The sequence below is a fragment of the Schistocerca americana genome, chromosome 1 (genome assembly GCF_021461395.2).
Source record: "Schistocerca americana isolate TAMUIC-IGC-003095 chromosome 1, iqSchAmer2.1, whole genome shotgun sequence".
Classification (NCBI taxonomy): Eukaryota; Metazoa; Arthropoda; class Insecta; order Orthoptera; family Acrididae; genus Schistocerca; species Schistocerca americana.
In genome coordinates, this window is record NC_060119.1 from 767,868,980 (window position 1) to 769,022,412 (window position 1,153,433).

Consider the following 1,153,433-nt stretch of genomic DNA (forward strand, 5'->3'; position numbering starts at 1 on the left):
CTATCCCTATCAGTAGTTAGTGCCTTCAGTAGTTTGAATCTTTTATTTAGCTGGCAGTAGTGGCGCTCGCTGTATTGCAGTAGCTTGAGCAGCGAAGATTTTTGTGAGGTAAGTGATTTGTGAAAGGTATAGTTTAATGTTAGTCAGGGCCATTCTTTTGTAGAGATTTTTGAAAGTCAGATTGCGTTGCGCTAACAAAATATTGTGTGTCAGGTTAAGGACAGTCGTGTATAATTGTTCAAAGGGGACGTTTCAAAGGTAGGGGTCAGGAAGCAGGAAGGCAAACAGTAGAGACTCTCGCTATGTACGGGCGAGAATTATCTAGCTGAAATGTACTTGGATGGCTTGTCATGAAGGGCAACAAAACGGGGCATAGAATATCGTCGACGTATCGCTCTGCTGTTAGTGTGCCGCGGGTGACAGCCAAAGGATTCCTGCTGTGAAAATATGTCTTTGAACATAAGCTGATTTTTTTATTTGGGTTAAAAAATTAAAAAGTAGCTGATGGTCAAACATGCATTTTATACATTACTTGATGGCTGTTAATACCCAACTTCCAAAAATACTATGAAAATAAATGGCACCCAGGACCATGCCCGGTTGTCGGGCCGTATGGCGGGAAACAGCTGTCGTTTCTCCATACACGTCTTCGGCCTAGACTCTTATTGACTGAAGTAGAATTCCAGAATGAGATTTTCACTCTGCAGGGGAGTGTGCGCTGATATGAAACTTCCTGGCAGATTAAAACCGTGTGCCGCACCGAGACTCGAACTCGGGACCTTTGTCTTTCGTGGGCAGAACTAAACATGTGAGGACGGGTCCTGAGTCATGCTTGGGTAGCTCAGATGGTATAGAATTGCCGCGAAAGGCGAAAGTCTCGAGTTGGAGACTCGGTCCGGCACACGGTTTTAATCTGCCATGAAGTTTCATATCAGCTCACACTCCGCTGCAGAGTGAATATCTCATTCTGGAAACAACGCCCACGCTGTGGTCAAGTCATGTCCCCGCAATATCCTTTTTTCCAGGAGTGCTAGCTCTGTAAGGTTTGCAGAAGAGTGAGTGAGTGACTCTGAGCACTATGGGACTCAACTTCTGAGGTCATTAGTCCCCTAGAACTTAGAACTAGTTAAACCTAACTAACCTAAGGACATCACAAACATCCATGCCCGAGGCAGGATTCGAACCTGCGACCGTAGCGGTCTTGCGGTTCCAGACTGCAGCGCCTTTAACCGCACGGCCACTTCGGCCGGCTGCAGAAGAGCTTCTGTGAAGATTGGAAGGTAGGAGGCGAGGTACTGACGGAATTGAAGCAGTGAGGACGGATCGTGAGTCGTGCTTGGGTAGCTCATATGGTAGAGCACTTGCCCGCGAAAGGCAAAGGTCCCGATTTTGAGTCCCGGACCGGCACACAGTTTTAATCTGCCAGAAAGTTTGAAGTAGAATTGTTTACGACGACGACGTTTCTGGAGATGTACCGGACAGCGATGGGATGCCAAACTGTCACCCGCCTTACAGCCCGATAACCTGGAGTAATGGTGTGGGGTGCTATTTCTCCCGTCCCATTAGGACAATTCCTCCGAGGTGCGTAATATTTTTTGATTTTAGTTTGTAAATACCAGAACTACCACGCAGTCACCATAATAGCGCTTGCGTCGAAGTTCCTAACAAGAATAATTTGCAGAGCGGAAAAGGAAACTGAAGATCTGTTAGATGACGATCAATCTGGCTTTAGGAAACGCAAGGGTGAATGGTGCGGTAGTCCGTGTTTGAACGGCGTGGCGTCCAAGTAGACTACACCTGTGTGCAGCGGAGCGCTTGTTTATTGCTGGGTGTAGTCTGTGCTGCAGGGAAGTATCAACTGAACTGTAACCTGTCTTCACATTAACAGTCCCGGGGGACTGGGTGTTTGTGTTGTCCTCATCATTTCATCACCATCATCATCATTCGTGACAGTGGCTCGATTGGACTGTGTAAAAAAAAATGGACTGTGTAAAAATTGGTACTTTGTTCGGACGCTGATGATCTCGCAGTTGAGCGACTCACAAACCAAACACCATCATCAACATTAACAATGCCGTCAATAGTGTGTATGTAAAATGTATTTTTGAGTGAATAGTCAGGAACATCAATGGCAGCGTAAAATTTAAACATAATAGTGGTTCTGTCAGCACAGTATCAGCAACATTCGCAGGTATTGGCTGCGATCTGAGAATGTCATTCACCATTCGAACTGCCGCTTGAAAAGATCAGAAGGAAGGAAGGTTAGAGCTTAACGTCCCGTCAGCAACGAAGTTATGAAATACGGAGCAAAGACTCGGATTAGGGATGGACGGGGAAGGAAATCGGCGGTGCCGTTTCACAGGAACGATAACGGCATTCTTCTGGGAGAGATTTTAGTGAAGTCACAGAAAACCTAAATCTGGATGGCCGGACGTTCTCCCGAACCTTACTCGGTGGAAAAGATCATAGAAGTGGTTGGTTTATACGGGAAGAAGTAGTGTGGTCGGAAAAATTTTCGCATTATATTTTCAATGGCAATCGAGTAGTTAAAGTAGAATTAAAAAAGCATATATCCTCTTCCGTGACTGTATGCGGTCGAAGGTCGTATGTTGTGTAAAAAGGCCAATCCTGAAATGCTCCATACATAACTGAACACTTGACTGAAAATTGTGGCCGTGCAACTCTCTATTGGAAAAAAAGAAATCGGGCAGGATCGATAACACATGCAAATGTTCTGTCAAGGAACACATGGATACATCAGAGCCTAGAAGTGGGAGGAAGTGAATGAAGAAGTCACAGAATCTGCCTCCGAGCAAAAAGAGATCCGAATGGTGAGTAACTAAACTGAAATAATAAAATTAAATCAACCGACACGGAAGCTATCAGCGTCACTGCTGTCGCACGTGATGAGGAATACTAGAATGCGCGTGTGGAGACTGCGGAGATGGCAGCAAGTGTGAGTGAAACTATCGCCACAGAGCAATGGAGAGCAATGGAAAGCGACACAGCAAACGATCAAAATAGCCCAATCGGAGCAGCTGCTATCATAGCTACTGCCAACGTACGGAGTGAGGAACATTAGTATGCGCCTGCAGAAGTGGACGAGAATGTGCAGATTGCAGCAAGTGCTAATGAAAGCAAACAAAACAAGCGTTAGTGAAAGCAAACAACAACTCAAAAACTGTGAAAACAGCTGTTTTGCAAACGCAGAAAACAAATGCGACGACGAATCTATAGCCGATAAAAGCACACTACTGGAAATAGCGGCGGAAAATTGGCGCGATGAAAAAACCTATTCTGCGTTACACGACATTATTCAAAATCTTCACTGCCAAATAGGAACCAACAACAGTGTCTTCCTCAAAATAAATGCGGAAAACAGCGAAGGAGCTGAAAAGAGAAATCCATACTTCAGTTTCAAATAGCAAAAAACAGGAAAGAGAAAAGAAGGACAATGAAACTGCGCCATTGTCTGTGTTGCACGTCAAAGAATTTCACGAGCTGCAGGGAAACGCTGGTAAACAGATCACTGTATCGTAGGCAGATGAATCACCGAAGCCACTGAATGAGGCCTAGCTTAGACTACGCAATAGGAAATGATGCTGATCTGGCGCAAATTGATATAATAGATGTAGAGACCCGTGTAGCAGAATGAAGCGCTAAACATAACGAAACAACAAGCCAAAATTTCCTCTATCAGGTGAGAAAAGAAAGATGAAACATACTGAAAAATCCGAATAAGAAACATACCGTACATATACGGAATCATACAGAATCAAGAATAAGAGCAATATCAATGGTAGATTTCCGTTGATCTCTAAAAAGTGACATTTTCACTTTTAAACACATTCATAAAGCTCACTTCAACGCAAAAGCCAGTTTAGATCAAGAACCAAAAGTTACAAAAAGTGCTAACTGCGGTTATCTTGTGCTAGAAGGCTCAGTTTTCATTTACAGTTTCCAATTTTCAAATGTTTTAATCAATTTCTAAAAGAAAGTTGAGATATAAAACTCAGTTCGAACAGAGGATGTTAATTTTACATTTTCTTTCATTTCTCGTTTTTCCACTTTAGAAGGCGTTATTTGGCTTAACTGGAGAGAAAAACGTTTCAATTTATTCTATGTGAACGACGAAGTTGTAAGAGTTACAAGAAAGAGGATTATAATTTTATCAGGATATGTTACTTTTAATTTACTTCATGAAGAAAAACAGAAAATATGCCTCAAACAAAGACAATAATTCTTAAAAACATGCCATAGCATATAATAAATAAGGTAATATGAAAGTATCCATAGAAAACTATATTTCAAAAAACTAACAGTGAAAATGTAGTAATGTGTTACTGTGTTTGTATAACTATGCTATTTTCTGCATGTTTTAGATTAAAAAACACTCATGATGGTGATATTTGCCGCCTAAACTAGGTTGGGACATAAATAAGTAAATAAATAACAAGCTGGTTTGCATCGAGGCGCACTCAATTCCGATGTTTTTGTTTTTCTATGCACACACGGACCTAGTGGAAGAGTTCCAAGGTAAAGTAGTTGTTTCAACAACGGCATGTGGGTGTTAAGTGCGTGTATGATTAACTTATCCTTTGAATATTCCCGTCCAATAAGCCACAAACTTAGTAGCGAATTCAGAAGCAAGGTTTAAGATTTATCAAGTATGGAATGTCAAATATAGCAGGCACCAGCCACCGTCAGATTTTGTTATACTGAGAAATATTTTAATTAATCTATCGACGTCAATAAATATTAATTTTCACCGTAATTGTAGATAGGTTTTCAGTTACTCGAATTCACCCTATGCTCCATCGACCTCTGATCCAGGGTGCATCCTATAGCATTTCCATGCGCCATAATTGGATATAGGCCATTGTTTTTCATGGAAGATGAATAAACCTATGTACCTTCCCAAGGTACACAGGTTGGATTCGACGTTCTTAAATGCACGGCCTTCAACTACTAAACCAGAGCCAAAACAATTCAGGCTGCAGCCGCAATCTTTAAGCAAGCTAATTCTCACGAAATATGCGAACTGGCGGTAACAGCAGCGATCACCCTGTTTCTCTATTTAATATTGCAACCTTTTGCTTACAACATAGCAACCTTTTATCAATACATCTTCAACGAACAGGTGGAGTTAGCTAACAAACAGTTCTGCAAATTTTCCTTGATGTGTTTACACAACAGTAACACACGCCAGGCTACGAACAAGATTCTCCATACTTTTCTAGTATAATTGCTTCCCTATAGCTCCTGCACTAGGTATATTATTAAGATGCAACAAAGCTGAATGTGCACAGTGAACAAAACCAACACTCTTCGAATAGCCTAATAACATATCATTTTCACTTTCAAGTGACCTATGATGAGTTATAATTATAAGCTCATAAATTTATACAGAAAGTAACCTATTTATGACGTCAGTCTTCAAGTTAATTAATTCCTAACTCTCAAATGTCTCTCTCCCCTATCTGGTGGTGTAATGTCTTGAACAACTTGCTCATCTGTAGAGATGATCCATTTATCTGTACCATATTAATGTGTCTAATTTATAGTATGCACTCTGGTGATCCTATCATCTTCTTGTCAAAATTCCACTGTCAGTTTCTCTACGAAAAAAGACGTTTCTTGTAGTCCCTCAATAATATGTGCAACCTTATAGGTAAAGTATGTCCTCTACTATTAGCTAGCCGCAACTTCTACGCATACTCTTTGCTTACATCAGGTAGTTGAGATCGTTACTTGTTAGAAAATGAATGATATTTTTGCTTAGTCAATATCCTTAGCATTACAAACAAAACATTTCCATTTAAAGTACTTGCTTAAAACAATTAACATGGAGAATTTTTTGAACTACTTATGCCCCACAGTTTTGTGTGTGTGTGTGTGTGTGTGTGTGTGTGTGTGTGTGTGTGTGTGTGTGTGTGTGTGTGTGTAGGGGTAAGCTATAGGGAGAGATGGGTCATACACATTATGTACAAAAGCCAAGAGGGAATAATAAGAGTGGACAACTAAGAACGCATTGCTCGTATTAAAAAGGGTGTAAGACAAGGATGTAGCCCTTCACCCCTACTGTTCAATCTGTACATCGAGGAAGTAATTATGGAAATAAACGAAAAGTTCAGGAGTGGAATTAAAACTCAAGGTGAAAGGTATCAATGATACTATTCGCTGATGACATTGGTATCTCGAGTGAGAGTGAAGAAGAATTACATGATCTGGTGAACGGAATGAACAATCTACTGAGTACAGAGTATGGACTGAGAGTAAATCGAAGAAAGACGAAGGTAATGAGAAACAGGAGAAATGAGAACCGCGAGAAACTTAAGATCAGGATGGATGGTCACGAATTAGATGAAGTTAAGTAATTCTGCTATCTAGGCAGTAAATGACGGACGGAGCAAAGTGGACATCAAAAGCAGACTAGCACTGGCAAAAAGGGCTTTCCTGGCCAAGAGAATTTTACTAATATCAAATATCGGCATTAATTTAAGGATGAACTTTCTGAGAATGTACGTATGGCAGTGAAACATGGACTATGGGAGAACCGGAAGAGAAGAGAATCGAAGCATTTGAGATGTGGTGCTACAGACGAATGCTGAAAATTAGGTGGACTGATAAGGTAAGGAATGAGGAGGTTCTGCGCAGAATCGGAGAGGAATGGAGTATGTGGAAAACACTGATAAGGAGAAGGGACAGGTTGATAGGACATCTGCTAAGACATGAGGGAATGACTTCCATGGTACTAGAGGGAGCTGTAGAGGGCAAAAACTGTAGAGGAAGATAAAGATTGGAATACGTCAAGCAGATAATTGAGGACGTAGGTTGCAAGTGCTACTTACTATGAGATGAAGAGGTTAGCACATTAGAGGAATTCGTGGCGGGCCTCATCAAACCAGTCAGAAGACTGATGCCAAAAAAAAGAAAAATACTGAAGGCAAGAGTAGTAAAAGTGTTACCAATAGCACACATTAGCAGATTTTATGCGTCAATAAAATCATCCTCATAGCGCATTAAGCGGAGCTAGTTACTCAGATATTCTTATGGAGTGCAGGAGCTAACGATGTGATGCTGAAGAATATAATACTGTTGTGAAACCAGTGCAGCCATCTCAAGATGGGTGTGATAGCCTGGAACCGGTAATGGCAATAGAATAAAGCTTTCTTAAAAGTGTTCGTGGCTGGCTGCATTGCTGGTTGCGTTCTCCATCAACAGTCATTGAAGAGAAATTTCTTAATATCGAATATAATTTCATTTGTTAAGATGCCTTTTCTGAAAAGATTTGTCTGAAGTGCAGCCTTTTAAGTTACACATTGGCAACAAGCAGGTCAGATACAAAGAGAATACATGCTTTAGTGATGTGCTAATGTAGAAGAATGATGAAGACTAGACGGATAGATCGGATAACAGAAACGTATGGAGGGGAAAAAAATTAAGGCAGGACTAAAAGAAGGGATTGGTTTTTAGGACATATCATAAGGCCTCGAGGGTATTGTAAGGAAGTGTATTTATTGTTCGAGTGTGACGGATCCGTACCAAATAATACTAACGGGGGATATTCAAAGCAAACAGAAAAGGAGAGCATGAATGGTCACAGGTTTATGTGGCCCGTGGGAGAGTATCACAGAGATGCTGAAAGAACTGATTAGGTAGACACTTGAAGATAGACGCAAATTATGCCTAGAAAACCTACTTGCAAACTTTTAAATGATGACTCTGTGAATGACTTTAAATGGCGAGTCTGGGAATACGCTACAACTCCCTACGTTTCGCTCCCGTAGAGATCGTCAGTACAATTTAATTACAGCGCACACAGAGAAATTTAAAAAGTCATTCGTCTCGCGCTTCATAAGTGAACGGAACGGGAAGAAATCCTAATAACTGATACAGTGGGAACTGCCCTCTGCCATGCGCTCCACGGTTGTTTTCAGAGTATGGATGTAGATGCAGATGTACTGTCGCGTGTACAATGCGTACAGGGAGACCAAAGCTTCACTACAGCAGCACTCATTCTCAAATAGATGTAGGTTGCAGTAATTAGCAGAGATGATGACGCCTTGCAGCGGAAAGTAGCATCACACCAGTTTTAGGACAGAAGACCACAACAACAACGTCTTTCATATCTACGATGCCACATAGCACATTCCAGCAGAATAACGCAGTGCCTACACTGCAGTTCATACCACAAACGCTTTGAGTAATACACGGATCGTTGACTAGTCTGTTCGATCCGCTGATTTGTCACCCATAGATCATGTTTGAGATGTGGTGTGAAGACGTACAGTTTAATACCAGTTTCCACTCAGCATTCTTCGTGAAGTGACATGACATGTGTTTCCAGCATAGCAAGGAATTCTTCCAAATGATATATATAGGCTGTTTGCTTCCATGCGACAACAAATTGTACAATGTATATGTGCCTGAGGGTTCACACCTCATACTGATGATGACGAAAAGGAATAAACGTGTAATAATTTAATACCCATTGTGTAATAACATGTACACGAAATCTGATAAATTCAGGGTCTTAGCGGTACAGGTATAGATACTGTGATCATTAGCATCTTAATATGTGCCTGTTCTTTATGTTCGTTACTTTCCCATTGCATTTGACAGTTTTCAGGAGAATACTTTAAATAATTTACTACCTGATGTGTCTTGCACGGCCGTAACTGCTCTGTTGACTATGTCTGTCAGTATAGACTGACTGTTTTCCGTCCTCGTGTCCACACTTAAATAGCTGAACTGTTCCTCAGGGGAAAACAAACTTTAATGACCTGCATGTGCCGTGCTTACTTGGAGGTACAAAGCAACCTGAAAACGTACTACTTGCGTTAGGTATAACTATTAATCTGCAAATGAAGTAAATACTGATGTAAAGTTGTTCAGTATACTAGTCTCAGTCATCATAGAAATAATTGCACTTAAGCACTAACACCCTGTATATGCCTAATGCTTGACAGTGTAAAACTTTCCATAATTCCGTCAGTGCATATTTCAATATGTATATAGGCAAATAGCCTTGACAAAACTTATGAAGATGAAAGTGGCATGCAGGTTAACACAGAATAGCTACAGTCCAAAAGTGAGTTGCTGTAAAGTAAAGATAATGCGCTACATCGCAGGAGTTCAGATGACCTTATATTCAACACAAAACGGGAGATGAAGATACTGTAGAAGAAAGAAAGAAAAGTCTTAATGCGCAGTAATGTGGACATGAGATTTCAATAGGCTGGCTCTGTGTAGACAGATGAAAAAGACTGTAGACGCGAGATGGAAGACGATACTAAAATTCTGTGGGTATGTAACAAGAATGAGGAAAGAACAGATAACGAAGACTAGTTTCATTCACACCGCCAATTTAAAACTAATCACAAAATGGGTGGGTGAAGCAAGATCTGTACTTAATTTAGGCATTCTACTGGCTCGTCCTCAGGTGGCGAAGCACTCTCCTGAAACAAAAACACATAGAAAAACAGAAAATTAGTCAAGTAATATGAGATGCGTGAGGGGGAAACCTAAGAGGCTATGTTACCAATACAGCCGTCGTATTTGAAGCCGTCATCTTAGTTACAACTCGTAATTTTCAAGGGGAAGTGGGTGGGTTCAAATGGCTCTGGCCACTATGGGACTTAACATCTGAGGTTATCAGAACTACTTAAACCTAACTAACCTAAGGACATCACACACATCCATGCCCGAGGCAGGATTCGAACCTGCGACCGTAGCAGTCGCGCGGTTCCGAACTGAAGCCCCTAGAACTGCTCGCCCACAACGGCCGACTGGAAGTGGGTGGGGAAGGAGTCATGTGACATATCAAACATAGAAGAACAAAGGTGTCTTTCTTTATCGTTTCTCGAGATATGACTGATGTGTCTCCGTTGCAAGTGACGTGAAGGCTGATGCGTGAACACACGTCGAACGTATTGAGATCGTCTTGATACCGTGAGAGAAGAACACCAGCGTCATCGCAGAGAATTGCAACAATGCCGCCCCAACAGACCGCCCATTGCTCACAGCGCTGTGGTGAAACTTGTCGTGTAATTCCGTGAAACTGGTTCTGTCGCAAGCAAACCTAAAGCTAGACAATCGAAAACTGCCGTGGATGAAGCAACATCAGCTGCAATTTTGGAATCGTTCAGTAACAGCCCAGAACTAAATACTCATCATTTTCGCGGGAAATTAGGTTTAACCGTAGATCAATAATGAGAACTTATGCTACACATAAATGCTGCCCCTACGAAATGCAAATGTTACAATTTGTCTTTGAGATTGATCCAGCTCATCGGATTCAGTTTGGAGAATAGCTGTACAAAAAAGGAGAGGGAGAGGAAGAGGAATGTGAAAGAAATACAAGTGAGGAAGAGAGGGAAAGGAAAGTGACGTGACATTGATGAACGAAAATATTAGGTTGGTGCATAAGTTCTTAGAGCTCTTCCGCAAGTTTAATAAACACAACAGATTTATATGACGCTGGGGCAAGTTTTAGATTCCGCGACTGTAGAAATCACCTGGTCTTGAGGCGGAGAATACGTCGAGCAGGTTTTCATCCGGAAAGGAAGTTCCTTGAAGGCTGTTCTGTAAAGAGCGGAGAGGGCGAAAATCTGAGAGCGTAAGATCACGTGAATAATGTGCGTGCGGAGTGACTTTCCAATCCAACTCCTGTATACTGTTTTTTGTCAGTCTAACAAAATGAGGGCGACCGTCATCGTAGAGTAGCATCACTTCGCGTAGTCTTCCTGGTTCTTGTTTTACACTGCGTCTGCAAGAGGTCTCATTTGCTGACGACAAATATCAGAAGTAATGGTTGCATCTCGGGAAATCAATTCATAGTACACCAAACCGTCGCTGTTTCACCAGAAGCATAAATTATATTTTGTGTATGAGCGTGGGTCTCTGTACGGGAAGTTGCTACTTTGTTTGGGCTCAACCATTCCTTTCTTCTCCTTATGTTAGCACAAAGACACCAATCCTCGACACCAGTAACGATACAAGATAGGAATGGTCGGTGTTGTTCACAAGCCAACTGATGAAGAGCAAGCAAAGATGCACATTTCGCCACCCGCCGATTCTTGTGATTTTGGCTTAGAGCTTGCAGTACCCCTACACCGTATGCTATACTTACACACATAAATTAACACACAGACTTGCAAACATCCTAAAAAGACAGGGCTTCCAAATAGCATATTAGACTGGGTAAACCCTCCAAGCCGGCCGAAGTGGCCGTGCGGTTAAAGGAGCTGCAGTCTGGAACCGCAAGACCGCTACGGTCGCAGGTTCGAATCCTGCCTCGGGCATGGATGTTTGTGATGTCCTTAGGTTAGTTAGGTTTAACTAGTTCTAAGTTCTAGGGGACTAATGACCTCAGCAGTTGAGTCCCATAGTGCTCAGAGCCATTTGAACCATTTGAAACCCTCCAATCACACCTAAGCCTACCAGCTACCAAGAGGGATAAATACCAGCAAGCAGGAATATATAAACTAGAATTTCAAAGTTGTGATGCAGTATACATAGGCATGGGATGCAGGAATTTTGAAACACGGTACAAAAATACATATCAGACGTTGGAAGAACGAAACAAATCATTCCACATTTGCAGAACATTTGAAACACCATAACCACCATCCTACAAACATGGAACAAGAAATGAAAATAATGAGAATAAGCAACCACGACAAACATCGTGTAGGCTACAAATGCAAGAAAACTTTCACATTCAGAAAGCAATCGCTGAAAACAAACATGTGATAAATGAACACACACACATCAGTGTAGGATCCCTTCTACACTTAATAAAACAAATGATAAGATAAAAAGCAGAAAAAATATACATCTCGCCCCCCTTCGCCTTCAGGACACACACACACACACACACACACACACACACACACACACACACACACACACACACACACTTCATTTGCCAGTTCTTGAGTAGACTGACGTGGATAAGTGTGGATTAATGTGTTTAAACGATATTCATGAAACCGCGAAGGTCTCCTGAACGTGGAGACTCACGAATGTCAAAACAATCCTCCTTAAAACGACAAAACCATTTTATCGCCGTGTTCCGTCCAGTGGCATTATCCCCACGTTCGGCGCAGATGTTCCTGGCTGCCTCTGCTGCTACACCTCTCTACTGAACTCAAACAGAAGAGTATGTCTGAAACGTTCCGATTTCTCCACTTGGCACTTCATTTTCTAGCGTCCGCAGCTGCACTGTCTCCAAATGACAATGACAACATGCAAAGTGAATGAGCGACAGTCAACTACAAATACAAAATGATAGTAGATAAATAAACACATAGCAACCGGAATACCAACGAGCAAAACAAAAACGCTACGAACCCTTATGCACCAACCTAATAGAAAGAAACAAAACTGGGAGAAGATAGCATGTCCTTTACTGTTTGACAGAAGGAAACTGGCCATTAATTACGTTCTCTTTTTTTTTTTTTAGAAAAGTTGTGCTGCAGTCTTTTGTTAAATACAGTAAGGTATTGAACCGTGCATGGAGTGCAGCGTGCCTTATTCCACAGCCAGATGACAATAGACAAGCAGATGAATGACAGATAGCTGATTGATACTGCTGCTACGTACTGGGGTGCATGCAGACTCAGAAACCTATGAAATACACATACCGCGTTGTAGTTACGTGGCATGTCTGACATTAAGCATCCCAACTGGATGTAAGAGGCATTGACATGGTCAACTAAACGGATGTTGCAAATGAAACTAACTGTCTAGAGTTTTCATTATTTGTGCCGTGTTGGGTTACATCGCAAAAGTAGAGGTTCGGCACAATTACTAATTGCACAAGTGCACATTTCACATTCTGAGAAAGTATGGTACGAAACATTTGGAGGACACAGTACAGTCGACCCAGATGAAGTCCTCACTGGAAGCTACAGCCGCGATCTTTACCTTTACTGATACCGTATTTGAACATCGTTGACAAGAATAGGGAACATTTTTCCTGAAAATGGGAACTAATTAATTTTTGACTTGATACTAAAATTACATGCAACTACTTAGAACCTAGTTTAAGTCGTAGCTTTTGAGCCCAACAGACCACTGAAGAGACGTCCTAATTTATCTGGTCGATACCGGTAGTGGTATCTTCAAGAAAGCGATAACTTAAGTAAAGTTGGATATTGTCAATATAAAGATAAGGTGTCCAAGACTGAGTCATGTGGAGCTGTTGAAAGAACTTGCTTCCAGAACGAATTACCATTCCTACAGACAACGCGCTGTTGTCTGTTTTTCTAGTAGCTTTCAAACCACTGTAGTGCACTATCAGAAAATTTCAGCTCTTAGATTTTTCTGAGCAGTATGTCGAAGTTGACTGCTTCAGAGGCTTTATACAACTGTAATGGTGGAAATATTGTGGCCTCGCGGTTGTTTACGGTATATTTCAGGTCATCAGTTAACGTAAGTAGAGTAGTCTTTGTGGTACATTGATTATGAAACCAGAACCGATATTTATCATTTAAGTTGAATTCACGTAAGTATTCAATAATTTGGTCGTGAATAATACAGTTTCCCCAGGGCAAATGGACAATATTCAGGGATATGGCAGGAACGATCATCCGAAGCAAAAAAATCTGGTAAACATTGGCTCTCGAATGCATACCTTAAGAGCTATCAGCACTTGTCCAGTAGAAGAGACATGTTCCATATTAGCGAAGATCAACACGTGCTCATATCTCTTAAGGCACTCACCTTAGAGCCCATGTTTACTGGACTTTTTTTCCTTGTTTTGGTACATATTACCACCTCTCCGAATATGGAACGCAAAGGGCCTGTAGTATAAGGGATCTGTTTCACAGTATCGAAGATGAGAGAGGTGCCCATAGCTCTTAAGGTAGCATTTTAGAGCTCACATTTATTAGACATTTTGCTTCGAATTGTCATTCCTATTGTATCCCTGAATATTGACTATTCCTCAGGGCACATCCTCTGTATTCCGGTCCGCATCTCGTGGCCCAGTGGCTGGTACTAAGCTATTCGCAACATTCTTCAGCACTCTAATGCAGATACTATCGTTCCATCGTTGCTTATCGCATCATAAGAGATTCTCATGGTTGCTTTCCTCTTTGTGTTTATTATACAGAGAGCGTCAGGGTTAGATACGGACCCTGGGCGTTCTCGCAAGCCATAGTTCTGTGCAGTATGTGGCAAGGGAACCAATACTGTAGTTTGTAATTGGGGCCTTGACCTGGAGGTGTAGAGTATTTTTAATATTTTCGAAGATGAATGGCGACTTTCAAGTAGCCATAAGTATGTTCCAGCTATGATCCCGCGAAAAACCCAAGTAATACCTACTTTTACACCATTTTCTTGAAAGAAAAACACCTGACTAATCTATATTTTTCCTTTGCCTCAGTGAAAGGGTGGAAAGGGGAGGGGAAGGGTTAAGGCTGCGGTTACCCGTAGCTCCCGGTCATGGGCGCCATTGGTATGTGGTGCTCGGTGAAAACAATTAATTCAGTTCGTCAGCGGAGACTTTAAAATCTCAGTCAGATTTTGTCTTTCTACATACAGACCACGGAGATTCTTCCGTACAATCTCATGGCTCGCATCACTGTACGCAACGTAACGGGCTGGTCTGGCGATTTGCTACTAGAGTAAATTTGATCCAAATGAAATTTCAAATTAAAAAATTAATGTCTTTCGGTAACATCAAACGATTCTACAGAATAAAGTGCAGAGGCCCAGAACATGGGACAAGAAGAAAGGAGGAAGAAAAGAATCAAGAAACTTGGTTAAAGAGAAGAAGAAAGAAACCAGCAAGCGGTTTCACAGCCCACATAGCATAAAAAGAAGAAAAAATATGACGGATGGAGAAAAGTAGGTGGCTCTGAGCACTATGGGACTTAACATCTGAGGTCATCAGTCCCCTAGAACTTAGAACTACTTAAACCTAACCAACCTAAGGACATCACACACATCCATGCCCGAGGCAGGATTCGAACCTGCGGCCGTTGCGGTCACCCGGTTCCAGACTGAAGCACCTAGAACCGCTCGGCCACACCGGCCGGCAGAAAAGTAGGTGAAATTTTCTCACACATCCAAAAGTTTCTTATGTATCATCATATATTGAGAAAAGTTACACACCTTACATAAAGAATATGTCCTGAGCTGCAAGTCAAAAGGACTTCTCAACCGTTAAAGGAACGGCGTAACTATAACGTTAGCTTAACATGTTACATGTGCTGTCTACGAATTTACTTCTGAAGTACATTGGTAGCTTGTAGAAAAGTACTTCTAGGCGCGATAAAGTTAGAGAAGAGCAGCGCTTTGCACCATCTGGCAGTGAATGTCCGATCATGACAAGGCAGTACGTATCTGCTAGGAATATATATCCCTCTCGCCGGCGCCCGCGAGCTCCGTATAAACGAGAGGAGGAGATACACCGCGCCGCAGGCGCTCGGCAGTGAGTGGGGGCACAGTGGAGGAGGAGGGGAGGGAGAAACAGAGAGAGACAGAGCGGGCGGGGAGGGGGGAGGGGTGAGCGGCGCCGGCGGCGGAAAGGGACGGAGATAGCGGCAAACCAACCCCGCGCCGCGCCGCGCCCGAGGCTGGAAAATAGGTCCCCGAAGAGCGGCGGGCGGGTCCGAAGCGGGTGGGCCCCGGGCGCCGCCGGCGTCACCGCCCCCTCCCCCTTCCGCCGCCCCTCCCCCGCGGCGCGGCCTCCCCAGGCCAGGCGGGCGCGACGCAACACGACGCTTCAGTACCGGCCCAGCCGCAGAGCCGCTCGCAACCGGTAGCGCGTGTACCGTGCCCGCCGTCCACAACTGCCCGGCGTTCCTCGCTGTGTCCAGACGCCACCCGCGAGGTAGCTAGCACCAGCCACTCCGTTGCCATAGAGACGCAGACGCCGGCCGTCGGCGCGCTACGACGCCTGTTGTTCGGAGCTACGACGACGCCGAGACGACGGAGATACTCTCGCGCAGCGCTGACCCGTGAAAAACCGCCAAAATTTTTCCCCACGATCTGATACGCATCCCTTCCGTCGCCGTGGAGAACAGAGGATCCGTCACCCTGGAGTCCACGTGCCCCAAAAGGTAAGTTCTCCGGTCTCCTGTGCTTCACGAAATACGGTGGTGCTCGGCTTTTGCACGGATGTGAATGCTGATTGGTGTTATTCACGTATTCATTTCCTAAGCAACACACAGTAAATCACAGTTCCCTACTAGTTGTCTCATTACAAAAAATGTAATCACGCTTTTCTATTTTATTTGGAGTGTTATAGAAGTCATTTAACGCGCTCGAGCTGTAGCAAAATGATATGTTACTCGTATCAATGAGCACGTTATTATTGAAAGATGTGCAGAAAACGGTTCCATTTATCGAGTTGCTTCCAGTAACGTATTTGTGTACGTCACTGTTGCTTCATATGCCGCAAAGAAGCAATACCGCAATCTGACATTATGTGTTGTTCGTTGGAAACGTATAAAAGTCGTACTATATTTTTATTTTTACAATCCTTCGTACTGCAGTGTTACAACCCTGCTTCTTGTGACGACACCCAGTGATTATCATAAGCGCTTATGTAAAGAGTGAGATCCATTAACTTTTTCCCCAAAGTTGTTCGAGGTATCCGATGTTATGAGCTTTTCCTACTTCCAGTGTCTGTATTAAGTAAAGCTACTGAGGCCAAGTGACGACCACGGGTAATCTGGGAGGGAAAAAAAGGCGAAAAAGGAATTGTCTGATTGACTAGTACTAGTCAGTCCAAAAAGGATGATATACAGGTATGCCATTACGAAGATCTGTAGTCGGCAGTGCCCGCCTCTTCTGGGCAGTTGCATCAACATTAGTGTGAAGAGAGATGAGTGTTCGTGACGTTGGGAGGAGCCTAGCCGGCTATTGTAGTGCTGTGCTCATGTTGTTCCGAGGGGAGGGACGAACGCTGAGCGGTAGGTTGGCCCGCGACACACGTGGCTGGCGCAGCGTAACCCGGTTGGTGGCGCCCGCACGTGGTGCCTGTCAGCTGACCTCACCCCACGAGACTGGCTGGTCCGTGCGTGCCTGCTGCGCCCACAACATCTCAGCACGCTTCTAGAACCCGCCACCGCTACAAGCATCCGGCACATCCAAGTGCATTACATTAATACGTCTTTATCCTCTACCGTAGCCAAGAACAAGCGACATGGTGTCTGACTCATGTTTCTTTTCAAGTTACCGTTTGATTTTACGTGCTAGTTGGAGCTCTAAGGCCGCATACATTTCCAAATGGTACTCCTATGCAGTAAATATCTGCATACTACGTAGTGCTGATCTGACAGCGTTTCGAATTCGAATCGATCTAGAGAATCGTCCTTTTCTGTCCTGCATAAAAAACTTGTTATTCAAATTTCTGTGTTTCCCACTCGCGTAATAGAGTATAACGTGCTTGAATTTCACAGTAAATATTTCATAACGAACGAAGCATAGAGAAGGACTCACTCGACCAAAAATTTAGTGAAAGAATACGTCAAAATAACCCAGGTGTCTGACCTCCAAGATTGCCGTAGTCGTAAGCTTCTTTCACACCTGACAACGTGTAACTGATACACTAGATAGTTTTGGCTCTTAAATAGAGGCCTCTAACGCTTAGAGAAATATTCCAAGCAGCGATCTTCGGAGAGGCTTACGAATGTTGTACATATCGCCTCCACGAAAAATATAAATTCAAAATTAAAATAATGAAACATTTGCGTACCCGAATGTACCCATTTTTCCACGGCAAAGGGCAAGAAAAATTTCACTAGGTAACACAATAAAAAGTGTCCTAAGCAACGTACTTTTCAGTGGTTTGCGAGAAATACCCGCAGCTGTGAAACTCTGACAGCCCTGACAGACATTTCACACAACGAGATCACGGTTCACACGCACAGTAGCCTCATTCGCTTGGAGTTGGATTTAGAAGTCGACCAGGAATCACAGCATTAAGTACAGACACGGAACTGCGTAATGGACTATCAATAGTATGGCATTATTTTAGTAACATTATGTAAGAACAATATTTTCCCGCACAGAAGATGTACGAAAATGTTTTTTAGCTGCAAGTTTACTACTCCTTAGCGTTGTTCTTCAATCTACAGAAACCTAGAATTGAGAGGTTGCATTTGATTTTTTTTATATGTTCGGATTCGATTAAGATGCATGCAGCACCAAGTCTAAAATGCGTTAAATCGTGTGGCATTATTGGCCCGGACATCGCAAGCGGTACTTTCAAACGCCTCTACCGAAACGTTTTCTTTCTTCTTTCGCGTTGGCGTCTACTCTGTGCGGTTTGTACTGCGTGTGTATAAATAAAAGTTTTTAGTGCGTGTGTGGTGTTGCGTTTCAATGATTGATGAAGACAAGTGGCAATACGGGAGAGCTTTACCTGCTTCCCTTCCATATAATTCTGGTATTTGTCACATCGCTCAAGAGACCACTGACTTGCCGAAGATATCACTATTAACAGCATTCAATGTTCTCATTCCTTGGCACAGCAGCATCAAGAATTTAACACCACAATATCACCTCATCCTTTCGGCAGCAAATATTGGTGACGAGTATTTCTGTCTCGAGCAGGAGAATTAACATACCATAGGGCGAGAATGACTTACAGGACTCTCATGAGAAATGGTTCAAGCAAGTTAGTGACACACACACACAAAAAAAAAGAAAAAACCTTAGACAGTTTCGGACCGAGAAAATATCACGAGAACTTTCCGCCCACGCAATGACTTGTCGAGTAAACTTACCCTGTAAACCTGAAATGCAGCAGAAAAGTTTTGGGGGGTTTGTCTGAGGTATTCTCTGTTCATTTTTCTACAAGAGGTCTGTGGTCTTCAGTGGTTCACTGCAGACAAGTAATATTATTACGATGTATTCGATTTGTTGCACCGATTATCTTTCTTTCTGTGAAGCCTGTAGTGTGCAGTCATCATAAGAAGGAAGAATTTTGCCTAAGTACATATGAAAAATTAATGCTATGTGGTTGCTGTCGGTGCAGAACTAATACAGTATAGCGTCATGTAGGGACGGGAAAAACGGGCTGATTAAAACCGATATCGGTATTTTAGTTCTGAGTAGCCGTTATTTTTCGATACTTGTTTGGTCTCGGTTTTAAAAGGTTTTTTCATTCCTTTCCAACAACCGGTATAAAATAAAATGACATATCAAGTAGCCAGAGAAGCAGTGTTAATTTTTTTGGTTTTTATATGAAACTTTTCTAGGAACGAGTGACATTTATTCGCAAAATTTCCATTGCTTTGAAATATTGGTCTATTGTAGAGAAAGGAAAATCGATCAGAGCTATTTTAATAACAGTGATGGCAGTTGTAACTAGAAACAAACACATGGCATAAGAATCTATACAGCTTTGGTGAGACAATGTACCTGTTTCCCGTGGCGTTCCTATCAAACGGGACGCGTGTACGTACAGTGCGGAAGAGTTGCCTCAACCTCGTTTGTATCTAAGTTTCTCGCTGTCGTCCTCGGCCGTGAGCTGCTGTACTGCAGGGTGGCACCATCCTTAGGTTGGAAGGATTTTACGAAGTGTAGTAGTAACGAAGAACACTGCTCCATTTGCTTTACCAAAAAACGGAAGGTGGCACAACAAACTTGCGACGTCACATAAGGAGAAATCATCCACAGTACCCCATGGACGAGAAGGAAAATTTGTAAATTTGTGGTAAGGTCTTATGGGACCAAACTACTGAGCTCATTGGTCCCTAAGCTAACCCACTATTTAATCTAACTTAAAGTGACTTACGCTAAGGACAATGCATACACCCATGCCCGAGGGAGGACTCGAACTTCCGATGGGGGCAGCTGGGACGAGAAGGCAAATTTTGACGTACCTACAATTTTATTGGTGTGCTGTAAATATGGCATAAAAATTGGACCCTAAATTTCGAGGATGCTCCAGGGTGAAAAATATAAACCACAGAAATGTGACGATGCAGGAAAAACAACAACTTGTGACTTTTCGCTCTGGTCATCGCCGCACTCTTCTTTAGTAGACCCACAGAGACCGATTTCTGCCACATCGTCAACCTTATGTAGATCGAGATCTCCAACTCCTTCACCTTCATTACAATTTTTATATGTTTTTGTCCTAACTTTATCGATAGAAACAATACCAACAAAAAAATCTAAATTCGTTTATTACAGAAACCGGTTGATTTGAACGACTTTAAAGTTAAACTGGAGACTAAAAGCGGAAACCGATTGTTTCGGCTATAACCACCGTCTCTAGTGTCATTGTGCAGCTGTTGCATTGCAATTAGTGAACCCTTACACCAGGTGCCTATCGGCTCACTCTTCATGAGCACACCTATCCATACTGATGTGCATAATTGTGAAAGTAGAAATAACACTGCCGAAAAACCAACCCCGAGACACAATCAAGAAGTAGGCCTTAAGGAATGATAGCCTGAGGAGGGAAACACTGTAGTTAACAGCAAGAGCCATGGCCGACTGGAACAAGTTCGTTTAGAAACAGGACACACAACACGTACCATGGTTATTTGCACTGTTAAGCCCATTTTATACGAGCGACTTTCTGGTCGAAATCGACCGCTCAAAATGACTACAACTTTTCTGCCTGAGTGTAAATCAGCAGCCAACCACGACGCGAGTGTGTCTATGACATCAATGATCTATAGATTGTGCCGAATATGGAGTTCTGAATTTCCGAGTATGTTGCACACTGCACATGCCCAGAAACAAGTGATTTGGGGGCGTCTGATAAAATCTAAAATGGAATCTATTCTGGCCGAGCTCCCTGCTGTTGTAGAAATGGATTTTGTGTTTTCATGTCTCCTTAATTTTTATTGCGTGTTTGATTTGTTTTCGTGACACACCGACAAGTTAGGCAAGGTCCTGCTATTTTTCCTACTAGTGTCCTCTTACAAGACAGAAGAAATATCTGAAACCTGTTAGGCATTGACGCATAACAGAGAAAAAGCAGAAATAAGAACGCAAATAGGTGAAGTGTCTTAATGAAAATTACTTCAATCGTGAAACAGTCAGTTATTTGACGAGAAAAATAATTTACGATAGTTTTTGGCACTTGGCAACAATATACGATACGAAGAGTCAAGAACAAACGCTATTTACTGCGCTATGGATATTATTAGATGTTTTTGCAATTCGCAAGTACATATTTTCTCGAGAAAATGAATGTGTACTGGAATGTTCCGAAATTTTTGGATGAGTTTTCCTATTATTTAAATTCTGAGGAGAGTACCAGAATTAACCACACGACCTTTGACAAGAATTTCCAATATGAATTCTGATGTGGATATTGATAAATTCTGTTATCATTGCTTGTTCTAATATGTTGCTACTGTATTTTTATTTTTTCGTAAAAAAGACTATTACCTCATAACCTCATTTTCACTGTTAAGATGCCAAAATGATAGCAGACAGCTCGAACGACACACACAGTTTTCGTGTTGCTGTGTTAACGAAAATTAACACTCGAAACAGACGAGGCTCAGTACAGGAACCGAACGCCGGGGGCACTGCCGTACACCCACTTGTCTCTGAAGTCAATTGAGACAGGAAAGTGTATCCTGTAAAAGGGACTTTGTGGAGATGCACTGAAGCGCCAAAGAAACTGGTATATGCATGCGCATTGAAATACACAGATGTGTAAATAGGCAGAATACGCCACTACGATCAGCAACGTCTGTATAAGACAACAAGTGTCTGGTGCAGTTGTTAGATCGGTTACTGCTGCTACAATAGCAAATTTTCAAGATTTAAATGAGTTTAAACGTTGTGTTATAGACGGCGCACGAGCGATGGGACACAGTATCTCTGAGGTAGCGATGAAGTGAGGATTTTCCCGTACGACCATTTCACGAGTGTGCCGTGAATATCAGGAATCCGGTAAAAAATCAAATCTCCGACATTAAAGTGAGCGGAAAAAGATCCTACAAGAACGGAACCAACGACGACTGGAGAGAATCATTCAACGCGACGGAAATGCAACCCTTCCGCAAATTACTGCAGATGTCAATGCTGAGGCATCAAAAAGCGTCAGCGTCCGAACCATTTAACAAAACGTCCCACTCGTGTACCCTTGATGACTGCACGACACGAAGATTTACGCCTCGCCTGGGCCCGTTAACACCGATATTGGACTGTTGATGACTGGAAACATGTTGCCTGGGTGGACGTTTCAAATTGTATCGAGCGGATGGGCGTGTACGGGTATGGAGACAAACTCATCAATCGATGGACACTGCATGTCAGCGGGGGACTGTTCAAGGTGGTGGAGGCTCTGTAATGACGTGGGGAGTGTGCAGTTGGACTTATATGGGACCCCTGATACGTCTAGATAAGACTCTGACAGGTGACACGTACGTGAGCATCCTATCTGATCACGTGCATCCATTCATGTCCATTGTACATTCCGACAAACTTGAGCAATTCCAGCAGGACAACGCGACAACCCACACGTCTAGAACTGCTACAGAGTGGCTTCAGGAACTCACTTCTGAGTTTAAACACTTCCGCTGACCACCAAACTCCCCAGACATGAACATTACTGAGCATATCTACATCTACATCCATACTCCGCAAGCCACCTGACGGTGTGTGGCGGAGGGTACCTTGAGTACCTCTATCGGTTCTCCCTCCTATTCCAGTCTCGTATTATTCGTGGAAAGAAACTGTCGGTATGCCTCTGTGTGGGCTCTAATCCCTCTGATCTTATCCTCATGGAATAGCAACGGTCCTGCGACACTCCCCTGCGGTACACTTGAAATCACTTACTTCAGAAGACTTCTCTCCATTGAGAATGACATGGTGCGTTCTGTTATCTAGGGACTCTTCAATTACACAGTTGGTCTGATAGTCCATATGCTCTTTCTTTGTTCATTGAAAGACTGTGGGGAACTGTATAACACGCCTTTCAGAAGTCAAGAAACACGGCATCTATCTGGGAACCCGTGTCTATGATCCTCTGAGTCTCGTAGACGAATATCACAAGCTGAGTTTCACACGATCGTCTTTTTCGAAACCCATGCTGATTCCTACAGAGTAGATTTCTAGTCTCCAGAAAAGTCATTATACTTGAACATAAATTCTACAACTGATCGACGTTAGAGATATAGGTCTATAGTTCTGGACAACTGTTCGACGTCCCTTCTTGAAAACGGGTATGACCTGTGCCCTTTTCCAATCTTTTGGAACGCTACGCTCTTCTAGAGACCTACGGTACACCGCTGCAAGAAGAGGGGCAAGTTCCTTCGCTTACTCTGTGTAAAATCGAACTGCTATCGCATCAGGTCCAGCGGCCTTTCCTCTTTTGAGTGATTGTAATTGTTTTTCTATTCCTGTCATCTATTTCCATGTCTACCATTTTGTCATCTGTGCGCCAATGTATAGAAGGAAATACAGTGCAGTCTTCCTCTATGAAACAGCTTTGGAAAAAGACATTTAGTATTTCGGCCTTTAGTCTGTCATCCTCTGTTTCAGTACCATTTTGGTCACAGAGTCTCTTGACATTTTGCTTTTATCCACCTACCGCTTTGACATAGGACCAAAATTTCTTAGGATTTTCTGCCAAGTCAGTACATAGAACTTTATTTTCGAATTCGTTGAACGCCTCTGGCATTACCCTCCTCACACTACATTTCACTTCGTGTAATTTTTGTTTGTCTGCAAGGCTTTGGCTATGTTTATGTTTGCTATGAAGTTCCCTTTGCTTCCGTACCAGTTTTATAATTCGGTTGTTGTACCACGGCGGCTCTTTTCCATCTCTTACGACCTTGCTTGCCACATACTCATCTAATGCATATTGTACCATGGTTTTGAACTTTGTCCACTGGTCCTCAACACTATCTGTACTTGAGATAAAAATTTTGTGTTCAGGCGTCAAGTACTCTGAAATTTGCTAACCAGGAAAATCTTCCTACCTTTTTTTAATATTTCTATTTACGGCTGAAACCACCGATGCTGTAACTGCTTTATGATCGCTGATTTCCTGTTCTGCCTCGCAACGTGCTGTTCAGAAGAGGTCTCCAACCCCTCGTACCCTTACAGATTTATGGACAGTACTGTCCGCCCCCGGTAGCTGACCGCGGCCGCATCTTCAAAGTCAAGTACCAAACGTTGACTCTACCGACTGATAACGGAAGACTGAATCTCACAGACATGTACAATAAAGCACAAGCACTGTACGTCTGTAAAACACATAAACTGTGGAAGCGGTCAGTCGGCAGTATTGCCGCATTCTTGTTAAATGAAATAGCGGCGGCCAGCCAGGACGCTCCAATAGACGTTCACCACATCCCAAATGAACTTTACCACCTAAAACATTTCTTCGTAGAATATAGCTACATTAGACTGGGAACACCGGAGAAAAATGTCATCAAAGTCAAGAAAATATACCAAAACTTAATGAACGTTTAGACCAACAACATCATAGAACAAAAAGACGTCGGTCACTCTTGGCATGATATCTGGAAGAATATACACCACCCGCATTTACCAACAAAAGTTCGGTCATTGTGGTACTATTCTGTGAATAGAAAATTTCGAACGAACTCCAGACTACATTCCATTCATCTGGCTGATTACCCTTTGTGTACCACTTGCAACCTGATTGACACAGATGAACATCAATTTGTCTGTGGAAATGCAAATAATATATGGTTGTCAATTAGAAAAAAAATTAGCAACCATGCAGAGAAAAGCGCCGTATTTGATATCGCCATCGTGCCTTTTATACCCGGAAGAAGAACTATACCCCTTCTGGAAGAAAAATGGCGTCAACTGGTTGAAGGGACACGCGGTATTTTACCTGCTGTCCAGTAAAGAAAGGAGCGAAGGAGATTTTTGGACGTACATCTCCGACCAGCATCACAAGCTACTACGCATGAATAATTATTATAATACATACGCCAACTTCCTCAGAAGAACAGTCATGTGAACTCCATTTTCGAGGATGCGATTCAAAACATGAAGAAACGAGAGACAATTTGATTTGTGAAAAACAAATACGATCAAGTGACGAACATCAGTATCTGGTGTAGACTTCGATTTTTTTCTAAAATGTCAAGGACCCTGTAATTGGTTCAAATGGCTCTGAGCACTATGGGACTTAACAGCTGTGGTCATCAGTCCCCTAGAACTTAGAACTACTTAAACCTAACTAACCTAAGGACATCACACACATCCATGCCCGAGGCAGGATTCGAACCTGCGACCGTAGCAGTCGCACGGTTACGGACTGCGCGCCTAGAACCGCGAGACCAACGCGGCCGGCCCCTGTAATTAATTTTGGTTTGTTTTATTACTTTTAAATGTCAGTTGGAAATTATGTACTACTGTAGAATGTTATGATCAATAAATTGGAGAAAAAAAAGGTGGTCAGCGCGACAGACTGTCAATCCAAAGGGCCCGGGTTCGATTCCCGGTTGGGTCGGAGATTTTTCTCCGCTCAGGGACTGGGTGTTGTGTTGTCCTAATCATCATCATCATTTCATCCCCATCGACGCGCAAGTCACCGAAGAGGCGTCAAATCTAAAGACTTGCACCAGGCGAACGGTCTACCCGACGGGAGGCCCTCGTCACACGACATTATTATTATTAACATTAGGCAGGTGTGGCAGTTTCTTTGGTTTTTCACTGTATTTACAGTGTAATACAGATGCAAAGACAAACGCACTTGCTACAGAGCTACCTCAGTCTCTTATACGAAAATCTTCAGAAGACACATCCGAACAATATACGAAATTTGGTCGATGGTGTTCGGGTTCGGCTGTAGACATGTAAGGGCTGTCATTTTTGCGGATCGGGAAGACAAAAAGGTAATAGCGTATACGCATGAGGGCCCATTCTGCAGGTGCAGTATTTGGTAACAATAGTAGGCGCGCAGGCACGGGTAGGTGCGGGTACAGGTAGGAGCGAGTGGCAGCGCGGCAAATGAAGCGGCGAGAGGCGGCGGGGGCCCGCTGGCGCTGGCGGGCAGCCCGCGGCCAGGCGGCGGGCAGGCGGGCAGGCGGGCTCCGCTAATTACGACCGCTGCGCCCGCGGCGCGGGCTGCCGGCTCGGGGCGGCCTCGCCGCGGCTTCGTGGAAAACATTTACCCGCCGCACGCGCTGACAAGCCGCGCCGCCGGAATACCCGCAATTAAAAGTGTGCTCACTCGCCGGTCTCCGCGACAGCGCCGCCGTTTCTTTGACGAACTATAGCCGGCCAGTATTAGATTTGTTTGGCAGGGTTGTGCGAAAGTATACTGCCATCTGCACAGGACGTCGCATACGAGCCTTCAGTGCGAGCAGTTTTACAGTATTGTGTTCCAGCGTTTGAAGTCCTTATCACGTAGGCATGACTGCACACAACGAATCAATCCGGAGAGGCTTCAGCTAGAGTCGTAACAGGTCGGTATACCTCAAACGAAAGAAATACAGCGTGGCGCAGATAAAAGACGCCCGTGGAAGTATACAGGAAATGCTGTGAAATTACAGAAAGTAAGAACTGAAATCGACTTTGGTCCAAGCACGGGGCTCACCACCCGAACCACACGCGACTGTTAAGCACTAATGAAGGACTGGGTACCTTACTTCGATTGCACATAATTCATTAAGGTCAATCCAACACATTTATTCCAAATAACATAAATGAAGTTACATTTGAATCCGTCTGACATTAAACCTGAATAAAAAAAAAAAAAACAATTTCAATATCAGCTGATTTAGTGTGTGAAGCGCGAGTTAAGCCAATAACCAGATAAACTAAACAATTCTCCATAAATAAAAAAAAGAGAAAAACAAAATTGAATCAATACACCCCACTGACATATCCAAAAAACCTTACAATACTATTCAAAAGAATACACTGAACTGGGGAGCAGTCATTCACCCGACAGAACACTTCAAAATGAGTTCTATAACACAGCTGCGTGCCCCAGAAAAATGCAAGACATTAAATACACTTCATTTAACGAATAACAAATACTCATTAACACTACCCCACTCCTGTTTTAACTGCAGTGTCCCAAGGAAACAGGCGCTTATTCTGAAAGAACTATTTTTTTATATGTTTAAATTACAGCATTAAGGAATTCCAAAAGATGTCCGATCGACCCCCCATCCTCCCATTCAGGTGAGGCACAAATCTTTCCCCTTTCTAGGCGGAGGCTGAGCCAGAAACACAGAATGCCACAAAAACACAGTTTTGCTATGAAATCTTACACGACACACGTAAGCAGTAACAAACAAGGGGTCGGCACCCACAAATAACACAGGCTGAGTCAGGCTGGGAGCACATCCTACGAAAACTTGTTCACACTATGCTCACCACAAACTGTAGACATTCCGATCGAACATCCGCTTGCGGTGGCTGCCAGAAGGACGAAGCAACCAACAGGCCCACGCCGTGCTTCTCACACAGGCACCTCAATCTGTACAAACATCTAGGCCAACACCAACTCCGGACTCCCCTCTCACTGCGAGGCTTGGCACAGTTTATATGAAATGCCTTCCAGGCAACCAGTAACCGCCGCAGGAGTTTCACGACTAGCAAATAGCCCCAGCGTTCAGACATCACACATGTGCTTACGCCCGAGCCACAACTCCTCCAGTCTCACCGGCCGCCCCAAACCGACTGCCGACTGCCTCTCGCCGTCCCGCGCGCCCCAGCCGAAAAGGCAAAGATGCTCATGCCCGGGGACGCGCCAAAGATAACAAGCCGATCGCTGATGATTGACCAGCGATCTGGCTCAGACTTACCATTTATTTACAATGAGAAATACATTTCTTGAGGGTATTTTTGTTCTGTCGTTGCAACTACAAAAATGCGTGATTTTTGTTCACCAGACGCGTTTCGCTTTATTGAGGTTAAGCATCATCAGAGGTGTTGAGTTACGCTCGATTTCTCGCTTGCATCGGGAAATACCGTCTGCTAGCACATCGTTGTTTTTCTGTATTAAACACTGATAATTTTGGTTTAATTTTTACTTGTTCTGCAGTACTATGCATTCCTCATGGCCGGCCCGTGTGCCCGTGCGGTTAAAGGCGCTTCAGTCTGGAACCGCGTGACCGCTACGGTCGCAGGTTCGAATCCTGCCTCGGGCATGGATGTGTGTGATGTCCTTAGGTTAGTTAGGAATAAGTAGTTCTAAGTTTTAGGGGACTGATGACCACAGATGTTAAGTCCCATGGTGCTCAGAGCCATTTGAACCATTCCTTATGTTTTTCACAGCACACTTTTACGCACACTAAATGTGCTGTGAAAAACTGTCCATTTTTGTAGTTGTTTGTTTCAGAAGTCGAAATATTGAATCCGCATTCAAGGGGGAGACGGCCTACTTTTAACTGCCCCACCCAATACAAGTGGAACTAAAACGGGAATCCTTAGAAGAATGCAGCATAGTTTGGATTTGGGGTGGTCATCATTAAAGCAAAGGCGTTTTCCGTTACGGCAGAATGTTCTCACGAAATTTCAGTCACCAATTTTCTCCTCCGAATGCGAAAATGTCTTATTGACAGCGACATACATAGGAAGAAACGATCATCAGAATAAACTAAGGGAAATCAGAGCTCGCACGGAAAGATACAGACATTCGTTTTTTTCTGTGCGCTGTACGGGATTGGAATAGAAGAGAATTATTCTGAAAGTGGTTCGACGAACCCTCTACCAGGCACTTAAATGAGATTTGCAGAATATCCAGGCAGATGTTGACGCAGTTATAGCGAAATGTCGTTGGGTAAATTTAGAGCACCTGCACTCTCCATCTACGTACATTCTCTGCCAATCATTGTGATGTGGACGGCACAAGATGTCATAGAATCGCTTGTTAGGGTTTCTTCCCGTTCCAGTCGCGAGATGAAAGACTGCTGAAATGCCTCTACGTGTGCCCTAATTACTCTGTGCCCTAATTACTCTAATCTCGTCTCCGCGTCGCTACGCGAGCGATACGTTGAGGGGTGATGAACATCTCTAGATTGTTCACTTAAGGGACTCCAGACAGGTTGAACACATGAAGTCTTCAATTTTTTTTTTCGTTGATTTTAATCTATGAAATTTCCTCTTTGCAAGGACATATATATGTATATTATTGTCTTATTTCTAGTTTGTTCATGCACTTAAAGCACTGGGCGGAAATCACCATGTACATTTGTCATTTCTCAGAGCGAGATACGAGTTTTGGAATCCGGGAGCAGTTCTTTAGGAGATGGGGATTCATAATCTTTTAAAACATTTGTGCAAGAAAAGTCGTATGGAGAAAACGTAACTACCACTAGACTGAAGTGCACAGTTCACGTACGATAACGAACTGGCACGTGGACGCGACGACTGAAAACTGCACACAAGAGCAAGAATTTGCAAGATGGCAGAGAATTAGATGGTAAGAACAGACTCAAAGAAACTGTCATAGATAAAATTCAAAATAATGATGGCATGAGCATCAGGCAAAATGTTAGTGCACAAGATACGAGGAAAACTGTATGGTTTCACCTCTCCTCACAGACGATTAACCTTCCCATGGTCTATGCCCTCTGGGGAGTGATTGATGGTGCAAATACAGCAGAGCACAGAAAAATGGTGAGAAATTTACTCAAAAACCACATATATCTTTTGCCATTCAAAGATATGTCAGATGTAAGATTATTGAAGAACTGTCGTGATGGCTACACTCAGAATTCCAGCAAGTCCGTCAACAAGATAATCTGGGACAGAATTCCCAAGACAGTCTTTATCTCAATTAGTACACTGCATTTTAGTGCGTTTGCTGCAATGGCAACTTTCAGGGAAGGAAATCTTGCAAGCTCTGAAGTTCTGAAAAGACTGTTACAAACTCTTGGTTCTTTATCAGCGAAACGAATGTTAAATTTAGGTAAAGAAAGGCTTAGGCCGCAATAGAGAATTGTTAGAGACATTGAAACAAAGACAAGACAGCGCAGATGAGCGATAAAAAGGAATTTGCAAGATGAGGTGGAATCGGCAGCAGACAACCCACCACATGGTGCAGGAACGAATTGACAACTTTAAAGGTTGTTACCCGTAAGTTATATTTCTTAAGAATAAAGTGTATTTTTTCTCAGCTCCTACCATCTAGAATTTGTTTAAAATTGCAGGGTATACTCATCGGAGTATTGCGCATATTTGAACACCGAGGTATTCTTATTTTATAAATCTCAAAGAAGTTGGTTCCTTACACACATAGAAAAGTGTTGACAGTACTTTTTATTTTTATTCCACTTTATACAAAAATAATTACTATCGTTAAACTAATCAATGCTTTCAGAAATCCTTCTGTTAAAGTATTTATTAATGTGTAACCTACATTCTTTTTTTTTTTCAAATTTCTACTCCCTACAATTTGTGACAAAAGGTACCTTTTGTGTGAATAAATATAACATTGTTTGAGACAGGGATTTTTCAACCTGTTCGGAGCCCCTTAAAGCAGGTTCTAGAAACTTTGTAAATAGGCTTTCGCGAGGTAGTTTCTGTCTTCTAGCGCCTGCCATTTCAGCTTTTTAATCATTCCCATAAAATGGTCCCATAGATGAAATAAGCCAGTGACCATTCATTCTGCCCTTCTTTCTATGCCTTCAGTATCCGCAGTCCTGTGTGGAATGGGACCCACACACTTGAGCAATATTTAAGATGGGACCCGCATGTAATCTGCAAGCAGTCCTCTTTGTAACCCGACTGTATTTTCGCGTACCTCAGGAAGGTATCGAAATCTTCCCCTGCTTTACCTACTTTTATAAACGACATATTGATGCGCAACGTGAGCTGCACTTGTAAGGTATCTGACAGACCGCTACTCGGGTATACAGCCCATCATCAGTGTGCAAGCCTGCAGCAATCGACGTGTCTGTGTAGTATAAAAACGTAAATACAACATGAAACTCAACCATGTTCCATGTTTTCTTACCGTGACAGTAGTGTCCGATACGACCAGGGGCCATTGCCGTTCAGTGTTTTTCAGTAACAACATGCATACACGAAGATCTGTCTAACGCAGAGATTCACATAATTCTTAACCAGTATAAATTATTTTATACTTCACAGAGACGTCAGTTGTCGTAGACGTGCACATAACACGCCACTGTTGGTGGGACGTATGCAGATACTTTTGAAGTTGATTTCATGGTGTATATCAACATATTCTTTATCAAATACGTACAAGCACAAGTCGAGGAGCACTCAATATACAAGACTTACTTCACCTACGATTGAGTATATGTCATTGTTCCACTAATATCCTTGTAGCAATAGAATATTACCTTGTTTCGTTTTCAGAGGCGCACAATGTTTCTTTCGTGGAACATTTAAATTACGTTGCCAATTTTTGAACCACTCTGGAATATTATCAAGATCCGAATGTAAATTTGTGCAGGTTACTAGGATAGTGCTTCACCACCGAGAATTGCATTATCTGCAAATAGACAGTGCTTATTATTAACAGCGCACCCCCTGTGATTTATACAGAACACGAACAAGGCTGCCAGTACACTTCCCTGGGGTATGCTTTGAAATTGTATCTACGTCTGTCGTTGACTCTCCATCCAAGATAACATGCAGTGGCCTCCCTACCAAAAAATCCTCAATCCAGTCACGTATTATGTCTGATACCCAACATGACCCTGCCTTTGTTAGCAAATGCTGGTGTGGTACTTAGTCAAATGTTTCTTCAGAAGTCAAGAAGTATTGCATCCATCTGACAGGGGAACACTATGTGAACTCTGAGCTGCCACCGTCGAATAGATGTAGTCAGAATAAAATCAGAGAGATTACAATGCATATACATATGCAGATAGACAATTTCACTAAGCGAGTAAGATAAGACAGAAAATAGCTGCTAATAGGGTCAAGTACTGTATGGTGACTTACGAAGCTTGTTTGTAGATGTACTGTAGACTGCCCTCTCTTTCTTATCGTTCTTCTGGTTTTTGTGGCTTCAGTATAACTGAAAAGTGTCCATTCAGCTTTTTTGTGGCCGACACTGGATACCAGTTTTCATTTGCGCTGCAGAATGTGGGAGACCCAAAACCTACTGTCACGGCGGGCGGTTAATCAAACCGTTTAATGGTTCAAACAGCGTACACACTATCCTCGTACGCGTCAATCAGTACGAGCTAGTGAGAAACACATTTCATTGTATCAAATACCGCCGGAAGCCTAAAATCACAACCAAACTGGGCAATGGTTTCGTGCTGACTCACTGTGATCATGTAGGTATTTAAAAGAATGCAGCTCGGCGTGGCGTTACACAGACAGACTCCAGTTAAAGACAATCGTTTCCAAGACGGCTTAGGCGCACTCTAACAAAATTCACGAGAATGACACCAGTTGCGATCGCCTGAACAGCACTTGCACAAAGTAGAAATCGGTTTTCAGTCAGTGCATTGCAGTCTTAAAAACCGCTAATGTGAAAGGGAAATACCTTATTTTGGCAAAGAAATTTTTATAAACGAACGTGAGGAAGCCAACGACGGAGGAAAGCAAATCATGGACTACAGAAAAATCGTAAAATAAAAGAATCGAAGCGTTTGAGATCTGACGTTACGCGGTTCTGGAAATTACGTGAATCCGTAAGAAGTCAGGAGTTCTCAACAGACTCGGTGAAAGATGGCATATGTGGAAATCGCCAGAAAATAGGTCAGAATATTAAAATAGGTGTTAAGACACCGGGGACTTATTTCCATAGTAATGATGGGAAATGTATAGGACAAAAAAATGTAGGGACGTATACGACAATCAATTGAGGGCTCTGATACGAAGAGACTGAAGAGTGGCTCAGAAAAGGGAATCGTGGCGGTCCGCATCAAAGCAGACAGAAGACTTACACGAAGAAAGAAAAGTAGACTAGTGGCGTTAGGGACGGAGCAGAAACTCGGATTGAGTAACAAAACCTGCATTATCCTTTTCAAAGAATCCTAGGCTTAGGTAATTCGTGGAAATCATGGGTAACCTAAATGTTGATGATTGGACTGCAATTTTAACCGCTCCCTACCCGAGTGCGAGTCACTGTAGAATACCATCACACAGTGAAAAGTTGAGCGATTTAAATTTTCTCAGTGAATACTTAATTTCTGATAATTTCCAAACATATTACACCCCTACGAAGCTACTTTCAGAGCGCATGCGTTAACAGCACACGTAACTGGCAAAGGTCCGATTTAAAAGCCTCATACTACTCTGACGTTATTTTTGTGACGATGTTTGTTGTTATCAACAACCACTAAATTGAGTCAGTTGAAACACCGAATTTCGATAGAGCTTCCATTTTCCTCTAAATAAGTTGCCTGTGCAAGTGAAAGTGTTTCTTTTAGCGTTAGTCTAGCACTAAGCAATTGCTTTTATCACGAGATCATCTCAACCAACAATCCCCTGAATTATCTATAGACCACCGCACTGGTCATGTTTATTGGACACGAAGGTCAGCAGAAGTAATCCCCTTACACAGATGAGTGGGCACTAAACTGAGAGCAGGATTTAGCCTCTCTTGCTATGAATAGTAATATTTCCATAAAGCTATCTGCACACTTACTGTCGCGAAGGGCATGTAAGCGTAGAGTTTGCGGCAAGAATCAAGCCTTTCTTAGATCATTCCTCTCTTCGCCTTAATGAACTAGCATAGTAACTTCCTTTTACCTTTCACATTCAAATAACTGTACTTCTATATCATTGACAATGGACACATATTTTTACGAATCTTTGTATTCAAAATGGCTCACGCTTCTAAAATATTTATCTTATACTGTGTAGATATGAAAACTAATTACATGCATGTCGTGGATGTCTCTTAAGGGAGCTGGAATAAAGTCCCCATGATCTTCTTTACAAAGTAATTTGCTGTTAATGTGTAAAGATTTGAACTTCTCTGAGTCGGTGCCATGCTTTCTAGTATTACGAACTATATCTACAGAAAGGGCCAATCAAATCAAATTACACAGTAATGCAGTAACCCTCATCAAAACGAGTACGCTGTTTTTAGAATACTGTTAAATATCTGTTCTGTTACTATAAAAGAAACGTTCAGAACAGACACTGAATAGGAATATAAGACTATAGTGCTGTATAGAACTATTTCCTTACAATTTCTATTCTAGATTTCGAGCGACACGATTACTATAAACTGCACAAGAACCCGTCACTATCGTAGGCGCCCTGACGTGCCGAGAGAATGGTGTACAGCTTCACGGACCAAGCAAATATCGCAAATTTCGCTGGCCGCACTACCCACCACGAAGAAACCCATCGATGTCACACTTGGTTACGAAGATGGACACCAAACAGTAACGCAATGGCCAGTATATCGTGGCCCAGGGCGCACAGCGAAATCGTCTTGAATGTCGCAGGCGCAAACCGTGTCACGTTGAAATCACAAAAGCCCAGTGGCATCCTCTGCATGAAGGTTATGAGGAAAGTTAAAAAAAAGTTTTATGTACGTCTCCATTCATTAGTTTTCCGTGATTCGGCGGTTTACTAAATATCACGACTATTCCCGACTTGTCGTTTATACAGGGTGTAAAAGATAATTGCTTATAGCTTACCACAGTGGTAAGAACAAATTATACAGGACACTGGTGGTTTATCAAGTAGGGAAATTGGCCTATATTGTGCAAATGGCTCTGAGCACTATGGGACTCAACTGCTGAGGTCATCAGTCCCCTAGAACTTAAAACTACTTAAACCTAACTAACCTAAGGACATCACACACATCCATGCACGAGGCAGGATTCGAACCTGCGACCGTAGCGGTCTCGCTATTCCAGACTGTAGCGCCTAGAACCGCACGGCCACTCCGGCCGGCAATTGGCCTATAAAAACCACCTAAGCAGAAGTGCATGTGCATCGCACAATATTTTCATTCACTCACACTCTCTACGTGAATACTATTAGTCCTAGAGAAAAATGAACATGACCTTTTTTTGTAGGAAATTTAAAGAAGTTTTAATTTGCACTGGACTGTTTTCGCCGGAAACAACAGTTTTTGCAATATTAAAAAAAGTACAAAAGTAACCTTCAAACACACCCTCTCACTCACCCCCCCCCCTCCCCACTCAATCGGTAAGGATGTTTTGTGTGTCAGAAAAATGACGAAAGGAAGAAGGGAAGAAAGAAAGGAGTTTTTGTACGTTGTTCACGGCACTCTCTCCTACCACTGTACAAAAATTTGCGAGTACACGAATTATTTCCCATATTCTGCTTCCTTTGGTCTTCATTGAGTGGACTATGACGCCGGCGGTTTAGACAGCTATTTCGTTAACATTATTAATTTAAACGTGCCCATGAAGATAATGAAAGAAACATTACTTTTGTAAACGCTGTACTAAAACTAATTACGTTGACAATTCGAACCAAACTAAACCCTTACAAGCACAATGGTTTCGTAGTCAGAAGGCCTGACGAATACAACTATGTAATTGTCTATTTTATGCTGTTAGAATCCACAAAATTGTTAGATAAAATTTCCATCAACGTCAGTTTAAGTATTCGTAAGTGCACGATTAAGCTGGTGCCCCCTGTCAATGAAGGATGTAAAAGATCGAATTTAGGAAATAATTCATCTAGGCACAAATTTTTGTACAGTGGTATGAGACAGTGCCATGAACAGCAAACTAAAAGTACTGACACGTGACGGATGGGCTTGAGTATAACGGTCACTTTTCTAAGTTTTTCTTGCATAAATTCGAAAACCCGATCTCTAACGGAAACGTGTCCCAGTACGAAATTGAACTGCGTTAAATTTCCTACAAAGGAGGCGCAGTGCATTTTTGTCTAGGTCTAATAGTTTGCGCGTACAAGGCGAGAGATTGAGAGTCCCTAGCGCGACGTGCATGTACTGTAGCTTAATTCTCAACGTGATAGACCACAAGTTCCAGATATGAAGCTGATGGTCTCGACTTCCTCTACACCACTGTGTTACGTTCTGAACAATTATCGTCTACTTCGTGTATAATTCATATGTTAATGGGTTCATAACGCATAAGGTTGGCAAAATTTCAGACATTATCCTTTTGAGCATCAAGCTCATTAACATGTTAACATATCCTTTGGTGCCTACTTATGCCAAATTGAAAAAGCGGTCATTCCATAAATATTATTGGCGTACATGAGTGTGCAACTATCAACTATGGTTCAAATGGCTCTGAGCACTATGGGACTCAACTGCTGTGGTCATTAGTCCCCTAGAACTTAGAACTACTTAAACCTAACTAACCTAAGGACATCACACACATCCATGCCCGAGGCAGGATTCGAACCTGCGACCGTAGCAGTCGCACGGTTCCGGACTGCGCGCCTAGAACCGCGAGACCACCGCGGCCGGCAACTATCAACTGATAATACATTAAAACCGAAACATTTCGGCAGTGAGTGTCACACTTTTTTGTTAATTTTGGCAAAAGCCTTACAAATTATCTTTATCCATTACGGATACTTTAGAACCGTGACTGTATATTGAATGTAAATAATTTATACAAAATTGAAACCAGTCACTTTTTTGAATAATTATGTTTTATTCCATGAACCGGTTTTCGAACCTTTTCAGGTTCATCTTCCTGAAACCATCTGAAGATGAACCTGAAAAGGTTCGAAAACCGGTTCATGGAATAAAACAATTATTCAAAAAAGTGGCTGGTTGCAGTTTTGTATAACTTATTGACATTTACAAAAACCTTACAGCGTCAGTGGAATCATCGTTTCAAACGTTCAGAATTCTCATTCAGTATCAAGGAAAACTAAGTATTCGGTAAACAGCAACTGAAGACCGTGAATTCCTCAAATGTAAACGCTCCTAATACGCTTGCCTGTAAAGTTAATATTCGGCTCGTATGCCAGTCTAGTCCTCTACGACTAGTTAGATACGAAAAGCACCTCGTGGAAATCCGAATGATGTTTCTGTCTAGGAGAATGAAGAAGATGCGTGTTTGATTAATTATTGGGAACATTTAATTTTTATTTTACTGGCTATAGCGAGGACGGAGCGTTCTATTTAGTTTCACTAATGACACATCTACCCACAAAGAAGATTTTCCCTTGTAATTCTGACAAGTGCTGACGGTATGATTGGTTGTAACTGTTACTACCTGCTGAGGCACCGGCGAGTCCGGGCTAACATTTCAGTTGTAAATGCTTCCAGGCATTACTGGCTGTGTCACAGGAAAGATTAATAAATTGCGGGGGAAGATGGATCAAGGAGAACGATATGCTTCACGGACGCCCTTACTCAAAAAATATCGAGAGCCTACATTCCTGAATAAATAGAAAAACATACCGCTTCATACATCTCAAGTAATGACCTCTACAGAGAATCTTACTCCCCGCGTGCTATCCTCGAATGAAACACGGAGGGAGTAAATAGTACTAAGCACCCTCCTCCCCACACCATACACTGGCTTGCCAAGTACAGGTGCAGATGTTGAGCCTGGCAGCGAAAGGAACTAGTAATAATATGGAGACCCTGTCCGGTGAAACAGCCGCCTCACCAAGTTTCCTGAAGAAGGAATTTTTCATCTTCTCGCCGCTCAAGCAAAGTGCAGAGTACTGTGGAATGGCATCAGTTCTCTCCGCGAAAGCTTCCGATACAAAGTCAAGGGACATCCTCAGCAGGTTCGTCGAGAGAACTTGGCAAAAGACTGAGTAATCTTCATGTTTTTTTGTCCGATTGGGCGATTACGAAAAAGATGTTTATGAACGTCGTATGGGTCTAGATATACAAATAACTTCTGCTGCGAAGAGTGACATAATGTGATGATGTTTAGTTCTTAAACTTGAGAGAATTCGTAGTTGTATCTTGAAGAATGGAACTAGGGAAGTAGATATTACGAAGCATGTGTTGTGACCATGAGTCCGAAGACTGGTTTGATATAGCTCTCTGCATGTCTGCCGTAAAAAAAGACTGCAGGTACAAAGGATACTCATATCGTAGTAAAATGAAATCGAACGCTTAGCTTTTTAACAATTCAAGTCCAGTGTCCTACTATTTTTTATAACCAGTTTCGTATTAAACTACAAATACGGGACGAAAAAGCTCGTGAGTATTGTTTTCCTCTGGTACAGAGAAACTGATTTAAATTGATCAAAAAACCTCTTTTGAAGAATTGAGTGAATGTGCAGAAAATCATTACACGGCAATATATGCGTGGTATCCGAGACGATTTTATACTTTACTTAGATTTGCTGTGTATCAGTTGAGATTTATTACCCTCACACAGTGTATATTATAAACTTTGTAATGTTAAAGTGTAAGAAATGTAGAGTGAACCCAAACTCCACCACAAAACGTTGCAGGTTATTCTGAAATATTTTTTGAGTATTTTGTTATTAGCGACTCGTAGTCTTCGGTGGACAGCTACAGAGTAATCGCCTCTCGCTTGACTTCTTACCTCCAGTTTGTTGTTGTGTATGTATTGCACTAAAACTATATGCATAATAGTGCCAATGTCAGTGCTCTGTGTCTTGTTTGGAAGCAAACCAGTTTCAGTCACTCTTGGTACTTGCTCTTGATAACAGTAATGCCAACTTTACCCTTCGCTCTCGATCTTGCAGTTAGTACTCCTTGCTTCTAACTCAGGATTGTTTTCTCAGCAGTGTTGTACGTTAACGATGATGCACGACTGTACGGACAAGCTTAATGATGAAGGGTAGACTGACTGCACCTCGTGTCTGGGGTCGCTGAGTAAAATATAACAGCGATGCAACGGCAATGGTCTGAGATGTTCCTCCAGCAATGGCAACCACATCACAGTACTTCTGCATCTTTCTGTGGGTTGTTTCATTACATTGAGATTTCTGTTGAACGTTTTGGTGATTGCCTAGTACAGGCTTCTTCACTGTTGCGAAATTATTTTCACAGTAACAAAGATAACTGGAGTAACAACCCCAAAAAATAATAATTACACAGTTATTCAGCAACGCAGGCATCGGGGCCCTTGTACCAAAACTACTATAAACATATCCCTGAACAGTCTCTGAAATTTTGTTGTTGGAGTTCCGGTTCATCATGTATAAATTTTAGCTCGTCTCTAAAAATTCGTTACAAACCAGCTGAAGTAAGTCAATAAGTTCTAAAACAGCACAGAAGCGAAACATAACTGACTTTCTTTCCTTACAATAAGTCCTACCACTTGGCAGTTTTCAAAACGCAGCACTTGAAATGAAAACAGTGTTTTAGCTTTCGATATGTTTGCTATGAATACCAAACAAAACTTATTTTCTTTGGCTACTTTTGAGAGTTATATTTTCTCAATAACGTAGATGATGTACATCAAATAAAGTACCTCAATACCTTTGAGGAATCTTAGTAGGTCCTTGCAGCATGTAGCGAGAGAAGATAAACTCAGTTTATCAGTTTATCTGCGGAGCTAGGCAGCATTATTAATACAAGGAGCCGTAGGTAGAATGTACTTCATTATGCAATCAGGAATGTGCGCTAGTCTGACTACATGGCTTGGAACTCTTAACTAGTGTGTAGATGGTGCTCTGTGTATCAAATCGCATTGCAATAGTAAGTAGCATGTGGTACCAAGCAAAGAGCTGAGAAGACCATTTATATGGCTACGGTTTCTAATCACAATCTCAAAGGTGTTACTTTGAGAAATGATCCAGACGTGAGAATTGATATCAATGATCTACTCAGCCCATGGCTACACGTATGCCTGCTTGTGCGCGCTGCCGCTATCTGGAACAGAAGATGATAAGCAAATAATCGTTCTAACTCGGGCACGGTTATGTTTCCTTATATAGGTTCAATACAATGTACGTCGGAGGATAACATGTATCATTACTTACCTTCTCCCGTTCCGTTTACGAATTATGCAGGTGGAAAACTACTGTACACCTCGGTATGCACCTTAACTTCCGGTACATTACTAATGTCACCCTTACGAAGATTATACAAAGTACATAATAGAATCGTACAACAGGCTTCTAGAGTATTGGTGCTACGAATATAAGCTGGCAACATTATTTCACCGATTTCCAGGTGATTTTCCGAAGCATCTTCGTGACATTCCGTTACAGTCATTCCGGAGTACTTTCATGCCACTGATTACGATCTGGCAGTTGTCTCAGACCCATGAAAAGTGTCTACAAATAGGTCGTATCAGGGTCCCACACACGGTGTTTAGTGTGGATGCATGTTCTTTTTCCTAAATTTCCTCGATAACTCAGCAATTTTTTCTTCCGTTCCATATATGTCGGTCGCTCTTCACATTGCCTTGTGACTTTACTTTTAGTTATTCATTCGTTTTTATTAAACAATAGTTCATTTCCTCTTCATAATCATGATAAAAGCAACCTTGAGTGAATCCACCCTAAACTAAATAAATGACAGCAGCTCGTAGAACACACACTATATCAAACACTCTGCAGTACTTAACACCGAGTACTTCTTATGCGTCTTGTTCGTGATAGGGAACGCAAGTGTCATAGAAAATTACGATCTCTTAAACTTGAAATGAAGATAAGTTGCATTCACTGGACAGAAACTGTTTCACACTCTCCTTTTCCCGTTGAGGCAATCACTTCACTTAAAACACTCAGCATTATCTTTATGCGCACTCTCGTGCTGTTGCGAGATTTTAGAGATCTCTCTTCAGGTAAACGACAATGTTGTGGCAATTGAGCAGCGTCTTACCTGTTCTACTACAAGGCTGTGTTTGATTCTGCCTGTTCGTGAAAGTGATTCGGAATGTTGTACAGAGCTCTATTCGTTGTCTCCGTCTTAACTTTGACTCAGTTGTCGTCGGGACTGAGACCAAACAGTCTGCCTTCACCTAAGCTGTGATTTCCATATAGATAAAGTAAAAGCTGAACATAAAAATCGATTTCAGTTATTTTTAGTTTGCACCCTATTTCCCACTCGTGGGAGTGCTAAGGATGTCTAAAGCCCGCAGTAAGTTTTTCGCACGTTGAAATTCTAATTTTTGAGTGAAAATGGCTCAGACGGTTTCGAGTTCCCAACACTATTTATCTGCTTCCCAGTTTATGTGGAGCATAAGCATCACCAGCGCAGCGCCACCACCTAATATAAACAGTATCTTTAATGCGAAATTTATACAGAGAATTTTGTCTACATCAGACGGGTCACTGAATGAGCGTATGGATGGCTACTAGCCGCCGACCGACGTGTTCTGACCTGGCGGTGTTTCGGCAGCATTGAAGCAAACCTCAAAATTCACACGTATAGAACAATATTAGGAGTGGTTCTAGAAATAACTATTACGATTTATGCAATATTTTCACATCAATATCTTCTATATTCAGAAACAATTATCCAGAGTTCCTTCCTGAATACCACTTAAACAGTTCCAAAATGCAGTCATAACTCCAACTAATTTGGCGCGTCTACGCAAGGAAAAAATTGCTTACAGAGTAAGCAATAACAGTAATTCCTCTTAGATCGAAACATAAACTTGAATTTCTTTATAAAGTGAACGCGAATTATCCGATAACACCCCCAAAGAGAAAAAGGTTGTAGTTGCCCAAGTTTGAGGAAAGTATTTGTGTCGCGACCTGTCGTCCAAAGCACCATTAGTTCATATCGCTTTACGGTTTTGAGTCATTTTTTTTGTTCTTCGTGATTTTGCCTGGCAGTCTTCAGAGTCAGAGGAACCACTCGGCACAGATGCTGGCTAACACGACAGTTTCATTGAAAAGATGGCGAAAGATATTACATCCACGAACACTGCCAAATAAAGATTAAATTATTGCAACCGTGCGTGTTACTGTTAACCTAGATTAATAAACACTTGTAAAATTTACGACTGCGGTAGGTCATAAAAAAGATATTTTGTACTTGATTTGGTATGTCACATACCATTGGAGATCTAATAATGCAAATTAATTAATGCGTAACATGTAAATTAAGCTTCCTTTGAATAGAATATGGAGCACTAAACTTAAAGATGGTTTAGTAGCGATGTGACATTTTCCCCACTTTAGTTTTCTAGTGTTAAATTTGTCTCCAGCCATCGAGATTTAGGTTTTCTGTGATTTTGCTAAATCGTTCCAGGCAAATGCCGCTATGGTTCCTCTGAAAGATCACTGCCAATTTCCTTCTCCATCCTTAATAAAACTTCCGAGCATGTGTCCCATCTCTGAGATTACTGTTGACGGGGCGCTAAACACTAATTTTCTTTCCTTCCTCCCTGGCACTGTTTGGCTGTAGATATTTTTAAGCTTTATATTAAACTGTTCCCGTTACCTGACAATTAGAAGACGTTGCAAGTCCCCTTAAGTCCTCTAAATAATTTAAATTAATCATAGACGTCGTATGATGTGCACTGCCCAACTATGAAATACGTATCGCATCGGAATGTCAGAATGGATGTGACAAACACGTCAGCAAACCGGCATTTCTATAAATGGTATAACGAGAAACATAGCTGCAGTTCCTTATCGGCTATAGTGCGATCCGCTGTTGACAACGAGTGCGTTCAAGACATTTACTTTTATTGACTTAGTAAAACTGGCTCAATGTTTTGTTTATGATGAACTTATCGGAATGTGAGCCGTGCCGCTTTTGAACACATCTCGGTGTCTTCAAAGTCAGGGCTGCCCAAGGCGAGGTTCTAGTAAAGATGGTCTGCTATTTCAGGTGTGGTGTCACCGCCAGACACCACACTTGCTAGGTGGTAGCCTTTAAATCGGCCGCGGTCCGTTAGTATACGTCGGACCCGCGTGTCGCCACTGTCAGTGATTGCAGACCGAGCGCCACCACACGGCAGGTCTAGAGAGACGTCCTAGCACTCACTACAGTTGTACAGCCGACTTTGCTAGCGAAGCTACACTGACAAATACGCTCTCATTTGCCGAGACGAAAGTTAGCATAGCCTTCAGCTACGTCATTTGCTACGACCTAGCAAGGCGCCATAGCATTTGATATTTAGCCTGTGCAGCATGTATAGTCAAGAGAGATGTGCACCAATTATGGATTAAAGTTAAGTATTATAGCAACTGCGTCCGTTTTTCTAAGTTCTCATTTCCTTGTAATGTTCCAGACCTCACGCCAATCTGCGTGAGCTTAAAAGCGTGCAATTCGGCCTCCTCTAGCAACACGGTGTTGGCTCTTCTGCCAACACTTCATCAGGTCTTACAGCACGTTATGAAATGGCAAGTGTATCTGAACTTCGTCGAATACTGTGATGGATGATAGTGCAGCGTAACGCTGTGTTTGTGTTGTTAAGTATGAAGGGAAAAGAAAGACTGCTCTTTTCGGACAGTAACTTAAATGCCACTATATATAACGTTCCTACCGCTAGGACTGATCACCATCACCAGTGTCGAGTGCCCTCGTTCCACTAGAGACGGGCGAGTTCGTAATTGAATCGAAGACATTGGCGTAAAGTCCGATTATCGGTAACTTAGTATCGCCACTTCCCTTTCACTTTCTGACCAGATAACGGCCATGAACAGCTTTAAACCTACACTTACTTCTGAGCCAACTACAGCAAATGCCTAGCTTCCCCCATTACAATACTCTTTGAACTGTAGCCCGGTGATTCGCACAAGCACTTTTCGTTTCATATGGAGATGCATATACACTATAATCTGGAAGTGCGGAGATAGGTTGTTTTGCATTACCTTTTGTGTGTCTCATTCCTAACACTGACCAAACATTTTCGTGGAAAAGAAAAACCGCCTCCAGTCACAAATCGTGATTTTTTATTTCAATAACCGTTGCATTTCGAGCCTTGGGGCATTACCTTCAGATACATGATCAACCTACAACATTTTGTTCGTAATTTAGGTTGCTCCTGATCTGTTTCCAATCGTAACCAGTTGCAGCCTAAAACAAAAACAAAAGGTATTGAACAAGCACCTCAAAATTATCCCACAATGTGAAACGTCCCCTTTGAAAATTAAGAATGACTGTGCTGGTAAACTTCTACGTTATTTGATTTTCAAACAGCCGAGCAAAACTCAACGTACTCAGATAGTTTTCTCTTTACTTATTCTGATCGTCACTAAACTGACACACAATATTTTGGCGCCACGCAATCTGACTTTCAATAATCCCTACAAAAGTTTAACCTATACATTTCATGAATCACTTACCTCACAAAAATCTTCGTCACTCGAACTACTGAAATACAGCGAGCGCCAATACTGCCTACTAAATAAAAGATTCTAACTACTGAAGTCACTAACTACTGTTAGGCATAGTTAGCAAATGAAAGATTTTGATAGAGGTCAAACAATGTATTTACCTCAATAGTGTTCAAAAGTCATCACACACACACATTTATATATCAGTTATTGACATCCATCTTTACAAATTTCCCTTTTCTGGCGGACCCATGTCCAGGTCGTCCGCTTATAGTAACTTCTCAAAGCTCTGGCATCCCTCTCTTCACATCCACCACTGCTGGCGGCTCATCTCCAACCGCACAATGCTACGCGCTGTTCACATCCAGCTGCCCAACACTACTCAAGCGAATATTCCAACAATGAGTCCAACCAGCCACGGACTGCACACAGGGCAGTCAGCGATTTTCATACACAGCACTACATGGCATTACCGACATAAAAACCTAAACAGCCTACTTACAAGTGCTCTAAATGCATCGTGTATTGAAACAAAAATAACAATTTGTGACTGAAGGCGGTTTGTTTCCTTTTACACGAAAGTAATCAGTCACGGAAGCAATGCTGACAGCTATGGACAAAATTAAGACCAAATATTTATCGAATACCACCACCTTAATATCAAAGAGTAATATCATTTTAAACAGTTCAAAATGGTTCACATGGCTCTGAGCACTATGGGACTTAACTGCTGAGGTCATCAGTCCCCTAAAACTTAAAACTACTTAAGCCTAAGTAACCTAAGGACACCACACACATCCATGCCCGAGGCAGGATTCGAACCTGCGACTGTAGCAGTCGCGCGGTTCTAGACTGTAGCGCCTAGAACCGCTCGGCCACTCAGTCTCGATTATAGATATAAAAAAGGAAAATCACACTACATTAATTACATTGGTGTGCCAATTTAGGTGTCAAGTAGTAAATTTCACGGTTTTGCTTCTAGTACCCGAGACAGTTGCAAATGAACCCAAAGGCTGAAAAGAAAAGTAAAATAAATATGTAGCAACAGAGATGAAAGGATGGTGTTAATAGTGTGTTCGCTTGTGAAAACTTTCTCTACGATGTAGTCCTGTTGAGGATAAGCCTGCAGTGCCGCCTGCTCGTGAGTGAGAGAATGCACGCGGCAGAATGCCGTGGTCGGGAGTCGAGCACGCACCGCCGACCTACGAGACGAGCGGACGGCGACTGCGGGTAACGGTGGCAGCCGCGAACACAAAGACGTCTTAATGTCCTCGCGCCACTTGGACGTTGTTTCCAGAGAATGCGCCGTTAACTGCAGTCGGCAGAACGCGCATTCCAGCCGTGCAGACAGATTGCACACTAGCCGAGGTGAAAACGACCTACAGGCAAATACCACTTTTCCTTTCTTCTGACGTGAAGACTTACCGAAATTTATCTTAGTAAAAGTGCTGAAGAAGCTCCAAAAATACCAACATTATGTCGCCATGTCTTCTTAAGTAACGTACTGCTTGCCGCCATACTTCGTTCATAAATGACCACAGTTCGCTTCTCTGTGCGCTGGTCCTGCGTTTTTGCATGCTTACATCAGAGAACTAGGATGGATGTATTAGCGTCTCGATTCACACTTTGATTGGACAATGAATTAGCAGAACATCCTACAAGTTAGGAAAGACGTGTGATTATTATATGCGTTTGTGGAGAGTGCTTTGCGTAGTTCAGTGGTTCGGAGTTTAAATAAAAATACTAAGAAATTGAAAATTAACTATCAGTAAATAGTAAAAAATAACAAAAGTCTAAACAGAATCAACCGATGAACACCAAACACAAGGGCAAGTTGCGCTAGAACAACAGGAAAGAGGTTCACGAAATAGAGAAAAGAATCGAATAAGTGGAACGGATGAGAAACATATGGGAGCATTGTAAAGCTTTATCTACAGCTACATGCATAAAGTGTGTGGTGGAGGCTATATCGTGCCAATTTAGAAATTTTCTATCCTACCCCATTCGTGTAATAAGCGAGAGAAAAAACTGAAAAAGAAGAACAGTCACATATTTTGTGAAATGATTTGTCTAAAAATAAGAAGTAAAATAGATTAGGTAAACATTTAACGTGTCTTTGAGCGTTGTTCGAAATCGTGAACAGCAAATGAGAAACGTCAAATGTTTCTCTAATCCATTTTATATCTTACTTTTAGGCAAGTCACTCCATAAAATATTTGACAGTTTTTCTTTTCAGAAGGACGAAATATATATTTAAATATCGATTGATATTCTGTTATTACTAAGAGTGTATAGATCAAGTGGAAGAAGAGTTTCACTTTAGTAGATTCAGTTTACTCTCTGATTTGATATTTATTTTATTTTTTGAACAAGAAGAAAACAAATACATAATTTCTATAGCATTGTAACATTTCATGCGAAAAGTAGCTACTTTTCGAAGAGAGAAACATTTTGAATCTTCGCTTCACTTGCAGCAGCTTTTCCTTCAATATTCCAATTTTCCCTCAAATCATTAATTTAATTTTTAACAATTACTATGATTGCTTTAAAGTAATTTCTTCTGGAAAACTAGACCTCACGCTGGACAATTATATACCCTATTTGCCCATTTCCCAACATTATTTTGGCTAAGAAAAGTAGGACAAAAATTTCCTTCAAATCACTACGTTTTCCTTAATTATGCTGAATTTTTTTCAAGAAATTAACTCTTTCTTTCCAAAAGTAGACCTCACGTTGCTCGATTTGATACCTCATTTGTCCTATTCCCACTCTGCGGCCGGCCGAAGTGGCCGAGCGGTTCTAGTCGCTACAGTCTGGAACCGCGCGACCGCTACGGTCGCAGGTTCGAATCCTACCTCGGGCATGGATGTGTGTGATGTCCTTAGGTTAGTTAGGTTTAAGTAGTTCTAAGTTCCAGGGGACTGATGACCTCAGCTGTTTAGTCCCATAGTGCTCAGAGCCAGCCCACTCATCGTTTGGCTACGGAAGTTCGGACAAAGATTCACTGTCTAATTTTTACGGAGCTTAGCCCATATGCATTTTTCCGTGCCCTAAGCTCTTCTTCTTTCCAAGGATTCCTGTTTATATTCCCTGAGGATCTCCGTTACACTTCCGCACGGGTTATACCGACCCGCTATCACCAAAGCAGTACTTCTCTCAAATCGAAGGTTTCCAAATCTAGTGGCAATATTCTAGCATTGGCCCTTAAACATCAAACGTCGCAAGCGATTCGACAGAATTGTCTACTAGGGAAACGGTGCGAGCGGTGGCTTCACACACGAACGCAGAGCAGTCCACCGAGGCACTGATAACAGAGACGGAGCCTGATAAGAGTCGGTGTGGCAGTTTGAACTCCCATCAAAGCAGTCAGCTGTGACGGGCGCTGAATATGTCTGATGTGCCCAGACGACTTTCGTGTGTATAAGACGGAGTCAAATGAAAACCAGACAGAAGGAAAACAGTCAGTAAACCGTTTCTTATTTGAAACGTATGCACCAAAACTGTAATACGTTTATCCAACTGTGAGACAAGTTGGTCAGTGCTTTCATGAAAAAATATTTGTGGTCGCTTTCGGAACCGAGGTTGTACCCAACACACTTCTTCGTCCGAAGAAAATAGACGAACACGAATGTCTTTTTTCAGGGCTCCAAAAGTACGGGAATAGCATGTGGAGAGATCTGGCTGTATGGGTAAAGTGTAAGGACTTCCCAGCGAAACTTGGCACCATGTGGGCCCACCCACAGTCCCGATCTCCCCCCATGCGATTTCCATACTTTTGGAGCCCGTCGATTTGCTTCGGACGAAGAGGTGCACACCTGGGTACAATATGGTTCCCTAGGCAACCGCAAATATTTTTCCACGAAGTCACTGACCGTCTTGTCTCACAGTGCGATAAATATATTAATAGCTGTGGCGATTACGTGTGAAATAATGAACAGTTTACTTGTTTTTTTTCATCTCTCTCGTTTTTGCTCCTTATACTTTGGTAGCATGGCACAGACCGCTTAAGGTCCACAGAGGAAGTTTATTAGCGTAATACTTATCTATGTTTGTGACAGCATCGATTTAACATTCCCTAAATGCATTCATCTTATTTTTAGTCGCTACAATGAGTGTAAGTATTCGGAGACTGATACCGAGTGAGACAGAACTCCACAGACAAAATTTTGGAAGTTGTTCTGGAATATTTTCAGAGTTGTCTGCAACAAGGAACCCAGTTCTTCTGGATCGCTGCGCAGGAGCCGTAGTTTACATTGAGGCGTATCCTGTTAGAAGATATAATCCTTTACCAAAATTAGTTTTCATATTTATATGATTTCAGCAAGCCAATATATCTAAGTTCGTCCAAAATTTCTTCAATTAAATCATACTTCTCAGTTCTAAATGAATTTATGCATTTTTTCGCTAGTAATAACTCATCTCCTTGCTTTACTATTGGAATCAAATGTTTGCGCTAAAGCTCTGTGCTTCTTGCGACTGGCTGTGCGCCTCAACAGAATCAAAAAAAGCTAAAATTTCGAACCCTTTCAGAACGATTTCTGCACTTAGCGACAATGAGGACTTTCCTTCCTATTTAGTTCCCTAATCCTTGATTTCTTCCTTGCTAACCGCTCTTGACCGTCTTCTTAAATAACTCACTCCTATTGATAACTTTATCCCTTTAAGTAGCTCTACGGATGCTTTTGCTAAAAAGCTTTTGGAACGTTTTCTGATGAGTTACACAATAACCTATATTTCCTGTGAGGCCTCCGGCAACATGGGTGTGATTCTAATCCATCTGTATTCATCCTGAGTTCCAGCCACTATTTACTTTCAGCCCACTTCAGTTGCCGTCAAATTTCATAAGCACTCATTTTTCAGATGAGTGAATGATCTGTTCCGTAGACAAAGCTCTCGTTTCCCTGTGTATCCATTTATTCGTTTTCTTCCGGATATTACTGCGCAACTGATAGACAGTTACATGCGATCGCAATTTGAGGCGGTGTATAGTGGTTCGAATACCTTCTGTGCTCACTGCTTGTGTCATTCGTCTCATATTATTAACAAATACTCAACACTGTAACTTTGCTAGTCACATAATCGAAATGTTTTGGTTAAGGTTGTCTGTTAATTTAGTAATAAATGCATTTTACTACACAGAACTTTCATTTCTTTTCACATATCTCCATAAATCTTTTCGCTCAAAAATATTCATTAGTATCTTAATACATTCACCTTATTTATTTATTTTTCATTATTTATTCTTTTTCTCTTTGATGTTAAACTTTAGTCGACTAATTTGACGTTATTCTTCATTTCAAATGTTCGTTGTTGGCAAAATAGGCGAAAAGCTCTCAGCGAGATCTGTGCTCCATTTTTCTAACCGTCGCTTCTATTTCTGTCACCTGCTCCTCGCTTCATTGTTAAATTAACAATTACCGCATGCTACAATGTCTCTTATCAAAATGTACCTATTTCTGCAAAGTGGCTAGCACAAACAACAGTCCTTATTTATCCCGTCCAGCATCTCTTTGCTTCACAGTCTACGCGTCTAGCTTCTGTGACGTCATATTCGTAGTTCACCATCTTCTTGTGTGTTTTCTACAGACACGTTTCACTGTGATGGAGCATTGTCTCCCAGATGCACCATTTCGGGAAGTTAACACTGCAATAGTATTTGAGCCTAAAATACGTCTCTAAATGTCTACTACACACTCTGAGGGCTTCTTGTAGACAGGTATTAGTCTGAATCAAAACTTACGTTCAGAAATCTACAGCAGAGCTGATGTAAAGGTCTCATCATGGATGGGATTCCATGTGTTTTTTCCATAGGTGCCTCAACTCGTCGACTGAGGTATTTATCAGGGAAGAGATACACAAGGACTTACTAGATGATACCTAGCGGAACATAGTGGTGTTTAAAGCAGATCTCAAGTACGTTACTTTTACGTGATCAAAACGTAGACCGAGTTACAGAAATTATTAGGTATAGTTATGAGTCTGGAATTACGAGCGCTTAGAAAATCTTTCACTATATAACGTAGGACCAAACCCTCAATATAGCGAACCAAGATGTTTAATAATCGCAGCTGTGGAAGCTTTACTTATTGTATAAGAGTGACTACCAGAACATTCAAAAGTTTTTCATGGAGCAGGCAGCTTTCTGCGTGGGTATCCGCACCTGCAGCGCAGTGCTTTATTGAGATAAATTCCAGAGTGTGCCAACAGCTGCGATACCGAAAACACATGGAGTCTGAGAGCAAATGCTCAGGGGGAGAACTCTGGGGAACTAAGTTGTGCATTTATGAACGAATATCAGGGGACCCTTTTCTACATTATTTGATGCAGTAATGGTATCTGTGCACAGCGCTTAGCGCACCAAAATTTCTTTGTTCGGGAACAGAATTGTATTCACTCCAAACACAATTAAGCTCCTAAGCCGGATTCCCGTAACAGCATTCCTGTTTTCACGAGTCTGTTTCAAGGTTTAGGTTGCTTGACTGGTCATCAGATACGATTAGTTTGGTGTCTACAGTACACTGATTATCTCATACTCATTTTTCGTTATGGTTATATAGTCTTTGACAATGAAACCTCAAGCACTAAATGAGGTATTGTAGTGAACATGTTTCGACAACCTTTTATTATTTCTGATGTTATAAGACATTTACTTTGTAATGATTACGATGACAAATCTAACATTGTTCAGGTTTGTTTAGGAGTTGATGGATTAGCTTTCATTTATAATTTTAAATTTAAAGAAAACATCACAAAAAGGAGATATTCATAACATATTGAAAACATTACATTACTGTAATCTATAGCTATTCGTAACAGTAGTGCCGGTTGGTATGTAGTATGTATCTTCCTAAAATCTGAGGATCCTCTTGTATTGCCCGCAGCTCGTGGTCGTGCGGTAGCGTTCTCGCTTCCCGCGCCCGGGTCCCCGGGTTCGATTCCCGGCGGGGTCAGGGATTTTCTCTGCCTCGTGATGGCTGGGTGTTGTGTGATGTCCTTAGGTTAGTTAGGTTTAGATAGTTCTAAGTTCTAGGGGACTGATGACCATTGATGTTAAGTCCCATAGTGCTCAGAGCCATTTGATCCTCTTGTATTACTTTTTCAGCTCATATGTGGCCCCAAGAGTAGACAACATTCCATTAGAACTACTGATAGCCTTGGGGGAGCCAACCATGACAAAACTCTACCTTCTGGTTAGCAAGATGTATGAGAGAGGCGAAATACCCTCAGACTTCAAGGAGAATATAATAATTCCAATCCAAAAGAAAGCAGGTGTTGACAGGTGCTAAAATTACCGAACTACCTGTTTAATAAGTCACGACCGCAAAATACCGACATGAATTCTTTACAGAAGGGTGGAAAAACGGGTAGAAGCCGACCTCGGGGAATATCAGATTGGATTCCGTTGAGAAGTTGGGACACGCGATGCAATACTGACCCTACCACTTATCTCAGAAAATAGATAAAGGAAAGGCAAACCCACATTTCTAGCAACTGTAGACTTAGAAAAAGCTTTTGATAATATTGACTGGAATATTCTCTTCCAAATTCTGAAAGTGACAGGGGTAAAAATACAGGGAGCAGAACTCTATTTACAATTTGTTCAGAAACCAGATGGCAGATACAAGAATCGAGGGGTACAAAAGGGAATCAGTGGTTGAGAAGGGAGTGAGATAGGACTTCAGCCTATCCCCGATGTTATTCAGTCTGTATATTGAGCAAGCAGTAAAGGAAACAAAAGAAAAATTTGGAGGGGGGATTAAAACCCAACGAGAAGAAATAAAAACTTTGAGGTTTGCCAACGACATTGTGATTCTGTCAGAGACAGCAAAGGATCTGGAAGAGCAGTTGAACGGAATGGACAGTGTCTTGAAAGGAGGATGTAAGATGAACATCAACAAAAGTAAAACGAGATAATCGAATGTAGTCAATTAAATCATGTGATGCTGAAGGGATTAGATTGAGAAATGAGAAACTTAAAGTATTCGATGAGTTTTGCTATTTGGGGAGAAAAATAACTGAGGATGGTCGAGGTAGTGAGGATATAAAACGTAGACTGGCCATGGCAAAGAATGTGTTTCTGAAGAAGGGAAAATTGTTAACATCAAGTATAGATTCAAGTGCCCTCAAGTCTTTTCTGAAAGTACTTGTATTGAGTGTAGTCGTGAATGGAAGTGAAACATGGACGATAAATACTTCAGACAAGAAGCGACTAGAAGATTTCCGTGCCACAGAAGAATGCTGAAAGTTAGATGGGTAGACCACGTAACTAATGAGGATGTAGAATAGAAATGGGGAAAAGAGGAATTTGTGGCACAAGTTGACTAGATGAAGGGATTGGTTGGCAGGATACGTTCTGAGCTTACCGATGTAATTATGTACTTCCCCAGTAACGGAAACCGCTAGCTTTTTACATCGGTTGTCTGAAATGTATTTTAGTGGAGCTATGTTTCCAGGGCAAAGACACCCTCGCAAGTATGTACGACATACTTCACTAAGTTGCGTGTTTGCTGTGGCAATTTCTACTGCAGGAATTAAGAAGACGCAGTAATTTTAGCACAAGATGTATCGCCCTGGTCACGTTACTCGCCACTGCAGCGTAGTCGTAACATGCCCGGGAAAGTGCCGTCACGTCACGCGCGACGCCAGATCCTGTCGTTATTCACAGCGGCAACCACTTGAGTGGCGTTTAAGCGCGACGCCGTGGAGGTCTGCGGATAATGCCGACAGGGTCGTAAATGAGCGAGTCTGTAACACTATACGACTCAAAACTGTATTAACGTTGGTGGTGTCAAGATGTTTTATAGCATGTTGTAATATCTTTCCTTGAAAGCGCCACTTTTTGAATATTTGCACAAATGTAACATAGTAACAACGTAGTTCCTCTTAAGAAAGTACTTGCACTGCATGCCTTAATTCTTAACCTAATTTATTTATATTGTTACCTTTGTTCTCTTTAAAAACTTATCATGGTTGCTTTGTGTACCTTACTCGGTAAAATATTCGTATTACTTAGTTCTTAACGGTAAATATGTCTTAGTATCTTCACATTTTTTAAATTAACTAGTTGCAAACCTGGCATCTTCATTTTGACAATTTTTTATTAGAGACGTACAGTTTCTGTAGGCAGAGCGCAACTGCTTCGCATATCTACAACGCGATGTCGTAAACGTGTCTATGACGACGCCTAGAGCTGTTTGCGCTTCGCAGCTGAAGCTGACAAAAGCACTGCTGAGTCTCAGGGACTTCCTTAAGCTGACTCGACTGTAAGAGTGCCACAGTAGTAAAGAGTAAATGTATTAAAACTTAACGCAAGATGTGTTTTTTTTCTCTCGTCTCAGTGTTTATAACGTCATATCTACTGAACTATATGTCGTATAATGACATGTTTATGAAGGCACATTCAGTGACACATTTGGATACGGTCTGCGAAATATGTTGCGAATAAAAAGTGAACCAGTACTCCACTAACATAATTTTGGAGGCTGTTGAGGAATATTTTGGTGTAAGGGACCCGTTGTCTCCGATGGCTAGTTACAAAGTAATAATACACGAGGGTGATCCCAAAAGTAAGGTCTCCTATTGTTTTATAAGTACAGAACTCTGTGTGGCAGTTGATCACTCTATTATGAAGAGTGATACACGCGCTGTGTGTAAACATGCTCACGCCGCGATGAGGCGCTCAATCTTGGCTTGGCAACCGTTGAGAATGGAGCTCCCGTTGGATGTTACCGCCAAGTGCGAATTGCGCGCAGTTATTCGGTTTCTGAACGCGCCGATTGAAATCAATCGCCAATTGACGGAAGTCTATGGTGAGTCGTTCATGGATGACAAAAACGTTCGTAAGTGGTGTAGAGAGTTTGCGGCTTGTCGGACCGAAATTCACGGCGAACAAAGGAGCGGGAGACCGTCAATTTCTGAGGAGACAGTGTTGAAGGTTGAGCAAAGCATGCGTGAAGATCGGCGGATCACCCTGGACGATCTCTGCACGTTGGTTCCTGAGGTTTCCCGTAGCACTGCTCACAGGATTTTAACGGAAACGTTGAACTACCGGAAGGTGTGCGAAAGATGGCTGCCACGCATGCTGACTGAGGACCGCATGCGGCAAAGAGTTGATGCTTCCCGCACATTTCTTCACCGCCTTGCACCCGAACAGAAAAACTTTCTGGACGCAATTGTCACGGGTGACGAAAACTGGGCATACCACTTTACACCTGAGACCATGCAACAATCACGCCAGTGGCGGCATCCTTCTTCGCCAAAGCCGAGGAAATTCAAATAAACACAGTCTACCGGTAAAGTCACGACAACCGTTTTTTGGGATCGGGAAGGGGTCGAATTTATGCCCATTGGGACCACAATTAACGCTCACAGGTACTGTGAGGCTGTGAGGAAACTCAAACGGGGAATTCAGAACCGTAGAAGAGGAATGTTGTGCAAGCGCGTACACATTCTCCTTGACAACGCTCGCCCACACATCACTTGGCAAACCGTTGCTCTCCTGCAACAGTTTCAGTGGAACATAATCACCCACCCACCCACCCTAGTCCTGACTCGGCGCCCAGTGACTATCACCTGTTCCCTAGCTTAAAAGAACATTTGGCCGGAAAGCGATTCAGCTCGGACGACGAGGTGAAAGAAGAGGTTCATAACTTTCTGAACAGCATGACGGCGAGCTAGTATCACATGGGCATACAAAAACTGCCACAGCGTCTACAAAAATGCATCGACAGAAATGGTGATTCTGTCGGAAAATAGCTAAATATTCAAGCTGTAAACTGATGTAAACCATTGTAGAAATAAACAGGTCTATGTACTTATAAAAATATAGGAGGCCTTACTTTTGGGATTACCCTCGTAATTCTTATTTGACTTTCTTGCCAGAATGGCAAGCAAAGCGTTTCTGAAGAAGAGAAATTTGTTAACATCGAGTATAGATTTAAGAGTCAGGAAGTCGTTTCTGAAAGTATTTGTATGGAGGGTAGCCATGTATGGAAGTGAAACATGGACGATAAATAGTTTGGACAAGAAGAGAATATAAGCTTTCGAAATGTGGTGCTACAGAACAATGCTGAAGATTAGATGGGTAGATCACATAACTAATGAGGAGGTATTGAATGGAATTGTGGAGAAGAGGAGTTTGTGGCACAACTTGACAAGAAGAAGGGACCGGTTGGTACGACATGTTCTGAGGCATCAAGGGATCACAAATTTAGCATTGGAGGCCAGCGTGGAGGGTAAAAATCGTAGAGGGAGACCAAGAGATGAATACACTAAGCAGATTCAGAAGGATGGAGGTTGCAGTAAGTACTGGGAGATGAAGAAGCTTGCACAGGATAGAGTAGCATGGAGAGCTGCATCAAACCAGTCTCAGGACTGAAGACAACAACAACACCAGAATTATCTTTGTTTCTGTGAAAATACTTTCACAACAGTTAAAAGGCCTGTAATTTCGAATCAACAAAACGTAATAACACAAAAGGATCCGGTTATTCGTGGGTGCCTGTGTACAGATAGAAAGCAACTGTTTCTTCTTGCCGTCGCTGCGGAAACAATTGAGCATATCGTCGTAGTGCCGTTTTTCCACTGCATTGAGTGAACCGTTAGAAGAGAGAGATATTGGCCGGTTCTTCATCATTAAATCAATCCATACTGTTGTGTATTACTGTTAACGTACAACTGACGCCGCCGAGAGAACCAAGCCGATATAGGTCCGAGTAGTACTGAACGCAAGCTTGAGGACCAAGACCAGTTCCGATACAAGCGATGAGAGATCAAACGAAATGCAATTACTCCGCTACGAGCCACCATGGAGCACAAGTCCATCGCACCAAAAAATGTTTTTTTGAGTCATTAATCTTCTGACTGGTTTAATGCGGCCCGTCACAAAGTCCTCTCTTGTGTCAACCTCTCAAAATACTCGGGAAATCTCCAAAATTATGTCGATGAAGTTCTGGTTCATCCCGCAGAGTTCGTACCTAATAAGTAAGAAATTTGAACATTGTACCGTTCTATGAGTCATACAGTGATTTAGGTACTTTTAGCAGCTTATGTGGATACTGTCTACAAAATATGTTGTCAATAGAGTTAGGGGCATAGAAGTAATAAGTTTCAATGTCAAACATAATACGGCAGTTTTTCACACATATCAGAGTTTATAATGTCATATCTCCAAAAACTGTGTGTCTTACGATGTAATAATTTTGTCAATGCATTTAGTGGCATATGTGGATACTATCTGCGAAATTTATTGTGAGTAGAGTTAGTAGCATAGAAGTAATGAACTTAAACGTCATGTATAATGCGGCAGTTTTTTTACGCCGATCGTCATTGTTTACGAAGTCACATCTTCAGAACTATGACAGGTAGCTGGTTTTTACCCCCACAGCGATCGTTGCCTCAGATTAAGGGACATATGTAACAAGTTTTGATATATGCGTCCTTCTTTACGATATGTCTCAGTCGTGTTTTCTGTATGTATGTGGAGGATAGCCTCATGACCTACTGAAGGGATTGTGATACGGTTTTCACTGAAAGACTGACTGATTCACGGGGAAGGTTCAGGTATATAATTTACCACCGGTACGCCTCCATCCGTAATACTTAGCACTACCCACGCTAACCCGGGGTAGGTCCCAGTTTTACATATTAATGTAACAAGAGCCTTGGCAGTAGAAGAGGAATGTGGTCTGCCTAAAGTGCATATCGCTTCCATGCATGTCTAAAAATACGATCCACGGCTGTAGGAAACATTTCGAAAGTAATTCCGTGAGTTGCGAATTACTTGACATCAGTTGCATTAAGTATAGATCTACTAATCAGTAGTGACACGTGAAAATTTGTGCCGAACCGGGACCTGAACCCGGGTTTCCCACTTATCGCGAGTGGTCGCCTTAACCATTTCGGGCATCTGTGCACTCTCCCCAGACTGACCGAAACTTTCATATGTCACACTGTTTACATCATTACGTCGTAGTCCAATAACTTCATCTATATTTAATACATGTTATGTCAAGAAATATCATTGACGTTTTCAAATATGCTACTTCATATTATTTATTAGTAGACTAATACTATGCACCGTTTAGAATTTTATAACTTGAACCTTAGTATCAGGAATTCATCTGAGAATCTCAAAGATTCTTTCAGCGGCTACGAATATTACGGCCACTTGCTTGCAGTGACATAAAAAGACAGATTTAAAGTTAACCTCATTTCAAGAGTAATTCTTTTTTTGCGTTTTTCACGAACAACAATTTAGTTAGCATAAATTGTAATTCTATTCCACTAGAAGCAACTATAACTGTATACATCTTTTTCTCATCTGCTGTGTTTTCGTCTGGACAACCACACGCTTAATAAACCAGAATTAGTTAGTTATATCTACTACTGTTAGTAATATGACAAACTGAGCGTTTCCTTTTTTGCATTATCCGTTTCCTTTCCATTGAGATTTAACTCCTTCTTCATTCTGATGCAACAAAATTAGGTAACGCAAATGATTAGCTTTGTAAGAGAAGCGAAGCAATGGAGTCTACTTCGTTTTAACGTTATTGTTTGATATGGGATATACCCCAGAACATGTAACATGTGTAACTGTTTTTTTTCTCATTTTTTTCTTTTCTCGTTTATGTTTTTCGATAAACAAACCGTCGACAGCTGTAATAAATCACTCAATCTCGTGCAAGATCTCTCTTAACCTAGTGAATGTAAATCAGAACGCATTGAAGAGAGAGCTCCACAGAGAAACGCGCGTAGTGCGTGGAAGTAAGTTTATCTAACAGTGATATATAACTTACAGATCCAGACTTCCGTACTTCCACATGACGTAAATAATACGCCGCCTGTGATATGAGTCTCTCTGAAGCTCCACACTTTTACCTAGTGTTATCTTCGACTTCATATGATCGTAAACGATTATATCAAAACTGGACTGCCTTGGCATGGAAACGCGGGGAGTGGTGTTTTAATAACACGCAGTAATTACACTGACGTGAACGTAAATCTCGCGGTTATTGTCGTTGCGACTAAGGGTTTTACTGCCTGTGGTGACGGAAAGGGAAAGCTTATTAAGGACTTCATTGTGATTTAATAACGCTAATAACGCAATTATTACTGACTTGTTATGTAATGGCTCAGCTGTAAAATAAATTAATCTTTTGAATTGATTTTTTGTTTTTACATTTTTTTATTAAGATACTCCTAAAACTTTGAAATGTGCTTAATGATATTTTCAAATTTTGAGCGAAGTAGTCCATTCGTGACGATATGCTCGCCCTATTTGTAGGTCAGTGATTTTCACACTGTGAGGTAAGCTACGTGACAAAATATTCCGAAAAAAATTAAATCTGAAGTTCAACAAGGGCTTGCTTTCGAACTGAACACCATTCCACAGCACTAAAAAATGTCTGTTTTCATTTACTAATGATATGGAAGTAGTTGCGATTTTGCGAAAGACATGACTCACGAGATTCAGGACGCTTTGGATAGCGTCGATCACCAGATGCCATGTTTCTTGATCCTTTTAAAGCTTTCGACAGAGCTGAATGTTGTTACATAGTAAATTAGCTGACGAATCCTGCATTTGGTTGTTTGAGGTTAAAGGGACCAAACAGCAAGGTCATCAGTCCCTTGTTTCAAATAGACTCCATTCTGCTAACGGGACATCTCAGTATAGTCAGAAAAATAAAACGGATAAAGGGGAAACGTAAAAGGGCAGTCACGTTGTCATTAGTAAAAACAAATGAGGGAAGTTGGCAAGAGAACGAACCCAACACTATGCTGAAACAGCATAGGCAAGACCACCTGTGACTTAAAAGGTACAACTGCTATAATGCAGAAAGTACGTATGGGAATAGAAAAACTAACCAAGCCTTAAAAAGAAGGGGTAAAAACAGAGTAAAAGGGAAAGAGAAGAGGATTCCGGTCAGGGAGGTGAATCGGGAATCTCTGAACACTGCCTACAGTGGGAGACACCCAAACACTCACCGCCCTGCCCCAACACCAGAGGGAGATTAAAAACTTTAAAACTGAGAATAAAAACCACTCTCCCGGAGGAAACCTAGAACCAGAGAGACCATCCGGGAATCGTCAGCCAACATCAAAGGTAAAGTGTGGGGGAGTCTGTACTTAGCACGCAGAGCCAAAAGAAGGGGGCATTCAACCAAAATGTGGGCCACTGACTGGAAGGCTCCACAACCACATAGCGGGGGTGGCTCATCACGCAAAAGGAAACCATGGGTCAGCCTGGTATGGCCAATGCGGAGACGACACAGTGTGGTCGAGTCCTTGCGGGAGAGGCTAAAGGAAGAACGCCATGGGCCTGTATTCACCTTAATGGCACGAAGTTTATTAGACAGTGGAGTAGCCTCCCAAGAATTGGCCCATGACTGTGCAAAGTGGGATTTGATGTGAAGCCGTAAATCCGCTGCAGGAGGGGTTACAGAAAACGGGGGGTAAGTAACTGCTCCCCCAGCCAAACGATCAGCGAGCTCATTACCCGGGATACCCACATGGCCCGGGACCCATAGGAAGTCAATGGAACAAGCAGCACGGTGAAGATCAGCGAGATGGTCATGGATGGCAGAGACCAAGGGATGGCGCGAAAAACACCGGTCAATAGCAAGAAGGCCACTCATCGAGTCCGTACATAACAAAACGCGGTTGTGTTGGGATTGTTTAATAAAGGTAAGGGCCCGGGAAATTGCCATCAATTCCGCAGTAAACACCCCACATGAGGGTGGCAGTAGATGATTTTCCGTTCCAACAAAGGACGTGAAGGCATACCCAACATGATCAGCAGATTTAGAGCCATCAGTGTAAAAAACAACAGCATCCCGAAACTCCCATAAAATTTGGCGGAAAAAGGAACGGAACACCACCGGGGGGATGGAATCTTTCGGACCGCGGCGGAGATCCATCCGAATTCGAGGCCGAGGAACTAACCAAGGAGGGGTGGAGGGGAGGGAGCGAGGAAGACAGGACAAAGAAGGAAGCCGAAAATCACGGGTAAGAGACGCAAGGCGCAGCCCAACCGGTAAACCCGCCCGAGGGCGGGAGTCAGGCGGGCGACGTCCATGGTCTGGGAATAGGATAGAATAGGAAGGATGAGCGGGAGAAGAACGGATAGTAAGGGCATAAGACACCAGAAGCTGGGACCGCCGAACAGAAAGGGGGGGGATCCCAGCTTCAACCAGGAGACTATCAACAGGGCTAGTAGGGAAGGCACCGGTGGCCAAACGGATACCACGATGGTGGACTGGATCCAGCACGTGCAGCGTGGAAGGAGCAGCTGAACCATAAACTTGACAACCATAGTCCAAACGTGACAGAACTAGAGCACGATAAAGACGGAGGAGGAGGGAACGGTCCACACCCCAGGAGGAGTGGGCAAGGAAGCGAAGGACATTGAGTTTACGGAAACATCCTACCTTCAGGAGTCTGATATGGGGCAGCCAAGTGAGCTTGTTGTCGAAAAGAAGACCTAGGAAACGAAACTGTGGAACCACAGGCAATCTTTGTGCAGCGAGATAGAGCTCTGGATCAGGGTGGACCGTAGTACGGCGACAGAAGTGGACCACCCGCGATTTTAAAGGAGAGAATTGAAACCCGTGGGAGAGGGTCCATGCAGAGGCACGCCGTATAGCCACCTGGAGCTGCCGTTCTGCAGATGGCATCGAGGAGGAACTAACCCAAATGCAGAAATCATCCACATACAGGGCAGGGGCGACCAAGGGACCGACAGAGGCCACAAGTCCATCGATAGCAATGAGGAAAAGAAGGACACTCAAGACAGAACCCTGTGGGATGCCCGTCTCCTGGGTCCGTGGAGAACTAAAAGCAGTACCAACTCGAACTCTGAATGACCGATGGATCAGGAACTGGCGGATAAAAATCGGGAGTGGGCCCCGAAGACCCCACTGATGAAGGGTTAGTAAGATGTGATGGCGCCAGGCCGTGTCATAGGCCTTGCGAAGGTCAAAAAACACTGCAACCAAATGGCGGCGCTGGGAAAAAGCCTGCCGAACTGCGGATTCCAAGTGAAGCAAATGATCGATTGGAGATCGTCCCTCTCGAAAGCCACACTGGTAAGGGGACAATAGATCCCGAGATTCGAGGACCCAAGTGAGCCGACGGGCTACCAGCCGTTCAAGTAACTTACAACCAACATTGGTCAAACTAATTGGCCGATAGCTGTCAACAGATAGGGGGTTCTGACCAGGCTTAAGGACAGGAACCACAATGCTATCCCTCCACTGAGAAGGGAAGTCACCCTGGAGCCAGATACGGTTAAACACCCGAAGAAGATGGTGCCGTTGTGGAGCACTGAGATGTTGAAGCAGCTGGTTATGAATGGAATCTGGGCCAGGAGCTGTATCATGAGAAGCAGATAGAGCAGAAAGAAATTCCCATTCAGTGAAAGGTTCGTTGTAAGATTCTGACTCACAAGTGGTGAAACATAAGGTGACAGCTTCAGCCTGCTGTTTTTGATGAAGGAAAGCAGCTGGATAGGAGGCCGACGCTGATGCCACTGCAAAATGGGTTGCAAGATGTTCTGCGAGAACTAATGGGTCCGTACAAATGCCATCTGGGAGGTGAAGGCCTGAGAGGGTGGACTGCCGATGGCAACCTTGGAGAGAGCGAAGTGTAGCCCATACCCGTGACAGAGGGACAGTGGAACCAAGGGAAGAAACGAATCGTTCCCAACATATCCGCTTGCTCTGTTTGATTAAATAACGGGCTTTAGCGCGAAGGCGCTTAAAGGTAGAAAGGCTGGCTACAGATGGGTGCCTCTTAAACTGTTGCAAAGCTCGACGGCGATCACGGATGGCAATGGCAATGGCCGTACTCCACCACGGGACTTGCCGACGACGAAATTGTCCAGATGAGCGCGGGACAGCAAGGTTAGCAGCGCGAACAATCGCGTCAGACACGTCACGTAGGACGTCATCAATACAACCCGACAAAGAGGGAGAAAACTCGACCTGTGCAGTATATAGAGGCCAATCGGCGCGGTGGAAAGACCAACGAGGTAACCTCTCCATCGGGGAGCGGGAAGGGAGCGTGATAATCAACGGGAAATGGTCACTATCACAAAGGTCGTCGTGTGGCGACCAGTGTAATGAAGGGAGGAGAGAGGGAGAAGAAAGAGAAAGATCAATGGCAGAAAAAGTACCATGACCAGCACTGAAATGAGTAGGGGAGCCATCATTAAGAAGGCACAGGTCGTGGTCTGCAATAAATTGGTCGATAAGAAGACCTCGTCTAGATGGAAAGGCACTGCCCCACAAAGGATGATGAGCATTAAAATCCCCAAGGAGGAGGAAGGGAGGAGGAAGTTGCTGAAGAAGGGTGGTTAAGGCAGCAGGTGTAAGAGTCCTGTCAGGAGGGAGATAAAGATTGCATACTGTGACTGCAGAGTCTAAGTGGACCCTAACAGCAACTGCTTCCAATGTAGTTTGGAGAGGAATCCACGTGCTAGCAATGTCTGTACGGACCAACGTACAAACGCCACCAGAAGCCCGCAAGGGTCCGACCCGATTTCGACAGAAAACACGGAACCCACGGAGGGTCGGTGAGTGAGCATCAGTAAAATGAGATTCCTGGAGAACCACACAAGCTGCAGAGTAGGACGAAAGAAGGGATTTCAATTCCGGAAGGTGACGATAGTAGCCATTACAATTCCATTGGAGAACCACAGAACGATGGTTTAAATGAGGGCTGAACACGCTAAATCCAGTCATACCGCCGGGTCCTCACCCGTCACCGACAAGGAGGGGGCGACATCCATAAACGACAGGTCAGAATCCGGTTGTGAAGCCGGAGAAGGGACCTCCGGTGACACCAGAGGCTCTTTGTCCCGGGACTTATGTTTCTTCTTCTTTTCAGGCTGAGATCGAGGAGGGCTGTGTGGCATAATGGAGCCAGCTGCAGCAAGATCAGGAACAGAAAGAGACCGGGCGACCTGCGGGCCGATAGACCGCGGCTCTCGCGGTCGCCGCGCTGCAGCAGACCTTTGACCTGGAAGGTGCCGGGAAGGGGCATCCCGGGAGAGGCGCCCTTGACCGGCAGACGCCGAAGGAGTGGGACACTTCTCCGGCTGGGGAGGGGGAGCGGCGCCCAGAGGAGAAGGTGTGGGAGCCGCAGGGGAGGGGGGAAGGAGAGGGGTCCGGGACGGGGGTAAGGAAGGGGGAGGAAGGGATGAAGATGTAACCAAGGCGTAACTAGATGTCATGGACACAGGGTGCAATCGTGCATATTTCTTACGGGCCTCTGTGTAGCTTAAACGATCAAGAGACTTATACTCCTGTATCTTTTTTTTCTTTCTTATAGACTGGGCAATCTGCTGAACGTGGAGAATGACTACCATGACAATTTACACATACAGGAGGGGGAACACAGGGACTCCCCTCATGGAGTGGACGTCCACAGTCACCACAGAGAGGGTCCTGGGTACAGCGAGAAGACATGTGGCCAAAACGCAAGCACTTAAAACACCGCATAGGAGGTGGGATGTACGGCTTCACATCACAGCGATAGACCATAATCTTAACTTTCTCAGGAAGGGTATCCCCTTCAAAGGCCAGGATAAAGGCACCAGTATCAATACGATTATCTTTAGGACCCTTCTGAACACGCCGAACAAAGTGAACACCCCGCCGTCCGAGATTGTCCCGAAGTTCCTCATCAGTTTGAAGGATGAGGTCTCTGTGAAAAATCACACCTTGTACCATATTTAGAGACTGGTGAGGGGTAATGGACACGGGAATTGTGCCAAGATGGGTACAGGCACGAAGGGCCGCAGATTGGGCAGCCGAAGCAGTTTTTATCAGTAATGAACCCGACCGCATCTTGCTCAGGGAGTCCACTTCGCCGAACTTGTCTTCAATGTGTTCCACAAAGAATAAAGGTTTGACACTGGTGAAAGTATCTCCATCAGTCCTGGTGCAAACTAGATAACGGGGGAAAGGTTTTGCCCCTAGACGACGGGCCTGACCCTCCTCCCAGGGGGTAGCCACGGAAGGGAAGGCCGAAGGGGCAAGAGAAGCAGCACTTGAGGAATCAGTACCACGCAGAGAGACGGCCGCAGAAGAGCGGCCAGAGGTTTGGACCCTTATGCGTTTCATCTGCATAGCGTCCGCCCTGATACCACCCACTCCGATCAGGGGCTCTCCTCACGGGCGCCACCTAGCCACAGCAAGGGCCGTCTGGCACGGCGGCCATTGCCGGGAGTTCCGATGCTCCAGGATGACGAGCAACCACTCCAAGGCATGCATGAGGAGGTCACAGCTCAGGTATCAGAAGTGTGATCCCTGTGTGTTCAGGGGGCTCAACCAAAAGGGTACATAGCGACCCCACCACACGGGCTGGCTACCGTGCTGGCTATGCACCCTAGCATCAGACAACGACGTAGAAGAAAAGGTGGAATATACTAGGAGGGCACACGTCGGAGACACTAGGTAAGGTGCTCTTCCCCAAATGGCTCACACTACGGAAGAGAAATTTTGGAATGGAGGTCAAACCCCAGAGGGGGACCAAGGAATGCCAAAAGGAGGAGATGATTACGCAACAAAGCCAGAGTGTAAAACCAACAGAACCAGGAGGATAGCGGGGGCCAACATAAGCAAGGACACCAATAGAGGGAGAGGAGAGGGCGAGGGGAAAGGGGTATGGAGGGGAAAGGAGGGGAAGGGAAAGGAAATGCAGCCCGGGAGAGAAAGAAGGCTGCAATGGCTCGGGGCCCCGTGCTCGCCACGCACGTATCCACGAAAGAGTTGTGGACCCCCTGGGGGGAATCCTGCATTTCCCAGGTATTCAATCTGCCCCTTTTCTATTACATAAACGTACAATTTCTGTACGCTGAGCGCTGCTGTTTCGGGTGTTTACAACGGGATTTTGTGAACATCCATATTGCAGCGTCTCTACGTTCTAATACCGCTATTCCTTTTTCCTCGAAACCCGGTTGCGCATCCCAATTGAAAGCTCTCGAAAGCGCTGTCTAGTGTCAGAGGTTTCCTGAGGTTGACTCAGCTGGGGGGGACTGTCTTGGTAGTAAAGCATAAATGTACTAAAACTTCATGCATGATGCGGCATTTTTTCATGCATCTCAGCGTTTATGACGACGTATCTCTTGAACTGAATATATTTGAGTAGATACATTCAGCTGCATATATGGATACTGTTTGCGAAATATGTTGCGAATAGCGTTACTAGCAAAGAAGTCACAGATTTAAAGGTTATGCATGATGCGAGAGTTTTTCACGCACCTCGGTATTTATGACGTCACACTTCCTGATCTGTGTGTCATACAGTGATATAATTTTATAAGTTCTTTCAGCGGCGTACGTGAATACTATCTGCAAAATGTGTTGCGAGCAGAGATATTACAAAAGAAATAAATTTACACGTTATGCACTCTGCGGCAGTTTTTCACGCACCTCAGTATTAATGACGTCAGATCCCACGAACTATGATAGGAAGGTGGTTCCTACCCCAACAGCGATTGTTATCTGATAGTAATGAATATATGTACCAAGTTTGGTTGATATTGGGCCAGTCGTTTAGGAGGAGATCTCTCTCTCTCTCTCTCTCTCTCTCTCTCTCTCTCTCTCACTCACTCACTCACACACTCACTCACACCTTCCGCCAATGTACCGCTCCAATGTACCGCAGGCAGGTGTGACAGGAGCGTAAACATATTTACATATTTGTGGTACACTTCTTTGGTGCGCCTCTGCGCTTATTCTTAACAGACATTTGAAGAAATGGCAAAAGGGAAAAAGAATTGTAAAAAGTCAAATGTCTTGTGAAAAGATTTTTCCAGAGGTAATAAATAAAATACATTAGAAAAACATACAGCGCACTTCATTTGCCGTATGTTATGTCGAGCACCATTTAAAGGCGCTTCAAATATTCTCTAATCTGCTTTATTTCTTACTTTTAGACAAGTAATTTCACAAAACATTGGAAACATTTGACCAGAAAGCATGAAATATAATATTTTTAAATATCGATCAGTATTCTATTATTATCTAGAGTATATAAATGAAGTAGAAAGCAAAGAAAATTCAATTTATGCCGTGATTTGATATTTTTTTGCATTTAGTTTACAGAGCCACCAGCAACTATTCCTGAAATATTTCAATTTTCTTTCAAATTATAATTAAGATTTTAGTCATTGTCTTGATTACTTTCGAGAAATTTTGTCTTTTCAGTAACATTAGACCTCACGCTGGTCGGTTTTCCCATTTTTCACTCCTCCTTTGGCTATGAAAATTTAGGCAAAAATTTTCCGTTAAGTCACAAACTAAGTTTTCTTAATCTCACGATTATTTTAAAGCAATTATTTTGTTCTCCGAAATTTCACTTCATGCTGGGCAGTTTTCCACTGTTCGTTTGGCTATAGAAATTCGGACAAAAAACCATAGTACAATTTCAAGGCAGTCTTCGCACCACTCAAATATCTGACCAAAAATTAATACACTGAAGAGCCAAAGAAACTGGTACATCTGCCTAATGTCGTGTAGGGCCCCCGCGAGCACGCAGAAGTACCGCAACACGACGTGGCTTGGGCTCGACTAATGTCTGAAGTAGTGCTGAAGGGAACTAACACCATGAATCCTGCAGGGCTTTCTATAAATCCGTAAGAATACGAGGGGCTGGAGACCTCTTCTGAACAGCGCGTTGCAAGGCATCCCAGACATGCTTAAGAATGTTTATGTCTGGGGAGTTTGGTAGCCAGTGGAAGAGTTTAAACTCAGAAGTGCGTTCCTGGGGCCACTCCGTAGCAATTCTGGATGTGTGAGGTGTCACAATGTCCTGCTGGAATTGCCCAAATCCGTCGGAATGTACAATGGACATGAACGGATGCAGGTGATCAGACAGGATGCTTACGTGTCACCTGTCTGAGTCGTATCTAGAAGTATCAGGGGTCCCGTAACACACCAACTGTACGCGCTCCACACCATTACAGAGCCTCCACCAGCTTGAACAGTCCCCTGCTGACATTCAGGGTCCATAGATTCATCAGGTTGTGTTCTCTCCATACCTGTACACGTCCATCCGCTCGATAAGTTTTGAAACGAGACTCGTCCGACTAGGCAACATTTTCCAGTCATCAACAGTCCAATGTCGATGTTGACGGGTCCTGGCGAGGCGTAAGGTTCAAATGGTTCAAATGGCTCTGAGCACTATGGGACTCATCTGAGGTCATCAGTCCCCTAGAACTTAGAACTACTTAAACCTAACTAACCTAAGGACATCACACACATCCATGCCCGAGGCAGGATTCGAACCTGCGACTGTAGCGGTCGCGCGGTTCCAGACTGTAGCGCCTAGAACCGCTCGGCCACCCCGGCCGGCGAGATGTAAGGCTTTGTGTCGTGCAGTCATCAAGGATACACGAGTGGGCCTTCGGTTCCGAAAGCCCATATAGATGATGTTTCGTTGAATGGTTCGCACGCTGGCACTTGTTGATGGCCCGGCATTGAAATCTGCAGCAGTTTGCTGAAGGGCTGCACTTCTGTCACGCTGAACGATTCTCTTCAGTCGTCGTTGGTCCCGTACTTGCAGGATCTTTTTCCGGCCACAGCGATGTCGGAAATTTGATGTTTCACCGGATTCCTAATATTCACGGTGCGCTTTTTTGCTGCCTCTGAGGTGCTACATGCCATTGCTCGCGCGCCGACTATAACACCAAGTTCAAACTCACTGAAATCGTGATAGCCTGCCATTGTAGCTGCAGTAACCGATCTAACAATTGCGCCAGATACTTATTGTCTTATATAGGCGTCGCCGACCGTAGCGCCGTATTGTGCCAGCTTACATATCTCTATATTTGAATACGCTTGCCTGAAGCAGTTTCTTTGGCGCTTCAGTCTATAATAAAATGTAGATGAATAGATGAAACGTTTCCATACTGTTTATTATACGTCTGTGGGAAAATTGCAGCCCATTCTTATTCAACAACTGAAACTAGAGAAGCTATTGGTTGTGGACGCGTCTAAGCCGACGTTCTAATGTATCCCGGAGGTGTTCCATTTGATTCAGGCTGGGACTCCGGGCAGGCCAGGCCACTTCAGTAGTGTTAATGTCCACAAAGCACTGCTTCGCAGATGCGCTTTACGACAGCGTGGAATGACGTGCCGATACGAGTAATCATCGTCTCTGAACTGTTCCTCTACTGAACGCAGCGGACAATGCTCTAAGTAGTTTTCCTATCTAACCACATTGAGCGCTTTCAGGGTGTAGCGCGATTCACCACTCCTACTCACTCGTTTCCAGTCATCCACTGCCCAGTGGCATCGCACTTCACACGATCTCAAGGGTCGAGGGTCGCTTAGCAGTGGTTACAGAAGTCTGTGTCTTATGGGGACCTGCTCGAGCATTGTTTCCCAAAATCCATGCCAACAGTTATTGTGCTAGTTGGAGTGCTGGCAGCACTTCGAAACTCAAGTATTCGCGTATTTCAAAGATCCTTCAGCTGATTTGATCCGATATTTTACAGCCACCTTCTGCAATTTTTAACAGTCCTTACCTTGTCCTTGTCTAGTCAGTACATGAGGTCTGCGTAGTCTTGGTTTAGCTGTGATTCTTCCTTCGCGTTTCCACTACGCAATCACATCACCGACAGTCGACTTACGTTCCTGTAGAAGGACTGAAATGACCCTGATGGATTTGTTACTCGGGAGATATCCAACGACTAGTTCACGTCCCATGTCACTTCGCTTTCCCGACAGGCCAATTCCGTGTCTTGACAACACAATACTGCCTGCGTACTTTTACACTGACGAGTCTGCCTCTCGTGACATCCAGTGGTCAATTCCTCATTACGTAGGAGTCCCCCGGACGTATCTGATCAGATAGTGTACAGTTTTTACTCTAGTCAGAATCTACCAGTTACAATAAGTTATTCTTGTCGGACGCCAATTGGCCGTCGCCGTTTTCTGTGTCGTAGCCGTCTGAACTGCTGCCGGTGTGTGTCTCATTACTGTCATCTGTGGAGTCCGTCATCCTCTGAAAAAATTCTGTTCTTTATACTTATCTTTTTCGATATCCTCCATGTAGTGCTTTAGATATTTTGTCTACAACTTAAAGAGCCGCATCATGGATCCGTCTAAAGTTGCTACATAGTATATTTATTGAGAGACGAATTATGGTCAAGCGATCATCCTCAAGTCGCTAATTAACACTACATAATGTTAAAGAAAGGTTACTTGGCGTCAAGTACGTAATTGGTTTTAAATGCAACGTGTTGAAAACCGTAAATTAGAAAACGTCCTTCAAACCATTTGTCTTTAATCGAGGTGTTAGTCACTGGCGGAATGCAGAGACAAGCAATGCACGATTTTCGTCTATTACCAGTGCGACACTTTTCGGCTTCCCAACGAAGGTACATCCACACGCTATTTTTTGGAGGGTTAGCTGTCTGATCAATCCGATTTCAGCGCGCAGTAGAGTTTGAGCAGCGTGCCGAAGTAAACGGCCAGAGAAAGTGCAATTGATTTTTCATGAACGTTAAGGTCACTAGATGCATTTTGAGGCTGCTGCCGGATTATTTTGATCATTCTGATGTTTCATTTCAATCAACATTTTGTAAGCTGCAACATAAGCGAGTTTGTGGTGCGATCGTGGTTTAAATGCGCGCATTGGCATAATATATCACTCGCAGTGTTTTGAGATTTATATACGTTTTGCTGTCTTTGTGACCGATGTTAGATCCGCTTTGACGCGGCGCGAGGTTTGTTGCACGTTCAGTATCGATATATCATTTATTTAACCGTGAATGTCACACATAGGACATGCTGCTATGCCACTTATTCATTATTGCTATGAGAATTTAAAATTATGTGGGGTTACTATTCGTGTACTACTTCAAATGCTTAATGGAGCTGTCCTCTTTGTGCCTTGCTAGGGCACTTTCTCACTTGTTTATTGAATAATAATAATAATGAGACCTTATTCTAAATTTCTCTTCTACTATTTTGATTCTACAGTCATTTCTGAAATTAACACGTTTTCTTGGGATATTCCCATGCGCTTAGGTATTCTTACTTAAATCGGTAAGTTCCGCTAGCACAATTCACTAGACAGTATCTGCGTTTGGCAGAGCTGTTTTTCAGGTAGACTGACAGCAGTAGAATTACTTTCAAATTCGTTACATGCATTTTACAGCAAGCACAAGGTTATGTTGAGAACTTCGAGAATTCCTGATGATCCTAAATATTCAGAGTGATGATTGTATTTCATGTTCGTCGTGATATATGTTAGACCATACACAATGAGGTTTTTACATACTCTCTGCTCGTACCCTCCCAATTGGAAAGCGTACAAATCGTGCAGATCGTATCAGGAGATTAGAGCGTATTGACTGTAATGTTTCTTTCACGTGAATACATGCTCAAGGTCTCCTTAAATTACTCAATGCGCTATGAAGGCCTTTTATTTCTAAACACATCAGTCAAGTAGCAGTCAGGTCTCGGTACTTTTATTTTATGGGTCAAAAGTTTGTGTAAAATTGGCGAATGTTTTTAGGTCATTTTCACGGAAGCCGTACCAGTTACGCGCTCAACTTGGCTCCAAAAAGAAGTAGGAAACTTTCAATCTGTCACATACACATTAACTTGATGTGGCATTAATCAGTAGGCTGAAGGTGCTCGTTTGACCCAAACTAATTTTCTGTAAATAAATATGCATTCTAACAGCTTTTGGTGTATTCCCTGATGGTGTTCTTTAAACATATTGAAGCTGTACCGCACTGTTTACAGAAAAACTTGGAGTTCTCGTTCAGGATAGCCAATCTATTTTGGTCTCTGCCTCTGTTATCTATGTGTGTGTGTGTGTGTGTGTGTGTGTGTGTGTGTGTGTGTGTGAGAGAGAGAGAGAGAGAGAGAGAGAGAGAGAGAGAGAGAGAGAGAGAGAGAGAGAGAGAGATCAGGAGCGTGTGCCCTGGAGTTCCTCTGTCGTTACATGCACAACGAGTATCCTGATCGACACAGCGCGCTGTAAATGCGTGGAGGATGGCCCGATAACGACCAGAAAATGAACCCTGTCTCGTCTGGGGTTAAAGAGGGGATGGGAAAAACCGACCGGTAAAACAGATACCGGTTCTAAATAATCGGTATTTTTCGGTATTTGTTTGGTCCCGGTTATAACAGTTTTTTTGTTAATAACCGAGTAAAAAACCGAAATATCAAATAGCCATAGCAATAGTGCTACAATATTCCGTTTTTAAATAAACCCTTTTAAAAATGAGTAAGTTTATTCGTAAAATTTGTGTTAGTTTAAAATATTGCATTATTATAGAAAACTGGAGGAATGATCAATGTGATTTTAACAAGAATGTCCGACATGCCCAACAGAACAGACAGCACTTAGTTGCATTAATATAATCGAGCGCGACGGCTCTGTGACGTATGTTTCGGTGGATATGCACAAATATCGTTCGAACATCTACGGTAATCAAGAATTTGCAGCTAGGAGGCGTAATGGATGAGTACCGCTGCAATGCAACGTGCGATAAGTTGAGAATTTGGGACGGACGGCAGACGTGTCCGGATGGCGGGGACGGCTACGGCAGCCATTCTGCGTGAGCGGAGCATCCACCATTGGAGTTCTGGTCCGCTACAGATAGTCAGCTTTAGCCACTGCAATACCGCAGTGCCCTGTGGGCTGGGAGTGGTGATTTCTCAGTTATTCCTTTAGATCTCTTCCCCCTTCCTCCATTTTAGAGAACGATAAACAGAGTTCTTCAGCGTCAGTTTTCACCCTGTAGCACTACCTATTCGGAATGCCCAAATAGTGGTATGATCCTCGATTACATGATTTTTGAGTAGGATTTAAAAATATTAGAATCAATATGGAAGAATACTGGTAATTTTTCGTACCATTTAACCACTTAACGCTTTCCGAGAAAAGTAGGCAACGGTGGATGGATTAAGTTTTCCTTTATTAGCCTATTTAACTAATACTTCGATTCTATGTACCTTGTAACTGAGAGAATCAAAATTTTCTAATCTTTGTTCGATTTCAACGTTTATTGCACGAAAGAATAGGAATAAAAAAACCTAAAATCACTTATTTCACAAACCGGTTATATGGAACGGTTTTAAAAGATGGTGAAACTGGCATAGGAAAAAACGATATAACCGAAAACCGATTGTTTCAGTGGTAACCTAGGTTAAAGGGGTTCATTCGCAGCCGCTCTCCTATGTCGAGAAAGAATGCATAAAGACGATGGCTCTTTGCGCAGGCGAAGGCAATTTTTTCGCGTGCTCGGTTACTAATCAGCTACGTTTCCCACTGTCTTGTAGTAAAGTGACGTACGAGGGTTGCTCAGAAATTAATGCGCCGCATTTTTTTCCTTCGACAATTCTTTATTGAACAATGAGAATTACACACACGAAAGAACGGCGTTTTATCTTCACATCATATCTTTCCACGTAATCTCCGTCCCTTCCTCCATCGCGAAACAAGGGCGTGTATGCCCTGTCGGTACCAATCCTTACGCTGGTGGCGGAACCAGTGCTTCACTGTGTGAATCACCTCCTCACCGTCCACAAAATGTCTTCCACGAATGGCGTCCTTTAATGGCCCAAAGAAGTGAAAGTCCGAGGGCGCTAGGTCTGGTGTGACAGCGGTGGATGGTCTCCCCGACCGCTGCAAATCGTGATGCTCCGCAGAACCGCCTTCTCATGACCACATCCTCCGTGCCCAGCAGCTAATTGTACTTCTGTCGACAGCAGATGCTCCACAGACTTAGTGAATATTTCCTGTAGTTTCTTTCTCTGCAGTTAGAAATTGCTTGTAACGTACATCACCTATAGACGCCATTTTGAAACTGTCCTGCAGCTACGCTATCTGTCGGAAGTGACGGAAACTTGGCGCGCTCACTCAAGAGACTTCAAAGAATAGATACGTAACATTTCGCATTCGTAGCACTGTTTTCGTCTGAGAAAAGAAAATGCGGTGCATTTCTTTCTGGGCAGCCCTCGTATTTCGCAGAATGTTTACCTTAGACAGCGCCCCCTATAGGCACATTGTGGGAGCCCAGGGACAAGGGGCCCGCCATTGCGAGCGCTTCGCCGTCAGCTGGCGGTCCCGGGCGCGCCGCTCTGGTTGACACATAACTAATGACGGGCAGGGCAGGCCGCACACCGGCACCGGCGCGTCCTCAAACAAGAGACAGCGGCGCACTCCCGTGCCGCCCACCGCCGCCCACTGCGCGATCAATCGCGGGCCTCTGTCAACCGCCGGCCGGGCTGTCTCTCCCGCACTCGGGAACGCCGAGCTCTGCCCCCGCTGCGCTTTCGTACTACCGAGATTTGCACAAGTCGCTCCCACATGCGCGTGCCTGACATTCAGTCACCGTTATCTGCTAAGTTATCCGTCGTAATTGTAAAATGTAAAGTTTCACTGTAGAAATTGCCCGAGTTAATAAAATATTCCGGGCTATTATGCCGTGGTCGAAGGGATTTCACTTTCAAACTCGACGTTTCGTCCCCGTATGCGGACGACAGTTTCAAACGGGATCGTATCTTTGCTGAATGTCCGATTCACAACCTGGCTCGCTACTGACTGAAGCAAAATTCCTCTTCTGCGAGCTCCCGTGCAGTGGCGTGACGTCACATGTTTTGAATACGCGAGCGCAACCGGCCGTTGATATCATCCCAAGGCGGAAGACTGGTACACATCTTCCTCAGCACCGGAATCCAAATTTCATTCAATTTCACACCCTTTTCCCCACTAGTAAAATTCCTGGGGTGTCTCACAATCTCTTTGGCCTCTCTCTATAGCCTTTCGTGGTATCCGCTGGTGGTTGCCAGTACTTGAGTCCTGTCAGAATGAATGTTGTGGTCTCCTGGCTGTAAAACAGCTGATCTATAAATCTCCCCTCTTCTGCAATTCCATTCGTCTGTAAGGAATTCGCGTTAGTATTTTGCAGCTGTGACTTATTAAACTGATAGTTCGGTAATTTTCACGTCTGTCAACACCTGCTTTCTTTAGGTCCTCCTCCTTGGTAAACTGAATCTTCGTATTGATCCCGTTCAGATGTTTGTGAAAATGATCCAGTTCCTCCGTGCCATGCCGCCACAAAACAAACATATCATCCACGTGACGGAATTGTAAGTTATTCGTAGCCAGAACTTAGAACTATTTGTTGAGAATGGTGTGTGAGTGTCGTGTGTGTATGATGGTGTGGCACGTAAGTTTCCAACTAGCCTACAGCGTTCCATATCACCATTTTCCGGCAGGAATTTCACAGCATGGGCCAAATTACCCATCTTCCCGTGTACAGTAGATTTTTAACTTTTCCCTTGCATCATTCGCGAAAGTAATAGTTCCCATAAATAAAAAAAATTATTTGACAATAAAGTTGAGCGCGTGATATACTCTAACATAAAAAAGGCGCGCAACGAAGCAAGTATGCAAATTGGTCACAAATTTATATTCATACAGGTATCGACGAAAAATGCGAGTTGTAAACTTGTGCGGTCAATGAATGAATGAATGTGTGACGCTGTAGCACAATTTCACCGCTCAGGTGGCAAGAATAGTAAACATGTTGATACCAGGGCATAGGTAAAATCCTCGCGAATTTGACACCTTGTACTCAGTTTGACAGTAACTATACCTCGCAGACAGGCGCCAGAAAAATATACGCCGATGCTGGCATTTGAGTGAGGACGTGTAGCAGGGCTGAGAGACCCCGCTTGGATTAATTGGCGAATGACTAGACATCTGCAGAGGAGCGATGCCACTATTGGACGATGTTAGCAGGAATGGGTGAACCATGACCGAACGCAGCTAGTCAAGAAGAAAGCTGTCGAGCTATAGTGGCGACAGAACGTGAGGACTGAGCTGTCGTCACAGCAGCACACAGAGCCCTGGATTCACAGTTATCATAGATCCGACGTGCAGTGAACACAAGGACCATTAATAGGCGGCTCACAGAAAGGGGGCTGAGCTCACTGCGCCTCATGCGCCGACTACTACTGACCTCCGTACACCAACAAGGCCGTCTGCAGTAGTGACAGGCATATTCGGCCTGTAATCTGACTGACTGGGGTAGAATTGTCTCCAGTGATGAGTCCTGCTTCGGACTGAGACACGATGACCAGCGACGACGTGTCTGGAGACGCCCCGGACAGCGGTAGGATACCAGCATGACCGTCCTCCGCCATACGGCCCAGGAGTAATGATCTGAGGTTCCATTTATTTCATAGGAGGACATCTTCACGGTGCCCTTACAGCACGGCGGTACGTCGACGATATTGTTCGCCCCGTCTTGTTGCCTTTATTGACAAACCATCCTGGGCTTATCGTTCAGCAAAATAATACCCGAGTGCACATGGAGAGAGTTCTACTGTTTGTCTTCATGCTTGCCAGACCCTACCTTGGCCAGCAAGGTCGCCGGATTTCTCAACAATTGAGATCGTTTGGAGCATTGTGGACAGGGCCCTCCAATCAAGTCATGATTTTGACGATCTAACGCACCAGTTGGACAGAATTTGGCACGATATCCCTCAGGAGGACACCCAACAACTCTGTCAATCAATGTCAAGCCGAATATCTGGTTGCTAAGGGCCATAGGTGGACCAACACGTTATTGAGATACCCTGCTTTACCTGCAGGACGGAATAGATAGATTAATTTGTGGAAAGGGGGCAAAATGAGTTGGCTGTCAATTGCGCTTCAACATACTACTTTATTCATTTGACAATCATAACATGAATAAAGAAAATATTAGAAACAGAGCAAGCCAAACATTAATTTTAGAACTTAATTCCCGGCTAAATGTGCCATTCAATCTCACGCCTCAAGGGCAAAACTAATTTAAAACCGGCTGAAGGCTAATCACTTAAGACTCAAGAACAGGAATTGGAATCTTACAACATTTCTCTAAATTAGGCTGAAGGCCCAAACAACCTCACGCCTTAAGGGCAAAACAACTTTAATTTGAAATCAGCTAGAAGCCATACATAAACAACGAGAACCAATAAGAAAAGGCAGCACATCAAACGGCGCTCAGAAGTTTCCAAGAGTCGGCCTGGAATTGAAACACTAACGCTTGCTTAGGTGAGACAGGCAGTCGGTCCAACAATTCTCAATCCGACGGCAACCCAACTGACAGACAGTAAACGGACCAAGCGACAGGCTAACTTCCGCTCCACCCAACCAGCACACAACAGACAGTGCAATGGAACAACGAGCAAGATATCGGCGCCCACGACGAATTACACATTCGACTGTCAAACTACACGCCATGCTGGACAGCCACAACACAACAAGGAAAATACGCTGCCTGAGTTTACGTCAACGGCCAGGGCAGGTAACCGGAATGTTAACGGCTACAAGGCAGAAAATTCCGCTAGTGCACTTCAATTCAAAAATAATCAAGTCAACTTAAACTCCACAGGAGGGCGGCTAGAATTTCGGCAGAGTGAAAACACACGTTGTTGCTCGCAGGAATGTCCCAACAGCCCACAACGAAATTCAAACGACACAATGTGAACAGTTGGGGCTGGCTGATAGATTAAGCAAAGACTCAACTTTCGCGTCCGGGATCGGTGAGCCACGGACCTCGTAGCAATGGGAACAGCCCCACACAGACTGCGCGTGGACGCCGCCAGCGGGTCCGGCCAGGCACGCCCCCGGAGACTTCCTCGCTGCTTCACGCCAACCGACCAACTGCCCACGCCCGGAAACGGTGAAAGGACCTAATATACGTCGGCCGATGAGACGACCAACCGAACGACCAACCCACGATCGTCCCGCTCCAACCTCCTTCCGTCGGACAATTCATGTGTGTTGCCAGTGGTCGGCGCGCCTCACCGGCGCTCCGTCCCCGACTTCACTGCTGCTGCGTGCCGACTGCACCGCTGATCCGTCTCCAACTGACTGGCAGACACCCGATGCCCCGAAAATAGTATCAGTCGCTCCAGAGATGGTACGACAGTGCACTTATCGATACGCGCTGCTGCTGCCGCTCACGGGAAAGTAAGGCAGGAAGTTAGTGACGCCAGTAAATGAAATAAGAAAACGTGGTGGCAGTACTGTAATTAAAAATAACAAACAAGAAACGGCCTGAACACGATCCGTGCATGGCTCAGTTATTGACTCGCTTATTTGCCAAGCTCTTTATCTTGAATAAATCATCCAATTTTTATGAAATTGTATTCATTTGTTTGTCTTTACATGTACGTCGTATCTACCGATTTCTGTCCCACTCGCAAATTTGAGATGTGTCACTTTTTTTGTCTTAGGCGCCTTGTTACCGTCCGTGCAGCTGCGACCGTCGGAGATACGAGTCCTCTCTCGGGCATGGGTGTGTGTGTGTTGTCCATCGCGTAAGTTAGTTTAAGTTAGATTAAGTAGTGTGTAGGCTTAGGCACCGATGACCTCAGCAGTTTGGTGCCATAAGACCTTACCACAAATTTCCAAAATTTCATGTGGTTGAATGTGTTGAATCACCTCAACCCACTTCCATTTCGTTTATTTTCTATAGGGTATTATTTTTGAGGGATAAATTTTCAGGCGAAGTCAGTAATACGTAATTCATATACGAACTAACGAGCCCTCACCTGATTACGTAATGTGTAACCAGAAGCACAACTTGTCTTGCAGTATCAATGCCAGTTGCGAATATTTTTCCCGATATCACTTCACAATACGGGCCTGCTTATATAGCTTAACGCGGAGAGCTCGAGCTTGTGAGAGTGGGCGGTGATCCACACAGGGATCGAATCCGTATGCTGGATTGACAGCCGTTGTTCTGTTACACTATTCAGCCAAAGTTTGGTTTTTATAAGGTCTTCCACGCTCGTTTAGGAAAATGATGTTCTGATCCCCAATCTCCGCCACAGAAAATGTGATATACAAAACGTTAAATTATTATAAGACAGCCGGCCGGAGTGGCCGAGCGGTTCTAGGCACTACAGTCTGGAACCGCGCGACCGCTACGGTCGTAGGTTCGAATCCTGCCTCGGGCATGGATGTGTGTGATGTCCTAAGGTTAGTTAGGTTTAAGTAGTTGTAAGTGAAACGTCCTCTTAGAAAAATTAATGAATGACTGTGCTGATAAACCTCTTACATTATTTGATTTTTAAACAGCTACTTTCTAAGTTCTAGGGGACTGAAGACCTCAGAAGCTAAGTCCTAGAGTGCTCAGAGTCATTTGAACCATATTATAAGACACAGAACAAAGTTCTAACTATTAATAGACAGATGGAGCACACGATTTCCCTCCCATAGGTAAACTGACGACTATTACGACTGGAATGGCATAAGACCACAAAGTTGATAAACGCTAGTACAAAGGAAGAGAGTTACTATTTGTACAGATAGCAGCTATTCTACGCAACGAGTTCAAGTTAACTGGAATTTTTTCATAGTTCGTCGTCAGTGGCTGCGTCTTCGGTAATAGTTTATAAGATTAATTCACATCACAAACAAAATAATCATAGAAGTGTACGAATAATATTTTCTAGATACAAAACTGAGTTCAGAAGTGTGTTTCGTCTCAACTTCCATCACGTGAATTCATGCTACATGAAACAGCTACGAGAACGTTTCCTAACAAAGCACAATTTCGCTTTCGTCGTTATTCGTAATATCTACCACACAGAGATTTAGCCATAACTGAACATTGTAAAGCTGTTAGTGCAGGAATACACTAGCAACTGGTCTGATAACCATGTTTGGCTTCGAGGAGTAACGAGAAGTATCTGTTTTCGCGCAGCTGCAACATGTTGCACAGTACTCTGCAACGCCTTATCTTTTCGTTTCCATTACTCCAGTGCTTACGTTCACCACATCGTGCGGTACTACTTATTCGGGATTAATGATCCTTCTCTGGGAACACTCTGTCACGCATTTATACTGCAGCGAGAAACTGAGCTGCTATGATTGCGAAAAGTCTGGTTTTCCGTGTCAGACGTTGGCTTGCGTTCGTACGGCGTGCCAACTGACCTACCAGGGCAACAACTCGTGACCGGTTTTCTGTTTATAAAAACCTTGTCACTTTCACACCTCGGTTCAATACACTCTGCATGAAAATAACTCGGATTTGTATGTTATTTATTGGCTGTAGGGGCTGAAAATATCACCCATACTGAGAAGACTTAACTCGTGTATTGCAAAACAGTACTTTGTTAGGAGCCACGAAACTGCTCTATCATGTAACACAGCAGTCGTTGCTAACTTTTCTGAATAGGTGAATGCAGCTTCAATCACTGCGCAGCTGCTCTTGTATTCAACTGAAACAATTAAAAAAGTTGAGGTAGAAAATGAGAAATAGAGCTATTCCAGCACAGTTAAGTTTGTCCGTAGCATTGTACAAATTCTTCAACACTTCGAAGCAGATTATCAACAAGGATATGAAATTTATTTTATTCGTATATCTGTGTGTGGGATGAGGGTTCTGGTAGTTTCTGTGATCTTCTCTATCCATGCCGAACAAGTACGCATTAACAAAAGGTACTCGTCCTCATAGTGAATCATAGGAATCATAGATATACTATACTGTAAATTATTTACGCAAGTAATAAGAGTCCTTAACTGTTGAAAACGCTGCTTGGCCACCATCTGACCGGGTTTCCTAGATTAAAGTGTTCGCCACTGCGTACAAGAGAATTTCGACAGACAACAGCAATTATACAAATATGAATCAGTAAACCATCACGTCTCCAGTAATGTAATGACGCTGCATAATTGTTAGGTTTAGTGCAAACATGTATTTAAGACCCTATAAGGTACAACAAATGATACACAGGCGTACCACAGAATGTACGAATCTACACCTGGTAGATTAAAACGGTTGCATGCCGATTCTTCTAAGCTTTCACTGAGCGATGTAGTTGGGAGGACATCTGTTCAAATCCTAGTCCGGCAATCCACACTTAGGTTTACCGTTATTGCCTGAATCTCTTAAGGCAAATGGCGAAATGGTTACTTTGACAAAGACGTTGCAGTTTTCCTTCCCTATCCTTGTTCTCCGTCTTTAATGACGACGTCTTCTAGTAGACACATACATTTTTCCTTAGAGAAGCGCAATCACTTTCACTGTCAAATATTTTGCTAATTAACTTTACTAGATCATGTTTCTCAGTAAACACTCTGCACCTACATTTTACGGTGATTAGCAAGAGACGACGTCGGAAAAAATGAAAAAATGACGTCAGATAAGAGCTGACTGAATGTTTCTTCGCTCAGAGAACTGCTTTTGTAACGGTTTCAACTCCGAGATAAAAACGTGCTAGCGCTACCCAGTTGTCACCAAAATAAACAACTTTGCGTGTTCTGCTATATTCCATTAATAATTTGGCTACTGTGCACAACTGAAACATTACCACACTGAAACAACTGCTTAGTGTATTTATAATTATATTTATTAAATAATCAAAAATGGTTCAAATAGCTCTGAGCACTATGCGAATTAACTTCTGAGGTCATCAGTCGCCTAGAACTTAGAACTAATTAAACCTAACCAACCTAAGGACATCACACACATCCATGCCCGAGGCAGGATTCGAACCTGCGACCGTAGCGGTCACGCGGCTCCAGACTGAAGAGCCTAGAACCGCACGGCCACACCGGCCGACTTAAATAATCATGGGAAACGTCGATTTCACAATTACTAATTTTAGTCAAATTGAAAACCAGCACGGAATTTTATTGCAAGACAAAAACACAGGGAACAAACACATAGTGTGGGCCTTTGAGTGCCCTCGTTAGGACGACTGAAGGAAGAACAAATTCAGAGTTCCTCACTTACGCAGAACACATTTTTAAATAAACAAGATGAATAACCCAAATAATTCCGCGTTCAAGATGCACAACCAACTAGATAATTGCGACCTGCTCGGAGTACGGACTATGAAATGTGAAAGTATTTGCTATTAGCAAAAGGGGCACATCACCTTCAAACTGCACAGAAAGCACGACCACGAAGCGAATCATCAGAATGCCAGGAAGCGTATGCAGCAATAAAAAAGTCTCTGTTGTCGAACCGAGCTCCCTTTGGATGAGCGGCATCATGCTTGTAGCCAACGTTACGAACGTAGATGTGCCTCGAAGCATGGAAATAGAAGGAACTGCAAAAGTTTCCTTGATATTGCTTAGAATATTATTTACTGGGTTGATACCGATGTCCGCAGCTCGTGGTCATGCGGTAGCGTTTTCGCTTCCCACGCCCGGGTTCCCGGGTTCGATTCCCGGCGGGGTCAGGGATTTTCTCTGCCTCGTGATGACTGGGTGTTGTGTGATGTCCTTAGGTTAGTTAGGTTTAAGTAATTCTAAGTTCTAGGGGACTGATGACCATAGCTGTTAAGTCCCATAGTGCTCAGAGCCATTTGAACCATTTGATACCGAGTTTAAAAGGCCTTCCACCTCTGAAGGACTTAGTGCACACAGTGTCTAGAAGCGTAGGTAACGCGTATGGTTGGCAGAGCACAAATACTGTTGAGATAAATCTAAATTTCTCACGCACATTTTGTAAGAACTGAAGGACAGGATTCTTCTTGTTATCCATGCAGAATAGACACTTGCTACATCTCAGGTGGGCACTGGGGTGAGGTGATGCTAAGGCACAGTTGCAGCCACGCATCAGTGATCAACTTTAGAATACGCCTAGTAGGCCCGGGGTTCCACCATGGGTGCCAACCAGCTTTTCTTTTGCATACGAGATTGGCCATGGATAGTCTCGGAATCTGATTACTTGCGCGAGAGCCTTTCAGGCACCACACAGCATTTATACTGCCGGCTAAATATATAAAAGATCTGTCATTTTACACTCTACATAGCTTATATCGAAACGCAAGGAATGTACTTAAGCACAAGAAAACCAGTCAATGTTGCAGCTGTTCGATGCTTTCTCATGGAATACGGAAAGCAGTTTTTGTCTTGGGAGAATGTGGCAGCCACAGATAGTATCCATACATGATGACCCCACATTCAGCAAGATATCCGGCGCTTAAAACTCACATCACAAGGTTGTCAAGATTCAACTGAGTTTGAACGTGGTCTTATTCTCGGCGCAAGAGCGCTGGGATACAGCATCTCCGAGGTAACGATGAAGAGGGGATTTTCCCGTACGACCACTTCACGAGTGCACCGTGAATATCAGTAATCCGGTAAAACATCGAATCTCCGACATCGCTGCGGCCGGAAAAAGATCCTGCAAGAACGAGACCAACGACGACTGAAGAGAACCGTTCAACGTGACAGGAGTGCAACCCTTGCGCAAATTGCTGCAGATTTCAATGTTGGGGCATCAACAACTGGCAGCGTGCGAATCGTTCAACGAAACATCATCGATGCGGGCTTTCAGAGCCGGAGGCCCAGTTGTGTGCTCTTGATGACTGCACAACACAAAGCTTTACGCCTCGCCTGGGCCCGTCAACATCGACATTGGAATGTTGATGTCTGGAAACATGTTGCCTGGACGGACGAGTGTCGTTTCAAATTGTATCAAGCGGGTGGACGTGTACGGGTATGGAGACAACCTTATGAATCCGTGGACCCTGCATACCAGCAGGGGACTGTTCAAGCTGGTGAAGGCTCTGCAATGGTGTGGGGCGTGTCCAGTTGGAGTGATATGGGCCCCGTGATACGTCTAGAGACGACTCTGGTAGGTGAGACGTACGTAAGCATCCTGTCTGATCACCTGCTTCCATTTGTGTCAATTGTGCATTCCGGTGGAGCTTGGCAGTTTCAGAAGGACGCTGTAACACCCCACACGTCCAGAATTGCTACAGACTGGCTCCAGGAACACTCTTCTGAGTTTAAACACTTCCGCTGGCCACCAAACTCCACAGACGTGAACATTATTGATTATATCTGGGGTGCTTTGGAACGTGCTGTTCAGAAGAGATCTCCACTCCCTCCAGCACGACTTCAGACATTAGTCGAGTCCATGTCACGTCGTGTTGCGTCACTTCCGTGTGATCGCGGGGGCCCTACACGATATTACGCAGGTGTACCAGTATCTTTGGCTCTTCAGTGTATTTACACCACTGCGCCATCTCTCTCGCCTCTGCTACGTACAAGGAAATAAAAAAAGTATTGCTGCAGAGGTCGGATAATGCCCTGGCTGGGGACTGCCACTGTCTGATGTCACTTACGTCGCCGGTACCTTACTGCCCAGGTCCCCTTTGTGGGACAGTGCCATAAAACACGGCGGTATTACTTGGCGCTGCTGTCCGCGGGACAAAGAGGGGCGACGGCTCTAACTCACGCAGCGTAGGAAAAAAGGAAAGTACCAAATTATAAGTAACGACCGGCGTACCGAGTCTCCCAGAGCAACAACAAAAGAAATGGGTGCAGCCGGGCCCATTCTTAGGGCCGCTTGACCCGTCGACCTCGACAAACGAAACGCCACCTACGCGACCGGACCGGACGTGCCCACGCAACGGGCTCGCGCGGATTATTTAATAGCGTAACGCGGCGCGGGCACACGCCGCGCTTGCCTCAGTGGAGGGTTGCGTCAGCGCGGCGGGCCGGGGGCAGCTCCTGGTGGCGCCACTTGAGTCCGCATCGCTGCAGAGCGGCGCGGCTCGTGGGCGGTCGCGGCCGCGTTTGCCGCGTGACGAAGTGGCCGCCGCTCCGGAGGGGGCGCCGCCGACACTCGTTAGCGGCCAGGGACCGAAACACTTACTCAGAATTTGCATCATCTGATAAACGTCGCGACCGAAACGGCGACTTCACCGCGCACTTAACGTAGCAGCTTCTTTTGGGCGATTGCTATTCGTGTGTCAAACTTCTCTAATAATTGAATAACAGGTTTCTCAATAAAGAGCAGCCAGGAGCTTTGTGGAGTCTGCGGTGTAGGAATGCTGTTCGGAATCGCACACGAAGTTTTGCTTTGTTTTCTTGAGGACCGTTCCCGTCCTGGACGAAAAGGGGTTGGCAGAATTTGAGTACGAGCTCGTTCCCGAAAAGAAGTTATTGCATTGCTTTGGTACACTTACAAACGTCATCACAGAACTCATGAAAGAACCACAGATCGATTGAACTTTCCCAACCAGCAAATTTAAGATTTCCATTCACTTCTTCTTCTTCTTCTTCTTCTTCTCAGCGGGTCCTATAGCTGTTGGCACTCGCACCTCTGCTGCCAGACGCCTCCACTCGCCATTCTTCCTCATCCTCCTCTACTGGTCTTCTCTCCGTCACTTCTTCGATACCCCTTAGCCAGACTTTTCTTCCTAAACGCCGGCCGACGTGGACGTGCGGCTCTAGGCGCTACAGTCTGGAGCCAAGCGACCGCTATGGTCGCAGGTTCGAATCCTACCTCGGGCATGGATGTGTGTGATGTCCTTAGGTCAGTTAGGTTTAATTAGTTCTAAGTGCCAGGCGACTGATGACCTCAGAAGTTAAGTCGGATAGTGCTCAGAGCCATTTTAACCAATCTTCCTAAACTTCTCCTTCCTGAAGGCTTGCTGAAAGTGCTCTCTTTGACTAAATGTCTTCCTCCATTTTATTGACGTGGCCTAGCAGCCTGGCGAACTTTCTTCCACTCTACCCGTAATGCTGTAGTGGGTCTGCGTTCTCTCTCTTATTTCCTCATAACATACGCGGTCAAGTCGGGTAATTCTACATGCTCTTCGTAAGTGATGTATTTTTAAATCTTTTAGTCTCTTTTTTTATGTGAGTCCCCAACTCCCACTCCCATAAGTTGTTATTGGCTCCACAATGGATTTGTATAATCGCAGTTTAACCTTTGAACTCTTTTGCGAGGATCGAAGTACTTAATTTAAGTTTTGGGTAGCTGCCCTGCGCTGATCCATTGTTGGATGTCTATCACATCTTCCGTCGCGTGACAGGATACTACCAAGGTACTCTTTACACACTTTAATTTGATGTCTGGTAACGTTCAAGTTAATTCCCTCCCTCTTCCAACAACACCCTAACCACTCACACCACGAAGAGTGTGGAAGCCAAGTAGCATCCTTAGTTCTACATATACATAGATACTCCGCAAGCAACCATACGGTGTGGCTGACTGTACCCTGTACCACTACTAGTCATTTCCTTTCCTGTTCCGCTCGCAAACAGAACGAGGGAAAACAGACTGTCTATGTGCCTCCGTATGAGTCCTAATTTCTCGTATCTTATCTTCGTGGCCCTACGCGCAGTGTATGTTGACGGCAGTATAATCGTTCGGAAGTCAGCTTCAATTGCCCTTTCTCTAAATTTCCTCAATAGTGCTTCTCGAAGAAAACGTCGCGTTCCCTCCAGGGATTCCCATCTCTGTAACATTAACGAGTTGTTCGAATCTACCGATGACAAATCTAGCAGCCCGCCTTCGAATTGCTTCGATGTCCTCTTACAATCCGACCTGGTACGGATCCCAAACATTCGAGCAGTAGTCAAGAATAGGTCTTACCAGCGTCCTATATGCCGTCTCCCCTTTACAGGTGAACCATTATTTCCTAAAATTCTCCCAGTAAACCGAAGCTGGCCATTCACCTTAACCCCCCCCCCCCCCCCCCCCAGTACTCGTGTGTTCGTCCTATTTCATATCTCTTTGCAACGTTACGCCCAGATATTTAAACTTGACTGTGCCAAACAGGACACTAGTAATACACTATTAATACTGTACCCGAACATTACAGGTTTGTTCTTCCTACTATTCCTCATTAACTTTCATTTTTCCACATTTAGAGGTAGCTGCTATTCATCAGACCAACTAGAAATTTTGTCTAAATCGTGCTGTATCTTCCTGCAGTCACTCAACCTCGACACCTTACCGTTATTCTGAACGCTTCTGTAGAAATTTCTTTCCCCACTTTGATGACACATTACGGACACTAGTGGACGATTGTAATAGTTCTCTCACAAATTTTTGGCAGTTCCCTTGATCACAGCACGTCGAACAATATCTTTAATTGCACTGTCTCATATACTTCCTTCCTCAGTATCTATGAAGATCAAATGGCTGCTTCAATTCCTTTCCAATCACATGGCCATGATTTATCTTAACGTAAATTTCTTACTAAACATTACATGCCTCTTTGAAAGCCAATGTGTTCTCCGACTTGTTCTAATCTCCTCTAGTCTTGATTTTAAAATGCTTCGGTACAACTTGCTATCAGAAATTAAGCCACAATAATTAATGCTGTGTGTAAAAGAAAACACAATGAAACACACAGCAGCAACAATAATATAAAAGTATAGAATAAAAGATACTGCTACAGCTACGTATTCCATTATGCATTTTTTAATCTTCGTTTTAGCTGTACAACACCTACACAAATTATCAATTTTTCCCTTTTTATGTATGGGGTCTTAGATGACCGAATTTCGAATCTGTTGGACTTTTCTCCCCATACCACATACATTTATTAAATAACTTGCTTTGATATTCAGTCTTTCAAATGTGCGTGAATTCCTAAAGGACCACACTGCTAAGGTCATCGGTCCCTAGACTTACGCACTACTTACTCGGTCACTCCGCGCGGCGCTTTGATACTCAAACGAAATGCTTGGGCCTTACCTCAGTAAAATCTCAGAATCACTCAAAAGCTTCAGTCGCTTGCTGATTTTTCAACAATTTTCTGGCCGGTTTTGTGTACCATCTCTTATTAATTATTTGGTATACATCCCCAATGCCATCGTGCAGTTTCTTTGAATTTAAGCCACACTGCTCTACGTTTACATAGTCAAATTGGAAGGCGTGGGGACTGTCTCTTAGGAAGGCCTCAAGCGAATTTTTATCTGCTTTTACTAAATAGACCAAGTCAGTTTACTTTCGTTGGCATTGCAATCAGGGCTGGTTCGAGAATATTTTTTCATGCAAGCGACTTATCATTAGCCCCAACCCCCTCCGTCACCCCTTTTAGTACACGTTCACCTGTATCAGTTTTCACTATTAGCTGTGACTCTTCCTGTACGGAAATTTTTCGGTTATGTCGCCTCTGGCGCTCCTCTCAGCTTAGCGCCCCAATCAGCGGCTTGCCTCGTTTTGGCCTTAAACACTTCCTGGTTGCAATTCTGATGGCTATCGGTGTATTGTTAGTGCCTTCGGCCGACAGATTTTCTCATTGTAGTTGTTTATATCTTGAGACGAAATTTTTCTGTTATATTTACTTATCTCTCTCTTTTCAAGTCAGGAGTGACTGGCCCATTTTAAAGCCTACCCATTTCAAATTTGCTCCGATTGATTAACGATGTAGTTTATTCACTGATAGAGAGTTATTCTTCTTTTCCTTTCTGCCTTTTCCTATTGTTTATGGGAGCATTGTTACATCTCGATTTTGGCAATGTTAGTGACACATTTGATGGCCAAATGCCGCCCCCCCCCCCCCCGCGCTTTGTCCCACGCATTGTATAACGTAGGTATCACCATCGACAACGTTTCGTAAAGGTTTGCATAGCGTGTATCTAAGGCGGGACGTGGCCAACAGCCTGGTATTTACCTTGTTGAGTGTGGGAAACGGCTTAAAGACCAAATCTAGCTTCGCATGCGCAACAACCGTCCCCGTTAATCCACAAGTCACATTCAGTCGTGCCCAGAAAGCAAGCACGTTAGCACTCTTCGATATCCTGCCGGTTAATTTCGAACTTATAGTCCCAAATATTTGAACGATATAACGTAGTCCATACATTCACCGCTAACCATTTAATCGGATATCATCGGCGTCTTTCTTTTTGTCGAGGGTCTTACCTTGCACTTATGAACATTTATAGAGCGCTGCTATTCGGTCTACCAAATGAAGAGCGACATCGTCGGACGATGGGACACTAAACTTTAATCACCCTTTCTTCATAGCAGTCAAGTTTTACAGTGACAGTTGTTGCTCCGAAGGACTAAATAAAAGTGCCAAAGAAAAGATCTTACGTTTGGGTGTTAAGATTATGACTGCTACCAGACAGTCGAACACTTGGTAACTGGAAAGAATAGCTTAATAGTCAATTCAAGCGATGCAAGGTGAAGTAAGGCGGCTTTGATATTCTGAACGTCTTATAAAAGGCAGGCCTGTGTAGTAAGAGCAACTGGAAGGTGAGCTGCCGCGCTGGGCCACTCCGGAAGCTGGCGTCAGCGCGGCCAGCCGGCTGCGATGGCAGAGCAGCGGGCGGGCCGCCTCCTCCAGGGCGCAAGTGACGTGTGATGCGCGGCCCGAGCAACAAGTAGCAGCCCGCCCGGATCTCGGGTCTCGTATCTCGCCAGGCAACGGCGGAGAGCGCCTCACTTCTGCACAAGGTGGCGGAATGGACACTGGTCATCGTTAAAATAACGACGCTGTGGAGGTAGCATAGAACACACACACACACACACACACACACACACACACACACACACACCAAGTGTACTATATCCTTGATCGCGCAGATAATTAGTATTGCAGCAGAGCCGAACAATGAAGGTAGGAGTGACGCAAGCTGTGTGGCCATTAAAACTGCTACACCACAAAGATGACGTGCTAAAGGCGCGAAATTTAACCGACAGGAAGACGATGCTATGATATGCAAATGATTAGCTTTTCAGAGCATTCACATTAGGTTGGCGCCGGTAACGACACCTACGACTTTGATAAAGGTCGGATTGTAGCCTGTCGCGATTGTGGTTTATCGTATCGCGACATTGCTGCTCGCGTTGGTCGAGATCCAATGACTGTTAGCAGAATATGGAATCGGTGGGTTCAGGAGACTAATACGGAACGCCGTGCTGGATCCCAACGGCCTCGTATCACTAGCAGTCGAGATGACAAGCATCTGACTGCAACGGATCATGCAGCCACGTCTCGATCCCTGAGTCAACAGATGGGGACGTTTGCAAGACAACAACCATCTGCACGAACAGTTGGCCCGTTTGCAGCAGCATGGACTATCAGCTCGGAGACCATGGCTGCGGTTACACTTCACTCTGCATCACAGATAGGAGAGCCTGCGATGGTGTACTCGACGACGAACCTGAGTGCACGAATGGCAAAACGTCATTTTTTCGGATGAATCCAGATTCTGTTTACAGCATCACGATGGTCGCATCCGTGTTTGGCGACATCGCGGTGAACGCACATTGGAAGCGTGTATTCGTCGTCGCCATACTGGTGTATCACCCGGCGTGATGGTATGGGCTGCTATTGTTTACACGTCTGTCACCTCTTGTTCGTATTGACGGCACTTTGAACAGTGGACGTTACATTTCAGATGTGTTACGACCCGTGGCTCTACTCTTCATTCTATCCCTGCGAAAACCCTACATTTCAGCAGGATAATGCACGACCGAATGTTGCAGGTCCTGTTGTCGGCCTTTCTGGATACAGAAAATGTTCGACAGATCTTTCACCAATTGAAAACGTCTGGTCGATGGTGACCGAGCAACTGGCTCGTCACAATACGCCAGTCACTACTCTTGATGAACTGTGGTATCGTGTTGAAGCTGCATGGGCAGCTGTACCTGTACACGCCATCCAAGCTCTGTTTGACTCAATGCCCAGGCCTATCAAGGGCGTTATTACGGCCAGAGGTGGTTGTTCTGGGTACTGATTTCTCAGGATCTATGCACCGAAATTGCGTGAAAATGTAATCACATGTCAGTTCTAGTGTAATATATTTGTGCAATGAATACCCGTTTATCTGCATTTCTTCTTGGTGTAGCGATTTTAATGACCGGTAGTGTAAATAAAGATGCTGGTTGTTTGAGAGAAGATGGTGTTATTCCTCGCGTAAGCAGGAGAAACGACTACCTGCGCGTGTTACAAATCGACAGTGGCAGGACTGTCGCCTTTCGAGACTGCTTTTTGTCGCCCAGCGCCATTGCTGTTCGCACTGGTGAGCATCCCACGATTGTCAAGCGAATCCGACGTCCGGAGACCACTGACTGGCAGTGCGGCCTCCATTGCTGCAGATTTCGTTGCTGCGACAGCAGGCATTGTTACGTCCAGGACATCCGAGGGCCATAAAATCGTCTTCAGACGAGTTCCGCTTCTGCTTACAGCATCACTATGGACTTATCTTAGTGTGGAGATCTCGAGGAGAACAAACGTCGCCATAGTGCTTTCTTCACTGCCATATGCGTTCAGCTTAATAGTATGGGCTGCCTTAAGGTAGATACCACCATCTGCTCCCGTTCGTATAGCCTTTTACTCGTACATTATGTTTCTGGCATTAATGGCGATGGCTGGCTTATCTTCTAAGTCTTCGTGACGTTACTTTTTAACAAGATAACGCAAGACTGCATGTTGCCCAGGCTGCCCTGACTTACCTCGATACAGAGGATGATTGATTGATTGATTGTTGCCCTCAGTTCTCCAGTTGAAGCTACGGTCGCAGGTTCAAATCCTGCCTTGGGCATAGATGTGTGTGATGTCATTAGGTTAGTTACGTTTAAGTAGTTCTAAGTTCTAGGGGACTGATGACCACAGATGTTAAGTTCTATAGTGCTCAGAGACATTTGAACCATTTTCTCCAGTTGATCGTGGGTAGCCCTTAGTCACTCGGACACTCGCCAGGCCCTACGATTGATGATCTCCGGCTTAGATTTGAAGCAGCACGGTATGACGAAGGCCTACCCGCATCTCTGTCAACCAAGCTCAGTTCGACTCCATGCTCAGTTTGTTCACAGCCATTTTTGCTGCCAAAAGCGGCAGCTCTGTGCACTGAATTTCGCTCTTCGTATATACCCAGGTCACCACAAAATGTAATGATTTGGCCTTACCATACTGAATCCACATCTAAATCTACATGATTACTCTGAAATTCACATTTAAGTATCTGACAGAGGGTTCATCGAAGCACGTTCAAGCTATTTCTCTACAGTTCCACTCTCTAACAGTACACTTCAAAACGTGCACTTAAATCTTTCCGTGCGAGCTCTGATTTCTCTTATCTTATTAACATAATCACTAGGTGGGCGCCAACGAAATATTTTCACACTGAGGAGAAAGATGGTGATTAAAATTTCCTGTCGCGACGAGAAATGCTTTTGTTTTTGTGATTGCCAATCCAATTCGCGTATAATATCCGTTGCATTCTCTTTCCTAGTTCGCGCCAATACAAAACGAGCTGCCCTCCTTCGAACTTTTCGATATCCTCCGTCAATCCTATCTGATGCGAATCCCACACCGCACAGCCATAATGCAGAAGAGGGCGGACAAGCGTAGTGTAAGCAATTTGTTTAGTAGACATGCTGCATTTTCTAAGAGTTCTCCCAACAAACGGCAGTCTTTGGTTTGTTTTCCTCACAACATTATCTAAGTGATCGTTCCAATTTAAGCTATTCGCAATTGTAATCCCTAAGTATTTTGCTGAGTGTACAGCCTTTAGATTTGCGTGATTTCTCGCATAACTGAAATTTAACGGATTCCTTTTAGTACTCATGTGTATGGCGTCACATTTTTCAAAACTTAGATTCAAGTGCCGCTTTTGGTACCATACAGATACCCCATCTAAATCATTTTGTAATTGCTTTAGATCGTCTGATGACTTTACTAGACGGTAAATGACAGCGTAATCTGCAAACTATGTAATGTGGGTGCTCAAATTCTCTCCTAAATCATTTACATACATTACAAACAGCAATGGACCTATAGTACTTCCTTGGAGAACGCCAGATGTTGGGTTGGGTTGTTTGGGGGAGGAGACCAAACAGCGAAGTCACCGGTCTCATCTGTGTAGGGAAGGATGGGAAAGGAAGTCGGCAGTGCCCTTTCAAAGGAAACATCCCGGCATTTGCCTGGAAGGGTTTAGGAAAATCACGGAAAACCTAAATCAGGATGGCTGGACGCCGGATTGAACCGTCGTCATCCCAAATGCGAGTCCAGTGTGCTAACCACTGAACGCCAGATGTTACTTTTGTTTTACTCATGACATTCCGTCAGTGACCACCAACTGTGACCTTTCTAACAGGAAACTACGAATCCAGTCGCTCAGTTCCGGCGATACTCCTTAAGCACGCATGTTACTTGTAAGGAACGGAGTCAAAAGCCTTCTGAAAATCTAAAAATATGGGATCAATTTGAGATCCCTTGACGATAGCAGTATTTACTTCTTGACAAAAAGAGCTAGTTATGTTTCACAAGAACGATATTTTCTGAATGCGCCCTGGCTGGGCGTCAATAGACAGTTACCTTCGAGGTAATTCATAATGTTCTGATACGGTATATGTTCCAAAATCTTACTGCAAATCGATGTTAACGATACCGGCCTGTTGTTCAGTGTATTACTCATATTTTCTTTATTGCGTATCGGTGTGAGTTGTTTAACTTTCAGTCTTTAGGTGTGGATCTCCCGATGAGGGAAACCTTGTCTGTTATTGCTAAGTATTGTGCTGATGTCTCAGCATATTCTGAAAGAAAACAGATTGGTATCCAATGTGGACCGGACGTACTGACTTTATTAAGTGATTTTAGGTACTTCACTACAAAGAGGATCTAAGTTACTGGTGTTGGCAGCAGTTCTTTATTCGACTTCTGGAATATTCACCTTGTCTCCTTTGGTGAAGGAATTTTAGAAAACTGTCTTTAGTATTTCTGCTTTAGTGGTACTGTCATCGGTAATATCGCCACTGTTATCGCGCAGAGAGGGTTACTGATTGCGTCTTACCACTGGTGTGCTTTACATACAAGAATCTCTCTGGGTTTTCTTCTAGATTTCGAAACAGTATCGTTGTTGAAACTATTAAAGCACCTCGCATGGAAGTTCGTTCTAAATTTCGAGCTTCCCTAAAACTCTGCCTATTTTGAGAGCTTTGCATTGTTTTAAATTTGTCTTGCTTTTTTGTTGCTTCTGCAACAATGTTCTAGCCGGTTTTGTGAACCATCTCTTATTAATTTATTTGGTATATATCCCCAATTACTATCGTACAATTTCTTTGAATTTAAACCACACTGCTCTACGTTTGCATAGTCAAATTGGAAGGCGTGGAGACTGTCTCTTAGGTAGGCATCAAGCGAATTTTTATCTGCTTTTACTAAACAGACCAAGTTAGTAAACTTTCCTTGGTATTGCAACCAGGGCTGGTTCGAGAACATTTTTTTCCATGCAAGCGTCTTATCATTAGCCCCATCTCCCGCCCCCTCTGCCTCGCCTTTAGTACACTTTCACCTATATCAGTTTTCACTATTAACTGAGACTGTTCCTGTACAGAAACCCCTCGGTTATGTCGCCTCTGGCGCTCCTCTCAGTTTAGCGCCCCAATATGCGGCTTGTGTCGTTTGGGCCTTAAACAGGTCCTGGTTGCAATTCTGATGGCTAGCGGTGTATTTTTAGTGCCTTCTGCCGACAGATTTTCTGATTGTAGTTGTTCATATCTTGAGACGAAATTTTTCTGTTACATTTACTTGTCTCTCCCTTTCAAGTCAGGATTGACTGGCCCATTTTGAAGCCTACACACTTTTTTTGCTCACTGATAGAGTGTTATTCTTCCGTCGTACAGCACCGTAATAGAAATAGCTGCTTTCAAAGGAAATCATTCCATGCCATGACCGTTGTATTGCGCCCGTCCATTGGTTCCAGCCAGGATTTTGTGGCACATTCTCATGACTTTTACTGCGGGAGGGTGGGGGACTGCAATAATAAGTAACCGCTTATCTGTATAGAGTGCCAGATACGTACCTTTGTCATGTGGACAGCACTACTCGGCGCTTGTACAGCATAGGTTGCGTTTATGTTAATTGGATGATAATAGAAATGACAGGAAGGGAGCGAAGAAACCCGCACGGCTGTTACCTTGCACCACCTGCGTAGCGTGTAGGGGCGTTCCAGGCTCAGGGCCCTATTAAGATTGTAATTTTCCCACAGCCTGAGACACCTCGGAGAGTTCGGTACTTAACTCAGGTTATCTACACACGGTCTTATCACATCTCCCTGCTGTCCGAATACTGACGACGGAAATTTCATCCACCGTCAAAATTCGAATCGGTTACATTTGGAACGAGTACAGGTAACTTATGCTGTAGGATACCTTGTGCATTCCGTACAGAGCTGCAACCTGTTACTTGCATTCAGTCTTAACAAGAGCAGCGGCGCGTTCCTTCACTTGCACTGCAAACCCAGAACCTTGGCTTTTGCGGGTATTGTTCTTACCAAGCGAACTGTCGAGGAACAACTAATGGCCTGCCTTCATAGCATTGCTTATACCTGTACATCTCTCCTCTTTCCAAACTTAACCGAAGTTCTCCTGCGTACTTTATGGGGCTAGCACTCTTGAAAAGTAGCATATTGTGGAGAAGTGGCTAAGTCAAAACCTAGGGAATTAGTTCTGGAATCAATCTTCCACTGTACTCTGTTATGAAACTGCAAGATAGATTAAAACTTTGCGCCAAACTAGAATTCGAATCTGATACCGGAACGATTTGCTGGTCCAGCATACAGCTTTAATATGGGAAGCAATTTCATGACGACGTTCGCTCCGTTGCAGAGTGAAGGATTCATTGTGGAAGGAATGTCACCTTCAACGTCACGTTGACGGCAAGGCAAGCACAAACGGAGCACTAACTCAGTTGGGCAAGGATGAAGGGAAAAAATCGACTATTTCTGAAACTCGTCCTAAGAGGTTCACAGAAACCACGGAAGCATAGTTGGGATAACGAGTCCAGCATCTACAACTCTGTACCACCTACCTCGGTAGACAGAAGGCAAGTGCAGGCCTACCAGAAATATAATTGTTGAGGATATAAGTGCCTATTTTATAGTCAACGAGCTGCTTCAGTGAGTTACATGTCATGTATTAATATTTTTGCGGTGTTTTCTGTATTGGGTAGAAAACCCGCTACCCTCTTCAGTCGTGTCTGACAACTATCTCAACTGCTGTCTTCACTTTTACCTTCATGATTCCGGCGAAGGTCCGTTTAGTACCGAATGAAATCAATAAATTCAGTGTGCCACTGTATTATTCTTTTTCTGAGATTATATCTATTGTTATCCTTTTCATCTTTGTATCCCATTGATGCACAGCGTTTGTCAAAAATAAATCTGCCCCTCTTCAGTAAACTTATTTCGGATAATTCGCTAAGTCCTTAGCCGTGCGGAGTGGCCGCGTGGTTTGAGGCGCCATCTCATGGACTGCGCGGCCCCTCCCGTCAGAGGTTCGAGACCTGTGTGTGTGTGTGTGTGTGTGTGTGTGTGTGTGTGTGTGTGTGTGTGTTAGTACAAGTTAGTTTAAGTAGTGTGTAAGTCTAGGGACCGATGACCTCAGCAGTTTGGTCCCTCAGGAATTCACACACATTTGAACATTTGATCTTGCTAAGTCCTTTGTTCTGCGACGATACTGTTCAGAACTTGACAGCAGCCGTACCTTGAATAGCTTCTCCTCTGAGTGAACTGCTCTTTCTCAGTATCTGTCATTTTCACCATTTGCATGTAAACTTGGTTATTAAGAGAAGTGCACATCGATTCGTGGTTTCAACATACAACTTACGCAATCTATATGAGTCGCTTTGCGATAGTAACAACGATGCCATAATTAAATCACACCGTGATGTACATCATCATACACATAATTGACTTTTGCATAATTGTTTGTATAGGTGAATACAAATCGGAACGCAACACCGTTTCCCTTACAATCGCAAGGTCATCGGCCTTACGGAGAGACTCTTAAGCAACAATTTGCTATCACTCCATTATCTCTTGGGCTTTTCCTACTCAGGAGAACATTCATCATTCCGGATGCCAACTACGACTTCCTGCGATTTTCAGTGTCATTAACAGAAAATATGGTGACAAGGCATTCCACTGTAATTTGAAAGACGCAGTGTTCCTATTACGGTTGTATTTCTTTATTAAGTGCTGTTAAAATGTCAAAAATCGTGTTATATCAGTTTTTAAGGAAATATAGCCTTCAGTGAATACTGCGTCCTCCGAACAATACGCACAGTCTGTGGAGCCTTCTTCAGAAAGTTAATTCCTCCGTAAGTCAGCAAAATTATTGTATATGTTGAAATTTGTCGTAGTTACCTGAAGAGGTATCCTGAAGCCGTTTAACTGGATCGGTTTCCAATTCCATATCATTACGATAACGGTGTTTTATCCTATCTTCCTGCCATCCGCTACGAAATTCTTAGATCCCCTCACACGCACACGACAGTCAGGTCATATAACAAAGTCTTCCAATGTTGGTGCTTGCCACATCTTAAACGAGCCTGGTCTCACGCAACGGGCACTACGTTGCTGCAGCACGAGAGGTTAGTACCCCTCTTCTCGTTTCCCCGCACTTTACGATCGGCTCTTCTGCGCCGTTAAAACGCCATCGCACCTCAACTGCCTACGGGGAAATCTCTGCCACATTCCATGGGTCCACGGTCAGCGTGAGAGATTTCTCCACTGAGAACCAGTATTCCATTACCGGTACCACCAATGCTTTTAGGAAGATCGGAAATATTCACTACTCTTCGTGAGAATGTGTCGTCTACATAAATAAAACGTTGTGGCTGCCATTTCAATAGCTGCCGTTAACGGCTGGGGGAGAGATGCGCTAGTACACTTCCCTCGATGCTGCCGTCCAAAGACGATCTACGCATAAACTGAAATAGTAGTTAGTCATCAGACCACTGGACTGCAGAATAAAAGCTACTCTCGTCTGTGCTATTCCGACCACGAAGAACCTCAGAAGTATGTTACACTGTACAGTCTTAGTTATGGAAGAAGAAGCTACGAGAATACCTCGCAGTTGCTTCATAGGTGGTTTTTTGTATTACTCTGAAAACAGTTACTAAATAAAATTATACAATATTACCTTCTATAAAAACTGCGGTCTGTTTTAGTTTGTGAATATCAGGTCTGCATGCATGGTGTACGCCTTTGCACACAATGGTAAGTAGGGGTGTGGTACAGAGTGGAGCGCCAACTGTCGTTGTAGGAAAGCTGAAGAGAAGTAGAAACGATTAGCAGACAAGTTAACACCGCAAACCGAAGATTTACTTAACTTTTATTTCTTGAAGCATACGAAGACTCGTAACAAGTAGTCTATTAAGGAATAGTGTCCAGGTAATTAATAGCAACGAGGATGAGATCCTCTGAACTAAAGCACAAACGATGGCGTCGGAGCTGTGACTTAGCGGCGTCTGAGTAGTGCCACCAAGCGAAGTGGCTCCAAGTGCGAGTGGGCTGCATGGCTGCCGACAGCACTTCTACACTACGTGATCAAAAGTATCCGGACACCTGGCTGAAAATGACTTACAAGTTCGTGGTGCCCTCCATCGGTAATGTTGGAATTCAACATGGTGTTGGCCCGCCTTTACCTCTGACGACAGCTTCCACTCTCGCAGGCACACCTTCAATCAGGTGCTGGAAGGTTTCCAAGGGAATGGCACCCCATTCTTCACGGAGTGCTGTACAGAGAAGTATAGATGTGAGTCGGTGAGGCTTGGCACGAATTCTGCGTTTCAAAACATTCCAAAGGTGTTCTATAGGATTCAGGTCTGGACTCTGTGCAAGCCAGTCCATTACAGGGATGTTACTGTCGTGTAACAACTCCGCCACAGGCCGTGCATTATGAACAGGTGCTCGATCATATTGAAAGATGCAATGGCCCTCCTCGAATTGCTCTTCAACAGTGGGAAGCAAGAAGGTGCTTAAAACATCAGTGAAGGCCTTTCCTGTGACAGTGCCATGCAAAACAACAAGGGGTGCAAGCCCCCTCCATCAAGAACACGACCACTCCACCGCCTCCGAATTTCACTGTTGGCACTACACAAGCTAGCAGATAAAGTTCACCAGGCATCGCCACACCCACGCCCTGCCATCGAATCGCCACATTGTGTACCGTGCGTGATTCGTCACTCCACACAACGTGCTCCCACTGTTCAATGGTCCAATGTTTGCGCCCATTACACCAAGCGAGGCGTCGTTTAGCATTTACTGGGGGTGATGTGCGGCTTATGAGCAGCCGCTCGACCATGAAATCCAAGTATTCTCACCTCCCCCCAAACTGTCATAGTACTTGCAGTCAATCCTGATGCAGTTTGGAATTCCTGTTTGATGGTATGGATACATGTCTGCCTATTACATATTACGGCCCTCTTCAACTGTCGGCGGTCTCTGTCAGTCAAGAGACGAGGTCGGCCTGTACACTTTTGTCCTGTACTTGTCTCTTCCCGTTTCCACTATCACATCGGAAACAGTGGACCTCGGAATGTTTAGGAGTGTGGAAATGTCGCGTACAGACGTGTGACGCAAGTAACACCCAATCACATGGCCACGTTCGAAGTCCGTGAGTTCCGCGGAGCGCCCCATTCTGCTCTCTCATGATGTCTAATAACTACTGAAGTCGCTGATATGGAGTACCTGGCAGTAAGTGGGTGGCAGCACAATGTACCTAATATGAAAAACGTATGTTTTGGGGGATGTCTGGATACTTTTCATCACACGGTGTATATCGGGGCGGCAGAGGACGCTCATGGTACGGAGCCGCTGGAGGCGTGCCTCAGTGGGCGCACACCAATAGGTCCACTCGGCATCTGTCGGAAATTCACGTTGCCATTACCAAGTTTATGACGCCCGTGGTGTGGTATCAACACATGACACCGCAACTAATATACCACGTAAAAATACTTTTGTAATTTTCCAACTGGAATTGGATTGTATGAATTGTGTACTCATGAAGTTTCTGTACCTTTCCCTAAACGATTGGTGTGTTATAAAGTTCATAAGTAACTAACTTCGTGCAGTGCATCACAGCCGAAACGGAAAGCTACCGACGAACTCACAATAAAATCAAGCAACAATCAAAGACACTCATATTTTAAAAGATTCAATAAATGTATCAACTAATTTGTTCACTCTGCTACAGAGGGTGCGCAATAATGACAGTTCCTGACAGATTAAAAAGGCTTTGCACAAGGACCCAAGCAGTTCACGGGTAATCTTATCAATCGCCCCAACTACGAACAGTCTGATTCAGTTCCTCAGTACCTCACTATCTCTTTCACACATCTGTAGAGGCCACATAACGTGCTCTGTATTTCTTGCAAGACTAGCAATCGTGAATGGAGGGCTGTAGCGGCGTAGGGGTAGTTCTCCCACACGAAACTTAAATACTAAGTAGTAGGCTGAAATCAGACCCAGTTTAAGTCTGGCAGTAAGTTTCAAACAGGAGTTATTTTCTACCATTGATATTTTTAAACAGGCAATAATATGATAACAGAGTGGGATGGCTTCATCTATACCACCAAATCTTTAGATTTTGCTTATTGTTGTTTGCTGAATGGTTTAATACGAGGAACCTTGGTCGCAGCGGCAGGTAGCAAAATAATGCATCCGACTTGCTAAGAAAATTATCTTTATGCGGCCTGCACTCTGTGAAGCTCCTCGTTAAGTATGGAAGTAAGTTTGTTGCTTTGTTCTTTGGTTTGTAAGTTTTCCTCTTCCCATTTGTGTGCAGTGTGCTACTGTTGTCTGTCAGAGTGCAGACGTGGCGGCCAAGAAGCAGAAGAGCATTTAACTGTCTTGTCAACAGCGTGTGGCGTGAGACAATGAGAACGTTTCCATTACAAACATGACACACATTCAGCAGGAATTTGCACAGAAGATGAGGTAATCTCAGCGCTGTACAATCAGAAAAGCAACGGGGATAAACAACCGAATAAAGTACTCTGTAATGTTCTAATGGTGGCCAAAGGCTACTTAAATGACTCGCCAGCGAATTATTCACAAACTGTGTTTGTCGACAGAGCAAAATGGTACAATGTATGTGGCAAAGGACGGGAGACTGCTAGAAGGCAACGCCTGTGTAGAACAAAAATGCTAATATACACGTATAAAATGGAATATACTGATGCTAATGTGCTAGACATTCATTTTAACGAGAATCCCGTAGCAAACCTCCTAACACCATCTGTGCGCAGTGGAGCACTCTGTAATGCCACACGGCGTGTAAGGCATGCACCAAACATCTGTGTGCTCTATATCTTTTTTCTGGAGTGGAGATATTCAACTCTATCGTCTGCAGATCTGAGGCTAAAAGTACAGCGTTCTACGCTGCACACCTAAATCTCTCTAAACAAGCGATGCGGCAACTGTAGGAACCTGAAACAGGCATACAGAGATCTTGTAGTATCGGCAGGCTTCAGTGCAGACGTGATTGCGCTACTACTGTCAACTGTTTTCGTTTTCTGCTTACCTTCATAACGATTTGAGGCGATGAAAAGATGGCACGCAACATGATGCCCTCTTGCCAGAATTTTCACCATCTCTGAGACTGAGATCGACCACACTGACCAATAGGCAAAATATTTTGTAATTTTGAATCGAAGTTACAACACCAGTACCGATATTACTTACCTCATACAACTATGTCTGCTTATGTTAAATGAGCCTTCTGTATCAACATGACATTTGATGTAACATCTACGTAAATATTTTATTCATTATTTGTTCCATTGTAATTATAGATAGACGTAAAATTAAGAGTAATGTTATGTAAAAGAAGGTAAATGCTGAAACTTTACTTGTAATACGGGTCATGTATAGGAACCTTAGGACTGTAATAATGTAAAACTTAGAAGCTTCTCCGCTACGAAACCCGCGGCCGGCCGGTGTGGCCGAGCGGTTCTAGGCGCTTCAGTCTGTGACCGCGCTACCGCTGCGGTCGCAGGTTTGAATCCTGCCTCGGGCATGGATGTGTGTGACGTCCTTAGGTATAAGTAGTTCAAAGTTCTAGGGGACTTATGACCTCAGATGTTATGTCCCATAGTGATCAGAGCCATTTGAACCAATTATGAAACCCGGCGCTACCAATTTTATAACATTTGCGAACTATAATAAGTCACTGGTTACCACTATTCAAACTACTACAGATTTAAAACCGTACGTCTTATGTGTGCTCTATTTAGTATACAGAAGTAAATGCCCCGTGATGAAACAAATAGTAAGCTGAACAAATAAAGATTTTAATACCATTTCAATGAGTGTTTCCCAATAATTAAAGTGATAGAAGATCATGTCCAAGTTAATAGTGCTCCACCATTAATAATCACTTACCTGTAATGACCATTAGCCTTTTGCTCTAATAGACTAAGCGTTACTGAGAACCAGTTGTTGCCCAAACGTTGTAATACTCCTGTGTTACTCATGAGAGACCACCAGTATATTGCTTACTAAGTGTAATACCGTCTCGTGTTCTCTACGCAAAAATAGCATTTCAGTATCGAGTAAAATAAATACCGGTAGTTAACTTTCTTTACGAACAATGTCAGTATTTCGTAAAACTTTGTCTAATTTGGCTGGCGACCGTTTCCTTTTGCATAATTGCAGTTTGCTTATTACTATTAGACTCTTAGTTGTTCTTCCGTTTGTTGTGCCGTTACTTCTTTTAACAGATGTCATTATAAAAACGGAAGAAGTCCGATACTTTAACGATTAGCACACAGTCACGGTCAAATCTAATTCCTTTCACAGAAGTAACACTATCGGTGTATTGCTAGTTCAGTAATAACCGACAGTGTTATACTTGGCTTTCCCGTGACAGGATTGATATTTCTGTTAAGGGAAAGTGTTATAAAGGGAATTTTCTGTCCAATAGCGAAAACTCTAAAGCTATCATTTCTAAAACATCATAGCAATCAAACAATCATTATCTAAACTTTTAAAAGCTCTCGCTGTTAAATTAAAAAGGTGAAATTTCTCACAAAAAAAAAAAAGAATTCAGTAGGAATTATGAAAAATTTGGCGCTTTGGAAAACGAAATATTAGGCCGGAGATTCGATAATTTACTGCATTATTGTTATGTCAGCGTAGTTGGAGCGCGGCGCCGCAATGAGGTGTCCGTACATCCTACAACCCTAGTGCTATGTTTGATTACCACTGGCCTAGATTCGTGCACGTCTCCCTCCTTAATCTCAATTCCCATTCATGCCTCACTCGGCTTGATGTTCACCCTAAACTTGGACAGCATTGCAAAGCGTTTAAACTGTATTGGAATAGCTGTTCGACTTTGGGGGGAACACCAAGTGCGCGGAGGCGTGAATCGGATTTGGAATGAGAGAGGCATGCTAGGGTAGTCTGTGTAGTTTGCAAACCCACTGTGTCAGGGTGGCGTAGTGGTTAGCGCATCTGTCAAGCAACCTGGAGATTCAGGATCGAATCCTGGCCTTAGTACAAATTTTCATTCGTCACTTGATTCTGTATATATACTTAATAGGAGTTCACATTCATCGTATACTTGGTCAACCTCCGGTTTGAAGATACTATCTTCTCACAATGGTAACAAATATGGGAATATTATTTAATGCTTAGGATGCAGCAGGCTTTCAGACAGAGTTTAGCACAAAACTGCAAGAAGAGAAGAATCCTAACAATTTAGTCAAAATGAAACCAACAAAAAATTTTAAGTATTGTATTGTTTTTGTAAAAGAATAAACAGAGCTCCCGCTATGTATGTAACGCTGTAACAAAAAAGAAGACTGTTGTTCGCCAGACTGCATTCCGTATCCAGTAAGATTACCAGAGGAGATAGGGAAGATGTTAGAATTTGCAGAGGGTACATTCTAAGACAAGTCAGGCAACAGATAACCGTACGCCACACACACTTCCCGAAGTAAGAAGAGAAACTCAAGCTCGCGAGGAGGCTTACCGGGATCGTCCTTTCCGCGTACTATTTGTGTGCAGAACAAGGAAGGACAGAAATGTTAGTGATACACAAAACGACAAAACTTCTGCTGTAGTCCAAATTCAGTTTTTTGTTTTCTCGGGAAAATTCTCTCCTTTAACATAAAGTTAGCAAATTGAAGCTTGTTTTGTTTATCTGTCTAGTTTTATTTGGCGACGTGACGGAGCAAACGCTCGTCGGGATGAAGGATTAGGATAGAAATCGGCCATGCCTTTTAAAGGAAGTATCTAGGCCGTCACCTTCAGTAATTATAGGAAACCACAGAAAAATTTGATCTGTATGTGCAAACAGGGATTAGAGCCCCATTAATCCCAGGTACGATTATTTGAAGAAGCTATGTAGTGATCAATTCAAAATTTCGTCATAAGGTTTACTTCTCTGTAGAAGACTCTAGCAACCTCGATTTAATTTTAACGTGAAGGAGGCTATTGCCGTAGCCAGAGCCCCTGAGCGACTCCACTCGCTTGCTTACCAGCTGAACAGCTGCTTCTGTTTATAATGAATCCAACTTCGATCCCCAGTTGTTCCCCAACCGTAATGGGTGAAATTGATATTCTATGTTGAAAAATATGTTCGCCTATCAAATGTTTTGTATTGGACATGAAGCAGTTAAGCTTTAGCAGCTATGAAACGGGTAATAATATTTCAGCAGCACATCCAAAAAATATTATTATTATTATTATTATTTTTCTTCAAATTGTTCCTCGCTTCTCCTTGACGCCATTCGGTGCAGCCAATCTAATAAACTTTGAAGCTGTGTGGCTGGTCCCGGCGGAGGATGAAGTCCTCCGTCGAGCATGGGTGTGTGTGTGTGTTTGTCCTTAGGATAATTTAGGTTAAGTAGTGTGTAAGCTTAGGAAGTGATGACCTTAGCAGTTAACTCCCATACGATTTCACACACACACACACACACACACACACACACACACACACACACACACACGTTGAAGGTTCTGGCAATTTAGCCTACTTCAGCAAGAATGTCTGGAAAGCTACCCTAAAACTCCAGAGAAATGTTGACCAAGACTCCGTCTGATTAACTGCTTTCTCGAAACAGGTTAGAGCACCATTTACATTGTGAAATCCTCCGGTCTCATTATCCTGCTTGCGAACAGGGTGCAAAAGGTCAGCAGGCGAGTAGCAGCAGCCGTTTCTGTGTGAAAAGCTGCAGGGCGAGGCAGTATCGTAGTTAACCCTGGTGAGGAGTGCGTGTTTCACAACGTCTGTAATTTTAAATCGGGATTAGCATTGCGAATAGGTGAGCCAATTACAGACGTTAGTGAGCAAATCCCCCCCGCCCCTCCACCCACCACCACTTTACAGCCAAAGCCAGAATGTACGGAGATGATAGTGCTCGCTCTCGAATTGTCCTTCGATAGCAGGGAACACAAGAAAGCGGTCTGAATGTCCATGCAATGTTCTGCGCAAAGCTACTGAAATTCAAAACGTTCGGACCCCCTAACTGGACCACAGTCCAACATCCCCGCTTCCAAATATCATTTTAAGCAGGGCATTGCCCAGCAGTGACTGGTTATATGACATTCAGAAGATGCACCTCATGCGTTGTAAGAGGCTCTCAGTCTGCAGTTCAGTGACGTTCTACTGAGGCTGTAATACTCCGTCCTGCAACTGTCGATGTACAAGATGTTTCAAATTCATGTTACACTCTTCTAGAAGTTGTAGAGGGGACTTATTAGATGAAGTTTTACGTAGGAACCCATGTCCGGAAACGTCATCCAACGACACTGAAGAGCGTCAAAGTTATAGGCGCCGGCGCTTGTAAATATACTTACATACAGAGTAATTCCGTGACGATGTTACAAACTTGTAAAGATGATGGCGAACGATAATTGCATCAGTTTTAGGGAAGGGTACCTGTATCGGAAACGAACGAATCGAAAGTAATAGACGAAAAACGGTTTTATACCTCAGAGTGGAATATAGGTACTGGTACTGTTGTTGCTAGGGATTTAGGGTATGTAACGAACAGAGATGGTAGTACGGACCAAGACAAGAAGAAATTTGTAGTCATGGGCTCTAAAATGCATACATGAGGAACTTTGAGCACTTGTTCATCTTCGCTAGTGTGAAACATATCTCTTCTATTGAACAAGTTCTCATAGCTCTTAAGGATGCACTTCGGACTCCAGATTTATAATTTTTCATTGTTTTGTTGCGTAGTACCTCCTCCCTAAATGAAATGCAAAGAGCTTGTAGTAAAAGAGATTTGTTTCACAGTGTCGAAGATGAAGTTCTCATAGCTTTTTAGCTATGCATATTTAAGTCCATGATTACTGGACATTTTTCCTTGTTGCGATCTATTCTACCACCTTTGAAAGTTTCCCACGATTCAGTCTTATCAATAACAGTACAGGTAAATGTATTCCACTGCCGGAGGTATCAGAATGGTTTTCGCTTGTAACTTTCGACTCGTTCGTTTCCGGTGCAGGGACCCTTACCTCCGATCGATAGTTACCCTTCTCCGCCTTCATCGAATGTTTGTGACATCACGGAATCACCCGGTACAAACAGACATTTACACTTGCCGGCGCCTGTAACTTTGACGCTTGTAGCCTCGTTGGATTACGTTATCAGACATGGGTTCCATGTAAAACTTGTTCCACTAAAGGCCCCTCTACACTCTCTAAAAGCATGTAACATGAGTTGTTAGACCCCCTGTATACTCCAACGACAGGCACTTCCCTGTCATAAAAATCAAAAACTCAACAAAGGAAATTGCTTACAATACGTTAGTTCGTCCAGTCTTAGAGTACTTTCGCCTGTATGGGACCCTTACCAGTTGGGTCTGATTCATGAGATTGAGAAGGTCCAAAGAAGAGCGAGAAGATTCGTAACTGGTACATTTAGCCATCGCGAGAGCGTTACAAATCTCATAGAAAGTTTGAAGTGGGACACACTTGCAGATAGACGGCGCGTTAAACGGAAGGGGCTGCTCACTAAATTCCGAAATCCGATCTTCACCGAGGATGTAGAGCATATATCATATATTATTACCACCAACTTTCAAATCGTGCAATCACCACCATTCAAAAATAAGGGAAATTAGAGCTCGTACTGAGGCATTCAGATGGTCGTTTTTCCCCTCGCGCGATCCACGAGTGGAACAGAAAGGGCGGGGGGAGGGGGGAGGGGGGGAGGTATGACTGACGCGAATTGTGCCCTCCTCCACATACTGCTTGGTTGCTAGCGGAGTGTAGATGTAGATATCTCACAGCACAGTCAATGTGCTCAAAGAAGAAACTACTTGGTACTGGTGGGGTAGAACAGCTGTTAGTTGAAACGTCCATCTCACAAACGGCGCCGTCCGTGGAGGTTGAGGTACCGGTATTACATCAGTCCGGTCATGTGCCAGATAAGACAGTGCTATCCATTCCACGAAGACGCCGGTGACAGCCGATTAGTGTGTCCTTGGGAGGACGGCAGCTATTTGACTACGTGGACGTCCGTGGAATCTGCGGGAACGTACGTTCGCCGCTGTCGAGCGTTTATTTTGCGGCCGATTGCGGTATTCGTGGTATACATATGGCAGGTGGCGCCACTTTATGAGGCTTTTCTCCACTCGCATCCTGACTCGTTTGTTGCTATAGTATAACGAACAGTCCTAACAACGGTGTGGCTGTGCAGTCGTTACAGAAACGCTACATGGTAACTGTACATTGCGATACCCACTGAACCTTTGCTATCCATCGTGCCTTGCAAACGTGCTGAGTTAATGGCCAAAATTATCTTCACTTTCAGGACGGCATTCCTTTAGGATTCAAACGCAGAAGCTGTTATGTAATCAAACACAAGTTACACACACGTAACTGAAAATGTGAAATTTAGAGTGTATACACGGATCTAGTCTCTGGATGGTGATGGAGAATGCAGGTGCCAGCAATTTTATTATGTAGCACTCACACTAACATAATTGGATGGATGAATGAACTCTGTGTTAACATCGTGTGCAGTGCCTTAACATCCTTTCAATGCGAGGAAATAAAACGTGGAAGATTAGGGTCAGAGACGAAATACAAGCTGATTGCACAAGTGCATGAGGAAATCGGCCCTGACCTTTTCTAAGGAATTCGGGTTTGTCTTAACTGAGCAAGGTATACCACGAGTCCATGAGTGCCATTTCCAGGATTTGAAAGTAAAGTCTCCCATCTCCCAAGAGAGACTTCAAAGTGTTAGTGACTCACCACCACGTCCGGTTTTAATCATTCAAATGCAAGTAACCAAACGTCGTCCATCTCTTCTCTCTTTTGCTGCCTCATTCTTGCTATAAAAATAAGCAGATCGAAATATAGATTCAGAATTATTAGTGCCAGTCACCGCAGCCTCATTTTTATACAGTGTGTAATGGGTATGAGTGCAGATGTTTATGTGTAGTGCCTTCATATGTTCACACATCATTGTTTTGCTTTTTTTCTCTTATATGGAACAGTCTTTCCACAAAAGTCACATATTTTACTGCCTTATGTTTTCTAAATGATCTTAACACGACCAATAGCTGGACCAAGCATGTCAGTATAGATTAAATGTTTTGGGCCCATGTGTCCTTACTTCAGCACCTGATGTGCTACCCATTGGCAAATCACCAATACTGAATCTCTCTCTTATCGCATATACTTGGAGGTACTACCAAACCTAGAAACATCCGATTTGTAATAGCTATTAGTTTGCGAATGACGTAAACAGTGACGTAATGTTGCTCAGCACACCATCCATAGCCACCAATAAAAATATATGCAGTTACACCTTGTACACACTACTGCTGTAAAGCTGTTTATCTGCAACTACAGTGACTAAAATGGACAGCTACACCACGAAAGCGTTGACCGAATGTTAGCAAACTGATACCCCAGTATCTTTATGCGAATGGGATACAATCATTAAAATTTCATCCTTACGCGAGCTTATTTTCGGCACAGAAAATTGCTGTCTCTACACATGAAGAATGGTGTGAGTACATGTTGGCTATTAGGTGCGTCTGACAAGACTGGAATATCTCAGGTGGAGACGACAACGCAAAATGCTCAGAGGACGTACACTTGCACCTCAGCTCCATTTGCCGGCCGGGGTGGCCGAGGGGTTCTAGGAGCTACAGTCTGGAACTGCGCGACCGCTACGGTCGCAGGTCGAATGTGTGTGAAGTCCTTAGGTTAGTTAGGTTTAAGTAGTTCTGAGTTCTAGGGTACTGATGACCTCAGAAGTTAAGTCCCATAGTGCTCAGAGCCATTTGAACCATTTTTTTCATCTCCATTTCTCGGTCTTCGAGAAATGTAGAAACACTGAGGGACACGTGGGCATCATATAGGAAGTTGTCTGCAGTGGAATGACTGCAGAACGAGTGTTGACTAGAGGTCTGCGGACAACAAAGTGGCAAGAAGAGTAGGGATAGGTCCTTTCAGAAAGACGATAACATAGGAAGACCGTAGGATTGTTCGACTCTGTTGAAAAGGCGGCTGAAGACAGCTGGAGTAAGTGCGGAGGGTGCAGACAAACTCTCGATCACGAACCGCCAGGAGCAGATTACTGGAAGCTGGATTGAGATTTCGAATTACCGTGCGACTATTATCGATGACACCATACCACAGACAACAGAGTCTTGCATGCTGTAGAACCAGAGCCAGCTAGAAGACACACTGGCGGTCTACGTTGTTTAGCAAACAGCCTCTGGTTTGGTGATGCCCAGATCGACGCCAGTGTGTCCATAGACAAATTGGTGAAAGTTCACAGGAACCTGCAGTCTTCGAGACCTACATAACTGTTGGACGTATAGTGTGGGGAACTACTTGACGTGAAAACAGCACTGATTTCGTTAGTGTTGAAGGAACGCTGGATGCTCGCCAGTGCATGATAAGAAAAGTAAGCCCTGTTGTCGTAACCTTCACGCCAAGGCACTTGACATATTCCAGTAGGATTATGTAGGACCACTCCCTGCATTTCACACAAAAACTCTGGGATATTATTGACTCTTGTCTCGGGTGCCCAACCCTAATTTGTCACCCATACACCAAGTCTGTGATGCTATGGGAAGACGTATGCCGTCATACTACCCTTCGGCCAACAATCTTCATTAACTTACACTTCACATGTTTCTGTTATGGTAAGAAATTACTCACGAGAATGTTCAGAGGCTGTCTGCTTCCGTTCACAACGAATAGCCCGTATGATAGTGTAACAGAAATGCCTGTAGAAGTTAAATTGGAATCCTTTAAAGAAATACAGCAAAGGTCTCGTGAAACCAAGTAGGTTAAACTAAGAGAATCCTACTAGAAGAAGAGTGTGCCATAATTACCATAGTTCTCAGCGAAACCGGTTGGGTAAATTAACAGAATCCTTATTAAAAGAAGACTGTGCGACCATTACGCAGCGCAGTTCACGCGAAACCTGCTTCATACTGGAAGAAGATTGTGCGACCATTGTGCACCAAAGTTCTCGCGAAACCCATGTGGATAAATTAATGGACCAACAACCCCAAATGAGGACATTTCACACCACCCTGTGCCTTTAGATGACCGCAGACGCCTTTGATGCTTTTCTCAGGGATTTCTGTCGACCCAGTTATGCAGGTTCTGTTTGTTGACGAGTCCAGTCAAGTGAACATGGGAGTAACCAAGTGCGTCCTCAGGAATGTATTCGAGATGTGCCTCACATGCGCTTCTCCGAGAGCTGAAGTTGCTTTCGGAGAGTTCCTGCACAATCGCTAGCTTGTAAGGATGGTTGTAAGTAGGCTGTTTAGGTTTTCTTGTTGGTAACGTCATGTAGCGTTCTAAATGAAAATCACTGACTGTGCTGTGTGCAGTCTGTGGCTGGTTTGCATTGTTGGAATATTTGCTATTTTAGTGTTGGGCAGTTGGCTGTTAACAGCGCGTAGCGTTGCGCAGTTGGAGGTGAGCCGCCGGCAGTGGTGGATGTGGGCAGACAGATGAGTTTTGAGAGCGGATTATCTGGACGTGTTTCCATCAGTAAATTTGTAAGACTGGATGTCATGAACTGATATATAATGACTTTTGAACACTATTAAGGTAAATACATTGTTCTCTATCAAAATGTTTCATTTGCTAAGTATACCTATCAGTAGTTAGTGACTTCAGTAGTTAGAATCTTTTATTTAGCTGGCAGTAGTGGCGCTCGCTGTATTGCAGTAGTTCGAGTAACGAAGATTTCTGTGAGGTAAGTGATTCATGAAAGTTATAGGTTATTGTTAGTCAGGGCCATTCTTTTGTAGGGATTTTTCAAAGTCAGATTGCGTTGCGCTAAAAATATTGTGTGTCAGTTTAAGCACAGTCGTATATAATTTTTCTAAGGGGACGTTACAAGGTAATGAAGCTCATAGTGAAGAATTCGCCTCACTGAAGGATCGGTAAGTCCTAAGGCAAACGCACGTCTGCGTGCAGAACGCCGTTGGGATTGCAGGACTGAAGCTCTCACTGCCTCCGTGATCTGATGCGCCGAGGAACTCCAGTTCTTCGTCTTGTCGTACTCGCGGTTTGTCTGAACGTAATTACCCACATAGCAATTGAATTCTGGAGCAGGACACGGCCCAACGGGGCTACATTGGCAATTTCGGAATGCCCACTGGGCTGCGATCACAGAGCACCCGTTCAAAATGTAGGCCTCGACGGCAAACGCACGCTCCCCAGTGTTCGAACACAAAATGTTGACTGGCCTGCTAAAGAACACCTTACAACTACAACGAGACCAGTCCCGCACCGCCGGCCAGTGTGGCCGAGCGGTTCTAGGCACTTCAGTCTGGAGCCGCGCGACCGCTACGGTGGCAGGTTCGAATCCTGCCTCGGGTATCGATGTGTGTGATGTCCTTAGATTAGTTACGTGTAAGTAGCTCTAAGTTCTAGGGGACTGATGACCTGAGATGTGAAGTCCCATAGTGCTCAGAGCCATTTGAACCATTTTGAACTCCCGCACCGCTACGATCGCAATGGCGCGCATGTCAAACAAGTTTGGTTGGTTGCTTGCTTGCTTGGAGCGAGGGAGACCAAACAGGGAAGTCATCGGTCCCATCGGATTAGGGTAGGATGAGGAAGGAAGGCGGCCGTGCCCTTTCAGAGGAACCATCCCAACATTTGCCTGAAGCGATTTAGCGAAATCTCGAAAAACCTAAATCAGGATCGCCAAACGCGGCTTTGAACAGTCGTCAAGCAAGGAAGTTATGTTGCCGCACCCGGTATTTTACCAGTCTCTAATGAACCGTCATCGGCGAAAAGTAAAGACCAAATATTTTTCTTCGTTCCTCTCTCATCAGTTATCCTCACGAGGATGAGTTCATACTGCCCCAACCGTCTCATGCAGATAAAATTTTCATAGCTCCTCTGGTAGTCACGGACGGTGAACATTCAGCTGCGCCGAGAGACACGTAACAATGGCAGAAATCGCGAAACGAGAGCGAGAGACAGATCGCAATGAAGATTCCACGACCGCCGCCGCACATCAAAGCGCGGTTCGCCAGAAACACTCCGCCCCGGGGCATTCTCCGCGTCCGCCCGTGCTCGCCGGCCACACGCGGCCACGTACATTGCCGGCGCGCACGTCGCCGCCGCGCAGTTCCATCGCCCGAGCCCCCCTCCCGCCACCACCGCCACGTAGCGCCCGGAGCTCTAAATTTCCTAAATTGCGAACGTGTCCCGCGGGCGTAGTAATTATAAGAGCGGGCGTGGTCGGTATATAGCCCGGGGCTGGCTCGCCGGGCGGCGCGCTGCGGCAGATTCTATTACGGCGCCGCTGCGCTCGAGGCCGCCGCCGCCGCCGCCGCCGCCGCAGCCGCTGCGTTGCCGTCTTTGTGGCGGTGGCTGCCGCTGCCGGTATAACGCATTGTCCCCGCGGAACAATGCGAGGAGCGCCGCGGCGCCCGCCAGGTGGACCAGCGGTCGGCTCCCGCGGCTGCGCCGCATCGCACCACACCGCCCAGCACAGCGTCACACAAAGCGGCCGGCACTGTGCGTGCGGTACCGTCTCCCGCTATTCTACACTGGCACAAACCATCCCCGTGTGAGCTACGTGCGCACCTGAAGTCAACAATGTGAAACCAAATAGAGTGTGCGTGACCGACTCCGGCCCACACCAGTAGGTCACCCTAGTCCGCTGCTGCAATACACTGAGGAGACAAAAAGCCATGGGATAGCGATATACACGTCTATAGATGGCAGTAGTGTCGCGTACACAAGGTATGAAACGACAGTGCATTGCCGGAGCTGTCATTTGTACTCATGTGATTCATGTAAAAATGTTGCCGACGTGATTAATGCCGCACAAAGAAAATTAAAAGATTTTGATAATTAAAAAACAGTGTTGATGGCAAATTTCTTTTAATCTGAGTGACCGGTTTCAATCCTTAAGGATCGTCTTCAAACTCTCAGACTCCAGAACGGCAGGTGAACTTCAATGGAGCAGACTGCGACGATCCACGAGGCTGAACTGACTGCTGAGTATAAACCGGTGACTTCGATTAAAAGAAATTTGCGATCAAGATTGTTTTTTAATTATATTAATATAAGATCGCTGCTAATGTTTTCAAAAAACTTATTAACAGATTTTGAACGTGGAATCTTCGTTGGAGCTAGACGTATGGGTTTAAATGGCTCTGAGCAATATGGGACTTAGTCATCAGTCCCCTAGAACTTAAAACTACTTAAACCTGACTAAACTAAGGACATCACACACATCCATGCCCGATGCAGGATTCGAACCTGCGACCATAGTGGTCGTGCGGTTCCAGGCTGAAGTGCCTAGAACCGCTCGGCCACACTGGCCGGCCATGTTTCCAAAAACTATGGGGCTGTAATTGATGAAAATGCGCTTTCAACGGCCGCGTTTGGTTTGAAGAACATTCAGGACTACTCGACCGAATCATATGGCCACACATCGATCATTTATGGGACGTAATCGAGAGGCCACATCGTCGACAAAATCCTACACCGGCAACACTTTTGAAACTATGGACGGCTACAGAGGCAGAAATTATAGACCGCTATAAAGGCAGAAATTATGGACGGCTCTAGAGGCAGCATGGCTTAATATTTCAGCAGATTTTCCAGCGACTTACTGATCCCATGCCACGTCCAGTTGCTGCACTATGCCGGGCAAAAAAAGGTCCAACACGCTATCCCATACTTTGGTCACCTCAGCATTACACATTCCAAGGAATTGTGAAACGGCACACACTGTTACTGTTTTCAATACTAGCTGTAAGACAGATGCGCATAACTACACTTACCTGCGTCGCTGATGGCTATCTTGTGCAAATTAACAGAAAACTTTACTAGCGCTCATATTATTACTTTTATGAAGACCACAAACAATCTATGTAGGGACCTATTCTTGAGTACTGCTCGAGTTTTTGGGATCCCAACCAGGTCGGATGTAAGAAAGACGTACAAGGAATTCACAGGCGGGCTGGTATATCTTTTAGCGGCACGTTTAATCAAAACGCGAGGTTTTGAAATGAATTAAAAATAGTCTTAACTGTAATAAAATATTTATTTGTAATGGTAACCAGCCGGCGGGTGTGGCCGAGCGGTTCTAGGCGCTTCAGTCCGGAACCGCGCTGCTCCTACGGTCGCAGGTCGAATCCTGCCTCGGGCATGGATGTGTGTGATGTCCTTAGGTTAGTTAGGTTTAAGTAGTTCTAAGTCTAGAGGACTGACGACCTCAGATGTCAAGTCCCTTAGTGCTTAGAGCCATTTGAACCATTTTTTTTGTAATGGTAACCAGGTCAGGTTAGAATGTGAGCATCTTCACGTGATTTATACCATGACGGTAGGCGATGGAGCAATTGATGTTTATGGAGCCACAACATCTGCTCCATCCACCGCTACCATAGTGGCATAAATGCTCTGAAGATGGTCACATTCTAACCGAAAGTTCTTACCGATAAAAATGAATATTTTGTTACAGACAAGACTGTTTTCAATCAATTTTGAAGTATTTTAGCTAGATCACTGATTGTCTCCAAGAGAAATGTTCCCATGAATTACTCGCGATACTCTGTTGAGAAAATTTAAAGAACCGGTATTTGAAGTTAACTGCGGAAGGATTCTAACGTCGCCAAAGCACAATTCGCGCGAGGACTACGAGAGGTAAGAGAAATTAGCGCTCATACTGAGGCATATAGATAACCGTTTTTCCCTCTATTTGCGAGCGGAACATGAAAGGCAGTGAGTAGTAATGGTAAAAGGCGTTCTCCAGCAAGTACCATACGGTGCTTTGCGGAGTATGCAGACGTAGATTCTGCAAGTAGTGATCATCTGAATCACAGCTAGCTTTGTTCATTCATGAGATTCAGAAGCAATAAATGAGAAATAGGATTACGCCATGTTTTTTTGAGTTCCGAAAGGCGTTTGCAAAATACGAGCCTACGGAAAACATAATAGAAGTCAGTACGTCGTCATCAGAGATAAACTGTCCAATGTATTTGTAGTTCAATGTATACTGTAACAGGTTTTCATTTTCTTATTTGATCGTTACTTTTGTCGATAAATAACCGGCTGACTTACAAATAACCATGCTGACTTATCAATCGCTGAGCGGGAAAAATCAGATGACGTATACAGTTACGGACATAACAGTTTCTTGGATATGATGACACGAAAAACAGCAGTTTTCACGAAATGTCGCTAAGTTTTCCTCGTTTCCTTGTAAAAATTCCGTATATATGAGGACAGCAGCATACTAACTGATAGTTCTTTAACATTAAAACTTAGCGCCCGAAAACCTCAAACCACACACACACACACACACACACACACACACACACACAACATTAAAACTGACTCTCAAGTCTGTGATTCGCGTATAACCTTGAAAAGACCTTTTACTTATTGCGTAAGGAATTGAAACCTTAGATTTGACGCTAGACGAAAATAGCCTATTATTCGCGCACTTCTTGAACACATTCAGCGCCGTGGCTGTATCGATACAGATCTAATGTAATCAACTGGCGCTCCGAGCCTTCCCTCGCTGTCGACCTAGCCAGACTTCGTTAGCAGACAGCACTGAGTTTACGACGTCACTTCCTTTTGTACAGGAAACAAGACGTGACAGAGTTAACAAATGAAACTAAATTCAGTAGAGCGAGACAACGCAAAATAGCTATAAAAATAGCGTATACTGCACTATATGCTAGGCTAAGGCTGACAGCGACCCGAAACAAATATCGGTCCAAAGTCGGACGCGGTCTTGCGACTTCTGTCGGTTCTGCGACTCTGCTCAGCCACCGCACAGTCCGTCCTACTACAGTCCACAATTAGTACTTCCAACGATCTAGGCTTGGTTCAAATGACTCTGAGCACTATGGGACTTAACATCTGTGGTCATCAGTCCCCGAGATCTTAGAACTGCTTCAACCTAACTAACCTAAGGACATCACACAACACCCAGTCATCACGAGGCAGAGAAAATCCGTAACCCCGTCGGGAATCAAACCCGGGAACCCGGGCGCGGGAAGCGAGAATGTTACCACACGACCACGAGCGGCGGACACCAACGATCTCCATTCCGGTATTTGTTTCGTTCACTGATGTCATATTTCCCGACACAGTCGCGCAACTAATCGTAGAAAAAGTGACGCATTTGCTGCTATTAAGAATAATGATGTGCCTGTCAAAAATCAAATTTTATTTACCGTACTTACGATGTACAGTGCAGGATAGTATCTTCCCAGTTATCACAAATGCTTCTCGGTACGCAACTCGCGATATGCAATGACGATGTGCAAACACAGCCATGAAACTAAAAATGAAAATGGGGAATTAATCTTCACGATTGATAAATGAAAACATTGACTTAAAGTTTAACTATGCTTCGCTAAGCCATGACAACTACACTTTTTTAATAAAAATCTCACAGCTAGACAGCCAAATATTTCTTAATAACCCGCCTGCGTACAACTGACTCCCTTGACACTTGTTTCAACTATAAGACAAGACCGCATGCTTCATTAGAAAATTTCTGTAGCAAACTTCAATCATGCAAAATGTTCTGACAATAAGAAGCTACGCAGTTACAAATATAAAAAACTGGATTACCTTCAAAGATGGCTTTTATCATTCTTAAATCCTTTTTAAATAATTCTACCTCCACTACACAGCTGGCCAGTTTCCATCCTTTCTAAACTAAGTACATTGCTAGAAGGTTCAACACACTGCTACTTCTACTCTGACTTACTCTGACAAAGCAAAGCTAACCTCTTTGGTCCCAAAGACTACAAAGAATATGATTATATCGATTTTGCAGAGGTTGAGTACATTTATCAAATCCGCAACTTAATTCACATTTGTGGCCAGAATATGGATTGAGAGTAAATCGAAGAAAGACGAAAGTAATGAGAAGTAGGAGAAATGAGAACAGCGAGAAACTTAACATTAGGATTCATGGTCACGAAGTAAATGAATTTAAGGAATTTATCTACCTATCAAGTAAAATAACCAATGACGGACAGAGCAAGGAGGACCTCAAAAGCAGACTAGCACTGGCAAAAAGGGCATTCCTGTCCAAGAGGAGTCTACTTATATCAAACACAGGCCTTAATTTGAGGAAGAAATTTCTGCGAATACACGTCTCGAGTACAGCATTCTGTGATAGTGAAACATGGGCTCTGGGAAAACCGGAACAGGTGAGAATCGAAGCACTTGAGATGTGGTGCTACAGACCAATGTTGAAAATTAGGTGGTCTGGTAACGTAAAGAATGAGCATGTTCTGCGCAGGATCGGAGCGGAAAGGAATATGTGGAAAACACTGATAAGGAGAAAGGAGAGGATGATAGGACATCTGTTAAGACATGAGGGAGTGACTTCTATGACACTAAAGAGAGCTGTAGAGGGCAAAAACTGTAGAGGAAGACAGAGACGAATACTTTCCAGCAAATAATCGAGGACGTAGGTTGCAAGTGCTACTCTAAATGGTTCAAATGGCTCTGAGCACTATGGGATTAACATCTGAGGTCATCAGTCCCCTAGATCTTAGAACTGCTTCAACCTAACTAACCTAAGGTCATCACACACATCCATGCCCGAGGCAGGATTCGAACCTGCGACCGGAGCAGTCGCGCGGTTCCAGACGGAAGTGCCTAGAACCGCTCGGTCTCACAGCCGGCGCAAGTGCTACTCTGAGATGAAGAGGTCGGCACAGGAGAGAAATTCGTGGCGGGCCCCATGAATCCATTCAGGAGACTAATGACTCCTTCCCCCCCCCCCCCCCGCCACCCCCCTCGAATAACCAACGCCCCCTCGCCCCCGCCCCCCCCCCAAAAGTTCAAATGGTTCAAATGGCTCTGAGCGCTATAGTACGTAACATCTGAGGTTATCAGAACTACTTAAACCTAACTAACCTAAGGACATTACAAACATCCATGCCCGAGGAGGATTCGAACCTGCGACAGTAGCAGTCGCGCGGTTCCGGACTGTAGCGCCTAGAACTGCTCGGCCACCGCGGCCGGTTCAAAAATGTAAAAATGGCCAAAATCTCCTGAAAATCGCCAAGGTACATAGAACAGGCCCCTTTCAAGCGTCCTAGATGACAGGTCTAGTGTCATCATTCGACAAGAGAGGTTTTGTGTGGCCAGAGAAAGAGGTGTGGGAACGTTCCTTGGAGAAACGGGAAGTGAGAAAGGTATCGGTCTGTGGACTGTAGCGGCGACCGCGGTAGGCCACGGGGCGGCCTGCCTGCCGTGTAATGACGGCGGCGCCGCGGTTGCGGGACCCGGGGGTCGCGGCTTCGAGCTCCTCCGCGGCAGCAGGCCTTAATTAAGCGCGCCCATTGTTTGGCCAGCGCAGGCGGCTGCCCGCTTATTATTCGGCGGCCGCTGCCGTGATTGCGCCGCGCCGTGCTGTGCCGTGCAGTACCGTAGGCCGCGGTAATTGCTTCGTGAGGCCTGTCAGAAAATTGCCTTCGTGAGCGGAGCGGCTGTGGCGGCGAACAACGCGCCGGTCGCCCGATTTTTCCGCTTCTGCCGCGCCGAGCCGCGCCGCCTTCTCGACGGCGACCGCAATTAAGACGAGACCATCTGCGAAGCGCGCAAGCATCTCCAGCTTATTGGCGGGTTGTAAGAAACGGCGTTCCTAAACATTACGACGCAGACCCCAATTAAAGACCTCCAGGTATGTCCGTTCCTCGGGGAAGTTAAAAGGAAGGTTCTTCGAGGACGCTAGCGAGCCTGTCAGAACGCTGCACGCCGTGCATCCGCTAGCTGTTTGTGGCTTCTCGATATAAAAATAGTAAGGTGCAGCAGAATGCTCCCATGAAAGTATTCAACGTAAGTGACCATTTCTGATACCCAATTTCAGTGACTTCGTAGATGGGTGTGTCTCATAGAACAAGTGCATGGTCTACTGCTAGGAATTTTTCGTCAACTTGTCTCTACACAGGGTGATTCCGTGAAGATATTACAAATTGTTAGGGAGGGTGGAGAATGGTAAGAGTATCAGCTGGAGCTAAGGGACCGTGCCCCGTGAACGACCGAGTCGCAAGTTACAGGCGAAAATCCTTCTAATCTCTTTAACACTGGAATACGTGCACCGGTACTGTCGTTGCTAAGATTGTAGTGTAGGGATTCCAGTCAGCACTTCGATGTAGCATACTACTCAACTAATCCACTGCAGATGACGTATCGTGTACTAAAATGAACAATGCTATCATTCCCTGCAAAGTGAACAGTCAGACGAGGTCCTGTTTCACGGCAGGACGTTCACCTGATATCACCGCACTTTATTTCTTCTTGTGCATCCATATGGAAAGCCTTGTGTACGAAAAAGCTGTCGGGACTGAGGAGGATATCGTGGCGAGAATTCCCGCTGCCTGCGATACTGTTCAAACGACATCGGGGATATTAGAACGGGGACTACAGAACTTTCTGCGGCGATGCCACGCCCACATTGACGCTGGAGGACGCCATTTTGAACAACTGTCGTAAATGTAGCAGCTTCGGAAACATGTGCAAGTAATTGGAATTCATTATTACTGTACCGTAAACTTAGGATTTTTTGGTCGGTCGGAGTGGCCGTGCGGTTTAGACGCTACAGTCTGGAGCCGCGTGACCGCTACGGTCGCAGGTTCGAATCCCGCCTCGGGCATGGATGTGTGTGATGTCCTTAGGTTAGTTAGGTTTAAGTAGTTTTAAGTTCTAAGGGACTGATGACCACAGCAGTTAAGTCCCATAGTGCTCAGAGCCATTTGAACAATTTTTAGGATTTTTGGTCTCTCTGACATCAAGTTACGTGCGCCGTTACCAGTCCAACAAAGGACATTATCTGACGGTATTGGGCAGTATTCAGTGGGAATTGTGTATTTCATTATCACTTTGTACGCTGCCCGGAGCTTAGGCGAAACTTGAGTGAATATTCGCTGATACCTTTCGATTCGGCCGTTTGCGGACTAGGGTCTCTTACCTCAAATTGATATATGTACCCTCCCTGAAAGTTTGTAACATCATGGAATCATCCTGTAGTTTGCAATGACACCGTGCAAGGTATACACCTGGCAGACAGTAAACATCACGCCAACTTTGTTTAAAATGATAGGTATTCAAGTGTTCCTTGATATTTACGTGAAAACAGTATAAGATGATGTTGAAAATTGATCTGTGAAATGAGAGACAATTAGACACCTATCATTGGAGGATACATCTAAGTAATAGTAAAAGTTCTTACAACTATTAATCATACAATACAGGCCTTTACGGCTGGTATTTACTTTAGTTAAACCTTCCGAGATGACAGGCCGTAGTCGATGTACAAAACTGTTCCCTGACGCTTCATCTCCGACTCCGGGAGACATCGTCTGAGGTAATGTTTTATCCATCGCATTTTATTAAACATTTCACTAGGCGGCGTTGTTCAATAATTGTAAGGGTTATTCGTCGAGCACAATTTTCGCTTTCTTCGCCTTTAACGAACAGTAAGAAATTCCTTTCTCAATCTTTCACACACCCGTTTCATCTGGTTTTCCAAACGGAGTTTCTTTATCTCTTTCTTTTGCACGCATAACACGTCTCGTATTAAAGGGCAGTACAGACAGAGCAATGGAAACACTGACGTGTTCGGAGGAACATCTTTCCTTTCGTTTGGTAAGTATTAAGCGTGCTACTCTCTTAATGAAGATATACTGGAGAATATGTTAATAATTATTTTACGACTTATGTTTTTTAAATCACTCGCCTTCATAGCTGAGATCACTAATAAGCCTAAACATGCTTATTAACGATCCTGAGGTATTAGTTCGAATCCCGTTGGTTGAAGAAATTTTCGTCACAAGTATCTGACCTGCAAGAGCTGACATAAATAACAAGTGACTAGGATTTTCACGTTGCCCACTAGTGGAGTGGCAGCATGTCACACCATTGATATTGTTTGTTAACTAAGGTCTTTTAGCTGGGTACGGATCACAACGCTGGGTCTCTAGGTGGAAAATGACAAAATTTATATTCGTATGAAGCATGACTGTACACATTGAATTTTACTCAGGGTCTACGTCACAGTATCCGGTAAAGACTGAGGAACAAGTGGAATATACCAGTGTTCAGAACATGCAACAATTAACCCTGCTGAAACATACTACACATTTTACAATGCATTTCCATTTACAGCACCACAAATCATAAATGTTTCCGTCCGCACATTCAAATTTGTCGAAGACTCTTTAGCATTCCTCTTTCGAGCACATACTACACATACATATAAATGGTTCCTAGGTTTATAGTGCATCTGAACATGTCAAACTATTCGCACTGAATGGTTTCTCATTAGTCTGAACAGTTAGGGTCTCAGGAAAACTTATCATTGAGGTCAAACCTCTTAGTATTTTGGCTCCTGTGTATCGACAAAATGATGTAAATTTCAGCATGTACAAATTCAGAGTTAGTGTAAAATTGTGTTTGATTCGACAGAATACCTAAACATATTATGTAATATATTTTTGCTGACCAAGGATACATCTCTCCCCTGCTCGCAGAGTACTTCGGATTTCAGAAAATGAGGGAAAGAGGATCAAGACAGAATGACGGGCACAGTGAAGCGAAGAGCAGATATAGCTGGACTTGTGGAGCGCTCGCGCCGTGACTCATTAGTGGCAGCACGAGAGCTTCAGCTCCCCCTTCCCCCCCCCCCCCCCCCCCCCCCTTTCCACTGACCTGACTTGTGTACCGCCTCGGTAGCCTGCAATCACTATTCATAAGCGCCCGTGCTCACGCCACGCGTGTAATTGGATTCCTGGGCGTAGCGGCTCGAATTTGTCCATTAAAATAATTGAGTATTATTTCTTGCCAGCTACTTAAGGGTGTAATTTCGTGCGGATGTTATACATCTGAAGCGACCGCTGCTACCGGCGGAGGCAGAGCGCTGCGTTGCCTGGGACGGTAGCCGCCGTCGGCTGTTCTCCGGTAAGCAGCAACATTCACCAGGGCTCCAGCTGCCCTTGTGCGTATCTCCTCACCAGCCACCACTTATAAAACTTCCATCTGCTGTATGTGGAAAATGTCTGTCATGTGGAACATTTCAACGTATAAACTGTATTCCAACGTTATTCTTTTCTTTTTATGAGGAGGTGTCAATGCAAACCGTCTGTACGAATTCATTAATACTCGCTGTTGTCCCTGCCGACTGTAGTTAGGCTTCTGATTACATTTGTTCTGCACGACAAATAAAAGATATACGGCGTGTCTCAAACATTTTGCATCAAACTGAAATAGGTTATATGGGGTCCACAGCGGATCATATGTGGGTTAGGGAGAAATGATTGAAAAAGCATATTTGATGTGGTACGGACACACACAGCGTGCAATGCATAACAGCAACGTAGCTCATAGTAACTGTTCAAAGTGACGACCGCCACTCTGAGTGAGTTCATGGCAAAGGCACATGAGGTTATGCCGCATTCTCTCAAAGATCCCTACTGTCTATTGTACCAGGAGGCAAGCAGTTTGGACTCTAGCAAGCAGATCGACTGTTTCTACGGGGGTTTTATACACCAACGTCTTGACGCAATCCCAGAGGAAAAATTCCAGAGGCGAGAGTTCCGGCGATCGCGCTGGCCGTTGGACATGAACATCTAAGTGGGCTGGTGCACTGTCGTGTTGAAACCACATCCTTTAGTGGATAACAAGGTTACGGTCTCCAAGGGCTGTGGCAGCACATCTCGCAGGAATATCACACACACCAGTCAAACGTTGTTGATATGCGTTGTACGTTGTGTCTGCCCATAACACAAATATGCATTTCCGATCATTTGTTCCCTATCTCAATACAAACGTTGCCTACTACCTGTCATCTGTTTCAGTACGGCCCAAAAGGTTTCAGACACATTGCTTTTAGTCCTAAGTAAGAAAGAACATGACAATTCTGTAGGAAATTTAACTACTATAAATTTTGTACTGGGACGCGTTTTCGCTAGAGGCAATAGTTTTCGAATTATTCAAGAAAGACGTACTAAAGAGACCTTCAAATTCGTTTTTCTTGAATAACTCGAAAAATGTAGACACCAGCGAAAACGTAACCCAGTTCAAAATTTAACTGCATTAAATTTCCACAAAAAGTCCTTTTCATTTTTTCTGTTTCCACATAGTGAGGGAGAGAATACGAAAATCTCGCACATGCTATTTGAAGACGTAGCAGGCTGCATAAAACCTGGTGGTAGGGACAGCTGAGTCACCCTGTATATTCTGCGACTTTTGTTCTACTAAATTTCAAATATTTACGAATCTTTTGTTATTTATTGTTTCACAAAGTCAGTGGTTTGACATCATGAACATTGCACAGTATTATTAAAATTTATGGGCTGAGATGCTGTGGTCGATCAGCAAAACTACTTCCTCCTGACGTTTCGTTGCCAACTGCGGGCAGCATCTTCCGAGGTGAGTCAACGACTGGCTGCCAGGCCGTAGAGGTCCCGTTTATATAGAGGGCATAGAAGGCACCACCATACGTCACGTGGGGCCGACTAAGTCAGTCTCTGACTAACATCATTATTCTCGATTGATGGTAATCGATTGTCACATCGTTGGTGCAAAGTCGACCATATCTTGTCTAACTTTAATCCTCCTTTTCTATTAAATTATTGTGGTGTTTCTCAATCTCTATAGCTTTCGTATACAAGCAAACATAATAATGCGATGTCCTGGCCAGCAAGCTCGTCTCGCTAAATGTTTATTTCATGATCACCGTCTTTAAAAACATTCTGCTTCAGCTGATTTATCGGTGTGTCCTAGTCGACAGTTCCTTTTCTGTTCGGTTAAGCGGGTATTGACACTTTTCGTTGTTCCAATATAAACCTTCCCACAGCTAAACGGAATTTTATACACCCCAAGAGTTGCTAAGGGGTGTCGTGCCTCTTTCGCCGCTCTTAAACAATCACCAACCTTCTTTGTGGGTCTAAAGATTGTTTCAACTGGAAACTTGGCCAGAACTTTCGCAATATGGTCCATAATATTGCGAAAAAATGGAATAAAACGTTTTGCAGCCAACAGTTGTTATTGCTGAATGTTGTCAGACACTTTCTTCTGGGATGAAATGCTCGACCTATCTCGTTGTCAGCGTATCCACTTTTAATAAAAGCCGTTCGCAAATGATTCAGTTCGTCTTGCAAATAAACTGGCTTACAGATCTTATTAGCTTTGTCCACCAATGTTTTAATGACACCCCTCTTCTGCCTGGGATGATGGTTCCAATCCTTATGGAGGTAACGGTCGGTGCGTGTATCTTTTCTACACACTTTATGCCCTAAACTCACGTCTGCGTATTTAATTACTTATACATTCAAAAAATTTAGTTGTCCATTGCTCTCTTTCTCCATAGTAAATTGTATCTTTGGATTAATACTATTTAGGTGCACCAAGAAACCGTACAGTTCCTCTTCACCATGATTCCATACCATAAAAGTGTCATCCACTTACCGATACCATTTGAAATGGCTTTTACTGGGACACTGCAGCTCCTCCTGTTCAATAAATTCCATGAATAAATTAGCAACAGCTGGACTCAGAGGGCTGCCCACGGCCACTCCTTCGGTTTGTCCTGAATACTCATACTGGAAACAAGTCGTGGACCAACAATGTCGAAACAGAGCAACTATATCAACGAGACACATCAGCTATGTATGAAAGAGCTTCGTCAACAGGAACCATGGTAAACAGAGATACCACATCAAAACTAACAAGTATATCACCTGGGCTGACTAATCTCGTTCAGTTTTCCAATAAAGTGCATAGAATTTTTAATGTGATAATCAGTTTTACCAATATACGGCTATAGAAAGGAGGATTGATGTCTAGCCAACTCTTGAATAAGTGATCCAATAGCACTCACTTTCGGTCTCAATGGGACATTAGGCTTATGTATCTTCGGCAACCCATATAATCTAGGAGGGTAAGCTTCCGTTTTACATAGATATTTTTTATCCTCTGTAGGAATGGAAGACTTTATTAGTCGATTGGTAGCTCCTAACACTTTCGTTGTAGGATCCTTTTGAAGCTTTTTATGAGTGTTAGAATCCAAAAGGTGGTAGTCCTCACTCTTCACCGTTGTGATGCAGAGTGAGGACTAACATAGGAAGACGTTAGTCAGAGACAGAGTCGGCCCCACGTGACGTATGGTGGTGCCCTCTATGCGCACTATAAACGGGACCTCCACGGGCTGGCAGCCAGTCGTTGACTCACCTCGGAAGATGCTGCCTGCAGTTGGAACGAAACATCAAGAAAAAGAAGTTTTACTTAATCGACCCACGGCCTCTCAGCCCGGAAGTTTTAACTAATGAAGACAGAGGCTGCGAAAGCCTCCACGTTATGACAGAACAGTATGTTGATACCTTGAGACCACTCCCCAAGTCACACACACAAAAAAAAACACACAAAAACACACAAAAACACACAAAAACACACAAAAACACACAAAAACACACAAAAACACACAAAAACACACAAAAACACACAAAAACACACAAAAACACACAAAAACACACACACACACACAAAAAACACACACACACACACAAAAAACACACACACACACACAAAAAACACACACACACACACACAAAAAACACACACACAAAAAACACACACACAAAAAACACACACACACACACACACAAAAAACACACACACACACACACAAAAAACACACACACACACACACACAAAAAACACACACACACACAAAAAACACACACACACACACACAAAAAACACACACACACACACACACACAAAAACACACACACACACACACACACAAAAACACACACACACACACACACACAAAAACACACACACACACACACACAAAAACACACACACACACACACACACACACAAAAACACACACACCTCCGTTGAGAAGACAGGAAACAGAAATAAGGACAGACAAACAATTTGAGATCTGCTCTTTACCAGTAAAGGTGGGATGCTGCCTAAGTTGGTCAAAATAGTGTAAGTACTTGACTTGTCGAACATATATATTATCACTGTGTAACACAATGCGTTCCCAATGTGGCGGAGCAGACCTCAGAACTAGATCTGTGTGAAGAGCGGGCAGTGCTCCTGCAGGTTGGCCGTCAGCCTTACCTCTCTCCTTCAGCCCCGAATTCGTCATCGACTCTGCTCGCTGTCTAGCCTCTGAGAGAAAGGAGAGCAGCTCGCTGTCAGGGGGCTGCCAAGCCCTTCTCCGCCCCGTCCTTTCCCTCCGAGGTGCTTGCACCGCAGGTGGCGCATGAGAACGTCTGGGAACGAAAGAGGGATTGGCCTGATTGTAGAGTTACATGTGTTTTCTGAATACTGAGATAGTAGAGTAGGAGCTACTGATTTGGTCCGAGCACAGGGCTCACAACCCGGGCAACACGCCACTGTTAAGCACTAATGAAGGACTGGGTCCCTTACTTCGATTGCACATAATTCATTAAGGTCAACCCAACACATTTATTTCAAATAACATAAATGAAGTTACAATTGAATCTGTCTGACATTAAACAGGAATAAAAAATATTTCAATATCAGCTGATTTAGTGTGTGAAGCGCGAGTTAAGCCAATAACCAGATAAACTAAACAATTCTCCGTAATTCAAAAAAAGAGAAAAACAAAATTGAATCAATACACCCCACTGACATATCCAAAAAAACCTTACAATACTACTCAAAAGAATACACTGAAGTGGGGAGCAGTCATTCACCCGACAGAACACTTCAAAATGAGTTCAATAACACAGCTGCGTGCCCCAGAAAACTACAAGACAAATATACTTCATTTGACGAATAACAAATACTCATTAACATTACGCCACTCCTCTTTGAACTGCAGTGTCCCAAAGAAACAGGCGCTTATTCTGAAAGAACAATTTTTTATATGTTTAAATTACAGCATTAAGGAATTCCAAAAGATGTCCAATCGAACCCCCCCCCCCCCCCCCCTCTTTCAGTTAAGGCACAAATGTTTCCCCCTACCTTTCTAGGCGGAGGCTGAGCCAGACACACAGATTGCCACAAAACACAGTTTTGCTGTGAAATCTTACACGACACCCGGAAGCAGTAACAGACAAGGGGTAGGCACCCACAAATAACACAGGCTAAGAGGCAGGCTGGGAGCACATCCTACGAGAACTTGTTCACACTATGCTCACCACAAACTGTAGACATTCCCGCCGAACATCCGCTTGCGGTGGCTGCCAGAAGGACGAAGCAACCAACAGGCCCACGCCGTGCTTCTCACACAGGCACCTCAATTTGTACAAACATGTAGGCCAGCACCAACTCCGGACTCCCCTCTCACTGCAAGGCTTGGCGCAGTTTATATGAAATGCCTTCCAGGCAACCAGTAACCGCCGCAGGAGTTTCACGATTAGCAAACAGCCCCAGCGTAACAGACATCACACATGTGCTTACGCCCGAGCCACAACTCCTCCAGTCTCACCGGCCGCCCCAAACCGTCTGCCTCTCGCCGTCCCGCACGCCCCAGCCGAAAACGCAAAGATGCTCATGCCCGGAGTCGCGCCAAAGATAACAAGCCGATCGCTGATGATCGACCAGCGATCTGGCTCACGTCTAAAAACTTAGAGAATTGAATCCACGCCTTTGTTATCACTCTCGATTTAGCAGAAGTTTGCAAGGGTGACTGGAAAATTCACATCAGTAGACTGCATCTTCGATAGGCTAGAAGCCACATTTCAGGTCATTTTCTTGCTTTGGTTATCAAAATTGTTGCATCCCAGATCATCGACGATCTGTTTTAGAAACTAATTTTTAGACCTGCTCCTGGGATTTTTTCGTCCCACCTTCCCTTGGACTACATTTTCAGAAACTACTCACGTCGTATATGTGTCCAAACCATCTGTCTCTTCGTTTCGTTCTGTTGTTTTATTATTGTCGATGATTCATTGTAGGGTGTCTTCACTCTTTGCACGGTCAGTTCATTTGATCTTTCTCCTGTAACATCACATTTCAAAAAGACTTTTGAGTTGCAAAAATCACTGTGTGGACGATGTGGCCTATTCTACACCTTATTTTAGATCTTTGTGACGATGCTGTGCTGACTATATTTATATGTTTTGACGATGCCATTACGGCCTTACCACTTTAGGACATGGTGTAGAAAAGATCTGAGGATGGTCATTACTGACTGAAACCGGTCATCATCAAAAGAATTGGTATCGTGATCGAAGACTGGAATAAAAAACATTTGACAGTATTGAATCACTGTTCATACACGCGAATATGCCGCAGCTGGTGAAACGGCTCCTTTGTCCCCTTACAGGCACACTTGACTAACGTCTATTGACCGTGTCCAGTTTCAAAGGTAACAAATGCTTCCGACGTTACTGCGTGTATTTAAAGCTAACCTGATTTGAATCCTCATAATGGCGCTACTAGCGCGACTCTTATGCGATTGGAGCAAAATTTGAACAGACATCTTTTAGATGTAGAAACACGCCTGCCAACTTTCGTTTATGTCGCACAACTCCTTCGGTTGCGGGATTTTTTCCGTCAATGCACATAAACAGGTGCAAAATTTTTAAACTCGGTTTTCTCGAAAAAGGTTGAGAGTTGCGTGTACTTGTTTGCAGTGAGATTGGTTAGGGGAAGTTCGTACGGTCCCACTGTTAGTAAAGGTATAATGTCCCCTTAGAAAAATTATGAATGACTGTGCTGATAAGCTACGCTTGTCGTCACTATCATTTCTCAATTTACTTTGGAGCCTAGTGTTACGTTTTTCACACGCCATAATTATCACGTATTTCATACGATAACACAGAAAAGCAGAATTTGATGAGCAAAGTAAGAAAACACATTAACATAACACTGAAAATAATATCTAATTAATTGTAAGCACAGCTGCGAAATATTTGGTGCAAATCTACATGCATGTCAACTGTTTTACAGTACAACATAGAAAAAGTACAACTACAAAGGAGATTCTCTCTACAATTACGCGTTAGCAATAAAGAATAGTTACACTAATTACACAAACTACAAGAAAACATCAGAAAATTACAGTGAGGTATCCTCGGCTAAGGGTCGACATATGAAACATCCCCTTAGAAAAATTTATAAATGACTGTGCTGGTGAACCTCTTACGTTATTTGATTTTCAAACAGCTGAGCAAAACTGAACGTACTCAGACATTTCTGTCTTATTCTGATCATCGCTAAACTGACAATATTTTTCGCAATCTGACTTTCAATAATACCTACAAAAGAATGGCCCTGACTACCATTAACCTATACCTTTCACAAATCACTTACCTCACAAAAATCTTCGTTACTCGAACTACTGCAATACAGCGAGTGCCAATACTGCCAGCTAAATAAAAGATTCTAACTAGGTTAGCAAATGAAAGATTTTGATAGAACAAACAACGTATTTACCTTAATAGTGTACAACAGTCATATACATATATATATATATATATATATATATATATATATATATATATATCCCTCTTTATAAGTATGGAGGTGTGATTACACATGTCAATCACATCGCGATTACGGGTAGCATGGGGTTCACGCCTGAGCCTCAGGATGTGCGCTAGCAGCGCATGTCGGGTGTTTCAAGCGTCAACTTCGCGTCTCAATATCTCGGGATGTAATGGGAATATTGCGATGCAATCAACGCCATTGTGTATGTGCTTTGTCATGCTATGGATTGCCGAAGAAAAAATATAGGAGGTCCATTTAAAAAAAAAACAAGTTTGTATTAAAAAACACATATGCTTTCGTTTTAGAATGTTTCCAAATGTGTACATTCATGGTCCTCAGCCCTACATTGATACCGGTGAAAATCGTTTTCCAATAGCTGTTATTGTTCCAGAGATATTTTGGGTGGACAAGATAGCTGGGACACCATATATATATATATATATATATATATATATATATATATATATATATATATATGACTGTTGTACACTATTAAGGTAAATACGTTGTTTGTTCTATCAAAATCTTTCATTTGCTAACCTAGTTAGAATCTTTTATTTAGCTGGCAGTATTGGCACTCGCTGTATTGCAGTAGTTCGAGTAACGAAGATTTTTGTGAGGTAAGTGATTTGTGAAAGGTATAGGTTAATGGTAGTCAGGGCCATTCTTTTGTAGGTGTTATTGAAAGTCAGATTGCGAAAAATATTGTCAGTTTAGCGATGATCAGAATAAGACAGAAATGTCTCAGTACGTTCAGTTTTGCTCAGCTGTTTGAAAATCAAATAACGTAAGAGGTTCACCAGCACAGTCATTTATAAATTTTTCTAAGGGGATGTTTCATATGTCGACCCTTAGCCGAGGATACCTCACTGTAATTTTCTGATTTTTTTTTTTTTTTTGGTAGGGTTTAAGGGCGCTCAACTGCTGAGGTCATTAGCGCCCAGTCACTGGTGTTAGAGCACAAGGAACCTGCTAAAACTCAAGGGGATGGGGGGACATCAAAAGGACCTGACAAAGATGCAGATGAAATAAGTAAAAAGGTTAGATGTCTTTGGTCAAGCCAGTTAAAGTTATAAAACGCAGAAGACGAGCAGCTGCTCGAGCGTCATCAGCTAAAACATCCGGTAAGGTAGATGGCAGGGACAGGACAACACGAAATTGACTAAAACGGGGACACGACAATAAAACATGGCGCACCGTTAATGCCTGACCACAAGGGCACTGCGGGGCTGGGTCACCAGAGAGCAGGTAGCGGTGGCTAAACCGGCAATGCCCAATCCGCAACCTGGTCAGAAGGACCTCCTCGCGCCGAGATGGTCGGGAGGAAGTTGACCAAGCAGTTGGGAGCGGTTTGACTGCCTGGAGCTTGTTTCCTTGGAGTGATGACCAAGCATCCCACCACAAGGACACAAGCCTCTTACATACAGCCCCACAAACGTCAGATGACGGGACACAATGGGAGGCTGGCCGAGGCTGGAGGACTGCAGCCTTGGCTGCAGCATCCGCAGCCTCATTCCCAGGCACTCCCACATGTCCAGGGACCCACAGAAAGCTGACAGAACCGCCATTATCGGCGAAACAATGGAGGGACTGCTGTATTCGTTGAATCAAGGGATGGACCGGATAGGGAGCCCCAAGGCTCTGAAGAGCACTGAGTGAGTCAGTGCAGAGGACATACGATGAATGGCGGTGGCGGCGGGCATACTGAATGGCCTGATGGAGAGCAAAAAGCTCGGCCGTAAAGCTGGAACATTGGTCAAGGAGCCGGTATTTAAAGGTGGCGGTCCCGACGACAAAGGCACAGCCGACACCATCGTCAGTTTTGGAGCCATCGGTGTAAATAAAGGTGTGACCAGCAAGTCGAGCACGAAGTTCGACAAACCGTGAGCAATACACTGCAGCCGGAGTACCCTCCTTCGGGAGTGAGCTGAGGTCGAGATAAATACGAACCGGAGCCTGGAGCCAAGGTGGTGTCGGGCTCTCACCCTCTCTGAAGGTGGTAGGGAGGGCAAAATCCAATTGTCGAAGCAGGCGACGGAAGCGGACTCCGGGGGGCAGCAGGGCAGACACATATAACCCGTACTGACGGTCGAGAGAATCAGCGAAGAAGGACTTGTAAGAGGGGTGGTCGGGCATAGACAACAGCCGGCAGGCATACCGACACAGCAGTATGTCGCGCCGGTAGGTCAACGGTAACTCGGCAGCTTCAGCGTAAAGACTCTCGACAGGACTAGTGTAGAAGGCTCCGGTCGCAAGACGTATCCCCCGATGGTGGATGGAGTTGAGCCGGCGTAAGAGGGATGGCCGAGTGGACGAGTAGACGAAGCTCCCATAATCCAGCTTCGATCGGACTATGGACCGATACAAGCGAAGCAGGACAGTGCGATCCGCTCCCCAAGATGAACCGCTAAGAACTCTGAGGACATTAAGGGAACGTGTACAACGGGCCGCCAAATAAGAGACATGTGGAGACCAACACAGTTTCCGGTCCAACGTGAGCCCTAGAAACTTAGTTGTGTCCACGAATGGGAGAACAACGGGACCGAGATGTAAGGATGGCGGAAGGAACGCTTTATATCGCCAAAAGTTGATACAAACCGTCTTCTCTTCAGAGAACCGGAAGCCATTTGCCACGCTCCATGAGTAGAGGCTGTCTAGACAACGCTGGAGGCAGCGCTCCAGGAGGCATGTTCTCTGGGCACTGCAGTAGATCGCGAAGTCATCGACAAAGAGAGAGCCTGAGACATTAGGTGGAATGCAATCCATAATTGGATTGATCGCGATGGCAAAAAGGGCTACGCTCAAGACGGAGCCCTGAGGCACTCCGTTCTCCTGGAGGAAGACGTCGGACAATACTGAACCCACACGTACCCTAAACTTTCGATCCGTTAAAAAGGAATCAATAAAAAGGGGCAGACGACCACGTAGGCCCCACTTGTGCATAGTGCGGAGGATACCTCCTCTCCAACAGGTATCATAAGCCTTCTCCAAGTCGAAGAACACGGCTACCGTTTGGCGCCTTCGCAAAAAGTTGTTCATGATGAATGTCGACAAGGTCACAAGGTGGTCAACAGCGGAGCGGCGGCGACGAAAGCCGCATTGGACATTAGTAAGTAGTCGTCGAGATTCAAGAATCCAAACTAACCGAGCATTAACCATGCGCTCCATCACCTTACAGACACAGCTTGTAAGAGAAATGGGGCGGTAACTAGAAGGAAGGTGTCTATCCTTCCCGGGTTTGGGTATAGGAACAACAACGGCGTCACGCCAACGCATGGGGACCTGACCTTCGGTCCAGACGCGATTGTAGGTACGAAGAAGGAAGCTTTTGCCCGCCGGAGAAAGGTGTGCCAGCATCTGAACGTGAAGGGCATCTGGCCCCGGAGCAGAGGACCGGGACAGTGCAAGCGCACGTTCGAGTTCCCGCATAGTAAAGGGGGCATTGTAAGTCTCCAGATTCAGCGAGTGGAAGGAAGGTCGCCGAGCCTCGTCTGCCTCTTTCCTGGGAAGGAAGGCAGGATGGTAATGGGCGGAGCTTGAAACCTCCGCGAAAAAGCGGCCAAAGGCGTTGGAGACAGCCACAGGATCAACAAGGACCTCATTACCTGAGGTCAGGCCAGGTACTGAGGAGTGGGCCTTAATGCCCGACAGCCGGCGCAGGCTACCCCAAACAACGGAAGAGGGAGTAAAACTGTTAAAGGAGCTGGTGAAAGAGGCCCAGCAAGCTTTTTTGCTGTCTTTGATGACTCTACGGCATTGCGCTCGGAGTCGTTTGTATTCAATACAATTCGCCAACGTAGGATGGCGGCGAAAGGTGCGTAAAGCACGTCGTCGAGCACGGATAGCGTCCCTACAAGCCTCGTTCCACCAGGGGACGGAAACGCGACGTGAAGAAGAAGTAGTACGAGGTATGGAACGTTCGGCAGCATTGATAATAACAGCCGTGAGGTATTCGACCTGACTGTCACAACTGGAAAAATCTCGGTCCGGAAAGGTCGCCAGGGAGGAGTAAAGTCCCCAGTCAGCTTTCAGTATGTTCCAGCGCGAAGGACGTGGGGATGGGGTGTGGTGCAGGAGACGAACGACACAGGGGAAGTGGTCGCTCGAATAGGTGTCAGAAAGGACATACCACTCGAACCGACGGGCAAGAGTGGTAGAACAGATCGAGAGGTCCAAGTGGGAGTAGGTATGAGTAGAGTCCGAGAGGAAAGTCGGGGCGCCGGTATTGAGGCAGACAAGATTGAGATGGTTGAAGACATCCGCCAAGAGTGAGCCTCTTTGACAGGATGCAGGAGAGCCCCAAAGGGGATGATGGGCATTGAAGTCGCCAAACAATAAGAACGGCGGGGGAAGCTGATCGATCAGGTGCATCATGTCTGCCCGGCTAACAGCAGATGACAGTGGAGTGTAGACGGTACAAACTGAAAAAGTAAAAGCAGAAAGAGTAATGCGGATAGCTATTGCTTGGAGTGGGGTGGTCAATGGGATGGGATGGTAATAGACATCGTCCCGAACGAGCAACATGACCCCACCATGAGCTGGGATACCGTCCACAGGGGCGAGGTCATACCGCTCCGAGGTATAGTGGGAAAAGGCAATACGGTCAGTCGGGCGCAACTTGGTTTCCTGGAGACCAAGGACGAGCGGACATTGCAGGCGGAGGAGCAGTTGTAATTCCTCCCGATTAGATCGAATACCTCTTATGTTCCAATGAAACAACGCCATCGCTAGTCAAAAAGTTGGGGGAACGAGACGGGGAAGAGCTGGTCACCTCGATGGCCGCGGAGGGCCAGGTTGCGAGGCAACAACGCTACAACTGACGGCAGGCGGATCCGGTTCCATCGACTCGTCGCCAGCTGCGGCCGCTGTCCCTGATTGTGTAGGAGGGGCCGCATCATTTGCCGACAAAAGGCCGGCGGAACGCCTGGCAGCAGAGCGTCCTGGCGAAACTGAGGACGGCCGGGAGCAGCGACTCACGGATGAAGCGTCAGATGAAACGCGCCGGGGTGGAGAGGGGGAGAGAGATTTCTTCTTGGAGGCCTTCTTGGAAGGCCGAGGAGGCACAGGGATGTTGGGCTGGACCCGAAGAAGGTCCTCACGCGCGGGGTCCGTTTTGGAACGCCGGACCTCGGAAGCTGGGGTCCGGAACGTTTCCCCGATGGACGCCTGAGAAGAGGATCGCTTCTCAGGTGGCGTGGGGGGAGGAGGAGGAGGAAGGGTGGCCCCTGGGGCAGGGGGGGTGGGGGCCGCGGGGGAGGAGGAGTTGGAAGGGAGGGATTTGGGAGGCGGAGGCAGAGCCCCCTGACGGGCAGAGGAGGCGGAGGGGGGACAGGATAAAGGTGAGGATACAGCGGAAGGAGTGGACACAACTGAGGCAAACGAAGTGGCCAGTGACACGGGATAAAGGCGGTCATACTTCTTCCTGGCCTCAGAATAAGAGAGCCGATCCAAAGTTTTGATTTCTTGTAACTTTTTCTCCTTCTGATAGGCGGGGCAGTCTGGGGACCTAGGCGAGTGGACGCCAGGACAATTAGGGCACCGAGGTGGTGGGGTGCAAGTATGTTCCTCACGAAGAGGACGTCCACAGTCGCCGCAAAGGGGCTCAGCCTCACACCGGGACGACATGTGCCCAAAACGCAAACATCTAAAACAGCGCATAGGAGGCGGGACGTAAGGTCGCACGTCGCACCGGTAGCACATCACCTTTACCTTCTCCGGGAGAACGTCCCCCTCGAAGGCGAGGATAAAGGCCCCGGTGTCGATGCGACGGTCTTTGGGGCCGCGCTGGACTCGCCGGACGAAATGCACGCCGCGGCGCTCCAGGTTGGCCCTGAGCTCCTCATCAGATTGTAGCAGGAGGTCACGATGAAAAATGACCCCCTGCGTCCTATTGAGTGCCAGATGTGGGACAATGGAGACCGGGATGTCCCCTAGGCGGTCGCACGCCTCGAGTGCCGCCGATTGTGTGGCAGAGGTGGTCTTGATAAGAACGGACCCAGATCGCATCTTGCTGAGAGCCTCGATTTCCCCGAAGACGTCCTCAATGTGTTGAACAAAGAACATGGGCTTGGAGGTGGCGAACGTCCCCCCATCTGTTCGAGAACAGACCAAATAGCGGGGGAAGTACTTCGCCCCAAGCCGGCGGGCCTGTCCCTCCTCCCATGGAGTGGCCAAGGGGGAAAGGGCAGGAGAACCAGAACTAGAAACGGTACCTTTTCTTTTGGAAGACTCGGCCGCAGAGCGACCTGATACGTGCTGACGTTTCATGTGCGAAACATCCGCCCCGATACCACCCACTCCGACCAGGGGCTCTCCCCACGGGCGCCACCCAGCCGCAGCAAGGGCCACCTGGCAGGATGACCATTGCCGGGAGTCCTGATGCCCCAAGGAGACGGGCATCTACTCCTTGGCCAACGTGGGGAGGGTGCAGCTCAGGTATCGGCAGTACGATCCCTGTGTTGTCAGGGGGCTACAACCTAGAGGGTACATGACGACCCCACCACAACGGGCTGGCTACCGTGCTGGATTTCTGGTGCCATGGAAAGTCCATCATGATCGCTGGTGCAGATGGAGAGGCACTATGGGCGTAACGTGGACAACCCATCAGGCGTTTAGGCCCAATTTGAGGAATAATGGGTATGGTGACAACGCCGGTGCAATGCTGAGTGCCAAGGTCTTAGTGCACTTAGGACCAGTGGTACACCATGTAAGGTGTCCTTCCCCAAAAGGCTCGTACTTCTGTAGAATTTTGAAAAATGGAGGTCAAACCCCAAGGGGGACCATCACATTAAGGCCAAAACATTTGAGACTCCTTTTAGTCGCCTCTTACGACAGGCAGGAATACCGCGGGCCTATTCTAAGCCCCGAACCCGCAGGGGGGTAATTTTCTGATGTTTTCTTGTAGTTTGTGTAATTAGTGTAACTATTCTTTATTGCTAACGCGTAATTGTAGAGAGAATCTCCTTTGTAGTTGTACTTTTTCTATGTTGTAGTGTAAAACAGTTGACATGCATGTAGATTTGCACCAAATATTTCGCAGCTGTGCTTACAATTAGATATTATTTTCAGTGTTATGTTAATGTGTTCTCTTACTTTGCTCATCAAATTCTGCTTTTCTGTGTTATCGTATGAAATACGTGATAATTATGGCGTGTGAAAAACGTAACACTAGGCTCCAAAGTAAATTGAGAAATGATAGTGACGACAAGCGTAGCTTATCAGCACAGTCATTCATAATTTTTCTAAGGGGACATTATACCTTTACTAACAGTGGGACCGTACGAACTTCCCCTAACCAATCTCACTGCAAACAAGTACACGCAACTCTCAACCTTTTTCGAGAAAACCGAGTTTAAAAATTTTGCACCTGTTTATGTGCATTGACGGAAAAAATCCCGCAACCGAAGGAGTTGTGCGACATAAACGAAAGTTGGCAGGCGTGTTTCTACATCTAAAAGATGTCTGTTCAAATTTTGCTCCAATCGCATAAGAGTCGCGCTAGTAGCGCCATTATGAGGATTCAAATCAGGTTAGCTTTAAATACACGCAGTAACGTCGGAAGCATTTGTTACCTTTGAAACTGGACACGGTCAATAGACGTTAGTCAAGTGTGCCTGTAAGGGGACAAAGGAGCCGTTTCACCAGCTGCGGCATATTCGCGTGTATGAACAGTGATCCAATACTGTCAAATGTTTTTTATTCCAGTCTTCGCACGATACCAATTCTTTTGACGATGAGCGGTTTTTTGTCACTAATGACCATCCTCAGATCTTTTCTACACCATGTCCTAAAGTGATAAGGCCGTAATGGCATCGTCAAAACATATAAATATAGTCAGCACAGCATCGTCACAAAGATCTAAAATAAGGTGTAGAATAGGCCACATCGTCCACACAGTGATTTTTGCAACTCAAAAGTCTTTTTGAAATGTGATGTTACAGGAGAAAGATCAAATGAACTGACCGGGCAAAGAGTGAAGACACCCTACAATGAATCATCGACAATAATAAAACAACAGAACGAAACGAAGAGACAGATGGTTTGGACACATATACGACGTGAGTAGTTTCTGAAAATGTAGTCCAAGGGAAGGTGGGACGAAAAAATCCCAGGAGCAGGTCTAAAAATTAGTTTCTAAAACAGATCGTCGATGATCTGGGATGCAACAATTTTGATAACCAAAGCAAGAAAATGACCTGAAATGTGGCTTCTAGCCTATCGAAGATGCAGTCTACTGATGTGAATTTTCCAGTCACCCTTGCAAACTTCTGCTAAATCGAGAGTGATAACAAAGGCGTGGATTCAATTCTCTAAGTTTTTAGACGTGAGCCAGATCGCTGGTCGATCATCAGCGATCGGCTTGTTATCTTTGGCGCGTCCCCGGGCATGAGCATCTATGCGTTTTCGGCTGGGGCGCGCGGGACGGCGAGAGGCAGTCGGTTTGGGGCGGCCGGTGAGACTGGCGGAGTTGTGGCTCGGGAGTAAGCACAAGTGTGATGTCTGTTACGCTGGGGCTGTTTGCTAATCGTGAAACTCCTATAGCGGTTATTGGTTGCCTGGAAGGCATTTCATATAAACTATGCCAAGCCTCGCAGTGAGAGGGGAGTCCGGAGCTGGTGTTGGCCTACATGTTTGTACAGATTGAGGTGCCTGTGTGAGAAGCACGGCGTGGGCCTGTTGGTTGCTTCGTCCTTCTGGCAGCCACTTGACATTTACTTGTCAATCACATCGCGATGACGGGCAGCATGGGGTTCACGCCTGAGCCTCAGGATGTGCCCTAGCAGTGCATGTCGAGTGTTTCAAGCGTCAACTTCGCGTCTAAATATCTCGGGATGTAATGGGAATATTGCGATACAATCAACGCCATTGTGTATGTGCTTTGTCATGCTATGGACTGCTGGAGAAAAAATATAGGAGGTCCATTTAAAAAAACATAAGTGTGTTAAAAACACATATGCTTTCGTTTTAGAATGTTTCCAAATATGTACATTCATGGGCCCTAGCTCTACATTGATACCGGTGAAAGTCGTTTTCCAATAGCTGTTATTGTTCCAGAGATATTTTGGGTGGACAAGATAGCTGGGACACCCTGTATATAGGGTGTTACAAAAAGGTACGGCCAAAGTTCCAGGAAACATTTCTCACACACAAATAGAGAAAAAATGTTATGTGGACATGTGTCCGGAAACGCTTAATTTACATGTTAGAGCTTATTTTAGTTTCTTCCATCTACGCTCAATGGAGGACGTTATGATATCATACGGGATATTCTACCTGTGCTGCTAGAACATGTGCCTTTACAAGTACGACAACATGTGGTTCATGCACGATGGAGCTCCTGCAAATTTCAGTCTAAGTGTTCGTACGCTTCTCAACAACAGATTCGGTGACCGATGGATTGGTAGAGGCGGACCAATTCCATGGCCTCCACGCTCTCCTGCCCTCAACCCTCTTGACTCATTTATGGGGGAATTTGAAAGCTCTTGTCTACGCAACCCCAGTACCAAATGTAGAGACTCTTCGTGCTCGTATTGTGGACGGCTGTGATACAACACGCCATTCTCCAGGGGTGCATCAGCGCATCAGGGATTCCATGCGACGGAGGGTGGATGCATGTATCCTCGCTAACGGAGGACATTTTGAACATTTCCTGTAACAAAGTGTTTGAAGTCACGCTGGTACGTTCTGTTGCTGTGTGTCCATTCCATGATTAATGTGATTTGAAGAGGAGTAATAAAATGAGCTCTAACATGGAAAGTAAGCGTTTCCGGACACATGTCCACATAACATATTTTCTTTCTTTTTGTGTGAGGAATGTTTCCTGAAAGTTTGGCCGTACCTTTTTGTAACACCATATATATATATATATATATATATATATATATATATATATATATAAAAATCAGTTCATGACATCTAGTGTTACAAATTACCTTTTTCTGACGGACACACGTCCAGATCGTCCGCTCTCAAAACTCTGCCATCTCTCTCCCCTCATCCACCACTGCTGGCGGCTCACCAACTGCGCAACGCTACGTGCTGTTCACATCCAACTGCCCAACACTACAATAGCGAATATTCCAACAATGCAAACCAGCCACAGACTGCACACAGTACAGTCAGTGATTTTCATACATAGCGCTACGTGGCGTTACCCACATAAAAACCTTAACAACCTACTTACAAAGGTATGTGGTTGTGGAAACGAACTATAGGTTCAAGAAAGTTTTACATTGACGTTAAAGATACGCTGCAGAATCATTTAACTGTCCCGTGTCTCGCCGCAGATAAAGGCTTGAAGTCGAATGGAAAGTATATTTGTGGGAGGCGACACTCCCACGTTTGTTAGGTGGGAGCTGCTGGAGCGGCGCCTGCGCGGCAGACGCACACGCAACCGGAGCCCCCGGAGTGAGGCCCGGGGCCGGTCCGCTCGCCGGTAACGCCGGCCTAACGGTTCACTGGGTCGGCAACATCCGACGGCGGCGGCCCGGCGGCCCGGCCCAGTCTCCAAAGGGCCGGCTAATTACTGCCCGCTGGCCGGGGTCACCGCCCGATGCCGCCCCGCGGCCCGCATTACTCTGATCTGCGCTCGCGGCCGCCGGGCCGGACCTATAGCCGTCCACCCATAGCCACAGCCGCAGCAAGCCCGCGGCCGCTGCCAGATGCAGCGGTGGCGAGCTGCTACCTGCAGGCCCCGACTGACCCAGCACTGCCGTAGTCGGAGCCCTCTGACACGCATGTACTTCTACGTGGGGCGTTCAATTACTATTCCAATACATTTTTTTTCTCATTTGCATGAAGTTTCGATAAGCGTCGGCATACAAGAGGTGTGTTTCAAGCAGTTTCTTTTGGCGGAAAACCAGATTATCGCAGGTATTGATAGTCTAGGGAGACCTGGCAGTGAACAAAAGCACGGTGAGCCGTGGGGCGAGGTGTCTGTCTTCGTCGAAACAACGTTGCGCAAACGTGTTCGATCTCCCGCCACGGCTGGCCGTAAGCAGGTGTGACTCCTGCAATGTTGGAACGTGCGGACACACTCATTCGGAGCGGTTCTAGGCGCTTCAGTCTGGAACCGCGCGACCCCTACGGTCACAGGTTCGAATCCTGCCTCGGGCATGGATGTGTGCGATGTCCTTAGCTTAGTTAGGTCTAGGGGACTGATGACCTCAGCAGTTAAGTCCCATAGTGCTCAGAGCCTTTTGAACCATTTTTGAACTCTCATTCGAGGTGATAGACGTATCACAGACAAACACGTCGCTGGTCAATTGGACGTCTCTGTTCGCAGTACTCAAAAATGCGTTTCCGGATCTCGCGCCTTCCGACTTCCGTGCGTTAGCTTCAATGAAGGTTGCAGTCTGCGGGAAGCAGTAAGTCGATGATGAGGAGATAGATTATTGATGCAGCAAGAAGTAGTTGGCTTTGACGTCGACCAGTAGACTGGTACCATGCGGGCATAAAGGTCCTCCAGTAAGGCGGAAAAATACCTTCAAATCTGCCGCGCGGGATTAGCAGAGCGGTCTAAGGCGCTGCAGTCATGGACTGTGCGGCTTTTCCCGGCGGAGGTTCGAGTCCTCCCTCGGGCATGGGTGTGTGTGTGTGTGTGTGTTTGTCCTTAGTGTGTAAGCTTAGGGACTGATGACTTTAGCAGTTAAGTCCCATACGATTTCAAACATTTGAACCTTCAAATCAAACGAAGATCATGTTCAAAAATAGGGTTTTGGAGCCAGAAGATTACGGAGTAATGTGGTGTATTGGAATCCTAATAAAACCAACGTCCTTTCAGAAAAAAATGTGTTGCATTACTTGTTATTGGAAGAGCAGTTGAACGAAATGGACAGTGTCTTGAAAGGAGGATATAAGATGAACATCAACAAAAAGCAAAAAGAGGATAATGGAATGTAGTCGAATTAAGTCGGGTGATGCTGAGGGAACTAGATTAGGAAATGAGACACTTGTAGTAAAGGAGTTTTGCTATTTGGGGAGCAAAATGACTGATGATGGTCGAAGTAGAGAGCATATAAAATGTAGACTGGAAATGGCAAGGAAAGCGTTTCTGAAAAAGAGAAATTTCTTAACATCGAGTATAGATTTAAATACCAGGAAGTAGTTTCTGAAAGTATTTGTATGGAATGTAGCCATGTATGGAAGTGAAACATGGACAATAAATAGTTTGGACAAGAAGAGAATAGAAGCTTTTGAAATGTGGTGCTACAGAAGAATGTTGAAGATTAGATGGGTAGATCACGTAACTAATGAGGAGGTATTTAATAGAATTGGGGAGAAGAGGAGTTTGTGGCACAACTTGACTAGAAGAAGGGATCGGTTGGAAGGACATGTTTTGAGGCATCAAGGGATCACAAATTTAGCATTGGAGGGCAGCGTGGAGGGTAAAAATCGTAGAGGGAGACCAAGAGATGAATACACTAAGCAGATTCAGAAGGATGTAAGTTGCAGTAGGTACTGTGAGACGCAGAATCTTGCACAGGATAGAATAGCATGGACAGCTGCATCAAACCAGTCTCTGGACTGAAGACCACAAAAACAACAACTTATTGAACACCCCTCTTATATCTGTACTAAGCAAGCCGCAATATGGCGTCTGGCGGATGCTGCATAGTCTACCCAAATCGTTTTCCAATTCCGAGTGTACTTCGAAGGGAAGATTATGGGTATCTCAGTGCATAAGCCCGAAATTGTTTTGTATTTTTCTCTTGTGGTCGTATGAGAAATGTACCTGGGAAGAAGTGCAACCTGTCTTCTTCCTCTGTCTCAATGAAAATCACATTACAACTGCGAGTTATGGTTTATTCCTTTCAGTTTGCATGAATGAACTTGGAGCTCTATAACTGAATTCGATGTTGGGTAGTCATGCAAGCTGCCATATATCAAAGGCTTACAGTTCTTGTGCTGACTCGACAACCGTAGAGAGCAAGCAGCATAAGTAATTAAATCTTGCCCACAATCGTGTGTGCGATGCCTGCGGATCATAAGTATTCATGAGAAATTAGCTCTGACATTAAACAACGCAACGGAACGCTTTCAGTGACTCGGTCCGACTTCACGCAGACGTGGCATGCCTCACGCAGAGAAAAAAAATTGTGATTCTGCAGCAGGGAGTGCGGGCAGATTTATTACAGGAACTGGTGGAAACATGAGATGGCGAGCAATATTGTAAAACAGTTCTTGCTTTTACACGGATTTTTTTATGGTGGTCAATTCACCTTTTCTGCCACCAACAAAGCTACAAGGGTGAGCTAGACAGTAAGAGCCCTTTCACTACAAATGATAAATTCCATAATTTTTATACCAGTCAAGGTATGTTGTCGGCAAGTAATCTTGTGTTCTATACGACGGTATAGATTGCACTCGCAACTTCTTAACTTTGTCCACATGTGGTTCGCCACTCGATAAACCTCAGTCAGGATAAACGAGAAGAAATGACGTAAAACAGATCTTAATTGTCGTGAATTTAGTGGACACAATATTCTTAAGCAAAACACAGTAAGTAATCAATCAAAAAGAACCCATCGCTGATGTCATGTGACTGCTTTCGGCATCAACAATGTCAGAGTACCAGTTTTCAACATAACTTATCAAAATAAATTTAAAAAGTGAACGAATAAACACAAAAAGTTCTCCAGATTATTCCCTGAAGTAAATGAAATGATCCTTTCATAACTGACAAAGAACAATCCTCACTAACGCGAATAAAATTGTGCCAAGATGTGTTCAGAGGAACATTGTATCTTACCAGGACGGCGGCAGCCCATCCAGAGTCAGCGGAGGCAGCCCGTGTTTCTTAAAGTGGAGGGATATGAACATCACCTAGCGCCAGGTGTACAAAACGGGGAGGCTCACTGATTCGCCAAGAGTCAAACTCGTCAACCGCTCAAAAAGAAACAGCCAACGGCAGACTGCGACTACCAGTCTCTTTAGTAAGGAAGTGGGGTTGACTCTCATTGCCAGTGTTGCGAAGAAAAAACCAGCGTAATGCTCCTTTTCCAGACCTCTTTGGGTAAAGCCATCGATACTGGTGCTACACAGCCCAGAGTACACAAGAACGTATCTGCTCACCCAACTGCCACATTTATCACACATAGTCAAAACTCACGGAGATACTCGAGGATGTGGTGAGGTTTCTGACTGACATACAAAATAATTATGTACATATCCTGCATATTTTCTTGGCAGGTGAACAGATTCTGAAAAGCCCTCTGTGCACCTTATATGCTATAATTAACCAGTATCATAAGGCCAGAAATGAAATTTGGCTTGTACAGCCACTTTTCAGAAACAACAAACTTCTGAGCAATATCTTCTTATCACCCTCACAACTAGTACATTTGTATTTTTTGTGACCGGAAACCTGTTTCTCAACATTCTTTCTTTCAGAGGAAATCGCTACGTACTCCCACCAGTGTAATGAAGGTACAAGAAAACCTGAATTCTCGGTGCAGTTCAGTAGAGCAGTCTGTGTCCCGATTGTGACCGGAGGAATACGTCTTGAGCGGACTGTTCAACCTGTCCAAAACCTTCGAAGAGTCATTTCGGGCATAGATAGTACACAGGATAACAAATTCTGCGGCAAGACCGGTTGTCAGCTCATTCAGCTACTATCGCCAGACGTGAGATACTGAAGATCTGTATCGCAGCCGTCGCACGTGGCCAACAACGCCAGCTGATAACCGCTACCTATAAATTACGATTCGTTGTTACATCGATAAGAACCAAACAGAAATGTGCGCTACCTTTTGAGAGCTGAGGAGGAAGGCTGTGTCGATGTAGTAGACAACCGTCCCAACATGATCAACATGACCAGTTTGACATATGATAATCAGTTAGGAACTGATCGGGTTATTTAACTCTAATTTGTAATATGGAGCTGAAAATGAAGACACCACAGGACTGACTGCCTGAGTTCTAAGCCCATCGTCTTAGACTTCGCCCGTTCATAGTAGAACGGACTTTCATAAAACAGAAGTGGTAACAATTCGGCGACAAGTTGGGGCATGTAACCATTCCATGTTGTTTTCCTTTTGTTGTGCCTTTGTCCCTCATTGGCGCAATTTCGGGACGGTTATTTACGGGTTTGGGGCATGGTTAGTTTAGGAGGTGGCCGGATGCCCTTCCTGTTGCAACACCGTTAACCCTCGGGGTGGAATATGTGTCTACATATAGTGTTACACATGTGAAAGTGAGCGAAAGTTTTATAGATGCTTGTAAATCGTGCAACTGAGGCGGGATTTGGGTTTCAGACCAGTATGCACCTCGTGGTATGTGGGAAACAGCCTAAAATCTCATCCACTCTGGTCAGCACACCACCCTTTTCGTTAATCCTCCGGACGGATCCGACTCAGGGCTGTGCACCTCCCCATCCCGGAAGCGGCGCTTTAACACTCACAGCTATCCGGGCAAGTGGAGTAAAGTATCCATTGCAATCAAATGGTTCAAATGGCTGTGAGCACTATGCGACTAAACTTCGGAGGTCATCAGTCGCCTAGAACGTAGAACCAATTAAACCTAACTAACCTCGGCCATCACACACATCCATGCCCGAGGCAGGATTCGAACCTGCGACCGTAGCGATCGCTCTGTTCCAGACTGTAGCGCCTAGAGCCGCATGGCCACTCCGGCCGGCCCATTGTTATCAGAAAAAGCTTTGTTAATACGCATTGCATTCCCAGGGATCGATGAACCGAATGAACATGGAGTATCACTTACGATGAGCATTGTCCGACAGTAAATTAAATTTAAAAAAGATCGAAATGAGCAGTACGAACCGTTTAATTAGTTGAGTATTTCTTGGATTAATAAAAATTTGCAAAATGACGTGAGTTATTTGTCTGAGGAATATGGTTCTTCAGTTTAAAAATAGCTCCTAAATTAGAAGAGTCGAAATCTGCATTATATTTAGCTAGAGATTTTGCCCTAAAAGTCGGACTACCTATTTTAAATAGAAATTGAGTCATTTAGGTATTTACAGAGGTTTATTAATAACCAATTTTGCGAGATCTACCGTGAACGTGCTTGAAGCAAAAATTATCATCAAACAGGCTTCTAATTTGGCAGTAAGTGCTCAGTGTTGTCAATTTTGTTAGGCTCGTTCGGGTTACGGAAACAATCATAGGACACAGACATAAAAATAGCATTATTTGGTATATCTTATGGTATGTCTCCTTATTCCTGCTAATACCTATTCGTCACACTTGCGTCCTTAGCTTGGAATAAGCCGTAGTAGTGCGCTTTCTACTTGATCGCTAAAAATCCTAACAAAAACCGGATAGGCCGGAAAAGGACAGTAAAACGTCGAACACCTGGCACCCCTAACTTCGTTGCTGACATCGGCGGATATCTGTTCTTGTTCTGGAATAATGATGTCAGAAAGGTAGAGAACCAGTGTGACATGACAACCGTAGCGGTCGATGTTTTACTGGGACGCTGCCGAGTAAACAGACGTGCAGCACTGTATTTGGCTTGATCCCCTGACCGCCGCACTTCCGTTCCGCGCAGGCCGTGGACACCTCCGGTGCTACTGTGGCCGCGACTCGCCACGTGCCCCTGTAACTCTGCAGCCCGCGTGGCAGTGACGTCACGCAGGCAGAGCACGTGCAGCCAACCAGCGCGGGCCCGGCGCGGGCCGCAGCTGGCGCTCCACGCGCCGCGCCACTCCTGCCTGTTCGTGGCTGCTGCTCGCAGCTCCTGTCACGCAGGCGAGCTCACCAGGGTAGCGGCAGTGCGCAAGTGATTCTGTGTTGTAGCCACAATACGAGTAGACTTGTCAACAAGAGCTGCTAAAAGTCGTATGGATTCCTCATCGAAAAATGATGATTTTACGTGTGTTCAATAATGCAACACTTTTTTCTCGGCCAATTTGTGTTGAAAAAATGCGGAATTTGTGGGATATTCCCGATTCAGCCCCTACAGTTTCATGAAGTTGCTACAGGCCACGGCGCTCTACGTAGTCTTCAAAATAGCTTCTGCAGGAGGAGGTACGTTTCAACAAGACAGTTGTCATTGGATTTCTTTTGGTGGAAAAGCAGAGCGTTGCAGATATTTGTAAGCGCCTGAATAATGTCTGCAGAGGTCCGGCAGTGAACAAAAGCACGGTGAGTCATTGGGCGAGGCGTCTGTCAACATCGCAACATTGTCGCGCAAAGCTGTCCAATCTCCTGCCTGCCGGTCGGCTGCGCACAGCTATGACTCCTGCAATGTTGGAACATGCGGACATGCGGACACTCTCATTGGAGATGATCGACTGATCATATTCAAGTGCCTCAGCAAACACCTGGACGTCTCTGTTGGTAGTGCTGACACACCTGTTCATCAGTTGTGGATTCAATGGTGTGTCCCCGCTGTGTTCCTCGCCACCTAACAGAAAACCATAAAGAGCAATGAAAGATCATCTGTGCGGAATTGCTTGAGTGTTACGACGCTGATTGCGAGAATTTTACGCCGACTAGTTAAGTGGTGCCTCGAGGGCATGCAGGCTCTACCCGTAAGTTGGATTAAGCCCGTCACATTGAACGGAGATTATGCTGAAAAATAGGGTTCTTTAACCAAAGAATGGGTAATAACATTGTGTATTGTAATCCTGAACAAAGCCAACTTACTTTCAGAAAAAAAATGTGTTGCATTACTTACTGAACACCCCTCATAATACTCCACGGGGCTCGAAGTAATAGTTCGGCGCTCACTACAACGTGTTAATCGCATGGTTTTTGTTCCAGCACGCAATTCTACCTTCACAAAAAAAGGCAAGATATAAAAAGCTGGAGAACTGCCAACACCTCTAAAACCTCTGCCAGTCGTATTTTTATTAAGTAAAGGAGCAAGCTGCCCTTAAAGGTGTATTCAGTGTACAGTACAAAAGACCGTTTTCAAGTCAGGAATGAAATCGTAGAACGGAACAATAAGTATGCATAATCGTTTTATTTTGGATTCACAAATTTTGAAGAAGCTTTTGACTCAGCGTCAATAAAATCTCTACGAAGTGCACTTTCGAACTAGTCGTTAATTCGTCTTACGATGCTGATGAGTATGTGCGTGAGTGCTGCAGCTGTCATTACATTTCATCAGGATTATGAGAACGTCAGTATTCAAAGGGAAGCCAGGCAAGGATATTCTGTTTCACCGAAACAATTTTCCCTACTTGGATGGGTATCCGCCTGGGTACACCACGCGCTCTTGGCTGCTTTCCATTTGTCTTTCTTGCACAAGAGGGAGGAGCAATGCTGTACGCTACACACACACACACACACACACACACACACACACACACACACACACAGTACAGTCATCTACACTTACCAGATATACTTAGCCACTAAGGTCACACATCGCGAAGGAAAATTGCCATTATGCGTGAAGGACAGGAAAGCCTGTCCAAATAGGCGGTTGGACCTCCTCTTCGGGGTCTTACAAGCAACAATACCGTTCGACTTTATTTTTACCCCTTCTAGAGGAACCCTTTGGTCCTTAAACTGGGAAAACAAAGAAAGAATACAATACATTTACATGGACCATCTAAGTTGTACTATTCGACGCTAGTGAAGCTAAGCTTCAACAACGTACAGAAGAAATTAATAGAGTAAAATTGAAAGTAGGGCTAAAAGTAATTTCAACTAGACTAGAATGATGTTCAGTCAACACAGTAATATGAAAACTGTTGAAATAGCCAACGAAGTCATGGAGTCAGTTCATAATTTTTTGAAGATATTGACTCTTTCGACTCGGAAAGAAAAAACTGCAAGAGAAAAAATGGCTTAAACAGACTTTTCAAAATTAATATTCAATGTGTCTAAAACATAACGTTTATAATCAATGTTTATTGCAAGTTTTGACTTACTACAGCGAAACATGGACTCTCACCGAGAAAATCATCCAAAAACTGAGGCTTGCTCAGTGAGTGATAAAGAGAAGCACCCCAATAATCACTGGAAGGTCAGGATACAGAATGCAGCGGAAGTCGCAGTTACGACTGTCACGACAATGAAATTGGTGTGGGCGGGACATGTAGACAGGCGAATCGATTATCAACCGATCAGGGAAGTACTTTGCTGGATTTTAGAGACCGAGACGATGGCCTAATCGAAGGTGCATAGAATATATGCAGGAACTACCGTGGATGCATTGCATTCAGAAGTCTAGAGGAGATTTATGTTCCGTTGCAGACGCGAAAGTGCAGATCAGTATGATGATGATGATAATTATGCTATCAGACAGTATACTGCAAGCCAAGAGGTCGCTCCGACAATTGGATTTGCGTGCGTTAACAGCAACAAAACGCCGATGATGGTCACATGTACGTGTGAAAAACAACGCTCTCAGTAATTTACATTGCGCAACACAATTAAGGGATCTGTTTTTCGAAAGACCCTATTTGTCTCCCATTGCGACGCAGAAGTCTGAAATTTAGCTCAAAGGTGCCTACAACCTCCTTCTGTAATCATGGGAAAGCATAGCGCCCTGCGACGTCACCTTCTGGCTCGGCCGCACTGCAAACAGCAGCGCGTCGACACATGCGAAAAAGGGCCAGTGCTCAGAAGTTAATCTGAGGTGCAAAGTGGTTTTAGTATGTCATATTGGTACCAAATTTCACCTGTGCTGTGCCCAATACCACCGTGTGCGTGTCGCACGATGGGAAGACAACTGCATCCCTCTTATACACATTCCACACATGCTTTTGTCTCCTCTGAAATGGAGGTCATAACTAGCAGCGTTGAAATCATGCGATTTTATTATGGGTGGCTAAGGAAAACATTGCAGACACACCGCCTCTCGGAATCGATACGAGAAGGCTTCAGGAGGTGGAATAAAGGGCTTCAATGAGACCATACCTCTCCTTAGGGCGTTTATTCCCACACATTTCGTGCTCGAAAACGATTGGTTGCCATGCGATGAGCATCAGAAAGACGTTCTTTACAACCTTTGCCACTTCGGACCCCCCGCCCCCCCACACTTTCAACCCTTCTCTAGGGACATTGTGGGACCCGTTTCCCACTGAACGTGATTGCGTTCTTTTGGAGTGCAGCAGGGCCTCAGTTTTTGATCGGGTGTACGAATTGGAATCAGTAGCGACCGTTCAAAACCATTCGACGAAATTTGAACGTGATCTGTAGCAGCAAAGGATGCTTATGCATATACAGTCTTCCTGTTTCACACCGTGTGTGGCGTGATCATGGGGAGGAGACAGAGGGTGCGACATTAACACACGTGAGAATATGACGGCAAGACGTTCCTCTGAGGTCCCAGAGTTCGGCAACAGCGTTGGTGGACCTGCCCACCTTTGTTGATATTTTTAAAAATTCACCTGCACTCTGAGACAGCCTCTGAAGTAGTCCCAGGCGCCTGCTAGCATACATCTGGGATTGGAGACGTGTCATGGAGTTGCCTGCTTGCAGGAGTCATTAAGTTCAGAGCTGTGGCCTTTTCTCCGCACGTGTTGGCACATTGTTCGACGCGTTGTCGAGCTCGAAGGTCCCATTGCAGGGCGCTACACTTTTGCACCATTACAGAAAAAGGTTGAACGGACGTTGAGCCATATTTCAAACTACTGCATGAAATGGAAGACATTTACCACTCTTCCTTTAATCCTTTAATTGTTTTGTGCTGTGTACATTGCACTCACCAATTAGTGCCCATCATCCCTCAAACCATATGGGGCAAAAGGCAACACTAGATCCCTGCTCCTTCCACCACAGGAAACTTGCCAAATTAAGTTTTCCACTCTTTCCCCACAGGTCAACAATCAAAACAGTAGTTTTTTAAAGTAAGTGGCAGGAGTCTTGCTGCCATACTATAAAAATAATGAAAATTTCAGTTTTAGCACCTCATTATTTGAAAGTTAACAGCAAGTGTCGAGACTGAGACATTGCTTACACTGGCAACCCTCTTTTACCGTATGTACTGTATAGCTGAAAAAAGGGAACTAATCGACTGAAATCTTATAGTAAGCAGACGTGCTTTTTTCCGAAGTACCTGATTGTACATGTAATAGTGTCATATCTTCAAAGCAGACTGTTTCCAAACAATGAGTAGTGAGTTTTAATTTTACACGTAGAGTACATTCATTATTTTGATTCTAAGTCCGATCCTTGTTCTAGATGAGTGGTAGGTATCCTAGTCCCTACCGCCGACGAGTGAGCGTTCCTGCTTTCGTGTTGGGCGGTATGTGGTAGGAGTTTTTAAAAAAAATTGTTACTTTTTATAAAGTTTTGACATGAAGTATTGGTTAAGTAGTTATTATATGCTTTAACTTTCTATAACCTTTCCCTACTTTATAAATCACCATTATTGTGGAACAAGTTTTACTACAAACAAAGATAAAAACGTGGGCGGCATGTACAAAATAGTTCGACTTCCCCTGTCTAGATCCAAACAAACTGTGTCGGATACAAAAAGACGACATGGCGCGGTATAAGTAGACTCAGTTCTTTCTTTTAGTAGACCTAGATATACACTATAACAAATATGGCCGAACAATTCGGTGACAGTTACCTTACAACACGACGCTGCTCTCCATCCATCCTTGCTAACTGACGGTGTACAAGGAAGCCTACGACTGTGGAAGATCTGACTTGCGTATCATCTTGACTATAAACTTCTATTTACAAAATTCTCACACTTTTCCTCAATTGCTGCTATTTCCTTGGAATCTTCGAAAACTCGCACATCATCTCACATTTAGTACTTCCTTTTGTCACCATAACAGTTTCTCTCTCAAAAATTAACAAAGTGGCCACTTGTTTCGTGCAACACGGAGACGAATGCTCCTTTATGTTTCCAGTGCACTTTTGTTCCTTTGAATCACTCGACTATATCACTTTTTCACTTCGATATATTACTTGTATTTACATTTTCCAGACGTCTCTCTATCCTTGCAGCTATAGCCTAATGAGTAAATTCGTCTATTTGTAGCTAATAATGCTATTATTCTTTTTAAATTCCACCCTTTTCTAGATTCCATCCTCAATAAAGCATTTGTTTCAACATTCGGGTAATAATGAACAGAGTGGTAAATTATAAGGCCTGCCTGATCGTGCCACAGAAATAAATGATTGTTTAGCGGAACTAACTAGCCTTGAAAATGCAGGTTACAAGATTTTGACGTTATACCACGAACAGTAAGGTGGTCATGACGGAACATAAGTGGATTCTTGCCAACACAGTTAATCCGTTTTTTAAACACGACACACCAAGATGTTAGCAACTCACACCGTGACCGAATAGTCGGTTTTTTCATTTATTTTACAACATGATGCGGCTCCACATACAGAAAACTATTACTGTCATTACTCTCCCTACATTCTACTGTTTTCTAGATTTATTATAGCATTTGTGTCATAATGAACGTAGTAGTAAATCATCAGGACTATTTTGTGGGTGTAACAGGAATCCTTAGGTCTCATCTTCCCTGTGTTAGTAAATACATGATGATTCGTGGAACTAACAGGCTTTTAAGATCGAAAATGACATCAAGGGCACGAAGTGGAAAAAATGTAGTATATCGTCTGTTGATTTCCTAACCTTCGGCCAGAAACGATAGACGGAGCCCTCTGCGGAAGTTCGTATTTAGATACGCCTTAAAAACAGCTACCAACGACTAACTTGCTGGCATTTTTCTCTAACACATTTTTTATTGCCATTATAGGTTTCGAACGTTTTTTCACTGTCAGATGGGTGCTTTGTATTTACAGGACGAACTGTCAGTCAGCTGTCGCACGCTTTGAATGCCAACGGCTGATCAACAATTCGTCCTGTAAATACAACGTAACCATCTGATAACGAACGAAACGTTCGAAACCGATATTGGCAGGAAACAGTAAAATTTGTTAAAGAAAAATGTCATCAACTTAGTGGTTGGTAGATGCTTTTATAAGATATTTCCTAATACAACCACGGAACCCTCATATTGCCATAGCGTGGTAGAGTCTTTCACTGCTGGTTCTACGCCATTTTGCCCTCGCTCGGCAGTGCACGTCTGGTGGAGTTAGCCGCAGCCGCGCTGATCCGTTTTCCTTGACACGTCCGTGGAAACACAAAGCCACACCCTCGGTAAGCTACATTCCACGCCGATCTGCCGATATGCGGAACCGTCGTATTTCTAAGCGCGGGCTCGACTTATCGCGCAATCATTTTGTGGAGATTTACATTCCCTCAGGATGGCTGACACTCTGGCCTTTGACGCACATAGGAAACCGCAATCCAACGAAGAATTCCATCCGCATTTCTCTCTCTCTCTCTCTCTCTCTCTCTCTCTCTCTCTCTCTCTCTCTCTCTCTCTCTGCATGTGAGTGTGTGTTAAAGCAACTCGTAAAGAGGTGTAGTCTCTAATGACTTGTTGCCTCCTAAAATCCCCCGCTTTCCACGACGCTAAAGGTTAAGGAGCGGCGAGAGGGCTGGACCACTTCGAGGCGGCGGCATCGTGCGCATCACTCAAACGTAATGAGCGCAGGGGGCGGTCTCAGCCCGCATCATGAACGACGCTCACAGGCCTCTGCGCGCTCCTCTCAGAATTTTCTCCGTTCGCCACGATACGTGATTGTTACTGCCTCTCGATTTACACCGCACGACACCTATTGTACTTCCCCACGCTTTGCCTCGCTACTACTAATAACAGCCAGCAAATTTTCTTCGGGGGAAACATGAGGAAGCATCAAGTGGGTATGTTCACCCTGTCGGCTGGACCGGCATTCGAATATATCTGTTTTACACGGGCAGTACGCCACCAGCTGTGACATGTCTTGTCATACGAGGTATGTGAGAAAAGAAATGAGACTGGCAACACTGCGGGTAATACGGCAACGCTGTGTTGTTCTGCTTTTATAGACAGGTGTGCTCACTCCTTCCAGAAGGCAATCAGAATGATGGGTGACCTGTTAAACAGTTTCAACTTAAGTCAAATTATTACCGACGATTTGCACATGTGAAAGGTTTGTGCCAAAATGGTGCTGAAACAACTCACCACTGAGCCGAAGGATAATCGAAGAAACGTGTGCGTTGATCTCGCCAACGTGCGGTTCTAGGCGCTACAGTCTGGAGCCGAACGACCGCTCCGGTCGCAGGTTCGAATCCTGCCTCGGGCATGGATGCGTGTGATGTCCTTAGGTTAGTTAGTTTAATTAGTTCTAAGTTCTAGGCGACTGATGACCTCAGAAGTTAAGTCGCATAGTGCTCAGAGCCCCATTTGATCTTGCCAAGGTCCACGAACTGTTGAATCGTGTGATCACAGGTGCTCAATCCTGAATTTTTGACTACGGTCCTGCAAAGTGGAGAGTGGCACAGTGAGTCATCTCCACGACCGAAAGAAGCTTGAACGAGCAAATCAAAGATCAAACCAATGGTGATTTGCATTTTTGACATTAGGGATACCGTGCATGAAGACTTTGCTCCTCCAGGACAAGCTGTCAACCAATAGTTTTACAAAGATGTTCTTGAAATGCTCAGGAAAATGGTGAATCGGGTGAGACCAGACATTGTAGAGAAGTCGATGCTGGATCGTGACAACGCCCCATGTCACACGGACAATTACATCACGGAATTTCTTACCTGAAAAGGCATTCCTGGTTTTTGCATAGCCGCCCCCCCCCCCCACTCCGCCCTTCCCCTATTCACCTGATCTGCGTCCTTGTGAATTTTTCTTTTCCCGAAATTCGGTAACAGGTCTCAGAAGCTTACTGAATAGGATATTTGGATAAAGAACCGAAAATGACGTCACTACCGAGACTAACCTACTACACCGATTGGTATAAACGATACAGAACAGGGCCCCCAGCAGAGAAGATGGTGTAAGCTGCTGCGTAGAAAGGCCTTGTCTCCTACGAACTCAATGCTCCGTTGCCTCGGTGGATGATTGTTTCGGATAGAGGTTTCCATGCGCAGTCTATTTCTCTCCCGGAACCCTCTAAAACCTCCAAAGTTTTTTCGGTATACGAAATCACGTTTGCTGGCCAAGGAGTGGCCTAGCGGCAGTCGCTAGCGCCTATAACATAGACGCTCTCTATCTTCGTTGGATGACGTTTTCGGTCACGGTCCCTATCCTTCATTTGTTCCTTAAGAGACCCTCTGCCACCTCTCTAAGTTTGTCGCAACGTTTCTGGTTCAAAAAATGGCTCTGAGCACTATGGGACTTAACATCTGAGGACATCAGTCCCCCAGAACTTAGAACTACTTAAACCTAACTAACCTAAGGACATCACACATATCCATATCATAGGCAGGATTCGAACCTGTGACCGAACGTTTCTGTGAAACCCTGTATAGTTGAATAAGCTGTGCATAACGCTAAATGCACTTCCGCTCCATAGTGTGATTTCAAACCATCAAAACAGTTTTCTTTGTAAATATAATTATTCATATCATTGTCACTGGTGGCAAGTGGAAGATATATGAGAAGTAGAATTGCATAGTTAGTACATACTTTAACAGGACGGAGAATGCATCATGAAATAACTTACGCAATAACAAAAAAGGTTTTTTCATAACGATTTTTAGTATTAGGACAGAGTGTCTCATAAAAGAAGGAGAGCAATGTTTAAACGTTATGATAACTAGAACCAGTGCAGTACATGCATGTAGGAGGGAACGCCGTAGAACGTTATACTGACCATTGGCGCTCTCCCTGCGGCAGCAGGATGTACACGATGCCGGTCATTTGCGTGGCGGCATCGACGCAGCTCTGACAGGGGCAGTACAGCGCATCACTGCTTGCACCAGTCAATTCCAACGGAGCTTTTCGAGTAGACTATCATTCTCGGGGTGCACGTTAACCTTGACTTAGGGAGAAGGTACTTTACAGAAACTTTGGGCGCATATTTTCAAATATTCGAGAATAATACCGCCAACGGGGAAGTACTGTGACGTGATATCATAATGCATTGCTTTCTCTTACTAATAAAGCGTTGCTCATTGTGAACTTAGTTGCAGTACATGGCCCTCCAGGAGACCACCAATATACAATTAACTGAACACACCCTTAGCACTACTTCAGACCGTTAAATAAGATTTATCCATTTGTATAAATATTTTATCGACGCTTTTTAGCTCAGCCCATCATCAGAATATCTGATACAAACATGGTACAAGGTGTCCTGTTAAATGATAAGTATACTAACATCGGTGCTTACTTAAGTGAACCTACCAATGGACACACTGTCCATAAAATGAGATTCGATCGTATCACCTAACACACGGACACTGCAACAAGATGAACCCAAGTCTCAAGGTATTGGCGGAGTGAACAACACCGTTCTTAGCTGAGCACTGATACTAGTAACCACCCGGCGTTTGTTTTTGATATTCTGATGATAGGCCACGCCCGAAGCGCGTGAATAAAGTACTTGCGGCAATTCGATTGTGCTTACTTAGCCACCTGAAGCAGGGTTATGGGTGTGACCAGTTAACCTTGTGGAACTGAGTTTCATATCAACCACGCAGAGAACCTCAGTAACCAGATAGCTTGCCAAAAAGAAAGTGAAGAATTAGACGAAAGAGTTTAAAAGTGAAAACGCCAGACGACCCGAGCTAACTATGAAAAACCTGTGTGGTCCGAGCACGGGGCTCACAACCCGAACCACACGCCACTGTTAAGCACTAATGAAGGACTGGGTCCCTTACTTCGATTGCACATAATTAATTAAGGTCAATCCCACACATTGATTTCAAACAACATTAATGAATAACATAAATGAAGTTACATTTGAATGTCTGACATTAAACAGGAATAAAACAATTTCAATATCAGCTGATTTAGTGCGTGAAGCGCGAGTTAAACCAATAACCAGATAAACTAAACAATTCTCCGTAATTCATAAGAAAGAGAAAACAAAATTGAATCAATACACCCCACTGACAAATATCCAAAAAACCTTACAATACTACTCAAAAGAATACACTGAAGTGGGGAGCAGTCATTCACCCGACAGAACACTTCAAAATGAGTTCAATAACACAGCTGCGTGCCCCAGAAAACTGCAAGACATTAAATACACTTCATTTGACGAATAACAAATACTCATTAACATTACGCCACTTCTCTGAACTGCAGTGTCCCAAAGAAACAGGCACATATTTTGAAAGAACAATTTTTTATATGTTTAAATTACAGCATTAATGAATTACAAAAGATGTCCAATCGAACCCCCCCCCCGCCCCTTTGAGTTGAGGCACAAATGTTTCCCCCTACCTTTCTAGGCGGAGGGTGAGCCAGACACACAGAATGTCACAAAAACACAGCTTTGCTGTGAAATCTTACACGACACCCGGAAGCAGTAACAGACAAGGGGTCGGCACCCACAAATAACACAGGCTAAGAGTCAGGCTGGGAGCACATCCTACGAGAACTTGTTCACACTATGCTCACCAAAAACTGTAGACATTCCGGTCGAAATCCGCTTGCGGTGGCTGCCAGAAGGACGAAGCAACCAACAGGCCCACGCCGTGCTTCTCACACAGGCACCTCAATTTGTACAAACATCTAGGCCAGCACCAACTCCGGACTCCCCTCTCACTGCCTTCCAGGCAACCAGTAACCGCCGCAGGAGTTTCACGATTAGCAAACAGCCCCAGCGTAACAGACATCACACTTGTGCTTACGCCCGAGCCACAACTCCTCCAGTCTCACCGGCCGCCCCAAACCGCCTGCCTCTCGCCGTCCCGCACGCCCCAGCCGAAAACGCAAAGATGCTCACGCCCGGGGACGCGCCAAAGATAACAAGCTGATCGCTGATGATTGACCAGCGATCTGGCTCACTGTGTAAGACAGACGTGCAACATTCGGTTGTCTGAGCACATGCGTTCTTCCTATACTCATTCAGGTTGGATGCAACTGGGGTAGGTAATGTGATTTCCGTACACTATGTTTACTTCGTCGGTTTCTTAGTTACTGCTATCCTCAGTACTTCTCCCCACACACCAAATATCTATCACTGCTCGTAACTGTAGGACCAGACATGATAAATCCAGTACATTGGCGGTACTTTCACGTAACACTAAAGCTTTCTCTATCTCGTACACTATTTCAGCCATAACACTGTGGAAGAAATTATCCTGAAGCTTGCGTCTTATCCAATACTATTCTGCTTTCATGAAGAAATTGCAGTAGGTGTGCCACATCGTCTATCTATCTTTCCTCAAACCTCCCTATTTCTGTTATGTTCTTTCCATCAGAACTTCTGACTTTTCCCTTTATTTGACGCCCATCCTCTGACCATCAACTTCTACGCCACATTGATTCCATTTGTACTGTGGTCACATATTTATTTTAGATGTCATTCCTCATATTCGAAAAAACTTAATGAAACTGCTTAATAGAATATTAATACGAATGACGTTTCTTAGATTCGATAGAACAATTACTATACATTTTATTATTATTATTATTATTATTATTGGGCTCTTCTTTTTCTTCCTTGCCTTTCACCATTTCTCTACGGGTCAGCACTGTTATAAGGGTTTTGGTAATGTCAGTGACAGTTGGTCGTCGGATGACAATTCTGATGCCACCAATCCCCTCAGAATGGAATCTGTGTACACCACCTGTTTGCGACTAGAGTAAACCTCATGTATTTTCCTTTAAGAGTGAGAATGTTGCTAAATATTTGCGTATCATGTATGTGAGGTGGGATGTAAGCACCAGTCTGGTATTCACTTAGTCGGGTGTGGGAAACCGCTTAAAAACCACATCTAGACTCGCCAGCTCAGCATCCCTTGTCGTTAATCCGCGAAGTGGATTCGATTCGCGCTAGGGTCGCCTCCCAGAATCCCGGAAGCGACGCGTTAAAGCGTTCCGCTACTCGGGAGGGTTACTATTATTATTATTATTATTATTATTATTATTATTATTACTATTCAAAGTCGAGAGCTCTATCTTCTTATCTCGTGTTTTCTACTGAAAATTTCGTGCTTGTACTCTTGTTAACTTTACTATTACAGAGATCGCCTAAACGTTATCTTTTTTAATTGGTCCTGTGCGCAACAAATAACTTACTTGGTCTTTCTGCTGCCACTGCTTGATCTGCTGCATTCAATTATTTAACAAAAACATAAAAAAACCTGTTATTCATGCTGAGTGCAATGCATGTTCTGTATGGCGGCTCCTGCTGTTGCTGCGGCTGCTGCTGCTTACTACAACTACATATAATTCAAGATAAAAGGTTTGGTCAAATCTAAACTCGATAAATGATAACCCAAACAAGTAATTCCTTTTATTCAAAAACTATATTCTGAAAGCGATTCTTTCTCATTCAATCAACAAAACGCTAGAAGCCTTTTGAACAATCGCTTCGTATGTAATTCTGCCTCCAGTGGCATTAAAGCAATATTACAAATTAATCAAACTCTTGAGACAGACTGAAATACTTCTCAATTAAATGCATAGTGAAACAATTCCCTGAAAATTACGAAAGAAATCAATGACAAAAATCAATACTTAATCTATTCGCCTAACAATGGTGTCCCTTAAGAATTCAACTCCCATCATTATCAGAATTACCGTCTGCTGCTACGCACATACACAAACCCTTTTCTTTAAATTAATAAGCGCGCTGCAAATTATAAAAAAAATATCAACTAAATACCAAATCCTGTGTCGCTGCTGGCGGACACAGCAGTACGGCAGCTCGGCGACGACCCCTCGCCCAACACACGTGCGCACCACAGCAGGCGGGCTCCTACACTGGCTTCCAAACTGCCATTAATTAATCCGTGCACTGCGAAGCGCGACAACAATATCTTAGATTCCAGAGCTTGTGTATGCGCGCTGTAGCGAACCTTTACATCCTAAGAGAGTATTTCCAACTCTCACTATTATTATTGTGATTATTATTATTATTATTACATATTGCTGATGTACTGAAAAATTGTTTACTGACTCAGTAATGATAAGTGATTAGAAAGGGTTTGGAGGCGCTTATCTTGCCGGATGGAATTCGAGTACGTCTATAAATAAATAGAAGTATTAGCGTCTTGCACCAAGATGGTCCGCTGAAATTGACTAAAACAAGTGTTCGTGTGTGCTTTGTGTGTGTGTGTGTGTGTGTGTGTGTGTGTGTGTGTGTGTGTGAATAGAGTTGTGCAATGATAAGCATTAAAGAAAACTGCTGTTGACAGGTGTTTTCAGAAAACACATCAGTCCGCTGCATCGACAGAGGGTGTGAGCCGGAACAACCGAGCGACAGCCGAAAGGAACTCGCCTCGGGCGGAGCAGAATTTCTATGGAAAACATGAACAATGCAGTCCATTAATCAGGACTTGCACATCGGTGTATTCATTATGGGCTTACGCCAGTGGCTAGAGACAGAGGGTGAGTCGGGGGGGGGGGGGGGGGGAGACAGGGAGAGGGAGATAACTGTTTGTAAAACTTTAAGACATCGAGGGGCGGCAGAAAAAAACTATAATAAAACGAAAGCAAATAGCGGTGGATTTATAGCGGTTGATAATCTCTGTTTAAGACGCGTAATTTAACGTGTGGCCGGCAGCGCGGCGCGGCGTGCCCGGACGATATCCATCACGGTCGGCTGTGCGGCTGTGAACACAATGCGCCGGCGCGGCCCACCTAGGCCCGCTCGCGCAGTTTCTCCCCGCCATTCACGTGGCCCACCTGCCGTTTATTAGAGCCGTAATGACCGTCTTTCAGCCCGCATGTTACTCTGTATTAAATTAATTACCCGCCGCCGCCACAGTGGCTGCCAGGACGCTCTCTTCCGTAGCTGCTGTAAATGTAAGCGTCCATTAAAGTTTTTAATCTAGCGTCTTTTACTATACAGAAAGAATACTGACGCTTTACATTTGTTAATGAACAAAGGAACGAGTTAGCGGAGGTAATGCAGTTTCCGGGCGTCCTTTCGAGTGCCGGCTACGCCTCCAATTTCTTGACTTGCCAGTGTAATGCTGTAGAGAGAGTGGGGACTTACTCACTCATCGTTTTGCAGACACATAAATGAGGGCAGTAAGTGACCTCATTCTGGCAACCTGCCTACCCTCACTCTTCTACGTTCCACCCCCGTTCTCTCCCACCGCCACTACTCACATTCCTAGAACACAATTTATCCCTCAGCACGGATCTACTGTACTTAGATTTGGAACAGTCGTTTAATATTTGGTTTCGCCCCCTTCATTTAACAACAAACATTAATTTTATATCGTCAAAACATTTATGATTTTCCCATCCCATGCAATGCTGAAGCCATTAGTTCTAGAGAAAAAAAATGAATAGGATCTTTTTCTTAGAAAATTTTAATACAGTTCAATTTTGTATTGACAAAAACCTTCGCACCACGCCCCGGCTTTTGAGTTATTGACGAAAAACGTAAAATTATTACCCTCAGAAGCGCGCATCCCCTACAAGCCAACTCTAGTATTTCATGACATTCTCACCTACCACTGTACAAAAATTTAAGACGGCAAAATTTTTTCTCTTATTCGATCTTTTTTCGTCATCGTTGACTGGCCTGCAGTTGTGGTTCTCATTGAGGGAACGGACCATAGCCAGCTCGTCAGATGATTTCCCAGTACCTTATGGTCTGTGATCGTGAGGCCATCGTCGCTTCATCATTTTGCAAGTGCTTTAGTTTAAAAAGGCAGAATTGGCGAAAATACACGAACTAATACGAGGGCGATGGAGAGGAGCGTGAGCTAGCATAAACGGAGTGGGAGTTGAACGGGTCACGTTTGTTTCACGGTGAATGACAAAATGGTTTTGACATTTCGTGACCGATGGCACCTAGTGCACTATCCAATATTCATCTGCATCTACATCTACGTGATTACTCTGCTATTCACAATAAAGTGCTTGGCAGAGATTTCAATGAACCACCTTCAAACTGTCTCTCTACCTTTCCACTCTCGAACGGAGCGAGGTAAAAACGTGCAACAAATTTTTCTGTGCGAGCCCTGATTTCTCTTATTTTATTGGGATGATCATTTCTCCCTATGTAGGTAGGTGCCAACAGAAAGTTTTCGCAATCGGAGGAGAAAACTGGTGATTTAAATTTCATGAGAAGATCCCGTCGCTTCCGTTTTAATGATTGCCACTCCAATTCACGTATCATATGTGGCACTGTCTCCCCTATTTCGCGATAGTACAATACATGCCGCCCTCCTTTGAACTTTCTTAAGACATTCGTCAGTCCCACCTGATGCGGATCCCACACCGCACAACAATACTCCAGAATAGGCATAATAGGGAGGACAAGCGTGGTGTATGCAGTCTCTCTTGCACCTTCTAAATGTTCTGCCAATGAATCTCAGTCTTTGGTTTGCTCTACCCACAACATTTTCTATGCAATCGTCCCAATTTAGGTTATTTGTAATTGTAATTCCTAAGTATTTAGTTGAATTTACAGCCCTCAGGTTTGTCTGACTCATAGCGTAATCGAAATTTAGCGGATTTCTTTTAGTGCTCATGTGAATAACTTCACACTTTTTTTATTCAGGGTCAATTGCCAGTTTTCACACCATACAGATATCTTATCTAAATCATTTTACAATTCCTTTTGGTCATCTTATGACTTTACAAGATGGTAAATGACAGCATAATCTGCAAACAATCTAAGAGGGTTACTCAGATTGTCTCCTATGTCGTAAATGTGGATCAGGAACAATAAAGGGCGTATAACACTTCCTTGGGGGAACGCCGGATATTATTTCTCTCTCCAATACCGCCCACAATGGTTCGATAATGTTCAAGTCCAGGGACTGTGCTGGCCAGGGAATACGCTGCAGTTCAGTTGTGTGCTCCTCATACCGCGATTGTACTGTCCTGGCTTGTGAATGAGTACAACATCGTCGTCCTGAAATACGGCATCACTGTTGGGGAACAACATTTGAATCATGGGGCGCACCTGACCACCTAAAATGTTCACATAATCGTTGGCTGTAACAAGGCCTTTCAGAGTAATGATTGCACCAGCAGAATACCATAATATGGCCGGCCACACCATCACATTTCCACCTTCGTGCTTAACCGTTGGAATCAAGCAATCAGGATTGTAGGCTTGTTTTGGCGTTCTCCAGACGTAAACCCGGCCCGATGCTGAAAATAACTAAAATGTTAACTCGTACGACCATATGACATGCTTCCACCGATCAGCCGTCCAGGATTTATGTTCCTGACACCATGTTTTACGCTTCTTTGCGTTGGTTCTCGTCACTAATGGTTTCGGTGTAGCAGCTCGTCCATGAATATTCGTTTTGTGGAGTCTGCCGGCAGTGTCGGTAGGTACGGGGTCTCAAAGATGGCTTTAAGCTTTGCAGTCAATTTAGCCGCCGTAGTTTTGCGTTGTTTTGACACAATTACTGTTAGCGAACGACGACCTCTGTCATTTAGTTTGTGCCCACTATTACGTTTCCACGATGATGTCTTTCCATGTTTTGTGTAGGCTGTCATGACTATTGAAACATTCAATAAGTTGGTTTTCTTGGTTACTGATGCTCCAGTTAATCGGGCCACCACAATCTGCCCTCTTTGGAGCTCTGTTAGGTCTTTCATTGCACGTCGACATCGGCCTCTGAATGCTAATACGAAGTGTGCACTACTCTTAAACATCCTACACTGATGACTAGTGAGACGTGCCTTACCTGCTTTGATGACCGTCAAACACAGCCATCCAATTACTACCACTGTTCACAATATTTTGCCTGTTCACAAGTTTAAAGATCAACGCTGGAGCTATGCAATCCTGCACCTGCATCACGTAATGGATGGTTGTCCTGCGGGAGAACATCCTACAAGTTACCTTCACTATCTTGTTTTTACACTCCTGGAAAAGGAAAAAAGAACACATTGACACCGGTGTGTCAGACCCACCATACTTGCTCCGGACACTGCAAGAGGGCTGTACAAGCAATGATCACACGCACGGCACAGCGGACACACCAGGAACCGCGGTGTTGGCCATCGAATGGCGCTAGCTGCGCAGCATTTGTGCACCGCCGCCGTCAGTGTCAGCCAGTTTGCCGTGGCATACGGAGCTCCATCGCAGTCTTTAACACTGGTAGCATGCCGCGACAGCGTGGACGTGAACCGTATGTGCAGTTGACGGACTTTGAGCGAGGGCGTATAGTGGGCATGCGGGAGGCCGGGTGGACGTACCGCCGAATTGCTCAACACGTGGGGCGTGAGGTCTCCACAGTACATCGATGTTGTCGCCAGTGGTCGGCGGAAGGTGCACGTGCCCGTCGACCTGGGACCGGACCGCAGCGGCGCACGGATGCACGCCAAGACCGTAGGATCCTACGCAGTGCCGTAGGGGACCACACCGCTACTTCCAGCAAATTAGGGACACTGATGCTCCTGGGGTATCGGCGAGGACCATTCGCAACCGTCTCCATGAAGCTGGGCTACGGTCCCGCACACCGTTAGGCCGTCTTCCGCTCACGCCCCAACATCGTGCAGCCCGCCTCCAGTGGTGTCGCGACAGGCGTGAATGGAGGGACGAATGGAGACGTGTCGTCTTCAGCGATGAGAGTCGCTTCTGCCTTGGTGCCAATGATGGTCGTATGCGTGTTTGGCGCCGTGCAGGTGAGCGCCACAATCAGGACTGCATACGACCGAGGCACACAGGGCCAACACCCGGCATCATGGTGTGGGGAGCGATCTCCTACACTGGCCGTACACCACTGGTGATCGTCGAGGGGACACTGAATAGTGCACGGTACATCCAAACCGTCATCGAACCCATCGTTCTACCATTCCTAGACCGGCAAGGGAACTTGCTTTTCCAACAGGACAATGCACGTCCGCATGCATCCCGTGCCACCCAACGTGCTCTAGAAGGTGTAAGTCAACTACCCTGGCCAGCAAGATCTCCGGATCTGTCCCCCATTGAGCATGTTTGGGACTGGATGAAGCGTCGTCTCACGCTGTCTGCACGTCCAGCACGAACGCTGGTCTAACTGAGGCGCCAGGTGGAAATAGCATGGCAAGCCGTTCCACAGGACTACATCCAGCATCTCTACGATCGTCTCCATGGGAGAATAGCAGCCTGCATTGCTGCGAAAGGTGGATATACACTGTACTAGTGCCGACATTGTGCATGCTCTGTTGCCTGTCTCTATGTGCCTGTGGTTCTGTCAGTGTGATCATGTGATGTATCTGACCCCAGGAATGTGTCAATAAAGTTTCCCCTTCCTGGGACAATGAATTCACGGTGTTCTTATTTCAATTTCCAGGAGTGTATATGTTACCTACATCAATGTTTAGATCGTTTACAGCTTCTTCCCTAATACCGTGTGCTATATTCTACATCTACATCTACATACATACTCCGCAATCCGCCATACGGTGTGTGGCGGAGGGTACCTCGTACCACAACTAGCATCTTCTCTCCCTGTTCCACTCCCAAACAGAAAAAGGGAAAAAAGACTGCCTATATGCCTCGGTACAAGCCCTAATCTCTCTTATCTTTGTGGTCTTTCCGCGAAATATAAGTTGGCGGCAGTAAAATTGTACTGTAGTCAGCCTCAAATGCTGGTTCTCTAAATTTCCTCAGTAGCGACTCACGAAAAGAACGCACTCCTTTCCTCCAGAGACTCCCACCCGAGTTCCTGAAGCATTTCCGTAACACTCGCGTGATGATCAAACCTACCAGTAACAAATCTAGCAGCCCACCTCTGAATTGCTTCTATGTCCTCCCTCAATCCGACCTGATAGGGATCCCAAACGCTCGAGCAGTACTCAAGAATAGGTCGCATTAGTGTTTTATAAGCGGTCTCCTTTACAGATGAACCACATATTCCCAAAATTCTAACAATGAACCGAAGACGACTATCCGTCTTCCCCACAACTGCCATTACATGCTTGTCCCACTTCATATCGCCCTGCAATGTTACGCCCAAATATTTAATCGACGTGACTGTGTGAAGCGCTACACTAGTAATGGAGTATTCAAACATTGCGGGATTCTTTTTCCTATTCATCTGCATTAATTTACATTTATCTGTATTTAGAGTTAGCTGCCATTTTTTACACCAATCACAAATCCTGTCCAAGTCATCTTGTATCCTTCTACAGTCACTCAACGACGACACCTTACAGTACACAACAGCATCATCAGCAAACAGCCGCACATTGCTATCCACCCTATCCGAAAGATCATTTATGTAGATAGAAAACAACAGGGGAACTACCACACTTCCCTGGGGCACTCCAGATGATACCCTCACCTCAGATGAACACTCACCATCGAGGACAACGTACTGGGTTCTATTACTTAAGACGTCTTCGAGCCACTCTCATATTTGGGAGTCAATCCCATATGCTCGTACCTTAGTTAGGAGTCTGCAGTGGGGTACCGAGTCAAACGCTTTCCGGAAGTCAAGGAATATGGCATCCGTCTGATACTCTTCATCCATGGTTCGCAAGATATCATGTGAAAAAAGGGCGAGTTGCGTTTCGCAGGAGCGATGCTTTCTAAAGCCGTGCTGATGCATGGACAGCAACTTCTCTGTCTCAAGGAAATTCATTATATTCGAACTGACAATATGTTCGAGTATCCTGGAACAAACCGATGTTAAGGATATTGGTCTGAAATTTTGAGGATCCGTCCTTCTACCCTTCTTATATACAGGCGTCAAGTGCGCTTTTTTCCAGTCGCTCGGGACGTTACGTTGGGCAAGAGATTCGCGATAAATGCAAGCTAAGTAAGGAGCCAATGTAGTAGAGTACTCTCTGTAAAACCGAATTGGAATCGTCCGTGTTGGGGCTGGCGTCAACTTAAGTTGCAGTGTCCTGAAGAAGAAAGTAGGTCGAAACGCCGACTCTTATTCTGCTGTTTTTTATTGTTTTTTTCGTTCATCATACGCAACAGTATTTGAGGCCATAGGAGAAGCAACCTCCTTCTCTACACGATCTACATGCAATGAACGAATTGTGGAGACCGCAGTATGCTCGACCTCTGCCACGAGAAGCTCCACCCCTTTCGTAAGCGGCGGCGTCGTGTCCCAGTATGCAATGCGGCAGGCACAGACCTCTCACGTCCCGTATCTTCTGTGCCGACATAGCGACTCGCTCAATTACAGAACCGCTTTGCGCGCGGTCGTCCTGACGTCTTTGAGGCTGCGCAGTTGGCCGTATCATGCGCGTAATCCGTGCGCCGTGTGCAGTCGTCCGCAACAGACCGTTCCCGTCCACGTGCGCAAAGCAGCCTGCTGCGGCCAAACGACACGCCGAGCGCCGCGTCATTCCGTGCCGCTCTCACTCACACGACAGCCCGACATGGAGTGACAGAGACAGCGCTCACCACTCGTGCATCTACCTGCGTCTCTGTGACTCTGTACTGACACACCGCAAGTCGAGAACAGTAGCACTGCACCTGTCACTAGGAGTATTGGCGACCGCTTTTTACCACTCTCTGTTTCACACACAAACTCCAGGTATTCTTGCTAGGATCTTATTTTGCGCCATTGGTCATCTACGATCAACTTTTCTTCTTCCTTTAGGAATACCCCATAGAGCCATCCGCGTAAATAAAACGTACATGTAACTGACATATACAAGCTGACCCGGACTCCAGTGACAAAATTTCTGAAGTAGTTCAGGTATATTTCCTGAGTATTTTGATATAAACGACCCGCCATCTTCAGTGGCTCGTTAAAAAGTAATTGCATTTCGTTTGATTCTTTTCAGTTTGGTTGCGTCAGTGGTTCTACAATATTTTAGACGCAGGGTGTTCCACAGTCTTTCCGAAAAATGTCTAGAGATGATGGAGAACAACTTTTGATAGGGACCAAATGTTCGCTGATGAATCCCAGCGACGCCTGGCCTTCTTTAGCATTTGCTGTCTCTGGGACGACGAGATTTCACCGAACTGGCAGGGTCTACAGACCAGGTATCCAGCACACTAGATGCTATAAATAAATAAAATTTTTCTTACCCCAGTAATCGAGTGTTTCTCAACAAGAGAACCATCAGAATGAGTGTCACTGAACGGAAGAAGATATTTTAGAAGCGAATCAGGAAGTTTAACTTCGAAGAGCCTAGTGCCTTTCACGCAGATCAGATGACAGGATGATAACCAACACACACTGCGTGCGAACGCCGGAGAGTGTGTAAGTCCTGCCGCCACTCAGGAGCAAAAATTCAAGTGGTTCAAATGGCTCTGAGCACTATGGGACTTAACTTCTAAGGTCATCAGTCCCCTAGAACTTAGAACTACTTAAACCTAACTAACCTAAGGACATCACACACATCCATGCCCGAGGCAGGATTCGAACCTGCGACCGTAGCAGTCGCGCCGTTCCAGACTGTAGCACCTAGAACCGCTCGGCCAACCAGGCCGGCCTCTCAGGAGCATAACCAATAAGACGCCTAGCATCGCCAGGAAGCGTCTGCGAACACTTTGTCCGTAACAGAAGTTGTTCCGAATGACGTGTTATGTAACCTCTAGATAATTGTCGCAAAGACTTTGAAACATCCTATAAATCTATTCACAACTACGATTGCGGGCTATGATGCTATTCTCGGAAGATAACGATTTCTACCTCTCTTAAATGCGACAGTGCGTAAACGTTCCTTTTAAGAGTACGCTGTATTCCTGTCAACAATATTTGTGTTTCGTGTGCTTAATAAAACATAAATCTTCCTTATCTGTATAAAAGGATGTAGCACCTCATAAATGAGTTTTGCTCTTTTGGTGCAATATCTCCACCCTTAATGTGCTGTGGGTGGATACTGAAGTGTAGTACGGCGTAAATACAAAAAATGAAATTCAAAATTTAAATATGAAGCTGCCATTTTGCAGTACAGCTACGAAGACGATTTGAAATATTAGCCAATTGGTCGATTAGGATATAATAAAACGAATGTAACGTCATACACTAAAAGACAAAATGAAACGCAAAACTAAGTAAAATATTTACAGACCGAGCTACACCTGGTTAAGCATTTGGTTAACATTTTAGACTGTTTTGATAATCAAATACTGAACTATAAAACAGCAGTATCAATTTTCAACGGCTGTTTTAATACATCTATTTTGCATTTTGGGTTCTGTAATCGGTGTGCCATGAAAATAACTAAACATTCCGGTAAGTGCATGATTTGGTGCGCCCATTCCATTGTAATAGTAACATCCGGTGAATGACAGACTGCAAACCCCGTAGTTGGTTGTTGCGGGGCAGTAAAGCATGTGGCTTTACAAATATGGTCCCCTATTAGCTGATGTTCATTCTCGATTCTTACTACTTCTTGGTAAGTGTCTTAAATGAAGCTCGTTACCTTACAAGATTTTAAATACGTTTATTCCTTCGTCTGTATTCAGTTTGCACATGGATGTACATGTAGAACTGACAGTTCAATCAGATTTTTAATTTTGACCTTCTGGACTTTTTTTATTTTTATCTTTGTAGTAACTGGGCTGGTTAGTGGGTTACGTTTCTCAGTCAGACACTGATGGTATCTTATTTTATAGTTCTTGTACAACATTTTAAGCGTATTTATTACATTGCCTACTGTTGTTTTTGCTTAGTGCCACATCCCCCGCACTATTCACCCCAATGCTTTGCCGGTTACTGTTTGTTGACTTTCTCTCTTCATGGAATTGAATTCAGTGAGCAAGAACGTTGGGGGCGTGTCTGTGTGCTAATCTATGTGACACTGCTCTACGTAGTTTTATTTAGGTTTAATTTTATAGGTTGTTCTTAATTAACTTCTTAAATATATAGATTACAAGAATTCTTTGCTTTCTATGCAGAAGCACCTGAAGATGCTCCTTTAACGTAACGAAACCAATGTTTAATAAATCATCATTTAACAGCTCTTTGCGGTTTCATTTAGGTTCAGTTTACCAAAGCCCACATAATAATGTCAACTCCAAAGATAAAAGGGAAATGGCAAGCAAGAAGATGAAGATGTCGTCAGAAGGAGAAAGTAGTTCGATGTGTCGTTTATTCTCGCGTTGGCAGTTACAGGGGGACAGTTATTGAACTATATGAAAATAAATGTAAATTAGCTACACATTACAGCGTGCACTTTTTCAAAATGTGAGCGTCACTACACATATATGGATTTACGTTATGCCATGTTCAATATGCCTGCCATCATTGGTGATGATGTGGCGCAGACGAATAGCGAAATTCTGCATGACCCGCTGAAGTGTCGGAACATCGAAGCTGTCGATGACCTCCTAAAAGGCAATGGAGTTGAGATTATTGCTGTACACATTGTCTTTAATATAGCCCCACGAAAAGGAGTCGCACGTGATCAGATCCGGAGAATATGGGGGGCATTTGCGGCCCATGCCAGTGGCCTCTGGGTACCTCAGAGCCAGAATGCGGTACTGAAAGTGTTCCTCCAGGACATCAGACACTCTCCTGCTTCGATGGGGGCTAAGCTCCGCCTTGCATGAACCAAACGTTGTCGAAATCAAGGTCACTTTGGATAATGCAGTTGAAATCATCTTGCAAGAGCTTCACGTACCGTTCGGTAGTCATCGTGCCATCAAGTGCTCGTAATATCGCACCGATTATTCCGTGACTGGACGTTGCACACCAAACAGTCACACGTTGAGGGTGAAGAGACTTCTCGATCCCGAAATGCGGATTCTCAGTCCTTCAAATGCGCCAATTTTGTTTAATGACGAACCTATTCACATGAAAGTGGGCGTCGTCGGTAAACAAAACCATCTATGCGCGTACTAATTATCGTCACGCTCCGCGGCCAACCGTGTAGTTTGAACGTTCTAACGCAAACCGTTCAAAAGTTATGACGATTTTATTTCATATAGTTCAATAACTGTCACCATGTAGCAGGGTAGGCAACGACTGAGCGTGGCTCAAAAAATGGTTCAAATGGCTCTGAGCACTATGGCACTTAATTTCTGAGGTCATCAGTCCCCTAGAACTTAGAACTACTTAAACCTAACTAACCTAAGGACTTCACACACATCCATGCCCGAGGCAGGATTCGAACCTGCGACCGTAGCGGTCGCGCGGTTCCAGACTGAAGCGCCTAGAACCGCTCGGTCACTCAGGCCGGCACTGGAGCGTGGCGTGTGGGATCGAGACGTGGAGCACACTGGCAACAACTCGTTAGATGGTACGTGACTTTTAGCGCAGAACGCTTCATGCACCAGCCTTCTTATTTGCACAGCAGTACATCTACATCTACATTTATACTCCACAAGCCACCCAACGGTGTGTGGCGGAGGGCACTTTACTTGCCAGTGTCATTACCTCCCTTTCCTGTTCCAGTCGCGTATGGTTCGCGGGAAGAACGACTGCCGGACACCCTCCGTGCGCGCTCGAATCTCTCTAATTTTACATTCGTGATCTCCTCGGGAGGTATAAGTAGGGGGAAGCAATATATTCGATACCTCATCCAGAAACGCACCCTCTCGAACCCTGGACAGCAAGCTACGCCGCGATGCAGAGCGCCTCTCTTGCAGAGTCTGCCACTTGCGTTTGCTAAACATCTCCGTAACGCTATCACGCTTACCAAATAACCCTGTGACGAAACGCGCCGCTCTTCTTTGGATCTTCTCTATCTCCTCTGTCAACCCGACCTGGTACGGATCCCACACTGATGAGCAATACTCAAGTATAGGCCGAACGAGTGTTTTGTAAGCCACCTCCTTTGTTGATGGACTACATTTTCTAAGGACTGTCCCAATGAATATCAACCTGGGACCGGCCTTACCAACAATTAATTTTATATGATCATTCCACTTCAAATCGTTCCGTACGCATACTACACGATATTTTACAAAAGTAACTGCTACCAGTGATTGTTCCGCTATCATATAATCATACAGTAAAGGATCTTTCTTTCTATGTATTCGCAATACGTAACATTTGTCTATATTAAAGGTCAGTTGCCACTTCCTGCACCAAGTGCCTATCCGCTGCAGATCTTCCTGCATTTCGCTGCAATTTTCTAATGCTGCAACTTCTCTGTATACTACAGCATCATCCGCGAAAAGCTGCATGGATAGCTCAACAAACTCAAGGAACATAGGGATCCTCTGCTGGCAGAGTTTAACCAATACGCGCAGCAGCACGGTTACATATCACTCCAGTAGGCAAACTCTGCTATCGTTGTCGACGGCCACAAGCAGTGGAGGCCGGGAACTAGTGGCCCGCGCTAGCCAGGCTGTCGCAGGCTCCCCTCTTCCGCCGCTCCTCGCTTTCGACGGCCATGCTGAACGCAGCCTCGTTCCCGTGAGATATGGCCGGCCCTTCTCTTCAGCCTCGTCGAGCCAGCGCCGCGGGCGCACCTCGCTGCCCGAGCCTATAAAGCCTACAATTTTACGTTTGATGCGAACGGAGAGAAAGTACGTAATCTGAATACGCGGCGGAGATGGCGAGGTGCGCCCCGCGGCGGGTCCTAACACTTCGATTCGATTACCGGCAGTCACTTTCTAGCGGCCCGGGCCAGACCCACTTAACGGCAGACGATGCGACGGCGACGGCGGAAACCTGCCGGCTGACACCTGTACTCGGGAATGTTTCTCATGCCGTCTGCCTTCCGAAATCTGGCCGTCCTGCAGAACCGGTACAACTAACCGTGTGCCGAATACGCTGTGTCGAGGAGAGCGGAACAACCCCAAGGTTGAAGGCTACGGGCACGTCCACGAAAGCGTCCACGTACTGGTGAGAACTAACTTATTTTCGAAAAATAATCTTCACTCAGGTTGGCGGCAATTGGACAAGTGAAAGGGGTTCGTTACGTCAGATTCACAGGTGGCCTTTCAATTTCACCGTGCGCCTAAACCAACCTGTACGCTGCATTCTATACGCGTAGCCAACCCAAGATACTAAAACAGCGTCCGATGTTCTCTGGCAATGCATTACTAACGAACATTCAAATTCTTTTAGCGACAGATAATATAAAAGACCATAAACTTCTATACGTTTTTATAGCAAAAAGACAAATAAAAATACAGGCAAAGCATTTTTTTTAGTACTTAAATTATTTTTTACGATGTGATACACTGAACTGTCAAAGAAGCTGGTACACCTGCCTAATATCGTATAGGGCCCCCTCGAGCACGCAGAAGTGCCGCAAAACGACGTGGCATGGATTCGACCTATGTCTGAAGTAGTGCTGGAGGGAACTGACACCATGAATCCTGCAGAGCTGTCCATAAATCCATAAGAGTACGAGGGGAGGGACATCTCTTCTGAACAGCACGTTGCAAGGCGTCCCGGATATGCTCAATAATGTTCACGTCTGGGGAATTTAGTGGCCAGCGGAAGTCTTCCAGGAGTCACTCTGTAGCAATTCCGGACGTGTGGGGTGTCGCATTGTCCTGCTGGAAGTCCGTCGGCATGTACAATGGACACAAATGGATGCAGGTGATCAGACAGGATGCTTACGTACGTGTCACCTGTCAGAGTCGTATCTAGACGTATCCAACTGCACATGCCCCATACCATTAGAGAACCTCCACCAGCTTAAATAGTCCCCTGCTGATATGCAGGGTCCATGGATTCATGAGGCCGTATCCATACCCGTACACATTTATTCATTCGATCAATTTGAAACGAGACTCTTCCAGCCAGGCAACATGTTTCCAGTCATCAACAATCCAAATTCGGTTTTGAGGGGTCCAGGCGAGCCGTAAAGCTTTGTGTTGTGCAGTCATCACGGGTACACGAGTGGTCCTTCGGCTCTGAAAGCCCATATCGATGATGTTTTTTTGAATGGTTCGCACGTTGACTTTTGTTGATGGCCCAGCACCGAAATCTGCAGCAGTTTGAGGAAGGATTTCACTTCTGTCTCATTGAACGATTCTCTTCAGCCGTGGTTCGTCCCGTTCTTGCAGGATCTTTTTCCGGCCGCAGTGATGTCGGAGATTTGATGTTTTACCAAACTGCTGATATTCACGGTACACTCCCGAAATGGTCGTACGGGAAAATCTGCATTTCATCGCTATCTCGGAGAGGCTGCGTCCCATCGCTCGTGCGCCGATTGTAACATCACATTCAAACGCACATAAATCCTGATAACCTGTCATTGTAGCGGTCTAACAACTGCACCAGACACTTGTCTTATATAGGCGTTGCTGGCCGCAGCACCGTACCCTGGCTGTTTGCATTTCTCTGTATTTGAATACACATGCCTATAGAGTTTCTTTGGTGCTTCAGTATATAAAATATGCAATAATAAGTATGATTTGTTCTTCAACCCTCCTTTTATATTAATCAACGTACGAGAGGGCTTCAAAAAGCAAGTTACACATTACTATCGCTGACCGAGTAACTTCTACTGACTGCTCCACACACTTCAAAGTCACACAGATGCATGACCCTAGTTTTCAACTTAGTCACCAATTTTCAGTAAAACAATGTTTCGAACGGTCTACAAATCGTTGTTTCTTAACGATAAAAATCCACTCCTTGGTCACGTACCAATTCGAGAACCGATGTGCGAACTTTCTTATCGATGGAAAATTTCTTTCACTCAGCTGTCCTTTCGGTTTGCTGAAAAGATTGCGTAGTCATTGTCGTCTCTGGCCAATGTCCATGCCGATCGGCATCACTCAGGTCTGTACGATTTTGGTCAAATTGTTGACACTATTTCACTGTGTCTGGACGTGACACTGCATTTTGTCCATTCATTGTTAGGATTTCACGTTGAATCTGGCTGCAATATGGACGTTTTGCCTACAAGAATACTACTGTACTGTATACTTCAGCTCTGGTGTACGTTCCCAGTTGCCGCGCCATTTCACTCCAATCCTGTGATACACCTGTTATATTTCCTGCGCATTTCAGTTTTCTTAGAATGGCCACTTACTTTCAGGTTAAAAAAAATAGAATTGTTGATTGTTGTTTTTTAACGATTTCAGGCTGCTGCAGATTTAAATGTTAAAAATCACTCTGAGGATGGCTGTATGAGTGATGCCCAAAAGCCATCATTGAATTAAAAAACTACATTCAACAGTTTTTCTGAAATTATAAATGTCAGTCCCTTAAAACACAATTTTTATTTCACACAGAGAAAGTTTACAGGACCTTCAGTCTCTCAGACCAATACCACTCATATTGCTTGTACACGCAAGCCAGTTTCCTTCTCTGGTTGGCGTAGAGTATACTTCAGTCTTTTAGTTGCTTCATCTGAAATTACTTAGGACCTCTTCAGATATCCGACTCTTACACACCGTAGCCTATAAAGAAATTAGTTTGCGATGTGCTACTAATGGTTGATACACACATATCACTCTGCCGTCTTGTTCAGAAGCCAATCCTTGTAAGTCGTAATTCTTCACAAGAAGCTGCTCAGAATCATACCGCTGAATACGTACTCAGTTACTATGGCAGATAAAGTATTTCTTCTTAACCGAATGTAGTCGACGAAAATCAGGCGATGCTGAGAGAATTAGGAAATGAGACACTAAGAGTATTAGATGATTGTTGCTGTGTGGGCAGACAAATAACTGATGATGGCCGAAGTAGAGAGCATGTGAAACGCAGACCGGCTGTAACAAGAAAACAATTTCTGAAAAAGAGAAATTTATTAATATCTATTGTAAATTTAAATGTCAGGAGGTCCGTAATGAAGGTATTTAGACTGTAGCCTCGTCTAGAGGGAAAACGCGGACGGTAAGCAACTCAGACAAGAAGGGAATGTAAGCTTTAGAAATGTGGTGCTATGGGAGTATACTCAAGATCAAACGGGTTGCTCGAATAAGTGCGAGTATTGGGAACATGCTGAATCGATCTGGGGGATAAAGAAACTTATGACTAAACGAAGGGATCAGTTTAGAAACGACGTCCTCAACGTCGAAGTGATCGTAGTTGGGCAACTGAGGTGTGAGGATTAAAAACTGTAGAGACAGACCAAGAGATGAATATAGTAAGCAGGTTCAAAAGAACTTCTGGACCTCACGTTTGGGATGCAGCCTCACCGCCCCCCCAGGACCACTGTCCACCAACTTACTAACTCCAACTTCTCAAAAGCGCGCGCATTTTACTTCGGCCTCGGCCGTTGGCCCAAAACTGTAACGTCCAGAAACATCTAAAACACCAGCTATATTGGAACCCGCGAAAATGAGTTGCTAATATCAATTTTTAGTAGGGTATCTGTTGTAATGAGATGAAACTACAATCATCTGGCCACGACTGTGGGTTCTTTGAGTGATCTGGGAGGCGGTTCATTTTTAACTAAAACGGATGAAATATAAATTCACTTTATTTCATGAATGAAATAAAAGATTAACTTGAGTCAATTCTTTGCCACAGCAAAGTGCAGAATATTTACACTTTTCGTTGACTACGAAAGCATCACTTGATGCATACACTCACAAACTTTTCTCATGAAGTAAGATGTGTTCATTAGTTCGCATGCTCCAGTTGGCCGATTTTCAGCGTTCTTTCACCCACATTTGAATCAATACATCGCATATATCGCTTGCACTTTACATTTTGTGTACACACTGAAAACACACACATGTTGACCATAAAATGCAAAGTGCAAGTACCGTATGCAATGTGTTTAATCAAATGTAGGTGAAAGAACGCCGCATATCGGCTAACTGGAGCGTGGAGACTAATGAACACATCTCCAGGACCACACATATGGGCTAACGCCGAACGATAATTTCACATCACGAAATTTGTGCTACAGAAGTTTATTCTAACCGAAACAAAAAAAGGGGGAAAACATGACAAAATGTAACATAGTAACATATTGTAGCTGCCACATAATACATTTATTATTATGCGTATAAGAAGAAACATGTATTACAGACCGCTGAAGATGCTTCACAAATAAAAGAAGCGAAACACGTACGGCAATAAACAAACTGCCTTCTATTAGTTACACAGACGGAACATACCTCCACGAATGTTCTAAAATTTTTGTGAATCACACCAGTTTTCTTTAAATTTAGTGTTTGATTCTCGTTTTGTCCAAGAACAATGTCCTGACAATGAATATAATGTTTCACTCATACAATCTAAGCTCAGGACTGACGAGGATGATGGAGCCGCTGCCAGCTTGTCTCTATCCCGCAGTGCTGGGGTCAAGGAGCTGTTCCCGTGGAAGACGAAGATTCGGCCCTCCAATCGGTATGAAGAAGAAGTGAGCTTGATTCATCAGACCATGCGACGCTCTGGCACTGAACGTCCAGTGCCGATGGTCACGTGCCCATTTCAGTCGTAGTTGCCGATGTCGTGGCGTAACATTGGCACATGCGTGGGTAGCCAGCTGTGGAGGCTCATCGTTAGGAGTGTTCGGTGCACTGTGTGTTGAGACACACTTTTACTCTGCCCAGCATTTAACTCTGATGCCAGTCGGCCACAGTTCGCCATCTATCCTGTTTTACCAGTCGGTCCAGGCTACGTCGTCCAATATCTGTAATGAGGGGTGGCCACCCAACCACGCGTCTGGACATGGTTTCGCCACGTGCTGAAGACACCACAGCACTCCTCGAACACTGGACAGGTCGCGCAGTTTCCGAAATGGTCGTGTAGAGCCTCCGGGTCATCACAACTGCCCTCGGTCAAACTCAGATTGTGCCCCTTCCCCATTCTACACAGGTACAGCACGCTCACTGATACATGCACCGTGCATGTGGCTGATTGACAGTGATTCAAATGGTTCAAATGGCTCTGAGCACTATGGGACTTAACATCTGTGGTCATCAGTCCCCTAGAACTTAGAACTACTTAAACCTAACTAACCTAAAGACATCACACACATCCATGCTCGAGGCAGGATTCGAACCTGCGACCGTAGCAGTCGCGCGGTTCCGGACTGAGCGCCTGAACCGCTAGACCACCGCGGCCGGCGACAGTGATTCCTCACCAGGTTACGTTGTTACGGTCTGAACGAGTTTATGTCGATTGTAGATCGGCACTCGTAATGTTCTGGCTGATCATTGTAACAACCGGATGTTGACTGACTTCGCCTTTGACGAAGATGCCTGCCAACAGATCAACTTTTCGGATTGTTTTATGGCTCTGCGGTTATCGAGACAGGCATTAACGCGAGATAAAAAGACGGAGTTGCTGTATGTTTTCTGGCACAGTGCCACAATACCACTGACGCTTACCACCCCGTGTAGAGTGAGCGGACCAGACGACCGATCTTCCAGGTCGTTAAGTCTGCGCGCTCTCCCGCCGTCACGGCCCGCTAATAGCTGCTCGAGTTATCGCGGCTCGCTGCGCTTTCAGCCCCTACCATCGCCCCCCCCCCCCCCCCCCCCCCGTCGTACTCACGACACGCGGCAGCATCTCGCCTCAGACGCGATCTGCAATCCCCACGCTCCCGCGCGAAAATTATTTTTCAGCACGAGCGCCTCGCAAACGAGATGAGGAGCGTCGCTCAAAAGGAAGGTACGGGAGGGGGTGGAGGTGGGGGCGGGGGCAGGTGGCGCCGCTATCTGGAGCGCCACCCCCGTTAAAACGCAATTAGCGCCGCTAATGACTGCCGCCGCCAAGGACGCCCGATTGCGCGAGAGTCACTTCTCTCCCGCCGCCAGGAGCGCTAGTGTCGCGGCACGCGGAAACGCCTCGCCTGCGACGCAGCGGGAAACGTCGGCTGACAGCTGAAGCCGGCACTGGCAAGCGCAATCCGTAGGTAAGAAACGGACAGCCACGACCTTCGGGCGCAGTATTTGTGGCGTTTTTGAACGTTTGTGCAGTGGTGAAGTTCCTCTGCAAGAATTCTCTGGCGAGCGTCACGTAATGTGAACTATTCTTTTGACTATTACCTGTTAGCCTCGTAAGTCATTCTTTCTTAAAGAACTATATCCAACAGCAGTGTCGTTAGCAGTTCTTGATATGTCTGTGTACATTTATCATACACCTTAATGAATATCTCAATACTGGTACAGTGCACTTGTCGAGCAGGTCATGAACTTTGTACACACAAAAACAAACACTCTTTCACGTAAAATATGCTCTAAAAACCTTGTCTTTAAATGTTTTGCTAGAAATAAATTAAAATTAGTTCCAAGTCCCGGCGAGGCCAAGGTTTTCTCCGAGGTTTCCATTGATTTTACGGCAAATGCCGAAACTGGAAATCCCCTCACAGATATTCCCAACTGGGAATTCTACCACCAGCTCATCTGGAATTTGACTGGAAGTCACCGATCCTATGATGAATCAATACCCTGTACCTAGAGAACGCAAGGTATGAAAAAAATTCCACACTCGTTAGTCGACAGCTGTGTCGAGACCTTTGCCTGCGATCGATAGTTCAAATGGTTCAAATGGCTCTGAGCACTATGGGACTTAACATCTGTGGTCATCAGTCCCCTAGAACTTAGAACTACTTAAACCTAACTAACCTAAGGACATCACACACATCCATGCCCGAGGCAGGATTCGAACCTGCGACCGTAGCAGTCGCGCGATTTCGGACTGAGCGCCTAGAACCGCTAGACCACCGCGGCCGGCGCGATCGATAGTGACACAGATCCGCTGCACTTGTCGTGTAAGTCATAGACTTTGTTCTTACACATATAAGCAAATACGCGTCCACAAACACTAGAATTTCATATTTGTGTCCGGGAAATATCGCTCCAGAATTAAACTGAAAATTTTCCCATCCTCCTAGTTCTGAACAAGGACTTCAGGGACTTTCCCTTGGTTGCAAGGCGAACGCCGGAACTCTAGATCCCCATACTCATATTCCCAATCGTAAGTCCCTCCGCCCCACTACCATCTCCCCTGCTACTGAACTGAAATGTACCTGATCCCATCACTGATCATTGTCTGAACAGCCCGCCTTATCTAGAGAATGAAAAATAAGACAACTAATCGATTGCCTCTAACCATACTCAAGTAACCACACTATGTTTCCCCTTTATTTTATTTTACTTTTTTACTTCGAATAACCGGTTCCGAAAAAGCATCTCGGCAGATTTTCCTTGGCTGTAAGGCAAATGCCAGAAACCGTTACTCTCATCCCACTGGGACTCCTGTACCCCACGAGCAGCTCTCTAGGTAATCTGCTGAAGAGAACCGCTTCTCTGTAATGCGTCGGGTGTCAAACAACAAAATCACGACCTCTTCAGCGTAATATAAATTTGCCCAAAGATTAGTTATTTTGTCTTCTCCTAACGAAGTAAAAAGCGTGCACGTTTTAAGTGCTGATAATATTCTCTCTGGGTTCCAGCCGCAAACTCGGTCTAAAACTCATCGGTTTTCACTTACTTGACGGGGCTGGACGCTAGAGAAAATTTTATCAGTGCATTCTCTTGCCGAGAAACTACTGTATGTATTCATCCGTTAACTGTTTCGTATTATAAACAGTAACTACTCTGTAGCACTCGCTTGGGGTACTCCCGAAATTACGTTTGTCTATTTTGTCCCGGTAAAAGCGATGGATTGAGTTCTATCTGCTGGGAAGCACTGAATCCAGTCACAAATCTAGTCCGATATTTTGTAGGCTCGAGTTTCCCCATATTCTTCAGCGCCGATCCAAGCCTCAGATGAGTTATCGATATTATTCCTGTCTGTGAGGTGTCTGCACACACATTCTTCTTCAGTCACTGTAGTAAGTGGCTGCGGAGTCAGTGCTTTCCTTAGTTGTTGGCGTGAATTTTTCATCGTCGTGTTTCCGCGACTATGCAGTATTGCGTTGGATGAGCTGAAACGTCAGCGTGCCTATATAAAGACTTGTTTTAAACTTAAAGAATACCTCTCCAGGAACGCTCCAAATGTTAAAACAAGCTTTGAGAGACAACGGTTTAGGCTAAACCCAGATTTACGAATTGTGTAAGCGTTTCAAAACGGGCGAACATTTACTATTGATGACGACCCCGCTGGCCGTCTGTCAACTGGTGTCATACCATAAAGTATTCAAAAAGAGAAGGATGTGATACTGCAAGGTCGTAGACAAACCAGCGAAGACCTGTAGAACACGTTAGGAATGAGCTGTGCTGGGTGTGAGCATGTTCTCTCAGAAGAACTGGTCAGGAGGAGGACTGGAAGGACTGCAGTGTAGTTTGCGCCACAGCTGCAGGACGAGCAGAAGCAACATTGCGTGGAAATCCGCAGAGAATGTAAACGATTCGCGTCGATCCAAACAGTCTTTCAAAGTTTCTGAATGCTGAAGAAAGTTAGATTTATGGGTGTGACACTGAGGCTATAGATCAGTCGACGCAATGGCGGGGATCTTCTCCACTTGCTCCGAAAGAAATCGACAAGTCAAGACTAACATGAAATCATCGTATTGCTTACTGTAAGTACCTCACTCCTGGACAGATGATAAACGAAAAGATCTATCGTACTTTCTAAGACGTCTCCTTTAGGAGGGCATGAGGAAAAATGTCCACAGAAGTGACGTGCGAACGACTCGATACTGCACCGTGACACTACCCGACCACGGCCAAAATTATTCAGGAATTTTTGTCTAAAAACAAGATGAGAGCTGTTCCTTACCCACCGTACACACCACACGCAGCTCCGTTTGATTTCTTCCTCTTCTACAAGATGAAGATCAATTTCCGTGGGTGAAGATTTGATAGAGTGGAACTGACAAGTGGGATCGCAGAGGGTACTGAACAGCCCAACAAAGAAAAACCTCCAGGAAGCATTTCAAAATTAGCACAAACAGTGAGGTTCGTGTATTCTGTCCGAAGAGGACTTCTTTGAAGATGATGGTTGTAACATGTCCTCTTTCAACAAACGTTGCAACCGTCATTGACAAATCTAACTACCGATCTGTGTCACTTTTAGGAAATTTTTAAAAGTGAATGTTTCCGTTTAGTTGGTTTTGTATGTTGCTTTTGCTGTCTTCGCAGATGACTGTTGCCTCCGTATTTACTTGTGCGAGGAAGTCTGAAATTTTTCAGGTTTGTAAAAGTTCGGTGAAACACTACAACTACGAAATAATAATTGTTCGCACTTTAAACATCTGTATTTTTAAACACTTCAGACGATTGGTTGACAAGATAATTTCTATTCTATGAGCTACAAACTCCAACTAAATACAAGACATTTCTACGCTTTACAAGTGACTCCACATAACTTCCCCTTACACTTACTCTTCCCGCCAAGCGAGAAAGAACGACGACGGAATTTGTAGGTAAAGAATATAATTATTTCCATCACTGGCAAAGGCAGTACTTAAATTCACTTACAAAAATATTCTTTAAGTAAATATCAATAAAAATATATTGGAAATATTACAAAGAAAGGTTATACGGTTATGCTTGAGAATTTAATGCACAAAGTATGACGTCCACGTACAAATAAACTGCACAACGGAAGTAAAGGATCAGTTTTCCGAAACCTCGTAGTCTCCCACTGTGATGCGTCAGTCTATAATTTGGGCCAGAGGTGTCTGCAATCTCCCTCCGTAATGGCGGAAAAGCGTGGCGTCCTGCGACGTAACCCCCTGGCAGGACAGCGCTTCAAACAGCGAGGTGTCGACACGTGCGACGAAAATGCCACAGCTCAGAAGTTCATGAGACGTTTAAGGTGGGTTAATGATGTCTCATTGGCACCAATCCTCACAACAGTTTGGCCCAATGTCCCGTGGACGTGGCGCACTATGGGAAGATCGTCGCAGCTCTATTTACCCGCATTTAACCCCTTCATTTGGCGCCTCTCCGATGGAGGTCAGAACCGAGCCGCCCGTTCGTTGAAATAGCGCGATGTGGTCGAGGATGTGGTCGAAGAAAGCATTCCAGACATACCGCCGCTCAGAATCGGCCACAGGGAGTGCCATAAAGGGCGTCAATGAAACCAGCCTTTTCCCTGGGGCGTTGATTCACATACATTTTACCATACATTTCGTAGTCGAAAACGACAGTTCGCACTGAGGTGAGCAACAAGAAGATTTTCTTGGGAAGCTTTGATACTGCTGACACAATGTCCTTCTCTAAGGATAGTGTGGGGTGCATCCGCATTCAACGTTATCTGACCCCTTTAGAAAGCAGCGTGACCGCAATTTTTGGTCTTGAGTATGTGCTGAAGCCAATAAGGGCCGTTCAAAGCCATTCGACGAAATCTGAATGTGATCCGTGGATAATTTTCATACACCCGTTTTCGTCCCCCCCCCCCCCCCCCCTTATGGCGTAATCACAGGAAGGGGCGAGAGGGGTGCAACATTAAGGTGTGCGTGAATAAAACGACAAAGGGTCGCTCTAATACCTCCAGTTCGGCAACACCCCGTGTACCACCCACACACTGGGAAATATTGTACGATTGAAGGTCGAGGCGGTCGGAAGCGGCTGCAGACTGTAAACACGCCTCGCGCGACCCGCGGGCCGAGTTGACGTGCTCTGTGCAGCATGCACGGCCTACGCTACGTAGGTAAATCCTCATCCGCTCTCTTTTAAGCAAAGTTTGAATCACAATAGCAACATGCGTTACGTCACTATACGCGTCTTTTCCAGAACGTTAGACTGATGGTAAAAAAAGTATAGCGTCCCATTTCAAAAACAGGTACTTGCCTCATTATCTCGGTCAATATAAGCGTTGTGATTATTCTGCATGTACCAACGTATGTGCCCCGTAGTCCACTATGATTCGCCGAAAACGCATGCCGTTACGTGCAATCGCCCACGGAATAAAGGGGGCGTTACGTCTTACGCGACTCATCCTGTATATAATCAGAGGATTTTGTATGTAAATGTGTTACTTTCATGTAAAGCCCGGTACAAAATTTCATTGCCATATCTCCAAACCTGTCAATTTGGTGCATTTTTGAAATGGTGTGTGATTTTCATCAACGTCCCCCTTTAAGCTTGATACCATCACATAGTTCAGAATGAGATCAGGTAATACATAATAACTTTAATTGGGATATGTATGGAGCTTTCGGATACCACCGGTTCACATGTTCCTTATTTTCGAATTTTTGTGCCCGCACGCGCCGAATGACATTGATTTGTAGTGCGGCACCTTCCGCGTTTGTGCTTGCACAGCGGGTGCGGCTCGGAGCAGCGCCGCCGCCCTCGGCAGTCAGACGCGCCACAGACTCGACCGCAATTAAATTTATGCGTCCGCCCCGGCGCGGCTTCGCCGCTGCCCTATTTGCCGCCGTCGCGGCCGCGGCCGCAGCCGCCGCCGACACCTGCCCGCAGACGCCACAGAGGCGGGTCCTCCCTTCATTACGGCGAGTTCGGAGGACGCTCGCCGCGTTAAAACGCCGTGAAACGTAATTACGGAGGCGGCGTGAACGCGTTCCGACCCGCCGCCGCTGATGGCAGCCGTTTTATGGGTCGCCTGTAAAACGCCGGGTCGCGCCACGCGGGGGTGGAGGGTCGGGCGTGGGCGGCGACGTGGCGCGAGAGCGCGCTCCGGAGCTGCCGGCCCCCTAATTAAGAATTAATTACACGGCAACAACGATTAACAACGTAGCGCGTTCTTGCGGTTAAGCGCGCAAAAACGGCGGCGCCGCAGCTGCGAGCTCGTTTGTCGCGGTTGCTGCGAGGAACTTCAATAGGAGAACGCAGCGCCCCGTCGCTCACAATTTACGCACGCGTGGCCGCTACGTCTGACCGAGACTTGGGTTCAACCTGTAGCGGGAGGGGTGGGGGGTGGGGGGGGGGGTGGGGGGGGGGGAGAGTGCAGGGTGAAGCTTCATGAAAAACCCAACACCCCAAAACATTTCAGTAAATATTCTATCTTCTCAGTTGAGTTTCGGAGAATACAGTAAAATAGCAATTAAGAATCCCATAAATGTCAAGAAATTCTATAAAAATACAAACAATATTCAACGCCGTTGCTAGATCAGGTGGATGGGATTCCGGCATGGTCGCCTGCAGAGCCAGTAGCAGGCGCACATTCAGGAGTTGAGCCGGCCGGAGTGGCCGTGCGGTTCTAGGCGCTACAGTCTGAAACCGCGAGGCCGCTGCGGTCGCAGGTTCGAATCCTGCCTCTGGCATGGATGTGTGTGGTGTCCTTAGGTTAGTTAGGTTTAAGTAGTTCTAAGTTCTAGGGGACTGATGACCTCAGATATTAAGTCACATAGTGCTCAGAGCCATTTGAGCCATCACGAGTTGACTCTACCTACTGTCAACAACAAATCCGACACGGTTCACGAGCTCACGGTGTGACCTGACAACGGGAGGCCACGACGTTCGGATCACAGATTTACTTCACACTTCGTACACTTTTAATTGTCCCTTGCGACAAAACAACGTGCAAGTAGTAAGACGTACTGCTTAGGCGATTTCGAGAAAGCTGCAAGAAAGTTGTACGCGCTGATGATGTAGCGGTGTGTTGATGTCCCCAGAGCGAGATGGCGGCGGCCGTATAGTTAGGCGCTCAAGTTCCGTAATCGGTGTATCGGGCCCCACATTGTTTTTGTTTTATTTATACTTTTTTCAATATCATATCGTACATTCTACATTTCAAAATATTCAAATGGCTCTGAGCACTATGGGACTTAACATCTGTGGTCATCAGTCCCCTAGAACTTAAAACTACTTAAACCTAACTAATCTAAGGACATCACACACATCCATGCCCGAGGCAGGATTCGAACCTGCGACCGTAGAGGTCGCGCGGTTACAGACTGTAGCGCCTAGAACCGCTCGGCCACATCGGCCGGCTACATTTCAAAAGTAGTATAACGAAAAGATACGTGTATTTGCACGAACATTTAATGATTTTCTTATGTTCTTTGGCTATTCTCTAACTTGTATTATCGCAGCAAATATTATGCGACTTTATTTCTATAGGCAACTTAAAAACTTCGTCAAGCGCCTTCAAACTTGTTCGTACTCGGTTGACAACGAACGAGAGACTGCTTCTCACGAAAGTGCTATTGAAATCCTTCCCATCGCATATCGCGAGGTTTGAGCACCGATACTCACGAAAATGTTACGTTTCGCGTGGTTTGCTTCCAAATTGTGTCAAGAAAGAGAATTTTTCAAAATGTCAAAGAGCTTTGTTTTTCCTTAAGAACTTTGAAGATTCCTTGTTCATGCAAGCAAACTCCGTTCATTCGAGGAAGTAGATGCCGTTGTAATTTAGGTTTTCCGTGTCTGCGGGAAAAATACCATCCTGCAATTTTTACTGTCGAAAGCACATCCGACGATTAGTCGTACATTACCCTCATATTCTGCCACACTGTAACTAACTATATTATGGAATATAGTAATTTACAACTTTATTTACCGATGCTTGACTTGAACTTTCCAAGGCTGTTCTTCGTCCTCGAAGCCTCTGTCTGCAGATCGAAGAGGCCAGGTGCAAAGCAGTTCTCGGTATCTCACCCGACCGCAGATGTAAGGGATATCGGGAACGACAACAAACATATATTGTTTGTACGCCAGTTCTGACGCACGTGCTCCCTAGTGGTGCTTCTGCAATTACGTCACAGCGTGTATAACTAGTCGAAATGTGGGCGAAACAATCGTAGCGAAGACGTGATACAGTGTTGACCGTATAAGAGCCTCGTCCGTAGTATCCTACATTCCTCTTACACCTGTACCAACGTAACTGAAACCTCCATGAAAAACTAATCAAATAAGTGTCCGATATCATTTGATTTGAGTCTCACCAGCAACCTTTTTATTTGACTAATTCCTCTTGAAAATTTCTCTTCCGTTCAGTTTACATGTATTTCATCTGACGTTTTATATTTCGTTAACACCGATCTCCTGGGATAGATACAAAGCCAAAAACTAATACACTCAATACATGGATATCTTACAATACTCTCTACCAAAGTGTAATCAGTGCACAGTGTGCATATTACATTTATGATAAACACTGAAGAGCCAAAGAAACTGGAAAACCTGCCTGATAACGAGTAAGGCCCCCAAAAGCACGCAGAAGCGCCGCAGCACGACGTGGCGTGGGCTCGACTAATGTCTGAAGTAGTGCTGGAGGGAACTGACACCATGAATCCTGCAGGGCTGTCCATAAATCCGTAAGAGTACGAGGGGTTGGAGATCTCTTCTGAACAACACGTTGAAAGGCATCCCGGATATAATCAATAATGTTCATGTCTGGGGAATTTCGTGGTCAGCGGAATGGGTCCCATATCAACCAACTGCACACGCCCTACACCATAACAGAGCCCCCACCAGCTTGAACAGTCCCCTACTGAAACGCATGGTCCATGGATTCATGAGGTTGTCTCATACACGTACACGTCCATCTTCTCAATACAATTTGAAACGAGACTCACTCGTCTGACCAGGCGACATGTTTCCAATCATCAACAGTCCAAAGCCGGTGCTGACGAATCCAGGTGAAGCGTAAAGCTTTGCGTCGTGCAGTCATCAATAGTACACGAGCAGGCCTTCGGCTCCTAAAGCCCATATCGATGATGTTTCGTAGAATGATACCGCTTGTTGATGGCCCAGCATTGAAATCTGCAGGAATGTGTGGAATGATCAAGTCACGTTGAACGATTTTCAGTCGTCGTTGGTCACCTTCTTGCAGGATCTGTTTCCTGCAACAGCGGTGTCGGAGATATGATTTTTTGCCGGATTCCAGATATTCACGGAACTCTCGTGAAATGGTCGTACGCGAAAATCCGCACTTCATCGCTACCTCGGAGATGCTGTGTCCCATCGCTCGTCCAAACTCACTTAAATCTTGATAACCTGCCATTGTAGCAGCAGTAACCGATCTAACAACTGCGCCAGACACTTGTTGTGTTATATAGACGTTGCCGCCTGTTTACATATCTCTGTATTTGAATATTCATGCCTATACCAGTTTGTTTGCCACTTCACTGTAACACATGTAATCGCTGGTCAGCCAGTTGCGCTGCCAGTGCACATAACTATTACTATTAACAGTTTGACGGAGACACAGCGAACTGTCAGATTACACAAGAGATGATTATCCTGTTATCTGACTAGTTGAACTTTAAAACAACAATAAACCTATACCCTGCGTTTCTTTTCTCCTCGCTCCCCCCCCCCCCCCCCCCAACACACACACACACACACACACACTCACGTGGCAGGCTGAACAAAGGCAAAAGTAAACACCTCCTATAACACCTAGAATTACTGGGCGAAAATATGAGATTCTCGCTATATTCTTGTTGCTGAGTGACTGAGCACTATCGCACTTTGAATTCGAATTCCACATACGAGCATAAATTCACAAACGGGTCCACGAAAATGTGTTCCGCACCTTTGATGTCAACGTTACTGCATCTAGACCGATACGAGGACAACCGCTTCTCTGTGCTAAACAATAAGTTTTACGGTTACTTGTTTACGAACACTCGCCAGCACTGCAGTTGTTAGTGTGGGATCTTCAGATGTGGCCGGTCGCGAACTCCCGTTCGTAGAAAGTCAACTGGTGTACCGAATTTGATGGTTGCATGTCGGAGGAATACCGAACTGTAATTCGCACGTAAGGAATGTTGTCCAAGATTGAGGCACACTTGTAAGCTGAAGTTTTGTTCGGATCTCGAGGCATGACTTTGATTCAGTAATACATCTTGGCAAAGATGCTCGATGAACTTCACGCCGTCCATCGTTACTTAACAACAGTGATGAAAGAATCCATCAGATTCATGGAAATGGGTAATTATCAACGAAACGAGGAAATCTACATCTACATCTACATCTACATCTACATTGATACTCCGCAAGCCACCCAACGGTGTGTGGCGGAGGGCACTTTACGTGCCACTGTCATTACCTCCCTTTCCTGTTCCAGTCGCGTATGGTTCGCGGGAAGAACGACTGTCTGAAAGCCTCCGTGCGCGCTCTAATCTCTCTAATTTTACATTCGTGATCTCCTCGGGAGGTATAAGTAGGGGGAAGCAATATATTCGATACCTCATCCAGAAACGCACCCTCTCGAAACCTGGCGAGCAAGCTACACCGCGATGCAGAGCGCCTCTCTTGCAGAGTCTGCCACTTGAGTTTATTACACATCTCCGTAACGCTATCACGGTTACCAAATAACCCTGTGACGAAACGCGCCGCTCTTCTTTGGATCTTCTCTATCTCCTCCGTCAGACCGATCTGGTACGGATCCCACACTGATGAGCAATACTCAAGTATAGGTCGAACGAGTGTTTTGTAAGCCACCTCCTTTGTTGATGGACTACATTTTCTAAGCACTCTCCCAATGAATCTCAACCTGGTACCCGCCTTACCAACAATTAATTTTATATGATCATTCCACTTCAAATCGTTCCGCACGCATACTCCCAGATATTTTACAGAAGTAACTGGTACCAGTGTTTGTTCCGCTATCATATAATAATACAGTAAAGGATCCTTCTTTCTATGTATTCGCAATACATTCCATTTGTCTATGTTAAGGGTCAGTTGCCACTCCCTGCACCAAGTACCTATCCGCTGCAGATCTTCCTGCATTTCGCTACTATTTTTTAATGCTGCAACTTCCCTGTATGCTACAGCATCATCCGCGAAAAGCCGCATGGAACTTCCGACACTATCTACTAAGTCATTTATATATATTGTGAAAAGCAATGGTCCCATAACACTCCCCTGTGGCACGCCTGAGGTTACTTTAACGTCTGTAGACGTCTCTCCATTGATAACAACATGCTGTGTTCTGTTTGCTAAAAACTATTCAATCCAGCCACACAGCTGGTCTGATATTCCGTAGGCTCTTACTTTGTTTATCAGGCGACAGTGCGGAACTGTATCGAACGCCTTCCGGAAGTCAAGAAAAATAGCATCTACCTGGGAGCCTGTATCTAATATTTTGTGGGTCTCATGAACATAGTAGATTCTGGGTTTCCAGAAATGACATGATACGCGAGCAAAAAACATGTTCTAAAATTCTACAAGAGATCGACGTAAGAGATATAGGTCTATAGTTTTGCGCATCTGCTCGACGACCCTTCTTGAAGACTGGGACTATCTGTGCTCTTTTCCAATCATTTGGAACCCTCCGTTCCTCTAGAGACTTGCGGTACACGGCTGTTAGAAGGGGGGCAGAAGCCTTAGAATTGGCTATTCTGACAGGACACGAAACTGCAATGAAGTATGAAGGGAAACGGGAGTTGCGACTCCTCCATTTCGACGGAAAGAAAATGACTTGAAAACGCAAGTTGACATGATTGACGTCGAGTGCCGAAAATTATAGGAAAATATGTCATTCTTGAATTCGTATTATCCATTTAGCTGATCTCTGTAACGTGTCTTGAATACTGATGTGATTCAATAAATGTGACTCACTGGTTATACCAGAGATAGCAAACTTTAATAACAGGCCTACATAGTTCGTACTGAGCCAGTAGTGCGATGTTTAAGACAACGGCCTCACATTCGGGACTGGTGTCGCATTCAAAGGAGCTGGATTTAAGTCGCCGTCCGCCCTCCGAAATTACCACAATTCCCCTGAATTACGTCAAGTGAATGAAGAGCCAACGGCCAATATCGTGCTTCACATTTGTGCAGATGCTCGACACGTACAGAGAACCGATACCATTGCCGTTCTACGCAGTGGTACGTACCCTCCAGACAGCCGACCGCTGCCCTTCTTTGCGAGCGGCAACGCGTACGTGTCGGTCGCTGGGAGAGCCGCCGTTATTGCGTATTTTACGGTCCCGTTTCAGAAATTAGTTAATTGCTTTTCTTCGCGTTGTGGAGCTGGCGGTATCGGATTAGCCGCGTCCCTGCCGCGGTCGTATTTCAGACTTCTCGGGTCGGCTGCCCTAGAGGCAGTAAACGAACCGACTGGATGTCCCTGCAGATGAGCGAGAATTGTGGTTAGCGAAATATGCGGGCCGTTAATAGCCACGCGGTCTGTTGGCATAAAACAAAGGATACGTTACTTGTTTTTTATTTTCCTTTTTGGGTCCCACCTATATTCCTCACCGATATGAGAGCTCTGGCATCTGTGGCTTGTGTCGTTACCAATCCTTTTTGGTATTATGCCACGTCATTCTGTAAAACCCGAAGCTTACGAGAAAGATAGGCCGCGGTGCGTACGTCACGAAGGTAGGCCTGAGCTCATTAGCTCGCTTAACTCACCAGATGTACGACATTGCTACACCTGTTAACTCGTAACTAGGTGTGTATGTACAAACGAGAATGACTTGTTCCACCGAAATCCGCTATTATGGAGTCCTACAGTTATAAATCCTACAATGATCGGAAGTCCGTAGGCCCACTAATAATTTCTTACGGCTGTACTGGGGTACAATAAAATTAAAAACATTCCACAATGGTTATCAGTTGCATAAGGTACCATTTCTTGCATGAAATGAGGACCTGTTAAGAAGAGACTAAACGCTATAAACAAGCAGTTATACCATTCATATCGAGTATTGATCTTAAATTTTGGTGTAGTACTGTTAATCAGTAAGATTTCATAGTAGCACATTCCAGTACAAGACGTAATGCTCGTTAGTACGTAAACGCCCAGCTGCGAGTTACTAGGTTTAGAAACGCATTTTGCCTGCTGAACTGGTCGAGAGAGCAAGCTCAGGCCTACCTTCGTGACGCACGCACCGCGGCCTTTCTTTCTCGTAGGCCTCGGTAAAACCATACGGGAATTATAAAACAGAATTGCGTAGACGTCGCCCCGAAGAGCACCACTGCAATGGATCTTATTTGGTTTTACAAAACTACGCAACCTAATGCTCTAAAGGCGTTTCTTGAAATACACACTACTTCATCAAAAGTATTCGAACGCTTATTCGTAGTTGACGTTAATAAGGAGTGCGTCCACTCTTCACCTTTATGATGGCTTGAACTCCGCAGAGACATTTTCAGTGGAGGACTGGCAGCCCATTCTTGCTCAAGAGTCGAAATCAGAGAAGATATGAATGTTGAACACAGTGGTTCAGGTTGGGATTCTGAGGACGGCAGTCCATTTCAGGAACATTATTTTCCACAAACCATTGCCTTACAGATGCTGCTTTATGAGTGGATGCATACTCACGCTGATACAAACAATCGTCTTCGAACTGTTGGTCTACTGTACGCACTAGAAAATGGTGTAAAATGTGATCGTGTTCTTAGGCATTTAGCGTTTTCTCGGCAGATTAACGTGACCACACAGTAACCACGAGAGATACTCCAATACATTCACACGACCTACTCCATACTTATACACTGCAGCGGCAAAGAAACTGGTATCGGCATGCGTATTCATATACAGAGATATGTAAACAGGCGCAACACGGCGCTGCGGTCGGCGACGCCTATGTAAGACAACAAGTGTCTGGCGCAGTTGTTAGATCGGTTACTGCTGCTACATCAAGATTCACGTTGGTTTGAACGTGGTGTTACAGTCGTCGCACGAGCGATGTGACAGAGCGAGATAGCGATTTTGCCGTATGACCATGTCACAAGTGTACCGTGATTATCAGGAATCCGGTAAAATATCAAATATCTGACATCTCTGCGACCGGAAGAAGATCCTGCAAGAACGGGACCGATGTCAACAGAAGAGTCCGCAGCTCGTTGTCGTGCGGTAGCGTTCTCGCTTCCCGCGCCCGGGTTCCCGGGTTCGATTCCCGGCGGGGTCAGGGATTTTCTCTGCCTCGTGATGACTGGGTGTTGTGTGATGTCCTTAGGTTAGTTAGGTTTAAGTAGTTCTAAGTTCTAGGGGACTGATGACCATAGCTGTTAAGTCCCATAGTGCTCAGAGCCATTTGAACCATTTTGACAACTGAAGAGAATCGTTCAACGCGACAGAAGTACAACCCTTCCGCAGATTGCTGCAGATTTCAGTGCTGGGACATCAACAAGTGTCAGCGTGCGAACCATTCAACGAAACATCATCGATATGGGCTTTCGGAACCTTGATGATTACGCCTCGCCTGGGCCCATCATCACCGACACTGGATTGTTGATGGTTGTAGACATGTTGTCGGGTCGGACGAATCTCGTTTCATATTGTATCGAGCGGATGGACGTGTACGGGTTTATAGACAACCTCATGAATCTATGGATCCTGCTTGTCAGCAGAGGACTGTTCAGGCTGGTGGAGGCTCTGTAATGGTGTGGGGCGTGTGCGGTTGACGTGATATGGGACCCAGATTCGTCTAGATACGATTCTGACAGGTGACACGTACGTAAGCATCCTGTATGAGTACCTGCAACCATTCTTGTCCATCGTGCATTCGAAAAGGAAGTCCGGCAGGACAATGCGAGACCCTGAACGTCCATAATTGTTACAGAGTGACTCGAGGAACAATCTTCTGAGTTCAAAGAGTTCCGCTGGCCACCAAGCTCCCAAGACATAAACGTTATTGAACGTATCTGGGATTCCTTGCAACGTACTGTTGAGATCTCCACCCCCTCGTAGTCTTACGGATTTATTGACAGCTCTGTAGGATTCATGCAGCACTACTTCAGACATTAGTGGTGGTGGTGGTTAGTGTTTAACGTCCCGTCGACAACGAGGTCATTAGAGACGGAGCGCAAGCTCGGGTTAGGGAAGGATTGGGAAGGATATCGGCCGTGCCCTTTCAAAGGAACCATCCCGACATTTGCCTGAAACGATTTAGGGAAATCACGGAAAACCTAAATCAGGATGGCCGGAGACGGGATTGAACCGTCGTCCTCCCGAATGCGAGTCCAGTGTGCTAACCACTGCGCCACCTCGCTCGGTCAGACATTAGTCGAGTCCATTCCACGTTGTGTTTCGGCACTGCTGCGCGCTCGCGGGGCCCCCTACATTATATTAGGCAGGTGTACCAGTTTCTTGTCCTCTTCAGTGTGTCACGGCAGACAACGTTCTCTGCCGGCCAGATTGGCCGAGCGGTTCTAGGCGCTACAGTCTGGAACCGCGCGACCGCTACGGTCGCAGGTTCGAATCCTGCTTCGGGCATGGATGTGTGTGGTGTCCTTAGGTTAGTTAGGTTTAAGTAGTTCTAAGTTCTAGGGGACTGATGACCACAGCAGTTAAGTCCCATAGTGCTCAGAGCCATTTGAACAACGTTCTCTAGGCTCGTCTAATCAAAGTTTTTGCATCAGACTGCTACAGGATATAGCACATCGTAGCTCACGAATGATTCCTTCCGCATATTTCATGTGATTGTTTACAACTACCCCCCGCAGTGTTCGTCAGTGCCTGTCCGGCAATACACCAGGTCTGCCAGTTCCTTCTTCAGCTATGGTTGCTACTTGGCGTTTCCACTTCACAACCACATCACTAACAGTCGTGCTCGGTGGCTTTAGAAAGTTTTAGTAGTCCCTGATGTATTTGTTGCTCACAGGACACGGAATGACTAATCACGTTCGACGTCACTTAGCTCTCCTGACCGACCCATTCTGATTTCAATACTTCTCTACTGACAACACAATACTCCCCGCCTCCTATTAAACTGACGAGTCCGCCCCTAGTGACATCTAGTGATTAGTTGCCCTTTATGCAGGCGTGTCCAGATACTCTCGATCAGATGGTTTATTTCTCACTGCCTTGTTATTAGTGTCAATTGATGGAAGCAGGTTATGAACTTTAGAGTCGTATACTACAAAGAAAAGTCGCACCGAAAAAGACTTTTGATAGTACAACTGATGGCCCCATTTTATGAAAGTTTTCATGTATTAATATTTTTATTTTAGCTTTTCGATGAAGCCTTAGTAAGGCCGGCCGAGGTGGCCGAGCGGTTCTAGGCGCTACAGTCTGGAACTGCGTGGCCGCTACGGTCGCATGTTCGAATCCTGCCTCGGGCATGGATGTGTGTGATGTCCTTTGGTTAGTTAGGTTTAAGTAGTTCTAAGTTCTAGGGGACTGATGACCACAGCAGTTAAGTCCCATAGTGCTCAGAGCCAAGCCTTCGTGGATGTCGCATTTCCTATGGATCGTTGTGTTATCCTCTATTCATAGGCGTCATAGGGCGTCTGTATGGAGGAGCATGTGCTAATCACACTGCTCTCCCAGTCGTTGATGTTAGCTTTTCTTCAATTTTTCCCTACCATAATTCCTTCTGAACTAGCGGCCCTGCACACTCTTCCCGCTTTTACGGCAGCGACAAGTACAACTCAAAATTTCTTAAAGAAGTGTGATGTTGCTCTCTCAGACTGGATGGTGTTGGGCATAGTAGCCTTACAGGCTATGAGGAGGGGAAGACTCTACTTCTTACTTCCAGTTAGTTACTTTGCAAGGGCATTCTATAATTCGGAGTTTACCATAAAATGGTAACTGCTGCTGCACGCTAGGTGATCGACTAGCCCTATAAACACGGTTGCGGTACGGCGGCGATGCGGGGCCCAGTGGATGGGCGACGCCGGTGTAGCTGTGGTGGTGTGGCTGCGGCACCATAGTGGTCGGCAGGTAACAGCATATCGTCTAGTATACTGCCACAAGATGGGTTTTAGTACAGGCCCTGGAAAAGTGCTTACAAAACAACAAGGGTACACGTAGAAAAAGTACACAACATTTGGGTAACAAAATGTACAAAATTTTCTAGAGTAGGTAGCGTTTCATTTAAATAGGTAAAATATGTGCTACGTCTTTCTCTAGGATGGTACAATGTACAGTACTGGCCATTAAAATTGCTACACCGAGAAGAAATGCAGATGATAAATTGGTATTCATTGGATCTCTCTCTTTTGTACTCTTTGGGGTTGGGTTGTTTGGGGAAGGAGACCAGACAGCGAGGTCATCGGTCTCATCGGATTAGGGAAGGATGGGGAAGGAAGTCGGCCGCGCCCTTTCAAAGGAACCATCCCGGCATTTGACTGGAGCGATTCAGGGAAATCACGGAAAACCTAAATTAGGATGGCCGGATGCGGGATTGAACCGTCGTCCTCCCGAATGCGAGTATTCATTGGACAAATATATATACTATAACTGACATGTGATTACATTTTCACGCAATTTGGGTGCATAGATCCTGAGAAATCAGTACCCAGAACAACCACATCTGGCCGTAATAACGGCCTTGATACGCCTGGGCATTGAGTCAAACAGAGCTTGGATGGCGTGTACGGGTACAGCTGCCCATGCAGCTTCAACACGATACCACAGTTCATCAAGAGTAGTGACTCGCGTATTGTGACAAGCCAGTTGCTCGGCCACCATTGACGAGACGTTTTCAATTGGTGAGAGATCTGGAGAATGTGCTGGCCAGGACAGCAGTCGAACATTTTCTGTATCCAGAAAGGCCCGTACAGGGCCTACAACATGAGGTCGTGCATTATTCTGCTGAAATGTAGGGTTTCGCAGGGATCGAATGAAGGGTAGAGCCACAAGTCGTAACACATCTGAAATGTAATGTCCACTGTTCAAAGTGTCGTCAATGAGAACAAGAGGTGACCGAGACGTGTAACCAATGGCACCCCATACCATCACGCCGGGTGATACGCCAGTATGCTGATGATGCGTTCACATCGATGTCACCAAACACGGATGCGACCATCATGATGCTGTAAACAGAACCTGGATTCATCCGAAAAAATGTTTCGCCATTCGTGCACCCAGGCTCGTCATTGAGTACACCATCGCAGGCGCTCCTGTCTGTGATGCAGCGTCAAGGGAAACCGCAGTCATGGTCTCCGAGCTGATAGTCCATGCGGCTGCAAACGTCGTCGAACTGTTTTTGCAGATGGTTGATGTCTTGCAAACGTCCCCATCTGTTGACTTAGGGATCGAGACGTGGCTGCGCGATCCGATACAGCCCTGCGGATAAGATCCCTGTCATCTCGACTGCTAGTGATACGAGGCCGTTGAGATGCAGCACGGCGTTCCGTATTACCCTCCTGAATCCACCGATTCCATATTCTTCTAACAGTCATTGGATGTCGACCAACACGAGCAGCAATGTCGCGATACGATAAAACGCAATCGCGATAGGCTACAATCCGACCGTTATCAAAGTAGGAAACGTGATGGTACGCATTTCTCCTCCTTACACGAGGCGTCACAACAACGTTTCACGAGGCAACGCAGGTCAACTGCTGTTTGTGTATGAGAAATCGGTTGGAAACTTTCCTCATGTCAGCACTTTGTAGTTGTCGCCACCGGCGCCAACCTTGTGCGAATGCTCTGAAAAGCTAAACATTTGCATATCACAGCATCTTCTTCCTATCGGTTAAATTTCGCGTCTGTAGCACATCTTCGTGGTGTAGCAATTTTAATGGCCAGTAGTGTATTAGGTGTATGCATTTCCCATCTTAAGCTATTAGATGTATAAATCTATCCCCAACTACAGTTCTTGCTTAACTCTACTGATATTCCTATTGCTCAAAGGCCGTAGGAATGATAGAAAGCATTTAGCATGACATCTGATATCTTCTTCTTACAAATTAAGTTCTATGCTATGTGGAGGTGTCCAAGCCTCGGGAATAATTATTCCAAGTGTTGCAATTCAAAACAGGGAGGTGAAATAGAAATAAGCAGAATGACAGTCATCATAGAGTTACGACGCGAAGTACAACTGGCTGCTACCTACGAGGATACGAAGACGCAAGAGTGCAGACATTTATTAAAGCAGCTAGCACATTTGCACGGTCGCTACTGTTTCCGGGAGACATGATTAGCCAGCGTAGCTTCCGACATTCGTCGACACTGCTGGCTGTGTCAGAGAGATACCCCGCAGGAAGCACCACGGCTCCTGGTCCACCTAGCGGCCGCTACACACAGCTGCTCCAGCCGAACTGCGGTTCCGCTGTCTGTGGATATTAACAAAGTCAATTCATTAGAGTGCGCTGCGCCAGTTACGCGCAGTTGGCTAAACATCCCGTGCCAGATACAGGAAGTGGGTAGTCCCAGCGTCGTTACGAGAACCTGCATTAATCCTCACATCCCACATCAGAGTCTAAACAGCGTTTCGTGGTTCCGCTCTTGTGATTCTGTTTCGTGCACTGCACCAACGTTTGTATTATGTGTGTACCATTACTAGTAGCGCAAGCTTGACCGATTTCACCTCGAAGTGTATGATAATAACAATAATAAACCCAATCAATATTTCCTTCTGTGATATTATCATGTTCAGTTAATACATTCGGCGATATTTGTTCCATCCGTCCGCTGTTTTTCACTTTCAGTCAGCCATAGCATTGCCTTCATTCAGTGGTAGCATTACAACAGGCAGATCGTTGCAACAAAACCTTTTAGTTAATTTTAAATTTCAATTTTATGAAGTTCTCAAAGTGTTTTGAGAACGAAAACATCGTCCCAGTAGGCTGTATATTATCGGAGCAATAGGCAAACTTCAAGCGTAGGTCATTTTCAAGCACATTTATTAAGTTTCCAGATTTTTTTTTTTTGATTTTTTTTTTTTTTTTTTTTTTTTTTGCTTCGCTGTTGAAACCAGGTAACCTACACTGTCAGGGCTCTTAAACACGAACTGCTTTCCAGGCTCACACATTATCAAAAACTCTGACGAGAAATATGAAGACAATTTCTTTGCACGGTTTCTCATCTGACATCATTCCCTGCCAGGTTGAGTATTTTCTCTGCCCGGGGACTGGGTGTTTGTATTTTCTCTGCCCGGGGACTGGGTGTTTGCGTCGTCCTCATCAGTTCATCATCATCATCATCATCATCATCATCATGATCACCATCATCATCCGTGACAGTGTCTAGATTGGATTGTGTAAAAATTGGGACTTTGTACGGGCGTTGATGAACGTGCAGTTGAGCGCCCCATAAACCAAACATCATCATCTGACATCACATTTCATCTACATCTACGTACATACTCCGCAATCCACCATACGGTGCGTGGCGGAGGGTACCTCGTACCACAACTAGCATCTTCTCTCCTTGTTCCACTCCCAAACAGAACGAGGGAAAAATGACTGACTATATGCCTCTGTACGAGCCCTAATCTCTCTTATCTTATCTTTGTGGTCTTTCCGCGAAATGTAAGTTGGCGGCAGTAAAATTGTACTGCAGTCAGCCTCAAATGCTGGTTCTCTAAATTTCCTCAGAGACTCCCACTCGAGCTCCTGAAGCATTTCCCTAACACTCGCGTGATGATCAAACCTACCAGTAACAAATCTAGCAGCCCGACTCTGAATTGCTTCTATGTCCTCCCTCAATCCGACCTGATAGGGATCCCAAACGCTCGAGCAGTACTCAACAATAGGTCATATTAGTGTTTTATAAGCGGTTTCCTTTACAGATGAACATCATCTTCCCAAAATTCTAGCAATGAACCGAAGACGACTATCCGCCTTCCCCACAACTGCCATTACATGCTTGTCCCACTTCATATCGCCCTGCAATGTTACGCCCAAATATTTAATCGACGTGACTGTGTGAAGCGCTACACTACTAATGGATTATTCAAACATTACAGGATTCTTTTTCTTATTCATCTGCATTAATTTACATTTATCTGTATTTAGAGTTAGCTGCCATTTTTTACACCAATCACAAATCCTGTCCAAGTCATCTTGTATCCTTCTACAGTCACTCAACGACGACACCTTACAGTACACAACAGCATCATCAGCAAACAGCCGCACATTGCTATCCACCCTATCCGAAAGATCATTTATGTAGATAGAAAACAACAGGGGAACTACCACACTTCCCTGGGGCACTCCAGATGATACCCTCACCTCAGATGAACACTCACCATCGAGGACAACGTACTGGGTTCTATTACTTAAGACGTCTTCGAGCCACTCTCATATTTGGGAGTCAATCCCATATGCTCGTACCTTAGTTAGGAGTCTGCAGTGGGGCACCGAGTCAAACGCTTTCCGGAAGTCAAGGAATATGGCATCCGTCTGATACCCTTCATCCATGGTTCGCAAGATATCATGTGAAAAAAGGGCGAGTTGCGTTTCGCAGGAGCGATGCTTTCTAAAGCCGTGCTGTTGCATGGACAGCAACTCTGTCTCAAGGAAATTCATTATATTCGAACTGAGAATATGTTCGAGAATCCTGCAACAAACCGATGTTAAGGATATTGGTCTGTAATTCTGAGGATCCGTCCTTCTACCCTTCTTATATGCTGGTGTCACTGCGCTTTTCTCCAGTCTCTCGGGACTTTACGTTGGGCAAGAGATGAGCTGCCCCCGAGGATTCTATGTTTCGCAGAAGTTCGATAGTATGACCACAAAAATAACGCAAAACAGCGCAACGATACGATGTTTTTCCTACGAGTAGCTTTGATATTGCTAAGTAGGCTTTACTGTAAGTGCATCTATGACGAGTACTTCATAGTAAGAATGATTCCTGTCTTGTCCTAGGTGAGGAAAAGTTTGTCACGCCACACGATATGATTTCACAATAAACATGCAGTCGTATCACAAGTGTATCCACAACGAGAGAGAATGACACGGCCTAAGAAAAAATGGGCATTTGGGGAAACGAGCCGTAGAGGGAAATGGAAATATGAAATGTGCTTGTTACAAATTCAGCCACCTTGCATATCAAGCGATCTTTCATTAAGCAGACATATTTATCACGTGCATCATCGCACAGTAATACAAAACTTTGTTTACGATTTAGTATTCGATAAAAACACATTTCAGGGTAAAAAGAGAATAACAAGGTTGAAACTGTTAATTGAAATCACGTTTCCCCGAGTTTCCGCCTCGTTGCCCCTTGTCATAAAATATGTAATCAGTTATTTTTGCCGCTCGGCTAAAGCCTACGCGGAACCGGTCGGGTCATTCCAGAGTCACGAAGCGAGCAGCCCGGGAGCGTGTACAAAAAGGCGCACGCGCGCCAGCGCAGCTAACTCCATTCGCTTTTCGATTCCGCGGTCTCCACGCGTCAAATGCCGGTCTGCATGCATGCTATTCCATTTCTAGCTTAATTTCCATGGAATAAATGATTTTACAACAATTTTCACTCAAACTCATACGGAAAGAATATAATGAACAGTCAGAGCGTTACTAAAATATTTACTGAGCTGTAAATGAAACCGAAATGAAGCGATCTGTGCGCCCCACCCTTACAGGAATAATTGAATACAGTCTCTCATTACATGCATCTATCAGTACGGTAGCTTTTTTACTCTAAAATGACAACTGCGCTCTTTATCAATTTAGATAGCTTCGAACGACTTTGGAGAAATGTATTTTTTGTTCTTCTTCTTAACAATAAAATAATTTTCTGGATTCTGAACGAACAGACAATATTACTTCAGCTTCTGAAAATTAATTTAGTTAAAAACCAACCGTAAAATAATTCAGACTTTCATACTTTTAAAGCTGCTACCAGTGAATTTCGGAGAACACATAATAACAAATTAAAATTGCTTACTTTATGAACGAATCGTTAATTATTCTGACAATGTCACAGATGTTTCAACGAAAAATCTATTCTTCTATCTTTTTTTAATAAAAATTAATCCCTGTCTCGAGCGGCTGGTTCTTTATTAATAATAGTAAAAATGATTCTTCATCTCCCGAAAAGCAAAGTCTTCATTAAAGATCTGCAACAAAGGATAAGAAATACGTAGCGTTGTTTAAAGAATTGCATAACAAGCGCAGTATGTGATGGCAGTGAAGAGCTTCCCTTGTCTTGGAGTTTTCTAAAACAGTAAGTAACAACAGAGACAGAGGTAAGGAGCACTGTTGAAAGGAATGGACAGCGTACTTATCACAGGACATGGCTTAAGGATAGAAAAAATGAAGACAAAGAAGAATGGTAGAAACGAGATGAACAACTTGCTCAACAGCGAAATTGGGAACGAGACGGTGGTGGAAGAAATGAGAGAATGCTCTTATCTAGGGAGCAAGATTACGAGGCTGGCCGAAGCAAGGAAGATGTTAAAAGTAGATTGGCACGTGTTACGGAAGCTTTCTTCGGTAAAAAGGCTCTGCTAGTATCAGCCACTGATGTGGAACTGATGAAGTTTCTGCAGCACAGCATAGTACAGAATTGTTACTACCAAAGAATGTTAAAAATTTAGTCAACATAGTACGGTACGAAATGAGAAACTACTACCAAATAATAGGCGATGAGGGCAGATTGTGGAGGACCCTCGCCAGAAGAAGGGACATGGTAATGAGGCACCTGCTACGACGTCCAGGTGTAATTAATTTGCCGCTGGAAGGAACAGTAAAGGGGCAAACTAGTTGGAACATACAAAGATTAAACTATTAAAAGAGAGATTACGGAAGTTATTGAATCTAGCAGGTGCGAAGAGATGGGAAAAGATTGGCAGTAGATATAAGAGAATGGAGGGCAGCGACTTGCAAGAGAAAAAACTAATACTAACGGTTAAGGCGGCTAATAGAACAAGGTACGTACTGATTAGTTCACTGATTTCCTAAATAATCTTGGTGTCCTGCTGTTGCATTGTTGAAGACCACTGAAGTACGCGTGAATAACTACTTCCTGCCACGTCGATAAAAAAACACATGGAACGCTACCAACAAATCTGCTATTGTTTCACCAAAATAATTCAGTGATAAACAATTGCTTTCGCCACACCTATACATAGATGGTCTCATGTTCGCTCTTGCCTTAGAAAGATGACTTAGTTGCACACACACACACACACACACACACACACACACACACACACACACATTCACATACGCATAAAACAGGGATAATATTTATACAACTATTTAGATCCATAAGTTATTCCTTGGTTTTAACTGAAAGGTTCTGAGTCACAGAAAGTAGAATGGATTAAAATGGGGTAACATTACAGATGCATATACTATCACGAATTGTTGAGTACACTGACGAATCTGTATGTAAAATGGAAAATCGGATGACGTGCTGCCGTAAGATTGTTGTTATGATGGATGTCACGTTCAGTGTCGCTCATATACACATGTGGTAAAAAGTATCCGGACACCTCCCCAAATCAAACGTTTTTCATATTAGGCGCATTGTGCTGCCACCTACTGCCAGTTACTCCAAATCGGCGACCTCAGTAGTCACTAGACATCGTGAGAGAGCAGAAAGGGGTTCTCCGTGGAACTCACGGACTTCGAACGTGGTCAGGTGATTGGGTGTCACTTGTGTCATACGTCTCTACGCGAGATTTCCACACTCCTAAACATCCCTAGGTCCACTGTTTCCGATGTGATAGTGAAGTGGAAACGGAAGGGACACGTACAGCACAAAAGCATACAGGCCTACCTCGTCTGTTGACTGACAGAGACCGCCGACAGTTGAAGAGGATCGTAATGTGTAATAGGCAGACGTCTACCCACCCCATCACTAGGAATTCCAGACTGCATTAGGATCCACTGCAAGTACTATGACAGTTAGGCGGGAGGTGAGAAAACTTGGATTTCATGGTCGAGCAACTGCTCATAAGCCACACATCACGCCGGTAAATGCCAAACGACGCCTCGCTTGGTGTAATGAGCGTAAACGTCGGACGATTGAACAGTGGAAAAACGTTGTGTGGAAGGACGAATCACGGTACACAATATGGCGACCCGATGGCAGGGTGGGGGTATGGCGAAGGCCCGGTGAACGTCATCTGCCACCGTGTTTAGTGCCAAGAATAAAATTCGGAGGCGGCGGTGTTATGGTGTGATCGTGTTTTTCATGCAGGGGGCTTGCACCACTTGTTGTTTTGCGTGGATCTATCACAGCAAAGGTCTACATTGATGTTTTAAGCGCCATCTTTCTTCCCACTGTTGAAGAGCAATTCGGGGACGGCGATTGCAACTTTTAACACGATCGAACACCTGTTCATAATGCACGGCCTGAGCGGAGTGGTTACACGACACTAACATCCCTGTAATAGACAGGTCTGTGCAGAGTCCTGACCTGAATCCTATAGAACACCTTTGAGATGTTTTGGAACGCCGACTTCGTGCCAGGCCTCACGACCGACATCGATACCTTTCATCAGTGCAGTACTAGGTGAAGAATGGGCTGCCATTCCCCAAGAAACCTTCCAGCACCTGATTGAACGTATGCCTGCGAGAGTGGGAGCTGTCATTAAGGCTAAGTATGGGCCAACACCATATTGATTTCCGGCATTACCGATGGAGGGCGCCACGAACTTGTAACTCGCAGCGCTTTCAAATACCACACAAGACTCTCATAACTCCCGTATTCTCTTGTTTGCTATGTGCAAAATATTTGTCCTACAGAAAAAATGAACAGGATCTTTTTGCAGGAAGTTTAATCTAATTACATTTTGCAGTGGGATACATCTGACCTTCAAACGCAGTTTTCTTGTATAAATAAAAAACTGTGGCCTCCAGTGACAACGTATCTCATTATCCTACAAATAGGCCCTGCTAATTTTCTCTGTAAGACTAATAGCCGGCGAGTAGCAAGCCAGAGAATATGAACATCGCGTGCACGGTTTTTGAAGGCGTTACGGGTTGCATAAAACCTTTTGGTTGGAGCCGCTGGATCACCCTATATCAGGGTAACTAATAGTTCCTCCGGTGAGCTTGTAACAGACTTGTCGCGCTCTGTCTCCATTTGGCACTGTGGAATCCCTAGAGACTTACGTTACAACTTGTAGTACTACCTCCACACTCGCGTACGATCCGCATTTGATTGGCCCGAGCGCGAGAGGAGTACGGTTACCGGCAATAAATCTCACAGATCGCTGCACGATCGACAGGCAGGTCTAGATCGGCTCGAGCGAGGGCTTCAACTGCCGCTGGCGTCGGGGCCCGAGCGGCGGCCACCGCGGCGCAAACACTCTGCGCAAATCTCGTCTCTGCTGCCGCCCCCGCCACGCCGAAGAAGTGGAGCAAGACGAGCGCTGGCGCGTGAAGGCGGGCCGCCGCGCCATGCATATGCGAGCCGGCCGGCCACCTGGCCGCCGGAATGAGTTCTGTGTTATTCTCGCCGCCTGAATATTCATGCGCGCGCTCTCCGTTGCTGTTTCGGCGACACTGGGGCTCATCCCCGGGGGCGGCAGAGGCGGAGGCGGCGGCAGTGGCGACGTCTATCGCGCGTCGCCCCACTGCCCGCTGCACCGCCGCCGCCCGCTCGCGACGCGGAGTCGGTGCTTTTTTCTTTTAGCCGTAGGTCGTCGGCGTGAAGCGGGGCGGAAGGAAGTGGTCCGCCGACGCGACGCCACAAAACGACGCAGTCAGCTTCTCGTTACGCTTGCAGTCGCAGCCCCTACTCTTCCCGCTGCCCCTCCGTCGTGTATGCAACGGGAGACGGGAGACCGACGTGTCGTTCGCCGCAGGGCGCTGAGGACACAGGGCGAAGGGTGCAAGGGTCCCTTTCCGCAGATTGCGCAGCCGCCTCGTTGAAGTTCATTCGGGTGTGCATCAAGTATGACTCGACATCGCGAGTAATGCCGCCGTTGAACTGGTAGTCACATGCTTTGGTTTTACTCGTATATTTACTGACATTATAGAAGAAACTTGTTCTGTGTTCACTGGTTCAGAAAAAAAAATTAAGTGCAGAATTTTTTTTTTTTTTTTTTTTTTTTTTTGCGTTGTTCCTCTAACACTTATAGTCAGCTCCTCAAAAACATTTATTCGTATGTTAATTATTTTGGCCGGCCGGGGTGGCCGAGCGGTTCTAGGCGCTTCAGTCTGGTACCGCGCGACCGCTACGGTCGCAGGTTCGAATCCTGCCTCGGGCATGGATGTGTGTGATGTACCAGTTGTTAATTATTTGCTTTCGGCACGATGTAAAAAATATTTATTACTACATAAACTGGCTTTAAACAACTACGAGAGCACGCTGAAAAGTAACGCCCGAGATTTTTTATGTAAAATCTCTTAAAGCTGTGTAAGTAAAACGAAAGTTACTACAGTTCTACGTTTTTATTCTTTACGTCTGCATATACAGGGTGGTCGGAAATTCCCGTTACAAACGTCTAGGACATGTAGAGGATTGTGAGTACACAATATTTTGAATAGGAACCCAAGTCCGGAATCGTATCGTTTCCGTTCTACGACAGTTTCAATTCAGATGTGTACCTCGTCAACGTCTGCTTAGGGCAAGACAAACGTCTCACAAGGGAACCTCCCCATCGCACCCCCTCACATTTAGTTATAAGTTGGCACAGTGGATAGGCCTTGAAAAACTGAACACAGATCAATCGAGAAAACAGGAAGAAGTTGTGTGGAGCTATGAAAAAAAGAAGCAAAATATACAAACTGAGTAGTCCATGCGCAAGATAGGCGACATCAATGAGAGTCTGAGCTCAGGAGCGCCGTGGTCCAGTGGTTAGCGTGAGCAGCTGCGGAACGAGAGGTCCTTGGTTCACGTCTTCCTGTAAATGAAACGTTTATTTTTTTTCCAGACAATTATTATCTGTCCGTCCGTCCGTCCTATGCGAGGTAACTGCGCCGTAGTATGGGGACGCTACACCTAAACAAATATCGAAAGAAAACATATGTTTTGACAGAGCACAGGGAAAACTGTGCGACTGTGGAACTGTTGCATTCATTTGTTGTAGTTTATGTGACAAACTCTTATGTTTTCATCACTTTTTTGGGAGTGATTATCACATCCACAAGAAAACCTAAATCGGGAAAGGTAGGAGAATCTTTTTACGCATTCGCCAAGTGTACAAGTTAGGTGCGTCGACAACATATTCCTGACATGTGACGCACATGCCGTCACCAGTGTCGTATAGAATATATCAGACGTGTTTTCCTGTGGAGGAATCGGTTGACCTATGACCTTGCGATCAAATGTTTTCGGTTCCCATTCGAGAGGCACGTCCTTTCGCCTACTAATCGCACAGTTTTGCGGTGCGGTCGCAAAACATAGACACTAAACTTATTACAGTGAACAGAGACGTCAATGAACGTACGGACAGATCCCAACTTTGCAGAAATAAAGAAAGTAAACTTTTCACTCGAGGAAAGACTTGAACCAAGGACCTCTCGCTCTGCAACTGCTCACGCTAACCACGGGACCACGGCGCTTCTGAGCTCACATTACCCTTTATGTTGCCTATCTTGTGCATGGACTACACAGTTTGTATCTTTTGCTTATTTTTTTCATAGTTCCACACAGCTTTCTCCTGTTTTCTCAATTGATCTGTGTTCAGTTTTTCAAGGCCTGTCCACTGTGCCAACTTATAACTAAATCTGAGGGGGGTGCGATGTGAAGGTTCCCTTGTCAGAGTTCCCTGTCCTGGTATGCAACAGGGTAGACACGATGACGTGTACTACGTCAAACGATCCCCAGATGTCACTTATTGTCGGCTTTGCTGTGAGACCGAGTCAATACCTGTGCATCACCGATAGAGGAAACATGGTACAATACACGTTTGCGGAATACACAGACATGCTCCTTGTGTATGGCGAAGCTGGAGGTAACGGTAGAGCTGCTGGTCGGCTGTATCACGATCTTTTTCCACATCGTCACACTCCATCGCATAAACTGTCTACTGAAGTTACACAACGGCTACGAGAAACGGGTACCTTCACCGTGTGGAGGCAGGACTGTAGTGCTCCACGGCGACGCCGCACTCCCGAATTTGAAGAAGGTGTACTGCGTCGCATTGAAGATAACCCGTCTACGAGTTCGTGAACAATTGCACGTGCAATGGCTGTTGTTCACAGTACCATCTTAGACGTCCTGCATCAGCAACACTTACATCTATACCACTTACAAAGGGTACGCGCTATGGGTCCAGCAGACTTTCCTCAACCCGTCGCCTTCTGCACATGGTTCCTGCACCGTTGCATCGACGCGCCCCTGTTTCCAGGTCGAGTTCTCTTCACAGATGAATGTAGGTACACAAGGGATTGTGTTCTGAATGCTCGAAACAGCCATGTCTGGGCGGACGAAAGCCCTCATGACACGCATGTTCAGGGATTTCAAGACTGGTTTGGAATTAACGTGTGGATAGGTATTCTGGACGGTCAGGTGCTTGGACCATACCTCCGTCCATCCAAGCTCACGGGTCCCGCAAACTTAGTCTTCCTACGACACGTAATGGACCCGTTCTTGGAAGCTGTTTCATTGAATGTCCGTCAGGAAATGTGGTTTCAGCATGATGGAGCACCACCTCACTTTTCACTGGCTGGCCGGACGGTATGGTGAAAGATGGATAGGCCGTGGTGGTCCAATCGTGCGGCCGCCACGATCGCCGGATTTAACCCCTATGAACTACTTCTTGTGGGGTCGTATGAAGAGCCTAATTTATGAGACATCTGTAGAGACAGAGGAAGATCTGCTGGCACGAGTTCTGGCCGCTGCACAAGATACTGAAGAGACACCAGGTGGGATGGAGAGAGTGTACCAGAGCATGCTTCGGAGGTACAAAGTGTGTAACAAGGTTGGTGCTCGCCACATCGAGCCGCTGTCGTAATGCATAGGTACGCTGCGGCTGGTGCCGTAGATGCTGGGTTCTTGTTGTTGTCGACTAATGTAAACCATAAGGCGTAAGTTGTAATGCAAATGCGTAAGTAAAATAACTGCACGATTCAGTATTCTTCTCAAATGGATTGCAGTAATTGTACTGGGTCAGGCCTAATTACGTTCCTCACGTGGGTGTGGATGAGATACTCATATGCATTGAAAGTGTTTTGTCAGCCGCTGTGGCCGAGCGGTTCTAGGCGCTTCAGTCTGGAACCGCGCGACCACTACGGTCACAGGTTCGAATCCTGCCTCGGGCATGGATGTGTGTGTTGTACTTAAGTTAGGTTTAAGTAGTTCTAAGTTCTAGGGGACTGATGACCTCGTATGCTAAGTCCCATAGTGCTCAGAGCCATTTGAACCATTTGAAACTGTCGTAGAACGGAAACTACACGTTCCCGACAAGGGTCCTTATTCATAATGTTATGTACTCACTACCTTCTAATGTCCTAGAAGTTTGTAACGGGAATTTCCGACCACCCCGTATATTGCTCAACATGGTTACTCTGGAGACGAACACAGTTCTCCCAACGAGAAACCAGTTTACTGATACCGTCATTGTAGAATGTTTGTTGATGGAGCCACAACATCACCTCTGCTTGCACCGCTTCGTCACTATCAAGGTGAAGTCCTCGAAGGTATTCTTTAGGTTTTGGAAGCAGCTGAAAATGGGATATGGCCAAGTCGGGACTGCCAGTGAACCCAAGGAGTCGGATTGTCGCAGATGTCGCAGCGATCCTGTGAGGTCTGGCACTGTCATACTGCATGAAAGGGTTCTCCACGTGTGAAACAACTCTTCTGCTACTAGATCCTGGACTACAGCACGCTTATTCTCACGCACGACACGGTTACGTTACACACTGCCACCTTACATGCTAAAATACTGAGCCCTCTAGCAGCAGAGGGCTCTAAATATGTAGGCATGAAGAATAAAGAGGTAGAATGTTAATGAAGTTTGTTTTATTTAAAAAGTCTTAAGAATTACAAAAAATTCGGGAATATTACTTTTCAGGAAGTTCTGCAGTTTCTGAAATTTATCTGTCTCTCTCAGTGGAATGCGTGCGTTGTTGAAACTTCTCTACAGTGAGTTGTGACTTTCACGAGGTCTCTAACTTTGCCTTGTGCCTTTGGAAGACTTGTACAAAGTTTCCTATTGGTGCAGTGGATGCCAACTCTTTTCAAATGTGGATAAATGTCAGGAATGCCTATAACAAACAGAAATAAGCGAACGGTATCTGATTACAGTATTAATGGTGAACATCTTGAGGATGGTGCAGGTTATAATATTGGGGGGGGGTATGAAATGGGCCAAAAAGTAGCGAGTAGCGAGTAGAAATACTGTTGTCAGTCGACTCAATATTCTCGTTGCGCTAAGCTTCGTACGCGTAACGCAGCAAGTTCTGCTCTGAAAGAGGATGGCTAGTAAGTGTGGCATGCCCAAACACGCACGGACCGGTGGTACAAATGTGAGCAGCTGGCGCCTATCACTGCCCTGATCTGTGATTAAACAGGTTGTAAAGATGTCCGCGTGTTCCCCAGTATCAGCAATCTCTGCACGCACTGCCGGCAGCCGACGCATCCAGAACACGCAGTCACATCATGCACTAGCCACTGATAGGTAGTCTGGTGCGCGTAGGTGCCGATTTGTAGCGGCGGGTGCGTGTGCAGAAAGTCCAAGTAGCCGCAGAGCGAAACAGTGCACCTGTAATTACGTGATTTTATCGAAATACCTCGTGTGAGGAATTCGAGGACCCAGCTGAGGTAGCTACGACGCTGCGTCGCTGCAAGTGCGTAATCCATCACTTCATGACGGGGCTTTTCGATCGTCCAAATCGTCTCCTCTGGTGTACGAAATAAGGGGACAGAGTGTTAAGAATACAAATGTGAAGCAATTTATCTTAAAAAGTGAGCAGGATGTGCGATCTCAATCGAAATGCTTAACTGGAGGATCGATCTTTAAAGTCTACAGCAATACCTCACGTACAAGGCAAGTGAGGAAGGCTGCTGTCAGCGAGTTGAAATACGTACACACCTTGCGGCGGCGCGGTTCCTTTCGTCCTTTTTGGCAGCATCTACCTGTGAACTCGTCGCAGCAGATAGCCGGTAGGAAAGCCCAGCAGAAACCTACCGTACTGCGAACCGCACCAGGCTGCATACAACGTAACTGTTCTAAGAATCGGGAAAAGTTCTTAATTTTGAATGAAAGTTGGAAAAACTGCCAAAGCTTCGGTATATTCGGAAGTGAAGAATTACACGTTCAATGCCAAGCCTGTGCCAATCCTAACACAGTCATGCACAAACCCTTTCATTCACGTTAGCAGGTTTACGGTAACGTTTTTCCCGACATCTGAACAGCTACTAAGCACGCATTGTTCTTAAATGAAAATGTTCGCCATACTGTTACGTTTATCTGTTTTTAGTCACCAATCTGCTCAATAAGCACGCGGGGTTACTGTCTTTTCTAATACACAAATTTACTTAAAAAATCCGTACTTTCTAAAAAAAACACACACAGGAATAAATATGCCTTCACTTTAAAGCACTTTTGAGGCATGTAGCACAACTAAAACCGGCAATATGTAGAGGTTTTAAACTACCGCTACCAGTTACAAAATTTGTTAACTAATGTATTATTTATTTATTGTGCGACATATTTCGAGGGTATACCTTATCATCAGGCTACACGGCATGACAAAAACAATTTCACACTAGGTCAAGCAGATGTTAAAAAGTCTTTTCATAAATTCTGTGGTTATCCTATGGAAGAAGAGAGAACCTAGTCAGAGGCGATGTCACTTTGTAAGTTGGACTGATGTTCGCATGAAAATGTTTTGTATCAGTCACTCACTTTCTTCTTATGGCGTGACAGTCTCGATGTGATGAGCTGAGGTGTTTCCATTTCTGTGGCTCTCTTGGATTTCTTGATCACTTTACATTCACAATCACGAAAAATAGTCAAGATGGCTTCAAATTATTTTAAAACCGGCAAACTATAACTCCCTTCGGAGCTCATACTACACACGACAATACCATTGAAAGGCCGAGCTCCCACTGCCTTCACTACTGTAAGTATTCTCTATCTCCAAGAGAAACGACGCGCGAAGAAGACTGCGTTCTGATTGGTCAGTTTTCTTTAAGGCCAATAGAAATGAAATGAAATGGCGTGTGACGAGGGCCTCCCGTCGGATAGACCGCTCGCCTGGTGCAAGTCTTTCGATTTGACACCACTTCGGCGACTTGCGCGTCGATGGGGATGAAATGATAATGATTACGACAACACAACACCCAGTCCCTGAGCGGAGAACCCGACCCAGCCGGGAATCGAACCCGGGCCCTCAGGATTGACAGTCTGTCGCGCTAACCACTCAGCTACCGGGGACGGACAAGGCCAATAGAAAAACCCGTGGTCTAGGGTTAACGTTTTTGATTCGTAATTAAAGCGTCTTCGGTCCCGGGTTCGATCCCCGCCACTGCCTAAATTTTGATAAATAATCAGCATTGGCGGCCGAAGACTTCCGGCATAAGAAGTCAGCCTCATTCTGCCAACGGCCTTGTCAAAGAGGGCGGAGGAGCGGATAGAGGTTCAGGGCACTCTCTTGTCCTAGGGGTGGGAAATTGCCCCTAAAGGCGGAAGAATCAGCAATGATCAACGACATGAGGATGCAGAAGGCAATGGAAACCACTGCATTAAAGACACGTAACGTGTATCCACAGGACATGTGGCCTGTAATTGAAGAAGTGTCATGATGATCTCTCCATTGGCAAAAGATTCCGGAATAGTCCCCCATTCGGATCTCCGGGAGGGGACGGGCAAGGGGGAGGTTACCATGAGAAAAAGATTGAATAATCAACGAAAGGATAACGTTCTACGAGTCGGGGCGTGGAATGTCAGAAGCTTGAACGTGGTAGGGAAACTAGAAAATCTGAAAAGGGAAATGCAAAGGCTCTATCTAGATATAGTAGGGGTCAGTGAAGTGAAGTGGAAGGAAGACAAGGATGTCTGGTCAGATGAGTATCGGGTAATATCAACAGCAGCAGAAAATGGTATAACAGGTGTAGGATTCGTTATGAATAGGAAGGTAGGGCAGAGGGTCTGTTACTGTGAACAGTTCAGTGACCGGGTTGTTCTAATCAGAATCGACAGCAGACCAACACCGACAACCATAGTTCAGGTATACATACCGACGTCGCAAGCTGAAGATGAACAGACAGAGAAAGTGTATGAGGATATTGAAAGGGTAATGCAGTACGTAAACGGGGACGAAAATCTAATAGTCATGGGCGACTGGAATGCAGTTGTAGGGGAAGGAGTAGAAGAAATGGTTACAGGAGAATATGGGCTTGGGATAAGGAATGAAAGAGGAGAAAGACTAATTGAGTTCTGTAACAAGTTTCAGCTAGTAATAGCGAATACCCTGTTCAAGAATCACAAGAGGAGGAGGTATACTTGGAAAAGGCCGGGAGATACGGGAAGATTTCAAATAGATTACATCATGGTCAGACAGAGATTCCGAAATCATATACTGGATGGTAAGGCGTACCCAGGAGCAGATATAAACTCAGTTCACAATATAGTAGTGATGAAGAGTAGACTGAAGTTAAAGACAATAGTCAGGAAGAATCAATAAGCAAAGAAGTGGGGTACGGAAGTACTAAGGAATGACGAGATACGTTTGAAGTTCTCTATCGCTATAGATACAGCAATAAGGAATAGCGCAGTAGGCAGTACAGTTGAAGAGGAATGGACATCTCTAAAAGGGGCCATCACAGAAGTTGGGAAGGAGAAGGTAGCTGCGAAGAAACCATGGGTAACAGAAGAAATGCTTCAGTTGCTTGATGAAAGGAGGAAGTACAAACAAGTTCCGGGAAAATTAGGAATACAGAAATACAAGTCGCTGAGGAATGAAATAAATAGGAAGTGCAGGGAAGCTAAGATGAAATGGCTGCAGGAAAAGTGTGAAGACATTGAAAAAGATACGATTGTCGGAAGGACAGACTCAGCATACAGGAAAGTCAAAACAACCTTTGGTGACATTAAAAGCAACGGTGGTAACATTAAGAGTGCAACGGGAATTCCACTGTTAAATGCAGAGGAGAGAGCAAATAGGTGGAGAGAATACATTGAAAGCCTCTGTGAGGGTGAAGATTTCTCTGATGTGATAGAAGAAGAAACAGGAGTCGATTTAGAAGAGATAGGGGATCCAGTATTAGAATCGGAATTTAAAAGAGCTTTGGAGGACTTAGGGTCAAATAAGGCAGAAGGGATAGATAACATTCCATCAGAGTTTCTAAAATCATTGGGGGAAGTGGCAACAAAACGACTATTCACGTTGGTGTGTAGAATATATGAGTCTGGCGATATACCATCTGACTTTCGGAAAAGCATCATCCACACAATTCCGAAGACGGCAAGAGCTGACAAGTGCGAGAATTATCGCACAATCAGCTTAACAGCTCATGCATCGAAGCTGCTTACAAGAATAATATACAGAAGAATGAAAAGAAAATTGAGAATGCGCTAGGTGACGATCAGTTTGGCTTTAGGAAAAGTAAAGGGACGAGAGAGGCAATTCTGACATTACGGCTAATAATGGAAGCAAGGCTAAAGAAAAATCAAGACACTTTCATAGGATTTGTAGACCTGGAAAAAGCGTTCGACAATATAAAATGGTGCAAGCTGTTCGAGATTCTGAAAAAAGTAGGGGTAAGCTATAGGGAGAGACGGGTCATATACCACAATGTACAAGAACCAAGAGGGAATAATAAGAGTGGACGATCAAGAACGAAGTGCTCGTATTAAGAAGGATGTAAGACAAGGCTGTAGCCTTTCGCCCCTACTCTTCAATCTGTACATCGAGGAAGCAATGATGGAAATAAAAGAAAGGTTCAGGAGTGGAATTAAAATACAAGGTGAAAGAATGTCAATGATACGATTCGCTGATGACATTGCTATCCTGAGTGAAAGTGAAGAAGAATTAAATGATCTGCTGAACGGAATGAACAGTCTAATGAGTACACAGTATGGTTTGAGAGTAAATCGGAGAAAGACGAAGGTAATGAGAAGTAGTAGAAATGAGAACAGCGAGAAACTTAACATGAGGATTGATGGTCACGAAGTCAACGAAGTTAAGGAATTCTGCTACCTAGGCAGTAAAATAACCAATGACGGATGGAGCAAGGAGGACATCAAAAGCAGACTCGCTATGGCAAAAAAGGCATTTCTGGCCAAGAGAAGTCTACTAATATCAAATACCGGCCTTAATTTGAGGAAGAAATTTCTGAGGATGTACGTCTGGAGTACAGCATTGTATGGTAGTGAAACATGGACTGTGGGAAAACCGGAACAGAAGAGAATCGAAGCATTTGAGATGTGGTACTATAGACGAATGTTGAAAATTAGGTGGACTGATAAGGTAAGGAATGAGGAGGTTCTACGCAGAATCAGAGAGGAAAGGAATATGTGGAAAACACTGATAAGGAGAAGGGACAGGATGATAGGACATCTGCTAAGACATGAGGGAATGACTTCCATGGCACTAGAGGGAGCTGTAGAGGGCAAAAACTGTAGAGAAAGACAGAGATTGGAATACGTCAAGCAAATAATTGAGGACGTAGGTTGCAAGTGCTACTCTGAGATGAAGAGTTTAGCACAGGAAAGGAATTCGTGGCGGGCCGCATCAAACCAGTCAGTAGACTGATGACAAAAAAAAAATAATTTGTTTATACTTTGCGTTATTAACTATTTTCATTTGCACTTGAGTTAGGTTTCCTTTTACCATAAACTTACTTAACATATTATGTTACAAAATTCCCCGCCGTCTGCATTTATACTGTCTTAAAACTTTCTCACACTACAGTGTTCATTCGTCGAACAGTGATCTACATATTTACTTTAGACCACATTCACGCATCACTCACACTGCTAAAGGCATATACAAACCTGTATAAACATAAATAAACAAAGAAGCCTTCAAGGAATAAACAAAACAATTCACAAAAACATTCTCTTCACCCGTTTCCTGAATGTCTCTCTCCGCTACTGTATTCTGGTGGATGAAAATTAGAACTACGTACTCTGAACCCGCTTCAGACCATCTGTCACTGTGCACGCATGAGTCATTTTCCTCATACACAGGCTCTAGACAGGAGCGATAAAAGGCACCACGCCTCAACCTGAGTGTAGTGAAGAGCTAGAATTGATTAGCACTCATTTGCTCTGTAGCTCTAAATTATCCTGGTTTGCGAGTAGCGTCCAGCATTCAGATACTAGAGCTGTTGATTATTTTCCAGGATCCTGCTGATTTTCATACACATGAGTAACTACACAGCGAAGTTTTATATGAAAAGAACAGAAGATTAAAGTTCTGCACCTACATAGTTTTGTGATCCAAAAGCCACTGTTCAGTGCAAAATGGTTCAAATGGCTCTGAGCACTACGGGACTTAACATCTGTGGTCATCAGTCCCCTACAACGCCACACCGGGCGGCTGTTCAGTGCAGGCGGAGGGTAATTGGTACCAATATTAGGAACTTTCTAACCTATTCCAACCGCATTTTCACAGAGGGGAAGTAAGTGTCTGCTTACGTCTGTACGCAACCTACTCTCTCTCATCTGAGTTTCTTGATTTCTACTCGAGATATGTGATATTAACATCAGAATTATAGCAGTCTTCTCCGGATACGGTTGTGTCACTTATCCATAGGGTTTCGCTAATACAATGTCGCCTTTCTTCCAAAGTCTTCCACGTGTTCTCAATTACAATTTGGCATGAGTCTAAGGACCTATTTAATAACTTGTGGCCTTGAAAATCTTAGCAAACTAAATACTTGCTTAGTTTGAGAGCGATGGGGAAGAATGCATCTCTGTTTTTTTTTTATGACTTTTCTCAACTTGCGGTTGCAGTGCGTTCAGGAAGACGAAATAATCTACGACAGAATGACCGAACGGAGATTTCAGACACAAAATTCCCATAAGTAGGTTCAGTTTCTGAAACATTGCATCATCTCGTTCGACGGAATTCGTATAGAGAGCCGAACTAATAAACATGTTGTATAATGGGTTCCCATAAATCTTTGTATCAGATATGTAGGAGTGATACTCCAGATTTCCCAGTTTTTCTCCCGTCTCCCGATGATTCCATTATTTCTCCAGATTTTTAGATAATTATCGTCAAACCTAATACATTTGTATTGAAAAACCGACCATTTCAGCTGTTTTGGGCAATGGTCAGAAGTCCTTTGCTCATTAGTCGACTTTAATCGATATATGTATCGAAGATGGCAGAAACAGTAGATCTTCGCCACCTGTATATCGATTGTTATTTTTACTAATTCCCGCACATTCTGTGCAACGTATAATGATGCTTATTATTCAACGTTTTTGTAATCGTTATACATCTTTACAGTGGATGATTAAGAGTGTTATTTATTTCCTGAAAAGCTGAAGTTATGTGTAAGCGGTTGTTTCATGTGTATTTTATTCGTCACATGCATAGTATTGAAGCTGAAAATAAGAAGATTAACCCTTATAGTTGAAGTGTTATAACATAAGTAAGTGGAAGTTTAGCGATTTTCAGTTACGTGTTTCTGTGCACAACGCAACAGTCCACATTTCCATTTCCCATATTTTACGAATCAACGTTATGGGTACTGTAGTGTTACATTTTCGTTTTTGTAACCGTTGAACGGCTTTGTGACGTCATAGGGAAAGACTCACATCAGTTTTCTCGAGATTATATTGAAAATGAGCTATGGTTTTTTGTCATTCATAACTCTCGATTTTTAAAACTGAATCTCCCGATTTTTGGTATTTGAAAATTGGAACGTATATCAGAGGCTGATAATGAGCGTTTGTAGAACAAAAATCAGTTTCAGTAGCCACTTCCGTGAAGTGCCCTCCAGCGAACACTGTGGTTGCAGGTCCTACGCTCCCACGCGCTTGTTTAACGTGAGTGTGACCCCCATGACTGAATGGTCCGACCTCCACGTTTATGTACGGTGATAGTATTATGAGTGAAAGCAAAGTGTGCAGGTGTGGGTACGAGAAGTCAAAGATGGCCGTGACAACGTCCATGATGAGGACCGATCTGGTCGCCCTTCTTTGGTTACAGACGATATGGTGGCTTCAGTTGAAGCGAGGATTCGTGAGAACAGGCGCTTCACAATAACAGGCCTCTCAAACGAATTTCCTGACGTGTCGAGGTCAGTGCTTCACAACATTGTTTCTGAACACCTAAAGTTTAGGAAACTATGCTCCCGTTACTTCCCGAAACTCCAGAGGACCACAAAAACCAAAGATTTGAGTGTGCGATTTTCGCATATCACGCCCGAATCGAAGCAACAGAGCATGGAATGGAGACACACACACACTCGCCTGTAAATGTGAACGCCAAACAGACTCTGTCCCACCGCAAAATCATGGCGTCGGTGTTTCGGGATAGGCATGTTGTTTTGTTCGTCGACTTCATTCAATGAGGAACCACTATCGATGCAAAAGCATACTGCCAAACCCTGATAAATCTATGCAGAACGATTCAAAACAAAGTCCTCACACTGCATGTCGGACCCGCGATTTATTGAACAGCTTTGGACGAGAAGTTTTAGACCACCCACCTGTTCTTGCGCCGAACGATTACCATCTGTTCCTCCACCTCAAACAACACCTCAGTGGCAACCGTTACAACGATCACGACGATGTGAAAACGGCAGTGAACTCTTGGTTATCGGAGCAGGCGGCAACTTTTTATGAAGAGGGTATTTTAAAATTAGTTGAGAGGTATGATACGTCTTTGAAGAAACTTGGCAACTATATCGAAAAATAGAGTGAAGTGTGTACTTTCTGAAAATAAATTTACTTTATTGGAAATAACCTTTCATTGTGTACTTATGTTCAAACGGAGGTGAGAGTATCATCTGGAGTGCCCCAGGGAAGTGTGGTAGGTCCGCTGCTGTTTTCTATCTACATAAATGATCTTTTCGATAGGGTGGTTAGCAATGTACGGCTGTTTGCTGATGATGCTGTGGTGTACGGGAAGGTATCGTCGTTGAGTGACTGTAGGAGGATACAAGATGACTTTGACAGGATTTGTGATTGGTGTAAAGAATGGCAGCTAACTCTAAATATAGATAAATCTAAATTAATGCAGATGAATAGGAAAAAGAATCCCGTAATATATGCATACTCCATTAGTAGTGTAGCGCTTTACACAGTCACGTCGATTAAATATTTGGTCGTAACAAAAATGGCTGAAATGGCTCTGAGCACTATGCGACTTAACTTCTGAGGTCATCAGTCGTCTAGAACTTAGAACTACTTAAACATAACTAACCTAAGGACATCACACACATCCATGCGTGAGGCAGGATTCTAACCTGAGACCGTAGCGGTCGCTCGGTTCCAGATTGTAGCGCCTAGAACCGCACGGCCACTCCGGCCGGCTTGAGCGTAACATTGCAGAGGGATATGGAGTGGGACAAGCATGTAATGGCAGTTGTGGGGAAGGCGGATAGTCGTCTTCGGTTCATTGGTAACATTTTGGGAAGATGTGGTTCGTCTGTAAAGGAGACCGCTTATAAAATACTAATATGACCTATTCTTGAGTACTGCTCGAGCGTTTGGGATCCCTATCAGGTCGGATTGAAAGAGGACATAGAAGCAATTCAGAGGCGGGCTGCTAGATCGTCACGCGAGTGATACGAAAATGCTTCAGTAACTCGGGTGGGAGTCTCTGGAGGAAAGGAGGCGTTCTTTTCGGGAACCGATACTGAGGAAAATCAGAGAACCAGCATTTGAGGCTGACTGCAGTACAGATTTACTGCCGCCAACTTACATTTCGCGGAAAGACGACCAAGACTAGGCCGGCCGGGTGGCCGAGCGGTTCTAGGCGCTACAGTCTGGAACCCCGCGACTGCTACGGTTGCAGGTTCGAATCCTGCCTCGGGCATGGATGTGTGTGAAGTCCTTAGGTTAGTTAGGTTTAAGTAGTTCTAAGCTCTAGGGGACTGATGACCTCAGAAGTTAAGTCCCATAGTGCTCAGAGCCATTTGAACCACAAAGATAAGATAAGAGAAATTAGGGCTCGTACAGAGGCATATAGGCAGTCATTTTTCCCTCGTTCTGTTTGGGAGTGGAACAGGGAGAGAAGATGCTAGTTGTGATACGAGGTACCCTCCGCCTCGCACGGTATGGTGGATTGCGGAGTATGTATGTAGATGTAGATGTAGACCTTACTTAGAAAACACGCCTCGTAATTTAGAAATTACTGACAACTGAAGCGGTGTTTTTATTCTGTAAACATATTCATCAGTTGCGGATGTTCACATGATCAAATATTCTGTGATATTGAAAGACTAGTCGCGCCAAGAACGCTGGATTTTAGAAAAAAAAAACTAATGAGTTTGTTGGGAGCAGTAAACGAAGCGAGACGTCCACAGGCGCGCGCTCCAGTCCTCCAGTTGAGTGGAGGCCTCGGCGGCGGTGCGGCGTGGGCGTCGCGCCCGCCGGCTTGCGTGGGCGGCTGGCGCCAGGGCGTCCCGGCGGGCGCGCCCGCGGTGCCGCCACGCACAGTGCAGGCCGCCCGCCCGACCGCTGTACCTGACACGCGGCGCGCGGGACCAGTTGTGGGGCGGGAGGCGGCTGCGCGGCCGCCCTCACTTAGGGCAGCCGCCGCATTCTCTTCCAGGGTGCGGCTGGCACCGGTACGGCGCACCGGCAACGCCTCTGGGACCTTCTCGTGGCTTTCGATAAGGTCCCGTCCACTGACGAAAACATTTTCTGCCTCCGGATGTGCGCAACAAATACGCTGCTGGCCATTATATTTGCATCACCAGGAAGACGGCACGTAACAAATGGCATACTGGTATGCCAGAAATTGCATCTCTAGGAAAACTGTATGCAACAAACGACAGACCGGTACGAAATGAAGTAAAAGACCTTGGAATAACCTTGGATGAACACCTAAACTGGGAAGAACAGTCACAGCTTGCCGGAAATCGCTCTCCTCCCTACATGCAATTCAAAAATTTAGAAAAATATTTCCAACCCATGTTAAACAAAAATTAGTCCAAACACTAGTCAACTGATCAGTTGACTGCGTAACAGCGAGGAGAGCTCCGGCTACCATCCTAAGGGAGCCATGGGTCTGATGATGGTTTTGTAGAAAGAACCGAAACCGGTTACCTATATCATTAAAACATACATGATGTGATCAGCTCTGTAATTTAACGAATTACTCCTATTTCCATTCTTGGGTATTGGTGTCACTTGTACAACTATGCAGTCTTTTGACCAGCGAGCGATTCTATATGACTGCTAAGTATGAAGCTATAAGAAGTTAGCTGTTGCCAGTATTATTCTAGATGCATCTACACGCTTATAGTGTATTTTGCTACACTTTACATGCACTGCCTTATAATTTAACTTATTTATAGGTTTAGAGTGCAGTATTGCGGCAATTTTTCTGCACTAACTTAGGCTATGGTATGGTTATGTCAACCGTCGAAAGTTATTTTGTTGTAGGTCAGTCGTCACCTTCTTCTTCTTCTTCTTCTTCTTCTTCTTCTTCTGCTGCATCTTTCGCATGGAATATATAATGAGGTCTCTTATGCGCTTGTCGTTTGTGGGTTCGTGTTCGTAGGTCGTTTCCATATATAACTTTAAAAATGTTGTCTGTTAGTATGTTGATTCCACTGGTCTTCGTTCCTAATCATTGGTTATATATGTGCTTATTTTTTTACTATAGAAAAAAAGACTGTGTTTTCTATAGATCCTTCTTTCCCATCGGTGTCTGTTTCAGACGCACGTGTTTAAAGTGCAAGATCCGTGTCCAGTTAAGAAATGCACTATATCTTGGCTGGGACCGATATGCTAATTCCTAGACTGTCATTTATCGATGAGCTCTGGAGGGCTGTATCCAATGCTATGGAGGATTTCAATGGGCCTATACGACTAGCGCCTGAGAGGTCAGCCAAATTTTAGCTCGGGCATGCAGGTTCGTACAGCCACGTCAACCGTGGAAAGTCAGGAAATGGCGTTGTTTGAAGCCAGACTAATATCCCACTCGGGCAGAGCAACGTCGTCCGGAGCACAACGACTGTGAGCACATCTGCCACTACTGCAGCTTGCCTTGCGCGGTGGCGGAGAGAGGTGCAATGACAGCGGTGCTCTCCAAGAAAACGCTGAACACCGGAGTGGCACTACGTCGTCTTTTCAGATGAGTCTATGCTCTGTGTACATGATGGACGCATGTGTGTGTGGAGACTAGAAGGAACACGTAAGTTGCCGTGTAGTTGTGATAGGGCCCCAGGACAAGTCACGAATGCACAAAAAAATGGTTCACATGGCTCTAAGCACAATGGAACTTAACAACTGAGGTCATCATTCCCCTAAACTTAGAACTACTTACACCTAACTAACCTAAGGATATCACACACATCCATGCGCGAGGCAGGATTCGAACCTGCGACCGTAGCAGCTGCGTGGTTCCGGACTGAAGTGCCTAGAACTGCTCGGCCACCGCGGCCGGTCACGAATGCACAGAGTATCGTTGGTTTCACAACACGATCAGCTGATAACTTCATAGTCGATAAATACACAGCCGGCCGGAGTTAAATGGTTCAAATGGTTCTGAGCACTATGGGACTTAACTTCTGTGGTCATCAGTCCCCTAGAACTTAGAACTACTTAAACCTAAGGACATCACACACATCCATGCCCAAGGCAGGATTCGAACCTGCGACCGTAGCAGTCGCGCGGTTCCGGACTGAGCGCCTTAACCGCGAGACCACCGTGGCCGACCGGCCGGAGTCGCGGAGCGGTTCTAGGCGCTACAATCTGGAACCGCGCGACTGCTACGGTCGTAGGTTCGAATCCTTCCTCGGGCATAGATGTGTGTCATGTCCTTAGGTTATTTAGGTTTAAGTAGTTCTAAGCTCTAGGGGACTGATGACCTCAGACGTTAAGTCCGCCGGCCGGAGTGGCCGTGCTGTTCTAGGCGCTACAGTCTGGAACCGCGAGACCGCTACGGTCACAGGTTCGAATCCTGCCTCGGGCATCGGTGTGTGTGATGTCCTTAGGTTAGTTATGTTTAAGTAGTTCTAAGTTCTAGGGGACTGATGACCTCAGCAGTTGAGTCCCGTAGTGCTCAGAGCCATTTGAACCATTTGATAAATACACTCTAACACAAAAAACGACGGACTAATAAGGAACAATCCGAAAGGGATGGAAGTCGTTAGATGTGATGCGCGTGTAAACAAATGAACAAATGATTACAATTTCAGAAAAATCGAAAGATTTACTCAGGAGGAACTTCACGTCTTTGCTCGTCATCGGGTCTCAGCTGGAAGTGGGACTCATAATTGAAGACAATTCTACTCCAGTCAAAGAGTTTGCAGGTCGACGATGTGTCTGGAGACGCTCCAGATAGCAGTGGGATACCAACTATCTCCCGCTATACGACCTGGACAGGAGTGATGGTCTGGGGTGCCATTTGTTTTCATAACAGGACCCCTTGGTTGTCATCCGCGGCACCTTTACATCAGAGCGGAACGTCGGCGGTATCCTACACCTCGTTTTGTTGCCCTTCATGGCTAGACATCTTTGACTTACATTTCAGCAACATACCACCCGCTCGTCCACAGCGAGAGCTTCTACTGCTTGCCTTCATGCTTGCCATATCCTACCTCGGCCAGCAAGGTTGCCGGATCTCTCCTCAGCTGAGAGCGTTTGGAGCACTGTGGTCATGGCCCTGCACCAATTCGGGATTTCGGCGATCTAACGCTCCTATTGGACGGGGCATGCCAAGCCGAATAACTGCTTGCATAAGGGCCCGAGATGGGCCAACGCTTTATTGACTTGCTCAATCTGTAAAGCTCTTTCTTTTGAATAAATCACCCAACTTTTCTGAAATTTTAATCATTTGTTTGTCTGTACGTGTACATCACACCTACCGATTTTCGTCCCATTCGGATAATTCCTTCACGCTACGTCGTTTTTTTGTGTTAGATTGTGCATTTATGGCGAACTAAAGCAGGTGCCTGTGTCCTGTCTTCGAAGTCTCGGTGACGCTGTCTTTCTACTTCAGTACAGAGGGTGGCTGTTCGACTGCTGTGCTGACCAGCAAGGTTTCCTAATCCCCCATCCATTGGACGTACCCAGTCATGGGTTGGCGAGAGACTGTCACGCCACCGCTTGTCACCCAGTACGATTGATGATCTGTGTCACAGAGCTGAAGCAGCATGAAATTACGTACCCGTTATCTGTCCTCCCAGCTCAGTTCGACTCGATGCGAGGCCTGGTAGCAGCCGTTGCCTGTTATCCTTCTTGCTGTAGCAGTTGTAATAATTTTACTGCTGAAATTCTTCCAGTTCCCGAAATATAACGACGCTCGAAGATCTTGTAAACATTACTACGCCAATAAGTTTTGCATACACAGAAAATCGCTTCGTTGACGACGCACTAGTTTCTAAGTGCCTTTAACGTATCTAATGCATCTCAATACACCTTCTCGACGTTTATTGCTCAGTTATTTCGATAACGATGTTATATCCCAGAACACGAAAACACCAGTATACAAGTACCCTTTACTGGCAGTTCAGTGGACAATAAAAATGCCGAATGGGCCATCATCCAGTTTCAATAGGAATTACGCTTCACCCCGCTACGGAATTACAAGCTGTACCTCCACGTGATCTGCCCTAATAGATTTTCACAATTGCGTCAGTACGTTTCAAGCAGTGTTCCTTCTTTCATTTCTTATGGATTTTTGATAATAATGTAATAATTAATCTCACATTGCTTGAGATTTAGTTCTTTCTTAATATCATTTCTTACGACATGACCTATAGTACAGTATTATTTTGATGTTTGCTAGAAATATGCTTTTCACTGCGTGAGACTATATTTAACACCTTCGCGAATAATGAATGCTACAGAATCATAACTAGTGTTATTCCAGCCATAGCTTTACAAAATTTGAGTTTCTTCCGATGTTTCGTTTTTTAATATTTCCAACACTGCGTTGACGACCGTTCACAATCAACTTACTTCTTTGTTGATGTCTCTGTCGCTTTCGTGGCTTATATCACATTCCTAATATCGACATGAGGCACTTGTTCAAGGTGTCTCGGATGAATCGACTCAAACTGGATTTATGAAATAATTAATTAAAACTTCGTAGTAAAAGAATACAAGATCTGTTGAGCTCTACGGCTGATTTACAGTAATGCTAATGATTAATGAAAACCACCACAGCTATATTAACACCTATTTATTGTGTCACAACCGGTTACGTTCTTTTAGATCATTAAGTTACTTCCAGTTAAACAAAATTCTACATTCACATACAATCTCTTCAAGCCAACGTATGGCACATTGCGCATCGTATTTTTTACCACTACTAGTCATTTCCCTCCCTATTCCACTCGTAACTGGAGTGAGAGAAAAGTAACTTTCTGTATGCCTCCATGTGAGCCGTAATTTCTCTTTTCTTGTCTTCGCGGTGCTTACGCGAAATGCACGTTGCCCGCAGTAGAATAGTTCTGCAGTCAGCTGCAAATACCGGTTCTCTAAAATTTTCTCAGTAGTATTTCGCGATAAGAAGCCGTTAATGTTTATTTTCCTCTGGGGAGTAGGTCAGGTTTTCAAATGTGGACTGTTGAAGGCAAAACGTTAGGTTATGCTGACAGGCGTAGTCCAGTTAATGGTGCAGTACGACCGCGCAGAGAACACCAGATCGTACAGTCTGTGACCAGTTTGTGGGTAGACTATTCGACGCATAGAAAAAGCAACCAACACGCTGATGTGCGTACATATTAAGGTACCACATATAAACTATCTGCACATATACCCGTTACGTCCTGTATATCATTGAATTGCACTGTAATGCAGCATTGCCATGTTAAATAAAAATGAGTTACCAAATCTCTAATTGCACTTGCAGCAGCAAGGAGTATAGGGATTAGTAATAAATATTTATTTTAAATAACAAAATGTCTTTGGGCCATGGTTATTCAAATACAGTTTACGAGCTACGTTCACACAGGAAGAAGGAAATGATATACCATGTATAGAAAAGAATCATCCGATTTTTAAAAATCATAACGATTATGTTGTTTGAGATATGTGCGTGAACAACGCACTGTTGAAAAGAGTACCCTCTCGATTTCACATGGTTCCCACTAGGCAGCAGCAGTGTGCGCCCACTTCAGTTCTATTAAAAATGGTGTCAGGACAACAGAAAGCGTTTTGTGTTCTACGTTTTGCGCAGTGCGGGTCAGTAATAACTGTTCAGTGAGACTTTCGTACTAGGTATGATGTGGATCCTCCTACAGCACAGAGCACCAGACGATGGCATGAACAATTCCGAGAAACAGGTTGTTTGTGTAAAGGTAAATTGCCGGGCCGTCCCCGAGTGTCTGACACAGACGTCGAACGCATCTGCCATAGTTTCACGAGTAATCCGCAGAAATCCGTTCGCCGTGCAGCTCGACAGCTCAACATGCCCCCAATGTATGTCTGGAGTGAGTCGTGTCGACGTTTATACCTGAAACCATACAAAATTCAGATACTGCAAGTTTGTCGCGAAGGTGAAAAACAACAACGTGTGGTGTTCTGTAGTTTCGTTCTTGGCAAGATGGGAAAAAAAATGCGTGTGAAATCTTATTGGACTTAACTGCTAAGGTCATCAGTCCCTAAGCTTACACATTACTTAACCTAAAGTATCCTAAGGACAAACATACACACCCATGCCCGAGGGAGGACTCTAACCTCCGCCGGGATCAGCCGCACAGTCCATGACTCCTGCGCCTTAGACCGCTCGGCTAATCCCGCGCGGCAGCAAGGTGAAGGATGACGGTTTTCTTCCATGCTTTGTGTTTAGTGACGAGGCAACATTCCATGTAAATGGAAAGGTGAACTGTCATAATGTGAGAATATGGGGTACGCAGCAACCACATGAAGTTGCACAACATGACAGGGACGGGTTCAAATGGCTCTGAGCACTATGGGACTTAACATCTGAGGTCATCAGTCCCCTAGAACTTAGAACTACTTAAACCTAACCTAACCTAAGGACATCACACACATCCATGCCCGAGGCAGGACTGAACCTGCGACCGTAGCGGTCTCGCGGTTCCAGACTGAAGCGCCTGGAACCGCTCGGCCACGACGGCCGGCACATGAGAGGGACTCTCCAAAATTTAATTTGTATTCTGCAGTTTCACTAGAAATGCTGTATGATCCAGTTTTCTTTGCCGAAAACACTGTTACAAGATGCTCCTATCTCGATATGCTTGAGAACTTTCTTTTCCCGTTCTTGGAGACTGATTCGAACGACTCCATTCGCCAACAGGGTGGGGCACCGCCACACTGACATCTGGAAGTGCGGGAATTTTTAAACCAAAGCGGTACGAAAGATGGATCGGACGCAATGAACCAAATGATTCAGATTTACATTACTGGCCTCCAAGGACACCGGACATGACAGTATGTGATTATTTCTTGTGGGGCTTTATAAAAGACTCTATGTTTCTCCGTTACCAACAACAATGAATGAACTGAGACATCGCATAATAGCAATTGTGGAAGCTGTAACTCAGGGCAGTGATTAGGTTGCTGGTGTCGCGGCGGAAGACTCTTTGCATGTCGGCCGGCAGCGTGAGTGCGACAGGCTGAACATACCTCCCTGAAACGCGGCGCGTGTGGTGCGAACAGTGCCGTCTCTATCACAATTTTCCTCTTTCCCGTCTACCTAACAAGTGTCTTCTTCTCCGGCTAGATCAGAAGAGTCCACAAGGACTATATTTTCACGTTTTCCAGAGCTCTTTCCGTGAGCGTGCCATACACGCGATTGGTTAGCTTATATTCTTCTCCAGGCTTGTCAAAATTATAGTTCATGATACGTGTTAAATACTTTGTACCGCCTACAATTCCCACTGTTGGACGACCACACGAACACATTTATACCATACTGTGGATGGAATTCATTCACTGGTCCGCATCTCGTGGTCGTGCGGTAGCGTTCTCGCTTCCCACGCCCGGGTTCCCGGGTTCGATTCCCGGCGGGGTCAGGGATTTTCTCTGCCTCGTGATGCCTGGGTGTTGTGTGCTGTCCTTAGGTTAGTTAGGTTTAAGTAGTTCTAAGTTCTAGGGGACTTATGACCACAGCAGTTGAGTCCCATAGTGCTCAGAGCCATTTGAACCAAGCCTTCCCGCGCCCGGGTTCCCGGGTTCGATTCCCGGCGGGATCTGGGATTTTCTCTGCCTCGTGATGACTGGGTGTTGTGTGATGTCCTTAGGTTAGTTAGGTTTAAGTAGTTCTAAGTTCTAGGGGACTGATGACCACAGATGTTAAGTCCCATAGTGCACAGAGCCAATTCATTCACTGGTCAAGATCCATGTCTTGAAAGTCTCCTCGGGTTTACTGCCTGGTCCTAAAATCAACTTGATTCAATGTTTCGGCAATCCAGCTATCCGCCATCTTCAGGACAACGCTGCTGCTTCTGAGTCCCACTGAAAATTGGTGCCAAGTCTGCAAATCATAGTCCTTTGTAGGATGGCACCGTGTACGGTACGGAGACTTATATAGAACGATGATTTGCATCCTTGACACCAGTTTTCAGCGGTAGTCAGAAGCAACGTTTTCTTGAAGATTGCGGGCTGTTGGATGGCCGAAATATTGAATCATGTTGATTTTAGAATCAGGCAGTAAATCCGAGGAGACTTTCCAGACTTCTTAAGCCGAGAAAGCCAAGCTCATGTCGCCAGTTAAAACAGATACCCTGTATTCTGCCCAATTGTCACGTCCTCGTCCGCTGCTATGATCTCCTTTCACTTCACTGTGATCTTTCCCACATATCTCGCGGCAGGAGAACAGACGTAGACGCTAAAAGTCACGCACATCAAGCTTTCATTCCCTTAGAAAACTTCATATCATCCATTTCACATCGGCATCTCAAAATGGTTCAAATGGCTCTAAGCACTATGGGACTTAACATCTAAGGTCAGCAGTCCCCTAGACTTATAACTATTTAAACCTAACAAACCTAAGGACATCGCAGACATCCATGCCCGAGGCAGGGTTCGAACCTGTGACCGTAGCAGCAGCGTGGTTCCGGATTAAAGCGCCTAGAACCGCTTGGCCACAGCGGCCGGCTTCAGCATCTCACGTCCCGTAGAGGCGTTCAGTGTTGTCCTCTGCACATTCATCTGGTAACGGATCCCTTCCGATCTTCTCAACAGGACAGAAAAACATTCTGGTGTACGATGGTGATCCACAGGAGAGTTAAGTGACTTGGGAGGAGGGATAGGGGGGGGGGGGGGGAGGGCAGGAGTGGTCACACGGACTGCCCTCAGATACGTTACAACAGCAATTTTAGTTTCATAAGACCCCTGCTTGCTGAAATCCATGTTTAAATAGCTGTCGCTCTGTAGTACCAACGAATCGTTTCCGATTGAAAGCTGTTATGACGTATTTGAAATGTATTTTAAACGTAGTTGTTGATATTGTTAATATGAAACTGGTGGAATGACACTCCCGTGTTCCTAATCGACTCTGCAGAGCGTCAACAGAACAAACGACGCAGAACCCAAATAAAAAGCTGCACGTCCGTCGATACGGTGCCGCGACGCCAGATAAAAGAGAGTTCACAGACGTGGAGAATTGCCGTATAAATTCTCCGACCGGAGAATTCCAGCGAAATCGATAGAAGCCGTAAATCGTTTTATTAGTCGCACAGTAATTTATTTACAGATTTATGCCGCAACAGAGAGGCGGCAGCAGCGGGGTACTATGCAAATGGCGGGCGCGCGCCCGTGCGCTGCGCAATACATTAGCTTTATGTGAATTGGCCCTTCATAAAAACGTCAGTGCCTCAGTAACAGCGCGCCGCACTGAAGCTCCATCTCGCCTGGCTCTCCCCCCCCCCCCCCCCCCCCCCCCCCCCCCCCCCGCCCACCGAAGTCTGAAGTCTTCGCTGTCCACCTCTCCTGACAGCGGGATGCATCGTGGCGTTGCTCCAGATGGGACGGACGCGCGCTTTACAACCGGCCGTGTCTCCCCCGCCGTCCAGCACAGCACGCGCGCGACCCCCAGCGCCCGTGTGTTACCTCCCGTGCTGTCGGCTAATTCTCGAGGAATTTACGGCTATTGCTGTGCAGGACGTGTTCCTGCAGTTGGAGCAATAAATCCGGAAGCGCTACTATCTCCACGTCCTTTCGGCGCTGCGTTGCTTTGTGGTAGGGCATGTGTCCAAGGCTAGCAGTACGGCGGAGTAGTTAAGATCATGTTGTCGTATATGAAGGACCAGGTTTGAAATCCCCGTTTCACCGACAAGATTTAGGTTTCCTTGATGCCCCCTAAATCACGTGCAGCGAATGGCATGATTGTCACTTAAAGAGGCCACGGCCAGTTTCCTTCCTCATACTTATCCAGCCTGAGCTTGTGTTTTGTCTCTAATCGCCAGACAACGTGTTGTTAAAACCTTAAATGTTAACTCATGTCATATTTCTACATAGTTCAGACGTTTATTCTCCCAACGAAACTCGTTTATAAATCAGCGAGTTAAGTCGAAACCGTTATTCGGCTGTACAATATCACACAATCCGCACGAGACAGAATATCGTTATGTGCATATTGTATGACACGAAGATTGGTCGCTGCTCTTCGAAGCTCCTTCGCTAACGAGTGCTATTTACAAACACATAATGGAAGGCAGTTTGTATGCTGCAAGTCCCACAGACACTGGAGTTGGTGTCCCAGCAGGAATATATATCACATTTATCACAGAGCCGTGATTAAATATGTTTAAGGCATTCCACTATGAGAATGTAATTTTCTGCAGCTCCCAGCTTTATAGGGCTCCTTAGTACGTTCATACATCTCTGGCCTTCTCTTTCATTTTTTCAAAACCTTGACTATAAAACTGAAGTTGTTACAAAATGTAGATTCAGTTTACAAACCACAAACACTTACAGGTATAGAAATTGAAGAAATTAGTTGATGCTAAAGAAGCAGGACCAGTTTACTTACCACTTTTGAATAGAACATAATAGTGCTAAGCAATCAATTTCATTCGAGATTTACTGCTTTTTAATACTTTTATAGCTTATTTCAAAACACAGTCACGAACGCATTTAAGTTGTGTATTTTTATTTCTAGATGATCGGTTTTTATGTTTTGCAGACATGGATCTGCTCCGCGCCAACAGCTCCTACGGTCATCATAAAATGAACGAGCCCGCATCTCGTGGTCGTGCGGTAGCGTTCTCGCTTCCCACGCCCGGGTTCCCGGGTTCGATTCCCGGCGGGGTCAGGGATTTTCTCTGCCTCGTGATGGCTGGGTGTTGTGTGATGTCCTTAGGTTAGTTAGGTTTAAGTAGTTCTAAGTTCTAGGGGACTGATGACCATAGGTGTTAAGTCCCATAGTGCTCAGAGCCATTTGAACCATTTTTTAGAATGAAAGATCTTACGATAATCTCTTGGAAGAACGAAACCTATCATCTAAAAATAAAAATAAAAAACTTAAATGCGATCACGACTGTGTGTGTTGAAACAAGCTATTATATTATAGAAATCGCTATTTTTCCTGAAACAATGTTCCAAAAATAATTTACAGGCTTCGCATTTCTCACGTAGTGGCGATATCAGTTTAATATAGATACTAGCTATTTGGTTGTACGCTCTGCACTGTGATGCATACCAGGGTACTGAAATGCCGGCCGAGGTGGTCTAGTGGTTCTGGCGCTACAGTCCGGAACCGCGGGACTGCTACGGTCGCAGGTTCGAATCCTGCCTCGGGCATGGGTGTGTGTGATGTCCTTAGGTTAGTTACGTTTAAGTAGTTCTAAGTTCTAGGGGACTTATGACCTAAGATGTTGAGTCCCATAGTGCTCAGAGCCATTTGAACCATTTTGATACTGAAATAACGTATTTATTTGTCACGTTGTGACGCTGGAAAACTGAAGTACGTGTATTAATCCCGAAATTTAGGACTTAAACAAACATTTTCTGGAACGTAAACTAAAGAGCAGGTATAACAGAAATAATAGATAATCTTTCTAGCCATTCACAGATAAGTCATCAATTACGTGATTTTGTTGACTCACAAAGCCGTTTTATCCACGAATGCGGTTGTGATGCAACTGATGAAGTATAATTGTTTAATGCGAATATAGTTCGTTTTTCATTTAGACGAAATACACGATGGAAGCTTGAGACAGCTGGGCCTCTCCCTTGATTTTGCGGATTAACTGGGGGTGGAGTAATGTACAAGTAATCTTTGACCAATTTATTGTGAGAAACGCATACGAAATATGTTAGCTTTTAAAACTCAATACTAAAAGAAAAAATTTCTTTTAATTTTAAGAAACAGGTTTGTTAGCCAATACCTTTCACCTGCTGGCTCCCCTAATAGCCATCCATAAAACCATTTACAATTAAAACAATTCCTTATTAACAGGCGCAACAACACATACAATAAGGCAACCTTTACACTTCTTAAAACCGAATACGAAAATGAATATATTATTCTTGTTTTAAGAGACGGCAATAGTAAAGTTGTCAGCAAGTAGTTCTAAGTTCTAGGGGACTGATGACCATAGATGTTAAGTCCCATAGTGCTCAGATCCATATGAACCAATCCTTAACAATCGAAACAACAAGAAGTTTAACCAGTTAGTATTCGCGTCAGTTAACGGGCAGCACTCCCTCGATCAGATAATATAGGACACAACACAACCATACTTTCAAAAACTGACCAATTCATTAACACGTTAGAGACAAGACAAACTTAGAACAATTGCTAAACGAAGCAATTTAACAATCTCAGTGCAACTTCCCATTTCTGTTTGCTAAGTCTAGTAGCCGGGCCGCCTTCTCACACTTGCTGACTATATTTCAATTCGGCAGTCCACCTTCCTTACCCACACACTCAGAAAGGACCATGGACTGGTCAGAGGATTCTTGGAAGGTAGTTGTCTCTATGACCGCCCTGCATTCCACACGGAGCGGTACGCACGTTAATTCGACAACCTTCACAAGCGTAAACAGGCACTGCACGGGGCGGTCGTTCAGATCTAGATACAACTTCTAGTCCCAAAATCACCGCAAGACGGAGTCTGCCTGGCTGCCAGTCAAGCAGCAACGGCTAGTGCCTTTCCCACTGACTGTGCACTTCGTGGACCGGCAGGGACAACACTCTTTCCACTCTAGGCAAAAACCTTCCGAAAGAAATCATACTGCCAAATTTGATACAGTGGGAAGTCACGCCTCCTTATCCTACTCTATCTATAGACGAGCCGTTTCTTTTAATTTGTTTCTTCGACGTTGAACTATGTGGAAAATAACACACTGAGTACCTCAATTTCTGAATATTATTTTCGTTTAGAAGACGATCACCCTGTTGTCAGTAATAGCTGCTAAACAGTAAGCGAATCGCCCTGTTGAACTAAAAATGCACTCAGAGACAATGTCATTTTATGGCATGCCACATCTCTAGTGCAGAATACGACAGTAGCTAGACTACACACTGATCTTCGTCCAAACAAATTGCAAATATGATTTTCGAGCTATAATCATCTTTGAAATTTCTGCCGGAAGTAACTGACCAGACAGTGTGGCAACAGAGTCGCCGCCATTGAAATTTCTCCTGGTTATGTCACGGAAAGTGGTCACTGAGAAGCGTAGTAGCGCTGAAGCACTGTTTGAGAGTAATGCGTACGTACTGACACGAGACTCGTCTTTCGCAAACACTGACAGCACGTAAACAATATGTCACAATACACTGACTCCGCACAATCATCTGCATGCAACAGACGGCCGCGGTGGCTGAGCGGTTCTAGGCGCTTCAGTCTGGAACCGCGCGACCGCTATGGTCGCAGGCTCGAATCCTGCCTCGGTCATGGATGTGTGTGATGTCCTTATGTTAGCTAGGTTTAAGTAGTTCTGAGTTCTGGGGGACTGGTGACCTCAGATGTTAAGTCCCATAGTGCACAGAGTCATTTGAAGCACGCAACAGTCACATTTCACATCCCATACTGATAGCCACAATTTAAGAAAACATTCCCAATTAATGCAGCTTAAGTACTTAGCCGTGTGTCGCAGCAACCAATTTCAAACGATACTATTTTTCCCCTAGCTCCATATGTAAATCTCTTATTCGTATCTGAATTATCACACACAACAATAGGAAACGGTATTCTAGCTGAACATTGTATATCCTTACGTTGAATTTTTAGTGGAATGTGGTCTACAATAAATTAAGTTAAATGGGGAGGACCATTCAAAAACCTTCCTTGCAACGTAGAATCAAAACTGTTGCACTATGCAAAGAAATGATTGAAGTTGCATATATTACGCCTTACTGAGTCATATCACTTATTGTGAGTACGCTGTATCGTTTTGTGTCATTTAGACATATAGCAGCGAGTTCTAGCTAGAAAGCACAGGTCGAAGCAAGGTAATTTGTTCCGCCTGAGCTACAGCGTCTTTTGTGCGTGTGGGTAGCAACCAAATGGTTCAAATGGCTCTGAGCACTATGGGACTTAACAGCTATGGTCATCAGTCCCCTAGAACTTAGAACTGCTTAAACCTAACTAACCTAAGGACATCACACAACACCCAGCCATCACGAGGCAGAGAAAATCCCTGACCCCGCCGGGAATCGAACCCGGGAACCCGGGCGTGGGAAGCGAGAACGCTACCGCACGACCACGAGATGCGGGCGGTAGCAACCAAATGTAGCCCAGTGATGGACTGCGCATTTCGACAAGCTGGAGTCAGAACAATAACCGAAAAGGCCATAGTGATCTGTCATTTTTGCGAGTTCAGATCGCTCATTGCTTACAGTTAGATCTTAGTCATGTGACAGACATTCACTTAGTAATGAGATAACGACGCATATGCAATTTCGTCTAGATAAGAGTAATTTCTTTTGCTAGTTTCTCTTCTCCCATAAGAATATTTTCTATTTAAACGAAACATTTTTGTTACATTTTTACGAGTTATTATTCCAGGTGTTTCCTGTGATCGGTCATACGAAGGTCATATGAATTGAATTATTCTCCAGAACGTTTCGAAACTGTGCATAACACGAGATACCGCAAATTAGGTTCAAATGGCTCAAATGGCTCTGAGAACTATACGACTTAACTTTTGAGGTCATCAGTCGCCTAGAACTTAGAACTAGTTAAACCTAACTAACCTAAGGACATCACACACATCCATGCCTGAGGCAGGATTCGAACCTGCGACCGGAGCGGTCGCTCGGCTCCAGACTGTAGCGCCTAGAACCGCACGGCCACTCCGGCCGGCTCGCAAATTAGGTGCCTGCATTTGAAGCAAGTGATAGTTAAATGCTGGCCCCGGTGGCCGAGCGGTTCTACGCGCTTCAGTCCGGAACCGCGCGACTGCTACGGTCTTAGGTTCGAATCCTGCCTCGGGCATGGATGTATGTGATAGGTTAGTTAGGTTTAAGTAGCTCTAAGTTCTAGGGGACTGGTGACCCCAGATGTTAAGTCCCATAGTGCTCAGAGCCAAGCCAATAGTTAAATATTTGTAGTAGCCATGCAGTGAACAGTATGGTCCACTTGTTCCCGAATTGTTTGTATGTATCAGTTTCTCGGATACCTGAAGATAAGGAAGAGGGCTGTTATTCTTTAAGCAAAGCAACTATTTCTTAAGTGCCAAATCGTGCAAACAGAAAACGTGACAGAATATAAAAGCCAGTTTTTGTATTGTAAATGAGAGCACCGCTTTTAGTGAGAGACGTGTAGGCGTGTGCGTGTCTGTGCATGAGCGCATGCACAAATGCATAGTAGCGCGTATATCTCTGTTGAAGTAAGATATATGAACTGTTATTTAAATTGCATTTAACACGAACGATTTATTGGGTAAGGCATTACGCGCGTGCTCATGTTGACCCAGTTATTACAGTCGCGACTATATTTCTAGAGACGTATGCGCCAGCAGTGCGCTGTTAAGTAATTGTAATAGCGAGCGACTGCAAGCGCAAAGATGAGAAGCCCATGATTTAACCAAGTGACGGACTGAGTCGACAAAATCGCGGTGCTGGATAACGCTCTGAAGTCCGAGCAGCGCCTCTGCACTCACAGATACAGCTAACAAGAGGCAGTTAATATAAGTGCGCATTCTACAACGCGGCTCTGTAAACCTGTGTTTGTGGCCTAAATCACACTCGCGCCGCTATTAAGATTTCCGTTGGCCACGGCGAGCCGTCGCCAGAAGTCAGAAGCGGGTAGCGCCGCGCTTTCCTGGAGGCGTGTCCCATTAGTCTTCTTTTTAGCGGCCGCCGCTTTATTACACGCTCCACGGACTCCGTTATAGCCGTTCGAGCCGACACTTTCACGCTGCTCGCGCTTCTATTACTCCACTTAAACGCCGCTTCCCCGTAAACCGCGGATATTGCATGTTAATTATGGAATTTAAAATACTTGCTCTGCAGGACGTGTGTCCAAAGGAACGCAAACCTCTTAAAGCTTCTTTCATGAAAATGATTATTTTTAAAGTCGCATAACATCCACTTTGCATTACTTTAATGCTACACTGCGAGAATATTGGTTACGCTTCAATGACAGTGGCACCGACATTATTCACCTGAACTCAGTTTCATATGTCGGCCGAGGAGTTAGGCAAGACTGTTTGTTGTGAACTTGACCTCCGTCACCTGTGGATGGGAGAAGGACTAAACCCTTACAAATTGCGAGTGATGTTAACATTTGCGTGACTTCCCCATTTCTACAGAAACATTGACAGGAAACACTGGATGCAAACACAGATAGAAAATACAGACGGGAAATGTTGACCGGTACCACAGATTGGAAACACATTTACATATGAAACCTAACTATCCAAGGATGGATACAAGTATGCATCTACTATAATTATAAACAATATTTTTCCCTTCTTTTTAAAACATCTCAGACATTAGATACATATTTATAACGGTGGATATTGGAGCATATGCAAGACGGAGACATAGCGTTCAGTTCTTATAGAGACTGCTGTGTATTATTCTTTGGGAAATGGTTCGTCCAATGTTCCACACACAAAACAACTGGCAGGAACAGATGTCACATATTACTGAGTGATCAGTCCTCTCCTTCTTCTTCTTTTTCATTTTATACTTGTCACTCCAGAGTTACGCGTAAGACCCGTTCCAGTCTCTCCCTCACTTCTTCAATCATGCCACAATTCTCTTGCCCCATCATTTATAATCCGCTACTAGTATCGTAAGTCTTTGTGGTGGCATACGAGGTACACCATATGAAATAAATTACTTAGTGAGAACCTGTCCTTCAGGATACGCAGTTGATCAGCAAATTACTGCCTTATTAGAGCTAGACGAGCAATAGACTTGCTTTCTAGACCTTAATAAGTAAACACTGGCGCAACTGTAATTATGATAAGCGTGTGAAGTATAACATATTTCTTTTTTCATTTCTGAACTTAATACTTCGAATATGAAGTTTCTATTTTACGGGGCAGTTACTTGTGACTCACGCAACAAAGTGCTGCTAGCGTTGTCACATACTTACCTTTGACGAGATCTGTCAGGCAACCGCTCTAGTTAATAACAAAATATTTCGATTCAACGCAATTTTTTTCCTCCTTTCCTTCTCTAGGTAGGTATAAATTGTCTTATTTCAATTTCCACAAGTTAATTAAGTCTGTATGTAAAGTTGCGCCCGATTTCTCTGCACTGTCTTCCAGTGAGAGATGTAGATTCTTTTACTAGCATCTCCCAAATATTTTTGTACCTCATTTGGTTCCTACCTAATATAACTTACTTCTGTAATAGCAATATATTCACAAAATCCGCATATGACGGTGGATTTTGTTTTGGCACATGAGTGTCGACGCTAGGTCATCCATCGCGTGATACAAAATTGCTAGACTTATTACCATAATTCGGTGATTTAAAAATTCATTGCTACCATCGAGCTGATATCTAATGTGTTTTGATGAACACAACTTGGTGGTACTATTTTGAACATGCTTTTCTTCTGAGCAGCAAAATCGTATTCGGGCACGGCGTAGTTTAAACTCGCCATAAGCTTATCACAGATTCCCAGCATTCCTCTATTGATGCCTGGGCAGTTCTCTCAGCGAGACTGAGTGAGCCGTTCTCCTTGCTCCGCCTGCATACCTCTGCTAACCCTGGTGTCTATTAAAAGCGAAAGAAAACCAAACTCATCGTTTTACTCGTGTCGAACACGGCTAGAGCTGACGAAGGGAGTGGCCAGAGCCGTACTGCCCAGGAGGCTGTACTCCGCGACCCCCAGCTACAACGTGTGGCTAAGGCGAGGCAGCTGACGGCCAAGATGCGCCGCGCGTGTCTCATGAGCAGAGTCTTTAAGTATTAATACCTCGTAATAAACAGTCTGTACTCAGTTTCAATGACATATACTTCTAAGCTGCTTCGTATCTCTTTCTAGATTATAGGTGATATAAATATTTCTATGCCAGTAAGACACCAAGGATGCATTTCAACTCACTGAGATTAAAACACATTTGTAGCTTAAGTTACGTTGAACCTTTTTTTGGACTTCCCGTATACGGTTAGTTCTTAGAAGCACAAGTATTTTCGTGAGAAATGTTTTTAAGAGCGGCAAGGCAGAGCTGCAGCTCACGGCGGTAGTGTGTTCTCACAGCCACTCTTCGTCTGGTTCCCCATGTCAATACTGAATTCTATGGGGTGTTCGGGCTAGAGACATACAAAAATATTTGTTTATATCTCGGTATTTATTAAGGTTTACAACTTTATTTGTCCAAAATTTTACGCAGATGATCAGACATTTTATCCATGTTGGTACAGTTCAATGTGGACACCGTTTGCAGCTCGACAGATATCGAAACGGTACTCCACTTCTCGCCACATGATCGTAAGTATGTGACCTCTACTGCGGAGTAGATCCGTTGTCCCACGTCTACCAGATTTCGAACCTTTATTCTGCAAACGAAACCTTTATTCTGCAAACGATGTACCTGATAAAACCCCACGCACTGAAATACAGTGGAGTCAGAACGGCAGACCGAGGGTACCGGGCAATGGGACCCCATTTCCGATCCAATTCTCAGAAAATGTCTCGTGGAGATATGTGGTAACATCCCCATGACAGTGGGGGGGGGGGGGGGGGGGAGGCATCATCCTGCCGGAAGATGATGTCGGGAGGCATCTATGCAACTGCATAGTTCAACAGGTCGAGATAGGTGTGCCCTGCCACTGACGCGCATGCGCCATGCAGTTCAGTGCTGTTCATGAAATAGTGATTATCACATCTAGGAGAATGTCTCTATCGGTTATGTATTTACGCAACAACAAAAAATGTCGAGTTCTTTCGTTACAGGGATTTGTCTGTGTATATCCTGGACACCTTCTATACGCATATCGCAAACGAAATGATTTTCCCTAAAATTAAAATAAAAAGAGTTAAAATAAATTGTGATGGGGAATAAGTGGTTCAGAATTGTTCTGAGCTCGTGAAGCGAACAGAGAAATTCGTTACAGACCGCTCTTGCAATATGCAAAGCTTTAGCTTCTTGACTACAGCGTTACGAAATATATGCGCCGTTGTCTGGAGACTGTGCGGTGGAAACGTTGCCCGCACGTTGTGTATCGTCCGTCGGTGCCGCGCCGAGAGCCTGGGCGCTGCGGAGAGTGTCGGCTACGGACTTGGCGTGCGCCTCGGTCATAATAAGCCACTTCCTGGTTGCAAGGAGCCGGAGCGGCCAGGAGGTGCAACAGGTTGGAGCGCCGAAGGGAGCCCCGCGTCGCGACGCGCCGCCACTCAGTCAACTCAAACAGGTGAGCGTCGGGGCGGCACCGGCACACAGCAGGCGCCACCCTGCCCGCGACAGTAAACACTCACGTCGTCAGGTGACTTCGCCGAGCCCAGCCACACAGACGTACTGAAGGTGAATGGTGATTAATTTTTTCCACTGTAGGCGATACGTTTGTACATCACGGAGTACCTTACCACTTTTATTTCGACTGTGGTCAATACTCATCTGCACTACCCCTTGTAAAATAAATGCCACATTTATAAAAAATTCAGTGACGCCATTGACATCTTGTAACTGTTGACACGAATAGTTATTGCAAACTAATATACGTATTCTATACAAGTAGACAGGGTGTCTCCCCTAAGAGGCGTCAGACACAGTTTCTCTGGTGTTTCTGGAGAAATCTCCAATTGCGTTCTTGCGTTGTGTAGCCGGAGTCAGTCCAAACAGTTGGTGCTAATCAGGTTTATCAGGCGACGCCCATTGTCGACGGAAAGCGTCAGTTTGTTTCCAGTTCAATAAAAAATAATTTTTAAAGCGGAAGTTTATGTGCCCAGTCGATAGAGGTGCCCCAACTTAGTCTGGACCGATATTCATCTTTTCGATATCTACGAGCAGGAAGAGGAAAATACGAAGAACCAGTACTCCAACTCCGACAGCACTGCGCTGACACGCGCTGAATACTACCGCCAAGTATGCACCGCTACTGCTAGCTGCTGAACTTACTTGTTCTTCATGTTTTACTGTCCCTATTAATACATAACGATGATCCCTTGGTGTCTCAGAATGTGTCCTATCAACCGATTCCTTCTTTTGGTCAAGTTGTGCAATAAATTAATTGTCTCTTCCCAATTATATTCAGTACATCCTCATTGGTTACGTAACTACCCGCCTAATCTTCAACATTCTTCTGTAACACCACATTTCGAAAGTTTCTATTCTCTTTTTGCCCAAACTATTTACTGTCCATGCTTCACTTCCATACATGGCTATACTCCATACAAAAACTTTCAAAACAGGTAACACTTAAATCTGTATTCGGTGATAACAAATTTCTCCTCTTCAGCAGTGCTTTCCTTGCAATTGCCAGTCTACATTTTATATTCTCCCTACTTGGGCCATCGTCAGTTATTTTGCTCCCCAAATAGCAGAACTCATCTACTACTTTAAGTGTCCCAGTTACTAACATAATTCCCTTAGCATCACCTGATTTTATTCGATTACATTTCGTTATCCTAGTTTTGGTTTTGTTGATGTTCATCTTATATCCTCCTTTCAAGACACTGTCCATTCCGTACAACTGCTCTTCCAAGTCCTTTGCTGTCTGTGATAAAACTCCAGTGTCATCGACGAACTGCAATGTTTTTCTTTTCCTTGAACTTTAATACCTACTCCAAATTTTTCTTTGGTTTCCTTTACTGCTTTTTCAATGTACAGATTGAATAACGTCAGGGATAGGCTACAAACCTTTCTCACTACCTTCTCAACCATTGTTTCCCTTCCATGCCCCTAGACTCATAACTGCTGTCTGAGTTCTGTACACCCGTGAAGATTCGAGTCCTCCCTCGGGCATGGGTGTGTGTTTGTCCTTAGGATAATTTAGGTTAAGTAGTGTGTAAGCTTAGGGACTGATGACCGTAGCAGTTAAGTCCCATAAGATTTCACACACATTTGAACATTTTTTTGAGTTCTGTACAAATTGTATATTGCCTTTCGCTCCCTGAATTTTACCCCTGCCACCTTCAGAATTTCGAAGAGAGTATTCCAGTCAGTATTGTCAAAAGCTTTCTCTTGTCTACAAACGCTATAAATGCAGGTTTGCCTTTACTTAACCTATCTCCTAAAATGGGTCATAGAGGCAGTATTGATTAGCGTGTTTCTACATTTCTACGAAATCCAAACTGATCTTCCCCGAGGTCGGCTGCTACCAACTTTCCGTTCTTCTGTAAAGAACTCGTGTTAGCATTTTGCAACCCTGACTTATTAAACAGTTCGGTAATTTTCACACCTGTCAAAAACTGCTTGCTTTGGAATTGGGATTATTATATTATTATTAAAGTTCGAGGGTATTTCGCTTGTCTCACACATCTTGCACACAAGATAGAAAAATTTTGTCATTTCTGGCTCTCCCAAGATCTTCAATAGTTCTGACGGAATATCGTCTACGCACCTGGTCTTGTTTCGACTTAGGTCTCTCAGTGCTCCGTCAAATTCTCCTCGCAGTATCATATCTCCCACATCATCAACATCTACGTCCACCTTCCTTTCTATAATTTTGCCTTATAATTTATCTTCCTTGTATAGACCCGTTATATACTCCTTCCGCCTTTCAGCTTTCCCTTCTTTTGTTAGTACTGGAATACTGGTTTCCCGCCTGAGCTCTTGATGTTCATACAGCACTTCTCTTTCTCCCTAAGGTCTCTTTAATTTTCCTGTAGGTGCTACCTACCTTTGCCCTACTGAAATATGCTTACAAATCCTTATATTTGTCCTCTAGCCATTCCTGCTTAGCCATTTTGCACTTCCTGTCAATCTCATTTTTTAAACATTTTATTCCCTTTCGCCTGCTTCATTTGCCACATTTTTATATTTTCCCCTTTCGTCAATTAAATTCAATATCTTTTGTGTTAGCCAAGGATTTCTGCTAGTCTCGTGTTGTTACCTATTTGATCCTTCTCAGCCTTCACTATCTCCTACAGCTACCCATTCGTTTCCTACTGTATTCCTTTCCCCTGTTATAGCCAACCGTTGTCTAACGCACTACCTGGAACCCTCAAAAGCCTTTGGCTCTTTCAATTTACCCAGCTCCCATCTCCTTAATTTCCTACATTCTTCCAAGTTCTTAAGCTTTAATCTACAGCTCATAACCAACAAATTGGTTCATAACCAACAAATTGTGGTCAGAGTCCCCTTGGAAATGTTTTAAATTTAGAATCTCGTTCCTAAATCTCTGTCTTATCATTATATAATCAATCTGAAACCTTCCGGTGTCTCCAAGCCTCTCTCACGTATACAGTCTTCTTTTGTGACTCTTAAACCAAGATTAAATTATGTTCTGTGCAAAATTCTACCAGGTGGCCCCGAGTCCGTATTCACCTACTATTTTTCCTCTCTTTCTTTTGCTTCTATCGTGTTCTGATCCCCATCACAATTAAATTTTCGTCTCCCTTAACTATCTGAAGAATTTCTTTTATCTCATCATACATTTCTTCAATCTCTTAATCTGCGGAGCTAGTTGGCATGTAAACTTAAACTACTGTGGTGGACGTGGCTTTTTTGTCTATTCTGGATACGATAAGGCGTTCACTATGCTGTTCATAGTAGCTTTCTCGCATTCCTATTTTCTTACTCCCGCCACCGAACTTCAATAATTTCCACTATATCGAACTTTAATCTACCCATTTCCCTTTTTAAATTTTCTAACGTACCTGCCCGATTAAGGGATCTAATATTCCACGCTCCGATCCCCCAGAAGTCCAGAAGCACACACGTTTTAAGGGCGTGCTGAAAAGTAATGCTCCTGAATTTAAGCTTTTCAAGTAAAAGAAACATTTTAAAAATTCACATCTTTATTCTTCATTTGTACATATTTATTTCTCATCATAGTAACTCTGGAAACGAACACATTTCTCCCATCTAGAGACCAGTATGTTGAGATCGTCACTATAGAAGTTTTCACTTTCTTGACGGAGCTACACATCACCATATTACGCACTACACAGGCAGAGGGCTGCAAATATGTATGCATGAAAAATAAGGTCATAGAAGGTTAATACCGTTGGTTTTATTTAAAAAGCTTTAAGAGCTTCCACACAAAATTTCGGAGGCGTTTCTTTTCAGCACATCCTCGTAATTAAACAATGCCATATAATTATAGTTGTAGTGTGTTCACCTTTGAAGTATAACACCATCTATTTAGCAACCGCAGGCATAGCAGAAGACACGTATTGTTGGGATATTAATGTACATAAAACCGTCAAATGTCGTATATTATTTGTTTTAATACTACTTTTACTTTACAAACCACATCACTGTGTGTTTGACGTTGGTGTTGAGGCTATGAATATATGAAGCTGCTCACCTTACACAGTGAATCTAATAGAAAACAACTACTGTGTGACCTGTAGCAGTTTTTCTGTTGACTATTTTGTTTGGCGAGTACGCAAATCATGCGTAGATCAATGGTACATTTGGAGCTCAAGACCGATGTACAAAATTAGTACTTTCACCCTTTGTATGAAAGAAGGAGCTTACAGTATTTGAAACCAAAGGAAACAGTAAATATCGCCGAGAAAGAGGATAATATAATGAAGCGAACGATTAATAGTACGACGTTTATACAAACATGACGTATTTGTTGTTTGGCTCGTATTTGTTGTTTGGCATACATCTTCCACTTCTGTCTTTCACATTTCTTTCCTTATGCTGGATTACATATGATTACTGTCCAAATTGCAAAGACCTTAGCTTTTACTTTTTTGGCACAGGAAGAAAGCAAACAGATATTGGTTCCTTTCAGTGTGATCATCAACCAGATTGCCCGCATCTCGTGGTCGTGCGGTAGCGTTCTCGCTTCCCACGCCCGGGTTCCCGGGTTCGATTCCCGGCGGGGTCAGGGATTTTCTCTACCTCGTGATGGCTGGGTGTTGTGTGCTGTCCTTAGGTTAGTTAGGTTTAAGTAGTTCTAAGTTCTAGGGGACTTATGACCACAGCAGTTGAGTCCCATAGTGCTCAGAGCCATTTGAACCATCAACCAGATTATTTCGAGGAAATTATTTCTCTCCATAGACATTCAAGATTTGAGTTCACCATCTTAAAAACAGGACTTCAGACTAATCATTACATGTGCCAAAAGTCAAATACATGTTGTTCTGTAATCTATTCGAAAAAAACAAGTTTAATTGATTATCCTAAGCTTTAAAAATAGCTTATGATGCAGTATTAGGGGCGTGTAAAAGCTTAAATTGTTCCATGGTGTAGTTTTTTTGGGTCGTTTCTTACTGACTTTTTATTGCTGCTTACCCAACACTCTCAGTCCAAATTTTACGATCTGAAGTATCCACCCACCCCTACATAACGCAGAAATGACCCACAGACGTCACGAGAGACGGCCCTGTCTGTACAAAAGGAGGCGTGATGTATTGTGTTATCAGTAGAGCAGCAGTGACAGCAGAATGGGTCGGTCAGGGGAGTTCAGAGACTCCGGTCGTCCCCTAGACATTGGATGTCCCCTGAGAAACAAAGCCATAAGAGACATTTCAGTCCTCCTAAGGCTGCCCAAGTAGACTGTTGGTGATGTGATTGTGAAGTGGAAACGCAAAGCAATAACGATAGCTAAACATAAATCAGGCATACGTCATGAACTAACCAACAGGGACAGTTCAAAAATGCGCAACGTGGTTGCCGAAACTCACATGATATCAGCTGAAGGAATCACTCGTGAGCTTCAAAGCGCTACGAGCAGTCCAGCTCGTGACTGAGTGTAGCGAGTTAAAAAGAACGAGGCACAATGATCGAATAGTTAAACACTTCTGTACAGCGTAATCGACGCTTGGTATGGTGCAAAGAGCGACACCACTAGACAGTGGATGGCAGGAAACAAGTGATTCGTACTGACGAGTTGCGCTGTATCTTGTGGCAATCCGATGGAAGGCTTTTCCTCTGGAGAATGCCTGGAGAACATTACCTAACGTCTTTTGTAGAGCCAGTACTGAAATACGGATGGAATGGTGTTACCAAATGGTGGGTTTATCGTGGCCAGGATGTGGACCCCTTAATGCGCTTAAGAAAACACTAAATACAGAAGGATGTGTACCTACGTTACGGTGTTGTGTACTCTGTACAGCTTAGGGACAGTTCGCAGATGGTGAGTGTTCGTATCAGCATGACAATGCACTAAGTCATAAACCAGCATCTTTGAGGCAATGTGCCGGCCGCTGTGACCGAGTGGTTCTAGGTGCTTCAGTCTGGAACCGTGCGACCGCTACCGTCACAGGTTCGAATCCTGCCTCTGGCATGGATGTGTTTGATGTCCTTACGTTAGTTAGGTTTAAGTAGTTCTAAGTTCAAGGGGACTGATGACCTCACATGTTAAGTCCCATTTGAACAATTTGAGGCAATATTTTGTGGACAATAACATTCCTGAAATGGATTGACCTGCGCAGAGTCCCGAAATCCCCGGATTCTCCTGAACCCAATTAAACACCTCTCGGATGAGGCAGAACGCAGACATCGCTTAGAACTCCAGCGTTCAAGAACACTACATTCACTGGCGTCGATTCTTCAGCAAAAATGGGCTGCTATTCTTACACAGACATTCAGACAGCTCATTGAATGTGTCCCCAACAGAGTTCAAACCGTTACAAAGGTGAATCGTGGACACATCCCATATTAAAGTCGGCTAATAGTTATTTGGATACTTCTGATCAGATAATGTATAACATAAAACGATAAAGATATTTAAAGGATACTTTCCAGAAACAAGTTGTTTCGTTAAAACAGATAGTACATTGAAGAGCCAAAGAAACTGCTACACCTGCCTAATATCGTGTACGGTCCACGCCAGCACGTAAAAGTGGTGCAACGTTATGTGGCATGCACTCGACTCATGTCTGATGTGGTGGAAGGAACTGACACCATGAATCCTGAAGGCTGTCCATAAATCCGTAAGAGAACGAGGAGATCTCTTCTGAGCAGCACGGTGAAAGGCATCCCTGATGTGCTCAACAATGTTCGTGTCTGGGGAGTTTGGTAACCAGCGGAAGTGTTTAAACTCAGAAGGGTGTTCCTGGAGCCACTCTACAGCAATTCTGGACGTATGGGGTCACGCAACTGCTCACGCTCCACAGAGCCTGCACCAGCCTGAAAAGTCCTCCGCTCATCGTCCTGCTGGAATTGCCCACGTCCGTCCGAATGCACAATGGACATGAATGGATGCAGGTGATCAGACAGGATGATTATGTACGTGACACCTTTCCTCAGCACCATTATAGGGCCTCCGCCAGCTTGAATAATACGTCGCTGACATGCAGGGTTCATGGATTCATGAGGTTGTGTCCATACCCGTACACGTCCCTCCGTGCGATACAATTTTCAACGAGGCTCGTCCCACCAGGCAACATGTTTCCAGTCATCGACGGTCCAATGTCGGTGTTGACGGGCCCAGGCGAAGCGTAAAGCTTTGTGTCGTGCAATCATCAAGGGTACACGAGTGGGCTTTTGGCTCCGAAAGTCCACATCGATCATGTTTCGTTGAATGCTTCGCACGCAGGCACTTGTTGAAGGCCCAGCATTAAAACCAGCAGCAATTTGCGGAAGCTTTGCATTTCAGTCACGTTGGACGATTCTCTTCAGTCGTCGTCGGTCCGGTTCTTGCAGGATCTTTTTCCGGCCGCAGCGATGTCGGAGATTTGATGTTTTACCGGATTCCTAATATTCACGGTACGCTCGTGAAATGGCCGTACGGGAAAATTCTCACTTCATCGCTACCTCGGAGATACTGTGTCCCATCGCTCGTGCGCCGACTGTAACACAACGTTCAAACTCACTTAAATCTTGATAGCCTTCCACTGTAGCAGCAGTAAGCGATATTACAATTGGGCCAGACACTTGTCTTATAAAGGCGTTATGGACCGCAGCGCTTTATTCAGCCTCTTTACATATCTCTGCGTTTGTATAGTATGCCTATACCAGTTTCTTTGGCGCTTCAATGTCTATGGGCTAGATTTTTGAGTGTCTGAATTACACGTTATGTCATGTTTACAAAAGTGGCTTATTTTAAGAAGTTCCTATTTAAATTTAATAATATGATGTATTTGCCTAGGCATCTGCTACTGTGCGAAATAACAAAAATATAATACAATGATTATCCGCCACAATGTTTCACATCGCTGACGTAAGCTACTTACGTGGCGCTTAACATGGAAATAGCTGGCTTATGTCTCAGTGGTGAAAGAAAATGTCATCACCAGTATGTTGGTGCTTAGGAGGGTAGGAGTGGTGTTCAATTCTTGAACAGCATATTGTGCACAGTGGCTAGGATAGTGCGTATGTAGAATGTCCTCGGTTCAATTCAACAGCCGCCGTTCGCGTCTTATGGAGTGACGATATGCTACACCGTCGAAGGGCAGTCTGTACGCAGAACAGTAAGTAGATTGCGAGAAGGAAACATGACGCAATGCTAAGAATGCGTGAGGGTCTGGGTTCGAATCACCTCCGATGATTTAGGCAGTAATTTATCGATCGTTGTTGACGATGGCGTCTCGGAAGTAAAGTGGTCAAGTGGTGTGACAGGCTAGCGGTGGCCTCAACAGTCCATGCATGGACGTATTTCTCTGAATCGATACAGATGTGATTGGTTTCCCAAATGTCTGATGGTGTGATGCGTATTCCGAAATCAGCCATGTCTGTTGCACGAACAATGGGCATCAATAGAATGCAACCTGAGGAAGTCTTAAATCTTTCACATAACAAGAAGTTATTATGTTTTCCGTTATTTCCCAAAATCGCTTCAAGTGAGTTATTGATCTGACGTAACTACATTTTCCTGGAGACATACTGAATGTGAACTTTACCTTCGATAAGGATAGAAACAGAAGTAACGAATTAAAATTTGTGTCAAGGTCAGAACCTAAACCCAGGTCGCCTGTTTTCTAGGCAGATGCGCTTAACCATCCTGGCATTGTGGTTTACCCAGCTGCACAGAACACGCTCTTCCGTTGTCCTTCCGACAGCAAACTCCGATTCACAACAATGTCCATATTGATTTCTCCTTCTTAAATCGCCAGTATTGCCGAGGTTCTCCGATACTGACACAGAACCCCACCTTCGATCGCAATGGGGAAATCCTGCCAGTACCTCAGGCGTAGGTGCTGTATTAAAATGGTTCAAATGACTGAGCACTATGGGACTTAACATCTGAGGTCATCAGTCTCCTAGACTTAGAACTATTTAAACCTAACTAACCAAGGTACTTTACACGCATCCATGCCCGAGGCAGGATTCGAACCTGCGACCGTAGAAGCAGCGCTGTTCCGGACTGAAGCGCCCAGAAACGCTCTACATCGGCCGGCAGGTGATGTATTCATCTGACGTAATTACATTTTGCGAAAACAGACATAATTTCTGATGGGATACAGCAATCAGTGATAGTATAATGTTACTTATAATCCGTTTTGATTGTAAGTTTTTTTATTCATATGACCGGTGTCGGTTCATTCAGAACCATCTTCAGACCTGATATTTCAGTTACAGGAGTAACCCGTCCAAATCCAGCAACCTTCACATGCTGCGTCACATCACATGTGACGCAGCATGTGGAAGTTGCTGGATTTGGACGGGTTACTCCTGTAATTGAAATATCAGATCTGAAGATGGTGCTGAATAAACCTACACCGGTCATATGAATAAAAAATTTTGCAATCAAGACGGATTATAAGTAACAGTAATTACATTTTACTGCAGATATATTGAGACTCAACTTTGTCTTCGATAAGGATAGAAGCTGAAATACTGAACTAAAATTCCTGGGGTGGTATGCCAATATTGGAGAGCCTTTGCCGTACTGACGATTTAAGCATGGGGAAATCATGATGGGCTGAGGTATGAACTGAAGTTTGTGTTGGGAACGCCATTAGATTATGCTATTCCCTGCATTTGTGTAAGCCACAATGCCTGCGTGGTGTAGTGGGTAGCCCATCAGCCTATTAAGTAGGAGACCCGGGTTCTACTCGAAGCTTTATGACAGATTTCAATTTATTATTTCAGCTTCTGTCTTTATTGAAGATCAGGTGAATCAGGTAGCGAACGCCAAATTGCCTCATCCTCGTCCATTCTGAATGCCCCCGGGTGTAGATGGGGAGTTGAGGTGTAACGTTCTTTTTCACAGGTTCTCTTACGGATAAATGCTTTGGTTCAAATGGCTCTGAGCACTATGGGACTTAACATCTGAGGTCATCAGTCCCCTAGAACTGAGAACTACTTAAACCTAACTAACCTAAGAACAGCACACACATCCATGCCCGAGGCAGGATTCGAACTTGCGACCATAGCAGTCGCGCGGTTCCGGACTGAAGCGCCTAGAACCGCTCGGCCACACCGGCCGGCGATAAATCCTTTGCACGGTCCTTTGGAGACCCTCATTCAAAAATGCCATTCACCATCCTGTCTTTTTCTCCCTCCCTCCCTCCCCCCCCCCTCTCTCTCTCTCTCTCTCTCTCTCTCTCTCTCTCTCTCTCTCTCTCTCTTTTCTCCCCCTGTCCCTCTCCCTCTCTTCCGCTGTCTCTCTCTCTCTCTCACTCTCTCTCTCACTCTCTCTCGTGTCCTGTTTTCCGTGCTTTCCTGTAGGCTGTTTTTTGAAATGTCTACAAAGTCAGACGTGCTTCACAATTACTGCAAAAGTATTCCGCAGTGTTCGAATATGGGCTGAGTCCATTGAGTCCCTGTTTAACAGTTTCTAACATTGTGGCACAAAAACGGAGTAATTTTCTTCATTTTTACACCGAGCGGACACTCGGGGCAGGAATGGAGCACAGCTGTTGCCAGGTAGCGGGTAGCGGTGCGCGCCGGACAAGTTTTTAAAGGCTGGCGGGCGGGCGAGCGGCCACTCGTGTTTGGCGGTGCTTTCTGGTCCGGAGGTCCGAATTAATTCTCCCCTTTGAATATCGGCGGCAGCGCGAGGGCAATAACAAAAGTCCGCGGCCGCCGCCCCAGCAGGCTCCCGAGCTGGCAGCTTTTTGCGGAAATAAAAACCCTTCGCAGCGCCGGCGGTGGGCCCCGGAGGCCGGAGTTTTTAATAAATCAGCGGCGCTGGCGGCCGCGCTAGCCGCGGGTCAGCGCGGTCTTGGGGGAGAAGGCCGCGCCCGGAATGAATTCCGCCAGCAGACTTCGTAATTAACTGGCCCCGCCGTAATTCTGTTTGATTTACAGAACATAGAAATTAATAACCGGGGTTTGTTGCGCGAGCGGCCGCCGCTGCCGCGGCGAATTTAATACGAAACTCCTTATTTGACTTTGGCTCTTGCTTCCTGCGCCGCACCTTCGGCTGCCAGTCGTGGGCGTCGTCACCCCCCACCCCATACACCCCGATCCCTTCCCTCTTTTTTTTTTCATTATTGTTTCACCACCCCGTTCGCTGAGAGTGGCGCCCACTTCACGAATAAATACAAAACGAGGGGCAGAAAGTCAAATGCCACTTGTAACAATAGCCGTTTTCCACTTAACAGCCACAGTTTCTTCTCTCTGCCCAACTGAATAGGAACGAGGCCGTGACAAACGAAACGAATTGCTTGGTAAAAGTTTTTCTTACCAACAACTATTGACGAACTTGACATGATTGTCTTAATGGGATTTCCGCGATCGTTCATTAAATAAAAATATGGCATTTCAGTCTTTTGATCGCTATTTTTTTTTATTTTCAATGACCGGTTACTGTGCGAGAGAAAGGTATTTTTGACTTATTTTCTGAAGACTTCATCATAAGATCTGAAGATGGGCAGGTAACTATTGATGAAGCAATAGAGGAACGTGGTGGGATGTTAGCTTCTGTTAATGCAGAATGAATTTCTCTTATTTCCGCCAATGATCACAAAACTTTTGGTCCTTAGACTACCGGTATCGGTAAGCAATGACCATCTTCAGATCTGCAGCAAGACGTGGGAAATGAAACACAACTAGTGAACAGATTACGTCTTAGAACAATAAAATATGCCACAGCGAAAAATTATTACTTTCATGGATGTGAAAACATATGCTTAAAACAAGACGAGGCATACCTGTTTTATAACATGTCCTACTATAATAAAGCCGTAGTGACATCGCCACAAAGTCAGCTTAGCATCGTCGCACATATTTAAAATATGTTGTAAACTAGGCCACATTTCTGGCGAAGTCATACTGTCTCTATCGCTAAAGTTCATAACAAGCTGCAGAACAGTAGCCACGACATATGTCTGTGCCATTGCCTCGTTAGATGTCGTCACTGTAAATCCACGCATATTCGTCAATTATAAAATTGTGCAGTATGCAATAAGTGAAGAGTACAATAGGTAAAGTACGTAGTACCCTTGCCAAATGTATAAGTTATTACTGTGATAAAGTGTAATAATTAAAAACTTTTTAATGTTTTGGTACAACATATGTTCACATGTGGCCACACGTTTATTTAAGTTGATGCACGTAAGGAATTGCTTTTAAGACTTTCACGGCCAATATTTTCACGCAATTCCTTTCCAGATATTGCACATACTGCTTAGAGGGATATTGTGATGCTGTCAGAGGCAGTATAGGACTTGTAACTGCAGTAGACAGTGTCTTAAAAGGAGGATATAAGATTAACGTTAACAAAAGCAAGACATGGGTAATAGATTAGATTGGGAAAAGAGACACTGAAAGTAGTAGATGAGTCTTTCTATTGGGCTGTAAAATAACTATGGAGTCCAAAGCAGAGGACATATAAAATGTACACTGGCAACGGCAAGAAAAGCGTTTATGAAGAAGAGAAAATTGCTAACATCGAATATAAATTTATTATTTATTGATTTCTTTATTGCTTAATAACTCCTACCGGATTAGGGCATCAAGGCCCACTTTTATACCAGACCAGAAATAACACATACAAAAAAAATTAAGTAACAAGCACAAAAATACTAATTTTCGTTATTAATAAAAATTATAATTGGCAGTAATAATAATAGCAAGGCTAAAATGATGGTTAAATAGTGGAGGAATTAAGTGTTAGGAAGTCTTTTCTGAAGGCGTTTTCCCGGAGCCTAGCCTTGTACTGAACGGAAACGTAGGTGATAAACAATTCAGAGAAGAAGAAACAGAACCTTTTGACATGTGGTGCTAAAGAACAATGCTGAATATTAAATGAGTAGATAGCGTAACTAATCAGAAGGTACGCGATATAACTGCAGAAAAAAGAAATTTTGTGGCATAAGTTGACTAAAAGAAGAGATGAGGCCATCAAGGAATCTTCAGTTTAGTACTGGAACAATTGTGTGTGTGTGTGTGTGTGTGTGTGTGTGTGTGTGTGTGGGTGTGGGTGTGGGTGGGTGTGTGTGTATGAGAGAGAGAGAGAGAGAGAGAGAGAGAGAGAGAGAGAGAGAGAGAGAGAAAGGGGGGGGGGAGTAGGAACTGAGGGAGACTAACAGACGAGTACCGTAAGCAAATTCAAATGAATGTAGGTTGTAGGAGTTATTCGGAGATGTGCGGGATACAGTAGCGTGGAGAGCTGCATCAAGCCAGTCTTCGCACTGAAGACCAGTAGAGAGAGACAATTAAAAGTAAAACTTATTGCACCGGGAAACGATTTATTTTAAAATACTCATCCTTTCTCCCGTTATAGCTTACATTTTCTCACTTGATAGCCACTGAAATAGAAGTATACTTGGGTTAACGGTCATGGGGGCTATCTCAGTCGTTCTTCTTATAAAAGGCTGGCGAGAAAGTGTGCTCAGGTCGCGCCGCTGGAGAGCAGTGAATGTCAGTCTCCGAGGCAGCTGCGTCTCCACGATATTCAATGAGTTCCCGGCCAGTTTTATGACTTTACAACAGGCTTTTAACATCAAACATTTACAGGGTGGGCACTTAAACCATGAAATGTATTGGTAATTAAGTAATAAGATGGAACAGCATGCATTTTTATATGGTCTGCTATCCCGAAAAACCCTCGTTCATCTTCCTTGTTAACAAGACAAGTTTACACGTTCTCTCCGCTTTTCAAGCAGAAAACTTTTCTGTCGAGAATGCCGACGCTTCTTTAGGAGAAGTCCTTTATTTGAAATGAGAACATCGCTTCCTTTTCAGTAAGGTCGTGACCGGAGTATTTCACAAACACACACACACACACACACACACACACACACACACACACACACACGTGTGTATGTACGTACCAACATATATCATAGCTACATAACAGTTTGCAAGTGACGTGATCTCAGACGTCCGAGAGAACTACTACGGGGAAGCTGTGTACTGATCTCACGCATTTCCATACAGCATCCAAATGACAGCACTGGCTGAGGGTGTCACAGACATCGGAGGGTACCGATTGGCGCGTCTCAACCAGATCAGCGTAGTGTTAGGATTACCTAAGTTGTAGTTTTTATTTATTGATTCTATGGCTCACATGCAGTTTAAAATTACAGGTACATAACATTAGTGATACTATATACCAGGTGTACCGGTTTGAAATGAGCGTTTTTTGTGAAAATGAAACACTAATTTTGAATTGAAAAGTAAAAACATTTTATTCAAAGTACTGACAATTGCTTTCTATACATTTTTACCACCTTTCTGGCAATTTGTGGACACCACGCCAATAGAAATGTTCGTCTTTTGAAGCAAAACCAATCAGATACCCAATTTTCGACTTCTTCGTAGGAATCGAAGTGTTCCTCAGCCAATACGTGCCCCATTGATGAAAACAAATGGTATTCGGAAGGAGCCAAGTCTGGTGAATACGGCGGGTGGGGTAGCAGCTCCCAGCCAAGTGTTTTGATTGTATCCTGAACCAGTTTTGCTTTGTAGGCAGTGCATTCTCGTGTAAAAAATTACTTTGCCATGTCTTCTGGCCCATTCTGGTCTATTTTGATCAATGCACAGTTCAAATTGGTCATTTGTTGTCTGTAGCGATTAGTACACCACAGCTTTCTGATCCCACCAAACAGAGCATTGTCTTCTTGCCGAATCGATCTGGTTTTGCAGTCGATGTTGATGGTTGTCCCGGATTAACCCATGATTTTTCCCGTTTAGGATTCTTAAAATAAATCCATTTTTCATCACCAGTAACAATTCGAGGCAAAATTGATTTTCTTTCATGTCTTTGAAGCAAAACTTTACAAATGGGTTTTCGATTTTCCATCTGTCTTTCATTCAATTCATGTGGCACCCATTTTCCACACTTCTGGATCTTTCCCATAGCTTTCAAACGGTCAGAAATTGTTTGTTGTGCAACATTTAGCATTGCTGCCATTTGCTTCTGACTCAAAGAATTATCTTCATCCAATATTGCTTGCAATTCGGCGTCTTCGAACTTTTTTGGTGATCTTTCACGTTTTTCATTTCTTACATCAAAATCACTATTTCTGAACCGTTGAAACAATCTTTTCCATGTTGCTTCTGATAGAGCATGATCACCATATGCCTCGACAAGCATTCGATGCGAATCTGCAGCACTTTTTTTCAAGAGAAAACAAAAAATTAACGCTTTCCGCAAATCATCACTTTCTGGTACAAAATTCGACATTGTTAACACGATAAAAACATATGAAGTTGTTTGTTCCATGGCTTGATGTATACTAAATATCTTTGACAGGTGTCATACCAACCAAACAAAAAAAATTAAGACTCGTTCACAACAAATGTTCCCTATCGGCACATTTGTATCTTAATGCTCATTTCATACCGGTACACCTGGTATAACAGGAATATGAAATGACGAAACTACATATAAAGGCAATTAAATGTCAATATTTGGGTTCCTAATCCGTATAAGAGCCGATCATCAGCTTTCATGAGGTCGCTCCAGTTCCCCTGCTAGGAACGGAAGGGGCATTCATCTTTAATGTGCTTGATTGTCTGGTTCGGAGACTCGCAGTACCCCATTTGTAAAGAGAGTCTGCTCATCGTCCATACTCCGTGCGAGCTTTGTTCAATTTGACCCACAGTTTCCTGTCGAGTTCTGGTGCCAGCAGTATCACAGTTATACTTTCGGAACCACTCACGCTCTTCAGGATTTTCAACAAGTTGACAGCTCTGGTCCCACAATCTCTCACCCCGGTATTACTGCCATCTAGCTGTTCAGCTTGTACTGATGGGTTTCTTGGACGAAGTCTATTTCGTCGTAAATTTGGTATGTCTTCCTGTATGGGTATTTCCAACTTCTCTTGTAGCTAGCGGTTCGCCCTAAGCAAGGGCTCACTTCTGCGGATTGCGGGTGGATAGATGTTACTCAGCAGATGAAGCCAATAAATCGGTGTCGGTCGGACTGCCCCAGTTATAAACCGCATAGTGTGGTTGAAATGGACGTCGACCAAGTTGGTGTGGAAGCTGTTTAGCCACACAGGGGCACAATACTCGGCTGCTGAAAAGAAAATTGGAAATTTGTGGTAAGGATTGTGGGACCAAATTTCTGAGGTCATAGGTCCCTAGGCTTACGCACTACTTAATCTGACTTAAACTAACTTACGCTGAGGACAACACACACCCATGTCCGAGGGAGGACTCGAACTTCCGACGGGGGGAGCCGCGCGAACCGTGACAAGACGCCCTGAGACCGTACGGATACCCCGCGCGGCTTGCTGAGAAGATGATGATGTGCGCAAAATATCTGCTGAAGCTCCCCATGTCATTCCACACAATTTTTGAAGAATATTGTTACGAGCTTTTATCTTGGCGATAGTATTTTAAAGATTTTTCTGTATGAAAGGGTGCGGTCAAGGATGACACCAAGATACTTAGGGTACCTTTTATGGCAAAGAGTGTTTCTGTTAAGTTTTAATCTAAGCTCCTCGTTATCTCGTTTGGTTGACAGATGTAATGTACATATTTGAGTTTTACTCGTACTGAGTTTAAATCGCAACTTTCTAAAATAGGTGCTCATAACGGCTAGATCTTCTGGGAGAATTGTCTCTGCCCGTCCAAGAGCGTAGATTCTACAAGCAAGAGTGATATCGCCTGCGAAGCAGAATTTTGTTGACCTGTTATTGGGGAGGTTGGAGACAAATAGGTTGAATAATAGGTTGAATAATAGGTGGACTAAGACAGAGCCCTGTGGTAGACCATTACTTAATTTCCTCTCTTAAGTTGCGGCTTTAAGGCATTACTGATCCTGCTCTACAGTACTTCTAATTTCTATTTCTGGCACCTTTCTCACTTTATAAACCCTCCATGAACAGTTCCGTTACGCCAGTGAACGCGACTATCTTTGTGATGCTTTAGCCGCGCAGTCTAGGGCGCCTTGTCACGGTCCGTGAAGCTCCCACCGCCGGAGGTTCGAGTCCTCCCTCGTACATGGGTGTGTGTGTTGTCCATAGCGTAAGTTAGATTTGGTAGTGTGTAGGCTTAGGGACCCTTGACCTCAGCAGTTTCGTCCCATTAGATCTTCCCACAAATTTCCAAATTTGATATCGTTTCTACCAGGGTTTAGCTGTGATGTTTGAAAAAGAAAGTTTATAACTCTCATGTGTAATCCTCAATAAAAATAGATTCATTTAGAACCGTACATTTCATAATACAAATAATCGGAGCTATCTACCGAGCGAGGTGGCACAGTGGTTAGCACACTGGACTCGCATTCTGGAGGACGGCGGTTGAATCCCGCGTCTGGTCAGTCTGACTTAGGTTTTCCGTGATTTTCCTAAATCGGTTCAGACAAATGCCGGGATGGTTCCTGTGAAAGGGCACTTCCGACTTCCTTCCTCATCCTTCCCTAATCCGATGAGACCGATTACCTTGCTGTTTGGTCTCCTCCACCAAAGCAACCTAACTCAACTCGGAGCTATGTGTGAATATTCACAACAGAATTCCAAGTGGGTTTAATTGTGAATCTCTTTACACGGTTTGTTCGGAGAAGTTTGGCGTTATGCATATACACGAGATGATCGCGTCGTAATAATCACTTTCTTCATCAACACCAAGTAACGGTGCGATGCAGTTACGTATTGTGCCACAAGTATGTTCATCACCAAGTTCATAGAGCAAACAGAGTGTTAAGAAGCTCCTCCTCACTTTCTTCGTCTACATTTGCAGCCATTCTCTGCAACCCAATGTGAATTGCATGGCAGAGAGTGCTTCCCATTGCGGGGTCAGGGATTTTCTCTGCCTCGTGATGGCTGGGTGTTGTGTGATGTCCTTAGGTTAGTTAGGTTTAAGTAGTTCTAAGTTCTAGGGGACTGATGACCATAGATGTTAAGCCCCATAGTGCTCAGAGCCATTTAAACCATTTTTTGCTTCCCATTCTACCATATTTCAGGGTTTATTTCCACTTCATTGGCGTGTAGAGCGCGGGAAGAATAACATATTAAACGCCTTTGTGCGAGCCGTAAGTACTCTTATCTTGTCTTCACGGTCCCTGCAGGAACGGTACGTAGGGTATTGTACTGTATCTATTAGTTAACGTCTTCACGTTTTTCGGTATTCTGGTGATTCCCTACCGTGAGTCAAACAAACCTACAACCATTCGTGCTGCTCTTCTTTTTTAAACGTTCAGTATCTCCTCTTGGTCCTATTTGGTATGTCCGCCACACTCTTCATCAGTATTCTCGGATTAGTCGCACGACTGTTTTGTAAGCAATCTCCTTTGTCGACTGACTACATTTTCCCAGCATCCAACCAGTATATCGAAGTTGCCACCTCCTCTAACAGTTATTGCGCCTATTGAAACGTCCCCTTTGAACAATTATACACGACTGTCCTTAACCTGACACACAATATTTTGTTAGCGCAACGCAATCTGACTTTCAAAAATCTCTACAAAAGAATGGCCCTGACTAACATTAAACTATACCTTTCACAAATCACTTACCTCACAAAAATCTTCGCTGCTCAAGCTACTGCAATACAGCGAGCGCCACTACTGCCAGCTAAATAAAAGATTCAAACTACTGAAGGCACTAACTACTGATAGGGATAGTTAGCAAATGAAAGATATTAATAGAGAACAAACAATGTATTTACCTTAATATCATCACAAGTCATAATATATATATATCAGTTCATGACAAATTGCAAACCTCCGCCATCTCTCTCCCCACATCCACCACTGCTGGCGGCTCACCTCCAACTGCGCAACGCTACGCGCTGTTCACAGCCAGCTGCCGCTGCCCAACACTACAATGGCGAGTATTACAACAATGCAAAGCAGACACAGACTGCCCACAGCACAGCCAGTGATTTTCATACAGTGGTGGCGGTACCAATGAAAAAACCTAAACAGCATACTTACATAGAGAAAACATAAACAGCCTACTTACACTATGTGAGGATTCTATTTCATAACCTATAAATTATTACATCCAGTATAACAACGATATATTGTCTAACCCACTTTCTGTGTTGATATCTCAGTTTTCTTACTCTGTCACTGTTTAGTTAAGCAATATTGTCGGACAGGAATGTTTTTACAACTGATTTTACAACACTTTCTGTAAACATGTATCTGATATCACCACCGATCAAGAAGGCGGCCAAGTGTGGATAGTGGTTGACTACGTATTGCAGGAAAAGGAACACAACAGGAGGAATATAATAGGGGCCTACCATGTTCCTACTTCTGCGATGTGCGACATTATCACTTTTCGATTTTGACAATGAGGAGTTAGATCGCTGAGCAGATAGCTATATGATCGTACCAGAAGCTGCTCCTGTAGATAAGCAACGACACTTTCAGAACCAGAGCTAGCGATGAAAGTGATGAAACTGATCACATTTGACTGGGTGTTTGCTCACGTTTTCGCTCACAAATATTGCAGTTTTACGTGTGTCTTTGCCTGTGCTATTAGAGAAACAGTGAGAATAAAAAATAATAAAATGAACCACTGTCGGGAGGCAACAGTATAAAACTATAGCTGCTACCGAATCTAAGGACCGGAATGTCGACGTTCAAACGATTGTATTGAATAAAAAATGTACATAAGCATGCAGAGAAACGTTTAAGAACACGGAAAGGAATTACGTAAATACTGATATTTGAATAAATGTTGCTACGAGGTGCAAGGAAACTGTTTACCGTAACGTAAGCCAGCGTGGCTCAGGGAAGCAGCTGGTCGTTCAGCAGCTACGTGGAGTTGTGCGGAACACACCCTCAAAGGCCCACTAATCATCAAAGAGACCCACTGGTCTGTCTTCCTGGTAGCCCGCACTCGCAAAGCCCAAGTTAGGCCCGAGCTGTTAGTCTGAGCTTACCCGCTCTGTGGCAGTTACGTAACATTGAACGGTTTCCCTTCAGAACTGCCCCTTCCGGGCCCGTTCGTCTCCCCAACCAAGTTTGAACTGTAGGTGACCAGCAACTGCGGAAAATGTGAATCGCATGAACTACAGATGATAATGATTCTCCGTTAGAGCAAAGTTCTCTCTTCAGTGATGACGCAATGAATATTTCTTAATTTCCCGTATGTATTGCTGGCTATGAACAAAAGGCATGTGTATTATGATCAATGTTACAGTAGAAACTGATAAAAAAAGGCACACTGTCAGGAAATGTAAAGCACACAGTTGACACTTGTACTTTTTCGTGCGCTTAGGACAACCTTTTAAAATACACTACTGGACATTAAAATTGCTACACCAAGAAGAAATGCAGATGATAAACGCGTATTCATTGGACAAATACATTATACTAGAACTGACATGTGATTACATTTTCACGCAATTTGGATGCAAAGATCCTGAGGAATCAGTACCCAGAACAACCACCTCTGGCCGTAATAACGGCCTTGATACGCCTGGGCATTGAGGCAAACAGAGCTTGGATGGCGTGTACAGGTACAGCTGCCCGTGCAGCTTCAACACGATACCACAGGTCATCAACAGTAGTGACTGGCGTATTGTGACGAGCCAGTTGCTCGGCCACCATTGACCACATGATTTAAATTGGTCAGAGATCTGGAGAATCTGCTGGCCATGGCAGCAGTCGAACATTTTCTGTATCCAGAAAGGCCCGTTCAGGACCGGCAACATGCGGTCGTGTATTATCCTGCTGAAATGTAGGGTTTCGCAGGGATCGAATGAAGGGTAGCGCCACGAGTCGTACCACATCTGAAATGTAACGTCCACTGTTCAAAGTGCCGTTAATGCGAACAAGAGGTGACCGAGACGTGTAACCAATGGCACCCCATACCATCACGCCGGGTGATATGCCAGTATGGCGATGACGAATACGCGCTTCCAATGTGCGTTCACCGCGATGCCGCCAAACACGGATGCAACCATCATGATGCTGTAAATAAAACCTGGATTCATCCGACAAAATGACGTTTTGCCATTCGTGCACCTAGGTTCGTAGTTGAGTACACCATCGCAGGCGCTCCTGTCTGTGATACAGCGTCAAGGGTAACCGCAGCCATGGTCTCCGAGTTGATAGTCCATGCTGATGCAAACGTCGTCGAACTGTTGTTGTCTTGCAAACGTCCCCATCTGTTGACTCAGGAATTGAGACGTGGCTGCACGATCCGTTACAGCCATGTGGATAAGATGCCTGTTATCTCGACTGCTAGTGATATGAGACCGTTGGGATGCAGCACGGCGTTCCGTATTACACACCTGAACCCACCGATTCCATATTCTGCTAACAGTCAATGGATCTCGACCAACGCGAGGAATAATGTTGCGATACGATAAACCGCAATCGCGATAGGCTACAATCCGACCTTTATCAAAGTCGGAAACATGATGGTACGCCTTTCTCCTCCTTACACGAGGCATCACAACAACGTTTCACCAGGCAACGCCGGTCAACTGCTGTTTGTGTATGAGAAATCGGTTGGAAACTTTCCTCATGTCAGCACGTTGTAGGTGTCACCACCGGCGCCAACCTTGTGTGAATGCTCTGAAAAGCTAATCATTTCCATATCACAGCATCTTCTTCCTGTCGGTTAAATTTCGCGTCTGTAGCGCGTCATCATCGTGGTGTAGCAGTTTTAATGGCCAGTAGTGTATATCTCGCACAGCAAGATAAGATAATTAATTTCATGAAGGTTGCTTCCTGAGACGTTAAACGGTTTAGTACGCCGGCGATGCTGATCCAATATCGTCACTTATTCTCTGTGAATGAAATATGAAACCAAATAACATGCTTCTATAGACTTCAATAGCATCGATGTCTGCCGGGGCTGTCACCAACTGTATCGCTACGTTCATTGCGTTAGCAGATCAGAAGATCCTCGTCTTCTTATTTCTTCACTACATTTGTCCCAGTTATCAACTCGATTTTTCTAACTACATCGTTGTATCATAAGCTGCTCCTGTCGATAAGCAACGACACTTTCAGAAGCAGTGGTAGTGACGAAAGTGATAGAGCTTGGCACTTTACCATCTTGCTCCTACATCTGTACACTTCGCTTCTCAGTCAGTGTTAAGATGTTTATGTACTAGATGGCCATTTTTGACTGCAACAGTTTCTTGTTGTGCTGATGATACTCTCCATGGCGTGAGTCGTAGTTTTCCAAGTTTGGTCAGGAACGATTTAGTTCTTTGTACTACTGTGAGGATTAAGATCATGCGAGGACGTGGACTGCAATCTGTCCGGCGTTTGCTTGTTCCTCTCATTCTCTAGCGCCTAATATTGTGTTATGTTGGCGAAAACTTGTGTACTTCGATTCGTCTCAGATACCGCGGGATAAGACTAACTGATCCATCAACAGGAACACCCACGTGCCTTGTGTGAGTAGACCATCGGAAACAATACGATAAACACTGTGACGCGAATAAACGGCATTTTTGTATACCCTTGTGTATGAAGACTTGGGTCAAAATTGAAGATCTTTGTTCACACTTTAGTCGCTGGTAAAATTGTGACTGGCACCATGGTAACTTTGTAAATCACCCAAAACATTACACTTCGGGTTTCCTGCATTTATGTCGTGTCCAATTTCTCCTGCTACTAGCGCAATACGCAGCATGTCTGCACTAACAACGTCTATGTTGGCCTTCTTCTTATCTCACGTCTTCTGATTTTGCTTAGAGAACAATTACAACTATGGGACTAGTAATCAAACTCATGGGCCTAGACTCCTGTCCTGACATTTAATGAGACGTTACCATATGAATTTTTTTGTGTTTGTGCAAAATATAAATGGACTCGGATGACACGCGCTGTTATCAGATAGGAGGTAGTTTGTAGCACATCAACTCCAACAGACCAATGTGTACTGAAACACTACGTTTAGAATCAACATTCGGAGTGATAACAGTTTTAGTTTTTTATTATTTTCGTCATGGCAGCGACAACAGCAACAGTTACAAATTATCTAGAATGAAAAACAGCTCACAGATGCACTAAATTGTGTTTATTTTATACCTTGACCATGGTTTCTACTGTAATAATATAGCCTTCTTCAGAAGTCCTAAAAAATTATCAAAATAACATCTAGACCAGTGACACAATCTACACATAAACTTCAAAATTACGTAAGTGGTAAAATATTACTTACATACACACTAATAAATTACAAATTTCTTAGCCTAGCGGCTGCGTCAAGATCAATAAAATAACTTCAATAGAAATAAGCCTGTTTCGAACATAAGTAAAATTAAATATGGCACCGTGTGTCCTCCGCCACTACCTCTGTTATACTGGGCTCAAGGTCGTCAAATGTGCTGCACCCCGTGCACCATAGTTGGCGCTCACCACTGAACGCAACATCGCATGGATTATCAGGCAACTAGTCAATATGTAAGACAATAAATTAATAACAAGCCTACATGTGCAAATGAAGGACCATATACTTATTAATAAGAATGTCCAACAGATGAAATACTGTTGCATACCATCATTAGAGTGGTAGAACATTAACAATATCATTTAACAAAGTTTGTCGTATCACAACTTGATGTATGATTCAAAAACGAGACTATCATATGCAACTATAACCTCAGCTTGCATTATACGCTCTAATAGCTTATAGGGCTGATTCTGCCAGCCGGCCGTAGTCGTTGTACAGTTCTACGACTAGCACCCTTGTGCATGAGTGTGGTAACATGGTACAAGATGACAAACGGCACATTAACACATCTGTCTCAACACAAACCACTTTTAACATCAAGGCAGCTCATGACTCTTTATGACAAATTCTTACTGGAGCGTTGTCCTAAAATATTAGTTTATCTCAAAAGATAATCATAGAATCATATGGCAAAATCGAATAACTACTAGTGCCTATCTGCTACGCCCAATATGGGCTGAAAACATTCAAGGAAGCTGGAACTTTTCGGGTAACACTGATCATTCAGTAAATGACTATTTTCAAACTTTTTGTACTTGTATATCTGCACCTCCTCCAATAATTCTGATTTCATACCCTTTGCTTCTTTACGCAATAGTTCGGTGTCGTTAACAAGTTGGGGCGTGTGTTCTTCTTCGATGATGTGTTCAGCAAACGTTGGCCCATTCTTATTCATACCCATCCTCGACGGCATATGTTCTTTATACCTTCTGGCTATAGACTTGCCCTATGTAATGCGCAGGACAATCATTACATTTCGCCGGCCGGTGTGGCCGTGCGGTTCTAGGTGCTTGTCTTGAATCGCGTGACCGCTACGGTCGCAGGTTCGAATCCTGCCTCGGGCATGGATGTTTCAAAATGTCCTTAGGTTAGCTAGGTTTAAGTAGTTCTAAGTCTAGGGGACTGATGACCTCAGATGTTAAGTCCCATAGTGCTTAGAGCCATTTGAACCATTTGAATTATTACATTTCAATTTATAAACTCACTGGTCTAGACGTTATTTTGATCATTTTTAGGACTTCTGAAGAAGGCTATATTATTATACCAGAAACCATGGTCAAGGTTTAAAATAAACATAATTTAGTGCAGTAGTGGGCTGTTTTTTATTTGAGACAGTTTTAGTTTTAACCTTAACATTATTGTGGGTTCTCAGTAGTGTTAGGTTGCAGCTGTCCCAGCTCGGGAACGAAAACATAATGAACGTAGGTAAACGACGAAATTATAATATTTGACATGTGGTGCCATTAGCTAAACCTCTCAGGTTTAACAATTATGCGTGAATACAAGACAGTGACCATGTGTTATCGAGCCGGAGTATTTATTCTGCCTTGTAATGCTTCATCTGATAAACATGAAGTCGTGTCCATAGAACACGGTGTTCTTTGCATCGCTCACTGAACACGGCAGCCTGTGATGTATGATGTACAATCCCAGCGACTGCACTGTTCTGAGAACAGGCAGCAGCCTTGAGGCTTTGGATCGTGTTAACGTCGCCGTAAGCCGGCACGACGGTTTCCTTCTAAACGCCGCACTGCTCCTTCTCCGAAGTATACATTCAGAGAAACAGTTTCAGCGGTCAAGTTGCAAAAGCGATATTGATACGTTACGAACACGGCACAAGCACCCTGTTACCTTCACATTTTTAATTGTTTATTGAAACCGTTATTTCCTTCCTCTCCGTTTATAGCCCAGAACTAGTTATCGAAGAATAAATTCCCGTTATTCAGTCTCATCTGTTACAGGAAGTTAAATTACGGATACTTTCCAATGAATGAATATTTCCTCAGTTATATTTCAAATATGATCAAGATTGTGCTTCTTCAGTTCTCTCGGCGAGCTTCATGGAGAAATAGGTCACAGGTAAACTATTTCTACGCTGATGAAATATTGTGCCCGTTGGACACTGACAACCGGCGTTCATCCGTGAACTATTTTGCCATGATCAAGGTTTTAGATTTTAAGTCTGAATGATGATGTCTCGTCGTTAACTCTATTATAATGCCAGAGAAAACTCTGAAGTTGATAGGAAAAGATATATATGAAGTTTAAGAACATGCAATAGGGAAAAGTGGTTTGGCAGAGGACAGCTAGAATGGCTGAGTGGAAATAATGTGCGACGGATTATGCCACGTCTTGAGGGCTGAAATGTAAGTTAATGGTTTTTGAGAAGAATTGTTAGGTAAAAATTATGAGAGCTGATGTGGTAAGTCGATCCCTGGTGAGTTTTGTGGATGGAAATAATACGAGGTAAGGGAGAGAATCAGGTAGAGTGGTGACGTAAAAAGACAGGAAAACGGGCTTTATCAGGAACAAAAAGTGACATATTCCATGATATTGTAGCGTGAAATGAGTAAAAACATAATAATTCGTAAAGGGTTTATGTAAACCACTTGTATTCCGTATCTGTGACACAGATGAATTGGGAAGTGATTCATACAACAATTGAACTGAAACACCTCGGCATTGTTATTCACTTGGGCCATGGACCTGGGGCACATACTTTTTCTTCCGATATTTCGCTTCTTAACTGTACAACCATCTTCAAGATAAGTCGCTGACAGACTCGACATAATACTGTGGAATGATAACGCGTGCTTCAGAAATAAGAATGATAACGTTGAATGTGGGATTATACCGCGTCAAGAAGGTCATGCTCTGATGTAGAGGCATAGAAGGGCGAGCTTCACCACGTGCATTTACTCAAAAGCGTTGCGTAAAGAGGTTTTAATTCTGTCATTGACTCACCTAGAAGGTGGTTGTACGCTTATCAGCCAAAATATCAAGAGAAGAAACAATACTGTCCCTCAAGCACGCTCTAAAGATGACGCAATATTTTGTCTACCGGGAACAACTCAGGAAATACAATGAAGGGCAAACCATCAGCTGCTGTATATACATTATTGCAAACTGCTGCTAGTTCCAGTCTTCACGAGCCATCTTCTGACACTGAACAAAATGTCAGTTTATCATCTTACTTTGTGATATAGTAAACGCAGTTGCCTTAAGACTGATTTAAATAGACAAACACCAGTATTTACATTGTACTTACAAACCAGGCAATGCTACGCAATTACTTAATACGTATGGGAACTGGATCTACGCCCTAAGCTCCATTTCCCACCACTCCCTGTCCATCTTCTCCTCCTCCCCCTCTCTCTACCCCCTCCCTTCTCCCCCTCCCTCCCCATCTCCTCCCGCCCGCTCTCTCTATCTGTCTCCTCCTTGGCCCTGTCTTGTCCATCTGCTCCCATCCTTCGCTGTCCATCTTCTCCTCCTCCCATTTTATTGCAAACAAATGCTTGATATGGAACTGAAGTTGCTCATAATTAATGGACAAATCGGTTGGGAACATTAGTACATCAGGTTTGCCAGAGATATCTTCACCTGATCGATATGTGACGATAGTAGATTCAGTGACAATATTTTGCATAGTTTTAATCTGTGAACTCGTAGGATTTCAAAGTTTCGGACGATTAAGATTCTGTAATAATATTCTGATCATAAGCTGTTAACGCCTAAATACAGCTTTCCTGTTTTCTGTTAAAAGCGACTGCAAGGAAGAAAACATTTGTTAATTTATCTTGTAAGATTCTGAAATAAATCGGTTAAGATCTTTTAGAGATTTCTGTTAACAACGTTTCTACAACGTAGCGGGTGTCATGGGTGTAAGTGCAGCTATTTTTATTGGTGCCTGAGGGCAGTGTATTGGACAACATTACATAACTATTTACGTAATTTGCAGACTAATTGTTATAGCTATTAAAAGTAGTATGGTTTTAGGTTGGTTAGTATTTCCAAGTACACGTGGCGAGAGCAAGCCATTAATGCCCTGGACAGCAGGTCAGATGTTGATGTGTGGACACGTGGATACAAAACGGTTAGTCTATACTGACAGGCGTAGTCCATTACTGGTGCAGCTATGACCAGGCAGAAAATATCAGGTAGTAAATTATGGTAAGTATTTGCGGAAAAACTGTTAGATGAAGAGAGAAAAGCAACTAAGACACTGAAGTGGATACATATTAAGATAACAATGATCCCAATATCTCCACTTATACCCCTCACACCCTGTATGTTATACATTTATTTATATGTTATGTGTATAAATAATACATATTATATGTCCATCTGAAAGTTTATTAGTGTGTCGTGCAAAAGGCAAAGTAAAACGGTCAAGACCTTTTCGAGGTTTTTAGCAACAACGTTAAACAACGTCTTTATATAGTAGCTCAGATGCCACTGACTGACTTTTGATAATTGAATACTGACTTGTATATTGGCCCAGATTTCGATCTGTGCCCCCAAATGCTAAAAGATCATATACAAGGGGATGATTTTCAAAGCCACAACTCAAATTATCCTTTAGGACGTAACAAGGCTGAGATATAATCCTTCCAATTGCTATCTGAAATCGCTTGCTCAAATTGATTACGTTAGGCAACTCCCATTCATAAGAACCAGTTAATTCGCTGCGGCAAAATAAAATGAGAGAATTCAGTTTAGATTAAATACATAGCTTCTAAGTGGTGTGTGGTGGTTTTATCTTCCATTGTCTTTTTGTTTCAGGTGAGTCGACGACGGAAAATTCGCCATCGCAGAAACAGGGCTGCGAGGTCTGCCAGTATCCAGAATGACGACGCAACGGTAACGTGCAAGTTTCTGCCAATAGAAATCTAATTTGTCGCTTTGCTCCGGATTATATTCATGAGCCTAAATCAACCTGCCTTTCTGTTCAGAGATTTGGTTGTACAGGGCTATTCAAAAAGATGGAACAGATTTCAAACATTTATTACTTCCAAACTACAAAAGATAGAAACACTATTCCAACGTTCCTGGAAAGAGAAAAGTTCAAATTTTTATGCATTCAATGTGAGCACTATATGTTGCACTGCAAATATTAAACGGTGACTCATTTTCTCCCACACACGAAGCAGGTGGTCTCTCCATATCGAATTTACAGCTTCAACAATGCAATGTCGAGCATAGGGGGGATAAAAACGCGATCTTTTACGTAACCCCAGTGATAAAAGTCACAAGATATGAAATTTGGAGACCTGGGAGGCCACCGGAAATGTTCATCTTCTGCTGTTCCTATTCCGATACAATGTCCTGGAATGGTGTCATTCGGGTAACATCGAACGTGTTTAGAAAAATGAGGCAGGGGACCATCTTGCATGACAAAGAAGCCATCTGAATCATCTTCAAGTTGAGGAAATACACGGTTCTGAAGTACCCTTAGGTAGTTTACTCCTTTCACAGTTTTCACCATGAAGAAGAAAGAAACAGCGCCAATGCGACCGTGATTGGAACGTCTACCTGGACTGTTCAAATTATAAACCGTTTTCTGTCTAGGAACGTTGGAGCTATGGTGCTACCTTTTGTAATGTACAAGATATAAATGTTTGAAATCTGTTCCTTGTTTTTGAATAGCTCTGTTTACCACTGTAATCTAGTCGCTACATTAAACAAAGAATATGATTTTCTTGCCAAGGTACGAGGGCAGTTCAATAAGTAATGCAACACATTCTTTTTCTCGGCCAATTTTGGTTGAAAAAACCGGAAATTTCTTGTGGAATATTTTCAAACATTCCCGCTTCGTCTCGTATAGTTTCATTGACTTCCGACAGGTGGCAGCGCTGTACGGAGCTGTTAAAATGGCGTCTGTAACGGATGTGCGTTGCAAACAACGGGCAGTGATCGAGTTTCTTTTGGCGGAAAACCAGGGCATCTCAGATATTCATAGGCGCTTGCAGAATATCTACGGTGATCTGGCAGTGGACAAAAGCACGGTGAGTCGTTGGGCAAAGCGTGTGTCATCATCGCCGCAAGGTCAAGCAAGACTGTCTGATCTCCCGCGTGCGGGCCGGCCGTGCACAGTTGTGACTCCTGCAATGGCGGAGCATGCGAACACACTCGTTCGAGATGATCGACGGATCACCATCAAACAACTCAGTGCTCAACTTGACATCTCTGTTGGTAGTGCTGTCACAATTGTTCACCAGTTGGGATATTCAAAGGTTTGTTCCCGCTGGGTCCCTCGTTGTCTAACCGAACACCATAAAGAGCAAAGGAGAACCATCTGTGCGGAATTGCTTGCTCGTCATGTGGCTGAGGGTGACAATTTCTTGTCAAAGATTGTTACAGGCGATGAAACATGGGTTCATCACTTCGAACCTGAAACAAAACGGCAATCAATGGAGTGGCGCCACACCCACTCCCCTACCAAGAAAAAGTTTAAAGCCATACCCTCAGCCGGTAAAGTCATGGTTACAGTCTTCTGGGACGCTGAAGGGGTTGTTCTGTTCGATGTCCTTCCCCATGGTCAAACGATCAACTCTGAAGTGTATTGTGTTACTCTTCAGAAATTGAAGAAACGACTTCAGCGTGTTCGTAGGCACAAAAATCTGAACGAACGTCTCCTTCTTCATGACAATGCAAGACCTCACACAAGTCTTCGCACCCAAGAGGAGCTCACAAAACTTCAGTGGACTGTTCTTCCTCATGCACCCTACAGCCCCGATCTCGCACCGTCGGATTTCCGTATGTTTGGCCCAATGAAGGACGCAATCCGTGGGAGGCACTACGCGGATGATGATGAAGTTATTGATGCAGTACGACGTTGGCTCCGACATCGACCAGTGGAATGGTACCGTGCAGGCACACAGGCCCTCATTTCAAGGTGGCGTAAGGCCGTAGCATTGAATGGAGATTACGTTGAAAAATAGTGTTGTGTAGCTAAAAGATTGGGGAATAACCTGGTGTATTTCAATGCTGAATAAAACAACCCCTGTTTCAGAAAAAAATGAGTTGCATTACTTATTGAACTGCCCTCGTTAAAAGCAAAGTTCCTTCTTTCATACGAGGAATCTCTTTATTAAAATTTATACAAGTGCTTCAAGATCAGTGTAAATGCCAATATGGTTATCGTTACTTCTGAACAATGATAATGACACAAACGGCTGGCCCGAAGCAGTTTTGCAGTCTACAATGAAAGACAGATTTCTAAACGAAGATAATCCAGAAGAAATTGCATTCATCGCATCTGTTTCAAACCCTTAAAGGCCTACCATCTCCTTTTCGCACGATCCTCACTGCTAATGCACCTGTCTGCCTCGTACAATACGTTACTAAGGACGGCGTCAGCTACGTTACCTTACGAAAAAGAAATGGCTCAAGTGGTTTAAGGGTATTGTTTTACACTGAGAAGTAGCCTAAGCGGTCGCAGATACTAGATCCACCTATAACTCGATAAGAATAGCTCTAATTGTAAAGCCAATACAATATCGAATGCGGGAGATAATATAAGGGACAGTCAAACGGACACGTGACAGATGGAATATAGTACGTAAACTGTTTATTATTTCGAAAGTAATCATCGAAAGTAACCCCACAGTGAGACAAAGCAGTCAATGCCTTCAAGGAAAAACATTTACGGTTGCCTGCGGAAAGATGATTGTATGCTGGCGCGCACCTCTTCGTGCGAATTATATCGACGGTTAAGAACGTCTTCCTCCAGGGCTCCAGGAATTATCGAAATCGTATGAGGAGGTATCTGAAGTGTATGGCAGGTGTGTCAGGGGTTCTCAACGAAACTTATGTAGCGTTCTCGAAACGACCTTAGGAGCATGTGGGGCAGCCCATGTGGAGTTGGAGTACGCTGCAGAAGTTTCGTTGGGAAGCACTTGCACATCCTTCATACACTCCCGAACCTTCCCATGCAGTTTCCATATTTTTATTAACACCTATAGCGATTACTTTTGAAATAATAAACAGTTTACGTACTTTTTTTCTTAAACTGCCTCATCACTTACGTCTGCCACCAATCACGAATGCATCACAGCCGTTGGTGAGATTTTAACTAACATTTAACAGTCATAATCTCGAAATAATTTGGTTACTGATACGGCCTGCCAGAAGTGAAAGTTGCTTCCGGGTTTCTGAAGTGTTTTCGATGGTACCAGTAGTTATGAGTGCACTCGGCGACTTGTCAGCGTCCTTATTGAAACATTCTAAGATAAACATACACTTTTTTTATTGAGACCGCAGTTACTTTGTCTCTGTTTCACTCACATTCATCATTATACGCACGCTTCAGCAACGAAATCTTGATTTTTATTTTTTATAGTTCATAGCAGCTGTATAATTTCGCCTTTACAGTTTTTAATGTGATTACTGGATTGCGAAATAAAGAATTAAACTGTTAATATAGCCTCCAGGTAGGAAGATTATATTAAAATAGAAGCGTAGTGAGGGAACAAAGGATAAATTAGTTATTTAGGTTAATAATTACCATGAAGTTTGTCACGAACGTTAAAATTCTTTTTTTTTCATTGTTTAAGAAGTAAATTGACCGAAAACGACGACGGCAACTACAACGTCAGCAAAACCGCATTCCGTAAAAGCAAAAAAAAATATTTTTCTTTTCTGTCATAGTGCAAGCATATTTTGACTCCAATGTTCCCACATATATTGTGTTTCACAACATATACTTGTTTACTGATAAAAATATAATCTAGTTCAGAAAAATCTGTCCGGACGCCCGGAAACAAAGTAAGTCGATGGGTCAACCGCACTTGGAATCAGTAAAAATATGTTGCCTAACAAACTAGCTGGAAGGTGAGATATATAAAAAAATATACAACTACTTCTTTAGCGCCAAAACTAAAGAGCAGCTCAGCCGGTTTATCTCATTGTTGTTCCCTTGTCATGACGTCAAACACAATCAGTTCAAATATTTTTTTTTAATCTTTATTTGCAGAAAAGCTTATTAATTATACAATCCAGCCCACTGCCTTATATGATTAGTGGGCCGAAAATAATGATACAGTGATATAAGTTGCAGCTATTCTAAGTTATATTTTAGTAACTAGTTAGTAGGTAAGCTTAAGGAAAATGCAATTGGGCAAATTAGTGTGTTAATTAACTACTAAGTAGGTAACCTAACTATAGACTAGTCACTAAAGCCTGGAGCGTTACAAATGTGTCAGTTGAAAAGTATAAACCTACTGTAGAGCTTTGCTCATTGAGCTAACCCCAATGAGCGTGCCCCTGACACTGGGCAGGCCAAGATGTTGATCGCTGCAGGTTCCTAAGTGTAGTGTCTAAAAACTAAGTCCTACAGCTAAACTTATCCTAAGGTCAAATCAGGTGCGTTGTCCAGATCGGTAAGATCGCACCCCACTCCCCCTAAATCCCGAGGCGCGGCGGATTCAAGACTGAGGAAGTCGACCTTTCCGCACCCAGGCGGTTTGGGAATAGGGTACCAGACTCTATAGGTGCGTAGGTAGGTCTCTTATAGGTGCTAATTTAATTCTCTCAGAGAGTCCTTTAAGAATTTCTGTGATACCGCGTTAGCCAGTTTATTAATAGTCTGAAAGGTGTCGTGTTGTCTGAATAGTCTTTATGTGTCATTGTGCGGTAGTTGGTCATGTAACACTGAGGCCACATCATTGAAAAGGGGGCACTCGTAGACTACATGGTCAGGAGTACCCTCCGGAACACCACAGTCACACGCGGGTGTCGCTTTTTTCCAGAATCGACATAAGTATGTCGAATAGGGTCCATGTCCAGTGAGAAAGTGAATCCTGCTTCCTAGAATTTCCTCTGTTTTCTCCAAATTCCCCTTCTTTGCCCAGTACCAAGCGGCCTGCTCCCGAATTTTGATATCTAAGGGGCAGAGTCCCATTATGACTAACAGGGCTCCTTTCGGTGTAGTCCTGTATGCCCCCACTGATCTCATAATCATGTTTCTCTGCACTCTTCTCACTGTCATGGCGGGCACCACCCTCATGAGCCTGTGGGCCCAGATACCCGAGCCGTAACCCACTATAGAGGTGAGTATGCTATTGTGATAAAGTTTGATGAGATGTGGTGGGAGATGAAAGCGTTTGTGTCCAATGGAGATGAGGTTGTTAAGTACTTGTAGGGCTCTTTGAGTTACGGTTTCGATGTGCCTGCCGAATGACCACCTTTCATCAATGATGATGCCGAGATAGCGAGTCTCACGTCGCCTGAGAACTGGTGAGCCCTCTGTCCTGACAGTTGGATTGCGAACTAGTTGTCCGTTTAGAAGAAGGTATGTGGACTTAGCTGGTGAAATCTTCATCTTTGTGTTTCGGCACCAAAGTTGTAGTATTTCTATTGCTCTTTCTATCTTGGGCTCTACGTCTTCTCGGCTACGGCCGCCAACCAGTAGGAGGAGGTCATCTGCGTGGGCTATCACCTCTAGCACTTCGTCACTTTGCTGTAGTTTGTCTAGTAAGGGTTCCATGTGGATGTCCCAAAACAGGGGAGATAGTACGGAGCCCTGGGGACATCCCTTTGTGATTGTTTTTCTTACTCTTGTGCCAGGGGATGATAGCCAGACCTCCCGATCCTCGCAATAGCTCCTCAGACACCCATATAGCGGCCCTGGACACTCCTTCTCCCCTAAACAGGAGAAGAGCAAGGCCACCACAGGTTGTCGAAGGCGCCACTTATGTCCACCATGTTGCCGACAACGTACTTGTACGGAATAGAGCCGCAGACCTCGGCCGCCAGGGCGATTGCATCAGATGCCGATCGCCCAGGCCTGAAGCCATACAGCCTGCTGCACATCCCGCACAGCACTCGGTGCGCAGCCAGTCTGTCAGCCAGTAGTCTCTCCAGAACCTTCCCTAGCAGATCAAGCAGGCAGATTGGTCGGTAAGATTTTGTTTCTGCTGGGTCTTTGTCAGCTCCTTTCTTTATGGTTACGACATTTTCCCTCTTCCAAATTCGAGGGAACTTTTTCAGCCTGAGACATTCATTGTACAGGTGAGTTAGAGGGGCGACTATCTGGGGGGCCAGGAATTGAACCACCTCCGCCACAGTGCCGTCTGGCCCTGGAGCTTTCCCTCTCTTCAGGGATTTTATATGGGCAGCTACCTCCTCTTCAGAAAATGGGTAGACGGCCGTATCATTTCCAGATACATTGTTGTTGTTCTCACGCAGCTGCCGTTGTTCGTCTGTCTCTCCATCTGCAGTGTCGTCAGGCAGCAGGGACTGGAGAAGGACCTCAGCGGTTTCCTGCCAAGACTCCGTCATCCCGTCCCCACGCCTGACGGTTGAGAGCTCCATCGGAGAGCGGATTTTCTCTCAGACAAGCTTATAGGGGACTCCCCATGGGTCTAAAGCTAGTTGGTTCAGAACAAAGTGTTCCCAGCTTTTTGATCTTACTTCGCGTAATTGTTTTTGGAAATTGTCTTTAGCTTCCCGGTATAGCTGCAACCATCTTTGTCTTTCTAGCCAGACGACACTGCGCTGGTAGTGCCTCCTGAGCCTTCTAACAGACCGGTGCATCTCCTCTAGTTCAGCTGACCATGGTGACGGAGGGACCGCCATGGCCTTCCTCCTAGTAGGTACAGCGGCTTTCACCGCTCGAGTTATTACTGGCACCAGTTCCTCGGCTCTGTTGTCTACGTCAATGTCCAGGTGTCCGTCACCTTCTGGTAGTACAGGAATGTCGCACTCCCTAGCAAGTCTCTCCCAATCGGCTCTTTTGTAATTGTATTGTACCTCCCACCCCATGGCCCAGCGGCTCTCCTTGTCTCCCATACTGAAGGTGATGAGATTGTGATCGCTAGTGGTGGCGTTCTCTACTACTTTCCACTGCTGGATTAGATGCGCAGCATTAGGCGTAGCCGTCACATCAATGTTTGTGCCTTGGCCACCTCCCACCACGTAGGTCGGAGGGTTGCCTGGCTTGTTTGCCACCACCAGCTGCAAGGCCATGATGGCCTCTTCTGCCTTCTCTCCATTAGGGTCCCTGGTGCCGCTGTACCATAGGGGGGATTTAGCGTTTATATTCGCAGTTATAATTGCTTTCCGCCCCCGCAACGCCGTGATGACTATGGTAAGGTGTGCCAAGTGTCTCTCAATGTCATTACCATACTGGAAATACATGTTGATAAAGATAGTTGTTCCTGATGGAGACTGCGGCTCCACGACGTTGCAGTGGCTGGTTGTGAACTGTGTTAGAACTGTGGCTCTTAGAAGTTTGTTGGTTATTATTATTGGCGATCTTGGGTCTTCCCCTCTGCTTACAACTTGCCAGGTCGCAGTTGTGAAAGCTAATTTCCCATTTAGGGAGTACGGCTCTTGCAGACAGACCACATCTAGTCTCCTCTCCTCCACTTCCTTGCGTAGCTCCTGCATCACTAGTCTGCTGTTATGAGCGTTAAGTTGGCCAATGGTGATTTTCGTCATGTAGTTTTTTATGGTAAGTATGTGTGGATTCTGTCGTTGGGCCAAGTCTTGTTCCAGTCAAATGTAATGCGTCCATTTGCCAAAACTGCTTATTGGTAGATTTCGTCCAGGTCGAATTTTTCGCCACGTCTTTCGAAGGCTTTCTTTAGTAGGTCCCGCAGGGATCCGGAGTCGGTGGGGAGATTCACTGACTTGAGTTGAATTCTGTCTACAGCCTCCATTACCGTGAAGGTGACTCTCCTGCCATATCATGTGCCACCCGGACCACGTGTCTTAAGTCAGTGCTCAGGGTAGTCGGCTGCTCTAGTCTTGCCAGTTGCATTGTGAACTCGAGATTAGGATAGACTCTGACTGGGTCGACAGGTGGCAATCTCACGACAGGATCTATTGTGGTAGCCGATTCATTTGAGCTAGTCATTTTGTTTTCCTGAACTGGTTTCTTTGTAGTTCTATTCTCCTCCGTTGAGACTGCCACAGTCTCTGTTACAGGATGCCATTGCCGTTGATCTTTAGTCGGCCTTGTCTCCTGGCTTTGGGAGGAGGGGGACTTGACTGTAAGAGGCTCAGTTTGAGTCCCTCTGTCCGTTGTGGTAGAGTCCGATTGAGTACTTATATCATTGGTTTTAATTGTGGCGTCAGTGAGCGACCTCAAGAATAACTTGAAGGCACTTGCCCTCATGGCAGCCCTCCTCCTTTTGCTCGGGGATTTTCTTTTGGGCATCCTGTTTGCTTTAGCTTGTTCAGCCATAGTCTATCCCTGAAATTAATCTCTGTTCCAGGAGTCTGTAGGTGTGGCAGTTACGTCCAGTGGTGCCACAAGGTTTTCTGCCCCGTCTCTTACAAGGGATGCAGACTTCTGCAGCCCTACAGTCTTTTCTCACATGACCATCCTCGCCACATTTTGAGCAGGCCGACCCCCTGGTACAGTGCCTCAGAACGTGGTCGAGATCTCCACAGTTGTGGCAACGCGGTACCACAAGATAGTCACGTGTATTTATGGCATGAAAGCCGATGTACAGTTTGCCCATTGCAGTTATTTTTCTCCACATTTGAGCGGAGACCTCGGCGACGTGATGAACCACATCACGGTCCTGAGGCCCCGTTTTGAATCTCAGTTTGAAATTTTCTTTAAATTCCTCCTCTGACATCTCCTCAAAGTTATGTGCCTTTATAGTGTTTTGTATTTCCTCATTTGTCATGATCGTTGGTACATCATATAAGATGACCAGCGGCTTTCTTTTCCTCGGTGGCTCGCATTTGACCACCGAGTTTAACTTGGCATTGTTTAATAGTTTTACTTTGTCCTCTTCCGAGGCAATTTCTACGATTACCGAATTCTTACTTGGTTTTACTTTGTTGATTCTGATCTTGTCTTTTACAGGGTCTATGGTAGTAGTGAGCAGCTCCTGTATTTTTCTCACGCTAGTATCCTGACCAGGCAGGGTCCTTAGAAAGACCGTTGTGTCTGATCGTTTGGTGACTTTTGCAATGGTGTCCTTGGTTGTTTGCGGTTTTGGTGGCGCTTGTGCGATCACTCCCGCCCAGGTCTCAACAGGTTGCTTCTTCAATCTTTCATTTTCTTTTTCCAATTCTTCTACGCGGCCCTCGAGCTTGGCGTTAGCGATGGCCCACGCCGCCAGCTCGTTTTTAATTATTGTCAATGCCGCCTGACTGATCTTACCGTCTTTGATGTTTTGCTCAAGGAGCAAAGTGATCCTTGAGTGTCTTTGTAGAAGTTTTCTTCATTTGCCTGTCCTAACTCGTCCTGAGGAGCAGGTTCAGGCATCAAAGAAGCTCGCGATGGCGCTCTCGAATCACTCGTCTCTGGTGTCGCCATATTGTACGAGTGATAAAAAACAGGGGTGGGAGCCCGTCTCTTGCCCCGGACAGGCTCCTCTGGCATGGGGGGGGGGGGGGGGGGACTTCTGCAGCTCGCCCACCGACCTCGCCCCTAGGTCAAGGGCACTCCAGAGGTGCTGGGTTCAGCGCACCGTTTCCAGCGCACTGGTCCCCCTCGGTGACTCCGTCATCGGCGATTTCACGCGACGCACCCCGGCAACTGCACCCCGCACTCTGGAGAGGCGGATGCACCTCTCGCCCTTCGCCGCCTACTTGCCCGAGTTTCCACCTCTCGGCCAGGGACCCACTCCTACTCAGGTGGCGGGCCGGTCCCCCAGACGTTCGGCGGTCTGGACCCATCTAACCTGGCCCAGGCGATGTTACCACCACCTGGGTTTGGCAGAACACGCCCCGGTTACCAAGGGGCGCGGCGAAGCACCCTTGCCGACTCGCGCCGCGATCCCACGCCGACAAACGAAGTCGCCGGCATGCAGAGCACCTGCTGGTCTGTGCCCTGCGAACAGAAAGGGACTGGTGTTCGGTCCCTCGACACATCTCCCCCTGTGCCACGCACCCTTCGCTTTCGCATCGGATTGGGTCGCAGCTCTCCCTTTTGTCGCAAGGCAGAATGCCAAGCTTAACATCTGACACCACGGGAAGGCGGAAAGAGCCACTTGGGAAGGAGAGGCTATGAGAGACGCATCACTTCCCCTGTGAGGACTGCTGCGGCACGCCCGACTGGAAGCAATACGCTCCAGTGCGAGCCTCCGTGCCTTATGGCGCGCCGGCAACGGGCGGGCCCGCGCCGAACGCGCCGTCAAGCGACCGACCTCTTATGTATTTTATATATTTAGTGCATATTTTATGCAATAACCTGCACACCACAAGGGTCACTCAAAAGTCTGTTCTTTATCAGGAGACTCAGAAAGAAATGTAGTATTCAGAGACTGCGAGAACAACAGTCCCAGCTTAGCGGCCGAACGTAGGAATTAATCGGTCAGCTCGTGAGCATCATCATCAAGGGCATTGTGGTGTGCCAACCACTATTCGTTCTTCTCTGACACCAACGCTATATCTTGTGTCCCAGCGCCGAGGTGACAGTATGCGTACTATGCTAAAAACTGTCAGGTGCAGGTCAGCTGAGTGCCTTATCTACTGATTTGTTTGGTCACAGCGGAGGTTCGGGTCCTCCCTCGGGCATGGGTGTGTGTGTTTGTCCTTAGAATAGTTTAGGTTAAGTAGTGTGTAAGCTTATAGAATGATGTCCTTAGCAGTTAAGTCCCATAAGATTTCACACACATTTGAACATTTTGAACTGATTTGTTTCCTTGAATTTCAGCTTACCCTGGTTACAGACAGAACGGCACTTCCTTCGCCTGGCTTTCCAGTCAGTCCTAAACCATTTGGGTTATTTTACTTCCGGATATAACTTCTTGATGCTTTCGAAGGCAGTGACGGAGTCTGAGTAGACGAAGAAGTTGCTGACGGCATTACATAATACCTGGCACTAGTTTCCTCAATATCATGGCTAAATCTGCATCAAAAGTGACTAATATACACTCCTGGAAATTGAAATAAGAACACCGTGAATTCATTGTCCCAGGAAGGGGAAACTTTATTGACACATTCCTGGGGTCAGATACATCACATGATCACACTACAGAACCACAGGCACATAGACACAGGCAACAGAGCATGCACAATGTCGCCACTAGTACAGTGTATATCCACCTTTCGCAGCAATGCAGGCTGCTATTCTCCCATGGAGACGATCGTAGAGATGCTGGATGTAGTCCTGTGGAACGGCTTGCCATGCCATTTCCACCTGGCGCCTCAGTTGGACCAGCGTTCGTGCTGGACGTGCAGACCGCGTGAGACGACGCTTCATCCAGTCCCAAACATGCTCAATGGGGGACAGATCCGGAGATCTTGCTGGCCAGGGTAGTTGACTTACACCTTCTAGAGCACGTTGGGTGGCACGGGATACATGCGGACGTGCATTGTCCTGTTGGAACAGCAAGTTCCCTTGCCGGTCTAGGAATGGTAGAACGATGGGTTCAATGACGGTTTGGATGTACCGTGCACTATTCAGTGTCCCCTCGACGATCACCAGTGGTGTACGGCCAGTGTAGGAGATCGCTCCCCACGCCATGATGCCGGGTGTTGGCCATGTGTGCCTCGGTCGTATGCAGTCCTGATTGTGGCGCTCACCTGCACGGCGCCAAACACGCATACGACCATCATTGGCACCAAGGCAGAAGCGACTCTCATCGCTGAAGACGACACGTCTCCATTCGTCCCTCCATTCACGCCTGTCGCGACACCACTGGAGGCGGGCTGCACGATGTTGGGGCGTGAGCGGAAGACGGCCTAACGGTATGCGGGACCGTAGCCCAGCTTCATGGAGACGGTTGCGAATGGTCCTCGCCGATACCCCAGGAGCAACAGTGTTCCTAATTTGCTGGGAAGTGGCGGTGCGGTCCCCTACGGCACTGCGTAGGATCCTACGGTCTTGGCGTGCATCCGTGCGTCGCTGCGGTCCGGTCCCAGGTCGACGGGCACGTGCACCTTCCGCCGACCACTGGCGACAACATCGATGTACTGTGGAGACCTCACGCCCCACGTGTTGAGCAATTCGGCGGTACGTCCACCCGGCCTCCCGCATGCCCACTATACGCCCTCGCTCAAAGTCCGTCAACTGCACATACGGTTCACGTCCACGCTGTCGCGGCATGCTACCAGTGTTAAAGACTGCGATGGAGCTCCGTATGCCACGGCAAACTGGCTGACACTGACGGCGGCGGTGCACAAATGCTGCGCAGCTAGCGCCATTCGACGGCCAACACCGCGGTTCCTGGTGTGTCCGCTGTGCCGTGCGTGTGATCATTGCTTGTACAGCCCTCTCGCAGTGTCCGGAGCAAGTATGGTGGGTCTGACACACCGGTGTCAATGTGTTCTTTTTTCCATTTCCAGGAGTGTATTTCATAAGATATGCTCGCGACTCGTTCAGACGTTGCTACATATCAGTCGAAAAATCCTTTTTCGGTTCTAGGCGCGCAGTCCGGAACCGCGCGACTGCTACGGTCGCAGGTTCGAATCCTGCCTCGGGCATGGATGTGTGTGAAGTCATTAGGTTAGTTAGGTTTAAGTAGTTCTAAGTTCTAGGGGACTGATGACCACAGATGTTAAGTCCCGTAGTGCTCAGAGCCATTTGAACCAAATCCTTTTTAGATTAATTAGCAAAGAGAATGTTCTAAATTCGGATTACACATTACGAGGAATATTAGTGAGGACTAAGATGGTTTCATTTTCAAAACGAATTAATCTTCCATTTTCACCGTTTCCACGTAACAAAAGGAGAGTGAGAGGTAATAGTAATTTACTGTTACTGTGGTAATTATTACATTTACAACTAGCTGCTGATGCGGTAACACTTTAGAGTCCTAAGGCACAAATAAAACTTACATCATACATCCTGGGTTCGATTCCCGGCGGGGTCAGGGATTTTCTCTGCCTCGTGATGCCTGGGTGTCGTGTGATGTCCTTAGGTTAGTTAGGTTTAAGTAGTTCTAAGTTCTAGGGGACTGATGACCATAGATGTTAAGTCCCATAGTGCTCAGAGCCATTTTTTACATCATACACGTATCGCACCGTAAACAGTTTATGTGTCTTCTTACTCTGATCAACAATGTTGTGTTAGGCTACATCAGCAGTAGCATCGGTCTCATATGCCATCTTAGTCACTTGGTTAAAAATGTAATAATTATTAGTAACTATGTAGTACTGTCGCTTTTTCTTCCAATAGGTGTAGAACTGTTGTAAGGCTTCAGGTTCATTTTTGTTATTCAAGGAACTGATGTGACTTTCATAGTTTCATTTCATGTGCCACAATTCATATATGAACGCTAAAAATTTTTCACACAGTTGTTTTCGATTGCCGATATGTTACGCTACAGAGGTTCTTAGTAGAAGCAATGTCATCTTTGGTTGCTAGTAGTATTATCGTTGCGATAGCATTCAAAGAGAAGCTACTGAGTAAGTAGGATGTTGGCTATGCGGTATGAAATACACTGAAGAGCCAAAGAAACTGGTACAGCTGCCTTACATCGTGTAAGGCCCCAGATAGCAAGCAGAAGCGCCGCAACAAGACGTGACAAGGACTTTCGACTAATGTCTAAGCTCTAAGTTGTACTGCAGGGAACTGACGCCATGAATCTTGCAGGGCTGTCCATAAATCCGTAAGAGTAAGAGCGGGGTGGAGATCTCTTTTGAACGGCACGTTGCAAGACATTCCAGATATCCACAATAATGCTTATGTCTGGTGAGAGTGGTGGCCAGCGGAAGTGTTTAAACTCAGGAGAGTGTTCCCGGAGCCACACTGTAGCAATTCGGAACGTGTGGGGTGTTGCATTGTCCTGCTGGAATTGTCCAAGTCCGCCGGAATGCACAATGGACATGAACGAATGCATGCCAGCAGACAGAATGCTAACGTACGTGTCACCAGTCAGAGTCGTATCTAGACGTATGAGGGGTCCCATATCGCTCCAACGTTACACGCCTCACACCATTACAGAGCCTCCGCCAGCTTGAACATTCCCCAGCTCACATGCAGGGTCCATGGATTCATGAGGTTGACTGCGTAATCGTACACGTCCATCCGCTTGTCACAATTTGAAATGAGACTCATCCGACCAGGCAACATGTTTCCAGTCAACAGTCCAATGTTGGCTGAGTGCCAGGCGAAGCGTAAGGCTTTAGTCGCTCAGTCATGACGTGTACACGGGCGGGCTTTCGGCTCTGAAAGCCCATAGACCCTATATGTATGATGTTTCGTTGAATTGGTCGCACGCTGGCCCTTGCTGATTGCCCAGCATTGAAATCTGCAGTAATTCGCGGAAGGGTCGTCGTTGGTCCCGTTCTTGAAGGATCTTTTTCCGGCCGCTGTGATGTCGGAGATTTGATGTTTTACCGGCTTCCTGATGTTCGCGGAAATGGTCGTATGGGAAAATCCCCACTTCATCGTTACCTCGGAGATGCTGTGTCCCATCGCTCGTGCGCCGACTCAAACTCACTTAAATCTTGGAACCTGCCATTGTAGCAGCAGCAACGATGTAATAACTGCGCCACACACTTGCTGTCGTGCATAGGTGTTGCCGACCGCAGCGCCGTGTTCTGCCTGTTTACATATACCTGTATTTGAATACGTATGCCTATACCAGTCTCATTGGCGCTTCAGTGAAGCTCGCAGAGAACATAGATAAATATGTAGAGAATGATGAATTTTGGTTTATTTGGTAAAGATGATTGATAAGTGGGGATACGAGGTAATGTTGTCGCTGCACTGCTTGCTTGCGTGTAGTTATGATATGTTTGAAGAACGGAAGGTTTTAATGGAATATTTCTTTATTGGTTTGGGCTAGTTAATTTCATTGTTCAGACATGATGAAGTTATCTGTTCAGATGCCTTGCGCTTAGAGGTTTCAGATTTAGCACTGCTCTGCAAATTCAATAGTTAATTTCATGGCAGAGTAATTTTTACGAGAAAAAGTGATTTTTGTGAAGAGCATTGTAACTGTCAAAAGATCAGATCATGCCCTGCTTACTAATAAGTTGTCCCACTACTCGTATAGAATGCTGAAATTCGTAGATTTAACTCTTTGACTATCATTGGGATGTATGTTTACCGAGACACGGTATCAGAGGTCAAGTGGAAATTTTCTGCTTGTTATTGATAGGTGTCAGTGCCCCAATGGTAAAGGGAAGCCTGCTAATGGTTTACAGAATTCTTAGAATTTCAGATTGTTCCTATAGGTCGTTAAGTTTCGTTGTTGACGCTCTGCTCTGTGTTGTTGAATCAAATTATTTCGTGGATATAGATATGCAACCTGATGAACAAAATTGCAAATGGGCCTGTTGTTGCCCATTCCGAGCACCTTTAATATGAAATACAAACTTGAAGAAATGCTCTGTCCACTGATGTGTGTGTGATTCTTTGTATGCCTTGTACTATTTGCACAGTCCTCTTCTCCAATCCGGGGGGTGCTTAAGAATAATCCTGTGTGTACCAAACACTCCCCATATTGAAAAACGAAACTATGGGAAATAGTTTTTCTATGTTGTTATTTCTGACTCCAGCAGCAATCAAAATGACCATACATTACTACCTTTCACTCTGACAAAAAATTTGGTGTCAAAGAGTTAAAAACGTAGCCCGGAGTAGAGTTCTTACTAAATTTCATTTCGAAACCGCGCGTCTAGGGCCCAATATACTGATAGTTAAGGATCTTCACACACTTTCACAGTTTACATCCATGGTGGCATTGGTTTTCTGTTAGTTAATCTGGGGTGTAAGGCCTGTTTTTCTGCTCGATGTTTTTTCTCCTACTACAGAAGAAATAGACAGAGTTTGCCTAAACAACCAAACTTTTTATTCCTAACTTCGCAACGGTCGAGTAGTGACGCCATCCTAACACTCCTAAAGATCGCGAAGTCGTGGTGATTTAAGAAGCTTGTGGTGCAGAAGTGTTAACGCTGTTTGCTTTACTTAGTATTAAGGGCCACAATTTGTCCAGTTTAAGCCCTTCTTCTTTACTGGTAAAGACGTTTCTGCGTTTCTAAATTTCTATAGTCTTTCAATAAAGGGTGTAACAAAACGATAATGACAAACTTCCAGAAGATAATGACTAGTCATTGAGACTAGCAGCTCGAAACCGGTATAGCTATGAATCTGTTAATTTGAGCGTTGATTGATCTAAACTTCATAGTTAAAACTAAGGTGCTCTCTGATTCCACCACTCTAAATGGAAAATGTGAACAGTCGTCATCGAAAGGAGGTAGAGGGGGCTTGAGGAACAGATTGAGAATGGGAACCCATGCCCAGGAGCGTCAGTCGACACCGTTACAAAGAGTCGCACATATGGACGCCAACGCCTCTCGCTAGGCAGACAACGTGATGAAGTAAGCTGCAGAAACAGCATACAGGACTTCACGCTGTGGGTCTGACAGCACTCAGATCGACACATGACGTCGAACGTGCCTGCGACTATCACAACCCTTCCTGCGATCCGTCTCATTGACAACCCGTGTTTCCTGCCGAAGAGGTGGCCTGTCTGTGTAGCTTCATTGGATGACGTTAGCGGGATTGAGTTGCTACTCAAGACATCATCTACAGTTCCTCGGAAAGTAAGTTACGTACTTTTATGGCAGTCCAAATAATTTTTATAAATGACATACAAGAAACTATTTCTCAACACAGTTACCAAGTCTCTGTAAACAGTATTCTACCATTCTTTCAGTACCTAAACGATAAAAATCCACTTTTTGGCCACGGAGTCGAGAACCGCTGTGTGAACGACATCATCGTTCGAAAAATCTGCGACTGGTGCGAATCAGTACCTCGATCGCCAGCACATTGTCGTCTGTGGTCGGTGTCGGCAGCCTTACCTCTAGATGAGCATCACCCACGTGCGTACGATCTTTTTCAAATTGTTGGCATCATGTCACTACAGGTGACGCGACATTGCATTATCTCCATACACCACCAGAATTTCACAGTGAATCGGCCCCAATTTAGAAGTTTTGCCCAAAAGAATCGTACTAGCAAGTTTACTTCAACTTTTGGAGCATGTTTCCAATTTCCAAGCTATTTGGGGCGCCGACTGCGATGATTATCCGTACTGCAGTAGAACTGTGTCTGCAGAACATCCGGAAAATGAACTCTCTTCTGATTATCTGTAACTCGTCTTATGCAATGGTCCTAGCGTGGAATGATATGTGTAGCTTACTCTGGGAAGTCCACTCGTATGTCAGTGAAGTTACATTGTTTGTATCCTAACATATTAATTGTTTATCCTTAACAAAATTGTGATGTAGGAGAATCGAATTTCGTAGTTTCCTGGTCCCAGTACACCGCCTGCCACTGCCGCTTTATCCACGTCAAATGACAATTGCACTTTTGTTCTTTACGCCTAGTGTTCATGTTTTAGTACACCATGTGCAGCTGGTGACCATGGCAGCCGGCCGGTGTGGCCGAGCGGTTCTAGGCACTTCAGTCCGGAACCGCGCCACCGCTACGGTAGCAGGTTCGAATCCTGCCTCGGGCGTGGATGTATGTGATGTCCTTAGGTTAGTTAGGTTTAAGTAGTTCTAAGTTCTAGGGGACTGATGACCTCAGATGTTAAGTCCCATAGTGCCCAGAGCCATTTGAACCATTTTGGTATCAAACATTGTCCTTAACTTGAAGAAGAAATTTCTGAAAATGTTCGTTTAGAGCACGGCTTCTACGGGAGTCAACCATGCACTGGTGGAAAGTCGGAGACGAAGAGAACCAAATATCTTGCGATGAGGCGTTATACATTGAAGCGCCGAACAAACTTGTATAGGGATATTGGCTCTGAGCACTATGGGACTCAACATCTGTGGACATCAGTCCCCTAGAACTTAGAACTACTTAAACCTAACTAACCTAAGGACATCACACACTTCCATGCCCGAGGCAGTATTCGAACCTGCGACCGTAGCGGTCACGCGGTTCCAGACTGAAGCGCCTTTAACCGCACGGCCACACCGGCCGGCTGTATAGGGATATTCAAATAGAGAGATATGTAAACAGGCAGAATACGGCGCTGCGGTCGGCAACGCCTATACAAGACAAGTGTCTGGAGAAGTTGTTAGCTCGGTTACTGCTGCTACAATGACAGGTTATCAAGATTTGAGTCTGAGCGTGATGATAGAGGCGGCACACGAGCTATGGGATACAGCATCTCCGAGGTAGCGATGAAGCGGGAATTTGCCCATACGACCATTTCACGAGTGTACCGTGAATATCAGGAAACCGGTGAAACATCAAATCTCCGACATCGCTGTGGCCGCAAAAAGATCCTGCAAGAAGGGACCAATGACGACTGAAGAGAATCGTTCAACGAGACAGAAGTGCAGCTCTTCCGCAAACTGCTGAGGATTTCAATTCTGGGCCATCACCATGGGTCAGCGTGCGAATCATTCAACAAAACATCGATATGGGTTTTCGGAGCCGAAGACCCACTGGTGTCCCTTGATGACTGCACGACACTAAGCTTTACGGCTCGCCCGGGCCTGTCAACACCGACACTGGACTGTTGATGACTGGAAACATGATGGCTGGTTGGACGAGTCACGTTTCAAATTGTGTCGAGCGGATGGACGTGTACTGGTACTGAGACAACTCATGAATCCATGGACCCTGCACGCCAGCAGGGTAATTCAAGCTGCTGGACGTTCTGTAATGGTGTGAGGCCTGTGCAGTTGTAGTGATAGGTCTAGATACTACTCTGACAGGTGACACGTACGTAAGCATCCTGTCTGATCTCCTTGCATCCATTCATGTCAATTGTGCATTCCGACGGACTTTGGCAATTCCAGCAGGACAATGCGACACTCCACACGTTCAGTGGCTCCAGGTACACTCTTCTGACTTTAAACACTTCCGCTGGCCGCCAAACTCCACAAACATGAACGTTATTGAGCATATCTGGGATCCCTTGCAACGTGCTGTTCAGAAGAGATTTCCACCCCCTCGTACTCTCACAGATTTATGGATAGACCTGCAGGTTTCATGGTGTTAATTGCCTCCAGCACTACTTCAAACATTAGTCGAATCTAATACGCCACGTCGTGTTGCGGCGCTTCTGGGTGCTTGCAGGGGCCCTAAACGATATTAGGCAGATGTGCATTTCTTTGGCTCTTCAGTGTAGAAGGCTGTTCAATGGTGCGTCGTCGGAAAGATGAAGTATGAGAAGGTTCTAGGCAGAATCAGCGAAGAATGGAATGTATGGAAAATACTGACAAGCAGAAGGGACCAGATGTTGGTACATTAGTTAAGATGTCGGAAATAACCTCCATGATCCTAGACGGAGTTATGGAGGGCAAAAACTGTAGGGGCGGACGGAAAAGGAATACTTCCACCAAATAACTGAGAACGTTGGATGCAAGTGGTACCCTGAGATTAAGAGCTCTGTACAGGAGGGGATTTTGCGGCTGGCCGCATCAAACCAGTTAAGACTTACGGCTCAGAAAAAAAAAAAATACGGTTGACTTTACGTTCAAGGGATATTATGCACTCCTGTCGTGGTAAATTGAGAACGCGTCCTCTTTGCTCCGTAAGAATCTCACCATCGAGTCAGTTACCAAGCGCTGAAGCTGCGGACTCTGACGACACAAATCTTTCCCGTCTTGACTGTGACACTAATTGATGAGCGTAGTACGATGTGAGCAGCGAGTGGAAGATGCGGGCGGCGGTGGGCGCAGGCTGCGGAACGGCGCTTTATCTGGGGAGATGGAGAGATGCGGCGCTGTGGCGCGTTATGGGCGGGGGGCGGGGGAGATCGGGACAGCGCACCTGGGGCCGGCGCTGCCTCTCCTCCGCTGTGCCCCTGCCTAGCAACGTAATGGCCAGCCGCCTCGCCGCGGGCCACGCCGCGACTAAATTGGGCCGGCCCGGCCGCAGCGGGCAGGGCGCCGCGCCGCCATATTTTAAATCATCGAAAAGGCAAAAAGAGGAGAGCGGAGGAGAGGTGCGCCGCGGGCCACCACCCACCAGGCCGGGCCGGTGCCAGCCGCGGCCGCGGCCGCGGCTGTGGCTGTGTGCTCGTTTTGTTGCGGCTCGCAGCCTGCGCCTTGCCGCTCCCCTCGCCCGCGGCCGCGCTCGTTTCTCGCGGTGACACCGCGCCTGGCCTTGTCGCTGATTGGCCGCCGCGGGCTGTCCGCGCTCCGGGCTCGAACCCGGCACTCCGCCCGGCGATAAGCGCCCGTCGTGTCTTCACGTCCCATCGACAGCCGTCGCTCAGGGGCCCTTCTCGGAACGCTGCTACGTCGGCCTCGCAGACGGCTGCGCCGCGAGTATTTCAGCTAGTCCCGGTATTCCAGCTCACATCTATACACTCCTTACCATAAACATCAACAAAAATTTTGCATCATGCTTCTACTTCGAAGTTCATGATAGAGAAAACAAAAATTGGCTCCGAGGCATGCGTACACAGGGTGGTCAATTGATAGTGACCGGGCCAGATATCTCACGAAATAAGCATCAAACGAAAAAACTACAAAGAATGAAATTCGTCTAGCTTGAAGGGGGAAACCAGATGGCGCTATGGTTGGCCCGCTAGGTGCCGCTGCCATAGGTCAAACTGATATCAACTGCGTTTTTTAAAATAGGAACCCCCATTTTTATTACAATTTCGTGTAGTACGTAAAGAAATATGAATGTTTCAGTTGGACCACTTTTTTTCGCTTTGTGATAGATGCCGCTGTAATACTCACAAACATATGGCTCACAATTTTAAACGAACAGTTGGTGACAGGTAGCTTTTTAAATTAAAATACAGAACGTAGGTACGTTTCAACATTTTATTCTGGTTGTTCCAATCTGATACATGTACCTTTGTGAACTTATCATTTCTGAGAACGCATGCTCTTACAGCGTGATTACCTGTAGATACCACATTAATGCAATAAATGCTCAAAATGATGTCCGTCAACGTCAATGCATTTCGCAATACGTGTAACTACATTCCTCTCAACAGCGAGTAGTTCGCCTTCCGTAATGTTCGCGCATGCATTGACAAGGCGCTGATCCATGTTGTCAGGCGTTGTCGGTGGATCACGATAGCAAATATCCTTCAACTTTCCCCACAGAAAGAGATCCGGGTACGTCAGAAACGGTGAACGTGCTTCGACGACCAATCCGTCTGTCATGAAATATGCTATTCAATAGCGCTTCAATCGCACGCGATCTATTTGGCGGACATCCATCATGTTGGAAGTACATCGCAATTCTGTCATGCAGTGAAACATCTTGTAATAACATCGGGAGAACATTACGTAGGAAATCAGCATACATTGCACCATTTAGATTGCCATCGATAAAATGGGAGCCAATTATCGTTCCTCCCATAATGCCGCCGCACCATACATTAACCCGCCAAGGTCGCTGATGTTCCACTTGTCGCAGCCATCGTGGAATTTCCGTTGCCCAATAGTGTATATTATGCCGGTTTACGTTACCGCTGTTGGTGACTGACGCTTCCTCGCTAAATAGAACGCGTGAGAAAGAATCTGTCATCGTCCCGTAATTTCTCTTGTGCCCAGTGGCACACGAAATTCAAAGTCGTCACCATACAATTCTTGGTGGATAGAAATATGGTACGGGTGCAATCGATGTTGATGTACCATTCTCAACACCGACGTTTCTGAGATTCCCGATTTTCGCGCAATTTGTCTGCTACTGATGTGCGGATTAGCCGCGACGGCAGCTAAAACACCTACTTGGGCTTCATCATTTGTTGCAGGTGACGTCGTGGTTGTCGTTTCACATGTGCCTGAACACTTCCTGTTTCCTTAAATAACGTGAACGGCGAACGGTCTGGACACTTGGATGGTGTCGTCCAGGATACCGAGCAGCATACATAGCACACGGCCGTTGGGCATTTTGATTACAATAGCCATACATCGACACGATATCGACCTTTTCCGCAACTGGTAAACGGTCCTTTTTAACACGGGTAATGTATCACGAAGCAAATACCGTCCGCACTCGCGGAATGTTACGTGATACCACGTACTTATACGTACTACACGAATATGTAATAAAAAATGAGGGTTCCTATTTAAAAAACACTGTTGATATCCGTTTGACCTATAGCAGCGCCATCTAGCGGGCCAACCATAGCGCTGTTTGGTTTCCCCCTGCAAGCTAGACAAGTTTCGTTCTTTGTAGTTTTTTCGTTTGACGCTTATTTCGTGACTGTGTGTATGTTTACAAAGACGCCATTGGTGACCTTCCAATCCATACAGGAGCATTCACAATAACAACACACCTGCACAGCATAGACGGCCGCTGTGGCCGAGCGGTTCTAGGCACATCAGTCTGGAACCGCGCCGCTGCTACCTCGGGCATGGATGTGTGTGATGTCCTTAGCTTAGTTGGGTTTAAGTAGTTCTAAGTGTAGGGGACTGATGACCTCAGATATTAAGTCCCATAGTGCTTAGATCCATTTTTTTGCACGACATATCGGGATGACGCAATACTTTTTTTGATGTGCGTGTATTTGTTGCAACACCAGAAGGGATATCACATAACGAAGACTAGTTATAGTAAGAAGAATATACGATTACATTTGAAGGTGCTTTGCCGGAATGCAGTGTGCGAAATTAAGTTTGCAGAGCTCCCACATCTGACAGCAACAACGTCTCTGACGCAGCTGGACGTCGAGTCGAACTGAGCTTGCATGACAGATGCGGGTACGTCATTCCATGCCGCTTCAACTCCACAGTCCATCAGTCTCAGTGCTGGAAAGTGGTGGATGTATCCTGTCAGCAACCCGTGACCAGAGGGTTTCAACAGGCGAAAGCTTTGGAGAACGTACAGACCAAAGCGGCAGTCGAGTACCTTCTATCACAGCCATCGGCTTTCGTCAAAAATGTAGAGACTGCTCTCCAGATTACTGGCTATGCGAACGAGGGATGATCGTGTTGCGAGCCCAGTGGCACCACAGACCAGCACTTGAGGCGCACGGTCCATACGACGACGACAAATGCAGTTTGGAAACATTCAAACTCCTCGGAGTCTCGTAATGTTTCCAGAACCAGGACTCGTGTGACTGTATTCATATCGTTGTTGTTGTTGTTGTTGTTGTTGTTATTATTATTGTGGTGGTGGTCTTCAGTCCGAAGACTGGTGTAATACAGCCCCCCCCCTTTCCACCCATTCCCCTGTTAGTCTATCATGTATAAGTCTGTTCATTTTTGCTTAACTACTGCAATCTACATCCATTTACTTCCGCCCACAATTTTTAGTCCTCAAGCTTCCTTGATCCCTCAGGTAGCGTCCTATCAGACAATAGTAAGTTTCACCTTAAACTTCCTTTTTTTTTCAATTCGATTCAGTACCGCCTGTTATCCGATTTACCCTTTTAATTCTCCTATAACACCACATTTAAGAAACGTCTATCGTCTTCCTGCCTGAATCGTTTATCGTCCTGGTTTCACTTCTTTCTTGATTATTTGTTACATGTAATCCGATTTCTGTTTTGCGCTGCACTTTCTACCTTCTACGGGCCTCTCAAATATGTTGCAAATGATTTCCTGGTTCAGCGTTCTCTTGAAACACCATATCTCAAAACGCTTTGCCTGTCTTCCTTTCCAATTCTCACACAGTTTGTTATTCACTTCAGCACGATGATGTGCTTCGGATGCACATTCACCAATATATGTTTCTGATGACTAACACTAGCAAAACCTCTTCCGGTGAGGAATGCTTTGTTTTCTGCGCTACTTTGCTTCTTGTATCCTCCTCGCTTCGCCCATCAATGTTATTTTCACCTCGTCTACTACGTGCTTCCTTACTTTGATATTAAGTTTACAGCTCATCCCATTTCTGCTGCTCTTCTGTTTTCGCACCTTTCTTTGTTTTATTTACAAGTTAATAACCATAAAACAATGAAATGACCAAACATTATTGCCTTAAACGACAATATTTCTTTTTGTACGAGGACTATTGTTTTAAGGCCCGGTAGGTCGCGAACTACAAACACAGTGAAAGTCGGATAAAGCTTTACGCACATGTGTTGTGCAGTGTCTCTACTATGCCCCTCGATCACATAACGTCGCATTTTTCAGTTCTGAGTGTACAATGAGCACAGAAAGATGCCTAGAACAGTACAGTATTCATCCAAGTGTGAAAAGCGTGCTGCCATTCGAATTCTTCATACTGAGTAGTTCCGCGTGATTTCATGCAGCTCTCATAAAATAACTGTCATGCGTGATAACAGAGTGCGGAAATGGTGCAGGAACTTTGAAGCAGGACGTACAGATGTTAATGATGCAGGAGTCAGGAAGGAAGCGAATATCGACGGATGATCTTGTTCAGCAAGTAGATTCGGCGAGTCGAGAAAATCGTCTACGGAGAGCAGTTCAGAACCAGCGTAGAGGATTGCTGTCATCAGGCATTGTCGTTCTCCGTGACAATGCCCGGCCCCACACAGCAGCTGCAACAAAGACGATCCTGCAGTGTTTTCGATGGGAAGTGTTTGATCACCCACCATACATCCCGGACGTGGGCTTCCAGCTCTTTGCTCACATGCCTCACTGGCTATGAGGTCAGCATTTTAGCAGAGACAACGAGCTGCCGAACAGCGTGGGCTGGCGGAAAGCACAGGCGACTGCCTGTAGAGAAGTAACTGGAAGGTGGAGCTAAATGTTTCAAATGAAACATTCTGCATTTTCTCCGTGTTTCCATTTAGTGACTGTGTTTCCATTTAGCGACCTATCGAACCTTGAAAAGAAAAAAAGCTATCGATCTGATATCTTCTGCCATTTCCTTGGTTGCTCCACACTTATATCTTCTGCCATTCCCTTTGTTCTCAACTGACTATTATTTTCTTCGTTTATAAGGCCCGTCTCTAAGAGGCGCTTTTTATTGACATACATGTTTCAGTTCTTTATTTTGAAAGCATCCTCAATGGCCTATAATGCGTATTTTCCTTCTAACTGTACCTGTATAATAAGTACGCTCTCTCTCTCTCTCTCTCTCTCTATATATATATATATATATATATATATATATATATATATATATATATATATATATATACAGAGAGAGAGAGAGAGAGAGAGAGAGAGAGAGAGAGAGAGAGAGAGAGAATGCTTTCAGGATAAAGAACTGTATATATACCACGAAGAAATTATCGAAATGTGACGGAAATCGGTAGATATAATATACATGCACAAACAAACAAACAGTTACAATTTCAGAGCAACTGAATGATTTATTCGAGAGAAATGGCTTTACAAATAGAACAAGTCAACGACGTGCTGGTCCAGCTCTGGCCTTTCGGCAAACAGTCACTCGGCTTAGCATTGATTGTTAGAGTTGTGTGATGTCCTCCTGAGGGATATCGTAAGACATTCTGTCCAATTGGCAATGGTTGAAGAGTGTTGCCCATAATGCTCCAGACGTTCTCAACTGAGGAGAGATTCAACGACTTTGTTGGCCAAAGTAGGATTTTGCTAACACGAAGACAAGAGGCCGGCCGGGGTGGTCGAGCGGATCTAGGCGCATCAGTCTGGAAACGTGCGAATCCTGCCTCGGGCATAGATGTGAGTGATGTCCTTAGGTTAGTTAGGTTTAAGTAGGGGACTGATGGCCTCAGATATTAAGTCCCATAATGCTCAGAGCCATTTGAACCATTTGAAGACAAGAGGTGGATTTGTCTTCAGTGATAAGTCCTGCTTCGAACTGAGCTCGATTACCAGCGAAGACGTGTTTCCAGACGCCTCGGACAGCAGCGGGACACCAAACTGAATGTCTGCTGCCATACGGCCAACAACCAGGTTTTCACACCAAGACCGCTTTGAATGTCATATACGCCAACCTTACACAACGGCGGTGCGTCGACGATATTCTACGCCCCGTGTTGTTGCCCTCCATAGCAAGCTATCCAGGGCTTACATTTCAGCATGATAATCCCCCCCCCCCCCCCCCCCCCCCCCCGTACGGCGAGAGTTTCTAGAGCTTGTCTTCGTGCTTGCAAGGTCGCTGGATCTCTCTCAAATTGAGATTTGGAGCATTCTGGGCAAAGCCCTCCAACCATCTAGGGATTTTAATGTCCTAGCGCACCAATTGGACAGAAGTTCGCACGGTATCCCTCAGGAGGACATCCGACAGCTCTGTAAATCAGTGACAAGCCGAATAACTGGTTACATAAGGGCCAAAGGTGGAGCAAAGCGTCATGGATTTGGCCAGTTAGTGAAGCTCTTTCTCTTGAATAAATCATCCACTTTTTCTGAAATTGTAATATACCGATTTCCGTCCCATTCGGCGTGGTGCATCTATTTCTTTTTCTTTTCTTATTGTATATTGTATATCGGAACATTTTTCTGCGTTACAGTTTTCCTGCGTTAGTGTTTTAGTATAAAAACACCTGATTGGTACACAGGTTACTCCAGGTTTTAACACGTTTTCGTTTACTTAGGATTCTAGTTTTCTCTCAGATGCGCTGTAATGTATTTTTGTACCCTGTAGTCCAGTGTGCCCTATCTCGTGTTATTCCAAGTTTTATGGTGAAAACTGAGATAACTTAAACAAATTTTACCATTCTGCTAATATTTATTTTCTTCAATTTGCATGTAATAAATATGGCCATATCTCACAAAATAAGGAGGCATGCCATTCGATCCAACTTCGGGTTTTTTTTTCCGTCTCCATACACAGTTCATAACGTATTCCTCACGAAAATCGAAAGTGTAGTACTAGTACCGTTATCACGCTTGTTCCTAAAATAGAGGTAATAATAGTATTTTCAGCCATGGTCAGCCCTATTTTAAATGCAAATAGGATCTGAACGGGACCGCACATTTCTGCTGGTTTGAAGGCAATACCAAGACCTGGTCAGTGAGTTGGTGAAGATGGTGCATTCATAAATGGACCTGCGTTTCATTTTGCGTGGACGAATGTCAGTGTAATTGAACTGTATCTTGGTATCTTTCAACACGAAGTTACATCAAACTGCTGCCAAAATAAGATATACTACTTTTAGCCCCGATATGTGTCATTGTTTGTTAAGCTGCTTCTCGCCCAACGACAACGTGACTTATAGAAAGTTAATTAAAACCCGGTTATATACTGTCGAACAACTGAAACAGAAGCAAATGCTGAGTTCCGCTATTAAATCGTTACGGCTGCCTTGTCGCAGTGTGTCTAGCTCCGACTGCCAGTGTGTTTACTGTTCGCTCTCGGCTAATTATACCGTGCACTAACTGAAAACTGCAGTCGGCACCGGTATTAGTGCCGCAGCGTCCGCCGTACTCAGTTATTTCCCAGGATTTACGACATCCATTTGTCGGCGTAGGTAGCGGGGTGCGAGAGGCGACCGCAGTAACTTATTAATTACTGTCGCGTCGCGTGTTCCCCGCCAAGGCGCATTTGCGAGGCTCCGTGCGCGCAGCGAACAGTATTAATGCCTCCATTGTGTGCGGCACCGGTAAGAACGCTGCAGGTATTTAATATGGCGGCGACGACAGAGACAGATTACGGGCGAGCCGTCACCTCGCGGCCTGCTGCCAATGACTGACTCTCGGATCCAGTTCTGCCTCTCACTTCATTTGCATCGAGAGCGTATTGCAGAACGGTTATCTGGGCGTCTACTGTTGACTATGGGAACAGTATAAGGCTGTTTGGAAAGCTTAGTATACTCTTAATGGTTCAAATGGCTCTGAGCACTATGGGACTTAACTTCTGAAGTCATCAGTCCCCTAGAACTTAGAACTACTTAAACCTAAGTAACCTAAGGACACCATACACATCCATGCCCGAGGCAGGATTCGAACCTGCGACCGTAGCGGTCACGCGGTTCCTGACTGTAGCGCCTAGAACAGCTCGGCCACCCCAGCCGGCAGGCTGGAGTATAGTGTACATTTACTTATATATATATATATATATATATATATATATATATATATATAAAATATCTTGGATTAATTGATGATGAGATAATAAATGATGAAAGAAAGCTAACTTGTTCATGATAAACCCTGTTATCAAAGATACTACTCGTCGAAGAACCAAATAACATTTTTTAACTGTGTAAAAACATCGGAACTTCCAGAATCTATAAGTTTTGAATGTAACGTCGCTAAAATAAAAGACAGACGCCTATTCATTCGTCATCTTCCTACCACGTTCACCTTTCCTTATTGGGAGCTAGTGCTGACCAGATGTAAGTCACTCGGAGGTGACTTTGCAACATTTCTAGCTAAATGATTATCTACTTTTGTGCACTTTGTCGATTTCATTGTCTACTGAGAACAACCATCCCGTCTCCTTATTGCGTAAATAATCTTAATTGTATTTTAGGGCCGGCCGGAGTGACTGTGCGGTTCTGGGCGCTGCAGTCTGGAGCCGAGCGACCACTACGGTCGCAGGTTCGAATCCTGTCTCGGGCATGGATGTGTGTGTTGTCCTTAGGTTAGTTAGGTTTAATTAGTTCTAAGTTCTAGGCGACTGATGACCTCAGAAGTTAAGTCGCATAGTGCTCAGAGCCATTTGAACCATTTGTATTTTAGGTTATTTAAAGCTGTCAGGTAGGTGTGTTGGTGGTAGATTTTCGGAGGCCAACGACCAAGCACACCCGTGTTCAGTCGTTAACTTTTTCACATTCCAAAGTGATAACCTCTGTGAGATATTTTATCTAATAGTTTTCCTTTATACGTAACGTCTTATTGTGAGAATCAGATTGGTCTCCACTTCTGAAGAATGACGTCTGACAGCCTACTCAGAGGCCTGTTACATCTCCTATTGTGAAACAAAGTGGTGGGCTCCTACAGGTAATATGTATATCATTGCAGCTTAAATTTAGTAGATTGCGCCGTACAGCACCTTCACAAAGCTAAACGACCATCATCAATGTGAGCTGCTTCCATGTCTTGGAAATTAAATTATGTGAAGATAGCTTAATTGTTATTTATTTAACTATGCCACCCTTGAGATAAATTTAGTTGAGCCATCTCACTGATAGACCGGGAGGAAAAGGCATAATACCCTTGTGCAAGAGTGAAATGTGAACGATAAGCGCTTCAGACAAGAATAAAACAGAAGATTTTGAAATGTGGTGCTACGGAAGAATTCTGAAGTTTAGATGCATAGAGCGAGTAACTAATGAGGAGATACTGAATCCAATCGAAGCAAAAGGAAGTTTATGGTACAACTGAAAGAAGAAATCAGTCGATAGGACACTTCCTGAGACATCAAGAATCATCATTCGGTAATAGAGGGAAGAGTGTATGTGTGCGGTGAGAAGGGTGGAGGAGGGTGTGAGAGGGTGAGAGAAAATTGTAGGGGGAGTAGAGATACCAAGGGATAAATACGATAAGCAGGCTCAGATAAATATGTAGGTTGCAATAGTTATTCGCAGATGAAGAGTCTCGCACTGGATAAAATAGCGTGGAGATCTGCATCAAATTAGTCTTCGTACTGAAGACCACAACAAGAAGTAAATTAATAGTTTGTGCACAAAATAAGAATATCAATCAGGAAACTCTTCCCGTGTTCACACCAGTGAGCTGTGTGACAGTAGGTATGGAAACATTAATATCTACGTTAATCAGTGCTATAGCCAGTATTGCAGTGATAGGCATACTTCTGTAAACTCATATCCTGAATGGTAGGTGAAGAACGGATCACAAGCAACTAGTCTGTGTAATGAAAGGCTAGTACAAATTAATTAATGGAATGGAGGAGAGAGAGAAGAAGTTGAGGTCATTAGATATGCTGGACAAGCTCGGATATGGAAAGGATGCTGAAGGAAATCGACATTAAGCAATTTTGGGAAACCACTGGAAACCTAAATCTGGAGGATCTGAACTACCGTCCTCCAGAATAATAGTCCCATTTCTTAGCAGTGCACTACCTCGGTTGGTTACAATTTACTAACAGTTGCTTTTTGCTGATCTATTTGCATTCTTCTTCCTGTACCGTCCAACGCCTTAGAATAAATAGTCCACGAGTAGCTAACAAACTGTCTAACTGCAAGCAAAGTACTATACGAATACCAGTCATGTTTCCGTAAGTATCACAGCACAACATCTGCATAAGTGAAGGTAACAGGCGTCTTAAAGCATGCCATTGATGCACAATAAACGATTATCATGTAGTTCTCAGACTTCAGCAAAGCCTTTGACACTGTCGACTTCGACATTTCACTTGCCATACTTAACAGCCTAGATTTCTCACGAAGTGTACTGCAATGGTTTCGCTCATATATGACGTCACGCCAGCATTTTGTCATGTCCTGCACCATAAAGCAACAGTGGAAGCAGTTAGTACCACTCGTCCCCCAGGATTCGGTATTAGGTCGTGCACTCTCTTCATTGTATGTCAATGATGTGTCATCAGTTTCGTCCTACTACAAGTACTACAGGTACCCTGATGACTTCCAGTTGCCAACTTGAACAAACACTTTTACTTCCAGTTATTGCCTACAATGATGTTATCGTACAAGGTATTTCTCAGAGCAGCTCACGGGGAATGAAATTAATTATGAATGCCTGTGTTCGTTATATCTGTGATTCTCGACTCTTTAATCTCATTTCACCCTCATATTTACAGCTATCCTGATCCAAATGGCTCTGAGCACTGTGGGACTTAACATCTGAGGTCATCAGTCCAGTGTAAACAACGAAATAGTCTGAACATGTTTCAAATATCTGCGAGTCGTGTAACAGAGGCGGGATGTGGGGACCAGCCTTGTATCCACATAGGAGGATGTGGAAAACCGTCTAAAAACCACATCCAGGCTGGCCAATACACCGGCCCACGCCGTTAATCCGCCGGGCGGATTCGATCCGGGCTCGGCGCGCCTACCTGGGTCCAGGAAGCAGCGCATTAGCGCTCTCGGCTAGTCTGGCCGGTCACACACACACAAATATATAGTTTAAAAAGACAGGACAGGTACAATGTTGCGTCAAGCAATTCATTTTGGCCACGCCAGTGCTGTTGATCAAGAGGCAATACAGCCCGCGACCTCAGAATGCAACCGGCTGCACCCATGTAGATATGGACACCTCCCGGACAATCGGGATAGTCCTATGCATGGCGCTAGTAGCTCCTGGTATTACCTGTCAACAAAAATAATCTTTAAGTTCAACAAATAATTAAATCAAAACTGATCTTTAACTACTCAATCATGGAACTGTAAACAATACGACTATAAGCGTAATTACACATCCACATATCAATTAAGGGACATAAATGAAGCCCTCCAGTATTAATAGTATAAGGGGGTTGTTTGTGTTGTTACCTCGGATGATGATTAGACGAATATTATGTCAGGATTTGTAAGCGGTTGGTCCTTGAGGTACGGTAATACGCGAACACGAGAAGTAAGTTTAAACAGTTTTATTAACAAAGGCGGATTATAAAAAACGCACGCAACGTACACCCATCATCATTGTGTGTGACATCCTAATTATGATAGTATCGAAAGGCTCCATGGTGAGCGAAGAAAAGAGACATATTCGCGACCGAGGCCGCGCTAGTTAATACGGCGCGCTGCGGACGGTGGCCATTCGCGTACTCCCTGCGTCGCACTCCGGCCGGACACACGTGTGCTGACCAAGCAAATTGTCAGCATTCCAGATAGGCCGGCTGGCGACCACGTGTTACGTACTGTACGACTGCGTGCAACCCGTAGACCCTTACAATAGCAAAAAGCCAATTGTGGCCTTACTGCTGAGCACACACCAAAATCTTAACAAGGATTCAATTTCAGTTTCAAAACAAGGACCAATGGCGTAAGGCTAGCAAGGATCCGCCACGCAGGACGGAAAAATCAACAAGATTTGAATGGATACACACGGTTGGCAAACGACCTTCAATTACATTAGCAGGCAGTACCTCAAATACCAAGAAATTGACCTGAATTCCTTTCTCGCAGAATTAACAAGTTAATTAGCTAGCATCAAAGCCACTCACAACAATAAATGAGGTAACTTAAACCAAAGTTCGCAAAGCTGTCATATACAAGAAGGTAAAAACACAGTATGTCCTAATTACAGAATATCACTAAGATGCGGTGGTATAATAAGCAGTTGGTACAAACACGTCCAGTGCTCTTGAACCCGCGTTCATTGTATCCTGTGTTGGGGCTTAAGGAAGTAGAAGGATTGAGCCTGTATTTTTCGAATTCAAATAGCCCTGAAAACAAGTAAGGCACATAAGCCGACAGCTAAGGTCAGGAAAATACAATAGAAAGGCACATTTTTCGAACCACACACTGTCCCCAGCTTCGCTTACCGGAAGTAAGGTACCTCACCGAAGTTCCAAGACGGCACGCTCCTCTCTTAAAGCTTCCGCAGTAGGAACAGCTTCGGCCGCTTTGTGGTCTCCGGAGCCGCCTGGACGAAAACTTATTCTCAGACACACGACCGCAATTGGAATACCGAAGTCCAGTCGTCCGACAGAGAAATTGCACGCCTGAAGAGTCCTTCCTGCTCCTCCGCCTTGTCGCCGTTCGATTCACTCCCCACAATGCCACTTGTTTACGTCAAAACGGCACACCCTTCGCTAGAAGCAAAGCCAGCACGCGGAAGACGTACCGCCACCTATTGACACGGAACTGCTCACTCTTGTTATCGTTATTAATATTAACATTATGATTATTAGTGGAAACAGCTGCAGTAGTAGACGTACTGTCAGTTTTAACTTCATTAATTAGTCAGTATTATTTAGTCGTACTGTCAGTTTTAACTTCATTAATTAGTCAGTATTATTTAGTCGCATCGCAACAGTACACACTCATATTATTTTAATATTATTTGTCACATTAAAACAGTTATTTCTTAGATAACTATGATGTAAAAAATGTGTTGTATGTGTGTATTCTTGTCACATGTACGAGAGAGCCTGATGGTCCTAGTCAGATAAGGTTAAATAAATAAATAAATGTTTGAGTGGAACGAAAAGGAGACTTCCTACAAATAGTACCATGGATTTTGTCGGATTTTTCATGCCAAACGAAGAGTAGAAAAATGGGCAAAAGGAGTATCATATTTGTTAGTATGGTATCTAGCATTAAAAAAAAGAAATCTTGGAAGTAGTCAGAGTGATTAATAACAAAACTTGAAATTGAACAAAAATTTGAAAAAATGCCACATATTACATATTATGTGAAATTATTTATCTAAAAGTAAGAAATAAAATAGAGAAGAGAAGCAACTGACGCACCTTTGAATTATACTCGAAATCATATGTAGCAACACTATCTCAGCAGCAAATGTCCTCTAGTACTCTTTAAGATTCGGAGTTAAACTTACACTGATAAGCCAAAACCTTATGACCACCGCCCACCGCTACGTCGGATGCCGTCTGGTGTCGTTGCGGGCACGTGACGCTGTAACAAAAGTACGTAAGCGGAGCGGCGGGAGACGACCCTAGTGAAGATATGGGCTGACTGAGATAAGCAACTTCGACAAAGGGCAGATAATTATTATTCAGAGCCTGTAAACGAATATCTCGGAAACGGCGAAGATGGTCGAATGTTCACCTGCTACTGTCATGAGTATCTGCGGAAATAGGTAGAAGTACAGTGAAACTACACTAGGCGCTAAACAGAACGTGGGGCTCTGAGGCTTGTCTGTTCTGTAAAGCAGGATAGATGGTGATCCGTGGTATCTTTACCGAAAAAGCACAACTTCGGTGCACACACAACACACAAGTATTTCGGAGCACACCGTACATCGTACACTGTTGAACATGGAGCTCCGTTGCAGACCACCCCAACGTGTTCACATGTTGACCGAATGACGTCGTCAATTACGGTTGCAGTGAGAACGGGATCAATGGAATTCAACCATCGATCAATCTAAACGTGTCGGCTCTTCGTGAGAATCACATTTTCGCTACACAATGTCCATGGTTGACTCTACAACCGCCGCCCTCGAGGTGAACGGCGGCTCGAAACGTGCAGCGCTCCACGGACGCAGGCTGGTGGGAGCAGCATTACGCTGTGGGGGACATTCTCCTACGCTATCATGGGACTTGTGGTAGTAATCGAAGACACGTTGACAGCTACGAGCCACCTGTATCCCTTCAAGCTTGATGTCTTCCCCGATGGCGTCATCTTTCAGCAGGATAATAGTTCATGTCTCGGAGCCGGAACCGTGCGACACTGGTTTGAGGAGCATTATGGTGAACTCACGTTGATGTCTAGGTGACCAAATTTGCCTGGTAAATCCTATGAAACCCATCTGGGTCGCTATCGAGCGCCATCATCGCGTACGCAAATCAGCAGTTTACCATTTACGCGAATTACATGACCTGTGCGTAGATACATAACACCGCATACCTCCACAAACCTACAACAAACTGTCGAATCTCTGATACGCAGAATCAGTGATGTATTTCGTTCCAAAGACGGACAAACAAGCTATTACGCAGATGGTCATAACGTTCCGGCTCGTCAGTGTAGTCTTCTGTATACATGGGTCCACAGCCGCTTTCTTCCAGGAAGTCATTGTACTGGTTAAGCTGTTTTTTTCTTTGAAATGAACATTTTATTGCGTGCTTTTTTTCTGTTGACTAATGTCGCCCCCTTGGACATTTTCAAGCAAAGTTAAACCCGGAACTTGAAATTATCATCGTTCAAAAGCACATGAAATGTTTTTCTAATCTATTTTTGTTGCATTCACAAAAATATTTTCGCAAAATATGTAACCAGAGTTTTTTCAGCATTTTCTTTTATGCCCAAGAATAATACGGTACTGTTAGTAGAAGAAAGGTGGTTATTGAATAATGTTAAGAAGAAATATCGCAGTTTCCGGTTCTACACGCCCTCTTGACACGGAAAATGCATACTGCTCTACCGTGCGAGGTGGCGCAGTGGTTAGCACATCGGACTCGCATTCGGGAGGACGACTGTTCAATCCCGCGTCCGGCCATACTGATTTAGGTTTTCCGTGATTTCCCTAAATCGCTCCAGGAAAATGCCCGGATGGTTCCTTTGAAAGGGTAAGGCCGACTTCCTTCCCCGTCCTTCCCTAATCCGATGAGACCGATGGGGTGGATGTGAAATCTTATGGGACTTAACTGCTAAGGTCATCAGTCCCTAAGCTTACACACTACTTAACCTAAATTATCCTGGGGACAAACACACATACCCATGCCCGAGGGAGGACTCGAACCTCTGCCGGGACTAGCCGCACAGTCTAGGACTGCAGCGCCTTAGACCGCTCGGATGAGACCGATGACCTCGCTGTCTGGTCTCCTCCCCCACAACCACCCAACCCAACACACACTGCTCTTCGTTTCAAGTTCTAGGCGCGCCTGAGTATTCCACACTCATGAATCCGTCGAAAGCCTACCTGTAAACGTTTCCGACGTGTATAAATTTCGACGGTTATCGCGGATCGGGCGTTCGACGCAGCGCCGCGAGCGGTCAGGCGTAATACGGACGCATTCGTTGCGAAAGCAATCACGCCCGTGACAGCAGAAACGGCGCGGCAGTGACAAACGCAGAGCGCGAGCTTCAATTAAAAGAGTCGCCTTTCACGGAGTAGAAAGTGTGCTGCTAGCTGCGCACTGGAAGAAATTAATTAGCGGCTCGCCGCGCCGCGCCGGGAGTTTAACACGGAAAGAAAGTTCACACCTGCGGTCATTAATAAGAGCCGGCCGTTTAGGTAATTGACGTTTATGACCCGCGGCTAGGAATGCCAGGCCGCCAGCAGGGTCCGCGGCTCGCTGCAAGGCCACCGTGGCCGGTGGCTGCGGCTTCGGCCGGCCCACGCGCTGCCTCTGCGCTCCGGCTGTGTACGCCTGGGGCGGCGTCGAGGTCGGGCCCGCACGACACGGCGCTACACAGCGCGCCCCCAGGCGCCGAAATATGGAATCGAAAATTACGGGCCGCTCGCCGCGCACACACGACCGGTACGTCGGCAGGAGACGCAGGGGTCACGCAGGCGCTGCCCAGCGCACTGAAGTTCCTGCAACTGAGCCGTGCTCCGAGGTGGGGGAAGGAGCGGAACACTTCGGCTTAATAAGGTTGGACCTTGAGGGGAAGGTGGAAATGAATTAATTGGCCAGAAAAGGTATGGAGATGTACACTGTAGCGACAAAAGTCATGGGATAAATCCTAATATCGTGTCGGACCTCCTTTTTTTGCGCCGTAGTGTAGCAAGTGGACGTGGCGTGGACTCAAGTCGTTGGAAGATCCCTGCAGAAATACTGAGCAGTGCTGCCTTTATAGCCGTCCATAATTGCGGAAGTGTTGCCGGTAAAGGATTTTGTGCACGAACTCACCTCTCGACTATGTCCCGTAAATGTCCGATGGGATTGGTTCAAGTGGCTCTGAGCACTACGGGACTTAACATCTGAGGTCAGCAGTCCCAGCCGGCCGCTAGCCGAGCGGTTCTAGGCGCTTCAGTCTGGAACCGCGCGACCGCTACGGTCGCAGTTTCGAATCCTGCCTCGGGTATGGATGTGTGTGATGTCTTGAGGTTAGTTAGGTTTAAGTAGTTCTAAGCTCTAGGGGACTGATGACCTTAGAAGTTAAGCCCCATAGTGCTCAGAGCCACTTGAACCATTTTCATCAGTCCTCTAGAACTGAGAACTACTTAAACCTAACTAACCTAAGGACGTCACACACATCCATGCCCGAGGCAGGATTCGAAACTGCGACCGTAGCGGTCGCGCGGTTCCGGACTGAAGCGCCTAGAACCGCACGGCCACCGCGGCCGGCGTCCGACGCGATTCATGACGGACGATCTGGGTAGCCACATCACTCGCTCCAGATGTCCAGAGCGTTCTTCAAACCAATCGCGAACAACTGTGACCCAGTGACATGGCGCATTGTTATCCATAAAAATTTCATCGTTGTTCGGGAACACGAAGTCTATGAATTGCTGCAAATGTTAGCCAAATATTCCATTTTCAGTCGGTGATAGGTTTAGTTGGACGAGGGGACCCAGTCCGTTACATTTAAGCACAGCCGACACCATTATGGAGCCACCTCCAGCTTGCACAGTGCGTTGTTGACAACTTGGGTCCATGGCTTCATGAGGTCTGTGCCACACTCGAAACCTACTGCCAACTTTCAAATCAGGACTCATCTGACCAGACTGCTTTTTTCCAGTCATCTGTGGTCAAAGTGATATTGCCACGAGTCCAGGAGGGGCGCTACAGGTGATATGCTGTTAGGAAAGGCTCTCGGTTCGGTCGTCTGCTGCCGTAGCCCAGTGTTGCTCGTCTGTTGGCAGTTATCACTCTGCGCAAACGCCCGTGTTCTCGGTCGTTAAGTGAAGGTTCGGTCGTTATATGCAGGCCTCGGCCAATGCGTTGTCAATGGTGAGAGGTAATGCCTGAAATTTGGTATTCTTGGCACACTCTTGGCACTATGGATCTCGGAATACTGAATTCCCTAACGATTTCCGAAATGGCATACCCCATGCATCCAGCTCCAACTATCATTCCTTGTTGAAAATATGTTAATTCCCATCTTGTAGCCATAACCACATCTGAAGCAGTTTTACGTGAATCACATGGTAAGTAGGCTGTTTATGTTTCCTTACTAGCAACGTTACGTAGCGCTCTGTACGAAAATCACTGGCTGTGCTGTGTGCAGTCTGTGGCTAGTTTGCATTGTTGTCCGCCATTCTAGTGTTGGGCAGCTGGATGCGAACAGCGCGTAGCGTTGCGCAGTTGGAGGTGAGCCGCCAGCAGTGGTGGATGTGGGGAGAGAAATGGCGGAGTTTTGAAATTTGTAAGACTGGATGTCATGAACTGCTATATATATTATGACTTTTGATGACTATTAAGGTAAATACAATGTTTGTTCTCTATTAAAATCTTTCATTTGCTAACTATGCCTATCAGTAGTTTGAATCTTTTATTTAGCTGGTAGTAGTGGCGCTCGCTGTATTGCAGTAATTCTAGTAACGAAGATTTTTGTAAGGTAAGTGATTTTTGAAATGTATAGGTTAATGCTAGTCAGGGCCATTCTTTTGTAGGGATTTTTTAAAGTCAGATTGCGTTGCGCTAAAAATATTGTGTGTCAGGATAAGCACAGTCTTGTATAATTTTTCTAAGGGGACGTTTCAACCTGAGTACAAGAAAGAGCTTCGCCAATACACTACCTTTTTGTACCTTGTGTACATGATACTACCGTCACCTGTAAATATGCATATCGCTAACCGACGACAATGAAAGGCATTCACGTATACTTATGATGTGGGCGCTAATGACCTCAGCAGTTGAGCGCCCTTAAACCCTACCAAAAAAAAAAAAAAAAAAAAAAAAAAACGTATACTGAACCTGCAACGTAATGAACATGTCGTAACTTGAGGAGCGTGCGGATGAGTGCATCGGCGAATATCGGAGTAATAATGACTTCGTAGATAACAGCCGCGCCGATGCGGATATCCGCGTCTGTATCTATGGTTATTCACAATAATAATTACGACGTGGCTCTAAGCTTTAACAGTGTCATTGTTACGACTTGCGTCTAGTTTTTTATTACAAGCGATCGATGGTCTTCTCTTTTTCCTGGCCTTATCCCGTGTATCACGGAGTCGACACCTTAATTTTTGGAATCTGTCATTCTTAGAGGTAGGTGGTGCCTGCATGCTCTTTTTACCAACAGCCCTCCCTCCTGCGACGGAAAGCGTGTACCCCATCTCTCTGTGTCTAATTTATCCCACGTGAAAGTGCGAGAACGTTTCGGAAATTCTTTGGAAATCCTGTAAATAAGGCGTAATGTTATTCATCTAGTCTGACTTGGAAAACCGCCTGGAACGAACATCCAGGCTGACCGGCAAACTGGCTCTCATTTTTCATCCGCCGGCCAGACTCGACTTGGGGTCGGCGCGCCTCCCCGAATCCCGGACGCTGTATGCTAACGCTCGCAGCTATCCGGGTGGATCAACAAGCGGTCTACAATAGTGACTATTATTGTGTAAGTGATTATTATTACCCATTCAGGACGGAATGCCGCTATATTGGCTTGAATACCCAGTATCTTGGAGGTGCCAAATGCTTTGTTAAAGGTGTCGAAATGGTGATCTTTCTGGTTTACTCCACAATGGAGCATCTGCGTTTGCCATGCGAGAATCTGCCTTACGTCATGATCGTTTGAGTTAACAAAGATCACATATGTAATTACCGAAAGCTGCCTCAAAGTGAGACGAAATTTGTTCTAGGACACTCCATCCTTTAGAATCGCCGTTTCATGGGCTAACTCCTATTTGTGCGTCACATATGACGTAAATAATACTCGGTATAAAATTAAACTATCAGGTCCTTCTTAAGTATTTTCACAAGTACACAACTCAACGTTGCACTTTTACATGAGTTAACACTGCGACCAATCAATGCACATTTGAAACACGAACCACACAACTAACATTTGTCAAAAAAGTAAAATGCAACAATAACTTGCAACATGACTTCATTTACTTCCTAATGTCGAGCAAAAATATTCTACAGAAGAATCACTTCTCTGTTAAGTAATTACGACAGAAAGTTGTAACGTAAGGTACGAATCAAGAATATAGCAACGTTGTATTAAAATCTGGTCAAGATTGCCAACTAAATTTGTACTCTTTTGAATAAAGATTACGAGGTGCGACGTCAGCAGAACTTCAGCAGACGAAAATTGAGTCAAAGTCTAAGCCTGCTGTCAGACTGCAGCGTACCGAATGTATCAATACGAGCTGCAGGGCCTGTGTTGTTAACAAGAGCGATGCAACATGTACGTATTGCGACGACTACAGCCGTTATGAAATGTATTCTCAGTTGCGAATACAGACAGCCGTCAGTTGCATAAGGGAATGACGACCGGTACTCGCACTCGGATATTTCGGCTTACGCTAGCGGTTGCCTTAACCAATTTGGCTATCCGTGTACGACTCACAGCCAGATCCAATCTTCTATATGTCGTCTTTCCAGCAAGGTTAAGGTGACCGCTCACGTCAAGCGGGAGATTCAGGTTCGAGCCTCAATCAGGCCAAATTTTTCGTCGTCATTTTCTTATACAGCTGACGGTTGCACGTTTTCGCAACTGCGAATATATTTCATGTGTACGAAGGCATTAAAGTGTTTTACAGTGTTTTTATATCTGTGGTGGACGCAGATGCAGATAAAAGACGACATAAAGAACTCAATAAGGAAGTTGTAGATGTGGTGCAAATGCAGACAGACCTCTAGTCGCACATGATGACAATTTGTGCATGACCGAGGCTGGACTTTTCTGATTTTCTGACGCAGTGTCCTTAACTGTCAGGCTACCTGAGCACTTCTCAGGGCCGGACTCACACTACCACTGCTACTAATGCTTCAGCCTATGATTTTACAACACCACTGCCAGAAATCCATCCGTGAGGTACTTGAAAATTTCATTTCAGCGCATTTAGTTCATTTCATATACAGCATATTCCAAGCGGCAAGGTAAGTCACTGGTTCTCCAATTCAGTTACCCCAACGCTACAACTCTCACGTCACTCACGAGAGAACCTTTGATAGGAATGTATGAACTAAAATTTTGCCGGCTTTGATGCTCTATACTATCTGATCAAAAGTATCCGTACCATTATTAGTGGACATTAATGGTTCAAATTGCTCTGAGCACTATGGGACTCAACTTTTGAGGTCATCAGTCCCCTAGAACTTAGAACTACTTAAACGTAACTAACCTAAGGACATCACACACATCCATGCCCGAGGCAGGATTCGAACCTGTGACCGTAGCGGTCGCGGGGTTCCAGACTGTAGCGCCTAGAACCGCTCGGCCACCCCGGCCGGCAGTGGACATTAATACCGGTCGCTTCTACCCTTCGACTTTATGACTGCTTGAGCTGTGCTGGGGATACTTTCAATGAGTTGTCTGATTGTCTGTGGAGGAATGGCATCTCATTGTTTATCAAGCGCCGAAACCAGAGAACGTGATGCAGGACTGAGGCCTGGAGAGGCTGCTTTATGACAATGTGCACTCTCATGCTCATACAAACAACCATCGTCTACAGCCTGCTCCTCTACCGTAAGCAGTGCACAATGCTGCAAAATGTGTTCACATCCTTCTGTATTCTTATGCGCAATAAGTGGACTACATGCTAACCACGACAAACACCCCAATACCGTGACAGTACATCCCAGTATTTCACTTTGAACTACACATTATGATACGTAAAGTTTTCCAGGGACATGCCAAATTCAAACTTCTCCATCACATTACCACATGCTACTGTGTGGTTCACCACCCCAGATCACTGGTTTTCAGGGATCCACCGTCAAGTGGTGTAGTTTTTTACCCTACCTCAAGCCAGCGTTAGCATTGACTGCAGAAATTCGTATTTTATGAAGAGGTGCTCGATGATTGTACCTCATTGGTTTAACTCTCTGTGCTCAATCACTGTTCTAGCTGGGCGGCTGGAAGGTCTTCTGAATTTACGAGTGATTCCTTCCGCTGATTTCACGCGATTTTTACTACCACTCTCCGCAATGCCCGACGGTCTCCGTCAGTATATGAGATCTGTCTGGTCTTTGTTTAGCTGTGGTTGTTCCTTCGCGTTTCCACTTCTGAGTCGCATCACCAATAGTCGACTTGGGCAGCTTCAGACATGCTGAAATGTCTCCGATGGATTAATTATTCAAGTGACGTATAATGAGTAGACAACATTCGAAGTCAATAATCTCTCCTAACCTACCCATTCTGCTGTTACTGTCTCTCTACTGACAACTCCCCGCCTTATTTTGTACTGGCGTATTCGCCACCCGTGACATCTAACGGTCAATTCCGCGTTACATGCCAGTGTTCAGTTACTTTTCATTAGATAGTGTATAATGTTCTCGACGGTACGTTATCGGATTGCTATGTCCTGTGGACTCAATATTTCGGCAGCGCAGCTCGTTACATTCATCAGGTGCTCGTTGACGTACAAAGCATAATATAAAGAGCTACGTTGTCGAAATTTTGTGCTAAGAAGAAGCAACAGACGGTCAGTACACCTTCGAGAACATTATAGTCATCAACGCCGACAGCACATAAGACCTTGCTTGTACATGACGGAAATCTACGGCGAGGATGTGCAGGAACACCAAGAACCTGGACTCCTGCAGTACTTTTTGGAAAGCTACATCTACATCTACATACATACTTCGCAATCCGCCATACGGTGCGTGGCGGAGGGTACCTCGTACCACAACTAGCATCTTCTCTCCCTGTTCCACTCCCACACAGAACGAGGGAAAAATGACTGCCTATACGCCTCTGTACGAGCCCTGATCACTCTTATCTTATCTTTGTGGTCTTTCCGCGAAATACAGGGTGATTCAAAAAGAATACCACAACTTTAGGAATTTAAAACTCTGCAACGACAAAAAGCAGAGCTAAGCACTATCTGTCGGCGAATTAAGGGAGCTATAAAGTTTCATTTAGTTGTACATTTGTTCGCTTGAGGCGCTGTTGACTAGGCGTCAGCGTCAGTTGATGCTAAGATGGCGACCGCTCAACAGAAAGCTTTTTGTGTTATTGAGTACGGCAGAAGTGAATCGACGACAGTTGTTCAGCGTGCATTTCGAACGAAGTATGGTGTTAAACCTCCTGATAGGTGGTGTATTAAACGTTGGTATAAACAGTTTACAGAGAATGGGTGTTTGCGCAAAGGGAAAAGTTCTGGACGGCCGAGAACGAGTGATGAAAATGTAGCACGCATCTAGCAAGCATTTGTTCGCAGCCCAGGAAAATCGACTCGCAGAGCTAGCAGAGAGCTGCAAAGTCCACAATCAACTGTATGGAGAGTCCTACGAAAAAGGTTAGTTATGAAACCTTATCGTCTGGAATTGGTTCAAGCACTGTCTGCAGCTGACAAGATTAAAAGAATCGATTTCTGTGATTTTATCCTTGCTCAAATGGAAACAGATGAATCTTTCGTTTAAAAGATTGTGTTTAGTGATGAAGCAACTTTCCACACTAACGGGAAAGTCAACCGTCACAATGTCTGTATATGGGGCACTGAGAATCCGCGGGAAACAACTCAGTATGAACGTGACTCGCCGAAGGTGAACGTTTTCTGTGTCATTTCAGCCAATAAAGTTTTTGGTCCCTTTTTCTTCGAAGGTGCTACTGTAACTGGACTACAGTATCTGGAGATGTTAGAGAATTGGCTGTTCCCTCAGCTCGAACAAGAAGCACAACAATTCATATTTCAGCAGGATGGAGCGCCACCACATTGGCACTTATCTGTCCGTAACTACCTGAACGTCAACTACCCAAGGCGATGGATCGGCCGCCAGGCAGCCCGTGACAGAGCACTTGATCACTGGCCTCCAAGAAGCCCTGATCTTACCCTCTGCGATTTTTCTTATGGGGGTATGTTAAGGACATGGTGTTTCGGCCACCTCTCCCAGCCACCATTGATGATTTGAAACGAGAAATAACAGCAGCTATCCAAACTGTTACGCCTGATATGCTACAGAGAGTGTGGAACGAGTTGGAGTATCGGGTTGATATTGCTCGAGTGTCTGGAGGGGGCCATATTGAACATCTCTGAACTTGTTTTTGAGTGAAAAAAAACCTTTTTAAATACTCTTTGTAATGATGTATAACAGAAGGTTATATTATGTTTCTTTCATTAAATACACATTTTTAAAGTTGTGGTATTCTTTTTGAATCACCCTGTATAAGTTGGCGGCAGTAAAACTGTACTGCAGTCAGCCTCAAATGTTGGTACTCTAAATTTCTTCAGTAGCGATTCACGAAAAGAACGCCTCCTTTCCTCCAGAGACTCCCACCTGAGTTCCTGAAGCATTTCCGTAACACTCGCGTGATGATCAAACCTACCAGTAACAAACCTAGCAGCCCGCCTCTGAATTGCTTCTATGTCCTCCCTCAATCCGACCCGATAGGGATCCCAAACGCTCGAGCAGTACTTAAGAATAGGTCTTATTAGTGTTTTATAAGCGGTCTCCTTTACAGATGAACCACATCTTCTCAAAATTCTACCAATGAACCGAAGACGACTATCCGCCTTCCCCACAACTGCCATTACATGCTTGTCCCACTTCATACTGCTCTGCAATGTTACGCCCAAATATGTAATCGACGTGTCTGTGTCAAACGCTACACTACTAATGGAGTATTCAAACATTACGGGATTCTTTTTCCTATTCATCTGCATTAATTTACATTTATCTATATTTAGAGTTAGCTGCCACTCTTTACACCAATCACAAATCCTGTCAAAGTCATCTTGTATCCTCCTACAGTCATTCAACGACGACACGTTCCCGTACACCACAGCATCATCAGCAAACAGCCGCACATTGCTATCCATCCTCTCCAAAAGATCATTTATGTAGATAGAAAACAACAGCGGACCTACCACACTTCCCCGGGCCACTCCAGATGATACCGTCACCTGCGATGAACACATCCCATCGAGAACAAATCGTAGATGGGAACATCAGTGACAGTGAAAGTTTAAGTGAGATGTGGAGGCGTGCACAGATAGCAAATGGTTGTGACGACTGCTGGCGAAATGCAAGAAATCTTAATCCTGGTGTGTCACAAATTTTCACTGATCATGAAAAATTCATTGAAAGGTTGGAGACTATCTGCCACAGAGATATCGTTGATATCAAATAAATTTTGGATTTATTGTGTTAGTACGATTCGTGCAATGCAATAACGTTAGTCAAGTGCAAGTTTGACCTCCCGACCAATTTAATTTGCAAGGCGTTTCAGTGTGATCTTATTGTGTGTACGTCGTGTACATGGATTAACAGGAATAGGACGTCGTAGTGAAATCCGTTGTATGGCACAGTTTAGTATCAACAGACATTCGTCTGTTTTTACTTAAAGTTGGAGGAGAAATGTCGTTCATTTTAAGAAGTGGTCAACTGAATTCATCCTATCTCGAAGTTGATGCTTGTCGCAGATGTTCTGATACTACAGTCTCTTGCAAAAATATCGAAAAATGAAATCAAACAACGGCGAGTAAAAGTGTGAATATCAGCTGATGTCCTTGTGCCTGTTTACACGTTCGACAGAGTGAAAAGGAGGCAGCGCAGTTGCGCACGCTACCTAAGGCGGAACGTCCACCCATCGCTCTATGTTGCACGAATGCTCCCGATAGAAGCCGAAACGTTTGGTCACACGTGTGCCTTCAAGCGCTGAAGACGTCAGCCGTTGTTCACTTAACAGCTTGCGTGGTGTGTGGACAAAGTGGCTTTGAGAACACAGAAGGTAGAAACGGCAACTTGGTGAAAAGAACACGGGAGTTTTTCAGCTGACAATATGAAATGAAGCCTTATCTTTTTGACATCAGAAGTAAAGGTTATCATAACAGGAAGAAACGTGACGTAGCTTGAAACGAAATATGCTGTATGTGGAAAGAGTGTAGGCCACACATGACAGTGGAGAGAATTAAAAAGAAAATAAAAGCTCTGCACTCACAGCACTTCCGAGAAAGACGAGTAATTGAGACCTCGAAAACAAGTGGTGCTGGCAGTGAGGATGTTTACGTACCAAAAGTGTAGTATTTTGACTTCGATTCACTAGTGGCACGGAATCTTAGAGTTGACCGATAGCTTATCAGAAAAGAAAACTGATCTTATTATCACAGTGATTCGGCTTCGTTAGTTTCTGTTGCACAAGGTCAATTACGAATCGATGATTATACTCGCTCGTACTCTATTCCGAAATGAGTATCCGTCCTCCAAAATGAGTAATTTTCAAACAAATATCGAGATTCCCTCTCCTCCTTTCAGTACAGAATATCGAAAAAATACATCTTAGCTTCAAAAAGGTGTATTCCAACATGGTAATTGTTCGATTCTGCCTGTGATGTGAAACGGACCTGCGATGCGTTTGTTCACTTCTCGTAACGTGTTGCAAAGAACATTATGAGATACATAGAGTTGACTTTACCCAGAAATATGCAGCAACGTGAAATTCCACATTATGACTAGAAAATCTTTAACGCTGTCCCTGCCCACATTCCCGTTCGTGGCCGTCTGAGAATGACTTAACAGTCAACAAACTGCTGTCACAATGGAAAGCCTTACTCACAAAAATGTAATAGCTCGCTTTCCTAAGCGTTCCAGGAAACTACTTCCGCCGAAAATATATCTCGCGTAATGATAAATTCGTGCAAATACATAGAGGAATCCAGTCTTTCTTACTGCGTGAGATCAGCTAATGGAATCGGAAACTGAGATAATGACTCTGGTGTACAGACGCAGATGTTTCCACAGACCAAACGGACTACGATAGCTATAATTGCTAGTGTGTTACTGTAAATGAGCAGGAAGTTACTTCAGTTCTAAACAGTTTCTGTTCTTCAATTTGCTGGTGGCTATGGAATATCTACGAATGTAAGTCTTAAACCTGCATCAAATTCGATGTCTTGTTTTGTCAATCGCCCAATAATACTGAATCATCGGTAAGCTTTGTTGCTTGCAAAGACTCTCACAGACATCGTTATGGGAACCGCTATATTACCACCAACAGGCTAGTTTTATTTTTGAGACATCTGGCACTGGACATACATAATAATAATAATAATAATAATAATAATAATAAACAAGTGATTCAAAACTAGAAACGTCATAATATCCACTCCCCTGGTATTTCACTGACTGGAAATATTTTCATAGAACACATTTTTCCCGCACACAAGTCGTACGTCTTCTGCAAAGATAGAGAACAGAAGGAACAAGGTAAATACCATGAAGGTGACAAATAGTACCGAATGACAGATATAAGACTGATAAACTTTAATATTAGTCAAGAGGGAAAGAACGTTGGCATGGATAAACATGGGCTGTGGCAGCGCCTCTTCAGCACGATCTACGAACTAATTTCAAATAGTCACTGATGTATGGCATCTGTTGGATAGTACAGCGCTACTATTAATAAGTAATTCATTTTAAAAGTTCTATATTATCCAAAGTATTACACGCACAAATACGATTCATGCATGTCTAGAACGGTAAACACACCGAGTTTCAGTCGCGTCCACCAGTTGGCGTTAACGAATGCAGTGCTTTAATAAAATGGCGACAAAACAAGAAAAGAGTGTGTGTTAGATGATCAGCCCCATAGTGCACGACCAGACACAAGTGCTAGTGCTTTTCGGACGGTTCAGGAAGAAATGGAGACTTAAGCGGATTTATATCCGCAAGGTGAAGTCAGCGCCCGGGAAGTTACACGTCGTACCGGCGTTCCACGCACTGCTATTTGGAAAGCACGAGGCGTACGCTCCAGTTCTATCCGTACAAAATCCAACGTCAATTATTTGCTTGACGTATTCCAATCTCTGTCTTTCTCTACAGTTTTTGCCCTCTACAGCTCCCTCTAGTACCATGGAAGTAATTCCCTCATGTCTTTGCAGATGTCCTATCATCCTGTCCCTTCTCCTTATCAGTGTTTTCCACATATTCCTTTTCTCTCCGATTCTGCGTAGAACCTCCTCATTCCTTACCTTATCAGTCCACCTAATTTTCAACATTCGTCTATAGCACCACATCTCAAATGCTTCGATTCTCTTCTGTTCCGGTTTTCCCACAGTCCATGTTTCACTACCATATAATGCTGCAGTCCAGACGTATGTCCTCAGAAATTTCTTCCTCAAATTAAGGCCGGTATTTGATATTAGTAGACTTCTCTTGGCCAGAAATGCCTTTTTTGCCATAGCGAGTCTGCTTTTGATGTCCTCCTTGCTCCGTCTGTCATTGATTATTTTACTGCCTAGGTAGCAGAATTCCTTAACTTCATTGACTTCGTGACCATCAATCCTGATGTTAAGTTTCTCGCTGTTCTCATTTCTACTACTTCTCATTACCTTCGTCTTTCTCCGATTTACTCTCAAACCATACTGTGTACTCATTAGACTGTTCATTCCGTTCAGCAGATCATTTAATTCTTCTTCACTTTCATTCAGGAAAGCAATGTCATCAGCGAATCGTATCATTGATATCGTTTCACCTTGTATTTTAATTCCACTCCCGAACCTTTCTTTTATTTCCATCATTGCATCCTCGATGTACAGATTGAAGAGTAGGGGCGAAAGGCTACAGCCTTGTCTTACACCCTTCTTAATACGAGCAATTCGTTCTTGATCGTCCACTCTTATTATTCCCTCTTGGTTCTTGTACATATTGTATATGACCCGTCTCTCCCTATATCTTACCCCTACTTTTTTCAGAATCTCGAACAGCTTGCACCATTTTATATTGTCGAACGCTTTTTCCAGGTCTACAAATCCTATAAAAGTGTCTTGATTTTTCTTTAGCCTTGCTTCCATTATTAGCCGTAACGTCAGAATTGCCTCTCTCGTCCCTTTACTTTTCCTAAAGCCAAACTAATCGTCACCTAGCGCATTCTCAATTTTCTTTTCCATTCTTCTGTATATTATTCTTGTAAGCAGCTTCGATGCATGAGCTGTTAAGCTGATTGTGCGATACTTCTCGCACTTGTCAGCTCTTGCCATCTTCGGAATTGTGTGGATGATGCTTTTCCGAAAGTCAGATGGTATATCGCCAGACTCATATATTCTACACACCAACGTGAATAGTCGGTTTGTTGCCACTTCCCCCAATGATTTTAGAAATTCTGATGCAATGTTATCTAAGTCCTCCAAAGCTCTTTTAAATTCCGATTCTAATACTGGATTCCCTATCTCTTCTAAAACGACTCCTGTTTCTTCTTCTACCACATCAGACAAATCTTCACCCTCATAGAGGCTTTCAATGTATTCTTTCCACCTATCTGCTCTCTCCTCTGCTTTTAACAGTGGAATTCCCGTTGCACTCTTAATGTTACCACCGTTGCTTTTAATGTCACCAAAGGTTGTTTTGACTTTCCTGTATGCTGAATCTGTCCTTCCGACAATCATATCTTTTTCGATGTCTTCACATTTTTCCTGTAGCCATTTCGTCTTAGGTTCCCTGCACTTCCTATTTATTTAATTCCTCAGCGACTTGTATTTCTGTATTCCTGATTTTCCCGGAACATGTCTGTACTTCCTCCTTTCATCAATCAACTGAAGTATTTCTTATGTTACCCATGGTTTCTTCGCAGCTACCTTCTTTGTACCTATGTTTTACTTCCCAATTTCTGTGTTGTCCCTTTTTAGAGATGTCCATTCCTCTTCAACTGTACTGCCTACTGCGCTATTCCTTATTGCTGTATCTATAGCGTTAGAGAACTTCAAACGTGTCTCGTCATTCCTCAGTACTTCCGTATGTTACAGAATCGCTTCATACTTAGCCTGGCTGATAAACACTTGCGGGAAGATACGACTTTTATGCATGATGGTACTCCACTCCGTATTGCTAAACTTAGCTTTTGTGGTGGAGGAGATATATATATGTTTGAAATGCTCGCTATCACATTGTGGTCGTCACCAGAACATTTTCCGTCTCTTTCGCTTCGATGTGTACTCCAGGGGAAAAAATTCGAGATTTATCTATAATTTTCTCTTGTTTTACGATCATTCATGATTGTTAACGATTATTTTTGAACGTTCTTAAATATTGTAGAATAATCTAGAATGCTCCGGATTATTCCGGAATGTTCTTTAACATCTTCGAATGCTGTTGAATGTTTCAAAATGTTCTAGAAGGTTCCAGAATTTTCTTTAATGTCCTCGAATATTTTTGAAAGCTTTGAAATGATCTCGAATGTTTCGGATAGTTCTGTAAAGAAATGAATATATCAGTGGTAGAGTACTTTATTTCATATTGACTGTGATTGAATACTTGTGTGCATTTAAGAGAGCTTTAAGAGAATTTATTACCATTCGGGAGTATTTTTAAGCATGAAATACTAACATTTTTACGTTTTTTTGAACGTAGACCTTTCCGATGTTCTCAAATATTCTCAGGTGACCTGGAATTTTCTCATAAAGGAAATTAGAATAAAGAGCAAACTAAACTGGTCTTTTTAACTTGTTTAAAATAATGACTGGAGTGAGTATTGCTGGATTGTCATTTGCTACAAACTGGTTGAGCCAGAGACACTATAAACATGCGAAAATCTCCTCCATTTTAAAACGCTTGTCATATGTTCATCTCGTCATAGCTAGAACTAGACTATGTCCTCGGGAATTCTACGAATACTTTCTTGATGAAATATAAAATATGTTCACTTTAAATATGACGTACCTAAACCCTTCTAATTCGAATAGAAGTGTTTGTAGTTGTTGGGTTCTCCGACCAGACGAGACAGCCATGTGTCATCCGACAATACTCCATTCCCAGACTGGTCGGGAACAATTCTTTTCGATCGAAATAAACAGAATCAGCTGGTAGGCCTGACAAATGTTGACTTTTTATTCACCAAGTCACTCATTCTCTCCCCTTCTCATGTCTTTGCTCACCAGCTGTGCGGTAATCCAACAGGCTCTCCATTCTGCCATGATTTGTCCAACTTTGGCTGCTATGTACGGTTTGTGGGATACTAGTATGTGGTATAACAACCTGGCTGCAGTAGGCAAGAAACCTACGTACGTAGCAGACCGGTTCGGGGCAGGTTATTCGTACTTAGCAGGAAATTCACTTAGCCTACAACTTACGACAGATTGTCACGTAATTTAGATCACAGAAATTGCATCGATATTCATGTAAACTGGAAACAAAGTTGCACGTTAGAAAAGTTTCCAAGAGAAGTTTGTCTTAAGTCTACACTGATGCAAGGATAATTAGTGTAATATGTTTCTCCTCCGTACATGGAAGAATACTTACCCAGGTCTTCAAATACGCAGCAAATTCGTCACAAATGCTGTCCATAGTACACGTTTTTAGCTGCCCGTGCGTTCAGTATAACACACCTGTGTTGGTGCTAACATGGACACCAGCGTACTTTTAAAACATCATTAATATTATCACAATTTTGCAAGACTTTAATACTGATTACATGCGTTATCAATAATTACTTTTTCCTCAGTTACTAGCATTAACGTATGAGGTCACAGGTACCTCACACAGACCACCGATTACATACATACTTTGTACTTTGAAGTGTACATCTACAAAAGTAAAAATAAGACGTACGTAACAAACGCTAAATATCTATGAAAATGTCTTCTGCAAGTTGTAGATAGTTTCAGCAACAGACCAGAATTGCTTCATTACTTACTTTGAAATAAACATATGAACCAATTGACAATACAACACTATAGTGCCGTACACAGAATTATTATGATTATTGTTGTAACTCTTCAGACTTTCCCGGCGATCTAATGACATCTTGGGTTGTCGGATGTTCTGCCGGATATCAGCGTCGTACTTGTACGATATTTCGGTCACGTAGCTCGTAACCTTCATCAGGTGCGATTATTGTTGTTATTAGAGTGGTCGGACACAAAGCGTTAACAGCCTGAAGTCTTGCAATGTATGCCACTTCAGAATTAGTGTGTTCAGCACTCAAGTGATTAACAAACAGTATCTATAGTGAACACGTCTTACCTCGGTGGGTCTTAAATGGGGATGCAAGGCATGGGTGAAGGAAATGCGGTTAGGGGGAGGCATAGTGCAGGGAAAGTACGTTCTGTAACAAGTGTCTGTCCTCACTGTGAATAGTTAGCTTCCGTGACTAAGTTGCAGGCAGCACTCGCTATTCACTAGCAATTGCTTCATCATTCATTGTAGCGCCCACACACACACACACACACGCACACACACACACACACACACACACACACACACATATATATATATATATATATATATATATATATATATATATATATATATCTTTCATCATTTTAAAAACAAAGGTATAGGAGGGTAGGAGGGGGGGTATCTGATTGCATTCAGGCGTAGTGGTCTAAGAAAGGTTGGGAACCACTGATTAGATGAAGCTATTAATTTGGTGACATTTTTCTGTGCTTTTAAAAGTTTGAGAAACTTATAGTTAATCACTAATTGCCGTTTACTTCTAATTTGCCAACTAACCAGCTAAGACGTACCGAATACTCTGAAAGAAGATTTCCCCCTTATGTGGCAAGAACATTCGCTCCTCATGCTCACAAGGCCGAGCCAGGTAGCTCAGTGGTTAAGATAAGGAACTCGCACTCGTTGGCGATGGGTTCAAATTCTCATCTGGCCAGCAGATGTGTTTTCCGTGGTTTCCGGAACCGATCACGTTGAATGCCGAGATGTTTCCTTTGAGATTACCGCCAGTTACCTTCCCCATTTTAATCGGTTCCGAGCTTTTGTTAGACCCCTGTTTTCCTTTTCCTAAATGTGAGAAAAATTTTGAGATTAGACAAGAATTTAGAGGTGATCCAGTTGCTGTTATTATAAACAAATATGTAACTGGAGACATCATATCCAACGAGTGATACTAAAACGATCCAGCAGTGCGATCCGAGAAGGAAATGGGGATACACGGCGTAATTATAAGTTTGCGTGAGCAATTTTGACGTGGAACGCGCCAAATAACTGGTGATAAAGACACAGCTGAAGCGTAACAAATAGCCGGCTTATGTCATGGCTAAATTTATGTGGCCACTTACGATTGTGTCCGGCCAACCTGATCGTTTAAGGCGGATGTCGGGATGGTTCCTTCGAAAGGGCACAGCAGCTTTCCTTCTCCTTCTTTTCCTAATCCGAGCTTGCGCTCCGTCTCTAATGACCTTGTTGTCGACGGGACGTTAAATACTATCTCCTCCTCCTCCTTGTCCTCTCCCACTCATAACCATTTTCTGAATTAAGCTACGTTATCTCTCAGTCGATGATACACATTTAAGAAATCATGAAGTCTAATTTACTGCTCTCGTTGAGATGGAAACTTGTTCCATGAGAGTTCCCTTTCATATAAAAGTTTTCATTTAATTTGTTAGATTAATTCCTCATAAGCGTCTTCTAACCAAACTGCGTATCACCTCAGTTGTGCGAATGGATTCGTGTCTTCCTGTCAGAAAGGTCACACTTCGTAGTAATAGACGGAAAGTCATCGACTAACACAGAAGTAATATCCGGCGCTCCACAAGGAAGTGTTATAGGCCTTCTATTGTCCCTGATCTATTTTAACAACATAGGAGACAATCTGAGTAGCCGTCTTCGATTGTTTGCAGATGATGCTGTCATTTACTGTCTTGTAAAGTCATCAGATGATCAAAACGACTTGCAAAATGATTTAGGTGGTGCGAAAAGTGGCAATTGACCCTGAATAAAGAAAAGTGTGAAGTTATTCACATGAGTACTAAAAGAAATCAGCTAAAGTTCGATTACGCGATAAGTCACAGAAATCTGAGGGCTGTAAATTCAACTAAATACTTAGGAATTACCATTAAAAATAACCTAAACTGGAACGATCACATAGATAATATAGTGGGTAGAGCAAACCAAAGAGTGCGATTCATTGGCAGAACACTTAGAAGGTGCAACAGGTCTACCAAAGAGACTGCTTACAATACTCTTGTCCGCCCAGTTCTGGAGTATTGCTGTGCGGTCTGGGATCCGCATCAGGTGGGACTGACGGATGACATCGAAAAAGTACAAAGAAGGGCAGCTCGTTTCGTATTATCGCGAAATAGGGGAGATAGTGTCACAGACGTTATACGTGAATTGGAGTGGCAATCATTAAAACAAAGGCGTTTTTCGTTGCGACGGGATCTTCTCATGAAATTTCAACCACCAGTTTTCTCCGGCGATTGCAAAAACATTCTGTTGGCACCCACCTACATAGGGAGAAATGGTCATCACGATAAAATAAGAGAAATCAGGGCTCACACAGAAAAATTTAAGTGCACGTTTTTCCCGCGTGCCGTTCGAGAGTGGAACGGTAGAGAGACAGCATGAAGGTGGTTCATTGAACCCTCTGCCAGGCACTTTATTGTGAATAGCAGAGTAGTCACGTAGATGTAAATGTAGAATTCAGTTTCGTAAGAATGTCAATTTCGAGCCGTACTAGTAAGCAGCTGTCGTTTCGCGTTTACTCGGTTTCAGTATTGCGTCGAGAACAACGCTTGACTTTATACAAATCAAAGGAGCCCCCCCTCTACATTCCTTTCTTTATACCCTCTATTCTGCAATCTTGTTACGGCTAAACGTAGTATTCAGCGTATTATACCTTCCTCGAGGTAGCTCATGTTTTTTTCGCCTCCCAATCGACTTCTGAGGAATCTCGTGTGCTGCAGTGTGTCTAAGAATGATTAACGCTTGAGTTCTGCGAGTTGCTTTGCTCTCTGCCTCACTAACAGTTCTCCGGAGTTTCTCCAGTGAGGCGGATTCTGTGCCGAATCAAGAGCGTCAGCCATATAACGGCTCAGTGGTGCAGCAGCTTACATACACTTACGCAGAGGTGTGCTGTTTCTATAAACCACTTCAATGCTTGAGGTAGCCTGTAGCTACGTGCCAGTGAGCTCCGAACGATGTGGAACCGTTGTCCCACGTACTGTAGGAAAGGCGGGGTGTGTTCAAGCGTTTTAACGGCTGTGAGCCCTCTTTCATTTACATGGGAAGTGTTTTAGAGGAGAAGCGGTGTCCGGGCCACGGTATCAGTCAGCCGCGGGCGTCCAGATTACAGGCCGCCGGCGCTGAGTTTACGGCGCCCATTTGCGCTGAAAGGTGGAGGGCGGACCCTGAAATATCAGCGCGTCCCGACAATTAAGTGGGTCGGCGTGGTACTGACTTAGCGCCGCGCGGGACCGTCCATTAGTCGCGGCTGCTCGCCGGGAACCACACACATCGTTTCGCACCGACAGCCGTTATTCACCATCGGAGAATGGCTTCCGTGTCCCACCCACTGCGCCCGCGGCTCAACGTATTTCTCTCGTGCCACGTAGCTGGTAGTCCCGCCCAGCGGGGACTCTGGAATTTCTGGGGGATAATTGTATCGGGCGCATCAATCTGAAATTCGAAACCGCCCATCACATACGTAATCCTACGAGACTTGTAATACAACGATAGTTAAGTGGACACTGTATGTGAAATGCTTTGAAATTTGACATGAGATCGACAGGAAGTGCAAAATGGCTAAGCAGGGATGGCTAGAGGACAAATGTAAGGATGTAGAGGATTATCTCACTAGGGGTAAGATAGATACCGCCTACAGGAAAATTAAAGAGACCTTTGGAGAAGAGAACCACTTGAATGAATATCAAGAGCTCAGATGGAAAACCAGTGCTAAGAAAAGAAGGGAAAGCAGAAAGGTGGAAGGAGTATATGGTGGGCCTATACAAGGGCGATGTACTTGAGGACAATGTTATGGAAATGGAAGACGATGTAGATCAAGATGAAATGGGAGATACGATACTGCGTGAAGAGTTTGACAGAGAACTGAAAGACCTGAGTCGAAACAAGGCACCAGGAGTAGACAAAATTCCATTAGAACTACTGATGGCCTTGGGAGAGCCAGTCCTGACAAAACTCTACCATCTGGTGAGCAAGATGTATGAGACAGGCGAAATACCCTCAGACTTCAAGAAGAATATAATAATTCCAATCCCAAAGAAAGCAGATGTTGACAGATGTGAAAATTACCGAACTATCAGTTTAATAAGTCACAGTTGCAGAATACTAACGCGAATTCTTTAAAGACGAATGGAAAAACTGGTAGAAGTTGACCTCGGGGAAGATCAGTTTGGATTCCGTAGGAATGTCGGAACACGTGAGGCAATACTGTCCCTACAACTCATTTTAGAAGAAAGATTAAGGAAAGGCAAATCTACGTTTCTAGCATTTGTAGACTTAGAGAAAGCTTTTTACAATGTAGACTGGAATACTCTCTTTCAAATTCTAAAGGTGGCAGGGGTAAAACACATGGAGCGAAAGGCATTTACAATTTGTACAGAAACCAGATGGCAGTTATAAAAGTCGAGGGACATGAAAGAGAAGCAGTTGTTGGGAAAGGAGTGAGACAGGGTTGTAGCCTCTCCCCGATGTTATTCAATCTGTATATTGAGCAAGCAGTAAAGGAAACAAAATAAAAATTCGGAGTAGGTATTAAAATCCATGGAGAAGAAAGAAAAACTTTGAGGTTCACCGATGACATTGTAATTCTGTCAGAGACAGCAAAGAACTTGGAAGAGCAGTTGAACGGAATGGACAGTGTCTTGAATGGAGGATATAAGATGAACATCAACAAAAGCAAAACGAGGATAATGGAATGTAGTCGAATTAAGTAGGGTGATGCTGAGGGAATTAGGTTAGGAAATGAGACACTTAAAGTAGTAAAAGGAGTTTTGATATTTGGGAAGCAAAATAACTGATGATGGTCGAAGTACAGAGGATATAAAATGTAGACTGGCAATGGCAAGGAAAGCGTTTTTGAAGAAGAGAAATTTGTTAACATCGAGTATAGATTTAAGTGTCAAAGCCGTTTCTGAAAATATTTGTATGGAGTGTAGCCATGTATGGAAGTGAAACGTGGACGATAAATAGCTTAGAGAAGAAGAGAATAGAAGCTTTCGAAATGTGGTGCTACAGAAGAATGCTGAAGATTAGATGGGTAGATGACATAACTAATGAGGAGGTATTGAATAGAATTGGGGAGAAGAGGAGTTTGTGGCACAACTTAACAAGAAGAAGGGACCGGTTGGTAGGACATATTCTGAGGCATCAAGGGATCACAAATTTAGCATTGGAGGGCAGCGTTGAGGGTAAATATCGTAGAGGGAGACCAAGAGATGAATACACTAAGCAGATTCAGAAGGATGTAGGTTGCAGTAAGTACTGGGAGATGAAGAAGGTTGCACAGGATAGAGTAGCATGGAGAGCTGCATCAAACCAGTCTCAGGACTGAAGACCACAACACTACTCCATAATGTACTTTGGACTTCCCTGAACATTTTGGTATATAATACATTAAAATCAGACAATTGTGAAACCTTCAAATAATATTTCGAATGTTGATGCGTGACTGTCAAATTTCGCGGCTACGCGTATACTGCCACAGTTTAGCAGTCATATCTTGGGAACTACACAGTCTAGAAGTCTGTGAATTGCTTTGTTTCGTGCCTACTGGTACGTCTCAGAAGTTGGCATTACCAATAAACAAATCAGTCCTTTGTTTCTGATATTAGTTTTCGTTGAAAGTCGTGTGATTATCGGTTATTTTTGTAGTAAGCTAACTTCTATTGCTTTTTATACGTAAATAAAATGACTAAGCGTAAAAGTAACTTCAATAAACGCAAAATTTGCGGGTAACACATATGTGAGACCTGTATTTTCTTCTAAAGTACTTGAAAACACCGATGAAAAGCTATGTGATGCTTTGTGTCCACCTCCACGAAACACTTGGTGTAAATATAGGCAAGCTGAATTTTTTGGCACCCTACATGAATTTGCACATGAACATTCTCTTCCTTTGGCAGTAACGGATGCAATCCAACATATTTACAGAGATTTGTCAGATCCTGAGCTACTAAAGAAGAATTTATTTAGGAAGGCCCAGAATGTGAATGAGTCCTTCAATAATGTTGTGTGGTGCCGTGTGCTTAAAATTATATTTGTTGGTCTTATGACCCTAAAAGTTAGCAGTGTCTGATGCTGTAATTACTTTTGATATTGGGAACTATGAAAGATTTAAGGTTCTGTAGAAGTTTGGGATAAGATTTGGACACAACACAATTAAAGGACTGCGGGAATTGGATGAGCTTCGTGTACGTGAAGTAGAGTTAGCTGCACATCAAATGAAAAAAGAAGCAAGAAATAAAAGGAGGAGGCAAGCACTGGGCTGTTGTAACACTAAATAAGACACAGATTATGGGCCAGGACAATTCTAGTGCATAAAAGATGAAGAAATTTAAGTCTGTATAAGAATTTGTAATACAAATGTTTTAAACCTCAATATCTCTGAACTACATTTTTTGCAATAAATGACCCATTTTCTAAAAAAAGTACTGATGATAGAGACATGAAATTTTCACAGCATATCAAGTGTGAGATTCAATATAAGTGGAAGTAGACTAATTACAATATCCTCAGTTGTTTTGTTCATTTATTTACAAAATTTCGTCAAAAATTGACTGTTGGAAAAAAGAAAAAGATAACATGCCCCACAATACAATTTTAGTTATAATTCTAGGTCACTGTATCTAGAAAAGTACATTCAATAATTATGAAAAATTGTAAGTTGGTGTCTTAAAAAGTTTCTAAGATAATGGGTCACAAAATTCCATAATTTAACATTGGCGGCATAGGGCATACAATGTCCCCTTAAATGATTTATGGTAGTAAAATACATGTCACAGTTTCGTGTTCCACGATGAACTGTCAACGTGGAATTTAAATTGTCTATCAGTCATCGAGATTTCATTCTGCTTTGTTCAACAGCTGGAGCTGTCCCTAACGACTTTGACATCGACAAGATACAAATCATAATCTTCCTACGCTTCGAAATTTTTTGCTGTGGCATCCATGTGTTAAATGTTCTCAGTGCCAAGTAGCAACATGTCTGAGTTCAAACTCGCTGGTATAGAAGTTGGTGAGTGGTGAATGTCTTCGAAAGCTCCTCGGGCACATGCGAACTGAAAACCGAAGGGGTTTACGGCATAATCGTTCTAGTCAATTTTGCTCATTTTGAGAAATTGAACTTTTGTGAAACATTGTACAGAAAAGTCAGGGAAACCTAAAGGAAGTACGTATAGAGATACCGAGTCTAATAAGGGATAGTATTAATACCGGAGCATAAATTACGCGTAGTAACATTAATATTACCACTGTAGTTGTTATGAACAATATGAAAAAATCTTTCAAATGGCTCTGAGCACTATGGGACTTAACTTCTGAGGTCATCAGTACCCTAGAACTTAGAACTACTTAAACCTAACTAACCTAAGGACATCACCCATCTATGCCTGAGGCAGGATTCGAACCTGTGACCGTAGCGGTCGCGCGGTTCCAGACTGTAGCGCCTAGAACCGCTCGGCCACTCCGGCCGCCAAACAACATGACAATTAAGTGTAGTAATATTAATATTTTCATCGTAAATGTGTATAAATTGCGTGACTTTCAGTGCTGATTAACACAAAAATACATCTCAGTCATCTTTGTCCTCAAAAGTTTTTTTCAGAGAATGAAGAAACACTTGCTGAACAGAAGGGATACATGGTAACAAATATAACATGTTCGTTTTCTTCAAATTACTGACTGATGATATTTCGCCGTATAGTAGTTCTTGATTTATACTGTTGAGCTGTACTTGATATCCCTTGTTTCCTTTTTGAATGTCCAAGGTAAAATCTTCATATCAGCATTCAAAGTTGTCTTCTAATGTATTCGTACGTTCAAATCTTGTAAACCGCAACCAATGAATTTCTAGCCAAGATACTGGATTCTTTAAGTCATTAGTTTTGCGGTTAAGTACTGCCTTTTCCAAAGCTACCGTTGATACAAAGTCATGTTCCCTTATCTGTACTACTGTGAATGGTTTCTTTCTTCGTGACTGAGCAATTATTTTATACGAATCTGATGGCGCGTAGGTAGTTTTCCCTTTTGCTTGTAGATCCACAGAGCCAAAAGCAGCATTTTTTGACTGACAAATTTCAGACAGAAAAACGCTATTTTAAAATTTATATTTTGTGCAGTAAAGGCATAACTGTATATTATTGCCGTCTTTCTTGTACGCTTACTAGCCACTTCTTTTATGTGTTTCACTGCGATCCTCTCGAAAATATAGTTTTGTGACATACGTACATGAAAGCAGAGTCAGTTCTGAGGAACCACGATTATAACAGTGTAAATTGCATTCATAATATACCAATAAAAATGTTGACTTTGAAAATGCCAGGGGTTTTTACGAATCAAATGTATATGTGTAAACATCTTCGGAGTTATATTTTGATAATTCCTTGTGCACTTTCATCGGATTTGTGCAAATTCGGCGCTCCTTAAATGTAATTCATGTGGCACTCCTAACTGACTTTCGTTTTCAGCTTCAGCAACTGAAATCTGGCATCTGGTATTTATCCCATGTTGGGCATGCTCATCTTCTTGGCAGATGAAGAGTTATATTGAAACTACGATTCAAAATCTTTGTATACAAAGTCTCTAACCCTGGTTTTATGTTATCTTCAACATATTTTTCTTTATGTGTATTGCACATAACTCTGATGTTCAATTCATGACTCGAGTAATGTGTATGATGGTTTTATGAACGAGAATAATGTGGCTGACGACACGGAAAACTTTTAATGTGAGAATTAAAGATTTATTGAAAGATTTATGATAATCTTTTAAATCACTGTCAGGCTTCTCTCCTTTCTTTATCTTTTGCGTATATCGAGTCATCTTGTCATCGGAAATGTTAATACGTTCTTAGAAAATACTTTTTACAGACTTTAACTGAACAGATCTGAACATGTACATAGTATTTGTTAATACAAGCCTTTGGAGGTCGAGGTCCCGCTCATGGTCTTCTTGTCGCAGGAGATTCTGATTTGATTAGTCCAACTAGTATGGCATTTAGACAGTTAAAAGATCACCTTTTCCAAAAACTATCAAACATCTCTTTCCTCCCTTTTTAGATTTTTTTTTTTGAAACACATTGTAGCCTACGATGGGAATCATAATTACAAATTATTTTAGCAGGAACTGTTTTACCTTTTCAGATAATGTAATCTTCACCTCTATTCCTTTTCTGTTCCATCTTCAGTTTTCTATCTTGTCTCTGTCTCTTCCTTCCGCGTGATTGCTCTTGCTCATCTTCCTCATTAGACTCACTTTCGGGTGAATGATATTTTGAAGCAGAATCTGAAACCTCTCCCTCTTCGTTCATGATTTCTGGAGTAATTATATTACCTTAAACATAAGTTATATATATATTGCATGAACGTATGCTTAAGGTAATGTGCGTGTGTGTGTGTGTGTGTGTGTGTGTGTGTGTGTGTGTGTGTGTGTGTCGTGCGACATAAACGAAAGTTGGTAGGCGTGTTTCTACATCTGAAATATGATGATTACTCACATTTCATACCAGTGGTATAAGACAGAGAATTAGGTTCCAAATCAGGTTTGTTTAAATACACGCTGTAGTGCTAGTGAGCGTTAATTACCTTTAAAATTAGACGTGGTCAGTTGACGTTGGTCAAGAACGCCTTTAAGGCGACAAAGGCGACATTATCAGCATCTCACTGACTTTGAATGATGTCCTGTAATAGAGCTACAAGAAGTTGAGTGTTTCTTCTATGATATTGCAGGAAGACTTAGAAGGAATGTAGCCACTGTACATGATTCCTGGCAGCGGTGGTCACGAGAATGTACGGTCGCAAGAAGGCCGGATTCCGGACGGCCACGTCGCACTACCGAGGGGAAGACTATCGCGTTAGGCGTACGACTCCACCACATCGTACTGCATCTGCAGCAGCAGTTTGAGCAGCTGTTGGCACCACAGGTACACAACGAACTGTTACAAATTGGTGATTTCAAGGACAGCTCCAAGCCAGGCGTACCGAAGCGTGCATTACACTGACTCCAAACCACCGCCATTTGTGAATTTCGCGGTGCCAAGCGAGAGCTTACTGGAAGACAGGGTGGATGTCTCTTGTGTTTTCTGAGAAATCTGGTTCTGCCTCGGTGCCAGGAATGGCGGTGTATTGATTAGGAGGAGGCCAGTTAAGGGCCTGCAATCAACCTGCCTACGTGCTAGAAACAGTGGACCTACACCTGGAATTACGGCCTGGAATGCGATTTCGTGTGACTGCAGGAGCAGTCTGGTAGTTATCCCACGCACCCTGACTGCAAATTTTTACGTCAGTCTGGTGATTCGACCTGTTGTGCTGCTATTCGTGAACAGCATTCCAGAGGGTGCTTTCTGCCACATAACGCTGTTGTTACCCAACGTGCTCTGTAGAATGCCAACATGTTGCCTTTGCCTGCTCGATGACCAGAACTGTCTCCAATCGAGCACATATGGGACATCATTGGACGATAGCTCCAGCGACATCCACAAACAGCATTAATCGTCGCTGTACTGAACAAGCAAGTGCAAGAGGTGTGAAACTCCATCCTACAGACCAACATTCGGCACCTGTACAACACAATGCAAGCGCGTTTGCATGCTTGCATTCAACATGGTGGCGGCTACAACGATTATTTCACAATTTCAGTAGTTTATCTCACGCTTACTCAACCTGTAATCTTGTAATATTAACCACTCAAGTATGTTACCTAGGCAAATCTATTCCCAAAATTTCACCACTCTGCAGTAATTATTTTTTGGTGTTGCGTTTTTTCCATAGCTTTACATATGCTCCCTTCCTTTTGAAATTTAAATTTGCAGATGTGTGTGTGGAAATTTGGTTTTGTTGCACACTAAGCCAAGAACACACTGTCTCTGGATCTACGACGTCTATCATGCATTGCGTCATCTGAGTGCTTCTTTCTTTAGTTATTCCATTTTCAGATAAACTGTGGGCCATTTGGCAGTAAGTGTTCAAAAAAATAAATAAATGGTTCAAATGGCTCTGAGCACTATGGGACTTAACTTCTGAGGTCATCAGTCCCCTAGAACTTAGGACTACTTAAACCTAACTAATCTAAGGACATCACACACATCCATACCCGAGGCAGGATTCGAACCTGCGATCGTAGTGGTCATGCGGTTCCAGACTGTAGCGCCTAGAACCACTCGGCCACTCCGGCCGGCTGCCAGTAACAGTTACTATAGATGATGTCTCCTCTTTTTCCAACGTATTTTCATTTTTGTATCACACTCATTTTATTTCTTCTCACATGATTCTATCGATTCTTTTACCTCTCTTGCCTTAGAAAGCTAGTTTTTACTACACGTTCTTTCCAGAAACACCTGTTTCAATACATTTACACAATTCTGTTCACTAAAGACGATCCTTATGTTGTGAATAAATCACCGTTTAACTCGATAAAAGTAGTGTTTATGCAGCGAAAAATTTTCAACACAGTTTCGCCATAAATCTGCCTACCATTTAACTTGCGTGGTATTTCGTCTGCTAGAAACTCACTCCTGACACTCCAGGTATTCTTAACAGGTTAGAAGCTATCTGGGAAAACAATGTCAGATAATAATGTTGATTTCTTTGTGTTTAATGCATACCTTAGTTAGTTCATCTTCTTCACGTGCCGAACTCGATGACCCGATTGTACGTTATCTCTGTGGCACAAGGTCACTCCTCTGTGACAGATCAAACAAGCATTGAGTTCTTAGAATGCCCGTTAGTTGTTTTATGCGGTGCGAACATGCCCTGTTTCTCTCAGTTTTAAATTAGAGAATTCATATTCCTCGATTCTCTAAGTGATGCAGGATGTACACAACAAAACAGATGTTAACACACAAGTGAAAGTAGCCTACATTTTGTCAGAACGTGCGGCCATGAATATTCCTCACAGGCTAAGGCTGTGAATCGGAATGAGCTACGAAAACAGTTTCGGACCTTTGACGGATAATGCCCTTACCGACTGAGTTATATAGTTTCTGCCGCTATCGCTCACTTTACAAATTTTTCAGATGTTCATTGGAACTTTTCAGCTTGAGATGGCAACATAGAATGGCCAGCAGGAATGCTGGTCTATCATTCCTGGAAGAGGGAATGTGAAAGAGAAATGGTTTGGCCACAACCATTCTGGAAACATTTAATTTTTTCTTCTTTTTGTTTCTCTTTATTTCAGTTACAACTGAACTGACATTATACATCGTTAAAGAACTGTAGGGAAAGAAACGACGGTATACAGGACTATGGCGTTTCAGATGTGTCGTAAATAGCCAGTGTATATAAGCAAGGCTTTTTAGTAGCTGCGCTGCCGGCTCTTTGGCCATACGGAGCCACACCGCGCCGCCTGCTCCGTCGGGACAGCGCAGTGGCCCGCTGGCGTTCGCCGGCCTGCCTGTAAGAGAACCGGAGCACCCAAGCGGCCACTTCATTACAGCAGTCCTTTACTTCCAGAATGAGATTTTCACTCTGCAGCGGAGTGTGCGCTGATATGAATCTTCCTGGCAGATTAAAACTGTATGCCCGACCGAGACTCGAACTCGGGACCTTTGCCTTTCGCGGGCAAGTGCTCTACCAACTGAGCTACCGAAGCACGACTCACGCCCGGTACTCACAGCTTTACTTCTGCCAGTACCTCGTCTCCTACCTTCCAAACTTTACAGAAGCTCTCCTGCGAAACTTGCAGAACTAGCACTCCTGAAAGAAAGGATAATGCGGAGACATGGCTTAGCCACAGCCTGGGGGATGTTTCCAGAATGAGATTTTCACTCTGCAGCGGAGTGCTAGTTCTGCAAGTTTCGCAGGAGAGCTTCTGTAAAGTTTGGAAGGTAGGAGACGAGGTACTGGCAGAAGTAAAGCTGTGAGTACCGGGCGTGAGTCGTGCTTCGGTAGCTCAGTTGGTGGAGCTCTTGCCCGCGAAAGGCAAAGGTCCCGAGTTCGAGTCTCGGTCGGGCACACAGTTTTAATCTGCCAGGAAGTTTGAGTCCTTTGCTTCTTTAGAGAGCTTTCCGTTCACGACCTACAGATAAACCCTGTTTGAAATTATCCGACATTTCTTGCACGCGTCGCTTCGGGGACACTCCTTACAGCTGACCATCGCAGCCGGCCGGTTGGCCGAGCGGTTCTAGGTGCTACGGTCTGGAACCGCGTGACCGCTACGGTCGCAGGTTCGAATCCTGCCTCGGGCATGGATGTGTGTGATGTCCTTAGGTTAGTTAGGTTTAAGTAGTTCTAAGTTCTAGGGGACTGATGACCTCAGAAGTGAAGTCCCATAGTTCTCAGAACCATTTGAATTCGGTGACATAGAGGTCCAAATAAATGTGTTTTCTTACAGAATAAAAATTTCCTTTGCATCATTTCCGTGCAGCTCTTTCAAGTATTGAAGACTATTATCCAAGAATGAATCTTTGCTCCGTAAACACTCCTTTCGTTCAAAACATTGTCAGTAACAGCAAGGGCATCTCATTCAAATTGGTCGGCTCAAATACTTGCGAACCATTGTAAGTACTGAAACAAATTTTTCAAGAGATCTCAAGGGAAAGAGAACCAGCGCTTGAATTTTTGTTACCTAGCAGTTTGTTTCTCCTGTAAAGGACATCTTCAGAAGAAAACTATTGTGAGATACAATCTACCACCAAATGCTTCCAAGGAAAAACTGTGGCTAGGTGGATAAATGTTGACGTCCAAAACGTCCTGGATTCGATCCTTCGTCGGTCCAAGAATGTTTCCAGACGATTGGAAATAACTATGCTGAATTGCACATCGTATTCTACATCAAAAAGCAAGTCAACTGATACATCGTTTGGTTAGACGGTTCTCAAGTCGATGAGAGGCAAGGTCACCTCCGACAGCCCTGTGCCCAAGAAGATGCCGTGTTACGGCCATTTTGCGCTGACAATGATTTATCGTGTGAGATAAAGAGAATACTGTCATTGATCACCAAGTCCATAACTCGACAGGCAACATTAAAGATGTTATTCTTGTCCATTGCTTATTCTACAATTCTCTCTCTCTCTCTCTCTCTCTCTCTCTCTCTCTCTCTCTCTCTCTGTGTGTGTGTGTGTGTGTGTGTGTGTGTGTGCGTGTGTTTGGCGTCACGCTCGTTTAATGGAAAGCGTAATGTGGATGACTGACGTTCTTCGAAATATACCATATACTCTGACGTAAAATTATCAAAGTACTTAACTTCCATTTGGAACTGATTTCCATCATCACCATCAGTATAAGGAGAGACCCGAACAGGTAAGAATACAGCCATGTATTCGTTGTGGCATGAAATAGACAGCTTGCACATATCTTGAGCAAATTTTTCTTAATGCCTGAAACACTTGCTGCTTCAGTGCATGAAGGTTTTGGCTGCAGACTGATATGAAGGTAAACGTGCTTCTATTTCATCCCTGACATGATCTATGGGTAACAGGTAACAGTACAGGTGACCGGGCAGATGTGTAAAGGCTCAGTACATTCCTCCAGGTGCTTGTCGTGTGAACTGCAATATGGGGTCTTGTATCATCCATGCGCCATTAGGTACTTTGGTTATGAAGGGTATGACAACAGGGTTTACCGTTCTTTCCACATACTGTCAAACATGCAGCTTCACTTTAACAACTGCCGTATCAGTTCTATTGTTGCAGAAATATCGATCATGGTTTTAGCATTTGGAGCATTACGACGCTCGAGAACCGTTGCTTTCTGCGATCTTACACCAGGATTTATCAAGTTTGATTCCATGGGGAAGCAGTTGTGCCCAGCGATTGTGTTTGCTTCAGGCAGTAAAGGTTACAGCAATTAGTTGCACATAATATCGATTACAGATCCAGATTACGGTAACTGTGTGGCCATCTTGAGTGCTAAGATACATACAAAGAACCAGCAATAAGGTAATACGCATACCTTATTAAATGTACAGTAGTATAAGCTTTAAACATGGGTCAGTCATAAAATACACAACAGTAAGTGTAAGCTATACCATTAAAACCACTTTATAGTAATAAAGGATACAGCAATCAGTCGAAGATATTATTTATTGCATATCCAGATTTTAGGCACCGTATGGCCATCCTCGGTGTTAAGACTTAAGACGGACCCGTCACAACAAGATAAAACACATGCCTCATTGAGTATACAGTTACATAATCTTTAAATGTAAGTCTGTCACAAAATACATACCAGTAAACGTTAGTTAAAACAATAAACTACTTAGTATTGGATGGCCTCACTTTAAAAAAAAACAGAAAGCAAATGTGGCATTTTCTGCCACGGGAAACAGAATACAACGTCCGAACTCCGATACTTACTATGTGGAACAGACGGGCAGGAGGCTGGAAGCCAACTTTAGTTAATATATAGAAATAGATCGTAAAAATGCAACAGAAAGATCTAACTTCGCTGCCCACCTTCTTGAATGTGGGCATAGCGGACCATTTTTGTCCTCACACATGAGGAAGGTCCATCTATACGAAAAGGGAAGACACATGAATCTGTTGGAGGACCCTGGAATCGTTTGCCATCATCCCAGTTTTGGGAGCTGTTTAAAAATTGGGACTATAGGCCGATCCCAACAAACACACTAATCTAAAATAGCGACCTAGTTATGATTACACTCTTTCTAGATCGTACAGGGGTACAAAGTTTCTGGAGACAAATGCAGTGTATTTCCCACCTTACTGCTTCATGTTGTTGGAAGCGTTTTAGTTCTAACACACAAATGTGTGAATTATAATCAGTTTTTATGTGAAATGTATGAGAGGTCATTTTAAAGCACACTGATATCTGGTCCTTTTGAGATACTGCTGCAGGTGTGATATTTATGACACGAATCCTGTCTGTTCCCATTCCTTCAGCTGTGCTTAGTATGTATCGCAACTTCAATAAAGAAAATTATTGATTCAGATATCTTGAAGAAGATGTGTTCCATTTTTTAAACTCTTCTTTAGCAAAGTGTACAGGAATAGCTGATGCCACTGTTTAGTTCAGACAGTTACCACCATGTATAACTGTAAAATATTAGTCACTGTTTTTGGTTGCAGCCACCTTATTTGTTTTATGCAGATAAATTTTTAAACAGTAGAAAATTGTAAATAAAATGCCAAAACATACGAACTGTTAAATAAGGTTAATACATGTTATCAGCGCATCACACATGTAAAGAGGGCGCTGTATGTTGGTATGACTATGACACTCACAGAAGCCAGCTGTGTTATAACTCAACCTTTAACATGAATAGTCCAGTTGGGACTATGTGCTTATATAAGTGGTTTTAATGTTTTGACTTACATTTACTGGTATATATTTTGTGACTGACTCATATTTAAAACTTATTATACAACTATACAATTAGTAAGCTATGAAGGTTACCTTATTGTAAATGGGTCTGTATCTTTTAGCACTGAGAGTGCCCGATACAGTGACTGATATCTGAATATGTAATGAAAATTACTTGCGACTATTAGTGGTACCCTTTACTTCTTCCACCAGGTTGCCTGCGGACAAGTTGACATCGATCAGACCAACAAACGAGACATAGTTGAACACCACAGTACGACATTCAGTGACCCAGCTGACTCTGGCTACACACCAAGAACCCTGTGTTGTTTGTGGTATGGTGGCAGGTCGGCATCTCAACCCACCCACGCAGTAATCTGTTCCAGACAGTTCATGATGACAGTCTTTCTGTAACATCCACCCGGATTTCAGATGTTGTCAGACTCCTTTTCATCAGAGCCAGACAAAGAAGTCTACCATTTTGTCGTGGTGTAGCCGTTCTGGAAGGGCGCATCCCTACTCTTCTTACCCCACTTTTATCGTAAGTCCATCACGCCAAAGATGAGTTGCAAGAGCACCTCCTCTGAACATGCTATGTTGCCATCTCCACCAGAGAATTTTCAGCAACGTTAGACACACCCAAGAGACATCATGTACTCAATCCTAGAGTTCGTACTCTACCATAACTACGATTCAGTAGTTTTGATACACTATCTAAAGGACGTAATAAATGGTAGCATCACCGGTAGTATTGGCACAGTAGCATTGGTGGGGAAAGAAACATAAATGAATGTGTGTAAGAGCCACTGGGAGTCGAAGAATTCTCTTTGTTTTTCGTTTCTTTCTTTGTTTTGCACATAATTAGAGTGAGTATTTTATATCCTTACAAAATATATATTGCATTTTATAATGAAAATTAGATGATAGCGTTACTTCTGTGCTTTTATGTAACCAAAACAATTAGTTCTGATGCAAGTACAATCCACATGCACAAACGCAAAATAATCTATATAATTATTGTTGTTATTTTGTTCTCAATATAGCATTTTTCATTATCATCAAAGGTGAAAGTGTTCAGAAATATCAGAAACATGTTTTATATAAGTTCGACGAAGTAATAAAGTGATGTTTGATATATTTTCCTTTTGCGGTTTTTTTATTTTATCTTTTATTGAGGAAATTTGGGTTTCTAGCGCTATATGATAAATCCGTATTTTTTTAAAAAAATTGTACTACAACATCCCTCTGTTTCACGTTACAGGCCAGTAATTTTCGAATAAAACCAGAGTTAAACACTGACAATTTCTATTTTGCTATAAATAGTGTTAGTTTTAAGTAACAGACAGGAGGACAACTATGTTGAACAGAAATGTTAAGTATGTTACAGAGACTTTTATATATCTTCATTCAGTTTCTAAATGGTTCACCGCTGCAAGTTTTGGGGAAGCTAGTAAGAAACTAATCACATATAAATGGAAATGTCGTGTGGCTAGGGCCTCCCGTCGGGTAGACCGTTCGCCTGTTGCAGGTCTTTCGATTTGACGCCACTTCGGCGACCTGCGCGTCGATGGGGATGAAATGATGATGATTAGGACAACACAACACCCAGTCCCTGAGCGGAGAAAATCTCCGACCCAGCCGAGAATCGAACCCGGGCCCTCAGGATTGACAGTCTGTCACGCTGACCACTCAGCTACCGGGGTGGACTTAAACACATATGAAAACAAGGCGATCGAAATGAGGTAACTCCTGATTGGTATGCAAACCACCTAACATGCAGGTATGCAGGTAACACTGTTACGATCTTAACTTACCGAAGCTACTAGGAAAACTGCCGTAGTCTGCACTTACTTATGATAGTGTACGGTAGCCTACGGTAGTCTTACATCTCTGCTCTGACTACTTCTCATCCGCGTCCGTAGGAATGGCTTTTTTCTATACTGAAAATCAGCAAAGCCTTGTAGTACTGGAGTATGAGTTTGGTAGCGTTCAGCAAGACGATACAACATTTTCCATTTTCAGCAGCGTCTCTGTTCTCAACATAGTCGAGGTTATATAACTTTATATTTGAATTTTCTGGATACTTTTCTCGAGATTGGAACTGAACAAAACGTGAGTGACGTGTAAGCCGAGAGCAAAAGACAGTCAGTACCTATTGGAAGTGAGCTGGACGACACGAAGCGATTACAAGACGAATCTTTGCCATTGACAGATCTGTGCTTCAGGCAAGAACAACGTGATGAAGACGCTTGGCAGTTACAGCTCTTCCTGTATTGCAGCTACTGCAGCTCTGATAGATGGGCGTCGTACACAGAGCTCGTCGGGCTGTGGTGATGCTGAAGCATAGAAGTTTCTGTGGCGGAACGGATCCTAAAAGCTTTAGAAAAAGCAATAGCTGGGTGTGCACGCGATCCTGAAATTTGAGGCCGCTCTGTTTGATTATAGCGTGCAGCTGCACTGAGGCGTAATGACACGTGTGTGTCGGCGCCCGTTGCAGGACAAGCCAACAGCAGCGCCCATGTCGGCGATTAACTCAATTAATAGTTGCAGCTTCCGAGCTCCGACCGCTGCAGCTCCGCCTCGTATTTTGGGTGTGCTCGTAACGTAGCGGCATGGGAGTACATGTCGGTGAAGTAATAGCTGCGGTTGAGTCGTTGCGGTGAAGAGTAAGTAGAAACTGCTCTATACGCACGGGAAATAATGGCTCCGTAGTCCGCTGCGGCGATATAAAGACAACGTCTACAACCTGTGTTGTACGCAGGGCAAGTGACACGCAGTGCTAGCGACTCACTAGTGGTGTAAATGACAACACTGTCAAATATTTTCATGTTTCATAAATGCAAAACAGATTCAGTCACTGGTGTATTGGAGGCACTTTGGTCTCTTTTAGTGATAACAGCATTTTCTGCAGTAAACATTATGAACCTTTTTGTTCACACACTTATGTTTCCTTTTGTCGTAGAACCTAGGCTTAGGTTATCAGTCTTTTGTGCGCCTTTCCTCGAGTTGTTCTTGGTAAAATCACTCAGTTGACCTGAATATTACAATCAGTAATGTCAGTACTCATTGTTCTTGCATATACCCGTACAGCCACATATCCGCTCGAATAAATTAAAAATTGTTACTGTATAGGAAGAACGAACAATGGACTGCAACTATAGCTCGTCAGCTTCCCGATTCACCGTTACCGTTGATCTTATTTTTAAAAAGCGGGAAGTAAGTCACGATAAATGGTTGTGAAAAGTTCCTTTCTGAGCCCTTTTCGGTTCGCGGACGATGTGTAGTTAACAATGTTTCGCAAGGCTACCGCTTTCGTCAACATCCTATACCTCAATCATAGTTATTACGGTTAGTACATTTCTTTCTTAACTATTTCCTGTATTAGCCATTTACTATCAATCTTTCTTAGGGACCAAGTTCCAGATCAGCACAGTGATACACTTCTTATTTAATATTTCACCATTTTTGTTTTGTTTCTTCTATCCAATATCAATCTTGCTTGGCAGCAAATATTTTCTTTTTGTGACTGCTTCCTTGGCCAGGAAAATTCCACATCGAACTTCATTAGTGGAACAAACATAAGTACTAATGAGACTTCCGAGGTATACGAACTGTTTATCTTCCAGATTATTTGATACCATTCTTACATTTAAAAGCATACAATAATCAGATATTCTCGTTGCCTTTGTTTTTTCTATAGTAATTATCACCGAAAATTTTTTCCAGTGTTTTTTCCCAGTGCCAATTGCTTCCTATATCATATTCTATAAGGTTTTCCTTTTTGGTTGTAATCACAGTGTCCTCTTCATACCAGATTTCTCCTTATAATCTGCTGTCTCCCTGTCAGATCAACCATATTTTGTTTTGTCTTTTTAACAAGTTCTTGCCAGATTTATTGAGTAATTTAAGAGATATGCAACAACCTTCTCACACTCCTGTCTCAGCTTTAGCACTATTGGTATCACTAATTTTCTATCTTAAATTTAGGGAATCATATCTCTATGTAGATCTACATGGATAATCTGCAAATCACAAGTAAGTGGCTGCAAAGGGCTTTTCGAACCACCTCTACTATAGGTCTGTATTACTGCAATCTCGAACAGCGCGCGGAAAAAAAACGAACACCTATATCTTTCCGTGCGAGTCCTGATTTCCCTTACTTTATTACGATTATCGTGTCTCCCTACGTAGGTCGGTATCACACACCGAAGGAGAAAGTTGGTGATTGAAATTTCGCGAGAATGTCCTGCCGCAACGAAAAACGCCTTTGTTTTACTGATGTCCACCGCGAAGAGGAGCGCGCTTCGTTACAGGATCATTTAGTAATCGCGAAAGCGTTACGGAGATGATAGATAAACTCCAGTGGAAGACTCTGCAGGAGAGACGCTCAGTAACTCGGTACGGGCTTTTGTTGAAGTTTCGAGAACATACCTTCACCGAGGAGACAATCAGTATATTGCTCTCTCCGACGCATATCTCGCGAAGAGACCTTGAGGATAAAATTAGAGAGATTAGAGCCCACACAGAGCCATACCGACAATCTTTCTTTCCACGAACGATACGAGACTGGAATAGAAGGGAGAACCGATAGAGGTACTCAAAGTACCCTCCGCCACACACCGTCAGGTGGCTTGCGGAGTATGGATGTAGATGTAGATGTAGAATCCAGTATCATGTCAGTGACACTCTCTCCCCTATTTCTTTTAACTTTGTCGATTTAGTCCGCTAATACCATCTGATAAGGATCCCACACAGCGCAGCTGTACTCAAAAAGAGATGCCAGTCAACATGTTTATTTATTTATTTTTTTAAAGTTTCTTTTACGACCAAGACCACATCCCTCATAAGCGCTTTGGACGCTACATCACAGTTCGTTTTAAAAGACTGGACTGGCGCGGTTAGACAGGCGAGTCTCATGCCTGTGGCGACGAAGGAACGCATACATAGAGAAACCTGGTTCCCTGGTCAGAGTAATGAAGTTTGTTTTAGGGGTCTCCCTCCCCCAGGGACTGCCTCCTAGGTATTGGAAAGTCTCGGCGTTTTAAAATTTTCATTTCCTCGCGCTCCTGAAGACGAGTGCCGGATATTAATTTTTTCGCTGGCGGTGGCGGAGGCGCGTCCTTTGCTCGCACCTGCACGGCAGCCGGCAGCCGGCAGTGGGGATTAATTCCCGTGGATCAGCGCCAGCAGCCGCACCGCCGCCGCCGCCGGCCGTTCTCCCCCAGCTCCCTGCTGCTTGCCTGCTGCCTCATCCTCGCCGGCCGCTCTCTCGGCCGTCCCACGATTTGTCTCCCTCTTCAATTTACAGCCGACTCGTGGAATCGACGCCGCGTCGCGTCGCGTCAGCTGATTTACGCATCGGACAGCAATAGAGTGGCCGTTTGGCAGCCCCGCACTGCGTAACAAGTCCTACTTGAGCCTCGCCGCCCTTCTACTCTTATTTGCCGCCGCTGGTAAATGAGACTAGTCCCGTACGATGGCGGAATGCTCGAGTGCAGCCAGCCACCAGCAGCACCTAGAGTTGTAAAACTACCGACGACTACCGTAGCTAAACCTAACTACTGTAGAATGAGATTTTCACTCTGCAGCGGAGTGTGCGCTGATATGAAACTTCGTGGCAGATTAAAACTGTCTGCCGGCCCGAGACTCGAACTCGGGACCTTTGCCTTTCGCGGGCAAGTGCTCTACCAACTGAGCTATCCAAGCATGACTCACGCCCCCTCCTCACAGCTTTACATCTGCCAGTACCTCGTCTACTACCTTCCAAACTTTACAGAAGTTCTCCTGGTTCGCAGGAGCTGTGAGGACGTGCTTGGGTAGCTCAGTTGGTAGAGCACTTGCCCGCCAAAGGCAATGGTCCCGAGTTCGATTTTCGGTCCGGCACACAGTTTTAATCTGCCAGGAAGTTTCCTAATTACTGTAGTTTTCCAAGTAGCTTTGGTCAGTTAATTTCATAGTAAGTTACCTGTACGTTGGGTATGTGTCTTACAACACTGAAGCGCCAAAGAAACTGGTGTACGCAATCATGTTCAAATACAGGAATATGTAAACAGGAAGACTATGGCGCCAACAAGTGTCTGGCGCAGCTGTCAGATCGGTTGCTGCTGCTACAATGGCAGGTTATCAACATTTAAGTGAGTTTCAACGTGGTGTTACATTCGGTGCACGAGCGATGGGACACAGCATCTCCGAGGTAGCGAAGAAGTGGAGATTTTCCAGTACGAACATTCCATGAGTGTACCCTGAATATCAGGAATCCAGTAAAACATCAAGTCTCCGACATCCAGGAAATGATCCTGCAGGAACGGGACCAATGACGACTGAAGAGAATCGTTCAACGTGACAGAAGCGCACCCTTCCTCAAATTGCAGCAGATTTCAATTCTGGGCTATCAGCAAGTGTCAGCGTGCGAGCCATTCAACGGAATCTCATAGGAATGAGCTTTCGGAGCTCAAGGCCCACTCGTGTACCCTTGATGACTGCAAGACACAAAACTTTACGCCTCGCCTGGGCCTGTTAACACCGACGTTGGGCTGTTGATTACTGAAAACATGTTGTCGGGTCGGATGAGTCTCGTTTCAAATTGCATCGAGCGGATGGACTTGTACGGGTATGGAGACAACCTCATGATTCCATGGACCCTACATATCAGCAGCGGACTGTTAAAGCTGGTGGAGGCGTATGCAGTTGGAATGATATGAAGCCCCTGATACGTCTGGATCCGACTCTGACCGGTGACACCTACGTAAGCACCCTGTCTGATCATCTACATCCATTCATGTCCACTGTGCATTCAGAAGCACTTGAGTAATTCCAGCAGGACAATGCGACGGTGCTACACGTGCAGAATTGCTACACAGTGGCTCCAGGAACGTTCTTCTGAGTTTAAACACTTCCGCTGGCCACCAAACTCCCCAGACTTGAACATTATTAAGCATATCTGGAATACTTTGCAACGAGCTTTTCAAAACCAATCTCGATCCCCTCTTACGGATATATGGACAGCCTTACAGGATTCAAGGTGTGAGTTCCCTCCAGCACTACTTCAGACATTAGTCGAGCCCATGTCACATCGTGTTGTGGCAATTCTGCGTGGTCGTGGTGGTCCTACACGATAGTAGGCATTTATCAGTTTTTTTGGCTCTTCGCTGTAGATTCCCCTAAAATCTGGAAGCGGTGAACCGTCTAGAAACTCAGTGACAATATATGCAGGGCGTGGTAACCTATGGAACATTTCTGTTCTACATAGCTATCCTCCTGTCTGTTTCTGAAGAACATACAGTATTCATAGCAAAACCAAAATGTCAATGTTTAAGCCAGGATTTGTTGCGTGAAACAGAGGGATGTTGTACTAAAGTAAAGAAAACAGTAGAGATTTATCACACAGCGCTAGAAAACTCAGTTTCCTCAACAAAAGGACAAAATAAGAAGTTTAGGAACAAAAATATATTGAACATCGCTGTAGTACTTTGTCAAACTTATAGAAAACATGTTTCTGTTATTCATAAACAACTTTCGCATTCTGGGGGATGTTTCGATATCAATAACAGGATCCTCTAGCCTTCGATCATGATGAAGAAGATTCTATTGAGTATAAAATAACATCAATAATTACATATGTTTTTCTGTTTGTGCATGTAAACTTTACTCGCATCAAAACCAATTGCTTTGGTTGCATAAAAGCACCGAAGTTACGCGATCACTTATAAAATTCAGTTTATGTTCCGTAAGGATATAATATACACACTAGACTAACACTGAATGATGTGTGGTTCTACTTATGTGCAAAACAACCAAGTAAACATACAAAAAAGGAAAACAAGGAGAAGCCGTCGGCTCCATTTTTCTGCCTCACACCTTTATTTATGTTTCTCTACTTACCAACTGTACCAATACTACCGGTAATTCTACTGTTTTCTGCGTCAGTTATGTAGTGTACCGTAATTACCAAACAGCACGTTCATCCGAGCGTATATTTTTTCGTTTTTTCAGATTCGATAGTTCAACAACTCTGAGGTCAACGCGGAGCTGATTCACGGGTCAAGATCGAATGCTACGAGATCTTAATATGTGTGAAGTTATGCTGTTAATATTTTCAGCCATTCATCCTCAATTGCTGATTCGATATTGTTCATCAAACAGTATTAATCTACCAGTAGAGGAAGAATAGTCCCAAAAATTAATAATATAATTACTGTCTGTCTTCGTCGCATTCGTCAACATATACTGGGAGACGTTCATCCAACTCCCCATAATAATAAATAATTTGCACCAAATTATACCATAAATTGTAGAGAAGCATCGAAGTTGCAATATTATTTTTTGTGTTACTTGATGACTAATTTCGAGTGTAAGCTCGTTATTAAATCATTCATTAAGCTTCGCAGTAACATCCACGACAGCCACATAACTGTTCATTCTACTTAAAAAACATCTGGTAAAGAAGTGTAGAGATGGATTTAGATGATTGAAGTTGATCTCTTCACTGCTTTACAAGATGTGTTTAACTAGAATCAACACTCATGTGTCTGCGTAATGGATGTTATTGGATAATTTGATAATGAGATTAGGCTTGAAATTAGTCATCAAGTAACAAAAAAACGAATACTGCAGATTTGACGGTCCTCTGCAATTTCTTGCATAATTTGGTAAACCACACAGTTGATGACGTCATGCCTTCCAGAATGCTGGAAATTAATAAATAATATGAAGTTCAAAAAAAATGGTTCAAATGGCTCTGAGCACTATGGGACTTAACTTCTATGGTCATCAGTCCCCTAGAACTTAGAACTACTTAAACCTAACTAACCTAAGGACATCACACAACACCCAGCCATCACGAGGCAGAGAAAATCCCTGACCCCGCCGGGAATCGAACCCGGGAACCCGGGCGTGGGAAGCGAGAACGCTACCGCACGACCACGAGATGCGTGCTATGAAGTTCAACAAATAGCGCAAGCAGTATCAAAAATAATTCCGAATTATATTTGTTTAAAGATAATAGATTAAACTAGTACAAAGTAAGATTAACAGCACAGAAATCCTGGCTAAATAATGAGATTAGGCAACAGTATATAAATAATTTAGAACGGAGTAGAAAACTGTAGAAAATGCACGTTCAGCTATTAATATACCTGAACATGTCGGCAGTTGACAGACGAAGCAAAGGAAATACCAAAGAACGTATTAACAGAAAGACGGAAAACACAAATAAACGTTATTAACAGAACAATGGAAAAAACAATTAAATGTCCTCATATACTGAGAAGCAAACACACACATAGACAGACGCGCGAGCCGAGTCTAGGCAACGTTATGGATACGTTTACCCATAACAATGAATCTTACTGACATAAAGCCGAGTCAACCAGAAACAACACTGCCACAAAGAAAGACTTCAGTACAACGCTCATAAGAACAAACTAACAGATGAAGCATTAGGAAAGTAATAAAAGCAGAACACAGTGTATTGCAAGAAATAAGGAAACCAAAACAAATTAAAAGCCGATTAAGGGATTGCTAGAGGAACAAGCTATTAACTAAAAAAGCTCTTAGAAGCAAAAAAAATATAGTAAAGAGGCACTAATAATTAAACAATTAAATCCATAGTTTATAGACAAAAGCAGACAAAATGTAGTTCTCGTGGGCTAACAGCAATACATGACTGAAAAAAAGCCTATTGCAAAAACTATTGTTGAAGTACAAGGCAAATACTGGAACGTATAATACCTTGTTACATTGAAACTAAACAAAGATAAGCATAATGTGGAAGCATAGTCCTCTCTTATCTATCTTAGTCTGTGCGTTTCGAAATACGTTTTCCTTGGTTCTAGCAGCGCGGAACAGGATAAGTTGTTACGTTAATTACCCCAGTTACCTTTGTGATTGGCACAGAGTTAATGCCTGTACGGCAGTATACACTCCTGGAAATTGAAATAAGAACACCGTGAATTCATTGTCCCAGGAAGGGGAAACTTTATTGACACATTCCTGGGGTCAGATACATCACATGATCACACTGACAGAACCACAGGCACATAGACACAGGCAACAGAGCATGCACAATGTCGGCACTAGTACAGTGTATATCCACCTTTCGAAGCAATGCAGGCTGCTATTCTCCCATGGAGACGATCGTAGAGATGCTGGATGTAGTCCTGTGGAACGGCTTGCCATGCCATTTCCACCTGGCGCCTCAGTTGGACCAGCATTCGTGCTGGACGTGCAGACCGCGTGAGACGACGCTTCATCCAGTCCCAAACATGCTCAATGGGGGACAGATCCGGAGATCTTGCTGGCCAGGGTAGTTGACTTACACCTTCTAGAGCACGTTGGGTGGCACGGGATACATGCGGACGTGCATTGTCCTGTTGGAACAGCAAGTTCCATTGCCGGTCTAGGAATGGAATGGTAGAACGATGGGTTCGATTACGGTTTGGATGTACCGTGCACTATTCAGTGTCCCCTCGACGATCACCTGTGGTGTACGGCCAGTGTAGGAGATCGCTCCCCACACCATGATGCCGGGTGTTGGCCCTGTGTGCCTCGGTCGTATGCAGTCCTGATTGTGGCGCTCACCTGCACGGCGCCAAACACGCATACGACCATCATTGGCACCAAGGCAGAAGCGACTCTCATCGCTGAAGACGACGCGTCTCCATTCGTCCCTCCATTCACGCCTGTCGCGACACCACTGGAGGCGGGCTGCACGATGTTGGGGCGTGAGCGGAAGACGGCCTAACGGTGTGCGGGACCGTAGCCCAGCTTCATGGAGACGGTTGCGAATGGTCCTCGCCAATACCCCAGGAGCAACAGTGTCCCTAATTTGCTGGGAAGTGGCAGTGCGGTCCCCTACGGCACTGCGTAGGATCCTACGGTCTTGGCGTGCATCCCTGCGTCGCTGCGGTCCGGTCCCAGGTCGACGGGCACGTGCACCTTCCGCCGACCACTGGCGACAACATCGATGTACTGTGGAGACCTCACGCCGCACGTGTTGAGCAATTCGGCGGTACGTCCACCCGGCCTCCCGCATGCCCACTATACGCCCTCGCTCAAAGTCCGTCAACTGCACATACGGTTCACGTCCACTCTGTCGCGGCATGCTACCAGTGTTAAAGACTGCGATGGAGCTCCGTATGCCACGGCAAACTGGCTGACACTGACGGCGGCGGTGCACAAATGCTGCGCAGCTAGCGCCATTCGACGGCCAACACCGCGGTTCCTGGTGTGTCCGCTGTGCCGTGCGTGTGATCATTGCTTGTACAGCCCTCTCGCAGTGTCCGGAGCAAGTATGGTGGGTCTGACACACCGGTGTCAATGTGTTCTTTTTTCCATTTCCAGGAGTGTAAATACTTGTAACGCAGAATTTGGATAAATAAAAGATACAGTGTCTCATGGTACTCCGTGTTGGCTACACGTTTAAATGCACTCAGAGTTTGATTGAGACCTATTCAGTCGTATGATTGCGTGTTTTTGTATTCCGGTGTCGGTTGTAAGTAGAGAAGTTCTCCTGAGGTTTTTGTGCGTGCAAGGCAGTAACGCTAAATTTAAGGAAACCAAAAATTTTGGTAACAGGAATGAAGAATAACATGATGATGGAGGGGGAAGTAATTGAGAAAACCGATAAATATATATTTTTCGGGTCTACAATAACATAAAGCAGCTCTTCCACTGAGAATATAAGGATGGTGAAACTTCGGTAAGCTGCTACAGTTAAATGCAGCAAGTTACTAAAGGAAAGAAAACTGTCATTACTAACCGAAGTAAAATGATACGTTTGCGCCAATGAAAAAAGTGGAACTTAGTAAAATCTTTTATTTTGGAATGTGTGTTACAAGAAGGAACCTAAGGATTTCACAGACTACATAAACAAAAAATAAAACGCTCCTGGGCAAAATAGAATCAAAATTATCCTTAGACCCAAAATACGGCAAACGAAATTAAGGTACTTTGGGCATTCCATGAGAGCAGAAGAAACAAGAAAAAGCTGTAATGTTCGGAAGAACAGAAAGTCAAGGATGTAGTGGGAAAACCAAGGAGAAGGTGGACAGAGGACATCAAAAAAGCACCGGAATGACCACGGAAGAACTGAGGACCGAAACAACGTCCAGGAGTGTACGGAGGGATATCACCCCTCATTTATAAGGATAGCATGCGCCAAATTTTTTGGTGCACAGATTAACAAAAACTTGAACTGAAAGAATACATACATTTGCTGTAGGAATTCTTCATAAATAATCTATCACAATTTTAGATCACAACAGCAACAACAAGACAGTGTGTTAATACATAAAGTGTCGTTATCATGGCGGTCGACATTTTCAACAGCTTCAATAAAGAAACAGTTCTGCAGCATGCTGCCATTAAATGGGTTTTTGTATTCGATTTTGTTTCGGAAACGTTGGTTATCTTCTTGTGTTTCATAGTGTCCTGCCCATTGTTACAGCTGGCGTGCTGTGCAGTGATAGTTCATTTGATAAGATGTTGCGTTCTCCCTGACTTATGCCGATCCTATGGTAATGCGGTCGTAAGAAGGGGATGGTGGGAAGATGCACAGTGACCACGTAGCCAACAATATCATTCTGTCACGTCTGCCTGTGATGTATGCTTTGGTATGTGTATAGAGCATTTAGCGTTGACTTTAATGTTCGTTTAGGTACGGTTAAGGTATGTAGCACTGACGTTTTCGTTGTGGTAGGAATAAAACAAACTTGTCACATGTTACATTAACTAGCGACAACGACAGTTTTCCGAGTACATAATTTTTTCTTGATGGAGTCAATAGCAGAAAAAGAGGCCTAATATAGTGCTTACCCCAGCGTTGCCAGTTAGCAGGGTAGATAATGGCTGAAACATGTGGCATGGAATAGAGGCAGAGTGCACCCTTGTGACATCAGAAAGTATTCTCAGCCTCTCTGCAGAGAACACATCCTGCACCTGATTGCTGTGACACCCAGTCAACCTGATCAGTGCCATCTACTCCCTGTAGCGGAACCTTATAACTGCGTTTGTGTGCTCCTAACTCGAGCAGTTTTGTCATTCCTTCAAGGCAGGTAGATAATTTGGAGACACAGTGTCTCCAAACTGATCACTTTGGAGTCCTGTAATGATCAGAAACATTTTTTAGCTATGCTGTAACAGCTGTAGTTCAACAAATTTAATCTGTATTCTGTTTCTATCCTTATGGGTGGGTGTCTGGCATCTCCTCCTAAACCAGCAGTTCTATTTCAGTCCAATTTGTTACACATATTGCTGGACATTTGTCAGTCAGCTCTATGGGGGTCAGAACTCCTACAGGAGCAGAGATAAGAGTGAAAACGGTTTTTCAGCCCCTGACGTCTTGGCTGCCTACTTTGCAGGGGCTACATCTGCAGACAGGCACAGCAGAGTGGAGAGAGGGGGAGGAGGATATGGATAGTGAGAGGGAGGAAGATGAGATGGACAGAGAAAGGGGAGAGGAGGGGAGAGGAGATGGACAGACAGACAGGTGGTAGCAGAAGATGGCCATAGTGAGAAGGGGAGGAGAAGATGAACAGATAAAAGTGGGAGGATGAGGTGGACAGATAAACAGGGCAGAGGAGAAGACTAACAGACAGGGCTCAGAAGGAGACAGTCAAAGAGGGGGGGGAATATGAGATGGACAGAGATTGGGGAGATGGATGCAGAGAGATAGGGAGAGGAACATGCACAGAGAAACAGAGGGGAGGGGTTGGACAGAGATAGGGACAAGGGGAAAAACATGGACAGTCACGTGACACTTGTAGTAAATGGATGATGTACACGCATTCCGCATTGAGAAGACACCTCACAGAGAGATGGTGGGGGGGGGGGGGCGGGCGGAAGATGTTGAAGGAGTAAGGAGGGGGAGGGGAGGAGAGGAGATGTGTGCAGTTTATATGTCGAACGTGTACGCTGGCGAAGCTGTGGGAAAAAGCCTAGATAAAAATACGTGGTTCTGTATTATCACTGGGGTGGAAAGAAGAGGAGGGCAGAGTCCTCTCGCACTGTATTTCAGAAACTAAACTTTGAACACAGAGGGCTGCCGTTGAACGCTTGCGTACATTTCTTGGTCCTCCAGGTTGGGTTGTAGTAACATATGGAATAGTTGGATACAAAAGCACATGACCTGTTTCCTTCCCCACACTTATTGGAACTTGTGATGTGTCTCTCATAACCTCGTCGCCGATGAAATGTTATGCCACGGTGATCCTTCCATCCGCTCTCAGAGGTTAACCAACTGTTCTGGTGAGCAGTACAATACAGTCGCAATGCTAATAGGGAATTACTCTGTTGGTTGGTTGGTTGGTTTGGGGGAAGAGACCAAACAGCTAGGTCATCAGTCTCATCGGAGTAGGGAAGGACGGGGAAGGAAGTCGGCCGTGCCCTTTCAGAGGAACCATCCCGGCATTTGCCTGGAGCGATTTAGGAAATTCACGGAAAACCTAAATCAGGATGGCCGGACGCGGGATTGAACCGTCGTCCTCCCGAATGCGAGTCCAGTGTGCTAATCACTGCGCCACCTCACTCGGTAAATTACTCTGTAACGAGGCATAAGAGGACAAGTTTCCTATATCAGAACATCGAGCGGACAACGCTAACCAACCTCTAAATTCCAAATTCACGGTTTTGTGCCTCCCTTTTCAGTTGGAAATAATCTGGCGTGCAAGGTTACTGAAACTGACTCTCCACCGTCGTAAACAGCGACGAATTGGACTTCGTTGCTTCACCAGCCACACCATTACCGCAGGCAACGAACACTCCCGTGCTAGAAAGAGTGCCTCTCGAAGCAGCAAGAAAAACTGTGTCGCCGCAGTACGAATTAATCCATTCTTCTTGGTTTCCAAGAAGTGAGAGGGATATCCCCGCGTGGAGACAGTCGTATTGAGTAGCACCTGGATTCCCTTTTTTCCGCTTTAAGTGACTGCGTCTCTCGCTGGTGTGTCCTCGTCTTTTCGGCGCCGGCGTCACGCATACACCGGTCGTTCCGGGAAGATGTGTCCGCCGCCGGCGCGGCTAATAGGAAACGTGAGGGCAGGCAGGCCGCACCGCCTCGCTTCTTTGTGAGTCCGCTAGCGGGCTGCGAGCTGTTTTGACAGCAGTGATCGAGTGGCGCGGGGCGTCCGGCCAGCAATCGGCATCCATTACGCGCCTGGGCTCCCGTTTCGTTACCGGTGTTTAATATTCCAACGGCCCTATTTTATACCTCTACGGGTTTTCACTAACACGTTCGCTCTAGTGTTCTCCCAGCAGAAGAAACAGTCTCCCTACATTTTTAATTATAGGCCCTGGATGGTCTACTGTTCCGTACATAAAACTGGCAGATCCGGTTTACGATCCCCCGGGCCCTTAGCACTGACGAACTGCCGGATCTCTATTCAGTAATATAAATCCGTATGTTTTTAAATTATTATTTTGCTTCCATATAACTGGTAAAGGGAACGTATAATAACATTTTATTGCACTAATTTGAGTGCTAACAGAAGCTATTCTACATTAGAGAAGATAAATTTCTTTTCCAAGATCGCTAATAATAATCTTTATTATCGATAACTGGTTTCGGTAATCATTGCTACCGTCTTCAGATCTCGAAATATGTAATAACCTGTCTGTCGAATCTGAAGATGGTAACACTGATTACCGAAACCGGTTATCTATAATAAAGATTACTATTAGCGATCTTGGCAAATAAGTTTATCTTCTCTAATGTCACATTTCGTCCCTTGCGAGTAAACCAAAAGATGCTGTTCTTCTCGTTTTTTAACCATTTTCTGAGAAACGCTAGCAATATTCCTCAAGACACTGAAACCACCCGTCACGAGTTGACTCTTATTAAATCCATTCGCATATCACAGAAAAATCACCGTTTACGAATAGTAAGTCTCTCCATCTTAAAAATGAAATTTAATTATTGGACCACTACGTCTTTGGACTGTGTATATACTGAAACCGACTAGGTGACCAGAGTGCTCTTGTTCTTGCTTTCGCCAAGTGGGAAGAACTTTTTTTTGCCATCGTTAGAGCTGCCTGCAAGCAGAACTGACAGTAGCTTCCAGTTGAGGCGGCGTTGACTTGCGGGCTTTATAATCGATTACAAACTATCACAACTCTAGTTACAAAGTAAAGTTTACATCGCTGAATAGCACAAAATTGTGAAACACGTTCCACAGTTTTGTGCCACATAGTAAATTGTCGCTACACAAAGGTTGGGAAAATTTACTCTACGCAGCGTTTTGTGGTGGAAGCTGGGGATCTGTAACATTCCGAAAGATAATGATAACTCTGGCGTGCCTGATTGGATTAAACATCATAATTGCCACGTATACAAACTGAAAACAATTGAGGTGAAACGTAGTAAACAAACATTCTGTAAAGATAGGGTTACTACCACCGGCGGAAGGAGGATACTAATACAAGAAAATGAAACGCCTACAACCGTCCTTAAGATCTTATTTATTGTGTAGCTGTCAGTTTCAGGGCTTCATTGCGCCGCCATTAGGCCTTAGTTGATACTGAACGGATTATCACTGGTTTATCTGTAACTGTGAGAGACGACATCACCGTTACAGATAGTCCGCATAAACCAGTTATGTCGCCACTGATGCATCGTTTATATGGATCGTAATTACCCCTTCAGCATAAACTAAGGCCAGAAAACCACGCGACCGTTACGGTCGCAGGTTCGAATCCTGCCTCGGACATGGATGTGTGTGATGTCCTTAAGTTAGTTAGGTTTAAGTAGTTCTAAGTTCTAGGGGACTGATGACCTCCGATGTTAAGTCCCATAGTGCTCAGAGCCATTTGAACCAGGCCAGAAGACAGCGCAATGAAGCCCCGAAACTGGTAGCTACATGATACATAAGTTCATAAGGCCGGCTGTAGGAGTTTTCTTACACTAGTGGTCGGCCGTGGTCCTCCATACCTCCAGTCAAAAGGATAGACATACAAAAACTTGAGGTCACTAATATGTTTTCCATATTTCGATTGTGTCCGGCATTTCGTAAAGTTTAATGTTTAAAATATCAGACAGATTCTTGTAGGCTATTTAATTTTTATCCTGTTGGAACATACGATTGTGATTATTTTAACAATGTCAAATAATTTCAGTTTCGAGCGCCTGTGGCATTATAACCAGAACATACCTAAACGTGAGAGAAACATTTTCAAGCGGTATGTTGTTGACATCAAAAGCCTGGTTCATCGTTGGAAAGCTGGAGTCAGACTGTGGTGTGAACAGAAAGAAAAAAATATTATTATTCTCTTTTAACATAGATTTATTGTGCAAAACTGCAACAACTGACATAATTGTGAAATACACTTTAAGAGGCATGTCCTGTGAACAAGTTTACAACTACATCCTGCTAGAAACAAACTCATGACTTCTAACAAAAGTGGTGGTCAGTGACAAATATAAAAATAAGATCGCTTTAGCTATGACGGAAATTCTCGATTAAAATCAGGTATGCTCTTTTTTTCTTTTAAGCCGATATGCTAACAAATATTTTGTGAGTTGCATATATATTTGATAGATCTTCCTTCTCATTAATGAATGTTCTACTTTGAAACTTTTCCAGCTGGTAACTCTATATAAAGACACTAAGTGCCAGCACTCAAAATTAAAGACAAAAACGTAAAAGAGAAAGGCAAAATCAGTACGAAGTGACTTAGATTATCACTAACTTGAGTTCAGGCGAATAAATGCCAGACTTTGGGAATACTCCGGTTGTCCGACTGTTTTGCTGTGCGGTCTGCGCCGTTAGGTATGGGGTTGTGTCAACAAATCATTGTTAGACGTGCTTTTGCTACCAATGTAAAGCAAGTAATGTCTGTCGCTATATTGTGACGCAAGTGCGAAATAATTGATTTCGGTCTATAGTGGCATAGAATATGTAATTAAGACCATGTGCGATTTTGTAATACATTAAATGTTGTTTAATAAAACAGAATTACATCATTTTACGTCCGAAAATACGTACAAATACGTGTCAATTATATCCAGTGCTTTAAAATAATGCATAGTACTGAGTGCATAGTCCGAAATTGTGCCGGCCGGAGTGGCCGAGCGGTTAAAGGCGCTACAGTCTGGAACCGCACAACCGCTACGGTCGCAGGTTCGCATCCTGCCTCGGGCATGGATGTGAGTGATGTCCTTAGGTTAGTTAGGTTTAAGTAGTTCTAAGTTCTAGGGGACTTATGACCACAGCAGTTGAGTCCCATAGTGCTCAGAGCCATTTGAACCATTTTTGAACCGAAATTGTGATACTACTTTCTATTCGAAACTGCTAACGATTAATTGAAGGACATGACATGCATTTGCAGTTCCGAATATGGGCAACCATCACTTGTATAGCTGAATGACGCAATGAAAACTTGTGACAGACTTGAACGCGGATTTCCCGCCTATCGCGAGCGTGAAATGCGGGCTTGAGTCTCGGTCCGACACAGGTTTTGATTTTCGTCCTTGCGTTACACAACTGATCGTTGTCCATATCCGGAACTGCGAATACATTTCATGTATTTCACAACGGCTGAAATCGCCGCCATGCATGTTCCTTCGGACGTGAATGCATGTTTTAAGGAACATTACATCGTACTTCTATACAACACAGGCATCGCAATAACGTATCGTATCGCATCGTAGGTAATTGAAGGGGTCGGACGAAGAAAATGTTTACGCTATGTGGCAAGGATTATTTTGCTCACCGTATCTGTTTTGCTTTCCAATGCACAACATACTGGTAACAAGTAAATCCATTTGTGCGCCCAGAAAGAGCTGTCTACCATACAAATTGTGTTCTGCTAATAGTCTTGTCTTTGAGTTTAATCAATACATTAGATGCAAAAACTCAAAACTACTGTCTCGTGGCCGGCCGCGGTGGTCTAGCGGTTCAGGCGCTCAGTCCGGAACCGCGGGACTGCTACGGTCGCAGGTTCGAATCCTGCCTCGGGCATGGATGTGTGTGATGTTCTTAGGTTAGTTAGGTTTAAGTAGTTCTAAGTTCTCGGGGACTGATGACCACAGATGTTAAGTCCCATAGTGCTCAGAGCCATTTTTTTTACTGTCTCGTGGGTAGGCAGTTACTTCCGCCGACGCCTTCAATTTTCCGCCTATAAAACTGGCCGATACGTCTGTGGAGCTCCCAAACCCGTAGCTTGTGTTCTGTGGGCAAGTAACCTCCGTAAAATAATCATGCGAACGAACACCGCCTCTTTGCGCTGTAATAGCATTGTGTTGTGTTGTTGTTGTTGTTGTGGTCTTCAGTCCTGAGACTGGTTTGATGCAGCTCTCCATGCTACTCTATCCTGTGCAAGCTTCTTCATCTCCCAGTACCTACTGCAGCCTACATCCTTCTGAATCTGCTTAGTGTATTCATCTCTTGGTCTCCCGCTACGATTTTTACCCTCCACGCTGCCCTCCAATACTAAATTGGTGATCCCTCGATGTCTCAGAACATGTCCTACCAACCGATCCCTTCTTCTAGTCAAGTTGTGCCACAAGCTCCTCTTCTCCCCAATTCTATTCAATACCTCCTCAGTAGTTATGTGATCTACCCATCTAATCTTCAGCATTCTTCTGTAGCACCACATTTCGAAAGCTTCTATTCTCTTCTTGTCTAAACTATTTATCGTCCACGTTTCACTTCCATACATGGCTACACACCATACAAATACTTTAAGAAACGACTTCCTAACATTTAAATCTATACTCGATGTTAACAAATTTTTCTTCTTCAGAAACACTTTCCTTGCCGTTGCCAGTCTACATTTTATATCCTCTCTACTTCGAGGATAATAGCATTAGAATAAACAATAGCGATCATTTCACGAACACCAGTGGCGTCCAAGACATATGATTGTCTGCAGCACCTATCTCGTCTGCTGAAAACCCGTTTTTTCATCTCACTCTCGTTTCGGCACTTTGTCTTATCTGCATACTTATAAAAACTACATTTGGACCAAATTAAGCGTTTTAATGGTCCCTCCCTCCCCCCCCCCCCTCCCAAAAGTTGTTCTTCGTCCCAGACGTTTTCTCTCCGCCAATCCCGTGCCTAACCATCTCGCGGTCTTAAATTTCTCTTTCCGTTCCGAACCTGTTTTGTGTTCCAAGGCTTTTCGCTAAACAAGCATCATATTTTACATCATACGTGATGATGCTGCCACTGCAGAGACAACGTGATTAAAAAGCATTTGTCAGCAGTAGAGGCGGGCTCTTCTGTTCTCATTCTCGCCGACGTCCGGACATGATTCGTTTAATTACCACCTCAATTTCCGTCCAGTTTATGGACCTGAGTAGGTCTGTAATTCAGTGACGGACAACCGCAACCGTTTCTGACGCACTTTATGCCGCACATTAAGATGTTACAATTCGGGTAGGCACTCTTATGAATACAACATCATAATTCTGAAGTGTTGCTACGATTGCTACTACGTTAAAGCTCTCCTCGTCTCGGGTATACAGCACCTACGATTTATGGTACTTCTCAGGGCTTAATACAGTTCATAAATTCTAGGCACATCAGATATTTCTTTCTGCTGAACTGTAATTTCGTGTTTTAACTACCACTTAACAGCCAGAACATTAGTTCCGAAAGTACACTTTACTTTTTTGAAGCCCCGATCCACATGGACGTCGTTCTCTCAAAACTCCAGAAGCTATGTTGCTGTCCCATTTCTTAAAGATATGATATTCAGTTTATAATAATCTCCACTTCATGGAGGTGGCGTGTTCGATTCTTATCACTGTCCCACGAAGTTTCACTGGCTATCCACAAGGATGCGCTCCTGCTCCGACTGCACGTCGCAGACGTTATTTTATCGCAGTTGTTTAGTAACATCGTGTTTTTGCCATACCCTTACCAAGTACTCACGGCAAAATAATTGTCAATCACTTTTCTTTTGTGGCAGAAGGCGTTTGCATACAGCTGAAAAATGAAAATAATTTTACAGCTTCCTTGCTTACGTTCATCAATTGCACGCTCGGTACCTTTTTGGTGAATGTGGAATTAAGAGGGGAGAAAATGGAGGGGTGGGGGATATCGTAGATGGAAACTTTCTCGGATGCAGTGAGTTAGGAATCAGACGAAATACAGAGTGCTCACACAATATATTCCAATCAATGTGAATTGTAAGACAAACCTCTGTCTTATTTTTTTAAATAATCAGTAACTCTGAGCATGAGGATAGCAACAAAAAATCGGAAATTAAAGTAGACCAAGTTTCATAAACCGGTAAGTGTACAGAATTTTCTGTACGTAATTCAGGATGAACTGGAAACAGCCCTCAGCAGAATTTATTTGGGTGTCATACGCTAGGATCTGCGGAAACGTACAATAGAGGTCTCGGAAAGTAACTTTTGTGAATAGTTTGATCGGAAATACGGCAATAAAATCGGTGATACAACTATTACACCTTATTTGAATATCATATTAATGATTTCAGTTCTCAGCTTTCTTGCTATGCGTTATCTGTGGATAGAAATCTATGTCACCCTGCAGCGTTCGTGATTATTTATGAATTCCTCTACGGAAACATGCACACCTAGTACTTTAAGAGACAGACTGGTGACAACAGATTCAGCAATTTGCACATTTTTATAAAATAACATGCAGGATGTATTTATTAGGAAAACAGTAACAGAGCTTGAACCTCAAATAATGTTTTAATATATCACTGAAGAATTACTGTTTCTGAGAACAAAAGTGTACAGATAGCTTGCTGCAGAAAGCAAATTTACATAAAACTCGTACCATCCAATATGCGTCTTCAAGAACTGTATAAAAAAAGAAAAAAAACTAGAGTTTATATTTTTGGAATCGTTACCAGAAAAGATTCAGACTGTTGTTCTTTCTGTAGTTGGTGTTTTAGGCAAGGAAAATTGACAGAACAGATCACTGGTTATTTACGCGTAGGGGAAAGGTGAAAGTCTAGTATTTCTCTGTTTATTGATTTTGGTTATCTATTTATTCATCTATCCTGACAAGTTTAGGGCCATCGTGCATCCACGCATTCTACATATTTAACATTACATTCATTGTGAGAGGTCTTAGAGCTGCGTGGAAACCAGCACTTAGAAATTACTGTGACATAAATAGAGGAATCAGTAGTAGATATAGCAGACAAAAAAGAGACGGTTTGCATTCATTCATGAAAAGTAAACAAAAAATACAAATTACAGGCAGGTAGATTTAAACTATGAGCTCTGGGGGTCATTACTTCAATGTCTGACAGAGAGGTAACATTGGATACATACTGCACTTGGAGTATCCTCTTTACATTTGAAATAGCAAAGAATATTCTGCACTTACATTATACTATCTGTGAACCTTTGTGGTTTTGTAATGTCTATTACCTCTTATTTTCTTTCAGTTTTCCCATCTTGTTTACGTATGTGTGTACTGAAGCCGGGGACCTAGAAACGACGGAGATGGTTCCTCCCGCCGTAGCCCTCTGTGGTTCAAAACTCCACACAACAGGCCACAGCACTCCACTCACCGCTGCCCAACACCGAACGCAGGGTTATTGTGCGGTTCGGCCCCAGTGAACACCCCCCACTTATCCCCCCCCCCTGCCCCCGGAACGTAACGTCACAACGTGTCATACCAGACGAGTGTAACCCCAAATGTTTGCTTGGTAGAGTAATTACGGTGCACGCTTACGTGGAGACAGTGTTTGCGCAGCAGTCGCCGACATAGTGTAACGAAGACGGAATAAGGGGAAACCAGCCCGCATTCGCCGAGGTAGGTGGAAAACCGCTATAAAAACCATCCACAGACTGGCCAGCACACCGCACCTCGAGATTAATCCGCCGGGCTTATTCGTGCCGGGAACCTGCTCGGGAAGTAGCGCGTTAGAGTGCGCGGCTAGCCGGGCGGGATTTCCCATCTTAGTTTGTGCATAACATTAAAACATATCGCCGCTATATCGCGTACAACTACATTGCTGGGTACAAAACACCACAGACATTGCATTCTGTCCACACGCAAACGTGAGAAGATAAATGACCAATAACCGTGTTTGGAGATTTTTAATCACTAATGGATTTGTGGACTAGTATAAAGTACTTCCTGAGAAACAAAAATTGGTAATTAGCATGACAGACACGATGCGAAACACGAGTCATTATCTTGCAGTCCTGCTCTAGATAATTGAGTTGCAGCTCGTCTATCACTTGGCAATTTACGCCAATGACAACGTACGTTTCAATAATGCAAATAACAGCAGTGATTTTCTTGTAATGGTATACACGGCATTTATGATTTCTGAAACGCATTTCATAGGGCTCCAAGAGCACGCAAAAGTGCCGCAACACGATGTGGCATGGACTCGACTAACGTCGGAAGTAGTGTTGGAGGAAATTGACACCATGAATCCTGCAGGGCTGTCCTTAAATCCGTAAGAGTACGAGAGGGTGAAGATTTCTTCTGAACAACACGTTGCAAGGCATCCCAGATATGCTGAATAACATTCATGTCTGGGGAGTTTGGTGGCCGGCGGAAGTGTTTAAACCCAGAATTTTCCTACAACCACTCTTTAGTAATTCTGAACGTGTGGGGTGTCGGATTGTCCCGCTGGAATTGCCCAAGTCCGTCGGAATGCGCAGTGGACGTGAATGGATGCATGTGATCAGACAGGATGCTTACGTACGTCAGAGTCGTAACTAGACGTATGAAGGATCCTACATCACTGCAATTGCACACGCCTCACACCATTATAGAGCCTCCACCAGCTTGAACAGTGCCCTGCTGACATGCGGGGTCCATGGATTCATGAAGTTGTCTCCATACCCGTACACGTCCATCCGCTAGACACAATTAGAAACGAGACTCTTCCGACCAGGCAATACGTTTCCAGACATCAACAGCCCAGTGTGTAGGTGTTAACGGGGCCAGGCGAGGCGTGGGCTTTGTGTCTTGCAAAAAAAAAAAAAAAAAAAAAAAAAGAGAGAAGTGTGTGGTGTGTGGGATCTTATGGGACTTAACTGCTAAGGTCATCAGTCCCTAAGCTTACACACTACTTAACCTAAATTACAAATTACCCTAAGGACAAACACACACACCCATGCCCGAGGAAGGACTCGAACCTCCGCCGGGACCAGCCGCACAGTCTTTGTGTCTTGCAGTCATCAAGGTTACACGAGTGGGCCTCCGGTTCAAAAATCGCTCTGAGCACTATGGGATTTAACATATGAGGTTATCAGTCCCCTAGAACTTAGAACTACTTAAACCTAACTAGCCTAAGGACATCACACACATCCATGCCCAAGGCAGGATTCGAACATGTGACCGTAGTGGTCGCGCGATTCCACACTGAAGCGCCTAGAACCGCTCGGCCACACCGGCCGGCTGGGTCTCCGGCTTCGAAAGCTCGTATCGATGATGATTCGTTGAATAGTTCACACGCTGACACTGCTAGTGAGTAGGAGACCTGGGTTCGAATCCTAGCACTGGTACAAATTTTCATGGGTCACTTCAATCTGCACTTATATCTCGCAAATGCCCTATTATGTTTTGATGTGTCATTAATTAACGTTTAATATTGTTATGGTAATGTTGAAGATAACGTTTCCTTTTTTTCAGTTCTATCCATTGCAGTAAAAGCAAGCTAAGTTTGTACAGAATGCTCTAGAATGCGGTAACGTAACGAGAATTTTACGAATCATTACATGAAATAACGGCGTGAAACGTATGTCGCTACTTTCAGTTACTAACGTGTTCACTGCTTTCCAAGATGAGAGGCGTCCGACATATTTCGGACAGTTGTTACTGGCACTACTTGATTTTGGCGGTTTTCGCAACATTAGAACTGCCGCAAACACGAATTTTGAGACATAACTGGAAGGGACAAAAAATCGGTAGGGCACTCCGGTAGTCGTTAACTCGGTCACACTGGCGTAAGACTGGCAGCCTTGCCCATTATGCCTGGAATGGTCCCCGGGGCAGGCCTTCTTGCCCACCGCTTCGGTACCTGGACCCGGCAGTGGGTGAGGGGCGCACCCCGCCTCAGACCGACTGAAATCGTGTGGCGTGCTGGCCGGCTAGGGCGGTGAAAGGTGAGCTGTGAGCTGCAGCCTCTTCCTCCGAAAGGCGGCTGCGATATTTTACGCGCATGCGCGCACCACAGCTGCCGTCCGCGCCTCGCTTTCCCCGCTGATTACCTTTCGGCCGTTCCTGAAATGCGAGCGAAAAGTCACTGGGTTAATGCGCAGCGTATATTTCTGTCCGCCACGTCTGTAATCTTCTCCCATATCCTGTATAATAAGACAGCACTCCGAGAGCAACGACGTCCAGAGCAGAACTCACTGTTGCCTATCAAACAGCTAAAAGCATTGCACCGCCGTTCACATTCGTTGGGCTTCACGCAAACTGGTTGGGCTAGCCCCGGGTTCTCCACTGGCAAAACGAGAAAGAACTATATGTCCACAGTATATCCTTTTGCAACGACTAGTGAAGCTTGCCAGCCGGTTATGATTCTATGGCGTTTATGTTTTTACACATATCAGTTCCGAAATTTTGCTGGTGACTCTCGGGGAATAAAGTGGCATTAATACTAAGGGGCTGGAAAATGGCAAGGGCCTCTAGAAAATTACAAACTGTGTTTAAAACAGGGTATTTTCTAGTTGCTTGCCTGTGTGCTTGCCCGCTTGGGTTGGCTTATGCCCTTGACAGAGGTCAAGAAATCTTCCAGCCAGGCGAAGGCAAATATTCAAAGGCTGGCGATGACTGTTGAACGTTAACTCCGTCCAGAGACCCAGGGGGCCCATTACTACCAACCGAGCGCCTTGTCATCCTACGCGAATGGCGTCGTTGGATTCTGCATCTACATCTACATCCATACTCCGCAAGCCACCTGACGGTGTGTGGCGGAGGGTACCTTGAGTACCTCTATCGGTTCTCCTTTCTATTCCAGTCTCGCATTGTTCGTGGAAAGAAGAATTGTCGGTATGCCTCTGTGTGGGAGAGGCATGGGGTCAGCACACCGCTCTTCCAGCCGTTCTAAGTTTTCGTGGGCTGCAGCCGCCACTGCACGACCTTACGAGGCTGAGTGAACTCCATTCCTGCCGAGGTAAAATCTCTGGCGGTACAGGGTATCAAACCCCGATCCTCCACATGGCTACCAGCAGCACTGACCCGTCAGCTACGGACGCTGATGATCAAAGCTTTTGCATACAACAAATTCGACGCGAGGTGTGAGTCCACTAGTAGTCCAAGGAGACCAACGAAAGCTGAGCAAGGCAAGACAGAAAGGGAAAGACTCTCCAATAAGAAAAAATAATTACCAAGAATGCATATCCTGTAGGTAGGCGGAAACGAGTGAAAGAATTTTCCACCCTGATTTAACGCTCTCATAACTGTACTGTGATGCCTTATGTTCTCAGTCTTATTGCTTAGTGAAATAATGGCGAGTCCACACGAGGATTTTATATCGTGTAAATTATAACGCTGTGACAGTTGCGAGGATTTATTCACATTATTACTCTTAAATCAATAACATGACACATCTACGTCTCAAGTTTTCCAAGGAATGCTTTTGAAAGGTGTTTCTCCAAACACCGATTTCGCCGAAGTTACGTCAAATCAATTAACTAATTGCTGATGTAAACAAATTATCATCACTCCTCCTGCAATGTCAAAACATTTTATTATTTTTACAATTAAAATCCTAATCATCTACATCTACATCTACATTTATACTCCGCAAGCCACCCAACGGTGTGTGGCGGAGGGCACTTTACGTGCCACTGTCATTACCTCCCTTTCCTGTTCCAGTCGCGTATGGTTCGCGGGAAGAACGACTGTCTGAAAGCCTCCGTGCGCGCTCTAATCTCTCTAATTTTACATTCGTGATCTCCTCGGGAGGTATAAGTAGGGGGAAGCAATATATTCGATACCTCATCCAGAAAAGCACCCTCTCGAAACCTGGCGAGCAATCTACACCGCGATGCAGAGCGCCTCTCTTGCAGAGTCTGCCACTTGAGTTTATTAAACATCTCCGTAACGCTATCACGGTTACCAAATAACCCTGAGACGAAACGCGCCGCTCTTCTTTGGATCTTCTCTATCTCCTCCGTCAAACCGATCTGGTACGGATCCCACACTGATGAGCAATACTCAAGTATAGGTCGAACGAGTGTTTTGTAAGCCACCTCCTTTGTTGATGGACTACATTTTCTAAGCACTCTCCCAATGAATCTCAACCTGGTACCCGCCTTACCAACAATTAATCTTATATGATCATTCCACTTCAAATCGTTCCGCACGCATACTCCCAGATATTTTACAGAAGTAACTGCTACCACTGTTTGTTCCGCTATCATATAATCATACAATAAAGGATCCTTCTTTCTATGTATTCGCAATACATTACATTTGTCTCTGTTAAGGGACAGTTGCCACTCCCTGCACCAAGTGCCTATCCGCTGCAGATCTTCCTGCATTTCGCTACAATTTTCTAATGCTGCAACTTCTCTGTATACTACAGCATCATCCGCGAAAAGCCACATGGAACTTCCGACACTGTAGAGCATAAAATGTGGGGATGACAGAAAGTTCCTTTTGGGGGACTGGCAAGAGACGATAACAAACTGTGACACCCCCGCCCCCTCCTTCCCTTCCGAATGGTATTCTCGATCTGAGCCTGCCATTTCACCCATTTTCCTCCGTGTTGCAGTCACTTCCCAGGAGTAAAAGTCACTGAATCCTAAATACTTTCAGCTTGAACACTCGTGAACGAGGGAGAATATTACAGGCAAAATGGAATGACCACGTATCATTGCATGAGGCAGGCAGCTTGGACCCTAACAAACAGGTCTTCATCCACTTCTACATGGGTTTCACGCACTAACGACATAACACTAGAGGAGAGGGTCCAGAGATCTAAGATCAGGCTATCACGCCGGCTGACCATGGAACAGGAAGTCGCCTTCCAAACCGACGATGAGAGTACTTGCCGTTCATGTGCTTGCGGAAATTAACATCGAAGCGGGCTGGTGAACTGTCGTGGCCGGCCGGGGTGGCCGTGCGGTTCTAGGCGCTTCAGTCCGGAACCGCGCGACTGCTACGGTCATAGGTTCGAATGCTGCCTTGGGCATGGATGTGTGTGATGTCCTTAGTTTAGTTAGGTTTAAGTAGTTCTAAGTTCAAGGAAACTGATGACGTCAGAAGTTAAGTCCCATAGTGCTCAGAGCCATTTGAACCATTTGAATTGTCGTGTTGATATCACATCCTTCGCAGTCCAAGAATTGTAACAGCACATCCTGCAGGAAGACCAGGTAACGTGGACCAGTCAAGCGGGAAGGCAGCAAATGAGGTCCTTTTAGATGATTTTGGATAATACTCGCCCATAAGTAGAGAATCGTTGCTGGTGGTCACCGATGTAGGTGGTGTGGATATTATCCTCACTCCAGATAGGGCTGTTGCGACTGTTGAAAACACCATCACGATAGAATAAAGCCTCATCCGTGAAAAATTCAAACCGTTCGAGGTTCTGCACTACAGCATGACAGTGATAATCCATTGCTGCAAGCGGAAGCGGGGCTCAAAATCCGTTGGTTCCAGTGCTTGCACACGTTCCTTATTGTGGGGTGTAACACCTGTTCCACCAGTACTCCTAGCCTTATGAGTGTGCATTTCACGAGCAAGTTGACGGGTACGGGCACCATCTGCTCGGTCTGGTGTTCGGTCACGTCTTTGGCGGGAATATGGCCGGCTCTTTGTGGTGTGAACGACCCCATCTTTCGTAAGTTGGTATCCACGGAGGTAAACTTCTTCCAATTAGGATGACGCCTTTACACCTGCACATTCGTGCAGCATTACGGATACAGTATCCTGCAGCACTGTGCAATAAATGCGTGTGGCAATCTCGAGTAGCGATCCATCTTTGACGACGCGTCAAAGGCGTCCAACCCATAGTGTATGAAGTACTACAGCATGTCCTCGCATTCGGGAGGACGGCGGTTCAATCCCGTCTCCAGCCATCCTGATTTAGGTTTTCCGTGATTTCCCTAAATCGTTTCAGGCAAATGCCGGGATGGTTCCTTTGAAAGGGCACGGCCGATTTCCTTCCCCATCCTTCCCTAACCCGAGCTTGCGCTCCGTCTCTAATGACCTCGTTGTCGACGGGACGTTAAAACAACACTAACCTAACCTACAGCATGTCTTCACGAATTGTTTCCAAATCATTGGATTAGACGCAGAGGACCTGTACCTCCGCCGCCCGTTGCCCTGATTTGACGCCTGTAACTTTTTCTGCAGGGAAAGCTGAAAGGAGCTGTCTACAGGGACATAACAACGACACCCGATCCATGTGCAGCGACGTATCACTGCAACCTGCTCGAACATCTCCACTGAAACACTAGCGTGCGCGAAGTAGTCGTTCCCTGTCAAACTGGAGGCCTGTATTGCCATTGCCGGTGGTAATTTTGAACATAACCTGTGACGGTCAATTGTCCCGTTACTGCTCAGAATCCACATAAGAAGTGTATGCACTTGTTTTGTCCTTTAGTGTATGCTACCACAGGTACTGCACTTGTGTAGATGTGGGAACTATTCAGAATATGATACCTTGTGAACGATTCGCGTTAGAATCCTGCAACAAACACCACTGAAATTGTAATTTACCCTCCTTTTGGTTTTTTAATGTCAATAGGCATTGTTCCATTTAAAAAGTGCAGGTTTGCAGAAAAAAAATACACTTTTGAGTATTATTACAATCTTTTGATTGGCTGACAACACGATACCCTGACTACCAATCTATTCTGTGGAAACCGCACCTCAGTAGCACTTTCCATTTCCAAAACATGTAAGTGAAAATTTTAGGTGATTCGCCCTGTATGCAACGAGACTGGCGGGCGGCTCTTTGAACAATTGCTCTGAGCTACGTTGTTTTTATGTGGTGTACTCTTTGTAAGTTCATAACATACAATAATAAATATGCGTTTCCGACCATTGGTTCCCTGTCTCAATATAATGGGTTGGGGACCCATTACCAGCTCTTTCAGTCTGATCCAAAAGGTTTGAGACACCCTGTATAAGCGACAGATCGGTATTTTACTTATTTTTCGCAAGTAGTCACCAGTGGCATGTCAGTGGAGAACTTGGTGCGGTCACATGTTCTCTCCCAGTAGATAATTCTCCGTCTTATGAGGCAGGACAGTGCCAACTGTACTCATCCCGGACACAGGATGAGGCCAGTGACAGGAACGGAGTCCCACAGCGTGAGGAGCCATTGGCGCATCCCACTGGAATTAGACGTCAAAGATACGTCAGCAGACGGGGACGTTTAAGTCGTTACGCGGGACGACCGCCTGTCGGAAGGTATGATCCCGGCGCTGCCTACCACCGCCGCTGTCGCAGCCCTTGTTTATGCCGTGTAATCGCGCACCCGTCACCGCCCCTAATCGACGGACGGGCTGCCCCTCTCAACCCCTCCCTCCCCCCCTTCCACCTCCATCAGTGGCCGGCAATTTTCGTGAGCGCGGCCGGCGGTAGCTGCCCCGTCGCCGCCAATTACTAGCTAGCCGCTTCTCTCTCTCTCTCTCTCTCTCTCTCATCCTCTCCGGCTAGGATTTATGCCGGCGACTCGTAATGACGCGTTAATAAATGAATCGGACCGCCGGCGCGGCGCGGCAGACTCGCTCGCCGCTGCCGTTTAATTGTGATTGCCGGAGAGCGGAGAGTGGAGAGCGGCCGCCTTAACCACAGGCGTTGCGAAGCGGCGGACAAACACGCTGATTAGAGGAGCGGCCGACACTCGCTCCGCCTCCGCCCGGCTGGTCGGCTTCCGCTCCGGCTCTTTTCTGTGACAGCTGCCTCGCGCTTCGCGGCCGCGCGCTCACATTCGGTTTGCGCGTGAGACTGCATGAAGGCCGCCACAGTATCGATGACGTTGACAGCTCTTGATCTGTGCGCCCATGAAATCGCTTTCACGCACATACAATATCTGTGGACGAAATGGTCTTTGGTTTCTGCATCGGACACTCGCGAACCAACGATAACAAACCTTCTTCTCCTTCTTTCGTTGCAGGTCAGTTGTTTTATTTGAAATATCATTTTATTTCTTTAGTTAATTACTATTTCAGTACCTGGCGTTGCCCGGATATGTATTCCAATCTTCTATTAGTCCATTTCCTCCTTCTGCTCTCTCTGTCCCTCTTATGCTGCCCCTTTCTCTGTCCACCTCCTACTACCCCTCCCTCTCTCAGTCCGCCCCCGCCACCCACCATCGTCTGCCCATCTCCTTCAGCCTCTCTCACTGCCCGTCTGCTCCTCCCCATCTCTCATTCCTTCTGCTCATATCCCATCTGTCCATTTCCGCCTCACCCTCTACATCTCCTCCTCCCCGTCCCCCTACCCATCTGCACCTTCCCCTCTCTCTTCCGATCTGTTCCTTCCCCCTTCTCTCAATCCATCTCGTCCTCCCCTTTTCTAATGTAACTTTGAAGCCGTCTTGATTGCAAAATGTTTATTCATATGACCGGTTTCGGTTCCTTTAGAACCATCTTCAGATCTGATATTTCGGTTACAGGAGTAACCCGTCCAAATACAGCAACTACCACATGCTGTGTTACATGTGAACATTGTAGTACATTGTAAAATTTGTTACATTGTAAAATCATTACATTGTAAAATTACATTGTAAAATCACTGATTGCGGCTATCCTATCAGACATTATGTCTGTTTTTCCAAAGCTCTCCTTTTCTAAATTCATTTCCTCTTCACCCTCTGTTCATATCCTCCTCCCCATCTGGGATCACCTCCTCCTTGCCCTCATATCCTCGTAACCCCTTTGTCCATCTCTGTCTCCCTGTCTCTCTGTCCATCTCCTCCTCCCCACCTCTCCGGCCGGCCGCTGTGGCCGATAAGTTCTAGGCGCTTCAGTCTGGCACCGCGCGACCGCTACAGTTGCAGGTTCGAATCCTGCCTCGAGCATGCATGTGTGTGATGTCCTTAGGTTAGTTCGGTTTAAGTAGTTCTAAGTTCTAGGGGACTGATGACCTCAGATGTTAAGTCCCATAGTGCTTAGATCCATTTGAACCATTTGAACACTGTTGGTCCGGATTGTCCCACTCCTCAACGGCGTAGATCCTTCAGACTGGTTGGTGGGTCACGTCGTCCATAAACAGCCCTTTTCAATATATTCCATGCACGTTTGACAGGTTTCATATCTGGAGAACATGCTGGAAACTCTATTCGAGCAATGTGTTTTTCTGAAGTAAGTCATTCAGAAGATGTGCACGATGGTGTCACGAATTGTCGTCCATGAAGACGATTGCCTCGCCAATATGCTGCCCATATGGTTGCACTATCGGTCGGAGGATGGCATTCACGTATCGCACAACAGTTACGGCGCATACCATGACCATCAGCGGCGTACGCCAGCCCCACATAATGCCACCCCAAAACAGCAGGGAACCTCCACTTCGCTGGACAGTGTGTCTAAGGCGTTCAGCCTAACCGGGTTGCGTCCAATCATTTCTCCAACGATTGTCTGGTTGAAGGCATATGTGACACTCATCGGTGAGGAGAACGTGATGCCAATCCTGAGCGGTCCATTCGACATTTTGTTGGGCCCATCTGTACCGCGCTGCATGGTGTCGTGGTTGTTAAGATTGGCCTCGCCATGGACGTCGGGAGTGAAGTTGAGCAACATGCAGCCTATTGCGCACAGTTTGAGTTGTAACATGACGTCCTGTGGCTACACCAAAAGCATTATTCATCATGGTGGCGTTGCTGTCAGGGTTCCTCCGAGACATAATCCGTAGGTAGAGGCTATCCACTGCGGAAGTAGCTCTTGGGCGGCCTGAGCTAGGCATGTCATCGACAGTTCGTGTCTCTCTGTATCTCCTCCACGTCCGAACAACATCGCTTTGGTTCTGTCCGAGACGCCTAGACAATTTCCTCGTTGAGAGCCCTTCCTGGCACAAAGTAACAATGCGGACGCTATCGAACCGCGGTATTGACCGTGTAGACATGGTTGAACTACAGACAACACGAGCCGTGTACCTCCTTCCTGGTGGAATGACTGGAACTGATCGGCTGTCGAACCCCTCGTCTGATAGGCGCTGCTCATGCATGGTTGTCTATATCTTTGGGCGGGTTTAGTGACATCTCTGAACAGTCAAAGGAACTGTATCTGTGATACAATTTCCATAGTCAACGTCTATCAGGAGTTCTGGGAACAGGGGTGATGCAAAACATTTTTAATGTGTGCCACGAACTGACGGCAAGAGGGCGACTCTTAGTAGTTTTGTAATCTCGAGTCCTCGCACACTGTACACCTCCTCCGACAGCAAAATGTCTCTGCCGTTAACATAGGAGTGGGCTTGAGTGCCAACGATCACTTAGATTTCCAGCCGAGGCTCTGTTCGGCCCGCCCACGCACAGGCCTGCTTTACTGGGGTGGCGCCAGGCGTCCAGCCGTCGGAGAGGCCGGTGTCCCTTCACGCAACTGTCGTCCTTGCGAGGATTTTTTAAACCAATTGCCACTGCATCTTCGGCAGTTTACGCTATTTTGAAGAATTTACGAATTAAATGATCGGCGAACCCTGAAATTATATAAATTACATAAAGTACCACCACAGCTGCATCTTGAGAATTTCTTTATTCTATTATACGACTAGTATCGGCGGCACATTACCACTATCCTAAGACCCCACCACGGCCAAAAGAGTATTCAATTTCCTTGGAGCATTTACTGTGGGATCCTTGTTACTAGCATACGTGGGCTAGCTTTGAGCAGGAGTTTATACTCGGCACCAACGCACTGCATACAACACAGTGTAGAGTGTAGACTCCTGGTGAAAGCTAGCCTACGTTTGCCAGTAATAAGGATTCCACAGTAAATACGTCAGGGAAATTAAATACTGTTTTGGCAGTGGTAGGGCCTGAGGGTGGTGGTAATGTGTCGCCGAAACTGGTCGTGCCATAGAATAAAAACATTGTCAAGATGCAACTCGTGGCACTTTTTCTTCTGAAGTCCCTCGTTCATGCAATAAGATGGACATCCATAAACTGAACTCTGAAATTTCTCCGTCTCCACCATTTGAGAAAATTATTTTTAATGCATAATTAAGCTAATTAAAACCAGCGTCTTTTAATAAATGTGTGTGCAGCTCCACGCTTACTATCATTAAACTCGTGACTGTATAAGTAACCCGAATCTATGATTGGAAGAGCAGTTTTATTTTACTCTCTATCTTTGTACAGGATGTGATCTGGGCCGCTACACAACTTCGACAAGTGCCTTAAACGTATCTGGATGGTCTCCGAGTTACACTACTTATCTTGTACTTTGGTTTTTATTGAAACTTCTGCTGCTTTCTGATTCGATCACTTGTTTATCTCTGGTTATGCTTTCAGATGCTTTATAATGATCATTAGTCTAAATTATAATTGCAATTAGGGAAGTTAGCTACCAATAATTAGGCGAAACGATGACCTTAAAAAATTCTCTAAACATTTTATTTGTAACTACAGGATGACAACTCCTGAGCTGTATGAAAAAAACTTAAAGTAATTACGAACTACGGCGTGCACACACTTTCTTCAAAATGTACCCGTCACTACAGATATTCGGATTCAGTTGATGATTACATGTTTAATATGCCTGCCCTCATTGGCGATCATGTGGCGCAGACGAATAGCGAAATTCTGCATGACCCGCTGGGTTCGGAACATCGATCTTGCCGATGACCTCCTGAATGGCTGTTTTCAGCTCGGAAATGGTTTGGGGGTTATTGCTGTACACTTTGCCTTTAATATAGCCCCACAAAGAGGTGTCGCATGTGTTCAGATCCGGAGAATGTGGCGGCCAATCGAGGCCTATGCCAGTGGCCTCTGGGTTCCCCAGGACCAGAATGCAGTCCCGAAAGTGCTCCTCCGGGACATCAAACAGTCTCCTACTTCGATGGTGTCGAGCTCCGTCTTGCATGAACCACATCTTGTCGAAATCACGTTACTTTGGATAATGGTGATGAAATCATCCAAAACCATCACGTGCACCGATTATTCCGTGACTGGACACTGCACACCACACATTCGCCCATTGGGGGTGGAAAGACTTATCGATCGGGAAATGCGGATTCTCAGTCCCCAAATGCGCCAATTCTGCTTAGTGACCAACCCATCCAAATGAAAGTGGGCTTCGTCGCTAAACCAAGCATACTAATTCCCATCATGCTCCCCGGCCAATTGTGCAATTTGAACGTCCTAACAAAAACAAAAAAAACGTTCAAAAGTTACGACGATTTTATTTCATCATCATTAGCCAATTCAATCATTAAATGATGTGACCTCTTCGAGTTGTGGATTCAGGTAGGCTTTCAGCAGTCTTCTCCAAGTGGGACGGTCTTGGGTAGTTCTCTGCCAGGTGTTACCAGCGATCTTCTTGATGTCTTTGTCCCATCTGTCTGGTGGTCTTCCTCTAGGCCTCCGGTGCTCTCTCGGACTCCACTCCAGTACTAAAGTGCGCGTCATTTATGTTGGCGGCCGAGTTTAGGTTCGTTCTGCGCATCTGACGTCAAAAAATACAGTCAGCCAATGAACAGAGAACGACGTTGCCAGATCTCGACTGCAGAGCAGAGCACGGACGAGTGTCTTCAGTTTTAGAAACGTTCAGTCATAAATAAAGTAATAGAACAAAAGCAATATCTTGATAGCAGACTTTGTTTTTTGAAAGTTTGGAAAAACCATTATTTATACCAATTGCTTCATTTTCTATTAATTAATTAAACCAAACAAGCAATAAGACTCTTAATTCAGGCGATAGCAAGGAAAGGTGTTTGTATCAATTTCACGAACCGCTTTTTCGCAATAAAGAACAGAGGTAATTTTTTATTTCCTATTGTACTTCGACGAAGTGCGAGTAATTCATAGGCATACCAACAGTGTTTGTCAGAATTTTGCGTTATAGTTCTTATGGAGAGACATAGTGGTACGAGGTGCGCTAGTGTAATGGTTAAGGCGTTGGGTTAATAAGCGAAAGGTAATGAGTTCGAATCTTGTGCAATGCTAAATATTTTCTTTATTTAAAAACAATATCGAAGTGTCTTACCTCACGAATTTTATTCGTTTGAATGCAATTTTTTGAAATTTCTAGTGCTTTGTCTCTTCATTAACCCTTTCGCTGCTGCAGTCACGTGCTCCCCGCATTCCGCGCTGTGCGCGATTTTGTCATCACTGCACTGCTCGCCTGTGCAGACACATGGTGTTCCCACTGCTTTGACACACTTATCATTCGATTTCACAAAAACTATTTGGCCCGAAAATTAGATTTTTACACATCTTCTTGACTGATTGATAGCTTCCCCCATAAATGACTTAATTTTGTTTCGATGTTCAACCCAGTTATTGTGCAGCATTAAATGTAGTAAACCATTGCACGAAATTTTGAAGAGTTTGCAGAGGTAAAAGTCCATAGCGTATACTTTCCGTATGGTCGATTTTAGTTGCCACAATGTTGAGAATGAAATGTGGACAAGGTACCTAAATTTCATATAAAATTTACTGTATAACAATATCTCATTTAATTTAAGTACCACATAGGTGTCGTATGTAATATTGAGAAATATTCCGTCTTTCGCGACTGTAATAAAAGTTTTATTTACACCGGGCGCGTTTGGCTTTATTTTAAAGCACTTCAATCAGTCAAAGGAAGTGGGGGGAAGGTATCAGTCAAGAAGATGTGAAAAAATCTAATTTTTTGGGCAAATAGTTTTTGTGGAATCGAATGATAAGTGTGTCAAAGCAGTCGGAAACACCATGTGTCAGCACAGGCGAGCAGTGCAGTGACAAAATCGCGCACAGCGCGGAATGCGGGGAGCACGTATCTGTAGCAGCGAAAGGGTTAATGCGGCCGTGGTGGCTTTACTTCATAAACTGCGCGCTCCCCCCTAAACGTAAGCTTGCGAACGATACTATACTATGGCGCTGCTTCTCTTGGCGCGTGCGTCGTGTGTAACTGGCAATGCAGCAATCTCCCGCGTCTGGGCGGGCATGCGCGAGCCGCCAAGATAAAAGAATTCAACTATAACTTCATCCATCTGTTGTCTTTTCTTCTTGCGACGTGGCCAGCCCACTGCCATTTCAAGGAACCTACTGTCTCTACGATGTCATTAACCTTCGTCACAGACCGAATGTTATCTGCCCTTTTCCTATCCTTTCTTGTATAGCCCAGCATTGGTCTCTCCATGGCTCTCTGTGCTGTCCTAAGTTTCCCTTTTGTAAATGAGTTCAGTGTCCATGTCTCGCAGCCATTCGTCATCACAAGAAGAATGCATTGATCAAATACTGTTTTCTTCAGATTTACTGGCATTTTTGATCTGAATACTGTTGAATTCTCCCCAAATGCTTTATTTCATTTCATATAATTCAATAATTGTCGCCCTGTAAATAGTTTAACTAAAACTTCAGTATCTCGTCCGGAAGTGTTATTAATGTAATGAGAGTCTTACCTCTGCTCTTTTTTCGTGGTAGTTCATAAAGCTCCACGACAGTATCCTTACAGATTTCCGTGAATCATCTCTGAAGTGTGATTTGCGAAACAATTTCAAGATGCTCTGAGCGGAGCCAGTCGGAGTAAAAGGCGAAACGTGGCTCCCGCAGCTGTAGGCAGTGACACAGAATTTACAGCCGCACATCCAGCGGCCGGTAATGGCTGCTTGTCGGCAGCGATTTGGCGCGCCGGCTAAACGCCAGCGATCGCACTTCCCGGCACCATCCATAAATACACGTCCTGCGTCCGGACCGCCCAGCGTACTGCGTGCTACTCGTTTATCATCCCTCACGTGGCAAATTCCATTGGTTCGGCAACTTCAGCTCACGGCGCTTTCTAACTGCCAGGCAGTAGCCTGGTAATAAATAATCAACCGACACAAGTGCCCTGAAATCAAGTGGGGAGGGGCGAATGAATTGAAAGGCTTAGCACTAAGGAAAGGTCCATTTTCCTAACTTGTTTGTAGCTTCGAAACGGTCCGGGCGCGATAGAAAATCGCTTGGCAACGATGTTAATGCCAGAATGGCTGAAGAGCTAATAGCAGAAACCACAAAAGAGAAATTCGTTAGTTTTTTTTTCTACTAAACTATAAGTACTAGGGTGAGTCAAATGAAAAACCGTAAATTTGTAATAAGAAATCGAAATTTCGAGCCGTTATCCTGTAAGTTGGTAAGCGTGCTACAAACAGCGTGCAGAATGGCCTGTAGGTGGCAGCATAATGCAGATGCACACATACCGTCGCAGTATCAGTACAAAGATGGCCGCCCCACTTGCGACTTGCACCAGCGAAGAACAGCGTTCTGTTATTCGGTTTTTGCGTAGTGAAGGTGTGAAACCTATTGAAATTCACCGACGAATGAAGGTTCAGTATGGTGATGCATTTTGTCACAGCAGCAAGTCTACGAGTGGAGTAGGAAGTTCGCAAATGGTGTGCCTACAGTGGAAGATGCTCCTCGTCCAGGTCAGGCACAACGAGTTGTGACTCCACAGAACATTGCAGCAGTTGAAGCAATAGTGAAGGAAAACTGCCGAGTGAAACTGAATGACATTGCAGCATGTTTACAGATTAGTCATGGCTCAACACACCACATTGCGCATGATGTGTTCCAGTTTCACAAAGCGTCTACAAGATGGGTGCCACGGCAGCTGACTCCTGAAATGAGAGAACGACGTGTTGATGCTTGTGAAGAACTTCTTCGGAGCTTTGAACGAGGTGATGGCTTCCTTGCAAGAATCGTTACTGGGGACGAAACCTGGGTTCACTTCCACCAACCGGAAACGAAGAGAGCGAGCAAGGAATGGCGCCATTCCTCATCACCAAAACCAAAGAAGCTTCGAACAGAACCATCAGCAGGGAAGGTTATGCTGACTCTCTTTTTGGACTAAAAAGGCGTCATTTTGGAGCATTACGTGCCTAGAGGGACCAATGTCACCAGTGTATCATACACAGATCTCCTAAAAATCATCTGTCGCCTGCAATCAAATCAAAGCGACGTGGATTGCTGTCAGCAGGTGTTCTTTTGAAACATGACAATACAAGGCCCCACCCTGCCCGTTCAACAGTTGCAACCATCACAGACCCGCATTTTGAGTGTCTTCCTCATCCACCATACTCACCAGGCTTTGCCCCAAGTGATTTCCATATGTTTGGACCACTCAAAGACACAATGGGAGGAAAGAAGTTCCGTTCTGATGAAGAGGTACGCCACGCGGTGCGTGAGTGGTTGCGTGGACTACCTAAAGAATTTTTTTCTAAAGGAATTTATGCACTTAGTCAGTGCCGGAGGACTTGCATTGAGCGTGGGGGAGATAATGTTGAAATGTGATACAGCTTTGTACTACTTCTGCACAATAAATAATATTTTAAAAAATATTTAAGGTTTTCATTTGACTCACCCTCATACTATACAGCGTAACAGTGTAGCTTGTATTATCCGAGAAGTACTGCAACGTCGCATAGTTAACAGAGCAATTACCCGAGAAGAGCTGCAACATTGCATACTTAACAGAGTAATTACCCGAGAAGAACTGCAACGTCAAATACTTAACAAATTACCCAAGAAGAGCTGCAACGTTGCATACTTAACAGAGTAATTACCTGAGAAGAACTGCAACGTTGAATACTTAACAAATTACTCGAGAAGAGCTGCAACGTTGCATACTTAACAGAGTAATTACCCGAGAAAAACTGCAACGTCGAATACTTAACAAATTACCCGAGAAGAGCTGCAACGTTGCATACTTAACAGAGTAATTACCCGAGAAGAACTGCAACGTCAAATACTTAACAAATTACCCGAGAAGAGCTGCAACGTTGCATACTTAACAGAGTAATTACCCGAGAAGAACTGCATTGTCGAATACTTAACAAATTACCCGAGAAGAGCTGCAACGTTGCATACTTAACAGATTAATTACTGGAGAAGAACTGCAACGTCGAATACTTAACAAATTACCCAAGAAGAGCTGCAACGTTGCATACTTAACAGAGTAATTACCCGAGTAAAACTGCAACGTCGAATACTTAACAAATTACCTGAGAAGAGCTGCAACGTTGCATACTTAACAAATTACCCGAGAAGAGCTGCAACGTTGCATACTTAACAGATCAATTACCCGAGAAGAACTGCAACGTCGAATACTTAACAAATTACCCGAGAAGAGCTGCAACGTTGCATACTTAACAGAGTAATTACCCGAGAAAAACTGCAACGTCGAATACTTAACAAATTATCCGAGAAGAGCTGCAACGTTGCATACTTAACAGAGTAATTACCCGAGAAGAACTGCAACGTCGAACTCTTAACAGAGTAATTACCCGAGAAGGGCTGCAATGTCGCATACCTAACAGAGTAACGTCTGCATGAAGAATTTGCTGCAGCGTCTAACCGCCTATATAATCTTGCGCTACCGCCATTACTGTCTGCAGCTGAGATCCAGATTTGCTTCAATACTAGAGCACTTACGTGATCTAGCGGTTACCGCCATTATCTTCTGCGGTTGAGATCCTAGGTTCATTAATTCATTCATTTAGCTACCTTGTTCCGGAAGAGAACGAAGGAGGATGTACAGTAAGAGAACTGACAGACTCCATTTACCGACTACACGTTGATCACTCCTTAACGCAACCGCCTGGCGGGAATTTTTTTGCCGCGCCGTCAGCCAGCCTGCGGCGGTGCTGGCGGGGAGTAACTTCCCCCTACTCTGCCAGGCCTTTCTTTGTGTAGAATTGTTGCGCAGGTAGCACGTGTTTGTTAGGCGACGCAGTACAGTGCACTGAGTTGAAGTGTCTCAAGGGAAATGACGAAATATAAGTATTCTATTCACCAAAGCATATTCATATATGATTCATACGTGCGTGCAGAATCAGTGCGTGCTGTAACGAGATTATTTTACGAGGAGTTTCTTGACATTCAAGTTCCTAATCGGAGTACGATTCATCGACTGATAAATACATTTCGTGTAACGGGAAGTGTTCTTGACAGGCAACAGACTACAGTACGCACAGAAGAAACTCTCGATAACATTGGGTATGCTCTGGAAAGGTCTTCTAGAAAATCGGTGCGACGTCTTTCTCGGCAACTGGGAGTTTCCTATGGTTCTGTTCAAACGCCAAAAAGTTATGAAGTTACAGTCCTATAAAATAAGTGCAGTGCAAGAGCTTAAACCGAACGACCCTGCAGAAGGGCTGTCGTTTTGTGAAAGGATGCATGATGGAGAAATTGACCCTCACCTAACTCTCTTTTCGGATGAATCGTGGTTCCACCTAAGATGATACGTTAATTCACAAAATAACCGTTACTAGAGTTCTGAAAAGCTTAACGTAATACACGAGGCACTCCCGCATGATCAAAAAATAGGAATGTGGTGCGCTGTTAGCGGAGAGAGAATAATAGACCCTATTTCCGTCCAGGAAACAATTAACAGCGAGAGATTTATGGAGAACATTTTGCGGTCCTTCCTTGGCCAGTTAGCTGAGAGAGAACGTATTTTCGTGACCATTCAGCAGAAGATGGCAACGGCACATGCAATCAATTCAAGACGTGCAATTTTGTCAAATAAAGACCTGGTTGGAGACTGTGACTGTTATGTGAAATAAATTTTTGATGATTTACAGCAACCAGCCACAAATTGGTTTTAGGTTACTTTATTCAAAAAGTACCGTTACCGGTTTCGAATATTTCACAATGCATCGTCAGCCGGTTATTTCATGCTTTCATCAAAATAAATTACACATTGGTTTCCAGTGATTTGCTCTAGGATAAAAAAGTCCACAATTACAAACTCGTAACCAAAATAGTTGCGCTACGTAGTTGTGTTAGAATGCAACTTACGTGTAGTGTCCATCTGGTGCATTTGTTTTTGCAGTTTACAAATTAAATGAGTGCCAAAGATTATGCAATTCAGTGATATAGAGATATGACATTTTTTGGCGACGGAAACGTAAATTACCGTTATGGTAGACTGAAAAAGTGTTTTATATTAAATCTAGGGCATTAAGTGAAGACAGAAATGACAAATACTTGAGATTTTGTGCATTATGGCACTACTAACATATCTTATATAACGATAGGGATAAAAAAGTGCTATTTGAATACATTAAAATTTCTTAATATTAAGTGCCATAAATGATACTGAATGTTGTAGCTACATACAATTTGTAAAATTAGTTACTTGACTTGCAGATAGATGTTCTGATAATACAATCCTGCTATTGATGGTACACACAGTTGGACCAATGTATTGCCAATATATCTCAGCAAAATGTATAAAAATATTAAATTCGCAGTTGAGCACGAAATTAATAAGAGCATAAATTTTCTTGATCTTAAGATCTGTAACATTAATCATGAACATCAGTTGTGCGTCTACAAGAAATCCACCAGCACAGGTGTCAGCACTTACAACTCCTCATATCATCCCAGCCAACACAAAATGTCATATTTCAGGGCCATGCTGTACCGATTTCTAAGAGTACCTATCTCTCGCACAGATCAACACAATTGAAATCAATTTAATTAAAACAGTTGCTCATAATAATGGTTATGATCTTACAATAAAAACAAAACAAACAAAGCAAAACAATAACAAAGCACACTGCTCCACGGAACAGCAGTTCACATAGAATTCAATCCAAAACAAATCAGCCTCCTGCAGGAGCCAAAACTAAATCTACCATTGTCCCATTCGTACGCCCAATATCATACCACATTGCAAACTTATTTAAATGGTTCAAATAGCTCTGAGCACTATGGGACTTAACATCTCAGGTCATCAGTCCCCCAGAACGTAGAACTACTTAAACCTAACTAACCTAAGGACATCACACACATCCATGCCCGAGGTAGGATTCGAACCTGAGACCGTAGCAGCAGCGCAGTTCCGGACTTACGCGCCTAGAACCGCACGGCCCCAGCGGCTGGCACTTATTTAAAAAGAATATTAATATCACCTTCTGTACTAACAGTAAATTACAAGAAAAAGTGATCCACGATGTAAATCTTTCCAAGGCCCCTTACATTAAATCAGGAATGTACAGGCTCCAATGTGATTCATGCCCGAAATTCTACATTGGTCAGGCAGGCAGAAGTTTTGAGATACTCTACGAAGCACACCTTGATGCCTTAAGGAAGGGGCGGGCAAACGTTGCACGCGGCTCATGAGCGCACAGCGCTGCACGTGTGCTGCTCGCGTGCAGGCGTCGACCGGGGCTGTGGAGACAGCCGGCAGGTTGCGGCAGTGTGGTGCCAGGCTAAGCTGCGGACGTTGATGCGAAACGAGCACTATATAGTGAACGTTGTATTCCAAGAAACGGAGAAGTGGAGATTTGCTATCTTTTAAAAAGTAATAGGAGAATCATTTTTTCTTTGTGCACAAACGTTAAAATTCGAAATGTTTAATATGTGGCAGTATCCTCGCTGGCCAACGGAAGTTTAGTATTGAAGGCCATTATAATAATTTTCACAAGGACGAGCATAATTTATTGTCGGATTCTGAGCGGATGGGGAATTCACTGAGATTAAGAAGAGCGATCTGACGATACCAGATGAATCTGTCGTAGTTGGCCGGCCAGAGTGGCCGAGTGGTTCTAGGCACTACAGTCTGGAACGGTGCGACCGCTATGGTCGCAGGTTCGAATCCTGCCTCGGTCATGGATGTGTGTGATGCCCTTAGGTTAGTTAGGTTTAAGTAGTTCTAAGTTCTAAGGGACTGATGACCACAGCAGTTAAGTCCCATAGTGCTCAGAGCCATTTGAATTTGTCGTAGTTGCTGTTGTCACGAGAGATCTGCGACTTTCTCTCGTCATGTCTCTCATCTAACTGATTTAACATTTTATGGAGCACTGTTTTCAAGTTTTCAGGATGACAACAATAATAGCACAGCGGTATGTGCAAGTTATAAGACTGCGCTTAATATAGCGAGAGCTGGAAAACCGTTTGCTGAATTAATAAGTCTCTGTTAAGAGCAAACATCAGTGATGAAAATTTACGTAACTGTTGGTGTTTGTCTGTATGTAGAAATTTTGTTCCAGATACTAAACGTATTGTAAACTCCACCTGTGATAATTAAATAAAACGTATCGTAGGTAATAGGTATTCTTTCAAACCATGATTTCTTTCAAGCACTCCTACTAACCTTATTGATTCACTCAATAAAGCAAGCTAGGAAACAAAACGCATTACAGAGGAAGGAGCGGACAGAAGGTATGGTGGGGATGGGAGATAAGCGGGTGGCCAGCTTGCACCTGTGTGCACGCGGAACACCTGTTAATTGCACGCGTGCAAGTGCACCGCACATGTGCAGGATTACTGCCCGCCCCTGCCTTAAGGCTTGGAAACTTGAACAAATGTACATTTGCAGGCAACACTGCGGAAGGAAACCATTTAGAGACGAACACTGAAAGCAACATGAAAATATTACATTTATCAGAAAACAGATCCACTATGAATATGTTAAAGGAAATTGAAATACATACACGCAAAAACTCTTCTCCAGATAATATCCTTAACGAGCTGACTGATTCGTCTAACACTCCTTCCCTGAAAAACTTCCAGAAAGTACTTTCTATACTCTAACACAAATAATATTTGAACATCTTGAGAGGCACCCACATGCCTTGCTCATACTGTGGCATCAAGCAGTCAGGCCTGCAAGATGAGTGGTCTGCCAAGCGAGTGGATTCATTCTTAGTTTATCGAGTAACATGAACTCTCGTACTCACAATTTAAGTTACAAGTTATCCTCCTACATGATTAATACGCAACGGAAACACGCATCTGACTATCAATAATTTACAGAACTCTGACTGTACACTACGCACTGGCAATACCACATTTTCTTTTTTGTCTTTTATTTAACGGCTTTTGTCAACACGTGGCCACCGCACACAGTATAAATTCGGGACATTATGACAACATACAATTCGAAGTAAAAGTCCACCAATCTTTTTCTTTTCACTATCTTATTTATTCCGATAAATTCTCTAACCTAAACACACGAATTCTATAACCTACAACAATAACACATGAGAAATTCCGCCCAGTGGGCATGGATTTACATTAGTGAATCTCTATATTATGGCCTCGTAATTATTTAACTCTACAGTGCACTTTCTGGATAGGGTGGTGGATCTTTTATTATTTCTCACACTTCGACTCTCACAATCATCATTCGCGAAACTATCCTCCAGACCGAGCGGTACAGAAGGAACAAGCATAACCCACTAATCTTTTGAAACTACCTTGCTACTCTCCCATGCAAACCACACATACCCAAATTACATGACATACACCACACTACAATACGAATACAAAACACAAAATAGTCACAACATTATCACTTTCAGCTTTCCCACTTAACCTGTCTCTAATTTATCCCAGTTTCACACGACACTGCTCCACTTTGTAATTCTACTTTCCTACTATGAACTCTGGAGATATTTGCACGTCTTCCTGTGCAATGCAAGCCAAATGGCGTTGCTGGATAGACGGCCGACTCACCTTGCTTCTCTCTCAGAGTTTGAATCAAGCGTCACACGGAATCATATCACGCAAAGTAATATTAAGAACATCACACACGCGAGTCCTCAACTGATACCATGGACGAGTACTTCTCTTTATCCTTTGTCTCATACACAGATTGAGACTCACACAGTACTCACCACGTGGAAGTACTCGTCTCTAATTTCAAGTCCTGCACACGCTATTTCTTAAATATTTCAACTTATTGTACACACGCTAGTAATTCAGCTTAACTTAAGCACACGGAAGTATTTCAACTTATTGCTACACGTGGTTTCATTGTGACCGTTGGTCACTTCCGAAGATTCCTACAATCCCATTAATATTGCCTGCCTGACATTTAATTCTCCCCACAAAAGTTCCTGAAATAGAGAAATTAATATTTCAAACTACTCTTAAATATTCCACATGCATACCATGTCTCCACTCTTTCGTCATTACGGAGCACAACTAAAACAGGTCTTAACAGCACAAGATCCAGCGGCAGAGTGCTGAAACATGGCCGTTCCTGAGGTTCTCTCCCATCTCTGTCGAGGTGGGGGAAGCACCTTGCTATCGTATTGGTCAGCCACATTTCAGGCGCTCAAAGCTCTGGTAAATTTCATCTCTTTGGTCCCACCAAAGGTGGCCAAAGGATCGACTCAAAGATGATCATATATTCACATTCACTATCTGCGGTTAGCAGACGACCATACATTCATTCATTTCACAGATCTCACCAAACTGGATGTAGGGATTTATTTTGTGGGAGTGCACATGTGATCAATTAAATAAATAAATTGTCATTCTTTCCCACACTGGTATCCGGCTTCGCTGTATTAATTGAAATTGAGTTATTTTACAAAAAAGTGTTGTTCTGACAAAAATAATGAAGTATTTCGTACCTATTTTCAATGTCGGGCGGTACTGTACCCTTTCAATTTATCTGCACATTATGTTACTACTTTTACAATATTGTATGTATCCACAATAGTCAATAATATTTCTGGCATTAAATATTAACAGATGCTAATGTATTATCATCGTCGATGTTCAAATAGCAAATAAGGATTTCACACATTCCTTGCCCCCATTTGTATCCCTATCGTTAGATAAAATAAATAATAAAAAAATGAACCATGGACTTTGCCGCGGGTGGGGAGGCTTGCGTGCCTGAGCGATACAGATAGCCGTACCGTAGGTGCAACCACAACGGAGGGGTATCTGTTGAGAGGCCAGAAAACGCGTGGTTCCTGAAGAGGGACAGCAGCCTTTTCAATAGTTGCAGTTGCAACAGTCTGGATGATTGACTGATCTGGCCTTGTAACACTAACTAAAACGGCCTTGCTGTGCTGGTACTGCGAACGGCTGAAAGCAAGGGGAAACTACAGCCGTAATTTTTCCCGAGGGCATGAGCTTTACTGTATGGTTAAATGATGATGTTATCCTCTTGAGTAAAGTAGTCCGGAGGTAAAATAGTCCCACATTCTGATATCCGGGTGGGGACTACTCACAAGGGAACCTCCCCATCGCACCCCCCTCAGATTTAGTTATAAGTTGGCACAGTGGATAGGCTTTCAAAAACTGAACACAGATCAATCGAGAAAACAGGAAGAAGTTGTGTGGGCTTTGAAAAAAATAAACAAAATATACAAACTGAGTAGTCCATGCGTAAGATAAGCAACATCAAGGCTAATGTAATCTCAGGAGCGCCGTGGTCCCGTGGTTAGCGTGAGCACCTGCGGAATGGGAGGTCCTTGGTTCAAGTCTTCCCTCGAGTGAAAAGTTTAAGTTTTTGTATTTGTAGACAATTATTATCTGTCCGTCCGTACGTCCGATGCGAGGTAACTGCGCCGTAGTATGGGGACGCTACACCTAAACAAACATCGCAACACACGTCGTCAGTCGACTACAGTGCACGGAAAAGAGAGTATTCCTGCTAACGAGGCTCCCTGGCTGGCAGTTGACTGTTCGCTACTTTGGACGAGAGTGCTTCAAATACGTGAGATGTATTCCGCGGGCAATATGAATCCAGCAAATATAGCTCGCGACTTCAATAACAATCACACGGTTTTGCGGTGCGGTCTCAAAAAACAGAGACACTATACTTATTACACTGAACAGAGACGCCAAAGATCATAACTTTGCGAAAATAAAGAAAGTAAACTTTTCACTCGAGGGAGGGCTTGAACCAAGGACCTCGCGTTCCGCAGCTGCTCACGCTATCCACGGGACCACGGCGCTCCTTAGCTCACATTATCCTTGATGTTGCCTATCTTGCCCATGGACTTCTCAGTTTGTACATTTTACATATTTTTTTCATAGTTCCACACAACTTCTTCCTGTTTTCTAGATTGATCTGTGTTCAGATTTTCAAGGCCTATCCACTGTGCCACCTTATAACTCATTCTGACGGGGGTGCGATGGGAAGGTTCCCTTGTCAGGAGGATGTTACTATCAGCAGAAAGAAAACTGGCGTTCTACGGGTCGGAGTGTGGAACGTCAGATCCCTTAATCGGGCAGGTACGTTAGAAAATTTAAAAAAGGAAATGGACAGGTTAAATATAGTGGGAATTAGTGAAGTTCAGAGGCAGGAGGAACAAGACTTCTGGTCAGGTGAATACATGGTTATAAATACAAAATCAAATAGGGGTAATGCAGGAGTAGGTTTAATAATGAATAAAAAAATAGGAATGCTGGTAAGCTACTACAAATAGCATAGTGAACGCATTATTGTGGCCAAGATAGAAACGAAGCCCACGCCTACCACAGTAGTACAAGTTTATATGCCAACTAGCTCCGCAGATGACGAAGAGATTGATGAAAAGTATGATGAGATAAAAGGATCACATAACTAATGAGGAGGTATTGAATGGAATTGGGGAGAAGAGAAATTTGTGGCACAACTTGACTAGAAGAAGGGATCGCTTGGTAGGACACATTCTGAGGCATCAAGGGATCACCAATTTAGTATTGGAGGACAGCGTGGAGGGTAAAAATCGTAGATTGAGACCAAGAGATGAATACACTAAACAGATTCTGAAGGATGTAGGTTGCAGTAGGTACTGGGAGATGAAGAAACTTGCACAGGATACAGTAGCATGGAGAGCTGCATCAAACTAGTCTCTGGACTGAAGACCGCAACAACAAGAGTGTTATAATTCACAAAATTCCATGTATTTATCGTTTCTGCCTGCATTTAATGCCCAAGGTTTAATTTAAAACATTTTTTTCAGTCTAACAAAAAACGTGCCATATATGTGGCATTTGTGACCTCAAATGGCATCAGCGGTTTCACGATACAGGCTAACCAACCGATATCGCAACAGCTCTCGTGGCAGGCGGCCGGCCGGCGAGGCCAGCTGCTGTGCCCGCAAGGTGCAACGAACGGCCTCAGGAAATAAAAGAAACAAGAATTAGAAACAAGATACCTTTACTGGCCTACAAAGTAATCACCATTAGCTGTAACACACTTCTGACATAGGTTGTAAGGCTTTCAGAAAATGTCAGCAAACGCTTTTTGTGGAATCGCTCGAAGCGTCGTGGTAACACGTTGTTGGATATCCACATCACTGACGGTAATGAAACCTGGTGCTGCCACTACGATCCGAAGACCAAACGACAGTCAATCGCATTGTGTTCATCCTCTTGCCTACCTCCCTCGTGTAGAAATTCATGATGCTTCGAGCTGTTGCTGTGGAAAAAGGTGATCAAAGTCATCTTAAATACCGATTTTGCCAGATAACTTTTTTTTTTTTTTTTTTTTTTTTTTTTTTTTTTTTTTTTTTTTTTTTTTTTTTAGTCTAGGAAGACGATGAGCACAATGCCATTGACTGTCGCTTTATCTCCGAGTCGTACTAGTAGCACCAGTCTCATTTTCTGTAATGAAGCGGATACCTAGCAACGTGTGACCGTGGTGCTTCGAGCGATTCTAGAAAACGCGTTTACTGACAGTTTATAATACCCGTACAACCGACGCCAGAAGTTTGTTGTAGCTGAAAATGATAACTCTGAAATCCGAAGTAGCGACTCTTGTTTCTTTTATTTTCTAAGACTATTCATCAAATTTTTCAGACTTACACTGTGTATTCGCAATTTCGAATATGGACTACTATCAGCTGTATAATGAGATGACAATGAACGGGACTCTAACCCGGATTTCCCGCTTATGGGAAGCGGTCGCCTTACACATTTTTTTGTCTACGCCACTTTTTCTGTACAATGGCGTAACAATAACAAACATAAAATGCTTCTAACAGTTTTTTATATAAGAGGATGACCTTTATAAAATAAAATATTTTGGGAAATGTAAATAAGTGGACTTTCTTTTACATAATGGTGAAAAAAATATCATGCTTCCGTCAGTACAAAACAATAACGGACCACGCTCCTCTTCTTGGGCGAGTACCTCGCTAACCCCGTTATCCCTCGCGTTGGTGTCGGGTACGTCTTCACGTGTGGTGGTGGGTCCTCTCCACTGTCCTGGTCCTTTCTGGTTCTGATAAAATGGTTCAAATGGCTCTGAGCACTATGGGACTTAACTACTGTTGTCATCAGTGCCCTAGAACTTAGAACTACTTAAACCGAACTAACCTAAGGACATGACACACATCCACGCCCGAGGCAGGATTCGAACCTGCGACCGTAGCGGTCACGCGGTTCCAGACCGTAGCCCCTGGAACCGCACGGCCTATCCGGCCGGCTCTTGTCTGATACTTATAGGCAATAATTACATTCTCCTACCCGGGACACCCCAACTGGGTGGGGGATCAAGCAAGGCACTCCCTAAAAAATTTGCGTAATATGGTCGATATCTCGGATGTCTCATAAGCTGTGAGTGATGTTCTTGTAGTAAGGCCCAAAAGTCGAGTACATTCATACTGCCGTCTCGGAAAAGATAAAGCACAGTCAAACCTCGACTCGAAGTCACTGCGTTTGTCTTTGTTCGTGGATAATATGTCATATCTGAGAGAAGTAGTGTGCGTGGTTCTATTGCTTGCGGCCCCACCCGAAGGAGGAAGGCGATAATTTTTTTGACCAAACACCATAGTCCGCCATTAGGCTATCTCAGAACGGCTCCCGGCCACACCCAAACTTCCATAGGTCGTCAACCATGCATCTGCTACCTGTACCCATGCATCAATTATGTAAATTCAGTACGTTTCCGTACAGGCGAGACATTTTACTTGAAAGTCGCTTGCCTGGTGTCGGCGGATAAGTACGATATTGCAGTGCCTGCCTGCACAGCATGTGTGTCCATCGTAACACTGTATCTTAATCCGGAACAATACAGGCACTGTAATATCGTATTTATCCGCCGACATCGGGCGGACGCCTTTCAAGTAAAATGTCTCCTCTGTACGAGAGTATACACAATGTGTGTACGAGAGAGGTTGTAGACACTTGGCTGACGACGTATGGAAGATTAGGTTTGGCCGTGTGTCGTGCTCGGATAGCCTCATGACATGGCGACTTCTCGCGATAAGCGGTAAATGCGAGTTCAAGCCCGTTTCCAGCACGAGTTTTCATTGTTTCATTCTGTTATACAGGTGATGGTTGTCCATACACGCAATTGCGAATACATTTCACGAATATCCTGTCACTCGCGCCGCGCCGCGAAAGTGGTTGCGATGACAATTGATCAGCCTGTACCTTTAGACCGCTGATGCCATTAGCGGTCACAAATGTCATAAATGAACGTATTAATATTAATGGAAAGCCGCTAAAAGCTGCCGATTCCTCAGTTCTACTTAATTGATTCTGCTGATCCAGTGTTCTTGCCTCAGACTTGAACGAATGAGCTGATAATTATCAAATATTAAACCTGTTTAAAGTGATACTGTTACTGACACATTCTTGACAAGTATGCCCCCACTTTAAAGAATAATTTACAGAAGCAGTTTCTCAGTGTACAGCTCAGGTTTTTCAAAGGTGTGAAGCTGTCACCAGATTAGCGAGGCCAAATTGGGCACTACTGCTGTAGCCGGCCGCGGTGGCCGTGCGGTTCTGGCGCTGCAGTCCGGAACCGCGGGACCGCTACGGTCGCAGCTTCGAATCCTGCCTCGGGCATGGGTGTGTATGATGTCCTTAGGTTAGTTAGGTTGAAGTAGTTCTAAGTTCTAGGGGACTTATGACCCAAGATGTTGAGTCCCATAGTGCTCAGAGCCATTTGAATTCATCACTACTGCTGTAACTAATCAACACGCAAGCAGTAGAAGCGCTGTCACATCGACATACTTGCGTCCGGCCAGGAGCCAAAGACCTTGAAGCTAGAACTGCGTCTAAATAACGAGAAACAAGAATTGCGCACAAGACATGGAGACAGTTAGGGTGAGGGCAATGGTAGAGCACTTGCCCGCGAAAGGCAAAGGTCCCGAGTTCGAGTCTCGGTCGGGCACACAGTTTTAATCTGCCAGGAAGTTTCATATCAGCGCACACTCCGCTGCAGAGTGAAAATCTCATTCTGGTATAGATTATTGTTAGTCAGGGCCAATCTTTTGTAGGTTTATTGAAAGTCAGATTGCGTTGCGCTAAAAATATTGTGTGTCAATTTAGTGATGGTCAGAATAAGTAAAGAGAAAACTGTCAGAGTACGTTGAGTTTTGCTCAGCTGTATGAAAATCAAATAACGTAGAGGTTTTCCAGCACTGTTATTTATAAAGTTTTTTCTAAGGGGACGTTACAAGTTCTTCATAAAACCAAGCGTCAACGAAGGAAAGATACATTATTTAAACACAACTTGATAATTCCTACCGAGATAGGAGATTCAGCGGTAGGGCACTCGATTCGTGATCGAAAACACTCCCGGCCAACTAGATTTTGGTCTTCCGCGATTTCTCTAAACCGCTCAAGGCAAATGTCGGCTCCTTTGAAAGGGCCCGGGCGAGGCCCTGCAGCAGTCAGAGCTTGTGTTCCGCCTGTAGAGACGTCATCGTCGATCGGAAGCTAAACCTTATCTTCTTTCCTTTCATAACGCCTTATGTTATTGTTTCTTCCATACTAAAGTGTGCTTTTAACTGAAAGCACCAGGCAACTCGAACAAAACCTTGTTTGACGTTCGTACACGATGTTCATAGCTTGGATGCTGTTCACTCAGAATGGTTATCACGCAGCAGTTCTTGTGCTACTGTTTGTAAGTGAACAAGCTCCTACATATCTCACTCCATATTTCAAATGCCTGTACCGACGGCGCAAACGCAATGCTAGAGACTTACTTGTCTGGCTACTTGGCTGCAGCTGTCAGCAAACACAGGCCATTATCGTGCTCCTTGTCCGTTGGAGTCATCCATTTCCACAGCAAATCGTCCTGTAATTTACGCGGAAGGCAATCACAAACCTCATTTAGCAACAGCGGGAGGTCTTTCAGTTATTAACACGGTAACTACTCTTGTCCTGTTAGTAATACTAAAAGCCTGTACTTCTCCTGTCAGCCTCAGGTTGCAACTTTTGGCTGTACAGGTGTGAGCAGCCCTTAGAGGCTCGCCTTCACAAATTCCTTTTAAATATTTTGTGACTAAAGCCCTTCTGCCCTGTTATTTATTTTATGCGTGACATGTAAGTACTGTCTCTGCCTTGTATTGTTAGTCAGTACACAGTTTTTACATAAAACAATTTTTTCTTTCCACAAATTTGTAATCATGTTATAGACCACTTTAAATGTTTAAATTCTGATGAAGGCACTCTTAGAAGTGTTGAAACCTGGTTAATAAGACTAAAAAATTGTGACCGAGGTCTCATTCAAAAATGGTTCTGAGCACTATGGGACTTAACATATGAGGTCATCAGTCCGCTAGAACTTGAACTACTTAAACCTAACCAACCAAAGGACATCACACACATCCATGCCCGAGGCAGGATTCGAACCTGCGGACGTAGCGGTCGCTCGGTTCCAGACTGTAGCGCCTAGAACCGCTCGGCCACAATGGCCGGCGAGGTCTCATTTGTTTCATAAAAAGACTGTAGCAAACAAAATGCTATCATTTAAACTTCGCCGGCTGGAGTGGCCGAGCGGTTCTAGGCGCTACATACTGGAACCGCGCTACCGCTACGGTCGCAGGTTCGAATCCTGCCTCGGGCATGGATGTGTGTGATGTCCTTATGTTAGTTAGGTTTAAGTAGTTCTAAGTTCTAGGGCACTGATGACCACAGCAGTTAAGTCACATAGTGCTGACAGCCATTTAAACTTCTACTATCCGGAGGACTAGATGCGAAGGTATGAAAAGTGTTCCAATGAACAACACTCCCGCCTACTCATAATGTTACTAAGGCAACCAGTCTATGCCTAAAAAATAAGACGATGACTAAAATGAAGCTTCTACATTACGGATGTTTAAGAACACGTGACCGTTTATTTGATATAAATACACAAATCTGCAAATAGTCTCTTTTTTTAAATGCTTGTTTATTCTATAAACGCCGCGGTGGCCTTACGGTTCTAGGCGCTTCAGTCGAGAATCGCGCGACTGCTACGGTCGCAGGTTCGAATTCTGCTTCGGGCGTGGCTGTGTGTGATGTCCTTAGGGTAGTTAGGTTTAAGTAGTTCTAAGTTCTAGGGGACTGATGACCTCAGATGTTAACTCCCATAGGGCTCAGAGCCATTTGAACCATTTTATAAACCAGTTTTCGAAACTTTTAAGGGGCATCTTCTCCAATGCACCATCTGAAGATGAGCCTAGAAAGGTGCGAAAACCGGTTTATGGTGTAAACAAGAATTTCAAACAAGTGACTGGTTGCAGTTTTCTGTACTAATATTTAGTAACTATAAGATTGAGACACTGATTTAAACTTTATTTTAATACTTCTTCTTCGATTACTTAAATGTTTAAAATATGAACGCTTTCATTGAGAAAAGTCCTACCATGATAGAACAAAATGACAGTAATTTTCAGAATCAACAGTATTAATTTATTATGGAAAACCTATTGTTGAGAAATCATCTGAAAAAAAAAATCAGAATGCAGGCATACGATCTACATCTACATTTATACTCCGCAAGCCACCCAACGGTGTGTGGCGGAGGGCACTTTACGTGCCACTGTCATTACCTCCCTTTCCTGTTCCAGTCGCGTATGGTTCGCTGGAAGAACGACTGCCGGAAAGCCTCCGTGCGCGCTCGAATCTCTCTAATTTTACATTCGTGATCTCCTCGGGAGATATAAGTAGGGGGAAGCAATAAATTCGATACCTCATCCAGAAACGCACCCTCTCGAATCCTGGACAGCAAGCTATACCGCGTTGCAGAGCGCCTCTCTTGCAGAGTCTGCCACTTGCGTTTGCTAAACATCTCCGTAACGCTATCACGCTTACCAAAAAACCCTGTGACGAAACGCGCCGCTCTTCTTTGGATCTTCTCTGTCTCTTCCGTCAACCCGATCTGGTAAGGATCCCACCCTGGTACCCGCCTTACCAAGAATTAATTTTATATGATCATTCCACTTCAAATCGTTCCGTACGCATACTCCCAGATATTTTACAGAAGTAACTGCTAACAGTGTTTGTTCCGCTATCATATAATCATACAATAAATGATCCTTGCTCATTTTCAAGAGATACTTAGGCCTTTTGCGCTGATTAAGCAATTATCTGTTAACTGTGCGAACGCATGTGTCGCTGAAGCATTCACAGGGAGACGGTCTTACCTGTGACGCACGCAGAAGGCTAGCTACCGTGCTCTGCTTGACCTCTCGTGTTACGACGGCTGGAGCGCGGCCGGTTCCCGCAGGAGGCGAGCACATTAATTCTGGAGAGAGGATGGGCTGGCGAGTCGGACGGCGGCTCCCGAATTGGCTGCCGGTTGCGCTCTGTGTGTCTGGCCGCTTCGTTTTTTCCTGTTGGCGCCGCTCTCGTAGCCGTCGGATAATTTTCTCTTATGCGCCACGTACCTGCCGGGCTGAAACAAGCGCGCGGCGAACGGAGCCTCTGAAGGCATACGGGCCCGCTCGCTCTGGGAAAAGAAAAACCAAGAGGAAGACAGAGGCGCACGAGTAAGAGCTCCATGTGTTTTCCCGCTGACAAATCGCTGACAGGCGGTATTAAACAAGGAGCGTCCGAGGCGGCCGCCTAGCGCGTGACGTAGGCCCTCACGAGCGACCGATCGTCCCGGCTTGTTGCTGGGGGGCGCCGGAGCAGTAATGGCGTCACCTGGAGGCGAATGCGCGCGCGCTGTCGTCTGTTCTTAACGCGTCCTTCGCCTGTAATAAGACACCACTTTCAACTGATATCATTTCATAATGTTACTTAAAATCCGTCTTGATTGCAAATTTTTTATTCGTATGACCGGTTTCGGTTCATTCAGAACCATCTTCAGATCTGATATTTCAGTTACAGGAGTAACCCGTCCAAATCCAGCAAATATCACATGCTACGTGAAATATCAGATCTGAAGATGGTTCTGAATGAACCGAAACCGGTCATATGAATAAAAAATTTGCAATCAAGACGGATTTTAAGAAACATTATTAAATCACAGATTGCTGTTATCTCGTAAGACATTATGTCTGTTTTTGCAAAATGATATCATTTCTGCATATGCTCAGAAACCCCACATACTGCATCAACTGTCGTATGACTCACTGCTGAAAAATTTTTTATGGAGGTTTTTGAGACATATTATCATCAATCCAATTAACCGAGGCATTGCGAGTGTAGGAAATATTCACTGACCACACTACGAAAGATGTCTAAGGGTAAGGTCAGTATTGGGTTCAAAAATGGCTCTGAGCATTATGAGACTTAACTTCTGAGGTCATCAGTCCCCTAGAACTTAGAACTACTTAAACCTAACCAACCAAAGGACATCACACACATCCATGCCCGAGGCAGGATTCGAACCTGCGAAGGTAGCGGTCGCGCGGTTCCAGACTGTAGCGCCTAGAACCGCTCGGCCACACCGCCCGGCCTCAGTATTGGGGCTACCATTTTGCTGCCTCTGAGAGGGAACGATTTGTTGTCGTGGTGCTCTGCCAAGGTCGGCTTCATTACGCTCCTAGATCCCTCCCGCCTGGCTCTTCAGGTGAGAAAAAAGGGTATTTAACCTTCGAGAATAGATGATAAGCTACAGAACACGTATTATGTTCGAGTATAATGACTTTCCTGTAGACTAGAAATTTACTCTGTAGGAATCAGCATGGGTTTCGAAAAAGACGATCGTGTGAAACCCAGCTCGTGCTATTCGTCCACGAGACTCAGAGGGCCATAGACACGGGTTCCCAGGTAGATGCCGTGTTTCTTGACTTCCGCAAGGCGTTCGATACAGTTCCCCACAGTCGTTTCATGAACAAAGTAAGAGCATATGGACTATCAGACCAACTGTGTGATTGTATTGAAGAGTTCCTAGATAACAGAACGCAGCATGTCATTCTCAATGGAGAGAAGTCTTCCGAAATAAGAGCGATTTCAGGTGTGTCGCAGGGGAGTGTCGTAGGGTCGTTGCTATTCACAATATACATAAATGACCTTGTGGATGACATTGGAAGTTCACTGAGGCTTTTTGCGGATGATGCTGTGGCATATCGAGAGGTTGTAACAATGGAAAATTCTACTGAAATGCAGGAGGATCTGCAGCGAATTGACGCATGGCGCTGGGAATGGCAATTGAATCTCAATGTAGACAAGTGTAATGTGCTGCGAATACATAGAAAGAAAGATCCCTTATCATTTAGCTACAATATAGCAGGTCAGCAACTGGAAGCAGTTAATTCCATAAATTATCTGGGAGTAGGCATTAGGAGTGATTTAAAATGGAATGATCATATAAAGTTGATTGTCGGTAAAACAGATGCCAGACTGAGATTCATTGGAAGAATCCTAAGGAAATGCAGTCCGAAAACAAAGGAAGTAGGTTACGGTACACTTGTTCGCCCACTGCTTGAATACTGCTCACCGGTGTGCGATCCGTACCAGATAGGGTTGATAGAAGAGATAGAGAAGATCGAACGGAGAGCAGCGGGCTTCGTTACAGGATCATTCAGTAATCGCGAAAGCGTTACGGAGATGATAGATAATCTCCAGTGGAAGACTCTGCAAGAGAGACGCTCAGTAGCTCGGTACGGGCTTTTGTTGAAGTTTCGAGAACATACCTTCACCGAGGAGTCAAGCAGTATATTGCTCCTTCCAACGTATATCTCGCGAAGAGACCATGAGGATAAAATTACAGAGATTAGAGCCCACACAGAGGCATACCGACAATCTTTCTTTCCACGAAAAATACGAGACTGGAATAGAAGGGAGAACCGATAGAAGTACTCAAAGTACCCTCCGCCACACACAGTCAGGTGGCTTACGGAGTATGGATGTAGAGGTAGATGTAGAAAGAAATGAAACGAACACGTGACACAACTACCATACGATATTTCAGTGGCTGCGTTGCTCAGTAGTACGAAGGAATGCTCCTTCCAACATGCATGCATGTCCGAAGGGTCAGATGGCTTTGAGCACTATGGGACTCGACATCTGAGGTCATCAGTCACCTAGACTTAGAACTACTTAAACCTAACGATATCACACACATCCATGCCAGAGGCAGGATTCGAACCTGCGACCGTATCTGCAGCTCGGTTCCAGACTGAAGCGCCTAGAACCGCTCGGCCACAACGGTCGGCCATGTCCAAGCAACAGGCACTACAGCGACAACAGCCATTATGAAATACATGAAACGTATTTGCAGTTGCGAATATGGACAACCATCTCTCGTGGTCGTGCGGTAGCGTTCTCGCTTCCCACGCCCGGGTTCCCGGGTTCGATTCCCGGTGGGGTCAGGGATTTTCTCTGCCTCGTGATGGCTGGGTGTTGTGTGCTGTCCTTAGGTTAGTTAGATTTAAGTAGTTCTAAGTTCTAGGGGACTGATGACCATAGATGTTAAGTCCCATAGTGCTCAGAGCCATTTGAACCATTTGACAACCATCAGCTATATATTGGAATGACCACAGTGAAATTTTCGCCGGACCGGGACTCGAACCCGGATTCTACGCTTACCGCGAGTGGTCGCCTTACTATTAGGCTATTGGAGCATACTTCACGGTCAGACTCAAACACATGTCGCTAACCATGCTAAGGCGACTGCTCACCAGGAAATCGGGTTTCGAGTCGCGGATTGTCTTCGTTGCACTATGCACCAGATGGTTGTCCATATTCGCAACTGTGAATACATTTCATGTGACAAGACTGGTTACTTTCTAGGAACGAAGCACTGATAGATTCGATAATGTATTTGGTGCAGCCGCGAGCTGTGGTGCACGCAGTGTGGACCAGCTGTTAATGTCGCCGACTAGCGTGCTGCGTGTCTCCAATAATCCAGATCCGACCACCAGGAAATATTTAGTTTTTTGAAATTTCTTGTATTTGTAATGTTTGAATGTTCTGGAATATTCAATTTTTTAACGATAGCAGCACTCTCTGTCCTGTATGCAGTTCTCTTATGTCTGCACGTTGTTGTTCAGAGCGTTCCTTTCAGTGCTAACTGTTGTACTTTATTGACGACGTTGCTTTCGGATTTGGAACTGAGTGTGCTGACGATGTGACAATATAGATAGATACCAACACTTGAAATTCTGTCTATACTGGCAGAATCGCGTCGAAACCCCCTGCGTGCAAAAAGCTATCCAGTCCCAGAAAATTAATTTTTAGCCGGGCTTACGTTTGAAATCTAGGTTAACGACTTTAATGTAAGCAATTTAATGGATAAAGCGATTTCTAAGGCCCTAACTATAGAGGCTAAAGTGAATATTTACACAAAATTTTATTTTAATGTGAATGGGGGATGTATAGCAGAAACAGCCTTTCAGTAAACACAATAACTTATTCAGTAAGACATAGTAAAAACGAACAAATTATTCAAAACTGCTGACTGATTTATAAACTCGATGGATGTAACTTTAACCACGGGATTCTGAATGGTTTGCGGAGTTTCTTTCCCCAGTAGATAACTAGGCCGTTCTAACACAGATCATCAAAAAGGAATTTCGTTTGAAAATTCGTTACTCCAAACGAATACAGTGATTCGACATATCCAGGTTATGCTTTCTATACAGCAAATGTTACTCTGAGACAGGTTATCGTACAGAAATTTTCAAGCGCAGACCAAGAGTGCCTTATCCCGCCGTTGATGCAACTTATGCTCATCGTAATTATTGTAGAGCAGCTGTGCGGACGCCGCTGAGGTACGGATGACTCTGCTGTGGAGGACGTGGACGTGGTGCTACCGCTGCCCCTCCAAAACCCGGTCCCCGCTAAGATACGCTCTCTGGACAGCTGCTTCAGCATCCTGCCATCACACTCGCCGTCTTCCTGTTTTCTAGCGTCTTCCTACGCCCAGAAATATTTTCCGCCAAGCCATACACGTCTGCCAACAGCGACAAGTGCATACACAGCGGCCCAATGGCGTGGATTCCCTCCGGCACGTAGTATCTGATCAAGACAACACGTCATGATACCAATTCAAGCAAATCACAAATCACCTTCCCACCTCTAGAAAAGATTCGCTTCAGTTCTATCTGTGTGACGCCACTATCTAATACACCAATTGCAAGTTTCCGTCTCCAGCACTAGCCTCTCATCAGGGATTTTCTGAAATTAGAAAGCCGGATACAAGGATAGTCCAATTACTTCAGGACTCGGTTTCTTTCGGGAAAGCGAGCGATGATTATGTACAAAAGCGTTTTTTTTCCGAAACATGAGAAAGTGGTGCTCCCCCGCAGTTTGTGTGGCAAGTCGGCCACATTTCTGTCGCTAGGCAGCTCCACATTGTAAAATACACTATGGTCACTGGGCCCCCTGTGTGCCCACTGGTGACCCAAGTTCTACAAACACAGGCACGTACGGCTGCAGTCACCATTCGCGGCAAAGAGCCATTCTTTTTTCGTAGGAATCAGTCCGTCCTGTCCCAAATCCAAGATTCTATGCCTTTCCACATGCACAAACGTCATACAGAAAACAGGCCGTACCAGCATCTAGGCAAAGAAACGAAACGAGGCTAGGAAGACTGTAGTATGTCCAGTCCCAGGGAGTCGATGCTCTTTAATGAACCTTGCCCATGTAATACGCACCATTATCGTTCCCTCCTCCCCTTATCGACTTCATATAGAACACAGAGGCACGAAAAATAGCTTGCTGATTTCATCGCAACGTGTTTATTGTCCTTTTCCGTGTTACTATTTATTACAAAAATAGTTTTATAGACTACAACGCGAAATATGAAAATTATGCTACACTTGCATGAACTAAATGTAGTATAAAATCAAAATACAAACAGTGAAGCACAAATATTTCAAACATAAATTAAAAAAATTGGATTTGCCTTGAATTTCGTGTTAGTCTTCTACACATGCCATTACTACAAGCAAAACTGTTTTTGTTCTGGTAAGCGAGTCTCAAATGAAACCTTTCTTTCTATCAACAGACGCCTAAACAATTGATCTTTTCTAGGTGTTTTCCAGAAAGCTGACTTCTTTGTCGGGTGAAAGTGGCTTCATCTTTAGAGAAAACGCATTGACATGGCACTAAAGTTACCATGTTGAGTAAATTAAGTCCCCACTGTTTACATAACTGTGATTTAATACTACCAGTATATGTTGCTGAGAACTGACATGTTCCCTATAAAGTGTAGTTTTAACAATTGTACTTGTGTTTTCTGTATACTCCATAGACGATGCATCCATTTTCATTCTCCTTAAACAAGTAGTGAAGTTTTACTACTTCTTCCCCTCTCCACCACCCCCTGCCCCCTCTCCTCCTCCACTATTTAATTGTGATACCGATACTATGATATTTCTTAGAATAAAATTTACACGTAACTGTTACCTATAGCAATACTATAGATATCGAAACAAGGACATGGGAGGCAGTTTTCTTTTAAATTATGAAATGTGTTACAGTAAATGAATCTCATTTGTTGTATATTCATATGCGTATTTCGCAACTTCAGGCATTCTTGGATCAACAATAACTTTGAGAAACTCTTATCAATGATATGGGAACGTCCACAATAGAGCTAGAGTTCCAAATGTGTTTCTTAACTACACGCCGAAACCTGAAAGCAGAAACACTGGACGACCTGGGTGTAGATGGTTGGACCAAGACTTTTGAAACCGGTTCAGACCAGTAGTGGTTCAATAACTAGTAATGATATTATGACCTAAAATGCATCGAAGAAAGATAACTTTATTCTTTGAATTACATCTGAAGGAGTTAGGTGGAATACGCTGTACGTGGACGCAAGGAGCGGTCCAGCCGACCAGGCCGCTTCTTCGACTCAGCCGACATACAGCTGGCTGGCCGACACTTTATTTTTTTAACTCTGGATGAAGCCGCAGCTGGAAGCGGGGCAGACGCTGGGTGCGCCGGCCACCGCCGGCCACATGTGGCTGCCACCCCGGCGTAATGAATTTCGCGCGGGCTGCCAGATGACGCGGAAAACGCCTGCATATATGTCGAGCACGCATTAGGCGCCGCGGAGAAAGCGCAGATAGGCTACCGGGGAGCGCCGGCCACCTGCCGCATTACCAGCGGTCTCCAGAGCGGCAGACCAGAGCGCGAGACCGGGTGCACCCAGTTTTGAAACCAGCTAACAGAATGAAAGTGTCTGCCGTCCGGGACTCGACCTCGGACCTTGCGTTCCGTTGGCAACGCTCTTAGCAAATTATTCAAAATCAGTCTTAATGGCATTTATTATTATTACACCGCCAACCGGTCTCAACCCGACGTAGGGGTCATCTTCTGGGCGTTTAAACCATTCGTCGACTGCTGGTGGTGTCACTCCTGTCTACATAACGACAGTTTCGAGAAGATGACTCCTACGTCGGGTTGAAACCGGTTGGCGGTATTATAATAATAATAAATGCGATTAAGGTTGTTTTTGAATAATTGATTAATCATACTAATCGCTGCTTCATCTCCACAACCATGTTGTTCAAAAATGCTCTTAGGAACTGAGCTACCCAGGAACGTCTGAAGACCACCCCCACAACTGCCAGTACCTCAATCATAATTTTCAGACTTCGCAGACTCTGTCTTGTATATGCTGGACCAGCACTCCTGGATGCAAGGATATGGCGGAAAAATGGTTTCCAGACAACCGGTTTCGAATCCAGGTCTAACAATCCGTGTCTAATATACACTGAAGAGCCAAAGAAACCGTTCAGCTGCCTAATATCGTGTAGGGGCCTCGCAAGTACGCAGAAGTATCGCAACACAACGTTGCATGGACTCGACTTACGTCTCAAATAGTGTTGGAGGTACTGACGCCATGAATCCTGCTGGGCTGTACATAAATCCATAAGGGGAGGTGGAGATGTCTTCCGAAGACCACGTTGAGAGGCATCCCTGATATGCTCGATAATATTCATGTCTGGGGAGTTTGATGGCCAGCGGAATTGTTTAAACGCAGAAGAGTGTTCCTGGAGCGACTGGACGTGTGGGGTGTCGCATTGTCCTGCTGGAATTGCCCACGTCCATCGGAATGCACAATGGACATGAATGGACGCAGTTGAGCAGGCAGGATGCTTACGTACGTGTCACCTAACAGAGTAGTATCCAGACGTATCAGGGGGTCACGTGTCACTCCAACTGCACACGCCCCACGCCTTTACAGAGCCTCCACCAGCTTGAGCAGTCCCCTGCTGGCATGCAGGGTCCATGGATTCAGGAGGTTGTCACCATACCCGTACACGTCCATCCCTCGATACAGTTTGAAACGAGACTCGTCCGACCAGGCAACATGTTTCCAGTCATCAACAGTCCAGTGTTGGTGTTGACGGGCCCAGGCGAGGCGTGAAGCTTAGTGTCGTGCAGTCATCAAGGGTACACGAGTGGGCCTTCGGCTCTGAAAGCCCATATTGATGATGTTTCGTTGAATTGTTCGCACGCTGGCCCAGTATCTCGCGGAAGTGTTGCACTTCTGTTTCGTTTATCGATTCTCTTCAGTCGTCGTTGGTCCCGTTCTTGAAGGATGTTTTCCGGCCGCACCGATGTCGCAGATTTGATGTTTTACCGGATTCCTGATATTCACGGTACGCTCGCGAAGTGGTCGTACGGGAAAATTGCCATTTCATCGCTACCTGGGAGATGCTGTGGCCCATCGCTAGTGCGCCGACTGTCACACCACGTTCAGGCTCACTTAAATCTTGATAACCTACCAAGCAGCAGTAACCGATCTAATAACTCCGCCAAACACTTGTTGTGTTATATAGGCGCTGCCGACCGTAGCGCCGTATTCTGCCTTTTTTATATATCTCTGTATTTGAATACGCATACCTATAACAGTTTCTTTCATGCTTCAGTGTGTAAGACGTAACACCTCTTTTATTTCGTGAACACATATTGAAGCGCAGTTTTCGGCAAATGTTAGAGCGTCGAGGGGACGTATTTTTTTCTGTTTTCAAGATTTTAAAAATGGCTGAAACAGCAATTGTTGAAATCCTTCACGGTAAATTATGACAGCCGAAACAGTTGCAGGATAAAGATTTATTAAAATTCCTGACCACAGTTTCGGTATATCTAAATATACCTTCATCAGAAGTAAAATACACTAAAATCACATCCTGCAATGGACAATGGAGATTCGTAAAACAATTGCGCCAAAGGCGTAGTCAGTAGTAAAGAAACAGTATATATATATATATATATATATATATATATATATATATATATATATATATATATATATATAGAGGATCTGCCATCATTAATGTTAGGATTCACATTCATCATATTACACTGGATCTGTCCTAACGGTCACTGCTGATCCACTGTGGACGAGGGACAGTGGCTGATCAAATATAACAAAGAAATTCGCCAAACAACCTTGCAGAATGAGAAGTTATTTTATTTTATTTTCGCTACTGGCTTCGGCAATTCAGTATGCCATCTTTCTTAAATAAAATATGTTAAAATGTCTTGACGTTCAACGGAAGTTAGTTTGTGGGATACTTTGCTTTGTTTCCACATTTTCCACCAAAGTACCCGCAACTGTCAAAAACGCACTCACGAAATGCTTTAATCGTATCTCCTTTGTTCAACCGAAAGCGGACTGTAAGTGCCTTAACATCTTTTTCCCCATAACCTGCGATTCTGAAATTTTTTTGTCAGAGGTACCGGTACCGAGGATCTGAAGTGCATATCGTCACAAATCAAGAACTATAAAGGGTGTCCCATTTATATTGACTACTCGAAATAAATTTTTGACCAGGAGCAAAACAAAAAAGATATCAAGCAAATGTTGTTTACCTTACAGAGAGACATTGTGCAGCTTGATTGCCTTCCTTGCCGATTTGGTTACCTTTGATGAAATAAGGGCCCATAATTGAATTAGTAAGCATCTCACACTACACATTAACTCTCCACTGACGCTGATGTTCCACCTATCTAAACCATTGTAGGTTTTCGCTGGAACAATGAAGCATGTCTGTGTATTTACCTATCGTTTGAGAAGGAACAATAATCGGTAATAAGAACGTCGGAGAATAAGTTCCAGTTTGCGAGGATTTACTGCTGTACGCACACACAGAACTGTATATGAGTCTGGAAATCATTCCCATGAATTTCATGGTGTAAGTCTATGATAAGGAGAAAATTGGTGACGAGTTAGAATGAGACGGACGTTGGTTTTAGAATTACCAATCTCCTTTTCAAACTGCGTTTGCAACGGAAGTGAGAACAATATCTTTGGCAGCTTCGTTTGTGCGATTCGAAAACGATTTCTACAATGCTGTGGGTTGAAACTTCTCGTTACCTGAAGCTTCACAAGAAGACGAGAAAACATTCGTCCGGAAAGTGTGTTCTTGTCAGGATATGGCTCTCTGTAGAGTTCCTCTGCCTGACTAGCATTACGCCTACCTTCAACAGCAAAAAAAGAAGATGATGCAGGTTTTAATGTAGGACTGCCTTTATCGTACACAAAACGTGGTTTAAAAGTACTACAGCATTGTACTCCACATAAATAAGTAAACATTATTGCAATCATTATTCTGTTAACTCACGTTCCTAATAGATAAGTAGCATTTCTACCTTGTTTCCGTTGGTGTACTTTGTACTCACACAATCTTTCACCTGCAGACTGTTGAATAAATGACTATGGTGTATTTTCTTTGTGTATAAGCAGACTGAGGCGACGAATGAAAATCTGTACCAATGTCTCTTGCTCACTAGGCAGATAGGCTAACCACTACATCACTGTTCGAGTTTATGTGGAATACCAAGCAAGTGGGCTAAGGCGTGATTAGGAATTCGGTTAAGAGGGAGGCATACTAGGGTAGTGTTTGCAGTTTTACAGAGCCACTGTGTCAGTTTGGCGCAGTGGTCAGAGCATCCGCCTAGTGGGCGGGAGGCCCAGTTTTGAATCCCGGTCTTGGTACAGTTATTCATCGTAGCTTCAGTCTGCATGTATACATGATAATTGTCTGAGTCTTGAAAAAGTCTTTCGAACCATGCAGTTTCATTTTATTATTCTCCTTGTATTTCCTTTTGTTTACTGTCAACTCCTATACGTGAACGGGCCGGCCGAAGTGGCCGAGCGGTTCTAAGCGCTTCAGTCTGGAACCGCGCCACCGCTGCGGTCGCAGGTTCGAGTCCTGCCTCGGGCATGGATGTGTGTGATGTCCTTAGGTTAGTTAGGTTTAAGTAGCCCTAAGTTCTGGGGGACTGATGACCTCAGCTGTTAAGTCCCATAGTGCTCAGAGCCATTTGAACCATTTATACCTGAACGAGTAACGTTACCTGTGCTAATATAGGTGATTCAAAGTCAGTGTCTGTTTTATGTTTATAATGAGGCTACGTTTACGTGAATGATACCCTATGATACGTTTTTGATCAGGTGCCGAGGAGAGGTAGTGGTTTTCCGAATAACAAGATAGAATGTGTTCATATCTCCGTGACGGACAAAGTCTCAAGGAAGCAGGCTGACATGCTGCTTAATGTCACCCTGGCCGCTAAATATCCTTTGCTCGATACATTTTTTGTTTGGATTATAGACCAAAAGATATTTGGGGTGAATAAGGTAAATGGAACACCCTATACCACCGGAAGAGTTTACACTGTGTGCTAAAAATAAGTGTGCCTTCTTCGACTCATGTAATTACGTTCCTTGATGTTCTAACACATATGATAACGTCACGTAGTCAAACCATAAAGTCTGAAGATGTGTTCTGAGGCTGTTTGGACTGCACGCTACCATTCATTTAAACTAAAAGCTTTGAGAACAAAGTCGCTGAGCGAACTCGCCACACACATTTTTACTTCTGTGTGTCTGTCCCACTGACAGTCTTGTTCAGTGGAAGCACTTCTGCATTACAGACTGTATTGTCACACGGACTAAGCAAAGTGTTTAGCGACAGACACGATTTCTTTCCCTGTAACTTCTTAGACGTAGCATTTGCTCTTGGAAACATTAGTTGTTTGTAATTTTATTAGCGGTAAGTAACTGACATTATTACGATTGCGCTTCGCGTAGATGTAGATTATTTAAATTCCCCGAATTGAAGAACGTTACATCACCAGCATGGCGAGACAAGATACGGACTGGTTGTGTCAAGCTTTTCCCGATCAACAGACTGCAGCCAATTGCCATAGATGGAATCTTACACCTTCTTGCCGCGTGTCATGGTGCTTGGCATGTGTCGCTGCAGATTGTGATCTCTCCGTCGCGTTGGGACATGAAACTCGGCGATCTCTGAGTGCTGTTCCATACTCAGTACTCGGTTTAACCTTCTACGTTTCTTTTATTTCCGCAATTATTCACTATTCGTACACTGCATTACAGTGCACAAGCGTTCATTGCAGTCATTCCGCCTAAAAAGAAAAATGTCATCACGGCGGTACTTTACTGTATCGTATGAGGATGCATGGTGAGAGGTAACGCCTGAAATTTGGTATTTTCGATAACTATTGACACTGTGAATATCGGAATACTGAACTCTCTAACGAATTTAGAAACTGAATGTCTAATGCGCCGAGCTCCAACTGCCATTCCGCGTCCAGAGTATCTTAATTTCCGTCGTGCGGCCATAACCATGTTCAGAACCTTTTCACATGAATCACGTGAGTACAAATGACAGTTCCGCCATTGCACTGCTCTTTTATTCCTTGTGTCCACGGTACTACCGCAATCTGTACATATGAATATCCCTAGCCCCTGACTTACCACCTCAGTGTAATATATTTATGTATAACTATTGCCTTAAGTCAAAAAATTGTTTTCGTAAACACAATGTGTAGACAATGTTGAGCTCACATCTTAGTTTTGCATCGTTGTTTATGTAAACATGAACTGATTTGCGCTTGAAAAAGTAAAAAATACTACACGAACTGCATGATAAACACAACCCCTCACCTCCTTTAACAGTTTCAAACAAGGAAGGGAATGAAGTAAGAAGACGGGGTAGGTGGAGAGGCAGTATAAGCTAGGAATCTGCAAGGATTTGGATGGGAGTCGACCACGTCTTAATTATAGGAACTGTCCCCGTGTTCGGTCAAGCAATTATGGGAAACGACGAAAAACTGGATGGCTTCACCGGATAGTGTACCATTTCTCCTCCTGCATGAGAGTACGTTTCCTTACTTAGGACGCCATCTCGCTCATATAGATGGCAGTGTTTGTTTCACGTACGAGACAATGCACTCCTGGGGTTTAACAATACGTCTTTAAAATTACAGTTGTCAGATTGTCTGTTTCGTCGATCCAAGTATAGCTGAAAGAGAAAGAAACACACAAGAGAGAAATTAAATTTCACAGGCTATGACTATGTCTATTTTTCTTCATGCCCTCTCTTACATAGAAGCAGGTAGCTTAGATTTAATGCTCCAGGTATATAAATTTTGACACAATAACTAATAATGGCAAATTAATCACTTCTTATTGTAATAATCGTAATGCTCAATTAAAATTTCTCATAAAGATAAAGGGCATAAGACAGAAACGTACGAATGGAAGATGGAAAGCACAAAATAAAATTGGCTAAACCGTGGCTTAATCTTGTAAAAAATATTGGCTTGAACTTATAAAAACTGCGAGAGTTTACAAATATTTGTGTGTGCGGATTCGTTTTTGCAGCCCAACTCTCTTATTATTATTATCTTTAAAAACGAGAAGTTGGATATATGTAGCTTCTCTGGTGTTGGTAAGCAGCAGAAGTTTAATTATGAGGATGGGGGGACTACAAATAGTTTAGAATCGTGCAGTAGAGGTCCTTAAAGGTGTTGCTGATCAAAGAATGCTTGAACCTGCGTAGTATTCATTTGAATACGCAACTTACTACGACACTATGAATCAAAAGAAAAATGTCTAAAGGAAGACTAAAGATATTTGCGCGAAACGAATATTATTAATTAGATGCGTAAAAGACTGAAGCATAGTTCACGACGAAAAGGCCGTTCAAATGATATTTCAACGTGAAAACTGCCTGTGATTCCAGTGCCCATATAAAACAACAAAGAGAATTCGTAACCGCAAATAACAAAATATATGCAATTAACATGTTAAGATAAAATCACACCAAAAAGTTGTTTGACCACAGCCGGTGCAGAACTTTCCACCTCATATCTTTTGAAAGATTAGCGGCAATTTCACAAGTAAATTCTTCAAATGTTTACTCTTTTGGAGTCGCGGTATGGGCTGAACCTTGTTACAAGAGAAAAAGGAAAAGAAGAAAAAGACGGAGCTGGTCAGCGTGAAACCAGTAATTCTTATCGTTAGATCACTGTGAACTACATGAGATATTTAAAGTATGTAGTGTTTCTGGCACAATGACATGTTAACTGAGATGTTTGTACTCTTGACTGAAAAAAGCTGTGACACAGAAACTAATTTACGTTCCTCCCCGGTGGTAACGACATTCACTTCCATTAGTACGCTTCCAGGAAAAGAGTTGCGCGTGAACTCAACGGTTCCCTGGAGCTCGGAAGCGCACCGTAAGCCACAGTTGTCACACACTTTACTTTATGTCGAGGGCTGCAGTGTATCCACCAACAGTAAACAGCACAGTTGTAGCAAACATGTAAGTTATTCTTTGCCGAATAGTCGAGATGCTGGGAGCCAAAGAATAACAGAACAATATTTTCCGTTTAATAACTGCGTAATTGGTTCACTTGTTTCCCCATTCCGTTGCCTGATGTTTCCCGCAAACAGCTGAGTTATTGGATATCATGATTCAAATTTAATTCTTAGATGTTATTAACAGTGTTTTGCTTCTACACTCTTCTGAGAGAAAATAAAATTCTCCCAAGTTCCGTACTACCAGCAGAACTACGACTGAATGGTGTTTAATGTTTGGAAGGTCGATTGCGGGAAAGCAAGAGATGGTAAAAGCTGTATTTTTTTAATTTGTGCAATATCGATTGGACTACGCATTTTCAAAGATATTTCAATTGTTTTCGGTCATTTTAATAAAATGCGTTTTTTTTTTATTTCAGGTGAGTAAATCGCTGACTGATTCCTATAATTTTCGAAGCTGAAAGAGCGTGTGGAACTGTCGGTGAGTCCAGTTTGTAGTCTTCGAACTTTTGTGATCTCTTGAGTAATAAACTTTTTAGATATATATGTTTTAGCGCATGAGCAAAGTGTAAACACAAGTACGAAGTACAACCATAAATATTATTTCGCACACACTATCACATTCTGCAGTAGTATCTTACAAAGACAAATTATGCAGCATACTGTTGTGACACATTTGGAACAAAGAGTAAAATGAGTTTACAGTTGTAACAGAGCGTAGACATCGAGTTGAGCCATTATCTTAAGCCCCGCATAATCAAACATACGACAGTCTTCCTTTGCTGTAAATTCGGGGGCAGGTATTATTTTGTACGACCATCTAATTGGGCCATATCTCCATCGAACACGTTCAGTGTAGGAAACTACCGTATCTTTTTCAGTGTACTACTACTTCAAATGTTGCAGAATGTCCCGCTAGCAACAATTACAGTTCCAGCATGACGAGGCCGTTCATGTCAGACAACATTTCTCCAACAGTGAGATTGGGGGGGGGGGGGGGGGGGGGTGAGGCAGTACCGTGGCTACCACGTTCTCCCAACCTCACTCCTATTGATTTCTGTGTGTGTGTGTGTGTGTGTGTGTGTGTGTGTTTGTGTGTGTGTGTGTGTGTGTGTGTGTGTGCATGTGTGTGTGTGTGTAAATGTGTTGGTGAGTGGGTGTGGTGGAGGAAAGGCAGGTAAGGCGTTCGGTGCACGAGAGCTGGTTGCTCCTTTGGCTGAAGGTGCAGCCATTATTAGTTCAGTGAAACACCAGGCTGTTCCGAGCCTGTTAGACGATCATTATCGCTCAAATGTAAGTTTTACATTATTGTAAACGGACGACAGTTCTAGCAACATCTACAAAACAATACCATCGAACGGTTTTTGAGCTACGTATCTGAACATCATTAGCGTCCGAACCTTACAACATACATCAGGATGAGTCAGAAGGAATCACTGTTATCACATATACGGTACTACCTCCGCTACCTCCGTCAGCATATAGGAGAAGCGCTGTGCAGTTGGTGCACTAGATAACGTTTTGGTTTAGCCTGCCGGATGTCGATGATTCGAATCTGGGTCGAGGCATATTTGTTTCTATTTGCCAATTTCATTCGACCACTGTTTCATAAGCCACACGTGTTCGACATTACATAGTACAGTGTTTTGTAAGGGTGAACATAAGAATAACGTGGTCAGACGAGTAAGACGTAGATAGTTGAAACAAATGGTCTGTCATAGGATAGAAAAACTACAAAAATAATACCAATTTTGAGACGGTAAAGATGAGTGCACAGTTAAATAACTCAACATCTACAAGTCATTTATACTACATGCAGTACGTTCGCTCAGATGTAACACATTAGCAACCAGTGACAATAATAATTTCCATATTAATGACGGCATGACGTTTACAAAAGAATACGTTGTCCTGCAGATGCTCAAAGCGACTCCACTGCACGCCCAAACGTTGCACAGCCCGCTGGATTTTACAGCTCTGGACTATTCGCAATAAGGCTGTATCCACAGATAGAAGAGCAGCATGAACACATACTATCAGTTCTTCCACATGTGTCGGCGGGGTAGAAACACGTGCTTCTTCAAGTGTCCTCACATGAAGAAATGCAGGGGATTTGGGTCAGGTGAACGAGGAGGCCATACAATTGGACCTTACCATTCGAGTCATTTCCATGAAAATGTTCTGTCTAAATACCGTCGCATATTAATTCCAAAGTGTGGAGGTATGCCATCATACTGGAACCACAACATCAGCCGAGCATGAAGTGGAACATCTTCGAGGCGAATAGATTGAGAGGAAGGCATGATGCCTTCGTTCAGTCAGCCCCTCAGGCAACAAGTAGGCACCTCAAACTCCTGTCACCCAATATTCGCCAAAGCGAATTTGATATCCATGGTAGCGGGTGACGTGCGGGTTAACGTCACATCAATGGTGGGCATTGTGCATGTTGAGGACACCGTCACGAGTGAACGCTGCTTCATCCGACCATATTACAGTTTTCATGAAATCGTCGTTGGCTACCTGTTCTTGTCAGAACTAGTCACATAATTACATCCGCAGACGGCAGACTGCAGGATGCAGCTGTTTCGTTAAAGAAAGATAGGGGTGTAGCCCACGCTCGTGCAGCACGTCAACGACCTTGCGTTGCGAGACACGCAGCTCCCTTGCTACGCTACGTGTACTTTTCTGGGGTTCTATGTGTGTAACTCCCAGTATAGCTTCCTCAGTAGCTGGAGTACGGCGAGTCCGTGGGTGACCTCTGTCTCGCGATGGTGGAAGGAGAGAACCTCTCTCACCAAGGCGAAACTCCAGACGACGAAACATATTTTTATCTGCATGACGTCGACTAGGATATCTAGCAGCAAAATCCGCCTGGTTATCAATTACATCACGGATCAGAAGCATACCCATATATTCATCGTTTGTGTACGCTTTACGTCTCCCACACTGTTTCACAATAACATAAGAAGAAAATGCGATATGTGTACGAATGTATATTGAGTCTGTCAAGGACGCGTTATTCGGATAGCAACTAGTCCCTGTCTGTACAATAAGTGCAAATGTTCTGTACAAGACCCACTGTAATCGCTGTATGACGATTAAGACGCCAAATACATCTCGATCCAGAATCGAACCCTCGACCTCCTGCATAATAATCCAAAACGGTATTCACTGCACCAACTCCGCAGCATTACTCCCATCTGCTGGCGGAGGTAGTTACCGTACACGTGATTACAGCGCCAGATTGCGAATCTTTATCGTCAATTTATTGCCGGAAATATGTGAAGGACGACATTTTGTGTATTGTTAGTACGTGAGTAACTGCGCAGCGAAGTCCGAGTGCGCGAATTTTTCTTCGCATATATATATATAAATGGTACAAAAATCCGCCTGAATAGCACGCAGCTTCCGGGATCAGGGAGGAGCGTCGCACCCGGATTGATCCGCCAGGTGAGTTAATGCTGTTGTGCTGTCCAGAAAGGATGCGGTTTTAGGCTGTTTCCCACGACGGACTTGGCGAATACTTGACTGGTACCAAAGTCTCCCCTCAGTAACACTATTCACAAACATTTAAAACCCTTTCGAACCTTTTCATTCGAGATAACACTGGACAAAGACAGTTAGGGTACACAAACAGCATCTTGGGAGCGGGGAGGAGGGAGTGGGAGGCGATAGGGCTGACAACAGGAAGGGCATCCGTCCACGCTCTATCACTAACATCGCCAAATTCAATAACTAACATGCCGACCCCGTGAAGACAAGAGATAAAGGTCAGGAAAAATAACGTAGAAACTTCGTTACTATAATGAATTGTTGTTCAACTAATATTGGTATAGATTTAGCTGAAATTGAGTCAATAGTTTCTTAAATTTATGAATCCCGCAAAGGCATTTTTCTAGCTTTGTAAATAATATTGCAAGTTCTTGTATTACTTTTGCTTCAGCTTTAATCATCCCTTTTGGAACCCTATCAGTTGAGGTGCCTCTCCCGTTTCATACCTCGTATGGCATCAGGCGCTTCATCTGGTGCTATTCCCTTGAATCCCATTATTTCCAATATTAACTAGTCGATTTTCTCATTCATCTCTTGAACTATATATGCATTCAAGACATCTTCCAGTGCTTGTATAATTCTTCTCTTTTTGGTAGCCACTACGCCATACGCCAGCTTAGTTGGTGAAATGTGGTGTCTGTCCAAGATAATATTTGTTCCCCTTCATACTAATATTGTCCTCCAGTGCACCATGGACATTGCCGTTGGTGGGGAGGCTTGCGTGCTTCAGCGATACAGATAGCCGTACCATTGCTGCAACCACAACGAAGGGGTATCTCTGGAGGGGCCAGGCAAACATGCGGTTCGTGAGGATAGGCAGCAGCATTTTCGGTGGTTGCAGTGGCAACAGTCTGACTGATCTGGCCTAGTAATATCAACCAAAACGGCCTCGCTGTGCTGGCACTACGAACGGCTGAAAGCAAGAGGAAACTACAACCATAATTTTTCCCGAGAGCATGCAGCTTTACTGTATGTTTAAATGATGATGTCGTCGACTTGAGTAAAACAGTCCGGAGGTAAAATAGTTCCCCATTCGGATCTCCGGACTTGGAATAATCAGACGTTGTTATCCGGAGAAACAAAACTGGAGTTCTACTGCTCGGAGCGTGGAAGGTCAAATCCCATAATCGAGCAGGAAGGTTAGAAAATTTAAAAAGGAAAATGGATAGGTTAAAATTAGGTATAGTGGGAATTAGTGAAGTTAGGTGGCAGGAGGAACAAGACTTCTGGTCAGCTGAATAAGAGGTTATAAATACAAAATCAAATAGGGGTAATGCAGGAGTAGGTTTAACAACGAATAAAAAAATAGGAGCGTGGGTAAGCTACTACGAACAGCATAGTGAACACATTATTGTAGCCAAGACAGACACGAAGCCCGCGCCTACCACAATAGCACATGTTTATATGTCAACTAACTAGCAGTAGGTGGAATGGAGGTAAGGAATGAAAGACGCAGTCGCCTGGTTGAATTTTACACAGAGCATAAGTTAATCATAGCTAACACTTTAAGAGTCATGAAAGAAGGTTCATATGTTGAAGAGGCCTGGAGACACTGGAAGGTTCCAGCTAGATTATATAAATGTAAAACAGAGATTTAGAAGCCAGGTTTTAAATTGTAAGAGATTTCCAGGGGCAGATGTGGACTCTGACCACAATCTATTGGTTATGAACTGTAGATTAAAACTGAAGAAACTGCAAAAAGGTGGGAATTTAAGAAGATGGGACCTGTGTAAGCTGAAAGAACCAGAGGTTGTATAGAGTTTCAGAGAGAGCATTAGGGAACGATTCATAAGAACGCGGGAAAGAAGTACTGTAGAAGAAGAATGGGTAGCTTAGAGAAATGAAATAGTGAAGGCAGCAGAGGATCAAGTAGGTAAAAAGACGAGGACTAGTAGAAATCCCTGAGTAAGAGAAGAGATATTGAATTTAATTAATGAAAGGAGAAATATAAAAATGCAGTAAATGACGCAGGCAGAGAGGAATACAAACGTCTCAAAAATGAGATCCATAGGAAGCGCAAAATGGCTAAGCAGGGATGGCTAGAGGACAAATGTAAGGATGTAGAGACAAATATTACTAGGGGTAAGATGGATACTGCCTACAGGAGAATTAAAGAGACCTTTGGAGAAAAGAGAACCACTTGTATAAATATCAAGAGCTCAAATGGAAAACCAGTACTAAGCAAAGAAGGGAAAGCAGAAAGTTAGAAGGAGTATATAGAGGGTCTTTACAAGGGCGATGTACTTGAGGGCAATATTATGGAGATGGAAGAGGACGTAGATGATGATGAAATGGGAGATACGATATTGCGTAAAAAATTTAACAGAGCACTGTAAGACCTAAGTCGAAACAAGGTCCGGGGAGTAGGCAACATTCCATTAGAACTACTGATAGGAGAGCCAGCTCTGACAAAACTCTATCATCTTGTGAGTAAGATTTATGAGACAGGCGAAATAACCTTACACTTCAAGAAGAATATTATAATTCCAGTCGCAAGGAAAGCAGGTGTTGACAAGTGTGAAAATTACCGAACTAGCAGTTTAATAAGTCACGGCTGCAAAATACTAACACGAATTCTGTACAGCCGAATGGAAAAATGGGTAGAAGCCCACCTCGGGGAAGATCATTTTGGTTTACGTAGGAATGTTGGAACACTTGAGACAAACTGTCCCTACGATGTATCTTAGAAGACAGATAAAGAATAGGCAAATCTACGTTCCTAGAATCTGTAGATTTCGGGAAAGATTTTGACAATGTTGATTGGAATACTCTCTTTCAAATTCTGAAGGTGGCAGGGGTCAAATACAGAGAGCGAAAGGCTATTTACAATTTGTACAGAAACCAGATGGCAGTTAAAAGAGTCGAGGGGCATGAAAGGGAAGCAGTGGTTGGGAAGGAAGTGAGACAGGGTTGTAGCTATCCCCGATGTTATTCAATATTGAACAAGCAGTAAAGGAAGCAAAAGAAATATTTGGAGTAGGAATTAAAATCAATGAAGAAGAAATAAAAACTTTGAGGTTTGTTAATGACATTGCAATTCTGTCAGAGACAGCAAAGGACCTTGAAGAGCAGTTGGACGGAATGGATAGTGTCTTGAAAGGAGGATATGAGATGAACATCAACAAAAGCAAAACGAGGATAATGGAATGTAGTCGAATTAAGTCGGGTGATGCTGAGGGAATTAGATTATGAAATGATACATTTAAAGTAGTAGATTAGGGGAGCAAAATAACTGATTATGGTCGAAGGAGGGAGGGTATAAAATGTAGACTCGCAATGTCAAGGAACGCATTTCTGAAGAAGGGAAGTTTGTTAACATCGAGTGTAGATTTAGGCGTCAGGAAGTCTTTTCTCAAAACATTTGTATGGACTGTAGCCATGTATGGAAGTGAAACACGGACGATAAATAGAGAATAGAAGCTTCGAAATGTGGTGCTACAGAAGAATCCTGAAGAGGAGGAGGTATTGAATAGAATTGGGGAGAGGAGGAATCCGTGGCACAACTTGACAAGAAGAAGGGATAGGTTGGTAGGACATGTTCTGAGGTATCAAGAGATCATCAATTCAGTATTGAAGGGCAGCGTGGAGGGTAAAACTCGTAGAGGGAGACCCAGATATGATTACACCAAGCAAATTCAGAAGGATGTAGGTTGCAGTAGTTACTTGGAGTTGAAAGGGCTTACACGGGATGGAGTAGCATGGAGAGCTGCATCAAACTAGTCTCTGGACTAAAGACCACAACAACAACAACAACAACTGATATTGTTTTGAGTTGTATATTACCACATTTGATGTATCTTTTCAGCTCATAAACTTCCTTGGCTATACTACCACTTCACCTCGTGTAAGACACTTCCAGCAGCATAAATAACCAGAGTATCCAAAATTTGGGAAGCGACGTCCCATTTGAAGATGTGTCGTGTGTCACAACCGAGTACTGCGGCTAGATGTTGCGTATGATGTGATTGTAAACACGATAACTCAGCTGTCTGCTAGAGACAGATGTGTAGTGAAAACGGCACCACATGGAGATTTAGCCGACTTTGAACGTGGGATGGTAATCGGTATAAGACGCATAGATCATAGCATGTGCTGCAGTCTGGAACCGCAAGACCGCTACGGTCGCAGGTTCGAATCCTGCCTCGGGTATGGATGTTTGTGATGTCCTTAGGTTAGTTAGGTTTAACTAGTTCTAAGTTCTAGGGGACTAATGACCTCAGCAGTTGAGTCCCATAGTGCTCAGAGCCATTTGAACCATTTTTCATAGCATGTCGGACGTTTCCGAGGTTAACAGTGTCTAGGGTGGCTCTTCAGTATTACAGAGACAACGTTTCCACACGCGTAAACCGTCACACAGGATGACGACAAGTGTATGACGAACGGACGTCACGTCGCTTCCGCAGGACAATAATGGGAGAGGTCACCTCCGATTCTTTGAAGGGGTGTCAGAAAGCCATTCCTACGAAAACTATAAGGAACAATAAAATGAAAACTGAACACCCGTCACAACGGGAACATAGAACGGTATCGTTCAAAAGTAATCACCACATGCGTTAACATATTGATCCCGCTGCGAGACGTGACGACCACTCTCATTCGTAGAACGCGGTTGACCGCTGTCTGTTCCACAACGACACCCACCCATGAAGTTCCTCATCCAACTGAAATCGATGTCCACGGGTGTCTTTCTTCAGGTTGTCAAAGACGTGAAAATCACACGGTCAAGGATCCGGTCTGTACCGGGGGTGTTGCAGTGTTTCGATAGGCAGAGTGGAGTGGATGTCATCATGTAACAGGATTTTTGCGTTCAAGAGCTTACCTGGGACTTCTGACTTCATGCCACGTCACAAAGTGTCTTCATGGCACTGCACATAAATTGTGGCTCCATGCTGGAGGAACTCGACGAGCAGAGGACCCCTGCAGTCAGAGACAAAGGTCGTCATGTCCTTGCCGGAACTTGTTTGAACAACTTTGGATTTCTTTGGCAGGGAAGATGTGTGATGTTTCCATTGTTGGCTTTGCCGTTTGCTCTCGGATTGTTGGAATGCTGGCGGACGGAATAGTCCTGTTGCACAACACCCGCCCACACACTGCCAATCGGAGGAGGACTTCGCTTCAGCGTTTTGCCTGGGAAACGCTGCATAATGCTGCGTACAGCCCGGATATTTCAGTGTGCGATTTTCACATCTTTGTCGACCTGAAGAGAGAGACCGTGGACGTCAGTTTCAGTGGGCGGAGGAAATGCAAGAATGGGTGCGTCAGCGGCCGACCGCGTTCTACGAAACAGGAAGTGATCATCTCGTCGCCCAGTGGGATAGCTGTCTTAACGCGTGTGGTGATTACTTTTTAATGGAACCATTCCATAGTCTCGTTGTGGCAGGTCTTCGGTTTTCATATGACTGGCCCTCATATACTTATAGAGAAAAAAACACCACACAGTCGACATAAAAGTTTTCTGGGTGTGGTACCGCGTCATAATGTACTGCTGCTTGTGAAAAACCAACGTTTCGGCCACGGTTGCAGCGGCCTTCTTCTGTGTCTACTGGTGCGTTCTAGCTATGCAGTGTCCCTTGTATTTTGCTGCTACTGTTCACTGCGCATGCCATTACGTCATAACTTTAAAAAGATATTTCATTTCATTGGTCACTTACGGAAGAAGGAGAGGAAACTTTATTTTAATAAGTTGCTGCGGTAGAGGGAGCAGTACTTTTATACATTATGACGCGATACCACACCCAGAAAACTTTTATGTCGACTGACTCTGGCCGTGGAAACCTACGCAATTATAACACCACATACGTTTCAGCATCTGACCCCCGACATCACATCCAATGGCTTTCCATAACATTTGGCCACAGGTTGCAGTTGCACAAAATCTGAAGCTACAAGCATAGAGTGCAGCACAAATCGTACTGTACCTTTTGATTGTCTATCGTAAAGAAATTTGTGTCTGCCTATATGGTGCAACAACTAAGAGTGTGAACTGTACCTCACCTCAGTCTATCGCTGAACTTTGCCTAGCAGACATTTTTTTTTTATGTGGGGGTTTTTCCAACAGTCTTCCGGCGTTCATCAAGAGTCCGCAGAAAGTTGGAACGATGCTCGCGGGAGTGTTGGCCGCCTGGGAGCCGAAGGCGCGGCCGCCGCTCGTCAGGAGAGCTGCAAAGTTTGCGGAAAGTTGCTGCCAACTTCTCCACCGATACGGACTTCGATTTATTGCGCATAGTGACACGGCGATTGGAGGCTGCCCCGCCACAAAGAAATGGCTCTGTCGTAGGGATTCCCACGTATTTCACGCAGCCAAAGGAATAGGTATTTCCGCTAAAAGCCCCGCAAAAGATATCATCGACGTTTTACTATACTTCAGTATCGTAGCCCCGCAGCAGACATCTTCAACATTTTATTGTGTTGTATCTTCAACATTGTATTGTTTTTTCAGTAGCGTAGTATTCCCCACTTGAAAAAGGCACACAAGGACGTTGTGTGTGCCATTTAATGATATCGAGTTTTCCTATAACTGCTTCCCAAAATATCTAAGTGCCATTCTCAATCTGATACTGCCATTTAAGGAGTGCTGCACGAATATGTCAAAGATGTTTGGCTGAAGAGAAAATCTATTTCGCAAAATAGCCGGACAGCACTGAGGAGCAAATGTACAAATGCAGAAAGCTGAACTTTTACTTGTGAATTCTGATACTGAATATTGTCCCCCCGCAAGGTGAAACAGCGCACATCCAATTAGATGTACGTCCGAATGGAACCATGAATACCATTACCGGGACTGGAATGCCTACGCACAGTCAGTGGTTGCCTGTTGTGTTAAATATTACTCCTCCAGGTCTCACAAGAAAAGCTGCCAAGGTACAAAACCTTAAGAAAGACTCCTAGAAGAACATTCCGAAGTAGCATTGTACAGCTATGCGCATTAAGTCGATTCTCACGTCGCATTGCTTTCGACAGCAGTGAAAAGTGGAAAGAACGCTGGAAAGAACATACATCGAAGCCGCACGGCTAATCGAAAAGCATACTGGGTATGCCTGTCGTGAATAGTCAGACTTATGAGCACCAGCGAGGAAAATGTAGGCACGTCTTGAAGAAGTAAGGTTATTGTGAAAGTTCTACATTTGACCGGGGTACAGGGGAGCAGACGATAAGACCTAATAATCCTTGTACTAAAACAGTCAGGATTATACCAAAGAATTTTTAATAATATTTATTTATTTATTGAATCTTAGGTAATCATAACAGCCAATAGGATGCGACACGTCTGCCTTCAATAATATTGCTGCAATATGTATCTTTTACTTGACTAGATGATTACAGGTAGATGCGGTACACGTACGAGACTCAGGACAAAAATATTTCCACTTCAGCGCCAACACGATACTGTGCTGTGAGAAGCCGTCATTTTGAAAAACGTTCTTCTGCAACCCACAGGCCATGATGGGCTTCATCACCCCAAATCACCCTCCAGATGACCATCTAAAGATAGCAATGCGTTATTACGAGACCTCTGCTGCCGTGATTACACACGTTACAAAAACGTATAAATCAGTGACCGTTATGTTGATAATGATCTGTACGTAACCGGTAGTTACAGAACAGATCTCATCTTACAATACGTACGACAATGCTTTTTCGATGTGGCGCCTCTTCCTCGCGTTCAGTTCTCGAGATTGCTGGTAGTTCAGAGCACTCCATAGTGTTGTTCTTGTGAAGTGAATGTGTTAATACATCACTGTTTTCATCCTCATATCCTAAAATATTTTAAAAAGTCATCTTGTGTCGCCCGTCTCACAGGGTACAAACCTAGTGACGTTGGCGTCATCTAGCACTTTATACGCTATTCTCTGTACCTTCATAAATTGCTCTCAGGAAGAAGACGTTTATTTACTCTAGGAAATATTGATTCTGTTGTAACAGAATTGTTTTTGAGAACCTGCACATTCCATACAACAGTTTCTTCGTGAAACGGCTTATGAGAATCTGGAAAATAAGTAAGCCCAATTTTCAGGTGTTTTGGATGTATGAGCCTATGGCTCGTACAGTCATATCCGCACAGATTAACGGTAAAAACAAAAACTGTATTGCGTCCTTTATCCATTCAGTCAGAGAAATTTCACGTATTAGCTATCCACAGTAGGCATCGCTTTTCTTGACAATGAAAGATGTAATATAGATTATAGAACCTAAGAGGAAATTTTATTCGACATGAATTCCTGAATGAACAAGTTTTTAAAAATTATTTTTATCCCCAATTCTAAAATTACCCCCGGATACTAAAAAAATAAACGTATATAGTGTAATATTACTTGAATGTAAAGTGAGCTATTCCGGATCATAACTACACTGGTATCCAAAATTAAAGCAACAAACCGAAATTTAGCAAGTTTGCGTTTATTTTGCCACAAAACAGTATAATCAGATGATAGGAAAGTAGAAACAATGTAGAGAATACAGAACGTGAACAACTGGAACATACATAAAGATAAACAAAAATGTTCTTCGTTTTTTTTCCAACTTAACAGATTTGCACACACATTGTGACAACTGGTTAATGTCCTCAGTATGGGGTGAGACCACCTCTTGCAGCAATACAGGCCTGACAACGACGGGGCATGCTGTGAATGATGTCATCACTGTCATCACACTTCTGTTGAGGCAGTGACGCCCATACTTTCTGCAGAGCTGCTCGCTCTTGGAGAGTGCTTGGTGAATACTGACGTGATGTAAGCCGTCTCCCTAGTGCATCCCAGACATGATCTATGGGATTCAAATCCGGAGAGCTAGCAGACCACGTCATGTGTGCAATATCTTCTCTTTCCAAGAAAACATCAACCACCCGTGCTCTCTGAGATCGAACATTATCGTCCATCAATTCGACGTCTGGATCCAAAGCACCTCGCAACAATCGCAAAGCCGGCCGGGTTGGCCGATCGGTACTAGGCGCTACAGTCTGGAACCGCGCCACCGCTACCATCGCAGGTTCGAATCCTGTCTCGGGCGTGGATGTGTGTGATGTCCTTAGGTTAGGCCGGCCGTGGTGGCCACGCGGTTAAAGGAGCTACAGTCTAGAACCGCGCGACCGATACGGTCGCAGGTTCGAATCCTGCCTCGGGCATGGATGTGTGTGATGTCCTTAGGTTAGTTAGGTTTAAGTAGTTCTAAGTTCTAGGGGACTGATGACCTTAGAAGTTAAGTCCCATAGTGCTCAGAGCCATTTGAACCATTTGAACAATCGCAAATGAGGTCGCAAGATCTCATCCTGATACCTGACAACAGTTAAACCTTTCTGATTCACCCGTACGATTTCATGAAGAGGGTTCGAGTGGTAAACATTACCCTGCTCAGACCATTAGGGATCCTTCTCGTTATCGGCCTCTTTCCACAATGATTGGGCACCGAAATCGTATTACACGTTCCCTCCAGATACGAATTCATCAAGAATCACTCTCTGGACGAAATCGGGCCTCATCTGTGAAAACAACATGGGCCCACTTTTCGACCGTTCTGGTGGCATGTTGATAACTCCACTCTAGACGTTTCTTTCTGTGAAGATGCATCAGACGTAGACATACAGCATGTCACCGCCAATGAAGGCCGCTCTGCCGAGTCCTGCTGCACAACGTTTGCTTCGATATAAGGCGTCCAGTGGATGCTGCGAGCTCACATGCCAACTGCTGTGAAGTAATGAGGTGGTCATGTCGTGCCCTTACAGCCAAATAACGATCCTCTCTTCTGAAGTCACACTTGGTCGGCCCTGGTCTTCGGGATACAGTTTCCGTCTCTATAAACTGTCACCACATCCGAGAAACAACAGAACGATTCACATTAAGCCATCGGGCCAAATCAGTTTTCGACTGTCCTGCTTCCTTTCTTTCTATGGTCCTCCACCGCAGATAGTGTAGTAGGCATCTTCTGTGTACCATACTGCACCGTCTGTGACTGTGTACACAGCGATTGTGGATGTGGGGCTACCCGACAAACACTACCTCCTTTCATAGATGCCCTGACGTCATCGTTGGCATGGTTGTCGGTTGACCGGAATGCCAACTTCAGTGAAGAGTACGATCATACGGAGATCTGGTTGACAGTTGAATGGTTATATCGTGCATTAGACACAGGACGGTGAAATAGTAGCTTGTTGCTTTAATTTTGGACACCAATGTGTGTTTAGTATCCAATCTTTATTTGACTGGTGCTTTTGTGAGTACAGAGTGCTTAACAGGTAGATTTCCACAGAAAAGCAGAATACACAGTCTTTTGCTGAGAAATTTATAACAATTATTTTAAAATCTTAAGAACTAAGTGTTGTGGACTGGCAAGACAGCCAATCCACTATGACAGGAAGCCGAAAGGCACGCGTTTTAGCTCACGCAGGCTGGCGTGAGGTCTGGAAAATGACAAGGAATTGAGACTAGCAAAAAAGGTACCTAGCTTCTGGAATACTTAACTTTAATCCATAATGGGAGAACATCGGTCTGACGGTACATGCATCACAAGATAAATAGCAATTGATAATGGCGCCTTGCTAGGTCGTAGCAAATGACGTAGCTGAAGGCTATGTTAACTATCGTCTCGGCAAATGAGAGCGTAATTTGTCAGTGAACCATCGCTAGCAAAGTCGGCTGTACAACTGGGGCGAGTGCTAGGAAGTCTCTCTAGACCTGCCGTGTGGCGGCGCTCGGTCTGCAATCACTGACAGTGGCGACACGCGGGTCCGACGTATACTACCGGACCGCGGCCGATTTAAAGGCTACCACCTAGCAAGTGTGGTGTCTGGCGGTGACACCACACTAAGTCTCATGTGGAATATACACACAGAATGATTATGTTTATTAATGAAGTTGAGTAGAAAGCAGTTGCCGGCTAATTGCAAAAGAGAAAGAGAAAAACCACTGGTCGTAGTTATAGAATGTGTGACAACTCCTTCCTAACAAGATTTCATGTTCACTGTCCTGAGAGGATGCCAAACCACTTTTTAGAATGGTAATGTACAATGTGCACTTCTGTAATAGTAATCTTTGTTACGAATAAAAACAGCAGATTAGCCTAAAACAACATCCAATATTAGTTTTCTGCTTCCTTGCTCATATTTCCTACGTTGTCTAAGGACATATCACGTTGTACAACTTACCGTAGTTCTTTGCCAAACAACAGTGTATACACACAATTTAGTTCACGTGGTGGGAGTCTCAGGTCCGTCTGCTGCTTCGGCGGGCACTGGTTCTGTCTGAAGTGATTGCCCTGTAAATGAAGTGTGCAACGAACGACAGATTGTGATCTCTCAGAAGTCACGGTGCGGAGGGAAATCAAATCGGAACGATCAGACGGACGTGTCACGGAGTGCGTAGTAAACAGATCAGAGTAGAATGCTTCAGCGGTTAGCACTCGACTGAATGCAGTCTTCACTGAGGCACGCTGCGGTTCGGACGGTAACTCGATCTGATCTCAGTTTTTCGCTCCGGGTTCCGGCCACAAAAGCGGCGAATACCGCCGGCCTTCGAGGGCCCGTGCAATACGTCATTGTCAGGGCGACCTAATGAAGCGAGGCAGCACGACAGGCGCGGTGCCCGCTGCTGAAGTACGACGTCTCTGTTGCGAAAAATGAGGGGGGGACGCGGCAGGTAGGCAGGAGGGGATGGGGAGCGGGGGGGGGGGGGGAGGGGGGAGGAGTCATACACAAGGTAACAGCTACAGTGCACGCTCCTAGGTGCCGAAGCCAGCGCGGCGCCACCATCACGCACGTCGCCTGTTACGTTGCTGGACACTGGTTCCAATAAATCAAGGAAACAGAGTTACGTGTTTGGCAGTATCAGAGATACTATCGAAGCTTTATTCCGGGAAAACATCTACACATGAGTAAAAATGTGTAAAGAAATGACGATTTTTTGTATCAGAACACGAAGACAACGGCACCTCATCTCCAACAGGAACCACGCCTAGGAAGGCAATGTAATCTTCAAAACAGTCTGCTTTACTTATTATTATTCTTATTATTTTCGATTATTCCCATTTAAAGAGACCGTTTGAACTTGAATTCCTTTATGATGATTGTTTATGTTTTCTCTGTGCCCAAATTTTCTTTGTGTGTTAACTGTTGTATCTTTCGCTCCGCTGTCCATTTGCATCCTGGACTCTTCTGCGTTGTGGTGTCAAATTTATGTTTTTTGATGATGTTCCTGAATTCAGTTCTATTTTCTGCATCGTTTACTCTGTTATGTGTGCTTGTCTGAGGTCCTCCTCAACTTCTTTTGTCCATTTTGTTTTTCCCCTGCCTGAGTTGATGGCTTTAAGAATTCGCTTTGAAATTCTGTTTTCATTCATCCTGTGGATACGTCCGTAGAACTGCATTTTTCTTTTCATTATTGTATCCGTAATCTTGTCTGTGTATTTATATACTTCTGATGTTGGTCTCTTCTTCCAGATTACTTGCTCTTGTATCGGGCCACAAATTTTCCTGAGAATATTCATTTCTTGTTTCTCTATTTCTTTGATTTTAGTTTGACCACCTATTTGTGTTGTTTCATATGCATACAGTGCCTCCGGAAGTACGACAGTGTTGTAGTGCCTCAATTTTGCGTTAATGGATATGGACTTTTTGTTATAATAGTTTCACGTGAGTTTATATGCTTTCTGTAGTTATTTTTATTCTTTCCTCATTGGCCTTTAGGTTGATCCCGATGGCTGGATGACTTCTCCCAGGTACTTAAAATGTGGTACTTGTACGATTTTCCCATGGGTTGTCACAATAGGCAATTTGTACGGGGTTTTCTCATACGAGATTTGCAGGCCAGTTCTTTGTGCAATTTCGTGTAACTTCTCTATGGCGTTAGTGGCTTCTTTTCTATTACTTGTGGAGATTGCAAGGTCATCTGCAAAAACTAAACACTTCACATTGAATCTGTTATCTTTTCTAATGCCAATTTGGATTCCTTTGATTTCTTTTTCCCATGTCCTGATAATTTTTTCAAGAATGATATTAAAGAGTAATGGTGAAAGTCCGTCAACCTGTCGCACTCCAGTTTGGATTTCAAATAGTTCAGAGATATCCCCCATAAATTTAACCTGCTTTACTTACTGTGTGTTCATTTACTTATTACAATGATAATACTCAGTGTTATGTCAGCATGGAGTACACGGTGCCCAAAAATACAAAGAATGACCGTACACACCTGCTAGGAGATCATTTCGCCCGCAGCTTTTTATCAGTCGTCTCGTCGCAACAAACCGTCTGTCTTTGGGAGCACTTCTCTCGTTTACATTTCTACACACTTGCAGATCGCTCCGTTACTATGTCAATACAACGAAAAAGTTCAGTGAAGCTGTTCGGCTGGGACAGGATTGGAAATGTTATGACTGGAAGATTGGATTTGAGAAGAACATGGAAAGGCCTCAGTATTACATTTCAACATCTCTCAATGCAAATGTATTATTTTCAAAAGAGGTATAAAGGGCGCAATTGTGGCCACAGGTGAATATATGTACAACAACGACGTGAGTGTGGCGAGAAGCTCCCAAACCCACTACCAATTGAAATTGCTGTTGCAGAGGCAATGGTGGTTGACGTTCAAAAACTTTGGTGAAGCATTTTAGTGCGCAATGGGTAAATGATATTGGACTGCAGTGAATGAGAACACAAAAGTGATTCCAAATATGAATACAGATTTGTAAGACGAAATTTGTCAACAACGACCTGCAGAAGAGAACCATAACACTCACCTTAATGCACAATCCTTAATGACGTTTTCGCATTGTTATTTCAGATAGAATAAAGCATTGTGTTATTAATTATGAAAATTGTACTTCCTCAAAAAATGATACAGCATATTTTTCACTGCTACCTTCCATTTGAGTTTCAAAATTGACAACGCACAAATAAAATACACATAATTCCTGCCAACAGTGGCTTCAAGTATTCGAATATTCTGGAAACGTGTTAAGATCACGAATATCTGTGTAGACCAGAGTGTTCATTCCTTTCGGATGTCAGTGTGAGTTTCAGAACCGTATAAGCATCACGTGATTTTTGAGAGCCCTCAGTGAAGTTATGTTTTTGTTGTGTGCTACGAAAATGGAACAGCGGAATTTGGAGCAACGTTATGCAATCAAGTTTTGCGTTAAACTTGGGGAATACGAGAGTGTAATCTTTGTAAAGTTTAAACTGGCCTGTGGGGAACATTTCTTATCAAGGGCACAAGTTTTTCGCTGGCACAAATCATTTTAGGAAAGCCGAGAATACGTTGAAGAAGAACCTCACTCAAAAACGTACGAGAACGCGTGCGTGCTCTTGCGAAATCAGATCAAAGTTTAACAATATAGGTGATGAGTGACCTGTAATACACTTTCACCGTACATCAAATTTTGACCGAAGTTTTGCACATGCGAAAAGTTTGTTCCAAAATGGTGCCGAAAACCAACACAACTGAGCAGAAGGACAATCGAAGAAACTTATGTATTGACCTTCTTGAGAGGGTTGCCAATGACCACGAATTGTTCAGTCGTGTGAGACTGTGATGAATCCTGGGTTTTTTAGTACAATCCTGAAACAAAGCTGCAAAGTGATGAATGGCACATTGAGACATCTGTGCGACCGAAAACAGCTCGAATAAGCAAATCAAAGTTCAAAACAATGTCGATTTGTTTTTGTGACAGTTGGGGTATCGTGCATAAGGAATTTGTTCCTCCAGGGCAAACTGTAAACCAAGTATTTTCCAAAGATGTCCTTGAAATTCTCAGGAAAATGGCGAATCGGGTGAGACCGGACGTTGCAGGAAAGTCGATGTTGCATCACGACAACGCCCAGTGTCGCACGGCCACTTCCATCGAGGAATTTTTGATCTCAAAAGACATTCCCGTTGTTCCGCAGGCGCCCTATTCACCTGATCGGAGTTCTTGTGACTTTTTCTTTTCCCGAAATTGCAAAATATCTTAAAAGTATATAATTTGGGGACTCTGTAGAACATTCAAAAGAATGTGACCGATACATTAAAGGCCCTAACAGTTGAATCCTTTCACCGCTGCTACCGAGACTGGGAATAAATCTCCGCCGGTGTGTAGCTGCCGGAGGGAACCACTTTGGAAATAAAAACATTGGTAGGTAAAGACTCATTCGAATTACTTTTCTTACTCACCTCGTAATACACTTCCTTCGTTTTATATGTTCCATTTATAAATATTAATGCAATTATTTGTAAACACAGCATTCGTGTCTCTTATATGAGAGCTTACAGAACAGTAACATCTAGCCGACAGTAACCGGGAGTTACAGTCGGTTTGCTTTATATCATCAGCATACGAAAAGTTATCGACAGATTGCATCATTTTTTACACAGTATTGTCCGTATGACGCCCAATAGAGTTAAATGCGTTTCTTGTATTAGAATCCACATTTACATTACACATTTCATTTAAGCGGGCTACGGCCAATAGTAATATTTAGTAGCGATTATAATGTTACTGGCACATGGGTTCGTTGGATAAACATTTTTCCATGTAAGAGATAGTAAACATGATATTTTAACACCTACTAAAAATCATTTACGGCTTTACTAATTTACATGCGTTTCGGTGCTGTTCTAGCACTTGTCTTTCATTTACACTGGGTGTCCATTTATTTCGTAACGAAGAAGAATATCGAAAGCAGGTAGGCTATTAACACTTTGCCGTCCGCACGTCTCGTAGAAATGTATTCGCTGGGCGCCGGCAGCGCTAATTCGGATTACTTGGCTTGTGGCCGGCCGTTCTTGACGTCGGGAGAGTATAAATTGTTAAGTTTTGCTAATCTCATCGTTAGTTCTCATACGTTCATAACCCTGTTCCCCTACTTTCATAAAATTTCGAAGATACACATACGTAAATAAATACAATTTTTTTGTTTCATATATTTGTTTATTTGCATTGTCTTTGGTATTTAGTATTTCTCTTGCGTATGATATGCGGCAAAACAGTCACCAAGATGTAACGTAACTCCACAAGACGTGCACGTTAAGTTTGTTGTCCTCCTTTTTCGTTTTGGGAACATACCTGGCAGTTCCCTCGTTTTCGTTTATTCGATTCGGAAATGAGTATTAGCTGGTGTTGCTTTATGTGACCGGAAAGTCTGTCAACCGGATAATGATGAGACGTACGCGACGTAGTGGCAACCCCCAAGTTTTGCTCAGAAGCAGGTACGTGGTCTTTTATCCACGAATCAGACACTTTCAATAAAAAATCGTGAAATCGAAGACTCTTGTGGTCTGTATTGAAATATTGTTATGTACGGAACGCATTAAATAAGCCGCAATTAAAGACGTACGTGCAAACTTTTTTCGACCATTATACAGTTTAACTGTAGGTAGGGTAGTAACTCAAATTTTGGTCTACCCGATCCACTCCTTTCATGTATTTGTTGTAGTCTAATACACTTTCAGGTTTTTTTGTTGTGCAATTGGTTTTTCTACATTTTCTTTGGGTGTCAGTCAAAGTGTCATTATGTACTGTAGAGATCATTCGTATCGTTTTAGTTTTCGAAGCTCTCCGTACCTGTGCGAGTACTTCACCTTTCCGTTGACGACAAGCTTCAAACACATTGACTTTTGCGCGCTTTAATTTTTCCGAAAATCCTCTATTTTGCCGTATCGTTCCACAAACTCGAATTTTCTTTTCAAGTATGCAGGCTCTACACTGTTGTAATAATTATGCACGTAGAGGCGATGCAACTTTCCTTAAGAAGGTGTCAATGTTTCCACCACTGTCCAGCGCCGGAATATATCTCGAATGAGGAAATGTATCCCCTACTCTAATCACACAGCATCCGAATGAGTATGCCATATTTTCTAATTTTCGACGGACTGTAAACTTTAAAATTTAACCTTCCACACCACGGTATCATTCCTTCCTCAATTGAGATGTTTTGACTTGGATTAAAGGTTTCTTTAAACGTAATAATCAATTATGAATTGCACTTTGAAAAGCCGGTCAGCATTATCCGGTTTAATGTCGTTGTCGGAAAAATGTAAAAATGATAATATTTGTCTGAATCGGTTGCCGGACATCGTTTTGCGAAATATCGGCGTGTGTATCAACGGATTCGTTGACCAATAATCATCGATCCTTGCTTTTTTTACAATCCCCATAAGGATAGCAAGCCCAAACCATTTCCTAAGTTCGGGTCCCGTAACGTCGACAAATTTGGCATTTTTTATCCAGTTTCCTTCTTTTGCAATTTTGACTGTAGTCCTTGGTGGTTTCGTTGCTAATATATTCAAATATATCGTTCCAAATACATAATGCTACGATATCCTCGATGCTCTGTGTATCTTTGGGAAATATATTTGGACCCGGAGATCCTTCAAATGTATTATTGGTCCTCTGTACATCAAAGTCTGACCACTGTGCACTGTCTTCTTCTTCTGATTCATCCGAATCAGTTGGCAACCGCAAAGTTCGCCGAATTCCTCTTGGACGTATTTCACTATCTTCTGACGATTCTGCTTCACTTTCAGTTTTTTTTATGTTCAATGTCTTGTTCCCAATCGTCCAAGTCGTCCAGAACGTCAGACAAGACGTCCGCGCATTCATAGTAAATAATCGTATCGTCTCTTTCGTCTGCCTTGATGTAACGGCAGAAGTACTTACAAAAACAAAAAACCTGTTGACGTCTGTGACTTATTGTTACGTAAACAACACCAACAGAATGCAAAAGATACTAATGTGTTGTCGACGGCCACTGGGCGATACTATGCCGGCCGTTGACTGCTTTTTCGCGCACGACACCACTGAGGTGTCTCCGGACGGCTTAGTGTTAATACAATTCTATGTAATTCTGGGTGAAATATGGGAATTTGAATAACATTTGTTATGTTTTCTTTGAAATTAAAACTTCTTGAATATACTGAACGAGGGTTTTGTTCGCCAACTTAGTTTTCCATTCAGTGTAACCATCTGATAGATAATCATGTATGTACATTTCAAATTCTTGTAGTACGTCCAAGTTCTAAACTTTTTTGGCAAGATACAGTACTTCCGTGTTGCTTTTCATATCTGTACATTCATTTTCAGCTAATTGCCAAATCAAAGGTTTCCCTTCTTAGAGTTTTTAACCGTGGTTCTTTATACATGGTGCTTATTATACTCCTTGTTTATCCTATAGAGTTGTAGGACCGAAATTCACAATTAACTTTGTGTATTTCTCATCATTACATAGCAGTATGTATGTATCTGTTTTGCAGTTTGTTGTTTGTAAAGAAACGTATTTTCAAATCAGTCCTACGAAGAAACTTCGCCCTTTGCTTATGAAAGGCGTACTAACATCTCAGGGTATTGTGGGTATAGACTGCTGATAACACTGACTGTATAGTTGTTGTTCATTTTCCACTTTTCTTGGTACGTGGCCATTTTTTTGACCCGTGGTTTTTATTATTTCTAGTTCTTCTTCTTGTCCGTGCTAATGTGGCGTTTACAAATTCTCTTAAATACTGCCCCGAAATAAGAAATTTACTTTGTTTGATTGTCTCTATGATTTCGGGGTAGCGTCACTGCCTCACGACGTGGAGATCGTAAGTGAGAGTCGCTCCTCGTTCATGCTTGACAGTTTAAAATGTGATGTTTCTGCATGTGTTGTTATGGTTCAAGAACAAGACGACATAGATGCTTGTATATGCGTCCGAGGAGAGTTTAAGCAAAAATAAAAAGTTCGTTGTAATAAAGTAACATAATCTTAATATATGTGACGTGGAAATAAAAAAACTATTCACCAGTTAGTTATTTATAAACTGCTGCTATTCACGTCGGTCCAATGTGGGCTGTAATTATCGTGTGACAGCGAAATTTGGTAGATACGCTAATGCTTTAATGGGGCACCTATTTTCGCTGGAGAAAATTGGTACCAGATTTGGCCAGCATGTGCAAATCTGGCGCTGTACAACATCTCGTTGCTGTCTCTAGGGCTCATATTGAACAAATGGTGTAAATGGCGGTTAACAATTTAAATCAACATGAAGACTTTCTCACTTGTTTGACCTTTTCTGCCCAAGTCCCGTTTCTAATCTAATATATACACGGAAACATTTCTATACGTCTTTCTTTCATTGACAGCGGCAGATTTGCACATGGCGCCGAAAACTGGAACCAGTTTTTTCTAGCACAAACGTTGACGTATTGGAATATCCAACAAGTTTCGCTGCCATTCGATCTCTGTGTGTAGCTGCACTTTAAGTATAGCCACCCAGTACATTTCTGTAGTGTATGTAGTGAGCTCTACCTTACAGCGCTTCTTTGAAGTTGTGCCTAGTGGCAAGAGTTTAAGAACATTTTCTGCAACATATATTTTTACTATGTGATGTTGTCCAGAAGAACGGGGGTAATCGTCGATTAAAGGTAACACCAGAACTACGGAGCGCAGGAAAAGCATAACTGTGTACAATTTTTTAATTTATTATGCGTGAAGTGTCATATGGGACTATTAATAATTCCGCACGGGTGGTGCAATAGTTTCCTTATTCTGTGTTCCGATCGTATGTATTGCGTAAAAGGTGATTCTGTGAAACTACAAATGCACTAGCTTCTTCATACGAATTGTGTCTGTTGTGTCGTATATGTCCGACAGAACACCACACCTGTGTATATGAATGTACTCTATAGGTTCGCTACTTTAAGCTAACGAAGCCCAAGCAGACTGCCAAAAGAACATTGATACGAAGTCCGAAAAGCCCTTTTACATTTTTTTGTTCTCCCTTACAAAAATGTTCTCCCGGATAAGCGATTCACGCGTAAACAGTTATAACAAATTGAAACTTCCTGACAGATTAAAACTGTGTGCCCGACCGAGACTCGAACTCGGGACCTTTGCCTTTCGACGGCAAGTGCTCTACCATCTGAGCTACCGAAGCACGACTCACGTCCGCTCCTCACAGCTTTACTTCTGCCAGTATCTCGTCTCCTACCTTCCAAACTTTACAGAAGCTCTCCTGCGAAGGTCCCGTTCGGAGTATCCCGTGTACCGTAAACCAACGCACACGGACTTATACTTACAGGCCACCAGCTGTCACCATCCTTCCCAACGAAGTGGCGTACTGAGGACGTTGGTCCACAGAGCACGAGCCATATCAGACTCAGACAGCTTATCCAATGAGCTACTCCATCTGCGTACCATTTTTCAACAAAATGGATACTCCGAACGGGAGATTCGCCGTGCCTTACAACCGAAGCGGGTTACCCAACGTGAGGAAGTGGAAGAAGGCGAAGAACAAAGGGGAATGGTCATCTTGCCATACATCGACGGTGTCTCTTCAAAAGTAGGAAGATTATTGAAGAGACATAAAGTGAAATGTGTTTTTAATCCGCTGGCAAAACTCAGCGCTCTCTTGGGCTCATCTAAGGACAACCTTGGCCTAAGAAGATCCGGTGTTCACGAGATTCCTTGTAGCTGCGGTATGTCATACATCGGGCAAACTTGTCGCACTGTAGGAGAGAGATGCACTGAACACCGACGCTACACTCGTCTGGAGCAACCAGAAAAGTCTGCAGTGGCCGAGCATTGTCTCAGTACAGGCCATTCTATGAATTATCAACGTACAAAAATTCTCGCAGCAACGAGTTCGTACTGGGTCAGTGTTAGTAAGTAAGCAGTGGAAACACGTAGCTCGACGAATCTTGTAAACAGAGACACGGGCTTTCAGCTTAGTACAGCTTGGGATCCAGCACTGGGCATATTGAAGTCGCTTCGAGCAGAGAGGAGTACTATTGGTCATAAGACGGACGACGATTCGCCAGCAAGATAAATATTCTGTTGACAACGGGAGGATAATCAAGGCGCCTACGTGGACGCGCATTTTTGCTTGCGGCTTCCGACAGAGGTCGCTGGGGCGGCCGATGACAGCGCAGAGCAGCCGCGGCAGCCTCCGCGCGTGCGCCGAAGTCTTCGGCTCTTCATCCTGTAAGTGGCGTTACTGTCCTTCCAGCTATCAGCTGATATCGTCGCTATTGGCCATCGAATTTGGCGCCTCCACGCATGCGCACTTCCTGCCTAAAACTGGCATAAATAGGGGGCCCTGGTCCTGCCTTAGCAGTGTGTTCGTCGCACCTGAAGATGTCGGCCAGTTGCGCTGACGAAATATTGTGGAGTTTTCACTATGACATCCGACGTCTCGCCCGAGAACCATATATACAGCATGTCCGTCGGGAAAGCCTCAAGCAACACTTCACAGAAGCTGTACTGCAGGAGGTACTGACGGAGTGAAAGCCATGAGGACGGGTCGTGAGTCGTGCTTCGGTAGCTGAGGCGGTAGAGAACTTTCACGCGAAAGGTAAAGGTCGCGAGTTCGAGTCTCGGTCCGGCACACAGTGTTGATCTGTCAGGAAGTATCATATCACCGCACGTTTTACCGCGAGTGAAAACTTAAAAAAAAAAAAAAAAAAATTGGTTCAAATGGCTCTGAGCACTATGGGACTTAACTGCTGTGGTAATCAGTCCCCTAGAACTTAGAACTACTTAAACCTAACTAACCTAAGGACAGCACACACATCCATGCCCGAGGCAGGATTCGAACCTGTGACCGTAGCGGTCGCGCGGTTCGAGACTGTAGCGCCTAAAACCGCTCTGCCACTCCGGCCGGCTGAAGATTTCATTCTGGAATTTAAAAAAAGCAGTTAACAGCTGTGTACACTCAAAAACGCTCAACCCACAATGAACGAAAGAATTCTCGACTGCAGAAAGACCGCTGTGTATGTAAACGCGGATTTGATGACGTGCGCCGTCCGGAGGTGGCCGAGCGGTTCTAGGCGCTACAGTCTGGAACCGGGCGACCGCTACGGTCGCAGGTTCGAATCTTGCCTCGGGCATGGATATGTGTGATGTCCTTAGTTAGGTTTAAGTAGTTCTAAGTTCTAGGAGACTGATGACCTCAGAAGTTAAGTCCCATAGTGCTCAGAGCCATCTGGACCATATTTTTGATCACGTGCGCCACTACCTGGGCGGAGACGGTTAAACTGCCGTCGGCGCCAGAGGCAGCCAACGATCGCATAACTACCGCTGACTGTAAATTTACCGCTCTAGTTTATTTTTCCCCTTAATGTGCGAGCTCTGATTTACTTCGGAAGGCCACTGTCGGAACCGTCAGTTGACGGCGGAAGAAAAACCGGCCGCGTGTTCAAAACCGGCATAAATAAACCGTGAAGGGAATACACGCGGACTGGCGCCTGTCCTCCGGAGGGGCAGCCGCGGCAAGGTGTTAAGGCAGAGCGCGGCCGCTGCTGGGAGACGCCGCGGCTTCCCGCTGCCTCTGCCGCCCGCGGCGGCGTCCGCACTTATCGGAGGAGACGTCACGTCACGTCACGACACGGCGACCTGCCGACGGACGGCGGGATTGATCGGCGGCCCGCAGGCCCGCGTCTCATCTGTGGCGGGACGCGGCGCGCACTGTCGCCGCCCCGGGCTCTGCTCGTCCTCCTCCGGTCGGCCTTGTCCCGCGCGAAAGCCGCTGCGGTAACAACCGCGCGACTGCAGCTGCGCTAGGCGGTGCGACTCCGACACGAGCAGCGCACTAACAGCAACCAGTTCCCAAAGCCCGGACTTGAAACTGCCGTCACCAGATTCGAGTCGAGTGCCGCTACCGAATTTGTATCTCTGTCGATGTCAGGGAATTTTGGTGCGCCTATTCCAATCCCAAAGAAAGTAGGTGTTAACAGATGTGATAATTACCGAACTATCAGTTTAATAAGTCACAGCTGCAAAATACTAACGCGAATTCTTTACAGACGAATGGCAAAACTGGTAGAGGCCGACCTCGGGGAAGATCAGTTTGGATTCCGTAGAAATGTTGGAACACGTGAGGCAATACGGACCCTACGACTTATCTTAGAAGAAAGATTAAGGAAAGGCAAACCTACGTTTCTTAGAGAAAGCTTTTGACAATGTTAATTGGAATACTCTCTTTCAAATTCTGAAGGTGGTAGGGGTAAAATACAGGGAGCGAAAGGCTATTTGCAATTTGCACAGAAACCAGATGGCAGTTATAAGAGTCGAGGGACATGAAAGGGAAGCAGTGGTTGGGAAGGGAGTCAGACAGGGTTGTAGCCTCTCCCCGATGTTCTTCAATCTGTATATTGAGCAAGTGGTAAAGGAAACAAAAGGAAAGTTCGGAGTAGGTATTAAAATCCATGGAGAAGAAATAATAACTTTGAGGTTCGCCGATGACATTGTAATTCTGTCAGAGACAGCAAAGGACTTGGAAGAGCAGTTGAACGGAATGGACAGTGTCTTGAAAGGAGGATATAAGATTAACATCAACATAAGCAAAACGAGGATAATGGAATGTAGTCGAATTATGTCGGGTGATGCTGAGGGAATTAGATTGGGGAATGAGACACTTAAAGTAGTAAAGGAGTTTTGCTATTTGGGGAGCAAAATAACTGATGATGGTCGAAGTAGAGAAGATATAAAATGTAGACTGGCAATGGCAAGGAAAGCGTTTTTGAAGAAAAGAAATTTGTTAACATCGAGTATAGATTTAAGTGTCAGGAAGTCTTTTTTGAAAGTATTTGTATGGAGTGTAGCCATGTATGGAAGTGAAACATGGACGATAAATAGTTTGGACAAGAAGAGAATAGAAGCTTTCGAAATGTGGTGCTACAGAAGAATGCTGAAAATCAGATGGGGAGTTCACAAAACTAATGAGGAGGTATTGAATAAAATTGGGGAGAAGAGGAGCTTGTGGTACAACTTGACTATAAGAAGGGATCGGTTGATAGGACATGTTATGAGGCATCAAGAGATCACCAATTTGGTACTGGAGGGCAGCGTGGAGGGTAAAAATCGTAGACGGAGACCAAGAGATGAATACACTAAGCAGATTCAGAAGGATGTAGGCTGCAGTAGGTACTGGGAGATGAAGAAGCTTGCACATGATAGAGTAGCATGGAGAGCTGCATCAAACCAGTCTCAGGACTGAAGATTACAACAACAACATTATGCGAACAACTAGTCTTTTGAATGCCGAAATATTTTTCGTGTTTCATCAGTGCACACTTTTACTCTGATCTATAAAATGCCCACATGTTTTAATTACTGGATGGTTATAATTAAACTTTCCCTATTTAACACGTTTTAACACAGAAACTAATTACCGTACATCTACATCGAGATGGATACTCTGCAAATCACATTTAAGTGCCTGGCAGAGGGTTCATTGAACCACCTTCACAATTCTCTATTATTCCAATCTCGTATAGCGAGCGGAAGGAATGAACACCTTATCTTTCCGTACGAGCTCTGATTTCTCTTATTTTATCGTGGTGATCGTTCCTCTCTATGTAGGTCGGCGCCAACAAAATATTTTCGCATTCAGAGCAGAAAGGTGGTGATTGGAATTTCGTGATAAAATTCCGTCGCAACGAAAAACGCCTTTCTTTTAATGATGTCCATACCACATCCTGTATCATTTCTGTGACACACTCTTCCATGTTTCGCGATAATACAAAACGTGCTGACTTTCTTTGAACTTTTTCGATGTACTCCGTCAGTCCTATCTGGTAAGTGTCCCACATCGCGTAGCAGTATTCAAAAGAGGACGGACGAGCGTAGTGTAGGCAGTCTCCTTAGTAGATCTGTTATATTTTCTAAGTGTCCTGCCAATGAAACGCAGTCTTTGGTTAGCCTTCCCCACAACATTTTCTATGTGTTCTTTCCAATTTCAGTTGTTCCTAATTGTAGTGACAAACTTGGGAAAATTGATGTCAAGGAAATGGGGAAGAGAAATAACTCAGAATCAATACGATTGAAACACTTGTACTGTGCTGCTACGGTACACCATACCGTTACATACCGGTACCATTACTGCTATAAAAGGGGCTCAATATGTCGTCCATAGGTCTCCATAATAGTTCGAAAGCCCAGGATTGCATTCTGAGCAGCAGAATGAAGCATGTCGGTAGCTATGTTGGCTGCCTCTTTGATATGCTCCACTTCAGATCAGCAGATGTGTGAATCTTTCCCTGGTAAACCCTGTCCTTCAGATACCTCCGCAATCAGACCTTGGCTGTCGGAGGACGCGTGATGTAGGTGCGCAGGACTAACCTAAACTTGATCGCCATCGTTTGTGACTCCAGCTATAATAGTTCACGCGTAGCGGGCGAGAGAATATGTAAATGTCGCGCGTAGAAACATTGCGGGTTGCATAAAACAACATCGGTAGGGGCAGCTGAATCATCCTGTGTAGTAGTCATATCCGAAGAGAGACGTTGTTTTTCGGAGAGAGTCGAGGTGCGCATAGCCGTAATCCCCAAATTCAGCAGGGGCACCGTCGCGAGCAGCGAATGGACAAGGGCATCAATTAGCGCCCGGCCCGGCGCAGTAGCGCACTGGCGGGGGCGATCGGCGGCGATCGGCGGCAGGTGGTTATTACGTGCTGGCGCCTTTCATGGCGTTCCCGGTAGCAGCACTCAGCCAGCTGCTCAGGGCACGGGGCGGCGCCCTCCATTAGAAAGGGACCGGCCTCTGGAATGTCGACGTGGACCGCTGTTACAATCTCGCCTGGCGCAATGCAAAGCCAGCACTAATGGCCGCTATTAATAGAACACGATAGCTGTAACCAGTCTCAGCTGCAGTAGTCTTCTTTCATTTTACCTACCCCTTTCAGACGATGTAGTTCTGTTTGAGGCCACCTTGGATTTTCTCTTTTCGTGGAATCTGTATCCGCCCATTACGTCTCCAGCAGATACTGCCCTATAGCGGCTGCAGCTTGAACAACTATGTTTCGAATCTTAGCCGTTTGGCGAACCATGTTTGCTGGCGGTGCACGATTGTCGTTGTTAGAATTAGGTACAGAAAACACTGTCCTGTTCAAATTTATACCCTGTGTACTGTGATTCTCATTAAAGTTACGTATTTATTTCAGTGATTATTGCGGTGGTTCCTTTTGAAACCGCTGCGGTTCTGAAGCCAACACGAGTAACTGATACAAATTGTTGTCTGTCCAGTTTCACACGATGTACTCTCGAAGAATAAAGGAAGAGGAAATTCTAGCGCGCTTTTGGAAGGGATTTCTTCTAATGCCGACTCAGATTGATCGTAACAGTGAAATTGGAGACCATATATTAGCTGAACATAGTCACCTCAATTTTCGAACGAAAGAATCAGTGTTGTCTTGCATTATTTCAGAGGGCGAGAGCAAATAACCACTAGCAAACAAATGTAAAGCCAGCGTTGCAGTTGAAAAACGTAACAGTAGCAAAGTATCTACCAATACATGCCAATTCAAAGGACTGCGTGTACTGTAGCACAGAAACAAGACAATTAAAAAAATCATTTTTTTGAACTTCGAGTCTGAAAAGGTTAAATATCGCAAATGCGTTTTGGCCTGGATGTTTCATCTTCAGGTGATCTACATTGCAGTCAAAAGGAACTGAAAAAGGCCTTTGTTAATGTGGCTTGGGATAAGCTTGCAACTATAATGATGGAAGTCAGAGTAGACTGAAAAACGAGACGACTTATAAAAAAATTTAAATCAAAAAACATCAGCGACAGTGAGAGGAGAAAGTGGCAACTGGATAGAACTAGGAAAAGGAGTAAGACAAGACTGCTGTCTGTCTCCTACGCTTTCAACCTTTACTTGGAAAATATGGTTGACCACTGCTCACTAGATGACAAGGATGTAAGAATTGGAGGAAGAGGTGTTTCAGGTTTGCAACAACTGAAAAAGAATTACACCATGTAGTGGATCCCATTGAAGCTAAAGAGCAGATTTATGGAATGAAAAGAAGAAAACAAAAAGTAGTGGTACTGGGAGGAAATGAAAAGATAGAGGTAATGCTTAATGGAGAAGTATCAGAACACGTGAAAAGCCTTAAATAACTCGAAAGCAGGACAGAAACCGACGGGAAAAGCAGCACAAAAATTAAAACCAGGACAGAAATGTCGAAAGGAATTTTATAACGTGAGGGAAAGGTGAACAAAATGTTCTATGTGGAGTGCCCTCCTATATGGTGCTGAGGAAGAAAGACAGAGAAGGATGGATGCTTTTGAAATGTGGGCATGGCAGAGGATGGATACAGTGAAACATGAAGAGGTGCTGAGAAGACTGAGAGAACAAATACAGTTACTGGATGCAACAAAAATAAGGAAACGAAACTGGATTGGACATACATTTAGAAAGAAGGAGGGACTTGTAAAAACAGTCTTAGACGGGTATGTGGAAGGAAAGAGGAGGACAGGGAGGAAGAGAGGTCATATCGTGCATGATGTGATGGACGGGAGCACACACAGCAACAGTAAGAAAGAAGCAATGGATCACAGGAGAAGGAAATGCAAAGGGCCTGCTAACACAGCAGAAAATTGATGATGATGATGATGATGATGATGATGATGATGTGCACTATATGTCTCGCCTCGTTGTTTTCCGATCTGGATCCAAAAATGAGTGATTACTTATATCCTTTATAAAAGCAATTAAAATTTTTCGCTATGCACCTGCAGAACATGTAGTTACAGTACCTGATCAGAGCAAGACGTCTGGAAAGATCGCGAACGTCTTTTTGCCTGCAAACTCTCTCCCATAAGACGGCACGCGAAAATGAATATACTTACAAAATCAAAAAAGCACGTTAGACTTTATACGTTAGAAACAGTTTTTCTGATAATACGGCGTTTTCAGTCACAATATTTTATTTTCCCGTTTCAGTCCAATGCGAGTGAGATGCACAACTCCATTCTCAAGGAGTACATTAACTTTTTTGGCGTTTCGTCTGCTTCAGTCTGTCATCTTTATTTCGCCACGAAATGTTGTTCTGCCTTGGCGAAAAATTTGCACGTTTGCTTTACACCTGAAATAATGTCACATGTTTACGACTGTACCACATTCTTCATGTACAATTTGGACAATGTAGTGTAAATGCAAAGGCGAAAGCTTTTCACTGGTGCGAAAAGCTGAACATTTCGTGGCCAAATAAAGGTGATGAACTGAAGCTGATGACACAACTAAACTAAGTCAATGCAGTCCCTGAGAATGGAGTTGTAGTTCTTTTATGTTATATTCATCAAATAAATTTGGCGCCCTACTCAAAAAGTAGCAGGAAGCGAAGGCCTGTCACAGAAAAATAGCTGGTGTATTTCTGTAGTGGAGTGGTGGCACGTTTGGAAGTAGACACGTCACAAGGCGATGGTAAGTTAAATGGAAATAAGGTTAGCAACAACAGCAAATAGCTGCCATTAATTAAAGGGAAGTACAACATAAATACCTTTAGTTTGAACAAATGGTGTGACCCTTGAATAAAAGTTCTGGACAATGGCTAACTAATCTTCTAGTGTGAAATGCTATCTTTGGTAATTTGCAGGTTCAGATAAAGACTATGACGCTCGGCATTGACTGTCCCGTCTGTGCGGCTGGTCCCAGTGTATGTTCGAGTCCTCCCTCGTGCATGGGTGTGTGTGTTTGTCCTTAGGATAATTTAGTTTAAGTAGTGTGTAAACTTAGGGACTGATGACCTTAGCAGTTACGTCCCATAAGATTTCACACACATTTGAACTTTTTTTCTTTTTTTTGACTGTCCCGTGATCATTCGCTGAGAGTTGCTGGGCTGTAACTGCTACTCCTGCATAGTAATCTTCGCAACTGGAAGTGGTCGCCGACTGCCGATCTGCGACAACAGCTGGCAACTGGCTGAGTGTGTGTAAACCAGTAGCGATCAGAAACGGAGCGGTAGAGGTCTAGTGTTCGGGTTACATACTTCACCAACCAAGGCGCCGCAGTTAACATCAATGCTAACGGGCTCCGTACGTTCCAGCTGTAGTTCCGCGAATATGACGAGTCTGCGAACTGTGGCGCTGCAATCGCTCGTACTCGCCGACTCATTCTCTCTTAGTGAAGAGTTCTGGAGTGTAAGGTTACTCGTGACTTATTATTAGTGCAGAGAGTGAGTACACGGTCTTGCTGCTGTAAAGTGGCACTGTAGAGGCGGAATAACAGATTGTCGGGGTCAGATGGCCATTAACGAATCTGTGTTGTGAGAGAGTGTGAACGGTAGAAGACGACAATTAATTGATGCAAAGGGCACAACTGCAGAAGAGGAGCAGTGATATCTGGTGTGTACTGCGTCAAAGTAACTGGTCACAGAGCAACGTAGCTGTTATTTCCCTCGGGCAAAAAAACGCGCTATTTCTGTATCCATTTGGTCATAGTAACCAGCGTTTATGGGGTAATAGCGAGTTCTGTAGCTTATTATTGATTTCTGTAATTTATTTTAATAATTAATCACTATTTAAAAATTGCACTTCATTTTCATGTCATGTTTTTTGGTACTGTTGTTACAGTCTGGCTAACATCTCGAAAGTGTGTATATGTCAATGTAATTGTTAGAGATTCTATGAATATATATTAAATATTAAAATAAATCTACACTAGTGTTGGAAATTTTTTGATCTATATAAAGGTATGTATAAACAGAACATCATTCACTGTTAACCGATCAGTGACTGAATAATTATATAACTTGCTTCTATCAATTAGGCAGGTCGGACATTTTGTGACACTTAAACTTGCACCTGAAAATGGCTGCCCAAGCCGAAATCATGACTGTGTGAAGTAAATGAATAGTAATTTACAGTTCAACAGCGTAAATTGCTTTCAAAACGGCTGTGTATGTAACGAGAATGTTGCGATTCGGCAGCTATACTTAAGAAGTCGTGCATTGAGCTCGCAAAATGCCGTGGCCGCTAGATGGACAGTTGGCTGGAGAAGCGTGGGGTGAGTGGCAGTGGTGGCGAGCCGCTCAGAGCACTAGGGGAATTGTCGAGCGCTGGAGGGGAAAGCGAAATTCTAAACTGAAGCCTACATCCACATTTTTTGTCAGTATTAAGTACCAGCCCTCCATGCCCACATTTGCATGGTGACCATTCAAAACGATCACTTCTCCTTTCATTAGTATCTAAAAAAAAAATCCGCCGAAAACGCAGCGATTCATTTTCGCCTCGCTTATTAAAAATTTGTAACTTTCAGAGAAGAGTCATGAGGTGCGAATTTTGAGTAAAACTAACACATTTCTCTGGTTGCCATGTCAAAATTTGCCTCTTTTTCCAAAATACAGTGGAGTTTACACTGTCTCACCTCGCTAACATGTGCAGAGACAATTGCGAGAAAATACTGAAACAGTGGTTTATTAAGAGACGAACTGAGGAAAAGTAAGGTTAGCAGCTTATGAAAAAGCACATACTCGGTATGAAATAAACGTGTAATGTCTTCACTTATGTTGCTCCAAAACCAATAGCATTTCTCGTTTCACCAGCTATCGATGGCCCTTAAAAATTATGTTCTTTTGCCAAAAAAATCTGTAGTTATTACAATAACACGGTAGATAATGGGGGGGGGGTTGGGTTGTTTGGGAAGGAGACCAGACAGCGAGGTCATCGGTCTCATCGGATTAGGGAAGGACTGGGAAGGAAGTCGGCCGTGCCCTTTCAAAGGAACCATCCCGGCATTTGCCTGGAGCGATTTAGGGAAATCACGGAAAACCTAAATCAGGATGGCCGGACGCGGGATTGAACCGTCGTCCTCCCGAATGCGAGTCCAGTGTTTAACCACTACGCCACCTCGCTCGGTCGGTAGATAATGAAGTTGTACATAATAATGGTATGGTAAAATACTCCTCTTTACATGGTATCATTTACCAAAATCCCATTTTGATATCTGAAACCGTTTATGAAATATAAGGAATGCTGTGGAATCTCACACTGGCTTTACCGCTGGCGCGACGCGATCGCAAATGAGTGCACTACATCAGATCAATTTTCTCGAGATTGGTGACAGATAGATACCTCTAGCCAAGTCTAAAGAAAAATTCAACATGTTCGCTAAATATCATACTATACAACATATTATGTAACATGCACCAAACGCAAAATCATAGCGATCTCTATTTCTCATTGTACACTTTTTCGAATTCTACGCAGTGTCTTACTTTCATGTAAATATCACAATAACTACGACCATTAATGAAATGATGGTTACATCATCATGAAGGTGACATATAAAGCTATAAGTAAAGCAAAAATTATTTTTTTAGCGAATAGTTTGAGAAAGATTGCAGGATGCGCATCTAATTCTGGCATCTGTGACTGGCCAAAAGGTGGAAAACACTTATCAGCTTCCCCTTCCGAACAAACCAATGAAATCGCAGCACTTCGGACGAAAACTGATCACCGCGCATCAGTCACCGTATCCTGCGCGAGATGTACTCGCTCTTCTTTCTAAGCGAGTCGAGTCCACTTGTAGCTGACAACAGATTAAGGTGACGAGTGGGCTGCGGCGGAAACTCTCGAGTCAAGCCTGCGGGCAATCGGATACGGCGAGTTCGGTGATGACGTCGCAGGACTCACTGGCGAGTTTAATGGGAGTAAAGGGAGCTCATTTCTAACCTCTAGTAGCCAGCTGGATCTGCGAACTGTCTGGCGGATGAAGTAAGTAGTTCCTGGTGTCAGTGCCTTCTGTGGCGGCTGACACAACTATCGGCGAATGTAGCGAACTATTTTCAAGTCTTGCGGCAGAAGCATAATTAGGTTCCTGTCATGTGCGCCATCTATGTGGCGATTGATGTTAAGTATGTGGCGCCACAGTGGAGCCCGCTTGGCGTTTGGCGACCTCTGTAGGTACATCTGACGGTTAACTGTGGACACAACTAGTCTCAACAAGCGTTGGACTGATGACTGATGACGTATTACTAGCAGCGGTATTCCTAACCTTTGAGTTACAGTCACGCACAGTCCTTGACGAAATGTCTGTTAATATCCTGTTTGTACTGGTTGTTCTTTATTTTGTAGATACAAGCTAGACCTTTAATAAATACGTATGTCATCTTTTACAACTGAATTAATGTCATATATTGTGTTCCCACGTGGTAACGTGATAGGTTACCAATATTTCGCCTACTGTTGTAGACAGATGCAGCCAGACTGATAAATGCTTCCTGCAATAGTAAACTAACTGCCAATAGTTTTATGTTATCATGATGTTATCATTTCACTGAAATTATCTCTGCCTGTAAAAGCCTACGCACATACTTCCTGCCAAGATTGTACGACAATGGTTGTACACTGTAGAGCCAAAGAAACTGGTACACCTGCCTAATATCGTCTAGAGCTCCCGCGAGCACACAGAAGTGACGCAACACGACGTGGCATGGACTCGACTAATGTCTGAAGTAGTGCTGTAGGGAAATGACTCCATGAATCCTGCAGGGCTGTCCATATATCGGTAAGAGTACGAGGGGGTGGAGATCCCTTCTGAACAGCACGTTGCAAAGCATCCTAGAGATGGTCAATAATGTTCATTTGTGGGGAGTTGGGTGGTCACCGGAAGTATTAAACTCAGAAGAGTGTTCCTGGAGCCTCTCTGTAGCAATTCTGGACCTGTGGAGTGTCCCATTGTTCTGCTGTAACTGCCCCAAGTCCGTCGGAATGCACAGTGGACATGGATTGATGCAGGTGATCAGATGATCAGACAGGATGCTTACGTTTGTGTCACCTGTCAGAGTCGTATCTAGACGTATCAGAGGTCCCGTATCACCCCAACTGCACACGCCCCACGCCATTACAGAGCCTCCACCAGCTTTAACAGTCCCCTGCTGACATGCGGGGTCCATGGATTCATGAGGTTGTCTCCGTACCCATACGCCCCCATCCACTCGATACAATTTGAAACGATACTCGTCCGACCAGACAACATGTTTCCAGTCACTAACAGTCCAATGTCAGTGTTGACGGGCCCAGGCGAGGCGTAAAGCTTTGTGCTGTACAGTGGTCAAGGGTAAAAGAGTGGATCTTCGGTTCCGAAAGCGCATATCGAAGATGTTTCGTTGAATGGTTCGCAGGCTGACACTTGTTGATGGGCCAGGATTGAAATGTGTCACGTTGAACGATTATCTTCGGTTGTCGATGGTCCAGTTCTTTCAGGATCTTTTCCCGGTCGCAGCGATTTCGGAGATTTGATATTTTACCGGATTCCTGATATTCACGGCACACTCGTGAAATGGTTGTACGGAAATATCCCCACTTCATCGCTACCTCGGAGATTCTGTGTGCCATCGCTCGAGCGCCGACTATAACACCACGTTCAGACTCACTTAAATCTTGATAATCTGCTATTGTTTCAGCAGTGGCCGATCTAACAACTGTGCCAGACAGTTGTGTTATATACGCGTTGGCGACCGCAGCGCAGTATTCTGCCTGTTTACATATCACTGTATATGGATATGCATGCTTACACCAGTTTCTTTGGCGCTTCAGTGTATATTGGTGTATTTTGAGTGTAACGTAACATGAACCACAAAAATGAATAACTTTATGCAGCGAGCCAGCTACTTAGTAAATTATGGATCTTTTTAAGATACAAAAGGCAGCGGACGAGCGCAAAAATTGAAACGTATCGAAGTTCATTAGCATACTACTCAGCCTCCACAGGCTTCGTGTTGAATGTCAGATGTGTGAACAAATCAGCACAGTAACTGCATGGCAGCTAGAAATAAGAACTGTATACAAAAGATGTGCTTTCGACTAGTCAGTTGAGAGCAGGCAGTGATAAGTAGGGGACGTGTGTGTCTACACTGGTGTGTCACAAATCACAATGGAGCAACATGTCTGAAACAGATGTTTAAGAAATTCTCCAGAATGTTTTGAACAAGAGGAAAGAGTGTGAAAAGTTTCTCCCGCGCACCTCAACTCCTGAACAGTCGGCTGCGGTGGTCGAGCAGTTCTAGGCTCTTCAGTCCGGTACCGCGCGACTGCTACGGTCACAGGTTCGAATTCTGCCTTGGGCATGGATGCGTGTGATGTCCTTAGGTTAATATGTCTAAGTAGTTCTAATTTCTAGGGTACTGATGTGGACGCCTGCCGCGACTTGACTGAACTGCAAGACACGGAGAATTCAAGAAAGAAAAAAAAAAAAAAAAAAAAAAAAAAACCAGCACCGGTGAGGAAACTTGTTGATATCAGTATGAACATACCACAAAATGACAAGTGCAAAAGTGGTGTAGAAAATCATGCGATGGGTCAACGTGGTGACGAAATAACCGACACTGAAGCCAGTATGAAGTGTCAGTTTGTTCAAATGTATCTGATCACTATGGGACTTAACATCTGAGGTCATCAGTCCCCTAGAACTTAGAACTAGTTAAACCTAACTAACCTAAGAACATCACACATATCCATGCCCGAGGCAGGATTCGAACCTGCGACCGTAGCAATCGCGCTGTTCCGGACTGAAACGCCTAGAACCGCTCGGCCACCTTGGCCGGCCGTGTCAGTTGAACAACATCCGAAAGAAGGACTTTTATGACAATATCGCATGGTTGTACGAACGTTCTGTGCATTGAACTGACTATGTGGAACATCGGAAGTATTAAAACCACCATCTTAACTTTTCTTTTTTCTCCAGTCTCGAGCTTTCTGGGTTGACGGCTTTATGTACGTGTAAGTTCAGCCGCCACGATCACAGTTCTCTAGGCAGCCGTCCCGCGAGAAACACTGTAGGAGTAATCGGCAGTAGAGCAACGATCGGAATTCGCGGTGGTTCCGCAATGCACAGTGAACTAGGAATGCAGGTCGAGACGTGGGCGCGCCGGGTAGCGGTGGCTGAAGTGCGCCGGCGCGCAGGCGAGGCGTGCAGATGTTTTCCTGCCGGCAGGAGGCGCGCTGACAGCCGGCCTGCGCACGGCCGCGACCTGCCGCTGACAGGGCGCCGTCTGCGGGGGTGGGGCTGGAGGAGCGCGGGCGACGGCCGCCGTCTCCAGGGAGAGCCGGCGACGCGCTCCGAGGGCGCCGCCGCCGCCGCCGCCGCGGCTGCACACCCGCCGCCCAATCGCGATGCACGCGCTGCACACTTCGTTTCAGAGCCGTTACGTGTCTCTATGATAGTTTCTTCAGCCTAGCAACAGCAAAATAACGGGGAAATGTAAGGGTCTGGCAGGAGGATGACCTTAATTTAATGAAATTTTTCTACGTGAGACATAATGTAAATCAATTGTTAATTTGGCAATCATTTTGTTCACAGTGTTTTTTGAAGCAGTCGTGTGGTCTTTTTTCGTTTAAATGCATAAACTGGAATACGGCACTGTAATGTCAATGTAGTCAAAAGATACGGCCATTTGTCGTTGTTTTGGTCTTCAGTCCTGAGACTGGTTTGATGCAGCTCTCTATCCTCTGCAAGCTTCTTCATCTCCCAGTACTTACTGCAACCTACATCCTTCTGAATCTGCTTAGTGTATTCATCTCTTGGCCTCCCTCTACGATTTTTGCCCTCCACGCTGCCCTCCAATAGTAAATTCGTGATCCCTTGATGCCTCAGGACATGTCCTACCAACCAGTCCCTTCTCCTAGTCAAGTTGTGCCACAAACACCTCTTCTCCACAATTCTATTCAATACCTCCTCATTAGTTATGTGATCTACCCATCTAATCTTCAGTATTCTTCTGTAGCACCACATTTCGAAAGCTTCTATTCTCTTCCTGTCCAAACTATTTATCGTCCATGTTTCACTTCCATTCATGTCTACACTCCATACAAATATTTTCAGAAACGACTTCCTGACGTATGAATCTATACTCGATGTTAACAAATTTTTCTTCTTCAGAAACGCTTTCCTTGCCATTGCCAGTCTCCATTTTAAATCCTCTCTACTTCGACCATCATCAGTTATTTTGTTCCCCAAATACTAAAACTCCATTAGTAGTTTAAGTGTCTCACTTCCTAATCTAATTCCCTCAGCATCACCCAACATAATTCGACTACATTGCATTATCCTCGTTTTGCTTTTGTTGATGTTCATCTTGTACCCTCCTTTCAAGACACTGTCCATTCCGTTCAAAAGTCATGGCATAGTGATATGCACAGCCGGCCGAAGTGGCCGTGCGGTTATAGGCGCTGCAGTCTGGAACCGCGAGACCGCTACGGTCGCAGGTTCGAATCCTGCCTCGGGCATGGATGTGTGTGATGTCCTTAGGTTAGTTAAGTTTAACTAGTTCTAAGTTCTAGGGGACTAATGACCTCAGCAGTTGAGTTCCATAGTGCTCAGAGCCATTTGAACCATTTTTGATATGCACATATACAGATTGCGGTAGTAGGTATAAAAGGGCAGCGCATTGGTGGAGCTGTCATTTGTACTCATATAAGTCATATGAAAAGGTTTCCGACCCGATTACGCCCTCACGGCGGGAATTAACAGATTTTGAACATGGAGCGGTAGTAGGCTCTAGGCGCAAGGGACTTTCGATTTCGGAAACCGTCAGGGAATTTAATATTCCGAGATCCACAGTGTCAAGATTGTGCCGAGAATACCGAATTTTAAGCACTGTCTTTCACCACAGTCAAAGCAGTAGCCGATGGCCTTCACTTGACGACCGAGAGCAGTAGCTTCTGCGTAGAGCTGTCTGTGGTAACTGTGCTGGCGTAAGCTGTCGCCAGCTCACCAGTCGGCAAAGATGTAGCAAGAAGATCGATAGTAGGGGCTGAATCAAGCTTGTCTATAAGGAGAGAGGCCAAAGACAAATTCGCAAGCAACACGCCGCCATCGCCCTCTCGACCACAAGTATTTAGTTTGCCACCGGTGACCGGAGGGCAAAGTCTGAGTCTCAGTTGCAGTCTCAGGCACTGGCACTAGCTCAGTCTCTCAGTCACTAGTTCAGCCGCTCAGTCACTGGCGCACTATCTCGCACTCCAAGTTGGCATCTCTCAGTACATTGCGACCAGATTAGTATACACTCCTGGAAATTGAAATAAGAATACCGTGAATTCATTGTCCCAGGAAGGGGAAACTTTATTGACACATTCCTGGGGTCAGATACATCACATGATCACACTGACAGAACCACAGGCACATAGACACAGGCAACAGAGCATGCACAATGTCGGCACTAGTACAGTGTATATCCACCTTTCGCAGCAATGCAGGCTGCTATTCTCCCATGGAGACGATCGTAGAGATGCTGGATGTAGTCCTGTGGAACGGCTTGCCATGCCATTTCCACCTGGCGCCTCAGTTGGACCAGCGTTCGTGCTGGACGTGCAGACCGCGTGAGACGACGCTTCATCCAGTCCCAAACATGCTCAATGGGGGACAGATCCGGAGATCTTGCTGGCCAGGGTAGTTGACTTACACCTTCTAGAGCACGTTGGGTGGCACGGGATACATGCGGACGTGCATTGTCCTGTTGGAACAGCAAGTTCCCTTGCCGCTCTAGGAATGGTAGAACGATGGGTTCGATGACGGTTTGGATGTACCGTGCACTATTCAGTGTCCCCTCGACGATCACCAGTGGTGTACGGCCAGTGTAGGAGATCGCTCCCCACACCATGATGCCGGGTGTTGGCCCTGTGTGCCTCGGTCGTATGCAGTCCTGATTGTGGCGCTCACCTGCACGGCGCCAAACACGCATACGACCATCATTGGCACCAAGGCAGAAGCGACTCTCATCGCTGAAGACGACACGTCTCCATTCGTCCCTCCATTCACGCCTGTCGCGACACCACTGGAGGCGGGCTGCACGATGTTGGGGCGTGAGCGGAAGACGGCCTAACGGTGTGCGGGACCGTAGCCCAGCTTCATGGAGACGGTTGCGAATGGTCCTCGCCGATACCCCAGGAGCAACAGTGTCCCTAATTTGCTGGGAAGTGACGGTGCGGTCCCCTACGGCACTGCGTAGGATCCTACGGTCTTGGCGTGCATCCGTGCGTCGCTGCGGTCCGGTCCCAGGTCGACGGGCACGTGCACCTTCCGCCGACCACTGGCGACAACATCGATGTACTGTGGAGACCTCACGCCCCACGTGTTGAGCAATTCGGCGGTACGTCCACCCGGCCTCCCGCATGCCCACTATACGCCCTCGCTCAAAGTCCGTCAACTGCACATACGGTTCACGTCCACGCTGTCGCGGCATGCTACCAGTGTTAAAGACTGCGATGGAGCTCCGTATGCCACGGCAGACTGGCTGACACTGACGGCGGCGGTGCACAAATGCTGCGCAGCTAGCGCCATTCGACGGCCAACACCGCGGTTCCTGGTGTGTCCGCTGTGCCGTGCGTGTGATCATTGCTTGTACAGCCCTCTCGCAGTGTCCGGAGCAAGTATGGTGGGTCTGACACACCGGTGTCAATGTGTTCTTTTTTTCCATTTCCAGGAGTGTACATGGCGGGTCTTGTACTTCACCAACAGTGAGACTAACGTGGGCTAATATTGAAGAGCTTGTACCACAACACATGGACGCCGTTAAAGTTATGTAGCAGCTGTCTGTTTAAGTAAATAAAGAACACTGTTAACACATGTGAGCTGTTGTGTTACAGAAAGAGGATATAGGCCACCAAACAAATTCATCTCCCTCAATCCCTATGGTACAAGACGCAACAGTAACAGATAAGCAACACTGGCTGAAGAGCCGCAGAAATCAGTGTGAGGCGTATGACGACCGTACCCATTGTGACATCGCGGCGAAATTTGGCTGGGGGGGCGAACCGTACAACAACCCTGTGTTCGGTGTGGGGCAGCGGTGACGTGGGGGGACTGCTGTGGATTGTTGTGAGCCACTGAGGGATACGGCGGGACTAAGCCTCTCCGTCGTTTCTACGTCACCGGTTCAATACACAATACACACACCCACGAAGGAGATAACGTAAAAAACTCTCTTTCGATCAATATCAATGCTCGTCAGTTGCGATACGTATGTACCACAGAGAATTGATAGACAAGATCAGAGAAGAGCAGACGGTTTCGTTACAGCTTTATTTAGTAAAGGTGAAAGCGTCACGAAGCTTAACTGTGTGGTTTACTGTTAAAATTCCGAGAGCGTACGTTCGTAGAAGAGTCACACAATATATTGTTTTCCCCAACGTATATGTCGAGAAAAGACAATAAACACAAAATTAGAGAGATTGGAGTTCACATGCAGGCTTAACAACAATCATTCTTCCTGCGAACCAGTCGCAGCTGGAACAGGAAAGGAGGAAAGTGACACCGGTACGGGAAAATATCTGAGCCACACATCGTGAAGTGGCTGGTGGACTATAGACGCAGCACATGTATAGGACACTCAGAAAATAGATAACGTAACGGAACTGAAAAAGACAGTTGTACGTGACCTGTACGCTGGGAAAAATGGTGCATACTCGTACTGTTGCACAGGCCTTCATTGAAAATGTAGTGCGTTAACACTGGTAAGGGTCATGTAGAAGTTTTTATCTCCACAGTCTCATCATGTTTCACATTTTTTTGTGTTGCTACATTTGACGAGAAGTTTATTTTTTGTATACCATCTTATTTACACAGACAGTTTAGATGGTGACCGTAATAGAGCGAAGTTAGACACCAAATAAAATATTTAAAAAATTCCTACGATCAGAGACTGCTGTAAACTTCATCACTTTTTTAGGTGGGGTGGTGGGGAAGCTTATCACCAAAAGGCATTCATAAAAAATTGGAGTTTCATAAGATGACAAAAAATGGCTCTGAGCACTATGGGACTTAACATCTATGGTCATCAGTCCCCTAGAACTTAGAACTACTTAAACCTAACTAACCTAAGGACAGCACACAACACCCAGCCATCACGAGGCAGAGAAAATCCCTGACCCCGCCGGGAATCGAACCCGGGAACCCGGGCGTGGGAAGCGAGAACGCTACCGCACGACCACGAGATGCGGGCCATAAGATGACATCTCCTTCATTTTCATCTGTTACGTGTGTCCAAAACTGAAAACAAATATAAGTGTGCAACATAGTGTTGGGAAATCGTCAACTAATTAGCTATAAATCTAACTGAGCCCTTAACACTGTCATCAGAAACTGAATGGTTATCTTATATGAAGAAAACTTCGTGCAACGTAGGTTGCTGAATGCTGAATGCCGATCAAATGCACATGCGAAGACGAATGTATTAGCAATATTAAAACCTTCTTGATAGTAATTTAACTGGTTTTCTGGGCCGAATTCTTAATTCGCGTGTGACCAGGGGCCATCAATTCACATCAGAAACAAGTGCAGTAAAAGCAGTTTGTGGAAGCCAGCAACTCTGCATCCACCCAGGCGAGGTTTGTTTCATCTACCGGAAAGACTGACGTAACGTTCTACTGAATACAAGAGGTACTAGTCTAAGTTATCATCATAGTGGTAAAGTATAACCGGCGTGAATATAACTCGTTCTTCCTGACTCATTGAACGAAAAATAGGTAAGAACAAACGTCGACTGTAGAAGAATCTTATTTCATCAGACCAATGCTCCTCCTCGCAATGCGAAAATGAAGGGTTTTGACGCACGAATTGTTGAAATATCTCTCTTCACAACGTTTGGCTCCTACTGTCCCCCACCTACTTCCATGTCTAAAATAACTTATAACTGGGAAACATTTTAAGTAGAATGAAGATTACGAGGGTAGATCATGGAACAGCTAATAACGTCACACTGGTCCGAATTGGGGAGAAAAGAAATGTATGGCACAACTTGCCTAAGAAAGGAGTCGGTTCTAGGACGCATCATGAGACATCAATGAATCGACGGTTCCGTAAAGGAGAGAAGTGTTTGTGTGTGTGTGTGGCGGAGGGAGGGGTCGGGATAAAACTGTAGAGGGGGACGAAGGGTCGAAAACAGTCAGGATTTTTAACTGGATGAAGGTTGCAGTAGTTATACAGAGTTGAAGAGACGTGCACAGGACAGCTACATCCTACCGCTCTTCGAAATGAAGGCCGCTATAAAACAGCAACACTGCAGAAGATGTTGTGATAATTGTAGATGGATATCTTGCAGACTTTTGAGGGTTGTATTTCATAAAGCAAAAAAATGCCGGACAATGAGCTTGGATTTAAACAGCTACAGTTAGTCAACGTTCAAAACTCACGGGTTTTTATTGCCAGTGCCAGGTGGAGATATTTAGTCGTTGCTCACAAACGGCAGAATGCTGTGGATAACAACGTTATTTTTAACTATTGGCGACATCTAGGTTGTTAGCGTCGGAGCACTTGCATGCTTGGTGAAGGCTGTGGGGGGAAAGGGGCCTTATAAGAAAGAATCAAGTAATTCGCCTAAGACAATTCAGAGATGTACACATACATCAGAATGGCTGCACAGACGGATGTGACTTTTTCTCGCTTATCAACCTAATACTACAAAAATGGAACAAGAACATACAATTCATAATCTATTAAAGAACTTGCGATGTTTTTAGTAAAATGTTGCCTGTGAAACATTAAACTTTGGCTCAAGCACATATAATCAGTGATGACTAAGATGTCAAATGACGCGCTTTGAGAAGCAAGTTCAAATCCTCGCGCTACATATACAAGATCTTGAGACATTTGAAGGTAAAGTTCCTACACCGGAAGTGGCAGGTGGATGGATTCGACGGATCGGGTCAGACATGAATAGACCTAATATTAATGTAAGATGGAGAATGTTTAGTCAGAAGTATCAATGTATAACGTTTTATAACTTTTAATATGTGAAGATCCTTATGTACCTAATCAGGGGATGAGAACTTGCTTCTCGAAACTCGTCGATTGACATCTGATTTGCTACTAATTATATATTGTTCACCCAAAACTTAAAAGTCAACTAATTACGTGAGAAGCAAAACCTTGTCTTCAGTTATATGGAAAAAATATGAAACTAGGGTTGTTTATAATGTCTTTGGTTAGCTTCGGAGAAGCTTAAATCATTCATACAGAGCACAGATTTGTTCATATTGACTGATGATCTTGTTGTGTAGAAGCAACGTTTTTCTGACTTTCTTCTTTGCTCTCGCAAACTACTTTTTTGTGTCACGTACTTCATCAGTTGCCACGCTTTAGTAGAGCTATTTAGTCGAAACTACATAAGCAAGCACAACAAGTAAATTATTGCCTAATTCACTATTATTAGTTTCAACAAAACGTTTCTCTAATGTACTGCAGATATCTGACAGCCAAATTTCACACAATATGGTTAGTTTTATTGCAATTTTGTTAGTTGTGTTGAATGGCGAATCGAGGCCTTTTTGTTAAGTTCTACTTTCCCGTTGACATCTCGGCCATCGAATACTGGAATTTTGGAAGAGTCCGAGGGTCTTATGTCACTTCAGCCATACGTAACTCTTCAAGGCACGATTTCGATGACAATATGTACTGATGTTTATTTTGGGCGACCGAAATGAATTCTGTAGGTTCTGACACATACGACCTGCGAAACCAAATGAAAATTTTTAAAACCGTTTTGGTTTGTGTAGTTTAAACTCTCCCCTCCCCCAACCTTTTTCTTGCAGGAAACTTGTATCCTCATTGGTTGCTATTGTGTGACAGATGTTCCGGTCTAAAAAACTGTGAAGGCAGGAGCGACTGCATTGTTCCTTACAAACCCCGCTCGCAAGGTTGCGCCCACGCGCCAGCAGGCTGTGAGCATATGACCGCGATGAGTCACAAGAGTTTCTGACAGCAACCGTGAGGCGTGCCCTGCGGGCCCTGCGTGGGACGCAACGCGCGGATGCCGTCACCAGAGGAAGAAAAACACTGCCCCGCGGCATGCGCAAACATTATCTCTGGAAATGGAAATCATTCGTCACGGATACACATCTCGCAGCCCGCGCGCACAGAAGCAAGGCGTGTCTCGTATTAACGGTGAAGCACTTCACATTGGTCTCGCTCCATAAGATTCGAGCTTGCATTTTTCACCTTGCGGGAGAAGAATAATAGATAATTTCTGTTTATTTTGTACGAAATCTTTTCTGATTTGTGCTGACAGTCTCGTATGTTAAACTGCAAATATCATGCAGATGATCACGCCTTGTTTCCTGACTATAAATTACTTTGCTCCATCTTGTTGCCTATCTGGGATTTTAGCTTACCTGGAAATTCAAAAAATGGTTCAAATGGCTCTGAGCATTATGGGACTTAACATCTGAGGTCATCAGTCCCCTAGAACTTAGAACTACTTAAACCTAACTAACCTAAGGACATCACATACATCCGTGCCCGAGGCAGGATTCGAATCTGCGACCGTAGCGGTCGCGCGGTTCCAGACTGAGACTGTAGCGCCTAGAACCGTTCGGCCACTCCGGCCAGCTTACCTGGAAATGTACTGCGTTATGTTTATTATTGTATCAGCATAGAATAAAACCTTCATATACAGTATTTCATGAAACTATTTCTTTATTTACGTCATAAGTGACCTAGAGGAAATACGCACATCTTCAAACCACTACATGTATACCTTTCTTCTTTCGAAGACAGGTCGTAGGATCAGTACTGTTACATTTCTCCGGAACCCAAACTCCAGTTTTGCCAGTCTTCTATAAATAAATCGTGGCAGTATTTTACAACTATGATTTACTAAATTGATTGTTCGGTAATATTCACAACTGTTACCGCTTACCTTCTTTGGAACTGGAATTGTTACATTTTTCTATTTCTCCACTGATATATCTTACATTCGAGGTGGAGTAGTTTTGTCATGGCTGACCCTCAAAGGATATCAATCATTCTGAAGGACTCAAAGGAAGAAAGCCAAGCAGAATATGTTATATAAGATCTAGTGAGCTAATGAAGAGACGCAATGGGTGCCGCGATTGAGCGTACTCGGGATCAGAAAGGTTAAAATTCTTATCGAACCGTTGTGATTTATAGTCTAGTTTACGACTGCTTTTTCTTGGCCAAATGGCAGAATTATTCCTTAGCAAAAAGCAGCTGTTGGTCTTCCACATTCTCCGACAGCTGCCTTCGTAACTGAGATCAATAACATATGCTAATGCGGTGATATTGGACCGAGTTACTTGAATTTCTGGTATGTTAATAACCACAACAACATTACAAACGTCTCTGCAACATTGCAGGGAGTGAGGGCATGGTACACTTGTTGATGATCTTAGCGTCACATGGAAACGTTAAGTTCGGCAGACCCATTCACGTTATGCAAGTGGAGTAGACAATGTGCTGGATTAGGTTTCGCCCTCTTTCATCATCAACAACACAAACATGACATTAGACTCCACTGGCCTTCATCACAGTTAATAACACTAAGAAGATATCGAGCGAAATGGTGCCGCGGCTAGAGCACTGAACTCACATCTATGATGAGCAGGCTTCAAATCAAAGGACACGGACGAATTTCTTTCTCATCCTCGCCTTATCGGAGATTGTACACCATGTGTAATGGCCTCGTCGTCGACGGTACGTTAACCCTTGAATCTTCCTTATTCCTCTCAACAGCTGCATAAAAACAGCGGACAAACAACTCGCTTCCTCCATAACGTGACGTAGACGGAATGCTAAACACCTGTCTTAACACTTTGCCGACCGCACGTCTCGTACAAATTCATTCGCTTGACGCCGGCAGCTCTAATTCGGATTACTTGGCTTGTCGCCGGCCGCTTGTCACCTTTACGTTGATGAAAAGCTTCATACGCATTGACTTTTGCGCGCTTTAATTTTCCCGAAAATCCTCTATTTTGCCGTATCGCCCCAAAAGCTCGAACTTTCTTTTCAAGTAAATTCTCTGCAAGTTCTACACTGTTACAATAATTATTCATGTAGAGGTGATGTCACTTTCCATAAGAAGGTGTCAATAGTTCCATCACTGTTTTCGCTGAAGGTTGTCCAGCGCCGAATATGAATGAGGAAATGTAACCCGTATACGAATCACACAGCGTCCGAATGAGTATGCCATATTTCGTAATTTTCGACGGATTGTAAACTTTTGCCCGCATTTCGTGGTCGTGCGGTAGCGTTCTCGCTTCCCACGCCCGGGTTCCCGGGTTCGATTCCCGGCGGGGTCAGGGATTTTCTCTGCCTCGTGATGGCTGGGTGTTGTGTGCTGTCCTTAGGTTGGTTAGGTTTAAGTAGTTCTAAGTTCTAGGGGACTGATGACCATAGATGTTAAGTCCCATAGTGCTCAGAGCCAATTTGATTGTAAACTTTAAAATTTAACTATCCACACTACGGTATCATTCCTTCATCAGTTGAGATGTTTTGACTTACATTAAACGTTTCTTTAAACTTTTTGGAAAAATAATCAATTACGAATTGCACTTTGAAAAGCCGGTCGGCGTTAACCGGTTTATTGTTGTTGTCGGAAAAAATTAAAAATGATAATAATTGTCTGAATCGGTTGCGGGACATCGTTTTGCGAAATATCGGTGTGTGTATCAACGGATTCGTTGACCAGTAATCATCCTTGCTATTTTTACAATCCCCATAAGGATAGCAAGCCCAAACCATTTTCTAAGTTCGGATCCCGTAACGTCGACAGATTTGGCATTTTTTTTTTATCCAGTTTCCTTCTATTGCAATTTTGACTGGAATACTTGTTGGTTTCGATGCTACCAAATAGATTGTTCCCATTATATAATTCTACGATATCCATGACACACTGTGTTTCTTTGAGAAATATGTGTGGACCCAGAGATCCTTCAAATTTATTATTGGTCGTCAGTAAATCAGAGTCTGTCTTCTTCGTCTGATTCATCTGAATCAGCTGGCAACCGAAGCGTTCGCCGAATTCTTCTTGAACATATTTCACTATCTTCAGACGATTCTGCTTCACTTCCATTTTTTTGATATACAGTGTCTTCTTCCCAATCGGCCAAGTCGTCCGAAACGTCAGACAAGACGTCCGCGCATTCTACGTAAATAATCGTATCGTCTCTTTCGACTGCCATGATGAAAGTGCACAAGTACTTATAAAAAACAAAAAACTTGTTGACGTGTGTAGCTTATTGTTGCCTAAACAAAGCACCAACCGAATGAAAAAGATACTAAAGTGCTCTCACCGGCCACTGTGCAATACTATGCACACGCCACCATTGTGGTGACGCCGGCAGTTGATCGCTATTTCGCGCACGACACCACTGTGATGTCGCCGGACGGCAAAGTGTTAATTACCCAACGTATTTAAGTTAACCTCAAGAGTTAAAAATAGATATTGAATAAACTTAAATTGCAACAATGTAGATAATTTCCAATATTGAATGATACCTGTCATCTTTTACTACTTCAAGGTACTGGTAGGATGAACTTCGCGAAATACCTTTTCCGAGTTCCTATATCCCAACAATGATTATGCAAGTAGAGCCCACGATCGCTTGCCTCGAACAAGTACCAAACACAAAATTTCTGGTTAGTGCGCCAAATTTATTTAAATATTAATTAATTAAATTGATAAAACGGTGCCACCTCGCAGGTCATGCGATGATTTAATAAAATACCAATCCATATACTGGACATACAATAATCAACACAAATTCCAGTGAAACATTAAAACTGACTCATTTTAAGTATCCTGACTAGGAAGCGAAATGGCGCTGTGAGAAGTAATAGCAACGGTTTTAGCAGTAGTTACCATTTATTTCCTCATTAAAAGTAACACATACACAGATGTTAAGTTGAAACACAGTTACTTGGAATGCTGTCGCGCGAACCTCGACACAATGTACATTATAGAACGCAACAACTGAACCGACAAGAGTGGGGCAAGTCTGCAAAAGTACTGGTCACAATTTATCAAGATCACACACGCCACGTTTACACTGACCGCTCACACAGCAAAAGATAGAATTTGGAAGGAAGATTCCAGACTCCACTTGTAAGCTCATTGGGTGAGAGCGCGACTGGTTTTAACGGTCAATTTCAGACAACAAAGCGCCCTTCAGAAATTCCATAGAACTCAATAATTTTGTAAATAAATTAATCAAACGTGAGCACATCGAGTCCGCGATGAAACTGAGGAAATTTGTGGTAAAGTCTTGTGGGACCACATTGGATTGGATTGTTTGGGGGAAGAGACCAAACAGCGAGGTCATCGGTCTCATCGGATCAGGGAAGGAAGGGGAAGGAAGTCGGCCGTGCTCTTTCAAAGGAACCATCCCAGCATGTGCCTGGAGTGATTTAGGGAAATCACGGAAAACCTAAATCAGGATGGCCGGACGCGGGATTGAACCGTCGTCCTCCCGAATGCGAGTCCAGTGTCTAACCACTGCGCCACCTCGCTCGGTGTGTGGGACCAAAGTGCTGACGTCATTGGTCCCTAAGCTTACGCACTACTTAATCTAACTTAAACGAGCTTACTCTAAGGACAGCACACACACCCGTGCCCGAGGGAGGACTCGAACTTCCGACGGGGGGAGTCACCCGGGCTGTGACAAGACGCCCTCGACCGCGCTGCTACCCCACGCGGCGATGAAACTGAGGATTTAATTCGAACACGAGAGGTGTTTACATCGGATTGGAGCCTCATGGTTTTCAAAGAAACGCACACAGTGTAGAAGAGTACGGGATGCTAGGTCCGTGGGACTGAGACACTAACCTGCCCCGTCGCCGCGGTCTACACAGGAACCCGGAAGGACGCAGAGAGCGTAAGGCCGTAAGCGGTTTCTATCTGTAACCAACCTCACAATGGATACTTATCACTGGCCACTAATGCCTCTCTACCTCAACGTAGCTTTACACAAAGGTTGGCTAAAATGCCCTTAACATTCCAAGAAACCTCCTGGCAAATAAGAAAACCCGCAGTGCCAGCTACAGATAAACCACACATTCATACTAGCAGACGACAGTGGGGACAGGAAAGATACGACACTGAATACATGATACTGGCTTACACAGATATGTACAGAACATAGTCATGAAATTGAAATTGAAAAGACATTCTTTTTTGACGCTGAAATGCCGCTGAGAAACGGCGTTGTAACATCCCGCACTCTTTCCTCCATCTTTCTCTCCAGGCATAGTCGTACCGAATATCTGAGTCGTTAAGAATTGTAGCAAAACCGAAAGTCGGTTTTCAAGATCAGTGGAACGACTCACGTGGAGGCGTTTCAATATTCACTGACGTAGCATAAATTTCGAATGTAACGAGTGCAAGGCAAATTATTTTGTTATGAAAGCACTGAAATCAATACCATTCTGATAATAACAGTTATTTATATTGTTCTATGCGAAACAGCTTTTGACAATGTTGACTGGAATACTCTCTTTCAAATTCTAAAGGTGGCAGGGAGCGAAGGGCTATTTACAATTTGTACAGAAACCAGATGGCAGTTATAAGAGTCGAGGGACATGAAACGGAAGCAGTGATTGGGAAGGGAGTGAGACAGAGTTGTAGCATATCCACGATGTTATTCAATCTGTATATTGAACAAGCAGTAAAGGAAACAAAAGAAAAATTTGGAGTAGGAATTAAAATCCATGGAGAAGAAATAAAAACATTGAGGTTTGCCAATGACATTGTAATTAAGTCAGAGACAGCAAAGGACCCTGAAGAGCAGTTGAACGGAATGGACAGTGTCTTGAAAGGAGGATATAAGATGGACATCAACATAAGCAAAACGAGGATAATGGAATGTAGTCGAATTGTGTCGGGTGATGCTGAAGTAGTAAAGGAGTTTTGCTATTTGGGGAGCAAAATAACTGATGATGGTCGAAGTAGAGAGGATATGAAATGTAGACTGGCAATGGCAGGGAAAGCGTTTCTGAAGAAGAGAAATTTGTTAACATCGAGTATAGATTTAAGTGTCAGGAAGTCGTTTCTGAAAGTATTTATATGGAGTGTAGCCCTGTATGGAAGTGAAACGTGGACGATAAATAGTTTGGACAAGAAGAGAATAGAAGCTTTCGAAATGTGGTGTTACAAAAGAATGCTGAAGATTAGATGGGTAGATCACATAACTAATGAGGAGGTATTGAACAGAATTGTGGAGAAGAGGAGTTTGTGGCACAACTTGATGAGAAGAAGGGACTGGTTGGTGGGACATGTTCTGAGGCATCAAGGGATCACAAATTTAGTATTGGAGGGCAGCGTGTAGGGTAAAAATCGTAGAGGGAGACCAAGAGATGAATACGCTAAGCAGATTCAGAAGGATATAGGTTGCAGTACGTACTGGGAGATGAAGGAACTTGCACAGGATAGGGTAGCATGGAGAGCTGCATCAAACCAGTCTCAGGACTGAAGATCACAACAACAACAACAACAACAACAACATGCGAAACAGTTATGCTGCAATACAAGGAAGAAATCGCTAGAAATATACAAGCACTTTAGACAGTTGTACATATTCCGGTTTACGACAGTGATTACGATTCTGTTGAGAATTCCTGGGAACAGCTGATGAAAGTAGACAAACTTCTTATCATGTCAAGGATCTTAAAGTCCAAATGGGTTACAAGTTAAAAAGTCTCGCCTGCTTGCCTCTTTGTGTCAACTGGCGACTGCAATCACAGCAAGCGCACCGTCTGCAGAATTAAAATAAAACAGTTCGCCTATAATTAAAATAAAATAGTTCTCTCGTCATTAACGAACTTTGATACAGCCGGACAAACAATGAAGAAAAAGATGGCATTAGTGAGGGGTGTTGACTGTGTAGATGTGAAAAGAAAAGAACATAGTAGGGAGAGAAGCAATACTGCGTCCGTGCAATTTCGTATCCTGGTGACCGCACAGTAGCAATAAAAGGTAAAAAAAAAGGAAAAGGAATTTAAAAATTCATCTTCGAAAGGTAGAGTAGGTAACGACGCTGTGTTCCTAATTAACATTCTGTATGTCCTCTTTTTATAGTCGTATTCTGAGAAGTAGTTCTTCTTCCATCTTATTCTATCTCTCGTAACTTTTACCCTCACTTTCTTGTATAATTTGTTTTTCACATCTTAGTCTATCTGCTTGTACTGTTTTTCCCTCCTGCTGCTCCTTTCAGCGCTAAAGTTATTTCTTCCTGGATGCCACAGCACATATCCCACTAACCTGTTCCTTATTCTGGTATGCAGACTTTCATCCTCACTGACTGATTTTAGTGCTACTTCAATTCCTACTTTATCTGTCCACTTTATTATCACAATTCTCGATTGAACTACACTTAAAATGGCTGTAGTTTCTCCTTCGCCATATGCCCCATTTCATTTCTTCATTCTAAGCCATTACTGTCATTCACCCAACATAACAAAATTTTTCGAGACAACTTATAAAAAGTCACTTTTTTTTTTACGAAGAGGGAAGACTTTGTTCGGTAGGGTGAATCTTATCATTTCGAGTCCAGTTTATCACAAAACTAAACTTTTCCCCTCCGAATACTGACTGCCAGTTTCGCAGATGATGAGTCCAGCGATAGATGTAATAGTGTCTGAAACGTCTCTGAGTAGGCATCTTACATCTAGCCAGCTATGATTACAAGACGACGGTGTGTTTACATCGCGAACAGCGATAATTCGACCGTTTCTGGCAGCCTTCTTCTCGCTTTTGGACCATACGTATGTGATTGTATCTTGGACGTACGTTTTTTTTTTTGAACGTGCGAAAGTAGCCGCTTCGGTTACTTTAGATTCTGGACACGTCCGTGCTCGTAGCTCCTCCCACACAGCCCGAAACAGGAGCGTCACGGCCGTCTGTCCAGCAGTCTACGGGGCAGCGGCAGTTCCAGGTAGCCTCGACGGGCATTTCAAATTTCTGTGCAGCGCCGCGCCGCTCCTCTCGTAACAAGACTCCGGCGTGCTGAAACAGCGACGGAGCACAAAAAGGGCGCGCGACGTGAGCAGCCTACGGTGGACAAGGGGCCTACAAAGGCCGCAGCCCAGCACACCGTCCGCAAAGGATCGACGCCTACCCGCGCGGCGGGGATCCGCGCCTTCATTTCAGCGTTCTTAACAAGTAAGTCATGTGCAGGTAATAGGTTCTGCTCCCACTCGGGAGACTGCCTCTCGGTTGTAAATGTCATTGCCCTACAGTGCTGTACTGTAGCGTCTTTATATCACACCCGGTTCACCTTCCCCTTGCAACCAGCAAATCTGCTGTCTCCTGCAGACAGTTTCCCGTACTATTAACTCAGATCTCGTACTGCAGTGGTGTAATTACATGCATCCCTGTAGTTGACATTTACAACAGCGATTACGATTGGTTTTCGTATTAAAGTTCCGTGCCTGAGTTGGTAAAGGAGAATCCTTATCGGAACACATTTTTCGCCGTCTGTCTGTCAGACTGCTGAAAACACTATTATGTCACGTATTAAGATCTATGGTCCCTTGCTGGCGTACAAAAATAAATAAATAAATAAATAAATAAAAAATAAAAAAACGAAGCTTATATATATATATATATATATATATATATATATATATATATATATAAATTTGTTGTCCGACTGTCTGTCTGTCCATTGTTAAGGATCCTTTTTTTAGGATATGGGTAGACGAATCACGTCGTCATTTATGTCGCATACTAAGGTCTGTGTTCCCTTGGGGGTGTAAGGAGCCTACGCTTCTAAGTCAATGTAGTCAAAAGATACGGCCATTTGTTGTTGTTGTGGCCTTCAGTCCTGAAACTGGTTTGATGCAGCTCTCTATCCTGTGCAAGCTTCTTCATCTACCAGTACTTACTGCAACCTACATCCTTCTGAATCTGCTTAGTGTATTCATCTCTTGGCCTCCCTCTACGATTTTTACCCTCCACGCTGCCCTCCAATAGTAAATTCGTGATCCCTTGATGCCTCAGGACATGTCCTACCAACCAGTCCCTTCTCCTAGTCAAGTTGTGCCACAAACACCTCTTCTCCACAATTCTATTCAATACCTCCTCATTAGTTATGTGATCTACCCATCTAATCTTCAGTATTCTTCTGTAGCACCACATTTCGAAAGCTTCTATTCTCTTCCTGTCCAAACTATTTATAGTCCATGTTTCACTTCCATACACGGCTACACTCCATACAAATACTTTCAGAAAAGACTTCCTGACACTTAAATCTATACTCGATGTTAACAAATTTATTTTCTTCAAAAACGCTTTCCTTGCCATTGCCTGTCTACATTTTATATCCTCTCTACTTCGACCATCATCAGTTATTTTGCTCCCCAAATAGCAAAACTCATCTACTACTTTAAGTGTATCATTTCCTAATCTAATTCCCTCAGCATCACCCGACATAATTCGACTACATTCCATTATCTTCGTTTTGCTTATGTTGATGTTCATCTTATATCCTCCTTTAAAGACACTGTCCATTCCGTTCAACTGCTCTTCCAAGTCCTTTGCTGTCTCTGACAGAATTACAACGTCATCGGCGAACCTCAAAGTTTTTATTTCTTCTCCATGGATTTTAATAACTACGAATTTTTCTTTTGTTTCCTTTACCACTTGCCCAATATACAGACTGAATAACATCGGGGAGAGGCTACAACCCTGTGTCACTCCCTTCCCAACCACTGCTTCCCTTTCATGCCCCTCGACTCTTATTACTGCCATCTGGTTTCTGTACAAATTGTAAATAGCCTCTCGCTCCCTGTATTTTACCCCTGCCACCTTCAGAATTTGAAAGAGAGTATTCCAGTCGACATTGTCAAAAGCTTTCTCTAAGTCTACAAATGGTAGAAACGTAGGTTTGCCTTTCCTTAATCTATCTTCTAAGATACGTAGTAGGGTCAGTATTGCCTCACGTGTTCCAGCATTTCTACGGAATCCAAACTAATCTGCCACGAGGTCGGCTTCTACCAGTTTTGCCATTCGTCTGTAAAAAATTCGCTTAGTATTTTGCAGCCGTGACTTATTGAACTAATAGTTTGGTAATTTTCACATCTCTCAGCACCTTCTTTCTTTGGGATTGGAATTATTATATTCTTCTTGAAGTCTGAGGGTATTTCGCCTGTCTCATACATCTTGCTCACCAGATGGTAGAGTTTTGTTAGGACTGGCTTTTCCAAGGCTGTCAGTAGTTCTAATGGAATGTTGTCTACTCCCGGGGCTTTGTTTCGACTTAGGTCTTTCAATGCTCTGCCAAGCTCTTCACGCAGTATTATATCCCCCATTTCATCTTCATCTACATCCTTTTCCATTTCCATAATATTGTCCTCAAGTACATCGCCCTCGTATAGACCCTCTATATACTCCTTCCACCTTCTTTGCTTAGAACTGGGTTTCCATCTGAGCTCTTGATATTCATACAAGTAGTTCTCTTTTCTCCAAAGGTCTCTTTAATTTTCCTGGAGGCAGTACTTACCCCTAGTGAGATAAGCCTCTACATCCTTACACTTGTCCTCTAGCCATCCCTGCTTAGCCATTTTGCTCTTCCTGTCGATCTCATTTTTGAGACGTCCGTATTCCTTTTTGCCTGCTTCATTTACTGCATTTTTATATTTTCTCCTTTCATCAATTAAATTCAATATTTCTTCTGTTACCCAAGGATTTCTACTAGTCCTCGTCTTTTTACCTACTTGATCCTCTGCTGCCTTCACTACTCGATCCCTCAAAGCTATCCATTCTTTTTCTGCTGTATTTCTTTCCCCCATTCCTGTCAATTGTTCCCTTATGCTCTCCCTGAAGCTCTCCACAACCTGTGGTTTAGTCAGTTTATCCAGGTTCCATCTCCTTAAATTCCCAGCTTTGTGCAGTTTCTTCAGTTTTAATCTACAGTTCATAAACAATAGATTGTGGTCAGAGTCCACATCTGCCCCTGGAAATATCTTACAATTTAAAACCTGGTTCCTAAATCTCCGTCTTACCATTATATAATCAATCTGATACCTTCTAGTATCTCCAGGCTTCTTCCATGTATACAACCTTCTTTCATGATTCTTGAACGAAGTGTCACATGTTTCGATACTTGCAAACTCATTATAGGGTAATTTTCTGTTTACCTAGAATAATAAAATTTGGCAAGATGCAAGTTAACGAAAAAGTCAGAAAATTGTTATTGTATCACACGAAAAAAAAAATTAATTTGTGGTTTATTATCCGACTTCTATCTTAGAACTAAAACATACTCGAAAGTTTCGGGATTCCCGGGACCGACATGTTGCCAGAATATGCAAAAATCGTCAAGAGACTGGTTTCCTTGGATGGGTGAACTGTCTGTGTCCATAGTTAAGTTTCACGAAACCCTCAGAACCCGAGTTCTACTCGTAGCTGGCCAATTTTTGAATAATAAGTTTCGCTATTTTTCCGGAAGGGTTGAGGGGGCCCTTCGAGGTAGGAGCTACTGCGGACCCCAGTTCTTTACACTCAAACACTAGACGAGGTGGTAGTGGGGCAGGGGGAGTCCAACTGGGAACATTCGGGGAGCATTTGTTTCACAACCAAAGGGCACCATCTAAAATCGCTGGTCGGAATAGAAGGACTGGAGAAGTTCATAAGTTATGTACCAAATGTAATTTCTCTTTCATCTCGTGTGAATCCTTTTCATGAATTTGTGGGTCTCCAGCATTATCTTCATGTAATATAGAGTATACCACCTACATAAACGGCTATTGGGAATCTGGAATTGAAGTACGTTGATTGTATTGCTTCCTAAGAACAAAATTTTGAAGAAAGAAAGAAAGTAGTAGCTGATAGCCCCAATAGGCCATCGGAGGAAGGAAGGAAGATTGGGCTTAACGTCCCGTCGACATTGAGGTCGTTAGAGACGGAGCACAAGCTTGGATTGTGTCAAGGATGGGGAAGGAAATCGGCCGTGCCCTTTCGAACGAACCATCCCGGCGTTTGCTTGAAGTGATTTAAGGAAATCACTGAAAATGTAAATCAGGGTGGGCGGACACATAACATAACGTTAGGGCAGGACCTCACAGCAAACGTGCTCCGCGAGCAGACCGTTAGCGCGGACCTGCGAGCAGCCACTACTGTACCTCACCCATCGCCGCAGGAAACAAAGTGGGCAGGGGTACAGTGACTCGCGTTAAAGAGGAAATCAACCCTAAGATAAATCTAAGACTGTGTTTATATTCCTTGGGCCATTAAAGATCAATTACATCAACCTTTAAATCAATGAACAAAGTTGGCACCGAGATGACCTAGGGCATGCCAGATGTTGCTGTGTCAAATCACACTGGCTGAACCAGTGCGAATATACTATGGGGCAAAGGAGAATAAGGGTATAAGAACACTTAGCCACAGATTTCTGTTCAGGATGTTGGCACAAGATCAATGATTTCAGCCTGTAAACTGAAAGATGAAGGTGTGCCTACGCCTTGCAGCTAAGAAGCTCGCTGTGCTGGGGAAGTAGGGTTAACTTGTAATACGCGAACACTCGCGTGTCACGATGTTTTGATTTAAATGTCTTTGAAGGTGCCAGATAATTCGAAAAGCTGGTTTCCTTCTTTTATATCCCTAACTCTGTCCGGGACATGTTCGCCTGTTTTGTGCTACTGTGGGAGCGTTTCTTATTCTGGTTCTCAACTTTTACTCTACCATAATTTTGTCATTATACCGCCATAGCTTGGCAAGCGATGTAGGTTTTTTTTTACGCGGGCGACGACTGATCCAGCACAGTTTGTTTTTTCCAGGTTGCTTGTATAGTGGCATCGAATAAAGCTTTCACAACCAAGGGGATGGCCATTAATTTCAAGTGTCCTTACAAAATTTGGACTAATTCGCACACATTTGCAACACAGAAGTGGCGCCTGTAAAAAAACTCACACAAAAATGAGCTTTTTGTACGCAAAATCCGAATGAAATTAGATTTTTGAAAGTGAATTTTCAATTTAATTGTAAGAACGCATTTTTTAATTATTTGATTCTCTTTAAAACGTTTTCGCCTATTCTGTTCGCGTAAGGACGAATTGTACGTGCTGCATTTCCCCCACTTTAAATCATCGTATCTCGACAACTGATAAAGGTAAGTGGATACAAAATTTCTTTTTTATTTTGTAAATTTATCTACCTTCGCTCAAAGTTTCAACCGATTCGTATAAATTCGAAGTATACAAGAAGCAGGCTTCGGAAACCTAACAGCAACACATGGTTTTTGCACGTAAAATGAAAAAGAAGCAATTTTTTTAAATAGTTAAAAATTACCTTAGACAAAGAGCCGATACACCGGTGGACCAAATTTGATTCATCCGTGCGGAGTTACTTAAGGGTCACTATTTTAGCACGTACTATCCAAACGAAGGTGACGGCTATTGCGCCTAAAATCCCAGTGATGCACATACAAATGGTGCCATCACCTGAGCATTAATTTTAGCCGAATTAAAATATTTTGCAAAAGGGATTAATCACTTCGCACAAGTTGCATGGACGGCAGCTCCGGATCGTCGTTCAAGCCTTGTTGAATATGCTGTATCATAGCTACAGTAAGATAGAGCTTCGAATGATTATACAAACGGCCGCCGGTTGGCTAAACCAAAACTTTTCGTCCCATGTTCTTAGATCAAGTAGGAATCGAGAACCCAGATCTTCCCCTCCCCCCCACCCCCCAATCCCCACACCCATCCAAACTGCGATTCAGCGCACGGTCTTCTCATGCGTATTTGTTACAGCTTAATACCAATAACATTTTATATCCCGACCGTAAAAAAAAGTATTACGGAGAGGTACATAGGTTAATGGAAATCACTGACACCCCATGGGGTAATCAGGAACTGCACGCTGTCACGAGCTGGCGAAAATTTCTTCCACTACCGAGACTCGAACCAGCCACCTACGGGTCGAGGAACCCGCAAGCATCCGACCTCGGTCACGGGAGGCTTACCGGCCGTATCTAAGGATCGGTGTCAGTGGCCTGTGGACAGCGGCAGCAGCAGCGCCGTGGCGTGGACGCGGCGTGGCGGCCGACCCTGTGCCGGGAGCGCGGTCGTTGTCCCTGGGGCAGGCCGGGCCTCCTGGTGCCGCCCCCGCCCACGCGCCGGGCACGCCCCGCCGGCCTCCGGCCCCCGCTCCCACACGTGTATCGCACGGCACCGTCACGTCGCGCCCGGCTATTCTTGGCGGCCGCGCTTGCTCTCGCTGACCCTCCCTCTCTGACCACCCACACCTATCACCCAGCACTCTGCCCTTGCTACCAGTAGAGTGCTGCCGTCAGTAGAGCTGGAGTACCGAGCGAGGTGTTTAAACACTGGACTCGCATTCGGGAGGACGACGGTTCAATCCCGCGTCCGGCCATCCTGATTTAGGTTTTCCGTGATTTCCCTAAATCGCTCCAGGCAAATGCCGGGATGGTTACTTTGAAAGGGCACGGCCGACTTCCTTCCCCATCCTTCCCTATTCCGACGAGACCGATGAACTCGCTGTCTGGTCTCTTTCCCAAAATAACCCAACCCAACCCTCAGTAGAGCTGGATAACCAGTACTGGCGCTCAGTTGGCTCTCAGTACTATGGGACTTAACATCTGAGGTCATCAGTCGCCTAGACTTAGAACTACTTGAACCTAACTAACCTAAGGACATCGCACACACCCATGCCCGAGGTAGGATTCGAATCTGGGACCGTAGCAGCAGCGCGGTTCCGGACTGAAGCGCCTAGAACAGCTCGGCCACAGTGGCCAACTTACTGGCGTTCGAGGGGTGGCTGAGCGGTTCTAGGCACTACAGTCTGGAAACGCGCGACCGCTACGGTCGCAGGTTCGAATCTTGCCTCGGGCATGGATGTGTGTGATGTCCTTAGGTTAGTTAGGTTTAAGTAGTTCTAAGTTCTAGGGGACTGATGACCTCAGAAGTTAAGTTCCATAGTGCTCAGAGCCATCTGAACCATTTGAACTGGCATTCGAAAGGGCTCTAGGTGTCCCGGAACGCGGCAGTGTTCGATACAGCATCGAGCCTGCTCGAAGAATCACGTGACATCTGACTCTCGCGGTGCCATTGTAAAGGATACGCGAGAAACAACGAGCTAATTACAACAAGTTGTCGTTCTGCTTCAAATTTAACAATTTCATGAATCACAGGAGGAAATAAACATTAAATCCAACCACTGCACAAACTCGTATTCCATTTGCACAAATTTGCCATAAAAGTTCGCACATGGTACTAGTACCTATGGATATACCGAGTGTAACTGGGATAAGTTCAGATCTCTATACAGGGTGATTTTTTTTTCACCGTGTACAAACTTTGGAGATTGATCGATGAGAGGACTCGGAACGGAAAATGTCTGAGGAACGTATGTCCGGAAATGCATAGTTTCCATGCTAGAGACCATTTATTCAATTATTCTTACAGAGACTGCGTTCTAATACGCGCTGTACCATGCACCCCCAGTTACAGTATGCGTGGTTTCCTCCTAGAAGGTGGTTCAAATGTGGGTGAAATCTTATGGGACTTTACTGCTAAGGTCATCAGTCCCTAAGCTTACACACTACTTAACATAAATTATCCTAAGGACAAACACACACACCCATGCCCGAGAGAGGACTCGAACCTCCACCGGGACCTAGAGGGTGGTACTGTTCCTCAAACGTCATACCCTAGTATCTTCACCATCAGTGCAGTGCAGCCGGAATTTGTGAGCCGGGATAACTGGCGATCGTATTTTGGGACCAGTCGTCCTTCAACATCGCATAAAAGGCCGGAACAATCGGCGTTTCTTGGGGGTGACTTTGCCTCCTGTGCTGGAAGAGTGCCATTTGTGACTGGAAGTCTTATGTGACTGCTACGTGATGGTTCTCCAGCCCACTTCGGCGTTAACGTCCCAACGCATCTCATTCGTGTCTTCCCTGGTAGATAGTTCGGACGAGAGGGTCCAGTTGTATGGCCTGCTCCTTCACAGGATCTCAACCCGGGAGATTTCTGGCTGTGGGGCCATGTCAAAAGTACCGTGTATGCAGAGCCGATTCCAGATGTGGAGGCACTGTAGCAAAGCATTCGTGCTGCCTTTGACACTGTTCGGATGCAACCTGGCCGATGTGAACGCGTGAGATAGAAAATGCTACGGGACGTACACACATGGAAACCATTTTCAAGATATACTGTAACTGTGCCTGCAGGGTACAGCGCGTATTACAGCGCAGTCTCCTTAACAAAATGGTCTCTAGCATAGAAACCATGCATTTCCGGAAGTAAGTTCATTAGACCTTTCTTGTTCCGTATCCTGTCATCGATCAGTCCATGGAGTTTGTACACTGTGGGAAAAATCACCCTCTGTATGTGGTATCTTAATATGTACACACATCAGTGTGTTGGTTGCTTTCTCCCTGACGAACATAAAAAAATGGTTCAAACGGCTCTGAGCACTATGGGACTTAACTTCTGATGTCATCAGTCCCCGAGAACTCAGAACTACTTAAACCTAACTAAACTAAGGACATCACACACATCCATGCCCGAGGCAGGATTCCAACCTGCGACCGTAGCGCCTGTCCAACAGTCTTCCCACAAACACACATGATGTTTTCCACACGGTTGTAACTGGATTACGCGTGTCAACATAGACTAACCGTTTTGCGTCCTTACGTCCACACTTGAGCACGTGACCTGCTGCCTACTGGAAAGTAATCATTAATGGCTTGCTCTTGCTTAGAGTTGCACAACAACCGTACGCTGTTGTAAGAAGACATAGACTACGATAGTTTTCCTAGTGGCTTTGATCAGTTAAGGCCGTAACCACGATAGCTTTCGTTACTTCACAACAGTCGCTTTCTTGGTGTATGCCATTAGTGTTTTACTAGATTCCCCTCAAAATCGGAAGCGGGGAGCCGTCTAGAAACTGAGTGAGTATATGTAAAGGACTGGGTAACCTATGGAGTACTTTTGTTTTACATAGTTATCCTCCTTTTTTTTTACTTAGAACAGTTTTATAGCGAAATTGAAATTATCAATGTTTAGTTCAGGTTTTATTCGAAAATTGTTGATTTGTGACGTGAAACAGAGGAATGTCGTCCTAAAATAAAGTAAACCAATACAGATTTATCATACAGCGCTAGAAAATGCAATTTTCTCAACAAAAGGTGAAATTATAAAAAAAGCGCAAAACAAAATTAAATCAGACATCACTTTATTTTTTTATTGTTCCTTGGGACCAAATTAAGGAGAAGACTCCATGGTCATGGAACGAGTCAATACATGAAATTATAACACGATATTAGAAACAGATAAAATGAAATATAAAAAAACATATTCAGGCGACAAGTCGTAAGTTTAAATAAAGAAAATCAACAATGTAACACTGGAATTTGCTTAATTTTTTTAGCTCTTCCAGGAGCTCCTCGACAGAATAGAAGGAGTGAGCCATGAGGAAACTCTTCAGTTCAGACGTAAAAGAGTTTGGGCTACTGCTAAGATTTTTGAGTTCTTGTGATGATGATGATGATGTTTGGTTTGTGGGGCGCTCAACTACGAGTTCTTGTGGTAGCTTGTTGATAATGGATGCAGCAGAATACTGCACTCCTTTCTGCAAAAGAGTCAAGGAAGTGCACTCCACATGCAGATTGGATTTCTGCCAAGTATTAACTGAGTGAAAGCTGCTAACTCTTGTCGGCCGCGGTGGCCGTGCGGTTCTAGGCGCTCCAGTCCGGAGCCGCGCTGCTGCTACGGTCGCAGGTTCGAATCCTGCCTCGGGTATGGGTGTGTGTGATGTCGTTAGGTTAGTTAGGTTTAAGTAGTTCTAAGTTCTAGGGGACTGATGACCACAGGAGTTGAGTCCCATAGTGCTCTGAGCCATTTTTTTTTTTGGCTAACTCTTGGGAATAGGCTAATATTGCTAACAACAAACGACATTAAAGAAAATATATATTGTGAAGGCAGTGTCAAGATTCCCAGACTATTGAATAGGGGTCGACAAGAGGTTCTCGAACTTACACCACACACAGCTCGAACAGTCCGTTTTTGAGCCAAAAATACCCTTTTTGAATCAGAAGAACTACCCCAAAAAATAATACCATATGACATAAGCGTATGAAAATATGCGAAGTAGACTACTTTTCGTGTTGAAATGTCACTTATTTCAGATGCTGTTCTGATGGTAAATAAAGCAGCATTTAGTTTCTGAACAAGATCCTGGACATGGGCTTTCCACAACAGCTTACTATCTATCCGAACGCCTAGGAACTTGAACTGTTCCGTCTCGCTTATAATATGACCATTCTGTCTGATCAAAATATCGGTTCATGTTGAATTGTGAGTTAGAAACTGTAAAATCTGAGTCTTACTGTGATTTAGCATCAAATTATTTTACACAAGCCACGAACTTATTTCATGAACTACATTATTTGATACTGTTTCAATATTACACATAAGATCCTTCACTATCAAGCTGGTGTCATAAGCAAACAGAAATATTTTTGAATCACCTGTAATACTAGAAGGCATATCATTTATATAAATAAGAAACAGCAGTGGCCCCAGCACCGACCCTTGGGGAACACACCACTTAACAGTGCCCCATTGGGACTGAACATCACTTCCACTCTCAATATTGCGGAGAATTACCTTCTGCTTTCTGTTCTTAAAGTAAGAGGCGAACCAATTGTAAGCTACTCCCCTTACTCCATAATGGTCCAACTTCTGCAGTAATATTTTGTGGTCAACACAGTCAAAAGCCTTCGTTAAATCAAAGAAAACACCTAGCATTCGCAACCTTTTATTTAATCCGTCCAAAACCTCACAGAGAAAAGAGAATACAGCATTTTCAGTTGTTAAACCATTTCTAAAACCAAACTGAACATTTGGCAGCAAATTATGTGAATTTAAATGCTCCAGTAACCTAGTATATACAACCTTCTCGATAACTTTAGCAAACACTGATGGCATAGAAATAGGTCTAAAATTGTCAACATTATCAATGTCTCCCATTTTATAAAGTGGCTTCACTACCGAGTACTTTAATCGGTCAGGAAACCGACCACTCCTAACGGAAAAGTTACAGATATGGCTAAGTACTGGGCTAACACACATAGAACAATACTTTAGTATTCTGCTAGATACCCCGTCATATCCATGAGTTCTTGGTCTTAAGTGATTTAATTATTAACTCAATCTTCCTCTTGTCAGTATCATGGAGGAGCATTTCAGGTAACAGTCTCGGAACACTTTTTTCTAAGAGCGCTTTATGATTCCCTGTTGGGACTAGGTTTCTATTTAGTTCACCTGCTATATTCAGAAAGTGATTATTAAATACTGTACATATACGCGACTTATCAGTAACACAGACATTCCCACTACGCACTGATTCTATATCCTCTACCTGTCTCTGCAGACCAGCCACGTCCTTTACGACTGACCATATGGTTTTAATTTTATCCTGAGACTTAGCTATTCTGTCTGCATACCACATACTTTTTGCCTTCCTAATAACATTTTTAAGCACCTCACAATACTGTTTGTAATGGACTGCTGCATTTACAGGGTGTTTCAAAAATGACCGGTATATTTGAAACGGCAATAAAAACTAAACGAGCAGCGATAGAAATACACCGTTTGTTGCAATATGCTTGGGACAACAGTACATTTTCAGGCAGACAAACTTTCGAAATTACAGTAGTTACAATTTTCAACAACAGATGGCGCTGCGGTCTGGGAAACTCTATAGTACGATATTTTCCACATATCCACCATGCGTAGCAATAATATGGCGTAGTCTCTGAATGAAATTACCCGAAACCTTTGACAACGTGTCTGGCGGAATGGCTTCACATGCAGATGAGATGTACTGCTTCAGCTGTTCGATTGTTTCTGGATTCTGGCGGTACACCTGGTCTTTCAAGTGTCCCCACAGAAAGAAGTCACAGGGGTTCGTGTCTGGCGAATAGGGAGGCCAATCCACGCCGCCTCCTGTATGTTTCGGATAGCCCAAAGCAATCACACCATCATCGAATTATTCATTCAGGAAATTAAAGACGTCGGCAGTGCGATGTGACCGGGCACCATCTTGCATAAACCACGAGGTGTTCGCAGTGTCGTCTAAGGCAGTTTGTACAGCCACAAATTCACGAAGAATGTCCAGATAGCGTGATGCAGTAATCGTTTCGAATCTGAAAAATGGGCCAATGATTCCTTTGGAAGAAATGGCGGCCCAGACCAGTACTTTTTGAGGATGCAGGGACGATGGGACTGCAACATGGGGCTTTCCGGTTCCCCATATGCGCCAGTTCTGTTTATTGACGAAGCCGTCCAGGTAAAAATAAGCTTCGTCAGTAAACCAAATGCTGCCCACATGCATATCGCCGTCATCAATCCTGTGCACTATATCGTTAGCGAATGTCTCTCGTGCAGCAATGGTAGCGGCACTGAGGGGTTGCCGCGTTTGAATTTTGTATGGATAGAGGTGTAAACTCTGGCGCATGAGACGATACGTGGACGTTGGCGTCATTTGGACCGCAGCTGCAACACGGCGAACGGAAACCCGAGGCCGCTGTTGGATCACCTGCTGCACTTGCTGCGCGTTGCCCTCTGTGGTTGCCGTACGCGGTCGCCCTACCTTTCCAGCACGTTCATCCGTCACGTTCCCAGTCCGTTGAAATTTTTCAAACAGATCCTTTATTGTATCGCTTTTCGGTCCTTTCGTTACATTAAACCTCCGTTGAAAACTTCGTCTTGTTGCAACAACACTGTGTTCTAGGCGGTGGAATTCCAACACCAGAAAAATCCTCTGTTCTAAGGAATAAACCAGGTTGTCAACAGCACGCTTGCACGTTGTGAACAGCACACGCTTACAGCAGAAAGACAACGTACAGAATGGCGCACCCACAGACTGCGTTGTCTTCTATATCTTTCACATCACTTGCAGCGCCATCTGTTGTTGGAAATTGTAACTACTGTAATTTCGAAAGTTTGTCCGCCTGAAAATGTACTGTTGTCCCAAGCATATTGCAAGAAACGGTGTATTTCTATCGCTGCTCGTTTAGTTTTTATTGCCGTTTCAAATATACCGGTCATTTTTGAAACACCCTGTAGATTTTGACTGTTTCTAACATTTTGATATAATTGCCACTTTACTCTACAAGATATTCTTATCCCTCTAGTCAGCCACCCAGGCAGCCTGTTTGTGATAGTACCCTGTTTTGAATGTTCTAACGGAAAGCAACTTTCAAAGAGCACGAGAAAAGTCTTGAGGAAAGCATTATATTTATCGTCTACTGTATCAGCACTATAAACATCTTGCCACTCTTGTTCCTTGATAAGGTTTACAAAAGTCTCTACAGCAACTGGATCAGCTTTCCTAAAATATTGGTAACCATATTTAACATGTTTTGCAGCACAAAAATCTTTTAGACTTAAAATTTGTGCATCATGATCTGAAAGGCCATTCACCTTTTTGCTAACAGAATGCCCTTCTAGTAATGACGAATGAACAAAAATATTGTCTATGGTTGTTCTACTGTTCCCTTGCACTCTCGTTGGAAAGAATACGGTTTGCATAAGATTATATGAATTAAGGAGGTCTACCAGCATCCTTTTCCTTGCACACTCACTTATACAATTTATATTGAAGTCACCACATATAACTAACTTCTTGTATTTCCTATAAAGTGAACCAAGAACCTCCTCTAGCTTTAGCAAAAATGTTGTGAAATCGTAGTGTGGGGATCTATAAATAACAACAGTAAGAAGTTTAGCTCCACTAAATTTAACCACACCTGCACAACATTCAAACACCTTTTCAGTGCAGTACTTTGAAACATCAATTGACTCAAATGGGATACCGTTTTTCACATACATGGCTACTCCCCCACACCGCAAGAGCTCCTAGAAAAGCTGCCAGCCAACCTGTATCCTGGTAAAGGAAGCCTCTGAATTATCTCCTTATTTAAGAAGTGTTCAGATATACCAATAATTTCAGAGTCAACATCTATAAGCAGTTCACTAACTTTATCTCTAATGTCTTGTATGTTTTCATGAAATATACTAATTCCCTCATTAATCGGATACCTAAGCTTTGTCGAAAGTTGTTTCTTTGTTAGAGAGACTTCCCTTAAGCAGGAATACCTGTCAGCTGACTTCAATCTAAAAAAGGTACAGTTCTAACACCCACAACTACCGGAATTTTCCCATGAGTGATCCCACCACCCCCACCTATGCTGTCACCTATAAGCTTTGCCAACCTCCCCTTTCCATACCTGTTGAGGTGCAGGCCATGTCTAGTGAAACCCGTCCTGCTGATAGACTCCACCGACACCACTGAAATGTGACTCATGCCTTCTGTCATTAGCGCACCCCCAAGTCTCATGTTATTACGCGTGACGGCTGTATTAAGAAGAGGCCGATCGTGGCGCTGAAACAGTTCCACGAAATGCACATTCGTGTTGCCAGTCTGAGTGGCTATCTTTTCCAGGTCACCATCTATGTCATACTCCCCATCCCTATCAATACTATTACCATCCCCACCCACAATCACTACCTGATCCTCTTTTGTAAAATCCCTACATAACCCCCCTATGTTAAAAGTCACCTGAGCCAATCCTGCATTAGGCTTCACAATGCTGGTGACCTGGTACTCACTCCCCAGCACTTCCTGCTACTGCTGGCCTACACCTCTACCATGAGAACTACCTAACAGCAGAACCTTCTTCTTTCTCTTAGACTTTGCAACTGTCCTAGCCACCGTAACTGCTGAGGTCTGCTGCATACTTCCTACATCTACAGCTACTAGAGATTCCTCTCCACTAGACTCTGACAGTTGGTCATATCTATTACAAACACCAATAGTAAAACTATCTGAAAATCTCCTTCTCCTAGCAGATCTCTTGCCAACACCCAGCTCCCATTCCCCAACCCCCTTCTCCCTCCTCATCCTATCTAGCTCCTCCTGTGCGTTTTTCAACTGCACCTGAAGGGCACAGATCTTATGCTCCTGCTCCTCTATCAACTTACTCTTGCTACATAACCTGCAGTTCCAGGAGAGGATCTCACCAGAATGCCCACTGGCTTCCCCACTGCATTCCCCCCCAGTGAAAATACTTCGAACAAGTCTCACACCGCAATCCACTACTCACGAACCTACGGCAAAGCCCACACTTCTCACTCATGGTAAAATTTTACTTTTTCTAAGTTCCGCTACTACAATAAGAAGATGTTAAAAACCTGACTACAATAATCACAAACTTACTCTACAAGGGAAGTAACTACTATTATTAACAATATTAATAAACAACAAATGTGAATATAACAAAAGACTAATACAGAAAGAGAATCAAACGTCTAATGACACAGTAACGAAGCTGAAAACAGTTCCCAAAAGGTTCTTCTGAAATTACTTCACCAGAAAACACAAAAACTCCGGTTGAAGACTACTAAAGTTTCTAAATAAACCACTATACACAAACAATTAATTAGTACTTAGCTTTCGATGCGCCGCTACAGCTGCAACTGGTCAGCGCGGAATGTAAACACAGGTAAGAGGTTACGTTGCTCGATACGAAATACAAATATCAGGTCACAGCACAAGAAAGGCAGAGGTGAATGAAGAAACCACTAATAAGTCACATATAGTAAATATTATCACAAAAATCGTTAAAATATGAATCTGAAACCTAAAAATATATAAAAACTTAGAGAGCGATCTCACACGCAGTCACTTGCTTATTACGTCACACCAAAGATATCCAAATACTTCAATACTTCGTCGAACTTATATAAAACATGTTTTTGTTGCTCATAAAAAGCTTCCGTGTTTAGTAATAGTAACAGGAGGCATGATGAACGTTCTATTGAGTACAAAATAACAATAATTATATATCTCTTTTATGTTTGTGGATATAAACTGTACTTGCATCAAGAGTAGTTACTTTGGTTACATGAAAGGCAGGAGCTACGCGATCAACTAATTTTTATTACTTATGAAATGCAATTTATATTCCGTAACGATATGAAATACACAGTGGACTAACACTGAATTATGTGCGGTTCTAACTGTGTGCAAAACAAACAAACAAACAAGCGGAAAAACAAAGCAAAATCTTCGGCTCCCAGTTTGTGTCTAATATATTCAAATATGTTTCTATCCCTACCAATGCTACCAGTTGTAGCGGTAATGCTACCATTTATGTAGTGTACCAAGACTACCGTACCATAGTTTTGGTAGAGAGCAATTCTACTCTTCTCACATGTGCTTGGAGGTACTAGTTAACCTGAAAACATATGACTTGTCATAGCTATAATTATTAGCCTGAAAATGACGTGAATAATGAAGTAATGTTGATCAGTACACGCTCCTCAGTCGCCAATAGTAATATCTGCACTTACACCCGTTACTGCCAGTATAAACAATTATGCTGATTTTTAAGTAAAAGTAACTGTCAAAAGCGACAATATCGTCCTTCAAAAAATATTACTAACTGACGGCGGTAAAATATTATATTTACGAAAGACTATAATGTTTCATCGTTGCGATAGTACCAACAAAAGTCACTAGATAGCGGGCCGATCGAAAGCGCGAACAGAACCTGAGATTTTCCGAACCTGGGGGGTAAACTGCTCGAACAGTTCGAATCGAGTTCAGACAGAGCGCTAGCCATCAGTTTCACGCTGATTAGTTGCTCATTTGCTTCACTTTCCACGTCCAGAATCACCAATGAAAAAACATTACCCCTTTTCTCAACGACAATTACGAAACACTGGATACTTAAAAGCGAATTTTGTACTGAAAATAATCTAAAGCTACTACAATAATGTTCAGGAAAAAAAACAGAACAGCTTTGACGACTAAACATAGCACGTTCATATTCACAGGACATGTTCTAGAAATTATTAGCATTTCAGTCACCTCGGTTCAGCATATACCCTGTGGCCTAGTAGGCACAGGGTCCAGGGGCCCTGATTACTTGTTCAATGCGAATGGTGTCCTGTGGTATAAAATGGTTCAAATGGCTCTAAGCGCTGAGGTCATCAGTCCCCTAGACTTAGAACTACTGAAACCTAACTAACCTAAAGACATCACACACATCCATGCTCGAGGCAGGAGTCGAACCTGCGACCGTAGCAGCAGCGCGGTTCCAGACGGGAGTGCATAGAACCGCTCGGCCACAGCGGCCGGCTCCTGTGGTATAGCCATTAATGCTGCATTCACATGGATGCAAAGTTCATCTGTTGTGGTTGGCATCGGGTCACAGCGCAGCAACCGTCGTTTCACCATGTGTCACACATTTTCGATTGGCGACAAGTCTGGTGATCTGGCAGGCCATGGCAAGTATCTGACGTCCTGTGACACCAAGAAGGCACGTGTTCGTGTAGCAACATATGGTCGTGCATTGTATGCTGAAGTATGGCGTCTATGTTGTTGTGCAGAAAGGCTATAGCTATGGGGCGCAGGATGTCATTCACGTAGGTCACATGATCACAGTGCCCTCGACACACACCAACTGTTATTTGTGGTTATACCCAATAGCACCTCCCACCATAAGGCCTTGAGCTGGTGTTGTTTGTCTCGTGGGAATACAGTCACTGTGATGCCGCTCTCCAGTCTGAGGCGAACCACAGTCGGCCATCATTTTCAATCAAACAGCTCATGGATTCGTTCGAAAACACAATCTGATGCCATTCCTGTCTCAAGTGACGTCGTTCCATGCACGATTGCCGTCTGGCATGTTTCTGCACATTCGTCAAAGGTAGGCTGAGAAGTGGGTGACGCGCACGTAATCCGTGCCGTAATAAACGGCGACGGACTGTCACCCCTGACAGTGTACGGTGTGTTACACTGTTTTACTGTTGCGCCAGAGTCGAGGAGGACGCAGATCTGTCCTGCAACGCTGTTCGGATGAAGTGCCGAGGTGTCGATCTTCTCGGGTTGTGGTCTTGGTGGTTCGACCTGACCCATCTCGTCGTGTCCTACAGCATTCCGTGAACTATTCGGCACACACTCGTTGCACTGCCGAAACACCTCGTTCCACATGAGCAGCAGTCTCCCGGATGGACGCTCCACATTCTCTCGTGCCCAAAATGCGCCCTCTTTCAAACTATCTGATTTGACGGTACGGTTCGCGCATACGTCTGCGAGGCATCCTGCATATCTGCTCAAGTCACACGGATCCATTACCTTCGGCTTACGGCGACAACGAGAGCCGCAGCCACATTTTATAGGCAGGTGTTTTGCGCTGCGATATCGATGTTGACCTCGAGCCCGCGGGCCGGCATGGTTCAAGTGCTAATCATTTCTGGAGAACATACTAATTAATGCGCATGTCCTGTGAATATGATCGAACTATCTCTAGTCATTCAAGGTGTTGATTTTATTCTGAACATGAGTGTATTATTATACCAACAACACTAATCTAAATGCAGTTCTTTAAACCTAAGTGTTTCACCTACGCCAGGTGATGTAAAGCATCTCTTTTCCTGTCGTTTAGATAGCGCTGGAAACGTGATCGTTGGTGAGAATGAGACACCTAACGATGGGAATATTAGCTCTACAAGTATAATGTCGTCGCCAAACACTTCACTTTGGCTACCTGATGCTCCTCATTTTTACCCACCCCCACTGTAGGCTCGTATTTTGGACCCAATGAATTCCGCTGCGACAGCCTTGTATTCAACTTGCAGTCTAAGATTTTGTTTGTAAGATCGTTGATTATACACAAATTGGCTCTGAGCACTATGGGACTCAACTGCTGAGGTCATTAGTCCCCTAGAACTTAGAACTAGTTAAACCTAACTAACCTAAGGACATCACAAACATCCATGCCCGAGGCAGGATTCGAACCTGCGACCGTAGCGGTCTTGCGGTTCCAGACTGCAGCGCCTTTAACCGCACGGCCACTTCGGCCGGCTATACACAAATTCTCGGGTTTTTTTTCACAGCCGTATGATTGGCCTCTCATATAGTTCACAGTTTGTGGTAACTGACGGAAAGTCATCGAGTAAGTGATATTTCGCGTTCCGCAAGGAAGTATTATAGGCCTTCTGCTGTTCCTACTCTATATAAACGATTAAGAACACAATCTGAGCAGTACTGTTAAATTTATTGGTTGACGATTCTGTTATTTACCGTCTAGCACAACTGTCAGAAGATCAGAACCAATGGCAAAAGTATTCAGGCGAAATACAGCATATGCATGGTGCGAAAGTGGAAATTGACTCTAAATAATGAAATGTGTGAGGTTCACCACATGAATACTAAAAAGAATCCGTTAAATTTCGGTTACGCCATAAATCACACACATCTAAAAGTTGTAAAATCAACTAAATATCTAGGGATTACCGTCACGGGCAACATAAATGGAACGATAACATAGATAGAGGGAGGCGAACCAAAGACTGCCGTTATTGGCAGAACACTTAGAACATCCTACAGATCGACCTACAATACGCTTGTCTGACCTCTTCTGGAGTATTGCTGCACGGTGTGGGATCCTTACTGTATGGGGTCGACAGCGGACAACGAAACATTTCAGAGAAGGGCAGCTCGTTTTGTATTATCGCTTAATACAGGAGAGAGTGTTACGAATAGGATAGGCGAGTTGGGGCGACAGTCATTAAATCAAAGGCGTTCTTCGTTGCGGCGAGACCTTTTCACGAAATTTCCACTTCTGAATGAGAAAAAATTTTGACACCCACCGGCGTAGGAAGAAATAATCATCGTTATAGAATAAGAGAAATCAGAGTTCTCACTAAAAGATTTAAGTGTTCGCTTTTCCTAGACGCTGTTCGAGAGTGCAAAGGTAGAGAAATAGTTCGAATATGGTTCGATGAACTCTCTGCCAGACACTTTGTGACTTGCAGGGCAGTAATGTTTAGACGTATATATCAGATGTATGCGGAAAGTTCTTTCACTTTTTTTCTAAATGTGCTAAATATTCCGCAGTGGAAGACAAGTTATTGCACACGCCTTTCTGTCTACGCTTGAGTCGTGCAATGTGAGGTGGCCAAGGATTACGCCCTGTCAGGAAATGCACCACGCCCTGCTTCTCATCTACAACAAAGCGAACACAGCCCTGCACAATACACGCACATAGTAGTTGCCTACATGAGTCAGACCCAAGCCGTGCAAGTGCCAACAGAAAACACGGCTTGAATCTCACCGCGAAGCATACGTGTAAATTAATAAATCAAGAATATAACGGAGATGATGTCTGACTCCTCCGCCTGACAGTCAGAAACACTGACTGCTCAACTACACAGCCAGACTATGAGTAAAAGATACAGTAGTCCAATACCGCTTTGTATTCATCACGTTTCTGTTTTTATATTAATTACTGCTAACAGTTTGGATTCCGGAGAAATGTAGGAACACGGGATTTGTTAGAAGGTAGATGAAAGAAAGGTTAACATACATTCATATCATTTGAGTACTTAGAAAAAGCTTTTGGCAATGTTGACTGGAGTCCTCTCTTTAAAACTCTGAAGGTAGTGAGGGGTAAAATACAAGGAGCCGAAGACTATTTATAGCTTGTATAGAAACCAGACGGTAGTTATAAGAGCCGAAAAGCATGAAGGTTCAAAAATGGCTCTATGGGACTTAACGTCTGAGGTCATCAGTCCCCTAGACTTAGAACTACTTAAACCTAACTAACCTAAGGACACCATACACATTCATGCCCAAGGCAGGATTCGAACCTGCGACCATAGCAGCAGCGCGGTTCCGGACTGAAGCGCCTAGAACCGCTCGGCCACAGTGGCCAGCCAACCATGAAGGGAAAGCAGTGGTTGTGAAGGGAGTGAGACGCGATTGTAGCTATCCCCGATATTTTTCACCTGTACATTGAGCAAGCAGTAAAGGAAATCAAACAAAAATTCGGAGTAGGAACTAAAGTTCATGGAGAAAAAATTAAAACTTTTAGGTTTGCCGAAGGCATTGTAATACTGTCACAGATAACAAAGGATTTGGAAGAGCAATTGAATGAATTGGCAATGTCTTGAAAGAAGGATAGAAGATGAAAATCGACAAAAGCAAAACAAAAAAAATGATGGAACACAATCGAATTACATCAGGTGATGCTGAAGGAATCAGATTAGGAAACGAGAAATCAAAAATAGTAGATGAGGTTTGTTATGTGGGCAGCGAAATAACTGAGGATGGCCGGAGTAGAGAGGATATAAAATATAGGCCGACAAAGTCAAGAAAAGCGAAATTTTAGGAAGTCATTTTTGAAAGTGTTTGTACGGAGTGTAGCCATGTTTGTAAGTGAAACATGGACGGTAAAATGTTTAAATTAGAAGAGAATAGAAGCATTTGAAATGTGGTGCTACAGTAGATTGCTGATGATTAGATGGCTAGATCATTTAACTACGAGGAGCTACTGAATAGAACTGGGCAGAAAAGAAATTTGTAGTACAACTTGACTAGAAGGAGGGATCGATTTATACGACACATTATGAGTTATCAAGGGATCACCAATTTAGTACTGTAGCCAAGTGCCGTGGGGGGGGGGGGTTCAAATGGTTCAAATGGCTCTGAGCACTATGGGACTCAACTTCTGAGGTTATTAGTCCCCTATAACTTAGAACTAGTTAAACCTAACTAACCTAAGGACATCACAAACATCCACGCCCGAGGCAGGATTCGAACCTGCGACCATAGCGGTCTTGCGGTTCCAGACTGCAGCGCTTTTAACCGCACGGCGGGGGGGGGGGGGGGGGGGGGGAGGGGGAGGATAAAAATCACAGAGAGGGACCATGAGATGAACAGAGTAAGCAGATTCAGAAAAATGTAGGCTGCAGCAGTTATACGGAGATGAAGAGGCTTGTACAGGATAGAGTAGCGTGGAGAGCTGCAACAAACCAGTCTTCGGATTGAAGACCACAACAGCAACAACTTCAGACATCGAGCAAATTGCATTAAACGACTGCAGTTTCTTTGTGTTTTGTCTGCATAGTAACGATCAAACTGAAGATTGTTTGGTTATTATTAACGGAAATGTACCTACAAATCGGCAGATATCAGCTGACAGCTCCCGCCGTTACGGTTACACGCGCGTGCAGTCCCAGAGCATCCGCTGCGGCATCCGTGGAGGGAAAAACAGCAGAGGCGGCAGCCGGCGCGTAATAGGAAGATTGCCGCTGTAGGAAGCGTGCTGGTCGTGGCTAATAGATTCGATCGACCCTCTGGAAACAATTGCAAGCAAACAGACGGCTGCCCGCGGTCTGCGGTCTGCTCACAGCGGCAGAAAATAAAAGAGAGGCTAGCAGCTGCTGGCAGCGCGCCACGCGAGCACGTGTTCCGACTCCGCCACCTCTCGCCGTGCAGGCGATTTTATTTACGAGCCTTCCGCAAACCTGATCTTCATACACAATTTGAGAAGTATACGGAAGGGGGGAACGCCAAAGCTGATGCTCTCGACAACTCTCGTAAATTCAGAATTAGCGCCCAGTTACTGTTTATGGCGCGTTACAGCCAATCACGAGATAAGTAATATTGCCACAGCTGCTGTAAAACATAGTTGCGTTGCGCTAGTCTGTGACGATATCATCGCCGACTGTATATGTTATTACTGGAGCTGCACAGTTGCCCCGTTATCCGGAAATTAGTACCTTCACCTCTTCGTGTGATAAGCTTCCAACTATCGTTGCAAACCCCGACTCACAGAAGATGATGAACTGAGTTCTCTGTCGACTTTTGCTACAAAACTTAAAGATTGTGTGTGTAAATGTTATGCTTACTTTATACCGTCCCGGCTTTCAGTTTTATTTATGTTGTCGATCTTGCAACTGCTGTCCGCAGCTCGTGGTCTCGCGGTAGCGTTCTCGCTTCCCCAACACCGGATCCCGGGTTCGAGTCCCGGCGGGATCAGGGATTTTCACCTGCCTCGAGGTGACTGCGTGTTGTTCATCATCATGATTCATCCCCATTACGGTCGGAGGAAGGCAATGGCAAACCACCTCCACTAGGACCTTGCCTAGCCCGGCTGTGCGGGTCTCCCGCATCGTTCCCCTACGCTCTGGAAAGGAGTATGGGACTTCATCATCATTACAATTGCTCTATAAGCCGAAAGACATCCCGTGAACTCCGAAATGGCTCTGAGCACTATGGGACTCAACTGCTGTGGTCATCAGTCCCCTAGAACTTAGAATTACTTAAACCTAACTAACCTAAGGACATCACACACATCCATGCCCGAGGCAGGATTCGAACCTGCGACCGTAGCAGTCGCACGGGCCCGGACTGTGCGCCTAGAACCGCGAGACCACCGCGGCCGGCCCGTGAACTCCGATGTACACACAGTGCATAATAAGTAATGTTATGATGGTAATAATATATAAGTACCAGTTCAGTTTTCACTGGTATACATGATCCACTATTTCCAACTTTTTTCTTTGAATTCCGCTTTCAATTCCTTTGTTCTGATAATTAAAATAAACTATACCTGTCTAGTAAAACGAGTAGTGTGGTTGCTTTCTGCAATGCGGTTTCCACATTTATTAGTCAAACAGTGCCTTAATCACTTTCGAACACATAAGTTATCGTAATGTGGCACCCTTCGAAGAATGTCTGAGCAGGCAATTGATTTCATGTTGGAAGACGTATGCTGCGTATCTTGTTCTCAGTTACTAAATTAATGTTGCGTTACAGTCGACCACCGCTGTCGACCTCAGAAAATTCCACAGAAAGCAATCTGTTATTTCTAATCTTCCACTTTCAGTTGGTTTTTCTCATTTCGTATTTCTGTATACAAAATTGAACATTATTTACTGTACCTTTCAATACATAGCATTTAATTGTTATTAAGTTTACTGATCTTGTTTTGATTATTAAATAATGTAATTGGAATGCCTTTCAATTCATTTGTTTATCTTATGAGGGGGCTTAAAAAAATAAGCTACAAGCTATTATGGCAGCTCAAGTATCTTTTATTGAATGTTACGCTATACGTCAAAATCACACAGGTACATGAACTTGCCGTTGTTTGCTCTATTTTAATTTTCATTTGATGGCTAAGTCAGTACGAATCTCACACAAAAAGAGATTTGGAGACAACACGAGGAACCCCTTTGCAGTGTTGGGCAATATCGTAGCTTTCCCATAGGCTTCCTGCAGTATTACGGAAAGTCCATTCTGTATCGCTGGCATGCGTATGGAATTTGATCAACTTATGTACAGTGAAGCACGTGCTTGTGTTGTTATGGAGGCATATGTAATGAAAGGAAGGGAAATAGTGAATCCTGGTATCTGCACATCATTGTACGCCTCTGGAATGGGATCGAAAAGCGACCAAAATTAACATTCCTCCACGATGAAAGAATCACCATCAACAGAGTCACATGAATTGACTTCGCGAGTCCCTGTGGAAAGTGTGGGATTTAACTCAGGATTCCGGCGCAAAATCTGGCGCTCAGGACCTGTTGGCCATCAACGCCTCACTTTCTTCCGAAGCGAAAGCCACTGAAAGAGCGTGTTATAGTGAGTTCTATGTCGGACGCTGAGTTTGCAACTCTCTGGTGTAAAAACTTTTCGGGTAAGCAATGTAGCCAAACGGCCGACTGGTATAGGCGAACAGAGCGTTGTACACGACTGCAAGGAATTCTTCGTTGCCGTGTCTTCCGCATTCTCCTTGTGAGGAACCAAGAGGGAACATTTATCGGCAGTGTCATTAGACATCTCGCCGGAAAAGCAAAAAGTAGAAATCGCCTGGGACAGATTCCTCGTGTTTCTAAATAGCACATCGCTTCCATTCTTTTACTGATGCCGGTGTCGGACATTCCGGGATCCGAGGACCGTTAGCTATACGCGGGGAACCTCGCAGAAGTCTGGAGCAAGTGGCCAATAAATTGCGGCCCTCGGCATCGGCGGTCGTGGCGCTGGCAGTAAGTTTGGCGCGCAGGCCATGCGGTTCGCGGCGGGCCGTAAAACCCAGGACACCACCTGTCCCGGAAACTGCGTCATCCCTACCTGCTGGCCTCAGACCACCGCCGGATACTTTTTAACTTTTTTGAACTTGCGTTTGCCGTACTTACTGTGACATCGCCTAGAGATCGCGGTGCCACACCAAATTCGGCAACGCGAATCGATACCACAGACTTTACCGAGGGCTCTTTGCAATCCGCAACAACCAATGGGGGGTACTCCAGAAGAACAGGTCTCCCTCTCACTATAGTAGCGCCCCCACACTGACGTCAATATGGTGTCGAGCATGCAAGAGCTCACCCCGAGTTCGAGACCTCACCTACAGCAGTTAATATCATCGTGTAGGAAGGTGACACTGTTAAAGTTTCTGATGAACTTGTACTTTAGTAAATGTTGCATATTGCGCGTCAAGAGAACAGTTTGTTAATTAGTGCATCAAGTGATGATTTGTTATCCAACGTCAGTTGTAAATTATCCAGTACTAGTGTGACAAGAAGTTTGTCAAAGTTACAAATCCTTCATTCATTTATGTAATAAAATGAACTAATATTTCATGTAAGTCTGCAGGCATTCGTGGCCGTTGTCACTGAAGTGTTCTAGCAGTAGTGGACACCAAAAGATCCTGAGGAAGATCCCAGCAGAGGGGTCGAAACGTCGAACATTTTAGAAGAAACATGACGTGGTCTAATAACTCAGAAGATTTTAACTTCAGTAACATTGTGTTCTATTTTGACGAGCCTTCTTCCAGAGCACTGCAAGGAGAGATCGTTACCATTGACCTACATTCCCATCTTGACGGCGCCGTGCCCACTGAAGTCGTAACTGACGATGCTGTTGGTTTGAGGTGGTAAGAAGAAGGGGTCGTCTGCTGCAGAGGCCCAGGTTCAACAGTGTGCGCGTGGCAGCGCAGCGCGCTCCGAAATACTTCCGCTTGCACCAGCACTCTACTCTGTTTTGTGGTCTGCCACAGATCGCTTTATAGGTCAGGCAAGCCTTGTGATGCATGGATGTCGAGCGCCTGGTCGCCTGCTCGTAGTTTCACCACCCAACCAGAGAATCAGAGTCCGTCGATGCTCACGACGGTAGCGCGTGAACAACCCCCCTTTACACTGTTTGCGAGACGCTCGGTCCCAGCTACCGGTCCACAACACTCCGCCATTTGGTGCCAGTGTCGGGCGTTCCACGATACGAGGAGTGTTAGTTATCACTGATAAAACTCTGTTATATCGGTGGATTTCTCCATTTGCGACCCATGTCGTCGCTAGAAAATTAAAATGCTAAATGAAACAGAAAAAGAAGTTGCTCATACAAATAACGTCCAACAAGCAAAATGGACAGAACATTAAAAGGACTTGTGGTGTGAAGAAACATGATCCACAGAGAGCATGGAGGATGCAATCGACATAGAATCTGTAGACCATTTATGTATGGATGGATTAAGAGAAGCAAACTCCACAAAAAACAGAAAAGCTTCTGGTATGGACGGTATAAACTTTGAATTGCTAAAATACGGAGGCACACCACTACAAAAGGGATTACTACTTATATTTAATATGTGCTGGAGAAAGGGAGCTATTCCAGCAGCATAGTCACAATCAAAATAATATCAGTACTTAAGAAAAGAGACTGCAACAGCTGCGAGAAAAATAGACCTTACTTGACACAGCATACAAAGTTTATGCAAGAATAGTGAACAAGAGGTTAAAAGGTATAGTTGAGAGCCTATTGGGGAAAGAAAAAATGGGATTTCTCAACGGCACATCGGCAACAGATGCAACATTTATAAATGAAACAAATACGATAAGGAAAACCATTTAGCACTCGTCAATTTCATTAAGGCCATTTGATGATGTTGATAGGAAGAAACTGTGGAGAATTATGAGGAAAAGAGGGTATCTACAACATCTAATAAAAGTTTCAAGAAGTCTTCACAAACACACGACTGTAATTTTACATATCAATGGCACTCTAATACGACCTATAGTCACAAACAAAAGAGTAAGACAAGAATTTGTAGCGCATCTACTGGGCAGTCATGTAATGTGCTATATTCCATACAGACAGTGGTAAACAAAGCTTCAAAAATACCTCTGCGCACTATGGGACTCAATTTTTTAGGTCATTGATCACCTAGAACTTAGAACTACTTAAATCTAACTAATCTAAGGACATCACACAAATCCATGCCCGAGGCAGGATTCGAACCTGCGACCGTAGCGGTCGCGCGGTTCCAGACGGTAGCGCCTAGAACCACTCGTCCACTCTGGCCGGCTAAACAAAGCTTCCTCCACAAGTTTTACGTGACGATGGCACTCCCTGAAATTTAACCATGGACACTTCAAGAAACATCTACACTGTGTTAATAGAACAGACTCCCCGTACTGTAAATGTGGAAGGGAGTATCACGTGACACTCGGGTGTGGCCAGACAACGGACGCCATACTCCCGCTGTCGCTTCGTCCAAGTGGAAAACTATCCTGCATTAAACCTAGACTAATTTCTAGAATTAGTGTTACATGTATGCTACTTTATTCTCTAAAAATTCAGCTGAGTAATTTGGAAACTAATGTATGTAAATATATACACGCTCTTTGCAAAGTGATCTTGGGAGCGGGGGTGGGAGTGGGTTCATAATGCCCGTGAGCCCCCCTACACCCACTCCATCCACACACTCAGCCCCATTGGACCTTCGCCTGGGTCATACATCGTCCGCAGGCAACATTTGTGCATGCTCATTCCGCTAGTTTTACCAATCAGTGGCTGATTTATTCCTCGTGGACTTCCTCAGGTACGTATACACTTCCATTTACAGCGACATTCTTAGAACTGAGAAAGAGAATTTCGGCAGTTATTGAGGATGTCGCACTCTTGGCGAGAATATCAGCAAGGCCTATAGGACACAGGAATTCACCACATATTGAACTCACGCTGATTGCATCTGAGAGTGTAAGCTTCAGAAAATCGCACATTTACCATCATTATTCGTGATGAAGTATTTTGTGAAGACTTTCAGTGATTTGTAATGATTTTGTATACAAAGAGAGTGAACAGATGCCCTGTTTCCACGGAGTGTACCGCAGTGTACCGCTGGCCAGTGTCAGGTTGCGAGCCTGGAGCAGCCTGCTCCAGATATCCTAGGCACGTGCTTCGCCTGCCAGCCGGCAGCTGGTGCGGTCGTGACGGTACTACGTGAGATGGAGGAACCTGTCGCGCGGCGCCTGGACGCGTTTTCCTTGGACGCGGATCGATGGCCGTGGGATAAGAGCGGCCGGCTGAGTGATGGCTCAACAGGTGACGGCCGTCGTGCGATGCTATCGCGCCGTGTTAACAGCGCTGCGCCCCGGATCTGCAGCCAGCTGCTCCCGTCATCGGAACACGCTGCGGAGGAGACCCCCGAAGGTTGGGTGACGTCTGCTGGTCCGCGCAAGGAATCAAAACGAATACCAGAGTTCAGCGTCGCGACAACTGCAAGTTAACAACAACGGGCAAAAGATTATTTACCCGCAGGAGATAAAGTTCCACGTTCTGGTCCTGGACTCGCCAATCGGATTCGACCGACTGCCGTGTCATCCTTTGCCAATGACGCCATCGGATGCAATATGGAGGGGCGTATGGCAAGCATACCGCTGTCCTGGTCACTGTAGGTGTTCTTGGTCTTGGAACCGTTACTAATCGGTCGAGTAGCTCCTCAGTTGGCCTCACGAGCCTGACTGTACACCGCGAGTGTCGTCCCGCCAAGGAAAAATCACTAGCAGTACCAGGGATCGAACCTGAGTCTCCCTCATGGCAGTTAGCCGTACAGACCTATCGGCTACAGAGGCGGACACCCACAAGAGGTATCACGCTAATATCCTGTAACACGGCCTTTCGTCCTAATAATGGGCTCAATTCGGCAAATTTCTGCAGGTATGCGAAATCCAGCTGAAGGCACATACTGGTGATCAGACCTTGTACAGCTACCAAATTGCGGGGCTGTTCATTGTAACATTTTACGCGCTGTTCCAAACACTGCCATACATTTTCTATGCAGTTAAGGTCACGTGAATTGACGGGCTAATCGAGGTGCAGTAGTGAACCTGATGGTGCGTCAAACCAAGAAGGTATGCAAGCAGACATGTGAACGAGGCAGTTGTCATCTTGGAAGCTGGGAATGCCCATGGAGAAATGGAAAAAAGTTCGAGACGTGGTCCGCCTGAATTGCGTCTTCCACACATTGCCGGTTAAACACGTCCTTGAATCGTCGGTGCACTCGCCGCTTTGCATCCTTGCAAAGAGCCAAAATCACGATTCGTCAGACCCAACTATACGCTTCCTGTCAGTTACTTTCCAATTTTAGTGTTGTTGGCCCACTATGGACGAGAAATGGTAATGAAAGACATGAAGGAGTGAGGGGAAGGGTCTAATAATGATCTTCAGTAATGAGAGCATCCATCTGCTGGACAACGGTATCGGTAATTTGGTGTGGCATTCGAGATATTGTGTTACCGGCCAGCGACATCCGTTATTCCTTGAATCGCTTGTTCCACACTTTGACCCTAGCGACGGACATGCTGTGCTTCTTTTTTGATGAATTTCCCTTCCTCGGAAGCCGGCCGGTGTGGCCGTGCGGTTCTAGGCGTTTCAGTCTGGAACCGCATGACTGCTACGGTCGCAGTTTCGAATCCTGCCTCGGGTATGGTTATGTGTGATGTCCTTAGGTTATTTAGGTTTAAGTAGTTCTAAGTTCTAGGGGATTGATGACCTCAGATGTTAAATCCTATGGTGCTCAGAGCCATTTGAACCATTCCTCGGACTCCTTGCACTGTAAGGAAGCACACCACACCCCTTTCCTCTTCTTTTCAAACCTCGTTTTTGCTGTTTTCAGAACGACTGAGGACGATGGACGATCGACGTCTGCACGTACTTGCTCTGTCGTCACGTCAGTGTGGGCCCTTGTTCGTCAAGCGGCAAGTTTGGAGCCTCAGCACTCCTGTAGGAACCACATCTTTTCCGTGGGCAACGACATCACAATTCCTTCGATAGTTTTCGTTTTACAGCCTCCGACTCAGTTCTATTTGAATGCACCTTATACGATGAATATTCGCAAAGAAAGATCCGATCGGTCGCGAAATGGAAACCACTCTGAAAATATAAAATGTTTTACTTTCAACAGTTTGCTACACATTCCAGCTACTTCTCTTCACAGCCGTCGCTCCGACTTAAGTATTTGTTGTAGCGTTGTACCAATTTTCCAACATCTTCGTCTTAGAAGGCAGCCGCCTGTGCTTTCCAACAAATTTCTACGCTGGTCTCCAGTTCGTTGTCTGTACCAAAATGTTGCCTTCAGAGCCAGTGGTTCATGTGAGCAGAGATGAAGATCAGAGGAAACAAATTCCAGGCTGTATGGTGGGTGATCAGACACTTGCAGTCGCAAACACTGCACGGGCGTTCTCACTGCAACTGCAGAGTGTGGTCGAGATTTGTCATGAAGAAGAAAATGCATGACAGGTATGTGGGATTGCGTCAAATGAGGCGAAACCTGTCGGTGAGCATTCAGACTTGGCGGTTGACGCAAATGTTCTAGGCATCTTTACGTGCTCACTTTGTGCTCAGAACTGAAAAGAGTGACGCGAACACGATGGACAGGCATTCTAGGGACACTGCTCAACACATCAGCGCAAAGCTTCGTCGAATTTTCACTGTCGGTTCCACTTGGGGATCTATCTGACCTTACTTTCCGAAGAGCCCTCGTCTACATCTACATCTACATCTACATTTATAATCCGCAAGCCACCCAACGTTGTGTGGCGGAGGGCACCTTACGTGCCACTGTCATTACCTCCCGTTCCTGTTCCAGTCGCGTATGGTTCGCGGGAAGAACGACTGTCTGAAAGCCTCCGTGCGCGCTCTAATCTCTCTAATTTTACATTCGTGATCTCCTCTGGAGGTATAAGTAGGGGGAAGCAATATATGCGATACCTCATCCAGAAACGCACTCTCTCGAAACCTGGGCAGCAAGCTACACCGCGATGCAGAGCGCCTCTCTTGCAGAGTCTGCCACTTGAGTTTGCTAAAAAGCTCCGTAACGCTATCACGCTTGCCAAATAACCCTGTGACGAAACGCGCCTCTCTTCTTTGGATCTTCTCTATCTCCTCCGTCAACCCGACCTGGTACGGATCCCACACTGATGAGCAATACTCAAGCATAGGTCGAACGAGTGTTTTGTAAGCCACCTCCTTTGTTGATGGACTACATTTTCTAAGGACTCTCCTAATGAATCTCAACCTGGCACCCGTCTTACCAACAATTAATTTTATATGATCATTCCACTTCAAATCGTGCCCAGATATTTTACAGAAGTATCTGTTACCAGCGTTTGTTCCGCTTTCATATAATCATACAATAAAGGATCCTTCTTTCTATGTGTTCGCAATACATTACATTTGTTTATTTTAAGTGTCAGTTGCCACTCCCTGCACCAAGTGCCTATCCGCTGTAGATCTTCCTGCATTTCGCTGCAATTTTCTAATGCTGCAAACGTCTCTGTATACTACAGCATCATCCGCGAAAAGCCGCATGGAACTTCCGACAATATCTACTAAGACATTTATATATATTGTGAAAAGCAATGGTCCCATAACACTCTCCTGTGGCACGCTAGAGGTTACTTTAACGTCTGTAGACATCTCTCCGTTGAGAACAACATGCTGTGTTCTGTTTGCTAAATCCAGCCACACAGCTGGTCTGATATTGCGTAGGCTCTTACTTTGTTTATCAGGCGACAGTGCGGAACTGTATCGAACGCCTTCCGGAAGTCAAGGAAAATGGCATCTACCTGGGAGCCTGTATCTAATATTTTGTGGGTCTCATGACCAAATGTCACATTTCTAACTTTGTCGATACTTTTACTGGAAGAACTTCAAATACGTTCTCCATCAAAAATAGTAAAAAGTAGGCGCAATACACACGTCAGACGAAGCTACGCTCGTCTAAATTCTGGAGGCGTTTTACTGTCGAGAATTTGTCGCAAATGCAGTAGTGATAGGGAAACGTTTCATCAGGCTGTCTTTGAAGCACCAGCTTACGTCTGAACCTTCCGACCGGTAAACGACTGCACGCAGCTTCCAGAAACGTAATCCCACCCCGAATAATCAGGTTGGTTCGTGGACGCGCACGTCCCTTTGAATTTAAATTTTAGCAGTCTCCCGTGGGGCGCATCTACATCGAAAGCGGTGGAGGAACCGTGGAATAATATACGAGAGCACAGCCGAAAAAGAAAGAAAAGAAAAAACGAGAGGCTGCCAGTCGGTCCTTTATGAGGCGGTCGGGCGGACGGACGGACGGTCGGTGACGGCGGCGGAGAGGGCACGGGGGAGGCGGTGGCCAGGCGCCCGCCCGGCACAAAAGGAAAGTCCGCGCCGAGTAAGCGCCAGATTCGCAATTTGCGGACCTTGCAAATGAGCCCCGAACAATAAAAAAAGGAGGCGCTGCCGTCGGCGGGCAAGCAGGGCCGTCTGAGGCGGGGCCGGCCGTGTGTGGCGTGGAGGCGCCGAGTCGGCGGGTCCAGCCACACACGACCCGGCGCTCCCAATCACAGCGGGGCCGGTTAAGCCTCGCAGCTCTCTCTATCTGACTGCGCGCTGCTCATAGGAGATATTCGTATTTACCTTTAGTGAATACATTATTTTCAACTGTGAAGTTTATCCATACACTGCTCACATAATTTATTTACGGCTCAAATTCGGTCTCCGAAACTGTTTCACCGTGGAAGATCGTAACAGTTCTCTCCTTTCGATCACTGAACAAACGCAGATTAAGTAGTAATTGAGATAAGTGATCGTAGGTCAGAAAAGCAACTACAATCGCTTAATAGTGCAAAGCCATCTAGACTAAATCAGATACCTGCAAGATTCTACAAAGATTATGCAAAAGAACTTGCTGCCCTTCTAACAGTAGTTTACTGTAAGTTGCTAGAAAACAAAAGATACGAAGGGTGTTCAATAAGTAATGCAACGCATTTTTTATTTTTCTGAAAGCAGGTTGATTTTATTCAGGACACCAATAAACCATGTTATCCCCACTCTTTTGGCTATAAAAGCATATGTTTCAACATTATCTCCGTTCAATGCAAAGGACTTGCACCGTCTTACTCGGAGGCCCTGTATGAGTGCATGGTACCACTCTACCAGCCGACGTCGGAGCCAACGTCTTGCTGCATCAGTAACTTCCCCATTATCCACATACTGCTTCCGTCTGAGTGCATCCTTCCAAACACATGGAAGTCGCTAGGTGCTAGATCTGGGCTTTAGGGTGCAGATCGGACAGGTTTGCGCGACCTTGTTGCGGTGATGACAGACGCCTAGCCCAACGACTCACCGTGCTTTTGTTCACTGCAAGGTCTCCGTAGACGTTCTACAAGAGCCTATGAGTATCTGCGACGCTCTCGTTTTCCACCAAAAGATGCTCTGGTTGAAACGTACCTCCGATACAGACGCCATTCTGAAAGCTACATATAGTGCCATCACCCATCGGAACTTTCAAATGGTTCCAATGGCTCTTAGCACCATGGGACTTAACATCTGAGGTTATCAGTCCCCTAGAACTTAGAACTACTTAAATCTACCTAACCTAAGGACTTCACACACATACATGCCCGAGACAGGATTCGAACCTGCAACCGTAGTGGTCGCGCGGTTCCGGACCGAAGCACCTAGAACCGCTCGGCCACAGCGGCTGGCCTTATCGGAACTATAGGGGCTGAAGCGGAGATATTCCACGATGTCCCTCCACATATTCCTTCATTTTTTTCAACAGTTACTACCCGAGGAAAAATGTGTGCCGGCCGGGGTGGCCGAACGGTTGTAGGCGCTACAGTCTGGAACCGCGCGACCACTACGGTCGCAGGTTCGAATCCTGCCTCAGGCATGTATGTGTGTGATGTCCTTAGTTTAGTCAGATTTAAGTACTTCTACGTTCTAGGGGATTGATGACCTCGGCAGTTAAGTCCCATAGTGCTCAGAGCCATTTGAAACATTTTTTGAAAAATGTGTTGCATTACTTATTGAATGCCCCTCATACTTAGAGACTGGAAAAAACCACGCTCATATCCAAGCAGGACCGTAGGGCAAACACTCATTTTTAGGCCTGTATCGCTTACGTATGTCGGCTGTAGAATTATTCAACATGTTTAATGCTTTCATGTTTTTGGAAAACGGTTCTATACCTACATCTACATACAAATAGGTTAGCAGGGCGGGTTCTGGACGAGATAACGATCTTATCTCAAAGTTACTGATAAGGACATTCAGTGTGGGTTACACACTTGCGTCCTTCGCTTTCCCCTCTCCCTCAGCTTTGGGAACCGTTGGCAACTGATCAAAGGAAATCACCCAGGCAATTGTGTCATGTGACATAAAAATGGCGGCAACCACCCTCCCCTCCCCTCTGCTCCAATTAAGACCATGCACCCCTTCCACATCATCGTCTTTTATAACTGGGACGCTTTTGTGGGAAGGGTTACTCAGGGAAGGATGTGTGTATTTATTAAAAACGAATTATTTTAAGTCTCGTTACTCGAGTTCTATTTGTCAATACCAGTATTATGTGACACCAAAAGAGGCCGCATCCAGAAAGATATTTAAGTCCTCTGTTTTTTACGTATTTTTCCGTATTCTCCCCAACTTTACGTATTTTTCACCCATTTTCCAGTTTCATAAATGGAGGCACCCTGGAGTAGAGGAAGGGTTATGGCTATAAGTTTGTAACAAGTTACATCACTCTGGGTCTATTTGTTAATAACAATATTATTTGGAAGAAGCAGAGACCACACACAGGCAGGTATTTAAGTACTCTCATTTTTATGTATTTTTCCATATTCTCCTCAATGTTTATGTATTTCCACAGTTTTCATATTCCATAACTGTATGCGCTCAGAAGTGTAGGGAGAGGTTTTGCCTGTTTATAACAAATTACGTCATTTGAGTTCTGTTTGTTACTAAAAATACTACGTGACACCAGCAGAGACCTCACCTAGGCGGAAATGAAAGTACTCTCAATTTTACGCGGTTTCCTCATTTCCACTTATTTTTGTCGGGTTTCCGCAATTCTCCGTATTTTGTCCAATAAAGTAAAACCATTCCCGACGACGCTTCGTTGTGATGATGTTCTCAAGCAAACAGAATGAAGAATTAGATATCTGTGCTACGGAGGTACACCTCCCAACTCCCTCTTTTATAACTGAGATACGCTGGAGCTGGACAACGTATGTATAAACCGAGTCTATTTGTTAATAACAGCCGGCCTCTGTGGTCGAGCGGTTCTAGACGCTTCAGTCAGGAACCACGCGGCTGCTCCGGTCGCAGATTCGAATCCTGCCTCGGGCATGGATGTGTGTGATGTCCTTAGGTTAGTTTGGTTTAAGTAGTTCTAAGTCTAGGGGACTGATGACGTCAGATGTTAAGTCCCATAGTGCTTGGAGCCGTTTCAACCATTTTTGGTAATAACAAGTTACGACTGTCGAGGTCTATTTCTTTAATGTGTCAAGGCACCCAGACAGAGAAGTAATTACTCGCAGTTTCACGTATTGTCTTCAATTTGTACCCAATTACTGGAGTGTCGCGTCGCATGGAGGGGGGCGGACACGTCTCATCCCTTCGCGTCGACGTCATGTTGTTGTCAGCTTTGGTCTCAATTTACTTCTCATTTACTTCTCATTGGTAGTGTGTCATAGAGTTGGAAACTAACACGTTAGTAGAAACAGTGACATCGAAGATAATTATATAAGCGAAAGATTTTGTATAATTAATACCTTATTACATTACTAGCTTATGTGACATCATAGTGAAATTCTGACGGATTCAACCAGAGGTTTGTATTTTTACCACTCCTCTAAGGAGAAAATTGTGTCCTGCTGGAGGGCAGCTCATCCCCCTCCTGACTCAGACGTGTGGGTGTGTAGCCGCAAATGCCAGTGATTGCAGATACAGTACCCAGCAATTGCCTAGAAAGTTGCGGTTGGTGCCTAATACTGCTGGCCGAGAGATCTCGCGCCCGCAGTACTTACAGCTAGCAGATCCCAAGTCGTAGGCGGAAATATCAAAGATTGGTACAAACTTAGATTACGAGGAACTCCTCACCCCCGTTCACCGAATAATGCCGATACCGTGTGGAACGCTTCCTGCGGTCGTGGCCACAATGTGGGCGACAATGAGCAGTCGTACTCGGGGCCTGTCTTTCGAATGCCATCCTGCGTTAGTAGACTTCTTTGGACGAGGCATTGTGCTAGCCTGCTTCTTATGTCCTTGGGCTTCGTATTCATCTACGCACAAAGCTGTTAAGCACATCTGCTCTTGTGGAAAATGAAGAGAGTTTCCGCATGTGCTAGACAGACGCGCGCTGTCAGCGAGTCGTCCACAGTGAGTTTCCTGAGAGCTCGGCGCTGCGGCGAACGGACGCGGCAGGCTCGACGCCACCGATGCGGTGTCAGGCAGCAGGCAGCGGGCAGAGGTCCCGCATTCTCCGGGGCGGCCGCCGACAGCCGCAGTCCGCGCCTTCAAATATTTGTCCACGCATTCCCGGTGCAGGTGTGGCGACGACGTGCGCTCGCGTTCCTCCCGCGTCTGGGAATGCGGGCCGCGCAGGAAACCACACATTCCTCGGAGGCGCCGCCGGATCGCAGCGGCCACCCGTCGGCACTCGTGCAAGCGACTCGGTAGCACCTCTTCCCCTTATCGGCAGTCTGTCAGTCCGCGTGGTAACACCTGCCGCATGTCTATCGCCTCGGTAGCTGCGCGGGCAGCGCCGCGGACTTCCAAGGCAAAAGGTCCGGGTTCGATTCCCGGCCTGCTCGGAGATTTTCTCCGCTCGAGGACTGGGTGTTGTGTTGTCTTTCCTTTCGTTTTGTTGTAATTGACATGGCTATCGAGGTCACTGATCACGGCCCAAAAGCCAATAAATTGATAAAAATGGCGGCGATTGGATGTTGCAAGTTGTTTCTTCATTTGTCGGTCTACCCGAGAACCTGACAGGCCAGCTGTATTGTTCGATGAACGCGCCGTGCAAGGAAAAGCAGTGCTCATGATTTTGTGATTGGCGCTGAAGTCAGCAATGGACCACATTCTTCTGTGTTTCCTAGCACGGTATATTCCAATTGACGAAATGTCTTGCCACAAATAAAAGCGAAAACTGCGAGACATGAGCTAAAAATGTGTTTCTTTTCGTGAATGAGACTGGAATTCGGAGTTGCAATTATTTTATGGTTTTTCCTCGAGCATTTGCCTCTATGACTGTGAGAAACTTGTTCTGTAATTGAACGAAACGTTGAAGTTTCCGATTTGCTCTTAGCTCTGCGTTCAGCTAAAGAGAGAGAAATGTAAAGTAACAGATGATACGCTGCTGCCTCAATTCTTCTCTCGTTAAAATTAAGATGCTGTCAGCGTTTGCTGTTTGCGTGACTGTCTGCTTTCGATGGCGATCTGCACTATGACAAGGTTAATCTGTTTCATTTTTTTTAAAAAAAAGCGTAATGTGGTCATTATTTGGGAGTCGAATAAAATGATGCAAACATCACGCTGATTCAGTGACCACTGTTGGACCAATTACTCGCGATTAAGTAGTGCAACTCAAAATTTCAGGGAGGTTTTGTGGTAACGTAGAACAACAGTTTTGCACAAATTGAGTACATAGAGCCTACGATAACTTCGTATAAGTTTCATCATAAATTCATAAATATTTACAACTTCATCCCACAGCTCTTTTACATTCTATGCCCCACACACATGAAATACGTGTTGCCTTAGTTTTCCTCTATTTTAAACTGATGGTCAAAGCTGTCTCTGTAACGTATTTCTGCGTTTCTTTTGCAGCGTACATACACACACACGCACACACACACACACACACACACACACACACACACACAAGCATCAGCTCTCTTCCATTGCTTTCATAATTCAGATAAAAATATTCTGATATACTTTAACAACCCTTTCTTCTTCATCTTCCTGATCCGCAATCTCTTTTGTAATTATACTCTCTCTGCCCTCCGTATGGCGTATAATCTCTGTTACGCGAGAAAAGCGGATATCACTGTTGGAGGATTGACCAAGAGAACGTAAAAGTCGTGGCCATTCTGTTTTAAGTATGTTTTTTAATGTTGATCACTGTGATGAATGTTTATAATGTGTAGTGTTATGCCAATGTTGTTGACGATGAGACAGCCCGTCACGGCACTTGTTCTCTCTCCAATAACCACAAGAATGAGAGCCAAATTGACGTCCATCAAATCACCATGAAACTGAACTTTAACAAATTAAATTTCCGACCCTAACTTGCTTAAAAATTCTCATTCGCCACCGGAACTGCAATCAGCTATTTCTGGATTGATCGCCGAAGTACCAGCGTCAGCAACTTTGCCATTTAAGTTGTGTTTATCACAAGAAAGATAAGAACGTGCTTACTCTGAAACTGACATTGCTGACGGGTCACTGGTAACTATCGCAAAAGTCTTGACAACATCCGTCCTCTCGTTTCTCTATATGAATATGGTATCTGTTCTTTCGGACATGATATACCATCTTCATATAGATACGTCTTACCGGCCAATGATCTTCTTCAGTGCGGATGCACTCACATTTCCCGAACAGTTACGAGAATCGGTAGATTGACTGCCGCGAGTTATGAGTATGGTGGGCGGGGCACTACAAATGTAGTGTGTGGACAGTAGGTTGGATGTGTGGGTCTCACGAGTAGCGTGCCAGAGATGAGTCCCTGCAGTCGCACTATCATCTGTGTCCTCGGTGATCAGTCGGATAGAGCGTCTGCCATGTAAGCAGAAGATATCGGGTTCGAGTCCCGGTCGGGGCACATATTTTCAGCTGTCCCCATTGATATTTATCAACGCCTGTAAGCAGTTAAAGTTCTGGATTTCATTGTAATTTCAATCTCCTTTCCCTAGTTGATTGATTTGGGGGAAAGGATCTAACAGCGATGTCATCAGTCTCATCGGGTTAGGGAAGGATGGGGACGGAAGTCCGCCATGCCCTTTCAAAAGGACCTACCCAGTATTTGCCTGTAGTGATTTAGGGAAATCACGGAAAACCTAAATCAGAATGGCCACAAGCGGGTTTGAACTGTCCTCCTCCCGAATACGAATCCAGTGTGCTAACCATTGCGCCACATCGTTGGTCTCTTATCCTGGTTTGAATTTTGTGGCAGAACTTATTACACATGGCCTCAGAAATATTCAGATCATTTTTCACTGAATACTGCACTTTTACGAACTTTTTTCCTTCTAATTTTTCTGTTATTTTCTTTGCATATTCCCTCATATAAATGTTCCCCGTTGAATGGTGTGCGTATTGTATACTTCTGTCTTGTGAACGTGTGACGTTACCTCCCGTCCTACAATGAGACCTAAAAGTTAAAATTTTGTCAAAGGTGCGGCGATAATTTAGAAACATGCAAACTTTACAACTTTCATCACAGGATCATACAGCCAACCAGTTGCACGTAACTGGTAGGTACATTGACCTAGGTTTCGACACCTACTAGTGGTATCTTCATCAGAATGGAATTTTGATAAACCTAATAAGATAATACATAGAAAATTAGATATGACAAAAAAACATTTACCTGGTGGGATACCCATTGCCATTCCAAACAAAGTAGTTGTATTTTACTACTGTTCTTCACAAACGAATTAGGTCAGTGATTTGTTCATCAAATGGTTCAAATGGCTCTGAGCACTATGGGACTCAACTGCTGAGGTCATTAGTCCCCTAGAACTTAGAACTAGTTAAACCTAACTAACCTAAGGACATCACAAACATCCATGCCCAAGGCAGGATTCGAACCTGCGACTGTAGCGGTCTTGCGGTTCCAGACTGCAGCGCCTTTAACCGCACGGCCACTTCGGCCGGCTTTGTTCATCAGAAAAGTCTTTTTTAGAAGGACGTAAATTTTTTTCAACGATGTCAATGCTTGTTTGAATAGGTACGTTAGTATATAGGTTCGCAATATCTAACGAAAACAATTGAGTACCTTGGTCACACTGTAGATCTTTGATTTTACTGACTACATTTTGACTGTTTACGAAAGAATAATTATTTAGGTAACAAAGGATCTTATTTTATTTTTTGTGACTAAACTTTGCTGGCTCATGATATGCACTGTTCATGCTGTTCACAATCGGACGTACCTGATGGTGGCTTTTAAGTTCTTTAAGCTGGGAACGCGATTCTGGGGCCCGTGGATTCATATTAATAAGCTGTTTTTTATGAAACAGTTTGAGCAAATGCGTAGAGCTATTGATGGAAAGCCTAATTTCTTTTTGTATCGTGGGGGTCGGATGCTCATCTAGCTCCGAAACATTACTGTCCTCAAAAAACTGAAAGGTTTTAGCAATGATTACGACATTCCATTTGTCAGACTTCGTTATAAGGGCATTGTTTTCTTTTAGTTTCACATCAATATTTTAATCAATTTCTTATCACAATAATATTGACAGGAGTTTTAACTGCATGTTTCTTAAAAATACTACATACATTATGAGCTACTCTCGTTTGTCAAGAAGCGTCTACCTGGACACTATCAAGAGCTATTTTAAGATCTACGATCATATTTTCTACAACATTTTTATCTGACAGATTAGGCGTTACATTGTATTTAAGCTTTTTCCAAGGCAGTTTCTTCTGGTGTAAAATTTATTTCAGTCTTATTCAGAATTTTGTTGAGAAATTTATGCTCAGACCCTTGACAACTAATAACAGCAGGGTTTTCTTAAGATTTGCCAGTTTCTTGTTGTGTCTTTTTCCAATGCAATTCTTATAGTTATCCACTCCGTCATTAATAAAATCCCAAAATGCATCAATTTGAAAATTAAGATGTAAACGAGAAATATTAGTGAACTCAAGATACAAAACATAGGCCTCGTCATTTAATCTGTCCTTTTTCTTGTACAATGCACTGACTTTGTCGGAAATAATTTTTTGAAATAGACACTGAAATGTTTTTGGACCCTTCATGCATTGTCTGATGATAACATAGATTTTTAAGTAACTTGGCAAAAGTCCGTTCTTTTCACAATGCTTATTAAAATTAATAGTCATATCTATGTTTAGCAATTTTCTTCTTACGTCTTTGTACGTTGACACAGACAGACACCGGGGCTGGTAAAAATCATTCAGTTTTAAACATGGCTGTTACTTAGTGACCGTATACTAGTTTCAACATAGGATTATACAGACAACCGTTTGCACATAACTGGTAGGTACAATGACTTAGAGTTCGACACCTACTAGGGGTGTCTTCATCAGAACGAAATTTTAATAAATCATAAAATTACATTGCTAAAAAGCTATTGTCATAATTTAGAGCAGCTATACCTCAAGTCAAAAGTGAAATAAAACGTTCTAGCCTTTACTACGTGTGCACATCTGTGAACAACGCTAAATGCGGAAGGATATGAACACATTTTCCAGTGAAACTTCCTTACCCGCGAAAGACAAAGGTCCGGAGTTCGAGTCTCGGTTTTAATCTGCCAGGAAGTTTCATATCAGCGCACACTCCGCTGCAGAATGAAAATTTTATTCTGGAAACATTTTCCAGTATTGTATACTGCGTACAGCAGAGGAACAGTTGGGACACGATTATTGTTCGCATCAGAATTACAATGCACCCTGTGATGCAGTAACAACTGTGGAGCAATGCTTTGTCGACAATAACATTCTTATGTAAACCGAAGGCGAAGGGGGGAGAAAGAAATTGAAAGGGAAGGAACTGATGATATCAGCTGCGTCGAGACTTCATGCGGAATCCATGGCGACGAGTGAAAATGTGTGCAGCACCGGGACTCAAATCTAGGATCTCCTGCTTACTGGGAAATTGAGTTGATCACTGCGCCACCCGGACTCGATGTTAATCGGAGATGCGCGGCCGACGCACACTCCATCCTACCGACAAGACTAATGTGCCGTCCACGGGCGGCCGAAGTGGCCGTGCGGTTCTAGGCGCTGCAGTCTGGAACCGCGAGACCGCTACGGTCGCAGGTTCGAATCCTGCCTCGGGCATGGATGTGTGTGATGTCCTTAGGTTAGTTAGGTTTAACTAGTTCTAAGTTCTAGGGGACTAATGACCTCAGAAGTGGAGTCCGATAGAGCTCAGAGCCATTTGAAGCATTTTTTTGCAGTCCACGTCCGTGTCGCTAATTTTAGATTCCCACTGGAGGTCGCAAGTAATTGTCCATCCACACTGAAATTTGTGGATTCATAGCCCATCGTCCGCAGCTCGTGGTCGTGCGGTAGCGTTCTCGCTTCCCTCGCCCGGGATCCCGGGTTCGATTCCCGGCGGGGTCAGGGATTTTCTCTACCTCGTGATGACCGGGTGTTGAGTGCTGTCCTTAGGTTAGTTAGGTTTAAGTAGTTCTAAGTTCTAGGAGACTAATGACCATAGATGTTAAGTCCCATAGTTCTCAGAGCCATTTGAACCATTTGAACCATAGCCCATCGAGGCACAGCAGTTACATGAATGCGTCGTGTCTGTTCTTTCGGACGTGCCCGAAAGAATACACATCACGCAGTCGTTCAGTATACATAACATTCCAGATAGCGACTGGCCTGCATAGAATCCCAACTGAGCCCAATGGAACGCCTTTGGGATGAGTTAGAACGTAGACTTCGCACCAGACCCTAGCGTCCAGCATCACAGCCTTCCTAGTTTCGAGCCTTGAGAAAGAATGGGCTGTCATTCCTCCATTGAAAGCGTCTACATCAGAGTTCATGCCGTTTTATAGGCGAAGCGTGGAAGCAACACGTATTGATGCTCACCAATAGGAATTCGGATGCTTCTGATCAGATAGCGTGTATTCCACATTCGGTCACGTACGTTTTCTAGTATTTTTTGGGTTAGTCCTTCACATTTCCATGTACGGTCGCTAGCAAAACCTTACAGTCAAAATGTCACATCGGTGCTGTTCTCATCCAGTTGTAAGGCCAGAGAATGACAAAATATTTCGAACTGACAGATGACGTGACAACAGAATTCCTTTATCCGACAACCGAGCGCTGTAGAAACGACAATACGTAATTTCGAGCGCGCGGCCCGGCGATCTACATTTCAGCTCTGCACAGCGCTGAACGGGCGGTGGGTGATCAATGCGTGGCGCCCATCACGTGTGACAGACAGAACAGAGGCGGCTTCCCGCGCAGGCGGAGCTGTCGGCCGGCAACGACAGGAGGCCGCCGCGCTGCGGGCACGTCAGCCGACTTGGTCTTCGCAGAACAATCGGCTCAGCGCGCACCTGCAACAGACGTCCGGGCCGCCGCCGCCGCAGCCTCTCCTATTGAGCTCGCCGCCCACTGCGGCTGCCAGCGAGACGTCGGCGCTACAAATGCGGCCACACGCGGACCTGCCGCACGTTCTCCCTCCTGACAGCTTCAAACTGACTGGGAGTGCCGTCCGGGACTCGAACCCGGATCTCGAGCTATCAGGAGCATCGATGGAAAGCATCAGTATGCCAAAGCCTCTCATTTCGGTACTGTATCGCCACCCGTAGGGAGATTCTGTAGCTGTGTGTCCGGCTCCGGTTGCGCTGAAACTGGATTGTTCGCACACAACCGAAACGCCTATTGTTCTGCTGTTGCCAACACGCCGGACCTAAACTGTCATTGCCAGTGATGATTGCGCCTAAGATTTTGAAACACAATATACAAAGATTCTCCCAAGAATTATTCAGGAATATCACCGTCAGGGCAACGGACTGACAGAGGACTGCAGCTTACAACGCTTCAATGGGAGGTTTACTATCTTCGGCCCGAAAAAAGCATGTTCTTTGAGAACTTTTTCTCGGGGTGTGTTATAGATATCAATGTCAAATTTGGTCAATATGTTTATTGATATTTCCTCTACAAACCGGATTTTTTTTCGACCGGAAATATCAAAGAGCAAAGGCACAAGTGCCGTCGGAACGAAACAAAATTTCCGTGTAGACTTCCACTTGCGGTATCTTACAGGTCAGCCGACTGGTCCGAAATTAAAATTGAGTTAACGTTAGCGAAGTATATAAGATTCTTTAGGAGTTGTACCTCGCTTAAGTTATTTGGATCATAGGAAACAAAATGGCGGCCATTTGAAAACGTTGGGTTTCTTTCATCGATTTTTCGACTTCGTCGGCCAAGTAAAACTATTTATAGTTAATGGGTCGGAGTAAAGGTGGTACAACTCCTAGACAATTTAGTTACCTTCGTCGGAAACAAAGAATCATGCGAATCGGTTCAGTAGATTTGAAGTTACCATACCGCGTGATAAAAAAAAGACATTTCTAGAAAAACGCGTTTGAAGTTTTGACTACATATAAATGCAATATTGTGCAACTTACATTCAATCTGCTATTCCGGGTCCATAAACTAGTCCTTCCTCTTCCTCATATAGGGCGCTCTACTCGGTCTGGCCCATCCTGCGCTGCTCCAGAGCCGCTCGTACGGCCGGTGACAAGCGGTTTTCTGCCCCTTGAATCCGGTGGTCGTCCGAATGCTTGGCGAACTGCGTCGAATATAGTCCCAGGGTGACGTCCATCGTTGTCATGGTCTTCATAATTGCTGAATACCCTTCGTTGAAGCTGCTCACTGCCAGGAAAGTCGCAATCTCCACAGTCTTCGCACCAGAATGCAAATGCTTAGGGGACAACTTCCAAACACAGACGTTCAAACTTTCATTTGAATTTTGTGTGTTTCCTCCCAAGCACCGGTACAATAAGTCGTCCTCCGAAAGAAAAAAACTGATGCGTGAAAAAGGCCGATTTCAGGCAGGTGTATTTTTTTGATCAACCGCGAATAACAAACATTTCCGTTCTGTATTCGGAAAAACCGTTTCAGTGGTAGATTCTAAAGACTTTTAGGATCCAAAAATTCAATTTTAAAAAAATCGGTTTTTTGAACCAAAAGATAGTAAACGTACCCTTAATGGATGAATTAAATTGAATTAAAATCCGAAGAAATAAGATTAATGAAGTTAGTGCAAATGATATGTTATTGTAATAAAGTGTAATCATATCAGTGAAGGCTGTTCAGAAGTATTGAGCATACTTGCATTCGTACATAATGGCAATTGTAAATATATACCAGACCTGGAATGAAACCCGCATACCCAGCTCGTGCGAGATCTCTGAAAGCAGTCTTCTAAAATCATTGGTGGAATCATCACAGTGAAAGTTCGAATGAAGCTTGCCCATATTCCCAATATACTATCGGTTGGAACAGCGACCAACAGAATCAGAAAACAAAATTGTTTTAGTCTACAGTAGTAATTTGTGAGACGGCCTGGGGGAGGGGCGATGCAGTGACGCTGAGAGCCCTAGCCTATACTTGGATACTGTTCCGATAAAATCATACCAGAAATGTGGCCAAACATAGAGAACTGACAGTTGCAGAGTAACACACTGTCACAATGCGCCACTATGCCCTCTGGATGCTGAATATCTTTTCAATGGCATTAATTTTTCCTCTGTAGTGTATAATGCTGTTACCCGCCAGGGTAGCTGAGAGCATTAACGCGCTGCTTCCTGGACTCGGGTAGGCGCGCCGGCCCCGGATCGAATCCACCCAGAGGATTAACGACGAGGACCGATGTGCCGGCCAGCCTGGATGTGGTTTTTAGGCGGTTTTCCACATCCTGCTAGGTGAATACCGGTATAGTCCCCATGTTCCGTCTCAGTTACACGGCTCGCAGACATCTGAACACTTTCGCACTATTCCATGGATTACACCCGACGCAGACAGTTGGGGTAAACTAATTTCGTCCCGGGTGGTACTGGGTGACGGCAGGAAGGGCATCTGCCCATCCCTTAACCATTAACATGCCAAATCCGAATAACGATGGCTGACCCTGCGTAACTGCGGGACAAGCTCAAGCGATAGATATAAATGTATAATGCTGTTATTATGAAGACACTTGGTTAATCAAAAGATTCAGGTCAGATCGATGTTTTATAGCGGTGCTAGTCTTTTCCCCACAGTCAGAGCTTCGCCCACATATTTTGAACACACCTCCTTCTCCCCCACTCTGTGTCCACCTCTTCCTCACTCTGACTTCCATCTCATCCTTCCACATCCATTTTTCTGTGTCCTCCTCCCCACTCTCTCTGTCTCTTCATCTCCTCTATCCCTCTCTTTGTCCATTTCTTCCACACTTCTCTATGATCATATCTTCCTCTCCCCTCACTCTGCCCCTCTCATTTTCCATCTCCATCTTCGCCTCCCCCTCTTCCTTTTCTACCTATACACTCCTCTACACCTTCCACTGCCTCATGCATATCCCACTCCTCCCCTTCACTCTGCACATCCCTTTCTGTATCCATCTCACCTTGGTCTGAGCCATGCTCATTGGCACAAGTAACCCCTGCAATACAGTTTAATGAATAGGCCAACATTACTCCCACAATATGCGTGTCATGCAGGGCAGGCTACACGTAAAGTTCTTGTTAATCATTTTCTTGTCCATGACATACAGACCGCCATGCAAAGCAGGTGGGTAAAGCAGGCTGATCCAACACAGTCCAACAGAAGACACTAGTCATGCAAGCAGCCTACATGACAGGGTCTAGAAAATAGTTTCTTGCCCCTACTATGTAGGTTGTCCAGCAAAGCAGGTTGATTTGGCAGGGCAATACTCTTCCCACACACCATGCCTGTCACATGGCAGCTTATACACCAGGGGCTGGAAAATATACGTTTTTGCCCACATCTCTGCTCTTACTGGAACTAGGAGGTTATAAACCCCACAGTCTTGATACTCATAAGGCCTTTTGTTTCTGTGCCAAATTTGGCTGAAAACGATCCAGTGGTTTGAGAGGACACCCTCGACATACACACATACGCTCTACTTTATATACATAACACATAAACACAGCACAAACAGTAAATGTGAACAAGACTACATAGCTTTGTCATTTTGCTTCCAATGTTTTATTACAATGATGTCTGTTTTCTTCTGTGTTTTATTATATAATTTCTTTACTATTTTATGTTATTTTTATTTTTAAATTACCTTTCATATTGTGATTATTTTTAAGAAATTAAAATGAAACAGTATATATATGTGGCACTCTTATCAATGCTAGCCACAATTATCATATATTTAGGGCTTGGCATTGATCTTTACTTTGGGTGTTTACCGCACATACTTGGGAAGCAAGTGTGACAACTGCTTGCCATGGGTAATGGGCTATTATACATTTTAAGACTGCACTGTTACCACACGCTTCCTGTCGCAAAAAAATTGTAAATTTTTCTTACAGAATTGTTCTATGTACTGAAATATGTATTGTCTAATGAAACTCGCAGCCAGTACATAAAATAAATTATCACGGCTATAGACTAAAACATTTTTGTTTTGTAGGTTGGTCATAAAACTTAATGGTTTAGGCGACTCCTGGCGGAAATTAGAATCCGAATCTGGCACAAATTTTCGATTGTGACGATATAACCATTACAATTCAGGGTCAGTATTTCTGAACGGTCTTCCTGATATCGTTTTATGTCGTTACATCTTCAGTGGTTTCATTCCCAAAGACGTCATTATATTCACTTCAGCGAGTACAATTTATGTGACATTTTTAGAAAGGCGAATTTTTCATGCCACAACATCTGAGTCGTACCACATGCATCTGAGCCGCGTGGAGATAAGTCCATTTGGTCTTTTGACCCTGAAGCACAAAGCACAAAAAATTAGCCATCAAGATGAGACACGACGCTGATTCTGCCTCGATGACGGCCACGATTCGGCGAGGAGGGGAATCCACAATTTTGTTGAGGTGTTTATTTCCATCTGAACTCACTGATGATTAAATACCGCAGAGCTACCAAAATTGTGGGATGTGGTTGCTACGTTTCACTTGCTGTTCTAAACAGTTTCAGACATTTTCTATAGGACTAAGACTGGGTGATTTAGAGGATTAGTCGAGGTGCGATAGTGCTTGAGAGTCCGTCAAACCAAGCATATATGTATGCATCACTGCGAACGTGGCTGTTGACGTCTAGGAAAATGAGAGTGTTCACAGCGTATTCATCATGGGCAACACTTAATCGTCGATAATATTGAAGTAAAAATCAGGGTTCGTTTTCACGGTAACATGAGTGAAGAATTTCAAGTCATGGTATGCAAACCACCCCCAAAAACATCACAGAACCACTGCAGGTTTCTGGCTTCGTTGGGATATCAGAGATCTCGCTCCTAGCTTCATTTGAAGAGAGGCATAATCGCGACCAACCGGACCACACTACCCTCCTTCAGTCAGTTGCTGTCAGGTTTCTCTGTTGTTTGCATCATCGAAGAGGAGCAGCCTTATGTCCTGTTATGGGCAACCTCTTTTCTCGAGGCACCCGACTCCAGATGTCCAATGCATGCAGTTCCCCTCGCAATACTCGCTCGCAAACAGGTTGTGACGGGCCTGCATTCACTGATGGCAGTAAATCCTGTCAAGTGCGAAACATTTTGCCTTTGACATTGCATAACACTCTTCACCGTTCCCTGCTGGTTAGCACCTTTCGACGACCACTCTTTTACGGCGTGTCACATACCTCTGAGTGGTACACCATTCCATGTAGACACAGTGAACAGTTCGCTTTGACGCATTAAAAAACCGGGCAATTTCATTCATGGTGTGGTCGTGGGCACGTTCCATCACTTCTGCACTCGAAGCGTCTTACAGCGCTGATTATGTATCATTGACAGGTATTTGCACACTTCTTCACTATTATAGCGTCACCAGTGGCGGGTATAGCATTTCTGGCTCTGGGAGCCAAAGCATTCACTCCCAAACCTCGCTTAGTAGCTGAGTGGAATAATGTCAGCTCATGTACGAGGTAAGAGATGATTGAGGTGTAGTCGTATTTTCATTTATTAATGTCTCTTTAATTATCTCTTTAATATGTATTCAGATTTTATTGACAATGTGTGCAGCTACACTCTGCAGCAAACTTGTAACACGCCCGGGGGTACCTATGGGTGGGTGTTCTTTAAACTGGTTGTCGTTCCTTGACCGTGTGCCCTGTCCACACCACGTACCTGGTAATCCCGCGGCGGTCGTACTGTTCTGCTCCACACTGCTGCTGGCTTGCGTGGAATTATCTCTCGAAATATGCAAGCGAGTTAGGGGAGCCACTCAACGTCAAAACACAACACTATTCTACGTCTGGTATGAACATCTATATTCTGAGACGATAAGGAATCACAGATTGCGCTGTTTACATTCTAAGTCGTAAATGTTTATCCCAATTAACAATCTTGATGATTATCTGACCACTTGGACAAGCGTACACGTACCGAACACGGTGCGGATCATTGTTGATGATGCGGAAGCCGAATGGTCGCACTAAAGTTGTTACGCTTCTCACGCATACACAGATATTTGGAACCAGTCCTCCTTGGCACTAGTAATAAATTTTATCACTGTTCACAAGGTTAAATTTACAGTCCACAGTTCTTCAGTTGTACGAGCGTGCGCGTGACCGTCACGGCGCGGCTGATTGTTGATGATGCGGAACGCGATGATCGAACGCACGCTCTCACGCACACTACAAGACACTGGCACTTGACTGCACTATATATTCCTAACTAATTTTTACTGATTCACATTGGTTCAACCCGGGAGACCGAACACGGCGCGGATGATTGATACTGTATGGTACGACACGCAACGAGAGGATACACAATACGTTATCAGCGGCACTGCTCATTTTTAAATTCCTTCTTCACGCACTTTCCTCTGAATCACTTCCATATTTCATCACTTTACTGCAACAGCACTTGTAGCAACACTTCAACCTGAATACTAACAAAGCCTCTCACATGCAGAGCTACACACTACACAACATAACAGTACCCTGTCCCGCACTCAACCCTCTAGACGCGGCTGCCCACAAAGATACTCCACAACTAAACCAGCGATATGACAATACGCTTACAAACTGTCATACACATTACTTAGATTCTTTTCATTATCTACATTCTTTAACAACTTTGGTATTGTCTAATGTAGAGAAAGCACTTCATGCGCCTTCGGCGCACCAACAATGAGAACGGAGCGATAGGTTTTGGGGTGACAGTGGTAGACCAGTGCTGGATGGAGCAGAGACAGCACGGGGTTAGTAGCGGCTGCACGGTTTCGGTACGATGTAGCCAAGGCCGCACGTCAAGCTTCTTATTTGGCCGAGCGGTTGTAGGCGCATCAGTCCGGAACCGCGCGACTGCTACGGTCGCAGATTCGAATCCTGCCTCGGGCATGGATGTGTGTGACGTCCTTAGGTAAGTTAGGTTTAAGTAGTTCTAAGTTCTAGGGGACTGATGACCTCAGTAGTTAAGTCCCATAGTGCTCAGAGCCATTTGAACCATTTTTTGAACCAAACTTCTCATTTCACCAACAACTTTGTAAACATTGACGTACCGCAACTCTGAGTGCAGTGCAGAGCAGAATGTGTATATAGGAAGTAATTTTGGTCAAGGGATTTATTTAAAGTTTTATGAACGGGTATTAACGTTCTTAAGTGTGACAGTGTAGTTGAACTTTTATTATATCGGTTGTAAGTGGTTTACGGCTCTGTCTGCCACTTAGGTCCGATTAATTAAAGCCGTTGGTACCCATTACTTTAAATCTGACTTCTCAGTTAGTAGAGCTGACAACTTCAACCACTCGTTAGTAGCTATCTTCCAGCCCCACATCAAGAGAGCCAAGCTTCACGGCCTGCGATCTACTTCTGCGATGGAACATCTGTAGAAGGCAGCAGTCTGGTGAAATCCGAACTTTTTGCCTTGACGCGACAGAGCACAGCTATGGCTCCTTGCACACTCTGCACACTCTGCACACTCCTTGCACATCCGATTGCAAAGTTTAATTAGTGGAAAAAGAATCAGCGTATTTTTGCGCCTGATACCAGTTCTGTTCCACGTATAGAGCTTCAAAGCGACCAGGTTGCCCTTTCGAGCGGCTGACTTACATGAATTTATCTGACCCATCATACAGTATAGAACTCAAAATCCATCTTCTCATTTTGAAAGCCTTGCGTGAGCATCTAGCATCGTAGATCGCTAGTCACTTGCCATGGGCACACAGAACGGATGCCGCGGTGAACTGTACCCGTTATTCACGACGAAGGAGGGTCAGTACGTTTTCTAGCTGGTAGTTACAGCGCCCTGGCTGATCACTGTGTGCGTGGGTGGTCCGACGGGTACAGCATAGCAGCCGGTAGCGCGCCGCCTGCGCGTGGGCTCGTGGAACGGTAGGAACGCGCCTATCTTGATGCCGCTGCTGAGCGTGCGCCGGTAGGCGTCGCTGTCATCCGCTGAGCGAGACAAATTGCGTGCTTTGCCGTAGCTAATGGACTGCTGTATCATCCCGCTTAAAGGGTACAGGAATTTTATTATTAGGCTTCAGGGACAGTTTGATAGAAACATAACAGTCCACACCAAGTAACAGATTTAGTGCTATGTGCTATTAAATTTTTGTGTTGGAGTCACCGTAATAAATATTGCCACTCGTTGTACGTTGTCCGCCGTAGCGCAGCAGTTATAGTCGCTGGCTGGCGTCATATGTGTTATTGATTCGATTCCAACCAGTTATTTATGATCTGACGTTTTGATTTATACAGGGTGGTCCATTGATCGTGACCAGGCCAAATATCTCACGAAATAAGCGTCAAACGAAAACACTACAAAGAACGAAACTTGTCTAGCTTGAAGGGGGATATCAGATGGCGCTATGGTTGGCCCGCTAGATGGCGCCGCCATAGGTCAAACGGATATAATCTGCGTTTTTTAAAATAGGAATTCCCATTTTTATTACATATTCGTGTAGTACGTAAAGAAATATGAATGTTTTAGTTGGACCACTTTTTTCGCTTTGTGATAGATGGCGCTGTAATAGTCACCAACATATGGCTCACAATTTTAGACGAACAGTTGGTAACAGGTAGGGTTTTTAAATTACAATACCGTACAGAACGTAGGTACGCTTGAACATTTTATTTCGGTTGCTCCAATGTGATACATGTACCTGTGTGAACTTATCATTTCTGAGAAAGCATGCTGTTACAGCATGATTACCTCTAAATACCACATTAATGCAATAAATGCTCAAAATGATGTCTGTCACCCTCAGTGCATTTGGCAATACGTGTAACGACATTACTCTCAACAGCGAGTAGTTCGCCTTCCGTAATGTTCACACATGCATTGACAATGCGCTGACGCATGTTGTCAGGCGTTGTCGGTGGATCATGGTCGCAAATATCCTTCAACTTTCCCCACAGAAAGAAAACCAGGGACGAGCGGGCCATGGTATGGTGCTTCGACGACCAATCCACTTGTCATGAAATATGCTATTCAGTACCGCTTCAACCGCACGCGAGCTATGTGCCGGGCATCTATCATGTTGGATGTACATCACCATTCTGTCATGCAGTGAGAAATCTTGTAGTAACATCGGTAGAACATTACGTAGGAAATCAGCATACATTGCACCATTTAGATTGCATCGATAAAATGGGGGCCAATTATCCTTCCTCCCATAATGCCGCACCATACATTAACCCGCCACGGTCGCTCATGTTCCACTTGTCGCACCCATCGTGGATTTTCTGTTGCCCAATAGTGCATATTATGCCGGTTTACGTTACCGCTGTTTGTGAATGACACTTCGTCGCTAAATAGAACGCGTGCAAAAAATCCGTCGTCGTCCCTTAATTTCTCTTGTGCCCAGTGACAGAACTGTACACGACGTTCAAAGTCGTCGCCATGCAATTCCTGGTGCATAGAAATATGGTACGGGTGCAATCGATGTTGATGTAGCATTCTCAACAAGGACGTTTTTGAGATTCCCAATTCTCGCGCAATATGTCTGCTACTGACGCGCGGATTAGCCGCGACAGCAGCTAAGACTCCTACTTGGGCATCATCATTTGTTGCAGGTCGTGGTTGACGTTTCACATGTGGCTGAACACTTCCGCCGGCCGGAGTGGCCGAGTGGTTCTAGGCGCTACAGTCTGGAACCGCACGACCGGTACGGTCGCAGGTTCGAATCCTGCCTCGGGCATGGATGTATGTGATGGCCTTAGGTTAGTTAGGTTTAAGTAATTCTAAGTTCTTGGCGACTGATGACCTCAGAAGTTACGTCCCATAGTGCTCAGAGCCATTTGAACCACTTTTTTTGAACACTTCCTGTTTCCTTAAATAACGTAACTATCCGGCGAACGGTCCGGACACTTGGACGATGTCGTCCAGGATACCGAACAGTATACATAGCAAACGCCCGTTGGGCATTTTGATCACAATAGCCATACATAAACACGATATCGACCTTTTCCGGAACTGGTAAACGGTACATTTTAACACGGGTAATGTATCACGAAGCAAATACCGTCCGCACTGGCGGAATCTTACGTGATACCACGTACTTATACGTTTGTGACTATTACAGCGCCATCTACCACAAAGCGAAAAAAGTGGTCCAACAAAAACTTTCATATTTCTTTACGTACTACACGAATATGTAATAAAAAAAGTGGGTTCCTATTTTTTAAAAAACGCAGTTGATATCCGTTTGACCTATGGCAGCGCCATTTAGCGGGCCAACCATAGCGCCATCTGGTTTCCCCCTTCAAGCTAGAAGAGTTTCGTTCTTTGTAGTTTTTTCGTTTGATGCTTATTTGGTGAGATATTTGGCTCGGTCACTATCAATGGACCACCCTGTATAATGTTGTGGGACTTACTTAAGAAATATTGTAGGGGCATCCTCTGCTGGGCCAGGCGGTTTAGCTCCATGTGTTCTCAATAAACTTGCGTTCAGTGTGAAGTGTCATTTCCATTGAACATCCTTCTCATAGAGAACGTACCGCTGTGTTTGTCCCTCATTCACTCCCGCCATACGAGAGTGTGTTTTTACCTTCATGGCTTTCTGCTTACAGTGACACATACGGTGATTACACAGGCGTTCAACGTGGAAAGATAATCTCGTCGTTGCGTGAGGCGTCATAAAGTTGTAAAACAGTGAAAATAACTTGAAAGATAAAATGTATACCCAGCCACTCAAAATTCAAAAGTACTAATGTTTACATGTCTGGAAGACAATTTACTTTCTTCACACAAAACTCTTGATTGCGTAATAAACGTTGGTCCAAGGAAAGTCCTCACAGGAGAAAAAAAAAAAAAAAAAAAAAGGGTCATCATTGTACAAAGGAGAAACATAAAAGTCAATAAAAATTTCGTGATCACCTTCCTTGTAATCATGTCTTCTTCTGAAAACGTCCACCACTAGCATCTACGCTTCAGCAAAAGTAAATCAGTATAATATGCCAACCGTGAATGCTGGAAGTAACACAGTTATAGTAATCTGCATTCACAGTGTCTCCTCTTCCAGATAAACATGTCCGGATGGAAACACATACTGTGATGGTTTTCTGATCACGTAGGCATATCCCTTTGAGACATGTAGAATATTAGTACTTTTGCATTGTGTGTTGTTGCGCCTATAATTTAGCTTCCAAGATGAGTACAGTTATGACCTCACATACAATTATGTATTAAATAAAAGTTAGTTCTTGTTGAAGACCCTGGTCTTGTAACTGGGGCTTGATTCCGGACTCTACACAACAACACTGTTGAAGATGTTTAGTCTTCATCCTCCACCCGCACTTTCCCTAAGAGTTTGGAATTTTTGCCTTTTGGAAGGTATGCTTTCAACGACACAAATGATGCTTACACTGGAGCTGGAGACAAAAAGAATATTGTTACGCTGTGCGTTATAAAGGCGTTAAATAAAGGCTAAACAATGGGTGTAGGAGTCTAATCGGACTTTCTAGCCACAGGCAGCCAAGAGTTTGGCTCACAATCCACGCCCTGGCATGAGTTCCACAGCGCTCAGTCTTGCTGCGCGTTTCCCCAGCCATCACGTCACACTTGTCTGAGCGTGAGAGGGTGGAAGAGGGCGAAACTGTGAACATGCCGCACTTAATTGGCAGTGCAGCCACACTGCATATGACTTGGCTTTGTATTCCACATTTTGGATCAACACAGATCACAAACAAAACAAATTTTCAGTATTATTTAATTACTTTTGGCATGCTAAAGACATGATTTTTACCTGGTACAAACTGATGGCATACAGACAGATGCAGACAATTTCACAGATTTCACAGATTTTCGCACTCACGTTGTCATGTAATAGTGACTTTCTTAGTTTCATAATCGGAAAAAGTTCTTTCTCACAAATGTCAGTCGAAATAGCCTTTTTGCATCCCAGTTATGGAAACATGGAAACTCTACCTGAGGAAAACAACATAGAGGTCCTGTACAGTATTAATGTAAAAGAATTTCTCATAAAAAAGGAATTATTTTGCAGGCCAGTCAGTCACATCTGCACATGCGTGGGGCACAATCAACAGAAATTGCAAACGGTCACGAAAACAGATGTAAGATCAGCGGTACCCTCAAAATGTTTAGGAAGATCTCCTTGTAATTGTTTCAAGACCACAATGAATTCTTCAAATCTCACTTTTTTTTTTTTTTAATGGCAGTGAGCTTAGGGCACTGGACTGTGTTTGTCAGAATGTGCCCTTTCTATAACGCGATTTTCTTTTTGAATCATCTCCATCAAATCAGAAAGAAGTTGTTTCTCACCTTTGCATTACTGTAGGCAGTGTGCAGGCAAGTCCCCTTACAATGTAGGTCTGCCATTCGTTCCAGATGTCCTAATTTTGGTTCTTGCACTCCTTTTTCCTTCATAAATTCAACAACAGCTATTTGTGAATCGAAAAATCGTTCCGTGCATGCCACTTGACTTAACCAACGTACTCTGCAGTAATCTATAGTCTCCAAATTCTTCGTTCAGTTGTATCGAAAACGGTTGCAACTGAAAGAGGAAAAACGCGAGCGACTTCAGAAATTTTACTGTTCATAGCACCAATTTCTTCACGTATTGCATGCCTACAGATTTAGCACGAAGTGCCTCTTGTACAGAATCCCGCCTGTCGATCGCCCTGCTTCGGCAACTTGCGTGCCCTGTAATCGAAGTGAGGAAGGGGGACCTCCATTTTAACGTGGATTCCTCACATCGTTCAGAGGTGAAAGTTACATTAAAGTCAGACTGAAAATTTCGGCCATTCTACCGGGAATCAGTCTCGCAACTTCTTCGTTTCCAGGCATGTGCTGTTATCACTAGACCCACGTTTCTCAACCTTTTTTACGTGGGGCACACTTTTCCGACCCCTGCTTGTGATTTTTTTTTTTTTTCGTAGATGCAAGAAAGCCAAAACGTGAAGTACATACAACATATTTCTTTTATTATGGAACGAGTATTAGATACAAATTTATTACGTAAGACTCTTCAATAGTAGCTTATGAATATGAATAAATCATACTATTCTTAAGAAGAACATAAAAGTTTTTACGTTCAAGATATTTTATCTACCGAAGATTAGAAGGCATTAAAAATCTCGCAACCCACCAGACATGTATTCGCGACATTCCGACGAGTATGGACATGGCGGTTGAGAAACGCTTTGCTACACCACCAAGCCCGACACACAGAAAGTAAATTATACATACATATGTATCGATATCCATGACTGTTAGCTACAAACATCTGTGATACCTGCTGTCAAGTGATATACAGATTCATTATTGGGTTAAAATATCGGATATTACTTCATCAGAAGGTACTTCAGCGTATACAGACTGGTTTGTGGACAGTAACTGAAGCTTCACGAGATAGCATAGCGTACTTTCACAGCACTGGAACAAATCATTACATTCGTCGTTTTAAACAAAGAAAGAAATCATTCCAGTAGAGCCGCATAACATTTGGCTTGATATAAGAAAATAATCGAGACAGTGTTGCTTTCGCATGGAAGGAAGGTAGTCTGAATGGTACGAGAGCGTACTAAAAAGTAATGAATCCGAATTTTTTATGTAAAAACTTAAAGCTATTGAAATGAAGCAAAAGTTATCAGCAATCTACATCTTTATTTTTCAGGTCTACATACTTATTTCCCAACTTAGCCACCCTGGCGACGAACACATTTATACCAACGAGAGACCAGTTTGTTGATACCGTCGCTGTAGAATGTTTAATTTAATAGACGGAGCCAAAACCTCATCTTTGCTTGCTCCATTTCATCACTATCAAAGTATAGGCGTGCTTTCAGTTTTGGAAACAGGTAAAAATCGGATAGGGCCAAGTCGGGGCAGTATGGAGGATGAGCGACGACAGTGAACCCACAGGCGGCTCTCGTCTAGTACTCCAGCATATTCTAGCGTCGTTTATAACTCTTCATAACTGTTAATTTTCCGAGCGGCATTCACCTTTCATCTTAGTGGGATGTCCATTCGCTAATGGCGTCGTAATTCTCCTGGCTGCTCGCTTTAGGGAGATGTTTAGCGTATTTCGCCCATTACATGCTGCTTGCAACAGTATCCTCTTCCTCGGCTCATCGTGGAACGTATACGAGTTTGCCTTTGCTCTTAATTAGCCGGTAAGACATCGTCACAGAGCACCACACTCAACATCTGTTCCTTTGTTTCAGGTGAGTGGCGTTTAGCTAAGTTCTACAAGACCTTGGAAGATGCAGTCGCTCTACGCGGTGCTTTCGCTGCGTGGTAAGTATTACTGATTTGAATAATTGCTTGGAAAGAATCAGTAGAACATTGAGCTCCTAACAGTGCTGCGATCTCTATCCCAACGTTTTCTGATAAACGCTGTAACGCGGCCATTTGTTAGGCTTTTAAACTGGAAAAATGACGGTGAGCATCGGATCCTAAACGGTGTGTTACAACAGAAATTAAGTACTCGCGATAATAATACTTTACTATTACGTGCACGAAAATAAAAAATGGAAATGGAAAAGAAATAAAATATTGATGATAACTGGAAGGTTGAACTAAGTAATGCTAATGATGAAATATCCTGTAGTACTGACTTGCGTAGCGAAAACATGGCGTACTGATACTGAATAACAATTCACAGTCCATACATGTTAATTATTATACTAATCATGCAGTAAACACATCTATATAAATGATACCGTGCAGTTAGTGAAACCTACCATATTACTGCAATGGCTATTATGATGTTTGTATTATAAAAAAAAATTACCTGAAGTGACTTTTGTGACTTTAGTACAAGAACAATTATCTTTTCACATAAGGACTGGTACAGATTTATAATGATAGGTTGTAGAACAAATTATTAACAAAAATCAAGTTCTTTAAAATTCTTTTCATGAGTTTATGTGAAAAGAAGTGTGGAAGTAGTCGTTGAAATGCTGCACTTCACAAACTGTGTTTGGACTTACCCTCCTCAGTCTTTCCGTAGCAGTTTTCTGATGTAGAATCCAGTGAGATAATTATTTTCTTTCGGCATCTGAAGACACTGCCTCTACATGTGCATTAATTTACGTTTTCCAAGCAACATGTACATGATAATGCGCATTCCCTAGCACAACGACTGACTTTCAGCCGCAGACTGCCATTACTCTTTTAACAGTAATAATCTCGTTGGCATTCTCACTGCAGATCTCTTTGACACGTTAACAGAATTGTTGGCACATATATTTAATTTCATGCTACACACACTGCTTTCTGTAATTTTTTTAGCTTTGTAAACAACTGTGTTACACAGATAACAACAAACTAAATTACAGCTTTTCACAGACGAAACACGTAAATTCACAACTAGTGCTCCGCGCCTCTAAAAGATGGCATTGCTTGTTTCATTTAAATAACATTTGCATCTACGTCGAAACACTTCAAACTATATTATTAAATCAAATTGACAAATAAAAGAACGAAAATTGTGCTATGCCTTTATATTTTGAAAGTATGTGTCTTAAATGTATTTTAATGTCGAAGGGAACGATCTATTCAAACGTAATCAGCATGGTTTCAGAAAACATCGTACTTGTACAAAGCTGCTAGCTCTTTATTCGCAAGACGTAATGGCCACTATCGATACAGGATCTCAAGTTGATTCCGTATTTCTAGATTTCCGGAAAGCTTTTGACACCGTTCCTCACAAGCGACTTCTAATCAAGCTGCGGGCCAATGGGGTATCGTCTCAGTTGTGCGACTAGATTCGTGATTTCCTGTCAGGAAGGTCGCAGTTCGTAGTAATAGACGGCAAATCATCGAGTAAAACTGAAGTGATATCAGGTGTTCCCCAGGGAAGCGTCCTGGGACCTCTGCTGTTCCTGATCTATTTAAATGACCTGGGTGACAATCTGAGCAGTTCTCTTAGGTTGTTCGCAGATGATGCTGTAATTTACCGTCTAGTAAGGTCATCCGAAGACCAGTATCACTTGCAAAGCGATTTAGAAAAGATTGCTGTATGGTGTGGCAGGTGTCAGATGACGCTAAATAACGAAAAGTGTGAGGTGATCCACATGAGTTCCAAAAGAAATCCGTTGGAATTCGATTATTCGATAAATAGTACAGTTCTCAAGGCTGTCAATTCAACTAAGTACCTGGGTGTAAAAATTACGAACAACTTCAGTTGGAAAGACCACATAGATAATACTGTGGGGAAGGCGAGCCAAAGGTTGCGTTTCATTGGCAGGACACTTAGAAGATGCAACAAGTCCACTAAAGAGACAGCTTACACTACACTCTTTCGTCCTTTGTTAGAATATTGCTGCGTGGTGTGGGATCCTTACCAGGTGGGATTGACGGAGGACATCGAAAGGGTGCGAAAAAGGGCAGCTCGTTTTGTATTATTACGTAATAGGGGAGAGAGTGTAGCAGATATGATACGCGAGTTGGGATGGAAGTCAAAGCAAAGAAGTTTTTCGTCGCGGCGAGATATATTTACGAAATTTCAGTCACCAACTTTCTCTTCCGAATGCGAAAATATTTTGTTGAGCCCAACCTACATAGGTAGGAACGATCATCAAAATAAAATAAGAGAAATCAAAGCTCGAACAGAAAGGTTTAGGTGTTCGTTTTTCCCGCGCGCTGTTCGGGAGTGGAATGGTAGGGAGATAGTATGATTGTGGTTCGATAAACCCTCCGCCAAGCACTTAAATGTGAATTGCAGAGTAATCATGTAGATGTAGATGTAGATGTAGAATTGTGTCATTACAGCGTCTCAAATCACGACAATTTATTCGTTGCTGCAGATTTTGTAGCCTCTCTTAAGTAAGTGATTGCGTCATTTTTAGTTAGAGAAGTTTGTATTGTTGACAAGGTGTTGCATTTGCTACAATTCTGCTACAATACTAAATGACTAGAACATTCCTCCAAATAATTTTTGATGTTGTGTTTTAAACAAGTAGTGTAAATTGTTCTTTGTGAACTTCAATCACGTTATAATTAACTAACTCAACACCTCAAACAACCGTCGTGATCCTAAAAGAACGGTGAAAAATTACAGAAGAGTGGCTATCGTGCGTACAGTACTTAACCTTTTTCGAATAACAATGGAAGCGGATTCGGTAGAAAGAGAGACGAGACGAGAGACAGTATGTCTAGATTAACTGTGAGTCGACAGAGTTAAGTCAATAATTAATTACAAAAATGGTTCAAATGGCTCTAAGCACTATGCGACTTAACATCAGAGCTACTTAAACCTAACTAAACTAAGGACGGCACACACATCCCTGCCCGAGACAGGATTAGAACCTGCGACCGTAGCAGCTGCGCGGTTCCAGACTGAAGCACCTCGAACCGCTCGGCCACAGCGACCGGCAATTAATCACACACTTTTCCTTGCTTATCTTATTGAAGTAGTATACTCGTCACAATTCTTATGTTTTCTGACTGGTTTGAAGTCTGTTTAGTTTTTCGATTTTGTGGTGTATATTTCGGGGAAACAGCTGTCGCAAACCATGTCTGAAAACTAGTTCATAGCTAATGTGCACTGTTTGGTCTTTAGTTTACATTAACAATGAAAGACCTCATCGTCCTACATATATATATATATATAATATGTAAATATTAGGCAGATATGAATAAGGTATTCAGAGAAAGAAACATGAAGCATTGGAAAAGTCGCCCGGAAAGCTAGAAAATTCGGGAAAACCTTAAAGCGTTTTCCTGTGGGGTTTCTATACAAACTCAAGACCACAACTCACGATTTGAACGATGGATATGCGTAATTCCTTTTTTAGTTCTTTTGGTTACTGTGCTGGAAACGTTTTCAGAAAAAAAGGGATATTTACAAAGGAAGGTCAGAAAACTTAGACAGACTGCAAAAATCATAATCGATCGATAGATTTAAACCAAACTAGATACACAAGTTACTTACTACCTGGCAAGAAATGCTGTGAGCGTAGGAACCAGCCTGGGTTGAGGGTAGTAACTTAGAGAGAGAATAGTGACAGACAGAGATGGAGAAGGACGACTTGGACAGAGATAAGGCGTAGGAGGAGATGGTCAGAGGGAGGCGAGAGGGAAATTGACAGAAAGAGCAGGGAGGACGAGAAGGGGTTAGAGAGGGATGGAGGAGATGGACAGAGTGAGAGAGGAGGAGAAGGAGATGGAGACAGAGAGGTGGAGGAGGAGGTGGTGGTGAGGAAGTGAGAGAAGTGGTAGGAGGTGGACTTAGAGGGGGAGGAGGAGAAGGGCAGAGGAGAAGGCGCAGATGGATTGGGGGGGGGGGGGGGACGAGGAACGAGTGGACAAAGAGAATGGGGAGTAGCAGATAGAGAGGGAGGGGAGAATAGGAGATGGGCAAGAGAGGGTCAGGAAGAGACGAAAAGAGAGGAGGCAGGAGGAACGGACTAAAAGAATTGGAATAAATATATGCTCGAGCAAAGTTGGATACTCAGTTAGTGTGTTAATAAAACATGTCGCTAGTGAGGGATGGTAGGGGAATAATAGTGTGCTGGGCTTACAGTATTAGCTACAATAAAGTCTTACATATTGTGTACCTTCTGTATAGCGTGATGCGACACAGTAGGAAGACAGTGGACTCACATTCGCGAAGGCCGAGGTTCAAATCTCCATTCGATCATCGATATTTAGGTTTTCCGTGGTTTCCTTGAATGCTGTGGTTGTTTATACAACAAGAAGAAGCTACTTTCCTTCACCATCCCTCCTCAGTCAGAGCTAGTGATGCACCATCTCCTGTTACACTGTCATCGATGGAATCTTAAACTCTAATTTTCCTTTCATCTTTTTTTCTCGGCTCTTTGCTAATTTAGGTAAGGTGCTTTGAAGCCTTTCCATTTAGTTTTTGGCTGTCCGAGCATTATTTTGCGTATCATTCCCTGATACTGATTTAACAGCTATTTAGATCGAGGATAGAGTCTCTTACTTCCAGGAAATGGGCTTGTTAAACTTGGAAATACGTATTTTCTTACTATTTTCTTATTTTGTTTTCTAATTCTCAGAATTACAACATTTCAATTCCGGCGTGCCTGGCTGTGACTGAAACACTGACTAAGTGTTACATCAAACACTCCTCAGGGTCAATCTGTCAATACCTCACTCCTCTTTGTTGCTCCACAGAAGCCCTTCTATACTAACAGTCCTTGGACAGTGGCTTAGCCACAGATTAGGACATCGTTCTAGAATGGCATTACTACTTTTTAGAGAAGTTTATGGTGTAATATAACTTTCGCATAGAACAAAATTGTGTTCCAGACTGCGATTCGAGCCAAGAATTTTTCCAATTCCATTTGTAACTTCCCATGACGTTAACATCTGCAGGGTAGGACGGTAGACCACGTCTTCTGTTTATGAACCATGCATGGTTGTTCTGTTTACTTTTGTTTTTACTTGTTTTTTATATATGTGGGACAGAGAGACAGAGATCGGAGATGAGACAGGTGATCGTCTAACCTGTTGTTGAGTACCGAAAAAACATCGCTCGCACGCTGACTGGCTCGAGGTGCTCTTGTTGTATTGGGAGAAACAATTGTAAACCGACTTTTTATTTTTACTTTGATTTAACACGCACAAAAGGACGAGAAGAAAAAGGAGAGAGAGCAAGGGAGCACCCTCGGGCTTTCGGCGACTCATTTGCCGCGGGCGCGAGCTGACAGTTGACACGGGCGCGGGCGCACCCCCGCGGCGCTGCCGCAGCCACTGTCGCGGCGCGGTGCGTTCGTCAACTGTCAGGAGGCCCGCGGGGGACGGTGCTCCCCACCCGCCCCCCACCCCTACCCACCCCATCGCGGCCAGGCACCCACCGCCCTCCAATCACAGCGCAGCGTCGAGTCGGCCACATTGCTCGGGGGTTCCCCACGGCTGCTCTAGAGCGGCCATCCTCGCGGGTTGCGTGGAAAGGCGACGGCACCGCTGAAACAATGTAGCGTTTCCTGCTTTCCTGTTACTTGGTTTACCTACATGTGTGTTCCGTACGCCGTCGTTTACGTGTGTAGTGTAGCTGTGGCAACGCATCAGTTGTCCCCCCTGCACATACCATTGTGACTTTTTTTTTAATACATACATGCAAGCACACAGACCCATCCACTCTCTTCTTTTTTTATCTGCGTTTTTACCAGCAAGATTTTTTTGACGTTATTATTTGGAGAACTGATGCTGTAAAGGAACAATTAATGTGCACATATGTCGTGTACCGAACAGTTTCGGAGATTGTTGCAGGTTTCAGTTTTTCCTAGTGGCAAATTATTTCTCTCGTGTCCACCTATTGCTCCAAACGTCTGTGTATTGGCTTTCTTTGCTGCCATGAAACCAACCAACTGAATTTGCTGTTGACGTATTCACAACATATGCCTACATTAATTTTTCGTACTAAGCATCATTTCAGCTTTCCTGTGACTAACTGGGAGTAATTATGGGTACATTAAAGAGAGGCATGATATAGTTATATCATTGTACAAGATGTCACAAAAAAGCATAGATTTTCAGTAAGGCATACCAGCAGATATGGCGTTTGATGATAACTCTCTTGTAACTGTTGAAGAATACTGTTGGTGGTGTCGGTCATGTCGACTTCTGTATCATTTAAGTTTCCCCAGAGACTTATAGTAATCACAAGTACATTTTTCTATTCATTAGTTTCTAATACTTTAACGTTAAACAACATTTTAGCGGATGTTCAGGAACGAAGTTACAAAAATTTATTAAAATACAAATTTTCACATACCGAGTTTAACTTATAGAGTGAATAACGTGAAGAATATGATACATGAAGAATATGATAAATGACACACAGAGTTTTCTGATTAGCAACCTATATATACACAGGTCTTCTCCATTTCAATTTTGATTAGTTTAGTTACCATATATCTACAACAGCAAGTATTAAGAGATACATAGAGTTTGCAATTATACTTTAGGCACAAAGTTAACATGTTTAAATCCTGAAAAACTGATAATTCAATAATATTGACCAGGGAACATTTCCAGTATAAAATTAGAACTCTTAAGAAAAATCGATATATGTTATCAGAGCTCAGCACCTAGTGTATTGAGCCAACTGATAGCAGAGGGAGCAGCATTAATAAAGTCTCTAAATGATGCTAAAAATTTTCTCTGACAATATGCTGAACATTTTTTTTCTTGGGCTCCACAATAGCAGGCTGTAGGGTTTCGGAGTCTTCAGCTGTGATTCATAGCATTCCACCGGGCGCGATCGGGTGTTACACTATTCAGTTTTGTTCGATCGCTTCACTCCAGATGAAATCCTGCTAGGCTGGCAGAAGGATCTTCAGTACCTCGATGTTTTATTATTGCAGCATTCCGTCTGCTGCACCACTCTTTTTTAATGTCAAACTTCTTGTTGTTTCTGCTTTTATGCCGCAGAGGAGTGTGTAATATCATGCGATCTGGAGGAGCGTGATTTATTACTGTATGAACTGTAAGATCTTGGGGGTGGTTGGATGATGCAGCTTCCTCCATTATCGATTGGTTGATTCTTGGCGTTTCAGTTCAGGCAGTGGAATGTTACTGTTGGTGTGCAGCCAAGGGCTCGGTGTGGCTTTTAGTGTACCCGTAATAATTCTCATTGATCCATTCAGACGGGTGTGTGAGCACTGTGTTGTCATGTTGGGACACAGTATTCATCTATTCGATATACTAGTGTCAAACCTGCAGTGAGATGAGTGGATGCTTCAGCATCCCAGGTTGTGCCAACCAGTTTCTTTATTATGTTATTAGGGATCTTTATTTTTTGCCTGGTGTTTTCCAGCTGTCTTTTATGAGTTAAAGACCGATCCAGTGTGACACCAAGGAATTTAGGCTGGAAATTTAGCCTAATCCTCTGTTGTCAGAAGTTCACACCGCTTTTGGCTGGAGTCTCCAGGCTTTGTAGTATGTGTTGGGACTTTCTACATCAATATATTATCTTCTCCCTCAGGTGTGCTGGATTATATGGTTATAGGAAGGTCATCGGCAAAGCAAAACTTTTTACTAGTAGTTCAAAAAATGTGCGTGAAATCTTATGGGACTTAACTGCTAAGGTCATCAGTCCCTAAGCTTACACACTACTTAACCTAAATTATCCTAAGGACAAACACACACAGCCATGCCTGAGGGAGGACTCGAAATTCCGCCGGGACCAGCCGCACCGTCCATGACTGCAGCGCCTAAGACCGCTCGGCTAATCCCGCGCGGCTTACTAGTAGTGGTTGGCAAGTCACTGGTTTACAGGGTTAAGAGCAAGGGTATTAAGATCGATTCCTGGGGAAGCTCATTTTGTATGGTAAATGTCCAACGTTAACTTTAAAGTAACAGTTGGTTAACATCTTCCCCACAAGTGTCGTCACTTTCCTACTTGGGAAACGCTTTTTTTAGCTTCAGCAGTAGACCATCTAACGACACAGTATCATATTTTGCTGACAGATCAACGAATGAAACCGTTGTCTTTAGTTTCTTCTGGATTCCAGCCACAATATAAGATGTCAAGGCTACAACCTGTTCACAGCAGCTCAGCTGCCTTCTGAAACCAGCCTCATATTTCGAAGTTATTTATTATTCATTTAATTATGTTGAGGATGAGTCGTTACAGTAGTTTGAAGTACAAGCTGAGCTGTGCAAATGGGCGGTAACTTGACTGGTTGTTTACTGGCTTTCTGGATTTGAGAATTGGTAGTGCACCCACATGTGCAATCATTAACTGCTGAGGTGCTTTTTCGGTTTCGAGCAGTTCTTCCATGTTCTCCAATCTGTTTCATGAATTCAAGAAATATGCCATCCAGTCCTTTTGCTTTCCTCGTTTTTAATATTTTGATAGCCTCATTTCTCTCTCTTTCAGTAAAGCAATTTGATAAGGTGGTGTTATCATGAAGGTAGCTATTGATTTTTTTACAGTTCGTGCTTTATCGTTTCTTTGGTGGTTGAGTCTACAGGGGCCTCATGCGTGAAGCCACTTCCGGCGTTATCTTTGACTGCAGATTTCAGACATTGGTTGCAGTCAACTTTCCTTAATAACATCCGTGACTTTCTGCGTGAATAAGTTAAATTTAAACAGGAACTCAAGTCCATCTATATCTGCTGCCTCTCTTCGTTTAGCTTTTCTAGTATTGTTTTCCGGTAACAGGGTTTTCAGTTTGTTGGTATCTGGCATGCATGTTTTCTGTTGTGTTACCCCAGCAAGGGATATGATGTTTCGTAAGCCCCTGTGGTATTTGCGTTTGGCTGTTTTTGGGGTATCGATGTTAGTTGCTGTCAGCATCCTGAGTACGCTAATTCCAGTTAGATTTCCTGAAATTCCATCTTGGCTTGCTAGTGGAATTTGTGGTGAGTATCTCAGACCCTGTATATTATTCTGGGGTGATGCTGGCCTCTTAGGGAGCTTTTCATTAATCACGAAAATGTAGGCATTCCCTTCAAGCAACAGAAAGGTATCAGAACAATAAATATTTGTGGATGGTCGCATCTCATCTGCTGATGAAACTAGTCAAATAAATCAAAAATGTTCACGTATGTGTGAATTACTAAGGGAATAAACTGCTGAGGTCATCGGTCCCTAGACTTACACGCTACTTAAACTAACTTATGCGAAGAACAATGCACATACCCATGCCCGAGGGAGGACTCGAACCTCCGGCGGTAGGGGCCGCGCAATCCGTGACATGGCTCCTTTAACCGCGGGGCCACTCGGCTCGGACCAAACAAATAATGCATGACCTGTGGCAGTTTATCTGCACATCATTTTCTATTACAGATGTTGAAGGCACAGCACACGTTTCGGTAATTGAATAATCAGTCATCCATAGCGAGACGCAGGCGTTGAATTAATACCCATACAGCGGTCTATATGTTGCTAAAAGTTTTGGAGGAAGATTAGAAACTAACGGCCACGTTCTCTAAGATTACTGTCAAGAATTTTCATATGCTCTGTGTTACTTCGTTCAACTCCACGAATCGAAGCGACTACCCCCAAGTTGACCCTACGTAAATTTGCGAGGCATCTGCGATGGGGGCAGCTTAAAACCAGGCGATTATATTTTACATTTATTATTCATTAAACGTTGAACCACCCCGACTTAAAATATTATCAAACAAGAAATAGATTTATGTATTCTCCGCTGTGATTTTACTTTAACTGGATACACGTATTCATCGTTTTTTGCCAACTGAGGCGATATTTTACTAAACTGAAATCTAAATGTTCATTTCAAACTTCTCAAAATGTTTCAGACTGTGAAACAGAGTCGTTCACTGCAGAAAATTTCACTGAAATACAGTGGAATAATATTTCAAAATTATAACAAACGCCGGCCGAAGTGGCCGTGCGGTTAAAGGCGCTGCAGTCTGGAACCGCAAGACCGCTACGGTCGCAGGTTCGAATCCTGCCTCGGGCATGGATGTTTGTGATGTCCTTAGGTTAGTTAGGTTTAACTAGTTCTAAGTTCTAGGGGACTAATGACCTCAGCAGTTGAGTCCCATAGTGCTCAGAGCCATTTTTTTATAACAAACATTGTTGTGCGCCTACCTAATTATTTGCATTCTCGTCACGAGAGTTATTGAGCGCACAGCTAACTAGTGAAGACAAACAAATGAAAGACCAACAACGTATGCTCAGAGTTCGTTAAAATGTTGTGAAATGAATCCGGACGCAACCGAAAAATTAATATCCTCCTGCAGCTCTTCACTTGTCGATCATTTAAAATCAATTACTGTCAGATCAGAATAAACATTTACGGCGGGTCTTCCGGCAGTTTTTTTCAGGCGGTACAATGTTTTCGACGCGAATTAACAGATCATGGTGTGTATTTTTCGCCTCTGACAGCAAACTGAAACGAACATTTACGGAAATAAAAACCGGCCAGCTCAAGGCAATATAAGGTAATTATACCAAATATCAGACATCCTTTCAAAACATCCCGTTCCTCATTTTGCTCTAATTACTTCACCGAGTGCGATTTGAAAGTTATGAATCAATATGAAACGTGTATTTGAACGGCATTTCCGGCGGAAGGTTCTCCTTTAACAATTTTACGTTTCGGAGCAGCGGAAGTCGCGGATTAATCCACCGGACTAAATTTCGCGAGGCGCTCCTGTGTGCTGCGTTTCATATTACAAGCGGAGTTTTAGTTTCGGTTAAGCGAAATGCCATTTTTTAACCGGCAGAAAACTACATTTTTATTTCGCTTTGTTCTGAGGCTTCATACAACGTGATTTCAGTGCAGAGGCTTCATTCTGTACTCACCCACAGTGCATTGTGGCCTTTCGTTCGTTGCGTCAGCGCCGCGTTGTTTATCCTAATATCCTTAGGAACCAGTTGCACGTTTAACCATATGCTTATTTTTGTACAATAAAGAGATCATTTGTTCCTTACATTTATTGTTCATTGCATCCGTTACATAAACTTGTTGCTAATGAATTTATTTATTTCACCCGATCTTACTATCGGCTTTACATCCCATCTTTGATCTGATTAGAAACAACAAATCTCAAACGTTGACAAGTTATAGCTTTTCACATTCGACACATCCTTGCGAGACATATAATGTGCTGATGTGTTACAATAACTGCTTATTATTATATTATTAGTAGTATCGAAGTAAATACTCATTACAGTATGAAACGCCTGGTTAAATCCGCAGGACATAACAGGTAGTTGGAATTGTGGAAAGGGGCCACAAATGAGAGGCTGTCAGTTACACTCGAACACATATAACTTTATTTAGTTGCCCAAACATTCTAAGACTTGACAAGTAAGGAATCTTAATTTTAAAATGGCTGGAGGCTCATGATTTAAAAGCACAACTACAATGAATTTTCAAAGTCAGAAGGCCCAAAGCTTTATCCTTAAACAATTTTTTAAAAAGGAGGCTGAACGCCCAAACAATCTAATTCTTAACAATAAGGAATTTTACTTTTGAAATGGCTGAACGCCCATGATTCAAAACACAACTACAATAAATTTTTACAAGGCAGAAATCCCAAGGCTTTTCCTTAAATAATTTTTTTTTAAAATGAGGTTGAAAGCCCAAACTATCTAAGATTTAACGAGTAACGAATTTAAATTTTAAGACGACTGAAGGCCCATGATTGAAAAAAACAACTACAGTAAATTTTCAGAAGGCAGAAGGCCCAAAGCTTTATCCAATATATATATATATATATATATATATATATATATATATATATATATATATATTGGATAATATATATATATATATATAAAATGAAGCTGAAGGCCCAAACAATGCAAGACTTGACAAGTAAGAACTTTCAATTTTAAAATGACTGAAGGCCCATTATTTAAAACCCAACTAAAAGCATACAAATTCAAACCATCGCCTATGAGCCATTAAAATACACAATCAAACACCAATAAGAAAACACAGTACAGTCAGAGGCGCTCAGAAGTTTCCGGGAGTCTGTCTGCACTTGAAATATTAACTTTCTCTTAGGGGAGACAGGTAGTCGGCCCAACTATATCCGATCCGCCAGCAACCCAACCAAGAGACAGTCAACGGATCCACCGACAAGACGACTTGCTTCCCACCCGACCAGGAACTCCAAAGCCAAAACGTAAAAGGCAAAGCCGCCCACAACCAAGTACGCATAAGCTGTCAAAACTACACAAACGTGTCGGACAGCGACAACACGGTGAGGAAAGGACACTGCCTGAATTTTACGTCAGCGGCAAGGACAGGTGACCGGAACGCTAACGGCCACAAGGCAGAAATTCTGTTGGACTTCAAATAACCAAATTACAGGTCAACTCCACCGGATGGTGGCCAAATTTTCGCCAACTCAAACACTCGCTGTTGCTCACGGGAATACCCCTAACAGCCAACCATGAAAACCAATGGCACAATATGAACAGACTGGTTTTGGTAATTAAATCACCACTCAACTTTGATGTCCTGGGTCGGTGAGCCACGAACCTCGTAGCAATCGGCACAACACGCACACTCCGACACTGCGTAGAGCCCGCCAGCGGGCCCGGCCCACTGCGCCGCGTGGAGATTTCGTGGCTGATCCACAACAACCGACCGACTGCCACACACCAGCACGGAGACAGCACTGAAATACTGAGCAGTCGACATCACAAGCTACACACAGTTTCACGAACACTTGCAAGAAGGACTAGACAGTACTAACGGCAGCGACTGTGCAATAACAAGGACGAATCACGAGTCGGCACACGCAGGCAACCCATAAGCGATCGCCGGCCAACTTACTCGTCGTCAGACAAGACGACAGACCGACGACCAACCAAGGTGGTCCGCACTCAAGTGATATGTATCGGCAACCGACGGGCGAGTCCTCGCAGTCCGGACCTCAGTGCAGCCGCGCCCCGACTGAAGTCCTGCCGCGTCCTAAGTCAAACACTGCCAGATCCTAACTGCACTGCTAGCACCTCCCAACTCACTGACAGATCCGAACTAACTCCGAACACACGACAACCAGGAAGTACTAGCAATCAGCAAAGACAATACGCCACGGCTTATACCGATAAGAGCCGCTGCTGCCGCTCACGGGGAGGCAAAGCAGCAACTCAGTGCCACAGAAATTGAAACTAACATAACGAGGTGGTAGTATGGTAAAAAAAAAAGGACGTAAAATAAGAGATGTCACTGACACGACCCACGCACGCCTCACAGTATTCTGAATGAGAATAATATTACTAATTTCAGTTCGTCGAAAATGGTGTTACAACACCTGGGAAGACGAACAATAGCGATAGAGGCTGAACAGCAGAATTTGTTTTCAGGGAAAGGAAACCGGAAGGTTTTATTAGTGGGCTGGGTCCCTGTGATATGGACAGCTTAATATTTCTACTCTGTAGATAGAATTGCTAAGGCAGAAAACAGATATGAAGAATTCGAAAAACAGAGCATACAGTAAAAAAAAAATAAAGAAAATAAAAAAAAACTGGCTGTACGTCCGGTAGCGCAACAACGTCGAACAGGCAGCTGCCGGCCCGTATGGCGGGCGACACTCATGTTGGCATCCCATTGTCCAGGACTTTTCCAGACACGTCTTCACTGGTCATTGGGGCTCATTTCGACGTGTGACTCATCGCTGAAGACAGTTCTACTCAATCAATGAGGTCCCAGACCGAATGTCACTGCAAACGGGCTTAATGGAGTACAGAGGTCAATGATAGTCGATACAAGAGCCGCCGTGAACTCATCCCCCTTTCTGAGGGCCGCCTACTAATGATCCCTGGTCACTGAAGCTCCAGTTGCATGTCGGATCGATGATAATGATGAATACGGGGCTCGGACCTCTTATTCCGTCGTCTCTCTAGGCCGACCGCTTCCTTCTTGACGCTATGTTAGGCCATGGTGCACCCATTCGTGCCAGCATCGTAGAACAGTTGCTTTGCCTCTGTCACAGAGTCACCTCCGCCATGAACTGCATCCCAATTATGCATGGCAAGCGCTTCATTGGGTCGTCGGTGCTTTCGACGCCCTGTGTCGTTTGAACATAAGTCTAATCGCAACCCTTTGGACCACACTACACGCCTCTAGGCAGCCACTGTCGTCCCTTTCCCGCACCGTTTGGCTCAAGGAAGACGTGCAGCATTATGTATTGCCGTAAGCAACGGCCTTTTGCCAGGAGCCGGACTTCCTCATTTCCACTGCATACAGTTCCTATCACAGCGATCGCTCGGACACTCATTGACATGGTCCTTCATTTAGTGAACGCAGCACTTCCTCCCGGGATTGGGAACGACTGCCCTTGACAAGGCATAACGTTCGTGTCCTCTCCCTCTCGGTTAGGATCTTTTTACAGCTACTGTTCTGGCACCGTGTTACATGGGTGCGAGTGGAACACCATTTGCTGCAGACATGGTGAAAAGTCCCTGCAGATACACCAACTAACCCGGCAACTTCAGTCAAGGTGTGGTCACTTACACTGAAGAACATTGTAGTTCATTTCTGTCATTCTCTCATGTTCTCACGCAGACCCATCTTATGCGCTAATTCGGTACAACCTACTGGCAAGTACATCCCGCACATCCTACAGTAATCAGTGCCTTACATCCGCTGTGGAGGGGCTCATGCCGCCAACCCCGCCCCCTCCCCCTTCCCCTCTGTCCTACTTCTCCACCATCTACAGCGCTCAGAAGTGATCATTAAGCTCTTTTAAGAGGTGACTAATACTTTGTACAGTGAGTTGTTTTCATCGTTCCGTGCCTCAACCAGTAAAAACGGAACCTTACACGATATCTTTGTTTTCCGTCTGTCTATCCGTTTCTCAGGAATGGGTATCACGTTGAAATTTACGGCACACGTTAAGATCAACGGTTCCTTGCCTATGTAAAAAAAGAGAAGATTCTAAATCTGTGAAATCGAAACATACGGCCGTAGACATATTCTGATACTCGCAAACTCACTCATAAAAAACTGTAGCGTACTTCCCTTATGGTCTAAAATCACGAAATTTAAGAATAAACAAGGTTTCACTGTACAAGTAAAGGAAAAAATCCTCAAATCGTGAATTTGTAATTATATCACACGAAAAAAAACTGTCTGTCCGTCCGTGCGTCTTTTAAGCCCGTTTTCTCAGGAACAAGTGGACGCATAGAGTTGAAATATATGTCACGTACTAAGATCTGTATGCCAACGACCTTGCCACAGTGGTATACTGGCTGCCGTCAGATCACCGAAGTTAAGCGCTGTCGGGTTCGGCTTACACTTGGTTGGGTGACCGTTCGGGCTGCCGAACGCTGTTGGCAAGCGGTGTGTACTCACTCCTTTTGAGGCACATTGAGGAGCTACTTGACTGAGAAGTAGCACCTCAGGTCACGGGAACAGACAACGGCCGGGAGAGCGGTATGCTCACCACATGCCCTCCTCCTTATCTGCATCTGAGGATGACACGTCGGTCGGTCAGTAGCGTTAGGCTTACCGAGGCCTATTCTGACCTGACGGATTTTATGGAGAGAATAAGGTATATAGTCACTCGGTGGTGTAATAAATGTAAACTTCTAAATCACTGCAGCCAAATGACATGGCCATTTATGTCCGTAAACTCACAAGGTCATCCATTAAAACTTGTAGGGTACTTCCCGTTGGTTTGGAATCACGAAATTTGCTACAAGAAAGGTTTCACAGCACAAGTAAAGGAAAAATCCGATATTGCTAATTTGTAATCGTACCACACAAACATATTTCTCTTATCATTTGTTACCCGACATCAAACTTGAATTTGAAACATTCTCGAAAGTCTTGGAATATCTGGGACCGATATCTTCCAACACCAATGTCATAACACGCAAAACTCGTCGAGATGCTCGATTCCTGGAACAGGAGAACTGTCTATACAGGTAATGAAGTTTGTACGGAATCTTCAGTGGGCAAGTCCTACTCACACCTGGGCAGCTTTTAACATGTATCGCACTTCCTTGCTTTTCGTACTTAACAAACTCATTTTTTTATTTGCAGTGATGTTTTTGAGCGAGAAGTACGCTACTACCTTCAGTGCTGACAGGGCTTTGCGCAACAGTAAAACATAAGGATGTTAGTTTTGCAGACCTTCGCACTACTTCTTTCTGACACTCGTGTTCGTATCGCTGCCGTTTGTGATCAAATGAAGAGCGCAGTCTGCGGGCTTTCGGGCTCGCGGTTGAGTGAACACGAAAGACGAAGCAGCCAGAGAGCAGAGGTGTGCGCGCCCTTTTATTCGAGGCGCATGAAGCGCATTTCGCACATTTTTGGCCGCGGCGCCGCCTCGCAGCCGGTGTTTGAAGGGCTGCTGTCGGAGGCGCCCTCTTCGCGGCCTGCCACCCCTCTGGCAGGCGGCCACCCCTCTGCGGGTCCGCTCCTGCACCCCGGCGCCCGCCACCGCCCAAAGGAAATACCCTGCGTTTGATGGCTTCCGTTATTTTGACGTGCGTCTGCGATTGTACGTACATTTTTCCTCCGATACGGCAACGGGCGTGCGGCCTGCGCTACAGCGAACCCTTTAATTGGGAACGCGTAAAACAGAACGGCGCGCGACCCTTCTCTATCCCGCCGCACCCCCCAGCTCGCGGTTCGGCCACGCTGAGAATCCCCAGCTTGCGGTTCCCCGCCTCGTTCGCTGCCGCCTCTTACCGGACCCCTCAATCAGCAGTAGCGTTTGCTGGCGAAAGATTAATTGGATTCGTTATTTTTTTCCGCGCTGTTCCTGACTTGCGGTAGCAGACGCAGCAGTCTGACTGCCTTTGCAAGACATATTTCATACCTGCTTTCGCCGTGCTGCCAGCGATAAACGAAAACATTAGCCTTCTCGCTCCCTGCTCCTGACGTTCCATTAATAACGCACTGACGTAAGAGTTCGACAGCAGTAGGCGATGCATCCATGCTTCGCTGCTCATTCCAGGAGCCATTACTTTTCGACCATGTATCAGGGAGTTTTCTTACCTCATCGGGAAAACTGAATCAATACAGCATTTCATTTTGGTACGATAATCACGAAAAAAATTAATCTATTGTATAATTATTACTGGAGACTCAGACAGAATAACGGCTTCTACCTTACACCTGAAAATGAAAAAAAGGAGAAAGAAGTAAACTATAGAGTTAACGAATTTTATTCGTATGTTTTTGATAACACAAAGGACGAAAAGGTAACAATACATTTTAGTACTTACTAGCTACACGCTCCGGCTTCGCACAGGTAGCACTAAGAACCTCAACTGAAGGACTTGCGTGGAGCAGGGGTAGTAGACGGCACACACAAACCTTCCTCGTGAATCAGTCTATACTTTACAGAAAACCGTATCAATACCTCTACAGGAGTTTCTAAAGTTGTTAGGCTTCACATACCAAAAGGAAAACGCGACGGCGGACTTAAATGTAGTAATATTTGTGTGAATAATTTATGGTCTGCTTCATATTTCGCCTTCAGAAATTGTATTTATCTTTTCATTGAATAAACGCAGCTCTGTGTAGCACGCTATATTTTGATGTAAGTTGAAACATTAACTAGTTAGGGAAAAATCTTATCAATGGTTACTTTCGTACTTGGAAAACGGAAAGTAGGAAGCTATTAGCCAGTGTCAAATAACAGAGCTGACTGAGAAGTTCCAACAGCAGAGGGAGGGAGGTCCTTAGGCAAGGCAAGGACCGTAGACGAAATAGGTTGCGTCCTTTTCAAAGGAGTCATCGCAAAACTGACATTAATCTATCTAGGGAAAACCTCTGAAACAAAAGTACTTGTTGGTGAGACTTGACTGCAGCTGCTGTTGTTATTTGATACGACGCAAGTCTGGTGGATAGCGTAACTAGTTTGCAGACATGTTCTTGACATCTCACAGCCAACTATGCAATGCTGTTGAGAGAATCCCGGTGGCTTTTGTCCGCTTAAAACTCTGGAGTAGGGCATCTTGATAAGCTATTGCGTTTTCCTTCTCGGGATACGTACACTATCTGATCAGAAGTATCTGTACACCTACTAGTGGCCATTGACACGAGTTGTGACCACCTTTCGCCTTTATGTCGGCTTGAACTCTGCTGGGGACACCTTCAATGAGGTATCCGAATATCTGTTGAGGAATGGCAGTCCATTCTTCCTTAAGAACCGAAAGTAGACGAGATAGTCGTGTTAGATACTGGTGCCTGGAGCGAACTCGACATTCTAATTTATCCCAAAGACGCTCCACTGGACATAGGTCGGGACTCTGGACAGGCGCAGTCCACTACAGGATTGCTATTGTCCGTAAAACACTGCATCACAGATGCTGCTTCATGATAGAGTGCGTTGCCATGCTGATACAACAATCATCGTACCCGAACTCTTCCTCTACTACACGCAATACACACTGCTGTAAAAATGCGTTCATATCCCTCCATTTTTAGTATTTTTCTTAAGCACAGTAAGAGGACCACAGCCCACACCGCAACACCACCTCCTCCATACTTCACTGTTGGCAGTACACATCATGGCAGGTAATGCTCCAAACATTTGCCAAACCCAAACCCTCCATCGAATTGCCGCGGGTTATAGTGTGATTCATCACTCTAAATCAGTCGTTTCCAATCATCTACTGTTAATCTTTACACCACTTCAAGCGTCGTTTACGAAAAGCTCCTCGACCTTTGTGTCCCATGCGTTTTTAACTTCCTACGCTCAATCATTCTGCTACCTGGACTGCTGGTAGCTCTTTGGAACTCACAAGTTATTTCTCTCGCTGATTTCATGGAATTTCGAATAAGTAAAGCTAGACTGTCACTTTCCATCAGTACATCTACATCTACATATATATACTCCATTAACCACCAAGCAGTGTGTGGCGGAGGGCGCAATTCGTGCAAAAGTCATATTTCCCCCCATCTGTTCCACTCGCGGATCGTGCGAGAGAAAAACGACTGTCTGAATGCCTCAGTACGAAGTCCAATTTCCCTTACCTTTGAATTCTTGGTGGTAATAATATATGCTCTACATCTTCGGCAAAGATCGAATTTCGGAATTTAGTGAGCAGCCCCTTCCGCTTAGCGCGCCGTCTATCTGCGAGTGTGTCCCACTTCAAACTTTCTATGAGATTTGTAACGCTCTCGCGATGGCTAAATGTACCAGTGACGAATTTTGCCGCTCTTCTTTGGACCTTCTCAATCTCTTGGATCAGACCCTACTGGTAAGGATCCCATATAGACGAATAATACTCTAAGACTGGACGAACTAACGTATTGTAAGCTATTTCCTTTGTTAAAGGACTGCTGCATCGCTTCAGGATTCTACCAATTCAGTCTCGTCGTGGTTTATCTGAGCTTGCCCTTAGGGTTTCCAATTCACAATGACATCACCAGCAGTCGACGTGGGCAGCTGTAGAAGGGTTGAATTGTCACCAATGCATTTAACACTCAGGTGACTTCCAGAGACTAATTAGTGTTTGGAGTCACTGAGCTCTCCTGATCAACCCATTCAGCTGTTGCTGCTTGTCTATGTGCTACACAATATACGCGACATCTAGTAGTCAATTCCACACAAAGTCTGACGTAATACCTATCAAATCGCACTCCATGAAGTGCTTATCCAGTGCAACGTACGCAACGGATTAGTAATTCGTTGGTCAAATACATTTTCTTCCATGAGATACACTGGGATGACAAAAGTCATGGGATGGCAATATGAACATATGTGGGTGGCTGTAGTATATCGTACAGAAGATATAAATGGGCATTGCAATGGCAGAGCTCTTATTTATACTGAGATGATACATGTGAAAATGTTTACGACTTGATCATAGCAGCACAACGGTAATTAATAGACTGAACGCGGACTGCTAGAGAGAGCTAAACGCATGGGACATTTCGGAAATCGTTAGCGAATTCAATATTCGTAGATCCACAGTGTCAAGAGTGTGCCGAGAATACCAAATTTCAAGCACTACCTCTCATCGCGGGCAACGCAGTGGCCGACGACCTACACTTAACGACCTAGAGCAGCAGCGTCAGTGCTAACAGACAAGCAACACTGCATGAAATAACCACAGGGCTCAACGTGGGACGTACGACGAACGTATCCGTTGGTCAACTGCGGCGAAATTTGGCTTTAATGGGCTATGGCAGCAGACGACCGACCGAGTGTCTCTGCCAACAGCACGACATCGCCTGCAGTGCCTCTTCTGGGCTCGTGACCATAACGATTGCACACAGACTACTCGAAAACTGTGGCTTCATCACATGGGTCCCGTTTTCAGTTTGTAAGAGCTGATGCTAGGGTCGAGGGTGACGCAGACCACCTCGAAGCTTGGAGCCAAGCTGTCAACGAGGTTCCACAGATGCTGGTGATAGCTCTTTAACGGCGTGGGCTGTGTTTACTTGGAATGGACTGGCTCCTCTGGTCCAACTGAACCAATTATTGACTGGAAAAGGTTGTGTTCGGCTACTTGGAGACCATTTTCAGCCACTCATGGACTTCATTTTTGTGGATGCCATGTCACCAGTCTACCATTGTTCGCAACTGATTTGAAGAACATTCTGCACAATTCGAGCGAATGATTTTGCTCCCAGATTGCTCCCCATGAATCCCATGGAACATTTATGGGACGTAATCGATAGGTTAGTTCGTGCACAAAATCCTGCACCGTTGACACTTTCGCAATTATGGTGGATGTAGAGGCAGCATGACTGAATATTTCTGCAGGGAACATCCAACGACTTTTTGAGTTCGTGTCACGTCGAGTTGCTGCACTACACCAGGCGAAAGGAGGTCCCACAAGATATTAGGAGGTATACCATAACTTTTGTCACCTCAGTGTACTCCTGTAAACCGTCATTGTACTTCTGGAAACCGACTGTGTGACAATTACGTAGGCAGAGAAAGGTTCCGACTGTAGGTCTCTAGAAGAGCCTAGCGTTCGAAAGGATTGGAAAGGGCACAGGTCATCCCCGTTTTCAACAAGGGACGTCGAACAGATGTGCAGAACTATAGACCCTATCTCTAACGTCTATCAGTTGTAGAATTTTGCAACACGTATTATGTTCGAGGATAATGACTTTTCTGGAGACTAGAAATCTACTCTGTAGGAATCAGCATGGGTTTCGAAAAAGACGATCGTGTGAAACCCAACTCGCGCTATTCGTCCACGAGACTCAGAGGGCCATAGACACGGGTTCCCAGGTAGATGCCGTGTTTCTTGACTTCCATAAGGTGTTCGATACAGTTCCCCACAGTCGTTTAATGACCAAGGTAAGAGCGTATGGACTATCAGACCAATTGTGTGATTGGATTGAAGAGTTCCTAGATAACAGAACGCAGCATGCCATTCTCAATGGAGAGAAGTCTTCAGAAGTAAGAGTGATTTCAGGTGTGCCGCAGGGGAGTGTCGTAGGACCGTTGCTATTCACAATATAGATAAATGACCTTGTGGATAACATCGGAAGACCACTGAGACTTTTTGCGGATGATGCCGTGGTATATCGAGAGGTTGTAACAATGGAAAATTCTACTGAAATGCAGGAGGATCTGCAGCGAATTGACGCATGGTGCAGGGAATGGCAATTGAATCTCAATGTAGACAAGTGTAATGTCCTGCGAATACATAGAAAGAAAGATCCCTTATCATTTAGCAACAATATAGCAGGTCAGCAACTGGAAGCAGTTAATTCCATAAATTATCTGGGAGTACGCATCAGGAGTGATTTAAAATGAAATGATCATATAAAGTTGATCGTCGGCAAAGCAGATGCCAACTGAGATTCGTTGGAAGAATCCTAAGGAAATGCAATCCAAAGACAATGGAGGTAGGTTACAGTACACTTGTTCGCCCACAGCTTGAATACTGCTCAGCAGTGTGTTATCCGTACCAGATAGGGTTGATAGAAGAGATAGAGAAGATCCAACGGAGAGCAGCGCGCTTCGTTACAGGATCATTTAGTAATCCCGAAAGCGTAATGGAGATGATAGATAAACTCCAGTAGAAGACTCTGCAGGAGAGACGCTCAGTAGCTCGGTACAGGCTTTTGTTGAAGTTTCGAGAACATACCTTCACCGAGGAGTCAAGCTGTATATTGCTGCTCCTACGTATATTTCGCGAAGAGACCATGAGGATAAAATCAGAGAGATTAGAGCCCACACAGAGGCATACCGACAATCTTTCTTTCCAGGAACAATACGAGACTGGAATAGAAGGGAGAACCGATAGAGGTACTCAAGTTACCCTCCGCCAGACACCGTCAGGTGCCTTGCGGGGTGTGGATGAAGATGTAGATGTAGATGTAAACTGGTGTAGGATGGCAGGAGAGATCGGAAATAAAATATTAAAGAAGAATACTGATGAGAAGTTCCTTCTACGTGCGGAAACAAACGGGGGATAGCAGAAGTGGGCTCACAGCGTAATGACCGGTGCTTTATATGCACGGTAGGCGGTCGTGGCTGGACTGCAGCCAGTAGAGGACCGAGGCAGGCAGAACGGCAGGACGGGAGTGCCGGAGCTGGGGCCACAGCCGGCGTCCGGGCCGACCCCTAACCTGTTCCAACCAAAAAGACGACGCCCGGCGACCCGGCGCTGGGCACGAGCCAAGGACACCGCCCGCCGGCCCAGAGCCGCGGGCCGCGCCCAGCCGCACCGCCGAGCGGCCGCGCTCCGTCCAAACTGTCAACTGCCCTCACCTAGCAGCGATGTCAACATTATCTTCAGAGCTCGGTGCTTCCCTGTGTACTGCGACACCCTGTAGACACAAACGCCCTCGTAGAAATAACGAGACCACTAGATACTACGGAGGCATAATGACACGTAATGGCAGAACGTCGCACAGCAGAAATCGACACATTAGTTATGCTCAGTTGTACTCAAGAAGCACAACACAAGAATCTGCCATGTTAGCTCTGTCGTGAAAGTACGTCACTCTACTTCACAGGTAAGACTGGGCTTAAACATCTGTATTGGAAACGTACAGACTTTTACATGAATGTTAAAATTCTCTCGATACAGCTCACACTACGTACCACTAAGGAGATATTGTGCGTCGCAGAATAGCCACGGATACTGGTTCAAAATGGTTCAAATGGCTCTGAGTACTATGGGACTTAACCGCTGAGGTCATCAGTCTCCTAGAAATTATAACTACTTAAACCTAACTAACCTAAGGACATCACACACATCCATGCCCGGGGCAGGATTCGAACCTGCGACCGTAGCGATCGCGCGGTTCCAGACTGAAGCGCCTAGAACCGCTCGGTCACTCCGGCCGGCGCCACGGATACTATTTGTGGTTTAACGGGCTAGTGGTGCCTAGCGGAATACGATAACAATGATATTAATAACACATCAGAGCCGGCCAGAGTGGCCGAGCGGTTCTAGGCGTTACAGTCTGGACCCGTGCGACCGCTACGGTCGCAGGTTCGAATCTGCCTCGAGCATGGATGTGTGTGATGTCCTTAGATTAGTTAGGTTTAAGTAGTTCTAAGTTCTAGGGGACTGATGACCTCAAAAGTTAAGTCCCATAGTGCTCAGAGCTATTTGAACCATTTTTAAAACATCTGACAATCAAAATATCTACAAGGTTCATAGGAATAACTACTACCGAAGACGATCTCACCTACACCAGTAGATTCTATGCATTGTAGTATACGTTCGATAAAAAATCCGGACATCATCACTCACAAAAAAAAAAAAAAATCTTCCAGTGTGTATCTTTACCACACGACAACACACCTCGCTAACCAACGGCGTAACATAGATTTTCAAATCATACACATTGAGGATGCAAAGAAACTGGTACAAATGCCTAATATCGTGTAGGGCCTCCGCGAGCACGCAGAAGCGCCACAACACGACGTGGCATGGACTCGACTAATGTCTGAAATGCTGCTGGAGGGAACTGACACCATGAATCCTGCGGGACTGTGCATAAATCCGTAAGAGTCCGAGAGCGTCGAGTACTCTTCTGAACAGCACGTTGCAAGGCATTCTAGATATGCTCAAAAACGTTCATGTCTGGGGAGTTTGGTGACCAGCGCAAGTGTTTAAACTCAAAAGAGTGTTCCTGGAGCCACTCTAAAGCAATTGCGGACGTGTGGGGTGTCGCATTGTCCTGCTGGAATGCACAATGGACTTGAATGGTTCAAATGGTTCAAATGGCTCTGAGCACTATAGGACGCAACATCTTAGGTCATAAGTCCCTTAGAGCTTAGAACTACTTAAACCTAACTAACCTAAGGACATCACACACACCCATGCCCGAGGCAGGATTCGAACCTGCGACCGTAGCAGTCCCGCGGTTCCGGACTGCAGCGCCAGAACCGCACGGCCACCGCGGCCGGCAGGACTTGAATGGATGCAGGTGATCAGACAGGATCCTTTCGTACGTGTCACCTGTCAGTGTCGTATCTAGACCTTTTATGACGTGTCGTATAACACGCCAGCGTTAAGCATTGACATGTGAAAAAGCTGCGTGCGTTAGTTCCAGTACGTCTGACACCTAAACAGTCTTGTTATTTATCGTGACAAATCACTTAACTAGGCTCCAGATCAGTTCTGTTGGATTCATATTGTAATGGTAGAATGTCAGACGTAAAAACTGCTGCATTTGTATGGTGTGCTCGAAGCTATGGAAATCAGTGTTTGTCATGTTTCACGACACTTACCTACATCTGTTCCATAAAAAAATGGACATAGTCCAAATTAAGAGTATTTGGTTTTTCATTTTTGCCTTAAGAAATTAAGTTGTTATATTTTCTTAATTTAAGTAACCTTAATTGTCTTTCATAAAAGATCGATAATTAAAAATATATATTTTAAATGAAAACAGCAATTTAGCGTGAAATATGTAATTAGAAACAAGAAAACTTCCATTATTCATAAAAAATGATGATTAATTTTACAAATGCTAGATGTAGGTATTTCAGATTGAACGAGGAAAAAAGTGACTTAAGCGAGACTTCCACCAGCGAACCACGATTTGCGTAAGTTATTAATCCACTACGCTACCGTTTCTGCTATACAGCCGACACGTATATGTGCTCCAACTGTAACTCGTACAGTCCCTCGGGAAACTTCAAAGCCGGTTGTCTCTGTACATTTATGAAGAACAACCAGTTTCTCGGCACTTTCCAACCGCGTTCCACGCACGTGTTTCCCTGCGGAACAGGAAACAGCCTCAGTCATTTTTATACTGGGTATTAACAGCACATCAATCAGATATCAACAGTGCAGAGGCTATGATTGTGCACGATTTTTGAAACAAAAACTTGATAGTTAAAGCGTGCTTAAGAAAAACGTTGATGGTTATTAATATATTTGAATGTCTTAAAGTTTCATTTAACGTAATTTAGTAGCAATATATGTAATATATACGTAGGACCTACTTCCGAGAGCGTAACAACACCATTGTACATGTGCTACGGCTTCTGACCAATCAATGCATTTGTGTTTGTTTACATCGGGTCTATTCTTATGATGAACGGCGTTTTTTTTTTTTAGTAGGACATCTCGGGCACCCTGCTTTTCTGTGGTGTTGCTGGTCCCCGTAACGTCAAAACAGCAACCCTCGAATCTCATCTGGCTTACTGTGATTCGTGTGAGTTGCAAAGATCGACATTAGGTGGTCAGCAAAGTTACGTCGGCTTTACGTCATTGACCGTGCGCGTGGCAGTGCACGAGTCACTTGTGGGTGGATGCGCCGCAAGAAGCGGCGAGACGTGCGCGTCACGCTCGATGCGTGTGGGCGACAGAAGAAGAACGCGACGCGGCTGGGCGGCGCCGGGACAAAGCGAGCGGCTAACAGGGGCGGCTGCAGCTGCAGCTGCGCCACCATTCAGGTGTCCGCCGGACGCAACAAATTGGCGGCCATCAGCCGGCGACAGGAACACGGCGTAATTAGGACGGCGCGTCCAGGCCTGCGTTCCGGCCGCCTCAGCCGCTGCCGCTCCCCTTGCAGCGCCGCGGGTACCGCCACTGTGTGTAGCCACGACACGTCACGCTGTAGGCAGCAGCTTCTTATCCGTCCAACAATTTCTAGTTTCTTTTGCACCTGTCTTTTCTCACCGTTTGTGTGTGTGTGTGTGTGTGTGTGTGTGTGTTGTAAACTTCCAACTCTGCTCTGTGTGTCAAAACCACTGCAATTATTAGTGAGGCACTGACGTGCAAAATCTAAGGTAGAATTCAAAGGAGATATTTTGGAACATTTTGAAATTAAAAGAGGAGTGAGACATAGTAATGATTACTCCCATTACTTTTCAGCTGTGTGTCATGACTGGCGGACACTAGAATCGTGGCTTGAAACTAACGAACTTAGAAGAACCAATAAAAGGACAGAGTGCTTAGCTGTTGCAGATGATCTGGGGTTTCTACATTAGAACATTCTAAGAGCAAAAAACTGTGGGGTCTTGCCCACTCGTCTCGTATAGGGTGCCTAGGGATGCCGCGTTTTCGAAATGCTGTACAATTTATTTATTTTTTTCCTTTATACGCCGCTCTCCAGTCGATAGAAGAGTTTAGGGAAGATAATAAGCAATACAAAAAAAGGTGATAAAACGATGACTTTGTTAAAAACGAAAAGTGGCGGAAAGTAGCGAAAGTAGCGAAAGTACAATAAATCAAGCAAAAAACATTAGTAGTTTTATTTCAATAAAGCAAATTGACAATACTTAACTTTGGAATAACAATGGTGTCGCAAGCGATGGGCGACATGCAACATAAATCCGAGCCCTTTTACACAGGATGTCCCAAAAAAGATTGACCCGATTTTAAATACACTACTCACCATTAAAATTGCTGCGTGAAGAAGAAATGCAGATGATAAACGGGTATTCATTGGACAAATATGTTATACTAGAACTGACATGTGATTACATTTTCACGCAATTTGGGTGCATAGATCCTGAGAAATCACCACCCAGAACAACCACCTCTGGCCGTAATAACGACCTTGAAACGCCTGGGCATTGAGTCAAACAGAGCTTGGATGGCGTGTACAGGTACACCTGCCCATACAGCTTCAACACGATACCACAGTTCATCAAAGTAGTGACTGGCGTATTGTGACGAGCCAGTTGCTCGGCCACCATTGACCAGACGTTCTCAATTGGTGAGAGATCTGGAGAATGTGCTGGCCAGGGCAGCAGTCGAACATTTTCTGTATCCAGAAAGGTCCGTACAGGACCTTCAACATGCGGTCGTGCATTATCCTGCTGAAATGTAGGACTTCGCAGGGATCGAATGAAGGGTAGAGCCACGGGTCGTAACACATCTGAAATGTAACGTCCACTGTTCAAAGTGCCGTCAGTGCTAACAAGAGGTGACCGAGACGTTTAACCAATGGCACCCTATACCATCACGCCGGGTGATACGCCATTATGGCGATGACGAATACACGCTTGCAATGTGCGTTCACCGCGATGTCGCCAAACACGGATGCGACCATCATGGTGCTGTAAACAGAACCTGGATTCTTCCGAAAAAATGACGTTTTTCCATTCGTGCACCCAGGTTCTTCGTTGAGTACACCATCGCAGGCGCTCCTCTCTGTGATGCAGCGTCGAGGGTAACCGCAGCCATGGTCTCCGAGCTGATAGTCCATGCTGCTGGAAACGTCGTTCAAATGTTCGTGCAGATGATTGTTGTATTGCAAACGTCCCCATCTGTTGACTCATGGATCGAGACGTGGCTGCACGATCCGTTACAGCCATGCGGATAAGATGCCTGTCGTCTCGACTGCTAGTGATACGAGGCCCTTGGGATCCAGCACGGCGTTCCGTATTACCCTCCTGAACCCACCGATTCCATATTCTGCTAACAGTCATTGGATCTCGACGAAGCCGAGCAGCAATGTCGCGGGTACGATAAACCGCAATCGCGATAGGCTACAATCCGACCTTTATCAAAGTCGGAAACGTGATGGTAGGCATTTCTCCTCCTTACACAAGGCATCACAACAACGTTTCACCAGGCAACGCCGGCCAACTGCTGTTTGTGTATGATGAATCGCTTGGAAACTTTCCTCATGTCAGCACGTTGTAGAGTCGCCACCAGCGCCAACCTTGTGTGAATGCTCGGAAATGCTAATCATTTGCATATCACAGCATCTTCTTCCAGTCGGTTAAATTTCGTGTCTGTAGCACGTCATCTTCGTGGTGTAGCAATTTTAATGGCCAGTATTGTAGAATTATTTGTTAGGAAGAAGGACTTAACACTAACAAATTGCATACTAAATTACTCAGAAAAGACAGAAATTCATAAAAAATCCATCATAAATGTTCAATATATCCTCCATTGGCTGCACCGACGACATCTAGCCGATAACTGAATTCATCCCGAACTGAGCGTAAGGTGTCTTGTGTCACTGAGGCTGCAGCAGCCGATATTCTGGTTTTTAGTTCATCAGTGTCACGAGGTAAGGGAGAAACTTAAATATATTATTTAACGTATCCCCACAGGAAGAAATCACATGGTGTTAAGTCAGGGGACCTGGGAGGCCAAGAGTGTAAAACCTGGTCTCGCCGTCCTGTACGCTATTCCAACGTTGAGGCACGTAGGCATTGAGGAAACTGCGCACGTTATTGTGCCATTGCAGTGGTGCTCCATCTTGCTGATAGATGAAGTTGCCAGAGTGAAGTAGTGGGAATAACCAGTTCCGTAGCATTGCAAGATATGATCGTTCTGTTGCGATTTCTTCCTCAAAAAAGTAGGGTCCATAAACCTTGCTTTGCGAAACAGCACGAAAACATTCACGTTTTTCTGAAACTCTAGGCCATGCCGTTTACATCTAGCGCTGTTTCAGTTACTTAGTGACATTTGTCTCAATATTATTACAAGGTAAAATCGGGTCATTCTTTTTCGGACACCCTGTATAATGTTCACGCAAGTTTGAGACACAGTTTGTGGCTCACTACTAACTCCTATCGTAGCACTCTCTGCTGGGCCGTGCTAAAACTCTGCGAATTCTGTCCACTAATGTCCGGCGGAGGCTGGCAGGGGCGGCGCTTATATTCACTTCGGCTAGGTGCCGCTCCTATCGTGGTGACGTCCTGGTCAGCGCGCCATTGGCCGACGTCGTCTCACCGCCTTCTATGGTCTTGCGTTCTTCATCTTCGTTCCGGCGCTTCTGGTTACGCCAGAACAAAAACCAATAGAAGTTTCTAAAGAAACATCAGAAAGACTACGACTCCAAATATCGACTGAAAAAGTGAAATACAGGTCCAGCAACCACCTGGCTCCCAGAATTGTAAAAACCAAGTATGCGAAAACGGAGAGTTTCTAAGGTCACGCATTTAGTCGAAACCATTCGGGAAACTGTCGTAGAAATGTTTGGTTACGAAATTCTTTGTCACACAAGGAAAACAAATTCCAGGCTTACAAGAGACGTTGAAAAAATTCAGAGGAGGAACAAAAGTAAAACTATTCTACTCGTCTCTCCCTTCAGCTGTTTGATGTTTTCCTGTTAGAACGGCCGAAGAAGTAATGTAGTGTTTCCTGCCGTAATTCCTGCCGAATTCTATGTAAGTATCAAAAAGATTGTGTGCTCCTTTTCCTCTTTTTAATCTTTCTTAGGTGTTTCGCGATTCTGTGGATAGTGTTTCTAACGGATTTTTGTTTGTTTGTTTGTTTTGGTACTTCTTACTTTCCCTATTTTATGAAGTGCGACTCGGAACTTTCGTTCCACAGACAACCTAGGTGAAACACAACCGTAGTTCTTTTACGCTTTATGTCAGTAATGTCCGGTCATCAGTTTGATGTTACATTTTCATTTTTTGAATGACTGCTTATTCAGAATTGTAACTTATTGTTATCATTATTGCAGTAAATGCCAGGAGATGGAATTACACGAGGGGCGTTCGATAATAATGCAACACATATTTTTTTTTTTCTGGAAGCAGGTTGGTTTTATTCAGGATTCCAGTAGGTACACCAATTTATTCCCCATTCTTTTGACCATAAAATCCTAATTTTCAATGTGACGGGACGCCAACTTACTGGGAGGGGGGGTCCGCCTGGTACCGCTCTACTGGACGTGGTCGCAGCCAACGTCTCGCTGCATCAATAACCTCCCCCTCATCCATGTACTGCTTCCCACAGAGTGCCTCCTTCATTGGGCCTAAGAGAGCGAAGACGAAGGGTGAGAGATCCGGGCTGTATGGCGGATGAGGAAAAACAATCCAGCGAAGTTTTATGAGCTTCTCTCCGGTGCGTAGACTTGCGTTGTTGTGGGGCGCACCTTTGTGTACCACAAGTGATGGACGAGTGTATTAGCACTACCAACAGAGGCGTCTAGTTGAACAGCTAGGTGTTTGATTGTGATCCGTCGATCATCTCTAATGATGGTGTTGCACGTTCTAACATTGCAGGAGTGACAGCTGTGTGTGGCGGCCGGAACGCGGGAGATCGGACGGGTTTGCACGACCTTGTTGCGATAGTGAAAGAGGCCTCGCCCAACGACTCACCGCGCTTTTGTTCACTGCCAGGTCTCCGTAGAGATTCTGCAAGCGCCTATGAATATCTGCGATGCTCTGGTTTCCCTCCAAAACAAATTGAATGACAGCTCTCTGCTTGGAACGATTGAAGGGTACGTACTGAGTGGCCACCTATCGGAACTTCGTGAAACTATAGGGTCTGAAGCGGGAGTTTTTCAACTGTCACACAACACATTTTGCATTTTTTAAACCGAAATTGGGCAAGAAAAAAAATGTTGCATTACTTTTGAACACCCTTCGTATTATTCCGAAGCCGGTCGTAAAGCAGCATAGTAATTGCGTGTGACGAGGGCCTCCCGTCGGGTAGACCGCTCGCCTGGTGCAAATCTTTCGATCTGACTCCACTTCGGCGACTTGCCCGGCGATGGGGATGAAATGATGATTAGGACAACACACCACCCTGTCCCTGAGCGGAGAAAATCTCCGACCCAGCCGGGAATCGAAGCCGGGTTCTTAGGATTGACAGTCCGTCGCGCTGACCACTCAGCCACCGGGGGCGGACCGTAAAGCAATAAAATATTATTAGCTGAAAAACTGTTACTGTTTTCTTCATTTTTTGAAAATATAGCAGCAGGTCTTCGAATCTGAAAAACGAACTCTAAGATATTATAGGAATGTTGAAACAATGTAGATTAGACTAACGAGACAGGTTGCGGAATACTACCAAACTCGCAGTAAAGCAAAGTTGAAACAACAAAATTGATCGGTGCAGTTTAATAAGACCGGAAAGAAGCAGGAATAACGTAACATGGCATACAAGAGAGAAAAATATTTTGGTAGCAAATTCACGGGGCAGCTGGCCTGGAAGAAGAAGCCCAAAGGACCTGAGCAATTTGGCCTGACGGGAGGAAAACAGACCATTCTGAGAGGCAGAATATAGTATGGGCACAAAGGAAAGATGAAACAAAACATTGATGCGTATGTGTAGTGGGTTAAATTTCACTACGGACGACAGTTTCAGCATAGAGTAGACGCCGCAATTCATGGACGTGAAATTTGAAGAATGGTGAACGACACTATTGGCGAACAATTGATGGTGACGCATAAATTTCGTACTAGTGAAGATCTCGGGATGTTATTAATCCCATGCGGCTATCTGTGATACATTTCAAGCGCCTAGTCTTCATACTCTGACTAAAGTGAATGTTTGTCAATAAATACTCGTTCCCGAAACATGGGCTGTAACTGAGTCATTGTCCTCTATGCAGGGTGGTCAGAAACAGCGAAAAGCTTGCAAGGGTGTTTCAGGGGAAGTTGTGCTGGAATAACTGTTAAGAAAAAAAGCACTGAAGTCAGCCACTCGGCTAGTCTGCGCGCATATGCAAGCGGCCTGCCAGAGATAATGTTGTCAAACGCATTCTACGTTTGTTTTCCTCAAACTAAACAAACGTAGCTTTTGCTCAGGTGGCTTAAATTTATCACTTCTGAAAAAGACGCATTTTAACAGGTAATGAGCTTCTGAACAAGGGGTGACTCATGGATCCACAGGGGTTTCTGCATTACCAAATTTTAGCGTGTGCGGAAGTGCTTGCTTGAATTTGGGCGAGCAACGACCTGATTGCCTAACTTCAGTGCTAAATAACTCTGAAACGGCGCAACTTATCGAATTTTTTTACTAACAGTTACTTCCGAGCACATCCTGTCGTGCAACTTCCTCACAAGCTTCGCAGAACTGTTTCTGAGCACCCTGTAATTCTCTCAAAGGTCTTAGCACAACACGATACGTTGGAGGAGCTCTCTCACGTATGGAAAGTCAGTGAGCTACAGTTTGATAGCTCGTTGGTAAGTCTTGATGAAAATAGCTTAACGAGCTGCTAGCGGAATTTTCAGACAGTACACAGTGTAAATTTCCTCATTACTTTGCAATGACACACTACTGGCACAGACGACGGATTATTTTTGTTTAACAGTTACTGCAGGCTCTTTGTGTAAGTTGCCGTGGTCGATAGGCTGCCAACGACGGCTACGAAAGAGCGTATCTTCGACAGGACGAAAGAAAAGAGTAAAGATGTTCATTGCAGATGATAACATAAAGAAGGTCCTATAGAACGTAACATTCTGGAGAATAATGAAAGTAGTAAATGAGTTTAGCTCTTTAGGGAGAAAAATAACTGATGATGGTCGAAGTAGAGAGGATATGAAATGTAGACTGGCAGTGGCAAGGAAAGCGTTTCTGAATAAGAGAAATTTGTTAACATCGAGTATAGATTTAAGTGTCAGGAAGTCGTTTCTGAAAGTATTTGTATGGAGTATAGCCGTGCATGGAAGTGAAACGTGGACGATAAATAGTTTGCACAAGACCCGGGTTCCCGGGTTCGATTCCCGGCGGGGTCAGGGATTTTCTCTGCCTCGTGATGACTGGGTGTTGTGTGATGTCCTTAGGTTAGTTAGATTTAAGTAGTTCTAAGTTCTAGGGGACTGATGACCACAGATATTAAGTCCCATAGTGCTCAGAGCCATTTTTTTAGTTTACACAAGAAGAGAATAGAAGCTTTCAAAATGTGGTGGTACAGAAGAATGATGGAGATTAGATGGGTAGATCACATAACTAATGAGGAGGTATTGAACGGAATTGGGGAGAAGAGAAATTTGTGGCACAACTTGACTAGGAGAAGGGATCGCTCGGTAGGACATGTTCTGAGGCATCAAGGGATCACCAATTTGGTATTGGAGGGCAGCGTGGAGGGTACAAATCGTAGAGGGAGACCAAGAGATGAATACACTAAACAGATTCAGAAGGATGTAGGTTGCAGTACGTACTTGGAGATGAAGAAGCTTTCACAGGATACAGTTGCATGGAGAGCTGCATCAAACCAGTCCCTGGACTGAAGACCATAACAACAACAACAATAAAAAGGTAATATTCATAATACACATCAAATGTTTATATACCTTCATTCCAATAGTTATTTTTAAAAAAGTGTTTGTATTTCAGGGGCTTGAATGAAAGAACCCAATGGTGATGACACAAAAGTTCTGAAAGAGAACAATAGTTATTTGCATGATAAGAGGACCTGAATTCACATAAATTTGGTTGCCGTTACAGTTTAAAAACCAAACGATGATGGTTACAGTCATTAGCGACGGAACGACAAACTGGGCTCGAGACCGATCGGCCATGTCCTATCCAAAAGAGACAACCCAACCCAGTTCGAGAAAGTACCGACATGCATCCTAAGACGACTGGACTCGAATTTGTAGCGTACTGCTCCCACATAGTAGTACCTACCGCGTTGCAACTGGACAGGTTAGCCGAGGAATCCAATCTTTCCCAGTTCATGTTCAATGGTGGAAGTAGTCTGCCATTTTTATGACCACTTTCTGGCTTCTGGACGTTTTGGGAAGTTTCCTCGTATGAAGCTTGTGTGCTTACGAAGTCTGATTCCTCTTGCGGCTGTGCAGCTGCTGCGTGCGGTTCAGTAGTCTATCCAATTCGTTGCACCGCACGCGGGTAAGGAACGCCACAGCGTCTAGGCATTCAGCAGTCTGGAAGACGCGAAAGAATAGTCGGCGCTCGTGTGGGAATAAATTGTGGGAGGCGAGAGGGCAAGTAATCGCACACGAATGGGGAGATTGCACCGCTCCGGGACTGGGGAGGAGCAGGTCGGGACGCAGCGGCCTACTGACTCGTAACGAGCCGTACAAAGGCGGGCGGCAGATGCTGCGCGACGATAGGCCAGATAATAAGATAGGGCGGCGGGCCCGCGCATTCAGCTGTCGCCACTGTGCCGTCGCCGTCCGCCGGCCGCCGGCGAGCAAATTGCAGCGCCGACCGACAGCGCCGCCGTAATTAGCGGACGCTCCGCGACGCCCGCGCCGTGGGAAGGCGGGCCCGGCCTGGCGCAAGTGGCCAGATACGCATCAGCTGTCGCAGGCCGTAACGAGGGCGTCCGTGCCGCCGATGCGGCCTACCTAACCCGGCTCCCGTTCTTCCCTCATAAATCACCAGAAGGATCTCGCCAGCTAAGGGGCCGCGCGCAGTACCTGCTGGCGGCCGTAAACGGCAGTAGCTCGCAGCTCTAACTAGCCATGCAGTTTTTCTTAGAAAAAATATAGCTAAGAGCCAAGGAAACTAGGACACTCGCCTAATACCGTTAAGGGCCCCCACGAGCATGCAGAAGTGCGGCAACACGCGTGGCACGGTCTCGACGAACATCTGATGTAGTACTCGAAGGAACTAACACCATTAAACATGCACGGCTGTCCACAAATTCGTAACGGCTCGTGCCTAGCCAGCTCAGGCCGACGAATAGTGCATTCACATTGCGCGCCGCGCCGAGCCGGGACGGCGAAATGGGGGAAAATCCACTTCTCCGATTTTCATGTTTTAAAAATTCTTAGCGGTATACAAGACTTCGTCACATCGTTTTATGAACGTATTTTTTCCTTAAAAGCGTTACTTACGTCGTGAAAAAAGAAAAAGTCTACTTTTCGTTTCGCATGATTTCTTAGTTTCGTAACGCTTCCCAACCGATTTTGAAGAAAGTATGCGGCTAAAGAATCTGATTTTTGTACACGTGGTAGTGCAACATCTTAGCTTCGTATTGAATCATTTATCTTTCCATATTTCTTAACAGTCATTGTGAAATGATGCTATTTGTCAACGTTGTGCACTTGATGTACAAATCTTGTAGTGAAAAAGTTATGTAGAGGGTAGCTTACTGTTAGATCCGTTTTAGACCATACATTGTTGGGAATGAAATGTAGCTAAAAGTACCAAAAAGTTTTTGAAATGATAATGATACTGATATCTGTCTCTGGTCTCAAGTAATGCGAGCTATTCGGTGGCGTCAGTGCCGCGTCCGCAAGCCACGGAGTTCGCGCGGTTACAGCTTGGTTTAGTGTAGTCATATAATGATGGACAGAAAAAAACTAATTACTAGTGATCAGTGCAGACCTAGTGCCGGTCCCTCTTATTATTTTAATGGTCTCATTCTCTAGATAAATCCAAATGTATAAGAATTTTTCCCTCGGCTACTGGACAATCATCTGCTATGCTTTTATAATTGGCCACAAGTTGCATCACAAAAGACAAACAATTATTTGTCATCAACATCCCACAATTAGTATGATGTACATTTCGTATTTCGAACTAAAACATAACTGAAGCGCAATTCTGTAGTCTCGTTGTCTACTTTGACAGAAAAAATAATGGAGAGTTAATGAAACTGCTGTAGATCGGCACAGATGTGCGTTTCATTGTTCTTCATTGTTTTTTTTTCTTCCTTGGCGGGCTGCGCTGCACTGTCAAGGTAATCCCCACTCTTTGGCTAAATGGCTTCCGGGAGGCCAAATAAATAAATTTAAAAAGATCTCCACCCTTCGACAGCTGACAAGCAAGTCAGTAGAAAACGCAGATGCAGTCAACAGTTGCTCGCCTTTAGCTAGTCTGTGCTGTCGTGTAGAACAATGTCTTCACTCTTTTATTGGTATTGTTTTGACTCTGCAGTAACTCGTCGAGTTTTGAAGTACAGAAGAACTAGGAGGTTATGGATTCATCCCATAAATAGCGACAGACATTTAGGAGAGTTTTTTTTCTTTATATGAAGAACTTACAAACTATCCTGAAAAATTTTATTCAAATTACAAAAAAAAAATGGCTCTGAGCACTATGGGACTTAACATCTATGGTCATCAGTCCCCTAGAACTTAGAACTACTTAAACCTAACTAACCTAAGGACAGCACACAACACCCAGCCATCACGAGGCAGAGAAAATCCCTGACCCCGCCGGGAATCGAACCCGGGAACCCGGGCGTGGGAAGCGAGAACGCTACCGCACGACCACGAGATGCGGGCATTCAAATTACAGAATGAATCATAATACATTTCAGTATGTGCTGCAGAACATTCAAGACAAAATTTCTAAACAGAACACAAATTTTCGCAGTAGTATAACAGCAGAAGAAAAATTGTGTATAACGATAAGGTAAGATTCGTTAGTACACATTTTGGTTTGCAATAGAACTTTGTACAGCATTCACTACCTCCAATTAATTGTAGTCATTCTTTTGTATTTTAAATTTCACAAACGCTTACCTCTGAGGGGAAGAGAGCTTATGGGACACCTGAGAATCATTAGGAAGTAATTAGCTTCGTCATTTTGGGTAATGTCTTGCTGTGCCTTCAACGAAGAATCGCAGAAATACTCCTTCAGAATTTTCCAAAGTTTTTCTTCTTTTTTCTTCATGATGCAGCGCTAGGCAGTGGTGATGGTTCATCATGTGGAGCCACTGATGGCCTCACAGAATTCTTTTCATTACCTTGTAAGATAGACAGATTGATAGGCGAAGAGTTTTGAGATAATGCCCTTTGACTCAGTGGTTCTATTTCCACTGATAAGGAACTGCCACAGCATGACTTTACAATGCATTATCATCTGGTAGGGACACATTTCCGTCCCTCAGTGACACTCATATCTGTCTCCGTTTACAAGTAAATGCGAACTATTCAGTGGCGGCAATGCCGCGATCGCCGGCAAGCTATTGTTGTAAATGCATGTAAATACGGTAGATTAAATAAATGAAATAAAGTAATTTCGCATGTATCATTATAATAAGCGTAATTTTTCCTCACTGATTGTGAAATGTGAGGTAACATCTTAAAATAAAAGACGTGTGCAGTCACACTTGTGATGAAAGCAGAAGGGAGACGTGTGATGCGTGTACTGCAGAAGCTGTAGTGCTGCTCCACAGGCTCGCGCCTGCGGTCGGCTCGCGCCGGCAATATAAACACTCGGGATGTCGCCGGCTCGGCTCCGGGAGGCTCACGCCGTGTCGGCGCGGCCCGGCCGCCAGTGTGAACACCGCAATTCAAAACCATGTGTTTGGTATCGAAGCGGGCGGCGGCCCGGCCAGGCTCGGCTCGGCCCGGCCGGCAGTGTGAACGCAGCCTTAAGAGTACGAATGAGTGGAATCTCCTCCGAACAGCAAGTTGCAAGACATCCCAAGTACGCTCAATAATTTCCATGGCTGGGGATAAAAAAATAGTTCAAATGGCTCTGAGCACTACGGGACTTAACTGCTGAGGTCATCAGTCCCCTAGAACTTAGAACTACATAAACCTAACTAACCTAAGGACACCACACCCATCCATGCCCGAGGCAGTATTCGAACTTGCAACCGTAGCGATCGCGCGGTTCCAGACTGTAGCGCCTAGAACCGCTCGGCCACACCGGCCGGCGCATGGCTGGGGAGTTTGGTGGCCAGCGGAAGTGTTTAAACTCAGAAGAGTGTAGAAGTGTGTTTCTGGAGGCATTCTGTAGCAATTCTGGACGTGTGGGGTGTCGCATTGTCTGTCGGAATGCACAATGGACATGCATGGATGCAGGTGATCAGAAAGGATTCTTACGTACGTGGCACCTGTCAACGTACCAGGCACCTCAACTGCACACGCCCAGCACCATTACAGAGCCTCCGCCAGCCTGAACAGTCCCCTGTTGATACACAGGGTCCATGTATTCATGGGGTTGTTTCCATACCCGTAGACGTCCATCCGCTCGATACAATCAGCCGGCCGTAGTGACCGAGCGGTTCTAGGCGCTTCAGTCTGGAACCGCTACGGTCGCAGGTTCGAATCCTGCGTCGGGCATGGATGTGTGTGATGTTCTTAGGTTAGTTAGGTTTAAGTAGTTCTAAGTTCTAGGGGACTGATGACCTCAGATGTTAAGTCCCATAGTGCTCAGAGCCATTTTTACCATTCGATACAATTTGAAACAAGCCTCGTCCGATCAGGCAACATGTTTTCAGTCATTAACAGTCCAGTGTCGATGTTGACGGGTCTAGCGAGGCGTAAAGCTTTGTCTTGCAGTCATCAAGGGTACACGAGTGGTCCTTCGGTTCCGGAAGCCCATATCGATGATGTTTCGTTGAATGGTTCGCACTCTGACACTTGCTGATGGTTCAGCTTTAAAATCTGCAGCAATTTGCGAACGGGCTGCACTTTTTTCATACTGAACGATTCTCTTCAATCCTCGTTGGTCCCGTTGTTGCAGAATCTTTTTCCGACAGCAGCAATGTCGGAGATTTGATGTTTTACCGCATTCGTGATATTCACGGTACACTCGTGAAATGGTCGAACGGTAAAATCTCTATTTCATCGCTAATTCAGAGATGCTATGTCCCATCGCTCATGCGCCGACTATAACACCATGTTCTAACTCACTTAAATCTTGATAACCTGCAATTGTAGCAGCAGTAACCGATCTAACAACTGTGCCGGACACTTGTTTTCTGCCGGCCGGAGTGGCCGAGCGCTTCTAGGCGCTACAGTCTGGAACTGCGCGACCGCTACGGTCGCAGGTTCGAATCCTGCCTCGGGCATGGATGTGTGTGATGTCCTTAAGTTAGTTAGGTTTAAGTAGTTGTAAGTTCTAGGGGACTGATGACCTCAGCAGTTAAGTCCCATAGTGCTCAGAGCCATTTGAGCCACTTTTTCTTTTAACTTGTTTTCTCATATAGGCGTTTTCGCCCGCAGCGCCGTTGTCTTTCTGTTTACATATCTCTGTATTTGAATATGTATGCCTGTACCAGTGTCTTTGGCGCTTCAGTATAAATCCACCGCCTTATCGCTCTTTTGTCCGCCCCTGGTAGCTGTGTGGTCAGCGCGACGGAATGTCATACCTAACAGCCCGGGTTCGATTCCCGGCTGTGTCGGAGATTTTTCTCTTCTCAGGGACTGGGTTTCGTGTTGTCCTTCTCATCATCATTTCATCCCCATAGACACGCAAGTCGACGAAGTGGCGTCAACTCGAAAGACTTGCACCATGTGAAGGATCTAGCCGAAGAGAGGCATCAGGCATACGGCATTTCCATTATCACGCTGTTTCATTCATCAGGAGTATTGTAACATGTAATTAAAGGCGAGAAAGAGTACAGAGAGTAGAGAGGATATTTGGAAATTTGTGTGACCAAACTGCTGAGGTCATCGGTCTCTAAGCTTACGCACTACTTAATCTAATTTGAACTAAGGACAACACACACACACACCCATGCCCAAGGGAGGACTCGAACATACGACGAGGGAAGCCACGCGAACCACGATAAGACACAACAGACCGCGCAGCTACCCCATGCGGCAGTAAAGAGGATAATTTACGTCAATAACAGAGGTTACTCATGGCGTGTTGAAAAACTGGAAAACAAGAGAAATTGAAGCGTTTGATATCTGATGGTGCCGAAGAAATGTTACGTGTACTGGTGAGACATTAAGTAGTTTTCATCAGAATCAGGGAAGAAAACAAAGATAGATGAGCTCTGTGGCACGCCTACCATGTATCGATTCGGCTTCGTGCCATGTCTCTGCTGCTCGCTTTGGTTGGTCTGCAGTGCCTACTGCCGGGCTTTTCGAGCAGCAGGAGGTGATCCGGAGTCCGCGACGGGCGGTGGAAATGGACACCATTCGAGGGCAACCTCGCCTTCTTCCGGGTGCAGCCTGGCCTTTACCTTCCCTGCTGCTCTCCGATGTGAAGGCTGTTGCGGGATCAGCTCTTCGTATTTCTTCAGTGGGCCGTGCCGCGTCGGTGCAGGCGTGGCGCTTCCTTGTGTTTTCAGCGGGTCGCTTACAGTGATCTGCTGGAAGGAGATAGTTTCGGCTTCTCTGGTATTGCTGTACGCCGGTTCTGCCAATTCGGGTGAGAGAGCCTATGTTGAGGGTTGCAGCCGACGGAGTGTTGTTCAGCATAACGCAAAGAATTAGCACGTTAGCGGAAGTGTTCTGGCGATGGAATAGAGGACTGTTGGTACAAATACGTGGTGTCTCGCAGGCCCTTCAATAGAGCCTAAATTCTGCATACAGGGTGTTCGGAAATTCCCGTTGCAAACTTCTAGCAATTGTAGAAGGGAGTGGGTACGCCAGCCAGTGTGGCCGAGCGGTTCTAGGCCCTTCAGTCTGGAACCGCGCGACCGCTACCGTCGCAGGTTCGAATCCTGCCTCGGGCATGGATGTGTGTGATGTCCGTAGGTTAGTTAGGTTTAAGCAGTTCTGACCTCAGATGTTAAGTCCCATAGTGCTCAGAGCCATTTGAACCATTTGAGTGGGTACCTAACATTTTGAGCAGGGATCCATGTCCGGAAACGTGCCGTTTCCGTGCTGCAGTCGTTTGAAAAAATGTTTGCTAGGTAGGTATGCAATAGGGTATTTAAGGCGGGGAGTCTCTTACATCTGATCGGCTGATGTGATTTAATGTCAATCATACGTCCCTGACCTTGTTCGAGCCTCATTCAGGTGTTTGTGAGTGTTAGCGCAACCTGGTCGGGTACACGTTTGCAGAATACACCGATGTGATCCTCCTGAACGGCGAAGCTCACGGTAATGGAAGAGCTGCTCGTCGCCTTTATCGAGATCGTTCTCCACAACGTCCGACTCAATCGCATACCCTTTTCGACTCAATTAATCAACGGCATCGAGAGAGGGTACCTCCGCCATCAGCGGGCGTGACAGTTATGCTCCAAGGAGACCTCGCACGTCAGAATTGGAAGAGGCTGTACAGCATCACGTCGACGAGAACCCGTCAACGAGTACAGGAGCAGTGCCTTAGACTATTAATGGGTGGAACTGTAAAACAAGTCGTATACTGGATCACGCCTAAGCAATTACTTGTAAAAGTGGTCCCGTTACCAGCATGTTTTCAGGTAACAGATCCGGTTTGCTTTAGGGTTTAATGGTTCGCTTGATTACGAATTAAAAGCAATTTTCTCAAGCCATATGTAGCCACAGATCGCTTGCCTGAATGCAGGATGTCAAGTGGTAGGGACGGGAAATTTTATGAGTTCACCAGTCAGTTGTTTCATAAATTCGTCAAAATTACTTAGAACTGCAGAAGATATAGTGGCCGTTGGTTTCAAAAATCCACGCCAAGGGACGGTTGCGCGAAGGGACACCAGTCCCTCCGACGACCGGACGCCTGGCGCCATGCGAGTAGCGACAGCCTGTGCGTGGGCGGGCTGAACAGCGCCCCGACTGAAAGCCCGAGCACACGTCGGCGTTCCCGGGCCCGCTCAAGTCGACAGCAAGGACATTTTGCTGTCTGAGTAAGCATACGGTGCGCGAGGAAGCGAGTTCACAAAACTGCTGTGAGGCGCCCTCTCGCCCTTAGTTTGTGGCAGCGCTTGATAGGATCACGTCGGGTCAGGCAACTCAACACGTAGACGTGCCGCAACACGACTTGGCATGGACTCTACTACTGTCTGAAGTAGTGCTGAAAGGGAATTGACATCACGAATTATGCAGTGCTGTCTATAAATCCGAAGAAGTACGAGGGGGTGGAGATCTCTTCTGAACAGCACATTGCAAGGCATCCCAAATAGGCTCAATAATGTTCATGTCTATGGGAGTTGGGTGGCCAGCGGAAGTGTTTAAACTCAGAAGAGTGTTCTTGAAGACACTCTGTAGCAATTCTAGACGTGTAGGTGGTCGCATTGTCCTGCTGGAATTGACCAACGGCTTCGGAATATACAATGGACATGAATGAATGCAGGTGATCAGACAGGATGCTTACGTACGTGTCACCTGTCAGAGTCTGATCTAGACGTATCATGCTTCCCATATAACTCCAACTGCACACTCCCCACATCATTACAGAGCCTCCACCACCTTGAACAGTCCCCTGCTGACATGCAGGACCCATCGATTGATGAGTTTGTCTCCATATTCGTACATGTCCATCCACTCGATACAATTCGAAACGAGACTCGTCCGACCAGGTAACATGTTTCCAGTCATCAACAGTCCAATGTCGGTGTTGACGGGCCCAGGCGAGGGGTAAAGGTTTAGCCCTCGTCCAGAATTGCTACAGAGCGGCTCCAGAAACACTCTTCTGAGTTTAAACACAACCGCTGCCCACCAAACTCCCCAGACATGAACATTATTGAGCATATCATGGATGCCTTGCAACGCGTTGTTCAGAAGAGATCTCCATCGACCCGTACTCTTTTGGATTTATGAACAGCCTTGCAGGATTCGCGGTGTCAGTTCCCCCCAGCACTACTTCAGACATTAGCCGAGTCCATGCCACGTCGTGTTGCGGCACGTCTGCGCGCTCGCGGAGGCCCAACGCGATATTAGACAGGTGTAGCAGTTTCTTTGGCTCTCCAGAGTATATTGAATGAAAGAAAATACCAAATGCAAAATTAAATTTAGAGCTTATATGTTACTAATTTGACAACTCCCTTACTTTGGGAAAATTCGTGTCTGCATGGTTTTAACACAAGTTAACCTGTACAGTAATTCATAGAAATGCCAAGGCTCGTTTTGCTCTGTTAGCATCGTGCAGTCATCAAGGGTACACGAGTGGACCTTCGGCTCCGAAAGCCCATATCGATGACAATTTGTTGAATGGTTCACACGCTGACACTTGTTGATGGCCCAGTACTGAAATTTGTAATGTCGTCGTTGGTCCCGTTCTTGCAGGATCTTTTTCCGGCCGCAGCGATGTGGGAGATTTGATGTTTTACCGGATTCCTGATATTCACAAAATTCAAATGGTTCAAACGGCTCTGAGCACTGTGGGACTTAACTTCTGAGGTCATCAGTCCCCTAGAACTTAGAATTACTTAAACCTAACTAACCTAAGGACATCACACTCATCCATGCCCGAGGCAGGATTCGAACCTGCGACTGAGGCGTTCGCACGGTTCCAGACTGAAGCGCCTAGAACCGCTCGGCCACTCCGGCCGGCTGATATTTACACTAATCTCTTGAAATGGTCGTACGGGAAAATCCCCACTTCATCGCTACCTCGGAAATGCTGTGTCCATCGCTCGTTCGCCGACTATAACACCACGTTCAAACTCACTTATATCTTGATAGTCTGCTATTGTAGCAGCAATAACTGATCTAACAACTGCTCCAGGCAGTTGTTGTCTCATATAGGTGTTGCCGATCGCAGCGTCATATTCTGCCTGTTTACATACCCCTGTATTTGAATATGCATGCCTGTAACAGTTTCTCTGGCGCTTCAGTGTACATTTACAATATGTCACACATTGGAAGATGTAGTTAGCTTGCGTGTCCTTGTCTCATACCAGAATAGTTGCCCTGTGCGGCAGTTATTGCTCTCTTTTTGCGTGCTTTTAGATACACGGTTGCGATTCGTAGTATTAACTGTGATTATCTCAGAAACTGCTGTGTATTCCGAACACATTGCCTTCTCTGATTTCTATTTGCGAAGGGACAGAAAAATTTAATACGCTCCATACAGCATTACCTTCCAGCAGCTGTATATTCGTATTGCATGCACTCGTTTCTTTAGTAATTCTGGGCGCGAGTTTAGGAAACATGACAAGATTCTATGTATCGTTGAGCAGTGTTTGTGTTTATCGAAGATCATTTTGTTTCCATTATACTGAAGTGCGCATAACTTACTTGTGCAGCTGAACGCCACTTTCTGCCGTCTGTCGGTTATTGCATCCTTACGCAACACATTGCAACGCAATAGTTTTTCCAAAAAAAGACGGTATCACCTTAAATTTGCAATCTGGAAAACCTACTAACGACTACGAATGCCCCTATCTGGTATTCCACCACAGACTGTAACTGTTTTCTGGCCATAAACGCCTTTGAGAAGCCTCTCGAGTTTGGCAGTGAGCGCGCTGGCCGGAAGATGGCCACGTTCCGCGTTGCCTGGAGCACTCGGTGGTGTGCTTGGAGACCGCTGCTATAGGCGCCACCTGGGGCCACACACACGGGCCGGCGAGTCGCGCCTCGCGGTGTCCCGCCAGCCGCTTTCCCCGCGGGTCGCAGACGACAGCGCGGCCGGGGTCGCGAGTCGTGGGTCGTGGGGTCAGCCGCGCCTCGTTCCACTCGGCCAAGCGCAGTTGCTGGCGGCACCAGAGGACACTTGCCATCTGGGACAGCGAACGAGCTGAGCAAACGAGCAAATATTAGAAATGAAATGGAATCGATGCTACACAGTCCAGGCACGCTGCGTTATGGAAACACAAAAAGTATCATTACTATCTTACCACGTCATCATCAGATGGCATGTTTAAAAAAATAGTTAGTGAAAGTGAAAGGGGGCAGTAAAATACCAGGAAACTAGGCGACAAATCGGAATAACATCTATACACAACGACACATAGTTGAATACATTGCAGAGTAACTTGTCAACTGAACAGGCCCTATTAGGCATTCACAGTGTAAAACATATCCCTCCTCTCATTTCTGGAATTCAACTAAACTTGGTACAAATCTGCTTGTTATATATGAGAATCAGCAATGTGGGGATTAGAGTGTCCTATCTTACACAGGAGCAGAGGTACAGACTAATCTTTTCTCCCCCTGAAATGTAGACAGCCGTTTGCAACAGGTATGTTCTGTGAGTAGCATCTTCGTGCCTTGCAGGGCTACATGTGTAGATGGGCACCGATGAGCAGAGAGAGGGGGGAGAGGAGATTGATAGTGAGAGAACAGAGAGGAGGAGATGTTCACAGATGGAGAGGAAGGATGAGATAGACAGAGAGAAGGGGGAGGAAGATATTGCCGGACAGGGGGATCAGGAGATGGACAACAAGAAGGGGACAGGAGATGGAGAGACAGAGATGGGATATAAACACACATGAAAAAAAGTTTTCCATCACCCCAGTTCCCTGATCTCCTGAAGATAGATGTTGAGTATGGATATTGCACCACACACACAGTCCTTCTGACTGTTCAGAGATGTCACTAAAACCGCCCAAAGATGTAAACAACCATGCATGAGCAGCGCCTATTAGACGGACGGGTCCGACAGCCGATCTGTTCCAGGAAGGAGGTACATGGCTTGTGTTGTCAATACCACGGTTCGATTGCGTCCGCATTGTTACTTTGTGGCAGGAAGGTCTCTGAACTAGGGAAGTGTTCAGGCGTCTAGGAGTGAACCAAAGCGATGTTGCCCGGACATAGAGAAGATACAGAGGGACAGGAACTTCGATGACATGCCTCGCTCAGGCCGCCCAAGCGCAGTGGATGACCGCTACTTACGGATTATGGCTCAGAGGAACCCTGAAAGGAATGCCACCTTGTTGAATAATGCTTTTCGTGCACCCACAGGAGGTCGTGCTACGACTCAAACTTTGCGCAATAGGCTACATGATGCGTAACTTCACTCCCAACGTCCATGGCCAAGTCCATCTTTGCAACCACGATACCATGCAGCTGGTACAGATGGGCCTAACAACATGCCGAATGGACCGCTCAGGTTTGGCATCACGTTCTCTTCGTCGTTGAGTGTTGCATATACCTTCAACCATACAATCTTCGGAGGCGTGTTTGGAGGCAACCCGGTCAGCCTGAACGCCTTAGACACACTGTCCAGCGAGTGCAGCAAGGTGGAGGTTCCCTGCTGTTTTGGGGTGTTATTATGTGGGGCTGACGTACGCCGCTGGTGGTCATGGAAGGCGTCATAAAGGCTGTACGATACGTGAATGCCATCCTTCGACCGACAGTGCAACCATAACGGCAGGATAATTCATGGACGACAATTTGCGCTCTCATCGTGCAGATCTTGTGAATGACTTCCTTCAGGATAACGACATAGCTCGACTAGAGCGGCCAGCATGTTGTCCAGACATGAACCCTATCGAACATGCCTGGGATAGATTGAAAAGGGCGGTTTATGGACGACATGATCCACCAACCACTCTAAGGGATCTACGCCGAATGACCGTTGAGGAGTGGGACAATCTGGACCAACAGTGACTTGATGGACTTGTGAATAGTACGCCTAGACGCATTCAGGCATGCATCAGAGCAAGAGGACGTGCTACTGGGTATTACAGGTACCGGTGTGTACAGCAATCTCGACCACCATCTCTGAAGGTCTCGCTGTATGCTGGTACAACAAGCAATGTGTGGTTTTCATGAGCAATAAGAAGGGCGAAAATGATGTTTATGTTGATGTCTATTGCAATTTTCTGTACAGGTTCCGGAACTCTCGGAACTGAGGTGATGCATGACTTTTTTATGTGTGTGTATATTTAAGGCTTATTCTTGTATGCACTAGCAGATTTTTCTCCATGACCACCCCTTGCCGGTCGCATATGGAAAGGGTGACAGACAGCCTTTGGTCTCATGCTGCTAGTAAGAGAGTTTGGTTGCGGTGCCTGGCAGTGGTGACAAAAAATCTGCGAAATATGGAGCAATAAGTACTCTTACGAAAAACTATGCACTGTACTAACTTTATCGTACATGTGAAAATGCGGTTATTGTTCCATTCGTCTGATATAATACGATATTGCACGGTTTCGTCATTCAAACTTTCGGTTTTTAATCTCTCAGCAACTTTTCGTCTTCACACTTTACCAGCGATCAACAGAGACACAAAGAAAAATATTCAGATATACTCAAAGGTAAAAACACTCGTAACAAATGAATAATCGAACGGTACGTTACAATGATTTCCGATAAACATTTTGCTTGTTCTTCGTGAGTATAATCCTTTTCATAACTGAGTGCGTTTTCGTCAATCACTTCACTTGTGCTTCTTTTACGTTATTCGCAGTGAGTGTCATCACCCACCACAGTGTGGATGAAACACGTGGAGGACCCTATCGCCAATACATTAGATCGCGAATGAATCAATAAAAAAAGTTTCACATTTACAGTAAAGTTCGAAAGTCACATATTATTTAGATTTACCTAAGAGTATTTATTGCTTCATATTTCGCGTATTTTTGCCCACTACACACACCCACTGCCACGCACCGCGACCAAACTACTTTACTAACAGTATATCTGTATTCATCTCCCATGCCATATATTCCGACCCGGTCAACGCTGGTTGGTTGGTTGGTTGGTTGGTTGGTTGATTCGAGGGAGAAGATCAAAACAGTGAGGTCATCGGTGCCATTGCATTAGAGAGGGAAGTCGGCCATGCCCTTTCAAAGGAACCATCCCAGCGTTTGCCTGAAACGATTTAAGGCAATAACGGAAAACGTAAATCAGGATGGCCGGATGCGGCTTTGAACCGTCGTCCTCCCTAATGGGAGTCCAGTGAGCTATCCACTGCGCCACCTCGCGCGGTAGCAACGCTGGGTTTTTCAATTAGTTCTTCAACAAAATAAAAAATTAAAATGTTCGCAATATAAAATTCATTGTGAGCGGAAGCATTCTCAGCGTGAAAACTAGCAAAATAATTACTTCGTGCTAGTGTAGACAAATTAGACGTGCACTAGATACAGAATAGATGACACCACCCCACAGACGTGAACCGCCAGTAGCAGACTATAGTCGAGACGGCGTAAGAAGCTCCCTGACAGTCCGCAGTGCTGTTGCCAGCTTTCAACCGAATACAGTAGCCGTCTACAGAGCTGAAACAACACTGGGGCTTTGCCATAGAGGCCTTTACAAAATCATGTTACGTTATTGGTTGGGGGTATGCTAGCGAAGCTTCCGCGCACAGGACACTGCAACTGTCTGGATGAACTTACACCAACTTAATCATAATATCTCAGTCGCAAGTGTACACTAGATAGAATGAAACGACTTCCAGTGTAAGAAGCTATCCTTGTTCCGCCAACGGCATTGCACACAGAATGGAGGAGCAAAGATGGTTCAAATGGCTCTGAGCACTATGGGACTTAACATCTGAGGTCATCAGTCCCCTAGAACTTAGCCCTAGAACTTAGAACTACTTAAACCTAACTAACCTAAAGACATCACACACATCCATGGCCGAGGCAGGATTCGAACCTGCGACCGTAGCGGTCGCGCGGTTCCAGACTGAAGCGCCTAGAACCGCTCGGCCACACCGGCCGGCTAGCAGAGATGGGAATGAGCAATTAGCAAAGTCAGTAAGACGCAGAAGGCACTGAAAACAGTAATGCATATCCACAAGACATGTAGTCTGTAACTGGGAAATGTAACGACGATCTCTTCGTTGCCAAAAGATTCCAGATTTGACCAATATTGGCAACTCCGGCAGAGGTCTACCAATGGGGAGGTGACCATGATTAAAACATTGAATAACCAACGAAACATGGTAACATTCTTCGACTCGGATAATCTCAGAATTCGGAATGTCGTAGGGAAGCTAGAAACTCTGAAAAGCAATCCAAAGGATCGGTCTAGATATAGTGGGGGATCCTTTCTGCAGCGCAGCGCTGCATGGAAGTATATCATGGACTGTGGAATAACACAAAAAAGAGGTGAATTAGAGCATCTGAGATGTTGTGCTATAGCCGGCCGGGGTGGCCGAGCGGTTCTAGGCGGTACAGTCTGGAAGCGCGCGACCGCTACGGTTGCAGGTTCGAATACTGCCTCGGCCATGGATGTGTGTGATGTCCTTAGGTTAGTTAGGTTTAAGTAGTTATAATTTCTAGGAGACTGATGACCTCAGCAGTTAAGTCCCATAGTGCTCAGAGCCATTTGAACCATTTTTGTAGTGCTTAGAACGATGTTGAAAATTAGGTGCACTGATAACACAAGAAATTTTCCCCCGCAGAATTTCTAAGGGATGCCGATTGTATGGTTTTAAGTGATTATACATTTCGGGGATCATTGTATATGCTTGTAATAAAATGTTAATTCTGTGGCTCAACTCTTGTTTGAGTATTTACTTTAATGCTTGGGTTTTTGTGTTATTAATAAAAACCGGTGTATTGTGAAATGCTGTTGCGCACACTTCTAGAATGCAACGTCACCACTCCCCCTACCGCCACACTAAAGCTGTCAGAGCATTGCTATTGCACTTTCGTATGAGATGTCCCGAGCAGTTGCCATGCTAGCAGTGCGCTCCCGAATACTGTCTAAGTTTTCTGTCATGATTATTAATAAGGAGCCCAAACACAAGAACAATACCCTAGAACAGGACGCACTAGCGTTTTCTATGCGTTTACAGATGAATTTTTCCAGATCCCTCCCAACGAGTCTAAGTCTTCCAGTCCAATGCTGATGTTACGCGACCATCCCACGTCAGATTTCATGTTCTACTCTTTCAAGTCCTTCCATTAATTAAAACCTAAGTGCGTAATTTAGAATTTCGTGAGATGTCCAGGAACATAGGCTAAATAAATGCCAACCAGTAAAATTATCAATTAAAAATTGCCGCTAAAAATAATAATCTTTGACGTGATTACGATTTATTTTTAGAAAGGAGATAAAGCAGTGAGAAGGTAAGCTCTCTCTCTCTCTTTCCTCTATCTAAAGAAAAAAAACCATTTATTCAGTCCTTGTTCATTGAAATTTTCCGAGTCTGAGCTGCGCACCATCTATATTTCTTCTCCAACAGGGCGCGTGTTTATGTTACAACGTCTCAGTACAAGAGAATAAATTAGAATTGCCTTCAACGATCCCATCTAGGACCGGGAAGTAAAGATATGGTGGATAGCAGCGATTTAAATTGCCATTATCTTTGGTGCAGTATGCGTACGTAATCGCCTACGTAGGTATTATTCATAGTGTTAGGGGCATAAGTACATATGTTTTTATTGGTGACACTGGACGGCGTACTGAACAACATTTAATGAGAATTTACTTTGCATACTAATGATTATAGCTATCAGGAGTAGCATGTTTTTATGCTATTTTGTCTAAAACTGACATGGTGAGGCCGTCCCTGTGTACTATTAATGTAGGTTAATTCTTACAGAGAAGGAAACAGCAACCAGCCACTATTAATACTGCTATTTATTTGGGTAAATAGCGCCGTTACCGGTTTCGAACTGGTAAGTTCATCATCAGACGGCTGTTCACATGATTTTCAAGATACACTTTACATTATCGTCCGTTTTCGATTTTTATTATTCCACTGTGGCGAAGTATTTTTGGTGTGTTGTTGCCAAAAAAACTTCGCCGCAGTGGAATAATAAAAATCGAAAACGGACGATAATGTAAAGTGTATCTTGAAAATCATGTGAACAGCCGTCTGATGATGAACTTGCCAGTTCGAAACCGGTAAGGGTGCTATTTACCTAAATAAATAGCAGTATTAATAGTGGCTGGTTGCTGTTTTCTTCTTTGTTGGAATTAACCTACATTATTAGTATGTTTTTAGGTTGATTCGGTACATACATGTACATGTGGCAGGGTCAAGCGATTAAATGCTTATTTTCCTCTGGGCAGCTGGTTAGGTGTTGAACTCAAGAACGTCCTGCAGAGGGCTGTTTAAGAAATTGGGGCTACTAACTACTGCTTCGCAATATATTCATTCGTTAATGAAATATGTGACGAAAAATATATCTTTCTTTCAAACCAACAGCTGACTTCTTGGAATCAATACTAGCAATAAGAATAACTTTCATGAAGATTTAAAGTCACATACTTTGGTTTAGAAAGGTGTCCAGTATTCAGCATATTTTCAGTAGCATGCCAGCAGCAGTAAAATGTTTAACTAATAATAACGTTCAGTTTGAGAAGAGTCTAAAGGATTTAATGGTGGCCAACTCCTTTGATGAATTTCTTAGCAGAACCTATTGAAGCGTGTATGTTATTAATAATTACAGTGAATATTATTGAGAATATTGCGTACAATCAGACTTCCGTACAAATTTATGCAGTAACGCGATCATTGTAAATGAGTGTTGTAATTTTTTTTTTTTTTTAAGCGTGGCTACAACAGCATAAGAATTGTCATACGCACTTAAGGGCATTCTACATTTAATATTTGGTAGCAAGTTTTATATCCTATTAAATGTAAATGTGCAAAATGGATAGTCTATACTGATAGGCGTAGTCCACTTAGTGATGCCGTTACCACAGTGCAGAAAATATTCGGTAGTGAGTTACGTGACGTGTTTGCGGGAAGACTATTACGTGCAGAGAAAAAAAACAACCAACACTCTGAAATGGGTACATATTAAGGTACCAATGATAACAATATCTGCGCTTGTACCCTTAACACAATATTTAATATTATTCTCCTAATAAAGTCACAATGTCAACGTGACGAGAAAAGTCCTCAATCTCTCACTTACCTTTTTCCAAGCCCTGAATAAATAGGAGCCGCCCATTCGGAGACCCGGCTAAGCTCTTGCAGGTGGGGAGGAGTACACGTGGCCGTGTGCCGTGGTCTCGGCCGCTCTACACCGTAGCCGCACCCCGCGGCGGGGCGGGCGAGCGAACGCGCCACTTGCGGTCCTCTGCGGGCGCTGCAGAACCAACATAATTAACTGAACAAAGTCTCCGGGTTAATTGTTGGTGTCGTAATTACGGGCGACCGCGTAATTATTTCACGGGCGACGCGGGACGGCCAGCGCGGCCAGGCCGGCTGCGTTCCTTTGTCGCCGTGCAGCCATAGAGGCCGCTGTCAGGGCGGGGCGCGGGCGCGTTCCTTTGTGGAAAAGTGCCGCGCCGAGCCAGGCTGAGCGCAGCCGCACATTACTTTTTATGAGGACGATTTCGTTTCCGCCGCGGACTGGGCGTTGCTCTCCTCGCAGACTTCCAGGTAATAAAGCGGCCACATTACGCGTCGCATGTGAGGGTGGAAAGGCGGCCGCAGTCCGTAACGAGGCAGCTCGACCAGGGCCGGGACAACCGGCCGGCTCCCCCTGTTTCGGCGGTAGCCACGTCCTCCAAACACAGCTGTGTTCCCGCTCACTAAACACGGTAAAGCCGCCGGCACACGGACAGTGCTGTCGAACGTTAACGTTGAGCGTGCCAAGTTCAATGTGCTGCTGAACGCTCAAGAACAATGCCACTTGTGCATACGGTACGTGGGCCCCAACGTGGTATACGCGATCGCAGCGCACTCGAGCGGCAGTTGAGGAATGTTTCTAGTTCGTAAATCACACTGTTTACTCAACGGGCGCGCGTAGAATTCACACGTTAGCTCTATTAAAACGCACACATCCTCCATCGTCCACGAAAAGGAAAGTAACAGGTCCAATCAATAAGGACACAGGCTTATTGAAGTTCCATTACAAACAGTGCGTTACAAATTTGGAATAATTCTCCGCATAAGATAAACATTATTTCATCATTCCCACATTTTAGTAAAACTCCAAGGTCAGTCTTACTTCATAACTGTTCCTATCTATCCAGTAGCAGAATCTTTGCAACATGTGAGTTATGAAGCGTAAAAGGAAAAGGAGGAAAGTATCTTTATACAAGTAGCGCAAGCTGTCCTTTAGATTAAGACAATCGAACAGTCACCCCTCAAATAAAGGTGAACTTATATTTACATAACATCAAATATTATAGTATACACTTATATTAAACTAATAATAAAGTATCAGAACCTAATAAAAACGCGAATGTTAAGAAAAAAAATTTTGGTTGTGTCAAGACGCGAACCACCGTCACAACAAAATTGCTCCCTGCTGGCCAGTGCCTGCTCGGGGTGGACGTCGTAAGACATCCGTGTAAGTTCGGTTTTGATCGATTAACTCACTTTTTTTTTATTACAGAGGGCAACTAACCCTCTTTATTTTTTTTAAATTTTTTTTTATGTTCATTTTGTTCGCTGCATCTGTTCGGGGCGGACGTCGTAAGATATCAGTTTAAGTTCGTTGTTGATCCATTAACTCAGTTTTTTTTATTACAGAGGGCACGTTACCCCCTGACCGAACACGCTGAGCTACCGTGCCGGCTGCTTAACCGACATCAAGCCTTTCGATTCCAATCGTCGTATCCTACCCCTTGCTGAAAACCTTAATCGTAGATATGTTATTAACTGAAATTTAATTATAACAAATTGTACCAAGAACAATGCGTTTTGGGTGGATCTTCAGTGTGTCGTTGCCTTCAAATAGCCTACTCTCATAATATGCAAGTTACAATAATTCTTTTGCCACGAATATTATGCTTCACATTATTTTATTGGAATGAATCACACATTTAACAACGGGTTTTCCATTGATTCTCAATTTGCTGGTGCTCAAAAACGGCATAATTATATACATGTAGGCTTGAAATGAATGCCAATATGGCGCCTCACAACTCTGTACTGAAGGGAGACGGCGTGCGTGTGACGTAGGTGGCGTTGTGCCATCTCATTGGTCAACGCTCAGACGCACGCTCAAAATATCTGACACGCCAGCTATTGCTCTGCACGTTCGGAAAGGCTCCCGAACGTGTTATTCCACGCTGTGACGTCAGAAACGCGGCATGCTCAACGCTCAACGTTCGGATGCACGGTCCGTGTGCCGACAGCTTAAGCACTGCTCGCTTTTCGTTTCACCTTCGTGTGCCGTGGGCCCCAAGCATGGATCCAAAGAGTGGGGCTGAAGGTCCAGGACGAGGAGCACACCTTGGTCTTTTATTTAAATACGTCCGGCTCCGTAGGTGAGAGGTTATCGCGGCTGGCTGCAACATAGAGGACCCGGTTTCAATTCCGGGAGCAGTGTGATGACCAAGCGCTCTTCCATACCGTATCATATGATGTCATTGGTGAAGGACGCGTCAGGATCTGTGGACGGAGTTTACGTTTACGACTTTACGTATTTACGTATATCGATTCCGAAGTATTTGTGTGACAAGAAGGTGAGCACTGGGTTGAAAGGGAAAGCGTACAAGTCGGTGGTAAGGCGTGCTATGATACACGGGGCAGAGACATGGCCAATCACAGAAGCCCAGGGAAGGAAGATGTAAGTGGGGGAAATGAGGTTGGTGAGGTGGATGTGTTGGGTAACAAGGAAGGACAGAATTAGAAATGAATTTGTTAGAGGAGCTGTGAAAGTGGGACCCATGGGGAAAAAGATACAAGAGAGCAGACTAAGGTGGTACGGACACTTACAGAGAAAAGGGGAAGAGTATATCGGAAACAGAGTTGAAGATCTAAAGATTGAAGGAGCGAGAAGGAGAGGAAGACCGAAGATGAGGTGGAAAGATAAGATATCCGAAGACCTAAGGGAGAAAGGATGGATGAAGGAAGAGGCAATGGATAGAGAACTATGAAGGAGAAGGATCCAGAAGAGCAACGCCGACCCTACCTGACGTGGGACAAGGCGATGATAAAGAAGTAGTTCCAAAATATTTCGGCATAGGGAAGCAAGAAGCGTGAAAACCAGGCCTCCAAAATGACAAGGAAACCGAGAAAATTACGAGCTATATTTAGATTGTGCCAGTTTTGATGTTGCCAAAGCTGTGACAGCTTCTTGCTGTTACAGTTTTCATACCAAATGCTTGACACATGTACTTCTCAAATTCTGGCACCAGTAATTTTCAAATGCTGTATTTCTCTAAACTACAATTTCTTGGAACTTATCGGCGCAGCTATGTACTAACCGCTTATCTGAACATATTATTTTTATATTGAAACGCTGTATATATTTTATTGTTATTATTATCGTGATTGTAGCCTAATGTGTCACACTGAAAGTGGGACTGATGACAAAGTAGATTTCTGGGGGATTAGGGAGACACCATAACGAACTGTGGCCCCACAGAACGTAACCCTGGCCCCGCTCCTGTTGGGCTCACTTGAGAGCAAGCTTTGGAACGTGTTACTGTACGTACAGGATGTACCACATTACCAGAGCACCCAAATATTTGGTAAGTATGTAGCGCTCCTTCTGCTCTTGCCGTCACGTAATGTAGGCGTTCTACTAACTAAGGATATCCGTCTGATACAGTCAAATGCTGCAGCGTTAATGGGAACAATACAGTTTATTCACTATTTAATACACGTCGTCAAGTATCTTTCTTTGACCAGTACCTCCTCCGTCTATTATCGTTACAATCGAACACTAGACTGTCTCCAAATAATACTCATCACTAAGCTTGTGTTAAGACTAGATACTTTTAATACAAGCTGTTGGAAGCTAAACCATGGCAGTGCATTGCAAAAGTCATAATAATAATATTTCGGGCTTAAAACCGTCCATTTTTTCTTATAAACGCAGTTCTCAATCCAATTCTCTTAAAAAAAGCATAATTGTTGATTTTTAAGTAAACAATCAACTAATTTCGGTGCTTTTAACGTAACAGGGGAGACGGACGGGGAAAGGATTCGTGGAAAATTGTGCAGTTGAGGAAGATGTACAAATTCAGCGTTTAAGAATCGTACATTAGCTTTCAACACGTGTAAAGAGCAAATAAAACATTAATAAAATAATAATAAAGTGAATAGATCCAGGCGAAGTGTTTAATTATCTTTGTAGTCACACTAACTGTTCATGTGACCGCTATGGTCACGAGCCCAGGAGAGACGATACAGTAGATGTGCTGTTGGCAAAGGCACTCTCTTCGTTCGTCTGCTGACATAGGTCATCAACGACAAATATCGCCGCACTGTCCGAACACATACGTTCGTCGTAGCTCCCACACTGTTTTTAGCGGTTATTTCACGCAGTGTTGCTTGTCTGAGCGCACTGACCACTCTATGCAAACGTCCTTACTCTCGAATGTTAAGTGGAGATCGTCGAGCACTGCATTGTCTGTGGTGAGAGGCAATACCCGAAATGTGGTACTCGCGGCACATTCTTTACTGTGAATCTGGGAATGCTGAATTCCCTAACGATTTCAAAGTGGAATGTCCCATGCGTCTAGCTCCAATTACCACACCGCGTTCAGCGTTTGGTAATTCCCATCTTGAGGCCATAATCAAGTCGGAGGCCTTTTTACACGAATCACCTGAGTACAGATGATAGCCCCACCAATGCACACCTTTTATACTTCGTGTACGCGATACTACAGCCGTCTATACAGGGTGTTACAAAAAGGTACGGCCAAACTTTGAGGAAACATTCCTCACACACAAATAAAGAAAATATGTTATGTGGATATGTGTCCGGAAACGCTTAATTTCCATGTTAGAGCTCATTTTAGTTTCGTCAGTATGTACTGCACTTCCTCGATTGACCGCCAGTTGGCCCAATTGAAGGAAGGTAATGTTGACTTCGGTGCTTGTGTTGACATGCGACTCATTGCTCTACAGTACTAGCATCAAGCACATCAGTACGTAGCATCAACAGATTAGTGATCATCACGAACGTGGTTTTGCAATCAGTGCAATGTTTACAAATGCGGAGTTGGCAGATACCCATTTGATGTATGGATTAGCACGGGGCAATAGCTGTGGCGCGGTACGTTTGAACGAAGGTGTCCCGACAGGAAAACGTTCGAAGCAATTGATCGGCGTCTTAGGGAGCACGGAACATTCCAGCCTATGACTCGCGACTGGGGAAGACCTAGAACGACGAGGACACCTGCAACGGACGAGGCAATTCTTCGCGCAGTTTACGATAACCCTAATGTCAGCGTCAGAGAAGTTGCTGCTGTACAAGGTAACGTTGACCACGTCACTGTATGGAGAGTGCTACGGGAGAACCAGTTGTTTCCGTACCATGTACAGCGTGTGCAGGCACTATCAGCAGCTGATTAGCCTCCACGGGTACACTTCTGCGAATGGTTCGTCCAACAGTGTGTCAATTCTCTTTTCAGTGCAAATGTTCTCTTTACGGATGAGGCGTCATTCCAACGTGATCAAATTGTAAATTTTCACAATCAACATGTGTGGGCTGACGAGAATCCACACGCAATTGTGCAATCACGTCATCAACACAGATTTTCTGTGAACGTTTGGGCAGGCATTGTTGGTGATGTCTTGATTGGGCCCCATGTTCTTCCACCTACGCCCAATGGAGCACGTTATCATGATTTCATACGGGATACTCTACATGTGCTGCTAGAACATGTGCCTTTAAAAGTACGACACAACATGTGGTTCACGCACGATGGAGCTCCTGCACATTTCAGTCGAAGCGTTCGTACGCTTCTCAACAGCAGATTCGGTGACCGATGGATTGGTAGAGGCGGACCAATTCCATGGCCTCCACACTCTCCTGACCTCAACCCTCTTGACTTTCATTTACGGGGGCATTTGAAAGCTCTTGTCTACGCAACTCCGGTACCAAATGTAGAGACTCTTCGTGCTCGTATTGTGGACGGCTGTGATACAATACGCCATTCTCCATGGCTGCATCAGTGCATCAGGGATTCCATGCGACGGAGGGTGGATGGATGTATCCTCGCTAACGGAGGACATTTTGAACATTTCCTGTAACAAAGTGTTTGAAGTCACGCTGGTACGTTCTGTTGGTGTGTGTTTCCATTCCACGATTAATGTGGTTTGAAGAGAAGTAATAAAATGAGCTCTAACATGGAAAGTAAGCGTTTCCGGACACATGTCCACGTAACATATTTTCTTTCATTGTGTGTGAGGAATGTTTCAAATGGCTCTGAGCACTATGGAACTTAACAGCTATGGTCAGCAGTCCCCTGGAACTTAGAACTACTTAAACCTAACTAACCTAAGGACATCATACAACACCCAGTCATCACGAGGCAGAGAAAATCCCTGACCCCGCCGGGAATCGACCCCAGGATCCCGGGCGCGGGAAGCGAGAACGCTACCGCACGACCACGAGCTGCGGACGAGGAATGTTTCCCGAAAGTTTGGCCGTACCTTTTTGTAACACGCTGTATATGTGCTTAATAGTACCACATGACTTTTGTCACTTCAGTGTATGGAAAGAAGAACCGTAAAAGTGCCGGCCGCGGTGGTCTAGCGGTTCAGGCGCTCAGTCCGGAACCGCGGGACTGCTACGGTCGCAGGTTCGAATCCTGCCTCGGGCATGGATGTGTGTGATGTCCTTAGGTTAGTTAGGTTTAAGTAGTTCTAAGTTCTAGGGGACTGATGACCACAGATGTTAAGTCCCATAGTGCTCAGAGCCATTTGAACCATTTGAGAACCGTAAAAGTAAGAAAACTCAGCATACATTTACCCGATTCGTTGTGTACGACTTCTCCACCAGATCGCAGTTGGAAGTGATGTGGCGACGAGAAACGCATCTGGCCCACAGAAATAAGATAATGTTGTGTCCAAGATGAGCATACGCATGGCTGTACTCGTGCCGAAAAAGTCGGGAATACATTAGAAAAAAAGAAGGGAGGAGAAGAGTACTTTGAGTGCTTAATCCGCATTTCCACGAGATTTGCTTTTCGCTCGGAGTTAATGTTAGTCCGAGTATTAACGCTGTTTCAGAGTCGGATGACATATGCGACACACGTGTGCAGACGCGACTCACAGCGACACACACATACACACACACACACACACACACACACACACACACACGACGCCTCGGGGATCAGGTCTGCCCTGCCGCTCCGGACTGGGCTGGGCTGACGGGTCGACAGCTCGCGGCTAATGAAGCGTGGCCTTATTAACAGGCCGCTCCGGCCGGACCAGTTTAATAAGTTAATACACAAATAAGAAGAAGGCCTTGTTAGCTGGGCCCTTGTATTTCAGTTGTCGCGCCTTCAGCCGATGCCCTTGGAACACGAAGATGGCCTTGTTTATTTTGGCAAGCTGTTTGAATTATTGAAGAGGAATCCTGAGTAGGACGATAATTAACAGCACCTTTCGCAGCACGGGACAGTGGAAATATGTCTTATATCAGATGGTCTCTCAACGAAGAGGATTTGACGTCGTCCACCATTTGGAATATTTACTGCACATATTTGTCGCTTACTGGTCTCCGTCGGGTTCAACACAACGTAGCGTACCACCCTACTTTTTTAAAGGCTGATTTTCTTTCAGTCAAACTGAAAAAGTACTTAAAATTAGAATAAAACATTCTGTGCTGTTCCGAAATTTCCTGGCGCGTTAAACTGTGAGCCCCTCCCTGTTTAAACACAGAAAGTTGCCTTTCGCGGGCAATGTCATTTCTTCCATGAGTGTTAGTCCACCAAAGTACGCAGCGTAGTTTCTGTGAGGTTTTGAAAGCAAGATACAGATTTTCGTAGAAGTGCAGGTATGATGACATGTAGCGAGGTTTGCCTGGGTAGTTCAGTCGATAGGGCCACTCTCCGCGAAATATAGCGTTCTGGGCTGAAGTCCTGATACGGTACGCGGTTTCAATCTACCAGCAAGTTTCATACATCTACTTGGTATTGTTGTGGTCTTAACTCCAAACACTTGTTTCATGCAGCTCTCCACGCTACTCTATCCTGTGCAAGTCTCTTCATCTCCGAGTAACTACGGCGACTTACATCCTTATGAATCCGCTTATTGCATTCGTGTCTTGATCTTCTCTGCGATTTTCACCCCACTCACTTCCCTCCAATGCTACATCTGTGATCCCTTGATGTTTCAGAAAGGCCGAGCGGTTCTAGGCGCTTCAGTCTGGAACCACGCAACCGCTACGGTCGCAGGTTCGAATCCTGCCTCGGGCATGGGTGTGTGTGATGTCTTTAGCTTAGTTAGGTTTAAGTAGTTCTAAGTTCTAGGGGACTGATGACCTCAGATGTTAAGTCCCATAGTGCTCAGAGGCATCTGAACCATTTTTTGTTAAGTCCCATAGTACTCAGAGCCATTTGAACCATTTTTGTCTCACAAAGTGTCTTGTCAACCGATTCCTTCTTCTAATCAGGTTGTTCCACGAATTTCTTTTTTCCCCAATTCTATTCAGTATTTCCTCATTAGTTACGTGGCTCTGAGCACTATGGGACTTAACATCTTAGGTCATCAGTCCCCTAGAACTTAGAACTACTTAAACCTAACTACATTAGTTACGTGATCTATCCATCTAGACTTCAGCATTCTTCGGTAGCACTGCATTTCAAAAGCTTCCATTCTCTTCTTGTCTAAACTGTATATCGTCCATGATTCACTTCCATACATGGCTACACCCCATAAAAATACTTCCGAAAAAGACTCCCTAAAACTTAAATCTATATTTGATGTTAACAAGTTTCTTTTCTTCTGAAACGTGTATTACGTTAAATGCTGTCTGGGCGTGGATTTCAATTAATTAATCGGGAAACATACGTGTAGTTCTTCGTGTTGATGGCCTCAGCGTGCAACCTAAGGTGAACATCAAAACATTTGATGAGAATAGCATTCTGTACTAACTTAATTATGTGTACAGACAGTACTGGCAAGATATCGGTCCCGGCAATTCCAAGACTTTTGAGAACAATTTTAATTTTGAAGCCGGATGACAAGCGCTAAAAAATATGATGTATTCCAAAATTTAGCTTTTCAAATTTTTCCTTTATTTGTCCTCTGAAACCTTGCTTCTTGCCAAATTTCATGATTTTAGGTCAACAGAAAATACACTATATCTTTTGATGAGAGAGAATGGGAGTATCAGAGTATGATATAAATGGCGGTATCTTTTGCCTGCATTAACGCAGGAGCTGCAATTTTGTGCACACCAAAGGAGCATAGACAGTAATATGCGACATAGCCTAAATTTTAAATTGATGCGTCTACCCATTCCTGAGAAGAAAAGTTCTTAATAGACGAACAGGAGGACGGATATTCCGATTAAAAAATGGCAAAAATAAATTCTTCCTATAATCTAATTACAAATTCACAATTTTCGGGTTTTTGCGTTTACTTGTTCTGTAAAAGCTTCCTTCTTGCGAAGTTTCATGATTTTAGGCCAGCGGGAGGTACCCTTTATGTTTTGACGAATGTGTTTGCGAGTACCAATTATTGCACACAAAAGGCCTTATCTTTGGACTGCATTGACTTAGAAGCTTACATTTATCATACCACCGAGGGACCATAAACCTTAGTGTGAGACACAGATTCCAATTTCAACTTGATTCATTTACCATTCCTGAGAAAATGGGTTTTTAACAGTGCGAGAGACAGACAGACATACAGACGGACAAACATAAAAGTGATCTTATAGCGGTTTCGTTTTTACCGATTGAGGTTGGAATATATAAAAAACTAGGTAAAATTTGTACAGGAAGGTCAAGTAGAAAGCAGGACCAAATAAATGTAATATCCGCGCAAAAAAAATTGACACTTGCCGCGGTGGCTCATGGGAGTGACTGTAAATGGGAAATGCCTTTATGGTCACTTCCATCAGCCACCGCGCCAAGTGTCAACTTCGTTTGCGTGTATAATAAGTTTTACTAATTAAACAGATATGTAGAAAATGTTCAAATGTGTGTGAAATCTTATGGGACTTAACTGCTAAGGTCATCAGTCCCTAAGCTTACACACTACTTAACCTAAATTATCCTAAGGACAAACACACACACTCATGCCCGAGGAAGGACTCGAACCTCCGTCGGGACTAGCCGCACAGTCCGTGACTGCAGCGCCTTACACCGCTCGGCTAATCCCGCGCGACACAGATATGTAGAGACCTGTAAGAGAGTGAACGATGTATCAGTTAGAAAAAAATAGAGGAAAAGGTCTCCTGAGGCTTTGTTGAGGGATCAGGCAAGGAACATGTTTGGAGCGATTTGCAGAGAATCGCGTAAGCGTGCCTTAGTGTGGGGAAAATACAGCACTTTTTGAAAGCGGCGCTGGTGTGAAGCGGCGAGAGAGCGGCAGAGGCGAGGTTGCCGCGAGTTGCGTGTGTCGCCAGATGGCCGGCATTCCAGTGCCGCGGGGGCCCCCGTGGCGACAGCGGCGGCGGCGGCGGCGGCGGCGGCGGCGGCGGTGTGGGCGCTGGAGCTGGACCAGCCGCTGACCTCCAGCCGCCGCTTAAGGCAAGACGGGCCGCCGGCCGCACTCGCCCGGTATCACACGGCCCGCTCACAGCCACAGCCACGGGCACCGGGCACACGCCGCGCTGTCCGCCTCCCGTCCCTCTTCCGATATCCTCTAGAGCGGGCAACCGTCTCCACGCAGCACGCCGACTGACAAATTCCACGTTGCTGAATCCTCCACACAGAAATCTAGCAAGCTTCATATCCTTCGATATATCTGTTTTACGAAAGGTCTCTACTCTCCCCTGTCCGCCGCTTCCTTCTCAATCTGCTGGCAGCACTTTTCATTTCTTTTACATCATTCAGAATTCCTGTTCCTGCTTTCCCCCCCCCCCCCTTCTCCCCCCGTTGTGGTCTTTCCCTCTTCTTCCTTCTTCTTCTTCTTCTTCTTCTTCTTGCGTTGCGTTACGGTCTCTGTAGGACCACGGGTAGCCCCTTCGTGGACTGCATTTTTCCTCTTCTTCCCCCATTCTTTCTCTTCTTCTCTCCCGCTCTTCTTCCGTGATCTTCAGTTTCCGTTTCTCCTCTCGGCTCCTCTCGTGACACTCTAATCTCTTCCTGTATTCTTCTCTGTCACTGATCTCCGGCATATTTGTCGGTGCATATTTGTTCCTCAAGTGGTGTATTTTGCGAAAACTGTTTACTTCTTAGAGCCTCTCTCCCCGCTCTTCCGCTAAATATTGTTATTCTTTCTTCTAATTTGTCGTCGCTTTACGGAAAACTGCTGCCATCAATCACTGCTAAAAACTCTTCGTTGAGGTCAATTTCTTCGCTTGTCTCTCTCAATTCCTTGTGGTTTTTCCCGCTGGTAGTATAAAGTTCTCTTCGTTACTTGCAGCTCTGGCATTTGAGTGACAATATCATACCCTCAATCATGCAGGCGTCCCAGCTCCTCTGAATATACTTCGGAAATAGAAATCCCTTCCTCTCATGTCCTTTTCTTTGTTTGGTTAAAATTCTTCCTTACTTCCAACCGAGCGTCATCAGGAGCTCCTCACTGATGCTCAAGCGAAAAAAGCATCGTCGAATTCTTGGGTTTAAGCATTCCTCGGCAGTGGTTTGCTTTCTGTCATTAACAGCGCCAAGTCACAGTCCCGTTTTCTTTCGTTCTTTTCACTATGTAAGAATAACCTTAACTTCCATATCGGACTTACAGACAGAAATACACAAGTCGTACGATATCAGCTCAACGACAGCTAGAGCGGTACTAAGACTGTTTGTGCAGACAGTCGGCTACTGTGGTAAAGGAAGTCTATTAGGGGCAGTTCGGCCTTGTCTAGGGAGCAGGGCCGCGCGGGATTAGCCGAGCGGTCTTAGGCGCTGCAGTCATGGACTGTGCGGCTGGTCCCGGAGGAGGTTCCAGTCCTCCCTCGGGCATGGGTGTGTGTGTTTGTCCTTAGGATAATTTAGGTTAAATAGTGTGTACGCTTAGGGACTGATGACCTCAGCTGTTAAGCCCCATACGATTTCATACACATTTGAACATTTTTTAGGGAGCAGGTAGCTTAGAGTAATAATGACGGTCCGGGCGCGAGTAAGACGTGACACAAAGGGACCAGGTATTGGTCGCGGATTTCACAGATTTCGCAAGAGTCATTGGGAGCAGTTTTCATGGATTTGATCGTTTCAGCTGGACCCAGTCCATTCCACGTAAACACAGCCCACACCATTACAAAGCTACCACTAGCATCCACAGTACCCGAGGTGTCTGCACACCACACTCGAGCACACTCTAATCCTACCATCAGCTCTTACCAATTGAAATGGGGACCCTTCTGGAACAGGCCAAGGTTTTCCAGTCGCCTAGGGCCCAACCGATATGGTCAAGAGCCCAGGAGAGGCGCAGCAGGCGATGTCGTGCTGTTAACAAAGGCACTCGCTTCGGTCGTCTGCTGCGACACCCTATTAACGCCAAATTTCGCCGCACTGCCCTAACGAATACGTTCGTCTTGTCTGTTAGCGCTGACAGCAAATGCCGCTCGTCTAGGTCGTTAAGTGAAGGCCGTCACGGTAAGAGGTAATGCCTGAAATTTGGTATTCTCTGCACACTCTTGACACTGTGGATCTCGTATATTGAATTCCCTAACGATTTCCGAAATAGAATAGCCCATGCGCCTAGCTCCGTCCACCATTCCGCGTGCAATGTCTGTTGATTCCCATCGTGCGTCCTAAGACACGTCGGAAACTTCGCGTGGACCACCTGGGTACAAATGACAGTTCCCACAAAGCACTCCACTTTTATGTCTTGTGTATGCAATACTATCCTGTCTGTATATGCGCATATCGCTGTCCCATGACTTCTCAGTGTGTTGCGGCAATCAAATAAAAACGAGACAGATGAAAAATAAGTAAGCGTACTGTTTGTTATACAATGATTGTAACCAGGCGTGCACCGCTTCGTCCGAAGAGACTTTCTTCAAGTCTCTAATAATATGAAAATCGCAGGGGGAGCGATCAGGACGCAATGGTGGCTGTTTGAAGGCTCTCCAGCGACAGTTCTGCACAATAGTCGAAATAACAGGCACGCCAGCTTAAGGAAGGTCATGATCACCTTTTCCCTTGACTGCAAAGGTCTGCTACTCATTGACTTTCTAGAACATGGCTCTACAATTGGAAGTACAGACGTATGTGCACACTTTGTAAAAAATGAAACGCGCCATCAAGTCCAAACATCCGGGAATTTTAACGATAGCGCCCGGCCATATGTTGTCAGGATTGCTTTGACTGGCCGGCCGGAGTGGCCGAGCGGTTCTAGGCGCTTCAGTCTGGAACCGCGCGACCGCTACGGTCGCAGGTTCGAATCCTGCCTCGGGCATGGATGTGTGTGATGTCCTTAGGTTAGTTAGGTTTAAGTAGTTCTAAGTTCTAGGGGACTTATGATCTCAGATGTTGAGTCCCATACTGCTCAGACCCATTTGAACCATGTTTTTTTTTTTTTTTTTTTTTTCGCTGGGCAAGCCTTTCACATTCACCATACAGTCTCGACCTCTCCCAAGAGGCCTTAAGAAAGACATACGAGACCGTCAGTTTGTTTAGGAGGAGAAGGTCCGCAGCTGGGTACAATAGGGTTCCGCAGGCAAACGCAAACACTTTTCCATGAAGACTGTCCGTCTTGTCTTTCAGTTGGATAAATGTATGAACAGTTATGCCGATTATTTTTTGAACTGTTACACAGATTACTTACTATTTTATATCTCTCTTGTTTTCATGTGACTACCCTTTGTAATTTTAAGTGTTTTTTTTCCGCAGTAATATTATATAATCACTCACGTATGTTACCTCTTTCCTTTAGACTATCTGCTTGACAAAATTCTTTCTTAGATTTATTGCAACTGTTTTGGCTGTCAACAGGCTCTGACTCCAAGATCCGTGGGTCATATTTAGGCTTTAAGAGCGGTCATCATCTATCTGCTGTAAGGTTAACATCCAACACCCGGAAGCAGGGCACTAATATCTGGTATAGTACAGAACTGAATGACGAAGGAGGAAAGCTGCTGATTCATGTCATAAATAGGCAATAACAGCATGGCTAAGTGGCACAGTGGGTTGAATGTCAAACAACTCCTTGTGTATAGGTTTTGTACGTGAGGGACTTAGAAAAGCAGTAGAGAAATACCATTAGCGATTGTTGACAGAGCGGCGAAAGTGTCAAAAGATTTGAAAGGAAATGGAAGTGAGCAGTAGGCAACTGCAGAGCACCGTTATTTAAGCCAGGAGTCATGAACACTGTTCTATAGCACTGTCGTACAAGAAAGAGCAAGAGGGCTATGAAACTGTGAATGGAAATAGCTTGCTGGCACTGAAGGCTTTCCATTCTGAATCCACGAAGGGCTGCGAGCCAAAGGCCATCTGTGGCAATCCCGCAACGGTGCAGCAATCAGGATCGAGGCGGGACGCCCGCCTAGGGCTCAAGTGCTGTGTGTGTGTGTGTGTGTGTGTGTGTGCGTGCGGCGGCCGCAGACGGCGCGAGGTGTGCCAGCCCCAGCCGGAATGTCAAGGCCAGGGTACAATACCAGCCACCAGCCGGCCGCCGGTACAGCCGCGCGCGCTCAAAACCGGCCAGGCGCCGTGTCGCGCCAGTCCCATAATAGCCGCGTGGCGCCGCCACTGCTGCTTCCGGGCACACTAGCACTAAGCTCGTTTAAACGAGCGACGTTCCGCTCCAAACGGTGTACTCGTGCTGAGCGCGCGCCTTACGTCTGCGAGTAAATGAGCCGCCAACACTGTGGCGAGCAGGTGGGTGGCACCAGTGATCAAGTGACTGAGGTGAATTCGGACCACACTAAGAACTGCGCATGCGCGAAATTGTCGCACCATCTGCTAAAATTGGAAGTTTGGCTATTTTCGGCGCGTTCACTCTTACATTGACAGATTTTGTGCTTTTGGGTCTTACAATGTTACTTATAATCCGTCTCGATTTTTTTTTTTTTTCACTTGCCTCCCTGATTTTACGACCCACCACCTAATTGCTTAAGGGGCTCCGGAAAGCCTCAAAATCATGAAAAGTTCAATTTTTACTTTTTTGCGTTTTCTGAATCTGCAGACTATTACCTTTTAATAGATATATAATTTATTCAATTCCGAAGACTACAACTATTTTTAAATTTTTTTTGAAATGTGTTCTACATGGGCGTGACCCACTGTGGCGCTGTTAAACTGCTGTCAAATGGTGTTATTATTAACGTCCGTGTTCATCAGGTACATTTTAGTGATGTGAGATAATGTATGTGTTGTGGCTAACCTGTGATGGTTCAATATATATCGCTGGTGTGATCGTGAATTGTTTCATGTTTATTTACTCTGTCGTTATCTCGAAAATATTCGTAATTAATTCTGTTTTTTGAGTCTCTGTTTTGTTGAAGTATAATAATGAGTAAAAGTAAAGTTATTAGAAATCCTCTGAAGGCTTTTAAGAAAAGGAGAAATGTTGGAAAGCCAAAGGTATGTGTTATTACTGTAAACAATAAAGACGATAACCAAGTGAGTGAACCTAACCTCTCAAGTACACCTGCCCATAGCAGTCAAAGTGGGAAAGAAAATACTTCACAGAAGAAGCTTGGTTCAATGAGTGAAAACTATGAATGTTTTATGGGCGAATCGGATGTGAATGAAATATTTGATATGTCGGTTCCCAAAGGAATTTTTTCAAACTGTGTAAGATGTATTCATTGTAGTGAAGTTGGTCTGGAACTCTCCATAATAAAGCACGTAGGACTTGCTAGTGAAATACAACTGAAATGCGATAAGTGTTCATACATGACCACCTTTTGGAACAGTGTTGCAGTAACTGCAACTGAAGAAAATGGTAGCAAAATCTACGAACATAATATTAGATTTGTTTATTCCTTGCGTTCAGTTGGTAAGGGTGCTACTGCAGGTGCAATTTTCTGTGGCATCATGAATCTTCCAAATCCCCCAACCAAGTTTACGACCTATAATAAATTAATAGGGTCTAAAGTAGAAGATGTCTGTATAGAATCTATGAAGAACGCTGTGGAAGACGCAGTAATGGAAAATAATGGTAACAGAGATTTGACTGCAGCGTTCGATGGTACCTGGCATAAACGGGGACACACATCTCTTCATGGTGTAGTATCTGCCACCAGTATGTATACAGGGAAAGTTTTAGATGTAGCAGTAATATCAAAGTATTGTAGATGTCCACAAAAATATAAAGGTACACATGAAAATAATTGCAAAGCTAACTATAGTGGCAGTAGTGGAGGAATGGAAGTGGCTGGCGTTGCCAGTATATTCCAGCGTTCTGAGGCGTGTGATAAAGTGCGATATTTTAATTACCTCGGTGACGGTGATTCTAAAAGTTTCAAACATGTTCAAGGACTGAAGCCCCATGGTGATGATGTTGTAGTGCAGAAATTTGAGTGTATTGGACACGTACAGAAGCGAATGGGAACAAGACTTCGGCGACTGAAAGCTTCGTACAAAAAACAAAAACTCAGTGATGGTAAAGGGTTGGATGGGAAGGGAAGGTTAACTGACAGTGTAATTGACAAAATACAGAACTATTATGGAATGGCTATTAGGCAAAATACACAAAGTGTCGACGAAATGAAGAAGGCTGTTTGGGTTCTTTTTTTTTTTCATCCTTCTTCAACTGATGAAAATCCCAACATAGCTTGTGTCCCAAAGAAGAAGACAGTTGGTGTAAGCATAACAAAGGATTTTTGCTAACTGGTGAAGTGTACACTCATAAGCATAGTCTGCCTCATGCAATAATCGAGGTGATAAAACCTATTTTCAGAGACTTAGCAGCACCTGAACTGTTGAAAGAGTGTATTCACGGAAAAACTCAAAACCCCAATGAAAGTGTAAATAGTGTTATATGGTCGAGAATCCCCAAGACTGTATTTGCTGGAATAGAAACACTTCACTTTGGTGTGTATGATGCTGTTGCGACTTTCAATGATGGCAACATTGTAAGGTGCAAGGTATTTAGAAATATGGGAATGAAAATAGGTTCTAACATGGTACGAGCGATGCTTGCTTTAGACAAGGAACGCCTTCGGGCTGCAGACAGGGCTGTAAAGAATCTAGAAATACAAGCAAGAGTAAACAGGAGGAGGAACAAGAGGAAGCTGGAGTATGAAGATAATCCATCCTATGGACCTGGAATGCACTAAAAAGTTAATCCAATCTTTGTCGCTCGATTCCCAAAACTTTTATTTTCTCATACTAATTACATGTTTTCTAAGGATCTTCCAAACATATTTGTTTCAAACTTTCAGTAAATGTTACACAGTACCTTCTACATAATTTAACACAGCCTTTTTCCAAAAAACTGTATATTTTTGAATATATAAATAAAAAATTGCAAAAAAATGTTGTGAATTTTCATTACAATTGGAAAAAAAATCATCTTTAATAACTGAACTAAAATTTTGTAAAATCCCTGTGTTAAGTTGTAGCCCATATTCCAATAAATAATCTGTAAAAAGTTCCACTTCCTACCTCAAATACTTTGTGAGGAAAGATGTAATTTATAAGCGTTATTTTAACATTGCAAGTATAGGGCGTTCCGGAGCCCCTTAAGGTGGGTCTTTCTTGACCACTTGGCCACTGCGACCGGTGTACGGGCTCTGATGTTCCAGCATCCGGTCGCACCGTTGCCCGTGTCCCGCCACGTGGAGGCGGGTCATTTTTGCTCATTTCTTTCTTTTCTTTAGCAGCTTTCCCAACCATTTTAACAAAATTTTATGAAATTAAAATTTAGATTGGAAGAAGAAAATACAAGCAATAGATTAGACTAAAGAGGAGAAAAGAAGATAGGAAAGGAAGAAATGATAGTCCCACCACCTTGGGGTACTGAGGATGAGCGCCTTGGGATTGGTCTTCAAGCCACTGATCCTCAGTCTCCGGACCTTAACCTACGAAGTTCTATACTATTCTATCTTTAACAAGTAATATCTCTATTTGTTACGAGGAAGTTATATACAGGTTTAAAGTGCCGTGGTAGCCGGTGGCAACTGCGACGGTGCGCCGACACTGTTTATATCTAATTTCATACATTAATCTAATCAGTATTGTCCATTGCAGAAGAACTACTTATGTGAGTCTAGTACATATTTGTCATTTTATATTAATTCTTAGTTTACATCTTCCACACTATGGTGTCTGTCTAGGTGCTGCATATGGGTTTGTCGTCTGTAAGGTCTTTCGCTTGTGTACTCTTTATGGCATTCAGCAGGAATTTTGTCTGTCAGTGCATTCAATTCGTCCCATAGTTCTGGTGTTCTAATCGCGTCGTATACAGGGTGTTACAAAAAGGTACGGCCAAACTTTCAGGGAACATTCCTCACACACAAAGAAAGAAAATATGTTATGTGGACATGTGTCCGGAAACGCTTACTTTCCTTGTTAGAGCTCATTTTATTACTTCTCTTCAGATCACATTAACCATGGAATGGAAACACACAGCAACAGAACGTACCAGCGTGACTTCAAACACTTTGTTACAGGAAATGTTCAAAATGTCCTCCGTTAGCGAGGATACATGCATCCACCCTCCGTCGCATGGAATCCCTGTTGCGCTGATGCAGCCCTGGAGAATGGCGTATTGTATCACAGCCGTCCACAATACGAGCACGAAGAGTCTCTACATTTGGTACCGGGGTTGCGTAGACAAGAGCTTTCAAATGCCCCCATAAATGAAAGTCAAGAGGGTTGAGGTCAGGAGAGCGTGAAGGCCATGGAATTGGTCTGCCTCTACCAATCCATCGGTCACCGAATCTGTTGTTGAGAAGCGTACGAACACTTCGACTGAAATGTGCAGGAGCTCCATCGTGCGTGAACCACATGTTGTGTCGTACTTGTAAAAGCACATGTTCTAGCAGCACAGGTAGAGTATCCCGTATGAAATCATGATAACGTGCTCCATTGAGCGTAGGTGGACGAAACTAAAATGAGCTCTAACATGGAAATTAAGCATTTCCGGACACATGTCCACATAACATCTTTTCTTTATTTGTGTGTGAGGAATGTTTCCTGAAAGTTTGGCTGTACCTTTTTGTAACACCCTGTATATGTTGCTCTGTCTGTAGATGTTGTATCCCAGGTGTGTTCCTGTGCTGTCTGTATTTCCCGCAGAATAGGATCTTGTGTTCGGGGGTTCCCATACCTCCGCATGTGCATGTTGACGTGTCTCTTAGACTCACGCGATTAAAGTGCGCGGGATAAGGTCCGTGGCCAGTCAAGAAATGCACTATGCCGCGGCAAGGATCGGCATGTTTCATTCTTAACCTTTCCGTTATATTCCGAAAGAATGTGTACACTCTCAGTCCCTTATCACTTGTGCCCCATTCCTCTTGCCATGTGTCGATTTTCCATTTTCTGAGGTCCCGCTTATTGTTCAGCGAGGAACCAGTCATTATGTTGACCTGGTCTAGTCTGCCCATCTTTAACCAGTACAAAGCGGCCCAATATCTGATTTTAATGTCTATCGGGAAGATTCCTAGCACGACACACAGTGCTTCGACTGATGTAGTGCCGAAAGCTCCCGATAGTCGCAAAAGGACGCTTCTCTGCCCTCGCCTAACCGCTGTTCTGTTTGTGACGAGGTTGAGTCTGAGCGCCCATGTACTGGCCGCAATGCTTAGCACTGATCGAAGAGTGCTTAGTGGTAGGTTCGTGTGACTGACAGAGGAAGTCTGTATTGTCCTGAATTTATCCTTGCCAGTTTATGTAGTATTTTTTCTGCCTTGTCTGTTGTTATTCTGATGTGTTCATGGAAGTTCAGATTTTCATCTGTGTATACGCTCAAGTAGCGGGTTACTGTCGTTCTCTTTATGTTGTTGTTCTCTATCTTTATTGATGGATTACGTCTGAGTTGTCCTTTCAGAAGTGTGTATGTTGTTTTGTTGCCCGCTATCTTGAGCTAGTTTGTGTTGCATTGCAAAATGTTTATTCATATGACCGGTTTCGGTTCCTCTGGAACAATCTTCAGATCTGTAACGATAATGATACTAATTTACTCGGCGCCACAGTTTGGAACAGCACGACTGCTACGGTCGCAGGTTCGAATCCTGCCTCGGGCATAGATGTGTGTGATGTCCTTATGTTAGTTAGGTTTAAGTAGTTCTAAGTTCTAGGGTACTGATGACCTCAGAAGTGATGTCCCATAGTGCTCAGAGCCATTTTTTTTATACTAATTTACTATTTCACGAATGCAAACCTTTTTCATCCAATCTAATCGACATCAAATGTACCAGAACGTACCTGATATTTCGGTTACAGGAAAATGGCTCAAATGGCTCTGAACACTATGAGACTTAACTTCCGAGGTCATCAGTCCCCTAGAACTTAGAACTACTTAAACCTAACTAACCTAAGGACATCTCACACATCCATGCCCAGGGCAGGATTCGAACCTGCGACCGTAGTGGTCGCGCGGTTCCAGTCTGTAGCGCCTAGAACCGCCCGGCCACACCGGCCGGCCCGGTTACAGAAGTAAGCCCTCCAAACACTGCAACTTTCAAATGCTGCGTCAAATAAAATTGGTTGGCTGAATGCTCGTCATTCATGTTGATTATAATACCATTACCGACAGGTGGCGTCTGGTATAGTTGTTACATTACATATGCACTTACTGTATACCTATTGTAGATGTCAAGGTTAAAATCTGTACTTATCAAGATTTTAACTTATCAAAACTTTGCTAAGTACACATTTTAACCTTGACATCTACAGTTTCAGTTAAGTATTTTTAGAGATAAAAGATAATAAAAAAAATCTACTCACTACAGTATGTCCATATGTAATGTAAGAAATGTACCAGACGCCACCTGTCGGTAATAGTGTTATAATTAATATAAATGACGTGCATTCTGCCAGCCAATTTTATGTGAAGCAGCATGTGAAAGTTGCTGTGTTTGGGCGGGTTTCTCCTGTAACCGAAGTATCATGTACGTTTTGGTACATTTGATGTTGATTACATAGGATGAAAAGGGTTTGCATTCGTGAAATAGTAAATTAGTATCATTATCCTTGCAGATCTGAAGATGTTTCTAGAGGAACCGAAACCGGTCATATGAATAAACATTTTGTAATCAAGACGGATTATAAGTAACATTGTAAAATCCCTGATTGCGGCTATCCTATCAGACATTATGTCTGTTTTTGCAAAACTTTTGTGTCTTCTTGAAACAAAGTTGGTCACTCTTGGCTAAGGAGAATTAGTGTGGGAATAACATTGCAGGAGCACTGGAGTAGACTCATTTGCCACGAGTAGTCGACTGCTGAGGAGAACACGGCAAGTGTCACAAATCGATTTCCCACAAACTTCGCTCATTGGTAGAGGAGTCAAAATAAACAAACAGTTGTCTCGATTTATCCGTAGATACTCGACGGTCTCCGAGAAAATGACATTCAAAGTTTTAGACGTACTTTAGATGTCTTTTAGCGCGCAATATTCTCAGCTATAATAGTGACACAGTGGTTAGCGTTGTGGGCTGTGTTTTGCATCGCATGTTCGAAACCAGGTTATTGTTTTTATTTATTTTATTATATTTTTTCATTTATCTACCCATGTATGAAGAAGGATACTATACGAAAGTGTCTTATCATGATGCAAGGGCGATATGTTCAAATGTGTGTGAAATATTATGGGACTTAACTGCTAAGGTCATCAGTCCCTAAGCTTACACATACTTAACCTAAATTATCCTAAGGAGAAACACACCCACCCATGCCCGAGGGAGAACTCGAACCTCCGCCGGGACCAGCCGCACAGTCCACGACTGCAGCGCCTTAGACCGCTCGGCTAATCCTGCTGCTACGGTCGCAGGTTCGAATCCTGCCTCGGGCTTGGATGTGTGTGATGTCCTTAGGTTAGTTAGGTTTAAATAGTTCTAAGTTCTAGGGTTCAAATGGCTCTGAGCACTATGGGACTTAACTTCTAAGGTCATCAGTCCCCTAGAACTTAGAACTACTTAAACCTAACTAACCTAAGGACATCACACACATCCATGCCCGAGGCAGGATTCGAGCCCGCGACCGTAGCGGCCGCGCGGTTCCAGACTGTGGCGCCTAGAACCGCTCGGCCACCACGGCCGGCTAAGTTCTAGGGGACTGATGACCAAAGATGTTAAGTCCCATAGCGCTCAGAGCCATTTGAACCATTTTTTGCTAATCCCGCGCGGCAAGGGCGATATCTTAATCGAAAATTACAATTGGGTTTCACAATAAGTGTCATACATTTATTTTATTTGTATATTATACGTGTGTATGGTAGTTTCAGGGTTGCAATCTTTTTTAAATTCTCATATTCCTATATTTCAATCTTCCAGAAGTTATTATATTAATTCTTATATTTTATACTTCGCTTATTCTACTGGGCGATTTGGAGCATTATCTTGTATGATACTAATCGCAGAAATATTCGGAGGATAGAAATTTCGAACGCTTCAAGCATCGCGCGAAGGCGGGTGTGCCCCAGTGACATTTCTTCGTATGAATTTCACTCGGGATAGGAGCATCGTTAATACTGCTAAAGATTTCACGCGTTGGCAATAACTTCGCTGTAATCCATGTATGGCGGATCACTTTACCGAAAACTGGCGCTTGCCATTAATTACGAATCAAGATAAGCCACAGGAATGTCACACAAACAATTTCAAATAATTTTCTCACCCGTTTATTGTTTTCTCCCCTTTTTTAAATTTATTCACCAGACGTAGAATTAGTAGACGAATAAGGACAACTTTATTTCAGTATACATTGGAAAAGATGTGTGGAATAATTTTCTGCGGACATGGATAGTTAGGCGGAAAACAAGAATAAAAATAGTCATCGGGTTCCCAACACGGGAGTGGAAAGGCGTGAAGCCGCGAGTCTAGCCATTATGTTACCGGTTCGGTTGAACTTTTTCTCCCGCTAAAAGCCACATAAAGTACTTCGAAAACTTTCACCGTCGCTTTCCGAGAAACGGTAGCATATCTACGGATAAGCTGAGATACGCGTTCCCTTATTTTGATTCCTCCTCCACTGAGCGAAGTTTCAGGGAAATCTGATTATGGCACTTGCTCTGTTCTCTTTGTGAGACAAAAAAGCCGGTCTTGTAAAAGGGGCCTACCACGCACCGCAGATCTTTCTCGGGCTGCCGTTAACTGTCGGTAAATACAATGTCCCTATGTCACCTACTAATAGCCATATTGCATTTACGTTATTTAACCGACGACCGGTATGAATCGCTTAACAATCATACAACGTTTGTATGAATACTTTTCCTGATGTCCCGAAGGGTTCACATTCTCGTTTGAGTCGTTCCTTCATCCCGTTTTCTGAGATATCGTGGCGTCGCACGAGATCTTACTCGCCACCACGGATCAGATGCAGCTCGCGGGACAAATTGACACGCGATACTGCACCACTGATTAGGAAGGCAATGTATTGGGTTGGTGCATAAGTTCATAGCGTTTTTCCACGCGTTTTAATAAACACAACAGGTACGCGTAACAGAGATTTTAGTCATCAATAATATATTCTCCTTCACTATTTACCCCTACCAACGCTAGGATAACTTTTAGATTCCGCGATTGTAGAAATGACGTCAATTTCAGATGAAGAACTCGGAGAGCCACGTTCGGACCACATTTTGATTTCAGAAGAAAGTACCTTGAAGGTTGGTCGATAGAGGGCCGAAAACGTGAAAATCGGAGGGCGCAAGATCGGGTGAATGAGAGGGGTTCGGAATGACTTTCTAATCCAACTCTTGTATAGTGTTTTTTGTCAGTTTTGCAGAATGCGGGGGGGGGGGGGGGGAGGGAGGGGAGGGGGGGGCGTTATCGTGGAGTAGAATCGCTTCACGATTGTGACTAAAGACCTCTCAATTGTCGACAGTAAATGTCACCCAGTATAGTTACATCTCGGGGAAGCAATTCGTAGTACACCGTCGCTGCTCTACCGAATGCATAACATTGTCTTTTGTGGATGGACGGGGAGTTGTTGCTGCCGGCCGAAGTGGCCGTGCGGTTAAAGGCGCTGCAGTCTGGAACCGCAAGACCGCTACGGTCGCAGGTTCGAATCCTGCCTCGGGCATGGATGTGTGTGATGTCCTTAGGTTAGTTAGGTTTAACTAGTTCTAAGTTCTAGGGGACTAATGACCTCAGCAGTTGAGTCCCATAGTGCTCAGAGCCATTTGAACCATTTTTGAGTTGTTGCTTTGTTTGGGTTCGACCATTCCTTTCTTTTCCTTATGTTAGCATAAAGGCACCATTTATCATTAGCAGTAACGATACAGGATAGGAATGGCCGGTCTTGTCCACGAACAAGCTGATGACGAACAAGCAGAGACGCTGATTTTAGTGATTTTGGCTTAGATCTTGCGGTACGCACACCCGACTTTTGAACCTTTCCCACTGCAAAAAAATTTTGCACGATGGTGGAATGTTCACAATTCATCACATTTGCCAGTTCTCGAGAACACTGACGTGAATCATTGTGGGTTAATGGGTCTCAAGCCAATTTTATCAAACCCCGTCTTCCGGGACTTGGCAGTCTCTAATGTCAAACGGTACCAACCTAAAGCGAGGAAACCCTTTTCTTGCCGTGCTCTGTCCACCGGCATTATCCCTGTATACGGTGGAAATGTTTCTGGCTGTCTTTGCCGTTGTTACCTCTCTATTGAACTCAAACAGAACGCTATGTCAGAAATCTTACGATTTCTCCACTTGGCACTCCATTTTCTAGCGCCCACAGCTCCACTCATTATCTCCAAATGACAAAATCACATTATGTAAACTCATATAGCAACAGTCTACTGCCGGCCGAAGTGGCCGAGCGAGCGGTTAAAGGCGCTACAGTCTGGAACCGCACGACCGCTGCGGTCGCAGGTTCGAATCCTGCCTCGGGCATGGATGTGTGTGATGTCCTTAGGTTAGTTAGGTTTAAGTAGTTCTAAGTTCTAGGGGACTTATGGCCACAGCAGTTGAGTCCCATAGTGCTCAGAGCCATTTTTTGAACAGTCTACTGCAAATAAAAAGTGACAATCGGTAAATAAACCCTTAGCAACAGGAATACGAACATGCGAAACAAGAACTCTACGAACTTTTGCATCAACATCATATTTTTGGCTGTGTATACACTGAAACTTACTTCCTCTTGCTTTCACCAGCTTATGAACTCCCCCCCCCCCCCTTTCCCTAATATTTCGGCGAACCAGAATGAATCTTAGCAGTTCTGCACTTATAAAACAGTCATAATAAACGTTGCGAACCGCACTATGATCCTGTTCACACGGTCGCCACAATGTTTACACCCGAACTGCCCAATCTGTCCAAAACTATCCTTACTGTTAGTACCCGAGGTCCGTTATTAACAAAAGACCTGCGGTTTCCTCTTTGATCACACTCCCCAACACGTGAGTAGGCCGTGTTGTAAAAGTGTAGCAGTTTTAAGCTAAGGAGTAGGCACAGCTATTACATAGTCATTAGACGCTGAATCTGAAACAGTAACCGCATTTACAAAGTAAATTGTGGGAATTTAATTCCCCCTATTATGCAGACAATTGTCTATTTTTATGCCCAAACATGTGTCAGTACACTCGTACCAACATCACGGATACTTTTGTTCGGATCTTATTCTTTACAACGACAGAATCTTCAGGGCATCCTTTATTTTCATAGTTGCTGTTGTGGTAACTGTCCTCATTTTCATGCTCATATGTTGTAGGAACACAGGCAGAAATGAGATAAATGTTGTTAATGAACTGCAATTGAACGTTAAAGCTACGAAGTTCGTATAAAACAACTTTTATGTTGCCATTGTATGTTCGGTTCCTGTTAATATTCGCCAGTTTTCGAAAAAGTGTGACTGCAAGCAATATGTAACTGTCGAAAATAAGAGAGTTCGTTCTTTGGAAAACTAGGCTTCTAGTTATCGTTAGATCGTCATAGATGTCACTTTAGGGTGATTATTGCTGCCCTGTTCGTGTAACAAAGGTTGTTTGCCGTTGCTTAGGAGTTCTCATTTAATTTCAACTAGATAATAAATAAATAAATGGTATTGATACTCGGGAAAGTTGGCAATGAAACTGAAATCACTCATTTAACACATATTCATGAAGCTGCATCTTGTACCTTAGGAAAGTCAAATGTATTGATTCAAAGCGTGATTTCTGTAATAATATTATTAAGCTATTTTATCTGCAGCGTGTCATTTTCAGCTCCAGCTTGTACATTGCCACATTAGGGTTAATGATGTTGCAGATAAATAATAAAAGTTTCAGAGTATTTAAACTACCGAGTAATTAGTTTTCTGTGACTCATTTCTGATCGAAAATAACGCGTTCTTCGCATGAGACATCAAATCAGAGAAGTTTTTAGCAGATACAACATGAATAAGTTTGCCAGACACTGAAATATACCAAAACATTCAAGGCAACGAACGGTGAAGCGAGGTATTGACGAAATTTGATATGGCGCGAATTTGCGAAGAAAACTTCAACTAAGCTCTTAAAAACTTATCAGGCTTAGAATTGGTAATATCTTCGATCGGCTTTATTACGGTCCTAAACGCAGGCATAAACTTAGCACTCGCGGAGCGTTTGTGATCATCATTGTTATAGAAGATGAGAGAGCCTTCCCTGTTAGCATAACATGTCGCCAGCCAGAATGCCATTCACTGTATTGATACTCGTTCTTTGTGCTGCGGGCGACAGTATGGGCAGTTTAAGTTCATACTCCGGTGGGCATGCCAGAGCCTTCTGTTGGCGTGGTAGCAGCTTTGTCAGCACGTTGCCGTAGATTTAATGACCGCTTCTTTTTAACTTTTATTTGTAACAGCAGAATATCTTTGTTTCTAGACCTAGCCATTTGCCAGAATTGTCGCCTATTGGAAATACATAACAAATGACGAGTCGTCAAATACCACTATTTCGTGTCCCATAACAGCGCATCAATAAAATGTCGGTTTTGACCGAAGCGGTCTGGTAGGGAACACTAGAAAAACTTTAGTTCATTGCAATGTCGTATGTAAAATCTTTTTTCACCTCATAGCGTAGTCACAAAATACTGATAACAGTGGTTTGGTGTTACTAATCTGCACCTTTCTTTCTTTATTTCACTATGAGTCAGATTTGGACCGATTTCTCGCTCTTCTTATAACTGCTTGATCATCAACATTTTTGTCTCCAGAATGAGATTTTCACTCTGCAGCGGAGTGTGCGCTGATATGAAACTTCCTGGCAGATTAAAACTGTGTGCCCGACCGAGACTCGAACTCGGGACCTTTGCCTTTCGCGGGCAAGTGCTCTACCAACTGAGCTACCGAAGCACGACTCACGCCCGGTACTCACAGCTTTACTTCTGCCAGTACCTCGTCTCCTACCTTCCAAACTTTACAGAAGCTCTCCTGCGAAGGTCCCGTTCGGAGTATCCCGTGTACTGTAAACATTTTTGTCAATGGAGGTATTCACTAGTTCCGCTTACAAACCCACGCCAGCAAGTACTACGCTTCTCACGAATCGTCTACGTTCTTGGACATTTTTCTTGCTGTGTCGTGTTCACAGTATATTTATATCTGTGGTCATCCATTCACTAACATTGGGCTTAACCTCGCTGGTGGAATACCACACGATAAATCGTTCTACAGCGGCGTGTAACTCACTGTCGGAAGAAAAGCAGTTGTGAGCATGGGAAACTATTTCACCGGTTGCGACATTTCTGCGGCTTTTTCATTTTTGCCTGGTGAAGAGGACACTGGAAAACTTTGAACGACTACGAACCAGTCCCCAGAGTGGACGAGGAAGAAACAGATGCGCAGCCGTAGCTTTTTCTACTTATTGCCTCGTATAAAACTCCGGACCTCTGTACACGAGGCGGGTGTAGCACTTTAATGACACGAACGCCTTCCAGCAGTGCTTCCTGTCTTTCCATGTAAGCCAGAACTTGAGTTTGCACGGCTGTGCCGGCCGTCTCGAAGAGGATTTTGCCAGGCGACTTTGCTCAAAGCAAACGGCTGCCTATAACCCCGGCGCGGGGCACGTGAGCTCAGAAGTTGCAGAGCGGGTTTCGTGAGGGCTATATCAGTCACGTGAGACTTTTCTAACTGGCAAGCGTCTGGACGCAAAGGTACAAAGAGAAAAAGAATCACCACAGAAGTGCGAGTCTGCTGCCAACCGTATGAAGTTTCTGGCCGCATTAGATTCAAAGAAACTGCTATGCGTTTACCGGGGTATGATACATATCCCTAACGCATGGGAGAATAATGTCAAGTTATGCAGTTTGCGCATGGCAAAAAATTCTCAGTATAAGGTGTTGTAATATGCTGTGATATGACGTGCTTAGAATCAGTATTCATTCATGACGATGAATGACTGCATCTGTAGGTAATAGTCTGCAATACTGAGTAACACGTTAGGGTCGTGATCTGGTACAAGATCTCATGGGAGATTCAAAAAATAATTCTCATCCGGTGCAACTACACACTGAGGTGACAGAAGTCATGGGATACCTCCTAATATCGTGTCAGAACGTATTTTCGCTGACGTAGAGCAGCAACGCCACGTGGCATGGATTCAACAAATTATTGTAAGTCTCCGGCAGAAACATTGAGCCATGCTACCTCTATAGCCGTCCATAATTGCGAAAGTGTTGCTGGAGCAGGATTTTGTGCACGAACAGACTTCTCGATTATGTCCCATAAATGTTCGATGGGATTCATGTCAGGAGAACTGTTTGGCCAAATCATTCGCTTGAACTGTGCAGAAAGTTCTTCAAACCAATCGCGAACAACAGATGGCACATTGTCATCCATAAAAATTCCATCGTTGTTTGGGAACATGACATCTGTGAATGGCTGCAAATGGTTTCCAAATAGCCGAACACAACCATTTTCAGTCAATGTTCCATACAAACATAGCCTACACCATTATAAAGCCGCCACCAGCTTGCGCAGTGCCTTGTCGACAACTTGGGTTCATGGTTTCGTGGGATCTGTGCCAAACTCGAGCCATACCATCCGCTCTTACCAACCGGATTCGAAACTCATCTGACCAGGCCATGGTTTTCCAGTCGTCTTGGGTCCAAGCGACTTAGTCACGAGCCCAGGAGAGGCGCTGCAGACGATGTGGTGCTATTAGCAAAGACACTCGCGTCGGTCGTCTGCTGCCCAAACTAATATATTCGTCCTACGTCTCACATTGATATCTGCAGCTATTTCGTGCAGTGTTGCTTGTCTGTTAGCACTGACGACTTCATACAATCGCTGATGCTCTCGGTCGTTAAGTGTAGGTCGTCACCCACTGCGTTACCCGCGATAGAGGTAGTGCTTGAAATTTGGTATTCCCGGCTCATTCTTGACACTGTGGATCTACGAATATTGAATTCGCTAACGGTTTCCGAAATGCACTGACAACTGCTCTCGGTTGTTGACTGAAGCCCGTCGACCACTTCGTCGTCCGTGATGAGAGGGGATGCCTGGAATTCGCTATTCTCGACACATTCGTGACACAGTGGATTGCGGAATACTGAAATCTCTAACGACTTCGGAAATGGACTGTCCCATGCATCTAGCTCTAAGTACCATTCCGCGTTGTAAGTCTGTTAATTTCCATCATGCGACCATAATCACGTGGGAAACCTTTTCAGACGAACCACCTGAGTACAGATGATAGCTGAGCCAATGCACTGCCAGTTCATACCTTGTGTACGCGATACTAACATCTGTATAAGTGCACATCGCTATTCCATGAATTATGTCACCTAGAACTATTGTTATGCAATGTGATATAGACTTACACCAGTCAGAGGAATGGGGAGCAATCCGGCAATGATTATTTTTCTAAGTTTCCCGTCAGACCAAGAAGTTTCGAGATTGAATTAATAAACAATAAAGAAAAATTAATATGGTGGTTTTAACGGTTTAGGTTTTCTACACAGAAGGTTCTAACAACCCTGTGAAACAGTCAGAAGGACGGCCGCTGTGGCCGAGTGGGTATTGTGACCGAGTGGCTCTAGGCGCTTCAGTCAAGAACCGCGCTGCTGCTACGGTCGCAGATTCGAATCCTGCCTCGGACATGGATGTGTGTGATGTCCTTAGGTTGGTTAGGTTTAAGTAATTCCAAGTTCTACGGGACGGATGACCTCAGATGTTAAGTCCCTTAGTGCTCAGAGCCATTTGAACCATTTGGAGGTGATCTCAGCTCTATTATCCAAAGTGGACCTGATTTGGACAAGATGTGGTTTATGCAAGAAGGAGCTCGACCCCATTGAAGCAGGAGAGTGTTTGATGTGCTGGAGGACCGCATTCTGTCTCTGGGGTACCCAGAGGCCACATTGTCCTAATCTGAACATATGTTACTCGTGTCTGTGAGGCTGTATTAAAGACAAGGTGTACAGCAATAACCTCAAAAACATTGCTAAACTGAAAATAGCCATTCACGAGATAATCGACAGCATGTATTTTCCGACGCGTTGGCCATGCAGAATTTCACTATTCGTCTGCGCCACATCATCGCCAATGATGGCAGGCACATCGAACATGTCATAACCTAGATTCGAATATTTATAGTGACATTTACATGTTGAAAAAAGTATGTGCACGTCGTAGTTTGTAACTAGTTTTTCATACAGCTGAATAATTGTCACCCCGTACGATTGTCGTTAGATTAAGATATCTAAATAACTGTGTACTGCTTCCTGGTAGTTCTACGTCTAGCATGTAAATAAGTGGAAAATAAAAAAAGTAATCTATAAAACGCGGCTTAGTATGTAAGAGAGAAAAAGTCTACAAAACCTTTGAAATCATGCTTGAAGTTCGTTGGAAGCTCCTAATTGCTCTCATTATGAAACACTGGATGAATATAATTTTCGCCCTATTTTAAAGAGAAGCTTCTTTTCCATGCATCTAAATATCTATCACGTTATATCTCCTGAGCTATGTCGCACAATGATATAATTTTGAAGAAATATTCAGTGGTATATGTGGATGCTGCTTGCAGCTGTGTTGCGGATAGAGCCGGTAATAAAGGAGTAAGAAGTTAAAATTTCATGTCTGAAGCGGAAGTTTTAGTGCATGAGCATCGAAAATGTGGCAAGCAATCATGATTTTTTTTGGAAAAAAATCGTCGTCATCATTTCACTTCTACACGGTGGTGAAAGCTATGTGTACTATTTCTGAGAGGAGAGTCCACTAGGTGACTCGAAAACGTGAGTTCACGGGAGTAGAATAGCAAGCGGCTTGTAAAGCTAGGGGCTTCAGTCTGGAACCGCACGACCGCTACGGTCGTAGGTTCGAATCCTGCCTCGGACATGGATGTGTGTGATGTCCTTAGGTTGGTTAGGTTTAAGTAGTTCTAAGTTCTACGGGACTGATGACCTCAGATGTTACGTACCATAGTGCTCAGAGTCATTTGAACCATTTGACAATAAGGTAAGTAGTAAATGAGTTTTGCTATTTGGGGAGCAAAATAACCTGATGATGGTCGAAGTAGAGAGGATATAAAATGTAGACTAGTAATGGCAAGGAAAGCGTTTCTGAAGAAGAGAATTTTTTTTAAAGCTATTTTTCAGTAAATGGCAGACAGGTATGCAGTGGTCGACAGGGTGCTGTTTGCGATGGAGTTCGGCACCCCGACGATTGCCACAGAAGGAGGCAGGAGGCCGAACTCAGCAAGTGGTGTAAACTCACACTGTGAGAAGCAGCGAAACGAACGATTTTTAAAAAGACAGGGATCTGCAAGGGGATGGGAATGCGTGTGACACTCAGAGTGGGAGGAATGTGCTGATCTCAAAAGAGGTCAGCATCAATTGAAATGTAAGTTTTCCAAGGACACCCATAATTAACGCAACAGAATTATTTTTGTAGTGAGGATAAGAATTCGCAAGTGTCTATGTGCAGCCACTATTTTTGGCGGAAACGTTAAACCAACCTCGTATTAGGAGAGGATTTCAGCTTTATGGCCCACGCTAAAAGAGAAATGTGTGTTACTGTTTAACCACAACAGACTCTTTAAGAAGAGGGAGATTGCTAATATTTTTATAAATTTTTCATTGGATTGAACTCTGAAGGTCGCCAGGAATTGACCAACGGGAAATTCGTGCTGGCAGAACCAACAAGACTTTTGTCAGGTAAGCATTTAAGGACCTTGCCTTACAAAACCAGATAGGGAAAACGTCAGCTTCGTCTGCGCTTGCAACACACAACACTAGCTGATGGTCGTTTCGAGGCCCAATCACAGATGTTGGGGGTGCAATTGTAACTTGCATCCACAAATACAGCCTTTCTCTGCATTTGAGTTTAAGAACAGTGGTAAGCAGCAGCATATGCGCACAACTTGACGAGGTGGACGTGAAGTCATTTGTTTCAGATTCGAGTTCTGTTTTGTCTTAATTAATTCATGCACTCAGCTACTTGAACTAAACATGGTTCAAATGTAATTGCGTAGGCTTCCGCGGCCAGAGTCAGTCGACATAAAAGTTTTCTGGGTTTGGTACCGCGTCATAATGTAAAACTACTGCTGCTATATAAAATCTGGGTCAGACCCAGAAGAAGGCCGCTGCAGTCGTGGCCGAAACGTTGGCTTTTCTATAGCAGCAGTAGTTTTTACAGTATGACGCGGTACCAAACCCAGAAAACTTTTATGTCGATGTTTCAAATGGCTCTAAGCACTATGGGACTTAACATCTGAGGTCATCAGTCCCCTAGACTTAGAACTACTTAAACCTAACTAACCTAAGGACATAACACACATCCATGCTCGAGGCAGGATTCGAATCTGCGACCGTAGCAGCAGTGCGGTTCCGGACTTAAGTGTCTAGAACCGCTCAACCATAGCGGCCGGCGAACCAAACATGTTTTTAGGCAAGGGAACTGGTGCTCTTGTGTACCTTTGCCAATACTTTCTATAATCTGTTACCTAAATGCATGCGCATAGTAATTCCCATCATGACCCGCAGCCAGCCAGTTTGAATGTCCTAACGCAAACCGCTCAGAAGTTCTGACGGTTTACGAGTATTTCAGACATTTCATTATTTGTCACTCTCTAAATCAAGCTAAGCTGCTGCTAAAGTAAAAACTGTTCAATGCGAGCAAAAGTTCATAGCGTTCTTGACATCTCTTGGAAGGGGTGTTGGAACTGAGAAATTCAAAAGTTGTGTAATGACAGGTCTAGCAAGGACTTGTTATTACTTTGCTCTTTTTTTGGGGTATCTGTCATACTGTCACTCGAGAAGCAGATTAAGAAGGATGAGGGCAACAGGAGGAAAAACTAAACAGGAGCCGGACGAGGCGGAGATTAATCACGATACACTGACTCAATAAATGTTTTACCCGGGCCGTTATTTGCAGTGGAGAGTCTGAAACCGAATGGCGCAGGGAAAAAAAAAATGGTATCAGAGCCGAGAGAGCACAAAACACCGGCGCCGGTCAGCGCGCGCGGTGTTCGCGGGGCAGCGGGGCATAAAGACGTCAGCCGGCGTGACCGACGGCCGCCGCCATTTACATAATACCCGCCCCAGACTTTCACGGGCGCCGTCGCGCAGGCCGGGGCACGTGCGGGTCCAGCCGGCAGACCACCGACACAGCCGGCCGGCCTTCGGCACCCGGCTTGTCCGCCTGCTCCCAGCTCTGAATGGAATACTTGCTAAGCACAGCGAGTCCTCCCTGCAGCCGACGGGCTCTGGGCTAGCCCCGTAGTGGTGTGCACCTAAGGCACCCATTATACGACGCACCCGAGGTGTACAGCTCCGCAAGCGTACTTGTTTGGAACTGCAGACGGGTTCTCGTCGACCGATTATGCGATACACGCGTGATAGTTCGTAGACTTACTAAAAATAACAGGACCGCTCGCTGGTACTAGTGTAGCTATCCCATACTGAAACCGCCATTTACACTACCGGCCATTAAAATTGCTACGTGAAGAAAAAATGCAGACGATAAACGGGTATTCATTGGACAAATATATTATACTAGAACTGACATGTGATTACATTTTCACGCAAATTGGGTGCATAGATCCTGAGAAATCAGTACCCAGAACAGCCACCTCTGGCCGTAATAACGGCCTTGATACGCCAGCGCGTTGAGTCAAACGGAGCTTGGATGACGTGTACAGGTGCAGATGCCCATCCAGCTTCAACACGATACCACAGTTCATCAACGGTGGTGACTAACTTATTGTGACGAGCCAGTTGCTCGGCCACCATTGACCAGAGGTTTGCAGTTGGTGAGAGATCTGGAGAATGTACTGGCCAGGGCAGCAGTTGAACATTTTCTGTGTCCAGAAACGCCCGCGCAGGACCTGCAACATGCGGTCGTGCGTTATCCTGCTGAAATGTAGGGTTTCGCAGGGATCGAATGAAGGGTAGAGCCACGGGTCGTAACACATCTGAAATGTAACGTCCACTGTTCAAAGTGCCGTCAATGCGAACAAGAGGTGAGCGAGATGTGTAACCAGTGGCACCCCATACCATCACGCCAGGTGATACGCCAGTATGGCGATGACGGATACACGCTTCCAATGTGCGTTCACCGCGATGTCGCCAAACACGGATGCGACCATCATGATGCTGTAAACAGAACCTGGATTCATCCGAAAAAATGACGTTTTGCCATTCGTGCAGCCAGGTTCGTCTTTGAGTACACCATCGCAGGCGCTCATGTCTGCGTGCAGCGTCAAGGGTGACCGCAGCCATGATCTCCGAGCTGATAGTCCATGCAGCTGCAAACACCGTCGAACTGTTCGTGCGGATGGTTGTTGTCTTGCAAACGTCCCCATCTGCTGACTCAGGGATCGAGACGTGGCTGCACGATCCGTTACAGCCATGCGGATAAGATGCCTGTCATCTCGACTACTAGTGATACGAGGCCGTTGGGATCCAGCACGGCGTTCCGTATTTCCCTCCTGAACCCACTGATTTCATTTTCTGCTAACAGACATTCGATCTCGACCAATGCTAGCAGCAATGTCACGATACGATAAACCGCAATCGCGATAGGCTACAATCCGACCTTTATCAAAGTCGGAAACGTGATGGCACGCATTTCTCCTCTTTACACGAGGCATCACATCAACGTTTCACCAGGCAACGCCCGTCAAATGCTGTTTGTGTATGAGAAATCGGTTGGAAACTTTCCTCATGTCAGCACGTTGTAGGTGTTGCCACCGGCGCAAACCTTGTGTGAACCCTCTGAAAAGCTTCGTGGTGTAGCAATTTTAATGGCCAGTACTGTACTTGATCCTGTATGCAGACAGTTCAGCCATTCCGGTAATCGAGGATCTGGACGAATTTTCCTGTTATCGACACTGATACAGGCAAGATATCGGTCTCAGGGATTCCTTTATTTTCGGGGTGATTTAATTACAAAGTTGACGTCGGACAGCAAATGACAAAAGAAATTTTTTCGTACGATTTATTTACAGATTAAAATTTTTATGATTTTTCCCCATTATTTGTACTGTGAAATCTTTCGTTTTGCCAAATTTCATGATTCCAGACCAACGATAAGTATCCTCTATGTTTTGACGAGTGCGTTTGCGAGTATCAAAATATGTGACGTAAAAGACCGTCTCTTGTGATTACGTAGACTTTGTAACTAACGTTTGTTAGATCGCCAAGGAACGATAGACCTTACTATGTGACATAAATTTCAACTTGATACTTCTACCCGTTTCTGAAGAAAAGAAATTTGAACAGTCGGACACACAGGAGAACGGAAAACCAAGTGAAGTGATCGTATAGGGGTTCCGTTTTTACCGATTGAGATATAGAACACAAAAAATTGATATTTTGATATTTTAGTTCTAAAAATTCTCTACGTCAAGAGTCTCAGAATTGCAAATAGTATTCTAGTGTGCAGTTACAAGTAGTAGAACATGTATTATTGGACTGACTGATCGTTTTCCACCAAACTATAACTTCTGGTAGGTGTGCGAACAGTCTACTGCAAACGGTTTTTTTTTTTAGGAGGGTGATTTACTTTTCGTTTAGCAACTACTGCCATGATTTTAATGATTAATCTCTCCAGAGTTGCTTCACGTGTCCAAAAAGCTTCAGTGAGCTATTTCAGTGAGGCTGAAATGGATTTTTGTACGTCTAAAGGTTCTCGATGAATTGTAATTGTCTGCTTAAACACAAATTATACTTTTCTTAACTTCATGTTCCTTAGATGTTATGGAACCTCTTCTAGGAATCGCGTAATGGTATCATAATTGGAATAGATTTATTAACAACAGTCACGGCCGTGTTTACCCCTAAGGTCACAGAACTAGAAATCGGAAGTACATATACATATTTTTTTAATAAATAAAAGGTGACTTAACTTACGTTGTAGTCATTTTGCGGTGAGGACAGATCTGTGTCGTTAACAGAAAGCGAGAAGCATTCTCGCTTAACAGAACAGTGCGCTTTTTAATCACAGTAATCATATGTTAGCATCTCCAGAGGAGGTCAAAGCGAAGTAGACCTGAATTATTAATTAGCTTGTGTAAATGTTAATTAATTTCATGTCGTTATGGCTGACTGCTGTGAAAGGTCTGACATTCTAATATCTTCAGTTCTAGCACGATTGACGGTAAACAGGTTCCACGTTACAGCCGACACGCACGCGTCTGTTACAGCGGGCGCAATTACGGCGTGCCGGGCTCCTCTGGAAATCAGATTTAATAAGCTCCTGCACGACCTGTTTGAATACACACACTAAAAACATTAGCCGTACATAAGATTCTGTGTACTATTAATTCATCCACTAATCATAGCTAGAGAGTATGGTCTCGATTTGTAATCGGTTTCTATGTTTTTATCAGGACAGAGGTTATGCAGCTTTTGTGGACTTGCGGCCCACTTTGACCAGGTGGAAAGTTATCGCACTCTCTTCGGACCTTTGTTTTTACAAATTTTTACTAACTTTTGTTGCTTGCAAATCTATTTTTGTGACTCAGTATACTTGATCAGCATTTACATGTCTTCTTGTTATCCAGTTACTTGGAAATTTTGTATTCACTTATATAGTAAAGGTGCATGAGTCGGTTCTAGGCGCTACAGTCTGGAACCGAGCGACCGCTACGGTTGCGGGTTCGAATCCTGCCTCGGGCATGGATGTGTGTGATGTCCTTAGGTTAGTTTGGTTTAATTAGTTCTAAGTTCTAAGCGACTGATGACCTCAGAAGTTAAGTCGCGTAGTGCTCAGAGCCATTTGAACCATTTGCATAAGAGGCTTAGTTGATATTGAACTTCAATGAACGTTTCCAGCAATTGGGCTAAGGGATGTTGATTTGTTAAATTTTTCGGCGCATCTGATGTGCGTCTGAAGATGGACCTGCCGAAATATGTACTAAATAAAAATCTCTTGGGTAAACTACACTGAACACATCAATTGCAATGTATAAAACTGTTCAGTGTTACACGGTCGTGCAACATAAATTTAAGGCTGGAGAATCTAAAATTATTGTAAAAATCAATTGTAAAAATCTCCTGTCTGGAAGATGTGGCGCAGTGGTTACGACGATGAACTTGCACATCGGAGGACGGCTATTCAAATTCTCGTACGGACATCCAGATTCGTGTTTTGCGTAGTTTCCCTAAATCGCTTAATAAATTGCCGGTGTGGTTTCTTTGAAGAGGATACAACCGATTTACAGTCCTATCCTTCCCCAGTCTGAAACTGCTTTTCATCTCTAACGGCTTCGTCGCCGACGGCACGTTAAAAGCTGATTATTCTTTCCTTCTGGAAGACATTGCCTCCCTGCCGCATGCGTCCACTGCTGTCGAACCTCAGTATTAGCAAACCAAACGTAAATGTAGAAAATGATTTCTCGGTAGCAAAACAAGAGAATTTATTTTAAGCACCGAACCCTATGAAATGAAACTTATACACATATTTTGACGTGAGAAGGCAACCTAGCTAACGTTGTAGATACCGACTGAGTTACTGCGGGCTGTCGTGGACCAGTGAGTATGCACGTACTCTTTGTAATGACCTTAATTATCCACCTGTACTGGGGTCCGCTATGATGGCGACATAACGATTGAGTCAGAATATGACGTGCTTTACAAAACTCCTGAAGCATGCTGTGAGAAGCATTTACGATATTAGATTAAACGCTGTAAGAACTATGGAGTTCTTCAGTCGCGAAGATCCTTTATCATGATCGTGACGCTTGAGAATTTTGTTCTCTACGGACAACAGCTTCCAGTATGAAAACAGTGACAAATCTCGTGCACTCTCGACAACTTGTGCTAATGGGCATAACCAGAATGTTTTGTATTTACATCACAGATATTGTATTGTATTGTGGTGAACTGGGGACCTGGAAACGACGGAGAGGCTTCAGTGGTTCACAGCCCCACAACAGGCTACAGCAGTCCACCCACCCCACCGCCGCCCCATACCGAACCCAGGGTTATCGTGCGGTTCGGCCCCAGTGGATCCTCCTTCGGGAACGTCTCACACCAGACGAGTGTAAGCCCAAATGTTTGCGTGGTAGAGTAATTATGGCGTACCCGAACGTGGAGACAGTGTTTGCGCAGCAGTTGTCGACATAGTGTGACAGGCTGAGTAAGGGGAACCAGCCCGCATTCGCCGATGCAGATGAAAAACCGTCTTAGAAACCATCCACAGACTGGACGGCACACCGGATTTCGACATTTATCCGCCGGGCGGATTCGTGCCGGGGACCGGCACGCCTCCCCGCCGGAAAGCCGTGCGTTAGATCGCACGGCTAACCGAGCGGTCCTCACAGATATTACTTGACTCCACTTGTGCCGGTAAGTAACTTTTGTGAATGAGTTTCTTGACGATAAAATATTTGTTACGTATCACTTTGTTCCTAATTTAAACAACTGTTTTACTGTCATCGACAACTGAAACCTAAACAGTGGTCCTTAGCCAAATTTTCATGTTGTCATCTGTGGAAAATATTGTAATAACAAATTTTGGTTCACTTTCATTTCAAAACGATACCTCATAAGGATGTGAGCTGTGAAGTGAACGAAATGTACTGTGAAATCGATGAGTCAAATCATAAGAATTTCATGAAAAAACAAATTTGCTTGTGGGATGGGAGAATACCCATATTTTCCTCGTATGTATAAGTCTTGACTGTGAGACGTGCCCATTAAATTAAATTCTCGAACTAACCATCCTGATTTACTTGTATGTTTTTTCAACTTACGGATCACGAGTTTTTTAATGCATCAGGTGTTTAGATTCGGTTCGTAGTAACTATCTTCAGACCAGAGTATACAGTTTGTTAATCATATCGAGTCGGCATATGTAAAAATGATAGTCACAAGAATGAGACAAATAAACTTCGTTACATACATGAGTGTGTACTCATGTCTGAAGGTGGTTATTATGAGCAGAAATTAATTATCTGATGTATTAAAAATTGTGAATTATAATATGAATAAACAAACAGCTGTATAGAAGGACCAACATCCTGGACTATGCGGATGTAATCTTAATGACACAGAATGAGCAAGATCTGGTTTAGATGGCAAGAGTGTTAATGAAAAAGGCAATGAGAGTAGGCTTGAAGATGAGCATAAATAAGACAAAATACCTCTAGTGAGCAGGGAGAACGATAAATAACCTATACATTTGGAAGGTAAAAATCTTTGAAACGGTAAAGGAGATCAAATATATTGGGGTAGCACTCAGTGAAAGGAATGAGACAGACCATAAAATAATGACAAGAATTCAAACAGGAAACGCGTCAAGGTTTGCACTTGGAAATATTATGAAACTCCGGCTTCTATCAAGATCCACGGAGATTACAATCTACAGGACAGTAACACAACCTGTCGTCCTACACGGAGCAGAGACTCGGACTTGAAAGACCGAAAGAAAATTCGTGACATTTGAGAACTCTCTTCTGAGACAGATTTTTGGACCTGTGAAGGATCGTAATGATTGAAGAAAAAGGAAAACCAGCGAATTACAGGAGCTGTGCAAATCGCTGGACATTGTAGCTTTGATCAAAGAGAAGAGACTGAAGTGATGTGGGTACTTCACGCATCCAAAAGGCCAGATGTGGAAGAAGACATCAGAGGCAACAGAACGCGGGGAAGACCAAGGCCGACATGGACTGAGGTGATCAGAGAGCTGTGAATACGATGGGACTAGCTGGAGAAGCATACACGGGCCGAAGAAGAAGGAGGAGGCTCATGGGCGAGGCGAGAAACCAACTGCCGTTTGTGTGGCCAACCTAGTAAGTAAGTACGAGGGCAGTTCAATAAGTAATGCAACACATTTTTTTTCTCGGCCAATTTTGGTTGAAAAAACCGGAAATTTCTTGTGGAATATTTTCAAACATTCCCGCTTCGTCTCGTATAGTTTCATTGACTTCCGACAGGTGGCAGCGCTGTACGGAGCCGTTAAAATGGCGTCTGTAATGGAAGTGCGTTGCAAACAACGGGCAGTGATCGAGTTTCTTTTGGCGGAAAACCAGGGCATCTCAGATATTCTTAGGCGCTTGCAGAATGTCTACGGTGACCTGGCAGTGGACAAAAGCACGGTGAGTCGTTGGGCAAAGCATGTGTCATCATCGCCGCAAGGTCAAGCAAGACTGTCTGATCTCCCGCGTGCGGGCCGGCCGTGCACAGCTGTGACTCCTGCAATGGCGGAGCGTGCGAACACACTCGTTCGAGATGATTGACGGATCACCATCAAACAACTCAGTGCTCTACTTGACATCTCTGTTGGTAGTGCTGTCACAATTGTTCACCAGTTGGGATATTCAATGGTTTGTTCCCGCTGGGTCCCTCGTTGTCTAACCGAACACCATAAAGAGCAAAGGAGAACCATCTGTGCGGAATTGCTTGCTCGTCATGTGGCTGAGGGTGACAATTTCTTGTCAAAGATTGTTACAGGCGATGAAACATGGGTTCATCACTTCGAACCTGAAACAAAACGGCAATCAATGGAGTGGCGCCACACCCACTCCCCTACCAAGAAAACGTTTAAAGTTATACCCCAGCCGGTAAAGTCATGGTTACAGTCTTCTGGGACGCTGAAGGGGTTATTCTGTTCGATGTCCTTCCCCATGGTCAAACGATCAACTCTGAAGTGTATTGTGCTACTCTTCAGAAATTGAAGAAACGACTTCAGCGTGTTCGTAGGCACAAAAATCTGAACGAACTTCTCCTTCTTCATGACAACGCAAGACCTCACACAAGTCTTCGCACCCGAGAGGAGCTCACAAAACTTCAGTGGACTGTTCTTCCTCATGCACCCTACAGCCACGATCTCGCACCGTCGGATTTCCATATGTTTGGCCCAATGAAGGACGCAATCCGTGGGGGGCACTATGCGGATGATGAAGAAGTTATTGATGCAGTACGACGTTGGCTCCGACATCGACCAGTGGAATGGTACCGTGCAGGCATACAGGCCCTCATTTCAAGGTGGCGTAAGGCCGTAGCATTGAATGGAGATTACGTTGAAAAATAGTGTTGTGTAGCTAAAAGATTGGGGAATAACCTGGTGTATTTCAATGCTGAATAAAACAACCCCTGTTTCAGAAAAAAATGTGTTGCATTACTTATTGAACTGCCCGCGTATAAAAATGATTCAAATGGCTCTGAGCTCTATGGGACTTAACATCTGTGGTCATCAGTCCCCTAGAACTTAGAACTACCTAAACCTAACTAACCTAAGGACATCACACGCATCCATGCCCGAGGCAGGATTCGAACCTGTGACCGTAGCGGTCACGCGGTTCCAAACTGATGCGCCTAGAACCGCACGGCCACACCGGCCGGCAGTAAGTAAGTATAATGTGAATAAAATGTAAAAGTAAATTCTGGGATAGTCGGTAAACCGTGCTGCGACCACGTCGAACTCGTGCATCCTACGTCTACATCTCCACTGATATTCTGCAAATCACGTTTATGTACCTGGTAGAGGGTTCATCGAACCACCTTCACAATTCTCTATTATTCCAACCTCGCATAGAGCGGGGAAAGAATAAATACACGTATCTTTCTGTAAGAGCTCTGATTTCCCTTATTTTATCATGATGATCGTTTCTCCCTATGTAGGCCGGCGTCAACAAAATATTTTCGCATTCGGAGGCGAAGGTTGGTGATTCAGATTTCGTGCGAAGATTCCTTATTTATATTATTTCCATATATCGACCGCTGAATTCTCGTTTGAATTTTTAGAGGGGCGAAAGATGCTAGTGTCCTTTCTCTATGTCACTGCCAACTACACACTGATCTTTAACGTTCCTTCTTTCGTTTTAAATTTGCTAACAGAATCAGTGTGCTATACAACATCTAAAATGTAACTTCGATAAGCAGTACTTCGATGGGTCGATACTGGAGAAATGGTCACTTCAGTCCACTCTTGAAAATGTGGATTTATCCCGACACTGACACTCATGGAGATACAATACGGTAAACTGTAGCCCACTTGAGAAGATTGCCTTTTGAACTATAATTTTAGCAGGCTGAATTGTTACGATCTCCGCCTCGGACATGGTCGCCTCAGACTGACAGAAATTCAATTTAGTTTTTTTGCGTACTTCAATTACTTTTGGAGTATAGACGACCTGTTTGTAGCCGAGCCGTGTTCATCGAAGCGTGTCGCGCGTCTTCATCGGGCCACGTCCAGTGAATGGATCCGGCTGCGAGACAAAGTGGTCCTGTCACGGTCGCCGGCTGATGAATCGCCGACACGGCCGCGCGCTGAGCTGTCAGCTCGGCCGCCGCTACCGACCGCTGCCGCCTCTCACCGCCTTCCCAGCCACAGCTCGGGGGCAACTGACCCCTGCCACGTATTTCCAGTTGCCGCGCTTGTCCGCCGAGAACCAACTATGAATGTTTCAGCAGGTGTGCCTCAAAAATGTAAGTTACCATCGGAATCAATAATTTCGTGCAGCTCTTGGAACGGAGAGTTGGAGTTCTCTTTTGACATCGTCTTCTGTGAAATTGGCTGGATATTTATGTCGAAAACTGAGTCAGAAGTCAATTCACATACGCTGCCGGAAAAAAAACTGCCGTACAAAGAAGGGGTTGTGCGATATAAGCGCAATTTGGGAGGCGAAACATGACGTCTATTAAAATTTAGCACCAGCTGCATAAGAGTGGCGGTAGTAGCTTCAGTATGAGGCTGCAAATCACCTTCGCTTTAAACACAGGCCGTGATGGTGAATGTCCGCAGCTCGTGGTCGTGCGGTAGCGTTCTCGCTTCCCACGCCCGGGTTCCCGGGTTCGATTCCCGGCGGGGTTAGGGATTTTCTCTGCCTCGTGATGACTGGGTGTTGTGTGATGTATTTAGGTTAGTTGGGTTTAAGTAGTTCTAAGTTCTAGGGGACTGATGACCATAGCTGTTGAGTCCCATAGTGCTCAGAGCCATTTGAACCATTTTTGATAGTGGTGAGCGTTTGTTACCTTTGAGAGAGTGGACGTGGTGAGTTGATGTTAGTCGAAAATGCCTTTAAGGTGACAGAGACGCCATTAGCATCATCTCACTGAGTTTGAGAGAGATCGTGTAATAGGGCTACGAGAAGATGGATGTTCCTTCTGCGATACTGCAGAAAGACATGGCAGGAATGTAGCAAAAATGGTTCAAATGGCTCTAACCACTATGGGACTTAACATCTGAGGTCATCAGTCCCATAGACTTAGAGCTACTTAAACCTAACTAACCTAAGGACATCACACACATCCATGCCCGAGGCCGGGTTCGGACCTGCGACCATACGACAGCGCGACTCCGGACTGAAGCACCCTACACCTGCTTGGCCACAGCGGCCGGCTGAATGTGGCAACTGTACATGATTGCCAGGAGAAGGTACGGTCGCAGCAAGACAGGGCTCAAGGTGGCCACGTGGCAGTACCGAGAGGGAAAACCATCGTATTCGTTGTATGGCCACGGCGCATAGTAATACAACTGTAGCAGAAATTTGAGCAGCTGTTGGCACAATTGTGACATAACGAAGTGTTACAAACCGGTTACTTCAAGGACAGCTCCGAGTCAGTCGCCCCGTAGCGTGAATTCCACTGACACCAAACCATCGCCATTTGCGACTTCAGTGGATGCAAGAGAGTTCATTGGAGGGTAGGGTGGAGCTCTGTTGGATTTTATGGTAAAAGCTAATGCCACCTCGGTGTCATAGGGTGGAGTTCTGTTGGGTTTTATGGTAGAAGCTAATGCCACCTCGGTGCCATTGATGGCCGTGTAATGGTTAGTTCAAATGGCTCTGAGCACTATGGGACTGAGGTCATCAGTCCCCAAGAATTTAGAACTATTTAAACCTAACTAACTAACCTAAGGACATCACACACATCCATGCACGAGGCAGGATTCGAACCTGTGACCTTGGCGGTCGCGCGGTTCCAGACTGTAGCGCCTAGAACCGCTCGGCCTCACCGGCCGGCAATGGTTAGTAGGAGGTCAGTTGAGGGCCTGTAACCAACCTGTCTGCGTGCTAGGCTGGACCTACACCTGGAGTTATGGTCTGGGGTGCGATTTAATATGACAGCAGGCGCACTGTCCTGGTTATCCCAAGCGTCCTGGCTACAAATTTGTACATCAATACGGTGCTTCCACCTGTTGGGCTGCCACTGATGAACAGCAGTCCAGGGAGAGTTTTCCAACAGGATAACGCTCGTCCACATACGGCTGTAGAAAGCCAACATGCTCTGCAGAGTGTCGAAGTATTGCCTTGACCTGCTCGATTACCAGATCTACCTCTAAACGAGCTCGTATGGACATCATCGTGCGACAACTCCAGCGTTCTCTACAACCAGCACTAACCGTCCCTGTACTGACGGACCAAGTGCAACAGGGATGGAACTCCATCCCAAAAACTGGCATCCGGCAATTCAATACATGCACGTTTGCATTTAACCTTCTAGCGGTTGCACCGGTTATTAATGTATCAGAATTTCACGTTTGCAATGGCTTATCTTGGGCTTGCATTAGCTTGTGATCTTGCAATGTTGACCACTTACATACGTTGGGATGTTCAAAGGTGTTTGCCCACTGGGATCCTCAGCGCCCAATAGAAGACCATAAAAATAGCGAAGGACCATCTGTGCGGAATTGATAGCGTGTTACGAGACGGATCGCGACAATTTTTGTCCATCTGCGTCAGAGGTTATTAAACATGGGCTCATCATTTAGAACCGGAAACAAAACGACAATCCATGGGGTCGCCACACGCCACCTCTCCTCCGACGAAAAAGTTCCAAGCCGCACCCTCTGCTGGTAAAGCCATGGCGACGGTCTTCTGAGACTCTGAAGGGGTTTTTCTGCTTGATCTCCTCCTTCATGGTGCAACGATCAACTCTGACCGTCATAAAACTGAAGAAACAATTTCAGCGTCTTCATCGCCACACAATGCAAACTAATTTCTCCTTGAGCAAGCACAACGCAAGGCCTCAGACGAGACTGTGCACCTGAGAGAAGCTCACAAAATTTCATTGAACTGTTCTTCCTCATCCAGCCTACAGCCTAGAACTCTCACCTTCAGACTTCCATCTGTTTGGCCCAATGAAGCAGTACGTGGATGATGGGGAAGTTATTAATGCAGCAAGACGCTGACTCCGACGTCGACCAGTAGTGTGTTACCACGCGGGCATACAGGCCCTCCCAGTGAGGTGGAGCCAGGCCGTCGCATTGAACGGAGACTGTGTTGGAAAATAGGGTTTTGTGGGCAAAACAGTGGGGATTAATGTGGTGTATTGGAATCCTGAATAGAACAAACCTGCTTTTAGAAAAACACGTGTTGCATTACATGTTGAGCACCCGCCGTACAGGTGGTGCAGTGGGTAGCACACTGGACTCATGTTTGGGAGGACGGTTCATATGGCTCTGAGCACTATGAGACTTAACTTCTGAGGTCATCAGTCCCCTAGAACTACTTAAACCTGACTAACCTAAGGACATCACACACATCCAAGGCCCGACGCAGGATTCGAACCTGCGATCGCAGCGGTCGCGCGGTTCCAGACTGAAGCCCCTAGGACCGCTCGGCCACCCTGGCCGGCTATTCGGGAGGACGACGCTTCAAACCCACGTCCGGACGTCCTGGTTTAGGTTTTCCGTCATTTCCCTAAATCGCTTCAGGCAAATGGCGGGGTGGTTCTTTTGAAAAGGCACGGTCGATTTCTTTCCCTATCCTACCCTCATCCGATGGGACCGATGACCTCGCTGTTTGGTCCCCTCCCGCACCCAACCAAAGAACCTAACGTTCCTCTGCATATATATCGCTGGCTGCCCCTCGTACTTGAAGCTGTGTTTCTCGAACTTGATTCGGTTTATTAATGTTCTGTTCACTTGTGCGTGTCCGTCTTATTATATATTGAATTAGCAAGCTATTAGATAGCACACAACATCGGCAGCGATTCTACTTGATTCCTTTAAAGTCAGTACAGCCATTAGATTGTTTTTTTATTTGCAGTGTTACATTTACACGATCTGATTTCGGCTTTAAAATGCCATTATCAAGTGTTTTATTGTTATAGAGTGCCTAAGATGGCATACTGCCGTATTTAAAATACTCTATTAGACACATTGTCTAAGGGTCAATATTTCTGGTAAAAGATGGTGTACTCAGTGATAAAACAAAGCAGTAGGCTTTTACCAGAAGAAAATGGTTCAAAATGGTTCAAATGGCTCTGAGCACTATGGGACTCAACTGCTGAGGTCATTAGTCCCCTAGAACTTAGAACTACTTAAACCTAACTAACCTAAGGACATCACAAACATCCATGCCCGAGGCAGGATTCGAACCTGCGACCGTAGCGGTCTTGCGGTTCCAGACTGCAGCGCCTTTAACCGCACGGCCACTTCGGCCGGCTTTACCAGAAGACCCTTAGACAATGTGTATTTTAGGTACGACGGTATGCCATCTTAGGCACTCTTGATAATGACACTTTAATTCGAAATCATGATCGTGCAAATGTAACACTCCAAATAAAAAAATTAGTCTAATGGCGGTACTGACTGTTGTGTCTAGACAAGACAGCCTAGACACAATGAGAGGAAGCCGAAAGGCACGCGCTACGCTCACGCAGATGGGCGTGAGGTCTGAAACAGGATACGTAATGAATGCTATAAAGAAAAGTACGTAGCTTCTGGAATACTTAACTTTAATCCATCCTTTTGGTACATCTGGAGATTGTGGCGATACAAGTGAGACTCTTTAGATACATGCAATGTTACTAATGGCGCCTTGCTAGGTCGTAGCCATTGACTTAGTTGAAGGCTATTCTAACTATCTGCTCTGCAAATGAGCGAGGCTTCGTCAGTGTGCATCGCTAGCTACGTCGTCCGTACAACTGGGGCGAGTGCTATTCCGTATCTCGAGACCTGCCTTGTGGTGGCGCTCGGTCTGCGATCCCTGACAGTGGCGACACGCGGGTCCGACATGTACTAATGGACCGCGGCCGATTTAAAGCTACCACCTAGCAAGTGTGGTGTCTAGCGGTGACACCACACTGACTTTAAGGAAATATATTATGACTATGGTCCCACATTATGAAAAAATCATTAGATTCTACTTGGGAGTCTCCAATTAGTTGATTGCTCCTTACTATGTGTGCTCCGCAAGGTGTTCCTATACCAAGGGCAGCGCAGCGCCCGGCCAGTGCACCTGCCTGCTAGCTAGAAGGGCTAGTGATGACTTGAATATGGCCTTGTGGTAATTCCAGGTATCTCCGCAACAGAAGACCGAATGTGCGGGCATGAAACGGTAGGCTGGTGTGGTTTTACAGCTGGTGCCGAGCAAACGCCTGCGGGCGGCAACCGGCAAAGCAGAACGCACGCTGAGTGCTGCGACTCGACGCGGCTAGGGCGCGCCCTGCGGTGCGGTACGGTACGGTAGGAGTAGGTAATCCAGACGCGGCGGGCTGTGGAACGCCGCAATCGATAGCCGCCTCTCGCTCTGGCATTGGACGCAGGCGCCAATTAAACGAGCTCGTCCGCGGCCCTCATTAGCGAGCGAGCCGGCGAGTGCGCATGCGCCCGGATTGTGTGCAAATAATGCACCGGACCGCGAAAAAGAAAACCCACCTGCAGCGGACGCATTCTGCTCTCCAAGGCCGTGGCTCAGCTGTAATTACTCCCCCACGCGGTACAAGCTCATCGCCTTCTAAAGAGCAAAGGGCCGCTATTTTTACTAAGTATTATTTGCGCTGTTATTGTTTACGGAGAGGCATCAACATGAATTCCGTAATCGGGGAGCTGTGAATCTGAGCTCACTTTTCTAGTCAGCGAGACGGAGATCCCACACTTCTTGAATTTTGGAAGGTTTTCCATATAGTCCCACACTATTACGTACTGGAATGTCGGGCCTTGTGGTCTAGTGGAAAAGCGCCTGCCTGGTAATCGAGAGGTCGCTAAATAGAATCTCGACTGGGTCTTGGAAATTTTCAGTTTGCTATTAATCTAATCTTCACCTCTCAACGAAATGTGAACTCTTCAGGAACGACATGTCGTCGGTATTCCACCTTAATCTGTACATCCCGTTTCCCCTTCTCGATAACTGAAATGGTCCAGGTCACACAAGACGCCCAAGTAGCGGCCAATTGAAATACTTGCACTCTTCCACTAACCGACACGCGCTTATTATTATTATTGTTATTATAACGCAGTGAACTGAGTAACGGCTTACGTAATATTCAACTAACATAGCTAGTAGATTGAATATTTCCGAGGAAATCGAAAATGATGTGTCGTTCTCGATGGGGAGAAATCGTCAGATCTAAAAGCTTCGGTTCTATTCCAAGGAAGTGTAACAGCACTTTCACTGTTAAAAATAAAACAATACCGATAAAATTAGAAGGCTGTACAGGTTGCCTTGAAGAACAAATTGCCGGCCGCGGTGGTCTAGCGGTTCTAGGCGCTCAGTCCGGAACCGAGCGACTGCTGCGGTCGCAGGTTCGAATCCTGCCTCGAGCATGGATGTGTGTGATGTCCTTAGGTTAGTTAGGTTTAAGTAGTTCTAAGTTCTAGGGGACTGTTGACCACAGCTGTTAAGTCCCATAGTGCTCAGAGCCATTTGAACCGTTTGAAGAACAAATTGAGGATAGGAAGTCACGTCCATAAGTGTGATCTAAAGACGCTACTAAGAGTCGAAGTTATACCTTTCGGCAGCAAACGTGAGCCTATACAGTCCACGGTGTTTTTGTGACGTGAGCTTTCAGTCACTTCTAATGAACTAGGGCGAGTAATTCAGTTTGCGGTCCGTCAGAATACAAGTAGACGACTTTGATGCCCACAACACCAACATAAGTTCAGTATCATGCTATTCAAAACCAATGTAGCACGATTCCGGCCTTGTGACAAGGGCAGTTATCTTGTTGGAAAATGCCATTACCGTCTGAGACAGTATTGTGCATGAAGGAATACAGGTGGTCCCCAGTAATGTTCTCTAAGTCCATAGCAGTCACGGTGCCTTCAGTTACAACCACAGGTCGCTTGGAAGCCTATGTGAATCTCCCCATCGGCCTGCGTCCGTGGAGCGGAATTTCTAGTAGCCGTTCGCTAGGTTTGTGGCGTATCCGGACGCAATTGTATGGAAATCAGACACCTACAGTCGTCCTTATTATGTCATTTATTGTAAGGTTACCAGTTTCGATGCTTCAGTGCACTATCTTCAGGGTCTAGTTGATACTGAGTGGTTTAATACCATCCGTATACACATGGTCAACATCTATAACTGGTTTTATCAGATTACCTGCAACCGCAGTATTGTCTCTCCATTGATAGTTGATAGCTACAGACACAACACTGCGGTTACAGATAGTCTGCGAAAACCATTTATAGATGTTGATCACTGATGCATCGTGTATACAGATGGTATTAACCCTCTCAGCATCAACTAAGGCCTGAAGATGCTGCACTGAAGCAACGAAACTGGTAGCCATACAATAAGTGACGTAATAAGGACGGCTGTAGGTGTCTCATTTTCTTACGTAAGTGAACGGCAGAAGTCTCCCAGGCCTCCAATCACAAGGACGGCCATACAGAAACCGACACAACTGGTTTGGTGTAGCAACAAAGGTGATTCATACGTCCAGCTGACACCTTTCCATTGATCCATGACCCAATCTGGATGATACCGTTCCAGCTGCAGTCATAATTGACGATCTTGTAGTTTTAAGATGGAAACACGCAGGCGTCGTCAGTTGCAGAGCCCCACGTTGAACAATGTGAGCTAAGCCGTGTGCTCTGAAACACATACCTTCACCAAAATTGTGCTCTGTTGTCAAATGTGCCACATATCGCTGCCTATTATGCGTTACAGAGCGGCAAGGTCCCGATATCCCCGTTTTGTGATGACTCAAGGCTTGAACGTTGAACACTTTGTCGCCCACTGGTGGTTGCACCATCCTACCGCTGTCCATACATACTCCAGACAACAGCAAGCGAACGGCGGACCAGCTTCGCCATTTTGAGATGCTCGTTTCCAGGCAGCGAGCCAAAAGACTCTGACCTTTGTCAACGTCTTTTTCATTTTCAGTGAATTTTACCGTTGTTATCATGACTTCCCCGTTAGTCTCTGTTCCACATATGTACTTTTCTACCTGCGTCACGAGCACGCAACTCCACGGCATTTAATCCCGCGTTGTGCAGTCATCACGAAGTTAAAACATCACGAAAAGCAGTGTATTTACACTCTAAAGAAACAGAAAGAATGAAAGAAAAAGTGGAGGAATTGTCCGAATGGGACAGAAATCTGTAGATGTGATTCACATGTACCAACAAAGAAATACTTACAGTTTCAGAAACTGAGCCGTGGTAAAAACTGCTGTTCTGAAGAGCGCGCCGCAGCGCGTTGTGTGAAGCAGTCGCCCTCCGTTTCTGGCGGTGGCGCCACTGTGGCAGTCGCAGCTTTGGTGTCTCCTTCTGGTGGGAAAGGGGGAAGGTTGCCTGTTCACTTGCATGTAAGGGGCTCTGTGAGCTCGGCAGGGGGGCAGTCGGAGTGAGTCTGGTCAGTTGGTGAGCCAAGTCAGTCTGGGTCTGTCTCTCGTCCGTATTGGTGAGGCATTTAGTGTCTGTCTGTCGTCCGGAGTGCTAGTATGTGTGAGGCCGCCAGTCTGCTCGAGTTGCTCAGGCAACGGTCATTAGCGGTTGGATCGATGGGTTGGTCGGTCGCGCACTGGGACACAAGATGACTGGTCCGTCTTGATCGTTGGCGCACGTGAGGTCGCCACGTCAGTCCAGTGGGCTGCGCCGTATAGCGAGGGGTAGTGGCTTCGCGGCCGACACGAGAGCAACAGGCGCCAACCCACGACATCGGTCTGGCCGGTGCGAGCTGCGACGCCGTGAGACGGGAGATCGGCGCGCCTTCCTGCGTCCGTTGAAGCGGCTGGCAGCGGACGGTTCGGGAGAGCGTTTTGGGGGGTGCTGCGCCAGGTCTTCGCCAGACATCGCAGTTTATTAGAAGTTAAGTGATTTGTGATATGTTGTTTCATTTACTTGTTAAATTCTACTGGTTTTCATGGTCAGTCTCTTGTCCCCAGCTTGGTCGTCTGTCTCTCGTCCACATTTGTTAAGCAGTTAGTGTCTGTCCGTCTGTCGGTCTGCCATACGTTAATTGCTGCCTCTGTCATGTTTGTCGGATTCGGTGTTAACGAATTTATTGCTTAAGGTGTAAAGGTCGAATTCCTGAAATATGCTTTTATCTTGCCTATCATCTTGAGAGGCGGTATATGTGTAATGAAGAGCATGTTTGTACATTTTATGTAAGACTGCATTTCGTGAGTTTTTATTTAAGTGGTCATTTTAGTGTATAAAGTTGCCACCCTTCCACCGTAAGAGTTTTCTTTTAAAAATAAGTTGCACTTTCCGTGGCAAGTAATTTTTTTTTTTAATGTGAGTGTTTTGTAGCATTTCCATCCCTCCTACGGGGTGCATAGTTTATCTGTTTGTGTGAGTTGTTAAAATTTTTAGTTTAAAGTAATCTGGTGTGTTGCAGATTTGCACCAGTGTAGTTTTTCAGAGGTTGTTGGGAGCAGTAGTGACTATGGCCGTGTTAAAAGTGAGCGCCAAGCTTCTCAGCCCGAAAACTCATACTGTCACCAAAAAAAAAAAGAAAAGTTATTTCTGCCTCTGAATAAATTGTAACTTGATATTTAGCGGGTGCTTTCTGATTATAATTTTTAAATCTGTTTCTTTTTTTAAAAAAGGAAAAGGTTTATAGGAATAAAATTTCCATTTGTTGAAAGAAATTTGTTTTCATCAGCTACCCACTGGCAAGTACTTCCACGCTCACATAGTGTGATTAAATGTGTTAATGTTCTTGATGAATCGCTAGTAAGTAAAGTAAATTCTTTAAGAAAAGATTTTGAAAGTAAAGCCACGGTTCAGAAACATTTGATGATTTATTCGAGAGAAAGAGCTTCACAAATTGTGTAAGTCAATAATGCAAGCAGTTATTTGGTTTGGCACTGATTGATAGAAATGTTTACAGAATTATTGGGTGTCTTTGAGAGGATTATCGTGCTAAATTCTGTCCAACTGGCGCCTTAGTTCCTCAAAACCCCGAGCTGATTGGACGGCCTTGCTCACAATGCCCCAGACGTTCTCGTTAGGGGAGGGACCCGAAGGTTTTGCCGGCCAGCGTTTAGCTGAGGTGTCTCCTACTGGTGGTAGTACCTTCTTCGTCTGTCGTCCATACACTTTTTCTACGGCATATATTTCATCCCATGCGGTTTCTGTCCCGCGTTGCAAGTATTTTTCCCATCGTGTTATTAAGTGTGTCGGAACTAACAAGGAGACGTTGCGTACTCGTCACTACCGGTTTCGTCCAAATTTATGGTGTATGCTGGGCTTGGCCATAAGTGAAAGTGACAAGTGGAGGCTCCCACATTTCGAAACAAAATAGCATTTTTGGCTCGGCTAGGTGAGGCACGAGCCGTTTATGTTAGCATACTTCCCAAGATGCAGTTAGAACCGCGGGGAGAATACGGGACCGGAATCTGAGTGTCCCTAGGTCGAGTCCCTATCAGAATTTCTTGTCCTTTTCTAATTCCAGTTTTTGCGTCAGTTACACTGTAAATAAAAGTAAATAGTGATCGGTATGTTGTATTTATTAGTATTTTCATGAAAGGCCTGAAAACGGAAGACAAGGGAAAATTTGAGATTGCGAATAAACTTCCAAGAAATAATTGTACTTAAATTTTTATCTTCCAGCAGTTCTCGGTAGCTGCACTCGAACAATAAGCTTCCTGCGCAGATACCGGGAAAATTACTGTATCCCGTGTGTAATACTATGAATACCGTCTTATCCGAGGATGTGTTAGTTGTCAGCTGTAAAACAGTAAAACCTCATCTTGGAAATTTATTTGTAATCCCAATTTTCCTTCACCTTTCGTTTTCAAATATTTTGTGAAAATACTAATAAATACTATATATCAAGCATTATTTCGGGTTATTTATAGTGTAAGTAACGTAAAAACTGAAGAAAAACTTTTCTGCTTAGGGACTAGCCCCCACGACACTCGGAACGCAGTTCTCTACCCATTCCACTGCACCAGCCACTGCCTGGAAGCTGCGCCATCATAAATGGGTGACTTCTCGCCTGATCCGCACCAAAAACGACTATTTTTAAACGCTCGGTCATTTGGAACTTCCACGTCTGCCACTTTCATTTCTGAACAAACCCTGCATGTACCACAAAGGTAGACGATATAGGTGCTGACGAGTAGGCGCGGTCCCCTTCTAAGTAGCTTTGAAACGTCCCCTTAGAAAATTTAGTGAATTACTGTGCTGGTAAACCCCTTACGTTATTTGATTTTCGAACAGCTGAGCAAAACTGAACGTACTCAGACATTTCTCTCTTTACTTATTCTGATCATCACTAAACTGACACACAATATTTTTAGCGCAACGCAATTTGACTTTTAATAATCCCTACAAAAGAATGGCCCTGACTAGCAATAACCTATACCTTTCATGAATCACTTGCCTCACAAAAATCTTCATTACTCGAACTACTGCAATACAGCGAGCGCCACTACTGCCAGCTAAATAAAAGATTCAAACTACTGAAGGCACTAACTACTGATAGGCACAGTTAGCAAATGAAAGATTTTGATAGAGAACAAACACTGTATTTACCTTAATAGTGTTCAAAAGTCATCATATATATATAATCAGTTCATGATATCCAATATTACGAATTTACTGCCTCTGATGGACACACGTCCAGATCATCCGCTCTCCTCCCCAAATCCACCACTGCTGGCAGCTCACCTCCAACTGCGCAACGCTACGCGCTGTTAACAGCCAACTGCCCAACACTACAATAGCGACTGTTCCAACAATGCCACCCAGCCACAGACTGCACACAGCAGAGCCAGTAATTTTCATACAGAGCACTACATGGCGTTACCAATATAAAAACCTAAAAAGCCTACTTACAGCTTTTGGAAGACATTGGCCAGTGTACTGGTGTGTGTAGCTGGCGCTAAGGGTGTGGTGTGGGGATGAGACCGGCGTGTGTGGCTGCGTGCGCGCGGTGCGGTGCGTTGGCGGCGCTGGGCGCGGCGCGTTCCCACGACCCCCGGCCGGCCCGCATTGTCTCCGCGCTGTGGCACGCCGCGGCGTCACACCCGACCGCCGCCCACTCCTAACAGCCGAGGGCCGCAACTGGCCTGCCACGGCGAGTCGCGTCTGGCTGCGTCGCACCGGCTGCATCTATATCTACATACGTGCGCCACAAGCCACTGTATGGTGCGTGGCGGAGGGCACCCTGTACCACTACTAGTCATTTCCTTTTCTGTTCCTCTCGCAAATAGAGCGAGGGAAAAAACCACTATCCATATACTTTTATATGAGCCGTAACTTCTCTTATCTTCGTGATCCTTATGTGAAATTTATGTTGGCGGCAGTAAAATCTTTCTGCAGTCAGCCGCCGGCCGCTGTGGTCGAGCGGTTCTAGGCGCTTCAGTCCGGAACCACGCGGCTGCTACTGTCACAGGTTCGAATCCTGCCTCGGGCATGGATGTGTGTGATGTCCTTAGGTTTAAGTAGTTCGGAGTCTAGGGGACTGATGACCTCAGATGTTAAATCCCATAGTGCTTAGAGCCATTTGAACCATTTCTGCAGTCAGCCTGAAATGCTCGTTCTCAAAATTTTCTCAATAGTGTTCCCCCAAAAGAACGTCGCTTTCCCTCCAGTGATTCCCATTCGAATCCCCGAAGCAGCTCCGTAATACTTGCGTATTCTTCGAACCTACTGGCAAAAAATCTAGCAGCTCGCCTCTGAATCGCTTCGATGTCTTCCTTTAATCCGACCTGGTGCAGATCCCAAACAGTCGAAGACTATTCAACAATGGGTCGCACAAGTGTCTTATACGTGGTCTCCTTTACAGATAAACCACAATTCTCTAAGATTCTCACCTACTCGAGTTATTACATGTTCATTCCCCTTCATATTCGTTTGCAACGTTAGAACTAGATAATACTGACCCTACGACTTATCTTAAAAAATAGATTAAGGAAACACAAACCTAAGTTTCTAGCATTTGTAGACTTAGAGAAAGCTTTTCACAATGTTGACTGGAATACTCTATTTCAAATTCTGAAGGTGGCAGGGGTAAAATACAGGGAGCGAAAGGCTATTTACAATTTGAACAGAAACCAGATGGCAGTTATAAGAGTCGAGGGACATGAAAGGGAAGCAATGGTTGGGAAGGGAGTGAGACAGGGTTGTAGCCTCTCCCCGATGTTATTCAATCTGCATATTGAGCAAACAGTAAAGGAAACAAAAGAAAAATTCGGAGTAGGTATTAAAATCCATGGAGAAGAAATAAAAACTTTGAGGTTCGCCGATGACACTGTAATTCTGTCAGAGACAGCAAAGCACTTGGAGGAGCAGTTGAACGGAATGGGCAGTGCCTTGAAAGGAGGATATAAGATGAACATCAACAAAAGCAAAACGAGGATAATGGAATGTAGTCAAATTAAGTCGGGTGATGCTGAGGGAATTAGATTAGGAAATGAGACACTTAAAGTAGTAAAGGAGTTTTGCTATTTAGGGAGTAAAATAACCGATGATGGTCGAAGTAGAGAGGATATAAAATGTAGACTGGCAATGGCAAGGAAAGCGTTTCTCAAGAAGAGAAATTTGTTAACATCGAGTATAGATTTAAGTGTCAGGAAGTCGTTTCTGAAAGTATTTGTATGGAGTGTAGCCATGTATGGAAGTGAAACATGGACGATTACTAGTTTGGACAAGAAGAGAATAGAAGCTTTCGAGATGTGGTGCTACAGAAGAATGTTGAAGGTAAGGTGGGTAGATCACGTAACTAATGAGGAGGTATTGAATAGGATTGGGGAGAAGAGACGTTTGTGGCACACCTTGACTAGAAGAAGGGATCGGTTGGTAGGACATGTTTTGAGGCATCAAGGGATCACAAATTTAGCATTGGAGGGCACCGTGGAGGGTAAAAATCGTAGAGGGAGACCAAGAGATGAATACACTAAGCAGATTCAGAAGGATGTAGGCTGCAGTAGGTATTGAGAGATGAAGAAGCTTGCACAGGAGAGAGTAGCATGGAGAGCTGTATAAAACCAGTTCCAGGACTGAAGACCACAACAACTGTCAAGCAGCACGGTACTAACATTCTGTTCGAATATTACGGACCTGTTTTCCCTACCCACCTGCATGAACTTATATTATTCTACATTTAGAGCTAGCTGCCATTCATCACACCAATTAGAAATGTGTCTGTGTCATCTTTAGTCACTCAACGACGACAACTTCCCGTGCATGACAGCATCATTAGCAAACAGTTTCAGATTGCTGTTTAACCTGTCCGCCACCTCCTTTATGTACACATAAAATAACAGCGGTCATGTCACACTTCCATGGGGCACTCCTGACGACACCGTTTTCTCTGATGAACATTCGCTGTCTAAGGCAACATACTGGATTCTCTTACTTAAGAAGCCTTCGAGCCAATCACCTACGGGGAGCCCGTTCCGTGTGCTTGTACCTTCGTTTGCAGACTGCAGTGCAGCACCAAGTCAAATGCTTTACGGAAATGTAGGAATATGGAGTGCGCCTGTTGGCCTCCAACCACGGTTCGTAGGATCTCGTCTGAGAAAAGGGTAAGCCGAGTTTCGCACGAGACATGCTTTATAAAGCCGTGCTGATTTGTGGTCAGAACCTTTTCCGTGCCAACTAAATTTATGATATTCGAACTGACGATATGGTAGACTGTGTAGGAAGCCGCTGTTATAGATATAGTCTGTAGTTTTTCCCGTCCGTTTTTCTCATATACAGGAGTGACATGCCCCGTTTTTCAATCGCTTGTGACTTCGTGTTGCGAGAGAAAGTCACGATAAATGCAAGCTAAGTAAGGGAACAGTGCCATTGCCTACTCTTTGTAAAACAGAACTGGGATTCCATCAGGACCCGGCAACTTATTTGCTTTCAACTCTTTCTCTACACCAGCGATGCCTACTACTATGTACTCCATATGGGAGTCTGCATGAAGGTCAAACAACTATATGTTTGTACGATTCTCCTGCGTGCACAATTTCTTAAATGAGAAATTTAAAACTTCAGCGAGGAGGATGCCAAGAGTAAAGAGGATATAAAATATGGACTTGCAACAAAAGTATTTATGAAAAGAGGAGTACGTCAAATAACTGTCCCTTTCTATTGTAATATCCGACGTCTTGACGGCATGGTGTGTGTGTGTGTGTGTGTGTGTGTGTGTGGTGTTGTTGTTGTGGTCTTCAGTCCTGAGACTGGTTTGATGCAGCTCTCCATGCTACTCTATCCTGTGCAAGCTTCTTCATCTCCCAGTACCTACTGCAACCTACATCCTTCTGAATCTGCTTAGTGTATTCATCTCTTGGTCTCCCTCTACGATTTTTACCCTCCACGGTGCCCTCCAATGCTAAATTTGTGATCCCTTGATGCCTCAAAACATGTCCTACCAACCGATCCCTTCTTCTAGTCAAGGTGTGCCACAAACGTCTCTTCTCCCCAATCCTATTCAATACCTCCTCATTAGTTACGTGATCTACCCACCTTACCTTCAACATTCTTCTGTAGCACCACATCTCGAAAGCTTCTATTCTCTTCTTGTCCAAACTAGTAATCGTCCATGTTTCACTTCCATACATGGCTACACTCCATACAAATACTTTCAGAAACGACTTCCTGACACTTAAATCTATACTCGATGTTAACAAATTTCTCTTCTTGAGAAACGCTTTCCTTGCCATTGCCAGTCTACATTTTATATCCTCTCTACTTCGACCATCATCGGTTATTTTACTCCCTAAATAGCAAAACTCCTTTACTACTTTAAGTGTCTCATTTCCTAATCTAATTCCCTCAGCATCACCCGACTTAATTTGACTACATTCCATTATCCTCGTTTTGCTTATGTTGATGTTCATCTTATATCCTCCTTTCAAGACACTGTCCATCCCGTTCAACTGCTCTTCCAAGTCCTTTGCTGTCTCTGACAGAATTGCAATGTCATCGGCGAACCTCAAAGTTTTTACTTCTTGTCCATGAATTTTAATACCTACTCCGAATTTTTCTTCTGTTTCCTTTACTGCTTGCTCAATATACAGATTTTGTGTGTGTGTGTAAGTAAAAAAAAAAAAAAAAAAAAAAAAAAAAAGAGGTTAACCCACCGACACAAATTAAATCTTACAAATGTTGAGTATCTGTAATAACGAATAAAGAGTATAACGTCAAGTGGGATTACAAAATCGTGAAATAATAGAAGACATATTCATTAGAAATATTCTCTAACTCATTTCACACGAGAAGAATGAAAAAGTAAAGGATTTTAAATTTTGGACAATGACGGGTAAGGAGTGGAGGATCAATTGGACGCGTTGAATATTGTTTTGGAAAGGGATTCATAAATCAAATGGCTCTGAGCACTATGGGACTTAACATCTGAGGCCATCAGTCCCCTAGAACTTAGAACTTCACAAACCTAACTAACCTAAGGACATCACACACATCCATGCCCGAGGCAGGATTCGAACCTCTGACCGTAGCGGTCTAGCGGTTCCAGACTGAAGCGCCTAGAACCGCTCGGCCACTCCGGCCGGCGGAAAGGGATTGGGAGATGAACATCAACACAAATAAAACTACGGTGGAGAGTAATCGAACTACGGCAGGTGATGCTGAAAGAATCATATTAGGAAATGAGACATTAAAAATTTAAAAGATTTTTGCTATTTAGACGGCAAAATAACTGTTGATGTCAACAGTAAAGAGGATATAAAATATAGACTTGTAATTGCCACAAATCTTTTTCCGAAAAAGAGAAGTGTGTTTACATCCATACAGATAATAGAGTCCCCCGTCGTAGTTTTTGCCTATATGTTTCGAGTAATCTCAGGAACTACTGTAGGAATTTTGATAAGGCCTTCACTGATCGACAAACTGTTTCACGAAGAATGTTTGTGTATGTAATTTACTAGTCGCCTGGCCGCAGATACTCAGCCGAAACCGGGGAGGTTGTAGTCGTATAAAAATTTAACTATTAGCAAGTCTTTTCTGGACAATACGAGAAAGTGAAAATGAACAATAAAGAGCAGAGACAAGAGAACAGAAGCATTTGAAGTGTGGTGCTACAAAATAAAATTAATGATTAGCTCGATAAATCGATTAACTAATGAAGAGACAGTGATTAGTATTGGCGAGAAAAGGTCTCTATAGCATACCTTGACAAAAATAAGAGATATAACGATAGGATATGTCCTATAGCATAGATGAATAGTTCATGTGGAAAAGGGGGCGTCGCGGTAACACCTATAAGAGGGGTGACTATAATTTGAAAACAATAAGAAAGTTAAAATTGACGAAGAGTACAGCAGTAGTGTAAAATTAAATTAAATTTCGTATGCCACTGTTGGCTGAGATATCCCACGCGTGAGTTCAGTCGCCTAGTCGGAAAGGGTGCCCCTTTCCTTGCGGGTATGTAACAGTTGTGTCGTATGTGTATTTGTAGACTGTAAGTGAGCCTAATGGATGCGTGTGTAGTGTAATAATGATGATGAGAGAAGGGAGAGGGTGGAACTCGGTGCCGACACATAGCCTGCTCCTCTCGAATAGCACATGGTGGGACACATCATCATCAACAGTGCCACATGATCACACTTCATGAGGCTCTGTGGAGCGGTTTTGGAATTTAATCCGCACTGGTGATCAGGAAATTCCCATCATTACCTGTCCTTATTTTCCTGTCAACTCCTAGTAGTACGTATCTCTCTGAGGCTTTTCGCAGACGAGGCAGGTATATACAGGGGGCGTAATGTCGTTAAGAAGTGTTACAAGCTCTAGAAAGACATCCAGATGATCAGCACAAGGTGCAGATACTGGCAGCCGACCATAAACGTAAATGATGGTGTGAGGTAACACGTGTAAATAGATGGAAAGACTAGATATCGTTGATTTCGACAGTCCGCCATCAGCCACTGATTTGGCACAACCGTCAAATGGCCACAAAAGTCCGCAGTGACTTCAGAGTAACAATCTCACAAATATATGTCTATGTTCGGCGTTAACGTGCAGTAACCACTTACAGACGGAAGTTGGTGGCACTAATAGTGGAGAGTATGCAGGGTGAACATTAACAAAACCGACAAACTGCAGGGACAGTTCCCTGACTGTAAATTAAGGAAAAAAGGCCCTAAAAATGTGTCCGGAAGTGGACGATGTGCGTGCAACGACAACAAATTGCCTAGAACACAGTAAAGGGTACATCACATCAACGTCACAACAGGTGTTCAAAGTGGCCTCCAAGGGATGCAATGCATACGTTCACACGTCGCATCATGGATTGTCCCACTCTTTCACACGTCCCGGCATCCTGTTCGGGAGATCGTTTCAGTATCCTCCAGAATCCGGTCTTCCAGATCCGGTTTACGTACAGTCCGCCGTCTCCCTGTACACTCGTCTGCCTGAAAGGACCCATTATCACACTAACGCACAAAAATGGGTTGAAATGCTGTGTGATGTGGTTGGCCTCTGTGAGGGTACATGTTTTGCCATAGCCGCTGCTTGGTCGTATGCAAACACCATCACAGCTTGTTCCCGACATGAATACCGGACAATTCTGCTGCTACAGTACGCCACGTTAATCACTCAGCCTGCAACACGCAAGGAACACAGGGCACTTCCATTCGTCAGCGCCATCTACCATTGCAACGACGCATTTCCGGACACATGTTCATAAGACCTTTTTTCCTCAATTTCCAGTCCCTGCAGTTTGTCGGTTTCATTATTCTTCACCTTGTATAGAGCGTGTCAGGGGGACGCGGGAACACTACAATAGTTGTCGTAACGCGGAAACGGAATGATGTATCTGACGTCCAAAAAGTCGTGATCATTGGCTTTCGGCCCAAGGGTGGAAACTGTCGCGTGCCGCCATGGTTAAAGTATACCTTGCATGTCAAAATGGCGCTATCCGAAACCGGCGCCGATGCAGCTGTGATGAACCACAGGCAATACGTAACAGGAGTGAAGGGCGGCGGCAGAGAGATGTGCGAGCGTATAGACGTACAGCTGTTGAGGAACTGACAGCCCAAGTGGACCAAGGGGCTGCTATAACAGTGGCTCCTCAACGACCGTTCGGCGAACGTTGCTGCGTCTGGTCTTCCGAAGCAGGCGCCTGGCTGATTCACGCATGCTGACTGTTGTCCATCGTCGACGAAGGATGGAATTTGCATGCCAGTACGACAACTGAACGTCCAGTGAGCGGTGACAGGTGGTCTTTTCAGATGAATCGCGTTTTATTCTCCTCAGGACAGATGCACGTTTGTGTGTACATCGTGAAATGATGGAAAGCAAACACTCTGCTTGTATTACGAACTGGGAAATGTTTTCGTGGCATTCTGTTGCTGCTCTCATCACTCTGCAATGCACAATGGATCAACACAACTATGCATCTATCCTAGGGGACCATATCCACCCACAAGCGCAGTTTGTTTTTTCCTTGGCACGTTGGCATCTACCAGCAAGACAATCCAACGTTTCACACAGCTCGCAGTGCACATGCGTGGTTCGAACAGCGCCAGGATGAATTTACCGTACTGGTTTGGCCACAAAACTCCCCGTATTGTAACCCAATCGATAATATGTTGTACCACCTCGATAGGGCTGTTTGTACCGTGGATTCTTAGCCGAGAAACCTAACGCAGGTGGCCACGGCATGGCTCCCCATCCCGGCAATAGCTTCCAGAACCTCACTGACTATTTCTGCACATCCGCGCTGCAAAAGTTGGTTATTCAGGCTTTTGACAGGTGGTCATATTAATGTGACTGTATCGTGTAGTTGTGCAGAAGAGAGATGTCAAATCGGTATAAGGAAGAATGCCAAGGAAATGTAATTCATCTAAGAGAAGACCTTACAACATTTCGTAGACCAGTTCTTGAATATTGTCAGTCTATTTGGACTCTTACTAAATAGAGAAGATTCGAAGAAGAGTTTTTGCCATGGTTTCGTTTGGTCACAGAATTGTTGAACGAATTTCAGGGGAGATGCTACAAAATTACTGTGTGTATGACATCCTCAAATTTTTAAGAGCAAATGTTCTACTTGGAGCACTGCAAGCTCGTGCACTGTGCGTGTGGTGTTGTCTCAGCTGCAGTGTGCGAGAGAGAGGGCGCTTAAACTTCGCACAACTTGAGACGGCCGACACAGCCGACTGCGCGGCTTGCGCAGCCACGCTGATGCTCACAGTGAGCGACCTTGCAGTGTCCGGAGGCTCGATGTCCTTCCTCTGCCGCTCGCGCTGGATTGATACGTAGCTAGCCACCATGTTTCCGCAGCCCATCGAAGTGGCTAGGCGCCTGCTGCGTCGGCAGTGTTCGCCCGCTTAAAAGGGCGGACAAGAAGCGCGTAGATAGCGAGTGGTAGAGACCGATCGTCACTCAGCCACCTTCGCTACACGGATGCATTGTCCTAGTTGTAACACGAGTTCATCGTATTTATCGTCAACAGTGTACAGTTCCACTTTCCGGGGTACTGTTGACGAACCTTTTCCACTTCCTTTTATCCGTGTATAGCCTGTCACAGAGAAGATCATCTACCGCCCTTCCTCTGGCAGCGAGGTCACCGTCACGTCCGTCCGACGGGTTGCAGGTCTTCCCACAAGATGTTTCCCTCCCACTTCTAATAACAAATTTGTCTGGGCTGTTCTTGTAGGCTCTAACATAAAATCCTGTACCACCGTAGCCTGGATCTGACGATTCAGTCTAAAAGGGTTTTCTTGATTCTGGCATTCCTTCTCATCTCTTCTTAACTTATTCATTTTCATCTTCTGGATGGTAGAAGCAAGCATTTTTATTTACGATGACTGGCGTCTCGATTACTCTTTCTGAGGTGCGCGCTTCGACCCCCTTATGTCAATATTGCTGTGAAGTAGCTGCTGAACATGACTATTTTTACTTTTTCTGGAATCATATCGTCTCATATACTGAAGTGACAAAAGTCATGGGATACCGTTATGCGCATATGCAGAGGGTGATAGTATCGCGGACGCAAGGTATAAACGGGCCGTGCATTTGCGGAGCTGTCATTTATACTCAGGTGATTCATGTGAAAATTTGTCCCACGTGATCATGGACGCACGACGGGAATTAACAGACTTCGAACGCGGAATGGTAGTTGGAGCTAGACCCATGGGACATCCCACTTCGGAAATCATTATGAAATTGAGTAACCCAAGGCCCACAGTGTCAACATTGTGCCGAGAATATCAAATTTCAGGCATTACCTGTCACCACGCACCACGGAGACCGCGGTGGCCAACGTCCTTCACTTAACGACCGATAGCAGTGACCATTTCGTACAGTTGTCAGTGCTAACAGACTAGGAACTCTGCGTGAAATAAGCGCAGAAATCAATTTGAGACGTAACGTATCCGTTAAAACTGTGCGGCTAAATGTGACGTTAATGGGGCGTGGCAGCAGACGAACTACGTGAGAACGTTTGATAACAACACGACACAGCCTGCAGCACTTCTCCTGCGCTTGTGACCATATCGGTTGGACCTCAGGCGACTGGGAAACCATGGCCTGCTCATATGATTCCCGTTATCAGGTGGTAAGAACTGATGGTAGGGTTTTAATGTGGAACAGACCCGACGAAACCAAGGACCAAGTTGTCGACAAGGCACTGTGCATCCTAATGGTGGCTCCATTTATTCAAAATACTGTCGTTATTTAGAACTGTAAAAGTCTGGAAATTTCGTACGCGTCCCCTCGTAGTTTATTGATGGAACAGGAATGGGATTGTCGTACACTTGCTAACCAGCGTACATCATGTAAGTAACTGTGAAGTTACCGGCGATCGCGGAGCACTTGGTGCGGGTCCGCGTTTCTCGCCCTGCGTGGCCACTTAGCTCCACAGGAGCCACCTGGCCGCTTATTGGACCGCGGGGCCGGCCGCGGGCTGCTGACACAGACAGTACAGCACGCACGGAGCCACAGACACAGTCATAGCCGCACAGCTGCCCCCCCCCCCCCCCCCCACACGCGCTGCGACGACCTACCTGTCTGCCCTCAACAACCTCTGCGCACTCACAGCTACCCGCTCGGAGACATTATCATATATGACGATTAACTCTTTTTGACGTCAACATTGTTCCATAAACGTGTACCATTCAGTCTGTAACCGAGAAGGCCACTAGGGATGACACCTTGACCTCTATTTACAGGTCTTATTTTATTTCCACTCAATTTAAGCGTTAAATCAGACTATCTTCAGACAGTTCTGTGGTACCAAGTGGTAATGTAGATACTGTATGATTATCATTATACACAACCTCAAAAAAAAGTGAAGCACCTAGAATACATGGTCGGATGTCAATGTCACTTTGTACACATAGCATCGCCAGGTATGTAAATGATTAGAGTTGCAATTCTCTGTGACAGGTAAAACATCCAAAAGAGATCATTAGTCCTCTTCATGTTTAGGGTTGTTACTAGGTATGACAGAATACAGAAGGGGCGTAAGCAGCGCCAGATGCTGAGTCATCTCTGTGAAGGACACGGAGATGGAGCGAATTTCTCAAATCGTGCAATATCCTGGTTTGTGAGTCATTCCGGTATGAAAGAGGCTCTGTTTTGCCCTGCATGGGAACGCGGGGGCAGGCGTACACGTAGTCAAGGTTCCGGTCAGCCACGTCTGATCACGACAAGGGAGGATCGCCGAATTGTGTGGCTTCACACCATCCGAGAACGAATAATTGGCCCCCTACGATATTTTATGCAATCCCGCACCATTGGTCAGAGAACAGTAGCAGCCGGGTCAGGGGATAGCCGTCCCACACACACGACACAAACTGTTGCATTGGTATTACCGCTGTGACCGCGAAGCGTGGACTGCTGATGAATGACGTCGCACTGTGTTCAGCGGCGAATCGCGGTTTCACGCTATTGCAGATGACCATCGTCAGCGAGCGTGGCGGCGATCCAGGCAGAGACCCCGTTGCTCCAATGTTTTGGAGAGGCACAGCGGTGTTACTCGTGAGTCATGGTGCGGGACGCCATCGGGTATGACTTCAGGTCACGGCCGGCAGTGACTGATGGAACTCTTGATGGCCCGAAGATACGCGCGGACATCATCCGTTCTCATGTGTTATCTCTCATGTGACAGTATCTTGGTGCAATTTTTCAGCAGGACAATACTTGTCCATACGTGACATGTGTATCTTCGAACCGTCTGCATGATGCTGAGGCACTCCTGTGGCTTGCAAGATCCCCAGATCTGTCCCCGGCAGAATATGTGTGGGACCAGCACGAATGTCAACTCTGCCCCAGTGCCCGTGCATGCCTGGGATATCAAGGATCAGTTGCGACAGTTAGGACAGTCCTGGGCCGGTTTGCTTCAGAAGAGGATATCACTAACCGTCAAACCCGGCATTGTCCTCGTATAAGTATTGTCAATTTTCTGTTAGAAACGAAAACAAGGAATGAACTGTGTGTGTAGTGTAATATCGAAAAATGTCATTTACGTGTATTCGTGAAAACACCTTTGGAATTATGAAACAGTCGTTGAAAAAAATATACGTAACGTACAAATGTTTAACTACAGTATCCTGGACAGTTTTTGTACGCTGGGCGTCTCGAGAATGCTATTTTGTAAACGTCGCCATGGCAACGTCTCTTCATAGCTCTATACACGGCTACTGTTTTCGCCTACAGCTGTTCGCGCTTCGCAGTTGAAAGCTGTCATAAGCGCTGTCAGGTGTCAGGGATTTGCTTAAGTTGACTCCACCATAGGAATATCTTAGTAGTAAAGAAAAAAATATCTGAAAACTTCATGCACGATACCGCAGTTTTTCACGCAACTCAGTGCTTATGGCGACTTGTCTTTATATCTGTGTGTCATACAATGATATAAATTTGTAGGTACATTCAGCGGCATACGTGGATACTTTCTGCAGAATGTGTTGCGAATAGAGCTACTTGCGAAGAAGTAAGAAATTTAAACGTTACGCACGATGCGGAAGTTTTTCTGCAGCTCAGTGTTTATGACGTCAGATATATTGTACTCTGATAGGTGGTTGTTACCCCAACAGCGATTGTTGCCAGACAGTAGGGGATACGTGTACGAAGTTTGGCTGAAATCGGTGCCGTGATTGAGGAGGAAATGTGGAACACACACACACACACACACACACACACACACACACACACACACTCACTCATACATCCATTTTTATAACATTTATGGATTCCAAACCAAGTCTGTGCATGCAGCGAGGTCAGAAGAAATGAAATATTATAGTGGTAAATTATTTGATACTGCTAAGTTCCTTGTATTATCGCGAAATATGGGAGAGAGTGTCACAGAAATGATACAGGATTTGGTCTGGAAATCATTAAAAGCAAGACGTTTTTCGTTGCGACGGAACATCCTCACGAAATTCCTATCACCAACTTTCTCCTCCGAATGCGAAAATATTTTGTTGACACCCGCCTACATAGGGAGGAACGATCACCACGATAAAATAAGGGAAATTAGAGCTCGTATAGAAAGATATAGGTGTTCATTCTTTCCGCGCGCTATACGAGATTGGAATAATAGTGAAGGTAGTTCGATGAACCCTCTGCCAGGCACTTAAATGTGATTTGCAGAGTGTCCATGTAGATGTAGATGTAGATTTGGAATAACTGACGTAACGTCACATATCCCCTAAGACAGCGATGCTTCTTTGCTTTTCCTCCTCCCTTTTCGGGAGCTTCACTTTTTTTGGCAGGCAGTATAGATCTTGGATTGAGTATAATAAGCTAAACCTTCTCCCCTGCTTATAGGGCGAACAGCAGCAGAATATCATGAGTATTTCCGCGCGTAGAACATAGCGCGATACCGGGAGGTTCTGTGGACGGACGAAAACCATGTTTGAATAGTTGTTGTGCGGTTCCCGTAGCCACACACAATCATATACAGTGGCTATTTCCCTCCTGCAGCTTATGCTTAACACAGAAGGCACGCATTTTTACGTCCATCACTCATAGAAACTGTCCTTCTTGGAGACCGTGATATAAGCCCGTCGGCTCCTCTTTCAGGAAATGGTGATGCTTGCTGGTAAGTATAGGGCAGGACTGCAGAGTTCTGAGTTTTGAACTGACACTCTGCCGCTCTGCGCGGAGGCGGATCAGCGACGCAGTGCGTTCTGCGAGGTGCGTGCGGCGCCCGAGGCGGTTGGTGCGCCTCGCTGCGCCGGGGACAGGCCGAGTGTAGGCAAGGCCAGCGCGGCGGACAATACACACGGCGCGGCGCGGCACGGCCTCTGGCGGCGGGCACTCCCTCCGGCCAAAAAGACCACGGCCGCCGCCGGCACATAATTTATATTTAAGGTCATTTGATCGGAATAAAAAACCGGTTTAGCTGAGACAAAGGCTCGTACGTCCTCCGGCTGTTTTTCGTTTTAGCACCTACGCGTCGCGCCCGTGGCTGTGGGCTGTGCGCTGTCCCCGTTGTCTTCCCCGTCCCCCCCCCCCCCCCCCTGCCGCCTCCGCACCCTGCCCCAAATCCCTTGGCAACCGCTCACCGTGGCTGGCGCGGGAAGGGCGTGCAGCGAGCGGCCGCGCCGTCGTGAGTAATGACTGGCCAGCATGTTTATTCATCGCCGCCCATCGCTGCCATCTGAAATTATTATTCCGACAAGGTGGACGTGGAGTTGAAGACGCCCTAACACTCATTTGTTCTTCTGTTGCAGTCACGAATTGTACGTCTGTAACTTGTCGGAGACAGTGAAGTTATGCAGCTCTCAATTCGCCCATCTGTAAAACTCACATTATACTCTAAAAGCGCGGTTTTCAGTGAAAAACATGGAAAGAAATCATGTTGTTGTTGTTGTTGTTGTGGTCTTCAGTCCTGAGACTGGTTTGATACAGCTCTCCTGTGCAACCTTCTTCATTTCCCAGTACTTACTGCAACCTACATCCTTCTGAATCTGCTTAATGTATTCATCTCTTGGTCTCCCTCTACGATTTTTACCCTCCACGCTGCCCTCCAATGCTAAATTTGTGATCCCCTGATGCCTCAGAACTTGTCCTACCAACCGGTCCCTTCTTCTTGTTGTGCCACAAACTCCTCTTCTCCCCAATTCTATTCAATACCTCCTCATTAGTTATGTGATCTACCCATCTAATCTTGAGCATTCTTCTGTAGCACCACATTTCGAAAGCTTCTATTCTCTTCTTGTCCAAGCTATTTATCGTCCACGTTTCACTTCCATACATGTCTACACTCCATACAAATACTTTCAGAAACGACTTCCTGACACTTAAATCTATACTCGATGTTAACAAATTTCTCTTCTTCTGAAGAAGAGAAAGAAATCATAAGCATATGTTTTTCTTTTTTGATTTGTTAATGCTTAAAAAAAGTGTTTAGGAGGATCACTATATCATGCCATGAGACGTTAACAATTCTAAGTGATATTTCTCGTATATATAAACATGAAGGAGCCTCCTTTCCCCAGAATTTCGTTGTGGTCCTTAATTTTAATATAAATCAGACGACGGAAGTTATCATTTGATGATCGGAAAGCAAAGTGTGAAGAAGTAGGACGATCGCAGCAAACTACACGCTTCCTGCTTTATTCCTGAAATTTTGTGAAAGTTATTAATTGGGTTTGTACAAATGGCCTAGTTTTAAAATTCGTAAAAACACAACCTATTTCGTACAATCAAAACCACCCGCATCCGATTATTTAGTGAGCCACCAAGAAATATTTAATATCATAGATAGTCCGTAGTTCGTTAGCTTAGATATTCATCAAAACAAAACGGCATACATCCTATGGTAGAACTGCTAAAAGTCTACCAGGTGTACCGGTATGAAATGAGCGTTTTTTTTTTTGTGCAAATGAAACACTAATTTTGAATTGAAAAGTAAAAACATTTTATTCAAAGTACTGACCATTGCTTTCTATACATTTTGACCACCTTTCTGGCAATTTGTGGACACCACGCCAATAGAAATGTTCGTCTTTTGAAGCAAACCAATCAGACACCCAGTTTTGGACTTCTTCGTAGGAATCGAAGTGTTCCTCAGACAATGCGTGTCCCATTGATGAAAACAAATGGTAGTCGGAAGGGGAAAAGTCTGGTGAATAGGGCGGGTGGGGTAGTGGCTCCCAGTCAAGTGTTTTGATTGTATCCTGAACCAGTTTAATTTGTGTGTAGGTGCATTGTCTTGTGAAACAAATACTTTGCCATGTCTTCTGGCCAATTCTGGTCTTTTCTCGATCAATGCATAGTTCAAATTGATCATTTGTTGTCTGTAGCGATTAGTATTCACAGTTTCACCGGTTTTTAGAAGCTCATGACACACCACATCTTTCTGATCCCACCAAACACAGAGCATTGTCTTCTTGCCGAATCGATCTGGTTTTGCAGTCGATGTTGATGGTTGATGGTTGTCCCGGATTAACCCATGATTTTTCCCGTTTAGGATTCTTAAAATAAATCCATTTTTCATCGCCAGTAACAATTCGATAGAAAATTGATTTTCTTTCATGTCTTTGAAGCAAAATTTGATAAATGGTTTTTCGGTTTTTCGTCTGTCTTTCTTTCAATTCATGTGGCACCCATTTTCCACACTTTTGGATCTTTCCCATAGCTTTCAAACGGTCAGAAATTGTTTGTTGTGCAACATTTAGCATTGTTGCCATTTGCTTCTGACGCAAAGTATCTTGCTTGCAATTCGGCGTCTTCGAACGTTTTTGTGGGTCTTCCACGTTCTTCATTTCTTACATCAAAATCATTATTCCTGAACCGTTGAAACCATCTTTTGCATGTTGCTTCTGATAGAGCATGATCACCATATGCTTTGACAAGCATTCGATGCGACTCGGCAGCATTTTTTTTTTTCAAATGAAAACAAAAAATTGATGCTTTCCGCAAATCATCACTTTCTGGTACAAAATTCGACATTGTTAACACGATGAAAACATATGATGTTGTTTTTTCCATGACTTGATGTTTACTAAATATCTTTGACAGATGTCATATCAACCAAAAAACAAAAATAAGGCTCGTTCACAACAAATATTCCCTATCGACACATTGTATCTTAACGCTCATTTCATACCGGTACACCTGGTAGATTTATCTACTTTTGCCTTAGGAGTAATTTATAACTTTGGAGACAACAAAATCAACATGTTAACATAGTTTATGTATCTTCAATCAATGATGCCCCGTAACACAATATTTTGTTCTAATTCCTTGCTTAGGCGAAAATTATCCATCACAAAAGAAAAATTAGTTATAGGCTTGGGCGGGGTTCAGAATTGTCTGTACATTTTGTAGACGTCCGGTTTTGAAATTCGGAATGTCAGTTACAGATTCAAATTATATTTATTCGTAGATGAAATTTGCAGGCAACCACCATTTTCCTCTGAGTGATTGAGATATTCGTAAAAACAATACAAGAAGGAAAAATTTTGTGATCTGCACAATAGCAGATCAAATGTTGGCGGGGGATTGCTTTTATGTTTATTTGACACTCTACTCAATAAAACGAGATGTTTGAGAAACAGCAACAGCGTCTTACAAGCAGACGAAATTGTTTCTTCTTCATAACATGTTTATAGTATAAAAAACTTTTAAACGGCCAGATTATAGTTATATGAATAATTTTCTTGAAAGAAATGTTTGCAGATTATGTTCGACTGCTACATTACAAATTATGTTGTATAATTTAAGTTTAACCTGCAGTAAAAGGAACTAATTATACAAGCTTAATAATAACTCGTTTACGATTTTGCGTATTTCATCACCACAGAACCCTGAACATTTTTTTCCCAATATAAATGCGTCTCATTCCTGATTCTTAATACTGAAGTACTACAGTTAATTGAAATAACTGACGACACGTGCTCCTAACGTCCCTGTTGTCTGGGAAAAACCATCGGTTCCGAAGAACAAATTAAATAAAAGAAATATAGAATCAGCTGTAAGTGAATGGTTATCACGCGATTACTTCTACACAATACGATAAAAAGAATTTGGCAAATGATAAAAACTGCATAGTAGTTAGTGAAATTTCAGATAATGAAGTTAAATATATTTTTTAGTTTAGATTGCAATGGTTATAGAAAACAGTCGCCGCCTCGCGGTATGAAATGAATCTAATCGTGAAATCAGTAAAGAAAACTGCGCTGAGCATACGCACTTGACTGCAGGTTGTTTGGAACTCAGTATGCCTAACAAATGGCTTCGCGCAACCTACCATAACACCTACTGTTAATATTTATTCTCTTGTAATTATTCTTAAGTAAATATTTTCTGTTAAGCAAAATATGCCTTGTTAGCGTGTAACTTTCATTAAATAACTACTGATTAACACTTGGATAACACTGTTACTTGTTTTCGATATGAGAGCAGAAATTATTGATCACACGAAGAAATTAAATATTCTGATCCACGATGATCTTTGAAAACCAATTGAAATCACTTTTTCTTAATCACTGAATATTAATACTGGATTTTTAAGTGACGATTTCCCTGAGCAACAAAGTCCATTATCTTAAACTATCAGTCTCAATTATTTTTTAAGTTTTGATAACTTTCACTTTTTTAAACAAAGCATCAACATTCGTCAAATAAAGCTATTTATTGTCACTTTTTGCCGGAAAACAAAATTGTTTTTCACCGTATCTGTCATTGCTCAAGTCTCGCGTATTTCCGCAGCGAGACATTGAAGCATATTTGCAAGCGAAGTCCGTCGTTGGTAGCAGAAAAAACGCTACAGCTGTGTGGTCGGGATGAGCAGATAATAGCGTAGGAGACGTGTTATTAGGAGCAGCAGTGCACTATTGGCACTCCGACAGATATCAGACAGTACTGACATAATCCAAGACTCATTAAAAAAAGAGTCGGATGTGTCGACACTCATTCGGATACCAACTATAGAGGATGATGATGAAGTCCCATACTTCGTGACGGAGCGTAGGGGAATGATGCGGGAGACCCGCACCGCCGTACTAGGCAAGGTCCTAGTGGAGGTGGTTTGCCATTGCCTTCCTCCGACCGTAATGGGGATGAATGATGATGATGAAGACGACACAACAACACCCAGTCATCTGGAGGCAGGAAAAACCCGTGACCCCGCCGGGAATCGAACCCAGGACCCAGTGGTCGGGAAGCGAGAACGCTACCGCGAGACTACGAGCAATAGAGCAGCCTATTAAATGACTGACAACTAATTTTAAATGCACAGGAATTGAACGACAAGATGCGAAAAAGTATCAGCTCTTGCTTGCAGCAGACAGTTTCTTTCCACAAGTCTAAATATGAATAATGAAGAATGAATATGCAAGAGAACTGTCTCATAAGCTCGTTTCTGGCAAATCGCATCTGGCCATTGGGAAACACCCGTCCAAATATCCGAGCGCTGTTTCGGGCACGGGGAGTAGAGCTTCACCAGGTTTAACGACGCTTCCTGGTGAGCCAGTCGGCCACAATGTGATTTTTAGGTTTCCCACACACCACTGGGTGAATGGCGGGCGATACCCACATACCGCCTCAGACACACGCTACGTAAACATTTAGAAAACGTTCTTACCCTTGCATACAGGATACTCTGTAGACGCATGTACACAGATTCCATATAAGACACTGATGACCTTAGATGCTCAGTCGCTTCAAACACGCCCGCACGTCGCACCGTGTTATCGCAATGCAAAGCATTTCTTGCATAATGAATTTAGTACATGCATCTGAAAAGTACAGAGCAGGTGAAGCGGTTATCCAGGGATGCAACAAAAAACATGGTATCTAATAGCCAGTTCCCATGAAAAAAGCTGCTTGTAAAGCCTTCAAAACGAAAAAGTACGCAACTAATGAAAAGTACACAGCTAATTGTTTCCGATTTACCTTAAACACACTAAAGCGCCAAAGAAACTGTTATAGGCATGCGTATTGAAACACAGAGCTATGTAAACAGGCAGAACACGGTGCTGTGGTCGGCAACGCCAATATAAGACAACAAGTGTCTGGCGCAGTCGTTAGATCGGTTACTGCTGTTACAATGGCAGGTTATCACGATTTAAGTGAGCTTGAACGTGATGTTACAGTCGGCGCACGAGCGATAGGACACAGCATCTCCGAGGTAGCGATGAAGTGGGAATTTTCCCGTACGACCATTTCACTAGTTTACCGTGCATATCAGGAATCCGGTAAAACACCAAATCTCCGACATCGCTGCTGCCGGTAAATGACACTCCAAGGACGGGACCAACAACGACTAAAGGGAATCGTTGAGTGTGAAACAAGTACAACCCTTCCGCAAATTGCTGGGCCATCAACAAGTGTCAACCATTCAACGAAACACCTCCGGTACGGGACTCGGAGCCGAATGCCCACTCGTGTACTCTTGATGACTGCACGACACAGAGTTTTACGCCTCGCCTGGGCCCGTCAACACCAAAATTGGACTGTTGATGACTGGAAACATGATACCTGATCGGACGAGTCTCGTTTCAAATTGTATCGAGCGGACGGACGTGTACGGGTACAGAGATATCATGAATCCATGGACCCTGCATGCCAGGAGGGAACAGTTCAAGCTGGTGGAGGCTCTGTAATGGTGTGGGACGTGTGCAGTTGGAGTGATGTGGGACCCCTGTTACATCTAGATATGATTCTGACAGGTGATATGTACTTAAGCGTCCTGTCTGATCACCTGCATCCATTCGTGTTCATTGTGCATGTCGACGAACTTTCCAGCAGGACAATGCGACACCCCACACGTCCAGAATTGCTACAGAGTGCCTCCAGAACACTCTTCTGAGTTTAAGCACTTTCGCTGGCCACCAAACTCCCCAGACATGAACACTGTTGACCACTGTTCAAAAGAGATCTCCACCCCCTCGTACTCATACGTATTCATGGACAGCCCTGCAGGATTCATAGTGTCAATTCTTCAGACGTTAGTCGAGTACATGCCATGGCGTGTTGCGACATATCTGCGTGTTCTCGGGTGTCCTACACGATATTAGGCGGGTAGAAAAAAAAAGAAACAGGACGGTTCGCTATTTGATAAACGTGTATTCTGTCTGTAAAACATTTTTAATGCTGCAGAGACATATTTTCGAGGCAAATGTTGTTAAATACAATCTTGGTGTTCACAGAAGTAAATATTTTTTAAAGAAATAAATAAACCTCTACAAACAAATGCAATCGAAAGTAAAAGTTACAACACTAAGCCAAAGTTTTAATGATCATTGTGCAGATATTTTTGTTATCGCATATAATTCTTGACTACCCTCGCAATGCATGGCGGTGTGGAAAGAGTAGAGAGTTATTTGGAACTAACATTTCGTAGACTGCATACTGATCCGACCAGGGAACAGGATATTTTAGGACGATACCACGGAGAAAAGTATGCTTCTGACTAACTGAGACGGGAGCAAAAGGAATCCTCGCTCGCCCTTGCGGCAGCCACCGCTGCAGACCTTGTGGTCGGGCTTTCCCGGGATGTGGGACTTCCCCTGTAGCTATAATGTGGTGCTCGGTATGCAACGTTTAATTGCAGCGTATGTTAGCGTCGCCCTTGACTTCTGTTGCTTTAGTCTAACCGTTCACAATGTCATGACACGGGAAATATCAACAGGTACGATCATACGAAATTGCTTTACTAATTTGTGACTGGCGCAAAGTAATCTTCATCCATATGGACCCAAATATTACTGGAGTTCGAATGCTCTCTAGAAACAGAAGTAAGATTAGGAAGTACATCTTATTACACAAGAACAGAAGCGCTCTTAATTCGATTGCTGATGGTGCTGCCGAAGATGTTTTCTACAGACGCTGTGTGGCTTTAAAAAAATGTAGAGCGACTTAGGTAATACGCCCGCTTGGGGTACTGAAGGGCAGTTTTCTCAAAATTTGGATTACTGGATAATAGTGCCTATCCTCTCAATCTATAAAGTTTAGAGACTGGATTAATCAACAATAGAGAAAAGCTAAGATGGTGGTTTTACTACTTTGGGTGTTCTACATACTCTTCCGCTGGAGTACAACGCACACAGAACGTTCAAAGCATCCTGTGAAGCTACACTGAAGAGCCAAAGAAACTAGTACACCTGCCTAATATCGTGAAGGGCCTCCAAGAGCACGTAGAAGTGCCGTAATGTGACGTGCTATGGACTCGACTAATGTCTGAATCATTGCTGCAGGGAATTGACACCATTAATCCTGCAGGGCTGTCCATAAATCCGCAGGAGCAGGAGGGCGTGGAGATCTCTTCTGAACAGCGCGTTGCAAGGCATTCCACATATGCTCAGTAATGTTCACGCCTGAGGAGTTTGGTGGGCAGCGGAAGTGTTAAAACTCAGAAGAGTGTTCCTGGAGATACTCTGTAGCAATTCTGGACGTGTGGAGTGTCAAATTGGTATGCTGGAATCGCCCAAATCCGTCAGAATCCACAATGGACATGAATGGGTGCAGGTGATCAGACAGGAAGTTACCGTACGTGTCACCTGTCAGAGTCCTATCTAGACGTATCGTGGGTCCCATATCACTCAAACTGCACATGCCCCACACCATTACAGAGCATCTGTCACCTTGAACAGTCCCCTGCTGACATGCAGGGTCCACGGATTCATGAGATTGTCTCCCGCTCGATACAATTCGAAACGAGACTCGCCCGACTAGTCAACAACGGGCTGGGGTGGCCGAGCGGTTCTAGGCGCTAAAGTCTGGAACCGTGCGCCGCTATGGTCGCAGGTTCGAATCCTGCGTCGGGCATGGATGTGTGTGATGTCCTTAGGTTAGTTAGGTTTATGTAGTTCTAAGTTCTATGGGACTGACTTAGAAGTTAAGTCCCATAGTGCTCAGAGCCATTTGAACCATTTTTGAACCAGTCAACATCTTTCCTGTCATCGGCAGTCCAATGTCGGCGTTGTTGGGTCGAGGCGAGGCGTAAAGCTTTGTTTCGTGAAATCATAAAGGGTACACGAGTGGACCTTCGTCTCCGAAAACCGACCGATGATTTTTCGTTGAATGGTTCTCACACTGACAGTTGTTGATGACCCAGCATCGAAATCTGCAGCAATTTGCGGAAGGGTTGCATTTCCGTCACGTTGAACGATTCTCTTCAGTCGTCGTTGGTCCCGTTCTTGCAGGACTTTCAGACCGCAGCGATGTCGGAGATTTGATGTTTAACCGGATTCCTGATATTCACAGTAAACTCATGAAATGGTCGTACGGGAGAATCCCCAGTTAATCGCTGCCTCGGAGATGCTATGTCCCGGGGCTCGTGTGCCGACTATAACACCACGTTCAAACTCATTTACATATTGAGAACTTGCCATTGTAGCAGCAGTAACCGACCTAACAACTGCACCAGACACTTTTTGTCTTATATAGGCATTGCCGACCGCAGCGCAATATTCTGCCTGTTTATATACTCTGAATTCGTATGCATATACCAGTTCCTTTGGCGCTTCAGAGTATAAGAAAACGACCCCTTTGCGATACGTTTCAACTCGCGCATCACATTGACTTGAATGTCGGTTAACGTTGACCCTTCATGTGAATTTCAAATGGCTCTAAGCACTATGGGACTTAACATCTGAGGTCTTCAGTCCCCTAGACTTAGAACTACTTAAACCCAACTAACATAAGGACGTCACACACATCCATGCCCGAGACAGGATTCGAACCAGCGACCGTAGCGGCAGCGCGGTTCCAAATTGAAGCGCCTAGAACTGCTCGACCACAGCGGCCGGCTTCATGCGAATTTCTGCTGCTTGTCGTTTTGCGATAGGTTTCTAGTGATAGCATGCTTTGTCAACCTTGATGATCACGTGTCGTTATTCTTGTTCGGTAGTGAAGGTAGCGGGACAAACTTCGCAGACACTTTTCTCCTCTTCGAAACATTGTCTTGAATAATTGGTTTATAGATGTTGCTCCCTTGCGATTTGTGGCACAGTAACGTTGAGACTGGAACCGCATGACCACTGCTTAACACTGTCTGCTCACAACCGACTGGTCAAATGCACTTCCGTTGTTTACAGTAGTTAGGTCAAGGTGCCACCATAGTTCCTACGATAAAATGTCTCAGAGTTTTTGTTGCACGAATGTTACCTAAGTTGCAGAAATAACCCGATAATATTCGGTTACAAGATTAGTGGTGTACATCACGTGTCTTTCCCTTCGTTTAATTGTATGAAATGACACGAATTGATATGATATAGAACGAGTATCCGAAATCATTGGTAGAAAAGGCGTATGGAAGAGTTTTGCGACATATAATACAACTGTTAAATCGCTTCTGTGGCTTAGTGTAGAATACCGCACGGTGTAGAATACAGTGTTGTCATAGTATTCATTACCAAGTAAGCATGAGCACAGATGTCGAAGGAATTCAAAGACGCATTGCCAGGATCATTGCAGATCAACTGCAAAACAACGTAAGTGCACTGGGCTCTTAAATGGAAATGTTTTAGAGAAAATCAACATATTTCTCAAGATATCCTGTTGGGTAAATTTAGAGACCCAGAATTGGAAAAAGAATATGTAACAGCTCTGCTGTCTCTATTGCACGTTTCACGTGGCGATCGTGAGAGTAGCAAGATTCACCAATTCGCTTATGAAAGCATACGGTCTTACTTCCTCGCCCCCTAAGCTAATTGAAAAGGGTGGAGTGTAGCTACTACTGGCACTAAAGATCCTCTGGAATACATTGCACAGTTGCTTACGTTGTATACAGTATTTCTAGATGTAGATGTATAAAACGATATTAAATTAAAATTACTCCGTCGCTGCAAGTCTAAGGATAATCCTAGAAGCATCCATTGCAGCAGTTGTATAGTAAGCGTTGTCCCTTACGTGATGTTTTTTGAAAGTTATTACAACACTATAACAGAGAAACAATTCGGATCTTTACTAGTCTACTCTCTTTCTGACGTTAAAGAACGAATACTACCTTGAGCGTACCTCAATTTTGAACAGTACAAAGATTAGTAGCTGCATATGATGTTAGATGTTACACACATTGTACAAAAGACGAATAAATCATTAAGTTGCCTAAAACTCGTATAGCGCAGCCTCCTACTACACATCGACAGCCAGCTTAGAATAAGTTTTTTTTAAGGTAATCTAATTTTCTTTTCTTTTTGTTAAATTAATATTTTGTATATCACCTCGTATTTAGTCTGACGTCGATGTATAATATATCCAACGTACTTCTTTTTCTTCAGAGGCCAGGCTGGTATTCACGCCAAAGGAACGTTGCGAGGAATTTTGGTTGCTGTATTCGGAAGACCACTTCCGCCATAATTCAGAGAAGGTCCTTACTTCACGTTCAATAGTCCCTTTGAACGCGAAACATTAGATGGCGTGCGTGAGGGCGATAAAGTTATATTTGTACAGTTTACGATGGTGGAGAGAGAAACTAAAGTATGTAACCCGGCGGGAACTCGTGGTCTAAGACTCTGGAAAAATTCTAGGAGACAGACTAAGCTAAACTGGTGTTGATGGCTTCACTACAGGACATTACATAGATCATCTTATCCAGGACAATGCGTATAGTATGGTGAAGAACAACTAACTGAACTTTACCACTCTATCTGCTTCTTACAAGACAATGCCTGGCCTTCAACGATGAAAAACTGGTTTTAAGATGGCTTGTATTTACCAATCTCACATTCTTCGTTGGGTGAGGCTGTGCCTTCAAATAAAATGGAACGGGAAGAATTCGTTCGGTATTGATACCGTGATATGAAAAGCTCACTTTCACGAGCACAACTGCAATAATACTCTGGGCGACAATTTTTTTTTCTGAAAGCAGGTACTCCGTTCAATGCGACGGCTTTACCAACCTTAATGGTAGGGCCTGTATGTGCGCATCATATCGCAGTACTGGTTGATGTCGAAGGTAATGTCTTGCTGCATTAATAACCTCCCCATCATCCACGAACTGGTTCCTGCGGAGAGCATCCATGAATGGTCACACAGAGAGTACGAGATCCAGGTTGTAACGTGGACGAGGAAGAACAGTCAAGTTTTGTGAGCTTCTGTCGGGTGGGCAAGCTTGTATCAGGCCTTGCGTTGTCATGGAGAAGGAGAAGTTCGTTTGCATTTTTCTTCAGTTTCCTGAGGGTGGCAGAATACACCCGAGACTTGATCGTTGCATCATGAAAGAGGACATCAATCAGAATAACCCCTTCAGAGCGCGAGATGGCTGAGGGTAAGGCTTTGAATCTTTTCTTCGGAGGTGAGGTGGTGTGTCGCCACTCCATCGATTGCCGTTTTGTTTCCTTTCCGAAGTAATGAACCCGTGTTTCAACGCCTCTAACGATGTACGACAAAAAAGTCACAGTTAACTTTGTAACGCGCAAGCTATTCCGCACAGACGATTCTCGTTGCTCTTTACGGTCTTTGGATAGGTGGCGAGGCACCCAACGCACATACACCTTCGAGTATGCCAGCAAGTGGATGAATGTGTCAGCGCAACCAACAGAGACGTCCAGTTGTGCAGCGAGATGTTCGATTGTGATCCGTTGACCACCTCGAATGAGAGTGTCCGCACGTTTCAACATTGCAGGATTTACAATTGTGTGCGGCAGGCAGTCAAGCAGGAGATCGGAGAGGTTTTCGCGACATTGTGGCGATGACGGCAGACCCCTCGATCTACAACTTACCGTGCTTTTGTTCACTGTCAGGTCTCCGTAGACATTCTCCAAGCCCCTATGAATATCTGCGGTGTTGTGGTTTTCCGCAAAAAGAAATTCAGTGGCAGCTCTCTGGCTGGAACGCACCTTCGTTACAGACGCTATTCTGAAGGATATGTATGCATCGCGCCGCCACCTACTGGAACTTCATCGAACCACACGGGCTAAAGCGGGAATATTCTGCGAAGTTCCACAATAAATTACGCATTTTTTCAACAGAAATTCGCCGAGAAAAAAAAGTGTTGCATTACTTACTGAACGTCCCTCGTAAAACTTTGAACCTTGAATTCTCGGACATGGTGGAGAATCACATCGTGTGAGAGCAGCACTCATTGCATCTAAGTATGTACTGCAATAATGCGAAAGATGAGGAAAATGGACGGCCCGTGGACGAGTGCTTCCCTTATGAAACTTCCTGGCAGATTAAAACTGTGTGCCCGACCGAGACTCGAGCTCGGGACCTTTGCTTTTCGCGGGCAAGTGCTCTACCAACTGAGCTACCGAAGCACGACTCACGCCCGGTACTCACAGCTTTACTTCTGCCAGTACCTCGTCTCCTACCTTCCAAATTTTACAGAAGCTCTCCTGCGAACCTATCTCATTCTGGAAACATCCCCCAGGCTGTGGCTAAGCCATGTCTCCGCAATATCCTTTCTTTCAGGAGTGCTAGTTCTGCATGGTTCGCAGGAGAGCTTCTGTAAAGTTTGGAAGCTAGGAGACGAGGTACTGGCAGAAGTAAAGCTGTGAGTACCGGGCGTGAGTCGTGCTTCGGTAGCTCAGTTGGTAGAGCACTTGCCCGCGAAAGGCAAAGGTCCCGAGTTCGAGTCTCGGTCGGGCACACAGTTTTAATCTGCCAGGAAGTTTCATATCAGCGCACACTCCGCTGCAGAGTGAAAATGTCATTCTGAGTGCTTCCCTTGTTAGCGGAGGAGGACTGGCTGGCGCGCCGGGGCAAAACGGCAGCTCCTCACTGTTCGCCACGTGGGTCGTGGTCCGTGCTGGGCTGGTCTGGTGGCATTTAGCAGAGCGAGCCGGACCGCCGGTAATTACAGCTATTGCCGCCGCTATCAATCATGGCACATAGCCCCAGACCGGACCGGACTGGCCCGCGCTGGCTGGCTCCACTGCCGACAGCAGATATCGCGGATCGCCTCTCGATCGCCGAATCTCCATTTCACTGCATTGGGTGACCAGGTAGACGTGGCGAGGCCGCTAGAGGTAGGCGGGAAGGGGAAATTAGTGTTTAACGTCCCGTCGACGGCGCTGTCATTAGAGACGTAACACAAGCTTGAATTGCGAAAAGATGGGACAGGAAATCGGCCGTGTTCTTTTCAAAGGAACCGTCGCGGTATTTGCCTTGAGTGATTTAGGGAAATGGAGGAAAACCTAAATTTGGATGTCGGGACGGGGATTTAAAGTGTCGTCGTCCAGTGTGCTAACCACGCCGCCACCTCGCTCGCTGCGGCCTTGCTAGTACGATGGGTTGTGTCCATAGGGAACGATATTATCCTGCAGCATCAGTTGCTGCAAACACTGACCAGTTTCTTTAAGCATTTATTGACAAACTACAGTTTCAAATATTGAAATTGATTCCTGACATTGAACTTAACTATAATAGGTATAGATGTAGTGCCCTAAAGCGACATACGAACATTTGCGCCGGAACGGGGTTCGAACCCGTATTTCCCGCGTGTCGCGACTGATTGCCTTACCTTTTATGTGATCCGAGCACGCTCCCCGGACCGAAAGAAACTTCCATAGACACACATCTACATATTTCTTCTCATATATTACTAACTAAAAAAATTTTCAACTGTATGTGAAATCTTATGGGACTTAGCTGCTAAGGTCATCAGTCCCTAAGCTTACACACTACTTAACCTAAACTATCCTAAGGACAAACACACACACCCGTGCCCGAGGGAGGATTCGAACCTCCGCCGGGACCAGCCGCTCAGTCCATGACTGTAGCGCCCCAGACCGTTCGGCTAATCCCGCGCGGCTATTACTAATTCATTTACCCCGACACGTACGGCTCTTAATTCTCGTGCAGGTTATAGACTCAAGACAACGAGAAGTTATAGAATATTGTTGATATTTTCGCTACAGGAGCTTTTTCCCCTTACATATATTTATATTCAATGACGATTTCAAATATGTTGCTTTAGTTAGTACATCTATGCCTTTTACAGTTAAGCTGAATTTCAGGAATAAGGCTAACGATAGTCTCAGCACTTTAGGCTCGGTGTACACGAGTGACTTGCTACAGCGGGCTCACACCTGGTTTCCTCTCACGTGTTTTAACAGCACGCCAGTAAATTCTCTCCCCCCCCCCCCCCCCCAACTACCACACACACCTCTCGGCTCGCCACTACCGTTTTTTAAAGGATCGAACTCCCATGTAAAAAACTTCAAACTTCCGATTACTTTACAAATGAGTTGACGTGAAAACTAATTGATACTAAGAATGTAAGCGAGAGAAAGTTTTGAAAACGTTCGATTGTAAACTAAAAGCTTGTTCGAAGCCGCTAAGCCCTTTTATTGTCAAACACTGAATGGATGTGTTCTAGATAATTCGCACTCCGTTTGAATCGAGAGCTAGTTTTCCACGCGTCTCAATGTCTATGACGTCCTATCTCAGGAACTCTGTGTCGTACAGTGGTATAATTTCGCAGGTATTTTCAGTGGTATATTTGGTTACCTTCTGCAAATGTGTTGCGAATAGAGTTAACAATAAATTATAAATTAAAAGGTCATGCCTGATGCTGCAGTTTTACTCCATGAACAGTGAAAATTTAGTAAGAGATAAACGTCCTCGTATCATCAATTTGTTGCGAGTTACTGCGAGCTACTGTAGCTACAATTGTTACAATTCTTTTCATTGGTACTAGTACTACTTTCCATGTTTATTACCTCTTGAAGTAGTTTCGTCAAGTACTGATTTTACATTTCCTTTACGTTTGTATATTGTTCATCTTTTTTCTTTTTAAAATACAGTGCTACTACACTCTTAGAGATAGCATTTATTATGTGTTCTCTCACATTCCTCCATTTTCCTGAATTTATTCATTTCTTTTATCTTATTAATATTCCTTAAGTTCTTAGTACATTCTTTAGTTTTCAATTGATAATTTTTTCTTTTAATTGGTTTGTGTATTACTCGCCATGTTTTATTCCTCAAGAACTAATTTTATTTTGCTTTACTGGTTTTGTTTCTTAATATAAACTGTTAAGTAGTCATGCTTTTCCAGTTTTTTGTTAGAGTCTCTTCCTGTATACTCACTTTGTATTCATTTATTGCTCAACTTTTTACTTTTTACATTGCATTACCACCACACTCTCAAAGGTGTCATTTACTGTACGTTTGTGTTACAATCTAGATGTGTAACTTCTTTTCCAGTGGCATTTACAATCATTGTAACTTCTTTGGCGACAATAGACGGTAAACGTCTGAAGATGGCCTTGTAAGCCGAAAACCGGTTAATACAATAAATTAATGCCGTAGAACAAAAGCAAACTAGCGATTTTCATTCATTATTCAGTTTTCATTTTAACGGCAGTTGAATAGGTGAAAATAAGCTCAAATTTGACAAAGTTGTTAACCTTAAATCCAGGGGCATCTACAAATGAATGACAATCAGCAACAAATAATTCGGTTTCCTCAAACGAAATAAATCCTTCGTCAAGGAGAAAAGATCACCAAAAAGAGAAAAAAGTGAAGAAAAAATATTAATTGGGACACCATTGAATAATCAACGAAAGGATAACGTTCTACGAGTCGGGGCGTGGAATGTCAGAAGCTTGAACGTGGTAGGGAAACTAGAAAATCTGAAAAGGGAAATGCAAAGTAGGGGTCAGTGAAGTGAAGTGGAAGGAAGACAAGGATTTCTGGTCAGATGAGTATCGGCTAATATCAACAGCAGCAGAAAATGGTGTAACAGGTGTAGGATTCGTTATGAATAGGAAAGTAGGGCAGAGGGTGTGTTACTGTGAACAGTTCAATGACCGGGTTGTTCTAATCAGAATCGACAGCAGACCAACACCGACAACGATAGTTCAGGTATACATGCCGACGTCGCAAGCTGAAGATGAACAGATAGAGAAAGTATATGAGGATATTGAAAGGGTAATGCAGTATGTAAAGGGGGACGAAAATCTAATAGTTATGGGTGACTGGAATGCAGTTGTAAGGGAAGGAGTAGGAAAAAAGGTTACAAGAGCATATAGGCTTGGGACAAGGAATGAAAGAGGAGAAAGACTAATTGAGTTCTGTAACAAATTTCAGCTAGTAATAGCGAATACCCTGTTCAAGAACCACAAGAGGACGAGGTATACTTGGAAAAGGCCGGGAGATACGGGAAGATTTCAATTAGATTACATCATGGTCAGACAGAGATTCCGAAATCAGATACTGGATTGTAAGGCGTACCCAGGAGCAGATATAGACTCAGATCACAATATAGTAGTGATGAAGAGGAGGCTGAAGTTCAAGACATTAGTCAGGAAGAATCAATACGCAAGGAAGTGGGATACGGAAGTACTAAGGAATGGCGAGATACGTTTGAAGTTCTCTAACGCTATAGATACAGCAATAAGGAATAGCGCAGTAGGCAGTACAGTTGAAGAGGAATGGACATCTCTAAAAAGGGCCATCAAAGAAGTTGGGAAGGAAAACATAGGTACAAAGAAGGTAGCTGCGAAGAAACCATGGGTAACAGAAGAAATACTTCAGTTGATTGATGAAAGGAGGAAGTACAAACATGTTCCGGGAAAATCAGGAATACAGAAATACAAGTCGCTGAGGAATGAAATAAATAGGAAGTTCAGGGAAGCTAAGACGAAATGGCTGCAGGAAAAATGTGAAGACATCGAAAAAGATATGATTGTCGGAAGGACAAACTCAGCATACAGGAAAGTCAAAACAACCTTTGGTGACATTAAAAGCAACGGTGGTAACATTAAGAGTGCAACGGGAATTCCACTGTTAAATGCAGAGGAGAGAGCAGATAGGTGGAAAGAATACATTGAAAGCCTCTATGAGGGTGGAGATTTGTCTGATGTGATAGAAGAAGAAACAGGAGTCGATTTAGAAGAGTTAGGGGATCCAGTATTAGAATCGGAATTTAAAAGAGCTTTGGAGGACTTACAGTCAAATAATGTAGAAGGGATAGATAACATTCCATCAGAATTTCTAAAATCATTGGGGGAAGTGGCAACAAAACGACTATTCACGTTGGTGCGTAGAATGTATGAGTCTGGCGATATACCATCTGACTTTCGGAAAAGCATCACCCACACAATCCCGAAGACGGCAAGAGCTGACAAGTGCGAGAACTATCGCACAATCAGCTTAACAGCTCATGCATCGAAGCTGCTTACAAGAATAATACACAGAAGAATGGAAAAGAAAATTGAGAATGCGCTAGGTGACGATCAGTTTGGCTTTAGGAAAAGTAAAGGGACGAGAGAGGCAATTCTGACGTTACGGCTAATAATGGAATCAAGGCTAAAGAAAAATCAAGACACTTTCATAGGATTTGTCGACCTGTAAAAAGCGTTCGACGATATAAAATGGTGCAAGCTGTTCGAGATTCTGAAAAAAGTAGGGGTAAGCTATAGGGAGAGACGGGTCATATACAATATGTACAACAACCAAGAGGGAATAATAAGAGTGGACGATCAAGAACGAAGTGCTCGTATTAAGAAGGGTGTAAGACAAGGCTGTAGGCTCTCGCCCCTACTCTTCAATCTGTACATCGAGGAAGCAACGATGTAGTGGAATAAAAATACAAGGTGAAAGGATATCAATGATGCGATTCGCTGATGACATTGCTATCCTGAGTGAAAGTGAAGAAGAATTAAATGATCTGCTGAACGGAATTAACAGTCTAATGAGTACACAGTATGGTTTGAGAGTAAATCGGAGAAAGACGAAGGTAATCAGAAGTAGTAGAAATGAGAACAGCGAGAAACTTAACATCAGGATTGATGGTCACGAAGTCAATGAAGTTAAGGAATTCTGCTACCTAGGCAGTAAAATAACCAATGACGGACGGAGCAAGGAGGACATCAAAAGCAGACTCGCTATGGCAAAAAAGGCATTTATGGCCAAGAGAAGTCTACTAATATCAAATACCGGCCCTAATTTGAGGAAGAAATTTCTGAGGATGTACGTCTGGAGTACAGCATTGTATGGTAGTGAAACATGGACTGTGGGAAAACCGGAAGAGAAGAGAATCGAAGCATTTGAGATGTGGTGCTATAGACGAATGTTGAAAATTAGGTGGACTGATAAGGTAAGGAATGAGGAGGTTCTACGAAGAATCGGAGAGGAAAGGAATATGTGGAAAACACTGATAAGGAGAAGGGGCAGGATGATAGGACATCTGCTAAGACATGAGGGAATGACTTCCATGGTACTAGAGGGAGCTGTAGAGGGCAAAAACTGTAGAGAAAGACAGAGATTGGAATACGTCAAGCAAATAATTGAGGACTAGGTTGCAAGTGCTACTCTGAGATGAAGAGGTTAGCACAGGAAAGGAATTCGTGGCGGGCCGCATAAAACCAGTCAGTAGACTGATGACAAAAAAAAGGGACACCATTTAGAAAGCAACTGAAATCGCAGTTAAAAGAGAAAGACAGAAAGAAACCAACGCGGGAACACTTTGATTCTGATCAAGCAAACAAAGATAAAGCAAAACAAAATTTAAATACGTCGACGGAAAATCTACAAAAATCCACTAACGGAAGACAGGATTCAGCATCTAAATTGCGAGTTTTGCGGCCATGATTGCCGCTCTTACAGTTCTCAGCACTCCATTTGTGATCTCTGTTAGATGTCGTTTCCTCCGATGGGAATACTCTCGCAGACGTTCGTATTTTTGGCTCTGTCTACTTCACAAGCTTACGACTAACTGTCTAAGTCAAATTTTAAGTTAACGCTAGTTATTACCAGTATATGCTGAGAATCTAGGAAAATTTAAGGAAATGTGTACTTGACGTTCCACGGGCAGGAAAACCTGAAGTACAGAACATTACTTTCAATTGAACTTATTTCACCGTCTTTACACCGTTTTCAGAAGTTTTTAATTCAATTTGCTACAGCAGGAAACAGTCACATTTCAGTATACAAAGGGCCATCATCTTTATTTTAGTGAAAATTAGGGGTATTTCTACAGCTGTGATCACTTATTTTTCAGTAAAACTTGTCTGTCATAAAATTTCAGTGGGTGGTACTCAAAAGCTCCCAGATATTTGCTGAAAATCATGTCAGCCCTCTATCAGCAACTATATTGATGCTATCAACTTCGGAAATTGCAAATCATCGTCAGGCGAAAGAAGTTTTTCACACAGCCAATGCAAATAAGAAACTTCTTGTGCCTGATGATAATTAGTAAAATTATAAAATCGTATCAATAATAAAGGTTTTCATAACAGCTGACGGTGTGCAACATAATTTTCGATAATTGACTTTCATAGTAAGTGAGGAACACTGAAAATGGCACGACGCAGTGAGGCAAGTGTTGTTAACAGCAAAAGGCAATATCTGCGTTTTGCTCAAGCTCGAAACATCATAGAAATCCCATCGATTTGAATTTCGAGAAAGATGCGCTTTACTATTTCACTGACAGGATATATAGATAAGAAATTTTTCGCACGGAATAGTCGTTTACGCGAAACTGCGTGCTAATCTGCCAATGATTCTGATCCGCAAAAAATTAGGCCGTTCTCCGCACTCGCCTGAGTGTCCTCTGCCTTAACGAGTGTCGATTCAGTAAGGGGAGGACGCCGGCCGGAGTGGCCGAGCGGTTCTAGGCGCTACAATCATAAGTTGATTTTTGACTGCGAGCATAATGCACGCGATGTCTCTTCCAAGGAAATCCCCGTCGCGTCTAGAAATAAAAAACTTTCAAAATGTTCAAATGTGTGTGAAATCTTATGGGACTTAACTGCTAAGGTCATCAGTCCCTAAGCTTATACACTACTTAACCTAAATTATCCTAAGGACAAACACACACACCCATGTCCGAGGGAGGACTCGAACCTCCGCCGGGACCATCCGCACAGTCCATGACTGCAGCGCCTGAGATCGCTCGGCTAATCCCGCGCCTTAAAAAACTTTCCAGCAGATAAAAGGGGACGGGGCTACACGAGCTGAGCTGAATAAACCCGAACGAGTGAATGCCAATCGCTGCTTGTTCATATGGTTGACTGGGTATGCTAATGATCAACGTTGTTGTAATTATTAGTGAAATCCATAGATTAAGACTATCAGGGTGGAAATAACCGGCTGATAGGAATAACAAGAAAGAATACATATTATCTTCCCAATGTATCCAGAAAATGAAATTTTGTCAGAAAATGTTTGCCAGATTGCTACGCTACTAAGGACTAGTTGTACAGTCCCGGTTAGCAGCCGCTTAAGTTTAATTCTGGGAATAGCGCGGAAAATGCGTTGTGCGAAGACCTCATAACGCCTAACCGGAGAATAAACGCGGGATAACTAAATCGGTGATTCTGGGAGGGTTAGTGAAGTTAACCGGAGAATACGTACTGACAATGGCGGGTATACTTACAGAACTAGTGATCACAATATTGTTTGTTAGGACGAGGAAGGAGAAGAAACGGGGACACCATATAAATTATATGGAATCATACGACGATTCTAAACTTATAAAAAAATTTTGTACTACTACTTTTCGATCTCATGATTGAGAAACTAGAGCGTATGAATGAAATGTCAAACTATTTTGTAACACAAAACTTGTTTCTTGTAGTAGGCCTAATAGGCATTTGATATTGATACTTCGTGAATTATATTCTGTCGTGTAAGTTATGCAATTGAGGTACATAAAATAACCATTTGTGCCATAGCAGTCTCGCTTATTTGGCGTGTGTTACATTTGCTGCAATATTAGAAACACCTATTTCGTTTCATCTATCAGTGAGAAAAATGAGTAATCAGATCGAGAAACCACACCAGTATTGGGTTATATTCCTATTAACAGCTTTTTCAGTATTAGACAACAACATTTTGATTTTTAATGTACCAAAACGTTTGACGAACTTCGATGAGGTAATAGATTCTTTCGCAAAAAGGAAACAACGTTAGAGAGAAAAGAATGTTGGGAATTGAAAAAAAAAATGTGTACTGTCTTGCTTGTCTCTTGTCTTTGCCGGCTTTATGTTTCCTGTATTTAATTTTATGTCACACAAAAGAGAAATTTATCAGTTAATAGCAACAGAGTGCAAATTTTCTGAAGAGTTCTTATTCTATCGGTTACAAATAATCCTACCCATTATTAATCGTGAAGTTTTTTTTTTTTTTAAGGGGGTAGGACTGGGAGCAGGAAAGGCACCACAGGACATTTGAACTTACGCTGTCCTGAATACTGGTTTGATGGCTTCCATTACAAAATATACTCGTTTAAATTCCAGAGAGCGATACAGTGACGTGCGATAGAAGAATGCTATGTGAGGAGGCATGGCACTGCACTTTGGCACATTTAAAACCAAGTAACATGTCTGATATCTCCTCGAACATGTAGGTTTTATATATCAAACTTCTCAGAAAGACGTGCGCTACAAAATGAACATATTTTTGAAAAATCTATTTCAAACTCTCGATGGGAGGAGGGGGAGGGGAATGGAGGTGGTACTAACAAGTTTTTGCCCCGGTTCGGAAATATCGTACATCCGGGGCTGCCAAGGAATGCCTATTATCTTGTAAAGTGGACGATGGCGGCAACGTCGCCCTTGCCCTGGACGATTTCTTTGTCTCACTCGGTCACTGCGTCAGCCGATTCCACTGCACACTTAACGCTCGGGACTACGAATAACGTGCCCCATTTTAAGAATGCAGTGATTGCATTACGCGATTGTCGAATGCTGAAACAGGAGATAGATTGTGGGCACCTATTAATCTGCAGGGTCATTTCAATAAAATGTAATAACGTGGCGTCTCAGCGTGTCGATTACCGGTTCCAGTTCTCAGCTGCCAATTAAGATCAGGCACGTTTCCACCCTAGACAGGCGTAAAAGGACGCAGTCTTCGTGTTTACCCGCAGCGCGCGGCGTTTAGAAACAATAATCGCAACCCTATTTAATTAAACGAGGCAATGAGCAGGTCCGGTAGCCGTGATAGCGATCGGCGGCGGCGGAGGAGAACCGCGCTCGGCAGCGGCGGCAGCCATATTTCATCGCCAGTGACACTGCTGCTCACCGCGAGCGAGCAGCGCGGGGACGTGGCAGAGGTCAGCGCCGTCCGGGCGCCGGCCGCATTGTTCTGCCGATAAGTCATCTCACCTGATTTATTGCACATCTCGACTAATGGACTTGAAACGCGACCTCGTTGTTCTGGGGTCTGTGCCAGCGTCAGGCGTTCTACGCAACTTGCATCTACCGAGCAGCGGGTATATACAGGGTGTTACAAAAAGGTACGGCCAAACTTTCAGGAAACATTCTTCACACACAAATAAAGAAAAGATGTTATATGGACATGTGTGCGGAAACGCTTAATTTCCATGGTTCAAATGGCTCTGAGCACTATGGGACTCAACTGCTGTGGTCATTAGTCCCCTAGAACTTAGAACTAGTTAAACCTAACTAACCTAAGGACATCACAAACATCCATGCCCGAGGCAGGATTCGAACCTGCGACCGTAGCGGTCTTGCGATTCCAGACTGCAGCGCCTTTAACCGCACGGCCACTTTGGCCGGCGATTTCCATGTTACAGCTCGTTTTAGTTTCGTCAGTATGTACTGTAGTTCCTCGATTCACTACCAGTTGGCCCAATTGAAGGAAGGTAATGTTGAACATGTGCCTTTACAAGTACGACACAACATGTGGTTCATGCACGATTGACCTCCTGCACATTTCAGTCGAAGTGTTCGTACGCTTCTCAACAACAGATTCGGTGACCGATGGATTGGTAGAGGCGGACCAATTCCATGGTCTCCTGACCTCAACCCTCTTGACTTTCATTTATGGGGGCATTTGAAAGCTCTTGTCTACGCAACCCCGGTACCAAATGTAGAGACTCTTCGTGTTCGTATTGTGGACGGCTGTGATACAATACGCCATTCTCCAGGGCTGCATCAGCGCATGAGGGATTCCATGCGACGGAGGGTGGATGCACGTATCCTCGCTAACGGAGGACATTTTGAACATTTCCTGTAACAAAGTGTTTGAAGTCACGCTGGTACGTTCTGTTGCTGTGTGTTTCCATTCCATGATTAATGTGATTTGAAGAGAAGTAATAAAATGAGCTCTAACATGGAAAGTAAGCGTTTCCGGACACATGTCCACATAACATTTTTTCTTTCTTTGTGTGTGAGGAATGTTTCCTGAAAGTTTGTTTGGCCGTACCTTTTTGTAACACCCTGTATACAGGGTGCCCCAGAAACGTTGCAGCCGGCCGGAGTGGCCGAGCGGTTAAAGGCGCTACAGTCTGGAACCGCACGACCGCTACGTCGCAGGTTCGAATCCTGCCTGGAGCATGGATGTGTGTGATGTCCTTAGGTTAGTTAGGTTTAAGTAGTTCTAAGTTCTAGGGGACTTATGACCACAGCAGTTGAGTCCCATAGTGCTCAGAGCCATTTGAACCATTTTTGAAATGTTGCGACAAACTGCGAGGGGTTGTAGAAGGTGTCTTGAGGAACAAATCGAGGACAGGATCCTGTGTCCGGAAACGTCATCCAATTACGCTACGGAGCGTCGAAGTCATAGCCGCCGGCGCCTGTTACCAGCCCACCCCATCGTCAGCAATCGTGACTTCGTACGATCAGGGACCGTAGGCGCTTCACGGTGTTGTTCGTTACTCAGTGATCGCGACTGATTGCCACGACCGCCAGTGGAGGGGATGGAGCTAGCTACTGAGTGGGCAGGCCTTACCTCCTGTGAATGCAATGCTCTGTTCACTTGGTGGATAACGGTTTCGAACAGAACTTTTCATCTGCAGATTTTTTCCTCTACACCGATTTTAGTGAGTTCCAGGAGAAAAATAAAATTTGGATGGAAACCTGCGTCCGAAACAATGTCCACCGAGGCAACAGAACATTACATTCGTAGTAGCAAGGCCTGTCTACACAGTAGCGGCTAGCTCCATCTTCTCTGCCGGCGATCGTGGCAATCAGTCGCGATCACTGGAAAAAAAAAGAACATTGGGAGACATTCCGCCTGCATTCTGTCAGCGTACAAAGTCATTGTTGCTGCCAAAGGGGTTGCTTACTGGCCGGCGATGGCGGCTATAACTTCGACGCTCCGTAGCGTAATTGGACATGGATTCCTATATTCGATTTGTTCCTGAAGATGCCCTGTAAAGCCCCGCGAAGCTATTCGCAAAGATTTCTTGGGCGCCCTACATATACATTGTGTTGGTTGTCTTTTCTCTGCGTCGAACAGTCTTTCTTCCCACAAACACGCTACATGACTCATTTTCTGATCTTTTCTGTACGGTCGTAATTGCAGCACTAATTCGACTACGCCTGTGAGCCTAGACTAACCATTTTGCATGCACTTCTCCTTACTCAAGGTATCGAACAGGATATCGAAATACATAGGCCTTTCCACTGATGTGAAATAAACGTTGTTTATTTTTAGTTTACATGACGTTTTATTCAAAGTAGGGTCTGTGTAAGTCAATACCCAACTGAAAGCCTTGGAAAAACTGCCTGAAGCAATTCTGAACAATTCTGATACTCATCCTTTGACATTAGCTTTCTGGATATCTGAAATCATGTCGAAACGCTTTCCTTTCAGTTCCATTTTCAGTTTCGGAGATAACCAGAATTCACGCGTAGCAAACAAATAATGAGGGTGTTCAAGCTTCATGATATATCTTTCAAGCAAGTGATCGTGTACGATGTTGGTTTTCTGCGCCGGTGCGTTGCTCTCCCACGAACACCACGGCCCTTCATTCCGGCATTCAGGTCTAAACCGAACAATTTAAAACACACAAGCAGCAATCCGTATTCACCTTTTGATCTTCTGGCGCCACCTCTTCATGGTAATTTCCTTTTGACACAAAGAAAACTGTGAGCAGTGTCCTGACACGGCTTTTCTAGAAGTGTACTTTTTTCGGTTTCTGAGATTCTTGGCCGTTCCGTTCCGAGCTTTGGGGATTTGTAAGTGTCTCGTACTGAAAACACCACGATTCATCACTTGTTAGATGGCTGGGGGCAAAGCCTCGCAATTTTCAGTTTTTCTTATGTTGTAGTCAATGAGCGGTAGATTTTCCTGAGATTTCAAATTGAAGTCATAGGTTGCGTTGTTACCTACAACCCATCCAACTTCCAGCTCTGTCTGATTGTTAATTACAGAGAACCTGACAATGTAGCTAAAACAATAATTGGTGGTTTACCGCACAAAGTGGCGCAACGCTCGCACTACATATCTTTGCCCTGTTTGAGGCAAACATGGATAAAATTCAATGGCCGTATAATAAAAAGACTTGAAATAACCCTTTGTGAAAGTATTGTACTATAGCTAGGTTATCCAGCAATATTGAACTGAAATGTCTCATGAATTTGAACATAATGGTTAAAAATTCTTGTAGTAAAAAATACCTTAATCTTCTCGAAAGGAGGATTTGTAGAGTACCCTGAAAGAGTTCGAATGCTGAGACTAAGCTATGTAGGTACCTAGTAAATAGTGTACTTTGTTTAAATCATTTTTGAAGTCTCAGGGTCTTCATCTTCTTCTTCTTCTTCGCATACGTCTTTGCCAAATAGTAAGTCTATATCTATATCCAAGTCATTTTCATAATGTGAGAAGTCTGAGTCTGAATTTGAAGAAAAATCAACTGCCTGTTCATGTGTTTTTTTTTTTTTTCCTTTTCTTGATGCTGATGTGATGAAATCTAGCTTACGTCGTTATCTTTCTATAACACGCTCTTTTCTTTCTTTGACACGTCTTTTCTTCCCAGTAGAAAGTTTTTCTTTTCCATGCGTTCCTCTTCCATTCATTCTTTAGTGGGTATCTGCATTAGAAGCACAGATTTCAGTCTTCGCCAGTAAGTATCTCCTAAATCTTTACTTTAGACAGAGGAGTTATATCTTCAGGTGAGATAATCTCACACATTGTGCGCTGAATGTCATTTTTTGCGGGTGTTATCATTGAGGAATTGTCATCACTTTGTTGGAGCAGCGGGGATTACCGGGAACACTTGCGCGGATTTGCTGAATTGCGCCATCTTCCAACAAATGCCCCGTTGATGATTTTGGACACTAAGTAGAATAATTTTTTCAAGGAGAAAGTGAAGCTTAAATTCACAGTGTCAACGGCTAATTTGATGATTGGTCTTTTTGAAACCTACATTATACATTCTTCGAGTAAAACATCAGAAAAGTTACATGTACGTAGTAAGACACGGACTTGTCTCATTTTCTGACCTCTGGAGTGGCCAGCCTGAAAAAAATTCCATGTAACAATAAGTTGCAATAAGACAAACCTGCTACCTGATGGGCAACTCCTGAATCGGTGAAAGTTTATGAAAAAACTCGGCGCGGGTCTTTACTCAAAGGGGGGACGCTATTACCCCACTCACCCTATGATGCAGGAAATGAACACTGGGTCGCTAGTGGCTGATCTCTTCGTGTGTCTACAGTGTTCTATACTGCAATATTTTTGATTGTCAGTGAGAGAGTGGGATCTCAAAGCGACAACAGATCTTCTTTTTGGCCAAATTTTCAGTTAGAATGCAACGCACAGTTGTTTTAGCAATTCCAGTGAGCTCCTCAGATAACCTTGTAGAGGCACGACGATCATCTCGAAGTATTTCAGCCACTTTTCTTAATATTTCCTCCAACTCGAATTCCGATGACGCTCCTGGACTTCGATCGTCTTCAGTGCTCTCTCTGTCATCAGGAAATCATACGTACTACTGAAAAACGTTTTTATCACTCACCGTTTCACTGTCATAAACAGTCTGTATCGTTTCAAAAGGCTACTGGTCTTATTCGGTAGAGTACAGCCTTTCTTCACTGCGGCACTAGAAAGGAGAAGATGGCGGGCCTATCGCCCCTGCCCAAAAGCCGGAATGATTCGCGGTACTAATTTCATAGCCCTTTCAGCGGGAACGGGGGCCGTCCTGGAGTGACTGGAACGACATTTCCGGTGCTCATTTGAACAAATTTTGAAAACGAAGATTAATAACAAAATCATATTTTGCCCTTCTCACTTGAATGACCTTTACTGCCCACATCCCGTTCCTAGTCCATTACATACAGCAACATTTCTATGCGTCTTTCATGCATTCACAGCATCTGGTGGGCAAAATTGAAACTAATTTTATTCCACCGTAAATCGATTCCGAGCTAGCGCATTAGACTATCTACTAAGTGTCGCTGCCATACGATAATTACTGTACACACGGGACCTCTGCGATTAGCTGCGCTTTAATTAGAAGTACCCTTTTTTGGAGTTCCAGGTCTTGCGACGATAGTGTCCATGAGAAAGACGAACAACAGTGCTCGGACCTCTGGTATGCTTCAACTGTCGTTGGAAGGGTATTGATGAGGCCAGCCGGAGAATGCACGAAGGTATTCAACACTCTGTAAGCACTGCCGAGCTGGTCGGATGTTCACCTTCTGTTTTCGTACAATGATTCATGTTAGTGTATAAAACAGTGGTCAGTTGACGGACAAATTTTCCATCAGATACTCCTCCAATGTGGCTGTTTATATCGTTCACGCACTCAAGCAAACCCTCTCTCCCCTCCTCCCATCCCCCTACCACAGCGAAGTCGATGCTTCCTAGGGGGAGTGGAATGGAGACGGGTGGGGGGTAGGGTATGGATGCAGCATCATTAAAATTAGTTTCGTAGAAGTTTAAATTTATTACTTTCATTTATTGTATGGTTAACCCATGTACTAAAATACGTGGGAAGTCTTTGTGGATGTCCTCGAAACATTTAAATATCGTCCTAATCTTGACCATTTTATTTTACATAGCTGATAATACAAATTTTAATAAAAGCCACCAGAGCAGTATTTCAGCTTCAGATATTTCGCAACAGCCAGTTATGTTCTACATGAAAATTTCAGCCTGGCTCCGAAAGTCCACCAACAGTCCTCGTATCTAGCTGCCACGTATTATCAGTTTGTGAGAATCATACACGGAGTCTTTTGGTGAACTTTCGTTGTCACCTAAAGATGTTCATTTACAAGGACACCTGCTGAGCCGCAATAAATGTCCATGAAGTACACTTATATCGATCTCAGCGTGGTTCTCGCCCTGACAGCCAGGACTGGCAGATGGCCGGAGGACAAGCGCGTGCGGCGTGTGGCGCAGCTGGTGGCGCACTCGCTGGCGCGCCACGCCACTGGCGCCAGTCCGCGCCTCTCATTACATATTCATACACTCGCACAGCCGCGGCCCCCACGGCAGTGCGAATCATAGCGGAGCCCACGGCTCATCCCTTCGGCGAGCGGCCCCACCCACTGCGCAGTGCTGGCCACCTGGTAGCCAAATAAGCTGTACCAGGTTCTTCTTCCCTCCTAACCAACACTCACACAACTTCTTCTTATTTTCTTGTATTTCATTTCAATGTTCGTCTCGCCGAATAACCGATTACGGGGTAATATCACTGTAACGGCACAAAAAAGCGTTTTCTTGGCAATTTTTCTTTTTGGGGGACGGGAGGGGGATGGGGGGGGGGGAGGCGGTGGGTGCAGAAGGTGATGCGCGTTTTGCCGACCGACGTGGCCGAGCGGTTCTAGGCGCTGCAGCCTGGAGCCGCGCGGCCGCTACGGTCGCAGGTTCGAATCCTGTCTCGGGCATGGGTGTGTGTGTTGTTCTTAGGTTAGTTAGGTTTAAGTAGTTCTAAGTTCTAGGGGACTGATGACCTCAGCAGTTAAGTCCCATAGTGCTCAGAGCCATTTGAACCATTTTTTGCGGAAGGTGATAAAGAAATAATACTTAGGATAATTATTAAGCATTTGTCGGAAGATATCACAAAATGGTGACACTGTGCAGCAATTCTCCCGAGGGATATTGAAATATGAGGCGATCTGCGACACGCACTATAACTGATGACGATTTGAGTCTGTAAAAAAGAAAAAAATAAACTATGTAATGTGCACGGGTATAGCTAGTGAACCACGTAGTAAATTTTATAAATATCGATTTTTGTATAACTGGAGTGTGTTTGAATAAAGTTGTTCAATTTTCACCAAAAAGGACAGTCATTTGCTAATAAATATTGTTTAAATCAACTGACCGAAAATCCTCTTCCTGATTCACTGTGCAATGTTGTTTCAAAGTTGTAGTTATATTTTCGAATAAAAAGATTGAAACTTGTAGGAGTCTCCGTGCCGTTTTGAAAAATCACATTCCGAGAAAAACGCGTTTCAAGATTTGAAATGTGTTGTAGATATGATTAAATGAAAAAAAAATCTGCTTTTGGAAAACTCTTACCATTACTCTATGTCCCAGGACTGAATTATCCTACTGTTGTTGATACGATCGAAATCTTATCCACTAGTTTAACGTAGAACGATTGAAATATCAGTCGTTAAAAATCCATGAACGCACAAAATTTTACAATTCCGTTTATCGGCATAAACTTTCTATTTCATATAACAACTTCTGGGCCGTTTGGACAAGCAATAATTTTTGTGAATCCTAACTCTCGAGGACTTCGTTCTTGTAACGAGATGTCTGCATTGCACATATTACGTTTCACTTTTTAAGAAATAACAGAGAAAATGGCAAGAAAATTTATAATCCTGTAGCCCAATCCATAATTCACATCAAAATTCTGGTCATTGTCTTTCAATTTCTTATCAGAGGCATTGACTCATTCTGAAATGCTCTTAGCCTCATATCTATTCCTTGAACGCTTTGATAACGTACTACTTCGACACCGCGTAGCATACGATGTTTTCGTATCTTTTCTGGCCTAGTACACTTTTTTAGCGTTCTTTCTTAGCTGAAAGGCAAAACTTTATACTATTAAATATTAAACAAAATATCAAAAGTCAATACAGCACACAAAGATCAAGATTCGAAGTGAACGAATAGTCTTTCTCGTACACGTACTGACGCTTGCTTACACCAAGCTAACGCATTATTGTTCTGAAACGCTTGTAACTACACCCAGACACTACAGGGGGCATCGAGTTGGCGCAGTTGGGCCGTTTCGGGTCATCCGAGGCGCTAGAGGAGAATCTCAGGACTTCACAGAACAAATTTGTTTTCACTGATTAGACTTTTTGCTTCATATTTCAGAAGGTTCAAAGCATTTTTAAGCCAATTAAAGAAATGATTTTTTGAAAATTCTACAGTAGTGTTACCCCTTAAATGCCAGGCTACAGATCTGCCTTTCAGCCCTAGGAATTTTATCTGTCACTTATCATTCCTTTCTCCTCTGGCAATGCTCTGTAATGCGAAAAACGCCATTTTGTACCGTGTTAGGCTTCATTCAGCTGTAGGGCTCCCTATGACTGAGTAATTTTGTTCAAAAGTCGGAGGAAGGTAAGAGCATATCACCCCCAAAAAGACCACCGTGGTGTTTAGTCTTCGAGTTAATGACAGCATCACTAGATTCCTAGCAACGGGTCAACGCAGCGCATGACAACAACCTGCGTTCCTTACGTCTCTTGGAAGTATCTACAGCAGAGTGGCTGTGACATTTAAGGCCGTACGAACCATTCATTACATGGTGTTTTCCTGTTTCCATGCAAACATCAATCTCTCGCTGCACCGTGAGTTTCATTTAATATCTTTTAATGACAGTAAATGTGAAGGTGCATGTAGTTGCGATCGGGGGTAGGTTTGCAGCCGATACAAATGAATAGACAGACAAGAAAACAGAGCAGAACGGGAGCCGCTAATTGTTTTCTTCGAATCCAAGGACGCCATCGCCCACGCTGAAGCCCGATGGATAATAGGATGCCGACTGCCCTCTCACTCGGCTGCCACAGCCACTTATGCAGTCGACTGCCTTATTGGTGGCTTCCAAACGAAACCTCGACAACCTCGGAGAGGGTAACTGTTTCGCAACGACGCACGAATTTGTTATCCGGAAGTCCTCGCTCTGGAATTCAGAAAATTCACGGATTATACGTTCTCGTTTAAAGACACTGTTTCGAGCATCATAAGTAAACTGTGCTGGAAAATCAATTAACTTAGAGTTCTTTTCTTATTTATTGGCTGTTGGTTGCATGAGCATATAGCCAACAATATTTCTCCATATTAGTAATAACTGTGAGTTTTGACTCTTGTCTGTGAACAACATTTAAATATATTTAGACTGAAAGCGATACAATTTTTATAAAACTAATATGAATACACTACGCTTGTCTACGTCCAAAATTTAAATAAAAAAGGAGTATTATTTTGAAGCAAAAAACTTTTGCAAGTACACTATACTTTGTGTCCAGTTTGTCTTCTGACGTATCGGGTAATATGAATATGTGTCGTTGGAGTCAAATGAAGGGCTATTGCAGTACTCACAAGATTTAGATTTTGCCGTGACTGATTGTATGGGAACTCCTAATTCTTTGACAGAAGTGCATGTGAATTTGTACACTCTAAGGTTATTTGTTCCCAAAAGGGTGGTAATACAGTGTGGGCCTTTACACCCCACAGCAGTCAGCTGATTATGTGTCCCATTTATTTTGTCCGTCTTTTCGGGACTTCCTTATCTTGTATGGTTCATGTTTTCTTCCTTTCCACAAGTACAAAGAGGGTTGTCGATGACTCGCAGGCGAAGTAAGTGCTTTTTACAACGACCTAGGTTGAATTTCTTGACACTTTTTGCTTCATATACCAATGAACTGGAATTACAGGCTGTATCGCTCTATAATATTTCCTTTTGTCGTCGGTTCTTCTTCTCCATTCCTCGTTCCACCTCATTCGCATCGCCCTTTTAAGTCTTTGTGTGTAATCTGTGTGCGGTACCTTTGGAAGAGATGGCGTTCCTGAAACTGCGTCTTGTTTAGCCAGTCGGTCAGCCTGTTCGCTGCCGCAAATACCACAGGACCTTTGACCTAGATTAATGTGGCTTATTTCTGATGATTTTGTGGCTTACTGACTTGCTGCATAACTTCATATATGACTGGGTTGTAGTGTCGCTGTATAAAAGGTTGTTCTAGACCATGACTGCTGCTCGGGCGTCGCTTAAGATAATAATTTTGTCCCCAGTGCACCTGATAATCTTGATAATCTATATAGATGTCCGTACTGCATGTTTTATATTCCATGCAGTTTTACGGGACCTGACGATTGCACTGAATTTAATGCAGCACCTTTGCTAGAGTGCCCATGCACCATGTCTGAAAAAAAAGACTTATTTTTAACTGTTTTGTTCTGGCACTTATTGTCAGATGAAATTTGCCTTCAGGCCTGAGGATGGAATCGAGAACGCTGTCTTACGCGAATAGTACTCTTGCTTTCTGAGCTATCCGAGCATGTTCTATTACGCAACACTGAGCCTCTATCAGCTATTGTCGCTCTTCGGCTGGAATATTTCTATGTATCGTTCACTCTGTAAATGAAAAATGCAGTTACGAATTTACCGTTAGCCGTATTCTGAAGTACATTAGATCAGAGATTTATTGTTTTCTCTTCTAGTAGCTGTTTAACTTTCCACGGGTTTTTAGTGTCAACGTACTCATTTAACTGCTTAATTTAAATTGGTCAAAACCATAAATTCAGCTATATGCAGCTGCAAGAGCAACGTTCCGTTTTGTTACACAACAGCAGCATTTACGCGAGAGCCCATTGCGAATGCTAAAGTATAGGCTTTCCTGGTGAACAGCTAGCTATAAGTCACTAGTCTTTGTCCTCACCTTGGTCTGTGCCACAGTGCCGCGCAAAACTTATTGTACTGTAGAACCGGTCAACTTTTTCTGGTGTTCGACATCGCCAATACTGAAAAGTTTTACATGCAGACTTCCATTATTTGCCTTCAGAATCATTGCATTATAGCAAATAACACTACACAATTGTTTCAATTAAAGCCACTTTTTGTCTTTGGATTCAATATGTTTGAATAAAGGTATTAATATAATAGCTGTGCTGCGAATACATAGAAAGAAAGATCCTTTATCATTTAGCTACAATATAGCAGGTCAGCAACTGGAAGCAGTTAATTCCATAAATTATATGGGAGTAGGCATTAGGAGTGATTTAAAATGAAGTTATCATATAAAGATGATCGTCGGTAAAGCAGATGCCAGACTGAGATTCATTGGAAGAATCCTAAGGAAATACAATCCGAAAACAAAGGAAGTAGGTTAAAGTACACTTGTTCGCCCACTGCTTGAATATTGCTCACCAGTGTGGGATCCGTACCAGATAGGGTTGATAGAAGAGATAGAGAAGATCCAATGGAGAGCAGCGAGCTTCGTTACAGGATCATTTAGTAATCGCGAAAGCGTTACGGAGATGATAGATAAACTCCAGTGGAAGACTCTGCAGGAGAGACGCTCAATAGCTCGGTACGGGCTTTTGTTGAAGTTTCGAGAACATACCTTCACCGAGGAGTCAAGCAGTATATTGCTCCCTCCTACGTATATCTCGCGAAGAGACCATGAGGATAAAATCAGAGAGATTAGAGCCCACACAGAGGCATACCGACAATCTTTCTTTCCACGAACAAGACGAGACTGGATTAGAAGGGAGAACCGATAGAGGTACTCAAAGTACCCTCCGCCACACACCGTCAGATGGCTTGCGGAGTATGGATGTAGATGTAGATTAAAAGGTATCATGTTCGGTTCCATGGGAATAATTGTTCTTCACGACCGTGGTGTAATCCACGACAGAAAGAAGAGCAGCATCGGCCGTAACGTCATCTGCTGCTTTTTTTTTTTTTCTTGTTAATTGCAGATTTAGATTTCAGTTGACAGTGCAACTATAATATCATCAATCCGTTATAAGTAGCAATGTACTTAGCCTAATCATAACGACACATACTCTATTCTAACTTAGGCATGTACAAGCATTAGTTCAACTACAATATTAGGTTTGGACTAATGCGTGAGTCAGAATGGAGTATGTGTCGTATTGGTTAAGTTGACTCTACATGACTAATTATAACGTACTGATGATAGCTGCACTTACTTACTTACTTACTTATACTGGCCACAAAAACGGCAGCCGGTCCTTGGCCTCACTCATTCCAGCCTTCCACACCTTCCTCTCAGCTGCGCCTTAATCTCCCGGACTCGGTATCTGCACGTCTCTCATGGTATTATCCTTCAATCTCGTTCTCCGCCGTCCTGGTGGCCTCTCAGCTGAAATCTAGATCTGCAATTAAAAGAGAAAGTCAAATGACATTACGACCGATGCTGACCTTCTTCCTGTCCCGAATTAAAATTTAAACCATTGAATGTGTCCCTAAAATTGAGAAAAAAAAGAGAAATTATTTAGTTGATTCGATGAGATCATCCGCAGTACACTTTATGAAGTTTACGTCTAGCTTCCGAATATGCTGTTTAGAAAGCAATAAGCGAAAAACGAGATCTCCATGGCGGAGACAAGTGAATTTTGAACATTTGTTCTTAATAATGGATACCGGTTGATAATTGACTCACATAATATAAATTTATTTCTGACGTGGCTTGCAGTTCAGCAGTTACAATAGGAAGAAAAGTATTCCAACTGAAGCATATAGACACAGAAAATATAACGAGAGAAACAGATCATCCATAAAAGTTTCAGAACCTGAAACTTAATAACAGCAATTGCGAATAGCTTTATAACTATAAAAACTAATGCTGATTACGCGGATTTCTCGGTTTGTGTCGTCAGTCCACGTTGCCACTAAACGATTTCAGCAGTTGCCGTACCGTAGCGTAATTCGATTCCCTAAATCACTAAGTGCCGGGGTATCTCATTTGAAAACGACACGGCCGATCTCCATCCCTCTCCTCCGCCATTCCGACCTCGGGTGTCGTTAACGGGACATTAAACACTAATCTCCCTTCCATACTTCTTCCTATAGCGTAAGAAATTCCTTGCCCTGCGTTATTAAGGCAGCCAATGGTTTGCATATCCTATCGTCCGTACTGTCCTTTACGACTTAACTGTATACCAGTTACGATCTCGGAATCGCATTGTTTCCTTGTGAAACTAACACCAGTCTGAGCAATCCGGCTCTCATCCTACAGCAATGATCTTCTAACAAATACAAATGAATTAGAATAAAATAGAATCAGTTTCTGCAGCGCTAATTGTATGCAAAGTTTAAGGACTTCCACATAGCAGTTCTAATAAGTAACTTCGAGTTAAAACTACAAAACTTCGACAAGGAACCATTTTCTCCTGGGAGTCCGTTCTAAACTCGTAGTCAGAAAATAAGGTTAATAATTTTTTACTACGTGTATTACATACACCAGTATGATATTATTTTTAATAAAGTCTCCGTTGCGATCTGTGCAGATGAGCCAAAGATGTACTAAAGGTTGTATTCCTTGCAGATATTATTCATCGAGACTATAACCACTAACAAACCACCTATTACAATTCGGGACAGAAGTTCTCGTCGTCTGGCGCTTTCTTAATGGAGTCACCGAGCGAGGTGGAACAGTGATTAGCACAATGGACTCACATTCCCCCGGACGACGGTCCAAATCTCCGTCCGACCACCTAGATTTACGTTATCAGTTCAGATGTTCAAATGTGTGTAAAATCTTATGGGACTTAACTGTTAAGGTCATCAGTCCCTAAGCTTACACACTACTTAATCTAAATTATCCTAAGGATAACCACACACACCCATGCCCGAAGGAGGACTCGAACCTCCGCCGGAACCAACCGCACAGTGCATGACTGCAGCGCCTTAGATCGCTCGGTTAATCCCGCGCGGCCAGGTTATCAGTGATTTTCCTAAATCGCTCCAGGCAAATGCCGGGATCGTATCTTTGAAAGGGCACAGCAGATTTCCTTCCCTGTCCTTGAATAATTCCAAGGGTGTGTTCAGTCCATAATGATCTCAATTCCGACGGGACGTTAAATCATAGTCTGCCTCCCTCCTTCTGAGTGGAGTTCACGAACGTGGTAATTATTATTGCAACACAAAAAATATACGAATATGGCTGACATTCAAAACCTGACTCGCTCAATTCTATTAAATAATTACTCTGTACGCAAAATCCATGGTCCAATAAGAGGAAGAAGGCTGAAGAATACGCTACAACGCCGAATTATGTTAATACAAGGTGAGGACATAGTAAAATTTATGAAATCACAGCGAATACGATGGCTAGGACGCGTGGAAAGAATAGCAGAAGATAGAATTCCAAATAAAATGATGGAAGGTGTGATACTTTCGGCTAGGCGAAAACACAGACCTGGAAGAAGATGGACTGACGACGTAATAGTGGATCTCACCAGTATAGCAGTCGATGGGTGGAAAAGCGCAGCAAACAACCGAGAAATGTTGAGGAAGGTTGTTCAAGAACCCAAGGGTCACCAGGGGCTGTAGCGCTACTGAAGAACAATAATTACTCTGTACGTGATCTCACATCATCACACTTCACTAAAGTACAAGCACTCAATAACCGCACAATTTTGTTTTCCTTACTGACTTAAAATTGTGATCAGGCAGACTTCTGTGTGACTCCATTTTCACTTCATGTTCTCTGAGCGTATAATATTGCAGTATTACAACTTTCTGTTTCAGAAAAAAAAATGGTTCAAATAGCTCTAAGCACTATGGACTTAACTTCTGAGGTCATCAGTCCCCTAGACGTAGAACTACTTAAACCTAACTAACCTATGGATATAACACACATCCACGCCCGAGGCAGGATTCGAACTTGCGACCGTAGCATCAGCGTGGTTCCGGACTGAAGCGCCTAGAACCGCTCGACCACAGCGGCCGGCTTGTCCCCGAAAGAACAGTATGTTGCAGTCAATAAAATTCTTTTGGGTTTGAGGCCGCATTGTCAACTATAAAATTCTGACGTTTCGGCGAATGTTGAAGGCGCCTTCCTCAGGGTGTATTGCCGTCGGAATTTTATAGTTGACAATGCGGCATCAAACCCAGAAGAATTTTATTGACTGTGACAACGCGGAAGCCTACGTTTATATACAGCAGTATGTTGGTTTCCTGACTTCCTGAGAATTTCAATATTGCTAAGCTTTCCCTGTTCGTTTGGTCTCCGACTGCAACTACTTTTCCCAGCGCTTATCGCCGGTAACAATAACCGTTGATAAATCATCTCCTTCCGTCTCGAAACTAAAGCACAGTTTTCACGATGTGCACACCAACTTCTTTCACTTGGTAGTTAAGTTGCTGTCGATCGCTCGTGACTGTAACTTCGTGACGTAACAGCGTATTGTAAACTACAGGACAAACAAAGGCATGACTAAATTCAGTACTGTAGCAATTTCTTCGCGAGTTATCAAGCGACTCCCTCGGATCTCTGGACGTTGCCTGCTATATTCGTAGTGTGGTGAGGGACAGGTACTGCGCGGCGGTAACTCTGATCACACCGGTCTTAAACTCCCAAAACCTTCTGCAAGTATGCTGAAGTCACAGGGAGGAATTCCAACAACTATTCGACAGATTCCTTATGTGCATAATTCAACATTTTAGGCTTGTATTTAAAAAAAACCGACGTTAACTTCTACGCTAAAATGTCAAAAAATATAAATTATCGAATGCCACCGCAATTGTTTTCACAAAATATGTAAATGGAATATAGTAAACTTAAATTAAATTTATGTTCAGAATAATTTTTGCTTTATGCTTACATTTGCTCAATAAGGGGCCATGATCTAAAAATTAGAATCCTTAAGGTTTTGAAAATATTTGAATATCTGTTGTAAATTTCGAGTATACAAGCGAGTCTTATTACTTTAGTATTTAAAATACGTACAGTCGACCCAGGATGAGTTTTAATACATACAATCTTCTTAGCCTTTGAGACATGATCTCATTTAGGGACACTTATTGAAGCCGTAAATTCAAAAATTGTGGGTGCAATTTGCGGGACCGCTGTACTCCTTGTCCAGTTGCCAAAGAATGTGGGAGCAATCCTGAGAGGAAGTTTCATATAGTTTTTAGCAGAAAAATGAAAGATCGAAAATATTTCAACAAAACCAGTCCCTCAGTAGGACACGAATACATCTCGAGACCAGGTATCGATTTTACAGTTGGGTCCACGTCAAAATTCACATTTTCTATTAACGTAGTATTTTATAGAGCTATGCTGAATTTAATAAGCTCTGAAAAGGTACAGTGTAGAAGAGAAAAGAAATTTATACAACAGTACAACTTGCGTAAAAGAAATAATACAGCGTTAGTCGTCAAGAAATAGTTACTTTGGTATTGGAGGAAATTGAAGTGAATGGGATGGGGGAGGTCAAAAATTGCAGGGAGAGACCAACGTTTGGCTTTAGTAAACTGGTTCAAGGGCATTTCGGCTGCAGTAGTTATGCAGAGATGAATAGACATGTGCAGGACTGGCTAGCTGGAAAAGCTGCAGCCAACCAATCCTCGAATACAGACTGCGCCGGCGTGGGTTGGAGTAACTCATGCTGCTGCAGTCCGCAAAACCCGATTCCTCATCGAGCCGCTTGTACTTCAGCTGTTACAACTTATTAAGCAGTCTGAATTACGAGCCCTACCACGTACGCTACGCGAAGGACGCCTTCCTTAACAGGAGAGGTCTCAATTATGGCAAGCCGGCAGCGGTGGCCGGACGGGGAAACTCCCGTCAGAACCAGACGCAGATCAGGCGGAAAGGCAAAGTGATCCCGCTGTGGCTCGGTGAATGTCAGTGGTCAGCGAGGCGCCAAATGGAGTTGGTCGGCTGGCTAGCAAGTAGCGGGCGGTGCGGTCTTGCAAAGCCTTGGCGGGGTTGCGAGCGCCGGCCGGCGAGTGCCAATAAAACAGAGCGGCCGGCAAGTTGGGCTGTTTATCCGGCCGGAGTTGGCCGCTATCGAGTTACGGCCGCCACGAACTTGCGCGGTCAGCCCGCCTGTCGGCAAAGAGGAGAGCCGACTTCACTGGCCCAGGTACAGCCTCGCGCTGCCCGCCGCCAAGGCCAAACCTGGCCCCACTCCATCGACGGCCGCTTTCCCGATATTACTTGGTTTCAGGCGCACGTCACACAAAATCACTTCAGCACAAATTTAACAAAATTTTCGCAAGTTTTAATGCTGAATGCAGTGTGTTTTTGGATGGGCTTTGTACTGTGACAACCCTACTGCGTCTGTGTAATACCTATCAGCACTTCCTTGCGCTGATGTATAAGAAATGCGTTCTGACGACGGTTGGCGTTTCTTATACTGTCTTACATAAAGGGAAACAAGATTCCATTACGCTTAAAACTGTAGTTAACCACATAAGATACATATTGGCATACAATACTCCTAACAGTGTGATACCAATGGCTAGCAGTTACTACACATGACAAAATTGTAGATGTATGCTAAAGACCTCATTCTTCAATAAAGGTTACTCCATTCCAGCGCCAGATTATTTAATTAAGAAGTTATTAATGTCCTACAAATAATTCATTACATCGGTGCATTTGAACTGATAGTGATCAGGAAACGCCAGGTTCGAATCCTGACAGGGTCGCCACTTCTTGCACTGTGGTAGAACAGCGCTTCGGTATCTGTGTAGTAACTATCGACACGTCTTTGTGCTGATTTATAAGAAGTGCGTTCTAATGAAGGCTGGCATTTCTTACACTGTCTTACATAAAGGGAAACAAGGTGGCAATTTACTTAAAACTGTAATCAATCATACAAGGTAGATACCAGTAATGTCTGTGCGGCCTTAGTCAAATTTTGGCACCACTTCACTACGTCCAGACATGACATCGCATCTCGTCCACATACCGTCAGACGTTCACGATTAATTTGCATGAAAGATGTTCAGTCCACAAGAGACGTACTTCACGTCCGGAGTATGTTTCCATTTGCTGTGCCACTTCAGTATCATAATGTGATCACCTGCTTCCGTACTGCAACAGAAATGTGTGATGAGGAAATCTGGAACAGGTACTCTCTTGTGACAATATGCTCAACTTCTTAGGGTGGAAAGACATGTGTAACTTACTTTTCGAAATTCCCTCTAAGCAGCACTATACAGTAGTACGATACGATATTAAAATCACACGTTTTACTAAACCACGTTATCAACTTGGCGTAGAAACTGTGACTGAACAGCCGTCAAAAATCGGCAGTGGGTAAAATTACTCGTGTTATATACCTGCTTGAAAACAGCCTACGTAAGCAAACGCTAGCACAGAAAATAAACCAAAAACTGACAGCTGTAGGAAACATGGAATAATTCAAAAAGTTCTTAACTGCTCTGGGTCCAGGTTCAAAGAAAGCAGGATTTAACAATGTTTTATTTCTTTTGTTCATTCCAGTTGTCTTACCTTCGCTATCATACTTTCTTAAATGATAAAAAGAGAAACTGAAATGGCCTCACACATTTACGGACCAGAATATCAGCCAGCCAGAATTCTGCCACAGGAGCGCTGTTTGGCGCCTATATTCACTCCAACCACATCTCCTTATGCCGATCTTATTCGCAGAAGTAAGCAAGGAAAGGAGATCAGAGTTTAATGACCCGTCGACGATGAAGTCATTACAGATATGCTCGGACGTAATTGGAAATTGGTGGCTTCATACTTCTCAAGGTACCACTCAGGCATTTGCCTTGAAATGGTTTTAGGGAAACGTAAATCTGGACACCAACCGCCGTCCTACCCATTGCAAGTCGAGTGTCTTACCGCTGCGATACCTTGGTTGGCTTCCTGGTAACAGACGGTACTAGACTCTACAGTGGAGATTTCTAGTCCCCAACTGGTTTCAGTCGATTATACGTTATTTGGAAAACGTTCAACCGACAGAGATCATGGTGAGGTAAACCATGTCTACTCCAGTGAGACATCGCAGAAAATGAATATTGCTGTCTGGAATGGTCGACACCCAGTTAATTAGTTACATGTTCCATAGATAATTTGAACGATTAACATTAATTAACACATTTTTTAGTCCTATTCACGTAACTACACTTAAAAGCAAGGTTATTCTTGAAAAAAAAAAGAAAAAGCCTTATAGGATCGCTTCGTTGCCCGTCTGTCTGTCCAAGCCGGCCACTGTGGTCGAGTGGTTCTGGATGCTTCAGTCTGGAACCGCGTGACCGCTAAGGTCACAGGTTCGAATCCTGCTTCGGGCATGGATGTGTGATGTCCTTACATTCTAAGTTCTGGGGGGCTGATGACCTCAGATGTTAAGTCCTATAGTGCTCAGAGCCATTTGAACCATCTGTCTGTCCAACCTGAAAACTCTGTTCCTCAGAAACGGGTTGACGTATCAAGTTGAAATGTATGTTGCAAGCTAAGTCTATAATTTCTTGGTGACATAAAAAACATGCTCTATAGTTCCACTCCACATGATACGGTAGGAAATAACAAAGAGTCATTTCGTGTAGCCCGAAGCTAGAAAATACATGGTAAGTAAGTAAAATTAGTCTTACAACCAACAAATGGTTGATAAAGTACTTCTTTGGAAGTAATTTTTGACGTCGTGGATGGTACTTATATTCTGACAAGCTAGAAAAAGGCAGGAACCTAAGCTAATTAATGTAAAATGTGCATTATTCGCAGGTGTAGGCAATAATGAATCAGAAAACTGTTAGCTGTTGATAATGGTGATGTATACAGTACAAAAAAAAGCTTGCACACAAATATCTACAAAATGTGTGTTGCAAACCAAAAAGTGAATTATTGCTAAAATACCTTAAATACAACTTCCAACTGTACAATGAGCATCGAATGAAGAAGTACCTGTATCAGCATCCACCGACGTTTGTGTTAGAGCAGTCAAGGCTGTTCGCCTTGAGAGTTGAAAGTGGTCAGGACGAGCAGTGAGGTAATCAGAGCGGTAATGCAAATTTAAGGAACGTGGTGTCACTCAGTTTAGTTTGTTGTGCAGTTTATCTTGCAACTTATACTCACATATGGTGAAATAGTAGGAATAATGGACAGTAAAGAAATTGACATCTAGAGTGTGGACGCCGTTTCTCATGCGATGTAACCATTTCCTTACGCTTGAAACCCTTCACTGAGAAGACAATTTTAGGGATTAGAGATTGATTAGAGATAGGCCTACTCCCCGTTGCCAGCTGTAGGCAATATTAATCGTGCCAAAGTAGTATCGTTGACTGGTGTACACATTTTTCCGTCTCGTATGGGAAATCAAACTAAAGCTGGTAGTAAGAATTATTTTCAGCATTCTGGTAACAATGAAGCCACTGAAAAAGTTTGTTATGAGCGAGGTTTTATGAGAAATGCGATCGTTCTTAAAAATTAATTTGATTGCAATATCGTTTGCTGTAAGATTTTTATCAGATTTCCTATTATTTAACAAGTAAAATTAAGTAGTGTTGATATGCTGAAAATTTAAAATCGCAGTAATGAGTATTTCATGGACTAATGTCACTTGCCATTATGACGATGTGCCGAGCACACCAGACAGCGCTCGGGCGAATTACAGCTGGACTGTAATAGACGCTGGGAGCAACGGTTTGGAACTCGCACAGTGCTTCAGGCAATCACTTGAAAACACAAGGAAATTGTGGCGAGAAGGTAAATACTGATGGGGAATAGAAACGGCGGACCGTCGGACAGAGATTAACTCGCACCGCTGAGGAACAACACGGCGGCCGCGGTCAGCTGTTTATACAGTGATGCGCTGGTCTGCCGCGCCCCACAGGGCTCGATATTTCGCCCTCTAATATCGCCGGCCGCCCAGCCGCCCCACTGTTCTAGGCAAAGGGCTGCAGAAACGACAACTGTCGTACCAAGGTGCTCTTAGAACCTTCACGTTCGTACATCTAACGAAAAGGAACGGCCTATTCTTCGTTGAAACATATGATAAACCTTAGCATCGTGTAACTCGTTTTGCTGCATGAAATATTTTCAGTCTAACTAGACATTATTCCTTACATTCTCACCTGTCATAGTAGGCATTGAAAAGTAAAGGAGGTATTCAATATTCCACTAGTTACTTTCTAATGAGTAGTGATGCAGGGATTGCGGTGACTGAGATCTACGCACGAATGGTGCATGCGTGTCCATCACTCCTCTTCCTGATTATAGGAACATCACTTATTTGTGATCTATTTGTTTCGTAAAAAGTTTTCGGTTAGTGCTGCAACAGTGAGTTCACTATGCTACAGCCTGTCTCCTGCATCAGTTTCACGAGCACTGCCAAGATGTGCAGTAGATAGACGAGTCTTTAGCTACTTATAGGATCAGAGTTTCTCGGAGTAATCGACAGAGTTTTTTGTCGTTCTCTAGTAATAAACACGTCCGCCGACTGCCGGAAATGAGCGGCACATAGGTGCTACAGCGAAACAACGTTATTGTAAGAAATCGACAGAGCTTTGGACAACTCATTTTCTTTCCTGTCATGCGTTTTTCCAGCATAATCATCAAGCTACCTCTAATCAGAGCGGATTGCTAATTTACACTTTTCTTTATTTAGCGCTGTGCGTAAACTCTTTGTTCGACTTCTCGTAGAACAAACCATGAAATGCTCAGCAGGCTGTAGGCTTTCGTACTTCAATAAAAATCCGCTATCTGTTAACATTCTACTCTTAAATGTTTGTATGTAGTCTGCATTAATCTGTTTCTTAAGTGGAGATTGAATCAATATTGGTAACTTAAGAATGTGATGACGAAAATAACGTAACATTACTAGCTTACGTTGCTCAAGAACAACTGGTTCAGACCTAAAGTGACTTAGACGTTTCACACTGTAAAGGGGAAATCTAAGTAGTGTAGAGACTGACAACTATTTTTTCTCTAGCAATGGGAAGCGCAAATAATGGAGGAGGAAAATCAGATGCAGCTTATAGCGTAAATAAAAATGGCTCTGAGCACTATGGGACTTAACATCTTTGGTCATCAGCCCCTAGAACTTAGAACTACTTAAACCTAACTAACCTAAGGACATCACACACATCCATGCGCGAGGCAGGATTCGAACCTGCGACCGTAGCAGTCGCGCGGTTCCGTACTGAGCGCCTAGAACCGCCAGACCACCGCGGCCGGCTATAGCGTAAATAACATAGATCACTTTTGCTGGTTAAGTTTTGCGTCTCACAGCAATTATTAAGAAGAAAGAAACTATGAATCAATATAAAGGGGAGAAAGAAAGTATTTATTGTGCTAAGAGTATGGCTGGAAAATGACACTGCAGGTTTAGCTGAAGTACTAGAGACTTGGAAGTGTGAAATGAAAAAATACGCTTAACGTAAAACTCGGATTATTAAATAATTCTATACTTGTTTAAACTAAAAATGACACGAACGTACTAATGCAAACATACATCCCGATACACAACATTAAGCGGCATTGTTTGGTGATTTGATGTGATCCTCTGGAGAAAGAGAAGGGAAACTTGAAAGCTCCCCGACATCATATACCTGAACAATAATGGTCAGTGAATACTGCCAAAGAAGTTGTCTCTGAATCCCAAGACTCCTGTTACAATCCCCTTGTCGCAACTACAAGTCCTTCGATTGTCGGAAGCAGATCTAACCAGAAACTACATTACTACCAATGCACCTTTAGTCAGTTGAACTTTTAGACCGCAGTTTTAGGGACGGAGACGTTGGTAATATCTCTCCAAATAGAGAAGCCTAAATATAGGTGCCAATATATCGCTAAGCGAAGAATAAAGACGATGCGCGTATTGGGATCCTACTGCCAAAAGCAAGGGAAAATCTGTACATTCACTGGTTGCAGTAGATCCCACAGCCATACTATACAATTTCCAAAATACCTACGAACAAGAGGGAGAAGTATTAACCACATCACCAGACTCCCAAGGTCAGCGTTCACTGTCCAGGAGAAATATCCACTCGGTGGCCTGCAACATACATAAACTGCCAAGGTCGAGCTGCTCTGTGTGAAGGTACTGCGGCCTTAAGAAGAACTAAATCGTGGATTTATTGGCTAAGGAGGGTACACACGGTGGAGAAATTAGTCATTACGGAATCTCAGCTACTGACTTCCTACGAACAGTTAGAGCTTGAGCAACCAACCATCTGTGGAGCAAAGGACGGCACGAGTTCTCCCCGTGCAGTGGAAGAACATACGAGGAACAACACTTCATTTCCAATGCTTCACTGCATGCCTCAAGTTCATTGGCGTGAGGTTACAGTAACGTATGCACCGTATCGATGTAAAAGTTGTGTAGAGGAGAACGTCTATCAAATTTTTCGGAGGCGTAAACTGACAGGATTTCGTAAATGTTCCGATGCAAAATCTGCTCAAACTCTACTTGTCCTTCTCCACTTAATAACGCCTCTATGCTAGGAAAATTACAGTTTAAGCGTAATCGTATTTGGGTTTCTAGTAAATTTGGAAATCTGATTTTAAGAGTGAAACACATAAAAGGTAACAAACTGTTAACTATTTTTTTATTCGTTGTAATTTTAGTTATCTATGTAGCAGTTTGCTGTAAGAGACCGTTTCAGAAAAGACTACGTTTTGATATCGGGTGTCTTGATGAAAACAGTAAGTGCCAGCTTTAGCCTGCACGCCTACCATTTCGTTTCCCATAACAACTCCATCTGCTATTACTCAGCAGAACATGACCTGGTGACAGCTGTGGGATTATTTTAGCGGTATCTGAGATTTAGAGGGTGTTCTCCGAAATGTAGCGTGGCTAATAACTGTCGAACGTCGAAAATGACCTATCGACTTGCTGAATTTCATTCACTACTTGTAGTCGTCCTAACAGGTCTGAGTAATAACTTTCCCCAACACGAAACCCAATCCTTGTGCAGCGAATGTTTCTATGACATACAGCGTAATGCTGCAACAGAAAAGACAGTGTTCTGCAATGAAAGTCCTTATACAAGTGGCAGCTAAGGGGCCACACGTTTCAGTCCCACCCAAGGCTCCGCAGACGTTAGTGAGCACTCGCCGCCGCCGTCGGCATAGGCTGTTTGGGTCGGTCTGCTCTTACACGACGGTTAACAATTCGCTGTGTTGCCAATGTCAACGTCCGAAGCAAGGAAATCCAAACCGCTGAGGAGCTATATACACCGCCTGGCAAAACAGTGAAGCATCCAGAAGGGAACGAGTGTATGGGTATGGAGACAATCTCATCAATCCATGGACCCTCATGTTAGCAGTGGACTGTCCAAGCTGGTGGAGGCTATGGGGCGTGTACAGCTGGAGTGATGTGGGGCCCGTGATACGTCTAGATACGACTGACAGGTGACGCGTACGTAAGTATCCTGTGTGGTCTGGTCACCCGCATCCATTCATGTCCATTGTGCATTCCCACGGACTTGGGAAATTCTAGCAGGACAATGCGACACCCAACGCCTCCAGAATTGCTATAGAATGGCTCCAGGAAAACTTGTCTGAGTTTAAACACTTCCGCTGGCCACCAAATTCCCCAACATGAAGATTATTAACCGTATCTGGGATGCCTTGCAACGTGCTGTTCAGAAGATATCCCCCCTCCCCCTCCCCCCTGGACAACTCTGCAGGAATCATGGTGTCAGTTACCTCCAGCAGGCCGGCCAGTGTGGCCAAGCGGTTCTAGGCGCTACAGTCTGGAACTGCGCGACCGCTACGGTCGCAGGTTCGAATCCTGCCTCGGGCATGGATGTGTGTGATGTCCTTAGGTTAGTTAAGTTTAAGTAGTTCTAAGTTCTAGGGGACTGATGACCTCCGATGTTAAGCCCCATAGTGCTCAGAGCCATTTGAACCATACCTCCAGCACTACTTCAGACATTAGTCGTGTCCATACAACGTCGCGTTGCGGCACTGCCGCGTGCTCACGGGGGCCCTATACGATATTAGGCAGGTGTTCCAGTTTGTTTGGCTCTTCAGTCTTTAATCGGTTGGTCAGAGAATGAAGCTCGTCTGCGTGTGACATCTATGAGGGCCCACGCCATTTCCTGGGCCAACACCTAGTTGTCTGCTCTTGTTCATGAAGGCAGCCAAAACTACGCCCCAAAACAGATGGTTCACAATCAGCTGGACTCGTAGTGTGATCCAAATTAGAGTTGGCGTAAGATAATTCCATAATTTTGGTATGAAGCCATCCTGCACTTAAAGTTAACATTTAGTCCTTCATGTGTTACAAATATAAAATAATAGAAAAATTGGGACCGATCACTTACAAAGAATGGAAAATATCAAACCATCCAAGGCTGGATTGGATTACATACCTAGGGGAGGAAGAGATAGAGGCCGACCAACTACAGGCTAGAGACAACTGTGAGTGCGGAACGGGCAAGAATGCGTAACCCATGAAGTGGAGAAGAACAAGATGTGTTACAAATATCGTGTATCAACTGAGGCGATTGCTGCGAGAGTCATGTCATCGTATTTAGTCATTTCATTATTTTACTCTAGGCACACACACTACTTTTCCTAATGATTATAAAGCATTTTACTACCGAGAATGAAGAGGCACACCATGATCAATACGTAGATGGAAGTACTCAGCCATGTCCAACCAGAAGTCGAATATGTTATAACGTAAAGCTAGGAAAACTAAAAATTCTGATATACTTCATTTTACAGTTTATGCAAGAATGCTTTAGTTTTTTTACTAGTACAAGCTTTTAACAGCGATACTTCTCAGCATTATTGCTTAACAATACTTGGTCTATCAATTTCCACATTATTCTATTTTATCAGACATGTTATGTTTACATCAAACACCTTCAAGAAACAGCGGCGGCATTCTTTATAAACAAATGTTTGAGAGGAGGTCACGGCGTTCTTTCTCTATGCTAGCGCAGTGCAGAATTGCTCTCCTCGCTGTGTCTGTTAATTCGACAACAGTCGCTGGCTCTGTTATCCCGTCCACGTTTCGCGAAAGGCGCGAGCTCCCCGTGTTATTACAGAGTTTTCCTCTGCCCCGCGATCGGAGGCCGGTGTCTCAGATCTCCCCAGGAAAACGTGACCAGCAGGAGCGGCGTAGAGGCCTCGGCGGACCGCCGCAGCCTCCCTGCAGATATGTCACTGTTTTCACAGAAAATAATTGGACCGCGGGCGATTACTTTTGCAGAAGGCGACCTTTCCCCGAGGAGTCTGCGAACACAAACAGAGGCCAGTTAATTGGCAGAAGGGCAGTCCGCACGGCGTTCTCGCGACCTGCTGGAGAGGTGGCCGTCTGTGTGTGTGTGTGTGTGTGTGTGTGTGTGTGTGTGTGTGTGTGTACTCCTCCCGGCTCTGGAAGGATTCCCCCTGCCTGCCGCCTCAGAAATTACCTTGCTTTGCCCTGCGGCCTGCACAAACGGCTCTCCATATGTTCACACACACACACACACACACACACACACACATATGCCACACACTACCCCCGAAACGCCGTCGCATAAGAGGAACTTCATTATTTCCTGATGGAAACGGGCTCCGGCGTTTATTCTTCAGGGACCGTGGGCACCTGACTAGTAATAAAATTCGAGTAATGCGACTACGGCCTGTGCAAACAATGAAAAGACGGGAACGTTCTTCTCGCTCTTTCATTCTATAGCTATGACATGTACAACACACACTGTGATTCAAAACTTGGGCAACAGCTGACATAGCCGACTGATGTGTAGTCAATGTACACCTACTGCCCAGTCAGAATATAAAGTCTATGAGGGATGCATTGGAACGCAACGAGGAATGCTAGAAATAACAGTTAACTATATTTATTTGCGCATGTATATTTGTGTATATCGTTTGTTTTGAAAAATGAGTTTATTTCTTTTATTTTATAGCACATTTTATGGGCACGCAGAAAGTCTAAATGTAAAGTCAATTTTTAGAAAGAAATTTGTTGTTGGAACTGAGTATTGCAAGTAACATAATTTCTTTAAATTGTCTCACCCATCTTTATAACTTATCCGTTTCTTACCAAGATTAACAGTTCCACCCTGGAAGAAGTTATATGTGACATTGAGCATATAAATTCTGCCACCGCCTTTAAGGTCTCGTCATTCGATGAACCTTTAGATTCATGGTGGTGTTCCACCGTCAGATCAAAAAAATGAAAATCACTTGGAACTAAGGTAGCTGTCATTGTTTACTGTTTTTCCTTCTGGCGCGTAATGAATCAGGAGTTGACCTTGTAATATTGTACAACACTGATGTCAACTATGCAGCAGCTACATGGTTTTTGGACTATTTTGCTGTGGGCGAGGATGGATCCATGCTCGTCGCTTACTCTGTTTTTTGTAGTGATGGACCCAAATCTCGTCAACGGTTACTATTAGACTGAAGAATTCTTTTCCTTCCTTTTCAAACCCCTTAAATGTGATTGCGACATTTTCAAACGTTCCTGTTTATGAAACTTCCTGGCAGATTAAAACTGTGTGCCCGACCGAGACTCGAACTCGGGACCTTTGCCTTTCGAGGGCAAGTGCTCTACCAACTGAGCTACCGAAGCACGACTCACGGCCGGTACTCAAAGCTTTACTTCTGCCAGTACCTCGTCTCCTACCTTCCAAACTTTACAGAAGCTCTCCTGCGAACCTTGCAGAACTAGCACTCCTGAAAGAATGGATATTGCGGAGACATGGCTTAGCCACAGCCTGGGGGATGTTTCCAGAATGAGATTTTCACTCAGCAGCGGAGTGTGCGCTGATATGAAACTTCCTGGCAGATTAAAACTGTGTGCCCGACCGAGACTCGAACTCGGGACCTTTGCCTTTCGCGGGCAAGTGCTCTACCAACTGAGCTACCGAAGCCCGACTCACGGCCGGTACTCACAGCTTTACTTCTGCCAGTACCTCGTCTCCTACCTTCCAAACTTTACAGAAGCTCTCCTGCGAACCTTGCAGAACTAGCACTCCTGAAAGAATGGATATTGCGGAGACATGGCTTAGCCACAGCCTGGGGGATGTTTCCAGAATGAGATTTTCACTCTGCAGCGGAGTGTGCGCTGATATGCGCCAGGAAGTTTCATATCAGCGCACACTCCGCTGCAGAGTGAAAATCTCATTCTGGTTCCTGTTTATGTTTGTCAGTTGACATGATACCCAGTAAGTACAAACGTTCCAATAGTTTACAAATATGGTTCAAATGGCTCTGTGCACTATGGGACGTAACTGCTGAGGTCATCAGACACCCCAATAGTTTACAGATTCCTGGGTGACTGTGAAACGCCTGGGTGACTGTTCAGCTCATGAAAAATCACTCGTTCTGGCACAATTATCACCACGAATCATTTGCACAACTGTCTCAATGCTCCTTCTCTTTTTGAAGTGGAGCACTTACCCGAACATTCTTTCTCGCAGACACATACACGTCCACTTTCAAAGAAATTCGTTCACTCGTATGCCTTTTGTTCACTATGACTGCTGTCACCATACAGCAGCTGAATTCCGTCAGTAATCTCCTCAGCTTGAGTTACTTCATAGTACAGAAATCGAATCACTATTCTAATTTTTTGCTTGGCGCAGACAAAAATTGGGGCACTCATAATTAAAGTGCTCTGAGATCACTAAGAACAGAGCTATTCATTGGACCAACATAGTTAATCTACAGGAACAACAGGGAGATTTTGGATTCAATACTCCTTCAGCAGTAAGGATTAAGTTCTGTTTTTTGTTTTAAAAGACCATAGATATGTTATTGTTGGGCCAGTGTTGTTAACTGTTGGAACACAAATAAATGTCTTTACTACTGCCTTTGTTCTGTGACAAATTTTGCCCAAACTGATACACATCCTATTTTATAATCTATTATACACATCCCAATTATCAGTAAGGACGGTTCTTTAATGCTTCATGGAAACTGCAGACAGTATTCATAATTGCCAGTGATCACACTGCTAATTACTTCTTCTTCTCCTTTCCTTTTATTATGATGAGGGAGACCTGCTAATTTTTGGCTTGGGGCTTTCTTTAGATGGCTCGTGACAGGGAAGTTACGAGGGCTGTTTGGAAAGTAAGGTCCGATCGGTCGTGCAATGGAAACCACAGTGAAAATCAAAAATTTTTTGTTCACAACAAACAACCTTCCAACTACCTCTTTAAATATTCGCCGCTCCGAATTAGACATTTGTCGTAGCATTGTACAAACTTTCCAGTATCCTCGTCACAGGAAGGAGCCGCCCGTGCTTTCTGCCAATCCTCTACACTGGTCTGCCTTTAGTTGTTTGTGCCAAAATGTTGTCTTCGTAGGCAGCAGTTCATGTGAGATGTGAGCAGAGATGAACATCGTAGGAAGCCAATTAAGGGCTGTGTTGTGGGTGATCAAACGCTTCCCATCGAAAACGCTGCATTGCCCCTGCAGAATTCGGCTGAGAATTGTCTTGAAGAAAGAAACGCATGGCATTTATGTCATGTGGGATGCATAACTTCAGGTGGAAATCTGTCACCAGGTCCACATACTCGGTAGGAGACACTGTTGTTTTAGGAATTTCTACCTGATCATTTTGCGCTCTGAACTGAAAAGAGCGACTTGAAGCAATCGATAGGCACAATAAAGACACTGCCCAATACATCTGTGCAAAGTTTCATCGGATTTTCACAGTGGTTAATTTTCGAATACCCCTTGCACCTGAGAAGGACTAGAGCATCATAAGCTTGTTTGGCACTGAAAGTCAGCCCCAAGCAGGTATATAACAGGGAAATCACTGTGTTCGGTGTCTGAACAGCCGGTGTGTAGAGGGAGGAGGAGGCACTGTGTATTCCATAAAAAATTCATTGTGTGAGATGCTAGAAGGAATCCTTTTTGGCACGATAAGATTTGGAAGGAAGCTGAGAAACTCAGAGCTTGAAACTGTGGGACTGTCCATGGGTAATGGCCGTGCGATGCAGAAATTTTCATTTAAATCTGTGACCGGTTCACAGTAATTTGTTATGAGAAGGCGTATTTCGATTGGCCATGGTTGGAAATCTGTCATGAAGTGAGACTCCCTACCTTCCTTCCGATGCCATACCATTATTGGTGAACCATGACAAAATTCGCAAGAACAGGAATTCGTTAAACTTGTTCATAAAATTATTGCTGACCAGAGATCGCAAGGCCTGCTGCAATAAGGCAATGAAATTCCTACGTTGGAAGAATGAGCAAGGTTTTGGAGAGTGAAGTCAGAAGACACTTGCTGCCGGGATATCAAAGAGTGTGCTTGTTTCAAGATGCTGAAGAGTATAGTCGCGGGAGAGAGAGACGACTCCAACTTAGAGCGAAGTACAGAGCCTGAGCTAGGCTCAGAATTGCCAGTCACTTCTGCAGCTATCTTTCACGCTCGCACCATTCAGGAGTGTTAAGCATGAGACTGCGATGCAATCATAGACCCAAGGGGTACACGAACCTAGTTAATATACATCAGGGTTTCGCTGCGCTATTTTGATATTCACAGCCAGCTAATATACGCATCATCCACTTTGGCGAACCTAATGGCATTCATTCTTGTTTTTCTGGTGACTTTTCTTAAACTTACAAGCAAACAGAGCGCCAGATTTCACAGAAAGTGAACACCCTTTCTCCATTGATTTAATTATTCCATATTCTGTTCTCAATTGCACACGTTATTACACTTTCTCAGAAGTCCGGTGTCTGCGCTATGATAATATTCTGTTCATACTTCACCCTCATAAGTGAGGCAATGCTGAGTATGTCTCAAGTAATTGGTTGCTTGAGCTGAGTACAGCATCGATACGCTCACGTGACATGTAGTGTATTAAACAAACAATAGCTACTGTAGAACAAAGTTGTGCAACGTGCCAACTTACATCTGCCTCACACAGTCAACTAAATGTAAATCTATTGTCTACTACCTCTACAATTTATTATATTTTCGTCCTTAATGGCACAGTCCATTAATCGTCATTGTATTTGTTTTGTTGACAATAGTAGTTAAATCGTACGTTGTGACAAACCTTATTTACCATCTTGTTTAAAATAAAAACTGTATACTGTTGGCTATTTTCACTATTCGGTATTGATGGTAGAGCAAAATACTTCTCGAAAATCTCTTACACTGTTCCTTTCAAATTGTCACATGCTTTTTCATGGTCTGTAGGTGCGGATTTTTTCCCGCACGTGTCATCTTTCATTTTTAAGTATCTTTCTTAGTCTGAGGATAGAAACAAAACATGAGCGTCTTATTCTAAAACTTATTCTTTGGATTAAACTGTCTGTGATCATTATCAGTGCTTGATGTTAAATTTTCGTATATACTTTACAAGCTGTATCTAGAAGGAATTATTTGCCTTTCAGCTGTCTTCTTTCCTAAAACCCTGGGTCATTACATGTTTCCCGTAATCAAGTCCAACATTAGTTTCTGGCTCGTAATTGTGTATTTGTCATAATTATAGTTCCTTATTTTGAAAATAAGCTGTCGAATCTAACTTTTCTGAGCTGAATGAGAGTCTCTGTTTTCTGAACAGAGCTTTAATGGCAACGAAAGCGATGTCAGAGGAATTCTTAAATTAGTACTGGATGCAATATCGCACTCCCTCTGGCACTAGGATAAAAAGTTTTCAGGCTGGTTACGCTAAAGATAAGAGTAAGCTGAGATGTTACGGGCTCTGCAGTTTTATTCATGTCATTCTATCAAAATTTCTTTTCCATCCTGCATTATTGCTGCAGATTGCATTATTTACTGTTATAAATCCGCTAGCGCTAAAAAGTACTGCGTTTGGAAGCAAGTGCAGAGGAATGCAATACTGGCATGTTTGATGTTTGCATTCCCGAACATCAAACAGAGCGCTTGTCCGGATTACAGGCCGAAAGCAAATTATGTGTCGCATAACGATAAGCCGAGAGCACACTGTCAGTTTAACGGAGCAAATCAGAATAACGCGCTTAAAACAAGCAGCGCCGAACCTGATTTTGTATACAAAAAAAGGGCCAGCATTATTTGTAAAACAAACGCTTCGTTGGATCTGGTTATATTTCTAATGGCGCAACAGAGCGCATTGCGTTTAATATGGTAACCATTTTCACCTGAAGTATTCTCATACATATTAATTTCAGCGGATTACAAAATCCGCTGGTCTAATATTACTTTTCCGTGGCCGTTATTGTTAAATGAATTTGACTGACAGACTGTGTGAGTCCTTTAACAAAAAAAAAGTTACATTAAATATTTCTCGGTATAATTAATGTGTGGAAAGGCGTGCTGCTTGTTGCACAGGTGAAAGTTCGTTTCAGCTGAAAATGCAGTGGTATCACGCAAATACGACCATGTAAGGACTATTTAATACTAGAAGTGGCTGAACAGTAGTGTGGGTCACTATTATATAGCCAGACTACCATAAAACATAACTACCGTTGTCTTTCAGAAACTGAAATCATAGCTTCTTTCAACATCGTGCACAAATATACGGCACCAGCGTACGTCTAGGAGAAAGTCCTTGCAAATACATTACTTAGGTAAAGTTGTATGCCAACAAATAACAAACATCATCCAGTAAATGATAACAGAGAGGGCCACCAAACTCAATATTGTCTTACACCGGGGCATGAAAATTTCCTCACTCCTGTGATATAAGATGACTCTGTTGTTCCCGATATTTAAAGAATATATAAGCAAGAATTCAATAGATTGATCAATTGAAAGCTAAAGTTCTTTAGTTTTTCTAATCTAAATTCACACATGATAGAAGTTGTTTCTAGTAGAGGGTAATATTTCCTGCCGACTACGGCGTATGATTGCTTAATGTTCTTAACGCTATAAATTTTACACACATTTACTCAAACAGAAGTCAGTTTATGAACACAGTTTTAACTTCTGGTTTTCTTTTTTGAGATAAAAGTCGAATTTCACTATCACACGTCAACAGTCAGAAATACCTTTCATTCGCAAGGAGGTAATAATCCTTGTGAGAGCCTGGTTTCATAATTTCTATGGAGAATCCGTGCGCTACACCCTCCGAAAGATAACTGGTGTGTGTTGCAGAAACTTACCTTCTTAACGAGAAGTTTCCCTTGATTTCGACTGTAGTTTCCGGCTATACAAGACTGGAGTAAGGCAGCTGTATGTTTCAAACTTTTAAACAATTTTTTCTGTGCATTGCAGGAAATCAGAAGGTGTGAACATCACTGATCATCCCAAATGACCTTCTCTCCTGTCCACAAAAAAAAAAAAAAAAAAAAAAAAAAAAAAAAGGTGGGAAAGGATGACACAAATGTTGTTTAGCCACTTTCTTCACTACATAGATGTGAGCACCCAGTGTTTTTTATTCAGTAGTCCACCTCCTCTTCTCAAGAGCAGTTTAAAAATGTAACACAGTGCACCATTCACGTAAACATTAAGTTGTTAGGAACGCAACATAAAATTCACTTTGACTTTTCTCTACCAGGACGCAGGCAGTTACCTGGGTTAATGTAACTCGTCCACTTGCTGGAGTTTACAGTAAACAAATAGAAACAACAAAAATTAAAATAAAATGGTTCAAATGGCTCTGAGCGCTGTGGGACTTAACATCTGACGTCATCAGTCCCCTAGAACTTAGAACTACTTAAACCTAACTAACCTAAGGACATCACACACATCCATGCCCGAGGCAGGATTCGACCTTGCGACCGTAGCGGTCTCGCGGTTCCAGACTGAAGCGCCTAGAACCGCTCGGTCACACAGGCCGGCTCAACGAAAATTCACACCGTAACATTTTTTCTTGGTATAATGCTATTTGGGGTGGTCAAGACAAATGGGACACTTCGCTTATTCCTTTTTTAATAAACGTTGTACATCTTTTCTTTGTTATCTAAAAACCCGAATAGTTTTAGAGTCTCACTGCCATCCGTAGACCTCGTTGTTCATGTGCACGGGGAAGCAAGGAACTGAATGAAAATAGTTCCACGGTGAAAAGCCTACCGATTTTTTGGTAATGAATTCCGACAGATGACGTAAATTCTATTAAATCGACATAGTAAATGTGACAAAGACGATATCATTAACTCGAGCCTGCGACAGTGAACTTGTTAAACGATAAGTTTCCCACTCGCAAATAACAGAGGTGGGACACCTTTCAGTTGCCTTTCACTAACGACTTGACGTGCCTCCACATGAAAGCTCGGTACGTTCGAGTTCTGGCGACCTTGCCAGCCACGTTACAAGACCACCCTTCCCAAACCATCGCCTAGAGAAGGTGTTGGGATTATCCGGGCGATGCACTACAATGCTGAAGTGAGCAGGCTTCCCGTCACGTTACACCTTCATCCTCTCGCGGACGACGAGAGTACCTTTTCCAACAATGCAAGCAGTATACCCCGAAGAAACACCAGTCCACTTAAGTCGCGTACCAGAAGATTATGTACTATCAGGTCGACGGCCGAAACGTTGATTGAGAGTTGCACTTATTGACAACCCATCAAAATGATATATGGCTCTTCATCGGTTACTGATCATCGCACATGGAGTGAAGGAAAACTCATTTATGAATGGGCTAACACTGGAGTACAACAATAGCATTTTTCTGTATGAAAGACTGACGAAACTCAGCTCTAGATAATGAATAGTTTCTGTTGACTAGGGTGTACCTGCCGGCCTCTTAGCGCACGCGCAGCTCTGCTCTTCGAAACGTGTACGACACGAGCAAACGTGAAGGACGCCTGTTGTTCGTGATTCTTCTACACGCTTTAAAACTGTCTCGCCAAATTCTCGTCTAGGACTGCTCACGATCTAGCACCTTATAGGCTTCATGCACTTATTTTATTTGGGGTGCAATCACAGAATATAGTTACAATCACAGTCCCATTTGGCAGCACATTGGCCGTCTTCATATTTTCTGCGGAGTTTGGTGAACGAACCGTTCACAACATGCGTTGACACATCAGGCCTTGATTGCTCCTTCTTGCGCTGTGTCAAATTACTTCAGATTTGGACGTCTGCACATCCTTTCGGATTTTGATGATCTACGTCTTGCTGATCCGCAGAAGTCTACCATTTCGTGTGACGAATCATATTGGGCTATGTGTGTCAATCGGTGTGTTTGTGTTTGGCGTGAAGCATACGGCAGTTTCTTATTTGTTCTTCCATCTTCTTCTCTTCGGGGTTACAGACAGACTGTTCTCGAATCATATTATTGTTTATGTTATCCATTATCATCTCAGAATAATTGACATACTGTGCCTCTTTGGACCTTTGAGACGATCATCTCCATCCCCACTTATTATCTTCCATTTTCAGTATAATTAGGTCAAGTTTATACATCTAGCATTCATTATCCGCATTTACTTATCAATTCTACGCCTACGTCTACGTGATTACTCTGCTTTTCACAATAAAGTGCCTGGTAGAGGGTTCAATGAACCACCTTCAAGCTGTCTCTCTACCGTTCCATTCTCTAACAGCGCGCGGGAAAAACGAGCACTTAATTTTTTTCTGTGCTAGCTCTGATTTCTCTTATTTTATCGTAATGATCATTTCTCCCTATGTAGGTGGGTGCCAACAGAATGTTTTCGCAAACGGAGGACAAAACCGGTGATTGAAATTCCGTGAGAAGATACCGTGGCAACGAAAAAAGCTTTTGTTCTAATGATTGCCACTCCAATTCACGTATCATGTCTGTGGCACTATCTCCCCTATTTGGCGGAAATACAAAACGAGCTGCCCTTCTTTGTACTTTTTCGATGTTATCCGTCATTCCCAGCTGATGCGGATCCCGCACCGCACAGCAATACTCCACAGAGTAGGGCGGACAAGCATGGTGTGAGCAGTCTCTTTAGTAGACCCGTTTCACCTTCTAAGTGTTCTGCCAATGAAGCGCAGTCTTTGGTTTGCACTACCCACAACATTATCTATGTGATCGTTCCAATTTAAGGTATTTGTGATTGTAATCCCAAAGTATTGAGTTGGATTCACCGCCTTCAGAATTGTGTGACTTATCACGAAGAGTCACGCACGGTACAGCCTTCTATGGACTATGTTTACGTTTATTAAATATCTGGAGTTCGTGGGTCCCCACAGATACAAAATTTTATCAGCGTGTTTGTTACAGAGAAATTCTTTCAATTTTTAACGTTAATAAATGGAATGCTAGTGCCTGTAAATGACTGCAAAGAAGTATGGATACAAATAGCAGTTCCGGTTCCCGTAATCGTATTAGCACTAACGTTGGAAGATGTTATATTATTTCTTAGGTTCTTGCGCAAAACTACGAGTATGTTAACTGTGTTTTTTCGTCGTGTTTCTTGTAAATAACGCCTTTCAATGTTTAACATTAACAAACGGAATCGACTAATCTGTAATTGAGTATTAAGAAACTTTCACGTGAAAGATATCTTTTTACATTTCTATGGAACTGAGATGTTTATTTACGCCGATAAGTGTCACACTGCAGTGCAGTCGAAGAGTTCACTTGCAGTTTCAAGGACGTGAGCTGATGTCACAATCAATGAAATGGTCATCATGTGAGCGAATCAACTTCTTGTGTCCCTTAAATAGAAAAAAAGTGAACTAATTGGTTTTGATAGTCGTGTTAAACATATCCACAGACTCATATTAAGTAATTATTTTGCGGAGTGTTTTAGTTTCCACGAACCATAAGGATAAATCTAATAACACCTAAGCTTTCATGTTAAGAAAAATAAGCCAACTTTTTGAATGTAGCATTACTGGAGCAAGACCTTCTCAGATATATTTATAATTATGGAAATACGGTTCTGCCTTGAGCGAACACAAATTATTCGTGTTCAAAACCCAAACATGTTTTAGTAAAGATTTACCGTCGTCGGTGTGCTTATTTATTTTCAGTCAGTTAACATGTAAAGAAATTTTGCATCATAATAGATACAGTTTTTAAATAATTTTATTAACATTTATAAAATTATTAACAGGAAAGTAATACTTTAGTATCATATATTGGTGTTTAAGTGGCTATCTGGCATTTTCAGTACAGTCGATATTTTGTTTCAGAATTTTAAATGCAACTAACGAGTACTTTTCTGCTATGTTACGTATAGTTGGCAAAATATCAGGACTAAAATGAAACTAACTTTTTTCTGCTTTGCTAATGTTAGAGTGCTGTCATTATATAATATATCGCTGTCAATACTGATCTCTTGTTTTGTTCTGTTAAAATAATAGCTTTCGAAAAATGTTGTGGAGATATGTTAATTACGCATGAGCTCATAAAATGATGAATGAGAGAGAGGGGGGGGGGGGAGGGGGGGAGGCGTCATGTGCGTAAACTTAATGTACCTACTTCCTGGTAATCCCGCTGTTTCGCGCCTCTACAGGGTGTGTGAAGTGTGTCTGCTAGCGCGCACTGTCACTATCAGACATTCACTTGTTCTGCCATCTTGTTTTATGTGTTATGGGCGGTTCGTTCGTGCGCAGCTCTGTTTGGACAGCGATTCTCTTTTTCCCACTTACCTGACGCGAGCGCGCACGCACTGGAACTACGAACACTTCGTCTCCATTCTGCGCAGCTCTGCGCTGCTCTGAGCTGCCGTTTGTGCTCAGTGTGACGCTGCACTTCTCGGCGTGGACGCGGTTTCATGTGCCTTAATCTTCCGATAGTTCCTTTAGAGCTGAGAACAAGATTCCGTTGCACAATACAGTGTATTTGTTCGCTATTCCTTTTCCTTCTTTTATGGCCATTTGTACAGTGCATTTGTTTCTGTTGCAAATTTCTTTCGATAGCTGGATTTCTACGTCAGTGTTTATGTCTGCTGGTCTGTGGTTAATGTCCATAATGTACATTGCAAACGTGGAATGACTGCTGTACACTTAAGTACCCTTCTGTGTTCAGTTTACATAGCTGAAATTTCTAATTGTCAGTCCGATATAAACTGAGCTACAGTCTTGACATGTGAGTTGGTTGACCTCAGTTTTATTTGTATACAATTAGTTTTTCTGCGGTTATTTTCAGTCCTTTCGGAAATGAAACAAAATTTTTTTGGTTCAAGATAGAACCGTATTTCGTCAATAATATATTAGGAATCAAACACGAACAAATTTTGATGTTCAAACAAAAGATGAATAATGATAATCTTTTATTTCTTTATATTTTTGCAACCCAATCAAGTAAACATTTGGCAATGCAGTATGCAGTTTCTACCAGGCAGTGTTGTTGTAGGTAACGTACAGCAGCGCAGTCAACGGGACGGAAACCGCTTACATCTTGTGTCTTTAATTTGAAGATTACCATTGGCTGGTCGGAACCGGTTATTGCATAGTAAAAATTTTATGATACACTCCAAGGCAGCATATAATATTTTTATCTCAAGATACCCATAATGCCACTTAAGATACCCATAATGCCACTTTTTTTTTACTCATCTGTTTTCTGACTGGTTTGATGCGTCCGCCAAGAATTCCTCTACTGTGCCATCTCAGAGTAGCATTTGCAACCTACGTCCCCATTTAGTAGCTGAATGTATTCCAATTTCTGTCTTCCTCTACAGTTTTTGTCCTCTGCAGCTCCCTGTAGTACCGAGGAAGTCATTCCCGGTTTTCTTAACGGATGTCCTATCATCATGTCCCATCTCCTTGTTTTCCACATATTCCATTCCTCTCTGATTCTGAACGGAAGCTCCTCATTCATTATCTTACCAGTCCGTCTAATATTCAACATTCACCTGTAGCACTATATCTCAAATACCTCGACTCTCTTCTGTTCCGGTTTTCTGACAGTCCATGTTTCTACCATACAATTCTGTGCTTCAGACGTACATTCTCAGAAATTTCTTCTTCAAATTAAGATCTATGTTTGATACTACTAGGCTTCTGCCAGTGCTAGTCTGCTTTTGGTGTCCTCCTTTCTCCGTCCGTCAATGGTTGTTTTGCTGCCTGGGTAGTAGAATTCCATCAGTCTTGATACACGAGCTGATATCGAGAAATGGAAGCGCACATCAGAAACACAGCTTCAATTAAGTCCTACATAGAAACTCCATAGCACTAGGATTCTAAACAAGGAATTGCCAACTTACAGCCCTTGTGGCGTAACGCTATTTTAAGCCAACAGATTTTAGAATTTGTTGCTATCAACGCTAACATCTAATACAGACCGTGTTGTTGTCTATGTTACAGGAAGAATGTGAAGTGCGAGATTCGAGGCGAGGCGGACGGCAAGGAGCCCAAGGACCTGACGGCGAGCACCAGAGCCATGTTCCCCAGCTCGCAGATCAAGATGAGGTGAGCCGGTGGGCGTTCCCACTCTCTCTCTCTCTCTCTCTCTCTCTCTCTCTCTCTCACACACACACACACACACACTCACTCTCAGCATACGGCACAACTGCACTGACAGGACAAAGGCCGTGCGGCATTCAATGAACTGTCGCAGGGTGACCTTTGCCACATCCAACAGCCTGCATGTGTTGAATCAACCAAATGCTTACCCAGTCTGGTTGCGGTTCAATGACGCGACGCTTCTGAGATCTAAAGAAACGTTAAAGGGTTGCAGGCGAACAGATAGGCTTGCTTACATATTTATAATTAGTTCCTTGAATGGAAAGTACCACATCGGGCAACAAGTCTGCTCTAGTGAAATCGATCAGCCGCCAGGTATTCTGCTTCTTCCCATTTTATGTCCAAGCACTGAAGCTCCCTTTGCAAAAATTCTTTCCCAGCTGTTACGAGGTCTTCCTCTATTTCTGCAACTATCGGTTTGCTTACACAACAGTTCTGATTTGGGGATTCTACTGCCTTTCATGAGTAGAACCGGCCCTCAAGCTTGACTCTTATTTCAGCAAAGATTTGTGCAGGTTGCCCAGACCACTTCTTCTCAGCACTTCATCATTTCAAACGATAACTGATCAAGATTCGCCTCAAGCTTGTGCGCTGATTTCGCTGACGTTTTACAGGTCTTACATACATATGTGGCCATCAGCAGGATGATGGAGGGGTACAGCCGAAGCTTTGTGGACATACGTCTAGAGTTAAATTGCAATATGGATCGCATTTCATGGAAGACAGCAGAATACTTCCCAATTCTGCTGCTGTTATCCGCATCTAGGTCCCCACTACTACAGTTGAGGCTGCCGAGATATGGGAGTCGGTCAGCAAGTTTAAATACATTCTTCTGCAATATGAGTAAATACATTTCCACTTCTTATGTACATCGTGTTTCTCAGATCACCATTTACTTTTAGCCTCACAAAACTGTCCATTCCATCCAGCTTGGTAGTCATTAGTTGTACATTTTATGACATTTCTGCCAAAAAAAAAAGATGTTATCAGCAAAATCCAAATCAGTAAGCCTAGACTACTCAGTCCAACGTTTGCCCATGTTGGAGTAATCAAGAGTTTTTCTCATTGTGAAAACTACGACTAACTTGAGTAGGGATGGTAACAAAATGCACACTTCATTAATGATGTGGGGCGGATATTCGGCAGTTATCAGTCCACGTATCAGCTTTGCAACCACTGCATTTAAGTGTCATCCGTAGAGGCAAACTTATACATTATCGTAGGTATCCTACTCTGGAGCAGGAAGAAGCACGGTTCCACACTGGCACAGATGGTGACCCGCAAACGTGCCGAACGAAGTGGCCATTCCGCCTGATTTGCGAAATTCAAATTGCTCTGAGCGCTATGGGACTCAATATATACGGTCATCACTCCCCTAGACTTAGAACTACTTAAACCTAACTAACCTAAGAACCACACATCCATGCCCGAGGCAGGATTCGAACCTGCGAGCGTAGCAGCAGCGCGGTTCCGGACTGAAGCGTCTGGAATCGCTTGGGCACAAAGGCCGGCCCTGATTTGCAACGACAGAAATTGCGTAGGGAACGTCTAACCAAAAGCGAAGTCCAAAATGTAGTGGAGGGTGTTGTAAAGCGTAATGAATCCGTTAGATTACTAATCCAAGTCGATAACAGTAAACAAGCAAGTTCGAAAGCTGACTATCATTTAGCGCGCTAACTACCTTTCATTAAATACGAGAGAGTAAATGCGATTCCACCGGCCGCTCTAGTCATGCGTGATCTCGTGTCAGCGGCCACACCCACCATACACTTACTTTACTTTACTTTTTCGTGTCCGGAAATCAAGTTACAATCTTTCAGCCCAGTATAGGGCCACGTTCAAGATTTCTTTCTTGTCCAGCCATAAATCGTCGGGGTTGCACCTATAAGGGCAGTATGGGCAGGCGAACACAAGCTCCATATTTCGCACTGCGCCACAGTCACACTTTTGATCCGTGGTTCCAAGACCCCACCTAATCATATGTCTTCACTGGGGCCACCCCTGTCCTTATTGGGTTCAGTGTCCTCCATGTCTTCCAGTTTGTGCTGAATCCGCTGGGCACTTCCTGTGCAGGTGGGTAATCAGCTGGTGGTTCTTCTATTATCCTTTACGGGATTTCGGTCACCCGGATTGACACTCACTGCCAAAAAGGGGATGCCGATCGTCAATAGTTTGTCTGAGCCTCTCTGTGAATTCATGTGATGTTCTCCGAGAGTTGGGATTCGCAAATCCGGCAGCTCTATATAGTTTTGGTAGGCAAGTAGGTTTGAGCACACAACTCTGTTACGCCCTGCATGGCGCCATGGGAGAACTCTCCCACTGGATAGGATGAGAATCTCTGACTGCTGGTTCATATCGATTCTCGGGCTGGGTGGAGTGCCTGGATCGCTTTCAGATACTAAAGCAGTGACGATCAGTTGAGATAACTGATGGACTTAACAGTATACTGCATAACTTCAGATCGACACTTCCTGGGAGATTAAACTCTGTGTCAGTCCGGGACCTGAACCTGGGTCTCTGCTCCTCATAGACAGTAAGGAAAACCTTCGGGATCCAGTCTCAGTCCGATACTCGCTTTTCATGTCCAAAATTTTCATAACTGCATACATTCCTTACCTTCAGCAATAAATAGAAGCAGGAGTTCTATTAGAGCACTTCCGACAAAGCAACATTAAATAAAACTGCACTTCTCAGTGGAACACGGATATCTGGAAACATACGTTTTCACTGGAATTGCTGGTCAAGCTTTGTTATTACATACAGGTTGTTTCAAAGCCTTTACGACAAATTTATAGGGGTAAAAGATCAAGTCAAGGGGAATATCTTTGATGACGCTTCCCAGCAACGCTAGACATCCTTTAGCATTCGCCGGCCCTGGGACGAAGAGATACTACGGAGGCAGCAGGATTTATTAAGCAGATGTGTAGCATACTACCTAGCTCAGTAAACTGACAAGAGTGATTTTCAACCAGAAAACCATACGAATAAGTGTCTCTAAAATGAGGAAGTGTGAATCAGGAACTTCAATTTTGCTCAGCCTGCAGCCTTTCACGCAGAGCAGATTCCTGGATAAAAGGCAACACACATTACATACGAACATGGCGGAGTGCCTACAACCTGCCGCCTCTAAGGGGCATAACCAGTTTAATCCGATGCCTGTGTCGCCGGCAAACGTCAGAGGAGATTTTGTCTGCAACAAAGGTGTTCCCCATGACGTGATCTATAACCCCCCAAATTGTATATCACATCAGACTGAGGATCCTTACTGTCAGAAGACCATATACCCTTGCATGTAATTTTTCACATATGTATAATCTTTCGCATAGTTCAGTAGCTCACTGGAACTGGTCTATTTACTGAGCCGTTACCACATCCAGTTTCTTCCGTCCGTTGTGCTACAGTGAGAGATAAATAATCAGATGTGATTCAGTGAAAGTTGTCTTTTCATAGACCGAAAAGAGTCAAGGATATTACCGAAAAATGATGACAGTCGAAAACCGCGCTCGATATTTCAGTGCCTCAACGCTTTCGATTTAAGACAATCTCTTGTAAGATAACCAATGAATGCAGTTCCGTTATTTTATAATGGTATTCTCAGAAGTACCCAAATGGAATTTTTAAATCAATTTTTTGGTCCATTAACACGCCTGATTCATATCTTGAACATCCCATGCAAAAAACATTACAAATTACGACACAATGAGGCATCCAGAAAAACTGGTAAGCAAAAGGTCTCCATTAAAGAATATACTTGTTAAAGTTTAATTGGAAATGAATGTTTAATGATTTTCGACGGTCCTGCATCGCGTACGAAGAGTTATTTCGTTTCCACTTCATTAGATTTTCTCTGGGTTTGATGACATTCAACATCCCTTTCTATTTTATGTTAATGTTTTCACTTGTGTGTACTTACTGCAACCAAAATTCACAATAATTCATTTCCAATAATCTAATCTTAGTCTTTCCATCTCTTGGTAACTCTTCATGAAATTATTTCATAATCTGTTCTTTTTAAGACCACTTCATTTAGCGATATGCATAGACCTTCACAGAATCGCATTTCAGTGTCCCCATTTTTTCTTCAATTCTCCAATGACCTGCGTTTCGTTGCCATAAAATGCTCTTCTTGTAACACTTTTGCAAAAGAATGTAAAAAATGTCGTAATAGAAAATAGACCATATGGGAATGGAACTTTGCGTCCATAATGTAGTAGTGACAACTGATATTAGAACGTTAGTACAGGCACGTTACTTCGTACAATCATGTATGAACCAAATAGTCAGTAATATTGTTAACGCCGATTTCGGGAGCAGGCAAGTTTATTAGAATTGCGAGTATCTCGGAGCACGTGTAAGAAAACAAATAATATTAATAACAGTCAATGATTTTCGACTGAAGATAGCAAAACGATACTGACTTTAGCACAAACGCTTCAGGAATCACATATATTAAAACTAAAGGGCTATTATATTAGTAAAGCGCTGTAAATGACAGGAATTTGTAATAACGGTAACATGTGTTGAGAGCGTACAATGAAGCTACAATACGAAGCGTGGTTTTTCAATTACAGCCGTCTTACGCCGTACCATTCATATTTTTTAGTTACGTTATGAACAAAGTCACTCCCTATTTCAGTACACCGATGTGTAGAACATAGGTTCAAAATCTGTTAACAACGTACTCGGATAATCACGTTTGCGCTATATAAAAGCACGTCTGTTGTTAACTTGAAGATGTAGCCTGAAGAACATCATTTGTAGTAACGTTAAAAGTTTTATACACTGTAGCCAGCATTATGTTGCGAATGTGATCCATTGACTGTCACAAGTTACAAATACCAAATTATTGACTCAGAACAGAGTGCATTATTTAAGATTTTTTAGCGACAGACTTTCATAGTATGGTAGTTATATGGTAGTTACTAATTGTAGCATTATAGACTTATAATGGAAACATTATTTCATACAAAATCAACGAACACACAAATGCCACGTATGTTTCGCACAGGCTAAACGACCACAGAGGCAACCAAATAAGAAAGATCGTACAGAACTCTAAACGTTACTCACATGTTACTCCATGACGTGAACGCTGTCAGCGACAAAGAACGAATTATGTCAGAGTATGAGAAGACGAATTTGGAGTAATAAAGGAAGCTAGATTTCGAGACACGCATCCACTACTCTGCAGTTTATTCAGTTCTTCTATCAGAATGAGCGGACCTTTCAGGGAAAATTGCCTGATTGCATGGTCGCTTCCTGGGGATCCAGCGTTCCATCAACCACTGGACTGAATCTCAAGCTTACCCTCATTCAAAACATGTCAATCGTTGCAGCGAGCGACTACAATGAGCCGTCCGTTCGTCTTTGCATTTTCTGAAATCACCTCTCTGTTTTGTGGAGACAACGTTAGTCTTCTGACTGGCTCAGTTCGTTGCGGCCCGCCACAAATTCCTCTCTTGTATCGACCTCTTTATCTCTGAGTAGCACTTGTACCCTACAGTTTCATTTGTTGGATGTATTTCATTATTTGTGTTCCACTAGAGGTTTTATCCTCTACAGCTCCCTCTAGTAATGTGGGGTCCTGCCCACTCATCTCGTATAGGGTGCCTAGAGGATGCTGCGCTCTCGGAATGCTATACAACAATTCAAACAAATAACATTATTATTTTTATTTTAATAAAGCAGATTGACAATACTTAACTTTGAAATAACAATGGTGTCGCAAACGATGGACGACATGCAAACAGTAATGTTCTTCGCTATAGACAATGTCCAAAGAAGCAGTGGATATAGAACACTAATAACTGTTCTCGTAGCACTCTCTGCTAGGCCGTGCTAATACTGTCCACTAACGTCCGACCAAGGCTGGCAGGAGCGGCGCTTATATTCACTTCGGCTAGATGCCGCTCCTATCGTAGTGACGCCCTTGTCAGCATGCTGATGGTTGACGTCGCCTCACCGCCTTCTCTGGTCTTACGCTCTTCTTCTTCGTTTCGGCGCTTGTGGTTACGCCAGAACAAGTAACATGGAAGTTATTCCCAGATGTCTTAACACGTGTTCTGTCAACCTGTCCAGTCTTCTCGTCGATGTTTTCCATATGTTCCATTTTTTGCCGATTCTACTGAGAACCTCCTCATACCTTGTGTTATTGAATTTATATCATAAAATAACGATGGAATCAAATCTCTATAGCCTTTTCGAAAGAGATATATCCCCATACACTGCAGTTGCAATACATATCGCACACTACTATTTTAATAGTTCTCTTTACCAAATATTTCTTTATTTCACAAAATTGGTTGAGGCATGTTCAGTTCAAAGCTGCAGTAAAAGCATACTGGTTCTAACAAGTAAAGAATGACGGTAATGTGTATACCAAACTCTGTAGGGTCACAGTCTCCAGCTGTGTTATTTTGTGGACTACTTCTTTGAGCCCCGTCAGTATTTGCTGCCAGACCAGATGTTCTGCGAAAACATATGTCTTCACTTCTGACAGTTTCTGAGATAATCCTTGCTTTGATCATAATGAATAATGACGCTTTTTAGATACGGAAATTGATCTAATTCGTCTGGCTCTGCCTGTTTCCCGAATATAAGTGTTCACCAAGTCGCTACTTTCCCTACTATTTATATTGTCTGCCTCCAGCATGGTCAGCCATTTGGCATCGACTTTTGCAAGACGGTTTCCTGCAGATTTTTTCATAGCTCCTTCATATTTTGTACTGTCTTCTACCCATCTTCCATTACATCGTTGTCTGTCTTTTCTCATCTCTTGGAATGCCATGTACAGGGTATAAACGATAATTGTTTACAACGTACCGCAGTGGTATAGAGAAAGTCTTGATGAACAATGTGGTGTAGGTCACTCGTGATCTGTCTGAGAAATAACCAGAAACGGTCATAAAAGAGCCACCTAAACTGCAGCGCCAACACGGCGACCGATGTTTTGAATACAGTCTCACTCTCGTAACTTCGGCTTAGTCTATCAGCTTTTTGTTTTTTTTATTTTTTTTATTTTTACATTAGTAGTTCAAAGTTTCCCATGACAGTAACGGAAGAAAAAAGACTTTCGTAAAGGTTACGTAAAAACTAATTGTGTTAGAATTCGATGAAAACTTAACAAGATAAAAGCACAATATTCTGTAGTAAGAAGGCCGGAAAAATAAAACGATTTTTTAGTTTTACGCTGTTAAAATCTACAAAATTTGGATGTTAATTTTAGAGGAGCGTCGATTTTTCTCTTTGTAAGTGTAAGAACAAGACGTGTCTAATATTCAAGTCCAATTTTATCTAGAAAAATTAATGAACTCTAAATAGTTAAGGCTAAGCAAATCGGCCGGGTAAGTGACAGAGAGGACACTCAAAATATCGATTGGTGTGTATGCACTGTGGGTTATGTGGTCTTTGTACGCCAAATTGAGCTGTTTCTCGGCTTGACAGACCGCAAGTGTCCCCTACCAAATTGTTCGTCTCGGTTTCCCCTACACCACTCCAAAACATTGTAAACTGTTATGGTTTGGACTTTGTAGACCGTCTTCGGTACACTTACCACGCGTTCTTAAAGTTACCTTTGTCATAGTATTATTTACTTTCTGTAGCTGAACAAAGACCAGATAAGGATGTCGAATGCTTGCTGACTTGTACATGGTGATTGAAAAAACAGTACAGATATCAGATGCTTATAACAGACAAACTGGAAAAGACAAACGCATTGCGCATGTAACTAGACAGAGGAACGTTCAGAGTTTTGTGTTCGCACGGGCACTACACCATACGCTCAGTATGAGCACCATGCGTTGCTTGAGGAACATCGAAACGGTGATAAATTTCATTCCACACACGGTGGTTTGATTTCTCAGATGCTGAAGAGTAGCTTTTATGTGGGACAAAGGCTGTCTTTTGTGTACCCCTACAGGAAAAAATCGCAAGGTGTGAGATCTGGTGACCTGGGGGACCAAAAACAATGAACATTTTATTGCCCTTCTGTTCGCCCAAGTTACAACACACAAAATGATTTCTGTCATGGTGCAGTCACCACGTTGCTACAAACGAACAACAGCCCATCTGTGTCAAAACTTTGAACCTTCCAGTATCCAGTGATAATTACTATGTGTTTCTATTTTTTATAGGTTGCCTGTAATAAACAGCTGAAATCTGTTCTTTCTCTTTGAATCGCACCCTATTAGATGAATTTCCCATCGCCTCCTCTGCATTCGGAAAATTTTCCTCGCTCTCCGGCTCTTTTGTCAACAGTGGAAGCTCGGATCCCATCCTATGACGCAATCTCAAATCTCCAATACACAGCACACATGTTTATTACAGAAAGACGAATGTGCCTGAAACCTAAACTATGTTTGTAGGGCAAAAACCTTGGGTAACCCTGAAGAGATTCAGAAGTCACTGACCCACGAACTGGACAGTTCCTCACAGAACACCTTTATAAAGTCATAATAAGTGGCGAACACGTGATAACTGGATTACTACTTCCAGTGGACCATCTTCCGACTTTATGAACGGCAATAACGCAAGAGCTGTCGCTTGTTTTAAAATCCCTTTGCAGTCCTCTCTGGTCGTGTACAGCCGTGTCCGGCGCTGCCGGAGGAGCTGTTAGCCTTTGAAACTAGACCTCCCTCCCTCTAGTTGCGGCGTTTATCACAGCCGCTCTTAATTACAGGAGTCCCTGGCTGAGCGACGTGTCGCGTGTTGAGAACGCGACTTGTGTGTCTGTAAAAGCAAGAAACGCGGCGCTTTCTGCCTTGCGTTACACAGGCCGACTAATTACGGCAGCCGCCTGTGCGTTTGAAGACCCTCGTAACATATATTTTACGAAGTTAATTACTGACTTGGAGACGGTCGTCCCCATGAAATAAAATTTGTTTGTCGCCAGTATGGGACCTGCGACATAAAGTATTACCAAATCTTCTAACACTTTGCGAAGTGTATTGTTTTAAGAGGTCTAACGTATGAGAGATGCTTTCTCTTTTTCTGTGAATATAACAGAAAATACTTTCACTATTCTGGAAGTGCCAGCCAGGCAATAAACTACCCTGTAAAGAAAAAGCCTCACCATATAATGCGGTACGTAACGGATATGGCGCAAACCATGTGCTATAGAGCAGATTTTCTAATAGATTTATCTCAATACTATCGTCGAAGCGGCGCCTATGTATTCAAAACAGCTGAAATCGATTTCCTATATTAATAACGGTCGGGTATTAACAAGAACCAAAACTGTAAATTGAGCCCAGAAGTAAAAATAGACAAGTCTGCATCTACGCCCACAACGGCACAAAAGAAACCAAGTCAGCAGTAATTGAACAAGTTTATTTATCAGAGATTAATAGCACATCTACTTCGATGTGGATGGAAGCAAAACACAAAATAAGTCAATTCTTGAAATAAAACAATAATACTTTTGGCTGCTGAAGGCCGGTTAGATTGTCACTTTATCAAAATCAGAATACCGTAGGATGCTCTTTGTTAACGTACAAACTTAATGAACGAAGTTGAAGGGCCGTAGGGAGAAAAATTATCCAAATCAGGAGTGTAACAGTTTAAATATTAAACAAGAATAAATTTACAAATCCACAAGTCTGCCACAACAATGGAGTCTTCACCTCTATGTCCACAGCGGGTAGAGGGTTAGTCCAAGTTAACTAATAACTGGATAGGACAGCTGTAAATGCTAACGTAAAGGTCATGGAGACAGAGCAGTTAATTCGTCCTATAATTATTGACCAGGTTTTGGAGAGGTTAATCTTGAGGAGCCATTGGTTACACCATGAGGTAAACTGATTGACGTGGGTTTGGAAGGATCGTTGGGATTTCTAGGATAGTGGTGTAGTCATCATACTGAAGGAGGTGGACTGGTTGGGGCGATTTGGGCACATCAGCAGTGTAGAGGAGGTAAAGGAGAGGCGAGAGGGCAGAGCCTTAGGATACTCGCGCAGTGGGATGGAAGGTACGTGAGTTGGTATTGTTAACAGTGATGAAGAATGGAAAGGATGCGGTAAGACAGACATAATTAACTGGAAGTGCATATGTCTCGAATTTGAAAAGGAGACCAGAATGCCATTATCGGTAATAAGTTTTCTCTAAGTTGAGGGAGACAAAAATAGCAGATTTACGGGACACGATCTGGTGGGTTAGGAGATGCGTGAGGTGCATGAGACGAGAAATTTGGGCAGAAGCCACACTGGTTGACGGAGACGAGGCGGTGCTATTTCGAGTGTTGAGAGATGTTTCGGCAGAGTATGAATCTGAAGACTTTGCTAAGCACTGAGGTCAGCCCGCTATGGCCCCAACACTGGATACAGTGCATACAGTCCGCTCTATTTTCGACCAAGTGTCTTGCAGAAGAGAAAAGATCTCTGCCGCCTCTGGCAGTGCTTGGGTCTCCTGGTGTACAGCTGAAGCTGTCGTCTATCTTCTAGAAAATTGTCCCCTATGTATTAAGCATCTTCAAGGTACTGATGTGATGTTGGTTGCTGGCACTGTAGGCACAGCTGCAGTACAAAAAGAGCTATATTTATTTATAGCCTAGAGTTCATGCGACTTTTTTTTCCCTATGAGCACTTAAGCATAACTGGAGGAGAAATGAGTCATGAAATTAATCACCAGTGAGATGGTCATCTATATGGCTTGTACACGACACAATTCTAATGGATGTTGTATTCATCGATTCTCAAAACCAGTCCAGATGACAATTTCCAATGGTACTAGAACTTAAAGTGGGACAAAAACCATAGTACAGTTCCAGCTTTCCAGGATAAATGGAAAAAACCTGTATTTAATCTAAGATCATCTGGAAATCTTTGAGAGTTAAACTCACACTTATCTTCTCAGCTGGCAAACTTTAAGATTTACACTGAGTAGCTTCACAAACAAGCGATGTTCATTATCTTCCGAAGATTTAATATATGCCACAGCCAAGCACGTAGAAAAAATTGCATCCGAAAAGAAATGTAGCCTCTTGGATGGAGTTCAGTATGATGGCATTCAAACTAACCTCGGCTTGGTGGATTCTTAGCACTACATTTTGAGGAAAGATTTTGCAGTTATTCTTCAATGTTCATCTACCACCTGTAGAAGCGACAGGGACCACTGCAGCCTCATTCCGTGCCTCCCCTCTGCAGAACTCGTCATGGCGGTGACAATCTTGCCATTGATGGACTGCTTGGAGTCTTTTTGAATTCAGCTTCTTACAGATAACGTTATGAACTATACCAGTAAACAAGGTGAAGCCAGCCATGAGAGAGAGACGTCGTGGATGTCAGAGGAGAGGTTTGATTCTCCAGCAAGACAACGCACGTCCACATATTGCTCAACTAACCTGTGAAACCATGGATGAAATGGGCTTGGAAATACTGGCTCATCCCCCTTACGGTCCTGATTTAGCGCCTAGTGGTTACCATTTGTTTGGTGCACTGAAGGAGGCATTACGTGGGAAGAGGTTCCAGGACTACAAGGACGTGAAAAAATTTGTGGGAAATTGGTTCAAACATGAAAGTAAAGAGTTCTTTGCAGCCGGAATAAAAGAAGCTTGTAGCCCTTTGGAACAAGTGCATAAATGTTCAAAAGTAGAAAAAAATATTGTTTTGTAAAAAAAAAACACTTTTTCCTCCAGACCAATTTGTCTCTTTAATTATTGAACGACCTTCGTAAAATCTAAGTCTACATAACGATAAAACTAACTTTTTCAGTCCCGATGAAAAAAAAGATATGTACACGGTATAGAATGGGCAGCCAAAAATTCGGGTCATAAACTGTGTCCTGGTTCTTCCATCCCATAGCGCTCAGCCTAGCTCCACACTTCCTCCATCGCCATGCCATGCTGTCTGGAAGGTAGGAGGTGGAAGAGGGATAAACTGTGAAAGCGCACTGGATACAACTTTTTTTCACATTTCATATTTCTTGACAACATAAGATGCGAACAAAACAAATTATCTGTATTATTTAATTATTTTGAGTGCACTGTAGACATAATATAATTTTTATATGATACAGTCTGTCAGTATACGGACAGACACAGGCAATTACACAGATTTGCGCACGTAATCGTGACTTGTTTCATAATCAAAATAGAATCTTTCACACACTTTCACAACCACATTATGGAGACGTGGAAACTCATCACGAGGAAAGCAATGTATATGTCTGTAAAATGGGAATTACGTTACACATCACTTAGTTACGTCTGCGCAGGCACAGGGGTACAGATGTAAGATTGGCAGTGTCCTCAAAACGTTTAGAAAACTATCCTTGTAATTCTTTTAAGCTTACAGAGAATCCTTCGAGCCTCGCAGTTTCCTCGACCCCAGTGAGCGTAGGAAAATGGAATGTATTTGCTGGATTTTTTTTTCCTTCTGCACCGCGATTTTCTTATAAAATTCTCACCTTGCGGTGTCTTGTGGGCAGTGTCCAGCCAAGTCCACTTAGAATGCAAGGCCTGCAATCGATTCTGGAAGTTCTAATTTTGATTCCTGCACTCCTTTTTCCTACATAAACTCAAAAATAGCGGGTTTTAAATAGGGAAATCGTTCCAGGCATACCTCTTGACTTAACCAACGAACTTTGCAGTAATATATAATTCTATACACTCTCCGTTCAGTTCCATCGAAAACTGTTGCAGCTGACAGTGGAATAATGCGTGTGAGGTCAGAAATTATGCTATTCGTACCAACAATTTCTTCACTTGCTCCATCCTGTAAATTTAGCAAAAACTGCTTCTTTATACACAAAACAATGAATCCTGTCTGTCGATTGCTGGAATATTTTGCTTTTTAGTTGTCAACTAAATTTTAAATTCTTTCTGTATGTTGTTGTAATGCTGCTCCGTAGCACATTTGAGGTACCCATTGATTGTGCTACTGCGTAATAGAAGTCGAAAATTCTCATCTTCCTCTTCTGTGACCCTCATTAATTTTTAAAGGCATGTGACGATAGATCACATGACTGCCTCTTTATCTGCAGAGAGCTACTGGACCTGCGAACGTCCTTCACACATCGAACAAATAGTGAATGGTAAACAGCGATGCACCACGATTCTTTGAACTAACGAAAGTTGTGTGGACCGAGGAATGCCACACCGCAGTGCTAAATAAATGAAATGTTGCACTGTACCGTGCACTTCCGAGGAGCACCGAGTAAAGCCGAGAGGGGCCGAGCCTCGGCCCCACGTGGCCCTCGCATCCGTCTCACGTGCGGTCTGGCACACCGTGGCCAGCCCTACTGTAGGGCAATTAAAGGTGCTGAAAACAAAGCTGTGATGTTGAAAGCTTTGGCGAGTAAGTACAAAGACAAAGATAGAGAGGGGGCGAGGGAGAGAGCGAGATGACAATGATTGCATCTACATGTGACTGCATAGTCCGCAAGCCAGTGTACAGTGCATAGCGTACTAGCACTACCGGTTTTCTTACCTATTCCATTCCTGTAGTGAGAAAAAAATGACTTGCCCGTATGCTTTTGTACGCACCCTAATTTCCGTTGTCTTGTTGTCATAATCACGACGCGAGATAAACGATGGTGGCAGCATAAGAGCCCACAGTATTCTTCGAATACTGTTGCCCTAAATTTACCCGACAAGGTGTCTCGAGAACTACATCGCCTTCTTACCTAGGATTTTATTTTAGGTTCCCCGACCATACGTGTTACATCTTCATGCGGGTTGTACAATCCTACTAACAATTCTAGAAGCCTGTGTACGAATTCATTTGCTGTTATCTCGCCGTAAGGACTCCAAACACTGGAACAATACTCTAGAACTGATCTCACTGTCACCTTGTACGTGATTTACTTCACAGATGCATTACATTTTCCCACAACCTTCTCACCAAATTTAAATCTTCCATTCGTCTTTTATAATATTGATCGTCCCATTTCTTATCGCTTCTTAGTGTCACTCCATAACACTTATGCGATGTGACGTGCCCAAGATGTTCATCTCTAAACTTCTAATCAGATACTGCCTGGTTTTTTCTCATTTATAATTTTAAAGAGCTGTCATTACGCCAAGTGGAATTTTGAGCCAAGTCATCCTACATTTTCTCACGATCGTACAGCGACAGTACTTTCTTGTACACAACAGCATCTTCAGCGAACAATCTTCCATGCTGCTGATCCCGTCTGATAAATCGTTATTGAAAACTTAAGAGGTCTTATATTATTGTGTGATTATATGATAGCGGAACAAACACTGGTAGCAGTTACTTCTGTAAAATATCTGGGAGTATGCGTACGGAACAATTTGAAGTGGAATGATCGTATAAAATTAATTGTTGGTAAGACGGGTACCAGGTTGAGATTCGTTGGGAGAGTCCTTAGAAAATGTTGTCCATCATCAAAGGAGGTGGCTTACAAAACACTCGTTCGACCTATACTTGAGTATTGCTCATCAGTGTGGGATCCGTACCAGGTCGGGTTGACAGAGGAGATAGAGAAGATTCAAAGAAGAGCGGCGCGTTTCGTCACATGGTTATTTGGTAAGCGTGTTAGCGTTACGGAGATGTTTAGCAAACTCAAGTGGCAGACTCTGCAAGAGAGACGCTCTGCATCGCGGTGTAGCTTGCTGTCCAGGTTTCGAGAGGGTGCTTTTCTGGGTGAGGTATCGAATATATTGCTTCCCCCTACTTATACCTCCCGAGGAGATCACTAATGTAAAATCAGAGAGATTCGAATGCGCACGGAGGCTGTCCGGCAGTCGTTCTTCCCGCGAACCATACGAGACTCGAACAGAAAAGGGAGGTAATGACAGTGGCACGTAAGGTGCCCTCCGCCACACATCGTTGGGTGGCTTGCGGAGTATAAATGTAGATGTAGATGTAGTCTCTGTGAGACACTCGTAAGAAAATCTTGTGTGTTTTCCCGCTCGGTCTGCTTTAGCGCACTCATTACAACCACCTATTGATGCGACGTTGTACCGCAGCGAGAGCGCTGGTCAATGGTGCCTACAACCAGTCCGGCCCACGGAGACACAGCTTTCCGCCGCCCTCTCCGGCGACAGCCTCCGCTAATGGAACCACTTTTCCCGGCCGTCGCCGTGACGAGGCGAGTGCGCCATTACCTCGTAAGGAAGTGGCTCGCTTCGCACCCTAATAGCGCCACACGGCGGCCTGTCGCCGGCTTGCAGTGTAGCAATTTAATAATGTCCTTTACAGAAAGGGCTGCCAACGGCTTAGCCATACAATGCGATAAGTAGGTCGGCGAGGGACACGTGTGTGTCCTTGCCTTAAATTAAACGCTTGTTCCTGATATTCCGACCACAATGTGCGTTTCTTGACACAAAAATTTACCAACAGCCGTTTGTGTTGTAGAAATTTATTTTATGAACTTCTTATATGCAACCAGTTTCGGCATTACATGGATGCCATCTTTAGGCCCCACACGTCATAGTCTGTGTCGCCTGACCACCAAGAGCTGTTGCATAGCGGTTTGATTCACAGATCGACTTTTACGGCTCCTTTCGTGTATAGCGATTTTACGACTATGGCGTGTGGGGCCTGAAGATGGCAGCAATGTAATGCCGAAACTGGTTTCATATAAGAAGTTCGTAAAATAAATCTCTACAACACATACTGCCGTTTGTTAAATTATTGTATCAAGAAATACATGTCAGCCGTTGTCCCACAGTCCATAATGGATCAACAAAGACAATGTGCCTTTTCCTTCTAGACTATTGTCAAAAATGTTATTTGTTTTGGCATCAAACACCAAAGACGAAACTGGGCCAACATTAAATACCACTGAGCAGAATTTAGACTGTTCACAGATAAAAAGCCGCACTTGCCCACGAAAGGCAAAGGTCCCGAGTTCGAGTCTCGGTCCGGCACACAGTTTTAATCTGCCAGGAAGTTTCATATCAGCGCACACTCCGCTGCAGAGTGAAAATCTCATTCTGTTCACAGATAGATTTCAAGTGCATGTTCCTGCTCTGACTTCGACTTAGTTTCGTGGGACAGATATGATTCCCAGAAAGAAGAAGAGGGAAGCTGGAGTGAACCCTACTACTCGCTCCCTCTCACTAAGGAAATACACGTAAAGACCAGAATCCACACCACAAAGGTAAACACTTTGTACTCTGCAGAGTGTTCGCAATTAATTCTCAGCTAGCCAACCGCTATCGACACTACTTGGTTTTGTGAGGTCCTGGATTGCAGTATCACATCGAGCACGGCTGAAGGTTTAAAGTGTGACGTTTATGAATGGGACTGCACCGGCCGCGGTGGCCGAGCGGTTCTAGGCGCCTCAGTCCGGAACCGCGCGACTGCTACGGTCGCAGGTTCGAATCCTGCCTTGGGCATGGATGTGTGTGATGTCCTTAGGTTAGTTAGGTTTAAGTAGTTCTAAGTTTTAGGGGACTAATGACCTCAGATGTTAAGTCCCGTAGTGCTCAGAGCCATTTTTTGAATGTGACTGCAAGATATGGAAAATGGTGTGCAAGGAAACGTAATACACTGAAGCGACGAAGACACTCGTATAAGAAATGTTCAAATGTGTGTGAAATCTTATGGGACTTAACTGCTAAGGTCATCAGTCCCTAAGCTAGCACTACTTAACCTTAATTATCCTAAGCACAAACACACATAGCCATGCCCGGGGGAAGAATCGAACCTCCGCCGGGACCAGCCGCACAGTTCGTGACTGCAGCGCCTAAGACCGCTCAGCTAATCGCGCGCGGCAAACTCGTATAAGAATGCGTATTAAAACAGAGAGATATGTAAACAGGCAGAATATGGATCTAAGATCGGCAACACCTCTATAAAGCAACAAGTGTCTGGCACAGTTGTCAGATCGGTTACAATATCAGGTTATCAAGATTTAAGTGAGTTTGAATGTGGTATTATAGTCGGCGCACTAGCGATGGGACACAGCATCTCCGAGGTAGCGACGAAGTGGGGATTGTCCCGTACGACCATTTCACGAGTGCGCCGTGAATATCAGGAATCCGGTAAAACATCAGATCTCCAACATCGCTGCGGCCAGAAAATGGTCTTGCAAGAACGGGACCAACGGCGACTGAAGAGAGTCGCTCAACGTGACAGAAGTGCAACCCTTCCTCAAATTTCTGCAGATTTCATCGCTGGGCCATCAATAAGTGACAGCGTGCGAAACATTCATCGAAACATCATCGATATGGGCTTTTGGAGCCGACGGCCCAGTCGTGTACCCGTGATGAGGTTTACGCCTCGCCTCAGCCCGTCCACACCGACATTGGACTGTTGATGACTGGAAACATGTTGCCTGACCGGACGAGTCTCCTTTTAAAATGTATCGGGTGGATGGACGTGTACGTGTATGGAGACAACCTCATAAATCCATGGACCCTGCAGGTCAGCAGGAGACTGTTCAAGTTGGTGGAGGCCCTGTAGCGGTGTGGGGCGTGTGCAGTTGGAGTGACACGTGACCCCCTGACACGTGTAGGTACGGCTCTGAGAGGTGACACGTACGTAAGCATCCTGCCTGATCACCTGCAGCCATTCATGTCCATTGCGCATCCCGACGGACTTCGGCAATTCCAAGCACTACAATGCGACATCCCACACGTCCAGAAGTGCTGCAGAGAGCTCCAGGAACACTCTTCTGAGTTTAAGCACTTCCTCAGGCCATCAAATTTCCCAGACATGAACATTATTGAGCATTTCTGGGATGCCTTGCAACGTGCTGCTCAGAAGATATCTCCATCCTTCTTACTCTTACGGATTTATGGACGGCGCTATGGGATTCATGGTTTCATTTCCCTCTAGCACTACTTCAGACATTAGTCAGGTCCACGCCACGTCATGCTGCGGCACTTCTGCGCACTCGCGGATGCCCTATACGATGTTAGGCAGGTGTATTAGTTTCTTTGGCTCTTCAGTGTATTAATGTGACATGATAAATATAAAGACAAACTTCTTTTAGTTGCTGTTCGGAACCTTGTAAAACTTTGTAAATTACGTCATTGTCACTTTTTGACAGTAAAGTTATTAATTGTACAATCAACTGTTGCACTTTCGGCCGCGTGGCCATTGTCAAGTGGAAATAGTGCAAAATGCAAAATAACAGATCGTATACCTGGGGTGACATCATGCCGTGCAATGGCAGTTGTATAATATAAGAAAATGCTGTAAACGTACGACTCTTTTTAAAATTCAGATTGCATGCAAATATTTACCTGGCCTGAAGAAAATGTCGTCCCATTAAATGATACAATAACGCTAAAGAAATAGAACAAGAGAAGGATACGAGGAACTTACTGTGTACAACGTAACAGTAATGGGCACCAACGAATACTTGACTGAATTGTAGAAACGTACTAAGGTGAACGTACTAAGGTGTTCTCTCTGGGATCATTAGCATGTAAGTAACCCACCTTACAGCAAAATTATGTGCAGTGAACATGCTTACTCACTCCGATAGCCTAGCTTTTGTATTTAAAGCCACACAGCAGTAACGTCGTACATAAAGTGATTACCCGGCAGGTGTCTCTGCATCACCAGCTGCTGACTTACCTTCTGGCATGAAAACATGCAAAGAAACAGCCGAAGGGTACTGCTGAGTGCAGTTTGGTCAAATGGCTCTGAGCACTATGGGACTTAACAATTGAGGTCGTCAGTTCCCAAGAACTTAGAACTACTTAAACCTAACTAACCTAAGGACATCACACACATCCATGCCCGAGGCAGGATTTGAACCTGCGACCGTAGTGGTCGCGCGGTTCCAGACTGAAGCGCCTAGAACCGCTCGGCCACACCGGCCGGATGAGTGCAGTTTCAAGAAACGTATATACTGATTGTAATACTGGCTCAGGAAAATTTGCATCTGTGCTGAAGGCAGAAAATGTGTCGTATTACGTGAAATAGTAAGATGCGGCTTACAAAGTGCGTTCTCTTGAAGCTGCGACAAGGGATCAGGAATAAACCTCAGAATCTTTGATCAAGAAAATGTAATTGCATACAGGTCACTATGACGCCCACAACATTTGTGTGTGGAACACGTGGTACAATAAATCACCACAAATTAATGATTAGAACAAAAATAATTCTATAGGCATTAGAAAGTTGTAAAAAATGGCTGACTAAACTCTTTGGAGGGACACCAGGTATATGCATGCCGTTGTACCACACAGCTGAAACTGTAATAGTAGGTTGTACAAATAAATAATTTTACGGTCAAAAGGCGACCATGAAGTCAGTTACAAAACCTTTAAAAAAGGCTGATTTCTCAAAGTAACTGGTGTAATGACAGACACAGTGTGTAGTGTGATGTGTATATTGGAGCTGACAGTGGCGTGCTGTTCTCGCAGACTGCTGTCGCCGAGCAGTTCGCCCGCGACGTCGCCGACCATGTCCAACTCGTCGTCGCCGACGCCGCAGCAGCCGCCGCCGCCGCTGCAGCCGTACAACCACAAGATCACGGGCATCCCGTGCGTGGCCGCCGCCTCCCGCTACACGGCGCCCGTGCACATCGACGTGGGCGGCACCATCTACACCTCCTCCCTCGAGACGCTCACCAAGTGAGTACCGTACGGCGCCCCTCTGTCGCCGCACCTCCTACAGCGGCAGTGGGGCGCCCGTAAGTAGGCGGGTGCTGGCAAGACGCCCAGTGACAGAGGGCACTGTGTACCATGTAACGCGCGCGGAACCTTATGCCCTGATTTTCGTGTTAGTCTGAAGCTACTTTGCCACTGTAATGTTCATTACAGGAAGCAAGCAAACTCAAGTACTACTTTAACAAGCAACAGCGATAATTTTTGAAGCACATATACACTGATCGGCCAGAACATTATGACCGTCTACCTAATAGCCGGTATGTCCATCATTGGCACGAGCAACAGCGGCGACACTTCATGGCATGGAAGCAGTGAGGCTTTGATAGGTCGCTGGAGGGAGTTGGCACTACATCTGCAAACACAAGTCACCTAATTCCCGTAAATTCCGGGGAAAGGGGTGATAAGCTCTGAGAACAATTATATTCGCCACTGTGTTCCTCGAACCACTCCGTCTTTGTCCCGGCATTGTGACTTGGTGCATTATCTTGTTGAAAAACGCCACTGCCGTCGGGAAACATGATCGTCGTGATGGGGCGTACGTGGTCTGCAACCAGTGTACGGTACTCCTTGGCCGTCATGGTGCCTTGCACGAGCTCCACTGGATCCATGAGTGTCCACATGCATGTTCCCGGTAGCATAATGGAGCCGCCGCCAGCTTGTCTTCTTCCCGTAGCACAGATGTCAAGGAGCTGTTCCCCGGGAAGACGACGGATTCGCCCCCTACTAGTGGCATGATGAGGTAGGTATCGGTATTCATCTGACCATGCAACCCTCTGCCACTTCGCCAATTTCCAATGCCGATGGTCACTTGCTCATTTCATACGTAGTTGCCGATGTCGTTGTGTTACCACTGCCACTGCATGGGTCTTTGGCTGAGGAGGCCAGTCGTTAGGAGTGTTTTGTTCAGTGATTGTTCAAACGCACTTCTACTCTGTCCAACATTGAAGTCTGATGTTAGTTCAGTGAGTTCACCTCCTGTCCTGTTTAACAGTCTGCACAGAGCACGAAGTCCGACATCTGTAATGAAGGGTGGTAGCCCAACCCTACGATGTCTGGTTTCACCTCAGTTTAGCCACGTTTTGAAGACACTCACCACAGCACTCTTCGAACAATCGACAAGTCGTACTGTTTCCGAAATGCTCGTACCGGACTTCCGGCCATCACAATCCACTCTCGCTCAAACTCAAGCTGATCGCGCGCCTTCCCCATTCTACACACGGACAGCACGATCTCTGACAGTATATGCACCCTGCGTGAGTCTGACTAGCAGTCATTCCTCGCCAGGTGACGCCGCTACCGCGTGGACGGCTGGATATCGACAATAGGTCAGTGGTCATAATGTTCTGGTTAATCAATGTATTTTTCTACGGTGAGGCAGAGCATAAACAGTGATCTATTGTGCCGTTAACTCCAGCTTACGAGGCTAGGCAGCGGCTCGATGCTGTGGTGTGGGATGGAGACAAAAGGAACCTGGGCGGCGCAGCAAAGTACTCTCTACCTTTGTCTGCGCAGAGCATATTACGCACTCACTTTCTTATTTGTACAGCACTATAACGGCTGGCTGGGAGAGCGAGGACTATTTTTCGGGGACCACTACCATTACTTCTCTCAAAAAAATGGTTCAAATGGCTCTGAGCACAATGGGACTTAACATCTGAGGTCATCAGTCCCCTAGAACTTAGAACTACTTAAACGTAACTAACCTAAGGACATCACACACACCCATGCCCGAGGCAGGATTCGAACTTGAACCTAACTAACCCAAGGACATCACACACACCCATGCCCGAGGCAGGATTCTCACTTTATACAAATTAATATTGTAGACTTGATGTATCTGTACAGTATCTTCGTACACCCAGTTATTGGGAAGTTTGTAGCTTGTAATTGAAGGACGTTTCTTCAATTTTCTCACAAAATAACAGACAATAACGTTTATGACATAGTGACAATAAGTGGAACACCCAATAGATGGTGATAGAGATACAATATTTCGAGACGGCCGTGACACTGTAAGATAATAGTGGCTGGTTCCACGTGTTTTGACTCAACTGATGTTCGTAACAAAGTAAGGTTTATTTCATAATGAAGTTTTCGGAACTTTAAAACAGTTTTAATATACCGTTTATTCTTCAGTCCCAGATGCCCTTTTTTTGCGGTATGATTACTTTCAATCTCCTCGCATCATCTTCATTCTCTACAGCTGCGTCAGCAAGCCGTCGTGTCTGTATCAGTGTAATACACAGAAGTGGAGATGTTCTAGAGAAATCGAAACAGGTGATTCTCTCACTTTGAATATGTCGGCTATAGTGTGTTTCCGGAACGATGACTAGTTCTATTACTGTTCCTTGTTATATTAATGTGCCAAGCGAGAGAAGTAAGCCAGCCATTGTGGCCGAGCGGTTCTAGGCGCTTCAGTCTGGAACCGCGCGACCGCTACGGTCGCGGGTTCGAATTCTGTTTCGGGCATGGTTGTGTGTGATGTCCTTAGGTTAGTTAGGTTTAAGTAGTTCTACGTTCTACGGGACTGATGACCTCAGAAGTTAAGTCCCATAGTGCTCAGAGCCACTTGAACAATTTTTTTTGTAAGATTTATTTTGGAACAAATCACCAGGACCGTGGACACACTATTTCTTCGCGACCTGCTCTCTTCCAGGTGTGCTTCTCCAGCAATGTACGTGTAAACAGGAGAGCGTCTGTCAGCATTAGCAACCAGAGTATAGGTGCTAGAAGAAATGAAGGCGTCGGGGCGGTATGAGCACTGTCCACCAAAGCAAAGTTACCGTTTCCAGTCCAGGTTCAGCACACTCCAAATTCTGTCAGAAAGTCTGAATACAGCGCACGCTCTGCCGAAAAGTGAAAGAATTATCTTCGAGGTAGTAGCAGCTTTAATCGGACAAAGCATGTTTCATGTAAAAACTTCGAAAGTTTAAGTCTGAAATTTGGTGTACATTCAGATGAGATCAAGGACACTGTCACGCAGGTGACAACAACGTCGTTAAATATGAGTTACACTGAAACTTAGATTTAGGCTGCACTCTATCCTTCTTGTCCTGTTAAGATGCAGCAATGTGTAAACCTCGACAACCGCGACTACCACAAATCACAAATAATGAACAGTAAAAAGTGTTTTTGGCGTAAGAGATTGTCTAGTGAAGAAACTAATTACGAAGTAAAATGATTTTCAAACATGTCTCGCCAGAAATTCTCTCGGGAAAATGATGGCAAAATGATCTGCACAGTTGTTAATTACAACCGGTTCTATTGCCGTCATTTCATTATATCTGACCAAAGTTAATTCGCATCCGTCCCTCGAGGCAAAGCGTAAGCCAAACACACGTCCATTAATCCAGAGCATAACACAGCGCACTAGCTTATCGTTTTAGCATTGCTGATTAAAATCAAGTATAATCAAGAGGATAGCTGCCTCGCAATTGGAAGCTACTGTTTACAGAGAGGTCAGTTGACTTTGTCTCCTTTCTTTCTACATGTCTGAACTCTTCACATACCAGTCACAATTCTTCTGAACTGACAGGTCGCATGAGTTTCCCTGCGTATATGGAGAAAACACTTTTTTTTTTCTTTTCATTTTAACGACGAGGTCAGACTGTGTTTGATTATGAAAACTGTAAGAAGTGATCATGGCCAGGTGACTAGTGTGAACGGATTATGATGCGCTTAATTCGCTTCTTCGCTCGAAATTTATGTTACCTGATTGAAGAGCAACAGTTAATTTAGATATCTGAGAAATCATACCGCAGATTTCGTGTTCTGTGAGGAGACACATGTAGAATATACCAGTTGCAAGTAACACGACGTACAGCAGAAATCTAAACTAATGCCAACTTTTTTACAATCAAAAGTATTTCATCTGTTTTGATGTCATCCTCTGTCACTCCTGTCGTGTGTAATTCTCTTCATATGTGCATACATAGTTATAACACCTATTCATCATGTTATAATCTTTGCCTGATCCTATAACTTTTCCTTTCTTTTGATCCTTATTGTGGAATGTCAACTGATCGTGGGTGACTTATGCATTCCTGTAACTAATGGCTTTGTTCTGATAAGAGTGTTTCTTGCCTCACGTAATTCCTATTCCGTATTCGAAGCACCACACAGTTTCACGAGACAAATCGTACAATGTGAGCAATAAGCTTAGTACAAGGCAAAACGAAACAACGAAGGCGAATATTGCTAATTATTTTAACTGATAACAATATTCTGAAGATACTAAGATAATTCAGTACAACATCTTAACACTTCGTGTCATTGCACCTCACAAAGACAAACAGGTAAGTAAGTCAACGTATTTCCCTTAACATCGTAATACCAATTGAGGGTGCCGGGTATTTTATGCCTACCTTTTGAATATATCGTAATATCGTCAGTTACTTTATATTTTAAGTGTCTGAAAAAAATATATTTTTTAAATGACTTCTTAACCACATTCTATAATCTTTTTAAATTTTTCAGTAAAACCTAACCCAAAATTTAAGTCTCGTTAACGAATATGACTTTTCACAGGAAATGATATATTTATTTTTCCAGGTTCAGGACGGTACTTACAAATCAGTACATCTGTAAAAAGTATGTTGCGAATAAAAGTCTACGACAGTTATCGAAATCTGTATTTTTTTAATTTTTTGTGGTGGTCATAAAGTACTCTTACCATTGGTGTACACATTATGGAAAATACATTGGTATTGCTAAGATTGTGTGAAAAGATATTTTCAGGTTCTGAACCCTACTTACACATCAGCTCCCATTTGAAAAGAATGTTGTAAATAAAATTTAACAAATCTAACTTTCTTTCTGTCGCGTAAAGTACGCCCCCCCCCCCCTCCCCCCACCCCCGGCCGACGTGCCCTTAAGGAGAAAATGCGTTGGTATTGCAAACATCAATCTCATTCAGTAACTCAGTATGGCACAGTATTTTAGGAAAAAATGCTTTGACGAGGAATGTTTTCACTGGATAAAACGGTAGATATTTACATTCGAATTATGATAAACAGAGAGTCAAATCCCCGAGGTTGTTTGACTGTGTCATGTTCCTCTGCAATTTCTTCTTACACAATGACGTTTCGACCTCTCTGCCGGAATCTTATTCAGCATCTTCATGTAAATGGAATCATTCCAAGCTATTACTTTGTACTGTACAAGACTCATGATACACAAAATTAACTAAAGCAAATAAAAAGAAGTTTACATGGATTCAAAACCCAGAGATGCGTCATCTTTTCTAATTAATTTTTTTAACAGTGTTTGTTCTCAGCAAAAACTATTCCCCGGTGTCTGTTCCACGAGAGCGGGCACACATTCACTGATTGTATAAGAATTCAAATATTAGATTGATAGCCTGTGTCAAGCGAGCAACAAATTGTGTGGACTAATGTATACCTGAATAGTAAGCTACTTTCTTCAGGTAAGTTTTGCTTGAATGTGGCTGTATGTTCATCAGAGAGGGCTAAGATTCGTACAGTCCTCATTTGTCTCACTCATTTCTTTTACTACTGACCAGACAGACTCCAAGAGTCAGTCCGTTCTGCGCCTGCAGCGCCTCTCCCAGGAAGATTATTCCCTAAACTCATCTCGATCTTATTTCCTACAGTGTTCTGCGATTCAGAAGTTCCTCGCAGAGCTCAGAGTAGAATTAATATTTAAGAAAATCCTCACATTATATGAAGCTTTAGTTGGGATGGTACGATTTTGGTGTTATTTTCATCTGTAGGAAGTTCACTGCTGAAAAATATAATTTTTTTGTTGTGTTCCTTCATTAATATGTGTTGCTCTAGAGATGAAAGAAGGAAATTGTTGTAAGAATCGGTTTTTTTGTGCGGTGGAAGGTACGTTTCACGAAGGCACAAAAACTTGAATTGTACTGTGATTTTCACCTTCACATGTTCCCAGACACGACAGTGCGCACTGGGACTGAACGCGTCGACATCAAGAAGCGGTATCTATATAAACAGAAAAAAACTTACAAATCTCTAATAAGTGCCAGAATGAGATTTTCACTCTGCAGCGGAGTGTGCGCTGATATGAAACATCCTGGCAGATTAAAACTGTGTGCCCGACCGAGACTCGAACTCGGGACCTTTGCCTTTCGCGGGCAAGTGCTCTACCATCTGAGCTACCGAAGCACGACTCACGCCCGGTACTCACAGCTTTACTTCTGCCAGTATCTCGTCTCCTACCTTCCAAACTTTACAGAAGCTCTTCTGCGAACCATGCAGAACTAGCACTCCTGAAAGAAAGGATATAGCGGAGACATGGCTTAGCCACAGCCTGGGGGATGTTTCCAGAATGAGATTTTCACTCTGCAGCGGAGTGTGCGCTGATATGAAACTTCCTGGCAGATTAAAACTGTGTGCCCGACCGAGACTCGAACTCGGGACCTTTGCCTTTCGCGGGCAAGTGCTCTACCATCTGAGCTACCGAAGCACGACTCACGCCCGGTACTCACAGCTTTACTTCTGCCAGTATCTCGTCTCCTACCTTCCAAACTTTACAGAAGCTCTTCTGCGAACCATGCAGAACTAGCACTCCTGAAAGAAAGGATATAGCGGAGACATGGCTTAGCCACAGCCTGGGGGATGTTTCCAGAATGAGATTTTCACTCTGCAGCGGAGTGTGCGCTGATATGAAACTTCCTGGCAGATTAAAACTGTGTGCCCGACCGAGACTCGAACTCGGGACCTTTGCCTTTCGCGGGCAAGTGCTCTACCATCTGAGCTACCGAAGCACGACTCACGCCCGGTACTCACAGCTTTACTTCTGCCAGTATCTCGTCTCCTACCTTCCAAACTTTACAGAAGCTCTTCTGCGAACCATGCAGAACTAGCACTCCTGAAAGAAAGGATATAGCGGAGACATGGCTTAGCCACAGCCTGGGGGATGTTTCCAGAATGAGATTTTCACTCTGCAGCGGAGTGTGCGCTGATATGAAACTTCCTGGCAGATTAAAACTGTGTGCCCGACCGAGACTCGAACTCGGGACCTTTGCCTTTCGCGGGCAAGTGCTCTACCATCTGAGCTACCGAAGCACGACTCACGCCCGGTACTCACAGCTTTACTTCTGCCAGTATCTCGTCTCCTACCTTCCAAACTTTACAGAAGCTCTTCTGCGAACCATGCAGAACTAGCACTCCTGAAAGAAAGGATATAGCGGAGACATGGCTTAGCCACAGCCTGGGGGATGTTTCCAGAATGAGATTTTCACTCTGCAGCGGAGTGTGCGCTGATATGAAACTTCCTGGCAGATTAAAACTGTGTGCCCGACCGAGACTCGAACTCGGGACCTTTGCCTTTCGCGGGCAAGTGCTCTACCATCTGAGCTACCGAAGCACGACTCACGCCCGGTACTCACAGCTTTACTTCTGCCAGTATCTCGTCTCCTACCTTCCAAACTTTACAGAAGCTCTTCTGCGAACCATGCAGAACTAGCACTCCTGAAAGAAAGGATATAGCGGAGACATGGCTTAGCCACAGCCTGGGGGATGTTTCCAGAATGAGATTTTCACTCTGCAGCGGAGTGTGCGCTGATATGAAACTTCCTGGCAGATTAAAACTGTGTGCCCGACCGAGACTCGAACTCGGGACCTTTGCCTTTCGCGGGCAAGTGCTCTACCATCTGAGCTACCGAAGCACGACTCACGCCCGGTACTCACAGCTTTACTTCTGCCAGTATCTCGTCTCCTACCTTCCAAACTTTACAGAAGCTCTTCTGCGAACCATGCAGAACTAGCACTCCTGAAAGAAAGGATATAGCGGAGACATGGCTTAGCCACAGCCTGGGGGATGTTTCCAGAATGAGATTTTCACTCTGCAGCGGAGTGTGCGCTGATATGAAACTTCCTGGCAGATTAAAACTGTGTGCCCGACCGAGACTCGAACTCGGGACCTTTGCCTTTCGCGGGCAAGTGCTCTACCATCTGAGCTACCGAAGCACGACTCACGCCCGGTACTCACAGCTTTACTTCTGCCAGTATCTCGTCTCCTACCTTCCAAACTTTACAGAAGCTCTTCTGCGAACCATGCAGAACTAGCACTCCTGAAAGAAAGGATATAGCGGAGACATGGCTTAGCCACAGCCTGGGGGACGTTTCCAGAATGAGATTTTCACTCTGCAGCGGAGTGTGCGCTGATATGAAACTTCCTGGCAGATTAAAACTGTGTGCCCGACCGAGACTCGAACTCGGGACCTTTGCCTTTCGCGGGCAAGTGCTCTACCATCTGAGCTACCGAAGCACGACTCACGCCCGGTACTCACAGCTTTACTTCTGCCAGTATCTCGTCTCCTACCTTCCAAACTTTACAGAAGCTCTTCTGCGAACCATGCAGAACTAGCACTCCTGAAAGAAAGGATATAGCGGAGACATGGCTTAGCCACAGCCTGGGGGATGTTTCCAGAATGAGATTTTCACTCTGCAGCGGAGTGTGCGCTGATATGAAACTTCCTGGCAGATTAAAACTGTGTGCCCGACCGAGACTCGAACTCGGGACCTTTGCCTTTCGCGGGCAAGTGCTCTACCATCTGAGCTACCGAAGCACGACTCACGCCCGGTACTCACAGCTTTACTTCTGCCAGTATCTCGTCTCCTACCTTCCAAACTTTACAGAAGCTCTTCTGCGAACCATGCAGAACTAGCACTCCTGAAAGAAAGGATATAGCGGAGACATGGCTTAGCCACAGCCTGGGGGATGTTTCCAGAATGAGATTTTCACTCTGCAGCGGAGTGTGCGCTGATATGAAACTTCCTGGCAGATTAAAACTGTGTGCCCGACCGAGACTCGAACTCGGGACCTTTGCCTTTCGCGGGCAAGTGCTCTACCATCTGAGCTACCGAAGCACGACTCACGCCCGGTACTCACAGCTTTACTTCTGCCAGTATCTCGTCTCCTACCATCCAAACTTTACAGAAGCTCTTCTGCGAACCATGCAGAACTAGCACTCCTGAAAGAAAGGATATAGCGGAGACATGGCTTAGCCACAGCCTGGGGGATGTTTCCAGAATGAAATTTTCACTCTGCAGCGGAGTGTGCGCTGATATGAAACTTCCTGGCAGATTAAAACTGTGTGCCCGACCGAGACTCGAACTCGGGACCTTTGCCTTTCGCGGGCAAGTGCTCTACCATCTGAGCTACCGAAGCACGACTCACGCCCGGTACTCACAGCTTTACTTCTGCCAGTATCTCGTCTCCTACCTTCCAAACTTTACAGAAGCTCTTCTGCGAACCATGCAGAACTAGCACTCCTGAAAGAAAGGATATAGCGGAGACATGGCTTAGCCACAGCCTGGGGGATGTTTCCAGAATGAGATTTTCACTCTGCAGCGGAGTGTGCGCTGATATGAAACTTCCTGGCAGATTAAAACTGTGTGCCCGACCGAGACTCGAACTCGGGACCTTTGCCTTTCGCGGGCAAGTGCTCTACCATCTGAGCTACCGAAGCACGACTCACGCCCGGTACTCACAGCTTTACTTCTGCCAGTATCTCGTCTCCTACCTTCCAAACTTTACAGAAGCTCTTCTGCGAACCATGCAGAACTAGCACTCCTGAAAGAAAGGATATAGCGGAGACATGGCTTAGCCACAGCCTGGGGGATGTTTCCAGAATGAGATTTTCACTCTGCAGCGGAGTGTGCGCTGATATGAAACTTCCTGGCAGATTAAAACTGTGTGCCCGACCGAGACTCGAACTCGGGACCTTTGCCTTTCGCGGGCAAGTGCTCTACCATCTGAGCTACCGAAGCACGACTCACGCCCGGTACTCACAGCTTTACTTCTGCCAGTATCTCGTCTCCTACCTTCCAAACTTTACAGAAGCTCTTCTGCGAACCATGCAGAACTAGCACTCCTGAAAGAAAGGATATAGCGGAGACATGGCTTAGCCACAGCCTGGGGGATGTTTCCAGAATGAGATTTTCACTCTGCAGCGGAGTGTGCGCTGATATGAAACTTCCTGGCAGATTAAAACTGTGTGCCCGACCGAGACTCGAACTCGGGACCTTTGCCTTTCGCGGGCAAGTGCTCTACCATCTGAGCTACCGAAGCACGACTCACGCCCGGTACTCACAGCTTTACTTCTGCCAGTATCTCGTCTCCTACCTTCCAAACTTTACAGAAGCTCTTCTGCGAACCATGCAGAACTAGCACTCCTGAAAGAAAGGATATAGCGGAGACATGGCTTAGCCACAGCCTGGGGGATGTTTCCAGAATGAGATTTTCACTCTGCAGCGGAGTGTGCGCTGATATGAAACTTCCTGGCAGATTAAAACTGTGTGCCCGACCGAGACTCGAACTCGGGACCTTTGCCTTTCGCGGGCAAGTGCTCTACCATCTGAGCTACCGAAGCACGACTCACGCCCGGTACTCACAGCTTTACTTCTGCCAGTATCTCGTCTCCTACCTTCCAAACTTTACAGAAGCTCTTCTGCGAACCATGCAGAACTAGCACTCCTGAAAGAAAGGATATAGCGGAGACATGGCTTAGCCACAGCCTGGGGGATGTTTCCAGAATGAGATTTTCACTCTGCAGCGGAGTGTGCGCTGATATGAAACTTCCTGGCAGATTAAAACTGTGTGCCCGACCGAGACTCGAACTCGGGACCTTTGCCTTTCGCGGGCAAGTGCTCTACCATCTGAGCTACCGAAGCACGACTCACGCCCGGTACTCACAGCTTTACTTCTGCCAGTATCTCGTCTCCTACCTTCCAAACTTTACAGAAGCTCTTCTGCGAACCATGCAGAACTAGCACTCCTGAAAGAAAGGATATAGCGGAGACATGGCTTAGCCACAGCCTGGGGGATGTTTTAACTCGAAAAGGTTTACGCCAGTCAATTCTCAAATATTTAGTACTCCTTCATTCATCCGGAAAAGCACATGCATATGTACGATGAAAATTATTGACCTACATAAGTAAAATCGTCATAACTTCTGAACGGTTTGCGTTAGAACGTTCAAACTGCTTGGTTGGCCTCTGGTATGATGGGAATTACTATGCGCATGCACACGCACCTTGTTGTTGTCGGACATTTGCACGTGAAACTGTCACGGTACATTGTGCCTGAGCGTATAGCGCTTGTGAAGGCCTACTATGAGAACAATAACAGCCCAACTGCGGTTCAAAGGAAGTTTGCGACCGAGTTCAGGCTGAAGACAGCAGTCCAAGTGTGTTAGCAATCTAGAATTTGATTCGCACGTTTCAGGTAAGGGATGGTGTTCGTGATGACAGCGTTTACAATGTCGGTCGTCCAAAAAGGGTAAAAACGCCTGAAAACTTCGAGAAAACACGCGCTGTGTTTCAAACCAGTTCCAGTAAATCGCTCAGACGAGCTGCACAACAGGTGGGAATCAACCGGGAGACACTGCGACAAATTGTTGTTGAAGACCTGCATCTCTTCCTATAGAATATTCAAACCCACAACCATTAAGCCCCAGGGCCATGGAAAAGCGGTTGTTTTTTGCCAGCACTATTGTCCAGAATTGACGAATGAGACTTTGATGTGAATATGGTTTGGTTTAGCGATTATGGATGGATGGATTCGTCAATAAGCAAAATTGGCGCATTTGGGGGACTGAGAATCCGCATTTCGCGATCGAGAAGTCTCTTCACCCTCAACGCGTGGATGTGTGGTGTGCAGTGTTCAGTCACGGAGTATTCGGTGCGATATTCCTTGATGACACGGTGACTACAGAATGGTACGTAAAGGTTTAGGAAGATGATTTCATCCCTATTATCCAAACCGAACCTGATTTCGACAAGATGTGGTTCATGCAAGACGGAGCTCGACTCCATTGAAGCAGGAGAGTGTTTGATGTCCTGGAGGAGCGCTTTGGGGACCGCTTTCTGAATCTGGAGTACCCAGAGGGTACTGGCATGGGCCTCGATTGGCTGCCATGCTCTCTGGATCTGAACACATGCGACTCCTTTTTGAAGGGCTATATTACAGTGAAGGTGTACAGCAATAATCCCAAACCCATTTCTGAGATGAAAACAGTCACTCAGAAGGTCATCGACAGCATCGATGTTCCGTCACTTCGCCGGGTCATACAGAATTTCGCTATTCGTCTGCACTACCATCATCGCCAATGAACCTCAGGCATATCGAACACGTCATAACCTAAATCCGAATATCTGTAGTTACGTTTTAACGTTCAATCTAGTGTGTGCACGCCGTAGTTTATAACTATTTTTTTTCATATAATTCAATAATTGTCACTCTGTTTGTGTGTGTGCTTGTGCGTGTGTGTGTGTGTGTGTGTGTGTGTGTGTGTGTGTGTGTGTGTATCTGTTTATCATCCCTCGTCTTAAATACGCTTGAAATGACGACCACACCAGAATAATATGTGAGATTTCTCAACCACCTAGACACATAAAATTGTGGTTTAAGTAGCATTTGGTTTGTAATGGGAACTAAAATGAAAGTTTTCGTTGACCATTCCACGTCAAAAAAACAAATTAAAAATATTTTTACAAACACCAGACAGGGTGTTTCACAACCCCGGTCTAGGGGCTGTATATGGGGCTTAGTAGAAAAAAGTTTCGGTAAGAAACTCATGCCCGGAAATGTACCGATTGAATATAAAATAATTTTGAAGATTGGGTCGCTTTCTAATCTACCGCATCACAGTACACACACAGCTGATACAATGAGTTATGACATTTATGCTCTACACATGCCCATACCAGGGGCAATGTTTCGAGTGCTCGTCGGCGGGTTCTCTTCTACGTGACGGAGGACGCCTTGTTCAAACTCGAGTGTGCGTTGCGTCCCTGGAGCCCTCGACACAACCCTCTTAGTTGCGAACGTACTTGCTGCAGTTGTTGCAGTAGCATGAAAATGGTATGTATTGGACTGAGACGGTCCGGAAAACATTGTGCAACTGAATCATTACGTACGGTACCGTCAACGCTCAACATCACACAGAGCATTGATAGTCGCGAACTGATTATCTTTAGATAAGTGTCCGAGAGTCGTAAATGTGTATCTGAGGCGATATTGGCCATTCATGAGCAATGTCCATGGGACAGATGTTTGACAACTGCTTACGTTTCCATTTCAACGTTGGTGACGCTACCTTCTCAACGTTGGTTTCTTTCCTATCGGGATGCATGCGTATATGAAACCGCAATAGGTACTGAACAGGAAGGCTGGTGGGCTCCTACCTGCGTGTCTCATAAACAATAGAGATATCTTAGACAGCAGCCAAGAACTTTATGTGCCTTTCTAATGCACGCATTGAAGCAAGTCCTCCTCTTTGGAACAATTAATGGAAGTTCAAATTACTACACGAAAAAACATTCCCGACAGTTAGTTCCATATCTCAAAGTCGTCAGTTGAGGGCGCTTCACAGTCTGTATAAATTTGATCCTCCGCGAGTCTGTCGTAAGAGTCGTCAGGCCCATTTCCTCTTATATTTCGGCACATACTTATGTTCGATGTTATGACATATTTATGGAGACGACCCAAACATTGCTCAACATTTTTCCCAAAAACGCCCAGAGTCAACAGCAAACTAAGATTTTTTTCTGTAATAAAAACAAAATGTTTCTCTCTTTTTAAGTAGAATTTTAAACGCCTATTCGAATCGAATTAGTCTAGCGCGATATTTAGCTTAATGATGCCCCTGTAGCATTAATATATGTGTAAACATACGTCCTCACGTCTTCCTTGCCTGGTTCGCTGTGTCTCCTGTGGAAGTCAATGACTGCAGCTCCTACGGCCACACAGCAGCAGCTGATGGGAGATCTGTTTATTCTTCGTCTTTTGCGGACGCCTTTGACAGATATCGCTAAACCGGAAATAGCACTAGAGTAATTCTAACTCGCTCTGTCGAACGAGAACATAAAATTCCACTTTGAAAAACATTTTATTTCTAGCGAGAAACTAATTGACGTTTTCTGTTGACACTACGCTGCGCTTGAAACACGATGAGCTGCATTTACTCGGGTTGACTGTAGTTGCAAGCAAAATGCAAACATCTGCTGAATCACCAGATAACACGCGCCTGACGACTAGGATGTAGGGACGGTGGTTATCGCTGCAACAACCATTTTTCGGTTATATCCGAATGGTAGAACTACTGAAATTGACCGGTTTCTGAAAGAACCAATTTTGGTTTTTATTTCCATTATTCCCTGTAACAAAAGTAGACATCTAACAAAAATTGGAAAATTTTAACTCCCTCTGTTTCAAGACACAGAATAAAAATATTAAGTCAAAAGGCATAAAAAAGAAAAGTTAGTGTGTCTACCGTTCGTTGCTTTTCTCGAAAAGTGGCAAGTGGTTGAATGATAAAAAAACCACCATTATTCTCCCATTGATTCTAATTTTTTGAAACTATGCTCAAAAGTCATGGTGTAATCACTATTTGGGAATTACGAATAGTCAGTGCTAAAGGGTGAAAACTCAGGTTGAAGAACTCTATTTTTCATATTAATTGGTCCATTTTCGAGGGTTTCAAACACATAAAGGCATATTATGTAGCCACAGGCAGCAGAGAAACTACATTACCAACCATGTGGGAGCGTCTTTCTCATCGAATGTGTACGCATAGCGTCTAATAGGTAACATCACGTGCTAACAGATACATTATTGTCTGAGCAATGCTGTACCTATACTTATGCCGTGTGTTTGTTGTTCGTTTTTGCTGGCATTGTTATTAAAATATAAGTAGCACTGGTCGCCCTTCCAAAATTCTGTAATAACGCAATATTTCAAAACAAGGGATATTTTACGAATAAAAATCACTTATTTAAAAAAAAAATTAAAAGCCAAAAACTTCAGCAGGGCTGCCTTGGCTAACTTGTATTTCGGTTATTTCCTGTTATTAGTAAAAAATAAAAGGGCCCAAAATAAAACAGACCAAACATACACAGAAAAATATCAGTTATTAGGAACTAAAATACTGGTATCGGTTTTAAACGGTCTGTTTTTCCCATCCATACTCGAGGAGAGACACTCGGTATATTCACACTGACTGTGCGATCACTGGAGTCGTGACGTCTGTTGCGCCGGAGAGACGGTGCAGCTGAGTTGTGCAGCGGAGCGAGACGCGAGGCCCTGCTGCAGGCCGCTGGAGGCGGCTGGAGCGGCTTGGCGCCGGGGGCGACCCGCCCCCCTCCCCCACCCCCACCCCCGCCGCCGTAATGAGAGGCCGGAATGCGGCGGCCTACGGCAGTTCCCAGGAAACTGTGTGGGAACGCCGACCCTGTCCGGGAGTGCCACAAGGCTCTAATCTCGGCCCACACTTATTCTGGTCCGGGTACATAGCCTGCAGAAACGTCACGAATCTGGCATTCCGGCAGGTACGTTTTGCATACATAAAGTGGAAGTTGCGCTATACCTGCATCGACCAGCAGACCTTCGTTCAGTACTGAACAAGCGGACTTCTCTTTCAAAATGTGTACGGATGATACAGTTTCTCGTACGAGATGCTATGCACACAAAGGGAAACGAAGAAATACGCTTCCTTAAACGAATCTAGAGAAAAAAGTATTCTAGCTGATGGAGCGCTTTCCACTGTAAAATGTTCTACCGACACAGCCGTGATTTCAGCTGACAGTCATCAAAGTTATGAAAAAACCGTTGACACACCAAGCACAATATCACTAAAATAATATAGGTTACTTACCAGCTTTTGTGACTGTAATAAAAGTCTTATTTCGACACTACTCGTTCCGCTTTATTTCAGAGCATTTTCATATATATCCAGTGTCAGTGAAGTTCAACGTTCTAAAATCTATGTATGGAAAAACATTAGGAATGAAGTGGAAAGCACGGAATTGTGAGTAATAATTGTAATTTAGTAGTGTTCAGTAGTAGTAACATAAAACATGAGAACTCTTTACGATCTTGACAAACAGATTTGTAAGAATACCAAATTGTAGCAGCGATTACTGAAGATGGTTCTAAATAAAGCGAAACGCATGTTGTCTAAATTACAGCTTTGTTACAGTCGCAAAAGACAGTTTATAACCTATTTTACTTGTACAACTGTAAGTGCGGAAATAAAGGAGGCCTGATAACAAGAAAGACAACTTGTACAACTTCACTGAAATTGGCGGTAGCATCGAAAGGCGACCTAATTCACTATTTAAGACACACATGTTTGTGCATAGTCGTTAGTTGGAACTCATCCTAGGATTTTCACGTGGGGTCGCTATTCTTCCTTCGCCGTGACATTTAAAGTGTGTATCTGTGCCGTGCAGACTGAAAACATTTCGGTACTGTTTGTGGTGCTAGGAGTGTGGAGTGAAATAAAGTGTGCAAGCGTAGACTTCTAGATTACTACTGCAGCATAACATGAAGACAATCGCCAAGATTAGAAGTCTCCATCCGATACCGGATGTCCGTTAATAGAGACATGTGTGTAGATGGTTGGTATTTAATACTTAATACTGAGTTATAACGTGTAGACCAGGAATGGGTGCTATCATCCCTCCTCCAGACCATTCATAATCTGCGATAAAACATTGTTCCAACATCAGAGTTTGAATGTGTTACTTCTGGATCAAATGCCACCTAGCTCATGTACAACGTGTAATAGGTATAAGTGCTGATACATCACATAACTAATGAGGAAGTATTGAATAGAATTGGGGAGAAGAGAAATTTGTGGTACAACTTGACTAGACGGAGGGGTCGGTTGGTAGGACGTGTTCTGAGACATCAAGGGATCACAAATTTAGTTTTGGAGGGCAGCGTGGAGGGTAAAAATTGTGGAGATGAGTACACTAAGCAGATTCAGAAGGATGCAGGATGCAGTAGGTACTGGGAGATGAAGAACCTTGCGTAGGATAGAAGGATAGAGTAGCATGGAGAGCTGCATCAAACCAGTCTCTGGACTGAAGACCACAACAACAACAACAACAACCACCTTAATATATAGAACCACTAGTGTATTGGTTGTTTTCCTCTGTGTCAAACAGTCCTCCCACAAACATGCCAGAAACTTTAGAAACTGATGTTTTCTGCACGGTCATACTGTACCATTAAGTGGACTACGCCTGTCGGAACAGACTAACCGCTTTGCATTCATACATCCACACTTCAGCACCTGACCTGTTGGCCAGGGGAAAGCAAGCGTTAAAGACTTGCTCTAGTCACATGTACTTGGAGGTACTAACTAACCTAAAAACATATGAGTCTTTATGTCTGTAATTAATAGTCTACATATGATATGAGATAATGTTGTTCAGCACACCATCCTTATTCACCAGTAGAATTATCTGCCCGTATACCTCTTACATCTTGTTTACATAGCAATTAGAATTTAACATTTGTAAAAATATCCTTTCTCATCTTTTGTTTCATACGGTACTAATATTAACAAAAACAGTATCCTAAGTGGTTCGTGAAGGAACTTGGAAAAAGCTGCTAGATATAGAAATTCTTCCAGTCCATATGTGGCATAACAGCAAGAGAACTTGGTGCCTCTCGCGTCCATCTAGAAAAGATAACCTGAAGATGCCTAAATAAGGCGAAACGCGTCGTTGAAAAATAAAAAAAAAACTAAAATTGCAACCAAGACTGTTTTTAACCAATACTGCTAGATATAGCTCCATATACTCAGAAAAAGCCGGCAGCTGTAGCCGAGCGGTTCTAGGCGCTACGGTCCGGAACCGCGCTGCTGCTACGATCGCAGGTTCGAACCTTGCCTCGGGCATGGATGTGTGTGGTGTCCTTAGGTTAGTTAGGTTTAAGTAGTTCTAAGTCTAGGGAACTGATGACCTCAGATGTTAAGTCCCATAGTGCTTAGGGCCATTTGAACCATCTGAACTCAGACAAATGCGCTGCAATAAATGGAACTGAAAATTACAGAAAGTTAAACGAAGTCAAAGTCAGCTTTGAAAAGGAAAGTTTCTTGTGTTCTCTTCGGCAATATCATGTTCAAGATAACAACCCCTAGTTCACAACATTACATTGGAGCCATGTCATCCAGCTTCAGGATACAGCAACCACTAAGCGAAACCTGTGACCATAAGCAGATACGACATTGCTCTTTCCACTCACAAAGCCTATCGTTTTCCATACAGAGAGTAACAGCGGGCGGAGTGCAGTTTACGAACAAATAATTCAATCGCTAATGGGAGATTTCGCAAAAACCGGTTGGCACACTGCGCAGCTGACTGGCCATAAAGTACTTGTCTAATTATGTCTGGTAACGCTATATCGGACCATTTAGTAAATTAATAAAAGCCTTGGTCGCAGAGATAATCGGAACCGGTCCGCACGGGCGAGACTCGTGTTACAGCACAGTCGGCTGTCGCTGCTGCTAGCTGGGAGCAGAGGCACCTCCTGACCAGCTGGTGGCTGGGCGGCGCACCCTCATCTTACTCACACTCCAACTCAGAATATTTTGGACATTTGTCAGCTTCGGCATATAGCGGCCGAGCTCATTCTCGCTCCTTGTTGACAGATATTACTGGAGGTTGTTGTAGATCCACTTACCGACGTTAGAAGCTGAAGCACTATTATCTCAGCTACAAAACTGCAAAAGTAACAGGAGCAAATGTCTGCTAAACCTAGAATTTGAATGTAGGGACAGCACACACACACAGATAACAGTTCCGAAGAAGAAGTGTCTGTTAACGGTATTATAAGAGTGTAATGTTGTTGTTGTGGTCTTCAGTCCTGAGACTGGTTTGATGCAGCTCTCCATGCTACTCTATCCTGTGCAAGCTTTTACATCTCCCAGTACCTACTGCAACCTACATCCTTCTGAATCTGCTTAGAGTATTCATCTCTTGGTCTCCCTCTACGATTTTTACCCTCCACGCTGCCCTACAATACTAAATTGGTGATCCCTTGATGCCTCAGAACATGTACTACCAACCGATCCCTTCTTCTGGTCAAGTTGTGCCACAAACTTCTCTTCTCCCCAATCTTATTCAATACTTCCTCATTAGTTATGTGATCTACCCATCTAATCTTCAGCATTCTTCTGTAGCACCACATTTCGAAAACTTCTATTCTCTTCTTGTCCAAACTATTTATCGTCCACGCTTCACTTCCATACATGGCAACACTCCATACAAATACTTTCAGAAACGACCTCCTGACACTTAAATCTATACTCCATGTTAACAAATTTATCTTCTTCAGAAACGCTTTCCTTGCCATTGCCAGTCTACATTTTATATCCTCTCTACTTCGACCATCATCAGTTAGTTTGCTCCCCAAATAGCAAAACTCCTTTACTACTTTAAGTGCCTCATTTCCTAATCTAATTCCCTCAGCATCACCAGACTTAATTAGACTACATTCCATTATCCTTGTTTTGCTTTTGTTGATGTTCTTCTTATATCCTCCTTTCAAGACACTGACCATTCCATTCAACTGCTCTTCCAAGTCCTTTGCTGTCTCTGATACAATTACAATGTCATCGGCGAACCTCAAAGTTTTTATTTCTTCTCCATGAATTTTAATACCTACTCCGAATTTTTCTTTTGTTTCCTTTACTGCTTTCTCAATATACAGATTGAACAACATCGGGGAGAGGCTACAACCCTGTCTTACTCCCTTCCCAACCACTGCTTCCCTTTCATGTCCCTCGACTCTTATAACTGCCATCTGGTTTCTGTACAAATTGTAAATAGCCTTTCGCTCCCTGTATTTTACCCCTGCCACCTTTAGAATTTGAAAGAGAGTATTCCAGTCAACATTGTCAAAAGCTTTCTCTAAGTCTACAAATGCTAGAAATGTAGGTTTGCCTTTCCTTAATCTTTCTTCTAAGATAAGTCGTAAGGTCAGTATTGCCTCACGTGTTCCAGTGTTTCTACGGAATCCAAACTGATCTTCCCCGAGGTTGGCTTCTACTAGTTTTTCCATTCGTCTGTGAAGAATTCGTGTTATTATTTTGCAGCTGTGACTTATTAAACTGATAGTTCGGTAATTTTCACATCTGTCAACACCTGCATTCATTGGGATTGGAATTATTATATTCTTCTTGAAGTCTGAGGGTATTTCGCCTGTTTCATACATCTTGCTCACCAGATGGTAGAGTTTTGTCAGGACTGGCTCTCCCATGGCCGTCAGTAGTTCCAGTGGAATATTGTCTACTCCGGGGGCCTTGTTTCGACTCAGGTCTTTCAGTGCTCTGTCAAACTCTTCACGCAGTATCATATCTCCCATTTCATCTTCATCCTCTTCCATTTCCGTAATATTGTCCTCAAGCACATCGCCCTTGTATAGACCCTCTATATACTCCTTCCACCTTTCTGCTTTCCCTTCTTTGCTTAGAACTGGGTTTCCATCTGAGCTCTTGATATTCATACAAGTCGTTCTCTAATCTCCAAAGGTCTCTTTAATTTTCCTGTAGGCGGTATCTATCTTACCCCTAGTGAGATAGGCCTCTACATCCTTACATTTGTCCTCTAGCCATCCCTGCTTAGCCATTTTGCACTTCCTGTCGATCTCATTTTTGAGACGTTTGTATTCCTTTTTGCCTGTTTCACTTACTGCATTTTTATATTTTCTCCTTTCATCAATTAAATTCAATATTTCTTCTGTTACCCAAGGATTTCTACTAGCCCTCGTCTTTTTACCTACTTGATCCTCTGCTGCCTTCACTACTTCATCCCTCAAAGCTACCCATTCTTCTTCTACTTTATTTATTTCCCTCATTCCTGTCAATTGCTCCCTTATGCTCTCCCTGAATCTCTGTACAACCTCTGGTTCTTTTAGTTTATCCAGGTCCCATCTCCTTAAATTCCCACCTTTTTGCAGTTTCTTCAGTTTTAATCTACAGGTCATAACCAATAGATTGTGGTCAGAGTCCACATCTGCCCCTGGAAATGTCTTACAATTTAAAACCTGGTTCTTAAATCTCTGTCTTACCATTATATAATCTATCTGATACCTTTTAGTATCTCCAGGGTTCTTTCATGTATACAACCTTCTTTCATGATTCTTAAACCAAGTGTTAGTTACGATTATGTTGTGCTCTGTGCAAAATTCTACCAGGCGGCTTCCTCTTTCATTTCCTAGCCCCAATCCATATTCACCTACTATGTTTCCTTCTCTCCCTTTTCCTACACTCGAAATCCAGTCACCCATGACTATTAAATTTTCGTCTCCCTTCACAATCTGAATAATTTCTTTTATTTCATCATACATTTTTTCAATTTCTTCGTCATCTGCAGAGCTAGTTGGCATATAAACTTGTACTACTGTAGTAGGTGTGGGCTTCGTATCTATCTTGGCCACAATAATGCGTTCACTATGCTGTTTGTAGTAGCTTACCCGCATTTCTATTTTCCTATTCATTATTAAACCTACTCCTGCATTACCCCTATTTGATTTTGTGTTTATAACCCTGTAGTCACCTGACCAGAAGTCTTGTTCCTCCTGCCACCGAACTTCACTAATTCCCACTATATCTAACTTTAACCTATCCATTTCCCTTTTTAAATTTTCTAACCTACTTGCCCGATTAAGGGATCTGACATTCCACGCTCCGATCCGTAGAACGCCAGTTGTCTTTCTCCTGATAACGACATCCTTTTGAGTAGTCCCCGCCCGGAGATCCGAATGGGGGACTATTTTACCTCCGGAATCTTTTACCCAAGAGGACGCCATCATCATGTAATCATACAGTAAAGCTGCATGCCCTCGGGAAAAATTACGGCTGTAGTTTCCCCTTGCTTTCAGCCGTTCGCAGTACCAGCACAGCAAGGCCGTTTTGGTTATTGTTACAAGGCCAGATCAGTCAATCATCCAGACTGTTGCCCTTGCAACTACTGAAAAGGCTGCTGCCCCTCTTCAGGAACCACACGTTTGTCTGGCCTCTCAACAGATACCCCTCCGTTGTGGTTGCACCTACGGTACGGCTATCTGTATCGCTGAGGCACGCAAGAGTGTAATATAGCGGTAATATTCCATACCTAAAACATTTTGAATGCTAGGATCTAGATTATGTATTAGATCACTGTTGAGATAAAGTGTTACATCTTCGAGCTGGAACATCTTAACCACTTGACGTATTCTTAATGCAGCCTTAGAAGTTAGTCTGTTCTTTAGCCCTCTTTATATGTAGATAACTACTACGCCATATGTCCATTTAAACCTGTTACGAAATTCACAACTCCTTCATTCGCCAGGATGCGTCTTATTAATTCTCCTAATTTCGATTCAGTACTTCCGATAGTTACTCGTTGCACCAACGTAATCTTCATTCTTTTGTAACAACGCAATTCAAAATTATCTAATATTTTTTTTTCTCTGTGCTGTTTATCTTCCACTTTTCACTTCCATACAATACTACACTCCGAATTTCACAAGAGGACTTCCAAACACTTAGAATTGTATTCAGTGTTAAATTTCTGCTTTTCAGGAAAACTTTACTTGCTATTGCCAGTCTGCATTTTGTATTATCTTGATTTCTGCTGTCGTCTGTTATTTTGCTTCCCAAATAACATCTTGCCTGTTGCTTTCAGAGCGCTCTTTTTCCTGGTATAATTCACTCAGTATTGCCTAACATATTTCGGCTGATCTGTACCATCCTTCTTTTAGTTTTATTGATGTTCATCTTATAATATCTTTTCAGAACACTGTGCATTCCGTTTATCTGGCCTTCCAAGCCCTTTACTTCTCTAAGAGAATCACAATCTCATCAGCAAACCATATAGAGTTACATGCAATAAAAAAAGCAAATATTTCGATAAAGGTTTCCACGTGTTAGTGTAACCAGTCATCTTTTGTTTTATTATTCAAGTTTTATTTTCCATTACGGGTTTCAAATCACCAAGCTATTCATCATCAGATGGTACACATTCATTGCATGTTTGGAGTATTGTGAGGGTCGTGTACCTGTGGAAAAAATGTCGAAACGAAACATGTAAGCATGAATGTGGCGAGAATTACTCACGCTAAGCGATTTGAAACCGATAATGGGAGATAAAAATTGAATAATAAAACAAAAGACGATTGGCTGCAGTAATTTGAGGAAACCTTTACTCATCACAGTCTGTCTTCCACATCCTAATATATAAAATTTTTAAATGTTTTTGTCTCAGATTTTATTAAAAATAAATAGGTAGAATCAACCTGGACACCCGTCATTTTTAAGTGATAACCAGTTTACTAGAGAAGTTCATGTTGATTCAGCAATTTGTGTTGCATAGCCGATTACCGCTTCAGTTCTCAAGAGAGTAATGTGGGCAGAGAAGCGAAACGGTAGTGCGCTTTCGTAAGCGCTGGCCCTTAGTTAGTCGGGAGTCTTTCTGCAACTTACACTGTTCAGAAAAAACAGAACACCGTGAATGAGTTGAAGTATGTCGTTCATATTCACAGGACATGTACATTAGTATCTTCTGCAGAAATGATTAGCATTTGAGCCATGTCGGCCAGCGGGTTCAAGGTCAACATAGATATTGCGGCGCAACACCACCCACCGCTAAAATGTGCTTGCGGCTCTCGTTGTCGCTATAAGCCGAAGGTAATGGGTCAGTGTGACTTCAGCAGACATGCAAGATGCCTCGTAAACGTATGTACGAACCGTACCATCAAATCACTGAGTTTGAAAGAGGGCGCATTATTGACATGAGAGAATGTGATGCATTCATCTGAGAAATTGATGCTCGTGTAGGACCAAGTGTTTCGTCAATGCAATGGGTGTGTGCAGAATAGCTCATGAAAGGCCTTAGAACGCGATGAGATGGATCAGGCCACCCAACCCAGAATACCCCCGAGAAGGTCGACATCTCATCCGAGTGGCATTGTGTCCTCCTCGGCTCTGGCGCAACAGTGGAATAGTCTAACACATCGCACACTATCAGGGGTGACAGTCCGTCGCCGTTTGTTACGGCTTGGCTCACGTGCGCGTCGTCCACTTCTCTGCGTGCCTTAGACGAATGTGCAGAAACATGTTAGACGGCAATGGTATATGGAACGAAGACACTGTGGACAGGAATGGCATCAGATAGTGTTTTCGGACGAATCCAGGCTCTGTTTGTTTGAAAATTATGGTCGCATTTTGGTTCGCCGCAGACAAGGGGAGCGGCATCACAGTGGTCGCATCTGCACGGGACATACAGCACCAACTCGAGGGCTTATAGTGTGGGTTGCTATTGGGTTCAACCACAAATCACAGTTGGTTCGTGTCCTTGGCACTATGGCCAGTGTGACCTACGTGAAAGACATCCTGCGACCTGCAGCCATACCCTTTTGTGCACAACACCCCAGACGCTATTTTTCAGCAAGACAATGCACGACCACATGACGATGCACGACGAGGTGCCTTCTTAGTGTCACAGGATGTCAGCCTTTTTCCCTGGCCCGCCAGATCATTAGACTTGTCGCCAGTCAAAAATTTGTGGGATATGGTGACAAGATGGTTGCTGACCATCTTAGATGAACTTTGGAACGAGGTGACTGCAGCATAGATGGCTATACCACAGGACGCCATTCGCGCCTTATACATGTCGATGCCATCACGCCTGCAACAGGTTATCAGGGCCCATGGCGGAGTCTGTGCCAACTAGACAAAAGGACACGTGCTGAAACGAGGTGAATGGAATGCTAATCATTTCTGCAGAACATACTAATGTACATGTCCTGTGAAGATGGATGTCCTGTCTCCAGTCGTTCAAGATGTTCCGTTTTTTTTTCTGAATATAGGTGTATGTAAATCATACGGTGGATGACTGTTACTTGGAGCATTATTACCAAATTTACACGTAAGGGTGCAGATACGACTAAAAATACGTCACCCAATAGGACATTATTAACACAATTTGTGCATTAATTAGAAGGCAAAATATTTCTGAACAAGTATCCCCTACGTTACATTCGCAGAAGAGATGAACATGTGTCTTATAGGCTTTACAACAGATTTCACTGCATAGTGGTTGACCTACATACTGAATTTTTTGATTTTATGAAGCGATGGAAATTCGGCTGTTAAAAGATTTCATTTTTTAAAAATGTGTATAAACATTACTGCATAAGAAAATGTTGAGAATAATTTTTGCAAGTGCGCTAGGGATTTGCTAATGACGATGGAAGACTCTGAATGCCATCTGCATTGTGTCTTCATTTAATATGTACCATGCACCACCGTTATACCATTGAAATGTCCATGCACACCCAAGATAAGTGGATATCATATTATCTGATCTCAGATGTACAGCAAGTGCGATTTTGTCTGCAGACTTCCCATTTTCGCAATACAGATTGAAACTAAAGGTTTTACAGAGGTCAGAGGGCTGACAGTAGAAAAAAATATAATGTCTTTCAAATATAGATATTTTAACCCAAGAAACAGCGTCAGGGCACAGTCTAAAATATTGGAAACGACACTTCCATACTTATACATATGGGCACATTCCGGGAGTTACATTCCACATCAGTGTAACCATGATATTTGGAATTCTGTCGATGTATTTGTTGCGAACTCCCAAATATTTCAACGACTTACCCTGTAAGCACTGTTCCATAACGGTCACTGACTCATATGGATACGCCACATATACCATGCCTCCAGTAGGTTATGAAGGATGATCCTGACCCAGAGCAGTACCTGTGGGTAACTTTTGCCCAACATTATGAAAGGACTTACTGGTTATGTGGAATCAGAAACACAGTATAGCTTGAAAATTATTAAGACAATTTCATTTTCCATCTTGACTGTATTGCAATCAGACATTTATCTCACATGGTCTGCTGATTTCGGAGCTGCATCGTTTTCAACCGTTAAACCACAGCCTGCAACGTATATATGGTATGTACGTCGTTTAAATATTCCGGGTGTTAGAGGGTAGATGTTGTGACCGTTGGCACCTTAACACGCATCCACTTAAGCGTGTTGGTTGTTTTTTCTCGATGTCTAACAGTCTTCCTGCAAACATATCACATAATTTACTACCTGATGTTTTCTATATAGTCGTAGCTGTGCACAAAGTGAAGTGCACCTGTCAGTACAGACTATCTGTTTTGCATCCACGTGTCCACACTTCAATACTCTAACTGCTGCCCAGGGGAAAATTAGCATTAATGGTTTGCATGTGCCATGCGTACTTGGCTGTACTAACCAAGCTAAAAGCATGCTGCTCGTAATTGCTATAATTACTGCTGTGCAGATGAAGTAAATACTGATGTAATGTTATTCAGTACACATCATCAGTCATCGATAGAAGTACCTGTACTTATGCCCATACTATCGTATGTAACTGCTGGCATAGCAGATTCAAATGCCAGCAGTTATATATTTCAGTGGCGGACTTACATTTTATACATTATTGTACATTATTCTGGGAAGTATTCCTTGATTACTGGGCGAATGCACGAATTGGAAATCCCCTTTCAAATACTCTCAGTTGGAAACAGCTTTGATGCTCTCCCAGATTCTAGTAAATTGGTTGCAAACAACAAGATTCTAGAAAATGAAGTGGTAACCAAAGATGCAAAAAATAAAGTAGTAGATATGTACACTGAGGAGCCAAAGAAACTTGTACACCTGCCTAATACCGTGTATGGCGCCAGCGAGCACGTAGAAGTGCCACAACACGACGTGGCATGAACTCGACTAATGTCTGAGGTAGCGCTGGAAGGGAATTGGCATCACGAATCCTGCAGGGCTGTCTATAAATCCGTAAGAGTTTGGTAGCCAGCGGAAGTTTCTAAACTGAGAAGAGTGTTCCTGGAGCCATTCTGAAGCAATTCTGGACATGTGGGGTGTTGCTTTCTCCTGCTTGAATTGCCCAAGTCCGTCGAAATGTACATGGACATAAACGGATGCAGGTGATCAGACGGGATGCTTTTTTATGTGTCACCTGTCAGAGTCGTATTTAGACGTGTCAGGGGTCCCTTAACACTCCAACCGCATACGCCCCGCACCATTACAAAGCTTTTACCAGCTTGAACAGTCCCCTGGTAACATGCAGGGGACATACCCGTACACGTCCATCCGCTCGATAAAATTTGAAACGAGACTCGTCCGACCAGGGAACATGTTTCCTGTCATCAAAAGATCAATGTCGGTGTTGACGGGCCCAAGCGAGGCGTAAAGCCTTGTGTCTTCCAGTCATCAAGGGTGCGCGTGTGGGCCTTCTGCTTCGAATGCCCACATCGATGATGTTTCGTTGAATGGTTCACACGCTGACACTTGTTGATGGCTCAGCATTGATATCGGCAGCAATTTGCGGAAGGGTTGGACTTCCGTCACACTGAACGATTCTCTTCAGTCGTCGTTGGTCCCGTTCTTGCAGGATGTTTTTCCGGCCGCAGCCATGTCTGAGATTTGAGTTTTTACAGGATTCCTGATATTCACGGTACATTCGTGAAATGGTCGTAAGGGAAAATCCCCGTGTCATATCTACCTCGGAGATGCTATGTCCCATCGCTCGTGCGCCGACTAAAACACCACGTTCAGATTCACTTAAATCTTGATAACCTGCCATTGTAGTAGCAGTAACCGATCCAACAAAACTTCGGCAGACACTTGTTGTCTTACTTAGGCGTTGACGACCGTAGCGCTGTATTCTGCCTGTTTACATATCTCTGTATCTGAATACGCATTCCTATACCAGTTTTCTTTGGCGCTTCAGTGTATTTCTTGTAGATATGGGTCGGTAGTGGTGCCGCTCCATACTATGTCGTTTCAAAACACCAAACACAGAATGTCGGCTGTGGGAGTAGCGACTGAAGTATTCAGGAAAAAGAAAACGAAAGAAATGAAATGAAAGGATGATCTGAGGTTCCAAAAAAGAATTTTAAGAAAGTTGGTGAACATCAGAGAAAAGGAGGGAATGGAAGAAAGTGGCGGCGTGAGTCCGAGATCGTTTCTTGTACGTCAAGATCGTTTCTTGTACGTGTCATTCATGAGAACGTAAATACTGATATGTAACGACGTCAGTCTCTATGGTCTGGAAGCTCAAGACTTGCTGCACAAGTCCAACACCGCACCACAGCAGTCCAGCCGCACTCAAGAGTGGAGACGGGCTCATTAGAGGCGTTGTGATGCTCCAGCAGCCGCTGACTGGGTGGACGGGAGGCGGGTTAAGTGCCGCGGCGTTTAGCTACTGTGCGCTCGGTCCGCCCTTATAATTCTCCTGTAATTGCTGAGCCGTGAGGCGACCTGCGCGCTGCGTGCCACCAGGGGGCGTCGCGTCGTTTTATTCTAGCGCCTGCGACCTCAGAAGACCCTGGGTTGCCTGGCGCCACGCCGAAAGGCACAGCACACACGTACCTCACTGCTTTACTTGATCTTCCAAACACTGGGCTTTTATAAGACTTTTCACCTACACGGAACACTACGATGCTTTTGAGTAAATAACGCAAGTTTTGTCCTCGTGGAAAACTTACCTTCGTATATTCGAAACGTACTCTTCTTAGCAGTTTGAGACATTCGTATATTGCTTGTCAGTAAGTACCAATTGTTTTATTTAGATACGAATGACACAATGATTTCGTAGTATAGTAGTAAGATAAGTAAAGCAGATGAGTAGGAAAAGCACTACTGTAATGTTCAGATGCAGTATTAGTGGTGTGCTGCCTGTCGCTGTTATGTAGATTCATTATGTAGGTGTAACGTTGCAAAATCATGAAATGGAACGTGACCGATAGCTGGAGCTAACAATCCGAAACAAATCTTGACACGAAAGTACTAAAAGTGAGCGTGTGCGGAATGTTTTCTCTGTTCAAAAACCTTATAATAGAGTCTCAGCCCAGCACGAGTATTTATAAGACTGCCTCTTAGCTCCTTTCTAGAACTATACTACGGATGTCGTTTACTGTCCAGTGTTACACGAGGACTTGTCGAAGATCTTAGAGTGAGCCGTCGATAAAAGGCAGACGCTGGTCGTGCAGGGAAGTGTGTCGGACTGGCCACACAGCTTTCACGGAAGTGAAATGATAATTAAATAGACACCCTAGCTGCAAGTAGGCGTTGATACACTTCATTGGGGACATGTTGAAAATGTGTGCCCCGACCTGGACTCGAACCCGGGATCTCCTGCTTACATGGCAGACGCTCTATCCATCTGAGCCACCGCCGGCACAGAGGATAGTGCGTCTGCAGGGACTTATCCCTTGCACGCTCCCCGTGAGATCCACATTCCCAACATGTCCACAACACTACATTCGTAGTGCGCCTAATAGATGTTTGCCCATCATACTCATTACTCGTGGCAGATTAATCTACCAAGTCCCGTACGAGTTCGGGCATAGCGTGTGCGTTCGCACAAGAAGGTCAAAGGCCGGGAGTCCATATTTTTAACTATATATATGACGGTAATATCTGTTCCCGAAAGAACAGTTACCGTGGATGACCATGCAGCTAGGGTGTCTATTTAATTATCATTTCATTTCTAGCAAAGCTGTATTAGGCGCACTACGAATGTAGTGTTGTGGACATGTTGGGAATGTGGATCTCACGGGGAGCGTGCAAGGGATAAGTCCCTGCAGACGCACTATCCTCTGTGCCCGCGGTGGCTCAGATGGATAGAGCGTCTGCCATGTAAGCAGGAGATCCCGGGTTCGAGTCCCGGTCGGGGCACACATTTTCAACGTGTCCCCAATGAAGTGTATCAACGCCTGCTTGCAGCTAGGGTGTCTATTTAATTATCATTTCATTTCTAGCAAAGCTGCATGGTCATCCACGGTAACTGTTCTTTCGGGAACAGATACTACCGTCATATATATAGTTTCACGGAAGTGTGTGGCACCCTCGCTCTGGGTCATTTCAAGCACTCACCTTTTACTTCGTACAAAAGCAAGTGAAATGTCAAGGTCAGCAGACGCGAGACAAGCACGTGCTTTCAGACTGTTTACCCTAAAAGAATCAAGTTACGAAGTGAAATATAATTGAGAGTAGTATTTTAGTTGATACTAATGCCGTCTGTGATAATATCCGAAACTAACAGGACCCCTATTCCGTCGGTCGATATTACATGGGCTGCATTCAAGCACTCAGCTGTGCCAGACCCCCCTATGCAGTTAATCGCGATTTTAACATACCGGGTAATCAAAAAGTCAGTATAAATTTGAAAATTTAATAAACCACGGAATAATGTAGATAGAGAGGTAAAAATTGACACACTTGTTTGGAATGACATGGGGTTTTATTAGAACGAAACAAAACACCCCATATTGCTAGACGCGTGAAAGGTCTCTTGCACGCGTCGTTTGGTGATGATCGTGTGCCCAGCCGCCACTTTCGACACGCTTGGCCTCCCTGGTCCCCAGACCTCAGTCCGTGCGATTATTGGCTTTGAGATTGGCTCTGAGCACTATGGGACTTAACATCTAAGGTCATCAGTCCCCTAGAACTTAGAACTACTTAAACCTAACTAACCTAAGGACATCACACAACACCCAGTCATCACGAGGCAGAGAAAATACCTGACCCCGCCGGGAATCGAACCCGGGAACCCGGGCGTACGAAGCGAGAACGCTACCGCACGACCACGAACTGCGGACGGCTTTGAGATTACCTGAAGTCGCAAGTGTATCGTGATCGACCGACATCTCTAGGGATGCTGAAAGACAACATCCGACGCCAATGCCTCATCATTGTTGAGGATTGATGGTGGACATATTGAGCATTTCCTGCAAAGAACATCATCTTTGCTTGCCTTACTTTATGCTAATTATTGCTATTCTGATAAGATGAAGCGCCATCTGCCGGACATTTTTTGAACGTCTGTATTTTTTTGGTTCTAATAAAACCCAATGTCATTCCAAGCATGTGTGTCAATTTGTACCTCTCTATCTACATTATTCCATGATTTATTCAGTTTTCGAATTTATACTGACTTTTTGACCACCCAGTATATTAACATTTATGGCACACTTTATATGAATGAATTTTAAAAATAGACTCTCTAAGGAACATTTAACCCAATAAAAAAGTGGGCCAAAAGAATTTCTAACCTGATCCATCCTCTTAAGACAGCTGATATAACCGGTACGTGACAAATATGTGTCCACCTTTCTAAATTCCAAAGCCGACGGGAAGACGAGCGAGGTACTAAAGTTCTCCATGCTCGTGCGTTCCCATCATACTTCTCTAAAGAAAATAATTGAGTGCGATTTGCGTGAAAATTACTCACAAACGACCGCCGTACGAGCGACTGCAATCCGCTTCAAGTAAGCCAAAAGCCCAGGTCAGCAGTATTATATGTGCTTTAACTTCGGTCGTGAAAGTGGCTGCTCTTTACGCCTGCTCGTAGACCCGACGGTATCGCAGCCAGTAGATCTCTGTTGCCAGGGCCTGCGCGTTTAAGGGGAGCGCCGACGTCTGGGCTGTCCTCCGCCCGCGATTTACGCCACAGGGCGGTGGCCCGGCCGCGGGTCTGGGGGCGCCGCTTGTTAGGAGGCAGGCGCGGATGCCGCTGACGGGGCAAATATTTATTTTAATTTGTGCCCCGCTAGCGCCGCCACGCGGCAGATAAGGAGGCGCGGCTGCGGCACGGGACGGCCAATTAGCGCCTGCTACCGGGCGACGCGCCGGGCCACGCGGGGCTGCCTATCCACCAGGCGCCTCGCTCTGTGCTCCCTACCTCGCAGCCCACGGAGGGTGATCAAGTATACATAGAACTGCCTACACACTTTCTGGCGTCTACTCCTCTTTATTTACACTTACGAAAAATTAATAACCATTGTTTGTTGTTGTTGTTGTTGTGGTCTTCAGTCCTGAGACTGGTTTGATGCAGCTCTCCATGCTACTCTATCCTGTGCAAGCTTCTTCATCTCCCAGTACCTACTGCAACCTACAGCCTTCTGAATCTGCTTAGTGTATTCATCTCTTGGTCTCCCTCTACGACTTTTACCCTCCACGCTGCCCTCCAATACTAAATTGGTGATCCCTCGATGTCTGAGAACATGTCCTACCCACCGATTCCTTCTTCTAGTCAAGTTGTGCCACAAGCTCCTCTTCTCCCCAATTCTATTAAATACCTCCACATTAGTTATGTGATCTACCCATCTAATCTTCAGCATTCTTTTGTAGCACCACATTTCGAAAGCTTCTATTCTCTTCTTGTCCATATTATTTATCGTCCACGTTTCACTTCCATAGATGGCTACACTCCATACAAATACTTTCAGAAACGACTTCCTGACATTTAAATCTATACTCGATGTTAACAAATTTCTCTTCTTCAGAAACGCTTTCCTTGCCATTGCCAGTCTACATTTTATATCCTCTCTACTTCGACCATCATCAGTTATTTTGCTCCCCAAATAGCAAAACTCATTTACTACTTTAACTGTCTCATTTCCTAATCTAATTCTCTTAGCAACACCCGACTTAAATCGACTACATTCCATTATCCCCGTTTTGCTTTTGTTGATGTTCATCTTATACCCTCCTTTCAAGACACTGTCCATTCCGTTCAACTGCTCTTCCAAGTCCTTTGCTGTCTCTGACACAATTACAATGTCATCGGCGAACCTCAAAGTTTTTATTTCTTCTCCATGGATTTTAATACCTGCTCCGAACTTATCTTTTGTTTCCTTTATTGCTTGCTCGATAAACAGATTGAATAACATCGGGGATAGGCTACAACCCTGTCTCACTCCCTTCCCAACCACTGCTTCCCTTTCATGTCAATCGACTCTTATAACTGCCATCTGCTTTCTGTACAAATTGTATATAGCCTTTCGCTCCCTGTATTTTACCCCTGCCACCCTCAGAATTTGAAAGAGAATATTCCCATCAACATTGTCAAAAGCTTTCTCTATGTCTACAAATGCTAGAAACGTAGGTTTGCCTTTCCTTAATCTTTCTTCTAAGATAAGTCGTGGGGTCAGTATTGCCTCACGTGTTCCAATATTTCTACGGAATCCAAACTGGTCCTCCCCGAGGTCGGCTTCTACCAGTTTTTCCATTCGTCTGTAAAGAATTGGCGTTAGTATTTTGCAGCTGTGACTTATTAAACTGATAGTTCGGTAAGTTCACATCTGTCAACACCTGCTTTCTTTGGGATTGGAATTATTATATTCTTCTTGAAGTCTGAGGGAATTTCGCCTGTCTCATACATCTTGCTCACCAGATGGTAGAGTTTTGTCAGGACTGGCTCTCCCAAGGCTGTCGTCAGTAGTTCTAATGGAATGTTGTCTACTCCGGGGGCCTTGTTTCGACTCAGGTCTTTTAGTGCTCTGTCAAACTCTTCACGCAGTATCATATCTCCCATTTCATTTTCATCTACATCCTCTTCCATTCCCATAATATTGTCCTCAAGTACATCGCCCTTGTGTAGGCCCTGTATATACTCCTTCCACCTTTCTGCTTTCTCTTCTTTGCTTAGAACTGGGTTTCCATCAAAGCTCTTGATATTCGTGCAAGTAGTTCTCCTTTCTCCAAAGGTCTCTTTAATTTTCCTGTAGGCAGTATCTATCTTACCCCTCGTGAGATAAGCTTCTACATCCTTACATTTGTCCTCTAGCCATCCCTGCTTAGCCATTTTGCACTTCCTTTCGATATCATAACCATTACACTTCACAAAAATTAAAAAGATAATGAGCCTAATCGAGTATAACATTTCTTCGCAAATTCGCTAACCTCCAACCCCCTGGTAGTTTGAAAGGCTCGAATTACGGTCTAAACATTCCTTTCCCGCACGGTAGAGGGGGTTGTTTGAGTTCCGGTACCTCGTAAAGTCGAACGAAACAACGGAATGCTTAATTTTTTCGGAAGCTCGGGAGCGGAGTACATCAGTGAGAACAGCAGGAGCACATTTCAAGAATATGAGTCACCAATGTTTCAACATTAGGTAGTAATATAGCACCTACTTGGCCAAGGACGGCTCCTTTACCTGCCTTTTTATGAACGATTTTAGCCTCACGTGCAGGGTTGTCATTGGGATGCAGAATAGCTTGGTGACGGCGGACCGTGAAATTCTGGAGTCTAATGCACCAAATAAATTGCATAACACATAAAGCAGTAATAGGACATCGTAATGAGAACAATATATTGGAAGATTCGAGTTGTAAAACACGTATATGTGCTTATAATAGCGCACTGATGGTGCGAAATCGACAAGTAACCAAACCACTCGCTTCCCAGAGTAATTAATTAGCTGAAGCATAAACAAATCCTGAAAACATCATTAGTAAATGATTTTTTACTAGATAACTACTAAATAGAAGCATAAATTAATTTTAATATAAGTATTAGTATTGCTAAAATTGCAAATAAGGAAATGCGCATTACATGAAGACGGACGAAGACAAATGACAATAGAGAGGACACTATTATCTCCTCAATAATTTTTTTTTAAATTGTCAAAGGATTACCAAACACCAGTGGAGGTACAGAGTATAATTTTATCTCTGACATGTGAGAATTAATTTATTACACATTGAGGTAGGGGGGACCCCAATTGGGAATATCTGTGATCTTTTTTCCAGTTCCGCAATTTGAGTTACAACTTTCCAAAAACCTTGACCGAAACAAATGGATTCAACCGGACCATTTGGACTCATGTGTTGTGATTTTCCTCGAGACAGTGTTGTATCACCGGAGACGCAAGAATGCAAGTGTTGCCTGTCATCATTTACTAGGTGAAAAAAGTTATCCGATACAATGTAAAACGTCACAAGCTATCCGATTTAGCTGTCAAATATAAACAACCGAAATAGAGCGAATGGATAATCCACACTATTTCATGAACGAAATCTCATATCTAAAGAAACACATCACAGCCCTATTGAAAAAACTGCATCGTCCTACTAGTGTCAGGGATCTCTGTCTTCCTCTACAGTTTTTGCCCTCTAGAGCTCCCTCTAGCACCATGGAAGTCATTCCCTGATGTCTTAACAGATGTCCTAACATCCTGTACCTTCTCCATGTCAGTGTTTTCCACGTATTCCTTTACTCCCTTCCTCATTCCTTACCTTATCAATCCACCTAATTTTCAACATTCGTCTGTAGCACCACATCTCAAATGCTTCGATTCCCTTCTTTTCCGGTTTTCCCACAGTCCATCTTTCACTAAGATACAATGCTGCGCTCCAAGCGTACATCTTCAGAAATTTCTTCCTCAAATTACGGTCTATGACAGATACTAGTAGACTTCTCTTGGCCAGGAACGTCCTTTTTGCCAGTGCTACTCTGCTTTTGATGTCCTCCTTGCTCCGTCCATCATTGGTTACTTAGCTACCTACACAGATAGGAGAATTCCTTAACTTCATCTACTTCGTGACCATCATACTGATTCGCTGATAACATTGCTATCCTGAGTGAAAGTGAAAAGAATTAGATGATCTGCTGATCGGAATGAACAGTCTGATGAGAACAGAATAAGGATTGAGATTAAATCGAAGAAAGACAAAGTACTGACAAGTAGCAGAAATGAGAACATAGTGAAACTTTACATCAGGATTGGTTATCAAGAAGTTCATCATAAGGAAACGAAATTGTGAAATATTTGTTTTGCATTTTTTTATTATTTTATCTAAATCGAAAGCAAATAAGGTGCTTTACTCCCTGTTGATGGGCTACACCCTAGTGCCGGTCGAATAATAAAAAATACGTAATCTCAGCTGAGAGGCTTTCTTTGGAAATCAGATATCGTTCGTTGAATGTACCCCATTACTTTTTTCAGATAGATGACCCTCCAGGTTACCTGAGCGAGTGTCAAAGCGCCGCTTCAGAGACCAGGAATTCCACTGGCCCAGGATCGAATCCACCCGGCGGATTAACGACGAGCGTCGGCGTGCCGGCCCGCCTGGATATGAGTTTTAGGCGGTTTCCCACATTTCACTAGCTGAATAACGAGCTAGGACCCAAGTTCCGCCTCAGTTACACGATTCGCAAACATTTAGAACATTTTCGCTGATTTTCACATGAATAACTCAACACTCGAGGGGGGGCGGAGGAGTTACGGGGTGGCAGCAGGAGGAGCAATCGGCCACCCCTTTAACTGACACACGCCATATCCGTTAATAGCCATGTCGACCATGCACTGATGCGGGACAAAGGAACAAGAAAGATAAGAAAGAAGACTTTCCTTCGGACAGGTAACACAGTTGCACAAAATTTGTAAAATGAAAAAATTTCCGTTGTCGACTACGATTATTGTTTACTAGCGACCAGCCCAGCTTTGCACGCCTAGTGCTACTATCTATGGCCAACTAACTTTTCTGGCATAGCGGTTTATGGGTCACTTCTTAGAATTATGATAAAAATCAAAGGACAACTTTGGGTAACTGTAGATCATCACTTCCATAGAACTTAAATCACTTAGGCTGTATATGCATGGGAAATTTACAGGAGACACCAATACTTAATTAGCATTTGAAGTGACATCTCGTGGCAATGATGGGAAGTACGAGCTGCAGTTCCGACCTGTCCGCCCGACTCCAGCGCAAATCCGCTGCGAGCTGCAGTGTGACAGTTATTGAACAGTATGAAATAAAACGTAAATTAGTCACAAACTACGGCATTCATACATTTTATTCACTATATAAACGTCACTTAAGATATTCGGATTTATGTCACGACATATTCGACATGCCTGCCATCATTGGCGATGATGTGACGCAGACGAATAGCGAAATTCTGCATGACCCGCTGAAGTATCGGAACATCGATGATGTCGATGACCTCCTGAATTACTATTTTCTGCTCAGCAATGATTTTGGGGTTATTGCTGAACACCGTTTCTTTAATATAGCCCAACAAAACGGAGTCACATGTGTTCAGGTCCGGAGAATACGGCGGCCAATTGAGGCCGATGCCAGTGGCCTCTGGGTACCCCAGAGCCAGAATGCAGCCCCCAAAATGCTCCTCCAGGACATCAGACACTCCCCTGCTTCGACGGGGCCGAGCTCCGTCTTGCATGAATAACATCTTGTCGAAATCAGGGTCACTTTGGGTAATGTGTATGAAATCATCTTCCAATGCCTTCACGTACCGTTCGGTAATGACCGTGTCATCGAGGAATATAGCACTGATTATTCCGTGACTGGCCTTTGCACACCACACAGTCACCCGTTGAAGGTGAACAGACTTCTCGATCGAAATGCGAGTTCACAGTCCCCCAAATCCGCCAATTTTGCTCATTGATGAACCCATCCAAGTGAAAGTAGGCTTCGTCGCTGAACCAAACCATATTCACATACTAATTCCCATCATGCCCCGCGGCAAAACGTGCAGTTTGAACGTCCTAACTCAAACCGTTCATAAGTTATGAAGATTTTATTTCACATAGTCCAATAATTGCGACCCTGTACTTTATCTGTGTGCCCTTTCCCACGTTTCTCTTCACACCCCTTATACTGTACCAAAAAATATGCTCTTACCAGCTTAATGTACAATACCGGTACATCCTGCTTCGCACGTCATTTAAGAATTCGGCGGTAACTCACGCAAACTGTACGCTGCCGTCAGGCTGCTTTATGCCTTCCTCCTGTGCCCACAAATCTTCCTCATCAACTAGTCTACCTGTCAGTATAAACTATATAATAATCTCTACACCGAGCGAGGTGGCGCAGTGGTTAGACACTGGACTCGCATTCGGGAGGACGACGGTTCAATCCCGCGTCCGGCCATCCTGATTTAGGTTTTCCGTGATTTCCCTAAATCACTCCAGGCAAATGCCGGGATGGTTCCTCTGAAAGGGCACGGCCGACGTCCTTCCCATCCTTCCCTAATCCGATGAGACCGATGACCACGCTGTCTGGTCTCCTTCCCCAAAACAACCAACTAATCTCTACAGTAGTGTCTGAGATTAGACAGAACATACAGGCAGAAACCACGACGCGGGGCGTTTAATTCATGCATGTAAAAAAGAAAGCAGATTTCCCACTGTTGACCAGTTTCAGCTATTACGTCATTGTCAGGCGGTAACTGACGTACATGACAGGCCACCAAGCTGTCCATCAGTATATAACGGGAAAACACCAAAACACACACGCGCGCACACCCACACCCACACACCCACACACACACACACACACACACACACACACAATGTCAGATTACACGGAACTGCTAATATTTTCTTCCGTAGTCTCGCATCTCGCAGCGCTTTTCAAAGGCAGCTGTCGCCCGACGGTATTGCCCGTCTGTCTGTGACGGGCGGCCTGTTGCACGATCTCCCAATGCATGTAGTTATCTCCTGGCGACTTCCACGCCGCATCCTTCGTTACTTCCGTTTTGTGCCATCACAATCTGCCTCTCTAACGTACTGATTTCACTATGCACCAATGCTGTACTGCGGCGTGTGTTACGCTCCCATTACGTGCATACTGAGTTCGTGCAATCATTAGATATTCTGGTCATCGAATGACACGTGTAAACCTGTGAGTATAATCTCTTATGTCGTACTTTTTCCGTAGTGTTTGTTGAAAAGGCAGAGGCCCATGCTATCAAAGGAGAAAGGTTAAAAACTTATCTCCCTATTCGTACACTTAAATATTATTTTGATATTTGCTGTTTCACACTAACGTGTAGCGCTTGTATCAACCGCTGAACCAGCAACCGAAATTCATTCATATTGAGAAATGTTCTTCTGAAAATGAACAGTTCTACTTCCAGCCTTCAGCGCTGATGAGACGAATACTGCAAATAATTATGATTATGTAACATCAAATAATCAATGCGATTAGCCTTGAATAAATATAAGTTTTAGCTTTCTGTGCCAGAATGTAGCTCACAAGAACTACAATAAATTAGTCTTCTCAATAAACACTCCACGGATTTTTCAGTTAAAAATGAAGTTAATCATTCTTTATTAAATTTACTTTAGTCTTGATAAATGAAAGTTGTATGTTTCCACATTCTTATGTAAATTAACCACGCGAACATAATATTAAATGTAATTATTTTTCCACTTAATTACTAATGACTTTAAGACAGGTTTAAAACAAAGTTGTGTATTTCCACATTTTCATGTAAATGAACCACATTAATGTAATATTTAATGCAATTACTTTTCCGTTAAATAATTCATGACTTTAAGATAGGACATAAGTAAACTAAACAAAAGGTACTTAAAATAAAGAGTTGACACTTTGAAATTAAACTGTTTATGTGTTAGCCAAAAAGGTACTTTCGTCACTGCCGTTTCGCCCAGAACTGTTTCCACAGTTCTTCATGTCCCTCAATAATTAGACAGACCAAATATGCCATTAAGTCTGTCATGATGTACCATGATGCAATATTGTATAGGGTGTCAGAGAAATGTTATTAGAGCCGGCCGGAGTGGCCGAGCGGTTCTAGGCGCTACAGTCTGGAGCTGCGCGACCGCTACGGTCGCAGGTTCGAATCCTGCCTAGGGCATCGATGTGTATGATGTCCTTAGGTTAGTTAGGTTTAAGTAATTCTAAGTTCTAGGGGACTGATGACCTCAGAAGTTAAGTCCCATAGTGCTCAGAGTCATTTGAACCATTTTTTGAAATGTTGTTACAAACTTCGATAGGTTGTAGAGAGTATCTTGAGAAACAAATCGAAGATAGGTGTCCGCGACCGAAAACTTCCTCCAACGACGCTACAGAGCGTCGAAGGTATAGACACTGGCATGAAACTTCCTAGCAGATTAAAACTGTGTGCCGGGCCGAGACTCGAACTCGAGTCTCGGTCCGGCACACAGTTTTAATCTGCCAGGAAGTTTCATATCAGCGCACACTCCGCTGCAGAGTGAAAATCTCTTTCTGGCTATAGGCACTGGCGCCTGCCACTAGCCCACCCCTTCGGCGGTAAACGCAACTTTGCACGCTGGCGGACCGAAGGCGGAACGTCTCACAATATCGCTTGTTAATTCGCGACCGAGACTGCGGCGATCTCCAGTGGAGAAGATGGAGCCAGCTGGTGCGTGGAAAGGCCTCGTTTCCTATGTGTGCGGTGCTCCGTTATCTCGGTGAATGACGGTTTCGGACTGAGGTTTCCATCTGCAGTTTATTTTTCTCCCGTATACCGAAGAACATTGGAGATTTTTAGAGGGCTCGAGGAGAAAACTAGTTACTGCGCTGACATCGTTTATACGCCAGGAATAACATCAGCCTCGGGACTTTTTGAGCGGACAGTGCATAGCCACAGCTTCCTCGTGAATTAGTCGTTTACCGAAAGTCGTATCAAAATCAGTATTTAATATTTTTTTGTGAGATCTGAAATTTAAAAACCTCTCTCACACCTGCCTGATTTAGCTTCACTGGATAGTAAAAAACATGCGTATATTAAGGGAATTTTCATTCACAAAGCAGGCTTATCACATTCACACAGTTCAATACTGTTCTATCCTGATTAAATTGAGCTTAACTTTAATTCCGAAAGGCAGTGAAGCAATTTCGAAATCTCGGTGCGACGAAAATTGTCAGTCGATCTCCTGAAAACATTTGTGATAATTATTAACATTCGGTGATCACATACGGAAGACCGGAGATCTGCTGGTAAGACCGTGTTAGCCTATTTATTGAAAGTAATAAACTGGATATCTTGAGCGTACAAAACGGCAGGTTCGTCCAGTGTAAATCAGACGTTCTCCACTGATCCCGTGCAACACAGCGTAGTAAGCAGACACTGTCAATAATAATCAGTTAAATAATACGCGAACACACTTGCTTTAATTTAGTTCATGTATTAAATTCCTTCTCATACAGAATCTCATCAAAATGGCGACTAGCTAAAAAATACATACATATACATCTTCGTTCTTTCACGGCTAATCGGCGAGATATGAATCCTTCTTTTCATAAGAGAAAACATAGATAGCAGAGAAGCTATTTCATGGAGTAAATGCACGCTCCAAGGAATAATTGGGCTTGAAACTACTTTGCATTGATAATCATCGTATATTAAATTTTAGGAATCGGTAAGATAAGAAGAGATATTTCGAGATATGTACTGAGTTATATAATTTATAAAATTTCTGAAAATATCGCGTAGAGACCGCTGCAAGAGACATTACAAGTACAGTAGCTCCTAAGGTCAGTCTCCACCTACAGACAGATTATATGTAGAGATTAATGCTCTCTATTTGATTATAAATAGCTAAACCGAAATATAGAGCGGTAATTAAGGCACAGAATACTAGTTACTGCGGAAGCACAGAGAGCAACAGAATATGAGAAAAAGTGTATGTTCGAGTGCAGTAGTTCTGATAATGTACACAGAAACTCTGATCCAGTATTCCAAACGGCTTACAAAAGTTGTTTGGGTAATAATTCGTTGTCGTTAACGGACTGTGAACAAGCTGCAGAGTTAGCATCCACCCGCTGGTAGCGGGTGGGGACCCAACACAATCCAGTTAGCAGCGTGCCCGCGACGCATCAGCGCAGGGGCAAGGGCGGGCCCGTGCCGCAAAGCGATGGCCGTCCGATAGCCGACATTTGCTAAACACAGAGCTATAAACCGCGCCCTGCCGCTCGGCGTTTAGGTGTAATTGCAGACGTGCCGCAGGAAAATGATCGGTGCGCAGGCGTGTAATTTGAGAGGTAAGCCGGGGCGCGTGCAGAGCCGCCACCTGAAGTACGTACTGGCCGCCAGCGCCACAGGGGCCCTCAGAGGCCGAGTCCTCGTCTTGCGGGGGTCCTGGCTCACGTCTAGTCTGTGGACAATCAGAAATAAATAGAGCAGTCGACGTCGCAGACTCCGTACCGCGAGAACGTAACAATAAAGTACGAACAAAATTTGTTAAATAGAAAAAACAGTCTTGATCGGACAGTCATTTATTAAAAATACGGCCGGTTTTGGCCTCTAGTACTAGGCCATCTCCAGGTATGCAAAACTGCGTTTTGCGACTGGGGTCAACACAGATGTTCCAGGCGTCGTCATTGTCGCCGGATGGTGCCTACTACTAGAGGCCGAAAACGGTCATATTTATAACAATTGACTGTGAGATCAAGATTATTTTTATAGTAATTTTACTTAACTAACACCGAGAGAGGTGGCGCAGTGGTTAGCACACTGGACTCGCATTCGGGAGGACGACGGTTCAATCCCGTCTCCGGCCATCCTGATTTAGGTTTTCCGTGATTTCCCTAAATCGTTTCAGGCAAATGCCGGGATGGTTCCTTTGAAAGGGCACGGCCGATTTCCTTCCCAATCCTTCCCTAACCCGAGCTTGCGCTCTGTCTCTAATGACCTCGTTGTCGACGGGACGTTAAACATTAACCACCACCACCACCACTTAACTAACAGTTCGCTGTTCCCAACAATGTTATCTAAGGATATAGAGTACGAATAGCTATGGAGTGAGCATAGAGATGTGCACAACAGAATTTTTGTCGTCAACGTATATCGCCTACAGAGTCATTGGACTTCGGTACGTTTCTCCGTGAACACTCTGAAGATTCTCTCTGTCAGTGCATCGCTAGAATAGACAGATCCTATTTGAAAGTACCGTGAATTTCTTATACGCGTTCCGTACTCATCTCAGTGATTTACGTACGGTATTGGTTCAAATGGCTCATAGCACTATGGAACTTAACGTCTGAGGTCGTCAGTCCCCTAGACTTAGAACTACTTAAACCTAACTAACCTAAGGACATCACACATATCCATAACCGAGGCAGGATTCGAACCTGAGACCGTAGCAGCAGCGTGGTTCCGGACTGAAGCGCCTGAACCGCTCGTACGGTATTTGGAATGAACTTGGTATAAAATGTTTTGGAAGATTTCATGATGCCTTCAGCTGCCATTCTCTTTATTTCATGTACGATTGTACAATTTCGGCCTCAGGCTATTTTCAAGTATTTTAAGGATGATTTTTTTTAGTAGCAAATTATGTCATGCATGTCGTTGCTCCTATGACTCCATAAAATATTTTTATTTTTTTGCATATGCTATTTCTTTAAAAAAATTCTCCGCATATCATTCCGTAAATGTCATCATACATCGCATTAGAAGCATCTAGTGACTCTTTCGCCAGCACACACAAATTCCTTACTAACCACTTCGACAGTAAGAAACAAATCAACATGAATTTATTGAAAATAGTCAATTTTCAAGCTTCTTTTTACCTGGGTCAAAAAGGGACTCTTAATCTGAAGCGAGTGTTTTTGGTTTAGAATTTGTTATCATAAACTCAAATGTCATCCACAGAAATTCCGGAACCTCTCCGAGCTGTGGTTAAAGCGCACTGCAGGATTAAATGCAGCTTCCATTCAAAAAGTAGCAGTCGTGAATGGCCTGCAAGTGAAAACGCGTGATCACACGCCACAATTTCATTAGGTTCCTTGTGTTGATGTCCACTGGCCACTGTCGTGAATGATCAGTATCATCACCTGTTGATCAGCTATGTATGAAAATATTTTGACGTCCGTAAGCTTATTTCGGACCTCTATCGTTGACAGCTTAAGCTTACACTTAGGTTAAATGTATCTGCAGCTGTTATCTACAGTCTATTAGTAATTCCGTAGAGACCCGCCGCTCCTTCACGTCATTCAGGATAAAAATACAAATTCAATCAAGCACGAAAGTGGAAATACATTCACTAAACAGAAATCATACCACTCATATTCGACCCGCTTGATTTATTAACTAAAGAAAGAGTTAGTTTCCACGTACCCATAATAAATCAAGTACGAAATTCAAATTCATAAAACTTTCGTGCAACACATTTTAATTTTGAAAATTTGAGAGTCTTGCCGGATTCGCTGTGTATGATATATACTGCCAGATCAAACGTACTCACACACCTATTAGTGGACATTAATATGAGGAGTGTCCACCCTTCACCTTTATGACTGTTTGAATTCTGCTGCGGACACTTACAACAAGGTGTATAAACGCCTGTGGAGGAATGGCAGTCTATTCTTCCTCAAGAGCCGAAAGTGGAAGAGGTAGGATTTTAGATGCTGGACTTTGGAGTGCAATCTACGTTGTAACTCATCCAAAATGAATTCCATTCTTCCACTTGGTTCAGGTTGGGACTCTGGGCAGGCAAGTCCATTTCATGAATGTTACTATCCACAAACCATTGCCTCAGAGATGCTGCTTTACGGCAGAACACATGGTCATGCTGATAGAAACAACCATCGTCTCCCAATTGTTCATCCAATGTTCGCAGTACACAATGTATTTAGCGCTTTCTTAAGGTGCTCCGGAAAGGCTCAAAATCATGAAAAGTTCAATTTTTACTTTTTTGCGTTTTCTGAATCTGCCGACTTTTACCTTTTAATAGATATATAATTTATTCAATTCCGAAGACTACAACTATTTTTAAATTTTTTTTTGAAATGTGTTCTACATGGGCGTGACCCACTGTGGAGCTGTAAAACTGCTGTCAAATGGTGTTATTATTAACGTCCGTGTTCATCAGGTACATTTTAGTGATGTGAGATAAAGTATGTGTTGTGGCTAACCTGTGATGGTTCAATATATATCGCTGGTGTGATTGTCGATTGTTTCATGTTTATTTACTCTGTCGTTATCTCGAAAATATTCGTAATTAATTCTGTTTCTTGAGTCTCTGTTTTGTTGAAGTATAATAATGAGTAAAAGTAAAGTTATTAGAAATCCTCTGAAGGCTTTTAAGAAAAGGAGAAATGTTGGAAAGCCAAAGGTATGTGTTATTACTGTAAACAATAAAGACGATAACCAAGCGAGTGAACCTATTTGTTTCAAACTTTCAGTAAATGTCACACAGTACCTTCTGCATGATTTAACACAGCCTTTTTCCAAAAAACTGTATATTTTTGAATATATAAATAAAAAATTGCAAAAAAATGTCGTGAATTTTCATTACAATTGAAAAAAAATCATCTTTAATAACTGAACTAAAATTTTGTAAAATCCCTGTGTTAAGTTGTAGCCCATATTCCAATAAATAATCTGTAAAAAGTTCAACTTCCTACCTCAAATACTTCGTGAGGAAAGATGTAATTTATAAGCGTTATTTTAACATTGCAAGTATAGGGCGTTCCGGAGCCCCTTAAGCGCGGTAAGAGGACCCTTATGCCATAACAGAAACGGCTCCGTTCTTTACTGTTGCCACTACACATTATGGCAGGCAACGTTTTTCGGCATTTGCCAAACCCAGACCCTACTATCGGGTTGTCACAGGGTAAAGCACGATTCATCACTGCGAATCACTCGTTTTTAGCCATTGACTGTCCAGTGGCGTCGCTTACGTTGACTACAGAAATCTGTGGCTTTGAGGAGTTGCTCGACCATTGCACCCCATTCTTTTAATTCGCCATGCTCAGTCATTGTACTAGCTGGACTGAACGATAGGATTTTGGAACACACGGCCGGCCGCGGTGGTCTTGCGGTTCTAGGCGCTGCAGTCCGGAACCGCGGGACTGCTACGGTCGCAGGTTCGAGTCCTGCCTCGGGCATGGATGTGTATGATATCCTTGGGATGGTTGGGTTTAAGTGGTTCTAAGTTCTAGGGGACTGATGACCTAAGATGTTAAGTCCCATAGTTCTCAGAGCCATTTGGAACACACGAGTGTTTCCATCTGCGGGTTTCTTGCGATATTTTACAATCATCCTCTGCAATACTCAACGGTCCCTGCGGCGGTGCGGTTCCTTCCGTCCCTTTACGACGGTCCTACACCTACCTGTGAACATTGTCTCAGCAGATCATCACTAGGGAAACTGAGCGAAACCTACTGTACTTCGACGTGAACCAGGCTGCAACTAAAGTCACTAATCTACGTTTCTGGAGAAAGCTTTCACACGAAATGAAAGGTTGGAAATTTTGTCCTTAATTAATATATTCTGAAACTTAGGTGAAAAAGTATCACTGCCAAGCCCGTGCTAGTCTTAACACAGTCACTCACAATCCCTTTCTCTCACGTTAGCAAGTTTATGGTGTTGCATTTCCCGAAAACGTAATAGCTATAAAAATACGGATTGTTTTTAATTGAGAATGCTCGACAAATATTGAGTCTGTCGGTATCTAATGCAGTCACAGTTTTTAGACACCGACATGCTCAATACGCCACACGGAATTTATGTCTTTCCTCGTCACAAAATTCACTTAAACATTCCGAAATTTCTACACACCCATCGGAATAGTTATGCCGTCACTTTACAACCCTTTTGATGTATGAAACACTGCTAGATCCAGCAACTTGTTATTTCTATCGGAACTACTACTACATACGTCCGAACTGTTTCATGGCTAGGCTCCGACTCCTCTGTAGAATACTCTAAGTCTTCTCTACCAGCAGAAAAAGGCGCGCGACGAATATTGCTTTACCATTGGTCAGTTTACTTAACAGCCAATAGCAAAACAACATTCTCCCGCGTCAGTCCGCGCTTTTCATCATTACCCAATCGCAAAATAGTAAGCCTAGCGGCTAAACTTTTTACCGACGTAATTATCTAATGTGCTGAAGTTTTGTTTATGCATAAACTTATTTACGATTGTTATTTATACCTGAATTAACTTTACCATACTTCTTCGAAATGTTCCCACACTAAATCCCACTACATAACTCTTTAAACAATTATCTTCATATTAACCTTAAACCACACTCACGCATCATTCATACTGATAAAACACATTTATAACATATTACATATACAAAAAGACATAACACTTCATGAAAATACTAGGTTTATGAAAAACATTCTACTACTTTAGTGCACTATAGTGGGCACAATCGAAACTAAATCACAGTCCCCTATCCAATACTGTCCTCTATTGGCTGATACATAAACTACGTGCACGTCCAGTCTCGCATCACCATCTGTCACTATCCAGCTCTGAGACACATCTCCCACTTAACCGCCTCCAAGGCAGGATCGGTATACGACGCTACGCCTCATCCCTGTTCGTCAGTATATGAGGTCTCCCTGGTCTTGACTTAGCTGTGGTTGATCCTTCGCGTTTCCACTTAAAAATCACAACAACGATAGTCGACTTGGGCAGCTTTAGAAGGGTTGAAATGTCCCTTTGAAATGTCCCTCATGGATTTGTTACTCAAGTGACTCGAGTGACTAGTCTGCTTTCTAAGTGACTGAGGTCCTCTGACCGACCCATTGTACTGTTACCGCTTCTCTACTGACAACGTACGAGTCCCCGCGTCATTTTGTACTTGCGGGTCCGCCGCTCATGTCATCTACTGGTCAATCAACATTAAGTAGGGATGTTCTGATACATTTGATGTAAATATAGCGTAACATGCCTTCTAACACCTATTTCTTAAACTTGATTCAAAGCTATCCGAACAGAAGTGCAGAATGGAAGCACTCTCGTCGAAATAAAGAACGTCGGGTCAGTTGGTAATTCGACAGCGCGTACATGACTACATTCAAGAGAGAGAAAGGTGATGTGACTCTCTCTCCGTGGCAGTGCCGCAAGCCACACAGTACAGGAAATCGATTATTATGTGATTAAAGGAAAAAGGAACGAAGACAGCGACGTTTTGAACCGGAACCGGCGGCGCTGGAGAAACACGCCCAGCACTGAGTCGTCACCTGGACAGCCTGCAGCAGGTGGGACCAGCCCTGCTGCGTTGCCTGCGGCTCTCTCCTGGACCCGGGGAAAAACAACTGTGCATGTGCCGCACGCAGAGGTTACGGAGGCTAGACAAGGGTTAACGTTCCGTTGGCACCGAGGTCATTAGGGACAGAGAACGAGCTCTGTCTGCGGGAGTTCATTTGGAAGGAGGGGGGGGGGGGGAAGGGGAGGCGAACGATCGACCTTGTCCTTTTCAGTGGAAACATTCAGGCATTCGCCTTACGGATGACGTTCTTGAAATTGACCTAAATATTAAGTTTTCAAATTACTTTGCTTGCTTTTTCCCTATAAATCATAAATAATAAGTTCCCCAAGTTTCAATTATGAAATGCCTGAAATGCCTGAAAAATAACTAAATGCGTGACGCGACCCTCCTGCCACGCCCACTTTTTGAAGCAACACTTCAGTACTAGCTTGGTGAACAACGATTCTGTGAGTTACTTTCACGTTAACTTGGATAAGTACTGTTTAATTTTATAGATTATCTGTGACTGTGTCTCGTATCTTATAAACTATAGCAAACCAGCTGCTTTCTATAGCAAACCAGCTGCTTTGTATATGAAAGGTCGTTACCTGTATGTTTCGCGTGTTGCATACCTACCGCGTCTTATCTCATAACGATCGCTTTCTTGACGTATGCGATCTTACTAGATTTCCCTAAAAACCAGAAGGGGTAAACCGTCTAGAAACTGACTGAGGATATATATATGAAGGGCTGTGTAACCTACGGAACATTTTTGTTCTACATGGTTAGCATCCTGTCTGTTACTTAAAAGAAAAAAAGATTTATAGCAAAACTGAGCTTAACAATGTTTAATTCACGTTTTATTCGAAAAAGCATTGATTTTTAACGTGAAACAGAGGGATGTTGTTGTAAAAATTTTAAAAATACGGTTTTTCATATAGCGCTAGAAAACTCAGTTTCTCAGCAAAAAAGAAAAACAGAAAACACCATAGCACAAAAATATGTCGGACATCGTGTCAGTACTTCGTTGAACTGATATAAAACATGTTTTTCTTATTCATAAACATCTTTCACATTTATCAATAACAACAGCAAGCTCTTGCATTTGATCATGATGAAGAACGTTCTATTGAGTTGAAAATAACAACAATTATATATATGTATTTTATGTTTTGCATTTGGACTGTTCTTACATCAAACGTAATTGCTTTGGTTGCATAAAAGCGCAGAAGTTACGCGCGATCAACCAATTTTTATTACTTATAAAATTCAGTTTATATTCTGTAAGGATGTAAAACCACAATAGACTAACACCGAATGATATGCCGTTATAATTATGTGCAAAATAAACAACCAAATAAACAGAAAAACAAAGAGCAATCATCGGTTCCCAGTTTCTCTCTTACACATTTACGTTTCTTTTCCTACCAACGCTACCAACACTATCGGTAATTCTCCCATTTACAATGTCATTTATGTAGTGTACCAAAAGTATCGAACCGTAGTTTTGGTAGAGCGCCACTCTACAGGCTGAAAATCTATACATTATCTACTTTTCGTCGAGATGTAGGGTACGTTGTAAGTAGAATGGTAAATAGAAGAATGAAATGAAAGACATGTTTCACACAGTAATAATATGCGCAGATCGCGAAGCGCTGAATATGTGGTTGGCATAACATACCATTAGGATGCTACTCATAAGCCTTGATGACAGCAGGCGTTAATTTCTCAAAAAAAAGGAAAAGAAAAAAATATATAATAAAGCTTGCCGAGCTCTCACTGGCGAGATTAAAAGGCGTTGCTTTGCTCTCAGTTGGACGCCTAATACTGATGCTCGCAATTAACTTTAATTTACAGCCTTCTTAGTTCTCTAGTTTCTTTTACAATCCGTCTTAACACACTCACACAAACCACTGTTTCGTCTGCCGGTTGATTTGAGTGGTCCCGATCGACTATGAACGGAAGGTAGGCCGGTTTAACCAATATAGGCCCAGCCAGAGTGGCGGGATGGCCAGTTAATGGCAGCAGCACGGGCCAAGAGGCCCGCTTAATAACAGGTAGCAGTCCGCACGCAGGCCGAGCCAGTAGGCAGGAAATATACGGTTTGCCGGCTGTTCAAACTCACAGCGGCGACCACAGCACGTGCCTCCGAGTACCGCCCCCTCCCTAATCGGCGAAGGATGACCACTGGCTTCCCGAGAACTAACGCTCCGCGTTTAAAATTTTCTTTTGATATACGCAGTGTGTCTAACAATAATTGTTACAGGGAGATAGTAGATAAGTTTTCGTAAGGGACTCAGGTTCGGTAATGTACCATTATGGCAAAAAATAAGTCTGAAGAAGGGATCATTTTGAAATCCACCACTTTACAGTAGGCACACAAGCTTAAGAGAAGGCGCCGTCGTCAGTCCCTGTTGTAACTACGACGTCACATTTTAGTCCAGCAACGGCTGCGAGAAAATGGTTGGTACGTTCACAACCAGGAGGCTTCACTGCGGTGTTCCACGAACGCAAATCACTCTCGGGGGTCTGTCGTCACGTAGGAGAAACCTGATGACCGAGTACTCGAGACATTTGCCACGCCATGGGCTCCTGTAAAACACACTGCTAAGAACTCATCCCTCAACTGTGTACATGCCGTGAAGTGGAAGATCTGAAAGTGATCCGATATTCAAACTTAATTTACATACAAACGGTACATTTCCGAACATGGATTCTTTATCAGAGCCTGATCTACTAAGTCTTCTCTATAACCTATGCAAGCTTATAATAGGAATTGTCAAACAGTCTGTCTGCCGGTTGATTTCAGTGGTTGGTCTCCAGCGTATACACCGATCAGCCCGAACGTTGTAACTACCGACCTCCTAACGATATAAACCCGTCCAGGCGATTGCAGCCTTGTATTGTATTGTATGTTAACCGGGGACCTAGAAACGACGGAGAGGCCCCGTTCCCGCCACAGCCGCAGTGGTCCACAACCCCACGACGACTACCGCAGTCCACTTCACCCCTCCGCCACCCCGCACCGAACCCAGTGTTATTGTGCGGTTCGGCCCCCGGTGGACCCCCCCAGGGAACGTCTCACACCAGACGAGTGTAGACCAAAATGTTTGCGTGGTAGAGTAATTATGATGTACGCGTACGTGGAGACAGTGTTTGCGCAGAGATCGCCGACATAGTGTAACTGAGGCGAAATAAGAGGGACCAGCCCGCATTCGCCGAGGCAGATGGAAAACCGCCTAAAAACCATCCACAGACTGGCCGGTTCACCGGACCTCGACACAAATCCGCCGGGCGGATTCGTGCCGGGGACCAGGCGCTCCTACCCGCCCGGAAAGCCGTGCGTTAGACCGCACGGCCAATCGGGCGGGCCGATTGCAGCAATGGCTAGCAATGACTGCTAGTCAGACACACGCACGGCGAATGTAGCATCAGTGAGCGTTGTCAGGTGTTCGAGGAGTGCTGTGGTGAGTGTTTTCAAAACGTGGCGAAAACCAGGCTGAAACCATGTCCAGACGTCATGGGGTTGGGCTGCCACCCCTCATTACAGATGTCGGATGTCGTAGGCTGGGCCGACTGTCATAACAGGACAGGCAGTGAGCTGTCGCGGAACTAAGATCAGACTCTAATGTTGGGCAGAGTAGAAGTATCTGAACACAAGTTACGATTGGCCTCCGCAGCCGACTACCCATGCGTGTCCCAATGTTAACACGACTCCAACAACTATGTCTGAAATGGGCACGTGACCATCGGCACTAGACTCTGGCACAGTGTCAGAGAGTTGCACGGTCTGATGAATCCCGATACCTTCTTCATTATGCTGATGGCAGGGCGAAAATCCGTCGTCTTCTAGGGGAACATCTCTCTGACACCTGTACTGTGGGACGGAGACAAGCTGGTGGGGCTCCATTATGTCCTGGGGAACATTCATGTGGGCATCCCTGAGTCCAGTGGAGGTTGTACAAGGCACTATTGCGGCCGATGAGTATTGTACGGTGGTTGCGGACCAGATACACCCCTTCATGACGATCACGTTTCCTGAAGGCAGTGGCATTTTTCAACAAGGTACTGCGTTATGTCAAAAAGCCAGTGATGGAGTGGTTCGAGAAACACAGTAGCCTGTTCCAGTTGAAATGCTGGCCCATCAACTCTACAGATCTGAATCCAGTCGAAACCATCTGGGATATGATCGAACGTGGCTTCAGAGCTCATCGCCCCCTCCCCAGAATTTACGGGAATTAAGTGACTTGTGTGTGCAGGTGTGGTGCCAACTCCCTCCAGCAACCTACCAAGACCTCACTGCTTCCATACCACGACGCGTCGCCGCTGTTATCCGTGTCAAAGATTGACATACCGGCTATTAGGTAGGTGGTCGTAATGTTCTGTCTGATAGGTGCATAGTGCATAGGAAGTTTGGTCCTAAGTACGAGTGCGTTTCCCGAGTGATCTAGATCGTTACCATCGCATGCGAAACTACAATGGTTATGATCTTAATTGGTACAGTAATAGGTATTTCACGCTTGAATTTATCGTGTGTCGGTCCCATCATGATCTAGAACGGGTGTAGTTGATCCACTGACTGATACTGGGACAAAACTTTTTCTCGAATTTTTACTATTGGGCAGCTGACATCAAGATTTCGAGTTATGTGAACGGCTCTTAAATAGATGTGCTCCCACTAGTTTTTTCAGTTGTTTTGCTTTCGTTTGTTAATTGCCTCGGTGAATAAAGTTTTATCTACACGCAAAAATACATTCCCCTTCACGTACTTTCACTGGACATACCTCGTTTCATATGTTGAACAGTTTCTGAAGACTATGGTAATCGCGTTATGTGAGTCACTGTGAATACTGTACACAATATAGTACACAGGACACCTTACGATCTGTGGTAGAGCGCACTTCGTAAATCTGTCGCTTCCCTCTCTTCACCGTTCCAGTCGGGAATGGCACATCGAAAGAAAAACTGTCCGTAAACATCCGAGCGAACTTTGATCCTCCTAGTTCTACCGTCATAGTCTTTTCGTGAAATATATGTAGAAGAAGGCTATTCGTTGGTAGACTTTTGTATGAAAAGTGCTGTTTCGGAATTTTAACAGCATACCACACCATGATGAACAACTGTTGTTGCATGATCATCTCTGTGACGCTTTCATGTTAGATCTTTTGATCTTCTCTATTTCTTCTGTTACTGCTGTCTGGTCAGTCCCAGACTAAGAAGAAATACTTTAGTGTAAGTCGGGTATGCTGCCTGCATCGAAAGCAGACTAGACTTCCAGGGGACTCATCCAATGAATCTCAGCCTGGCAACTACATTTCGTACAATATTATGTAGTGATTCCACAATAAATCACTCCGTAAACATACTCCCAAATATTTAATAGATGTAATCGAATGGTTCAAATGGCTCTGAGCACTATGGGACTTAACATCTGAGATCATCAGTCCCCCTAGACTTAGAACTACTTAAACCAAACTATGGACATAACACACACCCATGCCCGAGGCAGGATTCGAACCTGCGACGGTAGTAGCAGCGCGGTTCCAAACTGAAGCGCCTAGAACCGTTCGGCCACAGCTGCCGGCTTCCATGTAATCACTTCATATGAGTGTTTGACAGTCGTACCATCGAACAGTAAAGCGTCTCTGTATTAAAAGTCAACAGCTAATCCATGCGTCAGCCGTCGATGCTTTCCAGGCGTTGCTGCGATACGCTGCAATTTTGTGTCGTGACTTTTCGATGTACAACTATAGTATACGGCAAAAAGCTCGAAGTTTGCAATGTTACCCATTAAGACATTTATGTCTATTGTGGACTTAACCGTGCTGTAAACTCACTTCGGGTACGCCAATGGTACTTTTAGTCTGCAGAGTTCACTTCGTTATCATTTGTTAAAACTGCAAGCGACTCTTCAGTCACAGAGCTGGTCAGGTGTTCCTTAAGCCTCTGCTTTGCTCATTGGGCGACAATTAGGAGCATAAATTATTTCCAGCAGAGTTTTGGAAAATGTCAGAATAGATCGGTGAAGGCATTGCCACATAAAGCCAAGTATCGGTGTTCGATTCCCGTCGTCAGCCATAGTTACAATCTATCGAGAGATTCATTTCAGTGCACACTCTGCTGTACGTTCACTACCGAAATTATTTCCAGACCAATTAACTATAAGTTCTTGAGAAACACTCGCGAATTCACTAATGACTATATTCTGTAATGTAGTTATACATTATTTCAGACCAAATGCATTACAATTAGAATCAGAAGATTTTGCATCCAATGGCGCCAGAAGACAACAGTGACTGCAAGAAGAGACACAGTAGCCTCATGAACGATTAAAAACAGCATTCATATTGCATGCTTTGAAACACACCAGTGTAGCTCGTTACTAGGGCATGGGTGGGTGAATGAGAGTTGTGTGAGACAGTAGTTATGATGGACATGGTTCCGTTTTCAGTACAATACCAGGTGATATATTTGTGCTGATCCAGGTGTGCACAGGACAGGTCTACTTGACAACGGTGCAGCACTGTGATGGAGATGTCTGAATGGGCCTAAAATATTGAGGGAACATGTGGTTAGAAAATCCAGGTTAGCACTGTGTTAGTAGCTGTAGTTATGTGCCAGTGGTATGCCAGTCAGATGTAATCCAATTTGGTGAATGATATTATTGCAGGACGAATTGCTAGTGCAAAACAAAGAGCGATAGATTTAGTATTTGAAAGCAGTTAATAACTGAGTAGCTACTGCTATCATGTGACACAACTGGTTTGTGATGTTGTTGTTTATTCCTGAAATCTTGAAGCTTGCTAGTGTTTTGTGTCCTGACTGACTCTGTATCTGCCTACGTGGTAGAGCTTCTGTGTATGTAACACGATGAATATTGCACGCAGAGCACTCCGTGGTTATGGAGGAAAGGTTGTTTTTTTTTTTTAAAAAAAAGTCTTTATTTCCAAAACTTATTAATTATACAATTTAACCTACTACCTTATATGATTAGTGGGCCGAAAAAGTGGTACAATAGTTTCAATTGCAGCTAATCTAAGCTACATTTAAGCAACTAGTTAGTATGTTAGCTATGGGAATAGTGCAATGGGTAAATTAGTTTTGTTAATTGACTAGATAGCAGGTAACCTAACTATTGACTAGTTACTAAAGCCTACAGCGTTACAAATGTGTCAGTTGAAAGTATAAACCTACTTATAGAGCTTTGCTCATTGTGCTAACCCCAATGAGCGTGTCCCTGACACTGGTCAGGCGAAGATGTTGATTGCTGCAGGTTCCTAGAGATAGTGCCTAAAAGCTAAGTCCTACAACTAAACTTCTTCTAAGGTCAAATCCGGTGCGTTGTCGAAATCGGTGAAGTTGCACCCCACTCCCCCTGAGTCCCAAAGCGCGGCGGATTCCAGACTGAGGAAGTCGGCCTTTCCGCGCCCAGGCGGTTTGGGAATAGGGTACCAGACTCTATCGGTGTTTAAGTACATCTCTCATTATTGCTGGTTTAAGTCTCTTAGGTAATCCTTTAAGACTTTCTGTGATACCACGTTAGCCAGTTTATTAATGGTCTGAAAGGTGTCGTGTTGTCTAAGTAATCTGTAAGTGTCATAGTGTGGTAGTTGGTCGCGTAACATTGATGCTACATCATTGAAAAGGGGGCACTCTTAGATTACATGGTAGGAGTACCCTTGGAGGAAAGGTTTCGTGGAACCTCATGCTCCAACTTTACTTGGGTTTCAAATGAGCATGCATCTTTAAGTCCTTAGAAATAAGACGTCACGGCTCTCGCGGCTCGCCTTTGGCCTGCCTACTCTTGTAAAGCCCAGGAAGCAGCAGCGCCTCTTACAACAAGCGGCCGTTGTTCTGCTCCCCTGCGTGTTGCGGCGAGACAATGATGGGCTCGGAGTCGGCCGAGTTTGGGTGCCGAGCGGCCGCCAGCCTTGGCCCCGTTTCCCAGCGACGGACGAGGCCCGTTTACGTCGCAGCAAAGGAGATAGCCCACTCCGTCCGGTGCGGCCATTGTTAGGAAACTGCGGGCGGCCCAGAAACAATGGCCAGCGGTGCGGCGAGCCCCGGGCGACGCGTGTATATACAGCGCGGCTGCGGTAACGCGCCGCGCTGCGCTGCGGCCGCAATTTTACCTGCGGCCGGGCGGGCTCGGTGGCAGCGCCGCGCCGCACTGCTCAAACAACAGGCCCCGGGCGCGGAACAACATTTGGAGAACAACAAACAACGCCGCCCGCGGCCTGTGTGGAGCCCGGCTGGCAAACACCGCGGCGCGGCGTAGCGAGCGCGCACTCGCCCGGGGCGCTGTTTATTTATATATACGAGCTGAGCCGGCGTAGAGCGGCGGCCCCGCCCCTCCCCCCCCCCCCCCATGCTCCCCCCCCCCCCCCCAGCCCCCGCCAACGCTCTGGGCAGCAGCGCGGCGCGGCGCGGCGGCATCGCGGCCACAGCTGCCCGGGGCCACGCGTCGCAAGGAAACCACGCCCCGCCCAGACGAGCTCGTAACGATTCCTCCGCCCCCGCCCACCCCTGCGTTTTGTCTAGGAACGGGTACGCCCACGCCGTGCGGCGTGTGTTGAACTCGCCAACGAAAATTGCTGTCGACAAGACCGTAACCGACCTCTGAGCTAATAAGCTAAGTATGAGGGGGGGGGGGGGGGGTCTCTCGTTAGGTTTCACCAAGTAGTGCTCCAGAGGTCATGAGTTCGAGGGGTTGTCATTACGTTTGAATTATCGTGTCGACAATGTTGTGTCATTCATTCCTTGCACACAGTCCAATTCCCGCACCATAATACAGCAGCATGTCGCTGGAGAAGCAAAATATAAATAAAATAATCGTGTGTCTCCTCTAGCGGCGTGCTACGGACCTATGGTGCGGGGATATCACTGTATGCTGCGTACCAGGCTTGTAGACGTGTAATTACAATGAAATGAACACCCTTAGCTGCTTACAGGCGTTGACATACGTCAACGGGCACAGGTGAAAATGTGTGCCCCGACCGGGACTCGGACCTGGGATCTGCTGCTTACATGGCAGACGAAAGCTATCCATCTTAACCAACGAGGACACAGATCAAGAGCGCTACTGTAGGGACTTATCCCTTGCACGCTTCCCGTGAGACCCACATTCCCTACTGTCCACAATCTACAATCGTAATGTTCCCAACAGATATTTGCCAATCCACTCATTACTCGCACCAACTAAGGTGACAATTCCCGTTAGAGTTCGGGCAACCAGTGCGCATTCGCACAGACGAAGGTCATTGGCCGGGTAGCCATTTAACTATATATGAAGATAGTAACTGTTCTCGAAAGAACAGATACCACTGATAACCGTGCAGCTTCTCTAGAAGCTGGTCATCAATGGTATCTGTTATTTATTTCAGTTAATGTAGTTTCACTTGTCCTGTTAAAATTTTAGTATGTATAACTACAATCGTTTCATTTACCTTCTTAGTCTCATTTGTTACATTGTACCTCTTTGTAATGTTGGATTTTTTAAGGATAAGATTATCTTGTTAATTCACCCCCTTGGAACTTCTCACGAAACTTTTTCTGTATATTGTTCAACTTATCTTTCCTGTCAGAACAATTCCTGTAAGTTGTCGTACAGTTCATTATTTAATGTGCTACCTGTTTTACTTAACCAAAAAATTTTACACCTCATTTTCCTTGAAATAATCCCAGTCGTTTTAATTCTAAATCGAGCACTAACAATTGCCATCTTTGGAAACAAAAATACTCTATAGGTGCACAGTTATAAAATCCTCGATCCCATAAAAATTTCGCAGCCACATATACTTATCTTTGTACATGACGATGGTATGATAACCCGAAAATCGTTTCCTGGAATATTAAAATTCGGTAGAATATTACTTCAGCGTCGTGTGCTTTTTCATTTATAACGCGTTTTGTCTTTTTTGTACCTGAATTTGCTCAGAAAGATCGACAAAAATGAAATCAATTCACGTAGTAGTTGTCGGAGTGTGTACGCATTATGAGTTTTACATTAGTTTCCTAGAAGGGGTAGTGGAGGAAGAACGAAGCACAGGTTATTGAAAAATAAAAGTTCAAAGGTTTTGAAAAAAGTGTTTATTAGTCAATCAGCTTGTTACTTCAACCATTTGATAATACATACTTACTGCCTGCAATGTCCTTAACTGAAAGGATATAGTTAACACGAGATTTTTTTACACATTATCTTGTCGCCAGGCATGCAATGTTTAGATCCATGCGAATAATTTTCCATATTCACATTTTAGAAGTATTTTGATTTACTGTTGATACTGAAAAAACGTCGCAAATTGAAGGTAACAGACTTTCAGAACCCAATACCATCTGCCATTTTCAGTTGTAGAATAGCAGGAACGGCTAAACAGATTTGAGGTTTACGAGAAATGGCTTTCTTACAACTGATAACGCATCGATACGCCATGGGGTAGCAGAGATCGCTTGTGAACGTCGGGAGTTCTGAGACCCACATTACCTTTCACAGGCCTCACTTCAGTGAAAAACATTTTGTTTGAGGTAGGTCATCATATCTGAACACAGAATCTCTAGGTTCTCAATTATGATAAACAGTCGGCGATATCGTGTGTGTTTGTAGAAAATTAGTGTTTCTTTCACAGCAGTGGTTTCCAACCTGGGGATAATTATCCACTGAGGGGTAAAATGAAATTTTCTAAGGAGTAAAAGAACAAGTTCAGTAGTGTTTGGGTCTCGAAATTGATTTTCAAAAGATCATTATTATTATCATCACTATTTCGTAACACTGTAATACCGAACATTTAAGTTACCAATAATTACTATTTTTATTTCAAATACTAGCATTAACGCGTGAGACAATGTGGTGAAGGCCACAAACTGTGAAACGAATGTATGAACAACATCTTCCTTCTTCCTTACATAGTCCTCCTACCGCACATATGCTTTGGATCATCCGTCTGTGACAGTAAAATTGATACATATATGCTTAAATATCTCATGAAACTGCCGTCTCTGAGTCGTATGTAGTTGCCACAGTGGACCAGAAACTGCTCTATTATTCACTTCGCTACAATAAACGATCTAACTGAGATCGAAACACAGCAGTAATTACGTAATGGCTACTTCATTGCTGTGCGGCAGTGGTCAGACGCAAAGCATTGACAGCCTAAAATCTTCCAATTTCTACCATTTCAGAGGTAAGAAGGCCAGAAATCTAGTGGTACACGAGCAGTAGCTACAGTGTACATCCTTTGAGTTGGTTCGTTTTAAAATAGGGTTGCTGGGTGTGAGTGAAGCAAATGTCACTAACGAGAGGAGTGATGCTGACGAAGCACGTTTTGTAATAAGTGTCTGCCATCAATGTGGATAATTAGCTCTCTTTCCTGCAGAGGATTTGTTGCTAACACTCGCAATGCACTGAGAATTAGTTCATCTTTCTACAAATATAAATATTATGTTGTTAGAATTAAGCGGTACCAATTTTCTCATTTACTCATTTTTTCGGGGATTAACAAGACATCTACGGAAAATTAAAAATCCATTTTTTCGGGGATTAACAAGACATCTACGGAAAATTAAAAATCATTTATCTTCCATCAATTAAAAAATAAAAAATTTCAAAATGGTAGAACACTTGCCCGCGAAAGGCAAAGGTCCCGAGTTCGAGTCTCGGTCCGGTACACAGTTTTAATCTGCCAGGAAGTTTCAATAAGAAATTTTTTTTCCATTCTAAAGTTCAGTTAGGTGAAATATTGTTGATGGTGGAGGGAGAGGAGTGGGTACTAGCTAATATCTGCTTGCACTCAGGAGTAACGGTCTCAGAAAGATTGGGAAGCACTGTTTTACAGCGATAGCCTCTGCTGTAAATACGAACATTTATTGACATGCAGAAATTAACGGTTCTGGTTACATTTCAAAAAAAAAAAAGAATTCACAGCCAAGCGCAAGATGTATTTTAGATCCACCTGTGTAAATTTTACGAAAGGTCGGACTTACAAATGTGATCCAGTTTCATTCAGATTGCAGTGAAATTTTCTATATTGTTTGATATGTATCTGTACGGTAATTCGCACCGTGTGTCCATGAGAGCTGAACCGCCGTAGAGAAGAGTGCTCGGGTTTACTTCCGAACGGCTTTTGATACAGTCCCGCTATTTGTGGTTGGATTCAGGGCTTGCTAGATTGAGCACCCGAAGTCTGTAAAGAAATGCAGGAAGACCTGAAGACAACTAGTGCCGGAACTGGCAAATGATTGTGGACGTGAATAAATGTAACATCTTGCGCGATCATCAGTGCACAGCTGGAGTAACCTGACCCTAAAAAACTGGGTGTAGAAAAAACAGATAAGGTAAAAGACAAAGCACCAGCCACCTTTTACCCCCGGAAAAATTTTCCGGCTCTCATCATGATGGCATGCTAAGTGCACCTAAGGCTGTGCTGGTGCTGGTGCTGTAAGGACTGGAACGAAGAAAAATCCCTCCTACCCCCTCCCCCACATCCGCGATCAATCCCAAAACCTCCAGGGCCGGAGTCAAGTTCTTTACCCACATTTCTTTTTTACTTTTTAATTTTTTGTTTATTTTCTTAAGACCTGCACAGCCGCCGAGAAAAAGTAGATACCAGTCTCAGTTGCAACGTAAGCATCGTACAGAAGTGTAATTCATCCACGCAAAAAATGGCTTACATTTGTTTGCCCGATTCTTGCTTGCTGGTCGTCAGTGTGAGACCCTTATCACATTGGCTTAATGGAAGAAATAGATAGGGTCCAAAGAAGAGCTGCGCATTTCGCCACGGTTTCGTTTGGTAAGTGCGATTATGACAAAGATCCTCAGCGAGCTCCAGTGGCCGAAGTATCAAGAGAGGCGCTGTGTATTATTGAGAGATTTTCTGTTAAAATTCCGAAAGTGTACGTTCCAAGAAAAATCAGACAGTATGTTACTTATTCCCGTGCATATCTCGCGATATGACTACAACGATAAAAATCAGAAATGATAGCTTGTGCGGCAGCTTACCGAGAGTCGCTCATCCAGCGCACCATTTGTGGCTGGAATAAGGAAGGGCGAAAATGATAGTCGTACGAGAAATGTCCTTCGCCACAAGCCTTTGGATGGCTTGGATTACATAGGTGTAGATGTAGTTCAGGCGGAATTGGAAAGGTACATGTACATTCGTGCCACATGGAAGCGACACTTTGTTTTCCAATACTAACCTTGAGAGGTGGCATGAGCCCCCTCTCATATTTCTATCATACGATTCTCCTCTCTAATTGCATGTGGTGGAAAGTTGCTATTCCTTCACACGCGGACTTCCCACGCAGCGTCTCTCATCACCCGGGTGGTCCGGTGACAGGCGGGCTCTGCTGATTTTGAAAGGGTGTGAGGGAGTCGAGTGAATGCTTTCCAGACACCGACATTGTCAAAAGACACACCCGGAGGGGCCTGAAGTAGCGGCTGGGCTAGAGGTTCCGTTACTTCGCAGAAACTTAGCGAAAACACTTTCTGGCAGGCTACCAGCGAGGCGTGGGAATGACTTGTGTACCCAGGCAGTTGTGGCGGGAAAATTCCCGCGCTTTCTGCAAAATAGTAACTGTGATTGGCTTGCTCAGGGCATAGCTCCGTGACGTAGCAAAATCAGCGCAGAAATTGGCGCCAAGAATCTCCATTGGTGGAATGGTAGTGCTCCGGCAATGGAGTGGAATTTTCCGCCGGTTTTCGAGTTGCTGATTGGAACGTTTAACCACGGCCACTGTCGTGGGGGCAGGAATGTTCAGTGTTCGGCATGTACGGGTGCTCTAGGGAGTCGGCTCTCGCCTTTCGGTCGAGGACGTCGAAGCAACCAGCCATCGCCTCCGGTACGCCGGATCGTGTTCTAGCAGTTAAGAAGACAGTTTGGTAATGTATGTCCGCAGCACCGGCAGATAGGGATTTTCCTAGGTGATAATCAGAGCTCAGCAGAGCGCGCCTGTTCGTCTTTTTCTAACTTTGTTCTCTCTTGAGTAGCGGCAATTAATGTTGGGTTAGCTGTGTGTCTCTCTTAAGATTTGAGTGGCAAGGAATTGGCTCCACATACCACTTCGTCTTAAACCTCACAATCTAGTTTAGGGACAACTTCACCTTCACAGCGTTTGTTTGAGTATCAAATTTGAGGCAATTTGATGTATTATAAATGTTTCATGTGTTTTTGTTTATTATTTTGTGTTTAGTCTTAATAAATCATATTGTTATTATGGACAGAGCTTCCATTCTGTTAATCGGTAGAGCAACCCATCATTTCTCACTACGTTAATGAAACCTTCCTTTATTTAACTTATTTATCAAATTAAATTATTGCAGGTGCCAAACTCTTTTCTACTCCACTTGCAGGGCTGATTACAGTCAGTTCGCGTATATTTTTTAATCCATGTGCAACAGCAAAAGTAAGAGTTAGAATAGGGGGGGGGGGGCTTAGAGCATCATTTACATATGTAGATTCTAGAAGAATTTAGTGTTAAATACACTGCTAGCCCCGACACCTCGCAACCTCTTTATCTGAAAGCGGCATTTGCACACAACTTCCTCAATTATTTGTTGCATATATTCCAATGTCTGTCTCACTCTACAGTTTTTACTCTTCGCTGCTCCCTCGAATACCATGGAAGTTAGTGCTTGATACCTTCAGCACATGTCCTATGACTCTGTCCTTCCTCGTCACCGATGTTTTCCACAAGTTCCTCTTCTCGCCAATTCTGCGGAGAACCTCCTCATTTCTTATTAAATCATCTAAATTTCAATAGCGTGTTATCGCACACCTCAAACACTTCGATTCACATCTTTTCCGGTTCTCTCACAGTCCATGATTCCGTGCTATATAATCCAGTCTATTTCTCGAACGTACATTCACAGAAATTCCTTCTTCAAATTAAGGCCGATGATTCATACTTTTCTCTTCGCCAGGAACGCCCCCCTTCCCTGTGCAAGTTTATTTTTTATGCCCTCCTGGCTTCGTCCGTCACGTATTATTTTGTTTCCAAGGTATTTCATCACTACGTTTAGGTCGTAGTCCCTAATTTTGATGTTAACTTTATCGCTAATCTCATTTCTGAGACTCCTCATTATTTTCGTCCTTCGTCGGTTTAGACTGTTCATTCCATTCCAGAGATCCTCCAGTTCTCCCTCAGTTTCAATGAAGATGGAAATGTCATCTCCATGTCTACTAGATCCAGAAAGCAATAGGTACAGGCGGCTAGGCAGGTAACGGTTCCTTGACTCCCGGAAGGCGTTGGATATTGTTCCGCACTGGCATCTGATGAACAAAATGAGAGCGCAAAGAATATCAGAGCAACAGTTTGGGAATATTGAAAAGTTTCTAGCGAACAGAACACAACATGGCATTCTGAAAGGAGAGATATTTTCATAAGTAAATATAGCTTCGTGCGTGCCACAAGGGAGCGTTATAGGACCAATACGTTTCACATTATATACATCACATTATGTACATTATATATAAAGGACCTAGTAGAAGACGTGGGACGTTCCATGAGGGGTTTTTTGGATGCTGCTATTGTCTACAGTGAAGTCTCAAAACAAGAAAATTGGAGAATAATTCAAGAAGGTTCTGCAGAGAATCGACACTTGCTGCAGGGAGTGACAGTTGACCCCCAACGTAGACAAATATAACGTATTGCAAATACATATACAAAAAGTCCCTTTATTGTATGATTACACAATTGCAGAACAGTCACTGGAAAGAGTCGCCTCCATGAACTATCTCGCAGTACGCATACGAAGCGATTTGAAGTGGAACGACCACATATAATTAATCGCGAGTAAGGGGATGCCAGACAGAATCATTCGAAGAATCGTCAACAAAGGAAGTAGCTCAGAAAACGTTCGACCAATACTTGAATACCGCTCGTTGGTCTGGTTCAAATGTTCAAATGAGTGTAAATCTCATGGAACTTAACTGCTAAGGTCATCTGTCCCTAAGCTTACACACTACTTAACCTAAGTTATCCTAAGGACAAACACACACACCCATGCCCGAGGGAGGAGTAGAACCTCCACCGGGACCTGCCGCACAGTCCATGACTGCAGCGCCTGAGACCACTCGGCTAATCCCGCGCGGCCGTTGGTCTGGAATCTGTACCAGATAGAATTGATAGAGCGAATAGAGAAGATCCGAAGAAGAACAGCATGTCACAGATTCGTTTCGTAAATACGAAAGCGTCACGGGGTGCTCAGTCAACTCTAGTGGAAGACACTGCGAGAGAGGTGATCTGCATCACGGTATGGTCTACTGTTAAAGTTCCTAGAGTGGACGTTCCTAGAAGAGTGAACCAGTATATTGCTTCCACCTACATATACCTCGCGAGAAGACGACGAAGATAACATTAGAGAGATTTGAGGCCCTACAGAGGCTTACTAGCAATCGTCCTTTCCTTGAACTGTACGCCACTGGAACAGGAAAGGGGAAGTGACAATGGTACTGAAAGTATCCTCCGCTCCACATCGTAAGGTGGCATGCAGAGTAAAGATGTAGACGTTTAGCTGTCAGAAGCGAATCTTATCACTGAAATCCTCTCACTCGATATTAACACTATACCCCTAAACATAGAAGGGGCGCGTCTCAGAGGGCGACCTCAGACCAGCCTTCACAACAGTGAGTGCGTGTTTAACAAAGTGTTCCGGTGGGGCCCGGCGCGGCTGGCCAGCGCGCTGGCACGCCAGTGTGCTGGCGCGCCAGTGCCCGCGCACGCGCCAGCCACGGCCGCAGCAGCCCGCGGCTGGCTGCCCCTCTGCCGTGTGCTGAGAGCCAGCGGCGCCGGCCGAGGCACGCCCCGCCCAGAAACAGGTTCGCCCCTGCCGCCTGCCTCTGCCGCGGGCCCATTCACGGTTTTCTGGTTGCCTGCCAACGCTGGCCCGAGGACGTTTCAAGTTCACGGTCACCCTGACCAATCGCTGCCCCGGCTCGCCACCATAGCATCCATCCAGACCTCTTCCCCGCGCTCGTGCGACTGCTTTAAACGTTTCTTTGCGTTGTCTCGATTTCACGGATTAGAATTACAGTCCATTGTCGGCTCTTTTAACGAGATGTACCTGTTGTATCCATTTTGACTGTTCTCATGGAGTACTTTGTTCCATATTTCCTGCTGTCTGATTTGAGCTCCCTAGCTCATTACTTACGTTTACAACTTTAACGTCAGGTGGTTAATGTAACTTGCTTCTGAAGAAGATATCCTTAATGGTATCAAAACCTGGTCAAGGTTTTTACATTAAACGTATGCAGCCGGTTGGCTGTAAACTTCATATAATGAAAATTTTATTTACGGTTGCTGCTGACAGCCTTATTTAAAATTGTGGGCTTACAGCTGTCTTAAAATGGCCAGTTACTGTCCTCCGCACAGCTCAATGTCGACATATCACATGCACGTCGCTTGTCTATTGGTCCTAAACGCAGATCATCAACTCTGCCTTAGGAAGATACCGTCTCTCTGCCTCTTTACGCGGTTGTTCCCAACCGACGCAGTTGTATGTGAGAAGGTGGCAGAGTGAGTTGCGCCGGTCGTTGTGACCAAGCGGTTCTAGGTGCTTCAGTCTTGAAAAAGTGTGATTCACACGAGAAAGATATCGTTAACAGAACCCTCATTCGTCAGTCCTGAATCGTTGTGCTACTGCTTTAACTGAAAGGTCTCAGGTGCTGCGTTGGGAGGCGATACACGAGAAGTGGTGAGCATTGCGAAAATTCCGAGCGTCCACCTTCTCAAATGAGCCGAGGAACACACTTCTTCCTACAAACTACCGCAGTGACTGTGGCACTAAAAAGAAAGTAAAAGAAAGAGGGTATGCACAAACAATACCAATCGTGAAAAGAGTGGGAGTGTTTCTTTAAAATTGAGACAACTAAATATCTCGAAAACGACGCTTCGTACGAAAACAAATATTCTACGTGATAAGTTAATATTAGTAAAGGGAACATCTGTATGTGCTATATCTGGCCACCCTTAACCATCCCTCGTGCGTGGGTGCAATCAACTTTGTATTTTCAAATGGTAACCCCCAGTTTTTGTTACATAATCGGATTCTACGCCAAAATATACGTACGGTTTAGTCACAATATTATTTTGCATTCGTGGCTTATAGCGCTGTAATCGTCGAAGTTTAAGTGGCCCTGCTTTTGCAATTAGGAACCGACGAATTTGATTCCACATTTCATTTACGATGTAAATGTAAACGGTTGATATTCAGGTAACGAGACACCAAAAGATCGTGAAGAAGATCCCAGGAGACGGTTCGAAATGTCGATTTTGTAAGAAGAAATTGTGTGGGAGCGTTAAGCCGTATAGTATAAGGTCATTAGAGACCGAGCAGAGCCTCGGAAGGAGGGAGGGGGAGGGGGAGGGGAAGGAGGATGGGAAAGGAACTGAGGCAGTGTCCTTTTCACAGGAAGCTTGGTTGAGTGGGTATTAAAAATTACCGTCCTTCCGAGTGAAACTCCAGTCTCTCATCACTGGGCCACCTTTTCACGGGTGTTCGCAAAGTGCAGTTTTTCTCTATCAAGTGCAACTTAATGTTTGTTTGTCGACACGAATCACTACCGAAATGGAGAGAGAGTCTGGAATCTTTGGCTACACAGTGCTACTACAGTAGTCTCTGTGTGCGCTGTAGAGAGAGCGAGAATTTAATCTTGCTTCGAGATTCTGTTACTAAAGTTGGACGTAATTTTATATTCCAGGAAAGCTTAGTTGCAAGAAAACTGGAAAAACTGTCCCTGATGCTATAAATGAGTCTAAAACACAAAAAAAATGTTCAAATGTGTGTGACATCTTATGGGACTTAACTGCTAAGGTCATCAATCCCTAAGCTTACACACTACTTAACCTAAATTATCCTAAGGTCAAACACACACACACACACACACACACACACACACACACACATGCCCGAGGGAGGACTCGAACCTCTGCCGGGATCAGCCGCACAGTTCATATATAGTGCTATATTTCATTTTTGACAAATGGATCTATCCCGACATTTGTAAAAACGGCGATGGTACGTTCGTCCTTACTAAAGTAAAATTGCCACCTTCTGAAGAAGACAAATTTATATTTGTCGAAACCTAGGTAAAGAATTCTTTATCCATTGCAACTGGTCGGCTGTTTATAATTTTATTACGTGGAACCGTTGCTGTTGTGCAGCTATGTTTAAAATACTGACTTTCCGTACTTATTTTTTTCTTCGAACCGTGCCGGCCAGTGTGTTTCCGCGGCGCTCGCAGTTCACTCTTATCGGATGGGCTAGGAGTCGGCCGCCTCGGCTGCGTGTGGGCGTCTAGCGTCGCAGTCCGAGCGGAGCGCCGACTTCCAGCCGCCGATAAACCGGCGCTGTACAGCAAAGAACAGTCCAGCCGTGTACAGAGTGGCGGCTGCACACGAGAACCGCGGCTCCACCACTACTGCCTGGCCTGCGCGTAGCCGCTGCACTCTGGCGCTACTGTTGCCCGCTATGGATTTCCTGTCCGCAACTTTAAACAGATAATTACGTGTCAGTGCTTATTTTGCTACGCTGTCAGCCTAACCTTCTCGGTTTCAGTTTTTCTACCATTATTTCTCAGTCTTATTGTATTCGGAATAAATTTTAATTTACTTTTCCATGGCGATGACAGAATTATACACATTACAATGCCCTGTTTAACTTTCAGATTCCTTGTGTTTACCTGCGAGGGCAAAGTTTTCTCTTCCCAACACTTGTCGAAAGATTTCCAACAGCCACGTCAGTTGAGTAAAATTGAAAAATGCGTATTGGACCGAGACTTGAATCAAAACGTATTAAGTTTGCTCGTAGTGCTTTTCCAAGAGAACTTAAGCACTCACAGAGAAAGCTCGTTGGCTTCCTTCGAGTCTCGGAGCAACACACAGTTTTACTAACTTCTTGCAACTATTTAATAGAGTGAAAACTTTATTAAGGGGCTCCGGAAAGGCTCAAAATCATGAAAAGTTCAATTTTTACTTTTTTGCGTTTTCTGAATCTGCAGACTATTACCTTTTAATAGATACATAATTTATTCAATTCCGAAGACTACAACTATTTTTAAATTTTTTTTGAAATGTGTTCTACATGGGCGTGACCCACTGTGGCGCTGTTAAACTGCTGTCAAATGGTGTTATTATTAACGTCCGTGTTAATCAGGTACATTTTAGTGATGTGAGATAAAGTATGTGTTGTGGCTAACCTGTGATGGTTCAATATATATCTCTGGCGTGATTGTCGATTGTTTCATGTTTATTTACTCTGTCGTTATCTCGAAAATATTCGTAATTAATTCTGTTTCTTGAGTCTCTGTTTTGTTGAAGTATAATAATGAGTAAAAGTAAAGTTATTAGAAATCCTCTGAAGGCTTTTAAGAAAAGGAGAAATGTTGGAAAGCCGAAGGTACGTGTTATTACTGTAAACAATAAAGACGATAACCAAGTGAGTGAACCTGACCTCTCAAGTACACCTGCCCGTAGCAGTCAAAGTGGGAAAGAAAATACTTCACAGAAGAAGCTTGGTTCAATGGGTGAAAACTATGAATGTTTTATGGGCGAATCGGATGTGAATGAAATATTTGATATGTCGGTTCTCAAAGGAATTTTTTCAAACTGTGTAAGATGTATTCATTGTAGTGAAGTTGGTCTGGTACTCTCCATAATAAAGCACGTAGGACTTTCTAGTGAAATACAACTGAAATGTGATAAGTGTTCATACATGACCACCTTTTGGAACAGTGTTGCAGTAACTGCAACTGAAGAAAATGGTAGCAAAATCTACGAACACAACAACGAGCGATGCTTGCTTTAGACAAGGAACGCCTTCGGGCTGCAGACTGGGCTGTAAAGAGTCTAGAAATACAAGCAAGAGTAAACAGGAGGAGGAACAAGAGGAAGCTGGAGGAGGAGTTTGCAGAGGATGAAGATAATCCATCCTATGGACCTGGAATGCACTAAAAAGTTAATCCCATCTTTGTCGCTCGATTCCCAAAACTTTTATTTTCTCATACTAATTACATGTTTTCTAAGGATTTTCCAAACATATTTGTTTCAAACTTTCAGTAAATGTCACACAGTACCTTCTGCATAATTTAGCACAGCATTTTTCCAAAAAACTGTATATTTTTGAATGTATAAATAAAAAATTGATAAAGAATGTCGTGAATTTTCATTACAATTGAAAAAAAATCATCTTTAATAACTGAACTAAAATTTTGTAAAATCCCTGTGTTAAGTTGTAGCCCATATTCCAATAAATAATCTGTAAAAAGTTCAACTTCCTACCTCAAATACTTTGTGAGGAAAGATGTAATTCATAAGCGTTATTTTAACATTGCAAGTATAGGGCGTTCCGGAGCCCCTTAAGTAGTGCCAGAACCCTTTTTATCAAACTTCTCTGTCGTGCGGGGTAGCCGCGCAGTCTAGGCGCCTTGCCACGATTCGCGCGGCTCCACATGTCGGAGCTTCAAGTCCTCCTTTGGGCATGGGTGTGTGTGTGTTGTCCTTACCGTAAGTTAGTTTAAGTAGTGTGTAAGCTTAGGGACCGATACCTCAGCAGTACCACAAATTTCCAAATTCAAACCTCTGCACACAGAACTACATGTACGAGGGCTATTCGGAAAGTAAGGTTCGATGGAGTGCGAAATGGAAACCACATTGGAAATCCGACGAAGCTTTGCACAGTTGTATTGAGCAGTTCCTCTAATATGCCCGTCGATCGCGTCACGTCGCTCGTTTCAGTTCAGAGCGCACAGTGAACACGCAAAGATGCTTAGGACAATAGTGCCTTCCGCCAAGTATGAGGGCCTGGTGTGAGGTTTCGTCTGATGTCATGCAGCCCACATAACACAACTGTCATATGTTTCCTTCTGCTTGACAATTCTCGGCCGCACTTTGAAGGGGCAGTGAAGATGCTTCTGCAGCGTTTTCCATGAGAAGTGTTCGATCACCCACAATAGAGCCCGTAATTGACTCTCCCTGAGTTTCGTCTCTGCTCACATGAACATCTAGCTACGAGGACTACGTTCTGGAACAGACAACGAGCTGTAGACCAGCGTAGAGAATAGGCAGGAAGCACAGGCGGCTTGCTTCTATGACGAGGGTATTGGAAAGTTGGTACAACGATACGACAAATGTCTCAAACGGAGCGGCGACTGCGTAGATAAGTAGCTGGAAGGTGTAGCTAACTGTTGCAAGTAAAACGTTTTTGGTTTTCACAGTGGTTTCCATTTTGCTACCTATCGGATCTTACTTTCCGAATACGCCTCGTAATAAGTTGTATGTTATACTATTATGCAAATGTATCTCCTTGTCCACCTTTTTGTACTTATCAAAAATGTCGTCCCTGATGAGGAAACGTAATTTAAGTGCTTGTGGAAGCGTTTACTCCAATGAACATTTGTGGCAAATTTGATATGTATGGAGAGCAACACGGCGCAAGTTGAGCCTTTGAATCAGTTCATGACGGTAAGTAAGTAGCTCACTTGATAACGCGTATTAGGCTAAAGTACTGATCAAGACACAGTTTTCACTAGCTACAAATTTTTCACAATGTAGCATTTCTTTTTTCACGAGCCGTCCACTGTAGGCACCGGTCTACTCTTCTAAAGGGTACTCAGTGTGTTAGACAATGTGCATCACCCCACGTGAATTGCACTACTCACCAATAAAATTGCTGCACCAAGAAGATATGCAGATGATAAATGTGTATTCATTGGACAAATATATATCATACTAGAACTGACATGTGATTACATTCTCACGCAATTTGGGTGCATAGATCCTGAGAAATCATAACCCAGAACACTCACCTCTGGCCGTAATAACGGCCTTCATACGCCTGGGCATTGAGTCAAACAGAGTTTGGATGGCGTGTAGAGGTACAGTTGCCCATGCACCTTCAACAGGATACCACAGTTCATCAAGAGTAGGGACTGACGTATTGTGACGAGCCAGTTGCTCGGCCACCATTGACCAGACGTTTTCAATTGGTGATAGATTTGGAGAATGTGCTGGCCAGGGCAGCAGTCGAACATTTTCTGTATCCAGAAAGGCCCGTACAGGACCTGCAACATGCGGTCGTGCATTATCCTGCTGAAATGTACGGTTTCTCAGGGATCGAATGAAGGGTAGAGCCACGGCTCGTAACACATCTGAAATGTAACGTCCACTGTTCAAAGTGCTGTCAGTGCGAACAAGAGGTGACCGAGACGTGTAACCAATGGCACCCCGTACCATCACTCCGGGTGATATGCCAATATGGCGATGACGAATAGACGTTTCCAATGTGCGTTCACCGCGATGTGGCCAAAGACGGATGCGACCATCATGATGCTGTAAACAGAACCTGCATTCATCCGAATAAATAACGTTTTGCCATTCGTGCATCAAGGTTCGTCGTTGAGTACACCATTGCAGGCGCTCCTATCTGTGATGCAGCGTCAAGGGTTACAGCAGCTAATAGTCCATGCTGCTGCAAACGTCGTCGAACCGTTCGTGCAGATGGTTGTTGCCTTGCAAACGCCCCATCTGTTGACTCAAGGATCGAGACGTGGCTGCACGATCCGTCACAGCCATGCGGATAAGATGCCTGTCATCTCGACTTCTAATCATACGAGGCCGTTGGGATCCAGCACGGCGTTCCGTATTACCCTCCTGACTCCATCGATTCCATATTCTGCTAACAGTCATTGGATCTCGACCAACGCGAGCAGCATTGTCGCGATACGATAAACTGCAATCGCGATAGGCTACTATCCGACCTTTATGAAAGTCAGAAACCTGATGGTACGCATTTTTCCTCCTTACACGAGGCATCAAAACAACGTTTCACCAGGCAACGCCGGTCAACTGCTGTTTGTGTATGAGAAGTAGGTTGGAAACTTTCCTCATGTCAGCACGTTGTGGGTGTAGCTACCGGCGCCAACCTTGTGTGAATGCTCAGAAAAGCTAATCATTTGCATATCACAGCATCTTTTTCCTGTCGGTTAAATTTCGCGTCTGTAGCACGTCATCTTCCTTCGTGGTGTAGCAATTTTAATGGCCAGTAGTGTAGCATTAGTTATTTCAATACGTCATTTGAGATTTAAGAGTATTAAACATGCACGATAAAGCCTGCTTTATTACGCCCAGTCACTTGGCGGAGATTTATTTTAATATCATGAAGCCTTTAAGAAATATTTTGTTTTCCTACTTAATGAGACACATCGAGTTTTTATGTATACCATCAGAAAGCTGCCAAAATCTTTATTATGCTGCAGCTGGTTCGCCAGTTTCTCTCATCAGTGGCAGATCTGGATGTAATACACAACAAGAGCTAATAATTTTCCAAAAGCAAAGACTAATGCCACACTGTAATGAAAGTATATTATTAGGCACTAAGTTTAAAATGGGGTATGCCACATTTCGGTTATTTTACAATATATTTTAGTGAGCTATTTCGCAGTCTACATTTAAAAAACTAAGACATAAAGAAGACATACACTCCATAAGTAACCACTTATTTGTCGTTAGATGTTTCTAATTCATCTTAGTCAAAATTTTAATTCCTTCTTCATACATATTACTTTGTGAGATACTGGTATTTCCAGAATAAATTTGTCGTCACTGACATAAACGTCTATTGCTGCAAGTTCACAGACCTGATCATAAAACTAAAGCCGGTATTACAGAACCACCAATCGTATGGAAGTTTGCACCAGCGCCCCAAGCGTACAAGTTTGGAACTGCCAACGTCTTTTTTTTTTTTTAGGCATATTACACGATACACCTAACCCTGTAAGTCTGCCCCAGTACCACACGGGTACATATTCGGAATTGCAGGATTGTTTACATCATTTACGTTGAGTGTGGAAGTTGATATTTTTGTAAAGCTGCTATTTACTCATATTGAAACTTCTACGACGTCTAGGTTCGTATTTATTAAGCAGTTATTATCACCATGTGCAGCTACAATGAAATTACGTTACGATTATAAAGAATTATAGATTAAAGTGTTCGTTTCATGTCATACTGGTACAAGCAAATGATTATCAATGTTTACGTGGAGGACGCAATTATCTATGCAGCATTTGCCGTGAAATGTCCGCCTTAGACGTTAGGAGAACGGCAGAGTGATGAGGTAATGTCAGGAGTAGGAACCGGGTTCGACCATGGCTGGCAAGAAGAGTGTGAGGGCGGAGGCAGACACTTTGTGTTAATGACTGAGTTGAGGCCGTATCATCCACACGAAATTACGAACTTCATCCGAATGAATGTGCCTCATCGATAGCATATGAAGAGATTCGCACAAGTGACACGAATAAGGGAAGTTATTCCACAACAGTGAGAGCGCAAAGATGCAGAACCGCTTTTACAGCAGCCACCGGTCGCCGCCGGCACAACTGCTCTGTCTCTTGTGGCTATTCTCACAACACTGTCCTTCCAGGCGTGCAGAAATAATACAAAAGATTCAATCAAATCAAACCAATTCGGTACTTTCAACAGTTAAGGTGACACGTACGCATATGGAAAATAAAATTACACTGAAGAGCCAAAGAAACTGGTACACTTGCATAATTTCGTGTCGGCCCCCCGGGAGCAGGAAGAAGTGCTGCAGCACGATGTGTCATGGGCTGGACTAACGTCTTCAGTGGCGCTGGAGGGAACTGACAACATGAATCCTGCAGAGCTCTCCATAAATTCGTAAGAGTACGAGGAGGTGGAGATCTCTTCTGAACAGCACGTTGCAAGACATCCCAGATAAGCTTAATAGTGAATTCTTCTCGGGTTATCAGCCGAGTGGTAACGTCGTCTTGTCGCAACGTTTCGACGTGTTTCGTACCCATCATCTTCTGGCAGTGGAATACGCCGAGAAAGACTGCAATCGCATATAAGTTCAATAGTGTTCATGTCTGGAGAGTCTGGTAGCCAGCGGATGTGTTTAAACCCAGAAGAGTGTTCCTGTAGCCACTCTGTAGCAACTCTGGATGTGTGGGGTGTCGCATTGTCCTCCAGGAATTGCCATACTCCTTCGGAATCCACAATGGACATGAATGGATGCACGTGACAAGACAGGGTGCTTACGTACGTGACACCTGTTAGAGTGGTATGTAGACGTATCAGGGGTACCATATCACTCCAGCTGCACACACCCCGTACCGTTACAGAGCCTACACCAGCTTGAACAGTTCCTTGCTGATATGCAGGGTCCATGGGTTCATGAGGTTGTCTCCATACTCGTACACAACCATTCGCTCGATACAATTTGAAACGAGACACGTCCGACCAGGCGACATGTTTCCAGCCATCAACAGTCCAAAGTTGGTGTTGACGAGTCCAGGCGAGGCGTAAAGCTTGGTGTCGTGCAATCGTCAAGGGTGCCTTCGGCTCCGAAAGCGCATGTCGATGATGTTTCGTTGAGTGGTTCGCTCGCTGACACTTGTTGATGGCCCAGCTTTGAAACCTGTAGCAGTATACGGAAGAGTTGCAATTCTGTCACACTGAATGCTTTTATTCACTCGTCGTTGGTCCCGTTCTTGCAGGATCTACTTCCTGCCGCAGCGGTTTCGGAGATTTGATATTTTTCCTGATATTCATGGTACACTCGTGAAATGTCGTATTGGAAAACCCCAGTTGATCACTACCTCGGATATGCTGTGTCCAATCGCTCGTGAGCCGACTGTAACACCACGTTCAATCTCATTTAAATACTGATAAACTGCCAATGTTGCAGCAGTAACCGATCCAACAACTGCGCCAGACACTTGCCTTATACAGGGTGTTACAAAAAGGTACGGCCAAACTTTCAGGAAACATTCCTCACACACAAATAAAGAAAAGGTGTTATGTGGACATGTGTCCGGAAACGCTTAATTTCCATGTTAGTGCTCATTTTAGTTACGTCAGTATGTACTGTACTTCCTCGATTCACCGCCATGATTTCATACGGGATACTCTACCTGTGCTGCTAGAACATGTGCCTTTACAAGTACGACACAACATGTGGTTCATGCACGATTGACCTCCCGCACATTTCAGTCGAAGTGTTCGTACGCTTCTCAACAACAGATTCGGTGACCGATGGATTGGTAGAGGCGGACCAATTCCATGGTCTCCTGACCTCAACCCTCTTGACTTTCATTTATGGGGGCATTTGAAAGCTCTTGTCTACGCAACCCCGGTACCAAATGTAGAGACTCTTCGTGCTCGTATTGTGGACGGCTGTGATACAATACGCCATTCTACAGGGCTGCATCAGCGCATCAGGGATTCCATGCGACGGAGGGTGGATGCATGTATCCTCGCTAACGGATGACATTTTGAACATTTCCTGTAACAAAGTGTTTGAAGTCACGCTGGTACGTTCTGTTGCTGTGTTTTTCCATTCCATGATTAATGTGATTTGAAGAGAAGTAATAAAATGAGCTCTAACATGGAAAGTAAGCGTTTCCGGACACAAGTCCACATAACATATTTCCTTTCTTTGTGTGTGAGGAATGTTTCCTGAAAGTTTGGCCGTACCTTTTTGTAACACCCTGTATAGGCGTTGCCAACCGCAGCGCCGTATTCTGCTTGTTTACACATCTCTGTATTTGAATACACATGCCTATAACAGTTTATTTGGCGCTTCAGTGTATATGAATCTTTACGTAAAACATATAAACTCAGAATTAAACAGTTGTAGATGAAATTCCTTATGGAACAGCGTATCCTTGCTTATGCGTCAGTGAGCATGCTTATATTATTTCTTTCATTCCATTTCTACAATAAGAAGTTTCGAGTATCATTGATCACTAAAAATGTGTTGGATATTTTGCGTAATGGGGATCAATGGCAGAATAGAACGGTTCCTATTCATCCGCGGCGTATGTACTGTCTGCTGAAATTGTACCTTCACCCGTTCCGACGTTAAATGGCAGGCAATTTACACCTGAATTGTACACTTTACGTGTGTCGTGTAATACTGGCTTAATGGAAGATTTCCGCTGTTATGGAATTATGACCATGGAGACCGTCGCATTAATGACGGTTTAACCCTGTGGTTCCACATGTTCACTGCGTTGGACAGCTGTTAATGGTCTCTTCTTTCGCTTTTTCAGTCAGTCCTGAGGTGGCAAATGCACGCAAGGAACAGCACCAGTAAGGAGTGTCCACTGGAGCAGACTGTGTGTGTGCATTTGCAGCCTCAGGACTGATTGAAATCGCCAAGAACATCAACAGGTGTCCACTGTGGTGGACATGTGCACCGTAGAGTTCAGTAATTGCCACCAGAGGTTCCATCACAGCCAATAAGTAACCTTGTTGCGAGCATGGGGAGGAAGCTAAGAAGATTGAAGATCGAAACATGTGAATAGTACCGCGCACAGCTGTTTTATTAAGAGATAAACTCCAAAAATGAAGCCCAGACGTGCTGCTGTATCGAAAATTTTGACAGCGAAAAAAAAAATGACGATGTCATTAGAGACAAAACTGAAGCTCAGATGTGGGAAAGGAAGTCCATGTCCTTTTTGTCCCGGAATTTGCTTTAATCGCTTTAGGGAAACAAAGGCAGGCCAACGTCAACCCAGACGGACAAAATAAAAAAAAATGGCTCTGAGAACTATGGGACTTAACTTCTAAGGTCATCAGTCCCCAAGAACTTAGAACGACTTAAACCTAACCAACCTAAGGACATCACACACATCCATGCCCGAGGCGGGATTCGAACCTACGACCGTAGCGATCGCGCGGTTCCGGACTGTAGCGCCCACAACCGTTCGGCCACTCTGGCAGGCCCAGACGGACAGCCGCGTGGTTTAACACACCGCTTCCGCGATTCATAGAGGTGCGCTGGCCCGAGGTCGAATCCGCCAGGCGGATTAACGACGAAGCCCAGGGTACCGGCCAGCGTGGATGAGGCTTTTAGGCGGTTTCTCACATCCGACTACGTAAATGTCGCGTTGGTATCATGTCACATCTCAGTTACACGATTTGGAAAGATTTACCAAACGGTTTACACACTTTCACATTGATAACGCTAGACGTTGCAAGATGGAATGTACAAATTCCGTTCCGATGAAAGAGATGGCGACAGTTGGGACAATGGGCTATCCGCTGCTACCTACACCGTCAAACCTAGCTAAACGTCAGATCGACCGAGCGCCGGCGCCGCGCGGGATTAGCCGAGCGGTCTAGGGCGGTGCAATCATTGACTGTGCAGCTGGTCCCGGATGAGTTTCGAGTCCTCCCTTGGGCATGGGTGTGTGTGTTTGTCCTTACGATAATTTAGTTTAAGTAATGTGTAAGCTTAGGGACTGATGACCTTAGCAGTTCAGTCCCATAAGATTTCACACACATTTCCCGAGCGCCGGTTTGAAGGGATTGGTTGACAGGGCACATCCTGAGCATTAAGGAAGTGTGTGTTTGGGGGGGGGGGAGGAGGGGGGGAGGCATTGTAAAGCGAGGCCAAGGCTCCAATAAAGCAAGCAGAATCAATTGGTGTAGATGACAGTCCTTATGGAGAAATTAAGAGGCTTGCGCTAGAGCTGTATGAAACGAGTCTTCAGATTGGAGACCACAACAACCGTTGCACCATTTCGCTCCGTACCAGTATTAGCTGCTGTGTGAGATACAACTACACCTGTGATACAAGTCTGAAAGTAATAAATGATTAAATAAAATGTCCACATAACGTTAAGGAAAGTTATTTCTCAAGGAAACCGAGTTTAATTTGTTCTTGTATCGCACAAAGAACGACTCGGTCGAGTGAACGCCAGGAGCGCGGTAAACTTTCTACATCCAGCAATTAGGCCGTGAAAACTAACACACTCAGAGTGCCGAGCGACATGCGCTTAATACGTATAATTTACGGAGCCTGCGTTGTTAGCGTTGCCGTAAGTTATCATTATCGCGCTATCAGATGTGTGGCGGGAACAATGCGATGCTGCAATCGCCAGCCGCGATCGGCCGGAGTACGTTTGTTCCGTAGTTAATCGCTGTAGATGAAACGCCGCGAGCCGCTCGAAGCAGACAGATTTATTTCTGGGCCAGCGGAAAACGCGCGTTTGGACCGCGGAGGTGGCGGCCGGCACACATTCACCGTTATCCCGTTGCCGGAAACCGTCACGAATTTAAACGCGGCGAAAGGCGCGCGGTTTGGTGTAGAAAGCGGCGGACTGGCTATCTGGCGTGGCGCGGTGCGGCACGGTGCTGCCGCGATCAGGGCTCCTGCATCACTCGATACGCATCTGGCTGCCTGCGGCCAAGCGATACGCCACGCCACGCCACGCCACGTTTCGCTCGCGGCCAACCGGGCCGGCAACTGGCAGCACGCTGCTCGAGACGCTCGACTCTGCAGCGACCGACAGCTCCGACTGAGCAGGAAAATAAACTGCTCAGTAAAAGACGAAGTCTTCTAGGTTTTTAGCATATTGCAGCCCCGTCAGCAACTGTGATAGACTAATATTTTGAGGAATCAGCCTCAGTTGCACAAATTTTCTGGTCTTTACCAGGTTTCGGCTAAATTAATCTAGCCTTCTTCAGGAGCATAAAATTAATATAACATGCCAGAGTCAGGCACAGTCAACATTAAAATTAAAACCTACAGTACCGTGGTACCATGTCGTAGTTTTATTCGACGTGGTACCACAGTACTGTAGGTTTTAATTTTAATGTTGACTGTGCCTGACTCTGGCATGTTGTATTAATTTTATGCTCCTGAAGAAGGCTAGATTAATTTATACGAAACCTGGTAAAGACCAGAAAATTTGTGTAACTGAGGCTGCTTCCTCAAAATATTCTTCTTCTAGGTTGTTAGGTCACGTCAGGTTCCTCCTCAAGTTTTTTCTTACACAATCGGTATTTCGAACCTTCTGCAGGAATCTCCTTCGAAGGATCTTCTGGTGTTCCCTGTTAGCTGAACATTGCCAACGATCAGTGTCGCGTTTGCTTATAAAAATGAGTTTCCCTGAGCTTTTTCCGAACAAGTGGGGCTACTTGGTAAAATTCTTTCGACTACTATCGGTGGGCTATGTAACAGGCAGTGTTAGATGGTTAAAGAAATGACATGATCTACTTCAGTTTCTTCAGGTGTACGCAGTTAGCTGAACACCGTCAAACACCAGAGTGACGTTTACACTGGAGCGCCAAAGAAACTGGTGTAGGCATGCGTATTCAAATACAGAGATACGTAAACAGAATACGGCGCTGCGATCGCCAACGCCTATATAAGACAACAAGTGTCTGACGCAGCTGCTAAATCGGTTACTGCTGCTAAATGGCAGGTTATCAAGATTTAAAAGAGTTTGAACATGGTGTTATAGTCGGCGCACGAGCTGTGGGACATCACATCTCCGAGGTAGCGATGAAGTGGCGGTTTTCCCATACGACCATTTCACGAGTGCACTGTGGATATTAGGAATCCGGTAAAACATCAGGTCTCCGACATAGCTGAGGCGGAAATAGATCATGCAACAACAGGGCCAGCGGCAACTGATGAGGATGGTTCAACGTGACAGAAGTGCAACCCTCCCGCCAATTGCTGCAGATTTCAGTGGTGGCCCATCAACAAGTGTCAGCATGCGAACCATTCAACGAAACATCATCGATACGGGCTTTCGGAGTCGAAGGCACACTCGTGTATCCTTGATGACTGCACGACACAAAACTTTACGCCTCGCCTGCGCTCGTCAACACCGACATTGGACTTTTGATGACAAACGTGTTGCGTGGTCGGACGACTCTCGTTTGAAATTGTATCGAGCGGATGGCTGTGTACGCATATGGAGACAATCTCATGAACCCATGGACCCTGTATGTCAGCAGGGGACTGTTCAGGCTGGCGGAGGCTCCGTAACGGTGTGGGACGTGTGTAGTCGGAGTGATGTGGAACGATACGTCTAGATACGACTCAGACACGTACGTAAGCATCCTGTCTCATCACCTGCATCCATTTATGTCTACTTTGAATTCCGACGGACTTTGGCAATTCCAGCAGGACAATGCGACACCCCAAACGTCCAGAACTGCTGCAGAATGGCTCCAGGAACATTCTTCTGAGCTTAAACACTTCCGCTGTCCATGAACATTATTGAGCATGTCTGGGATGCCTTGCAACGTGCTGTTCAGAAGGGTTCTCAACACCCTCGTACTCTTCCGGATTTATGGACAGCCCTGCAGGATTCATGTTGCAATTTCCCTCCAGCACTACTGCAGACATTAGTCGAGTTGCGGCAATTCTGCGTGCTCGCAGGGGCCCTACACGATTTTCTACACGATGGCTCTTCAGTGTATCTTGGCCGCAGTTCTCCTGATGTTTCGCTATCACACATTTCACAAATTGTTTTAACCGCGTATGGCGTTCATGCTCTTTTATACTTTCTTGCTGTCCTTTCAGTTTCACTTGTAAATAGCGTACCACAGGCACACGTCAATTGTTGGTCTCCCGCAATATGGTGGTAATCACAGGCGTTCGTTTCGCGTTGGAAACAATTTTGTTCTGACCAGAAAATATGGTCTTAATGTAGTCTTTTGGAAGGGTTCTGCTCTACACTGGTCTTTGACTGTTCATCTGAGTCGGAACACAAGAAAGTTCTGAAGAATCCCCCAGGAAAGAGGTCTAAACGTCGATTGTGTGAGTAACATGACATGACTTAACCACCTGGAAGATTTTGCCCCACTGAAGTTTTTGCCCACACTCAGGACGTGTTTAATTTTTTTTTTTTCAGAACGCTGAAAGCGTGGAGTAACAACGAGCCACTAGATCTCTTCAGTTTTCTTCCTTGCAAAATCAGCGCTACAGGCTTCGAATTCATACATTCAGAGTTAGATAGGCATTAAGCTTTCCTTGAAATACGTGGAACATTAGTTAAAGGCGAACTCCATGAAAAGACTGCCTGAACGGTTGTTCACGCTTTCATGTGCACTCACAGTCGTATTCATTACTATTTACGTTCGATGTGCAGCAACATAATTTTTATCTACACGCTACACATATTTTGACTCACTTCTTCTTCTTACCTTCTTCTTCACTTTATACCCATCGCCTTCCCGTTGGAACGGGATTCGCACGTCATTTCTTACTATCTAACGCTACCCATGGTTTTAGGTGTCCAACTATGGTAATTTAGGTCTCCCACCATCCCTCTGACTTTCGACAGTGACATGATAGGCTAAGTCGTCGACTGAACTGACCGGTGCGCTAAGACGTGTCCGTAAAAAAGGAGTCTCCATTCCTGCATCTTCTCATTGCTTGGAGCCACTGCAACTAGACGTCGAATCGTTTTGTTGTTGATATGGTAGAGCAGAGAAACGTCTTATCTTCTCAGTATCCGCATTTGCAAGGCGTGTAATGAGCGCTCAGCAGTTCTAGATGCGGGCTAGATGCGGGCCAACACTCGGTAGCACAGAGAACACCAGTGGCTTATCTAAGCAGCATCCAGTTTGCTTCGATTCTTGCTCACAGATTGTCATTCACATGGCCGCTACTTCTAAGTTGATAACTTAGATATCCACTTTGGGCTGTGCAGCTGCATTAATTAGTATAGCTCCAGGAGATGAAATCGTTCCGAAGTACTGAGTCTTGTGAACGTTTAAACAGAGTCCAAATCCTTGCAGACTAACATACTATCTTTGGACTTGAGTTTCAAGGTACTTCCTGGCACCGGCCAAGGCATCACATGATTAGCGTATAGCAGTGTCCGTGGTACACACTTCTGTTGGTCGCGCGTTATCGTTTCCATTGCGATAAGAAAGAGTAGCGGACACAGAGCTGTCTTGGCGAACGTCAACTGTCGTACAAAAGCTCTTCATCCAAAAAGACTTAGTACCTAGAAATGATTCCATCTCCTGGAACTGTACAAATTAATGGGTCTCTTCTCACTAAAGTGGATACATTCTGATGCCTAGGTTCTCGACTACGAATTGACGGCCATGTGAATGAGGATGTGGGAGGAAGGCTCAAAGTGACCTGGATGCAGTTCAGAGACGCCACTGGTGTCCTTTGTGATATCAAGATGCCTATCCATCTAAAATCAAAGACATAGTACACGGTGGTGAGGGCAGGAGTGTTGTATGCTGCCGAGTGTTGGCCCTCACCTAAAGTGCTGAACACACATCTTACCGAACTTGTTCCATACAGTCAACTGGCACGTACACACCACTTTACCTCCGCACTGTACGAAAAGCATCTGCAGCGAAAAAATGGCTCTAAGCACTATTGCACTTACCATCTGAGTCATCAGTCCCCTAGACTTAGAACTACTTAAACCTAACTAACCTAAGGACATCACACACATCCTTGCCCGAGGCAGGATTCGAACCTGCGACCGTGGCAGCCGCGTGGTTGCGGACTGAAGTGCCTAGAACCGCTCGGCCACATCGGCCGGCCATCTGCAGTGGCTTAGGGTCACATTGCCGTCCAGTGCTTGTCTTACGCCATCCACAGCGCTCCAAATGACCAGTTCACTCTTCTTAGGAGATTAATATTTTGTCTGGTGAGCTTATTTACGTCCCTCTAATCTGTTAACATAAATATATTTACAACGTGTAGTATTCTGTGTAGAATGCGTCACAGAAACCACCCGACTGGCTGCCGCATTCCTGTCCGTCGCATTGTTCTCAGCAACGGCCGTTGGCATGAGAAGAAAACTACGGCCGTTGACACGGCATAACATCGCCCAGGAGAGAAGGCGGCGGTCCAGCAGCGCCGCGTGGAAACCACGTGTGCCGGTCGACTCGTGTCGTGTCGTATCGCTGCCGGTGATCGCTCCGCCTGCCGCCTGCCTATAAATACACGGCCGCCGCCGCCCGTGTTAATTAACCCATTCTCCAGCTCCTGCTCCAGCGCCAGCTGCAGTCCAGTTCCGCGACCCGGACGGCGCGCATGTTTACGAGCCGCCCCCGCAGGGAGAACCACGCCGGAAGCCCAAAGTCCCACAGCGCTTGCGCCAGCCTTGTCGGTCGGTTGGAGCGTGTACGTTGTTGAATATTTAAAGCACGGGTTCACCAACTCCTACTACTCTCTCTGCCCAACTTCTCAACGACTATACTGCAATGTACTGGATCAACAGACCATTGCATTACGAAAGCGCTTCGTATTTGGTGACAATCCTCCTTCAAATCAGTTCTAAGTCCGCATTTCAGTTCCCTGTGGGTCTTGTTATTAATTCCCACTTTCGTAAATCACCCTTTTCTCCTCGTGGTAGTCAACAGAAAATTCTGTAGCTGTACCACATAAAGTCTCAGAATTTTTGCTGTCGTGTTCCGCATCACTAAATTTTCAGAGATTTTTAACTTTGGTGGGCGATATTCGTCCGAATCGGATTCCGTACGTCACTTAATGGAGGATCCAAAATTGATCCCTAAATAAAAAACGAAGATTCCGCGATACTGGTCCTTGAAAGTAGGATTTCGCGAATAATTTACTCCTCTACTCAATCGTCTACTAGTTCGCGTTGTTCAGCATCTTTATGAAAATCTCCAGTAGGTGAAACAAACATGTGCTACCCAACATTGCAAACACTCAATATCCCATGTCGGCCCTAAATTGACGTCAGACATAAAGAACGAGCAACCTTAAAGCAGAAATGATGTTCTAGTACCGAAAGTCGACAAACGATTATGAGTGCGTCAGGTAAATAGTGAAACAGTTGCTGACAAGGACGACAATAATATGGCGCTGCATTCTGTTCAGTGTATCTAAATTGGAAGCACCAAACACCCAAAAATGGCTCTGAGCACTATGGGACCTAACATCTGAGGTCATCAGTCCCCTAGAACTTAGAACTACTTAAACGTAACTAACCTAAGGACATCACACACATCCATGCCCGAGGCAGGATTCGAACCTGCGACCGTAGCGGTCTCGCGGTTCCAGACTGAAGCGCCTAGAACCGCTCGGCCACAACGACCGGCACCTGAAGTCTCCCTGGGGCACATTCAAACTGCAGTTATTGTGGAATAGACTAGTATGGAGAGCGTCAAGTTATAAGCATGGGCATCTTCGCACTTTTTCCTAGGGTCACGGCTGCGGATTCGGAGATTACATTCTTCGACGATAGGTTCATCTACTTTGCTGCGCCGAGGGATCGGGGCTCTTTAAGGGGGGATGTTTACGAAATTTACCGAAAATATCAATTTTCTATTTATTTTTTATTTATTAGCAGAACTCATGGACAATAAGTTCCCAAAGTTTCAGTGATTAAATCCCATCCGAAGTGCCCTAAAAATGATTAAATGTGTGGCAGGAGATTGCCGCCAGGGTCCTTTTTTGAATCAACACCCCGTATCTACAGGTTTAGGGACATAACAACCCCTAAATTCACAAGGAGAAGCATCCAAATTGCATTTTGGATGTTGTCAAGCCCACGTACAGGTGTCTGGTCGATCCTGAACTTCTGAAAAAGTGTGTACATGCCAAAACCGGAATCCAAATGAGTCTCTAAATTCACGTAAGTGGCGGCGATGCCCTAAAACCACATTATTATCTGCTACAAGTGTCAGAATTGCAACTTAAGATGCAGTTCTTGTATTTAATATTTGGAGTGTTGGGAGGATGGAAGTATTAGAGAGAATGGGCTTTAAGACGGGAGATTTCGCTCTACACATCTTGAGGACAATTGATTTACAGCGCCTCTCCGGAGCTGAAAATTCAGTTAAACCCGTGGTAAAGGAAAAGAGAAGCCTTGAAGGGAAAGACAATCCTGATTACAAATGTGGGGCCTTCTAAATACGTGACATAAGAAAAAACGTTAGGTTGAAGTTAAATTACTTTTCTTTAAAATCGTGGTTTTGAAAGTTTATGCACCTTTTTCTCAAAATCTATGTCGTCTAGAATTATAAAATTTTGTACTCTTGTTTCTACAAGCCCGATAAATATTGTCTCAAGAGTAAATTTTCAAATTCTGAGTGTAAGATGAGATATGGGGTACAGTGCTAGGAATCTTGCATGAAATTTATATTATATTTACAGAATTATAATTTAAAAAATATTAAATTTTCATACCCGATATATTCAAAAAATTTCATGAGAGAAGCCTAATATAGTTTAAACAGAGAAAATTTTGTGGAAATCTCTTGAACAGTTTCCTATAAAAAGGTATATATATTATTTTTTGAAAATAAAATTTTTGAATTCCACAAAAACTTGCATATATATAATCCAAGGAATTTAACAGTAAATGTGTTAATTTTATGTAAAGCATGGTCCAAGTTTTCATTGCCGTGCTACCATTTTTCCTCATTGATTAACCTGGGCGACTTGCTTATTAGATATCTTATGTATAAAAACGTCTTGTGTAAGCGGCTGTAATATCCGTTGATGACAAGTAGCGTAATCATCTCAAACAGCAACAGAAGGGCAGCCAAGCTCGAAGTCCCTATCTACAGAACGGATCGCGCTCAACAGTGCCACATGACTTCACTCTATGAAACACTGTGAACAGATTTTAAGCCAGGACTCACTTCAAATTTGTTTATCAATGTCCTCAGGCCATCTCTTTCCCTCCCTTTATCCCCACAATGTGTTCCGAGAGCGCTACCATCGAGTGCGGCAGCACCGCACGCCATTTCCGACCTGATGTACGACGTGGGTGCCTCATGAATGATCCCCGAAGACATAGGGCTGACTTGGCAGACAGCATGATCTCATTACATGTCTAGAATGGCCATCTCACTCCTCTGCACATACTAGATACTCTATAAACTGAAGGACTGTGGCCCTAACACTTCCATTACGGACCAAAGCTGACCTCTAGACGCTTCCTTGGGGAACAGCGTACATTAGCTGAAGCTGGATGACTTGTTCCGCAATATGAGAAGCCTTAGTTCACCCTTTTCCTTTCGAAGGCAATAAATTAAAGAATTACATTAAAGCAACCGATGTAAGGACGCCATTTACGGTAGTGGAGCCTCAATGAGAAGATATTTCGGTGAAGATCATCCCATGTTAATACAGGCGTGTGAACAGTCCGGAACTGAAGAAGATTCGGATGGCAATGAGATTTTGATCATCGAGTTTTAAGATGTGTAAGATTTGCCGAAAACCTCGAGGAATTTGAGATGACAGAGGGTGGGGATTGAAGACAATCCATGGTCCCTGGCCAATTTCCTAATATACTTCGTACTGGTACCACTGATTTACCTGGAGTGGATCTCTAAGACCCCGCGACTTCTGGTCATTGGTGTGTACTTATGCGGGCTGCATACCAAGCAACAGCAGACGAATGAATTATCAGTAAACAAAACGAATTAACAGGAGGGCAGCACTTTTGTTGACCGGACATGATACAGCGAGGACGGCTGCTGCGAGGCGGCAGTACAAAAGGCGCTCACGCCGAGTAATCACGCATTCAGGGCACACAGCGGAGTGCGGCCCGCCTGATGGAGTGCGCGGCGCGGCCTGCTGGCAGCGGCGCGCTCTGACGCCGAGCTCCGCCGACCCTCCGCTCCCCATAGCAAGGAGTGCACGTGTCATCAGCAAATGCCACGCTCGATATATCAATATTCCGGTACACCAGAGGTGGGAAGGTTGCCAGTTATCGAATAGTTGAAGTGGACATATCTCTCGCCATCCGACCGTTCGAACACTCGTAGGTGTTCCATTGCACCATAATATATATATATATATATATATATATATAGGGTGAGTCACCTAACGTTACCGCTGGATATATTTCGTAAACCACATCAAATACTGACGAACCGATTCCACAGACCGAACGTGTGGAGAGGGGCTAGTGTAATTGTTTAATACAAACCATACAAAAATGCACGGAAGTATGTTTTTTAACACAAACCTACTTTTTTTTAATGGAACCACGTTAGTTTTGTTATCACATCTGAACATATAAACAAATACGTAATCAGTGCCGTTTGTTGCATTGTAAAATGTTAATTACATCCGGAGATATTGTAACCTAAAGTTGACGCCTGAAACCTCCGACGTTCAGTTGCGTGTTGTAACAAACACGGCCACGGTCGGCGAGCAGCATCTGCAGTGACATGTTTACGATGACGACCGTGTTTACGAGTGTGGCTGTAGTGCACTGTTGTGGTTTGGTCTAGCTGTCGCAGTGTCCGCATGTAGCGCTTGCTGCTATTGTTATTCTGCATTCGTCTCCGCACGCAGACCAACTGTAGTACACCGTGTTACCAGACGTCTGTGATAGTGTAGTGTTGTAGGAACTGTGACCGTGGTGTATTCGAACTCTGAAAAGGCGGAGATGATACTCATCTATGGCGAGTGTCGACGAAATGCAGCTGAAGCCTGCAGGGTGTATGCAGAACGGTACCCGGACAGAGAGCATTCAACGTGCCGCATATTGCAAAACATCTACCGCCAACTGTATGCAACAGGTATGGTCGTAGCACGCAAACGGGTCCGTAACAGGCCCGTCACAGGAGAAGCGGGTGCAGTTGGTGTGTTAGCTGCTGTTGCCATGAACCCACACATGAGTACACGGGACATTGCGAGAGCCGGTGGACTGAGTCAAAGCAGTTTCATACGCATACTGCATCGTCACCGCTTTCACCCGTTTCACGTGTCGCTACATCAGCAATTACATGGTGATGACTTTAATCATCGAGTGCAATTCTGTCAATGGGCATTAACAGAGAATGCGTTGCAGTTCTACCTGTTTACCGATGAAGCGGGTTTCACAAGCCACGGGGCAGTGAATCTACGGAACATGCATTACTGATCCGTGGACAATCCTCGCTGGCTCAGACAGGTAGAGCGACAGCGACCGTGGACTGTAAATGTATGGTGCGGAATCATTGGCGACCACCTCATTGGTCCTCACTTCATTGCAGGGGCCCAAACAGCTGCAACATACATCGCGTTTCTACAGAATGATCTGCCAACGTTGCTCGAAAATGTCCCACTGGAAACGCGTCGACGTATGAGGTATCAGCATGATGGTGCACCTGCACATTCCGCAATTAACACTACGCTGCCCCTTGACAGGATGTTCGACGGGCGTTTCATAGGACGTGGAGGACGCATAAGTTGGCCAGCCCGTTCTCCTGATCTTACACATCTGGACTTCTTTCTGTGGGGTACGTTAAAGGAGAATGTGTACCGTGATGTGCCTACAACCCCAGAGGATATGAAACAAGGTATTGTGGCAGCCTGCGGCGACATTACATCAGATGTACTGCGGCCTGTACGACATTCATTACGCCAGAGATTGCAATTGTGTGCAGCAAATGATGGCCACCACATCGAACATCTATTGGCCTGACATGTCGGGACACACTCTATTCCACTCCGTAATTGAAAACGGAAACCACGTCTGTACGTGTACCCCACCCCTCATGGTAATGTACATGTGCGTCAGTGCAAAAGACCAATAAAAAGGTGTTAGCATGTGGACGTAATGTGCTGTTCCAGTCTCTTCTGTACCTAAGGTCCATCACCGTTCCCTTTGGATCCCTACGTAATTCGGTGCTCTCCGATACACAAGATCGAACAGCGGAGGAGTGGTACTCAAGCGTCAACTTTAGGTTACAATATCTCCGGATGTAATTAACATTTTACGATGCAACAAACGGCACTGATTACGTATTTGTTTATATGTTCAGATGTGCTAACAAAACTAACGGGGTTCCATTTAAAAAACGTAGGTTTGTGTTAGAAAACATACTTCCGTGCATTTTTTTATGGTTTGTATTAACCAATTACACTAGCCCCTCTCCTCACGTTCGGTCTGTGGAATCGATTCGTCAATATTTGATGTGGTTTACGAAATATATCCAGCGGTAATGTTAGGTGACTCACCCTATATATATATATATATATATATATATATATATATATATATATAAGACACTAAAATTACTAAAACTGCTACCTGACCGCACATGGTGATGACATCCTCTACAATAGCAAAACGCTTATCCGAACCAGCTTAGATTTTCACATTCTCAGAATTTTGTCTGTCTTACAGAGTCTTAGAATTCCCTCTCGACTTTCGTGTTCTTCTCCTACATGCATCCTCCACCGAATGAAAAACTTCCCTGGTCTCCTCGAATTTCATAGACATTGCAGAAAGGTTCATGAACTCGAAGATTAAAACCCTATTGGCTCCTCAGCCTATCCAATCAGCGACTGTTGATACGCGTATACCTACATGTCTCACCTCTCCCCTCCCTTCCCCTCCTCTTCCTCCAATTGCAAACCATCCATACCCTATTTCAAGGAAACTTAAACAGGCTCTCTCCTCCTAACCCAGAAATCTGCCCTATCTGCCCATCTATCACCTCTAGCCCTACCTTCCATATCATTTCCTCAGATCAAGACTCCAGTACCCATTCTACGTCCTGACTGCTGTAAACCAATCCTCGCTACTTTCTATTGCAGCTCCCGCTCATCCATCACACTTCCCTGCCAAATATCATCCCCCCGTCCGCAGCTCGTGGTCGTGCGGTAGCGTTCTCGCTTCCCGCGCCCGGGTTCCCGGGTTCGATTCCCGGCGGGGTCAGCGATTTTCTCTGCCTCGTGATGACTGGGTGTTGTGTGATGTCCTTAGGTTAGTTAGGTTTAAGTAGTTCTAAGTTCTAGGGGACTGATGACCAAAGATGTTAAGTCCCATAGTGCTCAGAGCCTTTGAACCATTTGAACCATCATCCCCCCTTCCTGTTCCCAGACACAACGACCCATCCGTCCGTATTGCCTCTCACCAATCCATCCTCCTTTCTTACCCTCACTGCATTCACTAGGAGCTGATCTCCAAAGACTTGCCAGAAACAGCATCGTCACCCACATCATAGCGCTCGAAACCTTTGATTTTACAGTCGTCATTATTAGTCACTTCACTCATTGCTGAGTGTCATGACCTCACATCTTCAGTCATTTCTTAAGTAACCGAATCGTCCAACAGACGTGTCCACCCACAATGATCTTCAGCTTTTCTTAAAGATCCATTCTCTTCAGTCAGCCTATAAAATAAGCGTTTTTACGACTTTTTTTGAAAAACCAAAGAAGCAATAAACGTAAATATTTTCACACATTATTAATTGATTATTCTACAACATTTAACCTTTTCTTTATTTTAAAGAAATTCAGTCATCATTAAGCCCCACATTCGAGGAGTTATAGTTGCTCTTTCCAAAATGAGGTGTGCCATGGCAGAAGTCATCAGATAATTTATACTACATAAAAAAACAGACTTAATCTGTAGGATATTGCGCGCGGACTAATACCACAATTTTTTGAAATTTGAAAAAAATTATAAAATGTCGGATGTTTGAGACAAAATACGTAGTTTTGTTGAGTGTTTTTGGTCACGTTTTCTGCAATAACTAGTGAATCAATTGAAATAAAATAATTAGCCTATTACTCCTTGCGAACGTGCCCGAGGAGTAATTCACCCGAATTTCAACTTGAGAGACAGCGTATTTCTAGCTGACGGAATAGACTGCGGGCACAATAATAAAATAACCCTTCGAGTCCCAATAATATTAAAAATATATACATTTAAAATTTATCAGATAATTAACTTTTTTTCATAGAAAGGAACGAATAAAAGAAGAAACTGGCAAAAAGTTAACACTCTATTCTTTCAAGGAGGTGGTTTCACTTAAGAAAGTAATTTATTGTTGGTAAAAAGTAAACAATAAGTTGTTTTAAAGAGATGCTTGCACTTAGAAATCAGAGGGACATACAGTTTTTAACCACCCATCATTTCATATGATACATATGAAAGCAATTTCGCATTTTCGTAGACGCAGTCCCACTTCTCGAAACTCCCATGAACTCAAAATGTCTAAAACAAATTATAGTCGTAAATAACCAGCATAAATGGGCCTAAAATTTCTATTTTGTATCAAAACTACATACTTCCCCAGCAGCTTCATTTCGAAGCCACACATAAAAGCAGTGACACAAACTGAAATTTCCGTTACAGTAACTTTAGAAATATTTATTTTCACGGACAATGATCTCCTCAGTATGTCCACTACAAGAAAATACCGCATGTCAAAATTTCTGACAATCACATAGCAAACACAATCTCCACGTCAACTGCTGCTTAGAACACTTTAAGTGACTGATAGAATGCGCTACATTCATAGAAGTACCACTAGATGTCTATCTTGCAACATCATCAGTAGTTTCATGCTAAAGACACTAGTACTTAAAAACAAAATTAATAAAATTATGATTTCAGACAGAAACTACTGATACTCAAGATACTCATGGGAAAATAACAAGATTGTTAATCTCAAATTAGCCTCCTTAATTTTTTAAAAGGTTTTGATCCAGATTTTGGTTTAAGATGAAATGTTTCTGACCCGGTACTCAAAGACACGGTTAGGGGTCAAAAATGGTCTCATCAACGTAAGCCAGCTTTAGAACAGGTCTCTTCGTCCAATTTTTTATTCCTGTGAGAAGATTAAATCACTGAAGAACAATAACGTACGTACGGCTGCCGAAATATTTGTTGCTTTCAGAAGGTGTTTCAGCTACGAATTTCTTTTCGTGTAGCAATAAATGGAAGACTGAAGTGAATACCAAGCCCAGTGTATACAGAGTAGTCCTGCACCACGTGATCATATTTCTTTTGCGGTCTAGGCTGCTTCTTGCGAAGGCATTCAGCTAGCTGGTCAAGAACACAGCTGTACAATTCGGCAGCTATTTTTTTATCCTTCGTAAAGTAACCACAAAGCAGAATCCGTTCTGTGTTCCAGAAAATACCGCCTAACTATCCACTAGTCGAAACAGACTCCATCTCTTTGATGCAAGGGTACCTACTTTCATCAGATGTATTGCTGGCAGTTTCCACTCCAGGTCTCGCCCCTAACAACACACTAAAAGAACAAAAGTAAAAATTACTGATAAATTCGCTTTCGTGAATACTTTCGGTCAGTATTCAGTCACTGTGGCCTCTGCAAAGCACAAAGTTTTCTTGCAGTCAATCACTCGTGCAAAATGCATCATACGCTGTTTTCTGTTCTGCCTCTGACGTCAACTATTTCACACTCCTTTAATCGCTGATCGTCGTGCACTTCCTCCTTGTCTGTAAAGAATTGCACATGTCTTGGAAATTGAGGGAGAAAAATGTTCCTCTCTCTAATATTGTTTCGTATTGAACTTTCCACACAAGCGTAGAACGGCAACCCATTATTTACAATTAAACTGTTTAGCACTCGGCTCGTCGGAGCGAATTGCGAAAACCCCATTTAAATTTCTGCGAATACTTTGATGCAAAGCTTGTAACTTCAATTTAGTATACTGCCTGCACCCCACAGGCAACACCAACAATGAATATGGTGTGATTAAACTCTTTAAAATCTTTTCAGAATCGGTTATGTTCTTTTGAAAACGTTTCTTTTTGTTGATGTTGGTCATTAAGATGTAAGATAAGAGCACTGATAACAGTTCCGTTATTTGTTTTTACGAAGTAGAAGACCATTTATAGACTGGAAGAAAGTTTTCGCGACAGCAGAAGTGTATTGATTTTTGCTCTGCAAGAAAACACAGCAGGTAGGCTACACTAGATTGCACGTTATGTGACGCACAGTAATTCCATTCCGTACGTTTGGCGTCCAGGCTAATCCTCAAAGAGCTGGTACGTACATGTATGAGCAACGATCGCTTTAGAAAAGATGTTCAAAGCGACCACCTTGCATTTGCACGCGCTTCGCCACTTGCTGGACTTTACGCAACACACCCGCTTCCACCATTTCCGAAGCGGCATGCACGCGAACGATTAGGTCTTGTACATCCGTGGGTGGAGTACTATAAACTTGTTCTTTTAAATGTCTCCACAAATGAAAATCTAGAGGATGAAGGTCCTTGGATCTTGGAGGCCAGAACATTGAACCTCCACGACTAATCCATTTCCCTGGAAATGCTCCGTTTAAATGGTTACGCACGCTCATTCCAAAATGTGGCGGTGCATCATCATGTTGAAACCGTAGCTGAACAACAAGGGAAAGGTTTCCTGATTCTTTTGGCAAAGTATTGAAATGTGCGATTTAGGGCCGCATTCAACTTGTGTGGTAATACGTAAGGGCCCAAGAGCTCTCCTCCCACGATTCCAAAAAAAAAAAGAAATGGTTCAAATGGCTCTGAGCACTATGGGACTTAACATCTTTGGTCATCAGACCCCTAGAACTTAGAACTACTTAAACCTAACTAACCTAAGGACATCACACACATCCATGCCCGAGGCAGGATTCGAACCTGCGACCGTAGCGGTGGCACGGCTCCGGACTGAGCGCCTAGAACCGCGAGACCACCGCGGCCGGCCCCACGATTCCAGCCCACAGGTTTATGCCAAAGCGTGCCTCAAAGCCACGTTCACTGGTGACATGTGGGTTGTGTTCGACCAATAATGACTGTTGTAGTGGCCGAGGTCGCTAATACCTTCACGAGTGAAGCTAGATTCATCAGTCCATTCCACGATATTTATAAAATGTTCGTTGTCTTCCATGTGGTGCAAAAGCCATTCACAGAGCTGTATTCCGTGAATGTGTTCTTCTGTCCGCTGGTGGCGAGTTAACGTGTAATGGTATGAATGCCGTTCTTCATCGTGCTGCATTTCAACAAGTTTTTGAGATTTCTGGAGCTGACTTGTAATATCGCGGATACTTCGCTGAGGCGACTAGTGAACGGTTTTAAGAATAGCCCTCTATGTTTGTGGAGTGCACCTAGTCCTTGGACGTCCTTGGCCATTACTTGTGGAGAAGATTATTGGCTTCCCGAGGGCGCTGCCGCGGGCGACGAAAAACATTTCTATCGGCCTAGCGCCTTTTGCGCAGACGCACGAGCAGCAGCAGCAGCTTGGTTGTTGGATGCACACAACTCCAAAAGCGTATCGACTTATTGATCGTTTGTGTATTCCATCGGGAAGCTGCCATTCATGAACTTGACAGGACCAGTTATGGTTGTGCACTGCGTAGTAAGTAGACACATGCATGCAGTTCATTGGATCCCACTGTCATATGATATACTATTGCCATGTGACAAAATGATGTCTCGCTACCAAACGTCGTGAACTAGGAAAGGAACATCTACAAAATAAAAAAGGAAGCTGACGAGGATTGGGTGTGTGTCTGATATCTCAGATGTCTACTCACTGAGCTGTGACAGTTGTTACGACAGTGCAGGGTGATACACGTTCCTCTGTACGTTCCGATTCCCTTCACAATGTGACAATGTAGCCAGCTCCTCGTTTTCATACACGTGTATTCAAAATGCACCCGACCTGATTTTGCAAGATAATCTTTTGTCTTGAATCGGGATGAGGAATTGTGTGCCAACCCCAAGTTGGGCATTTTTTCACCACCCTGTACATGCAGACTGGAGCGACAGATGAAATTTGTACCATGGTCAGGATTCGAACCCATGTCTCCTGCTCACTAAGCAGGTGGGCTACACTCTACACCACCTGGCACAGTGGCTTTGCACAACTGGATGAAGTACCATAGAACGCAACCATCTTTCCGGAAGGCTTTTGACAATGTACCACACAAGCAGCTCGTAGTGAAATTGCGTGATTATGGGATATCGTCTCAATTATGTATCTGGATTTGTGATTTCCTGTCAGAGAGGTCACAGTTCGTAGTAACTGACGGAAAGTCATCGTGTAAAACAGAAGTGATTTCTGGCCTTCCCCAAGGTAGTGTTATAGGCCCTTTGATGTTCCTTATTTATATAAATGATTTTGGAGACAATCTGAGAGCAGCCGTCTTCGGTTGTTTGCAGATGACACTGTCATTTATCGACTAATAAAGTCATCAGAAGATCAAAACAAACTGAAAACGATTTATAAAAGATATCTGAATGGTGCGAAAAGTGGAAGTTTATACTAAATAACGAAAAGTGTGAAGTCATCCACATGAGTGCTAAAAGGAACTCGTTAAACTTCGATTACACGATAAATCAGTCTAATCTAAATGTCTAGGTATTACAATTACGAACAACTTAAACTCGAAGGTTCAAATGGCTCGAAGCACTATGGGACTTAACATCTGAGGTCATCAGTCCCCAAGAGCTTAGAACTACTTAAACCTAACTAACCTAAGGACATTACACACAGCCATGCCATAGGCAGGATTTGAACCTGCGACCGTAGTGGTCGCGCGGTTCCAGACTGAAGCGCCTAGACCCGCTCGGCCACACCGGCCGGCTAAACTGGAAGGAACACTTAGAAAATGTTGTGGGGAAGGCTAACCAAAGACTGCCTTTTATTGGCAGGACACTTAGAAAATGTAAGAGACCTACTAAGGAGACTGCCTACACTACGCTTGTCCGTCCTCTTTTAGAATACTGCTGCGCGGTGTGGATTCGTTACCAGACAGGACTGACATCGGAAAAGTCCAAAGAAAGGCAGCATGTATTGTATTATCGCGAAATATGGGAGAGAGTGTCACAGAAATGATACAGGATTTGGGCTGGACATCAGAAAGGCATTTTTCGTTGCGACGGAATGTTCTCACGAAATTCGCCAACTTTCTCGTCTGAATGCGAAAATATTTTGTTGACACCGACCTACATAGGGAGGAATGATCACCACGATGAAAAAAGGGAAATCAGAGCTCGTACGGAAAGATGTAGGTGTTCATTCTTTCCACGCGCAATACGAGATTGGAATATTAGAGAATTGTGAAGGTGGTTCGATGATACCTCTGCCAGGCACTTGAATGTGATTTGCAGAGTATCCATGTAGATGTCGATGGAGATTTAGATGTCTATCCAGAATACCATTCAGACCTCAGTTCACTTATTACACCAAAAGTCATTGTGCCAGGGTGGCGTAGTGGTTAACGTATCTGCCTAGTCTACAGGAGACCCGGATTCGAAACCCTATCCTGACACAAATTTTCATTCGTTGCTTGAGTCTGCATACACACTTCACAGAACTACAGACGTCAGGAGCGCTCAGTACAGGGAGAATGCCACACTCGATGTCAGGAACCGCTCTTCGTCACCAGTGACAGTAGGCTGATTCGTTTTTTCCATAATCTAGCTGCAGGAAACTGTGCAACATTCACTCTCCGCAAAATAAAGGGTTAACGAATAGGTTATTTCTGACCGTGCTGTCAGCTATCAGTCTTGGCTTTTAACCAACAGCTGTCTCGAGTCAAGTGATGCTCTTAGAGATCAGCAAAGTAACATTGCACAGCGTAGCGAACGACAGCTGCCCGCAGCAAGTGTGCGCACGCTGGCAGGTGTGCAGGTGAGCGCTGAGGTGCAGGTGGCGCCCCGGCGAGACAAAGAGCTGGCAGGTGATGGCCCACCAGGTGCCCACCTGCCGCCCTCCGGCGCAGCCTCCGGGACGCGCCGCACATTCCGGCGCAGCCTTCTAAGCTTTCCACACTTGTTGCCCATCTCCATTCCAGTGCACGGAAGAAGACACCCGTGAGAGTGGTACAGGCCGGTTATAAGTTAAACCCTCGCTATATAAGCCAGTGTAGACGGAAAACTATTTACCTTAGGGACCTTTAGACTGTACGCTCCGGGACTTACGTTGTTAGTAGTGTTGGTGTCATGACGATACTGGTACGACGACATAGGACTGAAAAGCAAGCGTCAGTGTGTATTACAGTTGCAGACAGTCGACACGGGTCTGGACAGGATGAGCAGGGCATTATTCGTAAAGCTGTTTTATCAAAACAACAGCAACATGCTGTTGATCTTCGCGAGTGTCGACACATTAAAGAAATATGGAGAGTCCGCTTTCCGCACCGCGGTTGAAGAACATAATTGAAAATTGGAATTAACTGACAATTTGGGAGTTGCTCCTGGGAGAGACGGATGGCCAACTGCGCCACAAATTGTTGAAGGAGTTACTTTTGCCATGGCTGAAAATGCTGGACGCAATGTCCACGTGAAAGATGAGCACAGCGGGTTGGGGGTAACCAACGTTCCAACCGAGATGTTTCGGACAGCAGTAGAGCAATTTCTAATGCGATTCCAGGTCGTCATATTGGGCAACGTTCGTAACCTACAACGTAACTCAAGGTATGCTATTAACAAATATTACCCTCTCATGTGGAAATTAAAATGTGATTCTTTTATTAGTTATTTCTCTTCCACATTTTCTTACAAATGTCCACGTTGTCTGGATGCAGATGGTCGTCACAAAGATCAACATTTGTAACCTGAAACGTAAACGTGGTACGCAATTAACATATGTTGCCCTCTCATGTGGAAACTGAAATGTGATTCCTTCAATGGCTTGTTCGTTATTTCTCTTCTGCACGTTGTTACAAATGTTCCCACAGAGTTTCATTGCCCTACAATCACTCGTTGTTCATGGGGACCCTCTCAAGTGGCGAAAGAATAATTACACCCACCCTGTACATCAGTGTTACGTACTATAGAACACTGCGGAACTATGGCGCAATACAGCCCTACTGTTGGTGAAAAATTCAACGTCGTCGAGGAATACGAAAACAAATATAGGGCAAAAAGGCAGTAGCATGTTTTGTGAAATGGTTTGCCTAAAGTAAAAAATAGTTAGATTAGAGAAGCATGTGACGCGCCTTTGCTCGAAATCATGTACAGCAGCAGAGATATTTGTACGCTGGTGGCGTGAAGTTACTGCTGAGTGATATTCCATCAGACACATAACCTCTAGCACTTTCTAAAATGCTAACATCCTAAACTAAACACAGAAATTTAAATTCTCATCGGCACCTCATTTGCTGTACATGATTTCGAACATCACCTCAAATGTTTCTTCAATCTTAGTTTTAGACAAATCATTTCACCAAACTTTTGACCAATTTTTGCAGCTTTTTTTTATTTTCACGTTTTGTCGAGAAAGCGTGAAAGATATTTAAGTATCTTTCGGATTTTCTTACTATAAAGAGTATATAGATCAAGAGAAAGTAGAAAAGTGTCAATTTATGCAGTGATTAGAGACATTTTGACACTTCACTTACATAGCTACCAGCAGCCATTAGTGAAATATTTCAATTTTCCCTCAAACTTAGTTTTTTATGATTTCCATGATTACTTTTGAGCAAACAAATAATGTTCCGAACACCAGACCTCACGCTGGTCAGTTTGGTATCCATTTGTCCATTTCTCACCATTCGTTTGGCTACGGAAATTTGGCCAAAAATTTGCCTCAGATTCTAATTAACCTTTCCTTTATTGCCATAATTACTTTCAAGCAATTAAACTCTTTTTGCAAAACTAGAGCTCACGCTGATGATTTTTTTACCCCCATCTCTAATTTCTATGGAGTCTTCTTTCCGCTACGCTGAAACATTTGACTAAAAATCGGAATTTAAAGAAAAATCAAAACAGCAGTTCGCAAGTAAATTTCAGAGAAAAACACATTGTGCGAGAAAAGAGAAAACAACTTTATGAAGCCATTTTCTTTATTTATTTGCCGGCCGAAGTGGCCGAGCGGTTTCGAGAGAAACGACGTCACGTAGACATCGCTCAGGAAATGCTGAGTGAAGTCGAAAACGATTCAGAACTGAAGAAGTTTATTAACAAATGACGACACGTAATTATACGGACATGGCCGCAGAATTGCGGAAGAATTTAACATTCGACTCCCTTGTCGTCAACCCATTTATTTTGCTGCCATCGGGAAATTAACCACCAATTTTAAAGAAACAGGCAACGTGTTGGACAAACTGCGTTTAGGACGACTAAGGACTTCAGACGAAACGAGGGAGGCTCTCTTGGTCAATGTTTATGCCAACCCAAAGAAATCACTCCGTCGAACATCCACGGAGCTGGCTGTTCCAAGGTGAGCCATCCACAAAATCCTGGTCATTTACAGGCATTGTATCACTTAAATGAAGATGACCCCGATAGTCTCAAGCAGAAGGGTGAGTGGTTTGCAGATAAATTGGATAGAAATATCAATTTTTCTAAAGACTGTGTGTTGTTCAGTCATGAAACTGTGCTTTATGTCAATGATGAAGTGAACAGACAAAATTTTCGATACTGGTCTCAATGCAATCCACATTGGATGAGTCTATCCATCAGCAGGGCTGTCAGAAGGTGATGGTGTGGTGTGTGGTTTGTGAAAAGCTCAAGTGCTAGAGCCTTCCTTCGTTGATGAACATGTAGCGGGTGAGACTCATCTGAACACGCTGAGAGGCAAATTGATGCCACAAATTGAGCGTTTGAGCGAGGGACTTCCACACTGGTTTCAGCAGGATGAGGCCCTGTCCATTTTGCTGCAGTTTGTTGAGATTGGTTGAATAACAATTTTCCTCACTAGATTGGGAGAAGACGTCATGTGGAGGTGTCCCCTCGTTCGCCAGACTTTTCTCCCCTTGACTACTTTTTCTGCGGCTGAAACAGAAAGTTTACTCGACGAAGATTACAAATTTAAACCACTTGACAGAAGACTTTACTGGTCAATGTGGTAAAATTGACGGTTATTCAGATCTATTCCATCATCTTCACCTTACTCTTGCAAAGCGCATGAAATTATACATTGAATGGCTCTGAGCACTATGGGACTTAACATCTGAGGTCATCAGTCCCCTAGAACTTAGAACTACTTAAACCTAACTAACCTAAGGACATCACACACATCCATGCCCGAGGCAGGATTCGAACCTGCGACCGTAGTCGCGCGGTTCCAGAATTAAACCGCTCGGCTACTCCGGCCGGCCGAAATTATGCAATGAAAAGTAGATCATGTTGAAAATATTACGAGGGTTGGAACTTTAATAGCGGCAACTGTTTATTTATAGCTCGTACAAAATAGATACGTGTTTCAAAGTTTTACTGACCTTCAAAGTAGTCACCAGCATTGTGTATAACCCGTTGCCAGCGATGTGGAAGTCGTAGGATACTCTTAACAGTGCCAGTTGTGTTGACAGCTCGAGTGGCGCGGTCTATTGGCCGACGAATTTGTAGCAATTCTGAAGCGAATGCCATGAAGTGTTCCCTTCAGTTTAGAAGTCGAGTTGAACTTACGAGGGCTTAAGTCAAGGGATTGCAGTAGGTGTTATAGCACTTGGCAGCCCCCTCAGTGAAACAAATCAGTAACAGCTTGCACTAAACATGCCTGAGCATTGTCCTGCAAAATGATGGTCAAGTCCAGCAGAAAGTGTCATCAGGTCTGTCTCTATGCTGTTCATTTTTGGAACACAACCTACGACCGGCTGTATGGAGGGTGATAGATGACATTGACTCCAAGGCGTCGGATTGCTGCTGATGTCGCAGCGCTCGAGTGTAGTCCTGCACTGTTACAGTGAAGGAGATGGCACTCCGTATATGGAAAAACTCAAGCACACACCGACGTTGTTACGTTATACAAGGCCATGTTATGCTCTACAGCTCGGAGTCCTCCCTTCGCCACCCGCTATAATCTGAGCCGTGGAGTACAGGTTGTACAAGCAGTTTATCGCCGGTTTTAATTTCGGATGACAGTCGAAGCCATCTGTGCCAAGGCGTTAGACTGTAGCCACTCGACGGAAACTAGTAGGTGACTGTCAGTGCGATTATAGGTTTCTGACCTGTGCAACACTGTGACCCAAAATGAGAGACAGAAAAGTGAATGTGGAAGAGAAGAAAGGGGCCCGCCCGAGGGCTTAGAAACGCCTACCGTCGGCCGCGACTTCCGCAGCTTTCGCCGCCGTCGCCGTCACTTGAGATGCAAATTGCTGACCGGCCTGATTGGCACCCAGCGTCGGCCGCCCGGAGATCCCCGTCACCCGCGCACGCAGTGCCGGCCATTGGCCGTCTGCACCAGCGCAAGCATCGTGAACCGCCATTCGAATCAATTTACTCGTCCTCATATTCCTGTTACCACTCCCACGTTGAGAGTCCGTGGTCGACCTATAAAAATACAGGGTTATTCGTAAGTACCTCCAAAGTTTCAGAAGACGCTGAGCGAAACTATAAGGTACATAGAAAAATTACAAGAACAGCGACGGTACTGGTTTGTCACACGCCGCTAAGCGACAGTACCTATGAGGTGCGATCAAAAGGAAACGGGAATTTTTGTTTTCCTTAAAGAATCTTTATTTATTCACGAACTTCAACTTTGTCCCCTTCAGAGTAACTCCCTCAGTTATAATACACTTGTGCCAGCGCTTTTTACAATCTTGGAAGCACTTCAGGCACTCACTTTTCGTTATGATGTTCGGCTCCTTGAGCTATTCTGTTCTTATCTCATCAGTGTTGGCAAAACGATGTCCTTTCATGGTTCTCTTGAGCCTCGTCAGTAGAAAGAAGTCGCAGGGGGCCAAGCCCGGCGAATACGTTGGTTGAGGTAACGTTACGATTTTGTTTCTTTGCAAAAAAAAAATCACGAACAAGAGTTGACGTGTGAGCGGGGGTATTATCGTAATGCAATTTCCACGAGTGGTTTTGCCACAATTCTGGTTGTTTTCTTCGGATTGCTTCAAGCAAAAAGTGCGTAGCTTCCAGGTCGTACTCCTTATTCAGGATTCATGATGCACTGTCCCATTGAAAGCGAAGAAAACAGTGAGAGGAACCTTCACACATGTTCGAACTTGTCGAATTTGTTTTGCTCTTGCCTCTTCAGACAGTTTCCATCAGGACGATTGTGGCTTAATTTCGACGAATGAAATTCAACAATTTATGAACAAACTCTGCTGCTACACGTTACATGACCAAAACACCCGAAAGAATTGCTTGGCATTAACTAGAGGATGTGCCGATATCGCCAGATATCTCCTTGATGATGATTTCGGCAATTTTCCAAAACCATTTTCTCTCCATCCACATGGTCGTCAGTAACTGATGTGCTAGGTCATCCAGAGCGGCCGTCGTCCTCAACGTCTCTCGATTGTCTTTTGAACGTTTATACGACTCGTAAACTCTTTTCTCGCTCATAGTTTCTCCAGGGGTGAATTTTCATGCAGGTACAAAACTCGTTCCCAAACTGCTCCTCCACTAATGCTATAAAATGTGTTCTTCCGTATTTAGTGTTTTCTTAAGCGCAGTAAGGGGCCACATCCTAATCACGAAAAGCACTCCCATTCCATAAGACCACCTCCTTCGTACTTAGCTGTTGACACTACACATGATGGCAAGTAACGATCGCCAAACCCAAACCTTTCCGTCGGATTACCTCAGGACACAGCGTGATTCATCAGTCCAAATCTCTCGTTTGCTGTCGTCTATTGTCGAGTGGCGTTCCTCAGGCGTCACTTAGTACTGACTACAGAAATGTGGGTCTTGTCAGCTGCTGCTCGAGTATTGTACCACATTCTTTTTACTCCCTACGCACAGTCACTGTGTTATCTGGACTTCGGTAGCACTTTGGAACTCACGAGCGATTCCTTCCTCTGATTTGGTGTGATTTTTATAACTATCTTCTGCAGTGCTCCACGGATGCTGTCCGTCAGAATACGAATTTGATAGGTCTTGGTGTAGCTGTGGCTGATCCTTCGCGATCCAACTCATAGTCACATCACCAGCAGCCGACTTGGGCAGCTTTAGGAGGAGTGGAGTGCTCCTGATGGATTTGTTTCCCACCTGACATCTACTGACTAGTAATTTCGTAATCACTGGGCTCTCTATGCCGTTGCTGCTTCTTTACTGACAGCACAAGACTCTCCGCCTCCTTTCACACTGACGGGTCCGCCCTTCGTGACGTGTTCAATTCCGCATTAAAAGGGGCTGTACGGATACTTTCAATCAGATAATGTTTTGGTTCAGATTAACAGTAAAACACACCTTGACGGACAACGTCTTACCTTCAGCTGCATCAGTTGTGGTTGGCAGGAGAGCCAACACCGGGTTACTAGAGGAAGCCGAAAGGCACGCGTTTTAGCTCACGCAGGCTGGCGCGAGGTCTGGAACAGGACAAAGAAATTAGAATTTAGAAAAAACGGACGTAACTGGTAGAATACTTAACTTTAATCCACAAATGGTGAACGGCGCTCTTGACGGTACATTATTCATAATATCAATAGTAACTGGTAATGGCGCCTTGCTAGGTCGTAGCAAATGACGTAGTTGAAGGCTATGCTAACTATCGTCTCGGCAAATGAGAGCGTATTTTGTCAGTGAACCATCGCTGGCAAAGTCAGCTGTACAACTGGGGTGAGTGGTAGGAAGTCTCTCTAGACCTGCCGTGTGCCGGCGCTCGGTCTGCAATCACTGATAGTGGCGACACGCGGGTCCGACGTATACTAAAGGACCGCGGCCGATTTGAAGGCTACCACCTAGCAAGTGTGATGTCTGGCGGTGACACCACAGCATCTACGATTACTAAAGGACCTTGTAAAGAAAGCCATTGCTCCTCTTTCTACATCCTTTATTTTCTCTTCAATCCCACTTTGTAAGGGTCTTTAAATGTGGAGCAATGCTCAAGAATCGGTAGGGTTTTGTTAGCTACGCACTTCGTCGATGGACTACGCTTCCTGAATTCTTCCAATCAGTTTGTCTGACATCTGCCTTTCAGGGATTAGCTTTATGTGGACGAAACACTTTGCATCTCGCCGTAAGAACACGCCCATTTAGTAGACGTGATTATTTCCAGTAATTTTTCGGCAATCGTATTATCGAAAAACATCACATTCGTACTCCTATTAATGTGTAACATGGGGTTTCATTCACTTATGTTGAGGGCAGACTACCAAACACTGCACAGACGTTATTGACTGCACGTCTTCCTGCGTTTCTCTTCAATTTTGTAGCGTTGCGACAGCTGTATAAACGGCAGCAACATCCATGAGCAGCCTTATGGAGCTTCATCATTGCCCATTAGGTCATTTATGTACATTGTGATCAGTAAAGGTGCTATAGCACACAGGGGCACGATGGTACGGCATGTGTTATCAGAGAAACTTCCGTGCTACTAGAGGGAGCTGTTGAGGGTAAAATCTGTAGAGGAACACAGACATGGGAATAAACACAACAAATGAAACTTCCTGGCAGATTAAAACTGTGTGCCGGACCGAGACTCGAACTCGGGACCTTCGCCTTTCGCGGGCAAGTGCTCTACCAACAGAGCTACCCAAGCACGACTCACGCCCCGTCCTCACAGTTTTACTTCCGCCAGTACCTCGTCTCCTACCATCCAAACTTCACAGAAGCTGTCCTGCGGACCTTGCAGAACTAGCACTCCTGGAAGAAAGGATATTGCGGAGACATGACTTAGCCACAGCCTGGGGGTTGTTTCTAGAATGAAATTTCCACTCTACAGCGGAGTGTACGCTGATATTAAACTTCCTGGCAGATAAAACAGTGTGCCGAACCGAGACTCGAACTCGGGACCTTCGCCTTTCGCGGGCAAGTGCTCTACCAACTGAGCTACCCAAGCACGACTCACGCCCCGTCCTCACAGCTTTAATTTCGACGGTAGGAGACGAGGTACTGCCAGAATAAAAGCTGTGAGGACGGGGCGTGAGTCGTGCTTGGGTAGCTCAGTTGGTAGAGCACTTGCCCGGGAAAGGCGAAGGTCCCGAGTTCGAGTCTCGGTCCGGCACACAGTTTTAATCTGGCAGGAAGTTTCATATCAGTGGACACTCCGCTGTAGAGTGGAAATTTCATTCTAAGCACAAAAAATAATTGAGGACATAAGTTGCAAGTGCTCATCTGGAATGAATATTCATTCCATCACCTTCCACTCGCTTCCATCTAGATTCCGTGACCAAATGTGGAAGTGTTTGGCTTGTATCATGGGGCCGAGCAGAAGTATCATCGGAAGAAGGTCCAAGTTATGCAGTGAGCGTGGAAACATATCAACTTGCCTGTACGCGTGAGTGGAACTTTGAAATTGATTTAATGAGCGTAACTGAATTGAGAAACGTGACGTTGCGAAGTGATTGAAGCCGGCGGCCCAGAACGGCCTGTCCAGTGGTGTCCTGTCACGCAAGGCGGGTAGCGGAGCGCGCCTGTCGCCGCTGGCCCACCGCCCGTCACTCAGTACGCCGGATAGGAGTGGTCCTGCCTGGAGAACGACGTACTGTCGACAACGTTCCGTCCATGCACCGTCGCTTAGCTGATTACAAAATAATCATTCACTATGCAGTGGAATGTGCGCCAGTCTGAAACTTAGTGGTAGATTAAAACTGTGTACAGGCTCTAGATTTGAACCTAGGACTTATACCTTTCGCGAGCAAGTGTCTACGGACTGAACTATCCAAGCATGCCTCACGATCCGCTCTCACAGTTGCTGGCGGAGGGCGGGCTTTGCCTGAAAAGGATGCGTTACACTGCTAGCTATCGGTCTGTTATTTTTCTCCACTTATACAACTGTATATACAGGGTGTTTATAAAAGAATACCGGGGTTTTAACGCTTTATAATATTTATTATATTAAACTTACAGTTATAAATGATATGTCAAATGAAAGAGCAACTCAAACAGTTTTACCAAGAACCTTATAAATGTTCAATGTGAGCACCATTTGTCACACGGCACACATCAAGTTTATAGCCGAGTTCATCGCAAACGTTGATAAGAGTGTCTTCAGTGATTGTAGCAACAGCTGCTTCAATCTGGTTTCTTAATTCAGGGAGCGGAGGCACGTACACACGATCCTTGATGAAGCCCCAAAGTAAAAAATCGCATGGCGTCAGGTCGGGTGAACGTGGAAGCCATGCAAAGCAATCCCTGTCAACGTTTGGGAAGAACTCGGCTATAGACGTGATGTGTGCCATGTGACAAATGGTGCTCACACCTTCAACATTTATAAGGTTTTTGGTAAAACTGTTAGAGTTGCTCTTTCACTTGACGTATCATTTATAACTGTAAGTTTAATGTAATAAATATTATAAAGCGTTAAAACCCCGATATTCATTTATAAACACCCTGTATATTGTGTACGAGGAGAGCTCATTGCCATATCCCAGCATACACTTTCGTTATGCTGTAGACTATGAACTATCATTAACGCTGTATTGGATCTTTTTGGTTATGCTGTAAGTTCAATGCATAGCTGCCGAAAACACATAACTGGTTATACACTGAACAAAAATCGTAGGCTACCTCCTAATATCGCGTCGGACCTCCATTTGCCCGGTGTAGTGTAGCAGTTCGACATGGCATGGACACAACAAGTGCCGGCCGAAGTGGCCGTGCGGTTAAAGGCGCTGCAGTCTGGAACCGCAAGACCGCTACGGTCGCAGGTTCGAATCCTACCTCGGGCATGGATGTTTGTGATGCCCTTAGGTTAGTTAGGTTTAACTAGTTCTAAGTTCTAGGGGACTAATGACCTCGGCAGTTGAGTCCCATAGTGCTCAGAGCCATTTGAACCATTTTTGAACACAACAAGTCGTTCGAAATCGCCTGCAGAAATATTGAGCCTTGCTGCCTCTATATCCGTCCATATTTGCAAAACTGTCGCCGGTGCAGGATTTTATGCAAGAACAGACATCTCGATTATGTTCTATAGGTATTCTATGCTTTTCACGTCGGCCAGTCGGGTGGCCAAGCCACTCGATCTAATTTTCCAGAATGTTCTTCAAACTAATCGCGAACAACTGTTGCCCGGTGCCAAGGCGCATTGTCATCCACAAAAATCCATCTCTACGGGTAAAAGATTTTTCTTACTCCCATAATATTTTCATGCAAACAACGAGAAGTTTATACACCAAATCTGGTTGAAATTTCTCCAGGCACTCTTTAGTTGAGCCATAGGGCTACTTTTAGTGTGTTTCCAATTAGCAAGTGTTATGTGCGGCATCAGTGGCCCTAGCGTCTCCAGAAACTAATGATTCGATACTAGTATCCGTCGTTACCGAATATTTTACATTTATATTTCATGCATCCTCACCCACACCCCACCCGTAGAGGGTGGTACGGGTATGGTCGCGAATGTATCGTAATCGTATGAATGGTATAGGAAAGCGTGAACGACGAACAAACAAATATTCATTTTCATACATTAAATTCGGTAAATTGTATTCCACAAGTTTCTCGCCCTCATATTCCGTTCATGTTACTTTTCCAATTTCACCACCATGGTAGCAGTAGACCCACTGAAAAGCGGTATATTAGGATTGTGGCATAATTTATTTACTTAACAAACAATATTTTTTTGTTGACGTTTCCCAGTAGAGACTAGTCAGCGTACCTGTGACAATCGCGTTCCAATGATACCAGCATGCTACAAATGACGCATCTACTATGCAGAACCGGAAATATACAAGCGTATGAAGCTGGAAATCTCAATACATGAGCTGATCTGACCATCGTGAACACGCAGCCGTAAAACAGAAAAATGATAAACAGAGCACGGCTCTTTAAATACGATGGGATTGTCGTTCGAGTCAGACCTTCAGCGAGCTGCAGTAATGGCTGACGTGGACATTGTAAAACGTTTATTTGGAGAAGCAGTAGCAATTGTATCGTTTTAGCTGTGCTGGTGTGAGTGATGTTAACCTGAACTTAAGAGTGCGTAGCTTGTGGAACAGTCACATTCGCCCAGTGTGGTGTACGTTTCTCGTAGACAAGCTATCGCGGAAATCTGGGATTTTTCCCTCCCTTGCGTGCCGACACAGTAAACGTTTCACACGGTCGGTCCCGCCCTAAGCTTTAGCGTGCGCCACTTAATCAGGTCACTGCCCTATATGTAGGTCATAACGGTCTAAATGGCTTGCCTTACGTATCCAGAAGCGAAAACTGTCAATCAACGTAAACACCTCGCAGCGTATATTAGGTGCGGGGTCCCGACCAACTTGCGTTGCGTGACGCCTTGTTGGCGATTTAAACGTTTCTGAATTAATCGATGCCTCGCAGCAGGTGCTCTAGGCTGCCTTTCGTTTATACAACGTTACCTCCGCAAAAAAAATGCTGCCGGAATTGATAGGAAACGTGGCTGTGTCGCCTTATTAGAGCGGCCTACAGTGTATAAGATCGTGATTTCCTCTTTACATTGGGATTTCATCGGAATAACTGAAATTCGCCGAATTCCTTTGTCACACACAACTCTTTATAACGAAGGATTTGTCTGCTTCTTTTCTCTGAAAGGTGAATCTTGTATCTTTGTGTGGGAATCAAGCAACTGGATTTTTCTCCAGACTCTAAACTAGAAATTAACGGAGAGAGGAAGAAATAAAGGCAAACCAAATCTGTCGCCCGTTCATTACGTTAATACCACGCGTATTATCTCAGATGAATATTATAATTTAGTTTTAAGTGATACCTCACACTGATTGAAAGTTCCTGTTAGATTAAACTCTGTGACGGACCAAGACTCGAACTCGTTACCTCGATTTTTGAGGGTAATGGACTTAGCATCTGAGCTATCCAGACAGAACTCACGACTCGAAGGAACTTCGGATGATACTTCTTAACAATACAGGCACTGCAACAGTCATAAAGGTTGAGGGGTAGTGGAGTTCGTACTTAGCACTGCTAATAATCTGAAAAGCAATAAGTAAAAGCAAACATTTATGTAGTGTGCAGACCTCCCACAAGGACTGGTAGAGTTTTAGACACATAATGGAAGGACGATATGGAGACTTTCATGTACATCGAAAAAGATGCAACAGTAGATGGATGCAGCCTGAAAGACATCTCGTCTGTAGCGTATGCTATCGAAAGCTTCTTACCACCTGCTTGATCTTAACCTTAGTGCATAACTGGTATGACCTTAGTATTAGTGCTCTAAAACTATTTCCCTTGTTGCCCAAAATTTTGAACCATGAATGAGCAGCGATGAGATTGTCTGTTATTAGTCTAGTACTCTGTACTAGGTAAAACTTCCATAGCGCAACGGAAGCTATAAAGAGGTCTTTAACATTTCTTTAAATAAAGCAAAACTTCGACTAAGAAGTTCAATCACTCTGACACAATTTGAAAGTGTAAGTGTCTCTTCTCCTACAGAAAAAACTCGTGCGAAGCTGGTGTAGGCTGCGCATTGCATGGCCTAACACCAATCACAAGAGGCATGAATCAGAAAAGCCACTCTCAACTTTTTCAGGACTGCAGCACTTTTCTCGAAGATCTCTGCTCGGACAGCAGAGATCTTGTGGCTATAATATGCATGCAAAGGAAGAAAAATGTCTTCCAACGGCAGTTTATCGAGACGGCATTTTCGCTGAAGGCAGAACGTATTCGGCGGATTGTGTTCAACGAATGTAGACAACGAACAAATCAGCATGAACATGGTAATTGAAAATTTTGTAAATGGTTTTAGGGTGAATAATTAAGGATAAATTTTAAATGCATACCTATTATTATTGAATAAATAACCAGCAGAATTCACTAACAGAGATATACATGGCTTTCAAAGGGCTACGTGGGAGTCTAGTGCCACGTACAGTACAATGTAACCCCATGTATTCTGAAATCCCTGTTCTATTATTAAATGCACCCACGGAAGATTTAATAAAAGACCGATATTGATCCTCGTACAATGAGCGATGTCTCATTCGCAACAACAGATGTAATCCTGGTCACAAATTAACACAACTGCAGAGCTGAGCCCGCATCTCGTGGTCGTGCGGTAGCGTTCTCGCTTCCCACGCCCGGGTTCCCGGGTTCGATTCCCGGCGGGGTCAGGGATTTTCTCTGCCTCGTGATGGCTGGGTGTTGTGTGATGTCCTTAGGTTAGTTAGGTTTAAGTAGTTCTAAGTTCTAGGTGACTGATGACCATAGATGTTAAGTCCCATAGTGCTCAGAGCCATTTGAACCATTTGCAGAGCTGAAAAATCATGTAATATAATATTACGTCAAAGCACGCTACCAAACAACGCTCTCACCATAAATTCATGAATGTTACAACTTAGAGGTGTCCAACTGGGCGAAACATAAGACGGAAGCATTGAAACTTAATAAATAGAACAATGTTAAGCAAGAGGTGTCTACGTGAAGAAACAGCACCCAGCCAAGCCTAGGGTCAGAGGAAGGGAGAACTTTTTGTGCTCATCCGCATGGTGAAGTGAACTTTTAACTGAACAGTTGCCTGATTGGTCAGCAGAGCTCCGCGCTCAAAGCACACCACACAGATATACTTTTATCTAGGAGTCAAAGCTGTAACTTCTATAGCATACGAGAACAGTGCGCAGAGAGTTTTTATATCGAAATAATCAGCAGCCAGTTACATAAAAGAAATTTAATTTCTTAACCGGTTTCGGACGCTTAATGACCACATTATTTGCGAGCGTCAACAATAAGGTGTGTATAACAAAATGCCATGGTCATGTTGTTCATACTGCATGTAAAAATATGGTAAAAAGCAGCCAAAGATTTTTTGGACCACGCTAGTGATATTTAATATGAAAGACAGACGGTTTTTTTCAATCTTGTACAGCTTATAACAGAAAACCCTTTTCATCTCATAAAATATAGACTTGGGATTAAGGAAATAATATACACTCCTGGAAATTGAAATAAGAACACCGTGAATTCATTGTCCCAGGAAGGGGAAACTTTATTGACACATTCCTGGGGTCAGATACGTCACATGATCACACTGACAGAACCACAGGCACATAGACACAGGCAACAGAGCATGCACAATGTCGGCACTAGTACAGTGTATATCCACCTTTCGCAGCAATGCAGGCTGCTATTCTCCCATGGAGACGATCGTAGAGATGCTGGATGTAGTCCTGTGGAACGGCTTGCCATGCCATTTCCACCTGGCGCCTCAGTTCGACCAGCGTTCGTGCTGGACGTGCAGACCGCGTGACACGACGCTTCATCCAGTCCCAAACATGCTCAATGGGGGACAGATCCGGAGATCTTGCTGGCCAGGGTAGTTGACTTACACCTTCTAGAGCACGTTGGGTGGCACGGGATACATGCGGACGTGCATTGTCCTGTTGGAACAGCAAGTTCCCTTGCCGGTCTAGGAATGGTAGAACGATGGGTTCGATGACGGTTTGGATGTACCGTGCACTATTCAGTGTCCCCTCGACGATCACCAGTGGTGTACGGCCAGTGTAGGAGATCGCTCCCCACACCATGATGCCGGGTGTTGGCCCTGTGTGCCTCGGTCGTATGCAGTCCTGATTGTGGCGCTCACCTGCACGGCGCCAAACACGCATACGACCATCATTGGCACCAAGGCAGAAGCGACTCTCATCGCTGAAGACGACACGTCTCCATTCGTCCCTCCATTCACGCCTGTCGCGACACCACTGGAGGCGGGCTGCACGATGTTGGGGCGTGAGCGGAAGACGGCCTAACGGTGTGCGGGACCGTAGCCCAGCTTCATGGAGACGGTTGCGAATGGTCCTCGCCGATACCCCAGGAGCAACAGTGTCCCTAATTTGCTGGGAAGTGGCGGTGCGGTCCCCTACGGCACTGCGTAGGATCCTACGGTCTTGGCGTGCATCCGTGCGTCGCTGCGGTCCGGTCCCAGGTCGACGGGCACGTGCACCTTCCGCCGACCACTGGCGACAACATCGATGTACTGTGGAGACCTCACGCCCCACGTGTTGAGCAATTCGGCGGTACGTCCACCCGGCCTCCCGCATGCCCACTATACGCCCTCGCTCAAAGTCCGTCAACTGCACATACGGTTCACGTCCACGCTGTCGCGGCATGCTACCAGTGTTAAAGACTGCGATGGAGCTCCGTATGCCACGGCAAACTGGCTGACACTGACGGCGGCGGTGCACAAATGCTGCGCAGCTAGCGCCATTCGACGGCCAACACCGCGGTTCCTGGTGTGTCCGCTGTGCCGTGCGTGTGATCATTGCTTGTACAGCCCTCTCGCAGTGTCCGGAGCAAGTATGGTGGGTCTGACACACCGGTGTCAATGTGTTCTTTTTTCCATTTCCAGGAGTGTATTAACAGTACGTTTCATGCATGGGGTCCAGAGCCTCTATATGGATGGCCTTTTCGTCTCTTGTTAGGGACGCCATTACGTGCTGTTCCTTTCCACATCGCTGTGTGGATCATGATAACCTGTAAGCATGACTTTTAGTGTGATCTAGCTTAATATAGCCCAAGTGGACAAAATTAGCTAATATGAAATGGCGAAATAGTTTATTTCGCTTAAAAAGCAGCCTCACGCAATTATATTTCTTTTCTCGGTTGCGTTTTGTAGGCATGAATCATAAACAGCTGCAGCAGAGGGTGGAGAAGAATCGTTGCTCTTTAGCATCGATGGTACCACCGAGTGCTGTAGATACCACAGACAGAATAACGTAGTTGCAAAGAGGTTGCTCGGAGTGTGGGGCCTACAAAGATACGACGTGACTCTTTGCAGATTCGTATTATCTAAACCATGTTAGGAATTCAGTAGGTGACCATAATGCAAGTGAAACACGGAAGCGATGTACACTGGCTAAATTAGGTGACCCGTAGTAGCTGGATTCCATATATAATTGAACACAATGACTTGACCTTGATCTCAGGAGGGTGTTGTTGCGCACTAGCGCCTACTGAACGAAATACTGGCGCACAGAATATAATACAAGCTGTGTGATTGGGATTGAAGACTTGCTAAGAAACAGAACACAGCAAGTCATTCTCAATAGAAAGATATCTTCAGACGTAAAAGTAACTTCGGGCGTACCCCAAAAGACATATGATCCTTACTTTTTACGATATATATAAATAATCTAGTGGATAACGACAGAAGTTCTATGAGGCTTTCCGCGGATGATGCTGTTGTGTACAAAGAGGTCGCAACGCTAGACATTTGAAGCGAAATGAGAGAAGATCTGCAGAGGATCGATGCTTGGGGCAGGGACTGGCAACTGACGCTCAACATAAACATATGTACCGTATTGCGCATAAATAAGTAGAAACTCACGTTACTGTTTGATTACACGACAGCAGAAAAATCGCTGGAAGCAGTCACATCCATGAAACATTCAGGAGTGTACGTGCGGAGCTATTTAAAATGGAACGACCACGTAAACTAATCGCAGGTAAAGCAGATTCAAGAGTGAGATTCATTGGAGGAATGCTCAGGAAATGTAGTCCACTCACGGAGGAGGCACCTTTCAGAAATCTCGTTGAATATTGCTTGTCAGTCTGGGATCCCGTACCAGACAGGATTGATGGAGAAGACAGAGAAGATCCAAACAAGAGCAGCGCGTTTCGTTACAGGTTCATTTAGCAAACGCGAAAGCGTCACAGACATGCCCAGCCAATCCCAGTGGCAGACGCTGGAAGAGAGCCACTCTAGATCACCGTGTGCTTTACTGTTTAAGTTCCGAGAACGTATCTTCGTACAGAGTCAATAAATACGTTAAGTCTCGGCAGATTAAAACTGTGTGACTGACAGAGACTCGAACTCGCGACGTTTGCCTTACGTGGGAAAATGCTCTACAGACTTGCAGACGTTAATCTGTGAGGACGGGTCGTCAGTCGTGTTTGGGTAGCTCAGTCAGTAGAGCAATCGTTCTCTCCGTGAACCAATCGCGACTGGAGCACGGAAAGGGGTAGTGACTGTTGTATATGAAGTCTGGCAGTCGATGCTAAATGTAAGTAAATGTAACATGTTATGCGTACGTAGGGAAAGAAATCCACTACTGTACCACTACACTACTGACGACAAATTTCTGGAAACACTGACTACCGTAAAATATCCCATATGTGGGATTATCTATTGGGAGCGACCTTAAGAGGAATGACCACTTGAAATTAGATACCAGACCAGGATTCATAAGAAGAATCTTATAATTCATCCACTAAAGAAGTAGATTACATAGCTCTTGTTCGGCCGATTCTTGGGTATGTTCGTCCATCTGGGACCCTTACCAGGCAGGATTTAGAGAAGAAATAGAGAATGTCAAACGAAGAGCGGCCTATTCCGTCACGGGGTTGTTTGCGCTACAGGGATGCCAGACGAACTCCAATGACAGATGCTACAAGAAAGGCGCAGTGCTTCACGGAGAGGTTTATTATTGAAATTTCGTGAGAGTACTTTCCGGGAAAAGTGGAACAACATATTAGTACATCCCACATAACGAAATGACCTCAACGAGAAAATTTGAGAAATTACAGATAATACAGAGGCTTGCCGGCCATCATAGTTCCCACACGCCATTCGTGAATGGAACAGGGACTGGGGGGGGGGGGGGGGGGGAAATCAGTTAGTGGTTCAAAATGGCTCTGAGCACTATGGGACTTAACTTCTGAGGTCATCAGTCCCCTAGAACCGTAGCGGTCGCGCGGTTCCAGACTGTAGCGCCTAGAACCGCTCGGTCACCTCGGTCGGCCTCAGTTAGTGGTACCAGATTATTGATGGATGAAGATGTAGCCTTAAAAAATACCCATCGCACTCCAGAAGGTGGTTTGTCGAGTATAGATGTCGATCTAGAGGAGACAATGAGGCAGCAAACCAGTACTAGCTTTGAAGACGGCAGTACAAGATGTAGAAGACGTAGGGCAGTGGCTTGATGGTGCTTACTGGTTATGTAGCAGGAAGAAATTTTTGCTCGGTGTGTGGGCCCGTAGAGGAGAGTTTCAACGCGGCGCTGGTGGAGGGTCAACGCCCTCGTCGTCCCCAACTGGCCTGTCCCCGGGAACCCGCAATCCTGTTTGGCTATGGCAGCGGGCAGCTGGTCCAGGCAGTGCCCTCGCCCTGGGCTGGGCCTCCGGCGCACAGACGCGCCGCGCCGCCTACTGACACCGCAGGTGTGTCAAGATAACCCGACCGCAGGACCCGCGCTCAGTGTGAACACACTCGTTCCGTGGGGCACGCTGCAGCCACCGAGCCGGAGCCGTCAGCTGTACCGCATTTCAGTAATAACACACAGTTTATTTTCCGAATAAAACGTATTATTTACTAGAAAAATTGATTTTTTTTTTTTACTCATCAGTATAGATTGAGATTGTGTGGTAAAACAAAATGCGACGAATGTTCGACAACACTCCTACTAATCAAAAGAAACTATATGGTTCCAGTGACCAAATAGTTTCATTTTCTTGAAGCATCTATGCCTGGGGCTCAGGCAGAGTTTCCCGTTTCGTTAGAAGCTGAGGTACTATTCCATTACAGCTGGAGAGCCTCAGTAATGCTCAAATGGTTCAAATGGCTCTAAGCACAATGGGACTTAACATCTGAGGTCATCAGTCCCCTAGACTGAGAACTATTTAAACTTAACAAACCTAAAGACATCATACACATCCATGCCCAAGGCAGGATTCGAACCTGCGACCATAGCAGCAGCGCGGCCACCGCGGCCGGCTGCTCAGTAATGCTGTTCGGGTTAACGGGTAATACCAAATAGGATGAGGCGTCAGTGGCAGTTTGGATCGAGGAGAGGGGCGTGCTAGGGTGGTCCGTGCAGTTGTACACAGCCACTGTGCCAGGATGGCGAAGTGGTTAGCGCATCTGCCTTGTGAGCAGGAGACCCAGGTTCGAAACCCGGCCTTGGTACAAATTTTCATATACATCATAACAAATAAGGTTTCTGGATAGATTTCGGCAATGACGTGCTCAATTTGGTCCTTTAATTTAGGAATTGTTCTCGGTTTCGTAGCTTAAACACGTGACTTCACGCAACTCTACACGAAATACTCACACTGCATCAAAGTGAAGGTGGACAATTCCCGTCTTCATGGCGTGAGATGACTCGACCCGAAAATTGCTCCTGCAACAGCGCGTGTGATTAGTGCGAGTTATGACAAGTGGCGCCACGTTGCTGGGAAAAGCTGTTTTCGAGGTCTAACTCCTCCAATTGCGTCTAAAAACATTATTCTTCATGTTGTGATAACATACACTACTCAGCAGCACTGCACCATGCATTCTTGAAAAACCGGGGTCTAATCAGGCCACGCGAACAAAATTCGCGTTCTTTGAAAGTATTGTTCAACAAGTCATATTGAGTGACAATTAAAATCAGTTGTTTCATAAGAAATGACAGTCACAGCTTTGAACACACAATAAATGACTGATTATAACAAATGTGATTTCTAACATTGATTTTCAATTTTTGTACCGAAATTCTGCTATAGAAATGTGACTAACAATGTTGTTGTTGATGTTGTGATCTTCAGTCCTGAGACTGGTTTGATGCAGCTCTCCATGCTACTCTATCCTGTGCAAGCTTCTTCATCTCCCAGTACCTACTGCAGCCTACATCCTTCTGAATCTGCTTAGTGTATTGATCTCTTGGTCTCCCTCTACGATTTTTACCCTCCACGCTGCCCTCCAATACTAAATTGGTGATCCCTTGATGCCTCAGAACATGTCCTACCAACCGATCCCGTCTTCTGGTAAAGTTGTGCCACAAATTTCTCTTCTCTCCAATCCTATTCAGTACTTCCTCATTAGTCATGTGATCTACCCATCTAATCTTCAGCATTCTTCTGTAGCACCACATTTCGAAAGCTTCTATTCTCTTCTTGTCCAACCTATTTATCGTCCATGTTTCACTTCCATACATGGCTACACTCCATACAAATACTTTCAGAAATGACTTCCTGACACTTAAATCTATACTCGATGTTAATAAATTTCTCTTCTCCAGAAACGCTTTCCTTGCCATTTCCAGTCTACATTTTATATCCTCTCTACTTCGACCATCATCAGTTATTTTGCTCCCCAAATAGCAAAACTCCTTTACTACTAAGTGTCTCATTTCCTAATCTAATTCCCTCAGCATCACCTGACTTAATTCGACTACATTCCATTATCCTCGTTTTGATTTTGTTGATGTTCATCTTATACCCTCCTTTCAAGACACTATCCATTCCGTTCAACTGCTCTTCCAAGTCCTTTGCTGTCTCTGACAGAATTACGATGTCATCGGCGAATCTCAAAGTTCTTATTTTTTCTCCATGGATTTTAGTACCTACTCCGAATTTTTCTTTTGTTTCCTTTACTGCTTGCTCAATATACAGATTGAATAACATCGGGGATAGGCTACAACCCTGTCTCACTCCCTTCCCAACCACTGCTTCCCTTTCATGTCCCTCGACTCTTATAACTGCCATCTGGTTTCTGTACAAATTGTAAATTGCCTTTCTCTCCCTGTATTTTACCCCTGCAACCTTCACAATTTGAAAGAGAGTATTCCAGTCAACATTGTCAAAAGCTTTCTTAATCTAGCCCTTCCTTAATCTAGCTTCTAAGATAAGTCGTAGGGTCAGTATTGCCTCACGTGTTCCAACATTTCTACGGAATCCAAACTGATCTTCCCCGAGGTCGGCTTCTACTAGTTTCTCCATTCGTCTGCAGCTGTGACTTATTAAACTGATAGTTCGGTAATTTTCACATCTGTCAACACCTGCTTTCTTTGGGATTGGAATTATTATATTCTTCTTGAAGTCTGAGGGTATTTCACCTGTTTCATACAACTTGCTCACCAGATGGTAGAGTTTTGTCAGGACTGGCTCTCCCAAGGCCGTCAGTAGTTTCAATGGAATGTTGTCTACTCCGGGGGCCTTGTTTCGACTCAGGTCTTTCAGTGCTCTGTCAAACTCTTCACGCAGTATCGTATCTCCCATTTCATCTTCATCTACATCCTCTTCCATTTCCACAATATTGCCCTCAAGTACATCGCCCTTATATAGACCCTCTATATACTCCTTCCACCTTTCTGCTTTCCCTTCTTTGCTTAGAACTGGGTTTCCATCTGAGCTCTTGATGTTCTTACAGGTGGTTCTCTTATCTCCAAAGGTCTCTTTACTAACTTGACTAACAATACTTGATACAAAATAATTAGTATCTCCTTAATTAAAATAGGAATTTCGATGATAACATATTGTGGATTGGTTTACATAATGAGCAAATAGCTTTTGAGATTGAAATTTTACATAACAATCTCGTTTCGACCAAATGATCGAAATAATAATTTGTTTACAAGAGAATGTTTTAAACTATTACTTACAGAATTAATTACAAGGAATATGATTTTAACTTTTATGGAAACGTAATCTCTTGAGAATGAACGTAACTTTTAGTGCATTAGTTAAACAGAAAATTACCCAAAACCTTAATTTTCAGGTTGTGTGAAATAATCGAATTTTGACAATTGGTTTGCCATTTGATGACCGAACTGATTTTAACACTATCATTTCTACTTGATTATTGGCTGAGAGCAACGCAAATGAAATAATTAGTTTGTCTGTAAATTACGTAAAATTGTTGGTTACAATAAGATACTTTTCCACTGTTTAAAAATTCCTGTTATTTGTATTTAAATGAGCTGTTGGTAACTAAATGCGTGTGTTACTTTTTATATATCCTGTGTACAATGATACTTGATACAAAGCACGAAAATCTGTATTTTAACATTTGCTATACTGTGAAATGTGTATCGTATAATACGTAAAAGTGTGGTATGAGTACTTCATACAAGAGTCTCTGTAGTATCTCCTACCAATTAGCGTGAACTATTGCACGCATTCTTTTCTCTTCCAGTTCTCTCACCTGAAGACAGTGACGTTAAATCGTGAAGAACTATTGCATAGATTTCGAGAACAATGTCTCACAGAATTTTCTGCACCAATTGTATATTTTGGGTAAAAGTGGCAAGGAAACAGCAGGACAGACTATTTTTGTCGAAATTTACTGCTTACTTTTGTTTCTGTATACTGATGAAAAAATCTTTTATTATTCACACTTTTCTTGACCGCATTTTGTGGAATCTTGACAGCTGACTTGTTTAGCCTCGTATAGTTCATCCTCAGAATCTGTCTCTTGTTACGAAAGCAGTATGTCAAATAGTCATCTAGCGTCCGTTGTGGTCACTAAGTGGATACTAAGTGACCACGATTGGCGCTAGATGACTATTTGACGTTTCACTTTTTTAACAAGAGACTGGTTCTTATGATGACCCACAATATTCGAAACTAGTCAACTGCCACACTTCCAGCATAGATGATCGAGACAGTTGTGAATAAAAAGAAGTAACAGCAGTAATCAATAAATACGAGCATGTACTGTACAGTAGTTCGTGACATATACATCTTGTAGGCAATAGCCGAATCGGAACTGGATGAAACTACAATCGAAGTTATTGTGTACTTTTATTATGAGGATAATCCGATAATTTAGGACTAAGTATATTAATACCACAGCGTGGCGTTTATCTGTCGCAACACAGAGACAATAAAAGTTAGTTAACTGTTTAATTCACCTGCGTGTCGTAACAACAGTCCCTGAAACCGGTGCTGCAGCACTCACTATAACAGACAGCTCAAACGGTAAAGATAAATTATGCGTTGCGCGCAGTTCAAAGAGGCGCTTTAGCAATAATAATTGGAAAACGCAGGTCAAGGAAACCGGCTGCGTTTTAGTGGCGTCATTAAAACACGGGGCACCCAATAAAGAAACGCACAACAACTCCATTTGTGGCGGACAAACGCGCCGCCCGCAGCGCTCAATGATGGATCAATTACGACCGCGGGCTGGCAGTGTCGCTATTGTGGGCCACGTCTGTGTGCGCGAGGCGGGCGGGCGAGCGCGCTGAAAGCGGTTTTGTACGCCTCTTTCTCGCCGAGCGCCGCGCCCCACAAAATTTAATGGAATAACCGTCGGTCGATCACACTGCGCCACGCGGCGATATCGAAAACAGCGCCTGCCGGCCAGTCGGGCTAGCGTAATTGCCGGCAAACGGCCGCGACATCGATCCATCGAAAACTCGTCCCGTGCGCTCGCTACACCCGCGAGGGCACCTCGCTGCTACCGCCATTCCCTCCCCAAAAAGTAAACAAGTGCAACCAGACACTGTGGCGCAGCACGTTTCGAGCGTGTCACTGCCGGTTCCTTCGTCTTCGACGGACACTCGACACTTACTCTGTCGATCACGGACAGAAACGTGAGATCTAAAAAGTCAAAAGCCAAGTCGACGTGGGATCCTCAGTGAATATCGATACTGACATAAAGTACATCATCACTTTCCCTTAAAATCGATATCTGTGTTTTAGTCTGAACAACCGGTATTTTTCGGTATCTGTTTGGTCTCGGTTGACGACTGCTTCTTTTTCGTTTTTCTAATAACCAGGTAAAAAAATTGGTATATCAATTTGCCATATCAATAGTACTAAAAACCTTTATTTTAAAAACGAATAATGTTTGTTCATAAAATTTCCATTGCTTGTAAACAACGGGTTATAATAGGAAACTGGAAAGTTGAATAATACTATTTCAATAACTACACCGACAGTTAGAAACTAAAAACAAAAGACGCGTGGCATAAGAGTCGGTGCAACACTGCTGAGACAGTATGTATCCGTCGCCGTGTGGTGTGTCCTGTAAACAAACGAATAAGTGCGGCGTGCTAAACTTGCCCCAACTGGTCTATGCGTCGGATTTCGGTTGAATTGCAGAATGGCACTACACCTAGTTAGGGAAATGTTTTACAAAGTGCTGTGGCACTAAAGTACAAATCACCATTTGCTCTAAAAGATTGAAAACGGGAGGAAGCACAACAAACTTGCAACATGATATAAGAAGAACACATTAACAATGTTCCTTCAGAAAGAAGGTGAATTTGACTGATATACCTATAATTTTGTTGGCGTGCTATTAACTTGCGATAATGAATCATCTGGGAGAAAAATTGATACCTTTCAAAAGTGACCATGCAGGAAAGTCATCAACTTCTGGCCCTTCGATCTCGCAGACGCCACGTCAGTCTCATTCTTCTTCGCCACATTTGCTGGAATCAGTGGCACTGATCCCTGCCACAGCTTCAGTTCCATACCTATCGAGATCTCCTACTCTTTACATTTATTAGAATTTTTAATTTTTATCCCAAGTCTACGTTTTTACTGTAAATGATAGCAATAAAAATCCGAAAATCTTTATTTCAGAAACCGGTTATTTTGCTCGATTTTAAATGTTAGGTTAAACTGGAGACGTAAGAAGCTATAACCGAAAACCAGTTATTTCAGTGATAACCTTCACCCCTATTTTCAACACTCACTTATCAAAAGGAAATCCAACAGACACTAAGCAATATTTTTTTGCTGTTGCTTACAGCGAAGTCATTTAATGAAAACTAATTCACTTTTGGAAGGCTGAAGCAGGGAATTGGTCTAAAATTGTTGCTAGCAACTATTGAAAAATACGAAACTTCGTGTGTGTACATAACTAAAATAGTTCAAATGGCTCTGAGCACTATGGGACTTAACTTCTGAGGTCATCAGTCCCCTAGAACTTAGAACTACTTAAACCTAACTAACCTAAGGACATCACACACATCCATGCCCGAGGCAGGATTCGAACCTGCGACCGTAGCGACGGCGCGGTTCCAGACTGTAGCGCCTAGAACCGCACGGCCACTGCGGCCGGCTGTGTACATAACTAAATCTCGCCTTTGGTACTGCATCACTGCAGATTGTTACCGCATTATGTTGCAGACGTGGTGCGTCGTCTTGCAGTGGTTAAATAAAACAGAGTCCTGTCAGTAAGTAGCTGCTTTAATATAAAAAACACGATTAAATGGTGGTCTTGCCATTCTGATGCCAGTTTTGTCAATGAGAATGAAATAAGAAAAAAATATTGCATTAGGACAAGAAACGATTGAGAAAGTGATGGAATGGAGGATCGTTAGAAAATCCAAATTGGGCGATGTTGTATCCTTGGTGGCCGACGCCCCTAAGCTTTATTTGCACATTGCAAATTCGAGTTTCTAAGTAACGGTAGAAGGGAACCAAGCACTCGGACTCACGTCAGCAACCTTAAGTCTATTACTTCATTTTGCGAAATGAGGGTGGATGATATCGATAGCGAGATGTAAAATTCCAGGACATTAAAAAAAGAGTAAGGCTTCGCAGTTGCTGTTGTTGTTGCTCTTTTGAATAGCAAAAGTGACTTGAAGAGATATAGAAATATTGTAAGAGAACTCATGCAACTGGCTCTTACGCATTAGGAGTCTTGTGTTTAGTTACTGTCCCACATCTCTCGTTACGAGGCACATGAGCTGGTAGCAGCATGGAAGTTACTTCTGAATGACATCTTACCATATTTTCTCCACTGGAACTTGTTTTTAGGCGAATATAATGGTTTGGGTGCACGACGCACAGTATTTATTTTTTATAAATGCGGTTGTGACTTTAACGTTGGTGCGGCATTGGAACGAATGCTGATGAAATTTCTATGCCACTTAAAGTATTTTATGATGTATTTTTATTGTTATACATTCAGTCAAGTACCAAATCACGGCGTGTGATATACAATAGGCGGAAGTTCAGTTAACACAGGAATAGTTATAGTGGTCACTTCTTCGTTTTCTACATTTGGCTGTACCAAAAACCCACGACTTTAATTATTTTTTGTGTAACCTTCATTATTTTAATCTGGACTCTAAAACCAAGGATCAGGTTTCTATCGTAGAGGAAGTGAATGATTGGTACGAAGGTCCGACCATTGTTTGTTGAGATTTGTTGACTATGATCGAGAACAGTGTCATGAATCGGTGTCACTTTGAAGTGTAATGCAGCATTCAATAAAATTTAGTTGGCCTGCCATAATAATGTGTAAGTTACTGGTTGAGGTTGCTTCTTATATTTCTAGATACATGTAGATACACTCCTGGAAATGGAAAAAAGAACACATTGACACCGGTGTGTCAGACCCACCATACTTGCTCCGGACACTGCGAGAGGGCTGTAGAAGCAATGATTACACGCACGGCACAGCGGACACACCAGGAACCACGGTGTTGGCCGTCGAATGGCGCTAGCTGCGCAGCATTTGTGCACCGCCGCCGTCAGTGTCAGCCAGTTTGCCGTGGCATACGGAGCTCCATCGCAGTCTTTAATACTGGTAGCATGCCGCGACAGCGTGGACGTGAACCGTATGTGCAGTTGACGGACTTTGCGCGAGGGCGTATAGTGGGCATGCGGGAGGCCGGGTGGACGTACCGCCGAATTGCTCAACACGTGGGGCGTGAGGTCTCCACAGTACATCGATGTTGTCGCCAGTGGTCGGCGGAAGGTGCACGTGCCCGCCGACCTGGGACCGGACCGCAGCGACGCACGGATGCACGCCAAGACCGTAGGATCCTACGCAGTGCCGTAGGGGACCGCACCGCCACTTCCCAGCAAATTAGGGACACTGTTGCTCCTGGGGTATCGGCGAGGACCATTCGCAACCGTCTCCATGAAGCTGGGCTACGGTCCCGCACACCGTTAGGCCGTCTTCCGCTCACGCCCCAACATCGTGCAGCCCGCCTCCAGTGGTGTCGCGACAGGCGTGAATGGAGGGACGAATGGAGACGTGTCGTCTTCAGCGATGAGAGTCGCTTCTGCCTTGGTGCCAATGATGGTCGTATGCGTGTTTGGCGCCGTGCAGGTGAGCGCCACAATCAGGACTGCATACGACCGAGGCACACAGGGCCAACACCCGGCATCATGGTGTGGGGAGCGATCTCCTACACTGGCCGTACACCACTGGTGATCGTCGAGGGGACACTGAATAGTGCACGGTACATCCAAACCGTCATCGAACCCATCGTTCTACCATTCCTAGACCGGCAAGGGAACTTGCTGTTCCAACAGGGCAATGCACGTCCGCATGTATCCCGTGCCACCCAACGTGCTCTAGAAGGTGTAAGTCAACTACCCGGGCCAGCAAGATCTCCGGATCTGTCCCCCATTGAGCATGTTTGGGACTGGATGAAGCGTCGTCTCACGCTGTCTGCACGTCCAGCACGAACGCTGGTCCAACTGAGGCGCCAGGTGGAAATGGCATGGCAAGCCGTTCCACAGGACTACATCCAGCATCTCTACGATCGTCTCCATGGGAGAATAGCAGCCTGCATTGCTGCGAAAGGTGGATATACACTGTACTAGTGCCGACATTGTGCATGCTCTGTTGCCTGTGTCTATGTGCCTGTGGTTCTGTCAGTGTGATCATGTGATGTATCTGACCCCAGGAATGTGTCAATAAAGTTTCCCCTTCCTGGGACGATGAATTCACGGTGTTGTTATTTCAATTTCCAGGAGTGTATATTTCTAGAGATATTGAGCTCATCGTGTGATAACTACGAAACGTGAAATTTCAGGGCAAATTAAACTTCTGTGCTTTTCCGATAATTGATGTCAGGCCACTTAAAATTGCTGACAGAATTCTTAAAAACTGAGTCATATGTATTTTACAGCTTGACTCAAACTTTCAATATAGAAGTATCAGTTTTAAAACATTCCCCAGACGGTGGTCAACCATCATTCGCGGTACGCTCTCTAGCGGAACAGATAATCTAACAACGTATATGGAAGAATTTCAGAGTAATTCTTCCATATGCGTTCCTAGATTAGCAGTTCTTGTGGGTCCGCAGCTCGTGGTCGTGCGGTAGCGTTCTCGCTTCCCACGCCCGGGTTCCCGGGTTAGATTCCCGGCGGGGTCAGGGATTTTCTCTGCCTCGTGATGACTGGGTGTTGTGTGATGTCCTTAGGTTAGTTAGGTTCAAGTAGTTCTAAGTTCTAGGGGACTGATGACCATAGCTGTTAAGTCCCATAGTGCTCAGAGCTATTTGAACCATTTTGAGTTCTTGTGGCGCGGTGTAACTAGTTCTCTGATTTGAGTAAAACCTATGTTTCAACGTTATGAAGATACACATCGCTTCTAGCAACTGTCACGCTCCCTATTATGCCCAAAGACTTTTTATGCAAAAGAATCTGTTTGGTTCTGCCTTTCATGACAGTTCTTGAGCTGACCCCTGTACATAATTTACGATATATTAAACAATGTGATTAAGTGCAGGGTATTCTGATGTGGGTCTATAATTACTGAAGTGATAGCAGGTTTTACTCTCACAATAGGACTTGTTGAGTTAAAGCATAAATGAACCCAATCTCCAGATGTCATGACAATAAGTGGCGATTCAAATACGTGACAAGTACGACAAGTTTCCGTGAGTAATTAGTTAGCAAAGTTTAAATGGGGTTCCATCAAACGATTGTAGTTTCCTTTCGTCTACTGTGAGTGGGCCGATTATTCTAACAAGAAACAGAACTCATTTATAGAACGCCAAAAGTAAATTAGATCTTCTGTGGGCACTGTGTGGGCAGGCGCCGTGCTGGTGACGTCAAAATCACCGACCGAGTACCTGCTTTGCCGGAACTGGCAAATAACTTTACCAAACACCGTGTTCGATTCGTGTGGAGTCCGCTATCAGTGGTGGGCTGCAGTTCAGGCTATAATCAGGACTGCCGACCACCGTGCCGAGCTGCGGCCGTGGATGACATTCCGATAACTCGTGATATCGAGCTCGGGTTACGCTGGCAAGTGGTCCAGATCAGTGCCTACAAGAAAAATGCTGTCCGGACTACCGAGACAGTGAACATTCTTAACTCAATCGATCTCCGGTCTCTACTTCGTCTTCTCTCTCCGGCGGTCGGGAATAGACACCGCTGAGAAATCCCATTCTCTAGACAAACTCCGAAAAAAATTAAGATACGCCGACTCCATCAAGCCGTATGGCTGCCAACAGTGGAAGATCGCGGATCTTAGTCCCAATCACACGTGCAAATCACCGCACACAACTCCTCCAAAACACCACGAAAAATCCTACTCCAATTGAGACGCTTGCCACCAAACGCTCGCGGCGCCTTGTTACGTCAGCAAGCGTCAGCTACTGTCTACCAGTCAGCTTGCTCTGTTAAAGTGCATGTGGGGAGCCCGCGGCGTGGGAAGAATAACCGAAATGGCAAAATAATGTGCCTATGTGAGGCGCCGGCTTGGCGGACACCTCGCTGTCACCGAGCGTTCTTAGAGAACGCAACGAGGCAATGCCCCACTGCCCTGGCAGTGTACAGACAAAGCAATGACCAGGCACTGCATCCATTTGTTATCTTCTGAATAGGAATATTTCTTCCTCATAGAATGGCAAAGAAAGTTCACATGTCAGATAACGATCTGTTTAGCTTTAGGAAAGGTAAAGGCACCAGTGATGCATTTCTGACGTGCTTGATAATAGAAGCCAGACGTAAGAAAAATAAGACACATTCGCAGGATTTTTCGACCTAGGAAAAGCAGTAAACAGTGCAAAATGGTGCAAGGTGTTCGACATTTTCACGAAAAAAGTTATGGGCTATAGCGAAAGACTGGTAATGTTCAACGTGTACAGTATCCAAAAAAGAATAATAAGAATGGAAGATCAAGAACGAACTTACAGAATTACAAAGGGTATAACGCAGTGATGTAGCCTTTCGCCATTACTGTTTAATTTATGCATAGGAGAAGTAATGAAGGAGATAAAAGAAAGGTTCAGGAATGGAATTAAAATTCAAGGTGAAAGGTATGGATAAGAAAGTTCACAGATGGCATTGCTATCCTCAGTCAAAGTGAGGAAGACCTGCGTGACCTGTTGAATAGAATGGGCATATAGTGTGGATTGAGAGTCGGCGGGAGAAACGCAAAAGTAATAAAGAGTAGCACACATGAGATTAGTGAAAAACTTAATAACAAAATAACGAACTAGACAATATGGAGGGGGCTGCTACCTGGAAGCAAAGTGACACATGACAGAGGAAGCAAGGAGGACATAAAAATAGACTGACATAGTGCAAGAGGTAATTCCTAGCCAAAAGATGTCTACTACTATTAAACATCGATCTTCATTGGAGGAAGAAATTTCTGAGATTGTATGCAAGCAAATCATGAAGTATGTGAAAAGAAGAGAATTGAAGTGGGTTTGTGATGTGGTGCTTGCAGAAGAATGTTAACCAATAGCAGGGCCGATAAGAAAAGAATTGAGAATGTTTTTTTAGCAGAATCGGCTAGGAGAGGAACATGAAGAAAACATTGACAAGAGTAAAGGACAGGAACAACTTCCACGGTACTGAAAGGTGGTGCAGCTGGCGTAGCCGCAGAGGAAGACAGAGATTTAAATACATGCAACAAACAACTGAGGAGATTGGCTACAAGTGTTACTCTGAGGTGAAGAGGTTGGCTCTGGAGAGTGACTAGCGCATTAAACCAGTCAGAAGTCTGATACCTGTAACCCCCCCGATCCTCCACCCAAAAAAATGTAAATAAAATGGCACCACGTCACCGTGTTAAACTTAACCCCGCATACGGGATAGCGGTGCCCGTGTCCCGCAGTCTGCGTACTGGGGCTGGCCGACCAGGCCAACCGGACTGTCTCCTGGCTCCGCTGTAACTGTGTCGCGGGGTCCCTGGGTTCAGCCACAGCACAGCTAACGGCCCCCCGTAAATCTCGCCGGCACAGATTTTTGCGTCGAGCCTGCTCGCAGCAGGTGGCCAGCGGCATCCGTGGTACTTTGGTGGTGACCCTCTGCTCGTCTACGGAGCAGCATATGGTACCGCTGCTGGTGTCATAGAATGTTCTCAGCAGAGGCACAGTACGATGCGGTTCGTTATTTCTTTAGTTGTTCTTCTACATTTAATCGTTGCGAAGCTATACGCAACGTAGTCGATGTAATGTCAGATTTACAAAACTCATCGGTTCATTAACACCACGCTTCAGGATGTGTATTACTAATCAGTTAATCACATTGTCCAAAAACTTCTTTTCTGCCACTTTCTACTCAGTATCTGTCCTAATACCTTATTTCGCCGGCCACGGTGGCCGAACGGTTCTAGATGCTTCAGTTTGGAACCGCGCGACTGCTACGGTCGCAGGTTCGAATCCTGCCTCGAGCATGGATGTGTGTGATGTCCTTAGGTTAGTTAGGTTTAAGTAGTTCTAAGTTCTAGGGGAGTGATAACCTCAGATGTTAAGTGGTGGTGGTGGTTAGTGTTTAACGTCCCGTCGACAACGAGGTCATTAGAGACGGAGCGCAAGCTCGGGTTATGGAAGGATTGGGAAGGAAATCGGCCGTGCCCTTTCAAAGGAACCATCCCGGCATTTGCCTGAAACGATTTAGGGAAATCACGGAAAACCTAAATCAGGAAGGCCGGAGACGGGATTGAACCGTCGTCCTCCCGAATGCGAGTCCAGTGTGCTAACCACTGCGCCACCTCGCTCGGTAGATGTTAAGTCCCATAGTACTCAGAGCCATTTGAACCATTTTAAATACCTTATTTCACAAACTCATTCATGTTATTATTTATCCTTGCTTTTCAGATTTTTTATCATTATTACAGAATTATACACCTTCACACCATAGGACGGTGTGGAGGTTGTAATTTAATAGGGAATATTGACTGATTTCATAATCAGGTACCTTTTTCCGTCAGCAGAAATGTTCTATTGGTGGAAGCTTCTCCCACCTCCAGATTTCCGACCGAAAAGGTGATGCCGTGATAAGGCACCGGACTCGTGTTCTGGAACAACGGAAATCACACCTGCATTCTGTAGTTTCTATAGACCCTGTGAGGTGAATGCTGGGATGGCGCCGTTGGAAAGGACAATGCCGATCATAAGGGGAGTAGAACATCAAACGGGCCGACTTGGAGCAGGAGAGGCACCACAGGAAACCTTCGTCAGCATGACCAGAAACGATTCAGAATTCACACTCATAGCAGTGGAAGTTCAAAAACATAGCAAAATCATTTTTTTACGTGTTAAATTTCGTCATTTTTTTCACTTACTACTGGCTTCATTTGTTGCTTTAGGTACACTTTTCTTCGATGAATTTTGCACAGCATACAAACCCTACTTACAGGTGTATGAAACTCTACAATTTTCCAAACATATTAAAAACTGTGTAAAAATTGAGATAATTAACTTTAAAACTTCAGTTTTTTTTCTAAGTATGAAGTTTAAAATGTAACGCCTCATTCATTTTTTCATATATTAAATAAATTCAAGAGTTTCATACACCTGTAAGTATTGTTTGTATGCTGTGCAAAATTCATCGAAGAATGTCTCTTACTTATGAAGGAAAGTATACCTATAGCAACAAATGCAGCTAATAATAAGTCAAAAAATGATGGAATTTCACATGTAAAAAAATTTATTTCGTTATGTTTCTGAATTTCTGCTGTTGTGAGTGGGAATCCTGAATCCTTCCTGGTCATGCTGACAAAGTTTTATGAATTTATTTGTTAATGTATTGACAGTGGAAATTAAAATATCCTGTGGTGCCTCTCCTGCTCCAAACCGGCCCGTTTTACGTCCTACAGTCCTACCCCTTTAAGCGGACGATCGACAATCTCATTAGTTCGACGTCTTCTGTTCAGTGGTGACTCCATACGTAAATTTAGCTCACCATCACTCACACTTTTTATGCCAGGCTACAGCTAAGGTTCCATACTCACGCACAAACCGTCCAACCGAAGCCCAGGTGCACTTACATATCACTGGTATCTCTTGCTTTGCATCTTAATTGCTCAATGGAATCTGCAGCCAGTAGTTGATGGGTATGGCACATATAAAAGAGAAGGACTGACACTTCATGATGATGTAATACATAGTTTCATTGTCGATAATTCTGGTTGGTTGCACTGGTCACGTGAAAAAAAAGGAAGAAAGAAAAGCGCTACCCTCATTAATTTAAAACGAGAAGACGCACTTTTGCCCCATGCTCCTTTTTCCAGCGACGCACGCCAACAATCACACCCCACAAAAGTTCTTGCGAGCTCTCGGCTCGCGGAGGGTGATTAGTATTGATTCAGAATTCCTAAACACGAAATAGCAGTAAGTATGGTACACTGTGGCGACTACAATCGGCAAGAAACAGAGGATATACATTCGCTGTTGCCAATATTAACCACTGGAATAATGACGACAGTGAAAATTTGTGCCAAACCCGAATTTCCCGCTTTATGCAAGCGGTTGCAGTAACCGCTTCGGCCATCCGTGCTCGTATCACTGTCAGACGCAACTTTCCCTACGTCGTCGGCCACGTGTCACAACCTGCACTCGTACGTTACGTGTATTCCCTTCCAGGAAGCACATACTTATTGAGATACGAAGGAGAAGTATTGGCGAATAAATACGAAATAGCAGTGGCTGTATTATTAAGAAGTACGAAGCAATGTTCAAATGGTTCAAATGGCTCTGAGCACTATGGGACTTAACATCTGAGGTCATCAGTCCCTAGAACTTAGAACTACTTAAACCTAACTAACCTAAGGACATCACACACATCCATGGCCGAGGCAGGATTCGAACCTGCAACCGTAGCGGTCGGGCGGTTCCAGACTGAAGTGCCTAGAACCGCTCGGTCGCACTGGCCGGCAAGCAATGTTCCTTCGGACAGGTATGCATCTGTCTCTAGTGACCTCATTCTCGACGAGACTTTAAACACGCATCTTCTTTCGTTCCGGATTTCTGAAAATGTATCTCCGATATCGCACCTTAGTCACATAACCAGATTCGAGAAAACGAATCCATTTTGATGAAACTGTCACAGGTGAAAAAAGCACGCCTTGACACAGTTTTGTTAAATAGCCAGATTTATTGGAAGCATTCTAGATGTATTCAGGTTGCTTAATGTGAAATGTGTGAGTAATGTCCTCTGAAAGGCTGCGGGTGCCTTGCCTGTTGTTACGCTCGGTGTGTGTCTGCGCGCAGGTTCCCCGAGTCCCGGCTGGCGAAGCTGTTCAACGGCAGCATCCCGATCGTCCTGGACTCGCTGAAGCAGCACTACTTCATCGACCGCGACGGCGGCATGTTCCGGCACATCCTCAACTTCATGCGCAACTCGCGGCTGCTGCTGCCGGACACTTTCAGCGACATCGACCTGCTGCTCGAGGAGGCCCGCTATTTCGACATCGCCCGTGAGTACCGCACTTCCCTCCACATCCACTTTATACTGCCCATTTCATGCAATCAACAAGCTGCAATTCTGAAATTCTGAAGGTAGCAACGATAAAATATAGGGAGCGATTAGTTATCCACTGGTATAGAAACCACACTGCAGTTACGAGGGGCGTTTTATTCAGATCCCAGTACACCATATAGTTCCCACTCTTTTGACTACAAAGGCCTATTTTTCACCATAATCTCCGTTCAATTTAATGGGAGGGCCCTCTATTGGCCGACGTCAGAGCCAATGTCTGGGAGCATCAATAACCCTCCCCCCCAATCATCCACGTACTGCTTCCTGCTGAGTGCGTCCTTGACAGAGCCAAACTAATGGAAGTGGGAAGATCTGAGATCCGGTGTGTATCGTGGATGAGACGGAACAGTCCAACGAAGTTTTGTGAGCTCCTCTGGGGTGCACAGGGTGTGAGGCCTTGCGTTGTCACGGATAACGAGAAGTTCGTTTACATTTTTGTGGCGACGAACATACTGAAGTCATTTCTCCAATCTCCTGAGGGTAGCACACCTGCGTGCTCCAGCCGGCACGCGGGAGATCGGACAAATTATTGCGACCTCGTTGCGATGATGTCAGACACCTGCCCCAGCGACTCACCGTGCTTTTGTCCACTTCCAGGTCTCCGTAGACATTCTGCAAGCGCTTATGAATGTCTGCGATGTTCTGGTTTTCCGCCAAAAGAAACTCAATCACAACTCTCTGCTTGGAAAGCACTTCCGTTGCAGACGCCATTTTGAAGGCTACGTATAACGTTGCCACCTATCGGCACTTCATGAAACTATATAGGCTGAAGCGGGAATATTTTACGATATCCCACGACAAATTCCACATTTTTAAAACTGAAATAGGGCAAGATAAAAATGTGTTGCGTTACTTATTGAACACCTCCCGTGCAAGAGCCGAACAGCATGAACGAAAACGAATAGCTGAAGAAGAACTGAGACATGGTCCTATCCCTGATGTTATTTACTCAGTCAAATGAGCAACATGTGAAGGATATCGAGTAGAAATTTGAAAAGGGAATTAAATTTCAGGGAGAAGTAACAAAAACTTTGAGATTTTTCGCTGATATTGTAATTTTATCAGAGATGAGAAGGAATTTGCAAGATCAGACGAACTGAATGGACAGTGTCTTGAATAGAAGTTATAAGGGAAACTAGGATAATAAAACAGTCCATTTAAATCAGATGATGCTGAGCGAATTAGATTAGAAAATGAGACATGAAAAGTAGTTGGCAGCAAAGTAATTGACGCAGGTCTATCTGAAAGGGATATAAAATACAGACTGGAAATAGCAGATAAACGTTTCTGAAGACGCGAAGTCTGTTAACATCGAACATAAACTTAAGTGTTAATAACTCTTCTCTTGAGGTATTCGTGTGGAGACGTGAAGCCTTCTATGTATTAAAACGTGGCCGATAAAATAGTCCAGAGAAACTTCTGAAATGTGATACTACAGAGGAATGCTGAAGGCTAGGTGTGTGGATCGGATTACTAATGAGAAGGTTGTTGTTACAGTCTTCGGTCGGAAAACTGGTTGAATATAGCTCTTCACAGTGATCTGTCCTGTTCAAGCCTCTTCATTCCTGCGTAACTGCTGCATTGTACAGCCATTTAACTTGCTTACTGCGTTCATCCCTTGGTCTACTCTATTCATAGTACCCTCCCCCCCCCCCCCCCCCCACACACACACACACATTTCCCTAGGTTGCCGAATGACGATTCCATGATACCATAGGATGTGTCCTACCAACAGATCCCTTCTTTTTGCCGAGTTGCGCCACAAATTTCCTTTCTCCGCTATTCCGGAGGTAATGAATCGAATTGAGGAGAAATGAAATTTACGGTACAGCTCGACAAAAAGAAGAACTCTGTAAATTGGACACAACCTGGGGCACCATGGAATCGTCATTTTGTTAATATAGGGCAAAAATTGTAGAAGCAAGATGTTTTCATTCTGAAGACTACAATAACAACGAGAATCTGTAGCAGGGAACGAGAACGTCTAGTTTGACATCTTAGAGAATAACAGACGAAGTTCTGTATGTCACACAAACACGAACGTTTCGTTTGCTGAGCTAGCGATGAGCGATTCCTGAAGGAGGGAAGGAAGGAACATTAGGGTTTAATGTCCCGTCCATTTCCATGTCATCAGAGATGGAGCACAAGCTGCAATTCTTTTCTTTTTATTAAGAATGGAAAAGGAAATCTTTCGTATCATTTTGAAGAAACATCTCGACATTTGCCTGGAGCGACTTAGGGATATCAAGAAGAACCTACGTTTTGATTGTCTGACGCGGATTTGAACCGTCGTCCTTCCGAATCGAGGCCAGCGTGCTAACCACTGCGCCATCTAGCTCGGTAAGCGATTTCTGAGACAGTATTGTATACGAATCAAAGTAATAGTAAAATTGTTTGATCAGGAATTTGTGCACAGCTAGAAACCTTCGCCACTCCCAGTCTCCATCGGAATAGAGTTGATTTTAATGTATCGTCGATGTCGAAGCTATTGGGGACAGGCGCTAACTCATCTGGACAAGAGCAGGTAATAGTGTCGGCCGTGTTCCTGTTGGAGGATTCGTTTTGGTATTTACCTAAGAGATTTAAGAAGGCAAAGTATAGGTGAGCATGAACGAATGGGGATTCGAATTTCTCCTCTCGAATACAACAACAGTATTTGCGCTACCTGGGACTGTTTCTGATATTCAGTCATAAACTGATGCTTGGTCATCTACAGCCCAAGTTCAGGAACCAACAAGACGCGGTTCTCGTGCCCGTATCTATTCCTACCGCAGCAAGGTTCCTGCGGTATTGGGCTACCTCCCCGACAGCCCACGCACAGAGCGAGCTAGTGGTTGGTCTTTCATTACCTAACGACAGCATATGTCCGGCGGCACTTTGGTGTCAGTTGTCATCCACTAACGCCACATGGAAAGCGCGCGGAAACGTCCTTGATGCGAAACCTACGGCCGCTCGTAAAACTTATGAAATCCCGTTATCGCTTTGCTCTAAAAACAGTAATCGAGAACATATTTTCAAAAACTAAACAGCATCTGTAGCTATATTGTTATGGAGAATCTTAAACCATGTATCACTTGCGGGAGCAGATTAGTCATCAAAGACGAATACTTCACACCGAAACCGCTTTTACTCACCCCACACTAGAGAACTCACAGAGCTAGTCTACCTCAGTAGAGAGAGCTCCTTTTTCATATATACGTGGCATGTTCTAGCAGATTCCAGTACACAATTAATACGAAAGCGCAAGAAATTTCCAGGGATCAATAACTTTAAATGATAAGTAATCCCAGAGATATGTTTCGAACCGATGACCCACGCGTTGTGAGCCACTGACTATATCTGCTATATCAGAGTGGAGGGTGAACTGTGGTGTCAACGTTACGTGGAGTCTACTATCTGAATCCCAGCACCCTCATTTCTTCTACTAAAAATTCGAAGAATCAAAGTAGTGGGCAATTCACCTATTTGTATTTTAAATGTCAATCAGTTGTGGAAAAACTGAGACGACCTAATAACTGTGTGAAAGATTCATAACAGTTCATCGATGGTTCACAATACCTCGGAAACAATATTCCCACCTTCTTCCTCAATGACTCAGAAACTAAACGTTTCCGTACGAATGTTGACTTGGATACTTTTTGTTTCCACATCAACAAATATTTTTGATTTTCCAAATAGGTTTGACGTGAGGAGGAAGTATTTCAGGACCGTGTTTAGACGTGTTTCTGCCGCAGCAGCGAGACAACGTCCAACGAATCGCGCTCCTCGCTATGGCTAGCAAGGCGGTTGGCATTCTGCAGACGCACACAATGATTCCAGGTTCAAATCGCCGTGGCAATGTTATGCCACGTAAATAACTGCCTTGGACTCAGGTTACGAGTAGTTTACAGTTTCGTCAACCTAATACTAATTACATAGAGCAGTCTGTTCGCACTACCGTCAGATAATGGGCTGAGTTTTAAGGCTTAGTATTCCCTCTACATCTACATACATACTCCCCAAAACACCATGCAATGTATAGCGCAGTCGTTCCCTTTCCTGTTACACTCACAAAGGGAGCAAAGAAAAAAGACTATCTACACGCGTCCGTACGTGCGACTACGCTGTCCTTACGCTACGTGTACGTTGCCGGCAGTAGAACAGTAGAATTCTTCTCAGTCAGCCACAGATGCCGGTTCTCTAAGTTTTCTCTGTGCTGTTTCGTGAAAAGAACAACGTTTTCCCTCCAGACATTTCCGTTTAAGTTCAGGAAGCATCCCCGTAATATCCGTAATATTCAAGTGTTGACTCAACACACAGGTAACAAATCAGTCTAGCAAATGGTTGAAATGGCTCTGAGCACTATGGGACTTAACTTCTGAGGTCTTCAGTCCCCTAGAACTTAAAACTACTTAAAACTAACTAACCTAAGGACATCACACACATCCATGCCCGACACAGGATTCGAACCTGCGACCGAAGTGGTCGCGCGGTTCCAGACTGTAGCGCCTAGAACCGCTCGGCCACCCCGGCCGGCTCAGTCTAGTAGTATTCCTCTGAATTGGCTACCTTCTGTACTATACTGCAGCGGTTCTTTCTATATATGGTCCAAGTTTCATAGAGTTCCAAAAAATGGCTCTGAGCAGTATGGGACTTAACTGCTGTGGTCATCAGTCCCCTGGAACTTAGAACCACTTAAACCTAACTAACCTAAGGACATCACACACATCCATGCCCGAGGCAGGATTCGAACCTGCGACCGTAGCGGTCACGCGGTTCCAGACTGTAGCGCCAAGAACCGCACGGCCACTCAGGCCGGCAATAGAGTTCCAGGTTTCATAGAGTTTTATTACTTGTCTACGACAAACCATAAACAACAAACAGAGACGAAATAATTACGCTGTTGGCTAACATATTCCCTCTTATTACTGCTCCTCTCTGATACCGCCAAGTGTGTGCGCAGAGCACTCCAATTTCCGCAGCAATGACAGCGTTATTCATACACCGGTATTATCATCTATCAAATAATTCCCCGAAAGCCTAGAGTGTACGCCAGACGTAACATGCCTGTCATTGTGAAGGATAACTTCTTGGGCACAGGTGATCGACATGACTGTTCGGGTTTATCCTTAAGCCAATATTGCCACACGGTATCATGCTAAGCTGCTCCGAATATCACGGCTGTGTTGCGTGAGCGCTCCTTGCCACGCGCTAATGCGCATGCGCTGACGGGTACGATTACGGAATCACAGGTAACCAGTGGCCAGACTTCCGTGACGGGAACAGTTCGATGACAGGCTGGCAACACGGACAGCATTAGCGTCTTCAGACACTAATGAGTACACGCGTTTGCGTGCTCTTCCCCGTGGTTCGCTCCACTTCGTCCGGTACGTTACTAGGTAACCGCCGTAGCGATGGCCGCTGCTGGAGTGTATTATGTAAATTTTTAATTTAAGCTCCTATACGCTCGAATAAATTTACATTTCTTTAACAACTTTGGGCGTCCTAACGGACGGGTGTTTTTGCTTAATGGAACATCGCCGCATTAATAACGTGTACCAGATTCCCGGAATTATTACACGTGCCAAAAAGTAGTTTTGTTGGGAAGGTATAAATGGCTGGGATCACACTTTCAAAAATCTTTGTTCGATCTCTCAATTTGACTGCAATATTGCACACAGTATTCCGAATAACTATTGAAAATTAAAGGTAACGTTTTATAAACTTCCGTTGTCTATTGACGTAACCACAACAGAAATAAAAAGCGGAATAAAATCGCTTAAATAAATGTATTATCAAATTCTTAAGATCGTTCACAAATCATTACAGTCCTCAAGAATGTCATCGAACGTTCGATATAAATTTCTTGTGCTGATGTTCTTCTGAACTATCCATGAAACGAAAATATGCTGATATTTGATACTGAACGTCCGCGTCTGATTATAGCATTTATAGGGAAACTATGCTCTGCAAAGTTTGTTTTTCCTTCGAAATGAAAGACGAAAATAGAAAAGATTAGTTTCGTCTCAGAAGAACGGCGCCAAAGTTACAAAAATATATCTATCCTTTCCAGTTCCCTCAAATTTTGAAAAGGATCTGGAAGGTGAAAATGTGATCCTGGCAATGTGTTCTCTCTTTCTTTAATGATTATGAGTGCTACGTAATCACCGAAGTCTAGTCGCGGTAGCAAATAATGAGACTACTGACCGCTAGTTACACTGTGCAACAGAATTAGAGGATCACGCTTTCGAAACCCAGTAACTGTAATGTCTTGCGCAGCATATATTTGATATTTCTCTCAAAGCTGTCTACAACCTTCCTCTGTAACGGTGCAAAAGAGTGGCGCCCATGCGACGTCGTCGTCGGGCTCATCGATGCTCCAGACAGCAAAGTGTCGACACGTGCTAAAAGAAGGCCACAACGCAGAAATCATGTGACGTGTAAAGTGTGTTAATTATGTCCCATTACCACTAAATTTCATCAAAATTCTGCCCAACATTGATAGCTGCGTGAATAGAACTCTAAAGCCACCAGTTCGGCAATAACTTCGGTGGCACGCCGCCCTCCTCCCACATTTATTGAGGATTTTAACAATGTGCTTTCGCAGAGGAAACCTTCGAAGAAGTGCTACATGGCTGCAGTAAGACAACTGGCACCAGAGGTGTATCAAGTGGTTGCCTACCTGCGCCTAGCACCTGTGTAATTGTTCAGTAATTGGACTTTCTTGCTACACTATGTGATCAAAAGTATCCGGACACCCCTAAAAACATGCGTTTTTCATATTACGTGAATTGTGCTGCCACCTACTGCCAGGTACTCCATATCAGCGACCTCAGCAGTCATTAGACAGCGTGAGAGAGCAGAATGGGGCGCTCCGAGGAAGTCACGCACTTCGAACGTGGTCAGGTGATTGGGTGTCACTTGTCATACGTCTGTACGCGAGATTTCCACACTACTAAACATCCCTAGGTCCACTCTTTCCGGTATCATAGTGATGTGGAAACGTGAAGGGACATTCACAGACCAAAGCGTACAGGCTGACCTCGTCTGTTGACTGACAGAGACCGCCGACGGTTGAAGAGGATCGTAATGTGTAATAGGCGGGCCGACCGGAGTGGCCGTGCGGTTCTAGGCACTACAGTCTGGAACCGAGCGACCGCTGCGGTCGCAGGTTCGAATCCTGCCTCGGGCATGGATGTGTGTGATGTCCTTAGGTTAGTTAGGTTTAATTAGTTCTAAGTTATAGGCGACTGATGACCTCAGAAGTTAAGTCGCATAGTGCTCAGAGCCATTTTGTAATAGGCGGACGTCTATCCGGACCATCACATAAGAATTCCAAACTACATCAGGATCCACTGCAAGTACTATGAAAGTAAGGCGGGAGGTGATAAAACTTGCATTTCATGGTCGAGCGGCTGCTAATAAACCATATATCATGCCGGTAAACGCCAAACGACGCCTCTCTTGGTGTAAGGAGCGTAAACATTGAACGATTGAACAGTGGAAAAACGTTGTGTGGAGTGACGAATCACGGTACACAATGTGGCTATCCGATGGCAGTGTGCGGATATGGCGAATTCCCGGTGAACATCGTCTGCCAGCGTGTGTAGTGCCAACAGTAAAATTCAGGGGCAGTGGTCCTATGGTGTGGTCGTGTTTTTCATGGAGGGGGCTTGCACCCCTTGTTGTTTTGCGTGGCACTGACACAACACAGGCCTATATTGATGTTTTAAGCAACTTCTTGCTTCCCACTGTTGAAGAGCAATTCGGGGATAGCGATTGTATTTTTCAACACAATAGAGCACCTGTTCATAATGCACGGCCTGTGGCGGAGTGGTTACACGACAATAACATCCCTTTAATCGACTGTCCTGCACAGAATCCTCACCTGAATCCTATAGAACATCTTTGTGATGTTTTGGAACGCCGACTTCGTGCCAGGCCTCACCGACCGACATCGATACCTCTCCTCACTGCAGTATTCGGTAAAGAATGAGCTGCCATTCCCCAAGAAATCTTCCAGCACCTGATTGAACGTATGCCTCCGAGAGTGGAAGCTGTTATCAAGGCTAAGGGTGGGCCGACACCATATTGAATTCCAGCATTACCGATGGAGGCGCCACGAACTTGTAAGTCATCTTCAACTAGGTGTCCGGGTATTAAAGATCACATAGTTTATTTACACGCAACGCGTTATATTTGTCTTTGTTGCGAATCAACTGCCAACCCTTGTACCAAGCATCGATACACTGCAGGTCTTCTGAATTTCGCTACATGCTTTTAGTCTTGCGACTTATCTATAAGCAAAAGCACCATTCTCATATATCTTCCCACGTTACGCATCAGGTCATTTGCATATTTTGTCGATCAGAATGGCGCTATAACATCCCCCCCCCCCCCCTTTATGAGTTCTCTCCCTCCGTCGTCCCCCCCTCTTCGTTTTTCCTCTCCTCCCCCCCTTTTTTTCCCCTCATCTGTCCAGGTCTCCCCCCCCCCCCCCCCCCAAATCTGCCCTTGGCTGTGGTGTGTCATCTTCGTGCTAATTTTTTAGTACAGTGTTTCAAGTGAGTGTTAAGTGTTGTGCGTCTTTTCCGAAGTGTTGCGAACGAAAATCATACTATCGCTGGGTGTGATTTTTACATCTCTTGCCAACAGAAACCAGATTGTCGCTGTGTTTTCTGTAATTGTCTGTCTAATATTTACCTGTCTGCTTCCTGTGTACTTTAGTAGCATCGCCAACCCTACGTTTTATGTTTTAACTTCCTCAATTTTCCGACATTTTACAATTTAAGTCATCGTTTTTATCGCCTGCTTTTACTGTTTATTGTCTTGTTCTTATGTTTTAAAAATTCTGTCGGTGGGAAGAGCGGCGTACTAAGCTGCTGCCAGCCCGCCCCCTTCGGGGGGGAATCGAAACTCAATACAGGAAAAAAAAGCGCTATAACATTGCAACATTGCTCAGGGTAGACTCATAGTTTCCCCTTCGTCTGAACTTCTCTCTTCGTTAAGAATGACATGCTAGGTTGCTAGGTTTACTTTGCTAGGAACTCATCAAACCGATCACGATCACAAAGCCGGTCTGATGTTCCTTATGCTCGCAATTTGTTCATCAGGTCACAGTGCGGAAAACATTCAACGTGGCATCAATCTGGGGGGGGGGGGGGGGGTGCTTTCTACTGCCTTCTGGCTGTCGTGGACGAAGAGAACGAGCTAGTCTCCACACGATCGTCGTTTGCGGAATTCGTACCGAGTGCTACACAGAACGTTTTCACTCTGCAAGGGGATCATAATGCGCGAGCATGTAACGTGTTTTGCAGTTCTGTAACAGCCTTTCTGCCCGTGTTTACCCGGTCGTCGTCGCAGAGTGGAGATTTCCCGCAAGTTGGCTGTTTGCAGAGATTCGCGAGCTGGCGGCGGGCTGCGCTGCGCTGCCAATTAACGCCGGCGGCGGCCTCGTAAGTCTGCGCGGGCGGCGATGGCGCGATTAGCGAACCTCGCGCCTAGCGCCTCGCGCCTCGCGCCGCCCGCCAGTGCGGCAGCCATCGCGATTTAGAAGCGCGCGTGCACAATAAATCGGCGCCGCCGAATAACGAACTAATCGCCACGGAGCGGGCCGCCACGCGGGGCCTCGCGCGCGCCCTTATCACCGCCAATTACTCAGGCCCGCCGAGCGTAAATTGGTTTATAACGCCGCCTATCTCCGCAGCAGCGAGCCGGCCGCAATAAACTGAGCTGCCCCGGCCGGCTGACGTCTTGCTCACACCTCCCGCTGACAGCCACGCCTCGCGCACCGCGACTGCTCCCTAGCACTTTTGTTCTCTCGCTTTTATGTGCCTTACTCACGGCCGGGCTCCCCGTAATGGCCGCTAACAATGAGCCTTATTATACTGTTACCTTTTTCTGTGTGGCTGGAATTCCTGCGTTATGACGCCACCCAGTTTTCCAAGAAACTTCGCTTGAAGTGACTAGTTGCAATTACAATTAACTGAACCTGCTGGTAATAGACATAATAACGACACATTGTCCGACTTCGTAGGGTGTTGTTATTAGATTGATCCATAACTTCGTAGCTTTTTTGTTTTCCATTTTGGTATTCCAATAAAAATTTCTATGTATTTATTTATCGACGGTCATTTTTTAAATTTGTAGTTCACTGTTGGTATTTGAGTTTAAGTATTGTTATTTCGTCATTTAAAAATAGTGAGGGGAGCTATGGACGCTAGAAATTGGGTGCCAAGTTGGGAAATCGGAACATTTCTGATACATTCTTAGTCTGAGATCAATAGAGGGGTAAGAGCAGCGGAAATAGCCAGTAACGTTTTCCCCGTGTATGGGTATAATGCCGTTGGACAGAGCACAGAAACAAAATGGTTTTCTCGCTTTAAGGAGGATTGTTTTGATATTGGTTACTCTCCACGTTTGCTAAGGCCTTCGGGGTTTGATGAAGATAGTTTAAGGAAATGGTTCAAATGGCTCTGAGCACTATGGGACTTAACTTCTGAGGTCATCAGTCCCCTAGAACTTAGAACTACTTAAACCTAATTAACCTAAGGACATCACACACATCCATGCCCAAGGCAGGATTCGAACCTGCGACCATAGCGGTCGTGCAGTTCCAGTCTGAAGCGCCTAGAACCGCTCGGCCACAGCGGCCGGCTAGTTTAAACATATTCATCCACGAGTGTCCAAGTCAGTGTACTTGAGAACTGGCAAAGGTGATCAACTGTGATCATTCTAGCATCGTGCGAAATTTGCATGCAGTTGGGAAGGTGCAAAGAGCGCCACAATATCTCAGAAAACGAGATGAAGGAATGTATCATACGGGAAGGTCAGCTCCCCGGAACACCTGGAAAAATATTCATGCACATGTTGTATGGTTGTTACGCAATTCATTTTGGTCGTGTGTGTGTGTGTGTGTGTGTGTGTGTGTGTGTGTGTGAGTGAGAGTGAGTGCCGGCCGGTGTGGCCGTGCGGTTCAAGGCGCTTCAGTCTGGAACCGCGCGACCGCTAAGGTCGCAGGTTCGAATCCTGCCTCGGGCATGGATGTGTCTGATGTCCTTAGGTTAGTTAGGTTTAAGTAGTTCTAAGTTCTAGGGGACTGATGACCTCAGATGTTAAGCCCCATAGCGCTCAGAGCCATTCGAACCATTTTATTGTGTGTGTGTGTGTGTGTGTGTGTGTGTGTGTGTGTGTGTGTGTGTGTGTGCGTGCAGTGTCGTGTAGTGTAACGTGATGTTTGTGTTGCATGACGATGATGATGATGATGATGAGAGGGTGAAACCCCGTGCCGGCACATAGCCTACTTCTCGCGAATAGCACTGAGGGGGCTGCCAAGCTTTATATCCCCATCCGGTGGACAGACCACCATCAGCAGCGTCATGCGCCCTCACTTCATGAGACACCGTGGAAAGGTTTGGTACTTAAAGCACGACGTTGGTGCAAAGTCTGGTGATCAGGAACTTTACGCTTCAGCTTCCCTTCCCCTTTTTTCCACCACCAGGATTCGAACTAGCTTACCCCCGTGTCTAGTGCCACCTCACAAGCAAGCATTAGCGACCTCCGTCGCGGAGGCGGGTACTTCTGTGCTTTTAGGTAATCAAAGCAATTGCTTTTGCTGCCGATACCGTTTACAAGCCCAAACATAAAATATCTGGTTATTTTGTACTCAATAGAACATTCTTCATCGTGACAAAGGCAAGAGTTTCTTCTTATTATTGATAATTACCAAAGTTATTCATGAATAACAGAAACATGTTTTACATAACTTCGACGAAGTATTGAAGCGATGAGCATCGGGTATTTTTGTTCTGCGGTTTTTTTTTTTTTTTTTTTTTTTTTTTTACCTTTCTTCGAAGAAGTTGCGCTTCTGGGGCTAGCGCTAGGTGATAACTCTGAATTGCTTTTTTAATTTTTACTGAAACATTCCTCTGTTTCACGTCACAAATCAACAATATTTGAATAAAACCTGAATTAAACACCGACAACTTCAGTTTTGCTATAAATATGGCTTCCTTTTAAGTAACAGACAGGAGGATAACTACGTAGGGCAAAAATGTTCCATAGGATACCCATCCCTTTATTTGTCGTCACTCAGTTTCTACACGCTTCACCGCTTTCGATTTTTAGGGGAACCTAGTAAGACCATCGTTAGGAGGAAATGCCTAAAAGGTATGCAACACAACTAATGTACAGGTAATGTGGTTACTATTTTAACTGGCCAAAGCCACTGGGGAAACTATCGTAGTCTAGGCTTACTTATGATGTTCTGTGATAGCCTAAGATACTTTTATTACTCTAGTTGCGTTTGATGTTATTAACTGCAAACTATTCCGAGCTGGACCTTTAAAGGATACTTTCTTCCCCGACAGTGATCTCATAATGTAATAGTATAGCCAAACTGCGCCGTGGTTCCTACTGCTTGTTAAACTTCTAAAACAGACAGGATGAGGCAGTTTGTTTTTCACAGCCATCTCTCTAAGACACCACTGTCAGTTGTATGTAATTTGGTCCGAAGACCACCTTACGTTTATTGTCCCCATCGCTACGTAAATAGCTGCATAGTAATACAGGAGGGCATCATTTCGTGCGAGGCTGGCCCCAAGAGGGTTTCTGCCAGACACTTAAATGTGAACTGCAGATTTATCATGTAGATTTAGATGTAACACGACATTCACAACTGTATTTTCTGTATATCGGACTTCGAAACTGGATATGCCAACTTTCCTTCAGAGAGTTAGTCAGTTAACTCTGTGCCATTGCTGAGTAGTTCGTCGTGGTGACTCTTCTACAAGCATTATTTTTAACATTTCTTGAGACTATAACTCTCTTCTTACCCACAGCACAACATATAATACACTTTTTATTTCCATCAAAAGACAATTTTTTAGATTTTTTTGTCATATCAGGACTGCGTATATCGATTTTGAAGCGTCCAAGAAGAAACGAGTGATTTTGTGAGCAGGGCAATTACAGTTGTGAAGACGCGTTGTACTATAGCTACCTACTAAAATAAGAAGCACCGTGAGTTAAATATCCAGCGTATTTAGTCGACAAATTAACACTTTCATTCTTATCTGATAAAGTGACATTAGTTGACCAGTATTCTTGAGTAGAGAAAGTAGAATATTGTCGTTATGAATAGCATCTCTTACAAACTATTAATTTCAAATTATTCCCACATATTTGCAGTATGTAGAAACACAAGAAAGAAATACATCACTCTCGATAAATGGATCCCGGATACCTTGCTAGAGGAGTCGTCAACAGTAATCGCAAAATTACATCCCGTTGGTACAGGAACGTTGGGTAACAGATCTTCGAAACAATTTTAAAACGGGGGTTTAGCATTCCGTAGAGATGTAAGTGAAACGGACGACAGCTCTCTTCTGCGACAACGTGGAGAGAAGGAACCGCCCTGACATTCGCCAATAATGATTTAAGGGAACACGAATACTCTAAATAGGGACGGCTAAACAATGATTTAAGCAGACCAGACGTTAGATTTGGTAACACAGTGGATAATGTTCGTCGGTCCATGCTGGTCGTATAGTAGTTCAAACTTGCGCCTCAGTAGTGTCATAATGTGTTCTGCTACGACTTAACTATGACAATGTCAGAACAATGCTTTTTACTCGTTAGCTGCCCAAAAATTCTTTTCTGGCGCAGCGGAAACGGAAACGAATGTGAACAGTGAGGTCTTCTGAGATGTTATACAAGTTGTAGATTGAAGAAGTCCGGAGAGGAAATCGGCTGCTACTTTTTGAAAGGAACAGTCCCGGCTTTCATATTAAACCTGAACGTAGCTGGCAGCCCGGGGTGTGGAAGCCGCTCCTTCTGATTAAGGTTGGGTTGCCTTAACCAGTTTGCCACCTCGATCGGTTTGGTTAAAGAGTAGCGCCCCAAACACAGAGTTGTAATTCGTTGCTCGTGAAAAGTTTAGAGGTGTTTCTACTTCATATGCCCGCAACAGAAAGTAAGTTCCATTCTAAAGCCCAGCATTCAGTCTTAGCTCACAACGCTTTATGTCCAGAGCGTTTTACTCGTTGTGGTAAGGCCGCTCTCACTCGGACAGTTACTGCTGCCCTTAGCGTTTCCTCCGTACACTGCTTACAAAATAATTACCGCCAAGAATGTCTTCTGGTCGCTCCCGGCAGCTGATGCGGCCTGCTCGTCGTTTCCAAATTAATTGCCTCTTATCCGCCAGTCAGTAAGGCTAATGGCAGAAACGTTTTCCTATTACGGCGTCTTTAAGACTTCAGCTCATTTCCAAGTATCTAAGGATCACAACCACTTAGCCTTAATTAAACACAAAGAATAATAATTTTGACCGTAAAATATGTAATACTTCTACCTGCGGTCACCAATATACGTGCTGAGATCTGATGTTCCCTGTATTCATACATTTATTTATTTATTTAACCTGATCTGATTAGGACCATCAGGCCCTCATGTACATCACACATACGGTACATTCTTTACACCATAAGTGCCTAAGTAATATCAATTTCAATACAACAAATAGTATTAAAGTGAGGTGAGTGTCTCAAATGGCAATGTGAGTAAATAATACCGTCTATGAACTACTGAGATTAATACTGGCAGTACTTGTACTACTGAATAGCCAAAGAAACTGGTACACCTGCCTAATTTCGTGTGGGGCCTCCGCGAGCACGCAGAAGTGCCGCAATATGATGTGACATGGACTCGACTAATGTCTGATGTAGTGCTGGAGAGAATGGACACCATGAATCCTGCAGGGCTGTCGATAAATCCGTAAGACTAGGAGGGGGTGGAGATCTCTTCTGAATAGCACGTTGCAAGGCATCCCAGATATGCTCAATAATATTCGTGTGTGGGAAGTTTGGTGGCCAGGAGTTGTGCTTAAGGGGCTCCGGAACGCCCTATACTTGCAATGTTAAAATAACGCTTATAAATTACATCTTTCCTCACAAAGTATTTGAGGTAGGAAGTTGAACTTTTTACAGATTATTTATTGGAATATGGGCTACAACTTAGCATAGGGATTTTACAAAATTTTAGTTCAGTTATTAAAGATGATTTTTTTCCAATTGTAATGAAAATTCACAACATTTTTTTGCAATTTTTTATTTATATATTCAAAAATATACAGTTTTTGGAAAAAGGCTGTGTTAAATTATGCAGAAGGTACTGTGTATCATTTACTGAAAGTTTGAAACAAATATCTTTGGAAGAACCTTAGAAAACATGTAATTAGTACGAGAAAATAAAAGTTTTGGGAATCGAGTGACAAAGATTGGATTAACTTTTTAGTGCATTCCAGGTCCATAGGATGGATTATCTTCATCCTCTGCAAACTCCTCCTCCAGCTTCCTCTTGTTCCTCCTCCTGTTTACTCTTGCTTGTATTTCTAGACTCTTTACAGCCCTGTCTGCAGCCCGAAGGCGTTCCTTGTCTAAAGCAAGCATCGCTCGTTGTTGTGTTCGTAGATTTTGCTACCATTTTCTTCAGTTGCAGTTACTGCAACACTGTTCCAAAAGGTGGTCATGTATGAACACTTATCACATTTCAGTTGTATTTCACTAGCAAGTCCTACGTGCTTTATTATGGAGAGTTCCAGACCAACTTCACTACAATGAATACATCTTACACAGTTTGAAAAAATTCCTTTGAGAACCGACATATCAAATATTTCATTCACATCCGATTCGCCCATAAAACATTCATAGTTTTCACTCATTGAACCAAGCTTCTTCTGTGAAGTATTTTCTTTCCCACTTTGACTGCTATGGGCAGGTGTACTTGAGAGGTTAGGTTCACTCACTTGGTTATCGTCTTTATTGTTTACAGAAATAACACATACCTTTGGCTTTCCAACATTTCTCCTTTTCTTAAAAGCCTTCAGAGGATTTCTAATAACTTTACTTTTACTCATTATTATACTTCAACAAAACAGAGACTCAAGAAACAGAATTAATTACGAATATTTTCGAGATAACAACAGAGTAAATAAACATGAAACAATCGACAATCACACCAGCGATATATATTGAACCATCACAGGTTAGCCACAACACATACTTTATCTCACATCACTAAAATGTACCTGATGAACACGGACGTTAATAATAACACCATTTGACAGCAGTTTAACAGCGCCACAGTGGGTCACGCCCATGTAGAACACATTTCAAAAAAAAAAATTAAAAATAGTTGTAGTCTTCGGAATTGAATAAATTATATATCTACTAAAAGGTAATAGTCTGCAGATTCAGAAAACGCAAAAAAGTAAAAATTGAACTTTTCATGATTTTGAGCCTTTCCGGAGCCCCTTAAACCCAGAAGAGAGTTCCTGGAGTCACTCTGTAGCAATTCTGGACGTGTGGGGTGGCGCAGTAATGATAATGGCAGATATAAAAAATAATTTGTAGGTATATGAACAGCTGTCTTATGATATATCGAGTTCTGGGAAGTGAGGAAAATCTGGTTTGAAGGTAGAATGTATAATATAAGGGTAAGGAATGTGTACAGGCGCAATAGCGATCCGTTTTGTTGCTATATTATATATGTCATTAACTGTCTTCTGAAGCTTGAGATGTTTTTTAGTTCTCTAATTTAATGCAGGAGATTGTTCCAGAGTCGGGTTCCTGCTATTGCGCTTGTCTGCACGCAGCCATGATAGCTGTGCTTAAGATAGTGAAATACGATCACAGATTTGGTCGGACGTCACAGATATAACGAACTAGAGAATATAAACATTATTTTAATATTTAAAAAAAAGACACCTATCTTATAAACCGGAAATAAGTCCAGCCCCCACTTTTAAAACTTCAAGGGTGGAACAGGCATTCGTAACCAGTTGCAAGCGCTGTGAGCGTACCTGAGAAAGGCCTTGTAGGATAACTTCGCTGTAATCAATAATTGGGACATAAGTATTTGTACAAGTTTATTTTTCATGTCAAGAGGGAAGAGCTTTTTATGTTTTTATAGGGCATGGAGAGATGCAATGTTTTATGCAGTCACGTGCTCAGTCAAATTTAGATTTGCATTTTATATGACTCCTAGACTCTTTGCTGAAGGAGAAAAGTTGATTTAGGTCCATTTAGGGTTAAAGATGATAGGGATTCCCAATATTTCGGACTAAAGAGTCTAGAATAACTAACCAGTATCGCCTGAAATTTGGATGAGTTGAGCTTTAACACCACATCCTGCGCCCACTTTGATAGTGCACACAGGTCGTTACTGAGATTCTCGATAGCAGTCTTCAGGATTGCTCGTTTTGCAGTTAGGTACAACTCGAGGTCACCAGCGTACGTGTAGTATTTGCAAAACTGATGATACATCATTTACGTACGATCAAAAGAGTATAGAACTTAATACCGAATCCTGGAGGACGGTTGATACTACCTGCCTCCTTTGTGAGTTTATGGTGCGGACATGACGCCTTGCTGGCGAGACGCCCGTATGAACAAAACCATTTCACTGCACGTGGCGAGAAATTTAGGGTGCTAAATTTGACAAGAAAAATGTCGAAGTTGACACCGCCAAGTAAACGTGTAGATTAAATACCTAAGCTGCTGGACTGTCTACATACTGCAGCAAGTAAATTATGTTTCTGGTTACATTCCGACTGAATAGTGATTATACAGCATTTACTTAATAATCTAACTTTGAATTTTTTAATACATTCCCGCCACGTTAGATGAGAGAGAATATGAGGGGGCACTTTCTGCACTGTCTGCCACGTTGGCTGGCGCTAAATGGCAGCTGGTGAAGGAAGAACGCACATAGAGCAGTAGTTGCCAACAATTGCAGAGACTGCCGCAGAACTGCATCCTCTCAAAAGATGTAAATTCCCGTATTTGAAGCTTTGTGTAAATAAATTTCCTGTCTGCTGCAAGGACGTGCATAAAATGCGTTTGTGAGTGGCGACTTGTGGCGATAAGCAGCAGTTCCACATTCGAATTCAGCTACGTCAAAATTGTCAGCGTCACCAACTTTTCATTAAAGAGTTGTTGAACCGCGTGAACTGTGAAAGAGGCAAGTCCTCTTTAGGTAGATGCTCCTGAACTGGCAAGGCTAAATTTGCTTGGTGCAATCAACATTGCTGCAAGCTTGATCTTAATTATAATCCTACTAACTACTGCATATTGTGAATCTAGTGCCCGTTTCCTAGCTTTGCTTTTACGCAATATTTCGACAGGATTGTTGCAACAGACCCGTTGCTTTCACATTGCTCCCAGATGTCCCCTTTGGTTCAGCACTGGATATGTCGCCATTCTGCCGCCATCGCAGCCATCTTTAGTGTAGGTTTCGCTTCCCTCTTGGATGGTGGGATATGATTACAAAGACAATGAAAACACACGTAATCCAAGCATTCATTGTAGCGCCAGGACCGGGCACACTTTCGCTCACTTAACCAGCTGCGAAGGTTTGACGTATTGCGTCACTTTGAAAGAATGTGGCACGGTGAAGTTGGAATCTCACGTCAAGAAGCATCCAGCAGCGTTAGGACTCAAAAAAAGAAACAGGATAGCAGTGGACGTCGGGGACGAGCCTGATGAATTTCAGACTGATCATCGTCAGCAAGTTGTCCAGTCATTTCAAGATTTATGTTTCCTATCGTATTTAAAGTTTCATTCTGTATTCTTTCGTGTTTATTGATGATTGGACACTGATCGTCCCTACGAAGGCACTCGCTCATTGGCCGGCGGAAGACGTACCACCCGTATTCGCGCCTACATGCCCTCCTGCACTCAGTAGCCCCCACGTACGACATTGTTCTCATCGAGCAAAGTAATATAGATATTGGAACAGTAATTTATTGTACAGGCTCATTTTGTTAGTGTCAGAGTATAGTCATATTTAAACTCTGTCCTCCACTTTTACTGCCCAAGTGTCCAAATCCTAGGCAAAACACCAGTGGAAACTCATATTCTCCAATATGAAGATGGCATGCAACAAATGCCAAATTGGCGTGAAGTGTACTCCATGTTTCGATATGCAAACGATTAGCAATTCAGCATAACAGGTCAAGTACGTATGAGAAACGCTATGTACATTCTGTATAGAATGGAAGATTGCTCAGCAGGTTTGACGTTCAGAAATCAGTCATTTTCGTTATTTGTGAGAAGGAAAATTGGAAATTTGTGGTAAGTTTCTAGTGGGACCAAACTGCTAAGGTCGTCGGTCCCTAGGCTTACACACTACTTATTCTAAATTAAACTAACTTACGCTAAGGACAACACACACACACCCATGTCCGAGGGAGGACTCGAACCTCCGACGGGGGCAGCGGCGCGAACCGTTTGTGAGAAGGGCATGTCATGCGCCGTGTAAGAAGGAGAAACTTCTACCAGCACGTGTCCCAATTAGACCGTGGCCTAAAACTAACAACGGCCCAGACAGCAGTGTGATGACCGCATGTCCTCCATACCCACATCCAGTGACGCCTATTGGTTGAGGATGACACGACGGTCGGTCGGAACCGTTGGGACTTCTGAGGCCTGTTCGGATGGAGATCGAGGCCTATCGTGCCTGTGGTTTCTCGTATGGCAATATTGATGCTCATATTGGTCGGGGTCCTGTATCTGTCATACGAATATAGCAATGGTGGGCTCAGCAGAGCCAGTCCGGAGCTCGTGGATCATGGGGTCCCGGGTTCGATTCCCGGTCAGGATGGGGATTTTCTCTGCCCGGGGACTGGGTGTTTGTGTTGTCCTCATCATTTCGTCATCGTCATCATCATTCGTGACAGTGACTAGAGTGGACTGTGTAAAAAATTGGACTGTGTAAAAATTGGGACTTTGTACGGGCGCCAATGACCGCGCAGTTGAGCGCCCCGCAAACCAAACATCATCATCATCAGCAGAGCCGTGCTCAAGGCCATGCAGGATCTCAACGCTTTCACGTGACTAGCACCTGAGAGGACAGATGTAGTGTTTGCAGGACGACCTGTGGAGCACCATGGGCATTCAGCACGGCGACCATTGCACCACGTCGTTTTTTCAAATGTGTCCCACTGCTGCACACAGCCTGTATGGAGGCTCCGAGTAGGAGGAACAATTCCAGATTGTATTCGTCAAACTCATACAGGCCTAGGACATGGAGTGACGGTATGGAGTGTCGTTGGGTACATACACAATCACCTGTTGTTCGCATAGAATAGTCAGTAACTTGGACAGCAGAAGTCTGATTGTTGACATATTAAGATCTCTGTAGCGTTATTTTTCAAGAATGTAATGCAGGACCCCATGCTGCGTATACCGCCAGGATCCAACACGATAAAGATGGTATTCAACTGTAGCACTGGTCAAGACGGTTTAGGGGAAACTGGGATGCAAACACTCGCCAACCACTATGACTGACGAACTCAGCGTAGACCTGAAACAGGATGGAATCCAGGCTTAGTTTGACGCAATGCCCAGCCAGGCTAAAGTCATTGTTGTCGCCAGACATACCAGCTGTGTGTGTTTATCCCGAAATCACTTACAACTTTAATCTTGCGTTCTTCCCACTTTATTGTATACGTAAATATTGTTTTATTGATATTCTTAGCTATATGACAAATTCGTCATCAATGTACACTTAAATTGTAATGGAGAAATGACGAAGAAATATTAACGTAAAACACGCAGAACCTGGTGGTCTCGTATGCCGGTCCACATACGTTCTAAATAAGTGACTACTTTGACACACATCCCATGGCGCACTGGAGAAATATTCAAGAAACGTAATGCGATGTCTCGTTACCAGTCTTGATGTGTAGTTCTTGTCATCATCACATGTGCTGTTTGTCTGTCTAAATGTTAGATCGCATTTGGTGAAGAAAGGCGCCAGTTATCCGTTCCAAATACTTTGAGTAATCAGCACACAAACATTGTCAAGGAAATCTGTATTTTTAACAAAGGAAACTCATATGAGCCCTGTTATCCATACAAATAATAAAAATGGATGTACATTTGAATCTACGTATATCCCACATCTCTTCCGAAACCACAGGACCGATTTAAGTCAAAATCGGTACGCATATAATTTACTCTTCACTTAAAACTTCCGGGCTAATAGGCCGTGGTCGATGTATAAAACCCTCCTCTGACGTTTCGTCTCCGACTGCGGGAGACATCCTCCAAGATAAAGCGGCGAACCGCTTACCTCGCCTATTAGCCCGGAAGTTTTAAGTGAAGACAATACCGGCCGTGAAAGCCTACATTGTAGGATCATATAATTTACTGTTTAGGAAGAATCTCTGTCCGAGTGAGAACCACCCAACTATCAAACGGGTGTGAGTGGGGATGAAAAAGCAGTGTAGCGCAACTCGCGACAACACCCATGCCCTAGTCCAGTGTTTGAGAATAACGGCACTTGGAGACTTGTCAAAAACTTTACTCAAAATTTCAAACGTCTAAATAACTTTTTCTCGCTGATGACCCCCCACAAAATGATGAACGGAAAATTTTTTGTCGCTTACTGCATTTACACTGTTCAAGCAGTAAAACAGCCACATGAAGCAAGACGTTTTAATTTATTACTTCTGTAATATTAATTATATTCGTAACACATTTTGCAGACAGTATCAACATATACTACCGAATGTCTCACCAGCTGGGACCAGTTGCAAAGATGACTGTGTGGACGATGTGGCCTATTCTACATCTATTTTACATCATGTGACGATGCTGTGCTGAGTATATTTATGTGTTTTGACGATGCCATTACGGCCTTATCAGTTTAGGACATGGTGTAGAAAAGATCTGAGGATGGTCATTACTGACTGAAACCGGTCATCGTCAAAAGAATTGATATTGAGATCAAAAACTGGAATAAAGAACATTTTACTGCTGAATGTGCCTACAATAATATATCGTAGTACGACACGTAGCCGGCCCCGGTGGCCGAGCGGTTCTTGGCGCTACAGTCTGGAACCGCGCAACTGCTAGGGTCACAGGTTCGAATCCTGCCTCGGGCATGGATGTGTGTGATGTCCTTAGGTTAGTTAGGTTTAAGTATTGCTAAGTTCTAGGGGACTGATGACCTCAGAAGTTAAGTCCCATAGTGCTCAGAGCCATTTGAACCATTTTACGACACGTAATTGAGCAGCTATGACGTCATAAACACTGGGCTGAGTGAGAAACTGCCGCATCATGCATGACGGAGGTGGAGATTGAAAAGAGAGGGGGGGAGGAGACAGTATGAAGAGAGAGGGGAAGGAGGAGATGGAATTAGAGAGGGGAGGAGGAGATAGACCGGGTGGGGAGGACCAGATGGACAGAGGGGGACGAGAAGATTAACAGAGAGAGGCATTGGAAGGAATAGAGAGAGGGGCAGGAGGAGATGGACAGGGAGTGGGAGTGGACAGAGATAGACCAAAGGGAGATGGACCGATAGAAGACTGGAAGAAGTATATATTCGGCCAACGCAGGGTAATCAATTAGTAATCTGATAAAGCTGCGTTCATTTCGATGTGTAAAATTTTCCTTGAACTCCATTATGTGGTCGTTGTGTGACACAGTGCCTCTCCGAATGTTGCAGCCATGGTGAGGCAGCTGGAGCAGCTGCGCAAGGAGCGCCAGAAGAAAGCGGCGGCGGCGGCGGCGGCAGCGGCGGCGGCGAGCCCGCAGGCGCTGGGCGGCGGCAGGGACCGCGGCGGGGGCGGTGGGGGCGGCGTGGGTGGTTGCGCCGACGACCCGGGCTGCTGCCACAACAGTGGCGCGCTGCAGCCGGGCCTGCACTACGAGTGCGTCGCGCTGCACGTCTCCCCGGACCTCGGCGAGCGCATCGTGCTCTCCGGCGAGCGCGCCGTCCTCGACGAGGTGCGTACGCCTCCCCTCCGTGACCAGCTCAGCGGACCGCACTGCCGGCAGCTTCTCATTTTGTCTTAGTTTTATAAAGTGTGTTCATCACGTCTTATATAATAGTCACAGGCGAAACACGTCGGCGAAGTAACTCTTTCTTCACACATTATACGTGTGTTAAAGGGCTTAACTAAATACGAGATCGATTTCTAAAATTTATTGCCTTTATAGGTGTCTCGCAGACGCACACACAATGTATCTGAGCAAAAGTATCGGGACACCTGTTACTGGACATTAACGTGGAGTCTGTCCACCTTTTGACTCTATGACGATGACTTAAACTTTCCTATGGACACTTTCAGAGAGATATCCGGAATTCTGTTGGAGAATAGCAGTTAATGCTTCCTCAGCCGGCCACCTTCCCAACTGCATGCAAATTTCGCACGATGGTAGAATGATCACAGTTGATCACCTTCTCCAGTTCTCAAGTACACTGACTTGGACCCTCGTGGATGAATATGTTTAAACTAGCCGGCCGAGCGGTTCTAGGCGCTTCAGTCTGGAACCGCGCGACCACTACGGCCGCAGGTTCGAATCCTGCCTCGGGCATGGATGTGTGTGATGTCCTTAGGTTAGTTAGGTAGTCCTAAGTTCTAGGGGACTGATGACCTCAGATGTTAACTCCCATAGTGCTCAGAGCCATTTTTTTCTTTTTTTTTAGCCAATGCTTCCTCAACAGAAGAAAAGAACAGAGAAGGTAGTGCTGTCTGGCACAGGCGTCTGGAGCGAAGTAGACGTTATAATTTATCCCAGTGGAGTTCCATTAGGTTGAAGTCGGAACTATTGGCAGGGCTATGCATTTCAGAAATGCTGTTGTCCACAAACCGTTGCCTCGCAAATGCTGCTTTATGAGAGGTTGCCTTGCCATGCTGATGCAAATAATCATCGTCTTCGAACTATTCTTGTACGCATTCACAACACTGTAAAACTTGTTTATTTCCTTCCGTATTTTCTCTCAAATGCCATGGGGGTACCTTACCCTAAGCACGAAAAACACCTCCATAGTGTATCACCACCTCCTTCCTACTACACTGTAGCACTACACGTGATGGCAGGTAACATTCTACAGACACTGGCCAAACCAAAAATCTTCTGCTGGATTGCCACAAGGTATAGCGCGACTCTTCACTCCAAATCACTAATTTCCAGTCATCCACTGTTCAGTGGCCTCTTTCATAAGACCACGTGAAGTGTCGCTTAAAACTGACAACAGAAATGTGTGGTGTATGACGAGCTGCTTGACCATTGTAACCTGTTCCTTGTAACTGTCACTCAGTTATTGTGTTAATTGTGTTGCTGATAGCACTACAGTGCTCTACAATCCGTGCCCTTGTGTACATGAGGTCTGCCTGGTCATGATTGTTCCTTAGCGTTTCCATTTCGATGACCCATCACCATCAGTCGACTTGGACAGCTCTATAAGGGTTTAAATGCCCCCGATGGATCTGTTACTCAGGTGTGATCGAACGGCGAGTCCCCGTGCGAAGTCAGTGAGCTCTCCTGGCCGACCCATTTACTGCTTCTCTGCCGACAACACAATAGTCCCTGCTTCCTTTTGCAATTGCTAGTCCGCCCCTCCTGACATCTAATCATCAACTGCGTACTACATAGCGGTGTCCAGACACCCGCCCGGTTATTCGTTCGTATTAAAGCGCCGCTTCCGGGACGGAGAGCTGCCGGCTCTGTATTCACTCCGCCCGGGTGATAAACGACGAAAGTCGGTTTACTGGAAAGCCTAGTTCTGATTTTTAGGCTGTTTCCCGCATCTCACGAGGTGAATATCGGGCTAGTACTCAAATCTTGCGTCAGTGACAGGATTCACGAACATTTCGAAGAGCTTTCGCTCGCTATCCCATGGATTACAGTATACGCAAAACAGTAGCCATACAAGTGTTTATCCGGGGAGGTAGCTGGGTTTCGACAGGAATGGCATCCGATCACCCGTTAAACTAACCACGCTCAATCCGTTAATAACCACAGTGAATCTACACAGATGTGGTACAGAAAGTTCAATCCACACGAAGTGGTCCAGCATCGGTAGCTTGACTACCTGAGGAAAATTTGATATTTGCTGGTTGAATTACCTAATGTTTATAGGACTCAAAAATAATTTTTAAATTTTTTATTGTTTATGATTCAGAAATGGCAGCAATTTTTGTTTCAGGATGACTCCTTCTGTGGAATACTACTGTTCAAAAATTGAGTTTTCTTAATATTCGACCAATAGCTTCGACCTATTAGAAATACACTAAGGAATACATCCAGCTAGGTGATAATGGCTTTAATTTGCACATCAGAGTGTCCTCAAACATATATTTATTTATTTATTTCAAGCCTCTGCAGTTTTATTAACTACGCAGTATTGGGTTGCTCTAGACCTTTCAGATACACAGCATTTAGTTCAGGACACTCTGGTCTACAAATTAAAGCCATTATCACCTAGCTGGATGCATTCCTTAGTGTATTTCTAATAGGTCGAAGCTATTGGTCGAAAATTACGAAAACTCAATTTTTTGAACAGTAGTATTTCACAGGAAGAGTCGTTTCTCAGACAATATTTTTGTGCTGTTACTCTATGTAGTATAGTTACTTTTTTATATAGTGTTGCACTGGTGAGAAGTTTACACTTAAAAAGTACACTATTTTAAAAAAACATATTTTTCATTTTTTCATTGTTTCAGTTGCAGAATCTTTGTTGGTGGGTCAGAAAAAAATTTGAAAATTATACACTTAATAGACCCTTATGATATCAAACTTCAGTACACACTTCACCTTTGAGAGTCAATTGGAAGTTATGAAAAAATATTACAAATATGAGTTAAAAATTAGTTTTTTTTAACATCTTCCATGTCTGGAGAAAATGAATGATAAGGGCGACCGAATACTGTTGATCAGTTGGTGTCTAAGCCCAGGTGAGTGCGCCTGTACCGCTACAGCCCTCGTGTCTGCTGGTGCCGCAGGTGTTCCCCGAGACGTCGCAGGCGCTGATGGACGCGCGGTCGGGCGCGGCGTGGAATGCGCACGACGCGCGCCACGTCATCCGCTTCCCGCTCAACGGCTACTGCAAGCTGAACTCGGTGCAGGCCATCACGCGGCTGCTGAACCGCGGCTTCAGCGTCGCCGCCAGCACCGGCGGCGGCGTCGAGGGCCAGCAGTTCTCCGAGTACCTCTTCGTCCGGCAGGCGCACCCGCTCTAGGCCCGCGGCCCCTGGTGCGGCCTTCCGCCGTGACCAACTCACAGACTGCTGCAGTGGGGAGCGCACCTCGCCGCCACGCTCTCTCTATCGTGTTCTCTCCACCACTGGAGATGCTCGACTCGCGAGCTCCTTTCGGCGACCAGAGCGTTTTATATTCCAGTTTTAATACTCATTTGACATTCCTTCACACTGTCTGAATGGGCACTAGCGTCAGTGCAAAAACTTGACAAATTCCGTACAATGTGAATACGCAAATAGGTATATAGCAAACCGAGAAAAAGCAACTGAACGATACGATATCATAAGAGGGGCGTTCAATAAGAAATGCAACACATTTTTTCTGGTTTATTCAGGTCTCCAATACACCATACTATTTCCACTCTTTTGGTTACAAAATCCTATTTTTCAACGTTATCTCCGTTCGATGCGACGGCCTTACGCCAGCTTACTGGCAGGGCCTGTATGCCCGCATTGTACCGCTCTACTGGTTCACATCGCAGACAACGGCATGCAGCATCAGGAACCTTCCCATCATTCAAGTACTCTTTCTCACGGAGTGCATCCTTCATTGAGCCAGACAGCTGGAAGTGATAATGTGCGTGATCCGAGCAGTAGGGTGCGTGATGAAGAATAATCCAGTGAAGTGTTGTGAGGTCCTCTCGTGTGCGCAGACTTGTGCAAGACCCTGGTGTTGTCAAGGGAAAGAACAAACTCCCTTTAATTTACGTCTATGGTCACAAAACTTTTTGTCCACAGAATACCGGTTTCGGTCTATAATGGCCATCTTCAGATCTGTGTTTTATAAAAACAGTGTCCTAATAAAGTACATTAGGACATTGTTTTTATAAAACACAGATCTGAAGATGGACATTATAGACCGAAACCGGTCTATAGCTACCTAATGTACTTTATTAGGACATTGTTTTAATAAAACACAGATCTGAAGATGGTCATTATGGACCGAAACCGGTAATCTGTGAACAAAAAGTTTGTGCCCGTAGACGTAACTTAAAGGGAATTTATTGTACATACGGGTCACTGTTTTACTCGCGGCAATGTCGCAGCTTGTGAAAGGATAAAGTCGTTGGAATTTTTGTGGCGAGAAACACGCTGAAGTCATTTCTTCAACTTCTTGAGCGTAGCGCAGTACGCTTCGAAGTTGATCATTGCACCACGATGGAGGACATCAAACAGAATAACCCCTTTAGTGTCACAGAAGACCGTCGCCATGACTTTACTGGCCGAGCGTGTGGCTTTGAACTTTTCCTTCGGAGGACAGGTTGTGTGGAGTCACTCCATGGACTGCCGTTTTGTAACCGGTTCAAACGATGAACCCATGTTTCATCGCCTGTGACGATATTCGACAAAAAAAATGTCAACATCAGCCTCGTAACGCGCAAGCAATTCCGCACTGATGACCTTCGTTTGCTCTTTGTGGTACTCTGTTAGGCGGAGAGCGACGCAGCTGGTACACACCTTTTAGTGTCCCAACTGGTGGACGAGTGTGTCAGATATGTCCAGTTGAGCAGCGAGGTGTTTGATTGTGATCCGTCGATCACCTCGGATGACAGTGTCCGCACGTTCCAACATTGTAGGAGTGATAGCTATGTGCAGTCGGCCCGTACGCGGCAGATTCGACAGATTTGCGCGACCCTGTTGCTATGATGAGACGTCTCAGCCAACGATTCTCCGTGCTTTTGTTGCTGCCAGGTCTCCGTAGACACCATGCAAGCGCCTATGAATATCTGTGATGGTATGGTTTTCCGCCAAAAGAATCTCAATGACAGTTCTGTGATTGGAACGCACGCTTTTGAAGGCCACTAATAGCGCCACCACCTATCGGAATTTCGTGAAACTGTAGGGGCTGAAACGGGAATATTCCTCGATGCCCCCACCAAGGTCTTGCTGCATCAACAGAAAAAAATGTGTTGCATTACTTATGAACACCCCTCGTACATGTGGTGTTCTATGAAGAGGTACTGCTACAAAATATTGTTACGGATTTGAGACCTAATTCCAGAAGCGGACAGACACATTTAAGGTTGAACTGAATCAAACAATGCGTAAAGCGCGTGCTGTTTCCGTTAAAACAATCCTGTCAATTACAGCACTTTTACCGCAGTTGCTCCAGTTATGATTCATTCCATTAATGTTAGTGTATCGTTTTTAGCAACATAATTATTTCTCTAGCAGGAATTCCACGGTTTTTTATCGTGAAAACTGTTTAAGATAAGAACGAATACTAACGAAACACGCTACTGGCACGACCTTCAAATAGTATTATCAGAACGCCGTAGGCTTTCGAACAAAATTGTCTGAGGACCATTTCCTTGCACATTAGGCAAAATATTATTAGCCGGCCACGAGTACTAATGCACTAAATCATCGAAAAGTTTGAAATTACATTCGTAAACCTTTCTCGGAGGTCTTTAGTTTGTCACCTTTTAAATCGTCGTTTGTAAATAGATACCATCGATCGCAATTTCCTTAATTTCTTAGTAATGCTTCTCAAGACCTTAATTCTAACACACTTTTTTTGTACATTACACCCCATCATTCTAACACTAAAATAGTTTTCTGTTTTTGACTTACATAGGCGTTACGGATCAAACTGACTTCTATCATTAAGTACAAAACTCAATATTCTCGACTCATTTCATAGCAGGAAAATTTCGTATACGCTACGTTTATCTCCTTGTTGTATAGACGAGTGCTTGTACTACCGCACAGGAGAGGAAAGACATGTGGACCACGTGGTGATCTCATATTAGAAACTCCTTTCGGGGCTGAGAAGTGAGAAAGGAGAGTTAGGAGTGCGTTGCGGGGCGCTGCGGTTTCCGCCGACCGTCGCAGAAGGTTCCTGTGCCACGAGACGGGACCCGAACTGACTGCCCGTCGTTCCCCCTGTCATAATTGTTGTTCTGTGACATAGGGTTATAACAGATCAGTTCACATCTCAAATAATAGATCTTTGTGTAAATGTAGCATATAGAAAATATTGTTTGTTTTTAAAGTATATAACTTCTATCGCAATAAGAAACAATTGTGCCAATCTGTACCGAAACTGTACAATTAAATCTTTGACATAATACTAAACGTGTACTGCTTTTTTGACGTCGTATCTTCTTCCTTTAGAATTCAGTTGTATGAGACAACTTTTTTGTTACATTGTGCCAAACATCTTCCAGTGAAGCTGTTACAATCTATTTACTGCAAGATAAAATACTCTTGAAGCAATGATAAAAGTGTGTTGACGCTGATAACGAAATAGTGGCTATATCGACGACAGAATACACAAACAATTTCAGCCGGGATCAGCGCCCAAGTATTAAAACCATCCTTAGCAACGGTTGTCTAATAGCCACAAGAATGGTTGCATCGTGGCAGGCATGTAACATTAAAACGACTTTTATTTTTGGAAACAATAACATTTATGTTTTATGTAAAGGATTACGGCAATTTCAAAGGTCATCTTCACACAGGAGGACAACAGATCTGAAAACATGCACATGATTAAGTCTCAGACTAAAGAGTATTCCAACATACATATTGCTGTAATAGTTATCTCTACGCGTGAGAAACGCGGACTTCACAAAGGGCTTATAGGGCAGAATGAAACTTCAACCGTTCTTCAGCAAAAGTTTTACTTGTTTGACAAAATGCCTAATTACATAAACAGATGAAATAAATTCGACCTTTTTAAATATATACAGAATGGTTCAAAAATGAATCCACTGTTTGAAAGTCCATAACTGGCAAACTAATTGTCGGAGTTGGCTCATCTTTGGTAGTGTAATAGTTTGTAGTTCCAGCAATCGCCACACATGCGTTGTATTGCGTTTTTTTGTTTTGTCAGACGACAGTCGCCAGATTGTCAGTGTTTTGTTCTTAGTTGCACCTAGTTACTCGAGTAAACACGGCTGGCGCAAGGCTTACATTCGATGAAAGGAAGTCAGTTTTGAAGTGGTATTTTAAGTACGAAAACATTAATGAGGTTCAACGGCAATGGCGAAATGAGTATCAAACAGAGCCACCGACACGCTCGTCACACTCGAGACAAATTTGAAGGCGAAGGCTGTGTTAGAAATGTACACAAACAACGATCTGGACGACCTGTAACAGTAACAAGTCCAGCTAACTCCCGTCGTGTGTGACAACAATTCACTCGCTCACTACAGAAGTCTGTGAGGCAGTGTGCCCGTGAAACTGGAGTGAGTCGCTCAAGTATTCGGCGAATTTTGAAGACAGCAATGTGGAAGTGCTACATCCCACGATTGCTACACGCAATGAGCGAGGACGACCCAAATCGTAGAATGGAGTACTACGAGTGTTTTACTAACATGGTGCGCAACGACGAAGAGTATGCAGAGATGATTGTGTGGTTTGATGAGGCACAGTTCAAACTGAATGGTACAGAAAATCGGCACAATTGCATCTACTGGGCCCATCGAAAATCCGAAAGTACATGTAGACAAAGCCATGAATTTGCAAGGAGTAAATGTGTGGTGTGGGTTGTCTTACCGGGGCTTGATTGGGCCATTCTTCTTTGACGGCACAGTTACCGGTGAGGTGTGCCTTCAGAAGCTTAAGACATTCATTTTACTTGCCATCCGAGACTTGTATGGGGACGGAAGAGTTTACTTTCAACAATATAGTGCCCCACCCCACTACCAAAATCGTGTTAGGGCGTATCTCAACAAAACCTACCAGGAAGATGGATAGGCCGTACAGGTGCTGCAGATTATCCACCACATTCCCCAGACTTAACTCCTCTGGACTTTTACCTGTGGGGAACACTAAAGGACGTCGTTTATCGACAAAAGCCACGAATATTGGATGAACTTCGAGAATCCATCGTACATTCATGTGCAAATATCCAACTGAACACATTGCAGTCAGCAGTTCGTGCTGCAGTTCGGTGGCATCGTCTGTGTGTGGATGTTAATGGCGACAATTTCGAACACCTAGAGTGATATCTATAAGTTACACTTTCACCTAAAATGAGACAACTTCGTCAATTAGTTTGCAAGTTATGGACTTTTGAACAGTGGGTACACTTTTTTGGACCCCTCTGTATATTGGTCACGTATGAGGGTACATAAAAGTTAAAATGTAATCAGAGACGTTATTGATGCTGCTTTGGTGTACTGATGATGTGAGTGGTGCATGAAGTAATAATTTTCATGGTGTAAGTGGAGTGTTATGGAGGTGGAACAACACTTCGGCTCGGTGCTGGCGTATTTTAGAGGGACACTGTAGTTCGGGCGGTGCCGTTGCTTGACCCAAAGCACCTGGTTACGCCAGAAAGCAGCACAGCTGATTACTAATGAGCTGAAAATTTGGCTATGAGTAGTATCTGCGTGACAATGCTTAAAAAAAAAATTACTGTTGCCGTCACCAAGTGAGTGTGTGATCTTTCTTACTTAAACCAAAAACCCGTCGTGCATAATATAATTGGAGTTCTCCTTTTGGGAACCGTGATTTCGGACACCCATTCAATACATTTTTGCTGCGTACGAATTAACCACGTGACGGTATTTCGTATGTCGAATGGCTATTTAGGCCTTCGATATAGCGTTCCTGACAGTTCATACTTTGAAAAATCTGGTGACGATTGTAGGTAGCGGGCAATGACGTTCTGTAATATAAATCTAATGTTGTTCTTGGTTATAAACCAGTTTATAGTAATTCCTACTATTCGAGAAACTGTTACATACCTGCTGCCTCACAAACAAATGATACTTTTAATGTAAAAATGCGCTCTGCATTTCACCACCATACGTTCTGTAGTTGAAAGTCCACGATCTATCTTGCTCAAAAAACTTATAAACCCCAACTTCATAAACAGATTCCCACCATCACCATACAGAGAATCGTATAGTTAAGATGCGTATACACTTATGAGCTTACAAGTAGACCCACTACTATCCTACCCCCAAGTGGTTAAGCTATGTTGATTGCACATTTTCTAAGGTTATTAGCAAATAAAAATCACATAATTCAGTGAAATAAATTATTTTATTTGTCTTCCTTTTAAAATCCTCACAGACTAGTTTAAAACAGTTAATTCACTTTTATATTTGGTTTATTACATCAAAAGTGCTCTTAAGTGGCTCCTAGGCGGTCAATATTACTGCATAATAATACTGTACAATATGACTGAGGTTCTCCATACACCGCTGAATATATTGATAATGTGATGTGGAATGTTGACGATAAAGACACTGCAGCTATGATTATTGCTCTACTTTGTTACAAGCAGAAAAAAAGTGGATGGAAAAGTGGGTCAAGGAGCGTCAAAAAATCTCTCATGAGAAACCTTGTTCATAGAATTGAAGTTGAACGAAAATTATGATAACTATAACATTTTGTGTGTTAATGGTCCAACATTAGATACATTACTCGAATTGTTGTCAACATACATAGCCGTTGCCATACTTGGCCTCCCTGCCCCTCTTGGAATCTGGAGTATGGTAATTTTATCATTACAAAATTCTTATACACTTCCAAAAGTGATTTCCGATGATTCTGCTATACCTTTCGCGTAGCCAAATGTAGACTGCGTGGCTGATCGCAGCGAGACAATACGGGTTTAGCAATTGCTGTGTAACCGTTTGTTTGTTGTTTTAAGTAAGGTATTGAAATAACGTACGTGTAACAAGTATTGAGTGGATAAGCATCGTTCCCTGGGATATAATGTTTTTTGTGTCACTTGTAAAACTTAGTTTTTGAAGCATGATAAGTCTCAAAACTGACCAACTCACTTTTATCAAAAATAGAAATTTTAGTGTCTGGTACCCACTATTTCTTAAATTCCTGCAGATGCTTAAATCTCCATAATCAAGAAACAAAGAACAGCAGTGAGAGATGTAATTCCACCAAGTCAGCCTTAATATATTATGCTACAATACCTTTCCTCTGGCAATTCTTTAGAAGATTTTAAACTTACAGGTGTAAACAGACACAAATATCTATATATACTGTTATCCATAATTCTGCGTTTCTTTTAAACAACGTTCTTCGTGGACTTTCCCCGTATTTTCTGAGCAATAAATCGTCGATTCATTCATTTCTGTTTTTGTACTCATCTGCCCCAACACCCCACACTGCAAGTAATTATTTATACATTTCGATGCACTCTAATCATCACACTATTTCGTCATGTGCTGTACTCATTTCCAACACCATAACAACAACGAACAGTGAACACAACTACATTAACAATCAGTAGCGTGCGAGAGACTGGCAAGGATATTGTCAGTACTGCCCACAGATAGCACAATGTTTCCGGACAGTGCTAAATATTTCTTTAGTTTTTGATATTCTCAATATTATTGGGCAACCTCTCAGTCTCACCTCTAGACGTTTAATATTATTGCGCTTCAGGGAAAATTGCGCAGTATTACTGACCGTCTAGGACGCGCTTTATTGTAACTAAAACAGGTTTCCAACACACTGCACACGACAGGTAGACATTTAACGCGAGTGTCAACATGGCTGTATGCAATGAATGGCTCTCCCATCCCTTCCTCCAGCGAAATTTTACGAAGTCGAGCACTGTCAAAAGCTTTCACAGTCATATCCCGATCTGATGCAAGTTTAATATTAGTTGCATCGTTTGTTGTAATTATTGCGTCTACGTTGTGACAAATATTATCTACAATATCTTTACTACCACAAGAATCACATGTAAAGACATCAAAAACCACACAGTACGTTCAACTCACAGATTGTACATTTCTTCCCAACCTTTAAGTACACCACCACAATGGAAACACACAGTTTGATTTTTATTACCACTATCAAAGAATCCAGTTGCACTTAGTTTTTCTGGGCTTTGGTTAATAGCTAACGACCAGTCGCTGAAGGATGCTAGCGTCACCTTACATATTCTGTATTTAGGGTGAACTAACCTAGTGTCTCGCACATCATGCGATGTACTGCTCAGTGGTATTGATTCAGGAGATGAGTGCAGATGTATTTCCATTCTTTACAAACAAGTTTCACACAAATACAGTTAGAGGCATAACATTTGAATCATCACAGACCTACTCTCAGGGGTTTACCTCTCCAACACCCCAGACATCCGCTATGCTAGAGATACTTGCTTTCAGAGCGTATTAAGACGGAGACATTTCTAATCCTCATTTCTACATGATTGCATTGTGATCTTAACACATCCTTCTAAAAAATTAACCAGCATTAAAGAATCATGATTTTAGTGTCGCAACATAGAACTGAAGGTCATTATCACCATTTATTGACGTAGTAAATCTTACACATAGTTAGAAAACATGATTTTATCTCCTGTAGAGTGCTATTGTTAAAACATTCGGACTTTACTACACAGTTCTGTATCATCTGTTGGCAAGTGTCTTGAGATGACGGAATAGCATTCTAGAAGCAACATGTGTACTCCACCAGCCAGTTAATGATTTGTGGTGCAGTGGGTTGTATACCATAGGGAACATCCAGATCCGTTCCGTAACAGTTATAATTCATTGCCTATACCCATATGTCAGAATCCTTCAGCAATATTACACCAATTTACAGATACATCTAAAAGGAAGCATCATACAGTGGAATTAATTGGATTTTGCAGCAGAATCTGTGGGGCTTTAATGTGAGCTCTAGATATTAGAGAGGGATGACAACACATATGTACTTTAATAGAGGAAGTCGATACATTCTATAGACAAGATGTCAACATGAAACTACAATTTCTCCTACATGGGAGCAATACTGCAAGAGAGCATTGGTAACCATTCCAAGAAAATACGAGTATAAAAATTGTGTCGTTATATCATATAAAATGAAGCTGACCGATCTCAAAGTTGATGAGCTGCCTGGACTATTGCAAACAACTTCATGTAGATGGCCATTACCAAATGGATGTGGGTCTAACGCAATATTTTGCAGGCATTTTTAACAAAATGGAGGTGCGTGGCTACTTAATATTAAATTACAACTTAAAAGACTGCTGAGGGTACAGTTATGTTATTGTAAACAACAATAAGCCTGTTTAACGTGGATGAGTTCCAGTTGCACAATAAAGATATACATGTAACATTTATATTCAGATACGAACAAAGTTATCTGGAACCACCTTATCCATTTTATAGTGTGCCCTGGTATGTGGCTACGAAAAACATTTACATTTTCCTTGACAAAGGAATATGGTTTAAAGCTATAATTTATAACTATGGAATGAGTGGTTTTTGACTATTTGGAGGACTGTTGAACTGCATTAAGTGTCATAAGCAGCATTTTTTTAAAATATGTTCTTCTGTAATCTGTGCCAACTACATCCATGTGATGTAAATTATCAGATAGCTTTACAAAACAGAGCTGTTGTATGGGTTGCATCTTACAGTGTTCTCAAATTTTCTACTGCAGAAGTAAGAGCACACATAAGGTGGCTGAGGTACAGGTAAACCTTCCAGACAATCAAGAACGCGCAAAACGTATAAACCATGCTCAGTCTGGCTACAGCTTTGATTGTTTTTCTGTAAACTGTATGGAGATTGTTAATACAAACTTCGACAAAGATGACACAAGTATTATACAGGAGAAACAACTTTCTCAACCCAGGATATTGTTGTCAGCATACCATGAAATATGTTTGTGCATACAAACAATGTTATTACATAGGTTCTAAGAAAAAGAACCACGTTTTCGAATGAATATAAACCATACCCTACTAAAGATTCTGAGTATAAAACACTGTTGTAACTCAATTGTTCAATAGCAGTTGAAAAATACACATGGCTTACATATTGCTACTACTGGGGTAGTGGATGGAGTATGTGTACAAGGCAGCTGTAGTGCATCCACCCACTCTTCACTAGGTTCCTTACATCTTCTAAGTGTTACTTAGTACAACATGGTACTACTGTGACAAACGGCGAACACATAATTTACATGATACTTTAAACATGTGTAGATAACCAGGATGAGGTAGTCACCTAAGAAAAACACAGACACAAGTCTTCCTAACGAAAGAGCATGTTATTAAGCTGTGATCAACAACTATCGAGGTGCTAGGCATTTTTAATACTAAATACCACAGTATGATGTAGTAGCTGGAAGCAGTTCCTAAACCTGGGGAATAATTATATTTAACGACCATCTGTTTTGTTAAAGTGAATAGCATGCATATAAACTTGGTTACGAATGGATTCCATCACTATTTACGATTTAGTAGACAACTTACTTAATTCATGAAATACCCTGATTAAATATGTGGTAAGTATGAAACTATGATTTATGAGTACAGTGACCGATACAACACGAGAAAGCAACATTAGCATTCAAAGAAATGACAAATACTAATCCTATGACTGATACACGTGGAATGGGAAACAGGAAACTTCTGATCCGTAGTGTACCACTTCCTAGCACAGTTGTATACGTTGCAGCACTGAGGTCCGTTAACAGGTACGTATCAACGCGATCTCTGTGCCTGCGCCACAGAAATAATGTTGACCACCCCTACAGCTCTCGTGGAAAGTTTTCCACGGCATTGGAATGTGAATATGGTGCGCATTTTATTTGGTATGTGATGTAGAAGTGGGTGTCAACCTAGTGGCAGTGCTGTGCTTTAGGCTCTCAGTCTGCTGTGGCAATCATTCTCAAGCCAGGTTGTGGTTAGAGCCTCACGTACGTTCAGTGATGAACGTTGTGAAAGCATCCCTACCCACATTAAGTTCTGGACACAAGTTGTGTATCGTTATCCGTAATTATGACGCGCGTTAAATAATGGTAGTCCATATTGTTGGCTGGCATTTGATTTTCTGTACAGTGCTCGTTAGCGTCGTCCACGAACGCTATATGGAGTGTATATGTAATGTTATTTATCGTAAACAGTATAGGGAGTGACAGTGTGGATTAGATAGTGGGGCGCTGTCTAATGAGTCACCAAAACGCAGTGCCATGATTCCTTTGTGGAAACACAAACATCGAAAATGCTTTAGATAGATTCCGGTTTTGCGGTGTGTATCACCTGAAACGTCCCCCTAGAAAAATTATAAATGACTGTGCTGGTAAACTTCTACGTTATTTGATTTTCAAGCAGCTGAGCAAAACTCAACGTACTCAGTTTTCTCTTTACTTATTGTGATCATCACTAAACTGATACACAATATTTTTAGCGCAACGCAATCTGATTTTCAATAATCCCTACAAAAGAATGGCCCTGATTAACAATAACCTATACCTTTCATGAATCACTTACCTCCAAAAATCTTCGTTACTCGAACTACTGCAATACAGCGAGCGCCAATACTGCCAGCTAAATAAGACATTCTAACTACTGAAGGCACTAACTACGGATAGTCATAGTTAGCAAATGAAAGATTTTGATAGAGAACAATGTATTTACCTTAATAGCGTTCAAAAGTCAATATTTATATACACTCCTGGAATTTGAAATAAGAACACCGTGAATTCATTGTCCCAGGAAGGGGAAACTTTATTGACACATTCCTGGGGTCAGATACATCACATGATCACACTGACAGAACCACAGGCACATAGACACAGGCAACAGAGCATGCACAATGTCGGCACTAGTACAGTGTATATCCACCTTTCGCAGCAATGCAGGCTGCTATTCTCCCATGGAGACGATCGTAGAGATGCTGGATGTAGTCCTGTGGAACGGCTTGCCATGCCATTTCCACCTGGCGCCTCAGTTGGACCAGCGTTCGTGCTGGACGTGCAGACCGCGTGAGACGACGCTTCATCCAGTCCCAAACATGCTCAATGGGGGACAGATCCGGAGATCTTGCTGGCCAGGGTAGTTGACTTACACCTTCTAGAGCACGTTGGGTGGCGCGGGATACATGCGGACGTGCATTGTCCTGTTGGAACAGCAAGTTCCCTTGCCGGTCTAGGAATGGTAGAACGATGGGTTCGATGACGGTTTGGATGTACCGTGCACTATTCAGTGTCCCCTCGACGATCACCAGTGGTGTACGGCCAGTGTAGGAGATCGCTCCCCACACCATGATGCCGGGTGTTGGCCCTGTGTGCCTCGGTCGTATGCAGTCCTGATTGTTGCGCTCACCTGCACGGCGCCAAACACGCATACGACCATCATTGGCACCAAGGCAGAAGCGACTCTCATCGCTGAAGACGACACGTCTCCATTCGTCCCTCCATTCACGCCTGTCGCGACACCACTGGAGGCGGGCTGCACGATGTTGGGGCGTGAGCGGAAGACGGCCTAACGGTGTGCGGGACCGTAGCCCAGCTTCATGGAGACGGTTGCGAATGGTCCTCGCCGATACCCCAGGAGCAACAGTGTCCCTAATTTGCTGGGAAGTGGCGGTGCGGTCCCCTACGGCACTGCGTAGGATCCTACGGTCTTGGCGTGCATCCGTGCGTCGCTGCGGTCCGGTCCCAGGTCGACGGGCACGTGCACCTTCCGCCGACCACTGGCGACAACATCGATGTACTGTGGAGACCTCACGCCCCACGTGTTGAGCAATTCGGCGGTACGTCCACCCGGCCTCCCGCATGCCCACTATACGCCCTCGCTCAAAGTCCGTCAACTGCACATACGGTTCACGTCCACGCTGTCGCGGCATGCTACAAGTGTTAAAGACTGCGATGGAGCTCCGTATGCCACGGCAAACTGGCTGACACTGACGGCGGCGGTGCACAAATGCTGCGCAGCTAGCGCCATTCGACGGCCAACACCGCGGTTCCTGGTGTGTCCGCTGTGCCGTGCGTGTGATCATTGCTTGTACAGCCCTCTCGCAGTGACCGGAGCAAGTATGGTGGGTCTGACACACCGGTGTCAATGTGTTCTTTTTTCCACTTCCAGGAGTATATATATATATATATATATATATATATATATATATATATATATAAAATTTTGTGACATCTAATTAAACAAATTTCCTTTTTCTGACAGACACATGTGCAGATCGTCCGCTCAACACTCTGGCATCCCTCTTCCCACAATCACCACTGCTAGTGGCTCACCTCCAACTGCGCAACGTTACGCGGTTTTCTCGTCAAGCTGAACAACACTACAATAGCGAATATTCCGACAATCCCAACCAGCCACAGACTACACACAGCACATTCAGTGATTTTCATACAGAGCGCTACGTGGCGTTACCAACATAAAAACCTAGACGAACTACTTACACACCTTACTGTCCAAGGGTGCAATATGTCTGCCAGGATACAACATAGGTGTCACTTTAGTATACATACCCCATTAAACTTTACTAAGTCGATGTTTTGGCGTGGAGAGTAATGGCATGTGTGCATAGCTTATAGCAATATGCAAAGGCTGGTCGCAGATGGTAGGCTGCCTGTAAGAAGGAAGTAGCAGTGCCAGCAGACTAACGAATTGCAGGCTAGTGGTGGAAACACTGGATGTAAATAAATGTAACATATTGTGCATACATAGAAGAAGAAATCCAGTACTGCTCCGTTAAACAGTAATTACTATAAAATATGTATGAGTAAGCATCTGGAACCATTTAAAGTGGAGTATTTAAAGTAGCAAGACTTAATTGCTTATGTCTCTGGTGAACCATTAGTCTGCCTCTTTCTGTATATTCTCGCAATTAAAACTATATTTCTCGAGATATAGAGCACGTGCACCCGCAAATTTCGTCTTCCTGTTTTTGAAATGCAATTTGCTTATTTTATCGTCAGCAGTTCTCTTTTTCACTATATGGCAATCGTCTAACAGTATACCCATCCTATACATGGGGGAGTGCACGTGGTACAGATTTTATCGGTTTTTCCAGAGTGGCCGAGCGGTTGTAGGCGCTTCAGTCTGGAACCGCGCGACCGTTACGGTCGCAGGTTCGAATCCTGTCTCGGGCATGGATGTGCGTGATGTTCTTAGGTTAGTTAGGTTTAAATAGTTCTAAGTTTTAGGGGACTGATGACCTCAGCTGTTAAGTCCCATAGTGCTCAGAGCCATTTGAACCATTTTTAGCGGTTTTCTGCCCTGCTTCCATGCAGTCTCATATACCACAGAGAAGAGAAATAAGCAACGATTTTCTTATGCATAAATAATTTCTAAGATTATCTAAAATAGAACTGTAAATGTCGTGTGACTAAGGCCTACCGTCGTGTAGACCGTTCACCGGGTGCAAGTCTTTCGATTTGACGCCACCTCGGCGACTTGCGCCTAGATGGGGATGAAATGCTGACGATTTTGACAACACAACGCTCAGTCCCTGAGCGGAGAAAATCTCCGACCCAGCCGGGAATCGAACCCGGGCCCTTAGGATCGACATTCTGTCGCGCTGACGACTCAGCCACCGGGGGCGGACTGCACTAAGATGAATCAGTGCAATCAAGCATATCGTGTGCTGAATGCAATGTAGGCCCACGTTGGACGGCCCTGTGTCTCACGTCATATTTCTGTCACTCATAAATTTCGGTATAAACAAAAACAAGCCACACTTCTCAGAACTTTTTGTTCGATGTCATCTGTGAATCACATCTGGTACTGACCCATACCGTGAAACAGTAGTCGAGAAGAGGATGATCAGAGGTTTTGTAGGGACTATCTTCAAAGTGTATTGGCAATTAAACACTGTCTTCACTTTACTCTTCCACGAGATGTAAACGCTGTTGTAGAGAATGATCTCATTATTTCGCCTCGTTTTGTGGATGTAGAGATGTTTTTTAGAACATTAAATGTGCAAAGCAATGTGAAAATGGAATGGAACAGTCTCATCTGGACTGGATTGCTAGAGAATATTACACTACAACACTTAAAAACGAAACACTTAAAATGCAATGTAAATCCCGTACTCATATCTCGGTCTTAGCAGCCATTGTTCGCTCAGTAGGCACAGACGTGTTAATGTCAACTGATGGGTGTATGGATACTCTGATCAGACGCTGTGTGCACAATGTAGATTGCATGTCACGAAGAGTATAGCAAATCTCGGCACATGCACTTCTCAAATAGCTTTGTAATTAGACATGGTTTCCTAAGCTTTGTACATCGTTCCTGCAGTATCAGCGTTCAGTTTCAGATGAAGCCTTGAACTGGAGGCACAAGAGTTTGGCAGTAGCTTATCTCGCCTGCTGGTGGCGCTGGGCACTTGAAAAAGCTGTTGCTTAGCATTTTAATCAAGTTTAGTGTTGTTTCCTTCAAAAGTAGTTCCCTTCTGATTGCACACACTTTTTCCAGCGCTTCTGCCATTGATGGTAACATTTCTGGAACTCATCTTCTGTAATATTCTCCAAGACCCTAGTCACAGCTTTTTGGACATCTTGTGTTGTTTGAAAATGGTGTCCCTTAACCACCGTTTTGACTCTTGAAAATAGGAAAGAGTCGCATGGAGCGATATCTGGTGAATAAGGTGGCTGTGGTAGTACTGAAATTTGTTTTGAAGTTAAAAATTGCTGTACTGACAGAGCGGTATGGGATGGCACATTATCGTGATGCAGAATCCAATTATTAGCAATGTTGGCACAGACACGAAGAACTCTTTTACTAAGTCTTTCTAAAATTTCTTTGTAGTAATATTGGTTAACTGTTTGTCCAGGAGGCACCCATTCTTTATTAACAATTCCCTTGGAATCAAAGAAGGACACAACCATGCATTTCACTTTTGGCTTTGACATGAGAGCTTTTTTTTGGTCTGGGTGATCCGCCTGAGCAGCGTTGCGAACTTTGGCGTTTTGTCTCTGGATCGTACTGAAAAAAAAACCAACTTACATCACCAGTGATAACACGGCTCAACAGTTTTTCACGTCCAACTCTCTCGCGGATTGTAAAATTGTTGCTCTTTGGTTTATTTATTCTCTTTGTAACAACACATTTACGAAAAGAGTTACGTGAAATACTTTTAGCAATGCTGTGCTTTGCTTTTCTTTATCGTCATTACCTTTTAGCGGAATAAAATGTATATATGGAAGTCTTATTGTTCTGTATCTGGCCTACAATTTAAGGAACGATTTTTCATAACTGCAACTCATGCTAAGAATCAATATATCTTCCCTACTTCATAGTGATTAAAAGTTGAAATTACTTTGTTATGAACACTGATGTTACAGTTCGTGTGATCGTTCAAAAACACAAGTTCGCAGTGGATTTTATTTCTCGTTAAAATGCTATTTCATACCACGACTAGCCCAAGAACATGAGACTCTCATTAAAAAATACGTTGTCACTATAAAGTTTGCCAGATCAGAACGGAGCACAGCAAGATTCCTATCAGATTCTGAAGGTACATTAAATTATTTGCACTGTAAATTATATCCTATCAGCAGCCCGCGTCAATCTGCAACACATCATAAAATCTGCTGATCTTCACTGCCAGTCTGGGAGCTAAAAGAAATAATATTATTTTTACTATTATTTTACCGCTTCCTTGCGGTATGCTCGACTATATTGTAAGTCGTTTAAATACGCCGCGGCAGCGGCTCTTCGTTCTCCACGCAGCTCAGCACCACAGATAATATTTATATAACTGAAAAATGTCTCAACAGGATGGGATAATATGCAAGCAAGCTTAACAATAAATAATACAAGTTTTCATTTAAACACCTCTATTAAAACCTTTAAATATCTCAGTGATTACAGACCTTTGTGAATTCACACGTAATGGCGTACATTGCTTAGTCTCGACAAAAGAATGCTACATTGGCGTTCTCTACGACAACAACAGGAGATCTTACTCGCACAACTTCCAAATTAAGACGACAAAGACATTCATATTCAACACGTATTATATACTAGTTCCTTTTTTAATCTCTGTTTAACATTTCTCTTCTGTGTCGGTTTTATTACTCGCCGACGCAGACGTTTTCAGAAATAAATAATAAAAAAAAAAATACATAATTTTATACAATGACACAATATGATACATCTAATTCTCTAATTACTACATAACATATTGTTTTTGTTTCTCTAGACGTTACAAGTTCTGGATTGAAACTTCCTGGCAGATTAAAACTGTGTGCCGGTTCATTTCCGTTTGCTCTAACAGATCGGCTGCAACATTTTTCCGTGTTTCTCGCTGTCGTGGTGTGAGATTTTTGGGAACCATTTTTTCACAAATCTTTCTCATACCAAGATCTTCAGTTATTATTAGACGAACCGTTTCTCGATTGATGTTCAGTTCTTCTGCAATCATTTTCACGGATAATCTTCGATCAGATCGTACGAGTTCACGCACCCTGGCCAAGTTGACATCCGTCCGCGAGGTTGACGGTCGTCCACTGCGGTCTTCATCTTCAACATTCGTTCTGCCTTCACTAAACATTTTATGCCAACGAAAAGCTTGAGCGCTTGACATAACCTCCTCTCCAAAAGTCTTCTGAAGGCCAACGAAAAGCTTGAGCTCTTGACATAACCTCCTCTCCAAAAGCCTTCTGAAGCTTACCGTAAGTTGTCGTCGCGTTTTCACCCAATTTATCGCAAAAAGTGATGGCACACCGTTACACAATATTATGCGGTTCCATTTCCGTGACGAAAGACACAAACACATGCTAACTTATTACAGCACAACTCACGTCTGAGCAGTTGCATCCATGTGCTGCTTGGACTAGAAGCAGCTTATAGGCCAAGGTCAAAGATGTTGTGCCTACGCAAGCCTGCAGGATTGCCACATCTTGCAAAGAAAATCAGTCTCATTACTTTATTGTCGCACCTCGTACAGTAACAGACACGTAGCTCACACACATATAAACAAACACAGCCAACATCCATTATTGAGTTGGGGTAAGTCACTATTACAATTCACAGAATGTGCTCTTCCATATGGAAAGAACGACTATTGTTAAATTTGAAGCAGAGTGGGAGAGTTTATCCCATGGATATGGAGGCTGTTAGAGACTGCAGTTGATACGAGACTTCCATCGAAGTTTTAGACTGTTATGTCCATTTCATTGCGGTTCACCGTCGGATGAGGAATCATCATCATCATCATAATCATCATTTAAGACTGATTATGCCTTTCAGCGTTCAGTCTGGAGCATAGCCCCCCTTATACAGTTCCTCCATGATCCCCTATTCAGTGCTAACATTGGTGCCTCTTCTGATGTTAAAACCTATTACTTCAAAATCATTCTTAACCGAATCCAGGTACCTTCTCCTCGGTCTGCCCCGACTCCTCCTACCCTCTACTGCTGAATCCATAAGTCTCTTGGGTAACCTTGCTTCTCCCATGCGCGTAACATGACCCCACCATCTAAGCCTGTTCGCCCTGACTGCTACATCTATAGAGTTAAGGAAGAGAAACTGAAATGCGAACTACACATACATTCCTGGCTTATGTCTGGAAAGTTAAGTTCAGGAGGAGCACATCGAACACTCTCATCGCACTCAGAAATGAAACAGCGTTTATTAAAATTGGTAATTATAGTTGTTAGGCATATAAAGAAAAATCAAGCAAAAACGAGATTGAATCAAGACAGAGATAATAGGAACTCAAGGATTAAAAAGCGTAAATGGAACGTTGGTAGAAGGAAGTTATATGGCGACGGAAACAAAAGGAATTTGCTAGAACAAAGGTGCCATCGCTTCTACACTGTTCGAAGTCATAAAGCGACAATATCCTATAGCTTCTTATCACTATTTTAATTGCCAAGATTTCCTCAGAGAGGTAAGGAGAAGGCGTGCTTATGTCAACTCTCACCACATAGCTAGCTAATCAGCTGAATTATACTTCAGATCCGTGTTTCAATGAGTGAGGGGTTAAGAATTTCTTGAGATGTCCATTAGACAAGGACGCAGTAAACTGTGCAGCACCACTAAGGGTTTTTGAGTTGAGTAGGCTGTGTACTTCTCTTCTATTATTCTACTTCTATAATTCGTGCCAACACAGAGGCATTATACACAAAAATCTCATAACACTGTCATGCAAAGGATGTGTCAGATATTTAGCACAGTCACACTTTCGTAGAACGCAATGGTAAACGAATGTTGTTAACATCGTCAGAAGAAAGCAATGCGGACTTCTTGTGTTGTCCCCGAAGTTCATTACAGAACGTGTGATTTCAGTTCTGTCAGATGCGGCGAAGCGGCAGGGAAGAACGAGTGTAGAGAGACTAGATGCGATAAATAGGTAACTGAGACAGGCATCAGCAGCCGGGCGATAGAAAAGTAGCAACAGGGAAGTAACCGATTCTCTGACTTTCACGAGTTCCTAGCCAGGAGCGAATTGTATAATTTCTGAAACGCCCTGCTTAAGTCCGCAGGACAGAACAGGTAGTTGGAATTGTGGAAAGGGGCCAGCTACACTCAAACACATACAACTTTATGTAGTTGTCCAAACAATACAGCAAAAATTTTTGAACTTAGTGGTGGTGGTGGTGGTTAGTGTTCAACGTCCCGTCGACAACGAGGTCATTAGAGACGGAGCGCAAGCTCGGGTCAGGGAAGGATTGGGAAGGAAATCGGCCATGCCCTTTCAAGGGAACCATCCCGGCATTTGTCTGAAACGATTTAGGGAAATCACGGAAAACCTAAATCAGGATGGCTAGAGACGGGATTGAACCGTCGTCCTCCCGAATGCGAGTCCAGTGTGCTAACCACTGCGCCACCTCGCTCGGTTGAACTGAGTTATCGGCTGAGTAGTCCACAGTATCTTATCCTTAAGGGCACGACCATTTAAATTTAAAAACGGCTGAAAGTCATTAACTTAAATTTCAGAATCAAAATAGAATTTTTAGAAGGCAGAAGGCGTCACGTAAGTAAGTTTTATAACTTGGCTGAGGTCCAACAAATCTAAAACTTGAAAAGCAAACAAGTTTAATTTAAAGACGGCTGAAGACCTATGATTTAAGACTACAGGTAAAATTAATTAAAAAAAAAAAACAGAAGGCCTTATCTTCAATTAGACTGAAGGCCCCACACAATCTGATACTTGAAAGACAAGAACTTTAATTTAAAAACGGCTGAAGGCCGATTACTTAAAACAACTAAAATAATTTTTAGTAGGGAGAAGGCCTAAAGCTATATCTTTAAACAATATTTTACACGGGCTGAAGGCCCAAACAATCTAAGATTCAACAAGTAAGGAATTTAAATTTTAAACTGGCTGAAGGCCCATTTTTGAAAAACACAACTGCAATAAATTTTCAAAGGCAGAAGGCCCAAAGCTTCATCCAAAAAAATATTTTAAATGAGACTAAAGGACCAAACAATGCAAGACTTGACAAGTAAGGAACTTTCAATTTTAAAACGGCTGAAGGCCCATTATTTAAAACTCACCTAAAAGCATACGAATTCAACCATCGGCTATGAGCCATTAAGATACACAACCAATAAGAAAAGGCATTACAGCCGACAGCGCTCAGAAGTTTCCGGGGGTCAGTCTGCACTTGAAATACTAACGTTCGCTGAGGGGAGACAGGCAGTCGGGCCAACCATTCACGATCCGACGACAACCCAACCGACCGACAGTCAACGGACCCACCGACAAGATAACATGTCCGACAGCCAACAACGAAATCCAAATGACACAATACGAACAGTCGTGACTTGCTGGTAGACTAAGTCAAACTTAACTTTCGTGTCCTGGACCGGTGAGCCACGGACCTCGTAGCAATGGGACGCGGCCAGCAGGCTCGGCCAAAACAGGCGCCGAGGTTTCCTCTCTGCTACACGCCAACCGACCAATTGCCTGCTGGTTCGTCCGCGACTGCTGCTCCGTCGTGACTGCACTGCTGGTGCGTCTCCCACTCACTTCCATTTTTTTTTAACATTAACACTAGCTGTTGCTCGCGGGAATATCCCCAACCATGAAAACCAACGGCACAATGTGAACAGTTTGGCTTCGGTAATTAAATCACCAATTAACTTTGATGTCCTGGGTCAGTGAGCCACGAATCCCGTAGCAATCGGAACAGCTCCCACACACTCCGACACTGCGTAGAGACCTAGAGCGGGCCCGACCCACTGCACCGCGCGGAGATTTCCTGGCTGATCCACACCAACCGACCGACTCCTCAGAGCCAGTAGGCCGACAACATTTAAAATCACTTGTCAATCAAAATCACGTAACTACACACAGTTTCACGAACACTTGCACGAAGAACTAGACAATGTTAACGACAGTGACTGTACAATAACGGGGACGAATCACGAATTGGCACACACAGACAACCCACAAGCGATCGCCGGCCAAATACACGTCGTCCGGCAAGACGACCGACCGACGACCAACCAAAGTCGTCGCCACTCCAGTCATGTGCGTCGGCAACCGCCGGGCGAGTCATGGCGGTCCGGACCTCACTGCTTCCACGCCCCGACTGAACTTGAGCTGCGTGCCAACTCAAACACTACCAGCTCCGAACCATCTCCTGGCAGGTTCCAACTCACTGCCAGAGCCGAACTGCCTCACGACCAACGAGTTAAAATTTCATAGAGTGGCTATAGGTCCGCCATGTTTGAAGCAAATTGAAGTTCTGGCCGCCATGTTTTCTTTAGTCAAGGCATTCGTCTGCTGTGTCCCGCCCCCTTGTAACTGCGTTTGACTTACTTGAAATAGCCCATACTAGCTTTATTTTTTCTGAAACAAGCAATAGACAGCAGTGATTTCAGTGTACACTGACAGCAAAAAGGGATGTTTTTGTCGAAATATGGCTAAACTTTTCGATCTAGATTACACTACAAGACAACTCAAATAAGTCTGTCCATACACTATAACGTTACTTGTTGCCCATAAATTAATGCAATTAGAGCAGGTACCACCAGAATATTACGGTGAAACTTCTAAACATGCTGTGGTTAACTATTAGAAACAGTAACGGGCGCAGAAATGCGATATTTTTGTCGCTCTTTCAAAGTAAACAGTCAAAGCCTCAAAAACCAGTACACTGTGAACGAGAATTTATTTGAAATATGTGTTACAAGTAGTTAACACAAACATAGTAATTCAATAACAAAGTCGAAGCGTTCTTGGGTGGGGTAATTTCACAAATTTTCGTAAGTAGCTGTATGCCTTGGCAGAATAAAAGTGTAGTATCAGGGCAAAGTTCCTTATTTGCTGAGAATAATGGCATACTTTAGCACTGCACTGAAGTTCCAATAGCTCCTTCAACAAACCAACTACATGTTCACTGTTTAATATATCAGAAACTGAACTACATAGCCTTCTTCTCAAACCAGCAACTAAAGTCTGTAACTGCACTATTCTTCTTTTGTGTCGTACACTAAGTTGCTTCATTTGCTTTATCCGCTTCTTTAGTCGCACATTCTCTGCTTGTACTCTGTTATATTGTGTTTTCAACTTCTTAGGGCTTGGTAGACAGTAATTGTGGTCAGCAGAAACAGATGTGTGTCCGACAGGCACTGAAAGAATGTAGTTACATCATAAGTTTATAACAGAGTTACACCATAAGATTATAATAGAAAGTATGTAATTCAAAGTAATAAGAACACGGAGTAAAATTAAATTATTGACTTACTTTGTGCTAATGATGTCACTGTAATAGCACTATCTTGCAAATTGTCGAAAGATCGCTTTCTGGGTTGTGGTCCTAATACTTTATCTTGCTTTTGTAAATGTGGTGGAAAGTTAAAGATAGTAGGTACTGGTTTTGACAAAAGGCGCCTCTGGACATTTGTGTGATACATATATTTCTCTTCAAAATGAGCTGAACAGAGGTAACTGGCTGTAGTTTCTCGCTTCATATTTATAACCCATCTTTTTGTAATTTCCTTATCTTTTAAAGGAAATCTGTAATTAACGATAGGTAAATTACTTCCTGCATTTGTCTTAAGCATAATTACAGTTCCAATTCAAATGACTCTTTAATAAACATTAAAAAACGTGTGTCGTATTTCGGTACTAATATACTTACTTATAATATGAAATATTTGTTGTTTTATCGCTGCGATTTGTGCAGTTGAACGCTGAACACACTGCAGGCATGTTGACTTTATATTTTGTAACAAAGAAGTCAACTAGAAAAGTTAAATATTGCAGTAATATCACAACAGCTGACACACTTCCAACACAAACAACAGTAACGCTTTCCTAATGTTTTGACTAAGGAGAACATGGCGGCCGAGTTAGCGTTGGTTGCCGCTAGGAGCGCTGTAACTAGTATCTCGGCCACTCTATGAAATTTTAACTCGTTGCTCACGACACACGACGACCGGGAAGTAATAGCAGTCCAGCAAAGATAATACAGCCGGACCTATATCGATAAGCGCTGCTGCCTCTCACGGGCAGGCAAGGTAGCAACTCAGTAAATGAAATGTCGTGTGGCTAGGGCCTCCCGTCGGGTAGACCGCTCGCCTGGTGCAAGTCTTTCGATCTGACGCCACTTCGGCGACTTGTGCGTCGATGGGGATGAAATGATGATGATCAGGACAACACAACACCCAGTCTCTGAGCGGAGAAAATTTCCGACCCAGCCGGGAATCGAACCCGGGCCCTTAGGATTGACATTCTGTCGCGCTGACCTCTCAGCTACTGTGGCCGGACAGCAACTCAGTGACAACAGTAATTGAAAATTAACGTAACGAGGTAACAATACGGTAAAAACAAGATGTAAAATAAGAAATGCTACGAACACGAGCCACACACAGCTCAATTTCATCTGCATGCTTTGATAGTCAGTTTCTTGAGTTTCTACGTGTTAATTTAATATCTAATAGACACAGTTCTGGTATTTTCGTTTGCGTCGGGAAGTAAACCGATTTTGTGATGTATTAGAAGTTCCTAATCAGGGGTGAATTATTTAGTCTCACCTGAGTGCTTCGGTTGTTCGGTTTTTGAATCTCTGAGTATTAATCTAATTTATTAGACACAGTTCTTGCGCTTTCACCAGGGTATACAGTAGAGTTCCGCAGCATGTGTCGATAGTCCATTCATCTTAGTAGTGTAGTTTTCCAGTCTTTAGTAGGGATCCGGACTGTAACTATTGTGTGTGGATACAAGCCGAGTTGGTGACACTTCACTCTCAGCTCCAGGCTGTTATGGCTTCGTTATATGGCTTGAAGCTGCTGTGGATGGACATCACTGTTATGGACTGGCTGTGTGGATCCAACGGACGTCCAGCACCTCAGAGTCCTCCAATCGGTTCTCACCAGCGGACAGCCCAGCCACTGCTCGCACTGAGGTTGGCCCCTCACCTGTGGTGGAGTGGGAGGTCGCCTCAGGGCGTGGCAGGCAGCGAAAGACTTCCCAGGGGTCCACACGTAAGGCCTCCCCTGGTAGTCTGAGAAACAGGTTCAGGTGCTCTCTGTGGCTGACACTGTCTCGCAGCCAGATGCCGTCGCCTGTCCTGTTTCAGAGGAAACCACTCAGCCTGCAAGATCTGTGCAGTCGCAGAGGCATTGGTAGTTGGGAGCTACAATGTTAGGCCCCTTTGTGGAGCCCCTTAGGGACATGGGTACCAAGAAGGGGAAGAAAGCCAATGTGCAATCCCTGTGCATACCGGGTGGACTCATTCCAGATGTGGAAAGGGTCCTTCCGGATGCCGAAGAGCGCAGGGTGCAGCCGACTGCAGGTGGTGGCTCACGTCGGTACCAATGATGCGTGTCGCTTTGGATCTGAAGAGATTCTCTCTGATTTTGAGCGGCTAACGGAAGTAGTAAAGGCTGCCAGTCTTGCTTGCGAGATGAATGCAGAACTCACAATTTGTGGACCTCTGGTACAGAAAGAGTGGACGGTCTGAATTAAAGGCTCAGACTGTTCTGCGATCGTGTAGGCTGCAGATTCCTCGATTTGCGCCATAGGGTAATTGGGTTTCGGTTCCGTTGAATAGTCCACTACACGCAGGAGGCGGTTACACGGGTAGCAGGGGCTGCGTGGCGTGGACTGGGTGGCTTTTTAGGTTGGAGAGTCTCGTGAAAACACAAAAAGGGCTTCAGTATCAAAGGGTGCAGGTCGAACACAGGAAGAACGTAGATACAGGAACCATCGGTATAACAGTTGTAAATTGTCGTAGCTGTGTTGAGAAACTACAACTCCAAGCGCTAATAGAAAGTACTGATGCTCAAATCGTTGTAAGCAGTGAAAGCTGGCTAAAGCCGGAGATAAGTTCAGCCGAAATTTTTGCGAAGAACGTAACAGCGTTCCGAAAGGGTACTCTAAACACAGTGGACGGTGGCGTCTTTGTTGCTGTTAGAAGTAGTTTATCTTGTCGCGAAATTGAAGTAGATAGTTCCTCTGAGTTAGTATCGGCAGAGGTCATTCTTGGCCACCGGCCTCCCAGTTCATTTGCTACAATTGCTGAAAGGTTCAAGAGTTTAATTTCAAACATGTGCCCGACTTATACAATTATAGTTGGGGTGACGAATTTACCTTGGATATGTTGACGAAAATACGTGTTATATCCGGAGGTATGCATGAAACATCACCCGAAACTGTGCTAAATGCATTCTCTGAAAATTACTTTGAGCAGTTGCTTCATGAGCTGACATGAATAGTAAAAGGTTGTGGAAACACACTCGACCACTTAGCAAAAAGTAATCCTGAGTTAATAACAAGTATCAGAACGGATACAGGGATTAGTGAACACCGGGTTGTCGTAGTGAGACTAAGTATTGTAACCTCCAAATCCTCCGAGAAGAAATGAAAAATATATTTTTTCAAAACGGCAGATAAAAATTCACTTGACCCCTCCCTGAGACACTCCATCCAAATTAACAATATAAGAGTGCACTAGACGTGGCTTGAATTCAAAGAAATAGTATCGGCAGCAATTGAGAGATTTATACTAAATCTGATCCTCCGTGGTACACAAAACTGGTAAGAAAACTGTTGCAGTAACAACTGTAAAAGCATGCCAAATTTAAATGGACGCAAAATCCCCAAGATTAGCGGTCCTTAACAGAAGCTCGAAATTCAATGCGAGATGCTTATACTGGTTTCCGCAACGAAACTTTGTCTCGAAACCTGGCAGAAAATCCAAAGAGATTCTGGTCGTTTGTGAAGTATGCTAGCGGCAAGGCATAATCAATGCCTTCTCTGCGCGATAGCAGTGGCAATACTATGGACTACTGTGCTGCCTACACAGAGTTAATAAGCGTAGCCTTTCGTAATTCTTTCACCAAAGAAGACAAAGTAAATATTCCAGAATTCGAATCAACAAAACATGAGTAATGTAGAAATAGATGTCATCGGAGTACTGAAGCAACTTAAATCACTTAACAAAAGAAAGTCTTCCGGTCCAGACTGTATACCAATTAAGTTCCTTTCAGAGTATGCTGAATCAATAGCTCCATACTTAACAATCCTACACAACCGTTCGCTCGAGGAAAGATCCGTACCCAAAGACTGGAAAGTTGCACAGGTAACACCAGTGTTCAAGAAAGGTAGTAGGAGTAATCCACTAAATTACGGGCCCATATCATTTACATCGATATGCAGCAGGATTCTGGAACGTTATAAATTACCTCGAAGGAAACGGTCTATTAACACACAGTCAACACGGAATTAGAAAACATCGTTCTTGTGAAACACAATTAGCTCTTTAGTCACACGAAGTTTTGAGTGCTATCGACAAGGGATTTCAAATTGATTCCGTATTTCTAGATTTACAGAAGGCTTTTGACACTGTACCCCACAACCGGCTTGTAGTGAAACTGCATGCTTAAGGAATATCGTGCCAGTTATGTGACTGGATTCGTAATTTCCTGTCAGAGAGGTCATAGTTGGAAATAACTGACAGGAAGTCATCGAGTAAAGCAGAAGCGATTTCTGGCGTTCCCCAAGGTAGTGTTATAGGCCCTTTGCTGTTCCTTATATAGACAAACTATTTGGGAGACAATCCGTGCAGCAGTCTTAGGTTGTTTGCAGATTACGCTGTCGTTTATCGACTAATAAAGTCATCATAAGATCAAAACAAATAGCAAAGCGATTTAGAAAAGTTGTCTGAGTGGTGCGAAAATTGGCAGTTGAACCTAAATAACGAAAAGTGTGAGGTGATCCACATGAGTGCTAAAAGTAATCCGTTAAATTTCGGTTACACGATAAATCAATCAAATCTAAAGTGGAAAACTTCAAGTAAATACCTAGGAATTACAATTAAGAACAACTTAAATTGGAAGGAACACGTAGAAAATGTTGTGGGGAAGGTAATCAAAGACTGCGTTTTATTGGCAGGATACTTAGAAAATGTAAGAGATCTACTAAAGAGACTGCCTACACTACGCTTGCCCGTCCTCTTGTAGAATACTGCTGCGCGGTGTGGGATCCTTACCAGACAGGACCGACGGAGTACATCGAGAAGGTTCGGTGAAGAACAGCACATTATGTACTATCGCGAAATAGAGGAGAGTGTCACTTAAATGATAAAGAATTTGGGGTGGACATCATTAAAACAATGGCGTTTTTCGTTGCAGCGGAATCTTCTCACGAAATTTCAATAACCAACTTTCTTTCGCGAATGACAAAATATTTTGTTGACGCCGACCAACATAAGGAGAAACGATCATCAAAATAAAATAAAGGGAAATCATAGCTCGCGCACAAAGATGTAGATGTTCGTTTTTTCCGCGCAGTGTATGGAATTGAAATAATAGAGAAATAGTGTGAAGGTGGTTCGATGAACCCTCTGCCACGCACTTAAATGTGATTCGCAGAATATCCATGTAGATGTAGCTGTGGACCACCTGATCGGAATTACTCAATAAAATCGAACAAGCAAAATATTGCAGCACAATTTTCCATGGATGCTCTTCCAGAACTTACACAGTTGTATAGGGTGTGTATGGGAGAGGAGGAACTGCAATGTTGAAGTCCCAAGTAACGTGTACCGTGGTCCGATACCTCCGCTCAAAGGACAGTCAGTAGTATCACTATGGCATCAATGCTTCTTGAAGTGAAAGCCAGTGCTTGCGCCGTACGTGAAACAGCCTATATTAAACGAAAGTTAGTACACCTAGAGACTGCAGGTAGCGCTTGATATCCGCTTGTTAAATACGCGTCATCACATCTCATTGCCAATCAGTTTCACGTAAACTTTGTACATTCACAGGCGGTCCGAAGCTAACTGGCTCTTCACCCCATCTCAACGGCGTCTATATCTCTCGTGCAAACCAGTGGATGTTCGTCAGCACTGGCAAACTGCTAGCAGCATGCGATATCAGCTGGCTGAATCGGTGCAAGTTACATACTGAGTAAAATAAAGAAACCAAAAGTCAACAAAACATAACTGATGTGACTAAAGACTCCAAGAGATAACCCATTGTCTGCATTATTTCGTTGGGATAAAAGCTAAAGAGGAAGTACTCAACAAAAGCTCTGGATACGATTATCAGGAACCACAAATGATTTACTAAAGAAATGTCTCGCAATTCAACCTAAAACTTTAGGGAAAATATTTATGATATAGGCCACAAACCACTAGATTTCACAGAAATGCTTTTAACCAGAGCGTATTTTTATGAAACTGGCGGTATATTACCTACGTCATAAATATCATTTCTAAACTTTTAGTTTGAGATGCGGGAGTTGTTTTTAGTAAATCATTTACTTTATAGCTAAAAAATGGTTCAAATGGCTCTGAGCACTATGGGACTCAACTGCTGAGGTCATTAGTCCCCTAGAACTTAGAACTAGTTAAACCTAACTAACCTAAGAACACCACACACATCCATGCCCGAGGCAGGATTCGAACCTGCGACCGTAGCGGTCTCGCGGTTCCAGACTGCAGCGCCAGAACCGCGCGGCCACTTCGGCCGGCTTATAGCTACATTATAAGAATATAATATTACCAATTCTAAAGAAGGAGGGTGCTGACAAGTGTGAATATTACAGGACTCTCATTTAAATAATGCGTAGTTGCCAAATAATGACATGAGTTATTTAGAAAAGAATGAAAAATCTAGCAGCAGTTTACCTCGGGGAAGATGATTTGGACGCCGGAGAAACGTAGGAACACGTGAGGCAGTATTATTCAACGACTTTTCTTAAGAGAGAGGATAAGAAAGGCAAACCTACGTTTATAGCATTTTGTAGATTTGGAAAAAGCTTTTAACAGTGTGAACTTAATTTGAATGTAGCAGCGATAAAATACAAATAGCGAAAGGTTATTTTCAACTTTCTCAAAAACCAGACTGAGGTTATAAACTTCAAAGAACGTGAAAAGGAGTTAGCGACTGAAAAGGGACTGGGACATGGTTGTAATTTATTCCAAATGTCATTCGGGCTGCACACTGAGCAAGTAATAAAGTAAACAAAGGAGAAGTTTTGAAAGTTCAGGGAGAAGAACTAAATACTTTGTGACTTGCCATTGACATTGTGTCAGAGGCAGCTAAAGAACTTGGAAGATCAGTTAAACGGTGTGGATACTGTCTTGAAAAGAGGTTATAATACACTGTCTGACAGAAAAAGTGAAGCACCCGGAAGAGGAGGAGGAAACTAATTGAAAATTCATTGTTGAGAGGGTGTATGTTACCATTTCATTGGTTACAGTATTAAGTCAAATTTACAAAGACTTGGTAGTATGAGCCCATTTATCAGTTTGAAAGTCAACGAATCTGGCCTGGATGTATGCACTGATTCGCTTGGAAACGTGTCATAGGGCTGTTGTATCCTCTTCTGAGGCAATCTGGTCAACAGTTATGGCATTATGTCAATTGGCCTTTGATACCTTGGGTACTGGCCTGCGACGTAATTGACGTTCAGCTGATCACACACATGTTCTGTCGGAGACACATCTAGGTATCCTGCTGCCCACGGAGATACCTCACCGTGAGTGCGCGAGCATTGTCCAGCTGAAAAATAGCACCAAAATACTGTAATATGAGAAGTAAGACATGAGGACACTGGATATCTGTGACGTACCGCCGTGCTGTCAGGGCTCCCTAAATAATTACCAGCAGTGACCTGAACTCGCATCCGATGGTTCCCCATACCATGAAGCCAACAGTGGCGCCGCCGTGCCTAACAATGGAACCTCTCCCCGGGGTGCTGCCGTACTCGCAGACATCGACCATCCGGCGTCGTGCAGAACAGCGATTCCCCGCTGACGACAATGCGTCGTCATTCATCAGCAGTCCATGTTCCCCAGTCACGGCACCATTCCAAATGCAGCCGTCTGTGTTGTGGTACAGCCTACTTGTGGGACGGAAATTCCGTCATTCGGCCACTGTTTGTCTCCCACAAGTGGTGCGGGAAGACACGGAATGTTACTGAGAACATATTACTTGTTCTCAGATGGGATTACGATGCAGCTGATGCACAATATGGCGATTCCCCCCCCCCCCCCCCCCCCCCCGCCCTTGTGGCGATGGCGATTTCCCCCCCCCCCTCCCCCCCTTGTGGCGATGAGACGTAGCCAGCCAGAACTGTTTCCTAGCCTCATGTTCCCATGCTGTCCCAAATCGGACCAATGTTTGAAACGGCCTCATTCTGGATCTCCATTTATCCAACTGGTCTAATCGTGCAGTATCCACATTTGTGGATCTTTTAGATATCACAGTGGTCCGATTTGGGACAGCACGGGAACATGAGGGCAGGCAACAGTTCTGGTTGACTACGTCTCTCATCGCCTCGAGGGAGGATCGCCATATTGCCTACCAGCCACATCGTAACCCCTTCTGCGTCTGCTATCTAAGAGTAAGTAATATGTTCTCAGTAACATTCCGTGTCGTTCTGCACCACAATGGCCAGTCACAGAGAATTGCAACTCCAATTTTTTACATATCCAATTATGGTGTGCACTTATATGAGGTTATATTGACATTCGGTCATGTCTTCTGAGTGATTAACTTTTTTTGTTAGGCAGTGTATGGACAGCAACAAAAGTGGAACGACGGTAATTGAATGTAGTCGAACAAAATGAAGTGATGCTGAGGCAATTAGCTTAGGAACTGAAAGACCAAAAGTAATAGATGTGTTTTGCTATTTTCGGAGGAAAAATAAGTAACGATTGCTGAAGAGCAGAGAATATAAAATGAAGACAAGCGCTTCTGCTAAAGAGAAATTTATTAACATCGGATATAAGTTTAACTGTTAGTGCGTCCTCTCTAAAGGTACTTATCTAGGGAGTAGCCCTGTACGAAAGCGAAACGAGGATGATAAACGTTTTAGACAAGAGAATAGAACCTTTCGAAATGTGGTGCTACAGAAGAATGCTGAATATTAGAGGGACTGATCGGATAACAAGTGAGGAGATACTGAATGGAACTGGGGAGAGAAGAATTTTATGGCACAACTTGATTAAAAGAAGGGATCTGTTGACAGTACACATACTGACGGATCCAGTATTAGGTGGGTTAGTAATGGAGAAACGTTTGAGGGGTAAAATTTGTAGAGAGAGACCCAAATGCGGATACAGTAAACAGGTTCAAATGACTGTAAACTGCAATAATCATGTAGTGAGGGAGTGGAGTGGTGAGCTCCACCGAACCACTCTTCGGAGTGAAGAGCATCACAACGACAGCTACACGAATAAGCACAAATATAAGCAGTTCACAGTATCTACAACAATAAAGCGGGGTTAATAGAAGCGTAGTCTAAAAAATTGTACTGCTGTGTTTAGAAGCACTATGGTCTGATACAGGGTTCACTCGGCTTTGTGAGACCAAATGAGAAGCTGCTTCGAAAACTACTGATACGCATCCCCAAATTGAAAAGTGTATCCAAGCCTGGAGGCTACATTATAATTACTTTTCTCATGCCACATTAACGATATGGTTAGTATGCTAAACGTCCAGCGTGAGTGCGGATATCACGCTGCTCCCCATACATTTTTACACGAATGCTGAGCCTCTTTACCATTTGGGCTCCAGAAACGCAAAAAACAAATAACTAAAACACACAACAAAACAGATACTATTCACAGACAACGCTTTACTCCGTTCTCACGCTAAGACGATATGAGGATAGGAATATCGTCCGTTACAGAAAAATAATAAAAATGTGCTAGATTAAAATATGTGTGTGCACCTGTGTGTGCATGCTTGTGTGTGTGTTAAAAATAATAATAGTCTTGATCGCAGATACAATCCAATAGTAACTAGATATGTGGTTTCGATTTATCAACAATCATCTTCAGACGTATTTCACTCTAATTAGTAGCGAAGACATCAGACAGTGTTAATCGCCACGGAATTGTAACTTTTCAAAATTATCCGAAATGTGACCAATCGGTCAACTTACAAGAGACTGTGCGCCGAGAGACGTGCTCTGGTCTGAATTTACATATTTTGAAAAGTTTCCAATTGTAACAGTTTTGTGCTGGTTAACGTTGTCTGTGGTCTTAGCTATTAATTACAGTGGAAGTACGATCTGAAGGCAACTGTTGGCCAACCAGAACCGTTTATTTAGCAACTATTGGACTGTCTCCTTTCCCCGACGATGTCAGGTTTTGCAAATTAGATGTTTACCCAGGTTTGCTAACAAGTTGTAATTTTCTTATTTAGCGCATATCCATAGTACGTAAGCTGCGCTTCGTTTAAATTCCTCAAAATGTTCCATAGGTATGCTTTACACGTCATCCCTTACTACAGCCACCGTCAACCACAGTGTTTCAGCAACATCAGGAATACAACAAATGTTACTATCGGTATCGACTGCATATATTTGTAAAACTGAGTCCAGTTTCAGTATCATCAAAACATCTTCAGAGTTGAGTATGTCGGTAAAAGAGTAGCCCGTCGGTTCCTACAAGTAATTTGCGGCCGGCCGCGGTGGTCTCGCGGTTCTAGGCACGCAGTCCGGAACCGTGCGACAGCTACGGTCGCAGGTTCGAATCCTGCCTCGGGCATGGATGTGTGTGACGTCCTTAGGTTAGTTAGGTTTAAGTAGTTCTAAGTTCTAGGGGACTGATGACCACAGCAGTTGAGTCCCATAGTGCTCAGAGCCAGCAGCAGTAATTTGCGCGCCACAACTATGGTCCCTGTCGCAAGCATTCCGTAGTGTTCCACGCGTCATCGCACAGTCCACAGGGACCTTTACCTCGGTGAAAACAAGCACATTTTCTGGCTAGTACGTGATGTAACTGCACCATCCTACACGGCTGAGAAAACAATATGTCTGTCCCGTTAGGCGCTATTCATGGGGTCCCGTTAAGCTCCTGCATGGCGTAGAGTGTGGTCAGTCCTTATTCACGTGACTGCCGTGGGTTCCATGCTAACGCGAGCAGCAATATCGCAGAAAAATAAGCAGCAGTATCCTTTCAGAGGAACCATCACGACATAAGGAAAACAAAAAAATATTATTTTATAGCCTACCGAATCAAGAGACACAAGATCACAGACTAAGCTATACAAAATAAAAACAGAAAACGGAAATAAACGTTTTCAAACTATATTACGTAAAAACATCATTGGATCAAAATGTATTTTGTTCACTGAATTCCTTCAAAACGTATCAAGTGGAATTTAAAAATTAAAATGGCGGCTCAATGTACTGGGAAATAATTTCAATGATGACTAATTGTGGGACGTAATCTAAATACCTAGGTCTAGCCGTCGATAATTTTGACGTATTTTATCTGAAACTTCCTGGCAGATTAAAACTGTATGCCGGACCGAGACTCGAACTCGAGACCGTTGCCTTTCGCGGGCAAGTGCTCTACCAATTGAGCTACCCAAGCACGACTCAAGCCCCGTCCTCACAGCTTTACTTCAGCTAGTACCTCGTCTCCTACCTTCCAAACTGTACAGAGGCTCTCCTGAGAACCTTGCAGGACTAGCACTCCTGAAAGAAAGGATATGCGGAGACATGGCTTAGCCACAGCTTGGGGGATGTTTCCAGAATGATATTTTCACTCTGCAACGGAGTGTGCGCAAATTTATCTCCTTAAGAAGCGAAACGTTTTTGTCTCTTCTTGTACAATTATGATCTGTGCACTTAATACGATTTGAAACTCTGCTTATCATTTTGGCTGAAACGTGCTTGATATTCGCCTACATTGAAATTCTTGTTGTGCACCCTCCAGAAGATATTGAGATAGATTTTTGTGTGTAACAGAAGGAAGGGAAATCCCTCTATAATTGTTAACATCAGTTCGATTCCTATGTTACACAAAGGATGTATAGTGCAGTCATATGGAATTTTCTCAGTTCACTAAATATCTTCCAGGATCAATGTAACTTAAGGCTTCTGGGCCAGTTGATTTCAGGAATTCTGCAAAATTTCCATCCTCACCAAATTCTTTGTTATTTCTAGCGTTTTAATTTCTCTGGCAATTGCCTTTTCATTTGGAGGTTGTGGATCTGTATTGTGGTTTAGGAAAATTTCTGGTTTTCTGTGAGATCAGGGCAGTTTAAAAGATTTTAAAAATATTTGCCAGGTTGTCTGCCGTTTTCTTGATTGTTCATTGTCAGTTATCAATTTACTTCTTGAAGCAGAGATATTAGAGCTGGTACGCACTTTGGTTCGCCTTTAAATGTTTTATAAAAACTGATGATGATGTATTTTTGGAAGTCGTCTTCAATTTCGCGGAGTTGAGTGATCTCATACTGCCTTTTTGAAACATTTGTTATGGTTGCCCGAAAAGTGTCAGGTACATTTTTTTTTATTTGTTGCTATTCCGTGTTCTGAATGTTGTGTGTGGAGAATTTATTATCTGTTTACAAACTTCATTCCACCTAGGGCATTCGTTTCGCCATTGTAGAAGAATTTGGCTTTGTGCAGTTTTGATTAATTTGTGCTTTGTTTTCTCGACTTCGTCTGTGTCGGACACATATCAGTGAATACAGCATCTATTCATGTTTTAATTTACATTACACATCAATACTTTTTTGACGCTGCAGACATCAGTGCAATGAGCAGTTCATTGAGGTCGCCGACACAAATTGCCTGGGAAGACAAGACGCCAGTTTGCAAATCTATTGTTCGTTGGGTTGCCCATACGCAACTACAGGGAGCGGATGAGTCATTACATGGTCTATCTAAACTGAAGATGGGCGAGAGAAAGGAAAGGAAAATAAAAGGACTGTTGACGTCAGCTGTATCGGGACTTTGCGCGGAATCAGAGGCGGCGGGTGAAAACGTGTGCTGGACCGGGATTCTAACCCGGGATCAACTGCGTCACTTCGCTACGAGGACACAATACCTTCATAGAAACTGCGCGGACTGTCTCGGCGCTCCTTTCAGCCGACCCTCTCCACCCCCCCTTCCCCCCTCCCCCCCTCCTTTAGCGCCACCAATCCACAGTCACCGTCCGTGTCTTCGACGCTCGCTACTTCGAGATTGTCAGACGTAATTGTGCATCAGCACTGAATAAAGTGGATTTGTTGCCCATCCAGGCGAATGAGTTATATGAATGCGGGGTGTCTGTTCTTTCGGATATTTTCGAAGGAACAGACACCATACATTCGTATGTTACATATTCTTATGCGCCTGCCGCCTCGTCCAACGGTGACACGGGGCGTATTACAAACCGAAATTTGGAGAGGTGCTCTATCCAGTGATATGTATTTTTTCTTCTACTAGCAGTGAAACCTGACGTTGCCCGGGTTTTTATTTATTCCAGTCTCTACTAGTCCGTGTCCTCCGCCTCATTCTCTCTGTCTGTCTCCCTCCCTGTGTTTATATCCTCCCCTTTTCTTTTTATGTCCGTCACCTCCTCTCCCCTCTCTCTGTCCATTTCCCCCTCTCCTACCTCTGTTCATGTCGTCCTGCTCCTATTGCGCCCATCTCCTCATTTCCCCTCCCTGTCTGCACCTCTCCTCGTACTCTCTTCTCTCTTTGCTTCATCACACTCACCCCAAGAGGAGGCTGGTGTTTCTCACTCCTACAGTATTTCTTTCCAGATTGTAACTAACATATGTGCCAAATTTGATTGAAATCGTTCCAGAGGTTTAGGAGGGACTTTTTACCTGTGGCTCTGCTCGCGTTCACACATATCACATTTATTTCACACACATTTAACACATTCACATGTATTTTTCACCAATTTCATCTGTAATAATCATAGCACATTTTCTCCTGCAGTTGCATTTCCACGCAGCACAATGTTTATGACGTCGTATCTCCTGAACTATCTTCTATAGAATGATGTAATTGTGCAGGTACACCAGTGGTGTATGTGTTTACTGTGTGTGAAACGTGTTGTGAATAGAGGTAGTAGTGAAGAAATAATAAATTAAAACGTCAGGCATAATATGACAGTTTTTCACGCACCTCCGTATTTCATGTCATATCTCCTGAACTGTGTGTTGTACAATGATATATTTTTGTAGGTACATTCAGCATCATATGTGGATATTATCGGCGAATGTGTTGCGAATAGAGTTTGTATCAAGGAAGTAGTAAATTTAAACATGATGTAGTTTTTCACGCATACGGTGGTTAAGACGTCGTATTCTGAACTAAATGTAGTATAATGATCTAATTTTTGTGGTACATCCCGTATTATATGCGAATATCGTCTCGAAAATGCATCACGAATACAAGTAGCAGTAATGAAGGAAATTAGAAAGTCATGTTTCGTATAGTAGTTTTACTGCATGAACAGCGAAAATGTAGTAAGCGATAAACTTTTTTCCTTTCATCATTTTGTAGAAATCGTCAGCGAGAAAAACTTTTCTGAAGGCTTGAAATTACGTGCAGAATCTGTTGCAAGTCTGTAAGTCCTCTCATCCTCAAATACTGGATGACTAAAGTATGGGTATTCTCGTGTCATGGGCTACAGTGCTTTTTCACCCCCACCTCCACCCTTTTGATAGGTGGACGGTTGCTACCTCCACAGTGATTCTTTCCAGACAGTAAACGATATGTGTACCTAGTTTGGTTACAATGGGCCTGTGGTTTAGGAGGAGATGTGGAACATACATACATTTTTTTAATTTGTGTGGATGTTTCTTGTAGCTTTCGAGCAGTCGTCTTCTGAAACCTCTTAGCTACTTGCGGATGAAAAGCTAAGGTGGACTGGAGCCTTAATTTTTCGCCTAGCTAGTTTCCACACTATGTGAGGGTCGCTGAGACAGCATCAGCGGGGCAATAGGAGCGGGAGCAACGGCGCACTGCTTCCGCTGGGGCGGGCGGTGGGATGGGGGTGGTGGGGAGGGGATAAGGGACACGGACGCAGCGAGCAGGCCGATACTTTCGCGTGTTTGGTCAGCGCGGACGGATAATACGCGCAGCGCAGCGCGGGAACACAGGGCGTGTTTGCGCGGCCCACAGCAAACGGTAATCCCTTTTCGGCGCGCCCCGCGGCGGCGCTGTGAGCACTGCACGCTCCGGGGAGTCCCCGGCGCGGCTGGCGCGGACCAGTGCGCCCGCCGGTCCGCCGCTGATTGGCTGTCCGGGCCGCCCCCCTCCCCTCCCCCTCTCCCGCGCCGCCCAGCGGTTGTAAGCCGTCCGCGGCACCAAATACACACACGCACGCACACAGTGCTCATATAATCTGTTCCGTCAGAGCATTCTGCGGCCGCGCCTGGTCGATGTAGTCGGTCTGCCTGAGGGATGCGAGATGCCAATCCGGAGCTGCAGCTGGACACAGGATCATCCCCCGTGTCAATCAGACGGAACACGCCGGCCCGTGATGGCAGCTTTGCGTACTGTAATGAGCCGGCGCCGGCAGACGAATCGCCAGCACGCCAAATAAAGCAGTGCTCAGTGAACGAAATGACACTTTGAAACTGTTTACGTACTGTCCGATCACACAGTTAAACTCGATAAATCTCTGCACTCAAAATCTGCGATCTCATCCACAGGAATCAACATGCATTCTTCGAAAGATACTATTACAGCTACAAAACGGTTCTGTTGTACCTCCAGGTGTGCAGAACACGTATTTCACGAATGTGCTTTTATTTTATATTGTAAATTTAGATGGTTATGCATGACAGTGTACTTAATCTACAATGTATATTCAGGCAAATTAGTTTTCTTTTTTCCCCGTAGCCTATGTGCAAAAACATGTGACTTTTCAATACCTAAACGTTTCTATACAATGATCTCTGCGTATTTATTGTTCTGATGTCACAACTACAAAAAAAGGCGTGTTTTTATCACCAGATGCGTTTCGCTTTGTTGAAGTAAAGCATCGTCAGTGGTCTGTAATTAAAGGTACTTATAGTTTGATATGTTTCCTAGATAGAAAAATTGTTGGTTTTTATTTACGGTAATTTCTGTTTGGTTTTTCGCCTAAATCAGGAAATTCATTTTTCTAGCGCGTCTTTGGCTTCCTTCTTCATTAGATACTCATAATTGTGGTGTGATTACACGCGGGCCGGTGTGGCCTAGCGGTTCTAGGCGTTACAGTCTGGAACCGCGCGACCGCTACGGTCGCAGGTTCGAATCCTGCCTCGGGCATGGATGTGTGTGATGTCCTCAGGTTGGTTAGGTATAAGAAGTTCTAGGCGACTGATGATCTCAGAATTTAAGTCCCATAGTGCTCAGAGCCATTTGAACCATTTTTTGTGATTTACTCTGCTTTGCATAATTACACATTTTTTACACTTAACACAGCACAATTTCGTACACCACTGTTCACTGTTTATTTGTGTATTTCAGCACGCTATTACACTAGTCGACAGCCATTTTGCATCTGATACCTGTGATACATCCACAATATGTTGGTGTGTAGAGTCCGAATATACCTTTCAAAATGTTTTACCACGTACCATTTTCGAGTTTTTAAAGTTTCTTTTTATTTTTAGTATTCAGTATTTCGTTTTTTGCTGCTTTTCTGTTTTAATGCTTAATTGTTGGTTTTTGATTTGCAGAGGAGAGCTAGAATATCTACAAACCGCCAGTAATTGGTTGGTGTGGTAATCCAGTGGTGTGAAAGAGATCGTCAGTGAGTGTTTCCTGTGAAAGATACTGCAAACTTTTAGTGTTTAAAACTTACACTAAGAAAAATGGCAACTAAAAAATCTCGTTGCTGTCTAAACTACCCCGACAACTTTTGTTATGTGTGTGGGAAATTCACTCCAAGAGCCCAAAGAAAACCAGTCACTTATTTGGTCAAGAAGGCATATAAATTGCATTTTGATTGTCCTGTTGGTGATTAAGATAAAAATTTTGCACCTCATATTGCCTGAATAACCTGTTCTACAACCTTAACCGAATGCTTGAAAGAAAAAAGGCGAGCAATGCCATTCGCTGTTCCGATGGTGTGGTGTGAGCCTAATGACCATTATTCAGACTGTTACTTCTGTCTTACAAATACATCTGGACATTCAAGTAAAACTAGACAAAAAATAAAGTATCCAAACGTATCTTCAATGCATTTGCCTGTCCCCCATGATGAGGGGTTGCCTATTCCTGTCTGTAACTTCAAAGCCACGGAACCAGACACAATTTCAAGTGAATCAGAAAGTGTTGAACATATAGAAGAGTACTGCCCTTTATATCATGACACTTCGCCTCAGCTCTTTAATCAAAAGAAATTGAACGATTTGGTTCGCAATCTAAAACTTTCGTAACAGCAAGCTGAACCCTTGGGGACGAGACAGCAACAACGAAACCTTCTAGCTCCAGGGACAAAAATTTCTTGTTTCAGACCAAGAGGTGCTTCCTTCGCTCAGTATTTCGATAAGCAGAATTCAAAGTGTGTATGTAGAGCTGTCAATGGTCTGATGATGCAGCTAAGTGTACAACATAATCCACGGGAGTGGCAACTATTTATTGACTTCAGTAAAACCAACTTGAAAACAGTACTGCTGCATAGTGATAATGCATTTCCATCGATACCTTTGGCTTACGCAGTAGACATGAAAGAAACTTACGAACAGGCAATCAAATATAAGGATCACTAATGGCAGCTTTGCTGTGATTTAAAAGTTGTTCCACTCCTTACAGGTTTACAGGCTGGATTCACGAAATACTGCTGCTTTTTGTGCCTTCGGGACAGCCGTGACACCAAGAACCACTATGCAGTCAAGGAATGGCCTATTAGGAAGTCATATGTTTCTGCAAACGTAAATGTGAACAATACCCCATTGGTTGAGTCCGTTAAATCATTTTGCGCCACTTGATATCAAGTTGGGCCTCTTCAAGAACTTTGTAAAAGCTCTGGATAAAGAAGGTGAGGCCTTGGAAAGAAAAGTTTCCCAAATTAAGTGAGGCAAAGCTGAAAGAGGGTATACTTGTTGGACCACAAGTCAGAAAATTTCTGAAAGATCCAAGCTTTGATACCAATATCACAGATATCCAATTAGCTGCTAGGTCTTCTTTTAAAGCAATTGTGAAGGGCTTTTTGGGTAACAGAAAAGACAAAAACTATGTTACTATTGTGAATGATCTGTAGGACAACTATAAGAGCATTGGGTGTAGAATGTCGCTTAAAATTCGCTTTTTACATTCTCACCTTGATTTCTTCCCGGAAAATTTGGGAGCCGCAAGCGATGAGCATGGTGAAAGCTTTCACCAAGACATTATTACCATGGAACGCCGTTACCAAGGCTATTGGAACCCTTTGAAGATGGGTGACTACTGCTGGGGTCTTGTTAGAGAGAGTGATGAAACGGCAAACAAAAGAAGAGCCCCGTCGTCGTATTTTTCAAAAACCAAAGACGATTAATGGTAAAAATATCTTCTGAACTAATTTCGACCTTTTACTGGCATTATGCCCATATATATATATATATATATATATATATATATATATATATATATATATATATATATATATATATAAAATAATATTGATTTCTAACGTTCTGAATGTGTATTTTTGTTTGACTTAATTGTGTCAATTTTCCCTGTTACCATTTTTTATTCTGCTGTGTTTTTAGGAAATGTGACGTCATAGAGAAAAACTGATTTTAGCAGTGTATTCAGCACCCCAAAATTAGATAAATCGACCCATTTACAAACCAGATACAGAGAAAAAGTTAAGATTTGTTAACTAGTGTTCACATATGGGCCCAATACCACAACGCGAGGTACAATCCATCAATGTCACTTTGTGTCCAAATTTGTTTCATCCTTTCAGATTGATGTCTCTTTCTTTCACCAGACCACGATGTTCCAGCCCCTCTCACCAACTTTCCAAGGAAATATCTTTTGCTGAATGTTTTTCTACATGTAACGTCTGACTGAGGCTACTTTAAGATGCCCCTTAGTCGCAGCGATCCCTTTAATTTGTCTCAGTTTTAGCATTACTTCTGTTTTCGTAGAATTCTACAATTTCTCTTGTCACCTAGTGGGTACCGTTCTTTTAATGTGCCCATAAAACTGAAGTCTTCGTTTTCTCATGACACCATGTTGTTGTTGTCGTGGTCTTCAGTCCTGAGACTGGTTTGATGCAGCTCTCCATGCTACTCTATCCTGTGCAAGCTTCTTCATCTCCCAGTACCTACTGCAGCTACATCCTTTTGAATATGCTTAGTGTATTCATCTCTTCGTCTCCCTCTATGATTTTTACCCTCCACGCTGCCCTCCAATACTAAATTGGTTATCCCTTGATGCCTCAGAACATGTTCTACCAACCGATCCCTTCTTCCAGTCAAGTTGTGCCACAAACTTCTCTTCTCCCCAATCCTATTCAATACCTCCTCATTAGTTATGTGATCTACCCATCTAATATTCAGCATTATTCTGTAACACCACATTTCGAAAGCTTCTATTCTCTTCTTGTCCAAACTATTTATCGTCCATGTTTCACTTCCATACATGGCCACACTCCATACAAATGCTTTCAGAAACGACTTCCTGACACTTAAATCTATACTCGATGTTAACAAATTCCTCTTCTTCAGAAACGTTTTCCTTGCCATTGTCAGTCTACATTTTATATCCTCTCTACTTCGACCATCATCAGTTATTTTGCTCCCCAAATAGCAAAACTCCTTTACTACACACATACCATGTGTGTCTGTGTATTCTTCGCTTTCCTTATTACTTCTCAGCCTGTAAGTATCTCCATCAGTAATTTTGGGGCCTAATATTTTCCTAATAATCTTTCTTTCTTATTTTTGAATTTCTTCAAAATCCCTCTTTCTATTTAAAACTAAAGTTTCTGCTCTATAAAGAATTCAGGATTGATTACAATACTGTAATACCGAAGTTCACTGAATAAAGAAAATGATTTTTTACTACAAAAATTTTGTGTTAATCTGAATCTAGTTGTCATTTTTTGACGGCGATTTTCGTTTGCAGCTTTTTCCAGACCGCTTTCGCATACGATTTCCCCCAAGAATTTAAAATGAGAAACCCTTTTATTTTTCCATATTTTGTGTTCAAAAACTTTGGTGCTTGTTTGTTTCATGTCATATATTCCGTTCTTTCGACTGATATTTGTAATCCTACTTTTTCCTCAACTTCTTTAAGAATTTCAATTTGTTTTTGAGCTGTGGTAACATCCCTAGTCAAAATTGCCAGATCACCTGCAAAGGCGAGGCAATCTATTCTAATATTACTTCTGCCTAACTTGATTGATTGATCTATATTTTGACTCGACTTTTGCTCTCGCCATTTTGTAATCACGTTTTCCAAAACACAATTAAACAGTAATGGGGAGAGTCCATCTCCCTGTCTACCCAGACTCTATATCACATGGTTCAGAAATTTCTCCCACCAATTTAACTTTAGAGCTAGTGTCAGTTAACGTTTCCTTGATCAGTGTTAGAATTTTAGTATCTAGTCCTTGCTCCTTTAAAATTTGGAAAAGAGATTCACGATCACCTGAGTCGTAGGCCTTTTTAAAATCCACAAATGTACACACAACATTACGAAGCGTATTCGGAAAGTAAGGTCCGATTTGGCGCTAAATGGAAATCACTGTGAAAATCCGATGGAACTTTGCACAGATGTGTTGGGCAGTTATTATAGTGTGCCTGTCGATCTCTTCACGTCGCTCTTTTGAGGCCAGAGCGCAAAGTGATCAATTAGAAATGCCTAAAACAACAGTGTCTCCTGCCAAGTGTGTGGATCTGGTGACAGATTTCGCCTGAAGCTATGCAGCCGACATAACGTAAATGTCATGCGTTTCTTTCTTCAAGACAATTTTCAAAGGCATTCTACAGGGGCAATGTAGACGCTCCTGCAGGATTTTCGACGGGAAGTCTTTGATCACCCACAATACAGCCCTTAATTGGCTCCCTCCGTTGTTCGTCTCTGCTCACATGAACCGCTGGCTACAAAGACAACGTTTTGGCACAAACAACGAAAAGCAAACCAGGGTAGAGAAAAGGCTGAAAGCACAGGCGGCTGCTTTCTGTGACGAAGTACTGGAAAGTTTGTACAACGCCACGACAAGTGTCTAAGTCTCAGCGGTGACTATTTAGAGAGGTAGCTGGAAGATGTGGCTAACTATTGCGAATAAAAAATATTTGATTTTCACTGTGGTTTCCGTTTCGCGACCGATCGGACCTAACTTTCCGAACAGCCCTTGTATTACCAGAAATCCTTTGGTGCCTAAGGATTAGTTCTAAATTAAGAATTCGTTCCGGACAGGGTCTGCTTGGTCTGAAGCCTGTCTGGTATTCATCACTTTTATGTTCTAACTGTTCTTGGACTACATCAAATAAACAACGCGAGAGAATTTTGCATGTGACTGGGAGGACAGAGATTCCTCGGTAATTATTAACATCGGTTCTGTCCCCTTTTTATGCAGTGGATGAATCAGGGCAGTTTCCCAGTCCTCAGGTATTTTCTTAGTTTGACAGATATTCGAAAATTATAAAGGACCTCGAAGACAATCATTTACTAACACACAGTCAGCACGGATTCAGAAAATATCTTTCTTGCGAAACACTGAAAGGTCTCTGTTGGATTCTTTTCATGTTAATTTCTTAAATATGTTGTCATTTACGGCATAAATTCCTCTTCTAAATTTACTATGGTGTTTCTGACTATCTGGGAGGAGACTGAGCAGTGAAACGTGTTACTTTTACACATAAACAAGAACGATATGTCACACTACTACACTTTAAAACACAGTTTATATGTAATTCATGTCACACAGTCTCATACGGAACCTACATCCGCTTTCTTTTATATATAGTGTATATGATAAGATACTGTCATCCCCCTTCCCTTCTGTGTGAGAGGATGAATGAGCAAATGTATTTCTAGTTGCATGCTTGAGGGTAGCAGACATGCCTGTCTGCTAGAGAACAGTAGGACCAACGTCGGAACAGGTAGCTACGCTTTGTAAAAGCAGAGAGGTTTCTATCCTTAGTATGGTCCTGTCCGTCCCTTGTCATGTTGGTATAGGAAGCTGCCTCTCTGGTCACTTCCGTTTTGTATTTGGGAAGCACGCTCGGTAGGAGCACAGGTCAGTCCGTCCGCGGCGAGCGTCTGAAGTGGTAAGATCTCCGGCTAAGCGCGTGTCTGCTAAGTCTGTAGGACAATGGATTTCTTAAGTTCAGCCTAACTGAAAATTTAATCACCTTATTTCAGGTTTAGCTCTAAAATATCTAATGTTATCTTAAATTGCAGCGCAGTGTAATTCGAGTGTGAAGTTCATTACATATTCTGGTAGTTGCTTTGTCGCTACTTTGTGAGTAAAGTGAAACCAAGTGTTGATCAGTAACTCTAACTAAGATCATCAATCTTAAATGCGAATGCTCGTGTGATTATAACGTCTCGTCTTGACAATATTTTTCAATATAGCAACTTTTCTTTATGTTCAACCCACGTGGGGTGTACTTTGTGAGACCAGTACCACGTGCTTATACAGCTGTTTGACCCATCAGGTTAATAGTAAGACGATAGTAATCAGTTCGAGGTTTTTCTTTTGTAAATTGCATTTCGATATAACTTATTTTAATTATCAAAAATATTGTGGAGTTACGCTCTTTGTGTAAACCAAGTTGACCACGTGTACCTTGTGGTGTAAGCATCAAAGTAGCCCTCAGCTATTCTTTTCGGGAAGATTTCACAGAGAGTTAGTATGAATTTAGTATACCAGTGTATGGTAATTTCGTGATGGACAGGATTGCGCTACGAATGTAATTTCTTTGGGTGAAAATTGAATCGGTTGGTTGTGGATAATTTCCTCTTGCATATGTTTCAACGTTCTTTGAGTGTTATTTTATGAATGCAGTGTTGTATGCAGTCTCCCAATCTTGGCTCCATATTAGATGTGTTCTGTAAGATTACAAACTCACATTTTCACAATCCTAAATAAGGCACCAGCTTAGTTACGACTCACATTTAATATGCTGAAATTTCAATGATCAGTGTTAAAATAAATTTCCAAATATAAACTGATTTGTTTCTTTTTATTTAAATTCTCTTTATATATATATATCACCGGTTGTCGTATGACTATTAAAAGATTATAATTAATGTTAGTCTGGTTGGGAATTTGGTAAGCTAGACTGGATACCTGGTGAAACAGTTGCGCAGTAATGCAAGGTTAACTTCCCCAGACAGCTCACAGTTTTAACCCGCTTTTATTGTCTATCAGCACCGCTTTCATAGCAAATTAAAGCAACAACGTTACAACTAGCTCTTTATACTCATGAAGTAATGAGTGCTGTCGGCAGGGGATGTCAAAATGATTCCATATTTTTAGATTTCCAGAAGTCTTTCGACACCGTTCCTCACTAGCGTCTTCTAACCAAACTGCGAGCCTGTGGAATATCCCCTCAGTTGTGCGACTGGTTTCGTGACTTCCTGTCAGAAAGGTCACAGTTCGTAGTAAAAGACGGAAAGTCATCGAATAAAACAACAGTAATATCCGGTGTTCCCAGGGGTAGTGTTAAGTGTCCTCTACTGTTCCTGATATATATAAACGACATAGGAGACAATCTGATTAGCCGACTTAGATTGTTTGCAGATGATACATTCATTTAGCGTCTTGTAAAGTCGTCATATGACCAAAACGAATTGCAAAATGATTTAGATAAGATATTTATATGGTGCGAAAAATGGCAATTGACCCTGAATATAGAAAAATGTGAAGTTATTCACATAAATTCAACTAAATAATTAGGGATTACAATTACAAGTAACCTAAATTGGAACGATCACATAGATAATGTTGTGAGTAGAGCAAACCATCACGATAAAACAAGAGAAATCAGGGCACGCACAGAAAAATTTTAGTGTTCGTTTTTCCTACAGTATTCCTTTCCAGATTGTAACTAACATGTGTGCCAAATTTGATTGAAATCATTCCACAGGGTTAGGAGAGACTTTTTACCTGTGGCTCTGCTCGCATTCACACATGTCTCATATATTTCACACACATTTAACACATTCACAAGTATTTTTCACCAATTACATCTGTAATAATCATAGCAAATTTTACCCTGCGCCGGCCGGGCTGGTCGAGCGGTTCTAGGCGTTACAGTCTGGAACCGCGCGACCGCTACGGCCGCAGGTTCAAATCCTGCCTCGGGCATGGATGTGTGTGATGTCCTTAGGTTAGTTAGGTTTAAGTAGTTCTAAGTTCTAGGGGACTGATGACCTTCGCTGTTAAGTCCCTTAGTGCTCAGAGCCATTTTTGAAAGTGCTGCTGAACGGAATGAACAGTCTAATGAGTACACAGTATGGATTGAGAGTAAATAGAAGAAAAAAATGGTTCAAAGTGCTCTAAGCACTATGGGACTTAACATCTGAGATCATCAGTCCCCTAGACTTAGAACTACGTAAACCTAACTAACCTAAGGACATCACACACATCCATGCCAGAGGCAGGATTCGAACCTGCGACCGTAGCAGCAGCGCGGTTCCGGGTTGAAGCACCTAAAACCGCTCGGACACAGCGGCCGGCAAATCGAAGAAAGACGAAGGTAATGAGAAGTGGTAGAAATGAGACTAGCGAGAAAACATCACTATTGATGGACACGAAGTAGATGAAGTTAAGGAATTCTGCTACATAGGCCGTAAAATAACCAATGACAGACGGAGCAAGGAGGACATCGAAAGCAGACTAGTTATGGTAAAAAGGGTATTCCTGGCCAAGAGAAGTCTACTAATATCAAATATCGGCCTTAATTTGAGGAAGACATTTCTTTGAATGTATGTCTGGAGTATAGCATTCTATGGTAGTGAAACATGGACTGTGGAAAAACCGGAACAGAAGAGAATCGAAGCATTTGAGATGTGGTGCTATATACGAATGTTGAAAATTATGTGGACTGATAAGGTAAGGAATGAGGAAGTTCTACGCAGAATCGGAAAGGAAAGGAATATGTGGAAAAGACTGAAAAGGAGAAGGGACAGGATGATAAGACATCTGTTAAGACATGAGGGAATGTCTTCCATGGTACCAGAGGGAGCTGTAGAGGGCAAAACTATAGAGAAAGAAAGAGATTGGAACACATCCAGCAAATAATTGAGGACGTAGGCTGCAAATGCTACTATGAGATGAAGAAGTTAGCATTTGTGGAGGGACTCATCAAACCAGTAAGAAGACTTATGACCCAAAAAAAGCCTTATTTGCACATTTAAGAGAAATTGACATTTGTCTATGGGTTTTACCTCTGATATTGAATTAAAAGTATTTTTGGGGACTGCAAAGGCAACTCCCAGATGTGGTGTATTATTGAGTACTCTTTTATCAGTTTTTCTTTTAAAAGACGATAATGACCGCAATCCATCATGTTCTTGCCCGTCATTCGTGTTTCTTGAAGTGCCAAAGTTTGAATCTTCTGTTCTTTTAATGTGTCATCGAATTTATGAACTTTGCCTGGTTTCAAAAGCGTATGTATGTTAAGTGTTGCAAAAAATGTATTTGTTTTGGTTTTAAGTTGGCCAGAGGACTCCGACTTCCGCTTGCTACAAACACATGCAAAGTGGATTTGGTTTTATTTTGCCTTGATCCGGGACTGCTTATTCTGTATTCGCAACTGCCCACCATATCTGCTGGAACGTTCAATATCCGCCACCTATGGCCCGTCCAATACCCAGGTATACTATATACTTAAATATGGTGTCTTTCGAAACGCATATGTCGTGGAAAACACGAGTTTTCTTGTAGTTGTGACGACAGAACAAAAATGCCCTTAGAAATTGTAAAGCAACTATGGACAATATGGCCACACAAATCTATTATTATGCCTCATATATACGTTTGGAACATTCCAGCATCTTGGAACCCAGTGAAACAACGCACGACGACAGTTTATAAACCAAGTCTTGTCGCCAAGATGATGCGGCAAACATGTGCAATTAAATAACACAGACTAGAACATTTGCTTCTCGTTACAATATTTAAATTATCCTCCTGATCGCTGGACAAGATTTCCTTACGAACAGTTCTATTTCAAATTTAGAAATGTGCTAAACGGCCTATAGGTGGTTCTCAAATGCAAGACCATTTTTTTCCACCTAATTTACCTAACGCCTGACTTTGTTGACTGATAGTCCTCCACTGGGCTCATAAACTTTGTGTCTGTCTTGGTGCAGCATTGTATCTCCAGCATTATCGAGTGACATAGGGAGTATTCCAATACGAAGAAAAATTAGTTTGTCTTCGTAGGCAAGAATGCATTAGCAAACCTTAATAAAAAGATGGCAACCCAGTTCTAAGCAAAGAAGGGAAGGCAGAAAGTTGGAAGGAGTATATAGAGGGTTTATACAAGGGCGATGTACTTGAGGACAATATTATGGAAATGGAAGACGATGTAGATGAAGATGAAATGGGAGATAAGATACTGCGTGAAGAGTTTGACAGAGCACTGAAAGACCTGAGTCGAAACAAGGCTCCGGGAGTAGACAACATTCCATTAGAACTACTGATGGCCTTGGGAGAGCCAGTCATGACAAAACTCTACCACCTGGTGAGCAAGATGTATGAGACAGGCGAAATACCCACAGACTTCAAGAAGAATATAATAATTCCAATCCCAAAGAAAGCAGATGTTGACAGATGTGAAAATTACCGAACTATCAGTTTAATAAGTCACAGCTGCAAAATACTAACGCGAATTCTTTACAGACGAATGAAAAACTGGTAGAAGCGGACCTCGGGGAAGATCAGTTTGGATTCCGTAGAAATATTGGAACACGTGAGGCAATACTAACCTTACGACTTATCTTAGAAGAAAGACTAAGAAAAGGCAAACCTACGTTTCTAGCATTTGTAGACTTAGAGAAAGCTTTTGACAACGTTAACTGGAATACTCTCTTTCAAATTCTGAAGGTGGCAGGGGTAAAATACAGGGAGCGAAAGGCTATTTACAATTTGTACAGAAACCAGATGGCAGTTATAAGAATCGAGGGGCATGAAAGGGAAGCAGTGGTTGGGAAAGGAGTGAGACAGGGTTGTAGCCTCTCCCCGATGTTATTCAATCTGTGTATTGAGCAAGCAGTAAAGGAAACAACAGAAAAATTCGGAGTAGGTATTAAAATCCATGGAGAAGAAATAAAAACTTTGAGGTTCGCCGATGACATTGTAATTCTGTCAGAGACAGCAAAGGACTTGGAAGAGCAGTTGAACGGAATGGACAGTGTCTTGAAAGGAGGATATAAGATGAACATCAACAAAAGCAAAACGAGGATAATGGAATGTAGTCAAATTAAATCGGGTGATGCTGAGGGGATTAGATTAGGAAATGAGACACTTAAAGTAGTAAAGGAGTTTTGCTATTTAGGGAGTAAAATAATTGATGATGGTCGAAGTAGAGAGGATATAAAATGTAGACTGTCAATGGCAAGGAAAACGTTTCTGAAGAAGAGGAATTTGTTAACATCGAGTATAGATTTAAGTGTCAGGAAGTCGTTTCTGAAAGTATTTGTATGGAGTGTAGCCATGTATGGAAGTGAAACATGGACGATAACCAGCTTGGACAAGAAGAGAATAGAAGCTTTCGAAATGTGGTGCTACAGAAGAATGCTGAAGATAAGGTGGGTAGATCACGTAACTAATGAGGAGGTATTGAATAGGATTGGGGAGAAGAGAAGTTTGTGGCACAACTTGACTAGAAGAAGGGATCGGTTGGTAGGACATGTTTTGAGGCATCAAGGGATCACAAATTTAGCATTGGATGGCAGCGTGGAGGGTAAAAATCGTAGAGGGAGACCAAGAGATCAATACACTAAGCAGATTCAGAAGGACGTAGGTTGCAGTAGGTACTGGGAGATGAAGAAGCTTGCACAGGATAGAGTAGCATGGAGAGCTGCATCAAACCAGTCTCAGGACTGAACATCACAACAACAACAACAATAAAAAGTTGGAACTGTTTGTGAATTTTATTGAGTTACACACTAAAAGTAAACGAGCAGAAATTGCATGGGATGGACTAAAATTAAAAAGAAAGAAACATCAATTTTTAGCTACTCATTTACTCCTTCTTTTTTTTTCATTTTTCCTATTGACTGGGAAAGATGGTTGGGAAAGAGGGTGCAACATAATCTTCGAAGAGATAAACGTAACATACAATATTTTACAGAATGTAACTGTCTATATTTCTTAACACGTATTTATGAAACATTTATTGTGTTCCTACACATCCTAAGATGTACTACCTTTTGTTGTATGTTGAAAAACTAGTGTTTAAAGGTTGTTATAACTATAACTTAATGTTTCCAAAAAAGGAATTTTTCATTAAGGCGTTCAGCAGCCCTCCTAAGCTCGATAGCTCTACTCAGCTCTGTACTACACAGTAATGTGATTATCTGGAACACATTTAGGCCCACGAAATCGGAGGTGGCTTTAAGTTTGGATACCTACACGTTTTTGAATATTTGAAACTGTATTAGTTCATAGTAAACAATTTATTTTGCTCTCTAACTCTCATTTGCGTACACATTAAAAATTGCTTTAAATACTTAAAAACGTGAATATGTATAATAAGCTTATTCACCCTGTGGAAATACATTAAATTCTTACTGTTCCTTTGAACATGTCTTATAACTACCATCTAAAATCAATGAAAGCACATAATTTGATTTATCCCTCCAGAATAGCAATTCAGTTATTACGAAAACTAGTCTCACGGGATGAATCGCAATCGAAATGTGTGAAAATTCGTAAAAGACATAGACACCTTTTCACAAATTTAAGATCTACTGTTGCACAATTGTTGTAGTCCTCAATTATTTTAGGCATTTAATACTAATTCTGAACTTCCATTGTAACGTATACCTCTTTTGTCGAATGGCCTGTCCAATTTCGTAATTTGGTTCCTCTCGTTTTTCTATATATAGCTTCCACATTGCATTGAGGCTTTCTTCTTATCCTTAGCAAAACCGTTGGACTTATTTTCTACTCAATGTAATGCGTAGCTCAACTTTTGACATTAAAAGATTTGAGAGAAATTTTCACTAAACCTTTACACACAATGCAACCACTACTTTCTTCATAGCGTTTAATACTACCATGTCTTTGATTTTTCGTATTTAAAACACATTTATAGCAATATTTTGTCAGATGCACCATGTGAGTCATTATACTTGGATGCATTATGCTTCAACTATGTTTTAAATTTGAACAGTCGGAACGACCAACACATTACGTACTCCACTGAATCAATAGATTTATTTTTATAACACAGTCTCTCATTAACTTGAAAACTGCGTATCAGTAGATATGATTTAATTTTTTTTTCGCCACAGTATATTTTCACGATGATCATTTTTTTTCTTCCAGTGTCAAACACATCAAAAATAGGGTTAAAATTCACTGCATTTATCTTCATAAATTTTTCACTAGCTTTTGCAATACGTTGTGTCTACTATTAATAACTTAATGCTCACGTCCTTTACACAGAATGTATAATTATCAGAACCCTCTAAGTAGTACGAATTTCTTGTATGGTGCAGGAAACACTGGGAGTGATAAGTGATTGGAGTTTGTCGGAGCGCAAAATTTAAAATACATATCGGCTAATCCGAACACGTAACAAAATTGCGTTCACCTTCAACAAATAATACACGAGCAATATTATCTATGATAAAAGTCAACTAGACAAAAACTTCGACACATTGAATAAATATTTCGTTAACAGGAAAAGGAAAGCACAAGGTAAATGAAGAAGCGTACAACTAACTAACAGTACAAGCTAGAAGATAACAATAATAAAACGAAGTTGCCAACTACAAGCTCAAAACACTATTTCCTAAATAAAATATAAATGAAAGGTAACAGGAGATATCCAAAAGCTAAGGCTAATTCTAGAAATCATAATTAGAAGTGCCGAGAAATAGTCCGTTTAACCAGCACAGAAAAAGGTCTATAAGATGTTAAAATATGAGGAAAGATAGACTGGTTCACCAAACGAAAAATCGCTAGTTCAAAAGACTAAATATAAGAAAAGTTAATAAGTTAAAGGTAAAACACAACTTTACCTTGCAGTGGCAACGTCGTTAGAAGAGTGGTAAACAGGAATACGCAGATCCCTGCAACTGCTAGCACAGCTTAAAAGGTGGATCACAGTATGACACAGGCGACTGTACAACCGACGTTTTTGTCAAGCACCATTGGCGGTACGTCACTACCACACAAAATGATCACGAGCACACACCGAAAGTAGTACCCTAAGGTAAAACTTTTTTGCGTATATACTTTCAGCCGAATTTCACTCACAAGTAGCATGTTCTTTGTACCCCACAAAATGCAGATCATTTCACGCAACACACAGTGTAAGATGTTTTAATTGTGTATTTAAAGTGGAAGTAGCAGATGAATATTTTTTTCGACAGTCATGTCACAAACGATGAAGACAGTGGAGAGACGATCTGTGACAGACGAGGGTATTACCATCTGTTGGGATCGAGGTCTCCGAATGAGACACCTAAACAGCGCAAGAGCAAGAGAGGGTGTTTTTTTTTTATCGAGCCGCATAGAGGTTATTATGAAAGTGATAATTATTCTTTGATACGCCGATGTATTAATTAATTATTCTTAAGGATCTTCTTGTTTCTTGGGTGGAGATATGGTGCTGTCTCCTTCTAGAATGACAATCAAAGTAGTTTGTGAGAATATGAAGGTGGAAAAAGGTTTTGTTGAGAGATTTTAAAGAATACTGAACATTAAAAAAGTTTCGAGAAAATTAAAATAACGAATGTATGCTAATTAACTGGGGCGTTAAAATATAATGCAGGTAAACATTTCTTTCCTTTCATTAATCGAGTTGTTTCCCTACTTGACAACACTGAATTACAGCTTTTTTAGTTTAAAAAATAGTAGAAGTGACGTATGTAACCTATTGTGAATCGGATCCCTATTAGATAGTGCCACAGACATGTTACGTGAATTGGAGTGGAAATCTTTAAAACAAAGGCGTTTTTCATTGCGACGGGACTTTCTTATGAAATTTCAATCACCAGTTTTCGCCTCCGATTGCGAAAACATTCTGTTGACACCCACCTACATCGGGAGAAATGGTCATCACGATCAAATTAGGGAAATCAGGGCTCGCACAGAAAAATTTAAGTGCTCTTTTTTCCCGCGCGTAGAGAGACAGCTTGAAAGTGGTTCATTGAACCTTCTGCCAGACACTTAACTGTGAATAGCAGAGTAATCACGTAGATGTGGATGTAGATGTAGATGTATTGCAGTTACATGGTAGCGAATATGTGAAAACCCATTACACAAGGGTAATTCACATTTTAGCATGTGGCGTAATATTTTGTCTGTATGATAACAGCGAGAGAGTATATTTACTGGATGATTTTGATGAGACAAATTCACTCACACTTTCGTATGTACTGGGATATGTTATTCTTGAATTGTAGCCTATCACACTCCAAAACCGCCATTGCAATTGTGATAGCTGAAACATTTACGCAGTGAAATTCAAGTTTTTACTTTCTGTCGTATTACATTACAAAGCAAACCCTCGTTATTTATTACTGATAATATTTCACGTTAATGTAGCAAATAATAATCAGTTTTGTAGTGTGTTCTGACTTTTCTATCAGTAGAGGCCAGAAATAAACCTTAGTCTGTAGTTAACTTTTAGTGACAGTTTTGACAAATTATCAGCGATTATGATATTTCTGTTGTTGTGTATTTGCTTACTGATTATGTTCTTTCGTTATTATTCTAGTATTAATGAATTGTGTGTTATGTTCTTACATTTCATTAATAATTATCAGTTTTAAACTTTATTTCCATTTGAAATATCGTGACAGTAATTAAGTCAGGTGACCAACGATATTATATGGTTACATCGGCTTGTTGACAATTGTACCAGCGATGTTATTGGGCTATGTGGAATGAATATCTGTGGCGTTGTGATATTTGAATTAAATTTTATCTCTGGTTGTATAATGGTTTACTGTGGATCTTGGTGGATAATGCCAATAAAATTTTGAGAAAAGTCAGAACATACTACAAAACTGATTTTTATTGCTACATTAACGTAAAATATAATCAGTACCAAAGAGATAGCTACAGATACAGCGATACTGCGTGGAAGTCAGGGCTTGGAAACCACTTTATTTACTTTGGGTACATGTTTTGACTCAGTATCCTGGCGATCGAATTTAAGTGTACAGTACTAAAAGACTTCGTACACCTCACAAACGAAGTCAGATGCACACGTTCATTCTGTGCACTTGTGGTACTCACTTACGTAAGGCCACTTCATCACTGGAACCGAAAAGCCAGGGAACGTCTTCCCACACAGACCAAGATCTGTACATTTATAACAACTCGCTACAAGACGCTAGCTGAAATCTGGCTGTGTTATGGCAGATGTTGGTTGAAATGATCGCTACTGCAAGCTGAAATCTACAGATACCAGTATGTGAATGCTGGCCCCTGTTTTGACCAGAATCGAGGTGGAATCTTCCCACACGTCGGTCAGAGACCTGAAGATGGCGTAGTAAATCGCCGAAACTGGTAGCCAAATAAAATAAGTTTGGAAATTAGACGTGTGCAACGTGTTTGATTTGACATCCTGTAGCGAACAGCCAAGTCCCGCGACCATCTGTGAAAAGAAGGGCATACACAGACACGGCAGCTAGGTGCCGTGTAAATTCATTTATCTTATAGAGAGTGATGGACTCTCTGGACTCCTACCCCCCCCTCCCCCTCCCCCCCTTTGGGCTACGTCCTTGCCCCAACGAACATGGGGGTTGCGAGGAACATTTACAAGCTGAATTAGAATATTAGTTATAATGCAATGGCAAGGATAAACAATTGCCTTTAAATTGAGGCACAGAGTATGTTTACTTTACACATTATTCGAATTATATGCCCGCTTAGGTTTTGACACATGGGTCCAGCACTGTTGAAATCTCATTTAACATTATCATGAGAGGAGTAATTGAACTAATAATTTTGTTGGAACCCCGAAAGTACAGCAGGAACTTTCCTTTCAGCTTCACTGTAACTTTTCTAATCCTACCAAATTTTCTCAAATATCTTAGCCCGAAAATATTAGGACACCTACCTCTGCTGTAGAACATGGCCACTTGGCCATGAACCACTAGGATTTTTTTGTGCGCCCTGCACCACCTCTTGCTGATCTCCCCAAGAGTTACTGTATTGTGTAAGAGCTCGTCGAGTGACGATAGATTAGACGTAGAGGAATTCGCACAAAAGACGAACATTAACACTGCCAAGGTATGCTTGATGGTGTTTAATGCATACATCAACCATTCCTGTGTTCTCCCCACTGAGAATAGTCCAGGTGATGGTACGCAATAAGTATGATGCAAAGATTCAGATGAATTCTCTCACCAAATGAGTGTTTAGGATACTAGGGAGTATTGATATACGGCCTCATGGCTCTGGACCTAAAGGCAGTAACGTTATCCAATACTACAGTGGCCAACACTAGACAGCCACTTGTCCCATAGCTGTGTGTGTGTGCGAAACTAACAAAAAAACCTCGAGAATACAGCCACGACACAGCTGCACATTTGTTTCCTGAATGCGAGTGAGGAAAGGGTCTATAGATTATTTCTAATTGGTAGTTGTCGAGGCCAATATTCCCCGCCTGGTGTCCTGAGGTGGTTTACTAATCGAAAAGGTCTTGCACGCCTGTGCCACAGTCCTGATATTTTAGAATCCGTACCCTTCCAAATAAATTCTTCCTAAATCTTAGCACCCATCTTTTGTACTCACAAGCGACCGCCAGGAGGTAAATGGTGTAACTATGTAAAAAGTATGTGGACAACTTCATCGGGAACAATTATCTTAGCGCAGTATTCATTCACAGCCTCACAATATAGTGTACCATCTTTTAACATAAAAGGCCTAACTTCTTGAGCTCTAGCTAACCGGCTCTTCATCTGATTTAAGGCCTCATCTTCTTCCAGGTACTTATTAGCACTCACAAGCAACCACGGAAGAGACCGTAGATAGGACTGATAAGCTGAGAATCAGTGACTTGCTCCCCTAACCTCTTCTTCCTTCGAATCGCCTTCAAACGTCTTAGACAAGCCATCAGCAATGACATTATTAGTATCTTCGCGTGCCTTATGTCAAACTGAAATATAGATACCCAGGTAGCCCAACTCGCTATTCTCCCCTTACAGCTAGGTCATACCAACAGACAGCTTAAGGTCCATTACCAGTTTCAGTTTGGAACGGCCTATATCCTAAATGAAAGGCGGACGTGTCTAACGCAAGTGACACGGCGAGGACTGCCAGCTTACAAAAAGAATATTTCTCTTCAGAGAAGATAATTCGCGAGATATTAACAGCACTGACCTTCCTGCAGAGGCATAGCTGCCATTCCAAACAAGAAGGCGTTAGTCTGGACAATGAATAGAACTACCAACAAAGGAGCACAAGTTAGGACGTCCTTCACCTCTCCAAAAACCGCTTGTTGCGACTTCCCTCACTCGAATTTGCACCCCTTTTTTCGCAATTTGTTCAGGTGTATGTTTTCCTGGACAAAATTGAGGACACATTTTCTAAAACCACTTGCCATGCCGCTAAACCTTGCTGCCTCCTTAGGATTATTCTGATGGTGACACAAAACTTAAAAAATCCTGAGTTCGAATAGAATCCCCTCCAAGCTTCCTAAAACCAAATTTCTGAAAAACCAATTTTGACTTTCTCGGGCTTCCGATTAAAGCCACCTTACTTAATCGAATAAAGGCTTCACTTGAACGCTAAACGTACTCTTCTCGATTCGTACTAAGAAAAGACTAAATCATCTATCTGACCTTAATGTCAGAAAATAATAAACCTAGCTGCTGGAAAACACCACAGCACCCACCGAGAGGCTGAAAGCAACGCAATTGAATTTCAAATCATTCTAATCTGTGGCGAAAACCATAGGAGGATTAGACCCCTCATCCAGCGCATGTTTATTGTATCTGGGATTGTAAAACAGCTAAGATCCTTAGACGCCAGGAAGGCATCTGGCCCACACTCAACAAATATAGCACCATTCTTATCCATCATATATCAGAGATCATTGGAACAGGGGAAAGTTCCACGGGACTGGAAGAAGGCCCAGGTCATAGCAATCTATGAAAAGGGTAGAAAATCGGATGCACATAATTACCGGCCAATTTCACTGACATCGATTTGTTGTAGACTCTGAGAAGCTCATCTGCAGAAACCAGCACGGTTTTAGGAAACAGCGGTCATGCGAGACACAGCTGGCCCACTTTCTGCACGATATACAACAGGCTCTAGACACCAAATCCCATGGTTGATGACATATTTCTCCACTTTTGAAAGACGTTCGACTCAGTTCCGCACTGTCACTTGCTCCAAAAAGTGCGCGCTTATGGTCTATCCGATGACATATGCGGTTGGACAGACAGTTTCCAACAGACAGGGAGCAGTATGTCGTCTTGAACGGGGTAACTTCAACAGAAACAAGCGTAACTTCAGGTGTGACCCAGAGCATCATAATACGTCCGCTGCTTTTTACGATTTCCATAAACCATCTGGTTGATGGTATTGACAGCTTCATTAGACTGTTTGCCGATGTTGCTGTAGTCTAGAGGAAAGTAGTAGCACACGAAAGTTGTGAACAAATCTATGAGGATTTGCAAAAAATAAATGCATGGTGTAATGACTGGCAGTTATCTCTCAATATTAGTAAGTGTAACATATACATCTACATTTATACTCCGCAAGCCACCCAACGATGTGTGGCGGAGGGCACTTTACGTGCCACTGCATCACCTCCCTTTCCTGTTCCAATCACGTATCGTTCGCGGGAAGAACATTCGAGATCTCAAAAATGGCTCTGAGCACTATGGGACTTAACTGCTGTGGTCATCAGTCCCATAGAATTTAGAACTACTTAAACCTAACTAACCTAAGGACATCACACACATCCGTGCCCGAGGCAGGATTCGAACCTGCGACCGTAGCGGTCGCGTGGTTCCAGACTGTAGCGCCTAGAACTGCTCGGCCACTCCGACTGGCTTTCGTGATCTCCTCGGGAGGTATAAGTAGGGGGAGCAATATATTCGATACCTCATCCAGAAACGCACCCTCTCGGAACCTGGACAGCAAGCATCACCGCGATGCAGAGCGCCTCTCTTGCAGAGTCTGCCACTTGAGTTTGCTAAACATCTCCGTAACGCTATCACGCTTACCAAATAACCCAATGACGAAACGAGTCGCTCTTCTTTGGATCTTCTCTATCTCCTCTGTCAACCCGACCTGGTACGGATCCCACATTGATGAGCAATACTCAAGTATAGGTCGAAAGGGTGTTTTGTAAGCCACCTCCTTTGTTGATGGGCAACATTTTCTAAGAACTCTCCCAATGAATCTCAACCTGGCACCCGCCTTACCAACAATTAATTTTATATGATAATTCCACTTCAGATCGTTCCGTACGTATACTCCCAGATATTTTACAGAAGTAACTGCTACCAGTGTTTGTTCCGCTATCATATAATCATACAATAAAGGATCCTTCTTTCTATGTATTCGCAATACATTACATTTGTCTGTGTTAAGGGTCAGTTGCCACTCCCTGCACCAAGTGCCTATCCGCTGCAGATCTTCCAGCATTTCGCTGTAATTTTCTAATGCTGCAACTTCTCTGTATATTACAGCATCATCCGCGAAAAGCCGCATGGAACTTCCGACACTATTTACTAGGTCATTTATATATATTGTGAAAAGCAATGGTCCCATAACACTTCCCTGTGGCACGCCAGAGGTTACTTTAACATCTGTAGACGTTTCTCCATTGAGAACAACATGCTGTGTTCTGTTTGCAAAAAACTTTTCAATCCAGCCACACAGCTGGTCTGATATTCCGTAGGCTCTTACTTTGTTTATCAGGCGACAGTGCGGAACTGTATCGAACGCCTTCCGGAAGTCAAGGAAAATGGCATCTACCTGGTAGCAAGTATTTAATATTTTCTGAGTCTCATGAATAAATAAAGCGAGTTGGGTCTCACACGATCGCTGTTTTCGGAATCCATGTTGATCCCTATAGAGTAGATTCTGGGTTTCCAGAAATGACATGATACGCGAGCAAAAACCATGTTCTAAAATTCTACAACAGATCGATGTCAGAGATATAGGCCTATAGTTTCGCACATCTGCTCGACACCCTTCTTGAAAACTGAAACTACCTGTGCTCTTTTCCAATCATTTGGAAGCTTCCGTTCCTCTAGAGACTTGCGGTACACGGCTGTTAGAAGGATAGCAAGTTGTTTCGCGTACCCTGTGTAGAATCGAATTGGTATCCCGTCAGGTCCAGTGGACTTTCCTCTGGTTTCAGTTGCTTTTCTATTCCCTGGACACTTATTTTGATGTCAGCCATTTTTTCGTTTGTGCGAGGATTTAGAGAAGGAACTGCAGTGCGGTCTTCCTCTGTGAAACAGCTTTGGAAAAAGGTGTTTAGTATTTCAGCTTTACGCGTGTCATCCTCTGTTTCAATGCCATCGTCATCCCGGAGTGTCTGGATATGCTGTTTTGAGCCACTTACTGATTTAACATAAGACCAGAACTTCCTAGCATTTTCTGTCAAGTCGGTACATAGAATTTTACTTTCGAATTCACTGAACGCTTCACGCATAGCCCTCCTTACGCTAACTTTGACATCGTTTAGCTTCTGTTTGTCTGAGAGGTTTTGGCTGCGTCTAAATTTGCAGTGAAGCTCCCTCTGCTTTCGCAGTAGTTTCCTAACTTTGTTTTTGAACCACGCTGGGTTTTTCTCGTCCCTCACAGTTTTACTCGGCACATACCTGTCTAAAACGCATTTTAAGATTGCCTTGAACTTTTTCCATAAACACTCAACATTGTCAGTGTCGGAACAGAAATTTTCGTTTTGATCTGTTAGGTAGTCTGAAATCTGCCTCCTATTACTCTTGCTAAACAGATAAACCTTCCTCCCTTTTTTTTTATATTCCTATTTACTTCCATATTCAGGGATGCTGCAACGGCCTTATGATCACTGATTCCCGGTTCTGCGTTTTCAGAGTCGAAAAGTTCGGGTCTGTTTGTTATCAGTAGGTCCAAGATGTTATCTCCACGACTCGGTTCTCTATTTAATTGCTCGAGGTAATTTTCGGATAGTGGACTCAGTATAATGTCACTCGATGCTCTGTCCCTACCACCCGTCCTAAACATCTGAGTGTCCCAGTCTATATCTGGTAAATTGAAATCTCCACCTAAGACTATAACATGCTGAGGAAATTTATGTGAAATGTATTCTAGATTTTTCTCAGTTGTTCTGCCACTAATTCTGCTGAGTCGGGAGGTCGGTAAAAGGAGCCAATTATTAACCTAGCTCGGTTGTTGAGTATAACCTCCACCCATAATAATTGACAGGAACTATCCACTTCTATTTCACTACAGGATAAACTACCGCCTGTGCCTTTGTAAAAGTTTCGGCAGAATTTATCTCTGGCTTCAGCCAGCATTCTGTACCTATAACGATTTCAGCTTCGGTGCTTTCTATCAGCGCTTGAAGTTCTCGTACTATACCATCGCAGCTTTGACAGTTTACAATTACAATACCGATTGCTGCTTGGTCCCCGAATGTCATGACTTTGTCCAGCACCCTTTGCGGCTGTTGCCCTTTCTGTACTTGCCCGAGGCCATCAAACCTAAAAAAACGCCCAGTCCACGCCACACAACCCCTGCTACCCGTGTAGCCACCTGCTGTGTGTTGGGGACTCCTGACCTATACTGCAGGACCCGAAACCCCACCACTCTACGGCGCAAGTCGAGGAATCTGCAGCCCACACGGTCGCAGAACCGTCTCAGCCTCTGATTCAGACCCTCCACTCGGCTCTGTACCAAAGGTCCGTAGTCAGTCCTGTCGACGATGCGCAGATGGTGAGCTCTGCTTTCATCCCGCTAGCGAGACTGGCAGTCTTCATCAAACCAGATAGCCGCCGGAAGCCAGAGAGGATTTACTTCAACCCATAGCGACACACATCATTGGTGCCGACATGAGCGGCCACCCTGTACCCTTCATGGCATCCGGAAGGACCCTTTCCACATCTGGAATGACTTCCCCCGGTATGCACACGGAGTGCACGTTGGCTTTCTTCCCCTCCCTTGCAGCCGTATCCCTAAGGGGCCCCATTACGCGCCTGACGTTGGAGCTCCCATCTACCAGTAAGCCCACCCTATGTGACCGCCCGGATCTTGCAGACAGGGGCAACCTCTGGAACAGGATAAACAGCCACGTCCGGACGAAGATCAGTATCAGCCGGAGACAGAGCCTGAAACTAGTTCTTCAGACAAAATGGAGAGGCCTTCCGTTCAGCCCTCCAGAATGCCTTTGCCCCCTGCCACACCTCGAGACGACCTCCCACTCTACCATGGGTGAGGGGTCAGTCTCAATGTCGGCAGTATCCCGGGCAGCCACAGCCGTAGTCCGATCGGAGGATGTGTGGGACGAGCTGGCCGTCCCCGACAAATCCCCGTCCGGACCCCCGCAGTGATGCCCATTGGCAACAGCCTTAAGCTGTGTGACCGAAGTTAACACTGCCTGAAAATGGGAGCGAAGGGATGACAACTCAGCCTGCATCCAAACACAGCAGTCGCAGTCCCTATCCATGCTAAATACCGTTGTGCAAAGAACGTCTGAACTAATCTACAGAGAGCACAAACATGCTTATAACAAGACGAAAATCCCCATTAATGTACGAGTACAAAATAAATGCCCAGTTTGGAAGCAGTAACATCCGTCAAGTATCTGGGAGTGACTATTCGAAATGATCTCAAATGGAATGATCAGATTACACAAGTAACGGGTAAGGCAAACTCTAGATTGCGGTTTATTGGTAGAATCCTGAAGCTCACCTAAGTCGCACTATTTTGGTACCGTCCCCTTTATCCCCCAGTATCCGTTTTTCCAAGCCTTGAATGTTCCTGAACTCAATAGGTAACACCAGTCACTTGACTTCCAACCTGTCGACTTTCGTCCACATATCTAATGCCTTTGATGATAAAGGCCAACGCTTTTAAGTTCTGGAACGTTTTGTGTGGTTGAGCAAACATGATCTGTCCAGTGGACTGATGCCCTCCACTATGCTTGATACCACCTCAAGCTTGTGTACGAGTAACACAATGTCCTTGATGTCGTTTTTACCCTGCTCATATACTCCCCTAGGGGCTCCCCTACAATTTGTTCACGCCCATAACGAGTACCTATCAAGTGTCTTAGTCCCGTATCGAAGATCATTTGTTGGAACTACTGTTGATGGAAGTTTAAGACAGTTTCGCGTGATAATTGCACTGAAAATGCGATCAGTGAAGTATGTCAGTTATCTATCGGATTTCAACCTCTTCTAGTCCAAACATCTCCTTCTACCCACAGAGCGAGATCAAGTAATACAAACATTCGGCAGTGTCTTCTTAGTAACTACACATCAAATGGGTACACACCTAGAGTGTGAATCACTTTAATAAGAAACCAGCTGAGATGTTCCATACACAGCCTGAATACAATGTCAAGCCAAATTCAATTCAATGCGGGGATTCCCAAGAATGGAGTCAAGTTAACATGAGGAAACACAATAATAGAATGAGAATGACTGCACTCCTCTGTGGGATTATATTAGGTAGGTTGCTTGTCAGTTTCTCAAGATGATGCTATCTGTCAGCTGTGCACATTGATTCCAATGCAGCGCTGCCGGCAGTGTCTGATCATGCCACCACATGGCAGCTGGACTTGCACTGCTGGGCACCAGCGTCGGCAAGCTGAACTGTGATGGTTCAGGCCGATGACTCACATCGTGTTATGATAGCAGCCACTGTGGTACCAGTACGATATGAGTGGTAACACATTGTTGCCACCATCTGTTATAGAATCCAGTAAGAACGTTTGTTCCATCCGTGAAGCAGTCTGCGACAACCTAGAGGAATGTTTATTCCAGCGTTGCACCTCCAGATCTTGACAACGTTCATCTTTCTGAACCATGTTTACATTAGTACTACTATCCTATATTGAAGTTGCTGACAACGTGTTATTTAATGTTAACTCTGTTTCGACAGCTTCTGGCTGGAGATCCTCCAGCACATCACTGTTCACCTCTTTCTTACTTAGAAATATTAAATCAAGCAATCAATCTAAGTAATCCGTTACCCTGACACGTAACCTCCTCAACTGAGACTGGTGTGGGTGCCTCATATTCCAAGAACTTAATAAATGAATCAATCTCTGTTAATGCTCGTTGTATTGTAGCATTTGCGCTGCTTATCCGCTGCTGCTTCCCTGGTGGTAACTGGACCACCTCTCCCAATACCAGGTGAAGTTACTGGGTTAACTTTGCCAATGTACATGGGAGACTTGTCTGCAAAAGTTGACACAATAGGCTAACTCGCCCTTCCAAAGCCACCCTTTATCCAGTATTTCTGACTAAATCTTTGTAATAGCAAAAGAGCAAAACCCCCGAAAATCCACTAAATTATGTACAAACAACAGACTCTCACAATGCAAAACCACACTCTGCTACCACTTGTAGTGCAGGAAATATTGATAGTGATAAGTGGCTGAGGTGGGGAGGGGTTATGGGTACATACTTGTCGACTGCAATAACATTTATTTATAATACAACTCAACTGAGCATGTCAGCTTAAATAACAAAATAAGGAAATGTTCCTTTCACTTAGCTTCAGCAAACAAATCATGATAGTAATTATATCTCACACTAAATGTCAAAATGACAAAAACTTTGATACAATATGTAAATGTTGTTGTAAAACTACTAGAAGAGCCCAGTGTAAATCGAAAAGCCTACAGCTAATTAACACTACAAACTGGAAAATAACAACAAAACGAGGTTGTTGAGTACAAGCTCCTGACATTATTTTCTAAATGAAATATAATTGAGGGATGACTGGAGATAACCAAAAACTAAGGCTAATTGTGTAATCAAAACTGAAAGTAGCAAGAAATAGTCAGTTTAAACAGAACAGAAAAAGGCCTATGTGATACTGGAATATGAAGGAAGATAAACTCGCTCAGTAAATTCAAAAACACTAGTCCAACAGACTAAATATAAAAGAAGTTAACGTGTTATACATAACAATAGTACACTCCTGGAAATGGAAAAAAGAACACATTGACACCGGTGTGTCAGACCCACCATACTTGCTCCGGACACTGCGAGACGGCTGTACAAGCAATGATCACACGCACGGCACAGCGGACACACCAGGAACCGCGGTGTTGGCCGTCGAATGGCGCTAGCTGCGCAGCATTTGTGCACCGCCGCCGTCAGTGTCAGCCAGTTTGCCGTGGCATACGGAGTTCCATCGCAGTCTTTAACACTGGTAGCATGCCGCGACAGCGTGGACGTGAACCGTATGTGCAGTTGACGGACTTTGAGCGAGGGCGTATAGTGGGCATGCGGGAGGCCGGGTGGACGTACCGCCGAATTGCTCAACATGTGGGGCGTGAGGTCTCCACAGTACATCGATGTTGTCGCCAGTGGTCGGCGGAAGGTGCACGTGCCCGTCGACCTGGGACCGGACCGCAGCGACGCACGGATGCACGCCAAGACCGTAGGATCCTAGGCAGTGCCGTAGGGGACCGCACCGCCACTTCCCAGCAAATTAGGGACACTGTTGCTCCTGGGGTATCGGCGAGGACCATTCGCAACCGTCTCCATGAAGCTGGGCTACGGTCCCGCACACCGTTAGGCCGTCTTCCGCTCACGCCCCAACATCGTGCAGCCCGCCTCCAGTGGTGTCGCGACAGGCGTGAATGGAGGGACGAATGGAGACGTGTCGTCTTCAGCGATGAGAGTCGCTTCTGCCTTGGTGCCAGTGATGGTCGTATGCGTGTTTGGCGCCGTGCAGGTGAGCGCCACAATCAGGACTGCATACGACCGAGGCACACAGGGCCAACACCTGGCATCATGGTGAGGGGAGCGATCTCCTACACTGGCCGTACACCACTGGTGATCGTCGAGGGGACACTGAATAGTGCACGGTACATCCAAACCGTCATCGAACCCATCGTTCTACCATTCCTAGACCGGCAAGGGAACTTGCTGTTCCAACAGGACAATGCACGTCCGCATGTATCCCGTGCCACCCAACGTGCTCTAGAAGGTGTAAGTCAACTACCCTGGCCAGCAAGATCTCCGGATCTGTCCCCCATTGAGCATGTTTGGGACTGGATGAAGCGTCGTCTCACGCGGTCTGCACGTCCAGCACGAACGCTGGTCCAACTGAGGCGCCAGGTGGAAATGGCATGGCAAGCCGTTCCACAGGACTACATCCAGCATCTCTACGATCGTCTCCATGGGAGAATAGCAGCCTGCATTGCTGCGAAAGGTGGATATACACTGTACTAGTGCCAACATTGTGCATGCTCTGTTGCCTGTGTCTATGTGCCTGTGGGTCTGTCAGTGTGATCATGTGATGTATCTGACCCCAGGAATGTGTCAATAAAGTTTCCCCTTCCTGGGACAAAGAATTCACGGTGTTCTTATTTCAGTTTCCAGGAGTGTATAAGAGCACTCATCCAGATTCTAATTTAACATAAAACCTTCCTCAACTGCAATATATTTCAGTCAAACACACTTGAGCTTGTAGCGACACTGTCATTAAGACAATAGTAAACAGGAAAATAGGTAACACTACAACTGCCAGAACAGCTTAAAGGTCAATCAGAGCAAGACCATAGGCAACTGCACGACCAATGTTTTCACTAAACACGACCAGCATAACACTGTTCTTGTATGCTGCCACTAAAGAGCATATAACACAAATAGTATTCACTTGTGTACAGCCAGTACGGTCTTCACTGAAACCAAGATGCTTGGCACCTTCCAACTACTTGGACCAGGAAGCAATGTCTACTAGCCGCTAGTTCAGGCCTGGACTCCATGCCAGGATACCCCAGCGATGGCCATGCGAACTTGTAACTCTGTCCGTACAACTCACACTGCAGTCTCTGTTGCTCCCTTACAGGGCCCTCCCTCGCTGGATCTCCATAGACTGACTCCTTGCTCCTGCTGTGGCTCCACATCGCTTGATCGAGGTGGCGCTGCCAGCAGACTGTCGTGCTTCATGTGCTCCCTGGCCGACCTGACGACAAGCGAATCCTGGACACACTTATCACAGTGGGTGGGACTTGAATGTGCCATAATTCATGGCACATGTGTAGACCAACTGCTACATGATAGTATTGTGGTTTAATTTAGAAGCATATATACTGATATCTTACTCGCTATAAGTTTTTATCACGTAATTGTAGTGCAGCTCTACTATACACGACACTGTAAAAATGTTGTACTTTTTCAACACAGTCAAAGCTGCATTTAAATAATTACAAAAAGTAGAAAAATATAAAATTTCATACAGCAAATTCACTTTCTATTACCGTAAATACTGGAGTCCAATCATGGAGAAAATATGTCCTAAGCAAACCATTTGGGCTATGTCCAAACTGCGAAAGAGATTTATACATGAGCTATTTTAAGAATTTTAAAAGCGAAATTTAAATTCCATTTTAACCTCCATAAAAACATGAGAATAGGACCAAAGTGCTCGGTAATTCCATTAGAGTGTTTTGGTACCAAATATTAGGAACTCATAGTTTTCAGCTAGTATCTCTCTTTAAATTCTCATTGTAGTTCGAAAGTTTAAAACGTCATTGTGGAAAGTCGGAATTAATATTTTAAACTTTACGTTAGTGACAGTTTGACGCAATGATTTTCGACAACTTACATTATAATAGCGCTAGTACCTTACATACATATAAAATTCTGCTTTGTCGCCTGTGATGAATGCATAATACCCAAACGCAGAAAAAATTTTCCTGTCGAAGAAAGCGTCTCCTTCTGTAAGTGAACCAAAAGAAGTGTGTAATTTGTCTATGCGTTGTATGACACGACGGTACTATTTTTCGCCAATTTTGTGCATGTGAGGGATTTCAAAATTCTTATCACATTTACCATCTTTCAGTCAGTTTCAAAAACTAAGTACTAGCTAAGAAGATTTTATGTGTGTTTCGAAAATTTAATGCAACAGGATTTGCGTTTGAACTTAAGCGACACATTTTGATTGCACACCTAGCTCCCACCGCCCCCCCCCCCTTCCACCATCGCTTCTTGTAACAAGTGGATACCACAGTAGGTGGCATCATATTGTAAAGTCTTGAAAACATCTACATGAATCCTCTGCAAATCACACTTAAGCGCTTGGGCAGAGGATTCATCGAACCACCTTCAGATTATTTCTCTGCCGTTCCACCCTCGAACGGTGGACGCTAAAATCTTTCTGTAGGGGCTCTGATATATCTTTATTCATTAAGACGATCATTTCTGCCTGTACAGGTCGGCTTCAAAAAAATAATTTCGAACTTGGGGGAGAAAGTTGGTTGCTGAAATTTCGTGAAAAAATCTCGCCGCAGCGAAGAGCGCCTTTGATTTAATGATAGCCTTCTTAACTCGCGTATCACATCCGTGATACTCGATCCCCTGTTTCCCGAAAATACACTAAAAGCTGTTCTTATTTGAGCTTGTTTTATGTCCTCCGTCAATCCTATCTGGTAGGGATCCCTTACAGTGCAGCAATATTCCAGAAGAGGACGGACAAGCGATGTGTAGCCTGTCGCTTTAGCAGATCTAACTCAATCGTACATAGAGGCTTGAATGAAGCAGCCACTTTGAACATCACTTATTGGGGATATAGGTGAACAAGAATTCGAGGAGACTAAACTTTGCTGAATGTGTTCTACATTTAAGATCTACAAACAGAGAGAAAAATTAATATTAAAAACTGAAGTCGGGAAGAAAGATTGCACTAGTATTCAGTATCAGATTTCCCTTGTGCTCAAGCAAGAATTAAAATAAGTTACAAAATGATTGATATTAGGGAAACCACTTCAAGACTGAGACGAGCGAGATAGAGAGAGAAATGTAAGGGCGATCAAAAAATTTCCGTTTGTATGTCGTACAGTTCAGAATTGGCACGCCAATCACATAAAATCGCCGACGCACCAGGTTGAATATACCCGTTTGGTAAAACACGGTGTCCTGCTGCGTGAACAAGTCCGTAACTGCCTACTGCACATCTTCGTCCGACATGAATCGTCGACCCTGTAAGGCCTTCTTTAGGGGACCACAGGCGTGATAATCGTACGAGGAGAGATCAGGACTGAGGTACCTGTACCAAATAAGGCCCACCGAACGTTTAGGAATTTCGTATTCAGTATGTGCAAGTGGTAAGATTCCGTGATCGTACGTCCATCATCCTACAACTGTATTGAAAGTTCATTTGTTTAGTATCGTTACTTTAAAGTAGATGTTTAACTCTTGCAAGTAGGCCTTGTTAGGAGACCTTGCCCCTAATATGGCCCGTAGCCATGTCTTGTTCATATTAACATTCTGGGGCACGTAAATGGCAGGAAAACTGTTTGAATACGCTGCAAGAGTCGTAATGTAATTTTATTTTAGAAATAAGTGGAATGAGATGATACATAGACTTGTTTTTACGAACGCTTCATACGGAATTGCTTACTGCTTATTAACTCTTCAAATTATTAAATTTAATCAGCAATCAAAATTGTTCTGACAGCAGTAAGTTTCCTTATCGTAATAGGAACAATAATTCTAATCCTTCACTGCCATTACGCAATAATTTTAAAAAGATTGTTCGTTTCATTGGTCACTTAAGGAAGGAGGAGAGGGAACTTTATTTTAATAGGTTGTTGTGGTGGAGGGAGAACGTAACCTCTGTTGTCTATTGGCTCTTGTGTTATGTACCATGATTGGTGGCCACCGTCGAATGAAAAGTTGGCTGCTGTTTACCAACTGCTGGACGTCGGCCGCGCGGCGGCAGTTACTCGCCGGTAGTGCTCGTGACTTGTCGACAGTGCGATGTGTTGGGCTCTAATTGCTGGCGGCTAAGACGTCTACTTGGCAAGACGGATTCTTATGTGAAGAACTCGACGCACTTTATAGGACGCCTAAAGGGAGAAACAATTTTACCTACGGACATCATGGTCAGCTTCGATGTGAAGTCACTATTTACGAATGTGCCAGTAGATGAAACTATCCGCAACCTTCAGCAGCATGTGCCGCCAGACTTATGCGACCTGGTTGAGTTGTGCCCGACTTCAACGTACTTCAAATGGCAAGGAAAATACTACGAGCAGACAGACGGCCTAGCAATGGGGTCTCCCCTATCTCCGATAGCAGCCGACACATTCATGGAAGCCTTTGAAGCAACGGCCCTTAGTTCAGCTCCTTTACGCCCACGTTGCTGGTTCAGATACTTGGACGATACGTTCACTAAATGGCCTCATGGTGAAACGGAGCTACACAAGTTTCACAAATATTTGAACAACATGCATGGAAAGATACAGTTCACACTCGAAGTAGAGAAGAATGGTGCAGTTCCATTTGTAGACGTCTAAGTATACAGAACAACGAAGGGCACACTGGATCGCAGAGTATATCGAAAGCCTACACATACTGACAGGTATCTGCACGCCCAACCCTACCACCACCCAGCGCAGAACTCGGTCATCCGTTCTTTGGCAATTCGTGCGCAGCGCCTAAGTGAAGCGCAAAACATTACACCTGAGCTTAAAAGGCTACGCACAACTTTTCTAGCCAATGGCTACAGCCATAAGTCGATCCACACAGCCTTGTCGACGAACACAAGCCAGAAAGATAAGCAATAAATAGACGAAATGCAGCCTACAGTGCGCTTACCTTATGTGAAAAATGTTACTGATCGAATAGGCAAACACCTCCCCCGGGTTGGGGTGCAGTTTGTCTTCTAAAGAGGTCGCAGGATCCAGGACATGTTAGGCTCCACTAAGGACAAGTTAGATGCATTGCACACTGCAGGCGTGTACAAGGTGCAATGTGAATGTGGAGAGGCATAGATCGGCGAGACCGGCAGGCCAATAGCGACGCGCATTCGGAAACACGGGAGCTATATTCGTCTGGCGCAACACTACAAATTTGCAGCGTCAGAACTTCAGCAAGACTGCGGAAAAGAAATAAAATTCAACGAAGCCTGTGTGTTGGCCAAGCAGTCGGTTATGACAAAACGCAAAATCAGAGAGGCCATCGAAATACTTAAACACCATAAGAACATGAATAGGGAGGATGGACTCAGGCTTGCCCCATCTTGGCTGCCAGCAATCAGAGTCCCACAGACCGCACTGTCAACACGACGCACGAGCACTACCGGCGAGTAACTGCCGCCGCGCGGCCGACGTCCAGCAGTTGGTAAACAGCAGCCAACTTCTCATTCGACGGCGACCTCCAATCATGGCACATAATTCAAGAGTCAGCAGACACAGAGGTTACGTTCTCTCTCCACCGCAACAACCCATTAAAATAAAGTTCCCTCTCCTTCTTCCTTAAGTGACCAATGAAACGAACTACCTTTTTAAAATTATGACGTAATGGCATACGCATTGGACACTAACAACAAAATATAAGGTACACTGCGTAGCTACAACGCAGCAGTAGACCCAGAACAAGGCCGCTGCAACCGTGGTCGAAAAGTTGGTTTTTCTGCAACATCAGTAGTTTTATACATTATGACGCGGTACCACATCCAGAAAACTTTATGTCGACATAAATAATGATTCATGAAATTGGTTTGCTCATTTAAATACTTTTTTTACATTTGAGGCATAGGAAATTTCGCACTTTGTCTTTGGGTGTCAACCCTACACAGTCTTCATGCACACATTTCATACAATTTTTTTCAATTTCTCATGTCGAATATCCTGTCTTCACAGCACATATGACAAAACCAGCCAACCTCTTGCAACACTTTCTTAGAGGCAGAGCTGCTGCTTGCTTCAGCGGAGTCTATTTTAGCATTTTTTCTTCTGAATATTCTTTACTGACAGTGAAATTTTTTTGCGACGTGTATCTTCCTTAGACCCAGTGTTTTCGTTGGTACCATTTTTCCTTTGATGCTGCGTGAACAGTTCCTTACATACGACTTGCACCTTTTAATTTAATGCCTTCTTCCGTGGTGTTTAGTTTTCTTCTTCAGCTTTTGGGGTTTGCAAAATTTCCTTTTAAGAACAATCGAGATCTTCGGCTGCGTCACTATCTTCAAGACTGAAGTCACTTGAACTATCCTTTGTTGAATATGCCTCGTTTTCTGATGAACTGGAATCAATGGACTGGCGTCTCTCTTTTCGGGATGCCTATGAGACTAACTGAGTCTCTGGCAGTTTCCCTGTTTCGGGGGCAATTGTCATGTCCTCTTCTGGGTCAGGACGCTCTGATACATGAGAGGGAGCAAATGCAGTGTCTAGAATAGCTTCTGGATCAAAAGGATAAATCCCTGTTGCAGGGAACCCAGACATGACATTTACCGGGGATGCTGCTTTTGGCCACAACTTGCTGAAGATTTCTGCAAACACACGTCTATTAATTGCTCTGTTTTCTTCCCTTTCCTGTGTAGAGCAATACAGCTGAACTTCGTCGGCCTAGTAAGACGCAAACTGCTTGAATACTGATTTATCCATGGGATGCAGCTCATGTGTTGTGTTGCTGAGCAAGCAGTAAAGTCAGATGTGCTCTTCCGCAACGTCGCAGATTTCAGGGTCCAAATGCGACGATGCTCCATAACATATCAAAATAACATCTTTTGCAGGCTTGTATTTGGGAAAATGATGTATCCATTTGATGAATGTCGCAGTATTCATTGAGCCCTTGTCTGCCATTTCTATTGCTGTCCCAGGTGGCAAATAGTCTTCCCATTCTGGCTTGCGTCGCTTTCCTTTGAAAAGTATCATAGTAGGAATAACCAATTGCATTCCCACACGAGACAATGGTAACATTTTCCCCATGTTCTGAGGCGACAAAGTGCAAGCATTTCTCAACTTTCTTTGCTAAAACTTCAGGAGACTTCCCTTTTCGTCCATATTGTAGATAATGTGGGTTTTGTCAAATAACTCCAATTCGGACAAGACCGTTTTCAGTTTCTGAAAATGATCATTTACAATAATCTTGTTTAGCTTTGAAGCTCTTCCTGGATTCAAGTCTTGTGCCTTCCTTCTTTCAATGTCTGGCTGTCTTTGTAGGATGAGCCACTTCCGTCCAGCCAATCTCTTCGTCCCATTAAAAGGATTCTGCACACTATCCTTTTCACAATTTACATATCCACATTTTCTGAGCACTTTTGCTGTAATTGGATACCCAACTTCAGCGAGTCGAAAAATTATTTGGCAAAGTTCACTTTCCTGAGAAACAAGTTTTTCGTCCCACACTTCTGGTTGTTAGTCCAGAACTTATGTGATTGCGTAACGCACGTCGAGGAATCCTGTGTGTTTTCGAAGCGGTTCTGACAGACATCCCTTCAGCAACAGCTTTCATACCTCGTTTTAAATCATCTGCTCTTTTTTCTGTGGCTCCATCTAAAAGCAAACTTTTCCAGATAGCCTGACTTTCCTGAATTATGGCTGTAAAACTGTGGTTATATTTAAAGTACCGTACTTCAATCATAGCTACTAAAAATTATTGACCTTTATTCAGAACGCCCTTTCACAAAGATTGCTGAGCCAGATCGCTGGTCGATCATCAGCGATCGGCTTGTTATCTTTGGCGTGTCCCTGGGCATGAGCATCTTTGCGTTTTCGGCTGGGGCACGCGGGACGGCGAGAGGCAGTCGGTTTGGGGCGGCCGGTGAGACTGGCGGAGTTGTGGCTCGGGCGTAAGCACATGTGTGATGTCTGTTACGCTGGGGCTGTTTGCTAATCGTGAAACTCCTGCGGTGGTTACTGGTTCCCTGGAAGGCGTTTCGTATAAACTGTGCCAAGCCTCGCAGTGAGAGGGGAGTCCGGAGTTGGTGTTGGCCTGTATGTTTGTACAAATTGAGGTGCCTGTGTGAAAAGCACGGCGTGGGCCAGTTGGTTGCTTCGTCCTTCTGGCAGCCACCGCAAGCGGATGTTCGACCGGAATGTCTACAGTTTGTGGTGAGCATAGTGTGAACAAGTTCTCGTAGGATGTGCTCCCAGCGTGACTCTTAGCCTGTGTTATTTGTGGGTGCCGACCGCTTGTCTGTAACTGCTTCCGGGTGTTCTGTAACATTTCACAGCAAAACTGTGTTTTTGTGGCAATCTGTGTTTCTGGCTCAGCCTCCGCCTAGAAAAGGGAAAATGTGTGTGAAATCTTACGAGACTTAACTGCTAAGGTCACCAGTCCCTAAGCTTACACACTGCTTAACCTAAATTATCCTAAGAACAAACACACACACCCATACCCGAGGGAGGACTCTAACCTCCGCCAGGGTCAGCCGCACAGTCCATGACTGCAGAAAGGGGAAAGATTTGTGCCCCAACTGACAGGGGGGGGGGGGGGGGTTCGATTGGACATCTTTTGGAATTCCTTAATTCTGTAATTTAAACATATAAAAAAATTGTTCTTTCAGAATAAGCGCCTTTTTCTCTGGGACACTGCACTTCAAACAGGAGTGGCGTAATGTTAATGAGTATTTGCTATTCTTCAAATGAAGTGTATTTAATGTCTTGCAGTTTTCTGGGGCACGCAGCTGTGTTACTGAACTCATTTTGAAGTGTTCCGTCGGGTGAATGACTGCTCCCCACTTCAGTGTATTCTTTTGAGTAGTATTGTAAGATTCTTTGGATATTTGTCAGTGGGGTGTATTGATACAGTTTTGTTTTTCTCTTTCTTTTGAATTACGGAGAATTGTTTAGTTTATCTGGTTATTGGCTTAACTCGTGCTTCACGCACTAAATCAGCTGATATTGAAACTGTTTTTTTATTCCTGTTTAATGTCAGACAGATTCAAATGTAACTTCATTTATGTTATTTGAAATAAATGTGTTAGACTGACCTTAAGGAATTGTGTACAATCAGAGTAAGGGACCCAGTCCTTCAATAGTGCTTAACAGTGGCGTGTGGTCCACTGTGAGCCCCATGCTCGGACCAATAACCAAGAAGGAATTTAAAATGTTTTCTTTTGACATTTCTTGCAACGACCAACTGATAGCTCAGTTAAAATGTATAAAATAATTTAGATTTAATTTAGAGATAGTAAATACGTTTTTCATGAGGTTTCCCAGGGTACGCTAAAATTAAATACGCATTGTCGTTATGCAGAGCTCTATACAACAAGGTGCCTAATAAGGCCCGCCCGGGCCTTGTTTGGAGCGCCACGGATGGGCCTTATTGGGTGCAACCAGTTTAAAACGTGTGCTCGTTTACTGTTTAAACAGAAACTTATTATTAGGAAGATAATGCAACTATCTTAATACAGCACAATTATCTGTTCATAAATACGCATTTGCTAGTAAAAATGCTTCATAACCGAACCGATTGCATGAGATGAAACGTACCGTGAAAATAAGAAGCAGCCCTCCTTCGTTGGAAGCCGTAGCACAACTGAAAGTAAAATGGCCGGCACGAGAGCGGGTGCGGAAATAGTTGTTGCCTTGCCCACAAGATGTCACAAGCTTTCACTACCGAAGATGTTTAGCGCTGTTTTCAAACTTTCTATGCTAGAAAATGAGAGTAGGCCTTATTAGGAACCGTGCCTTCTTTGGTACATGTACCTTATATGGTGGGTGCTCGAGTGTTTCACACTTGAGATGGCGTGACTTCCGCGTTACGACAATTGCGATGTGGGGATGTGCGTTATAATAACCTTAGCGGACTTTAGATTAGATTAAATTAGATTAGTACTTGTTCTATAGATCATGAATACGTCACTTCGTAATGATGTGGAACGTGTCAGGTTAATAAAAGGTGTCTATATAAGACATTACATTACACAAAATATTACATGACACTTTTTTTTTTTTTTTTTTTTGAGTGTTGAGGAAATTACCCACTTACTATATCCAAAAATTCATCTAATGAGTATAAGGAGTTGCCATTCAGGAATTCTTTTTTTTTTCCTTTTAAATGGTGTACGGCTATCTGTCAAACTTTTGATGCTATTAGCTAAGCGACCAAAGACTTCTGTGGCAGCATAATTTACACCTTCCGAGCCAAAGTTAGATTCGATCTCGAGAAGTGAAGATCATCCTTTCTCCTAGTGTTGTAGCCATGTACACTGCTATTACTTTGAATTCGTTCAGATTGTTAACAACAAATTTCATAAGTGAATATATATATTGTGAGGCTGCGAGGTGCCGGAGCTAGTAGTGTATTTAACACTAAATTCTTCTAGAATCTTCATATGGAAATGATGCCCTAAGGCCCCCCTTTTCTAACTCCGACTTTTGCTGTTGCACATGGATTAAGAAGGAACGCGAACTGACTGTAATCGACCCTGCAAGTGGAGTAGAAAAGAGTTTGGCACCTGCAATAATTTAATTTGATATAAATTAATTCGATAAAGGAAAGTTTCATTAACGTAGTGAGAAATGAAAGGGTTGCTTCACCGATCCACAGAATTAAATTTCTATCCAAAATAACAATTTGATTTATTATGACTAAACTCGAAGTAATAAACAAAACACATGAAACACTTACAATACGTCAAATGGGATACACAAATAAATGCTGTGAAGGTGAAGTTGTCCATAAACTAACTTGTGACGTTTATGACCAAGTGGTATGTGGAGCCAATTCCTTGCAACTCAAATCTTAAGAGAAACACCCAGCCAACCCAACATTAATTGCTGCTACAGTAGTGAGAATTCAGACAATGAACATCCAAGACAGAACCACATGAGAAAAGACGGGAACAGGAGCGCTCTGCTAAGCTCTAATTATCACAGAGCAAAATTCCCTAATCTGCTGGTGCTGCGGACATACATTACCAAGCTGTCTTCTTAACTGCAAGGACACGATCTGGCGTACCGGAGGCGATGCCTGGTTGCTTCGACGTCCCGTTGTGGTGATGATAATGTCACCCGAAACAAATTATCCTGGTCTGGTTGTTCCAGACTAATGACTACCTATCAATACAAATGCGCCTCTGAGGGAGACGAAGAAGGCTCGCCACACAAACACTGACGGTACAGCGATTGATTTTAACAAGCGAAGTCACACAGTAACTCCGATACAGTCAGCTTTAGCCAAAACTGCTCAAGACAGACAACATAGGCCGCTTGTACACAGAACGCTCAATTGCAACTGTACTCGGAAAGTTACGTTGAAGTCGAAACTTCAGCAACTTCGTCAAACAGTTACAATTAAATGAAAGTATATTAGACAGCCAATGGGAGGCAGGCTGTCCAGATCAGCGAGAGCTCAGTCTTGTAACCCACTCCGACCGAAAGGCGAGAGCCGACCCTCTCAAGAGCACCTGTACAAGCCGAACACAAAACATTCCTGCCCCTACAACAGTGGCCATGGTTAAACGTTCCAATCAGCAACTCGAAAACCAGAGGAAAATTCCACTCTATTGCCGAAGCACTACCATTCCACCAATGGAGATACTTGGCGCCAATTTCTGCGCCGATTTTGCTATGTCACGGAGCTATGCCCTGAGCAAGCCAATCACAATTGTGATTTTGCAGAAAACGCGAGGATTTGCCCGCCAAGACTGCCTGGGAACACAAGTCATTCCCACACCTCGCTGGTAGCCCGGCAGAAAGTGTTTTCACTAAGTTTCTGCGAAGTAACGGAATCTCTAGCCCAGCCGCACCTTCAGGCCCCTGTGGGCGTGTCGCCGCCGCTCTTATGACAACGTCGGCGTCTGGAAAGCATCCATTCGACTCCCTCACACCCGTCAGCTTAACCGTTTCAAGTTCAGCAGAACCCGCCTGTCACCGGACCACCCGGGTGACGAGAGACACTATGTGGGAAGTCCATGTGTGAAGGAATAGCAGCTTTTCACCACATGCAATAAGAGAGGAAAATCGAATTGCTCAGAGTAAGATAGAAATATGAGAGGGGGCTCATGCCACCTCTCAAGGCTACAGTGAAGATCCCTAGCTCTTTAAAAAAGTGTCTGCAGGATGATCTTGGATGAGCTCCAACAATTATTCTGATTACACGCTTTTGTGCAATGAACACTCTTTTACTCAATGATGAGTTACCCCAGAATATGATGCCATAAGAAAGCAGAGAATGAAAATAAGCATAGTAAGCTAATTTACTGAGATGTATATCACCAAAATTTGCAATGACTCTAATAGCATAAGTAGCTGAACTCAAACGTTTCAGCAGATCTTCAGTGTGTTTTTTCCAGTTCAACCCCACATCAATGCATACACTTAGAAATTTTGAATGTTCTACCTTAGCTACCGATTTCTGATCGAAATCTATATTTATTAATGGTGCCATTCCATTTACTGTGTGGAACTGTAAATACTGTGTTTTGTCAAGTTTAATGAGACCCCATTTGCAGAGAACCACTTAATGATTTTCTGAAAAACATCGTTTACAATTTCATCAGTTAATTTTTGTCTGTTGAGTGTGATAGCTGTACTTGTATCATCGGCAAAAAGTACCAGCTTTGCCTCTTCCACAATTATGGTTTTCGACAGATATGCCGCCCCATACACATTCCTCATTCTCTGATGGATGTCTGCCAGTGCTTGTTCTTCGGCAGCCAAACTGATAATAAGACCACGTTGGTCTTGTTTGGATGCATTTGATAATAACATCGACATACCTCACGTTTCCACATTTATCTCAAGTGAGTCGAAACGACACGAGTGCCACACTAACAGACACGCCGGTGCTCATATACGTGCATCGAACTCGCTCTACGTTGCATATACGCGGCAGCAACGCCCTCAAACTGAAGCTTTGTGATCGCCTTTTATACTAGCAATCTGATGTAACACTGCTGCGTGATGGCTTGTTACCTAACCTGCAAGCCGTAGAATCTCGTCATGTTCGCCAGTCGGTGGCCGGCAGTTGTCTTCCGATGGCGTGAATCACTTATATCATTTACATCTAGCGAATAGTAAACTTCATACTCGATTTTCTCGTGGGAGGTCTTAGGGGCAGATTTTGCCAACACAGCGCCTCCCAAGAAGGCCTCTGCGATGGAAACTGGCTATGCCGACGCTATCAGTTGTCTTTTCGAGAGTACCGACAAAAGGGAGACTGATGCTCCTGCTAGTCCCTGTTTCAAAGCTCGGTCTCAGCAAGGAAACTATCTCCTATTGTCACACTAAACTCCCGTTCCTATAAAAAAACACGCCCGTTTTACAAACGACTTCTGAGGGAACTGTCCACGCCTGTTAGGTTGTCATTACCTGGCTGCTCATCCCACGAAGACATCCCTGCGTTCCTGGTGTCCGTCTTCAAACCAAGAATGATGATATGGTATGGAATTTCCGTCTCCCTCTTGTCTCGGGCACCTATGGAAAATACGGAGGCAAGGTTTTTCCAATTTTTATATATAACTTAATTCGATTACAATACAAATGTAGTATCACATCATATAGCAATCAAAGGAACTTTTTCTGATATGGTGCCCATTTAACTAACCAAAAGCGGAAAATGTAGATTACGATCTCATGTAGAAGATAGATGGTAGTTCCAACGTCTCAATAATGTTCAGTAGTTGAACATGGATAAGGGTTTCAACAGGGATTAACCCTGACGTTGGTACGGCAGATGTGTGACGGAGGGTACTCCTCGTACCCTTAACTGATTCCCCTACCCTCTTCCATTGGCGGATGGCACGGGGGAAGAATGATCGTCGGTAAGTTTTTGTTTTAGCTTTAATTTCTCGAATTTCCTCGTCGTGCTCATTTTGCGAGATATATGTCAGAGATAATAATATGTAGTCCGACTCTTACCGGAAACTGTTCTCGCGAAATTTCAGTATTAAATCTCTCCGTGATACAGGACACCTCTCTTGTAACGTCTGCCACTGATGTTTGTTGAACATCTCTATAATAAACGATTCCGCGACGAAACGCGTCACTCTTCGTTGAATCTTCTCTACTTCCCCTATCAATCCTACCTGACAGATGAACAGTATTCAAAGATCGGTCGAACAAGCGCCCTTGTAAGCCACTTCCTTCGTGAATGAGTTACTTTTCCTTAAGACTCTTTCTATGAATCTCAGTCTGCCATCTGCTTCTCCTACTATTTTCTTTATGTAGTCATTCCATTTAAGGTCGCTCAGGATAGTTATTCCTAATATTTTATGGTAAGTATTGTTCCCAGAAGTGTCTTCAGTAGTGGTGCTGCAAAGAGACTTAGAGTCCAGGATACGCCATTACCCAGTAAGTAAATAATTTCTATTTTTCATTTTCCTGTGTATGCGCCATATTTTATATTTATTTTCCTGTGTATGCGCAATATTTTGTATTTATTTACGTCCAGAGCCTACACAATTGTCAATCCTCTGCAGTCGTTCTGCAAATCGATACCTGCACAAAACAGAAGACCATGTTAACAACACAAGTATCAGTATACTATACATCCAATCAAAAGGCAGAAAACTAGACATCCTTGAAACACTCAAAATATACAAACAGCCTGAATCCACCTTAATTGACAGAAATGACAATATTTACAATAGTATCATCTCTGTTTTCAGCAACTGCCTACATCATTAAAACTGCACACACACACACACACACACACACACACACACACACACACATATATACACATATACACACACACACACCTTAATATTTACCATAAATATTTAGTCATGTTACCATAACAGCCGCCAAGGGTACAAGAGATTGACGTCATTTACAGATATTTCACCACACCAACAGCTTGCACCCCTTGTCAGCTTGAAACTATATGTACATCAACTACTGGCACAAATTGTACATCCATCTGCATATTTTAAAGCATTAACCAATGTATTACCCCAACCTTTAGGCAGCTAATATATGTAAGAGATATAATCTTTGCTATGTAAAGTTAGCTCTCATACAATCACTCATTCCACCTTCTCACTTTCTCATTCTCTTCCTCTCCTTCAGCCTCCAGCTTTTCATATCTATCCATTAATCCCAATCAAAATTGTTATTTATGTATAATTTTACCGCTGAAGATAATATGATTATTGTACTTAAAGTCTGTAACGTTTCACCTGATCGTTATAAACAAGTATGAAGTTAAGCCATTTCAATATTTCACTTGATTGTATAAACGAGTATCAGGTTTAAGCTGTTTTCACTTGTCAAAATCGGATTTATGTGCCACCTGAAGTATTTACTCCAATACATGTATTCGACACCTCAAAACAAACACCTCCAAATCCTTAGAAATCATTCTGTAATAATGCTGCTACGGTGTATATTCTTTCTACTTTGCGATAATGTCTTCTTTTCTGCCATATTAACCTGGCACCCAGCAGTTTCCAGACGCCACATTTGTTTGCAAATACGAGAGTATATATATGTGTGTTATGACAGCGACAGGAACCTATGACCACTCGAGGTACACTATTTTACTTATTTTATGTTTAACGTTGGATATAAGTTTAATTTTTTGTCAGAGGAAACCCAAAACCATTATCTGAAATAGTATATTCTTCTCCACTAAACAGTACCACAAGTTCCTCCAAAAAATCGTAACACAACACACACAAGTGTCATACTAACTAATGTAAATCTACCTGATGATGGAGGTATATGTTGTGTCTAGACAAGACAGCCTAGACACAATGAGAGGAAGCCGAAAGGCACGCGCTAAGCTAAAGCAGGATGGCGTGAGGTCTGAAACAGGATACGTAATGAATGCTGTAAAGAAAAGTACGTAGCTGCTGGAATACTTAACTTTAATCCATCCTTGTGGTACATCTGGAGATTGTGGCGATACAAGTGAGACTCTTTAGATACATGCAATGTTACTAATGGCGCCTTGCTAGGTCGTAGCCATTGACTTAGCTGAAGGCTATTCTAACTATCTGCTCTGCAAATGATCGAGGCTTCGTCAGTGTGCATCGCTAGCTACGTCGTCCGTACAACTGGGGCGAGTGCTAGTCAGTCTCTCGAGACCTGCCTTGTGGTGGCGCTCGGTCTGCGATCACTGACAGTGGCGACACGCGGGTCCGACATGTACTAATGGACCGCGGCCGATTTAAAGCTACCACCTAGCAAGTGTGGTGTCTGTCGGTGACACCACAGTATAAACCTTTGAAACGCGTCGTGAAGATAAATAAAACGGTGACTAGCAACAGTAAACTTGTTTCATTTAATGTCAATAACAGTCACGGTAAAGCCTAACCTAAAATTTTAGCATTTACAGAAAATCGATACTGTCTTCTGACGTTGCTACTTATAGACAACTGCATCATCTGTGAACAGTCTCAAACACCTTCCTACGCTTTCTAATAGATCGTTTATATACAATATAAACAGTAACGGTCCTATCACGCTTCCTTGGGGTACTCCGGAAATTACAATTACATCTACCGATTTTGTTCTGTTAAAAGCGAAGTGTTGACTTCTACCTGTAAGGAAGTCTTGTATCCGGTCACAAGCCCGGTCCGATACTCGGTAAGCTTGTACTTTTCTTCCCACTAAACGAGAGCGTCAAATGCCCTCCTGAGGTCAAGGAAGACGTCGACAACCTGAGCGTCGTTGTCTAGAGCGCTACGGCTCTCGTGGAGGAGCAGAGCGAGCTGAGTTTCGCAAGAGGTCTGTTGGCGGCACTCAGCTCGCTCTGTTCCTCCATGAGATCCATAGCGCAAGATGTCTGTTTGCGAAATCAACGTTGATTTTTATAGAAGGGATTTCCGTTTTCTAGAAATATCATAGGGCATCGGCCTTGCCGTAGTGGATACTCCTGTTCCAGTGATATCACCGCAGTTAATCGCTGTCGGGCGTGGTCGGCCTTTGGATGGGTGACCATCCAGGCCGCCATGCGCTATTGCCATTTTTCGGGGTGCACTCAGCCTCGTGATGCCACTTGAGGAGCTACTCGACCGAATAGTAGTGGCTTCGGTTAAGAATACCATCTTCCGACCGGGAGAGCGTTGTGCTGACCCCATGCCCCTCCTATCCGCATCCTCCACCGAGGATGACACGGCGGTCGGATGTTCCCGGTAGGCCACTCGTGGCCTGAATACGGAGTGCATTTTTAGAAATATCATAATTCTTGACCAAAACACATGATCCATATTTCTACGGCACATTGACATCAACGATATAGGCCTATAATTATGTGCGTATGTTCTTCTTGAAACCTGCGCTTTTTCCCAGTCGTTTCTTTCGAATAATCTTTGTAGAATCTTGTAGATGTCTCAGATGGACCTGATGGCTTTCCAAAACTAAGCAGCTGGGGGGAGTTGCTTTTCTATTCCGCGATCGGTTAGCTAAATATCTGCCATTTCGGCGTTTGTATGATGATTTAAAGAGGGGCCGTATTGCGATCTTCCGCGATGAAAAAATTTCGGAAGACCGAATCAAATATTTCGGCTTTCTCTGTGTTATCTTCAGTTTCTGTTCCAGTACGGTCACGAGTAAATGAGCAGAGGATTTCGAAAGGCTTACTGATTTTATGCAAGAGCAAAACTTTTTGGGGTTTTTACTCATATCGGTTGACAAAATTTTAGTTTCAAAGTCGCTGAATGCCTCTCTCGTCGTTTTCCTTACGTTAACACACACTCTGCATGTTACGATGCAGCACAAGTTGTTACGTGAGCAACATTGATTTTTTGGTAGACAGTCATAGGTAGTGAAGGAGAGGAGAGAAAGTTCAGGTACACTGAAATACCAGGGTAGTGCGGGTACTGACCAAGTAGTACCAATTCCACAACCACCGACGTCTCATGGTTCAAGATGGCCGACGAGTGAGATCACAGATATTTTCTTCGTCCGCTAAAAGAACTTATTTAAGAGGAAATAGTGTCAAATTTAAGTTTTCTTTGTTTCGTATACTTGTTGTAGTGTAATTTCTTGTCGCACAACTGAGTGTTAGTAGCGTCCCAGCAGAGCTTGTTCTTGAAAAAACTTCGTGTTATTTGAAGTTCCGATAATCGCGACATAACCCGAAATTTTTCGTGACATAAACACGAAAAATTCTATTCAAGTTTTCTTGATAGTGCAAAATTCGATAAAAAGACAGCCACTAGTTTCATCAGTGCCTATTGTCGCAATAAAAGTGTAATTAAACGTTTGTAAATCGTATTTAACTAACTCACATCGTATTGTTTACTAGTTACAGACGCGATAGAGGCCTAGATTTTCCAAGTTATAAACGTTTAAGAAACTGACCAAACACGCTTCATACATAAATTCTCTAAAAAGCAAAGTAATTACTAATTCATTCTTCTGTCGTTGTATCTAGAAATCAGTACAAAAACAACAACCGCACATAAGACCTTTGTGTCGTTTTTTGTTTACATACAGCCAATCTCGCATCCTTGAAAAATTTAAAAATTCTTTAAACTTAATTATTCTTTCGAAACTGACCAGGAGTGAGAAATATGGGAGCTGTTATAGGATAGTGAGTAGAGAGATTTGTTGCCAATCATTTACGAAATATTTTCACTGTGGAGGATGCAGTGGGGATAATGTTGGAAGAACAGAAGAGGCTCTCTCCTGCAACTGCAGATTATGCAGTAGGAACATTTTGACTGGAGAACAGGAAAGGAAAATCTGTGCTCTTCAGGCACAGTTGGAGGAAGCACAGAAGGAACTAATAGGGATCGAAGGAGATAGGGGGCAGGAGGGTGGTTGGGAACTGGCAGGTGGTAGGAGGACAGGAAGAAAGAGAATGCGATCCGACAGTTTTATCATCAGCATCAAAAACAGGAATCTATCACCGTCAGAGTTAAGTGGAGAAGAGCCTCAGGTAGAACGAGGGGCAGAAAATGTGCAGTACACTTCAACCGAGGCCAAGAAGCCTAGGAGTGTACAAAGTGTTAGGAAGAAGAAAGTGCTGCTGCTAGGTAGTAGCCTTGAGCTAGGTGTAAGCCCTCAGCTGCAGGACAGTTTAGGGGCAGCGTACCAGGCCACCAGTATCTTCTAGCCAAATGCAGGGCTAAGCCATGTGATAGAGGACTTAAGGTCTTTACAAAAGGACTTTACAAAAGAGGGACCATGTAGTGATAGTGGGTGGGGCGGAAACAATTAGGACAGGGATGAGGCATATGGCATAGGTGGTGATCTGAACAAGATAGCCTCCCTGACTAATGGCACCAACGTACACTTTGTTGAGCTGTTCCGGAGTCATGGTCGGCGACACCTTGATGGAGCTGCGAGGCGAATCAGTGTGGGGCTGGGGATGGCTCTGAGGGCAGCCAACTTTGCCCATGTTTCTCGGGTGCCGTCGGGACTATCAACAGGCATGGCCTACACCTAAACAGAACTGGGAAGGGAATATTGGTACAGCTGAGTCATGAAAGTATAGGGGGTGGATCTCGGGCCACACATGTCAGATACCTGTTGTCATGGGTAGGAAAAGTATTTTCGTGGGATGTATCCAGACAACAGGTTCCCTTGCCTAAAGAATATCTCCAGCACTTTAAAAAATACTGAAACAATCACTCACTAGACAGATTTTAACACTCCAAATATCACACATACCAGATGTCACAAAAAGGACTGAAGCACCTAGAACCGCTCGGCCACAGCAGCCGACACTTAACAAGCCTCCATAAAAACATGCAATCAATAAAAAATAAAATACAACTATTAGTAGTTGAGCTCCAGTCTTTGAACTGCACAGTAGTTTGTGTTACTGAGCACTGGTGCAGAGAGACAGAAATCCGACATGTAGTGTTATCATCGTATAAAAGGGAGAACTCTTACTGCAGAACTGCTTCAAGGGGTGGAGGATCATGCATATATATCAGGAAAGGAATACAATTCAAACCAAGACATGACCTCAGCACTGCAAGTAAAGACAAACACTTTGAAATGTCAGCTATTGATTTAATAGGGCTTCATATTACCAAGAAATCAATCGTTTTATGTGTGTATAGATCTCCCAGTGGTAGTGCGGACACTTTTTTCAATAAATTAACAGAAGTTCTAGATAAAGTCTCAAGTACAAAGATCAACATAATTGTATGTGGAGACGTTAACATCAACACCAGTATCATAAATGAATCCAGCAGCACCCTCATAAATATCCTTCAAAGTTTTGGTATGTCCCTATTGATCAATAGTGCAACAAGGGTTACTACAATGACTGCATCAGTAATTGACCAAGTGTCCACATATATGGCCAGGGAAAAATGCGATGTAGCTGTGAAAGATCTCGGACTATCAGACCACCTCTGTCAAATAACAACGGTAAAATCAGGCATCGAATCATTCCCTAAACTACAAACCTACAAACGACAGCTATGAGTAACCAAAATAAAAGATATTTCAAAGGAACTAGCGAGATAAAACTGGGATGAAATTTATAAGGAAACCAATGTGAATACGAAATTCACTAAATTCTCCACATTATTTAAATTGAACTCTGAAAAGGCATTTCCAAAAGTATGCATGTCTGTGTAAACATCTCACAAAAACAGATTGATAACAGCAGGTAGTAAGAAGTCCTCCCAAACACTTAAATACCTCAGTTCCATGAAAAAGAGTCGCAATGATCCAGAAATCTTAAATTTCTATCATAGATACTAGAAGATCTATTGGAAAGTGCTGATTGCTGCAAAAAGTCATTTAATGACAAAATAATATATAATGCAGAGAATAAAAGCAAAGTAGTCTGGCATTTTATAAAAAAGGAGATGGGGAGACGCAAAGAAACGCATAATAACATATTACTAAGGGAGGGGGATAAGGTGATAAATGATTCACAACACTTAGCAAACTATGCAAATGAGCATTTTTCAAGTATTTCAGAGAAGTTACAAAAAATCCCCATAACAAATATAACATCTGTAAATAATGTTGCACTAAGTACAATGATGTTACGTCCAACCACAGAGAATGAAGTTAATAAAACTGTTCAAAAACTAAAAAATAAAAAGTCAGTAGGCTTAGATGAAGTACCAGTGTGTGTACTGAAATAATGCATAGAGATTATACAAGGCCCTTGAACAAATATAACAAATAAATCCCTCACATCGAGGACATTTCCAAAGAAGTTAAAACAGTCAAGAGTTGTACCTTTGCTTAAGAAAGGTAATACAGAAGGCATAGTAAATCACTGCCCCATTTCCCTGCTGCTACCATTCTCAAAAATAATGGAAGCAACTATAAAAGTCAGATTAATGAATTACCTGAATAAATACAATCTTTTAAGTGAATCACAGTTTGGTTTCAGAAGTCAGCCATAGTAGAATTCACAAAGGTTGTACTTGATGCTCTTGACAAAGATGAGTGTGTCACAGGCATATTTTCGGATCTTTCTAAGGCCTTTGATACAGTTGACCACAACATTCTATTAAATAAATTAGAAGCATTAGAAATAAGAGGGGTAGCTAATGACTGGTTTCGATCATACCTAGCAGATAGGGTACAAAGAGTAGAGATAACACATACTTCAAATAGATCTAAACATTTAGTAAAACACTTATGACAACCAAAATACATTAATATCGGGGTTCCCCAAGGTAGCATATTAGGACCCATACTGTTCTTGATATACATCAATGACTTTCCCAGTAGTGTCACTTATGGTGAAAAAATTCTCTTCGCTGATGACAGCAATATTATAGTTACTGAGAAAACGAGAGACTCCTGAAGACACTAAAAAGAATCTTCTTTACGAAGTGTATCAGTGCCATAAAAAATATTTTACGAATCGTCGTATTGATAAGTTCATATGACACAATATGTGAAGAAAAGTGATTATTTACATGCAATAACCAGTAAAAATATACGAAAAATAGAATTACGAAAACTCACTATATCGTGGAAATGCATACTCTCGGAATATCTGTCATGTATGACTACTGACATCATTCCTACGAAGTTTCGACATTGTCGTCTCTCTCTTAGGCGACCGGAATGGTGATACTCATGGCTTAGCGTACTAATTGTACCAACTGAGCGTCCCGCGACTATTCTCGATGAGCCCTCTTAGGCGCAAAACAGGGTGCGCAAGACACGCTGACAGCTATGATGTCGCATAGTCTAATCACGCCTTCCGGTGGCGTCCAGTCTTTGAAAAGGGAAGTAGAGTAGAATGCAGGGTAAAGTGACCACTCAAAGGGTAAACGTATTTTCAACAAATCAGACTCACACTCAGTCTACATATTATAGAGTATGACACCACATAATTTTAAATGAAAAAGAACAAAAGGTACAGGAAGTATATTCCTTTTTCTGAAGGCGTACATAGTGCCTACTGTTCTCTGTTTAGGAGGTAACATGCCCAGTGCCATTTCCACAGCATCTGTTCTGACTTGCTGACACGTCTTCTAGGCATCTTGATGGTCCAGTATCGGAAACAATACCAACCCGCTGGAACAGACCACTTTCAATCATATTTTTGTATTAGACTAAACATAACAGAACAGTCGGTTTTCAATAATACAAATTAATTAATTCAAAACTGTCACAGACTAACAGAATGACGGATGACAGTTTAGCGTATAAAATGATTTTGGAAATCAGTCTAACATATACTATGTGATCAAAAGTATCCAGACACTCCCCAAAACATACGTCTTTCATATTAGGTGCATTGTGTAACCACCTACTGCCAGGTACTCCATACCAGCGACCTCAGTAGTCTTCACACATCGTGAGAGAGCAGAACGGGGCGCTCCGCGGAACTCACGGACTTAGAACGTGGTCAGGTGATTGGATGTCACTTGTGTAATACGTCTCTGCGCGAGATTCCCACACTCCTAAACATCAATAGGTTCCGATGTGACAGTGAAGTGGAAACGTGAAGGGACACATACAATACAAAAGCATACAGGCCGACCCCGTCTGTTGACTGACAGAGACCGCCGAACGTTGAAGAGGGCCGTAATGTGTAATAGGCAGACATCTATCAAGGCCATCACACACCAGTTCCAAACTCCATCAGGATCCACTGCAAGTACTATGACAGTTAGGCGGGAGGCGAGAAAACTTGGATTTCATGGTCGAGCGGCTGCTCATAAGTCACGCATCACGCCGGTAAATGCCAACCGACGCCTCGCTTGGTGTAAAGAGCGTAAGCACTGGACTATTGAACATTGGAAAAACGTTGTGTGGAGTGACGAATCACAATGTGGCGATCCGATGACAGGGTGTGTGTATGGCGTGAACCGAGAATTTACTTTCAAATTTTTTTTAAAGAATATACTTTATTTACTAGCGATTCATCAAGAACATTAACACATTTAATCACACTAGGTGAGCGTGGAAGTAGTTGCCAGGAAGTAACTGATAGAAAATGAAAGCCAGCCGGAGTGGCCGAGCGGTTCTAGGCGCTACAGCCTGGAACCACGCGACCGCTACGGTCGCAGGTTCGAATCCTGCCTCGGGCATGGATGTGTGTGATGTCCTTAGGTTAGTTAGGTTTAAGTAGTTCCAAGTTCTAGGGGACTGATGACCTCAGAAGTGAAGTCCCATAGTGCTCAGAGCCATTTGAACCATTTGGAAAATGAAATTACTTTTAAAAAATGTGAATTTTATTCCTAAACCTTTTTCAGAAACAGATTTAAAATTATAAGCAGAAAAGCACCCTCGAAATATCAAGTTACAATTTTATTTAGAGGCAGAAAGAACAATATTAACAGTAGGAGCCTTCGGGCAGAGAAGCTTGCCTGCTCCCTTTCAAGACGGCAGTAGTCATGACCACTCACAACAACTGAAAGAGTACACTGGTGCAAATCTGCAACACACCAGATTACTTTAAACCAAAATACAATTAACAACTCACACAAACACGTAAACTATGCACCCCGTAAGAGGGATGGAAATGCTACAAAACTCAAATTATTTGTCACCGAAAGTGCAATTTGTTTTTTTAATGAAGTTTTACGGTGGAAGGGTGGCAACATTATCACCTAAAATGACTATTTAAATAAAACTCATAAAATGCAGGCTTACATAAAATGTACAACATGCTCTACATTACACATATACCACCTCGCAAGATGATAAGCAAGATAAAAACATATATCAAGAATTCGGCCTTTAAGCAATAAATTCGTTAACACCGAATCCGACAAACATGACAGAGGCAGCTATTAACGTACGGCAGACCTACAGACAGGCAGACAGACACTAACTGTCTAAGAAATGCGGGCGGGAAGCAGACGAGCTAGCTGGGGACGAGAAACTGACCAAGAAGACAAGTAGAATTTAACGAGTAAATGAAACAACATATCACGAATCACTTAACTTATAATAAACTGCGATGTCTGGCGAAGACCTGGCGCACCACGCCCAAAACGCTCTCCCCAACCGTCCGCTGCCAGCCGCTTCAACGGACGCAGGAAGGCGCGCCGATCTCCCGTCTCACGGCGTCGCAGCTCGCGCCGGCCAGACCGATGTCGTGGGCTGACTCCTGTTGCTCTCGTGTCGGCCGCGAAGCCACTACCCCTCGCTATACGGCGCGGCCCACTGGACTAACGTGGCAGCCTCAGATGCGCCGACGCTCAAGACGGACAAGTCATCTTGTGTCCCGGCGCGACCGTCCAACCGATCGATCCAACCGCCAATGCCCATTGCCTGAACAAACTCAAGCGAACTGGATGCCTAACACATACTAGCACTCAGGGCTACAGACATACACTGACTGCCCACACTGAGCCAGCTGACCAACTGACTAGCCTCGCCCAGACTGCACCGACTCAGACTGACTGACCAACTGCCGATCTCATAGCGCCCCTTTAATGCACGTGAACAGGTAACTTTTCCCGTCTCCCACCAGAGGGAGACACCAAAGCTGCGATTGGCACAGCGGCGCCACCGCCAGAGACAGAAGGCGACTGCTTTACACTATGCGCTGCGGCGCGCTCTTCAAAACAGCAAATTTTACCACGGCTCATGGCGAATGCCCAGTGAACGTAATCTGTCAGCGTGCGTAGTGCCAACAGTAAAATTCCGAGGCAGTGGTGTTATGGTGTGGTCGTGTTTTCCATGGAGGGGTGTTTTTCATGGAGGGGGCTTGCACCCCTTGTTGTTGTCACTATCACAGCACAGGCCTACATTGATGTTTTAAGCCCCTTCTTGCTTCCCACTGTTGAATAGCAATTCAGGGATAGCGATTGCATCTTTCAACACGATCGAGCACCTGTTCCTAGTGCACTGCCTGTGGCGGGGTGGTTACACGACAATAACATCCCTGTAATGGGCTGGCCTGCACAGAGTCCTGACCTGAATCCACACCTTTGGGATGTTTTGGAACGCCGACTTCGTACCAGGCCTCACCGAAAGACATCGATACCTCTCCTCAGTGCAGGACTCCGTGAGGAATTGGCTGTCATTCCCCTAAGAAACCTTCCAGCACCTGATTGAACGTGAGTCTGCGAGAGTGGAAGTTGTCATCAAGGCTAAGGGCAGGCTAACACCATATTGAATTCCAGCATTACCGATGGTGGGCGCCACGAACTTGTGAGTTATTTTCAGCCAGGTGTCCGGATATTTTTGATGACATAGTGTATGGTACTATGCATGACATACACTGACGTGACAGATGTCATAATATGCCTCGCAATATTGTGTCGGACCTCATTTTGCCGGGCCGTAGTGCAGCAACTCGACATGGCGTGGACTCTATAAGTCGTTGGAGACTTTGAGAGGTGGCATGAGCCACCTCTCATATTTATATCTTACGATTCTCCTCTCTAATTGCATGCGGTGGAAAGTTGCTATTCCTTCACACGCGGACTTCTCACGCAGCGTCTCTCGTCACCCGGGTGGTCCGGTGACAGGCGGGCTCTGCTGATTTTGAAATGGTGTGAGGGAGTCGAGTGAATGCTTTCCAGACGCCGACATTGTCAAAAGACACGCCCGGAGGGGCCTGAAGTAGTGGCTGGGCTAGAGGTTCCGTTACTTCGCAGAAACTTAGCGAAAACACTTTCTGGCGGGCTACCAGCGAGGCGTGGGAATGACTGGTGTACCCAGGCAGTTGTGGCGGGAAAATTCCCGCGCTTTCTGCAAAATAGTAAGTGTGATTGGCTTGCTCAGGGCATAGCTCCGTGACGTAGCAAAATCAGCGCAGAAATTGGCGCCAAGAATCTCCATTGGTGGAATGGTAGTGCTCCGGCAATGGAGTGGAATTTTCCGCCAGTTTTCGAGTTGCTGATTGGAACGTTTAACCACGGCCACTGTCGTGGGGGCGGGAATGTTCGGTTCGGCATGTACGGGTACTCTAGAGTAGTCGGCTCTCGCTTTTCGGTCGAGGACGTCAAAGCAACCAGCCATCGCCTCCGGCACGCAAGATCGTGTTATGGCAGTTAAGAAGACAGTTTGGTAATGTATGTCCGCAGCACCAGCAGATAGGGATTTTCCTAGGTGATAATCAGAGCTCAGCAGAGCGCGCCTGTTCGTCTTTTTCTAATTTTGTTCTGTCTTGGGTAGCAGCAATTAATGTGGGGTTAGCTGTGTGTCTCTCTTAAGATTTGACTGGCAAGGGATTGGCTCCACATACCACTTCGTCATAAACCTCACAATCTAGTTTAGGGACAACTTCACCTTCACAGCGTTTGTTTGAGTATCCAATTTGAGCCAATTTGATGTATTACAAATGTTTCATGTGTTTTTGTTTATTATTTTGTGTTTAGTCTTAATAAATCATATTGTTATTTTGGACAGAACTTTCATTCTGTTAAATGGTAGAGCAACCCATCATTTCTCACTACGTTAATGAAACCTTTATTTATCAAATTAAATTATTGCAGGTACCAAACTCTTTTCTACTCCACTTGCAGGGTTGATTACAGTCAGTTCGCGTATATTTTTTAATCCATGTGCAACAGCAAACGTCGGAGTTAGAATAGGGGGGGCTTAGAGCATCATTTACATATGTAGATTCTAGAAGAATTTAGTGTTAAATACACTGCTTGCCCCGGCACCTCGCAACTTCTCCCTGCAGAAATATTGATCTTTGCAGTCTCTATTGCCACTTATAATTGCGGGAGTATTGCTGGTGCAAGATTTTGTGCACCCAGTCCATTCCACGTAAATACAGCCCACACTATTATGGAGCTACCACCACCTTTTACGGTGTCTTGTTGACAACTTGGGTCTATGGCTTCGTACGATCTGCACACTCGAACTCTACCATCAGCTGAAATCGGGACTCATCTGACGAGGCCACGGTTTTCCAGTCGTCTAGGGTCCAACCAATGTGGTGACGAGCACAGGAGAGGCGCTGCAGGAGATGTCGTACTGTTAGTAAAGGCAGTCACGTCCATTGTCTGAAGCCATAACCCAGCAACGCCAAATTTCGCCGCACGCTCCTAACGGATACGTCCGTCGTACGTGCCGCATTGATTTCTGATGTTATTTCACGCAGCGTTTCCTGTTTGCTAGCACAGACAACTGTTCGCAAACGCCGCTGCTCTCGATCGTTAAGTGAAGGCTGCCGGCCACTGCGTTGTCCTTGGTGGGAGTTAATGCCTGAAATGTGGTATGCTCGACACACTCTTGACACTTTGGATCTCGAAACACTCTGCTCGATAACGATTTCCGAAATGAAAAGTCCTTTGCATCTAGCTGCAACTACCACTCCGCGTTCAGAGTCTGCTAATTCCCGCCTTGTGGCCATAGTCACGTCGGAAACCTTTTCACAATCTTTTGGGTACGAATAACAGCTCCGAACTGCCCTTTTATACCTTGTGTACTAACGCCGTCTGTATACGCGCATATAGCTATCCCATGACTTGTCACCTCGGTGTATCGATGCAGCTAACTAATTAATTAGAGTACACGCCTTAACCGACTTTTCCGACGGGTAAAATGGTCATTACTCCCGATCGGACACCGCGCCGGCATTAGTGGTTCACAGATCGAGCTGTTAATCTGAAAGAAACAACATGGAACGACACTTATCTGCCAACAGACAAACAGTGATATGGTAAAAAAGTATTACTCTACGTGTAAGTGAGATAACGAGAATAATATAAATAACTTATCTTATTTGACTTCATAACCTCAGGTGATGCTGAGGGAATTACATTGGCAAATGAGACACTTAAAGTAGTAAAGGAGTTTTACTATTTGGGGAGCAAAATAACTGATGATGGTCGAAGTAGAGAGGATATAAAATGTAGACTGGCAATGGCAAGGAAAGCGTTTCTGAAGAAGAGAAATTTGTTGACATCGAGTATAGATTTAAGTGTCAGGAAGTTGCATGGGGGCTTAATTATATATAATGAAAATAATTTTTATTCTTCGTAGCTGTATGTTCGATTACAAAGCCTCGTAAACGGTTGGCCCTAACTAGTTTTAGTACGCAATCTGACTGCATAGAATAACAACAAAGAATGAAAGAAAATTTCCGTTAACACAATTAATTAATTAAGTCCCCAGCAACTATAAAACCTACGAAACCAAAACACAAGTGTAATTGTTCTGTGTGTGGAAGTGTGATTCAACGTACACATCTGGCACGGTTCTTCGTCAATAAGACAAGATATTTTGAACACCATTAATATTGACGCAATAAAAAAAAACAGAAATACTATAATTGCGTAAGGAAACCAGAATTACACTCTAATATAAGAACACAAGCTTGATGCTTTGTTGACTGAACCTGTAATGACGCGTTATTTAAGACACTGAAATAATAAAAAAAATGAATTTTTTTACCTTCATATATATTGACGAAAAGCACTCTGATCATTACAATATCTCCAATCGAACAACATCTGCTGTCTAGCCCATCAAACAACTGCATAAAACATGGAACAAGCACTCCCTACTACAACATCTCAACACCGACTCACTACTACTACTCCACAAGCACTGACTACTGCCACATCTCGACAAGCACTCTCCACCACGACTTCTCGACAAGAACTACCAGCGGAGGCGGCCGAATAAAACTCTTTGGCGCAATCTCTGGCACTGTGGCTCAGTGTAGCCACCTTTCATATGCCCTTCCTCCACGGGCCAGAATTTGATGGTATTTTTGCCAGCATTGGTGGTGAAAATACCACCAAAATCGTCCACAAAAATACAGACAAAAATAAAATATAATATTAATACGTAAATATCACAAAATTAGATAAAATTTTGGCTTTGCACTAACCTTTCAATAACCTAATATATAAAATACAGTAAGCAATACAAATTCTTTCATACATGTGACTTTACATAATAGTTTACACAATAAACAAAAAATCAGTTCAGACAAATGTTCACAGAAAATGCTTTCAATGATTCAAAAAAACAAGTAGTTGATAGTTCCAGCAGCAGTACCCAGCAATGGTCAACAGGTGCAAACGGCAAGAACTAACATCATTTCAGTAGAAACAGTTCCAACAGTGGCACGCAGCAATGTTGAGTAGGTGCAGACACCGACAAGTGACATTATGTCAGTAGAAGCAGTTCCATTAGTGACACCCAGCAATGTTGAACAGGCGCAGACACCAACAAGTGACATCATTCAGCAGAAGCAGTTCCATCAGTGACACCCAGCAATGTTGAACAGGTGCAGACACCAACAAGTGACATTATTTCAGTAGAAGCAGTCCATCAGTGGCACCCAGTAATGTTGAGCAAGTACACACAGCAACAAGTCACATTATTTCAGTAGAAGCAGTCCATCAGTGGCACCCAGTAATGTTGAACAGGTGCAGACACCAACAAGTGACATTATGTCAGTAGAAACAGTTCCATCAGTGGCACCCAGCAATGTTGAGCAGGTGCAGACAGCAACAAGTGACATCATTTCAGTATAAGCAGTTCCACTAGTGACACCCAGTAATGTTGAACAGGTACAGACAGCAGTCCATAATATTCACTATCACTAATCACACTGTTCATCAGAGTTTATCAGCAGAAATTAAACATGTCCTAGTGGCACCAATCATGTAGAAAAAGTGCAAGTAACAGTCCATAATATTCACTATCACTAATCACACAGTTCATCAGCAGAAATTAAACATTTCTAAGTGTCACACATTAATGTTGAACAGGTGCAGGTGTGAACAACAGTTTCAATGCACACACAATTGCTTTTACAAAATTATTATCAGTGCTCTTACACTAAACATACAAATTATAATAAACACACAAATGATATCAGATAATTGTCATATTAACTATTACAAATACACAAATATCAGTAAACCTATAATATTTATGGGTGTCAGTGCAAGCCACAACAAACAAGTAAAATAATATTTAGGAGATAGGTCGGTACCAATTATCTAGGATTAGGAAAGGAAACACACAAAACACACTCACTCATCTTTCATCCACATTAAGTACTACTGTGTAATTGAATAGTGTTAACTGTGTAAATGTAACTCTGTCCAAGATTTGATGTTCGACATGTGTATCAAGTAGTAGTGGCAGCAATGTATAACAGTCAATAATAGTTAGTCAACGTCATAGTCATCATGTCAAGACCAATGTTTGCCAAGCCAAATCAAATGTACGGTTGCTGAACAACTGTCAGTGTACCAAGATATGCAATTACTTCCTCTCTCCAAAAAAAAGTATATACTGCTTAGTGATTTAACAAAGTATGTGTGTAGACAATCTTCCTTCTACTTGAGTGTTCTAGTCTTCCATCTTCATCCTCCTTGTTTCATATAAACCAACAAAAAAATATGCTCCTCACTTACTTTACCTCTTATCCACCAAAACTCCAATAATCATCAGCATCACATAATCTCAATACTTCAATAATACCTCTTATGACGATACATATAAAATTTATCATCAATATCATTCACCGTACCTCTTGTCCACCCAAACTCCAATAATCATCAACTTCACACAATGTCAATACCTCAATAATACCTCTTCAATACGTAGATACACATAAACCTTATTACCAATATCATTTCACTTCCATAACAACTCTTTCCTCTAGTCAGTCTCCTCGAACAAGTACAGATAAAATCCTAGTGTAAACTTCAATTCATCATCCCATGCAATCCGAAGACACAGTGTCCACACACAACCTCTGTGTAATCCATCTAACCCAAATCTTCTACTCGTTATGAATTATAAATACATTTTGGTTACCTTGTCCATCATTAAATAAGAGAAATGCATACATGACCTCTAACAGCCTTTAGTTTGAATAACTCTCAGTAAGTAATTACGAGTACGTAGTATGAAAGATCACATAAGACTTTGAGTGAATAAATCGTAATATTTCACAGTGTGTCCACCACTTCAAGAATCATGGCAAATCAAAAACATACATGTGGAGTATTTCTTGTGTCAAGTGTCACTTCCTATTTCAATTGCTCACAAAGAATGCAGTGTAATAACTGTCAATGGTCTAACCCTAGTGTTGGTATGTCATGTCGTTAGCCTCCTTCCTATTAGCATAAATTTATACAGCTTCCATAAAACCTCCAGCTCATGTGACTTCTATGAAGTTTCTTGTACTAATGTCGTTCTTCGAATTATAGCAGTTCATTTTCTTATCTTAAAAATATAAGGCACTGAGCGTAAGCAAAACATGCAACAGCGAGTAAATATACCAGTAGAGAACAGAATGTCAACAAGTGGATGCAGCACAATCCCTACAACGAGGCTCTTCCAAGCGAACAATAATTAATACCATAGTGTAACCTAAACTCTATGTTCGTACACTGTACATCAGCATTGCTATATTCTAAATTGAAGAGTAGTTATGACAACAAAACAGAAATGTGTAAATATGCAATCCATACGCAAAGCAGCAAATATATATCTTACATAATAAACAGGTCATTAGCATCATATCAGCGTAAGCAAATAAATGTTCATATGAAATTTTAATAAGTAAACATGAAGGCGCAAGCAGATAAATCACAAAATATAACTTACATACATAACCACAGTCAGCACAATTAATCAGGTGACAATTATAATTTAAATAAATAAGCACAGCAGGCACATAATTAAAAAAAATATGACATCAGTGAAAAAGCATACCAGCCAAGCGATGCATAATATACATAAGTAACAACCTTGTTCATTAGTCAATCATTGTCAAAATCAGTTAATGTACGCAAGCACGTCGCTTCATAAGTAAATTCATAGAACATGAAATTTAGCACAAAGTATGAATCACGTAATCGCGAGCAGCAAATTACGTCCAAAGTACGTACCTAAGTGGAAATATGTTACCTGAAAAATAAACTCAATTGACAGTTACCTTTTTGGTTTATTACTTTTTTCTTCGAAATTACATTCTTCCTGAAATTTTCTCGATAGCAAGTCCTCTTAACGTCGGACACACACAGAATTTACCTGAACGTCTTAAATATTTTATACAACCATATCCTGAAAAATGCTGAACGTTAATAACGTAATTCATCAAGTCACTATAGCTTTATACTGAATTTGATCGGAGAAATTAGACAGTGTATTTGTTTACGGCTGTCAGTGCATTCCCACTGAGCGCTCGATCAGCTGTAGGCGCGTGACGTAGGAAGTAATTGTTTGCGGTCAACGACTGCCTTGTGCGGCGCGCAGACTTGACTGTTGCTTTGAGCATATGCCACCGCCGGAACACGGCGCGGTATCCTTGCATTCTCCGTGTGTTTACATGTAACTGTTAGTCTCTCAAAAGTATGTCATTCCACAAAAATTTTAACGTTAGATATATGATGTATTCCCTTAGAGCGCCGAGATTTAAGAGTTTCTACTTCGACAGTGTTATCATGAATAATTTTGCGAATTCTATATGGACCGTTATAAAGTAGACAAAATTTGCGACACAAACCCTTTCCTTTGTGAGACAAACGGTGAGACTTAATTAACACCTTCTGACCAACTGACAAGATTTTTAAACGACCAGGATGTTTAGCTGATTTCTCTCTTCTAGCAGCCGCAGATGCCATATTTTGTTGAGCCAGGTTGACAACTTCAGAATGCCGCAGTTTCCGTGAACGCGGAAAAGGAACGATTTCAGAAATGCGATTTGTCGGTGCTTTGTTTTTTAATATCAGTACTGGCGGTAAAGAAGTTGAGTCATTAGGAAGTTCATTCAGAATGTTTTGAAAAATATGAAGATACTGATCCCACGATCTGTGATTCTGATGACAATAAAGTCGACACAATTTATTGATTTCCTTCATCCATCTCTCTGAAGCGTTAGATTGAGGGTGAAAAAGTGAAATGAAAATTGGTTCAATCTTACGACGCCGTAAAGTATGAAGCCAAATTTTAGAGCGAAACTGTGATCCATTATTTGATATAACCTTATCAACATGACCCACTTCTTTAAGAAAATATTTGATGAAAGCGTTAGAAACTGAACGAGCTGTTGCTTTGCGTAAAGGTGTAAAACACACATATTTTGATGTCAATTCCACTGCTACTAAAATGTACGCAAAACCATTAGTAGAACGAACCACTGGACCGAACAAATCGACTGCAGCCATGTCCTTTAATTTCGCTGGAATGATAGGAAACAACAGTGCTCTGTGAGGAATAGTTGGCGGCTTAGCCTTTTGACATAATTTGCATTTGGCAAGAACAGATCGAATACGTTTTTCCATATTACTGAAGTAGCAATTTTCTCGTAATTTATGAAAGCATTTTCTGGGACGAAAGTGTGCACAACTGAAATGTGTACACCAAATCAGTTTATTAACCCACTCATCAGGAATACAAACTAACCAAACAGAGTTGTCGACCGATTTTCGTTTAAAAATAATATCATTGTGAACTAAATAATGCTGTCTAACAAAAATCTTTAGATAAATCCGGATGTGAAAGAAGTGGAGCAGCAACTAAAGCATCACGAAGTTGTTCAAATTCTGATTGAGCTTCCTCATCCCAACACCAATTAGAATTCTTTCCAGATAGTTCACATAAACGAGGTGTGGCCAAATTGTCCAATCTAACAAAGCGTCTAGGAAAATTACGGACACCAAGGAAACTACGAACATCACGTTTTGTGGTAGGAACAGCATAATTACGAATAGCGTCTAGTTTCTCTGGATCATGAAAAATACCTTTTGTAGGAATAATGTGACCGAGAAATTTCGCCTGAGAACGACCAAATTCAGATTTTTCCAAGTTCACTGTAGTGCCAACTCTTGCAAAAATACGTAATAATGAATCCAAAATTTTGTTGTGCTCACTCCAAGAATGTTTAGCAATAAGAATATCGTCAACATATGAAGTAATATTGTCACGAAGATAAACAGGTAAAATTTCGTTTAAACTACGAATGAATGCTGCAGAAGATATAGTAAGTCCAAACGGTAATTTCCGAAATCACTTTTGGGTAAAATAGTCATATCCGGTTATTGTTTACTTACTCTCTAGATAGATTGATAGTTGAAGAGTTATTCTGATAGATGCAAAGAATAGTAAAAGAGTAGGCAGCGGTGCAGAAAACTAAAAGGGAAATAGCACCACTACAGCTCGGGGCCCGATGCACGCTACGGCACATATTCACTTAGTGTAGTGAATCCCCTGAGGACTTTAATAGCCGCACATAATTTCCAGTTTGTGACTTACTGGCAAATTTGGCGGAAGTGCGTACGCAAATGGACCTGACCATGAACATGGATGTATGTCGTTCTTAGAATTGCGAAATATCTTAAACTTCCGAACAGTTAAGAAGTGTTTATAGTCAAAGTTTTCTCCTCGTGGCGACAAAGACCTACCGCGACTGTTCCAGTCCGAATGTCGATTATTGTCAAGTTCACGCGCCTGGCGCTCTCTTGTTGCATCCCGTAAATGAAACAAATTACTTTCTTCAAACCCCTCTGCTATCTGTGATTCTAAATTTCTTTTGCTGTCTTTTCCTACGATTTCGCCTTCAATTTGTTTGACTTGCTTTTGTAATACCTCAAATTCCCTTTTAACGCGTTCATTAAATTTTCCCTGATTTTCAACATGCTTATTTATGTTCTGGTATTCTTCGGTTTCTGCAAATGGTAATGGAACTGTATCATCCGAATCTCTGTCCCCATTTAAACTAAGACTTGTCAATTTATCTGAAATCTCCTCAACTCTTTCCGATAAGTCACCTATTTTTTCTTTCTGTTTATTGACGTCTTCCGTAAGTGTCGCGACTCGGGTTTCAGTACCGACACATTTGGTAGTTAACTGTTCATATTGTTGTGTTAGGTTATTTAATCTGTCATTTGGTACGGATTCCTCGATTCTCTCAAATATTTCTTCCTTATCGTGTGCACGTTGTAAATTTAACTCTGAAAATTTTTGTACTATCACGCGATCTCTTTCTTCCTGTTCTCTATCCTGTTCCTTTTGTCTAATTTCTATCGAAATTAATATATTATTGTGAGCATTCAAAATCTGTTGTACTTCTTCTCTGATTTCTTTCTTTAATTCATCTTTCATATTTTTGAAACATGTCCCTATTCGTGAATCTAACCGTGTTTCCATTGTTCCCATCTCAGTTCTAATTGTTTCTATCTCTGTTTTAATTGTTCCTATTTGTGATCCCAGTGAGTCTAACCGTGATCCCATTGTTCCCATATGTGGTCCCAAATTTAATATAGCACCCATCCACTGCTCCATGTTAATTGGTTCGAAATTCTTTTCACCCCTAACATTTCCCGCAAAACCAACTTCTTTCGTCATAGCTGTAAAGCTATCTGTGTTCGATACTATTTCAGAATTTTCTATCGTTAATCTCGTATTCTGTGAGTTTTCTGATTGAGAAAAATTTTGAAATGGTTCCGGACTATTTTCCCGACTTATTAAAATGTTTTCCACTTCATTATTCATCATACTGTTTTCCTGTGTTGGCGAGTTCGCCATGTTAACAATTTCGTCATTCTCACTACCGATCATTTTTGCCTTTTTCATCGATCGCGTAATCATTTACAAAACATACAAAACTCGTCACTGTACGAAAATTACACACAATGACTCTTTATCTCCAACAATACCATTCACACGAAATGTTTCCCTCAAACACGATTAACGAACAATTGAAATAATTGCACTAAATTGTCAAACCCGTAGACAAGACAACAAAAATTAAATTCTGCAAAAAAAATACCATTAGAAGAATGACAATTACCAAATCTACACATGCAATATAGACTACAATTACTAAAATACAAATTACTACAACAATACTACTGTCTACTATTTTTACAATCAGAAGAATTCCAAGGGACGATCCGAAGCAGCGGTCGCCACGTGCATGGGGGCTTAATTATTTAAAATGCAAATATTTTTAATTTTAGCAGCTGTCTGTTCGTTTACGCTGTCTCGTAAACGTTTGGCCCTGACTAGTTTTAGTACGCAATCTGACTGCATAGAATAACAACAAAGAATGAAAGAAAATTTCCGTTAACACAATTAATTAATTAAGTCCCCAGCAACTATAAAACCTACGAAACCAAAACACAAGTGTAATTGTTCTGTGTGTGGAAGTGTGATTCAACGTACACATCTGGCACGGTTCTTCTTCAATAAGACAAGAAATTTTAAATACCATTTATACTGAAGTAATTAAAAAAAATAGAAATACTATAACTGCGTAAGGAAACCAGAATTACACTCTAATACAAGAACACAAGCCAGATGCTTTGTTGACTGAACCTGTAATGACGCATTATTTAAGACATTGAAATAATAAAAAGAAAAGGGAATTTTGTTTACCTTCATATATATTGACGAAAAGCACTCTGATCACTACAATATCTCCATTCGAACAACATCTGCTGTCTAGCCCATCAAAACTGCATAAAACATGGAACAAGCACTCCCTACTACAACATCTCAACACCGACTCACTACTACCACATCTCGATAAGCACTGACTACTACCACATCTCGACAAACACTCTCCACCACGACTTCTCGACAAGAACTGCCAGTGGAGGCGGCCGAATAAAACTCTTTGGCGCAATCTCTGGCGCTGTGGCTCAGTGTAGCCACCTTTCAAAGTCTACTCTGAAAGTATTTGTATGGAGTGTAGCCATGTATGGAAGTGAAACGTGGACGATAAATAGTTTGGACAAGAAGAGAATAGAATCTTTCGAAATGTGGTGCTACAGAAGAATGCTGAAGATTGGATGGGTAGATCACATAACTAATGAGGAGGTATTGAATAGAATTGGGGAGAAGAGGAGTTTGTGGTACAACTTGAGAAGAAGAAGGGACCGGTTGGTAGGACATGTTCTGAGGCATCAACGGATCACAAATTTACCATTGGAGGGCAGCATGGAGAGTAAAAATCGTAGAGGGAGACGATGAGATGAATACACTAAGCAGATTCAGAAGGATGTAGGTTGCAGTAAGAACTGGGAGATGAAGAAGCTTGCACAGGATAGGGTAGCATGGAGAGCTGCATCAAACCAGTCTCAGGACTGAAGACTACAACAACAACAAAGACCGAAAATCTGGAAAATTTTCACTAAAAGATAACAGAAGAAGCTTCCTCTGGCAAACTCAACAATAATTGTGTATATTACATTAGTCTGACTACTTCTCGCGTAGGCAGCGGCAAAAGAATATGCAGTGGCCATTTTTCTCGTCCTGGCCACTTTACCACACCTACCCCTACTAATATGACACTAGTTAAGGTTTCCAGCTGAATTCACCCCCACCGCCAAAGAAAGCAGAATGTTGCTGGGAAGTCGTAGATGTGAGAGCAAAAGCTTATGTCATAGCGAAGTTTCTATCCTGATAGACGCCTTTTATGTTCTTCACCTGAAAATGGAGGTGATGCTGCACTTTGACGACTCTTTTAGCTATTCGTCGGTAGATAAGAAATTTGCAAGTCTTAACGGTGCAGCAAAATACTAGTTCTCGTGCATACTGCCTTGGTCCCTACGCATATCAAATATATATCTCACAATTTATTTATTTAAAGTAATTATAATACGATTAAAAACTGTAGAACTCTAACAGAATACTAGTGCGAGGAATACAGAATACATATACAAAACGATAATCCATCGGAATATATCCGAATTTGTAATACTTTTGGCACTTTCTTCGTCTGACATCAGGATGGCTGAAGCAACACTGGTGTGTATTCTAAAAGTGAACTCTACGTTAGCAGGTTTGATAGTCTGCTTCTCTGAATCACATTTGCCCTTGGTGAAGGTAGTCCAGATCTCATTCTGTTCAGCGGAGACCATACTCCACGTAGTAAATGAAATTCCAAGGGAGTCACTGTAAAACAAGGCAGTGGGGGAGGGGGCGGGGGGGTAAAGTCGACCATTACAGGCGTCTTTGAGAATGAAACGCCCTCTGCAGATGTGTTGCTGTTGCGATTGGTTGGAATTTTTACCGAAATGAATGTTCGGATATCATTTGTCGGGGCTTGCAGTATTCACCAACAAGGGCATTTTTTTTTCTTGTCCCACGTGTTAGTATGTGACTGTAAAACAAGACAGCCGCACCTACTCGTCATTACAGATTTATGGTATCGGCAGGGCTTTGCCAGGAAAGAAAGTGACAGAACTTGGAGATTCAGATGTCCGAACGATTAGGAAAACGTTTAGAACAAATAGCATTTTTGGCGCCGATCGGGCGAGGCATGAACGATTTACGTTACAGTGGTTTCCCTGCAGAGGGTGGTGCAGCGGAAGGAATATGGAACGGTTATCCGAGGGTCGTGGTGTCGAGTCTCTATGCGGAAACATTTTTATTTTCAATTTTTACGTTACAGCAAATAAACCAGCAGAATGCTCAATAGATTGTATTTAGTAATACTCTTATAAAAGGCATGAAAAGGAAAGGCAAAGGAAAATATGAGATTGCAAATAAATTTCCAGGAACGGATTGTAAGCGATCTAGGGAGCTTCGAATACAAAATTAGATACTTTATCATTTTACGGTTGATGATTTAAACGTGCTAAGGTGACATTCAGAGAACAGGGAAAGCAAACTTTCTCAGTATCTAGTGTTATAAACACCGCGTTTTTACAATTACATGATTTTTTTTAAAATTTCTACAGAAAAATGACTGTGGTTTACATTAAATAGAGGCTCTCTCTTATTGCACAGTTGGGGATGGAGCCACTCGTAACGAAGCCTGCGCTAGAATTACAATTTCTTCTCGGAAACGTATTTCCAATACCAGATTTTCTTTTGCCTTTCCTTTCATGACTTTTATGAAAATACTAATGAATGTAATACATTAGCCATTATTTATGAGGTGTAAGTAACGTAAAAACTGAAAATGAAATACAGAAGAAACCTGTTGCCACACAGGTATTCGACCGAATTACCGTTCTGTACTCCATTCCGCTGCGCCAAACGCTGTCTGGGAAATGGATCATGCTGCGCCCACCGCGCCAAAAGCTCTATTTTCTCTAAACGCTCGGCCATATGGAGCTCCTACAATCGTCGTTTCCATTTCTGACCAGGCTCTGCATCTAACACAAATTTGGACGACATTGGTGATAAGGAGTAGGCGCGGTCCCATTGCAAGCCTGGCACTGACTCTTAAGGGCAACAGTACTCTCTTAGTGACAGTAGTTCCGCTGCCCTCATCGTGCGCTTTTATACTGTGGTGTATCCGAGGCCTTCATCTCAATGGAAAGTACCACCATGTGAGAGTAATAGTTCTGTTAGTTTTATACATCCAGATATGTGTGTTCTGTGCTAAGCAGCGCAAATTTTCTGGAAGTGTGAGTGGATGTGGACGTGTCGCATATCACATCGCATTGTGGAAACAAGCGGGGAGGCGCGCCTGGTCCCACGGCCTGCGAACCCGCTGCTGCGTATCTTCCCACGTGCCAGCTACCAGTCGCCAGCAGGCGGCCACCTGCACCCTCCTAACTGGCGCCAGTCCTCAGAACCGGACAGGCTGCCTTAGGACACTGCCTTCTCGTATCCGCGCGAGCCCGCCAGACACACATCACTGCACCACTCATAGGGCATCCTCCGCGCTTCTAGTCCCACTGCGGAGTGTTCCTGGAGCCACTCTGTAGCAATTCTGGACGTGTGGAATGTCGCATTGTCTGCTGGAATTGCCCAAGTCCGTCGTTATGCACAGTGGAAGCTAATGGATGCAGGTGACCAGATAGGATGGTTACGTACATGTCACCTGTCTGAGTCATATCTAGACGTATCACGTAATTCCACACGCTCCATGCCATTACAGAGCCTCCACCAGCTTGAACAGTCCCCTGTTGACGTGCAGGGTCCATGGATTCATGAGGCTGTCTCCATACCCGTACAGGTCCATCCATACAATTTCAAACGAAATCGTCCGACCAGGCAACATGTTTCTAGTCATCAATAGTCCATTGTCGGTGTTGACGGGGCCAGGCGAGGCGTAAAGCTTTGTGTCATGCAGCCATCAAGGGTACACGAGTGGGTCTCCGCCCCGAAAGCCCATATCGACGATGTTTCGTTGATCGGTTCATATGCTGACACTTCTAGATGGCCCAGTATTGAAATCCGCATCAATTTGCGGAAGGGTTGCACTTCTATCACGTTAAACAATTCTCTTCATTCGTCTTTGGTCCCGTTCTTGCAGGATCTTTCTGTGCCGCAGCTGTGTTTTAGCGGATACCTGATATTCACGGTACACTCGTGAAATGGTCGAACGGGAAATCCCCACTTAATCGGTACCTAGGAAGTGCTGCGTCCCATCGCTCGTGCGCCGATTGTAACACCATGTTCACACTCACTTAAATCTCGATAACCTGTCATTGTAGCAGCTGAAAATCTAACAACTGCGCCAGACACTTCTATCTTATATAGGCGTTGCCGACCGCAGCGCCATATTCTGCCTGTTAACATATCCCTGAATACGCATCTCTACACTAGTTTCCTTGGCGCTTCAGTGTATGACCACCTGGTAAAAGTTCTGTGCCACTTACCGCGTTCCAAACTTTCGGTGAGCCCTTTTAAGAGGTCACTTGACATTTTGTCCAGCTCTTTATTTGAGAACTACCATTATATTCTAATTTGGTACCTTCAAACAATTCAGCAAAATAGTCTTTTCACTGTAGTACAGATGTCCTGCTTATGTCTATGCTTGCGAAGTAATGTTATTTTATTGGCGGAAGGCACTTCTTATTGTGTTTCTCTTTCGATTCTGTAGGAACCTATAAACTTGCTGATTGCCGTATCCAGATGCTATCGACGTCTATATGAGCGCCGCTTTGCTTTACCTACAGTGCTAGACACGCCACCGACCTCTCACTGCTGTTGACGACTTAATTCCATACCTCGGTGAATAAAAAGTTACGCACGGTCGGGAATGGGCGTGTCGCACGCTGGCATCTGTCGGACATCAAACCCAATAAGTTGAGAACGAAATGAGATATCGTTCTGCTGTCAATTTTAAAAAATATTTTAATATCTTTTCTACATCTCAATCACTGCAATCTATGAACTAATGTCAACCATGCGCAAAGTTAACGCAATGCTTTTTTGCCTCTACTTAAGTTGATGTAACTATGGCATATAACGAAAAGAAATCAGTTGCTTCATAGGGTGAAGATATCAGACCGTAAAATGTGCAAAGATTAAATTTTGTCATGTAACAGCATTCTTAAAATCGGATGATAAGTACTTTATATTAGCCGGCATTGGCAGAACTCGGTGCAACATGCGGACCGTCTGTCGGATATGAACCCCAGTAACTAGAAAATGAAATGAGATATGTTTCTGTTCTCAATTTTAAATTTCTGTATCTCATCCAAGTTTCATTCTTGCAATGTATGAGCTAAAATCGAGCATACATATAGTTTGCGCAGTGCGTTTGTGCCTCTGCAAAGTCTTTAACATTTCGTGCAATGTTTTACTTAATTTGATGCACCGCAGTGAGTATGACGTATAACGAAGAGAAATACAGTTCTTTATCGAATGAAGATCTCGGACTGTAAAATGCGGAAAACCAAATTTTTTTCAAGTAATAGTTTTCGAAAAATCGGATGATGAGTATTTCACGTGAGCCGGAACGCCGTCTGCCAGCACAGGCTCCAGCATATGGCGAGCAGTTCAGCCACAACAAAAGCCGCCATCAGCAGTGACAGCAGAGAGCAGGTCTGTGGAAGCGAAAGGTTTATGTACCGTTTCCTCAATTTCCATTAACATATTTAGCGAGGGTAGAATACCTGCTTGTACGTCTTTGAGTGAGCTGTTATTTGCCTAATTTTATTCACACTTGAGTGACAGTGCTGAATCAGTTGTTTCTAAGCCCTGCCTGGCTAATGATAAGACCTTCTCCACCTTTGCTAAACATGAATGATTTTTTGTTTACTTTTTTAGCCCTTTGTATCTTTGTTCCCACTGTTACTGCAATTTCATCACTGATGTCAGTATTTATGTTAATATCCTTCAAATGATCAGGTCTGCTGGTTGCCAACTGGTCTACTATACTTCCATCACGTGTAATGTGCAGTAGCCCCTCTCTTCTAGGTAATTTTCAGGGAAATCTTTTACAATTGTTTCTCGGTAAATTTTCTCTAGGCCTTATTTATGAAATTCTAGTTTTTCCAATCACTTGATTAAAATCTGTTCCAACGACTACAACAGGACCTGCATACACGAGCACTAGGGAACAAAGTTCCTCTATTTTTCTTCATTTTAGAGCAAAAGGAAAAGCTAAGCACAAAAATTGTGTTATCGGTGTGATCTACGACACCTAAATATTGTGTTTGCCTAACTACAGAGAACTCTCAATGTTCAACCAGCCATTTCGGGAGAAGCTTAAAATTTCTGAGTGAAACAATACAGGTTCTATTACTGTCAATATCCGTATGTCGTGTTCCAAGGACACAAACAGCCAATAACGATAAGTCATAATTATCTTGAGGTCGAAGCTCTTTTGTGTGTGTTTGCTTTAACAATAACATATGTTTTTGGGTGGGGTCCGCCTTTACCAAAACACAATTTTGTTTTTTGTCCCACCCATATTTCACTGCAATTGCAGCATCATCAGAGGATTTTTTATTATTATGGCTGTCAAATATAATGAATGTTCTTTACTGTTTAAATGCATATATATATATTACTTTCTAAATCGTAATTAAATATATTTTTATGTGCTCTTCAAAAATCTTTAATTGCGATTTAGAAACTAATATTTACATGTATTTAAACAGTAAAGTACATTTCTTATGTTTAACAGCCATAATAATAAAAAAACACTAATGATGCTGCAACTGCAGTGAAACATGTCTGGAACAAAAAGGAAAATTGTGTTTTGCTAAAGGCGGACCCCTCCCTAAAACATATCTTATTGTTAATAACAATAAGATCGCTTGGTATTGAGAAACATGTGTATCTGCCAAGAAGTACCGACATAAGTCTTGGTTGCACCATGAAGGTTTCGTTGCAACTGTCACGGTAACTTTGTGTCACCTTTCAGCAAACAAATTTCAATTAAATGAATGGACAGGATCAATGCACTGTGTAAAATGGCAGTTAGCATTGCACGAAAAGAGGGATACGTGTATTACCTAGTTCGGGAAGAAATGAAAGAAATTTGGCATTTAAAATGTAGCTAGAAGATTTAATTACTTATTTGATCTAAGAAAATAGATAAAGTGAATAGCTCATACATTTTACGGACTTGTGCAACATTTCATTGTGGAATCAACGACAACCGACATGTGATTCCGCCCCACGAAGGAAGGAACACATTAAACAAAATCTGAAAGCACTGCCTTCTAATAGGGAACATGCCTCTGAATACTATCATCTCAATCAAAGTAATAAGTGATTGTTACTAGTGCGTTGCCTTTAAGTAACGATGAAGAACTGTTATTCGATAACACAGAAACAAGCTGAATCCAATAAAATGTACGAACTAGGTACCTTATTTAGCAGTTTTTTCTCTCTGAAGTTCCCATGAGAACTAGAAAAAATAAACTGCCTGAAATACCACCCTATTAGTGCAGACTATAGGTGAGTATCTTCAAGGATCACTGACAGGTTAAGTGCAGGTAACGCTACTGCTATTGCAAGTATGCCGATGAAAAAACTCTGAAGCACGGTGGAGACTGTGAGCGGGCTAGCAATGACTCTGACAGAAGCACTGAAACCTGTTACGCTCCGGATTTTCCTTATCCACATATCAGCAAGACAGTCCACGCTGTTTCCCTTCTTTCCTTTTAGCGCAGAGAGCAGCAGCTGTGACTTCTTCGAGTCTTGCTTCTGTTTTGCTTGGTTTTTGGATATGAAATTATTTGCAGTGTCATAACAGAGCAAAAAAAGCATTGCCTGTCGTTACGTTATAATCAAAGAAGATGTTATCTTTTCATTTTCCATCTCGTCTCTGAAATAAAACATTTCCCCGAGAACAACCACACCCTGAAACCGGTTTATTGCTTAACACATTACCACCCATTCATGGAAATTATCTGTTTCCATCTGCATCTTAAATTAAACGCCAGATCAGAACAGGAGCCAAAATGTCTTCATTCTGCATCTCGTTACGAGGACGCTTCCTTTTAACCGCCGAGGTTGTAAGCCCTTCTCGTTTCCCTGCTGTACTATTTCATGTCCACGGCATCTCAACATCTGTCGCACAACTGCATCATTTTACCGTTAACCATAGCTTCATAAAAACTATAATGCAGCGACGGTAACCTGTCATCTGCAAGAAATCGTTTGGACTCTTGTCACATGTGGCGTGTTACATCAAGCTCAGGACTATAATAAATATCATGTATGTAGACGAAACGTCGCATCTGTGTTCAAATCTCTTTACCGTTACATTTGACGTAACACGTGTATACCACCGTTTGCCGTTGAATATCATATAAAGTGAATGGTAGCCGTAGTGGGCCTACTCTCAGCAACAATCTAAGCTGAAGAATTAAGTCGTACCTGCTTTATAAAGAAAAGAACAAAAATAGTATTAACACGAGAGTGAGTCAAATGAAAATTTTAAATATTTTTTTAAATATTATTTATCGTGCAGAAGTGGTACAAAGCTGTATCACTTTTCAACTTAATCTCCCCCACGCTCAATGCAAGTCCTCCAGCGCTTACAAAGTGCATAAATTCCTTTAGAAAAAAATTCTTTTGGTAGTCCGTGCAACCACGTATGCACCGCATGGCGTACCTCTTCATCAGAACGAAACTTCTTTTCTCCCATTGCGTCTTTGAGTGGTCCAAACATATGGAAATCATTTGGGGCAAGGTCTGGTGAGTATGGAGGATGAGGAAGACACTCAAAATGCAGGTCTGTGATTGTTGCAACTGTTGTACGGGCAGTGTGGGGCCTTGCATTGTCATGTTGCAAAAGGACGCCTGCTGACAGCAATCCAAGTCGCTTTCAGATGGTTGAAATGGCTCTGAGCACTATGGGACTTAACATATGAGGTCATCAGTCTCCTAGAACTTAGAACTACTTAAACCTAACTAACCTAAGGACATCACACACATTCATGCCGACTGTAGCAGTCGCGCGGTTCCGGACTGAAGCACCTAGAACCGCTCGGCCACCGCTGCCGGCACGTCGCTTTGATTTGATTGCAGGCCGCAGATGATTTTTTAGGAGATTTGTGTATAATGCACTGATGACAGTGGTCCCTCTAGGCATGCAATGCTCCAAAATGATGCCTTTTTCGTCCCAAAAGAGAGTCAGCATAACCTTCCCTGCTAAGCATAACCTTCCCTGCTAATAGTTCTGTTCGAAACTTCTTTGGTTTTGGTGATGAGGAATGGTGCCATTCCTTGCTCGCTCTCTTCGTTTCCGGTTGGTGGAAGTGAACCCAGGTTTCGTCCCCAGTAACGATTCTTGCAAGGAAGCCATCACCTTCTCGTTCAAAGCGCCGAAGAAGTTCTTCATAAGCATCAACACGTCGTTCTCTCATTTCGAGTCAGATGCCATGACACCCATCTTGCAGACACTTTGTGAAACCGGAGCACATCATGCACAATGTGGTGTGCTGACCCATGACTAATCTGTAGACATGCTCCAATGTCATTCAGTGTCACTCGGCGGTTTTCCTTCATTATGTCTTCAACTTCTGCAATGTTCTGTGGAATCACAACTCGTTGTGCCTGACCTGGACGAGGAGCATCTCCCACTGAAGTCACACCATTTTCGAAATTCCTACTCCATTCGTAGACTTGCTGCTGTGACAAGCATGCATCACCGTACTGAACCTTCATTCGTCGATGAATTTCAATAGGTTTCACACCTTCACTACGCAAAAACCGAACAACAGAACGCTTTTCTTCCATGGTGCAAGTCGCAAGTGGGGCGGCCATCTTTATACTGATACTGCGAGGGTGTGTCTGCATCTGCACTATTTTACCACCTACAGGCCATTCTGCACGCTGTTTGTAGCACGCTTACCAACTTACAGGATAACAGCACGAAATTTCGATTTGTTATTACAAATTTAAGTTTTTCATTTGACTCACCCTCGTATATCTTGTTAGCCAGTTCAACTACACTGAGATGACAAAAGTCATGGAATACATTCTAATATCGTGTCGGACCTCCTTTCGCCCGGTGTAGTTCAGCGACTCGACGTGGTAGGGACTCAATAAGTCGTTGGAAGTCTCCTGAAGAAATACAGAAATATTAAGCCTTGCTGCCTTTATAGCCCCCCATAATTGCGAAAGTGTTGCCGATGCAGGGTTTTGTGCACGGACTGACCTCTCGATTATGTTCCATATGTATTCGATATATGGCCAAATCATTCACTCGAAGTGCCCAGAAAGTTCTTTAACCAAATCGTCAACAATTGTGGCACGGGGACGTGGCGCATGGTCATCCATAAAAATTCCGTCGTTGTTTAGGAACATGAAGTCCACGAATGGCTTCAAATAGTCACCATGTAGTAGAACATAACCATTTCCAGTCAATGATCGGTTCAGCTGGACCAGAGGACAGAGTCCATTCCATGTGAACAGAACCCACACCATTACGGAGCCACCACTAGCTTGCACAGTGCCTTGTTGACAACCTGAGTCGATGGCTTCGTGGGACCTGCACCACACTCGAACCCTACCATCAGCTCTTAGCAACTGAAATAGGGACTCATCTGACCAGGCCACGGTTCTCCAGAATCTTGGGTCAAATTGATACGGCCACGAGCCCAGGGGAGGCGCTGCAGGCGACGACGTGCTGTTAAAGGCACCCCCGTCAGTCCCGTTAGACCATTAACGCCAAACAACGCAGCGCTTTCCTAACGGATACGTTCGTCGTACGTTCCACATTGATTTCTGAGGTTATTTCACGCAGCGTTGCTTGTGTGTCAGCACTGAAAACTCTACCCAGACGCCGCTGCTCTCGGATGTTAAGTGAAGGCCGTCGGACACTTCGTTGTTCGTGGTGAGAGATAATGCCTGAAATTCGGTATTCTCGGCACGCTTGTGACATGTGGGTCTCAGATATTGAACTACCTTTTGATTTGCGAAATGGAATGGCGCATGCTTGTAGTTCCAACAAGCATTCCGCATGCAAAGTCAATTAATCCCCGTCGCGTGGCCATAATAACGTCGGAAACCTTTCCACAGTAATCACCAGAGAACAAATGACAGCCCGCAAATGCACTGCCGTTTTATACCTTGTGTGCGCTGTACTACCGTTATCTGTATTTGTGCATATCTCTACCTCATGACTCTTGCCACCTCAATGTACAACTGGAAAACCGTCATCGAAGAGAATACGGTACTGGTAAACAACTTTCGGACAGGTAGAAAATGGTTCAAATGGCTCTGAGCACTATGGGACTCAACTGCTGAGGTCATTAGTCCCCTAGAACTTAGAACTAGTTAAACCTAACTAACCTAAGGACATCACAAACATCCATGCCCGAGGCAGGATTCGAACCTGCGACCGTAGCGGTCTTGCGGTTCCAGACTGCAGCGCCTTTAACCTCACGGCCACTTCGGCCGGCCGGACAGGTAGACGATGAGGCGCAAAGCGAAGGAAGTAAATGTCAGTTTTATCAGTCCTCTTTTAGCATGCTGGAAAGTAAGATAAACAGTTTCCAGTTTCGTTCCGTTCACATTTATTTACTGTTTCAATTATGTTACAATTGCACCGTCAAAAATGTCATTTACTTAGTTTTTCATCTCACTCTACGTGGGTAATATCTTTTTCAATACAGTTTACCGGTACAGTGCCCTCTTTGATGATAAAAGTTAGTTATAGTCAGATTATCGCCTTGTAAGCTGAATCCGCTTAATTAAATAACTTAATTCTTTAGAACATTCAGATTTTTAGGCTTTTTTTACCAAATCATAACCTTACTTCAACACATGTTTGAGCTATAGCTTGCCGTTGCGCATTTATATGAGTGGTAGATACTACCCGCCATTGTCAAAACACGCAGCTGCTAGACGAAATGGTCGGACTCACTTAGATGCTGATAGGTCTCTGTAGGTATCTGGAGACACGTTAGCTGTAGTGTTTTCCACAGCTGTTGAAGGATGTGTAGCAGTGCATTCTACCAGAGAACATGGTCATCAGAGTGGACAACATATGTCTGCTTAATTTGGGACCCTGGAAAATAAGTTAAAGATTTGAAAAATAAATAATGATTATTGTTTAACACCCCGTCGACGGTGGACTCATTATAGACGAAACGCAAGGTCTCACTGTGGAATGAAATCTACCAACAAGTCGCTTTCTTGGCAATTTAGCGCCTGACAGTGTCGGAAGTCGCCCAATGCGCACAAATTTATGACGGTATCTTCTTTCCACTGATCTACATCTACATCGATATCTACATGATTACTCTGCAATTCAAAGTTAAGTACCTGGCAGAGGGTTGATCCAACCACCTTCAAGCTACTTCTCTAACGTTCCACTCTCGAACATGTGGCGGGAAAAACAAACACTTAAATCTTTCCGTGCGAGCTCTAAATTTTCTTCTTTTAGTATGATGATTATTTCTCTCTATGCAGGTGGGCGCCAAAAAACATTTTCACGCTCTGAGAAGAAAGTTGATGATTGCCCTGCCGCAGTTAATAGCTCGTTAGTTTTAAAGACTGCCATCCCAGTTCGTGTATCGTATCCGTGACAGTCTCTCCCTTATTTCGCGATAATCCAAACCAGCTGCCCTTCTTTGTACTTTTTCGATGTCGTCCGTCAATCCTATCTTATGCGGATCCCGCACCGCACAGGAATACTCCAGAAGACAACGGACAAGCGTAGTGTAAGCAGTCTCTTTAGCAAACCTGTTACATTTTCTAAGTGTTTTGCCAATAAATCGCAGTCTTTGGTTTGCTTTCCCCATAACATTGTCTATGTGATCATTTCAATGTAAATTATTTGTAATTGTAATCCCCAAGTATTTAGTTCCATTTACAGCCTTCATATTTGTGTTGGTTTATCGTGTAACTGAAATTTATCCGATTCTTTGTAGTGCTGATGTGGATGACAACATTTTTCATGGTTTAGAGTCAATCGCCACTATTTGCGCCATGCAGGTATCTTCTTTGAATTGTTTTGAAATTCGTTTTGATCATCTGATGACGTCACATGGAGGTAAATGAATTATCATCTCCAAACCATGTAAGAGGACTGCTCAGATTGTCTCCTAAATCGTTTGTTCATATCAGGAACACCAGAGGCCGTATAACACTTCCTTGAACAACGCCGGATATTACTTCTGTTTTACTCGATAACATTCCGTCAGTTACCACAACGTATGATCTTTCTGACAGGAAATCACGAATCCAGTCACACAACTGCGACGATACTCCATACGAACGCAATTTAATTAGAGGTCATTTGAAAGGAACGGTTTCAAAAGCCTTCTGGAAATCTAAAAGTATGGAATCTACTTGACGTCCTTTGTCGATAGCACTAATTATGTCGTAAGAATAAAGAGCTAGGTGTGTTTCATAAAAACGATATTTTTTGAATCCACATTGGCTTGTCAATCGTTACCTTTGAGGTGATTCGTAATATTCGAGCACAGTATAGGTTCCAAGAGTCTACTGCAAATCGTCGTTAGTGATATAGATCTGTAATTCAGCAAATTATTTCTGTTGCCGTTATTGATTATTGGTGTAACTTGTGCAACTTTCCAGTCTCTGGGTACGGACCTATCTACGAGCGAGCCGTTGTATATGATTGCTAAAATATGCAGCTATTGTATAGCATACCCCGAAAGGAACCAGTATGCATGGTATAGAGTCTTGACCAGAAGCCTTGCCTTTCTTATGTAATATAAGCTGATCCTCTACACCGACGATATCTACTTCCAAGTTTGTTAGCAGTTGCTCTTGATTCGAAATCTGGAATATTTACTTCTTCGGTAAAGGAGTTTCGGGAAACCATATTTAGTGCCTCTGTTTTAGTGGGACTGCCATTAATAACATCACCAATGTTATCGCGCAGTGAAGGAACTGATTGCGTCTTGCCACCACTTTCATGTGACCAGAATCTCTGGAATTTCTGCCAGATTTCGAGACAGACTTTCATTGTGGGAATATTAAAAGGATTTTTCATTAAAATTCGAACTAAATTTCGAGCTTCTGTAAAACTTCTCCAACCTTAGGGCTTTAGTTTTCTTTTAAATCTGGCATCCTTTTGGCTTTGCTTCTGCAATAGTGTTCTGACCTGTTTTGCGTACGTGGGGGATCGGTACCCTCTCTTCTTATTTTATTTGGCATCTATTTCTCAATTGGCGTTTAAACTATTTCTTTGAATTTAAGCCAGTTTGGTCTAAGCTTACATAGTCAGATTGGAAGGAGTGGCGACTTGCTCTTAGGAAGCTGACAAGCGATATTTTATCTGCTTTTTTTTAAATAGATGTATTTTGCATTTATTTTTGGTGGGTTTGGATGTTACTGTATTCAGTCTAGCTACAACATCCTTGTGGTCACTAATCGTAATATCTTATGATGTTCCTTATTTTGTCAGGATCATTTGTTGGTAACAGGTCAAGTATGCTTTCACAACCATTTGCACTTCGAGTGGTTTCCTGAACTAGTTGTTCAAAATAATTTTCTGAGAAGGCATTCTGTACGATTTCGAACGACGTTTTATGCCTACTACCGGCTTTAAACATGAATTTTCACCAACATGTGGAGGGTAGATTGAAGTTGACATCAACTAGCAAGCGTGTGTGTGCGATAAATATTTGAAATAACACTCAAGTTTCTTTGAACTGTTCTGCAATTAACTGAGTTGGGAAGTCGGTAAAAGGAACGAATTTTTAATTTCTTCCTCTTGTCAAGTATAACCTGTATCCATACTAACTAACAGGAACTCTCTACTGCAGGTTCCCTACGAAGTAAACGACTTCTAACAGCAATAAACATTCGACCACCGACTGTATTTAATCTATCCTTTCTAAACACCGTTAGATTCTTCGTAAACTTTTTGGTGAACTTATTTTCGGCTTGAGCTAGCTTTCCATACCTATAACGATTTGAGCTCAGTATTAACTAGACGAAAGGATCAGTTGCTGGACACTTTCTGAGGCGTCAAGGGGTCACCAATTTAGTATCGGAGGGAAGCGTGGAGGGTAAAAATCGTAGAGGGAGACTAAGAGACGAATACACTAAGCAGATTCAGAAGGATGTCGGCTGCAGTAGTTGTTCTGAGATGAAGAGGCTTGCACAAGATATAGTAGCATGGAAAGCTGCATCAAACCAGTCTCTGGACAGAATACCACAACAACAACAACATTGATCGTGATTGTGTCTACCCTCTTCCTGCGTTTGTTCTGCACCCTTTGAAACTGAAGCCCTTTCTGCGTATTCCAGTGACCCTCTAACCTAAGAACCCTCTCAGTCCCCTCGACGCAACCCCCCTTACCCGTGAAGCCGCTTCCTGCCTGTGATAAAGTTATCTGTGCGCTATACGTTCGTCGTAAGTTATCGTTGTTGAATGTCAGTGACTGTTGTTGATCATCGATAAAACAAAATATTAAGACTTCCTGATTAATAATGCAGTCCGCCTCTGACACAGCAACGAGTCTACGTTGGACTAATTCTACAGGTCCTTACGAGGTTTCCGGAGGTGTGTGGCATCAGTTACCTTCGGACAGGCCACGCAATTGCCGTAAGTAGACTGCGGGCCGGTGTTTTCATGGTGTGGACCTGGCGGCCGATACCTAGCCCCCTCCAGACCCACCCCCCTCCTCTCCGCTCTCTCCAGATGTGTACCACTGGGTTCATATCAGGGAAATTTGGTGGCCAATAAGACAACGTGATACAAGTATCATCATCCTCAAACCACTGTAGTACGCTACTGGCCACATAACATGGGCAGTTATCCTGCGGGAAGACGCCATCGCTGTAGGGGAAGAAATCAAGCATTCGGTGAAGGCTTTCACGACCGGATGTTTCAGCTGCTGCAAATTTTTCTGGGTTGTATGGTCGTGGTCCATGGAACTCTTCAATCCCTGACGCTTCGTCCGAGGCTACATTGTACATCTTCGGAGGTGCTTCTGGTTGTGCTGAGTCCTGCCGACGGCACAACCAGAAGCACCTCCGAAGATGTACAATGTAGCCTTGGACGAAGCGTCAGGGAATGAAGAGTTCCATGGACCACGACCATACAACCCGGTAAAATTCTCAGCAGCTGAAATCAAGCATTAATGGATACAAGTGTTCCGCAAAAACGTTCACGTAGTCGACAGCTGTCATGCTGCCTCTGTTTATTACCACAGGTCAAGTGGAAACTCAGGTAAATATTCTCCGCAGCATTATATTTCTCTTATCAGTATAGTTTCGTTGTGCGGGGAATGTTTCGAGCAGTAGTATGCCTGGATGACGGAGTGTCCGGACACGACCATCGACCTCGAATAACAAGAAAGGTCATACTTGCGATCAGGCGGCATGTTTCCATAGGACCGTAGTCCAACCTCGACGACCGCTCACCCACTGCGATCGTAATTCACCTTCTCATCAATATGGAAACACGAAGTGGTCGTCTGCTGTGGAGTCCTTTATGAACAATTTACGCTAAACGGTGTGCTCTGAAACACTTTAGTCTGCACCAGTACTGTATTTTGAGCTCAGATCTCGGCAGATCGCCGCCTATACTACTTTGCAGTGTGGGAGCATCTCGATCGGGATGTTCGCGCCAAGGATATCCAACCGAGAAATCTAGTACAGCTGGCCATGGAACTGGAGTCAGCATGGCTCCATATCCCTGTCGGTACCTTTCAGAACCGTAGAGAATCTCTTCCAGCACGTGTGGCAGCGGTCCGCTCTGCAAAAGGTGGTTATTCAGGCTTCTGACCAATGGTCACACTAATGTGACTGGACAGTGTATATTTGTAAAAGAGGCACTTGGTGATTGGTCTACGCAGACACTTTCACGTTTCTTGCAATATTTATTTGTTAAATAAATCGCTTACTTTTTGTTAACACCTGCCAACATTTATTTTCTTTAGTCCGATTTGTTATAAATGCTTGCATGATCGGCTTCACTGTAGCAGAAGCCTCACTGCTCCTTGCTTTCGCAGAACAATCTCGCATACCATCTTCCGGGGCGGAGGGGGTGGGGGGGGGGGGAGCGTCGTCAAATCATTTATTCATTAGTTCTGAAATAACTAACTAAACTAAATTCCACCCTGAACAGGCCCTGAAGGCCAAAGGGTACTGACTGGCCGCTGTGTCATCCTCAGCTCATAGGCGTCATCATCGGGTGCGGATATGGAGCGGCATGTGGTCAGCACGCCGCACTCCCAGCCGAATGTCAGCATCCGAGACCGGAGCCGCTACTTCTCAGTCAAGTAGCTCCTCCGTTTGTCTCCCAAGGGCTGAGTGCACCCCGCTTGCCAACAACTCTCGGCAGATCGGATAGTCACCCATCCAGGTGCTAGCATAGCCCGACAGCGCTTGACTTCGACGAGCTGACGGGAACCAGTGTTACCACTACAGCAAGGCCATTGGCTCAGCTCTGAAACACGAAAATGAAACAAATTATGAAAGAGTAAGTAGGGGCAACCAGTTATTAGCAAAGTGGTTCAAATGAGGACAACCAAATGTCAAACTAATTTTTTATTTATTTCATAAGAAAAAGTTTAATGGGGTGGATACAGTCAAATTGCAACACAGTCATCAAAAAAAGTAATCACGAATTTGGATCCAGAATGAGATTTTCACTCTGCAGCGGAGTGTGCGCTGTTATGAAACTTCCTGGCAGATTAAAACTGTGTGCCGGACCGAGACTAGAACTCGGGACCTTTGCCTTTCGCGGGCAAGTGTTCTACCAACTGAGCTACCCAAGCACAACTCACGACCCGTCCTCACAGCTCTAATTCCACCAGTACCTCGTTTCCTAGCTTCCAAACTTCACAGAAGCTCTCCTCCATACCTTGCAGTACTAGCACTCCTGGAAGAAAGGATATTGCGGAGACATGGCTTAGCAACAGCCTGGGGGATGTTTCCAGAATGAGATAAAGAAGAGCTTCTGTGAAGTCGCACTACATTATCTATTGTACATACTGAATTACACCACGTTTCAATTTGGTTAATTGTGCAAATGGATCAGAACATCGATTCCGCCACACTTATACCTAAAGGGAAAGTATATATTAAACACTGAAATATTACAAATTTATCTATATGTTACATGTATAGTTTAGAGTGTGAATACTCATTTAATTAATTAAATATACATTTGGCTCCTAATAAAGATGCAAGTCACATGAAACTGGTACTTTGTAGGTAAATTCTGATATCATCATTGAATAGAGTGCCTTCATGCATTTATTCTGAAGGTCATCTTTATTTTTAATTGTTTATTTACAATGTTTCTTCGTTGCTAATGTTGAATGTGTTTATACAAAATTCGTAGGCTGCAAAATCAAGTGTGATACCAACATTCTCCAGCGAGCTTAGCACATAGTGTATCACTCGATCCTGTGACAACAGCTATCATCTATTAAAAACTTAGGTCGCACACCTGACCAACAGTGACTCGCAGTTGGTTTGTCTCTTTGGGTAGACGATTGCGTATAAAATTGTACTGTCGCAATTGGGGTTTTTCTTGTGCGTCATTGAATTCAAAAGAGAGATTATTTATCCAGAGCCTCACAGTTAGCATTGTTAATATTCTGTGATCCACGTCCAGAATCTATGATTTAATAGACAGTTTTGCGTAATGGCTCCTGGGTTAAAGATTTTGCAACAGTAAAAGTTGAATGTGCATACATTACAAAGGAGTTGTACCGTAACGTATGGGAGAAGAAGTCGATAGCAGACGGCGGCGCAGAAATTAGCTGGTACACAACAACAGCTGCAGCAGGTAACTAGACGCTGGCTACAGCAGCAGTATCTTCGGCATGAGCAGCAGCAGCAGCAGCAGCAGTGTCTTTGGCATCAACAGCTGAGCTGAATTCCTAAGCAGTGGGTCAGGCCGCTACCAAAGTCTGTGTTCCGTGCCTGAGGTCTTCAAATGTAAAATGTTTTACAAATGCCAGGAAGTACCAACCAGATACCTGCCTTGAGGTTTTTAGAGGTTGATTTGTGGCAGCACTGTCAGATTATGAGAATATTACGTTCGCAATGTGGCATTTGGAAGGAGATGCACAATCCTGGGCAAATTTAATGAACAACTTGTTCACCATTTGTGAAGTATTAGGAAAGTTTTTTCTGAATAACTTCTGGGGAGGAATGAATCAGTAACGGCTTCGAAACGAATTTTTAATCGTATCAAGTTACAAGAACAGCGGTATTTCAGTGCGAGAATTTTGTGTTCTAGAATTGGGTAGATTAATGCACATAAATCAGCCGTTTTGTGTTCGCCGAGAATACAACGTTTGAAGCACTATTGCCTACTTATTTACAAACAAATCTTGTGCAAAATCAACAAATTTGGCGGACGAACTTTTAGACTTTATTTATAAGCAGGAATGATTGCTCCGATAGAAGCCACAAAACTTTAATAATAATCACCGGAAAGGGATCCTGTACATGAATCACGATGACTATCAAACTCGTAACCAGAATAATAATAACTTTCAGCACAATTATAATAACAGTAAGTTTCAGCAGGGCAGTCACAATAATCATTTTCATTTGAAGGGTCATGATTGTTATCGAGGGTTTAAAGGACGAGTGATTCACGAATCACAAGAATCTGGGAAACCAATATGTCTTGCACCTTAGGTCTGAAGTTGGAACAACAAAGCAGTGATAGAACGGACACAGAGGATGGAAAAATCGGTTAAGAGGCATACGCATGCGATGAATAAGGTACAAATATCGGAAATAGCACTTGCTAAAGATGGTAATGATATCTGTACCAACTGAAAGCGCCATAGCGGAAAAGCGAATGGACTAAAAATGAAAGAACATGATTTTAATTTAGATAATGGGGCTATGCGGTTAAATAATTTATTCAGCTCAGTGGAAGTAAAATATAGTATGGGTGTAATTCAGATGGAAAATTATGTATTTGAAGGAGAGGGAGACGTGAAACTAAACTTGGTAAAGACTGTAAGTACAGAAAATTCTAATTAAGTGCGACGCAGTAGCAAGAGTTTTAGTGATGTTCTGAGAATATATAAATTGAGATGTCTGAGAAGGCTATGTTTCACTAGTTACGTCAATTGTAGATGAAATTTATGTTGTACTGGCAAAGATAGGTAATTTTTTGCAAGGGGGGAGATGATGATTTAACTGATGAAGTTATGTGCGGGGATGTAGAAGCTCCTGAGATAGATATTTTGGAAGAAGTAAACTGCGCATTTATTTCTGTTGACGATGGTGAGCTGATAGCTCTTGACAAAGATGTGAATTCCGAGTAAATGTCGAAATATAAATGGGAATGTAATGTGATAGACTGAAGGTCATTTTCTTTAAATCATAGAGCTTTCCTGCCTTTCTGGTAGGAGGATAATAAATATAAAATGGGAAGAGAACTATAGAAAATAAAATAAGAAACGGGGACGAGATAAATGTTTGGTGTATTGTTTGAGGGAGACAGTAATACTGAAGAATTGTTGGATTTGTTGGTAATACAAATGTGCACCATCGAAGCAGAAGATAAGGGAAGGGATACTGAAACTTATTTGCTAAGAGAGGAATGTTTGGAGAGGGAAATAATTGATTATGTACAGTTTGTGATGAAAAAGTAATTCATTGACGATATTTGAAAATTTTGTCTGTAGAAATAAGAATAAAAATCTAGTAATGTTTCTAGTCACTGTTGTGCCACACGTCCATTAAGAAAACCTATAAGAAATGAGATAGTAGTGGAATTTAAATGTGATGGAGCTGAATTCAGGATGACTTGTTTTATTACCAATGCGTTAGTGAAAGATGTTATGTTGGGTACTGAATTTTTAAGGAAAAGTGCTTCAAATTCGAGAAAGAGGGTAATAAGAGGAAATTTAAATTTAAAGAGATTGTCAATGGACGACACATCTGGAAGTTATAATTACTGCAGAGCTGTGTCAGGAGGAACGGTTCGACTGATCGTGATTAAACGTTATGTATTTAAATAAGCTATGAAACTTCGTAATGTAGAATGTAAAAGTTCTTGTTAACTTCGTCTTTTTTTTTAATTTAAGAGTGCAGATGTTGCCTTAAAGAACAAAAAGGATGTGAGGGCACTATTTCTCTCCGTGGACGTGGAGAAAGACAGCACAAAAATTTGATGCATGAAGGTCGGCAGATAGTTGTCTTCTTAATGCGTATGCAATGTAGGACTATTTCGATTTACTGTGTGATCGATCATATAAATATATCTTCAGTTCGTTAAAATACGAAATCTTTGATGTAGCCTGTCATAATGTATCAAACGGAGACAATCATTTGTCATGTATATTTAATTTACTAATTATCCAACTTTTTATAATTAATTCGAAAAAATTGCTGAACTTAAACGAATTTAGACTGGAGGCTTACACGCGACACCAATATTTTATAGCGAGTGTTAATGCTGTGCATAAATCAAGTAGCGAAACTGCTCAACATGAGTTGCAGTTTTGTATAAAACCACACGGTCGCAAATTGTGGCCTAAGCATTCGTAGATTATACTCGTACATGCCGCGAAAAAAGTATACTCTTTTAGAGGCTACCAATTCACTCAAGGTTTATTACTGCAACAGTGCATACGGAGTACATGAAATGATTACATTTACAGATTAATAGTACAAGCGGTTCTGAAGTACCAGGTGTCGACCCATGCTGAAACACCCATACTAGTACGTGGTGTAGCCTACACATGCCACATTGCTGGCACTGACTCTGGCGTGCGCTCGATCGTACAGACGGCGAATACCGTACTGGGATACATTACTCCACGCCTGCCCGACCTGTTCACGTAGTTGTTGGTTGACGAATCCGACGAGTCACTTCTCGCCCCATCATATACTGCACGTGCTCGACTGTTGCCGCACATCTTGCTGAGCTTGTTGAGTTTCATGGGCAGTTTGTGGGCGAGAGTTATCCCATTGGAATAACACAGCACCTTCCTATTGGATAAACAGCGAAAGAACGGGTCTAACAACATTCTGCATGTACAGAGCGCTGGCTAGCGTCCTCTCAAGAAACACCAATGGCGAACGAGAGTTGTTGCTTGTTGCACCCCAGACCATAAAGCCTGGGATGGGGGCAGAATACGCACAAGATAGCGCCCACCATGTCTACATTGTACGCGAAAACGAACATCATTTGGGTGCTGGAGAAGACCAAGGCGCGTCACTCCATCTTCCAAGTGGTCGTCTGACTGTATCGTCGAGCCGTGCACGTCGACGCTGTGGCGCCAGTGGAAGACGGGCCAGAGGTGTGCGTGCCCGTAATCCCACTGCTAGTAACCGGTTCGCAACAGTTTGTATTGACACGTCTGGGCTCGCAAACCCTCTCATCTGTGCTGTGGTAGCTGTACCATCAGTCACTGCTGCACTTAAAATATGACGATTCAGCAGGGTGTCTGTGCTGCGTGGGTGTACAGAACCTCGTCTACGGGTGTCAGAGTGTTCACGTGATCACTGATACCAGCATCGTTGCACATCTGACGCAGTACGTCCAACATGTGTGGCAATTCTCCAAAAGGATCACACCGCCATTCTGAAAGGTATGAAGGCTGTCGAAAATGTAAATTTAGTACTCCAAGAAATCAGTCAGTGTTCAGACTTGTTCTGGGACGCACTATGTGCCATATATGATCGGTACAATGTTTCGATGTTTTGTCCCGATAGGTCGGTCAGTAAGTACTGAGAGTGTAGGACTTTGGAATTACGCCACTTCACCAATAAGCGCTACGTCTGCAAGGGACAAAGAGCTACCAACTGAGTGTTGTGTAGACCATTGAGATCAGACCGATACATACATGTATTTTAGTACAAGCTAATACCTTACCATAACTAAAACTGTTTGTGCTACGTATCTGACACAGCATCAGTACATCTACGGATAAAGTGGCACGGCAGACCATATAGGTAGCTCGCACGAAGACCAATTAACATTCAAAATTATTTCACACTCCTCAAAATATTCTGCTCAACATGCTCAAAAATGTTGTGTTGTTATCTTACTACGAAATACCTTCGCTGTGAATGGTCTTTCACACACATAATAACTGAAGAATACCCTGTATCAGTCTTCATCTACACTCACATAAATACTCTGCAAAAAAATATGAAGTGAATGGCAGCTGATACTTAATACAGTGCCACATATTGGGGTTTCTTCGCTTTCCAATCACGTATGGAGCCAGGAAATGACAATTGCTTAAATATCCCTTCGGGTGCTGTAATTCGTTTGATTTTATCTTCACGGTCCTCGTGGAAGCAGTACGTAGGAGCATGAGGATCATCTCTAGATTCTTCCCTTAATACTCTTTTACAAAATTTTGTAATTAGGCTTTTTGTAGGATAATAAGTTTCTATTTTTTCTTTGAAGAAACAATCTTCTGACAACGAATTTATTTTCAGTGTCAACTTCATCTTAGAGAAGCACTTGCACCCTATGAACTGAATTATTTGTTGGATGTACTCCAGTCTCCGTCTTCTCCTACAGTTTTACTCTATACAGATCCCTCTAGCACCATGGAAGCTATTCCCTGATGCAAGTTACGCCATACTGTCCCTTATTGTCAGTTTCCCAAATGTTCCTCTTTGCATCGATTCTACAGAGGATTTTCTCTTATATTCATCAGATCACCTAACGTCCAACATCCTTCTGCAGCACCATATGTTAGCCACTTGGATTCTCTCCTTTTCCGCTTTTTCCCACAGTCCATAATTCACTACCATATAGTTCCGTAATCTAAACGTACATTCTCAGAATTTTTTTCTCAAATTAGGGTTCTTGTTTGATACAAGTAAATATCTTTTGGCTAGAAGTGTTCTCTTTTCCTGGTCTATTCTGCTTTTTATGTTATCTTACCGAAATATTAATTATTTTCAACAAACCATAAGGACACCAGTAATTTATACTTTCTCTTCGGAGCTCTTTACTCCGACTATTTCACGTTATTTCGTTTCCACGGCAGCAGAATTTCCTAACTTCGTCTACTTCGTAATCGGTGATTTCGCTGTAAGATTATCGCTAATTTCATTCTTGATTCTCATTACTTTCATCCTTCTTCGGTTTATTCTCAATTCGTATTCTGTGCTCAATAGACTGTTCATGCCACTCAGCAGGTCTTGTAATTCTTCACTGTCACCTGAGGACAGCAATGTCATCAGTGAATCATATCATTGGTATCATTTCATCTTGAACTTTAATCCCAATCTTGAACCTATCTTTTACTACAGTCATTTCTTCTTCGATGTGCAGAGTGAACAGTTGAAGCGAAAAACTGGATCCTCGTCTTACACAATATTTAATCCGAGCACTTCGTTTTAAGTCCGCCGTTAGATTGTTACCTCTTGGTTATTATACGTAATGTATATTTCCTGTTTTTCCTATTTTTTCATATTTCAAACATGTTGCATCATTTCATATTGTCTAACGCTTTTTTTCTTAGATCGAGGAGCTTTATTTTCCTTAGTTCTTGCTTACATTATCACTCGCAAGGTCAGAACTGCCAGCTTCATAATTGCCTCTCTGACGTCTTTACCTTTGCGGAAGACAAACAGACCCTCATTTTAGAAATCCTCAGTTTTCATTACAATTCATATTTATATTATGCTCGTCAACAATTTGGATGCATGAACTGTTAAGATGATTGTACGGCAGTTCTAGCACTTACCTGTCTTCGCTAACTTCAAGAGGAAGTGGATATATTTTCCCAGAAAGTTTGATGATATAGCTCCAGTTTCAAATATTCTACACGTTAACTTGAATAGTCGTTTGGTTGCAGTTACTCCAACGATTTCAGGAAATCCGAAGGAATGTTATCTATCCCTATTGACTTCTTTGATCGCAAAAGCTCTCTTAAACTATGACTCCAATACTGGATCCCCTACGTATTCTCTGTCGATTCCGATTTCTTCTTCAGTCACTTCACCAGACAGGTCCCTCAGTGTTCTCTTTCCATCTATCTGCTCTCTCTTTTATGTTTAACAGTGGAATTCCTACTGCACTCTTAATGTTGACGGTGTTGCTTTTGATTTCCCCGAAGGTTGTTTTACTTCTCTACTTTTATGTTTTAAATTAGTTCTTGGAACGATAGTTTCTTTTTAGTTTTCTTCATATTTTTGCTGCAGTCATTTGGCCTTGCTTTTCTTCACTCCTTTTTTTTTCTTGACATATTTTTGAATTCATGGCTTTCTCTTAATGGGAGACGGACGGCAAACGGGCTCAAAAAGTTAATTTTTAGATTTTTTCGTATCTGAAATGCCCGCTATTTGCTGCGTAAAAAAGTCTCTGTTTCACATAAATTCAATTTTTTCGAGAGTTATGATGGTTTTCCTGGCTCTGCGCGATCTGGTATTTAAATGTCACGCTTTCTTTTTTGCGCCATGCAGGTTTCTTTTATTCCTGTTACGTTATTTCCTGCTTCTATTGTTTTATCGTGTCAAGGTTTCCTATCCTGTATCTACTATCGATACTCATCGTTCCGATTGTGTTTGTTATTGTCATCGAGCCCTATTGGTTGTACTTAGGGGAAGTTTATTGAGAGTGAAGCACGCGTTGATTCATATTTTCTCTGGGTTCGCACGTTTTTATAAAAATGCCACGAATAAAGAAAATCTCGCCTAAATTAAAATTCGGAGGAAATAAGTACTTAAAGGGAAATGAGGGTAGTAGGTCAAAGGTACCAAGAATTTTAGACGTAAAGATAGTCAGCACGTTATGAAAGAAACTGCAGTGCCTTCAAGGAGTTTCCTTCCAGTCAACTTGTGGAGATGAATACTCATTTGGAAACAGTGTGGTGAACCTTGACATGCTCTGCGATTTCATTTCCAAACTTACTGTGTGAAGAATATGTGGTGGTGACGTATCCTTCGGAGAGAATCAGTGTCTTCGCAAAGGCATTGGTCAAACTTGACGTTGAACTGTAGAATATGTGGTGCAGTTGCTACAACAATGACTTCAGAACTGGCAAATAATAATGTATATGTGAATAACATAAGGCTAGTTTATGGTCTCAGACCTGTTGGTAAAGGGATGGAGGCAGGCAAACTTTTATGTGCATTACGTGATACTCCAAATCCACCTGCAAAATATATGACTTACAATAAAATTATTGGAGCTGCTGTTGCTGAAGTTAGTAGCATCTCAATGAAGCAAGAAGGTGAAGAAGCACTCCAGGACGGTGAATGTGGTGACATTTGTGCATGTTTTGATGGCAGCTGGCAGAAATGTGGCCACACTTCACTAAATGGTGTCGAGACAGCTACATCATTTGATACAGGCAAGAAAAGTAATGCAGATATTCTAAGCAAGTACTGTAAAATTTGTGGCAGTGAAACTGAGAAAGAGGATGAACATAACTGTCGAATGAATTATAGTAGTCCATGTAGTGGGAAGGAAGTAGCAGGAGTTCTTACGATTTTTTATCTTTCAGTGGCTAACAGAGATGTCAGATATACACGGTATTAAGGAACAGTGACAGCAAGGTTTATGTATGGATATATGCAGAACTAGTCTATGGTCCTTAATTAGAATGCATTGGGCATGTCCAGAAGAGAAAGGGGTCCATATTGAGAAGATTACTAATAGAAAAGTCAAAAATAGTATTTGAAGATGGTAAGAAGATACATGGTAAAGGTCGCCTGCCAAATGCTGAAATAGATTACAGAATTATTATGGCTTGGCCATAAGAAGAAATGCTGAGAATATAGGAAACATAAGATAAAAGTTGTATGGGCTATCTTTAATCACCCACAAATGAAAATCCTCAGCACTTTCTTTGCCCAAATGATCCTGACACTTGGTGCAAGTATAGAAGATCAGAATATGACCACAAACATTTTTTAGCTACAGCAGTAATGAATGAAATTAAACCTATATTAATAGATCTTGGTAAAGATACTTTGTTGAAGAAATGTCTTCATGGGAAAACGCAAAACTTAACTGAATGTCTGAATTATATCATTTGGACCCGGTTACCGAAAACTCTTTGTTAAGATTACAACCATGAAATTTGGTGTTTATGAGGTTATTTTATACTTCAGTGATGGTGTACCAAGAAAACTGGATGTTTTGGAAGTATTGGGCATAAAATCTAGTGGAAATACTGAAAATTCCTTGGTGCAAGTAGATAAAGAGAGAATCCGTAAAGCAGAAACAGCTAATTTAAAATGCACAAAAGAAGCTAGACAGGAAACAAGATGGACCAAGAGAAGAAAGGAAGGTGAGTATCATTTAGATGATGTCCAGTATGGTGCAGGAAAATGTTAGTGGTAAGCAATTCTCATCAATAACGATACCAGACTGCAATACTAAACTTTAAATTGATTTTTCTCAAAACTACAATTTTTGAATTTCAGGTACCATTATTTTCTAAACTATCTGGGTTGGAAATATAAAATTTAGTCAATTTGTACTCGGGATGCTAATAAGTTACTACAAGTAAATTGAGAACTACAAACCCAACTGAAACTGTTTATAATAATTAATGTATTTTAAAAAAGTGAAATTTTATTAGTGAAAGAATAAAAAAAAAATTCTTCAAATCCATAACAGGTATTTTGTTAATTTTACTTGTAAATGCAAGCACATATGTTATACATACTAAGTAAAAATTTCACTGTTTTCACACTTATAGCTCTTTTGAAAAGCGTACTTATTCAAAGAGTGAAACAGCAATGGCAGAATAGGCATAAAAATTGCCTTCCGTCTCTCCTTGAGCATTATGGTGCTTCCTTCTTTCGTCGGCCAATTGAAGTGTTTCTTCTGTTACTCAAGATTTCTTTGCAGTAACCTTCCTTGTACCTTTTTTGCCTGCCCAACTACTGTGAGCATACTTTTTAGAGATGTCCATTTCTCTTCAACTGAACTTCTTACTCTGATGATCATTATCACATTATTTACGTCCGTAGAGGACCCCAAACGCATCTCATTATTCGTCAGTACTTCAGTATCCAACTTCTTTTCACACTGACTGCTGGAAGATTCTTTTAAACTTGAGTCGACTTGTCATCATTAGTAAATTGTAATCCGAGATTATCTACGCTCCTGGGTACGCTTTACTATCCAATATTTGATTTCGTGATCTCTGTCAGACCATGGTGTAACTCAGCCAGAATCTTCCGGTACGTCCAGGCCATTTCCATGTATGGCCCTTCCTCTTCTGATTTTTGAACAGTTTGTTCGCTATTTACCAGCTGGAATTTATTACAGAACTAATTGATCTCTATCCTTTCGCATTCCATGTCATCTTTTCGTTTCCGCATTACAGCGTTCCACTCACAAGTAATTATTAGAGTTCATCTATCTCCAATTACACACTGAATTACACGTTCAATATCATCATATATAGATCCTCTACCTCTTCATATTTTGCTTGCGTCGTCGACATATGTATCTGAACTATTTTTGTTCCCAGTATCTCACTCTCTGCCCTACTTTACTGTTCGTAAAGCATTTTACTTCCCTTATACCATTTTGTGCTGCTGTTGAGAATGTCCTCCATTATATGAGTAGAAATATCTTCTTCAGATTTCACTTTACTGATCCCCACTGTAGCTAAACTGAGCATTTACATTTAGCTTTCCAGATATCCCAGCTTCCCTGCTACATCCAACATTCTGACATTCCACCCCTTCCCCCCCCCCCCTCCCCCCCCCAAATCCGACTTGTAGAATGTTATCGCTTCGTTGGCTATTCCATCTTTTTCTCTAGAATGTTATCCCTTGGTTGGCTACTCCCTCTTTTTCTCATGGTCACCTCCCACTTGGTAGTGCCCTTCCAAAGATCCGAATGGGTACTAAGCAGGAATCTTTTACTAATGGAGAGATCATCATGACACTTTTTCACTTACGGGCAGCATAGTTTGTGCATACGCATTGCGTGCTTTCATGCAATTGTTTCTATTTCCTTCTGCATCCTCATGCCGTTGATCACTGCTGATTCTTCCCCCTTTTAGGAGTGTAAATATTTTATTTCTTCTCCGTGCACCTTAATACCTATTCCAAATTTTTCTTTTGTTTCCTTTACTGCTTGCTCAATATACCGACTGAATAACATCAGGGACAGGCTACAACCCTGTCTCACTCCCTTCTCAGCCACTGCTTCCATTTCATGCTCCTTGACTCTTATAATTGCCATCTGATCCTGTAAAAATTGTAGATACAATTTCAAAATGGTTCAAATGGCTCTGAGCACTATGGGACTTAACTTCTGAGGTCATCAGTCCCCTAGACTTAGAAACTACTTAAACCTAACTAACCTAAGGACATCACACACATCCATGCCCGAGGCAGGATTCGAACCTGCGACCGTAGCAGCGGCGCGGTTCCGGACTGAAGCGCCTAGAACCGCTCGGCCACAGCGGCCGGCTACTCTATTAGGTACAGCACGTAAGATACATATATATTGGGCACGAGAATCAAAACGAAAAGTAATGAAGAAGGTGGGAGTACTCAGTTACGAGGAAAATTACCATAGGAAGCCACCCTATCTGTCTGTCACAAATTCAGCTGCATCGTTGCCAGGTTAATGCTAGTATATTCCCTGCTTACGTCTGCGGGAGGTGCGATAATCTTGTTAAACAGTTTACATCAGCGCGACCTCGTGATAGCTAGTCGTACGTTGTGAGCCCAGCGATGCTGTACCAAAATTATTTGCAATATGGCGAGCATCCACTCAAGGAAAAAACTCAAACACTCCTAATTACGGTATAAGAATATATTTGTAACAGACCTGCAGATGCTCAGTGTGTTTATTCCGCTATTGTATCTCTACAGCTGTGCAGATAGTTTAATCTATGCCTTGCCTAACACAAATATTTTGGTAACATCGTATTTATAGGTATGTTTCCAATAGAAATGCCTTGTTTGGTCTTCTTCTAAAAGTGTCAATCACTGATGCATTTTTATTTTTTGAAAAAAGCAGTAATAAAACAGCATACCGTCCGAATTATTTTTCCTGAGGTTTTATGTCAATGTTCAGCAAGTATCAGAACGTATTTATTGAGTCTGACTGTGTTAAGTTAGGATCACTATGTATTCCGCCACTGAGTGAGGTAGCACAATGGTTAGCACAATGGACTCGTGTTCGGGAGGACGAAGGTTCAAACACTCGACCGATCATCCCTAAATCGCTTAAGGCAAATGCCGGGATGTTTCCTTTGAAAGGGCACGCCAGATTTCCTACTCCATTCTTCCACAACCCGAACTTGTGCTCCGTCTCTAATGACCTCGTTGTAGAGGGACGTTAAACACTAATGTCCTCCTTCCATATTTCGTCCTTTCTTACTTGCAAGTGTACCCACGTGTTTCGGAGTCTTCATCATTAGCGAAACATTGCCAACAGCGTTGGATGAAGCGGGTAATATGACACCACCTTGTGAAGTGCTTGTGGCTCTTTCCGACTCACAGCAGAATTTGCTTCTAGCTGCATCTAACAATATTCGCGCCCTGTGGTCCAGTGTACGCACGGTGTAGCAAAGAATATTACGACAGCATGTTGACAATATACGAGTATTTTATCGCACTTGGCGGACTTAACAAAAGCCGTCCATGAGAAGCAATGCACTATGATTACCTGTAGTTGCCATGAGTGGACTGCTAGATATTTTCCAAGCTTTAAGTTTCGCATCCCCCTCCCCCCAACGAACCATGGACCTCGTCGTGGGTGGCGAGGCTTGAGTGCCTCAGCGATACAGATAGCCGTACCGTAGGTGTAACCACGACGGAGGGGTATCTGTTGAGAGGACAGACAAACGTGTGGTCCTCGAACAGGGACAGCAACCGTGTTAGTAGATGCATGGGCAACAGCCTGGATGATTGACTGATCTGGGCTTGTAACAGCAACAAAAACGGCCTTGCTGTGCTGGTACCTCGGACTGATAAAAGCAAGGAGAAACTACAGGCGTAATTTTTCCCGAGGCGGGGACTATACGGGAGGACGTCGTTGTCAGCAGAAACAAAACTGGCGTTCTGCAGATCGGAGCTTGGAATGTCAGATCCCTAAACCGGCCAGGTTAGAAAATTTAAAAATGGAAATGCATAGGATAAATTTAGATATGGTGATAATTAGTGAAGTTTAGTGCCTGGAGGAACAGGACTTCTGTCAGGTGCATACAGAGTTATAAATATAAAATCAAAGAGGGGTTATGCAGGAGTAGGATTAATAAGGGATAAAAAATAGGAAAGTGGATAAGCATAGTGATCGCATTATTGTAGCCAAGATAGACATGAAGCCCACATCTATTCTAGTAGTACAAGTTTATATACCAACTAGCTCCGCAGATCATGAAGAGACTGAATAAATTTATGATGAGATAAAAGAAATTATTCAGATATTGAAGGAAGACGAAAGTTTAATAGTCATTGGGTACTGGAATTCGACAGTTGGAAAAGGAAGATAAAGAAAAATAGTGGGTGAATATGACTGTGGGAAGGAATGAATGAGGAAGCCATCTGGTAGAAATGCGCAGAGCATAATTTAATCATAGTTAACACTTCGTTTAAGAATCATGAAAGAAGATAGTATACGTGGAAGAGAACTGGACACACCGGCAGGCTTATATAATGCCAAGACAGAGATTTCGGAATCTGATGTTGAATTGTAAGACATTTCCAGGGACAGATATGGACACTGACCACAATTTTTGGTTACGAACTGTAGATCAAAATGGAGGACACTGCAAGAAGTTAGAAATTTAAGGATATGAGTCCTTGATAAACCGAAAGGCTGTAGAGAGTTTCAGATGGAGCATTAGGGAATGATTGACAAGAACAGGGGAAAGAAATGCAGCAAAAGGGCAATGGGTACCTTTGACAGATGAAATAGTGAACGCAGCAGAGGATCAAGTAGGTAAAAAGACGAGGGCTAGTAGGAATTATTGGGTAACACAAGAGATATTGAATTTAATTGATGAAATGTGGAATTATAAAACTGAAGTAAATGAAGCAGGTCACGGGGAGTACAAACGCCTAATAATGAGATTTACAGGAAATGTAAAATGGGTAAACAGGACTGGCTAGAGGACAAATTTAACGATTTATAAAGGTATATCACTAGGGGAAAGATAGAGGCCGCCTTCAAAAAAAAATTAACGAGACCTTTGGAGAAAAGAAAACCACCTGTATGAATATCAGGAGCTCAGATGCAAAACAAGTCATAAGCAAATGACGAAAGCAGGAACGTGGAAGAAGAACATAGAAGTCATTTAAAAACTTGTCACAAAATATCTTGTAGCTACTACAGTCTTTAGTAACTTCCTGCATTTTCGCTCTAGCCTCGTCCCTCAAATGGTTGCACACAAACTTCATTTTGAGGAGCGGTCCCCACGATGCAGGTAATGTATCTTGAAATTGAGACAGCCACAGACATGGATGTTGGTAGTTATCAGGATCCGGAAAACAAGTGAACTTTTGTACCGACACGAAGTGCCTCCTACATTCTTCTTCCGCATTTATGTTTTCCGACCTTGGGCTATACCCAGTTGGGTTTTCCACCTGTTTTATCCGACACAACCGTTCTTCTAACTCTCTGAGTTCGTCTTCCTCTTTCTGCCTATTTTCTTTTTTTGAATTTATCTCACTCACCCTCTGCAATCTACCTGGTGGTGTGTCACCTCCACTACTGCATGCTAATTGCAACTGTGCTAGTTCTTCCCTATGTTTCCTATTTATTTCTAATTGCGCCTCTTTAAACTGTAATAGTGATTGTATCTCTTCCTGCTCGGCATAAACCTCTCGCTGCATACTGTCAGAGCCTGTCTCGCCTCTTACACTGACCTTTTCTACATCTGCACTAATTGTATTCATTCTGACCACTACCTCCACAACTTCATCCCTGTATTTATTTATCGGCACTTCCTGCTGGGTGACTTGAGCTTCCACGCTGTCTAATGCCCCTTGTTTATCTGCAAGTAAGTCCTCCACTACCTCTTTGATTCGCTCATCTGGCAACACGTCCCTACGTTCTGTGATATCCCTCTCTATTGCAATTATTCGTACCTCCAAATTATTGTTTTTTTCTTTCACGGCGTCACATACTTGCTTCAATGCACCCAGATTCTTCTCCCCCTCATCTAACCGATTATTAACTGCGGACAGACGCTCATTGATAACTGAGAGTAGCTTCCTCATTGCCTCTTTATTTCCCTTATCCATTGCTTCCAACCTTTCCTTATTTGCTTCCAATCTTTCCTTAGTTGCTTCAAATCTTTCCTTATTCTCCCTATCTCTCTCCTTATTATCTCTACTCATCGCTTCTAATCTTACCTTATTATCTTTATTCATCGCTTCCAATCTGTCCTTATTATCTCTACCCATCCTCTGTAAAAACTGCAGTAGCACACTGTCATTTGCTACTTTCGGTGCGCTCACCTCGTTCGCCTGAGAAACCGTAGCTTCGCTAAGGGTAGTTGCACTTTCACTGCATACCTGACCTAGTCCCGGCATGCCCGCGTCGTCGGGAAAAGCCCCCGATTGTGAACAAGGCCCGCCGCTCAAAGGATCACCTAGCAGCGGTCCACTGAACAATTCAGCCCCTTCCGAGTGCTTGCCGTTCCCGCTCATTAGCCCATGGTCGACACCTACTTCCTGCTGCACTGCTACGTTCACCCCAGAATCGCTATTCTCCATGGTGACTACACTTTTCGACTGCGACCTAGTTACTACGGACATTATGCAAAAAAAATTATACAACGATCTTCCAGCCTTGGGTGATATGGCAATTAATTACATAAAAAAAATAAAGTATCCTCACCAATCCAGAAAGAAATTGCAAACAGAAACAAATTTTTTTACTTCTTAGCGCTATCACAATATATTCCATCAAAAAGTAAAAAAAATCTTAACAGCAAACCCTAATAGCAAAATATCCTGGCAGGGTCGAAATTATGAGAGGCACCCACGTGCCTTGCTCATACTGTGGCATCAAGCAGTCTGGCCTGCAAGATGAGTGGTCTGCCAAGCGAGTGGATTCATTCTTATTTATCGAGTAACATGAACTCTCGTACTCACAATTACGTTACAAATTATCCTCCTGTATGAATAATATGCAACGGAAACGCACATCTGACTATCAGTGATTTACAGAACTCTGACTGTTCACTACGCACTGGCAATACCACATTTTCCTTTTGTCTTTTATTTAACGGCTTTTATCAACACGTGGCCACCGCACTGAATATGGATGCCGCACACATTATAAATTTGGGACATCATGACAACATACAATTCCAAGGAAAAGTCCACCAATCTTTTTCTTTTCACTATCTTATTTATTCCGATAAATTCTATAACCTAAACACACAAATTCTATAACCTACAACAATAACACATGAGAAATTCTGCACAGTGGGCATGGCTTAACATTGCTGATTATCTACCTTATGGTCTCGTAATTATTTAACGCTACAGTGCACTTTCTGGATAGGATGGTGGATCTTTTATTATACCTCACACTTCGACTCTCACAATCATCATCACGAAACTTTCCTCCAGACCGAGCGGTACCGAAGGAACAAGCATAACCCACTAATCTTTTGAAACTACCTCGCTACTCTCCCATGCAAACCACACATACCCAAATTACATGACATACACCACACTACAATATGAAATACTACACAGGGAATAGTCACAACATTATTACTTTCAGCTTTCCCACTTCAATCAATATTAATCCCAGTTTCACACGACACTGCCCCACTTCGTAATTCTACTTTCCTACTATGAACTCTGGAGATATATGCACGTCTTCCTGTGCTATGCAAGCCAAGTGGCGTTGCTGGATAGACGGCCGACTCACCTTGCTTCTCTCTCAGAGTTTGAATCTAGCGTCACACGGAATCATATCACGCAAAGTAATATTAAGAACGTATTCATCACACACGCGAGTCCTTAACTGATACCATGGACGAGTACTTCTCTTTATCTTTTGTCTCATGCACAGTTTGAGACTCACACAGTACTCACCACATGGAAGTACTCGTCTCTAATTTCAAGTCCTGCACACGCCATTTCTTAAATATTTCAACTTATGGTATACACGCTATTTCTTAAATATTTCAACTTATTGTACACACGCTAGTAATTCAGCTTAACTTAAGCACACGGAAGTATTTCAACTTATTGCTACACGTGGTTTCATTGTGACCGTTGGTCACTTCCGAAGATTACTACAATCCCATTAATATTACCTGCCTGATATTTTTACAAAAGTTCCTGAAATAGAGAAATTATTATTTCAAACTACTCTTAAATATTCCACATGCATACCATGTCTCCACTCTTTTGTATTTATGGAGCACAACTAAAACAGGTCTTAACAGCACAAGATCCAGCGGAAGAGTGCTGAAACATGGCCGTTCTCCAGGTCCTCTCGCACCTTTGCTGAAGTGGGGCAGCACCTTGCTACCGTATTGGTCAGCCACATTTCAGGCGCTCAAAGCTCAGGTAAATTTCATCTCTTTGGTCCCACCAAAGGTGGCCAAAGGATCGTCTCAAAGATGATCATATATTCAATTCACTATCTGCGGTTAGCAGACGACCATACATTCATTCATTTCACAGATCTCACCAAACTGTATGTAGGGATTTACTTTGTGGGAGTGCACATGTGATCAGTTAAATAAATAAATTGTCATTCTTTCCCACACTGGTATCCGGCTTCGCTGTATTAATTGAAATTGAGTTATTTTACAAAAAAAAATGTGTTCTTCTGACAAAAATAATGAAGTATGTTGTACCTATTTTCAATGTCGGGCGGTACTGTACCCTTTCACTACCGGCTACCCATGCAGAAAAAAATGGCACGGTACTATCCTTGCAATGCGAGGGTAGTTCCGAACATTTTTTTAAGAAAACTGTATTAGAACAAACGTAGCAAGTCATCAAAATAACCAGGAGGAGACCTTAGCCCCTGGTGACCTCAAATAGACGACCAAATGCTGTTACTCTACCAAATTATTGACACAGTTGTTGCATTATTGTACTCTCCGCAATCCGGAGTAACGTACACATACATATTTACAACAATCCAAATGACAAATAAAACATCACATCATACAAATAAAAAATAATGGTGAGATAAAAATTGGCTTAGTTACCGGGATCTCCGTTATTTTTAGGAGTAATCCAAACTTCAATAATTCTAAAACAAAAAAAAAATACTAATTGTACTCATGAAATTTTAAATAGCTCACCGTCCAAACACAGAGCAAGTAATCTGACATTCATAAATTCCGTTGTAATAATCTTTACACGGCAATGTCTAAATACAAAATAAAATCGACAAAAGAAAAAAATTGTGTACACTAGTTACACATAGAAGTCAGGCTCCATATCAATACACGCAATAAATAGTTAGCAATAAGTGCTTGAATCCACCAGTAGCTCTCGTATCTTACTCTACTGCTCATTTCTCTGTTTTCACACATTTAGACGACAAGAACTTGCATTTCGACTAGCCTTCGTTACACTTTAATGTGAAATATCACCACTGTGATAATAAAATAAGTGGTTTCAGTCAACACACCAACAAGATCATTACTGTCCACGACATCAAAATGCATCAATTAATTCCGATATTTGTTGTGCAATGCAAACTCTTCTCCCCTGTGACAACCTTACTGATCAATGCTACAAGAGCCGCTATGTTAATATTACGCCACTGGCTAATAATTAAAGCATCATTGTACCAAATATTCTAATAAACATGCTACGTGAACTTGATAACCCAGAACAAACAAAAAAACAAACACTAACTATTCTAAACACAAATGTTAATGAAATACAATTACACTTGCTGTCCCTTCAGGAATGAACCATATAAAAAAATTTACACAATTACAAGTACAAATACATTATTCCCTATCTTGCGAGTCACACGGAATCATTTCATTCTGTGATTTTCTTGGGGTCTAAAAAGTTGCTGACAGGTTCCCTAGAAACACTGGCTCAGTGTCAAAGCTCTCCCATGGTTACCCGGACGAAAGTCTTTAAGTCACTCAAATTGGCATTTTGAACACGCACTGAACAGTAAACTGTATTTCACATTAAACACAAATGTCATAGTCACTCTCAGAGTACCATCCACAGCAATCTGGTCGTCCAAAAATGGCCCTACAACTACTATTACCCACGGTTCTGTCCTTTCAGTTCATGGTGTAATTAAAAGTCGTAAGTTCCAACAAATAGCACTTATTCCCGCACCAATTAAAGAAATGTCTCCTACTACAAATACAAATGTCAATGTCCCACTTTAGTTTCTTGCGTTCATACAATAATTAGTCACCAAACGACAACTGTCCTCTTTAAGTATACCAAGCGTCCCACATGCAATTCACAACGCACACTTAACAAGTCACTGCCATACGTTTATCGATCCCACCGTTCAGTGGTCAAGACAAAAAAAAAACGATCGTCCTGTCTGCTAAAGACAAAATCTTTTCCACCACTCACAACGTGGAAACACCAGTCCTTCACTTTCCAACTTATGGAGACATACGAGCAGTCATCCTGTTTCACGGCTCCACAGTCCAGTACTAGTTAATAGTTGCTGGTAAAAAATGCCCACCGGACTCTGCCGCGCGTCGTTCATTCTGCCGTCGCTCCGCCGTTGAGCAGAAGAAACCACCCGCTGTTGCCTCCGCGGGATACTTCCCCAGTTGTAAGGGTGGCGGAACTTATGAATGGCCAGTGGTACGTGCGTGTCGCCCCAGGCCGTTGACCTGCTGTAGCGGGCGCGTGGAGTGTACCCCGACCGGCAGTGGTGTGGGGAGTGCCGCGGCTTTGTCACCTCTCCCATGGCGATGTCAGCTTCACCCCGCTAGCGGTATGGGCGTTACGACACCCAATCAGTCAGGCCCTTCTGTGCATCTCGCAACATTACAGACAAAAGGATATTCTTACAGTATTTAAATACTCATTGATTACATGTATGATCTATTAGATACATTGGTAATAAAAGAATCTTTGTTCTAAAAAAAAAAAATTATACACCCTTGTTTTCTACACATACAACATCAACATTTATCCCTTTTATATATACCTGTCGTCCCTCATACAAAACATGAAAGTGTTAAAAAAAAGGAATAAGAAACAATCTATACAGTTCATAATTACCATATCAAATAGTAGACTACTTTAACATCCCATCACAGTGAAAATATTACAAACTGTTAATTCTAAAACTACAATATACAGTGAACCTTTGTGTTGTGACAGACTGAAATTAATACCCCTTGAAAGTGTTCTAACAAAAAACTGAGAAATAATCTACACAGCTCACTATTACCTACCACATGTTATTAAATAGTAAACTACTTTAACATCCTAACACAATAAACATTTTAGAAACTGATGACTCTAAATCTACAACATACAATGCACCTTTGTGCTTGTGACAGACTGAAATTGATATCTCTTTATATATTTTACCTTTTTATTATATATAACAACATTTCTAGGACATGTATGTACCACCCACATGATGTCAGATCCTGACCTGCCATCGAGGTTCATCCCAATCAAACAATAAAACACAATAATGTTTTAGTTATGGATCGGTAGCATCCCCTTTACAGGAGTGTGCGCATTGATCACACTAAATTCTACGACTCTCACTCACCAGACATCACATTTTCCTTCTCATTCAACCCATTAATACACTAACAGAATAGGTCTAGAAGTCAGCTAACCTTAACACCACCACACTCACGACGACATACCATACCTTTGCTCCCTTATACTCATAACACCACCACACTCACGACAACATACCATACCTTTGCTCCCTTATACTCAACCACATAACACATGAAGTTGTTTGAGAGATAGCATTCCAGTATCCGAATTCGTCCTTTCACTCTGGCACCTCTCTCCATCGGCTCACCTCAGCATTCACTTTACCGATTATTCATCCTGCCTAATATCAACTTAGAATTGCAACATTTCATCTAAGAACAAAAAATACACAAATTATTCATCCTGCAAAATAACTGTACACATTCTTGGTACCGTTTTGAATAGTTATACTGATACCAGGCTTCAACAAAAACAACAAAAATTATTTTTTTCATTTTGCAAATGTTATGGTAAGAATTAGATTTACACTTATATTACGTCTTAAGTCAGTATTCCACAACGTTCACCATCTGGATCTCATACTCCCTTTATGTCCTTTCACGTTGTGCAGTTGTCCTCATCTCTTCTTTCGTATTTCGGCTCTCCGTCCGTCCATTACTCCATCATTTCCTGGTCTTCCTTCGCCATTCGCATCAATCTCGATTGTAGCATACACAGGCCTCTCTGTAACATACATCTAAGACATCTCCACATTATTCAATTCTACTCACCTTTATTTACCACTGTTTCATTGCGTCGAATCTCTCTTTATTAATCACACTGCTTCACGGCGCTTCTCACCTTAAATATCACCTTTATCCACTACTACTTATCACGTCGCTTCTCTATCTACCATCTTTATCCACTCATTAATCCTCACGTCGTTTCTGCTTGATCCTTATTCATATGACAAAAAATACGTACATACACCACTCTGTCGACTCCTCTTCATGACTCATTCGACCAGTCTATTCCGTCATACTTCCTGACATCCCGCCTGAAAATTGTTATGTTCGATTTGACCCTGCACAACGTTACACACCACAAATAAATACACTGACTGTCTACCATAAACTGCCTACTTTAGATCTATCCTTAACTTTTCCATAATTTGATGTTAGAAATGTGATGAAGCCCACGAGATTGTTTTCCCTTGATCGTCTCAATCAGTACAGCATTTTCATGGACAATCCGCTTCACTCTGAATGGTCCACTATACACAGCAAAGAATTTGCTAGTTAGGAATCTGTGCTTACATGAAAATTAAATGTGCGCAGAGAATATACAAGCTGGGAGAAATGGGCAGCCCAAGTGTTAGAAACTTAGGTGCTAGTGGCGTCTTTCTCTAACACGAGATTTCGAACAACCATACGCAGCACTTTATTATAACTGTCACCACAACAATGACATACTATAGATCAGATGGCATCTAATTTAAAAACTTCGATCACATTACTGATGTTACCTGTAACAGCAGTATAAACGTACCCTATTCCATACAGATCACAATGTTTACTTTTTACATTACGTGTTAAGTACCTGCTATAGTCAGATCACACTAATTAAACTGGACTCATTGGCATTATTACATAACATTTTTTTTTAGCAACTGGTTTGTTTTGAGGAAACAGTCCTTTTACTTTAGTGTTCGAAATAAAAATTTGCAAATTTTGCTCTGAGAGACCAGCCTAACAGATGCCATTACTGGTGTTTTATTCTCTGATCAGAAGTATGGCATTTGCATTCCTACATATCAGTAGAGTATGTCTGTTACATAGCCAATTTTCAGTGCCAGCTGCATGTGTTTTAAGGCAAGATGCTAAGGGCTGATATGTTGGATTAGTTTCTCCTATTCTTCAATCCATTATGACAAGAATGAAATGCCAGGATTCCATGCTCTCCTGTCATTCTGATAGTTTCTGCCGTTCCTATCCTCGACTCTGTCTGACCTATGAGTCGTGTCTCCGTTCACGATGTTCCTCTCATTACCCAGTTCCTGTAACAAGTGCTGAAATGACGCAGAATCGTCTAAGCCTCTGCCTGCTATCGCTATATCTCTGCGCAATCTCACTGGCAACTTCGTTATACAGATCCTAATGAGCTCCCCAGGTTCGTATGGCACATCCAAATATTTCGTCTCAGCGTTTACTGATAGCACGCCACTGGATCTCTTATACTACCTTCGTTACAATTTGGCATCATCAATATGCTTTGCTTAACCTGGTACTGCTTACTTTTCGGCCAGAAGTCATTTAAAAACTTGTCACAAAATATTTTGTAGCTACTACAGTCTTTAGTAACTTCCTGCATTTTCGCTCTAGCCTCGTCCCTCAAATGGTTGCACACAAACTTCATTTTGAGGAGCGGTCCCCACGATGCAGGTAATGTATCTTGAAATTGAGACAGCCACAGACATGGATGTTGGTAGTTATCAGGATCCGGAAAACAAGTGAACTTTTGTACCGACACGAGGTGCCTCCTACATTCTTCTTCCGCATTTATGTTTTCCGACCTTGGGCTATACCCAGTTGGGTTTTCCACCTGTTTTATCCGACACAACCGTTCTTCTAACTCTCTGAGTTCGTCTTCCTCTTTCTGCCTATTTTCTTTTTTTGAATTTATCTCACTCACCCTCTGCAATCTACCTGGTGGTGTGTCACCTCCGCTACTGCATGCTAATTGCAACTGTGCTAGTTCTTCCCTATGTTTCCTATTTATTTCTAATTGCGCCTCTTTAAACTGTAATAGTGATTGTATCTCTTCCTGCTCGGCATAAACCTCTCGCTGCGTACTGTCAGTGCCTGTCTCGCCTCTTACACTGACCTTTTCTACATCTGCACTAATTGTATTCATTCTGACCACTACCTCCGCAACTTCATTCCTGTATTTATTTAGCGCCACTTCCTGCTGGGTGACTTGAGCTTCCACGCTGTCTAATGCCCCTTGTTTATCTGCAAGTAAGTCCTCCACTACCTCTTTGATTCGCTCATCTGGCGACACGTCCCTACGTTCTGTGATATCCCTCTCTATTGCAATTATTCGTACCTCCAAATTATTGTTTTTTTCTTTCACGGCGTCACATACTTGCTTCAATGCACCCAGATTCTTCTCCCCCTCATCTAACCGATTATTAACTGCGGACAGACACTCATCGATAACTGAGAGTAGCTTCCTCATTGCCTCTTTATTTCCCTTATCCATTGCTTCCAACCTCTCCTTATTTGCTTCCAATCTTTCCTTAGTTGCTTCAAATCTTTCCTTATTCTCCCTATCTCTCTCCTTATTATCTCTACTCATCGCTTCTAATCTTACCTTATTATCTTTATTCATCGCTTCCAATCTGTCCTTATTATCTCTACCCATCCTCGGTAAAAACTGCAGTAGCACACTGTCATTTGCTACTTTCGGTGCGCTCACCTCGTTCGCCTGAGAAACCGTAGCTTCGCTAAGGGTAGCTGCACTTTCACTGCATACCTGACCTAGTCCCGGCTCGCCCGCGTCGTCGGGAAAAGCCCCCGATTGTGAACAAGGCCCGCCGCTCAAAGGATCACCTAGCAGCGGTCCACTGAACAATTCAGCCCCTTCCGAGTGCTTGCCGTTCCCGCTCATTAGCCCATGGTCGACACCTACTTCCTGCTGCACTGCTACGTTCACCCCAGAATCGCTATTCTCCATGGTGACTACACTTTTCGACTGCGACCTAGTTACTACGGACATTATGCAAAAAAAATTATACAACGATCTTCCAGCCTTGGGTGATATGGCAATTAATTACATAAAAAAAATAAAGTATCCTCACCAATCCAGAAAGAAATTGCAAACAGAAACAAATTTTTTTACTTCTTAGCGCTATCACAATATATTCCATCAAAAAGTAAAAAAAATCTTAACAGCAAACCCTAATAGCAAAATATCCTGGCAGGGTCGAAATTATGAGAGGCACCCACGTGCCTTGCTCATACTGTGGCATCAAGCAGTCTGGCCTGCAAGATGAGTGGTCTGCCAAGCGAGTGGATTCATTCTTATTTATCGAGTAACATGAACTCTCGTACTCACAATTACGTTACAAATTATCCTCCTGTGTGAATAATACGCAATGGAAACGCACATCTGACTATCAGTGATTTACAGAACTCTGACTCTTCACTACACACTGGCAATACCACATTTTCCTTTTGTCTTTTATTTAACGGCTTTTATCAACACGTGGCCACCGCACTGAATATGGATGGTGCACACATTATAAATTCGGGACATCATGACAACATACAATTCGAAGGAAAAGTCCACCAATCTTTTTCTTTTCACTATCTTATTTATTCCGATAAATTCTATAACCTAAACACACAAATTCTATAACCTACAACAATAACACATGAGAAATTCCGCACAGTGGGCATGGCTTAACATTGGTGATTCTCTACCTTATGGTCTCGTAATTATTTAACGCTACAGTGCACTTTCTGGATAGGATGGTGGATCTTTTATTATACCTCACACTTCGACTCTCACAATCATCATCACGTAACTTTCCTCCAGACCGAGCGGTACCGAAGGAACCAGCATAACCCACTAATCTTTTGAAACTACCTCGCTACTCTCCCATGCAAACCACACATGCCCAAATTACATGACATACACCACACTACAATATGAAATACTACACAGGGAATAATCACAACATTATCACTTTCAGCTTTCCCACTTCAATTAATATTTATCCCAGTTTCACACGACACCGCCACCTCGTAATTCTACTTTCCTACTATGAACTCTGGAGATATATGCACGTCTTCCTGTGCAATGCAAGCCAAGTGGCGTTGCTGGATAGACGGCCGACTCACCTTGCTTCTCTCTCAGAGTTTGAATCTAGCGTCACACGGAATCATATCACGCAAAGTAATATTAAGAACGTATTCATCACACACGCGAGTCCTTAACTGATACCATGGACGAGTACTTCTCTTTATCTTTTGTCTCATACACAGTTTGAGACTCACACAGTACTCACCACGTGGAAGTACTCGTCTCTAATTTCAAGTCCTGCACACCCCATTTCTTAAATATTCAACTTATGGTATACACGCTATTTCTTAAATATTTCAACTTATTATACACACGCTAGTAATTCAGCTTAACTTAAGCACACGGAAGTATTTCAACTTATTGCTACACGTGGTTTCATTGTCACCGTTGGTCACTTCCGAAGATTACTACAATCCCATTAATATTACCTGCCTGACATTTAATTCTCCCCACAAAAGTTCCTGAAATAGAGAAATTATTATTTCAAACTACTCTTAAATATTCCACATGCATACCATGTCTCCACTCTTTTGTCTTTACAGAGCACAACTAAAACAGGTCTTAACAGCACAAGATCCAGCGGAAGAGTGCTGAAACATGGCCGTTCTCCAGGTCCTCTCGCACCTTTGCTGAAGTGGGGGAGCACCTTGCTACCGTATTGGTCAGCCACATTTCAGGTGCTCAAAGCTCAGGTAAATTTCATCTCTTTGGTCCCACCAAAGGTGGCCAAAGGGTCGTCTCAAAGATGATCATATATTCACATTCACTATCTGCGGTTAGCAGACGACCATACATTCATTCATTTCACAGATCTCACTAAACTGGATGTAGGGATTTACTTTGTGGGAGTGCACATGTGATCAATTAAATAAATAAATCGTCATTCTTTCCCACACTGGTATCCGGCTTCGCTGTATTAATTGAAATTGAGTTATTTTACAAAAAAAAAAGTGTTGTTCTGACAAAAATAATGAAGTATGTTGTACCTATTTTCAATGTCGGGCGGTACTGTACCCTTTCAATAGATCCATTGGAAAGAACTACACAGCGCTGCCAATCGCAGAAGCAGCCCACTTACGGTAACAACGAGTTGAATGCTGACGCAAATTTTGTAAAAACTAGTATTTTTACAAAATTAGCTTAATTTACATAAAACGGGGAAATCTATTCATAATTACACTGTCAGAAAACACCCAGAAGACATGGTCGGATGTCAATGTAACTTCAAATAAATACACACTATCGGCGGATGTGTAAATGATTGGAGTTGAAACGGCCACAAGTGTGCATTAGTGTTGTTCCTGTTTAGTGTTGCTACAACGCCTGGCGGGTTACAAAAGGGACACCGACAGTGTCAGATGTCGAGCGATCACTATGATGGACACGTAGATGAGACGCACAAGTGTGAGACAGCGTTCTCAGCACTTAACAGAGTTTGAAAGGAGTCTCCTTGTGGGTATCCATTTGTCTGGCTGGTCGAGTAGAGCAATATCCAGATTTGTGGAGACTTTCGGATGTGACAGTTGGTATCAAGTTGGACTGCAAGGGAACGTGAGGGTAGGCATTCTCCTCCTAGGTTTCGCTCGACCTCGTCCGACCAACATAAGGAGGGACTGCTGTTTTGTGCACTAAACAAATCGTAACCTTTATGGAAATTGCCGGCCGGAGTGGCCGTGCGGTTCTGGGCGCTACAGTCTGGAACCGCGTGACCGCTACGGTCGCAGGTTCGAATCCCACCTCGGGGATGGATGTGTGTGATGTCCTTAGGCTAGTTAGGTTTAAGTAGTTCTAAGTTCTAGGGGACTGATGACCACAGCAGTTAAGTCCCATAGTGCTCAGAGCCCTGTGAACCATTTTTTATGGAAATTGAAGGTTCAGGTGGGGGGGGGGGGGGGGGGGGAGAATTGAAAAGGAAGGAACTAATGATAGCTGCATCGTGACTTTATACAAAATCAGCGACGACGAATGAAAATGTGTGCCGGACAGGGACTCTAACCTGGAATCTCCTAATTACTGGGGAGATGGATGAACCACTGCCCCTCCCGGACACAGTATTTATCTGCGATAACGTTGGAAGCTGAAGAAGTGAATTAAAATTTGTCATGCGGCCGGGACTCGAACCGAAGTCTTCTTGTCTACTAGGCAGATATGCTGACCATTACAACACCACATAATTATGGCCAACACGCCTGCATGAACTACCGAAGTGTTGGGGAGGGTATTTGACTTGGGTAGTTCGTGCAGCTATGTTGACCATAAAGCTGTGATGCGTAATGATCAGCATATCTGCCTAGTAAGCAGGAAGACCTGGGCTCGAGTCCCGGCCGCAGCACAAATTTTAATACGCCTCTTCAGCTTCCAAAGTCATCGTAGATAAATTAGGGACTTAAAATGTCTCAGGGAAAATTTAATGTAAGATCTATATGATCACATGTAGTACAACCCCTCCCCATTACGTCCAATGCTAGGGTGCTATTCCAATGTAGGAGAGCACTGGCAATAGTAACAATATAAGGGGAGATGTGAATTGGAGTTTATGTTGGGGAGGGTATTTGATATGGGTAGTTCGTGCAGCTCTGTTGCCGCTAAAGCTGTGGTGGTGTAATGGTCAGCATTATCTGGCCAGTAGTTAGGAGGACCTGGGTTCGAGGCTTGGCCGCAGCACGAATTTTAACTCACTTCTTCAGCTTCCACCGTTATCGTAGATACATTAGAGACTTGAAATGTCTCAGAGAAAATTTAATTTAAGATCTATATGATGACAGTGTTTATCGTAAATGCGCGGACTATCTCCGTACCCTTCCAGGCTGAGCCACACTCTCGTCTAGCGCCACCTACCCGCAGTCTCCGCCCACGCTCTCCATGCTCCCTAATCTACATTCCCGCTGGAGGTCGAACGTAAACGTGCGTCCGCTCTGAAGGCTGTGGATTCATTGCCCACCGAGGTGAATCGATGACATGAATCCATACTGTCTGTTCTTTCGGACATGTCCGATACATGTGATGCACATTTTGTAAGTTGGAAGTGGAGGGGGGAGAAAGGAAAAGAACGGGAAGGAACTAATGATATCAGCTGCATCGGGACACTTTTTCATTCGTCACCACTCATTCCGCATAAAGTCCCGATGCAGCTTCGATCACTAGTTTCTTCCCCTTCCTTCCCTTTCTCCCCCAGACCTTTAATTTTTACATAATATGTATCACAGCTGCAGATTTTATAAAATCGCAACCCATTCGCAAATGCGAGTACCATTCGAGAAAAAGTAATGGGTTCCCTGCAACTCTGTGTCCTCTTACCGTAGACTACAGCAGCCCGACTAGGGAATTACCGTCGCAGGTGCAGGCTGCCGTTAACACAAGACAAAAGGCTGCTTTTCAAGTGGCGCCGTGTCCAGGAAGCATGAGTTGCTGATGAACGGCGTCGAATTGTACTCAGTGAGGAATCGTCGATGTTCACTAAGCCAGATGACTATGGTGTCTATGACAGCAACTGTGATCAAACGTGTGTGAAATCTTATGGGACTTAACTGCTAAGGTCATCAGTCCCTAAGCGTACACACTACTTAACCTAAATTATCCTAAGGACAAACACACACACCCATGCCTGAGAGAGGACTCGAACCTCCGCCGGGAGCATCCGCACAGCCCATGACTGCAGTGCCTTAGACCGCTTGGCTAATCCCGCGCGGCAGTATGACAGCGGCACGGGAGAGATCTCATTCTTCCATTGTTTTGGAGAGGTACAGCGGTGTTAACTCCTTCCATTCTGATGTGGGGAGCCATCACGTATGACCTGAGGGTACAGATGGTATTGACTGGAAAAACTCTGCTGGCACATTGGTATGCGTTCTGACTGAAAATTCGCAATTTTTCACAAACGCAACTTTTATTTATGAAAGTTTACAAGGTTGATGATTGAACAACAAAAGAAAGGTAACGATTCCAGTAAAAGTCTCGTAATTGAGGCAAACAAGAGTTCACTTCTACTTTTCCACAAATGTTCGTGGTAAACCAGACACACGCACACACACACACACACATACACACACACACACACACACACACACACACTAGCTAAAGTCCAAATCAGAGACGAAGACGTAATCTTTCAGCGGTCGAAGTCCACGATGTCGGCATCCGGAGTGAACTGCACTTCAAGGCTGGTTTTAGCCCTTAAATAACTGTTTCCAGCGAATCAGGTTTTAGCGCAGTGATACTTCTTGCAGGACGTGGCTCGAGCTCTCCCTGCAGGAAGTAGTGCTCGGAATGTCTTTTTCCATTATCTTGTATGTAAATAACCAGAGTTTATCATGATGCTTTTGGTACGCCTTGGACATAGACAACCTCATCCTCTGTGGTGTAATATGGGTTACCGGCCCTCAGGGGCTACCTTGGCTCCAGCATAACAGTATGTTTGGACATCCTGCATCCCCATGTATTACCTATCACTGGATAAAATTGTGGTGCCATTCTTCAACAGTACAATGCTCGTCGACACATGGCTTTTGTCTCTACGAACTGTCTGCGAGATGTAAAGTTACCCCATGACAAGTAGAATGTCCATCTGTGTCCCCTGTAGAACATGTGTGGGACCATCTCCGATGTGAACTCCGCCGCGCGGGGTAGCCGCGCGGTCTAGGGCGCCTTCTCACGGTCCGGGTGGCTGCTCCCGTCGGAGATTCAAGTCCTCCCTCGGCCATGAGCGTATGTGTTGTCCTTAGCGTAAGTTAGTCTAAGTTAGATTAAGTAGTACGTAAGCTTAGGGACCGATAATGACCTTAGCAGTTTGGTCCCATAACACCTTACCACAAAATTAAAAAAAAAAAAAAATCTGATGTGAACTCCGTCCCAGTTTCCAGGATTTCAGGTGTCAGTTACAACAGTTTTGGGCCGGTTTCCCTCAAGAGAAGACACAAAGGCCTCATAACACTCTTCCCAACCAAATGAGTGCATGCATCTAACCAGTCCCGTTTAATTTCGTTTCCTTCTCACCATTTGACTGCTTCCGTTTATATGTCAGCCAGTGAGAATGTCATGTAGTGCTCTGCTGATTGATTGATGGCGAATACAGTAGCTTTCGTGTGTCCTGTTTCCGTTCGCCAGCTGTACATTCAAACGAGGGATGGGAACCTGCTGGGTGTTGCCACCAGACGGACGTTAGCATAACCCGCGTTGGAGGCCAGGTCATGCGTGTATCGTGGCGCAGGGACAAGTCGCCGGGCGGCCGTATCGCTGGCAGCAAGCGGACCCTGCCGGGCTGGTTCCGTGAAATTGTAAATTAGTTGTCACGTCTGGTGACCGGGGGCTCTGCTGGGGAGGTTCGCTCCCTGAAGGACAGTATAACTCAAGCAGCCGCCGCATAGTGAAAAGACTATGGAGTCGTTCCTTCATTTATAGACATCGAGGCGACCTTGCTCATAATTAACGTGTGTGACTTGATTTATAGCGCAACACTGAAGTCATATTTGAATTTGAAAGTTCGTTCTACATAATACAAAGAATTAAAATGAAGACAGGTTTCCAAATTAAGAAAGCGGCAGGAACAAAAGGTAATAGCCTCTGCTGCTTTGAAGCGTGCAAAATGGCAGGGTCTCTCGTCATCTGAAGTCTGTTTGTGTCGCCGGGAAACCACCTAAGGCAAATGAGAAGTAATTAAGGTCGGAAACACTATTAAGGGTATGGAGACCGCAAAACATGGAAATGGTAATCGAAACATGAACACGGCCTACGTCTAGTTACGGATCAAGCACGAAAGAGGACGATACCGATCACATCATTTTTAACTGGACGCCTACAGCGGAACTGGAAAACATCCAGAGACAACTCAACCTCTAAACACTGCTTTCTTTGGGATAGGAATTATTATAATCATCTTGATGTCTGAGGGTATTTAGCCTGCCTCATACATCTTGCTCACCAGATGGTAGAGTTTTGTCAGGACTGGCTCTCCCAAGGCTGTCAGTAGTTCTAATGGAATGTTGTCCACACCCGGAGCCTTGTTTTGACTCAGGTCTTTCAGTGCTCTGTCAAACTCTTCACGCAGTATCATATCTCCCAATTCATCTTCATCTACATCCTCTTCGATTTCCATAATATTGTCCTCAAGTACATCGCCCTTGTATAGACCCTCTATATACTCATTCCACCTTTCCGCTTTCCCTTCTTTGCTTAGAACTGGGTTTCCATCTTAGCTCTTGATATTCATACAAGTGGTTCTCTTTTCTCCAAAGGTCTCTTTAATTTTCCTGTAGGCAGTATCTATCTTACCCCTAGTGAGATAAGCCTCTACATCCTTACATTTGTCCTCTAGTCATGCCTGCTTAGCCATTTTGCACTTCCTGTCGATCTCGTTTTTGAGACGTTTGTATTCCTTTTTGCCTGCCTCATTTACTGCATTTTTATATTTTCTCCTTTCATCAATTAAATTCAACATTTCTTCTGTCACCCAAGGATTTCTACTAGCCCTCGTCTTTTTGACTACTTGTTCCTCTGCTGCCTTCACTACTTCATCCCTCAAAGCTACCCATTCTTCTTCAACTGTATTTAGTTCCCCCATTCTTGTCAATTGTGCCCTTATGCTCTCCCTGAACTCTGTACAACCTCTGGTTTAGTCAGTTTATCCAGGTCCCATCTAATTAAATTCCCACCTTTTTGCAGTTCCTTCAGTTTTAATCTACAGTTCATAACTAATAGATTGTGGTCAGAGTCCACATCTGCCCCTGGAAATGTCTTAAAATTTAAAACCTGGTTCCTAAATCTCTGTCTTACCATTATGTAATCTATCTGAAACCTGTCATGACCTCCAGGCTTCTTCCATGTATATACCCTTCTTTTATGATTCTTGAACCAAATGTTAGCTATAATCAAGTTATGCTCTGTGCAAAATTCTACCAGGCGGCTTCCTCTTTCATTTCTTACCCCCAATCGATTTTCACCTACTACGTTTCCTTCCCTCCCTTTTCCTACTACCGAATTGCAGTCACCCATGACTATTAAATTTTCGTCTCCCTCCACTATCTGAATAATTTCTTTTATCTCATCATACATTTCTTCAATTTTTTCGTCATCTGCAGAGCTAGTTGGCATATAAACTTGTACTACTGTAGTAGGAGTACGCTTCGCGTCTATCTTGGCCACAATACTTCGTTCGCTATGCTGTTAGTAGTAGCTTAGCCGCAATGCTATTTTTTTTATTCATTATTAAACCTACTCTTGCATTACCCCTATTTGATTTTGTATTTATAACACTGTATTCACCTGATCAAAAGTCTTGTTCCTCCTGCCACCGAACTTCACTAATTCCCACTATATCTAACTTTAACCTATCCATTTCCCTTTTTAAATTTTCTAACCTACCTGCCCGATTAAGGGATCTGACATTCCACGCTCCGATCCGTAGAACGCCAGTTTTCTTTCTCCTGATAACGACATCCTCTTTAGTAGTCCCCGCCCGGAGATCCGAATGGGGGACTACTTTACCGCCGGAATATTTTACCCAAGAGGACGCCATCATCATTTAACCATACAGTACATCTGCATGCCCTCGGGAAAAATCACGGCTGTAGTTTCCCCCTTGCTTTCAACCGTTCGCAGTACCAGCACAGCAAGGCCGTTTTCGTTAGTGTTACAAGGCCAGATCAGTCAATCATCCAGACTGTTGCTCCTGCAACTACTGAAAAGGCTGCTGCCCCTCTTCAGGAACCACACGTTTGTCTGGCCTCTCAACAGATACCCCTCCGTTGTGGTTGCACCTACGGTACGGCTATATGTATCGCTGAGGCACGCAAGCCTCCCCACCAACGGCATGGTCTATGGTTCATGGGGTGGGGGGGACATTTTCTCTAGAGACACTATTGTAAGCTTTCACCAAGTCGAAATGTCATTATCAGTTCGTTTCCATACTCCCAATGCCTTTCCACCAACTGTCTCATACTAAATATTGGCTCCACTGTTGAGCTACCATGTTGAGGGCCATACTGTTCTCTTCTGACTGACGTTCCAGTTTTTCCCTCAATCTTCTTTCCAGTACCCTCACCATGATTGATACTTGTGATATGAGTCTGAGCCTTCGACATTTATCACATACATTCTTCTAGAACACTTCAGGCACATATTTCTGTGGCCGTATTCATCTTTATCAATCTATACAAACATTGTAGCCCAGTAGGTTCATCGCATCTCCAAACCTGTTTCATCTATTCCAGGTGCCTCTCCAGTTTCCATTCTGCTAAGTGCTAGTTTTATTACTATTTTTTTTCAGGCTCAGGTCTACCCACAGTACTTCTGTTCACTTTTCAATGCTGTTTTACACATTTAGCAGAGCTTACAAATTCCTCTTCGAACTTATTCCATTCCTGAAACTTCCTGGCACATTAAAACTGTGTGGAAGGTAGGAAGCGAGGTACTGGTAGAAGTAAAGCTGTGGGGACGGAGCGTGAGTCGTGCTTGGGTAGCTCAGTTGGTGGCCGGCACGGTAACTCAGCGTGTTCGGTCAGAGGGTTAGATGCCCTCTGTAATAAAAAAACTGAGTTAATGGATCAACGACGAACTGAAACGGGTGTCTTGCGACGTCCGCACCGAGCAGATAAAAAAAAAAAAAAGTTGTAGAGCACTTGCCCGCGAAAGGCAAAGGTCCCGAGTTCGAGTCTCGGTCCGGCACGCAGTTTTAATCTGCCGGGAAGTTTCATATCAGCGCACACTGCCCTGCAGAGTGAAAATCTCATTCTATTCCATTCCTCTTCCACCCCTCCATATTAAGTGCTGGGGATTTTAAGCTTAAGCAACTCTCTCAATTTTCCTTGTAGCTTCCTATCTTCCACACTTTTACTTTTTTCTCCCTTTCTGCCTTTGCTCCTTCCATTTCATCCATCCTTATCGTTGCCACCACTAGTCGATGGTATCCATGTTAAGCTTCTCCTGAGAGTACATATACATCCATCAGTTGTCTAAGGTATTGCTTTACCACCAAAAAGTAGTCAGTGGCTGTCTTCGTCCATCTCTCTCCCCACCCATTTGTTTTTTTTTCCTTATTGTTATTTTGATCACCTTATACAAAGGCGGGCTGTCAGCAGCATATTAGCCCGCTTCTCGTGGTCGTGCGGTAGCGTTCTCGCTTTCCACGCCCGGGTTCGATTCCCGGCGGGGTCAGGGATTTTCTCTGCCTCGTGATGGTTGGGTGTTGTATGCTGTCCTTAGGTTAGTTAGGTTTAAGTAGTTCTAAGTTCTAGGGGACTGATGGCCATAGATGTTAAGTCCCACAGTGCTCAGAGCCATTTGAACCATTTTTTTTCAGCAGCATATTACGCCGCTCTTCAGCCTTGAGTGGTACAATAAGTATTACATATAGGTGGCACAGATAATACAATAAAAACGGCGGGCAAAAACTGTAGACACGAAAAACAAAAAACATGGAGCCGTTCACACTGGACAAGAAAAATCACTAACACTAGTTGACACGGTGCACATAACATGGATGACGGCGACGGCACACGTGAACAGTGGTGGCGTGACGGCGAAAGAACACTAAACACAAAAACGAAGGCCCCCACATGAGACACTGATGCCGATGATCTCCTTCGCGCGAAAGTTCATTGAGCGTGTGCGAGTACGGGGCCTGCCAAGAGAGGAGGAGGGGGGGGAGAAGGAGAGGGGAGAGCAGAGATGCCACGGGCAGGGGAGATAGGGGGAATGGAGGAAGGGGGAGGGGAAGCCCAGGGGAATAGGGGTGGAGGAAGGGGGATGGGGGGAAAAGGAGAGAGAAGGGTGGGAGGGTGCCTAAAGGAAAAGACACAGGAAGTGGGAGGGGTAGGATCAAAGTTGATAGGAGGGGTAGATGGAGGGGAGGAGGACATCATCAGGGAGGGGGAGCTGGCGGAAGCCACCTTGGGAGAGGGTAAGAAGGGTGGAGAGATGGAGACCAGGTGGGACATGGGAATACAGGCGCGGCAGCGGGTGGGGGTGGGAGAGGATGGGCGATACAAGTGGGCGAGGAGGATCGAGTTTGCGGGAGGTGTTCAGGATCCGTATCCTTTCAAGGAAAACGGAATGAGATCATACAGGATCCGTATGGGGGAGGGGAGACGGATGCGATAGGTGAGGTGGAGAGCATGGCGTTCAAGGATTTGAAGGGATTTATAAAAGGTAGGGGGGGGGTGGAGATCCAGGCCGGATGGGTGTAACAAAGGATAGCGCGGATGAGGGATTTATAGGTGTGGAGTACGGCGGAGGGGTCCAGACCCCACGTCCGGCCGGAAAGGGGCTTGAGGAGACGGAGTCGGGAGCGTGCCTTGGCTTGGATTGTCCGGAGATGGGGGGTCCAGGAGAGGTGACGGTGGAGGGTGACGCCAAGGTACTTAAGGGTGAGGGTGACGGCGATAGGACGGCCATAGATGGTGAGATAGAAATCAAGGAGGCGGAAGGAAGGGGTGGTTTTGCCTATGATGATCGCCTGGGTCTTGGAGGGATTGACTTTGACCAACCACTGGTTGCACCAAGTGGTGAACCAGTCAAGATGGGACTGAAGAAGGTGTTGGGAGCGCTGCAGGGTGGGGGCAAGGAAGGCGGTGTCATCGGCAAACTGGAGAAGATGGACGGGGGGTGACGGCGGCGGCATGTCCGCTGTATACTAAAGGTACAGGAGGGGGTAGAGGACGGAGCCTTGGGGCACACCGGCGGAGGGAAAAAAGGTGTAGGAATCTGTGTTATGGATGGTGACGTGGGAGGGCGGTGGGAGAGAAAGGAGCTGATCAGACGGATGTAGTTAACGGGAAGGGCGAATGTTTGGAGCTTGAAGAGGAGACCGGAATGCCGTACGCGGTCATAAGCACATTCGAGGTCCAGGGAGAGGAAGATTGCAGAGCGACGGGGATTAAGCTGTTTGGAAAGGAGATGTGTGAGGTGAAGGAGAAGGTCGTCGGAAGAGAAGGACGGCCGAAAGCCACTGGGTAACGGGAAGGAGGCATGCTGGCGGAGATGCTGGTAGATGCGTCGGGTGAGGATAGATTCCAGGAACTTGCTGAAGACTGAGGTAAGGCTGATGGGACGGTAGGAGGAGATGGCGGGCGGCAGTTTACCAGGTTTAAGGAACATCAGGATACGGGAGGTTTTCCACAGGTTGGGGTAGTAACCGGTGGACAGGACTACATTGTAGAGCCTGGCCAGGGTGTAGAGGAAAGAGATAGGAGCTTCATGAAGGTGACGGTAGGTGACACGACCGTGACCAGGAGCAGTGTTGCGTTTTGTGCGGAATGTAGCAATGAGATCCTGTGTAGTGATAGGGGCATTGAGTTCCGTGTGTGCAATGTTGGCCAAGTACCGGAAACCAGGTGCGAGGGGAGGGTCAGAGGTGTCAGTTCGATCACGGACATCCGGGAAGAGGGAGTAATCGAACTGGGGATCATCGGCGATGGAAAAGACATCAGAGAGGTAGGAGGCAAAGTGATTGGCCTTACTAAGGGTGTCAGGGAAGGGGTGATCATCATGGAGAAGAGGATAGTAGGGGGAGGGTTTAGTTCCAGTAAGGCGACGGAAGGCTGACCAGAACTTAGACGAGTTGATAGGTAGGGTAGCATTTAAACAGGTGCATGTCTGTCGCCAGTCCCGGCGTTTCTTAACCGCGAGCAAATTACGAATGTGTCGCTGGAGTTGCCGGTGGCGTCGTAGTGTGTCCGGGTCACACGTGTGGAGGAAGGCAGGATTCACAGAGGAGGAGGATGGCCTGTGGGGGTAAGGTAGGACGGTGGGGGTGGATGGCGACAGTAGGGACGTGGGCCTCCACGGCCTCAGACAAGGTCTGCTGGAGAAAGGAGGTGGCATGGGTTACATCGTCAGGGTGGTGGTAGGTGAAGGGGTAGCTATCGACCTGGGTGGAGAGGGTATCCTGGTAGGCATTCCAATTGGCACAGGAATAGTCATGGACATACTTTGGGGGAGGGTCATTACGAGTGTCGGGGCAGGGGCGACGACCATCTGAAATGGTGAGGAGGACAGGGAGATGGTCGCTACCAATAGGTCCAGGACATCCACCGTTATGCGGCCAAGGAGGTTAGGGGAGGAAAGGATAACATCGGTAGTGGAGTTGGATTCGGGACGGGTGTGCTGGGGAATGGGGATGAGGTCGCCTTGAAGGGAGGAGAGGAACCGATGCCACCGCCGTAACTGGGCGGCGGAATGACTATGGATGTTGAGGTCTGCGGCGATCACGTAGAAAGAGAAGGTACGGTCAATGTGGGAGAGGAAGTCGAAGGGAAGAGGGGCGTTAGGGCGGACATAGATGGTGGGGCAGATGACGGTAAGGCCAGGGAAGAAGAGACTAAGGATCAGGTGTTTGGTGGGGTCGGGAAGAAGAGGTTGGAGCTGAACTGGGATCTGGCGGTGGTGACCAATGGCAACTCCACCACGCGCAATCGGGAGGGGATTATCGGAGCGGTGAAGGAGGTAGGGCGAAGTGTCGACGTTATGGTGGGGTTGGAGGAAGGTTTCATTGAGGAGGAAGGCATCCACGCGGTGGGTGGCAAGGGTGTGCAGGAAGAGGTTCTTGTTGGCGGGAAGGGAGCGGATGTTGTTGAAAAGGATACGGTGCTGTCGCGCCATGACAGGGATTTAGACAAGGGTGTCAAGATGGGAGAAGGTGAAATGGGCCTGGTTGTTGGAGTAGGTGGCGTACATTTTTAAGTGGAAAACGGAACGGGCGGCGAGGGCTATCTGTTGGAGGGTGTGAGGGCGCTGGAATGGGTGAACATTTTGGAGGACGATGGTGAGGAATCTGATGATGTCCTCAGCGGTAGGGGGTGGGCGAAGGGAATTGCCGGGAGGGGTGGGGGCGTCCAGAGGGCGGATAGGAACGGTGAGTTCAGGAGTGGTAGGAGGGGGTTGGGCCTTACATTTCTGGGAATAAGTGGGATGAGGAAGGTTACAGGTATTACAAGAGGGGGGGGGGGGGGGACTGGAGATTGGGGCACTTCCGTAAAAAGTGGGCTTGCCTACAGTGCGGGCAGGTGGGGACCTCGCGACCCATTTGTTGTTATCTTTTAGCTATACTTCTTCGTAAACCACGCGGAGCCTACAATCAAACCATTGCTTTCGTAAAAATCAACCACTTTCTCTCCTTCCTCATGTCTTTTCCATATCCATCTGGACCAATTGAGACACTGACAGGGGAAAGGAAGTAAGTAAAATGGTTCAAATGGCTCTGAGCACTATGGGACTTAACATCTTAGGTCATCAGTCCCCTAGAACGTAGAACTATTTAAACCTAACTAATCTAAGGGCATCACAAACATCCATGCCCGAGGCAGGATTCGAACCTGCGACCGTAGCAGTCCCGCGGTTCCGGACTGAAGCGCCTAGAACCGCAAGGCCACCGCGGCCGGCGAAGTAAGTAAAAACAAATCATTTTTCAGATGTTTCATCGTAAAGACAGTGAGACATGTTGCCAGTGGCGTAGAAGTACCAGAATATCAAAGTTGTGAGCAGTTACGTTCTTACAAGCGACACAAGATGTCACTAGTAGTAACATCACGTGATATGAGCATGGCTGTATGGCTGTAAGTCAACAAGCCAGCGAATTACCTGCTTTCATTCTGTGGTCGAAGATTCATTACTGTGTTATTGATTCGGTAGTAATTTTACTGGGAGTTGTTAGTAAGACTAAATGCTTCAGAAACCTTTTCCGTACAAACTGGGAAGTCATTTTCCGTCTGCAATGAAATTCATTTAATTACATTCAATGATAAAGCCTAGATTTGTGTTTTATTGTGACCTAACCGATTTGTGCAGGCTACTTGTACATTCAAATATAACTGCCGCAGTTTTGAAGAGAATGACATACGGAAACTGCACTAGTTTTGGGACCAAAATTGTATATGTCAAGCTAATTTTCTTTTTTGTTTAATCAACGTAGTGCAGATAAAACAAGGAAAGCTGCATAATGTCGGCGATCCTGCTTTGAGCAGAAGACAAATATCTGTCACTGACTCTGATTCTGACTGTGTGGTGTGACAACTACGCCGGTCATAATAAAAATCGGATGGTTTTAATGGCTTTAATTTACGCAGTGGTAAACAGTATGGTTGATAATGTCAATTTGAAATTTCTAATGTCGTGGCATCCGTTCATGCGTTGTGTCCGAGATTTCGACATAATAGAGTGTGAAAGAAGGTTTCACAACCAGTGAATCCTGACAATATAGCTGGTGTGATTAGAGAAACAAAGAATGCACAGTCGAATGACTGTAAATATGTTGTAAATATGACAAAAGAAGATTTCTATGATTTCGCCGCGGCATGCGATACATTCTTGCACACAGCACCAGTGAAGATCAATTCTACTTCTTGGGTCAGAATTGTGAGGGACAAGCTGAGAATTACAGAAATAGATGAAATGGAACCGTGGAGAGAGCACAACATCCTGATCTGTCGAGAACATCTTTGCAGTTCGTCCTCTACCACCAATTGGACGAATGCCCATCATTTGTGGTGCTAAAAAAAAAAAAAGACGAAAGACGACCTCCTGGCAACGTTGGACAACATGGATATCAAATATCACGCACTTTACCGCAATCTTTGTACACTATACTTATATTTCTTATAGAAACGTGAGAATTCGCTGAAAACATACTTGTAAAGTTAATCTGGAGTTTCTGAACCCATCTTCTAAATGAAACTTCATATTTCGTAGTGTCAAACTATTTTTTGCTTCTCCTGTCAAATTTGCTTTTAGTGAGTTACTCCCTTTCCCATGTCAACGCTTCAGTTATCTCTTACTCTCCTAAGCTTTGCTTTCCCATCTGTGCATTCAAGTCAGCCATCTCTCCCACATTCGTAATTTTATTCTCTAATTTCTCTAGGAATTCCTCGATGTTCTCTTTATTTCCTGTCTGTGGTGCATGTACTTGAATGAAGTCCTTCACTCCATTATTTGTCCTTAGCCGAACTTCTTCATCCTGTCACTTATGTATTCTACAGCTTCCACTTATTCTTGTAGGTCTGGTTTTATTATTATACTCACTCCATTTTTGGCCTCTTGCCCGCCATTCCAAAGGGATGTGTATCCTTTCCCTTTTTTTTCTTCCATCCTCTTCCCTTCGACCTGACATCACTGGTGTACAACGTAGGTAAGAAATCAAATGAATCTGTAACGAGCCACGAGAGAGGACGAACCCTTCACATCAAAATACTCAGGAAATATACCTCAACAACTTCTCAAATTTCACTCAGTATACGAACTTCTAAGGAATCGCAAGTGGTGGGCGGCAGTAGACAATAAAACTAATAACATACCCCAACATGTAAAATAAGCAATTACGCCAGGACATAATACTTACCAGATCCTCCACAGCGAAAATGATAGTGAGAGTGCGAACGTAAACGTGAATTACGGTGTTAGCAGGTGCAGCTTGTGTTGTGGAAGACGTAGGCGAAGACAATGTAAACTCAAGTGTTGTCTTTGTGCGTCTGTCGCTAATATCACAGCGCCGCACCAGGCAGGTCGCAACTTTCTTATTTGTTTTTCCTGTTAGTGAAGTAATCAGTTTCGATACGCATGTTGTGCGCGGAAATTTATGTTTGTTGCGCAGGTACCGTGGGATGAAACGGACGCAGCTTATCTGCGAGTCGGGGCAACGGCCGGCAGCATTTCTGCGCCTTGCGTCACTCGCTGTTGGGGCGGTTACTTCGTGACGACGACGACGCCGGCTACAACAACAAAAAATGGCTCTGAGCACTATGGGACTTAACTTCTGAGGTCATCAGTCCCCTAGAACTTAGAACTACTTAAAACTAACTAACCTAAGGACACCACACACATCCAGGCCCGAGGCAGGATTCGAACCTGCGACCGTAGCGATCGCGTGGTTCCTGACTGAAGTGCCTAGAACCGCTCGGCCACTCCGGCCGGCCCGGCTACAACCTCGCAGATCTTGACCGTAGCATGACTTGAGAAAAACTGAAGCTGGAGTTGTGTGACAGATCTCCAGCGATAAAGGCCGAGCTATAACCGTAAATGTCGTGAGCTGTTATTCTGTCAGCGGTGGTAACGTGGAATGCACGCTTCGTAAAAGAGGGACAATAAACGCTTGTCAAAGGAAAACGAGTAAATATTATTCAGTAGCATTTGGTATTTTGGAACAAATGACATTTTGTCTATGAAGTGCGTGATTGATCCTCCTGTAAAAATTTTTTGTTTATTTATAGACACAATCACATGTTTATGACACAGTCATAACCGGTTTCGGCCATACAATGACCATCTTCAGATGCTAAAGGCGGCATACACTGAACACAGGTTCAGCGTTGTCAACGATGTATGGCCGAAACCGGTTATGACTGTGTCATTAACATGTGATTGTGTCTATAAATAAAGAAAAAAAATTTGCATTTGGTATTTTGAGTAATTTGCACAGACATCGCTACAACAGCGGAGTCTGAAGCTACAAGATCCTAAAACAGTTATTGTAGCTGGTATTTACAGAACAACATTGCATTCTGGCGACCTCTAAACATGACGTCTGGACGTTTCCGTGCCAGTAAAAGAGTGAGTATGGCTGAGAGGAAGAAAGACAATAATTTTTGGAATCATAAATCGTGTTCAAGAAGAAAATTTCGATGAAATACATCGTTTTTGGCCACAGGAACCCTGTCAAAAGTCAGGGCCATGGCAGTGCGTAAGCTGTTAATAGCACTGCACTAATAGAATTTTACGAAGCTTTAATTTATTAATTGTTGAATCCTTCACCAACAACTATATTAAACAAGAACTTATTAAGGCCCAGAGTTGGGAAGAGAGTCGACCGTGGCTACTGCAGACTTCAATTAGGTGATCTGTACCACGAGGCCGTGCCGATACTCGGCTGGAATCGCGTTGGCAGCTCTCCAAAGCGGCAGCGTCGGCTACGTGGTGTCGTGGGGTTTCCTACCGTGGGGTTTCCTACCGTGGGTTTCCTACGAGCAGTGGCACACTAAACCTGTTAGAGGCCCGGGCCGGCAAAACAAATCGAGACACCCCTTGCTGCCCCCTCCCACCCTCTTCACCACACAGGATTTCTCCGAGAGTTTCAAACACAAACGGAAGGAAGTCCCACATTGCTTCTCATCTTCATTTTGTGTCGTGATAATTTACAAGGTATAACGTTAGTTTACGTAAAACTGAAAGTGACTGCTCTCGTAATTTCGTTACTATTATTTAATAGCTATGTTGCCCCTTATACGACAGAAATCATTACATGATTTCTGTTGTTCGAATCTATTATTTATGTTTCGCACCTAAGTCGGCATAGAGCGAGCGGGGTGTATAAAAATTAATTCCTATTTCCCAAACAAAGAGGAAGGTCACTGTCTACATAAAACTTCGTTCAGTGCATGGTGGAGGGTACTTTACTTACGGATTTCAACAAAAGCCACAGTGTTGCTCCGATCTTGATGAAATTTTGTACATTTGATCTTCAAAAGAAGGGGAACCTCACCGTCTACGTGAAATTTCATACGGTGTATGGTGGAGGGTACCCTACAACAGAATTACACGCCGTTTGACCGATCAGCTTGGGAGTTGGACACGAGAGATGAGGGAAGAGGGGATGAACTGGCATAAAACTGGGATGAATAAATATCCGGGTTTACATTTAGTACAAATGAACTACAAAATAATCAGCTGAAAAATGCTCCTGTTGGGGCACAATTAAGGCAAATACGATCGTGTTTAAAAGTCTCTGACAGAAAAGTGCGCAACCAGCTGTCTGAGTCCTCATTCCGCCTTCCTCACCAAAAATTCTGGAAGCTTCACAGGACGAGTGACCATGTTATGTAAAAAATATACCAAGTAAAATTTCAGTTCTGTTGAGACAAAAATTCAATAAATAGCAGACTGTATATTAGAACTTTAGAAATACCGTTAAAAGCGTACTTTTGTGAATGAGATCCGCCAAACACAAATAATTAGTTTCGTATGACATATAAGACAAAACTCCAGACTCGGCAAGTTAACTTTGCGAAATTATTTATGCTCATCGACGACGACACTGTCTGAGAAAGGGTGACAGCACCTGCACTGAGGGTGAGCGACTGGGGTAGACAAGCAGTGGGGGAGGCTCAGTTCGCAAACACCTCGTGAGGGAACCGGTTGCTCGGGACAGCTTCGCCACCTGCTGCACCCTTGTAGGAAACCCCACGGTAGGAAACCTCCCACGGCGCGGTGCGTTCCATACGTCGAACCAGCGTCTCCTTGGTGTCTCGACGCTATGAGCTCACTGAGAAATTTTTGGTGGGTTGTAATTCCTCCAGTTTACTTTTTTTTATTGTGGTGGTGGTATGTGCAGCGAGATGATCAGGAGTGCATTTCCTGTTGGATGTTTATTGTTTTTGTGTGGCGTAGTTTTCAATAACTGTGACAGTAGTTAGCTGGTTAATACTAGTTATAATTACTGATTGTGTCTGTGTATGCCAGTAGTGACGTGCAGCATGGAGGCCCATTTACCCGAACAATTTAAAAGATTGGAGGAACTAAGAAGTCAACTAAAGTACCAAAAGACAGAATTATCTGCTAGTATTTAGGTCCAAGGTGAGGAGGTGGAGCGAGCTATTTTAGAAATAAATACGAATTCAGGTACAACTCATGCAAATCTTGAGCAATACATTATGGAGTCTCCACAAAAAAAGAAAAAAAAACTTGATGATAATGACTGCAATATTAAGTTGCTTTAGACGAGGAGTTGCATTCGGAGGTAAATACACTACTGGCCATTAAAATTGTTACACCAAGAAGAAATGCAGATGATAAATGGGTATTCCGTGGACAAATATGTTATACTAGAACTGACATGTGATTACATTTTCACGCAATTTGGGTGCATAGATCCTGAGAAATCTGTACCCAGAACGACCACCTCTGGCCGTAATAACGGCCTTGATATGCCTGGGCATTGAGTCAAACAGAGCTTGGATGGCGTGTACAGGTACAGCTGCGCATGCAGCTTCAACACGATACCACTGTTCATCAAGCGTAGTCGCTGGCGTATTGTGACGAGCCAGTTGCTCGGCCACCATTGACCAGACGCTTTCAGTTGGTGAGTGATCTGGAAAATGTTCTGGCTAGGGTAGCAGTCGGACATTTTCTGTATTCAGGAAGGCCCGTACAGGACCTGCAACATGCGGTCGTGCATTATCCTGCTGAAATGTAGGGTTTTGCAGGAATCGAATGAAGGGTAGAGCCACGGGTCGTAACACATCTGAAATGTAACGTCCACTGTTAAAAGTGCTGTCAATGCGAACAAGAGGTGACCGAGACGTGTAACCAATGCCACCCCATACCACCACGCCGGGTGATACACCAGTATGGCGATGACGAATACACGCTTCCAATGTGCGTTCACCGCGATGCCGCCAAATACGGATGCGACCATCGTGATGCTGTAAACAGAACCTGGATTCATACGAAAAAAATGACGTTTTGCCATTCGTGCACCCAGGTTCGTCGTTGAGGACACCATCGCAGGCGTTCCTGTCTGTGATGCAGCGTCAAGGGTAACCGCAGCCATGATCTCCGAGCTGATAGTCCATGCTGCTGCACACGTCGTCGAACTGTTCGTGCAGATGGTTGTTGTCTCGCAAACGTCCCCATCTGGTGACTTAGGGATCGGGACGTGGCTGCACGATCCGTTACAGCCACGCGGATAAGATGCCTGTCGTCTCGACTGCTAGTGATAAGAGGCCGTTGGGATCCAGCACGGCGTTCCGTATTACCCTCCTGAACCCACCGATTCGATATTCTGCTAACAGTCATTGGTTCTCGACGAACGCGAGCAGCAATGTTGCGATACGATAAACTGCAATCGCGACATTTATCAAAGTCGGAAACGTGATGGTACGTATTTCTCCTCCTTACACGAGGTATCACAACAACGTTTCACCAGGCAACGCCGGTCAACTGCTGTTTGTGTATGAGAAATCGGTTGGAAACTTTCCTCATGTCAGCACGTTGTAGGTGTCGCCACCGGCGCCAACCTTGTGTGAATGCTCTGAAAAGCGAATCATTTGCATATCATAACATCTTGTTCCTGTCGGTTAAATTTCGCGTCTGTAGCACGTCATCTTCGTTGTGTAGCAATTTTAATGGCCAGTAGTGTACATAATGTTGACTCGAGGGGAATAAGTTAGCGAGCATTTTCGCGAGGTACATAATGTATTCTAGTATTTACGGAACAGCAACTTGAAACCGTGCATGAACAAATCGTAGTCCGGTTGGTCCTGTTAGAAAAAAGCAAGGATTCGAATTCAACAGCTATTACCAGCTTTGCTTTTGCTATTTTAGACAAGTGAGTAAATGACCTCATAAATCAATCGGTACGAGAGCTGTTCGGAAAGTAAGGAACGATCGGTCGCAAAATGGAAACCGCGGTGAAAATCCGATGAAGCTCTGCACTGATGTGTCGGTCAGTGTCTCTAGTATGCCCGTAGATAGCGTTACGTCACTCTCCTCACTTCTGAGAGCACAGTAATTACCTAAAGATGCTTAGAAAATATTGTCTCCCTCCAGTTATGAGTGCCTGTGGAGAGATTTCGCCTGATTTTATGCGAACCCACGTAACGTAACTGTCTTGCGGTTCTTTCTTCATGACAGTTCTCGGCCGCACACTGCAGGGACAATGAGGATGCCCCTGCAGCATTTTCGATGGGAAGTGTTTCATCATCCTCCATACTGCCCGGGCTTGGCTCTCTCCGATTTTAATTTCTGCTCAAATCAACCATTTGCTTTGAAGACAAGTTTTTGGCTCAGAGAACGACCTGCAGTCCAGCATAGAAAATTGTCGGAAAGCACAGGAGGGTGTCTTCTATGACGAGGATATTGGAAAGTTGGCACAGCGCTATGACAGACATCTACGTTGGAGCGACAATTATGTGAAGAAGGAGCTGGAAGTTGTAGTTAACTGTTGGAAATAGAACAGTTTTGATCTTCACTGTGGCTTACATTTCACGACCTATCGTTCCTTATTTCTGAATAACCCTCTTACAAGAAAAGAGTGCCTTGACTGTCAGTACACCTCGTTCTACCGATGACTTAGAAATGAAGGGCAATTCCCGAAAATCTTGGAGGAACATTGTGTACTGTTAACCAAAAATTACATCAACAAGGTATAACAGTGAAATTGTCCAAGTCTCACTTTGGCAGAGATGAACTGAAATTCCTAGGGCACATAGTAGGTACAAATGGATTGCAACTTGATCCTGAATGCATTCAGTCAGAAAAGATTGTCTAGAACCATGTAATGTAACGCAATTACATTATTTTTGGGACTAACCGGTTTCTATCGATGTTTTATAAAAGGACATCACATGAACGACTCACATTTCTTATCTCTATAGAAACAACGTTTGAAATGGATATGGGCTGAAGGTGTGGCAGAAGCCTTCAGTGATACAAAGCAAACTTTAGTAAATCCTCAGATCCTGAAACATCCTCTGAAACATCCAACCCTAGAAACTTGTCATTGGTGCTTCAAAATATGAGACTGCTTGCAAGTTGTTCCATGGAGAATGGGGGTTGGAGGAAGGAGAGCACAAGATTACAAGATGATAGCCCTTACTAGTAGAACTGTAAATAAGCACGAGCTGAACTATACAGCTGCATAGAAGGAAATGCTAGTTATCGTTTAGAGTGACAGAAGTTCCTAACATTAATATGGGGTTCAAAATTAATCATGTATACATATCATCAAGCCCTATCCTCGCGAAAGAAAAGCAGATGATTATATAGAAGACTGGTGAGATGGGTGTAACGCGTTGGAACTGTAGATGTAAGAGCTACCATTTTCTCTGCATATAGGCTTATGTCTGGATTATTATGTCCAGGAATCTGGCCCTGCCCCAGAACGTTCAGGATTTACCGATGGTTGACTCGACAATGATTTAACTGTCAGCACAGTGGAATCTGTATTATTTACATTACTAAATGTAAGCCCTTGAGAAGGATTATTTCTTTCGTTATTTCCAGACCAGTGTTGCGTTTATTTCACTTTACAAAATCTGCTATCATCATTTCTTGAAACCTTGGGGATGAAATGAAATGATCGTATGCCATTGTTGGCCGGGAGGGGAAGTTCTGTTTCTATCATTATTATCTGCTTGATGTTTTTCACCTTACGTACAGTCTAAGAGTTCTATGTTGAGCGTAGCTAAGCATTCCACAATACCAAATCTCCTTTCTTACATGGTATGGTAATCTCCGTGTCAGTACTTTCACTAACAGAATCTTCTAAAGCTCGATTAAATTATTTTGAGAACTTCAAACTTCATAAGATTCATTTGCATCTATTTTCTTTGAAGTAGACAGGTGAAAAGATACAGTGCAACAACACATCAACAACCTAGTGTCGATCTCTCTTTCTCTCCCCCTCCCCACCCCCCTCACTGTCGCCCCTCCCCCTCCCTCCTCCCACCTCCACCCCTCTCCCCCTCCCCCTCTCCTCTCTTTTCTGCCTCTCCCTCCCTCTCCCCCATCTCACTCACTCTCTCTCTCTCTCTCTCTCTCTCTCTCTCTCTCTCTCTCTCTCACACACACACACACACACACACATACACACAAGCATATTACGAGAACAGGTATATAAATTAGCGAGAACGGACATCGACTACGTAGAGAGATGTTTACCACATACACAGTCGGATCAAAAACCACAACACCAAAAAATAATTACTGTAGAGTAATGGATTTTCATAAATAAATTTGTTTAGGCAACATATGTAAGCGATTATCATTGCAAGATCACAGCTTACTGTAAACGCGAGATAATCCATTGCAAATGTGAAATCCTGGAACATTAATAACAGTTGTAAGCGTCAGAATGTTGAATGCAAGCATGCGGACGTGCATGCATTGTGTTGTACAGGTGCCGAATGTCAGTTTGTTGGATGGGGTGCATGCCTGTGGGGCTTGGTCGCTTGATGGTGTTTGTGGATGATGCTCGACTGGAGACATATCTGGTGGTCAGGAAAGCCAAGACAACATGTCGACACACTATAGAACATGTTGAGTTACAACAGAGATGTGTGGGCGAGCCTTATCCTCTTAAACACCCATTGCAGTTTCGTTCATGAATGGCAGCACAATAGGTCGAATCACTAGACTGATGTACAAATTTACATCCACGGTGTGTGGGACAACCACGAGGGTGCTTCTGCTGCCATACAAAACAGCACCTCACACCATAACTCCACGTGTAGGTCCAGCGTGTCTAGCATGCAGATAGGTTGGTTGCAGGCCTTCAACTGGTCTCCTTCTAACCAGCACACGGCCATTACTGACACCTAGGCAGAACCAGCTTTCATCGGAAAACAAACCAGACTTCCAGCCTGCCCTCCAGTGAGCTCTAACTCGACACCACTGAAGTCGCAACTGGCGGAGGTTTGAGGTCGCTGGAATGCACGGTACGGTGCGTCTGGCTCAGAGCTGTCGTTGATGTAATCGATTTGTAACAGTTCGTGCCAACTACTGGTCAGACTGCTGGTGCAGATGCAGTACGGTGCGCCAAAGCCACAGTCCCATCACAATGGTCTTCCCTCTCGGTAGTGCCACGTGGCCGTCCGGAGCACGGTCTTCCTGTTCCAGACATTCTTCTGACCTCCGCTGCCAGCATTCATGTACAGTGGCTACGTTCGTGCCAAGTCTATCTACAATATCGTACAAGGAACCTCCACCTCCTCGTAGCCCTATTACACGACCTCATTCCAACCCAGTGAGGTGTTTATAATGACGTGTTTGTCGCCTTAAAGCATTGTTGACTAACATCAACTCATCACGTCCAATCTCAGTGGTAAGTAACGCTCTCGACCTATACAGCGCGTATTTAAAGCAAACCTGACTTTCATTCTCATAGTCGTGTTACTAGGGCTGGCCTTACGCGACTCGAGCGAAATTTGAACAGACATCATCTTTCAGATGTAGAAACACGCACTCAGACTTTCTTTTTGTCGCACTACTCCTTCTTGGTATTGAGATATTTTACCGTTTGTGCATAATATTTGTGACACAATGACCCTCTCGAGTTACGCCATGTTTATTGAGTATTTAAATTTATTCTTAGGTGTGGACATTTTTAGTTACAGGATTCACACCAAGTGGTAATGAGCTAGCGTCTGCTGCGTAACATTGGTTTAAGAACTAACTATAATCGTTGTACCATTCCCTATGCGTGCAACTAAACGTAAAAACATTTAATTTAATGAGAAGTGCGTGTTATAGAGCACACCATATTGAAACGCCCGCTAAACCTGCTGGGCAGAACAGGTAATAGGACTGTGGAAGGGGACAAAGGCTGAGGTCAGTTTCTCCTTCTAATTATCATTTATTATGATTTAATAACCTCTACAACCAAAGCGGCACATAGCCGGAACTTTTCCGAATGAAACTATTTCACAACTGAAGGCCTCCAAACAAGAAATCTTAACAAATCAACAAGATAAAATCCAATTAGGACAGCAATAAAACAATTTTTTAAAAAATCACAGCAAAGTAGATAGAACAAACATATGCAAGGTGCAATATAAATGGCTGAGGACCACAATTAAATTTCAAAAATTTTAGAATATATCACCATAGACTTTTAAAATCAGATGGCCAGAATGTTAAAAAACAAGAAATCTTAAAAATTAACAAGATTAAAATGCAATTAAAGAGTTAAATAAATTAAAAAAGGCATTACAGCTACTTGGAAAGCCTTAAGGCTAAGCAGATAAAACAAACCTACGCAAAGTGCAATACCAATGGCTGAAGGCCACAATTAAGTTTCAAAATTTTAAAATACGCTACTGGCCATTAAAATTGCTACACCAAGAAGAAATGCAGATGATAAACGGGTATTCATTGAACAAATATATTATAATAGAACTGACAAGTGATTACGTTTTCACGCAATTTGGGTGCATAGATCATGAGAAATCAGTACCCAGAACAACCACCTCTTGCCGTAATAACGGCCTTGATACGCCTGGGCATTGAGTCAAACAGAGCTTGGATGGCGTGTACAGGTACAGCTGCCCATGCAGCTTCAACACGATACCACACTTCATCAAGCGTAGTGACTGGCGTATTGTGACGAGCCAGTTGCTCGGCCGCCATTGACCAGACGTTTTCAATAGGTGGGAGATCTGGAGAATGTGTTGGCCAGGAAAACAGTCGAACAGGACCTGCAACATGCGGTCGTGCATTATCATGCTGAAATGTAGGGTTTCTGAGGCATCGAATGAAGGGTAGAGCCACGAGTCGTAACACATCTCAAATGTAACGTCCACTGTTCAAAGTGCCGTCAATGCGAACAAGAGGTGACCGAGACGTGTAACCAGTGGCACCCCATGCCACCACGCCAGGTGATACACCAGTATGGCGACGACGAATACACGCTTCCAATGTGCGTTCATCGCGATGTCGCCAAACAAGGATGCGACCATCATGATGCTGTAAATAGAACTTGGATTCATCCGGAAAAATGACGTTTTGCCATCCGTGCACCCAGGTTCGTCGTTGAGTACACCATCGCAGGCGCTCCTGTCTGTGATGCAGCGTCAAGGATAATCGCAGCCATGGTCTCCGAGCTGATAGTCCATGCTGCTGCAAACGTCGTCGAACTGTTTGTGCAAATGGTTGTTGTCTTTCAAACGTCCCCATCTCTTGATTCAGGAATCGAGACGGGGCTGCACGATCCGTTACAGCCATGCGGGTAAGTTGCCTGTCATCTCGACGACGAGGCCGTTGGCATCCAGCACGGCGTTCCGTATTTCCCTCCTGAACCCACCGATTCCATATTCTGCTAACAGTGATTGGATCTCGACCAACGCGAGCAGCAATGTCGCGATATGATAAACCGCAATGGCGATAGGCTATAATCCGACCTTCATCAAAGTTGGAAACGTGATGGTACGCATTTCTCCTCCTTACACGAGGCATCACAAGAACGTTTCACCAGGCGACGCCGGTCAACTGCTGTTTGTGTATGAGAAATCGGTTGGAAACTTTCCTCATGTCAGCACATTGTAGGTGTCGCCACCGGCGCCAACCTTGTGTGAATGCTCTGAAAAGCTAATCATTTGCATATCGCAACACCTTCTTCCTGTCTGTTAAATTACGCGTCTGCAGCACATCTTCGTGGTGTATCAATTGTAATGGCCAGTAGTGTAAATTATCGACGTAAAAACATCCAGCCTAGACGCTGGAGTTGAATAAGGACATTAGGTGTAAAAGGACATAGGAAATGGATAAGGAAGGAACATACTGATTCGTAGCCACGGACGGAAGGTATATTTGAGTAGCAATTGAAACGTCCCCTTAGAACAATTATACATGACTGTGTTTAAACTGACACACAATATTTTTAGCGCAACGCAATCTGACTTTCAAAAATCCCTACAAAAGAATGGCCCTGACTAACATTAACCTATACCTTTCACAAATCACTTACCTCACCAAAAATCTTCGTTACCCGAACTACTGCAATACAGCGAGCGCCACTACTGCCAGCTAAATAAAAGATTCAAACTACTGAAGGCACTAACTACTAATAGGCATAGTTAGCAAATGAAAGATTTTGGTAGAGAACAAACAATGTATTTACCTCAATAGTGTTCAAAAGTCATAATGTATATAGCAGTTCATGACATCCAGTCTTACAAATTTCAAAACTCCGCCATCTCTCTCCCCACATCCACCACTGCTGGCGGCTCACCTCCAATTGCTCAACGCTACGCGTTGTTCACATCCCTCTGCCCAACACTACAATGGCAGACAACAATGCAAACTAGCCACAGACTGCACACAGCACAGCCAGTGATTTTTCATACAGAGCGCTACGTGGCGTTACCAATAAGAAAACCTAAACAGCCTACTTACATAGCCCCCATGCTCCCCACAAAAAATTTTACAAATTGTTTTGGGCACTGCCAATACAGATTTGAAAAAAATTTTCATAATTACAGTAAGAAAGATATCAAATGCACACACTTATTAATACAATGTTGGTCAAAAGCTAAAATTTTCTCACAGTCCATAAAGACAGTCCTGATCATTCATCACAGTAAAACTGTCGTTTCTTTTCTCAAAGTCTGAGCAGTAAAAGACAATGCACATGGAAGTAGTGGATTTCCATGCAGTCTTGAAGAAGTAGTGTTGTCCTTCCAACAGAAAGACAATGCTGACTCTTGACATGCAGACAGGTAATGGGTCACAACAGAGCAAACCCACAGCAGAGTCAGTCGAAGTTTTGAAGAATATTGGTAGGTAGGTCATCACAGAGCAGACCACTGTAGTCCTGTTAGAGATTACGGTATTGGTGGCCCACCAGAGGTGCAGAGCCACTGCAGTCCTTGTAGAAATAATGGTATTGGTAGGCCATCAAAGATGCAGACCCACTGTAGTCCTTGTAGAGACGGTCAGCAGCCGTCTGTTGCGACTGTGCAATTGCCATAATCACCATCGAAGAGACAATATAGCAAATCCATGAACCACCACTTGTGCACTCACAAACATTTTTTTGAAATGTCCTTAGAACCAGCAATGCTGTTATCCAGTCCCTTGCAGAATTATTAACACACGTGCAAACACTAACAGTCCCAACTTCTCACATATTGTGCATTACTATAACCAACAGAAACGGGTGCAGTGAAATGTAACTTAATTTGAAGAACTGGTGTCTATATTATTATAAATTTACAACATAAGAATACAATTACAAAGGTAGAAAAAACATTATTAAAGAACATAATAGTACAGATAACATTTGTAGTAATACAGGCTTTACAAAAGAATAGAAATAATCATATACATCAGTGTTACAGGAATTATGACATAAGTAAATAAATAAAATAATGAGAATAGTTCTTGAAACATTAATTTCATGTATGATCATTAAAACAAAACAGAATAAATAATGTCTAAACACCTTTATGAAGAAAATAACACAGTATTTGAAAAATTCTACAACATAAATCTTATTAGCTAAACACATAAAGACAGGAAAAACACAAATATACAAGAGTACACAAACACATAGCAGAATAACACAAGGGGAAAGGACAGGGTTTGTTTTCAGTGTAACATTTGGTACTGGAGTATTTTGCAAACAAAACCTTTTTTTTTTTTCTTGGAGATCTCCATTCGTTCATCATTATTCCCAAAAAGTCCTATCTATACCTGTTTTCTGTACTTTTTTCATATAACTTCTCAATGCATTTCTTCCAATTCATTGCAACTCATACTCTTTTATAGTCTACCCCCTCTTAAACTAACTTAAATCTACGCTCAGATGCTAAACTAAGGGGCGAGGCAATGCAGCAGCATAAAACAATTAATACAAACAGCAATGAAAAAAATTGAAATTGTCAAAGCAAGCTGCAGTAAATCTAAATTACCAAGCAATGCAACATTACAACTAATATGAGCCAATGTGCAGCAACAAGAAAAATAAATCAGTAGTAAAACTAGCTTAACAGAGTAATACAAAGTGAAATTTAGTAGCACTGTGCCTGGAAAACAGCAGCAGCAAATGTAATAACTTATATGTAAACATGACAAAGCTCACGCAAAAAAAATATTACACTAAAGATGGCCATGTCTAATACCTATGTCACATTTTAATACTAGAGTGATGCATCACAATTTATTCTACAAAAGAAATTACCAAGTACTTGAAAAGAAAATTCTGTATGCAATTCCTGTGAAGGGAAATGTCTTTTTGTGCTCCTTTGTTTTTTTGAAGTACATCATAAAATTATTCTTTACTGGGTCTGTAGGCATAAAATATTTATTTATATTAGTACATCTACAAAATTTTATTTTAACCAATGCTGCAGGGCAGCTAGAAACTAGATATTAAACAAATTGAGCAATCTCTCAACTAGAAAGACAATAGATGTAAAAATGTTTCTCATCATTTCATTAGGCATTTTAGTAAATATCATAAATTAAGAGCTCCACAGTGTAATCATATGTTTTCAAGTTTGAGCGTGTCATATTTGCGATGCTTTCGACAAAGAAATGTCAATAGCGAGGATAATGGCTTCTTTTTTTTTTTTTCTACCTGCGCCTCTGAAAAGGCACACACTAATGGCTCTTTCTCCAGGCGTCTGACACAGCTGGCCACTCAAGACGCATTATGTCAAGGTCACTTGGCTTTCTTACCGAAATATTTACGACACCAGTTTGCACTTCAGTGGCAGTCTCACATAAAAAATTTCACAGGTCTAGAATTTGCGTTACAAACCTGTAGCAACAAAATCCTGTAAATATAACAGTGTCCAAAAATTTTCATCGGCATTGTGGTACATTCACGCATTTACACACATTTCATAACTCTTAAAGTACGATTCTTGGTTTCCAACATCCTTTTTCACAAGTCAGAGTCCCTAACCACTACTCATTATTCCTTACCTTATTACAAATATATATATTCGTCGACACTTCTTCAATATTTCATCATAATAAATATGTAGCATAATCAAATTCCTCCAATAGCGTCAGCTTATTGCCGGCCGAAGTGGCCGTGCGGTTAAAGGCGCTGCAGTCTGGAACCGCAAGACCGCTACGGTCGCAGGTTCGAATCCTGCCTCGGGCGTGGATGTTTGTGATGTCCTTAGGTTAGTTAGGTTTAACTAGTTCTAAGTTCTAGGGGACTAATGACCTCAGCAGTTGAGTCCCATAGTGCTCAGAGCCATCAGCTTATTGATCATAAACATACTGCAACAGCGTAATACACATCGTCATCATAACATCATAAAACCTCAGCGAAATCTCAAAATCGCCATAGCTTTCTTCAATAATTTAAAAACCTGAAAAAATTCTCTGCTCATGTCAAAAGTGTCATCTACCTCAAATGTACTTTAAAAATCATGATCCCATACCAAATACATCATTCAAAGCTCTCGTAGTATCACAATGGTTCCAAAAAAAAATGAACAGTTCACAAAGTACAGACAAAATACAGTTTCATAAGTGTGAACTTATTCAACTGTGTAATTACGTAAACATCTGTCACTGATGTAGTAAAATAAATGTTTGTCTCTTCCAGTTAAATGATCAGATAGCTGTGTAATTTATGTGTTAGAGAAATATGGTACCGATGTGTACGTCTGCAACAATGTTCTCCTTGCCGGGAATGTAGACTGTTGTGAAGTGGAATTCTTGCAGAAACAATGCCCAACGTTTTAACCTGTCATGATTTAATTTTGAAGACATAAGAAATTGTAATGTACGATGATCACTGTATACTTTTACGTGCTTACCAGAAAGAACGAAACGGAATTTGTTAAATGCCCAAACGATAGCTAAAGCTTCTAATTCAGTAACGGAATAATTTTTTTCAGATTTTGTAAGCACTCGGCTAGCAAAAGCAATGGTTTTCTGAACAGTAGTGTCATTTTCTGTGGCTTCTTGAAATAAATGGGCACCAAGACCGACTTTAGAAGAATCCGTGCTAAGGCAGAAATCTTGTGACAGATCTGGATGAGCTAGTATTGGCGCGTTAAGTAGCGATTCTTTCAAAGAATTGAATTCCAACTGTGCTTGTTCGTCCCAGTTCCAAATAGTATTTTTTCCAGTGAGAGAACTAAGTTTTGGTGTAACTAGAATTTGCATATTCAGAAAACGACGGTAAAAATTTACGAGACCTAGAAAACTGCGGACTTGTTTTTTTGTGGATGGAACTGGAATGGCTCTGATTGCTTCTAACTTTTCAGGATCCGACTGAATGCCCTCAGAAGAAATAATGTCTCCCAAAAACTTCACCTTTGTCCTACCGAATTCATACTTTTCCAAGTTAACTGTAATTCCAGATTCTGCAAAAATGTCTAACACACTGTTGAGGATGTGATTATGTTGTTCCCATGAGACTTCAACTATCAGAATATCGTCCACATGTAAGGTGATGTGACGTTTTAAGAACTCAGGTAATATGGAATTTAGCCCGCGAATGAATACTGCTGAAGAAATGTTCAAACCAAAAGGAAGTTTCCGAAACTGATAACAAACGCAGAAACGAAGGAAAGCTGTGTATTTTCTACATTCTGGATGAAGTTCGATCTGATTAAAGCTGGATCTGAGATCAATCGAAGACAACACTTTTACACCATTAAAATTTTGAAGAAATTCTTCCAACGTTTGCGGCCTGTCTGTTTCAGGAATAATGATAGTATTGATTTGTCTCGAATCTAAGACAAGCCTGATCGATCCACTTTTCTTCTCAACAACATGTAATGGATTGTTGTATGAGCTTACTGCAGGCTCAATAATGCCCTCGTCAAGCATAGATTGTATTTCTGTTCTAACACTGTCCCTATAATGTGCTGGAATTACGTATGGTCTAACACAAAATTTATTATGCTCACGAACACGAAATTGCTATTGAAATCCCTTGATTGTTCCTGTTTTGTGAGTAAAAACTGTGGAATGTACTTGTTCAAATGGCTCTGAGCACTATGGGACTTAACATCTGAGGTCATCAGTCCTCTAGAACTTAGAACTACTTAAACCTAACTAACCTAAGGACATCACACACATCCATGCCCGAGGCAGGATTGGAACCTGCGACCGTAGCGGTCGCGTGGCTCCAGACTGTAGCGCCTAGAACCGCTCGGCCACACTTGCCGGCAGGAATGTGCTTGTAAAATCTCAGAAAGGTCTTGCCTATCAGTGTCATTACAGTTCTCAATTGTTTGAATTTTATTCTGAATTAACCCAATAGTTTCAAATATGCTGTCGATATCATCCCTGTCAGTACTTGCAGAGTGATTGTTAGTGTCTAGTTCCATAGAAAATTCCGAACTGTTGTCTAACAGAAGGTAAAGCCGATTAATTTCCTCGTCATGGTTTGAGAGCCAATCTTCAAATTTCAAAGCTATTGACTTACCTTCTTTCTCTAAACTTATTTCAGCATTGTGAAAGTTTAAGATTGCTTTGTATTCATTCAAAAAGTCTACTCCCAGTATAATTTCCGTCGACAATAATGGAACAATAAGAAAGTTCATAGAGAAGCTGTGGCTTTGACAAAAGAATTCTAAGTTGGTTTGTTGGCGTACATCTACACTTTTTCCAATGATTGCACCTTACAAATTTAATCTTACGTAACGGAAGTGTGGGGCAATCGTTAGATTTGTTGCATTTGCTAGAAGCTGTTTAACTAATTACTGAAATGGGACTGCCAGAGTCAAGTACTGCCGTAAATTTTACGTCATTTACAGTAATGTGAATCACAGGATATGCAATGTTGTTATGTTTTACGTCGTGTTCCTGGAGTAAGATGTCCCTAATGTCTTCCATTTTTACGTAATTACTAGCTACGGCAGCTGCGTCGTCAGTTTCATAAGTACGTTTTGTGGCTGCCAGCGGTATGAGTCATTGCCTATTGTGTCTTTGTTGGCGCGCGTCGTTATTGGGATTTGTCAAGAGGGCCCTGCTCTGTTTGAATCCCGCCAGTTCTGATGCAATTCAGGTCTGTCGTTACGATCATATCGTCTGTCGTCATGTCGGTAGATTCCATAGTTTCTTTCTTGTCAGTCACGTGGTGGAGAATTTCTCCCTGAATCGTAACTGCGCGCTGGACCGTTGCATCTGAAGTTATTTTGTCTCCCTCGATAATAATTATTGTGGTTCCCATATTGTCTGTTTCTCTGATTGTCTCTGTGATAGTTATTACCGCGGAGAGGGGATCTTTCCGTGTAATTATTACTACTCTGCCAATGGTTGTCATACGGGTGGTGTCTGTTTTGGTCACGATTTACGTTGTAAGAATAGCCTTGTCGTGTATTATTTCTGTCCTCGCGGAATTGTGACATGTGACCTGTAATTGTTGTGCTCCTGTTTTCGCGTTCCACGATTGTCAGTGTCAATTTCCTGTTCTTGTAACAGTCCCTGAAAAGCTTCAATGTCGTCTTTGTAACGTCCTGCTAAAATAATATGTCGTACATGTTCAGGCAGTTTGATTAAGCAAATGCGGATGGGTTCTGAGGGGCTGTATGGGTTTGAAAGATACTGATTCTTATGCAACATGTCTTCAAAATATTTCATAAGACTGGAAAATTCAGATTGTTCGAAACGTTTCATCATTATGATGCTACGTTTTACTCAGTCTTGTTTAGCTTGAGACCAATACGCTGAGAGGAAGGCATGATAAAATTCTCCTTCACTGTGACAATCGTGAATGACTGATCGCATTCCTACAGCTGGTTCATTCTCCAAGTAGCCACACATAAATTCTAACCTGTGCTCCAATGACCAGTTGGGAGGAAAACAATGAGAGAATTGATGAAGCCATGCTTGTGGATGAATATCGTTGTAAGAATTCTTAAATGTTTTGAATTTACGTGTAGTAATGAACAACTTATAGTCAAAATCATCGTGTCGGCGAGTCGCACATCGGTCATTGTTACTTTGTTTCGGCGGTTCCATCTCAAAATCCAATTTCTATCATAATTTCCGAAGTGTCCTGTGTTATTATTTTGTGGTTGTTCCGTATTTCTATGTCTCTCTTCCCGTACTGGAGCGCGAGTGTCCTCTGAAATATGTAATTCTTGTATTACTTGTGCCAACTGATCTTGTACTTCCCGGATTTCTCTTTTGTACTGTGTATTGATTTGATTTTGATTTTGTTTGAATTTTCTAATTTGTTCATACACTTCAGTGTCCGTGAAGGCTACAGGTCTTGCGTCATTCAGATCATCATCTACCTTTGTGGATAACTTAGTGAACTGATCTGAAAGTTCTGCTACTTTATCCGATAGTGAAATTATTTCCTCTGTGTGTTTTTCTGAACCAAGTTTCAGAGTGTCCATTTGTGTTGAAATCGTATCTGCTGTATCCTTTAAGTTTTCCTGAGTTTTTGCAAGTTGCGTAACCGAATCGGTAGATGCAACTGAGTCAATTTTAGCTTGCAAGGTGTCGTGATTTTGATGAACAACAGTTTGCAGTTCTTTTACGGCTGCTTCGTGATTCTGTAATGCATTTTCATGACGCGAAAAAATAGGTTGGAAATGCTCACAAATTTGTGTTTTTACATCATTACAGACTTTTTGACATTTCGATTCAATGTTATGTAACTCAGTAGTTAAATCTTCACGTGTTTGTTCAAGTGTGGTGTCTAACGTCCGAAGATTTTGTTCCATTGTGTCTAACTGTTGCTGTGTTTGTCTCTGGTGTTGTTCCATTGTGTCTAACTTTTGAAGATTTTGTCCCATTTGTTTCTGATTTTGTTCAAGCGTTGTGTCTAACTTTTGTAGCCTTTGTCCCATTTGTTGCATTAACTGTAATAACAGTGCACTGGTGACTGAAACATGTTCCTCAGTGCTATTCGGCAGTGCATTTGAACCCGCAATATTCGCATTTTGAAAAGCAGAAAATGTGTCTTGATTTATTTGAGAAAACGGTGAGGACGCAAAACCTGAATCTACAGAATTTGCAAGATTGTGTCCTGTCATTTCGGAATCCTGAGGCGAGCTGTTGCCGACCGATCGATCGATAATGCTTCCATGTTCACTAATTGTTTCACTGCCTACACCATTATTTGCAGCCCGCTCCATTTCCCTATGCACAGTTACCAAATTACTACTTTGAACATTAGTTAATTCATTACAAGGTGGCGCTACCACACTGCTTTCGTCTTCACTGTCATTTCTCAGTTTACTTTGGAGCCTAGTATTACGATTTTCACATGCCATTATTGTCACAATATTTCACACGACAACACAGAAAAACACAATTTGAAGAGAAAAAATAAGAGAACACATTAACGTAGCACTGAAAATAGTATCTAGTTAATTGCAAGCGCAGCTGCGAAATACTTGGTGTAAATTTACATGCGTGCCACACCTGTTTTACTGTACAACAACGAAAGACTGTAACTACAAAGGAGATTCTCTCTACAATTACGCGCTAGCAATAAACAAAATCTACACTAATTACACAAACTACAAGAAAATATCAGAAGATTCCAGTGACGTATCCTGGCAGGATCGCCATATGAAACGTCCCCTTAGAACAATTATACATGACTGTGTTTAAACTGACACACAATATTTTTGCGCAACGCAATCTGACTTTCAAAAATCCCTACAAAAGAATGGCCCTGACTAACATTAACCTATACCTTTCACAAGTCACTTACCTCACCAAAAATCTTCGTTACTCGAACTACTGCAATACAGCAAGCGCCACTACTGCCAGCTAAATAAAAGATCCAAACTACTGAAGGCACTAACTACTAATAGGCATAGTTAGCAAATGAAAGATTTTGGTAGAGAACAAACAATGTATTTACCTCAATAGTGTTCAAAAGTCATAATGTATATAGCAGTTCATGACATCCAGTTTTACAAATTTCAAAACTCCGCCATCTCTCTGCCCACATCCACCACTGCTGGCGGCTCACCTCCAATTGCTCAACGCTACGCACTGTTCACATCCATCTGCCCAACACTACAATGGCAGACAACAATGCAAACTAGCCACAGACTGCACACAGCACAGCCAGTGATTTTTCATACAGAGCGCTACGTGGCGTTACCAATAAGAAAACCTAAACAGCCTACTTACACAATGATTGTGGAAGCTCCACATTTAAGTAAAGGTTGTAGGACATAAAGTGTAGATGCCTCAAGAGTGTTAGAGGAGATAGCAAGCCAGAGAGATGATTCATGTGAGTCGACGCGCTGTACCTATACATATTTATGAACTGATTATATGTTTGGATGTACTACTGAAAGGGTGACCCACACCAGAAATGGGAGAGAGAGAGTATCGTAGGACAATATAGGGGCGAAACTTTATTATTATTCAGGAATTATCGTTCCATAGTTAAAGGTGTATTGCACGGTTCGGAAACAAGTTGAATGCCATTCTCCCTCTCCCTCCCTCCCCCTCCCTCTCTCTCTCTCTCTCTCTCTCTCTCTCTCTCTCTCTCTCTCTCTCTCGACCGAGAGAGGTTGGGCAGTGGTTAGCACACTGGACTCGCATTCGGATTCGGCAGGACGACGGTTCAATCCCGCGTCCGGCCATCCTGATTTAGGTTTTCCATGATTTCCCCAAATCGCTCCAGGCAAACGCCAGGATGCTGTTTGGTCTCTTCCCCCAAACAACCCAACCCCCCAACCCTCTCTCTCTATATTCTACAGTCTCTTCGAGACATCTAATATAAATATATAAAAGAATGAATGTATGAGGATACAACTGTCTGTGGTTTGTTGTGTATTCACGAGGCGAGAAATAGTAAGTAATAATTATCACCAAAGCAATGAAACGTTGTGATTTCATCTACGCACGAGAATGCTCTCATGTGACGGTAGGGCTAAATAGTAATCTTGATGGTATGCGCTAATGATACCAGGGACAGTTATTATATTCTTCTCGAAGTCAGATGGTAGGTCGTCTGACTCATATGTCTTGCTCACGAGACGGAAGAGTTTTGTCGTGGCTGCCTCTCCAAAGGCTGCTGGTAGTTCTAAAGGAATGATGTCTACTCTGGGACCGTGTTTCGACTAGGTATTTCAGTGCTCTGTCAAATTCTTCAAGCAGTATCGTATATCACACCTCATCTTCATCTACGTGCTCTTCCATTTCCATAATATTGCCCTGAAGTACATCTCCTTTGCATAGTCCCTCTCTATACTCCTTCCACCTTCCTGCTTTCTTTATTTGCTTAAGACTGGTTTTCCATCTGAGCTCTTGATATTCATACAGGTGGTTCTCTTTTTTTCAAAGGTCTCTGTAATACAGGTGGTTCTCTTTTCTCCAAAGGTCTCTTTAATTTTTATGAAGGCGGCATCGATCTTTCACCTAGTAATGCATGCTTCAAAAACCTTATATTTGTCCTCTAGCCATTCCTGTTTAGCCATTTTTGCACTTCCAGTCAATCTCATTTTCAGACGTTTGTATTCCCTTTCGCCTGCTTCATTCACTGCATTTTTATATTTTCTCTTTTCATCAATTAAATTCAATATCTCTTACGTTACCCAAGGATTTCTACTAAACCTCGTCTTTTTACCAGGTTGATCCTCTGCTGCCTTCACTGTTTTATTTCTCAAAGCTATCCATAATGCTTTCTCTGGAACTCTAAAGCCTGCGCTCCTTTCAGTTTATCGAGGCCCGATCTCCTTAAATTCTTAACTTTTTGCAGTTTCTTCAGTTTATTCTGCAGTTGATAACCAACAAATTGTGGTCAGAGTCCACACCTGCCCTGGAAATAGCTTACAATTTAAAATCTGCTTCCGAGATCTGTGTCTTACCATTATATAGGGTTGCATGAAAAAGAATCATACGATTTAAAAAAATCATAACTATTATTTTATTTGCGATATGTCCGTGAACAACATACTGTGGGAAAGAGTAAACTCTCGTATTTTACATGGGGCACTGCCACACCGTCATATGTATGTGCGGGAATTTTTAAATCAAAGGATTACTGAACGAAAGATCGGTCGCACTGGACCAAATGATCCAGTCTTACATTACTGGTCTCCAATGTCACCGGACCTGACTATATGTGATTATTTGTCGTGGGAGTTTATAAAACACTGTTTTTGTGACTCCGTTACCAACAATAATGAATGAACTGAGATATCGCTCAACAGCAGCTGTGGAAGCTGTAACTGAAGACATGCTCGCAGCGATGTGGAAACAGTCTGAATACCGCATTGGCATATGCCGTGCATCTCAGGGGGGCCATATTGAACACCTAAGAAAAGGTATTTTAAAAAAAGTAAGAATTTCCCGTCCATCAAAAAACAAAATTCATTGTATACGTTTATCAGTTTCAGAAATATAGACGTCCCAGATCGGATGATTCTTTTTGATACACGGTGTGTAATCAATCTGAAACCTTCCGGTGACTCCAGGTCTCTTCCACGCATACACCAGCTTTCATGATTCTTAAACCAGGTGTTAGCAATGATTAAACTATGCTTTGTGGAAAATTCTACTAGGTGGCTACCTCTTTCATTCCTTTCCCCCCCCCCCCCCCCCCCCAGTCCATATTCACCTACTACTTTTCTTTCTCTTCCTTTTCGTACTATCGAATTCCAGTCCCCCATGACTATTAAATTTTCTGGTCCCTTAACAATCTGCATAATTTATTTTATTTCATAATACATTTCTTCAATCTCTTCTTCATCTGCGAAGCTATCTGTCTTATAAACTTGTCCTACTGTAATGGGCTTCGTGTCTACCTTGGCTACAATAATGCGTTCATTATGCTGCTCATCGTAGCTTATCCGGGCTCCTATTTTTTTATTCATTATTAAACCTACCCTTGCATTATCCCTATTTGATTTTGTATTTATAACCCTGTATTCACCTGAGCAGAAGTCCTGTTCCTCCAGCCTCCGATCTTCGCTAGCTCCCACTATAGTTAACTTCAACCTATCCATTCCAGTTTTTAAGTTTTCTAACTTACCTGCCCGATAAAGGGATCTGACATTCCACGCTCCTATCCGTAGAATGCCACTTTTGTTTCTCCTGATAACGTCGTAAGTAGTCCCCACACGGAGGTGAGAGTGGGGGACTACTTTACCTGCGGAAAATTTTACCCAAGATGATGCCATTATTTAACCATAAAATAGAGCTGCACGCCCTCGGGAAAAATTACGGCTGTAGTTTCCCCTTGCTTTCAGCTGTTCGCAGAACTAGCACAGCACGGCCGTTTTGGTTGATGTTACAAGGCCAGATCAGTCATTCATCCAGACTGTTGCCCCTGCAGCTATTGACACGGCTGCTGTCCCTCTCAGGAACCACACATTTGTCTGGCCTCTCAACAGTTACACTGGGTTGTGGTTGCACCTGCGGTACGGCTATCTGTATGGCTGAGGCACTCAAGCCTCCCCATCATCGGCAAGCGAGAGTTGCGCTCAAGTAGCGAAGGCGTGAGCGTCACTGGTACAGCTCACGACCTGTACTTGGCCAGAAGAGGAGTTGCGAAGCTGTGCACGGTCTGTGGCGAGGCGCAAAGCGAATTATCGCGCGTCGTTATTACGACACAGCAAAACTATCGTGAAGAAGCTGAAGAAGCTTTCGACACCGCAACCCACTAGGAATGAGGAACGGAATCAAGACGAACGTCAGACACCTGTCCCATCTTTGTAAATTCAGTGCAGTAGAGGGTCGTGGGCAGAGAGCTATGATATCATAACCAACTGCTGCAGGGAAGAAGTAGGCGTAGAGTCCCTTGTCTCCAGGCAGCGAGCGTGGCCGACCACCGCGCACTGAAGTGCGCAGTGGCCGCCCACATAGTTGATCCACCTACTGCGGAGTAGACGACCGCGCCGAATCAGCGCGAGAAGTTATCCATGGCTTTGATCAGGAGGCTACATTGGATCTGTGATGAGAAGACGGTCCAGGAGGGGCCGTCACTTGCCGGATTCCGGGGTGCAACTATAAAGCTGCACAATCGGACGAATAAGAAGAGACCGCCGCTGAACATCGTGGTAGTGGAAACTGCGACGGATGGCAGCGACATCTTCGGGATAAGGAAGCTCTTGGGCTTTCCTGTCACCGTCGAAGCTCTCCCCCTAGCCATGGACCATAAGCCTGAGTGCTTGAGGTGCCAATTTGAAGGACATGTGACTGAATACCGCAGCAACTCGCCGCGATGAGTTAAGTGCGCCGGTGCGCACGACACCCGCGCCTTTGACAGACGACAAGATGAGTCGCGCACTTGTGTTCGCTGTGGCGGGCCACACGTGGCTGACTGGCGTGGCTGCCCGGCCTTTGCCAGCGACGGCTGCGTTGGAGACAAGGTGCTAAGTGAGAAGTAGAGATGGGTCGAACTCGTTGATTCCCGTGAACTACTTCATTCACTTCACTCTTTGCCGTGAAGCGTTCAAATGAAGTAGTTCATTCATGAAGTACGGAAGCCTGGAGAAGTTGCCCAGTTCGCCGCTCAGCCGCGGCTACGCTCGCTTTGATCTTGCTCGTACAATAAAGCTTCGTAATACTTCATAATTTTTCCAACAGATGGCCGAACTATGCAGTATCGTGCACACAACGTTTTACGCTCTTACAGCGTCTGAGCTAACTTAAATAGAGCATGGTCGAAGGGGACAAAGGAAAGATAAACAGAGAAGCCTGTTACATATAAAAAAGGTATTACATTTAATCCTGCTCGACATTTTCTCATGAAGCGCCCAAAAAAGTCTTTATCTGCCAAGTGAAACATTATTTGTTGTATTCATGGACTGGAAACTAGGGCTACCAACGAAATGTAGTCCAATTTTATGTTCCTTTTAAAATTTAATTCAAAATAGAACGAGCATGCTTACCACTGTCACAAAGTCTATAGTTTTCCTGTAGATTTTATTTTTGTTGAGAATAATCACCCTTCCAGATTCAAAACGTAAACTGTCACCTGTAGTCATTGGTACGATTTCAGGTAAAATTCCTCTTTCAGTGTTATTAGCAAACCTTTTATTTTCATGTTGGCTGTGCGTGCTGACACAGCCAGCCTCTTCGTTTGTATCTGTAATATTCATTTGTCCGCAAGCGCTGCCAACGGTAGGCTACCGGTAGACCCGCAGTGTAACTGAACTGCACAAATAGTCACGGGTAATGATGTCAGCACTGCAGGGAGCAGCTGACGCTGCCTTCCCCTCGCCCCTCACCTCCCCAACCCCTCGGAAACCTATCGTTTCCCACAAACGCCGCGCGATTCGTCGACAGGCAGTAGAGGGGGGACTGAAGTGAAGGGAGAATGAGTGACGTAGCGCCGATGTAATGGGCGAGGGAGAGGGGAAGAGAGTGAGTGAACTAGAAAAAAGTGTGGAGGGTGTTATCTGTGAAGAGTTTGAAGTACCAGTTCATTGAAATTGAGTGGTTAGTTCACACTTCACTGGAGTGAAGCGTTCATTTGAACGACTCACTCACGAGCTCCCCATCACTAATATATATAATAGGGCAGCTTATAAGGCCACCTTGTCTGTAAAGACGGAAGAGGCATGCGGCCAACTGCGGCAATTGCGCTCGCAGCTGGCTCACGACATCTGTGCGGACGTCACAGGTGAAGGGACGACACCTGCCGCCGCTCCCCTTATAGAGCAGCCCGCGGAAAAACACAGCGTGACGGACACACCGAAGCAGAACACGGATGCCGCCGCAAGAACGCCGAAGTCCATCGGGTCTGAGCAGCTCTGCTCCGACGAGGGGGCTACCACAGCGATCAGGAGGCTCAAGGGTATCGGCTACGTCGTCCGCTATACAGAGGAGACTCAAACGCAGCCCTCACTGAGCTTGTCAGCGCAGCCAACGAGGGAGTGTGGGCCGCTACGCGACCACACATCTCCGAGTGTCCGAGTGCTTGGCTTCGACGCTCGCCCCCCCCCCCCCCCCCCCCAGACACCGACAGGCAACTTGGGCCTTCCCCAGCGCACCATGACGGACTGATCTCTTATGACGAACAGGGTTGTAACCTCTCCCCGATGTTATTCTATCTCTATATTGAGCAAGCAGTAAAGGAAACAAAAGAAAAATTCGCAGTAAGTATTAAAATCCATGGAGAAGAAATAAAAACTTTCAGATTAGCCGATGATATTGCAATTCTGTTAGAGACAGCAAAGGACTTGGAAGAGTAGCTGGACGGAATGGATAGTGTCTTGAAAGGAGGATATAAAATGAACATCAACAAAAGCAAAACGAGGATAATGGAATGTAGTCGAATGAAGTCGGGTGATGCTGAGGGAATTAGATTAGGAAATGAGACACTTAAAGTAGTAGATGAGTTTTGCTATTTGGGGAGCAAAATAACTGATGAAGGTCGAAGTAGAGAGGATATAAAATGTTGACTGGCAATGGCAAGGAAAGCGTTTCTGAAGAAGAGAAATTTGTTAACATCGAGTATAGATTTAAGTGTCAGGAAGTCGTTTCTGGTTCAAATGGCTCTGAGCACTATGGGACTTAACATCTGTGGTCATTAGTCCCCTAGAACTTAGAACTACTTAAACCTAACTAACCTAAGGACATCACACACATCCATGCCCGAGGCAGGATTCGAGCCTGCGACCGTAGCAGTCGCGCGGGAAGTCGTTTCTGAAAGTATTTGTATGGAGTGTAGCCATGTATGGAAGTGAAACATGGACGATAAATAGTTTGGACAAGAAAAGAATAGAAGCTTTCGAAATGTGGTGCTACAGAAGAATGCTGAAGATTAGATGGGTAGATCACATAACTAATGAGGAAGTATTGAATAGGATTGGGGAGAAGAGAAGTTTGAGGCACAGCTTGACTAGAAGAAGGGATCGGTTGGTAGGACATGTTCTGAGGCATCAAGGGATCACCAATTTAGTATTGGAGGGCAGCGTGGAGGGTAAAAATCGTAGAGGGAGACCAAGAGATGAATACACTAAGCAGATTCAGAAGGATGTAGGGTGCAGTAGGTACTGGAAGATGAAGAAGCTTGCACAGGATAGAGTAGCGTGGAGAGCTGCATCATACCAGTCTCAGGACTGAAGACCACAACAACAAAAACATGGCTTGACATGGTAGCCGCTTGCACGATACTCTCTTCTAACTTAACCCATCTTTACTTGACCTGTCGCATTCAGCAAGATCCCGCTACTGCTCTTACCATACGACCTAACTATCTCAGATGTTTTTCTTCCCTTGGCACTTGCCTTGTCACTTTTTTCCTTTACCTTCGGGAGGACGTCGGTTCAATCCCGTCTCCGGCCATCCTGATTTAGGTTTTCCGTGATTTCCCTAAATCGCTTCAGGCAAATGCCGGGATGGTTCCTTTGAAAGGGCACGGCTGATTTCCTTCCCCATGCTTCCCTCATCCGAGCTTGCGCTCCGTCTCTACTGATCTCGTTGTCGACGGGACGTTAAACACTAATCTCCTCTCCTCCTCCTCCTTTTTTCCTTTGCCCTTTCTACCGCTACCCTTTTTTCAACTTTCGATCCAATCTATCTCCAGATGAGCGCCTATTAATGGTTAACCTTGACCAGTCATACACAAACTTCGCAGTACCCACATCCTGCGAGATCTCACCCTAGCGAAAACTAACGCTTATGCAGAGATGGCAGTAGACGTGTTGGCCATCATGCCAGTGTGGGCGTGGAGGGGCTCCACCTCTTAAGTAAAAAAGAACCAACGGCAAGATGCATGGTTCATGAGTGGGAAGGGGGAAGGACGGAGATGGGAGAGTGTATTGATAAAGGACTTTTTAACTATTTTAAAATAGTTAACATATCACATCATTCATGTTTGTGAGAGCATATGAGGTGTAACGTAATGATTTGGGGAAACCGAAGTGTTGACACCTTTTCTCTCTAGCCGGTTAATGGTGGTCGAGACTGTTTCATGCGTTTATCCTGTTATTGAAGTAGTCAGTTTCGATCCGCCTATTTTGCGCGGAAATTTATGGCCTTTGTGAGATGAAATTGACGCGGCCTATATGGGAGTCGGGGCAACGGCCAGCAGCTTGTCTGCACTCTGCGACGCTTACTGTCGAGACGGTTACTCCGTGGAACCGACGATCCCGGGTAGGAGGTTAAATACGTCCCACGGAACGTCGCAGGCCTGACTATAGCATGGTGACGGGAATATTAAACTTAGAATTATCTGACATATCTCGACCGATAAAGACATAGTTGTAACCATAACTGTTGTGAGCTTTTATTCTGTCATCAATTGTAATGTGTAATGTATGAGTTTTATAGGAGTGACAAGAAGAAGTAAACGTTATTCAGCTGTATTTGGTATCGGGAATAACTTTCCGGCTTACACATACATCGCAGCATCAGAGAAGGAGTCTGAAGCCACAAGATCCTGACCACCGTTATTGCATCTACTGTTTACAGAACAAGCAGCCACTGTTGATAAATAACGGCGACGGAAAAACACTTACACAATCAGGCCGCCGGCCAACCATGTACCGTGAAACAATCCAAGCGATATAGAAGCTTGGCTCATTCGTCAGAACACGAGGCGGAACGTGAAGTTCAAAGGTTTATTTAACTACCAAAAAGGGAATTATTTGCTGGTTCGTATGTGACCCATATTAGTCCAAACGTTACATTCCAGTCCACAATGTAAGACAGTTCGCGCTTGTGCTTCATATTTGTATATACCTGCCGCGTCGAGCTGATTGAGCCGCATGTCTAAACCATGAGCAGTAGAAGAATTTTGGAACGGCAAGGAACGGGTTGGAGAAGTGGAAAGTTAAGGGGTCGGGTAACAGATACTTTTAGACAAACAAACTTTATTACAACAGGAGCTAGTAAGTGATAATAAATGCAAATGCAATAAATGTAACAAGTAAGACCTTCAGGTATAGATCAGTAGTGGAAACAATAATTACTAAAAGTCAAGTACAGAAGAGAAAACATGTGGTACTCTTAATTCTCGAATATCCACTTGAGTGGCAATCCAGAACGTGACAATACAATACGACAAACTTATTAATCTTCAGATGCATTACTTAAGCAAGTGAGGTGTCGCATCCAACATTTAAGAATTATTTGTGGCAAATGACACAAATAAGCACTCCGTCTTCAGGCCACAAGTGGCCCATCGGTACCATCCGACTGCCGTATCATCCTCAATGAGGATGTAGATAGGAGGGTCGTGTGGTCAGCACACCACTCCTCCGGTCGTTATGATGGTTTTCTGTGTCTGGAGCCGCTACTATTCGGTCGAGTAGCTCCTCAATTGGCATCACGAGGCTGAGTGCACCCCGAAAAATGGCAACAGCGCATGGCGGCCCGGATCGTCACCCATCCCAATGCCGGCCACGTCCGACAGCGCTTAACTTCGGTGATTTGATGGGAACCGCTGTATCCACTGCGGCAACGCCGTTGCCTAAATGACATAATTAATGATATTTTTTGATTTGCAGTTTTGACATAAAATGTAAGATACAAGGCACCAGAAATAACGTGCAAGACGAGGTTTAAATTAATAATTTCCAACGTAGTTTACTTGGATGTATATGTTACCAACAGTTCCTGAGATTACGCATTTGCACAATTTGCACTTCAATCATCATCAGAAGATATCAGTTAAAGTTATAGCAATTAACCGTGACGAAATCCAAATACAAAATCTTTGCATCAATTCATCTACGTCTACATCCATTACTCTGCAATTCACAATTTAGTGCCTTGCAGAGGATTCATCGAACCACCTTCAAGTTATTTATCTACTGTTCCATTCTCGAACAGCGCGCGGGAAAAACGAACATTTAAATCTTTGGGTGTGAGCTATCATTTCTCTTATTTTTTATGCTGATCATTTTCTCAATATCGGTGGGTCCAACAAAATACTTTCACTCTGAGGAGAAAGTAGGTGACTGAAATTTCATGAGAAGGTCCTGCCACAGCGGAAAACGTATTTGTTTTAATGACAGCCACCCCAATTCGTGTATCGTATCCGTGGCACTCTTTACTCTATTTCGCGATAACACAAAACGAACTGCCCTTCGTTGAAGGGCCGGCCGCGGTGGTCTCGCGGTTCTAGGCGCGCAGTCCGGAACCGCGCGACTGCTACGGTCGCAGGTTCGAATCCTGCCTCGGGCATGGATGTGTGTGATGTCCTTAGGTTAGTTAGGTTTAAGTAGTTCTAAGTTCTAGGGGACTGATGACCTCAGATGTTGAGTCCCATAGTGCTCAGAGCCTTTTTTTTTTTTTTTTTTTTTTTTTTAACCTTCGTTGAACTTTTTCGATGTCCTCCGCGAGTCTTATCTGATAGGGATCTCACATGGCACAGCAAAACTCCAAAAGATGTCGGACAAACGTAGTGTAAGCAGACTCTATAGTAAACCTGTTACATTTTCTAAGTTTTCTGCTGATAAATCACAGTCTTTGGTTTATTTTCCCCGCAACATTATCTGTGTGACCTGTCCAATTTAAATTATTCGTAATTGTAATCCCTAAACATTTATTTAAGTTTACAGTCTTTATATTTCTGTGATTTATCGTGAGAAAGAAATTTAGTGGATTACATTTAGTTCTCAAGTGGCTGACTTGACACTTCATTTTGTAGAGCCAATGACCACCTCTTACATCATAGAGATCTTCTCTAAATCATTTTACAGTTCGTTTTGATCATCTGATTGCTTTACAAGACGGTAAATGACAGCATCATCTTCAAACAATCTAAGAAGGCTGCTCTCTTAAATCGTTTCTTTAGATTAGGAACATCAAAAGACCTATAACGTTTCCTTAGCGAACGCCAAATATTACTTCGGTTTTACTCGATGACTTTGCGTCAGTTATTACGGACTGTGACCTTTCTAACAGGATATCACGAATCCAGTCACACAACTGGGGCGATACTCAATAGGCACGCAATTTAATTAGAAGTCGCTTGTGAGTAACGGTGTCAAAAGTAATCTGGAGATCTAAAAATACGGAATCCATTTTAAATCCCCTGTCGATAGCACTCATTACTTCGTAAGAATAAAGACTGTTTGACAAGAAAGATATTTTCTGAAGCCGTGTTCGCTATTTGTCAAGACATTGTTTTCTTCGAGGTAATTCATAAGGTTCGAACACAGTACATGTTCGGAAACTCTACCGCAAAACGACGTTAGTGATGAAGATCTATAATTCAGCGGATTACTCCTATTTCCTTTTATGGGTATTGGTGTGACTTGCGTAATTTTCCAGTCCTTAGGTACAGATCTTTGTAAGTGCGAGCGGTTGTTTATGATTGCTAAGTACGGAGCGATTGCATCAGCATACTCTGTAAGGAATCTGACTAGTATGTAATCTGGACCGGAGGTCTTGCCTTTATTAACTGTATTAAGTTACTTCACTACACCGATAGTGTCTACTTCTAAGTTACTCCCGTTGGCAGCTGATCTTGACTCTTATTCTGAAGTATTCACTTCGTCTTCTTTTGTGAAGGGGATTCGGGAAACCGTTTTTTATACTCTGCTTTAGTAGCACGGTAATCAGTAAAGGTATTGACTGCGTCTCGCCGCTGGTGTACTCTACATACGACCAGAATCTCTTTAGATCCAAAAAAACTTTCAGCCGTGTATATTTAAAATTTTATTTTACTTGTGTGACCAGTTTCGGCGTTTCACTTCGTCATTTTCAGGCCATCTGACAGAGTCCAACCTCATACAACACACGCAATCGAAATACGGGCCAGCATTCAGAAACGGGTATCCGTAACTTTTTTAACAACACGATCCCTTCCTTCATCAATTGCAGATCGATGAACGAAGGGATCGCATTGTTGCAAAAGTCTACATACAACAATTACTGAATGCTGTCCCCTATTTCGAGTGCATATGAGGTTAGATTCCTCCTACACGTTGGTCAAGGGGCCTGAAGATGGCATAATGAAACGCCGAAACTGGTCACATAAGCAAAATAAAATTTTAGATATAGAGGGCTGAAGGCGTTTTTGATTTGATGTTTTGTACTGAACAGCCGAAGTCCCCCCAACCGTCTTGTACAAAGATGGACACACAGAGAATCTCTTTAGGTTTTCTACCATATTTCGAATGAGAGTTTCGTCGTGGAAACTATTAAAAGCGATTCGTTGAACTTCGTACGAAATTTCGAGCATCTATAAAACTTCGCCAATCTTGGGATTTTGAACTCTTTTAAATTTTGCACGATTTTCCTTGCCTCTGCAATTGTGTTTAGACCTGTTTTGTATTTCACTGGGGATCAGTACCATTTCTTATTAATTTACCTGGTATATATCTTTCAATTGCCGTCGATACTATTTGTTTGAATTAAAACCACGCCTGGTCTACGCTCATGTAGTCAGATAGAAAGGGGTGGAGACTCACAGGAATGTGTAAAGTTAATTTTTATCTACTTTTTAAATAGATATATTTTGTGTTTATTTTTGGTAGGTTTGGATGATACGGTACTCAGCCTATCTCATTCTCAATGTAAAATTTTAGCGGTAAATTGTGGTGCTGTGAATTACCAAAGAACCCGTGAATAGTAAAATTCGTGAAACACTTGATACCAGAATTAGACTTGGAAAAGGGAAACGTTATAATAAAAGAATTATATGGTACTCGCTCACAAGCGCTTCTAGTCGATCAACAAGTAAAACTTTGAAGCTGCAGTTTTAACAGCGAGGAAGTTTAACAATTACAAATAAGTAAGTGTAAAAGCTCACATCAAAAACAAACAGAATAGATAAACATGGGCAGTCGATAGCACAAGTATCAACTCAATAAAAATGAATAAAGCACAACAAGCACTCACCAAATTGTAATAATACACAACATTTATCTCATTGTAATAAGACATGTCACTGGCCAGCTGTACAAATCTATGAACAAATATACCTAATGATCCAGTGGCTTCAAGCACATCAAAATGTGTCGTCAACATGTATAGGTTCAAATGGTTCAAATGGCTCTGAGCACTATGGGACTTAACTTCTAAGGTCATCAGTCCCCTAGAACTTAGAACTACTTAAACCTAACTAACCTAAGGACATCACATACATCCATGCCTGAGGCAGGATTCGAACCTGCGACCGTAGTGGTAGCGCGGTTCCAGACTGTAGCGCCTAGAACCGCTCGGCCACTTCGGCCGGCCAACATGTATAGAGCTAACTGGGCATAGACAGGATGCAATATCGTACAAGTACAACCCACTCATGATAATGATTCTAAGTACTTCGTGCAACATAATAAACTTCGTTAATACAGTTGCATCTCGTATAAACTTGCATATCACGTAACTTAAAGAGGCTATACAAAGGTGAAAATCAAATTAAACAGGTTTTACTAGCGAAATTTTCATAAATAAGCACCAGTGATCGACATACCCGACGCAAGTCGTAAAACTTCTCTGTAGAAGCATTAAACGGAATAGGAGAACACGAATACAACATCAACGCGCCCTACGCGGAAATAGAGCAATTACCAGTTTGGCGGCGATACTGAAATTTTAAATGACAGGCACCAACTAAGGTGCTACTGACGGACATCCAACAACAGAACAACATACTAAGAGAAAGGACACCTGCTACACGCCAAGCAGCAGACCTGCTACGGGGTGCAACGATCACGGTCGTGGTTCACTTTACGGGAGATTTAAAGATTGAAATTAATACAACTTTTTACCGGTATACATCATAAAAATAAGCATAAAAAACTTTAGACGATACATACATCATGATAGCTGATCACTCGGTGCGCTTAACCTGACATTTAAATTCGTTGCACAGCCACACAGCTACTCACAATGCTTGGTTCTAACAAGTACAGCAGAAAAACGTTTCATAACATAAGTGGCCACACACTACGGCCAGATAGTACAAGGTGCACGTAACCATGAAAGCGGAAAGCAAAAACTTTGAGAAACTGACACACATTTACGTAACGCCAAAGCCTACTCTCACCATTAAAATTTGCATCTCTTTGAGGAAACAGATAATTCCACGCTACAGTGAGCGCTGCAAGGATGTGAGGTGCTGGGCAGGTCGAATCCAGACCACTGATAGCAACGAACCCGAAGCCAGGCCGCCACCTCCTCTGTACTCAGCTGTGCGCCAGCAGGGAAAACACACCGATGCCTACGTGTCTCAAGTCCAGAACTTCCAGTCAGTCATTTCAAGTGCCTCCCCACACCAGCCAGCACTCAGCCTTCAATCGGAACACGACCGTGCATCGGCTCGCCACCTCGCGGCACGGCGTGGGCTCGTTCATAGGCAACGGCCATAGATATGCAAAGCAGGGCAGCAGCTATCGATATTCGATGTACGTGACAGAAAATTGGTACGCGTATGGCTCAAATTTGCTATTAAAATACTGTGCTGTGTATTAATTGCTGACCGTGAACGTATCGTTGCAATATTCGTAGGTGAATTAAGTGTTTATAACAATAGCAAGAACTAGATAATGCTGATAAGATACAGGCAGATAATCTTGTCTAGTTTATCTGTGAAAATGATTCCGATTTATGTACAAGACCAGAATATGAACAGTGCAGCCCGTTAAAGACTGATTTTCACAATAGCGTTTCTTCTACCAGGCACGACTGTGTTACTTTAAATGGCATATGGAAACCATCCCCTCTGAGTCGAACTTTGGTACTGCGTCGGAAGATTTCAACATTTCTCGGAACTATGATGCCACAGAGGAAGTAGCATTCCGCACTAAAGCTTAAAATAGGCGGTTTAGGCCACGGTCGCTAAACAAACTCCCCTATCTCCCACTTCAGTAATACTGAGAAGTGAAACAGGGAAGGGACTACAAAATAATGGCAGCAGTACAGATATTTTCCTTATATCCTCACAGCCAGACGCATACAGGTTTCATTTCATTTATAATCCATGCTCATCATCAACACCATTATGAAGGGTGATCGCTCTTGTATTCGTTGTGGCAGGAAAGCAAAGAGCCTCTGAATGTTGTCTTGAGGCATTCCTAACGGCGTGTCAAACACAAGACATGAAAGTTCAGTGACTGTTGGCCTGAAGTTAGTAAGGGTTTGAGTGGATTAATTAACGTTTGGGGTGCGAGCCGTGCTGGTGTGGACTTATTTTATAAGAAATATTTACTAAAAGACACAACAAATTACAAGAACGGAATAATAAACACTAACGTAATCTGAAAGGTACATTGCGCAACTTCAGTTCTTGCGCAAATTGGCAAGCATAATATTACAAATCAATTAATTCCTTAAGCAATACCATTACAATTGGACATCACTCAATACAACAGCACACATGCATAAAATCACAGTCACCTAAAAGTAAGACTAACAAATACGAGCTGAATAATTATACTTTTGGACTTAAGATCGGGAATCAACTTCATATATCAGAACGATGAGTAATATCATAACCTCTACTGGCCAGTATCTCCACCAGATATTCACTACTGCTGTTGTTCCTACTATTAATATTACTACTACTACATTTATTACAGTTCACAGTGCTACAATTCTACCTACACAATGAACAACAATAATCACACAATTTTCTGTACTTACATGTATATACAATATTACCACACTCTCTGAGTAATTAGACGCTTCGATAAATGTTAACACACGCCAGCAGTGTCTAGGGAAACAACATACAAACACACTATACTGCTCTCACAGCCCCACCGTGCAATACAGGGTGATTTCTTCCAATTGGAACACATGAGGCAATACTGACCCTACGACTTGTCTTGGAAGATAGATTAACGAAAGGCAAACCTACGTTTCTAGCATTTGTAGACTTAGAGAAAGCTTTTGACAATGTAGACTGGAATACTCTCTTTCAAATTCTGAAGGTGGCAGGTGTAAAATACAGGGAGCGAAAGGCTATTTACAATTTGTACAAAAACCAGATGGCAGTTATAAGATTCGAGAGGCATGAAAGGGAAGCAGTGGTTGGGATGGGAGTGAGACAGGGTTGTAGCCTATCCCCGATGTTATTCAATCTGTATATTGAGCAAGCATTAAAGGAAACAAAAGAAAATTTCGGAGTAGGAATTAAAATTCATGGACAAGAAATAAAAACTTTGAGGTTTGCCGATGACATTGTAATTCTGTCAGAGACAGCCAAGGACCTGGAAGAACAGTTGAACGGAATGGAAAGTGTCCTGAAAGGAGAACATAAGATGAACATCAACAAAAGCAAAACGAAGATAATGGAATGTAATCGAATTAAATCGAGTGATGCTGAGGGAATTAGATTAGGGAATGAGACACTTAAAGTAGTAGATGAGTTTTGCTATTTGGGGAGAAAAATAACTGATGTCGAAGTAGAGAGGATATAAAATGTAGACTGGCAATGGTAAGGAAAGCGTTTCTGAAGAAGAGAAATTTGTTAACATCGAGTATTGATTTAAGTCTCAGGAAGTCGTTTCTGAAAGTATTTGTATGGAGTGTAACCATGTATGGAAGTGAAATATGGACGATAAGTTGTTTAGACAAGAAGAGAATAGAAGCTTTCGAAATGTGGTGCTACAGAAGAGTGCTGAAGGTTAGATGAGTAGACAACATAACTAATGAGGAGGTGTTTAACAGAATTGAGGAGAAGAGAAATTTGTGGCACATCTTGACTCGAAGAAGGGATCGGTTGGTAGGACATGTTCTGAGGCATCAAGGGATCACCAATTTAGTACTGGAGGGCGGCGTGGAGGGTAAAAATCGTAGAGGGAGACCAAGAGGTGAATACACTAAGCAGATTCAGAAGGATGTAGGTTGCAGTAGGTACTGGTAGATGAAGAATCTTGCACAAGATAGAATAGCATGGAGAACTGTATCAAACCAGTCTCTGGACTGAAGACCACAACAACACGAACTCTGGGTATTGATCGGTGAGCGGTTACGGAACAAAAAAGATCTAATAAACTTATTTATTTTGTTTATTTATTTATTTATTTAACCTGGTAAGATTAGGGCCATCAGGCCCTCTCTTACATCTAACCAGGCATTCTACTTATTTTACATTCATATGTTTTAGTAGGCATGTTAAACTACATCTAGTACAAAAAGTGAAATAAACTATTACAAAGGCACACCTGGAAAAATACATACATATAGAGTTTATATTCGTAGATCATAAGTACTGTTATAATTAGACATTATTGAAGAGACAGATTTTAGATAGGAGTGCTAGCAGCAGGGAGTGTGAGGGAGACTGATGGTGAAGGGAGGAGAAGAATAGAGAGACATGATGAAACATAATTAAGGAAATATAAAGGAAAAGAAGATTGCGTGGCTAATAGAGATCGATGAAGAGGAAGGCATCTCAGGAGCAAGATAGGAGACGCTAGCTTTGCTATTTGACAGATGAGAGGATTGGCCTTGTACAATAATTTTGTGGAGAACGTTATGAGGATGATAGTAGGAAATGCTTCAGCTTCTTCTTAAAAGCAGCAGGAGATTGAATTTTGCGCAAGGTAAGGGGCAGTTTGTTCCAGAGGCGGACAGCGGCAACTGAGAAGGAGTTTGCAAAAGTTTTTGTTTTGTGAGTCGGCACAGTTAGGATACCAAATAAGAGTGACCTCGTGTTTCGATTATGATGGCATGACAGGTTTTTAATCTCTGAAGCAAGGTACTGGGGTGCTTGCGCGACGAGGAGTCGGTGAAGTAGACATAGAGTGTGGTAGTCACGCAATTTGTCCGGCCGCAGCCACCCTAGCTCGGAGTATGAAGCACTAACATGATCATATCGGCGAATGTTGCAGGTGTAACGCACACAGGCATTCATGGTTAGTTCTAGCCGTCTTTTGTTTTCACTACTCATGCCTTGTTGAATTACATCACAATAGTGGAGGTTCAGTAGAACGAGTGCTTGCACGAGCTGGCGTTTCAAGTCCTGTGGAAATATGTTCCGAAACTTTTTGAGAGCATAGAGACAAGCACACTGCGACTGTATTCTCCGCCCAGTTGAGATGCTCATCCAAAGTTACAACCAAGTTCTTAACTTATGTCCGGAAATGCTAGGTTTCCATGCTAGATACTATTTATTCAGTTATACATTCTTACAGAGACTGCGGTCTAATACACACTGTACCGTGCAGCCGCAGTTACAGATGTGATGAAAATGGTTTCCACGTGCTTCGACGCATACGTGTACGCGCCGTAGCATGTTCTGTCTCACAAGTTCACGTCGGCCAGGTTTCATCCGAACAGTGTCAAAGGCAGTATGAATTCTCTGCTACAGTGTCTCCACATCTGGAATGGGCTCTCCACACATTATATTTTTTGAGATGCCCCATTACCAGAAATCGCACAGGCTGAGATCCGGTGAACGAGCAGACCATGCAACTGGACTCCCTGGTCTGATCCATCGAGTAGCGAAGACACGATTGATATGCATCCACACGTTAACGTACGAAGTGTGCTGGAGCACCATCATGTAGCAGCCACATAACCCTTCGAATCATCAGTGGTACTGTTTCCAGAAGGGGAGGCAGAGTCACCCAAAATGAACGCCGATACTTTCGGCCTGTTAAGCGATGTGGAATGTGAAAGGTAGACTAGTTTCAAAATACAGTCGCCAATTATGCCAGTCCACACATTTTGGCTGCACCCATTCTTATGACGCGTCTCACCATACCATGGGTGTTCTGCACACTATACCACAGATGACTGTTATGGAGGTTGATGATACCGCTCCGCGTAAAGGTGGCCTCCTCTGTGAATAAGATGGATGACACAAGTTGTGGAATCGTGGTTACCTGGTGAAGAAACCAGTGACAAAGCTGCTCCCTACGTGTCGCTAGTAAGCCCTGCACACGCTATAAGAGATAAGGGAGGTAACAATTGTCATGGAGAATGTTCCACACGGTCGTACTGGCGAGCCAACTGACTGGTGCCCCTGACACATCGGTCGCCTCCCACAGTGTTAATCACACTTTCCTCCAAGTCTGGTGTCCGAACATTTCGGGTATGTCCTTCATGACCACCTGCTTCCTGAAACGACCCTGTCTCAGACAAATGGCGAAAGCCTGTTGCAAACATTGAATACTGTCCTCGTTGTCGGCGGGGATAGGTGTCTTGATACAACATTGATGCCGGCCGCCCGTTGCCATTTTCCTGTCCGTACGTAAACACCCTGTCGGCAAGCTCTCGATTCGATTACGGAACCAATGCGTACAGCGCTGTATCACATTCTCTAAAGGTGATTTGGCAAGAGAAGTGAATCAGACACAACATTATCAATTACTATGGCAGCAGAGGGCGCTAGGACATGATGTATGAGGAACAATTCCAACCTCTAGGAGGAGACCATGCACACTGTAACTGGTTGCATGGTACAGCGCGTATTACACTGCAGTCTCTGTAACAATGTGTAATTGAATAAAGTGTCTCTAGCATGGAAACCATGCTACTCCGGAAGTATCCTCTCATCGATCAATCCCTAGAGTTTGCCACGGTGGAAAAAAATCACCCTGCAGATGGCTATAAAGAAACTTCGCACACAAAGCATATATCCTCTCTCTATTAACTGTGCACTGCACTCGGCGCACACAACTCTGACGCTGACCACTTGTCCATTGTCAGAGAATCACTGCAGGCCACTAAGCACACTCCTGGTGCTCCACGTCTCTTGCGGTAAACAAAGCCACTCGTCTGCATATCTCGCTGGGGTTGCTGTTTGGGGAAAGACACAGACCATCCTCCGGGTCTCTTGTGTCCAAGACCGCTCAGCCATGGCCCCCATTTACCGCTGGTTACTCAAATAACCAGGCGCCACCGTAGACCAGCTCTCATCTGGCTTCCTTGGCTGCTAGCCACCAACCGACTTTCTCTCTCTCTTTCTCCACAAAACTATGTACCTGCAGCACCAATTTCGGCCCATTGCGACACGTTAAGCTTGTCGTGCCCATCCAAACCGCGCCGGGCCGGCGCGCCGTACCAGGCCCTGCGCCGCCCCCCCCCCCCCCCCCGCCCCCCTCGTTAGCTGCTAATAGCTTCTGGAGGAGGCTCTAGTAGCAATCGCCACATTCCCATTCCGCAGTCCGACACCTCCATACCTAGTCCGCCTCCACCAACAACCTCGGCCGTTGCCCGATCTCGGCCTCACCGCAAACCGACCAACAGCAATGAACCACAGGCTTCCTTACCTGCTACACAGTGTTCATAGTGCTGGAATCCAGCAGATGCTGATCATTCATAGTACGTGAATCGTCTGGGCCAGTGGTAGTCAAGATCTGTCAGATGTTTTGGAACTGTTGTTTGCCAGTCATTCTGCAGAGTTCGCTCTAGTCTGCTTGTACTTCGCATTTCTTTGTGGAAGCCTAATTTCTGACGGTCGAGAATCACCTCCGCCACTCGGTGTGTTACACGCCCGGGAGTACATATGGGTGGGGGACCCTTAAACTGTTTTTTCACTTCTGGACTGTGCGCCCTGTCCACACCACGTACCTGATAATTCCGCGGCGGTCGTACTGTTCTGCTCCACATTGTTGCTGGCTTGCCTGAAATTATCTATCTAATTATGCAAGCGGGTTTAGTGAAGCCACTCAACATTAAACACAACACTCGACTCTGCAGACGCGGCTGCCCGCAAAGATACTCCGCAACCAAGCCAGCGATATGACAATACGCTTACAAGTACCTATATGAAGGGTTTATTTCAATAGTGGCACAATTCCATTTTTGTTCATTGTGAGATGGAGAGTCCTACAGTTAAATGAGCGCTGAAAAATCTGCAGTTGAGATACCAGAAATATTCAAGCATATGGCTTATTGCTAGAAATGAATCTTTCTTTCTGTTTGTTTGGATCATTAATTTTAGAAGCATTATAGGCAGAAAAGTGGAGGTAATGTACCACTACTGAAATAAGCCTTCATGTGTGCTTATCTCAAACATGACGGTTTCTTTTACGTTCCTTCTAGCCTTACTACTTCGCCAAACAAAATTATCCACAGTTCAATTTAAAATTATAAATACCATTTTTTCGGGGTAGGCGGCGGGGGGGGGGGGGGGCTGGCAGCAGGGGGGGGGGCAAGAGGGGGGAAGGATTATCAGTCTTCGGACTGGTTTGATGCAGCTCGCCACAAATTCATCTCTTGATCTCATCTCTTCATCTCAAAGTAGTACTTATAACCAGCGTCCCCAGTTATGTATTGGATGTATTCCAATATCTATCTTCTCCTACAGCTTAACCCTCTGTAGCTCCCAGAACACCATGGAGGTTATTCCTCGATGCCTTAACAAATGTCCTATCATCCTGACTCTTCTTCTTGTCGTTATTTTTTAACAAGCTTCACTCTCCACTGATTTTGCTAGGACCTCTTCATTTCTTACAATTTTGCTTCTTCAGTTTTTGTTCGCCTGAGAGCCTTTGGCTACGTTGAAATTTGCAGTGAAGCTCTCTTTCCTGTCATAGCAGCTTTCTAAAACGGCAAGTTGAGCCACAGCGCGTCTTTCTCATCCATCAAAACTTGGCACACATCTGTCCAAAGCGTGTTGTACAATACTCCTGAACTTTGTCTATTTAGCCGCAACATTTTCGGCCCTGGAATGAATTACTGATGTTGACTATTCAGGTAATCTGGAATCTGTCTACTACCGCTCTTGCCCAGCTAAAATATCTTCTTTTACACTACTATTTACAGAGGTATTCGATGATCCTGTAACGGACTAGCTATTGCTGACACACTGTCCGATCCTGGGACGAAAAATTCGGGCTCGTTGGTAGCGAACAGATATAATTCTTTCAGGAGATGGTTCTGTGCTTCACTGCTCAGGTAATTTTGAAATATATCTTTTAGAACAATTTCATGTAAATCCCTTTCCCTATTTCATGCCTTAATCACTCAAGTCTCCCAGGCAGCAGACGGTAAGTTGAAATCTCAGCCAGATACTATAACATGACCAGGATATTTATGGGAAATCTTCAAGTTTGCCCTGAAATGAAGCGCCATTACTGCTCCCGAGAAAGGGGGTCTATAAAAGCACCGGATGAACATTTTCGACCCTTCTTTAATATTTATTTCACGCAGCTTGTTTCGCATTCGGAATCTAGTGTAGCCTGACAATATATTATAGTATTTTTACAGCTATAAACACGTTTCTATCGCTGGCATTCTTTGTGATATATTACGTTGTGATGGTTTTTAATACGCAAAGTGTGCTGGGGTACGCTGGCGCCTGCACATCATGCGGCATAGACATTACGAGAGTTTTGATGCCAATGTCAAGACTCGCTGGAAACACGCCGTCAACGCCCTCTCGGCAGCCAGTATTTAGGATCGCCATCGCAGACCGGAAGGCCAGTTTGTCAGTTAGTTTAGCCAGTTAGTTCGACCCTGTTACGCCAGTCATTTCGAATCTGTACGCCGTGGAGCTCCAGCTGTCACCAAGACGGAGCCGCAGACTTAGCCTCTAGCACAGAGACAGGCAGCACATAGCCACCTTATAGGGAACATAGCGGACTTCTACTTCAACAGCATAGAGGCTACGTGGACTGTACAAAAGAGAGCTTGTACCACAGCACAGGGAAACTTAAAGGTAGGTAGCTCTTTGTTTATGAATAAAGAACCAGTTATTAATTGCTTGCAGCTTGTGTTATAGAACGAGGATGCCGGCCACCAACCAACATCCTCTCCTTGCACAGCTCTACAGAGACAACGAGTCGACATAAAAGCGGCAAAAGAGAATGCAACAGTGGCGACGAGAATTCTTAAGTGAGAAGAAATGCCGTCCACTGTAGCCGAGCGGTTCTAGGCGCTTCAGTCCGGAAGCACGCGGCTGCTACGGTCGCAGGTTCGAATCCTACCTCGGGCATGGATGTGCGTGATGTCCTTAGGTTAGTTAGGTTCAAATGATTCAAATGGCTCTGAGCACTATGAGACTTAACTTATGAGGTCATCAGTCCCCTAGAACTTAGAACTGCTTAAACCTAACTAACCTAAGGACATCACACACATCCATGTCCGAGGCAGAATTCGAACCTGCGACCATAGCGGTCGCGTAGTTCCAGACTGTAGCGCCTAGAACTGCTAGGCCACCCTGGCAGGCTAGGTTAGTTAGGTTTAAGTAGTTCTAAGTCGTCCGCCCCAGTAGCTGAGTGGTCAGCGTGACGGCTTGCCGTCCTCTGGGCCCGGGTTCGATTCCCGGCTGGGTCGGAGATTTTCTCCGCTCAGGGACTGGGTGTTGTGTTGTGTTCATCATCATTTCATCCCCATCCGGCGTGCAGGTCGCCCAATGTGGCGCCGAATGTAATAAGACCTGCGCTATGGCGGCCGGACCTGCCCCGCGAGGGGCCTCCCGGCCAATGACGCCAAACGCTCATCATCATCATCAGTTCTAAGTCAAGGGGACTGATGACCTCAGGTGTTAAGTCCCATAGTGCTTAGAGCCATTTGAACCTTTTTTTAATATTTGCATGGGTTTCTAATTGCAAATTTGTTCTTGCATGTATTCCCGCAGGGGAGCCGCAGAACTAATCAAATTTCTCTCTTCAGAGTCTTTGCTTGCTTCTCTTTTTGCTATTACATATTTGTGTAAACCATGGCTATCCCGCCCCCTGCCGCCGTGCCTCAGCCCCAGACGGCCAATGTAACGGAACTAACACAAGCTTTTCAGTTTCAGAACCAACTAATTGCTGCCTTGATGACGACGGTACAACTTTTGCCTGCAACAGCAACGGCGTCCACACAACGGACCGACCGACACGCCCAACAAGTGCCGCAGCCCAGCATACTTACGTTCCGGCAGTTTAACTACACGGATGAGGAATGGCACGAATACCTGACACAGTTCCATGCTCACTGTGCAGTTCATCGAGTTGAAGGTACTGTGAAACTAAAATACTTTCTTTCGATTGCGGGGTCCCCAGTGTTCGGATTAATACAAAAACTATCCGCAACTGAGGCTTCCGACGAACTCAGTTATGATGAAGTAATCGCTGCATTAACCAAATACAATGATAAGCAAGTTCAAGTAGCTGCAGCGAGATATCAGTTCTTTCGTTTGTAGAAAAAGTCAGAACAGACGAATCGTCAGTGGTATACAGAATTAACGGGCATGACTAGGAAGTGTAAATTTAAGAGTACTTCTGGCAACTTTTACAGTGACCTCATGACTCGAGACGCTATAACATTCAGTGTCCCCAATTGCAGAATACGGGAACAGATCCTAAAGTACTCTGATCCTTCGCTTTCTCAAGTGTTGCAAATCTTAGAGTAATATGATTCGGATGCCACAGTGGCCGATATGTTTGACCAAGCCTTAATTGTCGGGTCGAGTCGCCCCTTGCTCGCGACCGTCCCAAGCAGCCACAACAGCGAGCGCGTACACAGCCGTGCGGACAGACACGTAGGCATGTAAACAGATCTATCAACTTAATGAAGTCTTGCCCTAGATGTTTTGCTCGCCGTAAGAGACAATATTGCCCATCACGTGACGCAACGGGTTACTAGTGTAGAAGAAAAGGCCATGTCCAAGAAGTTTTTTTGCAACGACACAACAACGCCAATTTTGCCCGCTCTCAGAAAAAACAGGCTCGTACACATGCACTGAACGTTGTTCTTCCAAATCTCCAAAAGGTTCAGACAAAAGTAAGATTATGGTTGTGCCTACTTCTCGCCCTAGTGCTGTGCAACGACATTCTAACGAACTATTTGTCTCATTAAGAATTGCTGGCCGTCGTGTGAACTTTCAGTTATACACAGGTGCGTCAGTCACTTTGCTTAATCGTGCCACGTACGAACAGTAAGGCTCATCACGCCTTTCTAAATCTAGCAAGCTCCTCACTGCTTACAACGGACAGGAAATTGCAATGCTTGGACAGTGTAGTTGGCCTGCCACGTACAAATTTCACACTAGGACAGTGAATTTTACTGTATTGAAATCAACAGTGCTTAAACGATTTCCCGAACTATTTTCAGAAGGAATGGGAAAATCAAATAACTTCGTAGCGCATCTTACATTGCAAGACAGTGCACAGCCTAAGTTTTTCCGTGCCGACCCGTTCCCATTGCTTTAAGGGGCAAAGCAGCCAGTGAATTGTAAGAATTAGAAGATAATAGTGTAACTGTTCCCATTCAAGCTAGGCAATGGGCAAGTTTTGTTGCCTAAGCCTTCTGGTCGCATTCGCATCTGTGTTGACTTCCAGTCTAGTCAACCGACAAACAGCAGTTGACATGTATCCGTTACCTCGCCCTGAGGAACTCGTGGACAGGCTTGGTGCAGGACGGTCTTTTCTAAGATAGGTTTGCGTGATGCCTACTTGCAAATTCCATTGGCTGAAGAATGGCAGAAAGTGTTTGTTGTAAACGCACACTTAGGACTGTTCAAGTACTTGCGTTTGCCCTTCGGCAGTGCTTCTGCACCCACCATTTTTCAGCGCTACTTGCCGCGCGTGGTAGCCGCGTGGTCTGGGGCGGCTTGTCACGGTCCGCGCGGCTCTCCCGTCGGAGGTTCGAGTCCTCCCTCTGGCATGGGTGTGTGTGTTGTCCATCGCGTAAGTTAGTTTAAGTTAGGATAAGTAGTGTGTAAGCTTAGGGACCGATGACCTAAGCAATTTGGTCCCATAAGGTCTTACCACAGGTTTACAAATTTTTTTTCTCAACTTTACTTGTAACAGCTGTTGCAGCAGTGCCATTTTGCTGCAACTACCTTGACGATATTGTTGTCTCAGGTGGTACACCAGAGGAACACACTGCCAATTTGCATGCTCTTTTGCGAGTGTTGTCAGAAGCAGGACTCAAGTGTCGTCTCGAAAAGTGAGTTTCTCAGACTGAACTATAGTACTTAGTGTTCCGGCCTAACGACAAGCGCCGGAACGAAGATGAAGAACGCAGGAGCAGAGAGATCTGTGAGAAGACGTCACCAATCACTCTGACTAGGACGTCACCACGATAGGAGCAGCCTCTAGAAGAACAGAATATAAGCGCCGCTCCTGCCAGCATCAGCCGGACAGTAGAAGACGGACACTAGCAGAGAGGACTAGAAGAGCAGTGATATTAACAACAGCAATGACTTACGAGCGAGTGTGAATAACTTGCATGGACACTGTAATTAGCGAAGGACTTTGATTATTTGCATGTCGTCATTTGCTAGCGACCCATAGTTAAATATCGTCAATTTACTTTACTGTAATAAAAACCATTAATGTGATTTGCTTGATTTGTTGTGTAGCTATTCGAGAAAGCAGCATCCCTTAGGCGCCCTATAAGAGACGAGTGGGTAGGACCCTACGCTTAGGTGTGTGTGTGTGTTGTCTGGGGAAGGAGACCAGACAGCGAGGTCATCGGTCTCATCCGATTAGGGAAGGATGGGGAAGGACGTCGGCCGTGCCCTTTCAGAGGAAACATCCCGGCATTTGCCTGGAGTGATTTAGGGAAATCACGGAAAACCTAAATCAGGATGGCCGGACGCGGGATTGAACCGACGTCCTCCCGAATGCGAGTCCAGTGTCTAACCACTGCGCCACCTCGCTCGGTACGCTTAGGTAATGTGACGAACAGTGAGGGTGTGTACCCCCTCCAATCTCATTTGCTCCCAATCTGTGACGTCCTGTTCCTCGCAATGTGTCCGAACTGCAGTCAAAATGGCTCTGAGCACTACGGGACTTAACGTCTGAGGTGGTTCAAATGGTTCAAATGGCTCTGAGCGCTATGGGACTTAACTTCTAAGGTCATCAGTCCCCCAGAACTTAGAACTACTTAAACCTAACTAACCTAAGGACATCACACACATCCATGCCCGAGGCAGGATTCGAACCTGCGACCGTAGCGATCGCGCGGTTCCAGACTGTAGCGCCTTTAACCGCTCGGCCACCCCGGCCGGCGCGTCTGAGGTCATCAGTTCCCTAGAACTTAGAACTACTTAAACAACTACTTAAACTAACCTAAGGACATCATATACATCCATACCCGAGACAGGATTCGAACCTGCGATCGTAACAGTCGCGCGGTTCCGGACTGAAGCGCCTAGAACCGCTCGGCCACCGCAGTCGGTAGTAGGCAAGGTGACGTACTACATTCGGTATATACCGAATGCCGCTAAGATCGTGGCCCCATTGCATCGCTCGCATCGCAAAAATGTGTCTTTTGTGTGGACTAAGATTGTCAAGACGTATTTCAAAAACGCGAATGCTTTGCTTAGTGACAACTGTTTAGTGCATTTTGATCCTGCCAAACCGGTAGTTTTGAAAGTCGACGCTTCTTCCTACGGAATCGGCGCTCTGCTTTCGCAGAGGATTGGCGCACAAGACAGACCTACTTACTGCTTTTGCTTCAGAGTTGCTCACTCAAATTCTGTGCAATCATTCTCAAATGAAAAAGCTCTTGCCACTGTGTATGATGTGAGAAAATTCCGTCACTATTTGTATGGTCGCAACTTCTACTTAGTGGCAGATCATAAGCCTTTGGAGTCCTTGTTTCGTCCGTCAAAGCAGTTTACTACGCGCACTGCTAAAAAATTCCAACGCTGGGCTTTGCTGCTTTCGCAGTATCAGTATGAAACTGTGTGCAGACCTACGGCAAAGCACGGCAATGCAGACTCACTTCCTCGCCTTCCGATTCGCCCAGATACTGATTTTGACGCATCTGCCGCATCTTGTTGCCAAATCGATGCGCAGGACTCTGAATTGCTGGAATCATTTCCCTTGAACTACAGAAAAATAGCACATGGCATGGAAGCAGACCTCGACCTCAAGATTTTGTTGCATTATATTCACACGTCTTGGCCTCGTTCATTGAATAGTATCCAGAACTCAGTTTTGCGCCGATATTTAGGACGTCGGCATAGCGTTTCAGTTCAACAAGATGTGATTCTAGTTCAAAATGACAGTGGACGATCCCTGTGCTTATTGCCAAAGAGTTGCAAAGGAATGTGTTGCTATTGCTCCACCAAGGACACTAAACAGTTAGCGCGCCGGCATTGTACTTGGCAGGGCATGGACTTTCACATTGAACAGATGACGTTATAGTGTTGCAAATGCGCGGAGAACCAATCCTCTCCGCCACAGACATTTGCAGCTTCGGCTAAGATTCAATCGCCATGACAACAAGTGCACATAGATTTTCCAGGATCATTTTGGAACACTCGTTGGCTCATAGTGGTAGACTCTTTTAGCAAGTTCCCATTTGCGGCGCTTATGAACTCTACCACATCATTAACACCATTCAAGCGTTGTCCTCAATATTTTGCATAGGTTTGCCAGCCGTACTTGTGTCAGACAACGAACAACAGTTTACTTCACGTGACTTTGAACAGTTTCGTGAACGCAATGGCATTCGTCGTTTAGCAAGTGCTCCGTTTCACCCGCTGTCCAACGGAGAAGCAGAACTCTTCGTACGCACTTTGAAGCAACAGATCGCCAAGTTTCGCACCACCCTCACACGGGAACAGGCGCTGCAACTCTGTCTCGCCTCCTATCGCTCCCACCCACGAGACGGACCATCACCGGCGGAACTTCTTCATGGCCCTCACCATTGGACGCCACTGCACTTGCTACACACACCGCAGCATCCGGCGCCGCTAATGGTTCGCAAGTATCGCTTTGCGCCCAGCAATCTTGTTCTTTTCAGAGTTTATGCCAACTGTGGGTGCTGGGAAAGAGGTGTAATTCCAGAACGCATCGGCTCTTATATGTACTCAATTGCAGGTCCCGATGGTTTACAGCGCCGCCACCAGAACAAAACTCGCGCATGTCATTTGCTCCATGATTCTGCTGCTTTTCTTTCCCCAGATTTACTGCTTGACGGGACCGCGCGGCCATCGCAGCCGCCCGCTGGTGCCACCAGGGCACCCCGGGGGAGCGGATGGACGATTCGCCCTCGTCCCCGCCGTCCTCGCTCGCCGACCCCATGCACCTGGACCCGCCGTCGCCACCCACACACTCAGGCCTGCACGTGTGCCCTGGTAGCAGTTTGCTGGAGGATGTGAACGTTACCTCGCAAGTCAGATGGTGGGAGTCCGCCGCCCTCCAGTCACGGCTCCCGGCCCTTCATGACGTCCATCGTCGTGCCTCCCTCCTCGTTGTCGTTCGCAGCCCCACTCCACAACGGTGTGACATTTTGGGGGGGGGGGGGGGGGGCGGGGCGGGGGGAGGAATGTTCTGCCGTACACTGGCGCCATCATGTCATGCGGCATAGAGGCTAAGAGAGTATCGATAGGGGCCAACGACAAGACTTGCTGGAAACACGCCGCCAACGCCCTCTCGGCCGCAAGTATTTAGGATCGCCACCGCGGATCGGAGGGGCAGTTACTTCGAGCCTGTTAACGCCAGTCAGTTCGAGTCTGCACGCCGTGGAGTTCCTGCGTGTCACCGAGACGGAGCTGCAGACTTAGCCTCTAACACAGAGACAGGCAGCACACAGCCACCTTATAGGGAACGTAGCAGACTTCTACTTCAACAGGATAGAGGCTACGTGGACCATACAGAAGAGAGCTTGTACCAAAGCACAGGGAAACTTTTAAGTTAAGTAGTTCTTTGTTTATGAATAAAGAACCCAGTTATTAATTGGGTGCAGTTTGTGTTATAGAACGAGGATACCGGCCACCAACCAACATCCGCTCCTTGCTTCCCATGGTACAGCTCTAGAGAGAAAACGAGACGACATAAAAGCGGCAAAAGAGAATAAAGCACGAAGTACAGATCGAGAGCAACGAAAACCACTCGCAATAATTTAGCAGACTACTTCGTCAGCAGTACTGGAGAAGGTAAATGGCAGTACTCTCGAATTTAAGCCTGATGAATGGTACAGATCAAGGTAGAAAGTTTTTAGCGTCTTGTCATTTATGAAGGTGACATAGTACCTCGTGATATAATCTACAAGATTCGGCACTTTTTTATTCATTTGCATGGAACAATAACAAAATACTAGTCTTCTTAGCACTTCCGAAATAAAACTCTTTACGTCTTATATCTATACGTACAGGGACAGGTTCCTGACTGGACTGGAGGTAAAAAGGTTCTTTGAACATGTGTCCAGAAATGGATCGTTGCCACGGTAGATGGCGATGACGAATAACAGCTGCTTTGATAACACGCAGTTGTTCCTTGTGTGTTGCAGGCTGTGTGGTTCACGCAGCGTGCTGTAAGCAGCAATATGGTCCAATATTCATGTAGGGAACAAGCCGAAATGGTTTTTGTGTACGGCCAAGCAGATGGAAACGGTCTAGGAGGGGGGGGGGGGTTGAGTTGTTTGGGGGAAGAGGTCATCGGTCTCGTCGGAACTGGGAAGGACGGGGAAGGAAGTCGGCCATGCCCTTTCAAAGGAACAATCCCGGGATTTTCCGGGAGCGATTTAGGGAAATCACGAAAACCTAAATCAGGATGGCCGGACGCGAGATTGTCCTCCCGAATGTGAGTTCAGTGTGCTAACCACTGCGCCACCTCGCTCGGTAAACAGTCTAGGAGCAGCACGGCTATACCAAAAGAAGTATTCTCACAGGCACCAACCACATCACACAACATTTCAAGCCCTCTGTGGACGTTTGCTTGATCACGGCTACGTTCAGACAGACGAACGAGCTGGGAGGCGGCGGACTGTGCGTACACCAGATCTGGAGGAACGGGCTGTACGGGATATTGAGACGAACCCCATATAAGGTCCAAATCTGGAGTGCGCACAATCCACCGCCTCCCTGCACATTCTTTTGTTGGAAAGGGCCCATGAGCACACAAACGCCCAAAAAGTGTTTGAAATGTTGTTTGATGTGCTTGGTGTCTGTGAGGGTACTTGTGTTCGTATAGCTGTGCTGCCTCTCGACCCTTTCCATTCGCTTAGCCGTACGCAACCACCATTTCCCGACATGAATACTGGACCTTTCTGCTGCTTACACTACGCTGCGTTAATCACACAGCCTGCAATACACAAGGAACACACGCCCCATGGCCAGAGGAATTGTCATTCATCAGCGCCATCTACCGTAGCAACGATGCGCTTCCGGACACATGTTCATAGGACCTTTTTTCTTCCAGTTCCAGTCAGGAATTCGCTCCTGCAGTTTGTTGGTTTTATTAATGTCCACCATATATATATAAAATGTAGCAGGGAAGAGTGCATATATTTCAGTTGGTGACTGAGGACGGTGTATTGAACAGTATTACGTCAGTAGTTACGTCAGTTGCTGACTAACAATAACAGCCATTACAAGTCCTATGTTTTTAGGTTGGTTAGCACCTCCAAGTACATGTGGCAAGAGCAAGCCACTAATGCTTATTTTAACCTTGGCAGCAGGTTAAGTGTTGAAGTGTGGATATGTGGACGCAAAAAGGTTAGTCTATACTGAGGTGCAGTATGACCATGGAGAGAACATCACATGGTGAAGCATGTGATATGTTTGTGGGAAGACTGTTTGACACAGAGAGAAAACAACCAACACATGATGTGTACACATTTAAGGTTTTACAAATAAAAATATCTGCACTTAGAACCGTATATATTTACATAAACGGGGTGTAACAGGTACAAGTGGAAATATTTTTGTGTTCATAGACATATATGACGATGAAAATATCTGAATTTATACCTGTGATACACTATATGTTAACATTGCAACATCACAGGTTAATGTAAGCCCAAGGTAAGCCATTGCAGATGTGAAATGCTGGTACATACCTTTTTTTTTTTTTTTTTTTTTTTTTTCATCAGTCTACTGACTGGTTTGATGCGGCCCGCCACGAATTCCTTTCCTGTGCTAACCTCTTCATCTCAGAGTAGCACTTGCAACCTACGTCCTCAATTATTTGCTTGACGTATTCCAATCTCTGTCTTCCTCTACAGTTTTTGCCCTCTACAGCTCCCTCTAGTACCATGGAAGTCATGCCCTCATGTCTTAGCAGATGTCCTATCATCCTGTACCTTCTCCTTATCAGTGTTTTCCACATATTCCTTTCCTCTCCGGTTCTGCGTAGAACCTCCTCATTCCTTACCTGATCAGTCCACCTAATATTCAACATTCGTCTATAGCACCACATCTCAAATGCTTCGATTCTCTTCTGTTCCGGCTTTCCCACAGTCCATGTTTCACTACCATACAATGCTGTACTCCAGACGTACATCCTCAGAAATTTCTTCCTCAAATTAAGGCCGGTATTTGATATTAGTAGGCTTCTCTTGGCCAGAAATGCCTTTTTTGCCATAGCGAGTCTGCTTTTGATATCCTCGTTGCTCCCTCCGTCATTGGTTATTTTACTGCCTAGGTAGCAGAATTCCTTAACTTCATTGACTTCGTGACCATCAATCCTGATGTCAAGTTTCTCGCTGTTCTCATTTCTACTACTTCTCATTACCTTCGTCTTTCTCCGATTTACTCTCAAACCATAATGTGTACTCATTAGACTGTTCATTCCGTTCAGTAGATCATTTAATTCTTCTTCACTTTCACTCAGGATAGCAATGTCATCAGCGAATCGTATCATTGATATCCTTTCACCTTGTATTTTAATTCCACTCCTGAACCTTTGTTTTATTTCCATCATTGTTTCCTCGATGTACAGATTGAAGAGTAGGGGCGAAAGGCTACAGCCTTGTCTTACACCCTTCTTAATACGAGCACTTCGTTCTTGATCGTCCACTCTTATTATTCCCTCTTGGTTGTTGTACATATTGTATATGACCCGTCTCTCCCTATAGCTTACCCCTACTTTTTTCAGAATCTCGAACAGCTTGCACCATTTTATATTGTGGAACGCTTTTTCCAGGTCGACAAATCCTATGAAAGTGTCTTGATTTTTCTTTAGCCTTGCTTCCATTATTAGCCGTAACGTCAGAATTGCCTCTCTCGTCCCTTTACTTTTCCTAAAGCCAAACTGATCGTCACCTAGCGCATTCTCAATTTTCTTTTCCATTCTTCTGTATATTATTCTTGTAAGCAGCTTCGATGCATGAGCTGTTAAGCTAATTGTGCGATAATTCTCGCACTTGTCAGCTCTTGCCGTCTTCGGGATTGTTTGGATGATGCTTTTCCGAAAGTCAGATGGTATGTCGCCAGACTCATATATTCTACACACCAATGTGAATAGTCGTTTTGTTGTCACTTCCCCCAATGATTTTAGAAATTCTGATGGAATGTTATCTATCCCTTCTGCCTTATCTGACCGTAAGTCCTCCAAAGCTCTTTTAAATTCCGATTCTAATACTGGATCCCCTATCTCTTCTAAATCGACTCCTGTTTCTTCTTCTATCACGTCAGACAAATCTTCACCCTCATAAAGGCTTTCAATGCATTCTTTCCACCTATCTGCTCTCTCCTCTGCATTTAACAGTGGAATTCCCGTTGCACTCTTAATGTTACCACCGCTGCTTTTAATGTCACCAAAGGTTGTTTTGACTTTCCTGTATGCTGAGTCTGTCCTTCCGACAGTCATATATTTTTCGATGTCTTCACATTTTTCCTGCAGCCATTTCGTCTTAGCTTCCCTGCACTTCCTATTTATTTCATTCCTCAGCGACTTGTATTTCTGTATTCCTGATTTTCCCGGAACGTGTTTGTACTTCCTCCTTTCATCAATCAACTGAAGTATTTCTTCTGTTATCCATGGTTTCTTCGCAGCAACCTTCTTTGTACCTACACTCCTGGAAATTGAAATAAGAACACCGTGAATTCATTGTCCCAGGAAGGGGAAACTTTATTGACACATTCCTGGGGTCAGATACATCACATGATCACACTGACAGAACCACAGGCACATAGACACAGGGAACAGAGCATGCACAATGTCGGCACTAGTACAGTGTATATCCACCTTTCGCAGCAATGCAGGCTGCTATTCTCCCATGGAGACGATCGTAGAGATGCTGGATGTAGTCCTGTGGAACGGCTTGCCATGCCATTTCCACCTGGCGCCTCAGTTGGACCAGCGTTCGTGCTGGACGTGCAGACCGCGTGAGACGACGCTTCATCCAGTCCCAAACATGCTCAATGGGAGACAGATCCGGAGATCTTGCTGGCCAGGGTAGTTGACTTACACCTTCTAGAGCACGTTGGGTGGCACGGGATACATGCGGACGTGCATTGTCCTGTTGGAACAGCAAGTTCCCTTGCCGGTCTAGGAATGGTAGAACGATGGGTTCGATGACGGTTTGGATGTACCGTGCACTATTCAGTGTCCCCTCGACGATCACCAGTGGTGTACGGCCAGTGTAGGAGATCGCTCCCCACACCATGATGCCGGGTGTTGGCCCTGTGTGCCTCGGTCGTATGCAGTCCTGATTGTGGCGCTCACCTGCACGGCGCCAAACACGCATACGACCATCATTGGCACCAAGGCAGAAGCGACTCTCATCGCTGAAGACGACACGTCTCCATTCGTCCCTCCATTCACGCTTGTCGCGACACCACTGGAGGCGGGCTGCACGATGTTGGGGCGTGAGCGGAAGACGGCCTAACGGTGTGCGGGACCGTAGCCCAGCTTCATGGAGACGGTTGCGAATGGTCCTCGCCGATACCCCAGGAGCAACAGTGTCCCTTATTTGCTGGGAAGTGGCGGTGCGGTCCCCTACGGCACTGTGTAGGATCCTACGGTCTTGGCGTGCATCCGTGCGTCGCTGCGGTCCGGTCCCAGGTCGACGGGCACGTGCACCTTCCGCCGACCACTGGCGACAACATCGATGTACTGTGGAGACCTCACGCCCCACGTGTTGAGCAATTCGGCGGTACGTCCACCCGGCCTCCCGCATGCCCACTATACGCCCTCGCTCAAAGTCCGTCAACTGCACATACGGTTCACGTCCACGCTGTCGCGGCATGCTACCAGTGTTAAAGACTGCGATGGAGCTCCGTATGCCACGGCAAACTGGCTGACACTGACGGCGGCGGTGCACAAATGCTGCGCAGCTAGCGCCATTCGACGGCCAATACCGCGGTTCCTGGTGTGTCCGCTGTGCCGTGCGTGTGATCATTGCTTGTACAGCCCTCTCGCAGTGTCCGGAGCAAGTATGGTGGGTCTGACACACCGGTGTCAATGTGTTCTTTTCTCCATTTCCAGGAGTGTATGTTTTCCTTCCCAACTTCTGTGATGGCCCTTTTTAGAGATGTCCATGCCTCTTCAACTGTACTGCCTACTGCGCTATTCCTTATTGCTGTATCTATAGCGTTAGAGAACTTCAAACGTATCTCGTCATTCCTTAGTACTTCGTATCCCACTTCTTTGCGTATTGATTCTTCATGACTAATGTCTCGAACTTCAGCCTACTCTTCATCACTACTATATTGTGATCTGAGTCTAAATCTGCTCCTGGGTACGCCTTACAATCCAGTATCTGATTTCGGAGTCTCTGTCTGACCATGATGTAATCTAATTGAAATCTTCCCGTACCTCCCGGCCTTTTCCAAGTATACCTCCTCCTCTTGTGATTCTTGAACAGGGTATTCGCTATTACTAGCTGAAACTTGTTACAGAACTCAATTAGTCTTTCTCCTCTTTCATTCCTTGTCCCAAACTCATATTCTCCTGTAACCTTTTCTTCTACTCGTTCCCCTACAACTGCATTCCAGTCGCCCATGACTATTAGATTTTCGTCCCCCTTTACACACTGCATTACCCTTTCAATATCCTCATACACCTTCTCTATCTGTTCATCTTCAGCTTGCGACGTCGGCATGTATACCTGAACTATCGTTGTCGGTGTTGGTCTGCTGTCGATTCTTATTAGAACAACCCGTGAAACGTCTCTGTTGGATTTCTTTTATGTTTAATTTCTTAAATCTGTTGTCATTTACGGCATAAATTCCTCTTCTAAATTTACTGTGGCGTTTCTGACTATCTGGGAGGAGACTGAGTAGTGAAACGTGTTACTTTTACACATAAACGAGAACGATCTGTCACACTACTACACTTTAAAACACAGTTTATATGTAATTCATGTCACACAGTCTCATACGGGGCCTACATCAGCTTTCTTTTATATACTGTATATGATAAGATACTGTCATCCACCTTCCCTTCTGTGTGAGAGGATGAATGAGCAAATGTATTTCTAGTTGCATGCTTGAGGGTAGCAGACAAGCCTGTCTGCTAGAGAACAGTAGGATCAACGTCGGAACAGGTAGCTACGCTTTCTAAAAGCAGAGAGGTTTCTATCCTTAGTATGGTCCTGCCCGTCCTTTATCATGTTGGTATAGGAAGCTGCCCCTCTGGACACTTCCGTTTGTATTGGTGAGCCACCCCTCAGGAAGGGACCAGGGCAGTCTGTCCGTGGCGAGCGTCTGAAGTGGTAAGATCTCCGGCTAAGCGCGTGTCTGCTAAGTCCGTAGCACAATGGATTTCTTAATTTCAACCTAACTGAAAATGTAATCACCTTTATTTCAGGTTTGGCTCTAAAATATCTAATGTTATCTTAAATTGCAGCGCAGTGTAATTCTCGTGTGAAGTTCAGAATATATTCTGGTAGTTGCTTTGTCACTACTTTGTGAGTAAAGTGGAACCACGTGTTGATCAGTAACTCTAACTAAGTTCATCAATCTTAAATGCGAATGTGCGTGAGATTATAACGTCTGGTCTTGACAATATTTTTCAATATAGCAACCCACGTGGAGTGTACATTGTGAGACCACTACCACGTGCTTATATAATTGTTTGACCCATCAGGTTAATAGTAAGACGTTAGTAACCAGTTCGAGGTTTTTCTTTTGTAAATTGCTTTCCAATCTAATTTATTTTAATTATCAAAATTATTGTAGAGTTATACGCTTTGTGTAAACCAAGTTGACCACGTGAAGCATGTGGTGTAATCATCAAAGTAGCCCTCAGCTATTTTTTTGGGAAGATTTCACAGAGAGTTAGTATGAATTTAGTATACCAGTGTGTGGTAATTACATGACGGACAGGATTGTGCTACGAACGTAACTTCTTTGGGTGAAAATTGAATCGGTTGGTAGTGGTTAATTTTCTGTTGCATATGTTTCAACGTTCTTTGTGTGTTATTTTATGAATACAGTGTTGTATGTAGTCTCCCAATCTTGGCTCCCTATTTGATGTGTTCCGTAAGATTACAAACTCACATTTTCACAGTCCTAAATAAGGCACCAGCTTAGTTATGACTCACGTTTAATATGCTGAAATTTCAATGATCAATAGTAAAATAAATTTCCAAATATAAACTGATTTGTTTCTTTTTATTTAAATTCTCTTTATATATATATATATATATATATATATATATATATATATATATATATATATATATCACCGGTTGTCGTATGACTATTAAAAGATTATAATTAATGTTAGTCTGAGACTGGATGCCTGGTGAAACAGTTGCTCAGTAATGCAAGGTTAACTTCCCCAGACAGCTCACAGCTTTTAACTCGCTTTTATTGTCCATCAGTACCGCTTTCATAGAAAAATAAAGTAACAACGTTACACATGGCGACCCTGTTCTGTGATTCCGCTAGACTCTGGAATCTCTGAAACGTTAGATTGCGAGCGTGTTATAATCTTAATTTTTTTTCCCCTGCAGCGCTCAAACAACTTCTGCGTTGTTTGTGAGCAGACTTTCAAATGATTCACGGCGTTGTTGAGCGGCCATGTGTTGTTTGTCTTGTTGTTTAGTTTTCTTTATTTGTGTGTTTTATATGTGTGTGTGTGTGTGGTTTTTTTTTCTCGCTTGTAAATTCCACTGTTTCGATCAAAGATAAAAATTTGTTTTGCGTGTGAAAAAGTGCATAGTAGGTTGGGTATCTTTCGTGTGACTGTCGTAATTTTTGGGGGACACATTTATTCTGATTAGTGTGTCGCGTACCGGGTATAAATTCCACTAATGCAGACACGCAACCAAGCTAAAAGTAAGCGGTCCGACAACTTAAGCAACATGGACCAAGGGGATAATTTGATTTCGAATATTAACGCGTCGGACAGTTCCGAAAATACAATGGGAAATACTTCAGACGAAATGCAAAACAGGACGAACGGGCTCACAGCAGAGCCAGAAATTAATTTGCCTCCTACTAACCAAATTGATTTGGCAGAACTCATGAAAGCCTTATTGCAGCAAAATAAAGAAAACGCAGAGAAATCTGAAAAATCGATCCGAGAGCTAGGCGAACAAATGACGCAGAAATCTGAAAAATCGATCCGAGAGCTTGGCGAACGAATGACGCAGAAGTCTGAAAAATCGATCCGAGAGGTAGGCGAACAAATGGCGCAGAAATCTGAAAAATCGATCCGCGAGCTAGGCAAACAAATGACGCAGAAATGAGAAAAATCGTTCCGAGAACAAAAAGAATCATCCGAAAAATCGATCCGTGAGCTAGGCGAACAAATAGACGAAAAACTAATCCAGCAGACAAATAAAGTTGACAAGTCGATGCAGAGAGTGTCCGATGGTATCTCACAAAGAATAAACAATCTGGCAAGTGAAATAAAAAGTGATATTATGAAAGAATTAGGCCGTACATTTGAACAAATCGATGATCGTCTGCAAGCCTTAGAACAGGGCAAGCGGAGTCGCGATGCAGAATCGAAAGAGAGCGAAGAACAGCTACTTAGGAATTTCCAAGCGCTGAGAGAAGAATGCCAAAGAGAACACCAGCAGGTACTCTCGAGGGTCCAGGAGGCGGAAACGCATTGTCCAGCGTCCATTAGCAACACAGTAGCGGACAACAGTCAAGCGATTCACGCTCTCGAACAGCAAGTAGAACAATTGAAGCAGACTGGGGCGGAGGACAACAGACAAATACATGATAAGATTGCGGCATTAGCGGACATCGTAGGCACGATGAAGGTGACGGAAAGCGAGAACAATACTACACCGGTAGCGGTCGCAGAGACCGAAGAAGTCCGTTCGCTTCTTATATTTCAGAAGGAACAGTTCGAAGTGAACAGGCGGCACAAAGCTGTAACAGGCGAATTACAAGAACGCGTGGCGCATCTGGAAAACCCCATGGCGTGTGATTCCAAACTCGCCAATAGCACAAAAAATAGCCGTACGGACAGTGCAGAGAGGGACTCCGGCCACGAGGAAACATTTCCTTACGGTGAGAAAGTTTGAGATATTTCGAAATTCGCAAAAAGGAATACATCCACGAGCATGGCTCGAGCAATTTGAGTTTTGTCTTCCCCCCAACTGGGTAAGTTCACATAAGATAGAATATATGTGTGGCTATTTGGAAGGCGAACCGGCGAGTCGCATGAGGTCGGCAGCGCGTCACTGTAACTCCATTCGGGAGTTTCGACAAGCCTTTCTGTCCGCCTATTGGTCGGAAGCGCCACAAGATAGGGTCAAACATGGCATAATTATGCTGCCAAATTTGAACCAGTCTGGTTTTGGCAGCCCAGCACGGCTATTCGACCACAAGCTGCAGGCAAATAAATTTTTATACGACCCATACGGGCCTGCGGAACTAATTAGGATATGCATCACCAAATTTCCGAGGCACTTGCGCCACGTCATTCTTGCGGGACGATGCAAAGAGGACGTGGAAACGTTTAAGACACTTCTCCAAGAGTTGGAATATAATACAGCAGAATGCCCGCCTAATCAGGCACAAAGTTATTACGGGGCACAGCAGCGCGATCGCAGTCGTGGCCGTCGTACTAATCAACGGCGTGACTGGTCGTCGCGACGCGAACGGAACAATAATCGGGACAGGCCGTATAGAAACTGGGGTAACAGTCGCGAACACAGGTGGAACAACGGAAATGATCGAGGACGTGGACAGGATCGTGAACGCTACAGGTACGGCAACCAGAATCGATACTATGGTGAACACGGTGGGAATAGGACTGTAGGCGGAGCACCTCATGATGAAATTCGGCCGGCTAACCCTAGACATAATTCAGCAAATGGAAATGAACAAAACCGGCAATGACAAACGATTAGCGCAGAAGGCGCCCAATCGGAACAAATGAGCGACATGGCAAATGAGTACATAGGGTTTATAGAGAGGAGAAAGAATTGATTAGTTTACATTTGTGACACATGCATTTTGAATAATATGTTGGTAAAAATAGTGATAAAGATGTTTCTATGTGATTGATTGAAGTGATGTTTGTAGTTTTTTTCTTTCCTTGTGCAATTAGGATTTAGGTTGGTTCAAATGTGAAGATAAAAGATTTCTTTGTGAGCGAGTGAAATGCTGTTTATGGTTTTTTTGTGTAAATTGAGAAGAGTCGCTCCTGAGGGAAGCAAGATCTGTGTTGAATTAATGCAAAACTCAGGGGAATATCCGATCTGTGGGTATTATGGGTCTGGCAAACCCAGGTCCCCAGCTGTTAGTAGCCTTGTTTCCGATTTTCTGCTTTCAGTGCTACTATCTATCTATTACTATTCTATATCTGTCAGTATAAATGAGGATTTCTTACTATGGTATGCGTGTTGTATAAATATTTTAAGATAGGAGAACTCTGAGAAAGGAATGAGGAAGTTTACAATCTTGAAAACAGGATGCGATAATACGATTGTTTAACCATTGGCTTCCCAATATGCGATGATATGTTAATATTGATGATATATGTATTTTTTGTTCTTTATAGCTGAGTACGTAAACTGCTGTCTGTGGATTTCGTAAGTAGATTGATTCCCTTCAAGGTGAAAGAAGAGTTGTGGTTTGTGTAATTACGTGGCTTGAAATAGTATTATGGCAGTCAAATGACGAGCAGTTTTCCAGCAAATGGAGAATGGAACGGAAATATGGATCCTTTTTGTAGTCTTGATTGATGTTGATCCAAAGCCTGAAAAATTATTCTGCGTTAATACTTGTCCTAGAAAAGCGACGTTTATGTGTTTTGCTGATGCTGTGAGCATTACAGCTTACTGTTTTCGCTGGTGCGGGATGCACTGCAGCCTATATGATTTGTACTGAGGAAATTTCCCTCTTGAAGGTAGAGGAAGATTAAATAATTTTGATTATGGGATCGAAGGAAAGCTTGGTTTAATGTAATAAGGATGAAGCAAAACATTTGTCATTTAAACTACAGGAGGATTCGGATCTTTTGTGTCTGTTGCAAGTTCAATATGTTAAGATGAAACTGTTTTACAGAATAGAGGAGACCACAATTTTGCCATTCATGAGAAATGAATCCAGAATAACCACCACAGGCGAAATAATTGATTTGGAAGCGAAAGGCAACTTAAAGAAGGAACGAAATCGCAGCAAAATGGGTAAGAAAATGTAGTATAACCTGTATAATGCAGATATTTTTACCATTCTCAGAGTCATCTGCGTGATTAATTCTTGTGATAACGTAATTTTAGATGAAATTTTCTTACTGTTTCGTGTGTGAAAGTATGAGTATGATAAATGTATAATTGCGAGTCTCTTATCAGGTGTGTGAACTGGTATAAATGTTTTGACATGCAAATAACCATTGTTCTTTCTACTATGTATGTTTAAGGAACGTTTCTCCATACTTATCATGTGACAAGACATATGCCGCGAGCGTCAAGAAGAGGACGAATTAGAACAATGTTGTAGTGGTGTAAACACGGTGTTGAAATAGCATTGAAGTAGCTTGTTGGCTTAACTAGTAGTGGATTGAAGTAAAATTTTGAGTAATGCATGTTTATGGGTAGTTAGTTTGTAGAATAGACAACGGGTGTGCATGTGCGTGTGTGTGTGTAAATAACATGTGAACCTTACGCTGTCCTGACCTATACTTGCACAAGGCATAATCCTATTCATTTTAGTGAATTAATAAGTAGAATTTGATTTATTAAAACGTAAGTGAACCACATTAGTGATGTGGATTTAAATATTATATTGTCAGTTCATTTAAATTTAATTTTTATACTGTCAAGTCATTTCACTTTTATTTTTTAATATTGTCAAGTCATTTAACTTTTATCTTTTATATTGTCGATTCATGTAATTTTTTTTATTAAAAAAAATTAATAAGTCTCACTTTTGTTCTTAAAAGACTGTGAAAGACAATACTAAGCGGTATTATGTATGACATTTGGTAATGACATAAGTATGATGAACAATTTCTGTGAATGCAGTTGATAACGCGAAAGCGAACCGGCTAAACTCTTACGAGACAGAGGGAGCAGCGAGGAGGAGGGCTAGTTGTAAACTAGCGGGTTTCCCAGCAGGACACGCTGTCAACCGGGCCACTACGGGAGCGCGGCCGACAACAAAAGAAGGGTACGCGGGAAATACTTTCCCTTGCACCTGGAGCTAATGGGCGGCCGCCCCGTGCGACCCTTCCTGGAGGCGATGACCTGAGATGGGCGAGCGGTCCACCGCGCGGAAATCCATCTGTTGGCAACGCACCACACGAACGCGACCGTGGCGAGACGGGCGCGGTGAAACGACAGAAGACAGGGGATAAAGGGGCGTGGAGCCTTTTGACAGGTACTGTCCAGAGAAAATGGCAGACTTCAACGACGCCTATCGACATTTCCTGACGGATGCCTACTGTCAAGCGACAGTAAATCATGGTTCGATGTTCTCTGGTTGCTAAGGGTGGCACAAAGAAGAGCCATTAAGTGTCATCCTTGCCCAGGAATATCAACCTGGCGTGTCAAACGAGGATACCGCACGAATTTGACAACACAAACATGGAACCAAATCGAGATGTACGTGACAAGGGCCACCAAGAGAAACTTCATGAGAGGGCAGAGACGGCGGGATTGCACGCAACAGATGGACAAGAATCCCTGCTGACAGCTGCGGCGACGAACCCCCCCCCCCCCCCCCCCTCCCACCCCTTATATCGTGCCTCGGAACAGTGGAACTACTGAGTGTGTCAGTGGACAGTGATTATACGGTTCTTAGTTCAATGCATATACGTGTGTTTCTGTCACAGAAACTTTGACTCGTGTGTTTTGCAGGGGTTCGATTTATTGGTGTTTATTAGATTGACTCTTGTATTTTGCAGGTGTTCTATTTATTGTTTTTTTTTAGACTTTGACTCTTGTATTTTGGAGGTGTTTTATTTATTGGTGTTTTTTTTAGATGTTGACTATTGTACTGTTTTATTGATCAATGTTTGTTCTTGTGTGATGTATTAGATTTGTGATATTTTGTTTCGTAAATTCATTCAAGTGGCATTGCTTCGTTTATCAGTCAGACAGCTATTCATTCTCATTGGACTGTGATCGATTAGCCTTTGCATGGGGCATATTTATTGTGAGGAACCCCTTAAGGGTAACAATCACATAATTATTGTAGTTTCAGTATAATGACACAGTGCTCATTGTTTGCTAACTAATTGAAATATAGTAGAGTGATTAAATTAGTGCCACATAGTTATTTTAATTTTACAAATTATTAGTTTTATAAGATATAGAATTTTTTTGCGATAACTACTTTGTAAAACATGTTTTTTTCTCTTATCTTTTTTTTTTTTTTTTTTTTGCTTTCGCGGATTGTGCATTGTAATGTTCTGCTTTATAATACTGATGTTATTTTCATGATCTTTTTTAATTGCTGTGGCACCTTTGCTATTTTCATAAATTTTTCTTGTTAATAAACAGTCATAAATTTTCCTGTGATCAGTTGGCTCTTGCAATGAGCAAATACTGGTGAACTCCATAAGGGTAACAACCATAAATTGTTTTCATATTAATGACACAGGAACCATTGTTTTTACTTGCTGACCGAATTAGGTCTACACTATCTTTTAAAATAGGTGTCACAGATTGTGTTCTTTTTCTGTTTGAAATTGGTAGATTTTAAAGATTTGTTGAAATTATTGTGTTTTAGCAAGTAGCTGGTGACCTTTTGCCTTTTCTTTACACTTTTGGTTTAAGTAGGGTGTGAGAAGCCTGCTTGGGAATGTCCTAGCATGGCCAGAAAATTCCCTGCACAGTCTTTTCCCGGAGCGTTGGGGTTATGAAAGGTCTCTGTTGGATTCCTTTCATGTTTAATTTCTTAAATCTGTTGTCATTTACGGCATAAATTCCTCTTCTAAATTTACTGCGGCGTTTCTGGCTATCTGGGAGGAGACTGAGTAGTGGAAGGTGTTACTGTTACACATAAACGAGAACGATCTGTCACACTACTACACTTTAAAACACAGTTTATATGTAATTCATGTCACACAGTCTCATACGGAACCTTTTTTTTCTTAACTAGAGGTGGAGCCCCTCCACGCCCACACCGGCATGATGGCCAACACAAAAGGTCTACTGCCATCTCTGCATAAGGGTTAGTATTCACTAAAGTGAGGTGTCGCAGGATGTGGGTACTGCGATGTCTGCGTACGTCTGGTTAGGATTAACCATTAATACGCGCTCATCTGGAGATAGATTGGTCGAAATCTGACGAAGGGTAGCGGTTTGAAGGGCAGAGGAAAAAAAGTGCCAAAGCAAGAGCCAAGGGAAAAAAAACCTCTGCGAAAGTTAGGTCGGGCGGCAAGAGCAGTAGCGGTTGTCTTGCTGCCTGCGATAGGTTGTGTAAGGATAGGCTTTGTTAGTAGTGGGTATCATCCATGTCGATACCTTGACGTTGTGCGTTTGTGCTGCTCGGCGGCTGGCGCTGGGTGCTGGTACAGAGTCCTCGTTCAGCGTCCTGCAACCTGCAACAGTTAGGTTTGTTATCGGTCTTGTGTCCGATAGGTCATATACCGGAGGCACAGTGTGAGGGAGTGTGGGGCAGATTGTTCGTGCGTCTGTGGGCGAGCTCGTCGGTGTTCAAACGGAACCTACATCAGCTTTCTTTTATATACTGTATATGATAAGATACTGCCATCCCCCTTCCCTTCTGTGTGAGAGGATGAATGAGCAAATGTATTTCTAGTTGCATGCTTGAGGGTAGCAGACAAGCCTGTCTGCTAGAGAACAGTAGGATCAACGTCTGAACAGGTAGCTACGCTTTCTAAAAGCAGAGAGGTTTCTATCCTTAGTATGGTCCTGCCCGTCCTTTGTCATGTTGGAATAGGAAGCTGCCCCTCTGAACACTTCCGTTTGTATTGGTGAGCCACCCCTCAGGAAGGGACCAGGGCAGTCTGTCCGTGGCGAGCGTCTGAAGTGGTAAGATCTCCAGCTAAGCGCGTGTCTGCTAAGTCCGTAGCACAATGGATTTCTTAAGTTCAGCCTAACTGAAGATTTAATCACCTTTATTTCAGGTTTAGCTCTAAAATATCTAATGTTATCTTAAATTGCAGCGCAGTGTAATTCTCGTGTGAGGTTCAGAATATATTCCGGTAGTTGCTTTGTCACTACTTTGTGAGTAAAATGGAACCACGTGTTGATCAGTAACTCTAACTAAGTTCATCAATCTTAAATGCGAATGTGCGTGAGATTATAACGTCTGGTCTTGACAATATTTTTCAATATAGCAACTTTTCTTTATGTTCAACCCACGTGGGGTGTACTTTGTGAGACCACTACCACGTGCTTATATAATTGTTTGACCCATCAGAATTAATAGTAAGACGTTAGTAACCAGTTCGAGGTTTTTCTTTTGTAAATTGCTTTCCAATCTAATTTATTTTAATTATTAAAATTATTGTGGAGTTATACGCTTTGTGTAAACCAAGTTGACCATGTGAAGCATGTAGTGTAATCATCAAAGTAGCCCTCAGCTATTTTTTTTGGGAAGATTTCACAGAGAGTTAGTATGAATTTAGTATACCAGTGTGTGGTAATTACATGACGGACAGGATTGTGCTACGAACGTAACTTCTTTGAGTGAAAATTGAATCGGTTGGTAGTGGTTAATTTTCTGTTGCATATGTTTCAACGTTCTTTGTGTGTTATTTTATGAATGCAGTGTTGTATGTAGTCTCCCAATCTTGGCTCCCTATTTGATATGTTCCGTAAGATTACAAACTCACATTTTCACAGTCCTAAATAAGGCACCAGCTTAGTTATGACTCACGTTTAATATGCTGAAATTTCAATGATCAATGATAAAATAAATTTCCAAATATAAACTGATTTGTTTCTTTTTATTTAAATTCTCTTTATATATATATATATATATATATATATATATATATATATATATATCACTGGTTGTCGTATGACTATTAAAAGATTATAATTAATGTTAGTCTGGTTGGTAATTCGGTAAGCTAGACTGGATGCCTGGTGAAACAGTTGCTCAGTAATGTAGGGTTAACTTCCCCAGACAGCTCACAGCTTTTAACCCGCTTTTATTGTCCATCAGTACCGCTTTCATAGAAAAATAAAGTAACAACGTTACACCCGGTCACTGAACTGTTCACAGTAACACACCCTCTGCCCTACCTTCCTATTCATAACGAATCCTACACCTGTTATACCATTTCCTGCTGCTGTTGATATTACCCGATACTCATGTGACCAGAAATCCTTGTCTTCCTTCCACTTCACTTCACTGATCCCTACTATACCTAGATTGAGCCTTTGCATTTCCCTTTTCAGATTTTCTAGTTTCCCTACCACGTTCAAGATTCTGACATTCCACGCCCCGACTCGTAGAACGTTTGAAAGGGTCCTGTAGCCACCTTTCATTGCCAACTCTCGTAGTGGTCAAGTCGGCAAAGAGGTTTCCGCTACTTGGGAGAAATCCACCTGCGTTAGGTTGGTGGCGGAAATGGCATCCTGGGGTTTTCCGGTCCACGCGGAGCGTGGAAGAGGCTGGAGAAGCGGGAGGCAGTCTGCCGCCGGTACGGGAAGCGTACACAGCTGTGCTCCAGTTGAGGAAGGGTGAGTTGGACTGACCGCGTGGCGCGTTGTCACATAGAGAGGGGAGCTTTTAGCTTTTGGTCTCGAATTTCGTCTTATAAAGATTTACTTGCTGGGTTGCAGCAGGGAATGCAAGGCTTTTGTAGACTTTCAGTTTGATTCCCAATGCAGTCTTGACTTTGATCCGTGAGAGGAACGCAGCACAAGGGAGTTGCATATGTTGAAGTGCCCTCGGTTCAGTGTGAGTGTTTATGTGCCTACAACTGTGTGTGTATGCTTCTATTCTTTTCCGGATCTTGGTAATTTTTGTGTATTTGTGAATTTTCTTTGTCTCATGTGATTAAAATTTGGCCACGGTCCATAGAAATTGTCTCCGCGGACCGAGTGGGCACGCGAGTCTGTTATGAAACGTATAGTATTTCACAAGCAATTGTACATAGTTAGCATGCAACAGCAGTCTATAGATGCACTACATCAATGTTTTAAGGAATAAATAATTTTGCCTTCAATCTTATCTTGTGTACCGATGTTACGTCGCCGTTACCTTCGCCATTTACCTTGTAGTTTTCCTTGTTGGCCCACCTATAGCGTTTCCATGTGCACAGGTGTAGTGATTAGTGTCCCTTTTTTTATCTGAAACAAATGCTCTGGAATAGATCGTGTTTTCACGAATCTTGCTGCAGGCTGCACTTACGCATGGTGTTCACGACCTATTTACTTTACTCAATATTTGATTCACGGGAAGAATGCCTGGATCATATTAATAACTACATCCCATTCTTTATCAATGACTTTACAATGAATGTTCTTTTGTGAGTTTTTCTTATTAATAAATTAAGTAATTTTCCGACTCAGTGCTACTTCTTCTTTGTCGTGTGGCTAGAGTTGGTGGCGACCCTATCTCTTATATTGATTTCAGTGTCAAGTAGCATTTTCTTATTCAAAGTGCGCGTGGCTCTTTTAGCTATCAGGATACATTCAAAGGGCGCTTCATGCTTCTTGCACATAGCGTCCTTTTATTCACGCTACTTACACGTGGCTTACCCTGCTCACGGATTTCGGTAAACCAGAGATCTTCTGATGCGCAGTGAGGATTAGTTATTTTCAGTTGGATGTGCTAATTGGTATATTGTTTTTCTGTAATACAGAATTTACGTGAATTTATGATATAGGCGTGCATTTTCTTACATGTTTTATCTTGTATATGTATTACTGTATATACATTGTGATTTAGTATTCAATTGTGTTACAAGTTTGGGTTGATTCTTGTCCTGTGGCGTGTACCAGTGTCATATAGTAAATCTTGGGTGCTTTGTGGGGACTGTGAGTCCATTAGGAGACTTTGGCATTATTCTTGTTGTATTTTGGAGCACGGAGTAACTATCCTTATGATGGAGACGCATAGCTGTTCAGGGAGCCGCGATCGGGAAAACCTGCCAGACAATAACCCTGAACAAGGACGAGGTCAAAACGTCGAGTCCGACCAGGAACGAAACGCGGAAAACACAAGTACAAGTGTTGTCCATCCTGAGTCCGCTGTAGTGATTTCGAATCATTCGATAGATGCAAATTCATTACAGGCTATGCTACGACAATTACTAGACAGTAATAGGAGACATATCGAGGAAGTGAATAAAAAACAAGCAGAAGAAAATAGGAGGCATATCGAGGAAGCGAATAAAAGATTGACTAGTGAAATAGTACAGGGTGTTGGGGAGAAACTGGCGATCATTGACCAACGCATCTCCGCCTTAGAAGAGGGGCAGCAAGTCATTAGCAAGCAGGTGATGGAGCAAGAAGAAAGGTTCGCTGGGAATATACGTATACTAGCAGAACAATGCCAGAGTGAACAAGCGGCTCTTGAGTCCCGAGTAGGACAAAATTCCGCCAGGGATCTCCGCGTGTTAGCAGAACAATGTCAGAGTGACCACGCGGCTCTTGTGTCCCGAATAGAGGACACTGCGGCTAAGTGCCCGGTCCACCTTAGCGCGCAGGTAGAAACCCTCAGCCAGGCGATAATAGCTCTCGAGCGAGAGCAAGGGCTTACGCAAACAAAACAAGACACGGCCCACCGAGAGATGCGAGAAGAAATAGCCAGGATCTCAGACGCAGTGGCGCGTAAGTCTGACAATAATAGGGAAACGATTACCTCGTCATCAGCGGATGCAGACGAAATACGGTCGATAACCAAATGTCGGCGTGGACAGTGTGAAATAAAAATACAACAAAGAGGGGTTGCCGAGGGAATATGTGAGCGCATTGCCCCTTTAGAACTTCACCTAAAAGGGTTAAAGGCCCATGAAGTTGAAAGAAATGAACGAAAGGGCCATTATTCCGACGATGATTCCGGGAACGATGGCGAATTTGATCATCGTCATGATCACGGATCTCGTACCAGGTGGGAACGGCGCGGATCCCCTCAGGAACGTTCGCCAAGGGAAACTCACAAATTTGACTTTAAACATTTTCTGACGGTGAGGAAGTTTGAAGTCTTCCGTAACTCGGCTACGGGGATTCACCCGCGGGCCTGGTTACAGCAGTTCGTGTTCTCCCTTCCTCCTACGTGGCCCAGTGCGCACAAGATAGAGTATATGTGCGGCTATCTCGAAGGTGAGCCAGCGGCGCGGATGAGGTCAATTGCACGCAATTGCTACACTGTTGGGGAGTTTCGACAACAGTTCCTGTCGATCTATTGGTCAGTGGCAGCGCAAAGTCGTGTAAAACACGGACTCATTATGCTACCAGAGTTAAACAGGTCAAAATTCTCCAGCCCTGTGCAGATGTTCGAGCACATACTCCAGGCGAATGAACATTTTGACGATCCTTATGGACCTGCGGAAATTATTCGTATTTGCCTGGGAAAGTTTCCAATGCAGTTGCGGCACGTTATCCTCGCAGGGCGATGTAAGGATGACGTAGAGGGGTTTCGCAATTTCCTTTTAGAGCTTGAGTGCGATGCGAATGGCACCACGCAGAATTACGGTCAGAGCGCCTACGAGCAGCGGCCGCGCAAGCGAAGCCGCAGCCGTAGAGACAGGTGGCAATACAGACGTAATGAGTCGCCTGAGAGTTACAGAATGCGCGAGCGTTGGCATCGTCGCGACTCCTCACGGAACGCGGGCAGAACGAACTATGCCAATGGTCATCATTTGCCGAGAGGAAATCAAAGACACCCCAGAGACTTTAGAAGATATGGTAATGAGCAGAGATTTAGGCGCAATTATAGTGGACCTAGGAACGGTAGTCGTGATCGACCACAAAATAATTATCGAACAAGCAACAACAGGGGTGCCGTAAACAGTACGGGTGGTCCGCCAGTGGGTGTTGAAATTCGTCCCGCAAACCCGCGGCACAATCCAACAAATGCCTCTAATCAAAGGGATCAATGACTATTGGATGACTCGGTTGGCGCAACTTAATGAGGACCCGTGCTATTGAAGATATTGATGTGCATTTCATAAAGGAAGACGTTATTATGGAAGATTTGTTGAGGGAGGGCCACAGTATTGGTGTGTCTGCGGTAAACCCAGTCGCTTCTGTTTCGTAAAATTACAGTGCGTATTTTCCAATGTTTTGATTCACTCTGGTGTGATTAAAATTAACGTGTATATTTTCTATGAATTGTAAAGGTTCCCCCAATATGTGTGTAGTTATTTCTTCTTGTCAGCAGAAAGGAGTAGTGTTGTGCAGTTTCAAAACATCTGAATGTGAATGATTATGAGGCTCATATGAAGCGTTTCCTATTACAGTAAGATGGCTTTCGTTCTTTCATGACTAAAAAGGTATCGGGTGTGTTGGCGTGGCGAGTCAATGGTCGTAAGGTAAATTCTTGATGATAAATTACAGTTTTAGTGTTCTTATTCCCCTTAGGTGAGCATGATTCAGTGAGATTTTTCAAATGTACTGCGATGTTAATGAAGCAACTTGGTGACTTGTAGGTGAAGGACTTGTGTATGAAGGGAGATTAATAGTGTTTGATTTTCAGAGTTGCCATCTTATAAGATATTTGGAAAGTGTAACTTGCTGTCACATACTACTAGGTACGGTTGAGGACACCAGGGTGTGAAACCCCAGAAGATGTATATGGAAACAGCTTATAACCTCAAGCAGCTTGATATTTAATAGAGAATCAATGCGACTACCTCCAAGCTAAAATAACATGACGGTAGATGAGGACCCCTGGGGACATGTGGTGAGTAGGTGTGTAATCATTATGAGTATCTTATGATAGCAGTAAGTTGGGTACTCATGGCCCTGGACAATGGATTTCTTTTGACAGTATTTTTTTATGTACTTATAGGACGAAGTGTTTATGTGTTTGCTAATAGGATAGGATGATTTTTATTTTCATTTTTATACCCACTGACCTTTTGCATTAGTCTGATGAATAGATGTTGAAACATTTACCATTCCAGATGTGACTTGAATGAACCTTCTGTGTCTCATTAATCATAACTTTTATTATGCAATGTCCATAGAAAATAAGTCTCGGAAATTTTTCACAGATCAGCAAACATGTTCTGCAAACCTTGGAGGAGCAGTCAATGAACAACGATATGGGTATTGGTGTTGAAAGGAATATTTTGTTTATATGTGGGAATTGTAGTCGGGCTATATGGTGATGGTGACTAGTATGAGTTGTGTAGATTGTGTGCGAGAGCGTAGTTAGGAGCAGGTAGAGTTTTGTGTCTGTAGCTAGCAGCGGCGCCAAATCCTATCCAAATCCTGACCAAACCTTGTACAAGATCTACCCTGAATGATTGACAGCAGATGTAATGCTGGAACTATATTTTATAAAAAGGATTTTTTGTTTGTTTCAATATTGGTTATTTAATTTTCTTCATTGTTTTTTTATTAGTAATGTTAAGGAGGCCCTTTTTGTCAAGTTAATTTTGGGCACTATTCCATGTATTGATCAGGAGTGAGAAACTCCGAAGATTTTGTGGTAATCTGTACACATGATATTTTGTAACGATCCCTGTGAGCGCAGTTCTTAAGTGGGTGCAAGGCCGCCTAGGGAGCCTCCGCATCAGAAAGCACAGGGCTTGGTCCACCGGCAGGCGTTGCCGAACCCTGGTATCAACGGCGAAGCAGTGATGCGGCGAGCGGTCACAGCTGTTTCCCCGTCAGAGGGGAGGGGATGCTGGTCTTCCCCCAGGCGCAGGCTCACACCGGAGCCCGCAGGCGTGTCACCACGGCAGCGCCAGCTGATGGCCGGCGTTCCACCCCATGCGCTAGTCATCTGACAAGCCAAAGGAAAAGTATGACGCACACCAGGCGAGGCCGCCGATCCCTGAGCGCCGCTAGTCCAGACGGCTGCTGCGATGAGGTAACGCCCACTGCGCGGAGGGACGCGGGTCCCACCACTGATGCATCAGCTGAGACGGTGCAAAGAGGTGATAAGCGGGTCTCAAGCCCGACACCGGCACGAGTTTACGTCGACCTCGATGCGACGCAGAAGAGCGCGTGTCTCCCCATTGACACGACAGGAGACGGGGGCGTGTGTCGGTAAAACACATTCCTCCACAACACAGAGACGACGACCGCCAAGCCGCCTTCTCGATGATGAGGCAGGGCCCACAAGTGGCGATGTCCTGCAAATCTGCAACGCCGAACCATCCCACAGTATGGACGCAGAGGGTGGAAACGGGCACGAGGCAACGTCGCGGGGTGCTGTCTAGGATGAACAACCTGGGTTACAACGGACGTTACAATCAACGCCGCTGCGAACTCCCCAGTTCAGTGTTGTGGTCCCCTAGTAGCTTATACTCCAAGTCGCCTTTAGAAGAGACGCCCACCCCAGCACCTAAAGAGAATACCCAGTGAAACAACCATGTGGCGAAACTGAAAAATGACAGCGTGTCAACGAGTTGATTTCTGGATGTGTTTTTGTACTAATGTCTTATTTTCCATAGGTGATTATTTACCAGCTGTCATACCATTGGGTTCATTAATGATTTTGTATCACTGTATTTGTTGTGAATATTGTATTTTGCACTTTCACTTGCATGTTTTTATGTATGTCAGCACCAGATGATACTGCTTTGGTTCGTGATAATGATTTTGCATCATTGCACTTGTTTATATATTTATATATATTATGTACCTGTTCACCTATGTCTCTATGTTAACTTTTGATTGTTGGTTAAAGCAATTTTAAAATAATATCTCATGGTTGTGGTCGTAGTAGGTCAGATGACATGATGTTAGCGTAGTATATCACGCTTAATTTAATTGGTTCTGTTTGCTTTGCGGACCGCATAGGGTCACAATCATTGACTAAGGTCAGATAAAGCTCACTTGGATATAAGAGATTAATCAACTCCTTTGTGCTGCTGTTTACTGTTGCAATTGTTACTCGTTAGGGTATGTTTGTTTCGAAGACTGTTGGCGAATCTCCTAGCATGGCGAGAAAATTCGCGGCACAGTCTTCTCCGGGACGTTTGGGGTGATGAAAGGGCCCTGTAGCCACCTTTCATTGCCAACTCTCGTAGTGGTCAAGTCGGCAAAGAGGTTTCCGCTACTTGGGAGAAATCCACCTGCGTTAGGTTGGTGGCGGAAATGGCATCCTGGGGTTTTCCGGTCCACGCGGAGCGTGGAAGAGGCTGGAGAAGCGGGAGGCAGTCTGCCGCCGGTACGGGAAGCGTACACAGCTGTGCTCCAGTTGAGGAAGGGTGAGTTGGACTGACCGCGTGGCGCGTTGTCACATAGAGAGGGGAGCTTTTAGCTTTTGGTCTCGAATTTCGTCTTATAAAGATTTACTTGCTGGGTTGCAGCAGGGAATGCAAGGCTTTTGTAGACTTTCAGTTTGATTCCCAATGCAGTCTTGACTTTGATCCGTGAGAGGAACGCAGCACAAGGGAGTTGCATATGTTGAAGTGCCCTCGGTTCAGTGTGAGTGTTTATGTGCCTACAACTGTGTGTGTATGCTTCTATTCTTTTCCGGATCTTGGTAATTTTTGTGTATTTGTGAATTTTCTTTGTCTCATGTGATTAAAATTTGGCCACGGTCCATAGAAATTGTCTCCGCGGACCGAGTGGGCACGCGAGTCTGTTATGAAACGTATAGTATTTCACAAGCAATTGTACATAGTTAGCATGCAACAGCAGTCTATAGATGCACTACATCAATGTTTTAAGGAATAAATAATTTTGCCTTCAATCTTATCTTGTGTACCGATGTTACGTCGCCGTTACCTTCGCCATTTACCTTGTAGTTTTCCTTGTTGGCCCACCTATAGCGTTTCCATGTGCACAGGTGTAGTGATTAGTGTCCCTTTTTTTATCTGAAACAAATGCTCTGGAATAGATCGTGTTTTCACGAATCTTGCTGCAGGCTGCACTTACGCATGGTGTTCACGACCTATTTACTTTACTCAATATTTGATTCACGGGAAGAATGCCTGGATCATATTAATAACTACATCCCATTCTTTATCAATGACTTTACAATGAATGTTCTTTTGTGAGTTTTTCTTATTAATAAATTAAGTAATTTTCCGACTCAGTGCTACTTCTTCTTTGTCGTGTGGCTAGAGTTGGTGGCGACCCTATCTTTTATATTGATTTCAGTTTCAAGTAGCATTTTCTTATTCAAAGTGCGCGTGGCTCTTTTAGCTATCAGGATACATTCAAAGGGCGCTTCATGCTTCTTGCACATAGCGTCCTTTTATTCACGCTACTTACACGTTATCCTTTCGTTGATTATTCAATCTTTTTCTCATGGTAACCTCCGCCTTGGCAGTCCCCTCCCGGAGGAGGTGTAAACTACATAATGTTGAATGCAAGTATGCAAACGCGCATGCATTGTGTTGTGCAGGGCCCAAACGTCAGTTTGTGGGATGGAATCCCATGCCTGTTGCGCTTGATCGGTCAATACAGGGACGATTGATGCTGGCTGTGGATTATGCTCGACTTGTCGTCCAATGATGGCTCATATGTACTCGATTAGAGACAGATCTTGTGATCCAGAAAGTCAAGGCAACATACCGATACTCTGTACAGCATGTTGTATTACAACGAAGGAATATGATCGAGACTTATCCCGTTGCAAAACACTCGCTGGCATGCTGTGCATGAATTGCAGCAGGACGGATCTGATCACAAGATTGACGTACAAATTTTCAGGCATGGTGAGTGAGATAACAAGGAGAGTGCTCCTGCTGTCATTGAAGTCGCACCCCAGTCCATAACTCCAGATGCATGTCCAATGTGTCTATCACGCAAACTGTTCGTTGCAGACCCTCAACTGACCTTCTAACCAACACGGGGACGTACTGGCGCCGAGGCGGAACCAGCTCTCATCAGAAAACACAACAGACCTCCACTCTTGCGCTGCAGTGTTTACTCGCTTGACACCACTAAAGTGCGTAATGGCAGTGGTTTGGGGTCAGCCGAACGCACGCTACAGGCCGTCGGGCTCGGAGCTGTCCTCGAAGTAACCGATTTGTAACAGTTCATTGCGTCACTGTGGTACCAACTGCTACTCAAATTGCCGCTGCAGTTGCGATACGATGGACCGGAGCCATAAGCCGGACGTGATGGTCTTCCCTCTCCATAGTGCCACGTCGCTGTTCGGGGCTCAATCTTCTTGCAACAGTACATTCTCATGAATACCACTGTCAGCAGTCATGTACAGCGCGTTCAACAAGTAATGAAAGAAATTATTCTCTGAAAGCAGGTGGATTTTGTTCAGAATTCCAATACACCAAATTATTCCCCACTTTTTTGGTTACAAAACCACATTTCTTTCAATAAAATCTCCGTTCAACGGGACAGCCTGCATGCCCCATGGTACCACACTACCATCGAAGTCGTAAAGAACGTGTTGCTGTATCAGTAACCTCCCCATGATCCATGTACTGTTTCCCACAGAGTGTATCCCTCATTGGGCCAAAAATAGATGTAATCCGGAAGGTGGGAGAGCCAGGCTATAGGGTGGATGAGGAACTGTTCAATGATTTTTTATGAGCTCCTCTCTGGTGCGTAGACTGTTGTGAGGCTTTGCGTTGTCACGCAGAAGGAGAAATTCGTTTGCATTTCTATGGCGACGAACACGCTGAAGTCGTTTTTTCAGTTTCCTCAGGACAGCACAGCTTCGCAGCACGTCGTTGCATCATAAGAGAGAACATCAAACAAAATAATCCCCTCTGAGTCCCAGAAGACTGTCGTCATGACTTTACCTTACGGCACGCATAGGAAACCTTACTTACACACTGTACTCCAATGATAAAAAGGGGACAGCGGGCAGAAACAGCAAACTTGCCGACCTGAAAATGTGTACTCAAACTGCAGCGCGGCTGCGCGCAGAGGGCGGAGCAGTTGCGCACACGACTTCCGGAAAGTGAATGATTGCCGCCCGTCAGAAGACACCCACGTGACCGTGTGAGCGGGAAGCGGCGATTCACTTGAGAGTTACACGGAGACTACAGCAGGCAGAGGACGAAGGTCGGTGCCTCTCGAGTGAAAGGACGCACAAGGTTCAGTGTGAAGCTTCAGCTCCCTGCCCCTCGAATGCCGGCCTCTCGCGTGAAAGGACCGTAACGGCCGGAGCCTACATGCACCAGGCGAGATGCGGCGCGAGCGACTCCGATCTACGACATACCCACGCCACTGCAGGTGAAAGAAACATCAATCCCCGCACCTTGGTGAACTTCCCACACTTCTGTACTTATGCAACAGCTACCCACTTACAGTTCGCGAAACACGGTTCTAACACTTCTTACTTCAATTTTTTGAGACTATAATGTTCTGACTGCTACTCTGGACACCCAACGGATCCAGTATTGTAGTGGCCAGTAAAATATCGCGAGTGCCACTTCCACTCAGTCGCTTTCTAGTGTTCTACATAGTTATCTCGAAAACCAGAAGTGAAGTTTGCCGAGCCGTGTTGGGCTCGTGTTATGCGTTGGTTTAAACCTTGGTTCCTGTTCTGTGTTTGGTTTCCCGCGGTTATTGCGATTATTGTTGTGACTTGGCAAGACAGCCAAGCCACTATGATTGGTAGCCGAAAAGCACGCGTTAAGCTCACGCAGGCTGGCGTGAGGTCTGGAACAGGACAATGTAATTAATATAGCCAATAAGGTACGTTGCTGCTGGAATATTTAACTTTAATTCATAATTGGTGAACATCGGTCTGACGGTACGTGCTGAAACGTCCCCTTTGAACAATTTTTACACGACTGTGCTTAACCTGACCCACAATATTTTGTTAGCGCAACGCAATCTGACTTTCAAAATTCCCTACAAAAGAATGGCCCTGACTAACATTAAACTATGCCTTTCACAAATCACTTACCTCACAAAAATCTTCGCTGCTCAAGCTACTGCAATACAGCGAGCGCCACTACTGCCAGCTAAATAAAAGATTCAAACTACTGAAGGCACTAACTACTGATAGGGATAGTTAGCAAATGAAAGATATTAATAGAGAACAAACAATGTATTTACCTTGATATCATCATATATAAATATAGCAGTTCATGACAAATTTCAAAACTCCGCCATCTCTCTCTCCACATCCACCACTGCTGGCGGCTCACCTCCAACTGCGCAACGCTACGCGCTGTTCACAGCCAGCTGCCGCTGCCCAACACTACAATGGCGAGTATTACAACAATGCAAAGCAGACACAGACTGCCCACAGCACAGCCAGTGATTTTCATACAGAGGTGGCGTTACCAATGAAAAAACCTATACAGCCTACTTACATAGCCCCCATGCTCCCCACAAAAAAATTTTACAAAATATTTTTGGGCAGTGGCCAATAATGATTTGAAAAAACTTTTCATAATTACAATAACAAAGATATCAAATGCACACACTTATTTATACAACGTTGGTCAAAAGCTAAAATTTTGTCGCAGTCCATAAAGACAGTCCTGATCATTCATTACGGTAAAATATAGTGTATTTCTCAAAGTCTGAGCAGTAGAAGAAAATGCACACGGAAGTAGTGGATTTCCATGCAGTCTTGAAGAAGTAGTGTTGTCCTTCCAACGGAAAGACATTGCTGACTCTCGACATGCAGACAAGTATTGGGTCACAACAGAGCAAACCCACTGCAGAGTCAGTCGAAGTTTTGATGAATATTGGTAGGTCATCACAGAGCAGACCCACTGTAGTCCTGGTAGAGATTACGATATTGGTGGGCCACCAGAGGCGCAGACCCACTGCAGTCCTTGTAGAAATAATGGTACTGATGGATCATCAAAGATGTAGACCCACTGTAGTCCTTGTAGAGATAATGGTATTGGTGGGCCACCAGAGGTGCAGACCCACTGTAGTCCTTGTAGAGATGACCAGCAGCCATCTGTTGCGATTGTGCAGGTGCACATTCACCATCGAACAGTCTTGCGGAGAATATAGCAAGTCCATAAACCACCACTTGTGCACTCACAAAGTTTTTGGAATTGTCCTTAGAACCAGCAATGCTGTTATCCAGTCCCTTGCTGAATTATCAACACACGTGCAAACACTAACAGTCCCTACTTCTCACATATTGTCCATATACTATGACCAACAGAAACGTGTGTAGTGAAATGTAACTAACAAGTTAATAATATCATGAACTGGTGACAATTACAATTTTATAACATAATAATACAATAACAAAGGTACAGAATACATTATTAAAAACATAACAATACAGATAACATCTGTAGTACAGGCTTTACAAAAGAATCGAACTAACATATACATCAGTGGAATTATGACATGAGTACATACATAAAAGATCACAATAACTTTTGAAACATCAACTTCACACATGAGCATTAAAACAAAACAGAATTAATAATATCTAACATCTTTACAAAGTAAATAACATATTATTAATGCCACTTATATTCGAGGATAACAGTATTCCTCATCATAGTGAATGTAGCTTAATATTAAAAGAAGAAAAAATTCTATGAAACTACACAGAGACAGGAAGAAAACAAATACTCAAGGGTACACAAACACATAGTGGGATAACAGCAATAGGAAAGGACAGGGTTCGTTTTCAGTGTAACATTTGGTACTGCAGTCCAACCCAAAACTTCATATATCTTTCCTCTTATTTCATCCTTTGTTTCCACCAAAAAAAATCCTATCCAAGCATGCTTTCTGTATTCTATTCATATTTCTTTCAATATAATTATTTCTCAGTGTACAATACTCATTTTTGCCCAAATCTTTTTCATATTGTCCATAGTCAGTTTCTTATATAGTCTACCCCCTCTTAAGCTAACTTAAATCTACTGAGCTCAGATGCTAAACTAAGGGACGAGGCAATGCAGCAGCACATAAAACAATTAATATAAACAGCAATTACCAAAAAATTGGAAAATTGCAAAGCAAGCTACAGTAAATCTAAATTAACAGATAAAATGCAAAATTACAACTAATATGAGCCAATGTGCAGCAACATGAAAAATCAATGAGTAGTAAAATTGGCTTAGCAGAGTAACACAAATTAAAGTTCAGTAGCACTATGCCTGGCAAACAGCAGCAGCAAATATAAAAAAATATAAAACTTATATGTATACATGACAAAGCTCAAGCAGAAAAGATATTACAGTAAAAACAACAATGCAGATAAGGGAAATGTATATTCACATCTTAATATCTATGTAATTAAAGTGGTGCACCACAACAACTGATTGTAAAAAGAAATATTACCATGTACTTGAAAAGAAAATTATGTGTTACTGTTACTAGTCCCTTCTTATTGTTCTTTCCTTTCCAAGTGCTCCTTTTTTAAAGAATGTGGATCATAAAATAATTATTTAATAGATCTGTTGACAGAAAGTGTTCACATTAGCAAATGCATCTAAGTTTATTTTATAAAACTAATGCTGTAACACAGCTGGAAAACAGATATCAAATGAAATAAGCAACTATGAAAAGCAAAGCATAAAAATATCATTCAGTAGTCATGTGACATTTCATAAGTTAGTAGCTCTCAACTCTCGTAGAAAGACACTTGTCATTATAATGGCCTCCCCTTTTTTTTCTACCTGTGCCGCTGAAGGCTAATGGCTTTTTTTCGGGCGGCTGTCGCCCAGGTGGGTGCCCGCGACGCATTACGTGCAGGTGGTCACTTAACTTTCTTACAGAAATATTTACGACAGCAGTTTCCGCTACAGTGACAGTCTCACATAAAAACATTTCACAGGTCAAGAATTTGCGTTACAAATCTGTAGAAACAAAATGCTATTGATATAACAGTGTCCAAAAAATTTTCGTCTGCATTGTAATACATTCACGCATATACACACACATTACATAACTCTTAAAGTACGATTCTTGGTTTCCAACAACCTTTTCCACAAATCAGAGTCCCTAAACACTACTCATTATTCCTTACCTTATTTGTCGACACTTCTTCAGTATTTCATCATAAGAAATACGTAGCATAATAAACATTCCTCAACAACATAATACACATCGTCGTCGTAATAATAACATCATAACACCTCAGTCAAATCTCAAAATCGTCGTAGCTTCCTCCAATAATTAAAAAACTTCTCTGCTCATGTCAAAAGTGTCAGCTGCCTCAAACGTACTTTAAAAATCATGATCTCATACCAAATACATCATTCAAAGCTCTCATAGTATCACAATGATTCCGAAAAAATATGAACAGTTTACAAAGTACAGACAAAATACAGTTTCATAAGTGTGAAGTTATCCAACTGTGTAATTGCGTAAACATGTGTCACTGATGTAGTAAAAAAATGTTTATCTCTCAGTTAAATGATCAGATAGCTGTGTAATTTGTGTGTTAGAGAAATATGGTACCGATGTGTAAAGTTGTATAAGCAAATACCATATTAGCTAGGGTTCCTTGTGGTTGCCACACACATGGTACACAAAGTAAGCATGTACCCCCCTGAGGATTAATGTAATTATACCCTCAGGTGTTACAGATTACAGCAATGGAATGAAATGTATCATGGAAAACTTTCTTTGTAATTCAAAAATCTTTAAAAATAAATGTTTTAAGTACAAAATTAATCACTCAAATGCGTGTCCTGTAGCGCTAAATGTGCGTCTTGCTGTAAGATAATTCTGTGGAAGTGTCGTAATTATCGTCCTCCGAAAGCTAAGTTCTGCAGAAGTCAATGTACTTACCCCATCAGAAACGAAAGTGAAATGCTTTGTGTATAGATATCATAATTATTATGCACATTACTGTGATCAAGAAAATACTATACTGTAAAGTATTGTTGTGCTAAGAAAAGGGCCTCACATTGTAGCTTACTACTAAAACATGTTTTGCTTTCCAGAAGAATTCAGAAAAACTGTGCGGATATAAAACAGAAACACTGCAAAAGCAACATTGTAAATAGTCACTCATTAGTAGCGTCGTGATAAAATCGTGTAACTGTCACATAAACTAACACTGTGTCATCTGGTATCTCACAGAAAGTACTTTAAATCCAGAATATATTTTCAGGTCAACCAAAATGTTGCCTTAAAATCTCATTAGCAGTACTGGTAAATGTTCTAAGTATGTGAGCCTTATAGTCGTTACGTAATCGTGCAACAAACAAGCAAGAATGTACAAATACAATACTGTGTCGTCTGTTCACTATAACAATGCATTCGTAATTTCTGTTTAAAATGTTCCCTAGGTTCTAGACTGGATATTGTACTTCAAACATTGTTGTATGTTAACAGTTTCTTAAGCATACTAGTAACGTGAAGTGAAACGTTTTATGGCAAAGACAAAGTTAAAAAGCAGATTATCTCTCAATAAATGGTTTTACATGTGAAATGTGGTGTAAACCTTTACTCTTCCTAGTACGCAGAGTTTCAACTTCAACACAATTATCATGTGGTATACGTCGGATTCTGTAAGGTCCATTGTAAACTAGAAAGAATTTGTGACTCAAGTGTTTCTTCTTATGTGACAATGAATGAGCTTTAATGAGAACTTTCTGGCCAATATACAATTTCTTTGCATTTGCTTTACCGTGTAGTTTTCTCCTTTTGTCTGCTGCAGATTTTATATTTTTAAGAGCCAAATCAATTATGTCTTTGTGTCGAAGTTTACGTGTATTTGGGAAAGGTACAACCTCTCTGATTCTGTTCGGTGGTTCTTCATTCTTTAGTACAAGAGTAGGTGGTAAAGCAGTGGAATCATGAGGCATTTCATTCAGCACATTTTGAAATAAGTGTAAATATCTGTCCCAATGCTGATGCTTTCTGTGACAATAAAGTCTGCAAAGCTTATTGATTTCTTTCATAATCCGTTCAGACAGGTTACAATGTGGTGAGTACAATGAAATAAAAACAGGTTTGATTTTATGGTTGCGAAGCATGCGTGACCAAACAGCAGATCTGAATTGCGGTCCGTTATCTGAAATAACTTTACTAACGTGTCCAACTTCACGTAAGAAATTTTTAACAAAGGCGTTGGATACAGACCGTCCAGTGGCTTCACGTAACGGTGTGAAAGAAACAAATTTTGAAGTAAGTTCAACAGCGACTAGAACGTACGAAAATCCATTAGATGTTCTGACAAGCGGTCCCAAGAGATCAACAGCAGCAAATTCTTTTAATTTAGAAGGAATGATAGGAAACAGCGGAGCACTATGGGAGATAGTAGATGGTTTCGCCTTTTGACAAAGTTTACAAATAGACAAGACTCTTCGAATTCTTTTTTCCATATTGTTAAAATAACAAGTCGTTCGAAGAATATGATAACATTTTCGTGGACCAAAATGTGCGTAGCTGAAATGAATGTACCAAATGAGCTTATTAACAAAATCGTCAGGAATGCAAAGTACCCATAGCTTGTCATCAACAGTGCAGCGTTTGAACAGTATGTTGTTTCTAACCAGATAATAATGCCGAATCTGTGTGTGTGTCTTTTCATGCCATTTGCTCTTGATGTCTTTCCAAATCGGATCTTTATCTTGTTCATGAGCAATGTCCTTTAAAGATGTGGTGATGAAGTTTTCGAAGGCGACTTTCTGAATGTAAAGAATACTGAAATTTTTCTCGAGGTTGCCTTCTGTGTTACTTTTCTCAAGCCCAGCCGGTGCGCGTGACAGTGCGTCCGCAACAATGTTCTCCTTGCCGGGAATGTAGACTATTGTGAAGCGGAATTCTTGCAGAAACAATGCCCAACGTTTTAACCTGTCATGATTTAATTTTGAGGACATAAGAAATTGTAATGCACGATGATCACTGTATACTTTTACGTGCTTACCAGAAAGAAAGAAACGGAATTTGTTAAATGCCCAAACGATAGCTAAAGCTTCTAATTCAGTAACGGAATAATTTTTTTCAGATTTTGTTAGCACTCGGCTAGCAAAAGCAATGGTTTTCTGAACGGTAGTGTCATTTTCTATGGCTTCTTGAAATAAATGGGCACTAAGACCGACTTTAGAAGAATCCGTGCTAAGGCAAACATCTTGTGACAGATCTGGATGAGCTAAGATTGGCGCGTGAAGTAACGCTTCTTTCAAAGAATTGAATTCCAATTGTGCTTGTTCGTCACAGTTCCAAATAGTATTTTTTCTAGTGAGAGAACAAAGTTTTGGTGTAACAAGAATTTGCATATTCAGAAAACGACGGTAAAAATTTACGAGACCTAGAAAACTGCGGACTTGTCTTTTTGTAGATGGAACTGGAATGGCTCTGATTGCTTCTAACTTTTCAGGATCCGGCTGAATGCCTTCAGAAGAAATAATATGTCCCAAAAACTTCACTTTTGTCCTACCGAATTCAGACTTTTCCAAGTTAACTGTAATTCCAGATTCTGCAAAAATATGTAACAAACTGTTGAGAATGCGATTATGTTGTTCCCATGAAGCTTCTGCTATCAGAATATCGTCCACATATAAGGTGATGTGACGTTTTAAGAACTCAGGTAATATGGAATTTAACCCACGAATGAATGCTGCCGAAGAAATGTTCAATCCAAAGGGAAGTTTCCGAAACTGATAACAAACGCCGAAACAAAGGAAAGCTGTGTATTTTCTACATTCTGGATGAAGTTCGATCTGATAAAAGCTGGATCTGAGATCAATGGAAGACAACACTTTTACACCATTAAAATTTTGAAGAAGTTCTTCCAACGTTTGCGGCCTGTCTGTTTCAGGAATAATGATCGTATTGATTTGTCTCGAATCTAAGACAAGCCTGATCGATCCATTTTTCTTCTCAACAACATGTAACGGATTGTTGTATGAGCTTACTGCAGGCTCAATAATGCCCTCGTCAAGCATAGATTGTATTTCTGTTCTAACACGGTCCCTATAATGCGCCGGAATTACGTATGGTCTAACACAAAATTTAGTATGCTCACGAACACGAAATTGGTATTGAAATCCCTTGATTGTTCCTGTTTTGTGAGTAAAAACTGTGGAATGTGCTTGTAAAATTTCAAAAAGGTCCTGCCTATCAGTGTCATTACAATTCTCAATTGCTTGAATTTTATTCTGAATTAACTCATTAATTTCAAATATGCCGTCGATGTCATCCCTGTCAGTACTTGCAGAGTGATTGTTAGTGTCAAGTTCCGTCGAAAATTCCGAACTGTTGTCTAACAGAAGGTAAAGCCGATTAATTTCCTCGTCATGGTTTGAGAGCCAATCTTCAAATTTCAAAGCTACTGACTTACCTTCTTTTTCTAAACTTATTTCAGCATCGTGAAAGCTTAAGATTGCTTTGTATTCATTTAAAAAGTCTACTCCCAGTATAATTTCCGTCGACAATAATGGAACAATAAGAAAGTTCATAGAGAAGCTGTGGCTTTGACAAAAGAATTCTAGGTTGGTTTGTTGGCGTACATCTACACTTTTTCCAAAGATTGCACCTTGCAATTTAATCTTACGTAACGGAAGTGTGGGGCAATCGTTCGATTTGTTGCATTTGCTAAAGGCTGTTTCACTGATTACTGAAATGGGACTGCCAGAGTCAAGTACTTCCGTAAATTTTACGTCATTTACTGTAATGTGAATCACAGGATATGCAATGTTGTTATGTTTTACGTCGTGTTCTTGGAGTAAGATGTCCCTAATGTCTTCCATTTTTACGTAATTACTAGCTACGGCAGCTGCGTCGTTAGTGTCATAAGAACGTTTTGTGGCTGCCAGCGGTGTGAGTCATTGCCTATTGTCTCTTTGTTGGCGAGCGTCGTTATTGGGATTTGGAGACCTAACTTCTACAAATTCACAGTGACGAGAGGGCCTTGCCCTGTTTAAATCCCGCCAGTTCTGATGCAATTCAGGTCTGTCGTTACGATCACATCGTCTGTCGTCATGTCGATAGTTCCTGTAGTTTCTTTCTTGTCGGTTAAGTGGTGGAGAATTTCTCCCTGAATCGTAACTGCGCGCTGGACCGTTGTGTCTAAAGTTATCCTGTCTCCCTTGATAATAATTGTTTTGGTTCCCATATTGTCTGTTTCTCTGATTGTCTCTGTGATAGTCATTACCACGGAGAGGTGATCTTTCCTTGTAATTATTACTACTCTGCCAACGGTTGTCATACGGGTGGTGTCTGTTTTGGTCACGATATGTGTTGTGAGAATAGCCTTGTCGTGTCCAGTTATTATTTCTTTCATCGTGGAATTGTGACAGATGTGACCTGTAATTGTTGTGCTCCTGTTTCCGCGTTCCCCGATTGTCAGTGTCAATTTCCAGTTCTTGTAACAGACCCTGAAATGCTTCAATGTCATCTTTGCAACGTCCTGCTAAAATAATATGTCGTAAATGTTCAGGCAATTTGAGTAAGCAAATGCGGATGAGTTCTGAGGGGCTGTATGGGTTTGAAAGATATTGATTCTTATGCAACATGTCTTCAAAATATTTGACAAGACTGGAAAATTCAGATTGTTCAAAGTGTTTCATCATCATGATGCTATGTTTTACACGGTCTTGTGTAGCTTGAGACCAATATGCTGAGAGGAAGGCATGGTAAAACTCTCCTTCACTGTGGCAATCGTGAATTACCGATCGCATTCTTACAGCTGGTTCATTCTCTAAGTAGCCACACATAAATTCTAATCTGTGTTCCAACGACCAGTTGGGAGGAAAACAATGAGAGAATTGATGGAGCCATGCTTGTGGATGAATGTCGTTGCCAGAATTCTTAAATGTTTTGAATTTACGTGTAGTAATGAACAGCTTATAGTCAAAATCATCATGTCGGCGAGTCGCATGTCGGTCATTGTTACGTCGCTTCGGCGGTTCCAACTCAGAATTCGGTGCACATTGCCGATTTCTTTCATAACTTCCGAAATGCCCTGTGTTATTATTTTGCGGCTTTTCCGTATTTCTAAGTCCCTCTTCCCGTGTTGGAGCGCGAGTGTCCTCTGAAATACGTAATTCTTGTATTACCTGTGTCAGCTGATCTTGTACTTCCCGGATTTCTCTTTGGTGTTGCGTATTAATTTGATTCTGATTTTGTTTGAATTTCCTAATTTGTTCATACTCTTCTGTGTCAGTGAAGGCTACAGGTGTTGTGTCATTCAGATCATCATCTACCTTTGTAGATAAGTTAGTGAACTGATCTGAAAGTTCGGCTACTTTATCCGATAGTGTACTTATTTCCTCAGTGTGTTTTTCTGAACCAAGTTTCAGAGTATCTACTGTGTCCTTTAAGTTTTCCTGAGATTTTTCAAGTTGCGTAACCGAATCGGTAGATGCAACTGAGTCAAATTTAGCTTGCAAGGTCTCATGATTTTCATGAACAATAGTTTGCAGTTCTTTTATGGCTGCTTCGTGATTCCGTAATGCATTTTCATGCCGCGAAAAAATAGGTTGAAAATGCTCACAAATTTGTGTTTTTACGTCATTACAGACTTTTTGACATTTCGATTCAATGTTATGTAACTCAGTAGTGAAGTCTTCACGTGTTTGTTCAAGAGTTTGTTCCAATGAGTCTAACTTTTTAAGATTTTGTTCCACTGTGTCTAACTTTTTGAGATTTTGTTCCACTGTGTCTAACTGTTGCTGTGTTTGTCTCTGGTGTTGTTCCATTGTGTCTAACTTTTCAAGCTTTTGTCCCATTTGTTGCATTAATTGTAATAACAATGCACTGGTGTCTGAAACATGTTCCTCAGTGCTTTTCGGGAGTGAAGTTGCACCGGCAACATTCACATTTTGACAAGCGGAAAATGTGTCTTGACTCATTTGAGAAAACGGTGAGAATCCAAAACCTGAATCTACAGTATTTGCGAGATCGTGTCGTGTCATTTCGGCTTCCTGAGGCGAGCTATTGCCGACCGATCGGTCGATAATGCTTCCCTCTTCACTAATTGTTTCACTGTCCGTGCCATTGTTTGCCGCCCGCTCCATTTCCCTATGCACGATTACCAAATTACTACTTTGAACATCAGTTAATTCATTACTCGGTGGCGCTAACACACTGCTTTCATTTTCACTGTCATTTCTCAGTTTACTTTGGAGCCTAGTATTACGTTTTTCACACGCCATTATTGTCACAGTATTTCACACGACAACACAGAAAAACACAATTTGAAGATCAAAAATAAGAGAACACATTAACATAGCACTGAAAATAATATGTAGTTAATTGCAAGCGTAGCTGCAAAATACTTGGTGCAAATCTACATGCATGCCACAACTGTTTTACTGTACAACAATGAAAGGCTACAACTACAAAGGAGATTCTCTCTACAATTACGCGCTAGCAATAAACAAAAGCTACACTAAATACACAAACTACAAGAAAAAAATCAGAAGATTCCAGTGAGGTATCCTAGGCTAAGGGTCGACATATGAAACGTCCCCTTTGAACAATTTTTACACGACTGTGCTTAACCTGACCCACAATATTTTGTTAGCGCAACGCAATCTGACTTTCAAAATTCCCTACAAAAGAATGGCCCTGACTAACATTAAACTAGACCTTTCACAAATCACTTACCTCACAAAAATCTTCGCTGCTCAAGCTACTGCAATACAGCGAGCGCCACTACTGCCAGCTAAATAAAAGATTCAAACTACTGAAGGCACTAACTACTGATAGGGATAGTTAGCAAATGAAAGATATTAATAGAGAACAAACAATGTATTTACCTTGATATCATCATATATAAATATAGCAGTTCATGACAAATTTCAAAACTCCGCCATCTCTCTCTCCACATCCACCACTGCTGGCGGCTCACCTCCAACTGCGCAACGCTACGCGCTGTTCACAGCCAGCTGCCGCTGCCCAACACTACAATGGCGAGTATTACAACAATGCAAAGCAGACACAGACTGCCCACAGCACAGCCAGTGATTTTCATACAGAGGTGGCGTTACCAATGAAAAAACCTAAACAGCCTACTTACAGTGCATCACAAGATAAATAGCAAATGATAATGGCGCCTTGCTAGGTCGTAGTAAATGACGTAGCTGAAGGCTATGCTAACTATCGTCTCGGCAAATGAGAGCGCAATTTGTCAGTGAACCATCTCTCGCAAAGTCGGCTGTACAACTGGGGCGAGTGCTAGGAAGTGTCTCTAGACCTGCCGTGTGGCGGCGCTCGGTCTGCAATCACTGACAGTGGCGACACGCGGGTCCGTCGTATAATAGCGGACCGCGGCCGATTTAAAGGCTACCACCTAGCAAGTGTGGTGTCTGGCGGTGACACCACAATTATGCTGTTGTTCTCTCTCTCTCCTTGAGAGGCAGTAGCGGTGTGTCTCGATATTCGCACCTTGCACTATCTTTGGTCTGGTGCCTATAGTTTCTGGCTGTGCTGTGTGCAAGGAATCGGTCGGCTGGCGTGGAGTAGCGAGGAAATCTCCGTGGGACGTAGTTTGGCCGGGCCCGCTGGCAGTCTCTGCGCAGTGTCGGAGTCTGTGGGGCTGTTCCCATTGCTACGAGGTCCGAGGCTCACCGACCCTGGACACGAAAGTTGAGTTTGGATTTAACCACCAAGTCAAGACTGTTCACATTGTGCCGTTTGGTTCTCGTTGTTGGCTGTTAGGACATTACCGCGAACAACAACGTGTGTGTTCGAGTTGGCGAAGATCTACCGCCGGCCGGGGTGGCCGAGCGGTTCTAAGGGTTACAGTCTGGAACCGCGCGACCGCTGCGGTCGCCGGTTCGAATCCTGCCTCGGGCAGGTTTAAGTAGTTAGGTTTAAGTAGTTCTAATTTCTAGGGGACTGATGACCTCAGAAGTTAAGTCCCATAGTGCTCAGAGCGATTTGAACCATTTTTAAAAGTTTAACCACCGTCCAGTGGAGTCTAATTGTATTTCATTATTTGCAATTGAAGTGCACTAGTGGAATTTTCTGCCTTGTGGCCGTTAACGTTCTGGTTATCTGCTCTGGCCGTTGACGTAAATTCAGGCAGTGTCCTTTCCTCACCGTGTTGTCGCTGTCCAGCACGGTGTGTAGTTTGACAGCTTAATATATGCTTCGTTGTGGGCGTCCATGCCTTTTTACGTTTTGCATTGAACTCCCGGTTGTGTGCTGGTCCAGTCGAGCGCAAGTTACCTTGTCGGTGGGTCCGTTGACTGTCTGTTAGTTGGACTGTCGTCGGATCGAGAATGGCTGGGCCGACTGCCTGTCTCACCTAAGAGATCGTTAATATTTAAAGTGCTCGCCGACCCCCGAAATTTCTGAGCGCTGTTAGCTGCACTGCTTTTCTTATTTTCTGTTGTGTGTATTTTTATGGCTCATAGCCGACGGTTTTCAATTAAAATTGAATTGTTTTTAGTGGTGTTTTAAGTCATGGGCCTTACACCGTTTACAATTAAAATTCCTTGCTTGTCAAGTGTTAGATTGTTTGGGCCTTCAGCCTGATTAAAATAATGTTTAAACTTAAAGCCTTGGGCCTTCTGCCCACCAAAAACTATTTTAGTTGTGTTTTAAGTCATGAGCCTTCAGCCGTTATAAAATTAAAGTTCCTTGCTTGTCAAGTGTTAGATTGTTTGGGGCCTTCAGCCTAATTTAAGATAAGGCTTTGTTGTTTAAATTTATTTTACCTTGAGTTTTAAGTCATGGGACGTTCAGCCGGTTTTAAATTAAGGATCTTTATCTTTTGTGCATCAGACTGTTTGGGGCCTTCAGCGTAATTGCAGATAAGGCCTTCTGCCTTGTGTTTCTTATTTAATTTTATCTTGAATGTTAAACCATGGGCCTTTAAATTAAGATTGTTGGTTTTCAAGTGTTAGATTTTTGGGCTTGCAGACAAATTATAGAATTTACTTAATGTGAGGCCTTCTGCCTTCTAAATATTCTCTTTGGCGTCTGAATTTTGAGTTACTGGCTTTTAACCGTTTTTTTTTTTAAATTAAAGTGGTTGTGCCCTTAAGGCATATGATAGTGTGGCGTATTCAGCCGATATCTAAGTTCAAGAATTTGTACTGTAATGTTTGGTCAAATAAATAAAGTTAAATGTGTTCGAGTGTAACTGGCCCCTTTCCACAATTCCAACTCCTGTTTAGCAGGGTGTTTCAGTAGATAGAAAGGAGATCAAAACCCTTCGTCTGTATGCATTTACAACTATGAAAGCCACCTTACAGGGTGTGGCGAACGAGACTCCTGTGCCATTATCGTTTCACAGTTTTTCTGTTTCAGTAGCGAATGGTTCACGGGAAGAACGATTGTTGGCAAGTGTCCGTGTCAGCTCGGATCTCTCTGATTTTAAAATATTTTATATAGGAAGAATTAATACATTGGTTGACTTTCCAGGAAACGTACGCTCACGGAATTTTAACAGTAGGCCACGCCATGATATACAGCGCCTGTCTTGCAGTATTTTCCAGTAGAGTTGGCCGATATCTCCGTGATGCTTTTGCGCTTAAAAATGAACCTGTAACGAAATACGCTGCTCTTCGATGGATATTCTCTATTTTATCTGTCAAACCTATCTGTTACGGATCACAGACTGACGACAAATGTCTAAGTATTGGTCGAACATATGTATTGGGTGAATTACTATTCCTGAGGATTCTTCCACTAAATGCTTCTGGCATCTGACTTACGCCTTTCTGCGACTAGAATTTATGGGGTCCTTCCACTTTATGCTCCTTCTTATTTAATAAATTTGACTACTTCCACTGACTGTTCCACAATCATGTACTCCGCCACACACCGTTGGGTGGCGTGCGGAGTATAAATGTAGATGTAGATATAGACAATAATAGATCTATCTGTCATTTATGCGTAATGCGCTACGTTTGTTCATTTTGAGGGCCAGCTACCAATCTCTGGCCTTTGCGTCCATCTTTTGTATTTGCCTTGCGTTGCTACTTCTCTGTATGTAACACTGTCATCCACGAAAAACTTCATCCGACTTCCGACGTTATCCACTACATCATTTACATATATTGTCAGAAGCAATGGTCCCGCACAATTCCCTGGGGGGGCCGCCCGAAGTTATTTTTACACCTGTAGAGTTCTCTCTGTTATGAATGACGTGATGTGTTCTGTTTGCTAGAGACTCTTTAGTCCAAACACACAGCTGGCCTGATGTTCCGTACGCTCTTACTTTGTTCAGTACGGGCAGTGTTGAACTGTATCGACTGCCGTCTGGAAGCCAAGGGACACGGTATCAACCTGGGTGCCAGTATCTACATCTGAATGCCGTGGAGGAAACACAAAGAGGTGCGTTTCACTCAATCGTTGTTTGCGGAATCCGTACTGACCACACTGTCGTTCATCGCAATTTGAAACAAGAGCGTCTGCTGCCTTACCACATTCAACGCGTACTACACGGGAGATTTTCGGTCTCCGTAAATGTCATAATACGTGAGCACAAAGCATGTCCCAAAATTCCACTACATACTGACGTCAGCGAAACAGGCCAACAGTGTCAAATGAAAAGTTTGATTTCTCTGTAAGCAACACAGTTCATTCTTTTATTCCGGCGCCGTCAAGTCTGTTTCTTGTGACCACCGTCTACTCCAGATGCTCATTAAGTTTCTCTGCTCACTCTTGTCTGTCACTGAAAAGACTCGCGCCTAAAAAAAATTTAAAAAATTGAAAGAGAATAAAACTTAACCGCTGTACTAACTTCCTCCGGTCCCTTGGATCGATTATCCGCCGATCCCTCCAGACCAAAACTGTTCTAAAACTGCCGAATCACTCTCGTTTCTGCTCTGCGCCCCTCAGACTGCCCAATGGAAACTTATCGCTCCATTCTGTGGAAGCCCACGTTCCACTCCACTTTTCTTATCAGAGTGACTTCGGGAAAATATCAGCCCATCTCAACTGCTGGCATGATTTAATTAGCTCCTGCCTCTGTCACAGGAACTCCAATTGGATATTCCCCTCTTGCGTAACAGGAACCCAACGTCGGCTGCTGGTTCCTGGCACTTACTATAGTGCTATCATCAACCGTCTCACTGACGTCTTGGGAGGACCAAGCTTGTCAAACTTGTCCAACCTCGTCACTTGCCAATCGAGCAGATGTCCACGCTCAGTCTTTCAGGTCATCCTTAAAATATACTTGCTCCAACAAGAATTAGATGCCATATGTCGCCCTACGGTTCTAAATGTGTTGCCTCTTGTATAACTCCGCCATTTCGTTCTATTTTTTGCCCAGCTGTTTATCTCTATACAGTTACCGTATCTAATGTTGCAAATAATTTATGCTACTCGAATCTTCATTTTCTCCCAAACAGTTTTCCCGCTATTGACTATTCTATGGCCACATTCACTAATAATCCGTCTTAATCTGCCTCTGTAGCGAACATCGCTTACACTTTATCTAAAGAGAATGGTTTCAAATCCTGGTCCTGGGAGAATAACGGTATGTGGTCGGGGAATGGAGAACCGCAGAGGCAGACATTGCTTCAGTAGGGAAAGGGTACATAAATCTCGGCTATGCCCTCCTTGGAATTTAAGAAAAGTAAGTTATGTACCATTAAGTGGCCATGCGAGTTAAAGCGTCTTGGCAACGATATGAGTTAGTACAAAATTACAGAGTATTGATTAGTCAATTTATAAACAAAATAATTAAAGAACTAATAAAACACGGAAAAAAATATGAGCGAATATACAAATAAATAATATGTTGTAAGATTCCTTCGTACTTCCCAACTCTAGCTAGTCAAGGGGGGAATACAAGAATAACGTTGTGGAGTATGACGGTGGAAGAGTGCGCACTGCGCAGGCGGATAAGGAAGCAGTGGGTGTGTGGACAAGGGAGCAGCCGGTCAGAGTTTTCTGTGGAAATTTGTCACGAAGCATCTGTATGGGCTGGTTTCGTTTATGTTAACAGCGCAGATACATGAAAACAGCAAAAATAATCACAAATATTAAAATCATGTAATCTGTCAGCAGTTTTTTCTTTGTGCGAGCACCCTTGCCATAACTTAGTGTTACTGATGGTGTTGAGCCGTAGAAATGCGGGGCAGGCAGTGACAGAGAATCTTTACTTGCGAGCATCGTGGAGTCGAAACCTATAGGGACTGTTCACAGAGAGTTATGAGCCTTACATGTACATGCAATAAATGGGATCTAACTTTTTAGTCGCCACCGCCACAGGTGACAACGAAGAGACCCGTAAGTAGCCGCTCTCAATTACTGCGAGGACTTCCATTGCAAAGTAATAGAGTATGCCAGAAGGAAACCTTTCAACTTAGCTATGAATAACTGGGCTTTATCATTCACTCTTTTTAGTCCTGCTGGAAGCCTATTGAAAATGAAACCTAAAGAACAGTATAACGCTTGAGAAAGTGTTATCTAAGAGCTTTCGTTTCTCTGCCAGGTGTCCACTGAATGAATGTTGCAGTGTCTTCGAAATGAGTCAATATTGTTAGCAAAAAATCCCATGATGGAATAAATATACAGAGATGAAATAGTTCGTGACACTTGACAACAGCTTACACGAAGATCGCGAATTGACATCGCAGATTACTTTGATCGTTCTTTTACCTGTAGGAATATTCTTGGTGAGTGCACAGAGTTAACTCAGATATAATACCATACAAGATAACAAAGTGAGAGTAAACAAACTAGATATAGAGAACGCTAATATGACGTTAGTAAACTGTAGGAGCATCCAAGGAAACGTCTCAGAATCAGTATCGCTTACTGAATGTTATAATGCTCGGATAGTATTAGGAACAGAGACTGGCAGAAACCAGCCGAGCGGTCTAGGACGCTGCAGTCATGGACTGTGCGGCTGGTCTCGGCGGAGGTTCGAGTCCTCCCTCGGGCATGGGTGTGTGTGTTTGTCCTTAGGATAATTTAGGTAAAGAAGTGTGTAAGGTTAGGGACTGATGACCTTAGCAGTTAAGTCCCATAAGGTTTCACACACATTTGAACATCCTGAACTGGCTGAAACCAGAAGTGAACAGCAACGAAATGCTAAGTTCAGATTGGAATACTTATCGTAAGGATAGGTTAGTCGCCAGTAGTGACGGAGTATTTATTGTAGTAAAGAATTCGATAACATCTAGCGAGGCTATCGCGGACACCAAACAGAAATCAACCTATGTGAAGTATCAAAAGTCGATCAAAAATGATAAGCGGATGCCGTTATAGACCACCAAGAGCTTAGTTATAGATTGCGTCAGAGAGAATTTGCAAAGTATCGTTAATAATTTTCCTCATCGTGCCATTGTAATAGGGGGTGACTCCAACTTGCCAGGTTGGCAGAGTCATGCTATGAAAACTGGTGCCAGAGACAGTGATTCGTGTGACATTATTCTGAATGTCCTGCCTGAAAATTACTTCGAGCAGATAATTAGAGAAATCGTGTAGGTAACGTCTTAGACCTTCTAGCAAGAAAGTGCATAGTATCTGAGTAGTCAGTGTCAAATAGTGAGTGATGAGGATAAAGATGCGGAGCACAAATGGGAAAAATTCAAAAGCATCGTTCAGTATGCTACAGACAGGCATGTTCCGTGCAACATCATAAGGGTTGGGAAAGACCCAACGTGATTTAATAGACATGTTACAAAATTACTACGTAAATAAAGAGAGCTTCATCACAGATTCAAGAGAAATCAAAATCTGGCTGACGAACGAAAGCTGAACGAAGCGAAATTGAAAGTAACGAGAGCAATGAGACAAGCTTTGATAGTGAAATTTTGTCTACCGACCTGAGTAAAAGCCATATGAGGTTTTTGTCTTACACAAAATCAATAAGCTGTTCGAAATTAAGTCATTCAATACCCATACTGTTTCACAGCGTAAGATCGTAACACGGTCCCTCCTTTCAATTATCGTACGAACGTCGAAACCGCAGTTATTGAGATAACCGATCGCGGAATAGAAAAGCAACTACAAACGGTTAGTAGCGGAAAGGCATCAAGACCACATGAGATACTTATCAGATTCTACAAAGATTATGCAGCAGATTGTAGTAGATCGCTGGAGCAACAGAGGGTACTCAGCGACCGGAAGAAAGCGCACGTCATTCACGTTTTCAAGAAGTCTCTTAGGACAGATGTACATAATTGTAGGCCTATGTCGTTGACGTCAAGCTGTTGTGGAATTATGGAACATATTTTATGTCAAGAATTATGACGTTTTTACAGCACGAAAGTCTCCCCTATAAAAATCAATATGGATTCCACAAATACATATCTTACGAAACTCAGCTCGCTCTGTTCCTACGTGAGATCCATAGCGCTTTAGACAACGGCACTGAGGTTGGTGTTATGATCCTTGACTTCAGGAAGGCATTTGACACCGTCCCGCACTGCTGTTTAATGAAAAAAAAATTACGAGCTTACTGAGTATCGGACCAGATGTGCGACTGCATTCACAACTTCCTTACAGGTAGAACTCAACAAGTCGTTCTTAGCGAAACAAGATGTGAAGATAATTCCCGGATTACCCCAAAGACGCGTTATGGGACGATTATTCTTTACAATGTATATAAATGCTCAAGTTCTGGTAGAAAGCGTCGGAAGCTCTTTATAGCTATTTGCAGATGAATGCAGTTTTCTACAACAAAGTAGCAACGCCAGAAAACAGTATCGATTTGCAAAACGACCTGCAGAGGAATGATGACTGGTGCAAGCTCTGGCAACTGACCATGAACATAAATAAATGTAATACGAGGGCTGTCCAGAAAGTAAGTTACGATCGGCCGCGAAATGGAAACGACTATGAAAATCCGATAAAGCTTTGCAAAGATGTGTTGGGCAGTGTCTGTAGTATGACTCGAGGTAGAATTATGTCGCTCTTTTCATCCCTGAGCTCTTAGTGAGCGCGTAAAGATGTTATAGAAACTAGTGTCTCCCGCCAAGTACGAGGGCCTGGTGAGAATTTTTCCCTGAAGCTATGCAACCAACATTACATAACTGTCGTGCGGTTTCTTCTTCAAGACACTTCTCAGTCTCATTCTGCAGGGGCAATGAAGATGTTCCTGCATCGTTTCAATTGGAAATGTTTGGTTACCCACAATACAGCCCGTAATTGTCTCCCACTGAGTTTCATCTCTGCTCGAACGAACCGCTGGCTATGAAGACAACATTTTGGCACAGACAACGAGCTTTAGGCCAGCGTAGAGAATTGGCGGAAAGCACTGGCGGCTGCCTTCTATGATGAGGGTATTGGAAAGTTGGTACAACGCTACGACGAATGTCTGAGTCAGAACGGCGACTACGTAGAGAAGTAGCTGAAAGGTGTAGCTAACTGTTACAAATGAAACATTTCTGATTTTCACTGTGATTTTCATTTCGCGATCAATCGTAGCTTACTTTCTGGACAGCCCTCGTACATTGCGCATACACAGGAGAAGAAAACCACTACCGTACATATACACTATTGATGACAAATTGCTGGAAATAGTATTTACCGTAAAATATCTAGGAGTAAGTGTCCAGAGCAATCTTAAGTGGAATGGCCACATAAAGCAAATAGTACAAAAAACAGATGCCAGACTGAGATTCATTGGAAGAATCATAAGAAAAGGTAACGGAGCCACGATGGAAGTGGCTTGCAAGGTGCTTATTCGATCGATTATTGAGTATTGTTTATCAATCTGGGATCCTTACCAGGTAGGGCTGATAGAAGAGATAGAGAAGATCCTTCGAAGAGCAGTGCATTTCGTCACGGGATAGTTTGGTCGGCGCGAAAGCGTTACAGAAATGCTCAACAAATTCCAGTGGCAGGCGCTACAGGAGAGGCGTTGTGCATCAGGAAAAGTTTTACAATTTCGAGAGAGTACTTTCCGGGAAGTGTCTGACAACATATTACTTACTGCGACATACACTACCGCACATTAATTTCAGTACACCAAATTAATGACATCTAGTTCTCTGTAGATAAGGTCCAATACCGTGGGTACGGTTGAGGGAGAAAAATAATAGTACAACAGTTGCACACATGTGATGATTTTTCAAAATGGCTCTGAGCACTATGGGACTCAACATCTTAGGTCATAAGTCCCCTAGAACTTAGAACTAGTTAAACCTAACTAACCTAAGGACATCACACACACCCATGCCCGAGGCAGGATTCGAACCTGCGACCGTAGCAGCCTCGCGGTTCCGGACTGCAGCGCCAGAACCGCACGGCCACCGCGGCCGGCTGTGATGATTTTTGTTTGGGGTCGTCGAGATACAATAGTATCCAACAAACAATGTTGTGTACATAAACGTTATGTACCTATCTGATATGTTTGTTTACCTATTTGCCGACGGACGATGCATTTGGTGCACCTGTGTTCTTCCCTGTACTGACGTGATGTCCGCAGCGAACGGCAAGCACTGCTATGATATATAACATGTGGTTCCTATGCCCATCGATCGTATGGCTCCACGAGTGGAGATATCCATACAAAAACATACTGTAATTGTAAATGGTTCAAATGGCTCTGAGCACTATGAGACTCAACTTCTGAGGTCATCAGTCCCCTAGAACTTAGAACTACTTAAACCTAACTAACCTAAGGACATCACACACATCCATGCCCGAGGCAGGATTCGAACCTGCGACCGTAGCGGTCGCGCAGTTCCAGATTGTAGCGCCTAGAACCGCTCGGCCACTCCGCTGTAATTGTAGTAGGTTTATCTATTCGCCAAATTGCGAAACAGTGTAGTGGGTCTATAGGGGGAGTGCATAACACCCTTCACCGCCAGAAGGTAGCAGTAAGAACATACCACGACCAGGACAACCTCGTGAAACAACTAAAAGTGATGATAAATATGTCAGAATTACCAGTAAGAGAAATAGATTCAAAACAGTGGCCGATTGGTTCTAGGCGCTTCAGTCGGGAACCGCGCTGCTGCTACGGTCTCAGGTTCGAATCCTGCCTCGGGCATCGATGTGTGTCGTGTCCTTAGGTTAGTTAGCTTTAATTAGTTCTAAGGAACTGATGACCTCAGATGTTAAGTCCCATAGTGCTTAGAGCCATTTGAATTTGAAAACAGCGCCCCAGATTCGTGCAGAATTGGTAGAAATGCACACGACAACAATATCTGTTGCAACATTAAAAAGGAGACTGACTGATGCCGGCTTGAAAGGATGTGCCACAGCAAGAAAACCCCTTCTAAGGCCCGTAAATAAACTGAAGAGACTTGAATGGGCTAGAAAACATCGTAATTGGACATCGGAAGAGTGGACGAAGATGTTATTCACGGATGAATCGAAGTTCGAGATTTTTGGAACCAGAAGGAGAATATTTGTTCACCGATTCGTAGGTGAAAGGGTTGCCCAGCAATGTGTTCTACCTACAGTTAAACACGGTGGAAGTTCTATTAGGGTTTCCCTGCATCGTGATGACTGGGTATTGTGTGATGTCCCTAGGTTAGTTAGGTTTAAGCAGTTCTAAGTTCTAGGGGACTGATGACCACAGATGTTAAGTCCCATAGTGCTCAGAGCCATTTGAACCGTTTTCTATTATGGTTTGGAGACGTTTTTCCCGAGATAGTGTTGGCGACATTGTGAAAGCAGAAGGATGTATGGATCAGAAGCAGTACCACCGCATACTTCAGTACCATCCAACACGAAGTGGATTGCTCTTAATAGGGAAAGGGTTCACCTTACAATAGGTTAATGACCCAGAACATCGGTCGGCATACTGTACGAACTTCATTGCATCAAAGGAAGAACAGAAAGTACTGAATGATATGGTATGGCCGTCCCAAAGCCCCGATTGTAATCTCACTGAAATGGTCTGGGATGAAGTGGACATACGTATCAGCGAAGTTACTATATCCAGCAACGAACATCTCTGGAATATTGTTAAGGATGTGTGGAATCATATAGATTCCCGATACCTACAAAAATTGACTGAGTTTGTAAGGCTGTCATTAAATCCAAAGGAGGATACTTTGATGAAAGTAAAATACAATGATTGTGATTGTATTATATATGCGGAAGTTAATAAAATTCTATTTTGTGAGAAATAACGTTTGATTTGTGTTGCAAATCTGAAATACCAGGGTGTATTGAAATTAATGAGCGATAGTGTACATCTCTTGTAATGTCCACGACAGCAAAGTTTGATCAATTAGAGCTGACAGAGACTTACCGACAATCACTCTTCCCACGTGCCATTCACGAGTGGGAGAGGCAGGGAGGATCAGTTAGTGGTATAAGAAGTACGATCCGCCACACACCGTACGGTAACTTGCAGAGTATGATGTAGTGTAGACATTTGCTGATATAAGAAAACGCTGAGTTGCACCGTAGTTTGGTTGCTACGACAAACTGTAGGTTCTCCCTGTAACTAGCTGGGTGAGGCAGAGCAAAGGTGGAAAGAAGGCAGTGGTATACAAAACAATTTATACCTGTAATTGTTAAATTGCTATTAAACTCGAAAATATCTGTAGAGCACACAAACATCGCAAGACGAAATTAGAGAAGATAAAAGCTTCCAGAATGAGATTTTCACTCTGCAACGGAGTGTGCGCTGATATGAAACTTCCTGGCAGATTAAAACTGTGTGCCCGACCGAGACTCGAACTCGGGACCTTTGCCTTTCGCTGGCAAGTGCTCTACCATCTGAGCTACCGAAGCACGACTAATGCCCGGTCTCACAGCTTTACTTCTGCCAGTATCTCGTCTCCTACCTGCTGTGAGACCGGGCGTGAGTTGTGCTTCGGTAGCTCAGATGGTAGAGCACTTGCCCGCGAAAGGCAAAGGTCCCGAGTTCGAGTCTCGGTCGGGCACACAGTTTTAATCTGCCAGGAAGTTTCAAGATAAAAGCTTTTTGCTGCAGCTGCCTTTCGCGGGCAAGTGCTCTTCCGTGATGCTTGGGTAACTCAGTAGGCCAAGAAGTTTCGTATCAGCGCACACTCGGCGCATTCTGGAAATGATCTCAGCAGACATTAAAATTTCAAAAGCGTCAATATTTGGCTAAATAGGACCTAACTGAGAAGCGAGTTGCCTCTTCTCCCAAACAAGAAGCTGAAAGCAATTAACAGAAGGCTGTCTGGTGCACCGTGGAATCTCCGCAGCCTACTGTTGTCGGCAGAGCGGCGATAAATCAGTACTGGCACGTAATTAGCCTGGCTGCAGCTCACCGTGTTATGCGATCGCATCGTATTTCCCACGCCCTTTCAGAGCGCGAGAACGATCCAGATACGATCGATATGTACGTCTCACGGGGAAGAACACGAGAAGCACCTGACAGTCTCATAGACGCATACGAGACAATTTGGTGTAATTAGTCGTCGCGATTTAACTATGTAAATGAGAGTCACAAACGTGCTGCGTGCTACTGAATATCTCGCACGCAGTATTAAGCAAACTAATTAGAGCAGAACTTAAGGTATACCACGTTATCATAGAGTTTGAAGCGCCTCATAGCAATGTTTCCATTCTTCAGATACATTCACAACTTTCCTCTTCGAAAATTTGGAAAACATTAATGTAATGTTGAAGCTTCCTGGCAGATTGAAACTGTGTGCCGGACCGGGACCTGAAACTAGGACCTTTGCCTTTCGCGGGCAAGACCTCTGTCACCTGCTATCCAAGTGCGACTCACAAGCCATACTCACAGCGTAAATTCTGCCATACCCTTATCTACAACCTTCAGAACTCTCCCCAAGTTCTCCTGTAGAACTAGAACTTCTACACAAATTATATTACTGTAAAGCAGAAATTAGGCTTTTACTTCAAACAAAACTCTCATTGAACATCATGGCAGATTAAAACTGTGTGCCGGACCGAGACTCGAACTCGGGACCATCGCCCAGGCTGTGGCTAAGCCATGTCTCCGCAATATTCTTTCTTCCGGGTGTGCTAGTTCTGCAGCGTTCGCAGAAGAGCTTCTGTGAAGTTTGTAAGGTAGGAGACGCGGTACTGGCAGAACTGAAACTGTGAGGAGAGGTCGTGAGTCGTGCTTGGGTAGCTCAGTTGGTGCCGGCACGGGAGCTCAGCGTGTTCGGTCAGAGGCTAATGTGCCCTCTGTAATAAAAAAGAAAACTGTGTTAACAGATCAACGAACTTAAGTGGATGTCTTACGAAGTCCGCTCCGAGCAGATGCAACGAACTAAAGCGAATAAAATGAAAATTAAATAATAAAAAAAAAATAAAAGAACACTTGCCCGCAAAAGGCAAAGGTCCCGAGTTGAAGCCTCGGTCCGGCACATAGTTTTAATCTGCCATGAAGTTTCATATCAACGCACACTCCGCTGCAGAGTGAAAATCTCATTCTAAAAACTTTGATTGTTGGACAGAATAAGTTTAAAGTACCTGCCTAGGCGCTGCAATAAACGTCACGAAGTAAAACCTTTTTTTTCCCCTGCGCCATATGCAGAAGCGTCACAAGAAGATTTTAGGGATATGATCAAACATACAAAGGAGAAAGGTTAGTCCTTCAATATTTGCTTCCATTTGGTTTGTTCTTGGTTGCATGGATATGAAGCACAATAATTTCTTCCGATCGGAATCGCTACTGCGGGTTAATAAGCGCCCAGAAAAGCAATGACTTCTGTGCTGTTTATAGAAATCAAAGAATTGAAACTCCAGGTTGGAAAGTTAACAATATTTCGAAAAGGATAGATTGCTACTCACCGCAAAGACGACCCGGTGAGTTGCAGACAGACACAACGAAAAGACTGTTACATCTTATAGCTTTCGGCCAAAGCCTTCTTTGTGTGTGTTTTCTTTGTTGAAGAAGGCTTTGGCCCAAAAGCTATAATGAGTAACATTTTTTTCGTTGTGTCTGCCTGTAACTCAACAGGTCGTCTTTATGGTGAATAGCAGACTACCCTTGTCCTAATATTACAGCTGTTTGTTGACTGTTTACGCGCAGTGTTGTAGTTCGGTATATTAATCCCATCAATCCACCGAGTGAACTTAATTTTAGGTTTATTAATTGTAGATACCAACACACATACTTCACATACGGCGTCAGCAGTTGCACATGGCTCGGAGATATTTCGTTTATTTGTTATAATAGCTTTTTTATACGCCAGCTCTTTCAGTTAAATATGTAAAGGTTGAGTTTTTTATTCCTTTCTGCACTATGCCAAAGCTAAGTAACGGGTGGGATGGGTCAGTTTCTTTGTAATACAACATTTATGGAAGTTTCTAATATTTTCACACTGAATAAATAATTGTTTTCATCAATGTAATAGTACAACGAAAAGCCTATTAGTCAGGCTTGACATGCTATAGAAAAGAATAAAAAATCTTTGAACATTTAAATAATTATCTGAAGGGGTTTATGGATGAAAAAGGAATTTCAGAGGGTTGATAAAAATTTCATAATGGAATGAACAAGGAAGGATTGAGGTTTAATGTCCCAAAGATGAAGAAGTCATGGAACAGAAGATCGAAGTGAAGGAGGACGGGGAAGTAAATCATCCGCATCCTTCTCAGAGGACCAACCAGGAGCTTGCCTTAGCAATTTAGGAAAAGGAAAAATCACGGAAAACTTAAATTTAAAATATTTTAACAGACAGACTAGAATTTGAAACCTACTTCTAAACAACGAAAATCCAATTCTTTGTCAACTACAGTATCTAAACCAATAATAAGAAAATAATTATTCGTGCTGTGTGAGGAGCTGTATGTGAAAGGGCCTGTGACGGATACGACATACTGTCCTTATATTAAGTTTTAGCATGTAATACTTTCTTTCTGAATGAATAATGTCGTCAGAGTATTAGACCATAATATATTGGTAAAAGAAAAGACGTAATATAAGTGAATTTTTTTGCTGTTATCTCTAAAGTATGCTACTTCTCGTATTACAGAAACTGCTGCACTTAAAAGTCTAAGAAGAGCAATACGTTAGTTCCTATTCAAGTTATTCAAGTTTTCTTCAATGCGTACACACAGAAACGACAGAGAAGGTGAGTGTTCTGGAGGAACACACGCACGGTCTCCAAAAAGCTACAACACTGATAAACAGTGAACAGGGAGTTGCTGCTTTATATAATCCGACTGCAACGTAAGTTACAGATATTAACCTTGAACACAATATATGTAGACCATCCCGCCACCATTTGACTTGTTTACGCCGCGCGGGATTAGCCGAGCGGTTTTAGGCGCTGCAGTCATGGACTGTGCGGCTGGTTCTGGCGGAGTTTTTAGTCCTCCCTCGGGCATGGGTGTGTGTGTGTTTGTCCTTAGGATAATTTAGGTTAAGTAGTGTGTAAGCTTAGGGACTGATGACCTTAGCAGTTAAGTCCCATAAGATTTCACACACATTTGAATATTTTTGAACTTGTTTACGGCAAAATAACGGAATTAGATGTTTAGCACACTTTGTTTTTGTTCCGTGTACATCTGCCGAACCCTTCTGCGTCCAACGTTTGTGGGATGTGTTTATGTCTTGTACCATCATTTCGGAAACTGAAAGCGCTTCTTTGTACCGTGCGTAAATTTCTATCTTCAGCAGTCGTGATTTGTTGCCGAATTCAGGCAACGTTTGGGAAGACATTGTTTACGTTTCCAATCTTTTCATATCAAAATGTACAGTTATTTCTACTTTATCACAAATAGCAGTCAGTATTTGACCACACTTCGTAACAGTTCATTACAACCAAACGTTACTATTCTGTTTTCAGTAAATCAAGAGCAAATCAGTAAAATAACAAAAACGCTCGAATCAAGTTCCGAATATGATGAGTTTTAAACAAAGTGTGGAACGTCTTATCCGATATAAACCAAGCAGGAACAGTTGTCAGCAAATGCCTAATGGTGTTTCACTGTGGTCGGAAACAAGGAAGAATGATTAGAGATTGGTGTCTTGTCAACGAGGTCGTTACTGACGTAGCCCAAGCCATGAAAGAAAGAGTTGTTGTTGTTGTTGTGGTCTTCAGTCCTGAGACTGGTTTTATGCAGCTCTCCATGCTACTCTATCCTGTGCAAGCTCCTTCATCTCCCAGTACGTACTGCAGCCTACATCCTTCTGAATCTGCTTAGTGCATTCATCTCTTGCTCTCCCTCTACGATTTTTACCCTCCACGCTGCCCTCCAGTACCAAATTGGTGATCTCTTGATGCCTCATAACATGTCCTATCAACCGATCCCTTCTTATAGTCAAGTTGTACCACAAGCTCCTCTTCTCCCCAATTTTATTCAATACCTCCTCATTAGTTATGTGATCTACCCATCTAATTTTCAGCATTCTTCTGCAGCACCACATTTCGAAAGCTTCTATTCTCTTCTTGTCCAATCTGTTTATCGTCCATGTTTCACTTCCATACATGGCTGCACTCCATACAAATACTTTCAGAAACGACTTCCTGACACTTAAATCTATACTCGATGTTAACAAATTTCTCTTCTTCAGAAACGCTTTCCTTGCCATTGCCAGTCGACATTTTATATCCTCTCTACTTCGACAATCATCAGTTACTTTGCTCCCCAAATAGCAAAACACCTTTACTACTTTAAGTGTCTCATTTACTAATCTAATACCCTTAGCATCACCAGACTTAATTCGACTACATTCCATTATCCTCGTTTTGCGATTGTTGATGTTCATCTTATATCCTCCTTTCAAGACACTGTCCATTCCGCTCAACTCCTCTTCCAAGTCCTTTGCTGTCTCTGACAGAATTACAATGTCATCGGCGAACCTCAAAGTTTTTATTTCTTCACCATGGATTTTAATACCTACTCCGAATTTTTCTTTTGTTTCCTTTACTGCTTGCTCAATATACAGATTGAACAACATCGGGGAGATGCTACAACCCTGTCTCATTCCCTTCCCAACCACTGCTTCCCTTTCATGTCCCTCGAATCTTATAACTGCCATCTGGTTTCTGTACAAATTGTAAATAGCCTTTCGCTCCCTGTATTTTACCTCTGCCACCTTCAGAATTTGAAAGAGAGTATTCCAATCGACATTGTCAAAAGCCTTCTCTAAGTCTGCAAATGCTAGAAACGTAGATTTGCCTTTTCTCAATTTAGCTTCTAAAATAAGCCGTAGGATCAGTATTGCCTCACGTGTTCCCATATTTCTACGGAATCCAAACTGATCTTCCTTGAGGTCGGCTTCTACCAGTTTTTCTATTCGTCTGTAAAAAATTCGCGTTACTATTTTTTAGCCGTGACTTATTAAACTGATAGTTCGGTAATTTTCACATCTGTCAACGCCTGCTTTCTTTGGGATTGGAATTATTATATTCTTCTTGAAGTCTGAGGGTATTTCGCCTGTCTCATACATTTTGCTCACCAGATGGTAGAGTTTTGTCAGGACTGGCTCTCCCAAGGCTGTCAGTAGTTCTAATGGAATGTTGTCTACTCCCGGGGCCTTGTTTCGACTTAGGTCTTTCAGTGCTATATCAAACTCTTCACGCAGTATCATATCTCCCATTTCATCTTCATATACATCCTCTTCCATTTCTATAACATTGCCCTCAAGTACATCGCCCTTGTATAGACCCTCTATATACTCCTTCCACCTTTCTGCTTTCCCTTCTTTGCTTAGAACTAGGTTTTCATCTGAGCTCTTGATATTCATACAAGTGGTTCTCTTTTCTCCAAAGGTCTTTTTAATTTTCCTGGAGGCAGTATCTATCTTACCCCTAGTGAGATAAGCCTCTACATCCTTACATTTGTCCTCTAGCCATGCCTGCTTAGCCATTTTGCACATCCTGTTGATCTCATTTTTGAGACGTTTATATTCCTTTTTCCGGCTTCATTTACTGCATTTTTATATTTTCTCCTTTCGTCAATTAAATTCAATATTTCTTCTGTCACCCAAGGATTTCTACTAGCCCTCGTCCTTTTACCTACTTGATCCTCTGCTGCCTTCACTACTTCATCCCTCAAAGCTACCCATTCTTCTTCTACTGTAATTCTTTCCCCCATTCTTGTCAATTGTTCCCTTATGCTCTCCCTGAATCTCTGTACAACCTCTGGTTTAGTCAGTTTATCCAGGTCCCATCTCTTTAAATTCCCACCTTTTTGCAGTTTCTTCAGTTTTAATCTACAGTTCATAACGAATAGATTGTGGTCAGAGTCCACATCTGTCCCTGGAAATGTCTTACAATTTAAAACCTAGTTCCTAAATCTCTGTCTTACCATTATATAATCTATCTGAAACCTGTTTGTATCTCCAGGCTTCTTCCATATATACGACCTTCTTTTATGATTCTTGAACCAAGTGTTAGCTATGATTAATTTATGCTCTGTGCAAAATTCCACCAGGCGGCTTCCTCTTTCATTTCTTGCCCCCAATCCATATTCATCTACTACGTGTCCTTCTCTTCCTTTTCCTACTATTGAATTCAAGTCACCCATGACTATTAAATTTTCGTCTCCCTTCACTATCTGAATAATTTCGTTTATCTCATCATACATTTCTTCAATTTCTTCATCATCTGCAGAGCTAGTTGGCATATAAACCTGTCCTATTGTAGTAGGCGTGGGCTTCGTGTCTATCTTGACTACAACAATGCGTTCGCTGTACTGTTTGTAGTAGCTTACCCGCATTCCTATTGTTTTATTCATTATTAAACCTACTCCTGCATTACCCCTATTTGATTTTGTATTTATAACCCTGTATTCACCAGACCAAAAGTCTTGTTCCTCCTGCCACCGAACTTCACTAATTCCCACTATATCCAACTTTAGCCTATCCATTTCCCTTTTTAAATTTTCTAACCTTCCTGCCCGATTAAGGGATCTGACATTCGACGCTCTGATCCGTATAACGCCAGTTTTCTTTCTCCTGATAACGACGTCCTCCTGAGTAGTCCCTGCCCGGAGATCCGAATGGGGGACTATTTTACCTCCGGAATATTTTACCCAAGAGGACGCCATCATCATTTATCCATACAGTAAAGCTGCATGCCCTCGGGAAAAATTACGGCCGTAGTTTCCCCTTGCTTTCAGCCGTTCGCAGCACCAGCACAGCAAGGCCGTTTTGGTTAGTGTTACAGGGCCAAATCAGTCAATCATCCAGACTGTTGCCCCTGCAACTACTGAAAAGGCTGCTGCCCCTCTTCAGGAACCACACGTTTGTCTGGCCTCTCAACAGATACCCCTCCGTTGTGGTTGCACCTACGGTACGGCTATCTGTATCGCTGAGGCAAGCAGGTCTCCTACCAACGGCAAGGTCTATGGTTCATGGTGGGAGGGGGGGGGGGGGGGGGGGGGAAAGAGTTAGCTTCCTAAAACAAGACAAAAACTGAATTTTCATGAACAGGGATAGGGTTGAATCCTGCTTCTCCACCCACTTAGGAGGGCGCCTTAAACATTGTATCACTTCGTTCGGAGCTTTCCACTGTGTGTCCGTCTGAACTAGAGCCAGTAGTTGCTAACGAAAGACCCACGTTTATACGCCGCAGGCCGCCTTTACATTATTGTGGCGCAGGGTCCTTCTGGTACTGCTATCATCTGCCGCCCCCCCCCCCTCCTCCCTCCTACCTGCCCTGTCTCCTATCGAACAGTGATTAGTGGAAGAAATTTTTGACAGATTAGGTTGAATTTAGTTGAATTTAGTATTGTCATTGTCGTATCTTGGCACATTTCACATCGAGGTAATTGTTGTCTGTGCTTAAGTAATTCAGCAGTTGTGTAGTAAAAAACATTGATCCTTTCGTATAGCTTTAAGCGCAGTGCGCTAGCTGCTGAGAGGCTGATGGGCTAGGAGTGGAAAGAATTCGCGCGGAAGGTTAGCAGCTGTCGGTCTGGAACACTGACAAGCCAGAGTTTTCCATTTAGGCGGTTTTCCACGGATGTCAGGCTACTGCTGTCCTGGTCCCCAATCTACGCTTCAGAAATTAAGATACACAAATAATTAAGATTCGATGATACAAACAACAAAGTTTTGACAAACAGGGGGGCAAAAAAATTGTTTCCCTTAAGTTACCTATGACTGTGGCGACAGGAAGGGCACCAGATTACAAAGCTAAACTAAAACAAATACGACAAATCAGGAAAACAGCGGTCACCGTTCGAGTGGATAAACGCTAAGAAAGAAAGAGTGTGTAGTCAAAACAATGAAAATTTATTGTGGATTGGTAACATAACATATCTACTTCTGTCGTATATATGCAGGGTGGACAGAACAAGTCCGAAATTTTTTTTTGTTAACCATCATTTGTCAGCATAACCTACCCTGCAACACCCTTACATGCTGAAATTTAACTCTTGTAAGTTGTTAAACTGTTAGTGACCCAGTGAGACGCTGTGTCGAAATCGTGCTGGAATTCGGTAGACGAGAGACTGCAATGTTCGTTATACAATGATTTAAACAAATTAATCAAAATTTCCGCAGCGCGGGAACACGTATTGCAACGGAAATGCCGTCACAGCGAGACAACGAATTACAAGCAATTTATTAACTATATTTATTATTTATGGTTTACCTAATTGGGATTAGCTGTAGGACAGTCGGGTTTATAATTTTAAAGCAAGAATACGCTGAACAGTATCGGTTTATTGTGAGCAAAGATGTACAGGAACCAAAGAAAATGATTACTAAGCACTTATTATCATGAGAGTAATCGATTTTCTGAACGTTAACGGCAAACAGTAGCTCACAAAAAGCTTATTTGTATCTTAATGTACCCCTAACACATTTGAGGATACATCAAATCCAACTGGAAAACTGTTTGGGAAGCACAGCTAACTTTCGTAATTTGCACAGCTCGAAAACTCAAAGTAATCGAGTGCAAGGCTCGCGAAATAAGATAATTAATCAAGCAACCCAAGTTGCGCTGCAAATCCTGCAAATTGTGAACTACTCAAGTAACGGACAGCACTAACTGAGAAATGCGAAACTCACTTAAAACTCAGCGAACATGAGCCCTAGCGCACAAGTCAGCACCGAATGCAAAATGACTGAGATGGTGGCCGAGAATAGCTTCAATCGACGTCAGGACAAGTCCAGACATCCTCTCCACGGCGGGTCCCGAAACGCAATTCGCGGTGGCCGAGCGGTTATAGGCGCTCAGTCCGGAACCGCGCGACTGCTACGGTGGCACGCTCGAATCCTGCCTCGGGCATGGATGTGTGTGATGTCCTTAGGTTAGTTAGGTTTAAGTAGTTCTAAGTTCTAGGGGACTGATGACCACAGATGTTAAGTCCCATAGTGCTCAGAGCCATTTGAACCATTTGCACCGAAACGCAATCCTTACCTCCACCAGCTTCTCTCTCTGTCTCTCTCGATAAGTGCAGTTTGGAGGGGAGGATCTCAGGCATTGCCACAGTGACCAACGAGAATTTCGCTTTCTTCTCCAGAATACAGGGACACCCTGCACAAATTTATCTTCTTGGATCACTGAATGCATTTTAGTATGCAGATGCTTGGTATTGACTACGAGCCAGGTCCCACTCATTGCCTGAGTCCTTCGCGTCAACGTACGGTGTCGGTCAGTATTCAGGTCATTGGATAACCAGATTTTGGAGGGAGGGCAAGGAGCTTTCCTATGGTAGGCTAGCGGCGCCATATCGTCCTCTTCTGCGTTCTGTGTACAAGATGATGAATTTGTCAAACGTGGCAATTCTCTGGGGGCTAGTCGCCAACTCCTTTCAAAGGATAAAACCTCATTCATAGCTGAAATGGACGCCCAGGGGCTTACTACAGACACGTTCGAGAAAAGCAGCATCCATGAGTTCGGCCTCATTACACCAGAGCCTTCGTGGCAGACCTACCTTGGTCAATCTGGGAACAGTTCGTGGCCACTCATCCCGTTCGCTTTCCATCAAGGCACACTGAAACCTTCCTCCATAGCTAGCCAGCCTTGCGCTTTCTTTGAACATAATCAAAAATGAGCAAATAAAAATATAAACATCACATGTGACTGCTATGACACAAAGCTTATCACACTGTTTTTGATAATCCTGTATACAGGGTGATTCCATGATGATGATACAGACTTTCAGGGATGATGTAGAAGGGTAAATTTGTCATTCTGAGGTAAGGGGTCCTGCTCTGGAAACGACTGAGTCTAAAGTTATAAGCAAAAATCGTTCTGCTACCTTCAACAGTGGAATACATGCATCAGTCCAATAGTTGCTAAGATTGTAGTACAGGCAACTTCCAGAGGAGATAGTACAGACCAAAACAAGAAAAAAATGTCCAGTAAGCAAGGGCATACTTTAAAAGCTATGAGCACTTGTTCATTTTCGCTTCTGTGAAATCCATCTCTTCCAGTGAACAATTGCCCATAGTTCTTAAGGTATACATTTTGGAGCACATACTTTTTGGGCCTCGTTCTCGTTTTGCGTCATACTAGCTCCTCCAAAAATAAGGAAGCCAAAGAGCTTCCAATAGACGAGTTTCACAGTATCAAAAATGAACAAGTACTCAAACCTCTTCAGACACGTCTTTTAGAGCCCATCTTTACTAGAATTTTTTTCCTTCTTCATCCATACTACCCCACAATCTAAGCAACAGGTGTACCAGCACATGTATTCCACTATCAGAGGTATCAGAACGGTTTCCGTCACAGCTTCCGACATAGCGTTTCCGGACAAGGATCCCTTTGCCTCAAATTGATGCATTTCCCGTTGTCCACCATCCCTGAAAGTTTGTAACACCAACACAGAATCACCCTGTATCTATAAAATCAACGAAACCAAGGATATGCACACACACACGCACTCACTCACGCACGCACGCATATGCACGAACGTACCCAGCCATCAAAGTTTACTAATGCTTAAAAACTTTAAACGATTCAAATTGAAAATTTAAAGGAAATACATAGGTGTATGTGGCTTGTGTGAATCTAACGGAAGAAAGATGACTATAAAGTGATAGAGAAGACTTGAATCAGTAGGCTTCCCCGCAGTGTCCCTCCTTCCACACACACAGTATTGCTCTAGCTGTTGAGCCAAAATGCAATGTGGCATAGCTGATGGGATAATACACTGAAGCGCCAAAGAAACTGTCATAGCCATGCGTATTCAAACACAGAGATATGTAAACGCAGAATACAGCGCTGCGGTCGGCAAGGACTGCATAAGACAACAAGTGTCTGGCGCAATTGTTAGATTGGTTACTGCTGCTAAAATGGCAGGTTATCAAGATATTTAAGTGAGTTTGAACGAGATGTTACAGTCGGCATACGAGCGATAGGACACAGCATCTCCGAAGTAGCGATGAAATGGGGATTTCACGAACGACTATTTCACGATTCTACCGCGAATATCAGGAATCCTGTAAAACATCAAATCTCCGACATCGCTGCGGCCAGAAAAAGATCCTGCAAGAACGGGACCGACGACGACTTAAGAAAATCGTTTAGCGTGACAGAAGTGCAACCATTCCTCAAATTGCTGCAGATTTCAATGCTGGGCCATCAACAAGTGTCAGCGTGCGAACCATTCAACGAAACATCATCGATATGAGCTTTCGGAGCCGAAGGCCCACTCGTGTACCCTTGATGATTGCACGACACAAAGCTTTACGCCTCGCTTGGGCTGTCAACACTGTAACTGGACTGTTGATGATTGGAAACATATTGCCTGGTCTGGTGAGTCCCATTTCAAATTGTACCGAGCAGATGGACGTGTAAGAATATACAGACAACCCTCGTGAATCCATGGACGCTTCATGTACCGAGCGAGGTGGCGCAGTGGTTAGCACATTCGCATTCGGGAGGACGACGGTTCAATCCCGTCTCCAGCCATCCAGATTTAGGTTTTCCGTGATTTCCCCAAATCGTTTCAGGCAAATGCCGGGATGGTTCCTTTGAAAGGGCACGGCCGATTTCCTTCGCCATCCTTCCCTAACCCGAGCTTGCGCTCCGTCTCTAATGACCTCGTTGTCGACGGGACGTTAAACAACACTAACCTAACCTAACCTTCATGTAAGTAGAGGACTATTCAAGCTGGTGGAGGCTCTGTAATGGTGTGGGGCGTGTGCAGTTGGAGGATCACTGATACGTCTAGATACAACTCTGACAGGTGACACGTACGTAAGCATCCCGTCTGATCACCTGCATCCATTCATTTCGATTGCGCATTCCGACGGACTTGGGCAATTCCAGCAGGACAATACGATACCCTTAACGTTCAGAATTGTTACAGGGTGGGTCTAGGAACACTCTTCTGGGTTTAAGCATTTCCGCTGGCCACTGAACTCCACGGACACGAAAATTATTGAGCATATATGGGATGCCTTGCAACGTGCTGTTGAGAAGAGATTTCCAACCCCTCGCTGTCTTACGGACAGCGTTGCAGGATTCATGGTGTCAGTTCGCCCCAGCACTACTCCAGACATTTGTCGAGTAAATGCCCCGTCGTGTTGCGGCTCTTCTCCGTGCTCGCGGGGGCCCTACACGATATTAGACAAGTGTATCAGTGTTTGTGGCTCTTCGGTGTATATTGCTAGGTTACAATGACAATAAACTCTGACATATAAAGTCAACAACGAGCGGCTGCCTGCTTCCATCTAGCCGCGAGTCTCACATGCGTGTTTGTCAAACACCACTGACACGTGGTTCTCTGTTGTCCTCAATGTTCTTGATCTATAGCTTTCAGAAAATCATATTCCAACAGACTGTATTTTATATTCTGGCATGAAGGTTGAGACTAGTTTTATGAGGACCTGCCTGCTATTTTGAGGGAATCATACAAGTACATGTTGACCTTTTGTGAATCCCTTCCCTTGGAAAAAAAGCAGATTTTAACATATCATAGCGTGACTATACATTAATGAATGTTTTGTGATCAGTCAGGTTTACGTAACTGATAAACGTGGCTTCGCATTGAAGGTCGCTAAAGTTAGCCAAATGTGGTGGCATTTCACATGTAGTTCAATGGGCAGATTCCTGATGGCGGAAGAAATTTTCATCAGCAGAAGAAGAGGTGTAGCATAATTAGTCATTACTAGTCAATGTGACAGTTCATTGGCTAGATTACAAAATTCCTTTCTCGATACCGATTGCCTCTCCTTACTAGTCTTTGGAGAAAAGTAGCGTATTCTTCATATCAAAATAGTATTCAAATAATAAACACAATACAGATTAAAAATTCTCACCAAGTACGTTATGATATTGCGTTTTTATAATGTGCTTGAAAGGTTAGTATTTCTTTGATTGGTACGCTACATGGTCAGTTGGGTACCACATGTGCTGCAAGCAGAAAATGCAAACATTGTTTTCGAATAACTTAAGGGGGGTAGACATCAAACAGGCCAACTTAGAGCAGGAGAGGCACCACAGGACATTTTAATTTCCACTGTCTATAGTTTTACAAATAAATTCATAATACTTTGTCAGGATGACCAGGAAGGATTCAGGATTCACAGTCATAGCAGTGGAAGTTCAAAAATATAACAAAATAAATTATTTACGAGTGAAATTTCATCATTTTTTCACTTACTATTGGCTACATTTGTTGCTATAGGTACACTTTTCTTCATAAGTAAGAAAGATTCTTCAATGAATACAGCACAGCATGCAAACCATACTTATAGGTCTACGAAACTCTAGAATTTCTCAAATCTTTTAAGAACTGTGGTAAAAATTCAGATAATTAGCTACAGAACTTGACGTTTTTCGAAACATGAAGTTTAAAATGTAACACCTCATTAATTTTTTCATAATTCTTGAGTTTCATACACCTTTAAGTATGGTTTGTATGATGTCCTATACTCGTCCATGCAGCGCTCGCTGTCACAGCACAAAGTTATCACACCTGATGCAAGAGCCTGAAACTGGTGGTTTAAGCATTGGAAAATAAAACGAACCTTACAACTGAAAGGTATGTTTAACCTCTGCAAAAATTTGATAATATGAATGTAGAATGTGTATCACGAAACCGAACATCTACACTACTGGCCACTAAAATTGCTACACCAAGAAGAAATGCAGATGATAAACGGGTATTCATTGGACAAATACGAGTATATTATACTAGAACTGGCATGTGATTACAAAAAAATGGCTCTGAGCACCATGGGACTTAACAGCTGAGGTCATCAGTCCCCTTGAACTTAGAACTACTTAAACCTAACTAACCTAAGGACATCACACACATCCATGCCCGAGGCAGGATTCGAAACTGCTACTGTAGCGGTCGCGCAGTTCCAGACTGTAGCGCCTAGAACCGCTCGGCCACTACGGCCGGCATGTGAAATACATTTTCACGCAATTTGGATGCATAGATCCTGAGAAATCAGTATGCAGAACAACCACGTAATAACGGCCTTGATACGCCTGGGCATTGAATCAAACAGAGCTTGCATGACATGTACAGGTACAGCTGTCCATGCAGCTTCAACACGATAACACAGTTCATCAAGAGTAGTGACTGGCGTATTATGATGAGCCAGTTGCTCGGCCACCATTGACCAGACATTTTCAATTGGTGAGAGATCTGGAGAATGTGCTGGCCAGGGCAGCAATCGAACATTTTCTGTATCCAGAAAGGCCCGTACAGGACCTGCACCATACAGTCGTGCATTATCCTGCTGAAATGTAGGGTTTCGCAGGGATCGAATGAAAGGTAGAGCCACGGGTCGTAACACATCTGAAATGTAACGTCCACTGTTCAAAGTGCCGTCAATGCGAACAAGAGGTGACCGAGACGACTAACCATCACACCAGATGATACGCCAGTATGGCGATGACGAATACACGCTTCCAATGTGCGTTCACCGCGATGTCGCCAAACACGGATGCGATCATCATGATGCTGTAAACAGAACCTGGATCCATCCGAAAAAATTACGTTTTGCCATTCGTGCACCCAGTTTCGTCGTTGAGTACACCTTCGCAGGTGCTCCTGTCTGTGATGCAGCGTCAAGGGTAACCGCAGCCATGGTCTCCGAGCTGATAGTTCATGCTGCTGCAAACGTCGACGAACTGTTCGTGCAGATGGTTGTTGTCTTGCAAACGTCCCCATCTGTTGACTCAGGGATCGAGACGTGGCTACACGATCCGTTACAGCCATGCAGATAAGATGCCTGTCATTTCGACTGCTAGTGATACGAGGCCGTTGGGATCCAGCACGGCGTTCCGTATTACCCTCCTGAACCCACCGATTCCATATTCTGCTAACACTCATTGGATCTCGACCACCGCGAGCAGCAATGTCGCGATACGATAAACCGCAATCGCGATAGGCTACAATCCGACCTTTATAAAAGTCGGAAACGTGATGGTACGCATTTCTCCTCCGTACACGAGGCATCACAACAACGTTTCACCAGGCAACGCCGGTCAACCGCTGTTTGTGTATGAGAAATCGATTGGAAACTTTCCTCATGTCAGCACGTTGTAGGTGTCGCCACCGGCGCCAAGCTTGTGTGAATGCTCTGAAAAGCTGATAATTTGCTTATCGCAGCATCTTCTTCCTGTCGGTTAAATTTCGAGTCTGTAGCACGTCATCTTCGTGGTGTAGCAATTTTAATGGCCAGTAGTGTATGTTGTGTGAATAGTCACATCAATAAAGAGCACTCAAATTACAAAATACATTGTGGTCGTGTTTCTCCGAGACGCCATCGTCGAGAACGACCTAGACCAGTGCCGGCCGGGGTGGCCGAGCGGTTCTAGGCGCTAAAGTCTGGAATTGCGTGTCCGCTACGGCCGCAGGTTCGAATCGTGCCTCGTGCATAGATGTGTGTGATGTCCTTAGGTTAGTTAGGTTTAAGTAGTTCTAAGTTCTAGATGACTGATGACCTCAGAAGTTAAGTCCCATAGTGCTCAGAGCCATTTGAACCATTTGAACCTGGACCAGTGGTTTTCAAATTGTGCTTCGCAGCTCCCCGTGACGTCACGGCTTTACTGTAGGGGCGTTGCGATGGTTTCATAAAAATATCCATCTGCATATGTGCATACCACTATCCCATTACTTTTGTCACCTCAGTGGATGTGACATGGCCGGCCGTTGTGGCCGAACGGTTCTAGGCGATTCAGTCTGGAACCGCGCGACCGCTACGGTCGCAGGTTCGAATCCTGCCTCGGGCATGGATGTGTCTGATGCCCTTAGGTCAGTTAGGTTTAAGTAGTTCTAAGTTCTAGGGGACTGATGACCTCAGATGTTAAGTCCCATAGTCCTCAGAACCATTTGTATCTGACATGGGCGTACGCAGGCAAAGCCACACGTTAAAAGTTCTTCCTAAAATCCTGGATCGCTCTCAACCATACTTGGTACACATATCACTTGCTGTCTGGAAAGAAATACTGTCAGGGAAAGAACCAGCGATTTGCTATTGAAGTGGTAGTGATAACGTTGAGAGGAAAATAGAAGGGGGTACAAAATGGCTCTGAGCACTATGGGACTCAAGTGCTGAGGTCATAAGTCCCCTAGAACTTAGAACTACTTAAACCTAACTAACTTAAGGACAGAACACACATCCATGCCCGAGGCAGGATTCGAACCTGCGACCGTAGCGGTCGCGCGGTTCCAAACTGTAGCGCCTAGAACAGCTCGGCCACTTCGGCCGGCAATGGGAGGGAGAGATGGACAAACAGAGGAGGGGAGGAACGAGATGAGAAAGAGGATAAGGAGTTGGTCTGAGAGGGGAAGGAGGAGATGGACAGAGGGGGAATGAGCAGATGGGCAGCGGATGGAGGAGCACAAGTACAGAGAGAGGGGGGGAGGAGCAGATGTACAGAGAAAGGAGCAGGAGAAAATGGCTAGAGGGGGAGGGGGAGGATGAAGTGTACAATGGCCATGGGGGAAGAGGACATGGATTACAAGAAGATTGGAATCAATACATAACCGAGCAATGCCGGATGCTGGGCAAGTAATAGTACGTTAACAAGAGAAAGTAGTAATAATAACTATTTACTGACAACAGTGTTCCAGAGAGCTGCTGCATGCATGAAGGAGGGCCTCAAGGCGACTTTGACAGAGTTTTCTGCGGCAGGACGAACATGAAGTGGCACTGTCGCGTATCGGACGGGCGACTGCAAACATTTGAAATGCTGTCCAGACCACACGAGCAGACAAAGGCCACGCCCACGCCCACGCCCGTGCACACAGAGCGGCGGCCAGATGAGTGCCGCGCCGTGGACCGCCGCCAGCGCCGCCCCGCCGCCCCGCCGCCCCGCCGCCCCGCCGCCCCGCCGCCCCGCCGCCCCCACCGCCTTATTAATCCAGACGGCCCGGCGGCGGGCGCAGCAGCGGCGGCGGCGGCGGCGGCGGCGGTGGCGGCGGCAGAGGCAGAGGCAGAGGCGAGCGCCCGCGGCCAGCCCCGGGGCCGGCGCCGTCCCAATTGGTTGCATGTCGGCGATATTGAGTTCACCGTAGCCATGGCAACTGGCCCGCGGCGCCGCCGCCTCCGCCGCCGGCTGCCGGCTCTTTCCGCCTCCCAGCCGCGCTCGCAGGTGGCCCGCTAGCTGCAGCATCACAGCCTCCACATCCAGCCTCCCTATCACCCGATACCAAACCGTGTCTCTGTGACGAGCGGTAGTCTACTCTACGTTTGAATTAGAACCTCCAGTAATATACATCTGCAATAATGAAACTTGATGTTATACGTTCTCTACTTATTCATGTTTCAATGCGACACATTTTTTCCAACGACGGATGAATCGGAGAAGACCTTTGTAGTACGAGCCTACATTATAGACGTTCAGGAAACATTCGACCTCGGAAATATCTTCATTTTCATTCTGGAAACGCCTGAGACGCAATGGTCCCTTCATCTGACAAGAAACGAAGAAGTCACTAACAAGGGGACCGCACCTACCCGCCATCACTGGCTTGCTCCAAATTTGTGATATATTTAGAGCCTGGTCAGAAACGAAAGTAACAGAAGTGGGAGCTCCACTTGGCCAAGCTATTAGAGAAAACAGTATTTTTGGTCCGGATCGGGAGAGACATGAGCCGTTTACACCGAAGAGCCAAAGAAACTGAGTCCGCAGCTCGTGGTCGTGCGGTAGCGTTGTCGCTTCCCGCGCCCGGGTTCCCGGGTTCGATTCCCGGCGGGGTCAGGGATTTTCTCTGCCTCGTGATGACTGGGTGTTGTGTCATGTCCTTAGGTTAGTTCGGTTTAAGTAGTTCTAAGTTCTAGGAGACTGATGACCATAGATGTTAAGTCCGATAGTGCTCAGAGCCATTTGAACCAAAGAAACTGTTACACCTGCCTAATATCAGGCAGGGCCCCCCGCGAGCACGGAGAAGTGTCGCAACACGACGTGGCATGGACTCGACTAATGTCTGAAGTAGTGCTTGAGGGAATTGACACCATGAATCCTGGAGGGCTGTCCATAAATCCGTAAGAGTAGGAGTAGGTTGACATCTCTTCTGAACAGCACGTTGCAAGGCACCCCAGATAAGCTCAATAATGTTCACGTCTGCGGAGTTTGGTGGCCAGCGGAAGTGTTTAAACTCAGAAGAGTGTTCCTGCAGCCACTCTGTACTGTGGAGTATCGCATTGTCCAGCTGGAATTGCCCAAGTCCGTCGGAATGCACAATGGACATGAAAGGACGTAGGTGATCAGACAGTATGCTTACGTACGTGTCACCTGTCAGAGTCGTATCCAGACGTATCAGGTGTCCCATATCACTCCATCTGAGCACGCCCCACACCATTACAGAGCCTCCATCACCTTGAACAGTCTCCTGCTGACACGCAGGGTCCAAGAGTTCATGAGGTTGTCTCCGTAACCGTACACGTCTATCCGCTCGATGAAGTTTGAAAGGAGACTCGTCCGAAAAGGCAACATGTTTCCAGTCATCAACAGTTCTATGACGGTAATGACGGGTCCAGGCGAGGTGTAAAGCATTGTGTCGTGCTATCATAAAGGGTATACGAGAGGATCTTCAGCTCCGAAAGCTCATATCGATGATGTTTCGTTGAATGGTTCGAACGCTGACTCTTGTTGATGGCCCAACATTGAAATCTGCAGTAATCCGCGGAAGGGTTGCACTTCTGTCACGTTCAACGATTCTCTTCAATCGTAGTTGGTCCTGTTCTTGCAGGATCTTTTTCTGGCCGCAGCGATGTCGGACATTTGATGTTTTACCTGATTCCTAATATTCACGGTACACTCGTGAAATGGTCGTACGGGAAAATCCCAACTTCATTGCTACCTGGGAGATGCTGTGTCCCATCGCTCGTGCGGCGACTATAACGCCACGTTCAAACTCACCTAAATCTTGTCAAACTGCCATTATAGCAGCAGTAACCGACCTAACAACTGCGTCAGACACTTGTTGTGTTATATAGGTGTTGTCAATCACAGCGCCGTATTCTGCCTGGTTACACATCTCTGTATTTGAAATCGCATGGCTATACCAGTTTCTTTGGCTCTCAGTGTATGTTAGCGTAGTGTAGTCAGTGATTGGAACAGAGAAAAGATAACAGAATAGCAATGCGAGGACGTAAGGTCGAGTCTGTGTGCGGAATTTTTTTTAGTTTTGATTTTTACGTTACTTACACGTCAAATAACGGAAAATTGCACTCTTCAGTATTTTCATAAAAGGCCTGAAAAGAAATGAAAAAGGAAAATTTGAGACTGTAAACAAATTTTTGAGTGAAGATTGCAAATAACTTTCCAAGAAGAATTGTAATTAAAGTGCAAACGACTTTGTATTCCGTTAGATTCATTTTGACCTTCGAACAGCCGTCTGCAGCTAACGCAACTTTACGAGGCTTGTTTTCATCGTCAGGTGAGGAACTGGATTAAAAATGTTCAAAACTGGTCTTATCTCATCAAGAGAGAGAGAGAAAAATACATCCCGCGAAGTCTGCGTCAAAACACATTCCACTGTGCAACACCAGGTATCCTCTCCAGTATCTAGCCAAATGATGCATCACGCGTGGTTTGCTGCCAAACAGTTAGGCTTTCATAATTTTTATAAGATGGTGAGGAAATTAATGCTTCCCCTATTTTGTACGATTAATATCTCCCCAGCGGGTGTAAATCATTAATTGTATAATAATAAAAGTATCTAATTTTATATATGAAGTTTTTATGTACGCCTTAGAATCCCTTCCTGGATACTTATTTGCAATCCCAAATGACCTGTATCTTTCATTTTCATGCCTATTATGAAAATACTAATAAACACAATATACTGACTATTATTTCAGTTTATTTGCAATGTAAGTAACGTAAAAATCAAAAATAAAAAAATTTCCACCTATGGACTCGAACCCATGACCCCCCCACATTACCATTCTATATTCCTTCCGCTACACCATCTACTATATGGAAATCACCCTCACAGAAATGGCGCACGATTCGTCTGCTTGGCCATCTGTCACTTTCACTTTCATTGCTGGCTACGCCCCACATGACCATAAATTTGATGAAATGAGTGATGACAAGTAAGCGCGATCGGCTTGTTAGTGTAGTGTCAGGTGAACAGAAGGAGAAGAAAAATCTGACAGCCCAAGAAGCACGTGTGGCTCCGTCCCGTGCACGATGATCTGCGTCGTCGCTGTGGAGCGACAGCACCTTGGCCAGCCTCCCGTGACGCTGCGCCTTTCGTACCCTCGTCGTCAGACTTCGGTAGTGTATTTATTTATTTATTAAAATTACACAGTGACCCACCGCCTTGATAATTATGGTGTGCCGTTCGGTAGTCAAAACTAGTAACAACGCTGCAGAGATAAGCTCTTCGTCTTTTTCTGTAGCTTCTCTCAGTACTGTTATTTTTCTTCTCTTTTACATAATTGCTTCGTTAATTAAAAACACATGTGATACATAAAGTACATTTTCGGAAAGGAAAACTGTTTTTTAAAACGTTTTTAAGACTAAAATAATAGACGAAAGATTTTAATAATAAAGAGGTCCCCTCACCTGGCTACCTCAAGTTGGAGGGCTTCGATAAACACTTCGAACCTGTCTCATCTGAATTAGCGTATTCTGTTCCACTATGGTTACTACCCAACAGGATGATTCAGCTGCCCCTACCGACGAGTTTTATGCAACCTGTAACGCCTTCATAAACCACACTCAAGATTGTCATATTCTCTCGTTCGCTGCGCGCCAACTGTTAGTCCTACAGAAAAAATGAACAGGACCTTCTCGTAGGAAATTTTACGTAGTTTAATCTTGCACAATGATATTTTTTCGCTAGAGACCGTAGATATTCAAGAAAAACATACAAAAGTGACCTTCAAACGCGTTTCTCTAGAATAACTCGAGGGCCGTGGCCTCCAACGAAAACGTATATCACACAGAATTTAACAACATTAAATTTGCTACTATAAGGTCATGACTATTTGTTTCTTTTGGACTAAGAGATTGTGTGTATCGAGCGAGACAATATGAAAATCTCGAAAGTGGTTTCTGAAGGCGTTATGAATTGCATAAAACCAATCCGTAGGGACAGCTCAGTCGTCCTGTGTATATATATATATATATATATTCGTCATGAGATTAGCTCTACGTGGTGTATGTATGAGGTATGATAGAACTACAATTACTTTCTCCGTTGCCCACACCATAACTGGGGAAGACCTCCGGCTTGGTGACCTAGAGCCTCGCCTCCCCATGGGCACCTCTTATCAGTGTTGGGCTCGATGGTGTTTTTCAGTCTTATCCCTGAGACGCCCGTCAATTACGAACATAAACTGTTAGTACCGCACTAATGTAGTCCTAGAAACACTCTGTGTCACTTTGCCCAATGACGGTTGGTTCTTCGGCTTTCTCGGCGGTAGCGTATCGACATGTTTCCACTGTTTGCTTTGTCCCTTTGTCTCGGGATCAAAGTTATACACCCAGCACTCGTTCAGAGTGATTGGGCGAGTAAGAAAGTCATCTGAATAGGCTTGACACCGCTGCTACATTTCCTCTGCTGCCTCGGTCAGGCAGCCTTTTTGACTGGGTATGAGCAGTCGCGGAACCCAGTCGGTAGCGATTTCAGTCACTTTCAAAACGAGCAAGATGTTGAAAATCGTTCCGCGGTTAATTTTTCACTTTTTCCACTCTTGTCTCGAATGTGTTACGCTGGTCTTCGAGCACCAGGACCTCTAACTCTTTTGCGATTTCCGGTTATTCACTGAGAGATGGTGTACCACTTGTTGACGCAATGGAAGCGTCGTCGCTTCCTAACCACTGTGTCATTTGCCTCGCTCTTCCACCAACTCAGTATGAAGTGTTCCAGCGTAGTTCCCGTTCAAATGCAGAAAACGGATTACCGTACTACACTCCAGTGGGTTGCGTCTTATTTTTTTTTTTTTTTTGGCTACGGCGAGCTACAGTACGGTGGAGCAGAAATTTCAATGTCTACCAGGACCGCACAGACGTAACTGAAAAAAAAAGTGACTCTATTTTCTGACGTGATAATTAAGTCTTTGTTACTACCCCTCGTACAAGGGGTTAACATTTCACTTTTTTATCAACCCATTTGGAATCTGGTCCGCGAGCACATCAGAGATCATCATCGCCGATACCTGGTAAAAATAAGTAAGTTAGCCATCTAAATGTTCTCCAGAAAAGTGTAAACCAAGATGAACAACCGGAACTGCATCTGTTTCATTAAACAAATAGGAGAAACCTCAGATACCACGTTGTTTTCTACTTTCACTTTTTTTGTCACGTGATCCTCTCACTTGCGTCAGTTTGTGCTACAAGTGTGACACACATTGTGTATTTTTCTATCTTTGAGTAGAATCTGCTATGTTGTATTTCTCTAATGTCCCACAGCTCAGGAAAGGAGCAGTGAAGTATCAAGAAACGAAATAATACAAAGAACTTGACTTTTTCATATATCTTCAACATGTACAGGAGACAAACTACAATTATAAACTGGAATGGGATGTTCTTTGCTGTAATATTATTGCCGTTTGGCGGCTAACGGAGACTGTCTCATCCGAAATGCACAGCGCTTGCACTAATTGGTGTAGTTGGTAGGCACAGAAGGTAAGTGTACAACCACTTGTTACCAGCAACTGAAAGCCTGAGGTCACCAACAACGTGGCCTTCAGCTACCCCAATCGCTACTAAAATGTTCACAATATGGTATTAAACGCGTATAAAATAGGTCAAGCCAAAGAAGTAGCAAAAGAAAACGCACAGTATACCTTTTTATGATAAATTATTTACGAGAGTGTTCGTGAAGGATGAAAGACTCATTTGTTAAATGCTGACAAAAGTAAATACGAAAATTAGAATCTCAGAAACGGCAGGAGAGGTTTAAAATACACTCCTGGAAATTGAAATAAGAACACCGTGAATTCATTGTCCCAGGAAGGGGAAACTTTATTGACACATTCCTGGGGTCAGATACATCACATGATCACACTGACAGAACCACAGGCACATAGACACAGGCAACAGAGCATGCACAATGTCGGCACTAGTACAGTGTATATCCACCTTTCGCAGCAATGCAGGCTGCTATTCTCCCATGGAGACGATCGTAGAGATGCTGGATGTAGTCCTGTGGAACGGCTTGCCATGCCATTTCCACCTGGCGCCTCAGTTGGACCAGCGTTCGTGCTGGACGTGCAGACCGCGTGAGACGACGCTTCATCCAGTCCCAAACATGCTCAATGGGGGACATATCCGGAGATCTTGCTGGCCAGGGTAGTTGACTTACACCTTCTAGAGCACGTTGGGTGGTACGGGATACATGCGGACGTGCATTGTCCTGTTGGAACAGCAAGTTCCCTTGCCGGTCTAGGAATGGTAGAACGATGGATTCGATGACGGTTTGGATGTACCGTGCACTATTCAGTGTCCCCT

The 1,153,433-nt window shown here is 43.8% G+C and overlaps 1 protein-coding gene and 3 non-coding genes across 4 annotated transcripts; 2 read left to right on the forward strand and 2 right to left on the reverse strand.

Moving 5' to 3' along the window:
• Positions 1 to 265,318: 265,318 nt before the first annotated feature.
• On the forward strand, positions 265,319 to 873,015 carry LOC124612080 (BTB/POZ domain-containing protein kctd15). The gene is made up of 7 exons (XM_047140298.1): positions 265,319 to 265,362; positions 513,881 to 513,953; positions 694,482 to 694,586; positions 713,926 to 714,135; positions 843,649 to 843,854; positions 866,405 to 866,685; positions 869,688 to 873,015. The coding sequence occupies exons 3-7, from the start codon at positions 694,558 to 694,560 to the stop codon at positions 869,922 to 869,924; spliced, it is 963 nt and encodes a 320-aa protein (XP_046996254.1). The 5' UTR covers positions 265,319 to 265,362; positions 513,881 to 513,953; positions 694,482 to 694,557; the 3' UTR covers positions 869,925 to 873,015.
• Positions 329,226 to 329,300, reverse strand: Trnas-cga. The gene has a single exon. It is a non-coding gene; the product is annotated as a tRNA-Ser (tRNA).
• Trnas-cga lies at positions 682,864 to 682,938 on the reverse strand. Its single transcript has one exon. It is a non-coding gene; the product is annotated as a tRNA-Ser (tRNA).
• Trnat-ugu lies at positions 743,600 to 743,674 on the forward strand. Its single transcript has one exon. It is a non-coding gene; the product is annotated as a tRNA-Thr (tRNA).
• Positions 873,016 to 1,153,433: the final 280,418 nt, after the last annotated feature.

Bases quoted from the DNA above. Each gene is read 5' to 3' on its own strand.
- LOC124612080 (XM_047140298.1), top strand. From the start codon at position 694,558: ATGTTCCCCAGCTCGCAGATCAAGATGAG. The intron at 714,136-843,648 runs GTGAGTACCGTA...GTCTGCGCGCAG, and splicing joins TCCCTCGAGACGCTCACCAA to GTTCCCCGAGTCCCGGCTGG. The intron at 866,686-869,687 runs GTGCGTACGCCT...CTGGTGCCGCAG, and splicing joins AGCGCGCCGTCCTCGACGAG to GTGTTCCCCGAGACGTCGCA.